The 932,750-nt window shown below is 45.4% G+C and overlaps 7 protein-coding genes, 5 long non-coding RNA genes and 1 pseudogene across 32 annotated transcripts in view; 5 read left to right on the forward strand and 8 right to left on the reverse strand.

Moving 5' to 3' along the window:
• Positions 1-24,154: 24,154 nt before the first annotated feature.
• Positions 24,155-68,112, reverse strand: GNA13 (G protein subunit alpha 13). The gene is made up of 4 exons (XM_053893493.1): positions 67,650-68,112; positions 64,994-65,220; positions 35,615-35,665; positions 24,155-29,704 (listed from the first exon to the last, which is right to left on the reverse strand). Exons 1-4 carry the CDS (start codon positions 67,930-67,932, stop codon positions 29,132-29,134), a joined length of 1,134 nt encoding a protein of 377 aa, XP_053749468.1. The 5' UTR covers positions 67,933-68,112; the 3' UTR covers positions 24,155-29,131.
• Positions 68,113-89,577: 21,465 nt separating this feature from the next.
• Positions 89,578-94,472, forward strand: LOC109277158 (formin-like protein 1). The gene is made up of 4 exons (XM_053892212.1): positions 89,578-89,613; positions 92,179-92,751; positions 92,916-92,974; positions 93,218-94,472. The coding sequence occupies exons 1-4, from the start codon at positions 89,578-89,580 to the stop codon at positions 93,219-93,221; spliced, it is 672 nt and encodes a 223-aa protein (XP_053748187.1). The 3' UTR covers positions 93,222-94,472.
• Positions 94,473-99,928: 5,456 nt separating this feature from the next.
• On the forward strand, positions 99,929-103,327 carry LOC128774237 (uncharacterized). The gene is made up of 2 exons (XR_008418749.1): positions 99,929-101,529; positions 103,055-103,327. It is a non-coding gene; the product is annotated as an uncharacterized LOC128774237 (long non-coding RNA).
• Positions 103,328-105,513: 2,186 nt separating this feature from the next.
• Positions 105,514-107,197, reverse strand: LOC109277048 (uncharacterized). Its single transcript, XR_008418610.1, has 2 exons — positions 106,393-107,197; positions 105,514-105,984 (listed from the first exon to the last, which is right to left on the reverse strand). It is a non-coding gene; the product is annotated as an uncharacterized LOC109277048 (long non-coding RNA).
• A 2,813-nt stretch (positions 107,198-110,010) lies between these two features.
• Positions 110,011-120,347, reverse strand: LOC128774176 (uncharacterized). Its single transcript, XR_008418611.1, has 3 exons — positions 120,060-120,347; positions 112,669-112,911; positions 110,011-111,622 (listed from the first exon to the last, which is right to left on the reverse strand). It is a non-coding gene; the product is annotated as an uncharacterized LOC128774176 (long non-coding RNA).
• On the forward strand, positions 120,345-192,341 carry RGS9 (regulator of G protein signaling 9). 3 transcript variants are annotated; one of them, XM_019466449.2, is made up of 19 exons: positions 120,345-120,517; positions 131,317-131,413; positions 136,545-136,595; positions 138,025-138,131; positions 138,349-138,400; positions 138,662-138,720; positions 140,298-140,374; positions 146,538-146,619; positions 153,572-153,643; positions 162,275-162,304; positions 163,038-163,099; positions 165,061-165,174; positions 167,489-167,604; positions 171,615-171,702; positions 173,979-174,117; positions 176,630-176,715; positions 179,251-179,368; positions 187,635-188,092; positions 189,433-192,341. In XM_019466449.2, exons 1-19 carry the CDS (start codon positions 120,461-120,463, stop codon positions 189,581-189,583), a joined length of 2,016 nt encoding a protein of 671 aa, XP_019321994.2. In that variant the 5' UTR covers positions 120,345-120,460; the 3' UTR covers positions 189,584-192,341. The 3 variants fall into 3 exon arrangements, with proteins under 3 accessions (XP_019321994.2, XP_019321995.2, XP_053748411.1); XM_019466450.2 differs by having other exon boundaries at positions 120,346-120,517; positions 153,572-153,634; XM_053892436.1 differs by lacking the exons at positions 187,635-188,092; positions 189,433-192,341 and having other exon boundaries at positions 120,350-120,517; positions 153,572-153,634; positions 179,251-179,627.
• Positions 192,342-280,879: 88,538 nt separating this feature from the next.
• LOC109277051 (uncharacterized) lies at positions 280,880-292,726 on the reverse strand. 5 transcript variants are annotated; one of them, XR_002084976.2, is made up of 4 exons: positions 292,566-292,726; positions 287,577-287,666; positions 286,341-286,393; positions 285,576-286,012 (listed from the first exon to the last, which is right to left on the reverse strand). It is a non-coding gene; the product is annotated as an uncharacterized LOC109277051 (long non-coding RNA). The 5 variants fall into 5 exon arrangements; XR_008418778.1 differs by lacking the exons at positions 285,576-286,012; positions 286,341-286,393 and adding an exon at positions 280,880-281,195; XR_008418777.1 differs by lacking the exon at positions 286,341-286,393 and having other exon boundaries at positions 285,576-285,872.
• Positions 292,727-334,542: 41,816 nt separating this feature from the next.
• On the reverse strand, positions 334,543-350,368 carry LOC109277052 (uncharacterized). 2 transcript variants are annotated; one of them, XR_002084978.2, is made up of 3 exons: positions 350,137-350,368; positions 344,814-345,101; positions 334,543-335,946 (listed from the first exon to the last, which is right to left on the reverse strand). It is a non-coding gene; the product is annotated as an uncharacterized LOC109277052 (long non-coding RNA). The 2 variants fall into 2 exon arrangements; XR_002084979.2 differs by lacking the exon at positions 334,543-335,946 and adding an exon at positions 338,288-338,662.
• Positions 350,369-417,129: 66,761 nt separating this feature from the next.
• On the reverse strand, positions 417,130-446,351 carry AXIN2 (axin 2). The gene is made up of 10 exons (XM_053892310.1): positions 445,536-446,351; positions 437,292-437,432; positions 428,486-428,588; positions 425,892-426,032; positions 425,146-425,654; positions 424,745-424,936; positions 424,203-424,436; positions 423,561-423,656; positions 422,182-422,349; positions 417,130-418,695 (listed from the first exon to the last, which is right to left on the reverse strand). The coding sequence occupies exons 1-10, from the start codon at positions 446,348-446,350 to the stop codon at positions 418,569-418,571; spliced, it is 2,526 nt and encodes an 841-aa protein (XP_053748285.1). The 5' UTR covers position 446,351; the 3' UTR covers positions 417,130-418,568.
• Positions 446,352-446,357: 6 nt separating this feature from the next.
• On the reverse strand, positions 446,358-908,909 carry CEP112 (centrosomal protein 112). Of its 14 annotated transcripts, XR_008418577.1 has the most exons (28): positions 908,801-908,909; positions 901,595-901,708; positions 898,068-898,258; positions 895,344-895,516; positions 867,747-867,840; positions 865,730-865,807; positions 854,825-854,872; positions 854,236-854,313; positions 827,718-827,804; positions 824,983-825,082; positions 821,379-821,497; positions 814,925-815,068; positions 802,708-802,862; positions 802,036-802,165; positions 800,896-800,988; positions 799,961-800,020; positions 790,848-790,927; positions 744,839-744,974; positions 727,525-727,632; positions 708,034-708,216; positions 655,701-655,931; positions 591,137-591,199; positions 584,305-584,454; positions 539,981-540,070; positions 501,758-501,859; positions 497,892-497,956; positions 496,579-496,644; positions 446,358-446,468 (listed from the first exon to the last, which is right to left on the reverse strand). XR_008418577.1 is itself a non-coding variant. In XM_053892300.1 (27 exons), the coding sequence occupies exons 2-27, from the start codon at positions 901,698-901,700 to the stop codon at positions 496,641-496,643; spliced, it is 2,865 nt and encodes a 954-aa protein (XP_053748275.1). In that variant the 5' UTR covers positions 901,701-901,708; positions 908,801-908,909; the 3' UTR covers positions 496,199-496,640. The 14 variants fall into 14 exon arrangements, 12 of the variants coding, with proteins under 12 accessions (XP_053748275.1, XP_019321997.1, XP_053748274.1 ...); XM_053892300.1 differs by lacking the exon at positions 446,358-446,468 and having other exon boundaries at positions 496,199-496,644; positions 867,747-867,837; XM_019466452.2 differs by lacking the exon at positions 446,358-446,468 and having other exon boundaries at positions 496,199-496,644.
• LOC109277161 (translation initiation factor IF-2-like) lies at positions 447,516-449,163 on the forward strand. The gene is made up of 2 exons (XM_053892213.1): positions 447,516-447,948; positions 448,205-449,163. The coding sequence occupies exons 1-2, from the start codon at positions 447,516-447,518 to the stop codon at positions 449,161-449,163; spliced, it is 1,392 nt and encodes a 463-aa protein (XP_053748188.1).
• Positions 758,760-758,860, forward strand: LOC128774334 (U6 spliceosomal RNA; annotated as a pseudogene).
• A 13,265-nt stretch (positions 908,910-922,174) lies between the features above and the next one.
• Positions 922,175-932,750, reverse strand: part of APOH (apolipoprotein H) — an 11,651-nt gene continuing 1,075 nt past the window's right edge. The window contains exons 3-8 of the mRNA XM_019466453.2: positions 931,152-931,248; positions 930,016-930,092; positions 927,769-927,957; positions 925,597-925,776; positions 923,743-923,940; positions 922,175-922,335 (exon numbers count right to left, since the gene is read on the reverse strand). Of these exons, the coding sequence (XP_019321998.2) occupies positions 922,280-922,335; positions 923,743-923,940; positions 925,597-925,776; positions 927,769-927,957; positions 930,016-930,092; positions 931,152-931,248 (797 nt within the window). The 3' untranslated portion in view covers positions 922,175-922,279. The remainder of the gene's footprint in view (positions 922,336-923,742; positions 923,941-925,596; positions 925,777-927,768; positions 927,958-930,015; positions 930,093-931,151; positions 931,249-932,750) is intronic.

Raw genomic sequence — 932,750 nt, forward strand, 5'->3', positions numbered from 1 at the left:
CGGAAAAACCCTAGTCCATTCTTAAGCCTGTTTCCTCGAACCTCCACCTTTCCCCGCAAGTTCTCTTCCCAAGAGCCTCACCTTAAGGGACACCCAGCTTTCCTCCCTGGACATCGCTTCTTCCCTCCAACCTTCACTCAAAAATACCCCTGAGCCCCAGTTTTCACTTCCAAGCCATCGTCCTACTACAGAGCCGTCTCTAATGGTTATCTCCTCCACCCTTAATCGCTTGCTGTCTCTCCTTAGCGAGCCTTCACTTAATGGATGTTTGATCTTTTCAACTCCGGGGATGACCTGGGTCTCTCATTTGTTTACTCCCCCTCGATCTGCAAATGTCCGAATTCATTCTTTGATCACAGCGCCCATTCCCATCCTTACCTGGACCCTATTCTTCAATAAATGCACGCCCCTCATTCCCGATCCCCAAGTTTCAAACTGAGAACATCAACGCATCCCTCACACTGTGCCCAGAAGTAGCAAACTTTCTTGGACGTGGTGCCTTTTGATTGCATGCCAGTCTCCAGACATCCCGAGAGTCAGTGTAGGGCAGGGGCTAAGACGATGATCTGGGTTTGGACCTTGGAACCCCTGCTCATTAGCGTATGGCCTTGCATGAATTATTTAACCTTATGCATCTCTTCCCTGGTTTGTACAACAGAGATAATAATAGCACAGACCTTCTATAGTTGTAGGGAGTAAGTGAATTAACTTTGGACATTTTAACTCTTGATCGAATGGCCTCCTGACATCCTGAGAGCCTTCGCCGAGCTGGGCGTTCACCTGTTCCATAGAGCTCTCCCTAACCCCACCTCCTGGAAGACAAAACCCACTCCTCTCCAGTGCTCGTCGCCTTGCGTATACTGCTTTCCTTGTCCTTATCACAACGACTATAACTCATGTCTCCCTTTCTAAACTGTGAGATGCTTAAAGGGAAACGCTTTCATTCAAGGTATCTGGAACAAAAGTTATTCATTACGTTTTTATTCAACTCCTGTATTCATTAACAAGAATTTTTCGTTTTTCATTTAAACCATTTAAATTCACTTCCTGGACAAAAAAACCCATTGTGGTTGCCCCCAAATTTTAGAAGGATACCGTATTTCTGTACAGTCCCTAAGTATTTACTAGCTATTATTTAAAAATGTTAGTACCTTGTATTTATTAAGCTTTAGTTTTAGAATAAAAAGGTATATAATTTACATTTCTTCCCTCTGAACCATTTGAGAGTAAGTTGCAGACATGATGTCTCTTTACTCCTAACTACTCCAGCATATATTTTCTAAAACCAAGCACATTTTCATAATTATTTCATAAATAAATATGAGTTTCTTATCAGTGTGAACTCCTGTTTTAATTGTACCTCTTCCCCCTTCCCACTCGTCCATTTCCCCACAGTCTCTGAATTTTACTCACCCTGAAATTCCACTAGAGATCCATTTAGTTTAACAACTAATCTATCATTTATTTTCCTAGTTGTCTGATTTTATTTAAAAATTGCTAGGGATGCCTGAATGGCTCAGTTGGTAAGTAAGTAAATAAGTAAGTAAGTAAGTAAGTAAGTAAGTAAATAAATAAATAAAATACATTACTAAATATATGAAAATATTCCAAGTACATTTTAAAAAGCCAGATCATACCAAAAGAGTTGTAATGAAAAGTAACAGCACCACCCGATAGGCCAACTTCCAAGAGGCTCTCAGCTGTTTTCCCTGGCATTTTTGTCATATTTCTGAACAGGGTGCATATAAGGAGCTTTCTTGATCCATTGGTTTAAGGCAGCGTCTATTGATTTGTTGCCATGGTAGATGGGGAGTGACCTCTCTCACACACCCTCACACGGCTCACTCCTTCCCCCCCCCCATGTAGTTGTATCACAACTTTTGATTGACTCTGTGATCAGCACCCCCACCAGGATAATTATTCGTTGTTCACTGGAGAGCTGAGCCGTGTGCTATGAGCACGCTTTCTTGACTGAGAGTTTCCCTGGATGGGTGTGGAATTTTAGGTGGAAAAATCTTCTTGCCTCAGCGTTAGGAAGGGTTTCTTCCATTTTTTCCGACTTAACGATAATATAACCATTTTGATTCCTGATCCTTTGTATGTTACCTGCTTTTTTTAGGAAGATCTTGGAATCTTCCGTTCATCCTTAGAGTCCTGGAGAACTCTAAGTTTTTTTAAGTATATATGTTTATAAGTTTTTTAAAGATGTGAGCTGGTCTGAGCTTTTTGGTTTTTTTTTCTTCCCCATTCATTTTGCTGCTCATTCAGGAGGCTCTTCAATCTTGAGTCTATTATCTTTCCATTCTGAGAAATTTCCTTCTCTCCATATTTGCTGGATGTGGGACTTTCAAGATGGATCCTCTCATTTTCTTATCTTTTCTGTCATTTTTTCCATCCATCTTTTTCTTCTATTTTCTGAAGTTTTCACCAATTATCTTCTGTCTTTTCTTTTGAGTATCTTTTTTTTTTCAAACATTCTATTTTTTAATAGCCAAACGTTCTTTCTTATTCAGATTGTTTATTTTACACCGTTTCTCATTTAGTGGATAAGATGTCTTCTCCTGTTTCTCTATGGGTATGAACTATGCTATTTTTGAAGTTTCGTTCGTTGTTTCCTCTGTTTGGGTCTTTTTCTTTCATGTTATAACTTTCCACAAACATTTGACGACCCTCGGCTGTCTGTTAAGATTTCATCATGAAGCATCAACAAAGCTGGTTGATGGTTTTGGGTACATGAACGCAGCTTATCCACTGGGAGTTCTCAAGGGTGATCTGGCAGAGAACCAGCTGATTCACTGAGGAGAGATTCCCTAGTGTCTGAACCTGTGACCATCCCCCTTCCTTTTTTCCCCCAAAAAAAGAATTATTTCCTGACTGCCAGTGTTCTGGAAACAGGGTATAGTAATTAGCCTGAGCATCCCACTCATGGGTGTGCAGTTTCTGAATCCTTAACCCCCTTGTTTTCATCCTCTTTAACTTACGGCCCACGATGACTCTCAAATGTCACAACCAACCCATTTTAACCTGAGAATATATTAAGAGGATTTCAGTCATTCACCTGCTGGTATGAATTCATACCTGCTCTGTTTACTTTTCCTCTAGCCCTTAGCCGTTATCAGCTGCTCTGAGGAAATGGAAGTCTGACCGATCAGGAAGTGGAAACAAGTAGGTAATTTAGGGTCACGGAGTCCCTCAGCCGAGCAGCCTAGAGCACATAAGGCAGATTGTGAGCCATGAGATTCGGGCCCCGGGACCTGGATGCCACAAGGGAGGTGAGAGGATAAAAAAGAAAATGCACTTACATTTAAATTGTGCTGGGCCGGGGCTACACTAGCGAGAGTTGACTTGTTTCCTCCCTCTGGCACTGCAGACAGCTTGCCTTCAAAGACCCAGCGCCCGGGTACTCTACAGGTTGGGGAGTCCCGTGCAAGGGGAACTTGAGTGCCCAGTCACCCTGGGAAAGATAGATTTTTAGGGAAAATGCATTCTGCGTTCCAAACAAGCAACTTATAAACGATCTTTTGGACCAAGTCCTGCTTGCTAACTGAGGCTCGGTTTGCCTGTCCTTGGCCAGCTCGGATAGTGCCAAGTTGGGGAGGCCATTAGCAGAAATGAAAAGCAAGAGATCTTTTAGTCCATTAGGTTAAAAGAGGACTTTTCTATCTTTTATTATTTATGATTTGTGACTTCAGTTACTGTTTCCCGGAACAAATAAAAGGTTACAGTTCTACTTCGACTTACTGGAGCAAATAGATGCTTATCATCAATCACGTAGAAATTGCTAGGCAGTCTGAAGGCCTTTGCTGCTGTGGTCTCTTTGCAAGTCTTTGATGTCTTGTCAGGCAAGTTATTTTCTGTGCCTCAGACAGTTTCTAAAAGCTACCACAATCTGGGGTGTCTGTGTGTGTGTGTGTGTGTGTGTGTGTGTGTGTGTGTGTGTGTGTATAAACACACACACATGTGTGTTAGCTATATCTGCCTTGCAAATGAATATAGTCAACCCAATGAAATGAACAAAAACAGATCTAGGTTTTCCTTTAAGGATGCTGCTCCCTGAAAAATAGGACTCAGGGTTCCAAGGATCTCCCGTAAGCATTTAGGAGTACTTGGGCGGGAGCCATGGAAGTTAGTGGGAGGGCAGGGAGAAAGGCTAGGTCAAGGGGGGCCTCATGACCTCCGGAGGGTGCCACCCCCCCACCCCCCCGCTGACTTCCACAGACCACCCCCACCCCCACGGCGGTCTCCAGCATCACAGCTACATCTGAGATGTTCAGTTTTCTTTCCCCTTCCGCTTTGTTCCCCTTTTTCAGTCTCCAAGCAGGGAGGGGGGTTGGGGGGCGGGGGGATGGGAGGAAGCCCGAACGAGACACAAACGAAAGAGGAAGTGTCTCTGCACTAACCAAACATCAAACAGCCCACTCAATCAGTGACCTCTATGGAAAGACTGAAGACATCCTCTGCGTCCTTTCTGACCTGCTGGGGGAGGGGACAGCCGCCGCCCCAAAGCAGCTAGCTTCCCTCTGGCCAGGTCACAGTGGGGACCCCCAGGGAGACTGGAGACAGAAGGGGCACCTCCAGGCTTCCGAGGCGAGCTTTGAGGCAGGAAAGGTCTCCTTGCTCTCGTGTGTCCTTCAGGGCCTCTTCCTCACAAGCACAACCCACTTAGCTCACAACCCGGAGATGCCCAGCAAGTGTGAAACGCAGGTGCCACCTGAGGGGGCCTCCCCCAGGACCCTCCCTGAGCCCTTACCTCCGTTTCACGCTCCAAGGGAGTCAGCAACCACACACTCCCCCCCCCCACCGATGCCTGAAGGGCCCCGCTGGTGCTGCCTGAGGCACACGACGGAGGGCCTGACAGGCCTCTGAGGGAAAGAAAGCACGCGAAAACAGATGACAAAGTGGCGATTGATAGAATCAAGTGTGGGCACAGGAAACAGAAGGGAGAATGTCGCCAGAGGTGCCCCTTGAGGCGGTTAAAAAAACGCACACTTCTGGGGTGCCCGGTGGCTCTGTCGATTGAGGCTCCAACTTCGGCTCAGGTCACGGTCTCAAAGTTTGTGGGTTCGAGGCCCACATGGGGCTCCTCACTGGCAGTGCAGAGCCTGTTTGTTTGGGATTCTAAATAAATAAACAAACAGAAACACACACTTCTGTGCAACGTAAAAACACATCTGCTTGAGTCAACATGATGAAAGACAGTAGTGGGGCACCTGGGTGGCTCAGTTGGTTAAGCTGCTGACTTTGGCTCAGGTCATGGTCTCCCCGTTCGTGAGTTCGAGCCCCGCGTCGGGCTCTGTGCCGACAGCTCAGAGCCTGGGGCCTGCTTCGGATTCTGTGTCTCCCTCCCTCCCTCTCTCTCTCTCTCTCTCTCTCTCTCTCCCCCTCCCCCACTCACGCTCTGTCTCTCAAAAATAAATAAAAACATTTAAGAAATTAAAAATTCTTTTAAAGTTCACTTATTTTTGAGAGAGAGAGAGAGAGATAGAGCATGGGCGGGGGAGGGGCAGAGAGAGGGAGAGGGAGACACAGAATCCGAAGCAGGCCCCAGGCTCTGAGCTGTCAGGACAGAGCCCGACGCGGGGCTCGAACTCAGGAACCGCGAGATCATGACCTGAGCCGAAGTCGGAAGCTTAACCAACTGAGCCACCCAGGTGCCCCTAAAAAAAAATTTTTTTAAAAGAAAGACAGCAGTAAGACATACATAAAATAGAAAAAGGTCTTCAAACCAGAATCTACAACTTGAGCCTATTTATGTAACAGCATGAATATATGTGTGTCAAGTCAAAGCCCAAATGTTAACGATGGTTCTCTCTGGAAGGAGGGCTTTCTGTGCTGTTTACTTCCTTTTTTATATCTTTTGGTACTCTAGATATTTATTGCGATGAGCACTTACTAGTTTTATATTTATTAAATATTCATACTCAAATATAAATCTTATGTAAATCAGTACTTATTGATGATATGAAATAGATCCATTATAAGGTGAATGGAAATGAGTTATAAAACCCATACGTAGTATGATTCCACTGTGAGAGTTTACATTTGTATACAAATGTGCATATTTTATACGTAAAATGTACAAACACAAAAATGTAGACATTTTTATTTTTTATTCAGTATAAATATTAAGTATCAAATTCACATATACATGTTAAATGTGTGCATTTAAAGACAAGTTAAAAAAATGTGTTCCCTTGTGCTTGCTTTTTAAAATAAGGAGGCTGTGTTACATTTTAAGCAATAATGATGTTTCCACTGTGTAGACAAAGAAGCAATACTTGGGGCTGAGTCTTGGAGGTGTAGGGACTGGCCAGTTCAGGACAGTCCAGGCAGAGGGAACAGCATGTACTGAAGGCACAAAGTCACAACAAAGCATGGCACGTTGTGGGCCGTTATCACCCCTGGCATCTGACTCCACGGAGCATTCCTGCCTGGAAACTCTCCTCCTTGCCTTTCTGAGTCACTCTTCTCTCTGGGCCGTCCAGTGGCACCAGTCAGCCCAGCAGGCACGGGGGTGGGGGAGGCTGAGGAAAACGAAGCTCAGCCTAATACCCTTGGCGTGGTGGTGTGGACAGTTCCGTAGAGATCGTGAGGGTTAAACTGAGCTACTTCAGGGGCACCTGGGTGGCTCAGTCGGTTAAGTGTCCAACTTCGGCTCAGGTCACCATCTCACGGTTTGTGGGTTCGAGCCCCTCATTGGGCTCTGGGCTGACAGCCCAGAGCCTGGATGGAGCCTGCTTCAGATTCTGTGTCTCCCTCTCTCTCTGCCCCCTCCCCTGCTCACTCTAAAAATAAACATTAAAACATTAAAAAAAAAAAAAAAAAAAAAAAAAAAAAACAACTATTCTGGAAGCTCAGGCCTGGGCACCACAGGCAGAGACTCTAGAATCCATGGTCAGTGGACTTGGTTTTAAGTTGAGGCACCCCCCACCCCCACCCCCTCAGTGGCCCCTCTCGGACAAAATACTTTACCTCCCTGAGCTTCAGTGCCTTTATCCACAAAACGGGACAGTAAGAACCTGTACCCGTAGGGTGGCTGAGCGGATGAAATAAGACTTGGGAAAGCCCCTTCCAACTGTTTGTGATCAGAAGAAGCTGACCACATTACGGACAGCGTGACAAAACCCCAAAGGCAAAAACGCAAAGCCCTAACATTTTAGCAGCCCGTCTCTGCTAAGAGACCGGCGCTCACGACAAGTCCTTGTGATACATCCTCGTGGTTGGACATGTCGGTCACAAGTTCTGATTACGGAAATGCTCTCTGACCAAACAGCCTGTTGGTGTGAGTCACCAGGGGTGGTTGAACTCTGCGGGCCCAGGACTCTCCTGGGAAGGGTTTGGGGGTATGTATATTCAAATGAAAGGAGAGCAGTGATTTATAATCCTTTTCATCCAGGGGATTGATTTACAGCCCTGACAGTGACAGGCTTCTGAAACAGCAGGTGTCCACATAACTGGCAAGGGGGGGGTCTCCCCCCTGGGCTGCCTTCTAGACCCTTCCCTTTCCTGTTTAGAGTCTGTGGTTTTCTATACATACACACCTCAGTTGATTCAGGATCCAGCCTAGTAACCTGGGTAAAGCCTCTTAAACGGTAATTCAAATAACTTCGGCCCTCTCACAAAACACAAACCACGAAAAGATTCTTACTGTGGATGGCTGTGCAGTGGCTTTAAAACTGACTAGGCTTTTATTGGTGGCCTTGGATGTGATAGGGCTTGAGGCTGTTTCTTTTCAAGGCTGAGTATTTCTTACTCCTTAATATTTGGATTTCACCTCTGGAGTCTTCTTGAGCTTGTTTTTTTGAGTTGTCAAAGTCTCTGTTAACATGTAAAGCTCTACTCTGCGTGATTCTATGGCATGGCAGTTGGGACCACATACACGGAGGGATGTCCCCCAGATCTTGCTGAATTAAAAAGGTTCAAAACAGTGCATATAACTTGAGCCTATTCATATAAAAACATGGGTATCTGTGTGTGTAAAGAAAGATGCTTGAGGGGCGCTTGGGTGGCTCAGTCGGTTGAGCGGCCGACTTCGGCTCACGGTCCGTGAGTTCGAGCCCCGCGTCAGGCTCTGTGCTGACAGAGCCTGGAGCCTGTTTCAGAATCTGTGTCTCCCTCTCTCTGACCCTCCCCCATTCATGCTCTGTCTCTCTCTGTCTCAAAAATAAATAAACGTTAAAAAAAAATTAAAAAAAAAAGAAAGATGCTTGCAACTTTGCCAATAATGGTTAATAATCATAGGAAGAATCCACGGGTTTGAGTCCCAGTTGGGCCACGTATTGGGCGCGTGACCTGGGACAAGGTGTTGTTAAACCTCTCTTCTTGATCTCTAAATCTGAGATCGAGTTATTCTAAGGATTCTGGAAGAGATACGAAGCACTTAATAAATGCTACTTATGGGGTGCCGGGGTGGCTCAGTCCGTTGAGCATCTGACTTCGGCTCAGGTCATGATCTCGTGGTTCATGAGTTCGAGCCCTGCCATCGGGCTCTGTGCTGACAGCTCAAAGCCTGGAGCCTGCTTTGGATTTTGTGTCTCCCTCTCTCTCTCTCTCTCTCTGACCCTCCTCTGCTCACACTCTGTCTCTCTCTCTCAAAAATAAACATAAAAAAAAAAAAATTAAAAATAAATAAATAAATAAATAATAAATAAATAAACAAACGCTACTTACTATGGCCCTGCACTTAGACCCTGAAGAAATGGATTCTGGGGGCGCCTGAGTGGCTCAGTTGGTTAAGCGTCGGACTCTTGATTTCCATTCAGGTCATGATCTCACAGTCCGCGAGATCGAGCCCGGCATCAGGTTCTGTACTGACGGTGTGGAGCCTGCTTGGGATTCTCTCTCTCTCCCTCTCTCTCTCTGCCCTTCCCCTGATCTCGCACATGTGCACGAGCGTACTCTCTCTCTCTCAAAATAAATAAACATTAAAAAAAAAAAAAGAAAGAAAAGAAACGTATTCTGCCATTTGCTGTAGCAGACAGCCCGCAAAACAGAGTGCTGTAGTTGAGATAAAACACAACTTACTGACCCTGGGTGTCACCTGGGGGTTCCAGCATGGAGAAAATGGTCTAAAAAGTCCCTGAGGCCATTTAACTGTTACCCTCAGAAGGCTGAATATAAATACATCCATTCTCAGACCAGAACATTCACTCCTGGGAGGGATGGGACTCCAGATTCTAACAAGTTTTCCCGGTAAACATGGGGACTTCGGGGTGACCCCAGTGGCCATGCAAAGGCCTGGTAAGTCTATCTCCACAATGAGCTCAGAGCACCCTCCATTTTCCATTGTGGGCCAACCCCCTTCCTGACTGGCACATTCTTGATATGTCACAATAGAAGGTTTGAAGTGTTTCTGTAAATACGCTTTCCTTAGATTCTCCAATTATAGTCAAGTCTTGCTGAAGGACCCATTCTGACTTCCTAATGTGACTTCACATTTCTTTTTTTTTTTTTTTTCTTTTTTCTTTTAATGTTTATTTATTTTTGAGAGAGAGACAGAGCACAAGCTGGGCAGGAATAGAGAGAGAGGGAGACACAGAATCCGAAGCAGGCTCCAGGCTCTGAGCTGCTGGCATGGAGCTCGATACGGGGCTCAAACTCACAAACTCTGAGATCATGACCTGAGCCTAAGTCGGACACTTAACCGACTGAGCCTCCCAGGCGCCCCTCACATTTGTGTTAGCTTTATGGTTTAACTCTCAAAGCAGGGGTTGTCAGATACAATGCAAGATTCCCAGGTATTTGAATTTCAGAGAACCAATGAATAGCTTTTTGGCATAAGCATGCCCCAAGTATAGCTTTGGACATGCTTTATTCTTAAAATTATTATCATATGTATTATATATATTATATATTTATTATTATTATAATTTCTCTGAAGTTCCAATTAACTGGGCATCCTGTACTTTTATTGCTAAATCTGTTAACCTTATCTCCGAGGGAAATCTTATTTTCCTATCTTCAAATTCTTGGAGGTGGGGGTGACCTCATCGTTGCTCACATAACCTACACACAGTTCTGGAAAGAGAAGAAAGGTAATTCTATAGGCACAAAGACAAATTCCACACAAATAGCCAATACTTCCCCATGCAAGGCACTGGGCTGGGTGACTCAGGGAGAGTAAATTCTGGTAAATCACAAGCCCCGCGCCCCCAGGGACCTTACAGCGTAGAACACGCAAGAGACCCCGTACAGGGCCCACGCGAGAGCCACACAGAATGCGCTCCAAGTGTGCTAGGCTCAGAGGGGAGGAAGACCACATTTGCTTGGAGGGACTGGGGGAAAAAGGCACCTTGCAGGAGGAGCATTTGTATGAATCTTAAAAAAATATCAGCAGGTGGGGGCGCCTGGGTGGCTCAGGTCATGGGTTTAAGTCCTGCATCAGGCTCTGCACGGACAGCTCATAGCCTGGAGCCTGCTTTGGATTCTGTCTCCCTCTCTCCCTGCCCCTCCCCCACTTGTGCTCTCTCTCTCTCTCTCTCTCTCTCTCTCTCTTAAAAAAAAATTTTTTTTTTTTTTTTAAATATTGACAGGTGGAGGGAGCACGGTCTGGCGTGTTCAGTGGAGGGAATGATTTGAACACATGTCAAGCAGAAGCAGAGGATGTATCTGGTGGTGACTTCCTTTGGGCAGAACATAGAAGACGCAAAGAAGAGAGTTAAAGTTGGAAAAAGTAGTTTCGGTTAAATAAACGTGCAAACAAAAAACAAGGCAAAAAAAGAACCCACGGTCACCAAATCGCTGCTCGAGTACAGTTTTCAAATATGGAGATGTTTCCAAATATTCTCTTGGGAGAGGAGGTGGGGGGTTATCTTGTCCTCCAAGGAACTAGTTTTATCACATTTAGGAAGCATGGGGACTTTGGGGTGACCCCAGTGGCCCTCACCCCAGACAGTGGCTGCCACCATGTGATTCGTTTGGGTTCAAAGGGCGTGAGAAATAATCGGGTATATCCAATCAAAGCAGTGAGCATCTGGGTGAAGGTAGCCTGTGGAAGAAAATATGGATATCTTTTGTTTTACAGATTAGACATAGTCAGGAGAAGTTGGCTAGGCAATGAACTTCTGAAAAGTCAATTTATTTCCCTATTTTTCTTTTCTTTTCTTTCTTTTTTTTTTTAAAGTAAGCTCTTCGCCCATCGTGGGGCTTGAACTCACGGCCCTGAGATCAAGAGTCGCATGCTCCACCAACGGAGCCAGGCAGGCACCCCTATTTCCCTATTTTTCAACAAAACACGAGAGTCCTGGGCTCTCAAGCCTCATCTCCTCCTTTTTTATGTGGTCGTTTGCAGAAATATAAGCTAAAAGCTCAGATGAGACCCAGTTCTCTGATGTGTAAAAGAAGGTGGCCCAAAGGCCCAAATGCTTCATTTCCCTGCAACCAATTCCAAGGAAAGCTCTTGGGGACACAGATGGTTCCCCTTCTCCTTTCTCAAGGAAATGAATGTGATGAAGCCAGCCAGTCCTAGGAGCCAGCCATTAGGAAGGGTGCTGAGGGGCAGAGCCACCCCTCCCCACCTCAAAGAACCACCTGGAAAGAAAAGGCATGGAGAGTAAGTCGCTACAGGGCTGGTCGCCGTGACCCACAGCCCTGGTATTCACCCCTCCCGGCACTCGTGCCTTCCTGGCATTGAACGGATGCATCCTGGAGTCTGGGCTGCCTAACACAATGGCCTATGACAGAGGTGACAGGGAACCAGCACGAGCCTAGAAAAGCCTGGAAAGCTTGGTGGATTCTGCCCCGGCGTTCTTGGAGCCCCGAGGTACCATGGAACGAGCCTGTCTCTCCTGCTGCAGAGGCCACGTGGAGAGAGGGACAGGCCCCGAGGCTCTGAGAAAGAGGACTGAGGGACTCAGCCCAGTGTGTGCCCCTGTGCTGGCCGGTCCAGCCACCCCCAGACTTGGCTGGGAGCCAGGCCGGCTGAGACGCGCCCAACACGGTGGGGGAGGCGTCACGTTGGATGTCCCACCCAGACAGAGACCAGCCCCCCCCCCCACCTCTCCCCAGCCTTGTTTAAATTCACAGCCCACAGATGCAAATAGCATTGCTGTTGTTTCGAGCCACTGAGTTTGGGGTAGTCTGTTACGCAGCCAGAGGTAATGAAACCCCACGGGGCTCGCAGGAACTAGGTAAAACACCCATAACAATGTCAGGAATCTGTGCCGTCCGGCTGGTCAGGTTGCTCAGGGTCTATGGAGGACAGGAACGCTTACTATTGAGGACCAAACAGGACTTCTCCGAGGTCCCCAGTTTTCCGGACTCTGGGGTGGGAACAGGTGACGGGCCCCCGGGGGAGTTTCTCGGCTCTTGGACACACAGCACCCTTGTGCTGAGGGGCTCCCCCTGACTTTGCTCCCCAGAGAGGCAATGACACAAACCGTCGCATTCGGAGTGGGGGCGCTTTGGGGCCACCGAGTCAGGGGTGCCTCTGCTGGAGGCAGTAGCGAAACCCAGGAAAGACAGGTGCAGCCAAGTGGGGATGGCGGCGGAAAGTTACCCTGGGAGGCAGCTGCCAGGGGCTCCTTCGATCAACCCATGGCAGGAAGCAGGACCGAGGTCGCAGAAGGGTGCATACCAGCCAACGGGGCTAAATTCAGGGTCCTGGGCTGGAGTGCAGGGCGTGCTTCGTAGGCGGGGCCAGGCACTGGGCTTTGAAGATGGCAAGGAAGGAACCGGGTGCTCTGCACACAGGGGACGACCCCCCTGGACGTGCAGAAACATGAGTGCGGGCACCCCAGTCGTGCAGGTGGGCTCCTTGGGGCAGTGGGGGCCTGGGGAGGTGGCTGAGACACGCGAATGCCAGGCCACAGCAGCATGCCACCCAGACGCATGGTTCGCCATGTATCCCCCGCCCCCAACAGCTAGCATGTAATAGATGCTTAATAAATGTTCGCTGAATAGTTGAATCTGGCCTCTGCGTCACGCGGAGACGCTGAAACCATCTCCACGGGGGTGACCCAGGTCAGGTGAGAGCAGTGAACCAAGGCTGGGGAGACCAGAGGAGAGGCCCCCAGGGGCTTCTGCAGCATCCTGCGGAGAGGAGGTGAGGGGAGGGCTGGAGAAGAAGGATGTGGCCAGCACCGTCCTCGGGACGACATTCACCAGGATGGGCAGCCGGGGCCAGGGGCCCCCGGGGCTCTCATCCAGCCTTGGCGTTAAATCGCCAGGTGATGTGGACAAGTCTCCACGTCTCTCTGGGGCTCAGCTCTGTCTCTGTGAATCAAAGGTATTGGATGGGAAGTTTCCCCTCTGCTCAGAGACTTGGGGACTCTGAGATCTGTGACTCATAAAGTGTGGGTGGGGTGAGGTCTGAATAGGGAAGGAGCTGGAAGGGTCAAAGATAACTCCCAGGAGGGTGATGGAGAAAATGATGCGGCTGTCACAGAGATAGGGAGTCAGGAGGGAGCTGGACTGTGCGGGAAAGCCAGAGTGTTTGCTGTTAGGGAAGGTTGGAGCAGAGGAGGGCACATCTCCAGCAAGTGGGACGGAGAGGCACCAAATAACAGCCAACTGGAACATTCCCTCCACGGCCCCCCAAAGATGTCCAAGTCCTAGTCCTTGGAGGCTGTGACTGGCACCACACGTGGAAAAAAAGGTCTTTGCAGGTGTGATTAAGTCATGGTCTTGAGATGGGGAGAACATTCTTGATATTCGGGTGGATTTGCTACGGTGACAGGTAGAAAAGTAAATTCAGGAAGGCGCTTATAAACATATTACCTCAAAAAAGCAATACAAAATGTAGACATCTGCATGCAAAGATACAAAGCCAAAGGGTTGGGGAGAAAACCTGCTAACTGTGTACATTTGCCTCTGCTTTGTGCCCTGTGAGCTAGCAGGAGGCCCCGGTCCATCGTGGAGAATGGAGAGCCATCAAGGCATCCTTCAAGATAGGCAGTGAGGATATTCGAGCCCCTTCCAGGGAAAGCTGTCAGGACGCAATGTAGCTCTGGGGACGTGTTGCTCTATCCCATCTCTGTCTGTCTGTCTGTCTGTTTCCATTCGCCATTTTACTACAGGGAGCTAGTCTAAATAATAGCTTGCTCCCTGGGAGACCGCCGTTATGAGCCACCCATCAGCCAATGGATGGGCCCGCTCTGGTCAAGTGACCTCCCTTGATCCAATGATGTCTCCAACTTGCCCGAAGTGGATTTGCAAGGGAGTCCTCTCTACTGAGACAGGTCCCAGGAGCGACCCTAACTGAACCAGCTTCGGGCAGAGACCACATCATGTTCCCCCTTTTCACTCTCTAAGAGCCAAAATGAGACGGGGCAAACCTGGGACCCCATTTTCTCTGTATCAAACTTGCCTGAATTAAAAATGTTTGAAAGATGAGTGTAGGGGCGCCTGGGTGGCTCAGTCGGTTAAGCGGCCGACTTCAGCTCAGGTCATGATCTCACGGTCCGTGAGTTCGAGCCCCGCGTCGGGCTCTGTGCTGACAGCTCAGAGCCTGTAGCCTGTTTCCGATTCTGTGTCTCCCTCTCTCTCTGCCCCTCCCCTGTTCATGCTCTGTCTCTCTCTGTCTCAAAAATAAATAAACATTAAAAATAATTAAAAAAAAAAAAAAAAAAAGAAAGATGAGTGTAAAAGCCTTCGCCCACTGGGGAATGTTTAGCATCTGCCTGAACACAATACTAAGTTTTAAAAAACACCTAGTTCATATTTTTCTAGAGGAAAAATAGAACAGAGCTGTACTCTCTTGTCATTGGTCATTGATATAATAATGCCTTCTACTTATAGTGCTGGGCCAATGATAAGATTAAAGTGCACACGTATTTTGCTTACAGATCCTTTTTTTTTTTTTTTTAATTATTTTTAATGTTTATTTATTTTTGAAGGACAGAGGCAGAACCTGAGCAGGGGAGGGGCAGAGACAGAGGGAGACACGGAATCTGAAGAAAGCTCCAGGCTCTGGACTGTCAGCACGGAGCCCGATGCGGGGCTCAAACTCACAAGCTGTGAGATCATGACCTGAGCCAAAGTCGGATGCCCAACCGACTGAGCCACCCAGGCGCCCCTACAGATCCTTTTTAAAAAATTTATTTTTTCAGAGAGAGAGAGAGAGAGAGAGAGAGAGAGAGAGAGCACGCATATGCACGAGAACGGGAGAGAGGGGCAGAGGGAGAGAGAGAATGTTAAGCAGGCTCCACGCTCAGTGCAGGGCCTGACTTGGGGCTTGATCCCAGAATCCTGGGATCATGACCTGAGCCAAAATCAAGAGTCAGACATTCAACCGACTGAGCCACCCAGGCGCCCCCGGATCCTTTTAACATAAGGTGTAATTAATACAAGATGGACTCCTCCGACCCCCAATCAAATGTCAACACAACTCCTTTCTCAGGGACTTCCGGTTCAAGAATCACCTCTGGATGGCCAGGGTAATATTACAGCGGAGAATTTCATACACTGGTTTCTGGGTTCTTTGAAGGGCAAATTGTTAAGGTGAAAAAAGAAAGAGGAAGATGAGAGAGAAGAAGGAAGACAAAGAAACTGAAGGGAGTACAAGAGAAAGATGAAGATAAAATCAAAATTTTTCAAAGGACAAAAATAATAATAGCTACCCCCAATTCCAGTTCCGTGCCCGACCCTGCCGTGTTTCTTCTGCATTTGATGTTTAATAACAAACTTACTGCAGTAGGTGTGATAGCCAGTGCCCAGAAAGGCTAAGTCATTTGCCTGAAGGCACACAGCTCAGTAAGAGCAGTCTGGATTTGAATCCAAGCACATCTTGCTTCCAAGATCAGGCTCTTCATCAGTCACAGAAGTGCCCGTGGTCGTTCCTTAAACAACCTTACAAAATAAAAGGAAACCGCAGCCTGCCAATTCTCTAGGAGAGCCACCACTGGGATTTGAAAGCTTGAGTGAAAACAACGTAACGAGCCCGTCCTGTGCTGAAATTGGCGGTTTGGACCTCCTGCATCAGTGAGCAAAGAGGCCATTACAGAAACGGATCACACACAGGCTGGTGAGAGCACACAGCCCCTTGGGGCTTCGCCGTAAGGAGGCCACTTGCGGGTTGCGGCTGAGATGAAAAGCATCTTGATGTCATGGATTTGGCCTAACTCAGCCCTCCATGCATTGTGGTGCGGACCCCGGTCAAGTGTAGGCTTTGAAACTGTTTTTAATACTTACACCACCACCCCAACAAGGCCACGATGTCTTTCTCCTTTATAGCTTTTTATTAAGAAAAATTTCGACTTACACAAAATTTGCAAGAACAGCACAATGTACAATTAATAGCTTGCCATTGGCTTTGCCTGTCCGGCTGCTCTCCGACCGTCTCTCAGGGAGAGTTCTTGCTGCTACCCCCGCTCGTAAGCTCCACCAGACCCCATGGCCTTTGCACATGCTGTACCCTCTCCTAGGACTCCCTATGGCTTATTCATCTTTTATCGTAGCCTTTCATATTTTTGTCTCCCCTACTGGACAGCAGCCTTCTTGGGGTGGGGGCAGGGGAGATGTTTCTCCTTCTTACTTCTAATGCCTAAAAAGGCTGCTCAGTGAGGGAGCTTTCTCACCCCTATGTTGTTCCAGCCAGCGAGCCAGCCAGCAAACAGCCTTTCCCACCGTTATGTCTGGGTATACGTAAGTCACCTTGGAAGGCTCAGCCCAAATGCCTTCTCTTCCACAAAAGTGTCCCAGATTCCATCTCAATGGAAGGAACTGTTTTTCTCTGAAGGCACACAGCAATTAATCTAGCCCTCTCGGGTGGTATTTCTTACTGTATATCTTGCCTTGATCATTTATGCACATATAGTTTCTCTCCCGCTAGACTGTAAGCATCTTAAATTCCATTCCATAAGTGGTTCTCAGTGTATTCACAGAGTTATGCGGCCATTACTGTAATTTAATTTGAGAACAGTATCATCACCCTTGCCCCCCCCGCCCCCAGAAGCCCATATCCATCAGCAGCCCTCTCCGCTTCCCCGCTTCTCCTAAGCGACAACCAATTTATGTTCTGTGTCCATACATTTGCCTATTCTGGATATTTCCTGCAAATGGAATTATAGAATATGATTATAAAGACGAAGACTGGGGGGGCGCCTGGATGGCTCAGTCGGTTGAGCGGCCGACTTCGGCTCAGGTCATGATCTCACGGTCCGTGAGTTCGAGCCCCGCGTCGGGCTCTGTGCTGACAGCTTGGAGCCTGGAGCCTGTTTCAGATTCTGTGTCTCCCTCTCTCTGACCCTCCCCATTCATGCTCTGTCTCTCTCTGTCTCAAAAATAAATAAATGTTAAAAAAAAAATTAAAAAAAAAAAGATGAAGACTGGTGTGTCTGACTTCTTTAACTTAACATAATGTTTTCGAGGTTCATCTAATCTTGCAGCCTGTATAAATACATAAACGTTTATTTATTTTGAGAGGGAGAGAGAGAGAGAAAGAGTGGGGGGCGGAGAGAGAAAGGCTGGCGGGGGGGGAGAGAGAGAGAGAGAGAGAGAGAGAGAGAGAGAGAGAGAATCCCAAGTTGGCTCCACGCTTCGCATATAACCCAACACGGGTCTCTGTCTTACAACCGTGCGATCACGACCTGAGCCAAAATCAAGAGTTGGAGACTTAACCGACTGAGCCACCCGGGCGCCCCTATTCATTTTATTACATGATATTTCATGGTACGGATATGCCACATTTTATCAATCCATCATTTGTGGGGCATTTGGGTCGTTTCCACTTTTTATCTATTATAAATAATGCTGCTAGTAAACATTCACGTACACATTTTTATATGGAGGTAGGTTTTCATTTCTTTTTGGTCTGTACCTAGGACTGTAATTGCTGGACCATATGGTAACTCTATATTTAACATTTTGAGGAACGGGGCGCCTGGGTAGCTTGGTTGGTTAAGCATCTAATTTCGGCTCAGGTCATGATCTCGTGGTTCATGGGTTTGAGCCCTGCATCGGGCTCTGTGCTGATGGCTCAAAGCCTGGAGCCTGCTTCAGATTCAGTGTCTCCCTCTCTCTGCCCCTCCCTCACTCATGCTCTGTCTCTCTCTCTCTCTCTCTCTCTCTCAAAAATAAAGAAACATTAGCATTTTGAGGAACAGACACACTACTTTCCAAAGGGGCTACATACGGTTTTACCATCCCACAAACAATTTATGTGGGTTACAATTTCTCTACATCCCCACCAACACTTACGTCCATTTTTTAAAACTCTAGCCATCCTAATAGGTGTGAGGTGGTATCTTGCTGTGGCTTTGATTTCTATTTCCCTGATGACTAATAATGTTGAGTAGCTTTGGGGCACCTGGGTGGCTCAGTTGGTTAAGTATCCGACTCTTGATTTCAGCTCAGGTCACGTTCTCACTGTGTGAGTTTGAGCCCCGCATCAGGCCTGCTTGGGATTCTCTCTCCCTCCCTCTGCTCCTCCCCAACCTGTGCTCTGTCTGGCTCAAAATAAATAAACGTAAAAAAAAAATTTTTTTTTAAATGCCGAGCATCTTTTCGCGTGCTTACTGAAATCTCAAATCCTTATTTGGACGTTGCTACAAACACCTTGGTTACTTAAGGATGGTGCTGAAGACAGATATCAAGTCACTGGTGGATAAAAAAAAACTTGAGGTTTGGTAGCCGAGTGCTCTTTCTGGGAGCCGCTCATGGATAGGTTTGAGCTGGATTTTGTAAACAGTCACGAGGACATCCTTGGACATCAACCCTATATAGCTAGAGAATGTCCCTCGACACACAAAACTAATTTTAAAAGTCCCCCAAATCTAGGAACATGAGAAAAACTAAAGCTTCATTTTACAATGCAGCAATAAAATCACTGTTATTTTTTATTACTAAATGGGTAAAATTATTTACGATCAGGTTTTGAGATACCTTCTTTTTTTTTTATATAGGGTTTTTTATTTTTTTTAATGTTTTTTTATTTATTTTTGAGACAGAGAGAGACAGAGCATGAGCAGGGGAGGGGCAGAGAGAGAAGGAAACACAGAATCCGAAGCAGGCTCCAGGCTCCGAGCTGTCAGCACAGAGCCCGACGCGGGGCTCGAACCCACAAACCGCAAGATCATGACCTGAACCGAAGTCGGACGCTTAACCGACTGACCCACCCAGGCGCCCCACAGGTTTTGAGATATCTTCCCCAAACTGAGAATTATTCATGCGCGATCAGTGATCCGCACAATATGGGGGGGATCAGTTTTAGACCTTCCGGTTTTGTTCTCTGGTGCCTCAGCCACAGTGCGGTTCAACTCTCACAACAATATGGAAAGCAGAGATACTGGATTCATGAGAACGTTGGAAAATTTCGGAAAGAAGCGCTGGTGTCTGGGAGAAAAAGTTCGGTCCGAAACCATCTGATTTGTGAGCCTTTGAAAACGAAGGGGTGTCACCCTTGCTGCTGGTGTTCGCGTCTCCAGTTTGGGTGAGAAGTTGACGTGGAAAGATACAGGTAGGCACTCAATGAAATACGCAAGTATTTAAAACAATGACCTTTGGGGCTTATGCTAATGACGTGTTACTAAATCATATGCGGGGAAAACTGACTAGGCAGAAATGTCAAAACTATTTACGGTAGTTGTGATAGCGTGGTAAGATTAGGGGCGGTTTTTCACCGAGAGTTTTTTTGTAGTAGATGAAAAAAAAATCATACCAAAAAAGGTGTCAAACAGAAGCTATTCAGAAACTGCAGGATCCTTATCTCTGCACTGATCGCCGAAAAAAGAGGTTCTTCTTGGGGGGGGGGGGGGAGCAGAAAATCAAGCTGGATTCAAGCCAATTTTGATAACATTTTGGTGACTGTTGAGAGCTGAAGGTCTGTGTCCCCCCCTCCCCCAGCCGCCAGCCAATTCGCAGGTAATCAGGTCATGAGGGGAGGGAGCCCCGATGAATGGAAATTAGACAAAGGGGCAAAAGCTAGTTCTTTTCTGCCAAAGTGAAGCCAGCAGTCTGCAAACCAGAGGAGGGCCCTCCCCAGAACCCCAGCACGCTTGCACCCTGATCTCAGACTTCAGTCTCCAGAGTTGTGAGCAGCCCTTTTTGTTGTTGTTGTTGTCTTTTGTAAGCCACCCAGTCTGTGGCACTTTTCATAGCAGGCTGAACTATGACAGCGGCCAGGGTACAAATGAATCTGAAAGTACCCAATGAGGGCTGGAGACTGCCAGGTCCTAACTTTCGGTAACTCGGGAGGACGAACACACTCGAGTATCTGCGGCCTGCTGTGGGTAAATTCCCCGCGAGGACAGAGTGCAGGGAGAACAAGAACAAAACACTGGGGTTTTTTCAAAACCTGTTGAGTTACCCTTAGCGCCTTTCGAGGCTATTTTTTCCCCTTGGCTAGTCCCCCTCTTTACTTTTTTGTTTTGAGGAAAAAAATAAAGAATTTATCATAGGAACTTTGTACGATAGAGTATAACACTATATGCTTCTATAAACAATTTTTGTTATGTGCTGGAATATTCTAGAAGGCTTTCAAGAATCCGAATGTAGGAAAGGACTGGAGGCCATTAGCTCAACCTCCTGACGTCTCAGATCAGTAGTAGTCTAACCAGGTCACTCCTGCAACAAGCGACAGCCAACTCGGGGGGCCTCTTCCTCATAGTCTGGCTTTCCCCAGGCTCCTGTGACAGCTTGATTGCATCCGAGTCTCCTGAGAAGGGGGACTCTGTGTTGGTGACTCTTAGGAACAGTCAGATGTGTACGACGACGGGAACTCAGGGAGCTTAGCAAGAGCGTGAGCTCATGTCACAATCAGCAGAGGATCGGAGATGGGGACAGAAATAGCTCTAAAATAAGGCAGAAGGCTTGACGCGCCCTGAGGCAGGAATGAGGTGGGAGAGGGACACAAAGGAAGAAAATTGGTCTGGGTCGTGGGGTGGACGGCAAGCCAGCAATCTTCTTCCCAGACGAGCTGGAAGATGAGTAGGATCTGGCCTGGGGGGCAAAGTGAACCAGAGAGGGGGCGTGCGGGTAAGGGCTCGCTAGTGTAGGTGGGTGAAGGCTGCTGGAAGGGAAGATTGGTCAGCGGGGGGCGCGGACGCTAGATGTCCTGAGTGTTGGGCAGGGGGCTTGAACGTGATTTTGTTGTGTGCACTTTAGAAAGGGTTATGCTGTACGGGATGCCTGTGTTAAATTGGTGGTGCTCTTTATTTTCATAAAGCTGGGCATCCAGCCCTTACCTGGAATGTATTCCCCATGACACCGATTCATAGCATCTTTCCCCAAACTGTAACCCGCTGCACACATGCCAGGATTGCACCTACAAAATTAACTTTAATATGTGACGTCACCAATATTGTTCAGCCACGGGCACTGTGATGCTTGCTCTCTTATGCAGGATAACGTTTCGACGAACTCGTTCTGGTGTTAAAATAAAGCGAGTTAAATCCCACGAGGTTTGCAAGAATTGGGATTTTCCCTGTAGAATAATAAAAGAGTGAAACAAACCACGTATATATACTTTTTTTGCTCCCAAGGTCAGCCGTCTGACCTTGGGCTTCATCTTCTGAGCATGTTCTCTCTCTTCTGTGGTGTTTGAACTGAAAATCAAACCTCAGTCTGAAGATGCGGTGTGCTTAATCACAAAAGAACGACGGGGGTACCGGGGTGGCTCAGCCGGTTGAGCGTCTGTCTTCCGCTCAGGTCATGATCTCACGGTTCGTAAGTTCGAGCCCCTGCGTTGGGCTCTGTACTGATGGCTCAGAGCCTGGAGCCTGCCTCTGATTCTGTCTCCCTCTCTCTCTGCCCCTCCCCCGCTCAGGCTCCGTCTCTCAAAAATAAACATTTAAAAAATTTACAAAAAAAAAAAAAAAAGAAGGTTCAACCTTTAAAAAGACTTTGCTGCTTACATTTTCCTATCATGTACTTTCGTGGGGAAAAGAAAAACCAACACACTCCTCCACTCAGTATAAATGTTAATTCTGGACACAGCTTCCCTTAGTATTCTTTTGGCCAACAGAGAAGCTTCACACAGCCGCCTTGAATAGTTAGTTTGTATCGAATCCTTGTTTGAGCCTTTTGTTGTCTCCTGTACTTGAAAAGGGACCCTTGTGAAATACAGCTGCACAGTGTTTTCGTAGATACTCCATGCTGCCACGACAATACTGTATTTCAGTTGCCCCACTAATTTCTGAGGAAAAAAGTACAGTCTATTTTAAAACACGGTCCGCGGTCGTTAGTTTTTTGAGGATTTGCCAAATTTCCCGTCACCAAAACAAACCTCTGGTTGAACCTATAAACTCTTGAGTTTCCTGCATTCTTGCAACCAGAGTCTCTTTTTTTCTCTTGCAACAACCCACACTGTGGGCAACGGAACAGGTCATTTTGAGACCATCTCATGCCAATTAACCATGACGGTGCTAAAACATTTCACCAGACGACAGCTGGACTTTTAGCCATTTCCTTTGACAAAGGAATATTCTCTTTTTCCAACGACAGCATAAAAAATGTGTGTGTGTGTTTAAAGACTTCTTTTGGGGATCCAAACGCTCACATGAGTTTAGTTTCAATTTTAAAAGATCTTAAATCTCTGAAAGCAAGCCTTTAACGACCTGTTTCCAAGGTACAGATCTGTAGAGATTTGTAGATATTTAAGTCCAAATTTCTCGATCTCAGTTTTTCTTGGAACCAACGGTGAAACTTCACATTAAAGGTGAGACCTTAGGGGCGCCTGGGTGGCGCAGCCGGTTGAGCGTCCGACTTCAGCCAGGTCACGATCTCGCGGTCCGTGAGTTCGAGCCCCGCGTCAGGCTCTGGGCTGATGGCTCGGAGCCTGGAGCCTGTTTCCGATTCTGTGTCTCCCTCTCTCTCTGCCCCTCCCCCGTTCATGCTCTGCCTCTCTCTGTCCTAAAAATAAATAAAAAACGTTGAAAAAAAAAATTAAAAAAAGGTGAGACCTTAGTACAGAGTTTTCATTTGCCACTAAGGCCGGGAGCCAACCAGTGTGGGGGTACAGCCATGGCCACTGAACATTTCTGGATATCTGCTTTGCAAGTCCTATTGCGGGGAAGGACCCTTCCTTCCGCTTCGGGGAAGTACGTGCTCAGTTTTCAATACATGCCACTTCAGAAAAGGCAGGAACATGCCAGAAGTTATTTAACAACTTCTAATTTCGCTGACGTTGCAAAGAGAAAAGATGAGTGTTATGCTTGGATAGGATTTGACGAGAACAGCACTTTGCCTCTGCGGCCCCCAGCACACATGACCGAGCGTAATCGTGAGAAACACATCAGGAAGATCCCGGGAGAGGGGCGATCTGCAACACACCTGACCCGTGTCGCTTCTCAAACCCGCCACGGTCATCGAAAACAAGGAAAGCCTGAGAACCTGTCATCGCCGAGAGGAGCCGGAGGAGAGACCTGAATGCAAGCGGTAGGCGCAGATGCCTTCGGGAACCAAGAGGGACATCAGGGAAAAACTAAGGAGACCTGAATGAAGGGTGGGGCTTCAGTTAATAACAAAGTAGAAGTATAAAGATTCGTTGTGACGAATGTACCAGACGAAGGCAGGCAAGATGTGCATCGCGGCAACTACGTAAAGCGTGTGGAGCACCGGGGCACTCCACCACAGCTGCCACTCTTCTGTAAATCACAATCTAAAGAAAAAGGAGTGGTTAACGTGTGGGTTTGTTTTTAAAACACCGTTTCAATTACAACAGACCGAAGGGCATTATTCCGGCAGGTGGGACAGACTCCTGAAACGCCCTAGTGCCCTTGAAGGCGCCTTAAGGGGAGGGGCGCCTGGGTGGCTCCACCGGTGAAGCGTCTGACTTTGGCTCAGGTCACGATCCCACTGTTGGGCCCCCGGCATTGGGCTCTGTGCTGAGAGCTCAGAGCCTGGAGCTTCGGAGTCTGTGCCTCCCTCTCTCTCCCTCTGCCCCTCCCCCACTTGTGCTATCAAAAATAAACAAACATGAAGCAAACAAACAAACAGATCTTAAGGGGGAGCGGAGAGGCAAACGAGCGGTCCCCATCTCACCATTCCCACGTGCAAACATGCTAAGTGTCTGGGAACTTCCTTGATGAAGCCCCCGTCTCCATCTTTAAAGGTCGGGAAAAACGGACAGATTACGAAGGAAGGCAAACTATGGCTGGAGATCTGCCGAGAGAGACTTTACGGGCTTTCGGTGACTGCGCTCTGGCTTTCAAACTTTACGCGTCTGCTTTGCACTTTACGTTTAGCAAACTGTTGGTTTAAATAACATCGTAGTATTGAATAGTTTATAAATGTTTATTAAGTGTCAGTAATTTTTACAAAGCGAATATTAATAGCACGAGGCAAAGTTCTTGCAAAGTATGTACAAAAGTAAAAAGCCTTAATGACTAGTAACTCATTTTATAAAATCAAACCATCCTTTCCACTTTCAGACCTCCTTTAGAAATAATTTATTGCCAATCCCTGAACTAAAGCACGGACAGAAAAAAATTTACAACAACAGTATCAGATAATGTGCTTATTAGTTCCTGGAAAGTTATAAAAAGATATAATATGTATAAAAAATCCTAAGCCACAAATACTTTTATACAAAGCTAATACAAATCATGTTTTGTTGGGTACAGGATCTGTGAGGTTGTTACAAAATATACTTTTTGATAAGGCTTCTTGTGGTAAATGAGCTCTCATCACCGTAGAGTAGTACAGAAAAGCCATTAGAAACATTTTGCCGTTCTGCCTTCAAGTAAGAGGTGAAGCTGGTTGTGCTGTTACAAATACGTCCCGAGAATTCACCCCTTCCTGCTCCCGCTGTGTTTCCCCCTTGGTACCATCGAATAGGCGTAACTGAGGACAAAGGTATCACTTATTATGGCAAGAGACATCATCAGCAAGCTTTCTGAATACAAACCCCAATCAGATACCAAGTAGCTAGCATATTTCTGTCACGACACCCACAGACTGAAAGGTGATGCATGGTGGGTCCTTGCACACTTCGATCCATCTGGCAATTTTTATCATTATCAACAGCAGATCTGGACAGATTCCAAAACCTCCCACCAACCGAGAAGATACTGCCCCATCCTTAACTCTTTTTTGTTCCATCTGAGTTCTGGCGTGCGAGGTCAGATGGTCTAGACCTGGATGCCACAAGAATGCACACGTTGACTTCAATGCTAACTATACGTTCAAGTAAAGACACAAGAACGATAGTGGTACAAACACCGCCCTTCACATGATGTTACGAATCACTTACCGGCCTAAGGCTAACATTGCCTTGATGGGACTTGAAAACGCCACAAAGTCCAACCCGTTTCAAGTGTTCAGGCTTAGACTTACACTCCGATCTCTAGCATAAATTCATTAAGCCCTAACCTCGTACCATGAAATACTGGGTATTATACCGTCTGCCGTATTTGGAATGTGGAGACTCATTACCGCCACCCCCCCCCCCCGCCCCCCCAGCTCTCATCCATTCCTCCCTTCCTCGAGTTTACTGGGCTGGAAGGCCAGCCTGTTTCCTGTCAAGAAAGGAAAACCAGTCCCTGTACAGGCAGCAGCACAACGGGAAAATGACAGGAAAACGACACAAGGTGACCCCTGGACTAAGTCAAACTTTGAACTGAAAAAGACACAGGCAAAACTTCTGCTGTTGATTCCTTAAATAAAACTAAAAGCAGTAAAAAGGTTAACAGAGTGTCTTTCTCTAGATTTATTGGGGAGTTTGTTACAAATGTTTGACTAAGCTTTACAGACATGATTTCATGGATTTTAAACAAGAAATTCAGAGTTAACACTGATATTTAGCCTTCTTATTACATACACAGAAATGACATTGCTACAAATTGCAATGCAGAGAACCTTGTTTCAGATGGCTTGGTTTGGGGTTTTGTCTAAATGTATCATTACATAATGAAAGCACCAATTTGAGGCCTTCTCAAATAGTGACTGGAATCTCAGAACAGAACAGAACAGAACTTGGTAACTTTATTCTTCACATAAATAAGGCATAACCGGTTATGTGGACTAATGCTGAAAATACATCTTATCAAAAGCATAAATACAAGTATTTGGGGTTACGCCGGAGGTCAAGATTTACTCATTCTCTCTTACGGGGGGGAAAAAAAAAAAAAAAAGAGCCCACGATTTCTGCTGCGTCCGAACTGACACTTCGAATCATTTCTGGTATCCGCACACTCTTAACTTCCTCCTGCTTTAAACCAGCCACCGTCACCGGGTGCGGGAGGACTGCCCCAGACAACCCCGCCTGAGAGATCGCCCAGAGGATCTTCACTATGTGAAATACCCACCAGGGCGACTTCCAAGAAAACGAAACAAAAACGGAGGATCTTTTTCATTCCACATCACCTTCTCTGGCCGTGGCTGCCGTGTCGCCACCCAAGCGCCTTTTCCAGACAGGAACACTCAAGCGAACACTTGCGATTCGTACGCTGTTTGGCAGAAAGCAACGATTCGGGTCATCAAAAAATAATATTTAAGTGGCAGGGGCAAGCCTTAAATGATGTGGCTCTTCGGAAAACATGTGACAAAACCTTTTCCCTATAAAAATCAAGGCCCAGATGCGTGGTGTTCTTTGACTTATAAGGCAGCTCTGCTCTACGTTTCTTCGAGGCCAATGAGGACACTTGTGTGACATTTTCAAGAATTAAAGGACAAGACATTCAGATTCAAAGAACACAACATAATAGAGGATCAGGCACATCTTACTGTAAATCATAACCAGTAAGACTTTGAAAAGCCAACACACCAAACGACTGCTCTGAGAAACCGGCGCGGTGAAAGCTACGAGCACCCTTTCGTTTGGTCCTGAATTTCACCTCCTCCTTCGCACAGCCGTGTTTCCAAAGGACCCAGTTTTCACAATACAGGTAGGAGACTCCTTCCGATGGTTTTCAAAAGGGTGGACCAAAGCCTTCAGACTGAGCCTCGCACTTCCTCTGTCTCAACAAGCGTGCCATTCAATACAAGTGATCTGCCGCCTCGGGATACGGCCTGGGTTTCACTTTAAAAGAACGGTGAGACATCGGAGGCGGCACATCAGGAAGGAGAGCTCGAGAACTCCCAGGGACAGAAAATAATACCATTACGTACGAGGCGTTCTGACACTGCTTGGAGGCAGTCAAAAGGGGGTCACCGGGGGACTCGTCAGGCAACGGGCCTGCTCCGCGTGCAGGTTGTCAATATTCAACAGGACTGAATAAACAAGACTGACTTGCCTCTTCTACAGGGAACGGACTCGAGCCTCCACTGGAGGCCGACGGTTTTGGCTAGGCCAGGGAACCATCTGCAAAATTCACACACAGACTCTCCAGCAAGAAGTCCCAATGTTACTGTGCACACATTCGGATACTCACTAGCACTGAGGTTGAATCCTAATTCTGTGAACTGGGACAGCACGCTCTTCTTGGCAAGAAGCACCGGCTGCAGAAGGACTCAAACGCGCGTGGACTGCATACCGTGACCACCCGCACGAGGACGCGGGGCTGCGTGTCTGTGGCTCGTGCATCACCGAGGCACGGAAACTGCGAGGCTACCGCAGGTAGAATGGTGCCGGAAGCGCAGGAAGGGTCAGGAACGGTACGAGCAGTCCCTGGTTCGCTCCCTGCAAAGCCCTATTCTCCCGCCAGACAGCAGACGGACCAAGAGCCGCGGCCTCGGAAAGGCCGCGTGAGCCGTCATGCTGACCCATCTCGCAAGGACCTTCTAGGCAACGGAATACCTGAGAACACAGCTCTACAGTAAAGTGGCAGATATCACAGTCTTAATCACAATTTTCAGGAAAAGGCGAAAAGCTGCTGGACTCTGCCAAAGGCCACCGGCCGCGGGCACCTGTCTCTCTAGTCCCGGTCGCATGCCACACAAGCGGCCGGGCGGTGCCCCCAGGACACCAGCCAGCCCGCTGAGCTCACGATGATCAGACCCGTCATCACGAGCCGCTTCAGGGGTGCGCCCGCGGGTCGGTGAGGGGCGAGGAGAGGTCAAACGGGATCCTCTTTCGGTGTGAACTGAAGAAATTACTATTTGTTCTTAGAAGCAGCCTTAAAACATTCCAAATGTACCTCAGTAAAGCTAGAAGTTCATAAGCAATAACGAGACAAGCATGTACGTGCTGCGTCTTTCAGAGAGCCGAGAATGAACGGGAATCTCAGATCATGCCTTCTTGAGTAGCTTGACAGGAAAACTCTGCCCTTGGCAAGCTGCCAAATAAACAAAACCTCCCATGAGCGCCAGGCTGGAGCTGATGGGAACAGGCAGGAGAGCAAAAGAAAAGATGTCTGTGACGGCCACAACAGCTCTCCTCTACAGCGAGGACCCGAATCCTGGGACAGGACGTCAAAGTCCGAGAAGTAAAAGCACAGAACGTCCTGGAGAGGCTCTGTTTATCTAGAAAGCTCCCTTATCAAGCTACTTGCCATTTTCAGTTGCTGCTTGGCCAGAACGTTTCACATATGGCACATTTATTACATGAGATTTAAACATGAAAAGGGCAAATTATATTTCACTCGTTGCTTTGGATCAAAACACTATGTAAGGCATTTGCTTGCTCCCCGCCCCCTGCCCCGTACCATTCGTGAACTTTCGTTAGCATCAGACCAGGAATCCTCATGTAAACTTTAAAACACTAAGTAAGAACATTACCTTGAGAAACCACAGAAATTTTAAAATGAAACAACTGTTGGGTATATAAGCAATTAAAAACACACGAAGGCTGAATCTGCGCGCATCTACAGAATGCCAGTCCTTAGATCAAACTTTTTTCCAACAGGTCACCTTTCAAACAGGTCACCGTAAGGCTCGGCACAGGTGTCGCTGCCGTGGGCAGGGCAGATAAAAAGGGGTCTTGCTTGTTTGAGAACCGGATATTCTTAACCTCATCCCGAGAAACAGTCAAGGGCACCTTCTCTACTTGGCACTACAGGAGAACTCAGCTGGAAGAGGGGAAGAAGCTGAAGGCTGAACTGTACCTAGGAAGACGCTCGGCAGGAAACTACACCCCCCTCAAGTGGAAGCCACAGCGAAACAGATCAAAGGCTGAACTCTGACAGGGATCGGCGTGTGCTATTCGGCAGCTTTGCGCCACAAACCAAGGTCCGCAGGGAGGACGACTAAGGTTTCCTAGAAGTTAAACTCAGAATCAAGACTCTTCTAACTCCTGCTGTAAACTGCTATGTTAAGAAACAAAACACACAGAAAACAATCAAAGGGACACAAGGTATGAAAGCAGCCAGTCTTCTGCACGTCACTGCAGCATGAGCTGCTTGAGGTTGTCATGAAGAATAGTATCCTTGACGTCGCGGAAAACCAGGCGGATGTTCTCCGTGTTGATCGCGGTGGTGAAGTGGTGGTACAGGGGCTTCTGCTGCTGGTCCCGCCGCTTGTTCCGGAAACATTCCACCAGGAATTTTTGGACGTCTCTTAAGCAGTGGGGATCCCCTTCGAATTCTAAGAAATAGTCTTTGATGCTCACAATTCGCACCTTCTCCTCAAGCAAATCTGTCTTGTTTAAGAAAAGGATTATGGAGACGTTGCTGAAAACCCGGTTGTTGACGATCGTTTCGAAAATGTTCAGAGACTCTGTCAGGCGATTGGTCAGTCGATCTTCCATAAGCACCTGGTCGAATTCACTTGAGGACACAAGGAAAAGTATCGACGTCACGCTGTCAAAGCACTCAAACCACCGCTTTCTTTCTGACCTCTGACCGCCTACATCAACCATTTTGAAAGGAACATTTTTAATTTCAAAGTCGTACTCATGAATGCCTTTGGTGGGTCTTCTGGCAAGCAGAATATCTTGCTGTGATGGGATGTAATCCTGGAAAAGAAGACAACGCTTTAGACTCGGGAACCCGGAAGGAATGAGAGTTTCTAACGTACTGCTGCCTGGTCGAGGGAGTGGATATGCAGACAAACTTGCCTTCTGGAGGACTTCTGGCTGCCTTCCTCCAAGCATCGGCACGACTAGTCTCATCACAAAGCGCCAAGGTAGAGTGAACTGTCAGCGAACAGAGACTGGTTCACAATACGCTGCAAACGAGCAGCGCGGGCTATTTTGTTCACCCCCGCTATTCCGGCAGACTTAGGTCTTCCCGACCCGCGGCCTTCACCCCCGCCCGCCGCTGTGCCTCTACCTTTAGTACCAGCCCTCACCGCCCCCCACCCCCGACCTTCCTGCGCACGCGCCCGCCTGCCCACCTGCCCACCTGCCCCTCCTCGGAAAGCAGTGAGGGCTGAAACGCCAATTCGTGCGGGTCACTTCCCAGTGCGGGGTTCTGCCCGCCTCGCTCTAGCTCATTCCAGATGCTCCCTTACTAAGGGACTAAGAACGTGACTAAGAACGCTGACACGGGTCACTCCACGTTAGGACTGCGGCCACACCACGCGCGTGGACAGAACTTGCCTAGCACAGCTAATACACTGAATTCGCCCTGAGTCACCTCCTGGGTTTGCTTCCAGGGTCCGGCCACGCAGCTGGGTCCCAGTGACGGCGCCCCTGCCTGTCATACGAAGGAGACCACACCCGGCCCACCTGCCTTAAAGGGACGGCTTGCGCAAAGACCGAAGGGGCCCCGACCTGGGAACGGGACCAGGCAGCCCGTGACCCCTACAGGAAGCTGCTTGTCTCACGAGTCCCCGACTACCCCTGACGACGTCCTTCCTGATGCACTAGAACTGGTTCTTTCTTCTCAAGCTAGTGTTTTTCCAGAACTCTGACGTAGCTCTTAGGCGATACTGAACAGGAGAGCTCTTGAATGTTCGTTGTCAGGGTCAAACTGTTTTGTTTTGTTTTTTTTAAGTTGAGGCAAGATTATTTTATTTTATTTTATTTTATTTTATTTTATTTTATTTTATTTTATTTTATTTTTTTAAGTTGAGGCAAGATTTTAAAACAGTGCTAATTGTCACGATGCTGTATTTTATGCTTTTCCAAATAGCGTAATATAATTTTGAAATTTTGTCACAATGTGAATAGTTATCTCCTCAAAATGGTACAATGGAGTTAAGAATAAAAAAAAAAAGTAGGCGGTTATCGGTTATCTGTAATCCACACCGTTTAGGACATGACTCTAGGGCCTTCATAAACAATGTCGGGTGTTTCCAGGTTTCCTTTTAGCTTGTGTTCACATACTCACTACTTTCCTTATAACCAGCACATCCACACAATTTTCAGCCTGCCCCTACTTTTTGGCTTAACATTTGATCATGAACGGTTACATGTGCTGATACAGTTGTATTTCATTTTAAAGCAGTATAAAAACACCAACTGGATTAATGGTCTGTAATTTACATAAACATTCTCCTACTAGTGCTCGTTAAGGTTGTTTCTCCAATTTTTTGCTTTAACACAAATTTTGCAATTAAAACTCTCACACATATACTTTTTTTCTTCCTTTCTGGACTATTTCCTGAGATAAAATAACCAGGAATAAGCTTATGAGGTCAAAGATTATGAACATTTTGGTGACCCTGGACACTCAAAGCCTAACTGCTTTCCAGAAACAGGGTACAAATTTACCGCGTGTGCCCGTGCCAGCTGCCTCAGAAACACGCCAGCCCTGGGGTGCTGGGGTGGCTCAGTCATTAAACAACCAACTCGATTTTGGCTCGGGTCGTGGTCTCACGGTTTGTGAGTTCGAGTTCTGCACTGACATTGCAGAGCCTGCTTGGGCTTCTGTCTCCCTCTCTCCCTCCCCTGCGTGCTCTCTCTCTCTCAAAATAAATTTAAAAAATAAATAAACTTGAAAGAAAGAAAGAAAGAAAGAAAGAAAGAAAGAAAGAAAGAAAGACAGACAGACACCAGTCCTAAGGTGTTTGGTCTTTTTAAACTTCTAAGTCTATAGAAATTAAAAGTTCTTTACTACTGCCTCACTTGGAAGCTCAGAAGCTAGTCAGGAAGCTAAAAGCTAATTCCTACGAAGCCTCCAGACCAGGACAATGCGATCAAGTGCTAAGTGGCCTGGCAGAGTATCAGCGATCGAGACTGTGAGTCCCAGAGCTCGCGCTTCACACACAAGCTGTGTGGCCCTGGGCAGGTCACCGAATCCTGTTGTGTCTCCGCATCCTCACGGGTGAGATACGGGTCGTATGGGTCACAGGGGCCTCGAGGACTAAGTGAGGTGGACATGCGGGGCACCCAGTCCAGCTGTTCTGCTGCGCCTCCCGCCAGCATTGCTGGGCAGAGAGGGAATCCAGAAAGCTGGGACCGCCAGGCAAGCTCCCGTCAGGTGGCCCGCGTCTCATGTCTAAAAGCTCACTGCTCACTGCGCTTGGTCATCTACTCGCACGCACACGCGTGCACACGCGCGCGCGCACACACACACACACTCAATCAGAAAACTCATTCTCTCCCCAGCCGACCCCTCTGCACCACCAGCACGCTTTCCTCCCTGCTTCCTGCCCTCCCGGCCCACGACCTCAGAGTTCTTCTAGCCCCCCTGTCACCGTGGACTCTGCCCTAGCATCACTGATTCTATTTCCAATCCTGTTTCTCCTTATTTCCGCCATCCCCCATTTTTTCACCTCCTCCGGTGTGGATTGCTATCTCTCCACTGAATCTCCCTCCCTGCCCTGAATGCCTCGCACCTCTTGGATCTGTCCCTACACCACTCAGACCAACCCCCCGGCACCGTGACTTCAGAACTTACGGTGAGGTTCTTCACTGCATCCGGTCCACACTTTGCTGACTGGCTTCCAAGACCCTCTTTACTCCTGGCTCTTCTGGAACCGGCAGGCTCTGCTCTACATTGTCCAGGCTTACCACACAGCTGAGATCCAGATCTGCCCAAAGCTGCACACCCTGATCCCGTTCCCCGACCATCCACTTGCACAAGTGCAACTGCAAGAACGATGCATCCAAACCCCAGCTAATGCCTTCTAGGAATCTGTTTTTAGAAGTCAGAGCCAAGACTGTCACGTGTCCTTTGTCAGACGGATGTGCCTCCTAAAATTAAACACACCCAGCTGTCTCCCATCTTGGGGGGCCGCAACTCCTCTTCTAAGTCCGCCTCCCCCTTCAGACAGTTCAGATTCATATACCCTTACGGCCCAGCTCCAGCCTCTCCGGTCAAAACACCTCTCTCTGTTCTAGGAACTAACACCATCTTCGTGATCAGTACCATTTAATTGTCCTCTGCGTGGTTGTGTGTATGTTGTAATTCTGTCTCTGACGAGAACGAGTTTCCTACAATCAGGGATCAAAGAGCAAAACAGCCAACACCGAGCACTTCCTACATGGAAGGCACTGTTCCCAATACCTTACCGAGTGCTACGGACTGAACTATGTCCCCCCAAAGTTCACACGCTGGAGCCCTAACACCAAAGTGGTTGTACTCTGGGACGGCGCTTGGAGGACACAAGCAGGGATAAATGAAGTCCTAGGGAAGGGTCTCGATCACATAGTCTTGGCGGTCTTAGAAGAGTTAAGAGATCCCTGTCTCTCCATGTGTATGTGCCGAGTAAAAGCCATGTGAAGAAGCCACAGAGAGAAGGCCACAGTCTGCAAGCCAGGAAAAGTCCTCACCGGAGAATGACCACGCTGGCCCCTTGATCTGAGACTACCAGCCTCCAGGACCGTGAGAAGTAAATGTCTGCTGTTAAGCCACCCGGTCTATGGTATTCTGTCTCAGCACGATGAGCAGACTAACACACAGGGTTTATTTCACGTAACCATCCCATAGCCCCGTGAGGTCAGGTCTCGTACGATGCCCATGATATCAAGAAATTCGGGTTTAGAGATGTCTCTGCCCACACAGAGACAGGCTGTGGGGAGCTGGGATGGGGACCCAGGTGGTCTGGCTGCAGAGCCACGTCCTGGACTCTGTGCTGTTCTACCTCCCAGAGGGTCAGGGGGCGCACGGCTGGGCTTCAACACCCCTGGTACTTCAGAGACGGAGAAGCAAATGCAACCCTGTGACGAGGCTGACACGCCACGATGAATGGCCAGCCTGTAGCACAGCCAGCTTTGTTTTCCCTCCTTTACACCGACCTACTTACTGATCGCAGCGCTTTTTCCGGTTTATTCCAGATGTGGCCTCGGAACTGTTCTCAACCTAAGACTCTGAGCAGCCAGTACAAAGGGGCCTACAGCCATGCATTCAGAAGTTATTTGTTGAGTGCCTGCTGTATGCCACGCATCGTCACTAGGCATCAGGAACTCAACTCTTCACCATCAAGAGATGAGATCCTTGCCCTTATGGCAAGAGGTACAGGTAGAAGACAAGCGAACACGGAAATCACCAACTGTAGAGACAGCAAAGATCTTTGAAAAAAGCAAGGGCTGAAACTGAATACAAGACGAGGGACCTACTTTGAATGCTGTGCTCAAGGAAAGCTGATCTGAAAAGGCAAACTGAGAAGAGCAGGTCAAATCAGCACCGTTTGGTTTGGAAAACATGCGGTAACTCTTAAAAATTAGTTTCCCTGCTAAGGCTCTCTCCATTTGGCCTACGTGTAACTTTTTTTTTTTATTTTTATTTATTTTTTTTTTTAACGTTTATTTATTTTTGAGACAGAGAGAGACAGAGCATGAACAGGGGAGGAGCACAGAGAGAGGGAGACACAGAATCCGAAACAGGCTCCAGGCTCTGAGCTGTCAGCACAGAGCCCGATGCGGGGCTCGAACTCACGGACCGCGAGATCATGACCCGAGCTGAAGTCGGACGCCCAACCGACGAGCCACCCAGGCGCCCCACGTGTAACTTTTTTAAGGCTTACATTCTAACCAGATGGAAAAGAGACCGCGAAATCAAGTCTTACTACGCAGACTCATACGGAGATTCCCGACTTCTGGAACACATGTGTCCAGGAGACAGGCAAGAGAAAAACAAACGGACTTCAGGGCAGACAAGCACAATCTGGCAAAATCCAAAATGAGAGGATGTAAAGTTTATCTTGCAAAAAGAAGGTACATTTTCACATGTCCTAGATACATCAGCATGCCACTTTCCTACTTGCGGCGGGTTTTTCGTTGCGTGTTTTCTTTCAGTTTTACTTTGAAAGGTAACCTCCAAGAACCCATGAGACTGTACTACAACGTATTAGAGAAATGAGCTTTAAAGAGGAGGCAAAGAACGCTGCCGTAAATCCAGCAGGTGCCGGTGACTGTGGGGCCATGGCCTTCACACATTTTCTGAGCGGCAGCAACCTGTCTTCCAGGGAAGTCTCTGGCGTGAGACCGGCACAGACAACAGAGCACACGCCCTGCCCGCGGCAGGCCCGGGAGCCACAGCCAGCCACGGTGCCAGCTGAGAGGAAAATCAGAAACTCTCCTTCCCGGGGTGACTCCTCCTCCTACTTGGTGGTCTCTTCAGCCGGCCTTCAGAATCCAGCCCTCCCACACTGTAACTCAACGCAAAGCGCTTCCGAGCTGAAAAATACCGTTTGCTGAAAGGTTTTGAAATCAGTCAAACAACCCACCGTGTCCCGTTTCTGCTTACACACACACACACACGCACACACACACGACACTGAAGTAGAATAGATAATGTGCAACCTCATTTTCAAACATAAACTTTCTCTGAACAGTTTTATGTTCATGAACCAGAGGACAGGCCATTCTTCAGGGAAAAGGCAGCGATCTGGATGACAGAGGGAGACAAAATGAAGGGAACAGTCCGAAAGCTGCCGCCAGGATGAAGGAAGCAGCAAACAGCTCAATACATAATTTTTCTAAACCTCCTAATAACCTATTGCTTTCAAACAGCAATAAACATAAACAAAAACTTACTGCTTCTCCAAGTTTATCCAAGTTATCCAGGAAATATTTTACGGATTCACCCTAAAAGAAGAAAAAAATAAATAGTTATTAGGGCTTAGAAATGGAAGATTTTGTTACAACAGTTTATATTAAACTGTCTGGCTGCACACTTAATCCAAACATACTTTGTTTAGTCACAAAATTCAGAGTGAACAACTAACCCCACCGAAAGCATACACAACGTCTACTTCTGGCCGAGTGTGGTAGCCTGGTTAGCTTCACAACTGCCTTCCCTGAGCGGCACCCAGTGACCTTCAGCGTGGACGGCCCTGCATGGATGCTTACTGATAGAACTATCTGCGTATCCAAAGGGAAGATGGAATTAAAAGGTGAAAACTGCTTTGGAGATAAACGTACTACTACAGTTTAAGTGTCTGCATTTCTTCCCCCTTAAGTTTATACCAACGGTGGTTATCTTTAGTGTCAAGAGCAAACCAGAGAGGAGGTGAGAACACCGTAAAATCTTCTGGTGACAGGCACTTGCTTGGACAGACATGCCTTGCTCTAGAAGGTTCTGAAAACTGCTGCGGCTTCGCGTCTCCGTCAGGTCTCTTCCTGAGCGTTCACTCAGCCTACTCTCTCCGAGCCCAGATTTCTACTAGAGCTCCAGTCAATTTCCAACACCTAAACTGTATGAGTATACATTCTTAAGAGGAAACACCTGAACAGAGGACAGACAGCTAAGAAGAGGGGAGCCATTTGGGGCAAGAAGGGCTCTGTCTTTCTCCCAGGATGCTCTCCCTGGGCACAGCACCCACCCTGCCCGTGACTGCTTCCACAAGTTCCGGAAGGCAGTGCTTCTGTGATGTTTAGGGGAAATCACCTGAAGATCCTAGTTGACTAGAAGTTCTGATTTGGAAAGGGGAAGGGGGAGAGGTGGGCGGGGGGGGGGGGGGGGGGGGGGCGCGGGACAGGCAACCAACCAATAGTTTCTATAATTCAGGTGATTTCTGGGACATCGAGTTACAGGCCTGAAAGCAGCAATTTTCCATTTTTTTTTGGTTTCAGAATCCCTTTACATATCTTAAGACTCTTGAGGATCTTCTTCATGTGGGTAATAGCTATTAATATTTGTATTAGAAAGTAAAATTGAGAAATTTTTAAAATATTTAAAAATTCCTTTAGGGGCTCCTGGGTGCCTAGTCGGTTGGGTGTCTGTCTGACTCTTGATCTTGTGGTTCATGGGATCAAGCTTCATGTCAGGCTCTGAGATGGTGGAGGGGAGCCCGCTTGGGATTCTCTCTCTCTCTCTCTCTCTCTCTCTCTCTCTCTCTCTCTCTGCCCTTCTCTCGCTCGCATGCTCTCTTTTTCTCAAAATAAGTAAACTTAAAAAAAACCAAATGAATAGAAATTCCTTAAAGAATACCGATGATAAACCCATTCATTGTATGCTAACATATTTTAGTATGGCTCATAAAAGACAGTGAGACATTCATTTGCTTCTGCATTTGCACCTGCTACTATAGGTTGTTCCGGCTGAGTATATACATAAAGCCTGGCCTTTCACAAAAATGTAGCTGGAAAAGGGAGTATTTTAATCAAATATTTTCAGATAATTATAGATATTTTTGCTACTATACCAAAACTTGACAAGTGGTAGTTTTTAAAAATGTTAGTTCACTGTGTTACACGAAAATTCATTGGCTTACACTGCATTTAGAATGGATCTTTGACCCACCCGCTATTTTGTAATGCCAGGCACTGGTCACAGGGAAGATGGCGGGCAACTAAGTAACAGATCTTCCAATGTTGGCATGCTTCCTTACACAATGTTAAGAAAACCATAGTCATCAGGACCTCCTTCATCTCATCAGAAGTCTCACGTACTGGGAAGCTGACAAGCTCACAGTGGTGGGCCAAAACAAGTTTTCTTCAATTTTGATTTTCACTTCAAAGCTCAAGTTTTATCAATGGCAGCAAATACTCCCTCTTCTTTTCCTTGAGGTGACAGGCTAACTTCATGTATTTTCTAAAACATGTATTTTCTGTCCAATGCCCAAGTCTGAGCAAGTTGATGGTTTTCTCGAGTAAAATGGCATTCCGTGAAAAATACGGTTAGTTCAGCTCCGGGTCCAACGAGCTGCAGAGTGCTTTTCACCTACTTCCGTGCCTCCACCCGCCTCCCGCTCTGTCGTACAGAGGTGTGCGCTCTTAGGTGGAGATTTTTTTTGGGGGGGGGGGGGAGACGGAGAGTGTGAGCAGGGGAGTGGCAGAGAGAGGGAGAGAGAGCCATACTCCCAAGCAGGCTCTGCACCGTCAGCATGGAGCCTGATACCGGAATCGAACTCACAAAACCGTGAGATCACGACCTGAGCCGGAATCAAGAGTCGGATGCTCAACTGACTGAGCCACCCGGGCACCCCTCAAAGGCTGAGATTGAAAACAATAATTTTTCACACTCCATTAAGACTCATCTTAAATGAAACTGGTGTGTGTGTGTGTGTGTGTGTGTGTGTGTGTGTGAGAGAGAAATGGCAGCTGCGTGGTGGTAAGAATACCACTTTTGTTTGGAGCCAATGTGTGGATCCGTGCTAAGGTGCTGGCTCTTCACAGCCACTGCTGCTCTTCCTTGGCCACGGGTGCAAGTGGGAACGCAGGGGGAAGGGAGGCGTCGTCCTGGTGTCGTCATAAATCTGAGTGCCGACTCGAGGACGCCCCCGGAGGTCTGTGGACCCCACCTGGACAATCGCCGCCTTCTTGCGCGCCACGAGCAAGTACATGGGTGTGTGCTTGTGGGAGGGGTGGGGGTGTGGGGGGGGTGTCTGGCTGATCTCCTCATGATTTTAAGCAGTGACAGACGATTTTGCTTTTTTCTGCACCTTGTACAGCACTGACAGCACCTAAAGATGACTTTTAGGGGCGCCTGGGTGGCTCGGTCGGGCTCCGTGCTGTCAGCGCAGAGCCTGGGGCCTGCTTTGGGTTCTGTGTCTCCCTCTCTCTCTGTCCCCCCCACCCCCCTCTCTCTCACCAAAATAAACATCAAAAAAAAAAAAAAAAAAAAGATTTTTAGGAGACGGGAAAAAAATCTTCAAGGAATTCATTTCAGATCAATGAAGAGATTATCTGGGCAAACCTGTATGGATATTTTGCATTATATCACAAATTTTAATGTAATATATAAGCCAAAGGGAATTTGGGCTTAATCTACAAATAACATCAATATCCGCATATAGGATTCTTCGTACAACCCAAAAGTATTTATCTTTTTATTTATTATTTTTATTTGTTAATGTTTATTTTTGAGAGAGAGAGAGAGGGAGACAGAGAGAGGGGCGGGAGGGGCAGGGAGAGAGGGAGACAGGATCTGAAGCGGGCTCCACACTGACAGCAGAGAGCCCGATGTGGGGCTCAAACTCACGAATGGTGAGATCACGAGCTGAGCTGAAATCAGACGCTTGACTAACTGAGGCACCCAGAGGACCCACCAAAAGTATTTTAAAAGTCAAATTCAAACAGATAATAACAATTCCGTTATACTGAAGTAGAGCCTCTTGGACAAATACGATAAAAGATAAGTCACTCTGTTTATATATGACTCAGACTAACAAAACTGTTACCCTTTCAGTAATGTGTATATTGAATACTTATGTAATGTCAAACACCTTAAATGAAATTTAGTGAATTTCTAAAAAAGGTGTTTTCTGGACTGGTAGTATTGTGTATCGCGTTTATTGGCTTTTTCCTTGATTTTGGATTTAATATAAATTCACTGTGGAAACTGGTAACTAGAAAAAGGTACAAAGAAGGAAAGAGGCAAGAGCCATCACTTCCACCACTCAGGGGCGACCACCGTTAACATCGAAGATATTTTCTTCCAATTCTAGCTGAAACAATACAAACAAGTTTGCATCCTGATTTTTCCACTTAAATAACTGGGAGGTAAATTTAATGGTCAAAATAATTCCTAGTATTTGTTATACAAAAAGCTAAATAAAACCACTGATCTAATGTTGTGTATTTCAATTCTTTTTTTTAATAAGCACTTTTAATATTTTGAAAGTAAATGATACTGTGATAAACAGCTGTATGTGCTCCTGAATCATGTCCTGAGTGATCTCAGAAGAATTACCAAGGCAGAGAGGTTAGGCATTTTTAAGATACTCACTACTCACTGCCACAAAGGTCCTACTGATTTGCTCCTAGCCAACAGTGCGAAACTGTGATGGAGATGAACTGAGCAGGGGTCACAGGAGATTGATTCGCAGATGTGTCTGTAATAAATTAAGGTGCAATCTCGGAGAAGCCCCACATAGTGACAACTGACGCTTCTCATTTCAGAAATCCCAGAGCAAGGGGGCTGTGTGTGCCCAAGAAAATGATAGGTTCCATATCCAAATCCACAGCAAAAGTTCAAGTACACAAAAACCTTATCTCAATTAGTACTCTGTTTATCTTAACTGAGGGTCAAATAAAAGAAAGTTAAAGTCACCTTAAGAGGAACACATCATCTAAAGCAGCCAAGCTCCCCCTTTCCCTTTAAAAAAAAAAAAAAAAAAAGCTTATAACCAACCCATTGTTTCTGGGGGTCTAGGGAAGTTGGTATGCTCTTTCTAGTGACCTTGCGAATTCAAACTTTTTAGAAAATTATGAGTAGTATGGGTGAAACTTTCAACGAACTTTTACCTTTTTTTTTAAGTTTATTTATTTATTTTGAGAGACAGAACTGTGTTTGTGAATGGGGGCGGGGGCAGGGGCAGAGAGAGAGAGAGAGAGAGAGAGAGAGAGAGAGAGAGAAGATCCCAAGTAGGCTCCACAGTCAGCACAGAGCCCCACATGGCTTGATCTCACAACTGTGAATTCATGACCTGAGCTGAAATCAAGAGTTGTACGCTTTACCGACTGAGCCACCCAGGTGCCCCTGAACTTTCAACCATTCTAAGGAATTTATTAAACATAAATAAAATGTTACAAACAAAAAGATATTTTACTGATCGCTACCTATGACGGCAAGATTTGGAAGTCCATTTTTCCACTTAGCATTAAGGTAATGACTTAATACATTTTGGTATACTAATATAATAATAACATTATATATCATCCAATAACTATTTTAATATAATTGCCACATATGAAATCTTTACACCATTAAACCATAAATTAAAGTAGGAGACCACAAAGTAAAGATTACAAAGAAATTACAACCCCTTATCTACAACTTCTTTTGGTAAGCTCGGCCCCCAACACTCAACTGGGAGCAAAATGACCTAGGTTCTTTAGTCTTTATTTCTCCTACTTGGTGAAACTATTCAGATGTTTCGCTGAAAAAAAAAAACCAAAACAAAAAGACCCCTGTGGGTATTACGTAATAAACAGTACATACACGGTATTATCTTTCTGAAATCCAAACGTTCTTAATTCTGTTAACAAATCTGGATCCAACGATTTATAAGAATGGGTCTGTATTACGTATGCTTTAACTATTCTATTTAAATATGGAAAAGGTAACTTTGTACCTCAATGAGTACCTGTATTCTCTTTTCAAATAAAAAAAAAGAGAAAATCATTCCTATTTGTTCTTCTCTTGGTATTACAAATAGAAAAATAAAAAGTTAAGGTCTTTTCCCTGTCATGTCCTGATTTAACTGCATTCCCTAGACCTTAGATCTTTTAGGTTCAAATTACCACAGGTGTCTGTTTATTGGGGATTCATAATCTCACCCAAATCAAATGATAATAGAGAAATATGCATGTGTTCTTATTAAATTTCAACTTCCACTGAAGGAAGTTTCATCAGTGTAATTTACAAAGTCCCTTGTGCACTTGAGATTGTAGAAAACATTTCTAATTCACTTCCACACATGTGAATGTGTGGATTATCTCTAACAATTATTTACAGTCCCAAATAAAGTGCCCATCTGCCAAACGACTATACTTGGACCAAGCTTTGCCTTCTCCACTATCACTCAGCCAGTGTCTATTCAAGGTGTAAATACTTTAAAACATTATTCCTCTGAAAAAATACAGTATGGTTAAAATAACTCCCTGAACATAAAAAGCTATGTTAATTTACCATTTTAGACCACAGGTGAAACTACTGATCCTTCCATTAGTTGGAAAACCCTGAGTGGGAGGCACGGGAACGGTTCCAGAATCTTTTACTGTGCGCGACTGCAGACTAAAGCCTCCTTCTGTGAAGAGGTCAGCCCCCCCCCCCCCCCCGTTAAGCGACTGTGAAACAATTTTAAACCCATGCACACAAGATGCCCACACGCGTGTGCCTAAGTGTGTGCAAACACACGTGCTAATAAAAGGATAAATACTTTTCTGAAGTGGGTCATTTAGGAGAAATTTCTTAGTCGTTTTATAGAGAGAGGGCTTTACTGAAAAAAAAGAGAGAGAACCTGTCTTTCTACAATCTCAAAAAACAATTCCAAATTAAAGATATAAAATATGTCTCACTTGCGGTCTAATCACGAAGGACGTGGAAAATGAATACGGGACTCTCTGTTCCCAGGAGGCCGGAGCTTCCGAAGACGACCCTGCCCTGTTCGTGCTTTACAGCCCTCGTGCAAACGCACACCTAGTTCAGCACAGGCCCCCGGGGGCCTCCTCTCCCTCCTGCCCCGGAGTGTGTGGTGAAGGAGTATGAATTACCAGGGGGAAATTTCCCTCAAGTATTTTTTCCCAACAGAACGGTTTCAGAAGTGATCCCAAAGTCTTCTAGTGTTCTATTATTAACGTTAAGGAAAAGATGTGAATTCGAGTCCTTTTTCTAACACCGATCTGGCGAGTTTCTAAACTTCTCCAGGCCTCAGTTTAACCGTCAACAAAATGAGGAAGTTCCGTGGTCCGATGGATCATTACTGAAGTTCTGCTCTGGGCACCGATTTCAGTTTGTATAACCGATTTCAACTTAAGTTCTCCTTTCCCTGTATCTCGGGGTCTATGAATCCTAAACCCACTTGTGCTGTGACTCATTATTCAAGTTACGTTGCTCAGGCTCTTGGCTAAGACAGAAGTAACTAATTTCGGGTATCAGGCCAGAAATGCCAGGGGTCTGACGCTCACTTTCTGTTGGTTATGACTTGAGACTGCACTGTAACTTTCCCCAGTCTGTCTGATGTTACCGAAGAGAATTTCTCGTAAAATTGTGACGAAAAGCCATTTCATACTTACGACTTTTAAAATTTAAGATGTTTTCTGTCATCCCTTAGATCTTTTTTTCCTCGGTTCACAACACTGACAGACTATTAGTTCTATGAACTATATTTTGTAAGTTGTGTCTGAACTAGGAAAAGCTTAAAAAAAAAAAAAAAAAAGAAGGAAATAAACTAGGAATAGCCTCAACGTTATCCCTCATTCCCAAGAATCATGTTTCATTAAGATTCTTTGCTTGCAACAAAAGAAGTTAAAGGCCCGGAGTTTAAAGGTAATGGAGAAGCTGAGAACACAATTTAGAATATAGTTTTTATTAAACAAATGTGCAGTCACAGGAAAGCTTGGCAGTTTATTTGCCCAGTTACTGAAAAAGTGACAAATTTATTCAACGCTCTCTTCTGCACAGCTAAAATGTATAAAGGACGGCATTTAGAATCTGCAACTTTAAAAGGATGTGGAATTTAAGCTGGACTTAACTCAGATTTGTTTGTGAAAAGCAAGGCATGCATATTCTAGAAAGCAACTTGGCAATGTGTTAACAGGAGCTTTAAAAATGATCCTCCCCGCAGAACTATGGAAAGGTCTATGCAAGTACAGCGGTGGTACATTACTGCTGGGGCACAAGGAACGGCTGGCCGAGAACCACTGATTATTCCTCTCATGTAACCATATTCTAGAGCAGGGATCCTCCAATACGACCCGCACGCAGGCCAAGTCCGGCCCACCGCCTGTTTTTGTGTGGCCCATTTCTAAGTGGTTGCAGGGAAAAATCGTAAGAAGACTTCATGACATCTGAAAATGATATGAAATTCAAATTTCAGTGTCCATAGATAAAACCGTATCGGAGCACGACTCTGCTCATTTGCTTACGCACTGGCTTGGGCTGCTTCCACGCGGCCACAGCCACAAGTGGTCGCGACACAGGCCTTGCGTGTAGCTCTCTTCACTTTGCACGACACGATGCACCGATGCAATTACAGCCTGAAAATGTCCCAAATGTCGCCGTGAGTGCCTCATGATTCTGTTGTTGTTACTAGCGCATATCCGTCAAAACAAAAAGCAAGAGAGGACTTTTCATGTCCCGCCTTTGAGGCACGATGGGATGTGGATCGTTTTGCTGAACAAAATTCAATGGAGCAGCACTGTGTTTACTATGCACAGACATGGTGGCTACGCTAAGAGAATACGATGTAGTCAACGTCACCAGACTAAACACTCTTCAAAATCATCCCACTCCGGGGCGCCCGGGCGGCTCAGTTGGATAAGCATCTGACTTCGGCTCAGGTCACGATCTCGCGGTCCATGGGTTCGGGCCCCGCGTCGGGCTCTGTGCTGACAGCTCAGAGCCTGGAGCCTGTTTCAGATTCTGCGTCTCCCTCTCTCTGCCCTTCCCCTGCTAGCGCTCTCTCTCAAAATTAAACATTAAAAAACAAAAACAAAAACTATCCCAACTCACAGGAAAGGGACAATCAGAAAAACCACAAAATTTAAAAGGGAAAAGTTCATCACATCACAGCAAGATTTCCTCACAAGTAAGAGATGGAAGGAGACTGAAACTAATGACAGTTTCCAAGCGGCTCAGACTTGCTGGCCATGCAAGGACCACCACTGACTGCTCAGTGGCCTTTTACTCTAGGAATCAGTGCCGGGTCTACAGGGACTAGAGAATTCGCCCGTATGAAGAGTCCGCGTGGGAGAACTACAGATGGGAAGACTTTCAGGGGAGCTGAGAAAACTCTCAATCAGCACAACCTCAATTATGATATGCCACGGGGTGTTACAACTGATGGTAGTCAACATATGTGCGCAGCAGAAAAAAGACAAATTTAGAAAGACCGTCAAAATGACCACACGTTGTATTATTAGGTGCTCTGTGGGAAGTATACGGATCTGTCTTGTGTTACTGAACCAGAAGTGTCAACAATAAATTTAATTGACTCCCACGGACTTAGCCGTCATCGGTTCCATGAATTTTTGTAAGAAACAGAAGCTGAACACGCTGATTTGTCCTATTACCCAGTTCAAGAACTTAGCAGACGTGAATTTTTACTGAGATTTTTGGGACGAACGGATGAACAGGAACTACCTCCTGTGCCTATTGCAGACCACTGAACGGCTGTGGAAACTGGCTTTAGGGACTTGATGACACACGCACCTTAAGGAATTCAACCCCAAACTAAAAGGCCGAGCAGTTTTTGCACAACTTACACGGTGGTAATTCGACAAGTGGCATTATTTTAATCAGAGGCAATGTCGAACTGCTTTGCAGGATTTCTCTGTCGGAAGGCGAAACCAGAGGTGAGGCCTCCGTCCCCGCACTAGGTCTGCGGCAGATCGATCTTTCCGAAATTAAACGGCAGTTCCAGTGCTCACGCTGGCAGCGCACGTACAGATGACAGTTCCGGCAGCATCTTTCAGAGCCCGATGCGAGTGAAAGGGACGCTTTCACTTTTCCAAAATCCACTTCCCTGTGCACGGAGGAGCCGCTGCCTGACCCTCCACCGGAAGTGATAACCTGCGATGCCAGGGACGCCGTGCCAAGAGGCAGCGTCGAGAAGAGTCTACAATTCCAGAGATGTCTTCCAAGCAACGACTGTGCTCAACTAAAGTCACAGGCTCGGGTGGCAGTACCCACCTGTGTGAACAGACTTTTCTTTTTAAGGATGAAATATATAAAGTCTCGCTACAAAGCAGCCTTCATGAATGTTTGCAGTTGATTTTCATGATAGAGAACACTAACACTTGAAGCCCTTACGAAGCAAAAATGTCCATCCCCAAAAGAATCCCATTCTTCTCGTTAGTAGACCTATACTGCAAAACACTGTCCACAATTTTATTATTCTATTTTGAATTTCATTGATTAAAAAACTTGTAGAAATCTGTTTTCTCGTTATATAAATACCTACATAATGGCCTTAATTTTGTCTGTTGGCATGCAAAGTTTAAAATATCATACTTCAGCTCAGGTCATGACCTTGTGGTCCGTGAGTTCGAGCCCCACGTCGGGCTCTGTGCTGACAGCTCAGGGCCTGGAGCCTGCTTCCGATTCTGTGTCTCCCTCTCTCTCTGCCCCTCCCCTGCTTGTGCTCTCTCTCTCTCTCTCTGTCTCTCAGAAATAAATAAATATAAAATAATTTTTTTTTTTAATTTTTTTTTTAACGTTTATTTATTTTTGAGACAGAGAGAGACAGAGCATGAACGGGGGAGGATCACAGAGAGAAGGAGACACAGAATCCGAAACAGGCTCCAGGCTCTGAGCTGTCAGCACAGAGCCCGACGCGGGGCTCGAACCCACGGACCGTGAGATCATGACCTGAGCCGAAGTCGGACGCCCAACCGACTGAGCCACCCAGGCGCCCCTAAAATAAATTTTTTTTTTAATAAAATGAAACAAAACATCACACTCACACTACCTGGCCCTTTTTTTTCCAAAACAATTTTTAATGTTTACTTTTGAGTAAGAGAGAGAGGCAGAGACAGAGTGCGAGTGGGGGAAGGGCAGAGACAGAGGGAGACACAGAATCCCAAGCAGGTTCCAGGCCCTGAGCTGTCAGCACAGAGCCTGATGTGGGGCTCGAACTCACAAAACGTGAGATCAGGACCTGAGCCAAAGTCGGACGCTTTAACCAACCGAGCCACCCAGGTGCCCCATACTACCTGGCCCTTTTCAGAAAGCTTTCTGACTCCAGTTCCAGACCCACGGCCTTATGCCTGGCAGTGCCTCAGCACTTCTAACGTGCTTGCGAGGCGATTCCCAAGCCCACCACGATCTACCAAATCAAAGTCTTAACGAGCTCCAAGAAAAGGGACTCTGATGCAGCCATTCCAGCATCGGTTCAGATCCGGACGTTCGTTTTGCTCAAAATTGGCTTTTATGTTCATTTCAAGACTTTTGGTGTTGACTACACAAAATCAGTTGTGGGTTTTTTTTTAAGCCTCGCAAAAATGCCAAGAATATTAAGAACTGAGAGTAGAGACCTATTTAGCTTTATCTTATTGTTAAAGTAGGTTTCGAGTATCACTTATGTTCAACTAGGTCTTACATGTAGAACACATCAGGCCTTCAACGGACAGCTCTGAATTGCGACATAAACAGTGGAATTACGCCTACGAGTAGAGCCTTCTCTTTCTTTCTCTTTATTGGTTTGCTCACTCAGACATACTTTCCTACCATTCTAGCTGCCTTCCTGTCCACATCCTTAGAGCCTATTTTCAAATGCCTGTCATAGTCCACAGCCTTCAGAGCTAACGCCCCAAGATTTTTATGGTCAAAAATTGATGAACCTGGTAATCCAGTTAGAACACTGTTAAACTGCTACAAAAGCACAAATGAGAAAAATCAGGACTGCCGCTTTCAGCATAGGATCCTAAAGAACTTGTTTAAAACCTCAATTAAACTTACAAAATGAATTTGCTTCGACAACAGACACCCAAACTTTGCATGGTAAGGTAAAGCAACGCAAGGTATTTAATAGGAAGCACTCTACTTTTTTTTTTTTTAAGTTTATTTATTTTTGAGAGAAGGAGGGGCCGGGGGCAGAGAGAGAGGGAGAGACAATCCCAAGCAGCCTCGGTTCTGTTAGCACAGAGCCTGACGCGGGGCTCAAACTCACGAACTGTGAGATCATGACCTGAGCCAAAATCGAGAGTCGGACGCTTAACTGGCTGAGCCACCCAGGAGTCCCTAGCACGCTACCTTTTTACCTGATAAACAGGTAAGAATTACCCTGCAGGATGAAAAGGTCAGATGAAATTCGATCAAGTGCAAAGTCTAAATAATGTATAAGATTTTACTTTGCTACTAAATAAACTGCATCGTTTAAGCTTGTAAAGTGTCTAGAACTTAACTGCAGGACAATTCAGCATGCCTGTAAGTGGCAGAAAACACTGACAAAAAAAGTCATTTAGGAAAAAATAAGCGAATTAAAAAGTATCCCATTTTTACGTGTTGAAACCTTTTATTATGAGACCAGCATTACCTAAAATAGTTTTCGGTTTTAAAAATAAACATAACAGTACAAGAAATATTAGAGAAAATCTGTATTACCAAGGTAATTAAGCAGTGAGACACTGTCTTCTGAAATCTAAGTATACATGTGATTCTGAAAATGACAGCATACCTCAAAGTTAATTTCCAGTTTCTCTTTATATAGGGAACCAACCAGCAAAGTGCTGGTGCTATAAACAGCAAAACTTTCCCGAAGAAGTACCAGTAAACTACAAAATAGATGTCTGTGTTCTGAAATGGCTAAGTCCAATGGCTTAAAGCTGTTTACATACTTTCCATGCATAGTAAGTCGGTCTCCATTTGCAAGTTTGGAATATTTCAAAGAGGAAAAAGGATCAAGAGATGAGAGAAAACTAGAAGCCGGTTTACTCCTCAAATTGATTACACCTGTAAGTCACACTGCCAAACTGCATCGCCTCGATCGCCACAACAAGGTTTCGGTATGCGTGTAACATGCCTTTCTTTATTTCTCATCAGTCTCTTAATTCCCCAAACTAGGCTAGATCAAAGTTTTCCGAGTGTTCGTTAGGCAGGCTTCATTAAGCATACTTTTGGAGAAATCCATTCAAAAGGAAACATCCATTTGCTTTTACAAGTGACCTGTATGTTTTTTTGGGGGGTGCCTGGGTGGCTCAGTTGGTTGAGCGTCCGACTCTTGATCTTGGCTCAGGTCACGAATCCAGGATCGTGGGATGGAGCCCCGCATCGGGCTCTCCACGGAGCATGGAGCCTGCTTAGGATTCTCTCTTTCCCTCTAACCCTCTCCCCAGCTGTGTGTGCATCTTCTCTCTCTAAAATAAAAAATTAAAAAACCTAAAAAAAATATAAGTGACCTATATGTTTTTTAATCAGTAATTCATATTTGTAGACACTAGCATTTCAGCCCTGCAAATATCACGGTGAAGCCATATCTAAATAAGAAGCCTTTAGGACAACATTCTACAAACAGACTTTGCGTAATGTAAGCCTTTCCACCTGGCATTTACTTATATAGGTTTACAGTTAAGACTCAAATGCCAAATATAAATAAGGTACAAACCGGAAAAGTCTGGGGTGAAAGCTGGTTAATGAATCAAGACTCTCTGTGTCAATCTAAGGATGTGGCTAATAACGAAGACAGAAGGTAGTAGTTTTTATTATTCAAAGACTCAATTTCCCATCTTATTTGTCCTTTCTTTCTTTTCTTCACAGAGTCACATGAAATATGAAAGTTACCATATTGCTCTGCTCACACTATTTATCTAAAATCTAAGATTCTAACATTATACTTAATTTCTTAACATTATACCTAATAGCCGGCCTAATGATATTGTAAGAGTTTGTTCGCAGTTTTCAAAATGACTCTAAAATGAAAAGAGCTTACAACCATCCAAATATTTGAAATATACCATCTCTACAAAAGGTTCCATGTCTTTCCCCGCCATTAATTTGGTCTTCAAACTAAACGTGACAAAGAGGCCGGCTCTACATGGGGTGGGCACATCGGGCACCCCCCCCCCAGCTGTGTCACGGAACAGCCCCACCTCTTCCTCCATTTAGTGCCCCCCAACACTCCACTCTGCCCACTCTTCTCAAAGACCCTATTATTCCACATCTTTGAGATGACCTACCTTTTTTTTTTTTTTAAATGACTTTCCCTATTCATTTTCCTCTAGAAAAAAAGGATTATGAAGTATTGATGGGATACACAGCACAGGTTTTGAAGAGGGTCACAGCATCATCTGTATCGTGAGAGCATATTTAAAGTACTACCACCCATGCCTGCTTGGTTCACAAGGAACAAGGCAGCATTCACTTATATTCAAAAATATACAGGCAACTCTTCCTTGTCAAAGGAAAACAGGTCAATATTCAGTAGACTTCAAGTGAATGCAGTTTCCAGTTTCTTGCTAGCGTTTTCTATGTGCATCACTTAAAAATGCCACAAGAGCCAAAAATTAGTCAGTTACAACATTAAAAACGACCCCAGTATTTGAAAGTATTTTTTTTCCAAAGGAAATACCTTTCCAAACTAATCTAAAGTAGTTTACAATAGCCTAGATATAATTTCCCCCCAAAATGTTTGACTAATTTAGGCAATTAATTTCCATTTTTTCTTACATGTAAGCTATAAAAACAAACCAGGGCACAAAATTAAAAATAGGACACTTTTGGAAAGAACTAAGTTATCAGTTTATTTTGTAAACTGCCTTTTCCTTGCCATTGCTCACAAATTAATAAACTCCTTTTTACATCCGGTTGCTCAATCAGACTTCTCACCAAAATAATTTAAAGCTAATGGACATATTTTTCTAAGAGTTTTCCTACAGTCCTACCAAATCCCAATTTCACACTCAACACAAACCGTACGCTGCAGTTTAGTAATTCTACCACAGAAGTCACGGGGCGCCTGGGTGGCGCAGTCGGTTAAGCGTCCGACTTCAGCCAGGTCACGATCTCGCGGTCCGTGAGTTCGAGCCCCGCGTCGGGCTCTGGGCTGATGGCTCGGAGCCTGGAGCCTGTTTCCGATTCTGTGTCTCCCTCTCTCTCTGCCCCTCCCCCGTTCATGCTCTGTCTCTCTCTGTCCCAAAAAAAAAAAAAAAAAAAAAAAAAAGTTGAAAAAAAAAAAAAAAAAAGAAGTCACAAAAAAGAAGAACCTGACTTTTTTTCATTCAAACATTTCATCCCAAAGAGAAGAAAGTTTAGCTGTATGCTGAGTATTTACAGACACATCTGTATCTTAGACTTATGTACCTTATAGCATATGTACCTTATACATAAAAGCTGTTCAATTCTGTTAACTTAAAATATCAATTATTCTCCAAACATCATAGAAGAACGACAACCCTTCCTTAAAATAATACAGGTTTCAGAGTGGAGGTCAGCATTCCTTTTTCAAATCATTCCTTAAAACTTAAATACAAATTTTACATGTGAGGAAGAAGTTTAATACGGAAGGGATGAGGGGCTAGTTCCCACACAGTATATAATGTTATTCAACTGGGCAGCAACATAGTAAGATTTACCCTATACTCCATGTTACCAATAAGCAGCACCACGTTTTGTTCATAAAAATATACATACAGGAAAGAATTTTCCATTCAAATAATTCACATCCATTTCTAGATGAATGCCTTACCGGTTCTCTGAGAAAATCACCTCCTCCAGGAAATGCTAACGTTGCAACGTTAAAAGAATGGGATATAAAATTGTACAGAAAGTATAGAAAAGTTTATCTCCGCATCCAATATTGTATTCAAATATTAGCAGGAAATATACCAAAATGTCAATAAAGATGTCTTAGGATGGCAGTTAACGGACTAACTGGATGATTTTCTACAATAGAGAAATATGTTTTAAAATTTAAACTTTAGGAGCACCTGGGTGGCTCAGTCGGTTAAGCGTCCAACTTTGGCTCAGGTCACGATCTCACAGTGTGTGAGTTCCAGCCCCACGTCAGGCTCTATGCTGACAGCTCAGAGCCTGGAGCCTGCTTCGGATTCTGCATCCCCCTCTCTCTCTGCCCCTCCCCTGCTCACACTCTGTCTCTCTCTTTCAAAAATAAATAAACATTAAAAAAAAATTATAGGGGCGCCTGGGTGGCTCAGTCGGTTGGGCGGCCGACTTCGGCTCAGGTCATGATCTCGCGGTCCGTGGGTTCGAGCCCCGCGTCGGGCTCTGTGCTGACGGGTCAGGGCCTGGAGCCTGTTTCAGATTCTGTGTCTCCCTCTCTCTGACCCTCCCCCGTTCACGCTCTGTCTCTCTCTGTCTCAAAAATAAATAAACATTAAAAAAAAAAATTAAAAAAAAATTATAAAAGAATAAAACAAAATTTAAACTTAAAAAAAAAAAAAAAAAAAGCTAATTTGGGTTCTGGAGCCTGTAAGGAATTCCTTCAAAAAACAAAAACAACTTTTTTACTTTTCAGTTTCCACCTAATGATAACACTATAAAGCATAAGAGTTTTCAGCTCTGGGGTGCCTGGGTGGCTCAGTCGGTTAAGTGTCTGACTCTTGGGTTTCGTCTCAAGTCATGATCTCACGTTTCATGGGTTTGAGCCCCTCATCAGGCTCTGTGCTATCAGCACATGGCCTGCTTGGGATTCTTTCTCTCCCTCTCTCTCTGCCCCTCCCCTGATTGCTCTCTCCTTCAAAATAAATAAACTAAAAAAAAAAAATCAAGAGCTTTCAGCTCTGAAAAATTCTTCAAAGTTAAAATACTCTTTTAAAAAGGGTCATAGACAATCCCAACAGCATGAAGAAACGTTGAGCTCTGCCAGAACTTCTTCGGTAGTACTTTTGGTTTTTTGATTCTCAAAAAGCAATGACCTCAGTTGTTGAAAAAAAGGTAAAAAAGAATACAGTTTTCCAATCCAGAACCCACTTCCCAAATACAGTTTCAATTCCCCAGCTATCTCAATAGAGGGGCCTGAAGAATCCTCGTGAACGTACACTAGATGGAAAGTTCTGCTCTGTGATGATGTGCTACAAGGCATCCTGAAATCCCCACAACTCAAACCTTGTGCAACAACCAATCGCAGCATTAATTATCATTAACAATCAACATTCATAAACTAATTCTATGCTTAGAATCACACAGCAGAGGAGAGGAAAAGCCCAGATCACTTTATTCCCAGTTTAGTGTTCAGTCCATCATCCTAAACTCTCTTGCCCACAGAGAAGCCCCCCTCCCTCCCCCCCACCCCACCCCCCCACAAGGGCATTAACTACCATCCATCCCTTCACCCTCTGCCAATTCATCAGGTCAGACAGCAAAGCAGCACGACCTGTGTTTCCGAATACTGACAAATGTGGGAAATAGTTCAGAATGTATACTGGCAGAGCAGTTCGCTTCCAAATCTCTGCTCAGTTAATCGTGTTATTAAGGGATGCAGGAAAGCGCGCACTGGGTACAGCACGGGCCATGGGGTCCTACGGCCCGAGTTTGAATCGTGGCTCTAATCAAAACGAGCTGTGACTTTACCTTCTATGGACCTACGTACCCTATGATTTATGTACAAAATGAAGTGAACTGGACCCACGTACCCTCTTGGGTCTTTTCTAGGTTAGCAAACACTTAGTGATCCTGCGTATTCTCGGCAGAAAAAAGATCAGCAAAGGCAGGACACTACAGCATTTATCACATCACGGACAACCACTGGTGGGGGACTTATCCGGTTCCCACTAGATTCAAAGCCTCCATTAAGGCAACCAGACACGGTGACCTTGAGTCCCCGGGGCCTGCGTAGCCCAGAACATGGTGTGCACAGGTATTCAATACATGTCTGCTGAAGGAACGAAGGAATGAACGTTATTCAATGGCCAAGTTATTGCCCTCACTAAACAGGATACGGTCATAGGTAAAACTATCAAGCAGAGTGAAAAACTCTTCTGTGTTTCTCTGGCCTAACGTTAACATTATTAAGTGGAATTAACTCTGCTTCTGAGACAGTGACATTCAAAGAAATCGGTCGATATAAACACAATGTCCTCTTGAACTTTGAAAAGGCTTGAAAAAAACCCAGCCTGCTAAGCCAGATGGTTGAAAGTACAGCAAAAGGGAAATGAGAACAGTCGGCTAATTTCAAGTGAACCTTCTCTACTTCCTCACCTCTCTTCCTTCGTCGAGCCCCTCCAGCCTGGCTTCCCCCTCCCCGGGTCACCTGCCACAGCAATAGCCCTCCTGTTGCCAAAATCAATGAACACGCTGGTCTTCACCTTGCTAGGCCTCAGTGGCAGGTGGCACTTCTGTCCACTTTCTTCACTGACACACTTTTCTGGCTCCCGTGGCATGACACGTTCCTGAATTTCCACCTTTCCAGCCATTTCTGCCAGCATCCCCCTCTCTGAATATTCTCAGACGGTCTGCAGGTTCCTAAAGATGCTGTCCTGAGCCCAATTCTCTCTTACTCCCTGCCTTCCCTTGGGTACACATTCTAGAGACTTTAAATATCACCTGAATACAAGGAACTCCTGAATTTCTACCTACGGCCCAAAGCTCTGTTCTGGATTCCAGACTCATGTACCAAACTGTTACTTTGATTCCACCCACGTCTCACAGAGATCTCAACCCAGTATGCCCAAACTAAAGTCTTAATCTTCTCTGTCAAATCTCTTTCTCACACAATCTTTTCATTTCAGCAAGAAGCACCACCATTCACCTGGTTGTTAAAATCAGAAGCCTGAGTCACCCTTAACGTACGCGCCTCCCTGCCCCCCGCCATCTCATATCCAATTTATCAGATCCCCGTGATTTGCCCTACAAAGTGTACCCCAAGTCCACGGTCTTCTCTCCATTTTCACGGCCACCGCTTGCGACCAGCAGCTCGTTCTGCACTCATCTCCTGACTCGGGCACCGCTCTGCATCCAGGGGATCTCGATAAATATTTACGGACTGACGACTGCTCTTCCCATTTGCCTCCAATTTCCACACTCCGGCAAGCTTTTCCCCACACACGTCCCGCACACACGGTCTTCCTCTGCCCGCCGAACCTTCCTTCTTCTCGCCTGGCTGACCCTTTCGCGTCCGTGGGGTCCTAACCTACAGGTCCCCCCTCAGACCATCCTCTTGTTCCCTCACGGCTTCCTTTTCTTGTCCTTCAGAGTATCCACTGCATGTGATTACCGATTTGTCTGCCTATCAGTGTAGGCTCCTGCACCTAAGCAAGGCCAGTGGGAACAGAGATCGCTTTCATTTGGTTCACTAGCAACCGTCCGGCCTGCAAACAAGTGCCTGGTCGTTAATAGGTGTTCAATTAAATGCTACTGGATGGCTGCTGAGAGCTGCCAGTTAACATTATCAGACTTGTTAAAGAACGGATCTCCTGAAAAATCTGCTGCTCAAGGCCTTCTCATCCACATTATATTCTTGGTTTGCTCTCCACGTTCCCTATTTGAGAAGAGAATTCAGATTATGGACACTCAAAATGGACACGCAAAGCAGTGCTCTAAACCTTAATACTTGCATATAGTACAAAATACAATTACACATAAAAACAGAAGATGAGCATACACACTCCCTCGAAAAGACTGCGTTTCTACAGAATGAAAGTTAAACAAACAAAACAAAGAGCCTTCTTTTTCAAAACAAAGCCATCTTACATTACGGCCCAAAGTACAAACTGCTGTTTCGCAGATGAAAACCTTGGTTTCTTACTAAATTGTAACACTAACCTTAGAAAGGTTTACATTTGCTCCTAATTCAAAAAGTCAAGGGAGAAATGAAGCAAGTACATGTAATTCTCCTTGCCCTAGTCTAGAACTGAAATGCGTAACATCTATATGGTATAAAGTCCCTGTAACGTTTGAAGCTGTAGCTAAGGAACAAGGACACTTTACTGCACATGTAGTAATTAGCAGCAGTTAAAAATAGCAAATCATGGGGTGCTTGGGTGCATTAAGCTCAGTCCATTAAGTGTCCAACACTTGATTCTGGCTCAGTCATAACCTCACAGTTGTGGGACTGAGCCCCACATCAGGCTCTGTACTGACAGCATGGAGCCTGCTTGGGAATCTCTCTCTCCCTCTCCCCGTCTCCCTCCCCCAATCTAAGTAAATGAATAAACTTAAATTTAGCAAATTATTAGTACTGCAATATCTTAACTGGCTAAATCACATTATTCTTTAAATATTTCAACTAGGATAAACAATGCTTGCAGTTTTGTGAATATAGAGCATTCACTTACTTAGGTTTTTAAAAAAATCAATAAATAGGAATTTATTTTTTTTTTTAATTTTTATTTATTTTTGAGAGAAAGAGGCAGAGCATGAGAGAGGAAGGGGCAGAGAGGGAGAAACAGAACCTGAAGCAGGTTCTGGGCTCCGAGTGTCAGCACAGAGCCCGATATGGGGCTCGAACTCACGAACTGTGAGATCATGACCTGAGCCGAAGTTAGATGCCCAACCGACTGAGCCACCCAGGCGCCCCAAAAAATAGGAATTTAGAGACCATCTTATATCTGAATGACAATTTAAAGCATAATCTTCTCATTTGTTAGGCCTCTCGTGGCACACAGCTGACCAGGCCGTAACTCGTGAGTGACTCTTCAGCGACTCTGAAAACCTGGTGCTGTTTGCTCACTGCTAGTAGCTTCCATGAGTTTCCCTTTTACTTTGTATCAATAAACGGATACAACCACACTTCCTATCAGGAGGCCCATACAACTCTATACAAGTCCGACTAGTCAGTCTGTCTTATTTAACAGAAAAATAACTTTTAAATAGATTATCCAGTGAATAAGAAGAGAGTAACCAGGATATTGAAAAGGAAAGTGAAAGTCTCTTACGTCCGCGCACCAATTATTCATTAGTCCAGCTCTTGTAACCCCAGAGGAGAAAAGTTCTCTTCGCAGGCTAAAGGGTTCCTATTCTCTGGCTCAAGGAACCCAAAGACACTGTTACATCTTAGCTAAAGGGTTTTGTTTGTTGACTAACATTGTTTTTAAATGACAAAATCAGTAACATGGTTTCTTTCCTTAGGGGAGCAAATCTGAAATTTGTTTATTTTGCTCCCCAAGAAAACAGAGTTCTGTTAGACTAGTGTTTTTAGTTGGCTTTTATACGAAATGATCAGAAGTTATAAAATCTCACAAAAAAGGGACATGAAATCTTTAAAAAATCGTTGTATTTCGTAAGGAACTTTTTTTTTTAATCCTTGGAAAAGAAGCCCAAATACCCTCTTCAACAGGCATCCTCGCAGAGCCTCTACCAACTACAGGCCCAGGAAACAGAAGGGGGGGGGCGTGCAGGTGTGTGGGCAGAGGATCCGCACAGACACAGAAAAGGAGGGAAGGAAAAAGAAACACGCACATTCAGTGGGAGTGGCTGGGGCACCTGCACCTATGCCAGAGGTCACCTCCAAGCCGCCAGCAGGAAGCTAGGATTTGATGCGTTCCGCCTACACATGGGCTTGAAAACCAAGCAAAGTGACAGGAGAAGGCAACAAGACCCAACAGCGCGATGCCAGCTCGGTTCCCTTCAGTAGAGACGACATCCGGTCTAGTGAGAACAGAAGTCATAGCCCGCGTATTTTAGAACTCGGGTTTTTTATACTGGTAACCAACAGAGTGAATCAAATCAATGCTTACAGGAATTTGTTTTTTTAAAAAGCTACTTATGTAAAAGCTACTTATGTAAAAAGCTACTTTATGTGCATGTGGCGTATGAGGAACACCAAGAGCTAATGTTAATAATATGGCTAATATGAGCCGGGCACTGCGCCAGAGGCTTTACTTTACATGGATCATCTCACGTAATTTCTGTAACAACTGGTAATAATAGCAGGCCCTCAGATAGTCCCCATTTTACCATTTCAGAAACAGAAAAGGCTGGGGGACTTGTTCAAACTCACACCATCTAGTTCCATGTTTCCCAACCGTAGAGCAGGTGACCGCAGCGAATTTTAAGGTCGTCACATTAAAACCATTTGTAAAAATGTCTTGTAACATGTGAAATGAATAAATCGGTAAATTGGAATATGGTTATTTTCGAATTTGCTTGGAAGATACGTGGAGCAAATACCAACTACACAGGTCTTTTGACTTAGACCTAAAGCCAAAAAAAGTCAACGAAGAGTAATTCCACTCAAGTTTTCTGCATCTATTTTATAATAGTTGGGGAGGAAAAAGTTCATCGACAGCACGGATTTTAAAAATCTTTTTTATTCATTTTGCAAAAAGAAGAAAGCGATTAAGTTGGAAAGATTAAGATAAATAAACAACTACCGTTGCAACAGATTGGTAACTTTAGCCAAGGCCACTGAAGTCCTGACCTCAAAACAGTATTACTATTTCGTTGATAGCTATCAACCCATTCTAATAAAGCTCTGCTAATGTGGATGTTAACAAATTCTCTTGAAAAAAGGCATCTTGCAAAAAAAAACTTTTTTTCACAATGACAAAAGTAAACTCTATCATACAGCTCACACACACACACACACACACACACACACAGTACTTTCAAGCAAGGAAATGAAATTAATTGTCAATTTCCAGATATATTCAATTAAAAAAATTGGTAGTTTCTAACTGGAACAAAAACCAACACAAACCACGATCTGGAATGCTCATAAGCAGTATAAAAACTGTGACAGCTACCTAAGAAACACTGCAAAGCTGGGGCGCCTGGGTGGCTCAGCCGGTTGGTTAAGCGGCCGACTTCGGCTCAGGTCACGATCTCACGGTTCGTGAGTTCAAGCCCCGCGTCAGGCTCTGTGCTGACGGCTCAGAGCCTGGAGCCTGTTTCAGATTCTGTGTCTCCCTCTCTCTCTGCCCTTCCCCTGTTCACGCTCTGTCTCTGTCTCAAAAATAAATAAACGTTTAAAAAAAAAAAAAAAAAAAAAAAGAAACACTGCAAAGGAGCTCATGAAATAACAGCACAGGTGTCCCGACAGCCCCTTCTCCACACCAAGTGCAAATCTGGGCAACCATGTGCTGGACACGGGCCGTTCCCAAATGACAATTTCTTAGAAAAATACATAGCTGCCTTTCACGCTGGTTGCCTCTAGGCTCTCATGTTTCAGGGTACACGTTAAAAGACACGTTCACTGACGGAACATCAGCTGAGGCTCACTAGTACACGTAGTTTTCAAGGATGTGAAGATTCAAACAGCCTTTATCATGATGAGCGGCGGTGGGGATGAACTGTACCGCTAAGTTAGTAACTCTACCATTAAATGTCATCTAAGATTATTACATCATAACTATGACCTAAGTTAATAAAGTAAGAAAGGAATGACACAGGGATATTACGCAAGTTCAGAACGCGGGAACTGTGACTACCAGTGCAACGCTATGTATTCTTTTTTTTATGTTTATTTATTTTTCAGAGAGAGCACGAGCCAGGGAGGGGCAGAGAGAGAGGGGGCAGGGGATCTGAAGCGGGCTCCACGCTGACAGCAGCAAGCCCCACGCGGGGCTCAAACCCACAAACCACGAGATCACGACCTAGTCGAAATCGGATGCTCAACCAACTGAGCCACCCAGGCACCCGATGTATTAACAAAACCTTACACATACTCAAAAGAGAACTTTCTAGGGGAGTGTTAATTATCTGTGTGTATGCGTGTTGGCCAGAGAGGCTGGGAATGGAAGGAAAGAATGCTCCACGGACATCACGCTTGAGTGCTTCACAATGGTTCAGTGCCCAGTGCTGTGGACCGGCAGTCAGCAGATCAGGGCTCCAGGGTCTATACTACCATCTTTTACCAGCTCTGTGAACCAAAGTATCAAGAAACCTCTCGGCATCTAAGTTTTCTAATCTGTGAAATGGAGACAGCGGCATGTATTCTATTCCTCTCAGCTTTTTAAAGGATTATATGACAATGTAGCTGAAAGGGCTTTAAAAGGTACAAAGCAATTTTTATAAAACATAAGGTATTAAAAAGTGATATAATTATCAGCCCTTGAATTAATTTTCTGGAGAAAGAAACTGGCACCTGTTTGGGGCTAACAGGACTAGGTACCCCAGCTTGGTGGGGCCTCTGCCTGTCTGCGAAAGACGAAGAGGGAATATTCCATCCAGGAAGCCTTTGGCAATTACGGTTTTCTTCAACTTGAGCTCACAACCCTTTCTCCCGGGTTAAATGTACTGTAGTACGGAATTCTGAAACTCAAGCCTCGTTTTCACAACAAAACGATTTCCTCGCTTCATCCCGTGGTTGTTTAATGAACATTTTCAGAGCAACATAAATTACTATACCACTAGCTTTATTTAGCAATAAAAATAATAGAGAAAGCAGCACAGTATTTTACAATATCCCTTCAGCACCCAGAGCCTAAACATCCCATAGCTAGTTAAGCTATAGATATAAACACGAACACACTGACACAATATATCAAGAGATACGTATCCATGTAAACGCACATGCACACACACTATCTCACAAAATTGTGTTAACATTATAAGCACATGCCAAAGCACCCTCTTTTTTATTTTTTACTTATTTTTAAATGTTTACTTACTTTTTTTCAGAGAGAGCACATGCACACGCAAGTGGGGGAGGGGCAGAGAGCCAGACAGGGAGAGAGAGAGAATCAATGAGGCTCTGTGCAAGAGCCCGAGGCGGGGCTCGATCCCACAACTGCGAGCTCCCAACCGGAGCCAGTATCGAGAGACGGACACTCACCTGACTGAGCCACCCAGGTGCCCCTTCTTTTTGTTTTTAACGTACAGTCCTGTAACTCTGGGTTTCTAAGATGTGGATCAGATTTCATCTGATCAAATTCACCAAAAAGGAAATTGTATCTACAGAAATCTAAATTTTAAAATCTCTACAGTTTTTAATGTTACATATAATCCCTTTGTTATGTATGCTGAGATATTTTACCGTGATCCTAGAATCAGTAGACAATAGGCTTTTTGCAACTTGGAAGTCAAAGTCCTGATTTGAATTTATTCATAAAGGAAAACAGACCAATTGTTTCTCTAACAGACACACGGTATTTTCAACAGACGATGGTAATTGATTCCCTTTTTAAAGCCAACCCAAATTACTGCTAAAGAGTAAACCAGTGCCTCTCACTCTATAGTGTTTCAAATCCATTTTGCCATACAAATAAAGAAATAAGTATTTTAGCCCAAACTGAAGTTCCTCCTTTACTTAGCACTCGGCTGCTCGGCACAGATCGATGCCTGAGGCTAAACAGTTACTCTGTTACACAGACGGACACAAGTTCTGTCCTCACGGATAAACCACCTCATCAGCTCGGAGAAGCGTCACCGTCATGAAGCACAACCTGTACTACTTGGGTAAGAAAGACTAAGTCTAACTGAAGGTACCGTGATTAAAAAAGAAAAGAAAAGAAAAGAAAACAAAAACAACAACAACAAAAAAAAACCCCAGCTTTGGTTTCAGGGATTGCAAAGAAAGACTGGTCATTACAGGAAGTTGTATTAATGCTGACAAGTTAAAGTGTTTATAGAAAGTAGGAAGCTCTAGAATGTCCCTCCCACTCACACTTTCCTGCCCTATATGACCAGTTCCATTAACGGTGTTTCTATTTCTGAGTAAGTCACCGTGTATTAAATATTCAAAACAATTAACTGGCAACGATTCCTGGCCACTTTGTCAGGTTTGCTCCGTATCTGCAGTCCTATCGGCTCCCGGCCAAGCCCCGTCTCCCATCTCTAGTCCTCGAAGTTACCAAATTCCCCGACTACAGTCACACAAGGTGTTCCAGAGGGTATCTCATCTGTACCGCGGCAGGCCCCAGTGAACATACTGCAAGGCACAGCGTCACGAACGTTCGATCCGGTACTAAAGGAGACCGCTTCTGAACGATGTGTTATCCCGTGAGCTCGTTTCTAAGAATTAGGAAGGTACCTTAAGCCAGCACAGCAATGTAAATCTTAGATTTTTCTTCTTCCACAGTAAACTATTTGGCTTACCCATAATGAAACTAACCAGAAAAGGAAATGTTTGCCTTTGGGAGCTTGGGAAAGAAAACATTCGTGTTTGCACCCGAAGTTATTCCTAACAAATGAATGGCTGGCTAAAACCCCAGGCTGTGATACCACTACCCCATCCCTTGCTCCAAAGACTGGTTATAAAGCAGTTGTTCATCTGAAGGAAGAAGAAAAAAAAAAAAAAAAAAAGAGCCATAAAGAGGTTTAAAAACCGTTCCCATTTGTTTTCTGCATTTCAATTTGCATCAATAAATTTAATCACCAATCATTAGTTGAAGCAAGCAAACAAAAAAGGCTACTTTTATTCATCTGCTAACTCTACCCTTTTCCCGATGGTTTACTTTTTCCATCCAAGATTCAAGAATATACATTGTTAAACGTAAAAAGAAAAATTATGGTTTTGTAATACAAGGACTTCCCATCTCCTAGAAAAATTAACAAACTACGTACGGAAATGATTCCTATTTCCCAGAAGAAACTTCATGTGAGATGTTTCTTTTTTTCTACAAGAACCTTATACTTCAGAATGTCTAGAAAATGAGTTAATGACAGTCAGGCCTATGCTAGTGAGTGAGAAAAAGACAAGACGTGCCAAGAGAGCCTCTACTTCAGTGGGAGGACCAAATACAAGTGGCAACGAGTGGAGTACAGGCGACCCAGGGGGGCCAGAAGCAAGCACACGGAGGAGAGAAGACAGGGCAGGGAGCCGCGTTCCAGTCGGGAGGGCTGGACAAAGTCCTGACCCTGAGGCACTGTTCCTCAGGGTGGCCAAGGAGCAAATTCATCCAAATCACGGAGGACTGTCTGCTACAAATAAATACACATCACTGGGTCCCATTCCAGGTTCCTGAATCAGATCCTCCTGTGATGGGAGTCTAGGGCTCTTTTTGTTTTGTTTTGTATTAAACAAGCACTGACGCAAGGGGTCCAGGGACCACATTTAGTCACATTAAAATGTGATTACCATTCTTCTAGGTCAAGGGTAAGAGCTAATGAATAGATACAATAATGAAAAACCCTGACAGACCTTGTACAGACAGCCGAAGCAGCAGAAAATCAGGGTATGTGGAAATCGAGAGGTTACAGGATGTGCGAAGTAGTCTAATGAATATATGGTTGGAATCACAGGTAGGCTAGCTAGTCTTGACTCAAATAAAGAGGCTGAACTCTGTTCTGGACGTAACGGAGAATGAGCATAGGTTTCTGAACCAACCCATGCTATGTCTGAACAAGATTACTTGGGAGTCCAAGCAAGAGGTACCAAGAAATCAGTGTAAAGGAGGAAAGGAGGAAATGGACGCCAGAGATTTTTCAGGGGGTGGAAAAGACAGGACTCAGGGGTTTCTGTGTGTAGAGAAAAGGAATTGAAGAGAACTGTCAGGAAAATCTTCAGTGAGCCAGCTGCCCTCTCAGTGTCCAACGCTACCCCAAGCACCACACAGCCTCCAAAAGTCCAAGAGTCATGAACTCAGGGCAATAACGGGGCACCTTCTATACGCGCCAGGCACCATCAACAACGCCAAGTACACCCAGGAAAAAACTTCCGGTCCTCCGGGAGTTTAAAATTACATCTCTCCCGGGGCACCAGGGTGGCTCAGTCAGTTTAAGCGTCCAACTTCGGCTCAGGTCACGATCTCATGGTTTGTGAGTTCGAGCCCCACGTCGGGCTCCGTGCTGACGGCTCAGAGCCTGGAGCCTGCTTCCGATTCTGGGGCTCCTTCTCTCTCTGCCCCTCCCCCACTTGCACTCTGTCTCTCTCTCTCTCTCTCAAAAATAAACAAACATTAAAAAAATGTACATCTCTCCCTGGTCCTCTTTTCTTCCGTCCCTACTTTTTAGGAGGAAAAGAAGTATCTCTGGAACTTGTCTCTCCTTGTGCTTGACGCCTTCTTTGCTACAAAGCATCAGCTGGGTCAAGTCACGACCACGTGGGGTCCTGAGCGGTTGTAGGGATTTATTCCGAATGATGGACACTTAGGAATGCTTTCTCAACTAGGACGACATGGCAGTCTTGACACCAAACTGTCAAGATGTAAGTGTCCAAATTCAAGCGTCAGTGGAGCCCAACTTCAATTAAATGGGCTTATGGAACTTTCCTACAGAAAACTTAGAGTACAGCTGTTTGTTTATTCATCCAACCAATATGAACCATATGCTTTTAAGATGGATGTTTCTTCCCTGACCAGGAAGGATGAATAACATCCTGAGAAACCTTGGAGAGAAAGTGTGACTTGTCAACAAAATGAATTCAGAAGAAAGGAGAGCAAAGCAGCACTTAAACCGGGAGAGATGGGGACAAGGGACGGGAAAAGGGCGTATGGAGGAACCATCAGCTGTCAAAGAACAAATACTAACCAGGGGGCAAAATTCCGCCACACGTCTGAGAACTGGATGGAGGTCACTTGTCAAGTGAAATCCCCGATTTTCAAAATGTAATGTTGCCAACTCCTCCATTTTAACAAGAGTGTGAGACAGGCTTTGCCTCCCGCTAATGGACAAATTACTGGACAAGACACACACAGTCTTGACGAGAACGACGTGAGACGTACGTCATCCAGTGCTCAGGCTGCACGGAGCCCGTGAGAACCATAATTCAAAGAAAATAAAGATTCAGAATCAGTTTTATAAAAAACTAGCACGAACACATTTCTAGAACTTTGAATAACCAAGCCTGGCTTCTGAGTATGAACTGAAATGGCAAAGACTCCTAGCTGTACATCTTCTTGTAGCCACACCCATAACTGTGGATCTCTTTAAGGCCGATGACCTCATCGAACCACTTTCTAAGCAGTTTTACTTTTTAACTGTCACTTTTTTTTTTTTTATTATATTACGGTAAAACACTTCAAATCTGAACTGCCTCCAAACTGCATACAGTCTAGATTGTTATTCCTGGGATCTCTCCGGTCTTTGGCAAATAAAACTCAGAATACAATCAAAGCATTCACAGTTAAACTGCAAAACACTTGATTTCAATTATTATTTGTGTACCTTTAACCCCAATCAGATCCTTTCTTTTCCACCCTACCTTCAGTGCTGGGTAACAAAGTTTTATGATATTCTAAGATTTGTTTGCTTTTCAAAAAGAAACATTTTGGGGGCGCCTGGGTGGCTCAGCCGGTTAAGCATCCGACTCTTGATTTCGGCTCGGGTCATGATCTCACGGTTCGTGAATTCAAATCCCGCATCGGGCTCTGCGCTGACAGGGCAGAACCTGCTTGGGATTCTCTCTCTCCCGCTCCCCCCCACCCCATCCCTCCCCCACTTGTGCTATCTCTCTCAAAATAAACTTAAAAAAAGAAACCTTTTGTAAAATGTGCTTAGAAACCTTTAAAAAACACACAGAGAAAGCAGATATATAAAAAGCACAATGACTTAAATGTTATCAAGAACTTTAGTCTCTTTATATGTTTAATTAACCTGTATCATAAAACGAGTACCTTCAAAGTCTAAATGACACATGTGAACAACTCAGTTCAGTTACTGAGCTCTCAGTCCAAGACTAAAAGATCCATTTTTTAGGAGGATGACTTTCATCGTGGCAATTGAGAGGATATTATTTTCAAAAGGAGACTAAAATGAGGAGAAAATACCCATGAAAATCACTATCATCTTATTTGCGAAAAGAAAAAAATGACCGATTAAACACCTCTGCGTCACCAACTCTATGGAGTTCAGCTTATTTTTATCTTGCTTAGTCAGAAGCTCATCCATATAGCAACCCAACTTTTCTGAGGCTAAAATTCTAGACGGATACATTTTTGTCGTGGGAGTCAGGGAAAACAGGTGTTATTACAACCAGCTCCCGATAAATGTCACTAGAATAAATCGACAACAACGTAAAAGGACAAATCTCTTACCAGTTGAAATTCTCGACGCCGGTCATAGGCGTTCTGTATGCCGCTGTCTGCCCACAATGCTCGTATAACCGGGAGATACTGTAAAAACACTTGACTTTCCACCATTCCCTGGGCCGCCATGGAGGACCGTGTGTCGAACGCCATCATCTTGTCCCCGTTGACTTGGTTTGAGTCGTCTCCCCACGGGATATGAAGCTTCTCACGCGCGTCCACCAGCACCCGCATACCTTTGTTTAAAAAGAAAGGAAAAGAGGAGCTAGGAGCCACTGCATACTCTCACCGGTGCTATCCCGGTATTACTTTCCGAAACTTCATAACTACTGCAGGCCTACCTCCTCCAAAAACCCAGACCAACATCAAAACACCCGCAACTCTGCAGAGCTTAAAAAGCCGCTTGTTCGCAGTCATAAAATTAGAGCCTGGAAAAGCAAACACTATTCACACAATTGCTCTTTCTGGAGGATCTTAACACGTTCTAATTTATAAGATCACGTTTTACACAGTTTTAATAGAGGGGAGTCACAAGAGAACCAGAGCTGGCGAAGGAAAAAGAAATTATGCTGCAGGCTCTGGAAGCAACCACGGATTTTCTGAGCCCCTCAACAAGACATTTATGAAATGTCGAGAATCAAACATCATCACTCAGAGTTCCGTTCGTTCCCCAGGCATCCTGCTTTAACCCGACACCCAGTCTTCTAAGAGCACCTTCAAAACTCAAAGACTCCCAAACCAAGCCTCAAATCAGGGTAAGTCACGGGAAAGCCTTCGATTTCCCAAACGGGGAAGAAGAGGAGCTGTGAAAAGTGTATCAAAACAGAGCGTTCAACTCGCACCGGTTAATTCAAACCGAGTTATCTCTGATCACTGCACTGTGACCTTTGGTCCATCTATCTTAACAGCCACGGGACTACTCGGGTCACTTGTCCGGATAACTGAAAGCCCGTTTTTGCCGTCCACCTTCTAATCACGCCAACTCAAAAAAAGGAGATGTCCTGTGACTCACTTCATCTCATTGCCAATGTTAGAGTAGGGTCACATCAGGAGCCGGTGCACAAGGACCAGGTGTTTACCTGGCTCGTAATCAGTTACCATGTTGACTCTATTTATTGACATAATTCCAGAAGTTCGGCTGCATCAGGATACAAAGGTACCTTCAATTAAGGACTGGCAAGGCGGAGTCTGCAGCCTTGAAAGAGCCCTCAATTAGCTTTGTGCTAAACATTAAGATGGGACAAATACAACTGTTTTACACAGCTTAGCTGCAGGGGTATCAGGGCTCAGAGCTGACTCCTCTCCCCTCATTGCCCCTTGATCCCCACTCCCGGGGAGAAGTTTTCCTCTCCTCAATCCTGGGAGAAAGAAAAAGAAAAAAAAAAAAAGAAAGAAACAAAGAAAAAAAGAGTGACTGAGAAGGAGTTGCTTAAGAACTTCCTGAACAACAACAAAAAAAATCCCACTTGAAAAAACACTGCTTGAAAATCTGCTGAAATCTGTAGCAAACTCCGGGACAACTGCTACCCAGATGGGAGTTTCCTGATGCACCTGAACCACCAGGCCCTGTATCTCAAATCTGCCAAAATGCCTTTCATAAAAAGTAGAAAATATTCGATACTAAGAATAAGGAATATAATTGTCGCTGAAATAAGAATCACCTTCTCCGATTCTCCGAAAGTGCAGAAATAAAATTCACTTAAGAGCAAAGTTCAGCTTTAAAAATGCTGTCAAACAGAAGCAGAGTCTATGACCCAAGACGACAGTGATTCACTGACTCAACCTGCACAGGCTTTGCATCACTTTTTAGGCCAAAGATTCTTCATACCGACGCACAGTTTCATTTAAATAGTACAGCAAGAGGTGGAACCCCCCCTCTCCTGCCCCCACTTATTAAGCAAAAAGGAGAGTGGAACGTGTTGCATACTGATTACAGGCAAAACATCCTGCCCCGCCGTGACAATGGGGCGAAAAACCACTGATGCTAATTTTTTCAGACTAACTGCATGGGTTTACTCTTTCCTGATGCCAGCACAGTGCACAGGACTCCCTGAAGTTTCGTATCTTTGCCCCAAAGGGCCCACCAACTGTCACCCTTCGCCCTTGACAAGTCTCAGGCAAAAGTTTCCTTACTGAGACGGTTCCAAAACTCCCTTGCTTAGGAGGCAGCCAAGGAAGCAGGGAATTGGGAGCAGCCCCGACCCCATGTGACTCGGGTCACCCACCCCGGGCGGCGAGGTTGGGCAGGCAGCGCCGGGGCGGGGGATGGGGGAGTGTAGGTCTGGGGCCGGCCCTCGGGTCTTCTGGCCTCGTCCGGTGGAAGACGGGAGCGATCACCCCGCACCTCGAGGCACTTCCCTCTCGGAGGCGAGGCCAGCGGCGAGGCGGGGGTGCAGGGGACCTGCACTCGAACGGCAAGGGGGAAAGCGGGGCGCCCCCGGGCATCCTCTCCCCTGGCGGGTCGAGGGCACCCCGGGCAGGCAGGACCGCCGCCCAGGGTGGGCGCGCCCCCTTCCCGCCCGCCCGCCCGCTCGCCGGGCCGGGTCCTCTGCCCGGGAAGGAGCGAACGAGGGCGGTGCCCGGCCCCGCGCCGGCCGCCTCCGCCCCCACCCCCCCCCCGCGCCGGCCCGGGCCCGCGATCCCCGCGGCGACCCCCGCTCTGCACCTTTAATCACGTTGCTGTAGATGGTGGGGCGGAACTCCTCGCGCGCGCGCTGGTCGAAGTCCTGCCCGTGGATGATCCGCATCTGCTTCAGGAAGGTGGACTTGCCGCTCTCGCCCGCGCCCAGCAGCAGGATCTTCACGAGCCGCTTCACGTAGGTCTTCTCCCGGGACAGGCATTTGTCGATCTCCTTGGACTTGCGCTGCTGCTCGGCCTCGCCGCTCGTGAGCACGCAGCCGGGGAAGCACACGGACAGCACGGACCGCGACGGCAGGAAGTCCGCCATCTTGCCGCCGCCGCCGCCGCCTCGGCGGGCCCCTCCGGCTCCCTCCACCTCCTCCTCGGGCGGCGGGCGGCTCCTGCTACGAGGCTCGAGGGCGGGGAGCGCTGCGGCGGCCCGAGCGCGCCCGGGGAGGGAGGGAACCAGAGAGGTGACTCGCAGGGCGGGCCGGGCAGGGCGGGCCGGAGGAGCCGGGGAGGGAGGGAGGGAGGGAAAGAGGGCGGGGCCAGGAGGGGCGGTGGCCCCCCGGGCGTGCGCGCGCCCGCCGCCTCCCGGGGGGCGCGCACGCACGCACGCACGCACGCACGCCGAGGCCTCTTCCCACCAACCCCGCTCCAACCCGCCGCCTCCAGCCGTGGGCCGGCGAGTCGAGCTCTAGCCCCGGTGCCCGCGGCCGCCGCTCGGCGCGCGCGGGGGTTGGGGTGGGGCTGGGAATGGTCACGTGGTCTCCGGCCAGCCTGGGCGCGCGCTTGGAACCCGACTTTCTGTTTCCCTTTAATTAGCTGCGCCCAATGACTGGCAGGAGGGCCGCTTCCCCGAGCCCGAGCCCGGAGGCAGGAGGCCGGAGACCGGGTCCCAGACCCTGCCCTTTGGGGCTCTCCTACGGCTCTCACTGCTGGGTTACGTGCCCGCCGCCTGCTGTCAAGATTCGCGCGCCTAATTTCGAGGCCACTGGCTGGGGTGCTATTCAGGCCGCAGGCGCGAGTCTGGAAGGTTTTGGGGCCTTTTCTTGAGGTGGTTTCTTTGACATCCTGCTCTCCCAAGCCCGGAATGATACCCACACATCATCAGCCCCCCTCCCCACCCCCCCAACTCTTTTTGGCATTCTCAGACCCCGCAAAAGAGAAGATACTGGAGTTGATGTTAACCTGAGATGTGCGAGGAGGGGTTGCTAATGCCTCATTCGTGCCGCACCGAAGTCAGTGGATGGTAGCTGCAGGAGGGTGAGGTCATGGTGAAAATCCCCCTAAACCGGACACAGTGAAGCAGACTCTTCCCTACAAGGAAGCAGATAAGCTGTCTGTTTGACCTAGGACTGGAGCAAGCAAATTTTAGGTTTCCTGCCAGATTACAGAGGATATGACCAGCCAAGGGACTTTTTTGTGTCCTAACAGCAGATTCAGGCCCGGACACCTGAAAGGGCTGCCAGGGGACAAGCGACAAGTGACAGCTGGGGTGGCAGAGAGACTGTGCAGACAGGACCCCGGAAGCCAGCTTCTTTATTCTCAGTGTTTAGTTTCAAGTGGAAGCAGCCGTTTTGGTCGGTCTCTGTTCTGGGCAGTGCAAAGGTAACGTTCCTTGATTTGGGGCCCTGTGTCTCAGAAGCCACCCTTGTGTTAGGCAGTTGTGGTTAAGAGGTTAGCACTCCGAGAGGCACAGGGCAGGTTTAAATTTAGAAAATCAGTGCCAATCAGTTTGCTGTCCGGTTGGCTTCATGGCTGAGAAGCCTCATGAGTCAGTAAATAGGCTTCAGTAAACATGGCTATAGTAGGACTGTGTCCTGTTGTCCTGGCCAAGCCCACAGGGTGGACAATCTACAATCTACAAAGCAGGATAGGTTCACCTCCAGAATCTATGGATTGATAGAGTCAGAATCACCAGGCGGTGCCTTCCGGCAAAATGTACGGTAAAAGTCTACCCTGGATGGAAAAATCTCTCTAGTCTCCATAGTGTTCAGGAGGCCCTGTTCTCCAACCATGAAGCGGCTGACCTCAGCCCACAACAGGGGAGCAGGTGTGGCCCCCACGCACCATGTCTCTGCGGACTCCAGATGCTGATCTGAACTCATTTGCAAAAACAGGAGGGAAGCCTGGAAGTTAGGTAGTTAACATGTTGCTTTTCTTTTTCCAAAAGTGTGTGCAGCATAATGGAGAAGGGAGGGTGTCTAGGAGTCAGGAAGGTATTCCTGCCCAGCCGGTTCATGTTGTGACACGCAGAGCAGCAGAGAAAGCTATTCAAAGCCCTGCCTGTAACCCTTGGTTGGCTCGGATCGAGTCTAACTGGCTCTGGTCAGTGTTTCTGAGAGACATCGTTGGGCCTAGCCTGAGGTTTGCCGATAGCGGTCCAACTGCTTCTATTTAATAGTCAAGCCACCTTGAAATTATAAGTGTAAAAATGAGTTCGAGGTTTGGTGGTTCCTCAGAAAGTTAAACACAGAACTGATGTATGAACCAACAATTCTACCTATAGGTCAAAAATAATTGAAAACAGGTATTCAAACAAAAAATTGTGCACCTGTGTTCATGACAGAGCACTGTTCAGAAGAGCCAAAAGAAGAAAACCCGCCCTATATCCATCAATAGATGAGTGGATAGGAGGGCCTGGGTGGCTCAGTCGATTGAGTGGCCGACTTCAGCTCAGGTCATGGTCGCTCGGCTCATGGGTTCGAGCCCCGCATCGGGCTCTGTGTGGACAGCTCAGAGCCTGGAGCCTGCTTTGGATTCTGTGTCTCCTGCTCTCTCTGCCCCTTCCCCACTCATGCTCTCTCTCTCTCTCTCTCAAAAATAAATAAACATTTAAAAAATTTTAAAAAAATAGATGAGTGGATAAACAAAAATGTGGTATATCCATAAAATGGAATTATTCACCCATAAAAGGGAATGAAATACTGACTGATACATGCTACTACCATATAGATGAACCCTGAAAACATTATGCTAAGTGGAAGAAGCCAGTCACAAAAGGCTGCATATTGTGAGGTTCCATTTATATGAAAAGTCCAGAATAGACAAAGCCATAGAAACAGCAGGTTAATAGTTGCCAGGGGCTAGGAGGAGGGAAGAATGGGGAGTGACTGTTTATGGGTTCAGGGTTTCCTTTGGGGTGATGAAAATGTTTAGGAACTAGGGGCGCCTGGGTGTCTCAGTCGGTTAAGCATCCGACTCAGCTCAGGTCATGCTCTCACGGTTCGTGGGTTTGAGTCCTGCATCCGGCTCTGTGCTTACAGCTCAGAGCCTGGAGCCTGCTTCGGATCCTGTGTCTCCCTCTCTCTCTCTATCCCTCCCCCATTCGTTCTCTCTCTCTCAAAAATAAACAAACATTAAAAAAAAAAAAGAGGAAGAAAATGTTTAGGAACTACATATTGGTGACAGTTGCAGAACGTTGTGAATGTACTAAATGCCCTGAATTGTATACTTTAGTCAAATGATGCATTTGATGTTATGTGAATTTTATCACAATTAAAAAAAAAATGAAGTGGGGAAAATAATATTTTCTGTGAAAGAAAAGGCATCATTTAACACTGAGGTACCCACAGTGTCCCACGTTCAATGAACGAACGTGTGATTGTGTTTGTTTTAAAATAACAACGTAAGGTGGGGCGCTTGGGTGGCTCAGTCGGTTGAGCATCCGACTTCAGCTCAGGTCACGATCTCACGGTCTGTGAGTTCGAGCCCCGCATCGGGCTCTGGGCTGATGGCTCGGAGCCTGGAACCTGCTTCCGATTCTGTGTCTCCCTCTCTCTCTGCCCCTCCCCCATTCATGCTCTGTCTCTCTCTGTCTCAAAAATAAAATAAACATTAAAAAAAATTAAAAAAAATAAATAACAACGTAAGGTATATGTTTGCACCAGAAACAAATCCACTCTAGCAGTTGCTTTGGGTTACATTGTAACGGTATTAATGCTATTTTAATTTCCAGATAGATTGTTCCCTAACTAAAAAAAAAAAATCCAAACTGGCTAAGGGAGTACGGAGTCCTTGGTTAGAACTGAATCTGCTAGATTTCCAGAGGCCCCAGATGTGAATTCCTTGGAAACATATTGCTGCTAGCCACATGCAAACTGCGGATTCTGATGCCCCAGAGGAGCTGTGATAAAATGGTTGATTAGTTGCCATGCTCTATTCTTTCTGCAAACCCAAGGTCTGGTGGCAGTCTTGTGAGATAAACAGTGAAGCTGTGACTAAAAATGTAGAAATCCATTTCCAAATAGCTCTTCGTCTGTGACGTAGTCACTTCAGGAAGGACACGGGCCCTTTCCAGTAATCCTGGCGATGCTTGAAATCAATTACTTGTAACTCTTTTGTTGGAATTGGAAGATAGGCCTCCTATCTTACAGTCACAGCTTTTTTGCAGTGAAAAAAAAAAAAATGGTATTGTTGAGCTCATTTACCTACCCTTCGTGCCAAATAACTTTGGGCTATTTACAAAAATCAGTATTATCCAGAAAGGACAAAAATTTGTCACCCTCAGACATGCACATTCCAAAGAATATGCCAGAGGCTGTAGGAACAATTCCAAAAGAGGAGTTACTTTTTTTTTTTTTTTCCAAATGATGAGAAATCTAATTTAAATAAGTGTTTCCCCTGCCCAGGTGACTACTCACCACTCCGGATAGGACAACGCCTGCTTAGGTATGTTTATTTAAAAATCAGTCACATTACTTGATGGTTAAACCTGCGGTTAATTTTCTAATAAGGGTAACAACACAGCGGGCATCCTTGCTACACAAGTCTTCTTTTGCCTCATCAGTGATATACAATAGGTGGATTCTAATCCTTTCTTCCACATAAACACAGGCATGGATTTTTCGGATCTTCGTTTCCGGTCCTAGAAAGGGAAGGGGATTCCCTAGCCCTCCCGCGACACCAATCCCTGCCATGTGTGTAATGTTCTCAAGGCCCCGAAGCACTTTGACCTACTTGTCCTCATTCTCTTCTCTGCTCACAAGAGCCGGACTAGGAACACCCAGTGTCAACCTGCTCCCCTCCTGTCTCACCCTGAGTAGCTGATGGGGAAGAAAAGGTTTGAGGTGACACAACGGAAGCCTCATCCAGCCTGGCCACTTACAGAGCCAGAACGAGGACCACTGCCCCCCCCCCACACCCCCCGGCTTTGGACTCTACATCCGGTGCTCTTTCTGATATGCCAAGGTTGCAGTTGTGCCCCGAATGTCCAGCTGGATGAAGTTCAAACTTAAGCAGCTAACTGTGCTTAACCAGGAGGCACCACAGAGTCCCGTAGTTTTTGGTGGTTGGCGGGTCTGTTTTTCCAGCCCCTTTGCAGCTGGCTGTCATCGGGAAGTTCACTAGCTCTTAGGCTGACTCTGGTAAGATGTTCCATACGTTGAACCCAGCCTCTAGTTTGTAAAATGTTCCAGGTGGCTGATGTAGAAATCAGAAAAGAGGAGCCAAGCTTATGGCAATATTTACATGATGCGTAAACCCCAGACGTTCCCTTAATGTGAGTTAGAGATGAGAAGGCACCTTTTTTTTTTTTTTTTTTGGCAATGAAATTTGCCTCTCACGTGGAAAGTTTTGTGTGAAACTAGGCATGCAGAGTTGTGTTGCTGGTGGGGTTTTTTGTTGTTGTTGTTATTAATGGAAAACATGACTTTAATTACTGGCTGTACTTTTCTCAGCCTCCGAGAAAGATCCATGAGTTGCTGTGGACCAGCTGTGACCTCACTCGGCTTATCTGAACTCAGAAGCCTGTGCCGTCTTAAAGACACATGCCGGCACCCGTATAAGCCCTTACACCTTGCATAAAGCATCGGATTCATTTACGGGCAGTCTATTTATATGACACTAACAAAAAGCTTTGCCCGTAAATCTGAGATCCTTTCTGAGAAACTCAAAACATTTTGCTCAGTCCCTCCCCTTTATTTTCCCTCACAGCTTTTTATTTGTAATTTTTTTTAATGTTTTATTTATTTGGAGAGAGAAAGAGAGAGAGACAGTGTGTGTGTGTGTGTGTGTGTGTGTGTGTGTGTGTGTGTGAGCAGGGGAGGGGCTGAGAGAGAGAGACAGACCCAGAATCCGAAGCAGGCCCCAGGCTCTGAGCCCGATACGGGGCTCGAACAAGTGAACTGCTAGATCATGACCGGGGCCTCAACCGACTGAGCCGCCCAGGCACCCCACCCCTCAGAGCTTTTTAAAGATGAGGGATCATCTTTATATTTTATTGCCTGTAAAGGGACTGCCCGTTGCCAGAAACAGGTAAGGGCTCTTTCACATTAACTTCTGTTTCTCTAGGGAAGTTTCATGCTGTGAAGCCTCAATTTATTCCTGCGTCTTAAAATCCTCTGCTCCCAATCTGGCCGAAGAAGTTTTCTTTCACTCAGAATGCTGGATTACAGGCTCGGGCCTATTGCTTCCAGGAACCACACTCCTGGCCAGCTGGCTAGCCAGGTCGCATCACACATCGAGGCCTGTAGACCTCGCCTTGGCCTCAGTATAAACGCTAGGGTGGGTCAGTTGGTCGAGTTGACCATCAAGCAGTAAGGGCTCACACACAGGGGCACTGAGAAATTAAGTCCGTGTAGCCTTTGAATGCAGCAGCCTGGCTCACGGAGCCCATAATGTCATCAGCACATCTGTCTCCAAACTCCTGGGTCAGCTGCTAAGGAAAAGCTGGGCTAGCTTATGGTTGGATTCTGGGAAACGCAGCCAACTGCTGAGTCAGAGTCCTAGCCTGGAAGGGTCTAGAAAAGCTGAAACACAGTCATCAAGGTCCCTGTCTCTTGCTTTAGGAATTAGCTTTCTCCTGGCTGTGGGAGGGGTATGCCAGGCCTGCCTGGAAGATGAGAGGCAGACGTAAAGGCAAAGGGAAACCGCTCGCCTTGTCAAGCTATTGTCTCCAGTCATTCTGTACTTAACGATGGTTTCCCGTCTTTGCAAATAAACAGAACCGGAAGAAGAAAAAGTCTCTTCAGTAGGGAGGTCATCTGCGTTTCCATCCAAACCACACAAATCGTATCAGATGGTTTGCTCGTCATTTTGCAGCGAATATAGTGTGGGTGCAGGAACTTGGGAAGAACTCAACGTATTCGAGCCTTGCCCTTCGTATCTGTAAAATGGGAGTGTTTGAACATAAAGATTTGTCTTGAGGATTAAATTACAAGATAAATCCACTCCATTTCTGTCCATAAATGAGAGCTTCAGTTTTAGACTCTCGGAGGAAGCAGCAACCAAACTTCTTTAACATCGCTTTGAAAGTTTAGCAATATTGTCCTGGTCAGAACGGGCTCCTGATATTTCCCGAGCTCTTCCTTCTGAGTGTAAAGGTATCTCCTCTGCCAGGTTCATTCGTAGCGGCTGATGTGTCCCCCCAACGGATCCCTTTCTCATCAAATGAATTTAACACAACAATGAGAAAATGCATGTATATTAGGGGTTGTCACCCAAATTTGAACTCTCAAGAGGGGACGAGTTTATTACTTTCCATCAATAATGAGAGTATAAGGGATCCGCTCAGAGAGCAGAGTTTCAAGTGGAGATGTTGGCACAGTGAACTAAGAGCATGGGCTTTGTTTTCCAATCTGCAAAGTGGGTATAATCATCTTAGCGTTATATAAGGGGGGAGAGTTATATAAAATGACAGAGCAGGCTTTTAGTCAATGTCGCCATGTTTCCCTGCTGTCAAAGTATTTACTTGACCAATCGATGAACTGGTGTCTATGTCATGAGGGTCATGGATGATGAGGGAAGCCCCATGATCGTGAATGTGGATACCTCTGATCACAAGCCCATGCTCTGGTCACACCCCCATCAGTAGACACCTCTTGGACAGCCCTTGGGCCTCAAGGTGGGCACACCAGTGGTGTAGTCGCCCCTTAGGACAGACCCACTCTCAGGGAAACAGGCTTGGTCTGCTTGGATAAGGTACTTAGGGATTCTAGTTCCCTGGCTTTTTGTCTGGGAGAGGCACAGGCTCTGGGCAGGTCCCTTTGTCTTGCCCTACAAATAGGGACAGCACCAGGAGAGAGCCAAAGCAGGACCCTCTAAGCACAGGTGGAGGTGGGGACTTCTCTTGTCTCGAGCTCAGGGCGGTACTATCTGGGAGGATATAATGAGATCGTATCTAAATTGCCCCCATTTTACAGACATGGGGCCTAAACTAAACCTCAGAAACATTCATCTTCCCGGGCTCTTGAAAGTGTATCCCAATGGAGAAAATGGCTGACATACCGTACTGAAGTCCTTTATGAGCCAGTCCTTGGTTGGGGACTTTTGTGCCCCTCTGGTAGAAGCCTGCTAAATTTCTGGCTCATCACTGCCCTTTCCAAGGCCACCTTGGGCAAGAAGTCAATGAGTGCTTTGTAGAATAGAAGATACATAACGAGTGCGCTTCAGATCAATCCTCAGTTTGTTCCTTCACCTGGGACTCCTGCTAAGGGCCTCAGGGAAAGCACAGTTACCCCCAGGAAGGAAGGGAACTTGCAGCACTGCCCCAGGCAGGGCCTGATGCCCTTAAGGCAACCTCATCCCCTGTAATTTAGGAACTCCACGCATTTCAGAGGGCCTGGGGGGTAGGGGGTGGGTAGGTGCTCAGATTTAGAAAGATTGCCTTGGGCGGTTTTCTCCCTAAGCACCACACAGTGTCTCCACTAATGTGTTACAATTAAGGAACTGGGGTTGGGGGCAATTTAACTTCCCCTGGGACCAACATACTTGACCCGATAGACTCACAGGGGAAGACACAATGGGCTCCGATGGAAAATCTGAACGAACTGTAGACCTCCATTTATGTCTTGGGTCCCCCCCAAATTTGCTCCTCCGTGGCCCTATTCTTATTTAACCTCCATAAATAAGGGAGCAAAGAATAATGGTGGGCACTTTCTCGATAGCCAGCTAGGAGGTGTTTCTGAAAAGCCTTCTGTCCAACCCCCCCCCCCCAGGGTAATCCTCTCATGGGATAATAGCATTTTCTTAGGGAGGTGTTTCTCTTGACAAATTACTGTCCTGGTAAATTTCATACCAGCCATTTCTCTAGCTTGGCCCGCAGTGGTGACAAACACCCGAAGTTCCCCTCGTTTTGGTTTCCAGACTGTCTTCCCTGTCTCCCATCCTTCTTCCCCCCACCTCCTTTTCTTTAGGCTTCCCCTCCTACCCTGCCCGCCCTCCACCTGCCCTCTCCCTTCTTTCTTACTTTTCCCAGCCCTTCCTTCCTGTGTCTCCCTCCCCAGATTGGCGGGAGACAGTACCTGGCCCCCGCGGTCCTACAGATCCTCACATCGCCCATCACAACACAGGTCACGTTGGCTGTAATTGTCTCCCCTCACCTGCCACTCCAGAATTGGGCCCTTTGAGGCAAGGGACACAGCTAACTTATTTTGCATCTTTCGGCATCTAGCGTGTCATGTCGCCACGGCTCGCTAAATGTATGTAATTCATTTAAATGAGGAGACAGCCACCTGCCTACTTCCGGGTTGCTTTCCTGCATTTCTGAGCGTGGCCAGCTGGATTTGCAGCCCTCCAGGATTGGGGGGATCTAGGCAGGGAGTAGAGAGAACACTTTTGGCTCAGCCCCACTTGGCAGAACTTGCTATACACTGTGCTAACTTGGAATGGTTGGATAAGGTCACCATGTGGGTTACTGAGCGACTCGAAGTAGCTGAAAGGGCGTGCGTGGGGTGGGGTCATTAGGGCACACCGTCACATGATGGACATCAGTCAATCAAGGAACCTGCTCACGGTGGGGCAAACGGGACAGTGGAGTTTGCGTGGGCCACGAAAACTAGAACTCGGGTCGTCCTTCTCCACAGCAAACAACGAGTAGGTGCCCGTGTCCATCAGGTATGAGCTGGGCTCACAAAGAACATCAGCGAGAATTGGGCAGATGTGGGTTCAAATCCCAACTCTGCTCTCTGTCTTGTATCTCTCATCAGTATCCTGGCATAAGCCACCTAAACTTTTTGAGCCCCATTTTCCTTATCTGAGAAATGGAGTCAATTATGCCCACACCTCCCTGGGTTGCTGGGAGGATGAATTGTCATGACATACGTAAAGCACATAGCAAAGCGTCTCCCTCCAAAGAGCCGTTTGATCATAGTAGCATTTGCTCTAGGCACTGGGGGTTAAAAGCTATTAAAATGATTTTGTTATAAAAATACAAAGATTTTGGGGGGCACCTGAGTGGCTCAGTCAGTTAAGCGTCAGACTCTTGGTTTTGGCTCAGGCCATGATCTATCTCATGGTTTGTGAGATTGAGCCCCACGTTGGGCTCTGTGCTGACAGTCCGGAGACTGCTTGGGATTCTCTCTCTCCCTCTCTCTCTCTCTCTCTCTCTCTCTCTGTCCCTCCCCAGCTGGCTCTCCCTCTCCCTCAAAATAAATATATAAAGTTTTTTTAAAAAGTAAATATTGGAGTGCCTGGGCGGCTCAGTGGGTTAAGCATCCAACTTTAGCTCAGGTCAAGATCTCGAGGTTTGTGAGTTCAAGCCCCGCGTCGGGCTCTGTGCTGACAGCTCAGAGCCCAGAGCCTGCTTCGGATTCTGTGTCTCCCCCTCTCTCTGCCCCGCCCATGCTCATGCTCTGTCTCTCTCTGTCTCTCATATAAACGTTAAAAAAATTTTTTAAAAAGCAAATATAAAGATTTTTTTTTCATGCAAAGTTGCTTATGCTAACTTTTAAATGAAGTATATTGATCATTGCTTCAGGGAGCTCGAGTCTAGAGCATGGTTGTCTCCTAGAAATATAATGCAAGGCACATAATGTAATTTAAAATTTTCTAGTAACCACATTAGAAAAATGGGGGAAAAAAAGTAAAACTGATTTTAACCGTATAGTTTATTAAGCCCAGTATACCCTAAATACCATTTCAATGTGTAATTGATATAAGGATTATTAAAGAGATACCTTACATTCTTCTTTTCTTTCTTTCTCTCTTTCTTTCTTTCTTTCTTTTTTTCTTTCTTTCATACAAAGTCTTAAAAACTCAGTGTGCCTTTTATATTCGTGACAACCTCAGCTGAGATGCTGACTTGTCCTCAAAGGTACCTGGTCTGTATTTAGATTTCATAAAATTTATTTATTTTTTTTTTTAATTTTTTTTTTAACATTTATTTATTTTTGAGACAGAGAGAGACAGAGCATGAATGGGGGAGGGGCAGAGAGAGAGGGAGACACAATCGGAAGCAGGCTCCAGGCTCCGAGCCATCAGCCCAGAGCCTGACGCGGGGCTCGAACCCACGGACCGCAAGATCGTGACCTGAGCTGAAGTCGGACGCTCAACCGACTGAGCCACCCAGGCGCCCCCAGATTTCATAAAATTTAAAGTTGGAAAGGTAGAGGCACAAAACCAAGGTGTTTCAAGCACACTTAGATATTTTCCAGTAACCAGAGAGAGAGACAGCTCCGTCTTTAGGCTTAAAGTAATTAGAATGAAATAAAAAATGAAGTTCCTTGCAGTCATTAGCCACATTTCAAGTGCCCTTTAGGCTCAGTATGCACCTGGTGCGTGTCCAGGACAACATGGGGGCCGGTTTGATTAGGACCGACCCATGGAGGTTGAAAAGGCATGGCAGAATCCGGCTGGGAGGGGTTTCGATCCTGGGTTACGATGTGATGATTTTATTCTGTGGCTAAAGAGGAACCACTGGAGTATTTTCAAGCAGGGGGCAGGTGACCTGTGTACTGCTTGAGGGCGAGCCATCTGGTGCCCATGAGGGGACAGAGAGGGGAGAGACAGCAGCCAGCAAGAGCAGCTTGGAGGTGCCTGTGATAGTTCGGGTGTGCAGTGATAGCATCTGGCTAGCGTGAGAGCAAAGAGAACGGTCCAGAGACTTTTCAAAGCCTGACTCAGGACTTAGAAAGCGAAGGAGGGTGAGGGAAGGGGCAGGATGGCGGGAGGCTGGGAGGCTGGGAGGCTGCATGCTTGGGGGACCGGCTTGATGTGGAAAGGCTTAAGGGACCAGGATGTTGGTGCTTATCAGAAAGCGATTCCCCTAAGACAAACGGCTGAACCCAGGCCCAGGAGACTGTGTATTTTATGGATTTTTTTTTTTTTTTAAAGAAGCAAATGTATAGTTTACAACACCCACTCCACCCTCTGAATCACCTGGTAACCCCGGACTTTGCCCAGAGTTCCTGAGATTGTGAAAGACACTCCTTACTTCTAGGGAACTCCTTGGGGTGGTGGGTATAGGCTGGAGCAGAGTTAAAGACTTCTCAGAAGTCAGAGGAAAGTTCTCACCTTCTATTCCCTAGCTACTTTTTTGTACCCCTAATATCTTCTATGGGAAAAGCATTACTTCTACCCCGAGTTCAGGTTTTGTTAGATCTAAGTGGGGGGCGGGGGCTGCTGGAAAGGAAGCTGCTTGTCCCCTCTCCTAGGTCCCTCCTAATCCTCCAAGTAGCCTAAGTCACTGTAATCTCCTGTCTCCACACGCCAATGGTCCAGGTCAACCGCCAGCCTCCTTGGGCTGCTGGCACACAATGGGGTGTGGCCTGGGGACGATGAAACACACCCGACTCTGCGTTGTCTGGATATGTGGGGAGTGCCTGCTTAGACCAGGCACTGTGATACGTGTGGGGGACTACAGGGCAAATGAATTTATGAGGCGCTTCCAGTGGGCAGAGCCAACTGGTCAACCAGCCAGTTGCGAAGGTAGCATGGCCCAAGACCGTCTCAGCCAGCCAGGGAGCTCAGTGTGGGGCCTCGCTGGAAGCTTAGTTTGAAAGAAGAGAAGGGGGGACGAAAAGGAGTGCCTTCTGGGCTACGCGATGACATCCAGATGAGGACTGGGATACGTGGAAGGGTGGGGGACTGCTAGTGACACTACGGTGGTGTTGATTGTCTACCAACTCTTGCTAGATGCCACACGCTATCCAGGGGCTCCTTATCTGTGAGCCTTCCCCCCATTTCCCAGATGGGGAAACCGAAGCTCTGAGCAGTAAATTGCACTTGTCAGGGCAGGGTCAAGAGCCGGTGCTGACCTGATTCCAGAAATGCCTGACTCCTGCTTCTCGGCTCATGGTGTATGTGTTCCTGAGCCCGCCAACCCCTCAGCCTCATACTGGGAGCACTTGGGGACCCCACGCTGATCTACAAAAATTAGGTTTTAGTGTGGTCTTGAGAAGCGGACTAAAGTCACGCCTTCGGGTGGTCATGGGGTCCTGCCTGTTGCTGATAGGAATCACCGGAAGGGCCGAACAGATAGTTCCATCTAGGACCTGAAGGGGATACTTAAGCGACTGCCGTGGCTCTGTCCCAGCACGGCACTGTCCGGCGAGGAGGCAACGGTATGTCATATAGCTCCAGCCCCCAATGTGTCCAGGCAGCTCCGAGCCTCCCGACAGGGTGGGTCTGGGCAGACATTTCCTCCCGGTGCCGGCTGGGCAACAGATGTGGGTTTTTCTAGGTCAGGCGGGTCTGTCTTCAGCAGGCCTGAGGATGCACAGTTTGTATATACTGCAGCCGTTGCCGGCGCGCTGTGTAAACACAGACTATCTCCCACTCCAACGCTTCCTTTGGCGAGACTCGTCCAACTGGGATGCTTGATTCCAACTTTCTTATCAACTTGAAGCTTCCTACTCTGATATCAGGAAGCTATTAAAGTCCATTTCCTGGTATTGCCTTGACCTCACCAGTGCACGCTCGCATGGAAGTGAATGTCCCTTAGAGGAGAATATTTTTCACCTTCAAAAGCCTGTCACCCAGCCTCAAATGCCCCACATCAAACAAGCCTGCAGGCATTTTGAAAGTGTGCTTAGCCAAAGCCTTATGCCCGAAACGTTTACTTCCTACCGCAGCGAGTTTAAGCGTATTTACTTGGCTTTGGGGCTCTTCTTAGCGGGCCCAGCTGCCACTCTGTTTCTAGACTTTTTTTTTTTTTTTTCCACCCCCGATTGTCAGTCTTTCCCATACCATATCCCTCAGAGAGGTCCTGCTCACCCCTTCTAAACTTTTGTCCCTACTTCCTGCCTCCCTCTTGCCCTTCCAACTGTAAAAGTCCTACTCTCCTGTCTTCCCAAGTGCTAACAGAAGTAAGGAGTAGGAGAAAAAAGAAACGGTCGAGATCCAGCTGGAAAAAAAAAAAAACTCCAAACATTCCCAACCACTTCGTTTTCCTCCCTCTCATCTGAACCCCTACGGAACTCATGTCTCTGCCACACGACTCGGGACTTGTGGTCCCCAGCCTCCAGCATGGCCCCCGCTGGGTCTCTGCTGGTATTCACACGCCTGGGTAGCCCCTTTCCCAAACGAACAGGCCTGTGTGGCCCATACGTTATTGTGGCGCAGAGTTTCACGATGGAACACACCGTTGTCTCTTGGGCCCTGCTCTTGCCTCGCTCTCCTGGGTCACTCACCAGAGGAGAAGCCAGCCACCGCGTCGTGAAGACACTTAGGCAGCCCAGCGCGGGGGTCCGCGTGGGGAAGAACGGAGGCCTCCTGCCAAGAGCCAGCACCAAGGAGCGAGCCACCTTGTCTCCAGGCTCCCGAGAGGCTCCGAGCGAGAACCACGAGGCCCTAAGTGGCTGCCCAATTCCGGATCCGTAGAAACGATGCAAAATAAGCCTGCGGAGTCGCGTCGGGCTGTGAGATCCGGGGGTCATTCGTTACGTGGCAATAGATAACTAACGCGGAAGCCCAAAGCAAAAATGATACTGACAGTAACGCTTAACGTCACTGAGTAAAGCTTGAGAAGTACTAGGCACTGCTTACTGAGCACTTTATATAGGATAGCTCATTTAATTGTACAGCCAATAATAGTAATATCAGTGAACACTGATAAAGCGCCAGGAACCGTGCCAAGGGCTTCACACACCTTCCGTCCGGGCCCCCGCATTGGCTTTGGGGGTGGGGGGGGTGGGTAGGCACTTTGATTGGTGTCATTCCTGTTCCCCATTTAAGGAAACTGAGACAGACAGAAGTGTGGATGTGGCAGTGCCGAGGCTGAGCCCGTGGGCCATCCTGACTCTGGAGCCCGTGTCCCTCATCATTCGTTCCTATGCCTTTTCCACCGCTCGGCATGGGCCTCGGCTGCGCCACACGAACAGACCCTAGCGACTGTGTCTTTTGCCTTTGACTCCCCCGCCACACTGTGCGTATAACACGTGCTCGATAAATGCCCGCAAAGTGTGCGGGTCCCCCTTAGCTCAGCCCTCGTCCTTCAGCCAGCGGATCGAGGCGCTTATCACATGTAAATACGGCAAAGCTTTTCCAGAGCAGCACCCCGAGCGCACGAGACGATGTCACTACACGGAGAAGCTCGTTTTTGCACACGGACTCACGCGGGCACTTGACCTGTGGCCACCCACGTTCCTCGCTCCCCCGGGCTTGTCTCCCGCCCATCCCAGGGCGCTTGGCTCCCGCCGTGGGCCTTGGGGACATTAAAAGTGCCTTCATCAGTCTACTGCACTGGAAGACACCGTTTCCACACGAACATCAGCCACCCCAGTTCCTGCCTCTCGGTCTGGGGTGTCCGGGCTGGGAGGGCCTGGGAGAAGAGAGGCTGTGAAATCGGCCCAACGGCGGTGCCCTTGTTCCCGACGGTCACCATGACCAGTGCAAGAGGGAGCCTGAGAGCGTGGGCGGCCGGCAAACCCCCACCGGGTCGCTTCCTCGGGGTCTCTTTGCTCCCACATTGACAGGACAACTCCATAGTTGCTTTTGAAAAATTCATTTTGGGGCGCCTGGGTGGCTCAGTCGGCTGGGCGTCCGACTTCGGCTCAGGTCATGATCTCACAGTCCGTGGGTTCGAGCCCCATGTCGGGCTCTGTGCTGACAGCTCGGAGCCCGGAGCTTGCTTCGGATTCTGTGTCTCCCTCTCTCTCTGCCCCTCCCCTACTCATGCTCTGTCTCTCTCAAAAATAAATAAAAACATTAAAAAAAAAAAAAGATTACCATGACAGTTTCCCTGCTTCTGAGGTCCTAACATGTAGTGAAGAAGGCTGATACAAGCGGGATGTGTGATCAGAACACTCTAAAGGGGAGGAGGGGAGGAGGCGGGCAGCTGCTGGGCTCCTGCTTTCATATAGGAACATCGTGGGAGGGGTGGGGTGGGGGGAAGCTAGGGAGGTGGTTCCCCCGGGGCTGCTGATTCCTCTGGCAGGCAGATTTCTGCAGGGAGAGGAACAGAGGGGCGTCTGTTTAAGAGGGGGCTTCTGGGGTGCAGCAGAGATGGAGAGGGAGGTGGGTCATGGAGGGGGTGCAATGCAGGGGCAGAGTGAGGGGTGTGAGGGGATTGTTGGAGCCCCTGGCTACATTCCCTCCTCCCCCCCACCCTGCCGGGAATGCTTGGAGTCCAGAGGGGACGTGGAGTCCCCGGGAGCAGTGAGTGTCACAAGCAGGCACGGAACGAGGGCCGAAGAAGAGGAAGGAAACGGGGCTCTGACAGGGGTGCAGGGAGAAGGGCAATGGGGGGGGGGGTTGGGGCTGCAGCAAAGGATGTGGGAGGGGGAGGTTCGGGCAGAGGGAGAGGCCAGAGCCCAAAGCAGGTTCAGCTTGCACCCGGGAAGAAGCAGGCCACCCGAACTGACCCCAGAACAGGGTCTTAGGGCATGTCAGGGAGTAGGTAGCAGCAGCGGCTGGAAAATTGGGTCCCCTGCAGCCTCGGAATGCCAGCGAGGGCTGCCGCCCTTCTCTGGGAGCCAACTGGGAGTCACAGAAGGTTTTTGAGGAAAAAAAAAATGTTTGGCAGGGGGCGCCTGGGTGGCTCAGTCGGTTGAGCGTCCGACGTCGGCTCAGGTCATGATCCCGCGGTCCGTGAGTTCGAGCCCCACGTCGGGCTCTGCACCGACAGCTCAGAGCCTGGAGCCTGCTTCGGATTCTGTGTCTCCTTCTCTCTCTGCCCCTCTCCTGCTCATGCTCTCTCTGTCTGTCAAAATAAATAAATGTAAAAAAAAAAAAAATTTTTTTTTTTTAAATGTTTGATGTCTGCAGAGCAGCCTTGGCTTTGAATCCAGAAGGGGCTGCCTGCCCGCCAAAGAGAGACAGAGGAGAGACGAAAGGGCAGAGCTAGTGTTTCCACGGTGGGCGGGGCCGGCTGGTGTTACTGGGGATGGAGAAAGAGGCCAAGGAGGGAGAGAGGGGGAGGGCGGCGAGGGAGGGGAAGGGAGGCAGAGCCGCTTCCGTTGGACCCACTGGGTGTGGGCGCGGAGAGAAGTACGACGCAGAAATGAGTTTGAAACTCCCTGTCCACATACAGAAGGGAAAACCTGTGGATGTCAAAATCCTCACAGGTGCTCGTGTCTTCATTTCCTCTGCGAATTCAGCATCAGTCATCTTCCTGTGCCCTTCCAGACACCCTTCCAGAGGGAGGCTGCCCTGGGAAAGTCAGAGGCAGAAAGCAGCTGGGCGGAACTTCGGAAAGCCCCTCTCGAGAGGACACACTGGCTCGGGCTTCCCCCCTGTCTGTTCCTCAGGAAAGATGCTGTCTGCTAGAAGCAGAAGGAGGGGCTGAGGGTCCGGAAGACTGAGTCTGCCTGTCACAGGAACACTTAAGGACACCCATCCCTTGGGGGGTGGGGGGGAAGGGAGATGTTGGTGGCCAGGGTCTCTTAGGGCCATCAGCTGGTGTGCATTTGGGCCGAAGCAGCCCAGGGCACTCCAGAACCAGCCTGCCTGGGGGGATGGGGGGGGTGGGGGAAATCCCAGCTCTGCTAATTACCCTTCAAGGCTACGTGATCTCAGCTAGCGATGCAAAGCTTCTTTGACTCCGTTTCCCCATCTGTAAAATGGGGATCCCGATCGTAGCTCTCCCATAGGGGTGTCGTGGGTATTCAATGAAAGAAGGGTACAAGGGCCCAGCGCCTCGGAGGCACCCAGTAGAGGTGGGGTACTCCCCTTGGCCATGTCTGTGGCACCCCAGGGAGACCTGGCAAAGCCCAGAGGCCCGAGAACAAGATGGAGGTCGTGCAGCAGGCCTGGGCCCCAACGTGTGGAATGAGGGCACCTTCGACCTCTCAGGGGTAGATTGAACTGGGAAAGAGCACTTTGGTTTCCTATAGAGTCCAGGTTCCGAGAGAGACCTGAGTATGTCGGAGGGTCAAAGGGACCTGCTGGCCAAGAACGGGCAAGGTCTCCCACCAGGTCACGGGGACTGGGGTGCGGGGGGGGGGGGTGCTACTTAGTGTGGGTAATGCAGAAGTGATTCCGCGTCCTCCGCCCCTGTGTGCAAAGGCGCGGAGCCAGGTTGGGAGGGCCACAGCCAGGGGACCACAATGGAGGAAGAAAACTTCAGGGTTGGGAGAACAAGCTTTCCTACCATCTAGCTACTCCCCGTCTCTCGTGTCTTCACCCACAGACATTCATATCGTGCCCACAGGGGGATTTGCAATGCAGTGTGACGGTTATGTATCGACTTTGGGACTTTGGGGCTGGACTGTTGGGTTCGAATCCCACCGCTGACTTCCTAGTTCTAATGCCTCTCCCCCCCAGCCCCGGATTCTCACCTCGACCCCGGGGACTATATCCCAGTACCTCCCTCAGGGCGTTGTCAGGAAGGTGAAGTGAGCTGTCTTTAAAACACTTAAAATAACTGCCTGGCTTGGGGCGCCTGGGTGGCTCAGTCGGTTAAGTGTCCCACCTCGGCTCAGGTCCTGATCTCGTGGTTAGTGGGTTCGAGCCCTGCATTGGGCTCTGTGCTGTCAGCACAGAGCCCGCTTCAGAGCCTCTCCCCCCTCCTCCTCCCCCACTCGCTCTCTCTCTCTCAAAATAAATAAACATTAAAAAAAGAAAAAAGAAAAAAAAAAAAAAGGAAGCAAAAGCCCCTGCCCTCACGGGGCTGACAGTCCAGTTAGGAAGCCAGACAGACAACGCAGAGAGGATCACATAATTATCAACCATCTCGTAGCATGTGTCAGAATTTTCTTCCCTTTGAAGGCTGAATAATACTCCGTTGTATGCGTTTACCGATTTTTATCTATCTATTCATCCATCGATGGACACTTGGGTTGTTTCTACCTTTGGATTATTGTGAACAAAGCCGCTATGAACGTGGGGGTATAAATCCAACCTTTTCTTTTAACAGGTAAAAAAAAAAAAAAAAAAAAGTATAGTTAAGGAACTTGGACCCAGAAAAGGCATAAGGGAAAGACCTACACCAGCTGGGGGAGGGAGGAGTCGGGATGGTTTTTGCCTGAGGAAGTGATTTATTGGCTGGAACCTAGAGAATGAGGAGCTAGTCAGGTAAAAGGTAACTGAAGAAGAGTCTTGACCACCACATGTGACCGCCCTGGAGCAGAGAGAGGCTTGGGTTTTCCAGAAATGGAAAGGGGGCCGGTGTGGCAGCGGCACAGAGGTGAAGAGACAGAGAGGCACATGGGATGGGTCCTGGGGTCACATAGGACTCATGACTTAGGCTTCTTCCTAAGAGCTTCGGTGCACAACGGATCCCCTCAAAGCAGAAGGGGGAAATGTCCAAATATAGAGTTTGGGGGAAAAAAATCACTCTGGTCACCCTGAGAGGAGAGAATTAGAAGCTGGAAGCAGGTGTGGGGCAGGAATGAATGGGGCCAATCAGGCACTATTGTAGTTGCCCAAGCAGAAGATGCTGGTAGCTTGGATTTAGCCGGTAGCAGGTGAAATAATAGAAGTAGATTTTTTAAAAGTTTTTATTGTTTCACGTCTATTTATTTAAGGAGAGAGAGAGAGAGCACACATGCACATGCGCTCAAGTGGGGGAGGGGCAGAGAGAGAGAGAATCCCCAAGCAGGCTCTAGGCTCTGAGCTGTCAGCATGGAGCCCCATGTGGGGCTCGAACTCACAAACCACAACATGGTGACCTGAGCTGAAGTCGGACACTTTGCCCACTGAGCCACCCAGGCGCCCCTGCCTTTGACATTTTCTAGCAAGTGTTTCTGGGACATTTCCTCCCTGGACCCATTGCAAGAACTCTGCTCTTTAAGGTGGAAAGGATGGGGGCGCCTGGGTGGCTCAGTCGGTTGAGCATCGACTTTGGCTCAGGTCATGACCTCACGGTTCATGAGTTCGAGTCCTGCGTCGGGCTCTGTGCTGTCAGATCGGAACCTGGAGCCTGCTTCGGATTCTGTGTCTTCCTCTCTCTGCCCCTCCCCTGCTCACACTGTCTCTCTCTGTCTCTCAAAACATGAATAAACGTTAAAAAATACATTTCAAACTATCACTTCATTATCTTGAACACTGTTCAGATTGCTCATTTTTTCCTTTCTCCCCTCCTTTGTGCAGTTCATCAAGCCACCTCCTACTCACCATTCATATATTTTATTTATATCCCAAGTCATTTCCAAAACGGAGTTGTTGTGGCTTACCAAAAGAAAAAAGTCCAGACAATAAAACCAATAAGCATATGAACTCAAACAGGAAAACAGAGGGGTGGGGGTGGGGGGGAATTAAAAATTAAATGTTAATTCCTGTTGTCCCAAGGGAGGGTAATGCCAGATTGAGAGGCTTCTGCTGGCCAGGACCTCTCTTTTGATCAGGGAAAAGGAAACGTTGTGGATTTTTTGTTTGGGGGAGTTTGGGGGGGGGGGGGAGAAGACTGCATTTTTTGGGTACTAAACTTTAAAAGAAATTTCTCCTCTGGTGCATGGTAGAGGGCATAGAAAGGACAATGTCTCGATACCAATTTGGGGATCAAATTGTAATTTTTTTCAAAAAGAAATTCACGTGGCTAGTTCTTATGACTGAGGACAGGAGTTAGATGTCCTGACACTGATGTTTAGCCCAGAGATGCTGATTCAGCACGGGCATTTGATCACTTCTCGAAAGCATCCTGGATTAAGCTCAGACTGGTGAGAACTTTTGGATGCAGACGCTATTTTCTAATGTATTAGTCATTCTTTTGTATCTTTGTGTGAAAATGTAAACACTGTGTCATCAACGCTGTCATCGATCCAATCATTCTGACTTTTAAAAAAATTTTTAGTGTTTATTTATTTTTGAGTCGGGGGTGGGGTGGGGGCAGAGCACAAGCAGGGGAAGGGGAGAGAGAGAGAGAGAGAGGGAGACACAGAATCTGAAGCAGGCTCCAGGCTCCGCGTTGTCTGCACAGAGTCCGACACGGGGCTCGGACTCACGTGCCGTGAGATCATGACCTGAGCTGAAGTCGGAGGCTTAACCGACTGAGCCACCCAGGGGCCCCTAAAGCTTTTATTTTTAAGTAATCTCTACACCCAATATGGGGCTCGAACTCAGGACCCGGAGATCAAGAATCGCACACTCTGCCGACTGGGCCACCCAGATGCCCCCAATCATTCTGAGTTTTAAGGGGATGCACTGCTGTGTGACTCCTATGCCATGCCACTAGACAACTTAACCTCTATGCCTACACTAAGGATTAAGGGGGATTTGGGGACATGGTCATTCAGACATGAATCCACTTGAGTTCGCCCTCTTCAATCTGTTTGTTTATTTATACCCTGCCTCTTTCCACAATTTGGTCGATGCAGCATGTAGAAGATGCATATTATAAAATGGGTAAATTATAAATTAAAAATCAGGACAAAGAAAACAGATTGAATACGGGGCCGAGCCCAGGGTGCGTATAGGGTGAGGTTGGCCAGAATGAAGATATGATGGCAATAAAGTCCTACCATTGCCACCAATTGGCTGCACATTTGCTTTGGGCTTCCTGGAAGAGAGGAAGCAAAGTCCGCTTTTTCCCCTCTGGTCCACAAATGTCGGGCTGAAACACAACGACACCATGTCTACCGCTCTCCTGATCTGTAGCCGTTACCTCCGCTGAAAACTAAGGGCTGATATAATTTGCTCTCTGTGACGCAAGAGTAGCCATCAGTGACCTCTGCTTCTGGTTCTAAGAGCTCTTGGGGCATCTCTGCACCTGCTCTGTGCTGCTTCTCTGTTCTCATCTCTATCCCAGGCTCCCACTACCCGCCCCAAGTTTGTCTCCTTCATAACTTCAGCTCACCTGTAGCTTTCTGTTTGCCATGGGCCTGATTCTACCTTGGGGCTTCTCTTCAGATTTGGCCATGTCTACTAGCTGGCTCCCATGGCCATTTCCAAGAGTGAAAATCTGGTTTCCCAGGTAATCATCTTATATCTGGCCATGTTACAGGTGGTTGGGCAGTCTATGGACTCGTGGCCTAGGTCAGGTACTCCAGGGTCGCTGGTCAGTGACCCATGGGTCAGATAACAAGGTCCAAAATACCAGCCAGGGATGGGGGGGGTGTGTGTGGAAGGAGCTGTGGGTGAAACCATTTTCCCTGCAGTGAGGATTAAGTACGACAAGCAATCCAAGATTTCATCTACTCATCTGGGAGAGGGATTGAGCACAAGCATGGAAACACGGGTCGCCCTCTTAGCTCTGTTGCATCAGTTTATGAAATAAAGACTTTTGTCTTTATGAAAAATCTTTTCTTCCGAGTTGCTAAGGTCATTCTCTTTGGAAGTATGTTAAAGGCACTGCAGTAAACAATCCTTTAAAAATATATCGGGCAGATGGATTTCTGAACGTGTGTCACTATAATCCCTTCCTTGCTACTTTCAAAAAAGTCATGTTGATTTCCAGTCTGTGGAACACGTCTTTTTAGACCCTTGCCACCAGATGGGGGGCATGAACTGGAAGCCTGTTAGAAATGCAGAACTTCAACTTCAGAGGAACCTACTGAATAAGAATCTACACTTAAACAAGATCCCCAGAGGACTGGCGTGTGCATTGACATCTAAGAAGCACCTTGTAGAGCAAACTTTGGGAAGCGCTGAACGGACTCTGACTAGGAATTGAGGCTTGGAGAGATGCTGTGCCTTGCCGGAAGTCCCCCAACGAGTCAGGAATAGATTTGTGATCAGAATACAGGTCCTGAGCTCTGGTCATATTCTCTTTCTGATGCCCCATGATGTCTCCCACAGCTAGGAAATGAGGTGGCTTGATGAGATTATTGTTAGAGGAGTACATTACCATGTGGTTAGGGTGACCATGTATTTTATCATCCAAACGTGGTCACTTTGAGGCCTCAAGAGGAACTATTTCAGGACAAGAGATGCCAAGTGACACAGGTGGTCATTCTATATACGTAATGGTTTTTTCTAGTTTACTGAGCCTGCTCATGTCTGTTAACTAACCTAAACAACATACATATCCATAAACTAGATGACCTTAAAGTTCTAACTTTTCAATAAAACCCGGTTGTCAAGTAAACACACACACACACACACACACACACACACACACACACAGTCTCACTATAATAGACAAATCATGATATAAACCGATCAAGAAAAAAAGGAGCCCAAATAGACAGGAGAAACCATCACAGACATACACATATTTAAAATGATTCTGAAATCACTTCGCTTAACCCATTCCAATAAACTCGAAAACCTGGATGAAATGAGCGCTTTCCCTGCCGTTCGCCGGTGCAGTCCCACCAGTGCAGTGGCCTCGCTGGGCCTGGGAGCCGTAGCTCATGGCTTTTTGCCAAGTCATGTCCCTGTGAGTCAACCAGACTTCAGAATTTGGTCTCTGAAAGCATTTGTTTTCCAGCGCTCTAAGTCAGAGCTCAGATATGTGAGTAGCTTGGGAGGAACTTGGTTTTTCCACCAGGATGAGAAGCAGATTAACTGAAGAGGTGTTTGCCGAGTGCCTTCTGGCTAGTGCCCACCTCCCGGCTTCCGACACCAGATTCATCTGCCACGCTCCGGCTGCCTAGCTCTAGAAATGAAACAGGGGCATGTCCTTGGTCCTAAGAATCCTGAGTCTTAGACCTGGAAGGTGTCATCCTGTCAGAGTTTGGTTAGTTCTAGACCCCTCCCTTCATAGATGAAGAAATTGAGAGCAAGAGGAAGGGAGTAACTGTCAAACTCGAGCCTATTTTCATTTCAAGTTTTGTGTTTTCTATTACACTATCTCTAATGACATAACGTTAATAGTAGTAACACCTGACATCGATTCATTGGTTTACTTTGTTATCTCCCCTTAACAATCCTGTGAGGGAGGCAGTCATCGCACCATCCCCATTTTACAGAAACCGAAACACAGAGGGGTCAAGTAACTTGCCCAAAGACACACAGCTAGTTAGTAAATATCAGAGTTGAGATTTGACCCCAAGTAATCTGGTTCCAGAGTCTATATATACTTTTTACTTCCATTTACTACTACAAGAGTTCTCCCATTATTCTGAGATGATATATATATATCCCTGACTATATATATAAGGGAGACACTAGGCATGATCATTTTTAAGAAAGTGTTTCAAGAGACACGAGACAAACTATGGTTTTACCTGATATTCACCATGTGTCAGTCACTGTTCTAAGCGCCTTTACATGCATTAGTTCGGTAAACTTAAAACCAAACTGCTCGCCACCCCCCCCACCCATCCCCCCCCCCCCCCAAAAAAAACGAGGAGGAGGGTGCACTGTCCTTGCTGATCAGAAGGGGAAAATGAAGTCCAGAAAGTTTCCATAACTTGCTTGAGATTCTAAAGCTCGGGGAAATCCAGCGTTCACAGCCAGCCCACCTGGCAGGTGGGCATCACACTTCACCGCCAACCATATTCCGCTGCCAGTGAACTTCGCTATTCATTCCGTCCCCACAGCACTTGACAGACAGGTGTCAGTTCTCACCACCCAGTCGCTTTTCTCCCGTTAGAAGAGGAAACTGACGCTCAGGCAGTTGAAGCACCTCGCTAAGGGCCATACAGCGGGTCAGTGGCAGGCTAGCCAGGGATCCAAGACCCACGGGTATCCTGTCATCACTTCCCCCCCAGGTTTCAGTGATGCGGTCCAAGGCGCACCCTCTGCGACAGATCCTCCCGGCGGCGGGTCCCGGACGCGCGGGTCTCACCTGAGGCTCCTCGGGGTCCCGCGGGGGCCGGACGCCGCCCCCTGGCGGCAGGTGGGCGCCGGCGCAGCGCATGCTAATGAGCCCGCGGCGCGGCGCGCTGATTGGCCGGCGCGCATTCCAGCCGCTTTCCCGGGGCGGGAGCCGAGGCCGAGGAGAGGGGCGCCGCCGGCAGCAGCCGCCCCCGGCCCGCGCTCCGGGCCGCCCTCCTCCCCCCGGACGCCGCGGCGGGTGCGGGGCGCGCGGGCGCCTGCGCCGGGGGCTCCCCCACCCACCCCCTGCGGGCCGCCGGCGTTCCGGTTCCGAATCCACCCGGGGGCCAGGATGACGATCCGACACCAAGGCCAACAGTACAGGCCGAGGATGGCATTTCTCCAGAAGGTGAGCGCGGTCCGGTGCCCTGGGCCCCGGGAGGTGCGCAGGCTCCCAACTCTGGGAAGTGAGCGCGGGGATGCTGGCGAGGCTCGGAGCGTGTGGCCGGGAGCGGAGGGCACGCCTGCGGTCTTAAATGACTGGGATGTATTGTAATGACATTATCTGTTTAGGTGTCCCAGCCGCCCCCTGAGCCTGAAGCATCAGCCCTGCTTGGGCAGAATGTTGGAGGGTGAGGAGCTTCCTACCCGCCCAGGAAAAACTGTGCTCAGAGTGTTCTTTCGACACCTTTTCTCCCAGCGGTTCCCAGCAGCTCTGGTGATCCACGGGGTAACCTGCCGGCGAATACCCCCTGTCTTGATGTCCTTCCTTTCCCTGGCTCACTTCCCCAGCCACCTAGGACAGCTTCCCCGGCTGGGCTCAGCCCTCTTACCGACGCTGCGAGACAGGTTCCATTATTGTCCCCATTTTGCAGGTAAGGACAGGGGCGGGTAAGGACCAAGACTGAAGAACTGGGGTGATTCAGCGACACAGTGACACAGTGAAGCTGGTCTCGCTACAACAGTAGAAGCATAAAGCACAGCCCGCAGTGGGTCCTAGCTCCCAAATCTGTGTGAGGAGTAGGGGCAGGAACCCCGAGGGCAGAGCCTTGAGGCTGAGATTGAAGGGGCTTCTGCTGTGGTGGGGGCGGCGTGTGCCGGGGCAGAGGCGTGCGCCAGTCTGGTGAGTACAGGGGGACAGGCAGGCAAGGACGGGTCATAAAGATCTCCTGTGCCTTTCGGAGGTGGTCTGATTTCCCCCCAAAAGAAGCCACTGAGGAATTTGGAGCAGGTGAGTGATGCGGTCAGATTCAAGCTCAAAATCAAGTTCAAAAGACCATTCCGATGCGAACGAGAGGAAGGTTGGGATGTCGTCTTCTCCCTGAGCTGAGAGACTTCACACTCCAGTCCTCCTGTGTTCACTGCCGCTGTCACCTAGGAAGTGACAGGCTTATCAAGGACTGGGAGAAAGGGATGGGTCAGAAGGTCCCTTCTTTCTCCTGGGGCGGCTTGGCCTCCAGCTCAGGCCCAGTGCCACTCTTGGGTAGACAGGCCCACCGGCCACACCGCTGCCACCTCTGATTTCTGTTGCCAGGCCTGGTGGCTGGCACCCCACCAGGGAGGGGTCCGGGCTTGCTTAAGATGTGGCAAGAAGCGGTGGAAAGTCTACTATCCAAGAGGTTTGCCCCGGGGGGAGTTGGCTGATGACACACAGCGGACATGAGAGCGTGGCTGGGCCGCCTTCCGTGGCCCACACACAGGGCGCTGCTCCCGTTCCGGCCTATCTCTGTGTCCGGGCAACTCTGACCAGCTAGGGGGTGAGGCGGACAAAACGTTCCTTCGGGCCTCTCAAATGTTTTTCTTTAAGACTTAGGGAGATCGTTGGGCCTGGTTGAGCACTGCAAGGAGTGGGAATCTTCAGAAGGCTCGGGCGGATTCGGAATTGCTTATGTCAGGGGCGCCTGGGTGGCTCAGTCCGCGAAGTGTCCGAGTCTTGACTCTTGATGCCGGCTCAGGTCATGATCGCACGGTTCGTGACATGGAACCCCGTGTCGGGCTCTGTGCTGACCGTGCGGAGCCTGCTTGGGATTCTCTCTCTGCCCCTTCTCAGCTCGCTCACGCGCGTGTGTGCGTGCTCGCGCGCGCGCACTCTCTCTCTCAAAATAAGTAAATAAACCTAAACAAATAGAATTGCGTGTGTCATTTATGCATTCATCCATGTCACAAACACGTGCTGAGCATCTGTTGTGTTTCAGACATCGTCAGATGCTGGGATAGCAGACAGTCGAGGCATGGTCCCTATCTGCAAGCAGCTTTTAGTCTAGAAGCCACATACGCCAATCACAGGTGCCACGACAGACACCTGCAGGGTAGAGGAAGTGCGTAATTCCCAGCATTCGCTTTATCCTCGCTCAAGGTCACACGGGTGGAATATCAGGAAAGGACTTTGGAAGACTGCGTGGTGGGTGGGCTGGATCTTGAAGGACGGGAAGGTGTTGTTGAGGCAGCTGGGGTGTTGGCGGAGTAGGAGAACTTGCATTTAGCTGTAGATCTATTGTGTGTCCCTTGCTGACCAGAGCCAGGTGGTGAGGGCCAATAGTCAGTCCTATTTCTGAAGGGAGGTTCTGGAATACTTGAGAGAAGTTCTCGGTAGTTATTGAGAATGTAACAAAAACGAGGACTTTCTGAGGCCGGACACAGCTGACAAGGCATGTGGGACGTGGGCATTTGGACTGTGACTGGCAGCCATGTAGCTGGGACAAGAGTCTCCCTACTAGGGAAGAGAGTGCAGTGGCTTGGGATCCTATTCCCCCTTTGCACAACAAAGGATATGATGCGTGTGTTCCCCAGGGAGCCCTCTCTGGCGGACAGGAACACTCTGCTCCCACAAATCTTAAGGACAGTGACAGCCACTTCATGTGAGAAGAAGCCAGAAGCATGGGTGGATGGAAGGATGAGGCTATTGCTTTTTGATGCCTTGTAGGGATGGTCTGGATTCTTTGAACTGCTTGATGTCATACTTCAGTCAGCTGGACTCTGAGAGGGGGAAAATGCTAGGCCTGTTGTGGGGTCAGATAGGCCCAGGATGATCTCTTTGTTGTTTGTGGCCTTGGAATTAGTTGTGGAGAGAAGTCAGGATTCTAGAGAGCCAGGAAACTGTGGTCTGATCAACTCTGTGTGTGTGTGTGTGTGTGTGTGTGTGTGTGTGTGTGTGTGTGTGTTGGGGGTGACAGTGTGGGGAAGGGATAGGGGGTCTTCAATGTGTCTAATGAAAGAAGATACCTCCGGAGGGCTGCACACAGAACACGAAGATGAGGGGGGCCCAGAGATGCCCCAGCAACACCCCTTCTAGAGGGTTTTAAGAATCAAGATGGACTGTCTCTTGTTGGTGTGCAGTGTTCATTTAAGACAGGGAGACGGCCAGGCTCCCCTCTCTGAGACCTTAGGAGTCAGTCCTACGTTTTGCACTTCATTCTTTTTCAGGGAACCCCTTCAGCGAACTTACATGGGAAAAGGTCAGAGGAAAATTATTCTGTACCCTAATGGGAAGTCTTAGCCCGTCCAGGCTGGTATCGCAAAATACCGCAGAGTGGCTGGCTTACAAACAACAGAAATTGATTGCTGATGGTTCTGGAGGCTGGGAGTCTGAGATGCCAGCATGGCCGGGGCTGGTGAGAGCCCTCTTCCCAGCCACAGACTTCATGCCGTGTCCTCGCAGGGCGGAAGGGGCGGGGAAGCTCTCTGGGGTCTCTGTTGTCAGGGTGGGAATCTCATTGACGGAGACTTTCAGGAGTAAAACTAATGAATCACCGAGGTAGTACTTAGTACAGGTTTATTGCGCCTGCACCAAAAAGACAGTTTGCAAACTGGGAGCCCTCAAACCGAAGCATGAGAGGGAGGCTCAGGCGTGCATTGTTATAAAGCAGCTTAGACAGCGTGGAGGCAGTGACTGCTTATTCTTTACAGTGATGGGTTATAATACTAGAAGTTTCTTAAGTGACAAGGAAATGGGCAGTGCCTACCTCACATTATCCTGGGGAAACAGGTCACATGTTGCTTATAATTTCCAGAGGCAGAAGCAAGAAATGACCCAGGTCAAGCTAGCCTTGCAAAATAAGCTAAATCAGGCTTTATTGTATGACTAAACTGGGGTTTTTTTTTGTTTTTTGTTTTTTTTTCCTGCTTGGGGAATTTTCAAGGCTGGTCTTGATGTGGTTTTTATTTTAACAGTTTCAACTTACAGGGGCACCTGAGGGGCTCAGGCAGTGAAGCGTCCGACTAAGGCTCGGGCCATGATCTCATGGTGTGTGGGTTTGAGCCCCGCATAGGGCTCTGTGCTGACAGCTCGGAGCCTGGAGCCTGCTTCGGATTCCGTGCCTCCCTCTCTCTCTGCCCCTCTCCCCTTCATGCTCTCTCTCTCTCTCTCTCAAAAATAATCACTAAAAAATGTTTTTAACAGTTTCAACTTATAAATTTTGGGGAGACACAGATATTCAGACCACAGCAACTCCCTAAAAATATACATGGCACACACACGTTCCCCTCTCCCCAGCAGAACCTCCCATTGTACGAAGTGGGACCTCCCTGCTGGCATGAAATCTGCCTCTTTTTCTTGGGTTTTTAAAAATCGTTCTTCTTGATCCCTTTTGAAGGTGAGTTTCAAATTCTTCATAGATAGATTTTTTTTTTTAAACACAAAGGGAAATAAAGGAGCCTGCTTATATTTTTATCAGAGAGGTTTATAACTTATTTTAATGTTTGCTTATTTATTTTGAGAGATGGGGGAGGGGGGAGAGAGAGAGAGAATCCCAAGCAGGCTCCGCACTGTCAGCACAGAGCCCAATTAAGGGCTCCAACTCTTGAACCGTGAGATCATGACCTGAACTGAAATCAAGAGTTGGATGCTTAAGGGACTAAGCCGCCCAGGTGCCCCTTTATCAGAGAAGTTTAAATTTGTAATCGGTCAAGTGGATGAAACCCCTCCATCCAGTGCTTAGCACCACTAAGATGAGGGTTGTTCATCCAGTGAAATACAGTGTTTTCAGTAAGTTATAGTCTGAAAAGTTATGAGTGAAAAGAGGAAGTCTTCAGCTGTGTCATTAGCAACGAATGCTAGTTTAACAGGGTGTGTGTGTGTGTGTGTGTGTGTGTGTGTGTGTGTATGTGTTGGGGCGGAAGGGACCTCTGGCTGCGTCTTCAAGGGCGACCCCCGCAGCCCATGGCCCCTCGGTCCCGGTGTCCAGGAGAAGCGGCCTCCTCCAGCCCTTCCAACACCCTGCTGGGCTCGCCCCTTCGCTCCCCTGCTGCTGCGGGTGCCTGGCTGATCCAGTGACCCAGTGCTGCCACTGTTCCAGAGCAACCTGTGAGCCAAGGAAGTGTCCGTGCAGATGAAGCGTGCAGTCAGTCTTGCACGAGGAGCCCTGCGTGCCGCCTGGGCCCCAGCCATCCTCGCAGGCTGGCTGAGTGGCGGGCACTGTGTCTGGAACGGTTTCGACTGGCCGTGCACCTGATCCCTGACGTTGCGCAGGATGGTGATTTGACTTCAAGTACTGGTTTAGCGACAGAATGAACTAGGAATCCCAGCCCCACCGCATTGACTTAGGACACGGTCCCACACTCTTTTCGTCTCCAGGAAGGTGGGGCCTCCCAGCGTCAGGAGCAGGCTGGCTTCCAATTCAGGGCTCCCCTGCACGATTCTTTTCCTCCAATGCAGTCAGGTCGGTGTGCACCTCTTCCCTCTCTACCTGGCCACATCACAGGTTCCCTTCAAAGTCCACTTCCTCCAGGAAGCATTCCCGGATCATCCTGACTATGTCTGCTCCCCTTGACATCCTGTGCAGCTTGGGTCTGACCCACGTGGGGACAGGCGCGCTTTATCCTGTGCTTTGTGTTGATCTCTGTCTGCATGCTGCCATCCAGTTCCCGGAGGACAAAGATTATGTTGTTTATTTGTAGCAATCGTAGAGTCAGATCCATAAAGAAGCAATCAATTAAATGTCTCTCTGGATTAGGTCGTCTAGCTAAGTTTCATTGACTGGTCCCTAAAGGGCATATTGTGACCATAACTTCCATCACTGTCACCCCCACCCCAGCTGCTACGGTTTCTTTATTGCCTTAGAGAGTATCTGTTTCATATTCAGTCTTTTCATTTGCTTTTCACGACTACCCTTTTTAAATAGGTGGGGACAGGTATTACATTTTTTTCCTTGGTGGAAAATACTGCGGTTCAGAGAGGTTAAATGCCTGGCCCAGGGTCACGCACCTGACATTGAGACCAGGCAGGGAAGACCAGGGACAGGCCCGTACAGGACTTTGTGAACTGAGGGCTCATGCAGTGTGGCGCAGAGTTGGGATGAATCGCAGGAAAGCAGCTACTGCGGGATTGAAGCGATCGAATAAAGAGGGAGCAGTGGATGGCAGTGGAGAGCCAGCTGGCGGGGCCCAGAGTGTATGGGGAGGGAGAGGAGGGCTGTGTTAACGGCAAGGAGAGACCTTTGGTCTCACTGCAGGTATCTGCACAAACCCTGTTATTTGCTCCCTCGGTCCCTCTGCCTTGCCTCGCCCTCCCCCTGGGAACCGTCCTCACGTCCCCCCCGCCCCGCCCTCCCCCCTCCCAGGCTTGAGGCTGCATTTCCAGTTGTCTCCTGGACGCTTCTGTGTGTATGTTCCAGCAACACTGCACAAAACGAGGTCTGTCTTTGCCCAAACGGACTGCTGCTTTTGGGGATCCCATTTGGGACGCTGATACCCCCATCTGCTTGGCAGGGAGGCTGGAAACCCTGGAATCCTGTTCTCTTTCCCTCACTGAGTCGGACCCAGTCTCCAAGGGCAAGGTCCACACCTGGAGATCTTCCAGTCTCCATTCTGTCGTGTCCTCACTGCTTCCGTCCTGACCTCGGCCTGCACCTGCTCGCCGGGCCCCCACCTCTGCACGCCCCGCACCCGCCCCTGTTTCGTTACTGTATGTAAAACAAGGCAAACGTTGATGTTCCTCTGTGAGAGCTTCCACTTGTCTGTTGTTGTGGGCTGAATTGAGTCCCCCTGGCCCAGATTCACATGTGGAAGTCCTAACCACAATGTCAGAATGTGACCGTATTCACAGGTTATCTTTGTCTGCTCAGGCTACTGAAATAAAATCCCACAGACTGGGTGGTTTAAACAGCAGAGATTTATTGTCTCACAGTTCTTGAGGCTGGAGACCAAGGTGCTGGCAAAGTGGGTTTCATTCTGACACATCTCTCCTTGGCTCTTTCGCAGCCGCCTCCTGGCTGTGTCCTCAGGAGACCCCTCTGTGCAGGCCCAGAGAGAGAGTGGGAGAGCTGACTCCCAGGTCTCTTTTTTTTTTTAATTAAAAAAATATTTTTAAATGTTTATTACTTTTGAGAGAGAGGCAGAGTGAAGGCAGGGGAGGGGCAGAGAGAGAGGGAAACACAGAATCCAAAGCAGGCCCCAGGCTGAGCTGGCAGCACAGATCCCGACCCGGGACTCGAACTCACAAACTGTGAGATCATAACCTGAGCCAAGATCAAGAGTCGGATGCACTGAGCCACCTAGGCACCCACTCCAGATCTCTTAAGCACTAATCCTCTTTGATCAAGGCCCCATCCTTATGATCTCATTTACCCTTAATTACTTCCTGAAAGGTCCCCTCTCTGAATACAGTCATACTGGGGATTATAGTTTCAACATATGAATGGTCAGGGGGGCATCATAAACATTTAGTTCAGAGACTTAAACCTTTAAAGAGATGATGAAGTTGAAATGAGGCTATTAGGGTAGGGTGTAATCCAATTTGACTGCTGTTCCGGCAAGAAGAGATCAAGACACAGAGAGAGAGAGAGAGAGAGAGAGAGAGACATCAGGGGACACTATGCAGAAGGACCACCGTCTGCAAGCCAAGGACAGAGGCTTGAGAAGAAACCCACCTGCTGGCACCCTGATCTTGGACTTTCCAGCCTCTAGAACTGTGAGAAAATAAGTATCTGTTGTTTAAGCCACCCAATCTCTGGCATTTTGTAATGGCGGCCCCAGCAGACTTCCACTTATGAAATGACATTCGTGGTCTTTTGGGTCCTGAATTCATTTACTCTTCCCTACGCATACCGTGCACTTTTATCCCCTCGTGCCTTTGTACATGTTCCCTCCTCAGTCTGGAATGCCCCTGTTCTCGTCTCCGTGGCGAGGCAATAGATTCTTAACCAGACAGTCCGTGTGCTTTCTTAGTTAGAACCAATGAAGTGATGATGTGCGTGGCTTCCGGGCTGAAAGCGTTGATAGGCAAGTTTGTGTTCTCCACATTTTTGTCTCTTTCCCTGCATCGGGATCAGGAAAGCAGGTGTTTGGAATGCACGACCATGAGTTGGGGGTGGGAGCAGCCTGGATCTCTGAGCCGCGACCCTGAGGGAATGCCCTAGATATTTGTTCACTTGAATTAACATTTGGTTAAGAGAAAGAAATCTTGGTTGGGTTAAACTTTCGATTCCAAGGCATAGTCCAGTCTGTCTTGACTAATACACTCTCATTTTCTGCCAAAACCTGCATCTTTTAAGTCCTAGCTTAAATGTTACCTCTTTCCTTAAAAGCCTTCCAGAACCAACTCACGCCCAGTCAGAATTAATCACTTTCCTTTGTACTTTGATGTCTATCTGACAGTGCTTAGTGTTCTGGTTGGTTTATGTACATGTAGAGTTAGGGACACAGAAGGATTAAGAATGTGAATTCTGGGGGCACCTGGGTGGCTCGGTCAGTGAGCGTCTGACTTTGGCTCAGGTCGTGGTCTCACGGTTCATGAGTTCAAGCCCCGCGTCTGGCTCTGCACTGTCAGCTCAGAGCCTGGAGGCTGCTTCGGATTCTGTGACTCCCCTCTCTCTCTGCCCCTCCCCTGCTTGCATTCTGTCTCTCTCTGTCTCTCAAAAATGAACATTAAAAAAAAAAGAAAAGAGTGTGAATTGTGGAACCAGACTAACTGGGTTCACATCTCAGCCCTGCCCGGCCATTTATCAGCAGAGGGACCTTTGATGAGTGACTTACTCCTCCAGGACCTCGGTTCCTATTTGTCCCTCTGGTACCTACTGGAGTACCTGCTACAATAATTAATCATCCAATAGTATCTGCTTGCCAGCTTCCTTCTGTTCTGTCTTGCAGATTGAGGAATCAGCAAAAGACACACTGAACCAGAGATGGGGACAAGAATGTAAAGCCAGAGGATCCTGTGATCACAGGATCAGGGGCCCTAGCGACACAACAGGTAGTATAGCCTATGGCTCAGGCCAGGACTACAAGAGACTACGGTTTTCTTTTTTTTTTAAATTTTTTTTTTCAACGTTTTTTTATTTATTTTTGGGACAGAGAGAGACAGAGCATGAACGGGGGAGGGGCAGAGAGAGAGGGAGACACAGAATCGGAAACAGGCTCTAGGCTCCGAGCTGTCAGCACAGAGCCTGACGCGGGGCTCGAACTCACGGACCGCGAGATCGTGACCTGGCTGAAGTCGGACGCTTAACCGACTGCGCCACCCAGGCGCCCCGAGACTACGGTTTTCAACTAATCCATTCAAACTGAAGGGACAGAACTCAGAGGAAGGGAGGAAGGAAAGAGCTCACTTAAAAAACTTTAAAAAAAAAATTTTTTTTTTTTAACGTTTATTTATTTTTGAGACAGAGAGAGACAGAGCATGAATGGGGGAGGGGCAGAGAGAGAGGGAGACACAGAATCGGAAGCAGGCTCCAGGCTCCGAGCCATCAGCCCAGAGCCCGACGCGGGGCTCGAACTCATGGACCGCAAGATCGTGACCTGAGCTGAAGTCGGACGCTTAACCGACTGAGCCACCCAGGCGCCCCTTAAAAAACTTTTTAAAATGTTTATTTATTTTGAAAGAGCATGACAGAGAGAGCAGAGGAGGGAGGGGGAGAGAGAGAGAGAGAGAGAGAGAGAGAGAGAGAGAGAAAGGGAAAGGGAATCCTAAGCAGGCTCTGTGCTATATCTCACGAACTGTGAGATGATGACCTGAGCCGAAATCAAGAGTCAGATGCTTAACTGGCTGAAAAACCCAGGCGACCCTCAGTGTCACTTTTTCAAATCACCTTCTCTGATGTCATCATTTTATGTATCTATCATGAGACATGTTGGGGCTCCTGGGTGGTTCAGTCAATTGAGCGTCCGACTCTTGGTTTTGACTCACTTCATGACCTCACACTTTGTGAGATCGAGCCCCACGTTGGGCTCTGTGCTGACAGTGTAGATCCTGCTTGGGATTCTCTCTCTCCCTACCTCTGCTTCTCCTCGGCTTGTGCGCTCTCTCTCTCTCTCTCTCAAAATAAATAAATAAATAAAATTTCTCTCTCTTTTTTTAAGTGTATTTATTTAGAGGGAGAGAGAGTGTGGAGGAGGGGCAGAGAGAGAAAGGGAGAGAGAGAACCCCAAGCAGGCTCCGAGCTGTCAGTGCAGAGTCCGACGCAGGGTTCGAACTCACGAACTGGAAGATCATAACCTGACATGAAACCAAGAGTCAGATGCTTAACTGACTGAGCTACCCAGGTGCCCCAACAAATAAACATTAAAAACAAAGGCACGCATATCTGGGAGATATTGTAGGCTTGGTTCCCGACCACTGAGATAAAGCACACATTGCAATAAAGCAGGTCAAATGAATTTTTGGTTTCCTAGTGCGTGTAAAAGTTATGTTTACTCTCTACTGTGGTCTATTAAATGTGCAATAACATTATGTCTGAAAATACAATGTACATACCTTAATTAAAAATACTTTTAAAAAGATTTTCTTGCCACAACATGCTGTCATCTGAGCTTGTGACGAGTGGTAATCATGATCGCGGATCACTGCAACAAATAGAATAATAAAGCTTGAAATACTGTGAGAATTATTACACAATGTGCCGCGAAGACATGAAGTGAGCAAATGCTGTTGGAAAAATGGTGCCGATAGGCTTGCTCGACCCAGGATTGCCAAAAACCTTCAGTTTGTAAAAAAACATAGTATCTGTGCCCTGCAGTAAACTGAAGCACAATAAAACGAGGTACGTCTGCAACGTTATGAATTTTTTTCTACTGTGATGAATTACCTTGATGGACTTTTTAGAATATTGAAATATTGAGTCACCCTCGCATTCCTGGATAAACCCTAGGTGGATGCCCGATTTTACTGGCTGATATTTTATTTAAGATTCTGCATCTACATTCATGAATGAGGGTTTTGTTTTGTTTTGTTTCCTGACACCAATCATTTCCCCAGGTTTCTGACACCAAGTGGGTGTCCAACAATTCCAATCAGTTCCGACACTACCTGGAGTTAGCGTCGGACTCCACCCGTTTAAAGCTCCCCACAAGACCGTCCCCACTTTAGATGCCAGACAAAGTCCCAGATCACCAGTACTCCCGGTGACTGGCTATAAATCCGTAGCACCCCCTGGCCCCGGCTCTGATAATTCACAAGACCAACTCACAGGACTCACACAAGCACGTTGCTTACTGTTACCGGTTGACTTTAATGGATCCGATTTAGGAACAGCCAAATGGCAGAGATGCACCAGGGCCCGGGACAGGAGGGTGGGTACACTTGGAACTTCCAGGCTTTCTCAGGGCAAGGCACCTTCCCGGAACCTGGCTGTGCTCACCAACCTTGAAGCCTTCTGAACCCATCGTGTAGGGGTTCTGTGGATGTTTCGCTATGTAGGCATGACTGATGAGATCACTGGACGTTAGTAATTAACTCCAGGCCCTCTCGCCTCCTTAGAGGTCAGGGGAAAGGGCTGAAACATCCAGCCCTACGGTCAAGCCTTGGTCTTTCTGGGTATCAGCCCTAAGGGCCTCCGGCCACCAGCCATCTCCGCAGCATCCAAAAGACACTCTCATCACTCCTAAAACTCCAAGGGTTTAGGAACTGTGTGGCAGGAGCCTGGACAAAGCCAGATCTTGACTAATTTCTGAAGGCGGTAAGTTGTAGGGCAAGTTCTGAGGGAGTCAGATCGGAGAGACCAGCATTCTCAGTCCAGCCTGGCAGAGACCCTTTCAGCCTCTCTTCCTCCCCCTGTTGGGACTGTTCACCTTGCTCTAGCTTGGTGGTCCCAGCCCTCTGCGTCCCCGTTCCCCAACTCTCCGAGTGCTCACACCTCCTGCCTCTTCCCCGCTATCCCGAATCTCCCCCAGAGCTTCCACGACAATTCCAGCTCCCTGCACTTGGTGGGTGACGTCCCCACAGGGGTCTGGCATCCTCTGGCAGAATCACCAGGAGCTGTGGTGGTATGAGCACCCCCGGTATCTGTCCTTTTGCATAAATGTCTGGGCTCCGCCTTTCGTGACACAGCTCTTGGAGTCTGCTCAAAGTCTCACAGGTGGTTGGCATCCCCTGGTATGAGTATTTTCTAGAGCACTGACACGAGATCTCTTTCCTGGTGATATTTTCTTGGCTGCGTTTCGGGTTCTTTCATTATTATTTCGTCCCAGATGGGTGCTGCTGAGCTCAGACTCCAAGAGCTAGCTCTCCAAATTCTTGGAGATTCCTCTTTAGGGCCCCTCTTCAAGTACAATAAATTAGTACCAATGTAGATAAATGACAGCTGTTGTTGGGAGCACGTATAAAATATATGTAAAGTGGGGCGCCTGGGTGCTCAGTCGGTTGGGCATCCGACTTCGGCTCAGGTCATGATCTCGCAGTCTGTGAGTTCGAGCCCCATGTCAGGCTCTGTGCTGACAGTTCAGAGCCCGGAGCCTGTGTCGGATTCTGTGTCTCCTTCTCTCTCTGCCCCTCCCCCACTTGTGCTGTGTCTCTATCAAAAATAAATAAATGTAAAAAATATATATATATTTGTGAAGTCAGTCACTACCAGAATTTATAATTAGACATGGAGAAAATATCTAAGAGCTATCTAAATAATGATAGCTATACTATCTCAACAGTGGGCAAATGCAATTTTGACTATGTGTCCTATGGAACAGACGGACGGGTCCTCTTTGATTAGAAAATTACGTGTCGTTAGTCTTAACATCAAGTACAGTGTCAAAGAGGAAAGGAGATCATTAAATAGATTCATACAGGTTTCAGGGACGCCTGGGTGGCTCAGTCAGTTAAGCATCTGACTTTGGCTCAGATCGTGATCTCATGGTTTGTGAGTTTGAGCCCCGCATCGGGCTCTGCACTGTCAGCGTGGAGCCTGCTTGGGATTCTCTCTCTCCCTCTCTCTACCCCTCCACCCCTCAAAATAAATAAATAGACTCAAAAGAAAAACAATTTAATACATGTTTCGGTTCTTGGATGGGTTAAGTGGGTGGTAGAGGAAGTCATCAAGAGGACACTGATTACCAGTTGACCCTCAGGCTGGACTGGAGAATCGGAGGCTTCTCATCCTCTTCCATCCTTGGCGTGTACACCCTGCCTGCTGTTCCCGTGCTAGGATCCATTTTCAAGAAATAGCCTGGAGAGAGCAACGTGTGTTGAGGTCATCTGGACAGTACCCATGACTGACCCTGTCAAGGCTTCTACGTAAACTCTTAAGATTCTGGTGGGTGCGTGCGATTTACGACTTACGGCTACCCGTGACAAGCCTTGCTTATTAAACCTCCTACCTACCAATCCGGGGGTGTTCACCCTTTTCCTCGGTCTCTACTCACCCTCTGTGTATGGAGAACAATTTCAGATTTCACCCGCGAAGCTCCCAAGGTTTCAAACCAACAACGGGGCCAATAGATACTTAAATTTCAGAAAGAGAGCAAATACATAGAATGAAATCGGTCATCAACAGAAAGCACAAAGAGACCATCTAGAAAGCCCCCAAATCCAAATTTGGTGACCTGGGTGCACTTGCAGGGAGGCACAGCTGGTTACACGCTGGAAACAGAAAAACTTAAACCAAGTTCACCGTGTTGCATTGTAGCTTGAGAAAGAATGTGGTGGGGAGAGCATCTCTGAAAGTGATGTTCAAAACGGCAAAATGATTTGTCTTGCCTCTAGCACCGTGGGACACAGTGCCTTTTATTCATGAAAACATTTAGTCAACCCAACAGGTATTATCTGTAGAACTGAAAACACCCGGTGCCATTAAACTTGGGTATCATTCTCTTGGTTAATTCCATGCTGTCTGTGTTCAATACGACCTACCATAGCGTAAGAATCTGGTCTCCCACGCAGATCTTCCTTCATGAAGGAACACCTGGTTGGCAAATAAAATTATCCAGATGGCTGAAAATTAAGTTTTTCACTAGGAAGTAGTTAATGCACATTCTGAGTTTATACATCAATCCCTTTTGAGTTTGGTTAGCATTAGTGTGTCCTCTGGAGACTACTCACCTCTGGGCAAACTAATGAAACCAGGTCTCTGGCTCTATGCAACGGAACAAGGGCACTCCGACGTATTCTTACCTCATCTTTAGGCAGGTTTTGCTTGAAGCTGCAAATTTAGCAACATACTAGGAAGTCACTTCAAAGCTCTCCAGGACAGAGTTTTGTGTCAGACATGTGAAACTACCTCATTAAGAGCTGCTGGTTGGGGTACCTGGGGGGGGGTTCAATTGGTTAAGCATCTGACTTTGGCTCAGGTCATGATCTCGTGGTTCGTGAGTTCAAGCCTGCATCCATCTTTCTGTTGTCAGTGCAGAGGCTGCTTTGGATCCTCTGTCTCCCTTCCTCTCTGCCCTTCCCCGCTCTCTCAAAAATAAATAAACATTAAAAAAATAACATAGTAGATCTTTCTAGGAGTCTGTGAACAAATTTCCTAGGTTTGTCATTAAGAAACCCTTAACTGTAGGGGTGCCTGGGTGGCTCGGTGGCTTTGGCTCAGGTCCTGATCTCTCAGTTTGTGAGTTCGAGCCCCGTGTCGGGCTCTGTGCTGACAGCTCAGAGCCTGGAACCTGCTTCAGATTCTGTGTCTCCCTTTCTCTGCCCCATCCCTGCTCACGCTCTCTCTCTCTCTGTCTCTCAAAAATAAATAAACATTAAAAAAAGTAACAAAAATAAAAGAAACGCTTAACTGTAGTATTTCCACTTGGAACAATTCATGTCCCCCCCCCCGCCCCCCCAGTAATTTTTTCCATTGTTTTATAATTATACATTGAGGGCATTTGCTCAATAATATTGAGACATTATCTACTGTCCATGACGTACGTAGGAAAGGCAAGGAGGGTTCACTTCCTTTTCCAAACGTTACATGGCTTGTCGTACTTTGTTAACTTTGGACCATTTTCCTGAACACAACTATCCTTACTGAAATCCAGTCAGTTGCTTTTCAAAAAGTACTTTGACATGTCTTTTGAGATGTGACAGTGTCTGCGCCCAGGTGAATGACTTCTCTGTCAGCATTTCCCAAAATGTGTTCTGGGAAAAACCGCACTGGAGAGATATTAATAGGGTGTTACTCAAACGTTTCTGTGGTCAAAATGCTTGAGAAACACCAGGCTAAACAGAGTGAGACAAGTTCCATTACTGCAGGGCTTCTCAGAACACTTTGGTGTTCTATTATTAGCTGTGCTAAGAGACCATAGTTCAAACCCAAAACTTATTTTTGTTCATTTTGGTAAACACATTATGGTAAAAGCTTCTATGAAATACTCCCTAACACAGTCTTGTAAAACAGTGTCAGAGAAGGTAAATCCGGTTCACCAAAGAACCCTTACTCCTGTACAATCACACACAGTAGGAGAGGGGACAGCAGACGTTGTCCTCACTTGAAAATCCCGAACAACTGAACAATCGAGTCGAAATGTGTAGGCAGTCAGAGCCTGTGGCAAGAACAGTAAAGAAGCCAGGCCAGTATTCTGCAGTTGGTGTGCAATGGCGAGCATCCCATTTACCCTCGGTAAGAGGACTTTCTTTATTCTAAGCCTTCACCCTCCTCTCCAACAGGCAAGGCATTGGGACTCCTTACACCTGGTACCTCCCGACCTCCTTCTAAATTACCTCTGCGCACTCCCCCCTTTACTCCATTCTTCCCCGGCCACAGTTCCTCATAGTTTGACCTGACACCTCTCTTCTGTATCCGGCCACAATAGATACTATGGCATATATTTTTGTTTTAGTTACTGGACTGTTTTTTATGTCATTAAAAAAATACATATGTATTTATATTTATTTTGAGAGAGAGGGAATGAATCCCAAGCAGGCCCCAAGCTGCCAGTGCAGAGCCTGAGGAGAAGCTCCAACCCGCAGTGAGATCTTGACCTGAGCCGAAATCAAGTCGGAGGCTGTAACCCACTGGGCCACCCAGATGCCCCTGGGCTGTTTTTAAGATGGGTACGTAGACCATCCTCTCAGATCTATGGGAACGGACCCTAAACTACGCATTCTTAAGTGGGGGTACGGCCATTATTTTCTACACGCCAGTGGCCTCCGGAATTTATAAAAAGGAAACGAGTCCAAAGCGCTGGGGATTCAAGGAGTGAAGCCGGAGGCATCACTTCGGGGGACAGGGGCCCCGGCTCCAGGGTGGCCCCTCCAGGCAACCTCCCTGCCCGCCCCCCGACTCCGCAGCGTGCGGGCCCCTCCGAGCGGGCGCCCCGCGGCCCCCGGCCCGCCGGCTGGGACCGGCGCCCACCCCGGAGGCCCCTCGAGGGCTCCGGCCCGGACCCAGGCCCCAGCCCCCAGCCCACGCCCTCCAACCAGTCGCCCTCGGCCGGGTAGGGCAGAACCGGAAGTGGCCCCGAGCGGAAGTCCGCCTCCCGAGAGTCGCGTTTCCCCTCTAGGAGTTTGGAGGTATCCTCGCCTCTATGGTCTGGGTCCTGGCGGCGGGGTGGTTGGGAGGAGAGGGCGCGCGGGAACCCTGGGGAGGAGAGGGGATCTGTGTCTTCGGGACACGCCACACGCGTGCCTCTGGCAGCACTGCTGGCAGAGAGCTGGGGGTTGCCCTCCTCATGATTTAGAAAAATGGAGATATAGGCTCACAAAGAGCCGCCCCGCAATGTCTCAAGTTTTCTAGATGCTTTTTTTTTTTTTTTTTTTTTTTTGAAAGAGAGCACTTTATTTTTATTTGCAGCATGTATGTATGTAAGCTCTCCGTCCAATATGGGGCTTGAACTCACAACCCTGAGACCAAGAATCGCTCGTTCTACTGACTGAGCCAGCCAGGCGCCCCCTCTAGCTGTTTTTATTAGTGTCTGCACGCATTTTTTTTTTTTTTTTTTTTTATTGGCATGAAGTCTAACTTGACTACAATAACACAACTGAAGTGACCATAAAGAAAAGAATTTTTAAAGGTGTGCATTGGAAGCACCTTTTGAACTTGAACCCCAGGCTGCGGCTGGACCTGTTGCTCGTCTCTTCAGACCCAGACCTTTGGTCCCCAACGCTGCAGGGATGAATGGGCACACCTGTCCTTCCCCTCCCCCCAGGGCCCCAACTGGCTCATCCGTTGCTTCAGAGGCTAACCAACTTTTATATACTCTCTTCTTTGGACTTTCCACTCTAAAAAGAGAAAGGGAAAACTATGCAACTAAAAATACAGAATCTAGTAAAATCAGAATTGTCTAGGTTTAAACCTAACAGCATCTCACACAGAGAAGAGTGTGGCAAAACTAGTTCATTCTGGGCAAACAATGTAAATACGCAATCCTGTTGAAAAACCGCTCGGCGTTCTCTATCAAGAGTCATTTAACGCGTTTTAGGTTCTGACCAATGAGATACCGTCCGCGGAAAATTTATCCCAAGCACATAACTCAAGGGAAGAGAACAGCTGCAGTCCCGAAGCGATTCTGCAGCGGACAACTGTTGATTTTGCTTGCCCCAGTGAGAATGTGGCTGCCAGGTTCCCAGCCCTGGTTCTGCAACTTAGTAGGTGTGTGGACTTCAGCCCCTTACTTACCTTCGCTGAGTCTCAGTTTACTCATTGGTTGAATGGGGTTGTTAATAGACGTCTGCATTACAGGGTTGTGGTGGGGGCTAATGAATGGAGCAAATATTCTCATGCTTCTTATGTACTACCGTGATCATTTTCTACCTCCATGCCTCTGAGCAAGCTCTTACCACAGTTCCTTTTTTAATTTTCTTTTTGCCTTCTGCATACTGCAATATCATCTACTGCATGATCCCAGAATTATATGTTAGGTCTTTCTTTCTCACTGGAAATACTCAAAGGGCAGGGCTGTATCTTATTCACCTTTATATCACAGGCACTGAAAGCAGTTCCCACCCTAGAAATGGTGCTCAATAAAGGCTTAGTTGGACAAAACTGAATATCCTCTACCACAGAGCAGAGAAAGTAGGAACAGTTAATGAAAATGTAATTAATCCTAGATGATGAACAAAAGAGAAGCGGAGAAAACCACATGAAGTTAGAAAAGTTTTCTTACAAAAAATGACCCGAGGGCACCTGGGTGGCTCAGTCTCTTGATTTTGGCTCAGGTCACAGATCCCAGGGTCATGGAATCAAGCCACGTCGGGCTCGTGCTGAGTGTGGAGGCTTGGGATTCTCTCTCCCTCTCTCTCTGCCCCTTCCCCGCTTGTGCTCTCTGGCTCTCTCTCAAAAATAAATAAATAAACATTTGAAACAATTGGCCTGATTCTTGAGGATTACAGATTCCATTTTTTTCTTGGCCAGGGACTTCTTCTCATATAGTGGGCTGATGAGTTCCAGCAATAGACTGGTACCTAAGGCAGCCTTTGTGAATTATTGCTTCCTTTTCCTGATTTAGAACTCAGCTCTTCCCTTGGGAACGGGCAGGAAAAATGACCGTTGCCTTCTGAGAGATCAAATCCACCCTCAGGATATCAGATGCCGCCTGGCAAAACCCATATTCACGTGCAAAATTCACACATACAATGCAAAGTAGAGAGGGAGCCTAAGTGGGGAAGGCTATATTAGGTGCAGGGAGGGGTTGGATCAGGCCAGCCAGGAGACCTTGCTAGTGGGCGATTGCCTAACCTCTCATGGGGACACTGGGTGATTGACAGCAGCATCCATTTCTCTGCCCTATGCCCTTGGAGCCATACCCAGTTGAGACTCCAAATTTCTTAGAGTTGGAAGAGATGGACAGGTTTATACAGTTTACCACAGAGTGTAGCGTAGATCTCACCTTCAACATTTAGACCATGGCCACTTAAACTATGAACACTCCCCTGACCCCCGGTTCTCTGGTCCAGGAGACAACCTCTTTGGTTTATGGAACGTTCTAGTTGCTAGAAAGTTTCCCCACTCCGTCCTAATGTTGTTGAAAAGTGACCTCTGGGTACCTGAGCTGAAATATAACATGAAGACTGAGTTGGGGGATAAAGAGCAACAAGAGTGTTACTACTTTGCCAGACAAAGGAACCTTGGTACCACCATTCGAGTTTCATTACCAAGTATATACACTGAGGTCGGCGGAACATCCGTATTGACACCGAGTTCTTGGAGGAACGGATTCTACGGAAAAAAACAAATGAAGGGGAGCAGGATCCTTTAAGGACGAGGAAGAGAAAAATTTGTTCAGTTTCAAGTCAAGGCTTGCTGAAACATTAGCGTGTCCATCTGAATTTCCATCCACCTCTACGCTTCTCTAGCAGTTTCACTAATCGCCCTTTAGGTAACTATGTCCCAGTTCAGGTTTTGCTAATCCTTAGCAATCTCTGCGGCTACACCACGGATCTAACAGAGAAGGACTTCCAACTCCCAGCTAGTATCTCTGGGGTCGCTGATGTCACCTTAGTAGGAGAATTTATACCACGGACACTGGCAATGGCACATATCAGATCTACCTCTCGCCCAAAGCAAAGTAAACCCAACCCAGAAACTGCTACTTACAAGCCCCTGGCTGCCCTTATCCTTGGTGAAATTCATTGTGAATTTCCAATGTGAATACCAATTATCTACAACCCAAAGTTGTGAGTGGAAAGCGTGGACACAGACTCAGTGGAAGGAGTGGGGGAGGGAGGAAGGTAGTCCATAGCGCCCTCAGTGCAACTCGATCTGGGTTCCGAAGAAGCCGGGGCCAACAGAGAGCATTTCATTTGCCAAATATATGCACGAGGGGATTATCAGCAAAACAACCGGCAAGAAAAGACATAAAGGTGAAGAAATCCACCATGGGCTGGAGAAAGAGCAAATCTCGGGCCTGGCTGGAAAAGGAGCCTCGTGTTGACGAGCAATGAAACTGTGGCTGAAAAATCAGATTGGGCTCGACCCCGAAAGAATGAACTTTATGAGGGAGGAAAATGGGAGCCACTGAAACTGTTTGATAAAGCGAGGGACATTCTAAATGTCTGTCTGAAAGCAATCCTTTGGGGGAAATTAATTCTCTGAGTTTGCACTTTTGAAAACTGAGGGGTAATTCACATACCCTACAGGTCTCCCTTGTCGTGTGCAGTGCTCAGTGGTTTTAGTGGTGGTAGTATATTCACAGGGTCATACAACCATCACCATTGTCCAGTTCCAGAACATTTTCATTACCCGAGAAGAAACTCTATACTTACTAGCAGCCACTCCCCACTCCCTCGTCTCCTGAAGATTTGTACTTTTTACAAAACACCAAATCTCGGGGCGCCTGGGTGGCTCAGTTGGTTCATCGATCGACTTCAGCTCAGGTCATGATCTCACGGTTCGTGGGTTTGAGCCCCGCGTCGGGCTCTGTGCTGACAGCTCTGAGCCTGGAGCCTGTTTCGGATTCTGTCTCCATCTCTCCGCCCCTCTCCTGCTCAAGCTCTGTCTCTCTGACTCTAAAAAATAAATAAACATTAAAACAAATGAAAAAAACAAAACACCAGATCTTGTGTCTGTAAAGTGGCCTGAGGTCTGAACCCAGAAGGACTGGCTACCAAAGATAAACAGAAGAAGGGAAGCAGAATTGGCTTTTCCAAGGTTCAGGTGATGTATCCACACGTCTCTCTGTCTCTTCTCTCTTGCTTTCTAACTAGGGGGAAAGAAAGAAAGAAAGAGAGGAAGAAAGAAGGAAAGAAAGGAAGAAAGAAAGAAAGAAAGGGAAAGAAAGAAGGAAAGAAAGAAAGGAAAAGAAAGAAAGGAAAAGAAAGAAAGGAAGAAAGAAAGAAAGAAAAAAGAGAGAAAGCATTATTGGATCCACACATGGAAGTAAAGAGACATGAGCAGGGGTGAAGTAGGTCTTCAAATGCAACTTCTGAAAAAAGTGTAAGCTATAGATGTTAAAAAATATTCTTGCAGCGGTTAATGTTTTTTGTTTTCTTTGCATCTCCTTTATGGGTCATCTTTTTATGCCCTTTCAGACATGGTCATTTCTGGGGAAACCAAGGGAAAAGAAGAAGGGGCAGGGACTTCCAGAAAATCCCTTGTTTTGTAAAGCATTAAGAAAGACCTTTGCTCAGGGGGCCTGGGTGGCTCAGTCTGTTGAGCATAGGACTTCGGCTCAGGTCATGATCTCACGGTTCGTGAGTTTGAGCCCCGTGTGGGGCTCTGTCCTGACAGCTTGGAACCTGGACCCTGCTTTGGATTTTGTGTCTCCCTCTCTCTCTGCTCTCCCCACACCCCCACTCTGTCTCTCTCAAAAGTAAATAAACCTTAAAAAAAAAAAAAAAAAAAAGGAAGAAAAACCTTGGCTCTCTGCTGCCCTCTGGGCTCTTCACAAAAGGCAGCAATGGCTTCTGGAAGCAGGAAGGTGGGCCTGGGACTCCGCTGTGGTGCCTGAGCCACCCACACAAGCAGGGGGGCAGAGTCGGCGTGTCAGTAGAGGGCCCCAAGCTGGCGTGCATTTGTTTTTAGCATCCTCACAGGATAGGCATGGCATGTCTGACAAAAAAAGAGGACGTCAGGGGCACCTGGGTGGCTCAGTCGGTTAAGCGTCTGACTCTTGATTTCGTGACATGGGGCTGGGCAGAGGCTGCTTGGGACTCTCTCTCTCCCTCTCTCTCTGCCCCTCCCCCACATGCTCTCTCTCAAAATAAATAAATAAACTTAAAAAAAAAAGAAGGGGACTTCAGTGAGGCTCATACAGACTAGTACAACTGGGGTGCACCGAGTGGTACATTTTCCTGGGGTCTCTTCTCCTAAGGTGGGTCTTTCTTACCTGCCCCCCCCCCCCCCCCCATCTTGATCACTTGCGGCAGGAAGGCTCGGGGTATGTAGGGAGATGGTTAGTACCCAGCACTTTTCGATGTCTGTCACATGGAACCCCATTTTGGGGGCGGCTGGTTTAAGTTCAGAGGGGCCTCGCTTTTCAGGAAACACTAGATTGCACGCTCCTGCTTGTAGGCAGGTGGAGCTTTTTAGCTTTTTATTCCACTTAGAACACTGAAGTCATATGATGTGAAAATAGGAGAGGACTTTTGAGTTCATCAAGTCTGATACTCTTCTTACGAATAAGAAACTAGTGACTCAGATCAGGTGACTTGATCCAACTAATCCATAGTGACAGTCAAGGGACCAGTGGTTGCCTAGGAACGGCAGGGGGAGGGATCACAAAGGAAACTTCTGGGGGTTACGGATATGTTCCCTATCTTGTTCATGGGTGTAGTCTCACATTTGACCTATGTACACGTACAGCAAAACTTATCAAGTTGTACACCTTAAATGCGGTGTTTTTTGGTGGATGTCAATTACACCTCAATAAAGCTGTTTTAAAAAAGTCACACATCCTGTGAGAAGGTGAGCGAGGCCCAGGACACACATCTTGAGGCCTTCACACCCCTCCCCCCAGCCCCAGCGCTGTCTTAAAACCAAAGCCTACTTCGAGTTGTGAAAAATGCCTTTTCTCATAATGTCATTTTTAAAGACTCCAGAGTTCCAAATTGTCTGTGATGTGAAATAATAACACCCTTCGCCACAAAGCAGCCGATGTCGTTCAACAGGTCCGGTGTGACCTAGTCCGTAAACAGACAGCAGTGTACCCCACAGAGGGTGGGAGGAGGGTGGGGACAGAGCAAGACCTCATTTTGTTCTGTTTACCTATGATTATCTCTGGTGGTGCTTGTGGAGGATATGACCTCTGGGACGCATGCCAAGAGTTTAATTTAGGGGGGAGAAAAGATAAGGATGGGGTTGTCCTAGGACTGTCCTTTGTGATGTAGTTGATGGCCTCTAGCGGGCCAAGGTAATTTCTGAGCAATCCCTGGTTGAGGAAGAGGCGGGGAACCTTCTGGAAAAACTCCGAGTCCTCTTTTTCTTCCGCTCTTCCTGATCAAACAGCCAGGGCCGCCAGGTGTGGCCAGCTTCCTGAGGTCTAGAATAGCTTCTTTGTGGAGAAGGAGACAGTAAGTGAGAAGGGAGTGGGTGCCTCACCCACACTTCCCTTTATTACTGACTGAGCCAGAGCAGACCAACGGTGCATGGAGAGATTCTGTCCCGGCCGCCCTGCTGTGCTGACTGTGGAGCAGGGGGTGGGGGGGTGGGGGGAACAAGGCCCTCTGGTTTCCCTACCAGAAACGATTTTCATGAGCTATTGCCTCTCTCTCTAGCAGGTGCTAGGAAGAAGAAACATTCACGCATCGAAGGTGTTCCTTCTCTATATGATCTTGGTAGAATTGCAAAGGCAATACGCACTCGTAACACATTCAAACAAGACAGAATTCTGTGAAATGCAGACAAGGCATGGAATACGGCAGCGGTCCAGGAAGTCAGATAAGCTCAGTGTGATTTCTGTCCGAGTCAGGGAGATGTCTGTGCAGGTATGGGAGGCGCTGTTACTGAGCTGTTCAAAATGCCTGGCGACACAGATCAACTCTGAGAAGGGCCCTCTGGGCTTCTGCGCCGTCGAAGACATTTAAGCCACCGTGCAGCTTCTTCATGGCGTACCTACCCTGCGTTCCTTCCCATCTCTGACTCCTTCACCTTCCTCTGTGTGGCTCTGTGCTCCAGGGGGCCGGCCCTAACAGGCTGCATCATTCAGGCTCCACTGCCCTCTGGCTTCTGGTCAGAACTGAGCAGTGGGAGAGCCCAGGAGGAGAGTGAGTCAGACTATTTGTTCCCCTGGTGTCCTATCTAGCAATGGCTCTGTCCCTCCAAGAGGACAGCTCTGCCAGGTACCTCTCCACCAGGGCCCTGGTCCCCCAGCCCTTTATGTCTGGATAATAGCAGTGGTTTCCATGGTTGCCATTCTCTGGGCGCTTCGACATCCCTTAGAGGTTCCCTTAACCCAGCCCCACCTCTAAGAAGTCCCTTCGGGAGGTCTCTCTGCCTGGAAGTGGTTTAAGGCATCCATCATGTGGGAATGAGCTGTTTAAGATGCTGTCTCCCTTCCAGTGTGTCCTTCTAAAGTTTTATCTCCTCAGCACTTAGCACAGTGGACTCAACTAAACTGTGGAGTCGACCAGGGACATTTGACCCTAGACCTGGGTGTTAAAGGGCACTGCCGTATGGATGACCACATCCTTGCGCCTGGATGAGGTTTATCCTACAGGGGACGAGGGTCAGGCCCAGGTGGATAGTATCCAGGGCAACATGACCCCAATTTAGCGTCTGAAGGACACCCTTTTGTTAATGAAGAGGAGGACACCGAATGACCGCAGTGACCGTGATGACAACTGCTTACCTGCCTGAATCATGGAGGGTGTCATTTTTGTCACATGTCCCTCTGCCATGTTGCAGGATAATATTTTCTTCTGGGGGGTCAGTCCTTTTATTTTGAGGTATAGTTTACAGACAACGTCAGGCTGCAATTTTAAGAGTGCAGTTGGATGAGTTTTGACAAGTTCATTTACCTGCGTAACCATCCTTCCTATCAAGATATAGACATTTCTATCACTCTAGCAAGTTCCCTCATACCCCTCTGCATTTAATCCCTGAGCCAAACTCTCTAGCTGCCCCCACTACCACCAAAGCCAATCACTGTCCCATTCCAGCCCACCATCCTCTTCCCAGTCTCCTGTGATCTCGCTTCCGGTAAATTCTTTGCCACTGCCCTCAGACTATGCTGAGCCTTGCCTCGGCACCTATCTTCCCCTGTTGTCTGATGTACCTGCGAGTGATCCCTTTTTCAACCCGGTTAACTCGGGGCGCCTGGGTGGCTCAGTCCGTTAAGCATCCGACTCTTGATTTCGGCTCAGGTCATGATCTCGCGGTTTGTGGGTTTGGGCCCCACGTTGGGCTCTGCACTGGCAGTGCAGAGCCAGCTTGGGATTCTCTCTCTCCCTCTCTCTCTCTGCTCCTCCCCTGCTTTCTCTCTTTCTCTCTCAAAATAAAGAAATAAACTTAAAAAAGTAAAAAAAAATTAAAAAAAAAACCTGGTTAACTCCCCATTTTCCTTTAAGACACCTCCTCCAGAAAGTCTCCCTGAATTTCTCTTCCACTCTGGCTGGATAGGGTGTTGTTCTACAAAGTCTGTGTTGCACTGACTGGATCTTCATTATATATACATTCTGTTTATACCACATTTTTGTTCAAGTATTCTTCTCCCCCATTAACCTTTGATCCCCTTGAGACAGGGACTGGGTTACATTCCGCTTTGAACTCCTGACTCTAACATAATGCCTGGCATGCAACAGTTTGTTGTTTAAATGAATAGGTGAATTAAATCAATTATATTTTTCAGGACACTGTCATTAAACTTTGGACACCACATTATGTGTTGAGCCCCTTTGTTTGCAAAAGAAACAGAGATTTGAGGTGCCCGGCTGGCTCAGTTAGTAGAGTATGTGACTCTCAATCTTGGCGTTGTGAGTTTGAGCCCTCCCTTGGGTGTAGAGATTACTTAAAATACAATCTTTTTTTTTTTAAACTTATTTAATTTATTTATTTTTTGAGAGAGAGTGTGCACAGGGGGAAGGGGCAGAGGGAGAGAGAGAGAGAGAGAGAGAGAGAGAGAGAGAGAGACAGGATCTGCTTGATCCCATGACTCTGGGATCGTGACCTGAGCTGAAATCAAGATTTGGACACTCCACTGACTGAGCCACTCAGGTGCCCCTAAAATAAAATCTTTAAAAGAAAAAAAAAAAGAAAGAAACAAAGACTTAACATATGTGAGAGGATTTATGAAGATACATGTGCCCTTGGAAAGAAACCCAGGGGCTTCTCTGTCGGCCTCACGCCCCTCCTGTGCATTTGCTGCATTCAGTTTCTTTGCTTCTCTTTCCCCACGAGCTGCCTCTGCGCACCTTTCATTTCTGTTTCCCTGTAACTTCACCTTGCCCTTGGCCTCAGATTCCTCTGGCCCTGACTTTACCTCTGTTGGCCTCAAGTTGACGTTTGCGAAGGTGATAATCTAATAAGCTCATCTGAGCTTTTCAGATCCGTATCACGGCCACAGCCTGAGCAGGGGCTGACTGGCAGGTCACATCCTCCGCATCCCTGGGCTGATGGGCTGAGGGCGCGTCCCACAGAGAGCAAGGTTGCTCAGCGAGCAGTGTGTGATAGAAAGGGTGCAGAAGAGAGTGGCAGGCCTTCTGTAGTCTCTCCTGCCCTATCACTGAGCAAAATCCCTTGTATTTTTCCTGTTTTTGCTCCTGAATAATTTATGTTGTCTCATCCTCGATTGTAAGAAAACCACTTTTCTCCTTTCTGCTTAGGGTTTATAGAATTAAGGAACGTTCAAGCTGGAAGGAACCTCACAGCTCATCTGCTCCAGTATATCCCAGTGTGTGTTCCATATAAGTCCAGGCCCAAAAGACGCTCCACTAAAAAAAAGTCATATTTGGGACACCTGGGTGGTGTAGTCGGTGAAGCGTCTGACTTGGGGTTCTCTCTCTCTCTCTGCTCCTCCCCTGCCCGCTCTCTCTCAAAATACACAAACTTTTAAAAAAGGTCATATTTGGATATGAATATTCCAGCACTTTTCTTGGGTCCTTGTTCACACCAGGAACATACTTCCCAGTGGCCTAGTTTACTTAGTAGGATCTCTGGTCTTTTTGTGTTGATGGACACCGGTTGGTTCCTGGATTCTCTAAAGCAAAAGGGAGCGGTGGACCAGCCATGAACCCCTTGAAATTGTTTGCAAAGTGGAGTCAGTGTTGTGTGAAGGTGTGTGCATGTGTGTGCACATGAACATGTTTCCTGAGAGAATGCCCATAGTTTTTATCTTATAGGTATGACCAAAGATATGGATAAGAACCAGAGCTTTAAAGGGATAGTCATTGAAGTGCCTGCCTGAACCAAGCCCCTTATGGTTCTCTTCCAACTCAAACATTTTTTTTTAATGTGTATTTATTTTTGAGACACACAGAGAGAAACAGAGCATGACCAGGGGAGGAGTAGAGAGACAGGGAGACACAGAATCTGAAGCAGGCTCCAGGCTCTGAGCTGTCAGCACAGAGCCGGACGCAGGGCTCGAACTCATGAACCATGAGATCATGACCTGAGCCGAAGTCAGACGCTTAACCGACTGAGCCACCACCCAGGTGCCCCTTACAACTCAAACATTTTATCTGCCACAATCTGTTGCCATCCAGCTAATATGAAAATAATGATGCTTTATAGACTTGAAGACTCTTGCTGACTACATAGGAGGCTCATTTTTAATTTTCTAGATACGAAAACACTGAGGACCAGAGAAGGAAATTATAACTTGCTTGGATCAGGCAGCTGGCCCAGCAGCAACCACAGCTTTCCTGTTTTTCTCTGTTCTCCTTTCTTCCTCCCTCCCTCCCTTCCTTTTATTACCCTCCCCCCCCCCCACCTTACCAATACACTTATGATTTGTTTTCCTAAACACTACTAAACATACTGCTAAAACAGTGCTGAGGGCCAAGCACCGTGTTACACATTTCCCCATTAAAGGATCCAACAACCGTCTGTTGGATATGACTATCCCATCACTCATTTTTCCTTTTCAGGTAAGGAAATTGAGGCTTAGAGTTTAAGAAACTTGCCCAACGTTGCTCCGGCTAGCGGCAAAACGGGGATGCGAAAGACCGTTTATTCCACCGCGCTCATTAGTGAGGCTGCTTGCTCTCACTTCTGCACATACCTCACTTCTGCCCCGGGTGGAAAGGCGCACCCTCTGCGACAGATCCTCCCGGCGGCGGGTCCCGGACGCGCGGGTCTCACCTGAGGCTCCTCGGGGTCCCGCGGGGGCCGGACGCCGCCCCCTGGCGGCAGGTGGGCGCCGGCGCAGCGCATGCTAATGAGCCCGCGGCGCGGCGCGCTGATTGGCCGGCGCGCATTCCAGCCGCTTTCCCGGGGCGGGAGCCGAGGCCGAGGAGAGGGGCGCCGCCGGCAGCAGCCGCCCCCGGCCCGCGCTCCGGGCCGCCCTCCTCCCCCCGGACGCCGCGGCGGGTGCGGGGCGCGCGGGCGCCTGCGCCGGGGGCTCCCCCACCCACCCCCTGCGGGCCGCCGGCGTTCCGGTTCCGAATCCACCCGGGGGCCAGGATGACGATCCGACACCAAGGCCAACAGTACAGGCCGAGGATGGCATTTCTCCAGAAGGTGAGCGCGGTCCGGTGCCCTGGGCCCCGGGAGGTGCGCAGGCTCCCAACTCTGGGAAGTGAGCGCGGGGATGCTGGCGAGGCTCGGAGCGTGTGGCCGGGAGCGGAGGGCACGCCTGCGGTCCGTTAGTGCCGCTTGATGATATTAAATGACTTATTTGCTCTGTGTGGGTGTGTGTGCACGCGTGTGTTTTAAGACTATAATGATTAGGTTTACGTGTAACCTGTTTGTAGCGGAGACTCTGAAGCCAGGGGCGACGGTCGGTTGGAGGCTAGACAACAACCTGTTACTCTGGAGAGAAGGGTGCCGGAAGGCAGTCCAGCGGAGGCTGTGTCAGATTTGAGACAGAATCCCGATACTGTCCTAAGGTTCCTCACCCGAGTACGTGTATTTGTGGATCTTGGGTCTGTCTGTGCTGGCGGTAGAAGTCAGAACCTTTTCCCCCTTCCTCTGCAAAGGCTTTCTCAGACCAAGTGGCCAGGCACAGGGGACCCGCCTGAGGACACTTGGGATGTGGCATGTACCTCGTGGGGGGATGTGTTGGGGTGGAACTGGCTCCTTTTGCTCTGGGCTTTTGAGATAGCCAGTGTCAGAAGAGATCCGCAAAGGATTGGGTCCCAGGTCCCTTGCCCACCCTTCATCCCCATGTACAGCCATTTTTCACAGTGCGTGTACGCCCTCTTAGGCTTATCTTGTTGAGTAGAATTAGCTCAATGCTTTGTGACAATAAGAACTCTGCCTTGAGCCCTTGGAGCTCAGCAGATTGGTGTAGGCAGGGACCAACTGTCCTGATTGGACCAGGACTTTCAACGCTAAAACCTGGATGGTCCCGGGCACACCGGGGGCAGTCGGTCACACGTGGTCCACCTACTTCAAGAAGCGTGTGTGCATATTCCAGGAATTAGAGGTGCGAGGACCATCCATGAAACAGACAGACGCCAGTTTCTCAAAGCGTAAATTCCTAAGTCTGATCTCTGAGAGCCAGAAATCATCTTCCAGGATTTTCCCGAGACTGTCTTCTTCTTCCAGAAAGTAATTGTCTGGAGACATTCTGCTTTCTGAATCTCGGACACTCTTTTCCATCATGACTGTTATCTGGTAGATTTTCCTGTCTCTACCTGGCCTTCCGTCTGGTGTCTTGGTTTCCAGCTTCCCTGCTCCCCCTCAGTCTGTCTACCTCCACCCTGTGCTTCATAAGCACACTGATTTTCTTTCCTAAATCGACGCTGATCCCCTCAGCCCAAAACCCTCTGTTGGCTTCCCATGCACACAGGGTAAAGTACGATCTGTTCAGCCCCAGCCCCTCGGGATCCTGCTCTGACCCACCTCTCTTTACCTCCCAGCCGCCTTCCGCACCTGCCCTCCAGGGAAACAAAACAGAGCGGCCACGGTACTCAGTGGGGCTCCGGCCTCAATGACCCCCCCTACCTTTCTGGGAACGCTGTGCCCTTTCAGACACCAGGCTCCTCTCCTGGGAAAGCCCTTTCTCCCCTTCTCACCTGCCAGCTTCCCAGCCCTCCTCGGTGAAGGCCGGTTCTCCCCACCCCCCCTGGAGCAGAGGGACTTCCTTCTCTGTCCCCCAGACTCTGCCCACACCTCCAGTACCGATCTTTCCCTTTGCCTCGTGGAAGGGACCCTGTCTGTCTGTGTATCCTGAGGTCCTCAGTCAGGTCACAGAGCTCCTTAGAGCCAATTTCAAGAGCCCTGCCAGGGGTCCCTAACGAGCCAGCTGAGCTAGATGCCCAGCCTCTGGAGAAAGACCCAGACCAAAAGAATGTGGACGTGGGCGTGGTGTCATTCACCACTCAGTGAATATTCAGTGAGATAGTTAATGAATATTCATGAAGGATGCTGTGTCCCATTATCCCATCTGGTCCACAAGACAGATGTTATCACCATTTGCAGAGAAGGAAACTGAAGGTCAGAGAGGTGTCTTGCCCCAGTCATACAGCCACTGGGTGGAGGAACCAGGAAAAATACGGGACTGACCATCATCTGTTCCCAAATGTGATATGATGCTATGAACTTTGGGCGGAGTGGAGGCTGTGGGAAGGCCTGACCTAAGTGCATGGGGGACGTGGAGCTGAGAACCAGAGGATAAATGGGAGTTCTAGAAAGAGAGAAAGGGAAGGAAGGGTGTTCCAGGCAGAGGGAATGGCATATGCTAAGTGTGTGTGTGTGTGTGTGACACACAGTGCACTGCTCCCCATGGTTGCAACACCCATGGGCTCCTGTTGTAATGTTGGCTCGTCCCCTCTGTGATCGCCAGATCGCCATCCCAAGCGAGTACCCGTGCTGCTGTCCTTGGGATACACCATGGGATTGACTCTCCTGGTGCCACGGGGGAAGCCTCCTGTTAGACGCTATGCTTTCTGGTGTGGCTTCTGGCATTTGCTTTTGCTTGTGAAGGGAGTGAAGACGCAGAAATATTAGGAGGTGTGGGTGGAGCATGGTATGTTTTGCTCGTATCACTCTTTCACTCCACACACGCACACATAATCCTGCACTTATGTGCTACACTGTGCCAGGTGCTGGGGACTCTTGGGGGGATTAAGACTTGGCCCCTTCCTCCCGGAGCTTAGAGTCTCCCAGAGAAAGCCGGATGCGTAAATAAGAAGAGAAGTGCTCTCAAGGTCGTGGTAGACTTTGTTAGAGGACATGTATCTCTATATCTGTCTACACAAAGAGAGGCGCACACACACACACACACACACACACACACACACACACACACACCTCACACAATGTGAGGGATGGTCAGTTCTGCCCGGGGTGAGGGGAATCAGGACAGGTTTCACAAAGGGGGTTGCAACCGAGCTGAGGTACCAGAAGTTAGTTTTCTTTGCCAGGAAGATGGGAAGATGAGTGAGTTTTTAGGCAGGTACAACACACGGATGTGTGAAGTGTCACATTGGTATGGGGGGGTCATCAGGGGTCGGGACAGCGGGAGGTCGACGGACGGGAAGGCTGGCAGGTAAGGAGGGCCCAGAACTGGGGGCTTTGTACTTGGCGTGAGCAGTTTGATGCCTTCTGCATTCAGCGAGAAGCTATTGGCTGTTTTAAAACCACTTGGTTTATGTCTAGAAAGACGATTCTGATTTGAGGGTCTGAGTGCTTCTCTACCCCGGTTGCACTTAAAATATATTGATATTGGGGCGCTAAGGTGGCTCAGTTGGTTAAGTGTTGACTCTTTTTTTTTTTTTAATCTTTATTTATTTTTGAGACAGAGAGAGACAGAGCATGAATGGGGGAGGGGCAGAGAGAGAGAGGGAGACACAGAATCCGAAACAGGCTCCGGGCTCCGAGCTGTCAGCACAGAGCCCGACGTGGGCCTCGAACTCACGGACCGCGAGATCGTGACCTGAGCCGAAGTCGGCGCTCAACCGACTGAGCCACCCAGGCGCCCCACTTCCTGGGCTGTTGACCAGCGTGGGCAGAGCAGGATTTGAGTACCGATGAGGGTGTGGCGCTCGTGAGGGTGTGCGGGACCCTGCGTGAGAAGGCGGGGGTCAGCAGGCCTCTGTGTGGCCAAGCGTGTTAGCAGGAGCCCCTTCTTGTCTGTTAGCACAACAACCCCATGGTTCTGGCTCATTTTGCCCGTCTTTGTAGAGACAAGGACTGATTATTATCATCCCCCTGGGAGCCTTCTCCGGCTTCAAGGAAAATTCCAGCCCCGGAGATCTTGCACAGTGAGTGACAGCTCCTTAATGTGAGGAGTGGCGTGGGCGTGGAGGGTGGGATGTCGGGGCGTCAAAGCCGTCGTGTCTGCTCCTCTGTGATGTCGGGGTTCCCTGGCACGCTGGCAGTCACAGTGCAGCACGACGGCTCCTGAGAGAAGAAACGTGGGGCCCACGCCCTCACCTCCCGCCCCCGACACTGTCCCCCGACACGGGGTCACGGGGCGAGGGGTGCCAGCGCGGCCTGGCTGTGCTGCCTTTGTCTGTGCCCGGGAACGGGATCTGGCGGAGTCTGGCTGGGCGTTGGCCTTGACATTTGCAGGTGGGGAGGGCTGGCCTGTGCCTCAGCCCCGGGGGACGCCCACGGGACACCAGGGGGAGGTGTGAGAGTTGGCAGCTGTTTGGAGCTGAAAGGCAAGGGCTTCTCGCCCGCTCTCTGGAGAACCTGGAAACGACTGGGATTCTCTCTCCTCCGCGATGCGCAAAGGGGTTTTTCTCTCGGGGTGGATGCTAGAGCCCAGCGTCTGCTAGTTTGCTCGGGCTGCCGTGACAAAGTGCCATGGGCTCTGTGGCAACGGAGATTTATTTCCTCACAGCTCTGGGGGCTAGAAATCCCAGACCAGGAGCAGACACGGTTGGTTTTCCTCTGAGGCCTCTCTCCTTGGCTTGCAGACGGCCGCCTTCTCCCCGTGTCCTCCCGTGGTCTTCCCTCCGGACGTGTCTGTGTCCTAATCTCCTCCTCTTCTTGGTTTTTAAAAAAATTTTTTTTTTTTTTTTTGAGAGAGAGAGAGAGGAGGGGGAGGGGGGCAGAGAGAGGAAGACAGAGCATCTGAAGCAGGCTCTACCCTAACATTAAGACAGCCTGATACGGGGCTGGAACTCACGAACCGCGAGATCGTGACCTGAGCCGAAGTCAGACACTTTACTGACTGAGCCACCCAGGCGCCCCTAAAGTTTAAATTTTAAAACATATTTAAAAAAAATTTTTTTTAATGTTTTATTTATTTTTGAGACAGAGACAGAGCATGAGCAGGGGAGGGTCAGAGAGAGAGGGAGACACAGAATCCGAAGCAGCTCCAGGCTCCGAGCTGTCAGCACAGAGCCCGACGCGGGGCTTGAACTCATGAACTGTGAGATCATGACCTGAGCCGAAGTCAGACACTTTACCGACTGAGCCACCCAGGCGCCCCTAATTTCCTCTTCTCATAAGGACACAACCCTCTTGGATTAGGGCCCCCCTAACGACCTCATTTTACCTCACTTACCACTTCAAGACCCTGTCCCCCACATACACTCCCCTTCTGAGGTACTCAGAGTTAGGGCTTCAACATACAAATTTCGGGGTTCACAAATCAGCCCACAGTAGAGTCTCTCAAGAGTTTCCTTGGAGGACTGGGGAGCCCCCTCGGAGGAATTTATATGAGGAAAAGTCTGAGGCAAATCGAGTGGAGTTTCAGCGGCTTGAACTCCCTCAGAATGTTCTCGAGGTTCACGTGCTGTGCCCTCCTCCCACCAGCCCTTCTTTTCTGTGACGGGTGACATACCTGCCTGAAAGAAATGTGACTCCCCTCATTGTGTTTTTAAAATAACTCTCATTATTCCTCCTCTGAAGATTATTTTCAAACTCTTTATAACTAGCCTTTTTTTTTTAAATGCGAAGAGAAGGAATCCAATCTGCTGACTTTCTATCCGATTTCTAACTCATAAGGCAATTTCTATTTCTTCTCCAATGTCTCGACTCCCCGTTCTTACGAAACATTGTTGTCTCATGCAAGAGTTTTTTTTTTTTTTTTAAAGTTTACTTATTTTCAGGGGCACCTGGATGGCTCAGTTGGTTAAGAGTGAGGTCTTAAGAGGTCTTAAGAGTTGGTTTTGGCTGAGGTCGTGAGCTCACGGTTCGTGGGATCGGGCCCCATGTTGATCTGCACGGAGCCTGCTGGGGATTCTCTCTCTTCCTCTCTCTCTCTGCCCTTACCACCCCTCAGGGCAAATAAATAAACTTAAAAAAAAAGTTTATTTATTTTGCGAGAGAGAGAGTGCGCACACGCAGGAGTGAGAGACGAGCAGAGAAAGAGAGAATCCCGAAGAGACTGTGTCGTGATGGTGCAGACATGGGCTCCAGCCCAGGAACCGTGAGATCATGACCTGAGCTGAGATCAAGAGTTGGGACGCTTAACCAACTGTGCCACCCAGGTGGCCCGTCTAAGACTTTTTGTGAATAAATATGGGATTTCATCTGGCAGCTAATGTGAGAGAGGGGAGGCCTGAGCCCTCACACCAGAAAATCAGGCATTTCTTGGAGTAGCATATAAATCTGAGGCTCACAGTGGGTTGAGAACTGCAGGAGTGGCCCCCGCAGCGCACGGCTCCTGGGTCCCCCAAGTCCAGAAGAAGCGGCCTCCTCTCGGTCCCTCCAACACCCTGCTGGGTTCACCCCTTTGCTCCCTCACGACTGCAGGCTCTAGGCAGTGGCCAAGAGCCTGATGCTGCAGAAGGCCAAGAATGGCAGCTCTGACTGGAGCGGAAACGGATAGTTTCTGTTCTGGAACACTCCGTGAGCCGAGAAAGTGTCTGGGCAGATGGAGCTCGTACTCAGTCCTGCTCCCTTGTGTGACCCTTCACCTCCGATCCAGCTGGGTGCAATCTCTGTCTATCACTCTCTCTTTAAAATTTTTATTTTATTGTGGGAGCGCCTGGGGGGGGCTCAGTCGCCTAAGCGTCCGACCCTTGATCTCGGCTCAGGTCATGATCTCACGGGCGGTGAGTTCGAGCCCTGCGTTGGGCTCTGTGCTGACAGCGCGGAGCCTGCTTGGGATTCTCTCTCTCGGTCTTTTTCTACCGCTTCCCTCCCCCCACTAGATAAAGAAATAAGCTTAAAAAAATAAAAGTTTTACTTTATTATGGTAAGAACACTTACCGGGAGTACTCCCCTCTTAAAATTTGAGTGCACAAGCAGCATAGTTAACAACCGTCTGTTGTTAATAGACACAATATGGCAGAGCAGATCTCCAGAGCTTATGCACCTTGCTTGACTGAAAGTTGTTGGTTGGCAACCCAGCTCCATGCAGAGGAGCTGCATGGTGTTGGTTGGCAACCCAGTTGATAGTTGTTGGTTGGCAACCCAGCTCCCATTTCCCTTCCCCCAGCCCCTGGCACCACCATTCCACTCTTTGATTCTATGAACTTGCCTGTTGGGTACCCCACGTAAGTGAGATCACGCCGTCTTTCTGTGACTGGCTCTTACTCCGCCTAGCGACGTGTTCTCCGGGCGCATCCTTATCGTGGGATACCGCGGGATGTCCTTCTTTGTAAAGGCTGACTAATGTCCCATTGTATGTCTGTGGCACCCTTTGCCTTGTTCACTTGCTGATGGACGTTTAGGCCGTTGGCCCATCTTGGCCGGTGGGAACGATGCTGCAGCGAACCTGGCAGTGCTAATATCTCTTCGAGATCCTGGCTTCGAGTCTTTTCAATGTGTACCGGGAAGCGGGGTTGCTGGGAATTCTAGTTTTAATTTTTGGAGGAACCTTCATACTGTTTTCCACTGCAGCGGCACCATTTTGCATTCCCGCCAACTGTGCAAGAGGGGGCCAAGTTCAATCTCTTCGCTTCCCTGTGTAGAGAACCCTGGGGCCTTCTCAGGCCATCCCTCCCTTCCTATACACCCTCTATGTTTTTTTTTTTGTGTGTGTGTGTGGGGGATCTTCTCAGTTATCCTTTTCTTTTCCTGGCTATTTCTTTTCCTATTCCAGTCAGCACCTTGCCTATTTTTTTGGTGCCTAATTCAGCCTGCAACTGCTGTCTACTGAACACTCTGTGCATAGCATGATACCAAGTGCTTTAAGCGCTTCATCTCATGTAATCTTTGCAACATCCCTCTGATGATATAGGTACTTTTGTCGTCTCTGTATTATTGTCATCTCTAGGTTATAGAAAAATGAGTCTTAGTGAAATTTAGCAATTGACCTGGCTTGTATATTGAGCAGGGATTTGCACCCAGATCTCTAGCATTTATCTTAGTTACCCTTTTATTTTTATACACGTGTCTTCCCAATCCTCCGCGGACTTGGAGTATGTTTTCTACCTCGTTGTACCCCCCACAGTGCTGGGCGCTTAGTAATGCTCGATAAATACCTGCATTTGCACCGTAAGTAGAGCAGGGTTTTTATTCCCGGGCATCTGAACACAGCCCTGCGTGCCGAGTATGAAAGCTGCTGCTGTTACTGATTCAAACCATAACCACTAACACACATGTCTCCTGACAAAGTATATATCTTCATGCTTATTGTACATCTTTACGAGTCTATAACATTTGTCTGGCCTCGTAAAGCATTTTTTGCCTGATTACTTAATGAGATGCTAAGAGATTACAAAACTGTGTCAATTACTCGGGCACATACTATCAGTGTCCCCATTTATGGTCCAGGAGGGACGTTCAGAGAGGTTAAGTGAAATCCTGCCGTTGGTAGAGAAATGAAACCCCACGAAGCTGCCAGAATCGCGGGCTTCCCTTTGCACTCACTGCAAGCACTGAGCAGAGTCTAAAAGGTAATTGTGAAGGGCTGCACAGAGTGGGGGAGTGTTATTTTATTAAAAAGCGGGAGGACGATGATATAACCAAGTTAGTGAAATGGAGGGGAAGCGGGTGGACCAGTGACCTGTTTCGGTTTGGGTGGCGGTTGGGATGCAGACAGGTTGGGTTTGAGATGCAGCCCTTCATGAGGATACAGCGGGCTGTGGGCGGGGGGAAGGCTTCTGGCCGCAGAAGGACAGGAAAGGTCTGTGTTCCTACCTTTGTTCCTTCCTTCGTATTTCATGCTCCTGCTCCTGCTGCTCCCGGAGCCTGGAATGCCATGGCCCACCATTTCCCCCACCCTCTCTGATCCCTGGTTCCTATCGTCTTTTGAAGACTCACTCCGAAAGTCCCCGCTGCTGATCCCTCCTGGCACTACTGTGTCCTCGTGATCCCAGGAACTCACCTTTGCCATCACACTTCCCGTGTTGTCCTATGATATCCTTGTGCCAGACGGTGCGCTCCGTGGGCTCAGGGGCCACGTCGCCTTATCTTTGGTTTTCCTGAGTCCACCATGGCTGGTTGTTGAGCGACTGACGGACCCTTGCAGGCACCTGGCAGGCTTGGGGATACATGGTTTCTTCATGAGTAAGCGGTTTCCTGGGGGAACATGGAGCTCGAAACCTCTGCATGGGCTTCGTCAATTCCCATCGTAAACATTGACAAGAGAAACACCTGGGTTGTCTTTTTTTTTTTCCTATAGCTCCACTTTATTCTTTTTTAATTTAAAAATTTTTTTAAATTTACATCCAAGTTAGCACATAGTGCAATAATGATTTCAGGAGTAGAATTTAGTGATTCATCTACATATAACACCCAGTGCTCATCCCAGCAGGTGTCCTCTTTAATGCCCCTTGCCCAGTTAGCCCGTCCCTCCGGGTTGCCTTTTCTAAACTGTGCCAACCCATCCGGTTTGTTTTAAAATATCCTTCAGTTGACTTTACTTCTGTTTAATTTTTCCAAGTGGAAGACTATTTTTTTTTTTTAATAACAGTTTAAAAAGTACTCTAAAGACCACCACGGGTGTCCTTGTGTCTGTCTTCCTGCGGTTCATTCTTCCTCGGACGGTTCACTGTTTCTGTTTGTTTCAATCTCTCTTCGATAGTCACGACTGATTCTTATCTCTGACCTTTATCTCTTTCCAACTTGAGGCCTTCATTTCCCATCCCCTGCCTGACCCTCTGGCTAGCTCGGTCAACGTTCGAAAGCAGAAGCGTTTGCTTCCAGAAGGTGCTCCTTCCTTTCCATTTTCTCCATTTTCTATTTGGGTAACTGGCAACTCTGATCACAGGAGTTACAGACTTTGCCCCCCTCACTGAACAAGTCAATCACTTGCAAGTACGGTTCATTCGAGTTAACTAGGGCTCTAAAAGCCACGCCTTCCTATTATCTTTCCTGCCGCTGTCTTCATTTATTTATTAACTCATGCATCAGTCGCTTATGGAGTATCACCTGTGTGTCAGGCTCTATGCCACGCAGTCATAATACAGCCTCAGACAATAACAGACAGAAGACCTGCCCTTGAAGAACTTACTTTCTAGGATCAAGGGAATCATGCAATAAACAATGTAATCACTAAGTAGATAGTTTCCTCGGTTAGAAGCTGAGTGCTATAGAAAAAGCGAGTAGGAGGTCAGGAATGCCAGGGGTGGAGTTCAAAGTCGTAGCATTAAGTAGGATGGTCTCAGGCCTCCCGAGAATGTTAGCTGAAGAAGGTGGTGAGCGAGTGAGCTACGTAGGTTCTTGGGAAGAGTGGTGTAAGCACAGGGACTAGCCAGAGCAAAGGCCCCGGGGCAGGAGGCTGGTATACTCTTGGCATGGCCAGAAAGCAGCAAGGTGGCCATTGTGGCCGGATGGGAGGCAGCCAGGTGGGCAGCGGTAGGAGAAAAGTCAGGGGGGAAGGGGTCCCGGCCACTAGAGCAGTAGGGGAACTTTGCCATTGCCTCTGAGTGGAATAGCCTTTGCAGGGTTTTGAGCGGAGGAGGGACATCTTCCAGAATAACTGATAGACTCACCCTGGCTGCTCTCCTGAGAGGAGACCACGGGGCAGAAGTGGCAAGCATGGGAGCCCCACCGTTTCTTGCCTGGACCGTTGCAGTAGCTTCAAATGGATGTCCCCACTTGCGCCCACCCTGGCAAACTTCTTCATGCTTCAGTGTTCTTCTGTCCGCCGTGGACCACACTTTGCAAACGTGGGCTGGATGACGCTCCTCTCCAGCAGTCACTGCTGGAGCAAAATGCACGCTCCAGGAATGGCATTTGAGGCCCATTGTGATCTGGCTCCCACCTGTCGTTCCGGCTTCGTCTGCCCCTGTTTTCTGTCCCTCTCTCACCCCGGGCACTGTCGTCCTCCTGTGCCTCGGCTCCTCTTGTCCTCTCACTTTCTGTCCATGAAAATCCCCTTCTGCTAAGTGCCACCTTCTCTCTTAGGCCTGCGCAGCGTCTCCAAGTCAGAATGCATTTCTCTGGGCTCCCCAACCCGGCGAGGGTGCTTGTGTCTGTGAGAAAAACGGTTCTGGTCAGCCAGCTTTTTGGGTTCTGTTTTGCAGATTGAAGCGTTGGTGAAGGACATGCAGAACCCAGAGACGGGGGTCAGGATGCAGAACCAGAAGGTCCTGGTCACCAGTGTCCCTCACGCCATGACAGGTAATGTATCCTGTGACTCAGTCTTGGCCTCGAACCATCCACACGCAGGGAATGGTGGCCCAGAGCTCAAGGTCCCAGTTCGGCCCGTGGCCTGTGTTTACACATAAAGTTTTATTGGGATGCAACCACGTCCCTACTTGTGTTTTATCTTTGGCTGTTTTTACGCCACAGTGACAGTTACACAGTTGTGCAGAGACTGAATTATGGCCCCCCGAAGTGAAGATATGTACAGCCCTTTAGAGGAAGTTTGCTGATTCCTGGACCACAGGCTCCTTCTGAGGAAGGGGTCGGAAAGGAAAGGAGAAAAAGAACCAATGGGGCACTTAGTGAAGCCATCCCTCCCGGGAGGTCATTTAAAAAGCTTTTACTGCCGCTTTCTGTTTGCCTTGTTTTGATGAAATCAGGTAGCATGAGGAAGAAAAATACTATCTGGCAGAAATAAATTGGTCTTTGTTCCACCCTGGTCTGATTCACGCTGACATCTTTCTCTTTTTATTAATTAATTAATTTTTAAAAATTGGGCTCCAAGTGAGTTAGCATACAGTGTAATAATGGTTTCAGCAGTGGAATTCAGTGACTCATATAACACCCAGTGCTCAGCCCAAGAAGTGTCCTCCTTAATGCCCATCAGCCATTTAGCCCGTCCTCCCAGCCCCTCCCCTCCCGCACCCCTCAGTTTGTTCTCTGTAGTTAAGAGTCTCTTATGGTTGGCCTCCCTCTCTCTTTTTATCCTATTTTTCCTTCCCTTTCCCTATGTTCGCCTGTTTTGTTTCTTAAATTCCACACATGAGTGAAATCATGTGATAGTTATCTTTCTCTGACTGACTTATTTCGCTTAGCATAATACACTCTAGTTCCATCCACATTGTTGCAAATGGCAAGAATTCATTCTTCTTGATTGCCAAGTAATATTCCATTGTGTGTGTGTGTGTGTGTGTGTGTGTGTGTGTGTGTTGTGTGTATACATACCACATCTTCTTTATCCATTCATCGGTCGATGGGCATTTGAGCTCCTTCCATAATCTGGCTATTGTTGATATCACTGCTATAAACATTGGGGGTGCACTTGCCCCTTCGAATCAACATCTTTGTACCCTTTACATAAAGGATATAATAGTGCTATTGCTGGGTAGGGTAGTTCTATTTTTAATTTTTTGGGGAACCTCCATACTGTTTTCCAGAGTGGCTGCACCAGTTTGCATTCCCACCAGCAGTGCAAAAGAGATCCTTTCTCTCCGCATCCTTGCCAACATCTGTTGTTGCCTGAGTTTTTTTTCAAGTTTATTTATTTCTGACAGAGAGAGAGAGAGACAGAGAGTGAGTGAACGTGAGCTAGGGAGGGGCAGAGAGAGAGAGGGAGACCCAGAATCCGAAGCAGGCTCCAGGCTCCGAGCTGTCGGCACAGAGCCTGACGCGGGGCTCGAACTCACGAACCGTGAGATCATGACCTGGGCTGAAGTCGGACGCTTAACCGACTGAGCCACCCAGGCGCCCCCTGAGTTGTTAATGTTCGCCACTCTGGTGTGAGGTGGTATCTCATTGTGGTTTTGATTTGTATTTCCCTGATGATGAGTGACGTTCAGCATCTTTTCATGCATCCGTTAGCCATCTGAATATACTGGCATCCTCTTTAACCACCCCACGGGATGGCTCCAGTGTCTCCTTTCTCTGGATGTGGGATAAAGGGGCATCATTTGAGGACATTGGCAGAAGGGACCGAACCACAAAAGAAGAATGAATTTTGATTAATGGGTCGCATATGTCGTACGATTTTGGTTTTTCGGTCAAGAGCGTGTTTCCTACCGAGACATAGTGTCTGCAGAAACAGACAGCTTCTCAAAGCACAAGCCTGGGACTCACCACTCTGTTCTGCTCCTTGTGAACCCTCACTCTCTCCCCCCGCCACGACCTCACTCTTTTTCACTCGAGGTGCCCTGGTCCTGGCAGAGATAAGCTGGCTGACACTGTCCTGTTTCCCTTTCTATCTGCTTGGAAGAAAGAGTGCCCCCACCATCAGTGTATCATGCAGGCTTCTGTGAGTGCAGGCCACAGAAGACCAACCTGGCTGGTTGGAGCAAAAGAGCAGTTGACCCGAATGGAACAGAGTAGCTCACAGAAGAAAAGGAAACTGACGAGCCACCCCCGGGAGAGGCTAGAAACCAGTGTAGCACAGGCGCCCAAAGACCAGGAATAAATGGGCAGACTCCCTGCTCAGGGTGGTCCTGCTTCCTCCCAGCCTTTAAGACGTACGGGGGGGGGGGGGGGGGGGGGGGGGAGGGGAGGGGGGACCGGGACCGTTCTTCCCGAAGGCATCCCTGCCCCGCCCCCCTCCCCTCCTGGTTGTCATTAATTGTGGCCTGGATTCTCCACTGGATTGGGAAGCCTTCACATCGCATCTTTCTCACCTGGGTAACCCCAGTGCTTAGCAGAGCTGCTGGTCAGGCAGGGGGGGAGGTTTAACAGAAGTTTGCTGAATGCGTGAGCCAGTGCTGGCCTAGCGCTGTGCAGAGAGCACTGGACGTCGAGGGGCACCTGGGATTGAATCTTTCAGGTGCCTTTTTCAAGCCGTGTAGCCCTTGCCTCAGTGTTCTTATTTAAAAAGCAGGAATAGTGGGGGGCGCCTGGATGGCTCAGTCGGTTTAAGCATCTGACTTCGGCTCAGGTCATGATCTCAAAGCTCGTGAGTTTGAGCCCTGCGTCGGGCTCTCCGTTGACGGTGCAGAGTCTGCTTTGGATCATCTCTCTCCCTCTCTCTCTGCCCCTCACCCGCTTGTGTACTCTCTCTCTTTCTCTCTCTTAAAAATCAATAAATGAACATTAAAAAAAGAGCAGGATTTGCAATCCCTGTCTACGAGAATGATGGCGGGTGTTAGGTGAGATAGTACTGTGCACGTGGTCAGCAAGCATGGATGCTTGATGTGTGGTGACAGCAGGCGATTCCCCACACTGTGTCACTTAACACCCGCAACAAAGTTAGGGATAGACACGACCATCCGCATTTTGCAGGTGGGGCCACGGAGAAGCAGAGAGGCTCAGCAACGTGTCCCCGTGTCACTACACTCACACGTGGCCGAGCTTGGATCTGATCCCAGCTGTGTGACTCCAGTGTCCATACCCTTACCCGCTGTCAGTGCGCATAAGCTGCTCTTTTTCCTTGCACACGGGGCGCCCGTGGTTCCTGGATTTGGCCGAGGCGGCCGACCCTGCCATGTGTTCTCTTGTTCCTCCTGTGTGGGTGAATTTCAGCTGCCGCTGGAACGGGTCTCAGGGAGAAGCCTTGGGTCCTGCATCAGCACTAATAAAAGCAAACCGGGTAATCAGTCTCTAACTCCTCAGATGGCAGGTGACCCAGGACTTCTGGGGATGACGGTGGCTGACGCGGAGCCTGCCACGCTATTAGCATAGACCACGTGGTGCCGATGCCGGTGGCTCTGTAATCCCATTTGGTCTATTTCGGGAAGCAGTCAAGTGGATGAGAAAACCCTCGGCTCCTTGGTGGAGAGCGCTAATCAAACTGCTGTCTGCTTGGGTCTCTCCCTCTCTCTCTCTCTCTCTCTCTCTCTCTATCTCGGTCTACATGCCTCCCGAGTAGCATTCAAGGAAACCTGGGGTGGAAAGCCTAAAACATCCAGTCCTAGGATTTTAAGGAGGATTTTAGATGAAGGCTTTTGCTTGAGAACAGCCAACCAGGGGTGAATAAAACTAAGAACAATATACGAGAACCCACTGGAAGCGAGAACGGTGGGCATGTTACAAGGACAGAGATAATGTCTGAATGTTTGTGCCCCAGGGCATGGATAGGAAGGTAAGAATTACAGGTTGTCCATCCTAAGTCATGCTGCGGGCAGGTAATTAAGCCCAGAGAGTGTGTGAGTGGGTGATGAGGGCCTTCCCTGGAAGGCCCCAGAAGAAATGCCCCTTCACTGGCTCTGAAGAGGGAAGTATCTATCACGGGCAACAGTCCAGCCACAAGGACACGGGCAGTGGGGTCTCAGACCCGGATCCTCCTTCTTGGTGTGTGCTGTGGGCCAGTTCTCATGCAGGCAGGGGTCCAAGGTTGGCCTGTGAAGTTGCTGGAAAATGTGGTTATTGCTGTTTGCCAGATGGTGTCTGGTGAAGGGTGGTTCCTTCTAGGACATCTCATCTTTCTTCAGGGGAACTATTGCCTTCCTCGTACAAGGAGTCTGTTCCACTAAGGGGGTGCAGGGCCCAGGTTGAGGAGGAACCACACAGCTCCTTGGGGTCCTGCAACAGTTCTGGATTGCTTTTGGAACTTGGCTCGCTTTGGCCCTTAGATAAATCTGAATCCTTGGGAGATGGGCGGGAGGGGGTGCTTCTTCTCTCCTGATCTCGCCTGATCTCATCCCTGTCTGCCTCACCTGCTTTTTTTTTTCCCTCACCAGTCTTCACTCTGCATTATTGTTCCCAGGCTGGCCCCTAAGACCTGCCGAGCCCAGGGCCTGACTGCAAGTGGTGTTCCCGTTCCATTGTCTGAAGTTATATATCAATCCACAGAGTGTTACTAGAATATGTCCCACCCTCCTGCTTCGACCAGAGTACTTTCATAATGACCTGAGAGGCCAGGTCTGAATTTTGAATTTTTGGACTCCTCAGAGTTCTGCCTGGGAACTTGGGAGCCGGGGAGAACCATCCCCTACCCTTGGCTCATTCCCACTTTTCCTCCCATCCCTGGCTCTGATGTCCCTTCATGTGACCAGGCTCCATCTGGAGCCCCACAGGCAGCATGCCTTGGGTCTGGTTTTTTTCAGGGCTCAGACTTAGGCTCTCTACTTCCTACTTGATAAATACTAGCCCATGCACAAATTATTGTAAGGTAAGGAAATAAGCACCACAAGAGAGGTGAAGATTGAGGGTGTGGGGGGATGTTAAGCTGGAAATCTGGCCGGAGTCAGATCGTGGACGACCCTGAATTATGGGTTGTGGGGTTTTGGGTTGAACATAGTGACGGGGGTGTGGTGGAGGGGAGGCCCTGAAAGTTTTGAGCCGATGAGGGATGAGATCACAGCTGAGCCTGGAGGAGACCCCGTGGGGTAACAGCGTGGAGGAGGGTGTGGAGGTCGGGGGCTGGGCTGGGAAACTCTGATGATGGCCAAATACCTCTGGTTTGCAGGCAGTGATATTCTCCAGTGGATCGCCCAGCGGCTTTGGATCTCCAATCTGGGTGAGAGCTCCTCAGGCACTCCGTCGACAAGGACCAAAGAATCTCTGGAGGCCAGAGACTAAATGGAGGCTTAGCCTCCGTCTCTGAGAAATTGACATTGGAGAGACAAGGCATTCGTGTGAAAAACAACCAGAATCAGAAGCGAAGGCGTGACAGATAATTGGGGAAGAAAAATGGTTGTTTCATTCAAAATATTGGGAGCACGTAAATCACAGGCAACCGGGGAAGAATCAGTCAAGACAGAAGTCTTGGAGGGGTGATGCACACATACAGCTGGTCTCGAAGAAGGGCTGCTAGCGGACTGTGGAGGGGAGTTCCGAGGGTCTGTCTTCCCAGAGGGGAAACCAGCAAGAGCAGTGGTGTAGAAATGGACTGAATGAGACAGAGAGGGGGACGAGGGGGAAATTGGGAGAAATGACTTCAGCTGGGTATGGAGGGCAGGGGAGGGACAGGCGTGTAGCTGGCTTATTTGCAGATTCCAAGTTTCGTCTGGGAGGCAGCCAATAGGAGGTCATGGGGGAGTTTTGAGCCATATGTGTGATAATCATATGTAAACTAGGATGTTTGCAGCACTTTGAGGGATGGGTTGGAACAGAAGGAATCTGAGGCACAGACTTCCCACTAGGAAAAAAGGCTCTTGGTATCACACGGCATAGAAAATGAGACTTGTCTACGATTGGGGGGGGGGGGGAGTGAGACATGAAGAAGGAGGGATGGGGAGAAAGTCTCTCAAAGCGTTGGCGGCTGAGATACAGGAGGGGTTGTGGGTTGGGTCCTTGGGCCTGAGGACGGCAGGGATAGAAAATTCTCTCGATGATGGCAAGACACCTGCTTCATTGATGACTCTGAGAAAGAGCCAGGAAGGTTTTCCTTTAATTGATGCAAATCCAGAAACAAGGCTATGTTTCCAAGCACATTGGAGGTGGGCTAGGTAATAAAGTGAGGTGGGGAGGAGCGGGGGGGATCCGTACCTAGGTTGCTGGTAGAATGGAGCTTGGGGATAGAAGTTGACAGTAAACATGTCCTCCTCTTTCCTTTCCTTTTTGAGGGAGGAACTCTCTGGTGGTCAGAGACATTCTCTCCCTGCTCCTGGGGACTTCTCCAGACCCAAAGGGCCCAAAGAAGCTTCTCCAAACATCTTCAGTGGACCACCTGTGATACCCATGAACATTTGGGTTCTCTGGTTCCCCCCAGACTTATGAGTTGTCATTCTTGGGGGTCGAGCTGGGGAAGTCTTCCTCTTACCATGCTCCCCAGCTGAAATTTGCCCATAGCCAAGTTCAGGAACCACTGTCCTCTCTCCTCAGATGAAGTGCTGTTTGGATGGGGCGCCTCTCCTGGAGTTTGGGGTGCTCTGTGGGGGATGGGCAATGAGCTTCTGCCTTCAGCGTCCGCTGTTAACTTCCATGTCTTAACTGTTTCTTCCCAGAGGCACAGAACTTGGGCAACTTTATTGTCAAATATGGCTACATTTACCCTCTGCAGGATCCCAGGAATCTCGTACTCAAGCCTGACAACAGCCTCTACCGGTTTCAGGTGGGTCTTGGCCTTGACCTTGGTGTTAATATGGGATTAATCTTATCTGAGAAGGTAATTGCATGGCTTCATATCCTCACAGATCAGAACTTTAGAAATGGTGGGGGAGGGGGCTGAGGTCGTTTCATCTCAAGCCGCAGGGCTGGGGGCCCAGGGGGACAGTCAACAGCGTGGGTTGTAAGCCCACGCTTACGTGCTTTCCTGGTTTCTTTTATAGACGCCGTATTTCTGGCCCACCCAGCAGTGGCCGGCTGAAGATACAGACTACGGTAAAACTCCATCCCCCTATGCCTTTGGTAGTGCTCAACATGCTGCTTATTTACTTGCTGCACCTTGGTGACGTTTGTCTTACTGTCATCACGACCTTTATGTCCGTTCACATCTGTATTGGGTGTGTTCCCAGGGAAGGGAGCAAGGATCTGCTGAAACTTCTCCCTACCAAGCCAAGCACAGCAGCCTTGTGCAATAATGGCGCAGATGCAGTTTTAAAATATGGTGATGATGGAAAATGTCATTGCTTTCTTTTGCAGCCATCTATCTAGCCAAGCGAAATATAAAGAAGAAAGGGATTTTAGAAGAATATGAAAAGGTACAGACATGCTTTCAAATATAAGTTATTATAATTGGAATAAAGTCTTGAGCTGTTTTTTTCCTCTTCCCCCTTGGTTACATCATGTGTACCCCCATCATCCATCCATCCATCATCCATCCATCCATCCATCCATCCACCCATCCATTATTTATTCATCCATCATCCATTCATCCATCCACAATCTACCCATCCGTCCATCCACCATCTATCCATTCATCCATTCACCGTCCATCCATGCACCATACATCTATCATCTATCACCTATCCATCCACCCACCCACTGTCTATCCATCCATTACCCATCCATCCACCATCCATCCATCCACCATCCATCCATCCACCCACCCATCCACCCATCTACCATCCATCCATCCACCCATCCACCCACCCACCCATCCACCATCCATCCATCCACCCACCCATCCACCCATCCACCATCCATCCATCCATCCATCATCCATCCACCATCCATCCATCCATCCATCCATCCATCCATCACCCATCCATCCATCATCCACCATCCATCCATCCATCCATCATCCATCCATCATCCATCCATCCACCATCCATCCATCCACCCACCCATCCACCCATCCACCATCCATCCATCCATCCATCATCCATCCACCATCCATCCATCCACCATCCATCCATCCATCCTTCCATCCATCCATCCATTCATCCATCCATCCATCCATCCATACTTCCATCCATCCATCCATTCATCCATCCATCCATCCATCCATCATCCATCCATCCACCATCCATCCATCCATCCATCCATCACCCATCCATCCATCATCCACCATCCATCCATCCACCCACCATCCATCCATCTACTATTCATCCATCCATCTATTTGGAAGCAGCTTACTGAAATAAATTCTTCCCCATGTCAAGCTTCAGTTTCTCCTGCTGTAATTTAAGCCCTTGCCTCCGTGGCTACTGGACACACAGTAGCTACTCCCTTCCGTTCGCTGTCCTATTAATGAGACAATTAATATGCATGATAATGGACATTATGTGATAAACAGATGTGAACTTGAGTTTGTGATGGGAAAACAATAGTGTAGCTTTGGTTTTAGGCCGCATGAGTCAGATTTCTCAAAGAACACACGCATCCCTCAAAAGGCTAGATTCCTGTGCAGACAGCAACAATCTTGCTGTGTTTTTATTCTTTACAAATATGTATTTCGAAGGGCCCACATCATACCAATGTTAGGATTTGTCTTTGTGCATTTGTGATGCTCTGTTGTTGAATACTGAGTTTCTACATTTCCCCTCACACGATTCCCCTCTTCCTAATCAGATTTGGGATACATTTATTAAAAAAAAATCCAAGCCAGGGTGTGGCTTTTTGAGAAGCTTTAGATCTTTTTGTGAGGGCTTTTGTTGTGAAGGCTTTTTGAGAATTCAGTGCTACCTTCTGAGTGAATGCCTTCGCAAAGCTGGGATGGGAGATCCTCTGGCTGCGTCTAGAGCCAGGAGCACGCCCTCATTGACTTAGAGCTTGCTTCCTTCTGCACACAGCCTATGTTGTGGGGCTTAGCGTTCTTTTTGTTCTCCATTTCTAGGAAAATTACAACTTCTTGAACAAAAAAATTAACTACAAGTGGGACTTTGTCATTATGCAGGCCAAAGAACAGTACAAGTGAGTGAAAGATCACGTTTGTCTGTTGGTCCTTCCTCCCTCCTTTCCTTCTTTGTTTCCTTTGATCGTAACAAACCTTTATTGGGCTTTTACTGTCAAACGCTGGGCTCGGCATGGGGAATATGAAGGCACAGTCTGGGTTCAGGTGGACGAGCAAACAGGCTGTGATGCTACACTGAGATGAGGTCTCACACAGGTGTCTGCAGGAGAGCTGGAGAAACAGCATTGAACCTGAGGCTGCCTAGGAGGTTGCCGGGGGGAAGGGTGGTGCTGGCGGATGGAGAAGAAGGGCGAGGTGAGAGGAAGGATCTTCAAAGCAGAGAGAACCAGAGTCTGGAATCGGGGGAATGCCCACTTGATGCAGTTTTGTGTAGCTGGAGCAGAGAGCACAGAGCCTGGAACCGAGAGAAGTGAGACCCGACATGTTAGCAGGAGCAGATCGGGAGAGGGTTTAGCGCTAAGGGCCATGGGAAGCCATAAAAAGATCTAAAGCAGATTTGCACAGTAGAACCACCCACGACTGGTCTCATTTGCCTGCCGTCCACTTCAGAACTGGAGCCGGAAGTCCCCGTGAAGGCTCTGCCTTGTCTACGAGAGCCAGATGTCAATGATGCAGAGAGTGAATCCGTCAGGACGATGTTAGGCTGTCGCAACAAACAGCCCCCCAAGCCTCAGGAGCACAAAACCACGGGTTGATTTCTTGCCTGCGCTTCATGTCCACTGTGGCTTAGCTGGGGCCCTGACATGCTTTGTGCCCACTCTGGGACCCGTGCTGAAGAAGCGGCACCATCCGGGCTTCGCCTGTTGCTGGAGTAGAGGGAGGCAGAGCCTGTATGGGTCACGAGCGATGCATGTCACTTGTGTTCACAATTCATTAGCCCAACAAAGCGGCTCCTATGGTGGTGCCCAGCTTTAAACTCCTTTGGGTGGGGATGTACAATCCTACTGTGTGCCTGTGATGTGGGGGAGTCAAGAATACCTGGGGACCAATACCAGATATTACCAAAATGGGTGAGTCCAGTCAGCCTCACTTGCCCAGGCAGGTCCAGTTTCTGGAAGGTCTTCCCTTGCTGGTGCGTGGCTGGGCTGAACAGTGGAATCTCATCAAAGAGCCTTGGGATCTAAGTAGTGGTGGATTGGTTAGGGCTCTCTACAGAAACAGAAATACTAGGATATGTATGTATGTATATCAGAGGTTTATGGTAAGGAATTGGCCCATACAACTACAGAGGCTGCGAAGTGACATGACCTACGGCTGGCAGGCTGGGGATCCAGAAGCCCTGGTGTGATAGGTTCGTCTGGAGGCTAAGCAGCTGGAGGCCCGGACGCTGACGTTTCAGCTGAGCCTGAAGGCAAGGAAAGACTGATGTCCCAGCTCAAGGCCACCAGGCAGGAGGGATCCCCTCTCATTTGGGGGAGATCAGTCTTTTTGTTCCATTCAGGCCTTCAACTTTAAAATACCCTCAGCTGAAAACATCCTCAGGGATACATCCAGAATAACATTTGACCAACTGTCTGGGCACCCCATGGCCCAATGAAGTTGACACAAAATTAGCCATCACGAGAGGGTGAGCGCTGTTATGCAGAAGTGCCTGTTAGGGGCGGGGCGGCAGGGGGTGGGACATAAAAGTTCTAATGGCAGATGGCTTTATTGCTTCGGAGAGGGACTGTCTGCTCTGAGGCTTTAAATTCAGGTAGAGGAGCATTACTGAGAGACCTGGAGCGGGTCTTTCGCCGCTGACATGTTTCTGCCTGGGTGTGCCTGAGGCAGAACAGCTGCGGGGAGTGCTCTAACCTCCCATCACTTGTGTTTGTTCATGAGGTTTCATTTGGTGAGTTCCGTGTACCGCCTCCGTTTATGATGGTGAGAGCAAGTGCTCACAGCAGGAACTCTTGTCACCCCTCACATCCACAAATGGGGAAATGGAGGCTTAGAGAGGTTAAAAAGTCCTTGGCAAAGTCGCTCTTGAGATAATGGTCAAGGCTGGGCTAGTGTTACTTAGGTCTAGTCGATGCACCAGTTTTGAGTTTCTACTGGGTTCCACACTGGGCTGGAACCGCCTCATCCTCCTCCACCTCTCTGCTCTGAGCAGGTTAGCCCAGCGATCCTGACATGCCTTCCAGGACGCCCTAGCTGTGTGTGCAACTCAGGGCTATTCTCAGTGGCTCCCCCAGGCCCTACCGCTCAGACTTGGCCTTAGCCTGGACAGAGCTCTGCGTTGCCGTGTCATAAGGCATCCCCTCCTCCATCGTTTCTAGCTGCTTTGGGATGAGCGATTCCGGAACGACTCCGTCCTTCTGAGATACTGGCTTTTCCCTACCAATTCCATTGCTTAACTCAAAGGCTGCCTCCGATTTCAGCTCTAGGATGTGCAGCGGCGAATTTTATGTGTTAACTTGGCTAGGCCGTGGTACCTAGACAGCGGGGCCACCACCAGTCTATGATGACACTGTGAAGGTATTTTTTAGACGAGGTTAACATTCACATCAGTAGACTTGGAGTAAAGCAGATTACCTCCGTAGTGTGGGTGGGCCTGATCTAATCAATTGAAGGCTTTAACTAAAAAGGCTGAGGGCTTTTTTTTTTAATTTTTAATTTTTATTTTTTTTACAATATTTACAAAAAATTTAACATTTATTTGTTATTGAGAGACAGAGAGACACAGAGTGTGAGTAGAGGAGGGACAGAGAGAGGGGGAGACACAGCATCTGAATTAGGCTCCAGGCTCTGAGCCGTCGGCACAGAACCCGACGCGGGGCTCGAACTCAGACGGCGAGATCATGACCTGAGCCAAAGTCGGATGCTCAACCGACTGAGCCACCCAGGCGCCCCTTTAATCTTTGTTTTTAATTTTTATTTTTGAGAGAGAGTGAGAGACAGAGTGTGGGTGGGGAGGGGCAGAGAGAGAGAGAGAGAGAGAGAGAGAGACATAGACTCTGAAGCGGGCTCCAGGCTCCCAGCGGTTAGCGTAGAGCCCGACACGGGGCTCAAACCCACAAACCGTGAGATCGTGAGATCGGGAGCCAAAGTTGAATACTTAACCGACTGAGCCACCCACGTGCCCCAAAGACTGAGGTTTTCTGAGGCAGAAGTAGTTCTGCCTTCAGATTGCCTTTGGACTCAAGTTGCAACATCAGCCGTTTCCTGGGTCTCCAGCCTGCTGGCATGTCTTGTGGAATTTAGACTTGCCAGCTTCCTCAGTTGTGTGTTACTCAACAAATAAACTCTGCCTCTATCTATCTATCTATCTATCTATCTATCTAATCTCCTACCGGTTCTGTTTCTCTGCAGAACCCCGATTAATACAAACACAGGGTCTCACCACAAAGTTAGGTTGGCTGTGTGTATGTGTCGGTGGCTCATGAGGTAGCCATTTGGTTATACTGAGCCTCTCAACACAAACCTCTATTCCGAATCCCAGACTCATTGCATGTTGATGTCGCAACTCAAACATAACTTGTTCGTATTTGAATGTTTCGCTCCCTCGCACCCCAAACCTCTTCCTCTAGTGTTACCCCCATCAGTACAGGGAACCCCATTTACCTCCTGCCCACAAGCCCTCATGCCCCCTGTGTAGTCGTCCAGTCCTGTTGCCACTTCTGGCAAAATTCCTGCCACCCTCCTCCTCCTCTGTGTGCCCCCCCTTCCCCTGAGTTGGTTGAACCAACCTCGCTGTCACCCAGGCCATGGCAGTATCCCCCCCAGTTGGCCTCTTTGCTCCCATGTGCCCCTATTTTTAAAATATATTTATTTAGTTTTGAGAGAGAGAGAGAGACGCACAGAGCGTGAGTGGGGGAGGGGCAGAGAGAGGGGGAGACCCAGAATCCGAAGCAGGCTCCAGGCTCCGAGCTGTCAACACAGAGCCTGACGCGGGACTCGAACTCACTAGCCGCGAGATCATGACCTGAGCTGAAGTCGGACGCTTCGATGACTGAGCCCCCCAGGTGCCCCTGCTGCCATTTTTGAAACAAAAATAGAGCCCTGTCACCCTTCAGAGTGAGAGATCTCTCAGTTCAAATGTCACATGCTCAAAGAGGCTTTTCTGATTAGTCGTTGTTATTGCACATAGATCATCCTAAAAGTGGTTCAAAACAGCAACAGTCACTTTATTATCTTTCAAGGTTTCTGTTGGTCTGGAATTTGGGAAGGGCTTGGCTGGGCAGTTCTGGATCTGAGTCTCTCACATGGTTGTGGTGAGAGGGCTGGAGCTGGGGGCCCTCAGCACCTGGCTGGGCATTTCCTGCCCTCGTCTTGTAGCCTCTGGACTGCTTGGGCTTCCTCACAACATGGTGGCATTAGGGCAGTCACATTGCTTGCAGGTGGTTGGAAGCTTCAAGGGCAGATATTCCAGTGAGGAGGATGGCAGCTGTCCCACCTTTTAGGGCCCAACCTCAAACATCGCAGTTTGCCATTTCTGACATATTATATTGGGTTGAAACAGCCACAAGAAACCCATCTGGGCCCCAGGAGGGGAGGACATAGACCCTCCTCTCGATGGGAGGAATGCCAAGGAATTGTAGACAGATTAACAAGCTCCACAGGGGCCATCTGAGATTGTGCATTAGAGCACCTGAACTTTTCCTTAGAGCTCATAAAGCAGTATGTAATTGTATTTCTTTTTTTATTTTCTCCTTTTAATATCTTAAAATTTATTTATTTACTTCGAGATAGAGAGCACAAGCGGGGAAGGGGCCAATAGAGGGAAGAGAAATCCCAATCAGGCTCCGTGCTGTCAATGCAGAGCCTGATGCAGGCTTTGAACATGTGAACCATGAGATCATGACCTGAGCTGAAATCAAGAGTCAGACGCTTAACTGACAGAGTCACTCATGTGCCCCTTTCTTCTTCTTCTTCTTTTTTTTTTTTAATATTTATTTTTGAGAGAGAGAGCAAGAGAGCACAAGCAGGGAAGGGTCAGAGAGAGGGACAGAGGATCCGAAGCGGGCTCTGCGCTGACAGCAGCCAGTCTGATGCTGGTCACAGAAGAGCCAGAGAAGAAGCCAGAAAGGACCATTACTGTAAATTAGCGATCGGCTGTATTCATAAGACTCTCCAGCATTGTGGAAACTCCACAGTGCCTCGGGCCGTCTGTGGCCCATCCTCCTGAGGACTCGGGGTAGTTAACCTGGTGGAAAATCCAGTTAGGCCGGCAAGGGGAAGGAGAAGGGATGGTGTTTATATTTAATTTCCAGAGGAAGTTGGCAAAACACCCTACTGGAATGGCACTCTCCACCCACCTGGCCCTCTAGATGTGATGATGTTATTGACGATGCATTCACTGGTGGATAAATCTGCTGTCTCTGTCTTCTGGAGGGCATGTACGTCATCCCACGTTGCCTGGAAAACCAGCATAGCCACGTGGGTGCAGGTCGCCGTGGAAATAGTGGCAAATGGGGCCCCTGGCACCGTAATTAATGTCGCCCGGCTTCCGTAGGAGGAGAGCACAGCATCATTTCCTATCCATAATGGGAGAAGGGGGAGAGAGAGATAAGAGGGAAGATACATAGCCTTTCACCATAATCAGTTGGGTTTGGAAAAAACCCCGACTTGGCACGAACTCTGTGAAGTGACAGAGCGGGAATGACCGGGAGGGAGACACACACGACCCCCCCCCCCCGCCCCCACCCCCACCCAAGGCCCAGCATCATCCCTGGTAGCAAGCTCTGGCATTGCCTGCTGCCACTTGTCCGGGTGTTGACCACGGTGTTTATCGAAGCAGGGAAATGTTAAGCCAGGTGGTCCAATGTCATCAACCCCGAATGTCGTCCGCACTCGCTGTGGTGGTGAAGGTGGAGGGGATTCGATTCTGGGGCTGAGTCACGGTGGCGTGGCTGCGTAGCAGCACAGGGCTGTCGGGTAGCGCGGTGCTCTGCCCCTTGCTGCCACCGTGACCCTCTGTGGGGCATTCAGTCTGTCTTTACTTCAGTCTGTCGAGCTGCGAGGTGAGACAAGGTCACTGGGGGGGATTACGTGAGTTCACACGCGTGAGAGGACCTAGCACGTGAGGGTGATATTAGTGTTTGCTGTCATTGTTACGATTATGGGCAAACACAGATGACTTGGAGAGGTGGGGGGAGTGGTCTGGGGCTTTGGGGATGGGCTGCATCACTGAGCAAACAGAGCAAAGTCTCACTGGCCTTGATGCGGCTTTTGGTTTTTCAGGACTGGGAAGGAAAGGAATAAAGCAGACAGGTATGCGTTGGATTGCCAGGAGAAGGCGTACTGGCTGGTCCACCGATGCCCTGTGAGTATTATCCTTCCTGGTCCCACCCATCTGTCACCCTGTCCTTACCATCCCTTTTGCTGGCTCATCTCCCTCTGGGGCTGGAACTGAATCAGCAAGAGTGGTGGCTCAGTGTTGGGTTAACATCCAGGTGCCTCTCGGTGGAAGAGGAAAGAGATGGCTCGGAAAGAATGAGCTTGTGGCTCATCTGTTGGTCTGTTGGTGTTGGGTCTAAGTGAAGGCAGCCGTGGGAGGAACCTGAATGAGCTTGCCTTTTATAAGAGGTGGAATTGTGTGTGTGTGTGTGTGTGTGTGTGTGTGTGCGCCATGATACCTTGGAAAAGGAGCACGGGAAGAAAAAACTAGAACCCAGGCTCCATGTAAAATGCTGCAGGGAACTGGAAGCCATGCCTTGTGTCTCTTGCTCCCTCTCCGTTTGCTTTTCTAGATCCTTCCCCAGCAGCTGAGGCGGGAGGGGGCTAGAGGGAAGGAGTGTGTGCTGTGCCTCCCTGCTCAGAGCTCGGGGACTTTAAGTGGCCCAGAGAGACAAGCTGCGTATAAGTGACGTCACTTGTTACCGCTGGTTACCCGGGAAGTGGTAGTCCCGCCCCCCGGCAGAGAAGCGTGCTGTCCCAGTCACCCACTGGGGTTAACTCTGCTGCCTCAGTTTACTCCAGTGTCAGACCCAGGTGCTGCCCACAGGTCGCTACAGGGATTCTGAAAAGCGAACGCAAATGTCATTCCTCTTCTTCCTCCACTTTTCCTGCCCGCCAGGTGGCCGAATTCTCAGAACCAGCACGTGAGCTGGGTCGGTCATGGTGCCAAAGCTTCTGGGGTTTTGAACTTGGAGCTCGTCAGATTTGGGCCATTTGGGCCATTTTCTTTCTACATTCAGAACCAGATATCGCATGCGGTGTGCCATCTGTGGGGGCATCGATTTGCATGCCTCGCTGCTGAGGTCAAGGTCCTGGGGTTGATCCCCAAGAAGCTTGTTGGGCTTTGCTTTGTTTCAGGCTTCCTTCCCCTAGACAAACCAGTTAGCTGACGCCCGACACAGGTCCCCTGGGTGAAGGAGTGCCGACTGGGATGACAGGGACCTGGAGAGACAGCCAAAAACGCCTTCCCCACCCCTCCCCTTCGTAGCTCAGGAGTGACATCTTTGTTCAGCCTGCCTCCTGTCATCTGTTCCTAACCGGGGAGCCTTGGTGAGGATAAGGGCAAATGGCGGGTAAGCCACTCATCTGGCAAGATGTCCTGGTGCCCGTGGCACTCGTGATGGAGGGGACCCTGCTCCTTGCACGGTGGAGAATGGCTTCCGTGGTACATGCAGAGACTCCGTGGTGGGGAAATAGCTGGGTGACTGCATCTCTTGCAACGTGACATCGACGGGCTGTGCACAGGATCCGCCCCGGGTCTCTCTCCTCCCCTCTGTCCTCGCAACCAAGAGGCCTGTAGGGAACAGAGTGAAAACCAGATGATCTGAGTTCTCCCCATGTCTTGGGGAAAGCTCTCAGCCCCCGCCCCAGGCAACTGGCCGAGTGGCTCCTCACGGTATGATGCACAAGTCGCTGAATTTGACAAGGCGACTCTGTGATTACTGCCTCTACCATCACCTGTGCCGCCTCCAACCCACCACCACTGATCCCGCTTCCTCCGCCTCCACCGGCACCATTGTGACTGTTGCCGCCGCCATCATCGTCATCAATCACAGCAGACCCAACTGAGCACATAAGTGTGTGCTGGGCACTGTGCGAGCATCCTTCTGCATTCGTTCCCTCATCTCATCTTTGCAGCCCCGTGTAGAAGGTGGTATTATTAGTCCCATTCTGCTGATAAGGATGCTGAGGCTCAGGGATGTTGCCAAAGTTGCACAGCTAGTGAGTGTCAGAGGAGCTCTCTCTCCGGTCCCTCTGCTCTTATGCCGCCCACGACAGTGTCCCGTGATGTCTTAGCGCATCCGAAGGCCTTTTTGTAACCTCCCTGGTCATGCGCATCGCATGAATCACTGCTGCTCCAACGAACATGATGCCAGGGTTCCAAGGTACCCAGTCCCTCTTTGATAGCGCCAGGGAGCCAAGTTCGCTGTGACGTTCTGGTGTTCCCCGGGGCAGTCGTAAAACCCTGTGGACGCAAAACTGTTCTCGCATCCAGTCTCCGTCAGTGCTGCCCCCCAAGCCAAAGCTGGACCAGAAGTCAAAGATGAGGCTGGGGAGCATATGGGTCCTGCTCTCCCCAACTTTTTTTTTTTAACTTTTTAAAACATTTATTTATTTTTGAGAGAGAGAGAGAGAGTGTGAGTGGGGCGAGGGGCAGAGAGAGAGAGAGAGAGGGAGACACAGAATCTGAAGCAGGCTCCAGGCTCTGAGCCATCAGCACAGAGCCCGATGCAGGGCTCGAACTCATAAGCCGTGAGACCTGAGTCGAAGTTGGACCTTTAGCCAACTGAGCCACACCCAGGCGCCCCCATCTCCCCGACTTTCTTAAAACACGGCCCGCCTCCCGGTGGAATGTTCCGTTTGAGGGGCGTCCTGCTTGAAGTCTGTCTCAGCCTAGGTAGAAATCGAGCAGTTGGACTGACAGACCCACGAAGCCCAGGGGCTTAGGGACTGTCAGACTGTCTCCAGGAGACCCAAACAAACTGTCACCTCAGTGGGAGAAAAGCCAGCCAGGCAAACAAAGCTTTTGGCTCCGTGGAGTCTAGAACCAACTGTGTGTGGACTGTCTGGAACCAACTGTCATAGCGTGGGACATGGCTTGCTGTTACCCAGCCGTCCCCTTGTGTGTTCAGTGATCCGTGAAACCTTCATGAGCCCTGACTCCGGGCCAGCTGAGGTGGGTTCTGGGCGTAAAACAACTGCTAAAAAGTCCTCAAGCCCCTGCCCATATTAAGCCCTTGGCGAGGATGATCCCACTTACCTGATGACAATGCCGCCCAATAGGGAGTCTCCCCATCGCTGTTATCCCGACGGGGCCGGCGATCAAGGCTCAGAGATGGTCAGTAGGTTGCACAGCACTGGGATGTGAATCCACATCTGTCTGACGAGCTCCCGCTCTAAGAGGTGCGCCCGCACGTGGTCCCCTCTCCCAGCTCGGGGGGTGCAAAATCCAAATCGTGGTAACGGGCTAGCAGCACTGCTCCAGAGGTAAGGCTTAAGTGCCGAGGGGGCACAGCGCGGGGTGATTGGTTAAGGGGGTGGTGGGAATGTGGTGCCAGATGCTGTAGCAGGGATATCAGCACAGACGGAGGCCAAGACCACCCTCGGGATGTGGGTTGGGAGGTGGTGGCTGAGGGATCTGGCCCAACCCCCAACCTGAGCCCAAACGCTACCTGTACCTCAGCATGGATGTGCTGGGGACTGGGTCTAGAAGGGGAGAATGATGAAGGAAAGTGATGTTCCCCTCCCACTTTTTAACCTGCTGCATCCGGGCAGGATGCCAACAAGAGTTACTTGTGTAAGGCAGCAGAGGGAGAACGAGGGAGAACGGTTCCTTCAGAGAAGTCACCTGGGGCTTTCCGTGCGTCTTTGCTGCACCGGCTGTGACTTCTGGGTCTCTCGAGGATCTGGTCGCTGACGTCTGGACCATGGATACATGAAGGATATGGTCCAGGGATGCAGGTGGTGTGTGCTTTAAATCACGCGGTCGCTTGTCTGAGTATCAAGCTAAATGGCCTTCACGTCAACCGCGAACTCTGTCCGGTCACCAGAGAAGAGGGTGGCTGCCTTCCGTTTCCTGTCAAGGTTGGGCTGAATGTCCAACAACAGCGAGATGGCAGAATAAATTTAAATAAATAAATGGCTTTAAATCTTTTAAAAAATTTTTAATGTTTTATTTACTTTTGAGAGACAGAGACAGAGACAGAGCACGAGTGGGGGAGGGGCAGAGAGAGAGGGAGACAGAATCCCAAGCAGGCTCCAGGCTCCGAGCTGTCAGCACAGAGACCAATGTGGGGCTCGAACTCAGGAACTACGAGAACATGACCTGAGCCCAAATCGGATGCTTGACCGACTGAGCCACCCAGGCACCTCAATAGATTTAAATCTTTAAGGGGCGCCTGAGCGGCTCAGTCGGTTAAGCATCCAGCTTTTGATTTTGGCTCAGGTCGTGAGCTCACAGTTGTGGGATCGAGCCCTGTGTCTGTGTGTCCCCACTGAGTCTGGAGCCTGCTTAAGATTCTCTCTCTCTCTCTCTCTCTCTCTCCTTCTCTTGCTCTCTCTCTCTCTCAAAAAAAAAACAAAAACAAAAACCCAAAAAACCTTTAAATATAAGACTATATCCATATGAAGGACCATTGCGATTAAATCATTAAATTACTAAAATAGCATTTTCAAAGGCCATTTGTTGGCCTGGGAAAATGGTCTGACGTAGAGCGTTATGTCATAAAAACCGATGGAAAACTCCACATACTCTGATCCAGATGATCAGAAATGCCCTCTCTGGGCCAAGTTCCCCCTAGGCAATGGGGGTATTTGAATTCTAAGCCAGGACCGCCCTCACGGGGCTCGCGGTCTGGCGGGGGGACGAAGAAGGACAGCTTTGCACCATGGGTGTGTACCATACAGCACGCCAGCACAGCGCGAAAGAGGCAGGGGTCTCGAGGCAGATCAGGGCCCGGGAGCACCTCTCCGTAGAAGTGATGTTCCAGCCAGGACTCGTCCCCTGGTGCAGCCTCCTCTCTGTCTTCCCCCTGCTTTATTTTGTTTATGGAACCGTGTGGCATTTTGTTACTTGTTTTCTGTTCCATGCGCCGGCAGGGTCTGAACTGATACGTTAGGGGAAAGAGAGATGATGAGGGAGAGGAGGACAAGGCACAGGAGGGACGTGTGGCGTGTCACCAAGAAGTGTCTGTCAGCTCCCAGCCTGGCTCTGCTCTGGAACGCTGATTCTGGGGATGTCGCCTCCTCGCGGAGCAGTCTTTGGGGGTACAAGGGTCCTTTCCTCACCCGAATTGTGAGGCATTTAGCAAATCGCCTCTTTGGCCGACGCCCAAGAGGTGTTCTTGGGCGTCACCCGCTGGCACTCACCGCAGGGGGACCGTCTCTGCGGGCTTCCCGCGTGTGGCAGTGCCCCTGGGCACATCTGCGCGTCTCCTTATCTGCTGGCCGCCCGCCCACTGCAGGGATGTCTTCGCCCTGTTTCCTGTGAGCTGGCGGTCAGCTCTGGGTTATCTTCGTCGAGCACCCTCTTGTGCGCCAGAAACGGCATCAGCAGTGGTGACCGCCGTGGAGAATGAGCACTTGGTGCTACCCGACGAGTAAAGGAATGAATGAGTGGAGGCTGGGAGCCTTCCAAACCAGCAGAGGGAGAAAGGCAGTCCCCTGGGTGGGGGTGTGTGACTAATTGCCAAGGGGCTGCCTCGCCCACAAGACTGGAAGTGCCTTGAGATGCCATCTGGGGATGCCTCGAGGTGTCACGTTGGCCAGGGGCTCTCTGGGCTGAGCGCAATGTCAGCCATGGGAAGTGCCTGATAAATATTTGTTGATGGAAGCCCACGTGTGACAATTAGAGTAACGATGGCCGCTCCCTTCCCCTCTCTCTCTCTCCCCACCCACTTTCTACTTCTTTCTTTTTTCTCTTCCTTGCCTAGTCCGTGTGCCCAGTATCTGCCCCCGTGGTAGCCCGCTGAGCTAAGCTGGCAGATTTAGCAAGCGAAATAGAAGATGCCCAGTTCAATTGGAATTTCAGATAAACAGCAAATGATTTATGTCGCAAAATTTTTATGCTTATTGTATATTTACATTAAAAACACGTGGAATGTATTTTTATGTAAATAACGAATCAGAATTCTTTGTTGTTTATCTGACATTCACACTTAACTGAGCACCATATATTTTATTGGGCAGTCATGCCTCTGAGCTAAAAATGTGGCGAATCCCCTTGGGGTTGAATCTGATGGGGACAAAGTTCGGCAGCCTCTGGCGTCTGCATCAGTGTGGAAGGCCTGGTTAAGCACACGTATGGAGAATTTGATGGTTGCCTGCACCAAACTAACAGAGAAGGAAGTGAAAGACCCAACTTGTTGGCCAAGGAATTGGGAGAGACCAAGCAAGATTGGCTGGAGAGTTGGCTGCCTGATGGAGAAGGGAACTGGTAAAGACTGAGGCCCGTTTGGGGCCAGGCCTTTACATACATGATCCTAAAATGGGTCCGAGCCCTTGCTCAGTAATAGCTACTGTCTGGTGAGAGCTTCACATGTCATCTTGCTAAATCCTCAACAAGAACTTGACAGGTAGGAGAGATCATCTCCAGTTCTCGGGAGGGGTAGCAAGTGTAGAGAGGAGAAATAGTTTCCAAAATCTTCCTTACAGCTAGGAAGTGGCAGATCCAGGATTGGAACCCAAATGTGCCTGATGGGAGCCTGGACTCTTCAAAGTACTGCACTGTAGGGTGGGGAAGGAGCACTCCCAGAGGAGTCAGAGTCCTATGGACAAATCCCAGTGAACTCTTACTGAATTTGAGTTTTATCCCTCCCTCCCTCTCTCCCTCTCTCCATCCATCCATCCATCCAGCCAGCCAGCCACATTGCCTTTCATTCATCCATCCAGCCAACCATCCATTCATCCATCCATCCATCCATCCATCCATCCATCCATCCATCCATCTATCCATCTATCCATCCATCCATCCATATTGCCTTTCATCCATCCAACCATCCATCCATCCATCCATAAATCTATCCATCCATTCACCCCGCCCCCCCCCCCCCCCCCCCCCCCCCCGCCAAACATACACCTATCCACCCATCCATCCTATTGTGTTGGGTTCTGGAGATGCTGTGGTAGTGGAACAAACCCATGAAGCTTAACAGCTCACCTAGAGCATCTTACGATAGCTTGTAGCACCCTGTAGGGTAAGCCATAAGCCCTTCTTAGCTCAGTCTCATAACTGGCAGCTTGGTGAAGACCCAAAGTGAATCATAATAAAGTAGAGGCTTTTCCAGTGGTGGTTCTTATGTTGTTTTTATTCCATTCAGCCGGGAATGAACAATGTGCTGGACTATGGCCTGGACCGAGTGACGAATCCGAATGAAGTTCAGGTAAACCAGGTAGGTCTCTGCTGCATACTTTGGGCAGGGCCAAGGTCAGGTTCTTAGGCTGGGAAGGTGTCCGTATGTCTATTGCCTATTTTTGTCTGTTGGGGCAATGATATCTCCCCTTTAAGGCTACCAAGAGATATCTTGTGATACCAGTGTTGGGAAGGGGGGAGGCCATGGGTCTTGCATGATGGGAGATGAGAGAATGTAGAGTGCAGGTCAGTGCGAATAGGATCTAGGTGGTTGGTCTTCAGACTTTTACGAGGCAGTTCCTTTGAAAATCTGATGAAAGTGGGGCGCCTGGGTGGCTCAGTCGGTTAAGCGTCTGACTTCGGCTCAGGTCATGATCTCACAGTTCGTGGGTTCGAGCCCTGCGTCGGGCTCTGTGCTGACAGCTCAGAGCCTGGAGCCTGCTTCAGATTCTGTGCCTCCCTTTCTCTCTGCCCCTCCCTGGCTCTCTCTCTCTCTCTCTCTCAAAAATAAACATTAAAATAAATTTAAAGAAAATCTGATGAAAGTTATGAACCCATTCTGCCCAAAGATGCCCAGACAGACATTTTGCACACAACTTCAGCCAGGTCCCAGATCCCCTGGAGACTAGAGGCCCCAGGCTCAAAACCCTTGAATCAACTTTGAATTTAAACCTTAATCCATGTGACCTAGAATGTCACTCTTTCTTCTGCAGCAACTCAGTAGGGTGGGGGCCTTTGCAAAGATTCTCTTAATGCTGTTAGTTTTGCAAGGACCCTTTTCCCAGATAGGCCACCATTTATGATGGATGGCCATTTTTCTATGACAATTATCTATCTATCTTTAAATTTTATTTATTTATTTATTTATTTATTTATTTATTTATTTATTTATTTATGAGAGAGAGAGAGAGAGAGAGAGAGAGAGAGAAACAGGGAGCATGAGCAGGGGAGGGGCAGAGAGAGAGGGAAATGGAATTCGAAGCAGGCTCCAGGCTGAGCTGTCAGCACAGAGCCCAACACGGGGCTCGAACCTACAAACTGTGAGATCGTGACCTGAGCCGAAGTCGTACGCTCAACCGACTGAGCCACCCAGGCACCCTGACCATTTTTTATTTAAAGAAATGCAGGGCATAAGCTGTTGAAAGAGCGAGCATCAAGCACGGCACTATCTTTGGGGCCAGATAATTCCTTGAGGGATTGCCTACATGTTGTAGGATGTTGAGTAGCATCCCTGGGTGCCAGTAACTCCGTGCATTTCCCTGCCAGACTCCCAGTCCTGATAATCACATGTGTCTTCAGACATTGTCCAGGGTGCCCTGAGGGACAAGATGGGCCCGGTTGAGATCCATGGAGCCTGAAACCCACTTAAGCTCGTCTTAGACAGTTTCATTGCTCTCCTTCTAATGTCCTTGGGCAGCAAGGGGTCATTTTAGCCTCTTGTGTCACCTGTAAACCTTGGTGGTGCCTAAAGTCTTGAGTTGGGAGGTGGGGGGAATGTGCCAGAAAGGTAGAAGAAGGGACCTGGAACTCAAGGTGGCTGTGGGGACCACCAGTGCGTGAGACAGAGGTTAGGGATGGGGTCCACATGGAGAGGGGGCATTGAGTTCCCAGAGAGCGGTGTCCCCTTGAGCATTGCTAGGTCCCTTGGTCAACAACTTAAAGTGACCCTTCCTTTGACACATATATGGCACTGTCAGCCTTCACAGCTTTTTCCACATTCCCATCATCAGACGACAGATAATTGCTGAGGCCTAGTAGGCTGGGTTGCTATGGAAACAGAATTATCAAGGAAAATACTGAACTGAGGTGGAAGATGTGCTTTTTTTTTTTTTTTTAAATGGATAAGTGGCAGTTCTAGAAACCTCTGTGGTGTGGAGGAGGGGAGGGCATGGGTGGAAAGTGCATCACTGTTCTCTGACCCTGGGCTGTTGGGAATTGGCTCACCTGTGCATGCGTGTGTGTGTGTGTGTGTGTGTCTGTGATGTGGGAGGCCTTTAATTCCAGCTCTGGGAGGATAGCAGAGGAGCCGAGGTCCTCTGTCCTCTGTGCTCCTTGGGGGTAACTTCAAGGAGCCTGGCCAGACCCCCTCCTCGCTGAGGAAGCATCTTTCGGCTCACGGGCGGTCGGGCCAGGAGGAGAGCCTGCCTTCTGGCATTCACCACCCACTTCTAGCCAGACGCTGGCAATACTCTCAGCTCAGAGTCAGAGAGCCAGACGGTGTGTGAGGCTGAGGGCTGTCTTCACCATGGGCATGTCTGACACGGGGGCTCTTTCACTTTGTTTGCCCTTCATCTTGTCTCTCTCTCTCTCTCTCTCTCTCTCTCCCACCAGCTCTCTTTGTCCTGTCTGCACTCTGGCTGCTCTGGAATATTCAGAAGAATAAAAAACCGTAATTCTCGTGCGAGCGGGGCCTCTCCTGCTCAGCCAGCCTCGGCGTGTTGTGAGGCCTGGCTGTGGCGGGGAATGGAGGCTGGCGCCATGTTGGATCTGTTGGCGACATTTCCCACCGTCTAACTGAACGTCCCCTGTTTTTCTGGGCTGATCTGCCCTGAGGGGAGAGGGTCACAAGAACGTGAAGTGTCTCCATGAGGCCTCGGGCTTTCAGATTGGTGTCTCATTTCAGAGAAGAGCTCTCGTTGCTGGTTTGAAGAGAGAGAGGCCATTTCTGAGAATTAGTGGATTCTAGAAAAGATACCTGTTTTCCTTAAATGGAGGCAAATAACCCAAAAGAAATGAACAGCATCAGGCACAAGAAAGAAAACTGTTAGGTTGGCAGGTGTCTAGGGCTCTGGGTGCCCCACCTCCTTAGGCTGGTGGCCTCTGATTGGTGTGGCTGCCCAGCCCTGGGGGGAACTGGCTGTGGGCCGAGGGCTGCACCCAGAGAGCGTGTCTTCTCTCGGGTCCCATACCTTGTGGCACACTCGGCCCCCATCTTCCCTTTATTTCAGTGAGGTGACATCATGGCAGCCGGGCAGTAGCCAGGCCGTGAGCAGTGGGGTGCCCGGGGCTGGCCCTTCCTCCCCTGACCCCGACAGGGTGACGATGGTCCTGTCGTGATGAGGACCGGTGTGCCGTGCTGAAGAGAGCTTTGACATCAGGGTGAATCCCAGCCCTGCCTCTCCCTGGACATGTGATCTCGGATAAGCTTTTGAGCCACTCAAAGCCTCAGTTTCCTTACCTATAAAATGGGGGTAACAAGAGCCCCTTCCTCGGAGGATCACGTGAGCTCACTTACGTGAAGTGTCTAGGATGGTATCTATCACGTAGAGGTCGCTGCACAGACAGTAGCTGTCATTATGGTAGCTGCCGCCATGCTGTGAGTGGACTAATCTATGGGTCCTCTCGACCCTGGGGTGAAAGACAGAAATGTGGCTCCATAGGGTTAAATACTCTGCGCTTCAGAGCCCCCAGCCTGGAGCCCTCAGTGAGAGAAAGCCCCCATTTGCTCCCACCGACTGGGGACAAACGACTTTCTTCTCATGACCGGCGCCGGCTGGAAGGGGACCGCTCCGGTGGCTGATGTTGGCGGACAGCTCCCGGTGGGCCAGGCGTCCTTAAAATTCTTCATGCTTTCTTTGGACAAGGGGCCCCGCGTGTGCATTTTGCACCCGACCCTGCAAATTGTGTAATCTGCGCCTGGTCAGGAAGTCCGAGGCAGGGCAGGTGGCAACCTGGGATTCTTGTCTCCTTGGCCGGTAGCCGCCTCCCATCTCTAGTCTTGTCTGCTCTGCATTGACTGCGTCAGTCCCCAGACTTCCTGGTTGCTGACTTTTGACCCTCTCCCTGCTCTTAATGCCTGTGTTCCCCGATTCCTCACGGTTGTCCCCATCTTGTGTTTCACCCTGTGGCTTGCCAGACCCTCGCCTCTGTTTCTTCGTGTGTTCCTGCCTGGCTGCCCGATCCCAGGGTCCCTGCCGGCCCCTCCTCCTCCCTTTCCACCTCCCCGTCTGCAGCGGCCCCAGGGTCTCTTCAGGGCATGGCCTGATAATTGTCTGCAGCCAAAACCCGGGTTTTGAGGCCAGCAAGCCGGCCACAGAGCTGTGTAAACAGGCCATAGATGTGTCCCTATTTGGGTAGCTCCATGGGAGAAAAATAACAAGTTAGAATTCCAAGAATGCATGACATTTGAAGATTCCTGAGGCAGAGTATCTTCCTGTAGGCAAATGTGTCACTCGGATGAGGAATAAAGAAGTGACTTCCCACCAGGAGGGCCAAGTGTTGAGAAAGCAGGGGGTTTGTGCATGAATTACAGGGAGAAAAAAATGTTTATGTCTTATGTTGCCAGGAACAGGAAGTGGGTTTCTTTGAGTGGCTTAGAAATGTGTGTGTGTGTGTGTGTGTGTATTTTTAATAACTTCATTTTAATGTTAAAAACATTTTTTAATGTTTTATTTATTTTTGAGAGAGAGAGAGAGAGGGAGAGGCAGAGAGAGAGGGACACACAGAATCTGAAGCAGGCTCCAGGCTCCGAGCTGTCAGCACTGAGCCCAGAGCAGGGCTCGAACTCACAGACTGAGAGATCATGACCTGAGCTGAAGTCAGACGCTTAACCGACTGAGCCACCCCGGTGCCCCTTTAATGTTTGTTTTTTTTTTTTTAAATGGCCTTTGGCTAAGTAATAATGATATTGACCAGTTTATGAGATTTAGCAAATAAAAATACAGGGTGTTCAGCTGAATCTGAATTTCAGCTAAACAACAGATAGCTTCTTTAGCATAAGTATGTCCCAGATATTGACGGGCACCCTGTCCTTTACCTTGTGATTGGGGTAACCCCATACCATGCCTGCTGTCAGCAGTAGTGTGTGAACCCCAGTCAGGAGCCCCTGGATGTTGAGCCTCTCCTATATGCCAGTCACCTGTGTGTATTATCTCATTTAATCCCCTCCCCCCCTTTTAATCCCCTTTTACAAGGGAGGAAAGAGGCTTTGAAGTGCTAAATAACTCATGCGAAGTCATATGGCCAATGAGTGACAGAACCTGTAATTGGACCTGGGCCTGATCTGAAAGTCCATACCATTTCCTAAGACTTACCCCTCTCCCCGAACTCTCTCTCTCTGTCTGTTAGAAAAGTTCGGAGCCCTCTCCTGTACCATCCCAATGTAGACAGACCCTTAACAGGACAGAGGTACTCTTATATCCGTCAAGAGGAAGCTGTTACTTATTTTGAGAGAAAGAGAGAGAGAGTGTGGGACAGCGGCAGAGAGAGAAAGGGAGAGAGAATCCCAAGCATGCCCTGCACGGTCCGTGCAAAGCCCGACGGGGGGCTCGATCTCATGAACCACCAGATCGTGACCTGAGCTGAAGTCAGATGCTTAACCGACTGCCACCCCGGCGCCCCCGGAAAGCTATTTTTAAAGCTAGAAATAACCAGTAAAATCCATGTGGGAAACCCAAGGTAGAGGTGGAGAAGCCCCAGGTTTTGTGCTATTCCCAGAGGGTAGTCCCGGAAAGCAGAAAACAAACAGCAGACTGAACCACCGAGGCAGGAGCCCTAGTGGGGTAATTAAACCCAAATAAAGTGAATTCAAATATGAAATATTTTTAACACACCGAAGACTGAGAAAATGGGCTCAGATTGAGAGTGTGTGTGAAAAGGATGAACTTGCAGGGACGGCTCCTTGGGGAGCCGGGAGAACGGAGAACGTCAGGCGGACTGAGAATCTGGCTCATTGAGTTTTTGTTGCTGTGTGCTCAGGAGACCCGTGCTTGCAGGGAGTTTGACCTTGGGCCTGGGGCACTTTGCAGGAGGGCGTTTATGACTTTGGCTGTTGAACACAGGCCTCGTATGATCGCGATCCTTACCGTCATTAGTGGTTTTCTCCCCTTGAGCTTTCATGGGCATATAACGTATATGAATTTAAGGTATACAGATGCGATGCTTAGAAATAGGTATGAATTGCAAAACTGTGACCACCATGAGGTTACTTAATACCTCTGTGCCTTCACATAAGTATGGTTTTTTTGAGTGTGTGGTGATAACATTTAGGATCTACTCTCTTTGGCATCGTAGAAGTATAGACTACAGTATTGTTAATTATAGTCCCCGTGCTGTGTGTTAGCTCCCCAGAGTTTATTTATCTTGTAGCTGGGAGTTGGTTTTACTGTCATTAGTGTTGATTAAAGAGTGTTTCCTGTCTTTCTGTTTCATCTTGTGATGGGGGCTTTAGCTCTCTTTTTGTTTGGTTTTAACTTAAATGGCCGGCCAGAGTCATTCTGTTGTGTAGCACCTGCCGCTTGAAGGCAAAGAAGGAACTGGTGAAGAGAGTAGGCTATTTTCTGGTTCTCCAAGATCACTCCTCAGCTTTGCAAAGGGAAGATCTAGGTTTGAATCCCGGCTCAACCAATTACCGACCAGGAGATATTGAGAAAGTTGCCCTATAGCATCTCATAGCCTCAGTTTCCTCAGCTGAAACTCAGAATGATGGAACCTGCCTCCCTTAAACTTTGTAAGGGATCAGGAAGATGTAAATTGCCTTGCATGAATTGCTACTTGGTTGCTATTATGCAAACATCCAGCTTCTGCTTTGAACACAGGGTGTTGGTAGACCAGTAGCTGTTATTCTTAGTCTACTTTAGCACTCTTCTAACAAGAGACTCTGTATCATGTTTGGATGCCAAGCCACTCTGACCCCAGGGTCCTTTTCTACCTGAAATGAGAGTCTTCTAAAACAATGCCTCCTGTTAGGAGACAATGGGAACAGATAATAGGTGTGGTTACCAAAATAGGGACCATTTGGGGAGTGTCTCAAACATGTTAGGTGAAAAAATACTGTATTCTAATTTAAGCTTAGAATACATCTCCATTTTTCTGGGCCGCCAAGAACATGGAAGCCATCATTTTTCTGATTGTTTTTTTTAAAGTTTATTTATTTGGAGAGAGAGAAAGACTCACTCAGGGGAGGGACAGAGAGAGAGAGGGAGAGAGAGAGAATCCCAAGCAGGCCCTGTGCCGTCAGCAGAGTCCAACTCGGGGCTCATTCTCACAAACCCTGAGATCATGACCTGAGCCAAGATCAAGAGTTGGATGTTCAACAGACTGAACCACCCAGGCATCCGTGTCTGATGTTTTTGTGAACATCTACCGTGCACCAGAAATTATGTTAGAGGCAGACATGGTCACCCTGCTCTTAATGGTGCCTGGTGGGTGATACATATGTGAAGTAGAATCACACAAATAAATATTTAATTACAGTTGTGGTAAGTGCTATGAAGGAAGAAGTCAGGGTGCATGTGAGTCCAAAACGGAGAGACCTACCTTTAATTTTCTGAGATAACTCTCCCTACTCCCCCACCCAGGAAAAAGGATGTCCTGGGAAAGCTCATTACATAAAAGCAATCTAATGAAGCAGAATGGAACCCAGCATGGATTAGAAAGGAGAGACAAGGGTGTGACATTCCAGATTAGACCTTCCTTCATTCCTTGTCAATGGGCTCGTGGGCCCGTACTTATTTTGCTAACTGGCTAGTGGAAATAGTGTCCTCCTTGGACTTCTGATTCTGTTTCCAGTGAAGATCTGGTTGTGTTAAGTTGCTTGGATGACAGCAGCAAGAAATTAAGATGATCAATTTAAAGTATGGGTGTCAGCACCAAGCAGCCCCTGGACACAACCAAATCTCAAAAAACTGAGACTGGAATCATCAACTGTGCCCAGCTCCCAGGGGTTGCACCGAGCAGAAAAGTGATACTAAGGAAGCATGTCAGATTGTAGAGCATTTCAGTAGGAGACAGATCTGAATGGTAACAGTTTCCAGGAGCTTCTAAGACTCTATACACGGAGTCCCTTTTGGGAGCCAGGCTTTCTCTGCTCCATCTCAAAAAATCCAGAGAGAGGATGCCCTGCTCACCCCAGGCATGAGCTTGCTTTGGCAGCTTCAGTGAGAGGATGGGGCCCGACATGATCTTCTACGTTACAGCTCAGCTCTGGGACTCACCTTCCTTGGATGCTGGTGTCAGGTTTTTTTGTTACGTACTTTATGTTTGGCCATGTGGCTTGTTTCTTTTCCAATTTGTATCGGTCAAGTTGTTATGAATACCTGAGGAATGGAGGTCACCATTCATTCAAAGCAGTCTCCTGTGAGAAAAGAAAGAAACATTCAAGCCGCATACTTGCTTCACCGTCTTTGCGTTGCATTCTATTTAAGATGGCCCTGTAGGCACTATGGTAGATTGGGTCGAATCCCTGAACTTAGTCTTGAATTCATCTTGGCTTTTGGGAGAACGGTGTAAAGTTATAGTAGTATATCGGGCACCTGCATGGCTCAGTTGGTTGGGTGTCTGGCTCTTGCCTTTAGCTCAGGTCATGATCTCAGAGTTTGTGGGTTCGAGCCCCATGTTGGGCTTTTGTGCCAATAGCGTGGAGCCTGCTTGGGACTCTCTCTCTCCCTCTCTCTCTCTTCCCCCCCTCCCCCACCTCAAAATAAATAAACTTAAAAAAGAAAGTTATGGTAGTAAATCATACCTGTTCCCTCACCAAAGCCTTAGTTGAATGAATTCTCCAGTGGCTGTATAGAATAGGGTGGAGGTGTCAGTGATGGGGAAATTCTATCTTTTAAGTAAGGAGAGGTGAAACAATTTTCTCCTGGGCAAGGATTTTTATTTTTCAAATGGGCGTTTGAACTATAATGACTTACTGGCAGCTGTTTAATGGTTTTGCCTCTTTGTTTTACAGAAACAAACAGTCACTGCTGTCAGAAAAGAGGTAATTAGTTTCCCAGTCCCAGGGAAGTTTGGTTTTTAAATCCTCTCACAAATTGTATGTACTTTGGCTTTATGTTCTGCCCTCAGTAATGAAATGAAAAACCATGTGTAATGTTCAAACAGTTGTCTCCAAATTAATGGGCAGCACAGAATGACAAAGATTCTTTTGTAAGATCTATATGGATTGGTGCTGACGCTTGGGATATGAGACACCCTCAGAAGGCACAGATCTGAGGGACGTGGGAGTGAATGCCACAGTGTCTGCCTCCCCACCCCGGCCCCTGCTCCTACAGTTACGGGGACATTCAGAATCTGAACAGGCACACTACCTATTTTGGCAAATTTCATGACCAGGGCACAAGACGGAGCCCTGGGAAGCGTTGGCTGTTGAGGTTAGACCTGCTCTGTCAGCCAGGAGCACCTGAGGGAAAAGCCAAGCATCTGTCCCCATGTCTCGATTTAATGTTCCTTAGAACTTTTTGCATTTTCAATTGGTGCCTTTTCTCGGACTGATGCATGATGGGCTGCAGAGGCCCCTAGTTTGGAGCTTGGGGTCACCTGTCTACTGTGAGCCTGTGTCCTGTTAGTACCAAGGTGGGTGGCTTGAGGGGATGGAATCGGGGGCTGTGACAGATAAATGGCTCCTGGTTCTGGAGGCCACATGGCAGTGCCAGTGTTAGTGACGCTCAAGGATGGGGAAGTTGGACGTCTTCTAACCACTGTGTCTTTTCCAGATCATGTATTACCAACAGGCCTTAATGAGGTCCACGGTGAAGTCTTCGGTGTCCCTTGGAGGGTATGTCCCTAATTAGTTGGTCTTGCTGAAGTTTGAACAAGAGGTGGGCAAGAGGAGAACTTTCCACTTTCAGGCAAACTTGAGCAGTCATGGGTTGACATAAGAGCCTAAGGAACTCTGAGGGACAAAACCAGTCCCTTGAGGATTAAGTTCCTGGTTCCTCAGTCTGTGTAAGTGTCCAGGTCTCATCTTGGGTTAGGCAAGATCAGGGATGGGGGTTTTTATACAAGTCTCGTCTTTCTTGGTATCCACTAAAGTGAGGATTGAGAAAGAGGGAAGAGTTGAAAGTTCATGAACTGTTCCTTGGGGCTCCTCAGTGGCCTGTGTTCCTATCATTATTCACTCGAACTTATTAGAGATATTTGAGTTATGTTTACTGATTCAACGCACTATCAAATGTCCATTGTTAATCTTTGATTTAAAATCCAATGATGATAAATTGGAAATTTACATTTTATTTATTGAACATTCAGGGTACCTTGATCCAGTCCCTCATAGGATATTATTTAGGAGACACAAAAGGGTTTAGTGGCCCCCAAATGTAAGCACTTGTCCTTTTAAAATGTGGAATTCATTATAGGCCCACCTTACTAACTCTAAGATTTTCCTGCACACATGAAAATGGACTTGGCTTACTTCTGGGGGAGGGGGAGGCACAGTGTGACTAATCATTTACTTTGGCCGTGTAAGATTTCAGTAACGGTACTATTCAAGATGGAAGGCGTTGTGTTTTGTCCAGTGCCTTTCTTTCAGTACTGTTAGGGGTTAGTCTCTTCGAAAAATCTTTAAATGTCTTTTTTACCCCTTCCCCAATCCCTAGTTTGCAAACATACCACCTGCCTGATAAAATGTGCCCTGACCTCACCCATATTTTCCAATGACTTCTGACTGCAGCTCCGTCACAGATGGGAGTGGACCCCTATACTCAGTGGACATTCACCTTGGGTTATAATGATCATCCCTGTTTCATGACAAAGTAAAAACCATCTCCTCCGATGTTCCGGAGACCCGATCTAATGAAACCAAGCAGAAAGAACATTGAAGGAGACTCGAAGGCTGCTGGATACTTTTACCCCCACTTTCTAATTTTTATTTGTTTTAGTGCCTCGTTACCGTTGTATGACGTCATTTGTGTTTGGACCTGTGACGTGGTTTTCTTTTTTCTTCCCTTGAGTGGCTCCACTGTAGGGGTCTTGCTGAGAAATAGGAGGGTCTGGGGAGAAATGAAAGCAAGGGGCTCGAGTTCCGCACAGAACTCTACACCTCATGCTCGGGTGTATCTCTAGGGCGTGGATTCCGTTCTATCAAAATCTCATGGCTGTGGGCAGACTTCACGGCAGGTGTCTCATGTACACCGTGGATACGATTCCCCGCCTAAGGGGTACAGGCACAGCAGGCTTTTCCAGACTGCCCGAACACCGGGAAATGTGCTGGCTAAGAAGGTCTAACTCACATAGAAGGAATTAGTTCTCGCTCACATTTGCAAAATTGGGCTTCACACCTCAGTGAGCCCACAGGTTTTGGAGGATGAATGCATTATCCCGACAAAGGGTAGAACCTGACGTGGCAGCAGAATCTCAGAGAGACCATGGCTGCCTCATGCTTCCAAGCAGGTGCCGAGACGCTGGTTCGAACACGGGCACACGGCGTCGGCTTTGAATTTTGAAAACGCACGATAAAAGATAAAGAGGCTTTATTTTAATGAAATAGGTACAGGAGAGAGGCTGCAAAGGGATTGGTTGGGGAGACAGTGTTTCATCTCCCAAGTAGAGCCGGGACCAGATCCCGTCGAATACCTGCCGTTCCCGAGGGCTATTAGAGCGTTTTTCTAAGAAGACAGTAATAAGTATGTAACCAAATCGATAAAGAGGAAGGAGGGCAGGCTGGTCAATCAACCTGAGTATTGATTTTGTCTCTTGGGTGTTGAACTTCTAGGAAATCCTTTTCCGTTTACTTTTCAGGATCGTCAAATACAGCGAGCAATTTCTGTCCAATGATGCCATCATGTCAGGCTGCCTCCCTAGCAATCCTTGGATAACAGATGACACCCAGTTCTGGGACTTGAATGCCAAATTGTATGTATTTGATACACTGGTGGTTTTTTTTTTTTTAATAGGTTTTTGAGTTACAATTCACATGCTATATACAATTCACCCAATTAAAGCGTGCAGTTCGGTGGTTTCTACTGTATTCCTAGAGTCGTGCAACCATCACCACAGTTAATTTTAAAACATTTTCATCACCCAAATAAGAACCCTTCCCCCCCTACCCCTCCTGCCCTAGGCAACCACAAAAGTATTTTCTGTCTCTGCGCAGTTGCCCGCTTTGGACATTTCGTGTGAATGGAATCATATAACATGTGGTCTCTTTTTGTGTGATTAGCTTTTTTTTCTACTGAGCATAATGCTTTCAGGTTTTATCTGTATTGTATAGTGTATAATACATCCTTATTTATGGATGAATATCATCCATCCAGGGATGATATTCACTGGAAAGATACACACTTTTTTATCCATTCATCGGTTGATGGACATTGGGTTATCTTGGTCTTTCAGCTATTATGAGTAATGCTGCTGTGAACACGCACGTACAGGGTTTTGTGTGGACGTATGTTTTCATTTCTCTTGGGTATGTACCTAGGAGTAGAAAGGCCGGGTCAAATGGTAACTCTATATTAACAAGATACTGTTTTTGAAAAGAAAACGACCATCTCTATGGCTTTGCCTTTTCAACGTCTAATTAGAGAACAAGTAAGTTCCTGGAGGGCGGGGCCCTGCACCTGCCTTGGCAATCGTACCACTCACTCCGTGGCTCTGTTTGTGAGTTTTGAGCAGTTGTCGCTGCTGATTGGGCCTATGTGAGCCTGTTGTTTGCCAGAGGGACAAAGGCAGAAATGCAGGAGAGCATCGGCCAATGAAGGAAGAAGAGAAGGTGTAACGGTCACGTCAGAGGGAGAGGTAGAGGAAGAGGGGAGGAAGGAAGGGGCTGTAGGAGTGGATGAGGCAGGTGGGGTGATGGGGAAGATAGACAGCATCAGGTGCGTACCACAGTTTAGGTCACCACCGAGGCCATTGCCACCTAACGCATGAGGAACATTCAGGTAGCACAGATCCAGCCAGGGAAGCAGACATAGCTGGGAAATCCTTCCGCCTCCTCCTCCTGGCCCTGCTGTGGGGGCCTGATGGGTTAAGGGGGGCACTCATCTGGAGTTCGGGGTGACTTGTTTACCAATATCAACCGCAGACCCGAAGACTCTAGAACCACCTTCCGGAGAGGCTTCCCTCCTACTCTGGGGGCTCTAGTTTGTAGGGTGGTTTTCCGGAGCCTCCGCCGGTCAATGGTGCCTGTTGAAAACAGGAAGCCTTGTTCTGAATGGTCTAGATCAGAAAGCCGTATTAAAATCACCTTGGGAGGCTTGACAACCGAAAGGTAAAGAAAGCCCAATGTCCAGCCCTTACCCCCCCGCAGCCTCTTAATTGGCCGGGGCTACCCTCGTATACTCACCGGTGGTTTTGAAAAGCTCCCACTTGTTTTCATGAACAGCCGGGATTCGTGATACTGGTCTAGAGCAGTGTGGCTCCCAGCGTTGGTCCCGAGACCCGCGGCTGCAACACGAGCGGGGAGCTGGTTAGAAATGCAAACTCTTGGGGTCGTGGACTTGGAAGCGTTTGTTTCCAAGGGGCTGTGCCGGGTTCTGGAGAATTTCATAAGGAATGGGAAGAAAAGCCGACTCTTTTCCTGATTTTCTGGAATGTTAGGCCTCAGCCAGCTGCACTCAGATGTCCCACCTGGGAGCTGGGAGACCCTTCCAAACACGGAGGGGGCGTGGGACTTGCATGTTGGAGGATGCTTTGGGAGAGGGCTCATCGGTGACCACAGGGTCTACCTGGGGCTCGGGGCCTGAGGGCAGGTAAAGGAGGAACCACAGACTCCCTCCCACCAGATGCCGGTGGTGAAGGGGCGTGGGGAGGGGTGGCAGTGACCATAGCTCGCGTCACCAGTGCTGCTCTGGAAATCCTTCCTCTCTGGTCCGGTGTGGCAGCCTGACCGGCCCTCTGCTGGCCAGTCTCCACAAGCCTTGGAGGGCGCATCCGTGTTCCTGTGCCGGACTGTAAGGCTGTTGAATGTGGGCGTCCTTCTCGCCTCTGGGCCACCCGCTCTCCATAAGAGCCCCAGGGGACTTGTCCGAGGCTGCATTTTCCTAGCGAGGGATCACTTGTATTGTACGTTCGTGCAGGGATTGAGGGGGGAGGATCGGGTTGAGCCCTGGGCGGAGGGACTCGTGAACTTAGGCGGGGCTAAAGCCCCTCTCCCCCAGCCGGGCCACCCCCTGGCACGGCCCCTGTCTTGCATTGTGTCTGGTGCGTTTACAGATCATCATCTTTGCAGGGTGGAAATCCCAACCAAGATGCGGGTGGAGCGATGGGCTTTCAACTTCAGTGAACTGATCCGAGACCCCAAGGGCCGACAGAGCTTCCAGTACTTTCTCAAGAAAGAATTCAGTGGTGGGTCTTTTGATTTCTTTCACACATTCTTTGTTTTACAATTTTTTACTTTCAGCAACACACCTGTTATGACTGTCTGGCAAAGGTTTCGAGGGCTTTCTCGGTAGGTGTTTTCACAGCTCTGCGCCCGCGCGCTCTTCAACAGGCTCTTCTTGGACGTGTCCTTTCCATCCCTTCCAAGGGGCTCCATGGTGGGGGGTAGGGATGAGGGGTGTTGAATCTACTAATGAAATCTGTCCGCCTTAGCGTTACTCGCGTGTGCAAGGGCCCGGTCCCCTCTGGCCGCTCTCTCACTTCCTCACCCTGATTCTACCGTCAGAGTCCAAGAGTCCCTCGCCAAGCCCTGGCCAGGAGGGAAGCGGAAAAACAAGTTTTCTCTTTTTGTCCCGCAGCCTGCTTTCCTTCAGCTCAGTGCTTCTCTGCCCAGGCTGTGCCTTCGGTTCAACTGGGGAGATTTTAAAAACACATCTGCCCGGATGCCTTCTCCAGAGGCTCCTTTTGTTTTGTTTTGTTTTGTTTTGTTTTTGGTTTGGGGTGGGTTCTCTGCAGGTCTGAAAACTCCCCAGGTGATTATTCTAATACATGGCTGAGCTCTAGAACCGTCTCAGCTCCTGCCCTCCTTCCTTCAGGGCCTTGGGAGTGTGCCGATTTTAGTGGGACGGGCAAGGCCCCGTTTTCTACTCCTGGTGTCTCAGAGACACACACTCTGGGTGTCCCTGCATGGTAGTAGGGAGGCACTGGTGACTTTTTCAAACACACTGCCCCGAGAAACACCTGGGAAAACGAAAGGCCAGATTAAAACCGGTTTCATCAGGCCAAACATTCAATTGGCTTCACCAGCTTTGGCTGAGATGTGTGCTTTTATGGGATTCGTCATCTGCTTACTGAATCCCCCCAGCCCTGCAAAGCATCCCATTTGAACCTCGCTTCTCAGCTGCTGGCTCCCAGGACCCATTTGTCCAGGGGGTTGCTCCTGAACTAATCCCAGGGGACAGGCCATTAGCCTCTTTGACCGCCTGATGCAGCGCATCACATTATAATGTGGATCCCTGACAATCCTCTCTAATCAAGCCTAATTGCCGTGATAACGGTAAAACCCAGAACAGATGATGGGAAAGGCAAGTGCCTTTAGCTGGGGCCCCTGGAGCAACCGGAGAATAAGAGGATAGGCTGCCATCTAGTGGCAAAACGACAAACCACACCCCCGGGCTGATCCCGTCCATTACTTAGTGACAGCGAGACCCCGTTGAAAAGACTTCCCTGTTAATTCTGATGGGGTACGTGGGTGGCTCAGTCAGTGAAGCATCCCTCCTGATTTCAGATCAGGTCGTGACATCACTCTCACAGCTCGTGGGTTCGACCCCCGTAGGGCTCTCTCTACCCCCCCACCCCACAAACTAAAGAAATGTTAAAAAAAAACAACACCACAAACTTCCGGTGATTCCTCATGAGATTCCCAAGGCTTCAGATATAAACAGGGAAGATGAATCATCGGTTTTCTTATCTAATTAAAATTAAAAAAAAATTGAGATAGACTTCACATACCATAAATACACAGACTGTGTAATTCACATGCCATAATCCTTTCAAAGGGTACAAAGCAGTGATTTTTAGTACATTCACAAAGTTGCACAGCCATCAACACTATAGAATCATAGAACGTTTTCACCACCTCCAAAACAAACCCCTTACTCATTAAAAGTCGAGCCCTATTCCTCTCTCCTCCTCTGCCCCCCATTATTTTCTCCTCCACCCCCGCCCCCCCTCCCCCAGTCCCAGGTGACCACTCATTTATTTTTATCTTCATGGGTCTGCCTGTTCTGGACATTTCCTATAAATGGAATTATACACTGTGTGGTTTTTTGTCTTTCACGCAGCGTAGTGTTTTCAGGGTTCATCTCTGCTATGGCGTTGGGCAGTGGTTCAGTTCTTTTCATGACCAAATAATACTCCACGGTGTGGATATACCGCATTTTGTCTATCCACTCGTCATTTGGTGGCCCTTGGGGTGGTTAAGACTTTTTGGCTATCGCGAATAATGCTGCTCTGCACCTTCATGTACACATTTTCGTGTGCTCGTTTAGTGTTTTATGGCAGTAACATATTCATGACATGAAATGTATCATTTTAACCATCTTTACAGGTACAGTTTGGTTCAGTATCTCCAACACTGCCGTTCAACCGTCTCCACCATCCGACTCCGGAACTTTTTCACCTTCCCCAACGGAAACTCTGTCCCCGTTAAACACTAACTCCCCAGTCTCCCTTCCCCCAGCTCCCAGCGACCGCCATTTTACTTTCTGTCTCTGTGAATGTGACTGTTTTAGGTACCTCGTATAAGTAGAATCATATATGTTTTTTTGTCCATTTGAACTGGCTTATTTCAAGGTGCATCCCGGTTGTAGCCCATGTTGGAATTTTATTCCTTGTGAAGGCTGAATCAGGCACCTGGGTGGCTCAGTCAGTTGAGCATCTGACTTCAGCTCAGGTCGTGATCTCAGGTTGGTGGGTCTGAGCCCCACGTGGGGCTCGCGGCTTTCAGCGCAGAGCTCGCTTCAGCTCCTCTGTTTCCCTCTCTCTCCGTCCATCTCCCATTCACACGCTCTCTCTCAAAACTCAATAAACATTAAACAAAAGAGGCTTAAGGAGGAATCATATCCCATTGTAGGTATAGACCACGTTCTGGGTATCCATTCACCTGCTGGTGGACATTTTTGTTTCGCACCTTTGGCTGTTGTGAATAACTGCTCATTTAACCTAAAGCAATCAGCTATCTTGTGCCCTGGGTGAGGTGGTCTGCGTTGCACCTGATGTGAAACCGACGGCTGTCCCTTTTTTTAAATTAAAAAAAAAAATTTTTTTTTAACATTTATTTATTTTTGAGACAGAGAGAGACAGAGCATGAACGGGGGAGGGGCAGAGAGAGAGGGAGACACAGAATCGGAAGCAGGCTCCAGGCTCTGAGCCATTAGCCCAGAGCCCGACGCGGGGCTCGAACTCACGGACCGCGAGATCGTGACCTGAGCTGAAGTCGGACGCTTAACTGACTGAGCCACCCAGGCGCCCCCCGACGGCTGTCCCTTAAAAGCATCGCTGGCCTGTTTATTCGTGCCTGTGATCTCAGTCCTCAGAACACCCTGAAGTTCATGCCGAAGAGGAGGGACCTGTATAGGGTTATGGGACAGACGTCAACTAGCTTAGGATTGTGCGGCTTTTTCCATTCCGAAGCACCTGGGAGCTTTCCAGAAAATGCTATGAAAGGAGACGAGGGGGAGTTCTTGTCTATTTCCCCACACCACGGTGTGCTGTGATTTACAAGCACGTGCGTGCACGTGCACACACACAGGCACTTGCTGTCCCCCTGGTGTGATCATCTTTATTTTCTCAGGCAAAAATGACCACCTGGGACGATGGCACCAGAGTATTCACCTTCCTTGTGGGTGCCGCGGAGACGGATTAGAGAGTTTTAAGTTGAAAGGAAGGGAAGGCTCGGGAGGAGACTGGCTTTTCCTTCTGGAGTCCGTCTGGCTCGGGCGACCCTCTGTTATGTCCCCCGCTGGCCAGGCCTTCCCTGAGAGTGAGTCTGTCAGCTTCGCTGCCTGTGTAGCCTCTCTGGAAGCACCTTTGGCTGGAGGGGCTATCAAAGGGCGGGGCTGTACACGCCAAGGAGGCAGAAGTCACGTGCAGTCACTGAACATGAGCAAAGCAAACGGGGACCTTTATGGAGAAAGCCTGTCGTGTAGCAGTAGATGTTCACAAGCCTAATCAGACGCCGACTTGCTCGAGCAATGTTTGCTACAGCTAAATTCCAGACAGGCAAGCCTGGGACAGTCCTATCTTTGTCTAGCCTCACAGGGTGCCCTGGTTTGTTCTGCAGAGGGAAGGAAGATGTTCACTGGGCTGGGGACCGAATCCACCCCAGCTGACCCATCTCCTTTCTTTCTTCTTTTCTTCGCCCGCCTTGGTTCCTGCTTGGCTTTCATCTGCGTGGACCCCTCCTCCTCGTGCAGGGGAGAATCTGGGATTCTGGGAAGCCTGTGAAGATCTGAAGTACGGAGATCAGTCCAAGGTCAAGGAGAAAGCGGAGGAGATTTACAAGTGAGGACCAGCCAGATTGTTGGGAGAGCTGCCCGGGGGGCCTCTGCTGGCCACCCCCTTGCGTTTGAGGTTGAGATCGAATGGGAGGGACCACATTCCTGGTGTGGGCCTTAGTCACTGCACCTGCCGTGCTGTGGATAGCTATCTCCTCGCTAAGGCTTGGGGCTCCCTCGGAAGAAAGTCTGGGAAGGCGCATGATGTCACCGCCCTGCACCAAGGGGGATGTGCTCAGGAGTTAAAGCAAGCTGCCCCGAGTTATAGTGCAAAGTGCTTTGTCTTTGACCAACCCCCCCCCCTTAGATGTCCCGAGAGGGGTGTGTGCGCGTGCGTGTTTGAGAGGAGAGAGACAACAGGTGGTGTAGGAAAACTTCCTCTCCCCAGTCATCTTGCAGAAGTCAGGACCACGAAGAGAGGGAGATCCCCCAAGCCTCTGGGACCGTGCACCCTGCTTGGGTGTACAAATGTGCATATATCTCTAATCTTGCACCTAATGGCTGTAGGTCCCACTTGCTCGTTCTAGCAGTGAGTCTGTTCTGCTCCAGCCCTGTCTTTCCCCTAAGCCACCCTCTGTGTTACCCAGGAAGCAGGGGTTCCAGTTCAGAGGGCCTCAGAGGGCCAGGCCTCCCTCTCATGGCCCGGTAGAGAGAGACAGAGAGAGAGAGAGAGAGAGAGCCGGTGCTGCCGGGTGCCGAGCGGTTGAGATCTGCACCCTCCCTCCCCCGGGCACTGGACGTAGGGGACACCAGTCTTGGGCTCTGAGTGCCCAGCACGTTCGGGTCGTACTCACATGCGTAGCCATGGTTGTCAAAGCCCTGCTGCCGTGCTGGGCTGGGACCAGTCCCCGGCAGCCAGCGGACTGTGGTGCCGAGCTTGGGGCGGCAGGCCAGGTGGCCCCTCCCCTCTGTGCACTCGTCCATCTCAACCTCCGGTGTCCCTCCAGCGGACTCAGAGTGGACCACTGCAACTTTGGGAAAGGCACCAATAACACTGAAGGCAAGGGCTGGAGGTCTCGGGCCTCACGCTTGGAGGCTTCTGCACTTTCTCAACGACGTGTCCACCTCCTCCCACGCAAGGACTGTGTACCGAGAGAGACAGGGGTGACGGAGGGATTGTGGTTCCAGGAAGGTCCTGTGACATCCTTCCCAGGAACAGTGGCACCTGACTGTCACACTGCCACACACACACACACACACACACACACACACACACACCCTAACTCCAAAAATCCACTGTAAGAAAACTAGCTGTCTTCACCTTTATAGCAGCTTCCTTTCTCCCCAGGGTCCCTGGGTATGTAATGTTAGTCTGAGTCCCCAAATTAAATTTTTTTTAATGTTTATTTATTTTGGAGAGAGAGAGAGAGAGAGACAGAGCGTGAGTAGGGGAGGGTCAGAGAGAGGGAGACACAGAATCTGAAGCAGGCTCCAGGCTTCAAGCTGTCAGCACAGAGCCCGAGGTGGGGCTCGAACTCATGAACTGCGAGATCATGGCCTGAGCCGAAGTTGGACACTTAACCGACTGAGCCACACAGGCGCCCCTAAATCTCCAAATTTTAAGGTACAGCTGCATAGTGTGGCAAAACATTCACGCATCTCTAACCCTGAAACAACTCAGAAGGGGGAACAGTGGAGAGCCATGTGGCTGGGTTTGGGTTCTCTCTGGGACCATTAGCAAGGATGCCCTCGTCATCCACCCTCTGGGCGCTGGGACTATAGGTTGCTTCCCGACCCAGCATTTGAGATTCATTTCTAAATGCATCTAGAGTGCCTGGCTGGCTCCGTCAGTGGAGCAGACGACTCTTGATCTCGGGGGCAGTGGGTTTGAGCCTCACGTTGGGGATAGAGATTACTTGAAAAAAATTTTTTTTTCTAAATACATCTAGGCTGGGCCAAAAGAGAGCAGGGGCCCTGGGACACCTGTTTGGAGGTTCCGGGTGGGCCCCAAATCCTGGTGAATGAGGCAGAAGGCATTACGTTGGAAATTGGATTCTTTATTCTAACGCCTGGTGTTGCCCACCAACATTTTGTTTTCTCTCTTAGGGGCGGGGGACGCTAAAGTTAAATATTCCCCTTCTGAAGACTGGCGTGACTGTTTTCTTGCGTCTAAGAAACGTCACGTGACAACCTGTTTAGGGCTTTTTCCTGTCTCCTAAAAAAAAAGGACCGCTTTCATTCCCAGTGACCTGAGTCATGTCCGTCCCTCCCTCCCAAGCGGCTGTGAACTTTCATTCACGGACTTGGGTTAGCTACTCGCTAACATTTCCCTCCCTGCTCCAGGCTATTCTTGGCCCCCGGGGCGAGGCGGTGGATAAACATAGATGGCAAAACCATGGACATCACGGTCAAGGGGCTGAGGCACCCTCACCGCTACGTGCTGGATGCCGCGCAAACCCACATCTACATGCTCATGAAGAAGGTAGGTGGGGCCGGTGCTGATGGCACGTAGGGGCCAGGGAACCCTTCCCTTCCCGGGCACCAGGGAAATACGGGAACAAAGGGAGATGCCGGGTGGCTTCCTTTGCTGGTGTTGAGATGCAGGATAGTCAACTTGCACCTGTCCGCTGGTCTGGAACCTTGCCGAGCCCCCAGTCTTGGTGGCTGGGCAGGACCACTTACAGGTGCTGTGTGTGTCCTTAGGGGCTGTCGCTCTGTGGTGGCCGTAGAGGCAGTCATGATGCCGGTGATGAAAGCGTTGCCATAACAGCTGTTCTTTACCGAGTGGCTTGGGAGGTGGGGTCATGATGCAAAGCATGGAACTTTGTACCAAGGACAACCCAGGGGACAGGACTTGCTTCTCCAGAGTCCAGCAGTTTGTCCAGGGTCTCCCGGAGGTAGAGTCGAGAGTCTGACTGTGTCTGCCTGCATCCGGAGGCTGAGCTCTTAGTCTCTTCTCGAGAATGGTGGCAGTTAAGGTGGCCCTGGCCCTAAGCAAATATCTCATTCACTGGAGGAGGGGGAGATTAGTACCCAAAAGAGACAAATGTGGTGTGATTCTGGTAAAACCCTGTGCGAATTCAGGTAGCTTTCTGGGTTATGTTTTTTTTTTTGTTTTTTAAATTTTTTTTAACGTTTTATTTATTTTTGAGACAGGGAGAGACAGAGCATGAACAGGGGAGGGGCAGAGACAGGGAGACACAGAATCGGAAACAGGCTCCAGGCTCCGAGCTGTCAGCCCAGAGCCCGACGCGGGGCTCGAACTCACGGACCGCGAGATCATGACCTGAGCCGAAGTCGGCCGCTCAACTGACTGAGCCACCCAGGTGCCCCTGGGTTATGTTTTTAAAAATGTTTATTTATTTATTTTGAGAGAGAGGGAGAAGGGCAGAGAGAGAGAGAGAGAGAGAGAGAGAGAGAGAGAGAATCCCAAGCAAGCTCTGCACTGTCAGCTCAGAGCCCAAGTCGGGTTTCGATCCCACAACCCTGGGATCATGACCTGAGCCAAAATCAAGAGTCAGATGCTTAACCGACTGAGCCACCCAGGCACCCCACATTTTGATTCTTAAAAATGTGCTTTTTTTAATGAAAAAAAGGGGGGTGCCTGGGTGGCTCCGTTGGTTGAGTGTCCGACTTTGGCTCAGGTCATGATCTCGCAGTTCATGACTTTGGGCCCCGTGTTGGGATCTGTGCGGACAGCTCAGAGCCTGGAGCCTGCTTCAGGTTCCGTGTCTCCCTCTCTCTGTGACCCTCCCCCGCTCACACTTGGTCTCTGTCTCTCAAAAATAAATAAAAATTAAAAAAAATTTTTTTTAATGTGATTTTTTTATACAGCCTTTTACAGAGATACCCAGGAAAGCCAGATAGTAGCCAGAAAAAAACAGAGCCGTGGGTAACTTAAGGACAGTGTATACGCTTAGTAGATTGTGTGTCACGAGAGGCTGTGTCCTATGACAGTAAAGTCAACATGACCCACCAATCCATAATCCCCACTCCCAACCTCTGTCCTAGCTCTTGTAACTTTCACCGCTACGGCTCAGTCTTTAGAATGGAACTGTTTTGATAAATTTAAAAAACCCTAGATCCCTACATCGTTGCTGTGGGCTTTGTCCCGTATTTGTTAGAACGAGAGTTTTGAGTTGAACCTGCACGTAACGAGCATTTGTGAAGCGAGTTCTCTGAACCTGGAAATACCCACATAAGAGGAATCTGAGTCTTGGTTTTTCTTTTTTTTTTTTTTTTAAAGTTTATTCATTTATTTTGAGAGAGAGCATGTGTGAGAGGGGCAGAGAAAGAGAGAGAGAGAGAGGGAGAGGAGAGAGAATCCCAAGCAGGCTCCGCATTGTCAGTGCGGAGCCCGATGTGGGTCTCAAACTCATGAATTGTGAGATCATGACCTGAGCTGAAATCGAGTCGGATGTTTAACTGGTGGAGCCTCCCAGGTGCCCCCTTGTTTTGTTTTGTTTTGTTTTCTCTCGCTTTTATATCTAAGTTCAGGGCAGAAAGGGATGTTCATGGGCATCAAGGTGGACTCCATGCTCATGGCTGTTCATTTTCCTTGGAGGAAGATACTGGGCGGGAGAGGTGGGATACAGGTGTCCTCTCATGCTTAGTTGGCTGAAGCCCCCCCAGGTGGATTTTAGTGGGGGGGGGTTATAGACAGTTCTCTAAACCAAAGTGTAGCAGAATCAACGGGATGCTTCTTAAGACTCCAATTGTCCCATCCTGGGCATTTCTGACTTAGTGGGACTGGGGAGGGGGCCTGAAGATGTGCATTCGTAGCAAGTTGCCAAGTGAAATTGACTCTGTGGGCCCAGGGGCCGTACTTGACCACAGTTCCTTTAGCCGCACATCTGAATGCCTTTCCCGCAAGGGTACACGTTCTCTTAACTTTGCCATCTGACTGCCCAGGGAGGGCTTGAAAACAGCAAGTGTATGTGTTTGATTTGACACCTCCCCTCTCGTAATTACTGTTTTTCTCTTGTTCCCCCTAGGATTCTTATGCTCGCTATTTAAAATCTCCAATCTATAAGGAAATGCTGGCCAAAGCTATTGAACCTCAGGAAACCACCAAGAGAAGGCAAGTGGGATGGACTGTAATTGCTGGTTTGCCTGCTGTTTTGTTTACAGAGAAGTGAGGGTCTTTTTCAGCCAAATGGTCATGAATGAGATGCTTGCTTGATGAAAATATTGGGAACTGGGAAGGATTTCGTAGGGGTATGATTGCCTCATTGGCTTCATAATGCCCTGAATTAACCCCGGCAAGATTTCCTTAGTAATTACTGCCCCTAAGTTTTGTTTCCCTTACTCTGGTTTGGAAAAGTTGTGATTATCAGACCGATAATTACCCTATGGCAAATGGAAGCATCTCATTGGTTTTTTAATTTGCTACCCTTCTTGGGGCGCCTGGGTGGCTCAGTCGGTTAAGCGTCCGATTTCGGCTTGGGTCATGATCTCACGGTTCGTGGGTTTGAGTCCCGAGTCAGGCTCTGTGCTGACGGCTCAGAGCCTGGAGCCTGCTTCGGATTCTGTGTCTCCCTTGCTCTCTGCCCCTCCCCTGCTCGTGTTCTGTCTCCCTCTCAAAAAGAAATAAACATTAAAAAATTTTAAATTTTAAATTTTTTAAAAAAAGTTGCTATACTTCTTCAACTTGAAACTGATTTGTGGGAATTAAATTAGCTACATCCTTGTATCCTTGGAATGTCCTAAGACCTTAGAGAGCACAGCAGACTATGCCTCAAGAAAAATGGTGGACTGATGCGGAAAAACGACAGTGACATTCTAAGTGTTCTTGTTGTTCTAAGTGTTCTAAGTGTTCTTGTTGACTCCAGGGACTGCCTGTCAGCAAGTCCCCCGTTAACTGGTTCCTGCTCACTTCCTCCTTGGAGATGTGGATCATCCCAACTGGCAGAACCCTTGGGCAAAGGATGCAGTGTTCTGAAGGGCAGTTTGAACCCTTTTTCTGGAGGGGTAAAAGAACACTCTATAGGGAGGGACTGAAGATTCAAAAGAGTAACCAAATGACAGCATGAACAAAGTTGTGGGACTTTGGTGGGGGTTTTCTCAGTGACGGCACGTGGTCTGTTCATCCCTCTCCCCCCCCCCCCCCCCCCCCCCCGCCCCCGCACCCCCCATGGTTAGTAAATGTTCCCCTGTTTGCAGGCTCAGCCCATGCTGGGCTCTTTTCCAGCGTCTCCAGTCAATTCAAAAGAGGGGTGGTTGGACGGGAGCCTTTATCAAAGGAGCTTAAAAAAAAAAAAAACCAACTTAGTTTCATTCTTGAGGATAATGGCCCTGTTATAAAAAGGAGAGAAAAGAGGGCTTTGTGGTGCTATTCTTCTAGGTTTGCCCGGTAAGGAAGGGAGTTCAGTGTCCCTGGGGGCTTGAAAGCTTCTCCTTTAAGTCACAAGAAAGGAGCGTAATGGCTCCAGAAGTTCTGCCAGAGAGTAGTGGGGAAGGAAAGGAAGTCTTGTATACCTCTCTCCAGATGTTTTATAAGTAGGCAGCAGACCTGAGAAATCAACTGGCATCTTTTCTGGAGCATCCAGGGGGCCCTGAGGCCCCCGGTGCAGTGCTTATCTTGCCGTGGGGAATGGTGGTCTGGTAATGGCCCTGTGAGTGAGGACACAAGGGTGATGCTTTTGTAATGAGGGAAGCCCAGCCTGTCAGTGTGTGCGGGTTGCAGGGCGTGTGAGTTCGTCCCAGGGCTCGTGAGTGTCAGCCAATGTGTGAAACTTAATTTCTCTAGAATCTGTTAAATCGAGCTCCAAACTCCCCCTGGGCTGGGCTGGTGGGCGACCCAAGTTCAACCATGACTCACTGGTAAGGGAGCCGTCTTCTTCCCTCGCGTGGACGCCAGAGTTCTCCGGGCTTTTGTAGTCCAGAGGTTTGGGGAGGTCCTAGGTTTGAAGTCTACCATTGCTGCTGAAGTGCTTGTTTTCCAGGCATGGGGGTGGTTCAGCTGCTTGCCACTGCCTGCATCTGTCAGACGCCTGGAGCTTTGTCCTGGTCCCCAAGGCCATGGGAGACAGACTTGGGTCCCAAGAACCCATGTTTGACTTCTGGAGAGGTTCTGACTCACGTGGTGCATGCACAAAGTACCACCAGCCCAGCAACCCTCTCCAGGCCTCCCCCCGCGTTCTCTGCTGGTCTAGCTTGGCCCCCTTGGAGAGCCGGGCTCTTTCCCTCCTTCCCAGAGCCTTGGCTTTTTGAAAACAAATGCTCCCTCCACCCCCCCTCCCCCCAAGGCAAGAACCATTGGTCTTCCAGTATCAAACTCTCCTTGCCCCCTTCTTTCAGAGAGAGCCCATGGGAAGTTGACACATTGATTTCTAAACATTGTAGAAGGTATGTCGTCACCACGACAGGCAGTGTTCCACGCGCCTAGCCTAGGATCCGATGGCGGCTGGTCCTCACTCTGGTCCATCCTCCAAAGGGGGAGAAAGAGCTCAGGTCGAACACGCCTCTGAGGGCGCCCCCTTGGCGCTCACGAGGAGAATGAGGGAACGAGCCCAGATTCGGGTCCTGCAGCCCCGTCTCCCACCAGGTGCCACAGTGGCACAGCTGGGCGAGCTGTGTGGCTTTCCACCAACCACGGCTTTGTCCTTCCTTCCAGCTCCGGTCTCCCATTTATGCGACGCCACCTGCGTTCCAGCCCGAGCCCCGTCATCCTGAGGCAGCTGGAAGAAGAAGCCAAGGCTCGAGAAGCAGCCAATACGGTGGACATCACCCAGGTCATGAGCAAGCTGGACCGTAGGAGCCAACTCAAAAGAGAGCTGCCTCCTAAATAGATCTAGAATCCTTGGGGGCGGGGGCGTACGTGCAGGAGAGGCATGCAAAGAAAGGCAGAGTCAGAGTCTAGAGAATTCTATGCCCCGTTGCGGGGGGCGGGGGGGCAGCGGGGTCGCCAGGTGCGTGCCATAGCCCCCTGACCTCCTTCGGGGTGGACTTCACAATGTCACCGCAACTAGAGCTCCAGTTCGTGGGGGGACAGGGGCAGCAGTGGGGGGCGGGGAGGTCACTTGACTCAGGTGCTGGGTGACTTACTTAGCGCTTACTTAGTAAGTACGAACTTGGCACTTACCCTCTTACCGAGGGGGTTCTTGGAGTGGGAAGCCCAAAGAAAACAGGCTGTTTTGTGTAGCACCGTTTGCTTTGGAAAATGAACGGGAAGACCGCCTCGTCCCCCAAGACATAGTTCTTTCAGGTACATTCGTTTCAAATAGCTTAATGGAGCTCCTCACCCTACCTCTCCGATTCAGACTCCGCTTCTAAAGCAGTCTGAGATGCCTCTGAGGCACTAGATGCAGGGTCCCCCCTAGATGCACTTCCCCTGGGCTTCTCTGTTACACCTTCTGGAAGGGTCCTGCTGAGACATTCCTGTTGAGCTTGTTCTTAGTCACGGTTGATGAGGGCTGGTGAGCTCCCTCCTTCCCTGTTGTCTCCCCACCGCCTGACACCCGCTGGGGGAATTAGTATGAAGGGCTAATTAGACTAATTAGACGAAGGACTCAGTCGGAAGCCTCCTGGGCAGTCAAGGTGAAATGGCCTTATGACGAAGGCCGTATCGTTTTGGATAAAGGAAAGGTGATGGTGACTTCATTCGTGGGAAGAGGGGTGGTAGACGGCTGGACATTTCCAAGACGAGTTAGGGTCAAAGATAATACTCTTTGGGATATTTTCTTTTATTTTTTTGTGGCGGGACAGGGGAGAGGGAGAGAGAGAATCCTAAGTAGGCTCCACATCTGGCTCAGAGCCTGATGTAGGGCTTGGTCTCAAGACTGTGAGATCGTGACCTGAGCCGAAATCAAGAACTGGGTGCTTAACCGAATGAGCCACCCAGGCGCCCCTCCTTTGGATATTTTCTCGATGTTCGTGCTTCTCTCCTCTGTAGCCGTAGGCTAGGCCAGCCCTGTGGTCAGGGAGCAGGGAGAGGACAGTTCCCACTCTGACCTTGGGAGGCCTACAAGGTAATTCTGGAAGCTAGCCTTACCTCATACACCTGCGTGAGAACGCAAAGGCGACAGAGCAAGTCCGCAAGCAAGGGACCGACGTTACGCAGCAAAGGGACTCACTCCTTCAACACGTTTACTGAGTACCTACTACGTGCCAGGCAGTGGTGAATACCACGGCCTGGCCTCTGTCTCAGGAAGTTTATAGTCTAGGACTGACCAAAAATAACGAAGCCAATGGTATCAGCAGCCGTTGCCATGTGACAAACAAGATTAGAGCGTCACACGATAATCAGTGTTTATTGCTCCTGGGTATAGGGTCGTCTGTGTGGCTCTGCTGATCTTGGTGGAGCTCACTCCCATGCCTGGGGCTTTGACCTGTGGTGGCCTAAGCTGGGACGAGCGGAACGATTCTTCTCTGCTTCTCGTGCCTCTTGTCCTCCAACAGCCTGGCCGCGGCATGATCTGTGGTGATGGCGGGTTGCAAGGGAGTAAGTGGAAACACGTCAGAGTCTTGAGGTGTAGGCTTAGACCTGGTTTTCCACCTCATTTCCTTGGCCAAATCAAGTTACCAAGCCAGCCTAGAATCAAGGGATGAGGAAATAAACTCTAGCCCTTTAGCGAGAGAAATGTTAAAGTCTTATCGCCACAGACGTGGAGACAGGGAGGGACGAATTGGAGCCGTCACTGCGACCAACAGCCCACACATATGATAAAACCTGTAGAGAGTGTTACAAAGGATGCGGATATGGTGCCCTGAGAGGGGAGAAGGGAGATGTGTGCACTAAGGAGGCCTCTTCAAGGCGGTCACGGAGAAGCAGAGGTGGAGCGAAAGCGGCCACACAAAGAATGTGGGCAGGCAGGGAGAACTTTCCAGGCCGACGGGACTGCATGCGTGAAGGCCCATTGGGGAAAGTGCCTCGGGGTGAACTGTAAGGCCAGGTGGATGGAGCCTGGTGGGCGTGGGGCATATGGTGCAACACAAGGTTAGAGAGGTGGGCGAGGCCAGGTCACTGGGGACCTTTTAGGCCATTGTAAGGAGTCTACAGCTCTTGGTTTCATGTCAGTGAATTGATTCCATTACTCTCTCCATTTTCCCTAGTCGTAGACTAGTTTAAACTCCGAAAAAACAAGCTGAGGTGTGCTTTTGGTCATCTCTCTTTTGGAGAATGTTGGAAGTTTTCCGATGCAGGGAGGGCATCCCGAGAAGGAATTTCAGGTGATGGCCGTGGTAAATGGAATGACACAGGACAGGGGCTGCGTTTGCCCAGGATCACTCTGAAACCTGGTGGGTTCTGCAGAAACGTGTCTTACCTGAGTGGATGAATGAAAGGAGGAAGGAAGGGAGGGAAAGAGCCCTGGATTTGGAGAAGGCCTCTTGGTCTCTGGTTCTGCCACCAGCCATGTGGTCTTGAACAAGTCACTTATGATCTCTGCTTCCTGATTTGTGAAGTGAGGGGTTAGGGCCAGATCCACGCTTCTTGAAACAGACTCTGTGAGTTCCAGGAGGGTACCCCGCCTGGGGCCTCAGTTTTGCTTGAAGATTTGGAATGGGAGGACACTTAGGTAATTTTAGATATTTTTTTTGCATTAAAATCATCATGAATATAGTATGAATTAGAATGCAAAACGTACATGAATTTTTTAAGATAAAAATTGAGACATCAAAGACGTTTCATGCTTGGCTGTGGCAGGTTTAGGCTTTACCCTCAGACTCCTGGGAGAGGATGTTTACCCGGCTCTCCTGCTGTTTGTCCTACTTTTCCTGGGAAAGTTTGAGAAGCACAAAACCAGAGAGATGCGCCGTCCCTCCTGGTTACCCCCTGTGAGCTGGGACCACATACCCGTCTCAATGGCGGTGAGGATGGCAGGACGTCCAACACATCAGGAGTTCCGCAGGCTACAAAGTGTATCGTGTTTGTGACTCAGCCGTCCACCTCCCACAAGTGAGATGTCTCCCACCCTCCGGCAGGCTCCCAGGGGCTCCGTATCAGGCACAGAGTAGATACACCACACGTATTAATGGAAGCCTTCTCAACGTCAGACACACGGGGACCCCGCAATCTAATGAGAGGCACAGGGATGTAAACAGGGCCGGTTATCACTCTTTAACGGATAAATGCATAAATAAGGAAGCCGGAGAAATGCATCTGAAGGAGGGTAGGAGATAAATGGCTTCGCTCCTGGATAGCAGCAGCCACGTTCCACACGTTTCTAAACACCTTTTCTGTGTAAGAACCGGTGATGGCTGCTGGGACAGGTACAGAAACGGGCAAGAGGTTCTCTGCCCTCCAGGGGCTGGCATCGATGCCTAGATGCAAATGGCTGCAACGTGAGACGGAACGGGATCGAGGCTGAGTGTGGCACACCAGAAGAGCACAGAGATGGGAGAGGATTGTCTGGCCTGGAGGCCTGGCGGGGAATCCACCAGGAGAGTCTCGTGTTTGGTAGTAAAGGAGCCCAGGTCCCTGTCCAGTTTTGAGGTTTTGTAAGAGTGTCGGCCGCTGGGCCCCAGCAGGTGACAGCTGTTCCTGGGGGCTTTGTTTCTGTGTGTCAAACATAACAGTGGCCCCCGCAGGGTCTGTCTCGATCTCAGATAGCATCAAAAATAGTATTTATTTGGACAGTATTATCGATATATTTAAATGATTGTGATAGTTTCTGTTTTCTGTGTACTTAGGCACCCTCTTGATTCCTCAATGCCATGCTTTAAACAGCTTGAGTTTCTCCACCTATGGTGGTGCATCTCTTATGCTAGAATATAAATCATGCTGTAAAGCGCCAGGATTTCCTTGGTAGAATTTCGTCTTCAAGCTTGGCTTTTAGAGAAAGGACTGCTCTTCTTGTGAGGGTTGTGGTAATACGAGGGCTAGGGACAAGAAAATACAAGAAGAGTACGTAAGGTAATGCCTGGCATATAATAAACGCTCAATAGATGCTAGCTGCTGTTACCTTGGTCACAACCATCGTCACTGTCGCCATCACCACCATTTATCACCAACACCGTCACTGTCGTCATCTGCATCATCACCACCATTCTTAGTCGCGTACGGTCTTCCTTGCACCTGTCGGTGTTCGTCCAGTACGGTGATCCATTATTCTTTACTATTCCGGGCATTCCCTCGGGTGCATTTTTAGCTTTGTTGACTTAAACCGTCTCACTTCTCTGCTCTCTGAGAGTCTTGCAGTGTGGGCCGCCCAGCTCTCCGGGGACCATCAGGATATATTTGAAGGGAGGAGGGTGGGCCATTGATGTCATGCGCTCTATGAGTCTGTCCAAGTTTTGTGGCTAAAGCAAGGGTCCGTTCAAGATGGTAAGGCTGTGCCACACACGAGATGGCGGGTAGGAGAAATGATGTGTCCACCCTTGTGGAATTGTTTCCACGGAGCCAACTTTGCTTATTTGCTTTTGGAGGCAGTGGGCGAGGGGAAAGCAAGGAGGGACCGGAGAGGGTGCTGTGCACACTGCATGCTGAACCTGAATGTGGCTTAGGAAGCAGGAGTTCAGGGGGCCACAAGGACCCCTTCAGATTCTCAGCCAGTTTCTAGACAGAAGACGAATCGCACCTCTTTGCACTTATCTGCCTTGCCTGCCATTAAAAAGCCTACGATTGTGACGTCATGTCAATGTATCCACTCCATTCCACGCTCTTTCCCCGTGTCACTCCCTTGCCTAATAAAACAGAGCTCTCAGAGCTTCACCGTGTCTCCGTGTGTCACATTTCTTTGCCACGTGCCTTGCATGCCGCTGCTTTGCTGTGTCACACCAGGGGTGGGCGTGGCGTGGGCTGGAGGGGCCAGGTCTCTGTGGGAGGGGCCGGAGTCCTGGTGGGAAGGGGGTAAAAAAGGCCTTCCCGCTTTGGGTGTCCGGGGCCGATGGGGTCAATGGCTATTTTCCCAGAAGAAAGGACCTTCTCAGGCCAGGTGAGTAGAGCAGGACAGTGGCCACTCCTCACCTGTCTTGTCATTCATCCTGGAAAAGAAAGTGATGGGGGAGAAGAGGGGGGTGGGGAGGAGGGCACAGAATTAAGGAGGGCAGTAAATGGGAGTGGCCTGTCCTGTCATAAGCTGTGCGATCTTGGTCAAGTTGTCATCTCCACGAGGCTCAGTTTCCTAATCTGTAAAGTGGGGATTATAATGACTTTATCACAGATTCTGAGGAAGTGGGATTCAAGAGAATGAACCGGAGGTAGGGTGTCCTCAGTCAGTTTATTCTCTCACCAAAGCCTATTGCCTAGTTTTGGTGTCTCAGCCCGCTCTCCAGGACCCCAGGTCCCATCTGAACCCCACAGGCAACGGGATGGCCTTATGGATCAGTAGGCAAAGCAGGGGGCTTTGGGGTTTCACGCTCCTCGGATGGGATTCTCATTCTGTGTTAGTTATCTACTGCCGTGCAATGAAACAGCGCACACACAGCTGTTTGTTAGCGCACCGATGGCCAGGTGAGGCTGGGCCAGGCCCCCTGCTCACGGTCTCACACCCAAGGTCACACCAGGCTGTCGTGTTCCTATCTGGAGGCTCTTACGAAGAACCTGCTCCCCATCTCTTTGAGGTTGTTGTGGAGACTCAGTTTGTCACTGTAGGACTCAAGGCCCCAGCGTTTTTGTTGGCCGTTAAGCTGATGGCTGCACCCAGCTCCTAGAAGCTGCCCTATCCCTTGTCCTGTGTCCCCTCTGTCCCACCTTCAAAGCCAATCCTGGAGAATTTCCCTTTTGTTGAATCCCTGTCGTGCTTCCAACCCTGTCTGACGTCTGTCCCTGGTCTGTGACTCAGATCTGAAGGGTTCGTGTGATGAGGTCAGGCTCACCCAGATAATCCTTTGTTGAGGTCACCTATGCCATATCACGTCACCTGAGCACGGAGTGGCTGTCGTGTGCCATTTCTGGTTCATACCCACACTGGAAGACGGGGGCAGGAATGTTAGTGGCCACCTTCGTGTTGTACATGTCACTGTCCCTGTTGGCTGTGAGAGCCTTGGGATGGCAATGAGCCCGTCTAGACCTCAATTTTCTGGATACTAGATAATATGCTAGATTACCTACCATATAGCAGATGCTTAAGAAGTTACAGGGCCAGACCCTTTCACCTAACCGTTGTCTCCCAAACCCTTAATGAGGGCCCAGCTTTCTCCTTTATTGCTCTTCTGGTCAGCAGACTGTGTCCTAAGTGGAGACCCCTTGCCCTATAGAAGGACGGTGTTAGAAGCATGGCGTGGGGCTCCTCAAACTGGACATAACAAAACCGTGACCTCGGGTGTTTGTTAGAAGATGCTTTCCCTGGGTTGCGTCCCCCCGAGATTCTCCTTCAGTGGGTCTGCTGGGGTTGGGATCCACACTTGCAACATCACCCTGGGTGATCCCGGGGTGCGCTGATGGGCAGGCCATCCTGAGATGGCCAGCTAGCTGCTACACGTGCAGACTCGGCCGTCCACGGGCCCGGCTTCAAAGCCCGCCCTGTCCCCGGTGGCCTGTCCTTGGGGCTCGGTTTTCGAAGCATTAGTTTCCTCGTCTGTAAAATGGGCATAGTAAGAGCTGATGGCCTTACTGAGCGGCTTTGGGAAGTGAGTGCGATGATCCACAAAACGTGCTCAGCCTCGACCCTCACGTTTCCTGAGTTCTCGCTGCGTGTTAACGCCAGGAGTTTTGATTTCGTATGTTAACCCTGGGGCCCCAGGTCTGGGCCTTGGCTCTGGTTTGTGGGCCTGTGGAGGCCTGAGCAGAGGCACAGTACCAGTGGCTCTCAGCTGCTGTTTCAGAATGGAATCGAACTTGAACTTCAGGGAGCTGGTGGGGGAGAATGGAGGCCGTCCCCCCTCTGTCCCCCACGGCAAAGACTTCTGTGGCCTCCTGGCCTTTCTTTTCCTCTAAAAGCTGTCCTTGGATGTGCCTGCCCCTTTCTCTTCCGGCTGGGACCAGCACACTCAGGGGACCTGGAAACCAGGCCATACCCCATAGAAGCCAGCAGCCTCCAGCTCAGCGCCCGGAGCTGTCCTCCCTCGGCCCCGGGGCAGTGCCCAGGCCCCCGGGGCAGGCAGGTTTCTCTAAGCTGGGCGTCGTGTGGCTGTGCCAGTTTCAAAGAGGGTTTGTTCTTCACTGAAGTCCTTTCCAGTTCTCTCTCGGAGGCAGTGATGGCCCAGCTGTCCCAGAGGGTCCCCCTTCCCCACCAGGACTGGGCTTTGACACGGTGAGAGGCCACAGCAGGCCTTTAGGACGGGGCATGACGAACGGGGCCGATGGGCCCTCGGATGCCCATCTGTGGAGGGAAGAGCGGTGACAACAGAGGGGTGACAGCAGAGAGCCTCCCTGAAAATTCCAACTTTAACTTTGTCAGCTCAGACCAAGCTCTCCTGGGCTTCTTTGCTGAAAACCTGCTGGTCCAGCACTCCTGCCCCTCCCCCCTCCCGCTCCTTGACTCTGGGGCCACGGGAGCCCAGGGAGGTCGGGATGCTCCCCTTCTCCAGCGATGAGCCCACGACGCCCACTCTGCCTCCCCTCCCGGCCACCCTGTTCTGCCGCGGGAGGCACGGCCAGTGCGGGGGCTTGGCGACCCCCAAGGCGTGGCCAGTTGGACACGGGGTCGGGGCTCAGGACGAGGTGGGGTGGTCTCAAGCCTGGAGGAGTGAGCAGGGTCCGGGCTGGGGCTTCTCGTGTCACCTCCACTGCTCTGTTAAAAGTGTCCTCGGGCTGGGAACTAAGGACGGAGAAAGGATGCATGGCATCTGGCGGGTCCTAAGCATTGTTTGCTGGGGGGCAGTTGGAAAGCCAGCCTGGCCTCACCCCAGCATCCCAGGCCCGGCAAAGGTCAGCCTGGATGCAAATGTCCAGCTCCAGGCACCATGGCCAGGGCTCGGGGACCGGCGGGCCCCTTGACGTGAGGCCCGTGTGTGGCTGGGCCGTCATCACAGGGGGCTCCGGGCCCCTTTCCCAGCTCCCCTGTGGGTCCGCCACACCAGGCCGTGCTCTGGGCGCTGGAGGGGGCTAAGTCAGCAGAGGGCTTTGTCCCTGAGCCCCCATGACTCACCCTGAACTCTCTCTTTCCTTGTCTGCAGCCGGGCCAGCACACCGCTCCCAGCCCCCACCTGGCCGTGTACACAGGGACCTGCGTGCCCCCGTCTCCTTCGGGTCCCTTCTCCCCCTCCTGCCGCTCCCCCAGGATGCCTTTCCCCTCGCCGGGCCGCTTCATCCGGAGGCCCAGCAGCACCATCTGCCCCACGCCTATGAGGGTGGCCTCGGAGAGCTCCGAGCAGACAGGGGACGCTGGTGCCTCCGGGGCCTGCCCGGGGCCCTCCGACACCGTGGGGGGTGAGGCCTCGGCAGAACACCCCTGGGTCCGGCCCAAGGCCCGCGTGGCTCTGTCCTTCAGCAGGTTTCTGAGACGGGGCTGTTCGGCTTCTCCGGTCTTTGCCAGGCTCTCGCCCAAGTGCCCGCCTGTGTCCCACGGGAAGGTGCAGCCCCTGGGGGACGTGGGCCAGCAGGTGTCACGGCTGAAATCCAGGAGAGTAGCAAAGTAAGAACCGGAAGGGATCGTGCTGTGTGTGAGCGCAGGGGCACATTTGTCCCTGTGCGAGCATACATGTTTGCACATTTGCCTGCATGGGAGCATGCGCGTGTGCATATGTCTCTGCATGAGTGCGCGTGCACGCATGTCTGTGTGTGTGTGTGTGCAAACGTGTCTGTGTGTGCGTGTATGTCTGTGCTGGGTACCGAGGCCATGGGCTTGAGCACGGTCTAGAACTGGGGGTGGGGGGGTGAGTAATGAGGATTCTGGGTTAGCAGACACGACAAGAGGGCTGTTTGGCCGCTGGATAGTTTCCAGAAACTCAGCGTTGCCCTCGCCTGCTTCCTGAGAAAGAAAAGGAACGGGAGTCTTTCTTTTCCACCTTTTCCCCCTTCTGTGCTCCACCCAGCCTGCCCCATCCCCAGAACGTCAGTCTAATGAATCCATTGCACTTTTTTTTTTTAAAGTTATTTATATACTTTGAGAGAAACAGAGAGAGAGGAGAGGGAGTAAGCGGGGGAGGGGCAGAGAGAGTCCCAGGCAGGCTCCACACTGCCAGCTGGGAGCCCACGCGGGGCTCGAACCCACGAACCGTGAGACGGTGACTTGAGCTGAAACCGAGTCAGGTGCTTAACCGACCGAGCCACCCAGGCGCCCCAGATCCATTGCACTTTTAAAGGGCAGGAAGGGTCAGTGGCAGCGGTGGGAACCAGAGGTGGTGGGGGCCGGAGCCTCCTGCCTTCAGTGCCCTCGCCTCGCCTCCCCCCTCCCGCATACACCTGCAGGCTCTCAGAGGGGCCTGCGGGGATTCCTGCTTCTACAGGTGTTTCTGTGAAAATGACCGTGCCCAGTCTCCCCCGAGAGGTGGCCCCTCTCAGCTCCATTTTGGGTGTAAGCCTGAGTTCTGAGAACCCCAAGCGCCTGGAGGCAGGTCACCGGGGGCAGCACAAAGGGTCCGAGGGGGTGCACGCCAACTGCTGGACCAACGGCAGAAAGAAAAGTTGTAGACGGTGCAAAACTGAGAATCAGCCCCCCGCCTCTATTTGGTTTTCGGGAGACAGTCAGGGGTATCCCTGCACCAACCAACACGCTCCTGTTGGTTGCTCCATCCATAACAATTCGAGCCCCCCCAACATGAAAATAAAGCATCTTTTGAATGAGCCTGAGTCCAGCAGAGAAACAGGAGTCCCCTTCTACCCCCAGTGAAAGAGATCCGCAGAGCCGGTCGCGGCACACGAAGCTTTTGGCAGGCACACCTGGGTGTCACTCTCCTCCGGGGACGTCAGGGTGAGCTGAGGATTTGGTGTCCCTTCTGTCCCTATGCACTTGCCTGTCTTTTGTGCCTGAAGCTTTTTCCAGATCAAAATGGACGTGCCTACACAGAGTGGGACCTGCCTGATAGACTCGGAGGACACCGGGACAGGAGAGTCGGGTGACCGGGCCGAGGAGAAGGAGGTCATCTGTCCCTGGGAGAGCGTGGCCGAGGGGAAAGCTAGCTGAGCCGGGGGCGCTGGACCAAGAAGACGCTCCCAGCAGACCCTGCCAGATGGGGCCACGGGCTCTCGAACCCAAGTGCATTTCGATCACATTTGGGGCCTGGAAAGAGAAGACGGGATGGATTGTGGGGAAGTGTGCACTGGCTGGGGTCCCGATGGCCGATTCCCACCCTCCCTCCTGACCTTCCCTTCCTTGGGCAGAAGAAAGGCATGTGGACCAGAGGACCTTACTCGCTGCCTTAAAACCGATAAGAGGTTAACTTGTGAGAGTCTCTTGGCCTGGGCTGTTAGTGTGCGTCTGGTTTTATTAGCTATGAGCTACTGTTTATCAGTTTATGGGTTCAATTCATCTCTCCTTTGGTTTTAGAGACAAAGGGACACCGAGTCGCTTTTAAGAACTCCCTCCCTGGCTACATTGGTTTGTGCATGTTACTTCTATCAACGGAGCTCCCCAGAGCGCGGCATCGTGCACGAAGGGGGTGTCGGGGAAAGGCATCTTTCTAGAATGAGCAGGTGTGTTGTTCGCATCCACCAAGAAGTAGAAACAAGATGGGATTAGCTGGGCAGGGGGTTTATTTGGGGAAACACCTGGGAAGGATAAAGAGAGCGATCTGGAGAAGGAGGTAGGGGCCTTCAGACCAAGTGCCTGGCTGGCCTCTGGGGAAGGAAGGGCAGGTTTGGAGAGTCTCATATGGCAGTGTGGTTCCAAGTGAGTTTTGGCCTTGCCATTGGGGTGTCCTTGACGCGGAGTGACTAGGTCTGGCAAGAACGGTTCTGCCTTCTCACCTCCACCATGCAAGGTCATTGGCTGGGAGCGCCTGAGGGGGAAGCCCGGCCCCAGCACGGACACGCTGCTGGCCATCGGTCCATCCACTCCCTGCAGCAGGGGCTCTGAGCACGCACGTTCATGTCTGCGGCATGCAACCCGGTAGGCGCTTCTGGAGGCTTAGGCCTCGGTGCACCCCCACCTCTTCTCATAGTCATTTACTCAACTGGTATGTGTTGAGCCCTTGCTTTGTGCCAGGCACTGTGCTAGGCCCCGGGGATGCAGTGGTGGGTGAGCCTCCTTGCCTCCTTGAATTCATCTAGAGCCGTGGCTCTCAACCCGGGACAACTTTGCCCCTGGGGGACACTGAGCAGCGTCTCAAAAACATTTTTGGGGTGTCAGGACTAGTGCGGGGAACGCTGCTGGCCTCTAAGCGGGTGGAGGGCAGGCAGCGACACCAAACATTCTGCAAACGGGATAGTCCTCTACCCCTCCACAACGAAAGATTCTCTTGTCCAAATCAACAAGTGCCACTGTTGGGAAATCCCCGAAGAGAGGGTGCAGGTGATTCCCTGGGCTGTTGGACACGGGCCTCTTGTCATTGGTTTCTGCCCCCAAGCCCTGAGCTGCTGCCTGAGAGTGTTCTGCTGGGATTATAATTGGATTCGGGGGTGGGTCGATATTAAGGACTACATCGTCAAAAACGCTTCTTCGAAGTTGCATGGCAAGTTCTCACGGGAAAAAGATTTTTCGAGTGGGTTGCCAGACCATTCATTATCCCCCTCCCCCGAATTCTCAGCTTCATCACATTCTGATTAGTAGAGAAGAGCCCCTCACTTGCTTTTAACGTGGGACAATTTACCTTATTCAGTCCATAAATAAGCCCCCCGGGGGCTACTGAGTCATCTGTCTTGACGCTTCTAGAAATGAATGGTGGCTAGGGGCACGGCCAAAACCTGGACTTGCTGACCACGCAAGGAAGCGCAGATGATTTAATTCTGAAAGAGCGTGTCATTTTACATTCTGTGGGGTCCACTCCTTTGGGCTCACAAGAGTTACTCATGTGGGGATGAGGAAACTTCTCTCCTAGAGAGCACACAACGCGGGCTGGCTCTGTCTTGGAAGGCGAGTGGGTCAATGAACTTGATGTCTTTATTTGCGAAGCTGGTCTAAAACGAGATTACAGGCACAACCCATACCTTTAATGTACCAGCAACCATTGTGCCTAGACTGTAAACTGGGGTTATGGGGCTCCACTCCGAAGCCCCCAGGGTCCTTGACCAAGACCGTATGGACCTTCAGCATCAACTATCCAAGGCTGCGGGATTCCCTGATGGGATTAGGTGAGGTCCCGGCTAAAGTGCTGTAACAAAGAGACCCCAGGAGGAAGGAAGTGGTTCAAACATGAAGGAGTTTGACTCTACCATGTAATTGCCCAAAGGCAGGAGGCATTTCATGGTGACTGGATTCCGGGGAAGAGAGGAAATCCAGGGGCCAATGTAAATATTTTTAACCTTGTTGCCTCACCCATCCCCTAGTGATTGGCATGATTATTCTCCACCTTGTCTGGACCGAAACTATTACCCAGTCTTGGTGGAGGGAGTGGAAAGTATAGTAGAAAAGGGGAGAATGTGGGAGGTGGGGCAAGAGGAGCTGGGAGTGGCTGATCAGTTTGTATTTGGCCAAACGTTTGGTCAATATCTGTAAAATGCATCTCTGCTCTATTCTATGGTTGGGTGGCTTTTCCTTCATTGAGAATGCAAACCTCCTAGGCGCCCAACACTAGGTGCAGTAGAGTAAAACCACGGTCTGCGAGATAATTCATTCTGGAAACATGCTTGTCATCCAAAGTACTTGGATATCAAAGCGAATTTCCCCGTGAGAAATAATGGACACTCAGACGATTCGTTCCACAGCCCCAAAATATTCATATGCAAATGACTACAGCACTGTCATATAATGCAAAATAATAAAGAAAATACAAAATATAAATAAACAAATTAACTTGCACTTGCCTTTGAAAACCTTCGTGGCTGGTGTGAGGGAGACAAGAGAGAGGAGGGTTATTGTGCAGGACGACTTTCACTGTCACTAATGGAATCACTGCTCTCTATTGGCTCCATGGAATCTTCTTCTGAATGGGGACCATTGCATACACTGGCACGGATGTTGACCAGACTACAGTATTAAGAAACTCTTGTCCTATACTGTATTTTTTTAAAAAAATTTTTTAACGTTTATTTATTTTTGAGACAGAGAGAGACAGAGCATGAACGGGGGAGGGTGAGAAAGAGGGAGACACAGAATCCGAAACAGGCTCCAGGCTCTGAGCTGTCAGCACACAGCCCGACGCGGGGCTCGAACTCACGGACTGTGAGATCATGACCTGAGCCGAAGTCGGCCACTCAACCAACTGAGCCACCCAGGCGCCCCTGTCCTATACTGTCTTTAAGGTAACTGGCAATCAGGCAGCAGAGGAAAGGGTCTCTATCTGCAGGCAGCCTGACCTAGGATGAACCAAAGTATTCCTCAGCTTACTCTTGTCCGGAAAAGCAGAGGACTGTCCATAGGTGCTGTGAAGTGACAAAAAATACACCAGTGCCAGTCGTGGGCACCTTCCAACGTCCTGAAAAACCACTGATTTCTGCCAAACACCACGGCCTGAGACCGAGCATCCAAGCATGGGAGACGATCACCCACAATCCCTCAGTGAGTGAGAGAGAGAGAGAGAACCACTGGCTCAGTTGTGATCACGTGACGTTCGGCTACTTGTATTGCAAGATCTCACTCGTTGATCAAGTTAAAATTTATTAGAAATGTTTGCTCGTCTTGCAGGACACTCACAGAACAAGTTACTTGCAACCCAAGGTTTTATTGAATTAAGAGTGAAGCTGATTCTCTCAGGGACCTCTGTTATTGTTCAGAAGCAAGTAGGGGGAAGTCAGATCTCCGGGTCACTGGTGGACACGGGACTACGGGATACGTGAGTCCTGCCCCAGCCCTGTCCAGCATGGGACGGCTCCTTGATTCCTTCACCTGTGAGCTGGCAGCTGATAATTGGACCTCTGCCATAGGGTTATTTGAAGATATGTAAAATGCACATACAAATGTCTGCCTGTGCAGAACTTTGTAGGGTGCAAGAAGGAAACATCTTTATCCATCACCCCCTCCCCATCCACTTCTCCCTGTAAACCCCCACTGTGAGTTATTTTTGTTTTCCAACCCCGGATGAAAGCTCTGGCGAGCCCCGTAACTTCTCTGGTCCCTTTCAGATAATAAATTCTCCGAGCACGATCAGAGACAAGGGCCATCTCAATTTAGCTCTGTCCGCACGCCATTCAGACTCTTGGTTGCTGAGCAAAACTCAGAAGTTCATCCAAAGGCAAAACTTCTCTCCTCCAGTTTGAGCTGAGCCGGGTTGGGGAAAGGGGTCAACTCCTTCTCTCTTGCCTTCCTTGCTTTGCTTTTCTTCTTCTCCACCCAACGTGTAGCCTGTGGCTCCCGGAGGCGTGGGCCGGAGAGCCAGGAAGTTCTTAGTTGACTCACACAAAAACCACCGGTCATGGTGCATGCTGGGATTCCCCCATTGGCTCTCACTCAGGTGGGGTTTTCCTAGATTCTTGGGCCCTTCTGGCCTCAGCCTCCTTGGTCAGAAGGAACCCTGAGTGTCCTCCAGCCGGCTGCACGAGGAACTCATCCCACGGCCCACATCTCAGCTGTGGTCACGTCCTCAGTTGCCTGGGGCGAGATTCAAATGACTGTGCACCCATCTCGCTTTGGTGTAGACTCTTCAGATCCTGGCATCCTTGCCCCAACGGGGCGGCCCTGTCCTTTTTCTCTCCTCTCTGTTGGCATGGCTTTACCTGATCTCAGCTTTCCTCTGGTTCTTCCCCTCTCACTGGCTGCACAAATCAAGCCCTCCGAGTGACTCATCAAACCCCTTTCTCAGCTTAAGAGAGAGCAAAGCACCCCCTTCCCCAGCAAGTGGGTTTGCAAGAATGACTTCTGGACCATCGCCTTTGCTAGTCGTGCCCACGTGTCCAGCTTTCATTTGGACTGGCTGGTCAGCGGTTGGCACCTACTGTTTTATTTTTGGCCTTTGGGGCTACCGCAGAAAGGGAGACAGAGAGAACATTCCATCATACTTCAACATTTCATCATATTTGTCAAAACGTCAGGAGTGTGCTTATTTTCTTTCTCTTGAAAATCTACGAGCAGAGCCTTGTCTTAGGGACTCCTAGGGTGGCCGTCCCTTTGTCTTCTGGGGAGGGGACGCTTGGTGGCCCACTCGGGGCTGAAATTCGTTGAACCTGAGAGGATGAGCTTCAATGTGCTGCCCCTTGCTTTCTTGCTAGGAAAGAGAAGAAGAAATATCTTTAAGGAGTCTGTACCGGCCGACTACTGCAGGGTTGCTGGGTGCAGAGGTGAGCAGGGGAGGGTGAGGGGGCATGGGATCTCCACTCACCTCAGCCCCGGGAGGCCCAGCCCTCTGCTCCGGGCACCATGTTCTCAGACTTCGCCAGAAGAGGGAGTCCACGGCTCACAGATCCCCAAAGAGAGGCGGCTGCGCTTTCCCCTTAGGAATTCAGAGACCAGCACCAGAGAAGAAGTCAGAGGGACTTGGAGAGAAGTCCAGATCGGGGTAGGGCTGGGGGTGGCGGGAGGGGCTGCGCGTCCTTTGTCTTCCTGTGCCCAGTCCAGAGCCCCTGGAACCGGCGGGGGTGGGGACCGTGCGAGAGAAGCCTCTTGCTCCCTGCTCTTGGCCGTGGGCCCCCTCCCCCACAGGGTTCTCCTGGCTGCTGTGCCCAGGTGGGGGTGGGGAGGGGCTGGTGCTCTGTTCCTGCTGGCTTTGGGTGAGGCTGAGACTCTGCAGAAAAAGCCCCAGAGGAAGAAACTGCCTCCCCCGCCTGCCTGCAGACTGGTGGTAGAATTCTCCTTTCGAGGGCCTTCTCTCTGTGGAGCTCTGCCCCCTAGGACTGGCTGCCGAAAACGGAGCCTCATTCAGTGTCCACTTCCTAGCCCCAGGGCTCTGTCAGCTGCTCTGTTAAGCAGGTGAGACTGGAGGCCTGGGGCAGCCAGAGGGGCCGGAGGACAGTGATGTTTAGGGCAAATATATGGCATCAGAAAACAGGCTTTTCTACTCCGCTGATGGGAGGGACCTGTGTGTGGCCATATGACAGGAGACTGAAGGCGGGCAAGGTCATTTGTTTCCCAGGCAGTAGAACAAGGGTATTCAAAGGCCCCTGTGAATAGGAGGGGGTATTTGGGGTAGCCGGCTTTGGGTACAGGTGCGGGTCCCTCGGCACCAACCATGTCCGAGGAAGCGAGGAATCCTGCCATGCACAGAGAGGTGTGTGTGTTCACACCTGTGCCAACACAAGCACGGGGGGCCGCCTGTGACACCCTGGGCTGTGTGTGCACGGGAGGCTGTGGACGTGGGGCTGGCACAGCCCGCAGTCACCGCCCTCCGCCCACCCCGGCGCAACAGTCTCCGCGGTGAGCTTGGAGACCGTGGTACGTGCGGGAGGCACTCCAGGAATGTCCTTGAGGAGCTGGATGTTTATAAGGAAGGCCTCCACATCCCTGAGCCACACATTCAGGGAGAGGTGGGCACAGTGTGTTAGAGGAAGGTGCTGGGGTGCAGCGAGGTTGGGTCGACGAAACCAAGGCCATGCTCCGGACGGGTCCCGGCACGTTTATTGCGGGTCCCTTCTCAGAGCCTTTTGGAGGAAATCCTTTTTCATCATCCATCTCTGAGTCAGCCTTGGCATCCCGTGTTCCTTGTCCTCAGCCCGCAGGAAGCCCCAGCCTGTCCTGTCCTGGAGTTCTCCATCTAAGGGACCTGGGGATCTGGATAACCCCCCTCCCCCATTGACACACTCTGTTTCTCCCTCTCTCAAAAATAAATAAACACTAAAACAATATTTTAGATTTTGCAGGTTACACTTGATTTCTGGCACATAGTCTTCTTTAAAAAAAAAAAAACACATAAAAATGTAAAATCTTCATATACCCGACGAGGGGTTAGTATCCATAATATATAAAGAACTCCTACAGCTCAACCACAAAAATACCGACAACCCAATTAAAAAAATAGGTGAAAGATTTAAATAGACATTTCTCTAAAGAAGATACATACACAGATAATAGATAGATGAGAAGATGTTCAGTGTCACTCATATTTAGGGAAACGCATGTTCAGACTTCACATCAGTTAGGTTGGCTCCTGTCAAAGAACTCAAAACACAGCAGGTGTTGGCGAGGCTGTGGAGAAACGGTATCGCTGGTGGGAACGTAAAATGGTGCAGCCACTATGGAAAACAGTATGGCGGTTCCTCAAAAAGTTACAACCAGAATTCCCTTACCATATGATCCGGAATCCCACTTCTGGGTACACACCCCAAAGAACTGAAAGCAGGGACTCCAACAGATATTTGCCCGCTCACGTTCATAGCGGCATTATTCACAGTCACCAAAAGGTGGAAGCAAGTGTCCCTCAATAGACAAATGGATAAACAAACTGTGCCGTATCCACACAATGAAATGTTATTCCGTCTCACAAAAGAAGGCATTCCAACACCTGCTACAACCCGAATGGACCTTGAAGACATTATGCTGAGTGAAATAAGCCAGACACAGAAGAAGAAAATATCATGTGATTCCACTTCTATGAGGTCCGTAGAGTAGTCAGGCTGGAGGAAGAGATGATGGGAAGTTATTGTTTAATCACCCCCTCCCCCCCCCATCATTAAACAATCATTGTTTAATAGAGTTTCAGTTCGGGACGCTGAGAAAGTTGTGGAGATGAATGGTGGTAACAGGTACCTAACAATGTGCATGTATTTCCTGCCACTGAACCGCACATTTAAGAATAAAGGGGTAATGTTTACATCACATGTATTTTACCACAATAAAAAAAAAAGTCAACAGTGTTCTTACCACGAGGGCCATGTAAAAACAGGCTCCTGATTGGATTTAGCTCAAGGGTCAAAGTTTGCCGGGGAGCCTGGGTGGCTCAGTCGGTTGGGCGTCCGACTTCAGCTCAGGTCACGATCTCACGGTGCGTGAGTTCGAGCCCGGCGTCGGGCTCTGTGCTGACAGCTGTGAGCCTGGAGCCTGCTTCAGATTCTGTGTCTCCCTCTCTCTCTGCCCCTCCCCTGCTCATGCTCTGTCTCTGTCTCAAAAATGAATAAAAACATTAAAAAAAAAAAGGGTCAAAGTTTGCCAACCTTTGTTCTTCATTATGAGTTTCATCATTATTGTCAGTATTGTGTGTTATAGTCAATGCTTATTTAACTTTAGCTCCATGTTTTACCCGGTTCTCTGCTCACCTCTCTCCCTAGTATCCTACTTCTTTCCAGGTCCAGTTTTCTTTGTACTGAAGCGCATCCTTTAGTAATTCTTTCACTGATGGCTTTGAGAAGTAAATAGTTTTTTTGCTTGACAATGTCTTTATTTTACCCCCATTACTGTTGTGCCCCATTGCTATCTTCCTCATTACTGTTAAATGATTGTTTACCTGAATAAAGAAGGATAGGTTGGGGTGCCCGGGTGGCTCAGTTGGTAAAGCACGCAACTTCTTGTCTCCAGGTTGTGGGTTTGAGCCCCACGCTGGGTGGAGAGCTTGCTTTAAAAAAAAAAAAAAAAAAAAAAAAGAATGACAGATTGAAAGTAACTTCCCTCTGCCCTTCAGATATCATTTCATCATCTGCGGTCCTTTCTTGCTGCCGATGAGATGTCATTTAATAGATGTGCTTTTCTACTTGGCTTCCAAGATTGGTCTTTGTCTTGAGTGTTTTGCAGCTTTCTGGCAGCAAGTCTGGGCACGGATGTGCTTGTGCATATCTTGGTCTGGTGGTGCTTCCTCAGTCCTGAGGACTCAGGTCTTGATTTCACTCTCAAAACCCTCAACCACTGTCTGTTCGAGTGTTTCTCCCTCCTTCCCATTCCCTCTGTTTCGCTTTTGGCAGCTCCTATTATATGCTTGTTATACCTTGGAGAGAGGTCCCTCCTTTTTTTTTTTTTTTTTTTTTCTGAGTCCCCTTTTTCTGTCCTGAGCAGCCCTTCTGCTTTTCCAGCTTGATGGAGGGGTCTCAGGTCAGGCCCTCCAAGTCTCTGTTGCTCTTTCCGGGTCTTGGTAACTTCCACCTTCGTTCAGTATGATCTCCGCATCTTGTAACAGAGGGGAGTCTGTGTTAGCTCCGTTGTCGTGTTGCTGGAACTAGATGTCCATCCAGGACCTGATTTTTATCACAACACAGATGTCTGTCTCTCTTTCTCTTTCTCCTTCTCCTATTATTATACATATATATTTCATACATGAAGTTTTCTGTATATATGTGTATATATATAAGTACTATATATATATAAATACTATATATATATATATATATATATATATATATATATATAAATACTCTTCCAGTTGTCCAATTATTCTATTTCTCTCTTCATTGTAGCTCCATTTTAATAGGGATGTCTGGTTCAAGGAAATGCATCTCCAAACTTAGAATGGTCGGCACCAAACAAGCTGTGGACATAATTTGGGGGCAGCGAGATTTGTACTCAGTGAATGCCTTATGAGGCTGATTCTGGCTGTGGCCCTGCCATGAAATGTTCCATCCCTTTCCATCACAAACACCCAAATGAGTCTATACCATCTGCCTTCAACATTCCATCCATCCATCCATCCCTCCATCTGGTGGGATCCACTCAGGCTGCTGATGTGATATAACGCTTAATTTAAGCTGAAAACATCTAAACAAACAGCAGCCACCGGTGGTGGTGGGGGGGGATGCCTTATCTAAGCTTTTTCCCCCCCCGACTTAAATAAAGCCTCTCAAAAATACACCCTCCGTAAATCCCCTCTCGGAGGTTTACGGTTAGAGAGGAGATTGGTCCTTTTGTGCCTGGATGAGAAATCACATAAACAAAACCTCTTGAAAACTTTCCTTTTGGGGCGCCTGGGTGGCGCAGTCGGTTAAGCGTCCGACTTCGGCCGGGTCACGATCTCGCGGTCCGTGAGTTCGAGCCCCGCGTCAGGCTCTGGTCTGATGGCTCGGAGCCTGGAGCCTGTTTCCGATTCTGTGTCTCCCTCTCTCTCTGCCCCTCCCCCGTTCATGCTCTGTCTCTCTCTGTCCCAAAAATAAATAAAAAACGTTGAAAAAAAAAAAACCTTTCCTTTTGCTTGTTTTCCCTACTCATTTCTCATTACTTCCCACCATTTGCTTTCCCTTGAATTCCTAACCCCTCTTCCTAAGATGATATATGAACCCTCAACTCTTGCTGTTCGAGGAGCCATTTCTTTGTGTGCTCTCATGAATGTGAATAAACCTTGTCTTTTCTCTGTTAATCTGAGGATTAATCTCTGCTAATTAATCTGTTAGTTTGTCTTTTGTCAGTTAATTCGCACCCCCCTATCACTGAACATAAGAAAATTTTTTTCTTCTCCTAACATTTTCATCCATCCATCGACTCATCCGTCCATCCATCCCTCCATTCATCCAAGTTTCACAGAGTGCCTGCTAGATACTTGCTATGCTGTCATGAATAAAAATAGGTCCTGCTCTCAAGAATTCATAGTTTCGTTGGAGAGCATACTTTTCTTTATTAAATTTTTTAAAAAGTTTATTTATTTGAGAGAGACAGAGACAGGGTGAGTGGGGGAGGGGAAGAGAGAGAAAGAGAATCCCAGGCAGGCTCCATGCTGCCAGTGCAGCGGGGCTTGAACTCACGAAACCACGAGATCATGACCTGAGCCAAGACCGAGAGTTGGATGCTTAACCGAGTGAGCCACCCAGGTGCCCCGGAAGGAATACTTTTAAACTAAGGATTCGAATACACTGTATTGGCAGGGGTGCAGGGCATGACAGCTAGAAGGATGCTGCTGTGAGAGACAAGGTGCCGTCTCTCATCTGTCTCAGTCGCACCCAGGTTCCACCCTTTCCTAGCTGAGTAACCTTAAGCATTTTATTAAAGCTCTCCAAACCTCAGTTCTCTCCTCCATAAAACTGAAATCAGGAGAGTCCTTGCCTCGTACAAGGGTGCGAAGATTATGAGCTAATGTGTGTAAAACGCTCCGATCAGCGCTGGATGACCGTTTGCTATTTTTACACACAAGGTGGTACTGAAGCAAAAAAGAGCCTCTAGAAAGTCTTCTTGGCCTCAGAATGTGGCTCTGTTGTATGTGTTGAGCTAGTGTATGGAAAGTTTTAGTTCCCATGAGGGACATGTGGTAGGGAAGGCCAGGAACATACAAAAATAATCTCCGCGCACTCACCTTCAATAACTTGCAACAGAAGGTGGTGAGATATTACCCATATGAAGCGAGAAGGCCCAGAATGAAAGAGGCATTGAAGCTGACGTCAAATGTCTTTTGGGGGCCAGTTCCTGGAGTCCCGAGGGGCGAGGAAAGAGCAGAGCACAGGTCAGTCAACAGGGAAACATAGCTTCACATCCCGAGAGAATCGCCAGCTATGTGGCCAGTGGGGCCTGAGGGCTCGACCCACATCGGTAGCTTCTATTGTGTGTGTGGATTAGACACTGGAACGGCCTAGGTTAGGGAGTTCTCTGCTTTCCTGGAGAGCCCTGGCTCGGGTCCTTCCCTGTGCCATCATCTTCAATGTTCTCTCTCTCCTTTGGCTCCAAGGCAAGGAGACTCTGAAGCATTGTAGTAACATGGCACTCCTGGGATTTTCGGCCAAGCCTCGGGACTCCTGGAGGCAATAAATGCCAACAATGGGAACGTTAAAAGGCGGGAGTCATGACCACAGGCTCATCTTTGTCCAGAGCCCAAGGCAACGCCACACTCAGTTCGAGGTTTGGGGTATTGGAGATGTTGGATCATCTGTTAGGATAAAGATCTCCCGATTAATCAGCAAATGCCCACAAAGATCACTTTGTAAATTAAGGCTAATATTGTGAATCAGTGGCCCTTTTGGTACTTTTTTTTTTTTTTACGTCTGTAGTATTTTTGTTGAAACAGGATGAAAAGCCAATGACTTCATAGGAGTTGCCGGCCTGAGGTTTTTAGTGTCTTCCCCCCTCCCACCCTCCCAAAAAAAATCCCTACTGGTAATTTTATTGAAATATTAGTCATACTGGATTAGGGTGGGCCCTGAGTCCAATGACTGGAATCTTTCTAATAAGAGGAGGTGACGCATAGGGACACACTACACCATGTGAACACGGAGGCAGAGATTGGAACGACGTGACTACAAGTCTAGGATTGCAGAGGGTTCCTGGGGCTCCCAGAAGCTGGGAGGGGCCGGGAAGGAGCCCCCCGTAGACCCTCCAGAGGGGGCTCGGCCCTGCCGACACCTTGGACTTCTGGCCCCCAGAACTCTGAGAGCACAAATTTCTGTTCTTTTAAGCCACCCCGTTTGTGGCACTTTTATACGAGCTCTAGGAGATGAATACATTATGCTTGGAACCTGGCTTGATTGTTCTGTAAACGAATATCAAGTTGTTTCCCAGTTTTCATGACAACAGCGTTGAACGCCTGGTGTATTCCTGTCTGTGCGTGTCTCTAGGTACCTCCCCGGGACAGAAAAGAAAAGGAGGAGCTCGTTGGGCTAAAAAGTGTGCCTATTTCATAGGCCAATACGCCACGCCAGATTGTCATTTTATTTAGTTTTAGTTTCTTTTTTTAATTTTTATTTTTGAGAGAGTGGGGGAGGGGTAGAGAGGGAGGGGGGACAGAAGATCCAAAGCCCCATGGGGGGCTCGAACTCACCAACCACGAGATCATGACCTGAGCTGCAGTCGGACGCTCAACCGCCTGAGCCACCCCGGCGCCCCAACCAGATTGCCATTTTAGCAGACTATACTAATTTAGATTTCTACCAACGTGAATGTACAAGGGCAATCATTTCCTTACGTCCCCGCCAGAACTGATGTTGACTTGTCACACTGTCTGTGCTGGTGTTTGCTCAGCAGTGAGGCCACCGGGAGTCGAGCACATTCTTCTAGAGGCGGGGCTGGAGGCTGAGTACATGGGGCCACAGTCCCTTTGCACCCTCCTAACCCTGGAAGGACGGGACAGTGGGGACAACCACAGAGACCTGGGGCGTGTGCCTCCCTGCCTGTCCTCTGGGGCTCCCCAGCCTTGCTGGGGCTTTGGGTGTTTGTTTGGTGTCCCCATCATCGGCGTCTGGTGTGCAGCTTAACGGAAGTGAGAGAGTCTTTATCGTGACCTCAGTTGCAATACACTTTGTGTTGTTTCAATACGTGATTTATCTCCCCGAGAGACGGTGACATCCTCAGGATTGCCTTCTACTTTGGTCATCTTTGTGTGTGGAAGCAAGAGACAGAGAGGAGCCTGGGTTCCTGGAGGGGACAGAAGTGAGGGGCTGTCTCCAGCTTCCTTGTTGGGGTTGGGTCCTAGAGGATGCTGGTCCCCCTATGTCTTCACCAGCAACGCACTCCATCTCTGGAGACGTACGTGTGGCCTCTCCCTCCCCTCCCTGTGTCAGGTCTCAGGATGTCAGCCACGGGCGGAGCTGTCCTGATCCCCCCAAATGACTCAGGTCCCTCAGGCGCACCCTGGACCCTCATTGTGGGGAGTCCCATCCTGGAGAGCCTGGCTCCAGGGTTGTTGAAATAGAAGAGGCAGGTTCCGCAGATGACTGCTTAAAATTCACGTTGCCATAGCAGCGTGGCATTAGGCCACGGGTGATCCGGCACAGAGCTTTGATCTCAGGGAAGGCAGAGGGTTTTTTTTTTTTGTGTTTTTTTTTGCTCTTATGCTGGTTCTGAGGGGACACTGCCTTGAGGTCAAGCTTTGGCTTCGCTCCTGGGCCTGGGGATTGTCCCAGAAGCAGAAAGCTGGGGACAGGAAGACAGAGACCGAGGCTCTCAGAAGTCAACTCAGCTCTGAGACTGAGACTGAGATCCCAGTGTGGGGGGGGGGGGGGGTGGGGCGGAGGAGGGGGTTTGGCTCGAAACCCTCAGGGCAAGAAATCGCTGGTCTGAAGACAGGGCGGTTGGACGCGTCTGTACTGAGGAGAGGCGCACGCCTGCCTCACTTGAGAGGAAAGCACAAATGCGATGGTTTGCGTGTGGTTTTCGTAGCAGAGCTGAGGAAGAGAATGACGTATCAACAGATGTGGCCCGGCTCAGGGAGTCTCGGTGACGTGAGTATTTTAAGGATTCACTCAACGCTGGTTATGAGGACTTACTGTGTGGTTGTTGCTTGGCGATACAAGGACAGCTCACGTGGCCTCCACCCTCAACTCTCCAAGTCGTCAGGGCACTAAATAGTACATCAAAATAGTACACAGTAGAATGTGATCAATTGCTTAGAGAACACAGGGTTTTGGAGTGGGGCGAATTACCCCACTGGCACCATCGGGGTTTTCATAGATGAGTTTAGGTTGAACCTTACGCGACACGGAGAGGAAGAGAAAAGCATTCCAGCTGGAGGGGACCAATGAGGGCAGCGGTGGCAAGAGGGGCGTGAGGGGATGTGTTCGAGAACAGGGAGGAGTCCAGTTTATTAAAGGGGTATAGGAGAGAGTGTTGTAAACATAGGTTGGTCCCAGGGCTGAGCTCAGGAGGAGAGACTTCAGTTGATCGGTAATGGGGAGCCATGGGAAGCTTTTGAGCCTGGCCGTGGCTGACTGGAGTTGCGCTTTGGAACAGTCAGTCTGGGGGCAGGGATCGCATGGGCTGGGAAGTGAGGCCGCAGGGAGTTTTTGAGGTCTCCCCGGGACCGCAGCAGGAAAGGCACTGCGCTTGGGGGACAGCGATGGGGTCGGAAAGGAAAGGACAGTCCCAGGAGGTGAACAGAACTGGAGCACGACGTCGGGGAAAGGGCAGGGTGAAGTCAGAGAGGCTGAGATGTGGAACCCAGGGCGCTGGAGAGTGGAGCAGGGAAGGGACCGGGAAGTCAGGAGGGGAGATAAACTCATGATGTTTGCAAATGCTGAATGGGTTCCCGGGGAGAGGAGTTGGGAAGGGAGTGGTGGCTTTTGCGGACCCGTGGACGTAACGAACATACCGAAGGCCTGGTGTTGAGGGACGGAGTCGAGGAAGAGAAAAGACGGAAAAGCAGAACCTGGAGGAGAGCGGAGGTGAGGACGGCAAGAGGAACGGGCAGGGTTGCCCCGCAGCGCTGAGGACCCACTGTGGTTGGAGAACCAGAGTGTTGGCCGAGGGCGCCCAGGACTGTTGTGAGGGGCGTGTCTACTCCATGTCCCAAGATTTCCCCTAAGCAGGTGCCTCAGCCCCACCACTAGCTTGTGCGTCCAAACACGTGTCCTTCAGTCCGTTCTCCCTGTCGCCTGACTTCACCTATTCGACCTCGTAAATCACATTTTTGGTGACCTTCAACCCCTTCTCCTTTTTTTCCAAGACATAGTAGAAATTCCCTTGTAATATCACTCCTGTGTCGTATGTAGGAAAACATGCTTTATCCTTGAACAACTTTTTCTTGCTCATTATTCCCCTCCTCCTCCACCCATCACAGGCAATAAGGGGCATACAAGTAATAATATTATTTTTCCTTCCTTTGGACGTATTTGTGATCATTTATGTCCCATCCGTATCTCAGTGGTTCCAAAATCGTTGCACCACTGAAGACTTTATTATTCCATTCTACCCACATGGACCAGATTTGAAAGGAATTAAGAAAGGGAGTTTCTGTAATGTTCATCTGTTTTCCCACCAAATTAGGTAGCTCCCAATCAGGCCTTCTGATCCTTAGTTCTTCTGGTATTTTCAGGATGCTACAAGGATTCTCACACCGCAGGGAATGGGTGTGAGAGGTGGAAGGACCGGGGAAAAAGCTAGAGGGGTAAGCCAGGTGATGAGCACGATTCTAAATATGAGACTCCTCTGTGAACACAGTGGAGAGCCGTCAAAAGATTTCAAATCAGGAAGGATAGGGTACCATTCACAAGTTTGAAATTTCTCTCCAGCAGCAGTGTGGAGGGGAACACGATGAGGTGAACTAGGGACGTGGCGATGAGGACGGAGAGACACAGAAAGATCTGAGAGACGCGTCGGTGGTGGAGGTCAACAGGACTTGGGGGGAGGGGCGCACTGGGATACAAGAGAGTGAGGGTCAAGGGTAAGAAAACAGTGTTTGGTGGAATTGGATTCAGGTCAGGAGTGTGGCAAAGCAAGGCCCTAAGGGATCCCAAAGAAGCAGTCTACACAGAAGCAGGGCACAGTATGACAGAAGGAATGTACGTCTTCAGGGAAATTTATTAGCCAGGGTATAAATTCATTCATTCCAATATCAAGGCCAGAAACATTGATTGAACATTAGATACACAGGAAACTGTCTCTTCCGTTGAGAAACGGAATGACTCCTTAGGAAGATAGACATATAAGTAAATAAGTAAATAAGGAAGGAAGCAAATAAATAAATAAGTAAGTAAATAAATGCCGTTACAATCTACCATAATAACAAGAGATACAAAGTTCATTTTGGTATATTTCCCTCAAGTTATGTGTGTTGCTTATATAACATTTCCTCAGAAAGTTTTACTAGACCTTTCCGCCGTCCCTACGTCCATATCGTGCTATTTTCCTCATGATAGTAATTTTATACCACCTTGATCATTTTATTCTCTTTCTTACTAATGCAGTAATAAGTAATAATAATATTAGAAATAATGAGAGTTGAGGCCGGAGTTGGAAGAGGAGGAGAAAAATGCTATTTGTAGGTCATATGATTGTAAATACGGAAAACTCAAAAGAATCGCCTAAAACGATTTAAGTCAGTTACGAAGTTAGTAAGAGGATTAGATACAAGACAATAATTCTAAATTCAGTGACTTTCTGGTCTACTGGCGTGGCAGATTTATTATTTGTGTGGACTTTTTCTTTCCTTCCCCGTTCTGGCAGTGACTTCCCTGAAGTCAGGACCTGCTTCCCACCCTGTGAGCCATGTGACTTGCTTTGACCCAGGGGAGTGTGGGAAAAAGTGACAACGAGCCAGCTCCTAGATGAGGTCTTAAGAAGCAAGTTCTCTCAGACCTTCTGTCCTCCAGTCTGAGAAGAGAGTGTCCCAGGTGACCCAGGCTCTTTTGGATTGTGTTCAGGAAAGAAGACCAGAACTCAAACGACGTCTTGGAGTCCAGTCTAGCTTACCTAATTCTGGACAAGATCAGACACACGGCAGCTGACCTCCAGAGTGTGAAATACATGTTTGCAGGGGCAAGTATCTAAAATACAGTATTTACTAAAGCACTCCCCCGAACCCCATGCATGCTAAGTTAGCAAACAGGGAGAAGGGTGAAGTGAGTCATGACACTTCAGTGATGTAGCCATTACAATTATTTTTATGAGTGGTATTTAATGATGTAAGAAAATGCTTATACTATGATAGGGGAAATAGCAGAATATAAAACCGACTGTATAATACACTTTTAGCAATAGAAAAATGCAGTTAAAAGCTAAATTGTGTCAGGGACTATTTTTGGTGGCTTACTTGAAGAGCATGCATTATTTTCCCATTTAGACAGTGGTTGCAAGTTGTTAGTCATGGGTTGAATTTGGTCCACAGTCATATCTGGCACAGTGTTTTAAAAATAAGAATTCATCTTCAAGATTTTTATTTTTTTTTATGTTTATTTTTGAGAGAGAGAGAGAGAGAGAGAGAGAGAGAGCAAGGCAGAGGCAGAGAGAAAGGGAAACACAGAATCCGAATCAGGCTCCAGGCTCCGAGCTGTCAGCACAGAGCCTGATGCGGGGCTTGAACTTACGGACGAGATCATGATCTGGGCCGAAGTCAGATGCTTAACTGACTGAGCCACCCAGGCGCCCCCTTCGATATTTTTAAATTGGAATATTTTACATAGAAATTCTGATTTCCGTGCCCTCTTGAAAATTCGAGGTCCTCTTGATGATCTGGAAGAATGTTCTCCCATGGTCACTCCTAATTCAAGCTGACTAGCGGCTCCCTCAGATAGGAGATGTGCCCCCCTGTGATTTTTTTTTCTCACATGGTGCCTTATTTATATTACCCACTTTGCCCCTGTAGGCCTTTGCTTGTGCAATCCCTCATTACACACTGAATTTAATCCTTGGATTTTGTCAGAGCATCAAAAGCTCTCTCCCTCAACCACACCACTTGGGCTCTTTGCCATCAGCTTATGGAACTTGTTACTATCGTCATTGCAGGAAGCCGTTGAGGATGTGGTTCCCTACAATCCCCAGGAAAAAATGTTCTCTATACTTAATGCCAGAAAATTCTTCTTCTCCCTGGTCATGATTTTTTTTTTTTTTAAATCTCATAGATGCCATGAGTCATATGATCAATCATGGCTCTCTCAGCACTGGCTTCTGGGAAGATCAGGACCAAATCTTTCATAAAGTACAGTGTATCCTTTTGCGCTACTGGTGGGAATGCAAACTGGTGTGGCCATTTGAAAAAAAAAAAAGTACGGAATTTTCTCAAAAAATGAAAAATAGAGCTACCTTATGACCCAGAAATCCCACTAGTAGGTATTTATCTAAAGGCTACAAAATGCTGATTCGAAGGGGCACATGCACCCCAATGGTTACAGCAGCCCTAGCAACAACAGCCAAATTAATGAAAGAGCCCAAATGTCCATCGACGGATGAATGGATAAAGAAGATGTGGTATATATATACAATGGAGTATTACTTGGCGATCAAAAAGAATGAAATCTTGCCATTTGCGATAATATGGATGGAACTAGAATGTATTATGCTAAGTGAAATAAGTCAGTCAGGGGAAGATAAATATGATTTCACTCGTATGTGGAACTTCAGAAAGAAAACAGATGAACACAGGGGAAGGGAAGGAAAAATAAGATAAGAAGAGAGAGGGAGGCAAACCGTAAGAGGCTCTTAAACACAGAGAACAAACTGAGGGTTGCTGGCGGGGTGTTGGGTGGGGGGATGGGTGAAATGGGTGACGGGCACTAAGGAGGACATGTGCTGGGATGAACACTGGGTGTTATATGTAAGTGACAAATCACTAAATTCTACTCCTGAAACCATTATTACACTATACGTTAACTAACTTGGATTTAAATTAAAAAATAAATAAAATAAACTAAAATTGTCTCCAAGACAAAAAAAAAAAATTAAAATTCTCAAAGGGTTAAAAAACGAAAGCGCAGTGTATCAGAGCCATATGACACGCATTGTATGTATAGAAAAGGAATGGAAGGAAATACCTTAAAGCACCAAGAGCAACGTTGCAGGTGGGTTTCCTAAAAAGCGGACCCTGAGATACGGACGGATTCATGTACAAGTAATTTTATTACGGACCTGCTTCTAGAAGAAACCCGTCAGGCAGCGGGAAGAGCAGGACAGGGAAGGGGAAGAAGCCAAGTAAGGATGTGATTTCAGAACAAGGGAGAGTAACTTCAGCATCTCCTCCCAGGGGGACTTCTGAAATGGAACCACGCCTCATAGGGTTTCACGCTCCTTTCCATCTCATCCGCCCAGTCATCTCCACCTGTCTGTACGTTCGGTCAAGGTCCACCAGTTTAAGTCTTATTTCATCTAAAAAACATCTGCACAGAAACATTGGGGCGAACTGACCGTGGCCAACTCGGGTTGGCCCGCAAAGCTAAACACCACACAAGGACAAGGACAAGTCCTAGTTTCTGACTCGGTGGCTGGCTGCATGTTGCTCTCTAGCTGGGGATTCTGCTTTGGTTTGTCTTCCATTTGGATCAGCAGCACCGGAAGGGCAGGATTCCCCACAGCACCAAGCACGGCGACTGCCCTCCGTGATAAGAAACACATTTTACATGACAGAGCTGTTGAAGCTCCATCTAGATTCCCGCGGTCTATTCTGAGGTCGTCGCAGAAAAGTCCTCTACGTTCTGACACACACCCCGTTGCTCTGCCAGAAGATGTCCTCTGGCACAAGGGCATACTTGGTCTCCGTGTGGGGCATTCTGGAAGTGCTAGGGAGCTAATGCCAGGTGAAACCCTAACTGATGAGGGATGGGTGTCTGTGGACCCTCCAGCTTCCACACCTCCAGGGGGATAACTCCGAGGCCTTTCCATAGGGTCTCTTAAAGGGTCCCGGGAGGTTTCCAGTGGTCTCATTAATTCAGGCTTCATTGGCTTTCCTCCGTTCTTGTCTCATTTACCTCACTACTCACAGTACTTTCTGGAATCACCCTCCCCCACCCCCAAATAAGCTACTTGTCCCACACCCTTGTCTCAGGTTCTCTTTGGAGGCAAAAACGTGGTGATGATATATAGTGACCCAGTACACTCATATCTGAAACACAAGTTTCAGGAAACAATAATGACTCTGTACGTTGAATGACTCTGACATTTTCTTTTCCATTCTATTCTGCAGGACGTGATCCACTGAAGGGATTTGATGACCCTCTCGAGGGTCTCAGGCTACAGTTTGAAAATCACCAGCCCCGGAGGGTGAGCGGATGGAGGAGAACTGGGTCTTGACGACAAGGGCAATTTTGCTAGTCGAACTCTGCCTTGGGGGACACGGTAAGCAGCTGACGTCAGCTTGGGGGGACTTCTCACCGCCTGTGGGCGTCCCCTTTTCAGCAGATTTCAAACCAGAGCTTCTGTCAAGGGGTTGCTTCATTGGCCTCTGCTGACCATCCTGGCACGAATCCAGACAGAAACAATGTCCCCCTTTTCTTGGAGTCGTCCTATGGGTCACCTCAGAGAAGACCGGGGCTGGGAGTGAGGGTGGGGACAGCAATCAGGAAGGAGGAGGAGGAGGAGGAGGAGGAGGAGGAGGAGGAGGAGTGGATGTAGCTTTTCAAAGGTCAGCTCGACTATGGTTAGTGGACGCTTGGAGATTTATTCCAAGTGCCTTTCCTGGCTGGAAAAACAATAAGAGAAAAAAAAAAAAAACCCAAACCCACAAGTGGGGTGGAAGTTGAAGAACACTTTAATTCATAAGAAAAAGGGCTTGAATAATTGATGTTGCCGCCATGCCAAAGATAATTTCAGCCCTCTCTCTATCTCACAAAGACATTTAGCATTGATTGAGATCAAAGTATCTAGAACCCCTGCTGTTGGGCTGAAAGGCAAAACTCACAGCGGCCTTTCTCCGCTCTGATAATGTCGTCTTTATGTGGTTAATAAACTGCACACTTCAGTCAAACTATATCATTACAGAAGACTTAGGGAGCTAATAATTTAAAAGCAAAGAATTGCTTCTGTTCTTTGCTTTGAACTAAACAACATTCTGTTGAATGAGGAGGACATCAAAGTCTTGTCACTATTACCAGTGTGGATTGAGCAGAAGGCCTCACAGAGTGGGTGCTTCAGTCATCAAGAAAAGAGCGAGAGCGGGAGTGAGAGAGAGAGAGAGAGAAAGAGAAAGATGAAAGATATTGGCTTATCAACCCAAAGGCAGTAGCAGGTGCTTTATTATTATTTCTTCTACTAGGCAAGCATCAGGTGGTCGGCTTATCAATGAGCGTCCTTGTTAAATAGATGTACGTGAACTGGGGCCGACTGTTCAGTTTCCACCTTGGCTCCATTCTGAACTTTGTCTCGGCTACCTTTGTGTTCACCTGCAGCCTGCCTACTCCTCTTGCTACTTCTCAGTCCTCCCTCGTGGTTTTCTAGCTTCCTCAAGTCTCTTTGCGTGAAGGGCAGCAAACCATTCCCCCCCCCCCACCCCGCCCCGTCTCCTTCTCTTGGCACTGGCCTGTAGGTCATCGTATGGTTTGCCGGCCCTCCTTTGCTTCCGAGGCTCCACTGGCTGGCTGGGTGAGGGCATCCCGTGCACGGGTATTGGGGGGAGATGCAACCATTTGGAGTTGGGGTTTTCTGGGACTGAGAACCCCATTCCACCAACATAACAGCCCCTCCCATCCTTCCTAGCTCTGTGGTAGGTGTTTTTTTTTTTATTACTATTTTTTAAAGTTTTTATTTTGAGAGAGAGAGAATGCGAGTGTGAGTGGGGGCAGGGGCAGAGAGAGAGAAGGAGAGAGAGAATCCCAAGCAGGTTCTGCACCGTTGGAGCACAGAGCCCGGTGCGGAGCTCAAACCCATGCACTGTGAGATCATTACCTGAGCTGAGATCAAGAGTTGGACGCTTAACCAACTGAGCCATCCAGGAGCGGCTGTTGTAGGTAGTTTTATTTATTTATTTAAAAAAAATGTTTTTTTAAGTTTATTCATTTTTCAGAGACAGAGAGAGTATGAGCAGGGGAGGGGTAGAAAGAGAGGGAGACACAGAATCCAAAGCAGGCTCCAGGCTCCGAGCTGTCAGCACAGAGCCCGACGCGGGGCTCGAACCCACAAACTGTGAGATCATGACCTGAGCTGAAGTCGGACGCTCAACCGACTGCGCCACCCAGGCGCCCCATGTAGGTAGTTTTAAAGAGCGACATTCGTGTATGGCACGTAAGACCTCCCACCTGACCGCCTCTGCCACACCACCATCGGAAGAGTGTCGTAGGAGGGAGTCACAGAAGGGACACTCATGTAGGTGACTTACTTATTGAAGGAGGTTCTTAGGAGAAATACCTTTGAGGAAGTAAAGGAGGCAGGATAGAGGAAGGAGCCCAGCAAAGAGAAACTGGTCTTAGCCCATCCCAAGGGGGACTCTGGGGCTTGAATGACGCCACAGGTTGTCCCGCCTTGAGGCGAGGGGGTTAGCCATTGTAAGTACCAATCAGCCATTGGCCGCAGGCTGCCCTGGGACTGCCCAGGCCAAGGTTCCCCAGATAACAGTGCATCTGTGAGCTCTTTGCAGTCGAGATGGACAATAGCTGGGAGGCAGGTGCACCAGCCTGGCAATGGGGGCCTGGGCAGGGTCCTCTGGAGGGTAAGTGAGATGAACGGTCAGAAGACTTTCGAAAATGTACGTATCATTGAATTCAAAAGGTTCGTGTTTTGGTTTTAATCCCGAGGAAAATAGGGATTTGTTAGAAGCTGTGCCGTTATCACCGCCATCATCATTTTATCTTTCCTTGAACTTGAGTTTGCTGAGCACCTCACATGTCTCATTCGACTCTTTCTTTTTTTTTTTAATGTTTAATTGTTCATTTTTGAGACACACACACACATACACACACACACACACACACGCAAGCGTGAGTGGGGGAGGAGCAGAGAGGGAGGGAGACAGAGAATCTGAAGCAGGCTCTGCACTGTCAGCACAGAGCTGGCCGAGGGGCTCGATCCCATGAACCATGAGACCATGACCTGAACCGAAGTCGGACGCTTGGCTGACTGAGCCACCCAGGCGCCCCTCATTTGATTCTTTCGTGGACTCTCTGAAGTATTGCCAGTGATTTCACATCAAGAGACTGGGGCTTGGGGAGGCTTTGACCCCTGCCTTGAGAGAGAGGTGTGCCCTGGGGATGTTCATTGCAGTGTTAATTACAGTAATAAGGGTTTGGGAATGACGCATTTCTCCGACCCTGGGAACAGGAAGGTAAGTAACCCCCCCTCCATACGGCGGCACAGATGCAGTCAGTCAAGATGCCCTAATGACACAGGGATGGGTCCCTAATGCAGTGTTGAGAGGAAAAACCGGGTCACAAAACAGCATCATACTTGTGTGTGTGTGTGTATTTTTAAAACATTAAGGGAGGGGTACCTGGGTGGCTCAGTCGGTTGAGCGTCCGACTTCAGCTCAGGTCATGATCTCATAGTTCGTGGGTTCGAACCTCGCATCGGGCTCTCTGCTGGCAGTGCAGAGCCCGCTTGGGATCCTCTGTCCCCCTCTCTCTGCCCCTCCCCTGCTCGTGCTCTCTCAGAAATAAACATTTAAAAATGTAAATAAATAAAACATGAAGGGAAACCTTTGTATCTGCATTTCCTTTTACCCTTTGCTGAACCCTCTCCTTACCCAGGATTATTAAAGTTCCTTCTTTGGTGCCTGTTGCCTCAGGGAAGCGCACGTGAATGGAAGCAGCAGAAACGGAAAGTTGGAAAGTCGACAGGGGCTTAAACAACAGAAGGGGGATAAACTCCACCCCCCCCACCCCTGCCCCTACCCAGAAAGAGATCCTCTGGGGTTGACGGGGGTGAGGGGAGGGGGGAGGGGGTGGTTGGTGGGGGAGGGGGAGAGGGATGGAGGTATGTTGGAAGGGAGACACTGTCCCAGAGAGACACTGTCCCACTGTCCCACTGTTGGAGGGGAGACTGTCTCAGAGACACTGAGAGCTTAGATGCTAGAGTGTTCCTGAGAAAAAAAGCCCTGAGCCTTGCCTGCAGGAAGGTGGAGGATAACTTCACAGGCTTCAAGAACCAAGGGGGCCTGAGGCCAATTCCCAAAGGGCCTTTGACCCCAGAGAGGGAATACTGGGGGAGGGTCCCTGCGATGAGACCTCAGGCAACCTCTATGGCAGACCCTGGCTTGTCGCCACTCTCCAGGGACCCACGAGGCAGAGGCAGGGGACCAGCTGGGTCTGCACTTGGGAGTGAGGGGCGACGGGCAGCGAACCGTCTGGATGGACGCCCAGATCCACGGACCAGACCCCCTTGCCGCTGACTGCTTCTGCTCAGTCTTCCTCACCTCCTCCACCTGCCGTGGGAATTTGGATACGGCCCAGGGAAAGGAGAGGGGCTGAACTGAGGAGACTGAGCTCCTGCCTGCAGGGCCTCATGGGCTCATAACACAAATCGAGTTGAGCTAGAGGAAATAAAGATTTCTTTCTTGCCCACCTGAAGCTGTGGGCTGGGATTTATACGCAGGAAAAGGTATAAGGGTATACCCTTATGGCACAGGAAAAGGGTCACACCACAAAATTATGAGTCAGTGGTTAATGCTGAGTGATTTCTTCTTTCTTCTTGGTGCTTTCCTGTGTTTTCTGTAGTCTTTTTTTTGGGGGGGGGGCGATAGAACACTCATTAATTTTGAAAATGGGAAGAAAAAGGGACTTCAGATGACAACAACAACAGCTCACATTTACTAAGGAAGGAAACTCAATATGCCGGGCATTGGGCTGGCCAGTGTTTTTCTTTCTTAAGGAAGCCACCGGTATTTTATTTTATTTTATTTTATTTTATTTTATTTTAAGGCAGAACTGACATACAACCTTCCATTGGTTTCAGAGGGATAATGCAACGATTCCACATCCGACATCCGGATCTAGAGAGAAACAGACAACCAACAAGTGGGCTGGCCACGCTGTGTTATGCCGTTCACCCCTCATGACTGTCCTATGGGGCGAGTACGACCGTGGTCACATTTTACAGATAACACGGTTGAAGCTGAACTCACACAGCAGAGATGTGTTAACGGCACAGGTCTATCCGGCTCCAAGTCTCGTGCTCTTTCCAATACACCCCATTGTCTATCAGGGGACCTTTTCCTGCTCAACCCGAAATTAGCTGAAGCATCTGGGATGGGTTTAGGGATTCCAAGCGAGCACAGGTGCCGAGCAGAACTGGCCTTGCCAATAAACAGAAGAGTCCGTACAAAGGGCTGGCCAGCATGGGGCCTGAGGACACAGCTGTCTGTACAGTGTGAAAGGAAAACTTGCCATGATGAATTATATTGATGTAACAATGAAAGAATCGTTTTGGAAAGAATTGAACTGTTATTAAAACACAAAGGCACATGAATCGCTTCAACATTGATCTGCTCAGTGTAATTTCTGAACTAGGCAGTATTTTTTTTAACGTACGTTCTCATTGAAGTTTGACATAAGTAGAGAAGCTCACGCGGAGACCCAGCATACGGCTTGATGAATTTTCTCAAAGTGAGCAAGCCCATGTGGCCGGCTCCTGGATCAAGAAACACGCATTTCGAGGACCCCAGAAGTTCCCCCTGGGCCCTCTGCCAGCTGCCTCTCCCCTCCGTGAACCATCGCCCGGGCTTCTGACACCTGAGATTGGTCTTCTTTGTAGACGGAGATTTTCTGAACATTATAGAAATGGATCGTACCGTAGGCCTATGAGATTTATCCATGATGTGTATGTAAAGTTTTGTTCATGCTTGTTGACATATCGTATTCCACGGTTTATATTAATTTTGAGTGACTGTATTGAATGTATGTGAATATACATAGTAGAACTCACCCATATTTCTGCTGATGGCAGGTGCCTCTGAGGAGGCCCCCTGAGGAGCCAGGAGTAACGAAGAAGTTACTCGTAAGGGAGTCGTAAAGGGTTTCGTGAAGAAAACCGAGCATGTGGGGACTCCAAAATGAATTTGGCCTTCATTTGGGCAATATTGAGTGAGTTTCTTCAAAGTGCCAGGCTCTGGAGGCGGTGCTGTGAACCCAGCGATAAGTAACTATTGTTCTTTTCTTGGCAAAACTCAGTCCAGCTGGAAGACAGTCATGTATATAACTAGCAGTTACATGACGTGATAACAGACAAAAAAAATTAAAAAACCAAAAAACCAAAAAACCAAAAAAACCCCACCCCTGTTGTTTGCCTACCCAACAACCAAATTCCATTACTCCTTTGTTTATGGAGCTCGGAGGTTGTATCGTGTGAGCACATTCTTAGGACAGGTGGGTCCCTCCCAATCCCAAGGGATAAGCCACTACTAGACCAAGCCAAGGGTAATCGCCACTTCTAGGAATTGTTTAGGGGTGGGGCATGTGACGAGAGGTGGACAATGAGGTCTGGCCTCCTCCTTCCTGCCTGGAGAATGGTGGTGCATAGACGTGGCATTTGGAGAGGAGGCAGCTGTCGAGACCAAAGCTGAAAGGCCAAGTGCGGAGTTCTGCAATATGGGAAGAATATATGAGCCAGATTCCCAGAGAGCCTTGTGGAACTTCTGTGCCAACCCCAGAACGGCCCTGGCCCCGGGCTTCCTGTTAGGGGAGATCATTAGATCGCTTCAGCCCCTGTCAGGACTCCGTAGCTGGGAGCAGGGCTCATCCTCGGGGACACTCGTGTGTGGATGGCTGCAGGAGTGTGGGGGAGGGAGGTGGGTGTTGACCGTGGAGACCAACATGGAAGGCATTGGGGAGCAAATTTCTGAGGTGAATCACGGAGGATAAATAGGCGTGTTAGAGAAGGAGGGGGGATGGGAGAGTTGCAATCCCAGGCAGAAGAAAGGGTCTGAACAGGATCATGAGTGCCTTTGAGTAACAGGTCAGAAATCCAGCGAAACCCGAGCCCAGAAGGCACCGTGGACAGATTGGAGCCTAGAAATCCTTGCTGGGGTGAGGTCGTGCAAGGTTATGTCCAATTTTGCCTCGAGATGAACTCATTGCCCTAACCTACTTTCATTTTGGCAGACGCTCTGGGGTTCTTCAAGCTCTGATTTTAATCATGACTAGACCCAAGATTGATTAGGAGCCTTCAAGCAGGATGTTTGTTATTAATGGCAAGTTCATGTCCTGAGTTAAGATACCTCCAGAGGGGCAGGTTACAGGCACCAAAACGGTTTAACCACTTGGGTAGCGCCCGAGTCAGAACCCATGTCTTGCTGGTAGAGAATCTTCTCTACAGAAAGCTCTACATTTGTGCGATTTACATTTGCAATATGGCATGATCTGTGACGTAATATTTGCATATTTGGAGGCACACGGGAGGTCTAACAACGTGAGACGCCTTTTGTGGAGTCACACAGCTAATTGGAAGAACGGACCAGAGAACTCCCACATCTTCTGGTACCTCTGCACCAAGTGATGTCTAATTTGTCACCATCCCAAGGAGGTGGAAGAGGGACCAGGAGTGGTCTATGCATCATTAACTCCAGGCTGCCAGCCTCTGTCCCTGTTAGATCCTTCTACTGGTTATCTATTGCTGTGAAACAGACTATGCCACAACTTAGTGCCTTAAAAAAACAGATCTATTTCGCTCACGAATCTGCAATTTGGGCAGGACCTGGAGGGAACAGCTCATCTCTGCTCGGCGTGGCTTCAGCTGGGGTAACTCAACAGGGGGCTGAAGGATTCTCTCTAGAGATGGCTCACCCACATGGCTGGCACGTTGATGCTGGCTATTCTTTGGAGCCTCAGCCTCAGCCAGATCTGTGGGCCTCAGTGCCCGTCCCTATGGGCTTTCTCATAGTATGGTGGTCACGCTCTAAGAGTGGGCATCCCAAAAGGACAAGGCAGAAATGCATGACATTTTCATGACTTAACCTTGGATGTTACGTAGCGTCACTTCTGACATACCCCGTCGGACGGGCAGCCGCCAGGCCCACCCGGGTTCAAGGAGAGGGGGAGTAGCAAGGTTCTAAAAGAGCATGTGGGGAAGAAGATATTATTGCAGCCGTTTTTAGAAAGTGCCATGTGCCTCAAGCCTGTACCATGGGCCCTGGAATTACTTCACAAGTTCGTAAACTTTACCTTTTATGAGGATAAATGTGTCCTAGGGAAAAGTGGAGGAAAACATAGCTGCAGCCTGGGGCAGAATAGCTACGTCAGCGTCATGGTCAGGTGCCGATGTGTTCTCCGTATCTCTCCCTCTGGATGAAGAACCCTCCCTGTCCGTTTTGCCCTCTCTCAGTCAGGTACCACTGTGATCCTGGCCTGACCAATCAGAATATTTATTCCATTTTTCTGGCCACGGTGATTGGTTCAGGAATAGCCACCTGACCCAAGCCAGGCCTATCGGAGACAGCCATGGAGCCTTAGCCAGAACAACTGTGGAGTCGCTGGCTCTAAGGACCAGGTGAGCTTAGAGCTACTTTCTGTGCGGCATCTTTTCTAAGGTTCCGTGTATAAGAGCCCGCCCAGGAATGAAGCCAAAACCGAGGAATGCAAAGCCGAGAAAGATTTTTTTTTTTTAATTTTTTTTTTTTAAGGTTTATTTATTTTTGAGACAGAGACAGAGCATGAATGGGGGAGGGTCAGAGAGAGGGAGACACAGAATCGGAAACAGGCTCCAGGCTCTGAGCTGTCAGCACAGAGCCTGACACGGGGCTCGAACTCACTGACCGTGAGATCATGACCTGAGCCGAAGTCGGCCGCCCAACCGACTGAGCCACCCAGGTGCCCCTAAGATTTCTGATCACATTGTTTACGGGCCTGTTTTCACCTCTACACAACAGCAAATCTACCTCTGGAGCTTTTGTTTATACAGTGGGCCCTTGAACAACACAGATTTGAACTGCGTGGCTCCATTTATACGTGGATTTTTTTCCAATAAACGTAGTACAACACCGTAAATGCATTTTCTCTTCCTTATGATTTTCTTTAAAGAATTTTTTTAATGTTGGGGTGCCTGGGTGGCTCCGTCGGTTAAGCCTCCGATGGCTCAGGTCATGCTCTCACAGTGAGTTCCAGCCCCACGTCGGGTTCGGTGCCGACAGCTCAGAGTCTGGAGCCTGCTTCGGGTTCTGTGTCTCCCTGTCTCTCTGCCCCTTCCCCGCTCGTGCTCTGTCTCTCTTTCTGTCTCTCAAAAATAAATAAACATTAAAACTTAAAAAAATTTTTTTTAATCTCACATGAGATCATGACCTGAGCCAAGGTCAGACGCTTAACTGACTGAGCCACTCAGGTGCCCCTTCCTTATGATTTTCTTAAGAACATTTTCTTTTTCTAGCTTACTATATTGTAAGAATATAGCATATAATACTTACAACAGATGAAATATGCACTACGCGACTGTTTGTGTTGTCGGTAAGACTTCCGGTCAACAGCAGGCTATTAGTAGTTATGTCTTTGGGGAGTCAAAAGTCATACTCGGATTTTCAACTGTGCAAGGGACTGATGCACTTTCCACAACCCCCTGAACAATGGGTCAGGGGTCAACTGTGTACGGCAATGAATTCTCCTTGGGGTGTAAGCCAGGTGGACTTGAGTTTCTGGCAGGTGCAGACAAAAGTGTTCTGATTAAGGTAGTGTAGTTCTGATTAATTCTGAGTTCCAGGACATAGAGTCCCCATGTAAAATAGCTCCGCCTTCAGAATAGACAAAACAGAGGCAAGCCTGGCCTCAAAAAAAAACACAGAAAAACAAAAAAACCAAAAAATCCCCCAAAACCGCAAACCTACGGTTAAGCAAGACTTGCGTGGCTAAGCAAAGATGGGACACGTTGGGTCGGTTCTGTTGTGTGTCTGAAACCTACTCCCGGTCATTTTATTGCGTGGGCAGGCTAGTAAATATTCATTAATCTGATAGAGTTTCTATCCATCCATTCACCTGTTCATCCATCCGTCTCTATACTTTCCCTTCAGTTAAACCCATATTGATCGAGCTAAATAGCTGGCCCGAGCTTTCTGAGAGGGAGGGCTTGAAGCACGCGGTCAAGGTCAAACTGGCAAGATATTTCACTTGGGTGCCTGGTGGCTAGGGCTCAGCTAGCTGCCCTCTTTTTCATCAGATAAAAATAAGAAAACCTGACTTAGATACTTGCTCATATCCCTTTCAGTGCTTGATGATTCAAACAACTCTCAAACGCATGATAATTCAGAATGCGATGTGGTCCAATTTTCCCAGGCCTGAGATGGGAAAACCCAAGCATAGGGAGCTTGAGGGATTTGTGCCAAGACTTGACATCGACGTCGTCCCTGGTGACGGCGCCACTCCATGGTGGCTGGCAGGCCAGAAGACGAGAAGAGATTGAGGGCTGAGCACAGAGGTTCCAGGTTCCCGGGGGGCAGGGCCAGCAGAGAACCAGAAGCAGGTGGTGTGGTGACAGTCGCCGTGGGTGGGATCCACACACGCACAGGGAGGGGGAAGAGAGCTGGGAGCCACAGAAAAGCTGCCCCTGTGGCTTCCCCCACCAAAGGATTGATACACGGAGCATATCTGCATAGACTGCCCTGCAGGGCACCATTTCTGAGCCGTGGCCCCAGGAGCGTGTGAAATGCCTGTTCCGGGCGTGCTCACCGGGGGTGCCCGGCTGCTCTGCCCCGACTTCTCTCCTCCAAAACCGAAATCGCGGGCTCGTCATTGCTTTGCTCTGGACCGGGGATTATGGAGCTTAAACTCTCTCCTTCAAGCCATGTTCAAGTTTTTGACTTAAAAGGGAAATGTTTCATTTTAGGCCAAATGCATCCCGCCCCCCCTCCCTTTCCCCCTTCCTGGAAAGAGAACAAAGCAATTCAAATCAGAAAACAGAGCGAACTCCATGCTCTCTGTCCACGGGGACCTGGCTCCCAACTGGATCCTACGGAATTTGATTGAAGTACAACTGAACCCCTCCGCGTTTGTTCAAATGTCATTTAAATAGAAACGTTTCAAATCCCTGCCAAGGAAGTGCCCAGGGGGTGGCGTGGAACGGAGTCGGGCCCTCACTGCTCTGCGGGCTGCTGGGCCGGAGACCACGGGGGCGGGACCCAGGCGAGGCTGACTCAACCCTGCTCACAGTGGGGGTAGGGAAGCAGTGGGGAAAGGGGTGGGGGGGGGGGGCATAGAGGAAGCAAAGAAGGGGGTGGGGGTGGACCTTCTGGGCGGTTTTCACTGTACAGGTACAGGACACGAAGGCGACACAATATGCCTGCATTTTGGTATGCATTTACTTTTCGAAAGATGGAGACAAATCCAAGCCCTGGAAGGATTCATGATCAGGAGAGCGGGGAGCCCTCAAGGTTTAGCTGGTCACCCCTTTAGTGTCATGACGACTTAAGTGTCCCCGCACTGCAGCGGGGCTGTTTTTAGCTTGTCAGCTGGGAAAGAGGAGGACACGTGTGGCTTGCCTGGGCTTTGTCAAGGCGATTGGATAGGACCCGCTTTTGGGGTGGGGCGCGGGCGCAGTGCTGAGGGTGTGGGGTCTTGGTTTCCTTACCCAATGTGGTAAAGGCAGCCAGTGAGGTCAGGGGTTTGATGCTGTTGGCCCAGCGGACCCTGATGACGCCCAACAGGGAGGAGTCTGGGAATCTTATCCTTCCCTCACCCGTAATGGCTACCTTTTTAGGCTTCGTTATTTTCTAGTTCTGGGTAAAATTTTGTGGCAGAAGAAATCTGCCACTAACAGCACTGTTTGCGAACCACGGAAACAGGTATCTAGAGGGGCCCCTGGTGCGGACATTCTAGAAGATCTAAACTGGGAAAAGATTAGAGTGGGGTCACTCCCTCTTTCCTGGAGACCCATTAGCATGGGAAGGAGTTCACTTACTCAACAGGACCTCTTTTTCCAAGACAGTAGGCTTACCTGGCTGTTGGAAAAAAACATGTTCATACCATGGTGCCATATAAGCATGTTTGACTCATGTCAAATCATCATGACATGGCTATGTCTGGTGACGTTGTCCTTCAGCCTTTGCTCACGGAAAGACTACAAAGCAGTGCTTTCCACATTTCTTAGGATGAGGACACCTTTAAACATCAAAAGTTTGTTGCGGACCCCTAACTAGGAGTGGTTGGATTTTCCTTATGTGTAGACAGAAAACACGTTAGCCACTCCAAATTTAATGCATTTAATCATTCTCTGAAATAAGCTTGCGTTTTATGACTACACCTACTTAGGTTTGGAAAATCATTGCACATGTATGTGTTAGGCGTCGTTTATTCATTCTAGATATAATGCTCAGTATTGAGACGACTTGAGAGTCTCTACCGTCTCTTTAGTGTTCACAGATTAGTGAGCGTACGTATATACGAACTTGCTGTTGTCTATAGATGAGGCATGACAACTATGTGGAGTCTGTCTCCAGGCTCCCATCCGGTGCACGCTCCATCATTCCATTTTTTTCCCCTGCTGAACCTGAAATTCAGCCTCAGAATCCTTCTTAACCCAGGACTCCAAGAAATCACTACCGATCTATGGGAGCTGACACACGAAGTCACGCATAGGCTCATTTCCTTCCTCTGATACAGGGTGCAAGTTTTTAGAGGGTGGGGACCAGGGGATGCTTGCTGGGCATGGTTCTGAGCCTAAAGACAATAACAAAACACTTCCAGAACTGGGAAAGAGTTCACATGGGCCTGGTTTAATCAGGGTTGGTCAGTCACTTATGCAGACGGACTTAGGAGACTCTGAGAAAGTGCAGTATTGGTGATCCTACAAGATGAGCCTCCCCTGGAATTGAAATTATTAACCTAAAGACGTATGAGAAGAGCAGTCTAAGAGTCACTAAAGGGAGATCCCCCCTGTCTTATAGACTTTTGTTCTCTTATCTTAGAGAACCTCTTAAAGCAGCAGGATGTACTCAAAAGGATACATTTCCTTTCATCACTGGGTTCAGCCAAAAAGTAGCTCTGAGGTGTCCCTTTCAATGAGGATCACCAAGGGCAGTGGTGGTTCCTGCACTGGCAAAGGACCTGAGGTATGAAGGAGCTGCTCATTGTAACTCAGCCAAGTACACAAACCACAGACCTTCAAGGGCTGAAAGACCCAAGACTGATCTCTACAGATGAGATGCCCACATCGAGTGTCCACATATAATTAATGGTAGCATTCATTAATAGCAATCTAATTTGGTGCCATGGGGCTTCCATAACCTTGGTCCAATTTCAGTGACTTTGGTTCAGAATCACAGAAGATATACCATTTAATTTCAAGATGGCACGCCAAACCCCAAATCAAATTCATTGTGCATCTCAACACTCTTGGTGATAGATTAGACTTGATGGAAATTAGTTCATTCTTTTCAAGTGGCCGTGGAATAACGCACAGGCAAATGTAAAATGCTCCCACATTGGGGTGGCTTGGATGGACACCCTGTGCTTTTCAGCTGTTATGACAGAGCCATGGTCACATCAGCGTTTAGTAGCCTGATTAAGACAATTAGTCTGTTGGACAGATATTGTCTTGTTCCCATTATCCATGTGCTAAAAAAGTTCCCTTATCTGCCCATAGCTTTTCTTCCCCTCCCTGTTCAGAGATTAAAAGACATGGGCTCAAAATCCCCGCTGGCCTTTTCGGAGGAATTGGCAAGCCCATCCTAAAATTCGTATAGAAATGCAAGGGGCCCAGAACAGCCAAAACAATCCTGAAAGAAAGCAAAGTTGGGGGGACTCATTCTTGATTTCAAAATGTACTACGAAACTACAGTTTTCTATATGGCATAAGGACAGACCCATGGATTAATGGAATAGAATTTAGAGTCCAGAAATGAGCCCATGCATTTATGATCAATTGATTTTGAACAAATGTGCCGAGATAACGTAATGGGGGAAAGAATCGTCTTGTCAACAAATGGTTCTGGAACGATTGTGTACTCACATGCAAAAGAATGAGGTTGGACCCCCACCTTACACGATATACAAAAATTATTTTTTAATATAATTTATTGTAAAATTGGCTAACATACAGTGGGTCAAGTGTGCTCTTGGTTTTGGGGGTTCAAGATTCCTGTGGTTCATTGCTTACATAAAACACCCAGTGCTCATCCCAAGTGCTAGTCAAAGACCTAAATGTAAGAGCTAAAATTTTTAGAAGAAAACATTGGTGAAAATCTTCATGACCTTGGTTTAGGCTTTCTTAGATATGACACCGCAGGTACAAGCAACCAAAAAAATTGATAAATTGGACTTTATCAAAATTAAATGCTTCAGAGGACACTACCAAAAAAGTGGAAAGACAATCCACAGAATGGGAGAAAATATTTGCAGATCATATATCTGATAAGGTCTAGTGTCCAGAGCTCTTACAGCTCCAAAATAAAACCACAAAGAACTCAATTTAAAAATGGACAAAGGAGGGGTGCCTGGGTGGTTCAGTCGGTAAGCGTCTGACTTCTGCTCAGGTCATGATCTCGTGGTTCGTGGGTTCGAGCCCCGCGTCGGGCTCTGTGCCGACAGCTCAGAGCCTGGAGCCTGCTTGGGATTCTGTGTCTCCTTCTGTCTCTGCCCCTCCCCCGCCTGCGCTCTGTCTCTCTCGCTCTCAAAAATAAACATTAACAAAAATAAAAATGGACAAAGGATGTGAATCAACATTTCACCAGAGAAGACCTACAAGTGGCCATAAGCAGATGATGTTCAACATCATTAATCATCAGAGAGACGCAAGTGGAAGTCACAATGTGATACACAACCACTGGGATGGCTATGATCAAAAAGAAAGACCGTAACAAATGTTGGTGACGATGTGGAAAAAAATGGCTGGTGGGAATGTAAGGTGGTGAAGTCACCTTGGAAAACAATTTGGTAGTTCCCCCGAAAGTCCAATATAGAGTTACCACAAGACTTAGCAATTCACTCTTAGGTATACACCCAAGAGAACTGAAAACAAATGTCTGCACAAAAACTTGGTACATGAATGTCCACAGCAGGATTATTCATAATGGCCCAAAGGTACACGCGTCCCACGTGCCCATCAACTGGTGAATGGATAAAAATATTCCTGCAAGGGAATGTTTGTCCACCGTTAAATGAAATGAGGTACTGATATATGCTACGACATTGAGGAATTTTGAAAACATGATGCTGAGTGAAACAAGCCAGACACCCAGGCCACATATGATAGGATTCCATTTATATAGATGTCCAAAGTGGGCAAATTCACGGAGACGGAAAATATAGTAGTGTTTTTCAAAGGCTAAGAGTTGGGGATGGGGAAGGAATGATTGCTAATGGGTACAGGATTTCTTCTAGAGGTGGTGAAAATATTCTGGAATTACACAGTGGTGATGGTTGGAGAACTTTGGGAAAACACCAAAGCCCACAGAATTATATGCTGTTAATGGGTGCGTTTTATGAGATGTAAGTTATATTTCAATTTTTTAAAAAGACTGTGGGGATGAATTTGGGAAATGGATTAGGAGAGTGAAGGGGGCAAGTGAGAGCATAGGTGACATCAAAACTCATCTCTCTTGTCCACATTAGCACTTTTCGTAATCATCAAACACGACTGAGGTGTGCAAGAGGTCACTCGTTCAAAGTGACAGTGGCCCAGACGAGGCGACTGGGACATGCATATTTTGGTCTTGTTTCTTCCATTGCTTAGTGATTTTAATCTGGTCGCTGGACATCTCCTGATTTTCTCTTACGCATGTGGGTAGTTTGGCATAGAAGAAAGAACACGCGCCTCAGAGCCAGAATCTTGGTTCTGCCCTTTGCTCACTGCCAGATCTTGGGCAGTTTATTTGTCCCCCATCGATCTGAATTTCCTTCTCTGCGACCTGGTCTGTATCCAGTCAATGTTCATGCCTTGCTTTCCCTTCTCCTCGTCTTCCCAGAGCACTAAAAGTACTGAAAGTTTGGTGTTTACACACGAGAGAGAACTGCCCCGTGTGCCCTCACTCAGGCTCTACCGGGAAGAGAATCTGTTCCCAGCCAAACCCTTCGGGTCTAGACTTTGTCTGAGGGCAACTTCCCGTGAGCCCTACAAGAGTTCAGCTGGACCAAAAGGCTCAGGGCTGGCAAATCACCATAAGCCAAGTTGACTACGATGAGTTTCTGGGAACCTGAGCCTCTGGTGCTCCCTTCTCCCTCCCCCCTGGAAAAGTTCAGATTGCTTGCCAGGTTCATAGGTACCTGCCCCCACTGCGCTGGCTGCCATGACGTCACTGGATTTCCCCTATGATGTCCCTGCCACCCTCTCATCAGACAGAGCCCTCAACAGAGGCGGAAATTGAGTCAGATGGTCCCTTCCAGAAGCCAGCCCCCTTCTCTTCACCCGCCCTCTGCACACTCTGATCTGCAAGCCGGTTTGTGTTCTCCTTCTCTGTCAAGCTGTGAAGGGATCTCTTCCCGACACTTGTCAAAAATTAAAGCGAGACCTGCTTTCAAATGTTCTGTCTGTACTCACCGGCCAGGGAGGCGAGTTTGTCTCTACAGAATTTGCATTTACAATTCCAAGTATGCGCTTGTGCTAAGACAGAAGACCGTCCCCTCGCTTCCAAGCTGGGTTTGGCGTGACCTCTAGGTTTTAATAGTTTCCGCGGGGTGTCCTTTGACGATCCAGCCGCATTCAGAGAGAGGAGAAGAGTAAATGAAGGAGAAGAGTGTCCTTTCGTGCACACGCAGACCGGACTGAGGGGCGGATGGTCTCCTTTGCTTCCACCCTTTATTTAGTTTGAAAAATCCCCACAGAAACATTACTGTTTTCGCTTCTCCACTTTAATTTCTGTTTTGTGTTTCCACACAAGCTTTCTTAAGAAGACCGTGGTGTCTGTGTCTCCTAACACAGAAGCATCCAGCCAGGCGGGGTGTCTGTCTCTATCCATCTCTCACGTCCAACCCAGCACCTTGTGCAGCGCCCCCCCCCCCCCAGCTCCAACAGTAGGGGGGGGACCTGGTCACAACCAAGTCCCCCAGGTCCTGGTTGCGTCTGAGGGCAGTGTCCCATGAGTCCTGCGGGAACCCGGCCGACTGAGCAGCCCCGCACTTAAAAGCCAGCTCAGAGTGGTGACTCTTCTGTGACAGGTGCGTCCCGCGGGAGGCCAGCAAGAGGGCCTCTCGGGTTTCAGAGGCCCTGGTCTCCGGGTCCCGTAGCTCTGTTACTCCTTCCCCTCTCCACGCCCAGAAGGCCCCATCTTGACAAGTCAGTGGTGGTCACTCCACGACTCAGCCTGGGTCGGCTTGTCACAATAATCAATGCCACCCCCGGGGGTCCCCGCCATCCTGCCCCGTTGGCTTAGAAGTCGGCGGAACCGGGGGATTTCTCGCGACAGCTTCACTCAACACTCCGACAGGCCTGTGGGTGCAGGATGGGGCGGGTTTACACAGATGCTGGCCTCCCCGGCGCCAAGCAGGTGTCTGATAACCTCTCTCAGACCACCCTCGCCGTGAAGAGCCCCCTCCCCCTCTCGGGTTTGGGGGACTGGAGGCCGGGCTTAGGAGAAGCTTTGGAAGGACCGGCTGGCTGCCCGGTGCCCTGGGGCCGGCTGGGGCGCGGGGACCTGAGCCCACGCTGAGACAGCGCTTGGCTCCTTTGCGCAAGGCCTCACCTATCAGGGTGGTGCACCGCACACATCAGGGAGCCGGCTCACGCCAGCGGTCGCAAAGCCAGGAGGTCGCAGAGCCGAGGCCTCCGAGCTCTGGGTCCCGGCGCGCACCCCCGCGCCACCTGCAACAACAGACGTGACCCCTTGGAGACCCAGGAGACGTCCAGCCGTCAGCGCGTGCTTTCAACTCATAAAAGCCTTTGCGTGTCCCCTTCCGCTACCTTGTTTGCTTCTCCCAGGAGATCTGAGATGGGGGGTGGGGGGTGGGGAGACCCCGGACCTGGCTCTGGTCCCTGCCCCAGGGGACCCCACCAGCCGTGGCACAGCCAGCGCCCGCCAAGTGTGTGGGTAGCCACCCTCTCCTGAGACAGGCCCTTAAAAAGGCCTTCGTTTTGCAGCATAGACATGGCGGGGGGGGGGGGGGGGGGGGTCACGGTGCCGAAGAGGGATTTGATCGAACGAGTCCCTCGGAACACCTGCCAAGGCTGCCTGGCCCTGAGTGTGCAGTCGCAGTCAGGGCTTCTGACTGCCACCACCCGTGTGTCCCCCCACAGCGGAGGCCACCGAAGATGTCGAACATTCTTTGACGTGTTCCATTTTATCTAAAAAAAAAAAAAAAAAAAAAAATCGTGGAAAATTACATTTTATTTCATGGCATATCTGTTTCTTTCCTTTCTTTAAAAAAAATTATAGGGGAGCCTGGGTAGCTCAGTCGGTTAAGCGGCCGACTTCGGCTCAGGTCGTGATCTTGCAGTCGGTGAGTTCGAGCCCCACGTCGGGCTCTGTGCTGACAGCTCAGAGCCTGGAGCCTGTTTCAGATTCTGTGTCTCCCTCTCTCTCTGCCCCTCCTCTGTTCATGCTCTGTCTCTCTCTGTCTCAAAAATAAATAAACGTTAAAAAAAATTATAGTAAAATGCATATAACACAGAATGTACCATTTTAACCATTTTTTAAAATGTTTACTTACTTTTTGACAGAGAGAGAGAGCAGGGCAGGGGCAGAGAGAGGGGGACACAGAATCCGAATCAGGCTCCAGACTCTGAGCTGTCAGTACAGAGCCTGACGCGGTGGTGTGTGTGTGTGTGTGGGGGGGGGTCGACCTCGCAAACCGAGAGATCATGACCTGAGCCCAAGTCAGAGGCTCAACCCACTGAGCCACCCGGGCGCCCGCATTTTCACCGTTTTTAAGCATACAGTTCAGTGGTAGTGAGTCCGTTCACACTGTTGTGCACCCATCACCACCGACCATCTCTGGAACTTCTTCATCTTCCCAAAGTGAAACTTTCTACCCAGTAAACAGTAACTCCCCCATCCTCCCTCCCGTAGCCCCTGCCAACCACCATTTTACCTTCTGTCTTTATGAATGTAAGTACCTCCCGTGAGCGGAATCATCGCGTTCGTCTCTTTGCGTCTGGCTTCTTAGCCAGATGTCCACCAGAACCTGATGTCCTCCAGGTTCATTCACGTTGTAGCGTGTGTCAAAATTTCCCTCTTTAGAAGGCTGAGCAACATTCCATTTGATAAATAAATAAATATAAATATAAATATAGAATAAAGCATATACAGGAAAGCCTTGGAATGCATGTAACTTAGGGTGCTGCGAGCAAACATTGCTGATAAATTTGAACTTGCTAAACGAGCCGCGTCCTGCAAGACAAGTAGTATGTGTCGCCAAGTGTCACGTGATCACAACTGAGCCAATGGTTCTTGAAATTTGCTTTGAGATACAAGGGCTTTGGATTATAAGCATGTTTCTGCAATGAATTATGCTCGCAAACCAAGGTTTTACTCTATATGTTTACATATACATACATAAAAAACATATATATATATACACGTGTGTGTGTGTGTGCATGTGTGTGTGCATACACACACATATATATATATGTATGTATATATATAACAGATTATTCACAACATAAGGCCTGTGAGGGCCGGATAGTAAATATTTTAGGCTTTATGAGCCATATGGCCGGACATAAATGAATGGAGGTGTCTGGGTTCTGATAAAGTTTTATTTACACAAATAGGCAGAGGGTTGGGTTGGCCTACGGCTAGTGGTCCGCAGACCCCAGGTCTGGGGGGTCGATATGGTATATAAGTTAAGAGCATAGGCTTTGGTGTCAGTGGGATGGTTTAGTTCACACAAGAAACCATTTTCCTCCCCAAGGTTCAGCTGGGCCAAGACAGAGCTGCAAGCTTGGCCTAGAACTACCCTCGGCCCCGATCTTCGGGTCCGGTGGCGGAGTCGGCACCCTCTGGCCAAACTCCTTCTCCCAAAATGACCGATTCTCTCTCAGATGACTTGGGTCCCTCCCAGTACTGCCACCCAAAGTTTACCAAGTACGTCTGTGAATGGCTGAACGATGGCTGTATACCAGAAGGCTTTTCCCCAGCAGGTCTGAGGTCCCTCCACAGACCCAGGTGGAATAGACATGGGGGTGCGGTGGGGAGGGAGGTTGGGTGTGGCAACTCCAGGTGCCAAGAGGATCAGGAGACCAGGAGGACCAGCCCTGGACCAGACAAGAGCTCTGTGTCTCCCTGCCCTGGTAAAATCTCTGTAGTTGCTTACAAAGTAGCTGTGTTCGTTTTCCCTTCTTGGAAGGGATTCTACCTGAGAGAGACCACTGGCACTTTCCCTTGGGATCCTAGAGATGGTGTGTCCCAACTGAGAACGCCGAGCTGGGTCTGATGCCTTCTGCTGATGTCTCAGGAGTGGGACACATGAGCCTGGACACCAGGCAAATTGTGCAACCTTGAAAAAAAGATCTCCAAGAGGGGAATTTCTTTTCTGCCTTCTGGGGAGGCTGAAGACATTTTTATTTATTTGTTTATTTAATTTATTTTTTAAAGTTTATTTATTTTGAGAGAGAGTGAGAGAGAGAGCGAGTGAGCACTAGCAGGGGAGGGGGTGAGAGAGACGGGGAGAGACAGAATCCCAAGCAAGCTCTGCGATGACAGCACGGAGCCCAGAGCCTGACTCGGGGCTCAAACCCACAAACCATGAGATCATGACCTGAACCAAAATCAAGAATTGAACGCCTAACTGACTGAGCCACTCAGACGCCCCTGAAGACATTTTAAAAGACAACTTTATCGAGGTATATTTTATGTATGATACGCTGTCCCTGAAATGTAAAAATTTGACAGATGTCTATACCCGTGAATCCATCCCTGCAACCAAGAGAGTGAACGTAACGTGTCTCTTTCCTTCTAGGGTTTTCTGTGTTCCTTGTTAATCAATCCCTCCCCCTCGTGCTCCCACCTTTCTCCCAAGTAACCCCTGATCTGCTTTCCGTCATAGATAAGTTGGCATTTTCTAGAGTTTTCTATAAATGGATTCATATAGCATGTACTCCTTTCCTGGTTTACTGCTTTTACTAAGCATAATTATTTCAAGACTCATCTATGTCATTGAGTGATTAATAGTTTGTTCTTTTTTATTGCAGATAGTATTCCACTGTATGCGTATACTACAGTTTGCTTATTCATTCCCTGTTGATGGGCATTTGGGTTACTTCTGCTAGTTAGGTCAAGTTGGTTGATAGAGTTGTCCAAGTCTACTGTATTTCTGCTGATTTTCCGTGTACATGATTTATCAATTATTGAGAGGGGAGTATTGTAATCTCCAATCACAAATGTAATTTGTCTCTTCGTCGATTGTAATTTTCTCCTTGCGGTTCTATCCAGTTTTGCTTTATGTATTTTGAGGCTCTGTTATTAAGAACATAAATGTTTGGGATTGTTATGTCCTCTTGGTTAAATGATCCCTTCATTGTTATGAAAGGAGCTTGTTTATTGTTGGTCTGTAGCCTACAAGTCCCCATTTTGGTTGCTGAAAACTTGGTTTCACCACCTAAGACTGTGGGGATTGGGGTGAGTCCAATCCAATGTGGGAAGCCAATTCACACTCATGCCTAGCCTGTTCTGATGGGCTGTGCAACACACAGTCTCCGGTTATTTCCCCATGTTTTCTCCATTGGAAGGGACCCAATGGCAGCCCCATTCAGGATGGGGCAGTGTTGGGGCTGGGGGTCCAGGACTTGGAATATCTTGGCCTATCACTGGGCACACTCCCCAACCTGGTGACATATGAAGACCCAGGTGTGGCAAGGAGGGCATGGTAACTTTGTCTAGACTCTAAATTTATTTTTAAGAGACAGTTTTGTTGGAACATCTCAGACTATTCAGTGTGTTCTGAGATGATGCTAAAAGGATCTACTGTACAGGGGTAATGGCCTAGGTTTACAGTTTCCTGACTAATTCCACTATAAACTTAATTGCCTTTTTTTTGGCTTTGAAGTCTTAAGACTCCCCTTGGCATAGGGCTTTCTTGTCCACACACACACCCAGAATCCTGGCAGGACGTCATGACTGAGTATCCAACTGCCAGGGCTCCTTGACTCATTCTCCAAATGGTCACCTCTGCCTGGCCCAGGAGCTAGACTCTCTCTCTTCAGGAGGTGATGTCAGGAAGAAGTCGCTTTGCCAGCAACACGCTGGAGCGCTTGGAAGCAAATGCCCAGGAGGTGCTGCTTCCAAGCCCTGTCCTGAGTCCTGTCCTGAGCACTAGGGATCCCAGCTCATCGTCTCATCTCTGCCAGATGCTTTATTGACATTGTCCTCAATCTCACTTCATTCCCACTATAGCCCCCGGAAGCCAGGTCATAGTGTACCCATTCTACAGAAGAAGACACCGGCTTGGGTACAAGTCAAAGAGCTGTTTGAGGACACTGGCGGGTTGCTGTAGTGCTAGAGCTCATATTCAGGTCACCTGACTCTAAATACAGCTTTCCATTCTGCCACACAAATCTGTTTTCATTTCTTGGGCCGCCATAATAAATGACCACAAACTTGGTTACTTAACACAACAGGTATTTATTCTTCCTACAGTTCTGGAGGCCAGAAGTCCCACATGAAGGTGTTGGCAGCGTGGGTTCCTTCTGGAGGCTCTGAGGCACAATCTGTCCCACGCCTCCCTCCAAGCTCTTGGTGACTGCTGGCGATCCTTGGTGTTGGTTAACTTGAGGGTGACTTCTTCAATCTACGCTTGTCTTTACATGGGCCTTAACATGACTTCCTTCTTCTGATACCAAGGATATAAGTTGGAGAGCTGGAGGCCCTGCAGGAAGGCTAATCTAAGGTCACCTAGGGATGGTTTCGAGTCAGGTGCTTCCAGGCTGGGTGGTGGGCAGTCAGTCAACTCCAGACTTTCCACACATGAGCTTCCTCGTCTGGAAGGTGGCGAGAGGGATGGTCCACACTTAGGGGCTTCTTGGAAGAGTGAAACGTATGTAAAGTGCTTAGCCCCTGTGCCTGGCACCTGGAAGGAGCCCTGTTAGCATCAGTTGTGAACAGATACAACTGATAACATAGCTCCCATCTCACTGTGACTAAAACCCAAAAGCCTTGCTGTGGTCGACAAGACCTTCCATGATACGGGCCCAGTTCCTTCTGGTCTCACTGCTGACCCCTCGTCCCTCTGTTCTCTGCATTTCAGCTGTTCTGACCCTGTGTTTGTTCCCTGTGTCTGCCCAGGGCCCTTTAGCTTCTAGTTCTTTCTTCCTGGCTTGATTCTGCTCTCTCTTTAAAGACCATCTGCTTTGGGGTGCCTGCGTGGCTCAGTGGGTTAAGTGTCCGACTCTCGGTTTTGGCTCAGGTCATGATCTCGCGGTTCATGATTTCAGCCCCGGGTTGGGCTCTGTGCTGACAGCGCGGAGCCTGCTTGGGATTCTCTCTCTGCCCCTCCCCTGCTGGCTCTCTCTCTCTCAAAATACACAAATAAACCTAAAAAAAATTTTTTTTTGATATTTATTTTTGAGAAACAGAGACAGAGCATGAGTGGAGTAGGGGCAGAGAGAGAGGGAGACACAGAGTCTGAAACAGGATCCAGGCTCCGAGCTGTCAGCCCAGAGCACAACTAGGGACTCGAACCCACGAGCTGTGAGATCATGACCTGAGCTGAAGTTGGACGCTTAACCAACTGAGCCACCCAGATGCCCCGAAACTTGAAAAAAATTATAAAGGCCAACTGCTTTGAGACCGGTCTTGGCATCCCCTTCTAAAATGCTATCCCATGGGGGTGTCTGGGTGGCTCACTCACTCAAGCGTCCAACTTCGGTTCAGGTCATGATCTCGAGGTTCATGGGTTTGAGCCCCGCATCAGGCTCTATGCTGACAGCTCAGAGCCTGGAGCCTGCTTTGGATTCTGTCTCTCCCTCTCTGCCCCTCCCCTGCTCGCACTTTGTCTCTCTCTCTCTCTCTCTCTGTCTCAAAAATAAATAAACATTAAAAAAAATGACATGACATGACATAACATAAATAAAATAAAATAAAATTCCAGTGTTCTCAGGTGTCTCCCTTCCCAGCACTTCTGGCTTCATGGCCTGCTTTATGTTTTCTTAACACTTATCATTAATTGAGATGTTCTATATCTATTTCTCTGGTAATATTTGTTTCTGTCTTCCTCCACCAAGAGTACAAGCTTCTCAGGACTGGTTTGTTCCTCGCCGAATCCCTAGGGTGCATGATAACGACTGGGGGTTAGTGGTTCCCAATAATTTTTCATTACATGCGTGCACCAGTGAATGGCTGAAATCTGACTGGTTAGCCCCAGTTGGCAGTGAGCTACATGTATTCAGTCCTGCCCCATTAGCCACCTTTTTAGGAGGGAAATGAGAGTGAGCACTCCCCATATATGTGGGTGCCTCCATTCACTTCACAGCTACTGTTACAGTGAAGAAACAGGTTCCGAGAGGTTGAGTCAGTAGTCTAAAATCACGCAGTTCATAAGGGCGGAGACAAATCAAATCTGTGTCTGTCTGTCCCAGCGCCTGCCTGTTTTCCACCACCGCAAGCAGAGGCATCCCTCGGCTCTGGCTTCTAGAAGAGGAAAGTGTGGGCAAAGACGGAATTGTCCCCCCTCAGGGGGGCTCCATGGGAAACTCTCCAACCTCTGCTCCCAGAAGAGGGTTCTGGCCTCTGGAATTCTCGGCAGGAGGCACCAGACGTGCCTGGATCCTCCTGTCACTGACCTTGAAGAAGCGTCTTCAGAAACTCTTTTCATCTGGAGTCCCCTGCAGCTTCCAGCCACCCACGTCTTAAAATCGACAGACCCCTCTCACAGTTGACATTCTTTCCCGGAGTTCCCGACCCCAGCATTCGCTGCGCAGCGCCCTTTGCATTCCCACCTCTGTGCTTAGCGGAGCACTGGGGAAGGAGCACGGGGCGGGAGCGACCGGGAGGCTTCAGCCACCCCACCAGGGACAGGAAGGCGGTAGCTCCTCTGTAGCTGTGTCTCCGAAAACCCATCTCTAGGAAAGCATCCAGAAACTGCCATGAGAGGCTGAGGTCCTTCAAAGGACGTCTGGGGTGGAAGCAGGGGCCACAGCACTGTGGCTCTGCTCATGCTAGCCCAGCCTCGGAGGAATGGCCCACCGCACAGGCCAGCGGAGTCATCTCCCCATCGTGGATGGTCTGCACTCACACAAGGGGGCCCCTGCACCCCGGACCTCCGTGTCCCATCATCATTGCTTCCCAGTCTGCCATGGCATCTCCATTGGAACCAAGCTGCAAGTTGCTCGTGGAACCCACGTACAGCTTGTTCCTGGCTCTAGGCAGGTCCGTCCCACCCTCCTGCCAACCTGGACAAAACCTAGCTTGAATCTCAAATCCACCCTGAAGCCTTCCCCGGTTAACCTGCCTCGGATTCTGACACCGGTTCCAGGGTGTGTGTGCGTGTGTGTGTGTGTGTTTGTGTGTGTGTGCGTGTTGGGGAGGGGGAGCGTCTCTCCCATCACCAAGCAATTGTCTGTGACACCAGCTGGGTGTCCTATGATTTCGCTGTTCTGACACCACCCAGAGAAGGCATCAGAGCCCACGGTCGTGCGAGACTGTCCACCTTCTCTCAGATGCCAACAGCAGTCTCGGATGATCACCTGTGCTTCTGGCCGGAAGTTTCAATGACCACCCCTCACCCCACCCCCCTCCTTCCTTGGGTTCGGTTACTTTGCTGGAGTGGCTTGCAGAACTCAGAGCAACATTTCGCCCACCAGATCACTGGTTTGTTGGAAAGGATATAACTCGAGAGCAGCCAGATGGAAGAGGTGTGTGGGGTCTGGTGCGGGGGAAAGAACGTAGAGCTTCTGTGTCCTCTCCACATGTGCTGCTCTCCCTAACCTCCAAGTGCCCACCAACCTGGAAACTCTTCGAATCCAGACTTTTTTCTTTCTTTGTTTTAATGGAGGCATCGTTACCTAGGCGTGATGGACCAAATTGTGGGCCATTGGCAATAGATTCAACCTTCAGCCCCTCTCTCCCCGTCTCCAGAGGTGGGAGAGGTCAAGGGGTGGTGGTTGGGACTGATCTTTCCAACCCTCTAATCACTGGTGGGGTCTCCTGGCAGCCGGTCCCCATCCTGGGGCTCAGTCCAGAGTCATCTCATGAACATAACAAAACTCACTTTAATGGCTCTCATCACTTAGGAAATTTCAAGGGTTTCAGAGGCTCTGTGCCAGAAACAGGACCAAGACCAAATGGATATTTCTCCATATAAATCACAATATCACATGGCCGGACTCAGATCTCTCCAAACTGTAGTCCAGGTGGGGGGCCAAGGGTCTCTCTAGAGCACAGATGTGAAGAAAGCCCTCACTCCTCAGCTCAGGATAAGCCCCTGGGCTTTTGGCGTTCTTGGGGTCCCACCTCACTTCTCCTCCAGCCTCATATTTGCCACTCCTGGCCTCAAGGAGCACTCTGGCCACCTTCTTTGGCCTGGCCTTCTCTTTTCCTCCTCTAGGACTTTGCCCATGCTGTTCTCCCTGAGTACAGGGCTAGACAGCATTCCGCCCAAAACTCGTGGCCCCCCAGATACTCAGAATGTGACCTTATCTGGAATTAGGGTTGTTGGCAGGTGTAATTTAAGATGAGGTCATACCGGAGTAGGGTGGGCTCTTGGTCCAATATGACTGGTGTTCTTACAAGAAGAGGGATAGAAACCCACAAGGGGGGCGCCATGTAAGGACGGAGGCAGAGATGGGAGTGATGCAGACAGAAGTCAAGGAATGCCCGGGATTGCCTGCAACCATGCGAAGTTAGGACAAGGCAGGGAAGTTTCCTCCCCTAGAGCAGAGCCCTGCTGACTCCTTGATGTTGGACTTCTGGACTCAGGGAATAAATTTCTCTTGTTTCAAGCCGCTGGTCTATGGCACTTTGTTGTGGCAGACCCAGGAAATTAATACCTCCCTGTCATGGACGCTTGCCTCTGTGCTGTCCGATCGTATGTTCCCTCCATCTGTTGACCTTGACCACCCACCTCCTATGGATCCTTCAGTCTCACTGCATCAGACCTCGCTGTCTGACCTCTCCGGACCAGGTGGGATCGTCCCCAAACATGTTATAGTTTTTCCAGCATGTAGCGATTTCCTTGTGGCTCCTTGAAGACAAGGGTTCGGGGTATGGCTCTCCCAGCCATTCCAGGCACATCGAATCAAGTTCCCCGGAGCATCTCCCAAGACATTTCCTCTGAATGGGTTCTGTGGTTGTGCTCGCCATGACCCCATGTGCTTTCTCAGACCCCCTCGACTACCCTCATTCTTCCCGGCTCTGGGTTGGTTCCCACCCTTGGCGGGAGACTCCTCCTCTTCCAGACTCCGATGGAAACTCACACCTCCAGGTGTGGAGTCTGGAGTACCCGCCAAGGGGCCAGATGGCACAGCCAGTGGAATCACCTCCTCACGGAGGGAAATTTGACCAACAGGACATGGGAGGGAGCCGGGCAGAGAAATCCTCCTTCTTTCTCTCTTTGGGGGACTCCAGTGGAGTGTGTTTCTTCCCTGTAGCCCTTCTGGAGAAGTCCTGCGTGCCCAGCGGGGTAACGTCATGGTAAAGTAGTAGCCAGTGAGGTGAGACACGGATGGACATAGCTTCTTGTCTCTCGCCACCTCCTCTCCCCCAACCCCTTCACCCTCCCTGGCCTGGGCTCACACCTGACGAAGAGAACATTGGCACTTTCGCCTTTGCTTTAGAATTTGTGTTTTAGGGGGCCCGGTCGAAAACCGAGGCCAAATAAAATCAGGAAATATTACCTACTTTATCCTGATCCCCACTTTGAGAGTCTCAGGGCGTGTCGCCATATCAAAGACTCTGAGAAGTTCTGCAGTAAAAACAAACGAGCGAAAAAACTGTTTGCCTTGCAAACTACCGTTGTTTAACCACTTACGTTATGGCCAACAGGATCGCAAGCATTTTACATATATTCACTTGCTAAAATTCCCGAGGTAACCCTTATTCCATTTTACAAACAGGGACACTGAGACCCCGAGCATTGAAATAAGCTGCCTAAAAGAGCAGGGTCAGCGAATAGAGAAGCTGGGTTCAGGGTGTGCCCATAATCATAATGCCGTATATATACACTCTTGCTTTAACTCAGTATTGCCCTTATTTTTTGATGACGATTTAAAAAAAAAAAAACAAACCCTATCACCTGTTAACATCGACTGAGCTGGTTCTACTGGAAACAGTTTGCTCTGAGTTTATCTTGATTTCCTGTAGGGATGTCAGTGCAGCGAGCAGTGATCCTTCCGCCCTTATCTGCTCAGAGACCTAGCCCAACCTCCTTATGAACTCACAGCTTTGCACTACAATAAATATTTGTAGGAAGGGAGGGAAGGAAGGAAAAAAGGAGGGATAGGTTGTCCTTATAAAAAGACCAAGTTCTCTGTCTTAAGAGCAGGAACGCCGGACGGAAATTCCGTGGCACTTCTGATTCTTGGTTATGGCCCCCACGTTGAAAGAGAAAGTCTTTTACCTCGTACATCATCATCAATTGCTCTGTTTCTTTGTGGCTTCTAAACACAGGGATGGCCAAGCAGAGAACCAGAAGAGGCCCCTGCGATGATGAGACATGGTATCCTGGTTTCTGGGAGTAGAGCTGCCACGTACGGTCGTCCAGGTTGCGCACTGCATAACTGTAGGGATTTCTGTTCACATGATTGCCCATGGCACAGTTGCCTTGAGCAGGAACCGCGCTATACGGCAACCCCAAAGCTGAGGTTTGGGTGGGGTAGAGGGAGGGTAATTGCAGGACTATAATCATTACAAACACAATCTGGCTTATCTGAGTGGCTCAGGGTGTAGCCCATGCCATATCACAAAGCACCAGGAAGTTCTGACACTGGCGCCTGGAAGCCTGCCCTGTCTGAGGCGAGGCTCGACTTCTAGCGGGAGGGTGCCGTGGCATCACCCTGACAACCTGGCATGGAGTGCCCACTTCCTCCCAGTGTCATGTAGAGCCCTGACTTGCCTCTGTCCACATTTTGGGCGGGATCGCCCTCTGTCGTGGGGGCTGCCTCGTGCCCCCATCTCTCGTTGTAACAACCCAGACGTTGCCCCATGTCCCCCGGGGAACAAAACGGCCAGGGTGGAGAAGCATTTCTCTAGGGGTCTAGTTTGGCAGCTGTGGCTTCCGAGCCCCTGAAATGTCATTTGGTCCCAGCTGAGATGTGCTCAGGGTATGAAATACACGCCAGACTTCAAAGAGGACAGGACAAACAAGCGGGGTATGCAAAGCATCTGCACTAAGTGTGAAGGGCTGACCACGTGTGAAAATGGAAATAGCCTGGGTCTGTGGCACTAATGAAAACGCAGCATCTATTTCTCCTGCTTTCTTTCCACTTTTTAAAAATGTGACCCCTAGAAAACGTAAAGTCACATAGGATCTGTAACTCTGTTTCTCTCAGACGGTGCCCGGCGAGCGCGTCCCCTCCCGGCCAGCGCGTCCCCTCCCCTGCATTCAGTTCTTTAGGGAGCATCACGAGGTCACTTTGCTGGGCCTGCCCCTCCCTGCATTTCCCGAGAAATTTCTGCTGCATCTGAACACCTACAGACCATGCTGGGGCCCACCCCCCCCCCCTTAAAAAAGCCCCAGGCTTGAAACTTCACCCTCGTAAACCCCCCTGGGAAGAAAGACCTGGTAAACCTGTTCCTCTCTACTAGCTAATCATGCACAACGCTCCCCCCACCCCCCTGCCCCCTGCATTTTTGAGTCCACCAGCCACATGGCCCTTCTAGAACCACCACATTGGTCCTTGACCCTTGTTCCTGACCCTCACCCCCTCCTGCTGCACTTTTCCAAATGCGTTGCTCTGAGTCTATTCGTCCCCATCTGAGAAGCTTCAGTGGTGGCCCCGTGACACCCGGTTTTCAAAGCCTATTGCAAACTGGCCACAGTCCACTGCTGGGGCCTTTTTGTCAAGGGGATTTCCTTCCTGTTCCAAACACTTGGGTATATTTTCCAGCATGTTCTCTTTGCCTAGTACTTCCCCCTCCTCGGTTCTGCCTGTTGAAATCTACTTGTCCTTTAAGACCTCTTGAAATCCCTCCTCCTCCGAGAAGCCTTCAGAGTTAACACTATGCATGGTCAGCTTTCTAATCTGAACATGTCTGCACCGAGTGCTTGGGAACAATTATCTGAATGGTCTTGAGGAAACTCTGGTGTGGAGCTATACTTTTTTTTTTTATTTTAATTTTTTAGGATGTTTATTTATTTTTGAGAAAGAGAGACGGAGCTCGGCAGGGGAGGGGCAGAGAGAGAGGGAGACACAGATCCGATGCAGGTTCCAGGCTCTGAGCCGTCAGCACAGAGCTCGATGCGGGGCTCGAACTCACGGACCGCGAGATCATGACCTGAGCCGAAGTCGGACGCTTAACTGACTGAGCCACCCAGGCGCCCCCCAGAGAGGGTGTTTTAAAATTGGGGATCTCCCTCTCACATTGGAGATGCACGGCGATCATATTTAAGCGTCTTGCTGTTTCCTAAAACCCCAACACGGCGCGTGGGTATTCATAAATGTTTGTTGATAGATCTAATGGAGAATGAGGCTCCCATTCAGAACAAATCAAAGGCGGTGGAGAGCGGTTAAGGCAGGATAGAACCTTGGAAGTATTTTGAATACATCCTGGAGACGACTATCCCCCATACCTATGTGTCATCTGTCCCAGCTCTGACGTCCTTCTGCGGGGGTGGGGGGTGGGGGGGCGGGTAATGGGGGAGGGGGCATTGCTGGCAGTGCTGATCCCGCTCTTTGGCTGAACATCTGAGCAACAATCTGTCCGGCTATCTTCTGGATCAATGGTTTCCTGGGAAATGGCCTCCTCTCTTCTCCAGCCACCTTTTAGCTCAATATTTGAACTGGCAGATTAAGGCAATTCACCAGAATGGTGGGCCTCATTTCTCCGCATCAAAAGGTGCCGGGCCCTGGATACGGGGTTGTAAACTCTGATTCAGAGAGAGACAGCCTGCCCAGGAGGATGGTCCTTCCTGAATAACACGCTCCATATCCAACCAACCTGCCTGAGCTATTACACGCCCTCCATTTGCATTACAGAAAAGCCACCCTTTGTTCATTTGGCTCTGGATTGCTCTGTCCCCTCCTTCCTGGCAACCTGGCCAAGCCGGGAGCAGCCTCGCCAAGAAGCTGACGCTTTGCAATAAAACTTGCCCCTGTCCTTTGGCTTTGTCCCCAGAGCAGGATGAGAGAAAGAGACCAGGGTCCTCTCAGGCCTTCTCAGGGACCTGTCCAGCTTGGCCCCAGGGGAAACCCTGCTAAATAGCTATGTCCACCTGGCCCACTGCAGGGTGGGCCGGGCTCCCCGGTTTTCCTGGGTCCTGTGCTCGGAGCGGCCAGTAGGTGTCACTGTTACACAGTGTTCACGTGCCCCCGTCTTGCAGGACCGGCTCCCGAAACCAGGTGCTTCTAGGCCTCCCTCCCTCTCCGCCCAAGCTGCATTGCCCGCCTTGTCCAGGGATGTTCTGGGGGCTTCCTGGGGCCCTGGCTTCTTGGGAGGAAGCAGGAGGGGGTTGGGAAGGCAAGGCAAAACGCGAAGGGGTGGAGGAACGGGAGGAAGCTCACGTTTGCGCGGGGTGGAAGGGGTCCCGTGGAGGTGGGGCACCCTGTCCCTCCGCAGCGGGTGGGTGGGAAGGGGGCAGTGAGGAGGGACCCCCCGGGATGGTGGGGGACAGCGTCACAGAGAAGCCCCGGGGGAAGGGCTGCGTTTGCATCCTGGCTCTCTAACTCTTACAAGCTGTGTGGCTTTAGGCAAATGACTCAACCTCTCTGTTTCCAGGGATTCATCTGTAGACTGAAGATAGAATAAATACCTCGGAGGGCTGTTGCCCCGAGAGACACATGCCTAGGGCCTGCTACATCGTAAGCGCTCAATAAATCTTCCTGATTTCTTATTCAGCAGACCAGGCAGGTGGAAGAGGCTGATGCAAACTCATACCGCCCTTGCACCATTTCCCCACCCCTGCTCCCGTTAAAGACAGGAAGAGGGAACCAATAAAATAGGGCAGTGGACAGGAACGTCCCTTTCCCTTCCATTGTACAGAGAGCTGATACCACGAGGTGATTGGGTGACCTCTCCGTCGTGAGGGGAGGTCCACCTGGAGGAGAGAGGCAGTTGAAGGCCGGGTCTGTTCTAAGTGGCGGGCCCTGTAGAGAGGCACCTGAGGGTCCCCGAGGGACTGGTGCACCCCGAAGGGTGGGACTGTTACTGTAGTGGCATCGGGGGACCAGGAGAGTCCCAAGGATGTTAGGTGGCAAATGACTGCTCACCTCCGAAGAAGGAAAAGTTAAGCAAATGAGCCCAGTTAGCCAATGGCCTGCGGCCGAACCTTTCCTGAGAAGACCGACTGGGGGAGAAGCATGGGGGGGGGGTGCAGCTTTGTGACCCTCGTGTTCCAATTGGAATTCTGTGCCTGGATATGTGGCCCTAGGGTGACTCAATCCCCCCTCCAGTTACCACCCACCATGAGGATGTTGCAAGGATCCAGTGGGATCCCCTGTGTGAAATGTTAAATGATGACCATTCCTGTGAGACAAGAGGAGATCCCCGGATGGTGTTGTAAAGAATACATTATCCCGGGCCAATTTGACTTTAATTTATCTCCACTTTACGGGGAAAATGTGACAGGTCGGGGTTCCTAGAAGAGTCCCACCATTATGTGAAACCAAGGCCCAGACAAAAGTAACTGAGCCAACTAAGCTCATTGAAGGCAGAGGAAGGATCCGGTCTCCTGCCTCCAAGGCAGGTGTTTTTAAAAAAATTATAATTCCTCTTCCTCCTGATGTCAAGATTTAATCCATAACAGCACTTCTACAAATGTTCTCTTCTCAAAGGAACAGAAAATTATCTGAAGGATACTTAAATTAGGGGAGGGTTGCGTTAAAAAAAATTCTGTAGATTTTGTTTGTTTTCATTACAGGACTTGTCAGGTCCTTTGTTGCATCTCGGCACGCTGGGAATCTCGTGGATGTAGAAGCGTATTTCAGTAGATGACAATGCCGCCATTGTTTTCTTGGATCATCTCATGGTGCTAGTATTCATGAAATATATTCGTGTGTGTGTGTGTGTGTGTGCGCGTGTGTGCGTGTGCGTGTGTGTGCGTGTACACATTACACATACAATCTTCTGATTTGGAATGTCTGTGTAGTGGTCGAGTATGAATAGGTAGCTCTCGGGTCATGCTATAGGATCAAGTCTACAAGGAAGCGCATCCTAATTCCATGCCTATCACCTAATCCATGCCGATGAATGTGTATATATTTAACAAGAAGGATCCACACGGAATGACAGCGTTTACATCCGCCTGGTGGGATTACAAGTTATTTTTATTTCCTTCTTGTGCTTATCTGTACTTTGTAAACGTTCTCTGATGAACACATGTGTCTATGGCCAGAAGGAAAAGCCATTCTTTATTGGGTAATCAGTGCTGTGGCATCTATTTGAAAGAATGCCGCTCCGCTGGGGATTGACTGCCGGGCCCATCGTTACTAATGACTTAAACAAAAGAAGGGAGGTTGTGCTCATCAAATCCTCACATGATACTAAATTTGGTGGGGTGGCTCACACTCAGAAAGCCAAGAATAAAACTCAAAACAACCGTAACAAATTGAAAACACGGCTCTAAAGAAACCAGATGAAATTCAATAGCGCAATTATAAGGTGATATATTTAGGGCTAAAAGCAGCCACCATATGTTTAGGGTGAAGACAGGATCAGCTTCCAATGGGTCCCGACTACCAGGTGAGCCCTTACTAGGTATTTGACCCTGAGCTACGACGTGGGGCCAGACACACACAGGTTTGGGAGAAAAAGACCTCGTGGTGATCGCAGTCCACAGGCTGAGGAAAAACGAGCAAGATCGTCCCCGCAATCACCTTTTCTGCCTACACAATCCTAACAGGCAGGTCTGGCACGAAGTCTAACTCTTTCGTTCACAAAAGGGAAGGGTCTTTGAAATCAGGACAACCCTTCCACTCTAGAACTGTGCCCTCCCTCCATTAGGATGTCATCTGTTCCCTGCCAGGCTAGGGGATTCATTTTGATGTCACGTCCAAGTGTAAGACCACATCCAGTGTTTTTACCACGATCATCGTTGCTGCGATGCAACTGATTGGAGGAAGGGCCATTTTGCCGTAAAAGGTAAAATCACGACATCCGGTGAAGGAGGGAACATTCGTTAAAAAGGACCCGACAAAACACAGCCACACAAATGAATGGAACTAAGAAGACTTTACTGCAAAATGCAAAATATGTGAACACATCTCGAGCGTGTGTAGATTCATGGCAGAGCCGTGCAAGAAACTGGTGTGTATTTTGTGGGTTGTACCTGAGCGCTTGTTTTCAGAGTCTTTTATTCCTAGTATCATACAGTTTGTTGTTGTCGTTTATTGATGGGTCTCCTCGTTTGTTGGTTCGTTTGTTTGCTGACGTTCCTTCCTTCATTAAGAGAGGTATCAGCTTCCAAATAGTGGGATGCGTATGTGCAAGGGAGCTTTGTACTACATTGTGAAACCCTATTGCCTCCTATGCTGTTGTTTGTTCTCGGCGTATTGTTGTGTGTCTGTTGAAAAATGTTCCAAAGTTCTATGGGAAGCGTGGGTTCAAAATCCTGTGTCGCTGTATAGACCATCACGAAGGTTAAGAATTATATAATGTAGATAACAGGAGTACCACAGCCAGGAGAAATGAAACCAAACTGTCAGCCCGTTGATTAAACCAACAAACTGTCAAACTGATTACTTCTTCTTTTTTTTTTTTTTTTTTTTAATCATTTCCGGCAAAATCGCCTTTGGGCCAATTAGTTGTGAGACCAAAATGCTTGTGGCAAGGATGCTTTTTGGACAAACTACCTAGAACCGTGTAAGAGGTGCTCTGGGGCTTGCCCCGGGGAAGCGGAAAAGTTAGAACTTCTGGGACAGGTTACTGGTTTCTGGGGACAATCAAATCGAATATTTGCAATCTGAACCATCTCCAAAGAAGCCCGTCCTGGAAAATCCGGGGCATCTGGTCGTAGTCAACAGAGCGCCTTGCCTTCTTCAAGCCGCTGGATTCCGCACACATGAAAAGCCCGTGACGTGCCCCGGCCCCCAAGTCACCCCCCGTCACCGGTTCGCGTTAGTCAGCTCCTCATTAGGCTGCTGGATCGGGTCTGTGTCACCCTCCTGGAAGGGCTGGGAGAGGCTGGAGGGTGTCCCAGCAGGAGCCACAGAAATGATCAAAGCAGTGGAAACGAGGCTCTGTGAAGCAAGGTTAAAGGAATTGGAAATATTTCGCCTGGAAAAAGCCAGGGAGAGTCTGCAAAACCCAAGTCCAGAAATGAACTACAGGAACCCCATGTCAGCCCCGACTTTGCTCCCATCGGAAGGGACAGCGGGGAGCAGTGCTGAGAGCTCCCAGAGACGGGGCACGCACTATGCTCTGGGCTTTTCGTTAAAGAGCTTTGCGGGGCTACGTCGTTTCGGGGGGCACCAGGGTCCTGGGATGGCCCCTCCTTCACACGAGGCCCGGCAGAAAAGTTACACCGGGTGTTCGAGTTCATGGCGTCGGTGAATGGTGGACGTGGGGTTCGAGCTCAGGCAGGCAGTCTAATGCCCCTTCGGCCTCCTTTCCAGAGGCAAATGTTTCTTATGGTGCCCTTCACGAGGGCACCCTCACCTCCCACTGGACAGCAGGAAACTTGTGAGGTCATTGCTAACAAGGAAAACTTGTCAAATGACGAAGGCACTAAGCTGTCTGTACAATGAAACAACCACCTCCCCCTTATTTCTTTAGGGCTGAATTGTGTCTCCTCCAAATTCATATGTTAAAGTCCTAATCCCTGGGGACTCAGATTGTGGCTGTATTTGGAAACAGGCCCTTTAAAGAGGGAATTAAGGCAAGATGAGGTCCTTAGGATGGGCCCTAATCCCACGTGACTTGTGTCCCCTGCGAAGAAGAGATCAGGGCACTGATTTCACACACAGAGCGAGCACCGTGCGAGGGCACAGGGAGAAGACGGCCGTCTGCACATCAAGGAGGGGGGCCTCCGGGGAACCCAACCCCACCCACACCTCCATCTTGGATTTCCAGCCTCCGGAACCGTGAGCAAATACATGTCTGTCCTTTAAACTACCGAACGAGAAACACATCAGGAAATCCTTAAACACTTTTCAGAAGAGAGGGCTAGATCCGAGCCCCTTTCTCATGACCTGAAGTTCCGTGTTCCTTGCAAAACCCACCGGGAACGTGGGTGGAGTTCATCCCCACACTGATATTGCATGACCGTCACCTGGGAGGTCAAACCTCGGCCGATACAGGCCATATTCTGATTCTAAATCTCGGCCTGCAGAGGTCTTGCCATGCCTGATAGGGATTTGCAAAGAGTTTTAATAGTGAGGTTAAATGGTGGGGGGCGGGGACGACTGCAAAACAAACAGGGCTGAGGGCCTGGCAAGGTGCTCTTAAAACACAAGTCTGAGAAAGCTTGGCCAGCCCCTCAGGGGGATAATAAAATGGATCAGAGTGTGGAAACACGAATCCAGGCCATCTTGAACTCTAGTGAAGTTCTCGCAGATCAAAGAACACGCTGGCTATCGTCCTGCCAGGGAAGACGTGGAATTAGGCCTTCGTAATTAGACCTCTGCTTAAGTGCAGGGGAGTGATTACCACTGAATAAATAAAAATAGGGGATTAAGTGTCACAGGCCTTCGTTTGGGGTTCCTGGGCCAAGTGGGAGATGGGGCTTGCAGGAGAGAGAAGCCTCCAGAGCCGGGGGCGCCGAGGGGAAACTCAGAGACAACTGGGATCTGGCTTTCCCGAAAGGACGGGGAAGTGGCATTGGAGGGGGCTGGGGGATTTGCTCACGGAACCTGCCCCCGAGGGCACCGCCAACACAAGACTTAATGATGGCTGCTGTCTATGGCACCTGCTGCGCGTACCAAGTGCTTTATATCCGTTCTGTCTTGAGGCATCGCCAACATTCCAAAATAGCCTTATTTTATAGAACACACAGAAGCACAGAGAGGTCAGGTAACCAACCAGAGGTAACACAGCTCATAAATAGCAAGTGTAAGTCTCGAACCCTGGTCCAACCTATTCCCAGGCCCCTGCTCTCTCCCATCCACTGGGTTTCTCCCACCTCTCTGCTGTCTCTCTGCTTTTCAGTGTTCACAGCGTTCAGCGTGATACTCTGTACTGAGAATGGGGGCCCAGTTCTGCTGGATGAACTGGCAGCCGTGGTGGAACATAAACCAGGAGGCTGGGGCGCCTCGGTGGCTCAGTCGGTTAAGCATCTGACTTCAGCTCGGGTCATGATCTCTCAGTTTGTGGGTTGAACCCCGCATCGGGCTCGGTGCTGACAGCCCGGAGCTTGGAGCCTGCTTCGGATTCTGTGTCTCCCTCTCTCTCTGCCCCTCCCCTGCTCACACTGTGTCCCTCCCTCAAGAATTAAATAAACATTAAAAAAAAATTTTTAAAAACCGAGGAATTAATTCTTTCATAGTTCTGGAGACTGGAAGTCCAAGATCAAGGTGACAGCATGTTGGGTGAGATGTCTCCTCTTGGACTGAAGACAGCTGCCTTCTCTCTGTGGCCTTACGTGGCCTTTCCTTAGTACGTGTGTGGAGAGAGAGAGAGAGAGAGAGAGAGAGAGAGAGAGAGAGAAAGAGGGAGAGATCCTCTGTGGTATCTTTTCTTAAAAGAATACTAATCAGATCAGGGCCCTAAATTTACGTCATTTAATCTTAATTACTTACTTAGAGGGTCCATCTCCAAATATAGCCACACTGGGGTCAAGGACCTCAATATATGAATATGGGGGTGGGGATGGGGGGGCATAAGTATTCCGTCCATAACACCCAGTATCTCAATCTTATTTATCTAGCAAATTCCTTAATGGTGCGTAACACCACAGTATGGCGTTAGAGGACGTATGTATTTCCAGAAAGGCTGGTAGAGGTTAACGCTGTCTGACAGGAGACCCCGGTGACGATGCACTGCGGGTGAGCCCCCCCCCCCCCCCCCCCCCCACCGCCCGTGCCAGGTCCTGACACGTGTAGGCGGGGCAAGTGGACACAGGGCCAGTGTGGGGTTTAGGGAGGATATTCGCTCACGTTGCAGGAGCCGTTGGGCCTGTTGGGGGTCAGAGGCAAACAGCAGCTTTGAGACGGGCTTGGCTAGGAGGCCACAGGCCAAGCTCAGGGGCATTCCTGGGTCAAACTCGAGGTAAGATTTTGGCAAGAGCAGTTTCTGCCCGAAGCTGAGGTGGCAAGAGGCCCAGGGAGGGTTGGCGCTCTCACAAAAATACAACAGATGGGGGCTGAAACGACACACGTTGACTTCTCACAGCTCTGGAGGCCGGGACGTCCAAGATCAAGGTGCTGGCAGAGTCAGAGTCTGGTGAGGGCCCGCTTCCTGGTTCCTGGCTGGCCGTCTTCTCTGTGTGTCCTCACAAGGGGACAGGGGGGAGGCGAGGGCAGGGGGCAGAACTCTCTCCCGTCTTTTCTTATCAGGGCACTAATCCCATCCCGAGAGCCCCACCTTTGTGACCTAGTCACCTCCCAGAGAGGTACCTCCAAATGCCATCACTTTGGGTCTTAGGGCTTCAACATATGAATTTGGGGGGAGACACAAACGTGTAGTCTATAACACTTAGGTCGAAAAGGATCCTGTTTGGTTTTATTTTGGTTTTCCCCTATGAGATTGGGAGGGGAGGGAGAGAATGAGACAGACAGACTGCAGACTGAATAGCTCAGGCTGGCCTAGAGGCAGGTGTAAAATGACCCGATAAGACGTGTACCCCCAAAGCTCAGGGCAGGAGGCAGAAAATGGGGAGGAGGGGGTTGTCAGTGAGTGACCGTAGGAACTGGGATTCGGCTGTCACCGGTGCCAAGCCCTGGAGTGACAGTTGGTCCTGGTGACTACAGATGGAGCTGCACGAGGCTGGCAGGACCAGGGCTCAGCTCGACATCAGCCAGGTGCCCACAGGTGCCCCCGAGTGACGAGGGCTAGTGTCCCTGGGGACTTGGGTGTCTGGGCTGCTGCTTCCTGGGGACGGGAAGCCCCAAGGCACCTCCCCTCTGAAAGCGCACTCGGGTTCCCACTTACCACGGCCTGTCCTGTCCTCGGAACTTTCTCTGCCAAGGGAACCTCTCTCTCTCTCCCTCTCTCTGTATGTTCCCTTCAACAGGCATGTGGGAGGAATCTTGATTCTGGAGGAATCTAAGGAGGCTTGGGGCCCATCGGCCGGGAGGCCAAGAGGCCTGGCTCCGTCCTGAGGAAGAAACCACACAGCCTTGCCTTCTTTCCTCCAAAGCGGGAGCCGAGTCCTGTTGGGCCCCTGGCCTCACGGCAGTCAGTTTGGAATATTTTTGTTCCATTCATGGGCCTCTAATGGAATCAAGACCGGGCTATTTATATTTACAGATGGTGCAGACTTTAGGGGAACATCAAATGCACCAGATGTTGTTAGGACAGAGGAAAATTAGTGAACTTGGCTGATAGGAATCAAAGAGCCCCCCCCCGGAGAAGGCTTTCTGGGCCCAAGATGCACGAGGCTCTGAGCAGGTAGATGATAAGAGATGCGGGGATGGGAGACCCACCGGATTTAGTGCAGCTTCTGCAACCCAGGAGAAGAGGAGAGTTTATTCGAGCTTGTTTTGCTGGGGGGGAGAAAAAAATGCAGGCATTGTGTGTTCCCATTGTTCCTTCGGAGACGACGCGGGGGACCGGAGCAGCGGGCCGTTCGTCTCCAATTATTTTCAGCCAAGGGAAAAAACAGATGGTAAATAGCACTGAAAACAATTTTTTTTAGAATTAATATTAATAAAAGATGTGTTGGGAGGCTCTGAGTGAATCCTGGGGAACCAGAGCCTGCCTCGTGTGCGGGGTCGGGGGGTGGGGGTGGCAGGGAGGGAGAGGAGGTGGCGGTAACGCGGAGCCCGGGATGCAGGGGGGGATGTGGATGTGGAGGAAGGACAGGCCACGGCTCCCCGAGTGGCCGCTGAGGTGCCAGGGGGTGGTGCGGGTGGCGGGGCACCCTTGGGAGCCCGCATGCCAGGGGGCGCCTGTCAAGGCTCTGAGCTCCGTGGGGGAGGAGGGCGGTGGGGGCCCAGGCAGAGGGCTGCCCGGGGCTCCCGAGAAACCCTGGCGCCACTGGGCCCCCCTTCCCGCCGGGTGCGGCCCAGATGGCTCTTTTGTGCGGCCGCAGCGCACAGAGGGGGCGGGCGGGTGTCCTCACCTCCCTGGCCAGCGCTGGCCTCCGTCCCCGGCCCGCGCGGCCAGCTCCAGTGTCCATCTGTCAGCGAGTGTCCACCAGCTGCCCAGGCGGCCCGTGAGAGTTCAGATTCCACGTTCAAGCAAAGAGGGAGGGGGTTCAAGCCACCTTCCTGCCTCCTTCAGGACTTACAGACCTCACAGGGGAGGAGAGAGGGGCGTGGCACGCACATGTGTGCGCGCAAAGGGGGGAAAGCGGGTTCCTGGGGACGCTCATGTATTCCACAGAAGCTTCTGAGCACGCATCAGGAGCTTGGGATTGTTCTAGGCCCTCGAGAAACACTGAGGGTCAGAACAGATGGGATCCCTGCCCTTCGGGCGCTTACACTCCAGCAGGAAAGAAGCAACAGTCAACTGCGGACCCACGTGTACGTGTGAAACACTGTTAGTTTAGATCAACGCATATAAAATGCCAAACGGTGACGGTGTTATGGAAGAAAGAACTAGAACATAAGAGCTGCACAGGAGGGCCTGTGGAGTACTTATTTACCGGGGTCTTAGGGTCGCCTCCTCCCTTCCGTCTGCCTCCACCGAGGAGCTCAGGGAGGCGTGAGCTTGGGGAAGAATCTGGAAACGGGGCATGTGCCACAATCACACACAAAAGGCGTTCAGGTGAAAAAGACAACCCACCTTACAAGACAGAAACCCTCACCTGGGACCATCCCCTTACCATGTCTATCCGATCTTTTTTCCTTCATTGCCTTGGCCACTGGAAAGCTCTAGGAGAAACATGGTTGACTTCCAACAACAAATGTCTCTTATGAAGGACTCTTGCCCCCAGCTTTAGTTTTTCTTTCCTTCTCTCCTGTTCTGTTTCATTTCCTTCGTCTGATATTTTATTTTATTTTATTTTATTTTATTTTATTTTATTTTACTTTATTTTATTTTAATTTGATTTAATTTTATTTTTTCATCCGACATTTAAAATTTGTATTTCATTTTATTATATACGTGTGGCTTTTTTGTATGCTGCGTGAAATCCTTTCCGAGACCCAGTGGAGAATATATCCACAAAATGGGATGAACACTGATGCGGTTCAGTTAAGACCTAAAATCATCCTTGCTTTGTGTGATCTTAAATGGAGCAGAAGCAGAAGGAAAAAACGTTGCTGTAATAGACATTATGGGGATACTTGATGATATTGGAATGGAGGCTATAGATTAGATAAAAGCATTATCTTAATGGAAATTTAGATGGAAATTTCCTTAGTGTGGTAATTTACTGTGGTTATGTGAGAGAATGTCCTTGCTCTTAGGAAATGCACACTAAAAGGGATACAAGGAGGGTATCACCTGGGTGTCTCGGCTGGGTAAGTGTCTGACTCTTGATTTCCGCTTAGGTCATGATCTCGAAGTCTGTGAGTTCAAGCCCCACATGGGGCTCTACACCGTTAGGATGGTTCACTCACTGTTAGTGACATTGTCTCTCTCTCTCTCAAAAATAAATAAATATTAATAATAAAAAAATAAATAATAAGAATAAATAAATAAATAAAATAAGAAATAAATAAAGAATAAATAAAAGAATAAATAAATAAATAAAATATTAATAAGAAAAAAAGGGAATCTCGAAAAGCAACTTTGTGTTGCCTTCAACGCTCCCTCTTCTTGCCGCCAGTCTCCTACCCTCCCCAGGCCACAAAAAAAACCTCCCACTCCTACTTGAATGCTAAGAGAAGACCGAATTTCAGAGCTGTTCTGGAAAGAACGGTTTCTGGATAATCAGACGTGGTCTTCGTTTCCTCTGGCTCCGAGATAGATCTAAAACTCCCATCTGGGTCATCAAGTGCTTAAGCCTTTAAGCATTTTCTTTTGGAGGCTTTTCTTAATCCACTGGAGGAACACCTCAATATTTCTCATCCAACCCTGACTTCTTGTCATTTGCAATCCAAACACTTTGGGCTTCAGAAGAGAGAGTGTTGCCAGCAAAGGGTAATCACAGACTTTCTAGAATCGGAAATAAGTACTTTCCACTGGCTCAGCTGCAGCCTCCGCTTGGCTGGAAGTCACCTCCAGCCCAGCCCCACCTCCCTCTGTCTCTCTCTCACACCCCTGTCAAGGTGGCCTTGGTGGAAGGCTCTGGAAGACTGGCGAGAGCCAACCTGCAACCGTTGTTCAAGATAACGCAGGCGGGGTGCTCCAGACCTTTGCTCTGTGCTCCCGTTCCTGAGGCGTCGAGACCACAAGATGAGGAAACAACCCCTTTAAAAAGAGTCTTCGGTTCTGGTGATGTCATCGTCGTCCTCCTCCGAGGAACCACCGTCTTCAGGCCACAAAGCAAGTTCCCCCCATCCTGTCCCGGTGTCTTCGGGGCTGGTTCCCAGTTGAAGGACTTAGGTCTGCACCTGCCAGTGAGATTGATTGACTGCACCTGTCTTCTTAGCAAAGGCTCGGGGGCACCTGCCACGTGAACCTCAGGTGTGATCTCCCATCCTCTGACTGTCCTTCTCTCCACGTCTCCGAGTCACTGAAAACCCCACTGAGCCTGACTTGTTTAGTCCAAAGCAACTCCCGAGTGATTGGGGGTCAATGAGGAGTCACATGGCTCAATCTGTATGTCCCCAGGAGGGAGGAGGAGAGAAAATGTGGTGGTTGCAGAAAGACCACTGTTGGATTAAAGGGTGCTGTGAGCCCAGAGAAGTGATATGACTTTCCTCGAAGCACCGAGTGGCACTTTTCCCCCTCCGCCCATTAGTTTGCTTTTTTCCAGCTCTCTTCTTCCAACCCTCTCATTCACCCAGATCAAAGCGGTTTTCAGACTCCAGCTCTTTCATCCTGGCAATCACTGCATGAGGCAACAGATGATGACAGTGATTAGCTTGGGAGTGGGGAAGACAAGGCCCGGCCGTCCCTGGGACACGTCGTCTTGGCTTTGACCAACCTGCAGGTGCTCCTGGGAAGCTGGGCTGGAGTAGGGCTTCTGGGACAGGTGGAGGCATTGGGAGGGGACAGCGTGGGCCAGCTGGGGCTCTGGGGTGTCTCCCGCAAGGTGCCATGATGGCCGTGGACCAACGTCAAGACTGAGAAGTGGATGCCCTCCATCCTGAACTCTGTGGCACCTCCTGTCCCACCTCTGGCTCTGCCTCCTCCCTTTCCACCCATCTCTGACCCCCTCAGGCTCCTCCAGCAGGAGGGACCAGAGGCTCGGGCTCAAGTCCTGTCTTAACCATCTGGGTTAACCAACTGGGCTTACTTTGATGTCTCTGGGCAGTCAAGGTGTCTGACCTTCATAAGGTGGCCCATCCTAGACTGGACGATCTCGTTCCTCTCTTCCTCTTAAACAAGCTTGTGTTTCCTTTCCCTGAAGCTCTTCGGCTCCCAGACTACCAACTAACTTATACTGAGGTCGACTTTAGCAAACAGGGGACTGTCGTCCCCCTACCAGACAGAATGCTTGTGGTTAATTTAGATCTTGTGACAGTCTGTAAAGGCTGAGGGAAGGATAATTGGCATGAGGTGGGGGGTGGGGTGGGGTCAAGAGATGTGCTGGAAACATCTGCCTCCCTAGCCCGTAATAACATGGACCAGGACCACAAGAGCAATGGTGGGTCACTGAGTGCTTACTCCAGGCCGGGCACCATGATGATCCTGTCCCGAAGCATTTAAAATAGGCCGGTGTTGTCTTGTCTTGTAAATCGAGGCTGAGCCCTGTCATGTGAACGTAGCATATACGAGGCCCTGTTGCTGGTTGAGTAGCCTAGCAGCATTCACAATCTCCACCCCAGACCTTTCATCCTGAGTCACGGCCACTTCAAAGAGCTCCCCCCCCCCCCAAATAGTCCAGGGACAGCATTTCGTCCATCAAGTAAAAAACGTGTATGTGCACATGACAGCACATACCGTGTCCCATCCTGGACGTAGGAGAACAGGGTGTGTCAGGCGGGTGAGCTCCTGGGGAGTTCAAGGTTGAGTCACAGCTCACGGGGGCCCCACATCTGAGGTCACTGCGTGGGTCAGTGAATGCACAGAATGAAGAGAGAATCTGGCAGGGGAGGGGCCCCTCTGGCTCAGGTGATCTCGGAGGACCCCTCTGAGGAGGTGACTTCTGGGCTGAGAACCGAAGGTTGAAGAGGCTGGGAGAAGCAGCATCGGGGTGGAGAGTCCCTCAAGGGCAAAGCCCTGCAGGCAAGACGGAGCCTGGCAAGTGGCGGAGGGGGTGGGGGTGGGGGTGGGAAAGTGGCCTATTGTGGCTGGAGAGGAAGGAGCTCAGGCTGGGGCAGGGAGGGGGTGCTCACTGAGGGGCCTTGGGGGAGTCGTGAATGGTGTTGAGGTCGTATTTTATTGGAGGGATTCTAGCAGGGAGTAGAACATTCTGACTCCTGCTGTAAATGGTGAGCCCTGGACTGCAGCCGGTAGGGCGGAAGCTGGGAGGAACAGCAGGGCAGAGGCCAGCACCCCTTTCCCCGGGGAAGGAGAGAGTCTGGAGCCCCAGGCTTATGGAAAAATAAAGAGTACGACTCCCGTGCAGGTGCCGACGCTCTGCTGAGGCCAGAAGCAGCTGGACGAGCCACAGAAAGCCTGCTAGGATGGGGCCCATCCTACTTGGGCGTGACGTGCTCATAAGGTCATTGTAGGTGCTACCCAGATGGCCCAACCTGGGCTCTGTTGCCCACCCTAGAGTCACCTCCAGAAGCGGCCCCTCGAGGACCTTGAAGCCCCTCCTGGCCGGACATATCTTCCCGGGTGACCCTTCGTGCAGCAGCGGCCGAGGGAACCGTCCCTGCTTCTGCCCTGACGTGGGCCGCTGGACTGAAGGTCCCTGTGAGTTCCTGCCCCGCGTCCCACCGTGAGCCAGTTTGGAAGACGATTAATCCCCTTACACAGGGTTATCGGGGGCGCCACCGGTGACAGAATTCACGGAGAATTCCCCACGCACCGGGCACGTGTGTTAGCGCTTGTCTCTGCCGCAAACAACCCTGGGAGGGCGGCGCTGTGATGACCTTCACGGCACCGAAGGGGAACCGAGGTGCAGAGTGGCTGAGAACTTCCCCCAGGTCACACGCACACAGAGCAAGCGAGCCAGGGGGGCTGGCCAGCCCCCAGACCCGCCCTGTCCGACCCTATCCTGCCCCCCACCTCGAGAAAGCTTCCTCCAGGTGCCAAGAGCTCATGGCCCCGCCAAGGTCAAAGCTCTGGGCAGTGATTGACGGCAACCCAAGGCTTCTCTTGACCAGGAGACCAAGGTCAAAGCTCTGGGCAGCGATTGACGGCAGCCCAAGGCTCCTCTTGACCAGGAGACCAAGGTCAAAGCTCTGGGCAGCGATAGACGGCAGCCCAAGGCTCCTCTTGACCAGGAGACCAAGGTCAAAGCTCTGGGCAGCGATTGACGGCAGCCCAAGGCTCCTCTTGACCAGGAGACCAAGGTCAAAGCTCTGGGCAGCGATAGACGGCAGCCCAAGGCTTCTCTTGACCAGGAGACCAAGGTCAAAGCTCTGGGCAGCGATTGACGGCAGCCCAAGGCTCCTCTTGACCAGGAGACCAAGGTCAAAGCTCTGGGCAGCGATAGACGGCAGCCCAAGGCTCCTCTTGACCAGGAGACCAAGGTCAAAGCTCTGGGCAGCGATTGACGGCAGCCCAAGGCTCCTCTTGACCAGGAGACCAAGGTCAAAGCTCTGGGCAGCGATAGACGGCAGCCCAAGGCTTCTCTTGACCAGGAGACCAAGGTCAAAGCTCTGGGCAGCGATTGACGGCAGCCCAAGGCTCCTCTTGACCAGGAGACCAAGGTCAAAGCTCTGGGCAGCGATTGACGGCAGCCCAAGGCTTCTCTTGACCAGACCACGGGGCGTGCGTCCTCAGAAACTAGGCCAGCCAGGAAAGGAAGACACGTGAAAGAGAGGAGAAAAGGCCGTGGATTCTGAGAGACCAGGGTGCGCCATCGGGCTATGCAAACAGTTCCCGTGGTGGTCAGGACAGAGAGGACAGGCCTGCCGTGACTGGGCCGCAGCCTGGCTTCTCCGGGAGGGAGGGAGGGAGGCTGGTCCGGGGGAACCCCCTGGTGCTTTAGTGGCTGACACAGGAAAAGCCAAGCCCTTCTGTGGGAGAAGCAAGGACGGTACTGACTGTTGCCCCCACCACAACAAACCTATACTTTAACGTGATTAAATACGCTCTCTGGAAAGGGAATACCCCATGGTGTAGCCAAACATGGGGGCGCCCTCTCTCTCCCCAGCCCTGTTACGGTGGTTTATGTGGCCTACTATGTTCTGAACTGGGACCAAGTCTGTTAGGCCACGTTCCAAACGTTTTTTTGTTTTTTTTTTCTTTTTTTCCCTAGTAGCCTGGGCCTCACTTAAGTCAAGGAGAAGGCCAGATGCGGAGGCCCCCGTCTCCCAGCCATGCTCACTTTGAGGGGTGAGGGTGGGCAAACGCCGGCCGTGCCCGGGGTTCTTTTGTGTATTTCTAACCTCGCCGCCAGGCTTTCTGAATCTCGGAGACATTCAGGCTTCCTTCTCCAGGGAGAAATCCCGGGTGGAACAGAATCTTCCTCGGTGAGCAAAGAAGAGAATGTATGTGTGTCCCTTCCTTCCTCCTGTCAGGCAATTAGAGGAATTAGTGGACTACTTGGAAAAACCGATCTCCTGCCCCTCGCCCCCGATTCAGCTCAGAAATAGAGATCATGGTTTCCAAAGCGACCCCTTTCCCTCTCCCCGGGCAGTCGGAGGAAAGGCATTTCTTCCTCTTAATGACACGGACACCCGCTCACATGCATTGATACCGGCACGCGAGATGGTACGCATGTGTGTGTGTTTGCACACCCTCGCCCATCTGCTCCCAGAATCCCGTAACCGGCACCCCGGTAAAGGACGATTCTACATGTCAGGAAACACCAGCCTAGATCTCGGGTGACCGACGAGCCAGAAAACTTAAGCTTAATTTCCCTCTTTGTAAGAGAGATCTTTTAAGGAACGTTTGATCGCCTCCACAGATTAGGCTGGCTCTGAAGTGCTTTGGAGACATTTGTTCCTTTACCCCCCCCCCCCCCCCACACCCTTCCCTGCCGCCTCTCCCTCCCCCACCCCTTAAGCGATAAGGCATCTGTAAACACTGTGAAACTCTTTTCTCCAGCCTTCTTGGGTTTGCTACTTTGAAGTACAACGGCAGGAAGACCTCTGTACGAGATGAAAATGTCTTTGCCAACTGATAAAGAAGTGTGGACCCAGCTAAAATCCACTCCGCAAGAGGGATTAGTGAACCCGCGGCGTGCTTGGATGGAAGACGGATATGAAAAATGTGAGGTTTGGATTCAATCAAAACGAACCCAGACACTGGTCTCCCACCCCCCACCCCCATCCCACAGATGGGGGTGCCCAGCCCGACACTGGGAGGGCACCCACCTTCTGACTTGGAAAGTCCTTCGGTCTCTTTAGGGCTCTTCCTCTACGATGTGGTTCTCAGATTTAATCAGGTGCACAGATCACTCCAGGAGCTTGTGAAATGCAGATTCTGGGATTCTGTCGCCCGCAGGGTCTTATTTATGTAGCCTAAGGTGAACCTCCATGAACTGGGTTTTTAGTAAGACCCCAAAGGCTTCTTTTCTTTTATTTTTTTTAATGTTTATTTATTTTTGAGAGAGAGGAAGCGAGGGAGGGACAGAGAGAGAGAGAGACAGAGATTGAGAGAGAGAGAATCCCAGGCAGGCTCCACGCTGTCTGCAAAGAGCCCCATGCAGGGCTCGAACCCACAAACTGTGAGATCACGACCAGAGCCAAACCAAGAGTCGGACGCTTAACCCACTGAGCCACCCGGGCACCCCAAGACCCCAAGGGCTTCTCATGCAGGTGATCAAGACCTGACTCTGAAAAATAGTTCTAGACCAAAAAAAAAAATTAGCTCTCGACCCAGCTGACAACAGCAGGGCTGTGGTGGGCTGGTGGTGAAAATACTGAACTACTAGGGATCATGGGCTCATAAACGGCCACGGCCCCTACGTCCTCTGAGTGCCACCTGCTGCCTCAGTTGCCCTTCTGTCCCCCAGGACCTCCCGGACTCCTCCACGATTCAGACACCAAAGAGCTTAACGCTTCACCCAACAGAGGGCCTCGGGGACCCTACACCTGCTGCTGAGGCCCACTGTCTGCTCTGATTGGCCAGAGTCTCACCAGTGCCGAATATCTTCACTACCTCCCTACACAAAGGGGTTGTCTGGCACCATCGTCCCCAGCTCGCGGTGCCCGGTGCACATACTCGATGGGCCGCATCAGGGACATCGCTAGCCACTCTCTCCCGCTTGTGGCATCTTCTTCCCTTTCTTGCTTTGCCTTTCGTCTGCTGCTTCCTCCGGGTCTCCTCTCTATGTTGTCTCCTTCTCCTGTCCGGCCCGGAGTGGTGACCCACGTACCCAAGTGCCAATGGTTGCCGGTGTGTGGTTTCCTCTCTCTGGAACTTCAGGCATATTTCGTGGTCGACTGACACCTCCACGGGGATGTCTGAGGAGCACCTCAAACTTTACAAAGACCAAACAGAGCCCCTGGGTCCCTACACTGTCCCCAGCCTACCCCATCTCTGTGGGTGGCTCTCCTGAAACTAATTTGCTCAAGCCGAAAGTCGAGGACCTTATCCCTGATTCTGGTTTCCCTCATCACCTGTGTCCGTTCCACTGGCGACTTCTGCCCACCCGTCCGGGATCCACCTGCTTCTCTCTGCCTCCTCCACCCACCCCCAGAGTCCACTGCCATCGCCTACCTACCATGCTGACCTCTCTTCTCTCACTCTCGTTCCTTGCAATCTATTCTCTACCCGCCGCCGAGGTGCTCTTGTTAAAACAATCGGATCATGTCCCTACCTTGCCTAAAGCTTTCCAGTGGCCTCCTCTTGTGTTTAGAATGAGACCCAAATTCCCTGTCGGGGCATGCAAAGACACCTTGACCTCACTTCAGGCTACTCTCCCTCTGGGCCCCCACAGACCAGCCTCTGGCCTTCTTTCTCTTCCCTGGAACATCCCAAGCTCATTCCTACCTCAGGGACTTTGCCCTAGATCAGCTGTCGGCCTGGAAAGTTATTTCCCGGTGGCGGGTCTCTTCTCGTTCCGATCTCCGCGTCAGTGGAACTTTCCTGACCTTGCAGACTAACGTAGCTACTACCCAGCATTCGCTCCGTCATGCTATGTGAATTCTCTGCGTAGCACTGACTACTAACAGATGGTGTGATTGCTTGCTAGTTCTCTCGGTTGTTTATTGTCTGTCTGTCCAGCTCAGCTCCCTAATGAGGATGCTGTGCTTTGGGTATTTGTATCTGCCTGCCTTTCTTTCTCTCTTTCTTTGTGCGGAGTGGCCTCTGAGAATTTCTGCTTGTCAAGAAGCAGTTTGCAAGTTTGGTAACCGCTAGCCGACTGCAGGGGCGTGGGGATACCCAGCACAGACCTGCAGAGAGAGACCTTCACTGCCTGTCTCAATCTCATCGCTACTGACACTGGCGGGCGGATAATTCTTTGCTGTGAGAGGCTGGCCTGTGCATCCTGAGAGGCCAGCGGCTCTGGCCTCCACCTTCTAGATGCCACAGACCTCTCTTCCAGCTCTGACAACCCAAAAATGTTTCCAGACACGGTTCCGTTCTTCCTAGGGAGCAAAGTGGCCCCCGGTAGAGAACCCTTGCTCCGGGGTTTCTGCTGCATTCCGGATAGCTGACAGGAGACCTCTGCATCCAATGATCTAGAAGATTCCGTCACCCAGAATATACAACAACATACGTGGTCACTCACGAGGCCATCTTCTGTTATTGATAAATGATCATCAAAACCGGGAAGTGCATGTGGGCCGGCTAATTGTGTACGTGGAAATCAAGATCAGCTTTTAACTAATCAAAAAGAGATATCCTGCTCAAAGCGCATTTGAAGACCGCCATGTTTTAAAACTCAACATGACTTAAAACAGAATCCTGTAAGTTCCTTTGCTAAAATACTTTCAGGATATATTAGGTATAACAATAGTTTGCTACATGAAAACGGCTTTGAAAATCTTAAAAGTGTTTTAAAAGAAAAGGGACTTTTTTTTTTTTTTTTGCAAGGCATTAAATTGGATGTGAATATGACAGATTTCAAAGACTGTCAAAATAACGAATTTACATCATAAATGCATCGGCTTTCTTTTTAAAGGCTTTTCCCCCACTCGGGAAGGCATTTAATGGTGAGCAGGTTCAAAATGTCGCCAACTCCCACTGGTACAAAAGGGAGGCGGTCCCCACCAGAGTCTCCGAGCTTCAGATAATGTCTCTGCCTGTTTTCAAGTTAATAAACTGCACTCCTGTCAAATTGCAGATAAATGAAAGAGACGGCACCATTGTTTTCTCCCGCATCTTGCTCAGAAAGATATCTCCCAATATTTCGGGAGGACCAGTATGCCAAAAAATAAACTTGAAATAAAACCACCCCGCCGTGACTTTACCGGATCAAAGACAATGGAATCTCCACAGAAACACTTTTCTGAAGTTTGTAGTTCAGATAGCGGCTCATTAAGGAGCTTCTAATGCATTTGATTGTTTCAAAGTTAGCCATCTAAATTTTTAATCATGTGTGGGCGCAAGATAGTCACGGGGTTGTACCCAAACACTGCAAAGCCTTTATATTCTAAAGAGTCATGTCAATATAATTTTTTTTCCTGAATAATCAGCAGGTAGGCTTGGGGACAGGGTGGCTTCAAACGGCTCTGCTCTTTGATGGAGGGGTGGACAGGTTTCTGAAGTTGCCTTTTGAAAGAGAAATAAGTCTGAGCGTTTTGAAATCTGGATTTCTTTCCTTTTTGAGTGAGTGAGGCTGCCACTCGCTTTTCTCCTCTCTCTTCTTCTCTTTCCCCAGACACAGACTGCTGTTAATAATAGAGGGGACAATAGGGCTTAACTGGGAATCCAGTCTCTTCAACTGGGTCTCTCAGACAAGGAGCACACTCATCTATTAGCATGCTTGGGTTAGATTTTTTTCCGATACTAACCACAGAGTGGTTTTTGTTATTCTCTCCTCTTTGGGGGCAGTCTGTTTTCCTTTCTCAAGAACCTAATATTTGATTGGGAACACGGACGGGCATGGGAGCTGGCTACACACAGTTCTTTTTTTTTGTTTTTTGTTTTATTTTTTTAAAGTAATCTCTATAGCCAACATGGGGCTCGAACTCATGACCTTGAGATCAAGAGTCGCATAATCTACTGACTGAGCAGGTCAGGTGCCTCCACACACTGTTTTGTAGCTCTTGGGTGGTCCCAGGTATCAGCTCCTTCTCACTGGTGGGAGTGGAGCCAAACGTATATGGTCGAAAGGTGAAGGACAGGAAGGGGCTTAGGGGGAACCCTGCCGCAACCATTCTAGGGAAGATAAGGTACAGCTCACCTGGACTGGAAGGGTCTTGGGAGGCCACGAGAACCATCCCCTGGCCTTGAGATAACTCTTAATCCATTCCTTATTTTCATTTTGTTGTATTTTATTGTATTTTTGTTTTTTTGTTTTTGGTTTTGTTCTTCACGTGTGTGTTTGTGTGTGCGTATGGAGGGTTGTTTTCACATTCCTTATTTATTGAGCATTTACTCTACACTGGCTCTGTTCTAAGTGCTTTATTTGGATTAGCCCATTTCATCATCACAACAGCCTTGTGTGGCAGATTCTTGGATTATCCCCATTTTACAGGTGGAGAAGCTGAGACACAGAGCTGGTGGGCTGCAGAGCCAGGACTTGACCCCAGGCACTCAGGCTCCAGAGCCCATGCAATCAGTATGTTCCTCATTAGCACTTTTTATAAAGTGAAAAACTGGAAACAATCTAAACGCCCAAACAAAGAAAAAAAAGAAAAAGAAATGTGCTTAAAGAATTCACAGTAGATCCACACCCAAGAATGCTCTACCCTAAACATGTCACAGCCATTACTTGTGACATTTGGAACAACGATCGGTGACAGAGAACACAATTCTTTACTACATAATTAAGAAAGAAATTCACAAAGTAATATACGTAAATTGAGATTTCACATGTTGGTGCATAAAAATAAGCATTCACAGAGAAAGAAGGGTATTGTGACTCTATTAGCCGTAACAAAATACTCTAAGACTGGTGGCTTAAACTACAGAAATTATTTTCTCATGGTTCTGGGGGCTAAGAGGTCCAAGATCAAGGTGTTGAATGAATAGGATCCTAACAAGGACTCTCTTTCTGGCTTTCTTCACATGGTCTTTCCTTAGTGTGTTCCTATGGTGGAGGGGGGGTGTCTCCTCCTTTTAAAGCCACAATCCTATCTGATTAGGACCCCACCTTTATGACTTCAGTTAACCTTAAGTACCTCTTAAAATCCCCATCTCCAAATACAGTCACATTGGCGCTTCAACCTACAAGATTTGAGGGCAACACAATTCGATCCGTAGCAGAGACCAAAATGTTAAGAGTAATTATATCCAAAGGGTGATGATGGAAGTAGATTTTAGTTCCTTTACTTTTGAAAACTTTCATAAGAAGCATAACTTACTTGGTATAATAAGGGGGAAAGAAAGTGTTCCTAAACTTCAGACTTTTGGCTCACGGTGATTTCAACCCGTCCGATGCAGATGTCTTCTGAAGGCATCACCTCCAGCAAATTTGCCAGATCTGCTGCTCCACGTCTGGGGTTATTTCATAAAGACACAGCCTGTCCCTGTGCCTCGGAGCAGCCACAGGAGGGTCCAGATAGGAGCTTCTCCCATGGCGGGCTCCCGGCAGGCCTGAGTGTGCAGCTGGCCTTGTGGGCTCGGGGAGAGCCTGGTAGGAGCCACGCGGTGGCCGGGACCGTGGTAGATGGCGTCTTTGCTGAAGCCACGCTACCTAGAACCAGAACCAAAGCATATTAGGTAAGGGGTAACTTGAGAAACAAAGCCCAAACCAAATGTTTGGGGCTTTGTTCAGAAGGACGCCAACGAATCGACAGACGGCGTGAATGTCTGGAAGGAGAAACTCACCAGACTGGAACAGTCTAAGCTTGGGGGCCAAAGCTCGAGGTGTGATTGCCATGTGGGAGGCCCCGGAGGGGGACCCCCCACTTACCGCTGGGTCTCCGGCACCCTCAAGCAGAGAAGGTGGGGGTCGCTCTACCTGACCGCCCTAACAAGGCATCAAGGTCAAGATGTAGGTTTCCACAGTACTTAGTGTTGCTTCCCAAGCTTTAGATTCCTTCTGGTGCCAGGTCTGCAGATTTAGACTAATCTGCCCAAACGGGCAGGAAGCGTAAACGCAAACTTGGGGATGTGCTGTCCTTTGTGACCGCGGAGCAAAGCAGGACCCCAGGTCGGGAGACCCGTACCCCAACCCTCCACGGCCAGTGACTGCGTGTGCAATTTCAGGCCGGCTGTTTGATTCAACCTGCAAATGGGAATAAGGATAGGAGCTTTGCCTACCTCACGGGATTATTTTGAAGGCACTGCCTTTCTTGCTTACACTGTAGTCCTTGGGGCTTGCGCAGTGCTTGGCAACGAGATGCATTTGGAGAAAGAATCCATGGCGATTTGGAGGTTGAAACCGCTTGGCCTGAGAGATGGCCAACTCACTGTGCTGGTAGCAGACGAGGAGCAAGCTCTCACCAGCCTGGCCAGAGGCTCCCCCAAGAGTGGGAAATTATGCAAGCGAAGAATCCCCCATGAATACTTCTTGGTGGGGGGCGGCGGGGTGGGGGTGGGGGAAGGAGTACCAGAAGACCCATCACATCTTAAACTCTTTAGGACACAGTGAGCATTCAACAAATATGTTATGAGTGATTGAATAAAGAAAAATTTGAGTAACATCTACGAAAGTGGTTAAGTATAAGAAACCTTAAACGTTGTGGCAGAGATTAGCTGGTTACTGTTTTTCTCCGGGCCCCATAGCTAGACAAGAATGCAGGTGTGGCAGCACAGAAGCAATGAGCACGAAGCTTGGCCATCAAAACATCTGGGAGCCAGGTATTAAAGATGGAAGAGCCATCAGATGGAAGGAGACTGTGTCCCTGAATCAGAAGAAAGCCTATCTCCAATTAGGTAAATCTGTTTTGGCTTTATGTAAGGAAGTAATCAACATCTATCTTGTTTGAGCCATTGCACACCTTGGGGGTTAGTTAGCATCTGGTGCTGTCTTAACTAACATTCAGCCCCCATATAATTCATACCATTGATCTGAAAGGTTCCTGGAGGCCACGTGATGCCGGGGCGGGAGCCCAGGTGTGTCGTTCTAGAGTCTTGTACCCTCTTCCACAGCCATGGCTGTGACAGAAACGAGCAATCAAGAGGATTGGAAGCTTGTAGAAATGCAGTTCTGACGAGGCAATTTCAAATGGTCCCAGGGAGGAAGCAGAGTGGGGGGTATGCCTGAAGAGACGGGCTGCAAAGGAGATTTCAGGAGAGCTGAGGTTTTAAAGGACACATACAACCCAAGATGGAAAGGAGTTCATGAGACGAAGATAAGGAAATAGTGCAGAGTCGGAACGATACTGGTGGGCAGCTGTGACTTCTGAAAAATATTTCAGATAACTATATTATTTGGGGCATGGCTTGCCATGGAAAAAGACAGGGTATGTCTTTTTAATTACAGGGTGTACTGAAATTAGAGCTAGTTTCTCACTCATGTAACAGTTCAAGGAGTGGGTCCTGATTGTCAGCCAGCCTTCCATGTGGTGATGCAGGGATCCAGGCTCCTCCCATCTTGTGTCTCCACCTTCCACCAGGGTCTCAGAGCCTCTGCCACCACTTGGTGGAGGCAGGGGAAGCAGAGGTGAAGAAGACCACTCGTATCCTAAGCTCTTTAGCCAGCAAGTGATGCTCATCACTTCTTCCAGATTCCACTGGAACGAACTAGTCATGTGGCGCCATCTTGATGGGAAATGTAGTCCCTGGCAGGGCAACCCTTCCCAGACACAACCCTGTACTGTGAGAGGGAAAGCAGAAACTGTTGGTGGACATCTTGCCATCTCTGCTAAAAACTGTTAAGTGATAGTTAAAACAAGAATATAATCAAGAAAGGAACGGACCTGCTTTTTGGAGTCTAATGGTGGAGTGCTTTGGAGAGAGTGGGGAATATGAAATTCCTCATCTCCTAGTGTTTCTCTGCCTGGGATTTCTCTGTTTAGGAAGAAGATAATCAGATTGAAGAGCACAGAAGGTACATCGGCAAAAAGGAATCCTAGCCCTATCTGGAATAGCTATTGACTCCCGATGGATTGAATCTCCTGGCCTGGATGGTTCTACTCCAGAGATCACAAGGGATTTGTGAAAATGAGAGCAACAAAATCCTTGAAAACTAAAGATGAGTAAATGCTCTCCTGGTCATCCCAAGAAGAGGGTATCTTCACGCATGCTTGCTTGGTGGTTTGATTACCAATTCCGTGTTCAGTCCTAAAAAGTCCTAAAAGCCATGTTTTACAGGATGGTTTGGATGCTCTTAGAAAGGTAGGTAGTGGCAGGTAAGAGCCAGAATAAGTTCTGGAGACCAAGACAGGACAAGTTGATCTCAATTTCATTTCCGATGCTCTTAATCGAAGACAGTGAACCCTGCTAACTGAGTGGTATACAGAATTGGACAAGATCTCTCACAAATTCCAAGGGAGACGATATGGCTGGGAGGTGGTAAATTAGGTGGATTTATGAGAGGTTGATAGATCATACTCAAAGCGTGCTGATAAATAGGGAGTAGGGACTGCTAACCCAATGCCTTTGGGAGTGAAACAGCTATTATCATTAATGAGCGGGAGTGGGCTGGGTGCTTGGTACTAGAAAGTGGTAGGGACAGAGACAAAATGGAACGCCTGTGTCTTGCAGTTACAACCTCTACAACCACCCATAGCTGCTCCGGCCACACCAGCCGGTCGCTGCCATGTTGGACTGTGGATCCAGTGCCGAGATATCTTCAATCTTTCAGGAGAAGTTAGAAATCCAGATGTTGGCCGCTGATTCAAAGTTGAAAAAAAAAAGAAAACACGACACAGGCCAAACAAAACATATCTGCGAGCCGCATTTGGCAACGGGATCGTCAGTATGTGACCTCTGACCCCAAGAGAGATTTCTAGTAGCATAGCCCTGTGCTACTATGTCACTGGTTCGGTTCTATTCAACATCTCTATCAATGACTTGGCCTAAGCTCTAGAAAGCATGCGGATCAAATCGGCTGTTGACCCAGAGCCAGAGGGACAGCTGGACGAACCACGTGGGATTCTGATTGAGTTCAACAGATTAGGACGGGACCTGAACCACACAAGAAGGAGCTCTTGGATGGACAAATATAAGCTCATGTACTTGGGCCCCCCAAAAATCAGTCGTACAAGTACAGGATGGCTTAACAAGAACACATGTTGAGGAAAAAAATACTGTGGAGTTTCAGTGGCTCGAAATCAGTATGAAGCAATAATGTGATGCGGTCGCCAAAAAGCAAAGGCAGTGTTAGAGAGCACCAAAGAGGCAAATCCTGCACAGCTCAGGCCATCTGCATTTGGAGTTCCACCTTCAGTTCCAGAAAACACTCAAGGAGGGGCGCGGAGAAACCTGAGCACATTTGGAGGCTGTTAACCAGGACGGGGAAAGGATTGGAAGCTATTCAACTAAAGAATGGCTAAAGACGTTTGGGCTACTTTGCTTGGAGATGCTCAGAGAAGGGAGGCCCTAGAGATTCACAGATGCCGGGCTCCAATGTTTGGGGAGTCGTCACGTGGATGGGGAATCAGACTCGTTCCGTATGTCTGGACTCAGGCCAAGGGCAATGGTTCAGGAGGCCAGGGTCCAGTTCAACGTTCAGACACCTTTCGACCACATCTATGGGGAGGGGAGGAACTGCCCAGAAGGGAAATCAGCCCCCCACTCTACCCTTAAAGACAGAAACGTGGAGCCAAGGGTGGGAACAGAGTGGAGGGGCTTTGCCCCAGATGCTTGAAACCTGTTCCTTTACTCCCTTGCACCATGACAGAGGCTCTTTTCCCTGGCCAGGAGGTTCTTCCCTAATTCCTTCTCCTGATAACTTCTACTCATATCTCAAAAGGTGACAATGCAAAAACCCCAAAATTCCTGGAGTGAACGTGTGGTTGGTCTTCAGAGGCCTATGGCCCCCAGTTCAAGAACCCCAGAACGATGGAATGCTCACATGATGAACTGCTGAATGGATTTTTCAGGGGGAATGTTGTAGAGGAAGCGATATATGGCCAGGAGAGAGATTTATAATATACTGTTAACTGAAAAAGAGGAAAAGAGCTTACAGAACCGCAAGTATACTGGAGCAAATATATTAGGCGATATCTGTTATTATTTGTCGTATTAATATGTGCTTTATAGCTGGGTGTACAGATCATAAAATACATCTCCATATGACTTAGTTGTAAACAGATGGAGAGAGAGAGAGAGAGTGAGGGGACTTTACAAGAAATGCTAATAACTCTCTTTGGGTGGGGCATCACGAGTAATTTTTAATTTAGGTTTTTTAATGTCCTGTCTTACCCAAATGTCTACGCTGAACATCTGTGCATGGCTTACCAAAAAAAAAGCGAGATTTCTTTCAAAAGGGAGAGAACAGGGCACACCTGACTCGAGGCTGACTCTTCCGGCTTGGGGAGCTGACCCTGCTGCTGGGGACTGGAAGAACAAAGGGACCCCAGTGCCCACAGGTCCTTGGGGATCTCCTGCAGCCACACAGTGAGGCCTGCTGAGGAGCTCAGGCCTGGCCGGGTTCCCACCAGCGTGAGGAGCCGCGAGCCGCCCGAGGGCCACCATCTGGGCTGGAAGGTCAGCCTCTTCTCCTCACAACACAGCAGGAGCGGGAGGAAGGATTTGTTGGGAGAGCAGAAAGAAAGAGCAGGGACGAGAAAGTAGGTCGCCAGGAAATCGAGGAAATAAACAAAGGGCTTCTGGGAAGGGGAGGCTTGCTTTGATCCTGGGGTGGGAATGGGAAGGACAGGCTCTGGGAAGAGCGACAGAATTTCTGTGACATCCTTGGCCCACCACGGGCTGACACAGTCAGAGTCTTAGAACAGCCCAGATGGACGGGGAAGGGGCCCAGGAGCCACCCCACCGACCTCACTCCCAGCCGCAGGCCCGCAGTGGGGCCTGCTCCACTCCCGCCTACAGCTGGCCGCTCGGGCCGTCATGGGGCCCCACCTGACACCCCACTTCTGCACAGGCTGATCCCTCTGCTACATCTCTTCTCCTTCCTTAAAGAGTCAGTACCGGGGCGCCTGGGTGGTGCAGGTGGTTGGGCATCCGACTTCAGCTCAGGTGATGATCTCACGGTTCATGAGTTCGAGCCCCACGTCGGGCTCTGTGCTGGCAGTTCAGAGCCTGGAGCCTGCTTCGGATTCTGTGTCTCCCTCTCTCTCCCTGCCCCGCCCCTGCTCACACTCTGTCTCTCTCTCTCCAAAATAAAGATTAAAAAAAAAATTAAAGAAAAAAAAAAAAGTCAGTACAGATCTCCTTTACCCAGAGCAGAATTATCCCTATTACCTTCCTTGGTTTCTTATTAATTTTTAAAAAAAATGTTTATTTATTTATTTTGAGAGAGACAGAGAGTGCCAGTGGGGGAAGGGCGGAGACAGAGAGAAGGGGGAGAGGGAGAGAGAGAATCCCAAGCAGACTCTGAGCTGCCAGCACACAGCCCGACGTGGGGCTTGATCTCCCGAACCACGAGATCATGATCTGAGCCGAGATCAAGAGTCAGACGCTCAACAGACTGAGTCACCCAGGCACCCCTGTTTCTTATTCATTTTTAAAAAACTGTGATGAAATACACACATCGTAAAATTTACCATCGTGACTATTTCTCAGTGAGCAGTCCAGTGGCATTAAGTACATTCACGGGGTTGTGCAACTGTCCCCACTGTCCAGCTCCAAAACTCTTCGTCTCTGCCTCCATTCGACACGAGGCGCCCCGTTCCCTTGTCCCCTCACCCCCTGGCACCCACCCTCGTACTTTCTGTCTCTACGAGTTTGACAGCTCTACGTACCTCACAGAAGGGGAATCACACAGTGTCTTGTCTGTGACTGGCTCATGGCACTCCGCGTAAGGTCCTCAAGTTTCATCCGTGATGTGGCAGGTGTCAGACTGTCCTTTTTTTAAAGGCTGAATGCAATGCCTTTGTTATGCGTATACCGGGTGTGCACCAGCGTAACATTTAACTGCGGCCAAGTCTTACCTGGCAGTTCATTGACATCTGGCATCTCCCATTAGCTTTATTACTGGCTTGATTAATACCCCAAAGCCCCTTGTAGTTTGCACACTGGCTGTCTTTCCACAAGAGGCCTCCTGCTCTCTGGCCCAGGGGAGATTCAAGAAAGGCTCACTCTTAGACTTGTGCCTTGCATCAGTCTACAATACACACCACACTGCAGATGCGGTTAAGGATATTGAAGTGGGGGTTATCTTGGATCGTCTGGTAGGCCCTAGATGCGATGTCAGCGTCCTCATAAGGGGGAGGAATGAGGGTCAGAATCAGAGAGGGGGACGTGATGAAGGAAGCGGGGGGCGGAGTGACAAGGCAGGGGCCAAGGAATGCAGGTGGCCTCTAGAGGCTGAGGAAGACAAGAAAATGGATTCTTCTTCTTTGTAAAAAAATTTTTAAAGTTTATTTGTTCATTTTGAGAGAGAAAGAGAGGGCAAAGGGGGGCGGAGGGGAAGGGAGAGAAAGCGAGAATCCCAAGCAGGCTCTGCACTGTCAGCACAGGGCCCAACGCGGAGTTCGGACTCACGAAACACGAGACCGTGACCTGAGCCGAAACCGAGTTGGACACTTAACCGTCGGAGCTCCCCGGGCGCCCTGAAAATGGATTCTTCTGTAGAGCCTCCAGAAAGATCACAGGCCCGCTGACACCTCGACTGTCGGACCTTCGACCTCCAGAATTCCCGAGGATAATAGATTTGTGTTGTTTTAAGAAGTTAAGTCTGTGGTAATTGTTACAGCAGCAGTAGGGAACGGATTGGCACTTCCTGTATGCCAAACTTGTTCTAAGCGGGCCGTATACGTCTTTTCCTTTAATCGTGTCCCCTCTACTGCAGGTAAGGAAACTGAGGCACAGAGAGGCTAGGTCAACTTGCCCAAGGTCACAGAGCTACTAAAGGATGGAGCCCAGATTTAATCTATCATCCAAGCTATTTTCACCGCCCCCCACCCCCAGGCTGCAACATTACAAAAAGATGAAGAGTTACACTGTTTTTTTATTTATTAGGATTATTATTTTTAATATTTACTCAGTTTTGAGAGAGAGAGAGAGAGAGAGAGAGAGAGAGGTGGGGGGAGGGGCAGAGAAAGAAAGAGAGCGAATCTCAAGCGGGCTCCACTCTGTCAGCTCGGAGCCTCACGAACTGTGAGATCAGGACCTGAGCCGAAATCAAGAGTCTGACGCTCAACCGACGGGGCCATCCAGGTGCCCCTGGTTACACTGCTTTGTTTTGTTTTGTTTTCAAAGATCTTCAGCTTACCACGCTAGACGAAGGGAATCGTCAGGCAGGTCATTCAGAGTGTCAGAGAAACTCAGTGACTGAGTGAGGCAGGATCTGAATCCTTGCTTTGTCGTGTTCTGCCTGTACGACGAGCAACTTCCCTTAGCATCCCTGGTCCTGCTGCTTGTTTATAAAACAGTAATAATAATAACACCGAGTTATTAGAGTTGTTATTGTTTATAAAACAGTAATAATAATAACGCTGAGTTGATAGAATGGGCCTGAAGATTATCCACTCACTAATTTATTCAACAAATACTGTTGAGCACCTGCTCTGTGACGGGTACCAGACTGCGTGGGATGCATCAGTGAACAGAACTGAGAAAAACCCTGCCTGCGTGGGGCCCGGAAGCAAAGACACCTCGGTCGCAGCGAGCAGGCCAGCGCCCAGATCTTGGTTCTCACACCATCCGGCAGCACAAGGAGCCGGAACTTCTCAGAGACGTGGCCGTTTCCAGGGATCGGGCAGGGAATGCACGAGATAAACGTGGAGCAGCTTGTAATGCCAGAGAGAAAGTGAAGAAGCGCCCAGAAAACCAAATGATGGGGGCACCTCAGAGCTAAGGAGGAGCCAACCTGAAAGGGCTGCCAATGACCGAAGCTGGAAGGATCTAAATAACAAGGCGTATTGGATTGTAGTTTAAGGTATAAAATAAATATCCATGAGTCCATGAATCCGTATGGATAGGACAAAATGACTGAACAAATAACTAACCGAGAGAGAAGAAGCAACCCCGCCTCCAGCATAGTTCCATGAAATTTATGTAGGTGCTCGGCTATCCGGAGAGCCGGCCGTCGTATTCATTTCCTAAGGCCGCCATGACAAAACGCCACAGACTGGGTGGCTTCAACAACAGAAATTAATTTTCTCACAGCTCTGGAGGCTGGAAGTCCAAGATCAAGGTGTTGACAGGTTTGGTTTCTTCTGAGGCCTCTGTCCTTGGCTTCAGATGGCTGCCGCCTTCTCCCTGCATCCTCATACGGCCTCCCCCTGTGTGGGTGCGCGTCACGTCCAAATTCCCTCTTTTTACGAGGACGCCGGTCATGTTGGATTAGAGCCCACCCTAAAGGCCTCGGTTTTACTCAACTGCCTCTGTAAAGATCCTATCTCCAAACACGGTTATATTTTGAAATACTGGGGGTTAGTGGTTCAACATATAAATTTTGGGGATGGGGTACATTTGACCCATAACTGCTCTATTTAGTGACTTGCTTCCAAAGAGTAGACTAAAAGAAAGGAGGGGGGAATGTAAATTTACAGTGGGGAAGCCTGGTGAACACGACCTTGGCCAGGGGACCAAGGTCAAGATCATTAGTGATAAGTCATGTTGACACTGGTCCTCGATATGATGGTGAAAATGGCTTTTTCCTTCCATGGTCTTCTGTCCCAAAAAACCCCTCAGCCTCATCTAAGTACAAGAAAATCCTCAGATAAACCCATACTGAGGAACATTCTACGAAACACACGACCAGGACGTCTCAAAACCATCAAAGTCATCGAAACCCAGGAAAGTCTGAGAAACCATCACAAACCAGGGGATACTAAGGACACATGGTGTCTGAAAGCAACGTGGGATCCTGGATGAGACCTTGGAACAGAAACGGGAGATTTGAGAAAAATTAGTGAAACGTGAATAAAGTCTGAAGTCTTATCAATAGCAGGGTACCTTTAATGTTTCCTTAGTTGTAGCAAATGTACATGGTAATATAGGAAGTTACCCACGAGGAAACTGGGGGTGGGGTGCACAGGGACTCTCTGTACTACTTTTGCGCCCTTGCTGTTAATCTAAAACTATAGTTGACCCTTGGGCAACTCAGGGCTCAGGGGCACTGATGCCCTGCATGGTTGAAAAGCCACGTAGAACTTTCCAGTCCCCCAAAACTTAGGTACTAATGTCCTACTGTTGACGAGAAGACTTACTGATAACATAAACAGCCAATTAACACATATTCTGCATGTTATATGTATAATATACTGTATTCTTACAAAAGAGTAAGTGAGTTCGAGTCCCGCGTGGGGCTCTGCATTGACAGTGTGGAGCCTGCTTGGATTCTCTCTCTCTCCCTCTGTCTCTGTCCCTCCCCTGCTTGCTCTCAAAATAAACTAACTTTTAAAAGAACTTTTAAAAATAAACTAAAAAACTGTATTTGAAAACATATCTTGCCCGCATGGACTTACATTCTGGTTGCAAGGGACAGGGACAACCAACGATAGATAATAGAAAGGTACGCTACTAAGTAGGTTATCAGGTATGTTAAAAGGAATAAATACCCTGAAAAAAAAAGGGCAGGGTAAGGGAAGGAGGAGCGGGGAAGGGAATGTTAACTCCTAAAGTCTATGAAGGGCTGGCATAGGGCTGGTGCCTAGTAGGTGCTCAATAAATCATGGCCATCCTTCTCTTCGATGCAATTATGTATGTGGCCGCCCTACCTTGCCAATATTTTTGTTAGGATGATGTTCAAGTGAATCGTGTTCTATAAAATACACATAATGGTGGGCGAAGGGAAACAGCCCTAAAGCTCATTGGGTTGCAAGACGAAGCCACATTAAAGTACTTGTTGGAGCCAGTCCACAAAATGAGAAAGTAGAATTTAGCAGCACACCTAAGACCTACGGCCGCCTGGCCCTTTAACAACCTCCAGGTTAAGGAAGGAAGCTTATAAGAAGTCAGTCCGTTTGCTCAGGAGTCCAAGATTTGAGAAGATCTATTTTCAACCTTCCCGCTATCAGTGAAAAATAAAAAGAAAACACGAGAGAGAGAAAGCCATAAAAGAGTAGCAACTGCTTATGGAGCCCCTTTGACGTCAGGCGGGGGCCTCACGGTCCTCCGGATAATCCTGCAAAGGAGGTGATCCTATACCCATTTTACAGACAAAGAAACTGAGGCCCAGAGTCCTTAAGAAGCTCGCCCAAAGTCCCAGGACCTAGCATTAGCGCCCCCTAAATCCTTCCTGCTATCCTTTGACATCGAGGACGAGCACACAGGCAGGTCAGTCGTCCGTTCATCCTTAGTCGCCACGGAGGCTCGGTGCCCCACGCTCCCTTGAAATAGGTTGGCCTGGCGCTCCCACCCCACTCCACCCCAGCACATGCCAAGGAACCAAAAAGGCTCCATTTATGTGGTCCCACAGGAAGCCCGTGTTGAAAGCAAACACACACAGAGCTCATGATGGTGACTCACAACTTCTAACCCTCCTCCTAACCAGTTGCATAAACTTTTCCAGTGTATTGAAGTCTTGTAGAAATAGTGCCTTCATGGGAAGATATCAAGGAAAATGTTCCAGGAGCCGACCAGCAGGCCCTACTCCGAGTTGTCAGCCCCCTTTTTGAGGTTTCTCTCTTTTTTTCCCCTCGGCAATTCCTTTCAAAAAAAATTTTTTTTTTTTCCCTCACCATTGACCTTGTTAGATTTGCTAGTACATTTTCCCCTCACACTGTAGCACTTCTGTAAATGTTTTTGTTCTTTGTTCTACTTCCTGTGCTCTTTGAGCTTGGCTGTGATGTCTGTTCAGTGGGGCCTTTCTGATCCAATTGCCCCTTGCCCGTACATCCTCTCCCCAGGTATCAAAAATGAGGGCAGTGGGGCCTGGAGGGCCCCTCATTAGAGGGAGGCGGCCCCGCTCTCCCACCAGTCACAAGCAGAGAGGGCAGAGCCGACTCCACGAATGACCAGTATTGAAAAGAAAGCTCCAGGGGTGAGAGAGAGACACAGCCTGGCAGAGTCAGAAGCAGAAGGTTAAAAAAGACAAGAGAAGCGAGGAAAAAAAAAAAAAAAAAAAAAAAGAAAGAAAGAAAGAAAGAGAAACCCACAAAAGCCTTCTTTCTGACTGCCGAAGTGGCTCCCTTTCAGGACCTGAGGCTTTCCAGAAAAACGTCCTGTGAAGAGTAGACCATTTCATGCTGTAAAATCTTCCCTCTGAGGGCAACACCTCGGGTATGTTGGCTATTCGTCCCCAGAGTTGTTGGCCACCCTTGACGCTCTGCTCCGGAGATGAGGGATGTCTTTGATCTGGGCAGACCCTGCCATGCTGATCAGAGTCTAAGTGGTGGCCAGCTCCTGTAGGAGCAGCGTCCAGGAACTTTGCTGGGATCCACATGAGTCAGCCTCCTTGGGGGAAGAGGTGGGGGGAGCGGGGCCCTGGAGAGCCGCCAAGGGTGGGTCAGGGGCGGTGCGGAGCTCTGGGCAGAGAGCGGCAGTGGTCGGTGGGGGCACTGGCTCCCCACAAGCTTGTGGGGGCTGGCGCGCTACAAGGGACGCTGCTTATTCTGGGTGGTGCACGCGGCACTGGATGTGGGCAGCGGAGGACCTGGCTTGCAGCCCGGCTGACCCAGTGTGGCCTCGAGCAAGCCGTCCCAACCTTCTGAGCTTTATTTCCTTTTTGGTAAAGTGGCAACGAGGTCCTCGTCTTCATTCGGCATCGAATGTGTATTTTCTTGAGCACCTACTATGTGCTGGCGGCTGGAGACAGAAAGATATCAAGGTGACGAGGTGTCTGCCTACAAAGACCGCTCACTCCACTGGAGGAAGGCAGACGCACGAACTGATCCTTAAAATCCGGTGTGAGGAGTGCAGTGAGAGAGGCGTGTGCAGGGTGAGGGGACAACATGGAGGAAACGGATTACTTCTTTCTAGGGAGGTCATTAAAGCTGACTTTAGGTCTTGATAAATAGCTTAGGACTTTCATAGTCAGATGGGGAAGGGAGAAAATGGCGTTAGAGCCCGTAGTTGCATTTTGTGCCAAAGCATGGAGCCATGCTCAGAGAACTGTGATATTTTTTGTAGAGAAAGAACATAGGCTACGTGTGTGTGTGTGTGTGTGTGTGTGTGTGCGCGCGCGCGCCCGTGTTGCAGTGCGGTGAGTGAGGCACTTGGCTAGGGCCCCAATTTAAGGGGGCACTAAAAGACTCAGTCATCAAGATTCATAAAATTCTGTTCAGGGTTTGAAAACTCAAAGTTAAGGCAAAAAGTCCACGAGTAAAAAAAAAAAAAAAAAATAGCAACACTTAAAATAAAGGCAGGGTTGGATCGCCACCTGCACGACTCACCTCCATGACCTTGCTCTCATCCTGCCCCTGCCGGATCCTCTTCCCTTTCTATCCAGCCCAAATATGAGGGCTCAATAAACGTGGGTAGTTCTGAGTGACCATTCAGGGTAACACAAGCATGTGCTTCTCCTCTTCAAAGAGCATCTTCTTCTAATACATGGGGGTGGGGGCGGACGGGGGGGAGGTCAGGGCTTGTTAGTTTTTCTGCCGGTTGTCACTTGTAACTCTGGGAATGCTGCCCTCCTTTGATACTGTGCTGCTGCTGTTCTGCTGGCCTCGGAGGGGGAACGATGCTGGGGGAAGACCCTTCTTCCCCGGACCATTCCAGTCCTCCAGCATATATACATCACCAACATAGGGCTGGCTGTTGTTTGTGCAACAGACATCACTGACAGTATAGAGAAAAGTAGGGAAAAAAAATCAATGTAAAGCAAAGCATCTCAAATTGAAAATAAAATATGAATGCTTCCAGAGCCATAAGGGAGATGGGGGAAGAGAAAGTAGGGTAAACTTTCAAGCTCTACTTCCCTGCCTTGAGGTCTTCTCCTTTCTTAAAACATACAGTCACTTCCTTAATCTCTGTCTCCCTTTAGGGAAAAGGTTCCCTCCTACCAAAAATATTTGTCTCTTCTGGGAGCTATGTCACCACCCATGGGTGCAACCCATGAGACACAACAATCCCTGAAATAGAGCCCCCAACCATCTGAGTTACTCAATCTGGAATGAAACTCTGAGGGTCTCCAGTGGGACAGTCCAGAGCAAGGGAAGATATAGGGAAGATATACCCCCTCATTCTTTCTACAGTCTTCAAGCTTTGTGAGTAAATTTTTGTACAGAATACATATATCTTCCATGGATATAATTCTCAGAGACAGTAGAGCCTAAATTCATATCCAGAATAATATAAGTTCTCTAAAAACAACATAATTGGACAAAAGATTTCTGGTCTCTTAGAAAGAGATATAGATGGAGCAGCTTCTATTTTCCTTTCTTTGCTTATCCTTCTTCTTCTAGAACATGTCCACTCATCTATCCAGGTATAAGAAAGTGGACTGGTAACATTGCCACCACATACAAAGTCATGTACTCTTCATGTCTATTTTAGTTACATGAACACTGAGCAGTTTTGAAATTCCACTTTTTTTCTACTTTAGCTAGATAAAACTCTTCAACAGGTCTATCGACACTCAACCCTATCTCTGTCAGGAGAAAGGAGTATCAGTAGCAAGATTTCTTTTCCTCATTCCAGAGCAAACCTTCAAGAAGGTGGGGAAAGAGAGAAATTGTTCTACAAATTATATCAGGTACACTATTCCTCTGCCCATAATTTAAGGCTTATTGTGGGTCTATAAACTGAGTTGTTCCTAAGTAAGACCATAGATCTCAACCCAAATACCTTGGTAATTACACCAAATGTAAATGGACTAAATTTTCTAACTAAAAGGCAAATATTTCAAATAAGTTATTTTTTATGAAATAGAACCATCTGATTTTCTCAATAGATGAATATAAAATGCAAGGACACAGAAAGGTTCACAGTAAAAGGATAGAACAAAGTATGCCGTGCAAACATGAAACATAAGGAAACTTGTATAACAATATTAAAACAAAATTGATTTTAAGGGAGAAAAAAGCATTACTAGAGACAAAAACATTTAAAATACTAAGAGTCTAAATTCATTAGCAAATCATATAATGATTCTAAATTTTCATGCAATAAATAAGACACCTTCAAAATGCATCAAGCTACAATTTTCATAACCACAAGAAAAAAATAGATCAGTCCACAACCATTGATATTTTAATATAGTTCTGAAGTTACAGTAAAATGAAGAGAATCAATAAGAACATAATAGATTTGAACAACAAGAAAAATTTGACCTACTCCAAGTGTCCATTCTTTTCAAACATTCATTAAAAAAGTGATTTAGAAAATGATTATATGCTGAGGGTGCCTGGTTGGCTCAGTCAGTTAAGCACTGAACTCTTGATTTTGGCTCAGGTCAGGATCTCATGGTCATGAGATGGAACCCTGAGTCATCTACTTGGGATTCTCTCTCTCCATCTCTCCCTTCCCCTCTCTTGCTCTCTGTCTCTCTCAAAATAAATGAACATTTAAAAAAATGATTATATGCTGGGTCATAACACCAGTCTTAATTATTTTCAAGGTACTGAAATCATACATAATAAATTCTCTGACCACAAGGCAATTAAGCTAGAAATCAATAAAAAAAAAAAAAAACAGCAGAGAGAAAATCCCCATATGTTTATAAATTAAACAAAATGAACTTTTAAATAACCCATAGGTAAAAGAATAAATCATAATGGAAACAAGAAAATATTTTTCACTTAGTGATAATGAAATATAATGCAATACAAAATTTGCGTGATACAGCTGAAGTGATGTTCAGAGGTATTACATAGCCTCAATTTCATACATTAGAAAAAAGAAAATCTGAAAATCAGTGATCTAAGTACCAAACTTCACAAGTTAGAAAAAAACAATAGTAAATTAACCACCCCCCGCCAAAGTAGAAGGTAATAAGAAATAAAATTCAGAGCAGAAATTAATGAAATAGAAAATAAACACAAAACAGAGACCGTCAATAAAACCAAAAGTGGATTCTTTAAAATGACTAATAAAATTTATTTAAAAATTCAAAAATAAGAGGGATGCCTCGGTGGCTCAGTTGTTTGGGTGTCCCACTTCTGCTCAGGTCATGATCTCGCGGTTCCTGGGTTCAAGCCCCGCGTAGGGCTCTGTGCTAACAGCTCAGAGCCTGGAGCCTGCTTCGGATTCTGTTTCTTCCTCTCTCTCTGTCCTCCCCTGCTCATGCTCTGTCTCTCTCTCTCTTGCTCTCAAAAATAAAGATTAAAAAAATTAAAAATTAAAAATTAAGAAAAGAGAAAGCATAGATAACCAGTGTCAGGAATCAAACTTAATAGAGGATATCAGTACAAATCATAAAGACTTAAAATTATAACAAAAGATAATACAAAGAAGTCTATGCCAAGAAATTTAAATGTAATGCACAAATTTTTGGAAAATGTAACTTACTAAAACTGACACTAGAAGAATTGAGAACTGGAAATAGTCCTAAATCTAGTTTAAAAACTGTTTTTAATCTGTGATTTAAAATTTCCCATAATGCAAGATCCAGGTGTAGATAGCTTCACTAGCGATTTTTTCCCAAACATATAGGCTCAGACGTATAGGAGGAAATAACAACAATTTTACACAAGCTCCTACAGTAAACAGGAAAGCTGAAATGCTTTTCCACTTGATTTATGAGGACGACACAACCTTGACACTAAAGCCTGACAAGGTCTTTATAAGAAAGGAAAATCAGGGGCGCCTGGGTGGCTCAGTCGGTTAAGCATCTAACTGTTGATTTTGGCTCAGGTCACGAGCTCACAATTGTGAGATTAAGCCCTGAGTCAGTCTCTGCGCTGAGCACAGAGCCTGCTGAAGATTCTCTGTCTCCCTCTCTGTCTCTCTCTCTGCCCCTCTCTTTCTCACTCTCTCTTTCAAAAAATATATATATTTTTAAAGTCTTCATAAATTAGGGAGAGAAAAGAACTTACCTAGCCTGATAAAAGTGTTTAAAAAAATCAAATCAAAACAAAAGAAAACCCCCACAATTACTGCAAATATTATATTTCATGGTGAGTGTTAAAATCACCCCTTTGAGGTCAGGAAAGAGACATGGGTGTTCACTATAAACAATTCTACTCGCATTATACTGGGAAGACCTTAACCAGTGAAATAAGGCAAGAAAAAGGAATAGCAGCATAAGGGGTTATTACTCACAGACAACATAGTTCGGTTTGTAGAAAATTCTAAAAATATATTGAGAAATTTAAATGATAAAAGAACTTAGAAAATTATTTGCATATATAAAGTCAGCACATAAAATAAAGTGTATTTCTATATGCAAACATCTAATAATTAGAAAACAAAATTTTTAAACATTTCACTTAAAATAACATACAAAGTCACTCAATACCTAGGTTGGCCTCAAACTGGTGAAACTGTTCACGACCTGTATCAGCAGTTACAAAAAATTCTTGAGGGAAGTTAAAGATTCAATATATGGAGAAATATCCTACACTCATCCATCGAAAGATTCTATATTATAAAGATGTCAATTCTCCCCAAATTCTTTAGATTCAGTGGAATCCCAATCAAAACCTCAACAGACAGTGTGTGTGTGTGTGTGTGTGTGTGTGTGTGTTGGCAGGATGATCCTAAAATGTATATAGAAATGCAAAGAGCCATGAATAGATGAGACAATCTTCAAAAAGAATGACGAAGTAAAAAGTACTTGGTCTTTCCGATATGAAGATATTAATTGCTATAATTAAGACATTGTGGTAACAGCGAGCTGTTAGATAAATGAGCAAAATAACAAATTAGCGAGTGCAGAAATAGAAACAGATGCCGATGTATGAAAACCTGACTTATTAGAAAGCTGGCACTACAGAAAAGAGACTTTTCTCAATAAACAGCCCTAGGTCCTTTGGACGTACATATGAAACAAACCTAATCTCGACCCTTTTTCACACCACATACAAAAATCAACTCCACGAAGCTGGGCCCTTCCCTTACACCATACATAAAAATTAACTCAAAACATTAAAAATCTAAATGTAAGACCTAAGACTATAAAATCCCTAGAAGGAAACAGAGGAAAAGCTTCATGACGGTGGACTTGGTAATGATTTGTTGGAGAGGACGCCCAAAGCATAAGCAACAAAAGCAGAAACAGACCAACGAGACCACGTCGAGCTCAAAAACTCTTGGGCATCGAGGGAAACAATGGCCAGAGTGAAAAGGCAACTTACAGAATGGGAGAAAAAAATTAGCAAATCACCTATCAGAGAAGGCGTTAATATCCAGAATAGGCAAATAATTTCTACACCTCTAGGACAAAAGAACAAATAACTCAATTTTCAAATGGCCAATGGCCTTGAAGGGACATTTCTCCAAAGAAGATAAAATAGCCAGTAAGGATATGATACACTTCACGGATCATTAGAGAAATGTAAATTGAAACCACAGTGACCTGTTGCCTCACACCCACTAAGATGCCTGCTATCAAAAAACTTAAAAATAGGGGCCCCTGGGTGGCTCGGTCAGTTAAGCATCTGACTCTTGGTTTCAGCTCAGGTCATGATCTCGAGGTCCGTGGGTTTGAGCCCCACGTCGGGGTCTGTGCTGACAGCATGGAGTCTGCTTGGGATTCTCTCTCTCCCTCTCTCTCTCTGCTCCTCCCTCGCTTGTGCTGTAAACTTAAAAAAATAATAACATAAAAAAAAAAATAAAGCTAGCTAACGTTGGCCAGGAGGCAGAGAAATTGGAACCCTGGGGCACTGTTGGTGGGAATATAAAGTGGTGCAGCAGGCATGGAAAAGAGTGCACAGAATCCTCAAAAAATTAAAAATAGAATTACCGAATGATCCGGCAAGCTCACATCTGGGTATGCATATCCCGAAGAATTCAAAGCGTGGTCTCAGGTATTTGCACACCCATGTTTACGGCAGCATTATTCACGACAGCCAAGAGGTGGAAGCAAGTTCTAGAGATATGATCCAGCAGGTGTGAATACAGTTAACACGGCTGAACTGTACAATCAAAAATGGTTCACGGGGCGCCTGGGTGGCTCAGTCGGTTGGGCGTCCGACTTCGGCTCAGGTCATGATCTCACGGTCCGTGAGTTCGAGCCCCGCGTCGGGCTCTGTGCTGATGGCTCAGAGCCTGGCGCCTGCTTCGGATTCTGTGTCTCCCTCTCTCTGCCCCTCCCCCCTCATGCTCTGTCTCTCTCTCTCTCTCTCTCTGTCAAAAAATAAATAAATAAATAAATAAATAAATAAATAAAAAATAAAAACGGTTCAGGTGGTTCATTTATGTTAAGCATTTTTACCACCACTTTAAAAAAAATCAATTCCGGATAGATTTTAGATTTAAATATGAAAGAGACACCACAGGGGAATATCTCCATGACCTGCGAGTAGAGAAAGATTTCTCCAGAGAAACAGAACATAAGCAGGAGTTGGTAGGGCAGCCAATAGAGCAGAATTTCTTCTTCAAAAACCTCAGTTTTGTTCATAACGCCTTCTGACGGATCGGATGCGGATCGTTCAGATGCCGGAGGACAATCTGCTTTACTTAGAGCCAACTGACGGTGGGCATTAAGCACATCTACAAAACACAGTCCATGGCGACACGTAGATTGGTATCTGACTGAATAGCTGGGGACGTCGTAATCCTGGTTCATTGAGCTGCTACTATAAAATACCCAGACCAGGTGGTTTATAAACAACGACGTATATGTCTCACGGCTCTGGAGGCTGGGCAGCCCAAGGTCAGGGTGCCAGCACAGCCGGGATCTGGTGAATATCCCTCTTCCAGGTTGCACACTGCTGACCTCTCGCTGTGTCTTCAGAAGACGGGAAGGGTGAGCAGATTCTCTGGGACCTCATTTATAAGGGCACTAATCCCATTCTTGGGGGCTCTACCCTCATGACCTAATCGCCTTCCCCAAAGGACCCACCTTCTAATACCATCACTTTGGGGGTTTAGGATTTCAAAATATGAATTTGTGTGTGTGGGGGGGGACACAAATATTTAGACTGTAGCAATGTGTTTTAAAAGCATGGGTTCTATTATGACTCAGGGATGGCGAGGCTAATAGATCAGGAGATGACCGCCATAGAAAAGATGGCGGTTATACTCACACATCACAAGAGGGGGGCCCCCCACCGAGAGAAGGGTGCATGGAGGGGGCAGGTGGGGAAGCACCAGGGTTGGTCAGGAGGCAGAGAGACCGAGAGACCGAGGGGAGAGCACGGGCGAGAGTCTCTACTGTGGTTTCCACAGGATGGAACGGGTGAGGTGGGGAGACAGACTTGGGATTGGCGGGTCTGAGTAACTGCAGCGGGCCCCGGGGCACGGGGCTGCCTCTGCTGGCCTGACACCTGGCTCCGTGGTGACTAGGGCAAAGGATGGTGAGGGTCCGAAAGGGGCGCTGAGGGCGTGGGCTCTCGATTGGCTGGCTTGCATTCAGAAGGCCTGAGTGCAGGTGAGTCTTGTGCTCTTGCTAGAAATCGGCCACGCTTGGCCCAGGCAGTCACCCCAGGGCCAGCACGGCCCCGAGACGGTCAAGCATCGGAATAAAGAAAGGAAAAGGCGTGACTGATGCCCACGGCCCAGCTAGGCATAAAACTAACCGCGACGGTGGGGTAGGAAAATTGGCTGCCCAGTGCACACGGCAATGTTAACGACGGTTCTCTCTCAGAAAGCGGTGAGACTGCGTGAGGTTTACTTCCTTTCCTTTCTCTTTTCTGTACGTTCTAAATTTTCTCTGTGAGCCTGATTACCTTTCTTCTCAACATGGTGAGGGGGTGGGGACCGGGTCAAAAACCGTCTGGGGCGTCCGGCGTGACTAGCTGAGTCCCTAGCCCCGCGGACGCATGCTCCCGTCTGGGCTGGTTCGAGGGGACACAGGCATCTCCCTGCCGCGCGCCCTCCCTGGGCTCTCTGTCCCCCAGAGCACAGAGGCGCCCTCCTGCCTCCCTTCCCAGGACGCTGAGGGGGCCGGAAGCCCGCATAAGACGGTGGGGGCCTCCCCTCAGAGGGCCTGTGTCAAAAACCTGGGCTTTGGGTGTGTGTGTTTAGAGTGTACGTGTCAAGAAGTGAGTGTCTGTAAACGAGTGTGTAAAGGTGTGGGGCGCGTATATGTGTGTGTGGGCAGGTGAACGTGCATGCATACGTTAGTGTGAGTGTGGAGTGTGCAGTGAATGAGTGCATTTAAGTGTGGGTGCCAGAGAGAGTGTGTGTGCGGGTGCGTCTGTGTGCGTCGGGGATCTGGGAACCAGAGGAGGAGGGGGCAAGACAGGAGGAAGCACAGTGACCCTGCCTTGGTGTCCTGGGGGGACAGGCCGCCACACGGGAGAGCCACAGGAAGGAGACTAGGCTGCGTCCCAGGATCCCATGTGTGTAGCCCCAGAGGGCGGGTCTCCCCGGCTGACTGGGCTGGAGAGGCGTCTCCACCACCACGGAGCCCCTTGGAGGCCAGGGGGCGCTCCGAACTGGGGCGGAGGTGTGCACTTGACTGTCACCTGACCAGGGAGGACATTCTGTGGGCCTCTTTGCCCAGGGTGCCCAACGGCCCCGCACAGGGCCAGTTGCCCCGCCCAGCACGCCGGGGGTGGGGGGGACGGGTGATCGGCACCCCCTAAGCCCCAAGTGTCCTCACGGCACGTCGGGTCCCCGGCCCACCTGTGGAGAGTGTAAACGATGTTGGCCCCGAGACACTCCTGCGGGCACCAGTCTTCAGAGAACGTGGGCGCCTCTGTTGGTGGTCTCAGGGGGCAAAGGCAAGTAGACCCGGGGTGACCACGCACGGGGGAGTCAGGCCTGTGCCCTACCTCTCCCGGCCTCCACCTCACCTGCATCTTCCTGGAGCCAAGATGACACGAGGGGGGCCAGGAGCGGCCCAGGACGGGTGGGGGAGGGCCGCGGAGGGAGGGCAACAAGGCCCTTCCTGCAAAGGGGACGTCCCTCCCCTCTGTGATGAGGAGGCCCTTCCTGAGGGGAGCCACCCCCAAAGTGATAAGGCCTCTCAGAAGGGGGGCCGGCCCCCCCCCACCCGCCCCGGTTACACTCTGCCTTTGAAGCCAACCCTTGAGCGCTGAGAGGGCTTCTTCGAGGGACGCCCCAGCCCCTTGGTGGGAAAGCCTTTGAAGTGTCTGGTGAGACTGGGCCTCTAAGGGGCCGACTGTCCTGAGTCAGACACGTGGGGGGGGGGGGGCAGGGGAGGAGGGAGAGACTGACAGCTCCTTGTCTGATTGAACAGGAGCCCAAACAAGCAAAGGTCCAGAGAATACTCCACAGGTCCTTGTCGCCGCCCAGCTCTGAACACCCCGGCCACTGATCCCCAGGAGCTGAGGAGGCCGAGGCCTTGCAGCTTCTGTGGCAGGAGCCGGACCCCGAGAAGGCGGCCAGGCTGGGCCCGGCACCGAGCATCCTTCTCTCGTAGGAAAGAGAAAACCACCAGAAGGATCTCGACCTGCTGCTTGGAGGGTGGCCGGCAGCATGGGCCCCACCCCAGGCCCACGGAGCCGGGAATAACTAAGCGACGACCCCCTTGTCCCTCTCTGGGAAGAATAAAGGACCCGCCTCTGGAGTCCGATGGGCACGGGACACTTTCTATTTTACAAAATGCCTCCAGCCTCGTAACTGCTGGTGAGAATCAGAATATTACCAGTGTTGCCATGTTGGAGACGAAATCCATCTGGGCTGGTGGAGGGAGAGGTTTACAGAAGAGTGGACCAAAGCACGGGTGGGTGTGAGACTTAATAAAGTAGCATAGATGTGGGACTGAGACTCAGGCCTCCTGAAAGTGCCCCACTCCACTCACCACCTCCATGACCTCACCACCTCCTATGACCGTTTAGCAGTCTGGCCCGGTGGAAGGACGCCGGACGTGACAGAAGGTCGGGAGTCCTGAAGTGAATCCTAGTTCTGCCCATGCTTGGCTGTGTGCCCTTGGCCAGGTAGCTGAACCTCTCTGGGGGCCTCCAACCACACGGTCTCAAAGAACACTTTCTGCTCTGAAATGGGGGTACCTCTTCCCTCCCCAGGATTCACCAGAGAACATTCTCTTCATATATTTGAAAAGACGATGGGACTTTTCAGATGTTGCTGACATCCATCCATTACATAAAACAGGGAATTATTTGATGAGGAATGGGGGCCTGACTCAGGTCTGCGTGTCACTGACAGGGAGGTAACCTGCACTAAATGCTCAGAGTGAGGTCAGGAGGAGGCCGGTCGTGGAAAGAGAGGAAGTTTCTCCGGTAACCATGGTTTCAGCGGATGCCCTCTGGCAGCTCATTACAAAATAAACATCACAGGTGCCCAGGGAAGCCTCCCCTAGCTCACCTCTCCCTTCTTCCTATTTCTGTGGCTTCTGCCTCCGTGACCCTTTTTTAAATTTAAATTGATGGACTTTCCTCTTTAGAGCAGTTTTAGTTAGGTTTAAGACAAAATTCAGTGGAAACTACAAATTCTCACCATACCCCACCCCTGCCCTGGAAATTTCCCCTATTATTAACCTCTTTTTTTTTTTTTTAAGTTTATTTATTTATTTTAAGAGAGAGAGAGAGCACAAATCGGGGAGAGGGAGGGAGAGAGAGAATCCCAAACAGGCTCTGTGCTGACAGTGCAGGGGCGCGATCTCACAAACCTTATGCTCATGACCTGAGCTGAAGTCAAGAGTCAGAAACTTAACTGGACTGAGCCACCCAGGCGCCCCTCGCCTGTTATTAAGCTGTAATTAACCTCTCGCCTTAGTGGCACATTTGTTGCAACTGACGAGCCAGTATGGATACACCACTATTAACTAAAGTCGATCTGAATTCACTCTCGGTGTTGTATTCTATGGGTTTGGACAAACGTAGAATGACATGTACCCATCATTACAGCACCACACAGGAGAGTGTCACTGCCCTAAAAGCCCTCTGTGTACCACCTATCCATCCGTCCCTCCCGCCCAAGCCCTGGCAACCCCCGATCTTTTTATTTCCTCTGTAGTTTTGCCTTTTCCAGATGATTCCAACTATAGGAATCATCCAGTATGCAGGCTTTTCAGACTGTCACTCAGCAATGTGCAGTTCAGTTTCCTCCATATCTTTTCAGAGTTTGCTGAGCTCCTTTCCTTGCAGGGCTGACCTGGCGGGCTTCTGATGGGGAGCAGAAGATCCTGACGGCGGCACCAGGACCTTCGCAGGAGCCCCACACCCCCAGAGCCCGGCAGCACCGTCTCGGAAGGGCTGTGCAGTCAGAGCCTGTCCATTCACTCAGCGTGCCCAGGAGCTAGGGACAGAGATGTAAGAAACAGGGGCCGGGTTCTTACGAAATCCCACCCAAAATGGGTGGAAGGAGCCACGGGAGAGCTGGGCTCCGGCCTCCTGGGATATGTGGCTTCCCTCCCTGCGGGAAACACGAGCCATCACCTGAAAAGGAGATACTGCGTGGTGACACGGTGACCCGTCTGCACCTGACTCCTCGCCCTGCCCAATTCCCCCCCAACCAGGCAAGGAAGGAGAATCTGGGAGGAGAACGTCCAACCCCCAGCCCATTTTAAGCCCGGCCAGGAAAGCCCGAAAGCCGCCTGGCTGTCTCCCGCCCCCATCCCTGGCAGAAGGTTTTCCAGAGGAACCAGACAGCCTCCTGAGCACCCCCAATATGCGCGGAGTTGCTGGATCTCATCTGTCTGCCTCCCTCCTGGGCCAAGACAAAAGCGTCACTCTGTGTCTGACACCAGGCCTGAATCGCTCTCACCCCTGCTGTCAGCCTCCTCCCTGGCTTTCTTCTTTGTTTGGTGTTATTTACCACTGCAAAATGAACAGAGTAACAAGCTTCTCACTCAGGGACGCCAGCCCACCTGAAGAATTTGAGCAAACTTTTGCAAAACCTGGCTGCAATCGAGGTCTTGCCTTCTGGATCTTGGTCAGCTCAGGGAAGGCTGGGGTTCCAAGAATTTCCGCATGACCAACCGGTGGCGGGTGGGAGGGGCGGGGAGGGGCTGGAGAAGAAACACAGGACGCGGACCATCCCCACAGAAGAAGAAGCCCCATAAACACCATCAGATATGCCTTCCGTAAAGGGTTTCATGGAGCTGTTTTTAACGTCTACATTTAACAATTCGAAGTACCCCGCGCCTGTGTATTTCAGGTATAATGTCTCAGAAGCAAAAACTTACAAAGGTCTCTGATGTTTCTCTTTCAGACTTTTTTTGTTTTTTTCCCATGATACGAACTTTTTTTTTTTTTTTTTTTAAGGCCTGTGCTTTCCAGTGAGCTCTCCTCCGTCTCTTTTTCTTGCTGAGACTGCAGATGTACATTATGGTAGTGTGAAAAAAGCTAATTACACTGCCGAGGCTTGGCGGGAGGCAGGGAAGGCCCCGCCGAGAGCACAGGATGATTGATTTGCACTGTCACACAGCTCTGCTGGGTGTCATAACTTAGTGACAAATCAAGGATTACAGTGACCCAGAGTAACTCTCTCCCTTTGTTGTTGGGCAGACATCAAAGCCGCCAAGCGTATTAGTGTTTTTAATAAGCAGTTAAGTCAGGAGTAGCTTACAGTTTAGAATTACTTTGTGTACAACCGGAGGTGTTGGGGCGGGGGAGAGCGTAGGAGACAAAACAACCAAAAATCATTAGTCGGATAAAAAACCCGAATGAAATAAAACAAAAGAAAAGAAAATGAAATGGAACGGAGCCCATGTGGCAGGAGCGGGTTCTTTGTAGGGGCGGTTGGAGGTTTTGCATTATTTGTTCAAGCCACACAGAGGCCTGCTGGGGCAAGGCACGCCGTCTGGAAATTCGGTTTTCTGGGGGGAAAAGGGACTATACACGCTACAGTTCTGGGAGGGAGGGGTGGCGCGCTTCTTATAAGCAAATGGCTTTGTTTTAATCCGCGCAGAGGGAGGCTGGGAGGGTCACGTTGATGTGTTTGAGGACAAATATCCTGTTCCCCAACAATTAGTATCATAAAATGGTTGGGGCCACTCACCTTATCTCGAGTGTACACGTATCCCTGAGGACAGCTGCGGTCGATGCTGGTTTTTCTCAGGACCTTTACCTTCAGCAACGGAGCAGAGACCTGAAAATCAGAGCAAGGTAGGAAGCTACTATTCGTTCCTGCTATACGGTCATTATCACCCTGGTGATGCGAATGGTTTCTGAGGACGAGGACTGGCTCCTTGGAGGACACAGCTGGGGCCAGGGCCCCGATGGCATAGGTTGGCCGTCACGCTCTGTGGGGTGACTTTCCCTGGTGACTTTCAGCAAGTGGAGCCCCCCAGACAGAGAGAATCTCTGCCCGAATCACACTTGAACTCCTGAGAAGCATGTATCAGCATCAGAGAGGGGGTGACCCAGCTTATGTGGTATGGGAGAAGAGCAAAGGCAGGTCTTGGCTGTGTGACCCTGGGCAAATCCATCAACGTCTCTGGGCCTCAGTTTCTTCATCCTGCATACCTGGAAATAATCCTTTCTTGCTTGCTCAGTGGGTTGTACAAATCTAATAAAACGAGGCTGATGAAAATATTTCACAGATTCCCAAGCACTCTGCGACTCGATCGGAAAACGGAAGCATGGAAAGAAGCCATCTTGTCACATGTACGCTTGGTAGACACAGGTGAAGGAAAGCTATGGCATCACCCACGTGGGCACCCCATGACAGATCTGCATCTTGAGACGTGCATCCACGGGGATGCACTTTGGCCTATGTTGTGTATAAAATCCACTGGGGTAAACAATGGCCTTGATTTTCATTTGTGTGTATGTACGAGTCTATGTATTCCCATTTGCATCCCAATGAACAGAAACAAGAAAAATCAAACCCACAGGAGTAGCTTTAATTGCTATTATTATGAATAAAATGATGGAATAGGCAGGCTGCAGGTAGGAGGGTGAGAGTAAGAGAGGGAGGCCTCCCCACACAGGGAGGCCCCAGCAGGTGGCTGGCAGAGCAATACCCCTCAATATAGTCCCTATGGCTACGTATTAGCCAGGTGGGTTCCAAAGGGGGATTTTTGTCAGTTTGCTCAGGAGGCGAGATAAAGCCTTGAGAGACTGATGGTCCCTCAAGCAAGTTCATGCGGACTGAGCAGCGAGAGTGTCTCATCCCCCACTCAGAGACTGTTCCATTGGATAACTGGGCCCTCGCCCCTGGCTTTCACTCAGCACTTTGAAAAGTCCCATTGACAGGCTAGGATTCCCTGACTCTGTTTTCACATGTGTTTTTTATTTTTTAATATTTTTTAAAATTTACATCCAACTTAGCACATAGTGCGATAATGATCTCAGGAGTAGAATTCAGTGATTCATCCCCTGCATATAACACCCAGTGCTCAAGCCGGTCTTCTTTAGATTGCCGACCACCTCCCTCTCTTTTTTGCAATTAAGTGGGTCACGGTTTACTCTACTTAGGGCGTTCTATTCCATGGCAGCAGAAGTGCTGTGTATTAACAAATGCATCCTGCAGGGTAAGCTCCTTCTGCAGTTGCCCAAGTGCATCACGTTATGTTGCTTCTTACTTATCAGAATTGCAGAATTACTCTTCAAAAACTCACAGCTCCCTTCATAATGACTACAGAAGATACTTCTGAGCCCACCCAGCCCTGTATTCCTTTTCTCCAACCTTACAGAGAACTTTCTTCAAATGAAACCTCCCACGGGAAAGAGTTCTGTCTTGTCTAACAGGTCAGATCTGCTCATAGCACTCCGGGCCAGCAATTCCGCTCCTTGGTATCTCCCACACGTGCACCAGGAGACAGGGAGAGGAATGTTCTGTACAGCGCTGTTCCCAATAGTAAGAAAAGGAAAACCGCCTCAAAGTCCGGCAGCAGCGGAAGAGACAAACTGTGGTCATTTAATGTAAATAAACACTATTGATTGCCAAACACGAACTACGGCTGTGAGCGTGAACTTGAAAAGAAATCTCGAAACCAAAATGTGATGAAGAAAGGCAAATTCTATGGGGCGCAGCCGGGTAAGCACCCGACTCAATTTTGGCTCAGGTCATGATCTCACGGTTTGTGAGTTCAAGCCCCACTGATGGTGCAAAGCCTGCTTGTGATTCTCTCTCCCTCTCTCTCTGCCCCTTCAGTGCACGGACGCTCTCTCTCTCTCTCTCAAAATAAATCAGTAAACTTAAAAAAAGAAAAGAAATGCAAATTCTAGAAGACAACATGCATGTGACTTTGTTAATATAAAGTACAAAAAACAGGCAACAGTAAACAGTATGTTGACTGAGCACACATACGTGAGTATTGAAACCATGAAGGGGAGGAAGGAGACAATGGAGAAGGAAGGAGAGAGGGCAGGGAAGAAACGGGAATGCTCTCGTTCCTGGAGAGGTGGTTTCTCCCCATCTCAACAGGGGTCAGGCTTGGTGTGTTGGACACGGGGGTAAAAGGCTGTGAGGGTGATCTAGGATCTTACGAGCTCCTTTATTGTTCAGATATGTGGTTAGTAGGTGCCAAGAGTTTGCTAACCACAGTGCTCCCTGAACTGGCAATATTTTCTTCTACGGTCCCCTGGAGAAACCAAGGAAGACGAAGGTGGTTCACGCCAGGGATCTGTTAAAACAAAACAGCATCGAGAAGATGGTCTAGGGCTGGCAGAAGTTAGGGTGGCCTCCTCCACCTTCCAGATGGCCCACACGCTACTCACAGATGCCCCGAGTGGGATGAGGGACTCGGGGCGAGGTGGGGCCGGGGGTGAGGGGTCTCAGTTCTGGTATAAGGAAGCAGGTGGGCGGGAATAATAGGCAACCGACGGTGGACAGTCCAGCCCGGACGGTGGACACTCGAACACTCGAACATCAGTGTGTGAGTGTCCAGTGAGAGGAGAACACACCGGCGGCAGGGCGGCCCTCAGCACTGAATACTGTAGACGCCACAAAGTGGACCAAGAGAGAGGAGATGTATTCATTCTTATTATTCACCTTGAAAGTGACCTCCTCAGAGGGAGATAGGGAGTGACCACTCAGTCACTCCCTAGTGCGTCCCTCTATTTTAATTCTCTGCACAGCACCTCTAGGATCTGATGTTTTCCAGTTCTGTTTGCGCATCTGTTGACCGCTGGTCTCCCCCAGCCCGGTGCCTCATCGCCGTCCCTGCCGCCGGGACATAAATTTAGCTCCCTTCGCGTTGGAGGTAATCAGAGAAGCATCCTTCCCTCCTTGGAGATAACGTTCACATAGATATCAAACACTATAGCCTCATATGGATCTGTAAGAAATAACTTCTAAAAACCATCCAGTAAGGAACCCTAGGACGTCAGCAAGAGTAGTTGCCTCTTGGAAGGAGCGCTAAGAAACTGAGGGATAGGGAGAAAAAGGTAAACGTCTCACTGCGTATTTTTTGTCCTATTGGACCATTTAATCAAGCACATGTACGTCTTGTGTTAAAAGTTTGCTTTAGGGGCGCCTGGGTGGCTCAGTCAGTTAAGCATCCAACTCTTGGTTTCGGCTCAGGTCGTGATCTCATGGGCTGTGAGTTTGAGCCCTGAGTCAGGCTCTGCACTGGCAGCCTGGAGCCTCCTTGGGATTCCTTCTCTCTCTCCCTCTCCTGCCCTTCCCCTGCTCGTGCACTGCCCCCCCCCCCCAACCCAAATAAATAAAGTTAAAAAAATTAATTTTTTTCTCTCCCTGCACCTCCCTCTAAAATAAAATAAATAAATAAATGTTTATTTTAATTAAAATCTCAACACCTCTCCCTCTGGCTCTCCCCATCTTAATTTCCCAGATTAGGCATTTCCGACTGCCTCATTTAAAACCCCTTGAGCCTGACTAATGACGTTTCAGGGTTCACCTCCAAATCTCTCCTGTACATTTGGAATTTAGACCCATTATGTGGCTGTTTTCTTGGCTTTCCTTTTAGCTTCCTTCACCTTCCTTTTCCCTGGGGAAGTCAGGAGACATTTCCAGAAGAACTTTGAGAAATGATCTACTAGTCCATACAGCACCAAAAGTGATGGCCAGATTTCTTTTTCTGAGCATGCGTTTGCTGGAATGTGGGGCTGGGCACAGAAGGGCGAGCAAAGCTTTCTTCTCTTACCTGCTACTGTCCTCCTGGGTTGGACCTCTGTCCCCAGGCAACCCAGCACAAGCCTCCCCTGAGGGTGCCAGCACCCTCCCATCTGAACCGGGAAGAGTGTCCCTCTCACAGAAGGCACCGGGTAGAGGGGATTGTCCATCGACCATGCCAGTTGGCCAAGTTCCTCTCTCAGCTAAATCAGGAAGCTCATAAAAAGACTTTATCTCTGGGTCGCCCGTGCCTCCCCAGTTTCCACCCGCCTGGCGCCTGGGAAAGGACAACAAAGGGGTGTGGAGAACAATGACCTTCTGTGAGGCCGAGCCTGCACCAACAGAGTCATGGGAACCCTGGAGTCTCGGTCCCTCTCCTCCCTTGGCCTGGAGCCCAGGTGGCCAGGTGTCCTTCCTGGTAGACCAGGAGGCCCTGGTGGCCACGTGTGCTCCCTGGCTGGTGGCCTTGCCCATGTCCCTTCTTGAGTGTTAACAGCTCTTCAAAAAGAGCCTGACAGGTGGCCTAGTTTTCTCCTGTGATTTCTTAGAATACTCCTGGTGTCACCAACTCTAAGAATACGCCATTTTGTTTCTTACCACCCTTCTCTAGACTGGGCCGAAGACCAATGTCACATCCTGCCCCTCACGTTTGCCATTCTTCCCAGAGCCCCCCACCGGGGTGGCACACTGACCGCAGAGGCCGCTTCCCTACGGTTAGGAGGTGGCTCTGTCCCCCCCACCCTGCCTGGGCCTCACAGCTGCCTGTAAAACACCAGGACATCCGGGCATCTGGTTCATAACAGCCTGTGCTCCCGGGGCCTTGGGGCAGGTACAGTGACCTGAAGGCACTCCCTGCCCCCTGCCCCCACCCCAACCTGCAGACTCAGCGCCGCTGAATACCTTCACATTCTTTGCTTTTAAATTTTACATTTTCCCATCTGCCGTCTCATGACTTTTGCCACTAACCCGAGAAGAACGTAGATGCGTATTTTTATTTCTCCTTTAGGGACAAATGAAGTGAGGTGCAGGCTTGTCCAAGGTCATTACCAGTCACTGGCTGACAGAGCACGTGGAACTCCTGACTCCTCTCTCCAGGGTTTCTCCATCCTGTTGCTTGTTCAGAAACACTTCCGGTGCTTGGGCCTATTGTACTTCCCACTTCCGGTCACGGACTGTGAGAGCCGAAAGGGGCTTCCGGTGTGGTCGTGTCCCACCCCCCACAAGGAAAGTAAGCCCAGGAGGGGGGCGGGGGGGAGGAACTTCCCAAGGTCATATGGGGAGGGAGCAGCAAAGCTGTCTGGTCCCAGGCCCGCTGGTGCTGGGGATCCAAAACCCTTTCTCCCCATTTCTCTCCTTCCCTCCGCCCTGCCAGGGTGACCAGGCGATCCTTGGTGTCTGTGTGGCCTTTGCAGCCGCGGCCGTGTTCTGAGGAGGGACAGGGGGGTCCTCATGGACCGGAGGGGCGGGTCTGGGAAAGAGGGTGAGCTGGGACAGGAGGTAAAGGAGAAGGGCGAACATACCAGGCTCCGATGACTGACGTGGGACCTCGGGAACACCCCTGGTCATTTGTGCGGGTTGTGGGGCCGGCTGGGGAGACCTAATCCAATGAGAGAAGTCAAAAGGTGTTGGTGCTGCAGCACCACCACGATTAAGAGAAGCAGAATGCTGTCACCTGGGCCTGATGGCCACACGGTTCCGCGACAGCTCCTCCCGTCATCAGGAGTGACTGGTGGACCTTGTGGTACATCGTGCTTGATCTGTGTCCTCTCTGCTCAGTCTAGGCAGAGTGGCCAGAGCTTCGGGGTTAGAAGGGGCTTGAAAAAACCCCTATTCAGAAAGAAACCAGTATGTTGTGTCCTGGAGCTCTACCTGTGGCTCCTTCCTTTTCCGGCTTCTGATGTTAGGTCACACCAAGTAGCCACAAGGGCCGTATGCTCATCGGCCCTGGCGCAGGTAAGCTCTGCAGAGGCTGCAGCGAAGAATGAACTGCTCACTGATCTTCTCTGGTTCTAGAGCAAGATCTGGGAGGCACCCCACACCGGGGGCAGCGAGCCAGGAGCACCGCTCGGCCGGGACGGCTGGGCTGCGGGGCTGAGAGAACCCGGGGCAGAGCGAGCTGCCAGCCGCTGGTCGGCAGGTTGTGGCAGTGTGGGCCTGGCATTTCCGGAGCCCCTTTGATGGTGAGTGTGAAGTTGACATCCCCCCAATTTCCAGTGGCTGTTCCCCAAAGCCACCCCAGTTAGCACAGTGCTGAGTTGACACAAATATTGTTTTGCCAAGAGGCTTCTTTCCTACCCTGCAGCCTTTCCTTCCACCAGAGTGATGCCCTCAAGTTCCTTCCATATGGACAATTGGGAAGGGGATAATAAGCAGTGAAGTCTTTTTCCCTGCAGAGGGGGGAAAGCCAACAACCGATGCGTTAAGCAGACAAAAAAAAAAAAAAACCCCGAAGAATGGAATGGAATGCCTATCTACTAACAATGCCCATCTTTGGTCGGTGGGACCAAGTCTGATTTTTTTCTCATCTGGTCTTCATTTCCAAATGTACTATAATATATATATATATATATATATATATATATATATATATATATAGTCACTGTATGCTAAAAATAAATACGTACTAAAAATTTTAGAGCCACTACGCTCTCAGAAGCAGCGGGCTTCGTGCAGGGAGTCCCTGGAGGGGATCCTTCCCCGACAGAGGGCGGGTTCCTACACTGTCCCCAGGGCAGGCCACCCCCGCTCTGGGGCTCCTCCATGGCTTCCTTAAAGAGCTTCCCATTCTCTCCCGTCCCTGTAGAGTCAGGCTCTTATGGGAAAAGCCAAATCCCATTATCTCCCAACTCAGCTAAATGGTGAGAAAACAGACTGGTCCAGGCACCCTGCTCTCGTTTGAAGCCTGAGCAAGCGCGTCAGCATGTCTCTGGCTCCCGGTCTCCCCCTCCCCTTGCTGCTCGCCGGGTATAAAATACCCGCAGCCTAAAAATAAATCTCTCTTGAGACGGCTCAGGTGCAGCTCGGGGCTTTCACCTCCAGTGCCTTGCTCCAGCTCTGATCTGGGTGTCTTTAACACATTAAAAAGCTTCAGCTACTTTAAACACAGAGCCACCGTATGACCCAGCAATTCCACTCCTAGGGATAGACCTAAGAGAATTGAAAACATACGTTCGCATAAAACCTCGTACATAAATGTTTACAGCATCTTTATTCATAAGAGCCAAAAGGTGGAAACAACCTCAGCATCCACCGACTGGTGAGTGAATGGACAAGGCCTGACTCATCGACCACGGTGGAATATTATTCGGCAATAAAAAGGAGCAGAGTGCTAGCAGGAGCCACTGGCCTGCGTGAACTTGGAAACCGTGATGCTAAGTGAAAAGACCGTATCCTATGCGAGTCCATTCACACGAAATGTTGAGAACAGGGAAATCTGTGGAGACGGAAAATAGATTCGTGGTTGCCAGGGGCTGAGCGCCGGAGCGGGGCTCGGGGGGCCGATAGCTCAAGGGCACGAGGTTGCTTTTGGGGGTGATGAAAATGCTCTCAGGTTGTGGTGACGGTCATGCAACTCGGTGGGGCACACAGAAAATACCGAATCGCACCCTTTACACGAGCGCATTGTATGGTGTGGGAACTTTGTCTCAGTAAAGCGGCTCTTGAAAGGCTTTGGCTGGGTTACCATCCGTCAGTCACACGCACGCACGCACCCGCTCATGTTCACACTCACGTGCAGATCGTGTAGCAGCTCCGAGCTGGGGGCAAGGCAGGAATTTCAAGGGTGAACAAGGCGCGAGGCAGCCAGGCCCGCAGCCCACACGGAGGGCAAACATCCGGCTCGGGAGGCCAGGAGGCCAGAGAGGTGTGCCAGGAAGGGGGGAGTGGCGCCCGAGCAGTCCGTCCACCTCTAGTAATGACCTCTAAGTCAGGTGCAGGGGGAATGGGGTGGGGGAGGAGCACACACTCGAAGGAAACCAGACTTTGCCATACGGAGCTGGATTCTCTCTTCTTTTAAGAAAACCACTCCGTTCCCTCAAGCTGCCTGGCCCTGCTCTTGCCCACCGTCCCTCGACCGGCTCCACCCCTTGGCGGCCGGCTCTGAGGGCACGCGCCATGCCCTGGTTCTCTTGGGTGCCCTTCTGCCCGGATTGCTGACCACAGAAAGGGGGTGAAACCCTCTGACCACCTGAAGAGAGTTCTGTCAGCGAGGGTTTGCTTCATGGATTTTGAGCCCCGTGCTTTGAGACACTTGAATCTTTGAGCGAACCTGTAAACCAGGGACGGGAAGTCCTTAGCACCCGCCAGAGGCTGGTCTTGAGACTCCCTATTTTCCATCAGAGAAAAAGCGGGGCAAGGAGGGCTGAATGTGTCACTCCCGCACACGAAGCCACCTTTGCATGAAGGTAGCTGCAACGGGGCAGAAAAGGCCAAGGGTTAGAATGAAGGAGAAACCGCTCACCATGTTCATTTTTTTTTTTTTTTAATTTGTTGAATGTTTATTTAAATTTGAGGAGAGAGACAGAGCAGGGGTGGGGGAGGGGCAGAGAAAGAGAGGGAGACACAGAATCCGAAGCAGGCTCCAGGCTCCTGGCTGTCAGCACAGAGCCTGATGCGGGGCTCGAACTCACGAGCCATGAGATCATGACCTGAGCTGAAGTCAGATGCTTAACCAACTGAGCCATCCAGGCGCCCCTGCTTACCATATTCTTTATTGATATTAACTCATTTGAGCCTCCTGATATCCCACGAGCCTCAGTTTGTTCATCTGTATAATGGAAGCTGGACCCCAACTTAAAAGCTCTCTGAACAAGTGTAAGTTTCCAGAAACTTACTACATCATAAATATCGGTTCCTATCATCCCTCCATTCTTTCGTATGATATTTTAGATACTGTGAGCACCCTCTTATTTGACCCTGGCTGAAAAGTATTGTTATTCCCGTTTTATTTTATTTTGTTTATTTTTTTTTTTAACTGGAGATTTAATCTCTGCAGTCTTTTTTTTTTTTTTTTTTTTTTTTTACGTTTATTTATTTTTGAGACAGAGAGAGACAGAGCATGAATGGGGGAGGGTCAGAGAGAGAGGGAGACACAGAATCTGAAACAAGCTCCAGGCTCTGAGCGGTCGGGACAGACCCCGATGCGGGGCTCGAACTCACGGACTGCGAGATCATGACCTGAGCTGAAGTCAGACGCTGAACCGACTGAGCCACCCAGGCGCCCCAGTTATTCCCCTTTTAAAGGGATACTGAAAGGCACCTGGGTGACTCAGTTGATTACGCGTCCAACTCAGGTCATGATCTCACGGTTTTTGAGTTTGAGCCCCGTGTCGGGCTCTGTGCTGACAGCTCAGAGCCTGGAGCCTGCTTCGGATTCTGTGTCTTTCTCTCTGTCTGCCCCTCTCCCACTCATGCTCTGTCTCTTTCTCTCTCTCGAAAATAAATACACATTTAAAAAAAATAAAGGGATACTGAAGAAACTGAGGTCAGTTCACCTGCCCACAACTGTTTGGTAAATCGAAGAATCATGGGACGAGAACCTCTTCACCTGGCATCTCTCCCAGGACCAGGGGTCTCAACGTCTAGTTGCATCGGAACAATGTGGGCACTTGTCAAAATCAAAGAGGTATAGGATCTGGGGTACCAGACCCATGGAATCAAATTTTCCAGGGTGGGGCCCAGCCATATGCACTTGTAAGTTTCCTCCGGGTGATTCCGGTCCACACCAGAGTCCTTGAGTCTCTCTACTAAATCAAGCAGATCTTGGAAAGAGAAAACCTAGAAGAAAAGAAAAACGTAGCCAGAAAAAAATCTAGAGAATAAAGGAACTTTAAAAATGGGATCTGCCTGTATCTTACAATGATAGCTAACTTCATGGAGTGTTTACTTGGTGCGGGGAGATTGCTGTACATGTACACGATCATACTCTACATGAATGTATTTGAACCCTTGAGCCACCCTCTGAGGTAGCTACTTTTACTATCCCCATTTGACAGAGGAGAGAGTTTAAATTATTGACCCAAAGTCACCCAGCTAAGAAAGAGAGCCAGGAGAGGATCTTCACTGCCTTATAGACCTGTAGAGAGGCAAGTGTTTTCCTGTAGAGAGGAAGATAGGCCGGGAGAGTGAGAGCAGAGGTGCCACAGAAGGCTAATATGGAACAAGGCTAGGTTGAGGTCCCCAATCTACGTCCTCCCAGGGCGTGCTGGCATCATCCCGGAAACCTGACTGGGGGCTTGGCAAGTTTAGGCTGAGCTTTGGACACCTGTCGGAAATGGTGTGTGGGTGGCGAAGCGGCCATCCCTGCCACCTTGAAAGGGCACCTCCCACTGGGCGTAATGGGTTGAAAGGCCACCCCCCTACCCCCAAAAGACATGTCCATGTCTCAATCCCTGGAACCTGTGAGTGTGACCTTATTTGGAAAAAGGGTCTTTGTAGATGCAGTTAAGTTAAGGATCTTGATCTGGATTATCCAGGCGGGCCCTAAATCCAGCCACAAGTGTCCTCGTAGGAAGAGGAGACCCAGACACGAGGGCAGGTCACGTAAAGACGTAGGCAGAGTTGGGAGCAAGCAGCCACAAGTTAAGAGACGCTGATAGTTACCAGAAGCTGGAAGGCACAACATAAGGAATCTCCCCCTAGAGCTTTGGAAGGGAGCTGGGCCCTGCCAACACCTTGATGTTGGATTTTCAGCCTCCAGAACTATGAGAGAATGAATTTCTCTGGGTTTAAGCCTCCTGGTTTGTGGTAACTTGCTATGGCCACACTAGGAAATTATACGTTAGGGAAGGGACAATCAATTTAATGGACATTGCCCTCATGTCTCCTCAGCATTCCTTTTTCTTTGATCCCGGTTCCAAATCGTCCCTTCCTTGAGAGACGTGCTCACCAACCTCCTGCCGCGTGCTTCTGGTGGCCCATCCTGGCCCCAGACAGAGGGAGGGGCCTGTCATCTAGGACTGGCCAATCAGAGAGCCCCAACTCCTGGGTGGCAGTGATTGGTCCGGGGGTGACTCATGACTCAAGCCTGCCCAATCAGAGCCCTTCCCTGATTTTTGTATTACTAAGCAGGCAAAGGTCATACTTCCTTTTCTGTTGGGGTTGTGAAATTGGTGCGCGAACAAGCCAAGCCACCGGGGGTACCTGTACCTGCCGTGTGGAGAAAGCCCAGGCACGGTAGGTAGGTAGGAATGAGGCTAAAATGTAAAAGGAAATAGAAGCAAGAAGCCAAGTTCAAGAGTGAGAGAACGCCGGTAGTGTGCAAATTTCTGGATGCTGTCGAACCTAGAGCCAGTGCCACCATTCCTATGGTTTGCGACACGAAACTTAATGATTCTGCCCAGGCTGGCTGGAGCTGGGTTCTGGCCTTGCTACCGACAGAGCTCACACTAATACAACAAGTTGAGAGCGACTGCCATTTCCCCCAGGCAGAGCAGAGGCATCTGGGAACAAACTTGACTGCACTGCCTACATCTCGTCCTTTTTGAGGGAGGTTTGAGGACAAGATCAAGGGCTGGCAGTGTTACGTGTTGAAGAAAAGAGAAAGAAACATGCTTGAGAAAATAGGTCTCCTCGATTTCCATGGCATCGGTCAGAATGTCCAAGAGACTCAGTGGAAACCATTTCCCAAGCAGAAGAATGTTCGTTCCTGTTTGGCAGATCCCGGAGAAGAGAAGAAAAACAAAAGATGCAGACAGGGAGCCAAGCTGGGGTGGGCACGGAGGCCCCGACCCCCTTTCATAGCCACACGAAGCCACCTATCCATCCAAACACTGGCCCCGGGGATCACAATGACATCTGAAACTTCTTTCAGGCATTTCCTTCCCTTTCAGGTCTCTTTGGGTTCCTCAGCCCAGATGTTGCTAATTTTCCATCTTTTCAAAGCTCTCCGTCGCATTTAAAGTCAGAATGCTTCCTATTCATCGCTTCTGAATTTGAGGGGGAGGAAATCACAGAGGTCAGCAGGCCTTTTAATATAGAAAGTAAATGAGCAAAGCTGTGCGCGAACGTGTGAGTGCGCGCGGGCACACACATAGCTTGTTATTTCCTGCCTTAATCCACTTTTCAGCTCCACTGTGCAAGATCACAGGATAGACTCGGGCAGTACCTCTAAGAAAGGTTCCTCACATCTCCTCCAGGAAAGAAGCTTCTTCCCAAAAGTTGCCTTTTGAAGTTCACTGGGTCTGCGCTGCAGCCCTCAACCAAGCTAATTACTGGTCAGCGAGTGGCCACTTTGAACTGGTCACACACCAGGGGCCCTCTGAGGATCTTGTTTGCTGGGTGACTGTTTTCACATGATGCCTCTTCTGTTTACATGTGGCAAACGGCTCCTTCTCTCTCACTTGAGGCAGAGTAGAGAGGAGGCCCTTCCAATGAAAGCGGCCTCGCGAAGAAGTGGAGGAAAGCTGGGGCCTACGCTCTTCTGACAAACTTGAACTTCTGACAAACTTGAGAGGGCTCGTGGAGAAACTAAATTTGGTTGCTGCTATCCATTTAAAGGAAACACTGATTTAGAGAAGGGAGAGCACGAGGAATGAGGGTGAGCCATTGATTTCCTTTCAGCTTAACCACTGAATTTCCAGTGTATTCTTGGTCACCTGCAGAGTTCCCAGTAGAGTCTACATACGGACCCCGCTCCAAACAGGTAGCTTCGAGCGGGTGCTAGAACACAAAGGTAGGAGGGGTCCTCCATTTTCCTTTTTTTTTTTTTTTTTTAAGTAATAGAGAAAAAGAGGAAACAATAAAGACCAAAACAGGTGATGGGCTCATCCCCGAGGTAACAAATTCCCCATACACGTGACTTGAATTTCTGAACCAAAAATGGAGGTAAGTGGTCTTATGACAAGGAGTATAGATGGACACAATGGGGGAGAATGGCTTCGATTTGTCCCAGAAATTATAGGGCGGTGGTTCTCAGTGGAGGGAAATTTAAAAAATTTTTTTTTAATGTCTATTTATTTTTGAGAGAGAGAGAGAGAGAACGCGTGCATGAGAGGGTAAGGGGCAGAGAGAGTGAGGAACAGAGGATCGGAAGCAGGCTCTGCAATGACAGCACAGAGCCCTGTGTGGGCCTCAAACTCACGAACCATGAGATCATGACCTGAGCCGAAGTCGGACCCTCAACCGATTGAGCCACCCTGGCGCCCTGGCAATTTTGAATTTTATCTATTGGCTAAAGGCCAGGGATACTGCTAAATATCCTACGATACACAGACCAGGCCCCCCCCCACAAAGAATTATTCAGGAGGGGCATCAGCAGTATCCCTGTTGAGAAACCTTGGCAATGACCAGTCGCCCGGCCCTACCTGACCGCCATGGCGTAGGGATGTGCAGTCGTCCCAAGAACCCAGAAGAGGAGAACCAAAGGCGTGCGTGCGCTAGAAGTCCCACAGCAAGTTAGCTGTGAGAAGCTGGGCTGCACGGCCATGAGGCATCAGGGCTCGAGTGGGCACTAGAAGGAGCCAGAACTGAAATTTTGGAAGAGCAGATCTCAGGAGATAATGAAGGAGGCCGGTCCAAAAAGACAAAGTGTGGCGGGCGTGCAGAAGGAGGCAGAGATCGGGGGGGCCTCGAGAGCCACAGAAAGAAGGTGTCTCGGTCCTGGGCAGCTTCCTGCTCCCCAAGGGGCCCCGCTGTGCTGGGTTTTCACGAGAAGACCGGGTCAGCGTGCCAAAGCCCTGCTCTGAGCCGGCGTGAATGGATCCCTGTTTCTCAATACCAGAAGAACTTTGACTCATGCCTGCCAGTTGTATTTCTTGAATACGTAATTCCCCGTCAAGGTTGTGGAAGGAAGCTGTGCTCTCAAACGTGGAGCCGCCCCAAAGATGACAGGTCTGGAGCGAGCTTTGCAGAAGAGCCCAACTTTCCACCAGCCCTGGCCTAACACAGCCCGTGACGCAGGGGCCATTCACGCATCTTAAAGGCTCAGAAAGACCCCCTGCGCGTGCGCATGTCACCCAGGGATGCTGCCACGAGGGTGCTGAGCTGCTTTGGTGTCAAGGGCCCTTCTCAGAATACGGCCTTCAAGTGATTTAAATGCTTCTAAACCAAGAAGGCAAAAATACAAAGGAGTACAACCACAAGCAATCGCAATGGAACACGGTTCTCAGAATATTTTACCATTGAGACATAGCGCTCTGTGTCCTTGTTAATTAGCACATCAAGAAACTCCAGGGGCGCCTGGGTGGCTCAGGCGGTTAAGCGTCTGACTTGGCCTCAGGTCATGACCTCGCGGTTCGTGAGTTCGAGCCCCGCGTGGGGCTCTGTGCTGACAGCTCCGAGCCTGGAGCCTGCTTCGGATGCTGTGTCTCCCTCTCTGTCTCTGCCCCTCCCCTGCTCGTGCTCTCTCTCTCTCTCTCTTAAATATAAACGTTAAAAAAAAAAAAACAAAAAAACAAAAAACTCCCGTGCCTGGTTGATTACTTACCTGCCATGCTCATTGGACCCTTTGCGTTTTACGCCCTCTTGGTGGTCCACGGGCCACAGATTGAGAATCTCTGACCACAAGGTCCCAAACAGAAGCCAAACGGGTTTTCGGAGCAGGAAAACAGCTCGTGAAGAGGAAGCAGAAATATGTTCTTATTCTAAAGCTAAGCCATGAACAATGATATATCCCCAAGGCAAATTAGCTCATCAGCTTAGTTCTTCTCACCCTGCGGCACTCGGAAAAAAAGGTAAGACGAGGTAAGCTTTGAGGGAGAACTCGAAGTCTAGAGGAAACTGAAGCAGGAAAACAAGGCTTGGCCCATTGGAGGGCAACAGCATTGCCAGACGGAGGAGGGAGCTGTCCTCGGGAGCAGGGATGCATCAGAAATGCTGCGGGACCAACGCGGGGAGAGGTGTCCACTTGAGGGAAAGGCCTGAAATGGTCACCAGGGATCAAGCTGAGGACTCGAGAAGAGAAGAAATGGGGGTCAAGGTGGATGGAATTCAATTCATGGAACAAAACTTGTGGGGGGGGGGGTGCAGAAGTCCATAGGCAAATACCTCTGTTACTGAAATCCAAGTCCTGTTCTTTCGGTAGCTGAAGGTGGCTGAGAAAGGTTGTATGTGTTTGGAGAAGAAACAAAATTGTCTGAACACGCCGCAGCAGACAAAGCAACAGATGAGGAATTAGAAAGCCTGAGCTCTAGTTTCTAATTTGCCTCCCTAATCAGAGAGGGCCACCCAAGCCAAGTTATTCTATTCTTCGGGGTCTCAGTGCTCCGATCTACAAAATGAGAGTGTTGAGCAAAATCTCATCGGCAAACGTTTCGCAGTATCGAGACCAGCCAGAGATACTCACGTCATCGCGGTGATGCTCAATTTTGGCTGCCCACTGAAATCTCCTGCGTCCTATCCCCGGGGTTCTGATTTAATTGGTCTGATATGGTCCGAGCATTCAGATTTTTTTAAAAAGCTCCCCAAATGATTCTAACAGACAGCCAGGGTGGAGAACCACTGTTCTAGCATAGTTTCTCAGATGGAGAGGTGGGGTAGAGGACCGAGATCAGACACCTGGATAGGGAAAGGACGATCGAGTTCAGTAGGACCCAGGAACTGGGCACATCAAGGCATGAGAGGGCTCAGGGAAGGCAGTGGACATGGGGTAAGGGGGGGGGGGGCAGAGAATGGGGTAGTCTGGCCTGGAGTGTGAAGACAATTGTGTCTTACTAGCGGGGTAAACCTGGGCCAGTCACTTCCCCTTTCTGAACCTCGGTTTTCTCATCTGTAAAATGGGTGTGTGTATAAAGGAAAGCAAACCCAAACCAACATGTATTGAACAATACTCTTTATGTGTCAGGCCCTATACCAGATTCTATACATTTTGTATCCAATTTCCTTCTCACATCTTACTTGAGAGATGAGGAAACCTGTTTGAAAAGCTACCTGACCCCCTCTTCCATACCTCACTGAGTTACTGCAGGGCCACAGTGAACTCATGTGTCTGAAACAAGGTTGCCTGCTTTAGCAAAAAAACACAGGATGCCCAATGAACTTTGCATTTCAGAAAAACAACAGACGCTTTTGTTAGTGTAAGCATGTCCCAAATATCGTTTTGACCGACACTCTGAATTTGAAACGATTTTATCAACCGTGAAGCCTGATACACAGGTAGTGTTGTCTTGGGTCGTTTGGTTCGCTATTGATAATAGGTTTTTCTGGATTAGGGATGTTAACCCTCTGACATGTGTCCTAAATATTTTTCCTATTTGTGCTTTATTTTTTACTTTGTTTATGAGGTTTGTTGTGCAGAAGTTTTTAATTTTTATGTTGTCACATGTTCCAATCTTTTTCTTTATTGTTTATAGCATTTTTGCCATGCCTAGAAGTTTCCGTCCAAAAATCATACACATTTTCACCCTTGCTTTCTCCTAGTACTTTTATGGTTTTAGTTTTTACATTTAAAGCATCTGGAATTTGTTTGGCAGAATGATGGCATTTTTTTTTTCCAAATGGCTAGCCAGTTGTCCCCATAGCATTCAATAAATTATCTTTTCCCCATTTTCTTGAAAATGCCCTTTATCATATACTGAATTCTGAGATTTACATGTGTATATTTCTGGGACCTCCAATTTGTTCTTTTCATTGTACGACAGCATTTAAATCACTATAATTTCAGAACATGATTTATTACTTGAAAGACTATTTACCTTCTTGTTTTCCCTTTTAAAGAATTTCCTGGTTATTTTTACCTTTCTGTTTTCCTGATGAATTTTAGAATTATTCTACCCAAAACTCTAGTTGAGCTTTTAATTAGGGTTGGGTTAAGTTTTCAAAATAATTTAGGGAGCAAAGTTCGCTTATCACTATTGTATCTGTTTATTCAAGATCAAAGGATGCCTCTCCATTTGTCATACTCTAAATTTATGATTATCAGTAAAGCTAAGTACTTTCTTCATGTAAGTGCTGAACAGTTCTTATTAAATTTGTTCCTGGCGTTTAAAAAAATGTTTTTATTTATTTATTTTTAATGTTTATTTTTGAGAGGGAGAGAGAGAGAGCATGAGCAGGGGAGGGGCAGAGAGAGAGGGAGACACAGAATTCAAAGCGGGCTCCAGGCTCTGAGCTGTTAGCACAGAGCCCGATATGGGGCTCAAACTCAGGAGCTGTGAGATCATGACCTGAGCGAAAGTTGGCTGCTTAACTGACTCAGCCACCCAAGCGCACCCCCCCCCCCAAATGTTTTTAAATGTTTATTTATTTTTGAGTAAAAGAGACAGAGTGTGCACAGGGGAAGGGCAGAGAGAGAGAGAGAGAGAGAGAGAGACAGAATCTGAAGCAGGCTCCAGGCTCTGAGCTGTCAGCACAGAGCCTGACGTGGGGCTCTAACTGAAGAACCAACCATGAGATCATGACCTGAGCTGAAGTTGGACGCTTAACCTACTGAGCCACCCAGGCGCCTCCTCTCCCCCAACCCCATTCCGTTCATTTTCGCTGTATTTTCTATTTGGTTATTGTTTGGACATGTATGAGGTATTTTATTAAAAGGGGCCCCTGGCTGGCTCAGTTCCTAAAGCATGGGACTCATGATCTCAGGGTTGTGAGTTCAAGCCCCATGTTGGGTGTGGAGATCACTTAAAAAGTAAAATCTTAAAAAAAAAAAAAAAAAAAAAAGAAAGAAAAGAAAAGAAAGAAAAAAAAAAAAGGAAGAAGGCAGGAGTAGAAGAGACAAAGACAAAGACAAATTGGTCAGTGTCATAGTTTTCCCTGAGTCTCTTCCAGAGAAGGTTCAGTTCATCGTGGTGATGTCCCTAAAGGAAAACTCATAGGTTCAGGGACATGAGTTCCCAGACTGCGAGGACAGAAGACCCAGATGCAATTCTCCCCCACCCTTCTAATCAACCGTTTGTCAGGTAATGTGAGACGGGGAGCAAAAGGACCTCAACCCTCTCTTCGGGAACATCCTTCATCTTGGCCCGGGAGAACCCAGGCATCCCATTGGCTCTCGGGGCAAGCCCCGCCCCTTCCGGCAAGGCCTTCTCTTCCGGTGAAGGGCCTCCACTGCCTGCCCGGCAAGACGCTCCTTGCCTTCTCCTCCCTGGGAGTCCCTCACGAGACTCTGCTCCTCTGAAGGGAGTCTGGCGTCTCCCTGACGCACGCGTTTGCTTCAAGATTTACATTTTCGATTTCCTTGCCCGTTTTTCGACCGTATACATGAAAGAGAATCGCAAATGCCCAGAAAACTCAAAGGCCTCCTTAGACACCTGCAGCTCCACCGAGCGAACGGGCTCCAATGCGCGCCCAGAAGAGGATGAAGACACGAGGTGGGATAACCTGCAACTTTTCTGGCCGAAGTATTCCGGACTTTATTTCCTCTCCGTGCTGGAGTAGCGTCCAGCTCGCAGGGCCATCCGGAAGGCCGTCAGGCACAGCCTCCTGCCTTCCTCGCGCTGAGCGGCGCGGGGAGCCCACTCGGGTCTCACCCACGCGGAGAGAAGGTTGGGGAAGGAGGGGCAGGGGCAGGAGCTGGTGCCCAGAGTCTGGCCGGTGTCGGGCACTAGACGGTCCATGCCCCACCCACCACCCACCCCTCCCACCCCCACCCCCCACCCCCACCTCCGGGCCCTCTTGTCTGACCCTTCCTCTGTTCCACCGGCCTGTTCCCTTTCGGCTAGAACCTACGGGATGTCCCCCCCACCCACCCCTTCTCTGCATTGGGACTAGCTGCCAGCTTTCGAAAAATAGCGCACATTTAAGCGTTAATTTCCAAAGAAAAGCAAACCCTGTGCTGTCATTTCCTTTTTTTTCTTTTTTCTTTTTTCCCCAGATGGGAGAACGCATGTGCAAGGAATCTCAGGGCCAGCCCTAAAATAGGATGTGGAAGGTGAGGGCACTTGATGATCACAAGTAGGCCAGGGCTTCCGGGCCCACTAGAAGGCAACTTGCGGAGGGGATAGGTGAAGTCCGGGGCTTCCGGGCTGGATGATGTTTGTCTGTGGACCACTGGGGACTAAAAGGCATAGGCTCGTGTCAGCTGACTGCACACTGCTCTACGGTTTCTTCTTTAGCCACTGATTTTTTTTTTTTTTTAACGTTTATTTATTTTTGAGACAGAGACAGAGCATGAACAGGGGAGGGTCAGAGAGAGGGAGACACGGAATCCAAAACAGGCTCCAGGCTCTGAGCAGTCAGCACAGAGCCCGACGCGGGGCTCGAACTCACGGACCGCGGGATCGTGACCTGAGCCGAAGTCGGCCGCTTAACCGACTGAGCCACCCAGGCGCCCCAAGCCCCTCATTTTCAAACCACCCCAACCCAGAATAATAGGAGAGTGGCACTGTGAGCTTTCAAGTTCACATCGCTTTGCCTAACAAGACCCACAGCTGTTCCCACCGCCACTCCTACCCCTTGTCGCTGGAGGTGGAAAACCCCATCCCTTAGAACAGTTTCCTCCCGGGGCACCTGGGTGGCTCGGTCGGTTAGGTGTTCACCTTTGGTCAGGTCATGATCCCGTAGTTCACGAGTTTGAGGCCCCAGGGTCAGGTTCTCTGCTGACAGTTTAGAGCCTGGAGCTTGCCTTGGATTCTGTCTCTCTCCCTCTCCCCTACTCACGATCTTTCTCTCTTTTTCTCTCCAAAATAAATAAACGTTTTAAAAAAAATAACAACTTTCTCCTCTCAGATGCCCCACCTTCTTTTATTCAGAGAAGTCTGAACTACACTAAATCAATTTTTTTCCATGTCTTCCAACTTTCGAGTACGAGAGAGTGGGCCACGTTATGATTCCCCCAGAGCTTAAATGACACACTTCTATTTTTTGCTTTTTATTTCAAGGGAGGACCCTATTTGGCCATCTTCATCCTCTGGGCAGGGACAGAAGAAAAGATCCTCCTCTCCAATTCTTTTCCCTGTTGGATACGGTCTTCCCGAACGTGCCGCAGGATGTATATGACAGAAATATCTTCCCAAGAATGGAATTCAAGCTCTGACTCCCATACTCTTAGAGGCTACTGGCTTGGCTGTAATCCTCCTTGAACAGGGCTTCAGGAGACAGTTAGCAAGAGCTTGGGTCTGTCTGATTGTGTGAGAGTTGGGGTGCGTGGTTTGCCCTATAACAAGATCTCACCAGTACAATAAGTTTGGAAACAGGAAGGTTAAAGAGAAGGGAATTCTGGACAAGGACTCCGCTCTCCTCCCTAAGACAATTCACAGTGATCTTTCATTTTGGCCCACTTACACACCGTTCATGGATCCCAATTTAGCTCAAACTTCTTACCCTTCAACCCAGCCTCTAAAAATAAGAACATCTGGGAATACCAAGGCAGGGTGGTAGGGAGAACAATTTCATGGGCTCTCTCCCTCTCCCGACCTCGTAACTTTTATTGCTTTACAGTTCATTGTCTCACTCTTTCCCCCACCGCCCACCACCATCCTTTTGTTCACACAGGAACTGTGGGAAACTCCACCGGGGGCGGGGGGGGGGGGTGTGATTCACGATCTTTTGGAACGACTGCTGAGCAATGAGAGTCTCAATGAAATACCCGGCTGGGAATATCAACTCCCCCTTTAATATTCTCTTCTTCTGGTTCAATATGGAGTAATTTCAAGGCTCACCACAGCTAGGGCTTGAAGTCTTTCTTTGATTGCTGCTGCCTGTCTATTGTGCATTCCCTGGAACCATCTGGAGATGAGAGCCAGGTAGCAACAATGCAGCATGTCTCTGGGACCAAATGATAATTGGAAAATCCCAGTAAGTCCATTCCCTCTGGCCCTTAGTTCACATATGGCTAGCACATTAGAGACCTTGTCCAAAAGACCAGTTTGGGACATAGAGTGGGGGTGATTTCGGTCATTAACTCAGACTATCTTCCCTCAAATAATCGAGCAATCAGGGCTCGGTGTGCCTTGGCTCCATTGCAGGTTTGGCCATGTCACTGGTTTTAACCCAACCTGATGTCCCTTCTAGAATGGTCCATACTCAAGGAGATAAAGTAGCTGTCTTTATGAGTGATTGCTTCCAGACTCAACGAAGAGAAACTCATGTGTTTGAAATGCCCGCCATCCTTCTCCATTTCACCATAAAGTAGCCAATTTAATTTTGCACAATACTGTTTGATAACAACCATGTGTGTGTCTTCTGTATTTATATGCTCAGGAAAGGACCTACTTGGTCAGTGTGAGATAATTTCACAAGAAAAATGGAACCAGATGTGACTCCTTTTTATTTGGCTCTTCAAACCCGAGCAACCTAATTCCCAGGGTCAGTCGTTACTCGGGTTTTCAGTTACCTTGCAGAAGGGGATCCTTTTTCCCTACGGTGTTTTCTTTTCCAAGGCACCTGACACGCAGGAGTGGGCAAAAGATTTCAGAGAGCTGGTCCTCAGCCTAGAACTTTGCAACATTTGCAGGTTAGTGATTCAGTGGGAGAGAAGTTTCCTCTTTTGGAATAGAACATGTCTGTCCGGTAGTAGGCTTATCCATTTCAATTAAACTATTCTTCTGACGACTCAGTATATACAAGCAGTGTGGGCCTGAAATCCAAGGTCACATAGTGCTAGGATGACTCATTCAAAACTCCAAAGCACAGGAGTTGGGCAGAACTGACATCAGAGAAGGGCAGACTTTTCTCTTTTTTCATCTTCTTTCCTTTTCCTTTTATTCCCATCTCGGTACTGGTCAGCCTATCACGTACACTGGTACAATTTGTACACGAGACAAAGGTGCTCAGCCAGAGGAGTGCATGGGGGCTGAAATCCAGCCCATGCTATGCTTGCTAAGCTATGTATCCCAGCATGGGGCATAGCTACCTGGAAGAAGAGACACCTCTCTCCCCCATCCCCCAAGAGGGCTTATTGGTCACCAAGTTGGCACCCTTGGGGCTGCATCTGTCTGGAAGGAGTGCATTTTTCTAAGAGACTGTACGCGCTATGGTGCCCTTGTGTGCTAGCGATAGCCTGAAAGATGAATACGCAAACACCAGAATGTGTCATCTACTCCTACCTGCCTCACACGAGTGCTTTTCAATAGGCCACATTCCTGCATCCTGCCCCGTCCGTGGGAGACAGTGTAAGTCACCAGGAGAGGCTTTAGACCCGAGACGGTAGACATGTGACACGTGAGCCACTGCTACTCCTATGGCAGACATCACTAATCAATTCCAGAATTCTTTCACTCTGAGCCCAAACTGGTCTCACAACCCTCCACTCAGCGGAGCCTCCTTCTCAGTCTCTACCAACTGAACAGAGTTGACAGGCAAGAGTAAACCTATCTGCCGTCCGTCTCAGCTAGCAACCGCTACAATAATGCTGCATAACAAACCACCCCCCCCCCCCAAAACCAGCAGCTTAAAGCTAGAATCATTTATTCTTGCTCGTTCACCTTGGAGGCACCTAGGATTTGGCAGGTCTACGGAATATCGGGAGGCTGGGCGTGCTCTGCTTCAACCTGCAGTCTAGCTTGGTTCTTGCTATGGTTTGGGCTCAGGGCTGCTCAGTGTGTTTCTTTTCTGGGGACCCTGCTAAAGCGTCAGCAGTGCAGCCAGAGAATACTCTTCTCATGTTGAGATTAGGGGCGTACAAGGGAAAGACCAGCCCCACGAGCAAGTCTTCAGTCTCTGCTTATGTCAGATCCACTAACATTTCACTGGTGAAAACGAGCGATGCGACTGAGCCCAAAATTAAGGAGCAGGAAGTATGCCCCTCCTACTATAGGACCAAGGCAAGGGTGAAGGGTTATGACCAAGCGTTTGGGGGCCACCACACCATCTCTGTCCTAGGCGAGGGGGCAGGCGTCGTGCCGAACCACCTTTAATGTGATGTCCCCTACTTGGCTGGTGCTCCCTTCATATCATTGTTAAACTCATTTTCCCTAGCCAGACAATCAACTTCTTGGCTCAGGTGGGTGGATAACAGGGAAGGCTGAACCTCAGAGCCCGAGATGCAGAGATAGAGTGGTTCTTTATGTAGCCTGGCCAGCGAACCCAGTGATTAGCGGTAATTAAGTTGGATCCGAGACAGGTCCTTGCTCTAGGAAATGGTACATAAAACCAAGTGAGAGGGCCAGGTGGATTCAGGGAGTCTGGGCTTCCGGGTATGTGGTTTGGAAGAAATAAGAGTAGAGGAGAAAGGGCAGAAGTGAGGGTGGCCTAGAGGTGCCCCGGTTAGAAGTAAGCACGGGCATGGAAACCACTGCTGATTGGACAGGGCTTTTCATTTTCCCTCATCAAAAGTAAAACATCCCTCTAGGCCACACCATCTTATCCCCATCATCAAAGGTTAACCCAGGGAATTACAGAGCCCAGGCCGTTCCCTCCAGGAGTTCGTGATCCGAGACACACAGGCAACAACTCTAGGGAGGAGACTAGACGGAGAACCAAGACGGTGTGAAGCAGACAAGTGGGAAAGGGAGTTACAACTGTGGATAAGAGAAAGCAGGGGTCAATCCAGGCAGGCTCCCTGGAGGAATGGGCGCTCGGGAGCTCCTCGGGGGAAGGGAGTACTGTCATCCCAGAAGGATGGCATGATTCGACAGAGGCGATGGGAGTAGAAACGGGGTGTGGGGAGAGTATCTACTGCTGAACAAGCTGAGGGGAGGGGACAGGCAAGGAGGGTGGACTGCACAGGAAGGTGTGTGAGTGGTCGTTCACCTAGCTCAGTTGGAGGTCAAGAGCTTTGCACCAGCTGCTTTTTTTTTTTTTTTTAATACAATAGTCGATGTACAAAGGAAAAGGGTGGTGACAAGAGCTGTGGCCTCCCAATCAGGCATCTTCATAAAAGGAATTAGGAAGAGGAGTGATCACCAAGTCTGTGAGGTATCACTTGCTTTCAAGACAACGCAGACACTGTGTTGCTTTGTCGGCCCAGCAGCAACTCCTGGGTGCGATGGCCAATCGGGCTGTGAAGGTTTGGGCCATCCAGAAAGCCGATGTGACCTCATTTTCCACATTGTGCCAGAGAGTGTGTTTCCTAAAGCAGCCAAGGCCCTGGGGGATGTGCTTTTATCAGACGGGTCCCGGGTTTTTCCCTGTGCGCTGCAAAGTCCTGGCATGTTTTCCTTTGGAGAGAAGTAAAGTGTTAGTGGCAGCCAAGGGGAGGCTGAGAGAAATTGGCTCTTCCCTTTCAAGCCAGGTTAACCGAGTGTGGTGTGTAGGCAGGTCGCTCATTGATTTTTCCCCTCTCTTCTCCAGAGAGCACTGCCATAGTTACATGGATAAAAGCCGGGGAATAAAGACAGAATTGAATGGTCCAGGTTGAAAGAAAACGTTTGAAACAGGCTAGAAGCCCCCAGTCGGGGGTTGGTGTGTGAGGTGGAATGCGTGCTACCTGAGGAAGAGGCCCAGCGCTGTGTAGACGCTGTTGAGACGGAGGGGGAGGTGGTTTAATTCCCATTCCTTCCAAAAGCCGAAAGGAAACCACTTGCTTTTGTCTTCCTTTTGTGTTTCTTGCAGCCCGTACCCGCTGTCGTGCAAGCTCGAGCTTAGAATTTCTTAAGAGCGTTGAGGGTTTCGCCCCTATCATGTCAAGCTCAACACGACCCACGCTCAAATCTCATCGTTTTGCAGACAGCTGGCTCAAAATCACCACGGAGGGCCTATCAACGCCAGGACGGGTTGGTGGAAAGAAAGCCATGTTACCTGAACGTGTGGCACGGCCTGCTCTGGGCCCCTGGGGACCATTTGGGAAGACTCACCTCCCAGTCCAGAGGTTCAGGGAAGCCAATTCATCTTTGGCAAAAAAAAAAAAAAAGAAAGAAAAGAAAAGAAAAAGAAAGCAGAGGAGGGTTGCAAAATAAGAAACATCCATTCACAGCCACAAATACTCTCGGGAATGCCTATCCCGTGCCAAAGAGTATGGTCCATAATGCAAAGAACCAAATCCATTTTAGCCACTTTTCACGAGAACCTCAAGAGAGAAGATTAACAAAAGGAAACAAAATGAATGGGTGAACTAAGTTTTCTTTCCAGGTCAAAGGACTAAGGGCTTTGAGTGGGATCCATGAGGAGAAAGAGAATTCTGTATATGAGATTTTGTGACCCCTGTAGCCCTGTGTCACTTCTGGAACAGACCCTCTGGTTAGCCGGAGTAGTGGAGACAGAGATAGTTCTCCGGACCCGCTGTCAACAGAGCACAGACTAGGTGATTTTCCAACGTGCAGATGGTTTGAGTTGAGCCGCCCGTGCTTCTCCATCCGGATTGTCTTGTGATCAACAGCAGTTATTTGAGAGGCTAAAAACTCAGTCTGAGCAAAACAATTCATCTGGACCAAAGGAACCCCTCAGTCTTGGCCTCACTGATGCTGTTCTCGCTTGTTAACCACCTCAGGATCTGGTTGGTCTGCCGCTTTTTCTTTTTCTTCCAGGCGTCTTATGACGCAAAAGGATTTTCACCTCCAGCTCTTTCTCGCTATGCTCTCTTTTGATCCCCTTTCAGAAACAACAGCTCCTTTTCAGCCCTTCCTTCGCTGGAGAGACTCGGACATCTGTATTAAGCCACAAAGGTCTCTTGAGCTCAGCCGTCGTGACCATCTCACGGCTCAAGCCAAGTTTTGGGCAAGAGTGGAAACTGAAGCAGCACGTGTGGCCAGATGTGTGGGCGTTAGGGCTTTAGGACACACAGCGTCCTCACACCCATCCGTGCTCTGCAGACGGCGGGCCAGCATCTCGAGAGCAAGAATACTGTTGTGGCACTTTTCGCTTGTAACGCACGCTGCCGATAGACTTTCTCACCCACTTTCTCAGGAGTAGGATCTTCTCCCCACCCTGTCTTTTCACCTGGACACGTGGGGGCGCCTGGGTGGCTCAGTAGTTAAGCATCTGATTCTTGATTTCGGCTCAGGTCATGAGCTCACGGTTCAGGAGTTTAAGCCGCGCATCAGGGTCTGGGCTGACGGCACACAGCCTGCTTGGGATTCTTCTGTCTCTCTCTGCCCCTGCCCTGCTCGCGCTCCGTCTCTATCTCAAAATGAATGTTAAAAAAGAAAAGGAAAAAGAGAGAAAGAAACTGGGGATGTGGCCTAATGATTACTTTGACCTTCCTCCTTTTCTTTTTTTTTTTTTAACTTTTTTTTAATGTTTATTGATTTTTTGAGAGAGAGACAGAGCATGAGTGGGGGAGGAACAGAGAAAGAGGGAGGCACAGAATCAGAAGCAGGCTCCAGGCTCTGAGCTGTCAGCACAGAGCCTGACGTGAGGCTCGAACTCACGCACTGCAAGATCATGACCTGAGCTGAAGCCGGACGCTCAACCGACTGAGCCACTCAGGGGCCCCAACCTTCCTCCTTTTCAAGTTGGCCAAGCACTAGTCAAGGAGGTACAGGAAGTGGTCTGTGCTAACGCTGGGAGCATTTTTAAAGGAAAGGAGTGTGTGCTTATTTTCTCCCCTTTTCTCCTTCCTGCTGCTGGAATGCAGACGTGATGACCAGAACCAAGGCGACACTTTTGGTCCCTGAGGACAAAGGTCACCCCATAGGACAGTGGTCCTTAAACTTTTTGGTCTCAGAACCCCTTTTACACTCTTAAACATTTTTAAAGATTAACCAAAAGCTTTTACTTGTGTAGCTTATACTTATTGATATTTATAGTATTAGAAACGAAAGCAGAAACATTAAAAACTCAAGTGTGCATGAGCACATACTCCGTTACCTTTCAGAGCAACATCAGCACACATCATGGGGCCTCTAGAACATGCCACAGTTGAGGCAATGAGAGTGAAGAGGCAAAAGACATCTTAGTGTCACATAAAAAACAGTTGTGATCTCACAGGACTCTTGGGGACCTCAAGAGTCTTGGGGACCTCAAGTTCCCTGAGGAGGTCAACGCAGGGAAGTAGAAGGTGTCTAAGCGTCGGAGGAATTTGCGGACCTAGTAAACACTGTTTCGGACAGAGACAACCTCCAGACTCTTCATGGGAGAAAAATTAAATTAATCTTCGTTGTTGAAAATGCCGCTCTTTGAGGCCTTTTGTCCCTTGTGAGCAACCAAGTCCTACATAGCACACTCTCTTTGGAGGTTTAGTGGGATGCACCCTGTGAATGCGGCCCTATTCCTCCGACTTTCCTCCCCAGGGGCTAAAAATAACAACGTACATTCGCATGCAATTTGAACAATTGCATTTGGAGAAAGACAAAAATTTTCCGGGAAGGCCTTCCTTTTTCTCCTTCGTCAGTGTTTAGGCAAGAATGTCCTAACTTTAACCTCCACAATGAGGGGAGACATAAATGAAAAGTCTCAGCCACGGGATTCACCTTGCGGTGGAATTGCACTGCCTGGTAAAAAATGCTCCTGAATATGAAAGCACGAAGAAGGTCAGGGCTCGCGTTAATCTCCCCGACACCGCGGTGAGATATGTGCTATTATCCCCATTCTGCAGATGCAGAGGCTGAAACAGGAAGGAGCTTGCCAATCGTTACCGTATAGTGTTTTCCTTTCTCAGAGCGTCCACTCAGTCGGCCTCTGAGGGCTCCGGTCTAAGCATCCCTAAGCCTTCCATGGACCCTAAACACGTCAATATCCTTCCAGCTTCCCCTGAAGCTGGCTGTGCATGTGCAAGAGAGGGGCAGCTCTGTGGAGGAGAGAAACAACTTCTCCAAATCAGAATGTCCAGCTGGGACCCTCTTGCCCTACTCCCACCACGAACCTCCTGTCGCAGAGTCTGACACCAGTTATACTCGGGGCAGAACCTACTGCAGCTCTCTCCTCCGCGATGCGAGGTATGTAAAGATTCATGAAACACCTGCCAGGTCTAGGTCTGGCCGGCTTCCAGCTCGTCCTGTACCCCTGTGGAAGAAGTATTAAGACCCATTCAATGGTCCCTCCAGCCTCTCTGAAGGTATTTTCAGGAGGTCTAAGATAGACGAAGAGAAGGAAGGACCACCAAGCTATTTATACTCCTCTAAAGGCTCTAGGTGGTTGGGAAAATGACTGCCCCCCAAATCCAGTGTGACATATTCTGCTCCAAAACATAACGTGACGTTTATAGCTTGCAACAAACTGCCATGGGAAACGCTCGAGTGTTATCATCCACCCCTGATTGCAATTGAGTTTCTTTTTAATTTTTTAAGTTTATTTATTTATTCTGAGAGAGGGAGAAGAGAGAGAGAATCCCAAGCAGGTTCCTCACGGTCAGCACAGAGCCCCATGTGGGGCTTGAACTCACAAACTGTGAGATCATGACTTGAGCCAAAACCAAGAGTCAGACGCTCACCCATCTGAGCCACCCAGGTGCCCCCACAATGGAGCCATTTAAGTGCTGGAGTTGGGGGGGAAAGAAATAGAAATAGGGCAGTCTTTTGGGGGGGTGGGTGTGGTACTCACAAAAACATTTTATAAGTAACAAAATAGTCAAGTTAAAGATAGAAAAATTGGTCATATTACAAGGGAAAACTTATAAAGTAGGTTTGCATAATTTTTCAGAATAATAAACTTTTCAAAAAATGAGTGTTGAGTTTTTCTTCATATCACTGCCCCACAGATACTTTCAGCAAGGTAAGAATGTGTTTTATTGAAGAATAGGCAAGGATAAATCTGGTGTTTCAGCTTAAAATAATACATAGAACTTACAAATGTCCAATGTGATATTAATACAAACAACACCAAAATCTATAAAGAACTTATCAAACTCAATACCCAAAACACAAACAACCCAGTGAAGAAATGGGCAAAAGACATGAACAGACACTTTTCCAAAGAAGACATCCAGATGGCTAATAGACACATGAAAAGATGCCCAACATCACTCATCATCAGGGAAATACAAATCAAAACCACAAGATACCACCTCATGCCTGTCAGAATGGCTAACATCAACAGCTCAGGCAACAACAGATGTTGGTGAGGATGCGGAGAAAGGGGAACACTTTTGCACTGTTGGTGGAGAAGTAAACTGGTGTAGCCACTCTGGAAAACAGTATGGAGGTTCCTCAAAAAATTAGAAATAGAATTACCCTATGACCCAGCAATTGCACTTCTAGGTATTTATCCAAAGGATACAAAAATGCTGAATCTAAGGGGTACATACACCCCAATGTTTATCAACATTACCAACAATAGCCAAATTACGGAGAGAGCCCAAATGTCTGTCAACTGACGAATGGATAAAGAAGGTGTAGTGTGTACACACACACACACATGGTTGACTATTCCTCAGGTATCAATAAGTGAAATCCTGCCATTTTCAATGAGTGGATGAGCTAGAAGCCATTATATGTGAAGCGAGATAAATCAGAGAAAGATAAATACCATTCGACTTCTCTCATGTGTGGAATTTAAGACAACAAAACACATGAACCTATGGGAAGAGTGGGGGTAAGAGAGCGGGAAACAAACCACAAGAGACTGCTAAGGTTAGAGAACAAATTGAGGGTTGATAGAGGGAGGTGGGTGGGGGATGGGCATTAAGGAGGGCACTTGTGATGAGCACTGGGTGTTGTATGTAAGCGATGAATCGCTGAATTCTACCGAAACCAATGTTGCACCGGATGTTTACTCGCTAGAATTTAAATTAAAAAATAATAATTTATAAGTAAAAAGTACAAATAACATTACTCTTGCTTGCACTTTTTTTTGTCTTTCCTTTTCTTCTCCCTAATTAAAAGAATCATTTATAGACAAAAAAACGAAAACAACAACAAAAAAAACCCAACAAAAACCCAGCTATGTCTTTCACAATTACAAACCCCAAGTAGCATAATGATTCACCATTGCCGCAACTCTCCATGATGTATCTGTATTTGGAGTTCATGGCCAACTTGACACCTTTACAGAGATGACTGGAATCCTCACCAATCCGTTGATTGCAATGGAGACCAAGATGGATGCCTGGTTAAATGTCTGACTCTTGACTTCGGCTCAGGTCATGACCTCACAGTTCGGGGGATTGAGCCCCACGTTGGGCTCTGCACTCGATGGTGCGGAGCCTGCTTGGGATTCTTTCTCTCTCCCTCTCTCTCTGCCCCTCTCCTGGTTGCTCGCTTTCTCATAAATAAATAAATAAACACTTTTTAAAAATGGAGACCAAGATCATAAGCTCTTGCGTTCTCTACCATGACAACTGCATCTACCATCAACGACATTGAGCATCCATTTTATTATAAGTAACAGTGTAACTGGTGATCCTTAAAGTAATAATTACACCTTCTATTGAGAATGCTTGTTCTAAACCAAGGCCAAGCATGGTCCTTGAACTGATATCGGTCCACGAACTGTTGTTACTCTTCCTGATTGCATAAGTACAGAAACTGAGAATGAACATTTAGAAGCTTTTATAGCAATTTGACTTTGTCATGGTATTCAAGCACACGATCAATGGACTTGTCTCACCGAACAGCATATAGAATTTCTGACCTGTCCTACTCCCATGGTGGGTCGCACTGGGGACAGTTGCCTACTATTCTTATGCAGTAGGACCATGTATTGGTCTGTGATGGACTTAAGACGAAAACAAAATGAAATTTAAAAAGACTTTTTTAAAATAGCCACAGAAAGTTTGAGAAGCACTGCAGTAGCCCATTTTAATCGTGGGACCAGTGGGAGCCATTTATCCTCTGTAGAGGTATCTTGCTGATGAAAAGAGCTGAGTGTAGAGGTTTGAATTCTTAATAAGAGAGGCCCCTCAGGCAAACCTGTCCTTCCAACCTGGGGAGCAGGCATTTGGGAGAGAACTGAAGTTGGTTTGGAAGAGAGGAATCTGAGCCTTGCCCTGGGGATTGCCAGGCCAGTAAATAGAACATGAATGGAATCCATCATCTAGACTCAGTCCTAAGGCCAACCAGTTTAGTTCCCTGACTGCTTCCAGATCCCCAATTTCCCACTGCTGGAAGTCTTCACCCAAGGCAAAAGCTCTTCCCTTACAGAACTCTTTTTAGGAACAACACTCCATCAGAGAGAAGATTGAGTCCGGCTTTTTTGTTTGTCATTGAGTGGCTAAAGAATGCCCATAACCAGCTTGCTCATCTAGAACAAGTTTCACGTTGCCTGATACTGATGTGATGGTGGTGGTGAGCACAGAAAGAGCTCTTCCTGATCCCTCAGTTGGCGGATTTTTTTTCGATTATTTCCTAGGTTTATATTTTTAAGAGTGAGTTTGTGTTGATTAACTCATTTAGAGGACATGCTGCTAAAGGGTGTCCAGAAACCTTTGATGGCTGGAGGTATGGTACCCAGTGCCATTCTCCACACCCTCCTCTTAGCCCCCTATTTTGCCCCTGGATCTTCCAAAAGCCAAGTTGGAACCAAATTTCCCAGAGAAAAATGTTCTAAACCACAGTTTAAGAATAGAAAGTCCGTAATTAAGAAAATATTTTTGATCTGTAAATGGAAAGCCCAACACATATTAAATGCACGGAGAAACAGACAAAGGAATGTGAACATTTAACACATTTCATTTTTAAAAGTACACGGACGTCTAAGAAAATGTTCCTGCTAGAGGTATCTTAAATATTTGCTTTTAAGATTAATCAGCAGTCACATCCAAGAGAGGAGAATGGTCTGAGGAACATTTCTTCAGCCGGATAGCTACCCGCTGCTTTGTCCTTCATTACTTTCAGTGATTGTGAGAGAAGAGTTAAGTATCTCTCAGTGTTGGATCATCATGGAAAGAATAAAAATTCAAGAATTCTCTTGCAGGCATAGTTTTGGATATAGTGCTGCCTAGAAATGGGAGGACTCAGAAGGTGGTAGGTAGCTAGGCTTCCTTCAAATTTTAAAGCTCCAGAATAACTAACTTTAAATTAAGGTTAAATTTGTTGACTGATTGAGATAAGCTTAATTAAAAATGCTTCTCTTAAATGTCCTTTGAACCCAAGTGAAGTTTGCCATGACCCTTCCCTTGAATAATTTATCAACATGCAGACCACAGAACTTTCCTTTCCCCTCTCATTCCCTCTTGTCTGTCCTCCTCCTTTCTGTCTCTTTTCTTCCCTTCTAACTTTTCTTTCTTCCACTCTTTTCTTTTTCTTTCTTTGCCTCCTCCCTTCTTTCCTTTCCTCCTCCCTTCCTTCCTTCCTTCCTTCCCCCTTTCTTATTTTCCTTCCTTCCTTCCTTCCTTCCTTCCCCCTTTCTTATTTTCCTTCCTTCCTTCCTTCCTTCCTTCCTTCCTTCCTTCCTTCTTTCCTCTCTTTCCTCCTTCCTTCCCTCCTTCTCTCTCTTTTTCTTCTCTTTGCTTTCCTTCTTCCTTTTTTTCTTCTTTTATTTCTCTCCATCTTGCCTTCACTTTCTTAAAAATCTTTTTTTGTCTTGGCTTCTTTCTATTCTTTCTCTTTCTTCTTTCCTAATTGTCTTTCTTTCATCCTCTCTTTCCTTATTTCAGCAAAATAAATAAGTAAATAAATAAATCTGGCTATGTGTGCAAAAGTCTTTTCCCAGATTGGCTCCGTGCAGTACTTATTCATTAACTCTAAGCTCTGAAACTAAAGGAAAACAAAAAGCTTACAATCGTTTCTTATTTCCAAGGCAATAAAATGTCTTGATAGAACATAACTTAGTAAAATTAGTAAAAATGTTAAACTTGCCCCCTACTAGCGCTTTCCTTTGCAAAGTTGCTCTGTGCAAGTTTCTTTAAAATCTCAGTAGCATTAAATCTTCATTAATATAAGCCCAGTGTATTTATGGTGTCAAAATATGTTTTAGAAAAGCCAAAAGCAACCGTTACACAAGTTGCCTCATTATCAATAATCTAACATCATGCCTTTTATGTGTCATTTCTTTACACAATATACTATCATTGATGACTTTTAGCAAATACATCATGGCAAAGGATTACTCTCATCAGAGGCAGCCTTTGAAAAGGATATGCTAATTTCTAGGGAGCAAGAAAACATCAAAACAGTGCCAGCAAATAGCCAAGGGACTTTTATATCTTAATATCCTTCAGAAGTGCTTTATCTCCTAGTGCAACGTGTATCATAGTATAAACAGGAAATGAAACAGCCCCAGCATCAAAGAAGCATGGGCCATGGTTGTAATTTCAGATCAGGTTTAATAAAGGTTATCTACAGTAGGCTAATCAAACAAAAGGGTGCATGTTTTAAAGAGCCATTTGATAATTTCCATTTAAGTTGCCCTATCAAAGAGATCCCTGACAATGTCTTAGGACTCCTGCTGAATCCCGGCACCTTCTTTCCAACGTGACTTCCTCCATTGGTTGCAAGGCTGTTTTGATGTCCTAATTTTTAGGTGATTCTCATTTCGAAGTGATCAGCTTGTCCGAAGTTGGCCTACTTTCGTGCAGGCCTTGTTTACGAGCACAAGAATCACAAATGGAAAAGAGTCTGGCAAGGCACCCGGCCATTATGTACAGGTCCACAGCCAAGCGAAGGCGAGTTTACCTGTCCGTGAAAATACTTGGTGCCTCCAATAGCTTAAGCCCAATCAAAGCCCAGGAAGGCGTGGATCCATGGCTTCTCACCAGAGCGTGACCTTGGGGGCAACCGCAAGAAACAGTCCTTCCTGTACGAACTGTTAAGTAGTACAGCCCTTGAGATTCTGCTTTAGGTGCCAAAAACAGCTCTTGGTATTCCCACGTCGGCAAATGACCAAGAAAAGGAATCCAATCTTCTCCCTGCTCCGAGCTGGACTTAACTGTTTTTGACAGTCATGAGCCTGGACATCCACAGACAGAGACCAGAGGCAAATTGTTCAATGGCAGACGCAGGCTGGTGCTGAAAGTCTTTCTGTTGACTTGGGCGACACAGCACTGCACCCCACCCCACTCCCGCGCCTGACCCCCCCATCCCCACCCTGGACCCAACCCCCCCTCCCATCCTGCCCTGACTCCTCCCCACTCCCCTCACCTCCCAGCTGGGAGGGACCACTCCCAACATTTGCAAATCAAATATACCCATTGCCTCCTCCCAGAGGATAACCTTGGAGCTTGCCAGAGGAGATGGGCCACCTAATGAGCTGTCTATGCCCCTCCTTCTCACCAGGGAGGATGAGTCAGGGAGGAGTTTGGGCCTGGCTTAGCTGGAGCCCCAGTGGGTCGGTTTAATAATTACTCCCTTCAAAGCATTTCCAACAGATTTCAGTATCCCATGGTCAGTCTCTCAGTTCAGCCTGCTCCCTGAAGGATGGGGGTGAGGTGAGTAGAGGACTTCCTGGCTGAGGAGGCCCACAGTTTTGACTGGCTTCCCCACCACTCCTGTATCTCAGCTCTCAGCACCACCCCCCACCCACCCAGCGAGGAATTCTTGCTTTTCCCCAGGCCTTGACCCCAGCTCCTCTGCAAACCTTAGAAAGAGGTGGGGAGGGGGTCTTCTGGCACATTGCCGGCAACCCATCTATCTCAGCCCATCAGCAAGGGCCAGGCAGTGTCTTTCCCCAACCCCCAGCTGTTGCCATGACAGGCCTCTGTGCCGGGGACTGGGGGGGGGGGGGTATCCAGGCAAACCAGACACTGGTGGCCAGGGCACAGGGGATCAGCGCCATGGCTGGGGCGGTGCCATATGTGAAGGCTGAATCAGCCAACGGTCGCCCATCAAGACCCCTCCAGCTCATTGTGGAAGCAGCTGGGGGGCGGAGGGCATTTCGTGCTTTGTTGAGAGATATTCTGTCTTTTTCATCTCTTCCCTAGTCCTCTGGCCCCCAACAGAGGCCTAACTATGCCCGGCCCAAGTGCACCACATGGCTACGAGCCGGGACTACGTGAGAGCAATGTTGATGGTCTGGAGTCAGAGTTGAGTCTCCCGTCCCCAGGATGGTCCACACAGCCCTCCTCCCCCCTCCCAGGCCCAGAGTCTAGCCCCCACCAGCAAAACTCAAACTTGACAAATTCCCACAATGCGAGCAACCCAGCCCATCCGAATTCCAAACCTGCCCTGTAATCTCTCCGCCCTTATATTCTGTGTGTAGGAATCTGATAAAACAAAAACTCAATCACTCCCACAAACAATGCAGCCTGCACCATCCATTCAGGATAACAGATCAAAGGCACCACGGACAGACCGAGTCATAAACATCAATCTCAAACCCCCAAGACCTTTATCCCTCGATCTTAACCCCACCCATTACAAGCAAGTATGTACAAATGGAGTGTGGGGACCCGGGGACGACTTGCAGGACAAGTGTAATTCCCATCTGTGGAAGCCAGCCATGGGAAAAGTTCAAGGGAAAACAGGCTTGTCAAAGTCAATTTTTAAAGGCTTGCGTGTAACTGTAGCTCTGTAGTTTAGCTTTTAGTTTTTTCCTTCCTTGTAACTTAACTTTTAGCAAGAGGGAGGTGGCAATGGGCAAATTTGTGAGGGTTGAAGCCAGAAGCGGCTGTCTGGTACCGTTATTTTTAATTTCCTTTACTCAACGAGTATTTTGAAGAAGTTTCACCAGAGCACAGAGGGGCATCGAATAGAGTTCAGAACGCACCCTGTTTTGCATGAGTGTAATATTCTACCCCTCAAAGAATCGTAAATGCAATGGATCATTCTCTACGTTATGCTGCCATGTCAGTTACTTTGGGGAATCAACGTGACCCATGAAAACGTGGACAGGCCAAGATTTCAGTCTAAGTCTGTCGTTCACCAGCAGAGAGGACCTTAATTTCCTCTTTTATAAACCTCGTAGGATTGCTGCAGGGGTGAAGTTCCCAGTCATTATAATGGCAAATTTACTGAGTACTTAGTATGGAACAGGCATAGGACTGTCAGTTTTCTCATTTAGTCCCGTCGACTACACTATAGGGTAGGTACTGTTATTATTTATATTTAAAAATGAAGGAACTAAGGCACAGAGAGGTTAAATCAGGTGCTCAAGGTCACACAGCTACCCAAACCTCAGCTGAGATTTGAACCCAGACAAACACGCATACATTTCAAATTATAAGGTGGAAGGACAAGTAAAAAAAAAAAATCTAAACCTGTGCTGTCCAATACAGTAGTCACGAACCAATGCATTGCCATTGTCGCAGAAAATTCTATTGGTGCTAAGTGCTGATTAAACAGTAGCTATCAAACATTCTTAGCAGTGGAATTATTTTTTTCTAATAAAAATTTACATGAAACCTCAAAGTATCAAATAAACAAAAGTGTCATTTAAATTAAATTATTATTGGGGCACCTGGGTGGCTCGGTTGGTTGAGGTTCCGACTCTTGATTTCAGCTCAGGTCATGATCCTGGGGTTGTGGGATCGAGCCCTGTGTTGGGCTCCGCACTGAGCGTGGAGTCCGCTTAAGATTCTCTTGTTCCTTCTGCCCCTCTCCCCTGCTCACGCTCTCTCTCTCTCTCTCTCTCTCTTTCAAACTAAAAAAATAAAAATAAATAGAATAAATTAAATTATTAATGCATTTTATAAAGTCAAGTTAACATTTGCTAATTACACAGTCAGTGAGAATCATGTTTTATACATGTTTATTTATGTAATTTACTTGCAAACGTTTTCATTGTGAAATATTACCTTTGCGTGCACGCACAAAGCATAGGACATAAATGTTCGGTTTAATGAATAATTATAAGGTAAACATCCACGTAAATGATGCAGGCTGGCTGGGTCCTGTGGGTCCGGCAGGTAGAAATCATACGTGAGCCAAGAAGTGACGACAGAGTTTATTGAAGGTATAGAGAGTGCAGATACAGAGTGTCTGGGAGACGAGGAGGGAAAGGACGCTGAGTCTCGTCTTTGCTTGGAGTCTGGGGCTTTTACTGAGGATTGTGGTCCAGGATACGTGTCTTCTCAGGCATCCGGGAACCAAGACGAGTGTTTAGGTGTTCCGCATAAGCCACTTATGCCCTGGAGCCAGGGGGCTTGGTGAGTCAATGGTCTTGGAATAGGTTCGTGATGAACTCACCTGGTCCCTCCTTAGATGTTATCTCCTTTGCTGGAAGAGTCCAGAGAAATCATTAACTCCTTGACCTTTACAAGGAGGACACCTTACCTGTTCTATAAAGCATGTGTAAGGCAGGGGTGCAGGTCCCAGCAAGAATAGAAACAGGAAAAGTTTCAAAAAGAGTAGTTGTTTATGGGATTCCTTTAGTTCTCCTAACTCAATGCCAGCACCCGGGTGTTAAGAAATTGAACTCGTCAGGATTTGAGACACTCCCTCCTCTGATCCCCTCCCCTTCCCTGCTGTCCTTTTCCAATCACATTTCCGACCATCTCCCAGAGGTTACCACCACCACGGGGCTGTTTCAGTGGATGAAAACAATGTGAAATTGAGAGGTATGGATACTCTCTTGAATGAAGAATAGTTTCTATATTTTTTAAGTGGTTGGGAAAAAAATCAGAAAAATAATATTTTGTGACATGTGAGAATATATGAAATTCTGATTTCAGGGTCCACAAATAATTATTAGAATAAAGCTGTATTTTGCTTTACATATTATCTGTGGCTGGTTTTGTGCTACCATGCAGAGTTGAGTAATTGTGACAGAGATCATATGTCCCACAAGACTGCTGAGATTTACTATCTGGGCCTTTACAGAAAATGTTTGCCTGCCTCTATTCGAAAAAAATTTTTATTGTTTTTATTTATTTTTGACAGAGAAAGAGACAGAGCATGAACGGGGTAAGGGTAGAACAAGAGAGGGAGACACAGAATCGGAAACAGGCTCCGGGCTCCGAGCTGTCAGCACAGAGCCCAACATGGGACTTGAACCTGGGAACCAAGAACGGTGAGATCATGACCTGAGGTGAAGTCAGACACTTAACCAACTGAACCACCCAGGACCCCCTGCCTGCCCCTATTTTAGATGACAATTCACTCTTTCTTTCTTTCTTTTTTTTAGAGAGAGAGAGAGAGAGAGAGAGAGAGAGCAGGGTGGGGCAGAGAGAGAGGGAGAGAATCTCAAGCAGGCTCCATGCTGTCAGCACAAGCCTGACTTGGGGCTCGATCCCACAACCCTGGGATCACGACCTGAGCCGAAATCAAGAGTTCATCACTCAACCGACTGAGCCACCCAGGAGCCCCAGATGACAACCCATCCTTAAACCAGCCTCAGCATCCAATGCTGAGTTCTCAGCATCGGTTATTCCTATATTTTCACTTTGGTTAAACAGTAACGTGAAACTTCTGACACACACAGGTAAGAGGTTGACAGAGGTTTGGTTTTTATACAACGCGCCTTGCAATTTCGGAATACTCTTTAATTAAACAGACCTAAAGGCTCAAAAAAGAAGTCGCCTGACGTTTTATTCCCAAGTTGAAACACACACACTTTCTAGCCTTGCCTTGAATTCTTGACCATCGATAAAGAAGCGGGAGAAGAAGCACACCTCACTTAGAGCAAAACCCCCAAAACATCAATAATAAAATATTAGCAGGACGACATGTTGTAAGTTTACTTGTTGTGTAACCGAAGATAAGGCTCTGCCAAGAACATGCGCTGAGCAGATGTGCTTGAATTCTGCCGACTTTTGCTGCGGCAGTGCATAATTTTATGTGAGCAACAAGCCAAGCCTGAATTAAAAAAAGACCAGCTCATCCTTTCTAATCAATGACACATTGCCAGAAAGTTCGAATCCATGCCCAGAGACAGTAATAAGTGAAGACATGGATGGTTTCTGATACGTTACAACTTGGTACCCAGCACCCACCAGTAGACCTGTCGGTTTTAACTAGAGTTTTTAAAGCAGTCTTAATTAATTAATTAATTTATTTATTTTTTATTGAAATGGAGTTAAACGGTTGGAGCACTCCCAACCACTCACACAGACTCCACGAGAGTGTTCCTATGATGAGGGAAAGAGTTGGAATTTGTTGTCAAGGATTCTTGGGCGGTCATGCTCAAAAAGCGCGGTCCACATTCTTGTGTACCGGAATTCAGGAGGGAGACGTGATTTCCATAACACAGACCGCACGAAGTCAAGCCCAACGGGGCCTCGGCTGCGGAGTTGCGCCTTGACGAAGGTTGAGAAACACCGCGCTGGGGTTGAGCCGCTTGTCGTTAGCGAGCTTGGGGAAGGGAGGGAGAAATTCACACTAGCAGGCGATGGTTTCCCCCTCCTAGCGCCTCTGCCGTCCTGAGCCTCTCCTAACGCCCCCTGGGATTTCCCTTTCTCGAGTCAGCGTCCACCAATTCCCTCCCTTATGGACCACATCTTTCCTCCGGCTGCTCTGCCCCCAGCCCCTCCCGGGGCCCGGCCCAGCCACGCCGCCTCCCCAGACCGATTCTGGAGGGCCCTACTTGTACCAGGTAAACACTAACGACCCAAGCTGGCCTGGGATCACGAGCTCTCGGATTGCCCCGTTCCAGAACTGCTATTGGCATGGGCTCTGCAGTGGGCAACGAAGGCTGATTCCATATGCATCGTGGTGCTGCCTCCGTGATTTCTGCTATGTGCAAGACTCAAGAAATTTCACCCAAAGATGTACTGCTAGTATTCTATTATCACTGCTAAAATTATGGAAGTATGTAATTTTACAAGGAAACTGTGTATCGTCGCCTTAAGTGGAAAACAAGCCGGACTGCCAGGCAGTGAAGGCAACTTGTAAAAATAAAAGCGATGTGGGGGTGGAGGGGCACCTGGGTGGTTCAGTCGGTTAAGCATTTGACTTCGGCTCAGGTCATGATCATGCGGTCCGTGGGTTCGAGCCCCGCATCGGACTCTGTGCTGACGGCTCGGAGCCTGGAGCCCGCTTCCGATTCTGCGTCTCCCTCTCTCTCTGCCCCTTCCCTGCGTACGCTCTGCCTCTCTCTTTCAAAAATAAATAAACGTTAAAAAATTAAAAATAAATTTTAAAAATGGGAACAAAGCGCTGTGAAAGTAGATCCTCTCTGGGTGCTGAGGGTGCTGAGCCCGAGTTCTGTTCTCCCTGCTGTTTGAAGAGGGAGAGTGGCAGCTTAGAGAGGTGTACAAGTCACTGCCACCAGAGGCGGAGCCTTTCTCCTTGCCTGGGACCGCTGGGGTTGAAACCAAGTTGCAAAGACATAGGTCTGCCCTGTGTGATTCCTCACTACTGGGGCGGTATTTACAATCTGAACTCACCTCCCTTCCTGGGACCACGCAGCTCCCATCCATCAGGACATGACATAGATACAAACACAGAGTCCAAGGATCAGGTATGCTGTGGCCACTGATCAGCTCCTCGACCCTGGCGAGTTCTTAGCTCTCTGCTCTACCTTCCTGGCCCCTTCCTGTACAGTAACGGCCCTGACCTGGGAGGAAATGTTGCCAGGATTAAATGAGATACGACATACGAAGTTCCCAACACAGTTTGCGTCACACGGGGAGAGCCCAACAAATACATTCGTTTATTCACACCTAAAATGGGCCGGGCCCTGCTCTGGGCATTGAGGATCCCACTGTTAACAAATACAGAACGAATTCCCTGTCCTTGGGGAGTTACATGCTGGTGTTGGCCGTGACCCCTGCAAACGTTCCAGTGGGGAGCCCTCCGATTACTCCTGGTCCTCGGAAGACGTCATTTGGGTCGGAGAGAAATGCGAGGCGTGCCCGGGGTCTTACAGCAGCTTTCTGTGCATCGTGCCCTCTCCCTGACACGCTTGTCACTGAGCTGACGTGCTCTGTGGCGAGCCCAGGCTCAGGTGGTATGAGAAGGTAGAGCCTTTTTGGGGGGCAATTAGGTCATGAGGGTGGAGCTCTTGTGAATGGGATTAGTGCCCTTACGAAGAGACCCCAGAGAACTCTCTAGCCCTCCTTTCCACCATGTGAGGTCAAGACAAGAAGTCAGCAGCCTTCGACCCCAAAGAAGACTCTCGCCAGAACTTGACAATGCTGGCACCCTCAGGGGAGGCCTCCAGCCTCCAAAAGCACGAAAAAATGAATGTCCTTTGTCCTTAAGCCACCCAAGCTGTGGCCATTTGTTATGGCCGCCCCAAACGGGCTAAGAAGGGAATCCCCGGTGGGGGGGTAGTTCCAACAGTAACAAAAGCTGCAAACCGAGTCAGAGACCTCTCCCACACCATCCTCCCGACCCAGAGAAGTGTCCCAGTGTTCCTCGCCACGCCCGAGAGTCCCCCTGATGCCTTGGTGGAGGCACACGCCCAGCCCTGAACCAGCTGTGAGGCCAGGGGACAGAATGCGCCCATTTGGCTAGCCCAAGGGACGGCTGTCTCCCCAACACCACATGGGTTCCAAACAGACCATGGGCTTTGGGGGAGGGGAAGGGCAAACTGGAGAATGCAAGCATCTGCTGCACGGTGGTGACATCATGATTTGGACTAATCAGCAAATGCTTGACTGTTAAACTCAAAAGCACCAAAGGTCTCCTGCCGGGGCCACGAAACCAAGATGCTCAGTGTCCAGTAATCACATCGATGGCCGGAGCAGGCCAGCGGGAGGCTGCTGTGTTCTGAGGGTACGTGCGGCCCCCAGAGCCACCAAACCCTGCTCTCAGCCTTGGGCAAGGCCTGCCACAAGAGAATGTGGGCCCAGGAGTGCCAGATTCTCTGCTATTTCAAGGGTAGCCAGAAATCTGGATTTCTGTATGAAATCTCCCCATCTGAAACGCTGGAAACGAATTCAAAATGTTTTGGATGCTACATGGGCCAAATCGCACACATCTGGGGGCCAGATGCAAACGTGGAGCACCGGTTTGCCACCTCCGATACAGATCCACCCCAAAATTCTACTCAAGGAGGGACAGAACTTGTCCAGATATATGGCGGGGGACTCCCCTGAAGCCCCGCGGCTGCTCAACAGCGGAGCTGGGGCTGGGACTAAAACCATATCTCGCTACCCCAGTCCATTGTATTTTCTCATCCACTTCATTCAGGAAAGGTCCCCTGGGCACCCAAACCAAGGAGGGCAAACTCTACAGGCAACGGGTCCAAACTGGCAGGTCAGGTTTTTTTGTAAATAAAGTTTTATTGGAACCCAGCCACGTGAGTTTGTTTACACACGGTCTGTGGCTGCTTTCGCCATATGACGGCAGAACTGAGTGGTGGGGACAGAGACCATATGGCCCACAAAGCTGAAAAGATTTACTATCTGATCCTGTGCAGCAAAAGTTATTCAATTCCTGCTCTAGACCCTTGACATTTGCAGATGGCATATTTCTTGTTTCAACTATTCATGAGACGCCCCAATGGTCCAGATACTATTATTTAGGAACACATCCGAATCCCACTTTGCACGGCCGGGGGGGTATAGGTCGCAGGGTGGAGTAGTGAGTGAGCCCAGCAGCTGAAGCTCATCTCGTCTTATGTGAGTTACTCCTATGAGAAAATGAAAAGGAAGCTCATCACGGCCTCACCACCACCAACTTCTCGGTGGGACATAGCCCTGAAAGAAAAAAAGAACTAAGTGGAAATGTGAAAGTTCTTATAGGTAAATAGAAACTTTATTTTTTAAAGTTTATTTATTTTGAGAGAGAGAGAGAGAGAGCACGAATTGGGGAGGGAGAGAGAGAGGAAGAGACAGAATCCCAAGATTTGTCCGGCAATTTCAGAGAAGGCCCAAGAGGCATAAAAATTGCACATGCGACGAATGAGACGGTGTTGATGTGGGTGGAAAGGTGGCTGGCCTGTGAGACACTCGGCCAAGACTTGACTTTTGCAGGAAACATGATGTCAGGAATACCTAAGGGCCTCCGTCAGAGGAACCTGCCTTCCTCTGGCTTTGTGCTCCTACCAGAGTGATGCCTGGCCTCTCCTCCCACCGCCTCTCCTCCCTGCTCCCCCAGAGCAGACCGACTGCTCTAATCAGTGAGCTTGGCAGGAGAACTAGGCCTGCTCCACTCAGCCTCCTGCGCTCACCTCGGCCACAGAGTGGCAGTACATTCGCATCCCTTCCCTGCCACATGGATGGCTCTCTGCCGTGGCAGGAGGGGTCCACGGCTCCACCAGAGTGGGAGTGGGTAGGGGTGTCCAACTCAGGGTGAGCTATTGGAAAAGCCCGTTGTGGCCACTCCTTTTAATCCAGATTGTATCACTGATTATCTCCAGCTATCTCCTCTTTCTCCTTCTTCCCTCCACCCCCTTTGGAACTTGGAAAAGAGAAAGAGGCATTGTGTATTTGAAGCAAGTGGTGGTGAAGCAGCTGTTTTTACAATGCACGGTACAGGGGGAATTGCCAGTTATGGCTGAAGCCACGTATTTGGGGATTTTGCCATTCCCCCCTCAAAAGTCAGGCAATTCCCCTTTTCACGTGGGCACTAGCACCGGTCAGGAACCATCAGCTATCAAAGCAAGAGGAGCCCAGCCCACGAGATGTTTATCACCTGCCCAAGAGTCAGTAGACGGATAATATGTGTTCACTGAATGTATGCATTAAATAAGTCATTGGACAAAACACCACAAGATTGCTTGGTGCTCTGTAGAGCTCAGGCCAATATACAGAAGCTCTTAAATTAAGCGGATTGTATATCAGGCACTTGTATGTGGTTTGAACCCCGATGTGGCTACTACTCCGCGTCTTTTTGTTAAATATGTATGCAAATAAGAGTTCCTTGGGAGCAAAGTCTCCCAGGGCCCACCAGCCAAAAAGTAAGATCATACTGCCTTAAAAGATAGGCGTGAAAGTGAACCGCTAGAAAAGACAAGATACCTTGAAAAACCTATGCGTCCCTGGCACATCGTGGTCTTTCCCGTTACCGAAGGGCCATTCTTCACGAATCGCTAAAGCTCCAAGAATCCACCAGAATGCACCGGAACTCTGGTAAAGACCATGCACAGAGGGATTTCTTCTGGTCTTTCACTCCGAGATCGACTCCAACCAGTCAGACGGCCAGTGTGTATGGTACGTATCTATGGGTGTGTACGTGCACACGTGTGCTTTTGTGTTTCTGTTTGTATAATGAATATACATATAAAACACACCTAAACACACAAATAGATGGATTGGTAGATAGCGTTTCACTTTTAATTTTCCTGAACACAAATCAACTGACGGAGAAAAGATGACGACCAAGACTTTTCTGGAAGGCCTAAAAGCAGTGGGAACTGTTCATGGAGAAATGTAAATGAGGGACTAATTATTGCAGGTGTATGAGCTAGTTGGATCGGTCAGGAGAACAAATTAGTAACACCCATCAAGAACTGTTAACGCGTTGGAAGGCTTGGATCTAGTGGTGTGCATTCTAGGATCTTCTTCCCCAAGTTAAAAATCAGGATACTAGAAAAAATGTATATGCACCAGTGTTCACTGTTGCTTTATTTATCATCGAAAATATAAATTGGGGGGGGGGGGCAGGTCACCAGCCTGAATGCCCAATAACAGAAAGACAGAGAAGTAAAGCCAATCAATCACAATTTGTTCATGGGAACAGTGATGATAGCTGACTAGAAAGGCAATATGGCGGAGCGGTTCAGCATGAGACCTTTTGATTAGATTGTGGGGGTTCGAATCCTGGCTTTACCACTTACTCATGGTGTAAGCTGAAGAAGTTTCCTTTTCTGTAAAATGGGGATAATGTCAGTAACTTACCCTATAGGCTTTTGTGAGGATTAATTCAGTTAGTACAGGAGGTCTTGGGGGCAGTCCCTGGTATATGCAAATGTTAAATGTTTTTAAGAAGATGGAGCATTTGCAGCCATTACAGGGTGTGTTTGGGGAAAATACCTAGTGATAAATGGGAATTTATTTGAGTTCATTTTTATTTTAAATTGAGGCATAACTTATAGAAGGTAACATTATATAAATCTTAAATGTACAGCTCATGAGTTTTTGCATATATATAGTACCATGTAATTCCCCCACCGATAAAGATATTGAACATTTCCAGAAGCTTCCTTTCCTATTCACCACACACCCAGGAGGTAACTACTATTCTATCACCATGCATTTATTTTTCTTCTTCTTTAACTTCATATAAATGGTACCAAACAGTATGGAGTCTTGGGTTTGGCTTCGTCCTCTCTATTAGATTCATTCATATTGTTGCGTGTAGCTGTAGCTTTTTAAAAAAAATTTTTTTTTAAATGTTTATTTATTTTTGAGAGAGAGAGAGGGAGAGACAGACTCCAAAGCAGGCTCCAGGCTCTGAGCTGTCAGCACAGAGCCCGACAGGGGGCTTGGACCCATGAGATGTGAGATCATGACCTGAGCCAAAGTCAACAGCTCAACCGACTGAGCCACCCAGGTGCCCGGAGCTGTAGTTTTTGTTTGTTTGTTTGTTTGTTTGTTTGTTTTTGAGTTTTATTTATTTAAGTAATTTCTGCACCCAATGTGGGGCTCAAGCTCACAACCCCAAGATCACGAGACACATGTTTTTCTAAGCCAGCCAGGTACCCTTAGCTGTAGTTTTTAAAAATATTATTATTATGGCAGTTAGTATCCCATGGCACAAACAGAGCACTTTTTTTTTTTAATCCTTACTACTATTATTGGACATCTGGTTTATTTTCAATTTGTGGTTATTATGAGTAAAGGTGCCATGAACATTCTTACACATATATTCACATAAGCACTTGGATATTGTTATGGGCTGAATTGTGGCCCCCACTAAATTCATGTGTTAAAGTCCTAACTCCTCGTATCTCAGAATGTGACTGTATTTGGAGACAGGCTCTCTGTAGAGGTAATTAATTTAAAAAGATGTCATTAGGGTCAACCTTAATCCAATATGCCTGGTGCCCTTACAAGAAGAGGAAGTCTGGGGGCACCTGGGTGGCTCAGTCGGTTGAACGTCCGACCTCGGCTCAGGTTATAATCTCACGGGTTGTGAATTCGAGCTTTGCGTCGGGCTCTGTGCTAACAGCTCCGAGCCTGGAACCTGCTTCAGACTGTGTGTCTCCCTCTCTCTCAGCAACTCCCCTGCTCACACTCTCACTCTCAAAATAAATAAACATAAAAAATAAAAATAAAAGAAGAGGAAATCTGGACACAGACATTAACAGAAGGAAGGTGATTCGAAGATATGGGGGGAGACAGCCATCTCTAAACCCAGGAAGAAACACCTGGAGCAGAGCCTTCCCTCCCAGCCTCAGAAGGAATAAAGCCGGTAGACTTTGACCTTGGACTTCTAGCTTCCAGAACCGTGAGAAAATAAATTTCTGTTGTTTAACCCACCTAACCTGTGGTACTTTGTTACAGCGGCCCTAGCAAACGAATACAGGCATAGATACACCTAAGAATGGAATTGTCAGGTCACAGATCTTCCTCCGCTTACGATGAAATTAAGGTCTCACTAAGCCCACCCTACGTTGAAAATATTACAAGTCGAAAATGCATTGGATACGCCTAACCTACGGAACATCGTAGCTGATAGCCTCTCCTACCTTAAATGTGCTCAGAGCACTTATATCAGCCTCCACTTGAGCAAAATCGTGTGATATAAAGTCTATTGTGCAATTAAGTGTTGAATGTCTCACGTGATTTATTGAATAGTGCGCTGAAAGTGAAAGACAGAACGGTCGTGTGGGTAGAGAATGATTGTCGGTGTGTTTGTTGACCTTCATGGCTGTGTGGCTGCTGGGGGCCGTGGCTCACCGCCCCCAGCCAACATCACAAGAGAGGATCGGATCGCACATCGGTAGCCTGGGAAAAGATTCAAATTCGAAACTGGAAATATAGATTCTACCGTATACCTACCGCTTTTGCACCAAGGTAAAGTTGAAAAACCATCGTAAGTTGGGGACTGTCGGTATGTATTCATTCTGGTAAATACTAGTTCTGAACGGCATGTGAGTTCAATTGAAAACTCGAGAAAAACTATACACACGTCACGTCTATAAACACACGTTTTGTGTGTTTATAGATATAAACATAGATACCAATATTTCCAGATAGAAATAAAGGCAAATATAAATCATTGGTAGAAGGAAACTCCTCAGAAAGCTTGATGCAGATTTTTCTTCTTTTTGTCTGTTTTCTGTAATTAACACGACTTACTTATGCAATATAGAAATAGAATACTTACTACAAATTTAATAGTGGCCACTCTGAGCAATAGGATTAATGGCGACCTGTATTTTATATTACGCTGGGCTTTATATTTTCTGATTTTCTGCAATAGACATAACTTACTTTTTATAACCAGAGGGGAGAAATGTTCCCAATAATAAAAAGAGAAAACAGGAAGGAAATACAGTAATATGCTGCTGCCATTGATCTCTGGGTATTTGCATCAAGGAAATCGGCAAACATTCCAGACCAGGCTTGATTTATTGTTCTCTTGACTCTCTCGATTGAAGGAAGTGACCAAAAAAAGGTTAATAATTTATTCAGGTCAAGGTTAAAAGTGTGTCGTTTCTGTCACCATGACATTACAACAGCAGAAATTTGAGATTTAGGATTTTTGCTGCCTTTTCTTTACCTGAATTATCTCGTTTTCCACCTCATATAGTGACCATATGTTACTTATGATAAGGGTCTGGGGAAAAGAGTTTCTTCTAAAAATGAGCGGGAAATAAACCACAAAGCTGTGAGTTCTAGAACGTGTAACAGTATCGTATGTCGACAATTGCTGATGACAACTGTTATGACCACACCCCTGTCTATTATTTTCTGTGTTTATTGCATGTACTTCCGACCAAACTGTGATCCTTCGTCAACTGGAAGGTGCCTACAGATTTCAGGGATGTTCAAACGTGAGAGAGGAAAAATGCATCCTAGAATGGACAACGTTTGATGAGTAGCATCACACGCATCACGGAAGAAGCAAAGGGCTGTCCAGATCTCGGGGCTTGGACAGGCCTCACCACCACACCGCTGTAGAGAGGATGGGGGCTGGGTGGGAGGAAGCAGAGCCCAAGGGGCAGACCGCAGCTGGAAGACCTGAGATCCTCACCCTGACCCCCAGTCCCTGGTGGCCAAGGGTGAAAGAGTCACCCACTCACCACGTGGTTCCCTCTCTAGAGGACACCCACTCACGGGGGCAGGGAACGGTGACGTTTAATTGGCTATAACGTCTGGAGAACACTTTGAAGATGAAAAGTGCCAGGTGGCTATCATCACCCTACACTTCTTAAGATGATACATGGAATAATAATAAAGTTCTCCCCCACTGGGCCTTTCATCCGTGGATTTCAAAGCACTTAGCGAACCTTAATTAACTCCCAACACCTCTATGAAGTAGGCATTAATAGCCTCTTGGCTGAGATGGAGAGACAAAGGAGGGTGAGTGACCGGCCCAGGCCCTCAGAGAGTCAGAGACAAGTCATTGTGAAAGCATTCATTCCCGAGACCCACATCTGTCCATGCCTCTCGCGAAGCGCTAGAGACACCCCGGCTGGGGCTGGCGAGGCTCACAAGTGCCTGTGGTGAAACTGTAGGGAATTTTGTAAACCAGCTGTGATACAAAGCCGTTATTTAAAATTCAATGGTATTGGTGTAACATTAAATAAACTACGTTGAAAACAGAAGCGGTGAAAATTCAAAACGTCGCTACGTTTTACTGTTATCCGTGCTCGTTGGGTTAATTACACCTGTAGTATCCGTAAGGTGGAAATGGCATCGTGTGGTGTGCTCTTGGGTGTCACTCCCCGATTTCCTGTTCAGTGATGTTCACGTTGGTCACCTGAAATCAGTCCCGGTCAGAGCAGGTACACCACGGAAACTGACAAGCGCTACGGACCAAGGCTTGATTTGTTGCCCTCTGGACCATCCGCACTTAAGGAAGAGAGAGGGAAAGCGTTGATGATGCAGGTTCAGGCTAATAGTGTGTCATTTACGTCACTTTTTCCATGGTGAATACCGTACGCCTGGGTGGCTCAGTCGGTTCAGCGTTGGCCTTTGGCTCAGGTCATGATCTCACCGTTCATGAGTTCGAGCCCCAAACTGGGCTCACTGCTGTCAGCGTGGAGCCCGCTTTGAAAACCATTATCCAACTCAGGAAAGGCGTCCCTCCCATCGCTGACTAACGAGGAAATTCTACATGCATCTATGTCACTTCCCTCTCACCTTCCTTGTCACATCAGTAAGTGAAAATATCAGTCAACGTGCGCGTCAGGACTATCTTTCTTCACCCGCAGTCATGGGTTGGCTGCAGACGTTAAGAGCGTGACAGAAATCTATGAAAGCATCAGCTGGCTGTATGGAATGTACAATTCAAAAAATTTGTATTTTATTTAATTGTGCGTGACGCGTTCTTTATGTTGGTACCCTTGATTATTACGTATGCCTTTTTTTTTTTTTTTTTTTTGAAAGCCTGATTTACTAACACACCATTGGTAGACCTACGCACGGGCAAGGCTCAGGCCCTGTCCCCATCAAACTGCCAGACGACCGGTACTTCCGGTGTGAAGAGCTATGGTGGCAGCTTTAGCGTGAAGCTGGGCTTCTGGACCCATCAACCCACCTGGGAGGGGCCTAGTTCTGTGTTCATGGGATCAAACATTTTGTAAAATTCACAAAGATGTCTGACTGGTAATTGTCAGGCCACGGCCTCTTTCCAGTCTGACTCGCCCTCTGTTTCACCGTGCCCCATGTCCACTAGCATTGGAGTGGCCTAGGCATTCTGGGGGACCCAGCCAAGAACCTGAATGGGGGATGCCTTTAGTTTGGGTTCCATGAGATGTATTTATGTCACTCACAGTCACGTCCACAGGTAAGGAAGTCAACAGTAGGCATTATAGTGGAGCAGTGGTCTCCAGGAAGAAGCCTACAGTCCGTGTGCTAATCCACTCAGCGTGATGAGCCCCAGAAATTGTGGAGAGTGGACGACAAACGAGATTTGAAATGTGCGGAGCCAGAAGCCAGCCTAGGGGAAGTCCATCCAGCCATGGGCCACGTACAGTTGAAGCAGAAACTCTGATCCTCATTAATGTCTGGTCAAAACAAAAGTCCTCTTACCTCCTGATGGGAATAACCTGATGATGTAGCCTATACAATTATAAACGCATTCTTTTCTTTTATGTATTAACTTACACACATTTTTAGTGTTAAGCATTACAAAAAATTTAAATTCCAGTATAGTTATCATTTGTTTTATTTATGTATGTATGTATTTATTTATTTATTTTTAATTTTTTTTTCTTATGTTTATTTATTTTTGAGAGAGACAGAGATAGAGGGTGAGCAGGGGAGGGGCAGAGAGAGAGGGAGACACAGAATCGGAAGCAGGCTCCAGGCTCCGAGCTGTCAGCACAGAGCCCGACGCGGGGCTCGAACCCACACACTGTGAGATCGTGACCTGAGCCGAAGTTGGACGCTCAACTGACTGAGCCCCCCAGGCGCCCCCATTTGTCTTATTTTTTGATGGCAATTGCATAAAGCAGGATGTATCAGAATCCTGAGTCTGGATGGCACAAACCTGTAGCAGGACCACAAACCTCAAGTATGTGAGGTCGCATACTTGAAGTGTCCCAACATTAAATGATAAACACATCTCAACCTGCTAATGGGAAGGATTTCATTATCTTTCTAATTTCCTATGGAAAATAACATTGCAAGATCATCGTCCTATGAAGAGGCAATTCAAGAATATGGGATCACGGGCCACCTGGGTGGCTCATTCCGTTAAGTGTCCGACTCTTGGTTTCGGCTCGAGTCATGATCTTGCGGTTCGTGAGTTCGAGCCCTGCATCCATCTCTGTCCTGACAACGTGGAGCCTGCTTGAGATTCTCTCTCTCCCTCTCTCTCTGCTCCTCCCCTGGATGTGTCCTCTCTCTCTCTCTCTCTCAAAATAAATAAATAACCTTTAAAAAAGAATATATAGTCAAAACATGTAGGAATAAAATATAAAGGTGGGAGTTATTTAATGTAAACGTGTAGTATTTGCCAGCTTGTAAAAGTTTGTAATTTTTGCAATTTATTCAATCCTTCTTATTAAATATGCGGTTTTATACCTAATTCTACATTCATAATTTGGATTCTTTTTCTTAAAGAAGATCTCCCCCAATGTATAGAAATTTCAGGTGCCATGAAACCCAGGAGAGCCCCCTGCTGGGGTAAACACAGGTAAGCACCAGGAGGGGTGGCTGCAGCAGGGGAGGTCAGGGTGGGGGGAAGCTTTGTGGGGAAGACGCTTCTGACCCAGAAGGACAAGTGGGAGAGGGGGAAATTGCTGACCCTCCCTCCTCCCCTTTCTTTGTTCCTTCCACCTTCCCTGGAGGATTGAGTGGTCAGAGCCCCAAGGACACAGTGAGTGAGCCCCCAGGCAGAAGAATACAGCCCCTCCTTCCTTCCCCAAGAGAAAGGGCTAGCCCAGAGGCACTCTTAGATGCTGGGATATGCCCCACTGTGAAAACATCCCCTGGTCTGCGGAAGGCAAATGACACCCCACTCCCACTGCCCACCCCACCCACGTGTCTTGTTTGGGTCCTAGGTTGGCTGCGATCCACCATGAAGAAAGCAGTACGTGATTGAAAGGTAAGGACTGCCAACCTGCAGGGGAGGGCAAAAGAAGTGTGAAAAGGGCATCATGACTTAAGACAAGAGCATCATAATTAAAAAAAAGAAATACTGGGGCACCTGGGTGGCTCAGTCAGTGGAGCATCTGACTCTTGATTTCGGCTCAGGTCATGATCCCAGGGTCGTGAGATCGAGCCCTACGTTGGGTTCTATATTGAGCACTGAGCCCGCTTAAGATTCTTTCTCTCTCTCCCCCCTTCCCTCACTCACTCTCTCTCTCTCTAAAAAAAAAAAAAAATACATATCTACACACACACCCACATATATGTGTGTACATGTGTGTATGTAAGTATATGTGTTAATAGTATGTGTATGTGCATATACATATGCATATATATATTTATACCTTTATACCTTTATAGTGTGTGTGTGGAGTATTCCAGACAGATTCCAAACTACAAGGATGTGAACACAATCCCATATCCTAGCAAGCTCCACTGAGGCCTGACCTCACCCAAGACCTCCTTCCAAAGACTTCCCAGAGAATTCTGAGTCTTCAAATGGCACGATTGGGATTTAAACTTTTCCGTGAGAATAAAGTCCTGCCGTGTTAGGAAAATCCTAGACTCAACCCTGAGGCTTGAAAGCAAGCAGCACCTCAGATCACCTCTTGCCACCTGGCCCCCTCCTGAAACCTTGGCCCTGACCCCTTCCGTCCACATGTCTGGATTACAGCAGTGTTTTGGCCACTGAGTGGGATGATGGGACACTGCCTGACTCTTGGACACCCATTGGACACCGGTCAGAAGACAGGCCTATCGGAGCAGTAAGTTAGAGGATGGTCCAGAAGCAGCTTTCATCTTGGGAAGCATATTTAGGAGGACATGTAACTCCTAACAGAGTTCCCCAGCTGAGAGGCAGTGAGAGTCCAGCCAAGTTCAAGAACACATTCCACCAGTCTCAACCAACAAGGCCAAAGGCCAAGCAGAGAGGGCCAACATCTGTCGACTGGACAATATGTGCACCTGCCCAGTCCGGCTTCCCCAGTCTGTCCCCTCCACGCTCATCACTTCCCTCCCACACTGTCACAGAAGAAACCATTTTATGTCACACGTGATTGGTCAAAAGCAGGTGCCTGGGCTGGCCTGGGCCAGTCACACTATGTTCCTAAGAAATGTGAGACTCAGCCCGGAAAGAGAGCCAGGTCTCTGGTGGCTGAAGTTGTGTGTATGAGCCCGTGGAGCAGGGTGGCTGGGCTACATGTGGTCCACTGTATGGACAAAGCCCATGAGAGGAGAGGGGGACTGGTGGAGGCAAGACGGAAAGGTGCGGGGTAGAGATATCTCAACAAAGTCTCAGTTCCTGGTTCCAGGTGGTCCTGAGCCCCTCCCCTGCTCTCTGCCTCTCTTACTGTTCTTTGGACTTCATATTACTCCTCAGTATTCTTCCAGGAAAGTCTCTCTTTTTGCTGAGCTAGTTGGACGTTAGTAGCTTGAATAGAATAGTCCTATTATAACCGCAAAGGATGCTAAGTTGATTCTTTCAAAGAGCTTTACGGGGCTTCTACTTAAATGTGCGGTCTGATGTGTAAATTGTGGGCACATGGTTCCTGAACACTGAAGGTTAACCATCAGGGTGATGCTTGAATCCCAAAGATAAAACCCAAGCACACATCCAAAGTCGAAAGATGATTTCACACAGAGTTAGTTAGAAGCAAACTTTTAAGGCCGCCTAATCCAGTTCACATCTGGCACCTTTCTACTTCCCAAAGGACTTCAACCCATTTTTAGAATGTTATTGTCGAAAGATCTTTCTAGGCTGAGACAAAAATCTGCTTTCTTATAACTTCCAACAACTGGTTCTTAATTATATACCCTGGAGCTCTACAAAATAGATCAAAGTCTTCTTCCAAATGATAGCACCTAAAATATTTAACATCAAAATACTGTTATTATTATTCCTATTTATTGAGCAATGACTACAAGCCAGCGCACGTTCGTTGCTTTTAATTCTCACTGCATGCTGAGAAGGGGATAGTGTGCAGAGCCTCCGTTTACCAGCGAGGACCCTGAGATCATGTGGGATGATGCTGAGGGCGGAGACTGAAGGGAGACAGGTCACGAGCTAGGAGCTGGATCCTCAGATGTCACCACCTTCCAACAAGAAGTTCCTAGGGACCTAGAACCTGAACCTGGCCTTCCAGGTCATCCTGAACTTACATATGTCATGATGAGACGATGGGGCTCACTTCACAGTGTTTTGGCTTGATTGCTTTGAATGTCTAGCTATTTGGGCCTGTGGTGGGGAGGGTTCTGAGCCGGGCAAACACTAGGGGCCAGCCTGGTGGAAACTCCAGGAGAGACCGGCTCTTGGTGAACAGCAGCTGAACATTCTCTTCCATCTCAAGTCCTTACTGTATGCTCTTCAGAATTCTATGGCCTCAGGGGGTTCCTGCAAGGACAGGGTTGGTGGGACTTGGCCTTTTGTCCACATCTCCAGCCCACTGTCACTGGCTTCTGCCCCTCCAGTCTCAGATGCCCTAGGCCAGCGTGGCTGAAATCCCAGGTCGACACGTAGGGGGCACATTTTCTACCCATGTAAAACAAACCGCCCAAAACATACTGGGGTAAAACAACCACCATGTTATCCTGACAGTTTCTCTGGGCAGCAACTTGGACACAGTGAGGGTAGCTCTCTCTGTTTCGCAACGTCGGGTGCCTTGGAGGGAAGACGATGCAGTGGCACATCCAGCAGGGGCTGGGATCGTCTGCACGTGTCGTCCCGCACACTTCTGATGATTGATATCAGTTGTCAGCGGGGCTGTTGGCCTACGCATGGCCTCTCTATGTGGCCTTTCCACATGGCTAGTCTGGGCTTTCTCACAGCACGTGGCTAGGTTTCGAAAAGCCCAAGGAGGGGCGCCTGGGTGGCTTGGTCGGTTAAGCATCCGACTTCGGCTCAGGTCATGATCTCACGGTCCGTGAGTTCGAGCCCTGAGTCGGGCTCCGTGCTGACTGCTCAGAGCCTGGAGCCTGTTTTGGATTCTGTGTCTCCCTCTCTCTGTGCCCCTCCCCTGTTCATGCTCTGTCTCTCTCTGTCTCAAAAATAAATAAACGTTAAAAAAATTTTTTTTAGAAAAGCCCAAAGAGAGCAAGAGGGACAGGCATGCATTTTTGTGTTTTCACTTCAGAAGTCACCGGACATCACCTCTGCCATATTCAATAGGTTGAGGCCGTCACAAAGGTCTTCCCAGGTTTGAGGGAGAGTATGTGGACCCCACCGCTCAAGGGGAGGATTGTCACAGTATATAAAGAACACGTGGGATGGGAGAGGCTGGTGTAGCTCTTTCGGGAAAGAACAATTTGCCACAGGGAGGTAAAGAAGGGGGAACAAAAAACCACTCAAAGAGAGCCTACTCTGTATCAGATTCTCTGTACCAAGAGCCACCGACCTTACCATGTGGGGACGCCTATTCTGATTTTGCAGATAAGAAGGCTGAGACTCTGAGAGATTCGGGTACTTGTTCAAGGCCACACAGAAAGCGATGGTGTATACCAGTGGCTCTTAAACTTCAGTGAGTTCATCCTTGGACAACCAGCCCCGGAGATGTCAATTCAATAAGTCTGGGAAGGGACCCAAGAAGTCACATCTCTAACAAGTTTCTAGATGGTGCCGATGATCCTGGCCCAGTGATCACCCTCTGAGAACTGTTGGCATGTAGTTTTCTTTTTCTTTTCTTTTTTTTTTTTTTAACATTTATTTATTTTTGAGACAGAGAGAGACAGAGCATGAACGGGGGAGGGGCAGAGAGAGAGGGAGACACAGAATCGGAAGCAGGCTCCAGGCTCTGAGCCATCAGCCCAGAGCCCGACGCGGGGCTCGAACTCACGGACCGCGAGATCGTGACCCGGGCTGAAGTCGGACACTTAACCGACTGAGCCACCCAGGCGCCCCGGCATGTAGTTTTCGAATCTACACCCGGGTAGACTTGTACCCCGTCATACAGCGTGCCGTGGAGAGCAATGCTTCCAAAGGAACGCTGTGAGACACCATCAATAATAACACAAGAAAGATGTATCTAAGTTGGAAACGCTTCACTCTGACAACCCACAGACGTCCTCTTCCACGGATACTGAGGGCTGGAAGTAAGAGATATACCTGAAGCCCAAAGGACCTGACCCTGAGCTTCCTTCATGGACTAGGACCTTGTGAAGAGGCCAGAGAGGTCAAAAGAGACTTCTTTTGGAGGTGGAGGAAGAGAAAGGGTAGTGAGTAGTCTTCAGGGTTTTCTACCCTGTGTTTCCAATTCTTGCACATCTGAGATTGTACTTTCCGGCCCGCCTATTGTGGGTGGGAGCCGGTAGGTAGTTCTCGCCAATGAATCCAAGAAGAAGTGGTGTTGCTTCCATGCTGGAGCATTTAATTGGCAACGAGAGACCCTTCAGGGCTCTCTCTTCCCTCTGCTACAATGGCTGGGAATGTTCATGACGGTGGCTGCTGTGTCAGCCTGCCACAGAACACCTGCCGACCCGTGATGGACACACGCGGTGAGTGAGCCACAGACAGTTGCTGAGATTTGAAGGATTTTTGTTACTGCAGCAAAAACTAGCCTTTCCTAACTGATACGGGAGAAAGGAAAGAGAAGGAACATCCAAGGAGCATTATGAATGGATCCAAAAGAGATTGATTGGAAGAAATAAATCCACATTTCTGCAGTTCAAGGCCACAGTCTCTGGCTGCTGTGAAATCTATGACCTTCTTATGGTGAGATTCTTCTGCCTCTCTTCCAGATTTTGCAGGCTAATCGGGGGGGGGGGGGGGGGGGAGCGGCTTGGACCGTCTGTTCTCTGTCATTCCTGACCCTTACCACTTGGATTTAACCTGTTCCAGCAAGATCTGTTCCCTTTCACATGGATCTGGTCTGAAGGGCAACTTTGATACTGGCCTAGAGCCAGACTCAAGACTCAGATTCTAAGCCTCCTTCTCCTCACTTACCCTCGGCCCCGGGTCTGCTCAGCCACACGCTCTGTCTTCTGCAGGTCAGCAAAGACGCCAAGTCTTTGTCAATGCAGTGCCACTGGTGCTCCCCCTGCCCCCCGCTCACTGAGTGTCCTTTGGAAGATGCCCGGGGCTGACAGCCAGCATGCATGGCATTCCTGAAAGTGTGCTTTGCCAGGCAGGCTGAAGGGGAAGCTTTGTGCTGCTAGGTTCCCAGCTCCCAGCACCCCGCCAATGATCAAGGGGCCTGGTTCAGACCATCACCTCGCCTGATGGAAACAGAGGGCCTGAGTCCAGGCAGAAGCAGCTGAGACCCAAGCCTTGGGGGCTGGTGGAAGGGGGGGTGGGGCTGGAGCTAGCCCGAGCCCTTCCCCCACTGACATCCGCCCCTCAAGGGTTTTATTGCTATCTGGCTAAGTTCAAGAGAGAAAAAAACAAAGCGAATTAGTGAAAAAATAACATGAAAGGTGGGAACAATTTGTGTTTAGAATCCGATTTCTTTTAAATATATTTTCGCCATCTTTAGCTCTATGGTCCCATGTTTCATCAAACATTGAAAACTTTGAAACTTTCATCATACTTTGAAAAAGAGAACCAAAGAAACGTTGGCATGCCCTTAGTGCAATCGGGGGTCACTCCAGGAGTCTCTGAAGTCTAGAAGCCTTCCATGCCTTCCTGACATCATGCCAAACCGTATCCTAGGCTCCATCCTTCTAGGCAACAAGGTCATGTGACTTAGGCTCAGCCAATCAGAAACACCTTCATGGGACATGGATGCAGGAGTGATTCCAAAAATCAGGCCCAGCACAAAATCCGTTTAGTAAAAGATGGCTGTGTAAACATCTGGTTTCTAGCATAGACCCCAAACTGCCAGAGGCAGAGGCTGTATCTGCAGTGGGGTCCTGGGCTCTGCCTACCATTGTCCTAAGGAGTGGCCAGTTGGATGGACCAATTCCCTCATTCAAAAAAATGTTAACTGAGCACTTGCTGTGCTCCAGGCAGGCCATGACAGGACCCTGCCCTCATGAGGTTTACAGTACATTCAAGGGGATCGACTTTCACCAGATAATCACAAACTAATGTAACGTTGCAGTTGTAGCAAGTACTTTGAAGAAGAAAAACCAGAGTAAATAGGTGCTTCAAACTTGGGAGATGTGATCCCATCGGGGAGGTAACAAAGGCTTACTGAGGAAATGATACTTGCAGCAGAAACAATGCTATGTGGTCATCAGACTTCCATTTTCCTCCTGGGCACATAAGAAGATTACATTTCCTGGCCTTTCTTGCATCTGGTGGGTCCATGTGACTAGGTTTTGGCCAATGGCATAAAGGCAGAATGAGGGAAGCCATTTCCAGCAAATATCCTACATGCAATCTTCTACACTGTCACTTGGCCATCTCCAAGATGGCGGAGCCAGATGACGGGAAGGTTCTGGATCTCCGAGTGGTTGCTTCGAGGAGTCACCTGGGAGAGCTGAGAGACACAGCAGACTTTAGTGGTGGTAGGAAACAGACCTTTGTCGTGTTAATCCATTGAGTTACCACACCTTAGCCTATCCTACCCTAACTGATACACTGTTGGGCAGAGAGGGATAAGAAAGGATAAAGAAGGAATAGGGGTTAAATATATAAAGAGAGAGGAGATGAAAACATTCTGGACAGAGAGAATGGCCCTTTCCAAAGACTTTTGATGGGAGGGAGACGTTGAGAAGGAGAAACTGGAAAAGGCCAACGAGGGTGGATGGAGTGAGCGACAGTGGGGTTCAGAAGAAGGCTATGGAGGGTGGCAGAGATATGAACCACTGGCCAAGCAAAAGAGTTATGTCTGCAAGAGTCGTGCATGCTCACATTCCTAAAGCCCAGATACTCTGGCTGGGGTCCTGTCTGTTTGTTTTCAAGCCAGAGACCCTGGAGTTCTTCACTGTTAGCCTTCCTCACTCCCAGATGCTGATGGCCTTGAGAAGAAGCTGTACTTTTCCATTCTACAGTAAGCTGCCCACATCAAAGCCCAAGAAGCCACAGGCATTTGGGGAGTCGTGGGTCAGATATTTAATTATTCTAATCTAGAAGTCTACTCTCCCCACCCTGCCAAGAACACAAAGTTCCTTTTTGAAAACTAGGATAGTTCATTGGAAGGCTTGAATCTCATCCTTGATCACAAAGCTCTCAGACTCACCCCAAGACCCCCAGAGCTTGAGAACACACAGAAACCTCCCCTCACCCACAGTCATGGACCAAGCAGGAAGCCTCCAGTGTTTGCAGAAGGTGGTGGTAGTTGTTTGCTGTTTTTATTTACTTTTAAGAAAAGCCACCTTCAAAATGGAGAGATGAGAGCGGGCCTATATTTCCCAACACATTTTGTTGATCCGATTAAGTCAGATAAAGAAATTACTATAAAAATATTGCCTCATCTACAAAGCTTAGGATATTTTTTCCCTTTTGCTCTTTTTTTTTTTTATCTTTGAGAAAGATAATGAAAGAGGAAGCTTGAAACCCCATTTCTATTGAAGTTCGAACATACAACTGCCGGATTTAAGAACCAGAAGAGATCAAAGGGAATGGGTCCCATTTCGATAAAATTATAGCAGCTCTGGAAGAGGGTGTGGGGCTCATTTAGGAACTCAGCGGCAAGGAGTTGTTAACACACCTTCATTTGAGCCAAGGACAGAAGGAAAAATGCCTGGGATTCCGGGGGATTAATTAGGAGCGTGGCTAATAACGTTATAGCAGCTGCACACGCATTCGGCTGATGCCTTTCCCGCAGCAAACCCTTCAAGTCCTCGACATAAGTCCCATCCAAAGGAGAAATGGATGGTGGTGACTCCAGCCTAGTTCCAAAGGAGACTTCTGTTCTGAAAATTTAACTGGCCTTGGGTCCTTGTATCTGTTCTCATTGGAATCTGGGGTGAGAGGAACAGAGGCGGAAATAGCGTGGCGGGGAAGGAACCCAAAACAGTTCCCATCAGCTTTGACTAAATCGCTTACTGTTTCCCTCTTAAAATGCATCTTCCAGTAGATTTCTGTTTTCCCTCCAACCGCCAGAGTCGGTGGGGGCTTCTTGCCTGATACCTGATTATCCAGTGGCTAGGCTGTTGGGCGGGTGTGGCAAAGCAGGTGGAAATATTTGGGCAAAACCCACCTGGGTGGGTTCTCTTGAACACACTCTCGATGGCTGCCTTATTGGCCGGTGCTGATATTAAGAACTGATGATCTGATTATTGTAATAGCTCTGTAGTGTGCCTGATGGTGGCTGTGCTTGTGGTGAGCACAGCATAATGCATAGAGCTGTGGAGTCACCGAGTTGCACATCTGAAAGCCATGTCATATGGTGTGTCAACTATACTTCAGCTTAAAAAAAGAATGAAAGGAAATCATAGCGAAAGAACTGAACCGTAGTGTGAGAATTCACGCCTCTCCTAGTAGAGATGAGAAAGCGCCCCTGTTTGTTTGTATCGAATGGTAACATGAACATTTCAGGGTGCCGTCCCAATCCTTTGCTCCTGTATCCATGCCAATCTAGAGAGCAGGGCGTCAAAAAGCCCCGATAACCATTTTCATTCTAAAGTAGTCATTGCAGTTGAAAACAAACACTCATGGATGCCACTTTCAACCATCAGCTGAAGTAGGATTCCACACATACCAAATGTTTTTGGTCTTGGCTTAATTCACACGTAACCAGGAAGGTGAACTAATTTCAAAAAGTCTGTAGAATCAGTCTTTAAAGCATGAGTTGTCCCTGCTTCTCCACTGCCACTTTAATGGAAGAAACGATAATATTACTAATCGCTAGAACTGGCTTAGCGACCAGTAAGTAATGCGCCGTACTGCGTGCTTGACATTCAATGCGCCATTTAAGTTATGCAGAACTTGGACATGAACCTTCGCTTTAAAAAAATTAGCCATCCCGCAACCTTGGTGAGACCTAGGTTGGTCTACCCACAGCTGAATGCATCAATGGTGAAGGCAGGATTTCTAACGCAGCAGCAAATAATAGTCCAAATTTTAAACCAACCGACCAACAAAAAAAACAACTCTTATTCTCCCAGGGAATACTCGTTTCTCACATCTTGGAAAAGCATTAATAGAAAAACACCTCGTTATTCAGTGCAACCTATTGACAGTAGCATAATGTAGTTACCCCACATCATGTTCTTGCTAAATGATAGGCACAGAGCTGAGCGTTTTACATACACCATCTCATGTAATCCTCACAACAATCCCATGAAGTACGTACTTCTGTCTGTTTTTCAAATAAGGAAAACTGAGAATCAGAGATATGAAATATTTGCGGAGTTCACACAGTCTCTGAGTGGTAGAAATAGGATTTGAAACCACAGCGTTCCGAATCGCTTTCCACAATCCATGTGTTTCCCTTTACTACCACCATAGTTGTGATTCCCATCATGACTCACTTCTACTCCAGTGGGTTCCTCCCCTAGTCCCAGTCTTCTGCAAGGTACCAGCATCCAGGCATCCCACCCAAAGACCCATGAGTTTTGACCTCCATGTTTTGCCCTACCCAATATTTAAAAAAAATTTTTTTAATGTTTACTTATTCTTGAGAGACAGAGACAGAGCATGAGTGGGAGAGGGGAAGAGAGAGAGAAAGACACAGAATTGGAAGCAGGCTCCAGGCTCTGAGCTGTCAGCACAGAGCCCGATGTGGGGCTCGAACTCACGAGCTGTGAGATCGTGACCTGAGCCGAAGTCAGACGCGTAACTGACTGAGCCACCCAGGCGCCCCTGCCCTACCCATCTTTAATCCATCATCGAACCCCAGCTCCCATCCCATTATCTCTTAGTGAGTGCCCCCTCTCCACCCCCCATGCCCACATTTGGATCTTCTAATAACAGGCTACAAGAATGTAAAAACATAGCATTTGTAAATGAAAACCACCTGAAGCATAGCCAGAGGATTGCCACAGGGCTGAAAATCCCCCATTATGGGCAGGAGGAAGAAAAAACAACAGCAACAACAAATAAACTCTATCTTGAAAATTTTAAATCCTGCCCCCACCCCCATTGCAACATACCCCTACATCTCTCTGGCTATGAAAATTGATACACCTGTTTTGGAAAACAATTTGGCCACATATATCAAGAACCATAAAAATGTTGCTCTCCTTTGATCCGGTAATCCCACTCCCAGAAGTTTACTTGAGGGAAATAATTCAGAAGGAGGAGGAGGAGGAGCAGGAGGAGAAGAAGAAGAAGAAGAAGAAGAAGAAGAAGAAAAGAAGAAGGAGAAGAAGAAGGAGGAGGAGGAGCAGGAGGAGAAGGAGAAGAAGAAGAAGAAGAAGAAGAAGAAGAAGAAGAAGAAGAAAAAGAAAAAGAAGAAGAAGGAGAAGAAGAAGAAAAGAAGAAGAAGGAGAAGAAGAAAAGAGGAAGGAGAAGAAGAAGAAGAAGAAGAAGAAGAAGAAGAAGAAAAGAAGAAGGAGAAGAAGAAGGAGGAGGAGGAGGAGGAGGAGAAAGAGAAGGAGAAAGAGAAGGAGAAAGAGAAGGAGAAGGAGAAGGAGAAGGAGAAGCAGGAGAAAAGTGCTAGTTGTATATAGATGTTTGTTACCTCTTTGTAATAGTAAGAATTTAAAGGCAAAAGAAATGTCGAATGTGGAAGAGTGAAGAGGTAAATTTCAGTGTGATTAACTCAGCGGTCTATTAGGCGAACGCAAAAGCAATAAATATGGTCACTAGGTAGAATGTTGGAAAATACACAGGAAATAACGCTGAATGAAATATTTATGCTCCACAATTATGGCTACACAAAAACTTATATTTTTACAGATGAAAAATGGAGAAATGTAAATAATGTATATGACTGATTCGTGGGGTTATGGCCCTGGCTTCTTTCACGCGTTAGGGCTGGATGAAAATGTCCTTGAGCTCTTTCGATGCATCCTAATGAAGGCAGTGGCTGTGACTGTGAAAGGGGGACTCCAACCCCAGACCCGCGCAAGGAGGGGCTTCCTGCCTCTTTCGTAGAATGGCATGTAAGGGAATCTTCCAGCTCCCCAGACAGGGGCATGACTGCCCCGTGTCAGGAACAGCTGGCAGAACCCTCAGAGGCCTCACCATCCAGAGACAGAACCAGCCCTTGTCCCCCTTATGCAGGCAGCCCTGGGTCCAGGTCCCTGAGAGCTAAGGATAGAGCTCATCCAAGGTCCAAACAGCAAGTTGAGGTTCCCAGCCTCAGAGAAGAGCACAGGTCAGGACGCTGAGGAAGGCAAGTGGAGAATTCAAGAGATTTCTACCAAAGATGGGATTCAGACCCCAGAGGGCACGGAGCCTGGCCTCACTGGTCTGTGGCTGATCGAGGGAAGGCTCCAATCTTGGGGCCCAGCCAGTCTGCTTCTCTGCTGAGCCCACTCAACCACCCACGTGGCATCACCTCCTTTCTTCTCTTTTGTGCCCTTCCTCTCTTTCATCCTGCGTGGCCCCAGTCCTGTCAATGACACCCAAGGGTATGGTCTAGTCCCTCAGTGGGACCCGACACTCACCCATGGTTGACTCACCAGGATGGGTCCCTGAACTTGTGGGTGGACTTGTCAGTCTCGTCCCTACTGAGCAGTCCCAGGCGTGGGTGAGCCGTCCTGTGAGGAAACACCACTTCTTTGCAAACAGGTGCCCAACAATGCCTTTCATCTGGCTGCACACAGAAGGGACCGAGAACCAGGGCTTTGATCAAAACACAGAGGACGGGAAGCCAGCGGGAGCCCCACTGTCCCTCTCCGCCATCTCGGACTTGTCTTCCGAGCAGCTGCCTTCGGGTTTTTTTAACAGCATTGTTCAGGGAACAGGGGGTTTTGCCAGGGCTGGCACTGGACTCAAAGGGGTTTGAAACTGGGAGGCTCAGAATCACAATGACGGCTCTTAGCCTTTCCTCTCTTGGCAGGTGTCCTCCATCCATGAGAAGACGGACAAATCCCACCTACAGAGAGGCTCACCGAGGAGAGGCCAGAATTAATTAGCAAGGAGATGTTGTTATAAACAACAGTTCCTTAAGAAGGGCACTCATTGCCTTCAAGCCCAAAAGGTAAATCAAATTAGGCTAATCCAGGATAGACTAGCAAGAATCTGCTTCAAGGAAGACAAATATTCTGTGTTTCCGCACGTCACGTGTACGTCAGTAGGTTCACCCACGTTCCCCGGGGCCTGCAGATCCTGAGAAGCCGTTTTAAATATGCTGCTTTCCCTCTTCAGTTTTGCAACATGGTGCTGTTATTGTCATTGCCGCTGTTGATTTAAGGCAGGGCGTCTCTGCCTGGGCGCTGTTGACATGTGCCGTGACTCATTCTCCGTCGCGGGGACTGTCCTGTGCCTTGTAGGATGGAGAGAAGCTTCCCTGGTCTCAACCTTCTAGAAGACAGCAGTAGCCCCACCTCAGTTGTGACAACCAGTAATGCCTCCAAACACTACCTGGCATCCCCCGGGGGGGCAAAACTGCCACCCCACAGTCTGAGAACCATTGATTTGGGGGGGGGGGGGAGTGAAGGGGGGGGCATCTGCTCACTTGAAGTAGGATTCAACCGAGCTCCTGCCCAAATGATCGCTTCCCCATAAAGGGACCTCTCTAGGGATGGCACATCGTTCTTTCTGTTGGAACTTGAACGGAAAGATAAAGCTTCGAGTGCTGAAATATCTAGAAAGAACGCGCTACACAAGACAGGCTGTTATGGTCGGTCACATGGCACATTTGCAACGTCGTTGCTTTAAAATTTCTTTTAATCTTTATTTTTGAGAGAGAGAGAGAGAGAGAGCGCAAGCGGGGGAGGGACAGAGAGAGAGGGAGACACAGAATCCGAAGCGGGCTCCAGGCTCCGAGCTGTCAGCACAGGGCCCGACGCGGGGCTCGAACTCACGAACCACCAGATCATGACCTGAGCTGAAGTCAGACGCTTAACCGACTGAGCCACCCGGGTGCCCCACGGTGTCGTTGCTTTTAAAATGGCCCTTGGGTGGGCAGGAGTTCTCACAAACTTACCCAACAGATAAAGTAAGGGAACTTTTTCTTCTAAGGAAAAAAAAAAAAAGAAATTCATCTCATGATATCTTGAAATGAAGCCCCGTAGAACATTTCCAGTTGTGTTTGGTGTTATTAGCCTGACGGACTGTCTGGGCTGCAGAGGAGCTTAGAAGATTAGTCAGAAATGAAGGCGGCATTTCTGAAATTCTTACGCATGTCGACTTTGTGTAAAGTGATACCCGTCCCCATTGTGTTACCTGTGGCTTTTCCAGCTGTACCTATGAACAAAAGTGAGGTTCGCAGAAAAAAATAATCTGAATTCCTCTCCCCGGGGGAATCTGGAGTATGGGCCACAAGCCTGTATTTACTGTTCCTGCAAGGGACGTCCTGTTTAGTTAATAAATGCATATAATGAACATGACGGGCCAGGTGCTGCCCTAAGTGGTTCATAAATATTAATCCATTTCATAATAGTTCTGTGAAGTAAATACGATCCTGGTCCCCATGTTGTAAGCGGCCTCACAGAGGCACAGAGAAGGAAAGCAGAGGGCCCGAGGACACACGGCTGGTAGGGGCCGGGCCCCATGTCGTGATACTTTGGAGAATCTTTACAAAGCAGAGGACAAGCTGGAATCGGCCTTCTTGTCCCATTTCTATCGCTTTCGATTTGCCCTTACGTAGATGGCTTGGCTTTGCTGGGCCCAGTTTCCCCAGCTGGAAAAAGGATGGACTTAGATCAGCGTTTGTGTCCCAGGGCGTGATGTCGTTACTGGTGGAATAAGGGATTATTTGGGGTCATATACGGATAGACATTTTTTTCATTGTTATATATATTTTGTCATATCTATTTAATATATATAATATATGTATATATATGTGTGTGTGTGTGTATAAAACAGATAAATATTCTCTCTCTTTGTCTTTTGATCCCTACATATATACACAAAATGTCCCCAAACCTGTGATATCAAGGCTGTTGTATGGGATGAGACCACCGTGGATAGTGGCATCAGAGTTGGGAACTGAGCTCAGAACACAGAATCAGAAAGCTGACAGACAAGGTGGGTCCTTGACCCCCACAGTCCCCGCCCTGCCGATGTCAACGCAGTTGGGCGAGGGTAACTCCATCCAGGGCCCCCCGGGCCTGGCCACACTGAGTGCCCTGGAGAGGGGCACGTGATTCAAATCAGCCGCCGAGGCCTCCCGGGGCTTTTGCCGGCACAATGGGAAAGCCCAGCACTGCCAGGAGCATCTTGCCACCATTAAGAGGTGACAGGGAGAGGACGGAGACACAGAGGGGCCAGGAGAGGCAGACAGGAACCCCCCCCCCCGCCCGCCGCCGCAGGGCACCCCCTGAGTCTCACAGCCGGCTGGGCAGACACCAGATCTAGCCCTGGACCTGTCCTTTACGTAAGACACACGTCTTCCCCTAGTTTGACTTTGGGTTCTGTTCCTCGCAGAGTCTCCTTTATCACAGGTATGAAGATGGTCTGGGGACTTTGTGACCAGCTGCTGTTTCCTAGTACAGGTGCTGACAGCATCATCGAAAAAGCCACAGCAACTTTGGTGGGGAGAGAGGAGAGACTGGTGTCGCATCCACTCCTCTGCTGGAAGTGACATCTGTGTGTCTCACCATGTGTCAGACAGCACGGGGGACAGAAGAGAAGCAAACCTCAGGATTGACTTCCCCAAGCCTCAGTTCCTCATCTGTCAAATGGGAATACTAATGTTTCCTGGGCCTAGATGGCATGACATCAGCAACCTGTCTAATGAAGTGTCCTGGCCCAGAAAACGGTTGTGATTGTCATCTTGGTTTTTTATAAGGTATTGCATTGAATGTCACCCTTACACCAACCCCACCCTTCAAAACCATCAACCCCATTTTACCGCAGAGGCACCGGAATTCAGAGAACTTAGGTGACTTGTCCACTGTCATTCGAGCCAGGTCTGACTGCCCTAACCCAAGTCCTGACTGCCTTGAAATAACATCCCAGGGTCCAAAGCACGATCCCAAGGAGCCAATCATCAGAGGCAAAGGGCGTGAAGACCACCGGCGGTGGCGAAGAAGTAAGACAAGATAGTAAAGCGAATTCCCCAAAGAGCTCTTTTATATCCTGCCCACCTTGGAAAGTTCCTTGGAAAATCCTGGGGCTAAGGCTTGGAGGAAAATCAGCTTCATGGAACAAAGGTATAGAATAATCCAGCAAAGCGCCCAGTCCCGATGCATCAAGACGAGCTGACATTAATACACGACCACAGATCCCAGATGTTGTTATGGTTGGATTACACGGACTTGGAAAGTTCCGGCATGAAATGCCTGAACGATAACAATAGAAAACAGATCAAAAGCCCAAAGAAAGAAATGAGGAGAAATGAAAAACAGAAGGAACTGCCGGGGAAGATGAAAGCAGAGAATTTCAATTTGACACCAAAGTGGAGCCAGTGTTTAAGGTTTTGCTGGCAGTTGACCCATATCCAGATGAGATTTTTGCAGCATTAAAATGGAGGTATGAAATTACCATCTTTGAGTGGTTTCGTAGACTTCTGGGACCTCGGGGTCAAAAGAGTCCCCCCAGCAGTCTCCTAAGCTCACCTCTCTCTTTAAATAATCTTGGAGGTGACCAGTGCTTGAATCTGCACAGACCCTGTCATGATGAGTTCCTCCATAAAGACCAGGGAGGTCAGCAAGCCAGTAGGGGGATTGAAGACACAATGCCCCTGGCCAGCTTCATATGCCTCATTGTACCATGGATCGGAACACTGTGTCTCAGTTCAGATGACAGAGAACCCAATTTACACCGACTTTAGCAGAAACTTATCCAGCAGAATACGTTTAGAGAAAACGTATTGGCTCAAACAACTGAAATGTTAAGCGATGCTCTAGCTTCAGGTATGGTTTGATCCAGGAGTTTAAAAGATGCTACCTGGACTCCGTCTCTCTGTTCTACTTCATATTTATTTCATTCTCAAGCTTCACGTAGAGATGCGATGGCAAATTTCAAGCCTGTGTCCTTCCAGGTTTGAGCCCAGCAAACCTCTTTCCCAAAGAGTCCCAGCAAAAGACTCATCAAGACCCACTGGCCCTAATCAGGTCATAAGCCCAGCTCAGTAGCAAGAGGGACATGATGCTCTGATTGAGCTGGGGCACATGCCTGTACTTAGAACAGGTAGTAAAGTCAACTCCATCCCCAGATTGAGAACCGAGATGAGAGTTTCTCCCGAAAAAGTGGGTTCCCATCTTTGGGAGGAGGTAAATGAATGCTGGAAATCAACGCCAAGGGAAGTCCACAACTCCACAACCCAGCCCTGTCCCCTGAATACGACTCCCCTTCGCGATTCTTCCCCCATCACGACAGAATAGGAAGTAACAGCATTATTACCTGGTGCCTAAATATCGACGTCATGTATCATCCAAATAAGAAGCTCTATCGACACCTGCCTTGACGATGCAGTATCCTAGGAAAGCGGGGACACAAAGGGACTTATCATGCAGAAATATCATGTGGAAACCCACGCTCTAGTAAGGTTTAGGAGAACGTTGGCCTGAAGGGAGAAATATTAATATTAAACAAATTAATATTACATTTCTCATGGAACTCCTTGGTTCCTCAGTGAGGTCTCTTGGAAAGACACCTGCCCTGCCCCCATTTCGTACCCCAAATTGTAACTAATGACAGTTAACAACACACAGCTTACGCTTAGTTTTACGTCTGAGACTCCCGATATCTCGAGGAGTTGTTCTTAGGGGCCGTTTTACGGATAGAAGAGAACAGCTCAGAGAGGTTGGGTGACTCACAGGGGCTCACACAGCTTCAGGGTGGTTATGCTCAAACTTCAAATCCGCCCCCCCCCACCCCCACCCCAAGCCACGGGAACCTGCCAGAAAGAAGTCGCAACCAGAAAGAAGTCACAAACTTTGTTGCTCGACCTGGATACAAAGGAGGCCAGAGGTACAAACAAGAGGTTGTCCCAAGACAGCAGAGCCAGAAGCCCCTTAAGGCCCACGTTGTCACCTTTTATCCTGTACTACTCAAGCCACATGTGTAAAATTGTAAGCCTGACGCCACCTGAATTCATTCAATCAACAGCATTTGTTTGCTTTTTGTTTGTTTGGCCTGCTACTAGAATGCCCTGGGATTATCGAGACAGAATGCGTCCCAGCCTTCCAGGAACACACATTCTGGGAAGGCGGAAAGAGAGCACGAAGCCCTGCAGTGAATGCGGTGGTTAAGAAATGCACAGCCAGCCCCCGGGAGCCAGGAGAGGAGCTGAGAAGGCTTCCAGAAAGAGGAGGCCTTGGTGGGGGGGGGGGGGGGGGAGGGGGCTGGGTAGAGAGACTGTGGGCTGTGCCAGCTATCGGGGTTGAGAAGAAAGAATGTTCACGTGAACTGGAAGCAGAGAGAAATGAAGGGAGTCAGGGAGGCAAGGCTGGTGATTCTGGAAAGGCCAAAATGGGTACAAAAGGAGACCAGCCACGCAACCCTGCAGGCCAGAGGGGTCTCCAAAGTGGACGGACGTTCACTTCCCTCTGATGGGTTGGCTGCGGGCAAGTCAGCGGGCAAACAGAACGGATGGGGAGCTGTGGAATCGTCCCGGTGAGGCTCGCGGCCTCTGGAGCCAGGGCAGTATGGTGGGGGGTGGGGAGGAAGGCAGGGATCGGGGCAGAATGCTCCCGGAGACACGGTCTGTGAGGGGGATGAGGGGCATGTGCGAGGGGGAGGCTGAGAAGTCTGAACCGCGTGGTTTCCAGAAAGCAGAGCAAATCCCTCCGCTGCAGGAATCGAGGCAGAGACCGGGGACCAGAATCATCCCGGGGTATCCATGGCAGATATCCATGGTATAAGCATTGGTACAGCATGCAAGCACCTCTGGGATTGGATGCCATGGCCTGGGAAGAGTTTATCCACGAGAAAGTTTATCCACGAGAAACAGACCCAACTATAAACTCCCAGAAGACAACACTTCACTAGTACAAAGAAACCCAGGAGGGACAGGTGTCCTGGGAGCCACGGGAAGGGAAACCTTTTTTTTTTTTTTTAATTTTTGAGAGAGAGAAAGAACAAGTGGGGGATGGGGAGGGGGAAGGAGAGAGAGACAGAAACCGAAGCAGGCTCTGAGCTGTCAGCACAGATCCCAGGGTGGGGCTTGAACTCGGAGGACGGGATAAGTGCCTTCCTCTGATGCTGGAAGAAAGAAGAGGAGGGCAAGTCAAGATTTAGGTAAATGTGTTGGTGTGAAGGCAAGACTTTGAGAGATGTCAGCCCAATAACCCAGATTTTTTTGGTCAAAGAACCAGGGGAAGGAGTGTCAGGGGCCAGAAGGGGGGCCAGGCTGGGCTTGGAGATGGTGGTAAAGATTCCGAGCAACACTGGAGAGATCAAGAAAGGCAGCCAAGCGGTGATGGGACCCTTGCATTTGAAGCTCTGAGCCCTTGTGCCCCAGAGCAACCCAATGTGTATGGTTTTCCGATCTTCTGATCTGGATTTTGTGGCCAGGCCAAGGGGGCTGGGCTGAAATATTTTACTTATATAGAACGAATTAGTCAAACTGATAAAGACAGTAAAATAAAATTGGAGAGAAATTATTTAATACTCTCAAGGGAACGCACTTTTCAAGGATGTGGGCGGCCTCCATCGACTGCCCAAGTGATAAAAAGGTGGAAAAAGACGTTACGCGTTCTTGGAGGTAGGTCCGCACAGTTCCTCCTTGACGACACTTCTTAACCTGGATTGTTTTCCTCAAAGTCCTTGAACGTTAAGCTTTTCCAAATGTACCCTGACTTCTATTTTTTTTTTTCTTTCAATAATTCAGGCTGGGCAGTGGGAATGAGTAAAAACATATTTTAAGATCGAATGGAATTTTACATTAAAAAAAAAAAATGGATGCCAAGAACCAAAACCCCGGCATAAACCAGGGGTGGTTTGGGTGTGTGTCTTCCGCTGGGAGCAACAGGCCAACATTCTTGTCTGTCCTTCTAAACCCAAAACAGATCCGCTGAGGATGGAGAGGGAATAAGGGTGGTTAGCCAATGGTCCCCCTACCATAGGAATAGAACATTCTGCGAGGGGAGTGGGGTGGAGGGAAAGTCGGTCCCCTGAAAGGGAGCAGTCTGGAGCAAGTACCCTATCGGTGATAATATCAAGAGCTAACATTTATTGAGGGTCCCTCTGGTCTGACTTTGCGCTTAGGCCTTTACATGGGCTTTCTCCAGGGATCCAAAGAATAGCATGTGTTACCATTAGTTACCGTCATTGCCGCCTCCATTTTGGGGCTGAGGACATCGAGACCCGTTGAGGGGAGGTAGCAGGTTCAAGGTGGCACAGCCAGCAGGGGGCAGAGCCGGGATGGAAGTCCAGATTGGCCTGACTCAAGGCCAATGTTTTGAACCACGGCACTTTACTGCCCTATTTACTGTCCATCCTACAGAAAAGATCATACCAAGTACGACACTTTATTGCCGTAAAGAGATTAACCCATTTGCTCGTATTAACAGATGCGTTTCCTCGCCTCTGATCACCTACGTATGTGTCTGTTCTTCAGGTTCTCCTTGGAACAGGTTGTAACGTCTTAGCGGAGTTCCCTCGTTAATTAAGGAGTTAAATAGAATCTTTGATGTGTCCATTTATATTTGCTTGACTGTCACAATTTCACCTTTTTGAACATTACCTCTTAATAGCCGGCATGGAAAAACGTGTACGCGGCAGACCAAGGATTGGCAAACTATGGATTGTGAGCCACATCTGGCCTGCTGCCTATTTGTATAAATAAAGTTTTATTGGGACACAGACACAACAATGGCAGAGTCGAACAGTTACAACAGAGGCTGTGCAGGGTGCAAACGCAGTATATCTACAAACCGGCCCTTTCCGGAGAAAGCTTGCACTGATCCCTGCTATAAATGAAAAACGTATCACCAAGCAGGATGCCAAAACTGTATTTTATGTACGTGTACATACATAGAGACAAACGTCTAGGAAGATATACAACAAAATGTGATCCACAAAGCATTCTTGATTTGAACATCCTGCTTTCTGGCCTCAACAGCCAGCCATGGCAAAGGCTTCTTTTAGTACTAAATGGAAGTGCGGCCCCAGAAAAGATGGTAATAAGATGTTTAACATAAAATTACTCGTTCAAAACTTATTCACGGGGCGCCTGGGTGGTCTTGATTTCGGCTTAGGCCGTGCCTCACTTGTTTGTGAGATCAAGGCCCGCATGGGGCTCTGCACTGACAGCAAGGAGCCTGCTTGGGATTCACTCTCTCTCCCTCTCTCTGTCCCTCCCCTGCTCTCTCTCTCTCTCTCAAAGTAAATAAACTTAAAAAAAAAAAAAAAAAGAGAAGCATAACTAAAAAAAAGAAAAAAATTCACAAACTGTCCACATTACGGCAGACTGTAACTAGGGTGACCAATTTGTCCTGGTTGGCCTGGAACTTTCCCAGGTTGAAAACGGAAATTCCCTTGCCCAGCGGTCGCCCTCAGTCCCAAGCAAACCAGGACAATAGGTCACCCTAACTCGACACTGACTACCCTGGCTTGGATCCTGTGGCCCTGCTGCTTATCAGCCATTCGTCCTGCAGATCTAGTCGTCAGGGTGAAGTGAGGTGAGGTGAGCATGTGAACAGGTGCTGAGGGAACCTTGACCGTCAGTGCAAAGCATTACTCTCACTTTGTCCCCCAAACAACATTACGGAGCGGCTAGACTTTGTGTAACGTTATAAATAAATAAGATGAGGGAACGATTATCTAGGAGGGGATCATATAATTAGGAGGGAACCGTACAATTTTTTGTCCAAACCAGGATGGTGTTGAGCATGAAAGGGAAACTCTTACCAATGATACGGGGGTAGCAGTAGGAAACCGGGACAGAGGGTCACCGGGTCGTGGACCGCAGAATGACTTGGGAGCAGGCCCGTTTCATGGGTGTGCAACCTGTTCAGCAACAAGGGCGTCACACATAGAGCCCCGGGCATGGTTGAAGGCTCTCGCTGTTGCCATCTTGAAATTCTTTGTTGAACAGGGCACCTCGCAAATTATGCAACTGGTCTTGGAGGGAGGATCCTGCGGTACGGCAAGCAGATAGGGCATGACCTCCGAGCCCCCTTCCAGGCGAAGGCAGCCCCCTTCTGGGCCCGCGAAGGGTAAGTTCTGGTTTTAAGCCCGGCTGATTCAAATCCCCTGGACCTAAAAGTGGCAGCAGGTAATCAGGTGAAGGAGGGAGCCTGGGGTCCCCGGGCTGTCGCTTTACCCGTTCTGCCCGGCTCGGAGCAGGTGCTGGCCTGCAGGGAAGGGCCCGCCCGCACAAGCTCAGAGGTGTTCCCGGGAACGACCTCGTGCCTGTTTGAACTCTGGTTTTGTTCTTGGCCGACATTTCCGCAGCCTGGCAGAGGCTTGGGCAACTCGGCGGCAAGATGAACCCTGGAGGGTATTTGCGTCCTAGCCATCCTGTGAAGTCAACCCTACTGATCTGGCAAGCCCCAGCCCCTCTAGTGGCGGTGAACGCCGTTTACAGGGCTTTCAAGGGCACTAACTGTAAAACCCAGTCCACTGTCTTAAAAACCCAGAACGAAGCCAGGCAGCGTGCTTTCACAGAAGGGTACAGCGGCTTCAACCCCAAACGAGAGGCGGATCCGAAACTCTGGGGGGACCCCTACGTGAAGGGCAAGAAGCCACGCAAAGGACAGACCGCCCCAGCCTGATGGGGGGCGTGCTGGGGTACAATGGAGACCAGCGTTTCCGCGGCCCCCCCTGTTCCCATCAGTTGGGGCAATTTCTCAGCCCTGCACCGTGCCGGACGCTGGGGCTGGGTCATTCTGTGTTGGGGGCCCTGTCCCGGGCCCTGTCGCACGTTTAGCAGCGACCCTGGCCTCCACCTGACAGATGCCCACTGGTACTCCCTCCCCCTCCCCCTCCCTCCGCAGCTTAATGACCCCAAAATGTCCCCGGACTTTGCCAAATGCCCTTTGGGGAGCCAAATTACATCCAGTTGAGAACTCAGGTTTATGGCAGCAAAGAGCATCTGTATTTAGGGTGATGGCAAGGATGAGATGAGCTCATCGTGGTTAACTTCGAACAGCGCCCCACACGGACACAGGGTTAGTTGCACGCACTCTAACGACACCACGGGCTCCCCTTGCCTGCTCAGCTCCCCCCACCCCCACCTCCCAACCTCGTGTTGTTCCTGCCACGTGCTATTCTTGCGACAACAGGTGGGGGAGGGGCAGAGAGAAGGAGAGACGGAATCCCAAGCAGGGGCTTGAGCTCACGAACTGTGTAATCGTGACCTGAGCTGAGATCAAGAGTCGGACGCTTAACTGACTGCACCCCCCAGGCGCCCCTTCTTTCTCTCTTTTAAGATGGGGGTTCGTGAGGGGCGCCTGGGTGGCCCAGTCAGTTAAGGGTCCGAGTACGGCTCAGGTCATGGTCTCGCGGTTCGTGGGTTCGAGCCCCGCGTCGGGCTCTGTGCTGACAGCTCGGGGCCTGGAGCCTGCTTCAGATTCTGTGTCTCACCAGCTCATGCTCTGTCTCTCTACCTCTCTCTGTCTCTCAAAATTAATAAACGTTAAAAAAAATTGAAATGGGGGTTAGTGAGAGGACAGTAGAACTGAGTCCTACTACCAAGGGCCCAACCCCACTGCTCTAGACGCTGCGAGGGCCACCTTGTGTTCCTAAAAGGCTCTTCTGCAGCTGATCCGTCCCCTGCAGCCCCTTTGGGGGAGCGGGCAGTGGGGCGGTGTGCCTGATGGCAGGGTGAGCCAATGTCCAGGTTTGCCCAGGACCGAGGGGGGTCCTGGGAAGCTAGAAAGTCCTGGCCCAGAGTCAGGTGGTCACCCTGGGTGAGAGTTTGGGACTCCATTTGGACTCCTGTCTCGATTACGGGCTTACCGGCTAAGATGATCCTTCCTTGTCCACAACCCTTTCCCAGAGGGAGACGTGAAATGGGAGACCGAGAGATGCCTTCCAAGCGGCCCCAGCTACACTGAGGGCAAGCCCTGGCTCCCCTCAGCCCCAGCAGGGGTGTGGGCACCATGACCGGCTACCGCCCTGCTCCCGTTCTGCCCTTTGTGTCCTGGAGTCTGGCAGCGGCCTCCCAAAGCCTGTCCCTGGGAAGGGGCTCTGCTGTGCCAGCCCCAGCCACCGGCACCTTCCGGCCCCCACCTGTGCTGGGGTCCCCTGTGGGTGCTCACAGGGCCCCCTGCTCCCTCCCTCGGGCTCCCCTGCCTCCCCCTGGGTGGCTCCCAACACTGGGTCTCTCTTCCTAAAGAGAAACACTGGAATCAGACTTGAGGGTATTATCGGTGTTCTTCTGCCTTCCTCCAAACCTTCCAGAAAGCACACCTGTGGAAGAGGGCAGCCATTAACATTATGATCCATCAAGAATCACAAATAAAACCCAATGACTGTTGTGAATCATCAGAGCCATAACCACTTCAAACATCGAGGGGTTTGTTTTATTTCCTCTGATCCAGAGAGGGTGTGGAGAGGATATATGTATATATGAGTTGTATATGTTGTGTATGAGTTGTGTGTGTGTGTATGGATATGTGTATGTGTATATAGGTGTGTACATGTGTGTGTATATGTGTGTATGTATATGTATGTGTGTATACGTGTGTACGTATGTCTATGCGTGTATGTGTGTTTGTGTTTATGTGTATGTATATGTATATGTGTATACGTGTTTGTGTGTATATGTACGTGTGTGTATACGTGACTGTGCCACTTTTCAAATTTATTGCTCCATACCTCTCTCCTAGAGGCAGAGAAATTGGACCCACTGAAAAATCGCATAGCTCTGAAATTGGCCACAGGGAACAAGCCCGGGCAAGGACACCAGACGGGACAGACCCCAAGCAGTCCCCATGGAGATAGAAGATTGAGGAACCCCTCTGCAATTTTAACTTATGCTTTTAAATTTAACTATGCTTAAAATTTTAACTATGCTTTTGATATCATACCAAGTCCTCAAGGAAAAGGAAAGAGAAACGTGCCTTCACACACACACCCACCCCTACCCTTTGCCAGGCATCACGGGGAAATGATCTGGGGAGGAAAAACACGAGGGGAAGAAAACCAGAAAAGCTGCTTTTGTCAACTTGCATTTGTTTGCGGATGAATGCGGTGTTGATGGGAAGGAAGTCTATTTGTTCCAAGAGGGGATCCCCATAGAAGAGTAAGTTTTGGAGTCAGTCCCCCCAAGACACCTCTACAGACGGGGGCCACCCCCTCCCCAAGTCTGATGAGAGTGCTAGGGTCACTAGTTCTGCAACCATTGGTGGTCCGTCCTCGACCGTGACTGAGTGGTTACTAAGGGCTCAGGAGGCTTTTCCTAGAGATAATTTACATCTCGTTTGGATCTCAGCTCTTCATGCAGTTTTCTGCCACAGCTCTGGGCTTTTTTTTTTTTTTTTTTTTAACTAAATCCATTTAATACTCATGCTTATTCTCCAAAATGCCTTAGATCAGTATCTGCAACTTGAATCAAGTTTCCCCCCCCCCCCCCCAAAATGAAGAAACTCTCTGGCTCTGATCCCTACTGATCTTTCTTGCTCTTCTGTAGTTGAAAAGTGCTTTGGGGCGGGGGGTGGGGGGGTGGTAGGGGGAGGAATTTAAAAATAATTACCGCCAAATACTTTGAGTGGAATTCAGATTGGAGCCCCATGGCACATTTCATGCTTTCGTGACATTCTTGTTCGGGAATGAATCTTTTATGAAAGGTCTATTTTAAGTTGCACCTTCCAGAACCTTATTTTTGTCTCAGAAAGGAAAATGCAGAGGCAGGAGCCGAAGTCTTCTGATTCACCGTGAGCTTAACTTGGCTCCCCGGGAGGGTGGTGGGCTCTAAGCAGAGGACGTTCTGGCTTTGCACTAGGGCCCTGCCGTTTTTTCAATCAGCCTGTTTTACTCAACGGAAAACAAGTTCCCGAGGATTTAAGCACGCGTCCGCTCTTTCCCAGAGGTGGGGAATCTCGTGTGATCTCAGGCACCAACTGCGGACCAGTGAGATTTCTCACCTTTGCCAGGGAACAACCCCTTTGAATTCCCAACACCTCGAGGGGCCTGGAGGCTGCTTCTGGCCCTCTGTCAGCCGACCCAGAGTTGTTTTTCCAGGTGTGGGGGACGGTTTCCACGGAGTCTTTTCTGCCCACTCTTGTCTGTTCATGCCACAGATTTTTACTAACTTCTGTTAAGAAGAAAATATCCCCAAACCTGGAAATAGGACGAAAAGATTCCTCCATGCCCTTGCAAAATGATACTAGATCATTATTTAACAAGCCCTCCTGGACTTGAACTCTGAGACAGCGGAAGTTCTGCTGGGGCGGGGGGTGCAGAGAGCCTGATGCAGGGCTCGAACTCACGAACCTTGAGATCATCACCTGAATTGAAGTCGGACACGCAACCAGTTGAGCCACCCAGGTGCTCCCAATAGTTCTTCTCTCCATGACAACATACACGTCAGCCTCTTGCACACTCCTGTGAACCAGCTTTGCTGTCCTGCTGGTTTCCTGGTTCATGAATTAAATAAATCTCTGCCCCATGGAGGACTGGGAGTGGGAGGGGGCCATCTTTGCCTCCCCCTATTCCCCACCCTGGACCCATTCTCGCTATATGAACCTGAGTCGTGTTCTTAATTTCTTAGAAGTTAAACTTTTTTTTTTTTAATGGTTATTTACTTTTGAGAGAGAGAGCACGAGCAGGGGAAGGGGAGAGAGAGAGGGGGGCGGGGGGACAGAGGATCCAAAGAGGGCTCTGCGCTGACAGCAGAGAGCCCGATCCAGGGCTTGAACTCACAAACCGTGAGATCATGACCTGAGCCGAGGTCAGAGGCTTAACCAACTGAGCCACCCAGGCGCCCCTGGAAGTTAAACTTTGATACCTATGAGCACCTGTTATACTGTCAGTGTTGATTCGGCCATACTCTGGTGAGGTCTGGGTGTTTGCTGGGGTCTATCCCTCACTCCAGGGTGGCCGGAGGCCGGCAGGTGCCTGATGTGTTCCAGGCAGTGTCTGAGACACAAGGGTGAAGCTGGGAGGCCGTCCGGTAGGGTAGGTAGGAGTCGAGGCCCTGGATTCAAATCTGCTACTTACTGTTAGCCTTATGGTCCTTGGCAAATGGCTGAAATTCTCTGAGCCTCAGCTTGTACATCCTTAAAATGACGCTTAGGGAGCTGATGCATGTAAGGTGCTTTGCCCAGGGACTGCCAAATAATAAGGATTCAATAAATGGCAGCTGTTAGTACCAGCCATTCTTTTTTTTACTGTGATAAACAGAGAACACAAAATTTAAGATTTTAGCCGTTTTTAAGGGCACAGTTCTATGGCATTAAGTACATTCGCAGTGTTGTCTAACCATCACCGCCATCTATTTCCAGGACTTTTTCATCATCCCCGACGGAAAACCTGTGCCCGCTAAACACGAACTCCCATTTCCTCCTCCCCACAGCCCCCCACAACCACCCCTCTCCTTTCTGTCCTCTGTGAACTTGACTACTCTCGGGATCTCATCTAAGTGGAGCCATACAATACTTGTCTTCTTGTATCTGACTTACGTCACTTGGCATAATGTCCTCAAGGTTTGCCCATGTTATACCGTGCGTTAGAGTCTCGTTCCTTTGAGGGCTGAACAATATTCCATTGTACGGATACACCATATTTTGTTTATCCATTCATCCACTGATGGACACTTGGGTTGTTTCCACCTCTTGGCTCTTGTAACTAAAGCTGTTATAAATATGGGTGTACAAATATCTGTTCAAGTCTCTGCTTTCAGTTCTTTGGGTGTATACCTACGAGCAGAATTGCTAGACCATGTGATAATTTTATGTCTTATTTTCTCGAGGAACCGCCATATTGCTTTTCCATAGTGGCTGCACCATTTGACATACCCACCAGCAATGCACAAAAGTTCTAATTTCTCTACATCCTCCTCAACATTTGTCCTTTTATGGCTTTGTTTTTTGTGTTTTGTTTAACAATAGCCACCCTAATGGTTGGGAAGTGGTGTCTCATTGTGGTTTGAATATCTCTTCAAGTCCTTTGCCCATATTTTGATTGGGTTGTTTTTATCATTGCTGACTTGTAGGAGTACTAGCCATTCTTTTTTTTTTTTTTAATTTTTTTTAACATTAATTTATTTTTGGGAGACAGAGTGAGACAGAGCATGAGCAGGGGAGGGGCGGGGGGGGGGGCGCGGACACAGATTCTGAAGCAGGCTCTGGGCTCTGAGCTGTCAGCACAGAGCCTGACACGGGGCTTGAACTCACAGAGCACGAGATCATGACCTGAGCGGAAGTAGGACGCTTACCCAACTGAGCCATCCAGGCGCCCCAGTACTAGATATCCTTAAGAAGAAAGCTCTATCCAGCACACACGTGCACACACACACACACACACACACACACACTCACACACTTACCCAAATACACTCTAGACCATGTGATGGACTTGGAGCATTGGGACAGATCTCTGAAATATGAAGCAAGAAAGTGCCACAGCAGTGCCTAGACCTGCCTGGGATTCAGCCACTCGGGTCAGGGGGGCAGGTTGCCCACCTAGGCAGAATACTCCAACCAACTCGAGCACATCGAGACACTGGCTTCCTGAGAGCAGCGTGCTCTAACCCAGTGAGATAAGTGGCCACAGATGAAGCAATTCAAACACCGAGACAACTTGGCTCACCACCCACCCACTGGGAGAGGATTTGGTCTTTGCACACCAGCCTCCATACTGGCCTCATTGATCTCCTCAGGCAGAGAAGCTGAACAGACTGGGGCCTTCCCCTCTCACCCTGCCTGAGGCCAAGACAACGAGGGAGCAAGTGACCAGGAAGTCTGAGCTTAAAATAGGAGACCCAGTGCCAAGACCAAGGCTTCCCTTTGCATTAATTAAGGATAGCACCCTGGACTCTTCTGAGTCTAAACTGGCTTCTTCTGGGTTGTATATCTAACTCAGTGCCTGGAACATTAGAAGAGATTTGATAAAGTTGCATTGGACTTGGGAGTCCTGGGTGAAACCTGGGATCAGCCCACAGGTAAGTGTTTCTGTCTCTTCATAAGGGAAACCAAGGCACCCCCTTGCCGAGAATCTGACACAGATTTGCAGATAGCTGAAGTACTCTCCATGGCAAAGCCGGACAAAATATCGCATCTGTATTAGCTTACTAGGGCCGCCATGATAACCTACTCAGTCTGTGTAACACAGACTGAGTAGCTCAAACACCAGAAACCCAGTGTCTTGCAGTTCCAAAGGCTGGAAGTCCAAGATCAAGGTGTCAGTATGCTGGGTTCTCTCCGAGGACTGTGAGAGAGAATCTGTTTCATGTGTCTCCCTTTCTGGTGACATCTGGCCATCTCTGGCATTGCTTGACTCTGTCACTCTGATGTCTGCCCTCACTGTTACATGGTCTTATATGGGTTTCTCCCTGTATTTCTGTACCCTCACATGGCCATCTTCCTATGCAGACATATAGGACATACAGCCATATAGGACCAGGGGCCCATCTATCCTGGTATGACCTCGTCCCAGTTTAGCTCATTATACCTGCGATGATCCTATTTCCAAATAAGGTTATTCTGAAGTATTAGGGGATTAGGACTTCAGCATATGAGTTTAGGGGGATATATTCAACCCATAATAGCATCCAGCATCTCCATTCGTCCTCTCCTTTCATTTTGAAAAGCCAGAAAATAGCACCGATATTTCCTTTTTTAAAAACTTTTTTTTAATGTTTATTCATTTTTGAGAGACAGGAACAGAGAGTGAGTGGGGAGAGGGGCAGAGAGAGAGGGGGAGACACAGAATCTGAGGCAGGCTCCAGGCTCTGAGCTGTCAGCACAGAGCCCGATGCAGGGCTCGAACACACGAACCACGGGATCATGACCTGAGCCAAAGTCAGACGCTTAACCGACTGAGGCACCCAGGTGCCCCAGCACCGATATTTCTTAAATAATGTCAGGGAGAGGGGGTATCCTATCATCTGGGGGATCTCCAACCCCTACCACAGGCCTTATGGAAAAAGTAGCTGCAGAGGTTTGAGCATCAGATAGGCCTTTCCCTGAAGCCCAGCTCCACCATTTCCTTCCTGGGTGACCTAGAAAACATTACATAATCCCTCTGACGAGCAGTTTTCTAATTTATTTATTTTTTGATGTTTATTTTTGAGAGAGGGCAAGCAGGGGAGGGACAGAGAGAGAGGGAGACAGAGGATCTGAAGCAGGCTCTGTGCTGACAGCAGAGAGCCCAATGTGGAGCTCAAACTCCCAAACTGTGAAATCATGACCCGAGACGAAGTCGAATGCTTAACTGACTGAGTCACCCAGGCGCCCCTGTCATTTACACAAAGGGGACGAAAAGAATCAAATGGCAGAGTTGTTGAGATAAGAAGATAAAATACAGTGCTTAATCCAGAGTGAAAACTTAAACACATCAGTGCAGAATGGTAATGGCCACTGTTCTCTATAGTAATGAAGACTCAATGGTTAGCAGGGCATATGGCCACTAAACTTCCACTTGTTGCTAAGTGTGGTCATGTGACCAAGCTTGGCCGATGGTATCTAGGCATAAGTATCACATGAGAGCTTCCAGGAATCATCATTAAGAGAAAGCCAGGGCCCCCACTTTGCTTTTCTTCTCCATCTCACCCACCTTCCTGTTGCTGATGGACCTGATGGCCAGAGCAGGTGTCTGAGACCATGCGGTGACACTGGGAATGGAGGGCATGCATGGTGGACCTGCAAGATGGAAGGAGCCTGGTCGGTCCAGCCGGACTTCCCAGGGCAAAGCTCCCATACCAACCATGGACTATCTGCCTCGGGACTTCTATGGGCGAGAGAAATAAACTGCTATCCTGTTTAAGCTGCTGTTACTTGAGGTCGCTTTACTTGTGGCTGAGCCTAATCCTAACTGATATGAGGGGCTCCCTTTGCTGGTTTGGAATAAGTGACCGTCACACATTTGCTGGACTGAGCCACATATGTGCTGCTGCTGGGAGTCTGAGACATTCATGTTCACAAGCTTTCATTGTTCGACTCTTCTGAATCTTCAGGGTTGAGTGTTTCCTTGGTGGGCAGTGGAGAGGCTGGCACCCCTCCCTTGGATCCCATGTCCCTGTGCAGGTAGTGGTGAGTCCGTGACTCAGAATAAGACCCTTGCTACCCTCCGGGCACAACAGAGCATGTTACTGAGGGCCCACTGGGGTAGTTTGTTCTCCGTGAGCACACGGAGGTGGGCAAGGGAAAAGAATAGAGAAAAAGCGATGCAATCTCTTGAGCCCCTGCTGCTCATTCTGCTTTGTCTCCCAGCCTCTCCAGAATAATAGGGCCACTCTTCTTGAACACAGTCTATATGCATGATTAGTAATCCTGCAGACCAGGGAACACTTCTCCCATTGAGCGGATGATGCTTGCCAGTTGGCTCGAGGCTCACAGCTATGGAGTCAAGAATTGAGTCTGCAAGGCTCCAAAATCTGAGCTCTCCCCAAAACCCTATTTAACTTCCCAACTCTGTGTCCTCCTTGCTGTTGGGAAAGCTGCACCTTTCTAGACGTACACTCACGTTGCTCTGAGTCTCTGCCCATGCCAGAGCCCATCACAATCCAGAATGCACAATATGGCAGAAATAGGTAGGCTTTAAGATACAAATCCCCACTGCCCTCACTCAGCAGCTCTATAGCCCTGGACGCCTTCCTTGGCTTCTCGACATTCATTTCTTCCTCTGCAAACAGCAAGAACACTTATCTTAAATGTGTCCCAGGAGGACTGAATTGGAACCGATGTGACAACTTATGAAAGTGTCTGGCAAAAGAAGGGGCTCCATAAATATAAATAGTAACTCTCTCCCCTTTGGTTTCGTCTACAAGTCCTGCCTAGTAAAGAATGTGGGGACAGAAATGGGGCACGTCTGAATTGGCTGTCCAAACAGTCTCCAGCACCATCATGCCTCTTGCCTGGAAGTCTGGTGGAATTGAGGGACATGAGTTAGAGAATCAAAAGACCAGGAGCCCCTTGCTAGCTGGGTCACCTTGGGCAAGAAGTGTAACCTCTCTGCAGACCTCATGAGATCGCACACATGAAAGAATTTCATAAAGTATAAAGGGTGAGCAAACAAAAATGGCCGCCCAAGTGTTCAGACGGAGCCCGGGGAGAGAAACCATCACTCCACTTGTGTTCTTTTTAGAGGACAGCTGGACAAAGGACTCTCCTCCACAAAAGACTGGAGAAGGCAGTTTGGTTAATGGTCCTTCACCCAGAGGCCAAAAGGTGAAAGGTTACAAGGAGGCCTTGTCTACCAGGGGGGATTCCTGCTGAGAGGCCTGGGGGCTGCTTGCCCTTGTGAGGCCCAGGGCAACTGGCTTTCTATCCAAAGAAAGGGACACTTTGTTCTCAAGATTCCAGGGAGGCTGAAAGAGAAGGAGGAGAGTGGGCAATAAACTGAGGCTGCCAGAGTCACCCCTCGCTTCCTCACCAACTCGCTGGACACTCAGCAGGATCCAGATGCTCGTTTGTTGATGTCCGTCATTACTATGATTGGCTGACCTCTGTCGTACATGGTCTGAGGCCCAGCACCTCGCCAAGGAAGCACTGTCTCACTGAACCCTCGTGACAACCTGATGTGAGATTGAACTACCTTAACATCTCCATTCGGCAGACCTGGTGACTGAGGTTCGAGGAGCCTTCCTGAGTGACCCCAGTGCCATCCTGTGTGAGTGCTCTCTAGACATCAGACTCTGCTAGCCATGGCTGGAGAGACCGAAATGACTCTAGCAAGGTCACCAGCTTGAAGCCCAGGGAGGAACGAAGGCTTGAATAGGAAGGAGGATGTTCACAGAGCTTGGGGGCCCCACCTCCAGCTACCCTGCCCTGGGTACCACCCACCCACCACCCTGGGATTTCAGAGACTGAAGAGTCAGTCTCTCTCACCCCAACCCTTACACTCAGCCACTGGTGCGGGTTAGCAAGTTCGACCCAAGGTCCCGGGCTAGGAGTGCCTGGGAGTCTGAATCATCTGATCCCCATCACCAAATGTCCTGAAGAAATCGGTACAAGTTCTGTTGCAGGAAAATGGGTGAGATGGTGACAAGAGCCAGTCATTCCAAGTCAACACGGATCAAGCTTCTTGGGCTGCTTCGCTTGACCAGTTGTCTCACGGGTTCTTATTCCCTCCTCCCAACCTCTCTGGGATGTGGTTTGTATCCCTACTTCGCAGATGCGGAATCCGAGGATCAGGGGAAGGAGGAACCTGCCCAGGGCCACGCGGGGAGGCAGCGGGAAAGCCAGATCTTCTCCATCCAGGTCATTATACCATCCAGATTTACAGACCGGGGAGATGGGACAAAGACGCTTCTGGAAAGGCTTCTCTGAGGAGGGGTCCCTCGCCCTTGGAATAATCTTAGTATGGGCTTGGAAGCCAAGCTGCTTGAGTTCGAATCTTATCTCCACACAGCCTCAGGTTCCCCCTATAAAACAGAGGGGATAATAGTACCTATCTCTTGGGACTATTGTGAAATTAAGTAAGTCGATGAAGATGAAGCAGTTGGAATAATGGTGTTAACGTATCATGGAAGGATACTAATCTCAGCCCACTGGTATCACTACTGAAGGATGATGGCGATCTGCTTGCTGAGCGTCTGTCCTGTGCCGGGTGCCATGTCGGATGGTTCCCTGGACATCATCGCTACAGCTCACTGGCTTTTCTGCCCCACCGGAAGAAACTCAAACCCAGAGAGGACGCGGTAGCTGGCCTCCACGACAGCACCCCAGTGTCCTTCCCCTCCTGGTGGTCATAGCCCTGAACACCCTTGTCCCACACAAGATAGAGCTGATCTACGTAACCAAGAGGACGTTGTGAAAATGGCAGCGTGTGTCCTCTGAGGTCTGAAAACACACGTGGTAGCTTCTGTATTGTTCTCTTAGATCCCCCGGCTTGGGAGAAGCCAGTGGCCGTGTCATGCACGTAGGAGGAGGAACCTCGGCCTCCTGCCGATGGCCAGCATTGATTCACCAACATGTGAGGGGCTGTTGAGGCCACCGATCTTCCAACTGCAGCTGACATCTTGACCAACCTCACGGGAGATCTGCAACCAGCACCACGGGTGAGCCACTCCTGAACCCTTGAAACACAGACACTGTAAGACGACACAATTTTGGGGGGGGGGGGTCTCTACGCTCTGGGGTTATACAGAAGATTATAATGAACGCAGAAGATGAGCGAGTTGGATCACAGGATTTCAACTCAGGTCTGCCCGGCTCCAGTCCGTGCCCGTACCCACCACATCATGGTCAAGGAGTGATTTCCAAGGTAGAAGAGAAGGGGAAGGATATTCTGGGTGGAGGTGTATTGCCTCCTGTACTGGCCTGTCCGCCCGGAGTCCAGTTGGCTGGAGAGTCAGGCTCAGAAAGATACCGCGCTGGAGGCTAAAGCCGGACCCAGCCTGATTCAGGAGCAGAACTGAGGGCCGCCTCCAGGTTGGGTGCAGCTGGCTGACCGCCGTACTCTTTATTTGCTGAGGACCTAAGGAAGGGGCTGTTCATCTTGTTGGAAGGCCCCGACTCAGGCCAGTGTCTGTGGCAACACTCGGCATCCAGAGCTTCCTCTAAGCCTGGGAGCTGCCCAAGGAGGCAGCCACTGCTGTCCAGATGTGCCCTCCGGCATCCTAGGGCTCCCAGCTTCCCCCAGGCAGAGCCACCCCAGGCTGGGCACAGCCACCTCCTAGAGGAGCTCTGCTCGGGGGAAGGCAAGGGGCCCTTTCCCACCCCTCAGCCTCTTTCTCTCTGCTCCCAGTTGCCCTCTGCTCAGCAGGGCACTTGACCTCTCCTCTGGGAAGGGCCCAGTAACCACTGAGCCAAGTGCTCCCAGAGCCTTTCCCCTGGGCCAGCCAGCATTCTGGGCTGTGAGATGGCCAAAGCACCCTGGCTCGCTTTGAAAGCGTCTGGGGAGCTTTTGATCCTCTGCAAAAAAAGAAAAAAAGGAAAGAAAAAGTATTTATTATCAGAGACTGTTTGTCCCAGGTTTTAGTGTCCCCAAGAGACAAAGTGAATTCTCTCTGCTATTTAGGAAGCTTCAAAATAGGAAATCGGAGGGGCGGGCAGGCTTGGGCACCGGTCAGAAAGTTAACATCTATCACCCAGGACGGAAGAGGGGCTATAAGCCTCGTGGGGGCTGCGGGGCCCTGGACGCCCAGCCCTGTCCCGAGAATCCAGGTCTATCTGACTCCAAGGAGGAGGGGACGCGGGGAGGGCAGAGTCAGTGGGCATCTCAGCCCTTCTGCCCTCGGCTTCGGTGGCCACAGTCAGTCTGTCTGTCTGTCTGTGGTCTCCTGTCTTCACCCCTCCCCTCTCTATCCTCCCCATGCCCAGTAAAAACCTTCTCTTAGCATTGCTTGGGGAAAGGACACCTCGCAGATCTCACAACTCCCCAGCATGTCCCTGAGGCCGACGATGGGAGCCCAGCCGCCGTCCACGGCGTGCTTCCTCACCGAGAGCTTTTAAACCTATTCCTTCGAGTGAGTCTCACGTCGTAAAATAGAAAGAACCTGGGGCTTTGGAACCAAATGGACTTGGCAAATGGACTTGGATTTCAATTCTAAATTTGTGGGCTCCCCTGGGTCAGTGGGATGAATCCCTGTGGTCCCCAACCCCAGAGTGCTGTTGGAGGACTAAACAGATAACAAGTGCAATGGCCAATGCAGGGCCCAGCGCGGGACAGAAGCTCAAAGACAACGGCTGTCATTAAGAATGAGGAAACTGAGGCCCAGAGGCCATTTCAAGGTCACAGAGCCCAGACCAGGCCCCAGATCCCCACACACCTTGCCATTTATTTCTCTAAACTGGCTAGACATCTCCTGTCCCCATCTGTAAAATGGGCCTGGGGCTACTCTCTATCTGTAAGGGATCTGTAGGGACAAACGAGGCCAGTGTGGGTAGTGGCTGATCATGTGCACTCTGGAACCAAGTGCCAGGGTTCAAATCCCAGTTCTGTATGTATGGACTCTGTGACACTGGGTAAGCTATCCACATCTGGGCGCCTCAGTTCTGCCATTTGCCAACTGGAGCTAATAAGGTCCAGGGTAGGCTTATTGGGAGGAGTTAAATGGGTTAGTAATCAATAAGCGGAACCATTATTCTGACGTCCCAATGCCCAGGGGTGCCCGTGCCACAGAGACCCAGGCTAACCAAGCACAGGGAGATGGAAGGAGCCGGCCGAGGAGCGAGCGCCCCTGACCCTGACCCCACAGAGGGCTTGGGGACAAAGACAGGCACTACTGGATGGTGACCGGAAGGGGCTGGGACAGAGAGAGAAGACCCAGCAGACTGGAGGCCGGCCCTCCACCCCCACTCTGCCGCCATCAGCCCGGCGTTACATGATGGGGCGCCTCCTGTCCAGCATTAGGAGAATGGTGGGCACACAGCCCAAGTTCTTGGGTAACCTGGTTTTGAGCAATTCCCTAAAGGGATACAAAGTCCCAAAGGAGCACATGTCAGCGGTGTCATTACATCCTCCAGTTTGATCCCTGTTTTAAGGACATTCATTAATCTCTCCCACTCTATTTTTAGACAGCTCATGCCTAGCCATCAGCCAGACGCTGGCCCCTCTCCGAGACTGGACTTTGTTTTCCAATTTTTTTTTTAACCACTTTTGTTGTTGTTGTTGTTGTTAATGATCACTGAAGCAATTTCTTCATGCTCCTTTCAGACAGGGGAAATGGACAGAGGTCACTCCGCGTCCTATCAACAGCTTGCAAACTACGGAAAATCAGGACTTTCTCTTTTGCTAAGTTAAGACAAAATGAGTTATCCCGCCAACAGCGTGGTCATCCATTTCTGTCTTGGGATTTTCACCCTCTTTTGCGATTGTGTCTTCAAGAGCCAGCCTCCCCCTGTCAGCCTGGGAAAGAACGGGGCCTTACTCCCTCACTGTCGTCATGATTTCTGTATCTGTGTTCCCAGAAGCCAACACGGTGCCAGGAAAGTGAGGGTCTCCAGGGATGTTTGTCAGGTGAATGCTCCTTCTTGCCAGCCCCACCCCCACTTCCCTTCAGCGAGGCATCTGGCACGTTGGGGGTCGGCTGTGGGGCGTTTGGGACAGCCCACACTGTTGTCCTTCCCTCTTCTCATACAGGAATCCTCTTTCTACTGGGAACACGTCCCATGTGGTTCCAACGAGGTGAACGTTGCCCATGGGGTCAAACGTGACCCCCCACCTGGGCAGAGTTCCCCCACTTCTGTGGGCCCGGACTTGTGAGCTAAGAAGAACGGCCCGGAGGACCCCAAGAGAGTGGGACAGCAGTAGGCACCAGCCACACGGAGCTATTTACCTTTAAATTTACAGCTTTCACGGGGCTCTATCTCTCGGGACACTTGTCCACAGCACCCGGCCAGGCCGCGAAAAACAGACCACGTGGAGAGGACCACGTGAAGAAGAGCCAAGCACTAGCTGAGCAACCGAGTGATAGATGTGCCCACGGCCAGCCATGAGTGTGCCATCTTGAAAGCAGATCCCCCAGTCTGCCAAAACCAGGCCAGGCAACACCACATGGACCAGCAGTGGGACTTCCTCACTGAGCCCCATTTGAACTGCAGAATCAGGAACAAGAAGTGGTTGTTGTTCGAAGTCACTACCTTTTGGGGTGGTTGGTGAGGCCGCAGGAGATCGCTGGAACAATGACGCGCTGTCTTCGATTCGCGAAAGATACCCCTCTATCCTTAGAGCAAAGCCTCCACCCTGGCTTACGCTGGTTCACGTGGATTTCTTTGACTTGCAAGATTCCGAACCAGTGTCAGGGCGCTCAAGACTCCCAGGTGCCCTAAGGTTGAGCTGAGCCTTCAGCCACAGGCACTAGGGATCCGTCATCAGGACAGAAGCAAGCAGGAACTGGAAAAAGCTGTAGTCCATTAAAAAGTTCCAGTCACTCGAGATGTGCCCGTGACATATGTGCACCACAAATCCCATCACAACAAAATCTCCATGTCATGTGAGGTTTCCAAGACCCGTTGGCAAGCACCCACATACTGAATTCCAGGGCAATCAGTGAATTTCAACGGGGCTTTGACACATGGGGCCATGAGACTTGGCCCATTATCATTTCCAGGGATGGGGATATAATTGGCATCAAAGAGGCCAGAACATACAACCCTTGCTGTGCAACTCCTCTTACCTGGCTGTAGAGTAAGGGCTGAAATTAAGGCCCCATTGCACGTGTTGCCTTGACATCTGGGGAAGCTGAGAGGGTGTGGCATGGCCTCACCTGGCCCCTGCCCAGGGTGCACCCATGGATAACATCCCCCTCACCAAACAACCCCCTGACTGAGAGGACCAGGCACGCTTCCTGATTACCCCTGAGTAGCGGGTTTCAGTTCCCCTGCCCACCCAGGGGATTATTCAGAAGAGCCCACGTATTCTCCACGGGAACTGGGGGCCATTTCACCCTCTTGATACTTAAAAACCGACCTGCCTCCCGAGACCCCTGGTTATTCCGCCGGTGCCCGTGTGCAACCTGCACGTGGCCCTGCATCACGTGCACTGTCCTCCTCCCCTGGGGTGTGAGTTTGTGTGACTAATAGCCCGCCGTTGGTGCATTTGATCACGTGTTGTGCATTCTGCCATTGCCATAACCCGAGGATGGGAATCCCTTCCTCACCAATGGGATGACCAGAAGGCAATTAAACCAGTAGCCTTTGAAAAAGCTTTGGGGTCTCCTCACCAGCGTTGTTGGTGGTGCTGGGAATATCAGAGCTCATCTGCGGGGTAGTTGCCTTTGGTGGTCCTGGGCCTGGATGCTACATGCCTCCCCCTTGTACTCTCTCAGACAGTGCCCTCCACTCTTCAAGGAGCGCCACCTCCATTCCCATCCGCTGTCCCAGCGGCTCAGGGAGTCAGGTGGGGGAACGTGATTATCTACCCCATTTGACAGGGGAGGGCCTTGGGCTTGAAGAAGTTCACGTACTTGCTGGAGGCCTCCCCCTTGATCCGGAAACACAGACCCCATCTTGGCTTTTGTGGCACCTTCAGTAGCTTCTGAGGGGCATTGGGAGTTCTGGCCCAAGGCAAACAAAGGTGACTCATTCCCTTATTCTTTCACTATGGCTGTTTTTGGGTAATAGGATCAGAGAAGTTCATCCTCCTGTTCTTTAAAAAAATTTTTTGTTTTATTTATTTTTGGGAGAAGGTGAGAGAGACAGCGTGAGCGGGGGAGGGACAGAGAGAGAGGGAGACGCAGAATCTGAAGACAGGCCCCAGGCTCTGAGCTGTTAGCACAGAGCCCGACGCGGGGCTCGAACTCGCCAACCGTGAGATCACGACCTGAGCCGAAGTCGGACGCTTAACTGACTGAGCCACCCAGGTGCCCCATCCTCCTGTTCTTTTAATAGTTCCCAGCCTTGGGGCTGGAAATAAAAAATAGAAGTTCCCAGCCTTTCAGAAGGGAGGAAAAGGCCCACGATCAGAATACCTTCCAGCGAAAACATGCTTCCAAGAGCCTTACTGTGTTTGGTTTACATTGGGTATCAGTTTCCTGGGGCCTCGGTAACAATCTCAAACTGGGTGCTTTAAAACAACAGAAATGTATTCTCTCACAGTTCTGGAAGCTAGAAGTAGGAAACCGCAATGTCACAGGGCCGCGCTCCCTCTAAATGCTCTAGGGGAGAATCGTCCTTGTCTCCTCCAGCTCCTGGTGGTCCCAGCCATCCTGGGCGTGCCCTGGCTTTTAGCCGTGTCACTGCGATCTCTCTCTGTGTCTTCACATGGCTTTCTTCTCTCCACGTGTCTCTGTGTCCTCTCCTCTTAGAAGGACACCAGCCATTACATTTAGAGCCCGCCCAAATTCACTACGACTTCATCTCAACTTGGCTAATTACATCTGCAAAGATCCTACTTCCAAATGCGGTCGCATTCGGAAGCTCTGGGTGGACATGTGTTTGGGGGGACACAACTGAACCCACCGCACACATTGTGTTCATCGACGCTATGACCAGAGGCTCACTGGGTTAGCCAGCACTGAACCCAGCTAACTACATAGTTCCCCCAGAACATTCTCACCTCGGTATGTCTTCTAAACCCCCCGTCTCCCTCCTTCTCGAGCTGCTTCTTCTCCCACATTCCCCGTGTGGGCAAACAGCACAGCCGCATGTTCAACCATCGCTGGTGCCAAAAACTTGAGGGTCAATCTCAACGGCTCGTGCCCCGCCCCCACTTCCTCCAGCTCCAAACCTGAGAGTCTCACAGTCTCCTACGTGCTTATTCTTACACCCGTCACCTTCTCTCCACTCCTTCTCATTTCTGCCTTACGTCTCGCCCCCTTTCACCTGCCCCCCTATGGAAATTTCCCATCCCCCATCCACTCTCCACTGGAATAATCTAAAACGTCAAACTGGCCCCGGGCCTTCCCCAAACCCCTTTGGGTAGCACTGGAAAGTACCGGACCCTTGGGGCACCTGGCTGGCTCAGTCACTACAGCGTGTGAGTCTTGTGACTCTTGATCCCGGGGATGTGAGTTCAAGCCCCATGTTGAGCGCACAGGTTACTTAAAAAAATAAAATCTAAAAATAAAAATCGTAAAAATAGCAGATCCGGGGCGCCTGGGCGGTTGAGCGTCCGACTTTGGCTCAGGTCATGATCTCTCGGTCTGTGAGTTCGAGCCCCGCATCGGGCTCTGTGCTGATGGCTCAGAGCCTGGAGCCTGCTTCGGATTCCATGACTCCCTCTCTCTCTCCCCCTCCCCTGCTCGTGCTCTGTCTCTCTCTCAAAAATAAACAAACATTAAGAAAAAAAATTAAAAAAAAAATAGATCCTCAGCTTCAGGAAAACGTCCTTGGGCACGTAGCACACAATTTCACACAGAATTTGAAGGGGTTCACAAAGTCCCGTTACGCAGAGGGCAAGGCTTCCCAAATTTAAGTCACCCAGAAATCTTGTTAAGATGCTGGCTCTGTCTCCGGGAGTCTGGGGTGGACTGAGAATCTGCATTTCTCCAAGCTTCCGGGTGAGGTAGACGCTGCTGGGTGAAGACTTTGTCATCATGACAACCTCCAGTTATAGTAAAATCGCATTTAATCCCTCCAGCGACCCCAGATGATTGGCATCATCGGCCCATTTTGTAGGTTAAAAAACAGAGTTTTAGCCAGGAAACTGCCTAGGGTCAAACAACCAGTACTCTGAAGAGCCAGGGTCTGAACCCAGATCTCCCAGTCCCGAAATTCGCTGCTGTTAACCTCACATTAAAATGCCCCATAAACCCTGCTCATCCCTCTCGGCACCAAGGCAGATGGGACTGTCTCCTACTCGGAGAACTGTGCCGAGAACTTTGTTCACAGACCTTTTAATATTTCCGTCACAATTATTTGTTTGTGTTTCTGCCTTCCGTGTCTTTGACTCCCCAGCCCTCAGGCAATGTGCCACACAGAGTAGGGGCTCCCTAACCCCACAGGTGGCCTCCCACCCCAGAGAGGTGGATGGGGGGCCATTTGGCCCCAGCCTGTGCCTGTGAGCTCTTAGCCGAGAACCGGACCCCTGCTCTGCACCAACCGTTCACGGGGGAGAAACGATGAAGAAGCTGGAGAGGCCGTCTCACGAGGAAATATGGAAAAAGCACAACAGGCCCCAAATATGTTTAGCTTGGCTCACACACAAAGGGGGGACGTGATAAGGGCTCCGAGTTGGAGGCGGCAACATGGAGGCGGGAGAACTGTGACCGTGGCCGACCAGGAGGGGTCCCCACCCATGGGGAGGAAGGAGGAAACAGAGGCTGACCCAGTGTGGGGTCTGTGCCTCAGAAAAACCGGGTCCCAGAGCTCAGGGTCGGCTTTCCCTGGGAGGGACGGAGTTGGCGGGGGGGGCCTCTCCGTGCAGGCTCCTTGAGGCCTTGGCCCCGGGAGACTAACGGCTGGTTCCTCCAGCAAATGCCCCATGCCCACCCCAAGCCAGGCACCCCAGGCGTCCCAACCAGGCTGCAGGGTCACCCAGCGAAAGAAAGCAACATCCCTGCCCTCGGGCAGCTGATACTCTATCAGGAAGAAGCAGCCCCTGAGGCCTTTGCTCTGGCCGTCCCCTCTTTCTAGAATGTTCTTTCTTCAGATATCCCTAAGGCCAACTCCCTCGCTGCTGTCAAGTTTTATTCGGATGACACCTCCTCCGTGAGAAGGTTCTGGAACATTCTCCCTTGTCCTCTGTGGCAACCATAATACCGACCACCTTATTTAATACCGCCACCCACTCTTCCACTCTGTTCCACTTGTTCCGTTTTCCACGTTGCACTCACACACTAATTACTGGTTTGTTTTATCCATTGTTTCTTGTCCGCAACTACCCCTCAGAAAGGCCTCCCGCTCCCAGTTACCCACAGGACCGGGGCAGAGCACATACTGGGTTTGTCCCCCCGCTTCAGGGTTCCTATGTGTGAGTCGAGACACCTCTTCACCTTGCTTCCCTCCCAAGTCACCTCCTTTGGGCCTCTTTTCCTCCAGCCGCTCTGCGAGCCAGTCTGGCTTCCCCACAGTGGTAAAGAAATAATAAAGAATCATCAGGCCAAAGAGGAGGGAGGTGATTGCTGGAAACTCCCAGCCACATGACAGACAACCGCCTGTTGATTTATTGTGGGAAAGACGGAAATACCGGTCTCTGCCCTGAGCAGGAACACGCGTTCTTAGCCGCATGGTAGCTGCTGAAAATGCACCATCGGGGGTGCTCACCCTCTAGCGGGGTGCAGGGTGGGGGAGGGCTGCACCAGGAGTGAGCGACGGTTAAAACAACAGCTTCTTGGGGCGCCTGGGTGGCTCAGTCGGTTGGGCGTCCTACTTCGGCTCAGGTCATGATCTTGCCGTCTGTGAGTTCGAGCCCCACGTTGGGCTCTGGGCTGACAGCTCAGAGCCTGGAGCCTGTTTCAGATTCTGTGTCTCCCTCTCTCTCTCTGACCCTCCCCTGCTCATGCTCTGTCTCTCTCTGTCTCAAAAATAAATAAACGTTAAAAAAAAAATTAAAAAAACACAACAGCTTCTTTCCCTTAGCCCCTTCACCTGGCTACCACGAAATGAGCCCAAATAACCCGCAGGGTTAAGCGTGGGTCAGAAACTCAGAAGGCTTAAATCCCAACCGCCAGTCAGTACTGTGTGACCTTGGTTATGTTGGTTGATGACGCCGAGCCTCAGCTTTTCCATCTAAAAATGGGCTCTAATGATCGTTCCTTCCCCGCTGGGTTGGTGCGACGTCAGGAATGAACGTCAACCGCTCAGCAGGGAGGACGCACTTCATGGTAGCCGTTGCCGTGACGGAGCAGGGTCGCGTTAGCAGCCGTGAGGGACAGAAGGTATGAGGGGGACAGTTTCTCCCCTCAGGGACTCCGCGTATGGTTGGGAAGATAATATGGGGCCCCATAGACTTAGGGGGCTGTGCCCCACCAGATTAGGGCATCCCCACATCTTGGTCTGGCCTTCAGCTCAGGCTTGTGTCTCCTGCTCTCGCCCCCGTGCTCACTTGCCCATCTTTCTTTCCTGGGGCGAGGACCACATCTCGCGCCTTCCCATCCTCCATCCCAAGCTAACAAGGCGCTTCGTACCAGCAGGCATCCAACATGTTTGTTAATGTGCAGTGAGATAGAGGTAGACAGTTTATGAAGGCCACCTAAGCGAAGTGCCTCGGTATAGCTCGGGGTACCCTGAGGTCCCTGGAGGGTGTGGGCGGAGCCCAGGGCCACACAACCATTTAGAAGAGCCCCGACGCCCGGCTCCAGCCTCGCTCATCGGCCCTCAAGTGACGTGCTGTTCGTATCCCCTGGTACCCAGTGACCCAAGAATGTTGTTCCATTATCAGAAGGATGGGGGAATGTGGCCTTTCACGAATGAGATGAAAGGTCAATGGCCAAAAAAAAAAAAAAAAAATCTACTGCTGTCTGAGCAAGAGAGACAGAAGAGGAAATTCTAGAGAACCCAAGAAGTACTGAGCAAGAATGAGGCGTTGCTATCTTGTTAAAGGCTAAGCTCTGCCATTCTGCCCGGAGCTTTGAAGGCCCAGTGCTTGGCAGGGGCTGTGGGTGGGGGAGGGGAGACTGGAGCCTGTGCCAGGGAGGGTGGGGGTGGGGAGGGCTCCAGCTCCTTCCATTTCCACCCTAGCTTTCATCCGAGGTCTCTGCTTTTATCGCTTTTATTTGTATATATTTCTGGGTACAATTTCCTTTGAACAAAGGGATCTGTGACTAAGAGAATGTTTGAAAGGCACTTACTATTTCCAGTACGAGATCAAGGCAAAGAAAAATCAGAAATGGCTGGGAAAGCTGGGGCAGGCCTCCGGGAGGGATGGTCCGGATTTGGGTGGGGAGAGGGAAGAAGAGAAGGGGCCTTGGGTAGGAGTGGGGTGACCACCAGCCAGGTGGCTGTGGGACAGCAAGGGACCTTCTCAGGTAAGAGCAAGAGTCCTGTCGGAAAACACGGACGTGTGGAGAGGGGATCTGGTTTGAGGGGATGGAACTTACTCCATCCTCCAGAAGGTCCCTCTGGTCTCTCACTGGTGAGGTCCCCTGTGTAGCAAGGCCAGATTTTAGGGCCAATGATGGCCATTCCCAAACCCTGGTTCCAGAACATTCTAGGCATCTCCCACCATCTTCAGGAAGTCTACAGTCTGTGATGTAATCTGAGAAGCTCCAGCAGAATCCAAGTGCTCAGAAATACCTTCCCTGCCCTGCTGCGCCGACCTCCTTGCCCCAGGGATTCACGCCTAAGCTTCCAAAGGTATCTCTCATCGTTAACATACCAGCACCCAACCCAGCAGTTGTACTCTTGGGCGCTCATCCCAGAGAAACGAAACTTAGGTTTGCCCCAAACACTTGTCCAGGAACATTCACGGCGGATTGGTTTGTAGCAATCCCAAACTGAAGACAACTCCTTCACCACGGTCACCATGCCCGTCACTGTGGTCATTCCCTGTGGGTGAATGGTCCACCTACGAAGCAACACCACAAACCATGCCTATGCACAAGTACTTGGGTGCATCTCAAAGGGAATTCTACTGAGTAAAACCCCAATCTCAAAAAGTCACCTATGTTTGGTTCCATTTATATAACATCCTTGATGGGACAAAGTTGCAGAGGTGGAGGAAAGACTAGTGGCTGCCCGGAGTTAAGGATGAGTTAAGAGTGAGCGTGGCTATAAAGGGGTAACACCAGAAAGCCTGGGGGGTAATGCAACCGTTCTGTATCTTAATGATGTTTTTTTTAAGGTTTGTTTTTATTTTAGAGACAGAGAGAGTAGGAGGGGGGCAGAGAGAGAGGGGGACAGAGGATTTGAAGCAGGCTGTGTGCTTACAGCGGAGAGCCCGACGTGGGGCTCGAACTCACGAACCATGAGATCGGGACCTGAGCCGAAGTCAGATGCTTAACCGACTGAGCCACCCAGGCGCCCCAACAGTTCTGTATCTTGATGGTGGTGGTGGTTATGCCAATCTACACATGTGGATAGAACTGCATAGAACCACATGCCCACACACGTCAGGGCATGTAAACAGCTTTATGGATTTTACCAACGTCAACTCCCTGATATTGTACTATATCCTTTTGAAATCGTACTAAAGTTACACAAGAGGTTATCACTGGGGAAAACTGAATGAAGGGTACACAAGACCTCCTACCAATGTTTTACTGTTGTTGTCATTGTTTTTGTTCGCTTGGTTTTGCAATTTCCTCTGGATCTGTACTTCAAAGTGTTAAGTTTTTAAATACCCAGGTGTTCCTGGGAGGGCTAACACTTGTTAGGTTAAGGTCTTATAATTGTATCAGTTAAGGTCTTATAAATTAATCAAGTCTTTGGCAGATAGCAGAGGAGGTGGCCGGGAAGGGAAGGTCCCAGAAACTCAGCCAGCATCTCAACTCTGGGGGCGCCTGCCCTGGCCCCAAAGCCAGTGGGATGTTACAAAATTAAAGCAAAACAAAACACCACCGGCTGAATGTATTGTTGGGTGACTTTGAAACAGAATGGTCCAGGGGTGTGCTAGAGCCGGTGCGTAACATTTCTTCTCAACTTCAAGTTCAGTGAGTCATGTTGTAGCTTATAATCAGTCAGAGTGGGGGTATTTACACCGCAGAAATTGGCAACTGCTACACATTCCGGTTTGTTGGGTTTTTTAATTCAGAAAGCCCATGGTTAAATATTTACCTGTACGCTGTTGAGAATATCTGACCAGAATCATCTTGGACTTTAAAGACACTTATCAACATCTAAAACGAGGTCCTATAAGGCAGGGGTCCCAGGACTGGTCAGTGTGGTAAGGTAAATAATGGCCCTCCAAATATAGTCACATCCTAATCTTTAGAATCTGTGAATGGGACCCTAGATGGCAAAATAGACTCTGCACGTGTGATTAAATTAAGGGCCTCGAGAGGAGAGACCACGGTGGATTATCTGGGTGGGTTCGATGCAATCACAAAGACCTTTATGGGAGACACAGAAGGAGCTGGAGTCAGAAGAGAAGGCACCGTGGTGACAGAGGCGGTTGGAGGGATGCACTTTGGTGATGCTCTGATGGTGATCCCGGGCTCACAAGCCAAGGAATGCAGGAAGGCTTGTGAACTGAAACAGATATGGAAATAGATCCTTCCCTCAGAGCCTTCAGAAGGAACAGCCCTGCTGATACCTTGACTTCAGCCCAGTCAACCAGTTTCAGGCTTCTGACCTTTAAAACTGTAAGAGAATATATTTGTGTTGTTTTAAGCCACTGAGCTTGTGAAAATTTGTTACAATAGCAATAAGAAACACAGGGCGCCTGGGTAGCTCAGTCCGTTAAGCGTCTGACCCTTGGTTTGGGCTCAGGCCATGACCTCACGGTTTGTGAGTTCGAGCCCCACATTGTGCTCTGCACTGACAACATGGAGCCTGCTTGGGATTCTCTCTCTCCCTCTCTCTCTGCCCTTTCTGTATCCCCCTCCCTCCCCCCCCCTGCAAATAAATAAACAAACTTAAAAAAATAGCAATAAGAAACTAATACAGTTAGGAATTGGTTTATCAATGTCAGGTCTTCTCAGTGAATGTTTCTGTGATTCTCCTGGCTTTTCCCTCATGGTCACAAAATAGTTGCTGTAGCTCCATGTATCACACATCCTCACATAACCACGCTCAAAGGCAGCTAACTTATAACCTTTGTAAATAGGAAAGCCATCACTGGCAAAGGAAATGGAAGTATTGTGTTTGGCTGTACTCAGCTCAGTATTTTTCCTTTGTTTGTTTTATGTCTATTTATTTGTTTTTGAGAGAGAGAATGTGAGCAGGGGAGAGGCAGACAGAGGGAGATAGAGAATCCAAAGCAGGCTTCTCACTGTCAGCACAGAGCCCGACATGGGGCTCGAACCCACAAACCGTGAGATCATGACCTGAGCCCAAGTCAGACCCTTAACTCTCTGAGCCCCCCAGGCGCCCCAATATTCACCCTTTGTGCTGAGAAGGGGTTCATGAAACAAGCACCTATCAGTATTGGAACACAGTCGGGTCTCGGGACAGAGGATAAGGAGAAAGTAACACAGCTCAGTGATCTCCAAGGGTCGTAAGGTTCTCAGGTATGTGGACGGTCTTCCCAAGAAAAACAGCTCCTCTCCACCCGGTGCTCAGAACGTGGTGCGGAGGGAGAAGGACTGAGTAACATTTACTGAATGTATGCTGGGTGCCTGGTGTCTTCCCTGCCACCTCACTGTGTGTCTTCACCGTATCCCAGAAGCTCAGGGACTCAGAAGGTTCTAGAAATTTGTCCAAACCTACACAGTCTGCCAGAAACCAAGGTGGGATTGGAGCTCAGGCCTTTCCGGCCACAAAGTGTGCAGGCTGTCCAGGACCATGGCTTCCCAGACAAGTATAAGCCTCACTGGCCCCCACCCCCCTACCCACATTCACATCTGCCTCCCAGGCTTCCCACCTCTGTGAGCTGACTTGAATCAGGCATTGCTGTTCCCCAGACTTTTAACACTTCATCTAGAATTCCAGGAGCCTGGGTCTCTAACAAGCTGGCAACTTCAAATGACTTCCCTGGCCTTCCACATCCGCCCCGCCAACCTCACGCCCTCTCCGGTCCCTTAACTCTGAGTCACCACCTCCTCGCTGCCAGTCAAAAGGAGGAGGGTGCCTCCATCCCTCCAGTCGTGCGGTTGGCCAGAGTCACCCCTTCCCCACCTCGGCTCTATCACCCGTTGGCTGCGTAAACCTTGGTCAAGTGATTAACCTGAGTCTCAGGTCCTCGCGGACAAAAGGAGGTGACGGGGTTCCTGGGAGAACTATAGAAGAGTGGGATTGCCCACAGTGGGGCACCTGGGCCTTAGGACATTCTTAAGAAATATTAGGCTTTTGCCAATAGAAACCTTCGGGAAGCCGAGCTCAGTGTGTGGCAAGTTCTAGGTTACGGTGAAAACCAGGCCTAAGGGTCTGAGAAAGGACGGGCCTCTTTTGTCCCGAGCACACCAGGACCTGCCTCTTTGCGTCCTTAATGCACCTTAGCGTCACACAAGCACGAGTGGATGACTCCATCTGTTGTCCTCAGGCCCTGAGGAAGGGGGCGAGCACGGCTCCGTTAGAGCCGTGAGCCCTGAACACACGCGCTGGCCGAAGGAATGGCTGAGGGCCGAGCTCTGCTCTTCTTCGGCAGGTGCGATCCGTGCGCTTGATGTGTTACATCTTCGTTGTCACCTAAAGAGATGTGACACAATGGCAGGTGACTTCTCCGGTTGCACTCCATCCAGCATAGTGCCTCTACGGGGCAAGGTCCGTATCACCAACAACTGATCTTTACTGGGCACTGATACCCATCAGGAGGCAGAGGGTTCCTCATCTGGACCACTGCTGACACCGAGGCAGGGAAACCAGAGGGATTCCTTCAAAGACAACTGCTTTTGCTCCTTTTCCTGCTTCTATTCTTGCTGGGACTGCACCCCCGCCTTACACACGCCTTCTAGAACGGGGAGCGTCTGTCCTCCTTGTAAAGGTCAAGGAGTTAATGATTTCTCTGGACTCTTCCAGCAAAGGAGATAACATCTAAGGAGGGACCGGGCGAGTTCCTCAGGAACCTGTTCCGAGACCATTGACTCACCAAAGCCCCCTGGCTCCAGGGCATAAGTGGCTTATGCGGAACACCTAAACACTCGTCTTGGTTCCCGGATGCCTGAGAAGACACGTATCCTGGACCACAATCCTCAGTAAAAGCCCCAGACTCCAAGCAAAGACGAGACTCAGCGTCCTTTCCTTCCTCGTCTCCCAGACACTCTGTATCTGCACTCTCTCTATCTGCTCTCACTTGCTCTTGGCTCTCGTTCGATTTCTATCCTGCAGGGTCCCCTCTGGGCCCTCAGACCTGGCCAGCCTTCATCAAGAGAAATTGTTTAACTGATGGCTGCTCAACAGTTTAGCTGATGGCCGCTGCCTCCTTTGTTCAACTGATAGCTGCTGTCTCCATCGGGATAGATAGACTACCTGCCCATTAGTAGTTATCAGTTGGAGGCTCACATAACTATCACTTATTAGCTATCTGAACTTGGCACTGGGCACTTAGTCCTCTGAGTCTCAGTTTCCCTCTCTGAAAATAGGTATGATGCTGGTGCTGGCTGTCCTGCCTACACCTGGTTTCCTGGGAGGAAATAAGAGGTGTAGACAAGGAAGAGCTTTGTGAAGGGTCAGACTCTGCTGCAAACCCCACCATCATTACCAGATGGCCTACTGATTGCACACAATGGGTGTGTTCACAAGCGTGTTCCTGAGGACTAAGGACAGGGGCAGGATATACCCTTCTGATAGCTCAAAATCCATCCTCCAGAGAGACGAGTTATAAACTCAGCAAGGAGGCCCCAAAACAGGTATAATCTATTTGATCTATTCATCACACGATGCTAGAAAAATCCATTCATGCCTCCAGCCCTCACTTTCTCCATGTACAAAATAAAGAAGGAGCCTGGGTGGGGTGATCTACTTGTTGGCTCTCTGGTTTTCCATGGTTACTAACAGACGTGAGATTTTGAGGCACACAGACCCCGACATCCACAACCACACCGCTGTCCGAGCGCAACTGAATCACCCCGGGAAGCCCTGTGCTTCAGCTTATCCATCCCCACAACAACCTAGTCTACGAGGAAAGAGAGGATCCGAGAAGGTAGCCTTCCCCGGGCCACGCTTAATGAACGACGGGCCAGGGCTTGAACTTGGGCCTGCCCGCCTCTACACCTGCATTCCTCCTTCTTTTGGCGGGGAACACAGAGGTTTTCCAAATTTGCAATGAAATATTTCTACGTTGTTTTGTAGGGCAGCCAGCTATATTTCCCAAAGCCCTTTAGAAGGCCAAGACTACAGTCACTCAACAGGGTGAGTGGTTGAGCCCCCAACTTACGACACCCTGCGTGTAAACCACACCCAGAATCCAGACCTTTCGAGACGGAGGAGGAGAGGCCGCGGGAAGGACGGATGCCCGGTGGCACCTGTCAGGTCTCTGAAAGATGGAAGAGGTTGAAGAAAAAAGAGTAGGAGGAGGGTTTACTTCCCCTCCCCCCACCCCCTAGTTGGGAAGCAGGCAGAGAGAGAAAGAGATCAAAAACCACTAAAGGTCCCTCATGTCAACCTCTCCCTGTTTTAATTAAGCAGCCAGTCCACACGCCCACCCCCTCTCCCTCAAAAATGCTTTGCACTCAGCAAGAGCTGCTTCCCAGCGGCTGGCAGTTAAGCCTTCAAACAGCCAGCAGCCTCAGGAAATGCCAGCCGCCCACAGGTGCGGGCGCGGCAGGGCCCCTCCCGCAATCCCGCACCCGGGCAGAGTGGTCACGGGATGGACCGAGAAGCTGCAAGAACATTCCCTGGACTCTCCTCCACGGAGCCGTGACCCACAGCAGCGTGCCTCCGGCCGCAGTGACCCTCAGTAGGAAACGCATTTTCTGTGTCGACCCAGGTCACTCCTGCCCACGTCCATACCTATAAAACTCAAGCCTCGTAAAACAGCACTGACCGCCGCCACGGGCGACGCAGTCGTATTTTCCACTCTTTTGTAACGCGGGTGGCAGCCTGGTACCTCAGTCTCACCTCTCCACCACGGCTTCCTTTGGAAAACCTAGCTGCTGGAGGAGACGAGGCCCTGGCCTGGCTTCCTGGGTCGTCTCCTCTCCTCTGCTGGGCCGAGGTCCCACGCTCCAGCAAGGGCCAGATGGTTCTAGAATTCTTCTAGTTCTTCTGCGCCTCCGGGGTTTGCCCAAATTCCTTGCACAGACTGGATGTCCGTTCTTCTGTCCGCTGACTTTTCCTACACTTGTGACCACCTCAGCGAAGTCTTCCCTGAATTTCTGATTTGTACCCCTAGCCGTTGGCGAGCACCTCTGTTCTCCACTGATCATACTAGGCATGGTCATCCTACGGGGACAGGGTGTGAGTCCTCCCGGACGTGTTCCTCCCGCATGGCCGGTGTCTCACAAATCACGGTTTCTCTACCTGCACGTGGATGGAAGAAGGTGGGCAGAAAGGAAGAACAAGTGGAGGCAGGATCTGAACCCCCTCCAGGGGCAGGACCAGGTTCTCAGGAAGGAGAGTGGCATTTATTGAGTGTCACCTCTGTGTCAAGGACCTTCCAGGCTTAGTAGAAAGAAGACAGTGCTTTCCAAACCCAACACTTCCCGCAGCAGCCTGGTCTCCAGGGTGGGGACATGATCCATCCTGGAGGTGAGATGTCTAAGAAAACCCTTAGTGATTCCCTGATGGGCTTTCTGGGAAGAGAAAAACAAGACCCATTGGGTCTAATCCAGAGAAGGAGGAACGAAGTGGAGATCTCAGAATCGGAGATGGAAAGGGAGACAGGAGAGAAGGAGCCCCCCACAAGGGTCTGCCACTGTGAAGGGGACTGTGGATCGCCCTGTTTCTAGAGCAGTGTCGCCCTTGAATCTGGAGAGTGCCCCCAAACCCCAGCCCTTAGTTACTAGCGTCGGGGCCCTTCCGGGGCCAGAAGGAAGGGGGAACAGACGCTCTTCCCCACTATCACTTGGGGACTTAAATGGATTAACACCTACAAGGCACTGACGACAGGGCCTGGTGCAGAAAAAGAGTTCCATCCATTTTATTACCCAACACATCAACTCCTCAAAGTGAGTATTATTGTCTCCATTATACAGATAAAGCAGCTGGGGCTTCAGGGCTCCAAGACAATCAATTCAAAAAGAATGTGTGTCATGGAATCAGCTACATAAAGAATGTTTGATTGAGCACCTCTCCAGTGAGAGGCACTAGAGAATTCAGGGCTGTCTAAAGTCCCCTCCCTGCCCTGGAGAGGTTGGTGTTGTTGGTTGGGCTAGAATGGAAGTTCCAATAAAGGCTTTCTAAATTCAAAAGGGCAGAGAGAGCCTGGGGGTAAGGGAGGTGGGAAAGGAAGGGATTTGGGCTGGGCAGGGAAAGCGTTGCTGGTGAGCCCGGCCTTGAAATTTCTAATCACGTTTGCTATCAGGCGTCGGGGGGAGAAACCATCAGGATTCAGAGTCAAGATGCTGGAGTCATATTTGCATCCTCCACCCTCGGACCCTGCACTCGCGGGTCCTGATTGCAGACACAGTCCCCTCTGGGCCGGAGGACATGGAGGGATGCAGTCACCAAGGGCAGCTCATGTAGACTTTTGATCTCCAGGTGAGGTTACATACCCCGCTTCAACTCTGCCAAGGTGGAAAGCGGTGTCCACCCTCTTTACGATCATCATTAAAGGTAAACATGTAAAGGCACAGTTACAAGCCAGTGGCCCTCAGCCTTGGTGGCACACTAGAACCCCGTAGGGTGTCCAACCTCACCCCAATTAGGTCTGAATCTCTGGGGATGGGGCCCTGACTGGCATCAGGGTTTAAAGCTCTCCAGGGCTGCTGTGTTGGTGGGCATGAAAGGCAAGCTGAGGCTCTGTTCTTTCAAGAAGAAGAAGAAGAAGAAGGAGGAGGAGAAGTGGAGGAGGAGGAAGAAGGAGAAGAAGAAGAAGAAGAGGAAGAAGAAAAAGAGGAAGGAGAAGAAGAGGAAGAAGAAGGAGGAGAAGGAGAAGGAGAAGAAGGAGGAGGAGGAGGAAGAGGAGGAAGGAGAAGAAGAAGAGGAAGAAGGAGAAGAAGGAGAAGAAGAAGGAGGAGGAGGAGGAGAAGAAGAGGAAGAAGGAGAAAGAGAAGGAGGAGGAGGAGGAGGAGGAGGAGGAGGAGGAGGAGGAGGGAAAGAAGGAAAAATGGAAGTGGCCACAGCCTCCTTCCAGGCGAAGAACAGAAAGCAGGAAAGAACTGGCTTCTCCTTGTGATCTCAGTCCAAACCCTTTCTTCTCTCGCTGAGGGATTCTCCCAGCAACCTCCCAGCAACCAGCCAAAAGATGCTGCCCTGAATTTTCAGTTCTCAGCTATAGAACAAAGAAGTCTTTGGAGTTTAAGAAGAGGCTTCTCAGCTCTCTGGCCCCTGGGCTACTAGGATCTAGAGCGGGAGTCCAGGCTGCCCCATCTAGGACACAGAGAGCCTTGGAGCCTCGGAGTGGGGCTTTTGGGCTGGAGGACTCCAAAGGCAGCATCCCTGCTGTCTCTAACCACCTCGTTCTGACCTGAAAGCCAGCCGCTCACCCCGCAGGACCCCTGTACTCTGTTAGGATTCCAGGCAGTGAACCACAGACCCCACCCCCATCCCTCCCTCGCTCCACTGGAGATAAACCTGCCTAATTCAGACTTGATCAGTGGGAATACCTCTGTTTGTCAATGCCAGGGTCTCTCAAGTGTCCTGCTCCCCAACTTTGTTCCCCGGGATGCTCGTTCAGGTAGGCAGAAACCTGGCTTGTCTGAAGTGGTCCCGAATCCCAATCCCCTTGGGTTGGGAGAATAGGAAGAGAGTGCTTGCAATGGACTTGGGTCATGGGAATGGGGTGAGGGGTGAAGGGGGCATTTGACTCCACCTTCTCTACCCTCTGCAGCCTTGGGGGCAGGAAATACTGAGTGGCAGTCCAGAAAAAGTTGACACCCCCAAGCCTTAGTTTGGGACACTGCTAATCACCCTTCTCATTCCTGCAGTTTTAATGGCTCGTTCTTTTTTTTTTATGTTAATATATTTATTTTGAGAGAGTAAGCATGAGCAGAAGAGGGGCAGGGAGAGGGAGGCAGAGAATACCAAGCAGGCTCCACACTCCACACAGAGCCTGATGCAGGGCTCAGTCTCACAACCGTGAGATCTTGACCTGAGCTGAGATCAAGAGTCAGACATTCAACTGACTGAGCCATCCAGGTGCCCCTTAATGGCTCACTCTTAACTCTTAAGTTGCCTCTGTGCGTGTCCATTTCTCTACAGGGTCAACCTATCCTCTCCCACCTCACTTATTCTTTTGGGATCCTCACCTTCTGCTCATGCTCCAGTCCTTCCACTGGTGGTTCTGTCTGACGACTTCCCAGACCCACATTCCGTGGACATTTCCACTCCTCTTGACCAGTATCTCAGCTGCCTTGGGCATTGCCTCCACACGTTGCAGTTGTGGTTATAGGAGGGAGATGCCGGGGGGGGACAAATCAGCTCCTCGGCATTGGTTTGAGGCCTGATGAAAGTAGCCATCCCTGACCTCCTTGGTCCACCTTCTTTGAAGACCACCATCCTTGGGGTGGAGAGAGACAGTGAGTTTGTCCCTTCCTTATCTTTCCAAAGAAGCAGCAAAACCAGAAGTCAGGATGGGTAGGTCTTGAGTTAGAAGTGACTCGTGATGCCCCAGTCTTCCCAGTGGCTCCTTTAATAAGCAATTTTTCCTATTCTTTTTCCTTTGGAGACTTGGGGTTAGTTTGCAACGGAGCTGGTAGCCTGATTGTTCCGTTTTAAGGATGTACAGCCCTGGAAGAAAACACCAACTAAGAAAATGAAACACCTATAAAAGTCAGGCAAAGGAAAGATAAGGAATGGCTAAATCCATAGTCTTAAAAAATTTAGTAAGAGAAACACAAAAAATATTAGTGAAAAGTTATGAGCTCAGCTATGGAAACATTTCTAAGCATAAATATCTTCAGAATATATATTGTTCTTAATTCATTTGAATACATTTTTTAATGTAAAATTTCTCTATGTTAAAGAGAATAATTTCTATGGGTAGAAAGAAGAATGTATACAAGTACACAGGTTAAAGAATAAAGTATTTGAACATATATGAGAAAGTCAATATCCTTAATATATAAAGAGATCTTATAAATCAATAAGGAAAAAAACCAAATCCCTGTTTAAAAAGAAGTTCAATAAATATGAATATGTAATTTACAAATGAAGACATATGCATGTAAAAAGTAAATCCTATCAAGTAATAAAATAAGTCCAAACTAAAATAACAATGAAATTCCGTTTTTTTCCACTTACTTTACTGTCAGTTATTAAAAACCAACATTTAATGTTGCTAAGAGTATGGGAAACAGGAGCTCTGATTCAAAGCTAGTGAAAATATGAAGTGATACAACATTTCTGGGGGCAGTTTGCTAATATGAATTAAACCTTTTTAATCCCTTGACTTAACCACGTTCATTTCAGGAATGTCACTTAAGACAATAATTAGAATTGTGTATGAAGATTTGCATATAAATAAATTAATCACAGAGTTCTTCATATACTTTAAAATTAAGAAGAACCTAAATGTTTGTAGAAGAACCTAAATGTTTGTAAATAGGGAATTGGATTAATATAGTTTGACATAAATATATTGGATAGAAACTATACAGCCAATAAAAATCATATTTTCAAAGAACATTTAAGAACATACAGAAACGCTCACAATGTAACATTAAGTTAAAAAAAAAAAAAAAGCAGACCACAATACTTTGTATGCGATGGAAGACAAATATGGTTAAAAAAAGAAAAGGGAAAAAAACTAAAGGAGATTGGGAAACTATGCCCATCCCTGAGCCAAATACTTGGCCAGATGGATAGACTATATGAGTGCTTCCCCTTAGATATTTTACCCCTGACACAGGAGGTAGGGCTCTGTGATTAGCAGCTCATCAGAATCACAAGACGTGGGGCAAGGAATTAACCCAAGGGATAGACTGCAAGATAGACAAATACGTCCACATGTTTGCAGTTGTGGAAGTTGGCTGTGGTGATGGTTGTGGGCGGGGGGGGGGGGGGGGGGGGGAGGTGCGGAGGGACACTGAGGGGGTGCCGTCTGCCATGCCGGAATTCCCAATGGCATTCTAACCATGTGCTTGGACAGCCACCTACAAAGCAGGGTACAAGAAACTAATTTTTAAATGTTTCCAAAAAGCTTCAAAATAAGGGAAAACCAGAAATTACTGATTTCCTTATTTTTATTTTGTAGTTTAGCATTCTATTTATTTGCCAGTTTAGTATTGTTTTCCTTTTACCTATTCCTTATAGTTTATTTGTGGTTTAGTATTGTTTTTCTTTTGGATTAAATGTGGCGGGGCAAAGAGGGGGCACAGTCGTAGTCTGGTGCTCATTATCACTCTGTGTCACCCCCAGACTGCTGGGCAGGGGGTGATCTCCAGCCCACCCAGAGGAGAGGAGCTTGGTCCCTCCTGCCTGGGGAACTGAAGGGTGGGAGGAGATACAGAGTCTGGAGAGTCTCTGGCAGAGTGCCAAGGCTCTCAGACCAGAGCTCAGTACAACCCCCAGAGGACAAAGTGGGAATGAAGAGTCAAGATGGGGAACTGGGGCTCAGAGGACCTTGTGTCTGATTGAGGAGGGTATGCCTCCATATCTTCTGTGTAGCTTTTATGCCAACGCCTCCCCCACAGCCCTCATTCCACCCCCACCACCAGGTCCTGATGCGCTAAAAGCATTGAAGTCAGCTGATGCAGCAGAGAAGACGAGGGAAAGCCCCCCAGATGGGGGTCAGAAAACCCAAGTTTTCACACAACGATACACTTGTGTCCGGGCACGCTGGGTATGAGGCTTTGTACCAGGAATTTACATTTAGGACCTCATGCAATCCTCAAAGCATTCCCGTGAGGTTGGAATGATTCTTCTCTTTCTCAGAGTAAGGGAATTGGGTCCAAAGTTAAGGGAAGGGAGGAAATAAACATTTATTAAGTACATCCTATGTACAAGACTTTATATTCTTTGCATATGACAGCAGCCTGGGTTTTGTTTTGCTTGTTTAATTTTATAGATGAGGAAAGGAGGCACAGAGGAGATTAGTACATTATACAAAGTGAGTGGGGAAGGTTAAGTTCAAATTCAAGTCGATTGGGCCTCAAAACTCACTTCCTTCTGCCTCCCTACTTGTTAAATGATTTACTCAGCTAGTAGGAGAACAAAAATAACCATTAAAGTAGCTAACATCCATTGGACACTTTCTTTTTTTTTTTTGTAATGTTTTATTTTTGAGAGAGAGAGCGTGAGTGGAGGAGGGGCAGAGAGAGAGGGGGACCAAAGATCCAAAGCAGGCTCTGTGCTGATAGCAGTGAGCCCGATGTGGGGCTTGAACTCAGGAACCATGAGATCATGATCTGAGCCAAAGTCGGGCGCTCAACTGATTGAGCCACCCAGGTGCCCCATCATTGGGTACTTTGTATATGCTCATCTTGACATAGTACCTGCTATAGATTGAATGTTTGTGTTCCTGCAAAATTCATATGTTGACACATAACCCCCAAGAAGATGGTGTAAGGAGGTGGGGACTTTGGGAGGTGATTAGGTCATGAGGGTGGGGCCTTCATTAATGGGATGAGTGCCCATTATAAAAATGACCTGAGAAAGCTCCCTTGCCCCTTCCACCATGTGAGGTACAGCTACAAGATATGATCTCTGAACCAGAAAATGGATTCTCACCAGACACTAAATGTGCCCGTGCTTTGATCTTGGACTTCCAGCCTCCAGAGCTGTGGGAGATAAATGCTTGTTGTTTATAAGGGCACCCAGTCTGTGGTATTTTGTTAGCAGCCCCAATGGATGAAGACCTTCCATCTTGTGCAGTCCTCACGCTGACCCTCTGAAGAAGATTCTGTTGTATTCATTCCCATGTTATAGATGAAGAAACGGAGGCTCACAGAGAAGCACCCATGGTCACCTGGCTAGCAATGGCAGATCAGTTTTCTCAAGCTTGAAGCTCCTAGCCTCTACTCTGCTGCCTCTGGCCATGGCCCTACTCCTTGTCCACGACTCCCCAAGGTCCTCAGGGCTAAGGAACAATAGTGACAGGAAGTTGCCTGACAAAGTAAGAGATGTGCAGGGACTCTGCCATTTTGTCACTGTGGCCTGGACAAAGTGTCATCCTTTCTCATGTGTATCAATTCCCAAGGGCTGCGGTAATAAAATCCCACAAATTTGGTGGCTTAAGACAACAGGAATTTAATTTTCTCAAAGTTCTGGAAGCCAGACGTCCAAAATCAAGGTGTCAGTGGACCAAGTTCCTTCTTCTCCAAAAGTTCTACTAGGTGAAGATTCATCTTTGCCTCCAGCTTCTGGTGGCTCCTGGCATTCCTTGGCTTGTGGCCGCATCAGTCCAATCTCTGTCTCTGTCTTCACATGATGTTCTTCTCTGTGTCTCTGTGTGTCCAAATCTCTCTTTGTTCTTATTTAGACCCTGGTCATGGCAATTAGGGTCCACCCTAAATCCAGGATGATTGCATCTTGAGATCCTTAACTAATCACATTTGTAAAGACCCTATTTCCAAATAAGGCCACTTTCTAAGATTCTGGGTGATTATGAATTTGGAGGGAACATTATACAAGTTACCACACCATGGTTGTTGAGGCAGGCTTCAGTCCCTTTAAAGATGGTGGTCAGAATGATGCACTTGACCAGTCGGGCACAAAAAAATCCACTAGTCCCTTTGGAGAATCCTTCTGCCTATTCTCACAGATGAAGGATTCCCCAGGTTATCCTTGTCTTCCTTAGAACAGTGTCTTCTTCTGGCAAGATCCTCTGTCTAGACTGGATCCTGTGGCTAAACATTGCAGTCCGGCTTTCTTCAGTCAGAATCCCCATCACCTCAGACTTTTCAGCAGCCTCTTCCTGCAACCCCAACCCCACTGTCGGCATTACGCCACTGCCAAAGGTCACACAGCAAAGAGTGGAGATGAGGTTTGAACCCAGTCAGATGCCAGATCCTAAAAGCCTAAGCTCCATCCTACACAGTCTAGGTTCCTGCTACCCAAAGTGGAGCTCGGGGATTAAGAAGCCTCATCATCACAAAATCCCCGCTGGCTCATAGGCACATTTAAGAAACACTGGGATGTTGTGACATTGCAAAGCCTGATTTAGCAGGTCTGGGGAGCACCTGAGGTTCTGCATTTCTCATCAGATCCCCGTGGACGTGCTACTGCCGGTCCACGGATCACACTTGGGGAAAAGAGGGTCCACTTTGCTCCACTCTGACACAGGAGCAGGACGCAGGATGCCCTCTTCCCTCTCACCTGCAGAAGCAGGGCTCAATCTCTCTCACCTGTTCTCCACAGCCTCCCACTTACTACACCACCTGGCTCCACCATGGAGCCCTGACCCCCCCCCCCCCCACTGCCTCCAAGTTTAAATCTCCTCCATTGCCCACCCACCCCCACTTTCACTGACACATTTTCATGACTTTCGCTCTTCCTTTTCTTTACCGATTCCCTCAGAAACAACCCTAGCAATGGCTTCAGATCTCCCTCTCTCTCTCTCTGCTAACTAGATTTTCAAAAGTTACCAACAACCTCCTAATGATTATTGATCTTTTCTTAGTCTCCGTCCTTGACCTTCTGCCCCATTGAATGCTGGTGACCAAACCCACACAGCTCACCATGAAATCTTTATCCTGGCTCATCCGGATCGCTTCCCACCTCTCAGGCCTCTCTCCTTCATTCCAGCTCTTCATTCTTTTCCCCAAATTGTATGCCCACTTGCAAGTTCAGGTGCCATGCAAAGCTAAATCTTCAGCCCCAACTTCTCTCTAAATTTCCAGCCATGTATTTCTGATTGCTGAAACTCAAAGTCTCAAAAGAAATTCATTATCTTCCCATTTAATTCGTTGGCACTCAATAAACAAGAGTGGCTACGTGTTGTGCCATGAAAACAAAATGGCAGAGCCCTTCCCGTGAGGGGTTCCCAGGAGCAAGCCCGCCTGAGCCCACAGGTGTGCTGGTAAACCAGCTTTCCTAAAGAGAAGGCTCTGCCTCGTGGCATGTGCCAACTCCGTGTAAATATTCCAGGATGGCTGATTTCAAGCTTCTAACATAACATTACTGAACATGGAGTTGGGAAGACATGCACAGAATCAGTTCTCCTGAGCTGGTATGAGCCAGCTCCAATACACCACTGCATGACCTTCACATACATACTGGCTACTGGCTTTTCTCCCAGTCACCCACTGTCAAACCTTAGAAGCATCCTTGACAGTCTCTTCTCCCATTCATCCTCACGTCTAGTAAATCAGCAAATGTCATGATTTGCAAATGAAGCCCTAAAATTCTTTAAGGTAGATGTGATCAGTTAAAAAAAAAAAAAAAAAGAATTAACAGCACATCAAAAAAAAAAAAAAAATAGCAAGATGGCAGAGATTTAAACACAATCATGTTGATAATTACATGAAACATAAACGGCCCAAACACTCCAATTAAGAGGCGGAGATTATCAACAAAATGGATTTTTTTAAAAAGACCCGATTATTTGTTGTCTATAAAAAACACACTTTAAATATAAAGACATAGATTGAAGGTAAAAGTATGGAAAAAGATAATACAACATACATAGGGAAGTTAGCTATATTGATATCAGACAAAAGGAACTTCAGGACAAGGAACATGATCAGGGATAGAGAGAGATATTTCTTAATGGTTTAAAGGTCAATTTATCAAGACGTATCGATCAAAATGTGTATAAACTAACAAAATTAAAGCAGGAATAAAAAGAAATCCACAATTGTACCTAGAGATTTTTTTTTTTTTTAACATTTATTTATTTTTGAGACAGAGAGAGAGCATGAACAGGGGAGGGGCAGAGAGAGAGGGAGACACAGAATCCGAAACGGGCTCCAGGCTCTGAGCTGTCAGCACAGAGCCCGACGCGGGGCTCGAACTTGCGGACCGCGAGATCATGACCTGAGCCGAAGTCGGCCACCCAACCGACTGAGCCACCCAGGCGCCCCTGTACCTAGAGATTTTAAGCGTCTTTTTCAAAATTGGTAGAGCACATAGATAGAAAAGCAGTAAAGACGTAGAAGACTTGAATGATGCTGCCAACCATACTGACCTGCCATTAATAGAACACTCTACCTGGCATCAGTAGAATATACATTATTTTCAAATGCACACGGAGCATTCATCATGGTAGACCATCTGCTCTACCATAAGTCAGCTATCGATACATGTAAAAGGGTTGAACCCATAGACGATATTCTCTGACAACAGAATTAAATAAAAAACAAGAGAGAACGATCTGGAAGATCCTGAAACATTAGGAAACTGAACAATATACTTCTAAATAGCACATGAATCAAAAGAGAAGTCAAAGGAGAAATCAGAAAATATTTTGAACTGAATGATAAGGAAATCACAACGTATCAAAACTTGGAAGATGCCCCTGAAACAATGCTTGGATGCAAATGTATAGCTTTAAATGTTTTACAATAGACCAAAGATCTGAAATCAACTATTTAAGCTTCCAGCTTAAGAGGCTAGTGAAAGAACAAAAAAGAGCAAATGAAGCAGAAGGAAGGAAAAAGGGACAATAAAAGCAGTAAAGAAATGGAAAATAGACTTGCGGTAGAAAAACTCGGTGAAACCAAAAAGCTAACTCTTAGGAAATATCTAAAACTCCAGCTGGAGTAACCAAAGGGAAAAAAAGAGAAAGAACATGTAAATCATCATTATCAGGAATGAACAAGGGACATCATTACAAATCCTATAGATAATGAGAGGATAATTAGGAAATAATATAAATATTTTTTGTTGATTAATTCAACAATGTAGATAAAATGGACAAATTACTGGGGTGCCTGGGTGACTCAATCGGTTAAGCATCCAATTCTTGATTTCAGCTCAGGTGTACTGACTGGATCTCGTGGTTCGTGGGTTCAAGCCCCACTTCGGGCTATGCCTTAACAGGGCAGAAAAGACGGATGAATTACTTGGGCAAAAATTTACAAAACTGGCCCAAGAAGAAATAGTCAACCAGAAAGAGCCCTAATCTATTAAAGAAATTTAATTTGTCAAAATTTAAAAACGATTTTTTTCTGCAAAAGAAAACTCTAGGCCAAATGGCTGCACTGGTAAATCCAAACACTTTAAGGAAGTTATATGTCAATCTTTCACAAATTTTTTGGAAAATCGAGGGGGAAGGAACCACTTCTCAAGTCACTAACAATTCAAAGCCAACAATAATTAAAATAGATTACACATTATGACTAACTGGGATTTACCCCAGAGACACTAGAATGGTTTAACATTTTAAAATCAACCAACGTAGGGGTGGCTGGCCGTAACTCTGTAGAGCATGTAACTCTTGATACCAGGGTCATGATTCGAACTCCATGTTGGGTATAGAGATTACTAAAAAAAATTAATAAACTTAAATAAAATAAATACAAAATAAAAATCCACCAATGTAAATCATCTGACTCATAATAAAGGGGAAAAATTCGATGGTCAAATCAACAGACGTAAAAAAAAAAACAAAAACTATTTGACAAAGTAAAACTTACATTCACGATAAAAACTCTGAGGAAACAGCAACACAAGGGAACATCATCAACCCGAATCATGAATGACTGGACACTTTCCACTTAAGACTGACAATGAGCAAGGATATCTGACCTCATAACCTTTACTTAACATTTTATACCAGGTCTTAGTGCACAAAATAATTGTGTACATAGAAAATCTTTATGAAAGTATTTTTCAAAAGCTAACAAAAATCAGTGAATTCAGCAAGGGCATATGATACGAGGTAAAAATAAAAAATCAACGATATATCTATATACTACCAAAGAACAATTAGAAAATAACACCTAGGGGCGCCTGGGTGGCTCAGTCGGTTGAGCGTCCGACTTCGGCTCAGGTCATGATCTCGCGGTCTGTGAGTTCGAGCCCCGCGTCGGGCTCTGTGCTGACAGCTCGGAGCCTGGAGCCTGCTTCGGGTCCTGTGTCTCCCTCTCTCCCTGCCCCTCCCCTGCTCATCCTCTGTCTCTCTCTGTCTCAAAAATAAATAAAACATTAAAAAAAAAAAAAAAGAAAGAAAGAACACCTAAAATTACCATTTATGGGACGCTTCGTGGCTCAGTCAGTTAAGCATCTGACTCTTGATTTCAGCTCAGGTCATGATCTCACAGTTCATGAGTTCGAGCCCCGCACCTGGCTCCACACTGACAGTGCAGAGCCTGGTTGGGATTCTCTCTCTCTCTTTCTCTCTCTATCTCTTTGCCTCTCCTGTGTACTCTTTCAAAATAAATAAATAAACTTACAAAAAAATACCATTTACAATAGCGTCAAAAAAAAACCCCATGAGATACTTAAGGATAAATTTAACAAAATATACCCAAAATATGTACACTGAAAACGTACAATTAAAGAAGGCCTAAGTAAATGATAAAATATGCTGTGTTCACGGGCTGGAAAACTCAGTGTTGTTAAGATGTTAGTTTTACCGAAATTGACCTATGGATTCAACTTGGTCCCAATAAAAACTCCAAAGCTTTTTGATAGAAATTGACAAACTGTAAAATTTGTAGGGAAATTCAGAGGGCCTAAACGAGCCAAAAACATTGTTAATGATTATGAAAGAATAAATTGAGAAGACTTACACTACCTGATTCCAAGACTTATTATAAGGCTACAGCAATCAAGACAGTGTGGTATGGCATAAAGAAAGATAAATTTATTTATAGAACAGGCTAGAGAGAGTCCAGAAATAGACCCACACATACGTATGCAATTGGTTTTCCAATGAGGATGCTTGGATAATTCAACAAGGAAAGAATAGCTTTTACAAAAATGGTGCTAGAAAAACCAGATATCCATATGAGAAAAAAATTAGCCTTAAATCTTACCCTACATCATAGACAAAAATTGACCCAATATCAATCACAGAGCTCTACTTTATAAAAGCTAAAATCATAAACAATAAAAATAAAAATTGGATAAGAAATAGAAAGAAAACCTTTTAGACCTTCGTGTAGACAAAACTTTTTTTAGAGAAAAACCATAAAATGCACTACTGAAAAAGAAGAATAAATTTGACTTCACTGAAATTAAAAATATTTGCTCTTCAAAAATGCCATTAAAGAATTAAAAAAGAAAGCTAAGGACTGGTAGAAAACCTTTCAAATACAAATGTCTGACAAAGGACTCGTACCCAGAATATATAAAGAACACTTTTATAACTCAGTAATATGAAAAACACTGATCTAATTTTACAAATAGGTAAAAGATGTGTTCAGCTATTTCCCAAAAGAAGATATATTAATGCCCAGTAAGTGCACAAAGGTCATCAATGTCACTAGTCGTCAGAAATGCAGGCACGAGCGGGTTTAGAATGAAAAAGACTTGTCTTCCAAATGTCAAAGAAGATGTGGACCAGCTAGAACTCTCATACATTTTCACACGCTTTCAGTGGAAATATAACATGATAAAACCACTTTGGCAAAGAGTTGGGCATTCTTGTAAAGTTCAAAAAATATGCTCACATTCATCTCCGTGATTTCACTTCCTACCGAAAAGACGTAAAAGCATACGCTCACCAGACATGTAAACGGATGTTCCTAGTAGACTTGGTCACCGTGTCCCCATGTTGCAAACAGCCCAGGGGCATCCGGACGGCTCAGTTAGTGGAGGGTCCAACTTAGGCTCAGGTCATGGAATCAAGGTTCGTGAGTTTGAGCCCCACATGGGGCTCTCTGCTGTCAGCACAGAACCTGCTTTGGCTCCTCTGTCCCCCTCTCTCTCTGCCCGCCCCCTTCAAAAATAAATAAAACATTAAAATAAGCTTTAGGGGCACCCGGGTGGCTCAGGCGATTAAGTATCCGACTCTCGGTTTTGACTTAGGTCATGATCTCAGTTTCATGAGGTCGAGCCCCCAGTGGGGCTCTGCTGGCAGCACGGAGCCTGCTTGGGATTCTCCCTCTCTCCCTCCCTCTCTGCCCCTCCCTCACTGGTGCAGTCTCTCTCTCTCTCTCTCTCAAAATAAATAAATTAATTAAATAAATATTTTTTTAAAAAGTTTAAAAAGGAAAAAGAAAACAGCCCCAATGTCCAGCAACAGGTGAGCAGATAAAATGAGTTATGATGCAGCCACACAATGGACTAACACTCCACAAGAAAAAGGAACACTTTTCAGACGCTCAACAACAGGGACGAATCCCCAAACCTGGACTGAGCAAAGGAAGCTAGGCACAAAAGAGCACATTTTGTAGGACTCATGTATGTGAAATTCTGGAAGTGTCACCTGTGGGTGATTTTGCCCTTCGGGGGACACTCGGAAATATCTGGAACCATGTTTGGTCTGTCACAAGTTGGCGAATGCTACCGGCATCTAGTGAGTAGAGAGGCTGGAGAAGCCGCTAAATATCCTACTTTGCCCAGATCAGCCCCACCGCAAAGAATGACCCCAAATGTCCTTAGTGCTGAAGCTGAAAAGCCTCAGCTAAGTTAACCTACAGTGACAGGAAGCAGATCGGTGATTGGCACTGGCTGGGGGTGGGAGAGTGAAGGTTGCCTGCAAAGGAGTGAAGAAAATGGTTTATATCTTTTTCTTTTTTTAATCTTTATTTTTTTAGAGAGAGAGAGAGACAGAGCACGAGCAGGGGAGGAACAGAGAGAGAGGGAGACACAGAATCGGAAGCAGGCTCCAGGCTCTGAGCTGTCGGCACAGGGCCCGGTGTGGGGCTCGAACTCACAAACTGCCAGATCATGACCTGAGCCGAAGTCGGAGGCTTAACCAACTGAGCCACCCAGGGGCCCCCCAAAAATGGTTTATATTTTGATTGTGGTCAAATGAAGCATTGTATCTTATGGACAATATACCTCAGTAAAATTGGGTTGTTTTAGAGAAACGACTGAAATCTTTCTTGTCATTCCCATCGGTCGGGTAACTTAAAAGTGCATAATCCTTACCGTAAATGACGCTGAGCAAATCTCTCCACCTTAAATAGACTGGAGATACTACCCCTCACGTCCTACAAAATTGAATACGGTAAAACACGGGATTGTGAGTAACTTGTTCCGCGAGTGTGCCTTAAGAGAAGCAAATATTTCTAATAAATTTTAACCTGATAAATGAGCAATGTCTTGCAATACAAGTCGTACGTGATGCCCAACGTCCCATGATCACAACTGAGCCAGAGGTTCTTGAAACTCGCTTTGAAATACGAGAGCTTTGGATGGCAAGCATGTTTCCGGAATGAGTTATGCTTGCAAACCAAGGTTTTACTGTACTTGCTTTCTAATTAGAATATGACGAGACAGAACAAAGAAAGGGGCAAGAACAAAGATGTCCCTTGGGCAGTCAACAGTATGATAGTATTTCCTACATACACGTGTGTGTGTGTGTGTGTGTGTAGACACAGGCACACAGCCATTTAGCTGCACATGTGCCATTTGCATGGTGCCCAACACAAAGAGACACATACTAAGTGTTAATAACGTTCACCCCGGGGCGCCTGGGTGCCTCAGTCTGTTGGGCGTCCGACTCCGGCTCAGGTTGTGATCTCGCGGTCCGTGAGTTCGAGCCCCACATCAGGCTCTGGGCTGACAGCTCAGATTCAGATTCTGTTTTGGATTCTGTGTCCCCCTCTCTCTCTGACCCTCCCCTGCTCATGCTCTGTCTCTCTCTGTCTCAAAAATAAATAAATGTTAAAAAAAAAAAAAAATAACGTTCGCCCCAACCCCACACTCTTTCTGCTTTTCAGCTCTACACCCACTGATGCTTTCATAAAGCAAAAGACTCCTTAACCTTTTAGCTTAAGGTGCGGTCTTCTGGAACAAGGCCCTCATGAAGAGAAGGCGGCTTCCATGGCGTGTTAACGACAACGTTGGGGCCTTTTTCAGTGGTGTCCCGTGGCTAGCTGTTTCCACCGAAAATCAACGGAGATGGGAGCATTTACACCAGGGATATTGGCAAATGCTGCAAATGAGGGCAGGTTGCCTGGAGAGCAGGTTGTTCGACCATTTGCCAGCAAGCTACGGCCTCTGACTCTGAAAGAAAGGAAATTCGTACAAAAAGAGAATGCACGTGGGTGTAAACATGGATTTATGATGTTTCCTCTTATGTCATAAACACAGTTGCAACCGCCCTGAAGACCGATCTTTCTGTAAAACGAGGGGGTGGGGGTGGGGGCGGAGCCTGGATATATTCCATTTGGTGGTTTAAAAGAACATCATAATTGGTAGCATAGGGGGCTTCTGGTTAAGCAAAACAAAATGCTGTTTTAAAAAAATTTTTTTAATGTTTATTTATATTTGAGGGAGACAGAAAGAGAGAGAGAGACAGACAGAGTGTGAGCAGGGGAGGGGCAGAGAGAGACGGAGACAGAATCCAAAGCAGGTTCCAGGCTCTGAGCTGTCAGCACAGAGCCCAAAGCGTGGCTCAAACCCATGAGCTGGGAGATTGTGACCTGAGCCGAAGTCGGGCGCTTAACCGACTGAGCCACCCAGGCGCCCCAAGCAAAACAAAATGTTTATTTTAAAAACCTGTACTGGGGATAAAGCTGAATGGAGGTACAGAGTTGGGTGAGATCTTAGACCATGTCCTCAACGGAAGGGCAGAGAAGACGTAATTTAAAGGCAGGGTCTAGGGGCTCCTGGGTGGCTCAGTCGGTTAAGCGTCCAACTTCGGCTCAGGTCATGATCTCACAGTTCGTGAGTTCCAGCCCCGTGTCAGGTTCTGCACTGACAGTGTGGGCCTTGCCTGGGATTCAATCTCTCTCTCTCTCTCTCTTTCAAAATAAATAAATAAACTTTAAAGGAGGGACTGGCTTCTGCCTGATAGATGTGCTTTCCCGTGTTTCATGATCCCTCAAGGACGTGGAGCCCAAGACAGAAGTGATCACCTTAATCCTTGGCTGTTTTTCCAAGCCAGGAAGGCCAGGGCAGAAGGAGGGAAACATTTCCCAAAGACCAGAGGCTCTGGTGAGCTGTAGCTCTGCCCTGAGCTGCCTCTAGCTTTCTGGGTGCTGAGCTGGCCCATGAGAGAAAGCTCACCTCCATCTGGCATGGGGAGCAAAGAGACTCCCCCGATATCCCAGGCACAGCTCCATCGAGATCAGTAAAACTGAGGCCTTGGATGGGGGAGCCAGAGAGTCCTGTGGTTTGAAGCCTCTCCTAGAATTTATTTAAACCACCTTTAAAATGTGATTCCCCCCCACCCCCCGCCCCATCAAGGAACAGTATGGGGTCGCTACGAGATACTCATCTATGTCCTTGGGCTTGGAAATCAGACCTGGAAAACTGAAGGCCTTCTCTGAGCCCCTTCTGATGCTGGGAAACCCCCCTCCGCTACCCTGGGTAACAAAATGGAGCAGAGAGAGGTAGAGAACCAACTTCCAGCAGCCCTGCTGGGCCGGCCAAAGCCAGAGCTGGGCCCAGAATCTAGGCCAGCACCCTACTGCCACCCTCCCCACGCCCCCACTCCCTGCCTGCTTCTGAAAGAACCCTGGGCTCCTACGGATCTCAGGACAGACCAGAATGGAGTCATCAGCATGTCAGTACCACCCCCCCCACTCACCCCCCCCCCCCAAACCCAAGCAGAACAGGGGGAAGGGCGACCTGGTCTCCTGGATTTGATGGGGTGGGGGCAGACCTTTCCCTCTCTCTCTCTCTCTGCTGCCGTCACCATCTGATAGTGGGATTTTAAGAACTTGATCAAAAAAAAAAAAAAAGAAAAAAAAAAAAGAAAGAAAGAAAGCACAAAAGCAGGGAGGTGGGGGGAACCCTAGGTAGAAATCAATGAAGCCTTTAAACCTTCCACACTGAAAAAGTCTGCATTTCTCTGTTGTCTTTGGGAACCCGCTGAATGGCTGGGAAACTGTTTTTAATAAACAAGAGTTCAAACGCTGAGGCTCCATAGCCAGCAGTCACGCCTTAAACTCTAAACTTTACATGAAAACTCTCCCATCCCTTTGAACTCGCCTTCCCTCTCCGGCGGAGCATTCCAGTGTTTATGCATTTTTTGAGATTGCTGGCAGGATTGCTTTGAATACTTTCCCTCTCTTTAGCAACCTCCTCCCTTCAGAACCCATTAATGCCCCACTCAGCAACATCAAGGTATTGCTTTGAAGTCCCTTCTGGCTACGGGCCGCTCACACTCTTTGGTTACTGTGCAATCAAATAATTAAATGGATTCTCAGGGAAAAAAAAAAAATCATTCTTTTCCTTGGTAATTAAACACTCCAGGTTGGACAGGAGTGCTGGGTTGCCAAGGGAGTGAGGATCTATAAAGATTCGGAGCCCAGAATTCTTTGCTCATGACCCCCAGGGGAGAAAAATAATAACAAGAGAGTCTGCTCAGTCCTCACTTCCCTTGCGCTCTGGCAGCTTCTCTGGGCCCAGGACTTCCCTTCTGAGAAAGAGAGCGAGAGAGCGGGGTAGGGGGCAGCCCGGCCAAGAGAGTTCCTTTCTGGGGTGGGGGATGACCAGGGTTGTGGGGGCATCTCTGGCTCAAAATAAGCCTGAGAGGGATTGTGGCTGCTGGAGGGCAGGGAGCGGGGCTCACCAGGGGTCCCAGGTGATTCTGCCCCTAATATGGCTGGGAGGTGGGGGACAGACGGAGGAGGGTGACAGGGGGGAGGGGGAGGGGAAAGTAAAGGGAGGAGAAAGGGAGTAGGAGGAAGGAGAAAGAAGGGGAGAAGGAAGTGAGGGGAGGGGGAGGTGAGGGGGGAGGAAGGAAGAGAGGGAAACAGGGAGGGAGGTGAGTGGGGAGAGTGAGAGGATGTGGACGGGGAGAACTAGGGGGACTGGGGAGGAGCAGGCAGGGCAGGGAAGGAAGCGTTGGGGAGGGGAGGGCCAGGGGACAATCTGCTTCTGTAGCGTCTGCTACTGGTCTTGTGTCTCTCAGGCCTCCACCAGGGTCAGCTTCTCCCAGGTTAAAGGGCCCCCACTTTCAGCTGGAGTGAAGACCCCAGGTCCTCTTTGCCACCTGCTCCACTTTGTGGCCTCCACAGTCCACCCCCCGCCCCCCACCTTCTCCTTACTCACCTTCTTGCCTCTCCCAAGACTGCCCTTCCATTAGTCTGATCACTCCCCGGGGCCCTGAAAGTCCCAGCCCAGAAGTGGCTTCCCTCTGGGTCTCCAGACCAGCTCTCTTTAGGCACTTCTCACAGTGAACTGTAATGCCTTCACCAGGGGCTGCTCCGGGTTGGGGGCCGTGTCTTCATCGTCTGTATGCCCCCCAGCCCCCAACTCCTGGCACAGGCACATGGTACCTCTCAGTAGGTGTTGGTGATGAGGATGTTCATCAGAGAACAGTGAAAGTGGCCTCGGGTCCCACGAGTCACGTTACACAAAGGCCATCGTAGAACCTAAGCCTTTGGTTGCCAGCATCTAAACATGGCATTCTTCATCACTTGAACTTGAGGTTATCTCTCCGTCATCCAGCTGTTTCCCAAAGCCACCGGTTTCTCCTCTTGAATCTCTCGCCCCTCATTTCAGGCCATGTAAGGCACACACCTCAAACTCCAGGAGCCTAGACTCTGCCACCCAAACTGGCCTTGAGAACAGATTATCCCTCCCCCCCCTCCCCCCCCCTCCCCCCCCTCCCCCCCCTCCCCCCCCCTCCCCTCCCCCCCCCCCCCCCCCCCCCCGGGACAGGAGCTGTATTATTAGTCAAAATTCTTTTGGTTGAGTATGACAAAACACCCAAGTCAAATCGACTTAAGAAAAAAAAGAGATGACAGGATTTACTGACTCACAGGCTGGGCAGTTGAATCTAAGGATCCAAGGGATGCTGACAATCACTTGGGTGATTGTTCTCCCTCCCCCTCCATCGTGTGGCTCTGAATTTCTTCGTCGGCTTCCCTGGCAAGGAAGCTCTCTCCAGTCCTTGGCCCCCAAAAGCTCCACGATTTTGCCCTACCATTTTAGAAGCCCCAGTAGAAAGAGAGCACCCTATTCTCCAAATTGCTGGCCCAAGTTCCATGGCTGAATCTCATCGGACCAACTTAAGTCACGTGTCCATCCCTGAGCCAATCATGGTAGCCAAAGCCATGGACTGTATCAATTGGCCAGATCATGTGCCATTCTTTTAGGTGAGTGCTCTTCCCCGAAAGAAAACCAAGGTGCTATTATCAGGAGACGAAAACGTGGATCCTGGCCCCAATGAAATAACAGATGACCACTGCAAGAACAAATCTCACTGGTGTCATTTATGGAGATTCTTGGAAGACGGTGACTGGGAAAACACTGTGTGTTGGAAGCAAAAGGGCGCAGATAAACCAGGACAAGGCTTCATCCGATGTGGTACAAAGGCGGGAGCGATGAAGCTCGACAAGCAGCAGTCGAATCAAGCAGCCATGATCCAGGAACAGGACTTCCCAACAGATTGGGGGGGGTGGGGCGAGGTAGGCAGGAACTCCAAACTACTCCTTCTGGGTACAGAGGGTATTCTACAGTTCCTAGAGCATCAGGAGCCTATGCGGGACCTCACCTGCCTCTCTGCCTCCGTAGAGGAGAGGCTGAGCTATGCTTCACTTTGGAAAAGGAGGTTCCGGTTAGAAGAATCAAGACAGATCTGCACAGTGACCAGGGCGGTTTGCAGAAATGGCCACCAAGTCTGCCGGAAACAACGAAAATATTCACACATGTCGAGGTTTACCCTAAAAAATGATGAGAGGCTCAGAACTCTTTACTGAGCAAGAGAGCATGCCATATATTGGCAGGAGACCCACCAGAATGTTATCAATTGGTATCTCTGGGTAGTGGGATTATAGGTGGGTTTCTTTGCCTTTTGTGTAATTCTATGTATTTTTCCTTTTTTTTTTTTTTTTTTTTTTTTTTTTTTTTACCATGATTATTTATTTTTGTGGTTGGGGGAGAAAACTACAAACTAAACGGAAAACAAAAACAAAAACCAAAAAACCTCTAAAGGGAAAACACTCTAACAAGTCAACCTTTTCCTGCCACAATCCACTCTTCTTCCATTTAATTCATTTTCTCACCGTCCCTCTGTCTCTCGCCCTGGGGACCTGGCTGTCCCTCAGTCTGGATAATTGGCCTCCGGCCGACTGGGAAGCAGGTGGCTCAAGCAGTCCTGTCCTCTAAAGTGAGATTGGGAGGGGTCGCGGCTTCTCCGGGGCCGAGGCGGGCTCCCACTGAGCCTGGCGAGGGAACCGGCTCAGATGGAAGGCAGCTGTGACCCTCCCCCAGAGCGCGCCCCTCCCCCTCCCCTCGCCCCCTGGGCTCTTTCAGTCTGGATGAATGAACAACAAAGGCGTGTGGCCATCTCAGGCATGCCAAGAAGTGGGTGTCATGTGAAGGACGCTTCAGCCCAAACCTTTCAAGTTGACACGCCACGACTCACGAATCGTTTATACAATTGATTATCGCCGAGAGATTTTACCCTGGTGGAAACAGACACCCGGGCACCCACTGCCTGGCTGGGGATGGGAGCCGAGGCTCGGTTAACCAATGAAGGTCCCTGCCAGGACACAAAGCCTCCCCTGAAAGTCCGTAAGAACTGCCCGCTCGCCAGTGACCAGTGGGCTGATCCCTTCTCTTGGGAAAATATGGTAGAATTGCCCCCATCGGCCTGTGCCACACTCAGAATCCCAGAGAGGAGGCGTTTTGGACATCTCCTCTAGTAAGGGCGCAGCCTCCAGACCAGAAGAGGCCCAAAAGCCATGGAAGGTATATTGGCTTTCTGTTCTCCACCTGGAAATCTTTGGAGAAGAACGTTTCATAACTTCTCCCAGTGACCTCTTCCAGGGTTTTTTGATATCCTGGTAGCCAAGATAGCTTTTGGAGAGATGGTTGCACCTGCTTTTCCTACGGTTCTACCATGAGCATCCGGGGGAAAGGGCTCAGATTCTAGCTTCCCCTTCAGGAGGGCCGAAGACGGGCAACCTGGATTTTCTGGCGTGACCCAGGCTGAGTGGAGATGAAACCAGAGGCGTGTGAAGTCGTCAGGACGGAACGTGCCCAGGATAAACTGGCCTAGTCTGCACGGGGCCGTGAGGGCAGGCGGGCAGGGAGGATGCAGTGATGTGGGAGGTAGCGATGAAGGGACCGGCGGGCAGATGGAAAAAAGGAGATCGTGCACCTGGTCACGGGGCATTTCTCTTTGAGGTGATTATTGAAGTTTTTGTCCTTGAAAGATCTGTGCTTTTCTTTGCCTGTTAGGACAGACAAACGATAGGAGTCGCAATTTTGTCAGTCGGGAGAAGGACACCACTCTAAGCATTTGTTAGGGGTTGGATCGGGTCCTCACAAGAAGGTATAGTGAAGTCCTAACTAACCCAGGACCTCAGAATGTGACCTTCTTTGGCAATAAGGCCTTTGCAGATGTAAGTCAAGATGAGGTCAGCTGGGCCCTAATCCAGTATGAGTGGTGCCGTTATAAAAAGGGGACATTCAGGCACAGTCACAGACGAGTACAGAGGAAGGACTGTGGGATAAGACGCTGGGAGAGGGGCGTCTGAGTGGCTCAGTGGGTTAAGCGTCCGACTCTTGATTTCGGTTCAGGTTGTGATCTCACGGTTGTGGGATTGAGCCCCGTGTTGGACCCTGTGCTGAGTGTGGAGCCTGCTTGGGATTCTCTCTCTGCCTCTCTCTTTCTCTCTGCCCCTCCCCTGCATGTACTCTCTCTCTCTCTCAAAATAAATAAATAAATAAACTTAAAAAAAAACAACCCACAGGGAGAAGACTCTTAAAGTTGGAGTTTTGCAGCCACAGCTCAGGAATGCCTGGGACCACCTGAAGCCTGAAGAGACAGGAAAGGCTCCTTCCCTTCCAGGTTTCAGAGGGAACACGGCCCTGTCGATACCTTGTTTTCCGATGTCCAGCCTCCAGAACTGAGACAATAAATGTCTGTTGTTCTAAGCCACCAGTTTGTGGTGCTTTGTCACAGCAGCCCCAAATGAGTACAACTTAAAGAAATTTTTTTTTTTAAATGTTTATTTCTTTTTGAGAGAGAGAGAGAGAGAGAGTATGAGCAGGGGAGAGGCAGAGACAGAGGGAGACACAGAATTGGGAAGCAGGCTCCAGGCTCTGAGCTGTCAGCACAGAGCCCAACGTGGGGCTTGAACTCGTAAACCAAGAGATCATGACCTGAGCTGAAGTCAGACGCTCAACCAACTGAGCCACCCAGGCACCCCATAACAAGTTTCACTTTTTAACAGAAAGTAAATTAATACAAGGTTTGAGGCGCTTAGGCATTCGTTTAAGGGTCAACAAATGGAATAGACTGAGCCTTTGGCCATGACTTCCAAATCTCCTAGGCTCATCTGGCCTAGGAGTGTTCATGTGCCATGGGCACAGCCATGTTATCAGGAAGCAGCCACCGCTGCCACATATCCAGGAGCTAGTGGCTGGACACCGAAATGGGGAGTCCGGACATCTGTCCCAGATCCACGCCCCTCAGTACCGAGGATGCTGGGAACAGACGCCCACGTGGTTGCAATAAAGCCCTATGACTCCATGACTTTGTTGGCAAACACAAACCCGAGGAAGATGTCTCCGTCTCCCAGTGAGCAAACCCCAATGATGGAACCCACTTTGAATCTAGACACAAAGCAGTCTGGAAAATGTAGAGTTTAGCTTTCCAATCTCTGTATTTGAGACAGCACACTGGGAACAAAGAGGAAGGAAGTTTGAATGGGCAATCCAAAGCATCGACCACAACTGGAGTCGCCCGTCTAAATGCCAGATGCCCGGTTAGTATGAATTTCAGATAAACAACAGATATGTTTCTAGTATAAGTATGTCCCAACTACTGCAGGGGACATACTTATATTAAAAAAATTATTCATCATTTATATGAAATTCAAATTTAATTGGGCGTCCTGTATTTTAATTTGCTAAATCGAGTGACTCTAACCACAGTATCATCCATGGCTGGTTTCCAGTTTCTTCTTGTTGCGATCACTGGGAGATGGTGGGAGGGAAAGCCAACCTCAACCCCTGTGACCATCGGATCCTCCCCTGCTCCTCTCCATGTCCCATGTCTGATACAGATAGCACGAAAGTCTCAGGGGCTCCCAATAACATAATTTGGTCCAAAGTTGAATTTGGGAAAATGAAGCAAAGTCAGATGGAGAGTTAAGAAGGGTGGTGTGGTCACAGGATGTCTGGAAGAGTCTTACTCAACACTCTGTGTATCACTCAGGGTGACTTTTTTTTTCTGTATAGCTCTTTTTATTTTCTTTTAAAGGTTTTAGTTTTAAGTAATCTCTACACCCAAGGTGGGGCTTGAACTCACAACTCCGAGATCAAGAGGTGCATACTCTGTGCACTGAGCCAGCCGGGAAACCCATAATGCTCTTGTACATCAATGTCTGAGCCACAGACCCTGTTCCCTGTTCTCAGAGTGGTTTGCCACTCAGGGGAGGAAGAAGAAAAGGAGGAAGGGAGGAAGTCACCACAGGCTGAGCACTGGAGGAAGTCAGGTCCTCCTGGATTCTGAAGGGGAAGCCGGGGGTAGGCAGGGAGGGGTGTCGGGGGCCACATTGGGGCTTGCATATCACAGGTGAGAGAAAGGAGGGGAAAAGGCTGAGCAGAGTCAGGTATAAAGACTGGATGGTGGGGATCAGCAGGTGATAATGGCAATGGATGTGTATGAGGCCTTGAGCACGGGCCAGACTCGCCAAGAACTCCGCACACCTTCGCAAGTTTCATCAGCACAGTGAAGGTGTTAGTGACTCTCCTCAGTTTAGAGTCAAACCCAGGAACGGGGACGTTCTTTGCTCAAGGCTACTCAGCTTGTAAATGGAGATAATACCAGGAAGGCAGGCTTGGCTCAGACTGGGCAGAGACTTGACTATCCAGGCTTGAGATGTAAATTTTTTTTTAATGTTTGTTTATTTTTGAGAGAGGGAAAGACAGAGCATGAGCGGGAGAGGGGCAGAAAGAGTGGGAGACACAGAATCCGAAGCAGGCTCCAGGCTCCGAGCTGTCAGCACAGAGCCCCACGTGGAGCTCGAACTCTCGAACCATGAGATCATGATCTGAGCCAAAGTTGGACGCTCAACCGACTGAGCCACCCAGGCGCCCCTAGGCTTGAGATTTAAATGGATGGCATAGGGGCACCTGGATGACTCAGTTGGTCGAGCGTCCGTCTTCGGCTCACGTCACGATCTCGTGGTTTATGAGTTCGAGTCCCACCTCTGGCTCACTGCTGTCAGCTTGTCAGCACAGAGCCTGCTTTGGCTCTTCTGTCCTCTCTCTGCCCTTCCCCCGCTTACATACACACATTCTCTCTCTCTCAAGCAAAACAAAACAAAAACAAAAACAACCAAAAAACAACACTAGATGGATGGCATAAACGTGGCTTGAAGGCCAACTGTGGGCAAGTCACTGGAGAGTCAAACACAAGCCACTCTCTCAGACGGTCTGGCAGGATGTGGCCAAAGCCCTAAAAAGGAACTTTGATCTAGAGATGCTACATGAAAAACCTACATCCTAATAATTAAAGACTATTTAGCGATGCACACCGAGGGAGGGTTTAGGTGGAAAGTGTTCACTACAATGAGACTTATAATTGCAGAATTTGTAAACTATATAAATGTCCAACCATAGTGATGAGTTAAATAAATGCAGCCATACATTCAGCTCGTGTTGTAGAACAATACAGAAAAGTATTTATTGATATGGAAGTATGCCAATGACATATTACTGAATGAGAAATACAGATTACAAAATAGTGTATTCCATATGGGTGCCTGTGTGCATGTCTGTGTGTTTTTTTTTTTAATTTTTTTTTTAACGTTTATTTATTTTTGAAACAGAGAGAGACAGAGCATGAACGGGGGAGGGGCAGAGAGAGAGGGAGACACAGAATCTGAAACAAGCTCCAGGCTCTGAGCTGTCAGCACAGAGCCCGACGCGGGGCTCGAACTCACAGACCGCGAGATCATGACCTGAGTCAAAGTCGGACACTTAACCGACTGAGCCACCCAGGCGCCCCCATGTCTGTGTGTTTTAACCAGAGACAGATACTGTAAAGTGTTAATAGTGATTATTTTCATTATAGGTTATACTCTAGTTACCAGAGGCAATTTCTGTTTTCTTTTTTCCTTCCATTCTATAATGCCTACTAAGTGCCAAGCACCATGCCGGCCATTACATACATAATGGTGAATAAAAGGATATTTACCCCCCGCCTCATGAACGAGTAAGTGGGCAATGAAATCATTATTGTATAGGTACAAATGAGAATGTGCAGTGAAAGGGTGAAGGAAGTTCTGTGGCGGAGAGGGCCAGGTGAGGACATACAGGGGCCCCCGATGGTCAGGGAAGATCTCTTGACATTTAAGTCAACACCCAGAGGCTGAAAAGCAGACAACCTCAGGAAGGGCTGAGGGAGGGGGCGAGCCCGGCACAGGGAACAGCATATGCAAAGACGCTGAGCAGCAGAGCACGTTAGGGACACTAAAAGGTCGGTGTGGATGACGCACAGGAATTTATGTTTTCAGAATTAGGCATTATCCGTATGGAGGACCCCCTTCCTGGGACACAGAATACAGCATAGGTTCACTCTCATATCAGAATTTGAGGAACTCTGGTTGATAAAGTAGAATAATGATGCAAAGGAAGGTGTGGATCACTCTTTTGAATCATCTACGCAATTTGGGGAGTTCCTGTACAACCAAATTAAGTTCCTGTACAACCAAATTCTTTCTTAAAGGTTAAAAAAAAAAAAAAAAGGAACATTTCTCTTTTTAAAAAAAAACATTTTTTTAAGGCTTATTGATTTTTGAGAGACAGAGAGAGAGGGTGTGAGCAGGGGAGGAGCAGAGAGACAGAGGGACACACAGAATCCAAAGCAGGCTCCAGGCTCCGAGCCGTCAGCACGGAGCCCGACGTGGGGCTTGAACTCATGAGCCGTGAGATCATGACCTGAGCCGAAGTCGGGACTTTTAACCAACCGAGCCGCCCAGGCGCCCCAATAAAAGAAAACTTAAAGATGCTCTGGGGCCAAAGCTCTGCTCTAAGCTGAAAGCCCTCCATCAAGCAGCCTAACAGCCCATTTGTCCGCCGCCCTTTTGGTTTTGCACCCGGGGCAAGGGAAGGGGGACGTGGGAGCCCAGATGTTGCAGCGTTAGGAATGGGGCGGGGTGGGATTTCCAAACGAGGAGCTGATAATAATACAGGACGTCAGAAGGGAGCTGAGGTTTCCCTGGGACCCTGAGCCTCACTCCGCTGGCACAGCAACCCCGGAAGGCCACCCAGGCCAGGTAAAGAGCAGCTGGCAGCTAACACACAAAAGGCAGAGAAAGAGGACCTCCGAGGGGAGCCGCACATGTGAGTGATCGCCTGGCCTGCTTGCCTCCTCACAGGTGCGACGGACCCCCAGACAGGGTTGGCACAGGGACTCGGGCCCGGGTCCGTCTGAGCCCCAGGCCTGCGTTGTAGCGCGTTATGCTTGTGGGATGAATCAAAAGGCCTGAAGATTAAAAGCCAGAAGCTCCTACCCGCACCACACACAGCAGGTTATGTCTCGTTGTCTTTTTGGATTGCAAAGAACCTCACAATTTGGCAGTGGGTTTGGGACACCGTCCGCTGTGAGCCCCCATTCCAGCCGGGAGGGGAGGGTGCGTCAGGCCGCATCACGAGGACCGAGATCGAGGACTCCTGCGGCCCGGCGTCCCGATTCCCCGGCACCCTGGCCTGGCCCCGCCAGCGGCCGCCCCCGATGCCTCCTCACGCTGCCACGCTGAGGCTGGCCGGTTCAAGACGGCCGCTAACCCCACGCGGCCAGGACGCCGGCCCTCCCCTCCCCTGTCACATGTTGCGGCAGGGACGGAAAGCCACCCGGATCTGCTGCAGACCCCATCTCAGGAAAGCTCCGTAGAAGAGAAGTCAAGTCCAGCAGATCCTCTTTTCCTAAAATGGGTCCATTATAGGACTCTTCGAAAGTAGACACGCTCTCCCAGATCGGAATTACAGCCCAGCCTCCGAATGCCCGACACACCGGGAGGTAACCTGAAGTTTGTGGAGTGAACCACCACCGATGGCCGGCTTCCACGGCTGCACGAAGCACACTATCCAGGGAACCGTGCAGTTTTCCTGCTGAACCACCTTCTTCCCACCACCTTTGCAGCCCCGACGCCTGCTGAAGGTATCGTTCGAGTTGGCACAGCCACGGAGCGGGTGCCTGGTTAGCCCCGAGCTCAAGGGTCATTCTTCCCGCTAGACATTCCAGATCCACGCACCATTTCCTGGAAACGCAAGGGTTCCTGGGAGAAGGCCATCTCAGCTCCGTATCTCCGGTCCCCGCCTGGCCGGATCAGAGGAAGAGGCAGCACTGGAAATGGAGAAGTTGTCTACGGCCTGCTCCGGGACAAGAAAATCCTCAGCCAGTAACCAGGTGATTTTTTTGAAGCACTGGTTTCTCAAAACCCCCAGGTGGGGTGAGAAGACGTGGGGGACAGTCAGAGCTGGGCTCAAGCAAGACGGGACATCAAGGGCAGCTGCTCACACTCGGAAGGGTGCCTCTGCCCTGCTCCCACCCCCGCGGATGCAAAGACGAGGCCCACGTTTTGAAAAATATAAAATTTTAATAAAGGCTACATCTCTTAATTGCAATAATTATTGTACCAAGTAGATTTCCTTAAATGAACTCTTTATAGTGCATAATTTACAGTATAAGTAGAACAAAATGCCATGGCGAAAGTCGTTGAGTACAAGACTTGTAATAAAAAGGCGTAAAATATATTTATACATAAACCCCTTTCAAAAAACAAGGGAAAGCTGGAGCCCTCAATATAGGGCGACGCACGGAGCAGGACCCCGTGCAGGTACAGGTACTGTACTGATTTAAAGTCAAGCACTAGAGATAGTGGATTAATACTCTCTTGTCATACAATATATACAGACATATAGTACAAGGAACAATGGCAAACAGAATGTACAGATGAACTTCACACAAAAACCCGAACGTCAAAATGAAGGTGTCTGCAGGAAAGGGTGCTGCTAGGTCTTGCCACAACTGTCCGCTTCTTTGCAGGGCAAGGGGGGGGGGGGGGCCGGGGTGGTTTCCAGGACGGCGGTGGTCCAAAGACTAATTAAAACAAACAAAAACCCCCACAAAACCCAAAAAACCTCCCCCTCCCCCAAACTCCAAGGAGTCGTTATCTCAATAAAAGCACAAGTTGAACTCCAAGGTTCTAGCAAGCCTCCGCCACGGGGCGCCGGACCTTGGTGGGGTTAGAAAAGTTACTGAGTAAATCTGGGGTCCCAAAAGGGAGGCTTCCCACCCTGCACCCCACAATGGATCCCCATCCGATGTGATGACACTACATGGCGGTGACGTTGCCACATAAATCAGGGCCTTCACGACAAAATAGAGCAGCACAGAAAGAAAAAAATGCACCAATTTCTGCGTGTGTCAATGGTAGGGCACCATTTGTAAAAGTCTATCTTCGCTTGGAGAAGGGCAGGGCAAAGCATAAGAAATCCTCTTTTAATGAAGAAATCATTCATGCAGTCCTAGCTCAACCCCTAAGTTTGGATAGGGCAATTAAAACCTCCTCTCTCCCCCTTCTGTGTTTAAAGCAGCATATCCATAAACTGGGGACAGGGGGAATCAATTGTTCAATAAATAGCAGTAAGGGTTCCTGTTCAGGTAAGCTATACACAGTTTCTCTTAGTTTATGGATTTCAGATCCCTAGGCAGTCATATATTATGTATGGCAGTCTCTCAAATACAGTCAGTATCTTCAATAGCCAAGAGTGGTCATGTTTTTAATAAATAGTTCAGGCTTTTCTTATCTCAGTACCCAGCTCGTGAATAATGAAAACCAACCTCCCCCTCCCCCCACCCTCCTCCCCAAGTGGCCAGTGGCCAATTCTCCCCTAGACTTCGTCTTCTTCATTGGTTTAGTTTTCCTTCAAAAGGTCTTGTCGCGGTCCGTCACGGCCAAGGCCGGGGCGTGGGTGTCGGCCCCCACAGTCCGCCAGAGCCCGACCCCGAGGGCTCAATCGATCCTCTCCACCTTCCCCAGAATCCTGCCTTCGTACATGGGGAGCACGGCCTCATCGTCCCAGATCTCCTCAAACACGGCTCCGCAGGCAAACTCGTCGCTTGCTTTTTTGAAGTAATACCTTAAAAGGAAAACCCAAAACGCGTCTTGGTAAGACTGCATTTTCTGCTTTGTTTAAAAGAGAGGTTATGTCAACACCGAGACGACAAAGGGGTCCTGAGGGTTCTGCTGCAGCTGGCGTGCATGTAAACCTCGGCCCGCATCCGACTGACGACGGCCACTGGGGCGTCACGGGAGGCCACCCCGGGAGCAGCGGGCCGGGCGGCCAACCGCCTGCGGACAGCTCCGAGGCTGCGGTCTTCGGCCCGGCACGCACACCAGGGCAAGCGCACGTTGCGGGCAGAGCTGTCTGCTTTCTCCCTTTTTACCAAGGGGGGCATGGGGAGGGCAAAACTTGCCTGGTGCATCTGAAGTAGCAGCTGAGATGGGCCCCTCAGAGAGGCCCCAGCCCCAGCCCCCCCGAAACTGCAGAAGTCCGGAGAAGGCAGAGACCCCAGCCTCCGCTGCCCACAGGCCCCGCTCTCCTGGCCCGACCCTGGCTCAGCCATGGGACAGGCTGCTCTCCTCAGTGGCCCCTGCGGGAGGCTGGCCAGCCCCACCTTGCTTCCCAGGGCTGCAGACTGGCCCCGGCCCCGCTGCTCTCCCCTCTTCGCCCCGTTTCCCTCCCACCCCTCCGGGGTCAAACACTAAAGACCCTTCTATTATGCCCGTTGATTAAAGGTTCCTTTTATCCCACCCCAGACTCCTTTCTTCTAAGGCTGTTTAATTGTGTGGACGCAAATGACCGGCCTCTCTCAGGAGAGCCACATTCAGAAACGACGGCTTGTCCTCCAGGCGGGCTCACCCCCAAGCCCCTTCCTTCCCCGGTCCCCTTCCAGGGAGACCCCCTCAGGCGGATTAAACTCGCCCCTGCAAGCCGGCACCTCCAGCCAATAAAGGCCACTCACGGAGGGAGGGTCACGATCCTCTGGGGGTTGGGCGGGGGGTGGCCGGCTCTCTAAAAAATGCAATTGTGTCTCAGGGTTACAGTTGGTTTTTGTTTCTGTCTTTTCATTAAAAAAAAAAAAAAAAAAAAATTCCCCTTGGTTAGAGCTAAACTTCTTTCCTCTTTAATGAAGGCAAGCCAAATACTTTCATAGGAGATAAGGCTGAATAAAGTGAACCAGCTGGGTTTAGTCAAGGTTCCTGGTTTTTAGCCCTCGCAGCTGGGCCACAGCACCGGGGTGAACGGCACGGCCCGGACGGGTCAGTGGGGAGAGCGCTTCCTATCGAGGGGATCGGAACACTCGGGGGGCTGGAGAGGAGATGGGGGGGAGGGGCACTGTGCACAGGAGATGCCAGACAGGGGTGGGGGGGGAGGCCACCTTTCCCACAAGGGTCTCCCGTTCTGACGTCCCCCTCCATTGGGCCCCACGGCCCCCCAGCTCTGACCCCCCGGGTCTACCGAGTTGGGCCCTCTCTGAGCACCTCTGAGCAAACACACAGTGACCTTTCACAGAAATACAACCTCTTCCAGAGAGGAGAGAGGCCGAGTTCCCTCGGCCCCAGCCCCAAGACTTCAAACACACTGCGCTGCCCTCATTTTCTCCAAGAAACGGGCTTTTCCACTGCAACATGCTTTCTGTGGCAAACTTTGCTTTCTTCTGACATCTGGCACCGATAGCGTCTGGCACGTCTGGAGAGACTGTTCTCCTTTTGAACCCCTGCCATGTTGAGATGACTCAATGCGGCCCAGGTCCCCCACTCCCGTGGCCCCATCCCCGCTGGGCTTTTTTATTGGGGGCGGGGTGTTGCTGAGGGGGAGCCCCACCCCTGCCGGGCGGGCCAGGCACGACACCCTGTGCCCCCACGAGCCAGGAGAGCAAGTACAGAGAGATAAGGCGGCTGGGAAGGGCCTGGCCACAGCCTGATCCAATCAGTAAAGAATTCGAGAGTCAACCATTTGTGCAAGTCTTTGTGCATTAAAGGGGAGGCCGAGGCTTCAAAGCCAGGCTTATTAAGTGTGCCTTAGGAAAAAAAAAAAAAAATCAGAGCCAGATGTGGCCGGAGTGGCTGAGCGCGGACCCTCCCCTGCAGCCTCAGCTCGGCGCTCCGTGGCCCTTTCTCCCCTGAAGGTCACCTGCAGCTCCACTCAAAGTCCAGCCGAGTCAAAGCTGAGATCAAAATGAATCCCTGGAGGGGCACACTTGTGTAATTAGTTTCACCTTGTGTCTGTTCAAGATAAAAAAGAAAGAAGACGACGAAGGAGCGGAAGCAGCCAGGCCCGTGCCCCAATCCCTCTGCAACATTTGCAGCATTGTCTCTGCCCCGCCGTAAAATGGAAAGATCTAAGCCCAGCTCCACACCCTGCTTCTCGGTCACTTACAGGGTCCTGGCCTCAGAGCCCTATCCTTTCCCTGCAAAAGGAAAGCACGGTGGGCCCCTGCCCCAGTCAGCTGCTAGGCAGAGTGCCTGGGAGAGATACGCAAGGCCCGCTCTGGCAGGGACAAGGTCTCGGGGTCCTGGAGGTGGACTCCGGGAGCCAGCGCCCACCCGGCAGGTTGCTAAGTGCTATTCGGGTTCTCCGTTCCCATCCTGGGCTGGCGGCGGGAATGGGCGGGCACCTTCCGAGCACGAATTGTGCTCTTCCTGAAGCTGTGTGCGCCCGGGCACCTCACCTGCCTCCCCCTTGCCCTGGTCCTGCACATGGCACCCCAGACACAGCTGTAGCAGAACCCACACGTTCCCTTGGGATGAAGGCCATGTGAGGAGGGGCGGCTAGGCCTCCGGGCAAACGGGGGTGGGGTCATCACCCACCCCAAGTTAAGGGGAAAGTCACCAAGAAAATGGTCCCTGCTCTTGGATCCTCTCGGGGGCCGTAGGAGGCCAGAGGAGCATCTCCGCTGAGCAGGCAGGGAAAGGAAGCCTGGGTTGGGGGCGGGGGGGGGGGGCAGGTTCCCTTGCCAAGGCCCCAGCAGAAAGAGTAGCCAGCCCTGTCCGCCTGGTGCCCACCCATGGGTCCTGCCCCTTCTCTGATGAGCATTCCTGCTTCACATGGCCCGTTCACCACAGGAGGTAGTTCTTCAGGCAGAAAGGCTGAGTAAGGAGAATGCTGTCTAGATTCCTAGGCGATGGTCCCTGCCCTTCCCCAAGCCTTCAGCGTGAACAGTCTCTCCTAGACCCAAGCCTCCCTCACTGGTCAGTCCGTCTGTCTCTCCCCGACACACACACCCCTCCTCTCCCTTGCAGGTAGGGCGTCCACAAGATGGCCCAGGCCCAGCTCTCCTGGCAAAGCCCCTTTTCTCCTCAGAGTCTCATTCACCTGGTAGAAAAAGCCCGTCCCGGTCCCCACAGAGCCCTCCCAGAGGCCTCCCTGCTGCTGTGTTATTTCTGTCAGTGGTGAGGGGAGAGAGGAAATGAGAAGGAACCAAGCACCAGGCAGCCCAATGGCCTCCCGAAGCGCCTGCCTCCCAGCCCCTCCCGGGTCCGGCCGGGCCAGGGAAGCGACTCTGGCTCTCGGTTCTGAGCAAACAAACTCTGGAGCGGCAAGAAGCCGCAAGGCCCTTACCTATAATTTCCCTTTTTGCTGAGCTGCTCTTTAAAGTGGCCCAGGGTCAAGCTCTGAGCCTTCAGCATCCTCCTGTATGGAATTTCTTCTCCACAGAAAAAGTATGTGACGACCAGCTCGCTGGCCTGGAGCGCGTGCACCGCCGCCAGCTTCTTTGGCTCTTTGTGACTGAAAAATAGGATGGAACGCAACGAGTTCAGCATCCGAAGGCAGCAAGTACTCCCAGCACACACACAGGCTCTCAAACAGTCTCCAGAGATGAAGTGGGGCTGTAGCTAGAAGCTCAAAGGGGCCTTGGGTGTGGGGGGCCCCTGGATCACAGAGGCAGCCACCTCTGGGAGCACACAGCCCACCTCCGGGTCACCTGCATGGCGCACACAGGAAGGGACAGTTTCCTTTTGGTTGTAGACACTGCTGTTGTTTCCCTCGCTAGCTCCAAAAGGGAGGGGGGGGTGGGGACAGAACAGTCTCCTTCAGGATGGCACACACGGGGTGCCAGCCAATGAAGACGGGAGGGCAAGCGACCACAGAGCCATGGGAATGCTGTGGAGACAAACCAGAGCATCTCCTGGGATGGCATGGACGCCAGAGCCCCCTGGGAAGGCGAGCCCAGGCATTGTGACCTCCCTCGTTTATTCGGAGTTTGTAGAGTGGCATTAAGAAGGAAAAAGACAGCTGGTACCCTTAAGGTCGACCAATGAAAACAAAAGGGTCCAGGGCGGTGGCTTATTCAGGACCTCAAACGTTGCTCATCGCTCAAGAGGAACAAGTTAAGCCAAGAAACCTTGAATCACTGGGCCCATCTCACACCCCTGCAGATTTCTTTCTAACTGCACCAGCCTGTAAACGAACCAAGCTTCTGGGTCCACTTTGCAACAGTGTAAATTGACGACAAGGATCGTGGCCCGACTGGGGAAGGCAACCAACAGAGCAAACAAAGCAAAACAACAAAGACTGTCCTCTCTCCATCTCTGCAATGGCGGAGACTCCTCTTCCTGCTCAAAGTTTCCAACTTGCTAACTTCAAGCTGAACGAAGGCAACTTTTCCATCCAGGTCCGGGGACCCCTTTTATCCACCTGCTAACGGCGTCACATCTCAGCTCTTTGATGACGGCGTGCCCAGGAGCCCTGAGCCACCCACCTCTTCGGGAAACAACACCTGTGTACGAGCCACGGTGCGTTTCCCGGTAAAGGCCGAGTTTCCGAGATCCTGGTTTACGGCCACCTCTGCATCTGCCGGTCCTCGTTGCTAATGTTAAAATCGAGGTGATTTTAACCTACTAGAAAAAATTTCCAAAAAATCCCAACGCCAGAGAGTTGATGCCCTGAAACGTAAACCACGAGGCGGATCCCAGGAAGGTCGGGGTAAAGACACTCACTCTTCTGAAGCCAGGCTTGGGTTAGAGGAGGGCGTGGCTCCCGCCTGACCAACGGCCGAGTGGTTCCTGTCCCTCTGCTGACTGGCCGCACAGCACCTGAGGGCACACAGCCAGAGCGGAGGATTGAGAGAGAAGCCTGCTGTCCCCTGGCAAAGGGGGAGCAGACAGAAAAGGAGTGCCCTGTAGGCCCTAAAGAGACACAGAGCCAACTTCCATCCCAATGGGGCACAGCCATCCTATCCTAGGTTCCCTGGGAGCCTGGGACTGGACACTGCCGGCCCAGGCAAAGGGCTGAGCTCTAAGTTCACCACCAGTCACGGCTTCTTACGTGTTCATCTAACCGGCTTCACGTGATCAGGGCGGCTGTAGGGAACGGGATTTGTAAGGAATTACTGAAATTCATTCTCCTGCAAGGCCTGACTTGCCTAACAAACAGATCCTTTACCGGCTGGCTCTTCGGAACAAACAGAACTAAGAGGAACAATTTCTAGCAGGTGGGAAGGGGACTCGTTATATGGCCAGAAGCCTCCCCTCCTCCCTGAGGAGCGACAGAGACCCAGGTAGAGATGGCAAGAGGCCCTTTTGTGAGAGGCCAGGTCCCAGCCTCTGCCTTCACTCCACCTCTGTGCTGCTTGCACTCACCGCTGCTTGGGGGGCTTGGACACCTCGGCCAGCCTGCGGCAGGCTTCCTCTAGCTGCGCCAGCGTGTTGGGTGGGGTCAGGGGAGGCATCGCGGGGTCCTGGGTGAACGGGTGGGCTCGGGGGGCAGCGCGGGGGTGCCCGTTACTGCCCCCCAGCAGGTGGTGCCGGCCGGCTCGCTCGGCGGGGGACGCGCGGGCGCACTCTAAGGGGTAGGCCCTTTTTGTGCTCTGGGCACTGAACAAGGAAGGAGAGAGAAAGCAGAAGGAAAGAAACTGGGTTAGAGAAACTGGAAAATATGACTTCAATAGAAACTTCTCTATTCTGCCTTCAAAGAGAGGAGAGAAAAAAAAAACCCCTACCATAACACGCACAGGGGGTGTTGCCAAAACATGGCATTTTTGTGGTCTGCTCAGTCCAACGTTTAATATTAAGGCGGCAGGAGCAAACAGTCATATTTGTTTTCGGCCCGCTGCAAAATTAGCCATCCCCACGATACCTCTGTGGTGACTGCCCATGACCCCCGCCACCGCCGCGGTGTTTACCTATGGGGCTTGGGCTTGCTCTGCCGCTCACTCTCCAGCATCCACTGCCAGACATCCTGCGACCTGTCTCCTTCCTCCCCGGGCAGCTGCAGGGCCCCGGGTCCGCCTGGGGGGCCTCCTTCCCTGGCTGGCAGGGCCGGGCCCGGCTCCACGCTTTTCCCGGTCCGTCTGGGCGGGGTACCACCTCTGCTGCTGCGGGGAACCAAGAACCACACCCATCCCAGGGGCCCCGTTACACCTCTGGGACCCCTCGAACCGGTGGGTTCAGCGGGTTGGGGGGGAGGGGGCAGGGGGACACCAAAGACCCCGCCCCCCGCGCCTCCCTCCCGGAAGCCAAGTGCCCGTGACCTCCGACCCCCCACCGGGAAGCTCCAGAATCGCCAGTCTGCGCTCACACTTACCCGAACTGCTCGGCCGGCACGGGCTCCAGAGCCCTGGGGTGGCTCTTGCATTTCGAGTAGCAGTAATACTCGGAGCCCCCCGGGCAGAAGCAGCGCACCCTCTGTGCGGCCTCCGCCTCGATCTCCTCCTTGGTCTTGGGGAGGGCGTGGTGGTGGATGTAGTGGTGGTGGACGTGCTTCGTCGTCTGCTTGGTCACGAAGCCCTTGGCTCCCAGGAGGGGGCAACCGGCCTGCGAGGCGGCCACGGGGGGCAACTTGCCCCCGGGCGGGAGGAGGGGGTGGTGCTGCTGGTGGTGGTGGTGGTGGTCGGGGGAACGGGAGCGGGGGCTGTAGCGGCCCACGCCCGGCGACTGGCAGCCGGGGGTCTTGAGGACCCTGGACAGGTGGTCGTCCAGAATGGTCTGCGGGTCCTCCTCGTAGCTGCCGGAGGGCAGGAGGGAGAGGGGGTGCGGGGTGGGGCCCCCCTCCCTGGAGCTCAGCGCTAGCTCAGAGGCCTCCTTCTCTTCATCCTGGAGGGAAAGGCAGCACAGGGGTGGGGCGGGGGGGGGGGGTAAGCGGACAAGCAAGCAGCAGGGTACGGCCAAGTCTCCAGTGGGACGGGGGGAGGGGCGGGGCCACGGCTGCGCAGGGTGGGGGGGGGGGAGGGGCGGGGCCACGGCACAGAGGTGGGGCCGCAGCAAAGGCACCTGCCAGCCAGCCCCAGGGTGGGGGGTGGGGGCGGGGAGAGGGACAGGGCCCAGCGCTACCTCTCGGATCTGCTGCAGGCGCTCCTCCAGGCTGTGCCGGCTCTCCAGCTCCAGTTTCAGCTTCTCCAGCCTGGAGATGAGCTCGGCCGCAAAGGTGGCGGGCTCCACGGGGGTCATCTCCTTGGGCAGGCGGTGGGTTCTCTACGGGGCGCGGGGAGGGGAGACACGATGCACGTTCAGGAGCGCCGGCACGTGGCGCCCGCCGGAGCTTCCCGGGCGCGGTGGCCACGGCCACGGCCACGGCCGCACGGGCGGGCGGAGAGCGGCAGGCGCGGCGCCCCGGCTGCTCCGGAGCTTTATGCGCCAGCGCCGCGACCTCATGGAGAGCCATGGTCCCCACCAGCGTTTGCCTTGGGCAGGAGCAGTTGGTCGCACTCCGAGAGGCCCCGCTTGTTCTCTCTGTAGTACAACCAGCCCATCAGTAGCTACTCTGAAGTAGAAAATCTTCAAAGACTGTTGTCAAACATCAAAAAAAAAAAAAAAAAAAAAAAAAAAAAAAGGCAGCCCTCTGAGGTGGGGAGGGGAGAGGGACAACTCAAGGAATAAAAAGTAGAGTCTAAACAGAAAGGGAGCTGGAAATTAAAAATAATAATAATAATAAGATTGGAAGGGAGGTGGGGGTGGGGGAGGGAGAAAAGGGGGAAAAAAAGGGAGTCACACGGCCGGATCAGAAGAAGTGGTAATTTATTTCCTGGCCGCACACTGCGCACCTTTGAGGTGGTGTTGTCTCAACACTGTCCTAGATCTCCCTGGTTCTCTCCACCCCTCCTCCCCGTCTCTTTGTACAGAAAATGAAGAAAGATGCTGCGGGCTAGTAGCAGAACACTGCTGAGCTTGGCTGCCTGAAGCTGATCTATCAAGGGAAAAGGGAACATCTCCAAATCAAGTACAGAATATAAAAAGGCATCGAGGATGCCTGCCAAGAGCAGCAAACAGAGAACTCCCACCGCCCGGCTCTCTGTCCTCCTGTCCTCCCGCCACCCCCTCCCCTGGCTTGTCTGCCTCCCTCTTCCTCACTCCCCTCTTGCTCTGCCCTTTGCTTTAGGGTAGGCGGGGGCATTGGAGAGCCAACCTGCGAAAGCCGGCTTTTCCCTGCAGAGAGCAGGCCTCACCACCGTGACCGGCAACCACTTAGCCACAGAACGGAGTGGGGGAAAGAGAAGGCCCCCCGACCCCAACCCCCACCCCCACCCCCTGTAGGAGCCGGCCCTTCTCATGCAGGCTGGCTCCGCGCAGCCCCGATCAAAGCGCTGCCTTGTGGAGAAAGTCGATTTGCACACCCCAGGACCAAATCATCTAATTTACAAGCTTGGGCCACAGAACTTTTCTTTATTAACACACGTTCGCCCCCTGCATCCCCCAACGCCCAGCCGAAAAAATCTGTATCATCGATACTGTTGTGTTTGGGGGGTAATATTACTGAGGAGGGGAGGGGGATGCTGAAGGTCCCCCAGAAAAGCATCCTAACAGGCCAATTTTAGGACAAAGTCTGCCCTGTGGGAGGGGCTTTTGGAGAGGAGTTGCTCTAGCAACCAACACCCCGTGCACTAATGCAATGTGGGATTAGCAATGCGACGTGTTAATTTTCTGAATGCAACCTAACTGATGAACCAACTGAATTCTTGGAAGCCGGCAGAAAGGATTCACAGACAGAGATGCCGCTCAAAGGCGGGCACTCTCTTCCCCTGCCCAGGGAGCAGTTTTCTTGCAGGCTGGGTCTCAGCGGATTGCATGAGGCTTCTGAGGCTTTGCGGAGTATAGGGGGCCACATGCTGGCTGCCCTCCGCGACGTGGAAACAGATGGGGGAGAGGCCAGGAAAGCGTCTTCACGCTTTGGTGGCCTCTCACATCAGTCGCAGGGAGAAACTGTTTATGAGATCCTTGCTTCCAAACACTTCACTCGTTCTGCATTCATTAGGTGCAGATCCAACTGTAGGTACTAAACCAAGTTCTGGGGTTGGGAACAGACAGGACAGAACAGCTGCCCTCCAGGGCCTGGGAAGTCAACAGGAGAAATGGCCAAGTACATAGACGAATGGAGGACCGAAACGATCGCGCTGTACCGTCAACACGAGGAGAAGGTCTCAGGGACAGGATTTTCCTTCTGCAGGAGGCAGAGATTTCTCTAGTCTCCTCATTCACGGATTCAGTCAATACATCTCAGTCAACACCTGTTACGTGCCAGGCGCTGTTCTAGTCTCTGTGGACAGGGCATTCAACATCACAGACACAACTCCCTGCCCTCAGGGGACTTCCATTCTAGCGGGAACCCGATGAGAAGCATGGACTAACTCCTACCATTTCTTGGTTTCTGGAAAAGCACTGGTATGGTTTTCTCATGGAGAATTTTCTTTTTTGAATTGAGAAAACGTAGAAGTTCAAGGAGGTCATCTTGAGCTCTACTCTGCTCAGCATCACACCTCAAGGAAGCATGTAACACCTCTTGCCTGGCTCCTCCCTTCCCCTTGTGGACCCCCCCTCCCAGACCCTGCTCCTCCTCTTACCCTAGACCTCCCTCCTTCCACCTCCCATCCCTTTTCTTCAAGACTCAACATGGCTAAAAACATCTGCCTTCCCCACCAGACTGTACTCACCGGGAAATGAGGTAGAGACACTTGGCCATTGGCCTTCACACTGCGATGCATTTCTCTCTGGAGCTGTTTCTTACTCCCCACACGATAAGGAGGGATTCCATCTCTAAGGGAAGGGAAAAGACAGAAGCCACAGGCTCACGAGGATGCTTTCAGGATGTGGGCTGATTCACAAGCCATTCTGAGATCCCACCAGAGGTCAGAGCCACCCGCCTCCATGCAAGTGTACCACCGTCCTGGGCGCCATGGCTGTTCCCAAGGTTGGATTGAAAGATCAATCCAAGATCAAACTGCCAAACTCCCTCTCAGGTTCAGGATCGTGGACTTGGAAAGAGCTTGGTAAAGCTCATCTCTCAAGCTCTGCCTTAGAATGGATTACATTCCGGCCAGCCCAAAGTAAAGGCTCCCCTATTTTATTTTACAGGCGTCCCAAGTAGGAGAATCTAAGGCCCCTCTGGTCCTCCCAACCGTCTGTCGTACTGCCCCAAATCAGGAAACCAGGGCCTTATGGAGCCCACCAGGGCAAAATATTGTAAGAAGAGGGACCACGCCCGCAGAAGACTGAGCCAGGCATTAATGAAGGTGTGTGTAATTCTCCAACAGTCAAGCTCCCGACTGTTTCCAAATTTCTTCCTTTTATAAATCACCACAAGAGGGGCGCCTGGGTGGCTCAGTCGGTTAAGCGTCCAACTTCAGCTCAGGTCATGATCTCGCGGTCCGTGAGTTCAAGCCCCGCACCGGGCTCTGTGCTGACAGCTCAGAGCCTGGAGCCTGTTTCGGACTCTGTGTCTCCCTCTCTCTCTGACCCTCCCCCGTTCATGCTCTGTCTCTCTCTGTCTCAAAAATACATAAATGTTAAAAAAAAAAAAAAAAAAAAAAAAAAAAATCACCACAAGAGTATTTTTGGGCTCCTTCCTTCCCTCAGCTCCAAACCCTCCCACCCCCAAACTAAGGAAGTGCCAAGGACACACGATTAATGTGGGCATAAAGAGAAAGCCCCTACTATGTGGCATTCTGTGCAATTCGTTCAAATGTTTGAGTACCTGCTATGTGTCAGACCTTGTTCCAGGCACTGGGTGAGACAGCAGTGAAGGAAGGGGACAAAAATGCAGACAGTTGCCCTCACAAGGCTTAAGGTCTAATGGGTGGCAGGCAAGAAGCAAAAATACAAAAACAAAGTCTACAGCAGGTTAGAAAGTGGTAAGCACTAGGACAAAATACAGGGCAGGAAATGGGAAGAAAGGATGCGGTGGGGGGTGAGGGGGAGTTCCGATGGACTTCTCGCAGTGAGGGTGACCTTTGAGCAAAGACCTGAAGGCAGGATGAGCCCCTATGTCCTTCATCTTTTAAAGCAAGTGGACTTAAGAAAAGCCTCCACCCCGGCTAGTCTGCACTAAAACATGACTTGGCACTCGTAGGATTTCTTTTAAAAAGAACTTTGAGCTTGAAAGTCGTCAAACGCTCAAGGTGTGACTATTTTCCCATTGCCGTCCCTTCTGGAGGCCACTTATTTACAAAAGCGCCAGGGTTCCAACATTCCCATACTGAATCATACTTGGAGGCTGTAAACACCGAGATTAGGTAGTTGGTTATTTCCCTTTTCCCGGTGTTTTGTTCATCACAGGGTGGAAGGAAGAAAAACATCTGGGCTCATCAGCAGTGGGTGAAAGTCAGCAATGCCTAAAAATACCCGGGAGCACACGGGGGCAACTGGTTGACCTCTAGCTCCTCATGTGTAATGCCCTAAAATTCCAAGTGGCTGAAATTTCCAGAAGTCTGTTGACCTAGGCCAGATCACAGGGCCACCGCGGGGATGACACAGATGGACCATGGTAGGTCAATACATCAATGAGGTATGTCAGCCCAACTCTGGCTAGGAATTAGCACGTGAAGGAGCCTTGTACTGAGGACACAAGGGGAGAAACAGGATTAATCTAAAGCAAGGACATACACACAGGGTGAGCCCCGTCCCAGAGAAAGGCCAAGAGGGCCAGAGACAGCATGCCAGTTGACCAGCGCAGGTTGAGAGTCCCAGACATCTTCTCACTCGCTTGACCGGGCCCCGGAAGGCCAGGCAGGATAAAAGGTTCTAGGTTCAGAAACTTACTGAACCACCTGGAATGTATTCACCGGAACTCCATGTTTTCACTATGGGATCACCTCCAAGACGGGAGAAAACTGGGTGCTCACGAGCTGAGCTTGACCAGCTGTTACTGGCTCGGCCAGTAACCAGATTCTACACCAGGGGTCTGACTCTAACTCGAGGCTGCCAGCCCCCACGTACCGGTTCCCACTGTAGGTCAGACACACGTGACGTATAATCCGACTTTCTTCTCACAAAGTCCCAAATTCACCAAGTTTTAAGATGGTCAGGGACTCTCTGCAGCTCTCCTAGAGTCAGTCAGTAGCAGTTAGACCCAGGGTACAAATCTGAGCCACTGCTGGGCCCCAGAACAGGCGTCCTTAACTCAGCAACCCACCCTCCCGCCCCACCTGGAGGTGCCAAGCTTCCTGATGGCCCATTCGTTAAGCCCTGTGAAGTCACGTGACATTCTGAAGGGGCGAATGGAAGACCTGGGGAACATTCTGGACATCCTACCCCACCACTCAGCACTCGCTGGCTACGGGGCATGCCAGGTGGTTCCCAAGGCACAGTGAAGATCCCCTTGTCTCTTACCTAACGTTCCTTGTGGGGTGGGGGTGACCACGGGGGTCCCCTAGACTGGGTCTCACATTGGTATAACCAACTTCTACTGCCCCAGGGCTGCAAGACAAGGTCCCTGCCTTTCTCTCCTGACCAGCAACTCCTCTGGGGACTTAATAAGGATAGATGGCCTCTGCCCCAGGCCTCCTTCCTGACAACGTCGGGGGGAAGGAATCAAGCACCCCCCAGACTTTGCCGTGACACAGGCAAGGCTTCAAGAGTCCTGGAGGAGGTCCCCATCCACCTCCTCTGAGACTCTGTCCTCGGGTGCCGGCTAGTAGCCTCTGCTCTTCCCCTTTCCACACAGATGCAAATTAGCGGGCTCTTTTATACCTCTTTTGCTCCTTCCACACAGGACAGAAGGAAGAAGAGAACTGGAGGAAGTACGTAGAGCTTCTCTGCGGGGGAAGCAGGTCCCTGGCCCATCGAAGGCAAGAGGAACAAATGATTCCAGCACCCCCACCTCCCAACCAATGCACGCCCCCACCACACCCGGGGCAGATGCCAACAGCGGGACAGGAAACTCGTGACCAGGGCAGACAAGAGACGTCAACTTGTAGAGGCTCAGAGGCGTAACCGGTGCCTTCACGGAAATGGCGCTTTACCTCCCCACCAGCCAAGAGTCCTCTTCCAAAACAGCCGCTCATTCCAGAAGAGGGCCACTCTTCTTTGTGCTCAGGCCCTAAAAGTCTACGATCCATTTCCTGGACGCTCAACGCTGTGAGCTCAAGAGTGTCCGAGTTTTGGTCCCTATACCATCTCCTTTGATTATGAGCCTTTTAGCTAACGAGCCCGCTGCTGGGGCCCAGCTGTTTCTGGGGAGCAGTGGTTTTGAAGTGTGGGCTCCACTTAGCTGCCATTTAAGCCGAGCCAATTAGCTTAGCCTTTTGACTCCGCCGTGCCCCGCCTAACCCAAGTGTCGTCCTCCCGGGCTTCGCCATATACGACTCACTCGTACACGCGTCCACTCGCATTCCCATTTGGCAACCACTCAGAAGGCAGCCTCTGATGGCAGCCAACATCAAAAGCCTGGTTTGTAAGATAAGATAATATTTGAAGTTCACTCAGATGCTTTCCCTGGTGTCCAAAGCAAACCCATAAATAAGATACAAGGAAATAAAAATAAATAAGGAAAAGAACCTGAGCCACCCCTCCGCACGTAACGCGAGGGAAGCATCTTGCGCTGGTTCGGTGACACCCTGGGCGGAAGCTAATGTCGAGCTGATCCTGACTGTTAGAGAGGGCTGCTCTGCGCAAACAGCCAAGACAGATGCCCTCACGCTGCAGACGAAGCTTCCACGCTTCCGGGCAGCCTCTAACACAGAAGCCGCGCTTAGGCGGCGAAGAACCTGCTGCTGGTGATGTTTTCCGCCTCCGCCTACCCCCATGGGCTGCATCTTCCCAGGCCTGATGCCCTAGAACGGTCCCCACAATCTTCTGTGCCCAACACTCCAAGGACTGGGCTTTAGGACTTCGCTGGCAGTCTGGCAGCTAACTTCCCCCCCAAAAAAAAGAAAAAGAAAAGGAAAAGAAAAGAAAAGCAAGCAAGCAAGCAAGCTATTTCTTCTGAGAATGCAGGTTTCAGAGTAACAGGCTCATAAAACAGCCTTCTCAGAGGCCTACCATGAAGACCCAATCCCCAGCCATCTTTAACAGGGCTTTCTACTTAGCAGGAAAACAGAAGTCAGCAGTGGGCTGTGGGAGAAGGCAATGATTTCTTTGGAGCCCCTGCCAGCTCTGTACCTGTGGGCCCTGGCGCCCAGTTCCCTGAACAGCCAAGTGCAGGCCGGCCCTGCCCAACTTCTACTCGGCCCTCTTTGCAAAGGCCCCCAGGACTTAATTGGTCCTGGGGCAAATGAGACCATTGCTTCTCGGGCTTGTGTCTAATGAACTCCAACCTTCTGGAGTCTATTGAAGGCCGCCCGTGACCCCCTCTCCCCCTCCCTGGCCGGGTCCCCTCCCCAGCTCCCAGCGGGGCGGCCAGGCCCCACTCCCCAGCCCCCCACAGACCCCCTGGCAGCCAGAGCCGGCCATTGTGACAGGGAGAAACAGCCAGGGTTCTTTTCACGCTTTATGGGGCGCTCCTATTCACTTGTTCAAGGAAATTTCAAAGGGGCCTGCTACCCTCTTATCCCCGCTAAGCTTCCCCAGAAGAACAATGGGCTGAAAGCGGTTCAGTTCAGCTTTTCATCCCCCACACATTTTATTTCTCGCCTGTTCCGTGCTCTCATCTGTGCGAGGCCCACAATTGGCAGAGCTCTGAAGAGGGGTCTAATCCCAGCCCTGGGAATCCCGGGTGACCCGCCCAGCACCGGGCAGATCACACGCACCCAGGGCCAGCCGGCCAGAAAGCGGCTCGCACAGCCCGGGCCCTCACGCCAAGCCTGAGGAGAGCAGGAGGGCCCAGGGACCCCCAGCGCCTGTCGGCCTGAGACCCTCGGGAACATCCTCCTCCCTCATCCGATGGGCTCTTGATCCGGAGACCTCTCTGTCCCCCGCTGTAGGCAGCATGAGGCAAACCGCCCTGGACAAACATCTCCCCAGAGAGAAGGACCCCGCACTGCTGAGCAATTCGCCCCCAGTTGGTATGAACATGCCCAGGGGGGTACAGATGTGACGGCTGCATAGGATAGCCTGCCCACTTGGTTGGGAGAAGACTCAGACAGAGCACCTAACACTCCCGTCAAGAAGATCACACCCGGACCGCCTGGGTGGCTCAGTCGGTTGAGTGTCCAACTCTTGGTTTCAGCTCAGGTCATGATCTCAAGGTTCATGGGTTTGAGCCCCACATCTGGCTCTGAACTGGCAGCATGGAGCCTCCTTGGGAGTCTCTCTCTCTCTCTCTCTCTCTCTCTCTCTCTCTGCCCTTCCCCTGCTCACTCATTCTCTCTCTCAAAATAAATAAATAAACTTTAAAAAAAAAAAAAAAGAAGCTCAGACCCAACATGGAGGCCCCAGGTCTCCGAGCCTTCCAGGCACTTTCCCTTGGCCTTGGGGTCCTGGGTCCTCACCACCAATCCCAGACAGCTACACCGCAGGAGGGGTGGACAACACTGAGGTCCTGCCTCTTGGGACCCAGTGCCCCAAAAAGAAAGCTGCTCATCAAGGGCTTGCCCTTTGCTGTCTCTATATCCAAGTGGACTTTCCTGGCCCACACCCAGCCCCTGGCTACCTAGAACAGCCGGCTGGCCAAGGTAACTTCTCTGATCCCAGACGGGGGCTAGTGGGTGTGCCAAGTCCACAAGTGTCTTAGCTAAAGTGGGAAGGGAGAGAACTTTCAAGTCGTCTCTAAATAAAATTGAGAAAGTTCTTCTGGGAAAGCATGAAGGAAGTGGGGGGCAGTGTGCAGGGGAGAAGTTGCACATGTGCTCCCTCCTACCCCTCCTCCAACCCATTACAAAAGAAAGCAGTGTGATTCCCTCATAAATAAAAGAAACGCAAAGTGGCTCAAAGGTCTCATTATCAACTGGTCCTACTAACATCTCATGCTGGCAATTTACATGCTTGTGGGGAGGGGAGTAGTAGGCAAAGAGCAAGGACCTATGTCTGGTCTGGATTTGAGCTCTGTCTTGCGGGGCCAGCACTGGGCCTTTCTGTCCCATCTGTGAAAGTCACGAGTGACTGCCTGCCTTCCTGCGTGGGTCTTGTGAGGCTCAAACATGTGCGGGGACTACACCACCAAGTTAGCTTACCGTGTACCCAGAGTAACACCTCCATCCATGGTGGGGACTGAAATGCAGACAAGGACCAGGAAGCAAGCCAAAAACAGTCTCTAAGAAAACTAAACGGAGGCCTTTACAGTCTTAACTGCATCTGACTTAGGAGATTCACTCAACCCCCTCGTTCAAATCCAACTTACTCTCATTTTACTCAGAAAGTAAGGCCCCCATGCAATCCACAAATAAAAGCTAAAGGGGTCATGTTGCTAGAGGCGAGCACACACACAGGAGCAGCAAAATGACAGCGGGCAGCATGACCGAGAGAAAAAAGAATCAACTGTTTTTTCAAAACGCCAGTATGTGTGTACAGAGGCAGACAGCCTTACCTAACCTTGTACTCCAGGAGATACTACAGTAGAGCATGAAAACAGATCTTTGTATTAATTATCGGGATCAAGAAATAAATTATGCCTGGGGCGCCTGGGTGGCTCAGTCCCTGATGCAACCGACTTCGGCTCAGGTCACGAGCTCGTGTTTTATGAGTTCGAGCCCCACGTCGGGCTCTGTGCTGACAGCAGCCCGGAGCCTGCTTCTGTCTCCCTCTGTCTCTGCTCCTCCCCTGCTCATGCTCTGTCTCTCTCTCTCAAAAATAAACATTTAAAAAAATAATAATTAAAAAAAGAAGTGGGCTATGCCTAATACTATCCAACATAAACCAAAAACGTATTCTTTTAAGAACTATGGCGATCAAACGATAATTGTTCTCAGGTGCAGAGACTAAAAGAGTTCAGTCAATATGAAAAACTAACTTCAGTGGAACCCCTCATTTCTCTATGTTGGATGGAAGAGGTGTACCCTTATTCTATTTTTACTATTGCCAAAATACTCGTCTTTTATTAAAACGGAACCTTTCCCCTGGTGGATCTCTCTCCCTTGACTAACAGGGGAATCTGAGACAACACAGTGAAAGCCGCTGGGGAAAATCAATGGCAGAATCCCAAATCCACCAACCTCATCAACTTCTCTTCCAACTGGTTCCATGCCACAGGCCAACAAACAGGACACTGGCCAACGGAAACCAGGTGATTTCAAACAAACTGGAAGAGTAGATGGTCCAGTTTTAGGAAGCTAAAAGGAGAAAACTCTACACATGCCATGATACATGGCTCAGTGGGTTTGCCTTTCCAAACTGGTCCCTTAGCAAAAGAACTTCCTACTGCAAAATACTTGTGGGAAAGCCTTTGAAGACCATTTCTGGAGTGGTAGTTCTCAACTGGAAGTTGGGTGAGCTCTTGGGGGAGTTTTGCCCGATCCCAGGCTCTACCTCTCTTGCCTCTCCTGAATCAGAACCTCAAAGGAGGGCAAGAGATGGGGACACCCAGCTCAACACACACACACACACACACACACACACACACACACACACACACACACACGAGACTCAGAATGGTTGCTCTCTACCCGGAGATCACCACTGCCTGACCTCAAATGACTTACAATGCATATTGTGACCCCCACCTGACGGCCTGCTGACATCATCAGACCTTCCACCCCGAGGACCTGGATTGTGGTTTAGAAAGCAAAGGAACAAACGCTAGGTGGGTGGGGGGCCGGGCGAAATAGGTGAAGAGGACGAAGAGGTACAAACTTCCAGTTTTGAAATAGGAAAGTCAGAGATGAAAAGTACGGCGAAGGGAATATCGTTAAGAACACCGTAGCAACATTGTATGGGGACAAGTGGTGACTACACTTAACGCGGTCAACACTGAGTAATGTATAGAATTGTCGAATCACTACGTTGCACACCTAAAACTAACGAAGCATTGTGTCAACTATTCTTCAATATTTTTTTTTTTTAAGGAACAAACTCTTAGTATGCCAAGTGCAGCCATCTGCAAAAGATCCAAGATCAGACTCTGGAGAGAAGCCCTACTTAGGGGAAGAACCTGACGCGTAGCAGGCACCCCACCAACACTCAGTGAACTGAATCGTGTCCATTTGAACACACCTGTGAGGCAACATTACACCCAGTGGGCCTTCAGAGAGCGCTGGACGTCTGACCCCCACCTTCAATGCCTTTTCCTTCAGAAAAGGTGCCACCCTTCAGATGCCACCCCAGAAGATGGGTCTCTCAACTCACGAAACCTCTGGAGAAGCATCTTAACCTTCTACCTTACTTTCGTTTCCTACCAGTCAACTTTCCTTTCAAGGCTCTAAGCTTGACTCCACCCAGGCTACCACATCACCCCCCCAAACCAGCACTGGCACACTCCCCTCCCGCCAAGCAAATGTGTACACACACACACACACACACACACACACACACACACACACACACACACGGGGTTTGCAAAGCCAGCTGAGGATGGCCGGCTGAGGACTCTGCCCAGCTGGCCTGGTGAGTCACTGCCAACCGCGTACATGAGGGGGATAGCAGGATACTTACACACTACTGTCCGTCATGGACATGGAATCATCAGTCAGTGCATCGCTGGATATCTCGCTATCATTGGCGCTGGTGGCTGGCGCGAAGACATAGCCAGAACCTACGTGGTATGGATTAACAGGGTCGCTCCTCTTGAAGGACCTGCGGGGAAAGTACAACAGCAGTGCGTCACGGCTTCGCACCAGACACCCAGGTAACCAGGCAATCCGGGGACCCGCGAGCGCATGATCCCGCCATGTGCTCAGGCCAACCTGCTGCCCAGGGCCAGGTGCTCATCTGGGCAGACGGCAGGGGCCACTGGCTCGCCCTGGGGAGAAAGCAGGCCGGGATCCCGTGCTGCCAAGGGCAAGTCTGTCAGGGGTGACAGGAAGCCATAAGCAGCCCAGGGGACCCTACCAAGTGCTAAATACACGCTCAGATAGAGGAAGGAAAAGGGGAGGCTACTGAGTGAAAAAGGAGAATTAGTCCATACGGGTGAAGGGTCTTCTCCCTCCCCACCACCATACCCAAGCCTACACTGGAGGAACACAGTTCCAGAGCCCCCAAGAGGTCTTTCGCATCCCAACTCCCTGTCTGGGGTCTGTTGGCGTAGTTCCAGGTTTCGAGCAACCAAAGGCCTGGCATAACCTTCTCATTTCAACCTGGGTCCAGTACACTGGTCAGATGGGACAGAGACACTCAAGGCTTCCACCCCACCCGGAGCTGGGCCTCTGCCGCGCCCTCCCCCACCTGGGCAGCTAGGCTAAGGCTAAGACCAAGCCCCACAGGATTAAAATGAGCAGCGCCGCTGTTTCAAAGGAAGGTCCAGGCCCCTCCTCCAGTGTCTCCTGCCCTTTGTTCAGTGGCCTCAGCCTCCCCATTCTGCTCTCTTGATCTCCCAGAACAACCAGTGTCCCTGTCCCCTGCTGGGCTGCATTCCTCTTGTGTCACCAGCAAGGAACATAGTGGGGAGGGCGGGGGGGGGGGGGGTGAGGAAGGGGCCACTGTGGTCCGTGAGCTGCAGGAAGGGGGGCCTGTCAAGCCTGAAGTTGCAAGAGGCCTCAATGACAAAGAGCCCAGCACACTCGACTGGGCCCACCCAATCTAGCACACTCAACTGGGCCCACCCAGTCTACGCCAACAGCAAAGAACTCAGCTGGAGGAGAAGCGGAAGGCCCAGAAGAGAGAACCTATTCCAGCAGGCCATTGCACAGGTCTCTAAAGATGGCCTTGGGGGTGGCACATGAAAGGCACTCGTGAAAGGTCAAAGCAGTCTCCACGCGTGATCGCGGCACTCCTATTCACCAGTATGTGTGCAGCACTGTTCTGAGCTCTGGACTGACCCAGCCCGGGTCTCTGGTCTCCTGGCACAACAGGGCCTGGTCACAACAGGGGGCGCTGCCACTGGGGAGGCAGACTGCGTCATCACTGGCCCACAAAGAGGGGCACAACTTCACACACATCCTTTCATCCCCAGCCCATGCTTGCAGCCACCTGGGGGGAGGAGGCGTTCTGGGCACACGGGTGGTGGCCCTGCAGGACAGCAGCCTGTCCCCAGGTCAGAGTTGGGACTCTCACCCAAACCCGTCCTGCCTCCCAATACAAAGACCGGCCTCAACAGTTTAAAAAGTTCTAGCAGCATGAGTGACCCAGGCCGGGCGCCCAGGTTGGACCGATGGACCGAAGGAGGGTCGGGTGTGGGCAGGGAGTTGTGGCCACAGTTTGGTGTGAGGGAGTCAACGGGGGCAGCTGGGATGGGAAAGACGTGGAAGGGTCAGGGCCCTGTCGTTAAGGCCTGAACTCCAGCTCGAGCTGATACCACGAACAAGAAAAGTTACATCCAGGGGCGTCTGGGGGGCTCAGTCAGTTAAGCGTCCGACTTCGGCTCAGGTCGTGATCTCGCAGTGTGTGAGTTCGAGCCCCGCGTCGGGCTCTGTGCTGACAGCTCGGAGCCTGGAGCCGGCTTCTGATTCTGTGTCTCGCTCTCTCTCTGCCCCTCCCCTGCTCATGCTTGGTCACTGTCTCTCAGTAATAAATAAACATTTAAAAAAGAAAAAAAGAAAAAAGAAAAGTGACATCCAGAGTCTTAACACGTTAGAGCCAGAACGAACCTCTAGCAGAGAGGACCTAGGCCAAGCCCCTCAGTTTAGAAATGTGACTAAAAACGAAGCATCTCCACAGACGGCACGGTTAGTCCAGGCGGGCCCTTGTTTTTGGCGCAGCTGTGTGCCCAGCACACAGTAGGTGCTCAAGGAACGTCCGCGGCCCCGGCGTCATGCAGCCTCACGACCGTGGCAGGAGGCGCGGAGCCCCAGGTGGGGGCCAAAAGCCTGGTCGGAGGCCACCTGGCTGGAGACCTGGCCACACAGGGAGCCCACATCCAGACTCCCACAGGTGCTCAACATCAGCAGGGACCATCTTAGAAATGGCAGGTGGGTGCAGAATGAACCAGAAAGCACACATGAGGAATGTCACCCTTGAATCTGCCGAATACCTTGGACCAAGGGATGGTCCACTGAACGGGCACTGGGACACTGGCCCTGTCCTTGTATCTGTAGAGGGCAAGGAGTCTCAGGATATCCCCCCAGGATATGCCAGGCTAACTAAATAAGAAGGGAAGGTCCTCCCGGCCTCAGAGCTGGTCCTGCATCACTATGGGATTTCCAGACACCAGGGCTGGAGAGAGAGAAGCGGTGGGAGCAGAGGAGAGGCAGATGACTTTTCCTGGGGAAGAGACGGGATGAGGAGGATTCAGTAACAATCCTCGGAGGCAGAGGATGGCAGAGGATAGCTGTGTTGGCATCGTCACTAACGGCAGAGCAAGAGGAGACTGGGCTCTTAAGTCAGAACGAAGAAAGTGCTGCCCGCTGGTCTGAGCGGACCCATGGATGTTATGGAATCACCCGAGTCTTGAAAACCGTCCCAAGTACCCAGCTCTCCGGGGGGCCTGGACAGGGTTACTGCCTCGAAGCAGGATGAACAAACGAGAGGAAAGTCTCCAGGGTCCCTTCCTGGCTTCAGAAGCCCAGGGCAGGTGAGCGCTCTCAGCCCTGGACAGGGAACAGGAGTGGAGAGGCGAGAACCGCTGCTGGCTCAGCCCCCCGGCCGGCAGGTGACCAGTCACGTCACCGCCTCCACTGACGTGGGGTCTCCACCCAAGAAGCACACGGGTCAGACTTGGCCAGCGGCACCAAGTTCTTGCGTTCTCTGAAGACTCCAGAGCACTGTGATTTGGGGAGATGATAGTCCTACTCCAAAAACCCAACCGCCAACGAAAACTGAGCGGGCGCAACTCTCCTGCAGGGTTTGTGGTGACTTCTCCTTTTTTCAATTTTATTTGTTTTAATTTACGTCCAAATCGGCTAGCATATGGTGCAACAACGATTTGATGGTGACTTCTAACCACGCGGCGCCGGTGTGTTTGCACGCTGGATGCCTGTCCTGTGCAACCAGACTGGAAACTCCACGAGGGCAAGGACCGGATCGGTCTTCTCTGCGTGCGGCCCCTCAGTGGCGGGGGGGCGGCGGAGCGTGGCAGGCGCTCTAGACTTTGCTGAACCTCCTTAAAAGACCTGGGACCATCCTGTGGGTGGCTGGAAATTCTTTTAGTCTAAGAGACATCAGTACAAGATCAGGAGAGCCCAGATAGCCCTAAAGAGCATCCGGACCCTCTCTACCCCTCCAGTGCTGCCATCTCTGTGGTATCAACGCACTGACAAGGTCCTGGATTCAACCTCTGCACGGAGAAAAAGAACTCACTAGAAATCCCTCCCTCCCCGACTAAGAAGACAGCAGACTCCAATCCGTGTGTGCGCACGGCCTCGCGCTCACCAGAGTGGATCGCAAAACACATGGATCCCCAAAGAAACTCGTCCTCCGTCACTTCCAAAACAGAGGGCTCCCGTGTGACCCGTACTTAAGAACAGAATACACCGCTCTCAGCTCACTTGGCGGCAATAAAGTATTTGGATTTCCCTACGATCGTGACAGAGGAAGGAGGGCAAAGCAGAGGAAGGGGCCGGGTTGTGGAGGAGAGAGAGACGGAAACTCCACTTTTAAGAACCCAGAACTTTGTCAGAATTGCCACATAATTTTAAGAACACAGATTAGAGCTCTTTTCTCGTATCTTAAAAAACAGGAAAAGAAACTCAACCACGCTACAGTAATTGTACCCAGATGCTTTATTTCTCCGGTGCTCCCACAGTTGCCGCAAGGATTTTAAATTCCTACAGAGAGTGGGGGCCTGTGTGGCAGACTTCGCACCGGGCGTGCGTCCACGGACCCCCATGTGCTGTCAGGGAGCAGAAGTCCTGGGACCTTAAGGGGAGGGAAACTGCTGGCCTTTTCTCCCCAGCTTATTCTTTTTCTTTTTTTTTTTTTAATTTTTTTTTCTTAATTTTTTTTTAATTTATTTTTGAGACAGAGAGAGACAGAGCATGAGCAGGGAAGGGGCAGAGAGAGAGGGAGACACAGAATCGGAAACAGGCTCCAGGCTCTGAGCCATCAGCACAGAGCCTGATGCAGGGGTCGAACTCACAGACTGTGAGATCATGACCTGAGCGGAAGTCGGATGCTCAACCGACTGAGCCACCCAGTCGCCCCTCCCCAGCTTATTCTTATCTCTTATCTCCACGAAGGTGCCATGGCCCCGCCGCACCCCCCCCCCCCCCCCCAGCACAACAGTGCACAACAGACCTGACCTTTGGGATCTCCCTCCGGATCCCCACCCCCACCACCAAAACAACGCAACTTAACAAGTATTTGCTTCTAAAAGCTGTGCCCTAGGACAGTGTACTTACAAAGTCACTGCCCAAAGGCAGCCCTCTCTTCAAGAAGCATTTTCTAAGGCAAGATCAAGAGGGCGTTCAGGGAGGGGTCTGGCACTCGAGTGGCACTGAGCGCCAGAGCCATCAGATAGGCAAACTTTCACCTGTGAGTCTCGGCACACTGCCTCCATCAGAGGCTCCGTCCTCTAACTGGGGGCTCCTGCCTCCAGCGTATCTTTCCTATGGCATCAGTTTCTTTGATAATTGCAGCCAAGCTGGATGCCGGTGGCTTCGCAGGCCTCATCGGTGAGGTCTTTCAGAGAACAGGAAGCACTTGGAGCCAGCAGAGGGCCATCTGCTGGGCCCGACTTATCTCAAGGGAGGCCGGAGGAGAGCCGCCAGGCACCAGAGGATGGCACCAGGGCCAGGGCAGACTGGGAAGGGCACAGGGAGCACTCTGTGAGCCTAGCACTGTCTCCTTCCCAAAATAAATGCTGGGCTGAGCTCCTAATCCCACAGCCCCTCCACACACACACACACACACACACCTCAGCGTTCTGTGGATATGTCTGTGTGCTGGGGTTTTACACGTGCTCTACCAACGGGTCACTCTTGCTCTAAGTTATTTATAGAGACCATCAAAAGCCCAGGCATCCCACTCAAGCACCCACAAACCAGAGTCCTTCCCTCCGAGGATAATTCCTGCTCTTCCGTTCCAACTATTTATATTAAACCTGACACCAGATCAGTAAGGACACAAACAAGTCGTTACAAATGAGGCTCCTCTGAGCGCCCAAGGAGAACGCAGGGCTTGGAAGGCACCCAGCTGCCGGGGCTGCTCCTCAACAGCTGATGGGGACCCTCAGCAGGACTCCCGGTCTCTGTTTCATTCACGTTACTAACTTATGAAGCCCATCCCCGAAGCCCCGTCCCTCGCTCGATGAGTGAGTGCACTGCAAGGAGGGACAGACCTGGAAGAGCGGGAAAGGATCCCCCATCCCAGTAACGGGCTGAAAAGACAGACTTAAGCCCAACAGGTAGAGGAAGTTGAGGCCCGGGAAGGGGGGCCACTCTAAAACTTGACGGTGACTGCGGGCTGGAGGCCGGGACTCACTCTCTGAAAGGGACATCCTCACCTGGTTGCCCTTCTCACACATGTACTCATCATCAGGATTAAATTATACTAGTTCTAATGCTTTACGACTGTTCAGAACGTTTCCCTTTACGAAGGGCTCCCGGGTCTATTGTTTTGATCCCATAAGAGCAACCTAGGACACGAACAGGACGGATGGTGCCTGTCACTGCACAGAAGGACACATGGGGTTCATAAGACTTCAGCCCAGGTAAGCAGGCAGTGGACAGGGCTGGGACCCAGGCCTTGGAAGAATTTGGGACACCGCCCAATACATCATAGGCACGCCTGAATATCTCGTATGTGAAAATGAAATCGGATGGCTCTTAAGTTCTCTGTGACGATGCCCGGTTAAGACACATGGGCTTCATGTAATCCAGGTAAAATACTTCATTTCAACCCAACGCTGGGAGAAAGCACACACAAATAGAGCCTGGAAACCTCAGGGGCGGATGAAAAGGTGTCTTTATAGATCAACGATGCCAGGGGTTCACAACCAAGAAGGCAAGCCCTGGCAACACAAAGGATCTTTGGCCGCTGCCCCTGGGGATCTAAAAAGCTTCACAAGAGTAATCTCCAGAAAGTTTAATCCTGGTGATATCCCACTGGAGGGCTCTGGAAAGGGGAGGGGCACAGCGAGGCTGGGTCTCTACTGCCCACCCACAAAGGGGAGGGGTCACGAAGGGTCCTGCTTGGGAGCGTTTTCTTAGGGTGAAAAGTCCCAAACCACCAAACCAGGTGCAGTTTACAAAGGGGGCACTCTGGGTCCTGACTCGGGCAGACACAGAAGCTCCACTGTTGGAAAGCCCCTGGAGAAGCAGCCTTACCACAGGGCTTAAGTAGTCTCAGCTTCAGCTGCCAAACTGGAGGGCAAGGAGGCCAGCAGAGATTTACCAGAATGTCCGCCTAACGGAACGGGGCAGTAACAGGTGCCCACTGACTGCCCAGCCACAGGCGCCAGACCTAGTAGCTTCCCTTCAAACAACCTGAAACCATAAGCTTCAAGACGCTGAAACAACTCCTTTCACGTGATCCCATGCTTCGTTTCAAAAGCCAATCCAGCGCTACTTAGGTGTAGACCAGATGTCTGAGTGTGAGTAAACTCGCTCTCAAGGCTGTAGGAGCGCCCTCTGGTGGCTGGAGAACAAGCTCTTCGCTCCCCATGGAAAGTCAAAAAGCTCTTGGCCAGCCCCTAAGTCACTGCTTCTAGGCTCGGACATCACTATCCTGCCCCCTCGTACTATCGCTTTTGACACTGAAGGCCCCTCTCTACAGGGAGAGGGCAATCTCCACGGAGGCAGCCACCAGATCGCATCCCCGGTTCCAAACACATGAAGAAATACACAATGGAGAGCAAGATAAACCATTCAGGTAGCTATGGAGTGCCCACCGCCCCTTCCACGGCACGCCAAGGGCAACGACCTCAAAGAAAAAGGCTCATTCTGGAGAGCTGGAAGGGGAGAGAGGGGGAGACACAGAAAGACTCATTCTAACGGGAGGTCTGAAGTTGCTGGCAAAGGTCAAGAATCTTAAGACTTGGCCATTCTCCTTCTGTAAAGGGCTGTTGATCTTTGAAGCCTCTAAAAGGGAGAGTACTCCAGGGCCCCGTCCCCTCCGCCCAAGACTCTTCTCTGCCAGCACCAAGCAACACAACGATCAGCTGAGGTCTGACCCTTGGGCTGCAAGCATTTAAAACCTAGATTCATATACCAGCGGGCTCCAAAGCTAAGGGTCCTTTTATTCAGGGAAGTCACAGGACCTTGCCTAGTTAGGATAGGTTTCCTGGCGGGTACATACCTAATTCTCCAAAGAGAACCGCAGCCAGAGTTGTTAAGGCAACTGCTGGCTCTTATCTTAACAGAAAAGTTCCAAAGACCCCACTTACCCCCATGTCCGATGGGTGCACACGCTATTTCCCAGGCCTCCACGACCCAGCTGCCTCCCCAACCACATTAATTCCACTCTCCACTGATTAGTGGTGAATGACCCCTTCCAAAAGTGGTGTTTAGTGTATTTGGTGACTCAGAGGCATCAAAAGCTGCTGTCCTCTCCCTCTCTCCCTCTTTCTCTCTCCCTTCTAAGACTGGCCCAGGATAATAAGTAACCCGCATTAATGAACACTGCTTGCCCCTGTTTGAAGTTAGCCCTGGAAGACTGCAGGTATGCAGCTGTGGGAGCACACTCTTCCCCACTTTAAACAACGAAAAGCCAAGATCAAAGGGTTCGTGGCCAGCGGTCCTAGCTCTCAACAGACCTTTGTCGGCCTCAGCGGCACATCCATCCAACCATCCACCCCACTCAACTCCAAACATCTGCAAGGTCCGTACCCTCCTCCAGCCCCGGCCCCCTCCCCGGCCCAGGTCTTACCTGTATCCATTTTCAACGGTCTCCGCGGACCTCGCATTGGCTGTAGCCCTCAGGGTTTTGCTGGACAAGCCCACCACGGTGGGTGACAGTTTGCACTTGAAGTCGGCACAAGCCCACTCCTCTTCCTCGTTCAAGGTGGGGAGGTAGCCACACACGACCTTTAGACTCCCCAGGCCCCCGTTACTCATGTAAGCTGTGTTTTCTCCCCCACTCCTCACATATTCGAGGTATATATCAGAAGTCAAAAACATCTGGTAGGCATTTTCCTCCATCACCGACTGGATCTCAGTCTGGGCCTGGTCGAACATGATGGAGTCAATCTGCTGCTTCCTGATGCCATCTCTAATGTAGGTCTTGGTGGCAGGCTTCAGCTGCTTGGAGACGATGCTGTTGTTCTCGATGTACCGTTTGTAGATCGCTTTGGCTACTCGTAAAGTTTTGGCATCCTTCAGGTTCATCTGCCTGAACCCATTGCAGGCAAACCAGAAGTCCAAGGTATCCACGCATTTGTCCCTCTCCAGGAAAGTGCGGAAGAGATAAGCACCGTCTTGATCGCCCAACAAATAGTGCAAAGACTTGGTCCACCTGGTCAGAGGGGAGTCCGGGGATGCCCGCCCCTCAGGCTCTCCCAGCCCACCCTCGTTCCGCCTGGCGTTGGAGGAGACAGGCATGGGTTTGGTGACCTGGCCCTTTCCCACCCCGGGCTGGCACGGTGGGGTCTCCCCTTCTTCCCCCGGAACGGGGGGCCGGGGGGCATCCTCGTGGAAGCTGCTGCTGGGGTCTGGGAGGCGAGTCACCAGCACAGCACTGCTCATGGCGAGGGAGCTCTGCGCACGGAGTTCGGGAATTGTTCTCTTCCCCCAGCTCCTGTCAGCGATCAGCGTGGTCTCTCTTTCTCTCTCAAGTCAGCAGGGGCTCATCTGAGCCTCCTTTCTGGAAAGAAAAGGAAGGGGGGAGGTAGGGGGAGAGAAAGGGGTATTGATCTAATCAAAACCAGATCTACCCAACATCAAAGCAAGAAAGTAAACAGGCTTTTCAACTCCTCAAATTCAAATCAAGCAACCCAGCTATCTGCGAGGTGCTCATCTAAAGTATCCGACGCTGCTTTTTCAAAGGCGAAATCTGAGCTCCCAGCACGTTTTGGGAGGGGGAAGGCGGGGAAGGTGAGCTGTGAGCTCGGAGGGTGGGAGCTGGGGGTGGGGGCGGGGGGGGGGGGGGGGTGGAAGGTGTAAGACCGAGCCTTCCAAAAACCCACTCGGCCTGGGCGCACGCAGTGCTGCCTGGGCTCCGCTACCCCCCCCCCCCCCCCCCCCGTCAGCATCAACTCCAAAGACGCGCACCCCGAGCCGCCGGGCTGTGTGCAGGTGAAACCAATTTCGGTAAATTTCCCCACTCGGCTCTCCGCACAGATAACTCGAGCTCCAAACGTGCCCTTCCCCGGCATCTGGTTCCCATTCCCCCCACCCACCCCTTCCCTCTGCGCTCCCCCTTCCCACTCCTTAAAAATTCAGAAGATCCTCGACCGAGAAAGAAGCCCGCCCAGCAAGGGGCGGAATGGGCTCCCAGCTGGAAAACGCCCCCCTCCACCCAGATGTAAATGTTCGCTGCGCAACCCGCCTCCCGCCAAGAATCCGGCTCAGTCTACACCTCGGTGTTCCCCGTTCGCCAGAACCAGAAATCAACTCATTCAGGCAAGACTTTGATCTCCAAACTTTGCGAGAGAGCAGAGAAGCCTCAAGACCCGCCGCCCCCTACGCCCCCCACTTCCGCCCCCAGCTCCCCTCCCGGAGCCACAAACCCTACAAAACCGGATCAGAAACCGTCTCACGCTACCATTGCCTCTGCCAAGAATCCCAAACTCTACTGACCTCAAGCCTGTCTTTTTTCCAAAAGAAAAAAGTCTTATCTGACCAATAAACAAGCCGCTTTCCCTAGCACTGGAAGGATCAAACTAAGGAGGGCAGGGGCGGGCCGGGGGGGATGGGGCGCGACCCCGAACCAGGGGCCCCAGGCCGCCGGGCTGGGCAGCTCCGCCGGCGGAGTGGCGGGGCCGCGGGTAGCGCCGCGCTGCCGGGGCGGAGGGAAGGTGGGGCGGCCCCGTTACCTGGAAGACGAAGGCGGCCCGAGGCCGGGCTCTCATCTCCGCGGAGCCCCACCGGCCCGCCCCCCACCCCCCCGGCCCAAATCCAACCGAACGCTTCCAGAGCCCCGGCGAGCGGGCCGCGGAGCGCGGGGCAGGAGCCCCGGGAGGCGCTCGCGGCACCCCGAGCCCGGGTCGGTCCCCGGCGCCGCCGCTCGCAGAGACGCCCGCAGAAAAGGCACGGAAAGCAGCAGCCTAGTCCAGAAATGGCGACGCGCGGAGTCTCTGCCTCTCCGCAAAAGGGGCCGGGGCGGCCGGGGGCGCGGGGCCCGGGCGGGGAGGAGGGACGCGGGGGACGCGGGCGCCCCGGGCTCGGGCCGCTCCTGCGCGCAGACTGAGCCCGGGCCAGCGCTCGGGGCCCCTAAGCGCGGACCAGCGGCCGGGAAGGGAGGAGGGGAGGAGGGGAGGGGGGGAGAGAGGCGGGAGGGGAGGAGGGGGCGGAGGGAGAGGCGGGGGGGGGTGGGGTGGGAGGGGGCGGGGGGGAGGGCAAGCGGGGGGCGCCGCCACCCTTTCATCCCACCTTCCAAAGGCACTCCCGCGCACACTCACACCCCGACTCACATCCATAACAACGCCTGCGACGCGACCCCCGGGGGGGATCTGCCCCCTCTCCGCCCCCGCCGCAGCCGCCACTTGCAGAAGTCTCTCGGCCGGGCCCCCCGCCACCCGCTGGGGAGGGGGCCCGGGCGCAGGGCGCGCGGGGCGGCCCGGCCAAGCCCCCCGGAGCGCTGGGCGCCGGGCCCGCCGCTCCCCTCCGCGCCAGCCCGGAGAGCGCCCCGAAATAGCCGGCCTGCCAACTTCAAAGGGCCGCCGGCACATCAAAGCGCGCGGGCCGCCCGGCCGCCGCGGCCTCGGCACTCACCATTGATCCGCGCGCGCGCTCCGCGGCGAGACCTCGCAGGCGCCCCGGGCAGGGCCCCGGCCCCGGCCCCCGGATCGGCTCGCAGCGGCGGCCCCGGGCCCCCCCGGGCCGGTCCCGGCGTCGGGGAACATCGGGAGTCGCGCGGCAGGGGAGGGGGGTGCGGGGAAACAACAATCCCGGGATTAGAGCAAGATCCACCGGGAGGGAGGGTGAAGCGGCGCGCTCCGCCGCCCCTTTTATGCAAAAGACCCGAGTGGGCCTCCGCCCCCGCCGCGGCCGCCCCCGGCCCCTCCGGCCCCCGCCCGGCCCGGCTTTCAACACAGGTCCTGTTTCCAGCAGTCACTCCGCGCACCAAATGTCCTCCGGGCGCTTCCAACAAAAACTGCGCTGTGGATTTAACTGTGCACTTCAAAGGCGCGAGCCGAGCGCACGGTCCTGAAAGGGAGGTACGCGCCGGCCGCGCCCCGGGCCGCCCCCCCGTGCCCCTGCCGCCCCTCCCCAGGGCCGTCCGGCTCGCACCACCCCACCGAGCACGGGCTCGGCCCGGTCGGACCCCCTCCCGTCCCCGGCGCCCGCGACGCGGCTCGGCGCGACCTCGCCCCCCGTCCAAGGGGGGCTTTCTTTGAAGCGGCTCCGCTGGGGCCGCGCCTCCACCCCCACCTTTTACAGCAGGGCTTTCCGCGGGGGAGACGGGCGCCTCGGACGCCGGGCGGCCGCGAAGTCCATTGCTGTGAAGGGTTATTTTTATTTCCCGGCTCTCGGGTTGTTACTGAGTTGCCAGGACCTTATCAAAGCGCAGCCGGCTCCAGCCGACTCCCCCGGGCCGGGCTTGGGGAGCCAGTGATCCCGCCGCGCCAATCACAGCCGCGCTCGGCCGGCCCGCGCCGCCCGCCTTAAAGGGACAGCGCCCCGCGCCGGCACGGCCCGGCCCGGCCCGCCCCCGCCGCACGCCCGTCTCCCGCGTTAACTCTTCCAGGGTCCTCCTCCACCCCCCTGCGAGGCCCCCGCCGCCCCGGGGGCGCTCTCAGCCGGAGTTCCAACTCCGTCTTTCAAGTTCTCCGGCCTCTTTGCTCCAGCTTCCTCCCCCTGCCTGCCCTCGCCCTCCCCAGCTCTGGAAAGCAACAGTTTATTGTAGCATTCTGGCCGTCGCAAGAACTGCAAGCAAGCAGATTTTTTTTTTTTTTTTTTTCTATCATCAAACACTTTTCCACCTCTATTCAAGTTTCCCTGGGAATTTGGGCTGCCAGGATCTTGTAAAGGGAGTTCCAGTCCTGGGATCCATTGGCCAAGTGTCATAGGGCGAACGCGGGCCTGGACGCGGAAGGCATGTGTGTGCCCTTGCGCGCGTTTTTCTGAGTGTGGTGCGTTTGTGGATGTGTGAAGATGGGGGGTGTGAATCTGCCAGCACAGGCCTGAGTGCTGGAGATGGGCTCTGACACCTCGTTAGGGAGCATGCCTCAGTTCCCTGAAGATTTAACTCCCAACTTACCAACCTGGCCGCCAGAACCCTTCTTGGGCGCGCAGAGAACATCTTTCTGTAACAACCGCATTCCCAACGCGCTTTTGCCGGCGTCGCCTATGCTGCCATATGTTACGTATTAAACAGACATGGAATGTCTTTTTTCTCCTTGATCTGCAGTGTGGATGTATTGAAAACTCCTCACCCACTGTCACCTTTGAATGTCACCTCCCCACATGCCGCCAGTAATGTTGATGAGGCACAACCGTCTCTTCTCACTTAATGTAACAAGAAAACAGGCCACAAACCTAGAACGTCTATTGCTATAGAATGGTCCCTCGTATGATGCGCTATTAACTTGAAAATCTTAAAGGTGTCAAATTGTTTCAATAAGTGAAAAGGGAAGCCCAGCGCAGACACTGGGCCAGGCTTGGGGTCCCCAGCTCTACTCACTTTCTTATTTACTTTTTTTGTTGAATTAATGGATGACAACGCTTTTCAATGCAGAAGGGCCTGTAGCCTATCATGAGACCTTCGGAACTTTGAAAGATGCAAGAAATGGGTCTCGTTAGGCTTCTGTAGGAAAAGAGAAGGATGGTGAAACACCCATGATGTGCCGGAAAAGAATAAGCAGTGGGGGGCTGTGCCCTGCTGCCCCCAGCCGGTGGGGCTGCAACAAGGGACTAGAGGCCTTTGCAGACCACGCTGCCAGACTTTTTCGCTCCCGAGAGCCCAGGCGGGTGACATTTCCCTTCCCAATACCTGCCCTTCTGTGTCCATGGCTCACCTCCCCAGGCAGCCAGGCTGACAGCCAGCCAACAGTCCAGGCTACGGATTATGGCTACCTCAGGGCAAACCGGGAAGGCTGGGGCTACAGTGTGGCCGGATGACTCATCTTTGCCTTGGGTCAACTGCTGGGTGTGAGGAGCCTGGCAGCCAGTCCCCTTCAGGTCGGCTCCGTCTAAGAGCCTGGCCTTCCGGTATGCTGGTGCGTGGGACCTATGGCCAAGGGCACACCCACCCGCTTTGGCGACCCCACGACAGCTGGGGGCAAAGCCGTCCCTGTGGTTCCAGGGAGTCTTTAGGCCACAGAGGGTGTCATTACAGGAACAGAAGTTGTATACAGAGGGGAGTAAATTGCCACGGCAGTGTCTACAACGTAAACAACAGTAGCATGCGCGTGCACACACACACACACACACACACACACACACACACACACACACACCATGTGGGGGAGGGGAGATAGAAAAAGCAAAACATCCAAAATCAAAATAAACAATGATCAGAAAGAGGAGGCTTTAAAAAAGGAAGTGGAAACTTGGTCTTCATGGGTGGTTTTCCTCCCCTCCCAGCTGTCCCCACTGACCCTTCGCTGCCCCCCAGCCAGCCTTCATCATCGCAGGCTCTGCTTCAACGGAAGATTCTCCTGCTCCCTCATTATCCCGGCGCTGCGGCAGCCGGAAGGAGGGAATGGGGATGGGGGACACAGACACAAGGCCTGGTGTAGTTTGGATCTTCTCCTTAATGACCCCTCTGAGAGCCTGATTTCCAGAACAGGTGCTTGGTCACCTTGGCCCAATGACTCCCCCTCCATCTCACCCCTGCCCTTTCTCCTTCCCCCTTGACTTCAGATCTGGTGGTACATTTCCCATTCAGTAGGAGGCCGGGCCGAGTGCTGAGAAGCCAGGAGCCCTCTCAAGCCTCCGGGTCTTTGACTACTTGTTGATAATATTTCCGGAAGAGAATCCAAAGTCCTCTGCTTATACCCAGCCCCTTTCTCAAGATAGCACAGTTTTCCATTTTCCCCTTCTCCCTGGCAGCAGGGATATCATGTGACTTGTTGTAATCCTGCACAGTTGCCTGGAAACTGGAAAGCAAGGTGATGGATTTCTGCACATGCTCACTTTCCCCCCTCCTTTAAAGAAAAACCCTACAGAGGATAAACCACCTACTTTGCCTAAGTGCAGACAAGTTTAATAAAGCAGAGAGTATAATTCTTTTCTGGAATTGTGTATTGGGTTGAAATCCTAGAATCCCAGAAAACAAGGACTCAGGACTCCCTGGGAAGCATCTGGCCAGATCTCCAAACTTTAGTCGGCCCCCCAGAAACCCTTCTGGAGTGGAAGTCACACCAGTTGAGACTTCGGAGGACACGGTTTTCTAAGATTCAGAGACTTTGCCTTCTTTCTTTGGAAAAGTGCCACCTTGGACAACGTACCTCCGATTAAGGAGGGAGGCGGAGACAGGCAGAGGTAACCTTTCCTAAGACGGCAGGTTACCGAGTCGTTCTGAGTCTCTGTGTGTTCATCTGTAGAGTGGAGGAAACATCTCCGAATGCCATTATGAGGATAAGCAAGAAGATAAGTGTCCAGCAAGATGTTTGACACACAGTAGACACTCCGAACTGGCCCCCCAGTAGCCTGGGAAGAAACTGTCTCCAAACCAAAGATGCCCTCCAGTCAGGAGTCATGCCCGGGGTTGGGGGTGGGGTGCTGGATGCTACCAAGGAGGTCCTACAGAGGTGAGCCCACCCTGCCATCCTCCCTGCAGAGAGGAGCAGGTGGAGAGGGAAAGGGGGCTGTGCCTCTGCCGTCTCTCAGAAACAGTCCTCTCCTGTACCCCCCAAAGAAACATCCTAATTTTCTAGCCAGGGGCCACTTAAAGTGTTATCTGATCCAATCCACATTTTGAGGTGGGGAACTCAAGCTAGGAAGAGGTGAAGAGATTTTTCCCAGGATCACTCCACCCATGCTGGAGCTGAGCTGACACCTTGTGAGGGTTCTGACTCCTGGTCCATCCTCCTGGGAGGAGACCCCGGGGAGGGCTGGCTAAGAGGGGGGGGCCCTGAGTTTCTCAAGTCCCTGACTAATAAACATGTTTTGAGATGTTTTGCTAAAAGAATCACCCCAGGGCTTCAGCCTGAAATTTGGAGTACACTTCCTTCTGCCCCTGTTTGTGGACCATCTCCGCCCCCCCCCCCACCTCCCGCACCGCCAGGAGCTAGGCTATTCCACGAAGTCTCTTAAGGTGGCAGGTGTTTCCGGGGGCATCGGGGGGTGGGGGGGCTGGTTCACCTAAGGGAAAACTGACTCTAACAGAGCCCAAGAGGAAGAAGAGAAGAGGAAAAGGCCATCCCAACTTCCCACCCTTCCCCCTTCCTACTTCCTCTCTCCTTAGCGGAGGGGGGACTGGGAGGCCCAGGTGGAAATTTTGAAGCCACAAGAGAAAAGGGGAGGGTTCTCGAAGAAATCGTGTCCATAGAAGTGTCAGGGAAACTTATTCGTTAATAAAATTAATGGAAACACATCATTTAAATGTTAAATTGAAAACAGAGCTAATAATGTAAAACTTCCTAATCTGACTTACTTCCAAGGGCCTTTAATAGTTATTATAAATGGAGCTACAAACTGCCGGGCTTCTGGCATCTCGCCATTCAGCATCTTTTAAGAGTTGGCCTGAGCTTGTAGCCAGAGGAGACCATCAGTACGAACACAAATCCAGAAAGAGGTTCTGAGTTTTGAAATTTTCTTCTCCATAGCGTCAAGCGGACACACACGAAAAAGGTTGTTTTCAGGAAAGGACGCAAGGAAGAGGTAGGAAAAGGATCTCTGAAGTACCACCCAAGCGGCAGCATGGGAAACGTTGCTATAAATAGGTCTGTGATGCCAAGCTCTCTCCATAGACCTTGCTTTCTGCTCCTGATGTCTCATCCTGCTCATTTGAAGCAACTTCTGGAAAGTGAGGATCTGCCAAGCTTGGAATCCGTTCCTTTATTCTTTCATGTCGTGTCAGTGTCTTGATTTGCTTGGAACATTCCCACAAGCTGATGGCCTGCTTTCTCTGCCTCCAGGGGATTGGCCACAGCAAGTGGGGGGGGGGTGGTGGGAGGAAAGGATGCTTGGCAGAGTCCCAGGCCGCCCCAGCACACCTAGAATGGTTCTGGATATTTGCTCCCCATGAAAGAACCTTCCCCAGGTCAAGTTCTCAACATGCCACTTGATTATGCAAACTGCCTTGGATGCTGCCTACACCGCGCATCCCACACTTCGCTAGCACCTGGCTGGTGCTCCAGAAATATGCTGGCAAACGAGGAGTCTACACTTGCTGTCTACACTTCCTCCTCTCTCATTGTCTCCTCAACCCTCAATTGTCTTTCCCCCCTTGAAAATCACTTTCAGCCACTTAAAAACCATCCTGATTGGTGAATCCCATGGGCCCGTTTTGCTCTGGCTGGGGCTGTACTTAAGCAGCAGCCTGGCTCCTTCTTCTCGCTGTAGTTCAAGCCTCTCCCGTATCTGTCAGGACTTTCTTACCAGGAACACCTGTATCTCACACTGCTCCGCACTCCTCCCCAGCCCTAACACCCTGCTCTTCCTCTGGTTCCTTCCCCCTGAAATGGTTTCTGGGCCATTTCCTGCCCCACCCAGCCTTCCAAGCCCCATTCCCTAGAGGCCTGCAGCCCTGCCCTCTCTCACTACCTCCCTCATCAGCCTCACCTTGGGGGGGGGGGCCCACAGCTGTCTCACATTTCGCATCTTAAAAGGGAACCTACTTAGTCCCTGGTGAAACCAGCCATCCTCCTGGCAGGCAGCGACCTCACCAGGCCCCGCTGCCTCAGTTAGAAACCTGGGCCATTTCTAGATCCTTCCTTTCCCTCATCCATCCCCATTCAGTCACCTGGCTTGGTTGATTCTGCCTCTGAAACATCTCCTAAAATCACCGCCTTCCCTCCATGTCCACAACCACCCGCCAAGCTCCGGCTCTTCTCTCTTGTCGGGAACAGCAACATTCTGTTCTCCCGGACTGCAGTGTATATAGCCCCTGCCCCTGGGTCCCCGACATGTTGCCACCATAGAGAGAGCATTCTGCACTCCAAGATTGACCATATCATTCCCAGCTTCAAATCCTCTCTTGGCCACATGCGGCCTCCGAGCCAGGCCCACACAGAGCCGGCTGTACGGTGCCCAAGGTGGTTGGCCCTGGCCAATCTCAGGCTCCGTCTCCTGCTGCCTCTGGCTCCCAAGCCCCTGCCAAGGGCGGTCCTGCATGGTGACTCCCATCTGCTATTCCTTCGTGCTTTTGAACTTGAGAGATTCCCTTGGCCAGCAGGCCACCCTCTTCGGCTTCCTCAATCCCTCCCCTGCCGCGTCCCCCCAAGACTGGGAGAGGCTCCTCTCTTCTATCTTTCCAGGGCACCAGGGCCTCACCTCTAGCAAAACACCTCTGCTGACCTACTTCTCTTTACCAGCCATTCACCCGGGGACTCTGAAGAAGGGGCCCTGTCTTTTGATACAACCCAGTCCATGGCCTCCCTCAACCCAGTCCATGGCCGAACGCATTGTGGACACAGGTGATAGGTGAAATATTGAACTGGTGCACCACACGCGTGGGCCAACCAGCACGGATGCCAGCCTGGGTCCCGGGGCTGGGTCACGAAGTCCCCCCCAACCGGGGGCAAGCCTTTAGTTGCTGTGCTTGGGGAATTGCGGTTGGTGTCCTCTAAGTGGCCCTCAAAGATCCCTGTGTCCTGTACCCTGCCCTGTGTCATTCCCTCCCTTGAACGCGGTGGGGCTTAGTGATTTGCACCTCACAAACGGAATACGGCAGACAGGACAGGACGTCCCTTTTGAGACTGGATTATAAAAAGATGGTGACTTTTATTTTAGGTGCTTTTTTAGGCTCGTGAGGCAGCCCTGTGGAAGGGAGAGGCCCAGGGGGCCAGGGACAAGGCTTCCACCAATGGAGGGAGGGATCCCGGAAGGTGATTCCTACCCAGCCAAGCCTGGAGCCCCGTGGAGGCCAGCTGATAGCTTGCCTGCAACTGCATGAACCCACCTTGAGCCAGAGGCGCCAGCTAAGCCCAGATTCTGGACCCACAAATTGAGATGCGTCCTTTCAGAAGGGGAGTGGCAGGCCTGTGGGTGAGACTTTTGCCCTGTCAACTCACACTGCTGATGCTGAGAACCAACTTGCAATACGTGGGGGTCCCAGGGGTCTTTTCTGCACTTATGTAACAGCACATTGATGGGGAATGGCGAAGAGCGTAAACCGGCAATAATTACAACGTTTGAAGTTCTTCCAAGGTTACTGGATGTTTCTGTAAAAACATATCCAATTTCCCCAAATAGGTTGCGACACGAAAAACCAAAATCGTTTTGAGATTTTACTGAGTTGCAGGCCAGTGACATTTGATCACACCCAAAAACGTTGACTTTGCTGCCACCTTTCCCAAGTTATCGGGGTTCTCCCCCAACTACATGGAAAGACAGAACTTATTTGTCTATCTAGAAGGTAAATAGGAATATTATTTGTTCGTTTATTGCTTCAGATTTAGAGGAGGGAAAGGAATCTTTCCCCTTGGAGCAGTAGGGAACCTGGAAGAAAGACGCAAATGAGGATATCTTTGGGATTAAAATGTGTCACCCAAAGTAGCAGGGGCTGGGGTTCATTCTCTGTAAGACATTTGTAAAGGAATCTTCAGAATTCCTATCCAGGAACTTAGATGCAGGGGAGTAAACTCCTGACTGGGGTGGCCCAGAGTAACTCTGGAGACGTCTTTATTGTTTTTGTTTTGTGGATGTGATCACTGACTGCACATCAGGTATGGGCTGAACGTATTTAATGGTTTTCTTAGCAAAAACGCGAGTCACATCCCCAAATTAAAATGTGCGGAGTGAGCCTCTCCTCCTATTACTAATGCTCTGTGCATTAAAATTGCCCCAATAACTTTTGAGTGTAGAAAAAAGATACAGTAATCATTGAAACCACAAAATCTGTCTTGATAATCTCAACGAATCACCCCCACACTTGGGAGATGTTAGGGGAAAAAATTAAGTGGAAAAAGTCAGCCTTGAACCAGCCCGGCTCTCCAGACAAGGAAGACTGGAGTTCTTCGTGATGCCACGAACTTCAACAGATGCCCTGATGGGAAGGCCAGTCTTTTAAGCTGAAAATACCATTTCCTCTCTCCCTGAACTGATGAGTATTTCTTTTTTGCAGAATTAAATACCTTTCTCAAGGTCAATTGGTTTAATGCGTCAAGTGTATCTCCCTGGGTACAACTTTTTGCATGAATCCATTAATTCAGAAATAAAGGAATAATCGAAATCCGGTTGCCTGACTTTGGGGTCACAAGAAGTGGGTAAGGGGCTTCCTCCTCCTCCCTTTCTCAACGCCAAGGTCAGAGGAGAGCAGTGAGCCAGGTGTGAAGGGCAGGTGTGAGACAGCTGCCTGCCGAGTGGAGTGCCTTCCTGGTGGCTGCTCAGAGGGAGCCCTGGAGGAGCCCCAGGTGCAGGACAGCTTCCAGAGGTCAAGACCTAGAAGTTCTGCCACCCAGAAAGGGCGCGGGCGCCCAATGGCCGCCAGCTTCCCCCCCACCCCCACTCCGCCCCCTGCTCAGCTTTCTTAGGTGACCACCCACTTCCTGTGGGTCTAGCAGCTGCTTCAACTTGGCTTTTCAGTAACAGACATGACCTTCCCAACCCCCATCCCAGCTTTAACCTTTTCTACCCCGACAAAGGCCGCTTCCCCCACTCCAGCCTCCCCAGGGGGTCCCTGCTCTGAATTCCCCTGTGAAAAGGTGTCAACCTTACACTCTACAAGACAATGGAGGGCCTGGTGTGCACTTGGGACGCTGCTCAGCTCCAGAAGAAGGGACCTTTTCTCCAGGGGCCCGGAGGGAAGTGGAAGGTGGGAGTCCAATGCCGCGGGCACTAGGGCCCCAACGTGGATTCAAAAGCCAGAGTACCTGACCTCTGCAGCTAGCTGTCAGGGGGAAGGTGGGGAGGAAGAGATCTACTGGGGTGGGAGGGCTCAAGTGGGGGCTCTGACCACCTGGGACGGGAAAGCCTGGTGGGAGGAAGAGCCCAGAATCCAGGCTCTGAGAAGGGATGGCCGGCCCCCTACAGAGAGAGTCTGTCCTTTCTCTGTGCCTCAGTTCCCCCAAGTATAAATTAGGAAGAATGGCGGTGCCTGGCTTGGGGGTTGAAGATCAAATGAGATGATGCAGTACAGTGGCTGGAACCCCCCCTGCTGACCCTCGAGCAAGGATTAACCGTCTTGGGGAAAAAACTAAGAGAACAACCCAGACTGGGGCCTGGCTCCCCCGCTAAGGACACCCTGCAAGTCTTTTGGGCTCTTTGAGACTCCCTTCCCTTAACTAGAAAACGGGAATAAAGTAATGGCAGGTTTCAGATGGAGCCTGAGGGGAAACGTTCTAGCCAGTAAGTTCCGCTTCTGGAAGATGCTGGTGCTCAGCCTTCTGGGACGGACGGTTTGCCAAGGCCAGCTGAGGTCTTGGCACACGTTTTGTCTTCTCTGTGCTCACCCCAGTCCTCAACGAGGGGTAATTAATGGCTGCAGCCAGCTAACTTCATGCGGGTCTTCTCGAAAGCACCCCCCAAGCTTTGCGGCCATGACAGTGGGCCAGCCGTTTCGTCTTCAGGGCATGAACCCTTGTCCAGCATTGGCACCCCCGGCCGTGCTGCCTCCTATCACCACCACCTTCCACCCTCCATGCCTTCCCCGGGCTCCCACATGAACGGCCTTGGTGCGTTTTATGATTCTGCTGTTCCTCCCAAGGGCCGTGAGGTGGGCCCCCAGGGGGTGAGGTCAAGAGAAGGGTGTGCCCACCCCTGGCCCTACTTGTCCTCAAACCTCCCAGCAGCTACCCCTCCCTCAGGGCCTTCCACGGAGCTTCGCCCAATTGGCAACAGGCATACACCACGGTGTGCTGGTTCTCTTTTTGTTTCAACAATTTTTTAATGATCTGGATGTGACCACCAAGTTGGCGATGCCTTCCCCCCGGCACATTTGTTCCTCTCTTTGTAAATCCTGCAAGGTGCTGCGTTTCAACGATCCTTTTCTCTATGGATTCCATCCCTTATTCTTACTCTGCGTCGAAGGAAAGCTTGTTCAAAGACAGTCCTCCGGGCGAGTGTTAGACGGCCACAGACATGTCAAGCCTTCCTGCCAGGGTGCGTTTTCTGTTGCCGGCCAGGGGGTTCCTAAAGTGCTGGTGTGTGGGGGTACGGGCCCGTCTTGCTCACCAACGAGGCTTCTGTGTGTCTCTGAGATGCAGCCAGCTGTGACCTTGGTGTTGCCGTGATGTCGGGCGCCCCCCCACCCCCCTGCCCCGCCACCCCGGGGCAGACGAGAGGTTCAGGGGATGACAAGAGTCCAAGAAGGAGCCTCTCCCGGAACCTCTCCGCCCCTCTGGCGCTCTGCACGCTGACTCAATGCTCGCCTAACATGCTGTCCTGTACCCTTTGCCCTACCTGGGCTATCCTCACGCTGTGTGTGCCTGGCACGGATCTACAGTGTCCCGGAGGCGACTTACCCACGGCTCCCAGAGCCCCCTCGGCAGGGATTCATCACACGACACTGAAGGGGCGAGCGAGTCCCCTTGTGTCTCCCCAGCACACAGTGCCCCGCAGAGCAGGCGTTCAGTGCTGAAGGCAGTAGGAGGGGAGGCGGAGAGGGAGAGGTGAGTTTGGTCCCCCCCTGGTGGCCCACGAAGGAGCCTGGATGAGCTTACTAGGTACAGTGCACTCAGCACGGGGTTCCTAGGCCTTGTTTCCTGAGGCTGGATGAATGTGTGGGGGCAGGGAAGGGCAATGGAAACACTTTGGGGCTTTCCTGCTGGCCCTTCACTACTTGGCCTTGTCCACTTTCAGTAAAGTGGGCACATCTCTTCCTTGACCACGTCTTCCGACCACCCTTCGTGGACACAGGACTGCTCCATCCTTTGCTGGTCAGCCGGGGGGCTGGGGGGCTAGGTCTCCCCCACTGGCCCCGCACACGAGCATGCCTCCTCCCACTCCTGTAGTCCCCAGGCGAGGGAGGGACCCCTGGCCCCAGGAGAGGAGGACACTAACCAGGGTGTATATAACTCTGCCCATCCCTCCTTGGAGTTGGCCTGCCGTCTCCCCATCTCCGTCTGCCCCCCCCAGGGCCTAAGTTCCACAGGCAGACCCCACCGGGAAGACCCCGAGTTTTCTCTCCAAACCAGTGTCAAGTGAGCGTGTGTAATTTGGAATCCAGCTCCAGGGAGCCGGCGATTACTGCTTCCTGCCGGGCATTTACTCGATCGGCAGCAACCTTGACCTACGTGACTCCACCTGCCTGACGCCTGTGTCTTCTCTCATTCAGCCCTCCCCTGGAGCAGGGAAAGGGGGTGCTCTTTAGTAGCACCCCCCGCCCGAAGTTGGAAGTTGTTTTCTCTCTAAACGTACTCTTTGAGGTGGGTCTCATTCAGGGCACCCAAGGCTGACGGGGGAAGGGGACAAAAGAGAGACACACAGAGGCAGGAAGTTACAGCTACTCGCACCCCAGAAATATCTTTTCCCACCCTTCTGCACGAGGCCTGGGCTGGCCTTGCATATATGCTTGTCTTGCATATATAAGGTGCCAGACTCGCCCAGGGAAGCTTATCTGAACAACCCGACCTGCACAGAGCTATCAGTGGCTGGGACCAAGCCTACCACTTCCTCATCCAGCCAAGTATAATGAAGGAAGGAGCAGGGGAATTAATGAATGAGAAGCAATACAATCCTTTGGACTCAGGAGTTGGACATACATCAAGTTTCAAGTCCGCACCCCACCACTGACCTGGAATAAGTTGTATATCCTTTTCAGAAGTTACATATCCTTTGAAGCCTTGATTTCCTCATCCATAAAAGAGAGCTAAGGATAAAGAACCACTTTTAAGGGTTGTTTATGACTGAAATAATTTTCAAGCTATCTTTTTTTTTTTTTTTTTTTAATGTTTCCCACTTACCAGTCCCGAGCTAACAGGCCCCAGAGGCTGTGGGAATCGAGATAATATGCGCAAAGTGCCAGCCATAGTCACTGGCATGGAGAGAGCAGAGTGACCGCTGTTTGCTGTTAATGGTACCATCTGTCCAGTCCAGGAAGCTGACCCCAGAGACCTGGGCAGGATGATCACACTCAGTCCTGTACTCGTGGCTTCTGGGCCCAGTCAGACATTACTATAGACCTTTCCTGGCTGACCCTGCCCAGGCTGCAGGGAATCCAAGGCCTGCGGCCCAGAGGGAAGGTGGGTCTGTGGCTCCCTCCTTGGTGCCATCTTCCGTCACAAAGAGCGGCTCTGTCTGAACCCCCAGGGCCCAGGGCAGTAAAAGGGCCATAAACAGAGCGAGCTGCCATAAACCAGAGACAGAGTCGTTAGCAGTTTCCTTTCTGATAAGGGCTTCAAGGGCCCCGAGAAGACTGCTGTGATTTCCAAGTCTGGTCCTTGCGCCCCACATATTTGAGTCCTTGGGTCAGAGTCCACAGAGAGAGACAGAGGAGATTGAGGAGAAGTCCTCCGAGGGGACGGGAAACACCGGGAGGGCAAGAGGCAGGCTGTAGAGGGTTTGGGGTAATAACAGTAGCAAAGTGGCTGAGGCTAGGAGGCACCTCCTGTGGGCCAGGCTCTCTGAGAAGAGGTCATCTCATCAACTCCCCTGCCCAACCACTCCCTGTGGCAGACACTACTATTATCAATCTATTTCACAGGAAACACAGGCCTGGGGGCAGGACACAGCCTAAAAACACTGAATGCAGGCCCCCTGTCCAACATCAGGTACTTCAAGATGGCGCCACCATGGCGCCTCTGAGCATGGGGACTGTGTGTCTGCACTGATCACCTGCCCATGAAGCTAGCCCATCTAGGGGGCTCCAGACGCTCGGTGAAGGTCACACGGCAGTCACACAGTGCACTTGGGAAAGAACAAGGCTCTGGGTTGGTTCCTTGATTCCTCCCAGCCCTTTTACCCCAAGGCCATTGCCATTGCCTTGTAAGATGTCCATCTCCACTTGCTTAGATACCCTCCTGGGGGCAGTGGAAGCACCCAGCTGGAAGGAGGCGCCCCGTAAACATCCCTTGAGGACAGACGTGAGGGCTGTGCTACTGGGCACTTGCCTGGTGCTTTAGCCGATGGAGTTTTCTCATAAAAACTCTTGTCCCGTGTTAGCTTCCCATTCTCTGAATGACAGGTGTCGGCTCCCATAGGCCTAAGTATCTGATGGCATCTAGTCTGACCCGCTAGTTTTAAGAACAATAGCCATCACACTGAAGAGGCGTTTTATTGCATTTCCAGTTGGCTCTGTGTTCTTGCTGATCAAGCACATAATCAGGGAGGGTTAGGGGCCAGCGCCCACACCTACATCTCAGTCCTGGCTCCAACTTGCTCAGTGGCCCAGGTCACTCTGGGCAGTGCAGGGTTCTCACCTGCACAAGGAAGGGCTTGGATACCAGCGTCTCTGACTCTTCCATTCCAGACTCTTCTTTTAAAAAAAAAATAATAAATTTTTTTAAGTTTATTTATTTCTCCCAGAGAGAGAGAGACAGACAGACAGAGCATGGGTGGGGGAGGGGCAGAGAGTGAGAGAGGGAGGCACAGAATCCGAAGCAGGCTCCAGGCTCTGAGCTGTCAGCACAGAGCCCAACGCAGGGCTCGAACTCACAGACCGCGAGATCGTGACCTGAGCCGAAGTCGGACGCTCAACCGACAGAGCCCCCCAGGCACCCCTCATTCCAGACTCTTCTACTCCATTCTCCCTGCTCACTGCACGTTGCACCCACAGGAGATAGGCACAGCCTCACCTGGGCTGTGGCCAGGCTCATCGGGTAAAGAGGAACGAAGACTTCAGAAGGCAGCAGACTGTCACCTACTTGCTCCTCTTCTGCACGTGCAGCTCGGGGAGGTGGGGGGCTCCCTGGAGGGAGCAGAGAAGTGCTGGTCTGTGACCTTTGGTCTTGATCACAGGTGCGGCACTCAAGAATGATATAACATGGATACAAGCAGACGCTGACAGGTTGGGACCTGCTTCTTCCTTCTGTCCCTGTGGCCTCTTCCAAAGGGCCATTGTGCCTCTGTTTGGGGAGGAAGGGCCAAGTTTCCCAAACTCTCCTGGAATTAATGATGAGTCCAAGAAGCCATCTTGTGCATTCCGAAGCATTCAGGGTTATGCAGAACAATAGGAATCCATGTGTGTAAGAGGAGCGATTAAGTAAATCATACCCACGGCACAGGCAGTATAGGAACATTATATGAACTTTTAAAAGGTAATGGGGTTGTAATGATACTGGAAGGACATGTGAAATCAACTCCAAAAAGCAAGAGGCAAAAGTTGCATAAAACATGTATTCAACTAGGTAAAACATACAGAAAAACGAATTGAATAGTAGATGGCAGGATTGCGGATCCCTTTTCTCTGGCTTTTTATAGGTTCTCGGCCACCCCCAGCCAGGCCTGGATGGTGACATTTTGTGCCGTGTGACCCTATCCCTTTCTGGGCACAGCTGATTGAACTGTGTGCGGCCATGTCACTCATGGGCGGCCCGTCACTGGCTAGCCAGTGCCCCTTGACTGGAGTAGTGAGGCCTAGAGAGAGGAGCTGGGTTGTTCAGTTTGCCTCCTGAGCTCAGAAATTTGAGCAGGGAGACAAAACGAGAGCGAGGCTGAGGAAACAGTAGCCATGGCCTGGGAGGTGCTGAAGTTATGAGGGGCAGAGGCTGGGGCCGTGCCCTGAGGGATCCCGAAGGCCCTGTTCTTGCAATGCACCCCTATTTTCCCTTGGGGTCAATTGACCGCCTCTCTGGTCCTTGAAATGGAATATTATTATTTTGTATTTTCCAAAATGTCTATAATGACATTATATTCCTTTTAATAATTCACTACCAAAGAGGGGTTCCGTGGCATCCTCGGCGACCCTGCCATTTTGGAGTGCCTTCTACTGAGTCAAATATTTTACATAAGCTTGGCTTCGCATCATTTCACCAGGGTTATGGAACAGTGGCCCGTCAAGGCCATTTGGACGTTGGGCAACGCAGATCTTCGGCTGGGGGCCTTGGCATCAGACTCTCCCAGCCAGGGCCTGCTGGGGACAACCTGACAGGCCCAGAGGGCCTTGTCCCTCTCAGAAATGTCATCTCTGAAAAGCAGCTTGGCATCGCTTGTTTCGCGCCCACCACGGTTTTAGGTAAGTCGGTGAATCTGCGTTCGCACAATACCTCATCTGTACTGCATTACACAGCCACTCACGCGCGCCAGCCAGAAAGCGAACGGCCTGGAAATACCGGACAAGAAGATGGGAGACAATGTGGAACCTGGTTTTGAGAATCTGAGGTCCATTTCCTCCGCGAGGGGACTTTTGTTAGTAAGTCTGAACAGATAAGAGTGATCAGCTCCTGGCCCTGTAATCCTGCACTCCAACATTTCTCCCCTTGAAGTTTTAGTTCTCCACACTTCCTGCTATCTCAGACTCTTGGCCAGACCTGCTGACTTGAAAGGGCCGGCAGAACGGCCTCAAACGTTCTCTCCTCCTGGATACAATGCACAAGGCCACGTTCACCTATATTAGCTTTTGTGAACCTCCTTCCTCCCTGTTTGCAGTGCCGACTGCTGGGCAGGTGAGGCCCTGGCTGGGCGACACGGGAAGGGGCGGTGTATGGGCTCTCCAAGCACCCTGAGCTTCTAGGGGAGAAGGCAGGGATGACGCAGCCAGATGAAAGCTACTGGGGACACCCCAGCCCCGGGCTCCTGGCCTGGTTTCACCACTTCAAAGCTGTGCGGTTTGGGCAAAAGCTTTTGCCCTTCCTGTGCCTCAATTTTCTCAACGGTGAAATGGGAATGAACTGTTAACAGGGAGGCTGAGATGAGAAAATGGGCGTAAAGGTCCACGTGGCCAGTCGGTGTCCTGTGAACGCTGGCTTCCCTTCATCCTCGGGAACTAGGCTGCGGCCGCCTCTCCTCTCCCTCTCCTTGTGCCTCCACCGGAAAGAGGTCCGAGGGCCTCTGGAGAGACTGGTGGGGGCTGGGCATGCAGAGCACAGGGCAGACACCCCAGGCCAGGCACCTTCGAGATTCTTCCATGAGCCAACCAACTGCTCGTTTCGCAGACTCTGTCAGCACGCAATGCTGTCCTGGCCCAGGGAAGGGTGAGTGGCTGCAACCAGGTTTAGAAACACATGTCAAACCCAATTCCAACCAGATGAGGCTGGCCTGCTTCCAACGGCCACTTTCCATCGCTTCCAGCCAGAGGGAGGCTCGTCCAGATCCCACCCCCAGGCAAGCCAGGCCTGTTGCTTCCCCAGGGTCCTTGGGTCCAGACTGAGAAGCTCACCTCTCTGCTCAGGAGGCTCCTTCCAGAAGGTCCAAACCATGAGTCATGGAGCTCAAGGAAGCAGCAACCTTCCGGAGAACCCAAGGCCCATCCTATAGTTAAACGGGCCAGTTCTCTCCCTGACAAGGGGAGGAGCCGGGCAAAGGAGGAGGCGAGGAGGTGCTGTTTAACCACCACAACAAGGGGGCTGGATGAGCCACTTGGCCAGGAAGCCACCGGCTTCTCTTTGCTGGGTTAAAAATGGTGGCTGGAAAAAAAAAAAAAAAAAGCCACCACCACCCAAAAAACCAACCCACCAGAGAACGCGGCATACCAGCAAAGAGTCAAGAAGGAAAGGAAATCCAAATGTTTTGAGTTTAGCTATTAAGCATAGTTTCCAGCGAATGTACTCATGTCTTGAAATGAAACAGATGAAAGCAACATGTGTCAATGGTTGTAGGAAGGCAATAATGTCATCAACAGGAAATAAAGAAATTGAACACTGAAGCCTCAGCCCAGAACTTAACTCTTCTGCTCCAGCCCCAAAGGCTTTCTGCATGGAAGGCTGGGGAAGTTTCTTGCACCGCTGGGTCTCTGCCTCCACGGGCCCTGGGAGAACCCTCCGTACGCACCAGAGAAGGACTTGCTTTGTTAAGGGCTGATAGCCTTGGAAGGAAAGGAGCCCCACAAGCCCAGGAAGAGCTACAGGGGAGCCACACAGCCTCTGTCCACCAGCAATTACAAATCCTTGGTGCTGGGACCACAGCGAAGAGTTCTTGGCAAGGGCTGAACTGGCTGCTGGCAGGGGTGGCCAAGCCAAGGCCAATGTGCTGGCACTGAAAGGGTGGTTGGTGCCCCCAGGGGACCCGCGGGCCCCAGGAGGCGGTCAGGGCTGCTCTATGGCCGGGGATACAGATGGAACAGGCTCTTCTCACCCAATCCCTCCACTCAGGACGGAATGGAGAAAGTTCACACCCACTCCTCTGGCCCACCCCCAGAGAACCGGGAGAAGCAGTGACTCTGGGCCCCCGGGAAGGTGAAGCCGATGTCCACACCCAGCCTTGGGGGTGCTGAGAATGGCTTCTGCAGGCCTCTCTCTCCCCGCTTTCATCTCTGATGGACTGACACTACTCAGCTTTGGGGATACCTGCCTCACTATTGAAATCTATCACATGCAAATAATACATAAAACTTAAAAATGAAACAGGAAGTGGGGGGAACACCACAGATAAATAAAGCAGGATCATAGAGCAAGAGCGTTTGTTAGTCTGGTTTTAGATGTGGCCTTGGCCACAGGCCGCACCTGTCACCTGCATCAGAATCCTTAGGGAGCTTCGGGGCTCGGCTCAGGAGACGCAGAAGGCCAGCTTTGGGGATCAGGGAGCTAGTCCACTGATTTTCACACTAGGCTGGACCGAGATAATCTAAAGCAAATGGATGGTAACAGTGTCATTACAGGCAGATAAAATTAATGGGCAGAAATGCTCTAATTCCTTCTTTCATCATTAAAAACAATTATACCTCTAACAGGTCTCAGTGCCGGATTCCAGGATAGGTGCTTTGGTATTACTCGGAAATATATATACTTGGATTGACCGTGCCTATGTATCCTGGTCTGCTCGGGCCATCATAACAAAATTCCGTAGACTGGGCAGTTTACGCAACAGGAATTTCTTCCTCACAGTTCTGGAGGCTGGAAATCCACGACCAAGGTTCCAGCCAATTCAGTTCCTGAGGAGACCTCTCTTACTGGCTTCCGGTAACTGGCAACCATCTCACTATGTCCTCATTCGGTAGAGAGAGTGAGCGAGTTCTGTTCTCTTCCTCTTCTAATAAGGGCACTGATCCAATCGTGGGCGTCCCGCCCCCATGACCTCGTCTGACCCCAAGTACCTCCCCACAGCTCCATCTCCGAACACCATCATCTCGGGAGTTAGGGGTTCAACATGGGAATGGGGGTGGGGCACAGCTCATCCCACAGCAGCGTGTCTGGAGGACCGTCACCAGGTCAACCTGACCCCCATCGGCAGGTGCCTGCCATGTGCCACGCACTGTCTTAGGCTCAGGGACAGTGTCAGCGACGGTCAGACATAGGTCGTGTCCTCTAAGAGTCTGGGAGGTAAACACAGAAGCAGACAACATAACAATAACAGGGGAAGAGCCAAAGCGGCGAGGGACACGGGATGCTGGGGGGAGGGGCGACAAAGGGGCAGAAACGAGTCCAAGGAAGCCAAGAAGGCCAGCCCTAGAAGGCAGAAGAACACGAGCAAAGGCCCAGACACCAGACATAGTCCTGGGCGTGGGCACAGCTGCGCGCAGGAACGTACCTTAGGAGAATACAACGTGCCAGGTGAGCGGGCGTCCAGAGCGGAGCTGGTGTGGCCAGAGCAAGGAGAAATGGAATGTTCTGGTCCAGAGTATGGCCTTGACTTTATAGAGAAACCAGCTAGCGGGCGAGCTATGCCATCAACTGTGTTTCAGGAAGTACCTGCTTGTGGGGTGGGGAGTTGGGTCTAACGACAGGTGAGATTCAGGAAGCAGGGACCCCGGTGGGAGTCCCTGATAATCTAAGAGGTTGTATTTGGTTAGATATTTACATTTTATTTCCGCAACTTTCTTAGGTCGGGCTCCCCAGAAGCAGGATTCCTGAGACTGGAATTCGAGTGGATTATTAGGAAGCAGTCTCAGGGAAAACTTGTAGGGTGGCAGGAAGGTGGCCTGGAGAAGGGAAGGAGGCCGGTGAGTGTGCGATGTCCATCAGTGTCCCTCAGAGGGTAACTATGGCTTACTGTCACCCTGGCTCGGGGACAAAGGAGCTGGAGAATTTATGCCCTGGCATTTGTAGTATGACACACGGTTAAGGGCTAGAGGGAGAGGATAGGGGGTACAGGCAATTCTTGCTCTCCAAGCTTGCAGGCAGAGTGGGTCCCAGCAGCTTCCACTGGAGATGCAGGAGGGAAAGCTGGGAGTGAAGGCAGGAAGAAACCGGAGCCGCAGGGAAGTAGGGGTCGGGGCTGGGGGAGGCTGGCAGAGTGTTGAGTTTTGGTTATCCGCTATGGGTGGTTATGAGACCTCCCAAGGACTCCCATTGTGTCCCGTGAGCATCAGAATTAGCCAGGAATTATTGCTTTGGAAGAACTTAGATGGTTCAAATCTGGAAGGTCAAGAAAAGTCCAGAGCAGGACTGAAGCATCAGCTCTGTCGCCAGGATTGTGGGGATCTTGTGGCTCTAGAAGATTCCTCCCAGCTGTGAAAGGGGCAAGGGACACGCAGGGAAAGGAATGTTGGCCCCATATTGAGCCAAGAGCTAACTATGAACCTCACTGTTGGCTACAACATGGCTGCACGGCCAAAAGTGGGGCTCTTAGAGCCAGGGAGCCACTGACTGGTTATCTGAATGTGGGGCAAGGGTGCGTCCCCATCCATTGGTGACTCAGTGCCCTTTATTCCCATAACCAGGATGGCTCTACCTGCCCTGCCCATTTCTAAGATTGTTATAGGGATAAAAATAGGAATCCACCCTGGGAAAGTTCTCCAAGAATGTTCAAGCACACTCCACTTCCTAAATGGTGAGTAATGTCAGCCGTGGGCAGGCAGGGAGGAAAGTGACATTCGCTCAACATCCCCTACAGGCTGCTGGCTGCCCTTGCAGGTCTCATGCAAATGAGGGCAGAACTTTGACCCTCAGGCGGGATACTGACAGAGACCTTGGTCTGTCCCTACAAGCCACGGATACCACTAAGTCATGTGATCTCTACCTAAATGCAATTAATCACCAGGCATCTGAGTTACCTCTTCAGACTTGAGGATAGAGATCAAAGTCGGCCAGCCAGGGAGGCTTTGATAAGCCTTTAACCAGGTCCAGAGCCAGCTCCCGGCCCTGCCTCCCCATCCAGCCAGACACACTCGGCCACCCTCCAAGGCCAGGCCAGACTTCCCTGGGGCTCCAGAGCCAGTTAGCTCCAAAGTTAACCCCGTCTCCTTTAGAATGCGGCAGAGAAGTCATTGGTTTTCTCTTGGAAAATCAGCCCTGTGGGTGATACGGCCTGGGGACGCCATCCTGCTCCCTCTTTCCCTTGCTGGCCCCCCCACATCCTCTTCCTGCTAGACCCACAAGCAGAAGTCTGCCTCTAAAACATTAAAGTCTGTGCCTCAGGCCCATTTACAAAGCCCACGTATCTTGGACCCTCAAGGTTGAAGGGAAAAAATCAAAAGGGTGACTGTACCATCTGAAGTGCCAGGGAGCACCTGTATAAACTTGGAGAGCTTCTCTGTTAGGATTTGTGCCCCGTCTTACCGTGGGGACCCTGGTACTACAAGGTAGTCAGGCTCTCCTAGGACGTCTGTGTCCACACCCAAGTCCTCTCATTCTACTGGATGGCAAGGCAGGCTGTATGTGCCCGTAGCTCTGGACGCTAGGCCCTTTAAAGGCAAGGATGAAATGCATTCACTTTCACATCCCCAGAACCTCACCCAGGCAGGTGCCCAGCACGGGTAGGTGGCCTTGATGCCTGGCTCACAGGTGACTGTATTTCCTCGCACACCATCCAAGGACCTGAGGACCTGAGAGGCTATGGGGCTTGTCCAAGCTGAGCTGGTCAGTAAATGTCAGAGTCTGAACTCGAACGCATGTCTGTCTGACTTCAAAGCCTGGGCTTATTCCAATACACCTCACGTGCGTCTAAACCAAGACATCTGGGTTACAACATCATAAAAATCAAAGGTTGGTGATACTCGCATTCCCAGCATCCAGTTTCACACATGGACTTGTTCTGTCCCAGAGCCAAGGACTTGCGGCCCTGACCTCAGGCACATCTTTGCTGACAAGGGGTTCTGGGTACAAGAAGGCAGAAGGTATCCCCGCAGTTCCCGGGGATAAATATGTTTTCATATGTTTTCAGCTCCTTCCTCCTAAATGTGGTTTCAGCTCCCTCCAAGAGCTCTCTTCTATAGAGTACGCAGCTATAGTAGAGGAGCCTAAATTAGCAGATGATTTTTGGAAAACTTTGGAGTGGAGCAAATCATCGAGATCATTTCTCCCTATTAGGCTACCCTGAAAATGCATCAGAATTTTCTAAGAACAGACCAAATGCGACGAACTGGCCAGGCAATCCTGACTGGCCTATGCTGGAGGGTACAACACCCCTGTGTGATTGGGGAGAGTCTACCGGGGGAGGGCCCTGTCTTGTTGCGACACTTGTGTTTAAACCTCAGGACGCCACCAGCTCCCCTCCCTGGTCCCTCTTGCTGCCCCGCCTCCTCCGTGGCAGTCAGTTCTGCAAGGGGGTGGCCGCTGCTGTGACCGCAGAGGTGCCAGGAGGACCCCCAGCTCTCTCCTGCTGGGCCCTGATTCTCTTCCATGGGAGGACTGAGTCTGCAATTTCACTTCGGGAGTTTGCTTCCCCTGGGGCATTGACGCCTCTGGAGGGAAGGTTTTTGCAAGGACTGGAGTGAAGTCTGCAGGTGGATGGGGCCGCCGTCAGGTGGTCTCAGGCCCACCCGGGAGCAGAGCAGAGCAGAGTCCTTTTGCGCGCTCTGCGCACCCTCAGGGACCTTCACAGGGCGCACCACTTGGTGGCAAACAGTGCATAGGTCCTGGTGGCACAGGGTGCATTTTCTGGTCCCCCTGGGGACTCAGGTGGCTCTCTATAGAAGCCCCGGAGGGGTTGACTCAGCGGGGAAGGTATTCCAGTAACTTCCCCCAGCCCCCAGCATCCTGCACGGGACCGGCTCAAGAATGCGGTTGGTCCGAGAGCTCTGCCCCAAGTCTGCAGAGGGGCTACAGCCGCCCTGGCAGCTGTTCAAGTGTCGATCCATTTCAAAGGCCTATTGTTAAACTTCTAACGGCCAAAAGGACAGCCCGAAGCCACGCACAGGGAAGTCCTCCAATTGCAGTGACCTGGAAGGCTATCAAACTCCCCTCCAACCCGGGGAGCAGAGCTGGGAGCTGGGTAATCAGCGCCATAAATCAGGGGGCGGGTCGGAGAGGCCTTAGTGACCAGGAGGAGACCTCTTCTGGCCTCTGGGATTTACTGAAGGGCCACATGCAGGTGCACAGAGCAGGACGGCGGCGACACAGAGGTTTTTCACAGATGCTATCGAGGGAGGTTGCAACCGTCTACGCTAAACGTAGGTTGAGTCTCCCTTGGGCGATTTTCTAGTTCATTTTCCCCAGGTCTTGTCTGCTCCTTCATCGTCAGCTATGGGAGGTAGAGCTCCTGACTCTGCTACTACCAATTAGCTGGTGATTTCAGTCACCCCCACCTTTCAGAAATGCGGTTTCCTCACCATAAAACAGACGTTGGCCTGGTTTGCCAGGCCAGATTCTCTCCAAGAATGCCAGGAGCTCAGCTGGGAGGCGGGGTTGAGGAAGGGGGCCCACAGGGGGCCCCATGCCACCCCCCAGAGGCCCCTGAGGGTTCAAACCCTCCTCCCACCCACTGCCCACCCCCCCCCCCCCCCAGACCAGTGCAGACTGGATTTGGGCTCCAAGGCCACTGCCCCCCAAACCCCCACCTCAGTAAAGCCTACCCCGGTTTCAGTCCCACCCCCCCCCCCCACCCAGACCTTGTGCTTTTTATGTGTCTTCATTTGATTTGAATTCTCAAGTGCCACCATGAAGAGGTGGGGGCCAAGTGGGACCTTTGATCTTCTCGCACCCCTCCCTCCCCCGCCAGTTTCTGGGGTCTGTGGTTTGGCAGAAAGGTTCGGGGTTAGCAGCAGTCACTGCCATCCCGGGAGCGGAGCGCTCAGGCCCAAATTGATGTCAGGTTCCCCAGCCGGACGGAGGGTTACCTGGAGCTTTGAAGCTGGTAAGGACTCCAGACTGTCTTCTCAAGTCAGAGGCTACAAATGTTAATAAAATTAAAGCCACCTGAGAGCTCGCCCGGGGATCCTTTGAAAGCGAGTCTGTGATGGGTTATTACCCTCAATTATCTAGTTGTCCACTCTCTTAGCTTGGGGTTAAACTCTTAACTCTTCCCTTTGAAGTCATTACCCTTTTATCTACGACTGGACCAAGGAATCTCAGGACAATAATCAATGGAAACTTCCTAAGAATAGAAGAGCCGGGAGGGAAAAGGTGTGAATATCCCTTTAACCACTGGCCTGCCTGGGAGGGGGGGAGGGATGGGGCGGGCGCAGGACCAACGCCCCCCCCCCCCCAGCTTGGAGAAGAAAAAAAAGAGGCAGGGAAACCCCAAAACAACAACCCAGTGAGCAATCTGCAGATTCCCTGGAAAATAAAGAGGAAGGGATCATTTGGGGGGCTCTCAGAGAGGTGCAGCCCTCATCAAAAGGAGGAGAGAAAGTAATGAAGCAAAAAGACACAATTAAAGAATGGGTTTAATTAGGGCTTTGATGTCTGACATGGTGCACAACACCGTTCAAGGGGGAAGGGGACCAAACTATTCATGTGCCAGGAAATGGCTTGTTAAAAAGATCTGTCCCCCAAAGGGGCCCTCGGAGAGGGGACTTTCATCCTGGCTTCTCACACCGAGGAGGAAAGTTGGTCTCACACAGATCCTCAGCATCGGGAGGAAAAACATCACAACTCCTTTTTTTTTTTTTTTTTTTTTTTTTTTGCAAAAGTCTTTCTGGGCTCCTGGAGTCCTGGAGGCAGGAGCTCTTTCAGGATCATTATGCTGCCTGTCTCCCTGTTTAAAGAGAGAGAGAGAAATGGGGGGGGGGGGGTTGCTAACTAACGTTGGAAATGTGTTTTATTTCTCCATTCCACTGAATCCCATTTGGAACGCTTGTCTACACAGAAAAGATGAAAACACATAGGGAAAGTGCATGAGCAAGGGGCTGTCTCCTGTGACCAGAAGCAGCCCTGCCCCGGGTTTAAACGGGACATTGCCAGCGTCTGCCTGCCCCTCCACCGTGCAGCCCACACCTCTTTTTCTGCCCGAGACACACACACACACACACACACACACAGGCACCTCCGACCGAGGATTTGAAGGCTCACATTTTGCCCTTGTTACAACTCCCCCTCTCCTCATTAAAAAAAGAAATAATAAAATAAAAACTCGCTTTATTGTGCGCAACATCTGGAAAGCTCCCTTCTCCATCTGCCGGGCCCTGACAGTGTTTTCAACCACAGAGCCAACCTCTCCCCCTGTAAATGTGTCATAGAGCTCAGGGAGGGGGGTGGGGGGGGTGGGAGGCCCAGACAGAGGAAGCCCTGGGCAGGGACGAGGTGGGTCAGACAAACAGACCTGCCCTTTGCCTGCGAGATGCCGGGGCTTTCTAAACTCAGGGCCAGAGCTGGACCCCTGGGCCTGGGTTCCGGGGCCTGCGCCTCATGGTTTAAGGGAGGCAGCTGGTGGCTCCCCAAGTCTGTTCAGACAGGAAGCAATGGCCTCACACTCTCCTGTTCCTGGGAATGACTTGGTCAGGCCCTCCTGCCAGAGCCAGAAAGAAGTGGGGCAAACCGCTCTGAGCCCCCCAGTGCACATGCTTCTGATGAGATTTGAAATGAGCCTGTCTTGGGTTTTGTTTCAAAATACCTCTGCCTTGGGTTTTTATTTCTTCTATCTTATTTAGACACACACTTCAGCTAGCACTCTGGGAAAAAAAAAAAAAAAAAAAAAAAAAAGCAGAGGTTTTGAAAAGCAGAGTCGTTTACGTGCAAAGATCAAAATGTTTCTCATACTTTCTCCAAAGGCCTATGGCTCTTCTCTCCCAGGGACTGAACTTTTTCTCTGAGAGAGTAATCCTTTAAAGCCTCAGCCCTCATTTCTTTTAGGTCACTCTTCCATTTCTTGGATTTAAAGGAACCAGAAGGGTCACAAATGTGGGCACGTCACTCAAAAGCAGCCACAGGGCTTGGGCCGGTCTGCTTCTGGGAATGAAGGTGTGTGAAAAGGGCCGGGGAGGGGGGGGGGGGGGAGGGGTGGGGAGGGGGAGGCGGGGGAGGGGGCCTGGGTGGTGACCTGACAGTCGAGAAGGGCAGGTAACGCCAGCCCAGCCAATGAGAAGTCACAGAAAAGCAGGGGGACTCCAGCCCCTGTAGAGGGTGGTGGATGTCCCTGGCTTACGGAGGGCCTGGGTTTTGTTTTGTTTTTGTTTTAAAGAGCTCTAGTGTGCTTTGGGTTATTCTGGAATACTTTTGAAACATTTCTTTCAGTGTTCTTTCCTCACAAAAGGAAGGTGTGCTATGAAGTCTATTTTTAATAGTTGGTTTTGGGAAAGTCTTGTCCGTGCTCCTGATATAAAATTCAGCTGGATGGGGCTGGGCTGTAAGGTGAGGGGAGAGATCTCTGGGCTGGCACAGAGACCCTGGGAGTCCGGAACAGTGGCCCTGGATGTTTTGGGGGACTGGGGTCAGGGGTTGGCTTGATTCTTCAACATCCCTTGTCCAGATCTCGCTTTTGGGTATGCCAGTGTTTCCCCTTCTCATCTTGCCTTTTTTTTTTTTTTTTTTTTTTTAATGTGACAAATATTTCTGCAGCAGGAGAAAATGGATGTTTATTATTAAGTGAAGCTAAACTCGTATTTACTAAGAAGCTTCTCCAAAAGAGGCTGCAAGGCCTGAGAGAGAGTCTGACTTCAGGAACCAAGTAAAAGGCTGTCTTTTCATGCTGTTTTCAGAGAGGAAGGCTTCCCATGTGATCAGAGTAGGTGTCAAAACAAGCACTAGGAGAGGTGGCTTTGCTGGAGGCAGCAGAAGGGCCCAAAGCCAAGGACATTCTTAATAAGCTTCCACCGGGCTCTGCCCTCAAAGCAGAGACAAGGCCCCAGGTCAGCACCCAAAGGATGCATGGCTCCCCTTCCTTGGGCGCCCAGTCACCCACTGGAGAGGACATGAGGTACACGTGTGTATGCGTGTGTGTGTCCACACATGTGTGAGTCTGTGTGTGTTCGCATGCAGGTGGGGGAGGTGGAGGGGGGAGAACACTCCAGAATGCTTTTCGCTTCTGCGGAAGTAAAGAATGAACTGAAGATCCGCAGACCCAGGGTGAGTTACACCTGCCGTCCCCGGAAGCTGGCGTTGTCTCTGTTCACCTGGCAGTTGCGTAGACTCTGCCTCCATCCACCCTGGCTATCTTGTCTGGGCCCCATGGCCCATCTATCATTTGGCCTGAGTCTACACCTCGCTGTGCTGCATGTTGCCCGACCTCTCCCTGCCTCAGAGTCCTACCGTGTAAGATGGGGCGGAGGGGGGATCCCTGTCTCGGAGAATTGCCGTGATTTTCAGAGGCAGTGAGTGTCTTTGGCACCTTGTAGCAGGTGTTCAGTGCGCTCTTATTTACCCAGTAATTGTTCAGTGTGCACAAAACCGGATGAGAATGAGTGGATTTCACGTAGCCCCAAACACTGAAATCGCTAAATTTCTTAGAGATTGTGTCTTCCTTTGTATCCTCGGGTCCTAGCACTCTGCCAGTAACATCATGGGCACCAGTAAGCGGTTGTGGTTGCTGTCATGGACCCCGGCAGACTTGCCGTTGGTCAGAGGTAGGGGGGCGGCGAGGAGAACTCCAGTCACCTTTGCTTTACAAGAGCATAATCTTACAGGATTGTCAAAAATCGGACGCTGATTAGTTTCGCCGAATGGAAGTGGCCGACCTCAGGTGCAAGTTGAAAGTCCCCCGTGTGTTGAAGGGGGGCACCTACTGGTAAAGCCTGCAAATGCGACCTGTGCCTAGTAGACATTGCCAGCCATTGGCCCTAAGGAAGAGGAAGAGGAGGAGGAAGTTCAGAGTTGGGGGGGGGGGTCTTTGGCCCTAGAGGCAACCGAAGAGGCGATGAAAGTGAAGGAGACATTCTTAACTTAGAAGAGTCTAAATGCCACCACGTTCTCAAATTGCTGGGGAGACATCACACCCAGAGACGAAACGCATCCAACATGCCACCCAGACCTTCATTCCCCGGTGGACTCCGCTCCTTACTGAATGTCTCTGTTCATCTAGCAGTTGCGAAGGCTCTGCCTCCGTCCACCCTAGCTATCTTGTCTGGGCTCCGTGGCCCATCACAAACATAAAATGACCGACTAGGGCACGATCTTTAATGCTGGCACAAAGAAAATGGAAAGAGCCACGGGGGGATCAAAACCATGGCCTTGATGCACGCTCTAATGGACTGAAGTAATCACAGAGGTTCCCCTGCACCACCCGAATGACAGTAACTCAGGTCTCCCGATAGAAGCCATGGGAAAATAGGGTTCACTTTACAGTGATCGTGGCTGGAACCCGTTCGTTTTGCGTACGTGCCTTGGCCTTTGCTCTTGGTGGGAGTGGACGTGTGGTTCACCTGATGAGGTTGTTCCCTACTTATTTCCACTAACGTTCATTGAGCGCCTACTGGGTGCCGGGCACCGTGCTCAGACCAAAGCCCCCCTAGAGTCGCGTAACGTGGGTGTGCCAGGTGCCCCATGTACAGTGCTCACCTGTGTCAGGGCCACGTGACCAGCTCATGGTTACCACCGGCTGGCCACCCGGCCTCGGCCAAGCCATTTAGATTCTCCCTCTCCTGGTTGCTTCTTCTGTGACGTGAGGGGTTTGGCCTAGACCATCTCCAGAGTCTCTTTCGGCAAGAATACTCTAAGCATCATGATCCGTGTGGAAAAGAACAGGTAATTGCCATCACGCAGTATAATCGCAGTGTTGCTAAAAGCGTGGTCATAGCTCCTCTCGCTGTCTGTCATAATCATGTTCTGCCCCATCACCTCCCTTCACACACAGATGTTTTCTCCCCTATCAAAAGCCTGCTCCCTCCCGACGGAGTGCCTTGTGATTCTTGGTGCCATCCACCTCTGGTGGGCTCCTGATTAGAACTGCCAGAGCCCTCAACGCCATCCCGTCCCTGATGCGAAGGGAAACAAGTCATATGCGTGACAGCCCATCCACTCTTCTCGGAGCGCCTCCCGAAGGGGAGGAGGGAATGGGGCCATCTGAGGTGGAAGAATAAAGGCGGAGATCTTCTTCTAGAACAGTCGTGTCGATGGCAGGGCGGCACCGCGTTCCTGAAGTTCCAATAGTCCCCCAACTGCCGGGCTCACATCTGGGGTGGTTTTCTGGGGCCAGCCGAACGGCATATGCTTCCATATCTTTTGAGAAGATTATCAGGTGTGAGCCTTAGCATCTTCACATTTTTGTAATTATTTCTCCATTGAAATGGAAATGGCTTCCCTCCTACCCTGTTTTACTGGAACACTGTGTAGGGTAGGTCTTCTGTTGTTCAAAAAAGAGAAACTGTTTGGAACAGTTTGAAATATCTTTAAAGGAACAGTCAAATCATCCATTCAACTAAATAGGAGTCAACTCCCCTAGAAATAACTTACAAAAACTTCTTTGGAGTATGACATTTTCAAAGCAAAATTCTTTTCTTTTTTCAAAATACCACAAGCAATGCATTGAGTTCAGGGAATACTGCCTGCCAAACTTCAATTTTTATATTTAACCTTTCTTCTTTTTTAATGTCTTGCAAAAACATGCTTGAAACTCTTCAAAAACCTTTTCAGCTTGAAAGTTTGGGAAAGAGTCTTAACTGACGAAACCTTCAGCTCTTAGCTTCCCTGTACCTTCCCTGCCCCCCCTTCCCCGGTTAAGGAGAAAAGATTATTACTGACTGTTCACCAAAGTGAACTGTCATCAGGCTGGGAAGGGCCCGACGCTCAGTGCTGGTTGCTGACTTTCAATGTCCATACTGTCCAAATGACTCTTAATTAACTCACAGGTTCTGGGACCATTAAAAGTGAGAACCCTCTCCCCAGTCTGTGGTTATGGGAGATCAAACACACCCCACTCTTCTCGTGTCAAGGCAAAGAAGCAGTGCGTAGTTCTGTCAAAAGAACTGAAAAAGTATAGCTATATAAATATATCAATAACTAGTGACTAGTCAGGATGAGAATTGAACTTTTAAAGAAATGTTGATAAAATACTTGTTAGAGCGGGAAAATTGGATTAGCGGTGGTGTTCTGGGCATGACGTCCTTTGGGCCAAAAATAATACTAAAAAAAAAATCATCTTGTTCTTTTTTTTCCTGGAGCCCAGAAAAGCACTCTCAGCCCAAACATCAGCCCCTTAATCTTATTTTCTTTTTCTCTAGCATGTATTTTATTAACCCATTTTCTCATTTACCCACTCTGAATAGCGCAGTGGGTCGCATCCTTCTTAGAAAGTGAAAGCCTCCTTGGAGATGCTGTGTTGGGACAGAAATGCACACAGACTCCCAGGCCTAGTGCAGCAAAGAAAAGCCCCTTCTGTAATCCTGTCTGGTGAATCCACACATTGTATTCCGGCTTGCCAGGAGTGCTCAGGCCTTATTAAAACATGGGCCGTCAAGGAATGCAGCTGGCAACAGGCATGCAGTTTGCAAAGTGATTAATATCTAGGTGGGGATGAAAAGCTGTCGGCTCAATCCAGGGCCCAAGGCAAAGGCAGCTGTCTTCCACTTATCTGCCACCTGGCCACAGGCTACTGTCCTAAACGCAACAGTACCGGCCCGGATGGCCTCTCGGAAGCATCAGGTGCAGCTCGCCTGAGATCAGCCACGGGTTTAGATTGAGCCAGGTGACCTGAGTTCTCACCTTAGTTGTGCCACCATCTCGATAGAACGAACTTGGAGCCACTCTCCTTTTTGTTTAGAGGGGCAGTCCTCAGTGATCTTACTGTCCAGGGAAGCTGGGAAAAATTCTAGGACCGTGCCCAGTTCTAGTTCCCTTGGAAGGATGATGTAGGCACGCTGTCCCTATTTCCAAGGGCCTTAAGGTAGGGGATAGTTACATTTCAGGAAGTGAGGCGACTCAACTTTAATTCAGCGAACACAGTACCTACGATCTGCCCTAGGCCCTGCGAGGTGCTGGGATGACACATTACTCATCAGGGAAATGCAAATTAAAACCACAAGAAGTGAAACAGTACACATCCACCAGAATGACTTAAATTAAAAAGACTGACAATACCACGTGTTGGCAAGCATGTGAGGCAACGGGAGCTCTCGAACATCATCGATAGGAGCGTAAATTGGTTCGACCACTTTGGAAAATTGTTTAGCTGTATCTCCTAGAGCTAAATATTTGTCTACCCTATGCCCCATTAACTCTACTTCTGGTCCATATCCAGAGGAAATGTTGCACACACCCACCAAAAGACATGTATAATAATATTCACAGCATTTTAATTCTTAGTAGCCCCAAACTGGAAACAACTCAAATGTCCATCGGTGGGTAAATGGACAAATAAATCGTGGGATATTATATGATGGGATACTACAGAGCAACAAAAAAATTAAGTACCAATACGAGCAGTAACATAGCTGAAACTCACACAGATGTTTGGTTAACAAAAGAGACCAGGTACAAGAGGACATACTAGGGCGCCCGGGGGGCTCAGTCGGTTAAGCGTCTGACTTCCGCTCGGGTCATGATCTCATGGTTCATGGGTTTGAGCCCCGCATCGGGCTCTCTACTGTCAGTGTCAGAACCCGCTCTGGATCCCTTGTCCCCCTCTCTCTGCCCCTCCCCTGCTTGCTCTCTCTCTCGAAAATAAAAATAAACACAAAAAAGAGGACATACTACATGAGTCCATTTGTATTAAGTGTAACAACAGGCAAACTGTAACTTTGGTTATAGAAGTCAGACTAGTGGTTACCTCTGGTTGTGGGCACTGACTGAGAAGGGGCAGGAGAGAACCTTCTGGGGTGACGGAAATGTTTTACATCTTAACCTAAGTGATGCTTATAACAGTGTACACATATATAACAATCAAGCTCTACACTTAAACTTTGTGTTTTTTTTTTTTTTTTTTTTTTTTTTTTTTATTTATTTTTGGGACAGAGAGAGACAGAGCATGAACGGGGGAGGGGCAGAGAGAGAGGGAGACACAGAATCGGAAACAGGCTCCAGGCTCCGAGCCATCAGCCCAGAGCCTGACGCGGGGCTCGAACTCACGGACCGCGAGATCGTGACCTGGCTGAAGTCGGACGCTTAACCGACTGCGCCACCCAGGCGCCCCTAAACTTTGTGTTCTTTACTGTATATAAATTACATTCAATACAGAAAGCTACATAGGGGTGCCGGGGTGACTCAGTCGGTTGAGCATCCAACTTTGGCTCAGGTCATGTTCTCGCAGTTCGTGGGTTCAAGCCCCGTATCGGGCTCTGTGCTGACAGCTCGGAGCCACGAGCCTGCTTCGGATTCTGTGTCTCCCTCTCTCTCTGCCACTCACCTGCTCACACTCTGTCTCTCTCTCTCTCTCAAAAATAAATAAAACATTTAAAAAATTTTTAAAAATCTAAATAAAACAAAAACATTGCTTAATGTATATTTTAGCTTTTGTGTTTCCTTGATCTTCTTAACCAGGTTATAACTTCTTTAGCACAAAACTATGTCTTACGCTAATAAATACCTATTAGAAAAAAAGCCAGTGAAACAAAATAGCCACATGTGTGATAAAATTGCACTGAGCACACACATGTACATACGTGCATTTCCCATGCTCTCCAAGCCAAGCTGCAGAAGCTGTCAGAGAGGGGAGTAGGGGTTAAAAGAGAGTTCTAAAACAATCTGAAAGGATGCTGACATCTTTTCAGCAGTTTCTAGATGATCCATTGTCTTCTGGCCCCCCAGTGCCTCCGATGAGTGTTTCCGAGGTATCAGGATCAAAGCTGAGCTCCTGACCGTTCCCTCCAACTGGCAGTCCACACAGTTCTGTCATCTCACTTCAGGGCAACTGCTTGCTTTGTGTTGCTCAGGCCACACAATTTCGAGTGATCTGCATTTTCTCCCTCACATCCCGCTTCGACTCCATCAAGAAATCTTACCCCATCTGAGTTGGTCTCCAGGCCTAATTAAGTCAGCCCATCCTAATAACAGCAGTGCCTTAATTTCCCTTTGTTTTTAACAAATGAAGGGAAAAGGCATTTGAGTTGTCCGCTAAGTCATTGGCTAGATGAATGCCCAAGACCGTGGCTTCAGGTCTGAAATCTTCCAGTCTGGTGAACTGGGGCAAATTCCTCCTTCATGAAGTTCAACATGGCTGCCCTACCCAATCCATCCCAACTGGCTTAGGCCTAAGGATATCCTGAGATGCTTCCAGCTTTGCTTTTCTTCTGTCTGCAAATCTCCCTCCTTTACCTCTCACAGAAGCACAAGAGCTTGGGTTGCTTGTCATTTTGTGGTCCCTTTGAGGGATGAAATTCCTCAAACTCTGCCTCCGTGGTGTTTGTGGGCAGTGCTCTTCATTTCCCGAAGAACAAAATGGTGAGGATTAAGTCTCATAGTGAGTGGGCTGGAGTAGAACTGACTCTTAGCCTCTCCTCTCTCTTGCTAGCACTGGCCAACCCCATAAGGACAAGGACAACTTATTACTGGGGAGCCACCACAATTCTTAGGTCACCCATGACAGAGGTTGCCACTGGAGGGGAGGCATCTGAATTGGCTACATATGTTGTAGATTTAGTATAACATTTGCTGCCTTTTCAAAACAGAACTTTAAAATGAAGATTGAAAAGTCCTATTGATTTTCAATTAGAAAATTTCATTTTACCCCCTTGTCTCTTTGGTCATTATGAAGACACAATGGATGGGCACGGTATAATGGGATCCTCCTTTGAATGAATGGGTTGATCCAATGCTCCCTGGGATCTGAAAACAACTGGCGATGGGTCCTATCGTTCTTTACATTTGGAGACAGGATGTGCACTGGAGTGGAAGTAAGGACAAGCGGGGAGGTAGGGGCCTTGAAGGGGAAGGAGGGGACTCAGGACTCAATTTTAGGGATTTTGGTAAAAGGCATATTTGCTTAGCTAATCCGCCTACGCCAGCCTTCTGTTCATCTTGGGACACTGGAGAGGTAACTATTTTGTCTGGGTTGGGGCGATGCGTCACCTTGGAGGGATAACATATCAGGGGGATTGGTGGGGTTAGCTCAGTACAACCCTGTGCAAGGTATGCATTGTATCCTGTTATACAGGAGAGGGGACTAAACTCAGTGGAACCAAACTCAGAGGGACCAAGTCATATTTCAAGGTCACAGAGTTAGTAAATGCCGGGACCGGGATCTGAAGCCACTCAAGCTTCAGGGTCAGGCTCCCGTCCCTTCGTCATGCTCTGTCCTGCCCAGGTGTGCTGTGAAGGGCAGAGTCCTCTGCACCCTCTGTCCCCTGGCCACGAATTGGCTGGTCCTAAGATGAGCTGTGAATGAACGGGATGATCAGGAAAAGTCTGGGCTGCAAGATGCTCTCTGTAGGTAGTGGACCCTTCCCTTCCTGTAGTGCGAGGGGCCCTGGGCTCAGTGCTTTTCCATGTGTTCCTAAGAACATGGCATTGAGGCACCAGGGTTGGCTAGAGGGGCAGGGCACCCAAACAGGGGAGGAAAACGGGTCAATACATGGATTCCTCCTCCTTGTCACCATCACTTCCATCACCATTCACGGGGTGCTTTGCCCGTGCCTGGCTCTGGCTTGGCACACTACTTGCATTACTGTCTTTAATTCTATAGCTATCCTAGGAGGCAGGTTTTTCTGTCCCTGTAAGTGGAGGATGGGGTGGGGGTGGGCATAGGGAATCTGAATGCCTTTGTTTCTCTGCTCTCACGACGGGCAGGTTCTTGGGAGAGGGGGCATTCGGAGAAGCCCCAGCTCAGGCTGGGAGAGGCAGATGGGAGGGTGTGTTGGACTCCTTCCCAATGCAAGGAGCAACAAGGGCAGTGAAAGCATCTGCAGGAGAGATGACCCCACCGGCTTGCTTCAAGTTCACCCTGCCTGGCACCTGGATTTTGAAGCGGTTCAGCACCCCCCAAGTCATTCCTCCCCCACAGGCAGTCCGATGGCCAAGCTGTGCAGAGGGGACCTCCTATCTTCACCGATTTATTTCCCCAATATCAACAGCTGAGGCAGAGATGTGCTTCTCGCACACTCCACGGGACCCTTCACACCACAGTGCACTGGGGCCACGCCTGTGCGACAGAAAATGCTTCAAAGCATCAACCAAGCCTTCGCCTAGTGGCCAATTTTGGCACGCGTAGGGTGGAATCCCTCTTCGCAGCGGACTTCCTTCTCCATTCTTTTTGGGGATTCTTGTAAGTGTCTATCAAGTCTGGGACTTGAAGGTCCTTGAGCAGTGCTCTTGTCCCCGGCTGAGTGTTGGGATAATCTGGGAGCTTTGAAAACATCAGCAGGCCACAGCGCCAGCCTTGAGCTTTTTGTTTAATTGGTCTTGGGTGAACAACGGGCCTGGGCATGTCTTAAAAGCTTCCCAGATGATCTAATGTGCAGCACAGGTGAGGACCACTGTCTACTCTTGCTGGGTCCGTGGGAAGGTCTTCATGAGACAGACCTGGGTTCGAGTGCCTGTTCTACCACCAGGACTGCCTCTCCTTGGGAAAGAGCTTCTCAGCCTCACTTCTTCAGCTGTTGTCAAGAAGAGCCGATGGCGTCCACCTCACAGAGTGGTTGTGATGATTCTGGAGAAAGGCCTGGAAGAGTGGCTTTGCCCTCAGAAAATAGATTGTTCCCAATCGGCCCACATGAGAGTGTTTTTTAGTTCAAAGTTGGTACGCCCTATGCTGTTCAAGGGTAAACACAGCCAGCGACCGAGGTCAGGCTCTCTCAAGGAATTGCCTACACCCTTTTTTTGCAACCTGTGTGCAACCCAGAGAAGAGATGGGGACTCCAGGCTTATTCTGAAGTAATCCTGTGCCCCGACGACTTGTGATGGGTCCGGAAGCCCTTGGCCCCATGGGAAATGATCTGCATATCATGCTGTCTTGAAGCATTTTGTCTCAAGCAAATAAAAGAGAGAGAGAGAGAGAGAGAGAGAGAGAGAGATTTTTAATCTGTCTTCAGTGACAGGGAGACCCAAACATGGAAAACAGGAAGCTCTGCTTCTTCCCTTCTTGCGTGACGTCTTCGGCTGCCCCAGAAACCAGCAACATTTCATTCACATCCTTAGCTTGTGTTTCTACCATCTCCAGATGGAAATCGGACATGGCAGCAACAGGGAGGCCAAATCCTTATGCGTTAGAGCCTTTTAAAAATAATGTCCCCGTGTGAGGATTTATGGCTGGAAATCAAGGATCCGCCTGGTTGCTTCATACTTTTCCCTCCCATTGCCCAAGTGCCGCTACTTATCTGCATCCTAGGATTTTGTCATAGGATCTTGGAGTTACAAAGGACCCACGAGATACAGATCAAGGGCTTGCACAACGCACTCTCTCATTTTCCCTACTTCTTCCCCTGACACCACTGCTCCAAGGCTTACAGGAATGAGAACCCACTAGCTTCCAGGAGAATTGAAGGCCTATCTAAGATGGTTACCCTAACCTTGCAAATAAAGGGAAAGAAATGAAATTGCAAAGACAAAGAACTGCCTTACTCAGTTCTAGCACTGGCTGCCTTTGGAAGGCAGAGGCTTCCTTGTGGACCCTTTTCCCACTGCCCGGAGAGGATCTCTCTGGAGAATAGAGAGGAAGCGGAGAGCAGGCATGGAAGGAGGCTTGCTTGAGGCCAGAGAGCATTTGGAAGTGATGCCAGGACTCCTGTCTTGCAATCCCCTCTTCATTTCGCATACTCTTGCCCAACAGCAGACTCTTGCACATGCCGCTTCTCTGGCAAGTGTGGTTCTTCTGTAAAATATCTTATCAGATGGTTTATGAAATTAAGCTTTGATGCCTTATAACACATTTCCAAACAGACACTGTTGCCAGGGCCAGGAAGGTCTAGCCAGACCTTTTAGCCTTTCTAGATCACGAGGCACATAAAATACCGAAGAAACTAGAAAATGGATATTGGCCCAAGTGTGACCATTATGAAAAAAAAAATCCTTGCCTCAGAGCTAAATTAATGTGTCTAATACACTATGGGCGAAGGACGGGAAGGGACAAGCGATAAGGGGGGTGGGGAATTATGGGTTATGAAACCAAAAACTTGGGTTCTAGACTGAATCTGGCCACTTGGTAGTTGATCTTTGACCTCAGGTAAATCGCTCATAAACACTAGATCGTAATGTTCCTTTTTGAAGGCTTTTGTTGGATGAGTTTTCTTAAAACAGGAGTCCAATGGCGTTGGGCCGACAATGGCATCTTTGTTTCAGGATGTTTCATTGCCTTGGAGGGCCTGGGAACTGTGTTCAAAGTGAGGGTCATGTCTAGAAAACAGGTACTATGGCTATAATGCGCACGGATGCTCTAGAAAAACCATCAAGTGGTGACTGCCGGGGGAGAGAAGATTCCATTGCTTCCGTTTATTAACTTTTCTGTCGAACTCTTGGACGCTTCGGAATAGGTTCTGAAGGCTTTCTCCTGCCTGTACTTTGACATCAAACCAACAAATTCATTTCCAGAAGTGAGGAGACACTGCTCTGGTGGCACTGGAAAGGCCTTCCTGTTCGTATGTATTTGGGAGAAAAGGGATGCTTTAGTCTGAACTACTGCTGGATTCTGAAGCATATGGGTTCGTTAGGCTTCTATTTTGCCATCAAAATTCTTTTCTACTTTATAAACGAGCCTATCACATTCTCTTACAACTGAAGAATCGGCACTATACATGCTTCACGTTTTGGTGTCTTCCATTTTCGTGAAATGCTTTATTTCCAAAACTATGGCCTTTGTTTATTCTTTTGTTGATTCAAGAATCCACACATCACATGTGCTTTGAAAACACTTTAATACTTGATGAATTTTTTTTTTTTGTTTTTAATGTAGCCTCCACACCCAACGTGGGGCTTGAACTCACAACCCCGAGATCAAGACTTGGACGCTCTACCAACTGAGCCACCCAGGCACCCCAACTTGATGATTTTTTTTTTCCAGTGAGTGTTGCAAAGAGGGTGTGTTCTTCTTTTCTAAGGGGCAGATGGAGTCAGATGAATGACTACCAACCTTGACCTTGAGTGGTAGACTGTATAGCTGACATATTTAGGCCACAGTGAATACATGTGTTGGTGGTAAGTCGCGGTTTTAATCAGGTGAACAGAAGACCTTAGGGCAGCGATGCGTGCCAAGACCAGCTGCTAAATGTGAAACTGCTGTCCGCAGCCGCTGTCGATGGCATTTCCCTTTCAAGATGGCCTACGTGATTTCTCCAGTATGACTTCTAGATCTTAAACACATCACTAATTTGATAATCGTATAGTCATTATTCCTTGTCTATTTATCTAGATAATGAAGGTAAGGCACACAGAGTTTAAGAAGGTAGCCTAAAGGCCAATTTCCACCAGTGTTAGAAATTAAATTTGTCTACCAGTACAAGCTCTCGCCTTAAATAAAGTATCGTGAACTATCCTTGCACAATAAAATATTTAATAACTCGCCTGAAGACACAGTCGAATTATACTTTCTCTTTCCTGTGGTCGGAAGGCATAATGTAAAATTCAACTACCCTTGGGGGTGTAATCACAGATAAAACTATTATGACCAAGTAGGAATTAGAGTATAAAATCTAAGTTTATATAAAATGGAATTATTTAGATGGTGTTACAGTCAAGCCAACCTGAAATAAGGCTTTACTTGTTTTTGGCTCAAAGACTCCTCTCAGAGGTAAATGCTACTCCCAGTTTTGCACATATTTCTAGGAGCACAACTCAACGCTTTCCTCAGTATTGTCGGGATCCTCTCGAGTTGTTCCTGAAGTGCCTGGGTGAACAGCACATCCTATCCATCCAGAGTGGTAAGTATTCAAAAATCAAGTTGCTAATGACTCGTGGCATTTCTCAGTTTGCCTTTGGCTGATGCCATCTGGCAGAAAAGTGGCATCACTTCTGGCAGCAGAAAAACCCCAAGTCAATGTCTACAAACCTCCCTCTCACTGTCTATATGGCTGATCTCTGCAACGGACAAGACAAATATTGACATTCTCTAAAGTCAAGACTGGGTTCCAATTTCTCTTTTTTGTAGCTTGAGTTGGGCGGGGGGGCGTGCAGGGTGGGGAGTGGGTGGAGGAAAGAAATCCAGAGCTAATTGGCATGAAGGAAATTTTGGTGCTAACCTATTACAAAGTAAGTAAAGGAAGACATTTATGGTTTTTAGACATTGTGGGGTAAATATTTACAAAATTTATTAAAGAAATTTAGGGCATCAAAATGCTTTTAGGGGGCTCCTGGGTGGCATAGTGGGATAAGCATCCAACTCTTGATTTTGGCTCGGGTCATGAACTTATCATGGTCATGAGATTGAGCCCCATGTCAGGCTGCGTGTTGGGCGTGGAGATGGCTTAGGATTCTCCCTCCATCTCCCTCTGCCCCTTCCCCAGTCATTCTCTCTCTCTCTCTCTCTCTCTCTCTCTCTCTCCCAAAAAACAAATAAATAAATAGCTTTAGGTAGTAAGGAAGTCTCACCCATATTTCTAGAATATTAATAAGTTTAATTTCCCTTAAAAAAATTTTTTTTAATGTTTATTCATCTTTGAGAGACAGAGAGAGAGACAGCATGAGCAGGGAAGGGGCAGAGAAAGGGAGACACAGAATCCGAAGCGGGCTCCAGGCTCTGAGCTGTCAGCACAGAGCCCGACGTGGGGCTCAAACTCACGAACCGCGAGATCATGACCTGAGCGGAAGTCAGACGCTCAACCGACTGAGCCACCCAGGCGCCCTGTTTAATTTCCCTTTTTAAAAAGTTGTTTCATCTTGTGGTCTTCCACTCTAAATTCCCTCTGTTGCCCTTATATTTTGCTCAGTTTTTAATGCAATCTTGTTTACCCTCAAAACGTATCCACTCAGTTTTCTTAACTGTTTGGGATTTGGGCGGAGGGTGGGGGGGAGGGCGGGGAATGGGACATTAAAGAGTGTAATTTTGTGATCAAGTATTCTAACTCTGGTTTGTAAGTTCTACCTGAATGTCGAGTTCAAGTTGACTTTTCGTTGTCGCTGTTGTAAAAATAAAATTGCCTGAAGACCAACAATAAGTCCCTATCGGTGGGGGCCAGAAACAAAAAATATTTGAACGTACAGTAAACGTCATCAATTTTATCGTCATGGTTTATCCCAAGGGCCGGTTTGCAAAAACGGCTAACTTCATTCAGTGACTTTGCAAGATGGACAGATCGGCGAAGACCGTGTGAGGACAGGAGAGCTGAACTTTCCAAAACAACGTCCCTAAACTTCCGCAGACCGTCCCCGACACCCATCCGCATGGCCGGGCCTACGCCAGCTCCAGGGCTTTTGCGGGGTTGGTGTCCGGGGGAACCTTTGCCAGCTGCCAGCTGCCAGCTGCCATCTGGGATCGAAGGACGAAACCCGGCCTCCGATCCCCAAGGAGCCCTCAGAACTCCGCACCCGGCTCTCCCCCTCTTATCTCAGGGTTGTGGATGTCTGAGAGGCACCGCGCCCTCCAGTTTGGACCTCCAGGGAATTTACAGGGCTCCTCTAATCCACACCCCTCCCGCCTCTGTCCTCAGGGGCAAACCTCGGATCTTCTCAGTCCTGGACTAAGCACCCTGTGCCTCACCCTGCCGCCAGCCCTCTCCTTATCTCTACTTTTCAACTCTTCAGCTGTCAGTGCAACTGTGTGCTCCCTTCTGGTCCCCGCCTGTCCCCCTCCGTCTCCTCTTCGGATTCCCCCAAACCTCTCCCCTTCTTGGTGACCCGATCAACTCTCTCAGCACCAACTCTCACCCACGCGTTCCTGACTGACTAATCCCTGGGTCCTGACCCAGGCTTCCAGCTACCTGATGAAGTGAGCATGTCTACGCCCAGACTCGTCACCCCCACTCCCAAAGCTGGTGCCCCGCATCTCTTGAGGCTGGAAACCTTGGTCCTACATTTGTTTCTTTCTCCTTTACAATCATCTTATTCATTCATGTGCCACGGTAGCTCCTGAATCTTTGACCTACTTTCTGTTCACAGAGAGATGCTCCTCTCCCTGGGGATGTGGTGGCACTTACGGGACTCCCGCGCACGTCCTGTCCTCTTCTCTGCCTCCACCCTCAGACTACCCCGCCTCACGCCGTCCGGACACGTGTTCCTGAAGCAGTTTCTCCTGGTGTCACTCCCTTGCTCAACACTCTAATTGCTCCCTGTTTTTCTAGAACATAAAGTCCGGACCTCTCCTCATCCGTGGAGGCAATGCCATATAGGAGGAGGGGCAAAGAGTGAATCACAGGGACAGGGGTTCCAACTTCTGCTCCCTTCACTTATTAGAAGTGAGGCCGCGGGCAAATTCCCAAGCTTCTCTTTGCCTCCGTATCCTCCAGCATAAATCATACTTAGCTCATGAAATTATTGAGGATTGGCAGAAAATACAAACTTAGCCTTCATTTATTGAAGGTTTGTTGCATGACTTTTAAAATGCACTTATCACAGTGAATCTTCACAATCGTGTTTCTACCATTTCCTCCACCTTCTGAGATGAGGAAACAGAGATTCAAGAGACTCAGCAACTTGCCCGGATCCAGACCCCTCGGACTCCGAGGCCCTTCACCACATGCGCTGGGAGGCCTGCTCAGCACTGACGGTGGTCACTGACTTCCGTCTGGCTGCCACAATCTGCCTCCAGCTCCTTTTATTTAGCTATTTATTTGTTAATGTTTATTTATTTGAGGGAGAGAGAGAGGGAGGCAGGCAGGGAGAGAATGAGACAGAGAATCCGAAGCCGGGCTGTCAGCACAGAGCCGGACGTGGGGCCTGAACCCACGAACCACGAGATCGTGACCTGAGCCGAAGTCGGATGCTCAACCGACTGAGCCACCCAGGCGCCCCCAACACACTTTTAAATCTCTCACGCTACTCTTCTCCCAGCACGTGATTGTAGAGCCCGTGAAGGACTTTCTTGGCTAGGATTCCATCTAGAACGCCCGACCCACATTGCCGTCGCCTGAAATCTTACTCTTACCCCAACATCCAGACTAAAATGTCACCTCCTCCTGAGGGGCGATTTCAAAATGTTACTACTTCCTTCAAATTCCCAGAATACTTGGCATTTCTCTTATACAAAGATCATGCTCTGTCTTATCGTTGTTGTTGTTGTTGTTGTTTTTTCCTTCCTCTAGATGTCTTATCTTCCCCTATGGGTTACAAGCCCTTTGCAGGCAAGGAGCAGATCTTACTTATCTTTGCGTGTCTCATCTGAAACAGACAAGGCACTCAGCAAAGGTCTGCAGGGTACTTAATTTGGGAGCAAAAGCATTCAAGTTTTGAAGGGCTGAGCTCGATGTAGAGCTTGCGTGAAGTAAAAATGTTCCTCGTACATTAGAGGTGATGCCACGGAGACACAATAATTACAATGCAAGAGAGAGATGAGGCCAATTAATCTTTCTCCTTTACCAATAAAAAGGCAGAGACGGTGACCATTAGATGGTCAGAGGGAAAGCGCCTGATAGCAGGGGCCAGCAGTAGGTGGTCGACTTGGGTTTGCGGTCTTAATTAGCCAATTAGAAAAAAAAAACTCCACACACACACACACACCCACACACACCCACACCCCAAATAATATCGCAGAAATGATTTTGAAAGAAAAAAAAAATTCCTTCGATCAACCCAATTTGTATTCCAGCAGCTTCCAAACTCACCCGCCCAAATGCATCAATAAAAATACCGAAGAAGACAATCAGATAACACAAGTGGGAACTCAGTCAGACAAAGGTTCCCTAACATCGTCAGAAATACCACTCTAGGCAGAAAGCGGCGACCAGATCCTTAACTCTGGGAAGGAGCAGGTGGTGACACGAAGCGGCAGTCGTGGCCCAGGCTTCACGCGGTAACCACCGCACCCGGTTTGGATAAATATTTTTATTACAAACACAATGGTATGTAATGGGCCGCATTATCAGTTCTGACAAGGATTGCACACAGGATTGTGACACTGCAGTAGCTGGGAAACACGAGACGTTCGCGGGACGCTGGACTGCAACCTGACTTTGCAGGGAACTTGAAGAGCGACATCAGGGCTGATGTCAGGTAAGTGACAGCTTCAGTCAACGTGCGTGAAGCCAAACCGGGGAACGCAGACTCGCTTCTGAGACATCTTTGTCGATGTCAAGTCGATGTCTGCAAGAAGCGCAAGACGTTCCGGACTCTCTACCGCCCTGTTAGGAAAAGACTTCCTCTTCCTGGGGAGACGATGTCTTTTCTAGTTTCCTTTCCCCCCCTTACTGTGTCAGGCTCTGCTTGCTGAACAGAGCTGAACTCCGGGCAAACCAACGCTTCTGATGTTTCCGAAACACAAGCCGATCACCAGGTCGGACCGATCCATCAACTGCAGTGTTTGGTAAGATCTGGAGTTAGAAGGCAGAGGAACGGTAACTTGGCTTCAGTTACACGTTCGCCTCCCCCACCCGGGTTCAGACTCCGACGGTGAGATCTGGGAGCTGGGATAAGTGGCAGGAATCGAGATAACCCGGCAGTGGTGAGAAAGCTAACGGGGCAATTAGGAGGCTGATTCATTTGTTTATCTGGATGATTAGTTGAGTAGTTTCTGAGTGCTCTGTGGTTCAGGGAATTCTCCCTCACAGGCTCATCAAGACCACACCCTTCCATGCGCCTGATATTTCCACGAAAGAAGGGAAAACCACGCTAAGCACAGGGTACGTGTTTCGGCGGACCTTTATAATAATACATTTGCTAAGATAATTATAGCAAACAATGCGTACCAAGCCCCGAACAGAGAAGAGTTGAGAGAAACATTCAAACTGTGGCCACTATCACCTTTTCAAAGAATCACAGAGGAAGGCACGGACTCAGTGAATACTCGTTAACTCAGGGCTTCCCAAATTTTGTGTCACCTGTGATTGTAGAAATAAAGTGCAGACCAACAGAATGTTGCACAGGAAGAAACTTTTTAGCAACCACCTAGATTCGGGCTCTTCTCAGCGTCTCGCAGAACCCTGGTCGATAAAATAGGTGCACTACAGAGAAAGTCTTCCACGGGTCAATTTGTTTAAGGAGGCATTCCAGGTCAAAGACAGATAGGTCGCTTTATCCAAGGGTGTGGCAGGCCACAGACAGCCACGGATCCCTTGACATTGCTGCGTCCGCTACCCTTGACTCTGGGTGGGCTCTGTCTCAGACAAAGTTCAGTAGAAGAGACGCTGTGCTATTCCTGGGCCCGTGGCTCGTGGCTTCCACGTCTGGTCTCTCGTGGGGCTTGCTCTTGGGGGCTCCTGACGGCCGCCCTGTGAGCGATTCATCATGGGTTCCAGCCCTCTGAGCCTCCCGTGGTGGTAACCCGGCTGACATCTGACGGCACCTGCTTGAAACCCAAGTGAGAACGGCCCTGCTGAGCCTGGTCAACCCTCTTCACCCAGAGAGATGCTACGTTGCCGTTAAGCCACTAACTTTGGAGGTGGCTAATGTGCTGTCTAGCACATAGTAGGTACTCAGCATTTATTAGACGGATGACTGACTGAGTGGGTGATATGAACGTGAACCTTCAAGAGGGGGATACGGCATGCCACGTTTCCTAAATATGACATCTGTGTACGTCAAGACAAGTCATACAGAACAGAGCTTGATAGAATACTCGTGTGGGAAACCCTGAATTACAGGACTGAAATGGTGGAGTTTGGGAAATGTCGCTCTACCCCTTCGTGTTGCAGATTGCCAAAGTGAGGCCCAGACAGGGGAAGGGAATTACATAGGGAAACAATGCTAATTGGTAGACTCCACCTATGAACTCATTTCCTTTCCTACCTGAAGTTAAGGGGTATGGACGACGTGGTCTCACTTACGTGAACACATTCAGCTAATTAAATATATTGGGCTTCTCATTAGGTAGCCTTGTCTTTCTACTCGCTCATCAGGTCCTTGTGTCCAGCTAGCTGTTTTCCAGGAGACCTCTCCTAAATGTAGACTCCCAAAGAGGATACAAGGGTACTTATTAGCCTGACGTCTAGACTAAGGTCAGTTCTAAAGACAGCAGAGTCTAGAGCGACATCTTGGGCCTGTGGTCTTAAAACACTTGCCTGATGGAAATGCTTGCTTAAAACTGAAATAATCTGGGAGAATGAATGTTCAAGTGACCTAGACATTGGTCAGGGATCCAGAGTTCTCAATTCCTTTAGTCTTAGGTTCCAAATCCCACCTCTCTTCCTCCATGACAGAGCTAAATGGTAGGATCTGAAGTCTGACTCAGTTCTGCAAACAGTACAGTGAAGAACGTCAATACCAGTCAAAATGTGTGATGTTCGGTTTTTACCTTTCAAGGACCATTCCCGCCTGTGCCACTGTTTGCCCATTGGGTCTCCAAATCCAAGAACCACTTCAACAGCTGAAAAGAGGTTTTCTCTAATTATCTTCTTTTCCTCCTTTGAATTGACCAACCATGTATCTTTTTTTGGTTTTATCAAAGGGTCTGCCAGGACAAAAGCACATCCAATTTTAAGTGAGCTTTAGTTAGCAGACTTAAAATTGATCATGCATTTTAGTTTCAGTAACTCGCAATTTCTACACACTTTGATAATTCACTTTAAAGAGCAAACTGTCTTTAATGACAAGGCTTAAAAGAGACGACCTTTCTGAACAAAATATGAAAGCTCAGAACGGATGGCGCTTTTAAGGAAACTATGAATTAAAATGACCTTGTGTTCTGAAACTTTTCTCCAGCCATTTTTGATGTTTTTCCTTCCCTTTTTACTCTTAGAAAGAAAGCTGAAACACCACCGCGTGCCGTGGATGGTGATACACTTCAATAAGAGAGCTGTTAATTGTTAATTCAAACTCATAGTTTCTTCTGTCTGCACTTTCTTTAATGAGGTTGCTCACGACTGCAGGCATATGCCCGTTTCTGAGGAATTCGCTGTTACTGTGTGACATGACAGGGTAACGTTTGAATCGGAGCGATTTCCCTGGAGTCACGGCCGGTTCTTTTGTACAAACTATGGAGCAAGTCGACCCATTCTCTGTCCTCCTTTGTGCCCCTGGATGGCTGCCCTCCGAGGAGCTGATTGTTGAGTGGGGAGGTTGCAAAATCAGGGGTCAGACCCCTGAAAGGGCTCACTGCCTGGTGACGCAGAAACGGTGGAGCCTGAACAAAACCATGACATGTGCCGATGACTGACGGCCGGCCTTCGCGTTAACCCTTCTCCTGCCCGACCCTCTGGCGGGGTGCAAACATGCACCAAGAACACCGTGCTTTCCTTCTGCTTGGTTGTCCCCACTGCCTTATCACCCACTACCTGTTCATGATCGCACGCTGACACGTCAAAAGCACAGGTGGATGGCTACGGTGCAGTAGCCAAGAATAATAACTTGAAAGGTAACTAAATTAGGTACTCGCGATGAACAATCGATCTTCCGCCAGATAAAAGAGGGGATGAGATCTTAGATGATTTTATAATAAGGCGCGACGTGTATAATTTATTTCCTGAGCACTTGCTTTCTCTCCCAGTAGCCATGTGTAGACTCGGTGCTCAATTCAGTAAGGAATTCTAAACGTGCCAGGCGCAATTTTTCTTTCTCTTCCTTTATCGGAGAACGTTCACAGAAACATTAGTGTCGGCCATCTACTCCTATCACATACGATCAAACCGACCTAGAGTTTCAGCACACTCAGCACACTCACACTCACACAGCACACGTATGTGACACGCATCAGAAGGGAACGAGATCTGGGTGATGTCAAAGGTTCACCAGTGTTTGTAATTTCATAACCCCTGAAATAAGGAAAAGAAAGAATAGCAGGCAACTTTCCAAAACACCTACTGATATTTACTCATGGAAAACAAATATTCCGGAGTGGGAGTTCCAATTCCAGCACACCATACAGTTCACAAAGCATTTTCACTTCAGGCAGCTAATAACCTTCCTAATGAAATCTGTTCGGCTTCGACTTGTTTTCACGGTCTGTAGAGAAGCACTTAAAATTAATCACATAGCCTTAATCTTTCCCTTTTGAGCACTAAATCAGAGGCTGAGCACTAACTGTCCTCATTCGTTAGGTGCTTCTAATAGCATCTGCTTCAGTTTTGCTTTTTCCTGAATATTTTTCAAGCCAATGCCCTAATTTATTGTAGATGCAAGAAAGACCTCAGCTTTGAAAGGACAGTCCTCTATTCCCAGAAGAGGCATCAGGGCAGACATTACCAGGCAGAGGTGAGCTAGAGCAGGAAGGCAAGGCTTGCTTTCTTTCTTTCTTTCTTTCTTTTTTTTAATTAAAAAAAATGTTGATTTATTTTTGAGAGAGACAGAGCGCCAGCGGGGGAGGGGCAGAGAGAGGGGAGACACAGAATCCGAAGCAGGTTCTAGGCTCCGAGCTGTAGCACAGAGCCCGACGCGGGGCTCGAACCCACAAACCGCGAGATCATGACCTGAGCCGAAGTCAGAGGCTCAACCCATTGAGCCACCCAGGCACCCCAGAAAGGCAAGGCTTTCTATCGATGGTCACCACAAGTCGGCGTTTATGCCAATCCTGGTCCTGGCTTTGGTAGTGGCTGTAAAACCTATTACTTCCTCATCATCTCTGGGTCTCCATTACAGTGCAAAAAAGGGTAATTAATCCCTAGGCAGCAAACAACACAGATGGGTATGGGAAACAGAAAAGAATTTTGAAAAAGTGTACAAAAATGTTCTGTCCTGTCCTTTTACGGTAAACCGGATGATTATGGCCCCGGCGGCGGTCCAGAGTTTGAGTGTCTCGAAGGGCCCGTGGCACACGCCACAATGCGGTCGGAAGAACCCGGAGCATCCGTCTGTCCAGTGCAATTCAAAATTTCCTTGGCCAATGGGGTTGACCAATCAACATAGAACTGCTTCCTGGCACCAGTTGGAGACAAACACCCAAGCATGGGAACAACACCGTATTCTCAGAGGACAACGGGACCAATCGCAGCGCACCTGCCATCACTTGCCAGCGTTTGGCGGGTCCCTGTGACGCACCCCTGCATTTTTAGGCTTTCTTAAGGAATACCAACCGATATCAGAATGAAAACAGCAACCACAGAAAGAGTCAGTAACGAGAAGACCAGAGCTGCTACATAAAACCCTTAAACTGTTCTGCCTCTGGAGACCAACAGGACACCCACTTGCACGGGTGTCAGATGATCCAGTGACTGTTATTCTAAATAAACGCACTGCTTATGGATTTGATCTCTGACATGACATAAGGGATTTCCCCCCAGAGTACAATTTGAGATCGGCAGTTACCGTCCAGGGGAAAAATACCATGGATGTATCACACTTATTGTAGCAAATGATGTGCAATGAAAAGTAGAAATAAAACTGATAAGTACAAAATATAATGTTTTAATCATACATGAACATGAAAACAAGGGAAGCATGTTCAAATTTGGGACGCGACACTACAAACGTGATGTTGATCGTATGCGACTGGTAAAATCCTACGCAAACGCGTCAACGAGGCATCTTATGAGCCATCATTTCTTTTCCCCGCAGAAGCAACTCTCAGTCCACGCTCAAATGCATGCAAATATGGAAATCAGAAATAAAGAAAGGTTAAAAAAAAATAATAACTTAGGCAGACACAAATAAAAACCACCCCGTAGCGTCCGAGTGCTGCACGTGTTTATGATCTTAATTACATTTAAGGATTAAAAAACGTTCACTGATCTCACAGTTTATTCTACAACATCCAAATCTTCAAACCTGCTGGAAGAAGTCCACAGTATAAGCCCGGGTGCGTCTGCCACCTTTAAGCCTCCGTGCGGTTACCTGAAAGTCAAAAGTCTCAGTTGTGACTTTCTGCAGGTCTGATGGGCATGCCACAGATAAAATATGTTCTAACTCAGGAGGAGCTGGCCAGAGGTTAGAGCTGAATAGAGGGGCGCCCGGGGGGCTCAGTCGGTTGAGCGTCCGACTTCGGCTCCTGGCACGATCCACTGGTTCATGAGTTCGAGCCCCACGTCGGGCTCTCTGCGGTCAACATGGAGCCCACTTTGGATCCTCTGCCCCTGCCTCGCTCGCGTGCTCTCTCTCTCTCTCTCCTCTCAAAAATAAATAAATAAACATTTTTAAAAAGCTTATTAAGAAAAAGGATACTTGATATCAAAATTTCCTCATTTATGCCCAGAAACGATCAAATCCCATCTGCACCAGGCAACAGAATCTTTTGAAAAGTGAATGATTCACAAAGTCTTTAACTTTTAATTCACTGCCAAATCAGTAATTCGGCCTTTCACTGCACGAAGAGGGAAGCTGTTGGAAAGACAGCTACATGATCTATGTCAGAGACGTTGCTGGGAACCGTGGACTGAAAAGGCACCCTTGAGAAGCACACGGTGAAGTCACAGTGTTGCCACACCACCCAGCCGTTTATCTATTTTGGTCTAGAGAACATCTGCAGGAGCGCCAAACCCCCAGGGCACACGGGGCTTTGAAGATGTGGGCCGCCATGCTAAGAATTGCGTCATCTTAAAAGAAAGCTGGTCCCCTTAACCCTGCAACCGGGCTTCAAGACAATGTCTTGTCATGACTATGCAGGTGAGGCCCAGGCTTGTCAGGCACCTGCAGATTCTCTCAGTTTGTTCTGATCGTACTGACTAAGCACCGTGATTACAAGGAGTGGGCGGCTTCTCGAAGACAGGCTATTTACTAGAAATAAGTTCCCCCCCCCCACAAATGGATATTATGTGTAAGCATTGTATTTATTTACTTCCTTACTTAAGTGTTTATTCATTTTTGAGAGAGAGAGAGAGAGAGAGAGAGAGAGCGCGCAAGCAGGGGAGGGGTAGAGACAGAGAAGGAGACACAGATTCCGAAGCAGGCACCAGGCTCTGAGCTGTCAGCACAGAGCCGGATGCGGGGCTTGAACCCACGAACCATGAGACCATGACCTGAGCCACCCAGGCACCCCCACGTTTAAGCATTTCAATAAGGACCTTAACGTCAAGCCAGGGGGACTGACTCCCAGGGGCAAATAATACAAACTAATCAGCAGGCATTCGGAGCATGGGCTGTACCTTCTCCCTTGGTAGGTGGTCAGTTCTTCCTGAAGGATGGACGCTCGCTTTTGCAGAAAGTTAACCTAGAAAAAGACACCGTGTGTGAGCAGAGGTGAATATGGCTTCCGTGGCAGTAGTGTGCAACTAACGTGGTCAAATTTTATTCAGTTCTGGCAGTTGCCTGGCTCAAATGCGGAAGATTCATTGCATGCCAATGTTGCGTTTTTAACGTCTGGTCACACTGCATCCCTCCTGAAAATCCATCAGAGACCACAGAATCCATCTGAACTCCTGTCGCAGAGCCATCGGGACCTGGCCCCGGCCTCTCTTCGAGGCTCCACCTCTCCTCCCGTCCTCCCCCACCCCTCCCCACCCACTATGTCTTCCCCACCCTTTTGCCCTTTGGCGTGGGGCCTCCTCTCCCTTTGGAAAGCTTGGCTCACCCTCTCCTATTTGTCCCCCGCTATTCGGTTCAAATGTCACTGCCCCTACCGACTTCCTCGACTCCTCCCCAGCTGCCCACCGCATCCCGGGCAAGATCGTCAACAGCTCCATTATTAGCATAGCCTTGTGGGTTTGGGTTTTCATATCTCTCCCCCCACCCCAACCTGAGAGCTCTTCTGGGTTAGGGAGGATGTTTCTCCGTCTCTGTGTCCCCAGTCTCTTTTCACAGGGCTGGGCATGAACCTGGTATTCACTAGTATTTAAGGAATGGATGAGTGGGTAGAAAGAAAACGACCGTCTTCTGGAAACCTCCAGCCATCCTGGGGATTCCCTGAGTTTGGAGAGACAATATTTTGTAGTGGAAAGGGCCTAAGCTTCGTCTGAAGTTGGGCCACCTTGGGTTCAACTCCTGGCTTGGCCTCTATGGCTCTAGGAAAGTTACTTAAGCTCTTGATGCCTCATCTGTGAAATGGGATTAATGACAGCTCCTTGCCAAGGTTATGAGGATAACGTGAAATGACTGATAGAAACTGCCTCGTGCAGAGCTCACAGCCGGTACCACCTCCCGCTCCCACTCCCAGGGGGGCTGAGGGCTAGAGGAAACTGGTGGCTTAGCATAGGCTTTAAATCAGATCTCTACAAAGTGATTTGGTTTTGTTTTGTTTTTTTTTGAAGCATACATTTCTATATACCACTAAAGATACCTATACCACGTATAAATTCAAAAGCACCTTACACGGCCACATAGAAACGGTCTGGGGGTAACCTCTATGGCTTGATGTAATCAAGACTCAACAGGATTTGATCATTTCGGAATTGTTTACTCTTGCCTCTTTGGGCTGAACTGAAACCATGGCAACGGTTGGTTCTGAAACACAGGCAAGAGGATACAGCTGGCAGAAGAGCAAACGTGCTTTGCAAGAGAGGGAAGCACAGTTTTTCGAAATGGGTACATATCCAAGGGGTCCCCTCGGTTTTGCTTACTTATAGTATCAGCCCGGTCTCAGTTCTGTCCAATTGCTCAAAAGACCCATGGGACAATTGATAATGTTGACAGATGCAAGGATTACACTGATTCGGCTTCCCTCCCCCCCGCCGTGCTTTGCCACTGGAATTCCAACAATTTTCAGAAAACACAGGCACCTGTGCTTTCAAACTAAATTTGCTCACTATATGGCCTGTGACTCCCCCATGCAGCTGCCAATTCTGAGGCCCTAACGCAGCTGGCAGCACTCCCTTTCTGGGTCAACATCCAGTTTTAGGAGGCTGAAGTGGCTTTTATTACAGTGAAATGATATGAATGATAACAGAAGCCCTGCAGGTGGATATCAGATTTCTTTCTTTCTTTTTTCTAAAAAAAAAAAAAACCAAAAAACCCCAAAACCAAAAAACGAAAAACACAACAAAACCCTCTTCTGAAGGTGCCAGGTCCTACATAGCTGACCCTATGGAAGCTCTCCTACAAAGTTAATGGGTAAACCACACTTCAAGGGGAGCTTTTCATGCAAATAAAGATGACTTAAACCTTTCTATGTCAACACTTTCCTGCGGTACTTATTTTTCTGTGTAGAAGCAAACAAGGCAACACTTAGCTGACGGAAGCAATGGCCGACGGTAGCAATGGCCGACGGAAGCAATGGCCGACGGTAGCAATGGCCGACGGTAGCAATGGCCGACGGAAGCAATGGCCGACGGAAGCAATGGCCGGCGGAAGCAATGGCCAACGGAAGCACATGTATGGAATGATGCAATGAACATTTCATTTTCAGAGAAGAGGCTTTTTACTGAGGGGAATGCATATGGGGAGGCTAAAATTTGCCCTATGCTCTGTCTCACATATTACAAAAAAGTGAATGTGACTATCATTATCAAAATCGTTATTTCATAAATACATTTATCGAGCGCTCACTATGTGACCAGCAGTACTCTCGGCACAGAGAGCAAAGATCTCTTTCTCTGATGGAGCTGGAGCTTTTCCGGAAAAAAAGTACGTTTTCCTTTTTTTTCCACTTCTTAACAGAGACACGATTTGCAAATATTTTCTCCTATTCCATGGTATGTCTCTTTGGTTTCTGCCTCTTGTTGCCTTTTGAAATACGAAGTTTTAAATTTTGTAAAGTCCAGTTCATCTGGTTGGTTGTTTTTGGTGTCATAGCTAAAAAACTCCCACCTGCCCAATGCACAAGGATTTTCTCCTTCATCTAAGAAGATTTCTTCTTAGAGTTTTCTTCTCTGAGTTTCCCTGTGGAAAACACGTGAGGAAGGACTCCAACTTCATTCTTTTTTCCATGGGAATTATCCGACTGCCCCTGCACTGTTCTATTTGTCCCTCAGTGGAACCGTCCTGCAACACTTGAAAATTAACTGACCAAAAATAGAAGGTTTCCCCCCCCACCCCCGGACTCTCAATTCCATTTCATTCACCTCTGTGTCTATCCCTTTGCCAATGTTACACTGTCTTGATTATCACAGCCTCGTCGTGAATTTTGAAATTGGGAAGCGTGAGTCCTCCAAATTCATTCTGACTTTTTCAAGATGGTTTTGACTACTGTGGGTCCTCGCTATTGTTTTTCGCCATTCTCCGCCCTACAAGGATTCTTAGACACGTGAAGGCAATGCGATTGTCGTAAATTAAAACAGGACGTTTTAAATTTCTGAGTGTATGAGTGGGAATGTGTGGTTTCTTTCCCCTGTTAGAGTATAACAAGCTCATTGGCCTGGCGACACATAAAACGTGTTTACAGAAGTACGTGGAAAAAACTCACATTGGAAGTTGTTGAATTATTTTGAGCATCTAAATTTACATCAATCATATCTCTCGTATTTCATAAACTCTACCAAGAACTACACATCTCAGCAAGAAATACACATTTCAGCAAGAAATATTTAACTGAATTGTTTGAATACCTTGTCATTATTCTGCTTGGAATTTAAAATGCATCTTGTTCTGTCTAACAACCACATAAAACACAGCAGAATAAAAATGCTTCTCAATTAACCATGGTTTCTGTTTCTCTGCACTTTCACAGTCAGAAATCAACAATGTGCCAAGGGATGGCATTTGGGGCCTGGTACCAAGAGTAAAAAGGGTGAGGCCGTACTAGAATGTGACTGTAAATGAGTAAAAGGAACCATAACTGAACTTTTCAATTTCACGGTGCTTTTAAGAGAATCTTATCGAGACAGTGAGTTCCAAAACCAGTAAGGAAAACATTCTCAAAACAAAACAAAAAACAAAAACAAAACCAAAAACAAAAACAAAACAAAAAAGCAAAAACAAACCTCAAACCAAAAACCGATTCATCCTGAGTTGCACGTTATGCTAGGATATGATATTACTTTTCGGCAGTCAATTCCAAATTAAACTTATCTGTAAGGTCTGTTTTCAAGATACACACATCACCTGAACCCTTAGGAAAGGCCTTGATTCTAGTAATTACCTGTGACTTGAGGGAGGAAATGGTGTCTTCAAGCTCTTGCCTTAGAGATGCTGGCATCAATCCTTTGAATTTTGTTTCATATTCTTGCCGTATATAAGTTATCTGAAGTGGGGGAAAAAAAAAAAAAGAAAGCTTATCAACGTCTCCACGGCAATGATCGTTTCAAATTTCAGGAATCTCGGGAGAATATCGATGTATCACAAAGCTAAGTTTGTTACACGTGGTCCGTAAAGATGAAATGAGAGGAAACAAGAGTTACAAACCAAAAAAGGCATTCAGTCTGCCCTTCTGAGTCCGGGAGAGAAGTCCCTGAAACACTTTATTTCTTTAAAATCCCCATTAACACAATTGATAGCGCTTGATAAGGAAACCACCTGTTCTCTCCTCGCCACTCAGGATAGACACGCTATGCTAATCTTCTCTTGCTCAGGATGTGGACTGTGATCACGACACACTGTGATCTGGGGACAACGTGTGGTGCGGTGTTGCGTGGATTAAGGCACTTCTTCAACCTGGCTGGGCACCTGGGCGCTCGATATAATCCATAGGACTATGAAGATGGGAATGAAAGAGGATCTACACTGCCGGGTCTCCAGATCTCAACACAGTGAGACAGGCGGAAGGAGAGTCTTTGGAGGGATGCACCTGCGCGGGGTAAAGAGGTACAAGAGGGTGAGCACGAATGCGAGTGTGTCCGTCTCGGTGTCTTTCTCCAGCTACGTTTATCTCTCTTCCTCCTAATCTGAGATGCAACGGAATTAAAAAACAAAAACAAAAACAAAAACCCGTTGCACGCGCTGTGTTTAACTTAACGGAATATTAAAGCTGAACGGCAGGGTATCCCATAAATGATGCATCGGACGCATCTGGAAAGAAGGGAATATGCTATGAAAATACATGCACCTGGGCTCAGTTAGACACGTCTATGGACTTACTGAAGATACTTTAAAATCACCAGCCTTCGACTTCCACCTTTTCTTACGTTAAACTGGATTAAGAGATGTGTTCTAACAGTTCTTTTCACTGCCCACTAAAATTGCACAGCAAAGGTTCTAGAACGGGATTTTTCCATTTTTGGCAAAGCGTTTTTTGACCTATGTTATAATCTTGTGATTTACACCTAAAAACAGAAATAATGAAAAATAATCTCTCCCAGGGATGCAGTATTTGATCTTTCCCACCTTCTCTTCTTGGACTTAAGTTCAATAGTTACATCAAACGAAAGGCACAGGCAAAGCAAAACACGTACTTTATAACACAGATCTCAGGGGCAACATTTGTTGAGGATCCACAAGCTACTCTATTGACCTTATTTTTCTATCATTCAACACTGGCTCTGAAATTCTGAGCTGCTACTCTTAAAAGGGATTCCTGCGTGCTTTCTTGTACCCTTGTTTGTTTGGAGTGTCTACGTTTGAAAGACAACAGGGCTGGGTATAAGAGTGCCCAACCCCACTTCCTTTCCCTCGGAACCCTGGAGACGTTTCTCTTTAAGGTCTTCTGGCATCGCATGCACCTATGGCGAAGTCTGAAGGCAGGCTGATTTGTTTTCCATGTTGAACGTGACTTTCTTTCTTTGCTTCAATGCCCACATGATTTCCTTTTTCTTCGATGCAGGAGCTTCACTGGGATAGGTTTTGGTACTAATGACGACCGATGTTCGTGAGAACACGGTGTGTTCCCTTTCATGCAGTTCTTTGAAGAATAGTTTCATGGGGCCATCACTCCTCAGTTTCAAGTACATTGGTGGTGAAGGCCAAGCACATCAGCTCTTGGGTTAAACCTCACTGTTCCTCTGGACTCCCCTGCCCCCACTTCACTTTTCATATCTGATGGTCACCCTCTATTGGAGGCTGGGCTGTAGACGGCAGAGAACTGTGGGTGAACGAGACTGCCCTGTGATCACCCCTATCACATCCCTTTTTAAACCCAGCATGCTGTATTTTCCACCTTCAACTGAGGACCAGACATTTCTACTTCCTGTCTGCTAGTCCTTTGTTTTTATTTCACTGAATCTAAGTAAATGAGCTCTTGGAAAATCTGAAATTACCTCACTTATGAATGAGACTATGAATCAGGAAAATACTACTATCCTGCATTCTTAAACCCATTGTCTTGAATTTAAAAATCATCCTACCAAGCAGAATCGTTACTTGAATAAAGTCACAGAAAACTTTAATCTGTTGTTTGCTCTATTTACAAGGCTGATAATGTTACTACTAGCAAACATTTATTGAGTACTTTCAGTGTGCCAGATGCAATTCTGAGTGCTTTAGTAAGCGGTTAGTGCTTCTGACAACCCAGGGAAGGAAGCACAGAGAGGTGAGCCAGGATTTGAACTCAAGGAGTCTGATTCTCAAGTACGTACTCTCAGGCACTATGCTCTGCTGTTTCTCAAATAATCTCTCCAAATGCTGAAATGTTTTTTCCACCCCAAAAGCAAAAGGACGTCACAGACACAACCAGTTCGAGAAGTTTCATCCACTACACAGCAGTGCTCTCCTCAACGTAACAGGGGCTATGAGAAGGGGGCAGATGTATTACCGCCCTTCCAGACTTCCATCTAGTCTTTGTGGGTTTTTCGGTTTTCTTTGGATGACTATAATAACAACAATGATGACAATAATTGCTTCCCCATACTTTCCCCTTGGCTTAACATTTTTTAAAACATTTTTTAAAGTTTATTTATTTTGAGAGAGAGAGAGAGAGAGAGAGAGTGGGGAGGGGGAGTTAAGCGCCCATTGGCTTACCACTTGAATCGAAGATTTATAAATAAGACTAATTTCAAACGTCTATGTAAGTGCAATGGACATATTGACCTAAACCACAAGTTCCATAAATCCCCCACGTAAGCAGACATTTTAAGGTCTAACCGGTGAGTGAAGGCTGTATCTAAGTTTGTCACATGGCAAGATGAGCAAGGGGAGGGAAAGAATTAGCTTATTTGCCTTCATATCACTTTTGACTCCTGCTACTATTTTACTGTCCCCGTCTGTGACCCAGGATGTGTCTGAGGGGGAATAACGTGGGAGTGATAACCTTTATCTACAAACTAATCACAAACTGTGAGCTGCTACCTATGCTAATCTCCCTTCCTTTCCCTGTCTTCCCACGTTTCCCTGGTGACCTGAATCCGGCCTTACCACAGATCAAGAAGCAGAAAGAAACGGGGTTGATCTAAGCCAAGGATTTGATGGACATACATTCCTTTTCCTAAGGGAAATGAAAGTTTTTACATAGAAATCTAGTTTATTATTAGGCTTGAATATTCATTTCCATTAGCATACACTGTCCAATTACACTAGTGAGCGCTATGTTAGTTTATGAAATACAGAAGCATTTGAGGACTGCTCTCACTTGAGTAATTCTGGAAAGGAAGAGCTACGGCCGTTTTGGCTCATTTCCATCCCACCTCACCACTCCCACCTCCCTCTAAAAGCTTCCACATCCCTCGACCACACCACACCAAATAGACACAAGCCTCCCTCTCTCCTTCTTTTCCTTCCCTTTCTTCCTTTTGGCAGAAAAAAAATGAGGAAACCTAGGATCATGACAAATAGTGACATTCCTGTAATGTAGTGAGACCCCTGCATGCCCAGTGGAAATGGTGTATGAATAACATGGCACCCATGTGACCAAAGATAGCTGTGCTCTGCACCATGGCAACAGATTGCCCACCTTTCCCTTGAAGGCATAGCATTGACAGTATTTCCTTTAATTTCTAAAATGGACCATGAAGACTGAGAACACCCATGACTAGAGTTCAGTGTTACACTTCAGTTAAATGTCTATCCTGGGTAATCGGACAAATACTCATTTGCATAAAGAAGAGTCCACAGAGCGTACAGAATAGGTAGTCGACTTGCACCAGTAGGGTCTCCGGAGATAAAAATTCAAAGCGATGCCGAGAAAAGTGAAGCTTGGAAATCTTACAATTTTCCTAAAAATATGGAAGGAGCACTAAAGCGTATTTTGTGGTGTTTTTATTGAAAAACACTATCAACTAGTCACGTCGAGATGTCCAATCCATGTCCAATATGTCATCTTCCTGTCGCGTAACAAAGCAAGTCAGATACGAGTGTGAGGCTTTGTACAAACAACTTAAGGGCCTCAGCCACAGGGTATTTGATTGAAAGCTCCAGTGTGCCCGATACGGCATTCGCTTTTGAAGAGGTGAGGAAAGGGCCACTGGTGGCCACTGGTGTTGCTTTGTCACGTGTCCCTGCACAGCCATTTGTAATTGTCTTCTGAGGTAAGACTGAAGCAGTTCAGGAAAATGAGTGTGCTTGATATTACCTTACGCAATCCAACCAAGCATTTCTGGGGTCCGTTCAGCAGAGGGAGAAGGGAACTAAGTCACAGTTCTACTGATGGCATCTCTGAAAGGTCTCCTCACTTCTCTGCGTTGCCCCTGGGACCAGTCCAGTCTGGATGCCTTCATCTTGTACCTGGCCCACTGCAATACTGGTATGTTGGTTTTGGATTTGGATTCAAATTTTCTTAATATCGAAAATGAAACTCAGAGGCGCCTGGGTGACTCAGTAGGTTAAGTTCCAACTCTTGATTTGGGCTCAGGTCATGATCTCACAGTTCGTGAGATTGAGCCCTGTGTCGGGCTCTGTGCTGATGGCATGGAGCCTGCTTGGGATTCTGTCTCCCCCTCTCTCTTTGCCCCTCCCCTGCTCATGCTCTCTCTCTAAGTAAATAAATAAACATTAAAAAAAAAATAAAATCAAAATCGAATCCTTTAAAAGGCCAACAGGGTCCTGTCCAGTCTGGCCCCTATCCACCTCGTATTCCTGTCACTTGAGGGTCCCCTCACTTCCAGACACCTGACCGGACAGCTTCTTTCTGTCCACTCACCAGGTTCCCAGACACTTGTCCTCACAACAGGCCTTTCTCATCTTCCTCTCCTTACTTTCCCATCCCGTGGGGCTTTGCTGTTCCTCCACCTAGATCTCTGGGCATGAGGGTCCTGAAGTGTGGTGATCTCAGGGGTGCTATCCACCCAGGCACCCAGCATGGGGACCTTGGCAGGCCCTGGTCAGGACGTTGCGTCTGGGGCAACCACCTTCCAACTTCAGATGGGTTGGAGCCCCTCACTGTGGCAGGCAGCAGCTTTCCTCAGTTTCCTTTTGGGAACGGAGGCAACACCAGCCCTTGCTTTAAAGCTGCGACCCAGTCTCTTGTCATCTACCTGGCAAGGAGCCCTCTCAGCGCTTTTGTTCCCCGTTACCCCTGGGATTTTCGTCCCGGCTGCCTCTGCCTGCTGATGGGCTCAGGACCCTGTACTCATGGTTTTGGCTTCACTTGCCACTCCGGGGTTCTGTTCTGTTTCCAGGTCACGTGCACGGATGTCCATCCTACTTCTGACACCAAATACATTTTACTTTTCTCTTTTTATATTTTGCCAATCATCATTGAGTGTTTGGAGCAGAGGGGGTGCCTCATAACTTGACCACATAGAGCCATCTTGTGCAAAGGGGCAGACCATAACCTGCCTTTTAACTTAATATAGTCAACTGTGGGAGTTAAGAACCCAGACTCTGGAGTGGGAATGTTGGAGCTGAATCTGGGTCCCTAACTGCATGCCCTGGGAAGGAAAAAGAAGTGCCTCCGCTTCTCTTTCAGGAAAATGGGAATTATAACTTCTCGAGACTGCTGTGAGGATTAGATGACTTAACACATGTAGAAGTTTTACAAGAGTGGCACTTAGTAAATGTTCAATAAATGTTAGTTATCCTTACACCATGTATTGGAGACTATACATATATATTTCATTATATTATATACATGTGTGTTATGAAATTATACACACACACACACACACACACACACATTTCATTTAGCCAAGCCTCTATCATTAGACTTTTTGATTTCTAATTATTTATAATAGCAGAAATCCTGATAACAAATTATTTAAATTATTTGCATATATTCATAATTAACTTGAGGGCTCCATTTAAATCTCCTTTTGCATTTTTTAGTATCTACTGATTGAGAAAGTACATAATGACAAAAACCTCCTACGAATTCAGAATCAACTTTAAGTGAACTTGTATTTTATAAGTAAAATCATCTACATGCATTTGGAAAGTAGTAGTACCTGTTTTTGAGCCATGTTATTTATCCAGGCTACTGACAATGATTGGTGTATGTATGAATTTTCTCGACCCTTCCTTGCCAACAGCCCTGGCCCACAGGTGGGGAATCATTGCTTCATGCTGCATGATTTAAGGCAAGAATCTCAGCTCAAAACTCTCCCTCCATCCAGCCTGGATTTCTACCAATTAGATGAATATTGGCATGGGGGAAACTGTCAGATGCTTCTTCTCATTACGGGTTAATGTGTTCAGAACGGTGTCCTTCTAACACCTGGCTTAGCTCAACGCCATAAAGCAAAGTGGGTTTGACTGCTGAGAGTAGATTGAAGGGTTGGAGACGAGGGAAAGAGCAAGAGGGACATTTGGAGCACAGTAGATACTCTGGGAGAAGGGGAACGTGGGGGGGCACTGCAGGAGGGGGTTTGGAGGAAGTGCAGAACATCAAAAAGATGGTGGGCTGCCGAAAGGCAGTGGCAAGCAGGTAAGAGGAGGGCAGGAGAGGGACACAGGGAAGGAGGCTGCTGGGGGGATCCGCTATAAGGCGAACAGAAATGTGGGGGATGTGTCTGAGTGATGGGCCTTTGTGCAGCAAAAAGTTTTTGCAGGGGCTTTTTAGGGGAGTGAGTCTATAAAACTCATTGGTTTGATATTGAATTCCAATGTGGTTTAAAGAATAAGAATGAAAGAAATTGTAGTGAACGATGGTACCAAAAAAAAAAAAAAAAAAAAAAAAAAGAAAGAAAAAAGCTCTGGTGCAGCTGAGAAAAAATGCTCTGCCTTCTAAGAAATTTCATTTTTATTGGGGTTAAGGTATTATGTGTTGCCACAGCAACTGCCAAGAGAGATCCATTTTAAGAAGGGCGCTCTGCAGCAAAGCTGGTGTACTTTGATTCCGGAGTACAAAGTGGAAATGTAGAAGTAACCATAATTTTCTCAACAGTCTCCAAAATATTCATTTCCCCCCCTTTCTTCAATATGGTTTTTTCTTACGGTTCTTTATTCCGACCGGCGTAGCCTCCACGCCCCGCACGTAGGAACCAGTGTCCACCCCAAGGGGGTGACGCCTGGTGCTGACTGGGCCCGAGCCTCTCAGGAGAGGGGGTGGCTGACTAACGAAGCAGCCACCGACCCCAATATGGTGGGAGGAGAGCGTGAACTGGTTTCTGGAAAGGGCTCTGGTTTTAGGAGGAAGGAACGCTTTTCCGGTACCGTGGAGGAAATGGTGGCCTGGGGATGAAGACAACGGTTCAAACCTAGCACTTTAATTAGGTTTGGATGCTCTGAATCCAGATTTGGGTAGGTGAAAAAATTCCTGACACCAAAAAAGAAATGTGGGTCTGAGAACTTACACATACAGAAAAGACGGGAAGCAGGTACGATAATCGGAAAATTACCAATAAACTGCCCAAATCTGCCCACGAATCAAAGGCTTAACTATCTAATAAAAAGACTGGGGTTGTGCCGTGAAATAAACATTTGCAAATATTAAAATTTGAGGGGATGTTTGGCACATAAGCTGTACCCTTTCCCTCCTGATGGAGAAGAAAAAGCTGAAACTGTATTTTTGGGCTCCTATAAACGAATGTGGTCTTTGGAGGTACTCATTTGGAATTGCACAAGATGCATGTTGTGGATATTTGTTTCACCCTTCAGCATTCATTTAAGGGTCTTCTAATTACTGGAATACATCCCCCGCACACACACTGTCCCATCCAAGGTCACAGCGATAGAGTATGTGACAAGGCCTAGGCAATCATCACATCATATTCCCCCTATGCTGGGATCATTTGGGGCCTGGATACATGATCCAAGTTCAGGTAAGCAGAGTCACCAAGAGTCAGGAGACAAACTCTCTCATCCACTAGACTTCACCCAGGGGGATGTCCTTCTGGGGTTGCGGCCGCCATCTTGCTACCACAGAGTGAAAGCTGGACTGAGGGGGAGCCAATCCAGAGGAAGAAGAGCTGAAAACTAGAGAGAGGGGGAGAGAGAGGGAGAGAAATGGGGCCCTTGGTCAAGCTGAACCTGAAGCTAGCCCCGTCCTGACATTTTTCAGTTGGGGTTGTGTTTTCTGTCACACGCAACCAAAATAGTCCTGACTGAACCAACGTGGAGTATGTAAAACATTAGCTTGCATCTATGTGTTGCGTCTGTTTGACCAGGGGTCAGCAAATTTGCGCCTACAGGCCAAATGTGGCCCACCACCTATTTTTGTCAATAAAGCTTTATCGGAACCCAGTCATGCTCATTTGCTTCCCCGTTATCTACGGCTGCTTTCGCGTGCATTGATCGCTCAGGCAGAGCTGTGCGATCTTGACAGAGACCCGACGGCCTGCTGAGCCTAAACCATTTTCTGTGTAGCCCTTCACAGAAAGTCGGCTGGTCCTTGCGCAAGGCTGAGAAACCCAAGGCAGGGACTGGACTTGTTCTGCCGAGTGCTGGGGCCGCAGCATTTGTCTCACCGCCTGGCAGACGGTAGCAGCTCGGTCAATATTTGTGGAGTGCACGAACGAATCCGACCTCACGGCACACAGGGTTGAAAGCCAGTCTCTGTCTCAAGACGACAGGGTCTTCGGAATGTTGAGGAAACTCATCACAAAACCTCTCCCCAAATACAGAGAGCAGATGCTGTCGTCACAGCCTGCAATTTTTAACCGGCACTGTGGCTACACAGCAGGCCAGCGTCAGGGCCGAGAACATCTGAGGCAAACACGAGGCCTGCGGGGCTGCTGAGGTTCACCCTGAAGGAGAGGAGTTGGCTTCGTCCGTGTTCTGTCCCCTCCTCTGGCTTCTTCCCCCTTCCTCTCACTACCAGACTTTTTATAGGGTTGCAACATTAAATGACTCATGCCTCTTAGCTTGTATGTTTGTTTTCTCCTGAAATTAAACGCTGGCTCTTTTCTCACTGGAATATATTATTTTGGCTTCTGTTCCTAATGTTTTTCTTCCTGATGATACCGTTCCTGATACTTTTCTTCGCGTAGGTCGCTGTATACTATGAACACACCCTCGCTTCAAAGAAAGGCTGGTATGAAGTCTGAGAGGATTATGACGTGTGTGCCAATTCTGGAGGCTGGGACTGAGAAAGGCTGAGTGCGGGAGCCCGGGGAGGTACACGCTGGAGAACGGGGACACCGCGCGGAGGGCCGAGTTCACGGGAGTTAAAGGGAAGCCATAGGTCCACTTGCCTTGGGAAAGGTACATCTCTGAAAGGGTCTGGAGAGAACACTTTGGGGAGGGACAGGGCTCCTAGAAGTGCCTGGCCTTCCCCTCAGAGACAGACTTCTGGGTCAGCTCTTTCTGGTTGGGGCCAGACCTTGTGAAAAGGTCATGTCTGTCAACGCAGGGCCAAAACCCCAACCGAGGGGGGGAGGTTGTTAATAGGAGACCCAGGAAGACTTGGGGAGCGAGACTGGTATTCAGTAAGGCCGGTTTGGGTTCTGGAGTCCACTGGACATTTACTCTTTGTACCCTGAAGTAAGGTCGGAAGACATGGCATGTAGTAAACGCTCAGCGAATGTTGTTTGAATGAGTTAATGACTGAACAAAGCTGTGGGTGAATAGGTAGCTGGGACCTGGAAATTACGGAGGGCAGCAAAAGTCACCCCCTACGAGTTTCAACTGAATGTAACAGAAAATGAGGGGAGATCAACACTTTAAATACCTGAGGTGCTAGGGGACTGTATTAAGGAATTGATAATCCTCCGTGTATTATGAAGACGCTGCTCAATCCTTCCATAAAGTCTGGGAGACAGAGGATAGCCTACCCATCTCATAGATGAAGAAACAGGCCCACAGTGAGTGAGTACTAGAACCAGGCCGAAGCCAGATATGTAAACCTGCACTGGGCCCGCTCATTACTGGGAGGTGGGGGGTGAGGAGGATTGATCTGGAAGCGTTGAGAGAAATCTGAAGGGAGACAGCCTGGGGCTCAGGGACGGTGGGAGTGGCTGTAGTGATGTAGGAGAGCGAGAGCTCTGGGCTGAAGGCAGGGCTGTGGGAAGGTCCTGCAACAGAAGCTGATGGTGAACTGGCTTGTAAAAAATAAAAGCGAGAGTTGAGTTGGAAGAGAATTCAGGCCTCAGCCACGTGCCCAGAAGAGCGATGGCGCTGGAGAGGTGGGGTAACGGGTGGCGGGGGCCCGTCTCTGTGTGTGTGGGAGAGAGGACATGGCTTCGGGTCTCATTTACTTAGTCTGAGGTGCCGGGGAGACGTTGATGAAGAAAAGCCAAGGGGGCTGATGAGGAAGGCCAGGATTGGAGGTCCGAGAGCCCTAGGCTGGAAAAGCAAGGTGAAGCCTTGGGAACGGACGGGCTCTCTGAAGGGGGAAGGAGAGACTAAGAACCTGCCAGGAGCAGAGATTTCATCCCCAAGGGGCTCCACCATTCAAGGTGCGGGAGCACTGGAATGAGAGAAAGATCAGGAATGGTGGGAGAAAGGCAGGGGAGTGGGGAGCTCGGCCTTGAGTTTCGCAGGAGGCGCCGCTGCCGGGAGGCCAAGGATCATGGCGATCATCGCCTCCCATGTTGTCACGACGCGTGAAACAAAGCCATCTAGACAGCGTATCAGCCCTGAGGGATTTGGGTGAACAGCCATGCTACAACTAAAGAGAGTGTGGGATGATGGGATTAGTCCGTTGATAAGTGTGTTGTTTCCCATTTTAAAAGCAAAAATTACAACAGGGGTGTCTGCATTCTCACGTTCCGTTAAATATCATCCCAAATAGCTGATTTAGTCGGAGCTCTTTGACCCGGTTCGAGGGCATTTTTTGAAAGAGGCAAGCTATGAGTGCTCTTTCTTTTCTGCATATTTAAACTCTTGACAATTATAAATAAGTTAAACCTCTCCCTCAAAGTACCAATTATCTCCTTATGTTTGAGAAGGCACGTCTTGCCAGATATGGCATTCTATACAAAACACAAAACGGGAACACAAAGGCGGCCATTGTCCTACTGGTGTGCCCGGGATTTACTTAGGCAGCTCCTAATGAGGGTTTTGTGCCTGAATCCCCTTACCTCCCAACGAATGGGAACAGAGACCCCACAACCTCATAGCAGAAAATTTCAAAACACCATTGTAAATAGTCACTGACTAAATTCACCAGTTGTTCACCTTTACACAGCGGAGATAAAAGGAATTTTCATTCAATTAAAAGTTGGGGAACGTGCAGTTATCCAAAGACTTCATTCAGGCTTTCTGGAGGACAACGGTCGGGATGTGTATCGAACCAACGTTCACGGGTGATTACGCCGCATGGCCGTGTGCGGAGTAGCAAACGGTTTTTGTCCTTGGGAAGCTTATGCATTTGACATCAGATGTGTAAAAAGGAGCGACATAAAAACATAATTGAAGCATAATAGGCCAAGGAGGGGAATCGGAGAGATTGATTACTTCTAAGTGGGATAATGGGAGTCTTTACAGAGGGGAAGAGATCTGACTTGGACGTTGTGGAAAGACTAGGAACTTTCTGGATGGATGAGGGGGAGGAGCGGGAAGCATCCAGGTGAATGTGTGTGGCACGCTTTGGGACCGACAGGTGTGGATGGGGGTCATGCGGTGAGCAGGGGGTGAAGGAGACAGGTGGAGACTGCTTCTAGTTTTGGTTTTTTTTTTCTTCAGCTGATTATCTACACTGTTGCCCGTTTCTCGAAAATGCAGATCTGATCATCTTGTTCCCCCCATACCCCCAACCCCCATCATGAAAGCACTTCAGTGACTTTTTTTTAACCTGTAGACTAAAGACAACCTTGTTGGCACAGATTGGCTAAGAACCCTCTCGGCTGATCGTAGCCTAACTTTCCAGGACACCTTGTGCTCCAGCGATGACTGGCGTCTTCTCTCCAAATCCCGTGCCACCGTGTGCCTTGCGCCCTTGCCCGTATTGTTCTCTTCCTCCTGACCAGCCAGCGAGAACTACTCACTGTTCTCACAGAGACCTTCTCTGGGGCGCTACTCTTCAGTTGCCCATCAGGCCAACTGTTCCTCCTCTAAGATGTCTCAAAGTTGTACGCACAGAACAGTTAACGATTGTTGTGATGGTGGGTCGTCATCGCCACCTGACAATCACTAAGTGTTTTCTGTGTATTGCGTACCACATCCTTCTACATATATTTTATTCAATCTTCCCACCAATCCAGGTGGTGCTTTTATGGCTCTTTACATAGGAAGACACAGCTAATTAGTGAGCTTGGACCCATATCTAAGTTTTCCTTAGCCCAGAGCTTCTCTTGTCCTTCATTGTCACATAATATTACAATTATTGCCTTATGCACTGCTTTTTCCTATTAGACAGTGAGCTTCCTGAGGGTAGGTTCTATGCTTTACTGGAGATCAGTGCTATTTAAAAAGAAAATAAGATCACCTCATCATCTATCTGAAGTTTGAAAACATTATAAGGATTGTTTCTGCCATCACAAAGGCATTTCTGCCAACAGCTCACGCAGGCTGGAGTTTGCGCAGAGCAGAACATACCTGACCACGAATGTCTGGGTTTTCCATACCTGCTCCAGGTCAGATGGAGAAACGGCCAGAGAGCAGTTCACTTTCAGTCTGAGAGAGACTGGGGTTTCTGTTTTTACAAATCAGATAAACTGGTAGGGATATTAACTTGGCTTGGCCAACTTGGACTTCCGTGAAAGTAACATTTCTGTTAGAAACAGTTACATTAGAGGATCTTTTAAAAACTTAGGTTCTTATTGCTGTCTTCAGTAAAACCAACACAACCCTAAGAAACTATGGGGAGATTAGCAGCCGTCCGTTACCCTGAGCAAGAGCCTTCCTCTTCTAATCTTTTTTTCATTATTATTTTCACTAGCGTGCTTTTCCAGGAATGTCTCGGTGCATTCTTTGTAAAACCGTTGCCCAGATCTTTTTTAAAACACATCAAACCAACAAAGGTCAAGTAAAGAGCAGGAAGATTTTGTTCTTTCAGTTGAAGACATTTCTTTAATATGAAAAATGTACTGAAATCTAGAAACATATTCTGATGATGTCTGAAAAGAATTCATGGTGAAGCCTCAAAACACAAAGAAAAAACAGCTCTCGACAACCGTTGGTGGCTGAGGGATTCTCATCGGAAAGGCTTTTTTCTTTCCCTCAATGACAGAGAAAAATCACTATTTAAAATGAGAAAAAGAATTTCTCGAACATTAGGTGCTGATACTATGACTAATGTTATTCTTCATGCTTATTGGCCTTCGAGGTAAAACATTTCAACTCCCTCATTTATACGTGAAAACAAACAGAAGGAGTGTCTTTTCTAATTTAGATTGAATTCTAGGGGGTTTGTTTTTGCTATTTATTTCCGAGCATTGGAGACTGCTATAGGATCTTTCTGTATCGCTCGAGTGTCGAGTGCCCGAGTGGGTAGCTCAGAACTCCAAAGTCATTTCATTCCCCCTTCTTTGTCCTGCATGTATATTTAAAACCAACAGGGTGGCAGCAGAAAGTCTAAGATTTGGGGGATAAGGATACCATTTATCTTGCATTATGCTAACATTTTTTTCCCAGCCTCAAGAAAATCTTTTTGTGAGAGATTTTTTTTTTTTTTTTGAGAAAATTAATCTTGCTTCCTCCTGGCTTTCAGAAGATTTTCAATAGACAGGTGTGGCCCAAGACCCTGTACTAAAAATGGCCATGTGACCTTTATCATGTCCACTGATCTTGGAGAAACAAGGGTTGTTGAATGCAAACTTAGGTTAATATATACTTTAAATGTCCCTTCAGGCAGAGTAAATGTTTGATGCAAGAGAACTTCAGAAGATTCGGCAGAATGTTTTAATTTAATCTACCCCCAGTGTGGCTTGGCTGTGTTATTGGATCGCATGTGGTAACCACTCGAAGCACAGGAGAAAGGCATGTAGCCGCTGTGGCCATATAAGGATTAGGTGCAAAGTATCAAAGAGTAGTCTTGGGCACAGAGGTCTTTAAACTACTACGCCAGGATTTCGGGAGCAACTTTTACATCTCAATCTAAAGGATTCCATGCAGGGCCACCTGGGTGGCTCAGTTGGTTAAGCGTCCGGATTCGGCTCAGGTCATGATCTCACGGTTTGTGGGTTTGAGCCCTGGGTCGGGCTCTGTGCCGACAGCTCGGAGCCTGGAGCCTGTGTCAGATTCTGTGTCTCCCTCTCTCTGCCCTTCTCCCAGTTGCGCCCCATCTCTCCCTTAAAAATGAATAAATGTTAAAAAAAAAACAACACACGGATTCCACGCCTATGGGCGTAGAGGCTGGTGGGTGGTCAGGTGGGAAGCCTCTAGGAAGCCTAGCTTCCTGTATGCTCAGGACTGGACATACACACATTTTGTACCAGTGGCTCCCTCTTCCCCTCTCCTAATCATTGCTGAACCCCTAATCGTTCTCAGTACCAGTCTATGCTTGGTGGGGAACACAGAGGAAGAATTAAACCCTGTCTCCGAGGAGTTTACAATTTTGTTGGGAAACCGAATTAGCCCACAAACATCACACGTTCTGCGATGGGGAAACTGAGCATAAAAGAGACTTGGGAAAGGAAAAAGATCTTTGCGGTGTGGAACAGTGTGGGAAGGTGAGAGGAAGAGAAGGGCGGTGTCAGCTGTACCCCCAAAGGTGAACAGCAGTTGGATGGGCAGAACTTTGGTGAAAGGGAATTCCAGGTTGAGGAAAAACCAACCAGACCAAACCCGTGAGCCATGATGCAAATGAGCATGGCTGCCGTGGGAGCTGAGAGCCTGCTCCACTGAGGCCTGCCCGCAGGGCCCGGGGGCCACTGGACACAAGATCGGAGAATTCATCCAGACTACAAGGGCCCTCGAAATCAGGCAGAGAAGTCCGGTAAGCGAGAGGGAGCCAGTGGTCTCTTCCAGCGGGAGAAAACATGACCACAGTAGTATTTCAAGAAGATGACTCAAAGAGGAGAGGCAGGGACACCAGCTAGGAAGAGGCCACTTCCTCCAAACTCGAGGTGAGTAGGACTCAAACAAAGGTGACAGCCGGGAGGGGCAGAGGAGATGAGGAGAACTGAAGGGGAGAGAGAAATCACACTCGGTGATGAGATGGTTATGAGGTGTGACCGCTGGAGGAGGCAGGGTCCAGGACAACGTCGAGCACAGGCTTCCTCTCAATCCTGCTAACACCGTTAGGGCCCAGTGTCCTCACTGATGGATTATCTTCATTACCTTTGGCCTCTTGGTTCCCACTGGTCGTTAAGTCAGCTCAGGCTGTTATAACAGAATCCCAAGCCCGGGTGGCTTAAACAGAAGACACCTATTTCTCATGGTTCCGGAGGCTGGGAAGTCTAAGATCAGGGAACCATCAGCACCAGGATCTGGCGAGAGCCCTCTTCCTGACTTACAGCCAGCCCCCTTTCGTGCAGTGTCCTTACCACAAGAATGAGACAGATCTCTCCTGTCCCTTCTTACAAGGGCACTTATCACAAGGGCTCCCCCTACCCAACCTAACTACCTCCCACAGGCCCCATCTCCTAATACCTTCACACGGGGAGTCAGGGCTTCGACATAAGAATTTGGGGGAGATACATCCAACCCATAACACCACCTCACTTTTAATGACCACCATTTCCACACTCTAGATATTTTTCACCCCCATTTGGCTTGAGTCACTTGGCCTTTTCGTTGGTAAGCCCAGTCGTAAAAGCTTCTGAGACAACACAGGTAAGGACAGGAGGCACCTTAGTAGCTGAGGCCGAGCAGCTGGAGACAGCTGATTTCTCGTACTTTTGAGGACTCAGTCCCCAGTGGCCGCAGGACGCATGATGGCAGTTTGCCTCACGAACCCCGTTCGTTTGCACGAACTGCCTTTCTCCCCTAGATTCAGAGCTTGGGGCCAATGAAGCAGAGCCCAAGACTTCTGCTGCTGTAGAAGAGAACCTCCTCTTTTCTACTGATTCGAGCCTGGAAACACAGGCCAAGGAACTGCTACCAGCTACCTTGCGGCCACAAGGGGATAACCTGCCAACAATGCAGCCAGCAAAAAGGGACACAGAGCTGAAAAAATGGAGAGAGAACTGGCTTTTGGTCACATAATTTGAGTAATTGGATTAAGCCGCCTCTGAAGTCAATACTATTTCTCAGTTACAGGAACCAAAACATTCTTACTGTTTCAACCAGTGTGAGTTTCAACCAGCTATTTCTAATGGATTATCCGACAGGGGCCAAGATTCTCTCCAAGGGCCTTGACTTCCCACCCGGCCAGCTGAGCCAACCGATCAGCCAGCGACCTAACGACGGCCACTATTTAAGTCACCACGCCCTACTGACTGGACCGCATCCTTAGGCGACTGACATCTGCCCCAACCGCACACCAACTTCCACACCGCCAACTACCTTGCCTCACTCTCCACACTGTCACCTGCGTTACAACTCCGGTCACTCGAAGCCTCCCCGCTTTCCAAATTAACGGGCTAGTTCCCACGTGAGCTCTCTGGCTGACTTAAGCCAGACTTAACGCACTATCGTCTGATGTGGCTGGGTCCTCTGGGCCAAACCCCAGCTCCGGGTTTGCTCCCCACCACTCGCTTGCCCCATCTGGAGGCTCTCTTTTGCTGCTGCAGAAAGTAAAGAACAACAACAACAACAACAAAAACAACAACACGCACACACACACTATTTTGATAGGGTCAGCTACAAATTCATGCTATTTAACCTCCTCAGTGGACCTTCTCCACTGGTGACAAGCCTTTCACTGACCTCTGTTTTACGCTGTGCGGTGGGCCTTTTTCTACACAACTTCTACCTTACGAGAGACCTACGTACCTAACAGCCGATACTGCCGGTGCCCGGTCAATGACTGGCCTTGGTGTAATCCAGGCCTTAATTCACCTGTGCTCGGTGAAGCTTCTGGTAACACTTAGGGAGCATCATGGGAGCTAACTATTCAAAGACAGGAGGCTCGGTTCTTTTCCGTGTGTCTTCACTGGCACAGACCATCAATGCGAGAGTTTCAGAGAGCAAGGTAGAAATCAATAAAACGGGTAACTGCAGCGAGCCAGGAGGGTGCCATTTAAAACAAGCGTTGCCCGGGCTCCTCAAAACATAACCAAACTGCCTGGCAGGAGAAACTGCTTTTGTTCTTACTAAAAAGCACTAATGACGAGCCACGGGGACGTTCAACTGATAATTAAAGTAAAAGCACACTGCCCTTCTGAGCTGTCGTAAGCGAGGCAAGATTCTTCGCAAGTTATGACGGTCTGGCAAGACACAGTCGACGTGCTCTGGTGTTTTTGCACCCTTCTCCCTTTCATTTCAGATTTTTCTATGAATGAAACACGGTGAGTAATTCCTTGTCTCTGGACCCTCCAGGATGTTATTTAAACACTGGCATCTGGTCGAAGGGAAATTTAATGCTAAGTCAGAGGAGCACGTGAAAAATACGTGACATCTGGTTTCGCACCACCCATCCCTGGAAGAACAGGGGAGCAGAGGAAATGACAGCAGGGCTGATTCTCTGGGCCTGGGGGCTGAGGGGGGGCGGGTGCCTTCGCTGTAATGCATACCACAGCGTTCCCTTTTACAAAGTGAGGGATTAGTGCCACCTTCTTTGTAGCAATGTCGTGACCTCTATAATGCTTCTTAAATTGAGGACAATGATGGACCCACCAAGCCTTAACACATGATTTAAATCTGATCTGACAGTACTTAAACCCAGAAGTCCAGAAGGCTAATGGTTGAACAAGCTTGGGAAAATGCCCAGGGAACCAAATGTAGAAGCCCAAGGAGTTACAGAGAGCAATCACAACTTCAGGGCAACGGGGTAAGGGGATAAAGGGATATTTTCTGAGTTGGTATCTGTCATAGGATTGACTTAAACTGTGGTCCCACTCCGATGTACTTGGAAGGGGGGAAAAAAAACCCCAAGCAAATAAAACAAAGACCCCCAAACAAACCCCCAAAACTCTAAAATCCTATATTCTCTTCTCTTGTGCCTCTGTAGTTTATTATATTACAGATCTGCATCTTAAAAACATTCCTGCTTTCTCACAAAAAACAAAAGGCCCATTGAAAGGCGTCCAAGAGAGGTTAAAACTTAGCAGAGGGAATTAGAGTGATAATTAATTTTAGGAACAAGTGTATTTTACATTTCATACATTTAGGTAGACAAAAATGAAAACGGCATTCAGGTCAGTTTGTATTATTTGCATACTGAGGACAAACAACCTTACAGAACCACCGCAAAAAACAAAATGCGCACCGACACGGACCTCCCAGAACCTATCCTCGCCTGGCGGTGAATACCTCCAGTGTCTCCCTCGGCCTGGGAAGCTTGGTCACAGCGGCCATTCCTGCCCGACGCCCGGGACACCGTTCTTAGGGCAGTCACCCCATTTCAACACCAACAAAAGACCTTGTTACCCCAGTGACTTGCATTTTGGTATTTGTCTTTTCCTAACTCCGATGCCCTACCTGGAAAATCTTCTGCTTGTGGTTAAGTGCTAAAAGTCTATGTAATGCACAACTACAAGGGCAGAGAGAACTCTAAAAGCACCCGACTACATGTGGCCGTTGGGGGGCAACATTCCTGGGATTATATAAATTGAACGGGCATCACAAGAACAGGGTCGGATGGGCTCTTTTTTTCTCTTTTTTCTGTTTTGGTTTTAAGTTTTTATTTAAATTCCGGTTAGTTAAGATACAGTGCAATATTAGTTTCAGGTGTACAAGAGAGCCATTCCACACTCCCGTACATCACCCGGCGCTCGTCACGACAAGAGCACCCCTTCATCGCCATCACCGGATGGGCTTTTTTGACCACCAGGCCAGCACTACGTAAAACCACCTTCTCCCGGTTTCTCCTTTCTCTGTCCTTCTCCTCATACAGAAATCTTGTCCTCCTCCCCAGCCCGTTCTGCTGTCCAATACTTTCACGTTTTTTCCCACTGCTTTCTCCTTGCCAAATGTCTTTTGGGAAACGTTGTGACAGGTGACCGTTTTGCGAGGTATCTTGCACTGGTCTGTCTTTAATTGAAAAATAAAGTCTGGTCTCTGATACCTGAAATTGTGACCCGTAATTTCAGTTTCCAGCCAGTCAGGAGAGCAAACATTTTGGGGAAAGGGGCAGCTGACTCTTCCTTCCTCACTGAAATCACACCACCAGCTTGACCGCTTAGTCGGAAGGCAAAATCTATTAATACTTCCTATTGCTGGGGCGCCTGGGGGGGCTCAGTCAGTTAAGCGTCCGACTCTTGGTTTCTGCTCAGGTCAGGATCTCACGGTTTGTGGGATCGATCCTTGCAGTGGGTTCCGCGTTGACCGCGCAGAGCCTGCTTGGGATTGGGTCTCTCCCTCTCTCTTAGGAGAGATCGAGACCGAGCCCAGAGTCAGGCTCTGTGCCGACAGTGTGGAGCCTGCTTGGGATTCTCTTTTAAGCTTGAGAGTCTGATAGGCCACACTAAGATGTGTGTGTCATCACCACACGGAAAGAAATGCAGGACAAGAGTTGGACAAAGAGGGATGCCCACGAATAGAGATTTGTAAATTGCTGCAATAATTGAGTGCTGATGCCCGTGGGGACAGGCGACGCCACTGACGAAGAGAGCATAGACACTTGTAAGACGTAAGAAATAAAGACCAGAAAATAGAGGTCACCTACAAAAGGGGCAATTGCCAAAGACCAGAGGTCAGTAGAAGAGATCGTGAAGCAGATCTAAAAAGGAGCAGAAAAATGGGACTATGCTGGGTCAACAGGCCAATACAGCTTAACTTTAAGAATCTCTTCTATTAGCCCGTCAGCTCCTTTGATCCACTCACCTTACACTCCAGGCTAATGGCGCCTGGCCCCGAGGAGGTGTTCAGGAAACGTTTGCCAAACGAACAGGAGCCATCGCCCGTTAGAACTAGCTTGTTTCTCCCATCGGTGAAGCATCTCTTCTTTGAGGCTTATTGATGCTTAAAAGAGCGTCTAAAACTTCTGAGTTCCGTCATTTCCAAAAAATACTCCAATGATACGTTAATGTAATTGCATAGGTACCATAGCTTCATTTCCCTAACAAGCAGGTCAACTCACTGTTTGGGTCTTGTTACTCCAAATTGTTACAACTTTGTTGGAATTTTTAAAACTCACAATTTAAATTCTCAGGGAACTTTCTACTTGCTGGCGACATCTTTGAACACACCAATGTGAACTTTTATCATTGTTTGCCACCTGTTTCAAAACCAAATACTAAGGGGCGCCTGGGTGGCTCAGTCGGTTGAGTGTCCGACTTCGGCTCAGGTCACGATCTCACAGATTGCGGGTTTGAGCCCCGCGTCGGGCTCTGTGCTGACAGCTCGGAGCCTGGAGCCTGCTTCGGATTCTGCGTCTCCCTCTCTCTCTCTGCCCCTCCCCCATCACACTCTGTCTCTCAAAAATAAGTAAACATTAAAGAAATGAAAAATAAATAAATAAACACCAAATACCAAAAAGTGCCAACTCTACTGCAAATCATGCCTACTTCAAGCTGTAACCTAACCTTGCCCTCCCCCAGACTTAGGTGCTCCCGGATGCCACACGGGACCGACCACAATTAACCGACATCATTTTCACATATGCAGGCTTCGCTAAAAAGGTCAACATATGCATAAGCCAAACTTTAGCAGTTTTAAAGGTTAATGAAAAATAAGTAGACACTACTTCAGAATAATAAATCAGATAGCCAGCCAACTCAGTCCAAAAATTTGTGGACTGTATTCTTCATATATCCCCTGATCAAGCAGTTGAATACCCACCCTCTGCCAAGCACTGTGTGGATGCTGTGGCTGGGGGGGGCGGGGGGGGGAGGGGGGAGGGGGAGGTACCAAGATTAAGCTCAATGTAAATGATTGGGGAATTAAGCGCATGTTACTGTCCTTGAAAAAATGACTTACTATTATAAAGAAATGATGACTATAATAGATATATTAACATGTGAACATGTAAGGAAATGTGTACTATTATTTCTAAAGGGCAAGGCATTTTTCAGCTGTCCTCTGAGGTTGTCTGGTCGTGCGGAAGAGGGTAAAACAAAGAGCAGGCAGCTGGTTAAAAAGAGCGATACCGTAAGCAGGTGGCAAAAGGGAACACCGTGGTCAGCGGGCCAGGCGTCTGAAGGCCAGACCACAGGGTGGCATCCTAGAAAAGAGACCCCCTGACTGTGGTCTAAGGGCTCCAGAAGGGAGAGTTGGGAGGGAATGTGCAGTCAGGGGAGAAGTCCCCTCAGACCGCTGAAAAGGGAGGATGCCACATCTTGGAGGTGAGGGTCTTGCACAGTGTGTAAGAGACCCCATCGGTGTAATCGGGGGGGCCGAGTAGTCGCTTGTGGCCGACAAAAGGAGAAGGCGGAAGGCAGTGGTGTTTCTATGTCACGTACACAGGAGAACTCGGAGGCCTTCTGTGTATCTGTCTAACTGGTGCAGGTCCCAACTAATTCTGTCTTCTCCATGGTGAAAGTTGGCTATGAGGCAGATGTATCTATTATACATACGCACACAGACGCACAACTCAGGTATATGTATATGTACACACACGTGTGTGTGCATGTGTTCCCAATCTCATATATACTTGGCCCTTAAAGGAATCATAGCCTAATGGGAAGGACAAAACACGGACACAGGCAATTATAACGAAGGTCACGTGTCTCAACCCAGCAGAGAGTAACTATCAGAAACCCTCAGAAGCCAAAACAATTGAGTGAGGCCTAAGAAGCATTCTCATTAAAAATGAGTCAAAGATGGGGCCCCTGGGTGGCTCAGTCAGTTGAACGTCCGACTTCGGCTCGGGTCATGATCTCGCGGTCTGTGGGTTCGAGCCCCGCGGCGGGTTCTGTGCTGACGGCTCAGAGCCTGGAGCCTGCTTCGGATTCTGCATCTCCCTCTCTCTCTGCCCCTCCCCTGCTCGTGCTCAGTCTCTCTCTCTCCATCTAAAACTAAATAAACATCAAAAAGTGTTTTTTAAATGAGTCAGAGACAAGGACACGTTGCCATTGCTACTCTCCAATGCTCAACTAGAAGCCCAGCCTGTGCGATGACAAAATCAAATACAGGTGAAAGATGGAAAGGAAGACACAAAATTATCTAAGGAACAATACAATCACCTACTTACATAAATTTGAGAAATTAACTGAAAATTCAATAGAGTTAAGGTTGAGGATAGTTCTGGTTGGCTGGGTATATACAAACGGTACATGAGAACACTTTCCTAAACGTGAGTAATTGTTTAGAGAATATACGAGGAGAATCCACGAAAGGGAAACAAAATGCCGTAACATACCTGGGGATACATTTAATGAGAAACGTGCCACATCCATACAAAGATAAATTTCAACTGTACCGCAAGACACAAAAGACACAAGGAAATGCAAAGAGACGTAAAGTTCCTGAGTGAGCAGACTCGGGACTCCAAAGATGGCCACTCTTGCCAGCTTAACTTACCACCTCAGTGCAGTTCGAACCAACCAATCACAGAGATTTTACAAAATGGAAATTGGCGAGATTATGTTCAGATTCACATGAAGGTGTAATGCTGGAGTATAACTAAGGCAATTCTAAAAAGAGATCACAAGGGGATCCTTTCCCTAGAGATAATAGGTACCATGGACCTAGTACTTTTTTACAGGTGTTGCTTGTAATAACGGACAATTCTCACAATTTTCTGAGGTGGGTACTACTATTAACCCATTTCCAAGACAGGAAAACTGAGGCATGGAAGTAAAGTAACTTGCTTGAGGTTCCAGAGCGAGTAAATGGGAATGGCGGAGCTGGGATTTGAACCCAGGCACTGTGGCTCCAGAGCTCATCCTCTTCAGCACCATAAAAATGACTCTTATTGGCACAACTAATGGATGAACAGGAAAGAATGCAGAGTCCCACACAGATTCGCGCATACGTGGAAAATGTGATTTTTGACAAAGGTAGCATTTCACACAAATGGGGGGAAGAATATCTCAGTCAATAAATGGTATCCATAACTGGCTTATCTACTTGGAAATAAAACTAATAAGGTAAGATTCCCGCATTAGCTTTCTACTGTTGCTCTAACAAACTGCGATAAATTTAGCAGTTTGAAACTATGCAAATTCATTATCTCACAGTTCCATAGGTCAGAAGTCTGATGAGGCTCAGCTGGTTCCTCTGCTCTGGTATCTCAAGGCCAGAATCGTGGTGTTGGCCAAGCCTAGACTCATCTGGAGGCTCTGGGGGAGCATTTGTTCCCGAGCTCGTTCAGGGTTTGGGCAGAATTCAGTGCCTTGCAGCTGTAAAGGCTGATGTCCCCATTGCCTTGCTAGCCATCTGCTCGGAGCCTCTCTGAGCCCCTGAAGGCCACCTATATCGCCCCCTTCAATTTTAATCAGCAGTGGTGCACTGGGTCCTTCTCACACTCCAAATCTCTCCGACCAACCACCACCCCCACCACCCCCGCCACCCCCCATCTCTGCCACATCTCTTCTGCCTCCTGCCAGAGAAAGTTCTCTACCCTTAAGTGGTCATATGTTTAGACTGGCCCTACTCCCTATTTTGAAGTCAGTGATTAGTAACTCTAACTACATTTACAAAGTTTCTTTTGCCATGTAATGTACATATTCACAGATTCCAGGGATTAGAGAATGGATCTCTTTGGGGAAACATTCTAAATATTGCAATCCTTACACCACACAGTATGTAACAATAAATTTGAGGTAGAATAAAGAGTTAAATGCACAAGACAAAGCTTTAAAAGTACTAGAAGAAAATCAAAGAGAATATATTTCATAATCTTGGGGCAGGGAAGACCTTCCTAGGCAAACTTAGAAACCATAAAGAAAGAATGAAAAATAACGTTCTCAAACACTTAAAATATTGAATAAAAACTAAAAAGATAAGCAACTCAAAGAATTTGCAACTTATTTACCAAACCACTAACATACAGAATATGTGAGCAGAGTAGAGAAACAAATCAATAGAGCAAATCAGCACTGAATGTGATTAAACAACTCACAGAAATGCAAATACTGGGTTTCTACTTCTATAATGGACACTTACAAAATTCTCTCCCAAGTCTGTCTCAAAATGTTAGGGAACTAACAAGGCAGGGAAGAATTATAGGACCAAGATCCTGGAAATGACAGATATCACGAGAGCTTGTAAATCTGGCATTTGGGAACACTTTTACGTAGTGGCCTGTGGCCTTTGCCAATTCTAGGCTGGTTGGTAAGAAGCTGAAAAACTAAACAGATCTTTTAACAGCCTCACAAAAAACCCCACAGAGGCACAGACTACAGCCCAGGTCTCACTAAAGGGGAGTGCCTGGTAAAATCTCATGCTTTGGGTGGATCCCAAAGGTCTACACCCTATGAGAAGGCGTGAATTGGAAAGAGACCAGCCCTCTCTAAAACTCAAGTCTAGTTTCAAATCATCTCAATCCCTGAAAATGGATTAAGGTTATTCAGGATACCAAGTGCTATGACCTCCCTACCCAAAAGCAAAGGTAAATTCTCTCTGGAGGAAATTATCATTGTTTGAGGCCTCAAATTATTTCTATAAAGTTCTATATAAAATATCTGGCACCCAGTCACAAATAGCCAGGCTCACACGAAAGCAAGACAATATGACCAAAAGCCAAGAGAAACAAAAACAATAAGATCCACGTGAATCCCACATAACAATGATCAGACTTAGACTTTAAAAGAACCAAGATAAATACGTCCAACAAAATAAGAAAAACAGTTGTGAACTTCAGCACACGATAGGAAACTAAAAAGAAACCAAGTAGAAATTCTAGCTCTGGAAAATATAATAACCAAAATTAAGAATGGGTTTAACAGCAGATTAAAGAGAGTTAAGGAAAGAATCAGTGAACTAGAAGCTGGATTTTAAAAAAATCCAGAACACATACAGAATATAGGGAACAAAGTTAGAAGGTCTAATATACATATAATTATAGTCTCAAAAAGAGAAGAGAGAATTAGGCAGACATTAAAATAGAAAATCTGATACTACCAGCACAAAAGAAAATATATACATGATTAACTGAACATCTTCCAACAAAGGAAAACTCTAGGCTCCAATGGCTTCAGCTACCATTTTAAGGTTGAAATAATATCAACATTGCACAAACTCTTCCAGAAAATAGATAGAGGACATTCTAGTTTGTTTTATGAGGCCAGAGAACTTTGATACCAAAATCTAGTAAGAATATTATAATAAAATTATAAGCTAATCTTACTCATAAACACAGATGTAAAATTCCTAAACAAAATACTGGCAAACCAGCAAAAGATAAAATGGGATAAGTCATCAGGATCCAAAAGGGCTTATTCCAGAAACTCAACACAGATGATTCAATGTTAGAAAACTAATCTATAAAGTTCACTGTAGTAGAAGAATGAAGGACGAAATTCATATAACTATCTCAAAAGATGGGGAAAAAAGGCATTTAAAAAGTATCCACTTATAATTTAAAAGAGAAAAAAAGAATCTTTGTGAGAATAGAAAATAACTTTCTTAATATGATAAAGGGAATCTACATTGAAGCCAACTTTATTTCTATATGCCAGGAAGAAACTGTGAGAAAATAAAAAAATTTAAAAGTAATACCATCTTAAATAGCATAATATGTAAAATAAGTAGAAATAAATCTAACATAAGATGTGTAAGATACCTTCACATAAAATGATAAAAACTTAACAAAAATTAAAGAATGTTTAAATCAAGTGGAGGGATATACTATGTTCATGGACTGTGAGACTTAGTAGAAATTGACATCCCGAGTATAAAATTTATAGAGAAATGCAAAAGGCTATGAGAACCTATCACTAAAATGCAATCATCACAAGATCAAGGATTTTTGTTTGCTCATTGATGTCTATCAAGGCCAATGTGGGCCTGATATATAGCAGGCGCTCAGGAATATTTGTTGAATTGAATTGAAATGTTGAATGTATGTATCACTTAGGAGTTTAGGAAGAGTTCACCCTGAACTGTCATTTAGTTACCATGGCACATTCTGATTTAGCATCTAATTTACCCTGTCTGTTTACCAAGTCAAGCAAAACTTCAAAATCTCATGAGCTGAATGAAGCATTTGGAATCATTCAGTCTAAGTTTCCAATTCTTGCCCATTCTTTCTGCATGGGAATTCAAATAAAATCTTAAAGCTGAAGGGTAGAAAAACAAGATAAATTGCTGCTCTTGTTCTATAGGGGGTGCCAGGTCTGACGTCCCACCTGTCAGATCCTTTCTGCTTCTGCTTCTTATGAGAACCAGCACATGTACCGGAGCCTGACATTTGGGCCCTTTCTTCTCCACCAGTCTTGCTGCCTACCTGAGCTGGGAAGAGCCCCCCACATTAAGTCTGGTGTGGCCAACACAGTGCAAATCCTCCTTTCCTTCTTTTTTTTTTAATTTTGAATTTTTATTTTGAGAGAGACAGAGTGCAGGCAGGGGAGGGGCAGAGAGAGAAGGAGACACAGAATCCAAAGCAGGCTCCAGGCTCCCAGCTGTCAGTACAGAGCCTGACGTGGGGCTCAAACTCACAAACTGTGAGATCATGACCTGAGTTGAAGTTGGGTGCTTAACCAATTGAGCCACCCAGGCACCCCAACCCTCCTTTACTTCTTAATTAAAATTAGAAAATCTCCTGTCAGAGGGCTTTCCACTCTTACTTCTCACCTTTTCTCAATAAACCTGAGTGTAAATCTCACATACAAAGACAGAAATGGATCTTTAAATGGTGTTCTCCTTTATTATAATAACAGAAGGTCCTAGAAGCCAGCAAGATTTCCATGTCATGTCTATATGCTGAGAGCTGAGGAGGTATTAGGTTGTCTGCTTAAAAAAAGAGAGTGGGGGTGGTCAAGGGTGACCGGGTGGCTCAGTCTGTTAAGCATCCAACTCTTGATCTCAGCTCAGGTCATGATCTCACGGTTCATGTGTTCGAGCCCCATGTCAGGCTCTGCACTGACAGTGTGGAGTCTGCTTGGAATTCTCTCCCTCTCTCTCTGCCCCTACCCCATGTGTGCTCTCTCTCTGTCAAAATAGATAAACTAAAAAAAAAATTTTTTTAAAAAGGGGTCATATTTCGCAAAATTCTGATAACACCAATGGTGCTATATTCTTCATTAGTTCTAACTTCTCCATTTGATTCAAGAAGTCATTCTTTGCACTTGAACATTTTATGACAATATTTTTTTCAACTGGAACTGTTCTCTAGTTCTGTATAGAAATCCCAAAGGTTACCTACATGTAAAGTATATTCAAAGGGCCTTTTAAATTTCTGAATTTTCCTTTGTATAAAAATATCACCTTTCCATCCTTATTTCTAATTTAAACAGATATGCATCCGATGCCTGTAAAATACCTGTGCTCTGTTATTTGTTTGACAATAAGCAATTTCCATCGCTTCTACCTCAAAATAGCCCCTTTCAAAACAGGAATGAGATCTTTTCTGGCTGGACCAAAGCAGGAAAGGAATTGTAAATAAATGGCATCAGAATATTTGATAACTTCTCTGAATGTGACAGACACAGGAAATAGTCATCAAACTTTTCTCCCTGTAACCATGCTGACTCACTGCTACCCTCTTTTACTGTCTCTGTGTTTCTCTCTTTTACTTCCTCTTTCCAGCTCTTCACTCAATTCCATGAATTCAATGCTTAGCAGCTGCCAGAAAAGTAAGCCTTCATAGGACACTGTGTCTCCTATGGAGGAGGAAAAAGGAAAATATTCTCCTTTTTCTCTTCCTGGGACACTGTATTCCATTACCCGGGTTAATGCCTGTGATAATTCTTCTTGTCCACCCATTAAAAAAGGTGGCATAGGGGCATCTGGGTGGCTCAGTGGGTAAAGTGTCCGACTTCGGCTCAGGTTATGATCTCATGGTTCATGAGTTTGAGCCTCGCGTCAGGCTCCATGTATGTGGATCGCTCAGAGCCTGGAGCCTGCTTCAGATTCTGTGTCACCCTGTCTCTTTGCCCTTCCCGCTTGTGCTGTCTCTGACTCTCTCTCTCTTAAAAATAAATAAACATTTTAAAAAAGCAAAAATAAATAAAAAGGTGGCATAGGAGAAAACTTGATTTTAAGCTTTGGTTCTTGATTTTTAAAGTGCCTCGTCATTTATTGACTTGGAGTAAATCATTTATGGAATAAAAAAATAATTTGACAAAACCCACTAAAATTAAAGCCCAAACTACCTAAAAAAAAAAAAAAAAATCAGTCCAAAAGAAGTGAGAATGTATGATCACATTCCTTCATTACAGGAGTGAAAGATGAGACCCTGCCCCAGGCAGACACAGCCAGGCTTTGAAGCCAGCAGCCCCAGGTCAGAGCCCCCCCTGCAGCCCCTTTGTGGCCCTCAGCCCAGTCCCCATCGTTCCCCCCTGGTGGTCACTGCCTGGACAAAGAGCCACTTTGACAATGCAGAAGATGCTTTATGGAAAAACACCTGCAATGATGCGGTGGGTGCTTTGCTGACACTTGGATTAGATGCGTCAGCAAAGCACAGGATTAAAAACACGCCTCCATTCTCCTCCCCCTGGCGTGCCCCCCCTCCCAGCACAACCAGCCCAGCGAAGTTAAAAACAAAGGGAATCTCAAGAAAGCAATGAGGAAACACGGAGCACAGTCATCCCAGAGAAGCGGCTTTTTAAAAAAACGGTGTTGTGATCATGGTGCATAGTTTGTCACGGAGGTTTTGGGTACAAGTGTTGACTTGCTTTGCCGCTAAAACCTACCACGATAACTGATTTATAAGGAATATTTTGAGGAGATGTCTATTTTAATGAAAATACTCATGTCCTTGACACTGTGCTTCAAGTGTTTTTCAGAAAACAGAGGCAAGTATTCAAATAAACTCTCATTGAGAACAAGATGCGGCCAAAATTAAATGTGGTTCTGTCCCTCATAACAACACAAATTTTAGAAGGATGCATCATACCAGCTGTCTGGGAACAAATGTATTTTGTTGGCATGGGAACAAAAGAATTAGTCTGAATTTTGTAAATAAACTGTGGTTATTAAAATTACTCGAAACAAGCCAGAATAATAACCATTAGACATGAAAAGTCAATAAAAGTCTTTGAATTATATTTCTGTTGCAATTATTATTCCTGTTTTCATAATGTGCTTTGGGATAAAACATAGTTTTGAGCTGTTAGTACTTTTTAAATAGATTTCACTGCAGATGAGTTAGCCAACAGCAGCTAAGACTGGAAAGTTTAAAAAATCCATTATGGAAAACAGAAATGAAAGGCTTGGAAATCTGCAAAAGACCAATTCTTCCTTTTAACAATTGTCATGATTATTGCTTAATTGATTTTCTGTCTACATAGCGTCTTCTTCTGTAAGGCTGCCTGTTACTCTATAGATCTGTTAGTTCCTCTTGATGATGACTGAGGTGGTTTAAAGATAAGCAGTGCTACCCAATGAAGCCTTTAAATATATTGATGCTGCTTCTCCTAATATCCATGCTACTCCCAGGTAGATCACTGGGCTTTGTGGGAGGCCAATAGATTCTTTGGGAATGCAAATGGTAATAGTTGTAATGGTGGAAACATTACCGAAGGAGGTTAGGCACTTTCAGAGATGCCTCACATCACCCCAAAACCACTGATCCTAAAGGATCCGATTTTATTCTTAAACCCAGGAACCTTGGAGTGAACCTGCAGAGTGCTACGTTTATCTGTAGAGAAAATAAGGGACTTTGTTGGCATCCTTCGTGCTTTGGCCTTCTGAGGGCGTCTTGAGAGAGAGAGTCTTGCAAGGAAAATCGAGCCTGGTTCAGAGAAGAGCGGAAAGGTGGGCTTCAAGGTGTCTGCGACAACATGGATGAACCCGGAGGGCATTAGGCTGAGAGAACTCAGACGGCCTCACCCCTCTGTGGCTTTAAAACAAAGAATGGGAAAAAAGGTGAACTCACGGAAACAGAGTGGGATGGGGGCTGCGAGGGGCTGGAGAGTGGGGGAGACGTGGAGAAGCTGGGTAAAGGGTGGAGACCTGCAGTTATAAGATAGTTCTGGAACCTTCCGCACAGCGGGGTGACTACCGTTAATAAGACTGGCAAGTTTAAAAAATCCATTATGGAAAACAGAAATGAAAGGCTTTCATTAGAAGAATAATGAAATTTGCCAGGAGAGTAGATCTTAGGCACACATACCACACACACACACACACACACACACACACACGGGTAACTATGCGAGGTCCTGGAAGTGTTAATTGACTTACTTGTGGCAATCGTTTCACCACGTGTATCAAACTGTCATGTTGTGCATTTTAAATATACACAATCTCATTTGTCAATTATACGTCAATACGGCTGGAAAAAATTACCGAGAAAAAAAAAAAGAGGAAAGGTGGGCTGTAAGGGTGGGGTGCTGGCATTTTGCCTTCTCTTGGTTTTCCCCAACGTACGACCCCTTCTGAGGGCCACCGATAAGCCAGGAGAACGCTCAATGATCCCACTCACCCCAGATGACAATTATAAAAGAATATTTATTCAAACAGAAGCCTAGACAAGAACATGTTTAGAAAGCATCTACTTAGCATATGTTTGGGGGCGCAATGCAAAAGATTTGGAATCACTACCCAAGTTCGGTGGCTTTTGGAACTCTTCATTCTGAGACTCCCTGAGGCAGGTGATGCTGCCAATCGTGTCTCCCTCTTTTCTGTCTTCCTTCCATGAATTCACCGAATACTACGTGGGCCCAGCACTGGGCTGGATGCTGACATACAAGGGTGAATGTGACATATAGTCCCAGCTCGGGGGCCTACCATCTACTAAGGGGGTTTGATGGGAAAACCTTTAATAGAGTTTCACAGAAAGTGTCAAAAGAGCACAGAAGAAAGAGGGACATGGAATGTGGGCAAAGGCGTTTTGAGGATGAGACTCGGGGCACCAAAGGGTTTACAATTCAGTTTAAGGACAAGCACTAGTGGGTGTCCAGAGATGTTAGATAGGGCCATTACCCTCAAGGAGCCTAAAGTCTAGCGGGAAACTCTCTTTGGTTTTCATGACACTAAATTCTTCCGCCTGTGCTCTTATCTCCCTGACCATTCATTCCTTCAAAATCCTCTTTGTATCTTCCATACTGGTTCTTGTCCATGCATCTGTCCATGGGCGTCCTATCCCTCTCTCTGCCCTTCCCTCTCAGTATCACCCGCATCCTGTGGGCTTTGCTACACCCCCCACCGAGAGGATTCAGACATGTAGGCATTCCTTTCTCGAGTTCTAGATGCAGATTTTCAACCTGGGCTCTCTCTCGTGTTGTAGTTCAGATTTTCAAGTACACGTCCCCAAGTGAACATCCCACTGCTAGCCTCTCAGACTCAACATCTAGTAGACAATACATGAGCTTATCAATGAAAAACCTTGGTACTATTCTTTCTTTTGCCCTCTCAGTCTTTGCGTTCTGTGAATTTCAAGCAAGTCTTCACATCTACTCTTTCTTTCTACTCCCTTTGATAATATCCAATTCAAGCTCTCCTGATTTCTTTTGTCTCGTGATGCGAATTTTAGTGCGATACCCTCTGAATTCATCTTTTGTTCATCTCGTCTGCTGCCGCCAGATTAATCTTTCTAAAGTATCAATGCAATCATATAAGACTACCCAGTGAAAAGACAAAAATTCTCAATGGCTGACAACTGCTCTCTGACCGACTGAACTCCTTAGCCCGGCATCCAAGATTGGCCACCAACGTTCCTAACACATAGCATAGTGCTTGGTAAAGAACAGATAATAACAGAGGTTTGTTCTTTTTTCCAATGGATGAAATGAACGAAGCTAACTTTGTGGTCTTATTTTCCCCTTCACTGATGCTACCCTCTGACCAAGATATTATTCACTCTCTCCTGAACCTTCTGAGCCTCTTTTGCCTCATGTCTTCCCTCATTCTGTTCCCAAAGTCTTTCCTTCCTGTTCATGCCTTAAGCTCATGTGTCCCCTTGTACTCTATGGCTAACTAAAGTGACACACATTTCATCTGCATTATGTTTTAGAGTTCTGAAGTACTTCTCACCCATTATCTTGTGTTGATGTTCATGTCACCCCTGTGGGAAGGTATTATTACTGACCTTTTGAGAAGCCGATATCCAGAAAGTTTAAGTGATTGGCTCAAGAGCACATGACCAGGAGTGACAAGAACCAGTAGAGTTCTTGGCTCTGATCCACTGGATCCACAAGTAGGATTCCACTGGATCGTACTTGTCCTTGAAGCCTCTCCTTTTCCCCCCTCCCTGTCTTGGTAGAGATCTCTGGGACAACCTCTGCTCCCTCCCCAAACACACACGATTATCTAAGACCGTCTTGTCTAGGTTTTCTCTTAAATTAATTGATGTGCCTCAACCTTAAAGTGGGCTGCTACAAAGCTGTGATTGAAATGTTAAGTGTGACCGGGTTATATAAGTAATATGGATTATATACAATACAGTATATATTATACATGATGTAATTCATATGTATAATATAAATATATTCGATTATTTCATTTGTTTTTGTACTTTTAAATAATTTTTCCATTTTTTAATTTGCATAGAGCTGACACACAATGTCAGGGAATAGTTCCAGGTGTACCACATAGCGATTCGACAAGTGTATACAATATGCTATGTTCTTCACAAGTGTAGGTACCACCTGTTACCATACAGCTTTATCATAGTATCATTTACTATATTCTTTATGCTGTGCCTTTATTCACATGACATTCATTCCATAGCTGGAAGCCTGCACCTCCCACTCCCCTTTACCCATTTTGCCCATCCCTCCATCCCCCCCTTCCTTCTGCCAAAACATTGGTTTGTTCTCTGTATTTATAGGTCTGATCCTGCTTTTTGTTCGTTTATTCATTTAGTTAGTTAGTTTGTTTGTTTGTTTTAGAATCCACAGGAGTGAAATCATATGGTAATTGACTTTCTCAGTCTGACTCATCTCACTTGGCACTTCTAGGTCCATCCATATTGTTGCAAATGCACGATCTTATCCCTTTTTAGGGCTGTGTAATATTCCACCATGTGTATACATGTATAGAGAGAGAATTTATTATTTCCTCTCCCTGACGCACACCCTCACTCTCTCTCTCCTCTCCCTCTCTCATACATATGTATGCCACGTTTTCCTTATCCATTCTTCCATTGATGGACACTGAGGTTGCTTCCATATCTTGGGTATTGTCAATAATACTGCAATAAAAACAGAAGCATATATCTTTTTGAATCAGTGTTTTTGTTTTCTTTGGGTAAATACCCAGTAGGGGAATTATTGCATCATATGGTGTTTCATTTTTTAATTTTTTGAGGAAACTCCACACTATTTTCCACAGTGGTTGTACCAACTTAGATTCCCACCAGCATGAGAATTCCTTTTTTTCCACAACCTCGCCAATACTTGTTATTTCTTGTCTTTTTGATTTCAGCCATTCTTGGAGGTATAAGGTGACATCTCATTGTGGTTTTGATTTGCATTTCCTCAGTGATGAGTGATGTTGAACATCCTCTCATGTGTCTGAGGGCCATCTGTGTGTCTTCTTTGGACAAATGTCTATTCAGGTCCTCTGCCCATTTTTTTAATCAGATTGCTTGGGGGTTTTTGGTGTTGAGTTGTGTAAGTTCTTTATATACTTTGGATGTTAGCCATTGGAGGATAGACCATTTGCATATCTTCTCCCATTCAGTAGGTTGAGACAGAGACACACAGAGTTGAGCGGTGGAGGGGCAGAAAGAGAGGGAGACGCAGAATCTGAAAAAGGCTCCAGGTTCTCAGCTGTCAGCACAGAGCCTGATGTTCTTTCTACATCTTGTGATTCTGAGCCTCTGTGCCATTTAGAAGAAAAAGAACCTCTTGAAATTCCGTGTCTGGAGTCCATTTTCCACATATGTCCTCTTCTCTACACGACTATAAACTCCTTGAAGACAAGAACCATAACTTACTCATCTTTGTTTCTCCTTAGTACCTATCACTATCCGGCACAATACATTCTGTCAAAAGAAAGAAATGTGCCCCCCCCCCAAAAAAAAAAGTATGACCCTGCAAGCGACATGCACAGCATCGTATTTTATTTATTAGATCTCGAAGGTATTGTTTTTCCCCTCGCTAATTTATTTAAGATAAGCTTCTGAGAAACTCAGTGACCAATGTAATCTAAGCTACTCAGACTTTCAAAACGTAAGCTACTAGGTTCAAAGGAGGCGTCTTGTCCCATGTATGTTATTATCTGACATTGTTTAGTGCCTTTGTGATAAATGTATACTTTGTACGGTGTTAAAAATGCTAAGTAAAATGTTAGACTATTTCTCTTCTTCCCTCTCTTTTCTGTAACTTCTCAGACTGAACAATCTTGGCTCAGGCTAGCAAATTAGTCTCACTGCAAAGAGTGAAATATCATTTGCTTCCAAAAATGAGATTTGGTTTTACACATACCTGAACCTAAGTGATACGTGGCACTTACTCATTTTACATCGTGCTCAATATAATGGATAATAATATCCCAGGAGTGAGCAGCCCGTCTAACACACAGGTGGGAGCAGTCCTACCCTGGGGCCGTCACTAACATGTCAGGGAAGTCACTCTTCTTGACGACTCAGTTTCCTCAAACCATGAGGAAGTTCGCTCAGAGCTCTGATCCTCCTTCCTTGTTGCCATTATGGGATTCTTACTCGGATCTAATCTAGAATGAGAAATTATTAACTCCTGGCATGGCTAAAAATGATGATGCTTTTTAAATTGCCTTGTTATTTATGGATTATAGGAAGAATGCTTCTACACGGCTGACTTAGAAAATTACTATTTCTAATTTTATGTGAGTTACATTGAATGTGCACCAGGAGCAAATTAACCCCCCAGAACTACGGATGAGCAAGCCTCGTTCGGTCACTCCGCCGACCGACCTGCCCAGGGGGAGGAGAGAGGCGACAGCACCCAGGCAAGTTGCGGAGGGGGGCAGTGCGGGGCAGCAAAATCGTACCACCCAGCAAGACCTGATGCGAAGCAGCTTTTTGTTTTTAATTAAAAACATAACTTTTAAAATGCCTCATTCAGTTTTTGTTTTTCTAGACTCAAAACACAGGAATTTTTCTTAAATGAAAAGCAGAAACAGTTTAAACTTTTTTTAAGCAAAGCAAGTTAAAAAAGGAAGCCCGGGAAATTGTCCTTTGTAATTCTGCCAGTTTCAATTTTGATTCTTTGAACAACTAGTATCGGGATAATAATATTTGGTTGAAAAGAAAGAGAAGAAAAGTTCCAAGAAGCTGTTTTGATTATTTGATAGGCTGATGTCAGGCTGGCTACTGTTACTACAGTTGTTCTGACAGATGCATAAAGGAAAATCATACACAACAATTTCGACATCCGAAATATCCTCAGTCAGCTCATACAGGAGCAAACCCTACGAGACGTCCACGGCAATACTTCTAATTATTTTCGACAACTCCCATTAGTGTTACAGACCAAAAGGGGACAAAGGTCAAATCTGGATAAAACAAAAGTTACATTAAGTGAAATCTAGATGAACAGAACTTAATTCGTCATCATTTGCTCTCCGGTTTCGTTGAAACAGTTGGCATTTAATTCCAGCTACACCCTAGGACCTTGTGGAAAGAACTCAACTTTTTTATGGCGGCAGAGATTATGAAATATTCAGTTTTCCCCATGGGTATTTCCTGACATTTCTTTGGTAAACTGTAGCCCTCACAGAAGATATCAGGAGTTAGTGCAAGAAATAGTCTAAAAAGCTATTGTCACTGCAAAGATGAAAGCAACTTTGATGATCAAAAAGGAGTCAATAAAAAAAAGACTGAAAATGGTTGCTGACTCCTTCCCTATTGTTCATCGGGGATTTCTTAATTTCCCCACTCTCGATATATTATGGAATTTTCCGTGTGAAGTTTTGCCATGAGTTACAGTGATGTCAACAAAGTTTTACCTTAAGTCATATTTTATCGCAAGTCGGAGAAGCCCAGGAGGGAGCACCATTTCCGCCTTTTAAGCAGCCGGGCTTCTAGTGACGAGTGTCCTGGACGGAGGGTGAGCTCAGCTGCTCTTCAGTGACAAGTAGACCCACACCGGCCCCACCCTGAACACTCCACTGCACAAGCACCATCTGAGGAGGCCTTTTCGTCTGCGCCAAGTCTGTTCTCTGCCCACGGAGGGTCAAGGGCACTGGCTGCTGTGCCAGGTGTCTGGTCGTATGTGACTGCTGTGCAGCCTTTTTATTAACTAAAAAGGAGCAAGGTTCGGAATTCTGATAAATCTGGGTTTGAACCCACCTCGACTGTTCACTAGCTGTATGAGCTTGGACGAGTTGCTCACCGTCTCGGGGTTTTAGTGTGCCGTCTGTGAAATGGGGATGAAAATACTGGTCTCATATGGCTATGATGCCAAATGAACTAATATGTGTAATGTTTCTGGGACGGTGTCTGTCATCTTACAGGCCTCTGATAACGTGCAGTTACTATTAAATTTTTCACCCTAGAATTGCCCTGGGTTATAGTCCTGTTATTGACAGAATAGACTTTCTGCAAATCATATATATCCACGTGTATCCATATATATTTACGCACATTGTATAATACGTGATATACGCATATATATGCGGTATGTATGTTACACAGGACATATACTAGAGAGTAGGAAGGAGTTACAGGAGGTCAAGTCAGTTCACCAAGTTATTAATATTCAGCATCTATTAGATGCTTACATTTGCCATTTTGGGCAAACCACTATCTTCGATCCTGTTTGTAAACATCTGCAAAGATGAAAAAAGTTCAATTCTCTAAACCTAATGTTTCTACGAGACAACCAAAGTGTCAAGATCTGTCAATACCTACAGCAGTTTCTGTGCATAATGGCTGGTGGCACTTAGAAGAATGTTAGCAATCCTATACGTGATGGCTGAGGACAACGCATTTATCAAAGGTTTCATTAAGACTTGTGATCTCTATCGATACATTATTGACTTTTTTTTTTTTTAAACATTTTATTTATTTTTGAGACAGGGAGAGATAGAGCATGAACAGGGGAGGGTCAGAGAGAGGGAGACACAGAATCCGAAACAGGCTCCAGGCTCCGAGCTGTCAGCACAGAGCCCGACGCGGGGCTCGAACTCACAAACCGCGAGATCGTGACCTGAGCCGAAGTCGGCCGCCCAACCGACTGAGCCACCCAGGTGCCCCCATTATTGACTTTTTAAAAGTGTTTACTTATTTTTGTGCCGGGGGGGGGGGGGTGGTAGTGGCAGAGATAGAGAATCCCAAGCAGGCTCCGCACTGTCAGCACAGAGCCCAACCTGGGGCTCCTTCTCACGAACCGTGAGATCATGACCTGAGCCAAAATCAAGAGTCGGACGCTTAACTGACTGAGCCACCCAGGCGCCGCGATATGTTGTTGACTTTTTAGTTTAAACCGTCAAAATTGCCACAAAGACAAATTCACTACAACCAGAAGAACTGGATGAAAATAATCCTGTCATTTGAAAATAGAATAGGTCATTAGCTATTGTCATAGCCAGAATATTGTGGTTATATTAGATTTATTTCATTAACATAATGGAAAGAGGGAGAAAAGTCAAGTTCAAAAGAAAACCTGGTTTGTGAGAGTAGTACGATAATGTCCACTTACATCAGTATGATGACATGGCAGTCACGGTCAGCTGCACACTCCCCCCTTCCCGCTCCAGGTTATCCTTCCTGTCCTAGTCCCTGGCCAGCAGATGGATCCTGATGGGTCTAGGCCAGTTTGGGTTCCCTTAGTTCTCTTGCCAGGGATTGGACATGCCAGACCGAGCACGTGACCGGTTCTGGCCAATGAGACGTGAAGGGAGGTATGTGTGTCGGGGGCTGCTTCTGGGAAAGGTCGTCTTCCTCTTCAGAAGGCCTCCCTGGAAACAGACAGTCCCTTTCTGCCTCTGGACGTCGCTAGGTCTACATGGGATGACGGCAGCTGCTGTAGCCATCTTGGGATTGCTTTGGGGATGAAGCCATCATAGGAGGTACAGCCATGAGAATGGCAGAGAAGCAGAGCCCGGCCCTACCCGCAGACTTCTGGTCTTGTGAGGTAAACAGTCCCTAACCTAAGCTGTTTATGCCAACTAGGGGTGGAGTACTCGGTTACCTGCAGCCAAAGCATCCCAGCGGACACAGGAAGTAGACGAGCTCCCAGACCCGGAGAAAGTTAGGAAGCCAAGCAGCCAAGCAGAAGTAGGAGAGTACCTGTTCCTGTGACTCCAGTTCCTTGTGTTGTAGTTTTTTCTCTGCACATCGCACTTGGTTAGAGCGGTTTTCTAGTTCGTCTTGCAAAGCCTGAAACAACGTAAGATGAACACATAAATATTAAAAATGAGCATCCTTGAAAAGAAGTTTTACCACCTGAATTGGCATCGAAAAGGTCTCGGCTCTAGTCCATTACTGTTGTTCCACAGAGTTCGGGCAAACAAAACCAGACTTTTAATGTCACGCCCAGGCAGTTTTTGCTTTAGGAATCACTGGTATAACAAACTCCAAACATAAAACAGACACATTAGGCACGCCTGGGTGGCTCAGCCGGTTGAGCGTCCGACTTCGGCTCAGGTCATGATCTCACAGTCCGTGAGTTCGAGCCCCGCGCAGTCTCTGTGCTGACAGCTCGGAGCCTGGAGCCTGTTTCGGATTCTGTGTCTCCCTCTCTCTCTGCCCCTCCCCCGCTCATGCTCTGTCTCTCTCTCTCTGTCAAAAATAAATAAACATTGAAAAAAGAAAACAAAACAGACACATTAGCAGGTGCCAATTCATTTAATAAAAATGGCTCTTACGTTCCCAGCATAGAACCAAAGCATGCAATAAAGCTTAAAGCTATTGCTAATTAAAGCGGGTCTATCAGTACACCTTCAAGGAACGCTGAGCTCTGAAAAGTATGGTGACAGCTAGGAACAGTAACGTTGGACCAACATGATGGTCTTCCAAATGATACTAATAGTAACCTCAAAGGAATTTCTTTTTTTTTAACAGTTAATTTTTTTACTTATTTTTGAGATAGACACAGTGTGATAGGAGAGGGGCAGAGAGAGAGGAAGACAGAATCCGAAGCAGGCTCCAGGCTCTGGGCTGCCAGCACAGAGCCCGACGTGGGGCTGGAACTCACGAATTGTGAGATCATGACCCGAGCCGAAGTCGGACACTTAGCCGACGGAGCCACCCATGTGCCCCAAGGAATTTCTTTTTTTAAGTCATTAAGGATGGTGTGGAATTTGCGGAACCTGTCAGAAGTGTTCAGAGAGGAACCCTTTCAGTTGCCAAGTGGCTGATGGAAACAGAATTCAGGTTAACATGGGGAATTGAGAAACCATAAGATGAATAATCGTCATTGCATCAATGACTATTTTAAGTAAAGAGGTGAATTAGAAAAGAAACAGAACACATTCAAACAATACGCCATAATTATGGATATAATATATAAAAGTTACGGTGAGCAAAACACATGGCCTAGTAATTGCAAAGATGCCAAAAAAGGTCTTAAAATAAAATTCATTCAGCGAAGACAACTGACCTTCTGTTATATGTCAAGAACTGTGATACGTACTCTCAACAGAACAGTAAAAGAAAACAGACCAAAAAAAAAATCCCTCTCATGAAGCTTATATTATGTTGGGGGGCAAGACAATAAGGATACAATACGTATAATATATCAGTGATAAGTGCAGAAGAGAAATAAAGCAGGGGTAGGAGGATATTCTGGAGTGGGGCTGGGAAAGATGTTACGATTTTTAAAGACATTTATTTATTTTGAGAGAGAGCGAGTGGGAGAGAGCAGGGGAGGGTCAGAGAGAGGGAGAGAGAGAATCCCAAGCAGGTTCCGCACCATCAGCGCACAGCCCAACGTGGGGCTCAATCCCACCAACCGCGAGATCATGACCTGAGCCGACATCAAGAGTCGAATGCTTAACTGAGAAGGTGACTGACCCCGAAGATGTTGCAGATGGCCCAAGAAAACGTGAGCAAAGACCTGAAGGAGGAGAGCAAGTCATATGACTATCCGCAGGAAAAAACTGCCAAGCCGGGGATACTGTATGTGCAAAGGCCCTGGTGTGGCATGTTTGAGGGAACTCCAAGAGCCAGTGTGGAGAGTGAGCACAGGGGGAGCCACAACGTCAGGGATGTCACAGGTGCCCAGTTGCATCAGGTCACACAGAGCCTCAGGGGGCAGCGAAGAACTAGATTTTCTTCAGAGGTAGAGGGAAAGCTACCGCAGGGCTGCGGGCAAGTGCTGTTTGGCTGCTGCGAAGAACAGTTGGAAGAAGGATGAGGGCAGGAGCAGGGAGGCCGGGGAGAGGCCACTGAAACATACTGGGGAAGGAGGATGCGGAACTGGACCAGGGTGGTGGCTGGTAGCAGCTGGGGGTGAGGGACGCGTCGGATCCCTGATACATTTGAAGACAGAGTGACGGCCCCAAGGGGTGGATGCATAGCATGAAAATAAAAAGCCCCCCGGGATTCTGGGTGGAGCAGGTAGACGAATGCAGTTGGGGAAGCTAAGGGAGGGATGGGGGAACCTAGGGTACGTTAAGTCCGGAACGCCCACTGCACATCCAAGCAAAGACGCTGGGTTGCAGCTTGATGTTAGAGTCTGAAGTCCAGGGAGAATGTCTAAGTCAGTGTCCATTAAGAATTCTTCCAACGCGGGGTGCCTGGCTGGCTCAGTCGGTTAAGCGTCAGACTTCAGCTCAGGTCATGATCTCGCGGTCTGTGAGTTCGAGCCCCGCGTCAGGCTCTGCGCCGACAGCTCGGAGCCTGGAGCCTACTTCAGATTCTGTGTCGCTGTGTCTTTCTGCCTCTCCCCTGCTCATGCTCTGTCTCTCTCTCAAAAATAAATAAACATTAACAAAAATAAAAGTAAAGCATTCTTTCAGCGCAATGCCAGTCTTTTCTATATACCGATATACGCAGTGGTTCTTCACCTTTTCTGGGGTTCTAGACGCAGCCAACCAGCATCTGAAGCATGTTATGTGCTCACTCCGCAACATGGAAAAAGTACACTTATGATTTTGCCTCGGATTTCAGGAAGTCCACATACTGCCTGAAGCCCATCCACGGATGAACCCCAGGCTAAGAACCTCTAGCTTAAAAAGGAAAACGGTTGGAGGGTGAGGCGAAAAGCTTTGGGGGCTCTTTGATGTTACACTTGACTATTAAATTCACAATTCAGGCACGTCTGCCAATGAGCTTGAAACGATTCTTGTTTATAATTCTGTGACTGTGGTCTGTGAATACAATTGTTCCTAAGTTGGTTGATCAAGTGGCATTTCTTTTTCCTTTGGTAGCCACCAATAAATAGGATCTCGTCAGCTTCGCTTCTGGCATAACTGGGGAGAGTAACGATTACTGTATTAGGAAGAATGCTGGCACGTTTTTCTGTTCCCAATGTCTCCTGCTCTCCCCTTCACCCTCACCCTGCTGTCAGAATGATCTTCTTAAGCCGAAATCTAATTATGTCAGTCCCCCCACTGAAATGCTTCCACAATACTCCAGCATCCCCGAGAAACAGCTCACACTCCTGAGCATGGCATTCGGGGATCTGGGTCTTCTGGCTCTGGCCAGGCTGAGCCCCATGACGCCTCAGTGCCAATAACAACAGGGACTATCACTGACTCCGTGGGTTTTATTTTTAGCCCTCACTGCAATCCTGGACAGCAGGTGTTCCTTCACGTTCCTCAGAGAACGCGGAGTGGAGGCTCCGTGAGGTTAAATGGCCCGCTCGGGTCTCTGTGGCCAGTACGAAGGAAACCGGACCGGCACGTTAAAACACGGACTCATTTCCAGTCCTATACATTTGGCTACGGGCGCTGCCTCTTTCTCCCTCTGTACCTGCTTTCCTTTTCCTTTGCCTGGATGCTGTCCCACCGGCTCTGCTTGATGGTATCCATCCTGAGAGCAAAGTACGGAGGCCTCTGGGCTTCTATCCATCCAGCGTCTAAGGGAATCAGGGTCTGGGTCTGTGCGAGACAGAGCGACGGACGCTCAGGGCTCTCTCCTCTTCGGGTCCGGAGGCCTAATGCCAAGCCAGCTCGACGCCTGGCACACGCCTGACGCCGGATTCATGTTTGAGGAAGGAGCTAATAAATATTTGAACTACACTCCCCGAGGAAATGTACTTCAATCATCAGGGCTTCCAAATGTCCTTAATACAGCACATTAAACTAAAGGTTATTATGTTTCTGGAAATACAGGATATACAACTATACCTTCCAAATACCTATATCTAGACACGCGTCATATATGCATATATATGATATTACCGTTCTTTGTGATAATACATTGTCTGGTGTCTGCCACATTCAAGAATACAACGCGCCCTTGATTTTTTTCTTTAGTTTTTCTTTTTATTTCGCAGAACAAAAAAATAAATAAATAAAGGAGATGTACACCTCTCTTGTCTTACACAAAAAATTGCTCCCCGCCTCCTGCGTCGGCTCCCTCCTCCTCCACCAGCGGACCCCGGGCATGGCCACGTGCAGTGTCTCTCCCCCCCCCCCCCCCAATCTCCTCTCCGCCCTCTCGATGCCGCATCACACCTGCCAGCTGCCCCCACCATGCTCCTCCGTCCGTGTCCGTCACAGCCCCTGGTTTCCTCCCAGATGCCAAAGCCAGAAGCCAATTTTCTCCCTCGCTCCATGGCCACGTTTGGTGCTGCTCGTGTCCCAGTGTCTTTGCCCTTGAAATGTGAGGAACTCATTCTGCAGGGTGAAGCCGGGGGTCAGGAAAGGAGGCCGCTGCAAAAGCGCCGGCCAGGCACGCGAGGGCTTGAAAGAGGGCAGCGGGCACAGGGATGGGGGTGGGGTGGTAGAGTCACAAACGGGGCATCTGGGGAAGGGGGGGGGGCTCCGAGATACCGCAAGGCTTTGACACTGAACGGCCACAGGACACGACACCACGAGCTACTGACGGGACAAGAAGCAAGGCGGGGCGGTAGGGGCAGGATGGTTTTCTGCAAGTTGAGTTTAAGGCACTGGCGGGACTTCTGAGGGGACCGGTCACGCTGGGAGGGGGTTCTGAGCAGGGGAGAGGGGTCTCAGACCAGGTGCAGATGGCACACTTCCTTGGGGAAGAAAGTCGAAGAAGCTTTTGCAAACCTGACTCCTGGGTGCCAGCCACACATAAGAGCAGGCAGAGGGAGAGGGGGCAGGGGGGCCGGTAAGAACTCGGGGCCCGGGAGGCAGCCGAGAAGCCAGTCTCCTAGGTGTGTGGCTGAAAGCATTTCTAACCGGACAGGAAACAGAATTAGCTCCGATGCTTTCTCCACACTTCACGCGGCAGAAAGTCCAAGTCGGCCATATTTTATCCATGTTATCAAAATAGAAGCGAAATTACATTTGCTTGTCAAAACGGGACCCCTTTTCAAACGTGCTCAGAGTTTAAAGACGTAAGACGTGATCTTTTTAAGGTTAATCGGAGAAAGCAGTTATGTCCAGAAATTACTTTTATTATCTGCTAAAAAATCAGTTTCAGAAATTGAAAAGTAACCGAATAATATACCACTTTCCAAAAAAGTTAAATGTACTAGATGAAAGGAAAACAGCCGTTTACATTGGCAGCCGTTCCTGGTCTCATATTCTAAAAAATTATTAGGCCATTAGAGTTCCAACCTCAGAACCTGACACAGGACTGTGCAAGAGTGGCCACAATTACTCACTAAGAACGAGCAAGAACATTCTTGCAAGTTGTGGCTTCTTTACTCAAAAGCCTTCAGATCTGACATACACACACACAAAAATCACAACTTGGAGTTTATTTCTGAAAAAAAGCCCATGATAATGAAAGAACAGAATGTCCAACATTGGGTCACAAATTTGAAACAAAAAACTCCAACTCGAACAGTTCAACAGTTTATTCTGCAAAATTATTCCTCATCTCTCAGCTCTGCTGTGTTCACTTACATCACTACTGAAAAGGCAGTTCTTTTCTCCCAACTAAACCTGCCTTGAAATGCCACGTAAGGCAGCTTGCCGTAGGAAGTTACACTTGCCGACTTTCGGGGTGCTTTGTGGCCGCTGGGAACAAAGAATGACACTTTGCAGAAGAAAAATGTAAATGGCATAATAAGCTTTGCAAGAACAACGAGAGTATACCGCACTCTTTAAAAGGGAGCATGTTATAAAGTAATCTGAGTTGTTTGTTTAAAATATGAAAATAATTACAGCAAATTAGAGTTTGAAAGATTACACACGTCAGTGGACTTCGCAGGGTGAGGAGACGCGCTGGGAGCTAATGGGCCTGCTGAATGGCACCTGTGTTAGTCCTAGAGCTTTTCTGTTGGTTTGGGGGGAGAGTAAAGAGTAAAGAGTAAAGAGTCAATGCTATTTTCATAAAAATCATAAACATGATTCAAAGCAAACCACTCAACTTGTAAAACCATGCATTAAGGAATTATGTGTCGTCTTATTAAAAACCAGTTTCTCTTGCAGTTCTAAAGCAATTAAACAAACATGAAATGATGAAACAAAAGGGTTCATTTCAATTATAAAGTGGTTAAAAAGTTATTTAATGAAGGAAAAATTCATTGGCAGGGAGAAACACTGCGCTATAGTGATAAAAGATATTGGGGCGCCTGGTGGGCTCGGCCAGTAGAGCATGTGACTCTTGATCTTGGGGTCATGACTTTGAGCCCACACTGGTGTAGAGACTGGATAGATAGATGATAGATAGATAGGTAGATAGACAGATACATAGATAGATAATCAGAATGTTCCCAGCATACAAGGCATATGGCAGAGCCTTATGAATGACCAGAAGTCTTTCCAGATATCTGACCTGGCCTTTGGCTCACCTCTCAGCCAGCTCCACAGGTGGGGGCGGTGGTAGGTGTCCATTCTGGCCTACGAGAGCTATGACTTTATGATCCTTTTTCAGTAGGCCATCCGGGCAAGCAAATTTGTCCTCAGCTCATCACTCAGAATACTTGTGCTCTCTCTCTAGAGAATACAATCTCAAACTCTCTACCTCCCCATCTTTACCCAAACCTCCGTTGTGAGAAATTTGGAAAACTACCTTCCATTCAAAACAGAATCAACAGGAAAAAGCTGCCCTTCTCCTGAGTCACTTCTGAAAACACTGTCAGCAGAGTGGACTCTTACCTTTTTGTTACACATGCTACAGGACTATGCCTCCCTGATTTTTAAGAGTTTTCAAACCAGTCCTCGCAGACTTGAAATTTAATGCATTTTATGCTTATATTCTGCCTCATTCTGTGTTGCCAAGTCTTGGCCAAACGCTTACGTCTGGCCTTTTCACAAATCACCACGAGGCCTACGGGCACATTTTTCTGAGCCTGCCATACAGTGAGGGGCAATGGGTACATGGACCCTTTCCCTGGTTCTGTCCCATAGACCATGTTCCACATGGTCTCTGGGAAGTGGGAATCTTGAGTAGCATTCTTTTATTTAAAGAAACTGGGTTAAAGCATATGTAAACCAAACAATCACGGATTAAGTTTTGCCCTGTATGAATATAAAATTGGGATCCTCAAAGTCGTTGCTTTTGAGGACTTTGGGTTAAGTCTGTGGCCATGAAATGAGAAAGAGGATGAGCCTCTCCTGGGTGAGATGCAGAAAGGAACTTGTTAGCCCCAAGCTCTGCCCCGCTGAGGAGTTTCAACAAGAACAAAGAAGCAGAATATTTGTGCTAAAGATGCTGCTCGAAAGAAGTCAACCCGTTGAAAACGGGTGAAGCTGGGTGACGGGTAGGTGGGGGTTCTGCATGCTATTCGCCCTACTTTTGTGTATGTTGGAAAGTTTCCATAACAAAAAGTTAGAAAAATTTCAAGCTTTTCCTACTTAAAAAAACATGAAGTCACCCTAACGTTCCTTTCATGAGGCTTGAATTTACTCTCTTACTTCAGAGAAGACACGTGGCTCATTCGGCATTCCGTGGGCAGGAGAGACATAGAAGGATTTCCCCATGTGTATTCTGAACAGGAAGTTAAGGAAGCAAGGAGTGATGTTCATATTCTGACCTCAGGAGAAGACAACTGGAAAGGGCAGGCTTATTTGTATTTTTATTAAGATATGATTTACATACAGTAAAATTCCAGGTTTATTTTTCAATGGAAATGGTCTCTCTTCCATTTAAAACATGTCAGGTGCTTTCAAAGTTTGTGCCATAAAACATCTATTAGGATTATAAAATCTTGGTATCAACCATCATCCACTGATTGGCTTACCCCTCAAACGGAAATGACACCTGAACTGTGACTACGGGGAGGGGACACTACTTATGAAGGGGAAACAGGGATGACTCTCATTTAAACCTTAACTGCCTTTTTAATAATGCCCACGTTTGCTTGCGTAGCATTTACTTCAACTCAGTTTACAAATGGTGCCGACGATATTGCGCGTGAGTACGTTTTCTTGGACGTGTCACCTGACCCAGAAGCTGCAGATGATTTTCTTTCTACTATTGCTCAGTGAAAACTAAGGGAAAATTAAACGCAAGCAATAAGATCTCACTATTTTAAGGTCAGATTTACAGACTTTTTTTTTAAAGCACATCTTAAACCACTGGCATGCAGCAGGAAGACCATACAGCAGGAAGCCGTGTCTCCCAGAGGAGGAGATACGAATCTGGAGCGAAGGAGGGTGACGCAATGGCAGAGTGACATTTTTACTGGGCGCTCTTACTGGCTATTTACAGAGGCCACTATAGCTCCTGTCTGATTTTATTTTATTTTATTTTATTTTTTTGACAGGCGAAATCTACTAACAAAAGTAACAAGTCTTCAACTGGAACGCCAGTCAAGATTTCTCTCGAAGTGATTTCTTCATCTAGATGTACCAGGATGAATAACAAACCATAAAAAAGTTTTTAGTAGTGATTCTGCAGTAATGGAGAACGGGTTCATATTATAGACCGAAAGAAACCCAGAACCATAGTCTCTGCAGAGGCCACTAATGTATTCAAAACACAACAGCGGAACCTTTTTTCTCTATGGCTTACATTCAGGTTTTTAATTTTTTTTTTTCACATTCCAAGCAAGCGCTTTTTTTTTTCTTTTTTTAACCCTCATAATTCAGCCTCTGGTGATATTGGTAGGAAGGAAAGGAGATCTTTGGGGGGTGTTAACCCCATGCACACGTTACCCTGCACATCAGGCAAAATTCCTTTCAGGTGGAAAGTTTCTAGTCCTTGTTGCCACAAACCACACGTATGAGAAATTGCACTTGGACATGAGCCATGGCTATGGTACGTAGGAGGCTACTGACTCAACATGAAAGGCAAAACGATGGCAGCCCATATTACAAAAACAAGAGTAGCGTTTTCACCAAAGAATAAGAGAATACGTTGTCACCTGCTCTCTCTTCTCTCTCTTTCACCCGTCTTCAGTCTTTTAAAATTCCCGCATAATTTCCTCTCAAAGTCCTAAAAATACACTGTACAAAAGTTGTTTCCTGGCCTTAACACAGATTCCAGGAACAGAAATCATGTTATCCTGAGACTTTGATGATCTGAAGGAGCTGGTGTCTGCTGGTGGACCTCGTCAGCCTTTCCCTAGCCACCCTCCTGACCGGACCCATATCTCCTCTTCAACTACCCGCGTTTTTGTCCTCAGGAAATCCACAGCACATCCGGCCCCCTCTGCCACTCCAGACAGGCTAACTCGTGAGCAGGCTCCTATCGCAGGTGGTAGAAGTCGAGGATCGGGTTCAAGAACCGCAGCTAGGATGCTCAGGACCCTGGGGAGGAGTGGGGCAGAGCGAGGAGTGTCAAAGTCTCGCAGACCACCCCTCCTTGGCATAAGCCCAGGGAAGAGGGAGCACCCATAAGTCATTCATTTCAATTTTGACTCTCCTACAACGGCTGATCCTTCACACGCGTGATCCCTTGAGCCTGTACCACTCGTCCCAATTCGCTTGCAATGAACCATGAATTTCTCTTCTATTAAAGCAGAAGAAGTGTGCCAGGTGTGACAGAGAAGGCACTTGAAGAAATGGCTTCGAGGCCCCCAGCAGGGGTGGCTGGGCGCTGTCATTAACTAAGGTGAGGGGGAAGAGAACAGAATTACAATATACGGAAAGGAAGGGAAAGAAGAAGTTTCCGTGCGACATAGATTCAACAGCAATCCAAGGCTAACGACAGCCATCAGAGCACGGTGCAGGAGAGAAATCGTGAAGCAAGCGTTTGGGGGCAGTGAGAGGATGAGTTCAGAGTTAGAGTTTGGGCGCACACCATGACACCGGTGTTCCCTGCCCCGTGGGCGGTGTCCCGGGGCCCGGCAGGGGCTGCCCCGCTGGTGGTCCTGAAGCTCACCCCCACGCACATCTCACGCGTCCCCCGGGTTGACCTCTCCTACTGTTTCTTATGTGCGTACACGGTGGCCTCCCCGTCACCTCAGACGCATCAAGTCTAAGACCAAACTCAAGATGTTCTTCCTCAACCGGCTTCCCTCCCGCCGTCCTGCTGATCAGTGACACAGCACTCTTGTGGCCACCAGGGTTTCCACGCGTCAGCCCTCTGTGGGTCTCCTCTCTTTCAGTTCTCCCTCCCCATTAGCTGCCAGGTTCCTTCCATTTCTCTTAGAAGCGACTCTTCTTTTGGTCTCCATTTTTGTACATGACGACTCCATGTTTTTCCTGGTTGTGACCCCCTGCGTGCCCCTAGGAGACAACATTTTCTCAAAGACTATCTTTTTATGCCACTCTCCATCTCCAAAACATTAGTGCCTGACCATTTCCTACCCTGTCGATGTTAACCTTACTTCCGCATCCCTCCACCATCTTGCTTATCGCGCTCAGCATCCGAACTCCAAACTAACACGTTAGCTCCTACACCAGGCACTGTGCTAGGAGTCCTAAATACTCCATTCCTTTCACAATAACCCTCTGAGAAACCTCACTTTAGAGGGAGGCAGCTAAGACTGCTACAGGTGGCCCAAGCTTTCCAGCTAGAAAGTCATAGGAAACAGTCACACGTCAGCTGGACTCGGGAGGAGGAAACTGCACTGCCTGAGCACCTGCCTCTTCTGCCTCTCGACCTCCACTTCCTGCTACCAAGAGGCCCACTCAGCACTGCCCCATGGGCCTTTGTTCCTTCCTTCAACTTTTTTTTTTTAGTTTATTCATTTATTTTGAGAGAGAGAGAGAAAGAGAGAGAGTGGGGGAGGTACAGAGAGTGGGAGAGAGAGAGAGAATCCCAAGCAGGCTCTGCAACGTCCAATGAAGCCCAACTTGGGACTCAAACTGACAAACCTCGAGATCATGACCTGAGCCGAAATCAAGAGTCAGAGGCTTAACTGACTGAGCCACCCAGGCGCCCCTGTTCCTTTCCTCATCTTATCTAGAATACCTGCTATTGTCTATGCTAACTGCCACCTTCCTTCAAAAGCCTCCAGTGACTCAAAATGATCTGGGTCTGGTGTTAAGATATTTAGTCTTTAAGTTAAAAAGCATGAGGAAAAAGAAGTTTCTGTGGTGTCAAAAGAGAAGGGTGTTAACTCCGTGTTCTGGGTTGAATTATATCCCCTCAAAAAGATATGCTGAAGTCCTAACCCTCAGAACCTTAAAACATGACCTTATTTGGAAATGAGAGCCATGAAGATGTAATTTGGTGCAAAGAAGTCAAGCTGGATTAGAGTGGGCCCTTAACCCAGGACGCCTGGTGCTCTTACGAGAAGAGAAACACGGGAAGAGGTTGGCCATGCGACACTCCGGAGCTGGAGAGCGGTGCAGCTACAAGCCAAGGGCACCAAAGCCTGCTGGGAAGCACCAGAAGGTAAAAGAAGGCAAGGGAGGATTCTTCCCGAGAGCCTTCGGAAGGAGCATAGCCTTGCTGGCTCTTTGATTTCAGACCTTTAGTCTTCTGAACTGTGAGACAATCGCTTCCTGCTGTTTTGAGTCAACTGAGCTTGGGTACTTTGCTGCGGCAGCCTAGGAAATTCACACACGTGCCAAGGAACTGCCCTTGGTTTACACGTGTGTTTTCTCTCTGAAACACGATAGTGCAAGCAAACACACACGAGCACACGCAGGCACGTTCCTTCCGTACTACCTAGTTCTAGACCCCATTTTGTCCATGCGAGGACCCACGGCGTTCTCATTGTGAGACAGTCTGGAAAATTGGGAGATTTCCTCCAAAACTGGCATCTGGAGAGCATTATTATTACACTTATTCGTTTGCATTTCCATAATTGTGTGTCCACGGTCATATCAGGTGACGAAAGGTCATCGATCGCTCCAGTTTAACGGCGGCATGTTCCAAGCCGATGAAAGGAGGATGCCTGAGACGTGGAGGCGGAGATCCTCAGGTAAGCCTGTTTCCAGCACTCCCACATTCACAGAGGGGACGGAAAATATATATGCCAGATAAAGTACCTTCCTCTTTCTTTCTTTCTTTCTTTCTTAACCCTAAGATACTGTGATATCTGGCGCCAATACTGACGAAGGAAGAAGTTTAAAACTTTCCGTTCAAACCACTTAGAGGGAGAGGATTTACAAAGATCCTGTTTAATGTTCAGCTGACACATTGTCAAAAACATTTATCATGCGACCTTTTGAAGTTTCTTCTACTCCCTCTCAGTTCTTAAAGCTTGGATTGCAGTTAGTTATCAACAACAAAGGATGCACGTGATAGTGTTTTTATAGTCGGCCTTTCAGTTTGATCGCTGGACTACTAAGCAAAATTAAATTCTCCTGATCAGAAAAATGATGAGTGACCTGGTTTTCATGCCGAATGCACAACACAAGTGATCTCTGAAATCACTTCTACGTGGACCCAGAGACAATGGAGGGGACTTGGAAATTTCACGTAAGTGTTTTATAATGGTCCAAATTGTAAGAAACTTCACATATAAGAACATGGCACTTGACGTTGGGTGGCCAGTTTTGCAATGCCAATTAGGGAATAGTGACCCACGTCACTGAGATTTCTCTGGCAATGTAATCCCAATATAAATTTCTTCCCATTGAGAATACCTCCAGTTCACATTTTTACAAGAGGAATCAAAGCTCTTTCTAAATAATTCCACTGAAGGTTTTCAAAGCATACGCAATGTATTAGACCTCATTTGGAAAAAGCAGAAAGTTGGGGGAGATGTGGTCTCACCTTCTAAGGAGCCTACATTATCACAGAAGGTATGCGATATGGACAAAAAAGCAGGGGAGCCCAAGCGGTGTCTTAAGCATCCAATTGAGAAAACAAAAAGAAAGAGGGAGGACAGGGGAAGAAGCTCAGTGACGCCACACAGAAGGAAGCAGGTAAATACAGAATGTGGGACATTCTACAGGACAACCGACTTGGTTTCTGTAAGAAGTCGAGAGCATGGAATAAAAAGTAAGAAAGGCTCCGCTTTTGACTGAAAAAGATACAAAATAAACAATGCACAAATGTAATATTTGGATCTTGTTTGGATCCTGATTCAGACAAATGAACTGCACAATTTTATATTCAATTGGGGATATCTAGTCATGCAGCAGGCATTTGATGACACATAAAGATAATAGCTAATTTCCTTAGGCACGAGGGTGGCACCGTGGTTGTGTGAGATAATGTCCACGTTTTCCGAGAGGCATTCTGGAATGTCCAGGGTTAAACAACAAGACGTCTGGAATTTGCTTTAAAGTATTTTAGCAAAGAAAATAGGGAGAAAAGAGAAAGTACATATGGCTAAATCTAGATAACTACTGATACATGGGGGTTCACAGTACTATACTCTCTACTTTGGGTATGTTTGCAAATTTCCACAATAAAACTTAAACATATATAAACATACACACACACACACACACACACACACACACACACACACTAAAATGACATGGGGGTGGGGCACCAGGGTGGCTCAGGTGGCTGAATGTCCAACTCCTGATTTCAGCTCAAGTCACGATTTCACGGTTCGTGGGTTTGAGACCCTCGTTGGGTTCTGTGCTGACAGTGTGGAGCCTGCTCGGGATTCTCTCTCTCTTCCTCTCTGCCCCTCCCCTGCTCATTCTCTCTCTCTCTCTCTCTCTCTCTCTCTCTCTCTCTCTAAACAAACAAACATTTTTACAAATGATACGGGCGGAGAAAGCACAAAGAGATAGGAAAGTCCACAGGTAGAAAGTGGCATTTGGGGAAACCTTGTATAATAGTTGTGATTTGGACAGGCAGGTGGGGGAAGGGGAAGAACTGTCTGCCTGGGAAATAGGATTTGCAATTTTTTTTTTTTTTTGCAATTTACAAAAGATAAATAAGAACAAAAATGGGGGCACACTTAGCAAAGAACCTGCAGCTCAAAGGAGCAGCCCCTGTGAGGGGGAAGCAGTCCTGAAAATGGAGTCAAGATCAGAGCACAGAGGCCTTGAATGCCAGGCTGAGTTTACACTTAATTTGGTGAAAAGGAGATGGGTTTTTGTGCAAAAAAAACCCCAAGTACTTGCTTAAACTCAAGTACACATGATTACTTCCTGGGCGCTAATGACGCAGGTCCCAGGCTTAACATGCACAAACTGGACATATTATCAGTTCTCCCACCTTCTTCTCCTATCCTCCTACCCATCCCACCCCTCTGTCTAAACCTATTTATCCTCCTTTATACTTAGGTCTGGATTAACGGAACCCACGTTGCCCCAGTCTTCCAAATCCGGAAGCTCGAGGACACGCCCGAAATTTCCCTCCCCTGAACCTGTTGGATCACCTGTCTGCCTTCGCTTGCTCATTCGCATCGGGGCTATGAACGACTCGCAGGTCTCTCCTTTCCAACTCACCGTTGCCAGTGACTTCTCCCCACGTCTCTGAACAGCCCCAGCATCACCCACACGATCCAGCAAGTTATCCAAGGCAAAAAAGTCAGGAGGTATCCTCGACAACCTGCTTTCAGTCCGCTTACTCCCCTGCCCCAGGGCCCTAGTTTTCCTCACTAAGCCCTGTGGATTCAACCTCTTCAACACCTTTTGGTTTGGTCCACTTGGTGCCATCTCAGGTGACCTCCTCGGACTGTGCTGTCAGAGGCTCCTCTCTGGTCTCCACTCACTCCTTGTGGCTCCTATCCGTCTATTCTCCGCACGGCAGTCAGTTATCACTTAAAGGGCTTATCTAGAAGTTACCACGGAGTCCTTTCTTCCCCTCGCCTCCCCTGCCACACGCGATTCATCAGTACGTTCTGCTGACCCTGCCTTACGACGTGCACAACCCACGCCGTTCTCTCCACCTCTGGTTCTGCCAGCCTGGTCTGAGCCGCGGCCATCTTTCACCTGAAGGCTCCCTCTGGTCTCCCTTCACCTCCCTGCACCTGTGAGTCAGCTCCACCCACCTGGAGTGTAAAGGGCCCGCACCTGCTCAAAACTCTCCAGGGGCTTCGTGCTACACTTGGAATAACATCCCAACGCCCCCGGGGCCAGTAAGGCCCTCGCAACCGGCTGCCCCCTGTCCCTCGGGCCTCTTGTCCCCGCCTCTCTCTTGTCCTCCCCGGCCCAGCCACGCGCTGCCTTCCTTTTATTCTTTGAACATACTAACTTTATTACCACCTTTGAGACGTGAACTAGCTCTTCTCTTCTTTCATGAATATTTTCTCCATGATCTCCTTGTCAACTCCTTAGTGTAGCTAGTCGCACATCATACATCACTTCCTTAGGGATGCCTTTCACGACCACGCGGCCTAAGTTGGCCTCCTGGTCATGCTCTCCAAAATCCCACACTAGGTCTTTGCAGAACACTTATTACCATTTGATACTTTTCCTCTTTGTGTTCTATTTCTCTTTTACTTAGAAGACCCTGTGAAGGCCAGGAATGCATCCTGTTTACCACTGAATTTCAGGGACTGGATCTAGAATAGGGCTTGGTGGGGCGCCGGGGTGGCTCAGTCGGTTGAGTGTCTGACTTCAGCTCAGGTCACGATCTCACAGCTCACGAGTTCAAGCCCCTCGTCGGGCTCTGTGCTGGCGGCTCAGAGCCTGGAGCCTGCTTCGGATTCTGTGTCCCCCTCTCTCTCCGTCCCACCCCTGCTTGTGCTCTGTCTCTCTCTGTCTTTCAAAAACGAATAAACATTAAGAAAAATTTTAGAATAGGGCTTGGCATATTAGAAGGGGCTCAGTAAATATTTGCTGTATAGGATCTGATCACGTCCTCTTCTCTTTAAAATATTCCAAAGGTCTGTACCAAGTCTCAGGCACTCTCCCTTTCTGCCTCCACCCAGCACCACCCTCGCCCACCCCTCGTGCTACAGCTGCACTGGCTTTCGGTCTGTTAAGAGTGCCATCTCGCTCCTGCCACAGGGCTTGGCATATTCCTTTCTATCCGGAGCATGATTTTGCCACTTAATGCTTAGTTATCTCTCTCCACACATCTTTTAGTGCCCAGCCTAAACATCCCTCTTGAAGAGCCACCTCTCCAGTCGGGTCTGCTATGATGATCTCCTATAGCAGCACATGCCTCACTTTTGTAGCCCCATCAGGATCATATCTTTAATTTATCTCTCTGATTGTTTTACTTGACTGGCATCTGTGTCTTCTTCTAGCCATATTTCCCGTGAGAGCAGAGGCTGTTCTTGGCATTGAAGGACTTTAAAGACCACTGTTAAAAAGGTCATTCTCCCGAGAAATGAAACTTAATGACAGTGGGGGTAGAGAAAATGAGAATTATTTACAAATTCCAATCTGAAAGTACAATAATGAACATAAACATTAATGCTCCTAAATATATAGCAAAAATTACATTCATGATGAAATTAAGAGGCCTTTAATTGGATGATTTATGCTTTTTTTTAAGGTTTATTTTGAGAGAGAGACAGAAAGAGAGAGAGGGAGAATGAGCAGGGGAGGAGCAGACAGAGAGGGAGAAAGAGAATCCCAAAAAGGCTCCGAGCTCTAAGTGCAGACTCATGAACTGTGAGATCATGACCTGAGCCGAGATCAAGAGTTGGACACTTAACTGACTGAGCCACCCAGAAGCCCTGCTACTTTTTTAAGATAAAAATTTCAGAGGGGTGCCTGGCTAGCTCAGTTGGTAGAGCATGTGACTCTTGATCTTGGGGTCATGAGTTCAATCCCCACATTGGGCATAGAGCTCACACACTCACACACACACACACACACACACACACACACACACACACGAAAGTTTCAGGCGTTTCCAACTGGATTTTTTTTTTTTTTTTTAAGATTGTGGTTTCCCATGTGAGTTACAAGAACAAAAAGGATTAAAACTCTCTAGTTTAACAGTTACTACTGTCAGGAATGTGTTTTGCCTCAACCACCAGCAGTAGTACATGATAAATACAAAGAAAAGACAATAATGTTTCAACACCTTTCCAAGCAGCCTTGACCAGAGACAATGATGTGCAAGGTAAACCATGATGTCACGAACTGCACAAGAGCGAGCCTGAATCCGGCACACTTAAAGTAGGGATGCAAATAGTTAAAAACAATATTTTTAAGTGAAAAACCAAGGCTGGTTCTTGGCAGGGCTTAGCCAAAACATATTTCCCAACCTTAACTTTTCATCAAAGGCTTTCCTTTACTAAAGAATTATGCCTATAACCAAACCTGGAAGGATCGCATGGTCCCTTTGAAATGAACTGCTACCAACCAAACACCTACAGGTAAGCACGGTTTCTCTTCAAAATGGACAAAACTCATTTTAGTGCATTACATGATTAGCATCCTTGAAAAAGATGTGGTCTAGGATATCCGATCTTTTTAAAAGTAATTTTTAAAAATTCTGTTTCCTCATCGATTTATTGCTAGCCCGGCTTGTTAGCCCAACTTCTGAATATCTAAGGGCTCTCAACCCCTCATCAGTAGCTCAAACTTTGTCCGGGGACCTAATACCAATTAATTAATTAATTAATTAATTTGTTTATTTATTAAAAAAAATTTTTTTAACGTTTATTTATCATTGAGAGACAGAGCATGAACAGGGGAGGGGCAGAGAGAGATGGAGACACAGAATCAGAAGCAGGCTCCAGGCTCTGAGCCGTCAGCACAGAGCCCGACACGGGGCTCGAACTCACGAACCGCGAGCCCATGACCTGAGCTGAAGTCGGACACTCAACCGACTGAGCCACCCAGGTGCCCCATAAATCGCACACGTAGTCTTATTCCATTTGGATCTTTCTTCACAAATTTAAATTGTTCCTACAAGCAATTGAATCTAAGGTAAAACCTATTTAAGGGGCTCCAGAGCACCATTCTATGGCTTATTAGGAACATACTTTTTACTTTGTTTGTCTTTGACCCAGGGACCTGAAGCAGCTGGGTGGTCCTGGTGGAACCCTGCACCCCAACATCCCTGGTGATGGCTAAGATAGGACTGGAGACTTATTGTTATAGTTTGCTCTCCCCTGGGAATATCCCTTAACATTCGTCTTCACCCCACCTCCTGGGCATTTGCTCTTGGCTCCAACTCTCTCTGTACGTCGATCTTGGCCAGCTGGGTGGAGGGGTCCTCTTTACTCCCCTCTCTCTTCTGCACGGAGAGGGCACGTTGAATGGGAGTCTATCACCCTGTGCCCATTTAATGAGTGTGTATCAAAGACCCACTGGGCTCAATGGGACAATTCCCAGGACGCTACAAGTGAGGGAAATCAGGGCGTGAAATTCATGGTTCTCGCCCTCACAGGGTAATTATATTTTCTCCCATGACTCATGGATAAGACACACTGAAGATGAATGGTAGAACAGAAAATAAACGCCTCTTCATCCACTTCTTTTGGATCTCTGAGGAGACTCAAGCATTCAGTATTAATACGTCAGGCAGAAAGTAGCCTAGAGAAAATGATGTCTCATATTGCTTCTATGCCAGGCAGGAAGACTTCCGAAGACTTTGGACATACGGCCATATTACAAGTGCTCACAAAAGTAACCTGAAACAGGATAGGGTTATCCGCACCACCACCCTCATTGTATAGTTAAGGGCCTCTTCCCTCTGAGCGGCAAAGCCCAGACAAACATATAATTTCTGCTGTGCCATGGGGCTTCAAAAGGGTTTTGAGGAACAAAAAAAGCCTCTGCTTTCTCACCGGCAAATGTAAATAGTGACCAAAATAGTACTAGAAAGTAAGCTAGGGTCGGAGATGTCTGGGCCTGCTCTAATTTTCACTTTTGACGAGAACATGTGAGCAAGTCTGTCCTCTGTGTAAGTGGGTGTTGTGGGTGACACTCGAAAGCAAGGGCTGGATGGGGCTCAGAGCCGCACTGTCACCAGCACGGAGCTACAAGGGAACTTGCGTTTATGCCAAAAATCACCCGTGCCCAGCGGAGGTAGCTAATGCTGGGCCAGGGAGGAAGTAAACAGTGGGCATAAAAACCAAGGAAGGCACAAAAGAAACGGGAAAATAGTAAGTCTTCAAAGCAGGGCACACGAACAACCCAGACCACTCTATAATCTCCACACGGCAATCATGCTCACTTTTCCTGTGTGCTTTTCTGGTTTCTGCACTTTATGGGAAGGTAGGTAGATGATATACGGCAAGTGGGTATTTTGGTAGCTTTATGGAAATGCGTAATATAGGATGTGAGGAGAGTATGGCTTTCTAGCAGATAGTAGTGGTCTAGGGTGTTACCAGGTATGCAGACAATTAGAACCTGTTGACATAATTAAAATTATTACGGAGCCTTCCACAATTGCTGTTTGTGTTTTGGGGCACGACAAGCCCAAATCTGCAAAGGATACAAATTATATTAACTTTAGAAACAAAAACATAAGAAAATCTAAATGTGGCCATTGGAGGAAAACCTGCACTACCTAAAGAACAGCTTAGGAGTTATTTTAAGAGCTATACCAAATTACTGTGCTATCCATTGGTCCCTATAAACACACACCCAGGTGTTGCAGAATTCAATGATTTCATGAATACAGTCTATTCGTATCCCTCAAATTCTTTAATCGTTATTATTTCCTTCCATGTCAAGTCAGTTTACTTTCCTTCTTCCCTTAGTTCCTCTCTGAGGAGCTGTAGAACACTTGAGAGAATACTACGTCTTCTAATTTTGGGCGACCTTCATTTGTGCACCAGCTTCTTAGCCACCATTCCACAGGGGACTCTGTCGGTTCTCTAAACCCCAAATATGCTCCTCATCTAAATTATGCAAGCACCTTCTACCTTCTCCACTTCAGAAAGAATTTGATGTTTCCCAAGAGAATATGTCTCTTTGAGCTCCAAACATAACCCTTCTCTCTCTCTCTCTCTCCCTCCTTCTCTCTCCCTCCTTTCTTTCCCTCCTCCCCCCTCTCTCTCTTTCTCTCTCTCTCTCTCTCTCTCCCCGTCCTTCTCTTTTCCTTTGCCCACAACATAAACGTGTAACATTTTTAAGGTTAATTCTGTTTGTTACATCTAACTTACTTGGGGTTGTGATAACCCAACTGATGGAAATGTAAAAAAAAAGCGAACCAGATATTTTACAAAATTCCTTTCTTTCCTCTATTTGATATCAAAAATTTTACCCCTGACTTGATAATTATTGGCTATTTACATAAAGGTGAACATCACCTAACAGTACCTGTATCTATCAGTTCACTCTGGTCCCATTATCTATGGATTTCAGAACCTGACCCAGTCCTGGACTTCCTCTTTCCCAGCTCCCGCAATCACATGACCTCAAGGTCCTCATTAATCAGCCACCAGTGTCCCTAATCACCTCTCAGTTCCTTTTTATTCTTTTTTTAATGTTTACTTATTTTTGAGAGACAAAGAGAATGAGTGGGGGAGGGGCAGAGAGAGAGGGAGAGAGAAGATGTGAAGTAGCCTCTGCACTGTCAGCACAGAGCCCGACACGGGGCTCGAACTCACGAACCATGAGATCAGGACCTGAGCTGAAGTTGGACGCTCAGCCAACTGAGCCACCCAGGTGCCCCTATCTCTTAGTTCCTTCTTTTCCTCTCCTCTGAAAACCTTAACTTCACCTCCATTTTGGCGATGCGTTCTACTGCTATATCATATATGTATTCTCTTATTATTTAGAATTGGTGCGTGTCTAAAATCTCAAGTTAAGTAAGCCCATATGCTGATCCAGTAGAAGGAACAACATCATCCAAGGTTTATACACGAGGAAACAGTGGGTGTAGTTAGGCAATAAAAATCGTCTACTCTGGTTGATGCCTAGGGTACACGTGGAAACAGAAGATGAGAGCAGATGGGCCAGTGGAGCTGTTCATGTCTCCCTGGGTGGTGAGGAACATTTGAAAGCTCCTCGGTAGGGGAGTGATATGATGACGTGTGTTTAGATCTATGGCCGATTCATCTGCTCTGCCGATACACGGAGTTGGACGGGAAAGAGGAAGGAGACTCAGGAGGGGTCCGGGAGAAGGGGCATAAGCATAAATCAGACAGAGGGAATGATAATAGAATGAACAGAAAAGGTTAATTTAAGGCCCCGAAACAACTGGCTTTGTGGAACAAGGGAAGAAGTCAGCTGAGAATCTCAGTATAATTTAAGCCCTGAGCAGTAAGAGTGAGAAGGAAGTATGCTGAGTTCTAGATGCCAAGATCATCTGTAAAGAGGTGTCTTCAGTCTGGAACTTGAGGGAAAATCAGGGTCAGCAGTTCTGCAGACGAATGAGGGTTGGAATTGTAGGAGCGATTGCTTTTGCGGAGGGAGAAAGAATGAAGGAAAAAATCAGAGACCACTGGTGTGGAATTTATACTGAGGGCTCCCAAAGAGAGAGGAAGAGCCAGTGAATATACCCTTCGAAGATATTTTAAGGGTAGATGGAATGGAATCTGGGGAGCCAAGGAAGGAGAGAATTTCAAGGACGTGGTTATCAGAATTGGATGCTGTTCAGGGCAGTCGGTGAAGAGTCACAACTGATGCCACCCTCTCCGTCACCATCGGCATAATCACCAGGACAACTACCAGCACTGACAGCAAAATCCAGAGAAGTTCATCATTTCTAAGAATGTGGTTTTATTAGTTGGTAGATGTAAATGCCAAATCCATTTCTTCATTCAACAAATATTTACTGAGTCTTACTATTTGCCAGTACTGAACCGGGCACGGGTCGAAAGCAAAGAACAAGAAATAATGCGCAGTGAGAAAGCAGAGGGCAGGCACAGCTCTACTCTCGTAAGAATTTGGGGCTGTAATGGGCTGAGAGGGGAAAGTGGTCTAGGTGGGGGAATGAGTCAGAGTCGAATCAAAGTTTGTTTCTTTGGGGGAAGAACTGAATCTGAACAAGATTATTTTACCTTGATGGGCCTGTCCAAAATATTATATTGTGCTAACTGTAGCGTGGGACCTTTTCACCAGTTATAACAACGTTTCCATTGGAAAATGTGTTCAGAGTTTCCATTTGGGATGCAAGGAACACATCTTTGTCTACAATAGCCTTGGGAGTGTCATCAATTCAAATTTCGGGAGTAACGGTGGAAATGAGAGGATTATGAAACCACGAGGGCAGAAACAGAGAGCATGATGCCATAAAGGGGCATTGCAGGGGACGACGTGATTCTGAGGGCCTTGCTGGCACCGTGATGGGACGAGGAGGCACAGGAAATGGGAGACTGGGGATCATGCTATTATCACAGGTCTGGACTCTAGAAATTATTGCTGTCATAACCTTTAAGTTAAAAATCGCGTTTCATACCTATAGAAGCCAGGAGTCTCTAAGAGAACTGACATTCTCAGCTGCAATAAAATTCATATTTGCATGTTCCATTTTACTGAACTCCCAGAAAAATGCTAACTGGGCTCTCCTCAGGAAATGTAATTTGCTCAGCTAAATACACATGTAGATTTTAGGACTTCTTACTATGTCACACTGAAAACTTTTTACTGTGAACTTAAAAACTTGCCTTGGCCCCGGAAACAGCCTTTGAAAGGATGTCATGTGCCTCAGGCAAGTGACTGGATGGGCAGTACACAGCTCGCACATACTCTCTTTAAACCATAATGATCTCACAGATATGAAAACATGTTAGTCCCAGAAGAGAGAGAAGAGTTCCAAAAAGAAACCAGAAATGGAACACAAATAAGGTTTTAAACTTATCTGATGATTTCCATCAAATGGAACGAAATGCCATAATATGACCGCTGTACTTAATTTTTATCCATTCTTTTGATTAGTGATGTTTCCTCTCTGCCTTTTGAATCCTGGCTCTTCCTTCTGGCTCCAGGGCTTAGCCTAAAGGCCGGTATTTGAAAGTACATATTCTCATTCTGTGTCCCCCAGCATCGTAGATATACTTTATAGATGCCATATAATAAATACAAAGCACTGCTTTGAAAATTTCTTTTTCCCAAATCCTTTTCTCTAGACTCAACTGGCTTTCAGGTTTTAATTTTCCTGAACTCGATTTCTTAGAAGACCAAGAGCTAGAGAGTTTGCGCCCAGGTGAAGGCACGGCTGGCTGAAGGCGCAAATTGTTTCAAAGGGTCCCTGGCTTCTCGGACAGAAAGAAACGAAACAGAAGCAGGGGAGCCGACTTCTATCTTGTCCACCGACAATCATCTAGTTGGCAGACCCAAGATAAGCATTTGTAGAATCTGACCCTAAAAAAACAAAGGGAGCCACAGAAATGTTTTTTCTGACGATGTTTCTCTATTAATATAACACTTGACTCATCGGTTAAGCCTCCGACTTCGGCTCAGGTCATGATCGCACGGTTGGTGAGTTCGAGCCCCGCGTCGGGCTCTGTGCTGACAGCTCAGAGCCTGGAGCCTGCTTTGGATGCTGTGTCTCCCTCTCTCTCTGCCCCTCCCGTGCTCATGCTCTGTCTCTCTCTCAAAAATGAATAAACATTAAAAAATTAAAAAAAAAAAACCTGACTCATCTCTTCCACCCTTCCAAACTTGACTCCGTGAACGTGCTGGAATCTAAGGTGGTATTTTGCTAGCTCTTAACTGGAAGTAGCATTTGCTATTTGAATTTCAAGAAAATATTTACTATATTCCCATAGAATACAATCAAGGATTTCTTGCCAAGAGCCTCCTTCCACTCATCCCATGAGGGAGACAGACTCTTTTCAATAAAATCAACAGAATTGAGGAGGATGTGGTTTCACTATTTTTTTTTCTTCTTTCTTGTCTTTTTCTTTTTTGACATAGTTGTTTATGTTTACTGATAAAAATGAAAGGAATTTTTATGGCATGAACTAATCTAGCCTCAACGAGATGAAACAAAAACTTGGATAAACATCAGAAGGAGAAAGGAAAGGGAAATCCAACTTTTTAGAGCTTCTGGATAGTTTAGGGATTGCGACTGAGAGAGGACCAGACCAGAAAACGTTCTCATCTTGGGGCGAAGCCTGTAAGTATGATTGTTCTTTTAGCCCTAAAAAGTTTGTCAAGTGTTTCCACATGAAATTGTCAGAGAAATGCTCTTCCTGATTTGCCTCAGCAAGGCCTAGAGAGAAAGGGGCAGGAAGGGAGGAGTGGGAGGTAAACCTTAGGCCTCACTCCGAAACACATCACGAAGACTCGAAGAAGTTTTAGATGCTGAAGAAGTTAAATTGCTTGTTTTCTCCGCATATGTGGTGCCATACCATTTTAAGAAGAAAGTGCTTCCTAAAGTGAACTGTGTGTATATATATTATATATTGTATATATATATACATATATATACATAAAAATATATATAAAGTCAACTATATATAATGTATATATAATAAATATATATAAACTATATATATAGCTTATATATTACTTATATATTTATTATATATTACTTACATATCATAGTATATATTACTATATAGTATAGTAATATATATTACTAATACATACACACACACGCACACACACACACACATATATATATATATAACTTATCTATTTAAGTTCATTTATTTATTTTGAGAGAGACCAAGATAGCGCGATCAGGGGAGGAGCAGAGAGAGAGGGAGGAAGAGAGAGTATCCCAAGCAGGTTCTGTGCTACCAACACAGAGCCAGATGTGGGGCTTGAACTCACGAAACTGCAAGATCATGACTTGAGCTGATATAGAGTTGGACGCTTAAGACACTGAGCCACCCAGGTGCCCCGTGAACTATATTTTTATTACTTCATACAGCCCGTGCAGGGGTGGGCACGAGGCCTGGGTTTATTCGGCAGCCAACATCTGGTGGGTCGACAGATAAACGCTGAGTGACCACGTGTCTCAGGCACTGGGCTCGGTTCTGGGGCTGGCAGCCGGTGGCCCTGTTCTCATGGGGCTCGGAGGCCCAGGGGAAGTGCAGAGAAGGATAGCGGTCCCAGGTCATGTGTGGCCGTGTGACACTGGGCGAATCAGAGGGCACAAGAGGAGCAAGAGGGATGGAACAGAAGCCAGTCTTGGGAGGCTGGAAGGGCCAAGGAAGTCTTTCTAGGGACAGAGACATCTGAGACGAGACCTGCAGGATGCACAGGAGTTGGGCAGGCAAAGGGGTAAAAGTTGAGGATGAGAGAAGCTCAGTAGAGCTTCAGAGTTAGAGGGTGAGTAATGGCGGGAGCATGGGGCCGAGGGAGGCGAGGGAGGCGAGGCGAGAGGTGGCAGAGTCAGGCTGGGCAGGCGTAGAGTCTCGTGAGCCTGGTTGGCACATCTGGGCCGCATCCTCAGGCTCATGGGGGCCCAGGGCAGCAAAAATCACTCTGGGTGTGGTGTGGAGGAGGGACTGGAGGGAAGAATGCAGCCTGCTGAGGGGAGTCAAGCTGGTGGGTCCCCACACTGGGGGAAGGGTCTCGTGGGTGCAGAGAAGAGGGTAAGACAAAGTGAAGATCGGAACCAGGGGACCGGCTGCCTGTGGGAAGGAGGGAGAGACAGCCATTAACTACACTTGGGAACACAGGAGCAGAATCAGGTACAAGGGGCTTGGGTAATCATCTCAGTTTTGGACATGGTTGGGTTTTCAGATTTTTGTAGGACATGTCAAAATCTGTATAGATAACCAAGAAGCTTCCAGAAAGATCTGGAATGCAGTCCGATCTGAGAGATCTGGGGTAGAGATAGAAAGTTGCCAGTTTTCTTTTTTTTAAGTGTATTTATTTACTTTGAAGGCGCACGAGAGAGTGTGCTCACGAGCAAGAATGGGGGAGGGGCAGAGAGACAGAGAGAGAGAGAATCCCAAGCAGGCTCCATGCTGTCTGCATAGAGCCTGGTGTGGGGCTCAAACTCACAACCATGAGATCATCATCTAACCTGAAATCAAGAGTCTGAGGCTCAACCGAGGCTCAACTGAGGCTCAACTGAGCCACCCAGGTGCCCCGAAAGTTGCTTGTTTCCAAAATATAGATGGTAGTGGCCAAGACTGCCTACGTGAGATCATCAAACCTAATTAGAAAGAGAAGCCCAGAACAATCCCTTTGAAGAACAGTGGGGTTTGAGGGCAAGAGAGGCCCATTGATGTGACAGAGGGCGTGCTGCCTTCCACTGCAGGAGAGTCAAGCAGATAAAGACAGAGTCTGGTGGATTTAGCGAAAGGAAGCCACGGGCAACCCAAAGATCAGTTTCTGTGGGGTGATGGGGACGGAAGTAAAAGAACAAAAAAATGAGTAGGAATGAAGCAGAGATGGTCACTAGAAGGGGAAGGGGGTCAAGAGAGGTTTACTTACTATGGGTTACATTTGAACAGACTTGAATTCTTACTGCATAGGGTCTCTTGAAAACATAATTTAATGATCACGTAGTAGGACTTCTTAGCAGAAGACACTGTTCTAAATGCTTTTCAAGCACTACCTCATTTTTAATTCTCACAGAAATGCCTATAAGTTGAATTATCACTTCCACTTTTTTTTTTGAAATGAGGAAACTGAGGCACAGAGCGGTTAAGTAGCTTGTCTGAGGCCCCATGGTTTCGAAATTGTCGAGCCAAGATTTAAAACCCGGCAGTCGGGCTCCAGAACCCATGTGATTAAGCCCCATACCTCTCTTTAACGCAAAACATGCAGGATAATCCAAGAGGATCCTTTGAGCCTTAGAGAAATGAAAACAGTGGTAACATTAAAAAGATCGGGTTTCATGTAACACTTCACAGTTTGGCAAAGGGCGAAAAATCGCTCAAAGTAATCCAGAGCCCGCCATCTTCATTCCACTGTGCTAGCGTCCTTCCAAAATTAAAAACCTCTGCTGCCAAGGTATTGACCCCTTTTATTTATTCATTGATCATTTGGCATCACACGCATAAAACCATTTGAACTAAATGGATTCCCAAAATGATTGGTTTCCTCTTCTTGCAAAACAAATTCCCCGGCCTCCTCACCAACCCGTCTTGGCCCAAGTGTCTTTGCCGACCCCTCCGCATCTATAAGGCCGAAGCGATCCTTACTCGTCAACATTTCCTGCCTCTGGAATGCTCTTTAAATTAGGTGAAGTGTTTAGAACGTTACTTTTTAAATCATGACCTCTTTTCCAAATTGGCCTTGAACGTCCTGTTTCCAAGGACAGCTAAAGATAATTTTTAAAAGATCACAGCAAGCACCAAAGCCAACTAGCGGAGGAAATGTTTCTTAAACGGTTCAGACGAGAAATGGCTTTGCTGAGCCCCACTCTAAAAGCCACGGGGAGGTTCTGCCGGGGTCACACAAGGAGCCACAGAAGAAAGAGTGTGAGGAAGATGCCCATCCCTTCTGGCAGCTCACTTACATTTTAAAGTAAAAATAGCACCTCCATGTCCATGTGTGTTTGAACACGTGGAGTAGGAGGGAAACACCACAGCCTCGAAAGGCTTGGGGCTCAAGCGTTCACGCTGCCGACGGCTGCGTGGCCAGGCTCTTCCCCTCGCGTGGGCTCAAGATTTTTATTTGTGGGATGGGGGACGAGGATGGGGAGAATAGGAGGTCAGTGAGGTCGAAGGGGACCAATTCGCTAAGATTCTTTCCCGGTTTAAGACTCTAGTGATCAGGGGCACCTGGGTGGCTCGATTGGTTGAACGTCCGACTCTTGGTTTTGGCGCAGGTCGCGGCTTTGTGATTTCGAGCCCCACGTTGGGCTCTGCGCTGACAGTGCAGAGCCTGCTTGGGATTCTCTCTCTCCCTTTCTCTCTCTGCCCCTCCCCTGCTCATGCTGTCTCTGTCACTCTCAAAATAAATAAGTTAAAAACCAAAAGACTCTGGTAATCAATGAAATCATATGGGACTATGATTTCAGTTCGTAGAAGAGGAAACCATTTCACACGAATCCACTGTATTGAATACTCTGCTCATTAAGCTTTGTTAAGAATACAGGAATGAGGACACGATGTCTGAGAACAGGGAGATGGTGAGCTCAAGTGGAAACCTGTCATCAAGAAGAAAAATCAGAAGAAAAACTCAGCTAGAGGGGACACGACACAGGATCTGATAGACAAGGCTGTTATTTTAATTGCTCAGAGCTCAGGATCAATTTTTTTTTTTTTTAATGTGTATTTATTTTTGACAGAGAGAGGGAGAGACAGAGCATGAGCAGGGGAGGGGCAGAGAGAGAGAGGGAGACACGGAATCTGAAGCAGGATCCAGGCTCCGAGCTGTCAGCACAGAGCCCGACGCGGGGCTCGAACCCACGGACTGTGAGATCATGACCTGAGCCGAAGTCGGACGCTTAACCGACTGAGCCACCCAGGCGCCCCAGGATCAGTTTTAATGAAAGCACATTAGGCCAAGAAGCGAAATGGTAGACTGGTTAACAGGGGCCACAGCAAAGCTGATTCCATGGAAGAATAGCCACTGTTTAGGCTGGGAGGGATTTGGGGTTAAGTAAGCGTACATCTTTGGCCTCTCCAAATAAGCATATGCACCTAGTATTGAATCGTATACTACATACAGTGTGTTCAGAGAAGAATAAATACATGGTCCAATGTAGGTCACAAACCACCTTGTGATGTTAATAGTGAACTTGTTCTATATTCTAACAGGAGCCCACACTGTTGCTGTACCCCTCCTGTGGTAGATTAAAACTTACAATGAGGGGCTATTTATTAACTATGCCAAAGGAAAAAAACAGGTCAAACTCAGACCTTGTAGACTTTGCAGATACTATTTAAAAATAAAACAAAACCAGGTAAGCCGGTTTGGAAAACAGAGAGGAAAGTAAATAGATCTCTGAGGGACACAGGTAATATTTGCTAAAATTTGAAATAGTTAAAAAAAAAATTTTTTTTTAATGTTTATTGATTTTTGAGAAAGAGACAGAGCACGAGCGGGGCAGAGAGAGAGGAGACACAGAATCCGAAGCAGGCTCCAGGCTCTGAGCTGTCAGCACAGAGCCCGACGCGGGGCTCGAACTCATGAACCGCGAAATCATGACCTGAGCCGAAGAGGGATGCTTAATGGACTGAGCCACCCAGGCGCCCCTGAAATAGGTTTTAAAGCAACAATGAAATACCACCGACAAAAACGCACAAAACCTGGCAGGTCCAGCTGGGGTCCGGTCAGAGCTGTAGAGGAAAACAACTTTACTGGGGAGAACTCTGAGAAGCCGCCAGTCTCTGGATGAGAAAATGCAGGTCAGCATCGCTTTTGCCTTTGGAATGAATCTGCCACGAGGAATGGCAAGAATATATGATGGAAAAAAAGCCATTGGGATGAAAAGAAAAATAATGCTTGTTTCTAAGAATGCTGCTGCTTTGTTTTATGAACTAGTCTATTTGTTTTGGCTGCAACTAAACTCAAGAATGTTTTCTGCATATTTTACAGCGTAGTTTATAGACATCAAAGGAACAATCTCTCCTTTCATCATTATTTACACATAAAAATAATGCAATTTGTGGTGCATGGAACATGTTACTTCTTAAAAAGCTCTCGAGTCTAATTTATTAATTGCTTGAGATTTAAAGTTAAACAAGGGTGAGATGCAAATCACATGTTACTCTGAAATATTGTACCACCAAATCTTGTTTTATTAATGAGGTGGTGAACAGCTATATGAATATTTATTTAGGTGGTTAGAGGGCTTGATGAAGAATCCTAGAGCAAGTGACAGAAACATAAAAGCAAAAGCGTTCTGCCTCTCTTGAAGAAAATGGGGGCTGTTTCTTTGTTTTTAATTCCACTTTTTCCTGTGTGCTTCCAACATTAAAGCATTCCTGTAACCCACCAACCACCCCAGATCTCTTGCGCTCCAAATCTTTGGTTTCAGCTGCTACTTCTGTGCCGTGGTAGCAACAGCCTCCTAGTGACAACCTGAAAGTGACATTTTGGTCTTTCCTGACGGCTCAACAGCATCACGTTAGTTCTTTTTTTCTTTGCTTTTTAATTGTATGCATTTGGAAAACACAATACACGTACAAAAACTAGATTTATTTTGATTCATTTACTGATTTTGATTTAGTTCCTTAGATATTCCGGTAAAGCTATCAATTAACTCTCTACATTCTATGTTTCCTTATGCAACAAATTCCCTAAACACACACACACACACACACACACACACACACACACACGCGGCAGAATGAGCTAGGCGTGTCTTAAATTTTGTTCCATGATTTATAAGGCACATTTAGGCAGAATAAACAATGATAATACAACTGTTTATTCACAGCTTTACCCTGTTCTCACTAAGAATATGTAATCACTGCTGGAAAATATACATGTAGGTACATATGTATGCACACTCATTCTATCTTTTTTGGAAAAGTATATACACACCAACACACACATACACAAATACATACACTCACATACATATATACATCCACCCTATTTCCTTTTGTGAAAAGCTACCCAAATCTCAACCTATACCTATCAACATGGAATCATATAAAATAGAGTCAGACAAACTTAGGAAGTCAGGTGTTACACTTCTGTAGCAACAAAGCTGATGACAAACAAAGTCCCACCAGGCATGGGGATCCAGGGGCCCTTCCTCCCACCCCTGTCTAGCCTCCTCCCTGTGCACTGTGGCCTCCCCACCTGCCCTCAGAGCTGCCGGCCCTGCCCCAGCTCTGGGCCCCACGCCCCTAAATACCCTGTAGCTCTCTGCTCCAAATACCACTTCCTAGTCCGACAAATGAGATGATCTCATCTAATTGTTGGGAAGAAAGTCTGATTAAACAATCTCACATTAGAGCGTGAACGACTTCAAGTGCTTTTTTAGTATGTTAACACACCAAGGATGTCTGCGTCTTAAAAGAGGAGTTTGCCAACCCAAAGCCTTAGATATTTAACTGCAGTTTGTGTGTGTGTGTGTGTGTGTCCCTACTCCTTTTAAATGCAAGGTTGGTGATGATATGCTTAAAACTGCCTTTAAAAAATACCACAATAGACTCAAAACTTAGCGTGTAATAATGAGAAATTATATTCTTTAAATCAACTAAGTCCATATTTTGGGGTGCCCACCAATGTGGGTGCTATGCAGAAACCAGAAACAATGAAAGAATCAGTAAGTGTTGAGAGCTTCATGAAAGTAGAAGGTCCCCGGGGAGGGGCAGTCAGAAAGGCTTCCTGGAGGAGGCAGGTGGGACCCTGAGATGGCTTTGCTAATACTTGACAAGTCTGAGCGGTGGAGAAGAGGCCGCAGCATGAATGGAAGGTACACGGCATGAATGGAGGCCGGATGGAGGCACTGACACGGACTTGGGAGCAGCGAGACCAGTTGGCTAGAACAGAATATCCATGTGGAGAAATACTGACAAATCTGGATGGGCTTTGAAAGCCTGGCAGAAGGTCTGGATCTTGCATTAGAAGCAACCCTCTAAGTTCAGTCTACTAATGTGATCTTCCAAGAAATTAAAACATCATCAAAGCACAGAAAATGAAAACCAAAAAGCCCTATCCCCCCAAATGGCCACTTGCGCCATCTTGAGACCCATCGGAGCAAATTTAAATGTATGTGACGGTCTTTTCACGCACAACATGCTAGCGATCTTGTCTCATTTCCCACAGAGACCTACTTCATTCTTTTCAAATGGCCTCGTGGTATTCCTTTGTATGGATGTGCGTACCCCAATTCATAGTTTTCCCTAGCTTTTCGCTCAAGTAATGTTACAAAGATAGTGCCTGTCTTCAAAGATGTGTCCACAGATCACTTCCTACCTGCGGAACTGCTGAGACAAAGGCCGTGTGTTTGTAAAGTGTCTGCCTTCCACAGAGGCTGCCCCCGCTTATGCTCCAACAACCGTGCATTCTCAGGTATTTTTTCAGATTCAAAATTTATGCCTACCAAGTGGCAGCCGAGCCCTTCAGAACTTTGCAGTTTTGATTTACATTTCTTTAATTATGAATGAGAATTAGCATATTGTTCACAGGTTCGCTGGATATTGAATTTTGGGTCCATATCCTTTGCTTTTTTTGGTCCACTGGCTTGTTAGTCTCTTCCTATTGATTTCCAGCCACCCTTGGTAAGGCAGGGAAATCAGCGATTTAAGATTTCTCTGGCAGAGTTCTTCATACTGGACTGAGCTGAGAGACTTTTGGCAGCGACGCCAGCTGAGAGGAGGCTGTTTTCAATCAGGCGCAAGTTGAGAAGGGCTCTGAAGAAGGGTCAGAGCAGAGGAATAAGAAATATATTCTAGCATTCTGGGGACAGACCAGAATGGGATGAGTTGGGATGAAGGAAGAGAAAGGACAAAGATGACCCCAACATTTCTACAAGGAAACAGAAAGACTGGGGGTAACCCCGACAGACTAAAGAAGAGCCAGTTTGGAAGGGCAGATGCTAATCCAGCGTTGTAGTTACTGCGTCTGAAATAGTGCATTCTCTAAATGAAGCTGATTTACAGGCAGTGTGAGATACAGAACAACTGGGAACCAGGCTGAGGCTTCTGGGAAGCATCCCTGTAGAAGTGACAGCTGAAGTCACACGGGGGATGAGCTCATGGAGGAAGGGAAAAGGAGAAGCAAAGCCGGGGACACAGACTCGGGGAACACCCACAGGGAGGAAGAGAGACCAGTAGAGGAAAGAAATAAGAGAAAGCCCGTCTAAACCAGGAGAAGAGTGAGTTTCGAGAGCAGCGGTTAGCAAACTATGGCCCACGGGCCCAATAAAGTTTTATAAAAATAAAGTTGTATTGGAGCACAGCCACGCCCATTTGTTGATATCGTCTAAGGCTGCTTTCACACCACAGGAGAGCCGAAGAGCTGCCACAGAGATCTTATGGCCCACAAAGCCTAGAATATTTGCTATCTGGCCCTTTACAGAAAAAGTTCACCAACCTCTGTTCTGGAAGGAAAACCGTTGGTCAATATGGTCAAGTGCTGCATTGAGTCAGTGGACGAGTAGAAATGGGAAAACACCACCGAATTTAGAGAAGAGGTAACAGGTCACTTTGCAAACTTCCCGTTATCATGTTGGGATTGGAAAAGGGACGCTAAGGGAACATTTGGAAGAGTTGAATCATATAGCACATACCCAAAAAGGCAGAGCAAGTGGCTCGTCGGCAGCTAGCGAGAGAAGCAAGAGGGATAACAGAATGCTGTTTATCCACCTGCCCATCCATTTCCTCCTTGTTTTAAGAAGGTTGAGCAGCACCATGTGCGTGGTGACCAAGAGTTGGAAGTTGGTTTCACCAAGAAAGTAGGGGCAAAGGAACGCTTGTAGCAGCAGTATTCTAGTAAATACTGAATAACTGGCTCTCAAAAAGTCTTTGTAGCAGTGCGCACGGATTCAGCTGGCAGAATTCCTAACAGTGTAACAATCAGCTCGCTCCAGCTAGTACAAGCCTGGGCCAGCACACCGACTGGGTGTTGCTGTCACCCATGCTGATGGTGGGGGAGAAAGTACAGAAGACAAGAGCAACGAGGTGAATTTTTTTTTTAATGGAGTCTTTTTTGTGTTTTTTAAATTATTTTTTAAATGTTTATTTATTTTTGAGAGAGAGAGCAAAAGAGAGAGCGAGAGAGAGAGAGAGAGCGAGCACAGACGGGGAAGGAGCAGAGAGAGGGAGACACAGAACCGGAAGCAGGCTCCAGGCTCCGAGCTGTCAGCACAGAGCCGAATGCGGGGCTCGAACTCACGAACCGCGAGATCATGACCTGAGCCTAAGTCGGATGCTTAGGTGACTGAGCCACCCAGGCACCCCAACAAGTTGAATTCTTTAGGAATAAATCCTGGGAAGCAGGAGATAGTATTATGATTTGTAAAAGGAAGAGGCATAAATTTCACTATTGATAAGCAGTAAAAGAGAGGTTTATCAAGAGTCACCCGAGACTCAACAGAAACCCAGGTTCTCTGCTCGAGAGAGAGGAGTGAGAGACAGAGAGACAGAGAGAGAGAGAGAGAGAGAGAGAGAAGGAGAGAGGGAGAGAGAGAGAGGACAAACAGCCAACTAAAGCAAGACATCACAAAATTATTTAATATGATGAATATATGAAATCATGACCAAGCCTTCTAACAATTAAAATTCTTTCTAACCCAGTGCTTCTGAACATACACATGTATGTGAATATATATAATTATGTGTATATACACATATGTATACACATAGTAATCATTCAGTAATTTTGGTTGTGGAGGCTTACGGTTAATGTATTTCAGTGCTCGTTATATTCATCATACTGACTTTGTAATAGTTTCTGATATAGTTCAGAAGTATTAAAGATTAAAATATTTCTAAATAGTTATTTTTTAAGTTTTTAAAATATAAAAGAAACTGATGCAGATATATTCCGATATTTGATTCACCAAAGCAGTTCATACTTTGGATCATGCAGTAATAAAATTCATGTAGTGACTTCCAAAGAGTTTACCCAGCCGTTGGTGAAGCAGAATCTGTTTTCACCTATATTCTTTGAATCACTCTCAGTCATTCACGCATTCCTTCATCGAACCCTAATTGATCCCTTAGTATATACAAGGCAGTGTCCCAGAGGCCGAAGGAATTTTTCATAACGCTTGAAAGTTTTGTCTACTGAAAAAATAATAAAATAACTCGTCTTTAAATAAAATAAAATTTTGCCAGAGAACAGAACTGAAGGAAAGGTATGGGGTAAACTACTTTGGGGGTGGGAGAGAATGTTCATTTCTTCTCGGCTCATTTATTGTTCTTGCTTCTTCTTGCTCTAGGAAGCGAGGTCATAATTCACTACCACACGGTACCCAATTATCTTCCAGAGCATTCTTCCTGGAAAATGGCACTTAGGCTTTCTGCTAGTATGACTGAATGGTTCTGTCTTCCTTTCTGAGGGTGCAGGCAAGCCTTCTTGGGTGGGATGGAAAATACATTTCTATTCTTAGCATTATTAATTCTAATTCAGGAGGGCACAAAGAAAATGCCACTTCCCCTGCGCCCTTAGGACATGCATGCAGGGGAGACAAGAATTAAATAATGAACAGGTTCCAAACAAAGCCATTTGATGCTAGGCACTGAGATTTCTTTCTGTTTCTCAATGCTACTAAAACCCCACAATGAGGTTTGTAATTTTATTCTTTGGGAAATGGATTCCTGTAAGCTTTTAGCACAGTGAGAATTGCCCAATCTTATGAAATATTCTCTTTTCCCCCCTCAAGCCCTTCTGGTAATACAGACCAGATTTCTAGATGTCCTACTGGCAGCCGACCTTTTCTCGTGAACTCCAGTCAGTGGCCAAGGGAGAGAAGCATCAATGCTTTAAAATCTCTTTTCTATGCCTGCAAGCAAAAATTTTACAACATTTCTCCTTGATATGAAATCTCTGCTTGGACATCTGGCTTCACAGTGAGGAACTTTCAATACTCCAGCTTCAAAGAAAGGGCTTAGCCCTGGTGGGGCAGTGATGCCAGAAGAATGTTCCACAGTCTTTCTATAGAACTATTTCTAACAATTTTCCCCCAGTGAACTTCTGTGAGTTCAGTGGATATTGCCAACTAACATTCAGATAACTTTGCTTCAGTGGACAGCCTTTTGGGAGCCTTCCCCTGGTGTATGCAGATTACCCTCTCAGATAATATATGCAAGGTGCAGGGTATTTTATTTGAACCCACCTAATCAGGCGGAACGACTCCCTGTTATCACAAGATCGAAGTTATTTATGGATATCTGCTATACCACCCCAAAATATTTACATGAGAATGAATAACACGAGAACGAATTGATGTTCTTAGTGCTGAGAGCCTGGATGTATGAGGCGGCATCGTTCATTCATTCAGCACATTTCTGGCACTTCCCCTGGTCCAAATGTTGCAGCAAGGGCCCGTTCTCAAGAAGCTCAGAGTCTAGTTGGTGAGGAAGGAATTAATCAAAAGACAAGTTTTGCAATCGCCTATCTGCAATCCTGAAATGCAAAAATCCTCCAGAAACCACAAATTATTTTTGAAAGGTTGTGGTTTAACTTGTGAGACAAGAAAACCTGCCTGCTGCTGTGAGGGTTCCTAGCCTCTCTCTGCCCCTCTCTCTGCCTCTCTCTGTTATACCGGCACGTTTCACTGTGCACTCGCGTGTCTGGGTGCAGCGTGCCGCCCCCACCCCACCGGGGGTAAAGGACAAGCTTCGAATCACCTTCCTGGAATCTGCAAACCCTGATTTGCAAAACCTATCCAACATCAAGGTTTTGGATAAAAGGTTGTGGACGAGTGTCACAGCGCAGCAGAAAAGTCACTAGAGGAGTGGCCAACGCTGGCAAGACCTTCCTACTCTGACCCTTCACGGAAAAGACGACATTTAAATCTTAAATAAGGAAAGGACCTCACACACGGTTCGTGGGATCTCAACACGAATGCTGAGGAACGTGTGATGAGGTGGACAAAAGGGCAGCATCTAGACAAGAAGCTCTCCGAGTTTTTGGTCTCTGGACCCCTTTACGCTCTTAAAAACTCAGAAGAGGTTTTGTTTCTGTGTGTTCTGTTGATATTGACCACATTGGAAGTTAAAATTAAGGAACATTAAAATATGTGTGTACAAATTCATTCTAAAGTAAGTCATGAATCCATTATGTGTGACTATAAATATCGTATTTTTCATAAGGCATGACTGTTTTCCAAAGCAAAAAAAATTAGTGAGGAGAGCAGCTATGTTTTACCTTTTTCCAAATCTTTTGAATGTCTGGCTTAGTAGAAGGTGGCTGGATTCTCATATCTGCTTCTGCACTCAATTTTTATTTTTTAATTTTTTATTTATTTTTTTTTTTACTACTTTTGAGACAGCGAGTGTGAGCAGGGGAGAGGCGGAGGGGGGTGTGGACAGAGGATCTGAAGCAGGCTCTGTGCTGAGAGCAGCGAGCCTGATGTGGGGCTTGAACTTAGCAATGGCGAGATCATGACCCGAGCCGAAGTCAGACGCTCAACCGACTGAAACCAAGCACAGAAACCAAGAGTCGGATGCTTAACTGACTGAGCCACCAGGTGCACCAGGAAGGAGTATTTTAGTAGCCTTTTCAGATGATTGTGGATATTCCTCTGGACAACATCAAAACTTGACGAGTGGCAGATTCTTTTTTTTTTTATTATTACATTTTTAAAGTTTATTTATTTTGAGAGAGATGGAGACAGCACGAGTGGCAGAGGGCCAGAGAGAGAGGGAGAGAGAAAATCCCAAGCAAGCTCTACACTGTCAGCACGGAGTCCGATGCAGGGCTCAGGCTCACGAAACCGTGAGATCATGACCCGAGCCAAAACCAAGAGTCAGGTGTTTAACTGAGCGAGCCACCCAGGGACCCTGACAAGTGGCAGATTCTTAAAAGTTGGCTGCACTATGCCATTTGAAACCCTTAGAGGTGAACTTTGCACACTGCTACATTAAAATCCCTTGTTCTCTTTTACGCTCTGCAAGGATCTTTTACCCACACGAGAGTTGGTAATACCAGGTACTGGTCATTTGGAAAACACTGGTTCACTGAGTTACATACATCTTCCAAATGTTGATACACTTCATTATATTCCTCCCCCTTCTTCCCATTCACATCATTAGTAATGCCACTGACCTCATCAGAAAAGTCTTTACGTACTGGGAAGCTGTCAAACTTGCAGTGCTGATCCCAGTTTTCCAAATTTCTGATTTTTTGCTTGAAACCTCAAATTTTATCATTAGTGACAATATAGTCAGTGGTTGTCCTTGAAGTGCCAGGTTGACTTCCTTCCTTTTCAAGAACACCTCTGCCAGATAGTCAAATCTGAATAAGCACAGTTTGCCTGTCAATCGCTCCTTCCAAGGGCCTAGAGTTCAGCTCACACTCAAACAAATGCAGAACTGCTTTTCCTTGAGACAACCGCCCTACCTCAGTTTGCAGCGCGCTTTGTGCGTACCTTCTATTAATATTAAAAAGATGTGTTCTCGAGGGTTGACATTTAATAGAATTAATGCACTTGATGGCTTCCATTTTCGTCTTAGAGCACAAGTATGTGGTGGCGAAGAAACTAATCACTACTCATACAGTTTAGTGACGATGTTGCGTTTTGTGCAAAGACACAAGCAGTTTTATCCACCGTTGGTTTTATACCATCAATGCAAATGCGGAACACAGTGAAAAAGGCAAATGATGTCTTAGGGGTATTATGAAAATAGTTTTGACCTTGTGGCGCCCCTGAAAAGGCAGCCGGGACCCACAGGGGTCTGAGGACACCCTGAGAACTGCTGATTTGGATCATGAAGCATTTTGTATGCCATGCTGGCAAGTATAGACTTTATCTTGCAGGCAGACTTTATCTTGCAGGCAACGGAAAGCCAGTGGTGGATTTTAAGTAGCAAACCACATGCTCATCTTCGTGTTTTCGAAAGGTTACCTGATCGACAGTGGGACGGATAGAGTTGGGAGGGCTGAGTTATTGGTAGTGGTTCTACAAAGGAGGGATTGTGATAGGTAAGGAACAAGATGACGGTCTAAGAAGACAGGAACTAGTGACTGCGGAATGAGGTAGGAGTTTGCAGATATTTAGGCATTATTTCCGGCAATTGACCTCAGAGAGGTGAGGGAGGGAAAGGATTCATTTCAGGGGACTTCCAGAATCTGATTTGGGTGACCGGGTGGTGGTACTTTAATTCAGATTATCAACACAACAAGAACAGGTCGGGGGCAATGGAAGAGTTAGAGGAAGTTCAGTTCAGTTTACAGGATGTCTAGTTTGAGCAGCCTAATGGGTCATCCAAGTGAGAACATGCAAGGGTAGTTAGAAGTCTGGACTGAGAGGGGCACCCAAGTGGCTCAGTTTGTTAAGTGTCTGTCTCACACTTGGTTTGGGCTGAGGTCATGATCTCACGGTTTGTGAGTTTGAGCCCCACGTAGGGCTCTGCACTGATGGTGTAGAGCCTGCTTGGGATTCTCTCTCTCTCCCTCTCTCTCTCTCTCTCTCTCTCTCCCTCTCCCTTGCTCTCTGCCCCTCCCCTGCTTGTGCTCTCTCTCTCCAAATAAATAAATACACTTAAAAGAAAAGTCTGGATTGAGAGCTCAGAAAAAAGTCTAGGTGGTGATGAAGATTCAAAATTCGTTTGCATGGAAGCTACATACATGGAAGGGGTGTGACTGTCCAGGATGCGTACAGGCAAAACAGAAGAGGTCTTGCCTAATACCAACATGTGAGTGCTAAAAGGAGGAAGAGGAGACAAGGCATGGGAGTGGGAAAGAGGGTTTCAGAACGAGAGAGAAACTAGGAATGTATTGCCATGGGGCTGAGGGAGATTTTAGAGATTGTTTCTGTGGGAGATTAAATCACTGTTCATAGATGTTCATGGACTCTTTCTAGAGTGATTCTACAATTTTCCTGTCCCGCTGATGTGGATGAAAATAAGGCTGTGGTTGCAGGGATGTTTTTTTCCTACTCATCATTTTGTACTCATATAACCCACCGTGAAGAGGAAGGCCTGAACTCATTCTAACGCCTGGAGTCAAATGCAGCCAATCAACAGCCTGAATCCAAGCCAGCACTGTTTGTTATGCGGCATGATTGTGGCAATAGCTGACCAACACAGGTTCCTTGTTAAATGTTATAAAGGAGTCGAACGGGCTTCTAAGATCAAACAGATTTTACAACACCAAATGGAGTAAGTAAATAAAACTAAAAACTAGCAAAAATGCACTGAAGCCCTGAAATAGGGTAGTAAGGGAAACAATACAAAAAAAAAAAAAAAAAAAGGAAAGAAAATCCTCAAAAGCCCGTGTCAAGGAAAGAAACATAATTCTGGAGCATACTAGAGTATTGCATCACGATACAACTTCCATATCTGCCAATATCCTCCAAATCATCATTCATTATGAGTTAACAAAATTCTGAGAAATCTCATTAATATCACCAAATCTGGAGGAAAAAAAGCAACCTAAACGGGAGAGGGCATCTGATGTCATTTTGGAGTTTGAATTATCCCAATTTGGCGTGGATCCCTGAAGTCCTGACCCCTTCACTTTTCTTGGAGACAGCCTGGATATTTACCCATTTTTCCACCCGTTCATCTCCTTTTCTCACAGTCCAAACTGGGAGAATGCAAACCCCACAGGGACATCAGATGCCCTCTCCCATTTAGTTGTGTGAACCCCAACCAGACTACACACACACACCTCCGAGCTCTTCTTTTCCCTTCCCTCAGGTTAGAGAAAATGCAGACACCACAAATAAATTTGACTTACAGAGAGGGGAGAACCACTAAGCTTCAGAAGCATATATTGAATATTTAACAGGTAGAGCTATTCTGGTTAACAACTGAATTTATCCTGGTTAATCTATCAAAGTTAACACAATAAAGAGAGACTTCTTCAGGAATCTCTCAAAAAAAAAGGCAAATCATTTACATGAGGGAAAGCCTAGTGTTGCTCAGCCTTCTCCACAGCAATATTAAATGCTAGGTGAGCAATGTTTATTGTCCTCATGGGAAAACATATGAACAAGAACATGGTGCTCATCTAACGTATTGTTCAAACATAAAGGTTAATCGGCAGACATTCTTAAACATGAACAATTCAGAGAAGATAGTACCATGAGTCTTGCAAAACCAACTTGACGGTGAAATCCAGCCAATTAAGAACCAAATCAAAGTAAAAACTTTAGAAACGGAGTCACTGTGGTAAAAGGCCTAGGGGTAAGCACCACATCCATTAAGGACAGTATTAAAGCATGAGTATTAAACTAAAGGCTATGGTTATGGACAAATTGTGAATATCACAAACCTGGACAGTGTAAAAATAATATCACCACCCTGCCAGGAGGTGGAAAGGAGGGGTTATGAGAGGAAATATGCATGCACTAATGTATGCCTTTTTCAACCCAATATTAAATTCTGTCCAAAAGTCCAACAATTCCTTCTTTTGACACTAGTTTCTTTCATCTGTTGAACTAAAATTAACTTAAGAGACCTTTCTAAAACAAACAGGAATACAGAATCTGGAGTATTATCTCATTTTGTGACTATTTGGCTTTCCTTCTCTTTTTTCCTCATACGTACGATACCTGAAATCATGTTCACCTTAATGCTAGGATGTAATTTCTTTTTCTTAAAGTTTATCTATTTATTTTGAGAGGTAGGGGGAGGGAAGGGCAGAGAGAGGCAGACGGAGAATCCCAAGCAGGCTCTGTGCTGTCAATGCAGAGCCCGATACAGGACTCAAACTCACCCACCGTGAGATCCTGACCTGAGCCGAGATCAAGAGGCAGATGCTTAACCAACTGAGCCACCCAGGCGCCCCTGTAAACCACATGTTCATCGAAAACTATCTTGTGAACATTTTCAATATCCTTATATATGCTTCTCCAACACCATTTTCAATAGTGCATAGTTTTAATTCATGTACGATGGCAAAAAAATACCGAAAGGAAATAGAAAACGCTAGTATTGTAGGTGCCTAGCATGTAACGGGACCTTGATAAATAGTTATTGGATGAATGAATGAATGAATGAATGCTAGAACAAACGTCCTTTTGGCTAGCTAAAGTTCACTGCAACCCTTTAACTTCCACCTTAGGGCAAATTCTGGAAATGGGTCCAAACTTGGGCATGCCTCTCAGGCAATTTAATAATGATAGGGGTTGCCAAATTATTCTCCAGAAATGTTTTATCAGGTTACACTATACCACTCTGGTGGCCCTTATAAGTGGATTTTAGTAGACTACTCTATACCCTAACTTCTCCCCAAAGAATTACTTTAAAAGAAGGTTTGTTGATCCACGGAGACATTATTTATTGTAAGCTATGGCAGGGTAAGAATCAGGTTTACTCTCTGTCCTCTTCCCTGACCGCCAGCTTGGGAGCTCAGCTCATCCCCAACCCAGAAAGTGGGATGAAGTACATTTCATAATTAGCAAGCACACTCCTTATCCAACACTCTTTGCTTCTATTGTTTCAACACTAATATTTAATATCACAAAATATTAGGCACATAACGACCTTGGGCTGGTTACGTAACCTCAGAGCCTCAGTTTTCACACTTTTAAGATGGGGGTGATAGAAATGCCTTCCTTATAAAGATTAAGGCTTAAATGAGATAATGGAATTGGTGATGAATAAAAATGTCTGGCAGACAGCCTGATACATAGTACATGTTAAGTAAGTATTAGCTATTATTCCTTTTATGTTTTGTGACATAGTCTGGAAAAAAAAAAGCAAGGCGAGGAGTGCTAATGAATTATTTATCTTAAGTAGGTTATTAAAAAAAAAAAACAAACCCACAAATGTCATTCACTTTATACATAATCTAATTGAGTCAATCAAAAATGAACTGTAGCTTACCTACATTATAACTTTAGTTATTTTCAGGTACCTGTGTTTGGAGGTCATAATATCACATAATCTATATTTTAATATGATATTATGTATGTACTTATATACTACCATCTTTTAATTTCAGTCTTTAGGAACTGACACTTTTTTGGAAATTAGGAGCACAGTGTTTTTCCATTTTGACAGGTAAATGGATTAAAACTGCAAAAACACTTAAAAATAGGCAGTTGTGCTAGTGATATTGCTTTCAAGATTTTTTTTAATCTTAAGAAACATACTAGAAACTGTGCTGTAAATCTATGTTTTCCCTTTCTGTGTATATTGGGATTCAACTATTTATTTAAAATTTGGAACTTAGCTACCACATGGTATTTGGAAAAGAAATGCACTTAAAATGAAATTTGTAGGGAAGTCTGGGTGGCTCAAGTGTCTGACTTTTTTCTTTTTTAATGTTTATTTATTTTTGAAGGAGAGAGAGAGAGAGAGAGAGAGAGAGATAGAGTGTGAGCAGGGGAGGGGCAGAGAGAGAGGGAGACACAGAATCCGAAGCAGGCTCCAGGCTCCGAGCTGTCAGCACAGGGCCCAACGTGGGGCTCAAACTCATGAACTGTGAGATCATGACCTGAGCCGAAGTCGGACGCTTAACCGACTGTGCCACCCAGGCGCCCCTAAGCCTCTGACTCTTGATTTTGGCTTAGGTCATGATCTCATGGTTCCTGAGGTCGAGCCCCGCATTGGGCTCTGGGCTGACAGCATGGAGCCTGCTTGGGATTCTCTGTCTCTCCCTCTCTCTCTGCCTCTTGCCCGCTCATGTGTGCACATTTGCTCCCTCTCCCTCTCAAAATAAGTAAACTTAAAAAAAAATGAAATTTTTATACAACTAAAAGAGTTTAAACAAAGTATTCAACTCGAAAATGAAAGTTACACAGATCAGTGAGTACCTACTGTGCATTTACAAATGAGAAGAGCTTCACAAATATTTTTTTCAACTACCAGAATATAAAAAAAGAAACCTCTTCTTTTGTCATGTATCACATGTAGGGGGAAAAAAAAAGCTCACTGATGGCAATATATAGGGAAAATCTCATTAAGAACAAAATAAAGTAAGTCCTCACCTCTAAGTGAGGAGGCTGGAAGGAATAGCCACCAAGATTTTGCCCATATCTGAAGGGTTTTTATTCCATTCAGTGCTGTCCAGGCTTAAATAAGAGTGTATTTTAAAAAGCAACTTACATTAACACTAACTTTTCCGTAAATTACTCAGATTGCCCACAATAGGCTATAGAAAAGAAAGACGGAGGGGTTAGGCAGAAAAGGGCAGTGATAAAACCCAAATGTTTCTTTTATTTTTCCTCGCTTTGTATGATTACTCGACATGCTTTAAGCATTGTTATAACAAAGTAAAATCACTGAAAAATAATCTTTTGCTGGAAATTCTTAGAAAAAAAATTTTTGTTCTCTTTTAAATCTTATTTATAAAGGTTTCCAGATGCTTATCCTCACAGATTAAACACAGCATGATGTAGACACTTACAATAATATTCGCCGCGATGAAGCCAAGAAAAAAACTACTTTGAGATCTAGCTGCCTGTCACCTAAAGAATCAGGGTCCAGGGAATTTTCTGTTGCTATTAAAGGCGTGATTCTCCGAAGCCATTTGGAAACGGCCTAGGTTCTCAGCAGCAACGCATCTACCCTGTACTATGTCAAAGCACATCAAATGGTTGGCATTCCAAACCTCAAACAGGTTATTTCTCATTATGTGAATGCATAATGAAAGGATGTGGGCAAAGAACAGAATGTAAATTGGAAGCTGACTTCTGAATTCATTAGCCAGCAGTACTGGGCTAAAACGGTCTTCCTAATATCAAGAGACGGTTCCAAAGTGGTTCTCAAGAGAAAGGACAGGGTATTTTTCAAATATTTGTTCAACGTGAATGGACTGGGCTTGCCAAAAATGACTTTTTACGCTGGCATGTGATCTCTTAGAGGGAAGTCAGCCCGAGTCACTGGATACATCAAAGGTAGAGTCCAGTGAATGGAATTACTGCAGGCTGTGTGAACAAGCCAGATACCTGCATTCATCTGCCCACTGCTGGGATTTCAGCCCTCCTTTTAATTACATTAAAGCAGCTAGTACCACTGGTTACTGAAGTCTTCAGATTACCTTGATTGCTCGGTCATTATCTCTAATCAGCTGCTTCTTCTCATCTTCAAACTTCTGTGTAACGTCCTGGAGCCGTCTTTCTGCAGCAAGCTGCAGCCGGCTGTTCTCCTCTTTCAGAGAGGAAACGGTTGTCTGAAGTTCTGCTATGATCTAAAATGAAAACAGCATGCGAGAACTTCAAATTCTTCAGTGAGAGGCATCTATTTTATATGTATTTATGCTCCACAAAAGGGCGGATTTGGCAAAACTCTAATCCACAAACTAAATATTTTCAATTAACATATCGCACACTACAATGCATGAAATTCCACACAATAAGAGACTATAATAAAACTGTGAATGGTGAACAACTGCTGAACCAATTATATTTGGAAGACATTTCCACTATAACATTCCACAATATTTACTCATCAGAAGAAAGAACATCTGTGATCTCAAAAATATGAAAAGCGTCAGATTTTATTTCACTGAGAAACACACTTATTAGAATGAAAAAAAAAAAAAGCTATTTTGCCTTTCCTAACACTTGGAACTGTGATAACGAAAGAAAATAATGAACAGACCTCATTCTTTAGAGTTACCCAGTTCCACACAACAATTTTTGAGTACTCACTAAGGTTTATGCATTGTGCTAAGTGCCTTAAATTCCTATGTCATTTACAAACATTATTATCACCCATCTTTTATAAGTGGAGAAAGAGAGGCACAGAAAGAGGTCAAAATGTCACATTGCTGAAGATGACATCCAAGCAAAAAGACAGGCGGGACATCGATTGCCATACTAATTGGTTGTTCTAAGTAGCCTTTGTTTTTCTCTTAAGCAAGATTTTGGTAGGGAAGAGAATCTTATTATGACCTAGTTCCAAATGAGTTGCCTTTTCCCTAACTGATAGATATCCATGAAAGTTTATTCAGAAAATTTATTCTCCACATTGGATAACTGGTTCTCTCCATGAATGGGTCCCCTCCAAGTTCTCCCAAGTAATCATCTGATGAGGGACCTTTTTCAATGAGCTGACTGAGAATATCACTCTTCCTTGGGTTTGGATGTATCCATTTCCTTCCAAATTCAATAGCGATGACTTTTTAAAAGCAGGAAATAGTTGTTTCTTCTTCTAATTAAAACCAAACCAAACCAAACAAAAAAATACTTTAGTCCCAGGTTAGAATAGAAGACTGTTGGTTCTATGGGTGCAGGGCTGGTTGGTGAGATACACTGGACAAGTTAATCACCTTGCTTGAATTCAGTTTTTCCACCTAATATTTGACGACAAAACTCGAGTACAGCATTATAAGGCAATAAATAGAAACTGTCTGGAGTCTCCCAGAGGCCAAGTCCTATAGAAATATCACGTGTTACTATGGACATAAATAATAGCATATTTACAGTAAAATAGGGAGTATCTTATGCTTTTAGAAGTGAGCAAGCTCACTGTAACAAAGTTTAACATTTAGAATTTGTCAATAATCAAATGAAAAGACCACTGGGAAATACATGGTAAAATACATAACAGCAGTACGTTAATATTTTTAAATACAAATTGAACCTTTTGCTATGAGTGCGGGAATTCATTTACTGAGAATAAAGATGTTTTTCATCTGTTTTCTGAATTTTGATCAAATGTTGTTCCCATTCTGGCACCAATTCAATTAATTCTCCTAGCACTTCCATCAAACAGGGAAGGTTAAATTCTTATAGTGAATGTCAAAAACTGAGGCACAGAATAATCAACTCACTCGCAGTCACAGAGCGAGAGGAGCCAGAGATAAGAAAGAGCCAAATTTCCTTGGCCCAACATGAAACCTAAGATTGATATTTTATACGAGCATGGAGCCAAATAGTAAAAATAACTCACTATTTCAATGACTATTGGAGCGTTTCGAGTTCAGTAAACTACAACTCTGTAGAAGCGGTAAGCCCAACTCTGTCACGTGTTCGCTGTGTGTGTTCGGTTATGTGTGCGTATGTGTGTGTGTGCGTGCTGTGTGCGTGCAAGAGTGTGTGTTTGGTGCTATGCAGTTGTGTCACATGCATAGATTCGTACATCCACTACCGTGATCCCGTAATATGTTTCTAAAGTGCAAAGTAATTTTTTTTTCTTTAAAAAACAGTAAGATTAGATTAGCTTTTAGTTGACCGAGACTAAAGATAAAAAATATTTGAGAATTCTTCAAGTGACCACAAGGGCATGAAACCAGGGTCTCTCGTTTTCAGAAGCTTAATGACAAGAGTACATCAAAAAGAAGTGTGTGCAGGTTTTGGAAGGAACTATCAGCAAAGTCCAGGATGTTCTGAGAAGAGTGTGCTTGCTTTTGTGTGGAAGAGGAAACCCTGCATTCTTTGGGGGAATAATGAGACTCCTTGGGGGAAGTAATGAGATTATCTTGGGAAAGTTATTTTAAAAACTTATGAAGATGATCTAGGGAGAATGTGAAAACACTTCAGATGAAACACGTTAGGCAGATGAGTAGATAAATCAGTTGACAGACTAATAGATGAGACAGACATGGAGAGGTGGCTAAAATGTGGACATTTTTTTAAAACTGGAATGGAGATTTAAGATTGAGAAATAATACTAACTAGATTAATATGCTTTAGGTAAAGAACAAAACTCACTTGGTTGTAGATAGACAGTAAAAGACAACAGACTATGTTCACCTTAGCTCAGTGCACATAACCAGCACTTAATATTTAAGGAGTAGAACTATAATCATAGTAAATAAAAAATAATAATTACCTGGTAAATTATATCGAGATGATCTAGCCTTTCATAGGACAAGAACGTAAAAAGTTGCTGAGAAAAATCAGAACTGATCTATGCAATCATAAGCCCCGCCAGTTTTGACTGAATCATAATTAAACACCATAAAACACAATGTTGCCACTCAACTGAATGTTTACCCTGTATTAGCTTCAGAGAAAGCTGTGGATTCGAACACTCCCATGCGATATTAAAAATTAATATTTTGGGAAGCAAAATGAGATCTATTTCAGGCTGAGGCCACAAGCAACCCAACTCATGAAAGCTATAATAGTTAATTATTGCTAAGCGGTTAACCCTTGGCAAAAAGGCTAGTGGTCTTAAAAACAGGATTCCGGATAGAGGTTAACATCTCATCTTTAACTCACTCTGATGGTTTTCAGATTGTAGTATACTTTGAGAGTTTTACAAAAGTCTTCTTTGAAATACAACAGACGGGGCCTACTTGGGAAGATTTGGTGAACACTGAAGATCCCCATAAAAGAATGGCACCCCGGCACCTTTTGCATTCCGGTTGCTTTTCTGGAGAACCACACGAAGGCTGGGGGCACGTGGGACACGTGGCATATGCCGAGGCCTAATCTGCATTGGGTCCGTGCGAGTGAGCGAGGGCCCTAGGGGGGAGCCAGGCCCTTGGCAACGGGCAAGTTCCCCTGGTATTCCAGCTCTAGACTTGTCCCAAACTACCTCCATTCTTGCAAAATGGCGATCTCTCTCTCTCTCTGAAAAATGGCCACCAGGTGAGTCAGTTGAGTGGGGACAACTGTGCTAACATTGAAAAGGCAAGGTTAATATGTAATAGTAAGACAAAAAGAACAAATATGTGATTCTGATGGAAATTCCATTTGTGAGTGTACCCAGAGATGATGCAAACATTGCCATCGTGGCGAACACTGAGAATCCCAGAAGGGGCACACTCCTGGGTATGCCAAGGGTTTAGCGTTCGTGGTCCATTAGATCCTAAAAACTCAATAAAATTTAAAGATTAAGTAACGTCCTGTACGGGAGGAAAATATTTAAAATACTTTCCAAATGTGACCTGATGGTCTCCTGGGTACCAATGCATTCATTACAAATGCATTCATCATATCACTTAAAAAAAATTTTTTTTTTCCAGAGATGGAGTTTTTTAAAACCTGATGAACGGTTAAGCAAACTTTGCTTCTGGAATTCTCCTCAACTTAGATATGAGTTAGAGATGCCAGCAAACTCTCACTGGAAAACAGAAAAAGTCAATCTGTGGTTCTGTTTGCAATGTTGATTTTCAAATAATCTGTTTCCTTAAACTGACTGGATTCTAGACCGATGTTTCTCAAATGCCAGTACACAGATACAAATATACACATATATCTATAGACATATAAACATTTACGTATATTTAGAGGTGGGCCAACAAAATGTTATCAATGTAAGGTTGTCATCCTGCCTTTTTTGAGGAGGATGGGCTGTCTTTTATTCTTTTTTGGTGTTGCTCTGTTCTCTGATGTATGAAATAATGGCTACAGGACAGGATAGCTTTACTAGTTGGGTTTTTATGCTCCTCCTCCCCCTCCTCCTCCCCCTCCTCCTCCTGCTTCTTCATATCTTTACTTGGGAAAATATTTAGCAACGCGCTCCCTCTCCAAATTTTGCAGGGAGATCTTACCAATTCTTGAACACCAAAAGTAAATTAAAAATAGTGTCTTGTGCCTTCCCTATCCTTTTTACTCTTTGCTTCCTCCTTTCTTTTCTCTGTTCCGACCTTAATACTGCTGCCATACGAGCTAACAGTTATTCAGTGCTTTGCTGTGTACTAAGCGCTGTGTACTTGCATCATATTACTTTATACTTAAAACTATCCTATGAGGTAAGTACTACTCCCTCATTTTACAAGTGAGGAAACTGAATTCCACAGAGCGCAGGTAACTCGCTCAAGGTCCTCTAAGTAGTAGGGCCGGTATTCAAATTCGGGTCTGACAGACTCCAGAGCTTAGGCTTTCTTCCACGCTAACTTACATTTAATTTGTTTTAATATGAACTAATCAGGCTTCTTCATTCATTCCTTTAGATAAATACTCCTGTTTATACTCCCATTATTTAAGCATTTTGAGTAGCTATCTTACATCTCACTTTCGGTCTGCCTCCCCCATTTGACATAAAGCAAAATTAGCAGGACGTGATTAGCAGGATTTTTCATGTCTTAGTCCAAACTTGAACTTTTGCAGTCATAATATTTCTTCTGACTATACGACTCTCTTTCAGAGGGGCGCCTGGGTGGCTCAGTCGGTTAAGCATCTGACTCTTGGTTTCGGCTCAGGTCACGATCTCACAGTCTCGGTTTCGTGAGTTCAAGCCCCACGTAGGGCTCTGCAATGGAAGTGTGGAGCTTGCTTGGGATCCTCTCTTTCTCTCTGCCTCTCCCCCACTCGCACTGTCTCTGTCTCTTGCAAATAAATAAATAAGCTAAAAAAAAAAAAGAATCTTTTTCAGTGGGGCGCCTGGGTGGCTCAGCTGGTTAAGCATCCGACATCAGCTCATGTGATGATCTCACAGTTTGTGAGTTCAAGCCCCGCATGGGGTTCTCTGCTGTCAGCACATACCCCACTTCAGATCCTCAGTCTCCCTCTCTCTCTGCCCCTCCCCTGCTCCCACACTTTCTCTCTCAAAAATAAACACTGACAGAAAAAAAAGAATCTTTCTCAGTGGTTAAAAAAGGATATTTCCTCAAGTTCCTTCTTCAAGAAAGGGCTGAGATAATGGCAATCAAGACATAATCATCATCTTTTAAATAAACACATACAAATCTTCACTTAGACAAAGACATTCTGCTTTCCGAACGGAATGTACATTATATGACATATGCACCTTTTAGAAATAATTGTATAATCTAAGAAATTTCATGACAGGTATCACCAGAGTTCTGCCATATTTAAAAACGGGAGGGACTGGGCCAGGCTGATGACGTCAGGCTGCGAGCTTCTGTTCCCAAGTCAGATGCAGGCGGGGTCCTGGCTTGGTCACTCGCTAACTCCTGTGACCTCACCTCTCTGGGTCTCAGTCTCCTCAACTTGGAAAATGGAGCCAGTCATGGTTCCTCACCCCAGAGTTACAGTGAACGAACACTGAGTCACCGTGAACGAACACTGAGTCAACATGGTTAGTGCCCCGTAAAATTCTTGATTTTATTACCGTGTTTTGGTCCTTGTGTTGCTATTACTACCATGGTGTGGTAACTTATAAAATGGTACATAAATTTCAGTTCACGGCCACACATCACCGTGTGGATGCCAAAATGCTATGAAAGTCTGATTTTAAAAATCATTAGATACGATGCCCACAAAAGTGAATGGCTCACCGTATCCATCTATGCAGTGAAATTCAGTGTTTTTTATTCTAGGATTACTCATAAAACTAAGGAATGCTTGGGACTCCCTAAATGATACTATAGGATATTATTGTAACAACCGATGCAGAAAAATGATTTTAAGCATCATAGGTCGAGTTGAGACAAGCATTCAATTACTGGCCTTCTCCTAAAACTGCAATAGCAACAACATGAAACAAGATAGGAATGTAGGGATTTCTAATTCTTTTCCCCCAAAGGAGTCAGCCGTCGGGCAGCTAATTTAACCCAGAGCATTCATCATCTTGAATTTTGTTGGTAAGCAGACTTGAGGCGCAACTAAATGGAATATTGCAAAAAAGGTACAGAGGGTATCAAAGTGCTTACATCACAAATGTAGGTGTGTATTTCCCGCCCTTGTGAAATATGCTGCAGCCTGGGCTTGTTCAAGTGCACAGGCTGGTTTTACAACATCTGACTGCGTGTGTGTGTGTGTGTGTGGATGTGTTAGTTCAAATGGTTTGATACGCCCAACTTCAAGAATCTTTTAATAAGACCCAAATACGAAGAGCATGTGTTATTGATCCATATACCCATCAACAATAGGCTAACAACCCATAAAAACACTGAAGGGGATGAAGCTTAACTCTAAGGTACAGATGCTTTTACGTGTAGGTTTCTTTTTTGTTTGTTTCAGTTTTGCTTTTTTTTTTTTTTTTTTTTTTTTTTTGGCTTTCAACGTTCTTACCTGTGAAGATTTGGCGAGCTTCTGGGTGTATTCCTTCTCGATCTGCTTCAGCCTGCTGTTGGCCTGAAAGACACACGTACACGAACACACACACACATACACACACACACACACACACACAGTGACCTGTGAGTTTGGTATCTCTTCCACATGCCTATCACCAGGCAGCTGGGATGGCTGCCAGCTGCACCGCCCTTCTGGGGCAGCCAGAAAACCACAGGGCTTGTCTTTGATCTAACGCCAACTATTCATCACTTAAAAAGCAAAAAGCAAAAGCAAAAAAAAAAAAAAAAGAAAAAAGAAAAAAAAATCTCTCCTGCCAATTATTAGACAAACACAGACTTCTGTGGAGAGAAAGAGAAAGGGAGAAGAAGAGACAGAAATAGACCTAGCAAGGGTGTGAAGGCTCAGAGGGTAAAGTATGGAAAGGGGGAAGAATCAAAGGGAGAAGGGAAGGGAAACAAGGGAGGGGAGAGGAGGAGGAGAAACAGGAAGAGGTAAATTTAATCCTCTTTCTCATTGTTGGAAGATGAAAGAACGAGATGCTCCTGGACAGAGGCAGATAGGAGATTCTGAGACTCACCGAGCAAAAGACGGGAGCCCCCACTCTGCCTCACACACCAGAACGACTTTTTCAAAGTGACAAATATATCTAAGTCAAACAATGTCCACGTCCCGGAAGCAGGGTCGCCTTCCCAGAGTAAGTCCCTTTTCCTCAGAACGCAACTATCTCTTTTGCCACCCAGTCCCCATCCTCCGCAGGCGACCCGCTTTCCTGCCCTCCGGAAGCCTCCCTGCATCCTGGGCGCTGGGCAACGGCTCAGCCACACACCTGTGCCAGGCCTGCCTCTCATCGTGCAAGTGCGAAGTAGCTGTGTCCTTTGCTTCTAGAAGAGGCAAAATTCTCAGAATTTCTGCTCTCTGTACCCAGGTCCCCCCTCTCTCATCTGTCTCCACAGCTCTGACTGCTCAGGTTTATCGTCCCTTCCTTCTCATTATTTCTATTTTCCATTTCTTTGTCTTTTTGATCTTTCACGGAGAGCTTTCAACTTTTCGCTTTAAGTTTCTATTGAACTAAAAAAAAAATCTGCCACACTACTCACAATTTCCAAGAGGATTGTTTTTGTTCTCTGAGTAGCAACGTCAATGCCCTTTTCCAGATGAGGTAATGGAGGTACAGAGAGGTTAAGCAGCTTGCCCAGCATCACACAGCCGGGAAGTGATGGAGCCACTTTAAACCCACGTAGTAGAGCACGCAGCATACCTCTCTCTGCCTAGGTTAGCAGATTCACATACACGTCATTCATATTTCTATGTCTGTACGGACACAACACATTTTTCTGTTCTCTAGAGCGTCTGTGTTTTTTTCCGAGTTCCTTTTATTTATTTGCTTTGCCAACCAGTTCTGTCTCTGTTTCTCCCTTTAGAAACTTTCCTCAACAATCAGGCGATCTTTCTTATTTAAAGTGAGGCCTCTAGGGGCACCTGCGTGACTCGGTCGGTTGAGCGTCCGACTTCGGCTCAGGTCATGATCTAGAGGTTCGTGAGTTCGAGCCCCCCCGTCGGGCTCTGTGCTGACGGCTCGGAGCCTGGAGCCTGCTTCGGATTCTGTGTCTCCCTCTCTCTCTCTCTGCCTCCCCCACTCATGCTCTTTCTCGCTCTCAAAAATAAACATTAAAAATAAACAGTAATAAAGCGAAGACTCTAAAACAGGCCAGGGATGCATGGACTCCACGTCAGGGTGTGTCGGGAGGGCCTGGGCTCTCCCATGCCCGTCTCTGACTGGACCTTCGTCTTGAACCATTTTGCTCAGACCTGCATCCTCCAGTGTCCTTCCTGGCGGCAGAGATCTGGCTACTGATGTCTGCAGAGGGCTGCCTACGGGTTCCGGATACGGACTCTTGCACAAACCCAATTTCTCATTGCCCCCAGCCGCGCCTGTGTCCTCTCTCTCATTCCATCTCCCCAGAGAGCAAACCAGGAGCAGGGGCAGAGGCAGACATGGAATAAACACATATGCTGAAACCCTAATCCCAATGTGATGGTATTTGGAGGTGAGGCCTTTGGTGGAATCCCCTCGTGGATGGGATTAGTGCCCTAATAAGAAGCCAGAGAGCTCGCTTTCTCCTGCCCCATGAGGACGTAACAAGATGGGGTCTGCGACCCGGAAGGAGGCTCTCACCAGAACCCGATACGCTGGCAGGCACCCGGATCGCAGGCTTCCAGCTTCCAGAACTATCAGGGATGAATTTCTGTTCTGGATAAGCCTCCCAGCGTATGGCGTTTTGTTATAGAACCCGCGTTAAGACAACAGCCGTGTGTTTTATGGACTTAAGGTCAAAAGCAATTCTTCAGAGTTTATTCCATAAATCTCTCTGCGTCTATAGTCCCACTCAGTACACTGGGTAGTGGTGGTTTTTTTTTTTTTTTTTTTTTTTTTCAGAAGAGAGGGCCTGCGACTATTACTCTTCTTTCTCTTAAAGCTACCAAACTCTATTCTACCTCTGTAATTAATAAATTACACTCTCCATTAGAGAATTAAGGCCACTCTGAACCTCGTGAGGCTTATCTGTCTTGGCTCCCATTCCGCTGGTGTTGTTTTTAATCACAAAATGCTTGATACGGTATTTTTTGCTCATTTAACAAAGAGCTCTTCCCACGTGGCAGGTGCCCTACAGATACTTACTCACTAGAAAATATAAAAATCACAGCGTCGTGAAGATTAGGTTATTTTCCCTAAAGAAGCTGGAATCAGAGATGCCGGTTTGTGCAAGACAGCCTGTGCCAGAAGCCCGCAGACTCATGTCAGTTCCTTTGCCATCGAATGCATTCATCCATTCCAGGCCACTGGGGCTAGAGCAGTGAAGAAAGCAGACAAACATCCCTCCCGACCTTTACGGAAATGCTACGCTAGTGAGTCAACGAAACAGCTTACAGGGGTGACGATATTTTAGGTGGTAAAAGAGCCACGGAGACAATGAAACAGGAAAGAGAGGAGAGGTGGTGGAAGGTGGGAGCAGTTTACAGTCTAACAGTGTGCAAGGCGGGGGGCACCCGGGTGGCTCCGCTGGTTGAGCATCCGACTCTTGGTTTCAGCTCAGGTCACGATCTCACGGTTCATGAGTTCAATTGAGCCCCGCACTGGGCTCTGTGCTGCAAGGCCTGGAGCCTGCTTCGGATCCTCTAACCCCACCTTGCTCTCTACGCCTCCCCTGCTCGTGCGCGCGCGCTCTCTCAAAATAAATAAACATAATGCAAAAAATTTACAAAATGTGGGAGTTAGGGAAAGCCTCACGGGAGGGATACGACGGAGGAGCACGGCCCTGTAGGAGATAAAGGAGCACCGAAAGAGCTCAGGCAGAAGGAGGGCCGGTCACCACGGCCTGGAGGCAGAGGGATGGCTGGCACGTTGCGGTTGTGGGCGCGGTGAGGCGGCCGGTGCGGTTGGGTTGGTGAGCAATGTCTCCCTGGGATAAGGTTTGAGAGAGAAGGAGAAGCCAGAACCTTCTTGGTGTTGTAGGCAACGGTACGGAATGTGGCTTTTACTGTCAGTGAAATGGAGAGTCACTGAAGAGGTTTCGGTTACGGGAGTGACATGACTGAACTCAGCCCGGCTCCTGTTTGGGGCAAGAAGCCAGCAGAGAAGCCAGTTGAGAGGCTGTCGCAAATAATCCGGGCCGGTAACAGAGGATGTGGTGAGAAGTGGCCAGATTCTTTGAAAGAGTTGAAAGTAGAGCCAACTGGATATGCCGTGCGATAAAAAGGAGAGGAACCAAGAATGGCTTCGAGATTTTTTCTCCCAAGCAACTAGAAGAGCGGGGCTGTCGTTACCTCACATCAGAAAAATTACGGGTGGAACAGGTTTCGGGGGGAAGACGAAGAGATCGGTTTCGGACACATGAAGCGTGGGGACGCTTATCGGCCATCTGGTGTTGAAGTGAATATTTGGATACTGAAGTCAGGAGTTCAGAGGGAAGGTCTAGCTTAGAAGTATACATCCACCACCAGTACGGGAGCGGCATACGGAACTATGCTCCTGGATGAGATCTCCAGGCACTGAGTGGATATGAAAAGGAGAAGTCTCGGTATACTGAGCCCGGGGCCTGCCAGTGTCAGGAGGCTGGAGATAAGCAGGAGAGCAAACCGAAGGAGTGGCCAGAGAGATACAAAACGAGGATAACAGGGGATCCTGAGGCCAAGTGAGGAAAGTGCTTCAAGGACTGTGTCGGGTGCTACAGAGGCGTCACGTGAGGGGAGGACTGAAAAATAAGCACGTGGCTGAAGCACGTGGGGGACTGGCGATCTGAACGCAAGCCCGCGCGCTGTGGTGGCGGGGATGAGAGTGCGACTCGAGGAAGCTCACGGGAAGGAGAGCAAGTGGAGCAGAGACAGACAATTTTTTCAGACTTCTGTCACCAGGGGAAGGAGAGGAATGGGCTGGAGGCTGCAGGGGAAGTGGGTAAGGAAAGGTCTGCCTTATGTGGTTTGGTTTTTTGCACCAGGAGAGAACTACCAGCATGTGCGCAGGCTGATGGGAAAGATCTGGCAGGAGAAAGGGAAAACTAGGTTCTGCCAGAGATTCAGAGGAGACGTGTCCTTGAGAAAGGAGAGGGGATGGGATCGGGAGCACAGGGGACAGGATCGGGGAGAGGAGAGGGCCCTCGCTAGGAGTTACAGGTAAATCACCACCCCCAGCAGCAGTGGGGCAAGTTCCGTTTGCTTCCGCCTCACCCAGGAAGTAAGAAGGAAGACCCACAGCCAAGAATGTGATGGCAGAAAAGACTACTGGGAGGGGCGCCTGGGTGGCTCAGTCGGTTGAGCGTCCGACTTCGGCTCAGGTCACGATCTCGCAGCCCGTGGGTTCGAGCCCCGCGCCGGGCTCTGGGCTGATGGCTCAGAGCCTGGAGCCTGCTTCCGATTCTGTGTCTCCCTCTCTCTCTGCCCCTCCCCCGTTCATGCTCTGTCTCTCTCTGTCCCAAAAATAAATAAACGTTAAAAAAAAAAAATTAAAAAAAAAAAAAAAAAGAAAAGACTACTGGGAGATTCAAGGTGTGAGGGAAGGGTATGGACAGTCGTCTAGGAAAGTGGGAAGGGACCAAGGAACGCAGCGTGAGTCTCAGGACTCCAGGAAGCATCAGGGCCCATTTGAAATCACTAATGCTGAACTTAAAGTGAGGTCAGCTGATAACATAATAACACCTCTAGAGCGTGCCGATAGCTAAATACAACAGAACTGATACTTTGGGGAATAATGAGAGTAATTGAAGAAATACAATTAATCTCTCAACCTTCACGGTTTCGACTATGTGTTTGAAACTCAGTCACAACTGCGTGAATTCCTGGGCTCCTCAAAAAAAAAAAAAATCGAAAAAGTTCTGGTTTAGCATGGCTGGAAATATACAGCTAATTTCTCATGCAAGCTGTCCCTAAAACATGTTTTGAATAATTTTATTCTCAGGACGGTAGTGACTGTACATTTCCATACAAAAAAACCGAGTTACAGTTATTTTAATCTAAGTCTTATTTTTATAGCTATCATTACTATATAGAAATACAATTTTCAAACATCTGTGGCATAGCCTGAACAGATGTAGAGTAACAGATGAGAGGAAAATCACAATTCGGAAGTGAGCGAAGTTGTTTTGTTTGGTGGCTGCTGTTGTTTTAATCTCTGGCTCTTTCTAACTGCTCCATTATGGCTGGTCATGCCCTCCACCCTCCACTGAGTACTTGGTTTGCCTCTGCTTTTCGACAGCCTCTCTCTCAGGTCAGTCTTCCTCGGTAAAAAGCCCAATATGTCGGTCCTCTTTCTCTGTGCAATTCCTATCAAAATCTTGGGCTTGGAACTCTAGTGGGAAGAAACAAACCAATTTTCAGAAAGGTATCAGTGGTTGTTAGTCATCTTAATATGGTACTCTTTTCTTGTAGGGTACTTTGCATTATGCCTTCATTCAAAAAGTCCTTCATTAGAAGTCAAACTTTCACTTTTCACAGATGACATGATACTTTACATGGAAAACCTGAAGGACTCCATCAAAAAACTGCTAGAACAGATACATTCAGTGTCCGTAAATTCAGTAAAGTAGCAGGATATAAAATCAATGTACAGAATTCAGTTGCATTTCTATACACCAATAATGAAGCAACAGAAAGAGAGATCAAGGAGTTGATCCCATTTACAACTGCACCAAGAACCATAAAATACCTAAGAATAAACCTAACCAAAGAGGTAAAAGATCTGTACACTGAAAACCATAGAAAGTCTATGAAAGAAATTGAAGAAGACACAAAGAAATGGAAAAACATTCCACACTCATGGATTGGAAGAAATTGTTAAAATGTTGATACTACCCAAAGCAATCTACACACTCAAGGCAAAACCTATCAAAACAACGCCAGCATTCTTCACAGAGCTAGAGCAAACAATCTTAAAATTTGTATGAAACCACAAAACACCCCGAATAGCCAGAGTAATGTTGAAAAAGAAAACCAAACCTGGCGGCATCACAATCCGGGACTTTAGCCTGTATTACAAAGGTGTAATCATTAAGACAATATGATATTGGCACAAAAACAGACACACAGACCAATGGAATAGAATAGAGAGCTCAGAAATGGACCCACAAATATATGGCCAACTAATCTTCGACAAAACAGGAAAGAGTATCCAACGGAAAAAAAGACAAGTCTCTTTAGCAAATGGTGCTGGGAGAACTGGACAGCAACATGCACAAGAATGAACCTGGACCACTTTCTTACACCATACACAAAAATAAATTCAAAACGGATGAAAGGCCTAAATGTGAGACAGGAAACCATCAAAATGCTACAGGAGAAACCACGCAGCAACTTCTCTGACCTTGGCCTCAGCAACTTCTGACTTGACATGTCTCCGAAGGCAAGGGAAATACAAGCGAAAATGAACTACTGGGACCTCATCAAGATAAAAAGCTTCTGCACAGCAACGGAAACAATCAACAAAACTAAAAGGCAACCAACGGAATGGGAGAAGATATTTGCAAATGACATATCAGATAAAGGGTTAGTAAGTATCAAAAATCTATAAAGAACTTGCCATAAGTCAGTGAAGAAATGGGCAGCAGACATGAACAGACACTTTTCCAAAGATAAACACCCAGAGAGCAAACAGACAAATAAAAAGATGCTCAACATTGCTCATCATCAGGGAAATACAGATCAAAACCACACTGGGATACCACCTCACACCAGTCGGGCAACATCTCAGGCAACAACAAATGTTGGCAAGGATGTGGAGAAAGGGTAACCCTCTTGCACTGTTGGTGGGAATGTAAACTGATGCAGCCACTCTAAAAAACAGTGTGGGGTTTCTCAAAAAATTAAAAAGAATCACCCTATGACCCGGCAATAGCAGTGCTAGGAATTGATCCAGAGGATACAGGAGTGCTGATCCATAGAGGCACGTGTACCCCAATGTTTATAGCAGTGCTATCAACAATAGCCAAAGTATGGAAAGAATCCAAATGTCCTTCAACTGATGAGTGGATAAAGAAGATGTGGCATATACAATGGAATACTACTCAGTGATTAAAAAAGGATGAAATCTTGCCATTTGCAACAATATGGATGAACTGGAGGGTATTATGCTAAGTGAAATAAGTCAGTCAGAGAAAGACAGATATCAGGTGTTTTCACTTACATGTGGAATTTGAGAAACTTAACAGAAGACCATAGGGGAAAGGAAGGAAAAGTAAGTTACAAACAGAGAGGAAGGCAAACCATAGAGACTCTTAAATACAGAGAACTGAGGATTGATGGAGGCGGGTGTTGAAGGGATGGGGAAAACGAGTGATGGGCATTGAGGAGGGCACTCGTCGGGATGAGCCCTGGGTGTTGTACGTAAGCAATGAATCATGAGAATCTACTCCTGAAGCCAAGACTACACTGTATATTAGCTAACTTGACAATAAATTAAAAAAAAAAGTCCCTGAAAAAGCAAAACAAAACAAAACAAAACAAAACAAAACACAAAAGTCCTTCATTCCTTTATTTTCCATTTCTTATTATTAGTGAAAGTTCAGGCATTCATTTTTCCGGGAAGGTAATTTAGAGGAAAATTAGGAAACTTCTCCAGAATACTTATACTTAAGGCAAACACAGATGTTATAAAGATAAATTTCCTTAAAACATACCAGCAATAGTTTCTGAATTAAATATTTGCTTTTATGATTAAAAAAAAAGGATGCTTCCCAAATTCTTGAAACATAGCATAAAGCTCAGATTATTATGCATTATTTTCTACTCAGAAGCTTTGAAGATATCTATTTGAAGCTTCTTCAAACACTGTGAATAAATGCAGTTTTGGTCATTTGGTGCCAGATGTTAATATATAACTATGCATTTCCCTAAAAATGAAAATATTTAGAGAATTCATAGAACACATTTATATATTTAATTTAAAATATTTGCAGTACTGGGGTGCCTGGGTGGCTCAGCTGGTTGAGCGTCCGACTTCGGCTCAGGTCATGATCTCACAGCTCATGAGTTCGAAGGCTCTGTGCTGACAGCTCGGAGCCTGGAGCCCGCTTCGGATTCTGTGGCTCCCTCTCTCTCTGCCCCTCCCCCGCTCATGCTCTGTCTCTCTCTCTCCCTCTCTCTCTCTCTCTCTCTCTCTCTCTCTCTGTCAAAAATAAATAAACATTAAAACAAATTGACAAATTTGTGAAGCATAAATAAAACTCATCATTTCTGCCTGGGCCATGATGGAGTAACTAGGACCATACCTAATCTGCCATAGTAAACAGCTAGAAAGCCGGAAAACACGCAAAATATAGGAAACACTGTTTTAGGATGCTGAGAAACAGGAAGCAGAGGGTTGTGACCCTGTGAAGAAAAGGGAAACAGGGGAGGTGCACCCTACAATCACCCCTGCTTTCTTCCTGGAGGCACATCTGGGCCTGAACATAGGGAAGGGAAGCAAAGTACAGCATAGCAGGATTGTGCATTGAGGAGACAAGGACTAGAGTTTGGGAAAGCTGAGGCAGTTGGAATTTGGGGGGCACAGCGCTAAACAGAAGGGAGGGATGCACAGAAAGAGCTCCATACGCTGACATGGGCTCCCTCTGAGTCGGTGGCTGATACGTGGCCATGCATGTGTAGGGTTAGGATCTATAAGGCCAAGTATAAACTGACTGGTGGGATTTAAGATCAACAATTTCCACACAAAGCTGAGAGATATTTGAGTTCTGACAAGCCAGAATGAATGGTTCTCACAGAACGCCCAGGAAGGTCACACTTAAGTCATGGGATCCAATTAGCCTTGGAGTAAAGTCAACTTTACGTCTGTTCTAACAAAACTTAAAAATATGCCTCGAATGGATCAAACTGGTCATTGACAAGTAACTGCTTCCCTAAATAAAGTCCAATGTTTTTTGAAAGAAGTCAAGAAAATCTAGCATTCAACAACATAAATTTTATAATGTCCACCATCCAATGAAAGATGGCATGAGATGAAGCAGGAGAAAAATCAGTCAATAGAGTGAGACTCAAAAATGACAGAAATGGTGGAATCAGTAGGCAAAGACTTTAAGATAGCTATTAAGACATACCTAAATATTTAAACAAAAACATGAACATAATAAGGAGAGAAATAGAAGATATGCAAAAAGAACTATACAGACTAGGGCAAAGAAATACATTATCTGAAAGGAAAATTTCACTGGATGGGATTAACAATGGATATGGCACAATAGAAGAAAAAAATCAGTGAAGATGAAGAAAAAGTATTTTAAGTATCCAAATGACTGCCACAAAGACAAAAGACTGAATTTGACGAATAATCACAGTAATGTATGGGATTATATCACATCATCTAACGTGTGTGTAATTGCAGATTAGAAGGAGAAAGGTTTGGGAAAATATTTGACGACCCAATAGCTACAAATTTTGCAATACAAAGAAAACTGTAAACCCACTAGTGGAAGAAGACTAATGAACAAAAGAGATAAACAAAGAAAACCACAATCTGATACATCATAATCAAATTGCAAGAACATAACTAAAGATAACATCTTAAAAGCAGCCAGAGAAAGCAGATGCATTAAAAAGATAAGAATGACTGAGGATGAGGATTTCTCATCTGAATGATGTCAGAAGATAACATAGTGAGTCTTTAAAGCACTGAAAGAAAAAAAAAAATCTGTCAATCTAGAATTGCATATTTAGGGGCACCTGCCTGGGTGGCTCTGTCGGTTAAGCAGCCGACTTCGGCTCAGGTCATGATCTCGCGGTCCGTGAGTTCGAGCCCCACGTCAGGCTCTGTGCTGACATCTCAGAGCCTGGAGCCTGCTTCGGATTCTGTGTCTCCCTCTCTCTCTGCCCCTCCCCTGCTTGTGCTGTCTCTCTCTCTCTCTCTCTCAAAAATAAACATTAAAAAAAGAACTAGAATTGTATATTTAATAGAAATATCCTTCAAAACTGAGGTGAACTACAGACATCTTCAAACAGAAACCTGTCACCAGCAGACATGAGCTACGGGAAAGGTTAAAGGAAGTCATTCAGGTAGATGGAAAACGATACCAAATGCAAATGTGGAAACCTGGATCAACTCAAGGAATAAAGAGCACTGGACACAGAAGACAAGTGTGTAAATGTAAATTATCTTTTTTCTCCTTTTGAAAATTTCTTTGAAAGAAAATGTACTTTTAAAAGAAGAGATAATACAACTATATTGGGGTTCCTAATGTATGTAGAAACAGGATTGGAATAGGGAAATAGAGCTACAGTGTTATTAAGGCACTTACATTTTATGGTAAACTGGTATAAGAGTACTCGAAGGCAGAGCATAGGAAAGAGCCGTATTGCAAAAAAGAAAAATAAAGAAAAAGGTGTATCTACTAAGCCAATAGTAGAAATAAAATGGAATATTAGTTAAGTACTCAGTGAATCAATAAAAGGTATGATAAGAGGAAAGGGGAAAAAGAGATGGGACAAATTGAAAACAAGCAGCAAAATGGTAAAATAAAACCCAACAATACCCATAATTACATTAAACACAAATAGTTAAAAATTTCATCTAAATGACACAGCCTGTCATACTGGATCTGGAAGGAGGTGTAACTATGTAGTATTTTCAAAAGAAACTTTATATATTTAAACACACTGAAAGTAAAAGGATGAAGAAAGATGTACCATGCAAACAGTAATCAGAAGACAAGTGGGGTGGCTATGCTAATATCCGAGTAGATTTGAGAACGAAGAAATTTAGCAGAAACAAAAGAATATTTCACAGTGATAAAAATTTAATTCATAAAAATGATAGAGCAATCTTAATGTTATGTACCTAATTTCAAGAGCTTTGAAATACATGAGGCAAAGACTGACAGCACTGAAAGGAGAAATAGGCAAATCAAAAAATTATAAATGAGGAGATTTCAACCCTCTTCTCTCCGGAATTGATAAAAAAAAAAGTAGATAGAAAATTAGTGAGGATATAGATGATCTGAAAAACGTTGTCAACCAACTTGACCATTAATCAGACACCACATTCTGGGCCACACAACAACTTTCAATAAATTTTAAAAGGATTAAAATCAGGGGTGCCTGGGTGATTCAGTGTCCGACTCTTGATTTCAGCTCAGGTCACGATCCTGGGGCATGGAATTAAGCCCCATGTCTGGCTCTAGGCTGACTGTGGAGCCTGCTTAAGACCCTCTCTCTCTCCCTCTACCCCTCTGCACACATATGCTCTCTCTGTCTCTAAATTAAAAAAAAAAAGAAAAAAATATATGTATGTATATATATACATACATATACATATGTATATGTATGTATACGTATGTATATGTATGTATATGTATATATACGTATACATACATATACATACGTATACATACATACATATATATATATGAAAGGATTAAAATCACACACAGTATATTCTCTGACCACAATGAAATTAAATTAGAAATCCATATATAACTGATATTCCCAAAATATTCAGAAAATTAGAAATACACCTAATTTCAAAAAAATACACCTAATTTCTATGGGTCAAACAAGAATTTACAAGGTAAATTAGAAAATATTTAAAAATTAATAAAAAATGGAAGCATAGTGTTTGTGGAATGCAGCTAAATCAGTGCTTTGGGGAAATTTTTATCCTTGAATTATTTTATTAGCAAAGAAGGAAAATCTAAAATAAGTGATAGAAGCTTCCCCTGAAGAAACTTATACAAGAATAGCCAATTAAAGGCAAAATAAGCAAAAGAAAGAAAATAATAAATGTAAGAGTAGAAATAATGAAATAGAAAACAAAAACAATAGAGAAAATCAGTGAAACCAAAATCTGGTTCTTTGAGATCGATAAAATCGATAGACCTCTAGGTAGACTGATCAGAAACAATGGAGAGAAAATATAAATTAACTAATGTCGGGAATGAGAGAAAGTGGACATCGCTATCTGATCCTACAGACATTAAGAGGGCAATAAGGAAGTTTTATGAATAACATATTGCCAAAAGTTTTGATAATTTAGGTAAAATACAGAAGTCTTTTAAATAATACAAATTAACAAAAGTAAGGCAAGAGTAGAAAACTCAGAGTTGTATATCCCTCTAAGTATTAAACACACACACACACACACACACACACACACACACACACACACACTCTCACAGCCCTCTGAAATCCTGATAGATCCCTGTGATGCTTTTATAAACATTTACTTTGAGTACCTCCCCTGTGTCGGGCTCTCTATGTTTACAGAGGTAAATGATTTAATGCAGCCAGGGAGGAGACAAATAAGTGAATAAATAAAATACGGCATAAATGTCATGGGAGAGCTATGCACAGAGTGCTATTAGGGAAAAACTATGAGATACCTACACTGGAGAAGGCTTTTGTAAGGACGTGAATATTAAAGGATAATGATGTTGATGGTGTTGCTGATGCTGAGGGCGATGACTGATGGGGATGAATGAGATGATGACGATGACGATGACAGCAACAACAAAACAACTAATATTTACTTTGCTCTTACTCTACTGACATATATGGCTTCGGTGCTTTACATATATTAACAGATCTAACACTCCCAAAACTCTGTGAGGTAGACACGATTATTATCCTCATTTACAGACAGTGAAACTGAGAGACAGGTGACGAAACTTGCTCGAGGTTATCAGCTTGGAATGAACAGGAATCAACGAATTGGAAAAGAAAGAGAAGAGAATCCCAAAAGGAAGGAGTAACAGGTACAAAATCCTGCAGGACTGTGGGATATTGGAGGCGTCAGGCTTGCTTTTCTTCCGTCACAGGCACATTTGCGGAAAAGGCGATCTCTACCCTCTGTCCCCACTTTCACTCTCTCGTTACTTCAAGAAATATTTACTGAGCAGCTTGGTGACTGTCCATTCTTTACCTGAGTTTGACCCCACCCCTTCCATTCAGCTCAGCGATGACCTTCTCGTGGCTGGTAAAAGAGGCCATTTTAATAAACATTTCTTTTTATTACAAAAGTAAATACAGAGTGTGGTGGTGGTTATACAGTTCCATAAATTTATTTTAAAAATCATTATACAGCACTCTAAGCAGAAGAATTCTACGGTATGAAAATTATACCTCAATAAAGCTGTTTTTAAAAAGTAAATATAGGGGCGCCTGGGTGGCTCAGTCAGTTAAGTGTCTGACTTTGGCTCAGGTCACGATCTCACGGTTCATGGGTTCGAGCCCCGTGTCGGGCTCTGTGCTGACAGCTTACAGCCTGGGGCCTGCTTCGGATTCTGTGTCTCCCTCTGTCTCCGCCCCTCCCCTGCTCACACTCTGTCTCTCTCTCTCTCAAAAATAAACAAACATAATAAAAAAATTTCTTTAAATAAATAAAAAGTAAATGTATACTCAGCACAGAATATGTAAATTCTATGTAATTTTATAAAAATTACATAGAATATATGTATTCTATATATAAATATATAAAAACTACATAGAATTTATGTAAATGCAGGGCACCTGGGTGGCTCGGTCATTAAGCATATGACTTTGGCTCAGGTCATGACCTCATGGTTCATGATTTTGACTCCCACATTGGGTGAGCACAAGCCCCAAGCCCCACTTCAGGTAAAAAACCCCCACTTTGGGTGAGCACTGCTTCTCTCTCTCTTTCCCTCTTTGTCTCTCTCTCTCTCTGCCCTCACTCGCTTGTACCCTCTCTCTCTCTCTCAAAAAATATATGTAAATGTACAAAAATTATATCTAGAAAATATAAATATATTTTAAATAATATATTTTAATATATTAGTATATTTTAAAAATATATTATATTTATATATAATAACACATGATATACTTTAATATCTTAACATTTAGCAATATATTTTAAATAAGTTATAACAGATAAAAAATATATTTATACGGCACACATATGAAATTGCCTACAATCTATCATCCAGAGTAACAATGTTGACATCTTAGTGATTTTTATGTACAATGTACTTGGCAGGTACCAGGATATTTCTGAAGTCCTAAACCTGGTGTTTTCTTCCATTTCTCAACCTTTCCCAGCTTGGCCTGCTGCCCTTACTACCTCACAGAAAGGATGACACAACAGAAGTATAGAGAAACCAAAGGAGGCAGTTTTTGGCTTTTGCCTCTCTAACCTGGGCCAATGGGGCTCGGGCATAGAAGTGTATCAGTCACAGTGGGTCCTACTCTGCCTGCTTCCCGACTCTAGACTAGAAATGATTCTCCAACCTGGAGTAATGAGGCATAATCTGAAGTGAAGGGGAAAACGATTATCTGTGAGTCTGTTCCTGAGCAAAGGCCTTGTTTCTTGCCCCATTCTCTGGGCCAAGCCTGGCGGACGGGGAAGGCGCAGAAACCCCACAGAGATGGGGCCGCTCTCATTGCAGGGGGGCCTGTGCTCACAGGCCGGATGGATGGAGGCAAGGGGCTGTATGACCTTGAGTTCTTGGCCACACCGGCAGGTATACTGGAGCCAGAAGCAGAAATGGGCTGTGTGGTGTGTGCGTGTGTAAGCAGGCCAGCAACTGCTACACCCAGTTTCTTGTGCGTTCACGCCTCTCCCTGACAAAAGGCAGGAAAAATATAAAACCTCCGAGGTGTCTGAGAGAAGTATGGGTGCAGCAAAGAGAATGCAGGGCTTGGAGGGGCTTTCAAAGAGGAAGGAGGGGTTACAGAGAAGTAACCGGTATCAACCGGCCACCAAAGGTCCGTGGGGGCAACAGATGTCTTGGTGGATGCCTCTGTGGATGGGTGATATGCACGATCAGAGGGCTCCATGCCTCATCCACCACACCATGGCACGAGAGAGCCCTTGGTTCTCACATGGGATCCTGGGGAAGCGACTGACGTCCAGGGTGACTGAGGACTAGTATCAAGTTTTGGCCGTGCAGCCAAACGGTGACTCAAAACAGAAACTGAGAGTATAGTACAATAAGCTCATTTGAGTTTACGGCCTGAGATTCGTGCCATTTCTTAACTCGCCAGTAAGAGGTGGGGTGAGACTTTGGTACTTGGTTCAGATCCCATCTGCCATCATGCCTCCTCCTCTCCATGAAGGACATGTCCATGAGAGGAATGGTAGCAATCGAGAGGCAGACGACAGGCTGATTCTGTGCCCCATACTTGATGCGGTGAGTGTACTGAAGGCCTAGGCTCCCTCCTTCTAGGCTTGAGTTAACATTTGACCTGCAGATGTCAGTCCATATTTAGCGACTCTTCAGCTTTAGTTAATTTCTAAAGAATTAAGTCATTTTATATAGTTGCTTTACCCAGAACCAGAATCGAGGAATTAGAAACCCCAAGTGTTTTGTTTTTGTCACTGCCTAATTATTTTGTAAGAATTCCAGGGAGAAGCCACATCCCCTACAAGGGAAGAAAGAAGCCGGACAGTCTTGGAAAAGGGCCGCGGTATCATTATCGATATCACTATTTCTTGAGCACCCAGTAAATATTTTGGTGGATCCATTCTTAGAAAAAGTGCCCATACTCCCGAATTTGGCCCTACTTCTGAATATGTCCAACTAGTAGTGAATACAGTCTCTGTCTCCATTAAATAATGTGCATTTAATGACAGTTAACCTATAGAATAAGCTGGGACAGTTGATTTTCTGGCCTCACTGTAATTCAGAAGGACTAATTTTCTTGCCATTGCAACATAGGTATTTATGCGGCTAACACCCATAAATGATCACATAAGATTTACATGAATTTCCACCCCACTCGCTGAATAAGAAAGCAAACTGTGAAACAAGCTTATGGAAATAGTTAAAGAATTAAGATCTAATCATATTTCAAAAGCTCACCCTCAGAGGAACGCTCTGAAGCAGAGGCCACAGAAACTGAAACTCATTTATTACTTGGGCAGAAACACAAACTTTAAGAGAATGAGGGAGGAAAAAAAAACTTTACTTTGCTCTAGGGAAGAAGCAACTATTCTCTGATGTGCAAAAAAGAATTTATCATCAAAGACCAAATGTAAATGGGGCCAATTAATTTTTTTAAGAATCTCTACCTTCTCTAATATTTTTATGTCTTTGTTACTGTTAGGCACTACACCAAAATCTAATGTTGCATGATTTGACAAATGTTAAAGAAAAATAAGAAATTTAAAAATATATAATATACACTTTAAATATATTTAATATATTTACATATGAGTGTCAACATCGGTTGGTGTAGTACTTTTAGGAAGCAGATGGAAGATCTATCTCAAATATCTGACTTTAGACACTGAAGAATGGTGACAATTGTCCAATGACCAAATGATGTTAACTGAATTGTTGGTCTGGCAACAAATTATTTCAAATAAGCTTTGAATTTGGGAGTTAGACGTTCTGATTTGTCATACTCGTAAATCTCATTAATATTCTACTTATTGTTTTGGAAATTTTTCTACTTTTTGGCTCATTTGTATAAGAAAAAAGAATGTAATGAATATTAATTGGAAAGTTTATGAAACAATGTATTTACAGGAAGTTGCCCTGTTAGATTTGCAGGCAGTTCAATATAAATCTCGATACTTAACAAAATCTCTATTGTCTCTGTTGGATAATTTGGAAGTTTGGAATAGGTGCTGGGAAGACATTCTTGAAATTTAGTCATCAGATCTTCCTAATGAAAAACAGCTTTGAGCTTATCCAGCTTTCCAGGGTCATCTACACTGAGACAGAATTACCATACCAGTTTATTTAAAAGCAATATTCAAAGTGTTTGGCAAGAGTATGATGCTCTACCCCATACTCCATCCGCACACAGAAAGTCTTGTTAGTTTTGTTGCTGTGTAGGTGAATTTCCCATCACCCAGACCCTCAAAGCTGCTTCAGCCATCTTGTTTCATCAACTCAAGTTACTCTGGTTGACGATTCCAACAACTGTTGCCAAACAGTAAGCAGTAGAGCATGGTGGGAAAGAGCACAAGCTTTGAAGTTAAACCAACTCGGGTGGTGTGACCACGGGCAACTTCTTGAACTTTCCCGCTCACTATTTTATGAAGTGCAGATAACGTGGACAATAAAGATTAAATAGGACTGAGGTTTAGCAACATAGGCATCGTGGAAGTTCTAGATGGCACGGGATCAGAGAGTGGTGAGTAAGCACTGGAATGAGGATAAAGACCAGGTTCTTCATGCGTGAGGGAAGGGGAAAAAAAGAAGGTAAGGCAACAGTGATCAAAAGGCGAACCTGATGGACTGGGATCGTGGAGGCGAACTAGCTGAGTAATGTTGAGGTCTAAGGCATGTCTGCATTTTTTGATGGGTAAAGTGGAAACACGAGAGAGGTTACTTTAGTGGAGATGAGCTTACAAAACGGCAGGATCGGGCTATTAGAAAAGTCAGCTGTCAAAATCAATCTTTTGTTACTCTTTCTTGTTCATTCTTTCTCTTTGGGTCCTTTGGGTTCACTTTGGGACTTTGGGTCCTTCGCTGCTTGTCTTAGATTCTTTTTTTTTCAAAGTTCATTTAATTATTTTGAGACAGATTGAGAGAGAGAGAGAGAGAGAGAGAGAGAGAGAGGGAGAGAGAGAACATGCACAAGTCAGGGAAAGGCAGAGAGAGAGGAGGAGACAGAATTCCAAGCAGGTTCCACCCTGTCAGCACAGAGCCCCACGAGGGGCTTGAACTCACGAACTGCGAGATCATGACCCAGGCCGAAACCAAGAGCCAGACGCTTAACCAACTGAGCCACCCAGGCGCCCCTGCTTGTTTCAGATTCTTTACTGGGGGAGGAATTTTTTTTCCTGACATGCATCCAGAAACGGGGGTGCTCTGCTGCTTTTGATATTGCTAATGATTTTTAGTTGTAATTGTTTACATTATATAATGGATAGATACAAAAGAACATTCTACACGATTATGAGAAACGATAAAGAACCCTCCTAAAACAACCACACCACTTAACATCTAGCATCACAAATGCTGAGCCGAAATCAAGAGTCGGATGCGTTACCGACTGAGCCACCGAGGCGCCCCTCTCACACATTTTTAGAAGAATTCATTCATGATGCTTCATTTGAAACTGTATTTCCTTCATAGCCACTGCTTTAGAATATTCAATGGTGTGAACAGATCAAAATCATCCCTGAATTGATGGTTCAGAAATCAAATGTTCAACTTCAAAGGACAATGCCACCAACATTTTATAGTCTCACTACAACATGGAAGAGTTCTTTCTGTTCCACTTTCTTTCTTTTTTTTGTTAAGTTTATTTCTTTTGAGAGAGAGCGAGTGCAAGCAGGGGAAGGGCAGAGAGATAGGGGGAGAGAGAATCCCAGGCAGGGGGAACTCCCGAACCGTGAGATCATGACCGGAGCCGAAATCAAGAGTCAGATGCTTAACCGACTGAGCCCCCCAGGTGCCCCTGTTCCACACTTTCAACCCTCCTCAGCATCGTCAGACTTCCTATGTTTAATAGCAGATTTAGTAAGATATAATTCACATATCGTAAAGTTCACACTTCTAACCTGTACGATTCTGTGGTTTTTAGCGTATTCATAGAGCTGTATGTCTATCACCACTATCAACTTCCAGAACATTTTCATCACCTCAAAAAGAAACCCCACACCCATTAGCAATCACTTCCCTTTTTCCCTCCCCCCAGCCACTGACCACCAGTAATCTCTTTTCTGCCTCTACAGATGTTCCTATTCTGGACATGTCATATAAATGGAGTCATACACATGTGGCCTTTTGTGACTGGTTTCTTTCACTTAGTGCATCTTTAGGGTTCATCTATGTTGCAGCACGTGTCAGGATGTCATTACTTTTCATTGTCAAATAATATTCCATTGTATAGAAAAACTATATTTTATTTATCCATTCATCAGCTGATCGACATTTGAGATGCTTCCATTTCTTGGCTATTATAAATAATGTTGCTGTAAACATTCTTATACAAGCATTTTGGAGGGGAAATGTATTTTCCATTTTCATCCTTCAACAGAAGATCATGGAGATTTTATTTGCAGGCCTCAGGCTCCCAGGTAGCAGCAGAAATGCTAGGTCATATGGTAACTCTATGTTAAACTTTTTAAGGAACCGCCAAACTATTTTCCAAAATGGCTGCACCATTTTTCATTTCCACCAGCAAAGAATTAGGGTTCTAATTTTTCCACATCCTGGCTAAAATTTGTCATTTTCTCTTTTTGACTGTGGCCATCCCGGTGGATATGAAGTGGTGTCTTTGGCTCCTTTGATCCCTTGCCCAGAAGTAGCAGCAAACGTATGGGCTCAGGTCATTCTCTGAAAGCTCTACTTGGTTTGTTTTTTTTCATGGAGATGCTCTAAAATAGTGGCTCCAATCTGGGAGCAGTGGAGTTAGGAGGCATCCATCACAGCATTCTCAGAAGGCGTGAGAAAAAGCACATTAGAAGAGCTTGAGACCTGGAAATAAAGTCTCCATGATCTACTGTTGAAGGGTATCCCTTACCCTCTTACAGATGCTGAATTCTTCAAACTGTTCAGTGTCTTCCAACTAGGCCTTTGCAGCATCACTGTTAAACTTTCCATCTTGGTTGAACACTCTCTTGGGGCTATAACTGACATGCGCACTCACCAACTTGCCTTTTATTTCCTTTTGGACTAAAATCAGCGCCACAAGCCACCCTATCTATATCCCAATTACACTCGATCCTGATGCCATTTGGACTGGACGGGTCTTAATCCTCATATGACCTTTTGGGGATGATTTGTGTCAGATGTCAGACGGATTTATTACAGCATAAATCTTGAGAAACAATTTTGCATAGCTTCAATATCTGTGAATAGGCTACAGCAATGAACAATATTTCCCCCAAACAGGAGTACAATGAAGGAGGGAGTAGAAATGACATCAGAGTGAGAGGTGAAAAATGTTATTTGAGATTCTAAAGCTACTGAATCAGAATCTCCAGGATCTTGTGGCCCAGGAATCTGTATTAAAAAACTTTCTCATTGCTTCCGATAATCAGTCAAGTTTGGGAGCGACTGCTCCAGCTAACTGAGGATATCACTGGGAGCACTCTCCTAAATAAAAGACAGTCATTTATAAAGCACGTAATTTCTGCTTCTGCTATATTATCTCATTTCTCCTGTGACTTTCCTGGGCAGAGAACCCAACGAGTTGAGGTTGGTTGTTTTCAATAAATGAATATCATCAACTTTGATAACCCCCAAAGAGTTGCTATGGTAACATAGAACAAAGATAATACCCATCAAGATCTAAATAATCAAGGCTGCTCCGTGATCTTAAGCTGGCTTACTTTTAATGGTTCTAAGCGCAGACAAAAGCAAACAGCTCCAAGGAGTCAGGCTCTATTAGTACCAGAGTATTTAACTAATTGCGTGCTCCCCCAACACCCCAAATAACAGCAGAGGGGAATAGGTTGTTTGGTCACGAAGGCAGTTAAAATACAGAAATGCAGTTTTCACGGAGCCCTCCACCCTCCACTGGTCTTTATCTAATTCAAGTCAGGCAGCTAGGTGTTGGAATTAACTTCTCTGAACTAAATACAAAAATTCAAAGTCATTTTGGGATTTGATGCTCATTCATTTTCAACCAAATATTCACATTCATTTCAAATTCACACAAGGACTGCAACAGCTTCACCTAAATCAGTTTTCTACAAGTTAAACATCCCTCCTACACTCAGATGTGATTGTGGGACCACTTTGATCTTTATTCCCAAATTTATTGCTCTGTGTAATCCATGACAAAATGTAATGTGATTTACTATATCTCTATATGACAGCCCAGCAGCTGACAGAACTTAATAATTCAGCATAAGAAAAAAACCTTCTGGCACCAAAATAGACAGATCATAATGGGGGCTCTTTAGTATCAGTTTACAATGAAGCCGATACAAGCTGATCCTAAGAACTTCAAAACAATTCTTTTTTTTTTCTCACGTATTTAATGAAGGAAATTTTCATTCCCTAAACGTGTTTTGTAGCTGCAAGCAAGTAATTTTGGACCATTATGCTTTTGTTCTCATTAAAACAATGTAGGACTAGTCATAGCTGATGTTCCTTTCACAAAGAAAAGGACTAAATTTTTCCATTTAATTGGAAATAAGTGAAGAAACACAATTGTGGGAATGTGGGAGATTCTAAAAGAAGTAGATTTATATTTGGTTATGGTATAGAAAAGGCATAGATGAGCTAATTAAGCACTGTATATATAATTATTGGAATTAAGACTTGCCTTTGAAATTGCTAGGGCTGAAGTTTCTCTGAAATTCCTTCTCCCTGAGCACAAGTCTGGATCCGGAGATGGAAATGTCAGACCAGACAGCCCTTAGGTCTCTTTCAACTAAAATTTCCAACATTTTTGACATTGCTTTTTAGAGGGTCACGGTGGTTCTTGTTGGGAGTGGTGGTGATGGGTGTGAGAGTCTCTTATGCTCCTGGCCAAAATGGGAGAAGTGGAAGAGGCTTACCGCTCACTCGTCTAGCTCCCATAGAGGTGACTGGATGGTGTGTGAATATGGGGCCTCAGCAATGGGGTCTAGCTGGGTTGGGAGAGCTCCAAGTTCCTTCTGGACTCTCACTGGGTTTCCAGCACTGTGGTTCTCAACAAAATGCCCCCAGATGCCCATCTCTTGGATCTTTAGATATCTGTCAACCTATGACCCAATCAATGGGGAGTCACCTTCCTATCACCTCTCCAGGATATTTGATTATAAAAGGTAAATTATATATTCATGACTTCAGTTAAAAAATTTGAAAGCCAATGTCTTCTTTTTTTTTTAATTTTTTTTTAATGTTTATTTATTTTTGAGACAGAGAGAGACAGAGCATGAACGGGGGAGGGTCAGAGAGAGGGAGACACAGAATCGGAAACAGGCTCCAGGCTCCGAGCTGTCAGCACAGAGCCCGACGCGGGGCTCGAACTCAAGGACCGCGAGATCATGACCTGAGCCGAAGTCGGCCGCCCAACCGACTGAGCCACCCAGGCGCCCCAAAAGCTAATGTCTTCTTATAGACACTTGGATGAAACATTCTTCCTTAGGTTCGTGTACTGTTTGGAAAGGCTGGCTGGTTGGCTAACTTTCAAGAGTACTCCAGCGGTCCTTGTAAAACCATCCAGGAGGTGCAACGAACTAGTCAAAACCCACCACCGATCACAATCTGATTCCCCGCTTTGCATGTCCAAAAACTCAATGTGGCAAGTGCTCCTGTGTAGGTTACTGGACTCACACGGACCAAATCTATAGCAGACCTAGGTTCTGAAGGTCATTTGATGCTATGTTCTATCCATTATTAAATTTCAATTATATTTGCACATAACCTTGCTCTTGACATGCTTGGTACTGGTCATTTGTCAATAATGATCATTAGTACCATAATCTCAGAACAGAACTCAGAAAAATTCTAAGAATGTGTACTGGCTCTTGTTTGGAAATGTTAGAGTTCACTGATACAGAATCTAAGGCTATTAAAATCCTTCAAGTGCTTTTCTAATGAACTACATGAATTTACATTGTTTGCAATTCACCTAAAAATAAAGACCAAATAAAACTGAACAAATATATCATGAACCAGACTCTGTTCTGTAGTGCTTTAGTGGGCCTCTAATTTTTTCTTAAGTGGCCACAACATTTCAGAGGATTAAAAAAAAAAAAAAAGATGTGAACTAAATAATTTACTACAAACAGGCAGAAACTAAATTTTTAAATTTCCTTGACCGGTTAAAGGTATAATACAAATCTTTTCACACAAAATAGACTCAGAAGTTGTTCCCCTCCACTTGCTTTTCCAAGTTAAATTTTTTTTTTAATGTTTATTTATTTTTGAGACAGAGAGAGACAGAGCATGAACGGGGGAGGGTCAGAGAGAGAGGGAGACACAGAATCCGAAGCAGGCTCCAGGCTCCAAGCTGTCAGCACAGAGCCCGAAGCGGGGCTCGAACTCACGGACCGCGAGATCATGACCTGAGCTGAAGTCGTATGCTTAACCGACTGAGCCACGCAGGTGCCCCTTACTTTTCAAAGTTTAAATTTAAGAGTGTAGTATTTAATTCTCCAGTGTTACTACCCTTTTATTTTGAGGTGAAAGAGAAGTGTTTTCTACACACAATTTCCTAAAAATGGTTTGTTTTCATTTGTTCCTTCCATTTGAAAGAATCCCTGTGGCTGCCAACAGAAGATGTTTAGAAATTTCCACCAATAAGAAGTGCTGTGTCCTTGACAGCTTTAGACAGAAAGCTCCTAATACCCCCAATATAATTTCCCAATATGCTAACCCCCTCCACTTCACCCACACATACATACTCATTATTGGTGCTATCTACTCTCTTGTTTGTCTCCCATTCAATTATGACTTCAGAGCCAAAAATTCAGGGTTTTGGCCAAATCAAGGAATCTCAGGCCAAGGAGTTTGGATTTCATTCTGGATGCGGTGGGATGCATTAAAGGTTTGTTAGCAGGGAGTGAAATCGTAAAGGTATCGTTGAGGAGATGGCTCGCCTGGGACCATGGAGAACGAACCAGAAAAAACTGAGCAGATAACTGTGGCAATAGTCAAAGAGCTGCTGCCAATGGGTGAGGGCTTTGGTTCAAAGTCTTAATGAGATGACGATAATTGGAGAAACAAAGGAGGTGAAAAAGGGCTATCCTAGCCTTGTGCCTCTTTCTGAAGGAGAAAGCTGCATTAGCAAAAATCACAAAATTAAACAGAAGGAAATAATGGCATTTTGAATTCTGCGCATTTCTACCCAAATACTGTCTTTCACCCAAATATGGACCCATTCACAAATGGATTTTTCTATAGTAACCCTTTGGTTAAATATGCTTACTTTTGGCATATTTTTTCAGAGAGCAACTGGAAAAAATGAAAGATGTATTAAGAGATTTAACTATGGGTGGATTATAAATAATTCCGCAGAAACTGAGCATGAGAAACTAACCCTTGGGTGGGTGTGAAATCAATCAATCATGAGTTCTCCCACCTCTTGATACATTCCTTTCTCAGTATTATCGATTGCCTTTTTTTACATAACCCACTCTCTCTTTTTAAAATTGATATATAATTCATTTATTATCTTACTCACCTTTCTGGAAGTGTAGGATTCAGCAGTTTTTAATATATTCACAAAGTTGTGCAACCATCTAATTCCAGAATATTTTACCAGCCAAGAGGTAGCCTTATACCATTAGCTGTCATTCTCCATTTCCTCCACCCTCTCAGCCCCTGGAAACCTCTGGCCCACTTTCTGTCTCTATGGATTTGTCTATTCTGAACACTTCGTATAAATGCAATCATGCAATGTGTAGCCTTTTGAGTCTGGCTTCTTTCACTTGCATAAGATTTTCAAGGTTTATCCGTATTGTAGCATGTATCAGTACTCTGTTCTTTTTCATGGCCGAATAATATTCCATTGTACAGACATACAACATTTTCGTTTATTTATCACTAGTGGGCATTTGGGTTATTTCCACTTTTTGACAATTATGAATAATGCTATGAACATTTATGTACAAGTTTTTGCATGGACATATGTTCTCAATTCTTTGGAGAGATACCTAAAAGTGGAATTGCTGGGTCCTCTGGCAATTTTATGTTTAACTTTTTGGGGAACTGCCAATGGTTTTCCAAAGTGGCTGCCATTTTACATTCCCACCAGCAAAACATGAGGGTTTTAATTTGTCCATCTCTTTGACACCTCTTAGCATTTGGTCTTTTTGACTATAGCCATGTTAGTGGGTGTGAAGTACTATCTCACTATGGGTTTGATTTGCATTTCTGAAAAGGCAAACAATGTTGAGCATCTTTTCGATGTGCTTATTGGCCATTTACAGACTTTCCTGGGGGAAATATCTATTCAAACGCTTTGCTCATTTTAAAATTGGATTATCTATCTTTCTATTGTTGGGTTATAAAAGTTCTTTCCACGCTTGTCAGAGAGAGGATTTGCAAATATTGTATCCCATTCCATGGACTGTCTTTTCAGTCTTCGGTGGTTATGTTCTTAGAAGCACAATTTTTTTTTTCTTTACTTTTGATGAAGTCCAATTTATCTATTTTCTCTTTTGTGGCTTCTGCTTTTGTTGTCATATCTAGGGATCTGTTGCCTAACCCAAGGTCACAAAGATGGATGGTGTATTTTCTTTTAGGGGCTTCATAACTTTAGCTCTTACGTTTAGATCTAGCAGGGTTACTATTGACAAATTCTCACAGGTTTTGTTTATCTGTGTATCTTTTCATTTATCCTTTCTTTCTGAAAAATGATTTTACCCAATGTAGAATTCTTGCTTGATAGTCTTCTTCCTTTGGGACTTTGAATATTTCATTCCACTGCCTTCTGACCTTCATGGTTTCTGAGAGAGATCAGCTGTTGATCTTTCCATTAGTTCTTTATACATCATTTCCTTATTTCTTTGAACATATCTCAAATAGCTGATATAAAGTCTTTATCTACTAAGTCCAACATCCGGGCTTCTTCAGGGACAGTCTCTATTGATTTTGTTTTTCCCTGCCCAGAGGCTATACTTTCTTTCTTCGCATGTCTCATCATTCTTTTGTTGACAACTGGCCATTTTGGATATTATGAGGTGGCAATTATGGAAATCAGATTCTCTCCCTTCCTCAGAGTTTTTTGTTGTTGCTGGAGTTTTATTATTGTTGTTATTGTTAGTGACTTTTCTGAACTAATGCTGCAAACTATGTATTCTGTCATAAATGGTCACTGAAGTCTCTGCTGAATTATTGGTTTACTAATGATTGAGCAGAGGTTCCTTAAATGTTTGGAAACAGTAAGTCTTCCAGTTTTTGCCAAGGACCTCTGTGTGCATGCTGGTGAGCACCTTCAATGCTAGGATGACCGATTACAACTCTGCCTTAGCCTTCTCTTCCTATTTGTGAAGCGCCTCAAGGTCAGCCAGAGGTGAGAGTTTGGAACCTTCTCAGATCCTTCCTGAGCATGCACACAGCCCCGGGTGTGCACACAGCCATACAAATGTACACAGATGGCATTCTAGATTCCAAGTAATATGCTGGAGATTACCAAAGCCCCTATGCACAGCTCGTTTCCTAGTTTTATATTTTAAGCTTTGGGTTAGCCTATTGTTTGCCACAGCTGTTATGTACCACCTCAGGCAGCCATGATCTTAAACAATTATCTCTAATTGTGTTTGAAAAGTACTCCCAGGGAAAAGGGTTTTTCAAACTGGGTGAGCTCCAAGTCAGGACAGATAAAGACACCCTTGTGAATGAGGTCTCCCTGGGATCCATTAGACAGGACAAATAATAATATTTCTCAGGAAATGGGCTTTGAAAGAGCTGCCCTGTTTTGCCTTCTCCAGTGGTTTCCAGGCTACTAATTTTCTCCGTGATTGTGGCTGTTGGTTTTCAATGCTACTACAGAAACTGGGAAGAAAGGTAGGATAGGAATAGAATAAGTTAATCAGTCACAAAGCTTGCTCTTCTTACTGGGTTCAGCTGGGTTTTGTTTTCATTTTTAACGAATGCTCCCTAGATTGCTCTAAGCCTATGATTAATTTCCATAGTTCTGGAAGGTTGATTATAATCATTTTTGCCTGTTTTCTCTTTGGTTTCACAGAGGAAAGAACTTTTGGAGATCCTGACTCTGACATTTATCCTGACATCCTCCCGATGTCATCCAACCCTCCACAGGGTTACATCATTTACTGTTTTCTCCTTAGGAAATATCATCCATGTGTAGGTCTTCAGATTCTACCCCAAAGTCAGTATCTCTCAAATCTACATCTTTAACACACAAATTTTCCCTGGAAGCCTTATTGATGACCAATGGCCATTTCTATGTGGATATTTTACAGATGTCTCCAGCCAACATGTCTTAAAAACTTCATCCACTTGATTACCCAAACCAGGAAACTGGGAAACATTCTAGGTTACTCACTTTCTTTTATCTTAAAATATTTTTATCTTAAAATCATCAAACACCTCTTCCATCAAATCTGCCAACATCCCACCTTCCACAAAGCTAATCATTCTCTTATTACACCTATCCCCTTGTATAAAATTTACTTACATGGATATTCCCCTTACTAGACTACAGCATCACACAAGCAGGAATTGTATACTATTCATCGTCTTATTCCCAAAACTCATCCTATTGCCTAGCACATTATAGTCAGTCATGCATTTTATCAGTGCAGCAGATTGCCCACACACCAATATATACCCTTTCTCACATGTTCTGTTCATAATATAGTATTCACATTCCTCCATCAGGAGATGAATGAGGTCAATGATCTCTCTTCTTTTTTTTAAAAATGTTTTGAAGTTTATTTGAGAGAGAGAGAGAAAGAGAACAAGTGGGGGAGGGTCAGAGTGAAGGAGAGACAGAATCTAGAGCAGGCTCTGCAACATCAGCACAGAGCCCGATGCAGGGCTGGAACCCATGAACCATGAGATCATGACCTGAGCCAAGACCAAGAGTCAGACGCTTAACTGACTGTGCCACCCAGGCACCCCAATTATCTCTCTTCTTGCAACTGGGCAAAACTTCGTAGCTGTCTTGACTGAAAGAATGTAGCTGAAATGACACTACTTGATTTCTGAGAGTAGGTCAAAAGGGTGATAGGGATTTCACCTGGTTCTCTGTCTCAGGAAGTGGGTCCTGGGAGTCTTAAGCCAACATGTGAGAAATCTCACTACCCTGAAGCTGCCACGGGGAGAGATCACATAAAGAGAGATGCCAGAGGAGCCCCAGCTGTTTGAATCTTTCTTGTACGAAACCCAGAAATGTGAGTGAAGAAGGCCTCAAGTGGCCTCGGCCCCAGAGAAATCCCAAGCCAGAACCACCCAGTGACATAGCTCCTGCATTTCTGAATGACAGAAAGTTCAGTGATAATAAATGAAGGAATGAAGGTGACAGAGGTATCTTGGGTGTGTGGATATCCCTCTTTGCTTTCTCTACCATGCGTCGTTTTTCAATGGAAAAAAAAAAGGTAAATATGTGATTTAAAGAAAAATATCTCGTACTTGTGTCAAAATTTTTCAAAATGTAATCTATGTAGATGCAAAATTAACTGGCATCTAGCAAGGAAGACTTTTCCCCCAGATACTTAGAGACTGCATTACTTTTCTCTAAATACATTGGACTCCATTATTTAACCTGAAAAACTATTCTCCACTCCTCCAAATAAATGATTTCACACACACAATCTCTGGATCATAAAGAAAGATTGTGGATCATTCATATTACAAGTTGACAGCATTATAATATCTAAATGTGTCATGTTTCATGCATTGAATGTTCATAGGCAATTTTTTGCTAAATTAAATGTCTTCATGTGTTTTAGTAGGTTTCTAATCAAGAGTCATTTTGTGAATCATTGAATACTTCTTCTAATTCTGAATTTTCACACATTTAGTGATAATAAATTTAAAAGTGGTTTATCTTCATGAATTATTTAATATATCCTAGATGGAGACAAATCCACAATGACAGAAATGATTCTGTTTTTAACACGTTTAACCTCAAGTTAATAGCTGTTAATCTTGAGATTATATTTTTTTAGAACAGATGCTTTCTTAGCACAGATAAAAGAAGTTAAACAATAAACAAAGCCTCATCCAAAAGAATATGCCACCTTTCAATAACCTCTCAGCGTGTTCTAAGAGAGTTGTGATTAATTACCTGTAATTTTTAAAAATGTGTTTTGCTTGGTTTACCTAAGCCAAACTCAGTGTTAATGTAAGTAAACACAAGAAAAGCCTTGTATTTTGAGTCAAGAATATAAAAAAAACTTCTCTCTGTATTGTTAAAATTAGATGCACAATCCATGCTCGTGGCATTGTTTTATATATTAAATCTATAAAGCTTTTTTTTAGAAAACAAACTTTAGATATTTTTACTCTTCAAATGTAGGTAAATAAATCTAATTACTCACTCAACAGATGTGTTGGGAGGACTATATAAACTGTCAAAATTCCTCCCACATGAGATGTATAGTTTACAGTTATCAGGAAAAATTTCCTCACATTTCTTTTTGCTTAGTACACTGAGCATAATTTTTCATTAAAGTCTATTTCTGATGCCATCACTTAAAAAAATTCCATATCTGAGTTTTATTTCCCAATTTCAGGCAGCTACATTCTGGGCTGAATGAAAAAATTAATAGTATTTTGTGAATTATTTAAAATGCCTTATTGGGGCACCTGGGTGGCTCAGTTGGTTAAGCATCCAACTTCTGCTCAGGTTATGATCTCACCTTTTGTGAGTTCGAGCCCTGCGTTGGGCTCTGTGCTGACAGCTCAGAGCCTGGAGCCTGCTTCAGATTCCGTGTCTACCTCTCTCTCTGCCCCTCCCCTGCTCATGCTCTGTCTGTCTGTCTGTCTGCCCATCTCTCTCAAAGATAAATAAACATTAAAAAAATGCCTTATGTACAAGGGTGAATATAATTTATTGTCAAGATTGGATGATTTTTGAGAATGAACAAAGTGTTAAGAATTCCACTGAGGAAACAGGAATTGAAACTAGGACCTATGGTCATCCTACATTTGAATTATATCTTCAATATGCTTTTAATGGAGTAACATTAAATACCACTCTCCTAGGTCAAGTCCACAGTCCATCTAACCAGGAGAGACCCTATACAAGTAATCTTTATAGAGGCACGAAGAGTCATAAAGGTCCTCCTCAACACCATCATTTTCATGTATTTTGGGTGTGGAAAATCAGCCAACAGCTTGAAAGCGGTTGCCATCAGCATAAAGGGACACCCGAGGAAGCGGATTTGGAACTATAAAAGGAGAGAGCCAGAATGACGACGGAATACGCTGGTTTTAAGTCATCGCCTGTGTGGCACCACATTGTCCACAGAGACGACTGAATGGTCAGGAGGGTTGCTGATGTCCGACGTCATCAGCACTTTTTGTTTAAAAGAGTCGGGGAGGGGTACATTAGAGAAATCGTCTTCAAAATGTCAGTGTGGGCACATGCATAGGGATTACATTTTAGTTATTTAGAAACCGATACCGGGAACATTTTATTCCTGGACAGTATCTGGTGAATGAGGCATTCCTGTACTTCCTTTTATTTGTCTTGCAACTATCTCTTTCAAATTTTTCCAAACAGTGCTTCGTTGAAAAAAATAATCCGAATTAACCCAATCGCGGTACCAGAAGATCAGAGAATCTGATTCAAAATACCTCTCAATCTTCTGCCTAAAATGAGAATTTTAGAAAATCTTCACAGGGAAGTTGTCTCATTCCCTTTATCCTTTGGGTATCCTGTTTCAAATGTTTACCAGTTCTGTGTTTTCATAATTTTAAGTTTCATTATGGATATATGCAAATCACATTTGATACAATAGCAGCACAAATGTTGTGATCTATTCTGTTTTTAGAGAGCTAGGCAGCATTTGTGTCAATTTTACTGGTTTGTGAAGTCAAGGCCCAAGAATTATTCTTTTTTTAAACTATTTTTTAAATGTTTATTTAGAGAGAGAGAGAGAGTGAAAGAGCATACTGTGCACAAGTACAAGAGGGGGAGGGACAGAGAGAGGGAGAGAGAGAATCCTAAGCAGGCTCCACACTGTCAGCGCAGAGTCTGATGCGGGGCTCGAACTCATTACCTGCACCAAAATCAAGAGTCAGACGCGGAACCGACTGAGCCACCCAGGCACCCCACCAAGAATTATTCTTTATGAAATCTTTTCAGTCTATTTGGGGCACTATAATCGAGAAAACTGTAACGAACCATCCCTCCATCTATCTATCCAATAAATTTTTACTGGACGTCTACCATGTGTCAAGCACTGTTCTAGACCCAGAAGAAACAACACTGAATAATGACCAAGTAAACAAATAATAATAAATCATGAGTGAGAAGTGTGGGTACAATAACAGAAAGTGGGGGGGGGGGAGTTTAACACTTAGGCAGGGACCACCGGGCATTGGGAGATACGAGATCTGAAAAACGTATCTGAAAAAAGATGGAAAAAGTAAGTGTAAAGGCCTGATACAAGAGCAAGCCTGGCATATTTGTAAATAATAAGCTGCATTCCAGATCTGCCTAACCGAGGGGGAGAGGAGCAGGGGATATGTTGAAAGTTAGGCAGGGGCTGGATCTCACGGCACCTGGAGGGCAAAGCTAAGGAGTTTCCATTTTGCTCTAATAGTGATGAGAAGCCACTGGAGGGTTTTGAGCAGGGGAATACACACTGACTGCTGCGTGCAGAACAGACTGTTGGAGCAAGCGTGAAAACAAGGAGCCCAGGTGCTTGTGGACGAGGGCGATAGTGGCAGAGGTGATGACAAGTGGTCTGATGTGGGATATATTTTGAAGATAAAATCGGCAGGACTTTCCCGATAGGAAGAATGTGGGTGCAAAAGGATGAAATGAGTCAAGAGTAACTGAGTCCTACTTACTGGTTTGGAGAAGACTGGTTTGGGGAGGATAAGAGTTCTGTTTCAGAAGGGGTAGGTGTGGGATTTCTATTAGAATTTCAGGGTGGATGTCTACGAAGAGGTTGGATATGTGAGTTTGGAGTTCAAGGGTGAGAGACTAGGACAAGAGACACAAACTGGAAGTGGTCAGCGTGTAGATGTCACACAAAGCTGTGAGACTGGACAAGATCAGTTAGGGACTGAGCAGAGAAACATTAAGAGATCTGGAGACGAGGTGGGGCCAGTAAAGGAGGTGGGGGAACAGCAGCGAGCCAGTCTGGAGAGACCCCTGGAAAGTATGATGTTCCTCCTAACCGACCACGTGATTGAAGTCTCAGAAGAGGGAGTGGTGGGTGGTACCAGAACTGCTGAGACATTGCTAGGGACGGAGACTGAGGAAAGAGCACTGCATTTACTGTTGAGGTCATTCGTCGAGCGGACAAAGGTTTTTGTGTACTGGAGCAGCTGAGGGCCCCATTGACATGGGCGCCAGAAGAGAACACGAGAAATGGAGCAAGGAAGGAGACAACTCTTTCTGGAGAGTTTGATTATAAAGAAAGGCAGAGAAAAGGCAGAGTGGTTAAAGAGGGACTTGGCCTTCAACAGAGCCTTTATTGCTTGTTGAATATTCATTTGCCTCTTAGTATCCCTCAACTACATTTCCCAGCCCCCCACATGTCCGTGGGCCCTCTGTCTAATTTTGGCTGAGGAGCTGGGAGTAGAATACGTGTCACTTCTGGGCCAAAGCACAAAGAACCAGGGAGGAGTTCTTCAAGTCCTCTTTTCTCCAACCACGGGTGACTGGTGCTGTTCAAGATGGTGGAGTCTCCCTGTCGGACAATATTGGACTTACAGCCCAATACTTACAGGAGAGTATTCCTTAGTCCCATGAGATTATCGATACTTAACCAGTTTAGACCTACAAAGCAGCACTTTATGGTTTAATTTAACAATATACGTTTGTTAAACCACTGAGATTTTGGGGTCAATTTGTTAATATAGTACAACATACAATTTGGTCAAAGCATTCTTTAAAATATAGGGGCACCTGCATGGCTCAGTCAGTTAAGTGTCTGACTTTTGATTTCGGCTGACAGCATGGAGACTGCTTGGGATTCTCTGTCTCCCTCTCTTTCTCTCTGCCCCTCCCCCTCACTCTCCTTGACAAAATAAACATTTAAAAAATATTATGGTACGTTTTTATGATTTTGTAAATAATACAGTAGAGAGGAAATTGACATAAGAAAACTAATGGGTAATTAAGGGAGAAAGTCCTTCAGCAGAGATGAGGGGTGCCGTGCCCTAGTAAAGGCCTTGGAAAGAGGCAAACACCCTTAAGTAAGGTACCATGCACTTTAAAGGAGGGAAGGTGAAATACAGGGGCACAGATGCAACTGGAAGGTGGATACGGAGTGGGCCAATGAGGTGAGAGAGAGAGAGAGACTGAGGTTGGAGAAGACAAGAGAGGTAGGAAAATTTCTTAGATAGTAGGAAAGGAATTAACTATTGCCATCCAGAGGCCCCACTTGAGCTTTCTGGCCTTAAGTTTAAGTGAGACCAGTTAGCCTAAGTGTCTTTTACTCTTGAACAAGATTAGAAACAAGAGTAGGGCACACAAGCATTTGGTTCAGCCAGGGCTGAGGACTTGTCAGCGAGAAAGGTCGAGGAAAAGAGTGGCAAGGAAGGTGAGGGTAGTTCGAGGGAAGGATTACATTGATCGACTATGAAACTTGAGTTAGAGAATGAAGACATAGGAAGTTGATGGAAAGTGGAAAATGGGGAGACTAAAGGCTTGGAAGCTCCCACTGGACAATGGTTTGGGTTAGAACATGCTTTGCTCCGTCTATACCAATTTTGTTACATGCAAATTGCAGCCATAAATGTCAAGCTCTATGAGATAGTGTTTACAACAATATCTAAATTTCATAAGGAAACTGTTACCCAGTTAAATGAAAGTTTAAAAGCTTTTGCTCTCCTTCACTTTATCAATGTATTTAGAACTGAAAACTAGACGAAGAACCATACATTTCTGCAACAACAGAAAGCCTCATATTTGGCGTACTATTCTAAATTTTACTATTAAAATATGTGTAAAACCATTCTTGGCGTTTCCCCCCTATTATTACACTTTTTTTTTCATTTCTGCTTTCCAATAATAATTGTATGCATTGAAAAGCCATTTTTCTTATTGAAAAATATCTTATTCTCCATTGACTTTATATTCTTGCTTTCCAGGATATTTACAGGAAGAATTGGCTTTTCCCCCTTGTAGATGATTCACAGTTAAGAAAAGAATAGAACTGCTTTATATTCCAACACAGACCCTAAGAGCCCAGAGAAAATTCTTCCACATCTATCAAAAGCAGCAGTCTCACCCAGCTGACAAGGACACCGAAAGCCATCCAACAAAAGCCAGCCTATTTATAATTGAAGGTTTTTTATTGAACTATTTTGGGTTCCTGTTATATATTATCTCCACAAGAAACCAATCAGATTAAAATGAAATATTACAATGAAACAACAAAACTTCAGTTTTATTTAGAAAAAAAAAAAAAGGCAACCTTCCAAACAAACATCCTAATCTCTCAAAGACAATGATAAGGCAATCTGGCACCTTTCAAAAGTCAAAGCGACTTTTAAGCACTGTTATTTATGTGAACAGAATTTTCTACAGATGTCAATGCAAATTTTTTAAAAAAGAACACTTTAAAAAATAAATGTGTGAAACTTTAGAGTTTATATGGGATAAAACTTGTTTTCAACATTTTTAAGATTGAAAGCAAACACACACACTGCTTTTTGCAAGTAGTTTTGAACAAAACAATCGTCTTATGAAAGTACACATCTAATCGAGTACAAATTCAAACACAAAGCAAAAATCAGAAGATGAATTTTGAAGAGTCAGACAATGCATAGGCAAACATTTCCTCTGACACCACAGAACCCAAACGACTCACAGCACGAGGCAGGAGGAGTACCCTTCTGGTCGTCCCACACAGAAACACCAGAGAAAGGTCTGGTGTTTGTCTAGGAAAATGGACCAGTAATTCTTCTAGAAAAGGTACATTAAGAGAATCCTAGCAAGTCAAACAGATCTGAGGTCAAGTCCAAAATGATCAGATAAGAGCTGAAAGATGAGTCAGCTACCAATTATTCAAGGAGACCAATAAAGGTAGAAATAAGAAAGACAGATAAGGGAGCTTGTGCACAGAAGGCGTGGGTAATAAGGAGCCAGGAACCCAAATCAGAGTCTGGATGGAAACGAGGAAAGTGGCCATAGGCATGAATTGGTCCATAAAGCCAACTATCTTGTGATGAAGAGCTGCTTCCATCTTTTGCTCATGGAGCCATATCTGAACCAGCATATGGCTAGATTAGCTGGGTCATGACGTGGAAAGCAAACAATTCCTTGCACAGGTTCAGAGAATTCAGAAGTGGAATTGGAATCTCGGTTCTGCAACTTGTGGCCGTGTAACCCTGAGCGGGGGGTTAATTCCTCCAAGCTTCAGTATCTCAAACTATACTAAGGGAATAGGCCTTCGAATGAATTAACGCAGAGTAACGTGGGAATTAAGGTTGATCGTGCATGCCCAAGTACCTGACACGTGGTAGGTGTAATATAGTATCTCCTTCCATTAGGTCAATACATACTGAACACGCTTCTCAGTTGTTTTAATTTACATCGGGTATTTCCAAGAAGTTACCTGAGCACAAAGCAGTGCAAGACAGAGAATCCATGTTTGCTAGTCTTACAAAAATAGAGAAGATAGTTACTTTGACCTATGACACTGAAAGTGTCAACTTTCAACAAGAATGATTCTATAAAAAATTCTTGTATTGCCTGATCAAATTGTTGGGGTGGAAATGAGACGGGACAGAGGGTAGTAAACAAAGTAATCATTGCAAACACAGAGAAAAGGAGACACAGAATCTGAAGCAGGCTCCAGGCTCCGAGCTGCCAGCACAGAGCCCGATGGGGGGCTCAAACTCCTGAACCCCAAGATCATGACCTGGGCTGAAGTTGGATGTTCAACCGACTGAGCCACTTAGGTGTCCCTAACATTCACTCTTATCAAAGGAGCAGCATCGGCATTATTTCTTCAGGGAAGACTTTTTGAGACCAGAAACCAAGTTGTTGGCTCTGGTGTATTCTCATATCTCCCTACGTTTCCCTTCTCAGCACAGTCATCAAACATATTGTTACCACACGTACAATATAAGAACAGTTAAGGGCACAGGTTCTGGAGTCACACTGGGCTTGAATCTCGTCTCTCCAATTACTGAACCTATCTATCGAAGCCTCCACAAAGGGAATGGCTGCACTTCCAGGGGATGGTGAGAGGGGACAGAGAGATAAGTCTTTACAACATGCTTGACACTTCGTGCAATAAACACTGGCCATTTTTGTTACTAGTCAGTAAGGGTGATCAGGGCAAGCAGTGTTTAATACCAGATGTTTGGCGCATACGGGCTGTGGTGCTCCCCAAAGCAACGTAGAATGTGTGTCCCTTATTGGACACTCAGTGGAGTTGAAAACCCAGAAAATTCATACACTTGGAAGGCGTTTGTGTTTCTGTTTCTTACACATAGGCAGTCTTTGCCGTGCACAGTTATTTGCATTGATTTTCATGGTTTCGTCAGATGAGCCCAATGCCCCAACAGCACAGTTAAATTTTCGGTTAGAACGGTACATCTCCTGGGGTGAAGAATGGTAAACGGTTTTCTGATGTGTAAAAAGTTTATGGTCTTCTTATCAAGTTATAAGAATTTTTATATGTGTTTGACAAGAATCTTTTATTAAAAAATTCTTTAGAAGATCCCACATTGTGCAGATATTTTCTCCCAGTCTGTGGCCTCTTTATTTTCTTAAGAGTGTCTCTCCAAGAGCAAACATTTTAAGCCCAGCTTACCAATCTTTTTTTCTTTCGTAGTTCATACATTTTAAGTCCAATCAAAGAAAATTTTGCCTAAACCAACATCAGTAAGGTTTTCCCTTAGGGTTTTATTTCTATTTTCATCATTTACGTGTAGGCCCATGATCCATTTGACGATACTTTTGTATCCTAAGTTCGAGGTATGTGCTGAGGTTGTTCCCCACCCCCCACCCCCACATAAATATCCACTTGTTCCAGAACTATTTGTGGAAAGACCGTCCTCTCCTCATGCATTATCTTAGCACATTTCTATAAAAACTCAATTGGTTATACCCGTGCAGGTGTATTTCGGGATTCTTGATATTGACGCATGGATTGGGAAGCTTTCCTTACACCAATACCACCTTCTCTTGATGGCTGTAGGTTTATACTTAGTCAAAAGCTCAAGCAGTGGGCATCCTCCAACTTTACCCTTTTTCAACATTGATTTGGCAGTGCTTTGCACTGTCAAGTAGAATTCAGAGTCAGCCGGTCAATTTCAACACAGAAAACTGCTGAGATTTTCATTTGGGTTGCACTTAACCGAAGGATCAACTTGGGGGAGAAATGACATTCCAACAAAGTTGCATCTTCTCACCCGTGAGTTTGATATTTCTCTCCCCTTATTGAGGTCCTCTTCAGTTTATGTCACCAATGTTTTCTAATTGTCAGTGTAGAGACCTGTACACGTTTTGTTAAAAGCGGAAGTAGTCCGTCTCTCTGTTGCCATTTTAAATGGTACTGATTTTTGAAAATTCAAATCATTATTACAGAACACATTACTAGTACGCAGAAATCCAACTGAGCTGGTACCTTGTGACCTGGCTCAGTTTACCTATTCTGGCAGGGTTTTTTTTGTTCATTCGTTTGTTTTTTTGTAGTTTTCTTTTGATTACTTCAGATAGATGACATGTTACCTGCGAATAAAGACAGTTTTACGTCTTCCTGATTTATATGCTTTTTCTTTTCTTTCTTCTGATTTATTTATTTATTTATTTATTTATTTATTTATTGGTCTTTTTTCACTGACTAGGATCTTCAATATAAAATAGAATTATAGGGGGAGAGGGGAAAATGGGTGATGGGCATTGAGGAGGGCACTTGTTGGGATGGGCACTGGGTGTTGTGTGTAAGCAATGAATCACAGGAATCTACCCCCAAAACCACGAGCGGACTGTACACACTGTATGTTAGCCAACTTGACAATAAATTATATTAAAAAATTAAAAAATAACCCCCCCCCACACACACGCACACATACACACACACACAAATACAATAAATTGGAATTATAAGTGAGAATGGACATCTTTGTCTTCCTACCAGTCTTAAGGAAAAATCATACAGTCTGTCACCATTAAGTATACTTTTAGCTGTAGGTTTTTCTTTTTCTAATATTTGCTCTTTATCCTACTTTTCTGAGAGTTACCATAGATGGGAGTTAAACTTTGTCAAGTGCTTTTTAAGCATTTACTGAGATAGTATCATGGTTTTCTTTTTTAGCCTTTTAATATGGTAAATTACACTGACTGATTTTTGAATGCTGACTCAACTTTGCATTGCGGGGATAAATGCCACTTGGCCATGATGTGTTACCCTTTTTCTACATTGCTAGATTTGACTGGTTAATATTTTGATAAAGAACTTTTTGTGTCTGTAGTCTTCTTTCCATAAATTGCCCAGTTATGGCATCAAGGTAATGTTAAGTTCATATGCTGAGAAGGGCTTCTCCTCTTCTATTTTCCGAAAGAGTTCGTGTTGAATGGTATTATTTCTCCCTTGAATGTTTGATAGAATTCACCAGTATAGTCATCTGGGTTAAAAGGTGCTTGTTTATTCATTTATTATTTATTGTTTATTATTCATTTATTATCTCAGGCTAATTCCATAAAAAGATTGTGGAAGTGGTTGCTTAGCGAAGTATTGACAGAGGCCTGGCAATTTCCAGAGAGTGCTAGTATAGTTACTTGCATAGAGACTAACAATTACAGATTTATGAAAGCAAAAATTAAAATGTTACCTGGCTTATGTTTTTCTTAACTCAAAAATATTTTGTGTGTGATTAGAAAATATAGGTGGTAATTTATATATGCATTAATATGTAATGAATTTAGATGAAAGATAATATTAAAAGCTATTTTACAAATACAAAATTATAAAGGGGATTCGTACATACTAATTAACAGTTAAATATAAACATTCAGCACATTGACCAGTGCTCTTCGTTTAATTAGGTGATTAATGAAACTACCTAAGTCATAAGAACAAAACGAAAATATCATCTAAATTAAAAATGTTACAAAACAGTGGCTGAAATACTTGACGTGAAGATGTGTAAAAAGCTGAAACAACCAACAGCTGTTTAAATGAACACGATTACAAAATGGTTTCTTCCGAAGTAACTTTCTCTTTTCCTTCTTGAAAGATCTAATCCGGGGCACCTGGGTGGCTCAGTCGGTTAAGCGTCTGACTCTTGGTTTCAGCTCAGGTCATGTTGGTCTCATGGTTCGTGGGTTCAAGCCCCACATTGGGTTCTGCGCTGACAGCGTGGGGCCTGCTTGGGATTCTCTCTCACCTACTCTCTCTGCCCCTCCCCCCCACTCTCTCTCTCTAAACAAATAAATAAAACTTTAAAAAAACAAAGAAACAAAGAGAGCTGATCAAAGCCAACATCAGACTCCTTTCTTTTTTTGTATTTTTTCTAAATGTTTCTTTTTTTTTTTTTTTAATTTGAGAGAGAGAGACAGAGAGACAGAGAGACACCGGGGGAGAGGGAGAGGCAGAGGAAGTCCTAAGGAGGCTCCTCGCCCAGCATGGGGCCCAACACAGGGCTCCATCCCATGACCCTGTGATCATGACCTGAACTGAAATCAAGTTGGAGGCTCAACCAAGTCAACCAGGCACCCCCAGACTCTTTTCACGTTCGTGTACATCCCTGCTCATGTGATTTTTAAAAATCTAAGATTTCCCCAAGAATTGCCTATCAAAAACTGTGCTGTTTCTAGCTCCTGAGTAGTAAAGACTGGGTCTCCAGCATTGGCCAATTCTGACTTGGTTCTATTCCCAAGGTCTCGCAGAGTATTTAAAAAACAACAACAACAGCAACAACAAAAACACTGATCTTCACATCTGGAGTTTTTATTAAAATGCTGTCTAATTCCTTGGCCATATAAGGCACATTTTAAAAAGATGGTACAGGGTGGTTAAAAGTCATGCCAAACGTCACTCTGACTGGAAACTTTTATAGTATTTTATTTTCAGCTTATAACCTAATAAACACAGATAACATGGAACTTCTAGAGACCCTGCCAAATATAGTCCACTGACCCTGGATGAGCTCTTCATCTAATCTGAGCTGATACTATGTTGGGGCTAGTTTATTCTCAGCTACACTGTATAGAAATAAGCTAACGTACAATTTTTTAAAATCTGTGTTAAAATATATTGTCGCTCTTTAGGTCCTTATCTTTACTCTGTATCCTCCATACTTCAAGAGTTCCCTAGCTCACATTAACTTGAATATAAAGTTCCACTGAATTAAGCTGGTAACATGGCAATTTGCAGAATAATCCAGAGATTCAGATGCTAATGCGATATACAATGTGATTCGTATATGTGATTACGTGTTTAGTTTTCCTTCATTGAAAGTTGTTCTAAATGTACAAATACATTTACTTTGCATTCATCAGATAGGTAGCCAGCCATTCATGTATATGCTGTGAAAAGGTCGTTTATTTATTTATTTTAAATGCTTACTTATTTTTTTTGAGAGAGAGAGAGAGAGTGGGGGAGGGGCTGAGAGAGAGGGGGACAGAGGTTCTGAAACGGGCTCCGCACTGACAGCAGACAGCCGGATGCCAGGCTCACAAACTGTGAGATCGTGACCTGAGCCGAAGTTGGATGCTTAACCAACTGAGCCACCCAGGTGCCTCTGTGAAAAGGTTTTTTAAGCTTTTTGTTAAAAATAGCCAAGACTTGATTGCAGATCAAAAGTCACATATTTGACAATAATGTCAAAATCTTCAATAGTTTCAGCTGTATAGAAATAGAAAATGGGGGCACCTGAGTGGCTCTGTTGGTTGAGCGTCTGACTCTTGATTTTGACTCCGGTCATGATGCCAGGGTCGTGACATTGAGCCCCATGTCAGGCTCCACACCGAGCATGGAGCCTGCTGAAGATTCTCTCTCTCTCCCCCCACTCCCCTGCTCATACTCTCCTCTAAAATAAAAAATATATCATAATATAATAAAATAAATATACTATAATATAATATAATATCAATATAAAAACAAAGATAAAATTAAAAAATAGAAATAGACAATTAACAAAAGAAAAACTAAGCAGAAGCAAAACTTGAAGAATCTACTCAAGAAGTCCAACAAATAGGGCAAATGCTTGGCAAACCTCAATTTTGTTAGCTTTCTCCTCAAGGTTAATATTGTGGGACTTTTTAAAAAAATTTTTTTAAATGTTTATTTATTTTGGAGAGAGAGAGAGAGAGAGAGAGAGCACGAGAAGGGGAGGGGCAGAGAGAGAGGGAGACAGAATCTGAAGCAGGCTCCAGCCTCCGAGCTGTCAGCACAGAGCCCGACGCGGGGCTCGAACTCACGAGCCGTGAGATCATGATGTGAACTGAAGTTGGATGCTCAACCGATTGAGCCACCTAGGCACCCCTGTGGGACTATTTTATAACAAGGTTATTCTGGGACATTCCTATTTAATCTCCTTTACATGACTTGAGACCAAATGATTTCTACTCCAGAGAAAACACTATTATGAAAGGTTTGGGTAGTTAGCACAGTAGCATTTGCCTAGTGGGGATTCAAGTTTTATTCAAGTAAGCACTATCTGGTCAGTAATTTATTTGATCCCAATTAATTTCAGGAACCTTCCAAGAACTTTTATGAGTTCTTAAGGACTTCTGGAGCTTGCATTGATTTCTAATATATTATATCTCATGGTAACAGTTCCACTATTTTTAGAAAAGTTGAACTCAATGTGTACTACAATTCCATTTTAAGAAACTATCTGGTAAAAATGTTATGTTTCACAAGACTGTTGAGGATGTTAACCACATTACATACTGACTTCTTTGTGAGAACCTCTAGTAAATTTTTCTCTGAAGATTTCAATTGCAGGAACTTGAACTAATTAATTTTCAAAATCTGACTGCACTGAATCTTGTTCTAATTATGATGCTCTCTTTACATTTGTTCCTGGAAAATGTAGTCAAATTGAGGTTGCTTTCTGGGTATACAAACCCTTGTATCATGAATTGTTTTTTTCACAAGCGTCCACCTTTAGTTTATTTTTTTTTCTTTTCTTTTCCTTTAGAGTTAAATCCTTACTCTAAAAAACTTGCATTTAAAAAGTCACCTTGGGGCATTGGGTGGCTCATCTGGTTAAGTGTTCAACTCTTGATTTCGGCTCAGGTCATGATCTCATGGTTGTGAGATTGAGCCCCGCATCAGGCTCCACACTGGGCTGGGTATGGAGCCTGCTTAAGATTCATTCTCTCTCTCTCTCTCTCTCTCTCTCTCTCTCTCTCCCTCTATCCTTCTCCCACTCGCTCACTTGCTCTCTCTCTCCCTCTCTCTCTCTCTCAAAAAAAAAAAAGTAACCTTGACTTCCCATATTTTCTTTCCTAAAGACATGAAAAACTAAAATGAAAATTAAAAACAAAATACCACCCTCAGCAGAAGTTAAAGCCAGAAAATGCCGAAACTTCAAAGGAACTGATTAAAAAAAGATAATAGTAGTGTTGAAGGCAAGATTCACCAATGGATGCCAAAATTAGTGGAGGCAAGTCTGAGGAGGGAGAGAATATTTCTCAAAGAACCTCCCCAAGGTAGTTTACATATTACAAAGAGAATACATCAGGGAAACCCGGCAGATAGCACCTTAAACAAGTGATCAATGTCACCGTCACCAGTGGTAAGACATTTCGGTATCATGCGCCCCTTGATATAATGCACTTGAGAAAGGAAGAACATCATTTCCGTAGTATTCTTGCCAAAAATGCCTAACCTCAGTGCAATCATGAAAAAACATTAGGCAGACCCAAAGTGAGAAACAGCCTAGAAAATAACTAGTACCCTTCAAAGATGTCAAGGTCAAGAAAGAGACAGAAGACTGAGAAACTGCCACAGACTGGAGGAGACGAAAACGACACGGCTACTACACGTGGCGGTAGATCCTAGAACAACGCAAAAGGAACCCTCGCGGGAAAACCGGTGAAATTCAAATAAGCCCTACAGTTATTACCAGTGCAAATGCATTCTGCCAACGTTAAAGGATCTTACTGTTCATTTCCTCATTTTATTGGATGTACCATTGATAAATAGGATGTTGACACAGGGTAAGCTGGGTGAAGGGTGCATGGGGATTTCTCTGTACTATTTTTACAACTTTTCGGCAAGTGGAAATTAAGTTTTAGAATAAAAAACGTTTCAAAAATTCACTGTCAATCTTTTTTATAAGTAAGGTTTTCCTAATTACTGTTTGACATTCTCTCAATTCGCCCTAAGCTCATGGCTTCCCATTATATCCCCTTGGACTGCCTCCGAAATTTCTTCCTGTCTAGTGCCAATCCAAATATTGTACTTCAAGGATCACCTCCTCTATAAAACATCCTCTGAATATTACAGACCTTCTCAGATTTCCCAGCATTATACACTAATCTAGAATTTTATTATGCAGAGTTATATAGTTTTTAAAGTTCTTTTATGCTTGTATTTCTCATTATCGCTACAATAATAAAAGCTTCCAGAAAGCAGGGACAAAGTTACCTTCCTTTTTAGGATCAGCACTGAGCTAAGTATATAGTAAATGCTTGTTAAATATATGTTGCCTCATTCACCCACAAATTATTAAGGAAACTAGAGATGTGGACGTTCAAAATACCCATATACTTGTGAAAGGTAAGGCTTGTGAAAAAAAACAATGATCTTGGTGCCCTTAGACATCAAATATGGGACTAAATGGGCCATCCATTATGACCTAAGTATGGCAATTCTAATAATTTCTTAATCTCAGGAAGTCTCAAAAATGGATGATACTTTCAATCTAATAAAATAGTCTGGGTTGAATAAACACCATCATCCACATTAGAATTGCAATCATTAATAGAATTATAGGCCTAAATTATAACTCTTTAAAAGCTCATTGGAAGATCTGTTAAAATCCCTTATTCAATAATAATATTAGATGTACAGTAACATAAGCAGCTGTCACAAATAGATTCAAAGATATCAAACTTTGATGAGATATTTTCCATGACCCAGGGTTGCTTCCTCAGAGTATCCCTAGGATGTCTACTGATCTATTAAATTCACGCAGTGGGAACAAATGTCCATTTTCTTTGCCAAGTAAATACCATAGATGAATATTAAAAATTGTTCTGTTCGCCAAAATTCACATCTGCACACACTTAAAAATGTAGCTTTTCTTTTTTCAATAACAGTTTGTAATACATTCTGGAAAATACAAAAAATATTATACAATACACCTGGCTGGTTAGTCAGCCATAAGTGCAATGATAGGGCCTATATTATTATTGGAATTGATTAGTATACTCTAAATTGTGGACACATGTATCTCTCTCTCTCTAAGGATGAGATATATTCCCCAAAAAGTTACTTGAAAGAGAGCTGGTTGTGAATCAGAACATAAAGTTCAAAATACACTCTAATGATGTAAGGGACCAGTTAAAAGATATTTTTGAGGAAAAAAAAAGAAAACAATATTTTCAAGGGGAACGTAATGTCAAACATGGAAGTTAAAAAGATTTTCTACACAATTTGGTGATTCCAATACTTAAAAAAAAACTTATCAAAGTAATATTGTTTTTTTAAAAAGTCATTCATTCACTGAGAAGGACATATCAAAATGGTTTTTTGTTTTTACCAATTTTTCAGATGAGGTCAGGTGCATTCAGGGTGGTATGGCATAGACTTTTCTTTTCTTTTAACCAATTTTTCAATATGTGTGTAGAAGACCTACATTTTTGGCCTGACTTCAATATTGTTACATTTGTAAAATTTTTATTATTTTATTTTATTTTATTTTATTTTTTAACATTTATTCATTTTTGAGAGTGAGAGAGAGAGAGCATGAGCAGGGGAGGGGCAGAGAGAGAGAGGGAGACAGAGAATCCGAAGCAGGCTCCAGGCTCCGAGCTGTCAGCACAGGGCCCGACGTGGGCTTGAACTCACGGACTGCGAGATCATGACCTGAGCTGAAGTCAGACACTTAACCGACTGAGCAGCCCAGACACCCCTAAAAATTTCATAATTTTAAATAGCAGAGGCTCTCAATCGAATGCGATATTTAGAATATATTCATAAATTATATTATTTTAAACATTTTTAAATCATTTTGATTTTTTAAAAGGATGATCAATATGGGAAGTCAAGACCAAGAATAATTTGCATCTTAAAAAGAGGTATTTAAAAATACCCATGACTTTGCCTATCATATGTTTGTTTGTATTATTGTTATTTTTAAAAATCATATACATATCACTGGACATAACAAAATAAACTGGGAAATTACAAATGCGCCTGCCTCCACATCCTATATGCATTTTCTCCGATTGGTGTAATCTCATTTGATTTTTCTTAGGTTAGGTTTGTTTTGAGAAGTCATTTTCTAAAAGTCACCAGTCTAATAAAATAATTATGTCAGTGAGAGTGTTGAGAAAGATCTTGATATATTTTGCTTCATTAAAAAAAGAAACTCACAAGGAAAATTATTAAATAACAGGTACTTCTCTGATTATGTAGAAATCCCAAAGGATCTATAAAAAAAAAAAAGTGAAAGGTCATAGGCCACAAGATCAATATTAAAAAAATCGATTGTATTTTTATATATTAGCAACCAACAACTGGGAATTAAAGTTAAAAACATGAAATGGTTAGGTATAAATCTAACAAGATAAATGCCAAATCTGTATGCTGACAGCCATAAACCTTGATGAAAGAAATTAAAGAAAACCTGAATAAATGGCAAGATAGGCTATTTTCATGGATTGGAAAATTCAATATCATTAAGATTTCATTTCTTTCCAAACTCACAAATAGAGTCAACGCAGGGTTTTTAAAAACCCCAGCAGCATTTTATGCAGACTTTACTATGCTGATTCTAAGAAAAGCAAAGGAACTACCATAGGCAAAACGTTCTTGAAAAAGAACAAAGTTGGACAACTTACAGCACCTGTCTCCTAGACCAATTATAAAACTACATTAATCGACACCCTGTCGTATTGGAAAAGAACAGTCATGTATATCCATTGTACGAAATTAGAGTCTAGCAGTACACTACATATTATGGTCAATTGATTTTCGACAGGCTGCAAAGGTAATTTAACAGAGAAAAGATAGTCTTTTCAACAAATTGTGCTGAAACAATTGAATCGTTTTTTTACGTTTATTATTTTTTCTTTTATTTTGAGGGAGAGAAAGAGAGAGGGAGAGAGAGAGAACGCCAAGCAGGCTCTGCACTGACAGCACAGGGCTCAAACAGGGCTTGAACCCATGAACCATGAGATCATGACCTGAGCCGAAATCAAGAGTCGGACGCTTAACCAACTGAGCCACCCAGGCGCCCCCGAAACAATTGAATCTTAATCTGTGCCTTGCACCATTCCAAAATGGTCACCAAAACTGACTCAAAATGGAGCACAGATCTAAATATAAAACTTAAAACATAAAACTTCTGCCAGGAAACAGGAGAAACTCTACGTGACTTTATGTTGGGCACAGATTTCTTAGATATGACACCAGAAATGTGATCTGTAAAAGAACAAAGTGATAAATTAAACCTCATAAAAATTAAGAAACCCCGCTCTCTGCAAGGCACTATTTAAGGATGAGAAGTGAAGCCACTGACTGTGAAAAGTGTGTGCAAGTCATACATCTTCCAAAGGCCTGGTATCCAGAATATATAAAGAACTATCAAAATTCAATAAAAAGAAAACAAACACATATAAAATCAGAAAAACATTTACGCTTTACCAAGAGAGATAGTCAAATAACACATACCTGAAGATGTTCAACATTATTAGTTACTAGGGAAACACACAAGCCATGTGACACAGCCGTTAGGATAGCTAAAATGACATTACAAATTCAACAACATCAAATGCTGGTGAGGATACAGAGCACCTAGAACTCATAGATGCTGTCCGAATGCAAATGATACAGCCAATTTGGAAAACAGTTTGGCAGCTTCTAAGAAAGTTTAAAAATACAGTTATGGGCGCCTGGGTGGCTCAGTCAGTTGAGTGTCCTAGTTCAGCTCAGGTCACAAATCGTGCGGTTCCTGAGTTCAAGCTCTGCATCGGGCTCACTGCTGTCAGCACAGGGCCTACCCCAGATCTTCCATCCCTCTCTTTCTCCGCCTCTCCCCCGCTCACGCTCTCACTCTCACTCTCAAAAATAAATGAACATTTAGAAAATATACATATAAACAGTTAACATGCAACTCAGCGATCCCACTCCTTGTTATTGACCCAAGCGGAATGAAAAATTTATGTTCCTACAAAACCCTTACATGAATGTTTAACCACCCAAATATTTCTCAACTAGCGAAGGGACAAAGTTGGTACATGTGTGCAGTGGAATATTATTAGCAATAAATAAGAATAGACTGCTGCTACACACAAGAACATAAATGAATCTCAAATGCATGATGCTAAAGGGAAAGAAACCAGACACAAAGGGCTATAAACAGAATGATTCATTTATATAACATTCCAGAAGAGGCGAATCTAATAGTCACAGAAAGCAGATCAGTGGCCACTGGGAATTGGGGCTAAAGGAAGTGGGATTGACAACAAAGGGTCTGGAGAATATTCGAGGTGGTGGAATAGTTGTTCATCTTGATTGTGGTGACGGCTTGTCAAGAGTTGCATAATGAAACATCATCAGTAGGTGAATTATATCTTGATAAAAAAAAAATGTTTTTAAGAGAAGACACCTGATATGGGAAAAAGCCTGATGTCTTCTGGAGCTGGTATAAGAAGGAGTAAGACAAGGACAGGTCACATCTCTGAATGAGGACAATGAGTTCACCAGGTCTTCCTGGCAGAGAGAAAAAAACACACGTAAAGCTGTGAAGGCAGAATGCTTCTGGCCTCTTTGTGGAAAAGGGAACCTGGTGGGGGCGGGCGCACAGCACAGGTTGTGTCTGTGGTGGGGAGACAGCTGAGAAAGGTAGACGATGATCCCAACTCACACTCGTTTTGATGGCAATTGGAGAGACAAAACAAATCAAAACCAAGTGTTGGTTGGGGCATCTGAGTGGTTCCGTGGCTTAAGTGTCTGACTTCAGCTCAGGTCATGATCTCACGGTCTGTGAGTTCGAGCCCCGTGTCGGGCTCTGCGCTGACAGCCCGGAGCCTGAAGCTTGCTTCACATTCTGTGTCTCCCTCTCTCTCTGCCTCTGCCCCACTCACTCTGTCTCTCAAAAATGAATAAATGTTAAAAAAAATTTTTTTTTTATATCAAGTGTCGGCAATGATGTGGAGAAACTGGAACCCTCATGCACCTGCCAGTGGGAATGGAAATAAGGCTCCAGCTACGGGAAAGAGTATGGAGGGTTCCTCCAAAAAGTTAAAACAGAATTACCACCTGGCCCAGCAATTCCACACTGAGTATTATACCCGAAATAATTGAAAGCAGAAACTCAGACAGATATTTGCACACCCAGATTCATAGTAGAATGAGTCACAACAGCCAAAAAATGGAAGCAACCGAAATGTCTACTGATGGGCCAAATGGGTAAACAAAGTGTGGTGTATCATACAGTGCAGTATTATTCAGCCTTTTTTAAGAAAAGGAAACTCTGGGGTGGCTTGGTGGCTCCGTCAGTTAAGCGTCCAACTCTTGATTTCGGCTCAGGTCATGATTTCATGGTTCCTGAGATCGAGCCTGGCATTGGGCTCTGGGCTGACAGTGCAGATCCTGCTTAGGACTCTCTCTCTCTCTCTCTCTCTCTCAAAATAAATAAACTTTAAAAAAAGAAGTATTAAAAAAGGACACTCTACACATGCTACAAAGTGGATAAACCTTGAAGACCTTGTGCTAAGTGAAACACACCAGTTACAAAAAGATAAATACTGTTTGATTCCACTCTCAAGAGGTACCGAGGGTCACCAAGTCCATAGAGAGAGAAGGTAGAATGCTGGGTGCCAAGGGCTAGGGGAGGGAGAAAGAGAGAGTTAGTGTTTAATGGGGACAGATCAGGTTTTGCAAGGTGAACAATCTACCTTGTCCAGAAGGTCCTGCTGGATTCTACCCCTCCCCCACAGACTTCCTGGGAGTTCCTCAAGTCATGCTGGCCAACAGACCTAGACAATGGCTCTGATTTCAGTTAAATGTAATCACAATTTCGTTTGTTCCCATTATCCCTGCCCATTAAAGGAAATCTCTTTGAGGGGAGAGGCTGTTTTCATATTGCCAGTGTCTAATCTGGCCCAGCAATGAGATTTGTGTGTGTGTTTTTTCTTTTTGTAAAGTAAGCCGTGATTCCCACCATGGGGCTTGAACTCACGACCTCAAGATCAAGAGTTGCATGCTCTACCGGCTGAGCCAGCTAGGTGCCCCGAGATTTGTTTTTTAAAAAGATCCCTGTCTCAGGAGCAGAGAGAGTGTCTCTGTCTTACCTTCTTCTCTCCGAGGTCAGATGGTCATGTGTCCCTCAGACTACCCGCCTGCTCAGTCTCAGGACCCAAACCATCTTCTCCTTTCTTCCCTAGCAGACCCGGGGTCTGGCTTTCCTTGGGGGAGGAGTAGTCTAAAGTCAGAGAAGCCCACATTTCCTTTGGCACTCATCAGGGTTGCAGGAGCAAAAGTGGGAGCCCTGCGAGCAGGCTGCAGCTAGGCAATCAAGCTTTGCTTCTGCTTTTCTTTGAAGCCCCCCTGCCCTGATGGAAAGATGACCTGGACCAGGGGAAGGGTCTTCGAGAAGCCCCCAGCCTCGCACACAAGGCTGAGGAGGGACTGGTGACATCACAATCGTGCCGCTCAGTTTCTGATGTCAGCTAATGTGACACCAGGACTGAAGGGCCGGCCGGCACATCCTTTTTTTGTGTGCAACTCTGGTCTCTCAGGGCGGAAAAGGGGAAGCAGGCGGAAGACGTCCCAGGGCTTGGGGCAGGACAACACTAGAACTAGCTGGTGACTGGTACATCGCTGTCGGACTATGATGTGGTTATAACACAGAACGTTCTGAAAAACCACATGATCCCATCCCACAGAGATGAACTAGCGTATTTGCATTTTTCCCATCGTAAACGTAATCTATGACGTCTTTTCTCTGGATGGGTCTCACATCCCGGATCAAATCCATCAAGAAGCCGTGCTGGCACTAGCTTCAAATACACCCAGAACCTGACCACCTCCACTGACGCCACTCCGGTCCAAGCCCCCATAATCTGTCCCTTGGGGTACAGCAGTACCCCTCTAATGGGTTTCCCGCTCTCATCCTCACACTGCCAGAATGACCTTTGCAGGTCCAAGTTGGATCACTTCACTCCTTGGCCCGATGCCCTAACGTGCTTCCATCACGCAGAGTGAAAGTCAAAGTCCTGACGGCCTCGCAGGCCCTATGTGATCAGGACCCCTGGGATCCCTCAAACCTCATCTCCTGCTCTCTCGCCCTGTCTGCTCTACTCTCCCCACACTGGTTCCCAGCTGGTCCTTCACCAAGCCAGGCTTGCTTGGCCTTTGCGCTGGCTGTTCGCTCCATCAGAAACTGCTTCCTCCAGGCATCCATATCGTTCATTCAACCCCTTCCTTGACTTTCTCAATGAGGCCAACCCGACCGCATTACTTAAATGTCCCCGATTCTGGCACTCCGGAGTCTCTCTTCATCTTTTCTATCATTTCTTATTCAGTAGCACTTAGACCCTTTTTTTTTGTTTGTTTGTTTAACAATTCACTGTAAGTTCATTATGTGGCATGCTCACTATTTACTGTCTGTCTCTCCTGCTAGAATGTGAGCTCTGAGGACACAGGAATATCTGCCTGCTTTGTTCATTACCACATCAAGCATCTAGGATGGCTGTACACAAAACAGGCACCAAATGCTGAAAGCATTAAGAGAGTGCCATGGCCTGCTAACCGTCCCTCAGCTAGCTAGCTTTCTTTCCCTCCCTCCCTCCCTTCCTTTCTAAATTTATTTTAATTCCAGTATAGTTAACGTACAGTGTTGTATTAGTTTCAGGTGTACAATGGAGTGATATGCTCCCACACATCGCCCAGTACCCGTCGTGACAAGTGCACTCCTTAATCCCTATCGTATGTTTCACCCATCCCCTCTGGTAATCACCATTTTGTTCTCTATAGTTAAGAGTCTGTCTGTCTCTCCCTCTCTTTTTTTAATTTGCTCGTTTGTTTTGTCTCTTAAATTCCACACGAGTGAAATCATATGGCATTTGTTCTCTCACTGACATATTTCACTTAGCATTCTACTCCCTAGCGCCATCCATGTCATTGCAAATGGCAAGATTTCATTCTTTTTTATGGCTGAATAATATTCCATTGTGTGTATCTATATCTATATCTATATCTATATATCACACCTTCTTTATCCATTCGTCTATTGACCTTCCTCCGAATTCGTGTTTTTTGTATTTTGGGGGGAAACAGTAGTGCAATTACTGGATTGTAAGGTAGTTTTATTTTTAACTTTAGGAGGAACCTCCATACTGTTTTCCACAGTGGCTGCACCAGTTTGCATTCCCACCAGCAGTGCATGAGGGTCCCCTTTCTACACAGCCTTGCCAACACCTGTTGTTTCTTGTGACTTTTATTTTAGGCATTCTGACAGGTGTGAGGTGGTATCTCATTGCAGTTTTCATTTTCCTAATGATGAGTGATGTTGAGCACCTTTTCATGTGTCTGTTGGACATCTGGATGTCTTTGGAGCAATGTGTTTATGTCCTCTGTCCATCATTAAATTGGATTATTTGTTCTTGGGTCTTGACTTGTATAAGTTCTTTATATATTTTGCATACTAACCCTTCTTTGGATATATCATTTGCAAATATGTTCTCCAATTCAGTAGACTGCCTATTAGTTTTGTTGATTGCTTCCTTTTCTGTGCATAAGATTTTTTTTTTCTTATGTAGTCTCAATAGTTTGTTTTTGCTTTTATTTCCCTTGCCTCAGGAGATATATCTAGAAAAATGTTGCTATGGCTAATGTCAGAGACATTAACTGCTTGTGCTCTCTTCTAGGATTTTTATGGTTCAGGTCAAACCATTTTGAGTTTATTTTTTGTGTATGGTGTAGGAAAGTGGTCCAGGGTCATTCTTTTACACATAACTGACCAGTTTTCTCAACAGACTGTCTTTTTCCCACTGGATATTCTTTCCTGCTTTGTCAAAGATTAATTGACAATATAATTGTCAATTTATTTCTGGGTTTTCTATTCTGTTCTATCGACCTATGTATCTATTTTTGTGCCAGTATGGTACTGTTTTGATCACTGAAGCTCTGCAATATAACTTGAAGTCTGGAATTGTAACACCTCCAGCTTTGCCTTTCTTTTTCGAGATGGCTTTGGCTTTTTGAGTCTTCTGAGGTTCCATATAAATTTTAGGGATTTGTTGTTGTTGTTGTTGTTCTAGTTCTGTGAAAAATGCTGTTGTTATTTTCATAAGGAATGCATTAAATCTGTAGAGTGCTTTGGGTAGCGTAGACCATTTTAACAATATTTGTTCTTCCAACCCATGAGCATGGAACATCTTTCCATTTCTTTGTGTTGTCTCCAATTTCTTTCACCAGTATTTTATAGTTTTCAGAGCACAGGTCTTTCACCACTTCAGGTAGGTAAATTCCTAGGTATCTTATATTTGGTACAATTTTAAATGTGATTATTTTCTTTTTCTTTTTAAAAATTTTTAATGTTTATTTATTTTTGAGAGAGAGAGAGAGATGGAGTGCAAGCAGGGGAGGGGCAGAGAGAAAGGGGGACACAGAATCCGAAGCAGGCTCCAGGCTCTGAGGTGTCAGCACAGAGTCCGAAGTGGAGCTTGAACCCAGGAACCGTGAGATCGTGACCTGAGCTGAAGTTGGATGCTTAACTGACCGAGCCACCCAGGCTCCCCCAAATGGAATTGTTTTCTTAATTTTCTTCCTTCTGCTTCATTTTTGGTGTATAGAAATGCAACAGAATTCTGAGATTAATCTGTTGTTAGAGGGCTACCTGTTTTGGGTTTTGGTATTGGTGTTATGCTAACCAAGAAACAGACGACTAAATCAAAAGAGACGAATATTTTAGAAGTCCACAGTATAGATAATTAAAGACTTTCAGGAAATTTGTACCAATTTACATTCCCACTAATAGAATTTAGAATTTTGGAGTATTTATCTATTGCACCCTTGGTATTTCATATTATTAATTAAAAGTGATACTCGGTATCATTTAAAATAATTTGTTTACTCAATACATGAAAAATAGTATCTTGTCTAAATTAGTACTTCCTTCATTACTCATAAGGATAAAGAGCTATATTTAAACCAAATGCACTTTTTCTGGTCATATACTATATTTATTTTTACTGTGTCCCATAATGTATCCAACTTAGTTATATTCATTGGCCATTTTTGATTATTAACTTAATCCTCACGACATTGAATTAGAAAACCCCCTTCCACAGGAATGACTGCCGCCCTCCCATTATAAACAATGATTAGGACAAGACTTGACTCCCATCCCAGAGCTCTACCCATGTGCTATGCCCTCTGACACCTCTGAGAGTCAGACACTTTGCCTACCACCCGATGCCCATCAGCTTGTCCTCTGCCCTCACCTCCCAGAAAGTCTCCAAACAAAGAAGGCAGGAGTATGGATAGGGAGGCTCTGTCCCTTCATTCCAACTTCCTTGAGCCTCCTAACAACTGGAAAATGCTTTTGTCCTAAGTGCATAAAACGTTACTGAAATGTTGGCCTGGGATAGAAAAAACATCAGGAAAGGCTAGTTAGAATGTTAACATAATTAGAGTCTAGTTGCCTATAGTTTAAGTTTAGTATTATTTTCAAAAAGGCACTCATTTAAAATCTATGTAGTCAGCATTATAATGTTCAACAACTAAATCATAGGATATATAAAGAGAAGAGATGCCTCCTTCACATAAAAAGCACCCTCATAGTTAGGGTAATCACAGAGCTTAACATGCAGGCTGGGACATGTTTAAAAGTGAAAGGAGGAGGGGGGTGTTAAATCATTCAGGATCCTGGGGCAACAGGTGCAAACTGGGACCTTCCCAGGTAGGTTGGGAGGCGTAAGCCCCCTATTTATGGTAAACCATCAAGACAGTGCCCTAAATTACAATTTCTGTTCTTATTTGTAATCATTTCATCATTGCTGAAGATATTAATGAAATGCACATCTTTTCATTTTTTTTTCTTCAGTGTTATGAAAAAAGATACACGGCTAGTAAGACTCCTACAGGTTCGACCATGAAGCTGAAAGGATCAAAAAGGATTGTGCAGTTATCAATACTCATCTCAAACACACACACACACACGCACACGCACACGCACAGACGCAAAAAACCTCACAGAAACCAAAATGAACACACACACAAATGCTTTTGGGCACAAATACCTACTTATTTTACTCTCAGTTCTCTCAGTTGGGATATCACTCTCTGAAGATGCCAAATAAATTGTTCTGTTTCCAATAACTTCTAAAGTCAAAATACTATCTTTGTTACCCTGGCCTAACAGAGATTTTCCCTTTATTCTAGGTAGAGATTTTCTCCCTTCAGAAAACCCCAAAGGATAAAACCAACAGCTTCCAGTGAACGGCAGGCTTCCATTGCCAACGGTGCAATTAAGAATATTAGAAAGTTAGGCTGGAGAACAAGGGAGGGTTAATCTTGTAAACTGTAAATATTTACTTTAAAAATAAACAAAGATTCACTTATAATTCTAGATTTTATTTTGAAATAGCCTTAACGCAGAATATACTGCCTTTTAATTTTCTCCAAGTAAAACATAGCTCTCTGGCCTAGGAAAACTAGACTTTGAAGTTAAGCTATTGATTTGCTCTCCCAGATTGCCAGAAAACAGAAGTGCTCTTTAACATGCAGCACAGAGGCGGAGGGAGAATCGGCGAAAGAGTCTGTGGGAAACAGCAAGAGCCATTCAGCAGGGAGCAGCCCCACTGCCATGTGCCACTGTGACTCCACCCTGGCATTGAGTTTGGCAGCCCCACTCAGGTTGGGGCGGCAAACCCTTGACAGCGTAAATATCCAATATCTGCCCTTCTTGTTCAATAGGCAAACACCTCAGACCGCATTCCAGGACTCATCTAGTGGACTCGCTGTGAAACAGGTGACCCGCATGAGAACAAGAAAAAGGAGGAGAGGGCTGGGGATCGGTGCAAAACTGTGTCTCTGAGGAACACACAATTCCTCTTGTGACACAGAAGGTACATAGACCGATTTAACGAAAATACTTGGTTTGGGCTGATTTGCAGATATTGTCGAAACGACAAAAAAGTCTTAGCTCTGGTATAAAACAAGACTTAGGCCCTTTCAGCACTTCAACGAGGTTCCCAATGGAGGTACTCTGAAGATGCTTCGAAATTCTGAACTTTGATATAAATGAATACCAACTCATCACATTCAAAGTATGTGCACCAAGTTTTCCAAGTTGTCATCTGTGCATGTTTTTCTTTTGTACGTTAATCTACTGTTAGGTTGAGAATTATCAGTATGGTCCATTCTATCAAACTGTGACTTTTACACCCAGAAGAAAATGCCAACTTGGAAGTTCCTCGACATTTGTGGAATATTGTAAAAGTTAGGCAGGATGTTATTTGTCGATCAATTTTTATAAATCTCAACTGTTTAGGGATAATATTTAATTTAAAAATTTAAGGATATAAAACTTCACATTTTTAGCAAAGGAAAAAGTCAGGGAAAAGATCAAAGTAAAGGGAACAGAATTGAGATTAGAAATCCATTTTAAGCCAAAATGACAATGTCTTCATAAGTTAATATTAATCCTTTAATTATAAATTTCAAAGGTTTAAGTAGTTTCTATGACCTTAGCTTTGAATAATTATGCCATATGGAGCTTTTCTTAAATTTGAAAAAGATGCTGAATTGTTGCTCAAAGCCTTTTAATGACTTCAGGCTGGCAGAATTCCAGTATAATCCTTCAGATACTATTAAAATTACAGACCAGCAGCCCAAGCTGGTAAATGCTATGTCAATTTCATAAGCGCTTTTTACTTAGTAGAGTATGGTGTGGAAAATGTTTGATGTGTTCATATGTTTTTAAATATCAAATTGTGAAGCTTAAAACAACTATTCATGGAGAATTCACAAAGGAAATGATGGATGGATTACACTAAGCACAAATAGGATCTTTTGTGTATCATAAAATTAAATGATAAAGTTAAAAGGCAAACACCAAAAATAGTTGCCACAAAGATAAGAATTTTTTCGTCCTAAATGCAAATGAGTTTATGTAAGGTGAGGAGAAAAACATCAGGTCACTAACAGAAGAGAAATTGTCAAAGGATATGAAGAGGCAATTCTCAGAAAATGAAATATGGACAACCAATTTATTTTAAATGTTCAATCTCAGTCTTAAAATACAAATTAAAACAATAAATTATTGACCAAAAACTACCCAAAAATTAAAGAAAAGTATCAATAATGAGGACTGGTTAGATAAAACAGATATTCTGTTGTGGAAAATATAAATTAGTACAACCTTTTGGAAAAAGTAACCTGACCCCATAACTCTACTGGGATCTTAACCTAAGGGGAAAAAAATGGAAATGTTGACAAAAATTTACATAAGAAGATGTTAATCTCTGTATCAATGTAGGCAATTTTTTAAGAAGCTAAATGTTCAAAAATAAGAGAATACTACAATAAATTATGCTACATTCATAATATGGAATATCATGAAAACTATATTTTCAAAGAATCTCAAATGCCATTGGAATATTCTTAGCGTAACTTTTTAAAAAAGCAAAAGACTGCACTATGTGATCTCATTTGGTGTGATCTCAGTCTGCTAAGTTCATATAGCTATTGTACATGCACATTAAATCACTGCTCTTGGTTTCCTCTGGCCGGTGGTAGTAACAGGAAATTTTACACTTCTATATTTTCCAAATTTTCTAACATAGCACCTTATTTCAAGGAACTTATTTTAAAAGCAACTGAATAGATTTCTGAAACAATGGTAAATTTTCAATCCCAAAGGTTTTGTTTCTTCTTCCAAGATTTTATTTAAATTCAAGTCAGTGAACATATAATATAGTGTTGGTTTCAGGAGTAGAATTTAGTGACTTATCACTTAACATACAACACCCTCCCGCTGTCCTGGCAACAAGCACCCTCCTTAATGCCCATAACCCATCTAGCCCAACCCTCTCCCACCTCCCGCCATCAACTCTCAGTTTGTCCTCTATAGTTAAGAGTCTCTTATGGTTTGCCTCCCTCTCTGTTAAATACCAAAGTTTTAATCAAACTTCGGCAAATGACCCACCACCATCACTTAGTAATATTCTGTAATTTTCAAAGGTTCACGTTTTCTGTGGACTTTGTCTCAAATTGGTTTCAAAAGATTTTAAAAGGTGTGGGGCTCCTGGGTGGCTCAGTAGGTTAAGCGTCCGACTTGGGCTCAGGTCATGGTCTTACGGTTCGTGGGTTCGAGCCCGCGTCGGGCTCTGTGCCGACAGCTCAGGGCCTGGAGCCTGCTTTTTAGATTCTGTGTCTCCCTCTCTCTCTGTCCCTCCCCTATTCATGCTCGCTCTCCCTCTCTCAAAAATAAATAAACTTAAAAAAGAGATTTTAAAAGGTGAGTAAAGCAGCTTTCGCTTTTCAGATGTCAATCATTGCCTCTCTTGGATTCTCTGTTGCAAATCTTTCGACCTTGTAGAGGCATTACAGGTTTCTCTTCAAGCTGCTGAAGATGTCAGCAAGGCCTGAATTGATGCAGACAGAGGCTCAGGTAGGGGCTGGACTCAGGAATTCTCTCATGACCTCAATGTTGTAAGTGCCACCAACAACCCAACCACAGGGAATGCCACGTTCAGAGTATTTATTATTCTGGTGTTATTCTCCTCTCCTCTTTGAACCTCACTTTTATACTTAATGAGAGAAAAATTAATTTCTAAACCCCCCCATTCTGACAGGATTCCAAGCTGCTGGCGAATATTTCAACTTTCAGATTTAAAACGTGACAAAACATTAAATCTTTTATAAAAATACAGTAGAAGAATTCAACTGTCCCACACAATGACCCAACAGGCGGCAATAGGATTGTCTACCAGTTTACTGGTGTTAATTCAGATTTTTATATTAAGAATTCTACTGGGGAGCCTGGGTGGGTCAGTCAGTTGAGCGTCTGACTTCGGCTCAGGTCATGATCTCGCAGTTTGTGGGTTCGAGCCCCACGTCGGGCTCTGTGCTGACGGCTCGGAGCCTGGAGCCTGCTTCGGATTCTGTGTCTCCTTCTCTCTCTGCCCCTCCCCCGCTCACGCTTTGTCTCACTCTGTTTCTCAAAAATAAATAAATGTTAAAAAAAAATTTTAAGAACTCTACTAATTTGTGTAAAAAAAAAACTGTCTGAAAAAAGCTTTATGCTAGACATTTAACGTACTAAGAAACATGAATATTTGAATATAAAAATGTATCTTGTCCCATCGGAAGTATTTACAATGGGTCAAAATCAAATACGGATGAATCAAAACCAAGGTTTTATTTATTCACACTGCCTTTCACAGTGGCTAGACTGAATTTGTCAGTTCATCATCATTCTTTCATTTCCTCGACATTTATGTATGGTGCTTTGTCTCGGGTGCCACGCGTGGTCCTGGGGCTTTAGAAATGAGTGTTTTACAAGGACGGTTTTCAGGGAACTCAGTCCAGGTCTTCCTGCACTTAGAAATACTGCACTCCTTTCGCTAGTTAAGTTAGAACATTTATCAACCAGAAACACCAACGGCTCTTCCCATCAAGAGCCCGGCACTTGTTTTCTATCACATGGACTTCGGGATTGGCTAATTCCACCAACTCAACAAAAACCAAACTCATGGCACTAAACACCGGTCCACTTTAGCGCTCTTGTCCCTTTCCCCGGACTCTCCTTCTGCCAACAAGTCGCTACATTCTGATGAACCCCTCCAGCACCTTTAACCATGGTGGCTAATGTTACCACGCTAAAACCCCATTTCTGTCCTCTTGTGTTGCTTGTGTTCTCAGTTCAATTCAGGACCATTCCATTCTTCCAGACTCACGCTGCCATCGCCCCTCCTCTACCTGCAGGACTCCACATCCACCCGGTCGAATTCCCTTACACCTGCTTCCTGCCACGTTCCAGCCATCTGCCCAGGCTGAAGCCTGGCCATTTCCACCATCCTGACACTCCTCACTCAGAAGACTACTGCTATCCTTTACAGAGAATAGACACGGTATCAGATAGAAGCCCTTCGCAAGTCTCGTCGTGGAACCCCCTTGTACCTTTACCAATCCTCTCCCTTCGTCCGTCCTCGAAAGTCGTGGCTTCTATCGTTCCCTCACTCAGTATATGTGCCAAGTTTTCTAAACACGAGCAGTACAGACATGAACAAGACAGCCCCAGATCCTGCTCATGGAGCTCACATTCCAATGGGGGGTGGGAAGGGGAAGAATAGAAAATAAACGATCAGAAAAATGAAAAGATGATTCCAGACGGTGACCTGAGGTATGAAGACAGGGAAAAACTGAGAGCTTTTTCCCTGAGATCAGGAACACAACAGGGATGTCCACTCTCACTGCTGTTGTTTAACATAGTGTTGGAAGTTCTAGCATCAGCAATCAGACAACAAAGGGAAATCAAAGGCATCAAAATTGGCAAAGATGAAGTTAAGCTTGCACTTTTTGCAGATGACATGATATTATACATGGAAAATCTGAAAGAGCTCACCAAACTCCACACCCGAAAAACAAATAACCCAGTGAAGAAATGGACAGAAAACATGAATAGACACTTCTCTAAAGAAGACATCCGGATGGCCAACAGGCACATGAAAAGATGCTCAACGTTGTTCCTCATCAGGGAAATACAAATCAAAACCACACTCAGATATCACCTCATGCCAGAGTGGCCAAAATGAACAAATCAGGAGACTATAGATGCTGGAGAGGATGTGGAGAAACGGGAACCCTCTTGCACTGTTGGTGGGAATGCAAATTGGTGCAGCCGCTCTGGAAAACAGTGTGGAGGTTCCTCAAAAAATTAAAAATAGACCTACCCTATGACCCAGCAATAGCACTGCTAGGAATTTACCCAAGGGATACGGGAGTACTGATGCATAGGGGCACTTATACCCCAATGTTTATAGCAGCACTCTCAACAATAGCCAAATTATGGAAAGAGCCTAAATGTCCATCAACTGATGAATGGATAAAGAAATTGTGGTTTATATACACAATGGAGTACTACGTGGCAATGAGAAAGAATGAAATATGGCCCTTTGTAGCAACGTGGATGGAACTGGAGAGTGTTATGCTAAATGAAATAAGTCATACAGAGAAAGACAGATACCATATGTTTTCACTCTTATGTGGATCCTGAGAAACTTAACAGAAACCCATGGGGGAGGGGAAGGAAAGAAAAAAAGAGGTTAGAGTGGGAGAGAGCCAAAGCATAAGAGACTGTTAAAAACTGAGAACAAACTGAGGGTTGATGGGGGGTGGGAGGGAGGGGAGAGTGGGTGATGAGTATTGAGGAGGGCACCTTTTGGGATGAGCACTGGGTGTTGTATGGAAACCAATTTGACAATAAATGTCATATACTGAAAAAAAAACACAACAGTTTAAAAAAAAAAGAAGTATGAAGACAATGGGACCAGCAACGCCGGTAGAGCTGGGCAAGATTTGGAGAGCGAGGTCAGAGAAGGACACTGAGCAGTGCAGAGTGAGGAGGAGGAGAGCCACAGAGACTCCAGGGGAGGGGAAGAACATCCCAGGCTGAGAGGCGGCAGGTATAAAGGCCTGGAGGAAGGAGAGCGCGAGGCAGGCTCCAGGAACAGGCCAAGGTCTCACACGGCTGGATCCTCGCGGCCAAGGGCCCAGGGTGGGCCTGTGCCACTCTTTCAACCACACCCTTATGTCTCAGATGGCAAACCCTCAAGTGTCTGTGGTTCTCTGCCTCACTAAGCTCTTCCTGTCCACTAGTTCCCTTCTCCTGTATTTCAAGACATTTGCAGCCTAAAAATATACTCCTTTGGAACTACACCTTCCTTTTAATATCCGGTTTTCTGAAACAACAGAGTATTCACGAACCTTCCCTTCCTCACTGCTTTCTCATCTTCTGCAACAGGGTTCCTGTCCACACTATCCCTTGAGGGTTCTGCCCAAGAGCATCAGTGATTTCTCAGTTTCAAATCCCGTGACCTCTCCTCTGCCCTCACCCTTCCTGATTTTGTGTCACATTCTTGAAAATCCTCCTTTCCCAATATTCTCTGCCTTTGTGTCCATGAAAATATAGTCTTCTCAGATTCCTCTTACCTCAATGACCCTTCTTTGGCTGCTTCCTCCCCAACATCTTCAGTGAAGTTCTTCCTTCACGGCTGTTTTCTTTCTATATTCCTCTCATGAACGGGCCCTCCCTGTGGGTGACACCCCACAGCTGTTTCTTCGAGTCCTGCCCTCTCTTCTGGCTCTCTACAGACGTTCCTTCAACAGCAAGTGAACGTCACAGCTGGGTGGAGTGGGGGCACGTCCAACTCAACAAATGGTACATGCCTTCTCTCTCCCCAACCAGACTTCTCCCTTCCCCATGTATTCAGGGCTGGATGTAACCTTGACAAGTGTAACCAATGCCACCTCTGAGATGATTCTCAGCCATGTTCCCTCCAGCCCATTGTCACCACTAGGCTCTCACAGCCTTCCCGCATTTCTGACGTGCTCACAGAGACCTCCTGCCCGTGTTATTAATCCGGTCCCCACCAATTGGCGTTCCCACTGCAACAACACCGACAGAAAGATTTTCCCAAGAATCACTTGAATGCTGACTTTCAGGGCTTAAAAACTTTCAGCAGCTCCTCACCGTTTACCCGATGAAGCTAAAATACTATCACGGCTTTGGAGAGTCTCAGTGATCCTAGACTGTCTTTTAGCCTGATCACTAACCACCTCCCTTGATTAACCTCAATGCCATATAAACAGTTTTGTTTGTCTTGCTATTGTTAAGTCCTCTGGCTTTGAATGCCTCCTTGCATATCTACTAGTCAAAATCCTACATATTACCTATATCTGGTAAAAGTGACACCTCTTCCAGTGAATCTTCCCTGATTTCCTTAACAGGAATGATCTCCCCCAGTTCACACTCTACCTTGCATTATGGTTATTTTTCTATGTGTGAATATCTTACTGCCACTGTTACTTTCAGACCTCCTTAAGGACAATACCTTTTTTGTTTCTTTTTTCTATGTGTCCGCACAGTGCCTGGGATGTGCCTTTCTAGGTTACAGAAGATCTTCCAGAAATGTTTGCCAACTGAATCACTAATGGTTCTATTACTATTTTTCTTTATTATCTGCAAACTGCTAATTAGTTACAACACATATAGACCTATACTTGAAAAGGTTCATCTTCTAGTAAAAAGAAACATCTGAAATATGAGTATATAATGCAAGAAAATTAAGGCCCAGCTTGTATGTTTTTAAGTCTGGTTTTGGTACATCCAATTTTCTGAAATCAGTGTGCAGGGGTTCCTGTGCCCTTTCAGAACATCTCCTTAGAAGCACTTTGAGCTGTTGGCTAGAGCTGATTGGCACCAAGGCGAGGGGAGGGGCATGTAAGAGTCACCAGAGAGGATGGGCCGACATCCCTTTCGCTCTCCATCAGTCTCGCTGATCTGCTATTTTCAGAGGGCTAAAACAGTCTCAATAAGGACGCTTTCTAATTCCTGAAACTCTGTATATTTTGGCATCAAAACATTCTTATTTTGTACTGCCTTGATGGAATTACCACAAATTCCTCACTTAGGTGTATAAAAGGCATCGCAACCCGGACCCGCCCCCAGTGGCCCTACCACCTGCTCTGTTACTCTTCCTTCAACAACAAATAACTCCACTGGTCCGCTGGCTCCCGCAAGTCACTGTGAAACCGCCCTTGACTGCGCCATAGCATACGCCCCTCTCTTTCTCTCTTGACTCCACGTCTGAACCAACACCAGACCCTGTCTGTTCCCTTTTCAGAACCCAACCCGAATCTCATCGGTTTTGACCACTTTTGCTGCCACTGCCCAGGCCCGGGCCTCTGTCATCTCGTCTAAACTTCCTGCAATGGACTTTTCACTGGTGTCCCTACTGCCTTCTGTGCCCTCAGTTCAGTCTATTCTTAACACGCACAGAGAGATGCTACTCAAATGGGAATCAGAGCATCGTCCCTCCTCTGCTCAAAACCTGCAAAGCCTCCTTACTCTCAGAGAGTCAAAGCAAAACCCTGCCAAGGGCCCACGTAGACCCACAGGACCTGAGGTTTCTTCCCTAGCCTCATCACCTCCTTCTCTTTCTCCTCCTCGGCCACCATTTCTGGCCACGCCAGTCTCCTCGCTATTCCTCTAAGAAGCCAGGCTACCTTCTGCCTCTTTAGAGTCTTGCTCCTATTTATTTCTGGGTTCAGAGTTATGCTGCCAAGGGCAAAGCCTGATAAAATCCGAGCTCCCAAGAAATTAAGACACTATCAGGGAAGCATCTTAGGGTCACAATCCGTGTAATATCAGTGGAGCAGGGGCACCTGGGTGGCTCCGTCGGTTAAGCATCTGACTTCGGCCCAGGTCATGATCTCGTGGTCCGTGAGTTTGAGCCCCGTGTCGGGCTCTGTGCTGACAGCTCAGAGCCTGAAACCTGCTTTGGATTCTGTGTGTGTATCTCTCTCTGCCCCTCCCTTGCTCACGCTCTGTCTGTCTCTCTCTCTCTCTCTCTCTCAAAAGTAAATAAACATTAAAAAAATAAAATAAAATCAGTGCAGCATTAGAATGGTGTTGTGTGTTCTGTGAAGACAGAGTATTCAAAGATGAAGAAGAAAAGGTAAAAAAAAAAAATAAGCAGAATTAGAAGACTCTTAGATTACCCTATTCAAATTTTTTGATCTCAAGATAAGAGACGGGTCTGTAGGAACTCAAGAGGTCATTTACAGCTGCTATGATTTATAACAGTTCACATTCACTACCCAATTAAAATGTTTCCACTTTTTCAGAACATTGAAAGAATGCATATTTGAGATTATACCTGGAATACAAGTCAACCCCAAATGTGTGAACATTATGCTGACATCTTTGTCAAAAATATATAATTCTAAAGAAACTTTTCTTAATCTGAAACATCTATCTGGGAAACTACATCATCATTTATGTCATGCTATTACAAAAGACTGTGAAATATAAAAACAACTACTGGAAAAACTACCAAAGATCTAGTCTTAACCTAGGAAAACTTCGGGCTATCGCCCAAGGATCCCTGCTCAGCACAATACTGGACAGTGTTCTACGCTGCTCTATCACCACGTGCATTCAATCCCTACGGAAATGGGATATTCCAACTATCCCTTCCATGCACGTCAAGGGGAAAGTTAGGGAACCTACTCCCCGGATTCTTCTCGTGGTGTTTAAACATAGAACGAGATACTGAAACTGCTCGTGTGAATAGTTTACAAATTTCGGGAGTGGTTCTAGGCCTGCCATCTCTGAGAGATCAAATGCAGGGGTGGCAGCAGTGGTATCCAAACCCGGGTCCCAGGGATCTGTACAAATCCAGCGGGATGCCTTACCTTCTCCAACGCCACATCTGTCTCAGCGGCATGAGCCCTCTTCAGCTCCAACTTCATCTTTTCTGACTCGGCCTTCAGCTTATAGACCGCGGTCTCGTGGTCCCTTGCAGCCTTTTGCTTCTCCTCTTCACGAAGAAGGCCGAGTTCCACCAGCTGCTGCTTCCGCTGGGAGTTCACGTGAATCAGCTCTTCTCTCAACTTGTGAACTTGGGCTTCCATGTCGGCAATAACCTTATTTTTAAAAATGAAAAACGGGTAGAGGATATGAATAGGAAAAATCATAAAAGAAGAATCACAAAAGATTAATAAATCTACCAAAAAAGTTCCCTTCCTTCCTTCCTCCCTTCCTTCCTTCCCTTATTCTCCCATCCCAGGCCATCCCCTCCTCGTTTAGACATAAATGCTACCTAGAACATTTTACCATATACAACATAGTCCATTTCATTTGCTTCAAATATTTATGTAAATGGAATGTTATATGTATTCCTTTGCAACTTGCTTTTTCAATATTCAACATTATGTTCCGAAGATTCATCTAGTACTTGCTATTGTATTTTCGGGCTTTTTTAAGTTCATTTAAATTGAGAGAGAGAGAGAGAGAGAGAGCTCGTGCACAAGCAGGGGAGAGGCGGAGAGAGAGGCGGAGACAGAGAGACAGAGAGGCAGAGAGACAGAAAGAGTCGCAAACAGGCTCCATGCTGTCAGCGTAGAGCCCGACACAGGGCTCGGTCCCACAACCATGACCTGAACCGAAATCAAGAGTCAGACGCTTAATCAACTAAGCCACCCAGGTGCCCTTGTATTTTCGTTTTTATTTCATATGATGTCTGCTCTGATTTCATGATGTCTAGCATTCTACGTTCTTGGGTTTATTTTATATTCCTCCTCCTATTTTCTTATTTTCAGTATTTAAGTCATTTATTTTTATACTTACTTCTTTTCTGATTTATAAACTTAAGACTATAAATATCCCTCCAACTATTGCTTACGTTTAATCTCTTAGGTGTAGAAATATGAGATTTTCATTATCATTTAGCTCAAACATTTTTAACTTCCATTATTATTTTCTTCTTTGACTTATAAACCATTTAGAAGTACGTTTCTTAATTCCCAAACATACGGGGTATATTAGTTTCCTGAGGCTGCCATTAACAGAGTACTATAAACTGAGTGGCTTAATACAACAGACACCTATTCTCTCACAGTTCTAGAGATTAGCAGTCTGAAATCAAGGTGTAGGTAGAGTGGATTCCTTTTGGAGGCTCAGAGGGAAAAATCTGTCCCATGCCTCTCTTCTAGCTTCTGGGGTTTGCTGGAGATCTCTGGTGTTCCTCGGCTTACAGACGTATCGCTCCAGTCTCTGCTCTGTCTTCACATGGCTTCTTTGTGTGTCTGTGTCCCTGGGTCCAAACTTTCCTCTTCTATTAAGGACATTGGTCATCTTGGGCCTTCAGGATGTGATTAATGCCTTTATAAAATGGGATTAGTGCCTTCTGAAAGGAGACTCAGAAATCCCTTTCCCCTTCTACCACGTGAGGACGCAGGGAGAAGGCGCTAGCCATGAACCAGGAAGAGGGTCCTTATTAGAACACAAACATGCTGGTGCCTTGGTCTTCGACTTCCAGCTTCCAGAAATGGGACAGGTGCATGTCTGCTGCTTATAACCCACCCAGCCCGTGGTATGTTCTTATAGTAGCCAGGACAGACTAAGACGTAGTCTGAGAGAAACAGACTTGCAAAGGTTTTATCCAAATTCAGACTGATTTGATTTGAAAGCCTTTGTTTTTATCACCTACTATACTGTATCAGAGTTGTAAGAATTTTTTATAGAGAATGACATTTGTTGCATTTTGTTCATTTCTTCTTATTGCACACCCCTAACTTCTCATTTTCACCAGGATGAGTACAAAGCTGCATCCCAAAGTCACAGGGTCATAACGTCTTTGTAAAAAATAAAAAATGAACAAAATAAGTTAGCTTCCCAAAACCACCGAAACCACCCCAAACTGAATTTCTATCTTTGTCGATGTACATAAAAATATTTACTTTCTTTTTTTTTTTTAAGTTTATTTATTTATTTATTTTGAGAGAGAAAGTGTAAGTGGGGGAGGGGCAGAGAGAGAGGGCATGAGAGAATCCCCAGCAGACTCTGTGCCGTCGGCGCAGAGCCCCTCGGGGGGCTTGATCTCACAAACCGTGAGGTCATGACCTGAGCTGAAATCAAGAGTTACACACTTAACTGAGTCACCCGGGCACGCCCATAAAAATATTTTCAATGGTATAGTCACGTTTAGATGCTGTTCTACCTTTTCCTATACCTAACTTTATGTCTTCGTTTCCATTTATTAGCGTACTTGTCACTCTTAGTAGCTCTTTAATATTTCATCATTGCAGTATATCGTCATTTACTTAATCATATTATTTTTGGAGATTTGTCTTATTTCCAATTAGTCATTATTACATATGCGACACCTATGAATACATTACAGTGCTATTTTGCTTTTAGTTTACATTATGAAGATTATTTCGTCAAAAGACAAGAATGACTTTGTAGCTTTTTTTTCAAATTGCTCTACAGAAACAGAGTCCATTTTCCAACGTGAACAACGGTGTATACGGGAACCTGTTTCTGCACACCCAAGCCACTGGTGCACTTCGTAATTCTGTATATTTTTATTAGTTGACTAGGAATGTGATGAGAACTTAAGGAAGGCATTTTAAGTTGCTGGCACATTGATATGCACTGGCTCCAGTCCAATGACGATTTTCAAACAGAAAAACTATACTGAAAAATGTATCAACTAATTATGGGAGAAATAAACATTAAATGAAAGAACTTAATGCTGAAGGCTTCCCTGGGGTATTTAATATTTCAGTCCTTAGCAAGTGCTGATAACTAGAGTGACAGAACTGCCAAGATCAATCTGGAATAGACGTGTTCATTTTTCTTTACGATTATAAATAACGAGCTATCAAACTTCATCCATCTGACTGATATAGAACAGGAGAATTACAACAACATTTAACAAATTAATAAAGGTTGTTATCTGTCTATAGGGGACACACACCGTAAGCACAACTTTTAATCGAGCTGAGTTCAATTAACAGTTAAAAACATACAGACAGACCAGAAAACATGGAAGCAACTGCATGTCCATCAACAGATAGGGGGATAAGCAAAATGGGTCTGTATGTACGATGCATTGTTCTTCGGCCTACAGAAAGAAGGAAATTCTGACTTACACTATAGCACGGATGAAACTTGAGGACATTATGCTCAGTGAAGTAAGCCAGTCACCAAAAGACAAACACCAAACATTTATACCAATTTCCTTAGAAAGCTAATGACTCTTTTTTTAATGTTTATTTTTGAAAGAGAAGAGAGAGTGCACGTGTGCACAGGTGCAAGTGGGGGAGGGGCGGAGAGCGAGGGGGACAGAGGATCCAAAGTGGGTTCTGTGCCGACAGCAGAGAGCCAGACACAGGGCTCAAACTCATGACCTGATGATGAACTCATGACTCAGATCATGATCTGAGCTGAAGTAGGACACTTAACCTACTGAGCCACCCAGGCGCCCCAGAAAGCTAATGACTCTTCAAACCACTCTGAATCTGACAAGTTCTGGCAAGAGCAGTGAGAGGTTGAAGCATCTTATAAATGATAATAGATTGCCAGGATTATCATCAAAGTGGTCCCAAACAAAATTCAAAAATGCATTTTATGAAAGCAAAATGTGTCTAAGTTGAGAACATGTTCATGGTTAAGAAAGAATCATTTGGACTATCTTGGAAATCCAAAAATTGTTCTATAGGTGCTCTTGGAAGAAAGACAACGTTAATAAAGTTATTAATGTATTAGGTTACCTTTGTACCGTCACAGAAAGTTTGTGAGCAATCACCACCAAGAGCTGAAATGTTTCCAATGCGCTACTCTTTAATGTGTAGGTATATGTAATCTACCATTTGTTAGGATCTATGATGTGGAAGCCACCATAAGTGACTTCTAGAGAAGAAACTTTACCCATAGAGTTTAGACTATAATAAATAAGCTACACACACACACACACACACACACACACACACACACACACACCCCATAGAGCCATAAGAGAAGACGATGTGCCATAAAAGTTCAAAAGAGGGGGCCCTTACTTTGAGCTAAGAATTCTGAAAACCTAAATAAAATTGAATGCATCTGAGATGTACCTTAAGAGAGAAATTAGCACCATTTGGGAACAGGGATAAATACAGGACATTTCAGGAAGAAAGAATGAGTTGCATGGAAGAAGAAAAACAGAACGTCAAAGAGGAACAGGAGAAACTCTGAAAACAGAGATTTGCTGCAGATATTGGAGACATTAAACTACAGGGGTTGGAAATCAAGGCACTGGAGGACCAGTAAGATGCCGAAATTGGATGCTGGAAAGGAGTATGTGGGGATGGTAAGTCAAGAAATACTACTGAATTTGTATTAAGAAAGACTAACCTGGAGGCAGTTTACATCATGGGTTAGACACACCAGAGATGGGAAGGCCAGCAGTAGTGGAAAGAGTGGAATGGACGGGAATACAATTTTAGAAGTAGAACTGAAACGGTTAGGGGAAGGCACCTGGGTGGTGCAGCGGGTTAAGTGCCCAACTCTTGATCTCAGCTCAGGTAATGATCTCGCGGTTCATGGGTTCGAGCCCCACATGAGGCTCTGCGCCGATGGCACGGAGCCTACTTGGGATCTGTGTCTCTCCTTCTTTCTGCCCATCCCCCACTTGTGCTCTCTCAAAAATAAACATTAAAAAAAGGGCTAAACAACTAAATGCATGATGAAGGCAAGGAAGGGAGAGGAATATTGGTGATTTAGGATGGTTACCCCAGGCAGTTTGGCAGATTATTCTGAGAGACCTTCATGAGATGAAACAACTAGATTCTGTACAAAATACAATGTTGTCTTTCTTTGCTCATAGGAAGTAAGAGGAAAATCCAAAAGAAAAAACAAAACAGGAATCACACACTATAAAACTGCATGTGCCAAAAATAGGATAGTGAGCACTGAGCACGCTCAAAAGGCAATGTATCTTGGAGGACAAATGTCTTTACGAGCATTGCAGCTTCTGGGGGCAAGGAATATGGGAGCTGAACATGATTCCATGGAATTAAGTCAGAGGGCCTGGAACAGGACTAAAGTGGTTCTAGGTCCATAGTGTTATTTACTCCTGCCTGATGCTAAAATCAATTCCCTCTGGAAAAAAGTTTCTTTAGTTTAATGTCTCCAAGTTTTCCATAAATTAAGGTAAACCAAGAATGAGCTCATAATTTAAAAATTATTAAATCCAGGGAAAAAACACCATCGGTAAGAGTCAGCAAAAACAGATTCCCACTGGCAGGCACTTCAAATATGAGAATTATGAGAAAAAAAAGATAAAATAACATGTATTAAATGTTTGTTTTTTTTTTTTAATTTTTTTTTTTTCAACGTTTATTATTAATTTTGGGACAGAGAGAGACAGAGCATGAGTGGGGGAGGGGCAGAGAGAGAGGGAGACACAGAATCGGAAACAGGCTCCAGGCTCCGAGCCATCAGCCCAGAGCCTGATGCGGGGCTCGAACTCACGGACCGCGCGAGATCGTGACCTGGCTGAAGTCAGACGCTTAACCGACTGCGCCACCCAGGCGCCCCTTAAATGTTTTAAAAAACAAAAGATGAAACATTAAAAAAAAAATTTAAAAGGGGCGCCTGGGTCGCTCAGTTGGTTAAACATCTGATTCTTGATATTGGCTCAGGTCATGATCTCATGGTTCGTGAGATCAAGCCCCATGTTGGGCTCTGCACTGACAGTGTGGGGGATGCTTGGGATTCTCTCTCTCCCTCTCTCTCTGCCCCTCCCCCCTTTCCCCTTCTCTCTTTCCCTCTCTCAAAATAAACAAATAAACACAAAAAAATGTTTTTAAAAGATAGAATCACAAAGTGAGTAAGTCACAAGAGACTAAGCAAAAATCATCATATTTGAGAAAGAATCAAATATAACTTCCAAAAAAAGTTTTTGAATAAAAGAATAGATGAGTTAAGGCAGTTTAAACATAGCAAGAGCAAAAAAGTAATGAAACAGAAGAGGGATCTTAATAAATTACTTAGAACACAGCAAATTAATAATCAGAAGATAACTGTGAGATGTTTAAAGCTATGGAAGGTAAAATAAAACTATCTAATATATGTCTGGAGTTCCAGAAGGAGGGGACAGAAAAGAGAAGATAGGAAGGATATGCAAAAATGAGAATTTTCAGAACTGAGGAAAAATAAGAATCCTCAGGATTAGTGAGCAGAATAAATATCAGACAGGACAGAAAAGGAAGGAAGGAAGGAAGGAAGGAAGGAAGGAAGGAAGGAAGGAAGGAAGGGCAGGAAGGAAGGAAGGAAGGAAGGGAGGAAGGGAGGAAGGGAGGGAGGGAGGGAGGGGTCTAATCTGTATACTAGGTAATGAAATGGCAGAACACAAAAGACAAAGAGAAAAGCTTAAAAGCAAGTAAAGTAAGGGGAAAAAAGAATATATTCAGTAAATGACATCCCAGTAGCAACAAATACACCCAGCACTCAGATTTTGGGTTCTAGTACCATTCCCTGATAAAAGGAAACAGTGGCCCTTAGACAAATGACTGAGTCTAAGAGTGAGCAGGAAATATATAAGATGAACCAGAGCATCTTGCTGTGCTAGTAGTAAGGAAGTGCTTCTTGATGAGAGTATATTAAAGATACAAGAACCAACTGAAGGAGCTCCCAATGGCCAAAGCTGGAACAATTTGAGAAAAAAAAAAAAGGACTGGATTATATTTCAAAGAATAAAATAAATATCCATGAGTACATACTCATATAAATGATTTAATTAATTAATGGGGGAGAAGAAACAAATCTTCCTTGCAGAGGTATTCCAAATTACAATGAAGGGCATTTTACAAATTCCTAATGGGCGCTCCTCAAAACTGTCAAGGTTATCAAAAGTAAGGAAAATCTGACAAACTATCATAGCAGAAGAGACTAAGGAAAGAAGACAACTAAATGTAATGTGATATTCTAGATGGGATTGTATAACAAAAAAAGGACACTAGGTAAAAACTAAGCAAATCTGAATAAGGTATGGATTTTAGTTAATGATGACATATCAACATTGGTGTGTAATTTAAACAATGTACCATATTAACGTAAGATGTTAATAAAAGGGGAAACTGGGTGCAAGGTATATGGGAAAACTTTATACTATCTTCTCAATTTTCACTATAAATTTAAAAATGTTTTTAAAATACGTGTCAGGCTCTGTGCTGACAGCTCAGAACCTGGAGCCTGTTTCAGATTCTGTGTCTCCCTCTCTCTCTGTCCCTCCCCCGCTCATGCTCGTTCTGTCTCTGTCTCTCAAAAAGTGAATAAAGATTTAAAAAAAATTAAATTAGGAACCTTGGCAAAAATAGCAACAACAAAACCAAAATAATCCCCTAATACTTCAAAGTTTTAAACACAGTTTAAATAATTCATGGTTCAAAACAAATTTAAGATAAAAATTAAAGTACTTAGAAGACCCAAGACATTTTTTTTTTCACATTTGTACTGTTTTAAATGGGAATGAGGGGGTTAGTATCAACAGTCATGGGTTCATGGGAGATATTTTATTGTGTCTATTTTTGTGACTTTTAAATTGATTGATGTTGGGGTGCCTGGGTGGCTCAGTCTCTTAAGAGTCCGACTTCAGCTCAGGTTATGACTGCACGGTTTGTGGGTTCAGGCCCCACATCAGGCTCTCTGCTGTCAGCACAGAGCTCAGAGCCTGCTTGGGAGTCTCTATCTCCCTTTCTCTCTGCTCCTCCCCTGCTCATGCATGCTCTCTGTCCCTCTCCCTTTAAAATAAATAGACATTAAAAAAATTTTTAATTGATTGATGTTAACATATTTCCTAATCAAAAATAAATTCATAACATTTAAATAAAAATTCTTAGAAATGGTTTACAAAGAAAATATTACTTACGACATCCTGAAGGATGAAGGTGAAGTGAAGGAAATATGTAGCCATAACATATTATTTATTTTTAAAAGGCTAATTGTTAATGAAAAAAAGGCCAATTTAAGAAATTACAAGATAGAACAATTTCTGGTAAGACTGATGAAGGAAACAGGAGAGAAGACACAAACAAACAATATTAGGGCTGCAAATAAAGCTATGGCAATATTACCTAGAAAAAAGAGATAACTAACACTAACATTACAAAAAAACCATACCACAAATCCATGAGACATTAAAGAGATAAATAAGATCATACCATAAAAATATGCCAAGGGGTACCTGGGTGGCTCAGTCAGTAAAGCACCTGACTCTTGATTTTGGCTGAGGTGATGATCTCACAGTCATGAGACTGTGCCCCACATTGGGCTCTGTGCTGACAGTGCAGAACCTACTTGGGATTTCTCTTTCTTCCTCTCCCTCTCTGCCCCTCCGCCACTTGTGCACTCTCTCTCAAAAAAAAAAAAAAAAGATTAGGGGAATCTGGGTGGCTCAGTCAGTTAAGCATCTGACTTTGGCTCAGGTCATGAGCTCATGGTTCGTGGGTTCTAGCCCCACATAGTGCTGTATGCTGGTGGTGTAGAGCCTACTTGGGATTCTCCCTCTCCCTCTCTCTGTCTGTTCCTCACTCACTCTCTCTCTCTCTCTTTCCCTCAAAATAAATGAACTTTAAAAAAATAAAAATAAAAATGAAAGATTATGCCAATACTTGGAGAATAGAAGTGAAATAGATTCCCAGGAAAATATAAAATGCCAAAAAGAAGAAATAAAACAGTCTAATTAGATAAATTGGAAGAATAGTGAAAATGCTTCCTACAAAGAAAATAATAAGTTTAGATAATTTCACAGGTGAGTTCTAAAAAATCTTCCAGAAGATAGATCATTCTAGTCTTTTATAATCTCTTGCAGAGAATAGAGAAATGTACTCTCAAACTATTTCAGAAGTTATAATATTGATAACAAAGGATGACAAGAATATGAAGAGAAACAAAAATTATAGGTCAGCTTACTCATGAACACAGACATAAAATCCTAAACAAATTATTAGCAAACCAAGTCCAGTAATGTATACAAATAAAATATGTTATTGCCAAGTTGTACAGAATGCAAGGGCAGTTTAACATTTCTCAAAATCTGTAAGTGCCAATAAATTATCAAATTTAAATGAAAAGGAAAATTTATAAACTATAAAAATTTACCAAAACTGGCTAAAAAATTGGAAAATGTGAATCATCCAGCAACCATTAGAAAAATTTAAATAGTAGTCAAAAATCTTTCCTGAAATGAAATATCAAGCCCAGATGGTTCTACTGGTCAGATTTACCAAATTTTAAGAAACAAATAATTCACTCTTAGATTAATTCTTGCAGGGACTCAAAAAAAGATTACTCAGCAACTCGATTTATGAGGCTAGCATAACATCGATTTAAAAAATATGTCTATAAAAGAAAAATTCAGGTCAATCACTCTCAAAAATTGTTAGCAAATTGAAGCCAGCAATAATACATCATTTAAATATTGGATGAGACATAATGTTGGTGTAATGGTAAAACATAACCTATGATATGATTTTTTTCCATTAATGTATTCAAAGAAAAAAGCCTTATGGTTATCTCAATAAACAAAAAAAAAATTTGAAAAAACTCCATGACAGGAACTCTTGGCCATTTTTTAAGTTTTTATTATTTTTTAAGTTTTATTTATTTTTGAAAGAGAGAGAGAGAACAAGCAGAGAGGGCAGAGAGAGAGGAAAAGAGAGGGTCCCAAGGCAGGTTCTGCACTGTCAGTAAAGAGCCTGACATGGGGCTCGAACTCATGAGCCATGAGATCATGACCTGAGCCAAAATAAAGAGTCAGATGCTTAACCAACTGAGTCACCCAGGCACCCCAGAAGAGACCATTCTTAACCAGATGAAAGATATTTACCAAAAACTCAGCAAATTTTATTTATTATTTATTGTGCAGGAAGAAGAAAAAGAAATCAGGAAAAAGAAAAAAAATGTCTACCACGACTCACATTCATAAATGTATGACAAGAGAAATAAAAGGGAAAACAAACTGTCTTCAGTCATGAAAGCTATGATTGTCTATATAGAGAGAATGCAAAATGAATGTACAAATCATTAGGAATAATAAGAGAGTTTAGAAAGGTGTTAGAATTAAAGAGCCACGTTTAAAAATTATTTGTAATATTTACACACCAGCACAAAAATTATAAACACCATGAATAGCTATAACAAACAGAAGATTCTCAGAAATAAGTCTACCAAAAGATGTGCAAAATTCTAGAGAAAAAATTATAAGCCTTTTTAAAAGACATTAATGAAAATCTAAACAACAGAGATACATCATGGGGATGGAAAGCCTTCCGACAGTTCTCCCCAAATTGATGGCATCGATGCAAATCCAATTAAAATTTTAACAAAAGCTTCCGAGAAACTTGACAAGCTGAACCTAAAATGTACAGGATGAACAGAATCCCATGATAGTCCCAACGAACAAATGGCCTGACACGCCACAGATCGGGGCCTAGAATAACGTGACTGAAATTAATACAGTATAGTATTATCATAAAAAATAGGAAATTTTGACTAATAGAACATAATAGTGAACCTAGAAACAAGGTCACATTGGTTGGAGCTGGTACTGCACTTTTTAAAAAAAAAGTTTTATTTTTAAAATTTTTATTTATTTTACTGAGAGAGAGAGAGAGAGAGAGAGAGAGAGAGGGAAAGGTGCGCAGGGGTGGGGATAGGAAGAGAAATAATTCCAAGCAGGCTCCGTGCTGTCAGCACAGAGCCCCAATGCAGGACTTGATCTCACAACCCTGGGATCATGACCCAAGCTGAAATCAAGAGTCAGAGGCTCAATGGACTGAGCCACCCACGCATCCCACTGGTATTGCACTTTTGGAGGGCAATGGTGAACCAGTTTTAAAACTATGCTAAGACAATAAGTTACTCATATGGGAAAGAATGAAATCGGATCCCTACCTTACATAATAGACAAAAATCCATTCCCTCCACTCCTAAGTATATACCCAAGACAAATAAAGCATATCTCTGCACAAAAACGTGTACGTGTTCACAGCAGCATTATTCATAACAGCCAAAAAGTAGACAAACTGTCAATCAACTGATGAATGGACGAATAAAATATAATATAGATAAACAATGGAATATTACTCAGCAATAAAAAGGAATGGAGAGCTAATATAGGCTATGACATGAATGAACCTTGAAAGCACAACCAATGAAAGAAACTAGTCACAAAAGACCACATAATGTATGATTCTACTCATAAGAAATAGCACAAGCAGATGTAGAGGCACAGGATTTAGACTAGTGGTTGCCCAGGGCTGTTGTGGGGAAAATGGAGGGTGATAGACTGTTAGTAAGCATCTGTTTGGGGGGAGGAGGTGACAAAATGTGCCAAAATTTGGGGGGTGATGGTTGCACAACTCTGTGAACCATACCGAAACCCATGCGACTGTATACTTTAAAAGGGTTAATTGTACGATGTGGAAATTATATCTCAATAAGGCTAATATTTTAAAAATCGGTGCATAGTGATCAGGGACCAAAAGTGAAAGATGACATTTTTAAAAATACAGGGGAGGGCTTTTTTACTTGAAGATAAGAAACTTCCTTAAACACAACTCACAAGTCACTAACTTGAAAAGATTGATAAGTTAGACTCTAATATAATTAGGAACATTCATTCATCAAAAGACACCATAAAGATAATGAAAATATAAATAAAAATTTTAAAGGGGAGATTTGTAACATATATAACTGATGAAAGAACAGTATCCAGAATTTGTGAGGCATACCAATAAATGAAGATAAACAGTCCAATAGAGAAATGAGAAAAAGGTATGATCAAGAACTTTATTATAGGGGCGCCTGGGTGGCTCAGTCGGTTGAGTGTCCGACTTCGGCTCAGGTCATGATCTCGCTGTTCGTGAGTTTAAACCCCGCACCGGGCTCTGTGCTGACAGCTCAGAGCCTGGAGCCCGCTTCAGATTCTGTGTCTCCCTCTCTCTCTACCCTTCCCGCACTTGGGTTCTGTCTCTCTCTCTCAAAAATAAACATTAAAAATTTTTTTAAATGAATGAATAAAAGAACCTTATTATAAACGGAAACATTTTAATGGTAGACACATGAAAAGGTGTCCAACTTCACTGGTCATCAGAAAATGCAACTTCATTTCACAATCACCATATTAGCAAAAATTAATAAGTCTGACAGTACCAACTGTTGGCAAGGATGTGTATCAATGGCGCTGTTACATGCTAATGATATGAGTACAAAGCGACAAAACCCTGTTGTGAATTAAATTGGCGATACCTAGAAAAACTGAACATTTTCTTAAGTTATGTCCCAACATTTTGTAGAGAAAACTCTTAACACCCGTACACCAAGGACACGTCCAAGGATGTGCACAGCGGAGTTGTAAAAACTACCTAGCTAGAGATGACTCAAATGGAACGGGACATTGTATCTAGACAAATGAATAAATTGGAATTGCACACAAGAGAATGGATGAATCTTAAAAATATTGAGGGAAAAAATTCAAATCATGGATTACCTATAATATGCAACCATTTTTATGAAGTTCAAATGTAAGCAAAAGCAAACAATCTACTGCTTAGGGAACAGGTATGTGATAAGGCTATGCTGAAAAAAAATGTTGGGTCACCATCAACACACATTTACGGCCAATGGTTGCCTCTGGGGCAGACCCCAGGAACTGGGGAGAGGAAGGAGCATCCGGACAGAGGTGGCGGATTCAGCAACGTTCTAATTCTTCACTCGGGCGGTCAGTTCCTGTTGTTCGTTCTGATTATGTGCATTAGTGCTTAAATATTATTTATGACACATATTCTTTGTATGTATAAGACACGACACAATAACATTTTTTTAATAATGCAGATGTTCTATGCCTAGATGGCAAGGAGAATGCTTCTAACAAGTAACTTCTTAAAGTATAATACAGTAATTATTGTTAATATAGTCTTAATTATGGAAATGCACAAGCCTCTGACAATTTTTCTTTTTATTGTGCGTTTTTCACAGGAGACCCTTGATTTCAATTATGTTTTGGAACATCACATTACTTCATTATTGTCTACCTCTCATTATTACGTAAAGAAGTTTAAACTGATATATTTTCTTTAGAACAACATAGTAAGAGTTCTAAAACACACTTTAATTATTCGTGGTTAACGGGCCACCAAGTGTTATTTAAAGTCATATAAAACCGACCAAAACAATTTCTCTTCTTTCATTATGTTAAACCTAATAAATAAATATCTGGATTTAAGCTTCCAGATTCAAAGCAAACACACTCTTTCGAGTTGTGGCCTCTTAATTTTTTAGCATCATTTTATAAATATCAAATGCAATAGAATTTTCTATCGTAAATAGGTCCCATAGAAACTTTAGCATAAAAGAGAATTTAACCTTGTAAGAACAGTGCTTTTGTCTCTCCAAGAAAAAAGTACCAGAAATAATGACAGATGATTTGTGTGTCTAACAAATGAAACACAACAGTCAAACTCCAATCAGCGCTGTTCTGAGGCAGGACAATTGGTGCGTAAGAACACCAAGGCTCAGGCAGTAGGGTCAGACAGTACGGATGGACAGGATGAAACAGAAACAAAGTGATAAAAAGACAAGAGTTTTCAATTCAGAATGGCCTGAGGCAGAGGTGTTCATAAAATGGGAAGTGCCTCCCGGGGAACTCTTGCTTTCGCACAGGTCTCGTGTCTTTCGAGACTTTTGATCCTTAGGTAGGTCAAGGCTCCCTGCTCAGCCATGTCAGTCATGGGTTTGTCCATCTGTGTGTCCATCCACCTAAACATCCACTGCCTCACTGAATTATGTTTGAAGGACCTTCAGTGGCTATTTCTGAAGAGTTGTGTTCTCATTCACAATGAGGCTTAGCAAGGAGGGAGAATCCTCCGAGGAAATGGTTTGGGATTGCATTTCAAGAGAAACAGACCAAACTACTAACCTCCTCCTCACTAGAAATTTCCCCCCACGATGAAAGGGCAAGACCCTGAGAACAGGGGCCCTGACACCATTCCCCGCCTTCCTTAGACCTTCTTTGGCTGGTGACAGGGGTTGGAATGAGGACGTAGAACGGCACGGAAGCAGATAACGTTCGGTTAGCCATTGTAACCGCTTCACACCGGCTTCAAGAGCAAGAGGGCACAGAATTCAAACACACCTGCATGTCTTACATGAGTTATGAGAGTGGAGTGGAAGGGCCGCGATGTGCCCGCTAATCTCTGCGGGGTGCGGGGGAGAGCTGTGAAACACCGTGTGCAGCTTCATCATTTCAAGGAAGTCACACATAAATGCCACAGGAATGCAACCCTCGCGGGTGGGTAAAGGTTTGAAGAAATGACCATCTAATTTCTTGGCCGGTAACATCATGCAGAAAAGGTCAGAGCACTCCGTATCTTGCAGTTAAGCGGCCTTGGGAGATTGTGTGTTTTCATCTTTTATTCACTTGGTCCTTTCATTGTAGCTCACACAGCAAGCACTAGGGCGGTTGGTCTGCACGGCGGGTAAACCTGAGACAATTAACTCATTGTCGATATCACAAACTGCAGGAACTGAGCGCACCCGGCCAGGGAGGGCAAGTCGCTGCATATATACTTATGATACTTCAATCTTTCTTTGAAGATTTTGAAGATATTCCCAGGCCATAAAATAATTCAAGGTCATTATAATAAATACCAACCGGCATCGTAAAGAACATAAATGTATGCAGTTTAAGGCATTGGGGTTAATCTGTGGTGACCAGATGGATATTCTAGGAGTGATTTTGGAAAAAATATCCTTGCTGTCTGCTATTTACTTTTATGAAACATATACATAGGAGTTTATTGTAGAATAACTCAGCTTTATTTTTTGTTATATTCCTATTTTAAATGTGTTTTTTTTTTCTTTTTTTGAATATGATGCTCATCATTTTTTAAAGTTTATTTATTTTGAGAGAGAGAGAGCACAAGCAGCGGGGGGGGGGGGGGGACAGAGAGAGAGGAAGAGAGAGAATTCCAAGCAGGCTCTACTCTGTCAGGGCAGAACCTGATGCAGGGCTCGATCCCACAAACCGTGAGATGGTGACCTGAGCCGAAATCGGGATGACTCTTTGTTAGTTATGATATATAATCTAGTCATAATACCTTCATTATGAGTTTGCATTATTTATTTTTAGTACCAACTATTAAATTTTTAAAATAGATAGCAGCTTGCTTTCTGTTATGTTGGGTTATTGATCACTCCTTATGTCTAAGTTATTTCTGAAGCAAAACTTCAGGCTCTTATTCTGCTAGAACTTTCACTCCACCCAAATAAAATGTCCCATTTTGGTTTGTTTTTTGTTTTCTTTTGGGGTTTTGTTTTTTTGTTTTTGAGAGAGTGAGTGCGCACCTGAGTGGGAGAGGGACAAGGGGAGGGGGGCCAGGGAAAGAGAGAGAGAGAGAGAGAGAGAGAGAGAGAGAGAGAGAGAGAGAGAATCTTAGGCAGGCTCCATGCATAGCATGGAGCCCAACGTGGGGCTCAATCTCATCACGGTGAGATCATGATCTGAGCCAAGATCAAGAGTCAGACGCTTAACTGACTGAGCCACCCAGGCAACGCCTCATTTTTTTTAATGAAAGGAATACTTTGAATGAAATATGCATTTCTGAGATTTTATTAAATATATAGAATTGGTGTGAAAGCAGGTATTCAGATTTCAAGGAAGGACAGCATATATATTAAAAAGTCATTAGGAGAATATATTAGGAGAATACTGTTGGATCAGTAAAAAATAGTGTTTTGTGAAAGTTTAACGTATCTATTTTAGAGAGTAAATTTATATTGTGCATAAAGCTATATCTTATATTTATTGTCATTTAAAAACCATATTTATTGCCATTTGAAAACTGAAATTCATATAAACAGTGAAAACAGTGATCTTATTTTACTGTATAATTATAGCATATGACATAATATACCTGTTAACATTTTTTGGAAATCAATGATTTCAAATTACGCCAAATGTTATAAAATTATTTTATATGTATGGTAACGTTTTTAGATAAAAGTTTATATTTTTATAGCATTTTTATAGGGCTAGAGCTTTTAGAATGTGCTCTCATATGCCACAGGAAAGACAGGTAGTTGATAAAAGTAGAAATAAGATTATTAAGGGATGTAGTTAAAGTCCATAAAAGGTTGGGTAGGAAACCAAATCTTCAGATTCCCAGGACAGCATTTTATCTATTTTTAACCTGATGCATCTAAGCTGCAAACAGAGATTCCTTGAATCATAATGCTGCTGTTCTATCAAATGAAAAATACATTTTACATCCCTTAAATGACTGAGAGATATTTGAACTCAGAGCCAGCAAATGTACATTTAAATAATTCAAAACTTTCTTGGGCATCCAATATAAATGTGTGGTATATTTAAAGAACATTTGTGGGTTTTTTTTTTTTAACATTTATTCATTTTTGAGAGTGAGAGAGACTGAGCGTGAGTGTGGGAGGGGCAGAGAGAGAGGGAGAAACAGAATCTGAAGCAGGCTCTAGGCTCTCAGCTGTGAGCACAGAGCCCGACGCAGGGCTTGAACTCATAAACTTTGAGATCACGACCTGAGCCAAAGTCGGATGCTTAACTGACTGAGTCACCCAGGCGCCCCAAGAACACTTGTGTTTTTAGACTCCTGTTCTATAGTTATTAGGCCTGGTAATTAAAAATAAAATCATTATTCCACTTTGTGGTTCAATGACAGTATCTCCTCTACAACTTGTAGAGATGAGATGGGCTAGGATTCCTCCAAATTCCAAGAGACTAGCTTAGCTCTGGAAGGAATTTGATACACAAAATTAAAATAAAATGTGGTACTGTGGTTCGCACGGACACTACTAAATTATGTGACGAAAGAGAGGACAGAGCTTAGCATATAGGAAAGGCAAGAAAAACTTTAATTTGGGAAAAAACTTTAGCACAACAAATATTCAGTTTGGGAGTATACTACATAGGGCTTAAGAAAGGAAATATGTTTTTACCTGCAAAAGAAGGGAGCACTCTAGGTAGAGGAAAGAAAGAAAGAAAGAGAGAGAGAGAGAGAGAGAGAGAGAGAGAGAGAGAGAGAAGAGAAAGAAAGAAAGAAAGAAAGAAAGAAAGAAAGAAAGAAAGAAAAGAAAGAAAGAAAAGAGAAAAGAAAAGAAAAGAAGAGAAAAAAGAAAAGAAGGGTAAAATTTAAAAAGAAAGTCTTCAGTAATTTACATGCCTATCTGCAGAAAAAAAGCTTCAAAAGAAGTTGAACATGTAATGAGTCACAGGAACTGGCAAACATTAAGGCTGTATTTGTTTTTTTGTGAGTAATGATGGTATTGCTAAAAACTCGTAACTGATGTTGAAATTTCTAGTGTTATTCTAAAAGTACCACCCAAACCATCTATTTGAAAATAGGTCTTGAGGAAAGTGAATAAAAAACCCACAGCAAATTGCTTAGTTTAGGTTGAAATTAAAAGGGGGAAAAGAGGGTTCCTAACACATCGGCCCATTTTGGAAATTCGCAAGTGGAATGTTGACCAGACGTAAAATGACTGTGTATGGGCATTTATTTTAAAAGTTAAACCATATAAATAATTCATAGCAGCACAAAACATAAATGTTCACGTTCAGGACTCAAGTGGAATTATAAGAGTGGAAATATTCCACTTGAGAATGACTTCCCTTAAAAAAAGGCACTATCCACAAACAGCACTTTTAATAATCTCATCTCCAGAATGCAAAATGCAAGTATGCAAAAGCCAAAACAGAGGTAGGATCCACAACATTTTGGTGCAACATCGGGGCTCAGGAACAGGACTACATGTGGGGAAGAGGTTATTTGCAGCATCTAGAAACATTTAAAGCTATTTTCTTGTTAGAGTGTTTCCGGGAGTGACAGGTAACCTACTGGGCCTTGGAAGAAAAATAAAATTCAGGCTGAATTCTTCTTCACCAGAAACCTTCTCCTATAAAGAATGACATTCAAGTAATTGGAAAGCAGATTTCAATACTCTCTCCTCTTACTATACTTTCCCGTCCCAGGAAAATAAAGCTTTGACCTAGGTATTCCGCAAGTTCAGCTGCTCTATCCAAACATCCTGTACACACGTAAGGTCACAAGAACCCACACATTACATTACACTAGTGCCATTCAGAAACACTGATTACTATGCTAACAACAACCGTATGACTTTTCGAAAGCAAAGTGTTCACAAGTTTGGGCTACTCAGTGAAACATAAGAAAATCTTGAACACTTAAAAGCACAAACAGTTAACCTGATAACAAAGAGCTGATGAAAGAGAAAGGAGTCCTGCCCCTTAGGAAAGTGGAAGCTGACTCAGTGACTTCCTCTGTCAGAATGGACACAGCGCCCTCCCCTCCCCTTATCATGATTACTGTTAGCAGCATTTCCTCCCCATTGGGTGTACTTTCTTACACATTGTGCGCCCTTGATGTAACTAATTCTTTAAATATATGCAGAAACTAATACAGAAGGATCACATGATACGTTTTAAATCAGTAGCATGTAAACACCAGAATCACATTTGTAACTTAGGTGTGTAATAAAAACATACAATTAAGTCAATAATCTGAAACATGATATTGTCGTTTCAGCCATTTTTCGCTCGACCATCAGATTATAAGTGAGGATATCTAGTTTAACATTCCTTTCACTAACTGTATAAAATTCTTGATAGATCTAGGTCTAGGGATTCTGAAAGCTCAAGATAAATATCCAAGAAATCCACTCTCAAGCCATGGAGGCTTTGGTGGTAAATCTCTCCAGCACAGTAGCATAGTATCCTCCCCAGTCGACTTGACCTTATAGGACAGTTTTACTGCCCAGGTGAGCCTCCCCAAGGTATCTTAGTGTCAGAATACTTGCATTATGTTTACCTTATCATGAAAGAAGACAGAGGGAGGTTACCTCACTCTTAACCCAGGAAAGCATCCTGGATGATTGTGACATCAACACAGCGACCCCATGAGAGAGCAATGTACTATAATAATTTGTACTTTGCATATGACCTGTTATTGCTGCTTTTACCTCTCTATTCATACAATGAATTTACCTAATGTAAAAAGATATACTGCAGGCAAAGCCAATGCAAATAACTACAAAAAATGCACTAACTAAATCCATGGTGATATTATTTGCCTCTGCTTATAAATATAAAATATATAATTGCTAATTTTTAATAAATTAGCCATTTCACTTTAAAATTACCTAGGGTGTCTAAGTAGCTCAGTCGGTTAAGTGTCCCACTCTTGACTTTGGCCCAGGTCATGATCTCACAGTCGTGAGATCGAGCCCCTTGTTGGGCTCTGCGCTGGGCACGGCGTCTGCCTGAGATTCTCTCTCTCCCTCTCCCCCGTGCGCACAGGCTTTCTCCCGCTCTCTCTCTCTAAAACAAATAAATAAAATAACTTTAAGTTTTATTAACATTTTTTTAGCTGAGGCTCTGTAAGATGATAGAAAGGTTGTTCTTAAATATATTCAAGTGTATATTCAAAAGGCATCAATAGTTCTAATTACTCAGCCATCAAAAAGAATGGAGTCTTGTCATTTGCAATGAGGTGGATGGAACGAGAGTGTATTACGCTAAGTGAAATAAGCCAGTCAGAGAAAGACAAATTCCATATGATTTCACTAATATATGGAATTTAAGAAGCAAAACAGATGAACATAGGGGAAGGGAAGGAAAAATAAGATAAGATAAAAACAGAGAGGGAGGCAAACCATAAGAGACTCATCTATAGAGAACAAACTGAGGGTTGCTGGAGAGACGTTGGGCAGGGGGATAAGCTAAACGGGTGACATTAAGGAGGGCACTTGTTGGGATAAGCACTGGGTATTACATGTAAGTGCTGAATCACTGAATTGTACTCCTGAAATCAATTCTAGACTATCTGTTAAATAACTTGAATTTAAATAAAATCTTGGAAGAAAAATAAATCCCCAAAGCTGTAGTAATAAAAACAGTATGATGCTCGCACAAAAGTAGACACATTGATCAATAGAACGGAATAGAAAATACAGAAATAGACCCATACAAATATGGTCATTTAATTTATGACACAGGAGTCAAAATATACAATGAGGTAAGGATAGTCCCTTCAATAAATGCTGTTGGAAAAACTGGATAACCACATGCAATCAATCAATCAATAAAACTGGACAACTCTCCTATATCATATACAAAAAAAAAAAAAAAAACCCAAAAAACAAAAAAAACAAAACACATCTCAAATTGGACTACAGACTTCAGTGTAAGACCTGAAACCATAGAACTCCTAGAAAAAAAAATGTAAGCTCCTAGACATTGATGTTGGCAATGAGTTTTTGGATTTGACACCAAAAGCAAAGAAAATAAATTAAGGGGAACTACACTAGTGTGCCTGTTCTGCCCGGGTAGGCTTAAAAATAATAAAAAATAGTTCTATAATAACTGGCATGCAGACATTAGAAACATGATTCATAACAATGATATAACATAAAAATGAAGGTTTCAAATTAATTTATAGAAGGATTTAGACTATCATTTTTATGAGTTTATCTTGCTAGATGTCATGTTAAACTCTTCTCAACATTATATTCTTGCACCTGGTAAAACTAGACACTTATGTAGTCTAAGTTACGCATCTTAGATATTCATACACTTAGCTATAGGCACTCTGCTCTTAATACATTTTTATAATGAAATAAATAGGGGGCGCCTGGGTGGCTCAGTCGGTTAAGCGTCCGACTTCGGCTCAGGTCATGATCTCGCGGTCCGTGAGTTCAAGCCCCGCGTCAGGCTCTGTGCTGACTGCTCAGAGCCTGGAGCGTGTTTCAGATTCTGTGTCTCCCTCTCTCTCTGACCCTCCCCCGTTCATGCTCTGTCTGTGTCTCAAAAATAAATAAACGTTAAAAAAAATAAGTAAATAAAAATAAATAAATAAAATGAAATAAATAAAAAAAAAAGCTACCCAGATCAAGATCATGGATACCAACTGATCTGCAAAAGTCTTAGAAAAATGCAGGGGCACCTGGGTGGCTCAGTCAGTTGAGTGTCCAACTCTTGCTTTCAGCTCAGGTCATTGGTCTCACGATTTGTGAGATCAAGCCCCACATCGGGCTCTTGCCTGGCAACCCTGAGCCTGCTTGGGATTCTCTCTCTCTTCCTCTCTCTCTCTCTGTCCCACCCCTGCTTGCACTGCCTCTCTCTCTCTCTCTCTCTCTCTCTCTCTCTCTCTCTCTCTCTCCTTCTCTCTCTCAAAATAAATAAGAAAGAAAAAAAATTTTAATTTAAAAAAAAACAGAAAAATGTTGTAAGTAAATTTAGAGATGAACAAAAGAAATATGAAGTGTTTCAATCAGCCTAACGCTTTTGGTAAATACGTAACTTGATTTTTTTCCCTAAGCGCTAACAGACATCAAATGTATTTTAAGATTGACGGGTTTGTTAACAAAAATGGCTTACAGAATTTAACACAGAGCTCTTCGAAAATCATTCTGTGCTTAAAAGCTCTGGCCATATTTACTACCTATGTAGTAATACCACCACTAATCAGTTATTCACCAAGTTTCCAATGCCTGTTAAGATACTGGTAACCTGCTAGTTGCCTGCTGTATTCAGTGTACTGAGCCACGTCACTTGACATGTACGAGACAGACGATTTACGAGACTGTTTTTCTTTTTATTAACCTAAAAGGTTCAGAAACTCCCTTCACTCTCTCTCCCATTTAACCTCAAGCACAAGGTGGTACATGCCCATCCACTCACTGGATCGTTCCCTGCTAAGGAAGGGCACACCCAGGAGGGCTTTGGCCAAAAGAGACCTTGCCTCTAAACTAGCCTCACGGCCATGAACTTTGGGCACCTGCCTGATGACAACCTTTCTGCTACCCTCAACCTCTGATACTTGTTTACTTTATGATCTGGGATTTGGATTCCTGATGTTATGCGTGTTCCAAAATGAGAGTTACTACTGGTTTCCTGGTAGTGTTTAGATTCTTGCTGTGATTAGATTCTCGATATTATGTAATTACATCCTTTTTATCTCTTGTTTTAACTACCTGGACTCTCAAAGTCCTTTTCATGATCTCTTGATCTGACTTCATTATTCTAAAACTGACCTACCTGAATTTCTGAGCCTCCCAGTACCTTAATGGCCCATATTAATGCCTAGCCTTCTGGTCTCCTCTCTCTGCCATGTCCTAGTGTACTGGATTTTTTTCTCAGGGCATTTATTGAGCCATCTATCCCCCAAAGCAACTGGCAAGCCCTAAGAAAGTATAAGAATGAAAATAAATACCTGCAAAGTGTTGAAACAGAAATATATGTTGCTATGGATACAGAACTCTGTTTATGACCATAATTTTATTCTGTGCAGTAGCCAATAAGGAGGGAGAAATTTAGAACTCAGAATGTAATCAAAGAAATCAGAAAGTACACATTACTTTTATTAGCAGAAAATTATATAAAGGATTCTTTGATTTTATTGTGAGATGTCTTGAATGTGGGTATAATACCATACACCAATTTCGTAAGTCATAAAGAAAGAATTTTTCCCAATTCTGCATGATTATATGAATGTATATCATAAAGTAGATGCCATTAATTAAAATGCTATGCATAATACAAACCACATCACTTAAATAAGCCTCTGTTTCAATTCTACATTTTAGAAAATTATTGTGTATGTGTATGTTACATGCTGCAAAATTTTATAAGCAGCTTCATAAATTTATCTGAAATCCTTGTAATAAATATGAAGGTTTTATCATTTCCGTTAAAAATGATAAAACGGTTACTCTAAAAGGTTGTATTGAGGTATCTATTTAAATTTGAAAATCTTGCAAGTAACAATCAGGATCGGCTCCCAGGACCTCGATTTTCCTCATCTGTGCTATTAGCACAGTTTTAGCTAATTAAATCTCCTTGCCTTAGAGCCCAGAGAAATTTGTACAGAGGTTTAGACTCAAGTGACTGGGGCACTTTAAACAAATTTTAATTAAAATCTTTAATAACCATTATTAATCTTATTTTAAAAACAGTTGCCAGCTGGAGAAATAAAAAAGATTTAACTAACGTGTCAATTCTAAAGAAATCTAAAATAACATTAGTGGATAAAAGCACAAGACTCTTCCACATGGAGGGATTCCCCATATACTGGTGAATTACCTAACTGAAATAGTATCATTTTATTAAAGCCTGATATTTTGTTTCTCACCTCAAATTTTATTGCATCATGAAATTACATTTCAACAAGATGTTCAAGATTTATTAAGAAAGTCTTGCCTCAATCAGTCTTCTATTTATTTCCACCAAGATTTCATGCAGTTTCTGTTTCTCAGAGCATTCTTCTACGTCCTCCATCTACTTAGATTTCCTATCTTCTATTTGCTACGACACTGAGTACCATACCAGGGGGGCTGACTCACGTACTCTCTATACCGATGAAACTACACCTGAGTTGTCTTCTTCACCTCGCAACAGAAAACATGTCACTTGTCTTACTGCATCGACGACCACCACTGTGGGTATCGCTAAGGTTTCCCCCGTACCGTCTTGAGTTATTCATCCCAATAATCGCTCCAATCGATACTTACTTATCCTTGCCTTCCTAACCCTAAAATGTAAATACCTCTGCTGCACCGATGACCTTAACTGACCACTCTTAGAGGCACATAGTAATAGATGGTACCATAAGATGTTGTGCAGGATGCCAGATAGCTGCATTCCAAAATATCAGATGCAAATTGGAAATGTCTTCTGAATAGCTCCCGATTTCCCTGAAAAAGTGCATCATGAGTTAACAAGTGAAGAATTTGCCCAAACTGATCAGGAACCTAAGTCTGAGCGACACCCCAGGAAACAAAGAGTAGAGATGAAAATGGAAAAAGAAAAACCCGGCCATATTCCATTAATTGCGAACTTACTCACTACCTATTTGTTTCCTGCTATGAAAGATGAAGATTCAGCTTCCTTACACCATTACTGGCCCTCCTTCTCCATCTTTGAAATATAGTGACTTCACCAGTTTTAGTTCCTTTTTTGATTACCTTTCTAACATCTTTCCGGTTTTATTGATAATTGACTTATAATACTGGATAAGTTGAAGGTGTACACCATACTGATTTGACACAGGTATATACTATGAAATGATCACCGTGATAAATTTAGTTAACACCTGTCACCTCATGTGAGTACAGTATTTTTTCTTGTGATGAGAATTTTTAAGATTTATTCTCTTAGAAACTTTCAAATATACAGGAAAATACCGCTAACTATAGCCACCACACTACATCCTCGGAACTTAATTATAACTGGAAATATGTGCTGTTTGACCATCTTCACCCAGTTTCTCTACTCATACATCCCCCTTCCCCTGCCTCTGGCAACCGCCACCTGTTCTTTGCTTCTATGAGTTTGGGTTTATTAAGACATCACATGTAAGTGAGATCATATGGTATTTGTCTATCTCTGTCTGACTTATTTCACTTAGCATGATGCCCTCAAAGTCCATACATATTATCATAAATGGCAGGATTTCCTTCTTTTTTATGGCTGAATAGTATCCCATTGCGTAGGTATAGCACATTTTCTTTACCCATTCATTCATCGATAGACTCTTAGGTTGTTTCGATGTCCTGGCTAGCGTAAATAATGCTGCCATGAATATGGGGGCGCGGACATCTCAGGATAGTGATTTAATTTCCTTCCGAGGTGGAATTGCTAGATCACATGGTAGTTCTCCCTTTACTTTGCTGATGTAGAGAAAAGAAAACCCTTGCACACTCTTGGTGGGAATGTAAATTGGTACAGCCACTATGGAAACACAGCATGGAGGTTCCCCTCAAAGTTAAAAGTACTGCTTTAAATAAAATAATTCAACTTTACCAGCAATTATGGATGGTCTCTTCATTCTTAACTTAATTCAATGAGTATATCAGAACTGCCTAACCTCACCTGTCCTAACCATTCTCACAATCTTGATTGTCTGAGTTTATATTCCTATTACGTGTACTGTTAAGATTGGTAACCTTCATGTTATATCTGTAACTATGAATAAACTTCCTGTCCAGTTGTACATAAATTGATTTCAAACACAGCATCTAGTTACTGCTCAAAACACAACCAGGTAATATATTATGTAACTACATTTTGCTTCCCACACACTCCCACCCTGAGGCTTCCAATTAGCTCTTATCACCCTTGAAGTTTCTGCTATTATGGCCTCCTAACATTATTAAGAATTCTCAGGAATAGTATCTAGATTCTTCCTCCCTTCACCCCACATCTGTTCCGATCTGGACCCCATGTTTTCTAGACTCATTGTGCAGATCGTCTTTGCAACTTCTCTTCCCTCCTCTCCTATTTGGATCTGTTGGTGCTTGAATCCTTGAATTTGTGGTTCTTTTATATTTACTCCTCTAACTTACGGAGGAACGTCTACAAGCAACTACCAAAGAAATGCAGATGAACTTTCCAGATCCTTCCATGTCTGCCATGTCTTTCTCCAACCTCATGACTGACTGAACTTTGACTTAGGTATAGAAACCTGGTTTGAAAAAATGTTTCTTTTGTAGTTCTGATGAAAGCATTTTTGTCTCCTACCATTATTGAAAATGTGGTGTGCATCTATCTATCTTCTTCCTGGTCAGGGGGCCCCGTTTTTCTCTGCAAGGTTTTAGGATCTCTTTTTTTCCTGCTATCCTGAGATTTAACAAAGCTGTGGTAGACTTACTCGCCTTTTCAATCTGAGGACACACACCCTTCAGCCTTGTGAACTTCACTACTCTTCTTACACTGATAACAGGTCTTCCATCCTATTTTCTGTTTCTGGAACATCAGCTAAATATCAAGCACCCCGGCTTAATCATCTGTGCTTCACCTTTGAAAGCTGCAGTTTCACACTCATAGTTTTGTCTCTGCTTTTTGTTCTCTCTTGTGGGAGGGTTTCCCCGACGTCAGTTTTGGCAAACGTTGAAAACAAGTTTTTGTCTTCAAAGCCCTTTCTTATGCCCTGGTTTGTGATCTGTTCATAGCAGTCTGTTCTTCTTTTGTGAATATAATACCATAGCTGCTATTCTGGTTTTGCTTTCCTTAAGTTTACTTTTTTTCTCCCTGATGTTCCTTGTTTTCTCTGGAGTCATCTGTTTCGTTCTTCTCTCTTGTGCCTCTGGGGCATGCCTCAAATGTCCGATGATCCAGGGCTTTCTGCTCATAGTCGAGATCAAAGAGATAAAATGCAGACTGGAAGGTCTGCGTGTGTAAGGGGTCACTACAGTTGAAGGCGGAGAGGAAGCAGTTAGGATGCAGATCCCTCTACATCCTGGGAAGCAGGCGGCTTTGCTCCCAGGCGTCATTTTCCACACCAGCTTCCCCGTACTCTTCCCAGATAGATCATTCATTTCTCACAGCCTGAGAATAAATGCCTGATGGGCTCCCCATTCCGGGCTCGTGGGAGAGAGAAAAGGCCTATGCCACACGCCGACTTTAAATGAATCCTATTTTCACCCTCACATCTGTCTTCTGCTACCCTTCGTTCCTGCCATCTCCGAGTCCTGGGTCTCTCTTGGCTTCGGTGAGGAAGACTGGTTCTCTCCTAGGCTGTAATCTTCATGTGGAGCAGGATTGCCGGGCATCTCGGCTGCTTCCAGAAATGTGTCTAAGTCTCTTGTCTGCTGATGGCCTCTCTCGTTTTTCATCGCTATGGTAGTTTTATGCCTTTGTTATTCCATTATTATCATTCTATGGAGGCCTTGTGAAGGACAGGAAATGAACTCATGGGTCCCACTATCTGGAGCTTCTATGGGCAAATAAACATGATTCAAATCTCTGAAAGAACTTTTAGTGCAGTTATGGAGGGAAGACTACTGTGTACAGAAAGATGCATCTAGGGGCGCCTGGGTGGCTCAGTTGGTTAAGCATCCGACTTCAGCTCAGGTCATGATCTCATGGTCTGTGAGTTCGAGCCCCGCGTCCAGCTCTGTGCTGACAGCTCAGAGCCTGGAGCCCGTTTCAGATTCTGTGTCTCCCTCTCTCTCTGCCCCTCCCCTGCTCATGCTCGATCTCTCTCTGTCTCAAAAATAAAAACATTAAAAAAAAAAAAAAAAGAAAGATGCATCTATATTTCTATTCCACTTTCACTCTTTCCCTTCATTCTAGATGCTTCCAGGGTCTTTGGCCACATCTCTTTGACCTGTCTGATGGCAGCCCAGTTGAGGCAGGAACTCATACGCCATTCCACCTCCAATGGGCTATTATGGCGTGACTCAATTTTGTCACCTTGCGCTTTCTCCAAGGACAGCGAAGGCTACTCAGACAGGACGTGCAGGAGCAGGCAGAAGGGTACGCACGGCCAGGAAGTGCAAGTGTGGCCAGAAAATGCAGGAGAAGATGCCCCCTAGGAGTACCCTCAACTGAAAGGAGCTGGAATTCTGTGGATAAATGCTCCAGATTCTCATTCTTCGGTGGGATAATTCCATGGTGTGTTCTAGAAGATTATCCAGGGTCCTCAGTGGAAGGAGTCACCCTGCTCTCAGCAGTTAACTCAATCAGTTAGGCGCCCTTCATTGGGTTTTCGCTTCCTTGTTTCATTCTCCTCTTTCCCTCCCTTCGGATTCCGGGAATCCCCTCCAGCAATAAACTACCTGCACACTAATTCGTGCATCAGGCTCTGTGTTGAAAATAACCCGAACCTCCACAACATCATGCACAATTAAGCTCCTAATAATGGGCTTGGTAATTATATTACTTTACAATGTAAAATGGCAAAGGAAGTGGCAGGCTGGATTTCTATTAATATGTCTAGTTATCTTTCATTCCAACCCCTTTTAATGGCCATTAGTTTAAAAATTAATGTGCATCAAATTGTTTGATATGATAGGCAATGTAAACTAGCAAAGAGTTTCAGCTGATACTCATTCCTTGAATGCAGTATTTTAGTCATTATATGCACAAATATTTTTACATCTTTAAGTGAATATTGTGATGCATCAAGAATTCTGCTTTTGGGGCACTTGGGTGGCTCAGTCGGGTAAGTGTCCAACTCCTGATTTTGGCTGAGGTCATGATCTCACAGTCTGTGAGATCGAGGGGCTAACAGTGCAGAGCCTGCTTGGGATTCTCTCTCTCTCTGCCTCTCCCCTGCTTGCATGTGCGCTCTCTCGCTCTCTCTCTCTCTCTCAAATAAACAAATATTTTAAAAAAAAAAGAATTCTGGGGCGCCTGGGTGGCTCAGTAGGTTCAGCGTCTCACTTCAGCTCAGATCACAATCTCACGGTTCCTGAGTTCAAGCCCCACGTCGGGCTCTGTGCTGACAGCTCACAGCCTAGAGCCTGCTTCAGATTCTGTGTCTCCCTCTCTCTGCCCCTCCCCCGTTCATGCTCTGTCTGTCTCTGTCTCAAAAATAAATAAACGTTAACAAAAAAATAAAAAAAAAAAAACCAAACAAGCTCCTCAAGGTCTATGTACAAAGGAAGTGGGCCCCACGCCAACCTGCAGACAGCAGGCAATCCAGGTGAAAATCAGGAGGCTCTTCCCTAAGACACAGAAGGAACTATCCAGGGAAACCTATGGCTTCAAGTGTGGATTCAGCAACCCTGGAACGTAGCCCTCTTCATTCTAGCATTTAAAGAGCCTGGATTCTAACACATCTTTCGGTCCAAATGTCACATCCTGTCCCAGAACTCGCTCTGATTTTCCTACTCAGGGAGAGACGCACTAGGGCGGGGAGTGGGGAAAAAAATTCCATTTACACAAGTCTGCTCTCCTTTACCCAAAGATGTGCACATCCTAACCCTCAGCAGCTGTCACTATGTTACCTGACATGGTAACGATATGCCACAGATGTGATTAAGGATGCTGGGATGGAGGCTATCCTGGAGTATGCACATGGCCTGATGTAGTCACAAAGGTCGTTTTAAGAGGGAAGAAGGCCATTGTCACAATGGAAACAACAAGAGGAGAGGCCATGGGGGCCACAAACCAGGAATGGAGGTGGCCTCTAGAAGCTGGAGAAGACAAGGAAGCATATTCTTCCCTGGAAACTCCAGGAAGATCCATCCTTGCCAACAAGTTGATTTTAATTTTGTCAAACTAACTTCAGACTTCTCATCTTCAGAGCCATAAGATAATAAATTTCTTGTTGTTTTTAAGCCACAAAGTTTGTGGTAACCTGTTACAACAGCAATAGGAAACTAACACACATTCATCTTTTCTAAATATCAACAGAAAGCCAGAATCACCAAGCTTACATGTAAGAAAAGTGAGAGAAATTAATATGAAAGACAAGCAGAAAGATAAATAGAAAAACCAGCCCTGAAGGAAAGAAAGAGATAATTCAGGGAATGGAACTAAAAAACATTCTAATTCATAAACGCGGGGAGAGGAAAATTTATTACATCTATCAAATGAAAACAAGATGCTCTGAAAAATAAATAGCAAAAGTACAAAAAGATCTTTTAGGCCTTCAAAACATGAGTCTTGAGCGTAAAGGGAAAGGGAAGGAAATCTGCAAAAAACATTGAGCAAAAGAAAAAATGAAGACAAATTCGAGGAAATAACAGTCACAAAGGCTTTCTGAGGTCTTTGATTTCGAATTAGAGCAAGCTTGATAAAGGCAATTAACCACCCTGTGGTTTTGAGGAGTGAAAAATTGCCAAGGACAAGACTGTCTCGTACCTCTGACCACAGTATGAGGCATGTGGCCAGTGCTCAGTACCAGTTGTCTTAACTTTTCTTAGTCAAGTGCTAACATCTCCCAGTTGTCCCACCTCAGAGCCTGCCTAGTAAAGGAACAATGTTCATTGATCCCACACTCTCTGTCTCAGATGAGAAAGTTTATAATTACAATGAGTACGAAAACGAGGAATAGCAAGTCGAAGGCCCTCTGTCACATATGGCGATGCTGCTTTATTGTAACTGACATATTTTTTCCCTTTGTGTCATTTTTATAAGAATGGACACAGCCAACTTTATACATTAACTTCAGAGGCGAAGCTGGAAAAAGGCTGCGTGTGTGTGTGTGTGTGTGTGCACATGTGCGTGTGTGTGTTTTTCCCCTTGGCCAGCAGACATAGCTTCAAACAACTGTCTTATTATTTTATCCCTCAAAAGTTAATTTATTGCCTGGAAAAGAGCTAAAGAAGTTCCTGAAGATGATCTCACACTGTGTTCCCTTTGCCAACTGACTATCCTTAATTATAGCATCATACCCATTGGACGCGGATGAAAAGAATGAGGGACGGCTCCATGGTACCACAGTACACCATCACACAGTCACCACATTTGTCCTCGCAGTGGCAACACTTCCATGGCATTTAAGGAGGATTTCTACACACGCTGAATTCATCTCATGTACCAGAGAAGCACCTAGAAAATCTCTACGATAAAACCATACCGATCTCAATGACCGCTAAGAGAAGACAACAAAATTAAAGACGCTCTCTATCCCCAACCCCCTTGTGAAGATTTTCGTGTGAAGGGTAGACAGGGACATTAAGTTGTGCAGGAATATTGTTCTAACACCACACACTAGGTAGTGCCATTCACCCCTTGGGAGATCATGATGGCTTTCTGCAAGGAACTAGACAAGGACTTTTGCTGGTTGTGCTCCTGCTTCTTACGGACACGGCAGCCTCTGCAGGAAGAAGCGACATGGAGATAATGTAATTTTGTATTTACTGGGGAAAAAAGCTGAGAGAAATAATAGAGGAGGAAAAGCACACTCTTTTCGATGGAAAGAAAACGCCACAAGGGCAGAGTCCAAGGAGCACGGACTGTTCAAAGGTGGAGCCACCTCCCGGAGTGGCTTCGGTCTCCTTCATGGTTCACAATGCTTCGTTCCATCTCCAGCACCGTGCTCGGCACATGATTTCGCAACTATGGTTCTCTGTCTTTTACTCCCTGCGATTGTGTCTATACATTTCTGCATCCTCAGCAGCTATCGATGTGCCTGAGACTAAGGAGGCCGTCAGCACATGTTGGATGCTTATTTCATAATTTTAATCATATTACCAAAATAGTAACCAGCTCCCTGAAGTGATTATTAGAGACACAACAGACAACCTCCGCATATTTCAGAAGTCGGAAGGTTAAAAAATATGCTATGGGAACAAGCAAAGCCCAGACCTACACCAATCCCTGCCAAACGGTTAAATTTGTTGATCTGCGTTCATTCATTCACTGAGGAAGCATCAGAACTTGGGCCAGGCCCTCTAGTAGAGAGGTTCTTGGAGAGGCAAAGACAGAGAAGCTATAGTCTCTCCTCTGGAGACCCAAACATGTAATTAATAATGACAAACAGTAACTGTGGGCTAATTATGTAGTAAAACCTTGGATTGTGAGTAACTTGTTCTGCGAGTGTTCCGCAAGATAAGCAAACATTTCCAATAAATTTTAACTTGATACACGAGTGATGTCTCGTAGTACGAGTCGTACGTGACGCTGAACCTCACATGGTCTCAACCGAGCCAATGGTTGGTTCCTCTCTCTTGCTCTGCGGGATTGTGGGTAATCATCTCTCATGTTCCGACGCTTGGTCTCAGGCTGCAGTGTGACAGAAATCAAAGATTTTTTCAGAACACTGGAAGGTGCCCACAACTGGTACTACTGTGTTTTTTGTCACTTGAAAGCACCTACGGGCATCCCTTTGCTTTTCTACACAAGAGGAAGTTTAGGAATGCTTCGCTTCATTCTAGGTTATTGGATAGGCTCCTTGTTAAAACTGCATGAAAAGAAAAAAGATTCCATTGGACCAACAGCAGTGATTCCACGAATGATAGTGAAAGCCGTCCTACACAGTAACCCTCCTCTCTCTGGTCTCCCTCAAACCAGCCACGAAGGTTTTGAAAGGTAAGTGCAGGTCAATTTGTTTATTTTTCTTCATATTTTGTATTTTTTGCTATTTTGTATTATATTACAGTATTGTAATCATCTTTACATTAATATTTTTGGGTTGTGGCACAAGTCATCTGAGTTTCCATGATTTCTTATGAGGAAATTCGCTTTGATATACGAGTGCTTTGGATTACAAGCATGTTTCTGGGATCAATTATGCTCACAAACCAAGGTTTTCCTATATATTTCTTTCAATTTTTATTTTCATAGTTTTTGGTTGCTGCCTTTTAGAAGTTCCGTGGGAACTCAAGGGACGGGAACACTTAAGTACACTGCCGTCCAAATGCCATCCGAACAACCAGAACAAACAGACAAAAAAGAAACAAAACTCAAGCAAAACCAAACAAGAAACGAAGAGCTAACATGGACTGGTGGCCTCTGTGACGGCATAGCAACCATCAGCCTCTTCCTCTGAGACCTAATCCAACCACTAGCTCCTCAGAGAAGAGCTCAGCTGTCCTCTGGCTGCCGCTGATCAGTGACCCTGCTCTTATCAGTACAGATGGTCAACAATGTTTCCTGAGGCCACAGTATGTACCAGGAATCTTTTAGGTACAGGTATACCGAAGTGAGGAAAAGGGACAGGGTCCCTCTTTTGGGTCTCTTTGATGGAGTAGGCAAAAATTAATAAGTATGTAAAATAAATAGAAAAGTGCTCTGAAGTTCACAAATGAGGTGCTCTGATAGAGGGTAGCAGGGCGAGGCCTTCTTGGAGAGAGTCGCTTGAGAAGTCCTATTCGAGGAGTTAACAATCGGGTGAAGACTTACAGAATGAGAAGGAGCCGATCCTACGAAGCACTAGAGCAAATGCCTTCCAGTTCCAACGAACATGACGAGCCAAAGCGTGAAGGCAACAAAGAGTGTGGTATATCTGAGTAACTAAAAAGAGGCCCCTGGAACTCAAGTATGGGCAGCAAGGGAGGAGCTGATGGAGAAGAGGTTGGGAAGGTAACGCTAGGACCAGAACGTGCAAGGTATTGTAGGCCATGCTAAGAGGTTTGGGTTTTATTCAAAGTACAGGCTCTTGAAGGATTTTATTTATTTATCTATCTATTTATTTATTTATTTATTTATTTATTTATTTATTTATTTTTAATGTTTATTTATTTTTGAGAGAGATCCAGAGAATGCAAGCAGAGAAGGGGCAGAGAGAGAGAGGGAGACACAGAATCCGAAGCAGGCTCCAGGCTCCGAACTGTCAGCACAGGGCCCAACACGGGGCTTGAACCCATGAGCTGTGAGATCATGACCTGAGCTGAAGGCAGATGCTCAACCGGCTGAGCTACCCAGGCGCCCCAAGAGGGATTTTAAATTCCCTTGCTTAAAATCCTTCAATAAACATTTTGATCACTATGGCTGTCGAGGAGAACGAGAGAGAAAGTGAGGCTCTCAGAAGACTCCTGTTGAGGTCTGGGTAAAAGGCAGCGGTGAGCTGCACTAAAGGAGTGGGCGGGAGAGAAGGAAGTGAATGGGATTAGACATCTATTTGGGGGCTGAATCTATAGCATTGACTGGTGAATTAAGAGAAAGGGAAGCCTTTTCAGAATGGCCTCTAAGTTCTGTCTTGAGCACTGACTGTACAGTGATGCCATTTATAGACACAAGACACAGAGAAGGTGGGTGTGGAGGTTTCGGTCCCGGATGTGTGAAATTCGAGGTGTCTGAGAGGCCAAGAGGCGGCTGGATATTTGAGTCCAGCTCTCTGATGAGAGATAAGAACTTTGAGGTTATTAGCACAGACTTATTTGAGGCCACTAAAATGCAGATGATCACTTTACAGAAGAATGAAGAGGAAAAAGAGAAGGACCCAGACTCGAATATTTAGTGGAGAGGTAGAGCAGCTGGTGGAGAAAAGACAAGCTAAGATGGAGAAGTAGGGGAAGCAGGAGAACAGGGACTCAGTGGGAAGACAGACATAGTTCAGCACGATAAAGAGAAGGAGATAAGTCAGTGATAAAAACCTAAGTGTGTGGTTAACAGCAGCGAAAGACTGGCCAGTCACAGTATAATAAAAAGGGGGGTTAAAAGAGGTCCCAGGGTGAAAAACGGTGATGATTACAACTGAGAGAAAAATCCAACTTCTGCCAGGTCACTCAAATAAACTCTCATGAATCTACAAAAAAATATGTAAGGACTAGCAAAATATATTTCCTGGTAAATCCTATACCAAAAAAATTAAATTACATTAAATTAAGAAAATAATAAAAAGGTTTCCTTCTAAGGAGAAAAGAGAGAGAGAGAGAGAGAGAGAGAGAGAGAGTACAAGAAACATTCTAGAATGAGGTAGACCATGGCCTGGAGTAAACGAATTCATGTATCACTCCTCTTACTAATAACTCTTCTCCTAATTTGAAACTGAACATATTCAGAATTTCTTCAAACTATAGTTTGGATATTAATTTGTAGCTTAAATAGAAGTTGTTGGTGGATGGGCAAAAAAAAAAAAAAAAATGTGGTGCAGAACGACCAAATCTGTAGAATTAAATAGTACCAAACTGTCCAAGTAAATGGAAGAACCATCTTTATTCTGAGCAGCAGACAGCAAATTTCTAATGTAAAGCAGGTGGACGTTATCCTATGAAAATTCTCCATTGGGGGGAAAGTACTATTTATCCTGAATTACTATTAGAAAATTTAAAAATAATCACTTTCTAAAACTTTAACACGGACTTTTATCTATGGTCTGGGTTTGTAATGACCCTAAACTACTCATCTAGTGACTTAACTATTTGGCTCAAGATAGTATTTATCATACAATAGGCATACTGAGCAAAGACAAATGTGGAAGTCTGCCTTAATGATTTTTTTTTCCAGGTCAAAACCCGGGTGAGGGGAAACATTTCAGTGCAAAAGCAGCAAAATGTTTTAGAATCGCGTTGTTTTCCTTTTTTCAAAAAAAAAAAAAAAAAAAAGTGTTTCGAATTCACTGATTACACTTCATTACCCCGCGATGCACTTGAACACATTAACACAGCAAGACGAATAAGTAATAAAAAAGAGGATGCGTCTCTTAATCCTTCCTGTCAAATTTAAAGAGATACCAATCAACCAAACGCCTCGCTAAGAGTCATGAGACTGCTGTTTTAATTAGCTGGTGATATTTTTGACTAAAGAATCTCAGATGATGAAACCGTTTTTTCCTTGTATTGAACCAGCTTGGCCCAGACTAGCCTGTCCCGCAGTGACATGTATATTGAATACAAATCAGACGGCAGCTTTAAGTCTGTGTTGCAGCTCTCATTTCCAATTCGAGAACTGTACTATAATCATAAGCTTCTGGTGGATGAAAGGAAATCAGCTCTCTGAATATTAGCTAATGCCACATTTGCAAGTCCTGAAGAGATCTGTGCTGTTAAAAAAAAAAAAATAGATCATTTCGCGTGAACCTATATATATGAATTGCTTTGTACTGCTGAACTGATAGAAGCAATGCCTGTGCTGGGATTAAACCCCTTTTCATCATAAAACCTCATCTGGTTCGGAGTCCAAGTCCATCAAACCTTTTTCCTTTAAAGTCCCGCCTTTGATTCTACATCAATTTATTCAAACCGCAGCTGGGTGGCTGAAAACGAAAGGACAGCATCATTTAAACCAACCATGTTCCCAACTTGAAAGAAGGGCTATAATTAAAAAAATGGGCATAAAAGAATGGAAATGGGATAATATTTTTTAATGGTAGTTCAAAGGCCGACAGATGTCAGAGCCTTTGAAGATGTCAGTACACTGAGCAAGAAGTTGCCATGAAAGAGCTTGCCTGAGAGGTGAAGCAGCTTGTTAATGGCTGAAAAAACCCTTGCAGACACATCCTTGTGTTTTTAATTTGTCAGAGTTTCTGCAGTATTTTCTGATTAATGACACATGATTATAACTGCATAGCCGACATATTTTTATACTCGGTTAAATGAATAGTTTATTCCACATTCTTTTAGAAGTAGATAAGAACGGGGACACTTTCCGAGGAAGGCCAAAACTGTTCTGATTGCCTCGCATATTTATGCTAATTTTGTGGGACTGGCCAAATTCAGACTTACTATATGTTGCCAGCTTTTGTTCTTTAATAGTCTGATTGCTAGTAACATTACAATTCACATGCGGTCGGCAGAATGTGATTCACTACAATTTCACGTACGTGGGGCAAGATGCGCCTGAATAATTAATTTGCGCACCAAGTCATGTCAAACCAAATTAACGTTTAAAAACATCGCTGAGCTCAATCTAAACAACCGTGGGCTGCCATCAGGTTCCAGAAGGGAAAGAGCCGCTTAAGGGAAAAACTTGCAGCCGTAACTATGCTATGGCATTAATGACTACTCAAAAACAAAGAGCTGCAATACCGTGTTTTAGGGAGAAGCTTTGCTGAGATCTGGGGGAGGGACTCGGAATATCCCTGAACTATTTGTTCTTCTAAATAGTTCTGACATGTCAATTTGATTTGTTCTGTGAAATCGCCCTCACGATATTCATGAATGTTAACCACAAGTCACCAGTGAGCACTGGTAGCACAAAAAGGCTTTCCCACCAACGGGTATGCCTTCAATTTCCATCAGGACGAGGTGCAGGGGAGAGAAAGTTCACAGGCTTTGAAGTCAGAAAGATTTGGGTTCGAGTCCCAGCCCTTTCACTTATAAGCTGCACAGCTTGGGTCAGCCTTCCCCCCTGTAAAACCTGGGATAATACCTACATCCTTCCAGAAAGCATGTGAAAGGGTCTAGCATATCACGTTATGCTCAATTCCCCGTCTCAAAATAAATGATACACAGAACGATTAAAATGGCCATCTCTTGTTGACAATGTTTGTATTTCTACATATGACAGAATCACGTTTTCTGGAAAGTGACCGTTCTTTTGAAAGTGGATGTTCAAATTTCCCACTGTCCCAGTTCCAATAGCTCGGAAGTACAGCCTCTTTCTTCTGGTGGAATCTTACCTGGCCGTGACCAGCCAAACCCTTGGGCACACACCCGTTTGCTTGTGACAGCTCACCTTTAGCCCAGTCGTGCAAGCACACCCATGGAGGCAGCTCAGCAGATGGGGCTCCAGGGCAGGGAATGCAGTGCAGGAGAGGGAATAACGTGCTGGAACAGGATCAGGCAACCGACCTGGGAAGTCAAGAGGAGGAGGACCCAGGACTCCCCAACCCAGAGACAGGAGGTCTCTCACGGGCGGGAGGCCTACAGCCTTATTCTACAGGAGCTCACCCGTATCCTCTCACCTGTCTCCAGGCTTTCTATGAGGACTGGAGGGTCTTGGGGCTTATTTCCCTAAGGGAGGGGCTGTTTCCCCTTTTGTGACTCAAGGTGGCTATGGTTGGGGCATTGCTCACCTCGGGCACAACTTCAAAGCCGGTGGGGCTTGCCAGAAGCACCTTCCTACCTCCTCGTCTGCACTGCCTAAGTCTTTTGCTCCCCTCCCCCACCTCCAGATGTCCAAATCTTCTGACTACAGCCCCCTACGGCACCTTCCTTCTCTTTCTACACTCTTTGCATCCCTCAAGACTCCCATTTCTTCAGTGTAATGGATTTCTGCTTAATGAGAGCAATTTAATGAGACACAATCTCACGATATGGTAGCCATACAGCCATAGCGGCAATTATGTCGTTTGCAACACTATGTGTACTTGCTAAACGGTCTGGCCAGGCTGTGAATTTCTCCAGGAAAGGGTTTTGTCTTACTTGTTTTTGTATGCCTCCTTTGAGCACAGCGACTGTGTACAGGAAGACATCTGCTAAATGAGAAATGAATGGAGACAGAGGAAGAAATCCTTGGAGATGTATTTTCATCTTGAAAGAGATAATTTGGGTTTCTTTTTTTAACCATATATCGTTACTTATTTAAATTTTAAAAGTGCTCCTGAATTACCTATTCAAGAATGCATTTTGCTGTATAGATTTATCCATTTTGGATTTTTAAAGGCTCACATGGGCCACCGAGTCGAGGCCAATGCATTCAGTAAAGAAAAGGGCAAGCAAGAGAGAGAAAATCCAAATTCTACTTAGAGATATTTCAAGCAATGTAACTGACAGATCCCAGGCACGGTGGTAGACTATTCTGGGCGGGAGATTTTTCACAGCACAGTGACTCAGTCTGAGAACCTGGGCTTTTTAGGGGAGCTTCAGAGAAGCTTGTGATCTTACCTCCTGTCAACTGACACTAGATATGTTCTCCCTCCCATCTCAGACCCTCAAACTCTTGGCTCTTACACAGACCCAGGCAAAACTTGTTCATTTGTATCTTACTGGGTGATTCTAGACAATCGATCCCTGCTTCCCTAGGTGAGCTGTGAAACCTTTCTCTGTACCCAACCTGGAAAGGCTCTCTGTGCACCTGAAACCTCCCTGGTCTCAGGAGCAGTGGAGGGACCGCAGGCACGGAGCAGGCCACATAGCTGACCCTCCCCACATTGCTACGGGAGCCTGGTTTAGTCATGCCTGCAAACCATACCCAACTCTACCACTATCCGCCCGAGCGGCTTCATTTCCTAGGTCTCGTGTTTCCCATCTCTGAAATGGGCTCGCTGTTCTCGAAGCCCACATCTGGCTGCAGGATTGTGGGGCCAGTCTTCAGGGACTGTTGGCTGTTTGGTGCAGTAGTCTATTTATGTTGTGTGGCCACAGTTCACAAATTGAAATAAACAAACCGATATTTATCAGGTTATTAAAAAATACTTGCCATTTCGAATTCTTATAAACAATCCAGAAGTTAAGTATTGTGATTTGTCCTCGCTCGTGAAATGCCACTTTCTCTCGGGTCCCTTCCTATCATCTTTGACCCACTCTCTCGGTCTTCTTGACCTGCTCTTTTTCCTCCGCCTTCCCTAAGGCAATGAGTGTCGTCTCTTCTCATTCTACTCCAGGTCCTTAGGAAAACCCATCTTCACCATTGGTATCCATTACTCTCCATCCTGGTGACTCTCAAATCTGTATCCCCAAAGGAGAGCTCTCTTTTGAACTCGAGTCCCGCATTTCCACTTACTTACATAATAACATGGACACCTAAGTGTCCGGTGGCACAGCAAGCCACATCCCTGGGACTCCCCTCTCTCCCTCACTGCCATGTCAACTCACCCACTGCTGATACCTTAGCCAAGTCCCTCATCATCTGGGATGACTCCTAGCTAGTCACCCAGCCTCCAGTGTCACTCCCTTCTGCTTCCTAATCCTCCGCTTAAAGTTTCTCAGTGACTTCTGATTGTTGACAGTTATGATCCCTGAAGTTGGTTATTGGACATTTCTATCATAAAAATTTGGGGCGGGGTGCCTGGGTGGCTCAGTTGGTTAAGTGTCCGACTCTTGGCTTTGGCTCAGGTAATGACCTCACGATGTGTGAGATCAAGCCCCGCATTGGGCTCTGCATTGACAGTGTAGAGCCTGCTTGGGTTTGTCTCTCCCTCCCTCTCTCTGTCTCTCTCTCTCATCTCAAAATAAATAAATAAACATGAAAAAAAATGTAATTGGGGCATGAAAGCCAGTGTGTACATGTATAAATGTGTAACACCACTGTACTGATACATTATGTAGTTATAAAAATTCACCCCAAATGGGTATTTTTACAAGATGAAATACAAGTACATGTAAAAAGAAGTTCTACATTTTATCTTCCTATATGCTAATAAACCCTGCTTGGGAGAACACTGTTTTAAATAATTACCAGAAGGGGTAGTAAGTTACAAGTAGGACAAGGAGGTAGACAAATGGAAGACACAGAAATGGCAACACAGACAGAGCGTATAAACCCCAAACTGGGGGCAGTGTACAAGGGGATCCAGCCCAGACTTCTCAACGTGGTACAAACTGTCTCCAAGTACTGCTTATGCTAGTCCTGTTTGGAATGCTTTCCCGAGTCTAATTTGCATAGCCAATTTCCACTCATTTTTGAAATGCAATGCATATGATATCTCCTTTAATTCAATCTCTTCTCATTACCTCCCCAAACCTGATGCCCCCATACCACATGATAGACGCATCTTCTGTACTTGGGATCAAAGTACCTTTATCACTTTGCTGTACTTTGAGATATATATATATATATATATATATATATATATATATATATATATATAACAAGATGAAATAAAATACAAGTACATGTAAAAAGAAGTTCTACATTTTATCTTCCTATATGCTAATAAACCCTGCTTGGGAGAACACTATATATATAAATATATATATATATATATATATATATATATATATATATATATATATATATCTGTAACTCTGGAAGGCTTAAAGGCCAGGCACACTAGACAAGGCCACAGAATAAAACTGTCCGTTTTCATGCTGATATAGTTACCAGTTCTTTACACACTTGGTGGGCAAGGCAGGCATGCAGGCAAAGTTTCCAGACAATAGAAAGGGGCCAGGAAGATATTAATCTCCCTCCACCCTACTGAATGGTGAAGGAAGTATCTTAAAGGGGCCCATTAAGACATCACGCTAAATCGGGTGGTGTCAATAGCAAAGGGATGCCTTCATGGGGACTTGAGGGCCTGGGCAGGGTGTCCTTCTGACCAAGGGTGTTACTATGTCTGCTCTTATGTGTGGTAAGATGCATCCTCCGTCTATGTTAAAGGAAGGCATTCTTTGCTCCTATCCGTTGGTATGAATCATATTACCCTCCAGATGCAAAATTCCTATTGCCCCAGAGACTGTAAGCTAGAGGGCAGGGATCGTTCCTTTTTTAATATTCCAAGGCCTAGTATAGTGCCTGACATGTGGTAGCAGCTCAACAGGTGATGCTGAGTGAATGAATGAATGAATGAATGAATGAACGAATGAATATTACAGATGTGAAAATGATGATCAGAGATATGAAAGAGGTCACAGGTTTATAGCAGACGCTAAGTGGTAGAGGCTGACCATGAACCAGCATCACTGTCTTCATATTTGATAAGAAACTGGTCATTGCTTCCAGGTCCATGCTTTAATTACTATCTACATGGCAATGATGTCCAAATTCCTTTTTCTGGAACCTTGACCCGTATACTCAACTCCTCAGCTGACACATCTCCATCTGGATGTTAAAGATGTCACTCAAACTCAGCTTGGCAACAACAGAACTCTTGATTTTGTTGTTATTCCCTCCTAACCATTGTCATATTTGACCCCATCATTTATCTTAACAGCTCAGACTAAAATTCTAAAGAATCCTCTTTCCTTCCCCTCCCACACCTAACCCATCAGAAAGTCCTACTGACTCAAATACATATATCAAATAGAAACCCAGGACTGCACACAACAGCCTGAATGGACTTCAAAAAACATGAACTGGATCCTGTCGCGACACGGCTTGGAATCCTCTCATTGTCTTCCAGGGGCACCTGGGTGGCTCAGTCAGTTAAGCGTCCGACTTCGGCTCAGGTCGAGATCTCACGGTTCGTGGGTTTGAGCCACGCATGGAGCTCTGTGCTGACAGCTCAGAGACCGGAGCCTGCTTCAGATTCTGTCTCCCTCTCTCTCTGCCCCTCCCCGCTCGTGCTCGCATGCTCTCTTCTCTCTCTCTCTCTCTCTCTCTCTCTCTCTCAAAAATAAACATCAAAAAAAATTGTTTTTTAATAAAATGGAATCCCAGTTCTTCAAAGGCCCTGTAACCTTCCCCGTACCTGCTACGTTCATGCCATCAGACCTCCTTTTTTATTTCTTGAAGACACCACATTTATTCTCCTCCAGGGTCTCCTCACTGGTTGTCCCCTCAGCCTGGCTGGCTTCTCCTCAATCAGATCTTTCTTAGCTCAGACAGCTCTTCGTTGGAGAGGCCTTCTCTGGTGGCTCGCTAAGACAATCACTCAGTCACCTGTCATACCTCTCTGGGTTAATTTTCAACCTACCCGTTATTGCTATGTGATGCTCTCCCTGTCACTTCGGCTGTTTTTGTGTTAGCATCTGCCTTCCCCCATTCAAGTGTAAGTTCCTTTAGAGCAGAGTATTGGTCTCTCTTGTTCTTTTCCATACCCAGAGCAGGAACCCCCTTAGGGCTAGATGGGCCACACTCTACATAACCCTGGGACAATATTCACATGCACCAGGATGTGAAACGCACCTCCTGAAACACCCAGCCTCAGGGCCTGGTACAGAACAGCATTCAAGAAATCTTCATTGAATAAATGAATCAAACTGAATATGGCCTCTGTCATGAGGAAATTCCATATACATAATTCTGCCTAATTTTTACAGGTGGAAAAATGTATATGGAAATAAACTTGATTCATACGTTATCTGAAGAGTCACAGTTACTAAACTTTTGAAGTCACAGTTCCCTTTTGTTGACATCAGTGTGGAACAATGAGATTTCAAAAAGCCATCAGAATAGTTAACGATAATGATGATTTTCAGGAGAAGATTTACTAGTCTTATTTCTGAACTGAACGACTTATTTTAAGAAATGCCAACTTTGTAGGCATGGGTTGTGACGTTTACTGCCGTCACTAGCGATGATCCCAGAGGTCTGAGTACAAGGGTGCATCTCCGTGTTTCCCAAAGTCTGAACCAGGATATGAACAGTCAGGATTGACATTCATAGCGGCTGGCAACACCCTGTACCCCTTGAACTCATGGCTTTTGTCTAATGACAGCTTTGGCATAATTTCTGAATAACTGAAGAACAAAAGTTTTCGAACCTCACACTCCACTTTCGTTGCCAACATCACTTTATCTGGAGCTACTATAAAACTTGCTCAACAAGGGAGGATAACGTTTACGTTACAAAAAAATTAGCTCTTCGGGAAACATTTGGTGAACACGTGGATTTTGTACATTAAATGACATCTTTGCAAATAACAAAATAAATAAGGTCCCACTTGACCCTATAGGGATCTGGGGTTTGTTTCATTAATAAATACTGACTTAAGAGGCAAACTTAAGATGAATGAATCACCAGTTTAATTTTAACCTTTTTAAAGACCTGTGCCTTTCGAGTCCTTCCACTGGAAAATTCCCTGGTTTTGAGATGCTAGGGGCTGGCTGGGCTGTTGGTTTCATGTTCACTGGAAGCTCCTGTGTACCACAGAGTGATATCAGTGGGAGAGACCTGAGCACGCACGCGCGCACACACATACACACACACATACACACACACACATACACAGGCACAATGCAAGACTAATGTTGCATTACAATGGCCCCCACTAACAAGGGAAGAGACCCCAGATCCAGGCCACATACTTCAGCAAACTTCATTCTCAGAGGATGCCATTATCTCATTTTCAAATAGGACTAATACTTTTAGGCCTTGACCTCATACCTAAGGAAAACAAATCAAAATGAACCGGAAAAATAACACACATTTTCCAACCCTGCAAGTCGAATTGTGTACAGTTTCTTTCTGATTTCTCGTGATCTCTCTCCAACCTCCCAGGACACAATGATCCAAAAATACTTGAGAGGCCAGGTAACAATGTAAGATAAGTGACGAAAAAGAATTTTCGCTGAATTTGAACACTCCTTTCAATGGGAAAACACTACTCCCAAGTTTCACATGAATCCACCAATTTCAGTGCTTTAAGTCTCAGTTAGGCCAGTTTTTTTATTACCTCCTATTAACAGTATTTTTCAAACATTTTCTGTACACAAACATTAAAGTAGCTTGAAAATAGACGATTATTTTCATGTAATGCCTTGCTCTCCTCAGACATGAGTTTACGGTCTCCCTGGCATCAATTCCTGTCGTTTTTCTCATGAGAAATTCTCAGGTGTTAAATATCTTTCCTATCATGCAACTAGGCATGATTCCAATTAGTCCTGAATGGAAGACAAAATGACAGTTTAATAAGCTTCAATTTGCCAGGGCTTTGAACGTGTGATGATATCATCATTTTGCCAATCATTTCTTGCACTTTGGCTCCGACCTCTCTGTCACAAAAAATTACCTCAAATGTATAAATGAAGACATCAAGGATGTCTCTCAGAGAACGGACTGAGTCAGAAATCCAAAAACGACTTTTCCAAGACATCAAGAAAGAAGAGTTATTCATGCAGTGTTTCCTCAAAGATAATTTCTGCCAACATTCTTAGTAATTTTTTTGAGGCAGAGGTGAAAAGGACAAGGAGGAGCAAAACGCTAAAAATAACTGAAGGCATTTTTTCCTTATGTCAATGGGAATGACATTCAGGATGTGGAATAACAATTTATCTCTGGGGTATTTTATGTAAAGAAAAGAATTCATCTGAAAACTTCTCATCCGGACCAAAGTCAGTCTAGAATTGAGCTATAACTGCATCAACATAAATTGTCTTTGAGGATTCTAAAAGAAACACGGTTTCTGATTATTCCTTGTATTTCTAGAGAGTCTCTGGGTTTGAATTTACTAAACTGCCTTGACCTCACTTCTGAAAGGTTTGGACTAGCTGTTGTCATGCAATAAGGATCATTACACGGGTTCCCTTAGGGGAAAAATTGGGAAACTGAAGTCTTTGAGATTTAAAAATTCATTCCATAAAGTGAAGGGATCACATGTGAAATTCCAAACTGGTGTGTGACTATGATAGGTGTTCGCCTAGAATAGGCCATCGACACCAAACCGCATTTCACCAGTACTAAGTGCAGATTCCTGCTAATTTTTATCGAGATGGGTAGGTTCATTGACGTAAAAGCTTCCTACATTCTTCCTCTAGACACATCTTCTCATTTCAGTAATAATGAAAAGCCAAAAGTGAACCCATCTCAAAAACATATTTATTTTTCCAGTCTACAAATTCTGAAATTTGTGGGAAGGAATTCTCTTCCAAATAAAATATTAAGAACTGCCTGTCTCTTCAGAGTTAAATGTGTCTCAGAAGAGAGACACAGCCATGGCTTGTGGCGTCGGAGAAAGCTTGAAACCGTTGCTCAATCCTGATTTGGATTTAAACGGTCTGAGGTATGGGTACCAGTACGTTAAATCTAGCCATGAGTTGACAATCCAACATCGAAAATATAGTGCAATTTTTGCAGAATAAATGAAACCCAGAGACGACGGACTCACACACAAGGAGGCATATGGGGCACGGGACTCTGCCACACGAGTCTCAGCTACACGAACTTACCTACTAAGTTACACAGGCACAACGTCCTGCGTCCACACACTTGTAACCTTGGGCATTCTACTTATGCTTTCTGAAACTTGTCTCCTCGATAAAATGGACTGACATACATTCATCTTTGGACCCAGGCAAGAAGGTCCAAACAGAGCTCCCAAATGGGAAGTTTAATCCTCATGGGGGGGGTGGAAGGGTTCAAAGACATGGTGCATCGCGAAGGACCTAGCAGAGAGCCTGGTGCACGCAAAGCACGCAATGAACATTTGCTGCTGCTGCTGCTGCCGCCGCCGCCGCTGTGAAGCACAGACAAGCACAGGAATTCAGTGCTGTTCGGGGAGGTACTGCCTACTAAAGCTGGAACTCACGCAGCAGGATTCAATTAGGACTTTGCAGCAACGGCAAGTATGGCAACTCACGGAAAGAAATGCAAATGGTGAGGAGCCTCTCAGCTTGGGGAGCAGGGTACCAGCGTCTCTCTCATGCTAGGCAAGGGCTCACGTATAACCCTGTGCCTTTTTTGCCATGTCCGAGTCTCTCCCCGAATCTAAAATCTCTCTTGCAAGAGGCTGGGGGATCGCGGACGAGTACTGAATTAAGATTAAGGAGCCCTGCTTTGCTAGTTCTGTGACCTTGGGCAAGGTAGTGGCCTTGAACCCTAGGTTCTTCATCTGTAAACTGAGAATAATTGGATGTGGTCATCTCTTTACTCAGTCTGGCTGTGCTGCTGCTGGATACGCAGATACCTGCACAGGTGCACGTCCGGCACAACGTCCTGTGTCCACACGCTTGTCCCTCGCCATCTCCCCGGTTTTCACCACTGTACCCCCTGTTTTAAATATCCCCAGCATTTAATTATTACTTCTTCAAGGACAACTTTAATCTATCTAAAAAATCTATGAAGTAGAGTGAGAACAAAAGACGGATTTTTAAAGCAATCATTTAATTGACACAAAGTTGTTGATTCAAAGGGAATACTTCATGCCATTATTTGGAAGGTTTGTCTTTAAAAGGAATATGCTTTATCTAAAAGTGGACCACATGCCATGGAATGTGGTTTCCATGGTAACTGCCACATTTAAAAAATATGCACAGGACTAAAGATACACTGTATAATACTTCTACAAATGGATCATTCCTAGAGAAATCAATTTCCTTGTCTCAGCCTGTTATTGTTTTTTCAACGTAATGTAATTTTCTCCACGACGAGGACCAAGTTGAATTATTTATAATAGTTTAATTATAGGAATATACGCTATTTGTGTGCCTATAAGATGAAAATAATTACAGAATTTTAGAATTATAATGGAAAAAGAAGGCTAGTGATCTACAAAAAATGTAAACTTTACTTTGAAAGGTCATCTTCCTATATTTTCTCCTAATTAAGTACCTAAGAAATCGTATTCTTATACATAGTAATACATATAACATATAAATAAAACATATTATTAAATTCATATGTAATACTATTAGACAAAACACCATTGGCTACTGATAAAACAGGATCTTTGCATCAATATATCTGTGTCAAAATATGAAATGAACTTTGATCCTCCTTGGAAATTTCTGTATAACCTGTGCTTTTGGTATCAGAAAAACAGTATTGCCCATACAGGCTTTTCAAAGTGGCTCAGTTAGGAAAACCTCTGTTTATATTCTAAATGTATGCAGTAAGTTTTTGATCGGTCTTAAATGCAGCTCTTCGATAACACCATAAAGCTTCATCTAAAGAAAATAAATTGAAATCTGTAATGTGTGGTTTTACAAGTCCACTGAAAAAGTCTTACTTTCTTTCCGCAGAATAATAAATTGTTAAAAACATCTTCCCACCAACCCTTCTTATGTCTGACATTACACATTATGTGCATTGCAGCAAAACCCACCTAATACTGAAACCACGCTTAATTCCATGCCTCTCTCCCTCTACTACAAATAACTTAGTGTATCGTGGGTAAGTATCAAAGCACGGTGTGCACACGGCTGGAAACCAGGCATCCACTCTGATGTGACTGTGGGTGTCACCAGGGACAGGAAGGGAACAAAAAAGCAGGGTTACCTTGACCGCAACAGCCTCATTACGGTAGGGGGGAAATATTTACATAGTTTGTTTTTTCCACATGATCTGTCCAGTTGACCCAAAGAAATGAAAATATTTACTACCTCAAAACCAAGTAAATGATATTAGTGAATAAAAGACGATGAGATACCATTTTGGTCATGGAGGGAGAAAGGGAACTGTTTTAGTACAGGTACAAATACCCTATGCTCCTGAACCAAATTATCACTTGCTTTTATTTCTTATAGTTTTCCATAGTATAAAATCAGAGGACAAGAGAATCAGCTGGAAGAAAGAGAGCAACAGATTTCGAAATGAACAGCTGGGCATTAGCTTTTAAACTACCTCTAACCTCAGCCATGTTTCTCCAAAGATGCTTTGTAAGGGCTACAGGATCAGTCACATAATGAAAGTACTAGACTTTGCTAGTCTCGCGATTTAAAATATCCTTTCATTTGATTCATATGTACAAAATTGGAGCTCCTGAAGCACGTGTGTTTTTTGATATTGAGCATGATGGTATTCATCATTTTATTTGATCAAAATGAAACGTGGGCGCATTAAAATATAACCTGCTCATTACATTTTGTGAAAGTACTTAAAGACGCCAAGATGTTCCCGCCACATTTCATTGCCAAATGTTTTAATACATAGAGATGTCAACAGTTATAGTGGTCAGTATCCTTTAGGCTAAGTCCTCTGTCATATATTTCTCTCAGAATTGGGAGCTAGAAAAAAAGTGAACTGGTATGATTTCTTTCACAGATCATCAGAATGTCACACTTCATCATGTTCCCCTCTTCACTGTGGCTTCTAGGTGAGCTCAGAGCTAAAACTGGTACGTCACTAAAGCATTTTTAAAAGTAGTATAGGTTTCCTGATGGAGTGAATATCGTTCATTGCCTAATTACTATTTTCAGTTATATTTTAGCTGTTTAAATGTTTGTTTATTACAGAATGCCGCCTCACATCCTTTTTGAAAGTGGTTGACATATAAAAAAATTAAAATCAATGTTTCCAATGGAAAAATGCTACCCGAAAAAAGCCCAAAGACCATGTACAGGTTTAGCTATAATGTTTAGAATGTACATATTGCTCAATTCATCCATAAGTAATCTTAGAAGAATCTTAGAACAGCCAATATTTAGTCCACCATCCACAGGCACACACCCAGTTTTAGAAATGAACATTTTTTTTTTTCAACGTTTTTTATTTATTTTTGGGACAGAGAGAGACAGAGCATGAACGGGGGAGGGGCAGAGAGAGAGGGAGACACAGAGTCGGAAACAGGCTCCAGGCTCCGAGCCATCAGCCCAGAGCCTGACGCGGGGCTCGAACTCACGGACCGCGAGATCGTGACCTGGCTGAAGTCGGACGCTTAACCGACTGCGCCACCCAGGCGCCCCAGAAATGAACATTTTTAATCTGGGCCCGGATTGCCAAATTCATGGAAAAGAAAGTGATGTCACTGAGATATAATTTTAAAAATTACAATTGTCTTACCACAAACATCTTTTCTGGAAATCTTTTTTTAAGTAGAAGAGAGAAAGAAGAAGATTTCTGAAAACCCTACATTTTACAATTAGCCATAGGACAGCCTCTTACTGTGAATCAATATGGCAAAACCAAGATGTTCTGTCCATTTATTATGCAAAACTCGTTCATAATAGCATCATGATTCTCAGGTTAGGAAATCAAGAAAAGCATCAAGATCCCAAAGTTAGGAAAGATTCCATCTCCTATATGCAAAGTTTAAGTTTCATGTATTTTTGGATCTCGTGACAACCATCTCCCAAGTCGGCTCTATTAATTTGCCTTATACTGATGGCGGTTCACAGTGGCTGCTGTGGTCACCCTGAGTCTTCCAGGGGCCCGTACCTCAACAGGTGACATAGACAGCTGTCCTATGATGGGAACCCCACCTTTGGGGCGGATCTCAAAGGTCCTCTACAATATTCATACACACCACTCACTCTGGCAACAAACATAAAAGATCAAGCGATCTCCAAGTGGTTCAGGGTCCTAAGAGAACAACTGAGAAGTCAGGGAACCTATGTTCTGTTTTTCTTATAATTCAAAGGAATAAACTGAGAAATTCTCTCACTATGCTGCAGTTCAAAAGCAAAATCACATGCAGAATCACCATGCTAGAAGAGGTTCTCCTAAGATGATCATAACAAAACTATGAATTTTCTTTATGTGAAAAAAACATGATTAAGTCAATCAAATCATCCTCCAAATTAATTTCAATAAGAGGGATCTGGCAAATGAGAAATATCTGACACTGAGGCTGTGACTTTCTATATGTCTTGGTACCTACTGATCTGGATGCTTTTTCTTAAACATTGTAACCTCAGGTAGACACCAGGCTGACCATCTTCTATGAAGGTGATAAAATTTAATATGCATTTTAGCAAATGTAAGTATCACCACATAAAATATCCTACCATTGGAAGTCAAGGTATTATGACAAAGATACAATATATGCATAGAATAATTAGCCAAATACACCAAATAAAATGAAAGAAATGGTTACTTATCTTTAGTTGCATTGCCATACCTTATGATTTCTCTAGAAAACAGAAATTCCTTGGGTATAAAGTAACCTGTAATAATTATATAGCACATTCACCTAAAGGGAGTTCCTGTCTGATATATGATTTACCTTACGGTAGGTAACTATACTTTATGATAATGGTTTTCTTATCAGTATATAATACATAATATATATGGAAGAAGCCAAAAGTAGACTTTTACTATATTGTCTGAATTCACAAATCTGATAGAAGAAAAAGCAGCAAGCAAAGCTATAGTATCCAAAATTGGTACTTCCCTGGTCCTTTTTTGGTTAAGTATTTCAAACAGTCCTTTTTACAAAATGGCCTCCATTGCTAAACGGGAGTAGCCAAACGTGAACTGAAAATCAAATCTCTCTGGACCTAAAATGAAAAATGATCCAATCCAATATTTAAGGTACATAATACATGTGTCAAGCCACAAAACAGTGATTTGGAAAAGAAGATCTTCTATTTTTTAAAAATATATGTCCACTTTGTTTTTCTGAAATTTGTGAATGGAATTCAGGACTTAAAAGGCTTCACACATCACATTATTTAAGTCACAATCATGAAAAGATATATTTGGGAAATTTGGAACTTACCTGATGGAAACTCTGAATTAATGCCCTCAGTGAATAACCAAAATAAATACAAATTATTAGCATTTTGGTACACATGATAAGGTTTTCAAAAATACAACTCATTGGCAAATTAAAAAAAAAAATACATTCTCTAAAAACAATCAATCAAGTTTGGCTTCCACAGAAAATCATTTTCATTCAGATCAAGAATGCATTTAGCCTAAGTTTCCATTGCTTTACTAGGCGTTCCTATGACAGCAATTCCAATTGTTCCAAGAAAGACAAAATAGGAGAGACACAATCCTATGCTACAGCATTTGAAGAGGTCATATGGTCCCCATACTGATTATTTCAATTAGCAGAAATTCAATTAAGAACCTTATTGTACTCTCCCTGTGGCTTAATTATACGTAATAATTCTAAAATTTCCCTTTTGTTATTGGGTGAACCGCACCCTATATATGGCAGATACGACATATGTAATATCACAAAGATGTCCTCTAAATTTGGCCTCCACTACTGTCGGCTTTCCACAACAGCACCAAAACAGTGGGAGTTATATAAACTAAGGTATTTTATTGTATCACGGACTCAATTCTACTATGCAAACAGACCCTACACAGACTCAGAACCCAAATACTTTATCACTGAAGACAATGCTGAGGCTTAGCATCATCTTTGAAGGAGAATGTTAAGTTGGAAAATATTCTTAGTAAATTATATGGCTAACAATCGGAAGATCAGCTTATATTTTATAAAGGCTCTGATGAGGTTGGTGGCAAAAATATAACCCACATTGACTTAGCAGGAACCACCTGACTCTTCGGGTACCATGGCTACTACAATGACTACCTTTTCAGTTAGCAAATCTCCCATAAAACAAATTGAAAATAGTTCTCCTATAAGCGTATATTAGTGACAAAAAAAATCTGTGCTGAGTATACTTTTGGGCCCCAGTCATTCTCTGAAGGTAAAAGACAACTCAAGGTCAAATGAAAAATAACCAAGAACTCCTATTCTTTGCCTTACCGCCTCCCGCCCTCCACCCAAGAAATAAACATCTTACTTAATCAGCAGTTTTATAGTTTAGATGATTATAAAATTGTTTAAACACATGTCATAAAAAATAGAAGGCTTATTTCATTGTTTAAAAATTATATCATTTGGGGAGAAAGGATATTGAGGAAGAAGCTTGTATGTGATATGAATAATATGGTTAAGATTTCAATGGGAAAAGAGGTATTTATTAGACCTAGTAGATGATATGGTTTTATTAGAAAAGAAAATTATCTTTTTTTGTTATCAGTTGCTCTTCAATTTTTCTTTAATAAAATTTCACAGCAATCTCAGGAGGATACACGAAAGGCCTTTGATTATATATACCCCAAAGAACGTATTGTACCACAAAGATGCCCACACCCAATAAGATTTTTTTTCATCTGAAATTTATAAAGATAATTTTCCATGCTGACAGTGCACATTTCATCCATAAGTTTGAAGAGTCAAATGCTACCACAGCTGGGGGTTATTCTGCCAAATGGTTTCCAACAGGGACTACAGAGGTGGAGGCTGGGGGGCATGTGCATATCGGAAAAAGCGACAGACCTGATGGGAAATAGCCCTTCTCTGGAGTCATTTTTACCAATTGCCATCTGAGTGATCTAATCAAATATAGAGTCTAATGAAAAAAAAAAAAAAAAAAAAAAAAAAGCAACACCAGGAAGGAAAAGCAAATATTAAAACAGCTGCTTGATTACCTACAGAGATTAAAACAAAAAGCAAGGAGTAAGGCTGATATATTTCGTAGGGATTTGCAGAGGCTGAGGGGAGGGGTAAGGGGCAGATACCTTAAAAAAAAATCCATCATGAAAGGAACTGAGACAAGATTATAAAAAAGGGGCCAAGTTATAGCGCGCCATGGGATTTTTAATCTGGCTACCTGTGGTTTCTGTAGTTAAAGCCTTATTCATCCTCAAAACGGGGGGAGGGGGGGAGAAGAAAACAAAAAAATCACATTTATATGTCAGTTTTGCAAATGATCAAACAGCGTGCACCAACAAGAATAATAGGAAAACACTAAACGCTGATGACTTTTTAAAAATAGACAGCCGTTTTATCAAATATTATTGATAATTACCTGTGAATCTCGTTTCTTGAACTCTTGAATTTGATTTTCGTGCTCCATATTGGCAGCGCGAAGCTGTTTTTCCAGGTTTTCAATTTCCCGTTCATGGTCTCGGACTAGGCTATCCTTCTCTGCGTTATGCTGCTGTAATAGGTGCGTCTTCTCCTGTTCATGCTCCAGCTTCAGCTCTACTATCTGATTGGACAATGAGGAGGACAGTTCATCAACAGAACATCCTTGTCGTCATGACAACTCATGGACAGCTTAATTTTTCTCTAATTTGTCCAAGTTGAAAATTTTATTTTTGCGTCATGATTACCTCACCCTTGAAATACTCTCGTCTGGGGGGAGGGGGTGATTTTATCCAAACCTCCTAATATTCAAGCCAGTTGGGCATATGCAGGAAATCGTTCTGCAATCTGTTGACATAAATGCCTGAACATTGAAAAAAATTATGTCGAATGCTACGTATTTCCTACCCAAGAATTCGGGTATTACTGATCAGCAATGGTTATAAATGGTTAATAGTCAGTACGCGTTGCTGTTTGCTTAAATATATACACGTAAAAAGCAGCAATTAAATCGGTCAGTTTTCTTTATGATTTTCAAATAAAAGATCGAAGCTAAATACGCATCTGGATTATTGTATATACAGTTGTCTTTTTAAAAAAATAAAATGATAAATTTCAAAGCTCTATTATCTCGTTGTCAGCTACGGTATACCAACATAAACAGATGTTATGTGTTCCAGAAGGGCACCTGCTGTGCTGCAGGCTTGCGCCATGATTTCATAAAGAGCATTCTATTCTCAGGATCCTTTCCCAGTCCACTCCACACTGGAGACTGTGACCTTGGCCAGTCTTAGCCTCTCCCTGCTAGACTGAATGGCAGCCCGAGACCAAGGGCCTGGTTGCCGCAGCTTTGATACTAATCCTCCCAGACTGTGCACAATGGCACCCTACCTGGCCTGCAAACTATAGCCAGCCAGGCTGTCTTTGAAGCAGGTGATGAATAGGGGACTGCAGGAAGCCAGCTTCCCCAGTGAACTCCAGGCCACACAGCTGCTAAGAACAGTCACTTGGATTTTTCTTCAGTTTTGGTGGATTTCAGGGGAAAAAACTGCTGTTATCTAGAATATGTTGTGTTATTTTCGGCGTGAGAATCCATCTTCAAAAAAGCTAACAGTAGGAGCCTGCTCCAAATCGATCTTGTTTCTTGTGTCGTGCAATGAATCACCAGCCTACCTTATCTTAAAGCGATAGCATTCATTTCTCCAGGCGTACATGCTACGCTAAATTTCAGAACTTCTTTTCTTTTGAGAATTGAAATTCTCATCCTCTAATTGCAAATTAAGAATCAAAACACGAACTGAATGTGCTTACACACAGGTTTCAACATGTTTCCTTACTGTGATTTTTCTTGGAGTTGGAAAATGAGCACGAAATTTCTGGCCACTCATAAATGTACTATACTATTTAGAAGAAAGAAAAGGATACTCGCTCTTCATATCCACTTATCAGAACAAAATAATGTATAAAATAATATAGAAATATTTATTTTGCATCTGAGAACAAAGATGCATTCTAGTGAATTTGTGCCTACTTAAAATGTAGGGATCTTTCTTCCATATTATTCTACTGTTGGCAACATATAGAAAAAATAACATCAACATCGTCTGCTTACCTACCAAGTAGCAAAGCTTTCTTATTTAAAATTAATGTGCATGCTTTACTCTGTGATTCACACAACTATAATGTTAATCGCAAAAAAAGAGAGAATTCAACGTTTTGTTGATATTACTGCATTATTTCAGGCATCTGAGTTTATGAATTATTGAGTTAGAATATTTTTAGTTCTTGGACACATTATTATTTCTACTCAGTGTTACACTATCAAGCATTATTATAATAAATTTGTAAGTTTTAATTAAAATCATTTAAGTAACACACTGAAAGAAGTGGATGGAGGTAGAAAGTTCTACTGAGATCTGATTCTCAAAAGTCTCAGGAACATTGAGAGAATGGATAGGATTTAAAATTGATGGAAAACCAATTATTTTATACACTCTAGGAAAAAGCAACCAGTTGACCCGTAATTAGGGCAGAAGAAGTCCAGAAGAACTTCTTTCCCCCAAGAAAAAACACACCACACGATCAGGAGTCACTATCAGATAGATTGTGAGTAATGGTGCTGCCTCATTCTAGGCTCTAAGTAAGGTACTTTCATAGTAACTGTCTCCGAGTTATTTGAAGAGCTCTTGTAGACTGATCAATGACCTGCCCATGTTCAGATTTCAGTTTATTCATTTTTAAAAATCAGGAACAAATGAAATAGAGATAGCAGAATTTCGAGCCTAAAGTCAGATGTTCATAAATTAGTAATACTTTGTTATTTTGTCAGGACCCATTGCTCAGTGACGCTAGTGAATGAATGAATAAATCTCAGGTTGCGAGAGCCTTTTAAAGTGAAATAGCAGAGGCCTGTCTGCTCACACCAACACTACCTGGCCAACCTCTAGGTGTTATGAACCCTTCCTGGTCTTTGCCCAGGATTCCTCACTGTTCGTACCTTCTGGCAGACGTCTTCTCCTGATAAATAGCAGAGTCCAGAAGAAAAACCCTAATGCTCTGGAAACAACATAATGATGATATTCATAACCACAAAGGCCATCATCAAAGTGGATCAAATTTGGATCAAAGTGGATCCAAAAGTGGATCAAAGTGGATTAAATTGAAGATTTTACTGGTCCCTAGCCCCTTCCACGTAAGTAAATGTTAACAGAGTTTTTTGGCTTTTCTAGTTCCATCTTTTACTTGTGGGTGTATCTCAAAAGCAAACATGAAGTACAGTACTTTATCTTGGACTAATAGATACTTCTGGTTGACCAACAATAATGTCTAATGGAGTTAATGGTGACCAGGAGGTTGTAAGTCGCAGAAAATGTGGAGGATGTAAAAGTACACAGCATCCACAAAGACGAATGTTCAGTGACAACGAGGTCTCTGTGTCGAAGCGGTCCAGAACCCATAATCTATCCTACAGGGGCGAATAGGATGCACCATCACCCAGGAACGTGCTTCAGTAAGGCCAGCTACAGAGCTCCCTGTAATAAAGGAAGGAAAGCTTTAAGTTCCCTAATCCGAAAGCACAGGGCTATGGGCCAGGTATCTACACTGGACAGGTATACCCGCTCTATATGCACAAAAGCAGATGGCGGGGAGCCTGGGTGACACAGTCGGATAAGTGTCTGACTCTTGATTTTGGCTCAGGTCATGAGCTCACGGTTCGTGGGATCAAGCCCCTCATCAGGCTCCATACTGACAGCACAGGGCCTGCTTGGGATTCTCTCTCTCCCTCTCTTTCTGTCCCTCCCCGGCTCATGTGCACATGCTCGCTTGCTCGCTCTCTCTCTCTCTCTTTCAAAACAAATAAACTTAAGAAAAAAGGCAGCTTGACATGTCTTCCGGGGGAGTAACGTGAATAGCCCTCAAGTGCAAGCGTCTGGTAGCATCTGGTAGTGCCCTTAGGTGCTGGGCTTGATGCCTTGGTGGTTGGGGTTTAAGTGAGAAAATGGCTTTATAGCCTAGACACTATTAGGTTGACAACAACTATCATTTTTGGAGGTCAAAATAGGAGATGATGCTCCATCCACTATGCTACCCCCCCAACACAGACTACACATGAAGTTCAAGAGTGAAGTTTTAAAGTTCTGAAGTCCCTGAAAGCACAGCCATCCATCACAGACTAAATCATTGTGCAGTCTGGTGCCGGCGTCCCCATTCTAAGTGAGGCTTCACATACGTGTCCAAGAGCAGAAGTACATTCCAGGCTCTGAGAAAGACCAAGATGGAACCACCAAATATGCAAGTCTCTGGGGGCCCCGGAATGTATATTTTAAGTCCTGGTAACTGCTTTCCAGTGAAATCAGTGCTGGCAAATGTGGCCTGAACATATTTTAAAAATCTCATAAAGAAAACGACAATGGGGACAGAAGTCATTACTTCTCGGTACACAACCCATAGAAGACCAACACATCTCAGTAACACACCTCAACGTCAGAAATTCCAAAACCAGAAGCATAATTATAGAAGTGACAGAATACATCCAACATATTTTTTAAAGGGGCTGGTGGTACAGAATACTAAAATAACCTTGAACATAACCAAATTACAAAATCTATATTCTGAAGCCTTGGTATAAGAATGGGTTAAAGCTACAGGAAGTAGAAAAAAGAGGTCCTCTGCATGCTCTGGCTGGGAAAGGAGGAAGGGGAGGAGTCTCCAGTTAGGAGCCCTCGGGATAGACGTGTCTTACAACTCAGTGGTGACTGCGCTCATTTCAAGTGAACAGAAGTATGAAAGCTGAAGTTTGGACACGGGTGAAGGCTACCAAGGTAATACAATGTCCGTCTTAATCCACAAGACTTCCCTGTAACACCCTGACAGTCAGTCACTCAGCTGCTGATGGGATGCTTTTGGCAAGAAGGGAACAAGTGGCTTCCGAGGCGACCAGTGCCTCATGGCGAACACGCCTGGCATCACAACTTCTGGGGAAAGACTGCTGAAAAATTGTGAAAGGAACAAAACAAATGTAAAACACAATAGGACATTCACTGGCAACAACCAAACAAGGAAAGAAGGTTATCACCTTGGCCATCCATGGCAAAGGGTGGTAGTCAAGGAAAGAAAGAGAGGCTCTACTATTCTGTTCCTTCCCCAGAGGCAGAAATGCTGAGCAAAGTGCTGCTGAGGAACATCTTCTAAGGCAAGGGTAAGGGCGTAACTTCATCAGTGGAAATGGCTGCTGGAAAGAGATGGATGAGAAAGTGAAAAATTGTGGCTGATTCTGATCGAAGCACAGGCTTCAGAGTTCCCATTAAAAAAGAAAAGAAAAGAAAAGAAAAGAGAAGAGAAGAGAAGAGAAGAGAAGAGAAGAGAAGAGAAGAGAAGAGAAGAAAAAAGAAAAAAGAAAAGAAAAGAAAAGACAAAAGAAGAGAAGAGAAAAGAAAAGAAAAGAAAAGAAAAGAAAAGAAAAGAAAAGAAAAGAAAAGAAAAACCGGTCCAATACAGAAAGCAAATCTTGGGGGAAGACATTAGCAAAATGTTAAAAGACACAGCAGGTATCAGTTTCTCTAACAAAGTGTGTCACTGCCCTCACCTAAGTTCTCCTCCTCGACCTTATCCTAATCTCAAACTGCAGAAAGTAAATACAACAGAATACCTTTGCCCTCAAACTGAAACCTAGGCTGAAAAAAAAAAAAGGCAGAAATGGAGTCAGAGACAATTCACGTGTATAAACCAAAATGAAGAGATTCGGAGAGTGCTGCCCACTTAAAGCCCAGGTGAGATGAAAGGAAAAAGTGTCTAGATAGCTATAAAAATATTACACCAACTAAAAAACAAACTAAAAGTTGGGGGGGGGGGGCACCTGGGTGGCTCAGTCGGTTAAGCATCTGACTTCAGCTCAGGTCATGATCTCATGGTCTGTGAGTTTGAGCCCCACATCGGGCTCTGTGCTGACAGTTCAGAGCCTGGAGCCTGCTTCGGATTCTCTCTCTCCCTCTCTCTCTGCCCTTCCTGTGCTCGTGCTCTGTCTCTCTCCCTCAAAAATAAATATTAAAAAATAATAATAAACAAAAATGTTTTTTAAAAGAGGTGGGGAAGGAGAAGGAAGAAAGGAAGGCAGGCCCATCATTCTCGAGGGAAGGAAACACACCCTCAAAATCAGGAGCGAGTGACGGGGGACCTAGTAGGAGCACGACGGCTACAGAAGAAGAACCCATAGACAAGAAGATAAAACAACAGAATTAACCAAGGACCAAAATAACCCAATCACAAAGTTAATTGTAAATTCTCCATTAGAAACAACAATCAACTGAATCAACATGGCTGAAAATCGAATCACTGACACTGACAAAAGACTTGAGAGAATGAAGGAGAGAAGAGAATGTGGAGAGCAAATAGCAAGAAAACCCATGTACACACAGATATATCAGAAAATTTCCCTGTGGGGCGCCTGGGTGGCTCAGTCGGTTGAGCGGCCGACTTCAGCTCAGGTCATGATCTCGTGGTCCAGGAGTTCGAGCCCCGCATCGGGCTCTGTACTGACAGCTCAGAACCTGGAGCCTGCTTCGGATTCTGTGTCTCCCTCTCTCTCTGCCCCTCCCCTGCTCATGCTCTGTCTCTCTCTCTCTCTGTCAAAAATAAATAAACATTAAAAAAAATTAAAAAAAAAAAAAAAGAAAGAAAGAAAATTTCCCTGTAATGAATGAAGGAAGGAAGAGTTGAGTGTGTGTAACAAAGAAACACACCGTATGCCACAAAAAGCCTTTTTTTTTCCAATTGAGGAAAATAATAGCTCAAGAACACTACAACTAAACTTGAAACTATGGAACCCAAACCACTCTAGGAAAAAAAAAAAAAAAAAAAAAAACGTGAGGATGAAATCCAGGCAACCAAGAGACGACCAGGGCAGCTCAGGGCCAAAATATAGTGGAACCATATGTATAAAGCTTCAGGGAAAAAAGGTCCACCAGAGCATGTAATGCCCAGCCCAAACTAAGGGAACATAGAGTGATTTTCAAGCATGCAAAAATGCAGCGAATACAACAATTATATGCCCTTCTTGGAAAAAACAACTCCGTGATGAAATCTCAGCGCTCAACAGATGAATCACAGTGAAGGAAACTGCTATGGAGGAGGGGTGCTGGATGTCCCCGTGGTGAGCACAAAAATGGTTTCAATAAAAACCGAACTCCATGTAATGATGTTATGATCCTTGTGCTTACAGAACAGAATACAAATGCTATAACCCTCCACGATGTGTAAATGACACGATAATTTGACGAAATAGAGTGGGAAGGGACTGGGTGGAAGGAGGGTTGAGCATGTCAATTTTTTTTTTTATTGTAGTGAGGAAACTAATGCTCTCAAAATCGAACCATAAAATTCAAAATGACTCTAACCTCCGTGTATTTTTTTATCTTTATTTCTTAATGTTCTAAGAAATCACCTGTTGTCATATGGTAAAGAAACATTTTTCTACACTTCAGAAATTCCTTAAGTTTTCCTTGTTTCTTTACTTCAACTGATTTCACGAGATTATTCTAATATAAGTAGAATATACCGCATAGTCTCATTTCTTTTTTTTTTTTGATTTTTATTTATTTACTTACTTATTATTTTAACATTTACTTATTTTTGAGCGACAGAAAGAGGCAGAGCATGAGCAGGGGAGGGGGAGAGAGAGAGAGATACAGAATCTGAAGCAGGCTCCAGGCTCTGAACTGTCAGCACAGAGCCCGACGCGGGGCTCGAACTCACGGACCGTGAGACCATGACCTGAGCTGAAGTTGTACACTCAACAGACTGAGCCACCCAGGCGCCCAGCATAGTCTCATTTCTTAAAAAATGTTTTTGTCTTTGTATCTACAAAGCCTTCTATTTATCCATCTCTCAGAAATTTCTGGAATTATACTCATACCACATTAACAGGAGTCACTCCAGAATAAGACTCCAGGGGAATTTCTGCTTCCGCCACTGTGTGCTGTATGTACCATGTCAGCTGGCAACAGCTCCCCTTGGGGAGATATTTACTTGGCATTGTAAGAACCCTTATCAAGGGTCCGTGAACTATGAACTTAGATCTGGAAACTGGATGAAGGACCATGATTTTCCACTCAAGTGGAGAATTGTCTAAAGTTCACTCACCAGCTCTTGACTTTTTCTTGATGTTGTGCAAGGAGTACTCTCATTGGTCTCTGTCTCTCTTATCCCCCGGGACAACTGCTGTAGGCACCATCTGTGTTCACATAGCCCTGCCCGACTAGACACCTTGATTGCCTCCCTAGCCTTGGGGCCCATAGGAGGAATCACTTCTACCTTCCATCTGACGTTCAAGTGCCCCACCTCCAACTGGCGTCTGCCATTTTGGAACCCTACCATCCTCTTGGAAGTAGGCAGCCCAGTTCCATGGCAGCATCTCCCGCGACAGGTGCCAGCATGTGGAGGAAGCCACCGCGTAGCTGCTCAACAGTATCAGTGCCCCCACTGTCAGTGCATTCCTCAACACCTTAGTGAAGGCAGTATCTTCTAGGCCCTCCCGCGGAGTAGGTTATCTGGTCTAAAGTAGCAGTATCATTCGAATATTCTCATTTTCCTGAGACTTTTTGAACTCTTCCTCAGTACTACGCTATGGCAGTTCTGGATCCCCCCAGCCTGGTTCAGCTCGAGTAAAGTTGTAGGGAAGACCAATGCCTCGTAAAACCAACTATTGAAATGTGTTACCTTTTTAAAAAGAGAGACGAAGGTCAGTTCAACTATTGTGAGTAATTACATACATATAGGGTTAATAGTTCAAGGGGTACTTTGAAGAGGTAGCCATTTAAAGAAAAAAACAAGGATTTTCCAGGGATTAAGAGTACACTTATCATGATGAGCCCTGAGCAATGGGCAGAATGGTTGAATCACTATATTGTACACCTGAAACTAATAATACACTGTATGCTAACTAACTGGAATTCAAATAAGAACTTTAAAAAAGAAAAGATAAACCTAAGGACATATACAATCTGCTCTGAGCCTTTGGAGTCAGAGTGAAAATTCAGCACAAGTTGGCACAGAAAATGCCACAGCACAGTCTGACTTCACGAACAACATCTTCGCAGAAACAGGCACCAACAGCAACGACAAAAAAAAGCACAAAGTCATCCGTGTGTCAAGAGCAGAAGTAGAACCTGTCACCTGCGGGTGGCCGTGGGGCTCTAGGACTAGATGTCCACTACAACCAAAGAAGCCATCAACGGAATCTGTCAACGGTTCCGTGTAGTTAATGCAAGTCCTCTTCTCTTTAAAGGTTAGTGTTGCTGTGCTAACTGCTATTCGGGATGGAACGAGGGCCCGCCAGCACGTGCAGCTGCTTCCCCTCTTCCTCTCTACTGAGGCATCAGTAGCGGGGACAAGAGCGAGCTGACGTTCCTAAAGCTTAGGATACCTAAGGGCTGAAGGCCGCAAGCGCACCAGCAGCCACAGAGGAAAGGAAGGAAAATGCTGCAAGTATCGGAAGCCAGCACTCTTCTCTGCAGCCTTCTTTCCCACTGAACACTGCAAAATACCTTCCCGGCGCCTGCGGGTCATGAGTGACAATGACCTTGAGCTTTCACAACTTTTTGGAAAACTGGCTACTATTTTCTGGGTCCTTATCTGCCAGATCTCAGTTAAAACCCAGGAAGGATTCATTCAGATAGTCCAATATTTCAAGATTCTTCTTCACGGTTTAATGATGGTCAATTTAAGCCACTCAAAATTGAGAAAATTCATTAACTGAGAATTCACTCTCTTAGAGTTCAGGATTTGGGGGGAAAACATGCCTTCACTGTACGTTTTAGTTTCAATTTCTTTTGCCTGATGTCTGTTCCTCTAAAATGCACTCAGTTTGTCTTAATCTGGCACATCACTGCTGCAGAATGAATATGAAATACAAAAATCATCAGGGTTTCTGGCTAGCGTGGGATTTACGGCTGGTATGGGCTTCAGAAGGACAAAGAGATCAACCAGGTTATAAATTCCTCCAAAACATGGACTGTGCCTTTACTTTCTTTTTACTTTCCACACACCACCTACTATAATGCTTCACAATCATTCATCATCTTGAATGAAGCAGGTGGCATTCAGGAACAAACAACAGAAAGAGTTTGAAGGGAATGGCTTCCTCTCATCATCACGTTGAGATGTCTACCTACCTAGGTAGCCTCTGCCTTTCCTGTGACTCAAATGGGTGGCCGTCCTTGTTGCCACCTCAGGAGAGCCCCGCCTTCCGGTGCCATCCCCCCTTGCCAAATCAAGCACTTGCTCTCACAATGATCCCACCAGGGTCTGCATCACCGACATCGTCTTCTCCGACGGACCATGGTCATCAGCAAACGGACCTTCGTACCTATCTCATTTTCTAAAACCTTCCCGTTGACCCTGCATGCCCCGCAGGCTACCACCTCATTTCTCAGCTCCCTTCCTTCAAAATCTCCCAAAAGGGGTGCTCACGTCCCATTCTCTCTCCAGCCCCATCACTCAGGGTTCTGTTCCCGCCTTCCACTGAAACTGGCCTTGAATGAGGTGGCGAAAGACCTTCTCGCCGAGTCCGTCGGCCAGCTCTCCGTCTCCATCTGATTTCCCTTCTTGGCAACACCTGAAACAAGAGGTCACTCACTTCTTCCTTCCTGAAACGCTCACTGCACATGGTTTATGGGAAAACAGACCTTCCGAGTCTCCCTGCTGCCTCATTGGCTGTTCTTTCCGGTCTCGGTATTTCCTCCACCTCCTCCGCATCTCCAGGTGTTGTAGTAGCCCTGGGCTCAGCCCTGGGACCTCCTTTCTCTTCTCTCTCTACTCACAGGTCTGTGTCTGTCACCACCATTCACCTGGTTGTTGGGCTGGGAAAGTCAGGAGTCGTGTTTGAGTTCCCTCTTCCCCTCACACTCCATTTCGCATCCATTAACAAGTCCTTCCTACAAAATACGGCCCAATCTGACCACTTGCTGTCACCCCCAGCGTACCCCCCTGGGTCCAAAACAGGGTCGTCTCTCACCAGACCACCGCCTTCGTCTCCTGGCTGGCCTCCCTGCCTCCCCTACAATCAATGCTCTGCACAGCAGCTAGAGAAGGCGTTTTAAGAAGCAGATCAGATCTTGCTCAAATGTTCCCACGGCTCTCCATCATCAGAATAAAACCGAAGCTTCCCACCACAGTGGGACATGAACATGGTGCAAGCTGTCCACAGCCTGACCTTGGCTCCTAACACTCTCTCCCTCACTCACTCCATGCCAGCCACATACAAGCCCATTCCTTCTACGCAAAATATTCTCTCCGTACCTCAAGTTTTGTGTGGTCTCCTCCTTCCCTTCATGCAGGTTTTAATTTAATTCTTTATAGAGAACATCACTTCTTTAGAACCTTTCACTGACCTTATCAAAAATAACACCTTCTGTGAAACAACTCTATATAAGATAGCCCTTTCACTCCAACATCTGATCTTGCTTTATTTCGTAGCAATTAGCATTATCTTACCTTACATTTTGAGAGAGAAAGAGAGAGAGAGAGAGGTATTGTTGTCTCCTCTATCGTAATAATAGAGACTATTGTGTTCACTGCCATATCCTAAGCACCTGGAACAATGTTTAGCACAAAGTAGTTGCTCAATAAACATACGTTAAATAATGAATGGTTGGAAAGTCACTGCTTCTCTTTTAGACTCCTAAGGGATCTAGGGAATGGGAATCCTCAATCAGCCATACCGCTATCTAGGAAGCATTGTTCAAATGAAGTACCCCTGAAATGAAACATACATGCTTCACATTACAGTTACTGAAAACAGATGTGTTCACCATCGCCCTCTTCATTCCCACTCCAGATAAAAGGGCCATTTGTCTTAACTGAGATGAGGAAAGTTCCAAACAAGCAAGCAAACAGAAAGGAAGAGGCCTGCTGTACGCACCTTTCACGAAGCATCAACGCCCATTCTGTGGACCCAGGCCACAGACACACAGGCCCAGCCTCTGTGGCGCCACAGGCTCACGTCCAGGAATCTGGCACTTTGCCCATGGCCTGTAGGACCAATGTGTGCCTTGCAGCAGTAATGGATCAAGAATGCCTCTTCCTCGACCACCGCGGAGAGAACAGGGTGGCTGATACGTAGCTTAGGCTCAAAAATTCTTGGTTACAAACTGGAAAAGGAAAGCCGAGCCAAAAGACTTAAAAAGAGTAAGATAAGTGAGCAGGACGACGACAAAGAGAATGACAGAGCGGACCCGAGGTACGATGAATGCTCCTGCATGTTCGGAAAGCGAGAAATCCCATGAAAATCCATTTTGAAGAGACCCCCAAATTCACGGTCATTAACCTCATCGGGGACCTCAGTGCCAAAAAGAAGTTTCACCCAGGTTGTCCTAGTCAGATCAGTCATGCCATCTCCCCAACAATATCACACGATCCCCACATCTCTCAGCCCTGCCGCCCACATAATTCCTCCAAGTCTCAGCAAAGCATCTCGCCTCCTCTCTCACAAAAGGAAAACCTCTTAGGAACAAGAGTGTCCTCATTTCCTTGCTGCAGATATACAAACTTCTGTGCATCTGTCCTCCCTCCTCTTTTCACTAGTTACAGCAGAGGCCTACCCCTCCGCTCTGATGCCAACACCCTCTCCCTGGGCTGGGGTCCCCGCCCGCACACCTCCGCCTTGTGGGGGCGGGGCCGGGGGGGGGGGCGCGGGAAGTGCACCCTGACTAGTCAGTGCCTTCACTCTCTTCCTCCACATCTTGCTTTGTACTGTCTCCTTCTCCAATGAAGCTAAAAAAAAAAAAAAAAAAAATTGAGATAACAAAAAACTAAAACATTTGCAGGGGAAAAACCTGGGAAGCACAGGCTAGCTGCAAACTGAGTATCTCAACTGATCGTAAAATTTCCCAACTACTTACTTACCTGGTATAATTTGTCTCATCTTTACACTCTCTTTGCTGCCAAAATATTTTTAAGTTTCAAATAATAGTGACGTGTAAGCGGCTGGCCCTTCGGTGTTTTTTAACAATCATTGACAATAACCATCTATTCTTTCCCAAGAATTCGACCACTTGTTTATCTGTTGAACTACATTTCCCTTTAAAGGCTTTGTAGTGAAAAGAGAAGATATAAAATATAAGACTAAAGAATGATCTGATGGGACTGCCAAAAAAATCTCCATAGTTCAGGAAATCCTAGCATGCCTGGTTTGCTGTTTGTTTCCAGCTTGAATGAGGGTTGTGCAGACAATTAGAATTGTCTTTTTGTTCCAATGGGTTATACAGGAAAGAAACAGGAAATCTTGATGAAAGCTTGGGCTTTACAGGATATTTGTGTGAGTGTTTAGCCCATGTGTTTGATGTTTTTCTCTCCACAGCTGCCCACTTTATGCCTGTACTCTGGCTGAAATATTTTAAAATACCACTTTGCTTTTTTCACTTCATTGCAGCTACTGGCATGATGTTTTCTATATGAGAGGGACTCAAAAATGAAAATCAAGTAAGGAAACTGAGGCCCCACAAGCACAAGTCATTCATTTCCTCTGGATGTCAATTCTCATGATAAAAAGTGAGGACCGGGGCGCCTGGTGGCTCAGTCGGTTGAGCGTCCGACTTCGGCTCAGGTCACGATCTCACTGCTTGTGAGTTCGAGCCCTGCGTCGGGCTCTGTGCAGACAGCTCAGAGCCTGGAGCTGCTTCAGATTCTGTGTCTCCCTCTCTCTCTGTCCGCCCCATGCTCATGCTCTGTCTCTCTCTGTCTCTCAAGAATAAATAAAACATTTAAAAAAAAATTTTTTTTTTAAGTGAGGATTACACTAGATAAGTGCTTCTACAACTTTTCCACCGAAGTACCCCCAGCAGCAGTGAAAATGAATAGCAACCCCCCTCCGCCCTCCGGGGGGATCTGAGGGCATAGCCTGAAGCAGCCTCTGCAAGCTGGAAGTTTCTTTGAAATGCCCTATTTTATCTTATAAATTCATGAGAACTTTGCATTTTACAAAACAGGAAAGTGTATGTTTGTTTTAATATGATGGTGCCCTCAATAGTAAAACTGCTTTGCTTTCCCACAAAATCATCAGGTGACTCGAACCTTCCAGGAAGCTTGTATGGTAGCTTCACATACGCCCTGACCGTGGCTCACTCACTACCCCAGTTTGAGAAAGAAGGGCCTGGGAGATGAGCATTGACATCTCCTTCCAGTGTGAAATGCTATTAGCCATATCACTTAAGATCTCACATGTTGTATGGGGCGCCTGGGTGGCTCAGTCGGTTGAGCGCCGACTTCGGCTCAGGTCACGATCTCGCGGTCCGTGAGTTCGAGCCCCGCATCGGGCCCCTGTGCTGACAGCTCAGAGCCTGGAGCCTGCTTCGGATTCTGTGTCTCCCTCTCTCTCTGACCCTCCCCCGTTCCTGCTCTGTCTCTCTCTGTCTCAAAAATAAATAAACGCTAAAAAAAATTAAAAAAAAAAAAAAAAAGATCTCACATGTTGTAGAAAAGTCAGACAAAGTAATAGAAGAATCGTCACACTCGGACCTGAATGTCGGCAGAAGCCCTGAAATAAGGAAGTCCAGCCAGACAGGTACGTAAGTCAACAAGCCGGTGGTGTTGCTGACTCGTCTACACCTACAAGAGATCTATGTCTGTCAAGAGATGCACAGATGGGCTGCGGTCTAATCAGGCAAAAGAACAGAAAGTCACCGAACACTGGATTTGGAAGGGACCTTAGCAGTGGGACAGCCCCCCCAAGGGCACAGGGTCCGTCCACAACACGCCCGACGGGCACGTCCACAGGCTCGGGCTGGGGAACTTACTCTCTCACGAGATACACCATTGCCCATTTGAATAATTCTTTAGGAAAGGACTATTTCAAAATGACTCAAAATATGCCTCACAGTACTACCTACACATGGCTTCAGTGTCTGCCCCCCGGAACTGCAAGGGGGGGTCGGAGCGTGGCTCTGGTGCAGGTTCTGATTCTCTCATCTGTGAAGTGTGCGGGACCTCAGGTTATTTAAGAGGATGTGCTTCAGTTTCTACAGCTAGAAGATGGGAATGACAAGTAATGGTCTCTGCCTCCCCCTCCTGTGAGGGGGGACACGGCTCAATTCACGTGGACCGTGTAGGAGAGATACGTGGCCCGGAGCAGGTGCTACCAAATGCTGGCTGTTGGGATATTACCACACAGACCAGTCCTCAGATTTCCTGTATGACAGACCTTGACTCCAAAAATAAATAGATGTGGGGGCGCCCGGGAGGCTCAGTCCAGCTTCGGCTCAGGTCATGATCTCGTGGTTCGTGAGTTAGAGCCCCACATCGGGCCAAGAGCCTGGAGCCTGCTTCAGATTCCGTGTCTCCCTCTCTCTCTCTGCCCCTCCCCTGCTTGCACTCTGTCACAGTCCATCTCTCTCTCAAAAATAAATAATAAACATTAAAAAAAATAAATAAAAAGAAACAGATCTGCTATTCTCTAATATTTCTAATATCTCTAATATTTCTTGTCTTCTCTTGGCAAATCTCCTCTGAGATGGTTCCAAGCCTTTCTATATTCTGGAGACTTTCATTTGAACATGTCTGTCTGTCGGTGTCCTACTTAAGACGTGGTGACCACAACGGACTTATTTCTTATGTGACCCGATACGTAAACAATGTGCTAGAACCATTATCCCCACCATCCCAGGCATTTTTTTCTGTCTTCCTTGCTGTCCCCACCGTTTATGCCCCTCCCTTACATTACCCCCGACCCTTGCCTCGTATTTTTTGCAGATGATTGTATCATCTAAGCATAGGATTTTATATTCAATCCCAATAAATTTAATCATCTTAATTTCAGCTGTTTAAAGCTTCAGAGAACTGATTGTCCTATCCTCCGTGTTAACTACTCCTCTGGGCTCTATGGAAGCAGGGAACTTTACCTCTTTATCATCATCCAGTGACTGACACACTCAGAAATCTCAATTCAGGTCGACACTAGTCATTCAGAGATGGCCCTTTGAACTCTCACTTAACCACATAAATGCACCAATATCTAAACCATATTTTCCCATATTGCCTTTGTGAGGGACCTTGCCAGATGGCTCAGCGAAGTCCAGTTATACTATATCTATTCCCCTTTCTTTATCTACCAGCCTGGCCCCCCTGTTCAAAGAAGGAAATGAGCTTAGTTTAATCGGCTGCATTTTTAGTGAACTTGCGCTAGCTTGCAGGGACCACAACTACATGCTTATCATTGCTTATGATAAACTTTCCCAGCAAAAATCTTAACAATTTGGAGAGGTCTGGGGGAATACTGTTCCTGTTAACAGAATTTTCTGCTGGAAAAGGTTTTAAAAAGTTGGTACATTATCACATTGGTAAATATTCTCCTAAAATCTCCTAGCTCAGATTCCTGCCTTTGTCTTTCCCTAGCGAGTTACTGCCTGGGATCTCCATTCTCAAGTCTAATAAACAGGCCTACAGATATAGGAAGAATAAAGTGGGTGAAATCACCAAGACCTGAGGGATCCTTGTGCGAGGTGTTTTTTTTTTAATTTCCTGTTATGCATTTGCATACCGCTTGTATCATTTATCCCTTTTTCATGAAAGTGAAATACAGAAAAATTAATGCAACAGCATGTAGTTTCTATCAATAGCATCAATTCTTTAAAAGATTAATTAATTCCTCTAATTAAGCATTTTTAAGCAAGACTATACAAAGGATAAACTTTGGTAGATTTTTAAAACGATCATTCTGAGAAAAGACTTTGAAACTTGACATTCTTTCAAATGAAGTTTATGTAAGTTTATTCGTAAACTAAAAACATGACTGTCACATTTAAAAAGACGCTATCATGATGTGGAAAGTAAGGAATGTAGAAAAAGAACCAACCGTGATTCCATCACCTAAATGATAATTGACATTATTGTTTGACTATTTCTGTCTGAGATTAACAATAATTGGGCCAGCGGGTGTAAACACTTTTTATGACTCTTGGTAGATAGCGCCAAAATCCTCTCCAAAAAGGCTATATTAATTTAAATGCCATCAGCAATATATGAAAGTACAAATTTCACTAAACTTTTGCCAACTTTAGATGGCACATCATTGTTAATTCTAATTTGCATTTTTATTAACGCCAAGGCTGTAGATGTTTCTACACTGTCGTTTATTCATTTCTTATCTCCTTCGGTCCTTTGCCAGGTCATTTATCGGGACATTAATGATTTTCTTATGATTTGTGCTAATTACTTAATTTAAATGCTAATTATTTTTATTTGTTATAAATTTATTAATTTCATAAGAGAGTCATTCTTTGCCTATCACATTTGTTGCAAGTATTATTCCTTTTTTTAACTTAAAATAAGTTTTATTTAGTCAAATGTTAATTTTCCGTGGTGGTTTTCCTTATGCGTCCAACTTTAAAAAGCCAGAGCTCTGCGAAAACAATCACAACATAATGCAAATCAGGCACTGAAGTCACGTGGCTATCTCTGGCTATAAATTCATCACCTACACAATTATCATCAAAATGAAAATACAATTTTTTAAACTCTCCAAGAAAATGCTCCTACCCCTTACACTCATCCTGAAACACAACAGTTTCTGAGTCATATCTGTGTCTCTCTCCCCTGTTCCTCCACCAGTTTACTTAGAGGAAGTAACGTTTTTCTTGTTATTGTTTTTGCTTCTAATATCGCTTTCAATCCAAGAATCACCTCCATTATACTTGTAACTAGAACATGACAATATGCAACACTTACTGCCCATTCTTACTATTCTTATCTATATTTGGCTATGACCTCAGTTTCTTTCTTATCCCCACTTCCCACCCAAGTCAATTAAACAATAATGAATTCGATAATGTATTTCTATTATCGGCTCAATCACAGAAACATAATGTAACTGAGGCTGGAAGAAAAGTAAAAGACAGTTTCTGCTCCCTGGTACTCCATTCTGGATTAAGAACAGCTCTAGATGGTATTTTACAAGAGCTGATTTCAGTGTAAGGAATGATGAGGTGATTAATGCCATAATGTCAGAGAAGGAAGAAATGGGCATGGGCCCAAAAGGTCACGTTCATGTAACGTTTTAGGGAAGTGCTGAAGCAGAATGGAGCAGGACAATACAGATGATGGCAATAACAAAGAAGGACCGATTTGCAAACTTCTGTCTTTGGAACTCTTTTGCCTTTACACCATTCCTGTCAAAGTAACTCAGGTATTTTTACCAACATTTTAAGATGAAAACAGCAACAACAACGTACCAACAGTCAGGTCACATGTCAGACCAGACTTTCTTTTCATGGAACTCAACTGAGTCCCTAATTGCTATCACTTCGGAGAGGGATTTGAATCCAGTAATCACAAGGGATTAATTAGTTTTTGATGCAGTACCCATTTAATAAGGAATTGAAAATACAATAATGAAAAAAATTATTGAGGTTTTCAGAATAAAAAGGTTCAAATACTATCTTTAATTTTTCTTAGTGATTAAGCTAATTAACATTTTTTCCAGATGTTAAGGAAATTAGGGAAATAAATTAGACAAATAAGTAAAAATTAATAGCCATCTTAAATATTCCAAGAATTAGCTGGACTACATTCTTAGAAAAGACACTACCCCGGATGTCCTGGTCCTAGCCAAATTCTCACCCCATCTCCTACAGCTAGAAGCTTCCTCTCTACATACATGCTGAACCAGCCTCTACTGTCATTTTTTTTTTATGTTTATTTATTTTTGAGAGAGAGAGAGAGAGCAGGGGAGGGGCAGAGAGAGAGAGGGGGACAGAGGATCCGAAGCAGGCTCTACACCGTGAGCTCAGAGCCTGAAACGGGCTTGACCTCATGAACCATGAGATCACGACCTGAGCCAAAGTCGGACGCTTAACCAACTGAGCCACCCAGGCACTCCCCCACTTTACTGTCATCTTTTGTTCCTTGAACGCTCCCAGCTGGCGCTCATCAGATCCTTGCACACACTGCTCCCTCAGTCCAGAATACTCTTCTTCCAGAGGCTTCATGGCTGGCTCAGTCCTAGTTTTCAAGATTCTGAGCACAAAGTTCCCTGCTCAGAGGGCTTCCCTGACCACCTGTCAGTGCCGGTAATCCCCTTCCCGACTCTCCCCGACGAGGCCTCTGTACACACCTCCTCGAGACTTCATAAATCACTCTTCAAAATTATCTCATCTGTTTGGTTTTGTTTGGTTTTTTATTAATGGGTTGGCTGCGCACCAAGTGGAGTGTGTATGCTCTGTGAGCAAAGGAACACTGTCGGTCCTGCTGACAGCTCCGTCCAGGGTCGGGACATGGTGGGCACCCAAAACCACTTCTCAAATAAATGAGTGAGTCACACTTAGGCCCTGCCAGGAACAGAAGGACTCAGGAATCACAATAAATGTTTCAATTCAACATGCAGATGGATAAACTGTCGGAACAGACTTCAGCGAACAGCTAAAATTCTGTTTCTGGATTCTACCGAAACAGATCTTATTTTAAATGACTCCCATACACTGGTAACAACATTCTTAGTAAAATTTTCACTGGGCAGGGATTTTATGATATAATGATATTTTTTTTAGAATTTTATTTTTGGGGCGCCTGGGTGGCTAAGTCGGTTAGGTGTCCAACTCTGGATTTTGGCTCAGGTCATGATTTCACGGTTTGTGAGTTTCAGCCCTGCTTTGATTGGCCTCTGCACTGACAGTATGGAGCCTGCTTGGAATCCTCTCTCTCCTTCCCTCTCTGCCCTTACCTCCCTCTCTCTCTCTCTCTCAAAATAAATAAATAAACTTAAAAAATTTTCTTATTTTTAAGTAATCTCTATTCCCAATGTGGGGCTTATACTCACGACCCCGAGATCCAAGAGTTACACGCTCCACTGACTGAGCCAGCCAGGTGTCCGTGATATAATGAGATTTTTAAAAGAGAGATTGCACATGCATTTAAAAATTCAAAGGCATCATCAAAATGAAAGACCAACCTGCTGTTCATATCGTTGTTTGACGTCCTCCAGCTGCCATAGAAACTCCTTTGACTGTTTCTCACGAAGAGACTTGGATCTGGTTAGATCTGCTTCTACTTTTTCCATCTGTAAGATTTAAAAATCAAATGTATTTTTTAAACAAAAAACTAATTACATTCCATGTTTTTATAATTTGCCCATTCATTAAAATGGCAGATTTTAAACACCCCCTACCAATCATAATACTGAATTTAAAGATGGTAAGATTATGAAAGCTCTATCCATTTATTACTCATATTTAATAGTTTAAGTCATTAGCATTGATATATAATTAACTAAATTCTAATTCTATAGTAACATTGTAATGCGAATATAATTTTGAACATTCAAATACTTACTCAACAAGATTTTTTAAGGCCTAGATGTGTGCTGAATGGGAGAAAATATCTGCAAACCATACATCTGATAAGGGATTTGTATCAAGAATAAAGATTGCTCATGGCTCAGTAAGAAGTGGACAATTTTACTCAATTTTAAAATGGGCAGGGGTGTCTGGGTGGCTCAGTCGGTTATGCTTCCCACTTCGGCTCAGGTCATGATCTCGCGGTTTGTGAGTTCGAGCCCTGCATCGGGCTCTGTGCTGACAGCTCAGAGCCTGGAGCCTGCTTTGGATTCTGTGTCTCCCTCCCCTGCTCACACTCTGTCTCTTTCGCTCTCAAAAATTAAAAAAAACGTTAAAAAAAATTTTTTTTAATGGGCAAAGGAACTGAAAAGACATTTCTCCAAAGAAGATATACAATGGGCCAACAAGCACATGAGAAGATGTTCGACATCACTGTAATTAGGCGATTTCAAATTAAAACACTAATGACGTACCACTTGACGCCCACTAGGACGGTCCGAATCAAAAGACAGCTAATAGCAAGAGCTGGTGAAGATGTGGAGAAACCCTGCTGGTAGGAAGGCCAGTGGAAGATAGTTTGGTAGTTCCTCAAAAGGTTAAACATACTTACCACATGTTCCAGGAAGTCCACTCCTGGGTGAGAAATTAAAACACGCACCCACACAAAAACTTGCAGATAAATATTCATAGCAGCATTACTCCTAATAGCCCAAAAGAGGAGATAACCCAGATGTTCATCAATTGATGAATGGATAAACAAAGTGTTGTATATCCACCCAGAGGGGTATCGTTCAATCATGAAAAGGAATGAAATACTAACACACGTTAACACGGATGAACCTTGAAAATGCTACGCTAAGTGAAAGGAGGCAGTCACGAAAGACTATGTTTTATATGATCCTGTTTCTACTGAATATCTAGAAGGCAAATCCATAGAAAGTAGATTACTGGTTGCCTGGAGTGAGAGGGGCTGGAGTGTGGGTTGCTGACTGCTAAAGGGTATCAGATTTCTTTGAGGGGCAATGGAAACTTAAAATTGATTGTGGGGATGGTTACGGAAGGTTGAATATAATAAAAACCATTAAATTGGACACTTACAATGAATTAATTGCTGGTATGTGAATTGTATCTTAATAAAGCTGTATTATAAAAAAAAAAAATTAAAAGCCAAACACAACACCACATTCCATGAGGCCTCATGTGATCCAATCCCAGGTACCCCTCTCAATTCACCTCCACCACTCTATACCACCACCCCCCCCCCACCACTGCAGCCCACCTGCCTCCTTGCTGGGCGGACGACATGCCAGAGATGCTCTCGCCTTGGTGTCTGGAAGCTTCTCCTCAGATATTCACATGACTTCTTTCTCAAAGTCTTAACTTTCTGCTTAAATGTTATCTTGGTACTGAAGTCTCCCTGACCACCCTATTTTAAATTGCAGCCTTGCCCCCCGCCCTCCCAGTCTCCCTTTCCTTGTTTTACTGTTCCTTTTTACCATAGAACATATAACCTTCAAGTACCCTACGCAATTGACTTCTTCATCTAGGGCTCATTTTAAGATCTGCCTTGCCCACCGTAATGCAACCCCGCATTCACTCATGTATCCCAACAATTTGGCACACTGCCTGGTGCATCTAGGGACTCCGTAAATACCAATCAAATGAAAAAAAAAAAAAAACAAAACACCACCAAACAAACAAAAAAACCCAAGACAGACCAAGTATATGCAACTAGGTTTGAGATTTGCTGAATAAACAATTTTCAGCATTTAATAGTGCCAGGTTCTCTGTAAGAAATACAAAATCACGTTGGATCTGATGCTTTCTAGCACATACAAAATTAGAGATGATGTATTATTATCCTTGCTCTTGCCAGATGGTCGCTCATAGGTGGCAAGAAAGAAAAATTCTTACGTTTGGTAATGAAAAATCTCTCCACATCGATAACATGAAAATGGCAACTTATATTCATAGTGCAGTTTTTCATGTCTTTTTTTAATGTTTATTTCTGAGAGAGAGAGAGAGAGAAAGAGAGAGACAGTGCACACACAAGTGGGGGAGGGGTAGAAAGAGAGGGAGACATAGAATCCGAAGCAGGCTCCAGGCTCTGAGCTGTCAGCACAGAGCCCCACGCGGGGCTCGAACTCACCAACTGTGAGATCACGACCTGAGCCAAAGTCGGAAGCTTAACTGACTGAGCCACCCAGGTGCCCCTCATTTGTCTTTCTTTCCCTGGCTTAGTTTTTCCTCAGAAGATATTTTTTTCTGAGACAATCGTCAGTTAGTGTGACAATCATCCTATCACTGGCTCCTCTTACTTATTATTCTCACTTATTATTCTGCTTATTATTACTTATTATTCTGCTTCACTGGTAGGTTGAGATATTTCTTTTTTTTTCAGCTTGTACACCATGCTCTCTTTCAGGTTACCTTTTGGTAATTGCTAGGATTAGACAAAACATGAATACTGGGGAAGATGAACCCTAAGAATGCTTCCTTCCCAGTTCAAGTGCATTTATTCAGACATGATCATTAAACCTTAATTCTCTAGGGGCAAAAATGTTCGCTGAAGAGCAGCCAGTTTCACTGGACGAGAACAAAATGCATATGGCCGCTCACGACTGCTACCCAACAGTACAGTGCAGTTTCTGTTTCTCACAGTGAAGTCTGGAGTATCTACATAACGGCACGAGATTTAGCCTAAGGATTTCTCTGTGCAACCCTAATAACACTAAGTCATCTGCTTCCAAGTTCAACGATCGGTGTTCTAAGGCTATTGATCTACAGGTAGTCAGTATTGTGGCCAACAATAAATTCATTAAGGAATTACTGAAGGAGACACATTCAAGCCTTCCGTACTAAGAGCTTTCTTTCGTCTCTAACTCAAGATGTGGGTGTCAAGGCTCTCTCTCCTTCAATGCTTTTCACAGTAGACCTCACACAGAAAACTCCTTAATTTGTCCCGAGCAGTCGGGCACTCCCTCTACTCTAGTATCATTGGCCTTTCCAAACTCTGGTATCATTGGCATTTCCCAAACAAGCCAAGTCTGTTCTTGATTCTTTAGACTTTTGCTCGTTGCACTATCTGGAAAGTCCCTTCATTTGTTTCCTCATCCAAAGGGATCATCTTCAAGGCTGACTCAAGTCTTCTCTCCTCTCTGAGGTGTTCTTTTTTTTTTTTTTTAATGTTTATTTATTTTTGACGAAGAGAGAGACAGAGCACAAGCAGGGAAGGAGCAGAGAGAGAGGGAGACAGAATCCAAGAAGGCTCCAGGCTCCGAGCGGTCAGCACAGAGCCCGACGCGGGGCTCGAACTCACGAACCGTGAAATCATGACCTGAGCCGAAGTGGGACACTTAACCAAGTGAGCCATCCAGGCGCCCCTGAGGTATTCTTTAATCCCACCAACCGACATTAATGCCTTCCTTCTCTCAATGCTCAAGGATCTATTTTCATAGGACACTCTGTTTTTCTCTGTAATGTGGAAGTGTTTCAAACGTGTGAACTTTGTTTATTCATCTAGATCATGAGCCAGCAAATAGAAGGAAATATGATTTATAATTCTCTTCTATCTTAATTATTAATTTATCAGCATGGTGCACAGAATAAATATGCATTAAATCCTTAGGGATGTGCCTGGGTGGCTCAGTCGGTTGAGCGTCCGACTTCGGCTCAGGTCATGATCTCACGGTTCGTGAGTTCGAGCCCCGCGTCGGGCTCTGTACTGACAGCTCGGAGCCTGGAGCCTGCTTCGGATTCTGGGTCTCCCTCTCTCTGACCCTCTCTTGCTCACGCTCTGTCTCTCTCTCTCAAAAATAAATAAAACATTAAAAACAATTTTTTTAATCCTTAAGGATGAATAAAATGATTGGCAAAAGCAAAGGGGAAAGAAAAAAGAGAAGGTAAACCAAGGAGGGAAGACCTGTTTTATTTAGTAATTTTAAGACAGATCTTCATATGAAATTGATCTTAGGTTCCTATTTTACTTGGGTACAGATTGAATATTAAGGTAAATAATAAGTATTTTAAAATTTTGAATATTCAGAATTTGAAATAAAAACTAAGCTTTATGTACTCAAAGTTTCTAAAAAAAACCCAGAATATCTTCAAGAAAAAAAACAGAAGTATCTTCTAAAATCAAAACAGAAAACAATTTAAAGCACATAAAAAGACCTCTTATACCTAAATGGTAAGACACATTCAAAGTAAATAATAACTAATACAAGAAAACGAAACGCATGTCATTTTAGATTATACTGACCGAAAATGCAAGGCCCCACTCCATTTTCCTTCAACAATTTAACAAAAAAATAAAAAAAGTCTTGTAAAATACTTAGCTTGTATAAAAACACAGTGTTCTCAGTTGCCATAGAGACAAAAGATTCTGCTTCCTCATACATCATTCCCCATTCCGTTCAAGCGTCAGAAAAATAACAACAACAACACTCCTTTATTGTGTAACTCTGGCTTCAAAAAACCTAACAGTAAAACTTGGTGGTCAAATTAGGAGCAAAAAGGGTCTGGGTGCATTTCTGTGAACGTTCAGTGTTTAAAGAAGGAAGGAGAGGTTTAAAAAGGAGTGGGGGTTGTGTTTTCCTTGTATGGTGCCTCAGGCATTCATTACTTCAGCTCCATGTAAGAGAAAACCCAAGTAACCATGCATAGCTTAAACAACATAGGCCCTTTATGTTTTCCTGTGCCACAAGTTCAGAAAGAGGCTGTTACATTGGCAGTTCAAAGATGTCAGGGTTAAGGACTCTGCAATTCAACCTGCCCCTAATAGTTGCAAAATGGCTTCTGCAGCTCTGAACATCTGGGAAGGGAAGGGCAAAGGGTCCGTGTTGGCGGAGCTGAATGCCCTGTTCAGGAGCGTTCCTGCAAGTTCTTGTCAATAGCAAATTAACTATGCTGTTTGCGTCTCATTCACTGGAGCTGCATTAAAAGGTAAGCTCCATCTGCAAGGTGAGAGACTGCAGTTTGAAAACTGTGCCTAAGGCCACCTTAAATCAAATCAGGGCTCCATGAGTAAGAAAGCAGGAATGGACGTTTGGCAGTCACTGTCAAACGGGGTCGTAAGTTATCGCTCTTTCTCTAGTATTCTTGTGTTATTATATTGAGTAATTCAACATGAACAATTCACACTACAATAAGCATACATTTGTATAGAAATATACAGTTCAAAATATATTTTTGTATTTAATACATATGCAGATAAACTATGAAAAACTGTTCTTCAAGTATGTTCAGATCGATCGATCGATCGATGGATTGATCAATCAAGACAGGCAGGCAGATAGATATAAATGGGAGGAAAGACAGATCGTTATATGTGTGCTTGGCTAAAGACTCAGTGGGAACTAATATACCTAACAGGGAAAACCAATCAACACATTAATTGATTATATCTATAGTTCTTTTGTGAGCAATAACCATAAATTGATATAAAACATAATATTTCTGGTATCTGTCCTTAATGGTTGATGAGAATTCTGAATCTGTTCTGGATATGAATTTTTGGTTCAATATCTGAATTACAAATGTCTTCTCCCACTCGGAGGTTGCCTTTCCATTTTCTACTGGTCTCTTTTAATAAACAAGAGGTGTTTTTCTTTTCGTTTTTGTTTTATTTTAGTGAGGTTAAATTTGACAATATTTGGGGTTTTGTTTTTAATGCCTTTTCGTTTCCTATCTAGAAAATCTTTACCTGGTTCCAACTATCAAAATTTTCTACATTTTCTCCTGAAAGTTTTATTGTTTTACCTATCACTTGTACATCTATAATCCCGGAATTGATTTTGTGAATGGGGTAAAGTAAGAGACGAGATTCTTTTTTTTTTTCTCCCTCCACATGGCTATCCGGTTGACACTGTGGCATTTATTGAAATGATCATTCTTTCCCTGCTGCGACTGCAATCCTTCCTTTGGCATGAATCACATTGATCATGGATGTGTGAGCCTACTTCGGGCTCTCTTTCTTCTGTAACACTGATCATCCTTGTGCCCAAATCATGCTGTATTAATTCTGTAGCTGAATATTAGCTTCAATATCTGGTCATATAAGTTCTCCAGTTGTGCTTTTCTTCCAGATTGCCAGAGCAAGTATCAGCCCTTTGCATTTCCAAATCAGCTGTCAGTTTCTCTCACTTCCTTTCACCTCACCAAAAAGAAACAAAAAACAACTACTACTAACATTTGGATTTTTAGAGAACTGTGTGGCTTTTATAGATTAATGTGGGGAGAACTGACATGTTTATAACATCGAGTCTTTGAATCCCCCAATTTCTTTAGGTATTCTTGATTTCTTTTGATCATGTTTGCCAGTTTTTATATATTTTTTTTTTAATTGGAGAGAGAGAGAGAGAGTGTGTGCGAGTGGGGAAAGGAGTAGAGGGAGAAAAAGAGAGAATCTTAAGCAGGTTCCATGCTGAGTGCGGAGCCCGACGCAGGGCTCAATCCCACGACCCTGGGATCATGACCCGAGCCGTAATCAAGACTAAGGCCTTCAATCGACTGAGCCAACAGGTGCCCCAATATTTTCCAGTTTTTAAACAGAGGCCTTGCCATTTTTTTGTTAGATTTATTTTTAGGTCCGTGAAGCTTTTTCGTACAATGACATCTTTTTCAAAGTTTATTTTCTATTTGTTGCATGCTGATATATGGAACTAAAACTTAATTGTCTATCTGACCTTATACTTAAAGACTTTACTAAATCCATTACCAGTGACGTCTAAACAAGTAAGTATTTGAGAAATTTGTAGTTACACAAAGATTCCATAATTGCAGGTAATTGCATAACTCACTGGGGAGCTCAGCTGTTTCTCCTCCGTGTTCTCTTACTGACCTATTTATCCCACCAACTATACCACTTACTAAATCACACGCTTCCATGCATCGGTCTATCACACAAGCCACACACAAGTCTTAATAATCCCCGAACTCCCAGAATCAGTAACAATGGCTGGTGTAGGGCAAGTATTCATGCATTTTTTTATAAATGAATGAAAGAAGTCAAGTCTATTGAATCCTCGGCCAGTGAGTCAATAAAATAATTGAAGTATTAAAAATAATAATGTTACTATTTCACAATTAACAACCCTTCGAATCAGTCAAATACAGAAAAAACAATGACATATTTTCTTTTCCAATGTCCTCAGTAGATTTTTTTGGCTTATCTTCCTTCTGTGAAAGAGATTAGTCATTGATAAATATTACAAGGAAAAAGCTTCACTTACTCCTCTTACAGTAAGCATTTAAAGATAAAAGGTAAAATTTCTTTTATTTGTTTTGCTGTTGTTTAGTTTTGCTTTTCAAAGCCAAAGACTTATACATATTCTCTGCATGTTGCCATTTGGAATTAATTACCACAGTAGGCTCTATGGAAACATTTAAATATAATTCTAGAATTTTACTTCTGCTGCTTAATCTCATTCAGACACAAAATTCCAAATGGTAAAAGGGTGGAGAGACTTCTCCATTATCATCAAAAAGTAACTGAGGGAAAATGCTTCTATTTATGTTGGATCTTTTACTATCTTAAAACTGGTCTAAAAAAACTTATTTAAAATTACATGAATCAGCATGACCCTTAACGGACAAGAGGACAAAGGTGTAAGTCACAGTAAATGGTTTGTATGATTCTTTCTTTCTCTGTCTGTTTGTTATCCATTGACACTTAAGGACACAAATATATCCAGATGGCATTCTTTCTTCCTTGTAACTTGAGAATTTTTTTCAGCCATTCAACGGCAATAATAGGACGATGAAATGAATTTGCAACCTCTAAGAATATAAGAAACTGCTAACCAGTTTCAATTGTACGAGGAGCCAGAGGCAACCTCACTAGTCAACAGCAATGTTTCAGAATTGTGCTTTCATGGCAAGCCAGTGGGTTCTCCGAAGTCCAAAGCTAACATCATGTAGCTGATGACTATAAAGAAAAAAGGAATAGAATTTAAAGCCAGATATTTAGCAGCAAATACCCTTTAATGGGGACATATTTTCAAGGAGAGAGAAATTATCTAGAAGTCAAGTGGCTAGCAGAAGCCCCAAGAGGAACGAGTTAGCCAACATCCATGCAATCATTTTACCAGACGAAAAAATGTCACTTTAGAATGACTGCCAGTACTTCTAAAAACTTAGCTGTCTTTTCAGTCATTTATTTGTTTCACAGAGAATGGGTAAATATAGAACACTATTGCTTTTAAAGATATGATTATGTACACACATATACAGAAAATTCTAGAACAGGAGTATGTTGTCACCATTAAAATGTGTATATTTTATACAACTAATTGCTGACAGCTAACACTTTAATGGGTTTCACTATGGAGTAAAAATTAGGTTATTGAAGCAATCTTAAATGAGATCAAAAGTTCTTCAAAGTGAAAGAAACAGTGTGAAGCAATTTTTTAAAAAACTTTCTCCTGTTCCATTTTCTCTCATGGGCCTCATTTTTGAAATAGCAATTCACTTTCAAAAACAAACTCAAAGCTTTTCTTTTTTTTAATTCAAATTCCCATTGTCTGCTATCTGCAGCAGTTTCCAAATGGAAAAAGATGCCCTGAGCTCTGCTGGCTTTTACACAAAAGATTTTAGTAAGAAGAGAAAAGAGCAGTTCAAAACAATAACAGAAAAGAAAGACTAGTGAAAATATAGACTATGGAACAATTGTGAAAACATGATGATTCTCCAAATAATGAATCTGCTGAATGATTTTTTTCGAATTTGAGCTAGATCAGATGCACACTTTTTAATCAACTGAAAATATGGAATAGAAGACTTCTAATTTACCATGTTTTGTCATATATATTTTATTTAGCATTTGGGTTTTTTAATGTTTATTTATTTACTTAGTTTGAGAGAAAGAGAGACAGAGAGACAGAGAGAGAGAGAGAGAGAGAGAGAGAGAGAGAGAGAGAGAACTCAGGCAGGGGAGGGGCACAGAGAGGGAGAGAGAGAATCCCAAGCAGTCTCTCAGCTGGTAACACAGAGCCTGAAGCAGGGCTCGATCTCACAAACTGTGAGATCATGACCTGAGCTGAGATCAAGAGTTAGACACTTAACCAACAGGGCCACTCTGGTGCCCCTTTACTTGGCATTTGTTGAAATTTGCCATGTAAGAATTATATGATTTGTGAACGAGCCTAGCTCTTCACATTCTGTTACAAATGTTGTTGTTACTATACTCACACCAAAGGTGCTTTCTCTAGTTCAGAAACTCAACTGCACCTGGCAAAGCTATATATGATGGAAACCACTGAAGAATATTTCTTCCACAGAAGACAATCAAAAGAATTTCCTGTTCATCGGTTGCCATCACTGTTATTTTTCAAGGAGCCTAAACTGAGCACCAATGGGCAAATCAGACCTGGTGAGGACTACTCACAAAGACAGGACACGGGACTAGGATATGTGGAGGAAGAAAAGAATCTCAGGGGCATGACCCCAGTAGGGTCCTTCATGGGATCATTTAACCAGTCCACAGAGATGGATGTGATACCTAGAAGACAGAAACACATTAACTCAACATCCAGAAGTGGGAGAGTCAAATGCGTCTGGCAGGACTGGTGAAGTAAAACAGCAGACAGACCATGAACCAGGCACATAACAGAACAGTCAGACATATGAGGGAAGAACAATTAAGGGTGGTTCCAGAATCAGTTCCATGAATACTATCGTCCATCCCTGGCTTTCCTTATTTTATGGCAGTCTTACATTGTGGCTAGATAGGGTTCTTTTTTTTTTTTTAATGGTTGTTTTGTTGTTGTTTTTTTAATCATTTATTTATTTTGAGAGAAAGAGCATGAGTAGGGGAGGGGAAGAGAGAGCAGGAGAGAGAGAATCCCAAGCAGGCTCCATGCTGTCAGCACAGAGCCTGACACAGGGCTTCGATCCCTCCATCTCACGAGCCATGAGATCACAACCGGAGCCGAAATCAAGAGTTGGACACTTAACCAAATGAGCTAACCAGGCGCCCCCGTTGCTAGGCAGGGTTCTTAATTTAATGGTTCCCGAGATGACTTTGTCTCCAGGGCTTTCAGTTCTGCCACAAAACTCTGAGACTTCTTTTTCATCTTAAAAAATATATGTATCAATTTGAAAACATTCTCATTACTCTGGATTAAATTGTTTTCTTAATTTCATTTGCAGATGTTTCATTGCTAGTGTATAGAAGTATGGCTAAATTTTGTATATTGACCTCATATCCTGAAAATTTATTTAAATCATTTATTAGATCTTGTCTTTTTTTAATGGATTTTGACCATACGGAATGATTGTGTCATCATATTTCCTTTCCAACTTTTATTCTTTCTTTCCCTTTTCTTTCTTTCTCTCTCTCTCTTTTTCCTTCCGTTTCCTTACCTCCCCTTCCCTTCCCTTTCCTTTCCTTTTTCTTTCCCCTTTGTGTGCTGGCTAGAATCTCCAATACAATGTCGAATGGAAGTGGCAAAAGCAGGCATGGTTTCCTTGTTCTTAGGAGGAAAAGCATTAAGCCTTCCAACACGAAGTATACAAGTCATAGAGTTTTCATAAATGACCTTTATTAGGTTAAGTACGTTTGCTTCTGGTCTTAATTTGCCAAGTATTTTTTTAAAATCATGAATGATATTGAACAAACTTTTTCAAATGCTTTTTCTGCCTCTACTGAGATGATCATGTTGTTTTCTCCTTTATTAACATGTGGCATGACACCAATTAATTTTCAAATGCTAACACCACCTGGGATTCCTGGAATAAATCCCACTTGGTTGTGATGTATAATCATTTTTATATGTTTCTAGATTCCATTTACTAAAATAGCATTAAAGATTTTTGTGTCTGTATTCATGACAGATTTATTTTGTAGTTTCCTTACAGTGTCTTTGGCTTTGATATTAGAGTAATCCTGGCTTTATAGAATGAACTGGAAAGTGTGCCTTCCTCCTCAATTTTCTGAAAGTGTTCAAAGAACTCAAAATTATTTTTTCCTTAATATTTGATGGAAATCACCAGTGAAGCCACCTGGTGGTCCTGGGCTTTTCTTTGTGAAAAGATTTTTAATTGTAAATTAAATATCTTTATTATTGCACAATTCAGATTTTCTATCTCTTCTTGAGACAGTTTTAGTAATTTGGGTCTTTGGGTCTTTCTATGAATTTGTCCATTTCACCTGAGTTTTGTAATTTGTTGGCGTAAGTTTATAAAATACCACCTTGTAGTTCTTTCATTTTCTATAGGATCAGTAATGGTGTCCTCTCCTCTTTTATTCCCAACCTTGCTAATTGGCTTCTTCTCACTTTTTTTCCCATTAGCCATGCTAAAGATTTGTCAGTTTCGTTGATCTTTTCAAAAAACCAACTTTCGGCATCATGAATTTTCTCCCTCCCCCCTTTTTTTTTTTTGCTTTCTACTTCTTTGTTTTCTGCAAAAATATAAAGGTATTTTCTATTGCCTTTCTTCTGCTTGCTCAGGTAGAAGCTTTTCTTTTTCTGGTTTCTTTCTTCTTCTTTTTTTTTTTTTTTAACATTATTTGTTTTATTTTGAGAGAGAGAGCATGTGTGAGCAGGGGAGGAGCAGAGAGAGAGGAGAGAGAGGATCCCAAGCAGGCTCCGCACTGTCAGCACAGAGCCCCATGCAGGGCTTGATCTCAAGAACTGCGATATCATAACCTGAGCTGAAATCGAGAGTCAGACACAACCAACTGAGCCATTCAGGTGCCCCCTCTTTTTCTGGTTTCTTAAGATGAAGTTTAGGCTACTGATTTGAGAACTTTCTTTTGGGGTATAGACGTTTAAAGCTATAAACTTTTCTCTAAGTACTGCTTTAGCTGCATTCCATAAATTTTGATATGCCCATGTTTTTGTTTTAACTCAGTTCAAAATATTTCCTCATTTTCCTTGTAATATCTTCGTTGACCCATGAGTTGTTTATGTTACTTAATCTCGAAATATGTGGGGACTTCCCAGATTTCTTATTGTTGTTTATTTCTAATTTATTATCATTGAACACATTTTGCATGACTTTAATCCTTTTAAATTTATTGAGAATTGTTTTGTGTCCAAGCATATGGTCTACCCTGGGGAATGTCCCACGAGTGCCTGCATGGAGTGATTACTGGGTGGAGTGATTTAAATACCACCCAAATCTCAGACTCCCTCCTGACTGGCACAATCAAAACAGACCCAAAGCAGCAGAGCAAAGGCTTTGGAACTTCACTGAAACTGAAACCCGCCCACAGAAGAAGAGACAGGACTTTTGCTCTGAAACAAACTAGGTTGGTAATCTGCTAAAACGAGAACCTCAAGATCATCTGGGAAATCCCAACCTTACTCAGAGAGTATACTAATAAAAACTTGACGAGCATCTTGAGACTCATCCATGTTGTCGTAAGCATCAGTAATTCATTCCTTTATATTGCTGAGGAGTATTCGGTTGTATATACTGCATGTTGATTGTTCTTTCAACTTCGGAGGAACGTTTGGGCTGTTCAAGTTAGAGGCTTTTGTGAATAAAACCGCTATCAACATTTGTGTGCAAGACTTTGGATATGTCTTCATTTCTCTTGGTTAAGCACATAGAATGGAATGAGTGATAGATGGTCACTGAATGTTTAACGTTTTAAGAAATTGGCACTTTTCGCATAGGCAGTATGTGACAGCTCCATCTGATAGCATCTTCACCAACATTCAGCATTATCAACCAATCTTTATAGTTTTTTTTTTAAATGTTTATTTATTTTTGAGAGAGAGAGAGAGAGAGAGAGAGAGAGACAGTGTGAGCCAGGGAAGGGCAGAGAGAGAGGGAGACACAGAATCCGAAGCAGGCTCCAGGCTCCGAGCTGTTAGCACAGGGCCCGATGTGGGGCTCGAACCCATGAACCAAGAGATCATGACCTGAGCCGAAGTCAGACGCTTAACCGACTGAGCCACCCAGGCGCCCCTGCAATCTTTATAATTTTAACCATTCTAATGAGCATGTATAGTGGCATTTCATTTGATTTTAATTTCCCTGATGAATAATGACCTATTGAACATCTTTTCATGGGCTGATTAGTCATTTGTATATCTTCTTCTGTGAGGTGTCCAAAATTTTGCCTATTTTTAACTGGGTTGTTTGTCTTCTAATTACTGAGCTGTAAGATTTCTTTTATACTCTAGATACAAGTTCTTGGAAATATTTGTAAATCTTTTCTCCCATTCTCTGGCTTGTCTTACTTCCTTTTGTTGTTTTTTAATGGTGTCTTTCAAAGAGCAAAAGTTTTTAATTTTGGTGAAGTGGAATGTAGCAACTTTAATTGCGATTAATTTCTGATTTTATTGCATTGTGGTAAAAAAAATATGTGCTGTCATATCAAGTTTTAGAAACATACTGAGTGTCTCTTTATGGTCTACTAAGTTTTATAACTGTTCCAAGGGAGTAGGACTTTAACAGGTCATTTTTAAAGGGTAGAAAGTAGAAATATAGGTATTGTATAAACTGTTATTTAGACCTCCTATTTATTTTGTTTTCACCCCCTGATCTTAGATGGAAAAAACTATATGAAAGCACCCCAATGCTATTTAATTCTCCATGCATTCCTAACATTTTTTCATATTTAAATACTCTTGCCTTTAGCATGCAAAAATATATCCATTCGTCTAGTTTATTAACTTTATTATGATAGTATTATATTCTTACTTTTCTTCTGAATACAAGTGATATATTTTCATAATCTAATTTTTGTGTAAACTAGTTGTATCTTTTATAAACAGCATACACATGGATTTAAGTCAACTAGTCAATATCTTATTTTACTAAAAAAATTAACCTATTAATATTTATTATGACAGTTACATACTCTGTCTCATTTTGGACATCTCGTTCTGTTTCTACTTCTGTTCCTTTGGCAACATCTCCTCTCAAGTTTTGCCTTTATCTCCTTGAGATTTTTATGAAAGTGTAATCCTTGTTGATTTGATTTATGCCTAAGCTTATACATTCCAAAACTATTTTAATCTGCATTTCTCTGATTTTAAGATCTTTTGAGTCTCCCCTTTCCATGGCCAAGAATTTTAGCATACTAAATTGTTTTTAGGTTGTTATTAAATTTGTATTGGCCACTTTATATACCTTCTTTTTCAAAACTCAATAAACATGAGCATTCTTTCTTACAATCAGAGTTGTAACAATTAGTTAAACTTGTTTTTATTTTGCTGGATTCCATTGTTCCCTACTCATCCTTAAATATGATGGTTTCCCCATGTGTGCAATGTCTTTGGCTTCATCTGTGGATTGGTTGATCTGTTCACATAATTTTTTCCAGAAAAGAAACAAGCAGTATACATTTTATGAGCTCTTACTAAGAATATGTTTTTCTGTTGATTTTGCAAGTGAAAAACTCTTTGGTTATGTATAAAACTGGGTCACAACCTTCCTCCTTCAAAACTCTGAAACATTATCCATTATTTTTCTAATTTCTTTGCCAGTGTCATCCTGTCTAGAAACTTGAGGGATTTTCATTTTTATTTTTGAGGTGCATTTTTTTTCCAGAATGTATCCAGGTTTCATTGCATTAATTTTACTTAATATGTGTGGCCTCTTTCTTAGAGATCATGTCTTCTTATACAAAGATACTACTTTTCCGATTTTTTTTCAGAATTCCACCATAGATCATTTTCAGAAGTATGCTTTTATTCTGTAACTGCTGAATACAAATGTCTTTTTCCTGTTCTACAGAATGCTTTCACAAGTTCCATGCTGTTTGCTTGTTTTTTCTCCTTCTTACCCATGAGTACCGTGAGCTGCTAATATTACATCATCAGCTCCAAGTGGAAGAGTGAGCCAAAGGTACCTGTCATGGTCTCATGACAGCCTTCCTCAGAACTTGCACTGTCAGTCTCAGCAATTTCAAATGCCTCATTTTTAGCCTTCTCGACTCTATACTTAAACCTTCTTGCCAGGGGCCCCCTCCTTCAGCATTTTCTGTATTCCTTAAGTGTCAAGCTGATCAGAGAATTTCCTCTGTAGCTCCATTGCATACTTGGACCAAATACACATTCTAGGGACTGGGCCCTGTTCCTAGCAGGGAGCTGGAAGATGGACATCCAAGCAGCAGGGTCTGGTCTCCACCTTCTGGCACAATTACTCTGCAGGAATCCAGCTTCTGCCCTAGGCAGTGAGTGGAAAAATGGAAGAATGGGATCTCAGAGCCCCATTCTCAAAACCCAGATTCACACAACTCAATAGGGGTGGAAATCCGAATCAAGAAAATAACAACAAGAAAGCACAGTTCCAAACTAGTCAACAGTACAGGGCTCATAGAGATCCTTCCATAGGGATGTTTCCACCACCCCATATGTGCTTGGGGCTCCTGAGGAAGTTAACTCCCACTGAAAAGGAGATCACAAACACGACTGCAACATTTTTTAGAATGAAGAAAACCTGAAGAAAATAAACCAAATACCCTTGGATAGAGGAGCTGATAAATGAAATGTGCAATATTCATAGGATAAAATACATTCAGTGTTAAAAGGACTGCACTAAATCAACATGGACAGGGCAGGGATACGTAAAATTAAATATAAAAGAGCAGCCTTGCACCAAGTGGAAAATAAACTCCAAGCAGCCAGTTAAAAAAAAAACAAAAAAACACAAACAATAAAATATAAAAGAGCAAATAAGGCATACATGAAATCTGTAGTATTTACCTAACTTTTAAAAAGTAGATGCACAAAAATTTTTAGATGCATGTAATATGTATAGACGTAACATATACATGTAAGATACATGAACATTATATATGCACATAAAAATATAAAAGAGACTGAAATAATACACACTAAATTAATGACAGTGGTTTTCTCAGAAGTGGAAAGGAGGGAGTAATGTGACTAGATATGAATAACAAAGCAAATGAAACTTCATCTGTAGGGTTGCAGTTTAAATAAACACCGTGTTAACAATGGTTGATTCTTCATGAGGGGCACCTAGGGGTTTGCTCCCTGTTTCCTTTTCAAATTTTTTATTTTCTCTCAAAACTAAAAAGCGTTCCACTTCACCTGTGCACGCACTGGAGACGGCCTCTGTCCTGAAATGTCAGTTGCAAACAACTTGCTATAAGTGACAAATACAACACCACTTACGGAACACGGACGAGCACAGACACGGTGAACCTGAGCCCCTGCACCACTGGTGGGTCACGGGGTTTTACCTGTAGGCGGATCCACGAGACACACTCTTGCCATTGCCACATTTGTAGCGACGACTTTAACTTCATGTACTTATTTTGAGAGAAACAGAGTGAGCGGGGGAGGGGCAGGGAGAGAGGGAGAGAGAGAAGCAGGCTCTGTACTATCCGCACAGAGCTCCATGCAGGGCTTGAACTCGCGAACCGTGAGATTGTGACCTGAGCCGAGACTGAGAGTCAGAGGCTTGACCAACTGAGCCACCCAGGTGCCCCTATAGCTACGCCTTTAAATGACTGTTGTGGTTTTGCTTGAAGGAGAATCAAGGACTCCTGAAGGAGGAAGCTGGGCCCATCTCCTTGTCTGCAGAGCTCCAGGTGGGGTCCACCCTCCTCCTTCTACACACTGCCACCAAGGTTTGCTGGTCAGCGGCCACCCGGTGGCCCGGGGAGCACGGAGAGGCACGCCAGAGCTACATGCTGTGGTTTCCTCCCGTCACACGCTCTGCAGGGAGCCGGGGGGGCCTGCCGGCCAAGCCCTCCCCGCCAGGGCCCTCCTTCTTGGCTGCGAGGGACCACCTCTTCTTTCCAGGCTCCGGGGGGAGGTGGGTGTCCTCCTCTGCCAGGGCTACTGTCCCTTTTTCATTCTGAACCTGTGACCCAAGAGTATGGCTAATTTTGATAAAACTTTGGTTAGAAGTAAATATGTCTCTGTCATATAAAGATCAGAATGTACCTTCCTACTGAGACAGTGACTTTCAAAAAAGATGCCACAGCGGCCTCCTCACCTGCTCTTTCATTTCGGCGTAGACTTTCTCTGAGTTCAGTTCGACCTGCCGCTTAAACTCTTCCAGGGCAGCGTCTGCCTGCTGGGCCTGCGACCTCTGAACTTCAGTCACACGAGTCAGCTGCTCCTCTTTCTCCCTAGAAAAGTCCAGAAAAGCTTCAGAGTTGAAATGTAAAATAAAAGAACAAGGCTTGAGTGAAAGGGCAGTATTTCACCCTCTCTAAAATAACATTCAGATTGCAAGTTTTTGATCCAAATTCTATAAAACTTCCCTTTCAAAAGTTGACAATAAAATACTTTGTCTCCAGAAAAAGAGACAGAGTGTTCTGATGACTACTCTCAAAGATTTCTCTCAAACTGCTTCCAAAGATTTCCTTAAAAACAAAACCCGTTTAAAACCACTTATCTCCATCAACTGATGGATGGATAAACAAGAACAAGATGTTCAAGGTATACAATGGAATATCATTCAGCCTTAAAAAACACTGAAGTTCTGGGGCACCTGGGTGGCTCAGTCGGTTAAGTGTCCGACTTCGGCACAGGTCATGATCTCACGGTGCATGGGTTCGAGCCCCGCGTCGGGCTGGGTGCTCATAGCTCAGAGCCCAGAGTCTGCTTTGGATTCTGTGTCTCCCTCTCTCTCCACCCCTTCCCCCACTCACACTCTGGTTCTCTCTCTTTCTCTCAGAAATAAATAAACATTTAAAAAATTAAAAAAAACAAACAAACAAACACACTGAGGTTCTGACACATGCTACATGGAGGAACCTTGAACACGGGAAGCCAGGGACAAGAGGCGACATATTGTACGATTCCATTTATATGAAATACCCAGAATAGCTAAGTGCTTACAGACAGGAAGTAGATTAGAGGTGGCCAGCAGCTGGGGGGGGGGGCGGGGAGTGGGCAGGGGGAACGAAGAGTGACTGCTAATGGATATAGGGTGTGTCTTTTCTGGTGATGAAAACGTCCCGGAATTAGATACTGGCGATGGTTGCACCTCCTTAGGAATATACTGAACTCTGCTGAGATTTGCACTTTACAAGGATGAATTTTATAGTATGTGAGTTATATCTCAATTTAAAAAAAGCCACATACCATTAGAGATATCTCTAATATGCATGCGTAGCAGTTCATCTGTGGGGTGACGGGTGCAACACAGCCACTTGGTGGCCTGAGATTGTGCCACCGCCCTGCAGGACACGTGCCTACTGATCACCATCTCACCTCTTTACGTCTTGAACTCAAGTTCTATGGTCACAGGGGCTCAAAACACAAGAGAAATCTCTGCAGAGTCACACAGGGAAAAAAAATAAAGGCTTTCGGTTATAAATGCATGAAAGTTCATGATGGCTAATACGGAGTTCTGACTCGCGCTGGGCCCGGTGCAAAATATTTTTACATCTCTTCTCTCCTTTATTCTCAAAGCAAACATGTATCAAAGTATTATTATACCCTTAGTTTTAGAGAACAGGAAACTGAGGCTTAGGGAGTAGTTCTGAGATACCACATGTAGTAACGGATCGAGCCAGGCCTGGTCCCGGCCGTCTGACCCTGAGCTCATGCTGCAGGCTACTATTCTGCTTTTCTGATTTTCCAGGTGCCATACTTTAGGGTCTGGATGTGTCCCCTTAAAGGGAAATGAATGCTCTTCTAAACGAGGTTCCAGAGAGATCCCATGACACCTTCATCAGGTGAGGACGCAGGGAGAGGACGCCAGCCACGAACCAAGAAAAGGGCCCTCATCAGGACACCACCATCCTGGTGCCTTGGTCTTGAATTTCCCAACCTCCAGAACTGGGAGAAATAAACTTCTGTTGCTTATAAACTATCCAGTCGGTGATACTCTGTTACAGCGGCCTGAGCAGACTGGGACATCACAAATAAGATCAACTTGGTTCATCTTCCCTAAATGCGAAAGTTTACACACGTATAAACATCATCTCCTTAACTGCAACGCCAAAGAATGCTGTGGGGGGTGGGGGCGCCTGGGTGGCGCAGTCGGTTAAGCATCCGACTTCAGCCAGGTCACGATCTCGCGGTCCGTGAGTTCGAGCCCCGCGTCAGGCTCTGGGCTGATGGCTCGGAGCCTGGAGCCTGTTTCCGATTCTGTGTCTCCCTCTCTCTCTCTGCCCCTCCCCCGTTCATGCTCTGTCTCTCTCTGTCCCAAAAATAAAAAAAAAAAAAAAAAAAAAACGTTGAAAAAAAAAAAAAGAATGCTGTGGGGGGTGGGGGGGGGGTGGAGTGATTTAATTCACACAAATCCAATTGTGTTTTGTTTATTTATTTATTTTGAGAGAGCGAGAGAGAGAGCACGAGCAGGGCGCAGGACAGAGAGAGAGGGAGAGAGAAAAATCCCACGTGGGCTCCCCACTGTCAGTGCAGATCCCGACACGGGACTTGATCCCACAACTTGTGAGATCGTGACCTGAGCCCAAATCAAGAGTCGGATGCTTAACCCCCACAAATCAAATTTTAGGAAAGCATCATGACGGGGCGGGGAGGAGCGCGGAATCCAAACAATGATGCTACTGTCTTTTAAGACGTGGACAAACAGTAATTTGACTTTTTTTGACCTACTCAGATCTGAGCTTGAAAACCCCTCTAAGACACAGCAACTTTCAGGCTTTCCAATAAGAGCACACACGTGACACATGTGGTATAAAATATCAAAATGCCAAACTTCCTCCACAAATACTGAAAACTTTCTCAGAGCTTTAACGCAAAAATACTGAGAAGCGTCCCCCAGTTTCCGCTTCAGCAGGATCCTCCTGTCCCTTTGTAAAACAAAAAAATGTGGCAATGCGTATTTAGTTTCGAGTCCCCCTCCCCCCACCCCAGTTTGGATAGTCTCTGCACACAAGCTGGAAGAAGATATTCCACATCCACCTTCCCCGAATTTTTCATTATATACGACGTGCGTCTACCTCTTCATACCCACCACACAGCCTTCTACCTGAAGAAGACCAAATCCACACACACACACACACACACACCCCGCCCCCGTGCTAAACAAGGCAGCTTTTCCACCGAAACCCCTTTCCACACGTCTGTTTCACAGGTGGAGCCACTATTTTAATGCCCTCAGGGTTTAACACTCGGCCCCAAGGTGTGTGAGGCCCCGCATGAGAGCAAAGCCATTGGAGGTGGTGCTGCGTGCCAGATGTAGCTCCTGGTCACTGCGTTTTACGGCGACGTGGCACAGGTTTCTGGAACTTTTTAAAAAGCTTTCCTTTCAGCGGTTTGCTTGAGGTGACTATTCAACAGGAACCGGAGTATCTTGCTGTCCTCCATTTTTCTTACACGTTGTTAAAATGAAACGACTGTAATGTTAACCGGTTGCCAACTTCGAAGGCCTAAATGTTTTGTTTCTTTGCCACTTAATGTTAGTATTAGCTCCTAGACAACAGTGATTAATAACCGGATATTAATACTGAAGACTGATTCAGGAGACATCACCGCACAGAAGACTGAGCACTCTGACGGCAGGAGAGAATTTTAGTTTGGTCTGGTGTGTTTTCATCCTTCTTATAGTACCCTGCCCAAGAAGGAGGAAGACTTGACTAGGGTTTCCCTGATACGAACATTGACTATTTTGTTTAAAAATTCAAATATCTGAACACTAACGCAACATATGAGAACAACCCAAAGTCATACAAAGTATATCGGGTACCATGTCCTAGCCCTAGGTTGGCAAATGCGATGGATATTTGCCATAAACATTTTGTCACAGATGTTCAGTGGACATTTTCTCTGGTGCGACAGACCCAGATGACTGAAGGGGGCTGCCCAGGAGGCTCTGTTAAAAGGATTTTGAGACCAGGCTCAGAGGCAAAGGCCACCGTGGTCGATGAATACTGTCCCCTTGTAGGTGTTTGGGGTTAGACGGCACAAGAGCTACTTCTGCACTATCCAGGGACCACAGTGATTAGTGTATCCTGTGTTACTCTTTCATTTTTAAGCCTCCGAAAAGAACTTGAAAAGGCTACTTCCTATCAGGATTACAATTTTTCAAAGGTTCACTTTGCTTGGTCACGTAACAGTCAGTTACGTGCTCCATAAACACGAAAGAAAGTACATTGGACACTATTTGAAAACTTTACAAATTCATTGCTCATATAATCTAAAAATTATGTACCATTACTTAGCCAAAAGAAAAGTTTTGCTAACACCTGTTATAAAACATACGACCAGTGGCTGAATGTTGAAAGTCAGCTGTTTTACACTTTTTGCCCAAATATCCACAGGAGCCATTTAGTTAATGTAAACACTTTCAATTTAATAGGGCAAATATTTTCTCTATCATTTCATTCTTACCTACCAAGTTTAGCCATTTACTTTGTAACTAGCTTACAGCCACATAAATCAAAGTCATAAACTTTACCTATAATCAGGTATATATCACAGACCATATTTAAAATACTGTTAGGGGCACCTGGGTGGCTCAGTCGGTTAAGCCTCCGACTTCAGCCGAGGTCATGATCTCACGATTCGTGAGTTCAAGCCCCGCGTCAGGCTCTGTGCGGACGGCTCAGAGCCTGGAGCCTGCTTCGGATTCTGTGTCTCCCTCTCTCTCTCTCTGCCCCTCCCCTGCTTACGCTGTCTCTCTCTGTCTCTCAAAAATAAATAAATGTAAAAAAAAAAAAAAAAAAATTAAAAAAAAATAAATAAATGTTAAAAAAAATTTTGAATACTGTCAGAATAAAGCCTTGTGCAGTAAGGCACATCTTACCTTATAATTTCTATCCTGATCTACAAATAGAAAACATTGTCATATATTAAATAACAGGTATGGGGAAGTGAAGAAATCTTCCATCTAGCTTCTGGTCCCACCACACCTGTTAATAGTAAGCTAAATATCAAAGAAGACCTCACTCAGTGTAAATCACGACAAATACATCGAGCTCCACTAATATCTAGGAAGCTTCTCTCTTAATACAAATAAAATATCTGTCTTGATTTACGTAAAGAGATGATATTCATTTTAACGAAGGATCCACATTTGAAAAAGAGAAACGTCTGCTCCTCACTGAGAACAGTTTTCCCTTTTACCAATGGTTCCAAATTGTGTCCTGTAAGAAGCAAAAAAAAAAAAAAAAAAAAAATGACTTTGAAGATTATTTTTTCCAGTGCAACTAGTTGTGGGGCCGAGTATAAACGCATCACTCAAATGCCTTAAAGCAGGGCCTCCTTGAAGATAAAAAGGTGGGAAGAAAAATTTGCTTTTTAGTTCTGATTTATTTATAAAATGCAGTAAATTTTCCTCATCGGAGAATATAAAGCATGAAGAAAAAAGAAGCTGCATTCTTATACAACCACAAGCCAGCTCAGATGAAAGGATGTTCTGAAGTACATGATTATTCCAAAAAGGCAATAAAATGTAGGAGACTAATAGACTACAATTTGGTATTTCTTGAGCTTTACAAGCTAACATTTATATGTGCAGGCCAACCTTAATTTGAAAATCTTCCCTTTGCACATTTCTTCACCAGCACTTTTGATAATGATGGCAGTGATCCAACATATATTTATAAGGCTTCACATTACAGGATACTTCATTTGCTGCCAGCGTGGCATCTCCACTGGAAACTCCAAGAAAAAAACAAAACAAAACAAAAAAAAACTTCAAACAAGTCTGAAAAACAGCTAGAAGAGTCTCCATTCCCTTTCCAGCTGGGCTGAAAAACAAGACTTTCAAGCAGCTATAGCCTCTACGTTCGTGGCTGCTGATTGGTGCTTAAAGGGAATAGAGTGAGTCAGTCAAAGACACGAAGATACAACTCCCGACTTAAAAGGCACTAAAAATAATACCTTTCACCAAGCATGATAAATGAAGGAAATTCTTTGGCCTCTTTTTCACACAGCTGCTAAGACTAGTGGCCTCTGCTAAATTCTTGTAAACAAAGAAAAAAAAAAAGGTAAATACTGTGAATATCTACACATTTGTTACTTCAAGAATCAGAAAGAAATGTAGAGTAAAATGGAAATTAGTATTCTCTCCATATTGGAAAGATGACAAGACTCCTCCATTGATCTACGGATGCAACACAATCCCTGTCAAAACCCCAGGTGACATTTGGCAGAAATTGACAAGCGGACCCTAAAATTCATATGGGATGCAAGGTACCCAGAAGGCAAAACAATCTTGAAAAAGAAGAACGCTGGAGAATTCACAAAACTTATTACAAGCTGGGTTAATCAAAATCGTGTGCTACTGGCATAAGGATACACATATAAATCAATGGAACAGGATTAAGATCCCAGAAATAAACCCTTAACATCGATGATCAGTAGACTTTCAGCAAGGGTGCCAAGACAAGTCATTGGAGAAATGGCAGTCTTTACAACAAATGACACTGGGACAACAGGATATTCATATGCAAAAGAATAAAGTTAAGATTCCTTCTTTACACAATACACAAAAATTAACTCAAGATAAACCACAGACCTCAATACAAGAGCTAAAAAATAGGAAAGTCTTAGAAGAAAACAGGAGTAAATTTCTGTGACTTTGAGCTAAGCAAAGCTTTCTTAGAAGTAACCAAAGGCATAAACAAGAAAATAAAATATAAACAGATTCAGCAAATTTAAAAAACTCTTGTGCTGCAAGGAATGTCATCAGACGTGAAAGGAAAATCCACAGAATAGGATAAAATACTTGCAAATCATATATCTGAAAAGAGACCTGTATTAAGAATACATAAAGAACTCTTACAGATCCATAATTAAAAAATAAAGAACACACTTTTTAATAACATTAAAAAATAAAGCACCTTTATCATTAGGTTCTTTATTAGAAAATATTTTTATTAAAAAACAAAGAACCTAAAAATAGGGAATGAATCGGAATAGATGTTTCTCCAAAGAGGATGTACAATTGGCCATAAGCACATGAAACGACACTCACTAGAATCGGTCATCCAAAAAATGCACTTCAAAATCACAATGAGATACCTTTACACAACGTCTAGTTTGGCTTATAAATCACAAGACAGATTGTAGCAAGTATTGGTGCTTTTGTTTTGTTCTGTTTTGCATTCACCCTGCGTGGCCTTTGTGTAGCTTCTTGAATCAATATAATTATGTCTTTCATGAACCTGGAAAATTTTGGCTATGACGTATTAAAACATTTTTGCCTCTTTGCGCTCTTCCCTCCACTTTTGTGACTCAAATATACTTTATACATTGTCCTTGTCTTCCAAGTCCCTGCAGCTCATTTTTTTTTTTTTTTTGGGGGGGGGGGGTTATGTTTTTCTCTCTGGCCTCAGATTGGCTAATTTCTATTAATTTGCACATTCACCAAATCTTCTTGTTCTCCATTCTGTTGTTATATTCAGCCCACATTTTAAATTTCAAATGTTGTATTTTTCACTGTTTTTCACTCCCAAGATTTCCTACTTTCTCACTCATTGCTACCAATTTTTCTTATTGCCCTGAGCACAACTATAATAGCTACTTTAAATTTTTTATCTGATAACCCGGGCGTCTAATTCATCCTGAGGTCGTCTCCATTGATCATTTTCTCTTGAGAATAAACAGGTCATGTTACCTGTTTCTTCAGACGTCGAGTATTTTGGGCTTGTGTCTTTACGAATGAGACACTGTAGAGAGTGTGGATTCTGCTACTTTCCTCTGAATGGTATTAATGGTTAATTTTAATTGCCAGTTTTTAGCAGGCAGTTCACTTGGTTGGATACAAACTATAAATTCTGTCTCCTCTGCAGAAGACAAAAGTTCATATATAAAAGTTCGGCTCTTTCAGTTTTACCTAAGCTGTTTAGAATCTTCTCCAACCATGCATGTTTCAGAGATCAGCCAGAAATATGGATGGACCAAGATCACACAAAGAATTTGGGGCCCTTCCCTGCTCGCTCACTTTATTTCCTGGGTGTCCCTCCATCTGAGTTTGTCACTGGCTGCCCTGATCTTTCACCTGGTTCTCTAAGCACTAAGACCACAGTTATCGGGGCGCCTGGGTGGCTCAGTCGGTTGGGCGTCCGACTTCGGCTCAGGTCATGATCTCACAGTCCGTGGGTTCGAGCCCCGTGTTGGGCTCTGTGCCAACAGCTCAGAGCCTGGAGCCTGCTTTGGATTCTGGGTCTCCCTCTCTCTCTGCCCCTCCCCCGCTCGTGCTCTGTCCCTCTCTATCAAAAAATGAATAAACGTTTAAAAAAAATTTCTTTTAAAGACCACAGTTATCGACCCAAATTCTAGCCGTCCCACGTGGCACCAAATGTGGGAAAATGAATGCTATAAAGACGTGAAATTCCCTTTCTTTCTTCCAAGTATGTCCTCCTTTCTACTACCTCTTCATATTGATCTGTTCTCCAAGGCCATCCGGTAGTTGTATTTTATACTTTGTTCACAGCTTATATTTGTGGGAGAATTGGTCTGATAGGAGCTTACTTGCCATAATATAAAGTGGAACCTCCCTTCTTTGTTGTTTTGACTGGTAGGTTACCACTTATTCCGTAGGGGTTCAAATGCCAAGTTTTTGGACAGAATTGCTATTTCTTTTGTCCTTGTCAGCACTTTTTATATACTGCCACTGTAGCATTTTATATACACTATTACAGTTGTTAATTTATACATTTGTCTTTTCTAGGATAATGAAATCTCACTGAGGCTCGGGGAATGGACGATGTGGGGACACAGCTGTCTTCTTCATATTTATGTTAGATACCTTGAGCATGCCATATGCATAGAATAATTCAATATTTGTTTCATAAGCCTACATTATATCATCTAGATAGAACCAGAGCAAACCATGGAACATAAAAAATTCCTCAACCTCAGCACTACTGACACACGTGGTCAGATAATTCTTTGTTGTAAGGACCTGTCCTATGCCTTGGGATACATTGAGCAGCATCCCTGGCCTCTACTCACTGGGTCCCAGTGACAATGTCCCCCGCCCCCCAATTCTGACGACCCAAAAATGTCTACAGACGTGCCAGGTAGGCCCTGGAGGGGCAAAACCATGCCTGGTTGAGAGCCACTTGTTCTTTATCAAATTTCATGGAGTGAAAGAAGCCTTAGGTTTCATTTGCTTTCTGGGTGTCTGATTTTCAGACAAGGTTTTGGTCATTGGTAACGGAGAATGACCCGAAAAAGCAATTACCATCCAACTTCTTTGAGAATCCAATGCCATGCATTGCTTATAAATGACTATAATGACTCCACCACCAGGAATTTGCTTGTTCTTACAGTGTGTGTCTTATAGGTGTTTTTGACCTGGAGAGAGAAGACCCAGATAACCCTAAATTGATGATGATGATGATGATGGTGGTGGTGATATGCTTATATTAATAGCTCCTTGCAGTTTAAGAGTTTGGGCACATATCTTCCCAACTAGATATAGGTTTCTAATGGAAAATGTTAAAGAGAAAGTAAAACTATTAAGGGGCCAAACTGATAATTACAGTTAATTAAGACAGTATACTCTGCAGGCTAATTGTACTTAACATGTATAGATCTTTCAGTGTCGAGGAAGGAATATTTTGTGATTATCGAGTTGGAATGAAAGACACCACAATTTGTTTCTTTGGTTCATCAAATGACCTTTGAAAGGCAGCAGAGGAAGAGTAAATTCAGATATGAAAGGAAGAGAAGTAGTTATGTCTTAAAAAGACAAACTACAGAAGGCAAACTGAATGCTATCCAAAATATCAACTGGAAGAATAGTTCATACGTGAATGAGAGACTCATGGTAGCTAAAAAGTTCTTGTTGCACAGAATGAAAGGGCGACTGGTGAGACTCTCAGCATTAAGGACGTGATGTAGGGCAGATAGAGGTAATTCAGTAATGAAGTCCATGGAGCTACATATGAAAGTAGCTTGGTGTATTAGTTTCGTGCAGCTGCTGTAACAAATTACTAAACACTGAGTAGTTTAAAACAACAGGAATTCATTCTCTCTCAGTTCTGGAGGCCAAAAGTCTAAAGGCAAGGAGTCAGCGGAGCTATACTCCCTCTGGAGGCTCTAGGGGAGAATCCATTCCTTAGCACTTGCAGCTTCTGGAGACTGCTGGCATTCCTTGGCTTGTGACGGTGTCTCTCTCTGATCTATCTTCACATCACCTTCTCCTCGGTGTCCCTTCTCCACTGTTTCTCTTTATTTATAAAGATACTCATGACTGTTTTTAGGACCCACCTGGATAATCTCACCTCAAGATATTTAACTCAGGTACATCAGCAGAGATCCTCTTTTCAAATAAGAACATTCACAAGTTCTGAGGATTAGGATACGGACATACCTTTTGGGGGAGATCACCGATCAGCCCACTACACGTGGGTTGATAAGGTACAGTCTACTTTCTGTTTGGGGGCTCTGATGCTTAGCTCTACATCAAACTTCTGTTCAGCTCTGGCACACAGAAGGCTTCACTTCAAATACACTATATCCAAGAGCCCACTTAAATTGACATCATCAAGACAGTGACATAAATCATCCCCACCTTCAGTGCCCCTCACCAAAAGACCAACTAGCAACTATCCATAGACAAGATATCATTGTGAGAATGATATCACACCAAGGGTGTGAATGAAGCACCCACATTGGACCACAGAGACTGGGAAGGATTACATTAGAAAGGTAAGAGGAGTGTCTACACTCTGCATTGTCACCTACCCACCTCAGGCCAGCACGACACTACACCAACAGGGCCACCCTAGTTTCTCCAGTGGAAAACGGGGAGTTCATGATGGACACCCAGGTCCTCCAGTACTGCAGGATGCTTCCCAGAAATCATACTATAGTAATCAAAGCAGTATGATACTGCCATTTAAAAAAACAAAAAAACAAAAACAAAACAAACCCCAAAACCAACCAACAAACAAAAAACAGACCAGTAGAACAGAATTAAAAGCCCAGAAACAAATCCATGCATGTACAGCCAACTAGTATTTGACAAGAAAGCCAAGACTACTCAATGGGGAAATGATAGTCTCTTCAATATAGGGTATTGGGAAAACTGGATATTCACATGCAAAAGAATGAAATTGGGCCTCTATCTCACCCCACTCACAAAAAGTAACTCAAAATGGATTAAAGACTTAAATGTTAGGCCTGAACCTATAAAACTCCTAGAAGGAAACAGGATATAATCTTGACATTGGATTTAGCAATGACTTCATGAATATGACACCAAAAACATAAGCAACAAAAGCAAAAAGAAACAAGTTAGACTAAATCAAACGGAAAAGCTACCGCACAGCAAAATCAATGGTCAAGAAAATGAAGGCAATCTACACAATGGGAGAAAACATGGCAAATCACATATCTGATAAGATAAGGGTTAATATCCAAAATATATAACTCAACAGAAAAAAAGCAAATAATCCAATAAAAAATGGGCAGAGAAGCAAAATAGACAATTTTCCAAAGAAGATATTCAAATGGTCAATAGATACTCAAAGGTGCTCAACATCATTAATCATCAGGGAGACGCAAATTAAAACCACAATGAGATATTACTTCAAACCTGTTAGAATGGCTATCATCTAACAGAGATAACAAGAATTGGTGAGGATGTGGGAAAAAGGGAATACACACACACACACACACACACACACACACACACACACACAGTGGAATATTATTCAGCCATAAAAAAGAAAGAAATGCTGCCAGTTGCAAAAACATGGATGGACCCTGAAGGCACTGTCTGTGCTAAGTGAAATAAGTCAGACAGAAAAAGACACATACTGTATAATCGCACTTGTTTATGAAATCTAAAACACCCAAACTCAGAAACAGAGAGCAGATTGGTGGCTTCCAGTGGAGTGGTGGGGGGGGAGTAGAGAAAATGGGTGAAGGTGTTCAAAGAGTACAAACTTCCAGTTATAAGATAAATAATATACAGTAATTAATTTATAGTATGTATATTACATACTGTAATTCTGGGGATGTAATATACAGTATAGTTAGCCATATTGTACTATATGTGTGTTTGAAAATTGCTGAGAGAGTAAATAGCAAGAAACTGTCATCTCAAAAAAAAATTTTAATTATGTGAGGTGCTACCTGTGTTAACTAACTTTATTGTGGGAATTGGATTGCAGTAAATACATATAACGAATCATTACGTTGTACACCTTATCAGCTTCACCATATTATATGTCAATTATATCTCAATAAAGCTGGTGATTTATTTATATCTCAATAAATGAGCCCATTTAAGAGGTAACATCACACCATTATGCTTTGACTATGATGCATCCACATCTTATGATGGCTGGGAAAATTAGACTCCTTGTTCCTACCTTTCATCAATTAGCTCTATGAGGTATGGATGGAAAATTACGGGGGATATGTTTTTAGAGGGAGTTGAAAGTCATTTCTCCTATCAGTGATACCAACTCTAGTATCCAACAGAGTAGATCAACTGATTAAGTCTGAAACGGTACTGAGGTGGTAGGCTGAATAATGGTTCCTCAAAGATATTCATATTTTAATCCCTGGAACCGTAGATATGCTACCTTATATAGCAAAAGAGACTTTGAGATGTGACTAAGTTAAATATCTGAGATGGGGCGATCATCCCAGATTACCTAGTTAGGCCTCAAATGTAATCACAAGGTCTTTGTAAGAGGGAAGCAAGAAGGTCAAAGGACAAACAAGACAATATGAGAGAGGAAGCAATGGAGAAAAGACAATATGACTCAGGGTCACAAACCAAAGAATGAAGACAGCCTCCAGAAGATAGAAAAACCAAGAACAGAGTCTTCCCTGAAACCTCCCTGCAAAACCAGACCTGATGACACCTGGATCTTAGGCCCTAAGTCTCCTTTTGGACTTCCGATCTCCCAAACCATAAAATAATAAATTTGAATTGTTTTAAGACGCCATGTTTGTGGTATAGCAGCAATAGAAAACAATAACAACAAACAAAACTAGTATATATTCAAAATTTAGAGCGTATCAAGGGCTGTCTGGGAACTTAATATGTAATATTTATAATTGCCTTAATGCTATATGGGTAAACAAATAAGTTGGGAATACAACAAATTTTAAAAGTTAAATCAGGCAAAGAAAAAATCCATAGGCTAAATTTTGTTTCAGTCTTTAAGCATTTAAAGTTTTCATTTTTGTTCTTACTTGACTCCTTCTAGGTAATGTCACCAGGTTTAAAAAATGATCAAAAGGGATGCCTGGGTGGCTCAGTCAGTTAAGTGTCCAACTTGGGCTCAGGTCATGATCTCATGGTTCATGAGTTTGAGCCCCGCATTGGGCTCTGTGCTGACAGCCTGGAGCCTGCTTCAGATTCTGTGTCTCCCTCTCTCTCTACCCCTCCCTCGCTCATGCTCGCTCTCTCTCTCAAAAATAAACATTAAAGAAAATAATAAAAAAATTAAAAATCACCAAAAAAAGCCAAATTATTTCTTCCCAAAGGGCATATTTACACCTAATAGTGGCAAATCTAGATGAGATAGGACCCAGGGTAAAACTGCCCAAAGACTATTCAATTAGTTCCAGATATTCTCCTTCACCAAGATGCATCCCCCCAAATATGCAAATTCTGAGTGCGGTCAAGTGCAAAGAATCAGCACGGTTCTGAATTAAAATTTCTGGAGCTCAACAAATGACTGCTAAGACTTGCAAAGAAAGAAGTGACCAAAGAAAGTGTTAGTTTCTTGAAGGCAAGTTCATAAGACCACAAACAGGCAAAGAAAAGGAGCATGCGATGGCTAATGAGGAATGAGCGGCTGTGGAAAACCCCAGGGCACCCTAGCGATTTTGAAATACTGAAGGAGAATGCCAATTCACAGCTAAGGTGACTTCTTATGGAAAAGCTTTAAGGCCCCATAAGGAAATGTCGCTGCCAAGCATTTCTGCACTGCTCACAGCAAAGACATACATCACGGGTTTGAAACACAGTGTGGGTGTGCGTGGTGCGAATTCAATTCAACTACACAGGGACAGCGCTCGCTTCAGCAACACATATACCGAAGTGGGAACGATACAGAGAAGGTTAGCGTGGCCCCAGCACAAGGATGACACATAAAATACACAAAGTGCTTTCCCGAGTCACAGAGATAATCATATAACCACTGAAGCCTGAAAAACAAACATAAATACATCTTTCATAATATAGTGGAAGATAAAAAGAATATTTTTTGAGTTTATTTATTTTGAGAGGGACAGACAGAACGCGTATGCATGTATGTGTGAGCAGGGGAGGGGCACAGAAAGAGAGAGACAAAGAGAGAGACAGAGAGAGAGAGAGAGAGAGAGAGAGAGAGAGAGAGAGAGAATCCCAAGCAGGCTCCACACCCAACATGGAACCCAACACAGGGCTCGATCTCACAACCATGAGATCATGACCTGAGCTTAAATCAACAGTTGGAGGCTTAACCAACTGAGCCACCCATGTGCCCCTACAAAGAGTATTTCCAAGAAAAACAAAATTATGTCTAAAATGGCCATAGCAAACCTGAGAAGATTTTTTCCATTCTTTTTCCTCCTAAAAGAACATCATATTTTGAGTTTACAACAAGTTCATCCAAACTTTTCTTAACTCATTCTTCAAAAATTGCCTAAGACCTACGTGTTTACCATTAACTTATACTAAGGAACAAAGCTATATAAGAACCCTGTCTTTTAAAAAAAAATTTTTTTAATGTTTATTTTTGAGAGAGAGAGCACGAGACAGAGCGTGAGCGGGGGACAGGCAGAGAGAGAGGGAGACACAGAATCCGAAGCAGGCTCCAGGCTGAGCTGTCAGCACAGAGCCCAATGCGGGGCTCGAACCACGAACTGTGAGATCATGACCTGAGCCGAAGTCGGACACTTAACCGACTGAGCACCCAAGCGCCCCACGAACCCTGTCATTTTAAGAAGACTCCATTAAGTAAAGGGAAAAAATAAAGATAAATACTAAATATTATAACAGATATTTGAACATAGGGTCTTGAGAAACAGAAGGAGAGGCTTCAGGGAGATTTCGTTCCACGCCAGTTAATGGAAGAGATGGGACTGTAAGACCGATCTCTACTGCCGGAATCTCCATCCTACTCTGGTGAATCAGAACAACCTTCTTAGAAGCCCCTTAGGGGTAAGTGGGCTTATGTGCAGCAACGGTAAAGGTAGAACGAAGAAAGTCAGCAGTTCTCAGCATAATCCTGCCTCAAATAGGATGGCATTGAGATGACCACAGGCAAACACACAACGAGGCTCCGTGCAACCAGGATACTCCAGTGCTAAACCAGCTAGGGATGCTTCTCTTGGTACAAGTAGAAATGCTCCAAAGGGGTTTGGTAACAGTATAAAGAAGTGCTATGAAACTCTCTTCTAACAAGACTCTTTTACGGTCAATGCTTCCCCAGAAGTCTGTGACCCCGGGGCCAGGCTCCAGTCCTGAAGAACCATGATTGGTTTTGAAGCATGTTACGAATAAGAATGAGGAATCTCTTCAACTATCCAAAAATCTCTTAAAAACATGCATTTCGGCTATGAGGTCTACAAATTCCTTGACATCAACAGGATGTGAGTCATGATTCTAAAGAATTGATCCTGGCATCAACCTCCTAGCCTGTATTTTCAGTAACTTAGTCATGTTCTAAGAACTGAGGCAAGAGTCCTGGCAGCAAATTCTGAGATCTACTAGGTCACATACTGCAAAAAACCTAGAAGTATAAAAATGGATCCTCTCTCAGGGCACCTGGGTGGCTCAGTCAGTTAAGCGGCTGACTTCAGCCGTGAGTTCGAGCCCCGCATCGGGCTCTGTGCTGACAGCTCAGAGCCTGGAGCCTGTTTCAGATTCTGTGCCTCCCCTCTCTGACCCTCCCACGTTCATGCTCTGTCTCTCTCTGTCTCAAAAATAAATAAAGGTTAAAAAAAAATTTAAAAAAAAAAATGGATCCTCTCTTGGAGAAACCACAATCTGATTAAGGGGGAAAAATGCAAGAAAAAGAATCATATAGTAGTGTAATATTATATATATTGTGTGACAAATTCTAAGTCTATAGGAATATGACAAATGGAAAGAGTCAGAGAGAGTCTGTATAAGAAAACCAATCTCGGGGCGCCTGGGTGGCTCAGTCAGCTCTCTTGGATGCTCACTCTCTCCCTTTCTCTGTCCCTCCCCTATTTGCGCGCTCTCTCTCTCTCTCTCTCTCTCTCTCTCAAATAAATAAACTTTAAAAAAAAAAAAAGAGGGGTGCCTGGTGGCTCAGTCAGCTAAGCGTCCAACTTTGGTTCAGGTCATGATCTCGCTGCTCATGGGTTCAAGCCCCCCATCAGGCTCTGTGCTGACAGCTCAGAGCCTGGACCCTGCTTCGGAATCTCGGTCTCCTTCTGTCTCTGCCCCTCCCTCACTCATGCTGTCTCTCTCTCTCTCCCTCTCAAAAATAAACACTAAAAAAAAAAAATAAATAATAAAAAAATAAAAAAAAAAATCTCAGGAGATCAGAAGATTTGTCTATAAAGTATAAAATTAAGCAATATAGGTAAATGTAATGAAATGTTTAAGCAGTTTAAAGTTTTATATAATAATTATGTGCTAAACTAACTTCTTCCTATAATATAGGCCTATAAATAAATTAAAAGAACTCTACTGCAGCAACTCCAGTTGCTAATAGAAAAGCAACTGGAATATTTATGGTAAAATACAGAAAACCCTGAGAAAGTTATCCTTAAAGATAAAACAGCTACAGTGTATAATGAAGAAAAATTCCTTTAAAATCTTTAAACTCTTTTAAGCTTCAAAAAATCTCAAATCTAATGTTTGTTTTTATGTTTCTTATATTTAAGAAACTACTGATTAAAAGTTCCATATATAAATTATACATCATACAAGCAAAGTTACACATACACACACACACACCAACCCAGCTTACTTTACAGGCAGGAGTATATCAGTAAATAATAAGGAAAGGCACATTCATCCTATAAAATGACAAAGCCTAAATATATTGAAATAAGTACAGGACCACTTCTTGTAACTAGGGAGAGGAAGAAGGCAATGTGAAGTCATTCAAGCAGAATAATAAGTAAACCAAAGCCAGATCAAAGGAATACAGAAGAAAGGCTGAAACGTGAAGCTGAAATATTTATTTCCTTCAAAACATCATCCATGCCTTGTCCCTGGGCAGTTCAATATTTCAAAGTAGCAAGAAAATATTCTCACTTACATTCATCACTATGCACAAGTAGATCAAATTTTAAGTAGGCAAATTTTCTCGTTATTTACCAAACATAAATATCATATTTATCATTGAGAGAAGGTTTTCTGCTTATCAGAAATGATTTCTAAATTATACAAAATAATTTTAAAATCACGATAGCCACTGCTCAGTACTTCTGGTGGATGAAGCCTGCTACAAGCTATAGCATTTATAGTGCAACCTAATTTTTAATGTCTTCACAAAGGATGAAAAAGAGTGAAAATTTACTGAGTGTTTATTATGCTCATTAGTTTAGAGCAGTTCATGTATTATTTCATTCCATTTTTATAATGATAAAAAAGTTCTCATTTAGTTTTTTTCACAAATGAAAACAAGGAGGTTTAGAAGAGTTAAGTGATTTGTCCAAGTTTACATAGTCAATGGCAGAAGGAGAAATTAAACCAGCCCACCTGACTTCAAGGTCCAAAGTCATTTTACGACATCATGCTATTTCTTTAAGCCTGAAGACAAGTAGGTCTTCACTATAATTTACCCTCACATAACATTAATATTTTCATGCCAAATCACTTTTAGAACATTTGAAAGTTAAAATATTTATCAAGCATTTACTTAACTCCTATTTTATGACAGGATCTATGCTTGGTGCTAGAAATACAAAAATAACCAACACATTGTCCCTGCAGGCAATATAGGAAAGAAGACAAACTCTACACTACTTCCAGTGCCACAAAAGCTACACAATAATATGAACATAATACTCTGAGCAAACAAGGACCAGAGGAATAATTATCTGTGCCTAGGGTAAAATAGAAAAGCTTCATAAAAGGCACATCATTTGGTAAGATCATCACTCAATGTTTTTTTTAATGTTTTTTTTTTTTAATTTTTATTTTTGAGAGAGAGAGAGGGTGTGAGCAGGGGAGAGGTGGAGAGAGAGGGAGACACAGAATCTGAAGCAGGCTCCAGGCTCTGAGCTGTCAACACAGGGCCCGATGCGGGGCTCGAACTCATGAACCACAAGATCATGACCTGAGCCAAATTTGCATGCTTAACCGACTGAGCCACCCAGGTGCCCCCATCACTCAGAATGTTTAAGAGGAGTAACATATATATTTTGTTAACTACATGTATTAAAATGTGGATGTATCTGTAAAAGACATATTGTATTTGATATTTATAAAATATCTTTTATTTTCCTCCTTACCATCATACTTTCCCTGAAAAGAGAAAATCTCCATCAGAAGATTCTTATTTATTTCAAGGGGAAGATGAATCTGGTAAGAGATTTCTAAAGATAAAGTTTTGTTTCAGCTATAATAAAGTATGCAACCATTTTTACTGATTATAAAAGGCTATTGATAAGTCCATGAAAGTACATAAGCTGGATTTATGTTAGTTTTCAGATATGTCTTTATTTATAAACATATATCATCCATGTTCCACTGACCATTCCCTCCTGCCTCATACTAAATTTTTCTAAAGGCTCCAGTGATATTCTTAAATGTGCTTAATAAGAAGTTCAGTCACTGTTAATCTGCTGCCATGTGGTATTCATTAATTCATTTATTGTTAATATGTTAAGTACCATTATTTGTAAGACACCTTGCTAGATGTTGAGCAGACATCACTGAATTAACCACCTCAGCTTCTGTGCTAAGGGAGCTTCAAGTAGAGCAAAGAAAAAAAGACATCGAATTAATACAAATAAGAACAATGAGGATTCAATTCAATGACCAAAACAGAAATGTAGAGTACTAAGGGTTTATATATAATGGGTGAAAAACCTTACCTAGGAATTAGGATGAAAGAAAGTGATGTCAAAGTTAACTGAACTGTATGTCAATTACACTTCAATGTACACATCAAATGTACATACATCTTTTTTTTTCCTATCAAAAAGAAGAAGCTGACTGAAGGATGTGGAGGACTAGATAGAAAAAAATGCAGGAAAGGGCACTCCCAGCATAAAGGGTAACAAAGCGAGAAGGTGTGAAAGGCAATGACTGTGGTTAAATCATGGAAGAGAACAGGGGTCAAGATACCAATACAAACAACGGAGAGAAAGGGGCCTGGGATGAGGCTGAGAATTATGTTGTCATACTGAAAATACTAGAGACAGAATTTTGGGAGTTTTGTAGAAAAACTACAGCGTGTGAGATGAAGAATAAAACAGATGGGATTTATAGGCATTGCTAAAGAAAAGGTCCGTGAACTTGAAGACTGAGCAACGGAAACCAACCAAACCAAAGCACAAGAAGAAAAATGGAGTAATAAAAAAGAAGCAAAGCATCAGTGACAACTATCAGCAACCTAACGCGTGTGTGTTTGGAGTTTTTAAAGGAAGAGAGGGGTAGGGACAGAAAAATATTTGAAGAAATCATGGCCAAAAGCTTTCCAAATTTAATTAAAATTATAAATCTACACATCCAAGAACTCAAAGAACTCCAAACATGAGATAAAGAAAACTACATGAAGGCACATCATAATCGATTTCTCCCAAAATCAGTGACAAAGAAAAAAAAAAAAAGAATCTTGAAAACAGCCAGAGAAAAGAATGTTCCAGAGAAACAAAAATAAGGAGAGCAGCAGATTCATGGTAGAAGCAGCACAAGCAAGAAGACAGTCAGTGACATCTTTAAATCACCGACAATTAAGCTGGATCTATGCCATGAAGGCAAGAATAGCTCATTATTGGATAACCTAATACTACATTTAGTAATGACTACATTACCTAAGTCCAAGATGATCAATAAAATTAATAAACCTCTGGCCAGACTGACAGGGAAAAAGAGACACTACAAATTAACATTACAAGCGAGAGAGGTTTCATCACTACAGATTCTACACATATTAGAAGGACAATGACGCAGTATTATGAAAGAAAGAGAAAAAAGAATTTTAATCCATACTTCCCAGCACATACAAAATTAACTTAAAAAATGGATCAAAATCCCAAATGTAAAACCTGGAACTGTGATCAGGGACCAGGAAAAGATTTCTTAGATGTGACCTCAAAAGCACAATCCATAAAAGAACAAATAAATGCAATGGACTTCATCAAAGTTTAAAACACCAGTTCTTTTAAAGAAACCTTGAAAAGAATAAAAAGGAAAGCCACATACTGGGAGAAAGCATTTGCAAATCGTCTGTTAAAAGACTTGTATCCAATATATACAAAGAATTTTCAAGACTCAATAATAAGAAAACAACCAACCCAGTTTAAAAAAAAAAAAAAAAAAAAAAAAGGAGGCTAAAATTTTGAACAGTCACCAAAGGAGATATATTTATAGCAAAAAAAAAAAAAAAAAAAAAAGTACATGAAAAGTTTTTCAACATTAGTCACTAAGGAAATGCAAATTACAACCACAATGAAAAATAAAATAAAATAAAAAATAAAACTACAGTGAAATACTTAGACAAGCCTGTTGGAATTGTGAAAATAACAACACTGACCATATCAAGTATTGATAAGGATGTGGAAGAAACAGAGCTCCAAACGCTACTGGGGGGGAATGTAAAACAGTACAATTCCATTTACTTAAAATTCTAGTAATTAGGGGCGCCTGGGTGGCGCAGTCGGTTAAGCGTCCGACTTCAGCCAGGTCACGATCTCGCGGTCTGTGAGTTCGAGCCCCGCGTCAGGCTCTGGGCTGATGGCTCAGAGCCTGGAGCCTGTTTCCGATTCTGTGTCTCCCTCTCTCTCTGCCCCTCCCCCGTTCATGCTCTGTCTCTCTCTGTCCCAAAAATAAATAAAAAACGTTGAAAAAAAATTTTTTTTTAATTCTAGTAATTAAAGTATAGTGACAGAAAGGAGATTTGTGCTTGGGGCATCTGGGTGGCTCAGTTGGTTAAGCGTCCTACTCTTGATTCCGAATCCGGTCACGATCTCACGGTTCGTGAGTTTGAGCCCCATGTCAGACTCAGTGCTGACAGCGCGAAGCCTGCTTGAAATTCTCCCTCTTTCTCTGCCCCTCACCTTCTCACACTCTCTCTGTCTCTCTCAAAATAAATAAACTTAAAGAGAGAGAGAGAGGGAGAGAGAGAGAGAGAGAGAGAGAGAGAGGAGATTAGTGCCTGCCTCCATAAGGAGAAGTCAGAGAAAGGTAGATAGGAGAGATTTCATAGGGGCATGACAAAACTTTTGGGAATAATTATATGCTGACAGAGACATATTTTTTAAGTTGGTACTTTCCTTTCACAGCTGTAAACATATGTCAGAATGTGAAACTGTATACTTTAAATATATGAGATGTGTTGAATTTCAACTACAACTCAATAAAGCTGCTGAAGTGGCCCTTAAATATATTACAATATGTTTACTCCCACTTATTATAAGAGAACTACAAGTTTCAACTATATTGGGATACAGCGTATCACACCTATCACCTTACCAGGCAAATATTTTAAAAATATAACAACACATTCTATTTGGGAGGCTGTGGGTCAAAAGTCATTCTAATATATATCCAGTGGAAATTCAATCAGTACCACCTTCATGCAGGAGCATTTGGCAATAGAGAACAAAACTACATATATGTTTATCTTTTGACCCAGCATTCCCCCGCCTAAAAAGTTACGGCAAATATATATTTCAAACAATACAAAAATACACGTAGGTTATTCATTACAGTATCCCCTGTAATTGCAAATACTGGGAACAACCTGTATGCCCATAGGTAGGAGAGCTGTTGCATAAACTGATTCATCCACACATTAGCATACGACACCGATGTACAAAGAACGAATGACCTTCAGTTTACAACAAATGAAAAAACAAAGCGCAAGAAAAATCCACTGAGATGTGCACGTATCGTATCTGCTCATCTGTGCAAAAGCAAATATAGAAGGGATCTGTCAGAGACTAATGAATGAGATCACCCACCTATGGGAGCTGGGGTCTGAGAAGAAAGGACAGAAGGAGTGGGGGTGGGGCGTCACTTGTCTGAATATACCTTTTAGTGAAGGTCTGATTTTTAAAACCATGTTAATGCTCCATTTACTCAAAAAATAAAGGATAAAATCAATGAGGAGAGGGTGAGCTTCTAAAATGAAATGCCAACAGAAAAAAGGAAAGAAAAGAGGAGCCCGGGTGGCTCAGTCAGTTAAGAGTCCGACTTTGGCCTGGGTCATGATCTCGCAGTTCATGAGTTCGAGCCCCGCGTCGGGCTCTGTGCTGACAGCTCAGAGCCTGGAACCTGCTTCGGATTCTGTGTCTCCCTCTCTCTCTGCCCCTCTCCTGCTCATGCTCTGTCTCTCAAAAATAAATAAATGTTAAAAAATTTTTATTTTTTTTAAAGAAAAAAAATCTAACAGGACTTCAGCTCCGTCAGCAAGAAGAGAACTTCTGCCCCTTTGGGTCCGGCTCCCTCCCACACCTGCTAACAGTGCTGTGTTTTGGGAGAAACAATTGTGAATGCTCTGTTCCGCCCCTCTTTTCTCTCTCCAGGAATGTCTTCTGCTGTGCACAGACTCTGACTGGCCTCTTGGGCTATGACCAGGCAAGTGCATTCATTCTAGGAGGAAGGATTCCCAAGCCGAATGTTGGCCACACACCTAAACCACAACTTCAGCTACCTGATTCTTCTGTTTTTTCAAATTAATTCTAAATTTGAGAGGGAAAGGAAGTATTATTTACTGGCTTCTAATCTCTCGCAAATAAAAAATGTTACAAAATTTTGGGTTTTTTTTAAACTTTACATTAAGAATTCATCCCTACGGAATAAATCCTAGATGTTCCTAGTAAAGCAGTATGATTTTTATTTTCATAATAGTCTTTCTTAAAATTCCTAAGGAATCTATAGAAGCATGCCATTTCCATATTAATTCAGGCTTTGTTAGTAAATATTTGTGATAATTTTGACAGAGGAGACACTGAAGTTCAGTTTTATTTGGTCTAAATATCTTTTCTATCTTTTGTTATTCCAGAATTGAAGCTTTTAATGTAGCAAAGAAAACCATATTTATATGCGGGGGAAAAAAACAGAAATAAAGCCTGAAAAAAAACCCTCAAATCTCTGTGAGACTTCTACAGAATAAAGTGTCAAATTCAGAACAATCTCAATTAAACTTTATTGAAAAAGAAAATGTTCTTAACCAGTTAGTTGAATAAATGTCTTTTCAAAATAAATAATTTGGAATAACGTTATAGAGACCACACTGAATCGATTTTTTTAAAAAAATACCTATTTAAATAAATTGTTAATATACCTTCCAACTCACGCTACCAAAATAAAATGGCTATATACTGTAAAGATGGGAGATCTTGGTGAAGTGTCTCTTTTTTATTTTTTAGAGAGAGAGAGTGTCAGCACGAGGTGGGGAGGGGCAGAGAGAGAGAGAGAGAGAGAGAGAGAGAACCCTAGGCAGGATCCACACTCAGCGTGGAGCCCCACTTGGGGCTCAATTCCACGACCATGAGATAGATCATGACTTGAGCCAAACTCAAGACTGGGACACTTAACATCTGAGCCACCCAGGCGCCCTGGAAGTGTCTCTCCTGAGACGGAGCTGGAATAGACAAAGCTTTTGTTCACATGGTTTGCGTTTTCTTCTTGGCCTCAGCATAATTACTCGGAACTTTAGCCTGCATACGGCCCATAGCGGCTGCCTAGCCAATCTTCATCCCGGTAACTTTCCGTGTTTCCAGCTTCTGCACTGATTTAGTCTCTAGCTTTCCCAGTTCCAAATTCTCAAGATCAGGAAGGAGGGGCAGTGCCCTATAATGGCTAAGAACAGGGGCTTCAGAGTCAAACACATACAATTTCAAGCCCTCGCACCTCTACTTACGAGCTGTGTGACCCTAAGCTCTTTGTATCTTAGAGTAAAATGAATTTGCTGCCTTTGGATCGGGTGTCCCACTCTAGACCCGATGCACATGGCAGAGAAGGGGAAGCGGTCCCATGGTGGGCAGCTATCAGAAGCTGTGGGCAGGGCATATTCTCCCATTTGGGTCTTCAGGCAAGAATTAGCAATGACATATATCTAGTAAATGTTGCCATCTCTGAATCATTTGGATCAAGTCACTTTAAAAGCACAAAAGGAGACCTACTGAGCGACACAAAAGCTAAAAGTCAGCATTCTACCAGGAAAAGAGCACTGAATCAGAAACTGGAAGGCCTAGGATCAAATCCTAGCCCAGCCACATATTAACCGTGCCAAACTGGTTAAACTGCTTAATCTCTTTGAACCTCAGTTTCTCCTTTTACATTGAAAACAATAACAAACAACCACACAAGATTCTTTGGAGGATGAACTAAGGGAACATATACATTTTGTTAACTATAAAACATTAAAGTATTCCTATATTTTATTAGTTTATCAACTCCCCACCAGGCTCAAATTCATTGTACCACATTTCATTACTAAAGTGACTTTTGATTGTAATAAAACTCAGGAGGCTATATACACACACTGCTAAAAAAAATGAATTTTGCAAACTTAACTCCTGAAGAAAGAAATCTAATAAACCTAAGAGTCTCACGTTACAAACGAAACCTGTCGTGTGAAATAGCGTCCCGGATGTCCCCGTCAGTAAGAGGCCTCTTGACCATCATATTATACTGACGCTGATTTAAAGCACTGTGTTCCCATGAGAAGAAATACGGAGTTCTGTAAAGACATACCTGCAAAGAAGTACTTAATAGAATAGAAACTTCCTTTTCAATTGGAAACAAGGTCACCACAGATTTCTGTCCTCCCTTGAACCTTCCATCGTGTTTCTTAGAGGGAAGGTTATGTCAGCATGCTCACTGGGGCTAAGGAATGCCTATAGTAAACGGGAAGCTTTGACTGCTCTCCACCTAAAATGGTTTCAGATGCTCGAGCAGAATGCAGAAAAGAGAAAAGATGGGTCCCCACCAGCACCACCACTGATAACTTAAGAGTGCTATTTTTAAGGGGGAAAAAAAAAAAAAAGAAATTATATTCAGAGTTTGCAGGCACTTTCCAAAGTGTAGGGATAACTTTTCTCAAGATGACACAAAGGTTTGCATCAATGCCAAACTAAATACTTTTTAAATCACCTAACAAAACGAATATAAATTTTTTTAATGTTTATTATTTGAGAGAGAGAGAGAGAGACAGAGAGAGCAAGCAGAGGAGAGGCAGAGAGAGAGGGAAACACAGAATCTAAAGCAGGCTCCAGGCTCTGAGCTGCCAGCACAGAGCCCGACGTGGGGCTCGAACCCACAGACCACAAGATCATGACCTGAGCTGAAGTCCGCCGCCCAACCGACTGAGCCACCCAGGCGCCCCAAAAACGAATATAAATTTTTGATGGAGGCTTCTAGTAATTTATCCATAAATTCCAAATTCAAATGTAATGGTACCAGTTGCAAGAAGACAAACTACTATATTCCCAGTAAGTACTTAGAAAATTACTAAAATGAAACTTCTTAAATATATTATAAATATATGTTCACACCAGAGCCACAACCTGCAGAAGGAATGACTACAGTTTATGGATGTGGGAATCTTTCATCATGAATTGGAACTCTCTCTACCAAACAAGGTGAATCTCCTTAGTAACAATTTCAAACACTGCTACCATTCAAGGCCACTGATTAGTCAGAATAGAGCAAGCGAAGGAACAATTAACTTCCCAAGTAAAGAACTTGAAATGTTTCTAATAATCACATAGCACCCCTTTAAAAAGAAAAAGCAAAATCAAAGAATCAGACATCAAAAGACCATTAGGTCTTTCAATATAGACCATTTCCAGACCTACTTTACTCCACATAAAACCTCCTTTGGGGTGTTTTCATTTTTCACTTAAGAATAGAGATATATGGTTCAAATTACTGAAAGTTTCTTCAAAGTTCCTTGACATTTGTGTATTCCACACCTAAAATGAATAAATGTTATATCAAGTAATAAAAAACCAGAAGATCCAAATTTTAACAAAGTGACCAATTTTTAAATTCCCTTGTTAAATTTCATGACCTCAAACTTCAGGCACTATGGTTTAGGGAGGAATAAAGGACATTCAGCAAGGAAGTGAAAGCATGTTTTTCTTAAGATTGGAAATGTTTGACATTTGCTTATTTATTGTTCATTATAGTCTAACAAAAATCTTTCTTCCAGAAAATCAGATCTGTTTGCTCTCCTCCTAACCTCATGCTTAGACAGTAACACATTACCACATTCATGTCTTGAAACATTTTATTCCTTCTAGCAGGGAAATTCTCTTCTCCACCAGCTCATTTTCTATTCTTCAAAACCTAGTTTATTGCAGAGAGATATTCAGGAAGACTAAGTCTTCCTCCAACATCAGTTTCATCATATGCTATGCTGCTACTAAATTCTCCAACCATTCTCTGTTCCCTACAGGACAGGCTACATTCTTCTGCCCCCACCACTGTGGGGGTTGGGTCCTTTTCAATCTTGACCACCAGTTTCCTGGATCCCTGTTCCAACTGGGCTCATTTTCTCAGCTTTCTTCACATACATTCTTGCCCCCTCCATCCTTCCGTATTAGTTCATATCTCTTCCAACTTCTTGGATGACTTTTACCACATATAAGAATAAATGTATCAGATATGTAAGACACTGTGTTTAGAATATATATTCCCTGGGGATACCATCAGAAAGAGATCTACTATTGAAATTAACATCAGATTGAGAGTTAGCTTACACGAGTATATTACTGATGAAACTTATTTTCTGAATCTCCATGAAGAAATCAAAGTATCTGATAGCTAACAGCTAACATAACTGTGAGAAGTTACCATCATTAAGGATGTTTTCTAGTACTTCAGATGTGTTATTTAATTTTGCTTTCTTCCTGGGGCACCAGGTGGTATGGGGAGGGAGGGAGGCTCCATTGGTTAAGTATCTGACTTCCTCTCAGGTCACAATCTCATAGTTCATGGGTTCGAGCCCCGCATCAGGCTCTGTGCTGACAGCTCAGTGCCTAGAGCCTGCTTGGGATTCGCTCTCTCCCCTCTCTCTGCCCCTCCCCTGCTCACGCTCCATCTCTCTCTCTCTCTTTCTCTCTCTCTCTCTCTCTCTCTCTCTCTCAAAAATAAGTAAAACACTAAAAAAAAAAAATTTAAGCCTCTTGTAATTTGTTTTCTTCCTTTATATTTTTAATACACAGGCTTAAGTCCAATGTGAAATTAATTGAGCTTAAAGAAACATTGCTTTCAACATGGGCAATAATTTTCTATCTTGTCTCAATTATGCTTTGTTTGGAAGATTTGATTTCTTTTTTTTTTTTAAATAGACTGATTTTTTTAGAATACTTCTTGATTTACAGAAAACCTGAAAAGATAATACAGAGAGTTTCTACATACCCTACACCCAGCATCCTTTATTATTAACATCTTACATTAATATAGCACTTTTGTTACAATTAAAGCACCAATATTGACACATTCTCATTAAGTAAAACCTACACTTTATTCAGATTTCCATAGTTTTTACCTAATGTCCTTGTTCTGTTTCAGAATCCCATCTAGGACACCACAATACATTTATTTGTCATATCTCCTTGGGCTTCTTTGGGCTGTGACAGTTTCTTAGACTTTCTTTGGCTGTGATAACCTCAGTGGTTTTGAGGAGCATTGGTCAGGTGTTTTATAGCATGCTCCTCTATTAGAACTGGTCCAGTGTTTTTCTCAAAAAAATGGTTAGGCTGGTGTTGTAGATCTTTAGGAAGAAGGCCATAGAAATAAAGTGTGCTTTTTAGCACATCATATTAAGGGTAATACTGTCTACATGATTTATCACTATGGATGTTGACCTTGATCACGTGGATAAAGTCTGGCATTACTTGTTATTTTATTTATTTATTTGTTTATTTGTTTGTTTGTTTATTTATTTATTTATTTATTTATTTATTTTATTTTTAAACTTACACCCAAGTTGGTTAGCATATAGTGCAATAATGATTTCAGGAGAGACACGGTGAGGCAGAGTATGAGCAGGGGAGGGGCAGAGAGAGAGAGGGAGACACAGAATCCAAGCAGGCTCCAGGCTCCGAGCTGTCAGCACACAGCCTGATGCAGGGTTCGAACCCACAAACTGTTGAGAGATCATGACCTGAGCCGAAGTTGGACGCTCAACCGACTGAGTCACCCAGGCACCGAGATCTTGCATGGTTTAAGAGAAAACAGAATTTCAAATTTCACATGAAGTCTCCTAATTTTATAATGTTGGCAAGTGATTCAAGTTTTTCAAACCATTTGGCGGGCCAAACTGAACATAAGTGCAGGATGACTCCATGTGCAGGCCGAGAAAGCATGAGCTTGAGCAGAAGAACATGAAAATGGACAAGAAGAGGGGCGCCTGGGTGGCGCAGTCGGTTAAGCGTCCGACTTCAGCCAGGTCACGATCTCGTGGTCCGTGAGTTCGAGCCCCACGTCAGGCTCTGGGCTGATGGCTCGGAGCCTGGAGCCTGTTTCCGATTCTGTGTCTCCCTCTCTCTCTGACCCTCCCCCGTTCATGCTCTGTCTCTCTCTGTCCCAAAAATAAATAAAAAACGTTGAAAAAAAAAAAAAAAAGAAAATGGACAAGAAGAAAGCACAGAAAGGGCTAAGATATGAGCATCACGAAGGAGAAAAGAAGGGAAAGTAGTGGCTTCTGGGACATCCTGAAATTCTGTAGGAAGTGAATTTAAAAGTGGAAAATAATTACAAATATTCAAATATATAGTAATAAGTGCTATAAAGAAAATTAAGGAAGTAAAGGGCCTGAGACTAAGACATACATGAGTAGTAAGTCACTGCCATAAGAATGGTCTGGAAAAATGCCTTCTAAAGCTAGGGGCTTGGACTGGATTGTTCCAGAGAGGAGCCAGAGGGAGCAGAGGAGGGGATGAAAATGCAACCAAGACTGAGTAGAAGGAAGAAAATCAGGATAAGGTGTATCCCAAAAGCTGAAGAAGAAAATGTCGTAGGGAAGGAGACTGAACAAAAGCCAGATCCAAGGTCACTGAAGCCTTAGGAGAAGCTTTGCAGCATGATGGAAGCAGCCAGACTGAACTGGGCTGAAGACAAAAAAATGGGAGGAAATTCACAAAATAACTGCAGACACCTGCCTATAAAAGCAAAGAGGGAGATGCGCCTGGGTGGCTCATTCCGTTAAGCATCTGACTCCTGATTTCGACTCAGGTCAGGATCTCACAGTTCGTGGGATTGAGCCCCATGTCAGGGCTTGGGATTCTCTCTCTTTACCTCTCTCTCTGTCCCTCTCCTACTCACGAAAGCACATGCGTTCGCTCGCTCTCTCTCAAGATAAATAAATTAATTAAAAAAACAGCAAAGAGGGAAAAGGGTCACAGATAGGGGGTGGCGGTTGAGAAACGGTGTTTTAAGGTGGATGCTTATTCTTGTCTACATGTTAAAAGAACCAGTGCAGGGAGCCTGGGTGGCTCAGTTGGTTAAGCGTCCAACTTCGGCTCAGGTCATGATCTCACAGTTTGTGGGTTCAAGCCCCGCGTCAGGCTCTGTGCTGACAGCTCAGAGCCTGGAGCCTTCTTCGGATTCTGTGTCTCCCTCTCTCTCTGCCCCTCCCCTGTTCATGCTCTGTCTCTGTCTCAAAAATAAATTAAAAAAACAAAAAAACATTAAAAGGACCAGTGCAGCTGAGAGAGAACAAAGGGGTCTTAAATTAGTCTGCGCAATGGAGAAAAGGCCATATTTGTGAAAGGAGCCAAAGAATGCACGGGAGGATGGGCCTGGGGGACGGCCTTCTACGTTAACAGGATATAGGAAAGGAAGGGATTCAAACAAGGACTTTAATGAAAGCAGAAACTACTTTGGAGGTGCAAGAAGAGAAACAGCACCAATTTTACACGTAATTAGTGACAGGTGGCAGGTGACGAGGAGGAGATGACGACAAAGTGATGACAAAGGCTTCCCTATGTGCTCCACGAGTATATGATGACACAAACAGCGTTGGGAAAAAATAAACAGCGATAAAAGTTCAGAAGGAGTTGACGGTGGTCTATTACATTAATAAAGCACATATCAGTGGCACGAAAAATGAAAGAATACTCATGGCAACAGAGAGTATGATGATTTTCTGGATTTATAAAACAACCATTTGGGAGATCTGAGTCGGCCTTTGATTCGCTTATTAATTTTGCAGAAAGCTAACAGCACTGCGCTGCTCAGGAGGTCATACAGCTCCACACGGCTTGCTAGCCTCCTGAAAAAAAGAGGCAAAAGACCACAAAGCAAGCTGAGATCAAGGAATTTTTAAAAATCAAGTTTCAAGGTCATGGGGAGGTCGCTATGTATTTAGATTTTAGTCACATAAACTAATCTATAATTGAATCTACAGTAAATCACAAGAATTGATTCCACAAATGACGATTCTGACTTACCATAAATTGTTTTCATTATGCGATGGTAAAAAGGATGGAAGTGTATATATTACATTTCAAAAAGAATTCTATCAGAAAATAAGTTAAAAATAGTTCTGGTCTCCACATACAAAATGGAATCTGGCTAACAACTCCTGAATCCTGCAAATACTCACTAAAATGCCTAGAAAGAGAAAGGGGGAAAAAATGGGGCAAAAACCCCAAGAACAAGAACTGAGATAAACAAACAACTTGACGAAAGAAGGTGGGAGGAATCGCCAATAATTCAAAGCAAGTGGAAGCAGACTGATAAAAAAGTATCTACACAGGTCCACTTAAGAGCAAAAGTAAACTGGTCTTTGGAAACAGAACCAGAGAAAAATGAGGTAGGAAGACACCCTCTTCCCCCCTTAGGTAAAAGATTCTGTGTCTAAACAAATTTTTAAAATTTACTGGCTGGGATTCTTCCACATAACAGAGAAAATCCAAGTAATATCCACAAATGTTCTATATACATCCATTCGGAGCCAGTAAGTCCCAGGAAACATGGGGACGGAGAGTAAGGAACGAATGAATGACAGTACACAGTATGCAGGGAGCTGTAATTTCCACAGCTAAAGCAATTTGGAAACAAAAACTATTTTTTAACTTATTTGAGAGAGAAAGCACAAGTGTGGGAGGGGCAGAGAGAGAAGGAGAGAGAGGATCCCAAGCAGGCTCTGTGCTATCAGTGCAGAGCCTGATGCAGGGCTCGATCCCACGACCCTAGGATCATGACCGGAGCCAAAATGAATAGTCAGATGCTCAACTGACTGGGCCATCCAGGCACCCCAAAGTATATTTTTTAAAATGTGTGTCTATTAACTGGGTCCTTCAAGTAGAAAATATAAGTTTAGGGGCACCGGGGTGGCTTAGTTGGTTAAGCATCTGACTTCGGCTCAGGTCATGATCTCACGGCTCGTGAGTTCGAGGCCCGTGTCGGGCTCTGTGCTGACAGCTCAGAACCTAGAGCCTGCTTTGGATTCTGTGTCTCCCTGTCTCTCTGCCCCTCCACTGCTCACTCACTATCTCTCTCTCTCTCAAATATACGTAAACATTAATAAATATACATATATAAATTTAGGGGCACCTGGGTGGCTCAGTCACTTGGGTGTCTGACTTCAGCTCAGGTAACGATCTCATGGTCTGGTCCATGGGTTTGAGCCCCACATCAGGCTCTGCGCTGGCAGCTCAGAGCCTGGAGCCTGCTTCAGATTCTGTGTCTCCCTCTCTCTCTGCTTCTCCCCTGCTCACTCTCTCTCTCTCTCCCTCTCTCTCAAAAATAAGTAAACATTAAAAAAAGTTAAAATATATATGTTTAAAAAAGAAAAATACAAAATGGTAGCATAAACTATATGTAAGAATAAATTTAACAAAAATATGTAAAATGTATGTGGAGAGAATTATAAACATTAAAAGCCATTGAAACAGACTAATGGAGAAATATACTATGTATGGAAGAAAGAAACCAATTTCGTAAAATTTTTAATTCTACTTAATCTATAAAGATAATGCAAATATAATAAAATATCAACAGAATTTTAGTAAAACCAGATTCTGAAATTGAAATAGAAGACCAAATAAGAATGGCTAAGACAATTTTGGAGATAAAGAGTAGAGTGTTGCAAAAAGAAAAAAGCACAGAGTGTGGGAGGGGATGTTATCACCGTATGAGAGCTCGAGATTTAATATGTATTTGAAATAATTAAAAGTTCCTTATTAAGTATCATAAGTTACAGCCTACTTTATATTGTAGTGGAACAGTTTTTATAATTATATTTCAAGAAAGGTTTTTAAAAGTACAAATTTGTTTTCTAAACAGAATACATTTTCTTATTGAGGTAAAGATGTTTTCATTCACTTATTAGGCATAGAAATCTTTAGCTTCTTTCTATATAGCTCCTTAATTCAATTTTTTCCATTTTAAAGCGTATATCACGAGTAATTCCTTGAGATTTTTTTCACCAACCTTACAAACAAAAGGACCAAGCCGCAGTCCCTCATTCAGGCAATATATAAAACTGAATTTAGAATTATACGATTCAGCTATACTTGAAAATTTCTACACGAGGCTGACTGAACCCAGCTCTCCCTTTCTACCAAAATTCAAAATTCAAGCTTCTGGGTAAACTGGAAGGTTATCTGCTTTTAATGGAACTTCATCTAAATGTTTGAAATAAGCAATGTTCCAATAAAAAACAAACCTAATCAAAATGTAGTCCACTCCCTCTTTGGAATAATCACAAGATTATTTAGTATTCCATTTAAGTCTTCTTTTAAGATTAGTTACTAGCAAATAAAAGGACAAAAACACTGTCATTATAACATTGCAGTTTTATTATCTATACTCTAAGGCATTCCTGTTTGAAGATTAATCCCCATTCCTACTAATATGATAAATGTTGATTTATAACAACAAACAACCAAAAGATAAATGAAGGAGATTTAAAAGAACCTTACAGGGAAGCTTTTCCACTCATGTTTAAAAATATAACTTCTTTAAAAATATAACTTTAGGGGTAAATAATCTGTTTTCCACTGTAATGGGGGATTATAAATACTGTGTATATTAAGCAAGAAAAGACTGTTTTCTAAAATGTGTTGGAAAAATAAAACCCCAAAAATATTTCATAAATTAATGCATTTTAAATAAAACTCTAAAGTCAGGCAGAAGAAGAGAAATGGTTCATTTTTGCGTAAATAAATAATTTTATAGAATGACTTTCAATAAACCAAATGATGACCATCTGCTGACTAGCACCAGCACTGAGAGTTGGCTGCAAAACAAATAAAAATATAATTCAAGAACATTCTGAATTACCTCAGAAAACATCAAGAATTTTTTTTTCTTATTAAAAAAAATTTTTTTTGAACATTTAGTCATTTTTGAGAGACAGATAGAGGGGGAAGGGCACAGAGAGAAAGGGAGACACAGAATCCGAAGCAGGCTCCAGGCTCTGAGCTGTCAGCACGCGAGGCTTGAACTTGTGAATGTGAGATCATGACCTGAGCTGAAGTCAGATGCTTAACTGACTGAGCCACCCAGGTGCCCCTCAAGAATGTTTTTTCTAATAATTTATGTGCAAGTGAAATTATACTTGAAAAAGCAGTGCTACCTGAAAATATGATTATATATTTAAAAAACAAACAAACAGCTATTGAGAATTTGTTGGAGGAATATTTTAAAATATTAAAATATTTAAGATTAAAATACTAATTTTATTAATAGAATTAGAGGTTCAAAACTGCACCAGGGTGAAGTTACAGTGAGGAAAGCCCTCCAACTTCTTCCCTTTGGTCCCAAAGCAACCTGAACCCCCATTAACTTCACTCAGTTCTTTGACAATCCCAATGAATGATCTAAAAGCCTGCACGTGTCCAGCTTGGCACAACATGAAAATTTGGGTGAAGGTAGATATATCCAACAGAAATGTGTGTATGTGAAAGAAACATAGTAAGAATATCCATTGCAGCACTATTAATAATATCCCCAAACTAGAAATTGACAGTAGAATGGATAAGTATATTGCGGTACGTTCACTTTGAAATATTATTCAACAGATGAGAATACATTACAATGCTATGTAACAACAGGATCTCACAAACCTAAAGGTTGTGCAAAAGAAGCTCATTTCTGTCTCGCCCCATCCAGAGTACTGAAGGACGAGCTGCGTGACCAGCGGGTGGGAAGAGGCTGGGAGAAAAGCAGACAGGGCTCTCAGAGGGCATTAACAGTGCTCGCGTCCTACTCACTCCATCATGGATTCCACCAAGAAGCCTGCCCATGAGCCACTGGGAATGCCCTACCCACAGATCCCTCAACAGGCCCACAGCCACCCATAGTACTCTGTGCACCTTACCCACACCCCCCCACCCTGTGGCCAGCTCCCTGCACGAGGTTTCAATGGCAGCAGGCAGAGCAAGCTTGAGCATGGCACAGAGAGCCAGCCTAAATCTGAGGGCCAGGAAAAGACCACAGACTTGAGCTTCTGCACCATTTCTGTAAAAACAAACGAGTCGACAGCGACACTTAGCCTGGTATGGTGCAGGATCAAAGGAATGAACAGGCTTAAGAATTCTGCCACAAGAGGGAGGAAAAGCATAGAGCAGGTGTACTCTAGAAAGTCTGAGAAAGCTTCAGAATAACTGGCAGGGCTGAAGGAAGGCATTTCTCTCCTGAAGGCAATTAGTAAAGACCCCTGGTCGGTAACTGCTACTTCAAATGTGAGGACAGCAACGCAAAACTTCAAGGAACGTGAAAAATCAGGGAAACATGACACCACCAAAGGATCAAAATAATCTAGCAAATGACCCCAAAGACATGGAGATCTGTGATTTACACGATAAAGAATACAAAATATATTTTTAAGGGTGAGGCACAAAAAACACAGAAAGACAAATCAATGAAATCAAGAAAATAGCACCTGGACAAAATAAGAAGTTTAACAGAGAAATCATTAAAAAAAAAAAAAAAAAAAAAAAAAAGAACCAAATAGGAATTCTGGAGTTGTAGAATATACAATGAATAATATGAAAAAATACAATAGAAAGCGGTCATGGAAAAGAACCAACAGCATCCACAGCAATGTGGATCAGGCAAAAAAATAAAAATTAAAATTAAAATAAAATAAAATAAAATAAAATAAAATAAAATAAAATAAAATAAAATAAAATAAAATAAAATATAAAATAAAATAAAATAAAATAAAATAAAATAAAATAAAATAAATAAATAGAAAGGAAAAAAGTATCTGTGAGACGGAAGACAGGAAATTACCCAGAGGAGGAAAAAAAGGATGAATAATGCCTCCATGAACTGTGAGATACCATCAGAAGAACCAATTTGGGAAACTACTGGAGTTTCAGAAGAAGACAGGGAGAAGAGAGGAGGAAACTTACTGAAAGAAATAATGGCTGAATTATGAAAAACAGTATGGAGGACCCTCAAAAAATTAAAAACAGAACCACCATAGGCTCCAGCAATACTACATCTGGGAATATATACAAAGGAAATGAAAACACCAACTCAAAAATACATCTGCACCCCCATATTCATAGCAGTATTGTTTACGATTGCCAAGACGTGGAAACAACCAAAGTGTCCATTGGCAGATGAATGGATAAAGAAGTTGTGGTATACACACACACACACACACACACACACACACACACACACACACACACAGTGGAATATTATTCTGCCATAAGAAGAAGCAAATCCTGTCACTTGCGACAAATGCATTGACCTTGAAGGCACTCTGCTAAGTAAAATAAGTCAGACTCGGAAAGACAAATACAAAAATTCAGAAACAGAGTAGAACAAGTGACGGCAGGAGCTGGGAGGGAAGGGATAAGGGGGAGATGTTTGTTAGACAGTACAAACTTCCAGTTATTAGATGAATACGTTCTTGGGATCTCATGTATAGCACGGTTAACAAGACTGTATTCTACACTTGAAAGTTGCTAAGAGATCAGGTCTTAATGGTTCTCACCACAAAAGAAATGGTAATTCTGTGAGCTGACGGAGGTGTTAGCCAAAGCTATCGTGACAATCTTTTCACAATACAGAAGTGTAGCAAGTCAACACATTATGCACCTTAAGCTTAAACAATGTTATAAGTCAATCATACCTCCAAAAAGCTGGAACAAAATTTAATAATAACAGTTAAGCAGCTCTAAATTTGTATCTTCTGAGATCACCAAACAGTATTTTAAAATGTAGTACCTTAACTTAATGTTTCCATTTACTCCACAATCTCTGTAACCCCTACGTGGAATAAAAATATAAAGCAGTATAGCTTTTCCATCAGCAACTTATTTGTGAAAGTTCATTCTGACTTTGAATTCTAAAGAATGCTTAGATGAACTCAGCGGCTCCAAAGCAGCTGTTTTCCCTGGAGGCTGCATTTATACTTCGTCACAGACTCACCACCGTCTGTGTCTACTGTCTTTCACTCACATGGACTCTTAACAGTGTCCTCATCTTCCTTATTTTCGTGCCTCTGATTTCTTGTTACTCATCTGTATGATATTCTCACTCCTGCCAGGATCATCTCCCTAAAGTACAGGTCAGGCATGAGATTCACCTGCCTTGAAATATCGGGGCAGTCTTCTGCATGTACTTTTGACCCCCGACTCAGCCACCTTATCAGAATAGGCCTCGGGGCTTGGAACACTTCTCCACGGATTAGGAGCCCCCAAAGCCTGTGCTGAGCTTATCACGTAGGGTGGAATATTTCTCCCGGGTTCAGCTCAAAGAATGCTCTGTTGTCTTTGAAGTATGTGCATCATCTGGCACCTGGCCAACGTTGCTGTCAACTATCCATCCTCCACAGGGAGAGGACAGACAGGGTTCTTCTACTGCAGCACAGGAGAGGTAGGAAAATTGCCTTGTGACAGCGGTGGGGAGAGAGCCACTGCCCGTGGGGGACAGAGCCCACTACTGAAGTGGCTCTTGCTGTCTCTTCTCTGTGTCAGTAAAGAAGCATCATTCCGTTTGCGGCTGGATCATGTTGTGTTCTTGGTGACTCCAATACTAAGGGGCAGTAGGCAGAAACGTTTGGACTTCTATTCCCAGTGGCTGGCATTGTGGCATTTTCTGTCCTCCAAGTAGCTGGAGTCCTCCCCAGGGATCGGAATCTGGGGCATGATGCCTTACTCTTGGGTGCACAACCAGTGTATGTAACCCACTGTGGCATTAGGAATCAAAATATGTGTACCACAAGCAGATTCAAGTTATAAAATAAGGTTCATAAATTAAAAGTGAAAAATGAATCTACTTATTATATGAGAATTCCCACAAGGAAACCTAAAGCATGTCAAAAATGTAGTATAATCTCCCATGGCAAATACCTTTTACATTCATTAAGAATATCCTAATTATATATTTATTAGAAACCTGTATTTTCTATTCTATATTCCACAGGCTTCCTAAGAGCCTTTCTTAACATGTTGTAGCAGGGTATCCCTTCATTCTAGATGACAAAAATTCTCACCTATAAAAAAAAAAAGTAATGTCAACCTTATCACCTATCCTTTTGTTATAAGAAATACATGAAAAGTTTTTTCCAATTAAAACCCCAAAATATTGAGGGGCACCTAGGTGGCTGAGTCGGTTCAGTGTCCAACTTTGGCTCAGGTCATGATCTTGCAGTTCGCGAGTTCAAGCCCCACACAGGGCTCTGCAGTGACAGTGTATAGCCTGCTTGGGATTCTGTCTCTCCCTTTCTCTCTGCTCCTCCCCCACTTGCAGTCTCTCTGTCTCTCTTTCAAAATAACAAATACATGAAATAAACTTAAAAAAAAATATTTAGACTTAGGGTATTTCCAGAGACTGTCTGGGTTTACTGCCTGCTCCAGCCCATGCTGGCTAAGAGGGTTAGAACAAGTTGAAAGTGTCTCAGGACTCTGAGGAACTAATGGACATATGTATTTCAGAATACGTAAAATACAGAGCATAAGTCCCATATGCTCACCAACGAGAGGTGACCATTATTAATATTTCAGAATTCTTCCTTCTAAAATCTCTAGTGTTTCTTTGTTTGGTCTTTTATTATTAAGCTATAAAAGTAATCACACTATTCTTATTGGAAAAGACTCAAATAATATACAAACACAGAGATGAAAACATGAACATCACCCCTACTCTCATTGCAAACACTTTGGCACACACACGCACACACACACACACACACACATACACACACATATACACATATATATATCCCTCACATATGTATATATATATGTGTGTGTATATATATGTGTATATATATATGTATATATGTATATATGTGTGTGTATATACATGTGTGCATATATATGTGTGTATATATGTGTGTATACACATATATGTATATATGTGTGTGTATATACATATATACACATATATATGTATATATATACATATGTGAGGGATATATATATGTAGATATGTGTGTGTGTGTGTGTATATATATGTGCCAAAGTGTGCCATATATATACATATATATACACACATATATACACACACACATATATATACATATACATATATATATATATATATATATATACACATATATATATAGTTCCAGATCCCTCTCAGTGCATTTACATGTGCATGCATGTGCCCGCGTGCACGTGCACGCACACACACGCACACACACGCACACACACACACACACACACACACACACACACACCATGAATGCTTTCTAAATTCATCCCTGTATTAAAGCATCAGAAAGTTAAAGAACCCAGAAGCAACGTATTAGGGCTCCATTAGGTTAGGTCTCCACAAAATGCCAAAGTACATCTCAATATGATGACTTCACTTGATTGAGCGTCAAAATAAGAAGTGGTCAGTTAGCATTTTACATAAAATAATTGCCAAAGATCTTGTCCCTTATTATTTATTCCTTTCAGTCCGGAAAAAAAAAAATCAACTATGATAATTTCCTTCTAAAATCTGGTGCCATAAGGGATCTTTGGGGCTGATGAAAACGTTCTAAAATTGAGTGACAGTGATGGTGGCACAAACTGTAAATTTACTAAAAACCACTTTCAGCACTGCTTAAAATGAGGAAATTCTATGCTGTGATAATTATACATCAATAAAACTGTTTAAAACCATACCGGTGCCAGGGAAAGATTACTTCTTCTGAAGAATTTGTTTGTGTCCTCTGATAAGGCTATGGCAAACAAAATACAAAGGGCTCATACATGTATGTAACACACACTGTTCTAAATGCTTCTTATTAACGCTTCCAAGCCTCTCAGCAATCTTAGGAGGAAGATATTATTCTCATTTTACAGATGTAAAGACTACACAGCACATGGAAGTTAAGCACCATACACAAGATCACACAGCTGGTCATCTGAGCAGGAATTTGGATCTAGGACAGTTGGGTCCAGAGCCCATCTCTTAACCTACAATAAACTCAAATGCCTCCTAAAACCACCTGAAAGAGTTCAGGTCAGGGCAAATTTAGAACTTAAATACAGAAATAATTTTATTGCTGGTACAATAATATCTTCCTTTTTCTAAATGTTTATGTTATATTTTAGTTTTAATTATACGTTAATATTTGTTTATACTATAAAGGTCATTTCAGTCTGTTTTAAAAATAGACATTTTACTTGTCTTATAATAAGCTCACTCTGTATTATAAACCCATTACATACTATTATTATAAATACATGAACTATTTACTTGCTGAAATAAACTCTACTAGAAGTTATAATTATTTACTTTTCCTATATCCATTCATTATTTAAACGATATAATCCTGACAGCATTTCAAATCCATAAGCTGTCTACAATCGGCACTACAAAAAATCAGTAGCATTCTAAAGAGTTCTGGATAGAAATTCCACAATAAATACGACTTTTGCATTTAAGTTCCTAAGATTGTTTTTCCTCCGAAAGGAAAAGTTGGGTAGCTTTAGAGACACCCTATCAGACTGGCCTCCAGAAGAAAATAACACTGATATTCATTCTGCATGCATGCACAGAGGAAAACATTACACAAAGGATAACCGTGATGCGCTCCGAACATTTGAGTTGATGGTAACCAGTAAAGGGAAGCCAGCGAAGCAGTAAGACCCTTAGGAGCTGCTCAGACAACTGAGCTTTAAAAAGATGCCATGGGTGTAGGAGGTTAAGCAGACTGATTCTGGACTTCCTATAAATTACCAGCCTGAACTCTTGAAATGGTGCCTGAAACATTTCTTGTTTGTTTGTGTTTTCTTTCTATTTTTCTATTTCTATTATAAAAAAAAAATTCTATTTTTACAAACAGGGCCGCAATCCCAACAATAGTTTAACAGAAGGCAAAATAATTATTTTCTACTAAGCAAATAAAATAAGATCAATAATATCTGAGGTTATCGAGTAAAGCAGGAAAACCACACCCAACTTCCGGAACATCACACGGCAGTCTCTGTGAACAGTGCCCTCTGTGGTGCGGGCACTGATACGTAGTGTACCATACTAATATACTAACAAATGATGTAGTATGCAGTACAAAGCCTGTGCAGCTGTATACGGTGGCCACAGCAGAGACCATGCCTGCTTTGATCAGCACTTTATATGCTTAGTACCAACAAAATTCCTAGGACACAATATATGTTAGGAGGAATCAACAAACTAATTTGATTCAAATCAGATATAAGGCATTGAATGGCTACAGGAGAAGTATAAACAAAGCACGTAATGCCCTCAGGAGTTCTGCATTCTTCACATAAAAGTACATGGGGTGTCCAAAAAGTACAGAGATTTTATCTTTTTTAAGTTTATTTATTTTGAGAGAGACAGCACGAGTGGAGGAAGGGCAGAGAGAGAGAGAGAGGGAGAGAGAGAATCCCAAAAAGGCTCCGTGCTGCCAGCCCAGAGCCCAATGCAAGGCTCAAACTCACAAAGCTGCAAGATCATGACCTGAGCCAAAACCAAGAGTCACAGATATTTTAAAACCTATACCTCAAATTCTGTATGAAACTTCAAATGTAGAAGGCACAACTTCCTACATGTTTCAATTTTCACATCACTCACCCTGATAGTCAAAATACTAGTACATATGCTTTATATGAAAGAACCAACTTGTGATATTTAAGTAACACAAATTTCGTAAGAACAATGTCTGTTTCAAAAACAGGTGTAGCTATAGAGTGGCACAAGAGAAGCCCCGACCTAATAGAAAGGCGTATCATGATCTTGCATAAAAAGATTTAACATTAAAATATGTCAATTCTTCCTCTGTTGAGCTATACATATTTGACAACATTAACAAAAAGACTAATGGGACTGATGTTTTTTTCTTTTTGTAACTAGACAGCTAACTGTAAAGCTCAAGTGGAAACATATAAATAAGAAAGAAAAAGATTCTAAAAAAAGGACCACCGTGGCAGAATAAGAGGTCCTACCAGACATTAAATGTTATTTTTAAACTGCAGTAATTAAAAGAATATGAGTCTGGTGGAAGCCTATCTAGAGCTCTGGAGCGGAACAGAAAATCTAGAAACACATCCAATGATAAAGGCCCTGGGGCAGAACTCAAATGAGGGAAAGACTAGGTTATTAAATAAATGATCTTGAGTTAAGTAAGTAACCACTGGACAAACGACAAAAACAACGGGATCCCTACCTCACAGCCAACGCTGGACACATTCCAAATGGATCACAGATTTAAAAGTTAAAATCAAACGCTGGACACATTCCAAATGGATCACAGATTTAAAGGTTAAAATCAAACCATACAGGTACCAGACGACACATGGAAGAACGGGCATCAGTACCGAACCGGTTACACAGATTATATCAAATGCATAAATTAGATGGGGAAGCAGCTCTTTATGTCCTTACAGGAAATAATCTCTAATGAATACTGATGAGTCAGAATGACAAAAAGAAGGAAGATGAGGATATATGTAGAGTTCAAGAGGAAAGACGATGGGGAAGGAATATTTACACTTGCATATGAAAGGCTACACAAAAACTGGCAACATGGCTGCTTCCGGAAAGGGAAAATACACAGCTAGAAGGCTTAAATGGAAGGGGGCTTTTCCCCGTACGCTCTTTTTTTTTCTTTTTTTCTTTTTATCTTTCAGATTTTAAACCATGGTACTCTATGATCTAGCTTCAGAAAGAGTATTTAAAAATTGTAAGGGTACAGGGGCGCCTGGGTGGCTCGGTCGGTTGAGTGTCCGACTTCAGCTCAGGTCATGATCTCGCGATCTCATGGTCCGTGAGTTCAAGCCCTGCGTCGGGCTCTGGGCTGATGGCTCAGAGCCTGGAGCCTGCTTCCGACTCTCTGTCTCCCTCTCTCTCTGCTCCTCCCCCGTTCATGCTCTGTCTCTCTCTCTGTCTCAAAAATAAATAAACGTTAAAAAAAAATTTTTTTTTAATTGTAAGGGTACAATTAGCCACTGTTTCACTTTTCCTTATAGTGTTTTTGTTTACAGCAAATTCTAAGCAAGAGCAAACTTAACATCTATTTCTAAATATTTATATATTCAAATATCTTCTAAGTTTGCATTTTATATATTATAAAAATTTGCAAAAAGTCAGATAAGCCCATGTTTCAGGATTATAAAGTAACGGTGATAAAAATTTAAGGAAGGCAACGATTAAAAAGAAAAATAAAGGAATAGCCAGTTTTCATAAGACGTCTCCTTTTAACAAAAATGCATGTTTGTTTCAGTAATGTCAACAGGTCTCTGGGCTGAGAGGTTAAGGCCCAGATCTGAGTTTGTTTCATCTCTCTGTACTTCTTCTTAAAACCCAGCAGAAGTTTAATTCACACACAGTCATGTATACATATATATGTATACATAACAACTACAACCAAAACAATATGTTTTAGTTAAATAAGGGCTTGCTTCCTGTAGGGTCATTTCTCACCATATCATCTAAAGACCAACATTATCATACGTTCTAGTAAAATCACGACTACATATTTTCAGTACCAATTAAAAACCAGAAACTTTTATATGTATATATTAGTGTGAGGGTAGAAATACTTATAATGTTTACAATTTGATAATGCAAAAGAGTGAAAATGGATCAGAATAAATCTGTTTCAAGGAAGTTTTGTATTTGACTGCAAAAGAAATGCTTGAGAGTATCAATCAAAAAGAAGACTTAGCAATGTTTCATCAAATACTTTAAAACAGACAATGTATAGAGTATCTCAGAACCATGCTTTATTATTTTCATAGCACAAAAAACTCAGATATCAAATCTGTTAAAAATATATGAATATTGAAAAGGAATAAACCAAATCTATACCATCTACCCCTCTTGTTTATAGATTTTTAACTTCTCTAAAAATAAAAAAAAATATTTTCCACATTAGTCCTTCAAAGAGCTACGCCAAATTATCTTGCTATCTATGGTCATTTTCCATTCATTAGTCTACTATGCTTCCCATATGTTTTAATTACTTATCTTTGAAAACAAACGAACACATACAACTCATACCATTGATAGTTACAGCTAACTTTCAGTTATTGGAGGATATTAAAATTATTTTCTAGAATAAAAATAAAATAGAAAGTAAAAACTATTTAGGATATGTGTAGAATAAGAACTCTAAGTAGCGCAGTAATAGTAAACTAGTTTTATTTCTGGAAAATAATAACAATAGGCAAATGAGCTTTAAGGAGTCAGCATCTTAAGTGAATGCTGACGGCAAATCAGGGTCCCTCTTTAATAATGAGAGGTTCTCAGGTATCATCCTGAGCTCTTAACTGAAGATTGAGTTGAATACATTTATCATGGGTTCCCACACATATGAATTCCTACGTATGAACTGCTGTCTCTGCTGGTCTCTACCACACAGTCAACACACACAGAAGAAATAAACCCTTAATGAGTAAATGAAAAAATGATGAAATGAATAAATACCACCACATTCAAAAGTGAGATTTTCCACTTTGTGTACATTTATTACAGAAAACATTTTGCTAATAATCAAGGCAAATTTCTAGATCGTACATAGCTGTCTTCTGGGAAAAATGGAATTGTCCCTGGACCCCAACTGGGTCTAACACAGTTCTTAGATTCAAAAGCAGTAGCAGTCACTCTCCAGACTATTTTCCTTGGGGAGACAGCCAGCTTGGGCTGTTGACTCTGAAGTTCAGACCACACAACAACTTACTCTGTTCCTTTCATGCCAGAATGCCCGTGCTATCCTAGGTGTTGGACTGTTAAGGTCAGACAGACATGTGGTCAAAACGAAGACATCTCCCGCACAGGGAATGGGAGAAACAGGCCTACGGGGGAATCTTAGTAAAAATCTAAAATAAAATAGCCTTTTTAACTCCGAGTAAAATTTGGTATTTTGGTATAGACCTTTAAAGCCTTAAACAATGTGACTTGGCTCGGTGAATGGTAATGTTGTATACAGAAAACTACCGAGGTTTCAGGGGGCTTACACTATCTATCAGTGAACATTAAAAGATACTATGCTATTTTACACATAAACTCTCAATATGCCACTGGAAAGATCTTTCTGAATTCCAACTGCACTTATTGTCAACAGGTGAGTATCCAGGACTCTAAGTACTGCCAAAGCCTAACTTGGGCTACACGAAATCTTTAAGAACAACAGCATGTCTTGACTTACATCTTCTAAACCTTCTGGTTGAGGATACCACAGTCTATAGACATGGTAAGTACCAAACAAATATTTGTTGACGTACTGTTATTCAAAGGGATTTTCTCTTCTTCAGGGATATAAAATGCAAGTCAACAAACCAATGAAAAAAGTATAGAGAAATGACAAAAGAAGAGAGCTGAAGTAGAACAAAAGAGAAATGAAAATGGTGATAAGCTGAATAGATGAAGAAAGTTATTAATCAACATTTTAAGGAGGACAAAATGAATGCAGAATAAAGGAAGGGCATCCCGTCCATAAAGAGAGCAAGAATGCCCTAGTTTTGTCCAACTTAGAGCATAAAGCACACTTGTTTAACTTAATGTTTAATGAATGTTACAGTTCTCTTCTGACTTTATCTAATTCATACGTAGTGATGTGAACAAATAAGGCATAAGTCCTTGTGTAGATACAAAATTGATACCCCATGACGTCCTAGTACATAAATTATTTTAACATGTTCTATACGGCAACTCAGCTAATACATTTTATTAACAAGGAAAATGAGGGAGAGGAAATGGTCATGCAGTCTTCACAGGCAGAATCTGAAACTAAGTTTGTTTGATTCTGAGTGTTCTTTTTGGGGCTTTCTAGAAATTCTTTGAAGTTTTGAGGAAGAAGGAAAAATCGAATTAGCTGATTCTCTGAGTTAGCTAGATAAAACGTACTCAAGTAAGCTTCCCTTCTTAAATCTCTTTTTTGGGTCAGGTACCCTGTTCTTATCACTCTGTGATAAAATTGCCAGAGGTCTTGAATATCTTTCCAACCAACCCCAAGGTCCTCTGGGAAGGTACTACACACTACCTGACATACGGTGGAAACTCAATATTTATTGACTAAATCAATGTTTTCCAGCTAGAAACCGAACGATAAAACCTACTGATAAGAAGGGCCTAATCAACCTAGTAAATGAATGGAGAAGACAAATAAAATCTGATACTTTAATGTGTATATTTAAGTGTTCTATCATGAGACAAAATCTTTTCTAAACAATGCTTGTATAGTAGTCCATTTTCAAATATAACAACTGGAACATTTCATTACCCAAATTTGTCAAAAAAAAAAAAATCTACAGAGGAATTTCTAAATGTCCTAAGACCTAAATCTTATTTTTTTTCGTTTTAATCTGTTTTCATTTAAGAGGAAGAAAGCATCTAAAACCACTAAGTTCTATTTTCTTACATTCCTATCACTTAAAAACAGATGAACTGATTTTTCATTTAAAAAAAATGTGCTGGCTAGTAATAAAATTCAGAAAATAGAGATTCACGATGGAAAATGGACTCAAACTAAACCACAGCAAGGCTGTTATAAAAAGATGATGTTTAAGTTCTAGTTACTTCATTTGGCCCACGGATTGGAACAAGAGCATTTTTTAATTAAATATATTACAATTTTACTCACTTCAGTGCTTCCTCAAGTTTATGGATTTTCTTTTGAGCTTCTTCTTTCTCTTGACCAAGTTCACTCTCCAGGTCATGAGTCTGCCATGACAAAAACGGTAAAATTTACCAGAAGGCAAGTGCTCAAAGGAGAAACACAAACAATGAAGCAGTAATCTTAAATCTATTTTTAACGTCAAATTAGATTTAGATATTTGAAGATAGAGACTTGGTTAACCATGTTCGTTTACCGTACAACTATTTCACTTACTATACTTTCAATACCTCTTTTCTGGTCAAAGTTCGTAACTGTGTGAATCTACCTGTGTGGGGATTTCCTGTAAAATAAACTGACGTGTAAGACCTTCAAAGCGGGAGCAATCACTTTTGAATTTTTTTTAACTTACATATTAGCCAGAGGAAAGGAATCTCACGAGATTCAGGAGAATGCGATACATGACGTGTCTACATTCTGCAAACATATACAGGTTATGATGAAACAGTCCTCCCTTCCACTGCTGGGGATGGTTTGAACAAGCGTCCACTGGGTGTGGGAGGCAATCCCCCCACCATGAGTATCTCTTTCCTAAACGCAGCATCCTTCAAGTTGGGAGGAAGGCAGCGTGAATCATGAGGGCTGGAAATTTCTCTTCACAGAAAAGTCTTCGGGTGCAAAAGCATATAAGCATATCCAACAAGGACATTACATGGATCTAGAGGGAAAGGAGACTTTGGGACAGCTGGATGGGAAGGGAGGAGTCAACAGGTAGCCACGGTTCCACACACAAGGGAGCCCGGCTGGGAGGTGAGAAATCACGTCACTTAGTGGGCTGGGAAAACTGGCTGTGTACCTGCTGGCAGCCCAGGTAAGGCTGACAGGGCCACTGGTGGGTACAGGGGCTGGGAGAGGAATGACAGGCAAAAAAACCAACAACACACACACATACACAACACTTCAAACACTGACTCAGTGCTAGCCCAAAATGCCTGTCCTTAGCTATTTGTATCAGTTTGGATGGAGACCTCTCTAAATTCAAAAACCTTTTCCTTTGGGAGTGCCTGGGTGGCTCAGTAGTTAAGTGTCCAGCTTCGGCTCAGGTCATGATCTCGCGGTTCACGGGTTCAAGACCCGTGTCGGGCTCTGTGCTCAGAGTTTGGAGCCTGGAGCCTGCGTTGGATTCTGTGTCTCCCTGTCTCTCTGCCCCTTCCCTGCTCATACTCTGTCTCTCTCTCTCTCTCAAAAATAAACAAAAATATTTTTTTAAAGAAACGTTTTCCTTTGATAATTCTCTTACATTTTTCTCCTTTGGTGCTTTAGTAAAATCAATACATAAATAAAATCCATTGTCTGTAGACTCAAAGGAGAGAGAGGAGAAAAGGCATTTTCCTTGAGTTTTTTCATATTTTCATATTCCATGAGAATATCACAAAGCTTCTACTGGCTGCTGTGAGAACAAGAGGTGAGAAAAAATGGGAAACAGGAACCCACAGGGTGGTGGCAAGGGTAGGCCCTCAGGAGAATGAGGACAGGGGACGCCTCTCCCCCATATTCTAAATAGTAAAGTTAAAATACCTTATAAATACCGACCTCACGAAAAAGAGAAAGAGCATCTAACCTGCCTTGTAAATTTTTGCCACTGCATTTATTTTACTTTACATGAGGAAAAAAATTCAATTGTCCACAATTTTACCAGGTTCTAGACTGAAATTACTGTCTTTCTTCTATTGGATCCCTGGTCTGTACTGTATTATAGGCTTGGCACATAGTAGGCATGCTAAAATGGCATAAGTACATAATAAAGAAACAGAAGCAGCAACCCCACACTGATCTGGTCCCTTTAACGTATGAAAGAGATTAAAGCCCAAAATGAAACCCAGAGATGAGCCAGCGTGGACATTTTGGAAACATACATATTCGTATCGGGAAAACCCTTTCTTGAAATACAATCCTAAGTAAAAATCCAAACATCCACTAACATAAAAACACAAAGAAAAGAAAAGCTGTTTGAGTGGAAGATGCGGAAATGACATTTGGGAAGTTAACGTCTCGGTGTTAATGTTTCTACTGCTGTCACATGTTTCCCTAGGCTTTTCGCTTAAGTTTCCTTGTTTAATTAATTTTAAGTCTCTTACAAATATCACACAGATTGGGCTTTTGACCCAAATTACACATTTTCTTTTACTAGGGGAGATTATTGAGTTTATTGTCATCACTAAAATACTGTTTTTTTTTTTTAAATGCTTGTTTATTTTTGAGAGTGAGAGCATGAGTGGGGGAGGGGCAGGGAGAAGGGGACACAGAATCTGAAACAGGCTCCAGGGTCTGAGCTGTCAGCACAGAGCCCGACGCGGGGCTCGAACTCACAAACCACGAGATCATGGCCTGAGCCGAAGTCGGACACTTAACCAACTGAGCCACTCAGGTGCCCTACTCACGAAAATATTCTTATTTACACATTTTTCTTTAGGCTTTGGGGGTTTTTATGTTCCCTTTTTATATAGCTTTTGTTGTTGTTCCAAAACTCGTCTATGTTCTGATAGACTGACATAGATTTTCATTTCACCAGTGATACTACAAAGATATCACAATTATTTTTAACCAATATTTCTAATAGTCAACAAGTGAAAAATTAGCCTCTGTGTCCTATCTTTTTAAGTGACAGCTTAGCACGTTAACTTCTCCTACCCATTCTGTTTTCTTTTAAACCTGGTTGATTTGATCCAGATAACCGTTTTAACATTTTTCTTTATCTACACATCTCTTCTCTCGAGAAATTTTTCTGACACCTGCATTATTTTGTATCATGTACACAAAAAACATTTAAAATTCAACTCTATTTTAGTTAATTGTGGCATGCACCCCTACTTCCTTTTCATTCTTGAGTATTTTCTGTTGTTTTGTTTGATGTGATGTTTTGCTTATCCTTAGGTGAATTAAAGTACATCAGCCAGTAAGAATTTATTTTCAAAAAGAATATCTGGGTGACCTATCTCTGAGGCTCTTCATGTCCAAGAAGGTCGGCTGTTGCCCTTGCACTTGAGGGAAAGGGTGTGTATAAGATTACGGAGTCACAACATTTTGGCCTAAAAACAGCATTTGTCACTCTACTGCTTTGAGCCATTCGGATTTGCAACCAGGGAGACTAAACTCCCCTGACCTCGGCCCCCTCTCACCCAGGCCTGGATATTTACAAAACCACTCTCTGCACTGAGGTTCAAATGCTGTTGAATCGCTTTATTGCTTTTTACCTGATACAGGGTGACTCTTCTAAATCCGTATACAGAGACCTTCAGGAAGGTTCTCTCCTACCTTTCCTTTTGTGCGAATCTATTCTGAGCCCCCCTCCAGGAATATCAATTGTATGCTCATTTCCTGTTCTCTGCTTTCGTATCTACCTCCTGTCTCCAGATGTTTCATTCTTTGCCTTTCCCTTGCAGTCTGCAGGATAATGGTTTGTCCTGATTGACCCTTTACAGCATCTGCTGTACCCCACCCCAGCTCCTACGTGAATCTTGGACCTGCTGTCGTGTTTTCAGGGTCTCCGCAACCCTTTCCATGACAAGTACCTCCGTTTTCACTTCATCCTTCTCTCTCCTTATGATGTCTCCTCCTCTTTCACAGACGTCGTACTTTCCGGGATTCTACTGATGAATTTTTTTGGATGTTTTCTTTTGGAGTAATACCTATCAGAAGAAACTCCGTTCCCTGGGTCTTCTGTATTGGCCTCCCTTTGCTCTATGCTGTTTTTCCACAGACCCCATTTTGGCTCTTTTCTTCTACTCATTTGTAAAGGGCATGTTACCCTTTCGGATTTGAGGCTTGGCCAAGAATGCGGGGGACACAGCCTGGCTTCCGTGACACGCCGGCTAGGGCGGTCTTCTTCTCGGGACGGCCGCTGCAATCCAGGTCCCAGGAAGTCCCCAAGGCGGTGGACTGGGGATTTCTACCGAGGAGGAGTTTTCTCCACACCTCACAGCCTACTTGTGTGGGACTCTGAAGCCACCTGCTACATGGGGAACTAACAGGGAGCTGCTGGCAGGGTTACTGGTCGGGCAGTGATGTTGTACACATTGGGACTGCACTCCGCGACGCCCTGCACTGCACCACCAGGGGTTTCCCCTGTTCCCTGCTAAGTTTTATTTTGTTTTGTTTTGTTTTGTTTTGTTTTGTTTTGTTTTGTTTTTCTGGGACTCAGAATGCTCTGCATGAAGGTGTCGTTGAGATTTACCCCTTAAAGTGAAAACTTCAAAAAAATTACCCATACCTTTGAGGAAAACCTATCTGAAGTGACAGGGTGATCTTGAGTGCAAGCTGTGGAGTCAGACTGCATGGGTTTCTACCCTGCTCCTCCGGAAGTGACTTGACACTCTGTGCCTCCGCTGCATCCCTCCCCCCACCCTGAAAAACAGGGGTTAACGGTAACTATATTTCAAAAATTGTGATGAGTTAGTAAGCAACTCCATGGAAAATAAGTTAATTGTGATGAGTTAATAAACTACTTCCTGTATAGCCCTTAGAACAATTTCAGGAACATAATAATAAATTCTCAGCAAATGTTAACCTTCTCACACTGAACACTCTATACATAAAGCAGTTTCTTGAAAACCCAAGGTCATTATGAAGACCCAGAGTCACAGTGACGGCCCAGTACAGTAAATCCCTTAGATGGGCTGCCTGCCCTTTCAGAAAATAGCCCCTGAGTTGCTAAGAATTTGAGCTCTTGTAAGTGCTTTTTATCCCTCTCTGTTCAACCTTAACCTTGTCGTCAGGTTTGCAGCTGTGCCTTCCTGACGCCAGTCGGTGCGCTAACGCAAGCACCTTGATCTGATTTATTGCCTCTAAACCACCGGAACCATTTCTGAAGCAGAAATGGGACCATCTGAGGGGGAGAATGAGAGGCTTCCCTCGGAGGTAAAGGTGCATGTGTCAGTGCACAGACTTTTGAGCTGAGGGGTCCTTAAAGCTAGAAGCTGTTTCTTTCTCATGTATGTCTACATCCCCAGCACAATACCTGGCCCACATAAGATCTGTTTATTTGTCCTTAATTGAATACATTTGTATTGGGTGGTTAACTGCCTTTTTGGACTCTATTTTTAGTTGTTACCTATATTCCAGGTAGATATTTATTTTACCTATATTCTATAGTTTAGTTTTTACCTATATTCCAGGTAAATATATATTTTACCTATATTCTATACCTGTGGTGATAAAGATAATGTTTCTGTCAACCTTTCCTTTTTTACGTACTCTACGCAGTGGAGAATAACCTGATCTTGTAATCCTTTCCCTACTATATATGGCTAATACCAAAAATAAATTTTAATCACTTAAATAATGAAAATACAAACCAGAGAGTCAAAGACACAGCACCTATTCCCCAACATGGGAGTCTGTTGTAAATAACTGATTGAACTAGACATAACCACAATTATTGAACATTTACTAAATGTATGTAAACATATGTAAAATATTACGTCTATTTTCCCTGGCAGCCCAAGAATTTAAGTGATCCAAAAAAAGGAGTACTTGTATAAATAAGAAAGAGATTCTGCTCTGCCGAAGGACACAGATACACGGTGGCAGACATCCCAGCACAGGAAGGGGCAGTGAACTGCCACGCACCCACACCGTCTGGCTAATTCCACCCCATCCCCAGCCTCGGCTTCCCCGCAAGAGAAACGCAGGCATCGGGCTGCATGACTTCTCACTACAATACGTTTCACTGTGCAATTTCATTTTTCCCAGACTTCACTCGAGGCACACTGTCCTCTTAAGGAAAACCATGCCAGTAGAAGATGCAAAATACTACACAATATATTCAGTCGAAGATGCAAAATACTACACAGTATATTCTGTGTAAAGCTGTGACCATTTTAAATTATTTTAACCTGATTAAAAGAATTATAAGTGAAGGTGAAACACCGGAATACAATTTTGTGATGGTTTCGAGCTCCTGCAGACGCTGTCTCTCATCTGTTACACAGTCACAGCAGAGTCATTATAAGTAGGTATTTTAATTCTCGCACATTTCAGAATATACATGCTTAACATCTGTCTCACAAACTTCTTTAGGTAAACAGTACCATCTTTCACTCTTTGGTGACTGTTTGGAAAACAAGCAATGGGTTATTTGTAGGAGGCAGGTGTTTCCTTGCTAGTAAAATCATTTAGCCCGACCATTTCCTGATTTAACAGATTAGGACACTTCATCAAACAATGACATTTAGTTTTACTACCTATTATTTGTTTGATGTTCAAAGATCTTAAGAGCAGGCAATAGCCGCTAGAGATCAATAAAAACCATTAGATAATATGTGTGTGTGCTTAAATTAGGGACAGCATTTGATGCTGTTTCTCTGACCTCAAAGACAAGCTAGAATCGCTCATGCTGCTTTCTTATTGGCGTGAGGAAATAATGTCACTCAGATGGCATTTCCTCCTCCTGAACAGATATTCAGAACTAAGTTTTCTACCAAAAGTTATTGAACGTGCACACCTGTAACACCGGCTGACCACCAAAAACCCTATACAACCCACTTGGCTATTGAGTCCACAGTCCAGGACTGTGTCAGATTTATGTCAGCTCTTTGTGCAGTCAAGAAGGATATTCCCCGAGGGGGGTACAAGACATCAAATCTTCAAGGACTGAGATCACAGCAGGTTTAATAAAGAAATAAGAACAGATGTCAATTTAAAAGGGGGAGACTGTGAAATTAATTGTAAAACAAAAAGTGACATGCTGAGCAACATTTTCTTCCAGCGCAAATGAAGTCAGAACACATGCAACGTGGCCAATTGTGCTTATTTTTCTTTTAAGGATTGCTATTATTTTAAACACTTCTTCTTTACATTGAAAACAATTAACACACTTTAACTACTTACATTATTAAAAAGCTAGGCCAGCTGATACCGTGTGGAAAGGGAAAAAGCTGTAGTTAGGACGCCTAATAAAAAGGACTCAGCTTTGCTCCCCTGTCACTCAGGGAAACACAACAGGAGTGGGTGGGAGGTTACTGGACAGGCACAAACTGAGCTCGAACGTGGTTTCCTGTGTGTGTCCGCCAGGCAGAGGGGCTGATCCAGAAACCTTAATGTACTTTGTGGCTAACTAGCCAAGAAAAGACAGTGGTAGGAGATGGGCTCTCCAGCTCTGACAGTCCTCAGTAGAACTTAACAGGAGTTTGGGATAGGAATACATTCTTTCAAAATTAGTCAGTGCCTGCCCTTCTCTTTGCTCCCAGCCCCTCCTTCCACCTCATAGGTACCCAGATACTATCTCAGGAAGAGAGCTGACCACAGAGCTTAAAGAAGCAAGAGGCCAAGGTGTTCCTTAACGAACAGGAAGCCAGACATCTGCCCAACGAATGAACAATGGACCGACCAACAAGTACACCCAGAGGGTGCGTTATTCAGTGGGGGTGAGGCTTATGATAACGTATGGTCTTCTTTTAGTAAGAAAAATATTTACGAAGCTGCATGCTCCACAGTAAAAAACTAAAAAAACAAGTTCTTTATTTCAATGAAAACAGTATTTCCCTCTCTTGTTCAGATACCATTTTGTACACATGAAATATATTTAAGATCCTGCATTGAGGCCGCATTAAAACAGCATGAGAAAAAACCTTAGCAATAAGAAAATTATAATTTAAAAAATTTTTTTAATGTTTATTTTTGAGAAAAAGAGAGAGAGAGCACGCGAGCAGGGGTGGGGGTGGGAGGGAGACGCAAAATCTGAAGCAGGTTCCAGGCTCTGAGCTGTCAGCACAGAGCCTGATGCGGGCCTTGAACTCATGAACTGCGAGATCATGACCTGAGCTGAAGTCAGACACACAACCTACTGAGCCACCCGGGCGCCCCAGAAAATTGTAATTTTAAAGGGCATGTATTCAGGTCAATACATGTCAGTAGAAATATTCACTTTTCCAAATGACAGAAACACTCTTCCTAGATATTAAGCTCCTGGAAGGCAGAATCTATGCTAATTTATCCTTAACCTTCTCCCCCATTCCAATGACACCTTCGACCAATGAAAGTGTTTAATGAATATCTGCTGAGTGACTATATGGATAAGTGAGATGAGGGATACACAGTGTTTTAAGAATGTTGTGCTATAAAACCTGCTTCATTTTAAACTGTATGTATTTAATTATTGAAGGATTAATGTTTTTCTCATTTTCTTTTATATGTATATTTTTACAAGTAGGTTAATTTGGCTAATATTGCAACAATAAATAATTCCAAAAGCAGCAATAAAATCTTTGCTATTTAACTGTTCTTGACTATCCAGGTTATACAGCAAACAACAAATTCAAAACTAAAGTTTAAAAGTCACAAACCTAGGGGCACCTGGGTGGCTTGGTCGGTTAAGCTCCAACTCCTGATTTCGGCTCAGGTCATGATCTCATGAGCTCAGGTCATGATCTCACGGTTCACAAGATCATGGGATCGAGCCCTGCATCAGGCTCAGTGCTTACAGTGTGGAGCCTGCTTGAGATTCTCCCCCTCCCTCTCTCTCTCTGCCCCTCTCTCTCTTGTGCGCACACATGCACACGCTCTCTCAATAAATAAATAAACATTAAAAAATAAGTCACAAACCCATAGAACCTTGCATTTTATTGCCAAAGGTGTTAATAGTATATCAATAAACCCCCAGTTATTACTGATAACACGGATGCCAGCATATGCAGAATTATTCACTGTTCTAAATAACATGAAACAATTATTCATGAAATTTTTAACTAGTAGACAATTCTTTCATTGTTTTATATTCCTTGGTTAAATATTTAGCATTACCGCACATATGATACAACAGAACACAAACGGCTCCTATCACTTGTATCATATTTTTAAACTGGTAGAAAAAACTATAATTTCAAAGTGTTATGAGAAGTTAATACCACAATACTTACTCTTCACTCATTAAATATAATATACAAGGGGTGTTTTTACATTGATACAATTAATCGAATTAAAGAAGCTGTTTATAAACATGAAAAATGAAGAAGCAAAATTTGATCACTGGCTAGCTGAAATAAACTTGAGAAATAAATGATTCTTTAAAGTCTAGAATGCATGGCTTTGTAAAAACCAGCCCTCATGCTCACTGCCTTACAGTGCCCCACAAAACACATTACCTTTTTCTCATAGGTGTGTTTTAAATGACTTTTCTCCATTTGAAACTTATTTTCTTGATCCTGTGAATAATAAATATTTATTTTTATTATAGTTAAAGTTGCTACTGGAGTCAATAAAATTAGTAATCTAAATAAATTCTGGGATGAGCACTGAGTGTTGTATGTAAATGATGAATCAGGGGATTCTATCCCCAAAACCAAGAGCACACTGTATACATTGTATGTTAGCCAACTTGACAATAAATTATATTAGAAATAAATAAACAAACAGACAAACAAACAAACCAAACTACCTGATGACAAACCTTATTGAAGTTTTGCATATTATGACAAGAGCCCTACCTGTCCAATGATGTAAACCACAAATAGAAATATGAATAGCTTTATGTTAGGGCAGAACAGAAAACCTTAGTTATCTGAAGATGTTAACTACTCTCACAAGGACCTACTTTAGAGTGGAAGAGAAACTTTCTGGCCCTTATTATTAGGAGATTACTTAAAAGTAACCAACTGACTCAATATAAAAATAATACACTTGAAATTATATCAGATGCCAGTCTGGCATGTCTTGACCATGAGGGAAAAGGAAGGATCTAGAAGATGTGAAGAAGAAAGAGAAATTATGAAGACTGGTTGAGAGGAATTTAAAGGGAGGAGATTATTCTAAAATAATAATGTATTTAAATAAGGCTTATTTTTTGAATGAATCAAAAAAGATTATTCAAATTAAAATTATTGTTCTTTATTCTCTATATCCCACTAGCATCTTCTTTTGTTAAAATAAATAAGACGAAAAATGTTACAACGTAACAAAAGAAAAAATGGCTAGTTCCATGTCTGAGGGATTCTTTTAAATCAACTCTTACTTAATACATATAATCAAGACAAGGAAAGGTGAGATTTAGCCACTGCTCCGTATAAAAATAAGGACTCACCCTTAGCTGTTGCTTTCTTTGAAGTTCTGATTCCTGGAGCTGCTGTTTTAATTGACAGATGTTCTGTTCTAGTTCTTTAATCATACCAGATGCCTAAAAGAATTTTAAGAATAATGAAAACCAGTACCATCCTAGAACTTCTGGTTGAATAAATATATCTTTTTTCCCCTCCGATTAAAGGTTTAATCAGAATGAAAATAATCTATAAATCTGAATGAAAAATATGTTTTCAAAAAAGCTTAAAAATATTTTAAAGTAAAAATATAAACTAAATTCTGCACAGTATTTAAAGTTATGAAAATACAATATTGATAAAGATAACAGGCTTACAGAAGACATTCTAAATTTTAATTTTAAAATGAAATCCACTGGAATACTTAATTCATAACATAGCAAGTAACTGATTGCCTTAGAATTGTAGCTATAGAATTCTCTTTGTGGAAAGCTTCAGTATCAGACACAAAAAAAAGTGTGTGGCTGCTAGTAAGGGTTCTTGCAGATGTATGTGATGACAGGAAAACTAAAGCATGACCCAGATTTCCAAATAATAATAATAATAATAATAATGTACATCGTTCTCTAAAAATGTATTATTAACACAACTGAGCATTTCTTCTTGTATTTTTACATGTTCTCTCCTTTAAAAACTTTGGTATTAGAAAGGGTTAACTCATAGCAAAATTTAGTTTATTAAATATTTATATCATGCTCTGTATTAGACATTTAGCATTTTCAGCATTTTATAATTTTTTTTAATGCTTATTTATTTTTCAGAGAGTGAGGGAGACAGAGTGCGAGCAGGGGAGGGGCAGAGAGACTGAGACACAGAATCCGAAGCAGGCTCCAAGCTCTGAGGTGTCAGCACAGAGCCCGACGCGGGGCTCGAACTCACAAACCCCAAGATCATGACCCGAGCCAAAGCTGGATGCTTAACCAACTGAGCCACACAGGTACCCCAGCATTTTCCGTATTTTAAACACCAATAAAAATCCTTACAAGTTTCAGTTATTCCAAGAATAAAGCAAAAAAGAGACTAATTTCAAATGCCAAATAGTTAGCTTCCCACGTGGCTGATCTACACCTCTAAGCTGAGTAAAGTAAGTAACTACTTTGTACGACTGTATCTACAGCATCTAATACCTTAGAAGCTGAAAGAGCATGTTCCTTTTTCAGAAGGTTTATATCAGCATCATATTTGGTTTGTAATAGTTTCATGTTTTGTTCATAATCATTCACAAGGTGATCTTTCTCTTTATGTAGTGAGTTGCGCCTAAAAGCAGTAAGAGAGTAAAATATACTTCCAATACGTTTAGAATCAACCTCTAAAATGAAAATTTTTAGTGAACCAAACTCAAATGCATTATCTTTTTTTTAAATACTGTTTTAAGTTTACTTATTTATTTTGAAAGAGAGAGAGAGCAAGCAAGCAGGGAAGAGGCAGAGAGAGAGGGAGAGAGAGAATCCCAAGCAGGCTCCGCACTGTCAGCACAGAGCCCGATGCAGGGTTCGAACTCACAAACTGTGAGATCATGACCTGAGCTGAAACCAAGAGTTGGACGCTCAACCAGCTGAGCCACCCCAGTGCTCCCATTATCTTTCAATACATCAAACAAGTATCCTACTCACATTTTTACCAACTTCTTAAATGTTATACTTCTTATATTAAATGGGACTTTTAAAATTAACAAATGGCAGTCTCTGTGCTGGAAACCTCCCGCGGTTAAATGTGTAATTAACTCTGGCAAATAATTTTTAGAGTCAACATCAGTACTTTACAGCCACACTTGATAGACATCTGACTTCAGACGATACCTTGCCTTTACTTCTTGTAATTCATTACATGCTATCTGGTAAATTCTCTCAAGCTCCAATTTTTCTTGAATTAATTTCTGTCTCTGTAAATTACTGTTCTCTGCTTCTCCAGTCAGCTGCTGGACACGGGACTCCAGTTCCTTGACCATCTGGTTCTGAAATAATAAGTCATTGTTAAGAAAGCCCCTGACTGACTTTATAACACTTCTGTATCATTAAGTAGCCTGAAGAAAATATACGCCCCATTACAGAGAACAATACAATATTCTTACTAATAAAAATCAAACCAACCTCTAAGTTAACAAAATCTTTAAAAAGAAAAAAAATGCTTTCTCCCATAGGAGTAAGATCATCATGTTTATATGCTTTTAGCTATTCATTTGTTCAATGAATATTTACTGAATGTGGTATGATTCCAGGATCTATGGACAAACCAGTAAATACGAGAGATGGAGTCCTTATCCTTACAAAATCCTTATCCTTCATGTAACTCAATAACTTGTTAGGTAAGTACTTGGCAATATTCTTTACTCTTCATTTGAAGTTTTAGAAACTTATTAAAATCATAAAGGCAATGTAATAATATTTTTAAAAAGAAACTTTAAATTTTAATTTTTAAAATTTTAAAGTAAGTGATACACATATCATCAATCCGTGTATAAAAGTATTTTATTACACAGTTGCAGTATTAGTGAAAAAATATTTCGTTTGTTTCAGATTTTTATTTGCTTACCATTTTGCCAAAAGCACTGCTTTTCCAGGAGCCTTCAAAATCATCACATAATTAAATCATTTCCCTACTACTTGATGCCTAAGTCATTTTGAGTTTCTCACCTTTATAAAACTAGATCAAGGTATTTATGACTAGGGACTTTATCTAAAATTAGGCAGCCATTAGCTGAAGGGACAATTGATTTTCATTTTAACAATTAACCTTCCAGTAAGTGTGAGCAATTAGAAAAGGTTAGGATGATATTCCAATTAGTTCTTTTATACTCATCCTGAGATAAACATTCAAAATAGAGTTGAAACATTAAATAATAGTACAACCCCAACACTGTCTATTCGTTCCATCCTTTCTTCATTATAATACAAACTTAGATATATAATTTAAATTTTGGAAACAATAGGTTCTAAATTTGAGAAATGAAAACAATTACAACTAACGTAAAAACATGGTATGAAGATATGGTATATAGAAAATACATACAATTCCTAGCTCAGAGCCTGACACATATCAGATGCTCAGATTTCTTCTCCATGGATCCTATTCATTCTGCCTCTTTATTAATGATCCCTCTGCTTTGGGAATTCCTTTCAGAAGATCATTTTCCAATGTATACTCTAATCTCCTTGTTTCCTAAATATCGATTGACTGGAAGAAACAAAGAAAAGAATACATCCTTGGCCTTCCAGTTTTAAATGGTAGCCTAAAAATGATTTTTATTCCTCCTTCTCTTGGAAATTACCAAAAAGAGACCAGATATACTAGAAACGGAAATGAAACCCTGTCTTAGTAAACCCTAAGAGAGAAAAACTTCTCTCTCTGGCTGTGAAGGAGTAGGTTGCAATAAAAGATCACACTTGCACTGAGAACAAGTGAAAAAACCAAAAGACACCAAGAAAAAAGCAATTTGAAGGCATTCGAGAACTTCCAAGGCAGCTGGGATTTAAGGGGGCCAGAGACAGAAACCGTAGAGAGACCAGTCAACATTCTGCAAGCTGCGGCATTCCTGAGGATGAGGCATGGCAATTAGAGCAGGCCTAGGCAGCCAGGACTTGAAGAATCAAGATCCCTGAGAGAAAAGGTTCACAGAAGAAGGGACTCCACACAGGAAGTTTTCTCCTCGAGGAATTTGCCAAATTTCTAACATTTACAGGACAGATGCCCATGAGACCAAGGGAAAAGATTCTGAAAAGCAGACTAGACTTTTCAGCAGTATCACTGAGGAGTGAAAAAACTGTAGATTATTCAAGGAGGAAGGCCCCTGGTAACGTCAGAGGCTTTCATTTGAAACTGTGTAGAAGGCCACACTAGGAGTTGGGGTGAATCAAAGGTAGACCAAGGACTGCAACCCTGCCTTGAGCCATTTTGGTCACTGAATGGATCAAGGAAAGTTGTCTCCACACAAGATCCTTCTTGGAGGTTAGGGTGGTGCCTCTCTGGAAGAAGATAACATCATCCAGATCATTTATTATCATTCACACACAATGTCTAGCATTCAATCAGAAAACACAAGGCATGGAGGTGCCTGGGTAGCTCAGTAGGTTAAGTGTCCGACTTCGGCTCAGGTCATGGTCTCACAGCTCGTGAGTTCTAGCCCCAGGTCAGGCTCTGCACTGACAGCTCAGAGCCTGGAGCCTGCTTCAGATTCTGTGTCTCCCTCTCTATCTCTGCCCCTCCCCAACTCATGCTCTGTGTCTCGCTCTCTCTCAAAAATAAATAGACATTAAAAAACTTAAAAGAAGAAAATATAAGGTATGTCAAAAGTTAGAATCAAGAGGATAAAAACCAGAAATCAATATGCAGATGGCCCAGATACTGAAATTTAAAAATCTATGATGAATTTGTTACATGAGTCAAAATATATAAGGAAGGTCTGCTAAATTAAATGATGATCAAATATAAATGCAAGAATACTCCAAGAAAGGATGACCCAAGGCTGGAGATCATAGAAAATATCATCAGAACATAGTTATCCAAAGTAAGTGGATAATCTGTTGCTTGGTTCAACAATAGCATATGCACAGGTTGTGACGACAGCATCTCTGAACCCAATCTGGCATGAAGAATAAGCAGGAAAATCAGGGCTCTGTGAAAAATCACATACACCCATATTCACAGGAAGCAAATTAGGACCGAGGTCAATTCAGGAAAAGAACAACAGCATAAGAAGTCTTACAGTGACTGTAGAATAATAAATGCCAATAGATTCACCCATACATACCCCTGCACAGTAAGACAGTTATTCATTTTATTATTTTTAATTTATTATTATTTTATTTTCATCATCTATTTTTAAAGCATTTTCCTAACACTCATGGTGTCTTACACAAAATAGACACAGAGTAAATAAAATAAATTTATGAGAAAGCATACAGGCGTATATGAAATAGCTTAAGACAATAATATTTACACAACATAAACTTTTTTTTTAAATTTTTTTTTTAACGTTTATTTATTTTTGAGACAGAGAGAGACAGAGCATGAACAGGGGAGGGGCAGAGAGAGGGAGACACAGAATCTGAAACAGGCTCCAGGCTCTGAGCTGTCAGCACAGAGCCCGACGCGGGGCTCGAACTCACAGACCATGAGATCATGACCTGAGCCGAAGTCGGATGCTTAACCAACTGAGCCACCCAGGCGCCCCGACGTAATCTTTTTTAAACTGAATACAAAGAACTAAAGGGATACAAAATAACAGAAGCCTCAAAATGGGGTAAAAAGTTATTCAGGAAAAGAGATGTTGATGTCAGATCATACTTTGCAGGCTGTGACAGGCAGTGTGGAGGGAAATTCGGGGTAGGGAACAACAGGATGAAGGAAGGAACAAATAACGGTATACATAATGACAAACAGATTACCATGTATGCAGAGAATATCCTCCCACATCGTGAACTCAAATGTGGCATTCGGAAGACAACGCTGGAGTTCCTGAATGGGCATGGCTTATACGAAGAACTTATAATAGGCATTAGATTAGTAATTAAAGTTCTTGATCATGGGTAAATGGGACAAACTGCATTTGTGAGATACAGAACAAGAGGAGATAGGGACAGCAACTAGCAGGTTACTAGAAGGGTCCTGGAATGAGGCAACAATGGCCTGAACTCAAGTGGTAGCTGTGGAAACAGAAGGGACGAGAGAAGATCCAAGAAATTTTTCAGAGAAGTAAACAGTATGATTAAGCGAAATATCAAGTAAAGGAGGTAACATGTGGCAAGAATCATAAATCTTCCAGGTTCAAAATCTAATATGCCAGGAGAAGTATAGCACATTAGGAATTAAAAGAATTAAAAGAAAATTAGGAATTAAAAGAAGTATAGCACATTAGGAATTAAAAGAAATTAAAAGAAAGAATATTACTTTGGTAGGAAATAAAGACGTGATTTTCAACAAATTATGCGTTAGGATCAGTTATGCAACTGACAGAATGAGAAATAAGGGCTAGAAATACAGATGTTGGACCTTTACCCACAAACATTTGAAATCTTATAGGAGCTAAAAATTAGAAAGGGTTGGCAACTCAGCAACTATTTAGAAGCTAAAGTTCAACTCCTGTGGCAAAAAGAGTGACATATTTTATCCTATTTCATAATCTTAGTGAAATATGACAAGAAGATGTACAAACCCTAAGCATACATTTTAATAACTTTACAAATTGAAAACACCCACGAGCCACTGCAAACGTAAACATTACCAGCCACTCTGAAGCCTTATTGCTCATCCTCTCCAGAAAGGCAACCACTACTCTGACTTCCATCAGAAAAAAATTAATTTTGGCTGTTGTTAAACATCCTATGGATGGAATCATAGGTTACTCTTTTGGGTCAGGCTTCATCATGCATATTGTATGTCTGAGAGATTCATCTATGTCATGGGGCACAACAGTAATTAAAACTTTTTCGTTGTTATATATAGTTTTCCTTTGTGTGAATATACCTAAAATAATTTATCCATTTTACTGATGGGTCGTTTTCAGTGTCTGGCTATGAAAAATAATGTTGCCATGAACACTTTCATAAATATTTTGTGGTACATATAAGCACTGATTTATTCTGCTTAAACTTCCTGTGGTAAAGCTGCAATTGATTTGAGTCACAACTGATTTGAAAACTATGTCCCTGCAAAACCCTATGAAGTGAATGTTTATAACAGCTCTATTCATCATTGCCAAAAACTGGACATAACCAAGATATCTTTCAATAGACAAGTGGATAAACAAGCTATGGTACATCCATATAATTGAATGTTATTCAGCAATAAAGAGAAATGAGCTTTTAAGCCACAAAAACACATGAAGAACCCTGAAAGGTACAATTGCTTTTTATTTTAATGTTTACTTATTTTTGGGAGAGAGAGAGAGAGAGAGAGAAAATGAATGAGTGGGGGAGGGGTAGAGAACGAGAGAGACACAGAATCTGAAGCAGGCTCCAGGCTCTGAGCTGTCAGCACAGAGCCCGACATGTGGCTCGAACTCACAAACTGTGAGATGACCTGAGCTGAAGTCAGAGGTCTAACCGACTGAGCCACCCAGGTGCCCCAAAGGTACAACTGCTTAATGAAAGAAATCGGTCTGAAAAGGATACATACTGATTCCAATTACATGACATTTTGAAAATGACAAACTATACAAACAGTAAGAAAGATCAGGGGTTGCCAGGGATTTTAGGGAGAGGAGTAGGGACAAACAGAGTGAAGCACAGGTGATTTTTAGAACAGTGAAAATATTATGTACGATACTACAATGATGCATACATGAGAAGATACATTTGTCAAAGCACATGGAATTTTAAAGTACGAAGAATGAACCTTATTTTACGCAAATTAAAAAAATCATTTGGGAATTTGGGGAAATCTCAGGAAGAAATGCAGACTGTGACAAGAGAATCTAGTTACATTACAAATATATGAAAAAACCTCATCGAAGGGATGGGGGGAAAGGTGATGGTCTAAGCAATTTTGAAATGAGTGGAGTCTGTAAGACCAAAAGCAAAAAGTAACTGCTCATAAGCACTGTACCCAAAGTTGGTTCCCATAGGGGTACACTCTGAGAGAGGTACACATGCACACTGGAATTGAACAATTAACAACGAGGAGGATGGTGGAAGCCATGCTTCCACTGCTGGATTGAGAATTTACAGGTACACAAGGGGAAAAGGCTAGGATAATCCATGTGGTAATGGATTAGAGTTACAGACATCAGTAAGAAATGATGCTTAGCTTAATAAAGATACGGTTGATTACATATGGAAATGTTTATAGAAATGCATATATTCACAGATCAGCACATGCACATATACTCCCTTCCTCTGTCAGGTAAAAGGGTATAAAAGAAATGACACCCCAGCAGTAATGAGCACACCCAGCACACAGATCATGGTTTCTAATACCTTCTCCATGGAATCCACATTAATGGGGGTATGTCAAAGGGGCACAGGAGCCCACTGAAAGATCTCTCAATGGCCAAAGCTGGAATAATATCAGCAACAAAATAAAATATAGGAATACTGGACTATAACCCAGAGTATAAAATAAATAATGTCCACAAGTCCACACTGATACAAATAAATGATTCAATAAATGTATAAATAAGGGAGAAGAGACAAATCTCTCATGCAGAAAAGCTTCAAACAATTTATATAGATATCCCACCCTCAAGTAATGAGAACATAACTCCCTACTTGTGAAGCGTAAGTAACTTTCTTCCAAAGAGGACAGTACGGAAAGGTGGGAAGTAACTTTATGGTGAAAACCCTAACAAACACTCCCTCAGCCAGGTGATCAAAATTAATAGCCAAAGTGGTAGGTCATTAATACCATGTGCCACTGATAACGATGCGATGAGAATAAGTGTACCTGTGGGATCCTACGGCCTCAACCCATAACCCCAGTCTAATCGTGAGAAAAACATGAGACAAAATCCAATAGAGGAGCATCCTACAACATGCCTGCCCCCCATTCCTCAAAACTGTTGAGATCATGAGAAGCAAGTTAAGTCTGAGAAACTGTCACAGCCAAGAGGAAACTAGGGAGAAGTAACAACTAAATGTAATGCGATATCCTGGATAAGAAACAACGTCACGTAAAAATTAAGGAAAACTGAATAATCTATGGTCTCTCGTTAATTATGGTGGATCGGTACTGATTCATTTGTAACAAGCAGGCCAAAATCATGGAAGATGTTAGTGAAGGAAATTGGGTGTGGGGTATATGGAAACTGTGGACGACCTTGTCAAATCTTCTGTAAACCTAATACTATTCTAAAAAATAAAGTCTTCCTTTTTTTTAAATGGTTATTTAATTCAAAATGATGAACTGGTGCTATCTGGGGGTTTCTTTATAACTATGAGGCTGGAAGAAGAAATGGTGGTGGTGACCACAAAATGACAAATTCCAGTGACCTCAGAGAGGACACAGGTTGCCCCATGAATTACCACATGTCCCTACTAACAACAGGTAATCACGGCCAACAGAATATCTCAAGTGTCTGAGGCCCTTTGATACTCTTTACGGTTGGGTCTCTCAACCTTGATCCAGGTCGGTGAGCACAATTCACAGTGTCAGGAAACCAGAATGGAAAAGAAAATCTCATCTTAATTTTCACTACCCTGACCTTCCGCATCACCCTTCAACTGAATAGAGTCAACAAACCAGGGCAGTATTTAGCAATACCTACGGCTAACAGAAATCACAGATGGTTGTATAGTCCATCATAGTTTTGGATAATCACTAAATACTGTTTATCCTCATTATTACTCACAAGTTACCACAGTTATTAGGCCCACTGCTAAATCTTGATATGTATTCCATTAGTTTGGAAACATATATATATTACTTTATCATGACTTTATTATTACTATTATGATAACTGTAACTCAAAAAATTGCCTCTCTTTGTGACCTGTTTTATTAAACGTAAAAATCTTTTTTTTTTAATTTTTTTTTTTTAACGTTTATTTATTTTTGAGACAGAGAGAGACACAGCATGAACGGGGGAGGGGCAGAGAGAGAGGGAGAAACAGAATCGGAAGCAGGCGCCAGGCTCTGAGCCATCAGCCCAGAGCCCGACGCGGGGCTCGAACTCGCAGACCGCAAGATCGTGACCTGAGCTGAAGTCGGACGCTTAACCGACTGAGCCACCCAGGCGCCCCTTAAACGTAAAAATCTTATTCTGAGAAGGATTATGCAGACTTCACAAGGTTGCCAGCAAGATCCGTGATACAGAAAAAGGTAAAGAACTCCTCTAAGAGAGACTAAAACCTCAATAAAGCCATCCACAGACTTCTCGTGTGTGTCTCAGTGCTGATATGAATCAAGCCTTGTATTTTACCACTGTCACTTCCCCAAGCATCTAAGCATTTTGCCATGGTTTTCAGATTTATGAGTTCTAATGTATTGTCTTAAAAATTCAGTGTTTACATGTTTTAATTACAAATCTCACATAAGAAAATCCCCGCCAATACCAAAGAACATAAGTCTAATAATCTATACAAGTATCTGCTTACAAAAAATGGCATGGAAACAAATCAACAAAAAAAAAGAAAGAAAGAAAGAAAGAAAGAAAGAAAGAAAGAAAGAAAGAAGCCCAAAAGAACAACAAAACAGAGGAACTAATTCTCAGTGACAGTCCTGTCTTTCATCTTTAGCCATGCCTTGAACTCTAGCCTATTTAATTATTAAATCAGGAGCTGCTTAGCAAGATTTGTCTAGTTTTGATGATTCTTAAATCCAACCCTGCTGACAGACTCTGTCCATTTTACTCTATATTTACTGTTACCTACTGACAAGGGCTGAATGCTAATTTTTAACTTCAATTTTCATTAAAAATAGAATGAAGTTTCGCTGACCATGACCACCTGGCTCGAAAGCATCATTTTCCTTTACATCCCAAGTGCATGAAGATTAAAAATTCCACTGTGAAAGACACTGCTTTTATATTAATTAATGAAATATAACTACGCAGTCAACATTGTAGGCAATCAGTATGTTTCACAGCTTGCAACTTTAGAATTGCTTAATATGTTTAACTCATGTTTGCAAAAATTTAGGATTTTGAGATGACAAAAATGTATCTTCAGATACAAATTTGATTGTTGTTCATGACTTTAAATACATCATCGTGCTGATTATCCAGAAAATAAATTCTTTTTTAAAAAAATGTTTGTTTATTTTTGAGAGAGAGCAAAACAGAGCATGAGCAGGGGAGGGGCAGAGACAGAGGGAGACACAGAATCTGAAGCAGGCTCCGTCCGGGCTCTGAGCTGTCGGCACAGAACCTGACCCGGGCTCAAACCCATGAACTGTGAGATCATGACCCGAGCTGAAGTCGGACGCTTTAACCAACTGAGCCACCGGGCACCCCAGAAAATAAATTCTTCATATTTTTTTTACCCCCAAAACCGTGATCCACGTCCAGCCAGCCTTCCGCATTGCGCTGAACAGCATCATCATTTGCTGGCTGATACTCATGCCCAAGCCAGCCCCTCTCTTACCTGGGCTACAATAATAGCTTCCTAATCAGTCTCCCTGCTCCCATCCTTGGCCCCTCACACTTTTTTCTCTGCACAGGACCAGAGAGACACATTTAAAATATCAGTCAGATGGAATCACTTCCAAGTGCTCAACCCATTAAAAATTCAATACATATATACTAAAAGTTCACTGAATTGTACACTTCAAGATAATTTTGTAAAATATAAATTATACCTCAGTAAAGCTATTTAGAAAAAAAAAAAAAAAAGAATCCATCACAATGGTCTACACAGCTTTCTCTGATTTGTCCCCTAACTTGTTTCCTACCACCCCCCCTTCTGCTCCCAGTGCTTTGGTCTGCACTGCCCCCTTGCTGTCCTCCGAACTTGCCCAACACATCCCAGTGTTAGGATCTTTGCACTGGCTGTTCCTTCTGCCTGAAATGCTGTTCCCAGATTATCACATGGCTCCGTCCCACACTTCCTGAGGTCTCTGTGTAAATGCCCCACCTTCAGAACGGCTTTCCATTACCTCCTTACCTATGGTAGCACCCTCCTCCACACTCTCCCCTCACACCAGTGTTGCTCAACCTTTTTTTCCTTCTAATTATTGCCCCCTTAATTAAGACTCTTTATATATTTTTCTTTTAATTGTTCCCTACCATAAAATTTTAATACCTCAGACCTCCTCTTTATAAACTGTACCCACTGGAGGGTCACAAGCCACTACAATATCTGAAATTTCTTTTATCCCAACAACCAATTCCCACCATCTTGAGGACAAATCAGCCCTATTTATGGGGGAAGATGCATGTCTTCCATTGACTTCTTTTTCATCAGAGCACTGACCACCACTGGACGTTTATAGTCATTGATTGGCTGTCACGCCCACAAAACTGTGAGCAAAGACGTTCTGGTCATCACTATGGCTCCAGGACCCAGTATAATGCCTGCCATGTTTTTATAAGGGTCTAAATATGTCTCTTGGACTTATTATGCTTTAAATAGGGAGGAGAGGGTGAGCCTCAGCAGAAAGGGCACCAGAAACCGTTGTTGTTGAGTTGTAGGGGTTCCTTATCTGTTCTGGTCTAATATGGTCTAACAGGGCTTGAGATTCTCTCACTCTCTCTCTGCCCCTCCCTCACTCTTGCTCACTCACTCTCAAAATAAATACAAAGTCCCCCCCCCCAAAAAAAAAAAGAAAAAAAGAAAAAAAATCCCTTTAGAAAATAACTCATGTCTTCCGTTAATATCCCCCCCACGCTCCATGAAGTGGGTGGAAGAGGGACAGGAAGATCTGGTCGGTTTGGGTTGTTAATTTTACCATCAAAAAAGTTTCATTATGGGACATTTCAAACATATACAAAAGTAAAAGGGATAGTATAATAAATCCACTCGTGTCCATCACTCAGACAGAGTCAACATCTAGCTGCTTAAACAAACTTTCTAGGAATCCAAGGTACTGAAGCACCACCTGACCCTCCTATTCCAGCAGGGACTGATGCTGACAAGCCCTGCACATCTAGAAGACCCATGGTGTCACCCAGTTTGCTTGTACATTTCTTCAGTGCTGACTGAGGGTTCTGCTTTCTTGAACTGGCTAGGTCAGTTTCACCTACAACCTCCCAACTCCAAAAACTGTATTACTGTCAAATGCTCTTTGTCCTTCTGGGTTTATGCCTTTTTCTTTATCCCTTTACTATCATTTTTGTGGGCAGGGATAGAGGCCAACATGATCTTCAACCTGCCATCTTCAAACAAATGTTGATTAACTTCTTGACTTAATTATTTTCTCATTTATATGTCTCTCTTATTATTCTTACATGTTACATTTTCAAAGATAACATTAAAAAATTAACTGTTGAGTACTTATTACATAACTTATGTATATTAATTTATTTAAAATTTCCAACAATATGTATTACACTGTACTACTGTTATCCTTTCCAGCAGATGAGGAAAATTAACACTGGAAAAATTGACAAGGCACTCAAGCTAGTAAGAAGCTGGGATTTGAACCCAAGACCCTAACGCCTAAGTTCCAAGTCTCTATGGATCCTGCTTCTCATTTCTTTAGCCCTGTGAGACAGGCCCTAGAGCTGGTCTAGGGGTCTCCACGATATGACTGAATAACTGACTCATGTTCAAGCACCAACCACACCTTTAAATTCAAGGAAGTACAGGGTCAAGGCCAGGGTGGCCCGGGTGGGCCGTCAGTGGGAAATGAGAACGGGGTTCAGCCTGACAAAAGACCCCATTCAGTGGGGTCACATCACATATTAGGAACAAGACCGATGAGGTACACTTGCTTCAGATGCGAGGAGCCCTGTTCACGTACCCATTAGCCTACCTGTTTCAGGCTTACATATTTGAGGAAGTCAGCTAAGCTTCTCAAAGGCCGAAGAACTCACTCTCTCAGACCCATCTTCTGCAACCACGTGCTCCCTGAGGAGGCTGCTGAGGGGAATCCTTCATCTTTCCTGAGAGAAAGTTACTGGTCTCTCTGCTGTGAACTATGGTGACCTTCTTCGGCATCCTTTCAGGAAGGGAACTTTTGGGGATTACCACATGACATCTCTGTCTGGTCCCTCAGTCAAGTTGAAATGAAACAAACAAACAAAACAGAAAGAAAGAAAGAAAGAAAGAAAGAAAGAAAGAAAGAAAGAAAGAAAGAAAGAAAGAAAGGAAGAAAGAGAGAGAAAGATAGACTCTAGACTGAAAGTCTAGACTGAAATCTCTAGACTGAAAGTCAGTGAAAAAACAAGAAAAAAAGATTTGTCAAGGCTTCTGGGAGGTGGGAAAAAAAAAAAAGCACCACTGAACAATCCAGAGTAAAATCCCACAGCAAACTTCAACAGACTGTCCATTGTTGCATATAATTTTGTACCAAGTAAGAAGGTAAAATGTTGTTTTAAATTCTGTAACACATTTATTTATGCACAGCACATGTTGGGGAAGCGTGGAGTCATGGAGATTAACAGGATAGTTACTAAAAATGGCAAGAAAAGGGAAAAAAGCCTCACCGTGGACTGTGTCTGTGCCATGTATTCACCCTCCATTTTATTCAGACGTACATTTGTGTCCTCGAGCAACTCTTGAATATTTTCCGTGTGCCGCTTTTGAAGATCAAACTTCTCCTTTTCCATTTCTGCCACGGCATTGTGGAGCTACACAGTGAATTCAAGAATTGACTCTTTCACCATTATTATAGAACAGATTAGTTTGCAACTCAAAAAAAAATGTTTGCCTCTATTTCTCTCTTTATTTATTTGGTGACCTAACAACAAAAGATGTAAAACTCACAAATAAATATTCACAGTAAAGATATTGTATAGAGTGTGACTAAGAAATAATTTTTCTCTTGACGTTCCTGAAGTGAAAATTTTAATGAGCAAATGAATATGAAAGGGAATTCTCCACCTCAGGTAGAAAGGGTAAATAAATCACACAGATAGCACAACGCCTCAGGTACACAACACTAGTGTTTGCCTGAAATCAGAAAACAGAAAAGTTTATAATATTGTTATCGATTAGGAACATCATCCGTCAGGATTTTCAGTTCATTTGCACAAAATTTTGCATAAGAGTAAGGTTAACAATGCCTTCTCCTTCACCCTCACCCCCAACAAGAAACTATTTTTACCCATTCCGTAGTCTATACAAAAGTAGAGGTAAAGATAGCATTTATAAATCAAATAGGGAAAGAGTTCCCTAAGGAGAACTATATACTACGTGTCCTCAAGTATACAGGTTTGATAAAGACTAGGTACCCGCCGTTTACACAGATGAAGCTCCAAAATATCTATGTAACTAAGGTAAAGAAAACAAGGTTGGGCGGATAGCTTCTAAACCGAGTTGCGAGCCTGGGCTCCCAGCCTGGGCGCGGTTCCTTCACGTATCTTAATGGGAGGGAGATTCTGAATCTAACTCCTGTCCCTGCATCCAACCCCAGGCTCACGCAATAGATGGGGCGGGAGAAGTCCAGAATAGATTAAAGGACAGATTGGATTTCCCATTCACGAATAGGAGACACAAGGATGTAACACGGACACAGAGATTCTTAAGATACTGAACTAATAGGGAAAACCCGGAGAAGGGTGGAAATTCAAGGCAGAATGCGGGCAATAATTGTTTTCTAATTCCAAGAAGTTTTCTAATTTCTAGCTGAACAGGAAAAGTGACGATGGCTCAGTAACAGCCACACAAAAGAAGACCCTGGGGTTCCACCAATTCAACATATGCAGTGTGGGCTACTTTTGAGTGGTCCCCCAAATCCCTGGGAGGTTGTTATTTGTACTTTTTGCCAAAGTATATGCTTTAAACTGGCGTTAGGTCTGGTATTCAAAAGTCAGTCACTTAGCTGGCATGTGAATGTGGCAAAGCCCACAGCACCTCGGTTTCGGTGCTGTCGACTGATGTGCGTAGTAACTCTAATAAGTGATCTAAAAGGGTCACTTAGGATTTTGTGGTTTTATTCCTATTGTAGTGGTTTCTTTCTCTTTTTTTAATGTTTATTTATTTTTGAGAGGGAGAGAGAGAGACACAAAGCATGAGCAGAGCAGAGCAGAGGATGGGTCAGAGAGAGAGGGAGACACAGAATCCGAAGCAGGTTCCAGGCTCCGAGCTGTCAGCAGCACAGAGCCCGATGCGGGGCTTGAACTCACAAACCGGGAGATCACGACCTGAGCCGAAGTCTGACGCTTAACCAACTGAGCCACCCGGGGGGCCCTGTTGTAGTGGTTTCTTTATGTTTATGGTCTCCCGGGGCGCCCAGGACATCTGCCTACTTAGTGTTAAAAATCCACATCATCTAGTACATGGTTGAAGCTAGAGGAGGATCTGTACGTCAGTCTGAGTCATCTCATCCGGGGAATTTACAGTTGAGCCTGCAAGGGAAAACATGACACTGGCAGGAACAAGTATGCTCCAACTTGGCTGATACGTTTGAGGATCAAACAGGTGCATCTAGCCCAATTATCTGACTGGACATGACTAATACTCAAGTATTCATCTAGAAATTCTATCGGTATCTACCAAGTCCCAGGCACAACAGATCACAGCGAGCTTTCCCAAACCTAGCAATGAATTAGCATCTAGGTAATTTGGTCTGGGAGGCTTTAGAGGGAAAACACGCCCCTCGGGGATAAACTGTTTGAGCAGCAAATACTACTTGTCATGCTCTAAAGGACAGACCTGGCTAGGGGTTCTTAAGCCATCAAGATGCCACCAGAGCCCTGTGATCATCAGGGGATCCACACATTCTTTAGCCAGGGTTTTGACAGTGGGTACAGGGGATGCAAAAGGTTTTCCCAGGGGCTTACATATCGATCTTTTTAGCCTGGACATTTGGCCATGTAGTTGCCTCATGACAGAAAGGACCCAGAGAAACTAGGAATCTGCGTAAATAGGTGGAGAAGTATTGTAAAAGCCCACAGGTTAATGGGCGCAGCCACTCCGGAAAACAGTCAGGCAGTTCCTTGAAATGTTAAACACAGAATTACCATATGACCCAGAAATTCCACTCCTCAGTATATACCCGTGAAGTAACAGAAAATAGATATATTGGTCTCCGCCCCCAGTTCCGGGCATAGAGCTAAAACCCTCGTCATGTCCGAAGTGATAAGAGCCCTAAGAGCATCTTTTCTTCTAATATTTGGTCTTTGACCTTGGCTCCTGGGCTAGAGCTCCTAAATCCCTTAGAACTTCCCAGGTGAGGGACGCCTGGGTGGCTCAGTCGGTTAAGCATCTGACTTCGGCTCAGGTCACGATCTCACAGTTCATGGGTTTGAGCCCTGCGTCAGGTTCTGTGCTGACGGCTCAGAGCCTGGAACCTGCTTTGGATTCTGTGTCTCCCTCTCTCTTTGCCTCTCCCCTGCTTTCTCTCTCTCTCTCTCTCTCTCTCTCTCTCGCTCTCTCGCTCTCTCGCTCTCTCTCTGTCAAAAATAAATGAACATTAAAAAAAATGTTTTTAAGAATTTCCTAAGTGAGGGGTGCCCGGGTGACTTGGTCGGCTGAGTGTCTGACTTTAGCTCAGGTCATGCATGACCTCACGGTTCATGGGTTTGAGTTCCTCGTCAGGCTCTCTGCTGACAGTTCAGGGCCTGGAGTCTGCTTTGGATTCTGCGTCTCCCTCTCTCTCTGCCCCTTCCCCACTCACACTCTGTCTCTCTCTCTCTCAGAAACAAAAAACATTTAAAAAAAATTTTTTTTTTTAAGAATTTCGTAGGTGAAACGAGTGTGTTTTGTTTCAGCGAGATGACTCTTGATGGGCTCTTCAGGATGGAGGTCATCCTGGAAGATCAAGCCATGATTAGAAACTTGTAACTTTCAGCCCCACACCCCATTCCCTGAGAAGGGGAGAGGGGCTGAAGATTAAGTTTACAATTGCTCCTGCCTGTGTAATAAGGCTTCCCTGAAAATCCCAAAAGTTTGGGGTTGGGAGAGATTCTAGGTTGGTGAACATGTACAAGTACTCAGAGAATGGTGTGCCAGGGGAGGACGTGGAAACTCTGGGCCCCTTCCCACATACCTACCCCTGTGAATCTTTTCATCTGGCTATTCATCAATATCTCCTATTATATCCTTTATCATAAAATGGTAAATGTAAGTAATGTTTCCCTAAGTTCTGTGAGCCATTCTCACAAATCATAGAAGCCAAGGAGCGGTTCGTGTTACTCCTATTTATAGGCATTTGGTTAGAAGTACAGGTAACAACCTGGAACTTTTAGTTGACATCTGAAGTGGGGGAAGTCTTGTGGGATTTAGCCCTTATGTTGTAGGATCTGACACTAACTAACTCTAGGCAAATAGTGTCAAAATTTAATTGAATTATAGGACACCAGTTGGTGTCCAAGAAAATTGCTTGATGTTTAGAAAACCCACACATTTGGAGTCAGAAGTATTATGAGTGTATGAGTGAAAGAAAACACAGGCAGTGTCTTCCCCCAGACAATAGCCAAGAGAGGTGAAAACATATGTCCACACAAAAACTTGTACACAAATTTTCATAGCAGCATTATTCGTGATATCCAAAAAATGGAATCAATTCAAATGCTTATCAACTGATGAATGGATAATCAAAATGTGGTATGTCCATTCAATGGATTATTCAGCCATAATGCTGACTAAACTCTTGATTCATGCCACAACATGGTGAAACTAAAAAACGTACGGTAAGTGAGAGAAGGCAGTCACAAACCACCACATAGTATGTGCTTCTATAGGCAGAATTCCAGAGACAGAGAGTGGATTAGTGTTTGCAAGAGGCCGGAGGGAGGGGAAATGGGAAGTGACTGCTAATGGGTTTCTTTCTGGGGTGACAGAAATTAAATGGTGATGATGGTCACACAATCTTGTGAATATAATGAAAACCACTGAACTGTACACTTTAAAAGGGTAAATTTTATGGTGTGTGAATCATAACTCCATGTTTTTAAAGGCGCACAGGTTAGAAACAGCACGTTAGAATCAGATAACTGGGAAAGTTCCGTGAAGCTAGTCCAAAAGTACAAGAAACAGCGTAGGGTTGTGACAGAAGGTGAAGCTTGAAAGATCCAGAGTCTCAGTCATGAAGAGTCCTGTAAATTTCTTACCAGGAAATAACTGGTGTGATTTAAACATGGTGTGTGGGGGGTGGGGACCAGTGTGTTAGAAAGACCATCAGTGTGGTGTATTGTGGGGGGGTGGACTGAAGAGGCGCAGAGAGTCCGGTTACAGCAAATCTAGGAAGAGGTGATAGTCTCTGGAACTAGGGAAGGACCAAGGGTGAATAACAAAACAAGTAACAAAACAACAGAACTGGACAAGTGATTGGATGTGGAGGTGAGGCAGAAAGAAGAGCCTAAGCATCTGGGCAAACAGCAATGCCACGGGGAACAGGGAATTAGGGAAAACCCCCAGGAGGAGATGTTTTAGCAACAAAGGAAGAAGATGGGGTTTGGGAAGAACGATGGGATTTCGATCAAGGAGACATCTTAAATAGGAAGTTGTATAATGGACTTGGAGTGAGACATGTGCAACGGAGATCTCTAATGGGATATTAGGGAGTACGCACACACGCACGAGTGTGCACACACACCCCACACACACACGCATGCGTGCACACACCACACGTAACGTGCATACACCACGCACGTGCACACGCATGTACACACATGCACGTGCACAAACTTGCACCACCTGTCCATATAGGTACTTCATAATTTTTTAATGAATGCTTGCATAAATCATGAGGTACACCTATCATCGCCTTATTAATTTTTGGTACCTATCTTACTTGCACCACGTTTTCCCATCTGCCCAGATTTACATGCAAATATACTTCATAAAAAAGGCCATCAATCACGTTCGCAGTGGATTTCACATCCGCTGATTACCATGTAGCTGTAAGAAAGATTTGCTAATCCAGCCAAAGGAACAAAATGTACCCTTGTACATGGTAGAACGCAGAAGGCTTTTCTCTTCTAACAGCCGGCAATTTAAACTGAAAAGTAAGGAACTAGGGAATTCAGACAAAGGGAGGAAGGACACCTGTTCTGTATGCAATGTACCTGCAACAAACACAAAAATATGCCAAACTTATGGAAAAAAGACAAAACCAAAATGTGAGAATGAGAAAAAACACAGAAATTGGCAAAATAAAACTAGAAAAGAGTGGATTCTCCCCATCGTAATACATCTGCAGTGCACTTCCCAGACTCGGCCTAAAGCTACCATTGCCAGGACAGATTTCAGACCAACGGCGTCTGCCTGGAAAGGCACTGATAACTTTCAGTAAAATGTTTTGAGCCCTGACTATTATTGAGAGAATATGAGTTAACAGTATGAGTTATCTTTATGATGGAATACCTCAAAAGAAGTAACCTAATTTATTGTAAGCACATATTGTAATCTGAACTAATGGTCAAGGGCTCCTAAGTCAAAGTACTATATGACTATGTGAGATTCGTTCATAACAAGTATTTTTATTACATTGCTCTTGGCACTACTAAATTATGTGAGAATATTTCCTTAATTAAATTAAATGCTCCTCCAAGAAAAACCCATCCGCTACTAATTTTGTTTACATCAAAAATAAGTTTATACTATAAATATTGTATTATCCGAAATTTCAGAAAAGAAATGATCCAATGGCCAAAATCCAAAATTAAAAAGGTATAATTTCCAAAAATTATCCTGCGGTTTTTTCCCTACTAATTTTCCTTAAAACCTATAAGCTATGACAAAAATTTCAGAACGTGAAATTCAAGAATTAGTCAAAAGTAAGTTTTCTAAGTGAAACCTACTTTATAAATCATTATACTTCTAGAATATACCAAAACATGAACAGTAGCTATTTCTAGACCGTTGGGCCTGAATTTTAAGTCATTTTCTTTTTTCATACTTTTCTGTATATTCTGTGAATATATTTTTATAATTAAATATATTACTTTCAAGCGTATACCTTTGTATTTTCCATTACCATCTTATGTAGCTTACCTTTTTTTCCCAGTCATTATTCAGAGATTCGGTACTCTGTTCACATATCTTTTTTAGCTCTGTAATCTGGTTTTCTTTGGTCTCTCTGATAACTTGACAGTCACGTATAAGGATCTGAACTGTCAAAAATGATGAAAACATAGTTAAACCAATTCTAGCTACCTCATCAGAGTCTGATGACAAAAAATAAGGTTTGCCAGTTAATAGATAATTCCATTTTTCTGCAAGTCTTCTCAATTGTCTTTTCTGAAGGATCTCTTCTTCTTTCCTCGCTTTCTCTCCATTTCTATCACCACAGAATTGGTTGAATCCATTACTACTCACTCCCTAGACAATTTTAACAGTGTGCTGGCCTCTATATCATTTCCTTCCAATGGGTCCTCCGTTTCTATCACCACAGAATTGGTTGAATCCATTACTACTCACTCCCTAGACAATTTTAACAGTGTGCTGGCCTCTATATCATTTCCTTCCAATGGGTCCTCCGTGGCTTTGAAGAGACCTTTCTACAGTGCAAATGCAGCACTGTTACTCTCAGACATGAAATCTTTCTACAACTTCCCTCACCTAAAACATAAAAACCAAAAATCTCTAATATGGAAAACAGCTCCTCATGATCTATTTCCTGCCATATTTCTCACCACTTCCATATTTTTAAACTTGTATTGTAAACACACCAACCTACCCACACCTTCCTGAGGCCATGTTCTTTCATCTATTCTCTGCCTAACTGTGATCATTTATTACCCAGAATGCCCATCTCTTTCTTACTGAAAAACCCCTACTTATCCTTAGTCTTAATTTGAGTATAACCTTCTACTCTTTTTTTAATGTTTAATTATTTTGTGAAAGAGAGAGAGAGTGTGTGTATGAGCAAGTGGGGGAGGAGCAGAGAGAGAGGGAGAGAGAGACTCTCAAGCAGGCTCTGCACTGTCAGCCCAGAGCCTGACACCGGGCTCGATCCCACGACCTATGAGATCAAGACCTGAGATCAAGAGTTGGACGCTTACCCAACTGAGCCATCCAAGTGCCCCTCGAGTATCACCCTCTTTATGAACCATTCACCAACCAGATTCCTCCCCTTGCTGGGGCAGAAAGAAACTCTTCTTTATTCCCAGGGAACCTCATCCATTTCTCCAATAAATCACTTATTACTTTATATGTTATAATGGTTTACTTGCCTATCTCCTAAGGAGAAGGATATTTCAACTTTTTATCTACAGGCCAAAACACTGTCACAAAGGCAAGTACTCAAAAAGATGTGTCCTGAATAACTAGATGAAGGAACTCATCATTTCAATATACTGTCGCTTCTAGATACATTAAAATTGTTGCCAAGGTTTGTGTCACTGAAACAAAATAGGCTTTCAATGATATAAAACATTTCCCTTATAAATCATCTAAATTTCTATCTTCTTATTAAAAATGCTTTATGGGGCACCTGGGTGGCTCAGTCGGTTAAGCATCCGACTTCAGCTCAGGCCATGATCTCACGGTTTGTGAGTTCGAGCCCCGCGTCGGGCTCTGTGCTGACAGCTCAGAGCTTGGAGCCTGCTTTGATTTTGTGTCTCCCTCTCTCTCTGTCCTCCCCACTCACACTCTGTCTCTCTCTCTCTCAAAAATAAACATTAAAAAATTTTTTAATGATTTATACTGTTGCTGATTTAAGTGAAAGTTTGTTTAATACACTCATGTCTTCTGGAGGGTAAAATAAATTCACTTGTGTTTTTACTTGAATGTACTACTTTCCTAGCTTACCGAACATGTTCTTCTTCACTTACTTTAAGATAGCAAAATGTTCATAAACATTTACAGAGAAACTTATTTCACACATAGATCTCAGCCATGCAACACAAAAGGGGAAAAAGAAAAGACCCCAGGTTAGCCTAATGTTAGTCTTCAGCATCGACAGCATTTTACTTCACAATTCCAAAATTAAAACTAAGATCTGTTTGCAGTTCAAAAAGCCTTAGGAAATATTATTTTGAAATCTCAGGCATGTTTAAATTGCCTGGTTTGAATCGGCATAAGAAACGAAAGCCTAGAAAAAAAATTTTAACTATTTTTGTAGCCGCTGATATTTGGCGAAAGAACCTGAACAAATGTCTAATTGCCTTCACCGACATTTAAGTCTGGAAATAAACCTAAAAATATCTGCTTCGTCAGTTAACTTATATACACAATTGCCACCCTCAATTTCAAGGGCATTATCCTCTCAGATACACTCCGGTTTGGCGGTTTGGGAGAGAGCAAGTTCTATATGGAAACCGGAAACAGAAACCTGTCGCATCGATTCTATCTCACCGTTCACCAGATCCTCCGAATCCTCCGAAATGTCTTCTTCAGTTCCCCTCTCACTGCCTCCCACTGCCCGACCATCATTCCAGTATTCTCATGCCAAGTTGCAGAAGCGTGGAAGCAGAACATCCTCGAGTCGGAAGGGGCTTTATACATTACTGATTCCAACCTCACCATTTTATAGAGTCAGCCACAGCCGAGAAACGTCGGGATGTCATAGAGCAGACATCGAACAGCAGGGCTGGGATCAGAGCCCATGTTTCTGATAAGTAGAATAATTCGCTTGCTCACCCGCTCGCTCGCTCTCTCCACGCCACCTCTATTATAACAGGCTAGAAACCAGCCTCATCTTGTTTGTCACACTCACCATTACCAGGCTACTCCTCCTAAAACATGAGGTTCTAAAGCTCACCTCTCAAAAATCTTCTCTGACTCCCCAGCACCTACAGGATAAGCTTGGAACTTCTAAATCTGAAATTCAAGGCCATGCTTAAGGTCCCCTGTCTTGTCCTTTTCAATCCTTCTCCTAATGTACAGGACATCTGCTCCAGCTCAAGGGCTCTCCAAAGCCCTTCGCACACCGGACAGCACAGCATCCTTGCCCCGGTACCTGGAACCCTTCCCTCCAACTAACCAAATCTCACAAAACCATTATTAAGGTTCCTTTGCCTACAACAGATTTTTAAAACTCTCTCTGACTGCCTGTTGCAGTTCAATGTTTTAACCTATAGTCATAGTCAATTTAACACTTGATTACATGCTTTCTTTTCCTTCGTAATGAAAGCGTAAATGGGGAATACCTTTTAAATGTTTGTTCTGTCAATCACAACACCAGCCTATTGCACAAGGCTTAAAGTAGATACTTAATGTAATGAATTTTATTAGGCCAAGAGGAATAATTTCCCTAGACTTCCGTGGGAAAGCCAGTAAGCTCTAATCTATGACTGACCCATGGCCGCTCCAGTCCAATAAGGAGAGAGAGTTAGGAAGTAGGAAGAGTAGTGACAGATTCATCCAACTGCTTAATCAAACCAACCACCACTGCCACCATCACACACAAACACACACACACCACATACCCCATACGCACACATACATACACACACCACACACACACATATAAACATATCACAGACATACACACACATACATACGCACACACACACACACAGTTTTGACTCAGTCATATGGAAGCCCATATAAACATCCCCATCTCATATTAAAGGTCAGAACTAAAATTTTACTTTATACAACCATCAAAATAAAATGGAAATGCTTTCAAAAAGTTGATGTAACAATACATCACCTTTCTTTTCAAGTTTTCTAACAGTCTCCTCCATTTCATTTTGTTTCTTTTTGTATAAAATTTTCAATTCTTCTATTTCATTATTCTTTCTTTCTAAAATCTGCAAATAAATTTAAAATGTTTTAGTAAACTATTTTTATATAGAGAACACGTAACTTTTAAAACAAGCACAATATTTTTTGTTAAGTCTCACTTAATCCCATAAATGGGTTTCCAAAAAAAAGATGTAAAAACTATCTTCTAGGGCACTGAGAAAATATAAAATATACTAAAATAATTGATTACTGAAAGAAATATGTCATCAGCTTTCAATTTTCATGTATCAATTTTCAAGGAGAACATAAACAATAACTTGATTCTCTAAAATATAATTCAGAGATTAAAGTGTGTCATAAAGAAGCATAGAGAAGCTGTCAGAAACTTGGCTGGCACAGCACAATCCACCCTTCCCCCACCCCCCCTCCACTGCACTGGGACAGGACACCTTCAGATGAGTGGACCCCTGGATCCTCCCTCTGGTGTCCTTTCATTTTCATGCACAATAACAAAAATCCCCAGACACATGGGAAGATGACCTGTAATAGGCTTCTTTTAGATCTAGCTTTGCTATTATGAATCAAAAAAAGTCAGTTCAAAATAAGTCAAAAATTACATGAATATTTTACATCATTAATTGTATTGTGTCAGAAGTTTTAAATGAATCATTTATTACAGTTGAATCATGATTTTATACTCCTAAATACATCTACACACACACACACACACACACACACACACACACGAGAAATAACCAAAATGCAGTAGTTACCAAGTAGAACAAAAAATGTGCTAACAAAGGGGAAAAAAGAAAACCAAATTGAGGCAAGAGTATGAATATCCACTTTTCGTACGGTTGGAGTATATTTCCTGTACACTCAAATTCAGCTTAAGAAATATTGGCAGGGAAGGTTGTTCACCAACGTCTAACCAGCCTTTTCTTAGTGCTTTTATTACCAGCATTTCCACCTCTAAGAATGATTGGTAAATAGAAAAGAAGCTAGTTTGATCCTAAAGTCCACAAAAAAGCAAAAAAGGAAAAGAATGTACACAAACAGATAAAACACTCTAATTTTATTCCTCCCTGATTCCTGACACTTAGAAAATGCCATTCAAGCAACAAACTGAGGAATATACTTTCCAAACCTGGCGTAAGGTCAAGGATTTTATTTATATTTTACCTGGCATTTCAAACTAGTTGCATTGCTTTCTTTTTTCATGCAGAATTTATTTTAAAGGAGAAATTCCCGGAAAGAATTTTATTATTAAATGTTTTTCTTAGAACTGATCTTTGTAACGGACATACCAAGAAGCCTAGTTCAAACTCTATTACTGTGATTTTTCCAAATATATTTTTATATTTATTTATCTTATACATCAATAGATTCCATTTCATTTGGATAGATATTATGTTCTATTAAAATTACATTACCAAATCTCTAACATATTTGTGATAGCTGTTTTTATCTAACCAACTTGAGCTAAAGTAAAATTCTACTAAGAGCAGAAAGTAATACTGGCCTTTAAAATGTGAATGGGAAAGAAGAAAGAAGAAGGAAAAGGATTCAATATTTTTTCTCTTTCTAATTTTCAATCAGTGGTTTCCTTCTTGTCGCTTTGCAAGAAAATGAGCCAAATAGGCACCTGACTAAATATGAATATATTTTCAGCTTTTAAGAAAGCTTGGATATGTGATGTGCGGCTTCAACTCTCTGCCACCATCTCTGTCACTCAGTTTTGTGAGGCAGAATCAGGCTTAGTGGTGCAACAGTAAATGCCAAGTTTCAATGTGGATTAGTCTTTATGCATTGAAATATACATGTATATATCACTCAGTTTTTGAAATCAATATTAAAACATGCTAACCACTCAAATGCCACGTAGGATAACCATAAATTGATTATTGTTGCTGTGCCCATTAAGAATAAAAATAAGTTTTCTTTAAAAATACAAATGGAAACACAGAAAAGCATAAATCCCAATGAGCTACTGGAAAAAAGAAGCGTACATTCAGTGCTACCAACACAATGCATGCAGTCTATTACAAACAGAACTAAATCCAAAAGTTCCTTTTTTTTTTAATTTTTTTTTAATTTTTTTAAAATATTTATTTATTTCTGAGACAGAGGGAGACAGAGCATGAGCAGGGGAGGGGCAGAGAGAGAGAGAGGGAGACACAGAATCCGAAGCAGGCTCCAGGCTCTGAGCTGTCAGCAGAGAGCCCGACGCGGGGCTCGAACTCACAGACTGCGAGACCATGACCTGAGCCGAAGTCGGACGCTCAACCGACTGAGCCACCCAGGAGCCCCCAAAAGTTCCTTTTTAAATTAAAAAGCAAATTTTAATTTCCAGAAAACCAGAAAGAATATCAGACTAAAACGAACACTAGTGTGTACAGTTGCTGTCTTACTTCAGCTTTTACGAAAGGTAATGCTAGAATGCAGATTAAGGACTCTAAGAAGGCCAACCTTCAAACAACACAGGAAGAACTAAAGGTAGTGGCAACTATAAGGATTTACATAAACACATTTGTTTAGAAAGTGAAGAACAGAGATCCGACTTTGGCCAAAATACTAAGTTAGCAAATTCTATTTATAACACAGACTATTTAATCAGTGGACGATGGGAGGGATGGTCACAAGACCTAGAATATTCTGAGTATTCAACGTTAATGAAAGAATAAACGGTAGAGAGCCTACCTTCTGAACATCGGCATCATGTTTCTGCTGCAGTTTCAGCTTCTCCTCATGGCATTTGGCTTCTATCATTTTTGTTTTTATGTCCAACTTCAAGAAAAAAATTTCAAAGGTGTTATTTCCCTTTGGCAAAAGTCCCCCACTCAATGAAAATAACTCCTGATGTGAAAGTGTCCTTCTCCACATTTTCCTTCTAGCCACCGGTCTAGCAAATCACATCACTTTACCAACATGTTGGTTACATTCTTTGATTACTTCCAAGCTAAGTAAGTGCTTCAGGTAAATTTCACTTGATAGACAAAATTGAGAGTACTAAATACAGATTTACCAGTTATCCCCACCCCACTCCACCCCTCAAAAAAAGTCATCTGAAATTTTTCTAAAGCCAGTGGTTTAGCCTTTGCTTACTATTTTTAATGTGGTCTCGAATCAACCTTTTTACTTTTTGTCTTTTCTCATAGCTACATGTTCATTAAAACTACTCTTATTTACCTCCATACTTGAATGTGACAATTTGAGAGTGGATGTCAACAATTTGTGCATATCACTGATATGCCCTTAAAAGATTCTCCAGTTCTATCTCCTGGAATCATAGACCCCGACTACCTCAAGGAAGTCACTTTTAAGCATTCATTAACAACTCCTTTTATCCTCCTAAAACCAACAGACACTGTACCAGCGCTCTGAGCAAAACCAGCCAAAATGTGACCAAATTGTTGATAATAATGGGTGCATCTCAGAATTAAAAAAATAATAGTGACATGCTTTAAGACAAATAACATAAAACTGATTATCTCAAAATGTGAAAGTATTTAAACACCGGATTCCTCACCATTTGCAAGAGTGTATACATCGGAGTCTAACAGACCTCATTTCTACTTTGGATTTTAATGCCACTATATTAACTATTGTGACTTTGGGAAAGTCACCCTTTGAGATTCTATTTCCTTTCCTGCTAGTCAAACTCGCCTCAATGAGTTGTGAAGCTTATTTTCAGTAATATCTTTTTTTTAACTTTTTTTTAAACATTTATTCATTTTTGAGAAACAGAGAGAGACAGAGCATGAGCGGGGGAGGGGCAGAGAGAGGGACGCGCAGAATCCGAAGCAGGCTCCAGGCTGTGCGCTGTCAGCACAGAGCCCGACACGGGGCTTGAACTCACAGGCTGTGAGATCATGACCTAAGCTGAAGTCAGATGCTTAGCCGACTAAGCTACCAAGGTGCCCCTATTTTCAGTAATATCATTTAAGTAACTATACTCAGGACACAAAGTAGGTACTCAAAAAAATTAGTCTACAACCTTCAGGAAATTTTTGTTATAATATTAGAAATATACTGTCAAAATAATCTCTTGGAAATTTTTGAAATATACTTTATATTTTTCAATTCCTGTTTCAAAAAAGTAATGAATCTGGGGTGCCTGGGTGGCTCCATAGTTTAAGCATCCAACTTTTAATCTCAGCTCAAGTCATGATCGCACAGTTCATGGGATCAAGCAAGTCCCATATCAGGCTCTGGCCTGACAGTGAGGAGCCTGCTTGGGATTCCCTCTCTCCCACTCACTCTACCCCTCCCCTGCTCGCTCACTCTCTCTCAAAATAAATAACTGCTCTCTTGCTCTCTCTGTCTCTCTCAAAATAAATAAACATTAAAAAAAAAAAAAGTAATAACCCCTAAGGTCAGGAACATGACAGGGATGTCCCCTCTCACCACTGTTGTTCAACGTAGTGTTGGAAGTTCTAGTCTCAGCAATCAGACAACAAAAAAGAAAGAAAAGGCATTCAAATCACAAGGGAGAAGTCAAACTTTCACTCTTCCCACATGACATGATACTCTACTTGGAAAACCCAAAAGACTCCACCAAAAAACCACTAGAATTACTACATGAATTCAGCAAAGTCACAGAATATAAAATTAACGTACAGAAATCTGTGGCATTTCTATACACCAATAATGAAGCAGCAGAAAGAGAAATCAAGGAATCTATCCCATTTACAATTGCACTGAAAACCATAAAATACCTAGGAATTAACTTTTTTTTTTTTTTTTGAGAGAGATTGACAGAGCGTGAGCAGGGGAGAGGCAAAGAGAGACAGGGAGACAAAGAATCCCAAGTAGGCTCCAAGCTCTGAGCTGCCAGCACAGAGCCTGACATGGGGCTCGAACTCACAAATCGTGAGATCATGACCTGGGCCAAAGTCGGATGCTCAACCAACTGAGCCACCCAGGCGCCCCAACCTAGGAATAAATTTAACCAATGAGGTAAAAGATCTACAACCTGAAAACAATAGAAAGTTTATGAAAAAAAAGTGAACAAGACACAAAGAAATTGAAAAATATCCCATGCTCCTGGATTAGAAGAGCAAATATTGTTAAAATGTCAACACTACCCAACGCAATCCACATATTCAATGCAATCCCTATCAAAATAACACCAGCATTCTTCACAGAGCTAGAACAAACAATCCTAAAATTTGTATGGAACCAGAAAAGACCCCAAATAGCCAAAGCAATCTTGAGAAAGAAAACCAAAGCTGGGGGCATCACAATTCTGGACTTCAAGGTGTATTACAAAGCTGTAATCATCAAAACAATATGCGACTGGCACAAAAACACACTCAGATCAGTGGAACAGAATAGAGGACCCAGAAATGGACCCACAAACGTATGGCCAACTAATCTTTGACAAAGCAGGAAAGAGTATCCAATGGAAAAAAAGACGGTCTCTTCAGCAAATGGTGCTGGGAAAACTGGACAGCGACATGCGGAAAAATGAACGTGGACCACTTTCTTACACCATACACAAAAATAAACTCAAAATGGATGAAAGATCTAAACGTAAGACAGGAAGCCATCAAAATCCTAGAGGAGAAAACAGGCAAAAACCTCTTTGACCTTGGCCACAGCAACTTCTTACTAGACATGTCTTCAGATACAAGGGAAACAAAAGCAAAAAGGAATTATTGGGACCTCATCAAGATAAAAAAGCTTCTGCACAGCGAAGGAAACAATCAACAAAACTAAAAGGCAACTGATGGAATGGGAGAAGATATTTGCAAATGACACATCAGATGATGGGTTAGTATCCGAAAATCTATAAAGAACTTATTAAGCTCAACACCCAAAAAACAAATAATCCACTGAAGAAGTGGGCAAAAGACTTGAACAGACAATTTTCTAAAGAAGACATCCAGATGGCTAACAGACACATGAAGAGATGCTCAACATCACTCATCATCAGGGAAATACAAATCGAAACACCTGTCAGAATGGCTAAAATTAACAACTCAGGAAGCCACAGATGTTGGCGAGGATGCAGAGAAAAGAGGAACCCTTTTGCACTGCTGGTGGGAAACTGGAGCAGCCACTCTGGAAAACAGTCTGGAGGTTCCTCAAAAAAGTAAAAATAGAACTAGCTTACGACCCAGCAATTGCACTACTAGGTATTTATCCAAAGGATATAGGTGTGCGGATTCGAAGGGGCACATGCACCCCAATGTTTATAGCAGTTTATAGCAATGTTTATAGCAGTGCTATCGACAATAACCAAAGTATGGAAAGAGCCCAAATGTCCATCAATGGTTGAATGGATAAAGAAGATGTGGTATGTATGCGCACACACACACACACACACACACACAATGGAATATTACTCAGCAATCAAAAAGAATGAAATCTTGCCATTTGCAACAACATGGATAGAACTAGAGTGTATTATGCTAAGCGCAATAAGTCAGACAGAGAAAGACAAATGTATGATTTTACTCATAGGTGGGATTTAAGATACAAAACAGATGAACGTAAGGGAAGGGAAGCAAAAAATAATATAAAAACAGACAGACAAACCATAAGAGACTCTTAAATACAGAGAACAAACTGAGGGTTGTTGGTGGGGTGTTGGGTGGGGGGATGGGCATTAAGGAGCACACTGATGAGCACCGGGTGTTACATGTAAGTGATGAATCATCAAATTCCATTCCTGAAGTCATTATCACACTATATGTTAACTAACTTGGATTTAAATAAAATTTTAAAAAATTGTTTTTAAATAATGAATCCGAACTTAAGATAAACATGCATGATCAAATCAACATAGTCAAATGAAACTTAAAAGTTTTACAACAAAAGTTAACACAGACTCGTGATTTTTTAAACACTCAGTAGTGGGGAGGGAAGCAGTCATCCATTTACTATACAAAAGAAAGAAATTCTGAATGTTTCCATTCTCTTGCCTCTAACTCCCATCATACTTCTTCCTCATTTTAGCAGAAAGGGGATTGGGTGATCCAAGTTCACGTGGAGACCCTCAACAGAAGCATTTTAGGAGTCTATTAAAAAGTAAACTCAAAAAGCAATATAAGCAAGCTGGGCGGATACAGGAGACACAGTTCACTGCCATATCTTTCTATAGCGCCTTCAAGAGAATTTATTACACCGTAGGCTTGTGAGTGAAAGCCCTAAACGCCATGGAACTATGTTGCATGTTTCAACCCACCTTCTCCATCTGTTCCACCTCAATCCTGTGACCCGATTAAGAATAAACACCTGACATATGTTTAAGCAATGCATTAGCTAGAGAATAACGGTGATATTTCTCTCAAGAATCTGAAGTAGGACAGCAAGTTAGCGACTTTGAGGAACAATTTCTAGAGGGGCAACAACCAAGAGAAAGCAGATAAATCCAGTATACAGAAGAGAGCAAAGCAAATGCACCACGACTGCAAAGACTAGAAACCACATGGCATCTGAAACATGAAGTAAGCAAACTCAGGCCCTAATAGTCTCCATGAGACCAGGCATACTTGAATTTGAAAGTCTCTGTACCCCTTTTTATTTTAGGCAAGCTTGATGGATCTCTGTTCTTGCAACCATAGAGATGTGTCACTATTTGATTTTTCTGCTATAACTTTTTACTTTGGTATAATATTAAACTTAAAGAAAATTTGCAATAATAGTACAAGGAGCTCCCATATGCCCTCTACCCAGATTCACAAGCTGTTTATGTTTGGCCCGATGTGCTGTATCAATTTTTTGTATCTATATCTACTTACAGATGTACATAAAACTATTTTCAGAAGCATTTGTGAGAAAGCTAGAGATGCCGTGCTTCTTTATCCCTAAAAAACTCAGTGTATATTTCCTTAAAACAAAGATGCTGTCTTTTAACATCACAGCCCTTATCGAAATCAGGAAATGTAATGTAACACAATAAGATTACTTAATGCACAATCTATAGTCAAGCTTTATTGATTATCACAATAATGCCCTTTATAGCTATTTTTTTAGTCCAACATCCAATTCAGGAGCACGCACTACCCTTAGTTATCATATCAACTGTATCTCCTTTAATTTGGAATAGTCTTTCTTTGTGTTTCTTGACCTTGACATTTCTGAAGAGTATAGCCAGTTACTGAAAGTCCCTCAGTTTGGATTTGTCTGATGCTTCCGGATGACTAGACTTATTAGATTTTCACGGGATTAACACTAACGTGATGTTATATCCTTTTTCATTCCATCTTATTAGGAAAAGGTTGGTTTGTCCCCATATTGCCAATGTAGCATTTGATAACTTGGTTAAGAGAGTGAACACCAGGAGAACTATAGACAAATTTCCCTGATGAACATGGATGCAAAAATCCTTAACAAGATATTAGCCAACCAGATCCAACATTACATTAAAAAAATTATTCACCACGACCAAGTGGGATTTATACCTGGGATGCAGGGCTGGTTCAATGTCCGTAAAACAATCAATGTAATTCATCACATTAATAAAAGAAAGGACAAGAACCACATGATCCTCTCAATAGATGCAGAGAAAGCATTTGACAAAATACAGCATCCTTTCTTGAAAACCCTCAACAAAGTAGGGAGAGAAGGATCATACCTCAAGATCATAAAAGTCATATACGAAAGACCCAACGCTAATATCGTCCTCACTGGGGAAAAACTGAGAGCTCTCCCGCTAAGGTCAGGAACAAGACAGGGATGTCCACTCTCGCCACTGTTATTCAACATAGTATTGGAAGTCTTAGCCTCAGCAGTCAGACAACAAAAAGAAATAAAAGGCATCCAAATCGGCGAGGAGGAGGTCAAACTTTCACTCTTCCCAGATGACATGATACTCTATATGGAAACCCCAAAAGATTCCACCAAAAAACTGCTAGAACTGATTCATGAATTCAGCAAAGTTGCAGGATACAAAATCAATGCGCAGAAATCGGTTGTATTCCTATACACCAACGATGAAGCAACAGAAAGAGAAATCAAGGAATCAATCCCATTTACAACTGCACCAAAAACCATAAAGTACCTAGGATTAAATCTAACCAAAGAGGGGAAAAGCTACACACTAAAAACTATAGAAAGCTTATGAAAGAAATTGAAGAAAACACAAAAAATGGAAAAATATTCCATGCTCCTGGATTAGAAGAGCAAATATTGTTAAAATGTCAATACTACCCAAAGCAATCCACGTATTCGATGCAATCCCTATCAAAATAACACCAGCATTCTTCACAGAGCTAGAACAAACAATCCTAAAATTTGTATGGAACCAGAAAAGACCCCAAATAGCCAAAGCAATCTTGAGAAAGAAAACCAAAGCTGGAGGCATCACAATTCTGGACTTCAAGGTGTATTACAAAGCTGTAATCATCAAGACAATATGTGACTGGCACAAAAACACACTCAGATCAATGGAACAGAATAGAGGACCCAGAAATGGACCCACAAACGTATGGCCAACTAATCTTTGACAAAGCAGGAAAGAGTATCCAATGGAAAAAAAGACGGTCTCTTCAGCAAATGGTGCTGGGAAAACTGGACAGCGACATGCAGAAAAATGAACGTGGACCACTTTCTTACACCATACACAAAAATAAACTCAAAATGCATGAAAGATCTAAACGTAAGACAGGAAGCCATCAAAATTCTAGAGGAGAAAGCAGGCAAAAACCTCTTTGACCTTGGCCGCAGCAACTTCTTACTCAACACGTCTCTGGAGGCAAGGGAAACAAAAGCAAAAATGAACTACTGGGACCTCATCAAAATAAAAACCTTCTGCACAGCGAAGGAAACAATCAGCAAAACTAAAAGGCAACCGACAGAATGGAAGAAGATACTTACAAATGACATATCAGATAAAGGGTTAGTATCCAAAATCTATAAAGAACTTATCAAACTCAACACCCAAAACACAAATAATCCAGTGAAGAAATGGGCACAGACATGAATAGACACTTCTCCAAAGAAGACAGCCAGATGGCCAACTGACACATGAAAAAATGCTCAACATCACTCATCATCAGGGAAATACAAATCAAAACCACCATGAGATACCACCTTACACCTGTCAGAATGGCTAACGTTAACAACTCAGGCAACAACAGATGTTGGCAAGGATGCGGGGAAAGAGGATCTCTTTTGCACTGCTGGTGGGAATGCAAACTGGTGCAGCCACTCTGGAGAACAGTATGGAGGTTCCTCAAAAAATTAAAAATAGAACTACCCTACGACCCAGCAATTGCACTACTAGGTCTTCATCCAAGGGATACAGGTGTGCTGTTTTGAAAGGGAACATGCACCCCCATGTTTATAGCAGCGCTATCTACAATAGCCAAAGTACGGAAGGAGCCCAAATGTCCATCGACGGATAAATGGGCAAAGAAGATGCGGTGTGTATATACAATGGAGTATTACTCGGTGATCAAAAAGAATGAAATCTTGCCATCTGCAACTACGTGGATGGAACTAGAGGGTATTATGCTAAGCGAAATTAGTCAGAGAGACAAATATCATAGGACTTCATTCATATGAGGACTTTAACACACAGAACAGATGAACATAAGGGAAGGGAAGCAAAAATAATATAAAAACAGGGAGGGGGACAAAACACAAGAGACTCTTAAATATGGAGAACAAACAGAAGGTTATTGGAGGGCGTGTGGGAGGGGGGATGGGCTAAATGGACAAGCGGCATTAAGGAATCTGCCCCTGAAGTCACTGTTGCACTAGATGCTAACTATTTGGATGTAAATTAAAAAAATAAAATTAAAAAAAAAAAAAAAAAGAGTGAACACCAAGTTATTATAAGGGTGGTATTAAAAAGAAAGTTTCCCTACTACCATTCTAAAATAATAATAATAATAATGATAAAAGAGTATCTGAGAAACAATAAAGGAGTTTCTCTTTTCTGGAAACTCTTATCTTGATACCACAGAATAGCTCTATATTTCTGCCTCTAGGGCATGCGTGATTCATGATAAATTATCATGATTAGACTACAGAAACAATCTTTCTAGCACCATATATAAACACAATACAGGATACAAATATAGATACACAGATTTATAGAGATGTATATAGATAGACATATAAATATAGATATAGAGATGTACGTACATATGTGTGCATCTATATACACATACCTATATGCATATGAAAAAGCAGTCAACAGGCTTACACAAAGACTGACACTGAAAGACAGGATATAACACTACTAATTTGTTTGACCTCCCAGTAAGTCTGACTCCTAACAACATTTAAGTTTTCTTTCACTGGGCTCAGTAATCACACTATTGATTTCAAACTTAAGAACCATGGAGCTCTACTTCAGGCTCTAATGGAGTAACTAGCACCAAACTCACCTCCCACTGTTACCAACCACAGAACGGGATAAAATAGATGAGGTACCCATTCCTGGTATTAGAAAACAGGAAATGCAGGGCGGCGCCTGCCTGGGAGGGCTCAGTCAGTTAAGCGACGAACTCTTGATTTCGGCTCAGGTCATGACCTCAGGGTTGTGAGATCGAGCATCACATCGGGCACCGCACCGGGCATGAAGCTTCCTTAAGATTCTCTGTCTCCCCTCTCCTTCTGCCCCTCATCCTCTCCCTCTCTCTGTCTCTGTCTCTGTCTCTCTCTCTCTCTCTCTCTTCCTCACAAAAAACGAAAAAGACAAAAGAAAGAAAATAGTGCAATAGTGTCATCCTCATAAGCCGAGCCCCACTACCATTCTGGCTCTCTGCATGGGCACAACTGGAGTCCTAAGCAGAGCCCCAAAGCTCTACTGAACCGGAAGGGCAAAGGTCAGAGTTCAGGACAGTTGAAGAAGCTGGAATCCTAAGTAGAGGGCACTAGGGAAGTGAGAACTGCCAACAGGGGCCCCTGCCAGTCCTTGACCGTGGGCTGGGATATGAGTGTGCATGAGCCACACTGGGTGCAGGCACTAGGTAAATAACAATGCATGGCTGCTATAATTAGGAAATATAATGGATACCACAGATTAAACAGTGCTGTGAGATACTGAAGGCCCAGCCCAAACAAATTGCGGAGACACCTTCCTAACAACTTGGAAATACCTGGGCATCCAGCTAAAACACCACAAAGGCCACACCTTAGGCTTTAACCTGCCCAATAAAACCTAAAAGCAAACCTTTATAAGATCCTCAGAAGAGACAGGGTTTGTAGATTAGAGCCCACCATATTGGAGGAGTTTGGGAAATATCTTTGGCTTTCCATATATTTGCCTTAATAGAATGCAAAACCAAGTTTACACAAGGTAGAGGTAATTGCCCAATAACTGAACAGTCCACTAGAACAACAACAACAAAAATCACTATTCTATGGAGGAAGACAACGGAATCTAGAGGTCTCTAAAATGTATCATCCACAATGTCCTTCATGCAGAAATTAATAAACATGAAAAAAAGAAAAGTGTCTATAGGCAAGAACAAATACATGAAAGGAGTTAATAAGGCCCAAGATGAACCTACTTAGCATACATGACTTTAAAGCAGTTAATATAAATACTTGAAAGAAGCAGGGGAAAATATATTCAAAAAATTAAAGAAAAATTTATTTTAATGAGAGAAGAGATAAGGAATCTCAGCAGCAAAGTGGAATTGTAAGAAGGAAATAAGCAGAAATTCCAGGATGCAAAATTATAATAACTGAAAGGGGGGGGGGGGGGGGAATCCCTTGATAAGCTTAACAGTACATTTGAAATGGCAGAAGAAAGTGTCTGTAAATTTAATGACACATCAATAGAAATTATCTAACCCAATGACCTGAGAGAAAAAAAGATTGAAGAATTAATGAAAAAATAAACAAAACTTAAAGAACCTGTGGGACAAAAATCAAAGAGTCTAAATACACCTAAAGAGGGCAATTAGAAAAGAGAGGGCAATATTTAAAGAAATAATGGCCCAAAACTTCCCAAGTTTGATAAAAAATAAAAAACACTAACTCACAGATCCAAGATGCTCCGTGAACTCTTAAGCGGAATAAATACAAAGAAAACAACATCCAGGTGTGTATAGTCTCACTACTGAAAACCAAAGAGAAAGAGAAAGTTTTAAAAACAGCCAGAAGAAAAGAGACATTATCTACAGGGGAACAATAATAAGAATGACTGCCTGCTGCTCGTGAGAAACAATAGAGGCCAGAGGACAAAGGAGCAATATCTTAGAAGTGCTAAGAGGGGAAAAGAAAAAACATTTCAGATAAAAGAAACGCTGACGGAGGCTGTCACTATTAGAACTGTACCACAAGAAGTAATAAAAGATGTTCCTGAGGATGAAAGGAAATTACACCAGATACAAACTCAGATACAGAAGAACGAAGAGTACTTGAAATAGTAAGTAAGTGCATAAACACACGAGAGTGTTTTTTCTCTTACAATGTCCTCAAAAGACATCTATTTAAAGTAACAGTAACGACACTGGAAGGTGGGGTTTAATGCATGCAGAACTATGTCAACAATAGCACAGGGAATCGGGACAGGGTTAAACTGAATGATACTATTTTTTAATTGTTAGATTTGCAACGTGGGAAGCAGAGTGTGGGAAAGGTCCAGCGTGAAGCGGTTCCTTACGGACTCTACATAGACCTTGACAGGGTCAGGATGCACATTTTTAGCCCTAGAACAACCAATAAAGAAAACTATCAAGGGATATATAACTTAAGAATTCAACAGAAATTTTTTTAATTTTTTTTTTTTTATAAAGGGAGTGTCTCTTTCTTTGTTTTTTGGGTTTTTTTATGTTTATTTATTTTTGATAGAGAGACAGAGCATGAGCAGGGGAGGGGCAGAGAGAGAGGGAGACACAGAATCCGAAGCAGGCTCCAGGCTCTGAGCTGTCAGCACAGAGCCCGACACGGGGCCCGAACCCACGAACCGTGAGATCGTGACCGGAGCCAAAGTCTGACGCTCAACCGACTGGACCACCCAGTCTCCCCTCAATAGAAAAATTTAAATGAAATAACTTTTTAAATGAGTAGCTGAAAAGAGGACAATAAAGGAGTGGGGGATGGGGGGGAAGTAATGATGACAACAAATACCAAGAAAGTACACTTAAAGCCAACCAGCCATATCAATAATTACATTAAATTTAAACGAACTAACAATTCCACTTAATGAGACAGAGACTGTTAAGGCTACTTTTTTAAAGAATGGCCCCACTATATGTTGTCTACCATTACTCTGTTTTAAATATAAATGCACAGACTGAAAATTAAAGGATACAAAAAGATATGCCATGCTCATGCAAGCCAAGACAAAGACTGCTGTAAAAGATAGAGGATATTTTACAGTGATAAGGGAATTCATCCCAGTGATATTAAGAAGACATCCGAATTATGTATGTACCAAAGAACAAAGTTTTTCCATTTATATCCAGAGTAGAAAAATATATTTTATATCCAGAATATTAAAAGTATCTAGAATATAAAATATTGACTTGTATCCCGAATTTAAAAGAACTCTTACAACTTAATAATAAAGTGGCAAATAACCTTATTTCTTTTTCAGTGTAATAGCATGAAACAAATACTTCACAAAGAAAGATACACAGGGGCGCCTGGGGGGCTGTCGGTTGAACGCCCGGCTCTTGATTTCGGCTCAGGTCACGGTTCACCGTTTGTGGGATCGAGCCCCACACTGGGCTCTGCACTGACAGTATGGCATCTGCTTGAGATTCTGTCTCTCTCCCTCTCTCTCTGCCCCTCCTCTGCTCTTTCTCTCTCTCAAAATAAGTAAATAAGCATTAAAAAAGAAATTGCAGAAGCAGAAAAACAACAAACATTGGATTGATGATAACCTACTTGCAAAGCTCTGTTCCTAACAATTTACCTGCATTATTTCATTATTTCAAGTAATCCTCAAAATGACATTGGCAAGTCCATTTTAAAAATAGCGATTTTTAGGGCATATTATTCTATATGATACTAGAATGGCAGACATGTGACATTATACATTTTTCAAAACCCACAAAACTATAGAACTCCATATATGCTACATATATAACTACATATATTTAAAGCAAATCCTGGACTTTAGTTAATAATAATGTATCAATATTGACACATTAAAGCACAAAGAGGTACCTGCTCAAGGTCACCAGGCCAGAGAGGTACAAAGCCTGAGTTCATACTCCCAATGAACTCAAGCTAAATAAAGCTAAGTAGCTTTTAAAACAGGAGTGTTCACCTACTTTCACCAGCTCAAAATGTAGACAGAACTCAAGAAAGGAAAGTAAGATGCTCTCTAACTAAACAATCCTACGGTTTTAATAAGAAGCGTTAGCCTGGGACAGAAAACCCGGCACAACTGAGGAGCAAAGAAGGGACGGGCCCACAACCACAAGGCACTGGCACTCTAAAACATGCTGTGATTCAACTTTCGTTCCCTAAAGACTTCTTTTAATTCTGGTAAATAAATTAAGAGCTCCTACCGTTTGTAGACCTTTACACACACTTTCCTCAGTGATACTTATTTACTAGATTGATTAAATTAATATTTGATTTTTTTTTTTTAAAGACCAATTCAGAGTTACCAGCAGAGAGGCACCTGGGTGGCTCAGTCGGTTAAGCATCCAACTCTTGATTTTGGCTCAGGCCATAATCTCGCAGTTTGTGATTTGAGCCCCACGTTGGGCTCTGTGCTGACAGTGCAGAGCCTGCTTGGGATCCTCTCTCTCCCTTTCTCTCTGCCCCTCCCCGGCTCGTGGTCACTGTCACGCTCTCTCTCTCTCTCTCTCCCTCTCTCTCTAAATAAATAAACACACACAAAATAAGAGTTACCAGCAGGAATTGCTATTTAAAAAATATATGAGCTTTCACCAGAGTATCATTGGTTTTTCTCTTTTCCTTCTCATTTTTAACTGATGACCCTTTCACTCCACATGTATTCCACATTCTGTATTTCCACTTCTTCCCTTCATCATTTGCCTTTCACCTTTCATTAAAACTGCCATCTCAAAGGTCACCTTGTGACATGATTATCATTTTTCCTCCAAAAGCCCCTTGGATCACCAAATCTAAGGGCAAATTCCACGCTTCTGTCTCCGTGATTCGCACTAGGACCATCTTTTTTTCCTCAGCTTCTGTGACCCTGTGCTGTCCTGGGGCTCCCCTCGATCTGGAGAGTATTTCTCTGTCTCCTCCTCATCATCCCATTCTTCCAGTGTGCCCCAGAGCCGCCTGCACTAAAAGTAAACATTTGCCTTTGGTGAGTTTCACTCTGATCTCGCACGCAATTGAGCCTCTACTGTCCGTCTCCAGGACCCGGGTCTTTCCTAGTTTCTATCACCTCCTAGCCGCCTCCAGTTGGACGTCACTGCAGTACAATTCAACACTCAGTACAAAATAATACTCACTACGTACAAACAGGTGCCTTATCTTTGACTCCTCCTTGTCCCTGACCCTCAACATCCCCCGAGTCACCACATTCTGTTACCGCCCTACAGAGTTCCCCGCGCACCCACACCTCCGCCGTCGGACAGCCTCTTCACTGCAGATGCCTCACTCCCCTCCCCCACCCCACTGACCCCCCCGAGACCCCACTGCTCATTCACCTTCCTCAAGCACAGTTGTGGAAAAGGCATACTTCAGTAGCTCCCTGGGCCTTGGCTCGGTGGCGACATGCGTGTGTGATTTTGCCACACTCCCTTCCTTGTCTTCTCCCTGTACCAGCAGCCAAGGGGTCTATGAGCTCCAGCTAAACACACACACTCTGGGTTCCTGCTTCCATGTCTTCTCTTCCTGTTAACATCTCGTGACTCAGGTGTCACTTTCCCCGTCAAGTCTTCCCCAAGCCTCCCAGAAAGCAGCAATTTTTCCTTCTCGATATACCTCGTATCACTTTAAATTCCACAGGGCCCTGTAGTTGGTTTTCACTATACTTTCTTTGCTTCTTTCCTGGAACGGAAATCCAAGTTTTAGGGGCTTTTCTCATAATGTCTGCCGAATAAAACAATTAAACTTTGTAGGCACGCCCGTATTCTCTTTGTACTATACTTATGTATACGTGTAAGTACACGGGTACATACGTGTTAACATAAGTTTTAAAAATTAGACAAATGAATAACTGAGCCTAAATTATAGAACTCTCGATGTCAGGTTAAGAAGAGGAAGCCACTAAGGAGTGTGGGCAGAGAAGCCCTTCCTCAAGCGAGGCGTGAGAAAAGTGAGTACTCCTACCCTATTTCCAAAATCAGCCACGGTTCAACTTGTTTTCATCTATCAATCCCGTAATGTAAGAGGGGTTTGGTTTGGAACTAAAATACCTGTCTAGGCCGTTTGCCCCTCAAAAGGACTTTCTGGCAAGAATCAGTTGGGATAAATGGAAGGAGGAAAGCTTTACCTCCTTTGACCAAGTCCCTAAGCAAAAGGACCAGAAGATCCACTCAATTCCTTGAACCACCACCTCAGGGCTAAACCACCCACTTCTAGAAAAAGCAGCAGACAGCCAGCAAGAGACTATGCCGCAGGAATACAAGGAGTGTGTGACAAGCCAATCCACGGATAACGTACCGCCAAAGCAAAGAAACTGAAAATGGTAAGTTTCCCTCTCTGGAGGGCATGCCCTGAGGCTATTTTTCAGAGAATTTCTAGAATTTTTACTTAGACCTTAAGACATTTTACTTAGAAAATCCATTTGGCTTCATTTTCTCTTAAGTATGTGCTTCAAAGAATAGCTCTGAGGTTGGACATTCTTACCAAATGAATAAAGCTGATGAAGGTGCTCACTTAGGATTAAAGTTTTTCCTTGGGTTTAAAAATATCCCACTTACAGTATAAAACTAGCTAAAGTTTAGGACAGTTACCATTGTCATTTCACTCAATGGAAAACTCATGAACTCTGAATTAAGTGGTGTGTTTTTTAAGGAATATTTGTCAATCTATTTGCTCAGGCATTCAACATTCACTCCTACAGAAGAGTAAATTTCTTATTCAAAATGGTACTTTTGCCTATTAGCAATTTTGCAGGTGCAAACTTTAATATTTGATACTGAAATCAGTAGAACACCAATAATAAAAATACACCAAAAATAAAATAGCATAACAACTATTGATGACTTTGTAAAAATATATATATATATATATTAAAGTTATTTAGGCAGGCATCACCTACATATTTTAAAGTACAAGTGAACTCCTTCCAATGTTATCTCAAAGCTTTACTGTTGATAACTACCATTCATATCCTATCAAATCATATCAATCATCATCAATCATATCAAAAGGAATAAGAGATACAAAAAGGGCAAGATTTATTCTGATGTAGAGAATAATTCTACAAACTGTAAGTTTTCAATAAAGTAAAAAATGTAACATTACTGAAACATTGTTCGCCTTTATTTACTGTACCTGCGTAGTAATTAAATTGTAAGGCATAAAAGCTCAAAAACACTGCTGACGTCAACGATCTGTACTGCCCAGCAATTTCGAAAGCAACATAGCTGCACGATATATCTGCTTACTCACACTTTCTACATCTCAACCAACGTGACGGCAAATTGCAGAAGTGATTTCTAAAATAACCATCACTCTACTTACTCAGATAACTAACTGTTATAATCATCTTTTTAAAGAATTCTGTTACTTACTACTAGGGGGATATTATCATGTGTTAGTAATAAAGATTCTTCCCGATGAACATCTCCAGGGTATCCTATTCTCAAAATATTCATTTGCAATATTTCATAATACCAATTGTTATTTGTTGTGCTTATTTATAGATGCAGCACAAAGAACAATGCATCTATCTCTCGTTACCTTATCCGTGAGGCTTAGAGATGTACGGAATTCTCCTAAACGGTAATTTCTAGTCTCCTCAGAACTCATTACATTCAGGAAAGAAGTGATATTTAAACACACCCGGTGCATGCTGGTATTTTTTTCTAATTTGTAAACTTTCTTATATATCATACATGAACGTACGCTACATGAAACACAAACGTAACCCTAAACATCCTCCATACTGAGTTTTTATTTTGTTTCGCTTCTCTGCACTCCTTGGTGTTCATTTCCTTTGAATTCCTCCCTCTTCTCCCCATGTCCTTCTACATCAATACCCGCATGGGGTATTCCCGACTAACAATCCATTGTATCTGCTTATCTCCTGCCCTGTTCACAGAATCACGTACAAACACACTGAGGCAAAAATGCATACATTAGTATGGGGTTTTGTAGCACAGACTGCCAATGTACTCAGATATCTACCTTCCTTTTCTTCCTTTGAGGCCCCACCACCACCACCAAATTCGGGCTGGGCTGTACCACAGGAGGCTGCTTGTGACCATGGGACTAGGTATGGTCAAGGAGGATATTGGGACAGAAATGTTATAGGCAACTTTGACTGGATAGCTTTAAAAATAAAGTGGCTTTCTCTCCATGTTTTCTGTCTTTCTGAAGGATGACACTTAAAAGATAAGGTACTTGGGAGCAACTGCCATCTCAGACCCAGAGACTGAAGTCACACGCTGAAGAGGACAGAGCTTCCCCAACACCTGGGTCCCTGATGATGTCACAGAGCAGAGCACTCCCAACACCCCCCGGACTGTTAGATGCGAGTGAAACAAATTCTCTTCTTTAAACCACTATGCCTTCGCAATACATATCTTATTATGAATGTTTTACACACACAAATATATTTTTTCTGCATCTCGCTTTTCTTTGTGAACAGCAGCTCATGGAAATTCCTCTAAAAACACCTGCTATCGTTTTTATTCATTCCTTTCAGTTGCTACCACCTAATCCTTAATGAAAACAAAGTTTGCTCAACATTCCCCTTAAGTTTTTTCATCTCATTTTCTTTTTTTTTTTTTAATGTTTATCTTTAAAAGAGAGAGAGAGAGAGAAAGAAAGTGGGGAGGAGCAGAGAGAGATGGAGACACAGAATCCTAAGCCGGATGATAAGATAAGATGATAAGAGAATAAGATAGGATAATAAGAAAAGATAAAATAAAATAAGACCTAGTTGTTATCTCATTACTATTCTTTTTTAATTTTTTTTTTTTAATATTTATTCATTTGTGAAAGGATGAGAGAGACAGAGCAGGGGAGGGTCAGAGAAAGAGGGAGACACGGAATCTGAAGCAGGCTCCAGGCTCCAAGCTATCGGCACAGAGCCCGACGCGGGGCTGGAACTCACGGACAGAGAGATCATGACCTGAGCCGAAGTCGGACGCTTAACCGACTGAGCCACCCAGATGCCCCTACTCTTCTAATTTGCATGTGCCTGAAAACTACTGTGTCTTAGCCCCTTGTCACACATTTTGGATCTATATGAATCTGTTCTTCTGGAAAATGCCCTTTCACAATTTTGGTCCACATTTCTGTCAGTAAGACCTCCTGCTGTGCTCTACACATTAACACACAGTCTGTCCCAAATATTTTCCCCATACATGTATTATATTTCCACTGACCTTGTCTGTTGTGGGTTTTTTTTTTTACCACACAAACCCTTTTATTTCACTCAAGTCAAATACTACTATCCTTTCTTTTATACGTTCTGGATTAGGTTAGAAAGATCTTATGATTCCTAGATTTTTTTTTTTTTTTTTTTTTTTTTTTTTTTTGCAAGATTTCTGTTGCTTTAAGGCTTTTTGTCTGGGCATTTACAGATTGTTTAGTACATCCAGAATTGGTTTTTGTTTCTGTTTGCTCTTACAGGACAAGGACCCAGTTTTATTTTCTTCCATATAAATGAAAGATTGTACCAGCATCATTTATTGTCTTTTCTCAGTGTATTGATAATGAACTTTGTTATTAAATTTTTATTTTTACTGGGATTTAATTTTTTTTCTTGACATGTCCTTTTTGGTTTTGGTGTCAGAGTCTGTCTCCTAAAATGAATTGAGAAGTATTCCTTCCTTCTATACTGGCTCAAAGAATTTGTATAAATTGGAATTTGCTCTTCCTCAAATGCTTCCTTACATAAATGTGGCTGTAGCTGTAGAGGGAAAAAATATTTTGGTGCCCTTTTCAGATAATTATAGACAGTCTTCTGAAGGAGACCAACACTCACAAGTGCTAGGTTTATAGAATTACTCGCATTGTGGAATCTGAAACTTTTCATGCTCCGTCACAGTAAGTTCCGTTAGTCTCTCTTGAACTTGGAATGGACCTTTTACCCGGGCGTGATTTTATGACAGCATGCACTACTCGTCTGGAAAACATCAGTGCAATGAGTTACATGGGTCTCCAAATATTGAAAATTTCATACTCCAATATCAAAACTTCGCATCGGTTAACATCCCCACTGATCTCATCCAAAAAGTCTTAGTATTAGAAAGCTCTCAAGCTCACAAGTGACTGACACAAGTTTTCCAAAATTCTAATATTATCATCAGCAACAAATATCATCAGTTGTTTTACTTGAAGTGACGGGCGCATTTTGTTCACTGTGCAGAGAACGTCTGCCAAATATCCAGGTCTGAATAACCGTCGTTTGTCAGCCATCGCTTCAAATAAAAACAGGATTCCACAAAACAGCAACAGTTCCTAACTCAAAGAATCACACAAGTGTTTCTCCTCTGGGCAGCCACCATACCTCCGTGTGCCACCCAAGTTTTCAATCAAAGTTCCATTTCATCACCCAGGTATCAAAAACGCATATCGGATTTCACAAAATTAATAGGTTCACTGCTTGCTTCATCAAAAACATTCTGGAGTAAAATTGTTCAGTTTTTCCCGTGACCGTGTGGCCCTGAAGAATGTAACAGCTGCAAGTACGATTTGGTGCCGCTGCCTTGATTTGGGCAAAGATACAGGTCTACCCAGCACTGCACCTGCACCATCGGTGCAAATGTCAACACGGTAAAGTAATCAATAAACAACATCTAAATATCACTACAAAAATAACTTTGACCTCACAAACCTCACGGAAGGGTCACGGACTGCGGGCTCATGGACACTTTGAGAACCCACCTACCCTAGAGAAACTCTTACACATTTGTGTCACGATACATGCACATGATCGTTTGTAGAATTATTTGTAAAATCCAAAAATTAGGGGCGCCTGGGTGGCTTAGTCGGTTGAGCGGCCACCTTCGGCTCAGGTCATGATCTCATGGTTCATGGGTTTGAGGCCCACGTCGGGCTCTGTGCTGACAGCTCTGAGCCTGGAGCCTGTTTCAGATTCTGTGTCTCCCTCTCTCTGCCCCTCCACCGTTCACTCTCTGTCTCTCTCTCTCTCAAAAATACATAAAAACATTAAAAAAATTTTTAAATCCAAAATGGATAACAGATTCAAAAGAATATGGCAAGAAATTGTGGCAGATTCATTTAACAGAAAGCTAGATGGCACAACAAAGATGATCATAGCAGATTTACCAACATACTACTGAGCAAAAGAAGCAAAAGACTATCTATAAAGTTTACTTCTATTTATATGAAGTTTAAAATCTACTAAAATATGAATATTTCCACTTTTAAGGATACCAGCGTTGGTGATAAAATCAACTTTAAAAACAAAGGAGGGAAGTTATCAGAAAAATCAGGATAGCTGTTTACTTCTCGGGAAGATGGAAACGAGCATGTTTGGGAAGGGTCAGACAGCAGGCGCCTGGCATGTGAGCAATGATCTAACCCTTGCCCGGATGCTGTTTACAGTGGTATTCCTTGGGATACTTATTTATTATGTTTTGGGACACTGTGTGTATCTGAATTTATATTCGGGCGAAATGTTTACAAATATCAATTTTTTCACTTATTAGGTCAATAATGTAAGTTTTGCTATCTTGGATGTATTCAGATTCTACATTCAACTAACAGATTCACAAAGGGAAGAATGCCTCATTGGCATTACATGTAAGAAGGAAGCAACATCCTTTTTTACACGATAAGTGAGAACATTCAATATAAGTGAAGGTGAAGTTCAAAGGAAAGTTTCTATTTTATTTAACAAAAAGAGCAATTTCTACCATCTGTTCTCTGAAAACTGATGGCCGCTCTGAAAATTGATCTCCCCTTGTTGTGTTGTCTCTTACTTCATTTTCAGTGACAACGGTTTTCCAAATGACTTAAGCTGTGTCAGAAATCTTTTCTAAGAACACTAAGAGAAAAAGCCCACTGCTTAATGATGCTCACTGTCACAGAATTCTGTGATGTACATATCACAGGAAATGTGTTAGCAATTACAAAGGCAAACAAGTTCAAGTGTGTTTGCGAATGATAGGCGAGTCAAAACAAAGGATCACTCTCTCTGAACATGTTTTCCCATAATGCCCAAAATTAATTGGAAATGTAAAAGAACATCTTTAAATATTTTATAGGTGTATATATTTTTAATCACCAAAAGAAAACTACAAGTCTTTAGCTCTCATAAAACAATATTGCAAAAATTACTCATGTAACATCTATGGTATTTTCCACACAATTATAAATTTAAAATGAAAGCTGTGGTTTACAAAGTTCGATTTCTAGGGGCGCCTGGGTGGCTCAGTCGGTTAAGCGTCCGACTTCAGCTCAGGTCACGATCTCGCGGTCTGTGAGTTCGAGCCCCGCGTCGGGCTCTGGGCTGATGGCTCAGAGCCTGGAGCCTGCTTCCGATTCTGTGTCTCCCTCTCTCTCTGACCCTCCCCCGTTCATGCTCTGTCTCTCTCTGTCTCAAAAATAAAATAAACGTTAAAAAAAAAAATTTATAAAGTTTGATTTCTAAAGGCTAATTCAGTATTTTTGGACTCCCTAAAGTTTAAAAGAATTAAATCCTTATTTAATGCTTCATGACATATAAACTCTCTAATCTGCATAACATTTCATATTAGTCAACTCTCTCCACACTCACTGCCTTTTTTCACATAAGCATTGCAACCTCCCAAATTTTTACTGTAAACATTAAAATTGACTAACCTAGATTACCATCAAAACTTACCATCAAAACTCACAACAAAAGCCTCTGAAATAGATCTGAGATTTACATATAAAAATAAGATTTAAAAAGAGACAAAAATATGAGTTTTCGTTGTTGTTGTTTTTTTCCCCCTAATCTTGGAAGAGGAAATGCTTTTCTGGGTCTGGTACAAAAACCAGAAGCCATAGAGAAAAGATGGACAGATCCAGCTTTTAAAAGACAACTTCTACACACTAAAAAGAACACCAGAAATAAATCAAAAGATATAGAGAAAGATGCTCACAAGATAAATGACAAAGACCGGAATTCTTTAGCACATTATATAAATTGTCTAGGAATCACAAGGAAGACAAACAATTCAATGAAAATATGGAAAACTCTAAGAAAAGACATCTCGCAAAAGTGAAATTAAAACAGACAAAAAATATGTTCATTCTCATTTATAATAAATGTAAATAGTAAATAAATAAAATAAAATAAATATATAAATAAATAAAAACAATAGGATGCTATTTTTCATGTCACAGAGAAGCAAAAATGTCTAGAACTGAGTGTTGATGAAATTGGGAAAACAGACATTCTCACACCATCAGTGCGAGTATAAGCAGATATAACCTTTTGTTAATAGCTTTGTTGAGACGGACATGACGCCTGTACCAGAAAGTCACCTATTTAAAGTATACAATTCAGGGGCACCTGGGTGGCTCAGTTGGTTGAGCATTTGACTTTTGGTTTCGGCTCAGGTCATGATCTTATGGTTCCTGGGATCAAGCCCCACGTCAGGCTCCATGCTGACAGCACAGAGCCCCTCTCTGCCTCTCTCTCTGCCCCACCCCCTCAAAATGAATGAATAAACTTTAAAAACATAAAAAATAAATAAAGTATACAATTCAGTGGTTTTTACCATATCAGAGAACGAGGCAACCATCACCACAATCTAATTTCAGCACATTTTCATCACTCCACAAAAGAACTCCCAGACCCTTAGCCATCATTCCCCATTCTTCCCGCACCTGCAGCCCTATGTAGACAGAACCTTACTTCAAGGGCAATCTGTTGATGACAAGAAAAAGTTTAAACGTGCAACCCTGTGAACGAGCAATTCCATTTCACAGAATATATAACAATAAGCATACGATACACACAGAGATTTACACAGGGATGTTCCTGAAACACTGTTCGGGCAACATACTCTACATAAACTATATCCCTCAGTAGGAAGCCATATTAATAAAATACTGGTATCGCAGTAAAATACGATGTAACTATTTAAAAGAATGGAGACAATTTCTGACATAGAAATATTATCAGAATATATATTTCAGTTAGAAAAGCAAACTGAAACAGTATATAATGATCTATGATCTCATTTGTATAAACAAATGAGACATTCCTAGAAAATTTTAAAGAGAATACACATTAAATTTTTAGCGATGATTACCTCTGAAGAATGAAGATTAGGTGTTAAGAAAATGAAGATTAAATATGTAATTTAATATTTCATATTTCACTTTATTTTTTTAAGTTTATGTATTTATTTAGTGAGAGAGAAAGAGCACGAGCAGGGGAGGAGCAGGGGTAGAGGGGGAGGGAGACAGAGAATTGTAAGCAGGCTCCGCACTGACGCAGGGCTCAATCTTATGAACCGTGACATCATGACCTGAGCCGAATTCAAGAGCCAGACGCTCAACCAACTGAGCCACCCAGACGCCCCTTTCATATTTCATTTTAAAATAAACAATGTTCTCGAAACATTGCTCTTTATGATTTTTAAAACAGCACTCGGCAATAACAAAAGCATTTTTAGATGAGAACATGCACAAGACACATCAGCGTTTTCTTACACAGACATGCGAGGCTCTAGCAATTTCAAAACAGAAAAGCATTGATCATCATGCCCATAAGTAAATGTTTAATACAAGTGACTAAAGCAAGCACACATAAAGTTATCCTAAAGGATAACCATGCATATCACAACATAACTATATATTTAAATTCAGGGAAAAATAGCCAAGTTTGAAAAATATCCCTGGGAAACAGATAAAAATAATAAAACATTATGACTGGTATTTTCTATTTCAAATAGGAAAGTATTAAAAATTTTTGTCCTGCAAATACAAAAAAAATATAATTCATATTTTTATATTTACGAAGGCAATATAAATTGCTACTTCCTCAGCCTTCAAATGGCTCCTGTTTTTCTTTGCTTTTTATTTTCGTTCTCATTTTTGCATGTAATAAATTCTTTACTTGTATCTTACAGTAACATACAATTTTCAATAGGCTTCCAAGTGTTAATTTTTATTCTAGAAGTTAAATTGTTAATGATACTAAACTTACAGAAATCCATCATTTCAATTTTATCATGTAAGATATAATTCATTACCCCAAAGAAATATTTAGAGGTGCATATAGAGATTATTAAAGACATTTTTCCCCAGGATTATTTATATTAGGGAAAAGTATTAAAAATCTCAATGCTGAACAGTAGGGATAAGTTACATTAACTCGGAATACTTCCATAATTTGAAATATAATACAGCCATTAAAAATAGACGTTTAGGAACAATATTTAATGGAAGGAAAATTACTCAAAATATACAAAGCAATACTTGGTATCACCTCAATTTCCTAAGGAAAAATGTGTGTTTAAAGGATACATAAAGAAAGAAACTGAAAGGTAATATAATACTTTGCATACATACTTTGCATAAATACAGAGTTTTTATTTCTGGGTGTTGATTTTATAGGTGGTTTTATTTCCTTCTTCACATGTGTCTGTATATTCCAAAATATCCTCAATAAAAATCCACAGATCACTTTATAATTATAAATACTGCTTTAAAAGAAAGATGAAACCAAGATAATTCTCACCCTGGGGCGATTCAGCATAGACTTTTTAAATATTGCAGTATGGAGAAGAAAGATGATAAGAAAACTTCATCCAAAAGTCTAAGACAACTATGTAATTGTACAAAGGATCATTTTAGCCAAAATATAAGCACTGGGTCTGTTTTAAGATATGAAGTAAGTTGATTTTTACATGCAAACTTCTCAACGGTGCCAAAACTATTTTCACAGTATGCCAGAAACAAAAACAAAAACACAAAGGTGTGGAAAAAAATAAAGGCACACACATTTAAAACTGAACCTCTGGTGCCACGCATGACAGCTTTAATGCTTTTTGAATAAAGATATTACTTCATCGAAGACCCCCAAATGATTCAAAAGCCAGCACTTCCTTTCAATTATTTTAATTATTCTGTGGTCACCAGCCTCAGTGCTAAGAATTAGTACAGAATAAAAAAGTAAAAAGAAAAGTGGTTGGGGACGACTTGGAATGACTCGCAAAAACAATAACAATTTGGAAAAGAAAGAAATTCAAAATACGAGCACAAGGGGTGCCTGGGTCGCTCGGCTGGTTAAGTGTCTGACTTGATTTCAGCTCAGGTCATTATTTCAGGGTTCCTGAGTTTGAGCGCCACCGTCAGTGCTGAGCCTGCTTGGGATTCTCTCTCTCTCTCCCTCTCCCTCCCTCCCTCTCCCTCTCTCTCTCTCTCTCTCTCTCTCTCTCTCTCTCTCTCTCTCTTCTTCTGTCTCTCCCCACTCCATCCCTCCCCAGGGATGCTCTCTCTCAGAATAAATAAATAAACAAAAAGAAAAAAGAAAAAAAGAGCTCAAAAGAAGGTGCATCCGCATGCGACAAGTATTTCCCTCAAAGGCTTTTTAGAACTTTTTATTTCAACAGGTTTTTTCAGCAACAGGATTGCACCAAAAAACAAGACCCTACATGCCTTTAACTGGAGCCATCATATGATGAATACTACTGAAAGCAGCAGCAATAATTCCACCAGACTGAAATTTAAAAGAAAAAATAGCCTGTCCTCCTCCATTATCAACAAAAATTAAATTATATGCTCATGCCACTGTTTGGAATATCTAAGAAAGAGATCAACTTCCTTTGTGATATTTTATAAACAGGGTGGTGAGAAAACCCTTTCATGTTGAAAATCGCCAAACTGAAATTGAATTTTAGAAATTCTTAGAAGCATCCTCATTAAAATGAAAGAAAAAAATGAAAGATAAAATTATTTAATTAAATTTATTAGAAACATTGAATCTAAGTCCAATAACATTTGTCACATTTGCACATTTAAATTACCATTTCCAATGCATATTCATTATTCTCATTAATTTTGGTAATGATCCTGTCACATCAATAATTAGCCTCTCGTTAAGCAAAAACTAAACTAATATTCTTGACTTCCCTGGGTCACATGACTAGAGAGTGGTAAAGGCAAGTGAAGGACACAGTTCATCAGACTCCTAATCTAACAGTCTTCTATCACACCACACAGGCGACCGAAGCGTTTCACTGGTGCCATAAGCAAAAATAAAATTAATAATGATGATTTTCAAATTTCCTAGAACAGAAATTTTAACAAGAAAATAGCAAAGCAGGGACGCCTGGGTGGCTCATCGGTTAAGCATCCAACTCTTGATTTTGGCTCAGGTCATGATCTCACGGTTCGTAAGTTCCCACCCCACATCAAGCTCTGTGCTGATAGCATGGAGCCTGCTTGGGATTATCTCTCTCTCCATCTCTCTCTGTCCCTCTCCTGATCGAACTCTCTCTCTCTCTCTCTCTCCCTCCCTCTCTTTCAAAATAAATAAACTTAAAAAAAAAAAATAAAGAACAAAGCAAATTCACCTGCATTTAATGACTACTATATGTGAAGCATGTAAGTACTTCCAGACTACAAAATCTTCATGCTCAGCCTGTAAAGCAGGTGTCTCCCAAGTTAGATGAGGAAACAGAGACTAAGAGAGGGCAAGTATCTGCCCTCTTTCATGCAGCTAGTGAGTAGGGTTTAAATCCAGGTATTCTGGACTCTATAGTCTATGTTTTTAACCAATGATACTGCCTCTTGGATAATTCCACTTTCAAATGATCAAAGAAAGTATGTTATGTTATATGTCAGCCACAGCATGGCTTAATTTAGCAGATCAATTTAAATAGCAGAAACCGTAAGAAGAGCGAAACTAGAAAGATACGTTACAAGCAAATTGAGATAAAGGCAGGATGGAGAGATTCGCTGAGGTCAAAGACACTGCTTCTAAAAACTGCCATCTCCCCAAGCCCAGAGAAGTAGGAATGGACAGTCAGGAGACAGCCCTCACCACACTCTCACCAAGTGGGAGATGCGCATGAAAAAAACAGAAGAACAACCCTTACCCCTACCCTGCATCATTATTTTACATCTGTAGCAAACACAATCTCTTCTTGCCTAGCATTATGATTCAAAGACCTGAAAACTCACATTATACAAAATACAAAAACCGTGTTCATTATTCAGTAGAGCAGAAATGTCTCAATCCTACCTCTTTCTCGTGCATTCGGAAGAGTAGAGGATCATCATGGAGGCTGCCGGATTTTCTCAGGCTAAATTTGGGGGTCATCTGTTGAATGAGTAAGACTTATTCAATACTTTCTCAGGCCTGGCTTATCCTTAACCCAAAAGGAAACTCTAAATTGCCTGAAGTTCATGCCAAGATAATACCAACGTTGGAGAAAAAAGCGATTTATTCACTCCCAAGTGATAGGATTAATAAGACTCTCATGCTTCATAATGTGGACCAGTGTTCTTTTCTGTAAATGACTTAATGGTTACTTTATTTAGAAATATCTGTACAGGGGCTCCTGGGTGGCTCGCTCGGTTGAGTGTCTGACTTTGGCACAGGTAACGATCTCACGGCTCGTGGGTTTGAGCCCCGCATCCGGCTCTGTGCTGACAGCTCAGAGCCTGGAACCTACTTCTGACTCTGGGTCTCCCTCTCTCTCCGCCCCTCCCCTGCTCACACTCTGTTTCTTTCTCTCAAAAATAAATAAAATAAATAAACAAACATTAAAATCAATAAACATTAAAAACAAGTCTGTCCATAGGAAAAGTCCAGTGGAATTCTCACCTACCAGAGCAACTGGGATAGGCTTCTGTCTCAGGTACCGAGGATTTTCTATCTGAAAATTTAAGACAGAAATTAATAATTCTATTATTAACAGTATTTTTTGGTTTTAATTATCATTTGGTAAAACACAGAAGTGAACTGTGATGCGGAACATTTTCTGTACGTCTTAATACTGAGTTTGTGTTTTAGGATGGGTAACCCATAATATATTTTCAGTAGCCCACTAACAAATAACATATAAAACATAAACTCGTTTGCAGACAGAAATGCACCTTCGTGACCCTCGCACAGCCTCACTGCCCAGCCTCATCCCCACTACTCCTCACGTCGTGTTTTATCCGCCCAGGATCCTGGCTGACTTACATTACTGAAATATGGCAGTTCTCTTGGGCCTCTCTACCTCTAGGCACTACTCCGTCACCTAATGAATATCCTCCCATTCGTCTTTCAAGTCAATCTAATCACTACACACCCGGGCAAGTCCAGTACCTGAATCCTTACATTTACCTCCAGGATAGCAACCAGAACAGAGAACTCCTTTGGGACCCCTCCCATATCCACCTTCCAGGTTCATCTATCCCCCCAATATACCCTCTATTCCAAGGACACCAAACATTTGTTTTACCTTTCAAAGCACTACCTTCTCTCCCAAATCTGAGTCTTCGCAAACTATGAAATCATTCTCTTGCAGTTAACTTACTCGAGATGCTTCCCCAGGAAATTTAATTAAGTTGCCACTACTCCAACAGTACCCTTTTATAATCAAACATCTATCTTCTGTTAAAAGAGTGTGAAGTCTGAACACAGGCTGTAACAGTCACAACCCATCTATCCCAGCATCTACCACAGGGCCTGACAGGTAGTGGGTGCCCAACAAATACGCATTAAGAAGAAAGAAAGGAAGGCGGGAAGGAGGGAAGGAGGGAAGGAAGGGACAAACAGTACCTGATCCCGCCCTCTTACCAAGCTCCTAAAGTATCCCATGTGTCTCTCATAGCTCTTATATTACATTCTAAGTGTTTATTACCAGCATGTCTCCACATCTGTCTTTCTGCATGGTGAGTGCTAGGACAATGGCTTCTCAATTTCGTATTCTTGGTACCTAGCACAATACCTAACGTGTAGCAGGCTCTCGAGGAAATATTTATTGGGTGAATATATACTATATGATAAAACAGAAACACTGATTGTTATCCCAACAATTCCATTCACAAATGAAACGATAATTAAAAACTCTGTCAAATATATATTATCAGAATCTTCTCCTCCAAAACCTCACTGTGTTTTCCAAAGGCTCCTCAAATGAGTTATTATAGTTAATAATCATGGAAGATAATCTATACCCAGGTGGATACTAAAGGAAAGGGTGAATAAAGGATCAATTAATTAAAGAATACAGAGGCAAGGAAATTAAAAATAAAAGTTACATTTAAAAAACATAAAAACATCTACACCAACAGGATCTGAAGAATAACTATATTTTAGCACCTAGATAAGGAGTAACCTACAAAATAATTTTTTCACCCGGAAGGCTGATACCTATGAAGTAATGGCAACTGTCTGAATTTAAATTTCTCTCCACATCCTCCAAAAGTCCATACAGATCCACGAAGAGAGCACATAAAAACACCCACCACTCATGCCTACACCCTAACAAGGAGAGATCACGAAAACCCTCGATTCACATGTAATTGACCAAAGAAAGATCACAGATCAGCAGAATCAGATCCTAAACCAAGCCAGAGTGACAGCATGGAACAAAAAGGAAGGGCCTCGGGATCCTAGTGGTGTCGGAATTTAGACGTCAGCAAATACCAACCTGCAGAAGGAGAGTGGCCTACCTTCCGTGGGTTGTACAAAACACCTGACAGATGGGAGCGCTAGAGACGGGAGCATCAAAAGAAGGGTATAAAACAGCAATAGCACTACTACGAATTCATCCAAAGGATACAGGAGTGCTGATTCATAGGGGCACGTGTACCCCAATATTTATAGCAGCGCTTTCAACAATAGCCAAATTATGGAAAGAGCCTAAATGTCCATCAACTGATGAATGGATAAAGAAGTTGTGGTTTATATATACAACGGAATACTACTTGGCGATGAAAAAGAATGAAATCTTGCCATTTGCAACAATGTGGATGGAACTGAAGGGTATTAAGCTAAGTGAAATAAGTCAGTCAGAGAAAGACAAATAGCTTATGTTCTCATTCATACGTGGAACTTGAGAAACTTAACAGCAGACCATGGGTAAGGGAAGGGGGAAAAAATAGTTACAAACAGAGAGGGAGGGAGGCAAGCCATAAGAGACACTTAAATACAGAGAACTGAGGGTTGATGGCGGGGGAGAAGGAGGGAGGAAATGGGTGATGGGCATTCAGGAGGGCACTTGTTGAGACGAGCACTGGGTGTTATATGCAAGCGATGAATCAAGGGAATCTACCCCCAAAACCAAGAGCACATGGTATGCACTGTATGTTGACCAATTTGACAATAAATTATAATGAATGAATGAATAAATGAATGAATAAATAAATAAATAAATAAATAAATAGTGTAAAAAGTGAACGTGTCAAGAGCCAGAAAGGAACCACTTGTGCAGTAGAGAGAGGCCCCTTGGAAGGAAGCCTGCCCATGATGAAGGGAAAGAAAGGAGCTAAAGAAAAAGGACCCTCCAGAAACAAGACAAAATCAAAGAAACAGAAGATGACAGGCCAAAATGACAACACAGAAGGCACCTCTGATTAAAGAAACTGATCTTCAGTGGAGTAGAAGGCCTTCCCAAACTAAGAAAGCAAGCTACCCAAACCACCCCCCCCCCCATATAACCCCGGCTACTGCTCATTCAAAACAATCTAACATCAACAATTATAAACAAAAACAAAAACAAACAAAGAATCCAATATCCATAAAAACTTTCCACAAAAAACAGAAAATCAAAATCAAAACCTGTCCATAGTAGGAATTACTTTTTTTTAAAGCCATGAAACAGAAGTCAACAGTAACACGGCCTCCTTTGGCCTCCGCTTGTCTCCAGCACTAGCGATCACTAGGTTCTCTGTGCCACCCGCTTGAGGTGGGTAGGCCATCCTCCCACAGGTCAACGTTCGATGGTATCTATGTCCCGCCCCCAAGATAATACGTAGTCAAGTATAACTTCTGAGTAATCTCAGGACGTTCATAAAGAACACTGCAAATAAAGGCAGAAAACAGAAAGATAGGAAACAGGAGTCGACCAAATAAGAGTTTGGCCAAGTTGCGAGATGCCAAATTGATAGGTAACGGTCAGCTGCACTTCTGCAAATTAGCAAAAATCACCTAGGAAAAGAAAATGATTTTCCAGGGCTAACATTTGTAATCACAAAACAATATGTAATTGCTAAAAGTAAATCTAAGAAAATATACATAAGCCCTTTACAGAGAAAACAATTAAGTTTTTTTGAAAAGCGCTAATAATGAAATAAATAGCAAAACGATGCTTTTAGATAGTCTCAATAGTGTAAAAATGGCAATTCTCCTTGACTTGATCTAGTGACTAAATTTATCCAATCCAAAAATCTCAAGAAGACTTTTGTAAAACTTAATAAGCTCATTATAAAATGTATATAAATAAATAAACAAGAAGAGCCTGAAGAAAAAAATCAAGATGGGGTGACTTACAAAGATATTGTAAAACTATAGTGATGACAATAAGCCAACGGAACCAACCAGAAAGTACTAGAAATTCAAATAAATATGAGAATGTGATTCATGAAATATCTAGAATTGCAAATTATTGAAAAATTAAAGATGTGTTTAATAAGTGGGAAAAAATGAGGGGCGCCTGGGTGGCTCAGTCGGTTGAGCATCTGAGTTCAGCTCAGGTCATGATCTCACAGTTCATGGATTCGAGCCCCACGTCGGGCTCTGTGCTGACAGCTCAGAACCTGGAGCCTACTTCAGGTTCTGTATCTCCCTCTCCTCTGCCCCTTCCCCACTCATGCTCTGTCTCACTCTGTCTCAAAAATAAATAAAACATTAAAAAAATGAAAAAAAAAAGTGGGAAAAAATGAGATCAGATTCCTTCCTTGCACCATATATAATAAATTCCCAAACGGATTAAATACTTATAATTAAAAGCAGAAGTATAAAAACTTGCAGAAGACAACATAAAAGAATGACTTTGTGACCTCAAAGTAGAAAACTTTCTTAAGCAAGAAACAAGAAAAAAAAAGCATACACAAAAAAGAAATTAATAAAGTTGACTACTTGAAGTAAGAACTTCTCTCCAGAAAAGAGATCATAAATAAAATGAGAAGATAATGAATAAAAGATCACAAATAAAATGAAAAGATAAGTCATAAACTGGGAGATGTTTGCACAAATGATCTGTCTCCAAAATGTGTAAAGAAGGTCTTTATAAGTTAATAAAAGAAAGAACAATACAGTTTTTTTAATGGGAAAAACTTGAGACACATTTTACTGATGAAGAAATCTGAATGACTAATACACACATGAATATATACTCAATCTTTTTAGAAATACGAAAAATGTAAAGTAATACCACAGCAAGAGGGTATTTTCTGCCACCAGATTGGTACACATTAAAAATTTGCCAATAAAAGTGTTCCAGATGGAGGACCACTGGTGGGTGTATGAATTAGCACACTTTACTTTGGGAAACATTTAGTTAGTAGGGACAATAATAAAACCCACTTAAATATTATACCAGAGAAAGAGGCACATTCTTTAGTAAATAACACTGTACTATATATAAACACAGCTTTTTGAAAAACAGAGGCAGCAAATTTCCAGCAGGCAGCAAAGTGCACTCAATAAATATTTATTGTCTGAAGGTATATATATGAATAGTAAGTAACCATTCTCTATTTTTGGAATGGAGAAAAACCAGCCCAGAAAGTAAGTTCTTCAAGGACACACCCAAATCTGCAAATATATAAAACCCTAATTCATGAAGCAGAATTAAATATAAGGGGGAAAATAAAGGAAGGGGAAAACAGAATTCTCAAAGATGCTCAAGCTCTAATTAAGCTTCAAATTTAAAACCAAAAGCCAACAAAGCCATCTGTGACTTATTTTTACACTGCTCTACATTTACAAGCAGAGTACAAAATATTGGTTTAGCTAATTATAATGTAGCCTTTCAGCGATGCAGAAGTAACTCCTATTTCATTCTCTTCATCTTTAAAAGCCATTAAATACAGAAGTTAAGGACTCATTCTGTTATCATAAATTTCCTTTCTCAAGTTGACCAAAAAAGAAAGAGTATATTGTAATGTTTAAAAGCAACAACGAATACCGTAAACGAGAATAAATCTTCTTTCTGTAATTGTTACTCATTTACAATCCATGGAGTTTGTCTCATACCCACTTTCAATACATAATGAGAATTATCCATAGTAAAGCATGTTCTTGAGTCTATTTGGGGGAAATAAGCAATCTATTTTCTGATTTTATAACAGCAGCCAGATGTGCTTTGAAGTTCAATGTTCCCACTTTGTAATCCACCAGTAAATGGACTTGAAGCAATCTGTAAACAGTCTTAACATTTACTTTTTTCATGCTCTTTTAGAAAATTTCTTGTTCCCTCACAATACCTCAAAAAAGAAGACCACAACAAAGAATGTCCAAAATGGAAGATAAAAAGGATTTATGTGAAACATTAAAGTCTAACGAAATATTATACAGAAAACAATGCCAAAAAAAATTAAGTTCCAATAGCAGGAATGAATCACATGACCAAACACTTCTGGCTTAAAGAGCAAAGAGAATCATGGTAATAAAATATGTCATCATTTAAACTAGACACAAATACAGATATCTGAATGCTTTCTAATGAAAACTGGCTTTTGACATTTTGTTCTGGTTAGTTTTTTAGCTGATTTGTTTGGTTACAAAGGGTTCTGTCCGTCTATTTCTTTGGATTATTCAGGATTTTGACCAAACTGATCAAATACCCCTCATAGACTAATGTGGATCAGTTAGAGATGTTCTATGATTCCAGAAAAATAGAAAGACATTTTATATGATATTTTAGCTGCCTTAAAGGAAAGGACATTTTCAAGCCATCTATTACTAACAACACAACTAAATGTTTTTAAGTCGTGGCATCAGTTAGAACTGCCAAAACCCGCTCGGTAGTTTTAAATAAATTCAGTCCTCAATGTCAAATCAATTGTGCTCCAAAATAATTTTCTAAGGCAACATTTTAGAACTTGAAAAACATTTATCCACAGAAACAATACTACAAATGAAGGCTCATTCGCTGGTCTACTCACATTTCAACATTTAGTGAGTACAAACTAGATACAGAGAGAAAGGCACAGTCCATCGGCACAAGGAAAAGCAAGTAAGCCAAAGGAACAGAACAGAAATAGACACGTACCGTCACCTGATTTATGGGACAAATAACACTGCGGTACAGCAGGAAGAGTCTTTTCAATAAATAGGAGTGCCATCTGGATATACACAAGGGACAAAACAAATCTTAACTCCCTATCTTATAACAGACACCGAAATCACCTCCAGGTGGTATGTAATCCAAAGAGAAAAAGTCACATAATAGAGCCGCTGGGAGAAAACAAAGAAGAACATCTTCGGAACCTTAGGACAGTCAAAGATCTTAAACAGGACACAAAACAGCACTAACCGCGTGGTGAGAAAATGAGAAAGTGAACTGCGTTAAAATTTAAAATTTCTGTTCAGCCAAGACACCAGTAAGAGATTGAAGGAAAGCAACAAAGTAGAAGGAAATATTTACAATACTTAGTCGAAAAGGACTCTTATCCAGAACAGAAACAAGGCCCTCAGGTTATCAGTATGAAAAAGGCAAACGACCCAACGGAAAAACTGGCAAAGCCGTAGGCAGGCACTTCACTCCGAGAGGCTATCTAGACTGTCAATGACATAAAAAAGGTCACCTAACTGGATGAGTCACCGGGGAAAATATATATGAGAACACCCCACGGTGCAGTGTCACTAACCACTCTCAAGAACGGCTGAACTTTAAGTTAAACAAACAAACAAAACCAAAACCGGACTGTCAATACCACGATGGAAGAGAAGGTAGATTAATGGGAACGGGCACATCGCTAATGAGGGTGCAAATTGGCACAGTCACCTCAGAGAGACGTCTGGCAGCACCCACTGCACCAAGTGGCTTTTGGCTACGCCACGAGTCACCCCAAACCTGCAAAGCTTCGCGCTACAGCCATTTTAGTTAGCTCGCAGTCCTGTGGTCAGCAACGTGCTCATCTCCTGGAACAGCTCATCTCAAGTGGACTTACTCTTGTGTCTCCCACGCCAGCTGCCCCCGAGCCTGATTAGGACGGTTCCCAACAGGCCAGTGAGGAGAACAGCCAGGCTCCCCACATTCGTCACAGGGAGAGCAAAGGCACATCCCCACCCGCTAACGGCTCACAGGTGTCCCCAAGCCCTCGACAGGGAGGTTCACCCCTCCCTGATGGGCCCTGGGCTCCAGGTGGGTCTGCGTGCCTCTGGGGTGCTGTCCACCCGCTGGAGCCACCCGTGGGATCCGACGCTCACGCCTGCTGACCTCGCCCAGCTCCCACTGCCTGTCCTGAGAACTATCCCTGCACTAAGCCCACATCCCTCCCAGATCCTGCTCCGGGGCTAGGAAGCAAAGAAGAGTCCTCACTGTTCCTTCGCTCCTGGTGGGAGTGAGGCTGTGCGGTCAGCATGTGGACGCAGGATGGGAGTGAGCGGGTGACTGCTAACCAGGATGGAAGGCCCAGAAAAGTCCTCCTCCCAGCCCCCCACCAGGCCCTCAGAAAAAGAAAAAAGAGGAAAGTTTACATAAAGAGAGTCAAGCAGGAAATATATGTATCAAGTATATTGACAGAGTGAGAAAGTTTCCCCAAAACTAAAGGTTACAAAGTTTAAAGAGTAAGAAAAAGATACAGGAGGAAAATTAAGTTGCTAGTTGAGTAAGTGAATCTCTACTTATATTACGTATTCCTAAAAAAAAATACTAAGACGCTCCTGGGGAAAGAAAGAATATACTTGAGGAAAAAGCGTATTTTTAACAAAAACTAGAAAATTCAAATTCTAGAACCTCTAGTGCATCTGAATGAAGGTGTCTGAAAGTCATGTCGGCAATATAAAAAAATGTACCCTTAGCATAGAAAACTAAAATTAACTACCATTAACTGATCACTCACAGGAAGAAAGAGAAAAAAAATCCATCACGCATTCTAATACAAAACTAAAATCAAAGCAAAATCTAAGCTCTTTAATACACTGGATTCGTAAATTATTCTACTGTGATCAAAAGATAGAGTTCTGCCTGATTAATGTATATACGTTATAAATATATAAAAATGCAAGACTTTCATATTTTACACTGTTAGCGCCTTCTTTGAACAATAAAAGTGTGAAAGAGAACCCAGGCAGACCTAGTTTTAAGGCATCACCTCAAAATATTTTAGATGTTTTATTTTAACTTTACTATACGAATGAAAAATTCAATCCTCTGAACAGATACATAATCGGGCAAAGTTCTCTGTGGGCTAAGCGACGCACATCAGAAGTGCCAAATGGCTGAGGGCAAAGGCAAGTTTAAAAGGCTAGCCCAGAATTTTACTCTCCACTCTGATACCGCTTTCTGGCAAATATCAAAAAAAGAACTTTCTGGGGGATTTTCTGCGCTCTTCTCGCACACCGGTAACGCTAGGACTTCCCTCCAGTGGCAACTTCTCCTCCACCTTCAAACACAACAATGTTTTCCTTTGGACTTACTATTCCCCTCTTGTTATTAACTTTCTCTCTCTCATCTCTTTCACTAATAGGCTCCCTAAATGGCTACGAGATTCACGTTGCTTTAAATTCTCATCTATTCCCTACCTTCTTCTAATCGTGTCCCTTGCAGTAGCCAGCTGTCCTCATTCCGTCCCCTGAAAGCCCGGCTGTCCGGCCTCTGGGTGGGGCCAACACCTCAAACAGCATAACCATAAATAAGATTCCAGCCCTCGAGTCTCCTGAAACTCCAGACCTTGACCTCCCCAATTGGTCTGACCATCTCTTCAAACTCCACCCGTCTAAAGTGAAACTTGTAACCCCTAAAACGGATTTCCCCATCTGACAGTTAACTGACAGGAAGCCAATGTTCCCATTTTCTAGAAGCAAACCTTTAGGTGCCCTTCTGGTCAGCTCGCCAATCAGTCACGCAGTGTCCTTTCCCCCCACGAGATGGCTTTTCTTTCAACCCTCTCCGTCTCCACAGAAATCACACGAGTGTGGAGTTCACCACGAACACCAAAAAGATGATGGTTCCCCTTCTCCACTTCTACCCACATCCAATATAACCTCCAAAACGCCACCAAGTCGATTTCCCTAAAGCATTCCTTTCATTAAAGACCATTATTAGTAGGAAGGGTTTTAGGTCTTTTAAAATAATAATCTCTACTGTCAGTGAAGAAGTAAGAAACGGACAATCCTATATCCTGCTGGCTGGAGAAGACACTGGTATATACCTTCTGGAAGGCTATGTACCAAGATGGGACGTAACCTAAGAAAGTACCAAATGTGTACACAAAGATCTGTAGGGAATTGTACTGCAGCATTACTTACATCAGCCACAGCCTGGGAGCAACCAAAATATCCAGGATGTTTCAACAAGTTATGGAATACCCACCCAAAAGACAAATTAGTGCTATCATTCATATTCATATATTTATAGAACGGTTATAAACTTCTATCAAACTCAAAACAGCACATCATAGAGGCACCTGGATGGCTTAGTCAGTTAAGCATACGGCTCCTGATTTTGGCTCAGGCCATGATCTCAGAGTCTGGAGATTGAGTCCCGTGTCAGGCTATGTGCTGACAGCACAGAGCCTGCATGGGATTTACTCTCTCTCTCTCTCTCCCTCAGCCCCTTCCCCTGCACACATGCTCTTGCTCTCTAAAAATTAAAATTAAAATTAAAAAATTAAAAAAAAATTAAAAACAGCACATAGTAAAATAGTATTTATAATATAATCCCAATTTTGTTTAAATTTTAATTGTATAAATGCACACGGAAAAAAAAAAGGAGAGGAGGATATCTAAAACAAAATGGTAACCCATCTCTCAGTGTTAAGATTTTCAAATATATTTTAGTCCTCTGATTTCCTATACTTTGCAAATTTTCAAATTAGAAATTATCTTACTAACCACAAACCGTGATAAAAATTGTTCTAAGCCCCTTTTCATTTCCTCAAAGCATTTCAACAGCGTCATGGAAAGTGGAATGTGGAAGGAATAAATAAACCTGCAGGGCTCACTACTGCCTACAATGTAAAGGCGAAACTGCTCAGTTTGGCCTTCAAACTCCGATACAATCCAGCCTGATTGACACTGGCCCCAACCCCCTGCCTAAGTCCCCAAGATCCAGTCATGGGCATTCACTCACAGCACCACACGTGTCTCCAGGCCTGCCTCTTTCCAGTTCCCCACCTCCACACCCACCCGGATGCGTTCATGTCCCTCTCAGTCTTTGCACCTGACAACTGGTGCCCGTGACGGCGGCTCATCAGGAAATCTCCGGATATTTTTAACCCAAATGACCTTGCTTCTCCAAGTCCTCCCTCCCCTTACCTCCAATTCAATACTCTACTCTCTAACTCATGTTAGTATTTTACCAGATACTATCTTAAACAATTATTGAACTATGTATGTGTATATCTCCTACACCCTCGACAAGACAGCTCGTTGAGGGCAGGGACTATGTTTCTCTGGAATGTTATCTGTCTTTCCTGTTCTCTAGATCCTTCTCCCACAGTACCACCTCACATCTCAATGGCTGACATCCAATAATATTCAAATAGAATTAGTTCAGATGTTCTCCAAGTACAACAGGATTCTGCTACATCGATGTACATACATAAACCAAGTACTTTTTTTTTTTTACCCCAAGATTCCAACTATTAAGGCGAGCTTCGATGTCGCTGTCATCCAAAGAAAGAGCAGATCTTTGGGGATGAACTTCCTGAAAGACAAAAGAGAAGAGAGAAGAAGGGGTAGAGGGAAGAAGGAAGAAATAAAAAGGAAAAGGAAGGAAGGAGGGAGAGAAGGGGGGAGGGAGGGAGGAAGAGAGGGAGAGAGGCAGGGAGGAAGGGAGGGGGGAAGAAAACAGAAGAGACAGAAAACAGGACAAAATATACGTCATTCAGAGTAACGAGAGTTTCGTGTGTTTTTCTGGTAGTACCGTATTGCCCTCAGAGGGAAGGTTTATGTCATAGCTGAGGCAAAGTTCTCAATTCTAAGTAATGACTGTTTACTATAGCTGCTTAGGGCTGCGAGGTGCCTTCACAATATATTCATACAGTAACTAGATTTCAAAAAAAAAAAAAAACACATCAAAAGAATATTTTAAAAATTAATCCAGATTCTTCTCTTTAAGTTCTTTTACAAAAAGTTTTAATTGTGGTATACCACAGTAGCTTTAAAGGGGGGGGGGGGGGAACACTTGAAAAGATGAATTATTTACAATCCTTAAAATTAGTTAACAGGGAATTTTGTGTTGATGTCCAAGAAGCTCTTTGTTCTTAAATTAATTCCCATTCATACACTGAATATAAAGAGAAATAAGCTTTGGATTCACAGCATGAGAACACAATTATGGCGAAATTCTACTTTTTTTAAAAATTAAAATTGCATGATTTTTTTCCCTCTCATATAACTTATTACACATTTATCAAAGCAGATTAAAACTATAATTAACTGAGGACAGCCTAAAATCTGTGCTCAGAAATGGACAATAATCTGGGAGCCCTAGAAACTTAGAAAGGTAAATCTATTTAAAATAATAATGTAAACATTACAGTACAGCCAAAAAATGCATTCTGAAGTTAAATTTGTTGGCACAGCATTTCCACATTTTTAGAACACCTCATTACTAATAAATAAACCTATTTACCTATGATCATTTAAATTATCTGAAGTGATGAAAAATATACTAAAATGTTCTCCATATTTTATTGTCTCCAAATTTCTAATGAACAAAATGTTGAATTTATTTTATATACTATATTTAAACTCATTATTGTCTCGATTGTTGGCCCCCTGTTTCTTGTATGTTTTTCTCTGTGAACAAAAATGTCTTCAGAAAGACATAAAACACCTACCTGCCTTGTTTTATTCTGAATAAATGTAATGGTTCATAATAAACCCACAGATATTTAAAATGTGCTACCCTGAAAGTATTCCCCAAAGTTCCAAACTATCACTGGAGAAAATGCAGTGAGTTAGGTTTAGAGCACAGCCACGCATCACACATGATCTCCTTGTTAAAAGTCATGTAACTCAAGACAAGCCAGAGTTACAAGAAAGGCCATAGTAAGCAGGCAAGAAAGGCCTATGGCAAGAAAGGCCATAGTAGGCAGGCAAAATTCTTCTCTTTAGGAAGCTAACTGGAATGCTCATTGCACTTTATTCAAACCAAAACCCTGTTAAGCAGTTAGATGTAAGAGGCGTTCACATTTCAGAATATAAACAGTTCACCTTCAGCAGAAAGGCAGTATCCCCCACTAAACTACAAATTAATCCCAGTTTCTTAACTCTGACCACTGGGTGGTCTCTCTCTCTCTCACTCTCTGTCTCTCTCTCTCTCCCTCTCACACACACACTGAGTAAAAGGGAAAAGCAAAAAAAAAAAAAAAAACTAAAAAAATGAAGTCTTCCAAAGTTATTCTCCAATGCACAAAAGCAACAATACACTGATTCACATGATGTCTCAGAATCATCGAGAAACCACAAGGAGCACTGTGGACTTTACCAAACACACCATTTTCTTTGATATCAGGGTGTTCACCAAAACCTTCAGACTTCATTCACTGTTTTAAAGTAATTGTTGGAACTTTGACAAACATGAAACTAAAAATTTGTAAAGTAACAAACAAACAAACAAAAGTAGAATCTGATCTTACACAACTCTTTGGGGTAATATTTTGTCCATCTTCTCTGGAGGTTGGACTCACAGAATGTGATCTTGTTTGGAGCTTCGCAGTATATTGGTTCCTACTAATAGACCAAAATAATAACAATCAGAATGGGGGGAATACAGAGGACAAAGGGGGCATTTAAATCTGGGATTACCAATTTTTTTCTTTTGGAAATAAGATGATTGTTTATACTTAACAATGATACTTCCATGGCAGAGAAAAAAGAAATGCAAATAACGACCATTTATTATTTCTCACATTTTATTTTTATTTAGATTTACGTATAAATAAAACATCACCTAAGTGCCTGCTCACAAACAAATGCTATTTTTAAGTGGGACTACAAAAAACTAAATGTATTTAAATCTTTTCTCCTTCCTCCCCCTCTTCCAAGTATAGAATAAGAAAAAAAAAATGAAGCATATACTCTCAAGAGGATAATCATTTTAAAAGGTTTGTAAGTTTTATTGGATTCATGCTGCACATCAAGATGAAGGTTTAAAATATATAAAATGAAAAAATTCTCATGTAGCTGAAAATTTGGATTAATTTGAAACTATGTCAGAACCTACAGATAAATCAGTCTTAAATTTAAAATACACCATGTTAATTCAGGTAAAATGTTATAAGTACAGTACAAATAGGAAAATAGTTTAAGCTTCCAAATGAATTTCAACAAAAAGACTTTCCTCCAATGTAAAATATAGTATAAAATATTATACTCAATATTCTACTTTAGCCTGGAGTCTCTCATATATTTTTATTCAAGCTACTTCAATGAAAGTTTCATTATTAGGAATATCTATCCTCTGAACGGCTCCTTCAAGATACATGAAATGGAAACTAACCATTAAAGAATGAATTAAAGTCACTAACTTTTAACCACAAGCCCTATCAGGATTCCCTTCACAAATATTGGTCCATTTTAGCTATATTCCCAAAGACAGAATTATAATTAAAAAAGACAAGATGACAATGAATGTGTTTTTTGGTAGTAACAATGAAAGAATAACTTTCCGTAGACAAGTCACTAAGTAATGTCAAATGTCTGAAAAAGCTGTTTTAAAGAGAGCTATTAATTTTTTATACCCCTACTCAATGTCCAAACACTTAAAAACTAATGAGAAAAACAGATAAAGCAATAGGCTGAGAATAATTTCATTAGCCCATGTGCTTTAGCTGACATAAACATTTAAAACTCAGGATGTGGGAAGAGGCAACCTGATACATCATACTAAGCAGTGGCCTGTTCTTCTTTAAGAATAGATTAAACAATCATAAAAAGAGCTATACTTAAAAATTGAAAACTGCTTAAATATTAAAAGAAATTCTCATAGAAAATATTAATAAAAAAAGAGGATGGAACCATTTATCTATTTATTACACGGGGTGCATACATAAAACAACACATCCTTTCAGTTCACTTGTAGCTGTCCTCTGTACCAATTTACACTTTTTCCCTTCACAATACATTTCCAAAATAAGTTACTAGACCCCTGTCCTAACCTGACATACACTTGTCAATCAACTACAATCTGATTTCCACTCAACCTAAAAGTGCTGGACACTATCAACGATCTCCTAGTTGCTCAAGCAAATGAACTATCTGTCCTTACCCTAGTTGATCTCGCTAAACATTAGAAGAGTGTTTTCAAGATGTCACATCTACTGGCTCCCTAGAACCATTCTTCCCTGATTTTCATTTGATCCTTCAGAAATCTCCTTTATAATAACCTTCAGTAGCCTTTCCTTCCCTGCCTACCCCATGCGTCTCAGAGTTCTGTGTCAAACCTTATTTATTTTCCCTTTTACATGCATTCCTTCTGGACAATCCAAACTGCTAATAACACTGCTATTAGCTTTTCAAATAAAAAGGAGCTTGGATGACCAAGTCTGTATCTCCAGCCCAAATTGCTCTTTCTCAGCCTCAAACCCTATTACAAGTACAAATTGTACTTGAATTGTACTTGAATTGTAAGCCCTACTTACAATTCAACGTGTCCAAAACTAAATTCATTATATTGTTCCTAAAACATGCTCCAGTGCAGGCCAAGGAAAGCAGAGGCGTTGCTGAAGCCAGCTTCTGGTGAAGGCAGCTGAGACAACTAAAGAAGGAGGCCATATCATTGCTAAGATCTGGCAGGCACAAGAGACACAGGGCGTCAGGCACAGAAGTTTCGTTTCTTGCCACTGAGACTGTCTCCTACTAGAAACACCATTAACTGAAACTCAAAGTAGATAGAAAGCTCGAATTCACAGTGACGGGGCTGGAGGTCAGGGTGACAGTGGAACAGAGGGTAGGGGACAAAGCTCAGCCCTGTAAGCCTCTTTAGGAAGAATAGCAGTAGATGTCTACCATGCAGACTAGCTCGTAGACAGCCTACAATTGAGACCTGGGACATGATTACAGGAGCTCATGCTTATGCTACTTGCGCCATTTAGAAGAGAACTGTGGCTTGATCAATTTCAGGGTGCTGAAACCAACACAGAAAGAAAAGCTTCAGCACTTTAGTAAGACGCGGGCATGCGCATGCCTCTTTACTCCGTGGAAGGAGTAAAACTGTAGGAAAAATACATTCTTCCCTTTCACTTTTTCCTAAAGCTGTAGTATTTCGACAAGAACCCAGAACCACTCTCTCAGCATAATGCGAGATTCCAAATACTAGAGAAACAAAGACTTGTCTCCTTAAAGATAAAGAGATAAGACACAAGATACGTAAGGTTTACACCTAAAGGAAGGCCAATCAAATGTCTTCCTGCAAAACTTATTATGTATATGTAAAGGGAAACTTCTAAAGGTAATTTTTTTAAGTAGGCTTCATACCCTGCATGGAGCCCCATTCTGCTCTTGAACTCACAACTCTGAGATCAAGACCTGGGCTGAGATCAAGAGTCGGATGCTCAACTGACTGAGCCACCCAGGTGCCCCTAAATGTAATTTTAATTTGTGTTTCCAATGTCATTCAAGTGGATATTTCAGATGTAAAAAGGAAATGAACAATCTGTGGTCATAAAAATGTGCTTACAAATAAAAAACATGATTACCAAATTTTAAAATCATAATGGAAGAGACTAACACATTAAATATAGTATAAAATCAAATCAGCGAATTATAAAATTAGTTCAAGAAATATTCAAATAACACGAAGGAAAACATAAAGGGATGATTACAATAAGTGAAAATGCAAGAGATAAGGTAGAAAGACTCATAATCTCTGACATCGAAATAATAGGAATTCCAGAAGGAGTAAATAAAACGGAAACTCAGGAAATAGTTATTAAAAGAAACAGTAGGGACAGTGCCAGTCAAGACTACATCAAATAGCCTAAAAGAAGAACTTACAATATCACTTTTAGATAGAACAAAAATGTGATGCCATGAAAAGGATGAAAACTGAAGGTCTGCCAGGCTCTGGTTCCAGAAACAACTAGAGACAGCAGCAAGTGTGACTCTGGAGAAGCAGAAAGCAATCAAAGTTCCCCTAAGTAGAAGAAGAAAGTCAAACCTGCCAGGGGCGCCTGGGTGGCTCAGTCGGTTGAGCGTCTGACTTCAGCTCAGGTCATGATCTCGTGGTCTGTGAGTTCGAGCCCCGCGTCCAGCTCTGTGCTGACAGCTCAGAGCCTGGAGCCTGCTTCAGATTCTGTGTCTCCCTCTCTCTCTGCCCCTCCCCTGCTCATGCTCTGTCTCTTTCTCTCTCTCTCTCTAAACATTAAAAAAAAAAAAAAAGATAATTCAGAGGGAAAAGCCAACAGCCCCAGGAACAGAGCGAAGAGCCACAAAGAACACTCCCGGGGAAGGAGCATTAAACCCTAATCAAGATACAGGCAATAAATGCCTGGCTAGATTTCAGAACTGCCAGAGAATTGCCATCACTCCTCTCATTCCGGGTCTCTGAATGGGAATTCTCCAGGCCCTCTATCACCACCGTGGGCTGGCTGTATGGCTGGCAGGGAGACAGAACTTCACTCTTTTCGTCCACAGGTGTTTAGATTGGAAGAAGCCGCACCAAGGAGGCCTCAGCTACACCTGCATGTGATTTTTATTACGTGCATTGAGGTACAATTTATGGACAATAAAACTGGATCCACTTAAAACGTAGAGTTTGAGGCCTTTTGACAAATACCTGTATAACCACCACAATAAAGACACAGATTCCCATCACACCCAAAAGTTCTCTCGAGTTCCTTTGTTAATCGATCTATTCCCTCCTGCAAACCCAGACAACCTCCATTTAGTAGAATCTCATGTATACGGACTCAAACAGTATGTACATTTTTATGTCTGGCTTCTCTCACTGAGGAAAGTGTTTTTCAGATTCAGCCATATTGTTACATGTATTCAAAGTTCATTTTCGTTTATTGATTAGTGGTATTCCATTATATGAACGAACCATAATTTGTGTATCTATTCATGTGCTGATGGACATCTAGATGGTCTCCACATTTCAGATACTATGAATAAAGCTGCTATGAACACTCTAGTTCAAGTGTTTATGTGGAATAAGTTTTCATTTCTCTTGACTAAACATCTAGGAATAGAACTGTGGGGTCATATGGTATGGTATCTTAAACTTTCTAAGAAACTTTCTAAGATCCGGATCCCTGATCCAGAATGCCGCTGCCCATCTTTTCAAGTATATACATTAGCCACTCATATACCTTCTTTTGTCTGTAAAATCTTTTGCACAGTGGCTGGGTTGTCCACTTTTCCTCGAATTCTAAGAGTTCTTCACATATTCTAGACACAAGTTCTGTGTCAGATTATTTGTATTTAGAATATTTTCTCTCGTTTTGTGCCTTGCCAGGTGAGTTTCCAAATGGTGTTTTTCAAAGAAAGAAAGTTTCGATTTTGATAGTCCAGTTTATAACTTATTTCTTCATTGTTTGCGTCTTTTTATATCCTATTTTAGAAATCTTTGCCCACTCCTAGGTCACAATGATTTTTGGTTTTTTCTAAAAGTTCTCTAGTGTTTAGCACTTTCATTTAAGTCTAAAACCCATTTGATTTTTCTCCCATGTGGATATGCAGTTGTTCCCCCCATAATTTGATTTAATTCCTTTCTTCGTTTAATTCCATTGTCATCTTTGTGGAAAATCAATGGATTTTCAATCGGTATGTACAGATGTATTTCTAGAACTGGTTCAAATTCTAGAATATGCTCTAATCTCTGGCTTTATCCATCCCTTCCCAACACTGCTATCTTTATTACTGTAGCTTTAATTCCAAAAATTTAGGAACGTTAAGTCCTCTTTTTTTTCTTTCTTTATAATTGCTTTGGTTTCTCATGATTAACTTAAATCAAGCAGAGGAAGTTCCCCTCCATTCCTAATTCGCTGAGGGTTTTTATCATGGTTGGTTTTCGCATTTTTGTTAAATGCTTTTTCTGCATCTACTGAGATGATGACATGATTTTTCCTTCTTAAAATACATAGATTTCCAAGTGCCAAAACCCCTCATGTTCCTGGGATTAAACCTCATACATTCATGATATAATATCCTTTTTATCCTTTTTCTGGATACAACTTGCTAATTCAGAGTGTTTAAATCTATGTTCATGAGGGAATACTGGTATGCAGTTTTAGGTTCTTATGATGTCTTTGTCTTCTTTTGGAAACAAAGTGATACTGACTTAACAAAATCAGTTGGGAAGCATTCCCTCTTTCTATTTCCTGAAAAAATTTCATGCAGGATGATATTTCTTCCATAAAAGCCTGATAAAATTCACCAACGAAGCCATCTGGGCCTGGAGATTTCTTTGTGGGAAGGTGGTTAATTATGAATTAAGTTTCCTTGGTAGATAACAGGGCGACTCAAATTTCCCATTTCTTCTTGAGTCAGTATTAGTTTTGTGTCTTTCAGGGAATGTGTCTACTTCATTCAAGTTTTCAGTGGTAGAAGGTGGTTTATATTATTCTCATTATATTCTTAATGTGTACAGGATCCATATGGAGTCTCCTTTTCATTCCTGATACTGTTATTTTGTGTTTTCTCTTGATCTTTTTTATTTTTAATTGTGGCAAAATACATGTAACATAAAATTTACTGTCCCAACCAAATTTTTTTTTTTTTTTTGAGAGAGAGAGGCAGAGCAGGGGAGGGGCAGAGAGAAAGAAAGAATCCCAAGCAGGCTCTGCACTCAGTGCAGAACCCAAGTGGGGCTCGATGCCACGTCCCTGAGATCATATCCCGCGCCGAAATCAAGAGCTGGACAAGAGCCCAGCCAACTGGGCCACCCAGCCACCCCAGGGGTCTTAATAATTTTTAAGCATACAGTTCAGTAGCATTAAGTCCACTCACATTGTTGTGCACCCATCACTACCATCCATCTCTATAACGTTTTCATCTTCCCAAACTGAAACTCTGTACTCACTAAACAATACCCCATTCCCCTCTCCCTGTAGCCATTAGCAAACACCATTTTACTTTCTGCCTCTACGAATCAGACTACTTTAGGTACCTCGCAAAAGTGCGAACATACAGTATTTGTCTTTTTTGTTACTAGCTTATTTCCCTTAGCATATCTTCAAGTTTCATCCGTGTTGTAACATGTGTCAGAATTTCCTTCCTTTTTAAGGCTCATTCATATTCCACTGTATGTATATACCACAGTTTGTTTCCATCCATCCACTGATGAACACGTGGAATTCTTCCACCTTTTGGCTAGTGCAAATAAGGATACCATGAACATGTCAAGTCCTGTTTTCAATTCTTTTGTATAAATACCCAGAAGAGGAATTGGTAGATCAGATGGTAACTATTTCTAGTTTATTTGAGGAGCTGCCATACTATTTTCCACAGTAGTTACCCCATTTTGCATTCCCACCAAGAGTGCTCAAGGGTCCCAATTTCTCCACATCCTTGCTAACATTTAATTTGTTTGTTTGTTTATAGTAGCCATACTAATAGGTGTGAGGTGGTATCTCATTATGGTTTGTTGGAGAGAGAGAGAGAGAGAGAGAGAGAGAGAGAGAGAGAATCACAAGCAGACTCCACACTCAGAGCAGAGTCCGACACAGGGATTGATCCCATGACCATGAGGTTATGACCTAGTCAAAGAAATCAAGAGTCAGACACTCAACCAACTGGGCCACCCAGGTGCCCCTCTCATTATGGTTTTGATTTGCATTTCCAAAATGATTATTATGATTATTGACGTTGAGCATCTTTTCATGTGTTTACTGGCCATTTGTACATCTTCTTTGGAGAAATGTCCATTCAAGTTTTTTTGCCCATTTTTTGACCGAGTTATTATTTCATTGTTGTCATTGAGTTGTAGAAGTTTCTTACATATTCTGAATATTAACTGTTTTTCAGATGTATGATCTGCAAATACTTTCTCCCACTGCATAGGTTGTCTCGTCATTCTTTTGACTGCATCCTTTGATAGACACAAACTTTCCATTTTGATATAACTCAATTCATCATCTTTTTTCTTTTGTTGTCTGTGCTTTTGGTGTCATATCCAGTAAATCATTGTCAAATCCACTGTCATGAAGCTTTTCCCCTATATTTTCAACTAAGAGCTTTATAGTTGTAGCTCTTATGTTTAGGTCTTTGATCCATTTTGAGTTAATTTTTATATATAGTGTAAGGTAAAAGTCCAAATTCATTCTTTTGCATGTGTTTTGCATCCAGTTTTCCCAGCACAATTTGTTGAAAAAAAAAAATTGTCCTTTTCCTATTGAGTGGTCTTGGCACCTTGTCAAAAAATAATTTGATCATATATGTAAGAGTTTATTTCTGGGGTCTCTGTTCTACTCAATTATTCTATATATGTCTGTCTTTATGCCAATACCACACTATTTTGATTACTGTGGCTTTGCAATAAATTTTGAAATTAGGAAGTATGAGTATTCCAGTTTTGTTCTTCTTTTCCAAGACTGTTTTGGCCATTCATTGTCACTTGAGATTCCATACGAATTTTACAATGTATTTTTGTATTTCTGAAAACAAACACAAACAAACAGAAAAACATGCCACTGGAATCTTGATAGGTACTGCATGGGATCCATTTATCACTTTGAGTAGTATTGACCATATCTTAACATGTTAAGTCTTCCATGAACACTAGAATGTGTTTCCACTTACTAGTGTCTTCTTTAATTTTGTAGTTTTTCAGTGTACAAGACTTTTGCCTCCTTGATTAAGTTTATTCCTAAGTATTTTATTCTTTTTGATGCTATTGTAAATGGAATTATTTTCTTAATTTGTCAGATTGTTTACTGTCAGGATATAAAAAATGAAACTGATTTTTGTGTGTTGGTTTTTTATCCTGATGCTTTGTTGAATTTATTAGTTCTAACAGTTTTGTATGGAATACATACATATTCTATGTATATTTTATGTACATATTCTATATATAAGATCATGTCATCTGTGAACAGAGATGATTTTACTTCTTCCTTTCCGATTTGGATGCCTTTTATTTCTTTTTCTTGCCTAATCACTCTGGCGATTAGAAAGTCTTTGTCTTTCTCCATTAAGTATGATGTTAGTGATCAGTTTTTCATATACGGCCTATTATTTTGAAATAGCTTCCTTCTATTCCTAGTTTATTATTTTTATCATGAAAGGGTATTAAATTTTGTCAGATGCTTTTTCTGCATCGTTTGAGATGATCATGTGGCTTTTTCAATCATTCTGTTAATGCAGTGTACTATACTGACTGAGTTTCATATGTTGAATTCTCATTGCATTCCAGGAATATCCCACTTGGTCATGGTGTATAATCTTTTTAATGTGCTGCTGAATTCTGTTTGCTAGTTGTTTCTTTTCTTTGCTGGTTTTGTTTTGTTGGGGTTTTTTTGGTTTTTTTGAAGATTTTTACATAAATATTCATCAGGGAAACTGGTCGGTAGTTTTCCAGTAGTGTCTTTGTCTGGCTTTGGTATCAGGGTAATGCTGACCTCATGCGATGAATTTGAAAGTGCTTCCTCTTTTTCAATTTTTGGAAGAGTCTGAGGGGGATTGGTGTTAAATATTCTTTGGATGTTCAGTAGAATTCACCCATGAAGCCATCTGGTCCTAGGCTTTTCTTTGTTGGGAGCTTTTTGAATATTCCTTTAATAACCTTACCAGTTACAGGTCTTTTCAGATTTTATTTCTTCATGATTCAGTCTTGGTAGACTGTTTCTAGTAATTTGTCCATTTCATCTGGTTTATCCAATTTGTCGGCATACATCTACTCATCATACCTATAATCCTTTTTATTTCTGTAAAATCAGTTGTAATACTCCCCCCTTTCTTTTCTGATTTCAGTTGAGTCTTCTTTCTTTTTAAGCAATTCAGCTAAAGGTTTTTCAATTTTGTTGATTTTTTTCTGAATAAAACAACTCTTGGTTTCATTTTTTTCTAATATTTTTTCATTCTCCATTTTGTTTATTTCTGCTCTAGTTTTTATTATCTCCTTTCTTCTATCTTTGGAGTTTGTTCTTCTTTTTCTAGTTCCTTAAGATGTAAACTTAGGTTGTCCATGTGAGATCTTTATTCTTTTTTAATGCAAGCTTTTACAACCTTAAGTCTCCCTCTTACTGCTTTCACAGAATCTCCTAAGTTTTGGTACATTGTGTTTTCATTTCCATTTATCTCAAGATATTTCCTAATATCCCTTTTGATTTCTTCTTTGACTCACTGCTTGCTTAGAGTGAGTTATTTAATTCCACACATTTGTGAATTTTCCAGTTTCACTATTAACTTCTAGTTTCCCTATATTTTGCTCAGAAAAAAAATACTCTGTGTGATTTCAATTTTTAAAATGTTATTAAGACTCTTTTGTGGCCTATCACATGATTTACCCTGGAGAATATTCCATGTGTACTTGAAACTATTCCATGTGTACTTGTGTTGGGTGGAATGCTTTGTATATGTCTGTTTGGTCCAATTGGTCTATATAGTACTGTTCAAACCTTCTATTTCTTTATTGATCTTCTGATTGTTCTATCCATTGTTGAATGTGGGAATGCGGGGTACTAAAGTTTCTTACTATTACTCTAGAGCGATTTCTCCCTTCAGTTCTGACAATGTTGGTCTCGTATGTTTGGTGCATGTATTTTATAATTGTATCTTCTTGGTGAATTGACCTTTTTATCATAATATATGTCCTTCTGTTTCATAGCTGTTTTTTACTTAAAGTCCATTTTGTATGATATACAGTCACCTCTGCTCTCCTTCGGTTACTCTTTACATGAAATATCTTTTTCTATTCTTTCACTTTCAACCTGTGTGTGGGTGTGTGTGTCCTTAGCTCTAAAGTGAGTCTCCTGTAAACAGCATATAGCTGAATACTGGCATTTTTTTATACATTGTGCTAAGCCATGACTTTTCATTGTGGAGTTTAATCCATTTACACTTCAAGTGCAATGAATTAGTGATAGACAAAAACTCACTATTGACATTTTGTTACCTTCTGTATGTCTTATAGCTTATTTGTCTCTCATTTCCTCCCTGCCTGCCTTTTTATTTAGTTGACGTTTTGTAATGACATGTTTCGATTCCCTTCTCATAGCCTTTTGTGTGTATTTTCTTTGTGGTTACCATGAGGATTACAAAACAATTTTTTTAATCCTAAAGTGACAACAATATATTTTAAACTTCAACTACATACAAAAACTCTACTCCTTTATACCTCCACACCTCTCCCCACAAGTTTATGTTGCTGATACTGCATACCCATTAACGTATATTTATAATTATTTTACACATATTTCTTTCTACTCCTATAAAAAATAAAAATGGAATTATATATATAGATTTTTTTAATGTTTATTTATTTTTGACAGAGAGAGAGACAGAGCATGAGCGGGGGAGGGGCAGAGAGAGAGGGAGACACAGAATCCAAAGCAGGCTCCAGGCTCTGAGCTGTCAGCACAGCTGACGTGGGTCTCAAACTCACAGAGTGCGAGACCACGACCTGAGCTGCAGTCGGATGCTCAACAGACCGAGCCACCCAGGCGCCCCTAAAAATGGAATTATAAACCGAAAGGAAAATTCTACAGGTTTTTATATTTGTCCATATATTTCTTTTTATTTGATAAGTCTGACCAGGATTTATCAATTTTATTTAGTTTTCAAAAAAATCAATACTTGATTCATTGATTTTTCTCTACTATTCTCTGTTCCATTGATTTCCACTCATCTATTTTATTTCCTTCATTCCACTTACACTGGGTCCACTTAGCTCTTACTCTTCCAGCTTCAAAAGGGGGAAGCTATGATCACTGATTTCAGATATCTCTTCTTTTCTGATATAAGCATTAAAAACTCTAAATCTCCCTTTAAGCACTGCCTTGGCTGCACTTCATAAAGTTTTATGTATTGTATTTTCCTTATCATTTGTTTGAAAATATTTTCTAAACTCCCTTGTGATTTCTTTCTTCACCAATGGGTATAATTGATTTTTGGAGGGCACCTGACTGGCTCAGTTGTCGGAGAGACTCTTGATCTTGGGGTTATGAATTCAAACCCCACATTGGGTGTGGAGATCACTTAAAAATAAAATCGTGGGGCGCCTGGGTGGCTTGGTCGGTTAAGCGTCCGACTTCGGCTCAGGTCATGATCTCGCGGCCCGTGAGTTCGAGCCCCGCGTCGGGCTCTGTGCTGACCGCTCAGAGCCCGGAGCCTGTTTCAGATTCTGTGTCTCCCTCTCTCTCTCTGCCCCTCCCCTGTTCATGCTCTGTCTCTCTCTGTCTCAAAAATAAATAAACGTTTAAAAAATAAATAAATAAATAAATAAAAAAAATAAATAAAATCTTAAATGGGGCACCTGGGTGGCTCAGTCAGTTAAGTGTCCAACTCTTGATTTCCGTCCAGGTCATGATCTCATAGTTTGTGAATCTGAACCCTGCATCGTGCTCTGCGCTGACAGTGCGGAGCCTGCTTAGAATTCTCTCTCACTCTCTCTCTGCCCCTGCCACCAGTGGGCACTCCCTCTCCTCAAAATACACTTCTTTTAAAAAGCAAAAAGAAAGCACTAATAATAAAATAAGATCTTTTCTAGAATGATTTTTTTTTTTAACTTATAAATATTTTAGGGCTTTTCTGGATATACAGTACTATTACTGTTCATTTCTCATTAAATTCAAATGCGGTCAGACTATATATTGTGCGACTTTCATCTTTGGTGACCAACTGAGATTTCTTTTATGACCAGACATGACCTATCGGATGAACATTCCGTGCACACTTAAAGAATGTGTAATCTGTACTTGTTGGGTGGGGTGTTTTATAGACGTCAATGAGGTTGAGATGGGTCAGTGCACTGTTCACGTCTTCTACATCCTCACTGAATTTTCTGCTCCATCAGTTCCTAAGAAAGGTGTTAAAATCTGCAACGTGTGTGGATTTGTCCATTTCTTCCTTTGGCTGTTATTTATTGACTCGCATATTTCTGAAGCTTTATCATTTGCTACATACACATTTATAACTGTTATGTCATGCTTATGAACTTATTCTTGTATCAGTACAAAATAATTATGTTTGTCTCTAATAATTCTCTCTGGCTTAAGGTTTCTTATGCTTCTGTTTTCATTTTATATCTCTTTACATTCCACAACTCTTTCAATTTATTTGTCTTTGTATTGTAAAGTATGTCTCTTATAGATAACATACAACGTGGTACTTGCTTTTTAAATCCAATCTAGTATTCACTGCCTTTGGACTGGACTGTTGAGTCCAATTACATTTAATGTAATTATTGACATGGCTCTACTTGGTCTGCCATTTTGCTATTTGTTTTATATTTGTCCCATCTTCTGTTTCTCTGTTCTTCCTTCCCTACCTACTTTTATGTTGACTATATTACTGTATTCCATTTTAATCTCTTTAGTTATATTTCTTCCCGGTTATATGTCTATTATATTTTTAGTACTTGTTCTAGGTGTGTGGTAGGCAACATCTAATATGGTTCCCAATGACCCCCATCTCCTGGCATTCATGCCCTTGTGTAAACCCTTTTCTCTGAGTATCCACTGAATCTAGTGATTTACTTTCAATAACCTGAATATAACACAAGTGATAGGCTATCACTTCCAAGATTAGCTTACAAAAAAGACCCTGGTTTCCATCTTGCTTCTTTTCTTCAATGCAAGCCAGCTGCCATCTTTCATGCTGCTCATTGGAGAAGTCTGAACAGCAAGAAACTTAAAGAAGCCTCTGAATGAGAGCCCTAAGACTGATGCTCCCAAACACCCCACAAATACTTTGACTGCAGCTTTACAAGAGAACCTGAGCCACAAATCCCAGCTAAGCCATGCCTACAAGATAATAAATTTTGTTGTTTTTAAGTTGCTAACACTCGGAACAATTTGTTATGCAGCAATAGATAACTAATACAGACTTTGGTACCTAGGAACGAGGTACCGCCTAAAAAGTGGAAGTGTCTTTTGAACCAGGTAGTCATCAGAGGCTGGAAGGACTTTGACTTGTATACTAAAAAAAAAGACAAAATTGACCGGAAGAGGCTGTTAGTAGAAATCTGGACTTGAGGACTCAAGTGAGATTTGCCAGTGAGAACGCAAGAGGAAGTGAGAGACATGTTACTGAAAAACAGGAGAGGGATCCTTTTATGCAGTGGCCACACTATCACCTCAAGTAACATGTAAAACAGAAGACGTGCTTAATAAGTTGGATGAGTGACATAGTGACGGAGATTTCCAAGCAAAGTATTTCTTGCTGCTTAGAGTAAAATGCAAGAGAAGAGTAATAAATTAAACTAAGTGGAGGACACCGAAAGAAAAAAGAACGAGAACTTCATGATTTTAAAAATTCTCAGTCTCCAGCTAGCAAAAGATGCTGAACTAAGAAATGGCACCCGAGTGAAATCTGAGCACCGCCTAGAGAAAAAGCCAAGAGTATAAATGAAAAACCTTTTTTTAAGATCAAAAAGATCAAAGGTGGTACATCAAGAGTACTATACATTCACACACAGAGAACTTTAAAAAGATTAAGGCGATGCTTTACAGATTCTCTCAATCAAACAACAGAGCCTCTAGAAAGGTTAAGGTCATTATCCCTCAATCTTGTCAGAAGCAACCCAACATGGAAAGGGAATCTCAATGAGATTAATACATGTGGCTTTTGTCTAGTGGAATGAACATAAAAGAGATGCACAGGAGGTCTACAAAGGTTTTGAGAAAATTATTCAGCAAAATCACTGCTCCCCTTGACTGAAAAAGATAAGAGTACAAAAGTGTCCAAAATTCTTCTGGAGGGAGACAGGCTGAGAAAAGTACTAAGCTGCAAATACATGCTATCTTTCATGAAAAGGGAAGAACTCAGAAGATGGACTCAAGAGCCCAGTGGGAGGAGCTAGGAGACATGCAATATTAGTCCCAGGTCTTGAGCCTTGATTAAGGAATTTCCAGTATTTGCCCAACTGGATTTCAGAACTGCTATGGAAACCAGTGACTCCTTTGTACCTCCCATTATTCACCCTTTCAGAAATGTCTCTAGTGATCATTGATTGTAGTTGGGTGTGTGGGGAGCAGGTAGCTATCGGAACAGACATTTCTCCAAAGAAGATATACAAATGGTAGTTAACCACATGAAAAGATGCTCAGCACAAGTAGTTATTAGGGGAATGCAAATTAAAACCACAATGCAATACCACTACATGCCCATTAAAATGACCAAAATCAAAAACACTGATAATACCAAGAGGTGAGGATGTGAAAAAACTGAGGCCTCACACGTTGCTAACAGGGATGTCAAATGGCACCGCCACATTAGGAAATGGTTTGCTACTTCCCTTAAAAAGTTAAATATACACTTATATAGCCCACTGTTAGATATCTACCCAAAAGAAATGAAAAACACGTGCTCAAACAAAAATTTGCAGTATGAATGTCCACAGCAGCATAATTCATAATAGCTGAAGTCTGATAACAATCCAAATATCCATTAACTGGTAAATGGATAAACAAAATGTGATATACTCATCAGCGAAATACCATCCAGGGTTAAAAAGGAATGAACTACTGATACAGGCAACATGAACTTCAAAAACAATACCCTAAGTGAAAGAATCAGATGCGTAAGACTACACAGTTTATGTATGTATTTATGTATTTCATCCACTCAGATGAAATTTCTAAAAAAGGCAAAACCATAGACACGAAAAGCAGATCACTGTTTATCTGGGCCTGGGAGTGTAATTCCATATTATAAAGATATTAACTCTTCCTAAATTGATCTATAGACTCAATACATTTCCACTTACAATGTCAACAGAGATACGTGTGTGTGTGTGTGTGTGTGTGTGTGTGTGTGTGTGTGTGTGTGTGTATAAACTGGTAAGCTAATTGTAAAATTTAGGGGGCGCCTGGTTGGCTCAATCGGTTAAGTGGCCGACTTCAGCTCTGGTCATGATCTCACAGTTTGTGAGCTCGAGCCCCACATCGGGGGCTGTGCTGACAGCACAGAGCCTGGAGCCTGGAGCCTGGAGCCTGCTTTGGATTCTGGGTCTCCTCTCTCTCTGACCCTCCCCCACTCACTCTCACTCACTCTCTCTCAAAAAAATAAACACTAAAAACAATTTTAATTATAAAATTTAAATGAGAAGGTAAAGAACCAAGAAGAGCCAAGGCAATCTTGGAGAAGAAAAGAAAGCTGGAATGCATACGCTACACTACTAAGCTGCAGTAATTAAGGCATATAGTAATAGCACACAGATAGACAAATAGACCAATGGAGGAGACGAGGGTCCAGAAATAAACCCACACAAATAAGATTTCCTAGTTTACAATAATGATGCCAACTACAGCAGTGGGGAAAGGCTGGGGTTTTGTTTTTTTTTTAAGATGTTGGATTAAATGGCTATCCCTCCACTATCCTGGGCTGACTAGGGGTGGGAGAAAGCCCTACCTCATTTCATACATAAAAATCAATTCCAGATGAAGCACATACCTAAATGAGAAAGGTAAGAAAGCTTCTAGAGGCAACATAGGCAAGTATCTCCATTATCTTGGGATAGGCAAGGCAAGAAATCTTAAACGGGACACACAAAAAAAGCACAAACAATATCAGAGACAAACAACAAATAAAACTATAATATAAGTTAATGACATTCGACAGATCACACCAATGAAAGCGGGAGAAGACATATGCCATACGTACATCAACAAAAAATGTATTCTGGATATGTACATTTGTATCCAGAATAGACAAAGAACCGTGACAAATCAAAAAACACTGAGAAGCCATGTTTTATTAAAAAATGAATAGCAGCTTCACAAAAGAGGACATCCAAGTGGCCAAAAAGCATAGGAAAAGGCACTCCATGCCACTAGCCATGTGGGACAATGCAAATTAAAACACACCATACTAGAATCCCTAAAACTAAACGAAACGGACAAACCAAGTATTGGGAGAGTGGGGGAGCCACAGACTCTGAAATCCTACCCTGGAAAAGTAAATTGCCATAACCATTTTGGAAAACTCTCTGGCAGAATGTACTGTAAGGACACTTCCAAGCCAACACAGTGCGCACATGGGCACTAAAAGACATGTACGAGAATGTTCACAGAATTATTTGTAACAGCCAAAGCCCAGAACAAAACCAAATATCCAACAACAGTAGAATGCATATATAAATGCGATACATTCACACAGTAGTAAATAAAAAAGAATAATCCATTGCTAAACACAACAACGCGAATCAATCTCACAACATAACGTTGAGCCAATGAAGCTAGAAAAAAGCGAACGCGCTTTATGAATCAAAAACTGTTAAAGCTGATCTATGGTGATGTAATGCAGAATAGTGGTTACTATTTGGTGGGATGGTAAATGACGGGGAAGGGGCAAGAGAGGGCTTTCTGGAGAGCTGAGGATGGTCTCTCTCTTGCTTTAGAAGATGGTTACATACAGGTATTCATTTTGTAAAGCTGCACCAAGCTTTGATTAAGTCTTGTATGTTACACATTGACTTTAAAAGTTTGCCACAAAGAATGAAACACAGCCACATTTATTAACAAGGATAGATCTGAAAAACATGAGAAAAAGAAGCTTCAAAATAATATATTAAGTATGGTCCCACTTATATAAAGTTAAAAAAAAAAGAAAAGATATGATATACACAAAAGACAGGACAATGGTCCTCTCAGGAGATGACAAGAGGAGCCAGTCAGGAAGGACACCCAAGGTCTCCTGGAGTACTATCATATGCTATTTCTTGGGTGGCTTAAAAGTATAGGGATGTTTATTTTATAACTGTTCTTTAAACTGTACCTGTATATTTTCGTGCACTTTTTTTTGTTTCTACATTTATTTATTTTTGACAGAGAGAGACAGAGCACAAGGAGGGGAGGAGCAGAGAGAGAAGGAGACACAGAATCTGAAGCAGGCTCCAGACTCTGAGCTGTCAGCACAAAGCCCGACGAGGGGCTCGAACTCACAAACCATGAGATCATAACCTGAGCTGAAGTCAGATGCTTAACTGACTGAGCCACCCAGGCGCCCCTATTTTCGTGCACTTTTTACATGTACACTATGTTTCACAGTTGTAAAACATTGCAAGAATCATACGACTCCTACACAACTACTAGATTATAAATGATCAGGAAACTAAAATGAGAATTAACTAGATTTCATGTCTTTGCATTCATCTAAGCAGCGGCTAATAATGTTACACACCACCTGAAGAATCATCTTCTTAAGGCATTGCTAAATGGAAATGAAACATAAAAATAAATAGCAACAACTAATAAAGCAGTAAACTATCAAACTACCCTGGAAATAAGAAAATAAAAATAACTTCCAATGATCCACAACATATTATTTTAATTTTTCAAAGGGAACTTTATTAGGAATAAAAAGAAAAACAAAACAAAATGGAAAAAAAAATGAGATGGGTTGACAAAACTAAAAAAATGACCAGAGATTCATAAACAATTTGAGACTTCTTGCTTTCCCCATTTCCTACCTGAAAATAACATTCGATTTTAAAACTTAAAAATAAAAACCATACAATTAAGTCAACGTTTATTAACTGATCTCTGGTTTAACAGTACAACACTCAGAGAGTATTTCAATTCCCTTAAAATTAAGTTTTACGGTAACATACTTATAAACTTACTGTCATCTTTTTTTATTAAAAGGACAATCAAAACTATTCAATATTATGACCTCACAAAAAGAAAGTTGCCTGTGAAATAAAAAGATGCTATTACAAAGCCCCACCCATTAAAATTTTTTAAAAAGCAACTAAATACGTCAAAAATCTGACTCACTAAAACAAAAAGAAAAAAAGCCTCAGAAAAACGCAAGCCCATTGTTCTCAAAGCAATTCTATCTCAGTTGCAACTTGTTGCCACTTCCTTGACCTGGTAAACACCGAAGAATGCTATTTAACTAATGTGTTAATGTTGAAAATTAATGAGTAGTTAGGTGGTTTTATGAGTGCATGAAACATTATGTTTTATGGAGTATCCTAAGAAACAGTTTTCATTCCTCATTTATGCAGCAGACTTATTTGTAGAGCTCAAGGATAAGTGTCTACCTAACGAGCAGCCACTGTATCAAAAGCATCCAATGAATCACATGTAATCCATGCTAAGTGTTTTATCCAAACAAAATGATGAAAAAAATCAACTTAAGGAAAATGATCACTTTTTCTTTCTTTCAAAAAGATTTATTGGCAAGAGCTCCTCTGAAACCTGAGACTGACCGAACAGAAAAGCAACTAGGTGTTGCTCATGGGTGATTATCATCAAAGAAGAGATACCCATGAATCGCAAGTAAGCACAGATAAAAGGGCTGCCCTGTGGCGGAGGCAGTTTATAGGTACCAACACCCAACTCCAGGTCCCGGTCTGATCCCGCTTCCCCACCTAGACAGCAGCTCTCCGTCTAGCTCAGGCTTTACAGTGGCCCAAAAGAAGACCCGGGTCTTCAGTGCCAAGCCCCAATACAGGAGCCACTAAATCACATACAGCTATTTAAATTAATTACAACTTAAAATTCCGTTCCTCAGTCACACTAGTCACATTTCAAGGGCTCAACAGTCACATGTGAATAGTGGCTATTGTACTGGATAGCACAGCCATACAACATTTCCACCCCTGCAGAAAGTACTACGGGATGGTGCTACTGTAGAATATATCTTTGCCCAAACAACGGGGCTATTTGTAAATATAATGAATGTACTTTGTAAATATCTAAGGATGTTTTACTGTGTGTAATCCTAACCATATTTATTTATGCCACTGGATATAAAGAATCCCTAGGAAGGAAAGATACTGATCAGCAACCCCATAAATTCATCCAACAATTTAGGAGCAGGGCTATTTATAGTGTTAATGTCACTTACACACAAAAACGGAGTTTAACCAAGAAAAAGATTCTTTTGCAGTTTTTTAAGTATCCAGACTAAAAAATTACATCATTATTTTTGAAGTGAAAAATGTTTTTTCACATAGATGAACATACTCAATCACAAGTACATTTTCATTATACTTGATCACCATCTGCTGGTCATGTCATTAAACTGCACGAGCCAATGAAATGTTAGCTATAATGGGAGACATTTTTAAAGGACATACACAGTCCCAGCTTTCTGCCGCAATGCATTCCTGGAAAACCACATCATAAAGAGGATCATTGTAAAGCAAATCATATTTTCCATAAGGGCAGGGCTATAATTAGATTCCTCATTCCAAACTAAAATCTGGCATCAAATAATCCATGGAAGGATCTCATTAAAGCAAGATGCAAAAATTATAGTCCTCTATAATCACTTAAAATAGGATAATTATTCTCCAAGTCCTTTCTTACAGGTATGAACAAATTTCTTTCTTAGAGGACACAATATAAATTAAAAGATAAACTTTAATTCATATAAACATAACCTAAATCTCATAGGGTAAGAGTAATATACAGTAAATAATAATTCTGTTTGCACACTCCTAGAATTTTTACGTCATCTAGATGGTGGCTCTTTATAAAATGGCATCTAAAGAAATCTAAACTAATGCCTTCCTTTTTCATGAACAAGGTCCTCTACAGTTAAGTAGAATCCTTGTGTTTCTTCCACTGGGAGGCAGGCTGATTCATCTTGCCTCCCCCGCCCCCCCCCCCCCACCAACCCGGAACTCTTAAGCAAAGTTTCAAGTAAAAATAGTTAAGTGGTATTAAATCATTCTTTTCATCTTTTCTATCCTAGACCCTAACTGCACTTTGGTGATAAAGCTACCAGACCACATTATACTTCACTGAAAAGTCATAAAAATAATCACAGGCCATTCAACAGAAGCTTCAATACATTTTTCATAGAATCCTAAGAAAAGAATACAACATATTATCTCCATGTTCCGTGTTTGGGAGAATACACCTTCTAAGAGTGTGCAGGATTCATACTTACACTGAGAAGCTTTCCACATAGCCATTAATCTATTTTTCTCAAGTGATTCTCAAATGATTTTTAGTAACTCAAAATAATTAATGACTGATGGATTTGAAGACAATATCCTTTAGGAAGATGAGCTAATTAGAGAAGAAAGAATGGTCAAACCATCTAACAACTATGCTCCTGCAGGAACTATTGAAATAACAATCACCACGCCAGTGATGAAGGTGGCCGCAGCTAACACTTTCTCAGGTCCCTGTCAGAGGCTCTCTAGCTCCATTTTACAAATGATGAAACTGGAGGTTAGAGAAATTAAGTAACTTGCCTGAGGACACAGTTGCCAAGTGTCAGAAGAGAGATCTGAACAAAGGCAAACTCCCTCATTTCAGCTCAACCTAGAAATAACCAAGAACAAAGGCACAGTCGCCCAGGACTGCTGATACAGCTTGAGTGGGGGAAAATGATGGATGAAAGTGGAATTTCCACATTTGCTGCATACGGTACTTGTGCCTACAGGATAGACTAGACTAGAATGAACACAGGGTCTAAAATCATCAAACCAAGTGGCGCCTGGGTGGCTCAGTCGGTTGGGCGTCCGACTTCGGCTCAGGTCTTGATCTCACAGTCTGTGAGTTCAAGCCCTGGGTTGGGCTCTGTGCTGACAGTTCAGAGCCTGGAGCCCGCTTCGGATTCTGTGACTCCCTCCCTCTCTGCCCCTCCCCTGCTCATGCTCTGTCTCTGTCTCTCTCTCAAACATAAATAAACATTAAAAAAAAATTAAAATCATCAAGACCTAGATTCCAAAACTGGATCCATCACGGGGAACGCGGTATGACCTCACCGAAGCTGTTACCTCATCTATAAATACAAAGGGCCATCACGTCAGCCTCACAGAAGGGTCGAGAGGATGAAATCAGATAACTTGTAAAAGATTTCTAGAATAGTATCTAGCATACATTAGGTGCTCCATAAATGGCACAACTCGTCCCACCTGATTTCTGTTTTAACAAATTAGAAATACAAGTGAAATCCACAAATATTTATTGGGAAAATTTCATTCTTATGTTTAAATTTGTATAATTATATATAGTTAAATGTGTGAATACGCATCACTATTGTATATGCCCAAACATCTTAACAAGATGGTATTTTGGAGGGCAACTTGACAGTATCTATCAAAAATAAGTATGTGACTATTAAAACTAACATAGACGTATGTACAAAAAAGTTTTTAACATTCCACACCAGACTAGTCCCTCTCTCTAAAGGTAAAACTGTTTCACGTGTGGCGCCCAGAAATATCGCAAACACACGTACACATGTGTGTCCATATATCCTCTTTGAAATACACCATGCACACACATACACTGAAGCTTACTATGCTTTTATAAACTTCTTTGAAACTTTATGTACCTTAGAGATCTCTCCACACTAGCCCAAATAGATTTTTGTTGTCAATCCGCAAGATGGCGTACCTGATAATAATCCCACCAATCCCTTATCCGTTAAATTTGTTAACGTACCGGGCTACTAAAACAGTGATTTCTTTCTTGAGCATCAGCAGTAGCCAAAAAATACATGCACATGCATAATGGTATGTGTACCGAGATGCGAAGGCATTCTTTATAACCGTGAAGAATTAAAAGCGACAGAGACATGCTAAATTACAGTCAATCCACACTAGGGATTCTTATCGGCGGTTAAAAAGACTGCACAGGCTACATGACACAGGTTCGGATACAGTGAAGCGGAAAAACAGCCAGTCTCACCACAGGACATACAGTATAAACTAATGTATAATTTTTTAATAACTTATGTGTGGCTACGTGGCTACTGTAGAATGATACACACCAAATTATTGATGACTATTACTTCCCATGAGCAAAGTGGAGTAAGGAGGACATGGAGAGAAAGACTTTGACTTTTTACTCCACATATTTCTACTCTGAGGTTTTTACAAGCATGTATTGTATATGGGTTGTATCATTTCCCAAAATGAGGATAAAAACTGTACTAGTCATCTACTGCTGCGTAACAAATTACCACACACTGAAGAGCTTTAAATGACACAGATGTATTTTCTCCTAGTTTCTGTGGGTCAGAAATACAGACACAGCTGGGCTGGGTCCTCTGCTTAGGGCCATGCAGGCTGCCATCATGGTTTGCCCAGAGCTGGGTTCTCATCTGGAGGCTCTACCGGGGAAGGATCCACCCTCCCCGTGCACATGGTTGTTGGCAGCATTCAGTTCCTGAGAGCTAGAGAATTCATGGCAGCCTGGCTCTTCACAGCCAGCAAGGAAAAGACAGCAAGACTCTGAAGTCAGTCTGCTAGCAGGACAGAGCCTTATGTGTCATAATGTAATCATGGAAATGACATCCCATCACCACTGCCATATCCTATGAGAAGCAAGTCACAGGTCCTGCCTGAACTCAAGAGGAAGGGATTATAAGACTGTGAACACCCAGAGGAGGACCATGGAGTTACCCGGAAGTCCGTCAACCGCAAAGGCAATTAAGGTCTCTACCAGATCATAGTGGTAAGTACCCGAAGGATGACCAGGAAGTAGTATCTATGGATACAGCTCATGGTTGTAGAACTAAATGAAATTAGCCCAACTGTACAGGGATGAGATCTAAGTCTGTGGTCTCATCAGTAACATTTTGTAAAATCATGCACCAAACTCAAATGTAGGTAAATTTTTCACTGTCAAGAAAATAAGCAGGGGGCGCCTGGGTGGCTCTGTCAGTTAAGCATCCAACTCTTGATTTCGGCTCAGGTCACGATCTCACGCTTCAGGGGATCGAGCCCCACACGGGGCCCTGTGCTGACAGCACGGAGTCTGCTTGGAATTCTCTTCCTCTTTCTCTCTCTCCCCCTCCCCCGCTCATGCTCGCTCTCTCTCTCTCTCTCTCTCTCTCTCAAAATAAACTTTAAAAAATTTTTTTAAAAAGAAAAGCAGATATTTGACATTAAAATACAGTAATAGATCTCTAATAAAACAGCAATGCAATTTAAAAAGTGGTTTTTCTAAAAGAAAACACTGGTAATAACATAACCTTCAACAAGAAAGGTGAAAAAGGAAAGCAAAGAATAAAACAAGGATGGGACTAGCTACGTGTCGAAGCAATCCAATGTGAAATGCTAAGCTTACTAGTGGATGATGTGTATTGGGGGGGTGGGGGGGGAAGCATGAGAGTAACCACGATAGCATATAACCTCAAACTACTTCTAACGTGTTTAGAACGAAGAACGCCCCGTCTCTTACAGGAAGAATAAAGGTAAAGGGAAGGTGCCACCTCTCCTGAATAGGGAGGCCTAACAAAGAGGCTTCAAAAGGGCCCTGCATCTTTAACAATATGAAAAGGCTAGGACACAAACAGCATAATCTAAAATGCCATTAGAAATACTTCACATACAAAAAGGTCTAAGTAAAGCAGGATTTTATAAAGTGATCAAAAAAGAAACACTAAGGGGGAAAATCTTTTAAGATTAAAGAGGTTTTTCAAAGGACAAGTTGAAGTGCTTGTAAAATTTATGAGGCAGCATTAAACTTCAGTTCTAAGTAACAATAAATTATTCACTATAAAAACATACATGTGTCAAATATTATAAGCCTCTTAAACTTTTTAAAACAATTTCTTGCAGAACTGATGAGATGTACTAGGTCAACAGTAGCAGATACTGACTTTTTCATTGGCACAGTAAGACCATCAGTAGGGCTCTTCCCGCCCCTTCTGATCTCCTCTCACACATCATGTGTTTACTTGGCTTTTAAATCAACTTTATTGCCATTAGCTAAAAGAAATGTCAGTTTTACTCTTTTTAATGCCTTCCTGTTCACAAAATTACAAATATCTGTTAATTCGTGGACCTGTGGCTTCAAATTTTAAGTCCAATTAAAATTTGCAAATATGATGGAATGAAACGAAGAGAACAATAGAAGAAAAGATAGTCTGAGAGCTTTTGTTTTTGCAGCACTAAATGGCTGTCAATTAGCCTCGGTGATATTCGGGCACTTGACCAGAAAGACAGTTCATTCAGTCTGTCTTTCCCAGCTCAGTGTCTTTAGATCACTCACGGTGTGTGAAGGGCATCCCTATAGCCTGTACCCACACCTCTCTTAACTTCTAAAATGGATCCTTTCCTCAACTTGTCCTAAAAGATTTTTTTTTTTTTTTAAATCCTTATGGGCCATCCTCTCTGTCACAATCTACCTGTCTCCAAAGGTTTTTGTACACATTAAATTAAGTAAGTGGCAGTGCCTGACACAACACAGTCACTCATGCATGTAAGCACTTATCAAATATAAATACTTACGTGGTTCCCAAGAGGTCCCCGCCCGGTGCGAGACCCTGGAAACACAGTGCAAATAGCGACAGCACAGTCCCTGCCTCCTGACATTTACAGTCTAGCACGGAGAACAGAAACAGAAGACTTTGCCCGCCACGAACAAGGAAACACAGAGTCACTTAAACAGACCTGGGGTGTCAGGCAAGATTTTTTCGAATTGTGAGATCTGAAGGGTTGAGTAGGACCAAAGAACTACCTGCTTTTCCCCTTAATTACTTATTATATAACTGATAACGCACGCCTCATACTTGAATGATTTGCATCAAATGCCATTTTATTATAGGTGAGCAACAAAGAAAAAGAAGCTATTTGTTAAAATTGGGGAGGTTTGGGGGCGCCCGGGTGGCTCAGTCAGTTAAGCATCTGACTCTTCATTTCAGCTTAGGTCATGATCTCACCGCCATGAGATCAAGCCCCGTATTGGGCTCCGCACTGAGCGTGGGGCATGCTTGGGACTCCCCCTCTCCCTCTCCTGTCCCTCCTTGCACCCTCTCTCCCTGTCTCTCAAAAATAAATACATAAGTAAACAAATAAATAAATACAAATAAGTAAAATTTTTAAAAATGTTTTTAATTATGGAGATTTCACTATGGTATCATTTTCCAGAAAAGTCACAGAGTAATATCTGAAGAATATTCTCACTAAATTTTCTTAAACTTTATCCTCTGTTCCGAGAAAGGAAAGTCCATTACTTGGATTTCCTGAGATCTCAAGTCTGTTTTCTACCCTAAGCCTCAATTTAACACACACCTCAATCTTCACGAATATCCCCACAACTACACATAACCACTACATGGAAATTAATCCGTGCACTTAATGCTCTTCCCTGTTTATCTAAAACAACATCAGAAAGCGAATTTCTGCAGGATCTGGGTAACAAACGAGTGATTATGCTGCCAGACGTAGGGACATTCTTCACTTCTACAAAGATGTGGTCTCCCTCCTCTTTTTGAGTTTTCGGACCCCTCTCCGTCTACCTTTCTTTTTTCCACTTGTGATAGGATGCAAAAGCGTTAAAAGAAATACTTCTTCCACCTCTCGACCCTACTTAAAAGGGGAGAAAAAGTTCATAGTCAAACAGAGATGCGACTGATCTCAAAGTCAGTGCCAAAAATGAGCAGCGAACAGCGAAGGCATTTACTGGGGCAGTAACCAAGTGTCACTTAACTCCCACGTGTGACTGGCTTCTGGAAAGACGACTGAGTCTCTAGTTTTTTAAGGAGCCCAGAAAGTCAGGCTTTTGTTTAAGTTTTGGTTTCTTTTAATGTATTTAAGTAATCTCTATACCCAACACGGGGCTCAAACTCATAACCCTGACATCAAGAGTCACATTCTCTTCTGACTGAGCCAACCAGGCACCCCCAGAAAATTATGTTTTTATGTAAAACTCCCAATTGTTCACTTCGAATAACTCGTTCAAAAATCCTTAAAGACACTACAGACGTCAAACAAAACAAATCTATGCACGTGATTCATTGAGTCCAAGAAGATCGTCAGTTTCCAACCTCTGGTCTCAGCTCCAAGATATGGGAAACTACTCTAGTTCACCTTTATACTGTAAACTCCATATGCATTATACCTAGAAGGAACGCAGCTTTCAGTTGGACGCGCAAGAAACGTTTTGGCAAACACCAAGCTCACGGACTGTGAGATCTCACCGATTTTTCAGCCAAACCGAGAACTGTGTTTTCCTTTGCATGCAGACCACACTCTCTTCACACCTCCGTTGATCTGCTATAAGGCTAACGAAAATTCCACAGTAACACCTCCTCTACTTTTAAATCTCCTACGACTGCTAAGACCAAGCACTGCACACCGTGTGCTAGGGACTCATCTATTCACCTCTTTTTAATCTTCTGAATGCACCCTGAATTCTATCACCCCTTCCTTTTTCGCCTCTCCGTTTTGTGTCCCCTCTCTCATCAAAACATTTCACATGGGCTGGATCTCTCACGTTGTGTTCGTCCGTTCTTTTCCACCAGAATGCCTGAGGCCCGAAAAACATCAACCGCGCTGCGTCAACCAGGAAGACATTTCACATCGCTAATAACATTTCTCCATCTGATTAAGGAATAAACCGAACAAAATGACAGCACAAAAGAGAGATGACACTGGCAACCAAACCAAATTCCAAAAAATGAAAGCTACCAAGAGAACGGTGAGGATGAAGCATAAAGTACGATCTATGTCAACTGCCACCGTGCAACATTTTGACATTTCGGAAAACAGTGCCAAGGGTAAAATTCAAAATTTGCTAAAAGCCCAATGTAAATCTATCCCTCGTAAGAGCCAAAAGTTATCCTACAACAATAATCTACTTTTTGTGTATTTGCAAAACTTAGAAGTTTATCTTTCTTTGCACTAAAAATCCTTAAGTTTAGTGCTCTAGTGGGAAAGCACAGTTGAATGGGGTTTACCTTTAAGTCATTATTAAATCAAAACAAATACCGCTCGATAGGGAAAAAGAAAAGAAATTCAAGTATAAGCTTCGAAATGAATATGCAGGATGTTATATTTTGTTCAAGTCATTGATAATGTTCTTAATTCATGCTTGTCATGAAGGAACACAGAGAATGAAATTATTTGGAGATTCTCAGGCACTACTTTCCAAGTATTGGCATATATACATATATAAATACATGTCTATATATTTAACGGATACCCAAAAGGGGCTAAATATGCACTGGGAATCTTGAATATATGAAAGAAGTTAAATTGTTTTACCTACCCAACATCCCTTCACAGCCCTCAACTTTAACAAAATTATAAACTAAACCAACTACTTACCATAAAAATGAAAAAAATGAAAGACACCACCAGGAGAAACAATATATGAAGTTGTGAAGGTAAGCTAAATGACGAATCCCATATGAATCCCATTTTCACAGCATACCTGTGCACATCAGTCGGCGACTGCACCAAAGAGTAATCTTCTCCAGAAGAAAGCTTCCACGATTCATTTAATTTGTGGTCACTGGTTCCCAGCTCACCCATTACCCAGTCTGGTAATCCTTCCGGGCTTGAAACTTTTGCTTGTGCTGGATTTGGTTCATCAAAATAGATGGACTGATTTTTAAAAATTAGAAAAATTATTCTTTCAAAATGCACTATAATGAAATAATTACTTAAGATGTCCATCAAGTTTCAAGTTTGGTAATAACTTTTCAAATACTCAAATTCAATTATCAGAAAGGCACAATGAATTATAAAATATTAGAATACATAAAACGGATAACATTTTACATTTTAGTTATGTTTTGGTGTATAAGAAATCTGATAAATGATAAAAATTACATGACAAGTAAGTCTAATAATTATTTGTGCTGCAAAAAAATACAGCTTTATAAAAAGGTAAATGGACCACAATGATTTCACACATATGTGGAATTTAAGAAACAAAACAAAGAAAAAAGGAACCAAACAAACAAACCAGACTCTTCACCCTGGAGAGCAAGCTAGTAGTTACCGGGGGGAGGTGTGTGGGGAGATGGGGAAATAAGTGAAGGGATTAAGAGTACGCTCGACTGGATGAGCACTGAGCGATGTACGGAAGTGTGCAATCATTATATTGTACACCTGAAACTAATATAACACTGTGCATTAACTACACCGGAATTAAAATTAGAAATAACGATAATAATAAAATGCATGTAGGAGTGACATGTTTGGAAACTCACAGCACAAAGAACGGAAAGAGGAAATCCTGTAAAGTTCTTCCATAATCCATAGATTGGTATAATATTTTGGAAGGTAAACTGCCACAAATTAAAGATGCAAATCGTAAGCCCTAAGGCAACTACTAAAAAGGAGACACGAAGCTAATAAACTGATAGTGGAGATAAAATGGAATATTAGAAATGCCCGATTAAAAAAAAAAAAAAAAAGACCAATGGAATGTTCTTTTTAAAATCATGTACTCTATTTCTTTCTGTGATCATTAATTACTCTTCACACACACACAAAATCAGTGGGCAGAGAACCCACAATCAATAAAAATCAAAAACAAAAATTAGGCTAGACAATTAAGCTAAAGGAAGAGCAACAGAGGTGTTGCTAGACTTGTAATTTAGTTCTGGCCAAGCCATAAACTAACTAGAAAATCCAACACGGGTCTCTGGACCTTCTTGTTGTTATTATCTGTGAAGTAAAGCCTTTCCGATGATTCTATGAAATGAGTATGATGCAATACGCTGGTATCTTAACATCTGAACACGTTTCAGAAAACGTTCCCCCTTGGGTCTTTAAGAAGAGGACATTCACCCACTAATAGTTTTTCAAGCAGCGTGGGCTTCTTGATACCCTTCTGAAGAAAACTCTGCATTAACTGGATACTTCTCCAACAATTCTCTGAATCCCACACAAAGAATCCTCGAGAGGGTGTTCTCTGGGAGAGGTGACACACGACCCTCTATCCCAAGTCAGACATGCACAGCAGTCATTGCAACGTTCAAATATCACGTAACTACCATCGCCAAGACTACTGACCTGAAGCAAAATATACGGCTCTACTTTAACGTACAATTGGTAACAGCATCAAAACTTTTGGCATCTTGGGGGACAAAACATGAAAGACTCTTAAATATAGAGAACAAACAGGGTTTCTGAAGCGGTTGTGGGAGGAAGGATGGGCTAAATGGGTAAGGCGCATTAAGGAATGTACTCCTGAAATCACTGTTGCACCATATGCTAACTAACAATAAATTAAACAATAAGTAAATTAAAAAAAAAAAAAAAAGAAATGACCTTGAAATTAAAAAAAAAAAAACAAAAACTTTTGGCATCTCTAACTTGGATAACAGAAATTATCATTTAGTGTGCAATGTGCCTCTTGACTGCAAATGGGTTTAAGTTAACCAGAGTTAACTCACAAAGTTAGCTTTCTTAAGAATATATATATATATTTATATTTACATAGTATAGTATAATATTATGATACTATACTAATATAGTGTGTGTGTGTGTGTGTATATATATATATATATATACGTACATACATAAAACAGTCCACTACCAACACCTAGTACTCCAGATTTCTCAAGTATTCATCAAACACCACACAAACCAAGGCATATTTCATGGTTACAAGGATCAAGACAGTGACAATTAACCAATGAAACATAATTATAACTGCCTTTCTAATAGCCGATTTTGACAGTGAAATTGAACAAAGTATAAACTCCCAACTTCCTGTCATCATTTCATTAGAGAAGAAAGGAACTTTAGAAGTCTCTCAATCCAACCTCTCATGAATTTTTGAACAATGTGTGTGAAAGAGTTTCATAAACTAGAATTTACTAATACACATAAATGACGGTTAATGTAATCCAGCAAAAACTAATGGGAAATTAAGGCTCAATACCAAAAAATTCACTGTGAGTTTTTTAGAAATACTGCAGAATACTGTGGGATGGCTCCATCAATAAGCATAGTCCCCTTAAGGCCAAATCTGATTTCTATTCAAAGTAGAAAAAAGTAAATTAGGAAGGAAAAAGAACAGTTTTAACTAATGTATTACCTAGGACTTGTAACTCAATAATATAACCAATCCCAAAGGGGATGATGAATTGACACTTTTAAAGAAATGGAACTCCTACATCTTCCGGTCAGTGACACCTACCATGTAGGAAGGTAAGGTCTTCAGCGTGCCTGGTTCCGGTCGGTGTGTAAAGGGGCCTTCGAGAGCTCCTCGCTTAAGCATATGCAGTAACAGTTTGGCATACAGGTTCCGATTCTTCCTGCCCATTAGTCCTGCACCTGTTCCTGAAGGCTCACACAGCTTTCTGATCCAAAGCGCACACCTCTGCCGTTCTAGAGATACGTAAGAACTATTAAAAACTGGATTTTTCAGGGACTCGGGTGGCTCAGTCAGTTGAGCATTCGACTTCAGCTCGCGGTTCGTGATCCCAGGGTTCATGGGTTCGAGCCCCACACTGGGTTCTGTCCTGACAGCTAAGAGCCTGGAGCCTGCTTCGGATTGTGTCTCCCTCTCTCTCTGCACGCCGCCCCCGCCATGCCCCCGCTCACACTCTGTCTCTCTCTCACTCAAAAATAAACAAACATAAAAAAAAAAAAAAAAAGAAGCTGGATTTTTCAGAAAATAAAACGTTAAAGACCTACAAAACACCTGCTCTGGTCTAGAGCAGAGACTGGCATACTTTTTCTGTCAAGTGCCAGATAGTCCTCGTTTTAGTCTGATCTCTGGCACACCTGCTCAGCTCTGCCACCATAACATGAAAGCAGCCGCACACCATATGGAATCAAATGGGCATCAGTATTTTCTAAGAAAACTTTACAGAACAGGTAGCGGGCTAGATTTGGCCCTGGGAGGCTACAGTTCGCCAACACCCTGGTCTACGGTTTATCTTTTTCAGTTCATTAGTGATCAGGTAAGACAAATGCAAACCAGTACTTTCTAAAAAATAAAATCTCTGGATCACTACCAGATAAAGAAGAGATAAAGTAATATTAAAAGAGATAAAATTTTACTATAAACACATCTCTAAGATAATCTTAGTTGGTTTGAAAAAATCTTCCTATGATTCCAATTATAGAAACCAAAAGAGATATTAAATGCAATCTTATGTAAGCATTTTAAACTTAATCTAAAATTAGATCTTGGGCACCTGGGTGGCTCAGTCAGTTGAGCATCTGACTCTTGACTTTGGCTCAGGTCATGATCCCAAGGTCATGGGATTGAGCCCCACATCAGTCTCTGCACTGACCATGGGGCCTGCTTACGATTCTCTCTCTCTCTCTCTCTCTCTCTCTCTCTCTCTCTCTCTCTTTGCCCCTCTCCCCCGCTCGTGCTCTCTCTCTCTCTCTCCCTTTCTAAAAAACAATAACAAAAAATAAAATTAGATTCCAAATGTTTTCTTTATTAAAGCTGATAAATTTCAGATTTAGAGTTGATTAATTTAGGGTTTTCTTTTAATCCCTCTAAAAATAATTGAGGGCTATTAACATGTAATTTAGCAAATATAATTATCCTTTTAAAAACTACCTTAAAAATACAGTACTGTTTAATCCACCATATAACCTATTGACTACTTTATCTGAACGTGACACAGAATTGTTTTTAGGTCTCATGAAAGCTATTTTGACATTAATCTTTTATCAGTCTAACTCAACCTGAGGATTATATATCTAACATAAATCGTAAGTCTGCTTTAATCTCTTAGTTTCTAAAGGTCACATTCATTTATTGTTTTACCTACAAAAATCGCTAGGGCTGGATTTACTGCTTTGCTCATACCAGATTGATCACTACAGGTATGAGGGCCAACCTTTTAAGAAGTTTTGTATTTTTAGCTTTGAAAATTATATAACCACAAAGCAAAGTTCATGAAATACTGGGGGTACTTGGGGCAAAAAGAAAAGTAAAACAGATAAACTTAAGGAAACACTTTTTCAAACTATGTATTTTCTAAATGTCTTGCAGAAAACTGAAACCTATATAATATCCTAATGGCCAGAATTCAGTACAATTTCATTACTGAAAAGAATTCAGTACTCTACTTACAATATTGGGGAGAGCAATTATCAGAAGTAGAATTTAGCTAGAAGAAGATATAAGTTATTATCATTATTCAGGCTCTTGACTAGGATGTGAGTTCCAGATCATTCACTATGAATTAATTAATTAAATAAAAGGGCAGGATATACCAATACCGGCAATGAGTCATGAACCAAAGACTACAATTAATCCAATTCTATGTACCTAACATCCATTTTTAAAAGAAGATGAAATATGAGGGTAGTTTTATTTGAAATACATTTATAATGGAAGACTTTAATACAAGTTTTTCCTAATGAGCAGATCTAATGAAAAAGAAAAAAAAAAGGTAGTGAACATCATAAGAGAACACAACATAGATATCATTGTGAATACAATTAATCAAATAATATACGAATAATACAAATACCCATGAATGGGCCACGGGACATGAAATATGCATCTTGAAGACTAGCAGAAGAAAGAGGAGGTTAAAGTCTGACAAGGCAAGAGAAGACAGTTGGGAAAGAAGCCTGGAAGAAAGACCATGCTGACTAGGAAAGGTTACAGCCGTGGAACAATGGGTGGCACTAGAATGCATAACTGCTACACGACGCTCCCTTCTCCCAGCACAGCATCCTGGAACAAATATCTAATGTTGAGTTGCTTCCTCATTTTGAACACACGGTTCACTTAAACACCTCAGGGAAAGAGGGAACTTGGACAAAACTCGGGTAAAAGCCAGAGTTTCTTGGCCCCACTCCCGCTCTCCACTGCCAAACTACCAAATCAGATTTGCCTTTACGGCCTATTGTCACTTAGAGAATCATCTTGGCCCCCTCAACCTCTCTCCAATTGTCTTCTGATGCCTTAAATTATCTGGAAAGTCTTTGATTTGAGACAGAGACTCTCATTCCATAATTAGAGAAAACAGGCCAAGAAATGCAGACAAGGTAGCAACAAAAACTCATTTGCAATTGATTTCACTCAGTCAACCAACAAGCATACAAGACCAACAGATTCTTTTCTGCTTTGATACATAAAACTGTTAGACAGCAGAGGGACAGCAGGCTCCTGAAAGAGGAAGCATTTCAGGGAGGAAAAAGATGCAGGAAGGAATAGTTGAGAAGAAATTTTAAACTCTCTAAAGAAACTTTAGAGATCCATGGGCTTTAAGCTCATGATGTCTAAGAGTGGTGTCATATTAAGATCTTTCCACAGTTTTCTAGAATATTATCACTAAATTTCTATTTACCCTTGGATAGCTCAAAGCAAACAATCCTACATCAGCTTCAGATGAAATTGTTATTAAAGGAATTCAGCTTTGTTTTCGTTGTGATAGTTCACTGGTTTGAGGAAACATTATAAAGAAAAAAATTAATCTTAAGAATCTAGTTTACGGGGCAGCCGGGTGGCTCAGTTGGTTAAGCGTCTGACCTCGGCTCAGGTCACGATCACACAGTTCGTGGATTCGAGCCCCGTGTCGGGCTCTGCGCTAACAGCTCGGAGCCTGGAGCCCGTTTCAGATTCTGTGTCTCCCTCCCTCTCTGCCTCTTCCCCACTTGCGTGCTCGCTCTCCCTCTCAATCTCTTTTTCAAACATAATAAATAAACATTTTTTTAAAAGAATCTAGTTTACAATCATAATCTTACCTGACCTATGAGGTAATTTTAGAACAAAGGGCTTCATATCTACCACAAAGTGATCAAATTCTGCATCCAGCTTCTCCCACTTTTCTTCTTCACTTCCCATTTCCATAATTCAGTCTGTAAGAGATTTAAAATTAAAATATTAAGACCTGTCTGCTGAGGACCACACAGCTCTGATGAAAGAGAGCAAGGAAAACACACTAGTGTCAAATATCCCCAAACTGATCGATAGATTTGTTGTCATCCCAGTCAAAATCCCAGCAATGGTCCTTGTAGATATGCACAAGCTGAGTCTAAAATGCATATGGAAAGGAAAAGGAACCAGAAGAGTAAAGGCAATTCAGAAAAAAAAGAACAAAGTTGGGGAACTCACACGACCTGATCTTAGGATGTCCTATAAAGCTAAGGAGTCAAGACAACGAATGCCGTGCTAGTGAAAGAAGACACACAGACCAATGGAACTCATCGGAGGTCAGAAATTGACCAACGCAAGTATGGACAGCTGGCATTTGACAAAGGGGCAAATCATGGAGAGATGACAGGTTTTACCACAAATATGCTGTAACAATTTGGGCACCCATATGCAAAATAAAGAAAAAAACCCTCAACCTAAACCTCACACTGCAGACAAAAGTGAACTCAAAACAAATCACAGACCTAAGTGTAAAATGTAAAACTATAACACTCTTAGAAGAAAACATAGGAGAAAATCTTGATGACTTTGGGTTAGGCAAGGATTTCTTCTCAGGACACCAAAAGAACTACCCATAAAGTAAAAATTATTATATTGGACTTCACCAAAACAGAAAAAAAACTTTTGCTCTGCAAAGGACTCCATTAAGGGATTGAAAAGATAAGTCACAGACTGGGAGAAAATATTTGCAAATCATATATACATATATATATATATATACACACACACATATATATATATGCGCATATATATGTATATATGAGTCACAAAGCATTCACATCAAGAACATACAAAGAACTCTCAAAACCCAACCGTAAGACAACAACCCAATAAAAATAGCAAAAAAAAAAAGAAAAAAGTCACTTTACCAAAGAAATTATACAAATGACAACTAAACACATAAAAAGATGCTCAGCATCATTAATCATTAGGGAAATGCAAATTAAAGTCAAAACGAGCTCTCACTACACACTCTGTAGGACAGCTAAAATAAAAAATGCCAAATAAACAATACCAAATGCCAGTGAGCACACACAATGACAGGAACCCTCAGGAACTGCGGGTAGGAGTGCGACACGGCACAGCCACCCGGGATCACGATTTCGTAGCTTCTTACGCCATTCAGCACACGCTTGCCACGTGACCCAGAAATCTCACCCTTGGGTGTTTCCTCAAGCGAAACAGTCTTTATTCACACAACCTTACCCGAAGGTAAGGCTTATAGCTGCTATCTCCTTGGGTAATCAAACCCCAGGAAACAAGCCCAATGTCCCTCCCCTGGGGAACAGGTAAACAAACTATGATGTACCCACACAACCAAGGAGTACTCAGCAACAGAAAGCAATGAACCACTGGCATCCGAACGGAGCACGGATAAACCGCAAATGTAGCCCACTAAGCGAAAGAAACCATTCTCAAAGGGCGACACACTGTATGGACCCATTTGTATGACGTTCTAGAAAAGGCAAACAGCGTGGGCACAGAGAACAGTGGTTCACAGGGCTCAGCAGCTGGGGGAGCACTGAACATAAGGCCGTGGCACAAGGAACACAGCTGGGGTGCGGGACTGTTCCGCGTGTTGTCTGTATAGGAGGTTAGAAGACGCTGTCCCAGGCATGTGTAGAAGCTCACCAAACTGTATACCAAAAAAGTGATTTTTAACTGTATATAAATTCAAAAACGTTAATTCCCCTCAAAAAAAACCTTAAAGTATCAGTCCTCACATTTCTTCCTAATTAGCAAGAAAAATACTATATGTAAGAAGGTGAATCCCAAAACTCGGTAGGTTTTGACAAAACTCCTTAAGTTAAAACTATCTACGCTCACCATGTTCCTTTCAATTAAAACATGTCTTGAGGCACCTAGGTGGCTCAGTCGGTTAAGCGTCTGACTTGGGCTCAGGTCACGATCTCATGGTTTGTGAGCTCGACCCCTGCATCAGGCTCTGTGCTGACAGCTCAGAGCCCGGAGCCTGCTTCGGATCCTGTGTCTCCCTCTCTCTGTGCCCCTCCCCCCGCTCATACTCTTTCTCTCTCTAAAAAATAAACAAACATTAAAAACAATTTTTTTAATGTCTTGAAAGGGAAATGGACTCCCTCTACATTACACATAGTCCCCAGTTTGTCATTTACTCATTTACAAATTATATGTTGGAAAAGAGCTCTGTTCCGCCTCATTAGCTGTCTTCCTCCACAGCCGGCCTCGTCTCTGCCCAACCAGCTTCTCATACTTAACCACAGTACCTTCCGTCTTACTACCTACCCACAGGCTCTTCCTAGAAAGTTCTCTCTGCCTGCCTCTGGGAGTAAACCACAGCTTTTGCCGGCCGCCATGACTTCCCTCCCGGTTGTCAGAGGTGAACCCATTCTCTCTCGGGCCCATGGTACCCACTCTCTGGGGTCTTCCACTCTCCCCTCGGCCTCGCCCCGGAAGGAAAACACTTACTGAGATCCGTACTGCCGCGTCCCAACCGCTGCCCCTCCAAGCTCAATCCAGAAACTCTCCTCTTAGGAGGCCCTCAGCACCTGACTAGCCCTTGTCCTCCTCATTCCCGCCGCTCTGATCTTCCCAAATCCCTTCTACCAGATCACAGCTCTTACCCTCTTAAACGCTCTCCTCCTGCTCCCTCAGCAAGGCTGTGCTCCTTGACCACCTGCTTCAATCCCCAACTAAGGGTCTGGAGAAAACAGGCACTGCCTGTAGTCACACAGCTTCCTACCTTACCCCAATTGTCAGGTGTCTTTCACCATTTCCTGCTCCACAAAGCAGCTTTTAAGCTTTTACCAGACATTTTAAAGCCCCTCAAACTGCTCTTGCCTCTTCTCACTCTGAATTAAAAAAAATCTTACCTCGTTTCATGGAAAAAATAATAGTCAGGTGGTGACACCCCAAAAGGCTCTTCCTTCTGCCTCTCACCTTCCCTCTAAGAGAACAGAATGCTTCCTTTCCTCCTTTGCTTCTATATCCAAAGCATTAACTCTCCTCTCTACTGCCAACACTTCAATCACCTATCAGTTACCTCTTCCCGGGTTCAAACTCTCCGCTCCCGGGGTCTCCATCCCATCCCCCGTTCCCATTCTCTAACCCCCCCTGAAGTCAATATATCAACAAATAGTCGGAAATGTCTCAAAACCTACCTGTTATCTCTCTTCTCGCTGCCACTATCTCAGAGATATTGCAACCCACTATCTGGTTTCCCTGCTTCAGTCACTGGTACCAGAAGAAGCCCCCCACCCACCCCCACCTGCCACCTCCAAGTGCAGAGCTGAGCATATCACTCTATTTTAAAGTCTCTCCTAGAGTGCCTGGGTGGCTCAGTCGGTTAAGCGGCCGACTTCATTCAGCTCAGGTCATGACCTCAAGGTTGGTGAGTTCTACCCTTGCATCAGGCTCCGCACCACCAGACCATCTCTCACCTCTCCCTACATACACACTGCCTAATATACCCACCCACCAAAGGCCACCTCCCCACCGCTGACCTCCGTGCCATGCCTCCAACCCTCCAAGCCCTTACACGTCTTCCCCACAGGCTGTCCCCTCTGCCTGCGGTCAGGTAAACACAGCTCAAATGGCACTTCTGAATAAAGCCTGCCCTGCTCGGCCTAGACGCCCATTGTGCCAGACTCAGCATGCACTGCTCACATCTGGGAGCAGCATTCATCGTGCTATCATTTTTTGTACACATCTATATATTATTTACATGTCTTCCACCATCTGTGACATGTTCCTGGAAGGCAGGGCCCCTGACTTACACATCTTAGTGGGCACCTAGCACTTTATCTGGCACGTATTAGAAGCTAAAGAACTGACTGGTAAATAAATGCTAACAAAAGGGAATAACGTCCCACTTTAACGTGACCAATAAGTTTTTAAAAGACTCTGTTCTGAGTACCAAACAGATCTGCTAGAATAGAAATATTATATGGCCGCGCGCCTGGGTGGCTCAGTCGGTTAAGCATCTGACTTCGGCTCAGGTCATGATCTCATAGTCCGTGAGTCCGAGCCCCGCGTTGGGCTCTGTGCTGACAGCTCGGAGCCTGGAGCCTGCCTCGCATTCTGTGTCTCCCTCTCTCTCTGCCCCTCCCTCCATCGCTACCCCCGCCACCTTGCACTCTGTCTCTCTCTCCAAAATAAATAAACATTAAAAAAAAAATTTTTTTTTAAGAAATATTATATGGCCTTAATTCTATTTACCAAAACTGGCAATCCTACCTTCTGCATCACAGTAGAAGAAACATATTTTCAAATTTAAGACTTGGTTAAGAGAAGTTGTATTTAAATGCATTTTCTGGGGCGCCTGGGTGGCTCAGTCGGTTGGGCGTCCGACTTCAGCTCAGGTCACGATCTCACACTCCATGAGTTCGAGCCCCATGTCAGGCTCTGGGCTGATGGCTCAGAGCCTGGAGCCTGCTTCTGATTCTGTGTCTCCCTCTCTCTCTGCCCCTCCCCCATTCATGCTCTGTCTCTCTCTGTATCAAAAATAAATAAACGTTAAAAAAAAAATTTTTTAAAATAAATAAATAAAATAAACGCATTTTCTGATTGGTTAGTTGGCTTGGGGGTGTTTGGAATGGCTGTTTTGCATTCCTACAATAACTAACTGCATTCTAATATAATTACACCCGTTATGTACTTGGTAACAAAAGGCTAGATACCACTGCAGAGTATTAGATCATAAAGGTGAAAAGCAACTATTCAAATGGATGACCAAACAGAAACTCACAAACCCAGAATTCTGAACACAGCTCCAGCCCAGGAGTATACTCCCAGGTTTTAACAACACATCCTGCCCTCGTACTCAAACATTTGCCTGACAACACCCACCAATAAAGCTAAAGCAAAAGATTTTTAATAATCACTAATTGGCAATAAATTCTTTGACACATGCAGGAGATGTTAGTGTTTAACGTTAGAGAAAACTAAAACTCAACAGCTAAAAGACTCACCCAAAGTCATGAAATAAAGCGCAATGCTAGGATTAAAATTCTGAAGTCCCTAGCTCTCAGATCCATTATATGGAACCTGTGGGCCATTTACATACACGTCAGCAATATCTCCAACTAATAAAGACATATTTTGAAAAGTAGAAAGGCAATTGGAATTGTTATAAGGAGACACAGTACTGGAGTACACATTTTTTTAACACAATAAAAGGTCAATATGATATTTACAAAAAGCTAAAAATCTGCATCTCCTTATCCCTGATTTATTCTCCAATAAAATTAAGAAATGCAAAAAGGAAAAACTGTTACCATTTCAAACCTTCAAGGAATTCTTCCTACACAAATGACATCTTTTTTTTCAAGTTCATTTATTTATTTTGAGAGAGAGAGCATGTGTGCAAGTGCACAAGGGGCAGAAAGAGAGGGACAGAGAATCTCAAGCAGGCTCTGCCCTGTCTCTGCAGAGCCTGATGCAGGGATTGATCTCACAAACCATCAAGCCCTGAGCCGAAATCAGGAGTCAGATGCTTAACCAACTGAGCCACCCAAGCGCCCCACAAATTACATCTTATAAACAAGCTATATCTACTTAGTTCCATCTAATCAAAAAGTTTTACCACTATTTAAAGCTCTATCTTTGACTGAGGCTTTAAGTACTTCTCATGTGCCTACTAGTCACATAAATCACTTCAAAACCAAAAAAAGAAGTCAATTGGGTGACTCTTCTTAATAGTTATACTCTATATTTGATCATGTCTTTTATTTAACTCACTGCCATTGTCTTTTTTAAAACCTATTTATATGTGGATGCCTCTCAAATAAGCTAAAACCTTCTCAAGGTGCTTAGCTGCCATAGGAGTCGGCAAGGCAGAAAGAAGCAGGCCACAAATATTAAAAGGCCTTAGGAGAAAAGCAGCCACACTGCCAAACAAAAAATACACCCCACATATATATATATGCCCGTTGCCAAACACAACAAACACATTCCTGAAAGTTGCAAGAAAAAAAACCATTTTGTTCAAAACATATTTTAAATGTATGGTGAGTCATTCCAAAAAACTTGAAATACGTCCCTCAGTAGCTCAGTCTTACAGGTACATGGGATGTTTGGACAGTTAGGCGAGCACTGATAGAGCCTTCCCTGACGGGGCCAGGAGCACGCTGTGTGCTTTACAAACGTCTCCCGGTCATAGCCCTGGGAGACAGGCACTATTTCAAAGCCACCTGCCAGAGCAGGAAGCTGAGGCTTAGCAGAGTTAAGTTACTGACCTAGAGTCAGTCCCACGGAAAGTGGCAGCTGGGCCTGAACACGGTGTGCCCGTCATCGTGCGCTCCACCCCACTGCAGCCCGACCACTACGCGGAGGCTCCTGTCGTTTCGTTTGCCTTTTCTTATTTTTACTCCTCTTTTAACATAAAGGACAAATAATAAAATAGCCGCCCAGTGATCAGAATACAGGCTGTTCGTCTGTACTGATGTTGTTTTCTGTTGCACAATGGAACTCGGAAACCCTCGCTGGCCCCAGCACGCCCCGATGCTGGGCCAGGCCTTCCCGAGCTCACTGCTGTCGGGACTGTCCCCACAGAGGAGCCAGCCCCTGGGTTCTGCCCTCACTCTGGGGTCGTCCATCCTGTCCCGGGAGGAACTTCCCCTGCAAGAGTGGAGAGCGGGCACGGGGCGGGCGGCCTGCGAGCCCGCGAGGCAGCGGCCGCTTCCCTACCTTGTCCCGGACACAGATTTCTCCTCCCCAGCCGAGCGGTCCGATCTCTGGACCCCGGCTCGCGGACCAGCTCCATCCGCCCAGCAAACTTTACCCAGAACTTTCCCCGTCCGCGCCCGGGCTGGGTTTCACTCCACAAGTGGAACCGCAGCGGTCTGCGCCCAGAGCCCCCCAACCGGGCGCGCGCCCCACAGGCCTTGCGAACGGGCCCGGGGCCTGCGGGGCGACGCCCCTCCCCGGACCGGCGGGCACGGGCGGGGCGACCGCCACCCCGCGCGAAAATTCCACTCGAGAACCCGGGTTGTAGGGGCAGGACGGGGAAACTCGGGAAATCAAGAACCTGGCGCCCCTACATGCAAGCTTTCCGGTCGGCCGCCGCGCCGCCACCCCCACCGCCGCCACCGCGAAACGGTTTCAAATCCTTGCGGGCCGCCGCCGTCGCCACCGCCCAGCAGCCCGGGGGCGGGGACTTCCGCGCTCACATTCCCCGCCCCCTTCCCCACCCCTCCGGCCGCGGCCTGCGCGCGGCGCCGTTGCCATGGCGACGCTCCCGGCGAGGGCCGCCTCCGCCCGGCAAATCGGGGGCGGGACTTCCGCGCTGGTTTCCCCGCCCTCCCGGTCGCGTGGTGGGCCCCGGGCCGTTGCCATGGCGACGCTGCGGGTGGTCGCACTGCCTCCAGGGTCGCCTGGCGGCCTAAAGGCACGTAGGCGGGTCCCAGGCGGAGGTTCCTTGGGAAATCCCACCGCTGTCTGCACAAGGCTGCCCTCGGGCATCCCGCGAGGAGAGTAGCCCGTGAACATTTTAAGCGTCGTGGAGAAGAAACAAGTAGAGGGGAAAAAAAATGGAATTGCTGGAGGGTGTTCACAAAAGGGTGTGCCCATTTGGACAGACGTCGCTGAGTCTCAAGGAGTGAAAGTTTACTGCCTGGTATCTCACAACCCACAAGTGAATGAGGTCGGATTAAAGAGGGAAAATGAGCATTACCTTGTTCCCTTTGTTTTTTCCTTTTTCTTTTTCTTTTTTTTTTTTTTTTTTTTTTTTTTTGCATTCAGAACTATCCGAGGTTTCAAGAAACTTGCCCCCAAATTCTGAAGATGCTAAAATAAAACAGAAGGTTTTGTGCTTATCAGTTCTGTGTAGAATGGCAAGATAGAGTGGAAAATGTAATTTGGCTCCTCCCAGGAAGCCTCAACCTCCTCAGGGCAGTCTCCGTGTGTGCATTGCTGTGTTATGGTGTTCTTTGGTCTTCTATCGCATTTCTGGAAAGGCTCTGAAGTATATTTATTTAAATACCAGGCAGAAACCAAATTTAAGTTGTAGAAACACTCACTTAAATGAAATTCAGTTTACCACTGTTTTTCATCTAATTTCACAACAGGACTCCTTCTGCAGTGTCTCTGCAACACTCAGTGTGATGCCAAATCTAACATAAGCACAGCTTGAAGCAACTTTTCGGTTTTCCATAAAGAAAATAGAAGATTCATTCACTTGTAACTAGGTACTTTCAAGCTTCCTGGTCTCTCCAAGGTGCTTTTTCAAACCCCTTCCACCAGAAATAAGTACCGACCGTTCTTCATTGTTTCAGTGACTAATTATGAAGGCTAAGGGAAGGCAACGGTATGAAATGTTTTTAAAAACGAGTTTTCCAAAGCATATTTGGGCATGTTTATAGCTAAAGAATGATCAGTAATCCAGATCATTCGCACTGCCAATCAGGGATGCAAAAGCCATGTACGCAATTGATGGCAGGAATCTGACCACATGGTGAAGTTTAAAATATGTAACCGCGTTGCAGGAAGAACGTGAAATGAATTTTTGACATTCGATGTCTAAATGAACATGAGCAAAAAAAACAAAAAAAAAAAAAAAAGGAAGATGAAGAAAGAGATCAAGGGGGGAAATGTAACAAAGTCAAATTCATCTGAGGGGAAATTACTGCAGAGGGGAAAAGATGTGACTGAAAGTAAAAAGTAATAAAAACTGTTAGTAAACTTCTTATTTTCTCTAAGTGAAAGTAAGAAGATAAGAAAATCTCCCTTTATACTTTTAAGAACTAGCAGATTGTCACTTTTTTCATTTAAAAATAAAGTATGAGCGCCTGGGTGGCTCAGTCAGTTAAGCGTCCTACTCTTGATTTTGGCTCAGGTCATGATCTCACGGTTCGTGGGTTCGAGCCCCGCATCGGGCTCTGCACTGACAGTGAGGAGCCTGCTTGGGATTATATCTCTCTTCCTCTCTCTCTGCCCCTTCCCCGCTTGTGCTCTCTCTCTCTCTCTCTCTCTCAAAATAAATAAATAAATTTAAAAAAAAAGAATATACAGTTGACCCTTGAACAATATAGGTTAGTACTGCATGGGTCCACTTATACACCATTTTTTTTTGTAAATACAGTAGTACAGTCCTGTAAATGCTTTTTTTCCCCTCTTCCTTATGATTATCTTTTCTCTAGCTTACTTTATTGTAGGAATACAGTATATGATACATGTAACATACAAAATTCGGGTTAATCGTCTTTCTATTCTGCTCAACAGTTGGCTATTAGTAGTCAAATTTGGGGGGGAGTCAAAAATTATACATGGATTTTCAACTGTGGAAGGTTTCATCCACCCTAATCCCCATGTTGTCCAAGGGTCACCTGTACATATATACCTATACAGATGCAAACAAAAATACTGTTATGATAGGCATGGAGGTTTTTATTGTTATTTATGTCATAAATATGTAGGTGAGATACCAGCGTGAGACTGGGCTGTGTTCACCTTAGGATTCAAGCCTATATGTCCTATTGAGTGACCTCTCATTACATGAGAACCAAGGAACCCCTAAGAGATGGTGAGCAGGTCTGGTTCAGTGGTAAGAAAGAACATTGAAGGAAAGCACTGTGCTGGCCATGCAATGGTTTCCAGTTCTCCTCCTCTTGTTGTAGTAGAGTGATTCCTAATCTTCAGAGGTAAGGAAATTCCTCTGAAACTCTTTAAAAGTTATAACCTTCCTCCCTTACTTCTCCACCATCAAACACCTACATGCCCTAAAATATGCATACAAATCAAAGGATTTCCAAATTTTCTGAAGTCCATCCATAGTGCCTAGGTTAGGAACTCCTGCTGTGTGGATTTTATTTTTTTTTAATGTTTTTATTTATTTTTGAGACAGATACAGAGCATGAGCAGGGGAGGGGCAGAGAGAGAGGGAGACACAGAATCCGAAGCAGACTCCAGGCTCCGAGCTGTCAGCACAGAGCCTGACGCGGGGCTCGAACTCATGGACTGTGAGATCATGACCTGAGCTGAAGTCGGATGCTTAACCGACTGAGTCACCCAGGTGCCCCTGTGTGGATTTTATTTTTTTATTTTTTTAAATGTTTATTTATTTTTGAGAGAGAGAGAGAGCACCCAAGAGGGGGAGGGCAGAGAGAGAGAGAGAGGGAGAGACACAGAATCCAAAGGAGGCTCCAGGCACAGAGCCCGACGTGGGACTCGAACCCATGAACCAGGAGTTCATGACCTGAGCCGAAGTCTGATGCTTCACTGACTGAGCTACCCAGGTGCCGCCTGCTGTGTGGATTTTATACCCATTTAAACACTGAGAACAGAAGCCATCACCAGCATTTGTGAACATGATTCTGAAGGTACCACACTCCATACAGACAACACTGCCCCTAGCAATGGCTTCTAGCAACCTCAGGACAGGCATCAGTAAAAAGCAGCAGCAGCAAGGAGGCCTTCATCGAGCATCAGAGACCAGAAGTGAGAATAACAGCATCCTCACGGCTCCTCACACTTGGAAAAAAATAAATGACACACAGCATACGGTAGCTGAGTAAGATACAGAGCACACCCTGTATGCTGGGTGACCCTGAGGACCTCCGTTAATATTTCGGAAGAAATAGCTGGAATGAGAGTCAATTCAGGGACCTCAAGGGTAAAGCCAGATAAATACTCTTTTGTGACTGTTGTAGTATAGCCCCAAGCTTATGTGGCCTGAAAAATACAGTTTTGTGTAAACCTTTTATGGCCAAACACCTACACCAACCAATTAATAGGACATCTGTGTCTGATTATCTTATAAAACATAATGTTTTTTCAGCTCAAAATATATTTATTGAATGCTACTAGGTGTCATTGAACATCTGGCATATATCCTCAGGGAATGTTTCCTTTTTTTTTTTTTATTTTGAGAGAGAAAGAGAGAGAGAGGGAGAGAGAGAATCCCAAGCAGGTTCCACACTGTCAGCACAGGATAGAGGGCTCAAGCTCACGAACCACAAGCTCATGACCTGAGCCAAAATCAAGAGTGGGAAAACTCACGAACCACAAGATCATGACCTGAGCCAAAATCAAGAGTGGGATGCTTAACTGAAAGCCACCCAGGCACCCCAGCTGTACCAGGAATGTTCTGACACTATTTTTTGCTTCAGCTTAAGTGTCACTTACTCAGAAGGGCTTTCATTGATTTTTTTTTTTTTATGTTTGTTTATTTTTGAGAAAGAGAGGGAGCGTGAACAGGGGAGGTGCAGAGGCGGGGGGGGACAAAGTATCTGAAGCAGGCTCTGTGCTGACAGCAGAGAGCCCGATGCAGGGCTCAAAGTCAAGAGCCATGACATCAGGACCTGAGCTGAAGTTGGACGCTCAACCTACTGAGCCATCCAGGGGCCCCAGGCCTTCATTGATTCTTAAACCACCCTTACTCTCTTTCACGGTCCCCTGTTCCTTTTCTTCACTGCATCTACCAAAATTTATGATCAAATATTAATGAATATCAACAATCTTTTTCAAATGCTGGTGGCTCCATAAGGACAGGAACCATATGCGTCGGGTTCACCGTTGTAGACCCAGCCCCTTGCAGAGGACCTTCCACTTAGAGTCAATAAATCTTATTGATTCAAAGAATGAAGGCAGATTGGTCTTCTGTGCTTTTCTCTGCACCTGTGGCAGAATATAGCCACTTCTTAACTTCCTAGTTTACAGAGCTCCCATTCAAGAGTCCCGTAAGTCTAACTTTTCTGAATCCAAATATCTTTCCAGGAAAGTGCACCTGATTCCTCTGGTTGAATCAAATGAGCACACTTCATCAGATTGGGTATGGTCAGGAGATTGGGCATCCCACTGTATAAACATGACTTTATTAGCTCATCTTTGTGCTCAAGGACAGGGATTGGCATTTATTTCTCAGAGAAGGGGACGGATGGGGTCCCCCAAATGGTCCCAACTACAAAAAAGCTTCAGGAGTTGTGAGGACAAAAATGAGTTTCTGTCCCCTAGAAGTTTAAAATAGAGTAGGAGGTAATAAGACAAACATCAAGTAACCACATTTGGAGTCAGATTTAAAAGGTATATAAATAATACGTTATGGGAATAGAGGGAAGATAAAGCAAACACTAAAAAGTGATAAAGTCAGGGTATGAAAATATATACTCAACCTTGTTTTACCTTTGGCTTTAAAAAAGGTTTTGAAATTGAAACATTATTTCCATTGAAAATATTGTTTTAAAGAAAAATATTGTTTCCTATCAGCTACAAATGACTTAAATGAAATGAGTTTGTTTCAAAAACAAGTAACATTTTGCCTCAATTTTAAAAAATCAAATGGTAACATAGCTGATGTAGTAAACATGAGAGTAAAAACATGACTGTAAAATATAAATTGTTTTTCTTTCTTGTGTGAGAAGTTGATTACGCTATGCTTCTCATGTTGAAAGGAATCTGTTTATTTTCCAAATCTAAAATTGAGAGATTAGTCTAGAGAATACCGAACAACGTGAATTCAATTCTTGCCTACGTAAAAACATGGGGAAATGTGATCTTTTGCTAATTAGAAAGATAATAATTATCCATACATAATTTGAACTAAGCCTGCGTTTTGTTGTATTAAATCTGATGAACTCTATATTTTAAACTCCTGATCTATAAAACTATAGTAACTATAAAACAGACCTGGAAATTACCTCCATTTTATTTAAGCCACTGTCATTTGAGTTTTCCATTTTATAAAGTTAGATATAAATCTAATTACAGTAACTTACTTCTCTTAACTTTAAGTTATGTACATAAAAAATTTACATATTTCCTCAAGGCATTCTTTTGATACCTTGATGGCCCTAAAGATCAATACCAAAAGTATAAGTCTGTACTAATAACTACTAAAAGTGAGTTGCAAAATATTATTATTCCATTTTACATACCTGCCAGACACACAAAGAAAGGAAAACAACTTGTAAGAATCTGAATCAAATGTGGACAGTGACTCTCTAGGGGAAGCAAATAAAGATATTTTAAGTTCTGTCTATTTTATTTTCCAAATATCCTCAAGCCTCTCCAAAGATAGCACCATTTTGGAGAAATTGACCCAGACACTAAATTTTGAAATTTAATCTTTCTCCTGTAAAACTTTTTCGAGTCAGGGCTTCAACAACTTCAGTGCGAACTTACCCAGTAAATTGAAGGACTGTGAATAATAAACATATAAAAAATAAAGGACAATACAAAAGAACAAATGGTAGTGATTTTGGATCACTGTGGTGGCTTATCTGGCAGTTATCCCCACTTACTTTCAAGACTAATCAAGAGTTAAATACAGAGAACAAACTGAGGGTTGACGGGAGTGGGGGAAATGGGTGATGGGCATTAAGGAAGGCGCTTGTGGGATGGGCACTGGGTATCATATGTGAGAGATGAATCACTCGATTCTAATCCAGAAGCCAAGGCTACACTGTACGTTAACTAATTTGAGAATTAAAATTTTTAAAAGAGAACAATCAAGAGTTAACCGTAAAGGGAAATGGAACATTTCTTCCTAGACTGAGGTTTTTGAATTGTGGTTTTTTTTGTTCAGATTATAAAGTTTTTAAATTTTTTTTTAATTTTAATTAATTTTGAGAGAGAGAGACAGAGCGTGAGAGGTGGAGGGGCAGAGAGAGAGGGAGACACAGAATCCGAAGCAGGCTCCAGGCTCCGAGCTGTCAGCACAGAGCCCGACGCGGGGCTCGAACTCACAAATCTGCGAGATCATGACTTGAGCCGAAGTTGGACGCTTGCAAATGCTTAACTGACTGAGCCACCCAGGCACCCCCAGATTACAAAGTTTTCATGCTACTATATGGAAATTGGAAATCACTGGAAGGTTTAAAGAGGAAATTAAAAAAATTATGTGTAATCTCACCATTAAAGAGTAACCACTGTTAATAATTACATGTATTTTCTCAAATCATATACGTGTGTGTATACATGTGTGTATAATGATTTTACTATTGATTGCTGCATCATCTGTGTGCAACAGAATTTGCTTAATTATTCTCCTGTGATTGGATATGTAAGTTATTAGCAATTTTTGGCTCTTGAAAAAAATATTACTGTAAATATCTTTTAATATGTACATTATGGTTGAAGTTTCGGCTATCTCCATAAAAGATATCCCTCTGGGCATAAAAATTAAGGCTTTTGACTGGTACTGTCATATTGCTCTCTAGAAGTGTTTTTGCAACCTTGCAATCCCATCCAATGGTCCCTGAGAGTGGCTGTTTCACATTAAAAATTTTTCTAATCTGTGCTAACTGTATACATGTATATATATATATATATATATATATGTATATATATATATGTATATATATATATATATACACAGTGCCTCTTTAATTTGCATTTTCCACTATTCAAAACATTGAGAGATTTAAAAATCTCTATTAGTGTTTTCCTTTTATTCTTGTGCAAAGAACCACTTTAGCCCTTTGTCCATTTTTCTGGAACTTGACACGATGTACGTAACTTCCATATTCTGACTTATTGTTTCAAAACTAGCAATGGCTCTGTAGACCTCACTTCTGCGTGGGCTGATATTCTAACTAATCGCATTTCAGTTGACCCACCATTTTGCATTATCAAGATACTCTGTATTAGTGGAACCAAATGAATGACTCTTCAGCTATCCAGATGGAAAACAATCTACAAATACCAAAAATGATTCCTATTATGTAAACACTTTAGAAGTTAGCAAAATAGTCCCGCAGGCAGTAAATTCCTTAAATTGGATAGGAAATGATTCAGAACTTCCTATTGACAGGTCACAAAAGTATATCTTGGAACACAAAAATAAATGCGGTGTAAAGAGAGCTGAAACAGAATCATGAGGCATATTCTCTCTTCTTTCACGACTAAAAAGGAAAAAAAAAAAAGTTACCTTTAACACAACGATACTGTGTTCCCTCCTTATGCCAGAACTAAGCTGTACACACCACTCTATCCCTACCGGTGCGGCTTACTCTATCCTGCCCTCCTGGGGAATCCATACAGGAGCTACCAACAGGGATGAACCGGCTTTTCTCCCCTTCCGTATTATGCATACTGCCCTAGCCTGTTCCACCTGCTAGGGCACTTGGTAGCCTCACCCGCCCAGAAATCTCTCCACTAACGGTTCAGCACGCCTCCCTGGGCTGTGAAATTCTAACTTTAGACTGCAATCCTCTCCGCAAAGCCCCTGGGAAAATTCAAAGCTTAACTAGCAGCATAAGAATGGTAGAAACAAGGGGCACCTGGGTGGCTCAGTCAGTTGCATGTTTGACTCTTGATTTCGGCTCAGGTCATGATCTCGTGGTCATGAGTTCGAGCCTGTGTTAGGCTCTGCACTGACAGCGAGCAGCCTGCTCGGGATTCTCTCTGTCTCCCTCTCTCTCTCTCTCTGCTCCTCCTGCTCTCTCTCTCTCTCTCTCTCTCCCTCTCTCGATAAATAAATATTTTTAAAAATAGTAGAAACGATACAGTTCTGAAGTTTGGATAACTGGTTATGTCACTTACTAGCTCTGTGGCCCAAGTAAAGCAAGTTAGGTAACATCCCTGATCTTCAGTTTCCTTCCCTTCCCTATGGCACCACTGGGAAGATACAACTATCAAACATGAGATAATATGGAAAATTTTGCCCCGTGCTTGCTTGCCGCAAGGAAACTTGCCTGTCTTTTCATTCCCAGCCTTTTTGCAAGCACTTTTAAAAGTAATAGATGCCACTGGGAGGCAGCATTTGCACACAAAGAACGAGTTCTCTCGCACGCCCACACATTCATGTCCACACATACGTTGCACATTCATACACACCCTCACACACGCATTCATGTGAACCCATGCATCACACATTCACACGCAGATTCATGTACACACATCGCACATACACACACGCGCTCACATGCCCTCAAACAACACACCCGCACATGAACACACACAGACTACCGCTTGAGGGATAAACTTGCTCACACATGTGCACACCAACCACACAACACTCCTTCACACACACACATTCACGTAAACACAGGCATCACACATTCACACACACACTTGGCCTACATTCCAGGCTGTTTTCTTTTCTCTCTTTCTTTTATCTTTTTACTCTTTCCCTTAGGGATTAATATGGGGAAATGATCCTCCGGGTAGGTGGGAAATTTCACCGACGAATATTTATTCTGGAGTTTGGGAACTCAGAAACGAGACCCTATAATGTTGAGAGATTGATCAGTGTCTTAGAAACGAGAGAAATCATTCTCGAATACTATAAACCTCTTGCAGATATTATCGGACAGCGTGGAGGAAGAGTTAAACCATGGACACCTTTGCTTTTAGAAGCCTAACCAGCCATAATCCACGAGAAGAAAGCCAGTCATTGGGAAACCCATCTAGGGACCTCCGTGTCTTGAAATAAGGCCTCGTTGGCCATGTGCAGCTTAGAGCATCGACTGGGTCTGCGGTCGCTAGTTAATTACCGTCATGTAACATGGAACGACAAATTCAGCCATGCCAGAATATAGGATGCCAACCAGCTCCTTAGCCATAATTTCACTCTTTCTCTACCTGGCTGCCTGTGGGGGGGAGGAGGGAAGTACTTCCTGGACTGTCAGCAGAGGAGATCACTGCACACTGGCTAAAGAGGGCATAGCTGAATTTTGATAACAGGCAACCTGTTGACCTAAGAAGAAAACCATCTGGGAAAGAGAACCTACTAATGTTGCTAAATGGACCACAGACTCACTAAATAGGGTCCTGCAACGGGGCAGTTTCTATGGATGGGACCCTCTAATCCAAATTGCCTCCTCAGGTTGCCAAAATAGCAGATTTTTCTTTCTATGAAAATATCGTAAGTTAGAGGACTCGATGCTATGGCCTAAGCTTCAAAGCCTGCTCTGATTAATTTTTCAGGAAACCAAGCTTATCTAGCAGCCTGAAATGCCTCCCAATGAGCAAAATGGTACAAAAGGCCATCCTCAACAAACCTACTAGATTCTAGGAGCTTCTTTGTGGAGCAGGCTCACCTTCCTCAGGCGGTGGGAAGTAGAGACGTACTGTAGGTTTCAAACTGGTGGGGCGCCTGGTGGCTCAGTCACTTAAGCAGCTGACTTCAGCTCAGGTCATGATCTCATGGTTCGTGGGTTCGAACCGCGCATCGGGCTCTGTGCTGACAGCTCAGAGCCTGGAGCCTGCCTTGGACACTGTGTTTCCCTTGCTCTCTGCCCCTCCCCTGCTCACACTCTGTCTCTCTCTGTCTCAAAAATAAACATTTAAAAAAAATTGGTTTTTAATTGGAGTGCTAGGCTCTGGAACTTTGGGCATTGTGAACACTGGGTGTTAGCAAATAACAGACGCAAAACTACAGTAATCAAGAGAGTGTGGTATTGGCAAAACAATAGACAAATCAAGGGAACAGAATAGAGTGCCCAGAAATAGACCACTGTAAATACATTCCACTGCTCTTTGATAAAGAAGCAAAGGCGGGGCGCCTGGGTGGCTCATTCGGTTAAGCGGCCGACTTCAGCTCAGGTCACGATCTCGCGGTCTGTGAGTTCGAGCCCCGCGTCGGGCTCTGGGCTGATGGCTCAGAGCCTGGAGCCTGCTTCCGATTCTGTGTCTCCCTCTCTCTCTGCCCCTCCCCCGTTCATGCTCTGCCTCTCTCTGTCTCAAAAATAAATAAAACGTTAAAAAAAAATTAAAAAAAAAAAAAGAAGCAAAGGCAATTCAATGGAACAGGGATAGTCATTTTCAATAAATGGTACCAGAATAAATGGACACCCACATGCAAAAAGATTAATCTAGACACAGACCTTATCCATCACTAAACTTAACTTAAAATAGCTCTTAGACCTAAATGTAAAATGAAAAACTATAAAACTCCAAGAAGATAACACAGGAGCAAATCTAGATGATCTTGGGTATAGTAACTCTTTTTTTAGGTCCAATGTCAAAGACACAATCCATGAAAAATATCATTGATAGGCTGGACTTCATTAAATTCTGCTCAGCATGGGGCACCTGGGTGGCTCAGTCAGTTAAGCGTCCAACTTTTGATTTCGGCTCAGGTCATGATCTCATGGTTCATGGGTTCAAGCCCCACATTGGGCTCCACACTGGCAAGGCAAAGCCTGCTTGGGATTCTCTCTCTCTCTCCCTCTGAGCCACACAGGCACCCCTGTGTGGTTTATTTTCATGTTGTTTGTGTCCTTTCAACATCCGGATGTCCCAAATCTTCTTGAAAGCAGGTATTGCTTCAGTGAAATAATATTGAAAAGCTTACACCAATTGGTAGATGGCTGTTGCCCAAAAGTTCTGAGTACCAACCATGAGGCCACCAGCTCTTGCCATAAGACCTCCCATCCTGCTTTCACATGGTTTAACAACTGAGGGGGAGTGCCTGGTATATGATACATCAGAGGGCTTCGAGTCCCAACTCCCAGTACAGGACCACCACCCATTCTAAGTGGCCACATATCCTACTGATCATACCCTTGAAATAGGTCATGGGAAATAAATACTTAAGTAAAGAATCCACCGTTGGGTATGTTCCTTCATTGGGTGTAAGTTGGACAATAGGACTTCAAAAATTCTGGATTATGTCTTTGTTGATCCCAGTAGGTTAATGACCTTGTGAAAGAACAGGAAAGCTTAATTTTGAGTTTTTATTAAAAGGCTCTCAGAGATTGAGCAAAAGGTCTTAGAGCTCAGTTCTACATTACAAAGGTCCCCAGTAACCAACCACCAGATGCCAAAGAAAATCATTACCGACCTTCACTGCTTCCTAGCTCTGTTCAAGTGAGCTGAGGGAAAGTGAGCAATTTAATTTTTTTTCTATGTATTTTTAAATTTTGAAATAATAAAATTAATTGGGAAAGCATTTTCAACCAAGGGGAGGATAATAAAATATATATATATTCTTGGGGCGCCTGGGTGGCTCAGTCGGTTAAGCATCCAACTTCAGCTCAGGTCATGACCTTGCAGTTTGTGAGTTCGAGCCCCGCGTCGGGCTCTGTGCTGACAGCTTGGAGCCTGGAGCCTGCTTCGGATTCTGTGTCTCCCTCTCTCTCTGCCCCTCCCCTGTTCATGCTCTGTCTCTCTCTGTCTCAAAAATAAATACAACGTTAAAAAAATTTAAATATATATATATATATATATATATATATATATATATATATATATATATTCTTTCCTTTTCTGGAGCAAACCTTGCGATCGTGTCTAGGGTAGGAGGAGATGTTCTAAAACTTTTACTGCTGTCTTGCCATTCCTAGACCTGTGAGGTGGAATGAGGGAGAGGCCCATTTGAAAATTAATATGTAGCAAGTTAAAGAAGACAGTCGGTCTAAAACTTTGTGCTAAGTGAGGAAGTCCAGAGTGGATGGCTCTTTTGTTCAGCAAAATCCTAAAATAGGACTTTGTCGTTTATGAAGGGAAGTACTACAGTCTCAGACCCAACCTCTAATACCCAGAGAGAGAGGGAGGCATAGATAATAAATACAGAAGGAAAGGACTGAGGAAGAAAAAGCAAAATTGTTTTTTAAGGCTAAGTAATGGGATTGTGGAGATTTTGAATGACCACCTGGGAGGGAAGGAAAGGAGGAAGAACAGAGAAACCTCTTGTAGATGAAATCTGCCCCACCCCCCACACCCCCACAGGGAAGAAGGTCAAATCCTGATGAAGAAGCATCAGTTAGGAAATAGCTACGGGGAGATAGATTTCAAGAGTAGTGAGGGGTAATATTTGTGGAGCTGGCAAAGAGAAACAACTTTTTTTCAGGACTTTTATAAACTGGGAATAAAGAGATCCTGGGGCAGTAGCTAGAAGAAGATGTCAGTCAACAGGAAGGATTTTTGTAATGGGTCATATCACTGTACATTTATATACTAATAGAAATGGCCCAACAGAATGGAAAAAAAATTAAAATGTAATATTGCTCAGGGCAGGGGCAAAGTCCTTAAGTAGGAGAAGGAACATGAGGTCCAGTGAATAAGGTTTGCCCTTAGATGGGAACTCAAGAGTTTATCCATGGCAACAAGATGGAGGGCAAGGAACGTGGTACAGATCCTGGCTAAGTTGACAGATTTGGTCATGGGAAGATTTTTTTTAAGGTCTTCTATTTTCTTGGTGACATAGGAGCAAGAATATCAGGAGAGAGAGAGGAGAGAAGGTGGTTTGAGGAGGGTTTAGAAGAGACGTAGCCATGTTGGAGAGGAAGGGAGTGAACAAACTAGAAAAATACGCTAAGACCGCCAGGCAGAGCCGAGGGCTCATGTGACGGTTCTCTGGAGCATTCTATGAAAAATACTGCAGTTGCCTTAGGTGAAAGCATTTGAGAGTACAGTGAGGGAGAGGGGAATGGAGTTTCTGGATAATCAGGTACACTTTCCCTTTCTTAGCCGTGTTCCGAGCATTTGTGTTTTTGACCCAGCTAACATAAGTGAAGTCAGCCACCATGCCGCAGTGACAGAGGCAATAAATTCAGTCACTTTATTTTCCCACTTCCGTTGTGTTCCTTGGACAAACACCGATACAAGCGTGGCATTTCATTTTGACTCTGTAAACCCGTTTAGCACGGCTTCACATCGGATGCATCGGTTTTCCAGAAAGCCAGAGAGCTGTGTTCTGTTTGGGAAGGAAAAGACAAAGATTCTAAGAGGAACAATCATTTCTTAAATTTGGCAAGTAGCTAAGCCAAATCAAATACGTTGCACAAACGTGTGGAAAAAATTTAATTATATGAATAAAGCCATTTATGTTTTTATGAATAAAACCATTTATGTGTAAGGTTGAAGTTATGGCAGAAAACATCACGGAGATGATAAGGCACGCATATCCAAGACAGAAAATGAAAGGGTCTGTGTAACTCTGACAGTCAAGATTAAAAGAAAAAAAACAACAACATTGTATCAGCCTTTTATTTATTCTCCCATGCACTAACAGCACGGCATCCGTCTGAACACTGTAAGAGACAACAGCCCGAAGAAATACATCAACAAAGCTCTGTTTGGTGTTTTTGGGTTTTTTTTTTTAATTATCCTCTTGTAATATTTTGTGTACTGATTTGCACTAGGCTTAATGTCCTTTGTCAATTTCAGTATTTCACATCTCACCAGGGCCCGGCTATATTTTGAAAAACAACAATTTATCCAGTGCATTTCTGACTATTTGTGATTAGAATAACTGTCACTGTTGGAGTGCTTACTCCACGGCATGGATATCTCTGATAATCAAACCTCCGAAGTGGATTTGGTTTACTGGTTATCCTTCCCTTCTCCGTCTCTAGCTGGTCACTTCTCAAACCCTTCTCTTCTCTAACCTCCCTGCCCAGTATAGGGCTGTCAACATTCTTGGAGCACTTCTAAATTTGGAGCCAATAATAGCTTCAGCCTCTGGCCTCCTCCTTCACTGTGACAGAGATATTTAAACGCTAACCCTGAAAACTGTAAAGGTTGGCCGCTCTAAAACCTGCTCATTATACACTTCTTTATCTCACACAAAGATAATCCCATCTTCCTTAAAATATTTTTGCTCTGATGAATACTTTGCTCTACTGGATACTTTTCAAACTCTGGGAATTGCTGACGAAAGGGAAAAAAAAAAGATGTTAGAAGATCTATATACCAATTACCATTACCATGAGTTACTTTGTAACTGGGGGTGAGGTCTCTGTAATCGGGGAACAAGAGGTAGTAAATATTGTTAGTATTCAATATTTCATTCAATGTTATTACTGTTATGACTCGAGCTTAATCTGGAATTATACAAGATGGCATAATTCACCTCAACATTCATCGACTAAAACCGCGACCCTGAATCGTAAGGGAAAGAATTGGAAAGGAGAATGTTAACGCGAGCGGAGGAAAGGATCGTTTTATCGCTTCGTCCTGCTCTTTCCTCCTGCCCGTCCTCTCTTTTTAAAAATCCAGGGGCCAGACTGACATGGCTTCTTATAACCATTAGGTAATACAAGTACTTATTATGGTGAGGGTCAAGTGGAATTCTAGCTAAAAGTACCAGTGTAAGACTTACCCTTGAAGCATTTGGGGATTTCAATGGTACCATCTATACACTGAGCATCCTCTGTATAGCTACATTTCTTTTCCTTATTTTTGCAGAAGAAAGAAACCTTTTCACCATGCAGCATTCCATCCTTAAATCTCTCTTGAAGCTTTACTCTCTCTCCTTGGTATAGCACAGTAGCTTTTTTAACAGATAATTTACAAGAAGCTGAAAGAGAGAATATCTGTAATCAAGACTTAGGAGTTCAGTTAGTCCTTCTGGGGACAATGCAGCATTTGAACCGATAGATTAGCACAGCGGAGACAAGTTGCTCGAGACAAGAAGATTCCAAGAATGTTCCTAGTGAGTGTGTCAGTGTCATTGCTGGTAGCAGTCGTTTATTAACAGAACCGTTAATTACGGCTTCCAAGATGGCCTTTGCCCCCCCCCCCCCCCCCCCCGCAGCAGCCACCTAAGAAGGTCAACACAGACGCATCAGATTTTAGCTCCAGTGAGAAAGGACTTCCACCAGATACTGCCATTTCATATAAACCTCCACTGGCCCACTTAGATCCCATTCATTGAGGCAGTGCCACCAGCCATCAGCCACTGTGAGAGTTGGCTGATAACAGCTCACAGATGCTCCTTTCTCCGAAAAATTGCCCTCAGCCTTAAGGGAGCCACCTCTCCTGGGAGCAAATCCGTCCCCACACCGAGGGAACAGCCTTTAGCCAATGACGACTGACAAGAGGAATACAGAAAGCAGGTCCCGATGCTTGTTGGTGGGATCAACTCTGGGGTAGAATTCATGGTCCAGCAGCTCCCAAGAGCATGCAACTGAAAGTAGACTCCGGCTGAGACCACGTGTTTGTTCAAAACGTCGTCTCTGGACCCACAGCAGCAGCGTTTGGGAACTTGGTAAAAATGCAAATTCTCAGGTGCTATCCCATATCTACTGAATCAGAAACTCTGTGTTTAAACAAGCCCCCCGGTGATTCTGGGGCACAGTGAAGTTTGAGAAGCAGTGCCCTACTCTATTCCACCAGCCTGACTCTCTCCTGAGACACTCACTGAATAAATCATCTACACTTGAATCCCTGTCTCAGGCTCTGCTTCGAGGGGACTCCGACGTAAGACACTAATTATACATCATTTTTCCTGCTGTGCCTAACTTCCTTTTCTGCTCAAGCTGCCCAGCCCCGCAGCAACCTGAACAGAAATATAGTGCCAGGTTGTCCTTTGCAGACGCGTGACACAGGATCAAGGACAGACACCTAGTTCAAAAGGAACCAGCGTTTCCAGGAAAAGACGCCCGTCAGTGATAAGTCTTTGGTTGAGACGTCCGCCAGAGTCAGCCAGGTTTGAGGTGACTAAGCAGGGACACATGGAGATGAGAGAGACCACAGGGCCACTGAGATATGGAAAGAGTAGCAATGGGGCCTGATTTTCAGTTCCAATCCTCAGGAGGACCAGTTGTATTCCATTTCCTCACCTTCAATGTCCACGTGATCGCCTGTTGCTCATTTATGACAAACCCTCATTTCCTTGAACTAGCTTTTAATGTGTGGTTGGTTTTTGCAACGACGAGCAGAATCTGCACTCGAACAAAGCAGAAAAGGACGCGCACAGGAAACCCATACAATCCTCCACCATGGGATCAGGGCTTGCAAAGGATCTGTTTATCTCCCACAGTCTCGTCTCCAACAAGCTTGCTAAGCACGAAGCTCCCCCGTGCCCATGTGAGTCCTAAAGTCCTTCACATACCAATAACCGTGAAGGAAGTCTGAGCAGCAAGTAGAAAATGATTGGAACAAAAAAATGGCAAGTGAGGGCAATCCACTGGATAAATTCAAGATGTGTGAAGACCACACCCGTATCTCATACCTTTACAACTTGGCTGAGCGGACCAGTTTCCAGATTTGTTACATTCTACTTCTTCTGGGCCATCCAAGACATATGTATCATGGCAACCATAGGTGGCTTTATCCTTGTAATAAAGCGTTTGTTTTGCAGGATAGTTCACAAACCCATTGTCTGGTCTTGATGGGAATGGGCATTTCACTTCTAAAAAGTGTATTCAATAAAATATATTAGTATGATAAATAGTAGACTGTCGGTTATGAAATAGTTACATTCCAGTCTCCATTACCCCCATTGAGTCACTGGGTGCTCCTGTAGCTGCAAAGGAATTTCTATGTGCTTAATTCTGTCCCTCTTATCTTAAGCTCACAAGCCCCTAGATATTAAAAAAAGAAGCAACAATGCTTTGAAAGTAAATCAGTGAGCTACCAAGTTCTTTGGGATCTTATACAATCACAGGGTATTATTTATTCCATACTTCGTCTCCATGCAGTCTAAGAGAATGGGTTTGAAAAAAGAAAAAAAAAAAAAAAAGAGTCCACGTCTCTTTTAATCAACAAACCATGAAATTAAAACACAAAGACTCCCTCCACGCATACTAGCACACCATTATTGGATTTCAAATGTTAAATCTAATTCTTATGAATGTCTTCAGTCTATACGAGAAGCCAGCATGAAATGTGAAGAGAAAACATGGTGCTGCTTCCTGGCACTTGAATCCTTGAGTCTATAATAATACTTCAAACAAACAAACAAAAACAGCCCAAGGAAGAAAAGAAAAGCCCTTGTCTATAGAAGAATGCAAGCTAATTAAAAACAGAAGAAAAGATTGAAAGGGCCGGTTTACAACCCCCAATGTCGTAATTGACTAAGTCGAGGATTATCAAAGAATCTTAACAAAACCATTTAACTTGAATCTAATCAACCAGATTCAGATTATGGAACATTCTACAAGGCAACTAGCCCGTACTCTTGAAAAATGTCTAGGAAAGACAACTAAAAAGGCAAGTGATCATTCTTAACCGAAGGAGACTAAACCGCATGTGTGATGCTTGACGAGATCCCACGTAAAACAAAACACATGGATAAAAAACACTTCCTGGTCAGTTGGGGGAAATCTGCATATGACATAAATGTCGTTGTTTATATTATTATAATAGCCCAAGTTATTATTGGTAATAACGGAACACGTGGTAAATGTCTTGTCAACAGTGACAATGTTCTTGTTCTCAGGACATTCGTGCTGAAGTATTATGGGTAAGTATTTATGTCAAGATGTGTCACTTTATTTTCAGATGGTTCAGGAAGAAAAAGCATCTGTCTATGGAAAGAGAGAGGGAGACAGAGAAAGTCACAACATGCTGACAGTTGATACATCTAGGTGAAAGGTTGAAGAAGAAAAAAAGAACCTAGTGCTTAGGACTCAGGAGAATTAAATGAGGTGACACATGTACAACATGAGACCAGTATGTGGCCCAGGATTTAAGTCCCACAAAAGGTGCTAGGTATTATTAGTAGTAGTTCCCCATGATAAAAAGCACTTATGTTTTGAATCATTCGAGAGATATCTATAATATCTACCATAGGAGAAAGTAGCAGTCCTTAGTATAATTCCTGGTGGGCGTGACAAACTCTATAATTTGTTTACTTGGTTTGCAGTCGACAAATTCAAAGATAGCAATGATAGGTCAATTTAAAAGGGGAAGAATTTTGACAATTTTTTAAATCGAATATTCTTGCGATTCTTAAATTTAGGGACACCATAAAAGCTCGTAGCGATCTGACTACAACCCAGTTTTTCACCTTCGTCTCCCAGGACTCCCCACCATAACGCTGGCTTCTCTTGACCAACCTCACCATGATATTCAGCTGTCCGTGCACACACCCTGTTGTTTCACACCTCCCTGACTTTCCACATCCTGTAGCCCTGCGGCATGCCTTCCGCTCATTCTCCACGTCTCTGGGAAGCTCTCCCAGGTGGCCCCAGACAGGTCATTGCATTATATATAACTCTTCTGGGGTGAGAAGCCAGGTTTCATTCATCTGGTATCCCCAACACCTATCCGCATGGTGGATGCCAATAAACATTTCTTGGAAAAGGCCGTCGGAAACACTCAATGATCATGGAATTTTCCATACTTTTCAAAAATGGGATTCTACACTGTCATGCTAATTTTGTCTTGTCATTGCACCTACCTCTGCATTCTGGTAATGTAGTCCAATTTCCGTGTGCCGTGCAGGTAACTGTATCATTTCCAAACATGGCATAGTGTGGCAAGCATTCAAAGACTGCCTTGTTTCCATAGATGGAGTTGTTTCCAGCCAATGGCTTATAAACACTAAGTGTTGCAAACTTAGGTATGGCTGGTGGAGGGCAGGTTACAGCTGGAAAAAGAAGGAACAATCACTTTTATGAAAATAGCTGAGTCGTTTAAAGATACTCTTTCCAGAATGGAAAAAAAGAAAAAACAAACAAAGATGAACTTGAGAAAATGCAAAATTTGATCAAATGCTAGGGTAAAAATAACCAATTGTAGGAGTCAAAAAGGAAAATATGATCTGAAAATCAGATGATTGCATCAGTCAAAAAACTAAAAAAAAAAAAAAAAAAAATGAAGTAAATCCAAGTCTTGTCAATATTGTCTGTGACAGTAACACAATGCATACGTTTCCATAAGTCTTTGATCCAAATGCTGCCTTGGAAGATGTTTCTGGAAGTCAGAATTGGTAGAGGACCATCCTGCATTAATTGCTGATGATGGCACTCAGTACAAAGTCATTTGTGACTTCGACGTCCCACTGCTAGTTCGTGTTTCTTTGTTCCTACTGAATATGTCCTGCTTTTGCCCTCTGTATGCATGGAGCTCACATAAGTGGCTTTATGTGGAGACACAGGGGCTGTCATCCTGACCTAAGACGGGGTTTCAATAAGTCCAGGAAGTTAGTGCAGACGGGGATGTGATTTCACTTGGATTATCTAGATCCCTGCTGCTCAAAGTGTGATCCGTAAACCAGCAGCATGGGCTTTGCCTGGAAACTTCTTAGAACTCCAGAAGCTCAGACCTGACCCCAGACCCATGAATCGGAATCTGCATTTTAATAAGATGTCCGGGTGATTCACATGCACAGTAAAGTGTGAGAAGCACTCATTTAGATTAGGCTGCAGCGAAAGTAGGCTTCGTGTTTGCAACCAAGAAGAAAAAGTGACTTTACATAATCAATATAAACCTGCGTACGAGGGAAACTATAAGAACCGTGGTGATTCTGGGGCACCTGGGTGGCTCAGTCGGTTAAGCATTCGATTTCAGTGCAGGTCATGATCTCACAGTTCACGAGTTTGAGCCTCGCGTCGGGCTCTGTGCTGACAGCTCAGAGCCTGGAGCCTCCTGTGGATTCTGTGTCTCCCTCTCTCTCTACCCCTCTCCCGCTCACGTTCTGTCTGTCTGTCTCTCTCTCTGTCTCAAAAATAAAGACATTTTTAAAAAATTAAAAAAAAAAAAGAACCACTGAGTAAAAAACTCTACTTAATTTATCCTTAAAAAACACTTTTTTTTTTGGTAGTTCACATTTCCTTGAACTATCATTTATTTGAAATTGCTTTACTTTTTCACTGGCTTTTGCTAGGACAGACCTCTCTGGAATGTTCAAGAACCATAACCGTTATTAGAATGCGTGGGCCTCCTGGGCAAAGATGGGACTCCTATGAATCATGAGTTAGGGAACATCAGAACATCCCTCCCTATGTAAGCAATGCCCAGAGCCGACACTGGTTGCACGGGTGAATGTCCCCGGAACAAACCAGCAGTGTTTTTTGAAGGAATCCCACTCTGCTCCTATGATCCAAGGCCCTTTGATGGAGTCTAAGCTCCCTGTTAAGGTTGCTTCCGTCTCTCCCTCATCGCTAGACACGCTTGCTAAGGGCAGACCGAAGTCTCCATTAGCCATGTAGCCTCAGTGCTGAGAACTGGCTATGGCACGTATGAGGTCCCCACTACACGGTTATAGAATACATAAATGGGTGAATGAATACATGAGTGAATGAGGTTCCAGACTGGGAGGAAGATGTTTGATCTCGCTGTTTCCAGTTCGTCTAGTCAAATGGTGGCAGTCCCTGATCGACCAATGCCACACAAATCCAAGCTCTTGCCAAACCACCGCGATAGTGACAGAATGAGTAAACCCAGGTATCCCTGCCTCTACCAGGTGGGGGATGCAAATGTGTTCACGACTAGAACGCTCCCCTGTTGTCAGTCCACAGGGGTTGTTACATCCTCTGAGATAAGAGGATTATCCAGATGAACCCTCTCCAGAAGGATGAGCGGCCATCGAATGGAGCCAGGATGGAAGGATTGCCAGGGCTTGGAACGTACAGTGCTAAAACCAGCAAAGTCCCAGGCACACCAGCGAATCGCTCTCCCCATAACGGGGGGCCCACAGACTCACGAGCACAGACAGGAAGGTCAACACTCCATCTTCCCTCCTCAGTGCATTTAGCAGAACTAGCTCCACTCAGATAAAACCTGCAAAAGGAACACGTAATCCATCAAGCAGTAAAATGATCCATCGACGGCATCTCAAATGTCTTCTCCGCTGAGCACTGCTTCGGATTAATGCTGCTGACGGCTTCCCCATTTTGTAATGCAGTTTCCCTGAGGAGCTCAGCACTCACTGGAGGTTCATCAAATCTCCCACCTCAGGGCTGCAGGGGACTCACTGAGGAATGAGAGTGCTCCGTAGATGTACATGTAGAAACCAAACCCCCAAAAGTGAATCAAACTGAGCTATGGCTACTATTCATTTTCCAAAACTATTCACTCCACAGACACAAATGGGTAAAAACAATGCAGTACATTTCCACTGAAAATATAGCATTGTCTCCTCAAAGCCAATCGTTTCAAGGTCCTTTTTCATCAGGCCCACAGTTAATTGGTGTTCAGATGAAAGGAGTCCATTTCTCTTTCACACATAGTATTTCTTAATTTCCAATCCCAAACAAGAACCCTAAGTAAAATTTTGCGCTAATGTGCAAACAACACGTAATTAACAATGTCACTGGTAGTGTCTTTGGTCATAAGGCAAATGAGCTATACGACCGACCGTATGTGCTTTCTTGCGGGGGATCCTGTACTGTATCATGTGAGGATTGACAGAACTGTGTTCTACATCATCATGCTCCCAACCTTCTCCAAAGAACCTTCTAGAGACTCCCAAGTCAGTCAACCAAATCAGGTTCATAACTAAAGCCCAAGTCCAAATCCTAAACTATTTAAACCTTCATGCCAAGATTTGTCTCAGAGATTATAAAGAATTATCATCCAGTTTTAATCGTTCCAATGTACCTCCTCAGATAAGTAATTAATCAGGAGAAGGAAAGTTTGATACACTAGTGACTTCATATTTTACTAGCTGTTATATTCTCCATCCCTGACCCCATCCCAACACCACTGCGGTATAGTTAAAAGCAGGACTAAAATCGATTTGTTTTCAGCAAGTCCAGGCTGAAGGCTAAAATTAAATATGTCTTGCTATTTAGCTTAAGGGCACAGAAATGTTCTTCCACATCTGTTAGAAGTCTTTACCCGGTGTTGCAAGAAAAACTGATGGTGTTGGGATATTCAAAAGTTGTGTAGCGTACAGCTCCATTTTCTAAGATTCCAGCGAAAGGACATACTCTGGCTGTAAATTGAAGACAGAAAAGTACATTTTAATTTATAGAATTTTTCATTAAAATAAAACCATATACACTCATTCCTGTTCTTTGATCCAATAACTCTGCTGGTAACTAGTCTAAGAAAATTACGCAAAATTAGTTAAATGATAAATGCCCAAAGGGGCTCATTGCACTGTTACCTCAAATAACAAAAATTGGACAGGCTAAATGTTTACCATCAGGTGAATGATTTGATTAATTATGAGAAATCAACAGTTGAACTCTTATGCAGCCAGCAAAATATGAATTACAAAGACCATGATAGTCAGTGTTCGTGCTATGCTGACGAAAATAGAAAAATACAAAATGGTACCTACTCAGTGCAGTGATGCAAAACTATATGTGGAAAGTAACTTGGAAAAAAATAAAATTGTTACTATTTCAGAGTTATGGCTGATTTTTTTTTATCGTTTATTTATTTTTGAGACAGAGAGAGACAAAGCATGAACGGGGGAGGGTCAGAGAGAGGGAGACACAGAATCTGAAACAGGCTCCAGGCTCTGAGCTGTTAGCACAGAGCCCGACGCGGGGCTCGAACTCACGGACCGCGAGATCATGACCTGGGCCGAAGTCGGCCGCTTAACCGACTGAGCCACCCAGGTGCCCCTGCGTTATGGCTGATTTAAATAAAACATTTCCCCTATAATGTTATAACTGTTTTCCATTAAAAATAACATTTAGTCCTTTTTCAGTCAAAAAGCATAGTAAAATTGGGGCACCTGGGTGGCTCAGTTAGTTAAGCGTCCGACTCTAGATTTTGGCTCAGGTCATGATCTCACGGTTTAGGAGATCGAGCCCCATGTCAGCCTTGTGCTGACAGCATGGAGCCTGCTTGGAATTCTCTCTCTCTCTCTCTCTCTCTCTCTGTGTCTCTGTCTCTGTCTCTCTCTCCCTCTCTCTCTGTCCCTCCTCTGTTCATGCTCTCTCTTTCTTTCTCTCTCTCTCAAAATAAACAACCATTTAAAAAATGTTCTTAAAATTTAAAAAAGCATACTAAAATCACTTGTATGAAATGTATGATTTTTCACAAAGGTCATGTTCCTATGACCAAATAACCAGAGCTCAGATAGGTCCATATAGTTATTTTTACTGCTTAATTTCTACATAAAATTGCCAGAAATTCTATTGGGTTGATTGCTCAATATTTGACTGTAAAAAGTAATGCTGGCATAAACCACAGAGAAATAAAGAAATGCAACCATCCTCCATAAGGCAGTAGCAATAAGTTTATACTTAAATGTTTATATTATATTTCTATAAAATATTATAATTTATTATCAATTATGGCTATAGAATCATATTCTGTTTATATAATTATATTTACTATAAAGTATGATATGATTATATTAAACCTGCCTTCATTTTGAGGCAAAGTCCAAAAATCTGATGATTCCTCATGTTTTACTTTTTTTTTTTTTTAACGTTTATTTATTTTTGAGACAGAGAGAGACAGAGCATGAACGGGGGA

The sequence above is a fragment of the Panthera pardus genome, unplaced genomic scaffold, assembly GCF_024362965.1.
Source record: "Panthera pardus isolate Hobbes unplaced genomic scaffold, ASM2436296v1 HiC_scaffold_3, whole genome shotgun sequence".
NCBI lineage: Eukaryota > Metazoa > Chordata > Mammalia > Carnivora > Felidae > Panthera > Panthera pardus.

What these genes read in the sequence shown, in the direction of transcription:
- GNA13 (XM_053893493.1), bottom strand. Translation starts at nt 67,932, where the DNA reads ATGGCGGACTTCCTGCCGTCGCGGTCCGTGCTGTCCGTGTGCTTCCCC. An exon ending in CTACAGCAACGTGATTAAAG is followed by an intron (nt 65,221 to 67,649) that starts GTGCAGAGCGGG and finishes TTTTAAACAAAG; the next exon opens with GTATGCGGGTGCTGGTGGAC. An exon ending in GGCGTCGAGAATTTCAACTG is followed by an intron (nt 35,666 to 64,993) that starts GTAAGAGATTTG and finishes TTCTTCTTTTAG; the next exon opens with GGTGAATCCGTAAAATATTT.
- LOC109277158 (XM_053892212.1), top strand. Translation starts at nt 89,578, where the DNA reads ATGGCCATTTCCAAGAGTGAAAATCTGGTTTCCCAG. An exon ending in GTGAAAATCTGGTTTCCCAG is followed by an intron (nt 89,614 to 92,178) that starts GTAATCATCTTA and finishes TTCTCCCGTTAG; the next exon opens with AAGAGGAAACTGACGCTCAG. An exon ending in GGATGGCATTTCTCCAGAAG is followed by an intron (nt 92,752 to 92,915) that starts GTGAGCGCGGTC and finishes TTATCTGTTTAG; the next exon opens with GTGTCCCAGCCGCCCCCTGA.
- RGS9 (XM_019466449.2), top strand. Translation starts at nt 120,461, where the DNA reads ATGACGATCCGACACCAAGGCCAACAGTACAGGCCGAGGATGGCATTT. An exon ending in ACAGCCTCTACCGGTTTCAG is followed by an intron (nt 138,132 to 138,348) that starts GTGGGTCTTGGC and finishes TTTCTTTTATAG; the next exon opens with ACGCCGTATTTCTGGCCCAC. An exon ending in AAATCCAGGAGAGTAGCAAA is followed by an intron (nt 188,093 to 189,432) that starts GTAAGAACCGGA and finishes TTGTGCCTGAAG; the next exon opens with CTTTTTCCAGATCAAAATGG.
- AXIN2 (XM_053892310.1), bottom strand. Translation starts at nt 446,350, where the DNA reads ATGAGCAGTGCTGTGCTGGTGACTCGCCTCCCAGACCCCAGCAGCAGC. An exon ending in ACCGTTGAAAATGGATACAG is followed by an intron (nt 437,433 to 445,535) that starts GTAAGACCTGGG and finishes CTTTCCCCGCAG; the next exon opens with GTCCTTCAAGAGGAGCGACC. An exon ending in AGCAAGCCCAAGCCCCATAG is followed by an intron (nt 424,437 to 424,744) that starts GTAAACACCGCG and finishes TTCCTTGTTCAG; the next exon opens with TGCCCAGAGCACAAAAAGGG.
- LOC109277161 (XM_053892213.1), top strand. Translation starts at nt 447,516, where the DNA reads ATGGGGCGCGACCCCGAACCAGGGGCCCCAGGCCGCCGGGCTGGGCAG. An exon ending in GCCGGGGGCGCGGGGCCCGG is followed by an intron (nt 447,949 to 448,204) that starts GCGGGGAGGAGG and finishes CACCTTCCAAAG; the next exon opens with GCACTCCCGCGCACACTCAC.
- CEP112 (XM_019466452.2), bottom strand. Translation starts at nt 901,700, where the DNA reads ATGGAAATGGGAAGTGAAGAAGAAAAGTGGGAGAAGCTGGATGCAGAA. An exon ending in AAAATTACCTCATAGGTCAG is followed by an intron (nt 898,259 to 901,594) that starts GTAAGATTATGA and finishes ACGTATCTCTAG; the next exon opens with AACGGCAGAGGTGTGCGCTT. An exon ending in AAAGAAAGCAACAGCTAAGG is followed by an intron (nt 800,021 to 800,895) that starts GTGAGTCCTTAT and finishes TATTATTCACAG; the next exon opens with GATCAAGAAAATAAGTTTCA.